The sequence below is a fragment of the Lacerta agilis genome, chromosome 5 (assembly GCF_009819535.1).
Source record: "Lacerta agilis isolate rLacAgi1 chromosome 5, rLacAgi1.pri, whole genome shotgun sequence".
NCBI classification, from domain to species: domain Eukaryota; kingdom Metazoa; phylum Chordata; class Lepidosauria; order Squamata; family Lacertidae; genus Lacerta; species Lacerta agilis.
In genome coordinates, this window is record NC_046316.1 from 18,587,852 (window position 1) to 19,741,284 (window position 1,153,433).

The 1,153,433-nt window shown below is 42.3% G+C and overlaps 1 protein-coding gene and 4 long non-coding RNA genes across 5 annotated transcripts; 2 read left to right on the top strand and 3 right to left on the bottom strand.

The window, feature by feature from the left end:
* Positions 1-137,824: 137,824 nt before the first annotated feature.
* LOC117046292 lies at positions 137,825-138,444 on the bottom strand. Its single transcript, XR_004426555.1, has 2 exons — positions 138,389-138,444; positions 137,825-137,993 (listed from the first exon to the last, which is right to left on the bottom strand). It is a non-coding gene; the product is annotated as an uncharacterized LOC117046292 (long non-coding RNA).
* An 84,605-nt stretch (positions 138,445-223,049) lies between these two features.
* NRG3 (neuregulin 3) lies at positions 223,050-773,998 on the top strand. Its single transcript, XM_033148775.1, has 9 exons — positions 223,050-224,202; positions 455,490-455,619; positions 633,215-633,288; positions 686,998-687,024; positions 745,956-746,058; positions 752,042-752,168; positions 763,868-763,995; positions 770,505-770,675; positions 773,476-773,998. Exons 1-9 carry the CDS (start codon positions 223,452-223,454, stop codon positions 773,978-773,980), a joined length of 2,016 nt encoding a protein of 671 aa, XP_033004666.1. The 5' UTR covers positions 223,050-223,451; the 3' UTR covers positions 773,981-773,998.
* On the bottom strand, positions 643,635-649,639 carry LOC117046640. The gene is made up of 3 exons (XR_004426601.1): positions 649,599-649,639; positions 644,202-644,319; positions 643,635-643,675 (listed from the first exon to the last, which is right to left on the bottom strand). It is a non-coding gene; the product is annotated as an uncharacterized LOC117046640 (long non-coding RNA).
* On the bottom strand, positions 770,276-776,507 carry LOC117046639. Its single transcript, XR_004426600.1, has 3 exons — positions 776,323-776,507; positions 773,105-773,245; positions 770,276-770,628 (listed from the first exon to the last, which is right to left on the bottom strand). It is a non-coding gene; the product is annotated as an uncharacterized LOC117046639 (long non-coding RNA).
* Positions 776,508-823,979: 47,472 nt separating this feature from the next.
* On the top strand, positions 823,980-825,676 carry LOC117046293. The gene is made up of 2 exons (XR_004426556.1): positions 823,980-824,022; positions 825,549-825,676. It is a non-coding gene; the product is annotated as an uncharacterized LOC117046293 (long non-coding RNA).
* The last annotated feature ends 327,757 nt before the right edge of the window (positions 825,677-1,153,433 follow it).

Consider the following 1,153,433-nt stretch of genomic DNA (forward strand, 5'->3'; position numbering starts at 1 on the left):
CAGTTCTCCTTTTAAAGGTAACTGTTTATCGTGGGTTTATCATGCATGTAATGCAGCAACCAGATTCTCAATGATTCAACCACAGAGGGTTGACGAGTGTTTCAGTTCAGCTCCCACACAATAACCTTCAAAGATATGAAAGCTGGTAGAAAGCAGATAAAACAGACACACTGGTAGATTTTGCAAAGTATTCTGAATTGGCTACCAATTCCCAGAAAGCCAACTCCCAGAAAGCCAGTGAAAGTTGAGAGCTGCTGCGTGAAGTATAACCCTGTGATTCCTGCATTGCAGGGGATTGGGCTAGATGACCCTCGGGGTCCCTACCAACACTATGATTCTATGAAACATCATTATTTGAGGACATTGTTCTTGTGTCTGTGAGAAAGAGGCACTTCGGGAAACATATATCTAGTAGATGCTTGCAATCGGTGGCATCTTTTCTGCAGAAAGTGTTCTGTGAGTTTGCTGGTTTCTCAGAAATAGTTGTCATGGTTGCTGCAATTCTGAAAGCCAAATAACAGACGGTGGCCTGATTCGCATGTCATGCTAAGCCAAACCATGGTATAGTGCAAATATACAAGTGTGCAGGCCCCAGGAAATTCTGGGCACATCACTCTTCCCCAGTCAATTTGCTGCCGCACTGGGCTAAGGCATAGAAGCATAACATTGTAGAGTTGGAAGGTATCCCCAAAGGTCATGTGGTTCAGCCCCCTGCTATGCAGGAATCTCAACTAAAGCCTCCATGACAGATGGCCATTGTTTGACTTAACATGTTGTCTAGACAAGAGATCATTGTTTTACCCTCCTAGACAAATCAGAAACCATAGGATAGACCTTGGTTACAGCACGTGGTTAGTTTGGAGAGAGGTAAACCATAAGCCTGGGTTCAGAGTAGCAAATACCACAATTTGGCCAATACCACTGATCTGTTTGGGGCAGATGTTGCTGCTCTGTGTCAGTGCTGAGACCTGCAGCAGATGGCATTGACAATGCATTATGTTCTGCTTAATTTATTAGCTGGCTTGGGATGTTTCTGGCACGCTGCACGCCATACCACCAGACTGGTAAGTTAGATGCTTGTGGGAAGAGTTGGCAATGTTACCAGCCTCTCCCATTTTGTATACCTTCAGCATCTTCCCCAGATTATTTTGAAAATTATACATATTTTCCACCGCACTCTTCAGAAGATGTCTTTTATCAACATTCAAATGATCTTTAAATAGCCCGTTTTTATAGGTATTATTTTAAGAGGCTGGAATTTATGCAACCAACATGTTGGCAATGAAATTTCTGCCACCTGTTTTCCCTACAAGCAGATCAAAACATCCACTTTGGCTTGCAATTATCCACTTCCATTTACTTTCTTGTATGTCATAATTCTTCCGTTTGCGTTCCCAGTAATAGTGCGGAATCAGATATTTCCGACTACTGAAAAGCCATGCAAAAACACCAAACAAAGAGAAACTACCAGCCAATTAGACCAAATTAGAGCAGTAAAATGTGCATATTTTACAACACACTGAAGTGTAACAGCCTCCGTTTTAGCCTGCTGTTACGGTATAAACTTATTTCACCCAAGCACTACCTGCAAACATGGGACTACCACTCCTTAAATAAATTTTCATGAACAGATCATATAAAACAATCCGTTGGTTGATGAAATATACCTCTGAATAAAAATAATGGCTGTGAAGAAAGGAAGCATGCTTTCAATGATATGCACGCAAATGCACACATACAAAAAACAATTCCGAAGAAAGAAAATATACTTTCAAAAAATGTTCAGATAGCTCAGCGGGCATCACTCTCTACTCTTTGAGCCAGGAGGAGTTCTTTTCATGTTGCATTTTATGAATATTGTTAACCACCCTGGGGTCTCATGATAGGAAGCTTGAGAGAAAAGGAAGAGAATAAGGTAAATACTAAATAAATTAATAAATCTATAATGTGGCAGCCTTCTTCTGTGGTTGTTTTAAGTATTTGGATAGGTGTCTCCCCCCCCTTAAATGCCCAATTAATTGGGGAGTCTTTTTAATTTATTGTAAGTTCTTGAACCTATTAATCTAATGGCTCAATCAACCATTAGAACAATTTAATGGTTCAATCCCTAATGCAAATGATTTAAAAGAGACAGAGAGAGAGAGATACCTGAGAGGGAAGATCATTTTCCTATGTTTTATATCCTTGGCTGGCAACTCATTTTGAAAAGGGATACATTTTGCACTGGGCAAATCCTGATTATTTATTTCTTGAATTTATATCCTGCCCTTCCTCCTGAAGGATCTCAGGAACATTGCCTGCGCCCACTAACTCACTTCTACCCAGGCAGAGATACAGGCAAAGGACTCTTTAACCTCCTCTCTATCCTGATGTTAATCGCAATAGAGCCTTTGGCAGATTCCCTTCCTTTAGGCACTCCAGTTCCTCGCTCACTATCACTTCCTGGGGACCAAGTATGTTCACATGGGAATGGCTGTAGATTGTGTGCTTTGCATACAAGGGATCCCATGTACAGTTCCCATTATATCCAGGTAGATATCCTTGTCTGAAGAGCCACTGTCACTTAATGAAGACAGTACTAATCTAGATAAACCAGTGGACTGATTCAATTTAAGACAGCTTCTGGTGTTCCTTTGAGTCGTCACCAGAGCCATGTAAAAAGAGAACATGTGACTAATGTACAACCTGGGATCTTGCGGCATTGGACAGAAAGCCCTTGTTTCATAAAGCCAAGCCGATGTCTGAGGAATGCATGCACCATCTAGCCAAGGAAAGAGAGTACCACATATGACTAGGCCTGTGAACTCTGACCCTGACATTAAGCAGAAATGCCACCTGCCCCTGGTGGGTATTAGGACATTGCATAATGATGCCAGGTCACAAATTACAGAGTAGGGGAGGAGATGATGGGGAGAAAGACTCAGAGCACTCCTATTCTTCTCTCTCTCTCTCTCTCTCTCTCTCTCTCTCTCTCTCTCTCTCTCTCTCCTTTTCTTGCTTTTTGGAATTTATATACCACCCAAACCCAGAGATCTCAGGGCAGTTCACAGAACAGAATCAAAATATGAAAGCACAAAATACATAATCAAAATTAAAACAGCAACAACCCAATACCCCCCCCCAAACCCACATTTTAAAAGGGCATAGGATGTCAATCAAATTAACCAAAGGGTTAAAAGGGAACATTTTTGCCTGGTGCCTAAAGGTGTATAATGTAGGCGCCAGGCAAACTTCCCTAGGGAGAGCATTCCACAGATAGGGAGCCACTGCAGAGAAGGCTCATTCTCGTGCTGCCACCCTCCGGACTTCTTGTGCTGTTGTTTCTGGTAATGCACATATCTATAATGCACACACTCGGATCTACCATTTCTAACGTAGAACGTGAATGAACAAAATTGTTATGGTCCCAAAAGAGACAGATCTGTTGGAGTTAAACCTGGTGTCTCCTTCCTTGGAGGTCTTTAAGCAGAGGCTTGACAGCCATCTGTCAGGAATGCTTTGATGGTGTTTCCTGCTTGGCAGGGGGTTGGACTGGATGGCCCTTGTGGTCTCTTCCAACTCTATGATTCTATGATTCCAGGATTAGCCAAAGACCTTGTTTACCCCAGGCTTTCCAGTACGACACTGAAGCTGGGTGAATGTTGTTTACCCACTGTGCAAGATTCTGTCGATCGTTATAGTGCTTGATATTCCTTTTATGGTTTTTTATGAGCTGTCCTGGCAGTTTTGTAAACCATAGGGTGGCACATAAATACTTTAAACAAGCAAACAAATACATTTTTGCTTTCAGCTGCAGTCCATTACATCACTGCTAGGAATCTGCTGGTCCTGATAAGCATTATTTTTTTTGGGGGGAGGAGCCTCCCCCCCAAAAATCCAAATATACAGGGTGGGGGGAAACTTCTTAGGCATCGCTCTAAGGATTCAAGCTGTTAATGGTCATATATCATTCTGTCATAGTAACAGGAATGCTGGCAGAGGAGGCAGAAGAACATTAAACTGTTAGATGAGCTCTTGACTTCATTGTATGCTTAACTCAGTAATGTTTGCAGTTTTCCTTTTTTGCCTGTATGATTCCTTTTTCTTTAGAGCTTATTTGTGTTCACAACCACATGGTCAAATGTCACATTGGGACACACTCAAGAAGTATCTTTTTTCCAAGCTTGTACATGATTCTTAAAAGAGTAAAACTGAAGTTACAAAGGATTTAGTTTGTTTTTTTTTAATCCATTTGCAAAATTGTACAAAACCCAGCCCTTGGAGTATGTCAGGGATTGTACTGACAGAGGAGGAGGAATGGTGGAGGTCTCTCCCCACTTCTCCTGTAGCTTCCAGAGAGGAGGAATGCAGTCTCAAACTACAGCAGGGCTTTGAGGAAGTTAACAACTCAGAGACAAATTTTTTTTAAATTTTTTTTAAAAAATCCTTCCAGTACCAACTTAAAGACCAACTAAGTTTGTTCTTGGTGTGAGCTTTCGTGTGCATGCACACAAAAGCTCATACCAAGAACAAACTTAGTTGGTCTTTAAGGTGCTACTGGAAGGATTTTATTCTTTATTTTTATTTTTTTGTTTCGACCATGGCAGACCAACACTGCTACCTACTTGTAACTGGAACTCAGAGACAGGCAAACAGCAGACTTTGCAGTGTGAGGAGGGGGGGAAGCAGAGCAGCTAGCTGACATGTCACTGGATAGCATAACCGCCCCCCTCCCAAAACATGATGTTCGTTAAGGGTGCAAGAACAAAGAGCGCAGAGACAATTGTCCACGGACAGATGCCGTACAAGCAGGTGTTGTTGCTAGAGGGGGAAGGGGGAGGAGCTCAGTGTGAGCAATGCCACCATTGAGAAATGACCATAATTCTTTGTCTTTCACCATGATGTCTGAATAAATCATAGTAAGAACTTTCATGTTTCATCCCTGCCTTTTGGTGCCATCGGGGGAGGGAGGGAATTCCTCAAGCCTGACAGGGTACAAAGTAATTCAAGAGAGTTAAAGTGCATTCAAGCAGCACTGTGGCCTGGATAGCTCCCTCACACTGGTCCCGATTAGCAGTAGTGCTGTGGAACTACTGTAGCATGGTGGCTCCAACCGCAATCCTATTTCCCAGTTAGCTGGGTGTAAGCCCCACTGAACTTTCTCATTACATGAACTTTATTACCTGTGGACATGTATTATAAGTAAAGCCCATTGCGTTCAGTGGGGCCTACTTCCAGCTGCTTACAAAGACTGAGCTGTGAAACAGGAAGAGAAACCAGTTCATGTTTCCTCTCCACCCTAAATTCACAACCAGGGTGATCATGGGCATATTTCCCATTCTCACCCCACCATTGTGATTTTAAAGGTTACTGGGATAACGTACGTGAAGAGATTTCAGCACTCTGGAGTGCCATGCAAATCATACCATTATCATCCTTAAGGGAACAGCGTAGTATAGTGGATAGAGTGCCAGCTCTGGAACTCTGTAGAAACTTTGGAAATCTAACATTCTGAATGCATCCGTTCCACTTCAGGAACAAGAGCGGAGTTCCAAAATCCAGTAAGGCATCTGGATGAGGAGAATTTTGGGAGCATCCCTACTCCTAACTTGTCCACCACACGCCTAACCTCATTTTTAAAATTTCATACATTCTGTATTATGATTACCTCTCACACAAATGATTACTAGAGGAGGCCATTAAATCTCTCCTTCTTTCTCCAAGTGCCAGAATAAAAAAAAAAAAAGTTGAATAAAATTTCAAAGTTCAGCATCAGATTTCATATGCTCTATAGCTCCATCAAATGTTGAAATATTCACCCGTTTATATTAACTGTGACAGTATGTTCCATCTCTGGACAGCTTGCAGAACAACATCTTCCAGCAGCTGACAATGATTAAATAAACGTTGTCAAAACATCATGTACTCTAAAAGGACTTTTTAAAGGATGGGGATGAGAAGAAATTGTTATGACTTTCTGAAAGAGAGAATTGTCTTACCAGTCAGTTATTTATAGAAACAGAGGTGCATGGAGACAAAAATGTATGGTCAGTTTTCAAGGTTCAAAGGATTAAAAATTAGTTCCCTAATCCACCAAGTGAGGCCTGCACCCATACCAGGCTGTTACTGAAATGGCTGGCTGTGCCATTCTGTGAAAGATGGAGATCCAGTTGTATATCTTCAATCAGGACCACTATATGCTGCTCATGAAAAGAGTTGAATGGAAGTCATGGGCTGCAAGCTTTAATTGGTTTGATAGAATAATCAGCTAAGAGTTTGGTTGATTAATCAGTCTGGACCCATTTTAATTGGTAGGCTGGAGAACACTTGTGATTATTTTATTGTTTTTAAGACTGTTTTGGTTCTGGTGTGTTACTGTATGAAAAATGAAACCATTAAGAATGGCCTTTCCTTATAACAGTGAGAAGCAGCTTTTTGTTTATTAAATGTTAAGTGCTCACACTTCCTTCAACATCTCAAAAAGGGCATCTATATTGAAGCTTTGGTAATATGCAAATTTATTTACATTTTAATTAATAAATCAGTTTTGAGCAAATAATTTATCAACTACATCATTTTTAAAGTTGACAGCCCCAATAGGAATGCAACTTCAGATATAATTAATTATGGCATTACTTGGACTTTGAGGGAAAGGTGTAAAGGATGTCATTGCCTGTGATGGATTTAACTCCACCATAGAAGTAATATTAATGTTAATGTCTGTTAAGGTACTACCTTTTGTTTATGTTTTTGGCTTGCTGAGGCTCAGATGGTGTTATTTCAGTGGGCACACATTTCTGGAAGTTGCTTCTTCATTGGCCAGTTAAGGCTTGATAGCTAATAGTGGCCAGGGCACAGCTACCACCAAGGATGTTCTGCAATGTGTATGTGTGTCTGTGGAGGGGGGAGAGAGAGAAATATACAATGTGACCTTCAAGCGGGGGTGGTGGTGGTTTAAACCTTACAGCTGGCTAGAAGGAGCCTTTAGAGTATGCAGTTCTGTGAGGACTTTGAAGTATGCAGAGGAAGCAGGCAATGCTAAGCCACAAGTTTGAATCAAGCAGAAAGACCACATTCAGCACCTTGGACAGCTCCTTATGGCAGCTACAAACAAAGTTAACTCTGCAGGGATCTACAGCCAATTCAACTATTACTTTGGCTGATTAGCCTCACTTCTCTAAAGGAACTGACTGGCTTAGCTTATTTTCTAGCTTTTGGCTTCTGTGAAGTTTGGGGGAGAGAGGTACTGCAGAGGACAGAATCAGAGGATGGTCCCTTCCAGCAGGGAAGCTCCTGAATGAACCCCATCCAACTCGTCTGAGCTCTACTCTAAAAGATATTGAGTACATGTGTGTGAACATTTCAATAAAAGCAATGGGATCACAGTTATGATATTCATCTAGGAAATTCAAGCAGGAGTCTTATACGTGTAAATGGCTTATTACAAGGTTCTACATTCTGCAGAACACACATGATCTAAATGCAGAATGCAAACTATTGCAAATTGTGAACATCCTCAAATGATTTGATATTTATTCAGGCCCAAGCCTTGGATATTATGCTGCAGGACAAAATATACAATTCCTGCTGTTATTGTGGCCAGGAAATAAGCTACTGTGGCCAAGAATATAAACAATGATATAGAAATAGAAAATAATGAGAGGCAAATTCTGAGGAACAATTAGCATGTTGTGTGCAATTCTCCACCTTTGATGTGAACTACAAAGCATACATTAAATGATGTTTTAGGAGCCTGAGGACTCAAGGATTACCCTTTCCTTTCATCTTGCAGCAAGAATGAAGCTTGCCTAACTCTCAAGGAAGTCTGCACAGATAAAATTCCAAGGCAATACACACACACACACACACAGAGAGAGAGAGAGAGAGAGAGAGAGAGAGAGAGAGAGAGAGAGAGAGAGAGAGAGAGAGAGAAGGAAAGCAAAACTGCTTCTGGGAAGATATCCTGCTGCCAGTATGTTGGCGATGCATTTACTTTTAATTTGTATTAATTTGTAATCTGATTTTGAAATCAACCCAAAATTGTAGGCTTACATAAAGGGCTTACTCCAGCTTTGGGGTAGAATAACTTATTTGGCTAAAGTGTATTGCCCACCTCCATAAGGGAAATCTAAACTTACACACTAAAGACAGTTTTCAGGAAAAGGAAGAAGTTCTTTCTTTCTTTCTTTCTTTCTTTCTTTCTTTCTTTCTTTCTTTCTTTCTTTCTTTCTTTCTTTCTTTCTTTGGAAGAGTTACCAGGTCTAGTTTCTGCCAAGTCAAAGCAACATTTTAATATAAAACACCCGGGGCCTGCAATGGGGGTGGGGGGGGAAATCAGCAGTTTTTAACAGGCCCAACTGTAGAGCCCAGACCAAACATGCTTTATGGTCTGAAAATGTAAAACTAGTGATGATGCCAAATGTAAGAATATTACACTGTATCTTTGAATTTGTTGACTGTATGCTGCTGGAAACAAGAACTGGCTGAGTCTTCGTACCACCTAGCCAACTGGAATAGACAGAGAAAAGAGTTTTGGGGATACTTTTATACAACACAGTAACTCTTATTTTGACAAATTAATAATAAAAAACCTCCAGATCCTGCTTCTTCATAGAGAAAGCAGTGGAGAATAAAAGATAAACTGCTGAAGAGATGGAACATTACAAATCCCCAAAGACCTCAAACTTCCAGGTAAAGCTATTGAATCCTGGAAAATAAATACACACAAACACACACGCAAGCAAGTTATGCAGAAAAGAGCAGAGTATAGTACATAAGTTATGCTCATACCTGAAAACAAGGCTGCAAATGTCATTAACAGCATGCAGCTAAACCAGGACGAGAGGAAAAACAGTGCAGTAACTGTGTTACAGACATGTGCTAACAAGGCATACCAATAAATACAATAAAGCCGAGAGATACAAGTTCCACAAAATAATTCAAAAAGAGGGCAAAGATTGTGATTGTGAAGAACTCTTGACAAACTTAGCTGAAGAGGCAGGATTATAACCTTAGGCAGCTCATAGACTCTATCATAAAGGGTTGGATTGCAATAGGGATTTCAGATCCAAAACAAAACAAAAACGATTAAAAGATGTGGAATTGGCCCTAGACAAAGCAATAAGTGGAATTAAACCAATGGGTCCAGAATGGGCTTCTGTAGGAAAGCTGCAGTGTAGCCTCCTTCAGTTGTGCTTACTGATGACACATCATTCCCAAACCCCTGATGACATCCCCCAAGGGCTTCACAAAAATGTCAAATAGTCTGGGGAACAAGATGGACCCCTGTGAGATACCAAGCTCCCAGGGTGTGGACTTAAAGTCCCCCACTGCTACTCTGTGGAAATTGTCTCCTACTTCCCAGTCTCAATCCCGAGAGCTGCTCCAGAGAGCTGCAGAGATGCCAAGGAGAATCAACAGAGCAACACTCCCCCTTTCTGTCTCCCCACAAAAGTCACCAACCAGGGTGACCGAGACAGATGGATTGGGATGCCTTGGCATTGCCTTGGCCTGAACCCAGAATGAAAAGAGCCCAGATAATCAATTTCTTTCAAGCATGAAGAACTGCCACCACACTCTCCAGCACCTTGCTTATGCAGGGCTGATGGGAGTTGGAAGTCCAGTCCCCCATACCTGTTCTAGCCTGACCTCCCTGACATATTAATGCATAGGGAGGATGTTTTTATATTTCCATTTGCTTTTTCACCTGAGAAAAGAATGTGCTACAGCCCAGCGACATCTACATCATTTGAAGTTACCGTTCATATATTTTGTTCATATATTACCTGCGAACCGCCTTCTCTGAAAAGCGTTGTGTTTGAGCTGATGCAAAATGATACAAAATTTCCATCTGTGGTACTTGATCATTCTGTGATGTGTGCTGTCACTTCCATAGATGCAAGCAATCCTTTGATGTTTATAGTCATTGCATAACAGAAATGCATACACGAAATCATCTGAAGAGATGCAGGGAATCACAATCAAAGCTACATATTATTTTGAGTTTGAAGACTAGTTGATCATTATGAATGCAGTCCCTTTTTCATAAAAATAAAAATAATAAAAATAAAAATAAAGGAAAGCATTCATTCACCCTACTACGACTGATTGGCACAAGCAAAAGAAAAAAGTGAGGGGAGTTTGACTCCCTTTGTGGTGGTAGGCTCTTGTTTAATAGCTCAGCAGAAAGCTCGTGCCATAAACTGTCCGAATGTATCTAAAAATGTATGTGAGAGGATCATATTTTTATCTCAGGATAATCCTCTTAAGTAGTAAAGGGGAAAATCTCATTGGCATGTCTATGTGGATAAGTAAGTACATCGATGGGCAATTATATGGCTTCAGCCTATGTTCCTCAGAGTTTGGATTTGTGCAGATATGTTCCTCAGAGAGCATGGAGCTGGTAGCAGGAAAACTGGAATGAAAACCCAAGGGAATGATTTTTTGAGGACTTTTACTTAAAAAAAGAAAAAAAAGGCAAGCACATCAAATTGCTGGCTTTTACATACACACCTGAACATCTGACCTATAGAAGAGCAGGAGGAGATAATAATAGCTGGTCAGGTCATTTTGTGTGTGTGATTGATTGGCAAGGAGAAGCTCCGAGTTGTTGTTGTTGTTGTTGTTGTTGTTTATTTATTTATTGTTTTCCATGTTTCTGCATGGAAGTCACACACGCCTATTTCATACGGAATGCAATTCGATGTCTGAAATTAAATTAGGTTTTGACAAATATATCTATTTACTTTTATTTCATAAAATTTATATACCACTTGATTGTAGAATAAAACCTCAAAGTGGGCATAGATTGCAAATACAATTTTTGGCTATGTGAACATTTCAAAGCAGATCTTTTGCTAGCTAAAAGTGCTTTCCAGAGGCCTCCGATAACCAGTGACTACCAGCTACTGGACTCACTGGATATAGGGCTAAAGAAAATATTTTGGCAGTTTGAATGTAGCAAGCAACGAAGAAACAAATTTGGCTTTTGCAAGCAGAGGATATGTGGCTTCTTTGAGGGAATTGTGCTGTGTTGAAGACTAGAGCTATTTACTTGATTGCTTTCCCCACCCCCTACCCCATGTAATTGCTAGTAAGCTTTGTAAACTCCATAAATTTCCACCATCTTTCCAGGAAACAAATCCAGTAAAATCTCTGGTCCTGTTGCTTCCCACTGCTAGGGAAAGTAAGGATCAACAAAACCTGCAGGCACAATTTTCTGTTTCAGCATTTGTGCATGAGTTTTCTGTATTCAGCAACTCCAGCCTTCAAACTATGTACTTCAAGTTCCCAATAACATGATTGGGGATTTGTTAATTTTATAGATCTTTGGATTCATTATCAAAGGTAGTGCAACAGTTCCTGCAACTACTGTTTGTGCTTGAACAACAGGTGAGCAAACATTGATTTCCCAAATAACTGGAATCAGTTTTTGCTTATTTAGCAGGAAACAGTTGTTATCATTTCTCAAAGGTACGTTATCTGAAGAACATGGAGCTGTTGGATCCCATCACCCTCAAAGTATATTTATCTTGCAGGGACAGTAAACTAGCAATGACTCAGCACAACATGATTAGAGTTAGAAGTATCTCAGTGTGCCTGATTCCACAGCAAGCCCAAGTAATTAGGGGGAGAGATTTATGAGAAGCAAACTCCTCAACAGTCATTCGAGCTAATGTGAAGGTTTGGGGCAGCTGATACTCTAGAACAGGGTTCCCTGAAAGTGTGGAGAAAATGCAACATGATTATGTGCTTATTTAGCTAATATGAATAACTGTTTTAATAACAAGGAACACAAGTTATATTCCTTTCATCCATACAATCACCAAGTCAAAGGAAGGTGAATCCCAAACAACCTGGTATTGATAACAGAAAATTTGAAGAAAACCAATTTATGAAGGGAAGGGAACAGTCTGAATCAGTTCGTAAATAAATTACTCTGTCCAAGCTCTGTCTAATACCCATCTCAGAAAAGCTATATTCATGAATACTAATGGTAAATGAAATGGCAGATCTCATCCATAACTAAGGTTTGATGCAACAGTCTTTCAGTCTCTGCTAAAATGGGCCTCTATGGTTTAAATTTTCAGATACTACAATAAAAAAAATCCCAATCCTATCCTCAATTTATGCAAGCTCAATGAGGATAGGATATGAAATATGACTGTATATACCAGTGGAGTCTACTAGTAATGTTGCAGAACTTTACTGGTGTAGTACCATGGTGAAATTTCCTCCAGCAACACTGCCACTGCAAAGGACACAAATTGGACAGAACTGGTGTAATAAGACACTGCACCCCTTATTTGATGGTAAGGCTCAGAATGCTGTAATTGTCTTTCTGCTTCAGAGACCTGAATGCTCCTGAAAGAGCCACATTGAGAATATATCACAAGCCGGAAGGCTGCAGTTAATTTGCTTTATTTACTACTGCATAATTAATACCAGTATATCATTTCACAAAGATGGTAGGAGGTTGCCAGATTTCAATTAGTGGACAAGTTGAATGTATCCCTACCATATCCGTATTTGAAAGATACTATCCACCAACCCTGAAAAACAAGAGTTTTCCTTAGAGAAACCAAAAGCTTGTATGTTTTTCAACATACAAATGGTATGGGGTTGCCCGCTGTTATTTACCTTCTTTTACCCTTTTCCCACCACATTTCTTTTCGTATTTAAAAAGAAGAGCCTTGGTGTGTACTTGTGAGATGCCATTTCATTGCTCCCCCAGCCACTCCAACACCAGGAACATGGCACTGTCTCCCCCCCCCCCACCTCTCACTCACTATTGTAGTCATTTGGAGTGATCAGGCATTTGAATGCCTTCTAGTCAAAATATAATGTTGTACACAAAGATATTCACCAAAATCCCAGAAGCCTTCAGAAAACTTCCCTGGAGTCTGAAGATTCAGTGGGAACCCAGAACTCACCCACTCTCAATTCCGAACCTTTGCTCATAGTACCCATCGTAATTTTTCCCTATCCCCAGATTTTAAATGGCTAATAGTTTGGTGGCTGTCTGACATATTGCTGCTTTTGCTTTTGCAGCTAAAGCAGTTAGACTATTTTTTGTCTTTCCTCTCTGAACCTAATCAGCACAACTAATGTAAAATAAGAGGCTTGGAGCAACATTAAAATAAAATTTAAAAACCTCTGAAATTTGGTCAGATTGGATCTTGTATTGCAGGAATAGAGTTATAACTGGAAAGGGGGGATTTAAAAGATGTGGATTGCATGATACTATTTTGCCTAGAATTACCACTATTTGTTCAGTTAGCTGTTCTGGATCAGCCAGGCTGTGACATAATTGATGTTATATGCCAGCCAGTGTCCTGTGTAGATGGTTGATAGATGATAGATAGATGATAGATAGATAGATAGATAGATAGATAGATAGATAGATAGATATGTCATTACAGCAATGTAATTCAGGCAAGTGTAGATAATATTTGGGCCCCCTCCACAACACTCCCTTGTTTTAAAAAATGCAGTGAACTGCTTTCAGTTTTTAGCGAGCTTCTCATTTTTCTGTCTAGTCAGTCAGCATCTCATTTTCTTACCAAATTCACAACAAGCTACAGAAAATATATGTGGAAGGGTGTGGATTCATTGCTGCTAATAAAGCTGTACACCAAGCTCAGGCCCAAAGTGACCTTAGATTTTTTTCAATATTTTTTTTAGTGGCCTGTTAATATTTAACAAGCCCTTTTGGAGTTATTTCATTAGGATCCACTTCATTGAACTAAAATTCCGCATCCTTACAGATGCCTTCATTAATTATGAATCCATCCCAGGAAACATAAGAATATAGTGTTATTTTTTCTCCCCATTCCCAAATTAATTTGTACATGATTATAGGCCACTGAGTAATCTGCCAATATTCTGGGAGTCTCAAAGCAGTATTCTGACTTCTTGATTTAGCAGAAACAAATCAAGTCACAGGTGGGCAAGCAATTTCCTCTGTTGGGGGAAGGTTGCCTTTAGTGCGTTAGGGTAAAAGGAACAGTTTTACTGAAATTTTGGATTATTGCTCTACACAATTTTAGGATTGAAAGTGTAGCATGTGTAATTATATATACATGCAGCTGGTGGGTTCCACAGTATGTTCCTAACACCCTGCTGTTCTCCTGTCCTCTGCGATTAGTTGTCTTCTTCTTCTTCTTCTTCTTCTTCTTCTTCTTCTTCTTCTTCTTCTTCTTCTTCTTCCATTCTCTTTTGTATGAAAATTAAGCCTATGAAGACTAGGAAATCTCCTTGTGACAAATATTTTTGGGGAAACCTGGTACAGATTTAACACTGCCCAAGCTCCCATCTTTCTTGTGGGCATTGTGTCTTCATGAGCTTTTTGGCTAGAGGGTGGTCATGTATTCTGCTTCGCAGAGGACAATCCTCTGTTTTGAAGGTGTCTTCTGTTTGAGGTCTGTCAAGTCCATGTCTGTTTTAAAGCTACGGAGCCCTGAAGTTAATAATCATAGATTTGTAGAGTTGGAAGGGACCATGAGTTGGAAGGGAATCTTTTGCCCAACATGGGGCTCAAACCCACAACCCTGAAATTCAGAGTCCACTGAGCTATCCCAGGTCCCAAGTTGCCCATCAACAGTTTGCAGCACCCAGTCAACAGACTGAGCAGGGGACCCAAGTCACCTGGTACCTACCCCACTATTGTATTTCTTTTTAAATTATAGTATTTCTTTCAACATTTGCATCTATACATGAAAATTAGCATATACAATTATTTTGCAGATTGGCGCTTCCTTTTGTTTTTTTGGTTGCAAATCCTCTTTTTTTGGCAATGCATACCTGTCCACACTATTGCTAACCATAGCTAGAATTGCACCTCAGTTTGCAACCATGGTGACAGACAGTTTTCAAAATATAGTTTGGACTAACTATAGTGAACATTAGCACTGGATGTGTATGTCCTCATGGTTAGAAGATCCAGCCGTGTTCCCTAACCTCTGGGTCAGGGCCTTCAATCTTGTTCTTGCCATATCTCTTTATCTTCTAAGTACAAAAAATAATAATACTTGCAATAATAAATATATGGGGGTTTTTCCAAAAGGGTTTTTAATGCACACTCACAAAGAGAGAGAGAGAGAGAGAGAGAGAGAGAGAGAGAGAGAGAGAGAGAGAGAGAGAGAGAGCTTGATACATTTAGCAAAATGCAGATGGTCTCAAGTGTACTTGTGTGCATCACCCCGAAGGTTCAGAAGAAGCACCAGAGGTCATCAAAAGGCCACCTACTGCTCTTGGCACTCAGATTCTCTCTCCTGGCAATAACGGATCCTCGGCAGATGCTAGGAAGTCTAATAAGAAATGCAGGATTACTGTAAGGCATGCCTGTGCTTGTTTTTAATCATTCCTGGTATATTGGCAATATAACAGTTTGCAGCGCGCCTGTGATACGCTAGCTGTAATGCCTCAGTGTTTTCTTAGAAATGAGATGTTGCCTTCCCAGAGGTGTTGTGTAGACACACTCTTAAGGATTAAAGCTATAAACAGAGCCCATATCAAAATTCTGACAATGAAAAGCAAGCTAGTCTCACTTCACCCTGCTTATCTCACTTCTGCTGCTCAACTTTGTGTAAGCCTGCAAGGATGTTTATTTCATAACTTTCTGTTAACTAATTTAGTTGGGGTTTATAAGGGGTTCTACAAATGCTGCTGAGCTGAATCAATCTGCTTGCCACATATTGACATGTATTCTTCTACCTTAATATCTGCTTGCAAAAGAAAATATAATTAATGTTATGAACCCTCAGGTTTTTTTTTAATGCTTCCATCAGGTGATCGCCCTTTCATAAAAAAAAGAATCCTTATAGTCTTCTTAGTATTAAAAGGGCAGGTCTGCACAACATGGAATCCCACTAAGCCAAATTTATCTTACCAACCATAAATGGCAGCTAGGGATGGGGGAGAAATCTTGGTGCTGCCTTCTAAGGGTGGGAATAACACAGGAAAATGCTATCATTTATCTCCAGTCCTTAACAGGAATGCTCCCATTCAGAGCTCCAGTCGTCTTGGACAAAAGACAGATCATAGGTCCTTGTTGAGTCATTTTGGTATTAGAACTAATGGTAGGAACATAGAAAGGTGTCTTTATACCAAGCTCTATCTAGCTGGGAAATAAATACCCCAATCTGAAACCTTAAGGGTGCACATCTAGAGCAGATAAAAGTGTTTTAGATGAGCCAATGGTATGACTTGGTGTGAGACAGCTTCCTAAATCTTCAAGAAAATCTATGTGTATGGGCATTTTTGAAGTAGAAGAGAGACATGTGCCTCCCATTTTAATTTAGAAAAAAACTGTGCACCAGCAATTCAAAGTATCAGTGGTAAGCAAGCATTAATAGGCAAGTGTAGACCACCAAAAGTTTCTTCTCAGCTCATGAAATCCAGAGGCACTGCTGCATGACATCTTACCTACATGGCAGCTGATATGATGAAAAGTATAGGAAGGTTTCCCAAGAAGGATGCAACTCCCAGGACTTCTGATTCCTTGCCTTGATTTAAGATTGGAACTCATTTTATCCTGGGCGGTCTCAGAAAGTGTGTTGAACCAAGAAGTGATAAAACATGACTTGCAAGCTGAATGATTCACAACAGTGGTTTGACTCAAGTAAATAACCAACAAATGCCAATTCCTATTGACTCCTTCAACACATAAAATGGCGATGTGGTCTACTCATTACTGATTTTCACTTTGCTGCTTGACCAGTCTTGCTGGATACTGGCGATGACTGACTTCTAAACAGAGAGATTTGTTTGTTTGCTTGCATTAGTTATAGACCACCCTAATAATAACAGGAAATTCCCTGGACAATTTATGGAATAAAAATAACTTATGAAAAACACAACAATACAATAAAAAATGCAATCAAATACTGCACAGCTCTTAGAACACCGAGAAAGATAGGAAACAGATCAAGGAAAATAAAGAGCAAAGAATAAATATCAGAGGTAAAATAATGATAAAAGCTACAACATGACTTACAGGGCTTAGGGAAATAGAAAGATCTTTGGCTGGAACCGACTGAAATCGATCTAGAAAATGTGTTTCATCCCTGAGTGCCTGGATTTGTCTGATAACTACTTGCTCAAGTGCCTTGCCTAGGAAAGAAATGTTGTTCAGCTCCTGTGGGCCCAAGGAGAAAATAAGGAAGAAAGGCAGCCTTAATCCATGCCCACAGTTCTGAAGTTATACTCTGGTGTGGGCTGACTTTCTTCAAAGGGGTACTGGAGCAAGTTTGGGGCTTGTTCAATATATACCCCCACACTACATCTAGGGCACAGATGGGGAACCTGTGGCACTTGAGTTGTTGTTGGACTCCCAACTCTCTGCAGCCCCAACAGGATGCCCAATGGTAAGGATTTATGGGAGCTGAAACCCAACAACATTACAATGACCATAGGGATCCCATCTCTAATATAGAGACGGGTAAGTCAGAAGTTCCCCTGGTTTATTTAATGTTATGCACTCTGTGTCAACTCTGAGATTCTCCTGAATCTTGTAGAGTATATGTTAGGATTCCTGCTCCGTTTTTGCAATCATGTGATTGTTTTCTATCACATGATGGTGTATGTTTTCATTCCACAGTGTGGGAAGTGACGGAGACGGGATGTTTTGATGCTACAGTGTTCCGGAATGTAGGACCATTGTCCTTTGTTTGTTTCTCTTTGCTTTTCTGATGAGAAAGAGGAAGGAGCTAAGTCAGAATGCTACGAGTGTATTATATGTAAATAGAGTAGATTAGCCAAAATGCTGTGCTACTGAGATCTGTTACGCAAACAGCAAATACTCTGCAGGATCCTAAAGCATGCTAATGCCTTTTGGTATCAGTTGCTGTGATGTTCAGGCTGGAGAAAGCTTTTGAAGCTCCTGAATGATCAACCAGGAGGGAGAGAACATGCCAGTCAGGCATGTGTCTCTGCCAGGGTCCTACATGTGAGTAGGACGACCCTAACAGTATGAGGCAGAAACTGTGGTCCTCCAGATGTTACCAGGTTAAAACTTCTCTTTGTTGGGTATAAACAACCTTGCACTCCTCCAGTCAGCAGAGGGTGGAGCTGAGCCAGAAAGATAGGGGGAAATTTTCTTTGTGGTTCAATGAATTTGGGAGGTGGTTTCAATATGGTCTGCATGTAGGAGTGCACAGATGTTTTCATACACTGCAAAACACCTGGTTTGCTATTTAAGGTGCTTTTGGATCCTGTCTTATTTTGGATCCCCAGATGACCTCAGTGAAATGAATTGTCCAAAAACAAAGGCTGTTGCACCAGCTGTACCCCTCCATGAAGGTCTGGGCACCTTGTAACAATAGACTACTGCAATATGTTGTGGTTTCCCACTAACAACGCCCTCCCCCAGTTTTACCCCTTCCTCTTGCTGCTCCTCTTACCTCTATTCTGCACACAGCAACCATGAAACTAACTTCCACACTGTAGCCTCAGAATCTGAAACCATCTTTACAAAAATGAAGAAATTGTAAGTAAATAACCTTTTCTTGATTTACTAGCAGGGCGTCTGTATTTTAATTAACTCTTTTTAAGCAATGATGGTTATGTGAGAATAAGACAAAACAGTAGAGTATAAATATACAAATATAATATAGTATAACTTTTACCATCCCTGACCACTGGGCTTCCTGGCAGGGGCTGATGGGAGCTGAAATCCAGTTTACATCCAGAGGACTACATGTTACACAACTCCTGCAGCAGTTGGCTTCATTAGTGGTGGACAAAATGCAGCCTGCACATGTTCAGAAGCAATCTCCTCCTCCTGGCTAAAGGTAAAGGGACCCCTGACCATTAGGTCCAGTCACGGACGATTCTGGGGTTGCAGCACTCATCTCGCTTTACTGGCCGAGGGAGCTGCTGTACAGCTTTCTGGGTCATGTGGCCAGCATGACTAAGCCGCTTCTGGTGAACCAGAGCAGCACACGGAAATGCCGTTTACCTTCCCGCCAGAGCAGTATCTATTTATCTACTTGCACTTTGACGTACTTTCTAACTGCTGGGTTGGCAGGAAAAGAAGAAGAAGAAGAAGAAGTGTGACTAGCCCAAGGTCACCCAGCAGCTGCATGTGGAGGTGCGGAGACGCGTACCCGGTTCCCCAGATTACAAGTCTACTGCTCTTAACCACTACACCACTACACCACGCTGGGACCGAGCAATGGGAGCTCACCCCGTTGCGGGGATTTGAACCACTGACCTTCTGATTAGCAAGTCCTAGACTCTGTGGTTTAGACCACAGTGCCACCTGCATCCCTCCTCCTGGCTATTACACCATAAATTCCCAACATTGAGACTGACCCCAGATGAAATTGCCTGCAACAACAGCCAAATGGTTGAAGGGTGAAAGGGACTGTATCTTTTTGACTTTGCTGATATAGAAGATCCCTGCTAGATCACACATAAGGTCCATCTAGTAGAGCATTCTGCTTTCAACAGTGTCCACAAAGACATCTCTGGGGAGCTCACAAGCAGGGCACAAAAGCTGTAGTTGAGCCCTGGTCAGCATCCGTCACTGTAATCCCATCAATGACAAGTTTGAAACAATAAAGATTACCTCATTCACTCCAGTCATATCCATTTGTTAACATAGAACTCGTTTTAAATGTAAGTTTGTTTGTTTTTTTTTAAAATAGTCCTGGACAATCTCCTCTGCCCTGCAGCATATCTGTTGAACCTTTCATGCCAGAGCTAGTTTCCCCCCTCTCCTCATGCAAATCCCACAGTGTCCCTTTCTTAATTAAGGTCTCTGCACTTTAAATATGATTAAAAAGTACTCACTGGAATGCATAAAACTATAACTTTGCTTCGCTGCTAGAACTGACACTAATGAATTGCTTGTTCAGTGCAGGGTCACAATATTGACCAAAACATCTACCTGGCACATGACGAGACTGCAAAGAGTTTCGTGTCAGAAACCTTGCAACATCGAGCCATTGGCGTTTGGTTATGTAGCACGTGGTGAGACTCTGCTGGGGCCAGATACACGGAACAAACAAGCTGTGCTGAATCTTTGAAATACCAGTAAATTATTTGGTCTCTGCTCCAAGAAGCTTGCAATCTTACAACAGAAGGACACATGTGTCATGGTATTTTGACTTATTTACGTACATAAAAGCAACTGGAGATTTGAAGGAAGGCATTATCAATATGCTTAAGGGTACTGTGGAACGGGTAGCTCTCTAAATGTTGTTGGTGGGAAAATCTGTCAGTTTCAGTTTCTCTCCATTTCTCATTTGTCTAATCTGAAAGTCAGTTACCCACATTACTCTGCTATTATTATTTTTAAGTTCTGAAAATTCATCACCATTTCAGTGTAAATTTCTCCCAATACATGTGCCTTTGCATGCAGTTTTCCCTAACATGTACCTTGTTGCAAAGCAAATAATCTTACTTTTACCCACATTGTCTCAGTATATGCTGAGCAGTGTGAGTTGAAGAGTTTGTTTGGGTTCTCACACTGCTTTCAAAATGGCAAATTAGGTAAGTTAACCTTTAAATGCAAAAAATCTGAATCAAATTTCCTTTCCCTCCCAACTCCCATTATCCCCACTCAATATGATAAATGATAAAGGATTATGGGATCTGGAGTCCATCAACATCTGGAGGGCCACAGGTTCTCCACCACTAAGCTTACCTCTGTGTTTTCTTTTTATCACCATGGAGATGCTGAAATCGATCAGAAATGGACTGAATGAGAGTCAGTAACTGCACTGACACCAGACAGGGGGTTGGTGGTTCAATGGATTTGGGAAGTGGTTTCAATCATGGTCTGCACAGAGGTTTCCATATACTGCAAAGGACCTGGTTTGCTATTTCAGGTGCTTTGGGATCCTGTCTTATTTTGGATCCCCAAATGACCTCAGTGGAATGAATTGCCCAACAGCTAAGGCTGGTACACCAGCTCTACCCCTCCCAGAGTGCCTGGGCGCCTTGGAACAATAGACTACTGCAATATGTTGTATATGCAACCACCTCAGAAGTTTTCTCAGAAACTTTCATTAGCGCAAAAGACAACTTCTTGATTGTTTGCAGGCCAAGGCACCATGCCTGACCCACCAAGAAGATCAAAGGACACCAAAAACTGACTTTGGGACAAAACAGGCCACAGATGAAAGAGTTTGGCTTAGGCAAGGGGAAATCGTTTACTTCCAGCCCGTCTGCCGGAAGTGACAGGGTGCCATTTCACTTCCAAGCACCTCTGAAGGTTCCATGGTTTCGGACAAGTCTATGTTTATTTGAAGAGCTGCCAGTTTCCACATGCCTGCTTGTGAATTTCTTTTTTTAAAAAAATAATCTTTATTTTAATTCCAAATTTACAAACACGAAGGGAAAAAAGGGAAAAACAACAAAAAAGATACATAAAAATTACATATCTTAACTAAAGAAAACATAAATCCTAAATCACACTTAATTTCCCTACCCATACCCCACCCTCCCTGCTTTCCCTCCCCCCTTTCCCCTGTTACTTCACAACCTTCTCCTTACTGCATTAATGTTATCTTTTTTCTATGTACATGCTCTATTATCACTTGTAACTTTCTTATTCCTTTACATCAATTATTTGGGTCTTCAATATTCTACTAAGAGGTCGGCCTTCTCAACATACAAATTCAGATATTCTTTAAATAATTTCCAATTCTTCTCTCTCCCAACCTCATTTATCCCTTTTAACTCTTCATATTTAGATGCCAAATTATAGTATGTCAACATTTTTAAGCGCCAATCCTCTTTATCAGGTACCTTTTGCGATTTCCAATTTTTAGCTATTAATAATCTTGCTGAAACGGTCGCGTACGCCTGTTTGTGAATTTCATGCCTACCTATTTAGCCTACCTTTGCTATTGCCTGTATGTTAACAACTGAGGCCATTGTTAACAATTGAGACCATGTTAACAATTGAGGTCACCCTGATTTCACACGGTACGTGGATGGTGACTGGGAGCCTTCTCAGCTGTGACAGTCCACACACTATCCACATGGTGGCATGCCTGGTGCTTAATTTGATATATTATGGTACCAGGTGAATACTTTTTTTAAAAAAAGGTTTGCCCAGGCTTTTCAAAATAGTGCACAATCTGGTTTTAGTTCTGCTGGAATGTTTTAATAATCCCTCAGCTGTTTTAATTGGTGTAATCACTGTATTGTGAAGTATGTTTTGGCTTCCTCATTGATTTTATTCTTTGTTTAATTGCTCAATAGAGTAAGCCATCTTGGGAATGGAAACATTGCATTTATATAAAACGAATGCCTATATTAATATACATGATTTGATTAATGCTTTGCTTCATTTGAAGCTGAGCACTGAACTGCAAGATCAATCATGTAGCCCTTTTTAAAAGAAAGTAACGAACTCCAGTAAAACTACCCTGCTTGCAGATAAGCCCTCATCCTTTATTTACTTTTTTTTTGCTTTTAGTTATTTTATTTTTGATATAACAGTTTGCCAGAGGTTGTGTGCCACTACTCCAGTGTTTAAGGGATCAGAATTAAAGCTAGTGCTATTTTTCTAGAAGACGAGGTGCCAGGACTCACCATGAATATCTTGCTTGCTCTCTTATAATAGCAGTGGTGCCCACCTGAGAAGTGCCAGAATTAAGTTTCAGTGTGTTCCAGCTGAAAAAAGCCCCAATTAAGGCTATTCCGCCAGCCTGAAATAATGGCATTCATCCCTACAGCACATGTGGACAGGATACTGCATTACTGCCACAGGATCACCATGACAGTAACTATAAACTATAGGGTATTTTGATAATCTGGAAAGACCCTAGGAAATTTGCTCATATCTGTTGACTCTCTTTCTAATTACAGCTTTTTGCCTGGAGATTCTCCATTTTATAATTAGTGTGTGCTTAGATATCGCCCCTTATTAATCATCCCCATCAGGTGATCTCTCTGTGGCTAGATGGGGGCAGGAATGCACACAGAGGACTGTATGTGGCAGCTGGAGAATTCTGTTGGCCCCACTGACAAAGGGTGCATAGGAACCCTGCAAGAGAGGGAAACAAACAAACAAACAAACAAACAAACAAACAAACACGTCCACTCTGTTCCAGGCTGCAAATCAGCCAGTTCCTATAAGCTACTGTTGGGGATCAAAAGGAAAGTATGCAGGCAAATGACATGTTTTGTGACTGCTTTAAGGGTTGACAGATGGCAGGATTTCACCCCCAGTTGCCTGTAGCCTGTCTGCCTGCATCTTCATCTGGACATAATCAGATGCAAAAATGCACCAAAGGCCGGTAGTTCCTCTTTTGACCTTCGCTTCTGGAAGAGATATCACCTGACTGACAGGTGCTGATAAGCTTTCAGCATCTACTTTAATAATTCATTTGAGATTTCTGCTATCCAAATCCGGCTGTGTTTTGTGTTTGTTTGTATGCATGTGTGAGTGAGCGAGCGGATATATACAAAAACAAACACACAAATGATGAATGATGGTTGCATTTGTTCTCTACAACGCTCCAACATTCTGTCCCATCTTTGTCCAGAGTCTCATCTGCAGTACAACAGTTCAACTTTAAATTTTAAAAGCGTCATCATACCACTTTAAACAATCATGGCTTCCCTGCAATGAATCAAAGGAACAGCAGTTTGTTAAAGGCTGCTGAAAACTGCTTGGAGACTCCAGTTCCCCCCTTACCAGTCAAAGCCACTTACCAGTAGAGGTGAATTGGTGGGAAGGCTGGCACCTCAATAGAGCTAATCTAGGGATCTTGCAAAAGTGGTCAGACACCACCGCTCATCCTCTCTCTCTCCTTCTCAGTTAGTAGCAATACCTCCACCACCAGGAGACTAGTTGTATGGCACTGCCAATGCCATTAGATGTCTAATACAGGTTGGCATCCATCTGTATCGGAAGACAATGGAGGGATACACTTTTGGGGGATGAAGTCAAATCGTCGGAGAGTTACAGCACCTGCTGTGACTGTAGAGACTGTATTGGACTGGCTAGATACAGAGGAGTGGTGGGAGGCACCAGCCAGGGGACCCCCAGGGGAAGAAGGCTCTAAGACAGGGGATTGGTGGTGGGATGAAAATGAGTGGTCAGAGGGAGAAGGAATAGACTGGGAGGAAGAGGTGTCAGCAGGAGAGTTGACAGGGTTTAATAAACAGGTAGAGCATGGGTTGGGAAACTAAGGCCCACAGGCTGGATCAGGCCCAATTGCCTTCTGGATCTGGCCCGCGGACGGTCCGGGAATCGCTATGTGGATTGCCAGCACACATGTTCTTTCCCTCTCCCTCCCTCTCCCTCACACACCGGCGCCAGCTGCGCCTCCTCCTTCCCTCCTCCTAGCTTCTCCCCATCCTGCCTAGAGGAGGAAGGGGACTGGGTTTTGTTGGTGCCAGCAGCAGCAGAGCTTGAGCGGCTGCCATTTTAAGCAGCCCCTCTCAGGAGCCCTTTTGCATGCCGCTCATCGTCCCTCCGCCGCTGCTGCCAGCCCCTGCTGCTCGCAAGACACAGGTAAGCAGCCACCAGGGCTTGTGGTGCTCTTGCATCATTCCCCCCTCAATATATAGCCCAGCCCCCCACAAGGTCTGAGGGACAGTGGACCGACCCCCTGCTGGAAAAAGTTTGCTGACCCCTGAGGTAGAGGCTGTGGCAAAGAGCAGTTCAGACTCAGGCTGAAGCATAGGTTGGATGGGTGGGTGGCCCAGAGGCAGAGTGGAAACAGGCTGCTGAAGAACCCAGGAGGTCTCCCCCTCCTGTTGCAACCATCTCCCCTCCCCTCTGGTATCCAAGAACTCACAGAGAAATGAAACAGACAGAAGACGGCCTGAGACTGCATGGGAAAGACTCTGGAGAGGAGGAGTCCTAGTGGACACTGGGAAAGTGGGGACCTTGAGTCCTCACAACTGTTTCATTGGTGTGAGACCTCCTAGAAAGCTTTGCTGAGATCAATAGACTTGAGCTGTGGTTTGTTTCCTTGAATAGAGATTTAACTTCACTGGCCTCAAGTGCTTTATTGTTTTTGCTGCTGGCCTACACCTGATTCTAGACCTGAAAGCCGGATAAGGGAGAGATATGTTTTGTTGCAGCTGGGGTAGATGAAGGCATCTGGTCATAGCTGTCAACTTTTCCCTTTTCTTGCAAGGAATCCTATTCGGAATAAGGGAATTTCCTTTAAAAAGGGGGGAACGTTGACAGCTATGCATCTGGTTGTGTCTCTGCAAATGCACCATTGTGTTTTTCCCCCCTCCACTCCCAGCACTCACTCCTCCTCTCGTCACTGACATGGGTGCGCAACCCGACTGTCTATTTCCAGGCACTTTGATTGTCCCAAGGGATTCCCACACAGTGGGGTTGATGCGGCCAGCCTTCATGTCACATTTTCAGACATCTTTGGTCTGCCAATAGGCCTGGTGCCTGAAGCCAGCTCCCCATAGAGGATCCTTGGAGCATAGCTGTCAACTTTTCCCTTTTTTAAAGGGAAATTCCATTATTCCAAATAGGATTCCTCGCAAGAAAAGGGAAAAGTTGACAGCTATGCCTTGGAGATCCTGCTATCTGTGGACATAACCAAGCCAGTATAGATGTTGTTGAGACAGTAGTGCAAACATGCTGGGAATATGAACTTGGGTGAGCACATATTTTTTTGACAGCACATGTGGAAGGAACTGAGGCATCACTCCTCGCGGTTGTAAGTTGCCCATGACTTACTTCCACAAAGCAGCATGCTCAACACACAAGCCTGGTAGACCTTCAACTTGATCTTGGACATTAATATCACATTCTAATACAGAGACCAAATATTCATCATATATCCCATGAATGTTGAATTTCAGCATTCAAAAAAGATGATTCTGAGCAGATTTTGGGGAGATTCTTTTTCTGGTTTGTGGGAGGGGAACCCGGGGTCTTCACACAGCATAGTTAAACTATGAAATGGCCACCAACAAAAATCAGGTAGAATAAAACTATCAGTGGCTACTAGTGTGCTGTACTACCTCTAGGATCAGAGGCAGCCTTTGAGGTTGCAGAAAGGACTGCAATCATTGTGGGCTTAATCATCTGGTTGGCCACTGTGATAACAGAATGGTGGATTAGATGGGCCTTTCGTCTGATCCAGTAGGGCTTTTCTTCTGCTCCTGGAGGGTATACTTGGGTGGGGAGAAAATCCATTTCAACCCTAGAATAAAGCAATGATTGCCAATAAAACCTATTGCCCATGGAGGGATGTTAGAGTAAGTTCTGAGCATTCAAAATTACAATAATATGTCCTGCAAAAAAAGAAAAAAAGCACACTGCAGCAGTACCAGGGATGTAACACGGTTCAGTAAAACCCACTCTTATGCTGGTGTTTCAAAGGTGACCATCTGTTTCTTTTCCTAAATTGCCAGGTAAAACTATAAAACACTGTACAATTATTGGAGTCTCCATGTTCAGCATCTGTAAAAAGATTCGCTATTCTTGCTTCCTTTGAGAAGGGTTATTTTTCCAACTCATTGTCTGAAGCTGCAATATACTATCTATTTATAGCTGTTGATTAATGAAATGGCTCAAAAACTCTGCTGCTATTTGCCAATGGACTATTTTTAGCTCAAGTGGAGTTCTAGAATTGTTGCAAAATCTCATCACCACTGTTCTTTATTTGTCTTTGATCTTGAGTCTCTGAATCAAGACAAACCTGTGGCTTTCCAGATGTTAACTGCAGCTCCCATAATCCCTGACCATTCACTATGCTGGCAGGGGCTAAGGGGAGCTGGGCTGCAACATCTGGAGGGCCACAGGCTAGTCACCCCTGTTCTTGACTTGCATAACTCAGTTATTTCATTTACTATATGTGTGTGACAAATTGGATTATGATGACATGGGTGCAAAATAGTGGGCTCCATGGCAGTATTGAGTATCCATACCTAACACATGGATGGCAGGGGTGTGGCAAGCCACACAACCTTGGGGAGGGGTCTGCACAATTGCATGGGCACCCCTTCATGGAAGTGTCATGTACTAAATTATCTATTCTTGGTGTCAGATTACCAAATAGGCAGAGTAGGCACTGGTCTATGGGCACCACACCTTTTAGGGACCCTGTGACAACAGATCAAAACAATATTAATTTGATCTTGAAATAAAATTACAATCAAGCTTTCTTAGTTCAGTGTAAGGGGCCTCAAGATTTCGACTGCCTAGAGGCCTCTACATGGTTTAATCTGGCACTGTGTATGTTTCTGACACAGTCCATTATCTAGTAATGTTTTAATGAAGAGCATTAATTCCGTCATGGTTGGGACCTAAAGAGCCTTTTACTGATGTATAGTAGGCGTGTCACTGAAATATCACCTAAAGCAAACTTTGGGGTGAATTTTGGAGTTCCACCTTTAGATGAAACAACTGTTGAATTTTGAGGAAAGTCAGAAGTTTGAAGAAGACTAGAGAATTGCTCAGGGGTGTTCAAACAACTGTAGGTTGTCAGTGGATTTTGCCTGAAGCAAAACTCAACATGAATGGAGAGGGTCTTTCTCGGGCCGAACATCTAAGGGATTTCAAAGTAAGGAAGGAAGAATGTCAAGACGTTTGCACACCCTGATGTGCAAATGATTCTACATGTGCACCAGGACTTCCTTCTTTCCTTTCCATCTGCATCAACGACATCATCTCCAAGTATCCACATCAGCATTCTGGAGTGATACTGCACTAGGGAGAAGGTTGTGTCAACTCTATCTAGACAGAACTTACCCATAAGTGTTTAATGCTAACAACAAATTTTTCTGTGTCCTACTGTGATTCCTAGATGCAACAGCCTGCTCAGCTTTAAGATCTGTGTACTCTGAATGAGATAATATTCTCTTTATTGTTGCCTGGATGCTTGGGCACAGAGAAACAATTAAGACAGACAGATTCAATAGTATGCCAGCTTTAGAAATGTGGCTGTCTGATCTGAGGTGGCCTAATTATTTTATTCCCAAATGAGGTGTTAGGCTGGGCACAGTGCTGCAACATCTTGTAGAAGACACCCTCATAGGGTTGAGAATTTGGGGTGGCCCACAACGTAATGTCGGATGCACTCCTCCAGGCCATATTCTTTTCTGTGTACATTGGATCTTGTGGATGTGAGGAGCACCATTCTCGACAGCGTCTGGCATTCAGATGAAGCACTGAGTGGTGGTGTGGAATCTTTTAGTGGTTATTTATCTTGAATTAGAGGTTTAAGATTTTAGTGGTCCAAAGCTTAGTTTGGGATGCACAACTACAGTTCCATATTCACATAGTACATACCCAGACATTTAACTATGTTCTTACACCCAAACCAAGCATTGGACTGGATGAAATGGCATGCCAGCCCATAGAAGACACTCCCCTGGATGTATGATTTTGGGTGATCTAAATATTATTTGGGGATGCCCATCTCCAGTTCCATATTCATTTCTGCATACAATGGGCATTATTGGCATGGAAGTCCTAGGCCTAAAAGTGTCATGGATAACACAATAGAGTGGGGAGAGATCAGAATTAAGGCAGGTGCTATTTTTTCTAGAAAAAGAGGGAGGTCTTTGTCTAGGCAGCCCAGGACCTGCATCCATACTGCCTAGGCCTGCACCCCAGGGAGGTCACTTTGATGCTGCAAACACAGCAAAAACAACACAGGAGGCAGCAGTTACCTATTCTGGAATGAATTTCCCCAATATTATTAACATTTCCTATGATTTTCAATCCATTTAAATAGAGTAGATTGCTAGGGCTGGGAAATTATTATGAACCATTTGAATTTATTGAAGTGGAGAGCCGAGGAGATTACATTAAATAAGCAAATATGCCCAAACTGTCCAGATACTAGAATCTACCACAAGGAGAGGAATTCGTCTCTATTTCTAATATTGCTCAGCTATGCAAATATTTATCACAACACGTTCGCTGCTACAGCTATCTGCATATTCCCTTACCTTGATCACATCTTAACAGCATTTTAATAATATTTTTTTAAAGGTTCCCCAAAAAGGTAATTATTCAAACCTTTCAATTTTAGACCCCTTTCTCGAGATAATTGAATCATTCACAACAGAGTATTTCATCTAACACAGCCACTACATAAATCTCCAAATATTCCAATCCCTTTAGGGTTCAGTGAAATTGGAAATTACTTATTGTACTCTGTCAGAATACTTAATTCAATCTCAGGCAGTCACAAATTCCCTTTTCCTAAGATGTTGTTCCATGTAAATTTATTGACATATAACTAAAATGGGAGGTAGTTTGCAACAGTAGATAAGTTCTGTGTCATTAAACTGTTGGGAAACATGCACACGTCCTCACACATAAAAGCCACTATTCAGCTAACATTAGTTATGGTGTGCGCCATGATTCTATATGTGGTTACTCGGAGGTAAGCCACACAGTGTTTCATGAATCCTCCTCTAAGGGAGCAGCCACCATTTCTTTCCAAGCAGTTTCCCCTGTGAAATCCCATTGATGTCAGCAGCAGGAAAAAGTGATATAGTGCAGTGGCCCTAAACAGATATCACTGCTAAGTGATCACCCATGATGGAGGACGTGGTGGCTTTAGAGGTCAACCTATTGGCTATGGCCTGCTTCTCCTCAATCTCTGCTCAGTGGTGGCAACTCTCTACCACTATCACACCACATCAGTGGGCATTTCAGGATTTCAACAGGAGAAAGTTGACATGAGAAAAGCCTGTTGGATCAGGCCAATGGCCCACCTTGTCCAGCATCCTGCTCTCACAGTGACCAGCTGGATGCCTATGCAAAGCAGGCAAACAGAACCTGAGCACAACAGCATTCTCATGTCTCGTAGTTCTGGTATTCTGAAGCATACTGTCTCCAGTAGTGGAGGTCGGACATAGCCATTGTAGCTAGCAGCCATTGATAGCGTTACTCAGGTTGTGCTCCACCCCCAATCTCTACTGATTGGTAGCAATATTTCTGGGGGTTCCAGGCACTCACTCAGGGTTGTGTATGTCAGTTTGCATTTCTTAGTGTGGAAAGTATTGATCTGATGTGTAGAGATCTTTCCTATTCTACTTAACAGCCCAGTACATTGTTTCTCAATGGCTCTGCACTTCGCTAGCCTGGCCAGGCTGGTTTGCATAAGCTAACCCAGGAATTCATTGTCCGTCACGGTTCTGCAGCTTGTAATTTCCCTTCATGTTCCAAATATTATCTAAATGCTTCTGTTCATTAATTCTACCATTCAGTAACAGATTCTGGTACCCTAGATCTAGGACAATATCCTCCATGAATTTGTCTAATCGTATTTTAAGGCCATCCAAGTTGGTGGCCACCTTGCCTCATATGAGAGTGAATTCCATACTTCCTTCTCTCTCTCTCGAATCTTCCAACATTCAGCTTCACTGGATGCTGCAAGTTCTAGGGCTCTTCCACTGTGTCCAAGAAGTTTTTTGTTTGTTTGTTTGTTTGTTTGTTTGTTTGTTTGTCCCGGTGTTTTCCCCAGGAAAACTCATGTTTACTGGAGGCAGTTGGAGGATAGATGGTGGCGAACAGATTGAGGTTGAATCCTGACAAGACAGAAGTAGTGTTTGGGGGGGACAGGGGGTGGGCGGGGGTGGGGGACTCCCTGGTCCTGAATGGGGCAACTGTGCCTCGGAAGGACCAGGTGCGCAGCCTGGGAGTCATTTTGGACTCACAGTTGTCCATGGAGGCGCAGGTCATTTCTGTGTCCAGGGCTCCATCTGGTATGCCGGCTGAGACCCTACCTGCCTGTAGACTGTCTTGCCAGAGTGGTACATGCTCTGGTTATCTCCCACTTGAACTACTGCTATGCACTCTATGTGGGGCTACCTTTGAAGGTGACCTGGAAACTACAAATAATCCAGAATGTGGCAGCTAGACTGATGACTGGGAATGGCCACCAAGACCACATAACACCAGTCCTGAAAGGCCTACATTGGCTCCCAGTACGTTTCTGGGCACAATTCAAAGTGTTGGTGCTGACCTTTAAAGCCCTAAATGGCCTCGGCCCAGTATACCTGAAGGAGCATCATTCTGCCCGGACACTGAGGTCCAGCGCCGAGGGCCTTCTGGCGGATCCCTCACTGCAAGAAGTGAGGTTACAGGAGAACAGGCAGAGGGCCTCCTTGGTAGTGGCACCCGCCCTGTGGAACGCCCTCCCATCAGATGTCAAAGAAATAAACAACTACGTGACTTTTAGAAGACATCTGAAGGCAGCCCTGTTTAGGGAAGCTTTTAATATGTGATGAATTATTGTATTTTAATATTTTACTGGAAGCCACCCACAGTAGCTGGGGAAACCCAGCCAGATGGGCGGGGTATGAATAAATTATTATTATTATTATTATTATTATTATTATTATTATTATTATTAGCAAGTGGCAATATTTTAAAGTACTGCCTTCCTGCAAAATGTAACAGTCCCACATAATATAGCAAGTTTGTTACCTCCACACCTTAATAGTTCCATAGAACAAAATGTATTGCCATTATTTCAGACACCGTTGCTCAAAAGTATCCTCTCTTTCGGAAGTTCTGATCTGACATCTGTAGACTCAATGATATTTCTCTGCCCATTGGACCAAATGTATTTCGAGAAATTCAGCTCCATGTTAAGTGTTAGTGACTGACTCTAATAGCAATGTGTTAAAATTAAATGGTCCATAGGATATATGACTATAGAAGCTAACACACTAGAACATATTGACAAGGGTGCCCATTGCTCTCTAGACAGAAATGCTGAATTCCTAGAGTGTAAGAAGCAGTGCTTTTTTCTGGGGGGATGCAGGGGGTCACATACCCCTAAACATTTGTGAATCTAAGTTTGGCCTCATTGTGGGGCAGTATTTCAATATGAGTAGGAAAATGATTGGTTCAAAATTGGGAAAGGAGTACGACAAGGCTGTATATTGTCTCCCTGCTTATTTAACTTATATGCAGAATTCATCATGCGAAAGGCTGGACTGGATGAATCCCAAACCGGAATTAAGATTGCCGGAAAAAATATCAACAACCTCAGATATGCTGATGATACTACCTTGATGGCAGAAAGTGAGGAGGAATTAAAGAACCTTTTAATGAGGGTGAAAGAGGAGAGCGCAAAATATGGTCTGAAGCTCAACATCAAAAAAACTAAGATCATGGCCACTGGTCCCATCACTTCCTGGCAAATAGAAGGGGAAGAAATGGAGGCAGTGAGAGATTTCACTTTCTTGGGTTCCATTATCACTGCAGATGGTGACAGCAGTCACGAAATTAGAAGATGCTTGCTTCTTGGGAGAAAAGCAATGACAAACCTAGACAGCATCTTAAAAAGCAAAGACATCACCTTGCCGACAAAGGTCCGTATAGTTAAAGCTATGGTTTTCCCAGTAGTAATGTACGGAAGTGAGAGCTGGACCATCAAGAAGGCTGATCGCCAAAGAATTGATGCTTTTGAATTATGGTGCTGGAGGAGACTCTTGAGAGTCCCATGGACTGCAAGAAGATCAAACCTATCCATTCTCAAAGAAATCAGCCCTGAGTGCTCACTAGAAGGACAGATCCTGAAGTTGAGGCTCCAGTACTTTGGCCACCTCATGAGAAGAGAAGACTCCCTAGAAAATACCCTGATGTTGGGAAAGATGGAGGGCACAAGGAGAAGGGGACGACAGAGGATGAGATGGTTGGACAGTGTTCTCGAAGCTACTAACATGAGTTTGGCCAAACTGTGAGAGGCAGTGAAGGATAGGCGTGCCTGGCGTGCTCTGGTCCATGGGGTCACGAAGAGTCAGACACAACTGAACAACAACAAAAAGGAAAATGAAAGTACCCCTAAACATTGTTTGCTTTTTTTTTACTGGTAAGAAGTATGCTCAGATTGATGCTCTTTAGAGCCTGCCTGGTACAGTTGTTAAGAGTGTTGAAGCAGAGAGACCTGGGTTCTTTTCCCCACTCAACCACTATCTCTTAGCCCAGAGGTCGGCAACCTCTGGCCCATGGGCCGGATGCGGCCCACGAAGACCGTTTTACTGGCCCACGAGCTGCCTGCTCACCGAGCTGCCTGCTCAGCAAGTCCCCCACGCGCTGCACTAAACTGGCACAGTGCAGCGCAGGGACTCGCCGAGTGGAGCCATTAAATGCATCTGTGCGTGCACAGATGCTGAAAATCGCATCTGCGCATGGCCAGATGCCAAAAATCGCTTCTGCGCAGGCGCGGTTTTCGGCGTCTGGACATGCGCAGAAGCGATTTCCGGCATCGCACTGCACATGTCCGCCCCACAGACGATCTATGTGGAAATGATCCGGCCCATGGCTGGAAAACCTTGCAGACCCCTATCTTAGCCTAACTTACCTCCCAGTGTTGTTATGATGCTAACATGGTAACAAACAAACAAACACATGTGTGCTGCCTTGCACTCCTTGTGAACCACCCTGAGACCTCCGGGTATAGGGTAGTATATAAATTCAATAAACAATAAAATAGACAATAAAAAGGAAGAGTGGAATATATGTTTATTTAATGAATTATTATAATGACACCTAGTCAGTGAGAGCCAGTGTGGTGTAGTGGTTAAGAGCGGTAGACTCGTTATCTGGGGAACCGGGTTCGTGTCTCCACTCCTCCACATGCAGCTGCTGGGTGACCTTGGGCTAGTCACACTTCTCTGAAGTCTCTCAGCCCCACTCACCCCACAGAGTGTTTGTTGTGGGGGAGGAAGGGAAAGGAGAATGTTAGCCGCTTTGAGACTCCTTCGGGTAGTGAAAAGCGGGATATCAAATCCAAACTCTTCTTCTTCTTCTTCTAGTCAGGTTTAATGTTATATTTTGAAAACATTTCTATTCTGTTTTTCAGCCCATGCGACTATCAGAGTGGCTGGTAAAATATTTATTAAAATAATTAAATGCTTCACGACTTACAAATATAATAGTGGAGCAGCAAGGTGTTGGTACCTGAGAAGAAAATCATTCCATGGTTGAAAAGATCTTATCTCTGATCATCACCTACAACTCCTCAGATGGTGGGAAGACCCAGAGGAGAGCATTCAAGGATGTTCTTTGTATCTTTGATGATGTGTGAGGGAGGAGGCAATCCTTAATCTGATTTCCATCCAACAGTTTAGCTCAACTAAACTGGCACAGGGCATATTGTCATCACCATTAAGTGGGAAGATGGCATTTTCCTACCTTTTCCCCTAGCTAAGTTGGTTCCTCAATGGGCACCGATAGCCAGAAGATTGACTACAGGAGGCAGGGCCGGATTTAGGTTTGATGAGGCTCTAAGCTACTGAAGATAATGGAGCCCTTTCTATATCAAGCTGTCCTTTGTCAACAACAAATTGTCACTGTTTTTTTGTGTTGAATATATGCTATATGGTAATTTATGGACCTAATAGGTATCTAAAGCCATTTGCACTTGTTGCCATGCAACCAGTCCATGCAGAATGTAGGCACCCTATATATAGAAATGAGCAAACCAGTGATATTTTAGGGAGCAGGGTAGCAGGTGGGGCCCATTATTTACACCGTAGGAGCCTACACAACACAAAACACTGTTGCTTTATGTAGGTTTTATTTTATTTGTTTTTTATCTTCTATTTTGGAACTGTACATCCAGTTTTAATTTTTTGGGGCCCCCAAGAGAGTGGGGCCCTAAACTATAGCTTGTTTAGCTTATAGGTAAATCCGGCACTGACTAGAGGCATGGATGAGACTGCTGGTAGAAGGTTTGCCAGCAGCAATAGGGCAACATAGCTGATTGCTGAGTTTGGAAGAAAGTGGAAAAAACTGCTTTGAAGAATCACCCTCTGGGTGCTCCCCTGCTCCCCTGTACTCAAGTTGCTGGTTTGTTTGTTTTTTAAAGAAAAAGATATTGTGATATATAGTGCCTATTTGCACAATATCTGCGATGCTGAAGCATCTAGAGACAAGGCTAGCTGCCACCTTCTCCAAAGCCTCTCTGTGGATTTGGTACTCGTGGGTACCAAATGACCTAAAAGGGCTTGAGGATGTGGGGATGGACCCCTGTGTTACTCTGTTGTAGTCCACGGGGTCTGTGATTAATGCATACAAGACGGGAGGCAGAAATGTCTTTATAGCCTGAGAACTGGAGAGCAAAAACCAAACCCAAAAAAGAAGAACTGCTGATATATTTAAACTAAAAACAAAATGCGTTTTCTAAGAAGTTCGCCATTTCTCATGGGGCAGCGAAGATAATGGCAAAGATGATAGACTGCTTGAACTGCCTGCTGCAGTGAAATCTTAACAGGAACAAGGTTTATGTCTGAAGCACCATGGATAAAATGCATTTCGTTGACAGAGTTCCCAAAGAGAGCAGAAAGAAAGTGCCGGCATTGTGCAATTCCTGAGCAGTCTGATGACAATCAGAAAGCTCTCTGTGCAAGAATAATGGGGGAGATTGTGGTCCTGAAATGAATATTCCCAAACATTAGAAAATTACAGAACTGAACAGCGTTGACATTCAGATTTTACAGAACTTTCAAATGCAAAGCCCCTTGAACAAACTTTGAAACCTCAGAGTTCAAAATAGGCTTAATGTGCCTTGATTGTTACAATTTTGGTTGTGGATTTAAGCCAGGATCTATCCACGTCTTGTGCCCCTCTTTGTGCCCCGACTGGGCCAGGCTAGAAGACTGGAACACCTTCAGCTCAATCCAGATAACTGGACTCACAACGGTGTGTTATGAGCACCTGTACTAACTTCAGAAGTCTAATAAATGCTGTGGCTACATTAACTTGAAACAGTTCTTCTTTATTTCTACAAGCTACAATATATATACAGATTATACAGCCTGTGTGGCTAAGTTCCTTCCACACATCTTATCTACAGCAGAGATAGAATAACACAGCCTGTCTGACCTGACTGTCTGAACAAGACATAGCACAGAGAAGTTAAATAGGGAGATCAAAGACTCAGTTCCCTCCCCCTTCTCTCAGACCACAAGCCATACTGTTATGTACTGAGTTGAATAGGATCCAAACTGCAGCAGTCTGATTGGTCCTAGAACAATAGGATTGAGATTGCAGCAGTCTGACTGGTCTCAGAACAATAGGATTGAGATTGCAGCAGTCTGACTGGTCCCAGAACAATAGGATTGAGATTGCAGCAGTCTGATTGGTCTGCAGGAGCCACCCAATCCAGCTCCAGGTGGAAGTGAATCCGCACTCTGATTGGCATACAGGAGTATCCCGGAATTAGCCAATCACGTGGGGCCCATTGTGTAAATAGTGTATATAAAGCAAACGTTTTGGGGGAACTACATTCCTCACTACTATGAGCTGAATAAAAAGAGCATGAAAATCACACTGGACTCCGAGTATCTTTCACATACGATTCTCACAAAGGGAGGGGTGAAATGCTAACAGGCTTCACATATGAAATTTCATCAGCTGTCAATACTGTTGCTGTCCCAAACACAGGGAGACACTAAATACCATTGTTTTTTTTTATTAAAAATGCCATTGAATGTCCACTATCAAATACCGTCAAATATTAAACACTATTGCACAATAGTATTATCCAGTACTTTTCTTTGGCAGACTGCTTATTATTTCTGGAAAGCTTGAAAGCCACTATGCCATGTAATCGCATCTCAGCTATCAATACTGTCAAATGGTAGCTGCCACTGCATGCCAGCTATGAAATAAATTGCATGCCAATTATTAAGTGCTGTCAAATATTAACAGTATCAAATTGTAAAATAAATCTTCATTAAGTATCAAATAAGCTATGTATGCCTATTTTTAAATTTTGCTGATTTTCATAGAATTGTAGGGTTGGAAGGGACAGCAAGGGTCATCTAGTCCAACCCCCTGCAATGCAGGACTCTTTTGCCCAACGTGGGGCTCAAACCCATAATTCTGAGATTGAGTCTCATATATGTATATTGATACTTGCTTCAAATTGTTCTGTGTTTACCAGTTAGGGAGTCTTTGATTACCGGTAAGTGGCTTATACATTCTTCTAAATAAATAAGTAAAATAATAATAATTAAAATATTAAAAATACATTCAAACTTTTGGAAAGAGAACATTTGATGTCAACCTTCACAAAGGAGAAGATTGAAATTTGAAAAGAATATTCATTTCAGCTCCAAAAACTTTCTGTTTTCAGGTAGAATATATTTTTAGGCAGAAAATTATGGGCATGTCCCCCACACCCACAAAGAAGCCTCATGAGACAAAGCACTGGGAAAATGATGATGTTTATTAATATGACAACTTAGATGAACTATAAACCAAATTAACCAAATTCAAAAAGTAAGGGCAGGTGAGCATTTTATCTAACTCTGGTAAGGAAGCATCCTTCCAGGCACATGGGCATGTGATGAAGCCACAGGCTGTGGCTCCCCAGCTACGGATGGAGGGAAAATGACCCCTTTTTTGCTACATGGGCCTTTGGTATGAACCCAACATGTACAGCCAGGCTCTGCTGGCCAGCGTTCACCCAAAATGTGCATGACTTGCCAAGTTCCAAGTCTCACCAGGCATTATTATTATTATTATTATTATTATTATTATTATTATTTAATTATTTATACCCCGCCCATCTGGCTGGGTTTCTCCAGCCACTCTGGGCAGTTTCCAACAAAATATTAAAATACAATAGTCCAGAGGTCTCCAAACTACGGGCCGTGGGCTGGATATGGCCCGAGGGACTCAATTATCCGGTCCGCAGCAACCCCCGCTGCCCACTGCCACCGCCTGCTCTTACCGGCGTGGCACGGCTGCCTACTTCCGGGTCCGAGGAGCACCAGGAATAGCTTGTGCGCATGCACAAGCCTCAAGCATCATTTCTGGTGCACCTCCGGGTTGGAGGAGGCCCGTGTGCATGCACACAAGCTATTTCCGGTGCTCTTCCGACCAGGAAGTGTGCTGGAAATAGCATGCATGCGCATGTATGGGCGGCGCTCCCCCGCCCTCCCCCACCCTCCAGCCCACCAGCCCACCGCACGATCAGCTATAGGGTGGGAATGACATTTGCACAGCGCTAGAACTTTGAGAATTGATGGCGAATATTTTCCGATACATTTCTTGATCCTCTACCTACTGGGGTTGGGGGGACATGCCAAAGCATTAGTGTCAACAAGGAGGTGACCTCAAGTGCCTCCAAACAGTACCCTGTCACCTGACTTAGTGTTTGAGTAGGCTGAGACAGAGGCAGGTGATTCTTCAAGTACTTGTTCCAAGCCATCAGGGTTGACCCTATCATTAGGCAGGGTGAAACAAATTGCATCAAGTGGTAGGTGCTGATTGGGGGATGGGGGGACGGCGGCAGTGGAGCAGCAGCAAGGGCAGAGTTTTATGTGCCATGCCTCCTGTACTGTGCTACCTAGGTGGTAAACTGCTTAGAGGTTTTTACAACAAAGTGGCATGCAAATTCTGGTAAATAAATGAATAAAATCAATAAACTAGCCTGCTGCTCTCCGTTGTGGTGGAGCAAGATGTTCTGCTGTTGGTGTTGAAGCTGTTAGTTTGGTCAGCTTTTGAACATGGAGTTGGAGGGGAAACCACTTGTTCTTTGCTTCAAGCAGCAAAATACCTTGACCCAGTCCTGTTATATAAGGCTTTGGAAGGTAGTACCAACTATGGAAATTGACCAGGAGCTGGGGCAGCTGTTTAAACACTGGTGAGATGTGATCCTAGCACCTGGCAGCCTGGCAGCAGTAATCCAAACTGACTGCAGTTTCTGGACAGTCTTCAAAAGTACAATGCCATGATTTTGATTTTTTTTTTTGCAGTAATCTAAACTGAAGGCTGTACTTGCAAGCAACTCTGAAAACCACCTGCACACAATAGAACCGGGAAAGAGTTAATCTGGAGGCAAATGTGGAGATTGCTATTTGGACAAAGCGGCTGAAATTTCAAGGGAAGCTAAAAGATAAGGACCAGCAACATCCCCCCCCCTTTTACAAAAGAATTCTAATCATCCCTGGAGTTAGTTTCAGCAGTTGGCTCAACAACTGAAGGCCTGATGAAAGTCTTGTTAGGTCTTCTACATATCACAAATAGGCTTATCAGAGCATCCATGGGGAATAGTCCTGCCAAAATTTTAACAAATGCCTGGCATTTAACAACAAAGCATCAGTATGTCTCTTAACATGACAAAATAAATCCAGGATCACAATTCCCCAAATAATTTATTACTCCCGTCTTCCCTCAATTCAACTATTACCTATTCTAAATAATCTTTTGGCAGCATGTTCAGAAACTATTTTTCTTTCCTAATAACAAAATTCAACATTACTTTCGAAAACCACCAGCCATTGGGCAGGTTTAGAAACGAAACTGTAAGATCATAAAGTTAGGATATTGTTGTTTTGCTTAGAAGCTAATTCACTTGTGGCAGGTGGGATTTATAAAAGACAAACTTTGATCTGAACATTTTATTGAATGAAGAATCATGTGTTCGATCAGATGAAAGTCTGGGTATTAGTGCTGAAGAACAAGAAAAGCAAATGAGGATACGTGGTCCTGGATGAGAGAGGTGTCCCAGCTCTTTAAAGAAAGATAATGCTGCTCTGCTTTTCCAAGTGAAACTGAATGTTATAACAAAGAAGGTTGCTATTCCAGAGGGGTAGCTTCTTCTGTGGCCAGAACAATAAATAGCCCAGTGGCACTTTAAAGGACAGGTAGGGAACCATTTTCAATCCAAGGACCACGTACTATCACAGCAACCTTCTGGGTGTTCAGTGGTGCTCAGCATGCAAGCCTAGTAGACCTTCATCTTGGTTGCTAGCATCACATTCTCCAATATGCTTTTGGAGAGGTGACCCATTGCCACAGCTGCCTTGTCCATCTCAGCATCAATGGAAAGGTTGCTGGTTCTGGTGGAGCCCAGGGAGACATGGTCATCCACCACCTCGGAGACATGGTCATCCACCACCTCAAGCATGCAGTCACCAATGCTGATGCATGGAGTGCTGGTGATGTCCTGACCCAGAATGTCTTTGTCGGGCTGATGGTGAGGTTCACTTCTCACTCCACCATCCCAGCCTTCGACGTTAACTATTAAATTATTATTTTGCTTACTTTGCCTATTGAAACATTCAGCATTTCTGGGAAAGCACTGAACTTGTCACTAGCTGAATGTACACTGACCTGTTTAACGTTATTTCCCTGTATTAGAATGATATTAAATATGTCATTCTCAAATTCCACAGGGCACACTTGTTAGTTAATTTTTTTTTTAAAACCTTGGCTTTTTTGTCTAATGCAAGTAATACCCAGACACACCATTTTCCAAAATGCTGTTTCTTTTTCTGCTGGTGGTCACTGGTTGCTCTGCTCTGCCCTCTGGTGTCACATTTTAATCCTCCCCCTCCCCCCTCCCTGTCCTTTGTTATCTGTGCTTCCCAGCCTTTCACCACGCCTCAAATACCATTGGAGGTGGGGAGGAATTTGAATGCAGTAAAAATAAATAAATAATGAAATGCTACATAAGGACATATGAGCAATATTTCACCAATATAGCAGCATAAAACAATTAAAAAATAAGTGATAAAAAGACAAGGTAATAATGTATTATGAACATGAAAAGTAGGACGTCATGTGTCCATCTATGTTATCAAAACCCTTCCTCAATGTTAAAAACCATGAGTGTAGAAACGCCCTCCGGTGCTACTCTGAGAAAGGTAAAAGTAAAGGCCCCCAAGACTGTTCAGTCAAAGGTGACTATGGGGTTGCAGTGCTCATGTCGCTTTCAAGCTGAGGGAGCTGGCGTTTGTCCACAGACAGCTTTCGGGGTCATGTGGCCAGCAGGACTAAACTGCTTCTGGCACACGGAAAACCGTGATAGAAACCAGAGAACACGGAAATGCTGTTTACCTTCCGGCTGCAGCGGTACCTATTTATCTACTTGCACTGGCATGCTTTCGAACTGCTAGGTTGGCAGGAACTGGGACAGAGTAATGGGAGCTCTCCCCATCATGGGGGTTTAAACCACCCACCTACTGATAGGCAAGCCCAAGAGGCTCAGTGGTTTAGACCACAGCGCCACCTGCGTCCTTTTGACACGGTATTCTGAGAACCTTAGAAGAGCACTCCACTTTCCAGACTACAATACAAAGTTACTCACAAGATGCTCCTGTGTGTTTTCTTAAATGTTCCTAGGCCAGCTATACTGAATAGATATCAGCCTGTCCTCCAGCAGAACAGAACCAGGCCTTCGATGAGGACTTGTGAGCATTCCTCTAGACCACCAACATTTCTGATTATTATGTGAATGCACAACAAATGCTCTAAAAGTGTGCTGCTCTCTTTTCTCGTTTACACTTGAATAAATTCAGGAACAGGCCTAGGAGCCTCACTGTGAATAACTTTGTTCTCTGAATTTTCACAATATGGGATAATTTCTCAGGCGTGTCTGTATGTTTCATTATTATGGGAAAATTGTAACCTCAACAAATTATCATAAAAGAGAATGTGGTTTTGGTGTTGTTTGCTTTTGGGGGCAAATTAAACATTTTCATGCTACTGGGTCATATTCATTGTAGATGTTGATGACTGGGGTGTGCATGGATCTTAAGATTCACCTTGCATCTTTAGAAAACTTTCTCATCTGTTTCTGAGTCATGTTCTGCTGTTTCCACTTCAATCTGTGCTCTGTGTTTTGAACCAAGCTATATAAAACGAAGCCCTAAAGAACAAGCAATCCACGGAGTAAGTGGCTACTCATGAGGAGACAACTCTTCATAAGCAGACACCTCCGGCAATTCTGATGCCTGCGGCTGTACTTTGGGTACCATTCTGACAGCTTATGCAGAGATTGTTGAAATGGCCTCCCACTTCTAGTTCCCTGGCTTGCTTTGTGATCTAGCGAGTGTTGGCTCTTCCCTGTGCTTTGATCTTGAACTATTTCTGAGTCTTGCCACTCATGTTGCCATTGTGTTTTGACTTGGGATTGTGACCAGATCTTGCTTTTTGGATAGTCCCTGTGAGTGCACTTGAGACTGCTTGATTTGGTTTCATCTAAAGCAGGACAGAACTAAAGTTTGTATAATGGTTCCTGAGATTCAGGGGGAGGTTTTTGTCTGCGTGGATGCCTTTTTGAATCAAGGTGATGGCCTGAACCTTTCAGAAGGCACTGATTTTAAGCACATTTTGCAGTATTGCATTTTATAGTTTACCCAATAGCATTTGAAGGAATTCATTTTTTCCCATTAAGCTAAGAAGTTAAATTATCTAGCTATGAATTGCAATATTTTTAGTTTCTTAGTACCCAGCATTGCCCAAAAATTCTATCCATTAGTATACACACAATTACAAGCAATTCTTCCTATTAAATTGTGTCTTTGCTTGTATTATGTATTTTAATGAAAAATGCACACTTTCCCCATTATATCTTTTTATATTATTTGGTTAGAGAAACATCACAAAAATGTGAAGTATTTCAGTTCATATATTGTTTCAAGAAGCATGAATTAGATAGGTTTGTATTACAAATGTGACCCAAATTGCATTTCTCCCCTATCCCTAGTAATGAACATAATCCTCTCTATGCCACTTCTAACTGAGGGTGTCAGTTTCCTATCAACAAAGTCCCCACCTACAAATAAACAGGGCAGCTGGCAAAACATTGTTGGGAAAGTTTTCCTTTTTGAAGAACTTGCCGTGAAATGATTAACCTGTTTTCAAAACTCAACCTACGGTAATTATTTCAATGGAGTTGGTTCATACAGGCATAAATTTAAATCAGAATCTACCTTCTGAAGAGTAAATCTCCAAAATCTTTTTTTTTTTATGTGGTACAGGTGGAAGTTACTGGTTCTGCCCTTCTAACTGAAACAGCCTTTTAAATTTTATTTCATGGTCTCTTTACATGTTAATATCCCCAGTAATTTACACTTAAAGAAAATAGTTCATCTTCATCATCTCTCTTAAGACATTCAAAGGCATGGAGGATTGTTTTGATTTTGTCTGCAGCTGCACAAGTGCCTTAAATGTACGGCATCATTAATGCCCAGATCGTTGCCTCAGTGAGCTTTTCGACTGTGACTTTGAATCCCGCCTGATAAATTCACTCTATCCCTTGTCAAAACAAAGAGGCAAATCTAAACATTTTCATAAATCTCTCCACATGCACAGCAAAGGAAAATCTTCAGAGCAGCCACAGGAGGCTTCTAATTGCAGAATGAGGTATTGGAAGGTACTCTGATACAAAATAAATTGGTCCCTTGGCTCAAAGCCTCATCTGAGCTTAGGGTATAAGTCAACAAAAGAGGAAAGAGATATATGGGAGGCCAGTACTACTTGCAAGCCACCAAAGTAAACACAGCAAAACTGCCTCTTACCACGCCATATTGTGTCCAGCCAGGTACTTGTAGTCCTAGCAAGGCACTGAAAACAGGAGCTTTAGATGGGACTGTATAGACCCAGTTATGCTTTGTTTTGTAGACCACAGATCGTACAGACCTGGATATGCAAGGTAGGGGGAGTTTCTGGCTCTCTAGATATTCCTAGTCCCATCAGCCTCAGAAAGCATAGGCAATGGGCAGGGGTGATGGCAGACAGCCCAATGGCAAAAGAGTCATTCATTGCAGGGGATTGGAGTAGATGTCCCTCACAGGAATCCTGCATAGGCATCTGTTGATGGGGGCAAAACTAAAGGCACAGCCCACAACCTCCCCCCCCCTACTTATATTACCCTTTCCCAGTTGAAATACTTGAAGATGGTGTCTTATCTTATTCTGCCACTGCTGTTGCCCCTAATTACTGACTACCTCTGTTGTTCTAGAGTGAAGACTTGTCCATGCATTGTGTCAGTGTTTTGACATTACTTATTGCTGGTTCTTTTACAGAAGGGGTGCTGAGCCAATGCAGAGAGGGGATACCTTTTGTGAACATTTCTTCCTCCCCTTTCATAAAACATACACCTCATTTTGCTCATTTTTCAGGTGAGGGTACAAAACAGACAAAGGTTTTCTTCATACATGCACCTGCAGTATTGTCAACGTTTTCCTCCATGGTACACTTTCAGCCTGTCCCTTCCCTGCCAGATAGCCTGGTAATTTAGCATTCATCCTGATTTGTTTTCACAAAGATTACATCCACTCTTCTTCTTTTTTAGCAGTCTTCCTGATTTGCTTGTAGAGTGTTTAAATATCTTCCTGTTAGCCATTTCTTCATCCCACTCACACTTTCCCATGAATTTCCTCATCACTTTCAAAATTCCAAAAAGTATGTTGCTGTTTTTAAGTCAATTTGTTGCAGTGTGTCGCAGAGTGCTTTTAACCACTTTAAATGCCCATACTTAAAGTTTTGGTACACAATTGAACCACTCCCACAAAATACTGACAGTCTGGAGGCTCCCTAAGATACTGAAATTTAAATTTAAATTTAAATGGTTCACTGATCCCATTTAGTTTCATAGGCATTATCAAGAAAGAAAGAAACAAAGAAAGAAAGAAAGACCAGGAGGAGAATGCCCTTTCTTCTCTGAATATTGGACAAAACAATGCATTACATCTATTGGTAAAGGGGGGGGGGGATAGAGCAAGAGAAATCCTTGCCATCCCTTCAGTAGTTCTGTTTTGTTCTTTTGATTTAATTGTTATACTTGCACACACAAGTTAAATCTTCTGCATGGCATATAAACTTTGCAGAGTGAGGAATTCACTTTAAATTGCTTTTCTAGTGGATCTAATTTTCATTCTCACTGATGAAGAAAATATTTTTTGTTATAAATGAATAGTGATTTATTTTAGTAGCTTCGCATTTAAAATATAAGAACAGTCATATCAAACCGCACACACCCCCACATACTGTCCATGGAAATATTGTCCAAATGCTTAAGTTTTCCACAGCTGATTAGTGCATTCTGACAATATCCCAGGACTTGTGCCCCCCCCCCCGAGCAAAAGTACTTGTTCACATGAGTAACATTTAGGGATGGGTGAGAAATGCAACTCAGTTTGCATTTAAAGAGGGAACTGCCTAATTCGCACCATTCAGAACAATAAGTGAATCAGCACATAGCCATCCTTTGAAATTCACACTTCTCTGAATTTTGCAGTGCATTGCTCCAGCCATGCAAAATGCACAGAAATGCATATGCTAGGGTGCAAAAGGTATATATTTGTGAAAATAGCATGCAAAATGCATTCTATTAGGGTAAGCCGCTTTGCAGAAATGAGTATATTAAGCAAAATTGCATGCATAAATGTGTTTATTAGGAGAAAATTGCACTAAAGTGCTGTTGAATACTCAAGAGGATTTGCAAGCTGATGTGGAAACACGGAGAACTGAATTTCAGATTGGGAAAAAATAAGAAAACGAGAAACCAAAACCAACAGTGTCACCTGTCCCTGTTGACATTGTAGTACTCCAGATCTCCCTATATGAGTGCTCAGCCAGAAGGTGAGGGAGAGAATTAGGGATTCACCAATACTTGAGGGAGTGACTCCTCCCATTCAGGGGCTAATCAAAATCATGGAGTGGTGGCTGGTGATGCCCCAAACAGGAGTTGATGAGGGGTGGAGCCAAATGAGGATGGATTTCAGCCCTTTGTTTTTAAAAGCTCACTTTCTTGCACACACAGAGAGAGTAAGCATATAAACAAGGAGAGCTGCAGAATAAACTCTGCCCACTGCACCCAGAACAGCTGAGGGTTGGACAGTACCACAAGACAGCATCAGCCTACCTGCCATCTCACACATTTCATATCAAGCTAGCTGCCACTTCTGTTGGTTCCCAGTGATTGGAGGTATCACACACGCAGATGCCTTCCTCCCCAACTGCAACTACGAGTTGCAGTATAACTAATATTCAGGCTAGATACAAGTTCTGCTATAAGCAAATTTAAATGGTAGGGCTGTGTTCAAGCTCCCTGATTTGAGTTTGAGATGTAATGCCTTGTGGATCATGGAAAGATAACCGAACCCAATCACTTTCATTAGTACTATTCTTTTCTGGGAAGCCACTCACAAAGAAGCATACCTACTGGTGAGTGGTACAATTAAATCCACTCCAGTTCTACTTTGGAAGAAGAGGAGGCCTGGCAGGAAGGAGAAGTCAGGTGAGAAAGGCAGATCTGCCCACCCCTACTTCTTCTCTCGAAGACACAGACACCCAGGAGGTCCTTCCATTTTTGGGCTTCTTCTTTTTCCTATCTACATCTACATCTACTGCCCCTTAGCTGTGCAGTCCAACTTGTGGCAATATGAAGCTATCTCAACACAACCAACACCTGGATTCCTCTGAATCTGCTTGATTCCGTTGGGGCTGGTGCACAACCCTAGCAGCTGTTTTTCTGTACCTGTGTTACTTGCCCATGGTTTGTTTGTTGGTATGTTTCTTTGTTTTGTTAACTTTTCTCTTGCTTTGTCATGTGATGTGTCGATTCAAACAGATCAGTATTTCGAAAATAAAACTGCAATAGTTTCTTAACCTTGAAAAGCACTCAGAAATTGGGTGTTAAAATGGCTTTATAGCAAAATGATTTTTTTAATGGACTGTATATAGGTTTGTTTGCTGTTTTTGTTTATTTGCAGGGGTGAAGTATTCTGTGTGAACAGTGTTTTGAAGTAGTATTTGTTATGGTGTTGGGAATATATAATTTCCACTAAAAAGCCCAGATGTGCATTAGGAAGACTTTTATGCACTTACTTTACATGATTTATTCCAGATACACATTTGATGGGTTCCCCCCCCCCTGTATTTAGGAACTTGATTGCTTTTAATTTCATTTTTGTTGTTAATTGTAGCTAAGTGGGTGGCAGAAGTGTTGGGACTCAACCAAACACTAGGTCAAATCAGTATGGAAGTGGAGAGTCAGGTGATGGGACTCCCATGGCAGGACTAGTACCTATGCAGAAAGGAACATGATGATCATCTGAATTATTTGAGGCCCCAACCAGCCTTTGTCCAGTTTCTCTAACCCTGAAGATTAGAAATTGCACTTCAGAATGTTATATTATTTGGATTTGCTAAATTCAGAATGAGAATGTACAGTCGGTGTGGATAATTTAAATTAGACAAATTGGTCAGTGGGGATTTCATTTCATTTCACTTCACTTTTAATTTGTAAACCACTTTTCTATATCACTATATGGTTTACTGCAACAAAATATACAACAAAGAATATCCACTTTAGAATAATCTGATCCAAAAAAGTCATGATAAAATATAGCTTCAAAGTGAAACAACATATCAAATAATGTTCAATAGAATATAATAGTACACAATAAAATTAACTCCCAAAACACCAGCAGATAATAATTACGATTGCAATACACAATTACTAAACTATGATCAGTAAAAATAACTGCAAGTCACAATGCATAAAATACCACAATATATACAAAACCATGTAAAAGGATCGTATTGTGAAACAAAGACACACAACTTATAAAATTATTTTTTAATAATTGGTTCATTATTTATGACTGGATATCAGTACACTTGTTTGTGGGCACAACATTGCAGCAACAGCATTCTGTTAGCTTACACGGCATCGAGGGCTATTAGCATTGATTGCAAAATAGAATCTCCATGTTTAGAAGCAGACTACCTCTGAAAACCAGCTGCTGGAGACTAACGCAGGAACATTGGAAGCTGCATTTTACAGAGTCACACCATTAGTTCATCAGCTCAGTATTGTCTACCCCAACTGACAGCAGCTGTCCAGCATTTCAGACCAGGGTCTCTCCCAATCCTAGCTGGAGATGCTAATGATTCAAGCTTGAGCCTTCTGCATGCAAAGCAGATGTGTAACCATTGAAATATGGGCCCTTCCCCATCACAATGGGGAAGGGTAGTTCCTTTCATACCTTACTTGTGGGCTTCCTTGAAGTCTAAGAAGTGCTCTGGAAATGGACCATTAGTCTGATCCAGCAGGGTGTTTATTGTATTATTTTCCTGACGGATTTGTCCTGGTTACAAAGCTTACATTTGAAAAGCCTTTTTCAGCATGGGGGACAGAATCAACAGCCGTCCTTTCTGACCTTTCTTGGTCTTCAGGCACATTGAGGTGAAAGAAACTTATCCTTTGTATTCTTATGTGAGGGAAATCCAAGGACAGATGTATAGAGTTCCAGAACATGACTCAGTAGAGGACACTTACAAATTTCAAACCACCCCTTCCATTGTTGAGTAGCATCTAAGTCATACTCAGAGTAGAACCAGTGGAATAAATTGATTCAATTCCCTTGGCTTTGAGTAGAGCTAGTATTGCACATCCCCCTACAGCTTCAGAACCTGGAGGCGGGAAGTGAGAAGCAGCCGCCTGAAATAACCTGAAATTTCAAACAAAAATAGCTCAACAAGTACCTCAAATTTTGAATTGTTGAACAATACGCTAGTAGAAGGCAGACTGAAATGTAAGCACTCAGCTGTCTCACACATGGTTTCCTTTTCTAAGCTTGTAATGTAATTAGTGTGTGTAACACCTTGTGGATAATGGAAACAATAATTGAACTCCCAACTCCTTAATTAGTACCTTTCTCTTCTCAACTGTCACCCAAAGAACTACAACTGTATCCTGGGTCCTTTCATGCCTGCTGGGCCCTATACCATAGGTGCCAACTCCCTGGGGCCCTGGGTGCCCGAGCACCCACAAAATCCCCCATTAAGGGGCTGGGCACCTACAAATTTCAGTGCCAGTGCCATGCATGCTGCACCCACGGTCACGGGGCCAAGTTGGCACTACTGCACTACACAGCTCCAATCACAGCAATGCGAGACCCTTCTCATTCCAAGTGGGTCAGCATCCCATGATGTCTCCATGGGATTCTTCATTGTGGAATGGATGTGTGAGGTAGATAGTCCTCTTCCCAGTCCTGTGTTAAGGAAGAGAGCTGCTTGCCATGACACAAACACAATTCTGACATGTACCACAATGGCTGGAGACTTTCCCGCTGCCCCCACCACCCACTTAAGATGGGGTTATTGCACAATTTGGGCACTCAAATGATCAGTGTCCTTCTGGAATGCCCACATAGCACACAAACACTGTCTGTGTGAAAGATGGGGTAGAGTGGCCGCTGCAATATTCTCCTCTCCATCTCATGGATGGGATGTCATCAGTGCTAGACCTAATCAGAGTAGACCCATGGAAGTTAACTGGCTTAATTTAATTTCAATATTGCCATAGTTGGATTAAAACCCCTTGTCAGCATGATGGAGGTGTTCCTCACAGCCCAACTCTGCAGTGGGACAAACTGCACCCCCCTTTTTTGAGCAGGATGCATTGTAGCTTTCACAGAACTTTATTGGGGAGGCAGATTCTGCAGGTAATTAATACAATGGTACCTTGGGTTACAAACGCTTCAGGTTACAGACTCCACTAACCCGGAAGTAGTACCTCAGGTCAAGAATTTTACCTCAGGATGTGAACAGAAATCGTGCGGTGGCAGCTGGAGGCCCCATTAGCTTAAGCGGTACCTCAGGTGAAGAACGGTTTCAGGTTAAGAACAGACTTCCAGAACGAATTAAGTTCTTAACCAGAGGTGCTACTGTAATCTCTTGGAAAGCAAATATCACAAACAGTTAGCGCTAGGTGAAAGAGAAAATATTGTCATGGCCACATACTGCTTCAGCTGCTGTGTCCAGTCAGACATATTTGTTATGAACAATTAGCAACCTGCTTCCAGCTGAAATGATAAACCTGTGTCTGGGCTGCAGTGTTGTTTGGAGTGTTTTATATGGAGTGGGGGGCGTTGTTGCTGTTGCTTTTTTGTCTCTTTATTTTAGATTCGGTTGTGTTTTATGAGGCAATTGTTCAGCTTGGTATTGTATTTTTTAATGTTTTATTTCTTGTTTATGACTACATGTGTTATGTTGTAGCCATGCATCTTTAATGTTGTAAGCCGCCTTGAGCGTGGTTTGAACTGTGGAAAAGCAGCATACAAATTAAGTTATGCATGCAAGCACAGCTTTTCAGACGCAAGTCCAAACACACGGCATTCAATGATATTTTCAAATAAATTAGCCTAGGATTGCAACCTCATTGATCTTCAGATAAGGCTGGAAATGTCCTCTGTCTGAAATTCTGGAGAGCCACCACCAGTCTGTATATTAGACAAAACTGAGTTAAATTGACCAATGGTCTGACTCTGTTGCAGACAGCTCCCTATGCCCAACATAGGTTGTGAACATAAAATCCACTTGCTGGATCATCACCTTGTTGTGGTGAGTGGGCTTGGATGTTCCTATGACCCTTGTGAGCGAAGCCGTCAGGAATCTTGTACTCCCAACAGGGTCACCCAAGACAGTAAGGTCAAAGGGAAGGAGCTAGACAAAGAATGATCCAAGAAGTCATCAACGGCAGAACAGGCGGATGATAACAAGTGGTATGTTACAATGGCTGTGAAGGCAGATGAAGGCTGCAGCAGATAAGAATCTACCAGTCGTCGTGACTACCATCTGTGCCATCGGAACAGAGCCTTACTGTGAAGACCGTGTGTTGGTCAGCGTGCACTGATGTACACACATAAAACAAATTCACCCACAGGCATCTTCCAAAAACCCAACCCAAACCCCGAAAGTCCCATGGGGATTTGGAATAATCAACAAATGGAAGAGACAGGAGGATTGCACCATGGAATCCACTTCCCTGACCTTCATTCTGCACAGAACCTTTGTTTATCTCCCAATCATCCTCATAAGGTTATAAAATAAATCTAAATTGATAACTGTTGCATTATACTTGTTCATAGTACAGTTAACAAAGTTCTGGAGATTGCACTTTTCTTTGCCTTGTACAACATAGTGCTGTTTTTTTTTTGGGGGGGGGGGTCTCTCTAAATGAATTATGCTCTTTACAAAGTATTTTTTTAAAAGGCATGCATCAAAAATCTAGGATAATGAAATAACAGACAGCATTAAGATAATGCCAAGGAAATGAGAAGAATTAGGGGATGTTTATTATATGCCCCAAGCAGTTACTTTTCATTATTTGACTAGGGCTTATCAGAGTTACCCAAAATAAACAGGGTGCTCTGATTTTTGTTCACAATTAATCCTTCTTAAATAATAACAAGAAGAGATAATCCACTTGGCAGAAATGCACAGTTCTCATTTGTTTGCTTGAAGCCAATGAAATTCAACATGTTCTTTGTCATTTGCCTTTGTCATTTGGTGGGGACAACAAGACACGAACCTGGGCTGGTGGGAGCTTTGACAAACGTCTTTCAAAGCTCAGGAGTAGCAAGTGAAATGGAAACACATCTGCCTAGGAGCAGGTGAAAAGAAAAGGCACCCCTATGAAGGGCAAGGACAATAGCTTGGGGGTAAGAAACACAGCTTAGTGGCAGAACATCTCTTTTGCATGCAGAAGGTCCCAGATTTTCTGCCAAGGGTGTCTTTCTGATATTGTTTTTAAGTTTATTTGCTGTTGTTTTATGTGTTGTTTCCAATGCTTTTTTAAAAAAGCAGGTTTTATTGCATTTTGTACATTGCCTTGAGATTTGTGTGTGGAAGGCAATAAATAAATAGGTGGCCTGGTTATATCTCAGGGGCACTGGTGCTTCAACAGAGAAATGCCTGAGTCTGGGACCTAGTCTCTTGAGTTAAAAGGTGTTGTGTGTGTTGAGATCCAGGAGGGAACAGTATTAAGTAACATCCATCCCTGTGATTGGCAAGCAGTATGAAATCTCTTGAATGCCCAAGCAGGCCTGCTGTAGATTTTCAGAGCACAGTTCATATATGGCTGCCTGCTGTTCTGTATGGATCTCTGATATACGGGCTAAATGAGGTGGAGGTAGGAAAAGAACCCAAATGAGACTGCCAACTAATCTGCCTGTAATAAAATATGATGAGTCTGATATTGATCTGAAACTTAATTATCAATTTCTTGAATTTACAATTTCTCCAATAGAGAGTATTCTTCAAATACTAGACCCAGAGGTTCCATCAGGGGGACAGGGGGCTGAGCCCCCCACCCAAATAAAATTTCAAGGAGGGAGCTGGGGCCCCTCAACATTCCACAGCTGCAATGGGCCCCGTCAGACCCTGCCATGGTGGCAAAAGGCACCGTTAGGCCTACCCGCAACAGTGGTGGGCCCCATTGGGTCTGCCCATGGCCGCAAGTGCCCCATTGGGCTTCCTCCTGTCATGTGACATCACACACGTCCAGTGGTGGAGCTTTATGCTCAGGCACCGGGGGGGGTGGAGAGCAGGCAGGGGCGGGGCTGGTACGTGTCCTGAGGGCATGGCATGCTGCCTGCAGGGGTGTGGCACCCAGCACAGGGGGGGGGCAGCTGCAATGGCACCCCACCAGGATCATGCTGCTGGGGGCGGTGTGCTCTCCCCGCTCCCCCTGCACCCCTCTTCCCCCGCTAACGCACACATCCTGTGCTTATGAAAGTTGGGTGGAACCCGGCATATGTGACCAGACCTTAGCATATTTAGCATTCCATCCTCCTCGGCCCAAACACACGCCCTCAATCTGCATCAGTGCAATGTTGGGGTTGGATCAGTTTAGAGCTTCTGCCACAGGGAAAGAAAGGGGGAAGTTCTCCTCCTCAGTTCTGATGCAGCTTTGGTTTCAGCTCAAGACATTATGGTACCCAAGGTAGAAAATTCATATGGCACCTTACCTTTGACAAATTATGCAATAATTAATGAATTAAAGAGCAGCTGTCCAATGTAGTTTTGTGGAAGGGTCAGTTTGGTACCAGGACTAGTTGCTTTGCTAGGTGTTTAGTATGTCTGTCCTTTGCCAGATTAAAGAATTGTTCAAATTGTATAGAATTTCCAATCTAAAGACAAGGATTGTGAAAGCTGGCAATGAAAAAACTTAATGCATCTGCAGTGGGCCAGATTTTGCTTCCTGGCAGGTAGGTATATTCTGATAATACACTAGACCTGTTGTGATATCTCCATCTCTTCTGGGCTGCTTGAAGCCCATAACATTTCTGCCTCACTGACAGATTTCAGCAACAGAAATGTAGAAAATGCTTTGAAAATATACATTTACAAAGTCTATCCTTAGGGACAAAATATTGTCTTCTTGGAAAAACTACCCAAACTCAACAATATAAATAGTTTAACAAAAGTAACTTTTCTCTTTTTAATTTTTTTCTAAATTCATATTGCATGAATCTTTGGAGAGCGGTACCTAACTCTGTGTGTGTATGATTTGCATCTGATACATTTGCAGCCCTATCATAATTCTCACAAATAAAAGAAAGATAATACAGGGAGCAAAACGTGGAAGTCTTGATGGTTCAAATCAGAATTTTTACTCTAAAAATCATTTCACTGCATCATAGCACACAGAGACCCCAAAAACAAAATACACCATCTGCAACTTGTGTCCAAATATGGATTTCCCATTCCCTCATCCTCTTGTGAATAAAAATATACTTTTAATTACACTCTATTTCTATCACAGCAATGAGCAGTGAAGCAGCATAGGAGAGGAGAATGGAGACCTTTGCAGCTCAGCTGGTGAAACATGGAAACTTGCTTTAAATGCTTAGATGAAGTTTTCAGAAATATATATAAAAGTACTGAATTAACAGCAGGTCCGTATTTACAATTTTGCGGAGATTATAAGAATCCACATTCCCCCCCCCCCCCTTGGTATGTTTTTTAAAAAAAAAAAAAAAACAAACAAACTGAGAATGTTGAAATGCCACATTAAACACAGAAGACCATAAGAAAAGGCTGCTGGATCAGGCCAATGACCCATCTAGTCCAGCATGCTGTTCTCACAGTGGCCAACCAGATGCCTTTGAGAAGCACGCCAGCAGAACCTGTGTCAGGGAGATATGTTTCTCTCTTCACTGTAATCACCACTTCACACCCGTTGACGTCTTTATGGTCTTTATTTACAAGTATTTACAAAAGGCATCACAAGCTAATCACCATTAGTCTGAGTCCGTTGATTCAGATACCGCCAATGACCTCTGCCCCCTTTTCCAGCACCTAAAGTGCAGGAACTTTACGACCCTTCTTTGGCCCTGCCTCCTCACCTCAGGTCTGGTGCGAACTGATGTAAATCTCCCTTCTTAACCCTTGCGATGCCTGGGAGGCTGCCAGCTCACTTGCCACTACTTCCTGGTTCCCTGCATCTACAGACTCTAACATTTCTCTTCTGGGCCCTGCTACCCCCTCCTCTCCAGACACAAATTCCTCTGCTGCTTCTAGCCCTTGTCAGGGGACTCCAAGTATTCAGACTCTGCCCTGACAATCTGAATGTAATAGCATTGTCTCCTCCTGTTGTTTCCAACAACTGTATTTTTAAGAATATGCTCCCCCCCACACACACACCCTCACTTTGTAGTCTCTTGAGATTGGATTGGTTCCATTTTAATATGGATGGAATGCTGAGAGTTTTTTTTTGGGGGGGGGCTAGTTGAGAAGTGTTATTCACAAACTTGACATGTTGTGATCTACAATGTTTTCACCAGCCTTATTTAAGGGATTTAAGATGATTTAAAGGGAGTTTTATTATGTTATTTTCAGATTCCTACATTACTATTTTCCGTCATGAAAGTGGATTTATTAATGTCTCTTCCCTACTGTTTTTAGTGTACTATAATATAAGGCAACAGGAGCCTTAAATAATAATAATAAAAAAGTTAAATGTTCATGTTCATCGTGTGCAGCATAATCTATGACTGGGTTTTTATGGCTTTTTAAATTTTATTTGTTCGTGCATAATGAAGCAACACAATGTAAATTTAATTTATCCTGTTTGGATTTTCTCCCCTTGTTCTATTCTGGCGTGAATATGCATTATGTATATGGATTTCATTCTGCCTCTGGTTATTGTCTTTTTGGTATGTGATAATAATAAAAGGATTAGTTATTTTCTTCTGGATTGGATTCCCCCCCTTTCCTTTATATTGTAGTCTAGAGAGCAATTCCTAGCCTGTTGGTGTTTACCCTGTGATTAGCATATGAATATTGCAAATAACTCAGGCTTTATTGAAAGATAAGTGCTGCTTAGTATGTTTACACATTTAACTCTCAGAAATTGGTCTTTTCTTACCTAGACATCCCAGAATACAAACAGTTAGGACTATGCAAAGGTGTTTCCCCCTTTGGTCACTGGCCGGAGTACTAAGGGCTGCTTCTGCACCCCCCCTCTCCCAATATTTTATATTGGGAACTATGCATAATAAATAGAGAATGTACCCAATACAGTTGAAATATGCACATTTCCCACAGTCTGTTGGTGATTATGAACAATGGCCAGAGAATGTCCAAAATTCATATGGGAGATTATGCATATTGACTGGGAGATGTGAAAAGATTGTGTGCACATTCTCCATGAGGTCTGCTGAATATGTACAATGGCCAGTCGTTATGTACTTTAACTACTCGACGTACATTCCTATATATGTGTATATTTTCTGATATAGAATTGTTTTTATTGTTGCTGTTTTTTATAGTTTCTAGATATTTTAGGAGAAGTGATTCAGAAAGGGAATCAAATAAATAAATAAAATTATGCTACATGTCAGCCAGCAACTTAATTATTACATTCATATCCCTCCTTTCTTTCTTGGGGTAGCATATGTTGGGGTCTACCAAAAAGTCTGCCATCTTGGCATCAACCAGACCCGGCACTGCCTAGCTTCAGAAAAGTTGTTGCATCGTGTTTGTGGGACCCACTAGCACTGACTCACAAGTGTGCAGCAGATATTTCTGAAACAGTACAGTAGAAGATGACTTTCCAAAGAGCCACAAGTGTCAGTTTGCAAAGTGAATGTCCAGGAAAGGGTTCGAAGCAAATCAGCAGCAAAGGCAGTACAAGACATTGAAGAGGCTTGCCCAAGAGACTGTCATAACTGATAACGACTAGGAAAAAGAAAATAACATGTGTGGAAGTTGGCTTGGGAGGGGTATCTCTATCTGGCACACTGAGAAGAAAATATCAACAGGGAAAAACAGCAAGGAGTAACACAAACAAAGCCCAAATAGTTTATTATAAAATGCAAATAAGACATTTTCAGAGTAAGATGTTAGTTATGGAGTCCACTGGGAGGGCTCAAGGATTCTAACAGACTGTTTATTGACAAAAGGTGTGTCTTGTTAAAAATTAGATGAATTATTTTCTCATGACTTCCCAGAGGAAAAGGGGGAACTCAGCTAGGAAACAAATTTCCCGGGGGGTAAAAGAAGACATTCAGGAGGAAATCAAGCGCATAGTAGAACAGATTCTTAAGAAATTGAAACGTCTGAGGGCTGGCAAAATGCCCAAGGCTTATCGCAGTGAGAAATGGTGTGACTGACCAGAGAAGAGGTTTCGTCTACCCAGAAAGACAATGTTAGGAGATTCATGAAATCAAGGTGAAAGTATTGGCCTAAATTCTCTCAGGCAATTCTAACAGCTCAGTCTCTTTGAAAGGAATGAAGGGGGACAAATGTGAGAAACAAAGCAACATTCAGGCATTGCTAGAAAAGCACTTCAATCAACAGTGGCTGTCTATAAAAAGGCATCATAGTCCACTTCACAATTTTTATTTAGCACACATGCTTGTTTAATTTGCATTTTTTTAAGTATTCAAAGATTGCACTTAAAATGGGGGGAAGTTAAATGAAAATAGCAGTGACTCACTGGAAGGACAGATCCTGAAGTTGAGGCTCCAATACTTTAGCCACCTCATGAGAAGAGAACACTCCCTGGAAAAGACCCTGATGTTGGGAAAGATGGAGGGCACAAGGAGAAGGGGACAACAGAGGATGAGATGGTTGGACAGAGTTCTCAAAGCTACTAACTTGAGTTTGACCAAACTGCAGGAGGCAGGGGAAGACAAGAGTGCCTGGGGTCACGAAGAGTTGGACACGACTAAATGACTAAACAACAACAACAACAACAACAACAACAACAACAACAAAACTATAATTTGGACCACAGATACACTCAGCATTCAAGGGGTAGTGGTGAAACTGGCTCGTTGTGGGAAGTCCTGTCCCTAGTCATCACTCATGTGGTTGATGGGTTGATAGTTTGCATGTCTATGGACTCGGTCAACATAATTAGGGGTCTTACTTTTTGCTCAAAAAGTTTTGTACAGAGTTCCAGCATGAAGTTTTGTTGGGTTAAAATTCATTAACAGACTGTGGGTTTGGTTTCAAATTTTACTTGGGGATAGCTTTCTAATTCTAGAAAAAAAAACTGCCCCTCTTTAGGTGATAATAACATTTTTCTTGCTAATTGGAAAGGGGCAGTCTGATTTTATGTTGATTAAGTAGGCCCATGATAATGTAGCATCTTATTTATTTATTTATTTAGAGTGGCATTCAACTATGTTTCACTCAAAGCAGACCCACTGTAATTAATAAACAAAATGTAATCACGTTTATTAATTTCAGTGGCTCTACATATTCCCACCCCCTTTTTTGTAAATCCTTCCATCCATACTGTACTACAGCGCTCTCTGGGCAATTTACATAAACAATAAAATACAATTCTCAATAGAGCCTATGAAAGGTTATGCAAAATAAATATGCTACTAGCCAAGTCAACAAGTAAACCCAATTGAAATCAATAGGGAAGGGATTACTTGCAGGCAAATGGGGTTAGAATTGCATGCTAAATTGGATTCCTAACCCTGCTGAATTCAACAGGACATGGGGAGCAGTGGGGGTAAACTCACTCCAACCAATTCCACATGCCACAACACATGGTGGGTGGTGGTATTTATAATTATGATTAGCATTGCCTCAATGAATACAAGTGCAACCTTAATATGACCGCTTCCCAAGTAAGTACACATAGGATTAAGCCACGTTACGAATTGTGATTTGCATTAGGAATGGTAAAGCCAGTTGCAGCCATAGAGAACAGAAGCTTGCAAGCCTTTGGATCCCCCTTAAAACAGATGAGAAGTGGTAAAGAGGATATGATGACTAACACCGTAATCATAAACATACCTGTTCAGAGGTGTCATCTGTTGAATTCAGCGGGGAAGGGATTACTCTCAGGTAAATGGAGGGCTCAAGGATCACAACCTGAGTTTTTAAGGTGCCAGAGGATTGTTTATAATTGCATTTCTCATCCACCTGCTGTTTGATTTGGACAAAGAAATGCAGCATGAGACAGAACAAAACCGACTTCAGCAGCATTGGATGCAGCAAGAACAGCAACCAGCAAAATAATAGATAATTGTCAAGAGACCTACCATTTAATTAAGAGAGGAGCATGAGTTCCCTTACTAGGAGATCATGTGAAACAAATGTTATTGAATTCTCTTTAACACTTTAAGTCACTGGGCACAAATAACACCATGTAAGGGCTTCCTATATGGCAACTATAGTTAGTCTAATTATGATACATGGTAATTACCTTATCATTGTATGCAAGCGCTCGGTTGTTTGCATTCTCTAAATTACAGAGCAGATTAAAAGGGAATTATTTTGATCTCATGTGCAAAAGCTGGAGAAATAGTTCTAATTACTATGGGCCAGTTCAGCTTCTAGCACAATAAGGTGGGGGATATGGGGTGAAGATCAGCTTGCAAATGTTTGCCCCAATTGTGCCGGTGAGGAGACAAGTTGCGTTTCTCATGGAAGTGGCAAAATGCAAGTTCTGGGAAAGCATGAATTGCAGAGAGAATAGTGGTACTAAGGCCTTCATACAGAGCTAATGGCAGAAAATATTCTGCACAGGCTGGATTCAAGCTCTATTAATTTTGCACAGGGTGAGGGGAAGAGGTTGTACAACTGCAGCCAACACATGCTGTATTCCACTTATACTGACCTTTTAGCACAACACAGCAGCCAAACATGACTGGGATTCAGAAGATCCATTCCCATCATGGAGCCAGATGTTGACACACACTGGGTACTTTCTGGTAATGGTCACATGAGTGAGCCAAACCTGAGAGATGCTGGGAGGGGGTGTTGTGTCAAGGTGCTCATATCTGTGATGGCCAAAAAGGAGATTATTGCTGATTTAGTTGTCTCGAGTTGAAATCTACTTGTGCCCAAGTGCCCACATTAGAAAGAGAACCATTGACAATGATCATATGGGAAATGGTCCTTTTATTTTTTTAAGTTTAAGAACACGCTATATAGTATCTACATGCAATTTTCTAACAGCTTCAATAGAAGTCCAGATATTATACTATATTCCTCAAAGGGAGTCTGGTCCAGTATCCCATTTCAGTTTTCACACTGTAATGATGAGAATGATCACTATATCCAATACATATATAGTTTTGAGGCATGACATGTTTCCTCTGTCCTCTCGTAAGTTATAAATGAATAATTCAGGGCATGGTAGCAAGTTACCAATACCAAGCATTCTCACTCATAACCTCAATTTGGAAAGAGCCCAAAAACTCATGCAAATTCACCATCTGAGTCATTCTGTTTGAAAGACCAAAACTGTCTTCTTCGTTCTTTGGCGATCACTTGTAGCCGAGTAAGATTGTCTTCCATAAACATGGTTTAGTGAGTCTGTAAGTGACTATGGAGCCAGTTCTGGATCCACACATCCTTCCACAGTAGGGACATAGGTTTCCAGGCGGGAGTTGATCATGGTGAGCATTTGCCAAGCATGCCTTCCACTTAGCGCATTTCTCCCCTTCCCCCCCCCCCCCCGAGTTGAAGCATCTTCAAAACTGTATTAATATTCCAACACTGCAATAATAGTAAGTGTGTAAACTCCACTGAACTAAGTGGGAGTTACTTCTTCATAAACATATACGGAATTGCACTGTAATTCAATGTTTGTGTGTGTGTGTGTGTGTGTGTGAGAGAGAGAGAGAGAGAGAGAGAGAGAGGGAGGGAGGGAGAGAGAATGGTTTTGTAGTAGCTGGCACATTGATTTTGATATTTCAGAATTTGTTACTGGGACCTGAGTCACTGCAGTTGTGCAAAATGGTTGACAGTGGATATCTCTGTTTAACTGCATGGTTTCAGTTGAGCTAGAAATAATAAGATCTGACCATTAAAGCAGATGAAGACAACTAGTTGCTATAATTTAATACCTCTTCCAGGTATCTGTGCACCAAATCACTTAGCCAAAGCCTATTCAAAATTAATGAGACTGACCTTATTTTATCCAGTGGGCCAAATCAAATAATGCTTTTCAGCCGGTGAGCAGAGAATTTAATCCTGCTTGGTGCTGCTTTACCAAAGTGTTCTCTCCAGGGAATGTGATGGCAAAACAGACCCCTGCAGAGAACAAGACTAAAATCTTTATTCATCAGCTGGTGAGTGGAGAGTTCAATCCTGCTGAGTGCTGCTTTGGACAATGTGCTGGCAAAGAAGAACCACCAACCCACTCTGCCCCAGGAGTCAAGTTTACTAGGTGGGCAGTTCTACCTATCATTCACCTGGCATCATCATGATGTCAGGTGTCAGAAATTGGAGAGTATGGTGATAAAGATCTGTCCCCCTGAGGAGGAGGAGGAGGAGGAGGAGGAGGAGGAGGAGGAGAAGAAGAAGATTCTCTACTCCTTGATAAATGCTGTGCAGATGAGCATTGAGTATAGAATGAGGCCTTGCATTTACCCTCCAGGCATCTGAAGTCCTCTTTGCATAGGAGAATAAACCCGAGCACCTGAAGGCTCTCTAGGTGCAATCTGTACCCACCAAAAATGGAAGGAAGGGATGAGGTATGGACTTCTGCACAAATAGGAACCTGGCTGCATGGAGGTCAAGTAGGCAGCAGTCACAACCTGAATTCCCAGCACACATAAGCAGTCCTTTCATAGAATCATAATGTTGGAAGGGACCCTGAGGGTCATCTAGTTCAACTGCCTGCAATGCAGGGGTCTCAACAGGCACTCCCCCAATTTGAAACCAGGCTTAGCTTTGCAATTGTGCTAGCAGTTTTATTGCTGCTTTACTTGAGGAACATTGATATAGGGCTATAGCTTTTTTGTAAACATGGATGCTTCCAACGGAAACTATACATTGCTGGTATGAGATGCTGATTTAATTATCCACTGAGAACTGCTAGCAAACAACACGAAGCATGTGGATGGGCACATTGTTTTATTTGTATAACCAGCATGCATGTTTGGAATCTAAACCAATCTGAGTGGTTTTTTCTAGGGTTGTCATATTTTAAAAAGTAAGGAAGCTCCCAAAGTTGTTGAGCTTTTTTTCCAATTGACTTGCCTATGATCCAAGACAAAGCACCACCATTCAAAAATTCCTTCCCTGTAATGGCGGCCCTGGGTTTTGCCTACCTCATAAGTTCCATGTGATAATATCACATCATTTGATTGCAAGTATCTTTTGGAAATTGTGAATCAGCATTTGTGGTAAGGCTCTGTGAAACAAGAAGGAACCATCAGCATCTTCTAGGGTTGTCATATTTCAAACAGTGACAATGCAGACATGGCTTGCCATATGTCTGGATTTCCCTGGACATTTGTCTGATTTCTGCCTGGACACTGCTGCCGACTGCAGTATCCAGATATGTCCAGGAACCTCCGGACATATGGCAATCCTACAGGACCCTGAGGTTGACAACACAACCATGCCTGTTGGAAAAGAAAAACAGAAAGGGGAGGAAGAAGAGAAGTGAAGTGCTGCTTAGAGGGAATGGCTGTCTTGCACCATGAACAGGAAAACACAATCAGCCACTTTGTTAAGTTAATGAACAGTTCTAATAGGACAGGAAACCACAGTTTAGCTGAATCCTAAATGCACAGAATCAAACTTCTTGATAAATTATATTTTAACAAAATCATGATGGAGTTCACCTTGTATTGTTTCTTATGGGGTTGGGAAAGGAATTGGAGTCTGTGAATCTTAATGGCCCATATCTACAGATAGTTGTAAGCGCTGGCTAACCAGAAATTCAGCAGGTAAAGCTTTTCCCCAGCATGCTGATGCAGTAATTGGGAAAGATTCATCTGCTGATTTTCTGCTTGCCATGCAGTTGTCAGAGGCACAGAAGACTTGCCAGGGAGAAAAAAGTTGGCAGCCTTATTGAATATTGATTAAAAGCTCAATTGGGCTAGGGATATTTTCCATTAGGAATGGAGTGGGAATCCCTTGTGCATTAGCAACATTACGTTATTCTTAAGGTGCAAAAACAAAGACAACTCGGGATCTGTTCATCACAGCTCCTGAGCACCTTTTACAAAAAATTAAGATCACCAAGCACAGCCACGGCGATGAGGCCCAATGGTATAATACACCATGGTAATTGCTGCAATTTGGCAAGGAAAGCCTCCTGCAGGTGGCTTGGTTCTGATCTTGCAGCACAGAATCCAAGCTCATTGACAAGAATGAAATTAAATTGGTCCATAGATCTGCATCAAGCCTGCTATGACTTTGGCATATCTAAGAATGAAAGGAGGGCTGTCTGATCGGTCTCGGGTTTCCATATAGCTACACAGACATTGCTTTAGCTCTGTTAAGAATGTGGTGCGGAGGGTGATGGAGCTTGCTTTCTGTTCTTCTAATTAAAAAGGATCATTCTTGAGAAGCTACGAGCCAAATAGTTACTAGTGGTTAAGTTGACAGATCGCAATCTAGCTTCAATTAGCAGAAGAAGGGTGGCAGAACAGGTGCCGATTAGTACTGCCAGTTAAAACAGTGTTCTTCTGTTGGGGAAAAGCCATAGCTAAACGATAAAGCATCCATCTTGTGTGCAGAAAGTCCCAGGTTCAATTCCCAGCATCTCCATGTAGGGCTGAAACTCCCTGTCTGAAACCCCGAAGAGTGGCTGCCAGTCAGTGTAGGTCATACTGAGCTAGATGAACTTTTGATCTGAGACAGCTCCTTTTGTTCCAAACTGGGAGCAATGCAACAGTCTTTTAGACCCAGGACCTACCAACTGAGTTGAATAGAACAAATTCTATTCAGAGTCATACTGCCTTGGACAGTCGAGGTAGAACAGAGCCATCGTATGCATGGATAAGCTATTGGACAAAAGTATTTTTATTTTATATTCTTTATTGAAAAATAAAAGGTACAAAACTACAAGTGCACAGAGTAAAATAAGGCTGGATCTGGACACATCTAAGAAGCGTTTCAGTCAAACGTGTTGTAAACTTTGTATGAGAAATCGGGTTGGGCAAAACGGAACTCTGCAGCACCATCTGGTGTCACAGTGTTAAAATGCATAAGTAAAATGCATATAAAGTGCTTTTTCTTTGCCAGTGTAGCACACACACAAAAATAAACAAGAAATGGTGCCCATAAATATGGGGCAAAACTAATGTTGATGTGATTGCATGCATGATCATGCTAAAAAATTTATCCCCTTGCAGTGTTTTTGTTGATGTGTGTATGCACATCCGCAACACAGAGAGAAAGGAAAAGATGCAAAGGAACTGAAAGCTGCAGCTCTGTATGAAATTCAGGAGGGAAGGAGGGAGGGAGGGAGGGAGAGAGAGAGAGAGAGGGGGGGGATAAATACTAATTCATTGCTTTCACTTCATAAAAAAAGTTCTGTTAATTGTGAACTCCAAAATCCAAGGACACATTTGAATAAAGAGTATTTCAAAAGCAAAAATATAGTATCTCCCCCATTGTAATTTCTTAGATTGCATTTTCCAGTTGCAGGAAAACTATTGGGTTTGATTCCATTGCTTTAAAAAACATAGAAAACACCACTGAATGTAAGCAGCTTAATGAGGATAGGACCAGTAGTGGACAGTGTGATGGAGCAGCAGGACTTGGCCTCCCAACTGCTGAGATCAGTGTAGTGTAGTGTGAATGCACTGGCAGGGCCAATCTGGTGTTCCTGTTGGTGTGTTGGCACCATGCTGAGCTTCCTACCACCTCACCCCTCATCCTCCTTCCCAATAAGCAGCCCCCCCCCCCAAAAAAAAAAAACTTGTTACAACTGACTTTCAGTGAGAATATGACTAAGACATATTAAGAGCAGACATAATACACTGTGGAGAGGTTTCTTGTTTTAAAATGATATTTTCAGATATAGGATATTCCACGAAAGTAGGGTAACAGTTTAGATATAATGTGGGGGTTTTTTTGGGGGGGAGTTCTGAAATTACCAACTTCAAGCTATGTTAACAACAACAAAATAAAAATATCCATTTGCATTTTTCTGTTCATGGAAAATTCCATTTTAGGACACCAGCTCCCAGGTTTGGTATTTGTTTAACTAAACATTTTCTTAAAAGGTAAAAGTAAAGGACCCCTGACAGTTAAGTCCAGTTGCAGATGACTCTGGGGTTGCAGTGCTCACCTTGCTTTATTGGCCGAGGGAGCTGGCGTACAGCTTCCGGGTCATATGGCCAGCATGACTAAGCCGCTTCTGGCAAACCAGAGCACTGCATGGAAACGCTGTTTACCTTCCCTCCGGAGTGGTACCTATTTATCTACTTGCACTTTTTGGCGTGCTTTCGAACTGCTAGGTTGGCAGGAGCTGGGACCGAGCAACGGGAGCTTACCCCGTCGTGCAGATTCGAACCGCCGACCTTCTGATCGGCAAGCCCTGGGCTCTGTGGTTTAACCCACAGTGCCATCCGCATCCCTCTTAGATGTATTAGCCTTGGCATTTAGTCAAGTGACAGCAAATATCTGAGATTTTCTGATCCCAACAACAAAACCCTGTACATTTGCTGTTGCTGAAAAAGTGTTCCCCTACTCAGTCCCTGTTGTTCTGTTTTGAAAGTTGGATGGTAGATGGATTTCTACTGGAGAAACAACTGTGGCCTGGAAAGGCACTGCTACCTTATATTGGTGCTGCTATGATATGATATGGATTGGTGCACAAATTCTTGCCGCCCAGTCAGTCTTCCTTTGCTGTTATGCCCCACCACCCTAACTGAGGAAGCAAAATCACACCCAGCCTCCCTAGCATAAGACAGGCTGGGATCCTGCACAGATGTGGCACCGCTGTCAAGTAGCTAAGCCAATGGCAGAAATGATGTGCAACGTATATAATGCTCAACTTGATTCCAATTCTGCTCTGCAAATACCACATGATTGTTTGCACAGATTGGTGCCTTGAGTGTCTGATGCCAGTTTGCGAAAAGATTGGGGCATCTGTGGAAATCAAGACCTCAAGACCAGACACCGCTATTGCTGCCATAAGTGGTCCTTCTCCATCAAAAGATGTTGCCATAACAGAAGGCAATTGTGGGTGCTTGCTTCTCTCTCTCTCTCTCTCTCTCTCTCTCTCTCTCAAAATTCAGTAATGGAGCCTTTCTGGAGAAAGCTGTGTTTTGATTAAGGAAAGAAGAGAAGGCAACCAAAGAAGATTGATTTAAGAAAGGCTGCAAAGCTTATTTTCTTGCGTGATATTCATGTCAAAAGCAAAATTAAACTTGAGTAACTGAGCAGAGCTTTGACATTTGTGGATCACGGTGAAGATTACTAAAGACTCAAGTTATCAGTGGCGTGGTATATGCAGCCCAGCACCTGTATTTCAATAACCTCTCAATTGTCTACTTCATTTCATAATTATAACATTTATTTTCATTTCATATTTTGCTCTTCTTTTCAGACAAATTTGGCCCCAGAGTAGCTTATGGCAATTAAAATGTGGTACATAATCCAATATCTTCCTCCTGCCCATCCACTCAGCTTCTAAAACCCTGAAACACATTGCCCAAAAGGGGCTTGGGGCTTGGTCAGGCATCCGAACTCAACCCTTCTCCTGCCTCACCCCCACCCCAGTACAGCACTTAATCACCAAATTGTATTGGCTGCTGTAATTGCAGTTTGGATGCCTCCTCCCTTTCATAAATCAAAATTTGCTGCACTTCATCATTCGAAAGATGCTGCTGCAGAGGCATTGTCAAGGATATTTGTGGTGTTTGGGCAGAAAAGTGGTATTTGTGCAGCATGGCAGCTGCAATCTTAATAATCATCGCAATTCTAAAGATCTCAGATGTCGGATGCACACTGGGATCAGATGACAGAAGAGTGCATGGAGAGCTGCTACCAGTTGCAGAGTGTTTTCATTTGAAGTTTTCCATAGTGCCCAACATCAACATGCTTATTACATGTAGTGGCCACGGGTAAGAAAACACACATGCTCTGCTTTGTGTGATTGAGGTAACTTTGTCAGGCACATACATGGGATGCTGCCTTATGATTTTGAACAGGGGACACTCCTAGCCAGTGGTGGAGGAAAGGGGGCCAAGGGGCAGTCTGCCTCGTGTGCCATCTCTGAGGGGGGTGGCAAGAAGGCACCCCGCGGGGGGCTCGCCCCACTGCCCCTGAGCATGGCAGCACAAACCACCACCATTGCACTGCCGCCGCATGTGAAGGATCCCTTCGCCACCACTGCAGCTGCGAGTGGAGGATCCCGGCGCCATCCACATGGTGCTCAAGTGGCGGCATCGGCAAACTGCCCAGCGGCACATGTGCAGCGCACAATGTATGGCGCATGCACCGCATGTAGCGTCACTGCACATGGGCCATATATAGCAGCGCCACGCATGCTCCATACGTAGAGGTGCCACGCATGTGCCGCCAGGTGGTTTGCCCCGCCCCTCAACACCCTGCACCGATTGCCAGTTAGTCTTCCCTCACCCCTGCTCCTAGTGCTTCCCGGAGATACCAGGATTTGAACCTGGGACCTCCTGTGTACCAGCAAATGCTCTACCACTGGGCTACAACCCTTGCTATGTTACCGGAACATCCCACTCTCATGATAGATTTATTGGGAGAGTTTATTTTAACTTAACTTGGATCTCAGAGTCCTGCCTCTGGTTTGCTACCAATTTGCTGCCAGAAACCGCAGGCAAGTCCCCTAGCTGCCAATTAGTTTCTGGGCCCAATTCAAAGTGCTGGTTTTGACCTATCAAGCCTTAAACAGCTCAGGACCTCAATACCTCATGGACCACCTCTGTCCGTATGAACCTACCCAGGCCCTGCAATCATCATTTGAGGCCCTTCTTTGTGTGCTTCCTCCGTGAGAAGTCTGGAGAATAGCAAGAAGGCCTTTTCTGTGGTGGCTCCCTGTTTGTGAAATGCTTCCCCCAGGGATGCTTGCCAGGCACCATCATTATATATCTTTAGGCTCCAGGCAGAAACTTTCCTCTATAACCAACTCTTTGCCCTTTAACTACCTGTGGCCTTTGGGTGGGATGTTTTTTAATGTAATTTACTTTCGTCTTGTTTTTAATGTATCTATGTGGGGGTTGGCTGAGGGCACACTGAGTTTGGTGGGGCAGTGTCCACAATTCGTCCTAATGTTCTAGCTCTCATTGGCACACATTTTGCCCCTGTGTTCACTTCCAGAAAGGGTTCCTTCACACGACACACACAAAATAATTTCAAACAGCATGGTGTCTTTGGGATTAGTGCAGTTATTCGAGATTATTTTCATACATCTCATTTGAAACATTATTAAGGTAAATAATACACTATACATGTTCCGTACACTGAAGCAGCTAGCGATTATTTTCCTTCTGGGATAATGACGCCAACCCACAACTCTTTCAGATTCAGTTTACTTATTACTGCTTTTCGCTTCGTAAGAAAATTGCAGACTCTCCCATGAAAAGTGTCTGCCTAATTTGCACAACAAATTAGACAAATTATAACCCCCTTGTGTATATATTATCTCCACCAATTAACAAAAAAGGACAGAGGCTCCTCTCACTGACTTCAATGTAATTGCGCCATTATGAAGGTTTGAAATATTCCTTATTGTGACGGGGGGGGGGCAGAAATGTGCAACCTGGTTTGATAAAAACAGTATTAAGTTTTTGACTGTGTGCAGCTCCTAGCTATCATTGATTTGAATGCCTCTCTTTAAGAAACAATTATGCTGAATTTCAAATGCAAGAGTTGGTGTTTCCTTTCATGCCTTTGTGCATCATTCTTAGGAGAGTGAAGGCTCTTGAAAGCTGCTTTACATGCAAATTGATATCCACGCTCAAGTGTCTCATTTTTGTAAGTGTAGTGTAATCACAGAGCTGACCTTTGTTTGTTTATTGATAGTCTGTCTCATCACACAGGCTCAGGTGGCTAACAAAAGAGCCAGGATTGTATCATGCAGGGGGGTGGCTCACCTGTAAAGTTCCATCTTTGTTTTGGCAAAATACAGGACAGGGTGGCAGTGGGGAGGTGGGGGGGATGGGGCAAATTCTTTTTCCTACCTGGTGCTGAAATACATGAGCTTTCACAAACATGCAGTACTGTACGGTGCAGTATTGTACAGTAATACATGCAGCCCAAGGCAAAAAAAAATAAGTGGGCATGTTCTGATGAGGGGACAAGCTTTGTTCCACATGTTAAATTTCTGAAGGAAATATTAGGGGGCAGTGAAAGGGCAAGCCTTGTGGGAAGGTACTTCTCCCTCACTCCCCTCCTCTCTCAAATATCAAGCAGATAACTATGTTCAAAACTAGGGCTTCTGGGATGCACTGACACAAAACCACTTGTTTCTAGAGACTCAGAGTGTGTTGCTCTCTAAGGGACAAGGCCCATTGCTCCCAGGGTGCAGCTCTGCGGATGGCTGCCTTAACCCAGTCAAAGCTCAGGGAACTGGAAGTGACAACATGGAAGTCTTGCCCTGGTTTGCTCCTCCTTGAGGGAGAGATGAGGAGAGGGAGAGAAGGGGGGAAAGGAAAGGAAAGAAGCGAGAGGCAGGGAGAGAGGGAGGGAGGGAGAGGAAATACAGGACAAGCTGCATCCTGTATTGAATCAATACAGGACAAAAAGGAAAACAAGTGAGGTCCCAACTAAGGAAGAATGGCAACTTAAACTGATGGAATATACACAGCTTTCGGACCTATCGTATAGAATAGGAGAACAAGAAGAACATACGTTCAAAGAAGATTGGAAAATGTTTATTGAATATATGAGGGGAAATTGTGTACACTTGAAAACATTGACAGCATTAAGATGAATTCAACAGTGTAAATAAGTTTGGATGGATGCAATAATGGAATACTGAATGGTTTAGTTTATGTAAAATATGCAGGGATTTGTGTTATGCAAAATGAAACATGGAAAGAGAAGAAGGGAAGTCACTGATATTTTAAGGTTGTTTAAATGAATACTCTAAACTGTAAAACAGGAATCAATACAGGACACAGCATTTTACATTGTAACAACAATTGTTGTTGTTGTTGTTGTTGTTGTTGTTGTTGTTGTTGTTGTTAATTATATGCTGCCCATCTGACTGGGTTGTCCCAGCCACTCTGGGTGCTTCCAGCAAATCAGACACAGTAAAATACCAAACACTAAAAACTTCCTCATACAAGGCTGCCTTCAGGTGTCTTCTAAAAGTCCAATAGTTGTTTGTTTCCTTGACATCTGATGGGAAGGCGTTCCACAGGGCAGATGCAACTACCGAGAAGGCCCTCTGTCTGGTTCCCTGTAACCTCACTTCTTGCAGTTCACTGAGCTGGATCTCAGTGTCTAGGCTGAGGACAATCCTGTATAATTCAGGACAGGTGGCAACCCTACTAATCTGTAGCCATCTATCTGTTGCTAGTCTACCACTTGCATCGTCCCTGACCATTGGCCATGCTGGCTGGGGCTGATGGGAAATTGGGGTCCAACAACTTCTGCAAGAACAAAGGTGTTGTCATGGAGGCAATGCAGGAGTTACATCTGCCAAACTTTGATTCAAACCCCTATTCAGCCAAGCAATCCACTGGATGACATTGGACCAGTTATCTCAAACTAACCTGGCTCAGGATTGTTGTACGAGTAAAGGCAGGGAGGAGAAACCATAACAAGCACACCACAATATATTAAATAAATACATGAATGAATAAAACAAAACCTTTTTTAAAAAAAGGCATTTCCCTACCCTTTGCCAACCGGTCCCTAAATCACTAGGACTATGGAAATACTGGGTGCACTAGGAACATTGAGTTTCCCAGGGTCCTTGGCTGCAGCAACATGCCAAGTACCATTCCGTAGTGGCAGCCTAAACAGCTGACAGGGTAGCAAATAGGTAAAGGCTTTGAGTACTCACAGCGAACTGAGGAGGGCTCCTGGGAAGTTCAGGTGAGAATTCCCTTCACCAAACCCCTCTTTCATGTGTGCAACTTTGCCTAAGAATAATCCTACACAGTTGGACTTTTCGAGTCCCCTCCCCACAAGAAAACTCCTGAGAAGCGCCCTCAAGGTTGTGTGGGTAGGGGTGGTTTTATTTATTTATTTATTTATTTATTTATTTATTACAAGAGAGTTAAAATTTGGATAAGATTAACATCCCGCAGCTAGTTAAAATGAACATGGTCAAAATTAGCCTTTTCTTTAGATGCCATTGCATCAGGTTTTCCTTAAATGACCGGATGTAATGATAAGTAGCCCTGTAGTTGTCTTTATTTTTTTAGCGTTCAGAGAAGTGCACCCCCCCCACATTAGATGTTTCACCCAAGTAGGTCTTCCAAGTCCACTTTAAATTTCCCCGGAGATGTAGGGGGCAGACCACTCCCTCTGCCCACCCTGAAAGTGCAGATGATATTATCGAAGCAATTTTTCTCTTCCCTTAAAATTCCCGCAGCTGCTTTGTCTTAGCAGTTCAAACCCTCGGTGCTCTGTTTGGCTATGCTTCTTTTTAAAATCCATCTATGCCTGGAAGCTCAACTTAGCAATTCTCTCTCATCCTTGCAGCAGCCGCATATGCAAGGATTATGCATGCGGCTCATGCATTCTAATTATCAAAAGTAGATTTAAAAGCATTGGTAAGTGTTTTCACCTGTTTGATGAATGAAGCTGAAGATCAGCCTCACGTTTGTGTGTGTGATTTTTATATTAGTTTAATGGAACCATACCACCACACTCTTTGAGCTGTTTATCCAGAATTTTCTGCTGCTAGTACAAAAACCGTATTTTCACTGTTGCAGACAATGAAGGATGTCGCTGGATGATGCCCGAGCCTAGCTTGGATGCAAACCTAAAGCGTTCAGTAAACCTGCCTCAAAATAAGAGGAGAGTCTTGCATCAATCTCCCCACACACACTTTCTTTCCCATTTTTATCAAAAGATAGGTGCTTAGAAAAATGTCCTTCCTCCTTCCTGTCATCTCTCCCCACCATCAAAATCCTTTCCCACTAACCCCACTGCACAAAATACAGTTCCCCCCTTCCCTTATTTAATCTTCCTAGCAATGATGATAGCTAGCCACAGAAGAAATTGGGGAGCCAAGACAAGGTGAAGAGAACCCCAGTGTGAGCTGCAGGGATCAGCTGCACCCCAAGGACTGATCTTGCTTAACCAGGTAAAAGGTAAAGGGACCCCTGACCATTAGGTCCAGTTGTGTCCGACTCTGGGGTTGCGGCGCTCATCTCACGTTACTGGCCGAGGGAACTGGCATACAGCTTCCAGGTCACGTGGCCAGCATGACTAAGCCACTTCTGGCAAACCAGAGTAGCGCACGGAAATGCTGTTTACTTTCCCGCTGGAGCGGCACCTATTTATCTACTTGCACTTTGACGTGCTTTCGAACTGCTATGTGGGCAGGAGCTGGGACCGAGCAACGGGAGCTCACCCCGTCGTGGGGATTCGAACCGCCAACCTACTGATCAGCAAGACCTAGGCCCCGTGGTTTAACCCACAGCGCCACCTGCGTCCCAAATGCTTAACCAGGTAATGACCCCCCAAATTGCAAAGTTATTTTTTATATTGTCAGCTTAATTGAGAGGATTCCAGATTCCATGGTCAAGACTCGTGTATACCTGAGACAGTACTGGATGGGTCAATGTCACTGTCCCGTGAGCTATTAATGGACCACAGTATTATTCTAAGGGAATTGGGATCACAAGAAAGAGGTGGGCATTTATATTGTTTTCATTAATAGCAATGGTAATTTATAAGCCAGTAGGGGGAGCAGTCAATGTACCACTCCTCGCAGTGCTAGATTCATGCACAAGTAAACTACAGTTTAGGGCCTCCAATTATGAGGGTCCTCTAAGTAAATAAATAACTAAATAATGTTTAAGTTTTACATAATTACAGAATAATACCCGAGGGAGGTGGTAATGCTATGGGGCCTCTTAACCTTGACATAGGGCAGACCTACATTGATGGCTTTTAATGTTAAGAAGGGTTTTGATAACATAGATGGACACATGACATCCTAATTTTTATGTTCACAATGTGTTAATAACTGGTCTTTTAAACAATTAATAGTTCATTGTTTTATGATGCTATATCCATGAAACACTGCTCATATGTCCCCTTGTAGCATTTTACCTTTTTAAAAAAACTGCATTCAAACTCTGCCCCCCCTCCAATGGTATCTGAGGGGTGTTGTTCAGTTTCTCCTCCTGCCATTTTGCGTCTTCATAAAAATGTGGCACCAGAGGGCATAGCAGAGCAACCAGCAACCAGCAGCTTAGAAAGGACCAGAGTTTTGGCTGGGTATTACTTACATTTGTCCCCCCCCAAAAAACAAACAAACAACAACCCAAGGTGAAAACCATTTTAAGTAACAAGTGTGCCTTGTGACATTTTAGAATGACATATTAATATCTTTCTAATAGGGAGAAATAACATTAAACTGGTCAGCGTAGGTCCAGCCATAGTTTAGGGTCCTAACATGTATTAACCCATCCTTGTCTCCCTCAATCAGGGATTGACAAAAAGAATCAGCTGGTCCACTCTAGTCTATGGACACACACAAAAAAAGCTTCCTTAGCTACTTTGGGTTGTCTCCCTATAATTCCCTCCTTTGGCTAGAAGTAAGTGGCAGCGTACTCCCTGGGTCCCTGCCTCACATTTCTCATACCACCAATTTAAAGCCCTCTGTCAACTGCATCCTAACAGTGGCTCCCTTTCCAAGAGAACAATGAGCCTGTTCCTTGGGTTTGCTGATTGGAAGGTCGGTGGTTCGAATCCCAGCATGGGGGCAAGCTCCTGTTGCTCTGTCCCAGCTCCTGCCAACCTAGCAGTTCGAAAGCATGCCAGTGCAAGCAGATAAATAGGTGCTGCTGTGGTGGGAAGGTAAATGGTGTTTCCGTGCGCTCTGGCACTTGTCACAGTCCTCCGTGCACCAGTAGTGGTTTAGTCCTGCTGGCCACATGACCCGGAAAACTGTCTGTGGACAAATGCTGGCTCCCTCAGCCTAAAAGCGAGATGAGCGCCGCAACCCCATAGTCGCCTTTCACTGGACAACCGTCATGGGGTCTTTTACCTTTTACCTTTTTACTGGTACTTTTAATTTTTTTAGAATATTGCTAGCCCTTCAAGAATAAGGAACTGTGTGCTAGCTGAACAAGTGAGAGCAAAATGTGCACATGCTACATGTGAATAAATTTCTGTAGGAGAAAATGTGGCTCATGGATCAGAGAGGAGAGGGGTGAGAGCTTCCCCGTGGCCTTTTAAAATCCATCCCTGATCTCTGATTTCCTGCCGTCTGCAAGTACTGTCTTCAGGGCTGGTGCTGAGCAAACACAGTATGTGGATAAATTGCTTAAGGAATTCGTACAGACATGCTCTCTGGCTGTGTTGGACTAGCCCTTGTTCAGTGACCCTTTATAATGTGTACATCTGCTTTACTCAAAATCACTGCAGAGGAAATGCTCTTTATTCCAGCTGTAAGCCGATAATTCTGCTATTTCTCCTTTAAAAAAATAAAATCAGAATGACACCTCGGCGAACTTCCACCTCGAAGGGGTAAGAAATGCCATGCACTCCTTTTTACTCTCACCCCTTGCTTTAGGTATAGATGTTAATATATATTCCCTTAGACTTTTCTCAGCCTGCTGTGTGCTTATTCTCTTGGCCATCCATCATTATTTATCAAGATTTATGTTATATGAAATACTGTGGTATGTAAATAGTTATTAATTATATGATCCATCAGTACTCTGGATGGCAGCATACACTACAGGTAGGAATGAGAGTGAGTGCATTCAGTTCATATTTTTATGCAAATCTAGTTACCCCACACTTCCTGAATCAATGCACAAAGACACCTGGTATTTGAAATTCACACTCCTCTGAACTTTGTAATACAATTCGCCAAAAAACCCCAAAAGCATATAAAAGCATTATACTGAAGGAAAGTATGTTTTAAAAATGTATCACATTAAGGGAAATTGCTTGCAAAACTACATATATTGGAGAAACTGCTTACATACATTAGGGGAAATTGCAGAGAAAAATACATATGTTAGGAGAAAAATTCAAGTGGTCCTTGCAGAAATGGAGTAAAACTGAATTGAAAATTGTTTATACTCCTATTTTTCATTATTATTTTTTAAATAAATGTTATGATTGCTGGAAGAAAGAAATTATTTTTATTCCATTTTTACTTGTCTTTATGACTGCTTATGAAGGGGCAAATGCCAGAATAAAATAAGGATCTCTTCCACCCCATTTATTTTCATAGAGAGAGGGAGCAGGATCATGGCTTTTGCATTTTTCTAAATCCATAAATACAAGCAAAATTATATGAATTGCACTCATTGAGGTATGTTGATAGAAAACCCAGAAATAAAAGAAAAATCAATCCTCATGGCATCTTTGAAAATGGAGTAATAGGGAACAAAATCAGACTCACAATGCCTCATTTTTGAGTCACACACACTAGATAATGCAACTTGGGGCTGACTGTGTGCCTATTAGCTGTCTGTCTGCATATCTGTCTGTAAATGTCAGCCGCCTTGGCTCGCATTTTTGCTTACCCGACCAGACTTTGCTTTATTGATCTCTCCCTCCAATATTCATCTGTCCACCTGGCTCATTCCTTTATGCGGCCAGCCTTGTCATCACTCTCTGTGCCAACGCGACTAGATAATGAAACATGTCCTCTGCTATTTTGAATATGTCTTTTGAGCTGCTTCAGATGGTGTTGGAAGCCAATTGTCTTCGGTCGCATGATCTTGCGCTGAGTTTGGTCGCATGAAACAAATGGGGGAACCGAAACATTGTTGCTTCTGCCAGCCTGCTCTAGGTGGTGCTAGCAGTTGGAAGAAACAAACAAGCCCTCCAGATAGATCTCTTCAGGTAGCCGTGCAGTGACAAAGCATTTGCCAGCGCCCTGCAGCAGCCTACAGCTGTGTGGGTTGTTGCAGCTAGGAAAAGTTCCAGCTTGCCTCATCTGAAATCATGCCTCAGGTATCTAAGTGGTCAGGTGAGTTATTTGTCCTGGGTGCCAGCCCCAAAAGGATTTCCTAAAGCTCCTTTTATTGCTTGTCAGCTGTTGGAAAGAATTGATGATGGCGATGATGATGATGATGATGAATACGTCGCCCATCTGGCTGGGTTTCCCCAACCGCTCTGGGCGGCTCCCAACAGAATAGTAAAAACACGATAAAACATCAAACATTAAAAACTTCCCTAAATAGGGTTGCCTTCAGATGTCTTCTAAAAGTCAGATAGTTGTTTATTTCCTTGACATCTGATGGGAGGGTGTTCCACAGGGCAGGTGCCACCACCGAGAAGGCCCTCTGCCTGGTACCCTGTAACCTCACATCTCACAGTGAAGGAACTGCCAGAAGGCCCTCGGAGCTGGACCTCAGTTTCTGGGCTGAATGATGGCGGTGGAGATGCTCCTTCAGGTATACTGGGCCATGCAAAGGAAGTTTTTTTATGTTTGATGTTTTATTGTGTTTTTAATATTCTGTTGGGAGCCCCCCAGAGTGGCTGGGGAAACCTAGCCAGATGGGCTGGGTATTATTATTATTATTATTATTATTATTATTATTATTATTACTAACATCAATGGGTCAGAGAGGTCAAGACAAGTCCAAAGTAGGAGAAAGTGCTACTGTAGTGCTAGTGATGAACAATAACCCACATATTAAAAGTGAAGCATCTTGCATCTCCCAGGGTTATATGCAGTTAACAATCAAAGTGCACAGTTCTTCCACATGTCGCAATGCATTTCCACTTCAAGCAATGTGTACAGCATACATAAAAATGCATATTTTATGAGGGAGTGAATGCATATTTTAGGGGGACATGCACAGAAAATCATATAAAAGTGTTTTATTAGGGGGAAATGCATACAAGAGAAGCATATTTTAGAGACAATAGTGTTCCCAAAAATGCATGGAAGATAAATGAAGCTTTCCCCACACAGTTTAAAAAAAAAACACCCACAGAAAACAGAATGCAATGGTGTTGCAACTGAACGTATGTGAAACTGACATGAAATGGAAATACGCTGATCCATTAATCCTGATGTATTGCACAGTATTATACAGACAACACCCTATGCCATGGTGTGAGGAGCAAGAAGCACTGTGGCAGTTAAGGAACAGATTCTCATTCTTAGTCATTCTTACAATTTAGAATCCGACAGCCAAGTTATATATCCAATGTAATAAACTCATACATGGCTCTCCTGTGTTGCAGTATTTTGAAGCATCTCTACATTTTTGCAAATGTGTATATAATAATAACTGAAGATAAACTATATTTAGAAATATGTTATTTGAGAGAAGACACATTTCAAAATGTGTTTTTGATTTTTTTGGTGCACATTTTTCCCCATTGAGGAAACGGGATGGAAATAGACTTCGCAAGCAATACATGTGAAACTCACTCAGGCTTGGTTACAGACCCAGATGCCCATCCCTACCCTGAACTCCATTTCTTCTCCAAGAAGAAAAGATCCAGTAAGTATAATCCAACACAATCAGGACTTAAGTTGCACTGAGCACATTGCAATTTTTTTTACAATTTTTGTGTGGGATTGCTGTGCCAGAGTTAAACTTCCCTGCCCTCTTTTCTCTTTGCAACAGAAGACAGCAGGCAGGGAACACTCAGGAGGACTCAGAAGGTGGTTCAGGTGCTCTGGTTGAAAAAAAATGGATTCTCCTCCAAGGTCTTCTTTTCATTTGGGGTGGGGGAAAGTTTCTCTAGCCAGGCAATTTTAAATAGTGTAAATAAATTTAGTTTGCATCGAATGTGATTAAGAAGGCAAGAGCAGCTGGGACAGTTTGTTTGTTTGTTTGTTTGTTTGTTTGTTTGTTTGTTTGTTTGTAAATGGTTGTATGCCTATTTCTTTTCCCACTCTTTTGAACTATAGGGGGGTTAAAGAAAGAGAAGAAGAAGAAGAAGAAGAAGAAGAAGAAGAAGAAGAAGAAGAAGAAGAAGAAGAAGAAGAAGAAGACAGGGAGTGCATGTCTACTATGTTTAAGCAACTGCTGAATATAATAAACAGTGTCTAAATCACACATTTCATTTGATTGTGCATTGAACTGAAATGCTTGTGCGAAGACTGCAGCATATTTATTCATTTCTCTAAGTCCATTATTCAGTTCATTGTGGCCAAGCATAGTCTTCAAAAATGGCTATTTGAAGGACCCATGGCTCCATGTCTTCTGCTGATGCATCTTGCACATGTACATCTTTGTTGGAAAGTCTTGGCCAAGGGAAAGGAGAACTGGAGGCGCTTCTTGGTATCCGGGATTGATTCATGTGGCTAAATGATTAAAAAAAAAACAGTCAATCTACACAGACAAGCAACTTCTTCTGTCTATTGCAATCCTCCCATCTGCGCTGAACAGCCTTTCAGAGCAGAGGCTCTTGGGAGGGCAATCAAGGTAGCCCACAGCAACAGTGTATAGTGAGGGCCACACATAACATGCATTTCCAATGTAGAATACAGTTTCTCAGAGTTCCATTAAATTTAGACACATCATCCCTCGCAGGTGACTGCTGCAGTTTCATTTCTTGTGAAGGTAGAATAATCATTTGCATTTGCCAACTTCCACAAGCCCTGTGAGAAACCAGTCTCACTGTCTCTGGATGTCGCTGGAATTTGTTCTGCAACTTTTGAAAAACTATTAATCAGCCCATCAGGTGCTTCATGTTGTGGCTCAGAGAATCCACTGGGCATGTTTTAAGAGAGGCCTTCAAAAACTCCCCCATCCAGGTACTCATACAACCAATTTAATTTCCTTTCCATGGGCCTTTCCTTTTACACAATTAACAAAGCTGGGATTACTTCCACAGCATTGTGGCCACACACATTCATGATAAAGTCTTTGGGAGTAAACCCTGAAAAAAAATGTGCATATGCTGTGTTGTAGCACATCATTGGGAAAAGAAAATGCTAAGACATCTAGTGTGTCTGGCCATATCAATCAGATTTAAAGTTGGAGCATGCTTAAATGTAGATGATCTGCAGTGGGGGGGGGGGAAGGCTAAGGTGTACACAAATCTGGAGTAGAGTCCCTAAGATGGTTGGATGGCACCTTGTATGGCTCCTTTTGGCAACTCCTGCAGCCAAGCTGGTGCCAAATGTATTGCTCTGCTTCCCTTTGGACCACATCATTGAGACCAAGGGGGAGAGTGTCTTTTCATCTGGGCTGCCCAGGACCTCCATACACACCAATCAGTCTTTCACAATGGAGAGATCACTTTGGTGCCACGAATAGAGAAAAACAACACAGGAGGCAGCATTTATAAGTTACCGGTCTCTGCAGCCACAGCAAATACTATGTATCTCCAGCGGTTTGACTTCACCCCTGAGGTGCACTCCATTGTCTCTTGAGGCAGTCAGATTCCAGCAACAGATTACCTCAGGTTAAGGTAATCAGTAGCCCAAGAGATTATGTTACCCTGAACTGCCTTGGTGTGCTGATGGACGGGTACGTCCACCTTCAGCCTGTGGGAGGGCAGCCCCTTGTTTTCATGTAGGGTTCTCATCAAAAAGCAGGGGACACAAGTGGCACTGTGGTCAGACAGACACTGAGCCTCTTGGGCTTGCCAATCAGAAGGTCAGTGGTTCGAATCCCCATGACGGGGTGAGTTCCCGTTGCTCTGTCCCAGCTCCTGCCAACCTAGCAATTCAAAAGCACTCCAGTGCAAGTAGTTAAATAGGTGCTGCTGCAGCAGGAAGGTAAACAACGTTTCTGTGCACTCTGGTTTCCGTCACAGTGTTTTGTTGCACCAGAAGTGGTTTAGTCATGCTGGCTTCCTCAGCCTGAAAGCGAGATGAGGGCCGCAAACCCATAGTTGCCTTTGACTGGACTTAACTGTCCAGGGGTCCTTTACTTTTACCTATTACCTCATCAAAAACAATTCAATGAATTTCAAATGGGGCAGTGTCATCCCAACACCAGTGCAGCACATCTGGAACAACTGTCAGTTCATCCCCCCTAAGCCCTATTCTCATTGCTACCCACTGCACTACATCCCCATACAGGTGAGCTGCAGTGATGCCACTGTGGTGAGAGTGGGTCCACCCTACCACATCAGCCACTGCTGCTTAGATTGGCTAGTCCTGGTACAGACATTCAGAGCCTGGTCCTATGCAAATGCTTGGTCAACAGAGCAGGACCTTTGACTTACTTCATTCCTAATTCTTCTCCCCTTCCCTCTGAAGCCTTCAGGGTCTAAATATGGGGAAAGCTAGCCAGAGCCATGACAGGTACTAGGCAGACATATCTATAGAAAAGAACAGATTTTGCATGTCACTCATGTAATGTTTCCTTCTGTTCCCTCCTCCCTGTTTCCCACTCCTATAATTCCATGGATAAAAGCATTTTAAACATTTAGGGTCTTGTTTCTCAAAGCTCACTGGAGGAAAGAAAGAAAGAAAGAAAGAAAGAAAGAAAGAAAGAAAGAAAGAAAGAAAGACCTCAGATTGTAGCATCTCGCAGTGTGCCACCTGCACACAGCCAAAACACACTGCTTGACACAACATCTAATGCTGTGGGCGTAGCTGATGTTTGCTGCAGGAGCTGTAAAAATTGAGCATGCCTAACTGGTTGACCGGTTGACCGGGCAGCTGTACAGGGGATGCTGAGAAATTTCCCTTAACAGTCTGGTTACACCTGCTTTGATTGTAAAGAATTGCAGCATTTCTGCCTCTTAACACAGTGAAGCAGGCGAACCGTGCTTTCCGAGAAGAATATGGAGACATAAATAAAATAAATTAATCATGTATGATTTTCCATGCTCGCACAGATGTTAAAAGCTTGAACACCACCCTCGGTGCATAACATTTCTGCTTGCTCCCATCCAGTATTACCATAAATCGCTTTTCAGCTTGAAATAGAAAGCATGCACACAATGTAGAAGATGATCTTCCCTGCCCAAACTGGAGCTGCCACCTACACTTCATCAGGATTTGAGTTAAGTAAATGTGTGTTTGGGGGGGGGGGTTCCCCTTTCCATGAGAAACATTTGCAGAATTGTGTGGGGAACCAAAACATTTTGAAGAAGTCAGGGGAAATTTCTCAGAGCGGTTCAGCACACCTGACCCATGAATAGCTTTGAATCTCCCAAAATTCCAAGTCAGTTGGAACAGAAACCCAAAGGTGAGAGCTAAGCTAGAATCCTGCAAAGTATTTTATACTATAAAGGTAATATGACATGGGGAAGAACCTGCCTTGACATTGTGTATCAGGTGTGAAAAATCATGGCCCTCTGAATGTTGCTGAACATTAATCAATTCGTTAAAAGATGTCTGGGATCTCAGTGCTTCCAATTCCCAACCTTGCCCCGATATGGTATACAATATGGTATCTATACTGACACGTTGGGCCAATAGGCCTCTTCCTTGTTATCTGTTCCTTTCTTTTCAAAATTGAATACTGGGATTTGAAGTGCAGCTATTCTGAAGGCAAATTCGAAACACGACTATGATTCTTTACAAATTGGTCTGTGGCATCTAGTCTAGACTAGACCAGACAAGGATCTAGTCTTGATGTACAAGTTGCCACAAATCAGTTCTTAGCATCTCCAATTTGAGGGCCGCAGCTGGATTTTGCTACAATTGAATTCCTGAGGCAGTTTTTGAGGTCTCCTTCTTGGGCAAGAACATCCAGATAATTTTGAAAGCAGCTAACAGCTTTGATAAAGTGAGAACATTTTCTTGTACTATGTGTATGTGTTGCTTTAACTGTTACTAAATATGTGCGATTTTGAAGTTATGGGCTGACAGAAATTGGAATGATAAACATTATGAGTACAATTAATGGACCCTGGAGTGCTGACACACTCAGTAGCTCCACAATTATCATAAGAGCTGGGAAATTACTTAATAATGGGACCATAGAATATCACTGTGCTATCTTCCTGTGCTGCTGTGCAGTTCTGGCATGTGCCACATTAACAAATATAGGCCTTCCTTCTATATCTTACCTGCATAAGATTTGACAGCCAAACTGAAAACAAGTGCCTAGTCTTGCATTGTGACATAGTTCAGAACTGACCATGTAATGAGGCAGAATGAGGCAGCTGGAAAGGCTACAGTTGTTGGGGGAGTAGAGCATAGGGGGCTCTGAAGCAGAGCCCAAATTTTACTTACTATTTACTTATTTGATTTTGCGTGTTATATGTCGAGGCAGATTTACACACACGAAAGGGAAGCCCTTTTAACGTATATTGTTTTATTCTGTTTTTATATATGTTGGAAGCCGCCCAGAGTGGCTGCGGCAACCTAGTCAGATGGACAGCATACAAATAATAAAATGATTATTATTATTATTATTAAGTTTCATAGTACCATAGAATTGTAGAGTTGGAAGGGACCCTGAGGATCATCTAGTTCAACCCCCTGCAATGCAGGAATATGCAGCTGTCCTGTACAGGGATTGAACCTGCAATCTTGCAGCTATCAGCACCATGCTCTAACCAATTGAGCTATCTAGGCTCTCAAGCAAAATGGTGCAAGCACATGATACTTTGAGAATCCTTTTGAGTGCCTGCAGCCTAAAGAGCTTTATGGGACTTTATAAGTTTATTAAGATACAAATGGGATGCGGGTGGCGCTGTGAGTTAAACCACAGAGCCTAGGGCTTGTCAATCAGAAGGTTGGTGGTTCGAATCCCCACGATGGGGTGAGCTCCTGTTGTTCGTTCCCTGCTCCTGCTAACCTAGCAGTTCGAAATCACATCAAAGTGCAAGTAGATAAATAGGTACCGCTCCTGTGGGAAGGTAAAGAGCTTTATAGGACTTTATAAGTTTCTTAAGATACAAATGGGACATGGGTGGCACTGTGGGTTAAACCACAGAGCCTAGGGCTTGTCGATCAGAAGGTTGGCGGTTCGAATCCCCAAAATGGGGTGAGCTCCTTTTGTTTGGTCCCTGCTCCTGCCAACATAGCTGTTCGAAAGCACATCGAAGTGCAAGTAGATAAATAGGTACTGCTCCTGCGGGAAGGTAAACGGCATTTCCATGCACTGCTCTGGTTCGCCAGAAGCGGCTTAGTCATGCTGGCCACATGACCCAGAAGCTGTACGCCGGCTCCCTCGGCCAGTAAAGCGAGGTGAGCGCCGCAACCCCACAGTCGTTCGCGACTGGACCTAATGGTCAGGGGTCCCTTTACCTTTAAGATACAAATACAGAAAACCTCAACAACAATATGTGTTTGTTGCAATGGTTAGCAAACAGGCATGGCACTTGGCAATGGGTTCCACAGCATGTCTAAAATGGAAAAAAAATGAGGTGGCCTTGATGGACCCCCTGAGGCAAGCTATTTACTTATCAGTGTTATAGGTCTTCTCAGCCTGCCTGCTCCCAACAAATAGCATTCTGTGGCTACTGAGTATGCTCAGTCCTGAGGGTTTTCTTTCCTTCTCTTGGGTTTTGAAGAAGTTTATTTGTTTTCTACTTCTGTGAACCTTAGGGTTCCCCTAAATCTGTTGATACCTCCCTCTTGTGCATAGATGTTGCCAGTTTGACCGTTCGATGATCAGCCCTCAAGAGAATGAATTCCCTATGAGTGTCTAGGCAATGGAGCCCGGTTTTTAAAAATTCCTCGGACTAGCTACATCTCAGGAAGGTCTTATAGGAAAACCAGGCCTTCTGCCTAGATCCTGAAGCACAAAAACAGGAGTCCATAGAACCAGCCAAGTATGTGAACACACTGGTATTTATTGTGATAAATGTTGTTTATGTACACACTCCCAGGAAATGAACTGAGACTACAGCTTGCTCAGTCGCATTTTTAACAGTGGAGAATCTGAACAATCATCAGGCTAAAAGGTATATGGAGATTAATAGGGTTCATTTTTCTTAGGAAAGATTGTATTTATTAAACCATAATAGGAATTTAGGTGGAGATAACCTGTGTGAGAATTCAGATTAATGATTTGGCAATGAATAATCAACTGTGGATGTACCAAACTCCAGGGAAAATAAAATCGTTGAAGGCTGATGTGATGGCTATTTGGTCTTAGAATGAGCACACAGGTTAGCCAAGAGCACCTTTGCATGCTATTCTTATAAAGCAACATAATCAAGGGACAATGAGGCTCATAGGAGCCAACTTCTCCAATAAAATATTTGAATGGACTGCCCTCGGTTGATGGACATTGCCATTCAAATGGTGTGCATGCAACACATCATGTGTTCAGTTATGTGGGTTGGGGATTACCTGCCCCCTGAATATTTTATTCAAGTTGGCACCCTGATGAGCCTCCATAATTGCCCCCCCAAGGGCACATGGCTTCCCTTACCTCTGATATGCATGTTATGTTTTCTCTTCCCCCGTCTCATGCCTCCTCTTCCAACTCCAACTTTCTTGCCAACAAACACTATTGATAGACACCTCCCATTAGCCATTAACATCAGGGGGTGGGAGTCAAGGAAGCAGAAGAGACCTCCTGATGCATTAGCACAGTGTCAGTGGTGGTGAGCTTTGCCTTTGTGATACAGAGCGCAGGCACCACTGAACATTTTCTGTTGAGATACTTCCATTTTTTACTGAGATAATGTATGTGTCACACTCTGAATGCTCAGCAAATCAGCAAAGAAATGCTTACTGTTATCATTAGTAGTGCCAGCTAAAAGCCTGTCAAGTTGAAATGATGGGAGAGGAATAGAGAGCTCCCCATTCTTTCCTTTGCCTGACACCCAGCCCTCCCATACATCACAGAGGCCTTTTACACTGGGAAAGCAAAGAGCTGAGGCCTGGCATGCTTCCCCAAACCTACAGGTGGTTCCTCAAACTGAACGTGGCCTACAGACTAGGTCCAGAGGAACTATGGAATGGTTATCCCCTCCAGACTCTGCATTGTCCACTTCCTGCTTCTTGAAACTAATCCCTGTTTTGTGTGTGTTGTGGATGACAGAGACACATTGCCTCTTTCTCAGTCTTGGACTTTAGGATGGATGCATACTGTTTCCATTGCATCTGTTTCCTGGTCACCTACTGTCAGAGTTGTGAGTACCCACCCCCCATGCATACACACACACACACACACACACACACACCATAACAAAGAATTGATTTCCCCATGGGAATGAGTGACACCTGACAGGTACACAGCAGAAAGTAAATGGGTCCCTTGGGAACTGAGTGTGGACTAAATCTACTAAATAGTGGGTAGGACATAGCAGACGACACAGTGATTCTCCAAGCAGCTCTCTTTATTCTCAGGCTGGAACAGAACTGAACTGAAGGGCTCAGCAGCCTGCTTATATAGAACTCAGCTACAAGCAACATTAACAACTTTCTGTAGTTATCCAATCCAAGAACGTCACTTTCAATCCCACATTTGCATGTGTGGACCTGAGTGAGAACTGCAGCAGAATGAACTATATACACACACCCCTAGTGGCCTAGGGTGAGAACTTCAATACATAACAAAATCTGCTTCCTGCCCCTGGTGAACGCAGCTACTGAGAATCAAGAGAATCACGGTCTGCTTTGCCCTACCTAGGATTTTGTTTGTTCGTCGCACTATAGTATAGCACAATATGACATTAAGGGATGGGGTAGGATATGAGGGGCCTTGTTTTTTTCATCTATAGGTTTTATTGAACATGACTGCTTTGGACTCGGACCACCCATGCAGTATGCTTTTCTTTAAGGCAGGGGTGTGAGAACCTTGGGCCCTTAAGCTAAATATGGTCCCCAGGTCCCTTTATCTAGTCCTTGAGAATCTTCCCAGACACACCCTTCCCTAGCTACATCTCCTCTCCAGCTCTGCTCTACACCCACCTTGAGTGTGTTTTTGTCATTGGAATGCATCCTTAAACCATGATAATGCCTCTTGCTTGCCTAAATGCAGGATAGTCTGAATGCAGGATTGTGTGTGTGTGTGCGCGCGCACACGTGCCCAACCCGTTTTGTGTCCCTGAAATGTAGCCTACTATATGAAGGTATGAAATCCCATCCATTGCCCCACCCACTTTCTTCTCTAGCTGCAGCCACCAGTGGAATATGAACTCTGGACAACATACCCTCCAACATTCTGCCAATTAAAATTGGGACAGGCATCTTTCCGTGCTGTAATTTCATGTGAGCCAGCTGGGACTTCCCTGTCCCAGCCCCCTGCCTCTGTTACAGATAGCAGCTCCCTCAGCAAGCATCACAAGAGCACCCCCAGCTCTTCCTCTTCTTCCTTGTTAATGTCCTCTTCTCCATTGGCTTCTCCTCCTCTGGTGGGGGCGGCCTGGCCTTCGCCACAACCAGCTCCTCCTCCCTAGGCTGTAATTTGGGTGCCTTCCTTCATGTAAAAGACATGTATCTTTTGATGCCAAGCTCTTATGGGAGAACTCGGCATCAAAAATGGGTCAGCCAATCAGAAGCCAGAGTGGCTTCTGTAATTCTGGGATGTCCCAGTCAAATCGTGTTGACAGGTATGGGATGACTGTGAATGAAAAAATGTGGCCGCTCAGCTGGGAAAAAAAATTCCTCATCTGTGTAAGAAACCCATCCACACAAGTTCTTGCCTTCAATGTCTTTTCATATATATAGATATAGATATTGATTTGTATGTGGAAGTTCTACTGAGTGGGTGTTTAATCTTACCTATATAAAAGCAGGTGATTCTCATTCAGAAAAATCTCCATCGCTGCCAGCATTATTGCTCAACATAAATCAGAGTGCATTTAGAGTTCTGATAAAAGCATCCAATAAACTTTTCTATGTATCATGAAATGAGACCTGTTTGACTCCACTCATTGCTAGCGCCACCTTTGGAATGAATATTAGTGAAATGGCTATTCCAAGACTTATTAGAAGGGATGGAGATTCATTCTTTCTTTTTGCTGTGCTCGTCCTTAACCTGCGCAGCCCATCAACACAGCAGAAGGAAAAAGTTGAATATTGATATTAGCTTTACCGGCATGTGACAAGCCTGGCATTTGCTTCAATTGGGAGCATCAGTAAAATAGACTCCGAAAGATTATGGCACAAATCATGGTTTGCAAGGAGTTTTCAGGGGCAATGTTTCCGTTCCTCTTTGAAACAGTAACAGTTAAGTCAATTTGGGAAGAAAAGGCAATTATTATTGAATTATATATGGCGTCAAAGTCCAACTTTAGTTTAGGACTGTGTTCACATATTAGCACTGTGGACCAATTGGGTCATCGTCAACAAGTCAGTCACTCAGCTGCCCTCCTGTAAAATAAGATGGGGGGAAAACACATCTGTCACACTGCATGACAAAGAGGATTGAAACATAGAGCAGAGACTGTTTATTGCACTGTGCATTCTGGGCCTTGTAGCTGAGGCAGTTTTAGGGTAGCATGACTGGTTCAGCTGCACTGGGCACCAGTACCACAGGGCAACTGTGGTACCGGAGCAAGCCGATCGGGCGCCTGGGGCAGCGCATGTCCCCTGTGCCCGGAGCGGGGTCAGCTGCCCGCGGGGTGGGGCGAGCCAGGGCAGGACGCTCCACAGGGCCTCTGAGGAGTCTGCCTTCCTCCTCCCACTCAGTCACCCTACAGCAGAAGGAAAGGCAGCGGGCAGACCGTTTGGACAGCATGGAGCCTGCGGGTGCCCAAGCCACCATGTCACTCTCAGGAGAGACACATGGCTCAGGCGCTCTGCAGACTCCGCGGTGAGTGCCTCCCGGCATTTTGTCACCCCCCTCAGTGGTGACACCCAGGGCGTCCCGTCCCCACCCAGGGCATCCCGTCATTATTTTCATCCCTCCCATTGCAAGGATCACCAGATCATGTTTGTTTTACTTTCTGTCTGTGAGAAAGGAGGGGGCGGAAGCTGTTCTTTGAGACTTCCGTCTCTAGTACTGCAGGACTTTTCCTTTAATCTCTCTAGAGATAGGATGGCTGTATGAGAGCTGCTTCTCTTGTACATGTTTGTTATGTTATTTTACTTGTTTAATTAGGAGAAATAAATTAGGTATGCTACAAAACCTCCACAGCTTTGCTTCCGTTTACTCTGCTGCATTTGGTTGCGTACATGTGCAAATGTGAGTCCACAGCACCAGGACTTATTCCTCGGGAATGCTGTGTTGCTGTTCCTGTGATTGGAAGGTCGGAGAAGGTGCTCCCCTCGCCCAGCCCATGTAGACACTGAAGACGTGGGCTGAACATTGGTGTAAGGAAATGTACCCCCCTTCTTCTGCCCCTGCCACAGGGGGCACCACAACAATGATTTAGAACAGAGCACAAGAGGCGAGGGGTGCCTCAAACCCACATCTAAATCATACACAGTTCTTTATTGTAGTCAAAACTGATTCCAGTAACCATTGACGCATGATGATGCCTTATCAGCCTACAAATTCTTTTTAAAAATTTATATATTGGGGATTTTTTTTCATTTCCCCAATACTGCTGTAGCCATACTGTTTTCCCATGCAAAGCTGGCTATTTTTCAAGGGTTTTGTGTACTTTTCTTCATCAAGTGGTAAACAATTCAGAATAGTTGCACACAGAGCTTGATGTAGTCTTATAAGTGGGAGGTGACAGCTTAGCTGATCTTATCCAGAGTGAAAAGGTTAAATTAAGGAATGATTTATTCAGTCTTTGCCTTCCATTAGCAATGAATTTATTCACTGAAGAGATGAAAAATCTCCAGTTGTTTATTGTGTGTATATTTTATTTGAAACATGCCCCAAGGCCTGATTTGGCTAAGAATATGCTAACAACAAAACACACACACACAAACCCCTAATTAAATTGCAACCACAAAGGTTCATTTTATCTTGACTGCCTTAATAAATCCATTATGCACAGGTTAGTAAACCATGTAGTGATTGTGTTGATGAAAGGAGTGGAGTTAGAATTAGAGTTATACCAGTTTATCTATGTTTCTTTGGCCCATACTATGCAATTGACAGCCATGCATGATGAAAGTATTGCAGGACTGTACTACTTCAGACAGCAGGTAGAGGATCAAACATACCAGTGCAAAATCACTGAGCAGAGAAAGCAAAGCCTTGGTTTCCCCTGTTTTTGTACTCCTCCTAAATTCCCATTGAACTAAAAGAACATTAAAAAATGAATTCATGAAAACAGACCAGGCAATTTTTAGAACTTCAAAATTCTAGGGATGAAATTTGGTTGTGGGGTGGGGTGGGGGGTGTGAACAAGCGAAATCAGTGATGATTGATTGGGCTAAAGATGTGGGAGATAATATTATGTTAGAAGATTGGGAAAGGTTGTGGAAAAATTGTTATAAGTTTACTGCATGTACAGCATTGAGAGAGAATATGATGAAAATGATGTACAGATGGTATTTAACACCGGTGAAACTTGCTAAAATGTATCATACATCAGATAACAAATGTTGGAAATGCAGAGAGAAAGAGGGAACCTTTTTCATATGTGGTGGACATGTCCCAAAATAAAGGACTTCCGGGAAAAGATTTAAAATGAAATAAAAAAGTGTTGAAAAACACTTTTACTAAGAAACCAGAAGCCTTTCTATTGGGAATTATAGGGGGAGAAATCCCCCCAAAAGATGCTACTTTCTTTCTGTATGTTACAACAGCAGCAAGAATACTAATTGCCAAAAATTGGAAGACTCAAGCCATCCCTACAGTAGAAGAATGGCAAATGAAAATGATGGACTTTATGGAACTTGCTGACCTGACGGCGAGACTACGTGACCAAGGAGAAGAATCGGTGCAGGAAGATTGGAAAAAAATAATAATGTTATTTGAAAAAATATTTCCAGTTACAGGTGGGTAGCCGTGTTGGTCTGCCATAGTCAAAACAAAATAAAAAAATTCCTTCCAGTAGCACCTTAGAGACCAACTAAGTTTGTTCTTGGTATGAGCTTTTGTGTGTGCATGCAAACTTAGTTGGACTCTAAGGTGCGACTGGAAGGAATTTTTTATTTTGTTTTGAAAAAAATATTGTTTTTTAAAAAATTATATACCCTCAGGCAGTTAGTTATAAGTTTTCAGTAGTGAGAGGAATTATATAAAATTGAATGACAAGATAAAATATATAGGAGGTGATAGATTGTATGGAACTGCCAACTAAAAAGGAGAATGAAATCCAGAGGGAAGAGATTGAGGGAAGTCACCTTTGAAATGAGAGAGGACTTACGTTAAAAATAGAGAAGGAATTTTTTGTTATGTGTCTGTTTTTGTATTTGTATTTGTGTTTGTTGTATTATATTTGTATTTCTTTTTGAAAATGAATAAAAATGTTTATTTAAAAAATATACCAGCACAAAATCACTGAGAGGAGAAAGCAAAGCCTTGATTTCCCCTGTTTTGTACTCCTCTTGAATTCCCATTGAACTAGAAGAACATTAAAAAATGAATTCATGAAAACAGACCAGGCAATTTTTAGAACTACAAAATTCTAGGGATGAAATTTGGTTGTGGGGCAGTGGGGGGTAGTGGTGTCCTCTGCCACTGATGCACATGGTAGCCACACACCCTGCCAATGGCGCATTCTGCTAGGATGTGCAGTTACGTATATGTGTTGAGAGCTATCATAGAAGGCTATGCAGGAGCTCTGTGCATGAACATTTGTATGCACTTAGAATCCCTTCAGACGCTGCCCTAATGTGCAGATGGATGAGTCAGTGGCAAGGGGTAGGACTGGCCCATGTGGCCATGCAAGAATCCCAATGCATTCCTTCAGTAGGTGGGGAGCATCATCTGAACCCCTCAAGAAATGTGCATTCCAGAGACCCAATTGCATCCAAACAGAAAGAGCAGAAATTATATATTGCACAAGAGAAATTAGAGCAAAAATACTTAGAGAACATTTAGGAACATGGGACTTTTATTACTCCCACATGATACTGTACAGATGGAATCTAGACACATATAAAAAAACCAACGCTGTGAAAATGCTTTTTTTAAAAACGTTTTGAAAAAATATTGAATTTGCCATGAGCTCATCATTGCCAACTAGTGTCACATTTGTGTAATGCACTTAAAACTCACTTAAAACATTATATTTGCAGCTGAATAGCTGAGTCCTGTATCTTTAAGCATAGCACTTTACCAAACACAGTATCTACTTAATGTTGTCCCAAAAATTAATTTATTAAAGGCTTAGCTCACTGGCCAATGTCTGACCAAAAATTATGGAGAAGCAACACCTACAACCTGCAGGGCTTCTTATTCCTCCAGCGCGGGCTGTAGCAGCACAGAATCATAGGCAGGTTGTCAACAATGCCTACTTTACCTTTACTTTTTTTAGCTTACTCTCCAAACTGTAATAGAAGAATGTGATGGTCATAGTGAAGTTTAGAATGGGATCTGGGTGAAGGGTTGTTAAAAGCAGGACAAGGCGCATGGGGATATTTTGGGAGATAGGTGTGGGGCTGCCAGATGCATAATTGCATTTACTTATATATAAAAATGAATTGAAAATAACAAGGAGCTGGTGGCTTGTTTGCTGGATTGATAAAATAGATCAAAGTCCTCAATTGGTTTGTTGTTTTTGACCACAGTTGTGACCCCTTACTACAAAGTTCTGATTGTAATCGATCAAATGTGGTTCCAAATAATAAAGGCTGCTACTTGCACCAATTCTAGTGGAGACCTGGATTAATGGAGCCGAGCCACTGCAAGGAGAACATTATAGCATGTACTTTACTATAGATTTCTTTGTTTATAACCATCCACAAGTGCAGGCATTTCTCTTGTCCCATAAAGAGTACATTTGGAAGTTTGGGTTGCCTATATTCCTCATTGCGGAGGACATAACTCAAACACCTAGCTATTTTTCTTTAAAGAGACCCTGTTTAGGCAAGAGTATTATACCACTATCAGGCTGTCTTCTTATATAAGCAGGTTGAGGTCAAGTAATAAGGATAAGCCCCACAGGAAAATGGAGATGTTTCTTTAAATGGCACTGATGACTCACAATGTGACATTTCCCCCCTTGAGTCAGTATGGAATGAATTCTGCCATAGTGTCTGGGCAGGGAACTGAGCAACTAAAAGAGCTCTTTAAGGTGAAATGATAAGTGGTTATAAGATATTTCTTGGGTTCCCTTTCAGTCCTCAGGCCCTGGCTAATTTCTTTATGCCTGCAGCACATTAAGAAATAAATGTTCCCCACAGCTTCTGTTAGGGGAAAAAGTTATCTCAACTTCACAGCCCTTTGAAAACGAAAACAGTCTTGTAAGTCATGCCGCAATGACTTGGTTTTTAACCCATGAAATTTCTGGAAGAAGTGGAGGATAGTCCAATAGGGCTAATGGGGCATTGCCCCACCACCTTCTGTCTATCCTCAGCCAACCCACACCCAGGGCATTTTTTTCAGCCAAAACTTGCTGGAACTCAATTCTGGCACCTCTCAGGTGGGCACCATTGCCATTATAAGAGAACAAAGGAGGCATTTGTGGTGAGTTTAAGCACCTCTTTTTCTAGAAAAATAGTACTGCCCCTACCTGTCTACTGTCTCACATCCAGTTGACCTGTCTGTCATTGGCTCTGGCTCCACCTACCGTTGGTCTCCTTGTTTTCTGCCCTGTCAATCCCAATGAGCACCACCCACCACTGACGGCAGGTGATCAGTTCCTGTCTATATTGCAGTCCCTGCAAAACTGGGTGGTGAACAGGGTTGGGGAGCTGTTTTAGTCTACCCCTAGAAATACATATACAGTGGTACCTTGGTTTAAGAACTTAATTTGTTCTGGAGGTCTGTTCTTAACCTGAAACTGTTCTTAACCTGAGGTACCACTTTAGCTAATGGGGCCTCCTGCTGCCGCCACGCCGCCACCCCGCAATTTCTGTTCTCATCCTGAAGCAAAGTTCTTAACCTGAGGTACTATTTCTGAGTCTGTAACCTGAAGCGCCTGTAATCCGAGGTACCTCTGTACATAGAGAATGCTGTGGCGCCAGCTTCACTAAGGAGCATGAACACACATGAAGTGACCGGTTTAATCAATGCTACTGAAAAGCTACCAAATGTGGAAATATGTGCCAACTTCTGTTCACGTCAATATGGCAACATTTCCCCTTCCATGAACTTTTGCTTACAGGGTCAAGGAAACTTGTCCCTTTCTGAAGTGTGAAATCTGTTAGTTGCAAGTCATGCAAATAGGACTGAGATGAGAGTGGGGATTGGTGGAATGGCTGCTGACATCACAAAGACTCTGATGGCATTCTAAAGCTAGGAAAGACAATGATATTTCTGCATACAATTTCAAAGAGGAAAAAAGTACTGGCTGAAGACTTGCAGGACCTCCAGCTGCTATCAGATACTTTCACCTCTCATTTTCTCTTCAGCCATGCCAACAAATCAATTCAGAAGGAAAAGGAAGAGTCCCAGATGAAATGACAGAAGGTTGTGCAAAATAGGTGAGGAAAGGGGAAGATCTTTTTTTCTTGTGGAAATTATTGCCATTCCCAATAAAAGGAACAATGATTACACAAGTATTAAGGCAAGGTAACAATTGTTACTCAAACATTTCATCATTGCACTCTGGGCTGGAAATGCCAAACACAGACCTGAGGCACCAAGAGAGGTACAATTGCTGTTTCTAACATCAGAATTACCTGGTTAAAATTCAGCTGCTCTGTGAAGCAACGAAATCTGCTCAACACCATCTGGCAGCTACGAAGTGGGGGGCAGGGTGATCCACTTTCTGCACAGGTATAATTAACTGATATTTCACTAGCAGAATGCAGTACGAGACATGAAATACACATCCCATTTAAAGCACTGACATTCTGTGACATAACTATATGAGACCTTCAATGTTTCAGTTTTAATATTTCTGAAGGCTTTGATTTCATTAGTGTAGCCAGAGAAAGTGGTAGAAGGGGCAGCCTGTCATGTCTACAATAAAGTCTATTAGATATAAAGGCGCTGAAATAGGCATTCACTTTATAATGTATTGCACAGTACAAAACATGAAAGGTTGGCCACAGAACACATTTTCTGGAGAGCTTCAGATAAATCTGCTACTTATTTATCTCTTACTCTGCTCTGCCAAGGGTCATATTGGGGGCTGCAGTCCCACTACATCTGGAATACTGCAGCATCACCATCCCTGAGACCCTTAAATTTACGATATGGACTACACAATGGTAACATCAGAGAAAGGAAATGGGAAGGTCGCTAAAGGAGCAAATTGAATTTCTATAGCCTGAAACGGGCCTTTCCTTCAATGAATTCATAAGGGGTTAGTGAAGGGGGAAACTATTTGCCTGGGGTGTTTGCCCCCACCTCTCTCTGTCACTCCCAAAATTGATTCTATTTCTGCTCCTGTTGAAAATAACATAGACGCCAGAAAGTTGGGCAAGACGGAGGAGTCCTTTATTTAAAATATTTATATGCCACCCTATGTCCAAAATTGTTTCTAGTGTGGTTCCCAGTAATAGTTTATTTGTGGAATTATTTATTTAGTAGAATGTTTTCTCAGCTGCATAACAGCCCTCACAAGGCAGTGTACAATTCTAGAATAAAACATAACAACGTATCATATCACCCCTCTAAATACATGCACCCATTAAAAGGAACAATACAAAATGATCCGCAGTGTAGCAACTAATGAAACACAGACAGTAATAAAAACGTTTTTAATAATACAGCCATTTTTTATTTAAAAAAACAGCAACAACCCTAATAAAACACAGAAAATAAACCATAGCAAACAGAAGCACAGAGATGCTTTCAAAACAGAAAGCTTTTCACCTGGTGCCTAAAGGATAATATTGTTGGTGTCAAGCCAGCCTCCCTGAAAAAAAAGGCATTCATAACTGGGTCACCACAGCCCCAACAGCCCTCTCCTGAGGGTCTCTGCACCTTCACATATTGGGTGTTTGAAGGAAATGGGAGGACTTGTCTGAAGCCCCTGGCCCAACCAAGACACAATGTCTTCAGGGCATTGGAATTCATCCTGAAGAGGAAATCTTCCTAAGCATCATCTAAACCAGCATTGGGGAAGGCCCACAAGCCTAATTAGACTGACCACCCCTCCCCATTTTGCCTGCCCTGCAACCAATGGACATGCAAATCCATCTGGAGGAAGTCACAAGCAGTCGGCTGGATTTGGAGGTTTCTGCAAAGGAGAAATACCTTTCAAGGGAAGACGTAAGACTTTTGATAAAGCTTATCAGACTTTTTCAGGGGGTTCCGGTTCACCCCTAGACCAGAAACATCATGGGAGCGTGTGCTTGCTGCAGAAATTACTCTGCCTCACCTTGTCCTCTGTATGAACAATTGTAGCATCTTCCTGCCTGCCTGCCTGCCTACACACTGGGCTTTGCTGATGGTGGGCAGAATAAACCATGTTAATAACTCCCATAAGAGGTGAAAAGTGGACATTTCCTAACCCACACTACTTGAAAAAAGAAAGTGACCATTTCCCCTCATCCTGACACCACCTTCCAAAATGTCAGCAGCAGCCAGAAGCATATTGGTGACTGCAGAATGCAACCTATATTTGCTAGTAATTTGGTCAGTCATCAGGTATTGCTTTTTTCATGTACCAACATTTCAACTGAATTCATATTGGGTCACGTAAAAAAAAAAAAAAAAAAAAAAAATCAGTATTTTTCTCTTCAGTTTTAACTATCCAGTATCACCAATACATTAAAGATGGACTGAATTTCTAAATATATTCTGTAAAGTCCAAAATCAAGCAAGTGATATTTAGGAGAGGAGGACAACAGGCAACATATAGTTGTATAACTTTGATGTTTTAATCAATGTCCACACATTCATTGGTGTACCTATTATAATGACTAGGCATTGGAAGGCAATATTTATAACAAATATTTAATGTAGATTCAGTGATTAAATAGGCAAATTTAATTTTGACGGCCTTCTTTCCCCCCCAGGTAATCAATGGAGAAGTGATTACATGACAAAACTAGAGTGCTTTCATTTTATGAAAAGGCAAATCAAACAGAGAAACTTCACCTTTCAATTGAGCAATACTGATGAATGCACAGACCATTTCCCAGGGATTAATGGACAGCTGAGACAGTTGATGGCTGGAGGCTTTTGCTTTGGGCCATTAACCTCAGGTGGTCATTAATTCTGCTAATAATGCCATGTGTCTTGATCATTATTGAGCTTCTACCATGATGGAGTAGCAAAGGTTCCATTTGAGGATATTAAAATATGCATTAGAAAAAATAATTTTTTCAAACCTCCTGGTTTGATAACCATGACACAGAACAAAAGAAGCCAATCGCCTGATTAAAGTAATTTAGTGGTTTCCATCTGTTTTATTTAAAAAGCTCACCAGCAGCACCTTTTCTTCTGTTTGCGATCTGCCTGGTAGAACACTTATACTGGGAGTGAACAGCCCGATCCTGAGGGCTGCTCCGCACTGCACTTTTATCAGCTGACAACTGCAACATCCTGTGAATGGTCCATCCTAGATCAAACATCTGAGGTCAAACTCTTCATCGCCTTGTGTACAATCTATTTCCAGGGAGTCATTTCTCACATTTCAAGTTTACTGTAGCCATATATGGTGAAATCTAATGAGATGCCCATAGATGTGGGAATGTGCTCTAAGAGCAGTGACACCAGTAACCAAGTGCCTAGGATGGGGCAAAATGGCAATCATATCAATGTTAGGTTATGCTGAGGTTGCAGGCTGATCTTGAGTCACTACGCTAGCCAAGGAAGATAGATTCCAACTGATACTGATAATGGTGATGCTTAGGACTGAACGTGGAATCTTCTGCATGTGATCTACCTGTGAGTTATGGTCTTTATGGCTGTGAAACAGATGCCTCAGTCAGACTTGGTCAGTATGCATGGAAGACCAGGAAGGCAAGGCAAGTGATCAGGGAAGGAAGCAGAACCATGGACAGCTCCAAGTAGCATTGTTCAGGCTGGCTAGAATTATAGCATTCAAGAGCAACAGGCTTGGGAGGATATTGTTCGCTTGAAGGTCTGGGTCCAAATGAAGGTTTAAATACACTACAGGCCAGCCAAATTTCCTAGGCCCACCCCTTGTTCCTACCAGACACATTCCACCAGAGCAGTTCTTATTAGAGTAATTCTTGCACCTAGTCTTCTTTGGTGCTTTTTTCCTTTTTCTTCTTTTTTTTAAAGAATGTTTAGAGGTAATCTCATTTTGACTCAAGAAAATCACTGGGAAAGGAAATGAAGTTGCCATTGGAGGTGGTAACAATGAAACTGACCAATCACCGTGCTAGATTCCAACTCTTACTTCACATTTTAATTGCTTGCTTCCATCTGAGACTCAGGAAACACCGTGACAGGAAATGAGGCTGCCGTTGGGGGTAGCAACAGAACTGACGATTCGGCCATGCTAGAGAAGAAACTATTTTTAAAAAATCTTTTAGTTTCTTCTCCCATTAGATTCACAAAATGTTTAGGGTTATGCATCCACCTGTGCCCCCCCCCCCCAAGAAAAAAGCACTGGTCTTCTTCCTCCTCAGTGTCCTCAGATCCTTCTTCTGATTAACTATCATTGTCTTAGCCAGAAAATCTCCAGCCCATTCAGAGATTGTTTATTATGTCCAGAAAATGTGACAAACTTAACCACTGGCTGTCCTGAAGTATTCACCAAGAATCATACAATTATAGAATTGTATAGTAAGGAACTATGAGAATCATCTAGTCCACCCCCCCCCCCCCCGCAATGCAACTTTATCCAACTTAGAGCTCGAACCCATAACCCTGAGATTAAAAGTCTTGTTCTCTGAGCTATCCTGAAGACATAATATTTAAAAACAAGGTCTCTGACTTCCCAAATTTTCTGAAATCTAAATGTTGAGATCATCCACACAGGTTTTTTTTTCTATTTCCTGATGAGAAGTGTTTTTTTAAACCATTTCTCCTAAAAATGCAAACAATTCTCATACATTATATGCAATACCACACATATGGCATAATATGAATAGTAGATACATGCACACTCTAGGTTTTCTAATGTAACACGTAAACAGATACCATAATACATATAACCATATAAGATGCTTTTGTATCAATTATTATAAAAGTACAGTGGTACCTTGGTGCTCAAACACCTTGGTACTCAAACAACTTGGAACCCAAACACTGCAAACCCGGAAGTAAGTGTTCTGGTTTGCGAACTTTTTTCGGAAGCCGAACATGCTCTGTTTTGAGTGTTAAACTTTCAATTTGAGTACCATGCTTCTGTTTTGAGTGTTACACTGAGGGCTGCCTGTTTTTGCTATTTATTTTGCATTTTTGTGGCTTTTTCGGTTAATTTGTTTTTGTGACTGTGTGGAACCCAGTTCAGCTACTGATTGATTGATTGATTGTGTGACTGCAGTGCATTGTTTATTGCTTTCATTCTATGGATCAATGGTCTTGTTAGATAGTAAAATTCACTTTTAGTTGCTGTTTTAGGGGTTGTTTTTAAAAGTCTGAAATGGATTAATCCATTTTGCATTACTTTCTATGGGAAGGCACACCTTGGTTTTGGAATGCTTTGGTTTTGGAACGGACTTCCGGAATGGATTATGTTTGAGAACCAAGGAACCACTGTATGCTGCAGAGATATGGTAGTGCATGCAGCTTGACCCATTTATATGTCACACATACACACACACACACACAAATGTATTTTTTCATACAATTTTGCATTCCAGTAGTCAGGGTTTCTAAGCAAAAACACATGACAATGCACAAACAGCTTGGACACAAACAGCTGCTAGATGCAAGAGATAGATGCACGAGATGCAGGCAAAGCTCAGTTGGTTCAGGAGCACCAGATTCTGTGCATAAATCAATTTAAAATGGACTCCTCCTCTATCCCTAACTTTGTTGAGCAGGAAATGTCTGCATGACGCTTTCACTTACATTCACTTGAACATGAGTAGAGCCCTCTAGGAGATCATTGAGCTGATAAAGCAGGGTCTTCCCTGATCAAGTGGAGGGTCCTACTGATGTTCATGAGAATATCAGCAATGACACACAAAGGGATAGATGTGTTGGGACCAAGCCATGTGTATGCCGTTCACACCATTTTTGGAGGGAACAAATTTGCCACACCCCTCCTCCCCTGGAAGAAGAGGAGAAGTGGTATCTCCAATGGGAGAAACATTATGGTTTGTTGGGCGATTTCACCCAATGAGGAGAGGTGGTGACAAGCTATTTAAGCTTGTTCCGCCCCACACTTGGTTGAATCTGACTACTTAATTGGTCTTGTAAATCCTCAAGTTGTCATATTTGATAAATATAACCTATTTATCCACATTTGGTTGTCTTCCTGGTGTGCTGATAATGCGTCCTTGCCCCCACTTTAAAATGTTGTATTTTCAGATAGATGGTTGAATGTGGCTATGGTTCTGACACATACTTAGAATTATCTTGTGCCTTCTCCTTCAACACAGGCCCCAACATCTCAGGACTGCCTCCGAACATACCATGTTCCTTTTCCTTACTGGGTTTAGATCTACTTCTTTTTCAGGTTACTTTTTTAAAAAAGAACTTTTGTACTAGCTTATCTGCATGAATACAAAATATATTAGAATAAATTATTTTCAAATGAATGTAAAAGCTTGAGATTTTTCGACACTGGGATGATTAAAGTTGATTATCATAGCTAAATGTTGACAATATAATATATTCCCCAATTATGCCCCTGAATACTAAATCTTACATTGCAAATTATTTGCTTGTCATTGAGCTCCTTTTCCTTAAAAATAGTGTCGATTAAATATAGGGTTTTTTGGTTTGTTTGTTTTTTAATTTCAACTCACATGCACCAAAAGAAGAAAGAAAATGTGACCATCAGTATATCAGTAGTCCATCACTACATCACCTGGTCTACTTGTGTATAGGTTATTATTTTGAATGTATGTTGGGAAAAGCAACGGAGGAAGGAAAGTTTCAAGTGGGGGTTTGAATCTTTGTAGCTGAGCTCTAAGGTCACTGGGCGCAGGGATGCCACAAGACTTTCACTCAGTTTTGGCATGTTTTCTTTGAGCACAAATATACTACACTATGGCCCAGGAGTCTACATGCTGTTATTATGTCAAGACGCCTTACCAGCAGATTAGAGAAAAACATGTCTTTCAAGCATCCTTGTGCTGATATCCTCAGATAAAATGAAATAGTTACCGAGTCTGTCCACTGATTTAAGAATCTTAGTTGCTCAGTCTTCTTTTAATCCATTAAATAAATGTGCATGTTACAACTTCTATAGGTCTCTTTTTAAGTTATTGAAGCTAGTTTGAGTGAACTTACAATTTGCTCTGTGATCTACGTGTGTCTACTCAAAACTAAGGCCATTAAATTCATCGGGACTTACTCTCAGGTCAGTGGCTATGAAAAATTAGCCCCAATAAATAGAAGTTATGCTCATTATTAGAAGGAAAGACTTCTCCTTAATATTTTCTTTCTCCTTCCTTATTTCTTAAACAAACACAGCAGAACCTCCAAAGGCTAAAAAATAAAGAAGTGTTGCCCTTGTGCCTCAGCTCTACCAAGTAATCAACTAAACCTTTGGTTGATTAATCTACAGATTAAACAAATGAAAGTGTGCAGTCCTAATAGAAATGAATAACTGGCTCAGGTTAATGATGAACAATTGGCTGGTCTCTCAGATCTCATTAGCCTTTAGTGAGTGTCATCAAAAAAGCAGTCATTTGGGTGAGCCTTACAATAGCCTCATTTTTTTGAAGACTGCCTGGTTTCTGAAATGGTGTGCTGGAGGAGGAGAGTCGGCCCGCTGCAATGCACTGGACATATATGCTTTCTGGTAAATACCAAATCACATGAATTGGTCCTCTGCATGATTTGCAATTCACACCAGGGAATATTTCATGATAGAGGGAAGAGGTCTGCACCACATTCCACAACATTTATTTCAATGTTGCCTTAGCTGAATTAGGAGTGGTGTGCATGCATTGCTAAGGGTATTTCCAAAGCATATTGGAATCCTCAAAGCTTAAAAACAAGTGATGCAGAGCAACAGGTTATAAATAAAAACTGTCTGCTCACGAATCTTGATCAGATAGATTTCATGAGTGGTAGACAGTAATGCTCTCTGTCACTCAAAAGCTATTAAATTCTAACTCAGCAAACAGGCCTAAATAAATAAGGGTAAGGTTTGATTTATGTTTCATGCTAGAATGACATCTTTGGGAGAGCTTTTCTTTGTTTTCTGCACATCTGAAGTTCAGAAAAATGCATCCCAGGTTTTCAGTAGTTCAAAGGGAAGAATTGTGTAGCTGTTGTTCACCTACTATGTGGTTGTATGTAGAACAAGCTGTGCATTCATTCATTCCTTACGTACAGACAGCCCTAGTGTCCTGACTTCACGATACACTAATGGAATCTATACTTGCAGTAAATATCCAGGTAATATATTTCTTGGTACAAGGAATTCAAATCTGCTTTTATTTATGTGACTGGACAACATTTAGCTTGGTGAGTCTACATTTGATGAAGAAGCACAGAAATTGCTTTTGGAAAACCGAAGAATTAAAATGCTACCTTCTGAAAATGATAGGTAATGAAGAAGAAGAAGAAGAAGAAGGAGAAGAAGAAGAAGAAGAAGAAGAAGAAGAAGAAGAAGAAGAAGAAGAAGAGGAAGAAGAAGAAGCCAGTGAGCTCCAGCTTGGAAAAAAAAAAGCCCTGGTTATAGCATAGTATCGATGCAAGGTTGCCGTGAAGTGTTACAATCCATGTTAAATACACATCAATCACAAAATCACAATACAAGTGTTTTTTTTTAAATAGGATAGACTTTAGGCAAGGCTAGCCAACCATCAGCCAGAGTGAAGCAGCCACCAAAGATATCTGATTTGGGGTGTCACGGAAGGGCAGCAATTTTCTACTTATTTAATTTATTGTTCTGTTTTCCTGCCAGAGAGGAGAAGAAATGGCTTTTCTGCCTCAGCTACCAAAATGACTTAACACTGCACCTTGCCTTTGCAGAGAGGTGTGTACAGGGGATGCTGTCCCAACATTTGCTGCTAGTACAGCTGCATTTCGGCGGATTATAGCAGCCTGCGTTTTAAAAATGCAGCTTCCAGTTTTCGAAGTGGGGCTTCTCACCAGACTCGACATTTCACAACTGGCTATCCTGTCTCTCCCCAGGGGAGTAGCAAAGAAGCAATGCTGGTAAGTGGTAATGGTGTGAAGTCATCTTACCTGGTCTGCCAGATTCTCTGGCTGCAAGTGCTGGCCTTGCAACACTGGCTCCTTCTCAACCCACCTCCATGATTGTGGACTACATTGTTAAGCCATTCTGTGGGCAGAGGCGCATTTAGGGGAGCATGGCCGGTTTGCCCACACTGGGTGCCAAGGCAAGAGGGTACTGCCGGAGGGGTGACACAACATTGACTTAGAACAGAAGGCCAGAGGTGGGAGGGAGCACCAAATTTTGGCTTCACACTGGGTGCCGCTGAAATTTGAAAGCCCACTGCTGGGGGGGGGGGGTCCCAGGTCACTGTAGATATTTTTACCAGCTTTTTTATGTCCTATTGTTGTCTGAGTTAGATCAGAGTGGAAATTTCTCAGAAATATACCTTCCCAAGTGTTTTCTTTTTCTCACCACCACCACTCTGAAGGAAAAATCCGCTTCCAGAACTTTCTCTGAATATTCACCACTATTTCTCTCCATTTCTCTCTCTCTCTCTCTCTCTCTCTCTCTCTCTCTCTCTCTCCCTCTCTCTCTCTCTCTCTCTCTCTCACACACACACACACACACACACAGCCTTAGAATAACATCAGGTCCAGGGTTTTGTTGGGGATACAAAATGGTGGCCAGGCTGCCAGCATAACCTCAGGGGCTTTTGGAGAAGCAGCCAAACAAAACAAAACTCGTAAGGGAGGGAAGGCAGGGGGAGGCAGTGTTCTTGCCACTGCTCAATGGTGAGCCCCACCCCTGAGAAATTCTTAGACAATTTCTCCTCCCTCTGGAGAAATTGTTGAAATGTCTCCCTTCCACGCTTTTTTTTTTCTGCCCACAAACAGAGTAGATAATGTTGAGAGGCCATTTGTGCCTCATTCCATCCAGGATTCTTTGCTACTGCTGTTCGGTGTTCCAGTATGTTTCAGTGGGTATTAGTTACAACTCACAGCCATGTTCTGCTGGCAGCTTTGAGAAGATTTGTCTTCATAAAGGAGATCATAATTAGAGAGTATCATCCTGGCAAGCAGTCCCTATCTGTTCCTTAGATACCTACCATGTAAAGATGCCTCGGTGGAAGGAGAGATTATAGAAATATAGGCAATTTCGTTTGTTAGCAATATTACAAATTTCAGAACAACAAAGAATTTGCAGTTAGTGTTTCTTTCAAGAGCTTTTTTAAGCCTACGGCTCAAGGCTGGTTCGAATGAAATCAATTAACTTTTTTTTGCAGTTAGCATTCTACTACCTGCTGCATTTATTGCTGATGATTAAGAAGTTCCTGCAGTGAGGTGTGATTCTGTGGATTTGAGCTTTGGGCTTTAAATAAAAGGTATCTAGAGATATCTCTTTATTCTATTAAGAAAAGCATAATGAAGTAGAATCTTTAGATCATAGTGTGGGGGCAAACCTAGCAGGGGGTAAGATTTTTCCGCCTTCCACTGAAGAAGGAAGATAGGTACTGCCTCTTAGTATTAGGGAAAGTGTGTGTGCCATTCCTGATCACAAATTGCAAAGGCTTTATGTCTAACTGTTCAGTTAAACATTTTAAGAGGAGTCACCTTCAGGGAGGTGCAGAGGGGTGCCACCAAAACGGCACCACTCGGGAGCCTCATCTGTTTTGGTTACATCCGAGACTAATAATTTATGGCTCATCTATATCCAGTGGCTTGAAATTTGCACCATAATGGCAAGCAGATAAAGAGGATAACAAGAGACCTCTGAATGTGTTGTTATTTTGGGTGTTGCTTTTAATTAGCTAACTGGTGGTTTTCATGTTGAGTAAAGTAGCGATTTAACTGGTGTTTTATCTTAAAATGTAGCAAATGAATTAATGGATGGTGTCCCTGTTGAATTACTCCTCAAGTAGATGAGGGATAGGGAATCTGTGGCCCTCCAGTGGTTTTTGGAGTACAACTGTCCCTCACATTCGACCATGCTGGCTGGGGTTGATGGGAATTGGAGGCCAACACAATCTGGTTTCTCTCTCCCTAAACTAAACAATGAACTAACCAATCAACTAAACCACGCTTCCTCAAAGTTGGCCCTCCAGATGTTTTGATACTACAGTTCCCATCATCCCTAACCACTGGTCCTGCTAGCTAGGGATCATGGGAGTTGTAGGCCAAAAAGACCTGGAGGGCCAAGTTTGAGGAAGCCTGAAGTAAGCTGTGGGAAGAGACAAGGTTATCCACTGTCTGCATTGGCAATGGGACACATTGCCACTGAGGTTCAAATTAACCTAATGCTATAGGTATTGTGATAAACCATACTGAACTGAAGAGGCCAATTTGTGGGCCATGTCATCACCTGAGCCATTGCTGCATGAGTCCATGGTGGTCAACAGACTTCATGATTCCTCATTCTCTTTTCCCCATCCTCACTCCAGAACACCAGAGGAGTGTCATTCTATGATCTGATTTCTTTAATTATTAAGGACATAAAAATTGCCTTGCTTGATCTGATCAAGCATGTTTCTTTCAAAGAAGCAACCTCCCAGATGCTTATAGAAGCCAGGCACGAAAGAGATGGCCTTTTCCTGTTCTTTGTCCTCTGCATCTGACAGTCTGTACCTGGAGGCTTCATTTATCTACAACAGTAATAACTGATGGTAGGCTCATTCACCATGAATTAAAATTATTAATGTTACAGGATTCACATTAGGACTGGAGGATTTTAACCTACAACCTCAGACGGAGGCTTCCTGCAAAAAGGATAGTGCAGCAAAAATCGTAGCATATTTAAAGGACAACTTTCAGCCAAATGTGATTGCCCACCAAAGGAGATCACTGAGAGAGGCCCTTCTCCATGTTTTGCCACTGTCAGAGGTTCAGCTGTTTGTGGTCTTTAATGGCCCCCAGGCTTTGAAATGCCTTTCTCCGCCAGAACAGCCATCCATCCCCACTTTGCCAGCATTTCAACAATAACTACCAGTGATGCTAATGCCCATTCAATTCAGCCTCCCTTTCCGGAGTGAGACGTTCCTTAAAATGGATGACTGCGGATGGTGACTGAAATATAGTTTCAGTAATCACCAACAGAAATGTCATAAAATAAGGGAAATATGCACTGCAGCTTGGCACACTGGGACTCTGTCTCCTTGTTCCATTCATTTATATTCGTATCAGCAACACTGGACTGTCATTTAACCAAAGGAGCTCATCTATCAAACCCAAGATTGCTATTTTTTCAGTGGCTAATACAGATGGCCAAATCAAATACCTTTAGGAAATAAGGACCTTAATGGTATATGTGTTATACAACATGCCATAGAGCAGGTTCCTGGTCAAAGTAATGCTTTGCTGTAGTGTCAAGAACTTCTGTTTCGCTAAAACACTCCCCTTTGGCTACGTAGTGCAATATCTAGAGGTGGCAACTTTCCCAGTATTTCAAGAATACTGATCAGGACTAGCTCCAGGATTGAGGGGGGTGGTCTCACAAAGTGCTGTCTGAGGTGCCACTTTCAATCACACACACCCCAACTTCAGACTTACTTGACAGAAGCAGTAGGTGGCTTATGAAAACATCAGTTTAAATCGTCCACAGTGCCATGGGTGCACCAAAGCACTGTGGGAAATGCTGCTGTTTGATTCGTATTTTCTCACACTAGAAAACTTAACATAGCTCAGCCTGGACACTGAGGTCCTCCTCTGAGGGTCTCCTGCTGCTTACCCTCGTTGTGAGAAGTGAAGTTATGGGGAACCAGGCAGAAGGCCTTGTCAGTAGTAGCGCCCTCCCTGTGGAGCGCCCTCCCTTCAGATGTTAAGGAGATAATGAACTACATAACTTTTAGAAGCCATCTGGAGGCAGCCCTGTATCGGGAAGTTTTAATGTTTGATATTTTACTATGCTTTTACTATGTAGCTGGGGAAACCCAGCCAGATAGGCAGGGTATAAATACCGGTAATAAAATTATTATTATTATTATGAATTTGCTTAGTATTTAAACCATGCATGTACCTATGAGATAGCCACTGCACATGCACAGATGAAAGCTTCACAAATAGGAGTTTTGCAGGGTGGTGCAGAGATGAGTAAACATGTTTGTCAAGTGAAGACATCCTCGCTTCTTCTCTGATGTGTACATCACCATGCAAGTGCAACTTGAAACTCAGCGGTGGGAAATGACTTTGCTGTGCTTAATTAATGTGTACATACCCTTAGTCTGCAGATCTATAAAACTTTCTGCAAGTTGGTTCACCCACTGTACTTGGTACCGGAACACAGGGCTTGCAGTACAATGTGGAGGCAGAAACTTTATTGCATGTACAGTGGCCCTTTGTGAACAGAATTACGCAGAATGCAATGTGTGGTTGCTCCCTGCATCCTTTTAAAATGTGTTTTACTTAGTGCTGTGGTGGTATGCCTTGCTTTGAAGCCCCTCCAAGAAGCTTTGCACTGCAAAAACAAGAAAAAGAGAGCTCATTTTGTAAGTCTGAGGAGAAACCACGTTGGAATCTAGCAGGCCATTGATGGAGCATGGCAAACTTAAATGGGTCATCCCTGTTGGAGTTTGTTTTCTTGCTTTTCAGACCCTGCTCCCCCATGCAGATTACCTAACCAGTTAATTGAAACAATAAAATAGCGACAAATTGGCAACTCTAACAATGACTGCATTTTCAGTTGTGCTACAGGGAAAGTGGTAAAAGCATTGTAACCAGCCTACAAATAAGGATGACTATGTTCTCTTTATCGCAAGTGACTTCGGGAAAGCATGGATGCCTTCTCTAAATCATATCCCGTTGTTGCATTACTTGTATGATGCTTTATGAGTGCAAGCAGGAGAACAGGTGTTCCATATGCATCATTATTGTGTACTTGGCATTACTACAAAAAGAGATCCATGGGACGCACATTGAACCAGCCTTTCAATTGTGTCCCACATAATTTAATGTTTGGAATTTTATTATATTGGAAGCCTTTCAGGGTGGCTGTGGAATAAATAATAATAATAATAATAATAATAATAATAATAAGAAGAAGAAGAAGAAGAAGAAGAAGAGCATATATATTGTTACACTTACACCTCACTTTTTCTCAAATGAGCACACTTCTCCCCTCTCCATTTTATCATCACAAATAGCCCTGTGAGGTAGTTTGGGCTGAGAGATAGTGATTGGCCCAAGCTCACTCAGTAGGCTTCATGGCTAACTGGGGATTTGAACCCTAGTGTCCCAGGTTTCCATAGGAGAAGAAAAAACACTTGACCATTTGGTTGTGTGTGTGAGAGAGGGAGGGAGGGAAATGGAAGCTTAGGCAATAGTTAATTTAAGGAAGCAGGCATATATTTTCATTCAGCACTACAATAAAATGTTGGTTCAACATGTTGCTCATATTCTCTCTCACAGTTGTTGTCCTCCCTGTGCCAGATGTTATCCGTTTTCATCAGCCAAGCCATCTCCAACCGTTTTCTCAACATGAGCCAACCAATTCCCAACTGCCACATGAACACAGCTAGCTTCCATTTTAAAAAAAAAAAAACATTCCAGGGTTACCCCTAGCAACCTAATGGAACAGGGTTTCTTTCTGTGAGCCTCATAAAATTGTTACTGATCAGGTTCATGCACACCACTACCAATCCAAATTATAGCATTAATGGAAGCCTGTTGGAAAGGGCATTAGTTTTATGCAGTACATTAGCTGGTATGTAATGGATGGACAAATAGGGGATGGGTCAAGAACTATCATAAAACATTGTGTACCAGTGTTTTAGGAAATAAACCGAGACCCAGGAAGATGCTTCATTCAGCTTTTTCCTCTGCTATGAAACTGAGGAGACAGCCTTAGACAAACCAACATCCCCGCCCTCCCCAGCAATCACTCAACACTGGCCTACCTCACAGGGTTTGTTTTATTTTAGTTTATTTATAACATGCCTTTCAAAATAATCCCTCCCTAGGCAGCATACAACAAAAATATTGAATTAATGTGTTTAATTGAAGTCATCACTAAAAATGCATGTAGTGTACAGCAAAGTGGACAAGAAAAGATCCCCAGCTCTCCTTGACCCACTTCTAGGATCCTTAAGTAGATCAAAGCAGCAGAAGCCATAGACTGTAAGTAAAAAGGCTCAGTATGCATTTATCTAACTGATCTATCCCTCAGTGTATTCAGCCTACACACAATGGACCTGATTTCAATGAATGAAACCTGCTAGCAGAAGCCAATGCAAAGTCTACCATTAACCAATGGCTTTCCAGCCCTCTCTTCCCCTGCACCCCTCCAATTGGCTTGGCAGCAACCCCCTGAATAGTACCGAGAGGGAGGAGAGGGGAGATTCCATCTGGTAATCTGAAATGCTTGTGCTGATTTCCTCAAAATACCTTTAAAGCACATCTGAAGCACATTCTTTTCCTGAAAGAATTTGGGCACTGTAGTTTATTAAGGGTTGCTTGGAATTGCAACTCCATGAAGTGTACCTGACAGTGCCCATTTATTTATTTTTTGCATTTCTCTCTTGATTAGGGGTTTAAAGGAAATAGTTTTATAAGTTGTGTGTCTTTCTCAATTTGATTCTTTTACATGGTTTTTGCGTGTATTGTGGTATTTTATGCATTGTGACTTGCAGATTTTTTCCTTGATTGTAGTTTAGCCATTATTTATTGTAATTGTTGAGAGTGAATTTCTTTTTAATTATCAATTGCTGATGTTTTGAGAGTGAATTTTATTGTGTGCTATTATATCCTAATCGATTATTGAATATTACTTTATTTGATATAAGCCGTTCTGTTTTAAAGTTATGTTTTACTATGACTTTTTGTATTGGGTTAGATTATTATGATGTGTGTGTCATTTGCTGTATATTTTCTTGCTGCAAACCACCTTGTGTATGTTGTTGTATAGTTGTTTAGTCATGTCCAACTCTTTGTGACCCCATGGACCAGAGCACGCTAGGCACTCCTGTCTTCCACTGCTTCCTGCAGTTTGGTCAAACTCATGTTGGTAGCTTCGAGAACACTGTCCAACCATCTCATCCTCTGTTGTCCCCTTCTCCTCATGCCCTCCATCTTTCCCAACATCAGGGTCTTTACCAGGGAGTCTTCTCTTCTCATGAGGTGGCCAAAGTATTGGAGCCTCAGCTTCAGGATCTGTCCTTCCAGTGAGCACTCAGGGCTGATTTCCTTAAGTGTATAGAAGAAGAAGAAGAAGAAGAAGAAGAAGAAGAAGAAGAAGAAGAAGAAGAAGAAGAAGAGAAGAAGAGGAGGAGGAGGAGGAGGAGTTTGGATTTGATATCCCGCTTTTCACTACCCGAAGGAGTCTCAAAGAGGCTAACATTCTCCTTTCCCTTCCTCCCCCACAACAAACACTCTGTGAGGTGAGTGGGGCTGAGAGACTTCAAAGAAGTGTGACTAGCCCAAGGTCACCCAGCAGCTGCATGTGGAGGAGCGGAGACACGAACCCGGTTCCCCAGATTATGAGTCTACCGCTCTTAACCACTACACCACACTGGCTAGTATTATGGAAAGGTGGTATAAAAATTAAAAGTGAAATGAAATGTGCACACGCAGCCCAATAAGTGGCAGTCATGCCAAATGAAGGGGAATCCACATTCAAAGAGACTGTAGGAACTGGGAGCTCTCTCTCTCAGCAGGCATATGTATCATGTGCACTGATTATGAGACAAAGGTATAACAGCGACATGGCTGAGTGGGCTTCATTTGTCTAGCTCTCCAAAGCAACATAAATAGGCCCCAGCTGGTCATCCAATTTTGTGTGAGTAAATATATTAGCAATGTAATTGTGGCACAGCTGAGTAAATCAGTGATATTTGCATGCCAGCACAGGTGAGACCCAATCTTTATCACTGCCTGCTCATATAGCCCCTCGATCTCGTTTCATCAGCTCATAAGTAGCCCTCATCCAGTAGTCTCTAGTGAGCGCTGACAGGTGCACAAAATCTAAATAAAGGGGGCCAAGTTCAAAGGAAGCTTTGTCCAAAATCTCTTACCATGGTGGGAAAAGGAAAGGCAGTTCTCCTCTCAAATTCTACCTTGGCAAATGAGAGCCTGGCACTCACTTGGGCAGTTGCTCATCAATCCACCCCCCCCCCCTTTATCCACTTCCTTCTACAAACTTCTTTGGCCATAAGAAAAGAAGCTGCATATTTGACCCCATCTTAGCAACCTCTTAGAAAATCATATTCAAACAACTTTTCCCCAAAGGAAATGGAACTGTTGTTTTAGTACAAAACAGCCCAAAGACCATAATTGCTACTTCAAGCTGACAGTTATTTTCAGAAGAAGCATGCCCCTAATCCTACTGATGGTTTGCAGGTCACGAATAACATACAGCTGTCAAATTCCTACTGAGATAAACATGCAAACACTTATTTAACTACTTTATGACTCTGAGTCTCTCCCCTACCCCCCCTTTTTTACCAACCATAGACATTTCATCTACATAATATCTTTTGAAATTAAGGGCAAGAAATGGAGATTTCTCATACCAGAGTGAGTGTTTATTCTTCAAAAGGAAGAGCTCTGTCCCATCGTTATCCTTCCATGATATATTGTAGTGCTGCTGCATCAGAAGAATGTGTGTGGGGGGGAATGGATGGAGAAAGGCAGCAGCACAGTGAGGTGGAATTGGGGTGAGTGACAGGACCAGGATAAGTTGGTTGAAAGAACCGGAAAGGAAAAGGGCCGGTGACTAAGAGAGCTCATTGTCAGTTGATTAAGTAGGACATTATCTCTCATTCTTTATTGAGTGTCTGCATACTTCTGTTTGTTAAGTTCCATAAATATACGCAATGGTTGGTTCAATTAGTGTTCAGAATGTGCTGATCCAGGACTGCAGAGCTTGAGGGAGTCACACTCTAGTCTCTGCATCACACAGCGCTTGGTTGTCCTCCGCTTTGCCTATCTGTTGGCTTCTGACTGCAATGTGGGTCTAATGCCACTGGACGACACTGAAAGGTTCTTGTAAACCACTCTGAGTATGAGCTGCAGTATTCAGTGTGAATTACACAGCAGAGCTGATATGAATCACTCTATTCCAATCACAGCCCCTCCCAACATACCTTATGGAGAATGAATTGTATCTGGTTTGGAATTTGCATTAGTGGGTATATACAGTGGTACCTTGGTCCTTGAACTTAATCTTTTCCCGGAGTCCATTCGCCTCCCAAAACAGTTGGAAAACCAAGGCGCAGCTTCCAATTGGCTTTAGGAGCTTCCTGCACTCAAGCGGAAGCCGTGATGGACATTCGGCTTCCGAAAATCATTCGCAAACCGGATCACTTACTTCCGGGTTTGCGGCGCTCGGGAGCCAATTTGTGCGGGAGCCAAGCCATTCAAGTACCAAGGTACCACTACACACACACACACACACACACAAAATTCACACTAAGTAAGAACTCAGTAAGATGGTGAATTCTATTCTTGCTGCTACCTCTGGAAAGGTTTTGAGATGGGGCTAGCATTTTGGGACGCCATCCCACTCACCTTAAAATCATTGAGTTCTTTATAAATTCCTATGGACAACTCTTACCCATCTCTGGGGATGTAACTGGGAATATATATATATATTTAATGTAAGAACTATTTCATATAAGAAAGTTACGTTTTGCATTCAAACCTGCATCATCAAAATTTGTGAAATTTTAATGTCACATTGAATATTCATTTCGGATCATGGAGCTGAATTTCCTTAAAGGCATCACAGAATTGTTTTCATTGTTAAAATTGAGTGTTATGGGGCAGGATTGTGGCAGAGAGAATGCTCAGCTGTTCTTCATTGCACAGGCTGATTCTATTCTTGATATTCATTTAAAAACTTCTTTAAGGGTTCAGCTAAAAAAAAGGGAGGGGGTAAAGTTTATGTGATGGCGGACTGCAGCAAAAGAGGGTAGGTATCCAAAATCAGGGCAGGGAGACAGAAAGCACCAAATCATCATTATAATTTGACAGTATAAATCAATCATTTGTGACCCAGAGCACTGCAGGGGGCTGTAGTACAAGTAACAGAGAAGCCAGATTGCAGCTCGTGGAGAAATGTTGCCGAGACAGATTGTCAGGGAAATGGCTGCCTTCCAGTAATTCTTTGCAGAATATGGGGAAAGGGAACAAGTTTTCATTTTGACAATTATCAGACAGCTGATTTGAGAGAGGAATTTAGCTCTTTTACAGAATGGGGGAGTGCCATGACATTTGGAAGGTGATATAAAAAGGTGACCAAGAGTAAATTTCTAAATAAAGCACAAAGAGGACATTTTGCAAACCATGATACATGGAGCAAAAGAGGCCTATGCCACCGCAGAAGACTATCTGGAGTCATAGCTGCTCAGGGGAACAGACAGAATTGTGAAGGAGCTGGTGCCTCTGAGCACATTCCCAGATTTAATAAAATGGGGGGAGATAGCACGGAGTTATTGAACTTTTCTGGGGGGGGGGGATTGCCAAAAATTGCTCACCTGCATATGTTCAAAAATCCGCCTCTCATCTGTCCCCTTGCCAGCAGAATCTGCCAATTGCCAGCACCATTACCATGGCATCAGCCAATCAACACCAGCCATTGACGCAGCAACCAATAACACACCCAATAGCCGCTGACAGCCGTGGCAGCAACCAATCAAACGTCCACCCTATGCACTATCCTTGTATAAGACAGCCCACACTTTTTAGCTAGCATAATTTTTAAATTAAAAAAACCTAGTCTTATACATGGAAAAGTATGGTATATTCTTTCCATTTTAATTCACAAGCAGATCATACCTAGGGGATCTTGTGACTGTAAAAATAATAATAATCATGGCCATACTTTGGATGATTACATCTGAGTTCCAAACCAAAAGGCACTTGGTTAACAAGGTGCTTGCTTGTTTTTAAAGCAAAGTTTCCCACACTGAGGTTGCCTGCCATTTCATGAATTTCCCCCTCTCAAATTTTGAACAATTTCATTCTAAGCAATGTGCTTCTTCCCCCTGCCCCTCCCAGCAATGCATCTGGAGATTCCCTCCCACCACATGCTAACACATCTTGAAGCGACACCATACCTCTCCCCCATCCACAGCACATGGTCAAGATATTCTGCTTCTAGCAATGAAACCAGGTGAATGCTAAGTCAATGCTCTCGCTTACTTTTTATTTGAAAAGGCTGAGACGCAAGCTGAAATGATGAAGCAGCATATTAAATCAGGAAAACAGGCATGAAAAACAGATGGTCAGAGGGACAGCCTAACTAGCGGAACAATTACCCCCCCCCCTCCTTCCAAAGTCAGCAAAACCTTTTACGGTGCTTGCCATACTGTACGAGGCCAAAAAACAAAATAAAATAAATTCGGCTCTAGCAAACAAATGTAAAATGGAGGATTGCTAATAACTGAATGCAACGGAACTGTCTCTGGAAACTAGTATAGTTTATTTGTCTTTCCTTCGATTTGTACTTTTATAAAATGCATTTGGAGTTGTGGGAGCCTTGCTGCTGAAAACTCTGCAGGGAATTAAAACCACAGCTGAAAGAGGAGCTGCTAAACCTGTGGCCGCTTTGTAAAGGTTTTGCGAAACTAAGTAGCACACCTTTCAAATTGTTTGGTCGACTAGATGGTGCACCACAAGATTACTGCTCCCGGAATGATTTTGTGCTTCAGCTCTCCTCCTCATGGTCAACCCCCCTCTAATTCTGCTCCAGTACTCTGCCAGAGTTTTAGCACTGAAAGGGCTGCCCGTAATTAAGATGTTTACAGTTTTAACGTGTAGGAAAACGTCAGCAGACTCATCTCCATGGGAATATTGATGGTCTTTCATATTGCAAGTAACAATAATATTTCCCACAGCTTGGTGGCCAGAAGGTTCATGAAAAGGTGCTCACTTGTTTGCGTATGTATGTATATATATATATATATATATATATATATATATATATATAGAATATTTGCTCCGTTTAAAATAATGCTCATGGTTGTCTTCCAATGAATAAACTGAGCTCACACAATAGAGCAATCATATCGGTAAAAGCAGTACAACTGGACTTCAAAAAACCTCACAAAGCTCTTCAACATCATTTGCCACATCTTCCATCTTTGAAATCTGCAGAGTTTTGACAGTTCAGCCAAGGATAGTTGCTGATGCTTGACTCCAGCCTCCTGCAGGGTGAATTCGTGTTAATTGGATTGTGTAGTCCAAACCTAACAAACCTTGACAATGCCATTTTGAATAGTTTTACTGATAGTTTCTGTCACTTACAGTTGAAAAGAGGAGAATGCCTTGTTAATGTATGTCCCTCTTTCCCCATCTCTCTTCTTGTTGTATATCCTTGGCTGCTGCTTTGGTGTTCTGGTACCTCTGAATGTAGAATCCAGATCCTGTAGTTAACAAGAGGGGGGAATCCCTATTTGTTACCAGGACTTTATGGAGAAAGAAAATATTCCTGTTAGTTTTTAATATGTGGAAGCTACTGGAGTTTAAAACAAGGACTTCACCTGTAATAAAATGTCATGTGGGTTGTAAGCTCTAAAGCAGTGATCCTGTAGCTAGGGATGATGGGAGTTGTAGTCCCAAATCAACTGGAGGGCCAGTTTTGGCCATCACTGCTCTAAAAGGACTCTGGTAAAACAGCTTGTCATTTCGCATAGGCCCATCCCCAAGGAAAGCAGTTGGAATCTCATATCTTCCAACATTTCTCCGATGAAAATAGGGACATCCTATTCCATTATTATTATTATTATTATTATTATTATTATTATTATTATTATTCCCTGCCCATCTGCCTGGGTTTCTCCAGCCACTCTGGGCAGCTTCCAACATGTATAAAAACATTAAACATTTAAAAACTTCAGATGTCTTCTAATTGTTGTATAGTTACATATCTCCTGAGCTTGGGGGTCACATAACTCCATACCCTCCAACATTTATCCAGTGAGAAGAGAGACGTCCTACCATACCCTCCAACACTTCTCTGATGAAAATAGGGGTATCCTAAGGAAAAGTGGGACATTCCAGGATCAAATCAGAAACTGGGACGGCTTCTGTAAATCCGGGACTGTCACTGAAAAATGGGGACACTTGGAGGGTCTGGAATCTGTTCATCCTGGAAGCTTCTAAGCATGAATTAGATCCTTTCCACAACCCCCAGTGCCTCCCGTAAATCTAATGGGTCGGAGAAACTGGTCATCCAGAGGGAGTGGTTGGAAAGGCTTGATTTTGCAGCATGGTGCTTGCAACTGGCTTGGAGGGCCTGATTTCACAATAATGGCGCTGTTTGTACATCAGAGTTTAGAGCAGAGGAGGGCAACCTGGGGCACTCTCAGTTCTTTTGGACTCTATTTCCTATAAGCCCCAGTCAGAAAAGCTAATGGCTAAGGATGATGGGAGTTCTAGCCCAACTAGAGTGCCTATCCCAAACTTTAGAGGCTCCAAGACAAGCTAAGTGTTGTTCAGAATCCTCTGTACCATGCCATATCAAATCTAAATTGAAATGGGTCCACAAATATTGAAGCCTCAAATGGGCGACCAGGTCCTGAATCTACAGCTGGAACCTGGATTGTTCTCCATTCCCAGTTTTCCGTGGCACTCATAAGGGTCACTCTACACAATGGCTGCCTCTCTGATGCCAGCAATTTATCTGGAGGTACCTGCTACCTCCCAAAAAGCTTGCTACTACCAAATTGAGAAGTCTGCAGCAACATGAAAACAATAGGCTTGGCTGCTTCAACAGTCTCATGGTGTTGATTTAAAAGGTGCTTCTTCAAGAGCACTTGTTTGTGTGTAGCTGCTCTAAAAATTAAAAGTTCGTGCAAAATCACTCACAGTTAATACAAAGATCTTGTAAATGTGTGAGGTGTAACGAAAACAGTTCTTGTTAAGGCTGGGAGAAGGTGTTAGAATGCTGGAAGAGCAAACCTGTATAAAAGAGCTAAGAACTGAATTTGTGAGGAAGGATTAAGAGCCCCCAGTGCCACAGCTCGGTTTAGAGCTCCATGAGGGAGATTGTAAAAGCCTATAGGTATTTTACAGGGAGAACAGGGGTTTATTTAATGATATAGTAATATTATACATGATAGTATAACTAGGAAGAAATGGTCGGAGAGAAAGGAAAAAGTTTTTTTCTGAACTAGTAGATTAGGATGTATTCAAATTCCCCAAGGGAAATGGCTGGAATAGAATTGCTTTGAGTTTTCTGTTTTCAAGATTAGACACCATTATAAGGAATGATTTGACACATGAAATAAAAAAGAGTGATTTGGTCTGAGCAATATTAAATGTATGGAAAAATCTTCTACATTCCATTTTGCCCTTTTTAAAAAAAGTGCAATTCTATATCTATTCAGAATTAAGCCTCAAGTATTGTAGTACAGTGGAACCTTGGTTCTCGAACATAATCCGTTCCGGAAGTCCATTTGACTTCCGAAATGTTCAAAAACCAAGGCGCGGCTTCAGATTGGCTGCAGGAGCTTCCTGCACTCAAGCGGAAGCTGCGTAGGATGTTCAGCTTCCAAAAAAAACCTGTTCGAAAACTGGAGCACTTACTTTGGGTTTTCGGCGTTTGGCAGCCATTTGAAAACCAAGGTTCGACTGTATTTGCAAAATTATGACTTAACCACAGACTAAATTGAAACAAACTATACCTAGCAGCGTGTTGCCACAAAGCAATATACAAAACTGAAACTAGTCATATACTGTACTCCTTTGTTTCCTTTTCCTGTTAGTCTCATCCATAAATGATTCCTCCCATACAACCAAATCACTTTAGTTCCTACTTACTCATATTATGAGTATGATAGGCATGCGTTTGTGTGTGTGTGTGTGTGTGTGTGTGTGAACTAGGGATGGGCAAATAGGTCAACTTCACGTTCTTTCAATCTCTCATTTTTCTGTCAATTTCTGTTCCCCACATTTCCACAACAGTTTGCAATTTATTTATTTATTTTTAAAAAATGATTCCTCATGAAAATTCTCCAGTATTTTAGCCAGAACGTCCCCTAATAGGCACATTTTTACATGCAATATAATGAACTATATGCAATTTCCCTTCATATAGATATTTTCACAACACAATTTCCTCTAAAATGATTTTATTACTTGTTCATATACATTTCTTTTTTTTTAAACAGAATTTATTGACATTTTCACAAAATAACACAAACCCAACCCCACACCTACAAATACCAAAACAAATACAAATACACATAATGTCAGGATTCTTCTTCTTATCTATATACCTTACAACAACAACAAAAAAAATTTCTAGTTCTGAATCTTGACGTTTGACTTCCCCCGCCTATACACCTTCGGTTTTGGAACAGTAAACTATTTCCTTAACAACTTTTCTCTATAAAAAAATTAACTTTACTTAAAAAGAAAAAACACAATTGTCTTAATCTTTGCATTATAACCTAAATCTTAACCAAGTATTCTTATAGCTAAACTTATTTCTTCTATCGTTTATCATGCTGCTTTTAACTTAAAGTTCAATATCTCCTTACTTATTTAAAATAAACTTATAATTAACAGACTTCACACTCCGATTTCGGATACCGTGGCAGGCCATTCAGATTATACATTTAATGCTTCAACCCACTCCCCCTCTGTCCATTGTTTTTTTCTGCCTTTCACCAGAACCGGTTCTCCACTTATCTTCTTCTGGATGTCCACAGATCCAGGCTGCCTTCACAACAAACCTTGCATCGAGCTTCAGGATATTCATCCCCTCCATTCTGGGTTTCTCCGTTTCTTTGTGCCATACTACTTCTTCTTGTAAAAATCTTAATTCTATGTCCCTTGCCCCCGAGCTGCCACCTCGGGGTCTGGATATTGAAAATCTTCCCGTTCCAGGGCTGCCACCCCCAGAAACCGGCCCCCCTTCCATTCGGAATTGCCCAGCCATCTCAGACCATCCTTCCAACACCTCTCCCAGCTCTTTGCAAAAGTCTGTTTCCATTGAGTAAAACTTTTGAAAAGCCTCTTCTGTGGAAAATAAGTTCTTTCCGTTTATAATTCCACTCAAGGCTTTTAGTTTTCGATCAAGCAGTTCCAGTTGAAAGACAGTAAGCTTTTCCTCATCCTCCCAATCATTCAATGCCAACACGAGCGCAAAATCCAGCATCTTGGGGGGGAGGATGGGTATCAAGTTTCAGTTCCTGTCTCTTCCTTCCTTTGTTTCAATTTTTTCCCACGAAAGTCCAAGTCGCCGCCATTTCTCCAATGCCGGAGTATAAAGACCAAAACTTCAAATGGAGATATTTTTTCCTCAGTTAACCCCCAAAAGGAGATCTCAACAGACTCAGTTTTCAAATTCCAAATGCTTTCAATTGATTGTTGTAGCAGCAGTCACTTAAAGAGTTAATTTCTTTCACCACCCGAAGGGAGGGAGGCGGGCTGCCTTTCTTCTTTCCCCCAGATCGTTCCAGGAAAACAAAGAGTCAATCAATTACTTACAGCCTCTGGGTTCTTAACAGCTCCTTAATGACAGGTAGAACTTAGACGCTCATCACAGGCTTTGTCGTCGCATTTACATCCCGGTTGGGGCATTTCCCCTGTAGCCCGGCTCCGTCGTCCCTTCACCCCCACTCCCCCTTTACAGGGGGAGCGGGGGAAGGGTTCGGAGCCACAGCGGGCACAGCCGGGGAGCCCAGAGTGCGGGACGCTCTTCCCGCACCCCAACCGGAGCCCCGCTTTGCGGTAGCAGGGCTCCTAACCCCCGGGATGGACTGGGTGCTTCGCAGCCGAAGCAACCCACGACCACCCGCAATGGCGTCCGCCGCCGGAAGTCCCCGTTCATATACATTTCAATGAACAGCTTACCCTAGTATATGCAATTTTGTACGTGTTACGTCGCTGGATAAGTGCATTGCAACATTCGTAATCTGCAACTTTCAAATGGTGACTGTGTTTCAGTTAATGTATTGTTTAAGAAAGTGCAAAATTTATTAGCTAGCCTTTAACTGAATCAAATTTATCTGCTATCACTCATAATTTATACTTTTTTGATGTATAATTAATAAAATATAAGTAAATCCCTAAAAAAAGTAATGAGTTATAAGTAAGAAGGTTATGAGCAAACTAGATGTTTAATGCACAGAAACTGCTTTGCTATGCTTGGTTTTCTAAAGAACCATCGTCATCAGTAATTGCTCTAGTTTTCATTCCCCTAGAGAAAGATGTTAACCACATCTGTTTTAATTATGCCTTTGCTATTCCAAAGAGAACAGAATTCTTCAGACTGTCTTAAGTAACCGCCCCTCCCCACCCCCCAAAAAATGTTTTAAGTATGCATGATTAGAGCATTTAAATAATCAACTGTTTTCACTAAACCTGCCATCACGGCTGATTGACAAAACATTGTTCAACCGGAAGTAGCAATTAATTACTTGATTGGGCCATTAAGCATCTGCTAAGCCTTTATAACTCAATAAACTTAACAAGTTTCATTAAAAATCAGTGGAACATGACTGGGGGTGGGTGGGGGAGTCTAAAACCAGGTCTGGGTTTTTTTTAACAGGGTTTGTGTGCATGTGTGTCTCCAGCACAGCAATGATCGTTTGCGCCTTTTACCAGCAGACATAATTCCGTTCTAAAAAATGTGTGTCCTTTTATTTCCACAATAAATCAGACCGTTCTCTTATATTTTGGCTGGCAGGTGGTTAATGAGCAATCTTATTAGGCCATCCTATTGCCCCATTTGTCTGCGGGTGGAACTAGATGATAGAAAAAGCACAGGGCTGCTGCTATTGCTACCACTTCCATTTTTTGTTTTCCTCAATTTAATGCAGCTTGCAATGGGATATCATTGCATTGTGCATTTTCCCTCCATGGCAGTTCACAGCATTATAATGCCATGCCATGCTCTGTATAGAGCAGGGTTTCCCAAACTTGGGTCTCCAGCTGTTTTTGGACTACAATTCCCATCATCCCTAGGTAGCAGGACCAGTGGTCAGGGATGATGGGAACTGTAGTCCAAAAACAGCTGGAAACCCAAGTTTGGGAAACCCTGGTATAGAGCATGCATTACAGCAGCTCATGCACCAAAATTGGCCTACAGTGGGTTCAGTTTTGCCCTTAAGCAATTTCCGCAAAACAATGCCCACCTGTCAATCAACTGATGTCACTGGGTGAGGGTCAGCTGATGGGTAGGGGTGGGGTTCAATCCTCTGCAGCTGAGCCCCACAGAGAGCAGAACCAAAGCCTCTGTTCATCAGGGGAGAGTGGACAATTCAACCCTGCTTGGTGTTGCTTTGGCTGGAAATGTACTGGCAAAGGTGATCCCTGCAAGTAGCAGAACTGAACCTTTCATTCATCAGCCGGTGAGCAATGAGTTCAGTCCTGCTGAGTGCTACCTCACCAGCACACTGGTAAAGCATAACCGACCGCAGATCAATTTTGGCAGTTTTGTAGGGCAACTCCCTATATGCCACCTGATGTCATCCTGCCATCATATTTGGAGAGGGACGTGGGGGACGGACCCATATATACAGTTCTACATAGTGTAGGAGCAACTCAACATAAGCCAATTAAAAAACGAGGCAGCAACTGCTGCAATTTGAACAATATCAATTCTAAACAGCCCTTCAAGAATAACATTTTAACTCAATTTGGTTAGTACATATGCAGCATAGGGATTCAGCTAAAACTTTATTTAAGAGTTAATTAATAATTTAATTTCCTCTTAATGATACTGGGTATTAGTTAAACTATCAAAACTATGCAGTGACCCATTTCTCTTTTTCTGGGATAGGACATTTATCAAAAATCTATCGACTGTAAGAAATCTACTCGGTTCCTCGTCATTCAATAAATGGATTAATTTAGCCTCCTGGGTTCCGTCTGCCTGTCCTATCAGAAGGGGGGATAGAAATCTAGACTGGGCTGCCGAATAAGCTGGGCAGCAAAAAAGTATATGTTGTAATGTTTCTACGGAACCACTATTACAGTCGCATAGCAATGAAATCTGGCCATTAGAGAGTCTGTTGCCCATGACATTTAATGGGAAGGCATTGAATCTGGCCTTGATAAAGGCATACCTATGCGCCGCAACAGAAATAGAAGATAAGTAAGATGGTAATTTCGTTATTGGTGCTAACCCCAGGTTTGTTGGTGAACAAGTGCCACCTCCTGTCAAAATGTTATGCTGGAGATCAACCTCCTTTAGCCTTCTATTAACAGCTCTCTTGTCAGGGCCTAGATCCATTCCCAGTAATTCAGATGGTGATAATCCAAGGGACACAAGTTTAGAATGTAGAATTTTCACCCAAGGGCTGGGAAAGTTATCTCTCCAGAGACACTGCAGCAAATAAAGGTTAGGGAGTCTATGCCATACTGACAACCAGTAACTGAGCATGTGTTTCCATAGGGTGCTTCCCAGTGATGTTACATTCAATTCCAGGCGTATCGCTGAATTGCTTACGCATCGTGGTAGTTTTAATATCCATCTCAGGAACTGGTTTTGGATTGTCTCCAAAGAGTTTAGGTTTACAAAAGGCCCCCATAATGGGATCGCATAAGCCAATGTGGCGATCACCTTAGCATTGAAGACTTTTAGTACAGATGGGAGCCCCTAGTATAGAAAAAGGCCACAAGTTTGGTAAGTTAAAAATAGTTTACTTACAAGCTCCCCAAAGGTCAGATTCATGTGCTTCTGAAAAGTTGCACAGGCAGTAAAACTTAGCTGTTACAAAGTAGTGAAAGTTCCTAAATTATTGGTGTAGGACTCAAGAGAGGCTTGTTAGAGCCATGCGGTTAAGCAGGAGCAACCAGTTTAGCCTCTTCATAGGCTTAGTTTTTCAGGTAGACTGAAAGGGAACAAAGGCTTGATTACCAAGTCCCTCCCAAGGTGAGCTAAGCCTGTCAGGACAGCTTACTCTGTGGTCTTAATCCCTTCTTGCATTAATTAGATTTAAGCATGTTGGGTATATGAGGCTGGATTTCCCACAACTGGAAGAACTAAAAAGAATAGTGGTGACAAAAGATGAAGTTTTAGTCTTTATTGATAGAATAAAGCTAACAAATCATTGGGTGCAGATAACATTCTGGCTATCAATGACTGGTAGTCATGATGGCTGTGTATTATCTTCAGTATCTGAAGTGATGTGCCTTTGAATACATTTGTTGGTGTGCCCAGGTGGCGAAAGTGCTATTGTGCTCATGCTTGTGGACTTCCTACAGATATCTGTCTGGCCTTTGTAAGAAGTCTGCTTACCTTAAACCAGGAGTTAGCAAACTTTTTCAGCAGGGGGCAGGTCCACTGTCCCTCAGACCTCGTGGGGGGCCGGACTATATTTTTTGGGGGGGAATGAATGAATTCTTATGCCCCACAAATAACCCTGAGATGCATTTTAAATAAAAGCACACATTCTACTCATGTAAAAACACCAGGCACACACCACAAATAACCTAGAGATGCATTTTAAATAAAAGCACACATTCTACTCATGTAAAAACACGCTGATTCCCGGGCCGTCCACGGGCCAGATTTAGAAGGCAATTGGGTTGGATCTGGCCCCTGGGCCTTAGTTTGCCTACCCATGCCTTAAACAGTCAGGCAGCATTGCAGCCTGGTCACAGGCCTTGGCGGCAATCTGGCAGCCGGCTGGAAGGACTGCAGATTGGCCTATGACAGTCAGGACCTGGGTCTGGGAATTCCCCAGGGTGTGGGCCCAACCAGCCTTGCTTGGATCTGCACCCCGGGGAATAATTTGAAGCTGGTCCAGCATTCCCCCATTGGATCTCCCACCCTCACACCCTTTTTTAATGTGCTTTTCTTTCATGCTAAAACCTTGCCATGGACATTGTTGGCTGCCGTATTTCCACTTGGCCAATTGACACCGGCCATTTCTTCTTTGGCTATCTCATAGCAATCATCACAACTTTGTAAGCTTAGGCACTGAGTAAGCCTTAGCCTTGGCTGGAGGGGAGGTTGTAGCCCCTGCCTGCCCCTCCTTGGTTAAGGAGTATCTCATTAAAGGGATCTGTGAGGAGTTGCTTCTGTCGGACACCCAGGCGTGGGCTAGGGCCATAGAACTCCTCCAGCAGGGACCCCTCGGGGGATACCTCTAGTTGATGTTGGTCATAGCCCCCCCATTGTGGTTTACCATTAGATACACTTCACCCAATGCCTATGCCAAACCTTTCACATCTGTATCCAATAAAGCTGTGGCCTGCTTGAACCCCCAAAACCTCTATTCTGCTATCTTGGCTGGTTATTTCACCACTGGCTTTGGCATGCAAGGGGACCCAGGTGGCGCTGTGGGTTAAACCACAGAGTCTAGGGCTAGCTGATCAGAAGGTCGGCGGTTCGAATCCCTGCCACGGGGTGAGCTCCCATTGCTCGGTCCCAGCTCCTGCCCACCTAGCAGTTCGAAAGCACGTCAAAGTGCAAGTAGATAAATAGGGACCGCTCCGGAGGGAAGGTAAACGGCGTTTCTGTGCGCTGCTCTGGTTCACCAGAAGCGGCTTTGTCATGCTGGCCACATGACCCGGAAGCTGTCTGCGGACAAACACCGGCTCCCTCGGCCTATAGAGCGAGATGAGCGCCGCAACCCCAGAGTCGGACACGACTGGACCTGATGGTCAGGGGTCCCTTTACCTTTACCTTTGGCATGCAATAGGATGATGGATTATGTGGGCATTTGGGCTGATCTAGCAGGGCTCTTATGTTTTTATATGCATGGACATCAGTAGCAGCCACAGAAGGCTGCTTCTATGCATCTCTTGATGGACAGGGTGCCTGTGATTTTAGCTTTTGTTTTGCAGTACGTGTCCCACTGATCCCCAAATCCATCCAGCAGCCATCGCTATTCCCATGTTGTAGATAGGAAAAAGAGGTTGAGATATGTCAAGATATCTCAAACAGGGGGGTGGGGAGAGAAGAAGTAATTTATAATGCCCTTATTCCAAATTTATGTGCTCTACCTCCCCTCCTGCATGTAAAGACATTGGAGAAGCCGGGTGGGTGAATTGTCAGCCCATATTTTAAAGAGCAGTTCTGTCATAAGCAAAACGTTATGTGCTGCAGTACATAAAAGCTTTACCTGCGTATGAATGCAGCAGCACTGGCTTGTCAAAGGGGAGGGGAAATACTGAGCGCTATTAAACAGAATGGGCCTCATTCTGGTCTCTGACACCTGCATATGTCTGAAAGGGAATGGGATTGTATTCGCATCAACGTTGTGTCAAAGAGAGCTGAATCTTCCTGGCTGCCGGTATCACTTCTGGCTTGCATCCTTTTTACAGGCCCTGTTGGGTAAGATTATTGAAAATCAAACAAGCCTATAGTACCATGAATATTTTACTGGGCCAAGGATTTTTAATACAGGAATCTGGTTCTTCCCATTTTCATGGCATGCCTGCCATGAAATAAAGCATGAAAGCAGCCAAGCAGCCTTTGATGAAATACATCAGGACAAGGTTGAAAGTAGTGCAATTACGAGATAAACCAGTGATGTTTTCCATCTTTTTAATTGACCCTGTGGCTGTCTAAGACTGCAAACCTAGCCACATTTACTTGGGAGTAAATGCCATTGAACACAGTGGGGTTTACTTCTGTGTAAACATAGCTAGGACAGAGCTGTATTTAAAGAAATCAAGATTTGGTTTGATTTCTTTCTTTGTTAAAAAAACATACAACTAAAAACACTTTTAATTTCTGCAGCTGTAATCCTGTGTACATTGCTTTGGAGAAAGGCAAACAGGGATCAATGGGAGCTTTTGAGTAAATAAACAGGAATTAGCTGAAGGGCGGATTTTTAATTTGCTTTGTACTTCGTACAACTGCAGAGTGATGCTGCCAATATTAGTGCCGACTCCGTATTGTCTTGTGGATGCAATTAAGGAAAGCCAGTGTGATGCAATGAGTAGGGTGCTGGGTTCAAACCCCTGTCCAGCCACAAAGCCCACAGTGTGTCTTATGGCAAGTCACTGTCTCTTGGTGTAGCTGAACTCTCACATGGCTTTATAGAATAAGGCAGCTGCAGGGAAACGTTGGCCAACCAGACCAACTCCCATCATCCCTGGTCATGCTTGATGGCCAGCAATATGTTTTCCTGTGAAGTGGGTTTAAAAAGAAGGGTGTGAGGGGCTGTAAGCTAGGTCCTGGCCTCTCAGCATAAGCCCTCCCTAAGTCATAGCAAGGTTGCACACATAATTTTCTCTGGCTCATTCCCAACAGGCCTGGAAGGGCTGGGTCTTGACTGTCCCTACCGCTAAAAAGGTTCCTTCTGCTGAAGGTATCTAGAGACCACCTAGCTGCAGGTCCTGCAGGTCCTTCTTTCTTGCAAGAGCAAGGCATTCCCTCCGTGCCCCATCTCCGACACCCAAATAAACAGAGATAAGGGCTGGGTGAAGACCTACACCAGGAACAAGCAGCTGAGATGTCAAGCAAAGCCTGTGAATCTTGCTTTTTTGAGATTTAGTGATGAGGGAGATCAGTATTACCGGTAACTGACAGTGAACTCAAGACAAAACTTGAGGGTCTTCCACCCTCTTCCAACAGGCTGTGGATATCCACAAAGTGAAGGCCCAGGCTCAAATCACATCAGTTGAAGCAACAGCGCTTGCTGCTGAAGCCAAAATGAAAGCATCCATGCAGTGTGCAAAACCTCCAACACAATCTGCACCACAAGAGGGCTGTTCAGTAGCCAAAAGCATAGCTTGCAATAGATGTAGAAACACGCAGAAGCCTAGATTGTGTTTAGTCTTCTGAGTATTTTCCTACAAATGCTCTTGAGCAAGCCACTTTGCAAAAATGTGGCAGCTCGAAAGTGGAACAGGTTATGAGCACATTGCTGATAGGCATAATGTCATCTCAGCGACTTGCAGAGTACAAGAATGGTATAGCACAGTTCCTGTAGCTGCTGTAACAATCTTTCTTAAACCATATATATAGTGGAGCAGAAACAACCACTAGTCCAACGGATGTAGCGAAAATTCTGACAGGCAAAATGCATCCAGGGTCATAGCAAACAGGTTGTTTTCGGAGGTGCACACTCTCAAGCGAAAAGGTGCAGTTATTGCATACCACCTTTTATGTGATAGATAATGATGAATCACAATTCCTTGGGTGATAAAGTCCATAACTGAAAACCCCAGAAGATACAGGCAGGGCTGGATATAGGTTTGATGAGGCCCTAAGCTACTGAAGGTAATGGGATGCTTTAAATGTACAGCTGTCCTTTGTCAACAACTAATTGTCACTGTTTTTTGTGTTGAATATATGCTATATGGTAATTTATGGACCTACCGGTAATACTTGTAGGTACCTAAAGCCATTTGCACATGCAGAATGTAGGCACTGTATATATAGAAATGAGTAAACCAGTGATATTTTAGGGAGCAGGCTAGCATGTGGGGCCCATTACTTACACCATAGGAGCCTACACAACACAAAACACTGTTGCTGTATGTAGGTTTTATTTTATTTGTTTTATATCTTATATTTTGGAAATGTACATCCAGGTTTTTTTTCCCTTTAATTTTTTTGGGGGCCCCCAAGAGAGTGCGGCCCTAAGCTATCGTTTGGTTAGCTTATACATAAATCCGGCACTGGATACAGGAGTCATCACAAAAATGACTGGGTCCACTCCTTGGGTCAGCAGCCTGGTGAACACACAGGGAGAGGGGAATGCATCACTATGACTCTGCTTTGACCCATAAAGCTATGCTGAGTCAACGCTTCTCTATCCCCCCCCCTTCGCCTTTCTTATAAGTACCATTTGCACTTGCAGCAGCACAGCGTTCCTCTCAGAAGTTTCCTTGCTGCCAGCACTTCCTATACTAACCATGTGAGTTCGCATGGTCACGCGGTCATTGTAAAAAGTGCTCCTGGCAGGGAAGCTTTTGAGAGAAGAGCCGCACACAGACAGACACAGACCCTACCTCTGCAGCAGGTAGAAGTCCCGACACACAGAAAACAGACCACTTTGCACACTATACAGAGCAAACATAGTGCAAAAATCAAAAGCAACTTTGTCGAAGCCCTTTGCCATGCTTGCCTTTTTGTAGTTCGGTTCACTTTGCATGCACCAGCCCTCGTAAGGCTGAAAATGATCATTGTGAAAGGTTTTGCCCAGCTCGACATAAAATAGTTGCTGAGTCTTCATTTTAAAAGAATCATAGATTCATGATAAAGTAAGGCTTGAAGCAATCTGTCAGAATGCACCCTAAAATTAATCACACAAAACTAGTGCAGTGGGAGGGTCATGCTATCTTACAAACATATCAATTTTCTGCTAGTCATTTCTCTATTAAAAGGGAACAGCGGCAAGAACGAAAAGCAAAATGTGCACATGCACATACTGTATGTACAGAGGATGTCAATTATATTGACCTTGTACAAGAGGGCATATTGACTTTACGAAACTCAAGTGCTTTCCATGAATTTAGTTAATATTTGCAGAAGGGTTTCCCCAACTTTTGTAAGAATTAGCATTAGTATGAAGAAATATTGCTTTTGTTGTTTTGTGGGGGGAAACCCCCCCCAAATCATTGTCTACTTAGACACTGCCAAAAAAGAGGACAAAAAGAGGAAACAACAGTCAATAAAATTTGTGTTTGCTAATTTATATGCAAAGATGCACACTTAGAACTTATTGCTATAAATTAAATAGAAATGCAATACATTGCACCATAGTGCGGAAGAAGAAGAAGAAGAAGAAGATTTTGGATTTGATATCCCGCTTTTCACTACCCGAAGGAGTATCAAAGCGGCTAACATTCTCCTTTCCCTTCCTCCCCCACAACAAACACTCTGTGAGGTGAGTGGGGCTGAGAGACTTCAAAGAAGTGTGACTGGCCCAAGGTCACCCAGCAGCTGCATGTGGAGGAGCAGAGACGCGAACCCGGTTCCCCAGATTACGAGTCTACCACTCTTAACCACTACACCACACTGGAAGAGTGTAAAGAGATGACCTGTTTGCCTGCTCAGTCTGGTGTTGAGGTGCTATTGATGGGCAGGTTCAAGGCCTGCTCTTCCTTCTTATGGTTCTGTCTTTAAGCCAGGCTTACACCGGCCAGTCCTTCAAAGAGAGGACTATCCTCTTAAACCCTTTCTAATAGAGTGGCTGCTGTTGCATGGCCACCCCATTTCCACTTTATTCTTAACATTGCTTTAATGCCTAAGGTTGAAGTAGCAGTTCAAGCAACTTGTGGTAAGATCTGGTTTCCCTTTCTCAAATATTTATGAATGAATTAGTGTGAAAGTATCAAACCATTGGATCTCTTAAGGAGGGCAACCAAGATGATCAAGGGTCTGGAAACCAAGCTTTATGAGGATTGGTTGAAGGAGCTGGGTATCCTTAGCCTGGAAAAGAGGAGACCGGGAGGAGATATGACAGTCATCTTCAAATATCTCAAAGGCTGTCACATGGAAGAGGGAGCAAGCTTGTTTTCTCCTGCTCCGAAGGGTGGGACTCGAACCAATGGCTTCAAGTTACAAGAAAGGAGATCCTGACAAAACACCTGGAAGAACTTTGTGACAGTAAGAGCTGTTTGACAGTGAAATGTTCTCCCCCTCAGGAGGTTGTGGACTCTCCTTCCTTGGTGGTTTATAAGCAGAGTTTGGATGGCTGTCTGTTATGGATGCTTTAGCTGAAATTCATGCATTGCTGATTCTTGTATCTCCTCCTTTTTACCCTTCTTCCCCACCTCTCTTAATTCCCCTCCTTTTTTCCCTTTCTTCTAAGTAGAACAGTCCCTGTTTGAAGTTTGAACAGGGGATGGGGAGACAAGGGCGGTATGCACAAAGGAAATGCCATGTACACTTTTTCACATTTATTTCATTAAACTAATAGGCAGCTGGTAAAATTGAATTGGGCATAATTCCAGAAAGTTTGCAACTTTCTCTTTCCCCCAATATTCTTCTCTCCATCTCCTGGAGCCATAGACATCACAGCCATCACAGCCACCATTGCCTAGTCTTCAAAGCTCACCCATGTGAAGTATTTTCTTAATGAGAGACCACTGGGTGCTTTTCTGGGAGAGCCATTGCAGTTAAAACTGAAATCCAGCTACTTTGGGCCTCGGATCCAAAACCCCAACATTTTTTATAGGGCGAGTTCAAGCTGTTTGATGTCCTTCAGCGAAGACCAAATGAGTGCCTAGCAACAGTATATTGCTTTGATGTTTGAAGGATGAGCTGGCATCTCCCCCACTGACTGAGGCTCTGTGTTCTCTGAGTTAGGGTGATGAGTAACTTAACCCTGCATGTGGTGTTGAGTGTTGAGCTCATGTGGGTTTAAAGTAAGCGAGTTAACCTCCTCTTTGCTGGAAAGTCAGCTGGTGAATTAAGAGTGTTCTAGCTCGAGAAAGGGGATGGCATATTGGAGATTGGCAGGAAATAGAGCTGGGATGAGTACAGAAGAATTGAGGGGGGGAATTGATGACATGGAAACTGGATGAGTTATGAAACAGAAACTGGAGGGGGAAGACTTTTGCAAATCCCCAACCCTGATGATTTTAGTAGGCATCCCCTGTAGCTGTATCCTCCTTGTAGATCTCCCAACACAAAAATGTCTGGCCAGCTCTCTCCATGTGTCCAGAAAAAATATTATAGGGTTTTTTTATTGCATTTAATTAAACTGGTTAGCCATTGTGGGAGCCAGGGAAATTTTTTTTTTTTTTTTTTTTAAAGGGACAAAATTCAGCCCTCATTAAATACATTTTTAAGTGCCATTGATTTCAGTGACAGAGTTAGCACTTTCCCACTGAAATTGCTTGGGACTTAAAAGTCCATTCCTTTGTCTGAATCATGCCCATAATAAATGAAAATGAATGCCCAAAATAAACAAAATGATATGGTTAAAGAGGGGAAAAATGAGGCATGCAATATCCCTCTTCAAATATGATTGTTATTTGCTGCCAGCCAAATGCAAAACTGATGGCACATTCAACTGGCTGCATGGAATTGCCACATCTCAGTATGCTTTGTTGTCCCTGATAAATGTGACTAGCATTAGCACATGACCCAGGGTCTATGGATGATTGACTGGCTCACTGAGCCATGGTCCAGTATCTTGGAAAGCAACAGATATACTGTCCTAAAGTATGTAGCTCGATGGGAGAAAGTAGGAAAACTTCTACCATGTTCTCTAATACATTAAACAAGTTCAGTTCTGTTACATCATGCCATGTCTTCAAACTCTCTCCTCCCCACACATTATTACACACTATTGAAACGCTCTGAATTTTCTCTACAGCAGGCTCTTTGCAGTTACCCACAGTGTGTATAAATGAACATGGGGGAGGAAGGTTGGAATCCTGTCCCCAGTGTGCTACTTGCCACACACACACACCTCTGCACATTCCATTTTTTACTTCCAATGGCCTGCGCACATATCAGAAGTGATCCATACCCTACATTTTTTTGTTCCAAGGCTCTGTGTGCAGACCTCTGTGTGAATGGCATCTCAGTTGCTTGGAGGTCAGGAATGGGGCCAGCACCTAGAAGGCACAACCCCACCCCCACCCCCCAATGAAACTTTCCTAACATTCATGTCCTAATAATGAATGTGGATTGACACAATCTTCCCAAATGAGTCATTAAAACTGTTGAGTACAGCACAGGATTACATTATCTTTCATGCAGAAATGAAAGAAAAAGAAGAAAAGAATTGTAAATCATGAAATAAGACAACAAAAAAATGGCTTATCAAACGTAGGCTTAAATGTATTTGGCCATGTGCTAATTGAGATGGGCTGTTACAAGCTGCAGAGCATGATATTTAATTAGATGAGTAATGAGTGACACATTTTTGAAGTCCTGGAGTTTTGGTTAAATGGGTTTTTTTGTACTTCTGTGTTTCTGAAAGTGAAAGAAAAGGTCATAAGGAAATGAGACCCCACCCCCCAAAAAAATCATTTGACAGCAGCCTGATTCAATAAGATGCTAGTGGAAACTGTCATAAAGCCCAGCAGCAAGAGTCTTGCCCCTTGGATTCTAGTTCCCCATTTTTTTATTTTACCCTTTACCTTGGAGTCTGAGAGAAAGTTAGAAGAACCCTGAAACTTTAAGCCAGAATGTTGAGACCTGATAGATGCTCACCCAAGACTTTTGTTCAATAATATTTACTGATCCCTTTTAACTTGAGTTACTGGGGATTGTACCTAGGACCTTCATGCAAAAATATACTCTATCGGTGAGCTATGATCTCCCTCCTGTAGAGCATAAAATTACCGGTAGTCAACAGCATGGCACCCAAGGGAACACTTACCCACAGAGGTCTTCCACAGAGTCTCATCCCCCCACGGAAATTAGGGAGGAAATACAAATTCTATTGTAGTGATTATAATGGGTTGTGGTATATGTGTCTGTAGTGGCCATGGAATTTTGTCCAGTTTGCAAATGTAGCCATGGACCCCCCAAAATGTTCACTGCCCCTGTTATATTGTATATGCTTTTTGTAAAGTCATTCTGTCATGGAATTGTGAGTCACCACCGTAGAAGAGTTATTCTTAAAGAGCTAAACACAACCCAAATGGCATTTTTCTCTTTTTCACTAGCATTTGCCGAATGCTATAAATTAAATGATTTTGGACCACTAGCTTTGCTGTAGAAAACCAGGTGTAAGCTTGATCACTACCTAGATAGAGAAACCACTCGAAAGAAATCACTCTGAGTCACCAAAGAAAAAGCAACATAATAGAAAAACAAATAACTAATATTTGGCAATTTGTTATAATGAGCGTTCCCCACATCAAACGGGGTGCGCATGTTGCGAGGTTCCTGGGAGGCCCGTTGAATCACGGTGGCAGCTCCTGGCAGTTGGCCTGGCTTCACCTTCCCAGGTTGGGATACCTGTGGACTCCACCTACTCTAGCAGCCGCCCAATCCCGGCTGGGGAGGTGTTGCCAGGGGGATTGGCCAGGTAGAGGGTGGGATTATACAGTACACACAATAGAACTTGAGTCATACCTGGGAAGCGGCCATTGGATTCAGAGCTTCCCCACCCTCCACTCCCTCAATTGATGCTTACTTTGCAGGTTTAACCACCTTTTTTCCACAGCCACACAGGCACGCAGGGGCTGCTATGACAAGGTCGCTGTTAAAGGGCCGGAAAGGAATTTCCCTGCATTGGCAGGTTTCGCCTTTCCCGTAGCAATTCGTCACAACTTTGGCGGTTGCAGGCCTTGGGTGGAATCCTTTAGTCATTTACAGGATGGGGGGGGCGTGGGGCGGTGACCCCCGCCCCCATTGTGGCGGCGATAACAGGGTTCCCATTAAAGGGGTCTCAGGGGGAGGCATCGAGCAAAAGCCCAGGGTCGTCACTGCCCTCCCCTTCCAGCGGCAGCGAACATAGGGGGGTGGGCTGTCTGCTTGAACATATGTTCTCCAGACTAGCCCACTTCCCAATCATGCTGGATAACCCTGAAGGTACCCAGAACCCCGTCTGGGGGGCTGGGAAGGATAAACGCCCAATGCCTGAGCCAAGGTCTTCCTACATCTGAAATATTAATAAAGTTGTGGCCAATTTAATCCCATAGAACGTTGTCATGAGTCTTTATTTCCCTCAGGGGCTGCCCCGGGGTACGGGGGGACTTCGCCTGGCCGCGCAACCACTAATTCCAGTACAATACTTCAGCTCAACATTTCTCTCACGTTGTATCTGCATATTTGTTTTCAACACTCCTCCAAGTGTCAGCTGCATTTGTGGACCACCGTGTCTTCCTCACATTCAAGAGAAGATAATTGTAACAAAGTGTAACTATCTTGAGTCAGGAGCAACCATGGTATCAGATTAGTGTTTTCTGGTTACTATAGAAACAACAGACGCACCAGAACGGAAGCTTCTTGTGAAAAGGGGTGGGTGCTGAGAGAATGCAATTGCTCCTAATATCATCCATGTTAAAATATCGCCACAGCAACATCAGTAAATTGGCTCCTCTGGCTTTGGAGATTTCTTTTAATGGTGATTGAAAAGACTTATTTGAATATGCAAGGACATAACTTTGAGGTGAATGTAGAGATGGGGTAGGCAACAGGCAGTGTTTTTGTCTTGTGGCTATGGGTCTGTTACGCTGGAAAAACTTGGATTCCAGGAATGGACTGGGATCACAAACCTACAGCTCTACTAGTGCTGGAGAGTTTGTTCTCCAGTTCATAATCAATGATGTTTCCAAAACTTTCTGCTCATCTAGATCTCGCTGCAGAATTTGGCTTCGCAGTTAAACTGACTTGTTTCCAACGTGGGAGCGACATACAGTATTAGGTATTCTCTATTTTTTTTAAATAATAATAATTCTCTCAATTAATTTAAAACTTTTCTATCTCACCTCTCAGTAAAAAGCAGTCAAAGGAGACTCGTACTAAAAACCATCAGTAGCAGCAGTAGAACAGCAAGAGTTCTGTTCCTGTTGTTCATTGTGCTATTGGCAGCCACTACTTCTCCCCCTCCCCACAATGTCCTCTTGAAACAGTGTAAGGGATGAGGACTCTCACTATCAGTTGCCATTGCATAGAATCATAGTTGGAAGTGACCCCAAGGGTCATCAAGTCTAACTCCCCCTCCACAGTGTTCTTAGAACAATGCTATGTCCCACAGGCTTGCAACTATTTCCTTTCCAGGTCCATATCAGTGCATAGCACAAGTTTTAAATTTATGCTAGGAATACACACAGGTTTGTAAAATGTTGTTGCTCCACTCAACCAGCATTTTCAAACTAGCAGATTCCATGAAATATCAGCTTTCCACCTCCCTAATTCTGTGCCGCTGTTTCTGCTGTCTCTCGAGACAGACGGATGCCGAAAAACAACTTGCTCTGTTGGGCAAAGCTGCAAGAGATACAAAGCTGAAATTCTCTTGTCCAATATTTTACAGTGGCGGGGAGAGCAGGGCATTAAAAGTAATAAAACCATGAGACAAGGATAAGGCAAATTATTTTCAGGTGCTGCTTTAAGAATGCATGTTCTACCTCTTCTCATGAATAATAAAGGGAAGCTAGTCACCCACTCTCCACGTTTAAAAGGCATATAAAAGAGGTGTACATGCACTATGGAGAAAAATCTTATGGAGTGTTGCTACGCACTCCGTGCAAGTGATGATTTCGTAGGAATTTCTTTTGTGCACATGAAAAAGGTTCTGCAGTGGTGTCATGCAATAAACTTATGATTGACAGAGCAAATATTAGGATTTCTGCCAACACAGAGAAGTACTGTTTTGACAACTGTGTCATTGTGAATAGGAGTTACGGAAAGAGCAGACTGCAGAATCTAGTTTGGGCCCATGAGGAGGTCTGATCAAGTGACTCATTCAAAAATTAAAAAGGTGTTCCTTTACAATGATAATTCTGTGGAGGGAAACTTAAGTCCATGCTATCCAATTTGTGAAATGCTGTTGTGAACCCCCTTCAGATGAAGGTTGGAATACAAATGCAATCAATAATAAAGGAATGTCCCTCTTGGCAATAGATATTTTGCATGGGATTGCACAAACGATTTCTAACTCAGCTGCAAAACATTATATTATGTGAATGAAGAGCTATCATTGGGTGCTTCTGCCAACTGATGATGAAAGGACACGGTAGTATTTTGTAGAAAAAGTTAAACACAAACATTTTCAGAAATACAGCTTGACAAACTTTCAACATTTAAAACCCCTGCAATCTTTTAAATTTATTCTTAAATCCTCTTAGCAGTAAACACTGTTTTGAGTACAGTTGACTCTCAACTTAAGCAAGGGTTACGTTCCAGGGATAATGCATAAAACCAAAATCATATATGTACACTCCCCCTGCACCTCCAAATTCTCTCCCAAGGTGGGTACTGTGGCAGGTGGGATTGCCAACTCCCACCCCCGCCCGCTTGATGTCCGCCCCTTTTAATTTTTAAAAATAATAATACATTTTTTGGCCCTGCACAAAAAAGCTGAATTTGTACAAGTTAAATGCTAGCACATTCTGAAATGAATAGCAGACTCTATTCCTAGGTGGGTTAGCCAATTGCTGCTATACTTTGTGCAACTGCTACAGCTTATAAAAGGGTCACTGATCACTGGGATCACACAAAATGGCTGAGTTAAAAGCCCACCAGTTCCCCTGAACATTCCTATAGTCAATTGTATGATGGGGGTGGGGAGGCATTTGAGCTGAGCTGGCTGTTTCATGGAAGAAATACTGCTGATCAAACACCACCCCAATTATTATTGTGACTATTTCTGCCTTGCTGAAAAGAAGCATCACATGCCCAAGACAAAAATCCACAAAAGCTAAGCAGGGGAAGCTTTCTAGGGGCAGAGGTAGGTTTTCAAATTGCACTGGTTTTTTATGTTATCATCTTGCTCTGTTTGGAGAGGGATCTGGAAGTTCAGCTACATTATGATATGTATGATTCTCCATTGATCTGCAGTAATGGCACCTTTTTCTTTTTTATGCCCTATCCTTCAGACTCCGGATCATTTATTAATCCATTGTTTACTCCCAATGTGCAACATATGTTAGTCTTGCTTATTCAGTCATGTGGGGGGGGGGATGAATTCCATATGTTCTCCCTTTTCAGCTACGGGTTTTTAGTGAGTCAGCAGGAGCAATGCTTGATCTTTTGCTATTTTTAGGTACTTATTTTGCATACAGTTTAGCATCCCGGCAGAACTGTGCATGGCTCCCCATTCTAAAGCACAGGAGTTCTACTGGTATGGCCTCGTGTCCCATTCAAAAGCAAACATGTAGCCTTGCACCATTTTTATTCGCTGATCAAGATACAAATTCATGTATTTGCACACCATTCCCCTGGATCTACATTTGCCCTCTCCAGAGAAGTTGTCTCAAGGAGTTGTGAGGATGCGTGTAACAGAATCAAGGGTAGCCTTGTATTTGGCTTCAGACTCTACATATTGACTCCATTGCCCTTGGTAGAAAAGAAGAAATAAATGGAAATGTGAAGACCAAAGCAAATCAAGAGATGGACAGGGCAGATGGGGGGGGGGGGGTTAAAGCATCTTAGTGTAAAATGTTGTTGTTTAGTCGTTCAGTCGTGTCTGACTCTTCGTGACCCCATGGACCAGAGCACGCCAGGCATGCCTATCCTTCACTGCCTCTCGCAGTTTGGCCAAACTCATGTTAGTAGCTTCGAGAACACTGTCCAACCATCTCATCCTCTGCTGTCCCCTTCTCCTTGTGTCCTCCATCTTTCCCAACATCAGGGTCTTTTCTAGGGAGTCTTCTCTTCTCATGAGGTGGCCAAAGTACTGGAGCCTCAACTTCAGGATCTGTCCTTCTAGTGAGCACTCAGGGCTGATTTCTTTAAGAATGGTTAGGTTTGATCTTCTTGCAGTCCATGGGACTCTCAAGAGTCTCCTCCAGCACCATAATTCAAAGGCATCAATTCTTCGGCGATCAGCCTTCTTGATGGTCCAGCTCTCACTTCCGTACATTACTACTGGGAAAACCATAGCTTTATCTAAAATACAGGGCTTCAAAAAGAGCTGAGTAAAGATCTACACAGAGGGAAAACTGCGAGTCAATGAGCTCGTCATACACTACAAGGATGTCACATTGCCAAATGAAAGAAAGCAATTTGGGAATGGACTGTTGAGTGGGTTTATGGGCAACAGAAGATGAGGAGGAGAGAACAGGCTGGGAAAGAGGGATATGCCAAACAAAAAGGAGAAACTTAGTGCAGCAAATATAGACGCAAAAAGGAAACATCATCCATATGTCTTCCCCACAATGGTGCCCTTGTCTTTTTTTTTTAACATGGGGGAAAGGAAAATTGAAACTGATGAACTAATGAAGGTGATTTGTTTGTGCCTTAATATTTCTGGTCTTATTTGATCACTGGCCTACTTTGGGAACATGACAAAATTACACACACACACACACACACAAAGTAAGGGTGGAAACCTCTAGTACTCACCCATGTCACTTTATCATCTGTTCGCTCCTAAGACTGTTCCATCCTGTTTCCAGTGCCGGATTACCAAATAGGCAGAATAGACACCTGCCTATGGGTCCCATGCCTTTTATGAGCCCCACAACAATGGGTCAAAATAATAATGATTTGATCTTGAAAGAAAATTACATCAAGCTTTCTTGGTGTCAGGCAGAAGCAATTTTTATTTTTTATTTTTATTTTATCTTTTAAAACATTTATTTCTCACCTTTTCCTCCATGGGGCAGAAGGTGGTGTACATAGAATCACAGAATCACAGAACTGTAGAGTTGGAAGGGACCACAAGGTTCATCTAGTTCAGGAGAGGGGGGTGGCCTCTGAAGACTCCGGGGGCCAGATGGAGAGGTGTGGATGCCATGGGCTTCAGATTCCCATCCCTGACCTAAGCCTGTTATTTCCCTGCACAGGAAGTCAAGGTGTTTAAATTTCAGTTTGACAATGAATGCTGAAAAGAGACTCTTCACAAATTAACCCACATAACAAGAAAAAAATCTGTCGTTGAAACAGATTCAGCAGTCACTCTTCAGCTGTTGTGGTAGGCTATTTGCAAGCATGCAGTTGCATTTAAATGCGGCTCCTTCATACGGATGTTTTCTCAAGAGGAGCTCAAGGGAACATAGAGCCAGACTACACATTAATGCCTCTCACATGAAAAGCTGCCCAGCCAGCTCTTCCTGTTCAGAATTTTGAAGCCTTTTTGTCACCGGTTCTTTTTTTTTCTTTTTTTAAAACTAAACAAAGCTGGAGGGGATTGAAGTCATATACACAGGAAAGGAGGAACCGCTAGCTGGCTTTCTCCTCCTCCTCCTCCTCCTTCTGTGGGTGTTGTTTATTCCCAGATCCCTCTTTCATCACAGCTAACCTTCCCTAGCAGTTGGGGGAAGGGGGGAACAGCAGACTCACATGAGATATTCACCACATCATTCATAATATTCCAATCCTGATTTTCAGATCAAGATGCATCGTAAAGCAGTCTATGATAAATCATGCTAATGATGGAAATAAGGCGCTCCTGATACAAACTGCAATTCTGAAACTCTTCATATTTTTTTTCCTCCTGCGGCAGGTACACCATTTAGAGCAGTTGCGGAGAACTTCAGGCCCAGGGGGGCAAATGCAGCCCTCTGTCCTCTGTAGACTCACCCAAATTTCTGATTGTCCTGCGATTTCTAGGCATGTGCATCCGAAAGTTTTTTTTTCTTTTGTCCCACCACTTTCCCTGGGAAAATTCCCTGTTTACTGCTAATTGGAACTAATGTTACTGTGGATTAATGTTTGTCAATTTGGCAGGAAACCACGGGTTTCCCTGAGGAAAGTGACAGGACCCCCCCCCCCAAAAAAAACCCCAACCCCATCAGACGCCTGCCTAAAAATAACAGGACAATGAGAAGTGTGGGTGAGCCCTCTGTTGTGTATTCAGTGGTCTGTGTTTGCCTGAACTTGAGTCTAGACTAAGGATTCTGGGCCCCTGTGTTCTGATTCGATACATGATATCCAAGCATGTAACATTATCGGGTTTTGGGCTACTGGCATTGGCTCTTATGCTCTGAGTTACGATTCGCAGTTTGCAGGTTTAGACAGCCAATCATGTCGAGAGTGGGAGTGGCCCAGGCCTTCAGAAATACATATAAGCAGTTTATTTGCCCCTGTTGTTCAGTTCTGTTAGCTCAATAAAGTCTCTTACTGCGATTTCTGTGTCTCGCCTCATAGAAACCCATGTACACTTCACCCTCTATCTGGCCCTTGAGACTTCCCACCAGGCTATACCCCTGTTCAGCTTCACCCCCTACTTTATACCCTCCTTGAGAGCCTCGGGTCTTCCTCCTCACATGAATCCAATTGCATGCAAGGGGGAAGTAGGTTCACATTTCCTGACCTGCCCCCTATATTGCATCATTGTTGCCTGATTGACATGCCTCTCACATGTTGCAAGGGTAACTTTTGCCATGGGGCAAAATGGAAGCATTTCAAATCCTGACCTCTCAAAGTTCTATGTTGCATGAGGAGCCTGCATGCTAACAGCAAGATCCCCACTTGCAGAAGTCACCCTTATCAAGGTACACAGATCAGGCAATGGTGACCCGACAGAGGGGAGTGGTGACCCCACTCTCCTCCCTCATGCGATTGCAGGTGCACAAGGGGGGAAAGCCAAATAAGGCCAATGCCATGCTAATTCATCTGAATTTATTGGGAATCACAAAGGCCACAAGAGTCTCCATACTAAATGTTCCACTACAATTGCAGCAGATGGGTGAAATCGTATCCCAAATGCTCCCCAGTGTCTGGAAGCAGCAGTTCACGGTCTCTTAACATGGAGTTTTACCAGCTGTTTTGGAGGCTATGTAGAGATAGGAAATCTGTTGAAACCTCCAGCAGGCAGACTTTTGGGATTTCCTTTATTCCAACATTGATGTCCAAAGTTGCACACAGTTAACTGTGCAAAGATTTCCACTTCTGAATCTACAGCACAAATCATTTTCTAGGCTCCATGATAGCAGATCATTATTATTAGACAAGATGTATTAAGGAGGCACTTAGATTTTCAGAGAACAGATTTCTCATCCTACTGCATTATATTGCAATGTAACAACAGAGGCCATTCTGGAATTGTCGTAACACTTGCTCGGTAAATAGAGTATAGTAATATTAGCTTTCGTCTGAGAGTGTTTTAATGGTACCGCGTCACATACCCTCTGTTTGAATGATTTAAAACTCTATACTGAGCTGGCTTACCTTATGACACCCTGAGATGAATTGACTACAAATTCAATGAAGGGGAGATACCTGTATCTATATCCATCCTCTGGCAATCAACCCCATTGTCCACAATCTTGCCATATACAACACAGCAGAGTCTGGGAATAAAAACAGAAGAAGGACCATGTTAGTTCAGACCAAAGACATATCTACTCCAATGTTCTGTTTCTGACTATGGCCCACTAGATGCCTCGGAGAAGCAGAACATTCCTCATCTATTGCCTGGTATTTAGACGTAGGCTTACAGGTAGGAATAGATATGGGGCAGGAAACCTGCAACCCTCAACTCCCATCATATTTGAGTCCGGGCCATGCAACCTGTGGCTGGTGTGAACTGGAGTCTGAATGTCAACTGGTTCCCCACCCTGTCAGTAGACCTATATCCCATTAATTAATTTAAAAGTCATTTAATATGGTGGTTATCACCACATCTGGTGGCACTGCATCCCGTGTATCCATTAGGGATTGGGTGAAGAATTGCTTTTTGTGGCTGTTGCTGTTTTGTTCTGATCCTCCTGCCAAGTAGTTGCTGATGTTCTGCAGAATTACACAACTGTGATCATAAGGACTAACATCTCTGCCTGCATCCTTTGCAACTTTCCATGGGGAATCATTGCATTGGTGCTGAATACTCAGGTACACTGGGGTTGTCAGCCATTAGCAGTACTATCGAACTCCTGTTCTATAGTGGCAGTGACAGATGTCATGGCAGTGATGGCCAGAAAGAGAAAGGCGGCAGGGAGCCAACAAGCCCATCACCTACCTCCTGCTGTAGGCATATGTAGCGACAGAGGCAATTGAATGGATGAAGTAATACCCCATTTACAACTCAGTCATCTGTCTCCTTCACCTGCTCACGCAAGAAGGCATGCAGGTGTGTTATGCAGCAGGTAAGGATGGACTGATAAGATCACTGCAGAGAGAATGTACAGGAGGGTCCATGACTATTCTGATTCAGTGAGGTTGCGCAAGTGCAACGTCTGGAGTCAGAAGTGACAGCCTTAACATTCAATACTGAGTAGCACTGAAGGCTCAGCTTCAAAATACCGCATCTCGATGCAATTTTTTATTTATTTATTAAAGTCACACATGTTTGAAACTAGCTAGCTGACATATAGAGTTGGCAGGCTCTCACTCAGAGACCCATTTGTCAGTTCAAGGCTGCAACCATCTTATGCAAGCTTCCCTAGAGATGATCCGATGATCCCACTGAACTCCATGAGCCTGAGTAAACAAGCTTGGAGTATCAAATTGTCATTTTAATTCCCCCCTCACGCACACACACTGTTTTGCCACTTTTACAAAATGGAACCTCCAGGTTTAGAGGCACAGGGCCTCTGAATAACAAATCTTGGAAACAAGCAACAGACGAGGACTGCTGCTTCCAGTAACCACTGGCCAGCTTCTAAGAAGTATCTGGCTGGCCACTGCAAGCAACAGAATTCTAGAGTAGCAGGTCCTTTGATCTGATCCAGCTGGGCTTTTCTGATGGCAACTAGAAGCCTTTCTTAGTCTCTCTTTTAATTTCAAGAAAAACTTGAATCTGTGTGTGTTATGGCTCCCTTAATTAATTCCAAAGCTCCACTCACTGTTTCTCTCCCAATTCTAGCCAAATCATGCCCCACTGTTAGCTAGTAACTAAGGCCACCATCACAAAAATTAGAGGACTAGGCCACCTTGCAATGGTAACACTGCTTCTGAGCCTCCAACAGACACCGTCCATATATCACTTACTAGATTTGAATGAACTGTAGGGGTTGGGCTCAGGCAAGGGGACAAAATCCTTAAAGCTCCATGTAATCCTTTTTTTAATCCAAACTGCTCAAGCCGAATCATTTGGGGACTATGGTTTCTATGTAAAGTATAAATGCCAGCCACGTAAATCATAGATGATACGTAACCCTGTTCAGGCTGCATTTGTGCGGCCTGCAACAATTTGCCAGCAGATGGAACTAAAAAGCAGAGAGTGTTTCCTTCAAGGAACATTATGCATCTGGTCATCTTATGCATAAAGACTTGGGAGGGGGGTGCCCTTTGGTCTGTTCATTTTAAAAATTCAGCTTCTTGTCCATCAGGGTGCTTTTGTGTGAAATACCTTACTCGGATTGCAGGTTCATATTTTATGGCCTACAGGGAAGAAACCCAGGCTCTATACTTCAGGGGTAGAATCATAGAATCATAGAGTTGGAAGAGACCACAAGGGCCATCCAGTCCAACCCCCTGCCAAGCAGGAAACACCATCAAAGCATTCCTGACAGATGGCTGTAAAGCCTCTGCTTAAAGACCTCCAAAGAAGGAGACTCCACCACACTCCTTGGTAGCAAATTCCACTGCCGAACAGCTCTCACTGTCAGGAAGTTCTTCCTAATGTTTAGGTGGAATCTTCTTTCTTGTAGTTTGAATCCATTGCCCCGTGTCCGCTTCTCTGGACCTCCTTCAGAGGACCCATAGCTATACTCTGCATAGATAAGGTCCCAGGCCTAGTTAGTCAGCACCTCTGGCTAAAGCGTCTCATATTTCAGGACCAGGGAAAAATTCTGCCTGAAATCCTGGAGAGCTAGAAGTTACTGGGCAAGATATATCAGTGATCTAATTTAGAATCAGCCAGCTTCCTACAGTCATAATCATGTTGTTCCATTAATATATAGACTTATGGCTCTGCTTTAGAATTATGGTGCTGGAGGAGACTCTTGAGAGTCCCATGGACTGCAAGAAGATCAAACCTATCCATTCTCAAGGAAATCGGCCCTGAGTGCTCACTAGAAGGACAGATCCTGAAGTTGAGGCTCCAGTACTTTGGCCACCTCATGAGAAGAAAAGATTCCCTGGAAAAGACCCTGATGTTGGGAAAGATGGAGGGCACAAGGAGAAGGGGACGACAGAGGATGAGATAGTTGGTTCTCGAAGCTAACATGAGTTTGACCAAACTGCGGGAGGCAGTGAAGGATAGGCGTGCCTGGCGTGCTCTGGTCCATGGGGTCACAAAGAGTCGGACACGACTGAACGACTGAACAACAACAACAATGGCTCTGCTGATGAGTGACAAGTTAATGCTACAGTCCTAAACACACAGACATGCACACACCTTCTTAAATTAGCACTGCTATTCTGAGTACACATACTTGAAGTCATAGGATAAGACTGACTAAGTTAAGCAATTGTCCAGAGCGGCTCCCAAAAAATAAAGGGAATATTTGCTCCACAGTATTAGGTTAATAACAGTTTAACTGGCATGGTTTCCCTCAGGGAACCTTGAGAACTGTATTTTGGTAGAGGCGATGAAGATTCTCTGTTAGAAATCCCTAGTCTCCTTACCCTTTGCAGAACTACATAACTACACCAAATATTTCGCTGTAGGAGTGGGCTCCATCAACACAGCTGATTTTATGTCAGCGTTTAGATTCATTAAGTTGACATCAATAGACCACTGCAGCCAAGCCTCCTTTTAAGCATGAGATGTCAAGAGCTTCCATTTAAGCCAACGTCCTTATTGTTCCCGGTCATAATGCTTGAGTCACAAAGGCCAAATGCGCAGGTGGGATCTAAGTGGGTGGGATTTGTATATCAAATGCCTAGAAGTGTTGCCGGACAAAGTGCCTTGTCTTTCATTGAATGGCTTTTCGTACATAATTTCGCCCCTCGCAAAATGTCTCCTGAGTCAATTCAAGTGCTATGCATAAATCTCAGCATGGTTCTGACATGAATCATTTCCCCCTACTATCCAATATTAAACTAAGCACTTAAGGCAGGGAGTGGTGGAATAACATTTTATTGAAAACAGTTTGCACCTTGGCAAATAAATTACATGTTCCAAAAATTACATACTGAAGAAGCCTGTGTCCCCCCCCTCTTTGCTCTGGTACATGGTTTTAGTCTAACATTGGGATTCCTTGCCCTGCTGCCTAACTGATTTGCTTAACTGATCAAGATGTTGTGGAGATTCATCATGTATGGATGGAGGTGGAATTCAAACATATCTTCATCTAGAATAAACAGGAGTGGCATGTCCCATTTCACTGCCAGAGGTAAAACAGTAATGCGCTGCTATGCTGCCACAGAAGCCTCCCTTACCTGGTGGTGCCCGCAAAGCAGGGGCAATGGCAACAGGTTCAGGCAAGATCTCATGATATTTCACAAGCTCTCATGGGCCAGCCCAGAGCAGAATCAACATATAATGGTCATTTGCAGAGATGTATCACTCTAGAACATAACTACCCCAGTGCCTAGTAGCTATTAGAATATACTCAGTCCACACCGAGATCCAGCTTGGCTGTGCATTACATTCGGAATTGGGGTTGGGGTCCATGAGAGTGCTGCTCACACATCCTAAGCTCAGTGTGGGCAGGCTTCTCACAAAATTGAAGTCATCAGGTACACGATAAAAAAAAAATCCTTTAGGTTTGTGCTCCCTTATCAACCTACAAGACCTAAAATTGACTTATTAACAGATTGACTGAAATTGGATTGAGTGCTCTTGAAACCTCTTCAAAAATAAAAAAGAAAGAAAAGAAAAGTCTATTTCTGGTAAGCTAAGTGATGGCGGAATGCACCCCAAAGCCTGGGATAACCAATGCTTGACAAATCTCTCTGCAAATAAACCAGAGGAGATGCTCAACAAACAGGTAATCTGGAAGAGGCATGCATCATTCAGACTGAAAGGGGAAAGGGTTTATATATTTGCATTCTTATCCATACATCTATTATTTAAAAAAGAAGCCTCCCTCTTCATAGGGGGAAAGTTTATTGGGAGGGTAGTCTAGCCATCTCCCTTTTTCCTTAAGGGAATTTTGGTGCCAAATGCTATCTGCCAACTGTTTGGAGGGTTTCTGTGCCAGCCCTGGACCCCTGGCAGAACATCTGGTGCTGGTGTGAGACCGGTGGCACCCACAACCTCCCTGCAAGACAATTTAACTAAGAACTTGCCCCAAGTTCTCTGTGTGTCCCAGGTAGGGATGTGCAGAATAGAACCTCCCTGTGGAATATATCTAGTCTTATCAAAACACTTTGGGCTTCCCTCAACATTTTTTTGAGTGTAATTCTCCTCAAAATTTCACTTTTGGTAGGGACTCTAGCACATGCCACTGCAGGAAAGCTATTTGCCTGTCCTGTATTTAGCATGTTAATGTAAACATATATATATATATATATATATATATATATATATATATATATATATATATATGGTCCATGTGAAGCAAACAATAAAATCCTTATTTCCCTCTTTAAGGTACTTGCTTGAGGAAAGCTGGTTGCATGTGGGTCTCCCCTCCCGATTGCATTCTCAGTGCTTTTCTATTGACAAATGCACTCCATTGGCACCTTATTTGTTTTTGATTGGATGCAGAAGCTTGCGTTGCCTCCCCATTCCCAATTCATGTTGATGTCAGACAAATTTACATGGATGATTACTCCCTTAGCATGCTTATCCATCATCATAATGGCAAGATGTCACCATCCCAACAAACCCGAAGAGATCACCCAAATTCTCTCAGTTTGTTGAAAGGCCGCATTAACCTTCAGAGCTTGATTTATTTACACAACTTCAGTCTCCCAGGTGCTTGCTGTATGTTTTTACCTCACCTTTGTCTTTGAAGCAAGTGAGTGTTCATTGTTTCTAATACCTCATTTTTCCTGAGCAGCTGGAACATGTCATTATAAACCATATCAGCCTGCCACCATTTTGTTTTCTGGCCAAAGAATCACCCATCCCTCTCCTCTTCAGATTTTAATAATAATAATAATAATAATAATAATAATAATAATAATAATAATAAGGTAGGTAGCTGTGTTTGTCTGCCGTAGTCGAAACAAAATAATAAAAAAAATCCTTCCAGTAGCACCTTAGAGACCAACTAAGTTTGTTATTGGTATGAGCTTTCGTGTGCATGCACACTTCTTCAAATACCAGGTATCTTAGTTGGTGTCTAAGGTGCTACTGGAAGGAATAATAATAGTGTCCATCTGCCCTCCACCCCTCATTAGAACTCTGTTCTCTGGTATTTAATTTCCCATGCACATCAATTTATGTTTAACATTTGGATAAGGAATCTATCACACAGACACATAGATCCCACCTCAAGTTTGGGCTGTATGTACAGGCTACATTAATCACCTGCTAGCTGCCTCCCATTGATATGACCATATGAAGGTACCATAATACTAAATCAGATCGTTGATCTATCTAGCTCACTTTTGTCTTGCTGTGGCTGTCAGTGCCTTGAACATTGTTAGCCTTGCAACTTGAGAATTTTTGAATTAAAGGACAGAATCTGGGACCTTTTGGATTTGGGCATATTTTGCACACGATGGTTATCTTTATAATGAAAGTGCAATCTGGTGGCTATATTCAGGACCTTGGACACTTCCATTCTGTCACTATTTTTGCAGGTGTGATTCAGTGGCACACACACACATTCAAGCTGTGCCGTTAAAGTGGATCCCATGGTCCTGCGCATCAAACTTGCTCACTAAACAGGTTTTCTGGAAGTACCCCGAGACAAAATTTGTTAAGCAAAATTTTCTCTGCCCACTATCATCTCAGATAGCCTCAGATTTACGGCTTTGCCTGCTTGGATATTGTGGCTGTGCTTTTATATCATTTATAACAGAATGACATATTCATAAGAGAAAACTTAATTTATCTCCTTTTTAGTCTATTGTATTTCCATTGGTTCTGTAATGAGTCACCACTGTTGCTTGCCAAAATTATGTTGTTAATACCCATTGCTTGGAGTTAATTCAGATTATTGGCTACTGAACGAAAGTGGGTTGAATTTGTCAATGCCCTTTACAGGATAATTTCTAGTTATATGTTGTCTCTAAAAATATATATTGCTCTTTAAAATGCTTACTTGTGAAGTGTACTTCAGGCATAACTTGTAAGATGTACGCTGCTCTGTGAAGAATATTGTCATGTTTGAGTCAAAATAGTGATATTAGTTGGATAGAAATCCCCACTACACACACAAATTCCTTGTCTTCTTAACTCTTACCTTTTTCTGTGCCATTGTTTCCTGTGGTTTGTTCTTCTTTGTCTCTACATGGATAAGTTACATGAGTGATCAAAGCCTGCCAGGTATCCCATACTGAACAGGATGACATCACAATGCTACCTAGTCAATCAGATTAGGCTACACAGTGATATCACAGAGGTGAGGTGAAAACAAACCTAATCAGCCTTGCCTATCTCAAGGGGCTGTTGTCTCACCGCAGGAAAGGTGAAATGTAAATGTAATAAAATAAGTCATGATAAATAATAGTTAGATATGTTGCTCCATGAACATATTTCTGTTCTTCATGATTGAGAAACTAGTGGATTAGACATAACCATGACTGATAGGTGTATCAAGGGCTATTAGCCATTTTGGGTAACTGAATCTTCCCTGTTTCAGAGGCAGTATACTTGAACACTAGCAACTGGGAAGGGGAAAAAACAGAGATTGTTTTCATCCCATTCTTGTGGTCTTCTCAGAAGCAACTGGTTAGTCAAAATTGGGGAAATGACATCAAGCTAGATAGACCTTTAGTCTGACCAAGATGCAGGGCTGAACTCAGGCAGCGGTGGGGTGGGGGGCTCTTGATTTTACATTTCACTGCAGTGTCAATTTTGCATGTGTCCTTCCAATAATAAAGTAGAATTACCGAGTGAATTGGAAACATATATATAAATAACCATAGGCAACAGCGAATATGAGATTAATCATTATTATGTGGCAAACAAATGTTGCTGCATAATGACAATGCAAACTATTAGGTAAAACAAAAAAAAATGTTCTGGAGCTTTTGAATTGTATCCCCTCCCACCAGGAGAGCACTTGGGTCAAGGGTGAAATTTGATAGTTAACATAGGAAGCCTGTGGGTACCATTAAAATATACCGGAATGTTAAAAGGACAGCAGATTACATTTTTTACCCAAAGTGTGGTTTAGTCCAGTGTTTTTCAACCTTTTTTGGGCAAAGGCACACTTGTTTCATGAAAAAAATCACGAGGCACACCACCATTAGAAAATGTTAAAAAATGTTTAAAAATTTAACTCTGTGCCTATATTGACTATATATAAAGTAATTTTTCAATTTTTCCCATGGCACACCAGGCAACATCTCGCGGCACACTAGTGTGCCGCAGAACAGTGGTTGAAAAACACTGGTTTAGTCCACCAAATTGTGTTTTTTAAAAAGTCTCATTACTGGGTCAAAAGCCTTCACTGGAGGCAGAAGTAAGCATTTAAATGAGAATGGTCAGTAAAGGCAGCTTTCTAGCAAGTAAAATGCTGTTCCGTACTATGTCTTAAAGTGTGGAATCAAATTCATTTTCATCATCCTCATGCTCATTAAGGTCTTGCAGCTTAGGACCACAATATCTCAAGGACCACGTCCATATGAACCTACCTGGAACCTGAGATCGCCACCTGAGGTCCTTCTTCATGTGCCTCCTCTATGAGATGTCTGGAGGGTGGCAACACGAGAGTGGGCCTTTTTTGCAGTGGCTCCCCACCGTTACGTATCTTTAGGCACCAGGTGAAAATGTTCCTCTCCAACCAGACCTTGGGCTGATTAACATCAAATTAGGGGCAGAGGAAGGGGGGTGCAGTGGGGGCAGTATGTCGCAGGTGTTACCACTGAGGGGGGAGACAAAATGCCGGGCAGCACTCACCACGGGGCCTGCAGCGCGCCCAAGCCACACGTCTCTCCTGGGAGTGATGCAGTGGCTTGGGCACCTGCAGACTCTGCGCTGCCCCAGTCTGCCCACCACCTCCCCCTCAGCTGTAGGGCAGCTGAGTAGGAGGAGGCAGGCAGACTCCTCAGAGGCCCTGTGGAGCACCCTGCCCCGGCTCGCCCTGCCCTGTGGGCAGCTGGCCCTACCCCTGGGCACAGGGCACTCTAGCCACCCCAGGCACCTGAGTGGCTTGCTCTGCTGCTGCTTCAGATACCCTTTTATTTTATTTTTTATAAATGTATTTATTAACTTTTTCCAAACATCAACAAAAACATAAAACAAACTAATACAACAATTACAAACACATTACAAAAATAAAAATAAAAACTGTTACAAACAAACTACAAACTACAAAAATAAAAAACCAGAAAATTATTTGTTTTAAAACTGCTTCTTCCCTTAACATTATTGTTTGACTTCCTCTCGCCTGTCCTTTCTGCATTCATTGTCATTCATCTTTAGTAATTCCCTTACATTATACAAACCATATTTTTCAAAAAATCTTATCCGTTTCTTCAGCTATTATCCTAATTCATTATTTCACATTTCCTTAACACTTAACATAATTCTAAATCTGCAGTCTAACTTTTCTTCCAAGTTCCTTCTAAATTTCAATCTTACTATACCTTTTCAAATACAAATTAAATTTCTTCCATTCTTCTCCCACTGTGTCGTCCCTCTGGTCACGGAGTTTCCTGGTCATCTCAGCAAATTCCATATATTCCATCATCTTCATCTGCCATTCTTCAATCGTTGGTAGTTCCTCTGTCTTCCAGATTTTAGCTATCAAAATTCTAGCTGCTGTTGTGGCATACATAAATACAGTTCTATCACATTTTGGGATTTCTTGGCCTAGGATGCCCAGTAAAAAGGCTTCTGGTTTCTTTTTGAATGTGTTTTTCAACACCTTTTTTCATTTCATTATAAATATTTTCCCAGAAGTCTTTTACCTTTGGGCACATCCACCACATGTGGAAAAAAGTTCCTTCTTCCTGTTTACATTTCCAGCATTTATTACTTTGTCCTTCAGATGCCCTTTTAAACGTGTTGTGAGAGAGGGGGGATTAATGGTTTGTTTTTGTTCTTATTTTTATTATGTATTTTGTTGGGGGGGGGGGTTATTGTAATTTTTTGTGGTGAACCGCCCTGAGATCTATGGCTAAAGGGCGGTATACAAATTTAATAAATAATAATAAAATAGTAATAATACAATGACATGTATTTCCTCACCATCGTCTTGTTGAAGCAAACTTCACCAACCTGGTGCCCTCACAATGGCTGGCTGGGAATGGAAGGGAACTGTATTCTAAAACACATGGAGGACACCAGGTTGGTGAAAATTATCATAAAGCTCTCCTACAGGCAACATATAAGTTTTCTCTTTGCTTGAATGGAGGATGCCATGGAAGGCTGAGAGCAGAACTGGGCAGACTGGGATCTAGTTTGGGGGTCCCCCCCCCAATAGAATCTCAAACTTGGCTGGAGCCAAGTTCAAAATAGCACCTTAGAAAGAATGGCAGACAAACACCTAAAATTAGGGCTAAACTGATTTGGGATTCAACAACATCTGGAGAGCCAAAGGTGCCCCACCAATAGGCTGCCTTTTGCTTTTAAAAACAAGGAAAAATACAAGAGAAGAGTGGCAAACAGCTGTAAATATCACGTAGTTTGATCATAAGAAACAATGTTTAGTTTTATTTGCTTGTGCATTTGGCGAAGTGTCATTGGGACTTCCCCAAAGTGTTCTTAGTATGTTTTGTTTTTGCATTAAATGTCGCCTGTCATTTGGAAGGCGTTTTCCATCCGAGTCTCTTTATAATTTGTACATACAGTAGACAGCCCTGGAGATAATAGAAAAGCTCCATTTGTGTCTGTCTAACTGCTGAGTAATTTCCTCTGAAGAAGAGCCTTCCTGTTCAAAATGTGACTGGATTCAGTGTGGAGCAGTGCATTTAAGAAAGTTTTGACACCTGGTGGTTTGGGCTTCTCGTATTTTCCTCTCAAAAGCTCAAGAAGCCGATCCATTATCTCAAAATACATGGGACAGGAGTTCCTAATTTTGCTATGAATGAAATTTATGGCAATTCTAGTGCACAAAGGAAATGCCTGTAAGAAAATGAATGGAGCATATCAATTATGCAGAGCTTCCACAGAGCTATGGTTTGGCTAGAGATGCTCCCAAAATTCTTCTCATCCAGATTTCTCCCTGGATTACGGCATTCCAAATTAGCTGGCCTTATTTCCAGAGTTGGATCCAGGTCTAGAGAGCAATCCATACCGCCTTAGCACCAGGCAGCAGGGGTTGGGGGTTGGATTGGGTCAAAGTGTCCTTCCACACTGCCCTGCCAGACTTCACTAGCACATAGCTTCCCTTTTCATCCCACCAAATGGATGAGCAGTCAAAAATGCCACTGGCAGGATCCTCACTAGTGGAAGTCAACAGAAAGTCCCACTGGATCCCGAGCCAGCCCTAATGTTGTCACATGATATGATTTGGGCCTGATCATTGTTCCATTAAGTTCTGCCACAATTGTGTTGCTGTTATTTCCAGCTAACACAGAATTCCTCAGTATGCATATTTTTCTGCAATTTCCAGTTCCTCCCATTCATTCATTCATGCACACACACACACCACATTCTACATTATTAATCGGCATGCACAAACAAATAAAGTACTGCAGCAACAACCAGAAAAAAGCAACCTTAATGTATACATGATTGCACCCAAGTTATTTTTCCTTTGGTGCTTGACATCTGCACTTCAGCAGATCAAGAGACTACAAAAAGAATTGTGATAAGACAGGTATACAAATCGGAACTATTTTTTTCTAAAATAAGAGGTGCTGGAACTCTCAATGAACACCTCCCTTGTTTTCTTACAATGGCAATGGCTCGCACCTGAGAGGTGCCGGAACTGAGTTCCTTTGAGCTCCCCCTGAAAAAAGCCCTGTATACAATCACACCTTTTGTTTGCAGTGTTTCATGAGCACGTGTTGCTGATTGGGGAGGCAGAAACACCATGGAAATGAAATGGAAGCGGCAGTTACAAGTAGCTGTGCAGGCTCCAATTCCAAATGTAATTTTAGAAATTATCCAAGTTAAATCAGAATTCAGGAGCAGTGCAAAACAGGAGAGAGCAAACCCATGGGACAATAATGGAACAGGGGGAATTCTCTCATCCTTAGGCATGGAGGGGGGGCACTTAACATCAAGCATTGCTATCACTTAGGGAGCAGGTAAGAACAATTTTTAAGTTTACTCAGGAATTTTAACAGGCCTCATTTAACTGAGCACATTTCACTGCACTATCCTGTGTCTGTCTACTCAGGAGTAAGTCCAACATGCATTATAGACATTTTAAATCAAATTATTCCACTAACAAGTCTTCTTGGCTGTGAACTTAACCACCAAGAAGCCCTTGTAACAGGAAATTCTAGATCAGGGGTGGCGAACCCTTTGAGGGACAGAGGGTTGAATTCACCCTATGGGGGCTGCATGCCAACAGTTTGTGCAACTGTCTTACACTCTTGCACACATGCACATAGACACACATAGCCCCCCCCCAAATTTAGCCATGTAGGGAAATAGATCCCCTCCTCACTCATCAAATTATCCTCTCCCCCTTCCCCTTTATCCTACACACATTGCTCAGGAAATCTGTACATCCCTCTAATTACTCATCTGTGACAAAATGGCTCCTTTCGACATTAATTGTCATATAATTTAGGGCAGTAAATCCCCACCTTCTAAAAATGACATTTTAATCTCACTCCTAATTTGTTTGTTATCGAATCCCAATAAAGCAGTACATGAACTGATGGGGAGAATCTTCCATCTGGCTTTCTCTATAAAGAAAAATACAACCCCAAATAGTGCTTGATTTCCCCCCCCTCAGAGATAAGAACATATAGCAAATATGAATTTATTCCAAATAGCTTCATTGCTAACCATGTTGTAGGAACGCTGCCCTAAATCTCAACAGGAAGTGAAGCTCTTGCCCTCCCATTCCATTAAAAATACAAATAATTCTCATATATTACATACATTATGTGTTATTATATACATTATTATACATTTAATCTTACAAGCATGCATATACTCCAGGTTTCTTAAAAGTAACTAGCACATACACCGGTAAATGCAATATAAATCCAACAATGCACAGAACTGCATAAAATGCAAATTATTATTATTATTATTATTATTATTATTATTATTATTATTATTTATTTCTGCCCTGCCCATCTGGCTGGGTTTCCCCAGCCACTCTGGGTGGCTTCCAACAAAGTATTAAAATACAATAGTCCGTCAAACATTAAAACCTTTGTGGAAATATACTACAGCATGGGGTTACACACACACACACACACACACACACACATATCCTTATTGCTATTTTTGTAGAAAAAGAGGTGTCAGAACTCACCATGAACACCTCCCTCATTCTCATAGAATGGCAATGGTGCCCACCTGAGAGGTGCTGGAATTGAGTTCTGGCTGGGGGGGGGAAGCCATTATTATTGATGTCATTATTATTTCAATTTATATATTGCCTTTTAGCAAAGGATCCCAGGACAGTGTACAATAATAAAAACATAATACAGAGCAGGCTTTTATCTTTTAAAAGCCAGTGCTTGAGTAGCTCGGACATAAGCAGGCACTCGAGACTGGTGATGGTTCAGTGCAGGCAAAGCTTAAATTAGTCCAGAACTGCCAAATTCCATTTGGAAATCCATTTAAGATCCCTCCTCTATTCTGGGGCAGAAAAACTCTTATCGGCTTCTCTTGAAATTATCCCATGATGAAATGCTCTGAAACCACATAAAAACGTTGCTTGTGTTGAAGTTACGTAGCCCCTCAGCAAAAAGAAAAACAAACTGAAAATTCTGGAGGCTCATAGAAAACTGCCCTACAGGAAACCCACTTCCGCATAAAGAGGAGGTGGAATTGCGGGCATCATGCCCCTTCCACGCCTACAGGGGCTGGGATCCCAGCCCCTGGACAATGGGAGGATTCCTGGCCGCGTCACCACCGGGCCGACCAATCCGGTCGACCCGGGGGTGTGGCCAGCGCTGCTTAAGCTGGAACGCAGCCAGGAACCTGCCTCTCTGTTCCCGCTCCCCCGGCTGCATCGGTTTTTCCCGCCCACCCACCCTTTAGGTTTTCTCTTGACCTTGCTATGGACCTCCTTTGGTCGCCGTTGAGGGACCTGGTAGGAATTTTTTCCACTTGGCAAATTGGCATCAGCCATTTGGTTTTCCACCTACCTTGTAGCAATTCGTCACAACTTCCAGTTTGGCGGTTAGGCATTGGAATATCTGAGCTGTAGAAGGGTGGAGGGGAGGTTGCGCCATCACCTGCCCCGCAATTCGAAGGGTATTCCATTAAATGTTTCTGGGGGCGTCGCCCTGTCTGAAGCCTAAGGAGGTTAGGGCCTAAGGCACACCCCTATCAGTGGCCCCCAGGGGGAGTTCCTAGTTGATATGCATCATGGGGGCTCCTTACTGGTTTTTAACCCTTCACAGACTTCCAGCACACGGGCTGGGGTCAGATATAGTTGGTTAGGGTCCAATGCCTAAGCCAATACCACTCAACATCTACAGCCAATAAAGTTGTGGCCTTTTTTGCCCATTTAACCTTATATTACATGTGGGAATACGTTTTATTTATGCTTGTGTTTACTGTATCCTTCCACTCTGGAAGGGAAAGTGAAAGTAAGATCCAGCAGGCAATTTACTGTCTGGATCAATCCGCAGAAAGGCTCCAACTTTGAATTTCAGTTAATCTGCTTCCCACTCTTTTTAGGGCAGCAACAGAGTTGTTATTGGTTGATGTATTGATGATGACGTTGCTTACTCTTCTCAATAAAAGGCTGCTGCTCCCTGCTTGGAGTTAGTTAAGTTAAGTTAGTTGGTGGAAAGAAGCCCAAAAGCGAAACCAAAACTACCCACTCAGGGCAGCAGTAGGCTCTTCCACCAGATCGCAATCTCTCTTGTCTTTTATTTCATTTTCGTTCGTTTTACTTCTTAGTATTTTATTTGGCTACCAGTTTTGGCCACCTATTAGTCTTTATTTTGTGGAACATCTTCTTATGGACAGACGCTTGCAGAGGACTATCGAGGCATTCTAACTCACAGATCCAACCTTCAGACTCAAGCCAGCGGACTTTCATTTCACGGCGCGGTGGGAGCAGGCTCCGGAATTACCGGCCGTCCCGTCCACAGGCTGCCTTCCCTTGCAACTGGCATCCCGTGTGAGGTCAATCGCGTCCTGCACATGGGAGGCGCCAGCAAAACTATCCCCACAATTACGTGTCATGTGTCAATTATTTCCCACGGGGAGGGCGGGTCATTGCCACGCAACTATATTTCCAGTATCTTTGAGAATTTTCAGGTTTCTTTCCACTGGGAGTCACAGCTTTTATTTTTGTTAAGTGAATCTTCTCGAGATTGCCTTGGCGCTCTCCCATCCTTCTTCCCGGGCTCAGATTTCCTATTGAAATGTACATATTGTCTGGACCTGACTATCCAGGCAGACAATAATGGATGGCCATTTGGCTAGATGGTCCAGATGAAATGTGTTCCTTAGCCACACTAGACCCTGGAAAGTTCACCAGGATTAAGCCTTGCCTTCCTCTTTTCTAGCTTTGAGTCAAAAGCATTATTACATTTGTGTGTGGAGTGAACATCCGCTGTATTCATTATTGGTATTATTTATTTGCCTGTTTTTCACCAGCTCCTGGGGAAATTGCTCATTTTGAGGGGTCACAGAGTCGCTTCCAAATGTGAGCTTTGTAGGGGAGCAGCTGCAGTTTGCAGGGAGGGGTGGAACCAGCCCACAACACCCCTCACACCTTCTTTCAATGGCTAGGGAAAGTATCTATATAAGACCTTTTGAGCTCTTGTTTAGCCAAGTTGGGGGCTTCCTGTTCAGCAAGTCTCCTTTCCTCCATCTCCTGAGCCTCGTAAACTTGCTCCTTGAGCAAACGTGACCTTAGGTTTCCCAACTGCAAAAGCTGATAGGCAGATAGATATATCCCAATGAGTTCCATCTTCTTGAAAGAGCAAAAATTGAAACCTAATTTGGCTCACAAATTAGAAAATTGCATCCTCAACTTCTCATATATTTCTGATAACTTCCCACTCACTGGTCTTTAGCTCACAGAATTTGGGGATGTAATTCTGTACACCATGAAAGAAAAGGATCCATACCATATTTTTTATTAAACGGTCACAGTTCCCTTTTGACATCCAGACTAAATTCAATCACAACGAGGTTATATTTAGCCTTCAGAACGTCACCACTTTGGTAATTGCTGAAGTAAAGAAAAGATAAATATAAGAGAGAATTAATAAGATGGATTTCTTAAGCCAAAACCTTTATACAGCAAGAGAGATGGTGAGTTGGAATCTCTTTATTATTTTCCTTTCTCTCCCCCTATGAGACATCTAACGAGAGTAACATTACCACCTGAGACGAAAATGACATTATATTTGAGTAATATGTATAAGCCATTTAAATGCAATCATCCCACTATTGGAACATAATTTAAACACAAATGGGGAAAAAATGCTTTGTGGGAATAATCCATACCAAATGGATGAAAATGAATATAGAATATTGTTAAATTTACATATATACACAGAATATGCTGGGAGTTAGCTTTCTAACTAACATCCTCAAGAGAGTTCTTTGGCTTCAGTAATAGGTCTGTCAAATCTCACCAGTGGGGAATCTGCCCCATTATTTAATTTAATAGTGATGCTTTCACCTATATATATATATATATATATGGAATGGGCCAAAGCCTGATTCACAAGTTACTGGTGTTGGGTTTTTACTGGAGGCACACAAGGTTGCTTATACCCAACAACTATTTCTGTGTGGCAGCTGTTTCTTCTGGGCTGGCTCTTTATAATGTCTGCGGAACAGAACTGTAGACTGGATGAACCATGATGTGGTTCTTTCTCACCCCTGCTGCATTCCTATAAGAGTTCCCACACATATCCCACACATACAAATCAGCGTCATGTACACAAGTTTGGAAATAATTTTGCTGGTTTGGAGGATCCACAAGAACACAAGACTGGACACAACACAGGAAACTGCCTCATACAAAGCCGGCCCATTAGTTCATCTAATTCAGCATGTTCAGAGATGACCTCCAAGTGGTGTTGGACTACTACTATTATCACCATCCCATTGACCATGCTAGCTTGGGCTTTTGGGAGTTGTAATCCAACAACATCTAGAGAGCACCATGTTAGTTATCCCTGTTCTGCATTGGCTGCCAGTGGCTCTCCAGGCATTCAGACAGAATATTTCAAGCCAACCTGGAGATGCTGGGACTGAACCTGAGACCTTCTGCATGTAGAGTTGAGTTATAGCCCTTCCCAGGACTGTTTGAATCATGCCACCACAGCTAGATAAGTCAACTTGGGTCCTGCAGCAAAGGAGGGAGTCCATTCAGGGGACATTTTCCCTCAGATGTAGAGCTGGCCCTGTCAAATGGGAACAATATACTGCTAGCTCTTCAGACACTTCCAATTAAAGCTGTGTAGGAAAAGGGAAATCTTATGTTTAAGGGCTCTCTTGGAGGGGAGGCCTCCCCCACACATAGAAAGCTAACATGTCAAGAAGAGTTTTGATCTTCTTGATGGATTTGTGGGGTTTTTTGTGTGTGTGGGAGGGATAATGCAGTTCCTTGTTGGTGCGTGAAGTAATAGAATCCCGGGAAAAAAACAATTATCCTGCTAATTTGCTAAATGTATACCCTGGCCTTCACAATGCGAGCTGTTTACATCAACACCATTCAGCACGGTAGTGAGCATTTTCACTTAGAGGCATAGAGACAGCAAACTGGTCAATATAATTAAACATTTATTGGTTTATAGAGCGACCTGTGAACTGCAGGCATCTTCCTGATAAAATACACCCCACTGTAATATATAAACACAAAATTAAGTATTAAACAATGCTCCTGTCTGGAGTTCAAGCAGCAAGTGCAAATTAGGGGTTGACTCTGCTTCTGCTGGCTTTCCCTGCTCCCAAGAGCATAAAGATTGCACAATGTGAGGAATGCAAACTCCCATCACCTCCTTAGGACACTGCTTTAAATCTCTTCTCTGCCTACTGCCCTTCCTTTTACTGGAGGATTTTATCTTACACTGTTATTAAAAAACACATGTTGCTCATTGAAGTAAATGTACTGTATTTAAGTCTTGTATAAACACACAGTTTGGATGGACTAAATGTGTAGTTAGGGGATTTTAAGGCATACTCAATTAAGCACACATTTAGGCATGTGGATTATTTTCACAATAGCCTCTGATAGTTCCCAAAGAGCACTTATAATATGCAGTGAATATAGTTTTCATTTTATGGGTTATTGATCCAATGGATCCTTTGAGTCCTCAATGCTTACCCCATCAATGAGGTCACGATACACTACACAGATGCCCAGAATCACTGTAAATTCTACCAAATGAACCAGCTCCAATGCGAAACAGTTGTTGTCACGGAATTAAATAATCACCATGGAGGAAATGAAGAAAACTGGAATTCATGGTAAGTGGGTCAGATCTGAAACTACCACCAGTTTTCAGGAACATATTCAGCAGTATCCCGGGGGGGGGGGGGGTCCTGTTTCAATGGCCTTTTATTTTGTACAGGTTTATTTTTTATTTATCATCTCTCTCTTGTATTCATGCTTCCCCTATGATATCACGTAACTAAAAATGATTGGCTATGTAGCATAGTGATGCCATTATGTTTGCTGTGTGATCCCTGATTGGATGGGATAACCCATATGATCAATCTATTGTCTTCACATTCAATTGTCTTAATTTACCTTCCGTGGTATCATCATGTAGCCAAATTGTAATGGCTATGTAGTGCAGCAATAGCTTCTCATTCACTGCATAATCCTCATTTGGCTGCGACACAGACACACCCAACATCCACACACATTAATAATCTTGGAAAGAAAAGGTAGCAGTAACCGTGACAGAAGAAATGATGCCACGGCAATCGTAAAGCAAGGACTAAGGCGAAAAAAATAAAAAAATGTAAAATAAAAAATAAAATAAAAAGAGGGTACATTTGCACAGTCAAATGGCTTTTAGGAAATTATAACATTACTGGATTGTTTTAAAGACTATGCAAGAATGTGAATAACTACCAAAAAGCAGTGATTTCATTTACACTTTTCCTTAGTTAGATTATGGTTGGCCTTAAGCAACATCTGTCATGGGTCCGCTTAAGTGATGAATTTGAGAGGAAAGATGGAAAAACCTGGTCCAGTCACTGATCAATATAAAATATTTCACAGACTCATTTCTCTCTCCTCCTTTTTAGCCCTTGGTCACACACACCTTCTCTCCTTCACCTAGCAGAAAACATGATCCGGACCCACACCATCGACTAGGTGACAATGACCTTTATTCTAAGGTGTTAAGAAATGATAGGAAACTTAGATTTTTTTATTTTTAAAAAATCTAAGGCAGCTCGGGAAGTTCTGAGGACAAATCTTCAGCTAGGTAAAAAAAAAAAAAAACAGTAAGCTTAAGCTTCACATTAAAACAACTGATTGCTTTGACAGCACAATTATAATGTTATTCTTATGTCACTCTTAATCCACAGTATATTTTCTAAATGCTATATTGTATTATATTCTGTTTTACTAAGTGTTTATTCAAAGCTCACAATATGATTTTCTATATGAAAATTATGTTATTCTCTGAATGAAGCCATACATATAGAAAAGCTATGTAGAAAAACTGCTCCCTGACACAACAGGACCAGATTAGTTAATTTGTTTTACATTTTATGATTTTATAATGTTATAATGATTTAATCAAAGTATTGTTTTTTTATGAGTAGGTGGTTTATAAATATCCCTTTAAATAAAAACAAATAAACAGCATCACCAAATTAAACATGGGATATATCTTTTCATCACTTAAAAGTCAGGGGATATATAATTAAAGTGGCATTGATCTATATCAAGTTGTCTAGCCACACAAATGTTTTGATATTGCTGAAATGCAAGTGAGAGAAACATATCTATATAATTCTGAGATTGTCAAAGAAACATGTTATTCAAAGGATAGCAGCCTGACAGAGAGACAGAGATTTGTGTGTCTCAAAGACCAAGAGGAGTGTATCCCGGCAAGGAACGGCCTGATCAGGAGAGAAACCATTTTAGTAATTGAAGGTCTTAATTTTATTCAGAAGGCATGGCTTCATGATACTCATTGACATCAGAGAAAACCTCAAGGGGCTCAACATCTGTGTGCTTGCTGTTGTTCGGGGGCACGTCAGATTCACATCACTGAACAGCACAAGCAGATAAAATGTTCAGAAACACACCTGCCGCTAACCAGTTTTCAAGAGATGGTATCTCCACTGAGTTGCCCAGGTCAGTTGATTTTAGTCCACCTCAACCAAACAAAGTTGCTTTTCTGCTACACAGAAAGCTTATGGATTATCCTGCGACAGTGGTGCTGTTTCTTGACAACTTGTGGCAGCTGCTCAAGAGTTCATGGATGCCAAGAGACAGGTGCCTAGCTTGAATAGTGCAACCAGAATTCTCCCAAGGTAAAATAGTTGGGCTTGAGACATGGGGAGGAATTCAATATTGCACTAAGGTGATCAGTCTGTCAGGGCAAGCATTTTGGTGTACTGGATGGAATAAGCCCACCCTCTCCTCACTCCACGAAATGTTCTTGGGGGAGGGGTTCTTACTGATGGAGAAAAGGAAATGCATTTAATCCTCTTGTGCTTCTAGCTAATACATATGTTACTTTAAAGCACACATGTCTAGTGATCTATTCACCCCCTGCTTATAGCTTCTTTGTCTAAGTTAACTCCGCCCCTAAAAGCCAAAACATTTTGTTGTTTTACTCTCCCAAGAGATTGGGAGATGTCTGCTTTTTTCTCTCTCTCTAATCACTCATTCTGTAAATAGTTCCTGCATGAATAAAGCCATTGAACTCCAGCAACTGTGATAATTCAAATCTAATTAACCCAAGCTGCAAGGTTTGCTAACACTTCCAACCAACCTCACTCACAGTTGTTGTTGCTGCCACCAGTTCACGAACAATGAATAATTGATTACTTTTCTTCCCATTTGCATTGTGTTGCATTGACATGAACGGAGTGGAATAATGTAATGTCAATGTAACTTAATTAATTTGCATATGGAATTAATTTACATATTAAATTAATTTAGTTGCATTGACATTATGTAAAGTACATCATTTCGTCACAGTGGACAACAAGACAAATAATGTTTTCGGCAGAGAACAAACTGAAGTGGATGGGAAATGGCGCCGTGTGTGACAAATACAGGTTGGAACAAAAAATGATGCCTTCTTACATCCCTATGCACAACTAACAATTCTGAAGGACTATGCAAGCTTTTTTGCAAGCAAATCAGGATGAATGCTCAATAAACAGGTAACCTGGAGAAGGCTGCTTTCTTAAGCAGAGCCTGTGTTTTGCCATACGCGCGCGCGCACACACACACACACACACAATGTGCATGGCTACTATAGACACTTGAGAAAGAAGAATAATTCACTGTCACCACTTTCACATTGTGTGCAAAACAGCCTTTCAACAAGATAACCACCATGTATTTTCAGGTCACAGAGAGAGCATGTCAGGAAGAGAAAGAACAGGAGAATCATATCCTTTTTCTCTCCTGTAAGGTAAAAAACAACAACCCTGACAGGGTGAAGAGACAAGATGACAGCGCGTAAGAGGCAACATTAGCACATTACTATTTTAGACTGCTATTTGATTTTGATATCATTCCTATTTTACTCTTAAAATAATATGTCTAAAGATGATGGTTGTCCTGGATGTCAGGTGAGACTGCCAATTCCTGTTCTCTCCAGGTCATCCCTGGACATCTTGCAACCCTACCTTAATGTCACTGCAATCGTGCTTTACTGGCTTGCTACATCCCTCAAATGAACTGTGCTCCAGATGATATTTAAAGGTCAGCACCGAGGACTGCTCTCTCTCTCTCTTACCCTTGACTAAATCTCCCATGGCACAGGGTTGAAATAAATTCTCCAGGTGATGTTAGCACCCATGAGAAAGGGTGTGTGATTTCTCAGTATGTCTCCAAACTTCTTTTTCTGGGAGCAGGCAGTTGCCTGGTCAAGGGCACAGTTCCTTTGCTTTATAATACATGGGTATTTCCACCACTACCACCCTCAGATGTTGAGGTGCGGGGAGTAGGCAGAGCTATGAGCCCCAGGTGGCTGCCCTGCACCCACTACCCTAGTTTGCTGCCCCCAAGTACAGTGAAGGATACTGTCTATTCACTACCAGTTCGATTGGTATGTGCCATCTTGACCTTCGCCTCAGGCAGCAAAATGTCTTGAGCTGGCCGGGATACATAAGCTATTGCTAATCAGTTCCTCATTTAAAGCACAGATACATCTGGCTATTTTATATTGTCCCAAGATGACTGACAGGGAAATAATTCAGACAAGTCTGAAAAAAAATACCCAAATTGTCATGCAAATAGACCCTTGGGCTATTGATTTTTCTTGTTCAAATCAGGAAGCCAGTGTGTTTATTGTGACAACTGTGTCTATTTTCTAAAGAGAAAATGGCTGTTTATTCCAAGGCTATCTGTTCTCTTCCTCTGAAGATCTGAAAAAAAAACTTAAGATACTACCATACACACTCTGTAGGTCTTATACCAAGATAAGTTCAAATTGTTTTTCCCGCCTGACCATGTTCTCTGTCCTAAAACAAGGCTGAATGACAAACTGATTGTCAAGCAAAATACTTTTGTTTTGTTTTGTTTTTGCTTTATGTGCTAGAGCTTTGAAGTTGCAAATGGAGGCAGGGAAATGGTGCAGCTGTAGCCCCAGCAGTGAGATGCTTAATTCACTGCTTTGTGCTGTTTTCTGATGAATTCTCTAGAAAATGAAATTGAAGTGAGTTCAGAGAGAGAGAGACAGAGAGAGAAGTGTTCATGTGGGCGAAAGTGGGTGAATGCTGAAGTAAGAGTGTGTTAGTGGGTAGTGACATAGGAAAGGGGGTGTGGTGGCTGCGGACCAGCCTGGGTGTCATCACTGAGGGGGTTGACAAAATGGCAAAAATGACAAAATTGCACCCACCACAATGCCCCTTCCTATCCCACTGCAGGAACACTCTCCTCTCAAGTGATTTCCTATGCCGCTGTTAGTGGGTACAGAATTTGTGTGCATGGAATGGCAGGCCTATTGACTGAGTACAATTTTAGTTTATCTGCTTGTCCTGTGCCTAGAAAGCATGGGCCCAATAGGCTTTTTCTAGGCACGGCTCAAATCAGTTTTTCATTTGTCCTGCCACTTTCCCTGGGAAAATCCACTGTTTACTAGGGAAAATCAGAATAAACATTTCATATATATATCCAACAATTAACACTTGTTCCAGTTCAATGGTAAATTGTGGGTATTCCTGGGCAAAAGCAGCAAGACAAACAGAAGGGTGGAAAAGCCCTGTATTTGTTTTATCCCTTTATATACAGGCAACTCCCAATTTATGTGCACTTCCACGTGTGTAACTGAAATCAAGTATATTGGGAGCACACTGGAGAGTCCTTCTGGCTTGTGAGGAGACTCTCCCCAGAGCCCAAAAAGGGTCCCGGGGATAGTCTCCTCATGAGCCTGAGGTGCAGCGGTGCTTTGCTGAGGCCTTCTGCCTAACAGCTGGTGTGCAGGGTAGAGTAGCTGCTGCCACTGCTTTCCCACCTGTCAGCTGTGGAAGCCATCTTGTATCTCTGGCACACGAGCTGGATGGATAGTGAAGCTTCCTTGACCAGCACAGCTGACTCTTCAATGGAATTTTCCAATGTTAAACCTTCAGCAATACACATACAGAGCTATTTTCCATTACAATGTACAATGAAACCATTGTAATTAACACAACTGACCCAACTGAACTACGTAGAGCTGACTACTGAACCTTCATTACCCATGACTACAACAAAACTGGGATGGCTGCCCAGCAGCAGGACCAGCACAGGACATTTAAGTTATGTGAGGACAAGAAGGTGTCCGCTCCATTCCCCATATGGAAGCCAACAGGACTGGCACTAGAATTTTGCCTCAACTCTTGTGACAGAACAGCATCCTCCACGGCACCCGAGGACAGGAGGCTAACTTATGGAGGGTACAGGACAGGCTACATGGTGCTCACAACTTTGCCTTCACTGTCAACTGAGGAGGCTGCTGCACTCTGCCAAACAATAGGGCCAGGCCTGGGATGACTGGTATTTGCAAAACATTTAAAGAGCTGGAGATGTCATTTCTAATTTATTTAATTTATTTAATTTGGATAGTTTAGATACCATTTAGATTTAAGCAAATTTCGAAGTGGCTTATAAACAAACAACAACAAAGCAATCCCTACATCCCCAGAGAATTCCCAAATTGTATAAGATACAATCTGTCAAAGAAATAAACAACTATCTGACTTTTAGAAGACATCTGAAGGCAGTCCTGTTTAGGGAAGTTTTTAATGTTTGATGTTTTATCATACTTTTTATATTCTGTTGGGAGCCGCCCAGAGTGGCTGGGAAAACCCAGCCAGATGGGCAGGGCAGAAATAAATTATTATTATTATTATTATTATTATTATTATTATTATTATTATTATACAATCAGCAATGAAATAGAGCATCCTCGTTAGCATCAAAATAAGTATTTGCACTGCAAAAAATACAAGGGAAGAATCCACACTGTAAAACACAGTTAAAAAATATCCTCTAAACATAAAAAATGGAATGTTGCAAATGAAAATCAACTAAATGTATGAATTCCACAATTTTCAATAACGCAATTGAAAAGAAAAAGAAAAGCCAACTCAACCATACGCCAAATCAATCATTTAACAAGCCAGTCTAGTTAAATCCCCAACATACCTATACAACATTAATCAGAACTTAATCTAACTACAGCTAAAAATGCATCCCATTCAGTGCCTCCCAAAAACACTCTTACATGATTGTATCAATCAGACACAAAAACACTCTGGACCCATATATGCAAGCTTACTATTCTAGTATACCTTCGCAATTGCATTCTCCACACTCTGAAACCACTCCCATATGTCCATTTCACATCAATCAACAACCCACTCACGTGTCAACCCAACAAGACTCAGACAAACCTGGAAAAATACTGACATATAAGCAAGCAACAATACATACCCCCCCAAAGCATTCTCCCTCATCTCTAATTCCTTTGGGGCAGAAGCTATCCTCCATGCCACCCAAAGGGTATGGAACCCACTTCCTACAGCTTTCTAACTGATCAGTTAATGATGTCCATTCTCTGCCCTCCCCCCTCCCTCCGAAAAAAGCAGAGAAAGAAAAGGACCTTGAACATTGCTCTGACTTGGCCTTCTTTCGAAACACAGAAAGGAAACATTTCTGAGTTCAGGCACTTCTTGCTCTCGACTCAATTAAAAAAGCAAACCTTTTGTAGCCAAATGCGATCCCACAAAAATTCAGGCAATGCCTTATGTAGTATAGCACTAAAAGTGAAAGGAGAACTACGTGAAAAGAGAACTAGGACAAGGACTGAAGCACAAGTAAGGACTGCACGAGGGAGTTTGTTAGGGCTGCGTAGTCACTTTTAGGCAATAAAAGTGTTACTGGGAATCCACTCTCCGGCATTCATAAAATACCTTTTTTTGCGTGGATGGACGTCATTCAAGTGCAGCGGCGCCCCTGATTTTAATTCTGAAAGAATACATTATAATTCTGGGGCAGGAAACTATGTTGCAACAGCCACCTGAAGTTTAGGAAGGTGTGCTCTAGAGTTCTCTTCCCCCACTCGGAGATGTGAGAAAATGCCCCCCCCCAAAAAAAAAACCTGAGGCCTCTTTCTCCTTCCAAATCAAGGCAAACATATGCTGGACTCATTATTATTTACATCCTCTCACTGTGCTTTGCCATTAACTTTCCTTTCCTTTGCATGAACGAGTGCCCTTGAAAGCCTACTAGTGTCACTATTAAACTGGAACCCTATTAGTGTTGAAGCTCAACTTTTGTGCATTTACGGGAGTTCCGATAATTAATATCTAGCATCTACCAGCCCTCTCTCTTTTATTATTAGATTTTTATTGATTGCCAGAATGGCTTTATGAGTATTCTTATCCTTGATCTTGTGTTCTGACAATGTAGCAATGTTGCAGCAAAGCAGGAACAAAATATCTTTCAGGGGAATAATGGAAAACAGCCATAAACAATTCCCCCATATTTTTAGCTGAAATAACGGAATGACAAGATGTGCCTTTAAAGAATAAATGGGAAAGCTTCTCTCTCTCTCTCTCTCTCTCTCTCTCTCTCTCTCTCTCTCTCTCTCTCTGTGTGTGTGTGTGTGTGTGTTCAGATTCTGCCAGTTCTATCCTTCTCACACAATAGGGTGTGCTTTTTAAATGAAAACTATATTTGAAAATAGTAGACCAGTTCCAGTCAAGGAGCTGGAACGATGTCATACCATAGATGGCAAGTGGGTGGTTTAAGAGGAATGACAATTAACCCCTTCTTGATGATTCCCAAGAAACCTGGGGTCTTTCTGTTAGGTATAATTGGACCAAAGCTTACGAAGGAATTGTTTGATTTGTTTATGTATGCTATGATGGCAGCAGGAATACACTATGCACGAAAATGGAAAGAAGAGGAAGTCCTGGCGAAAGAAGAATGGCTTATGAAGATAATGGAATATGTGAAGATAATGGAATATGCTGAGATGGCTAGACTAACTGAGAATTACAGAACAGAATGAAGAAAAAAATTCTTGAACAATGGAAATATTTTGTAGATTATTGGGGGGGCAATCATGGCTATGTTAAAACATATGAAGGATTTGAAGAATAGCAGCTGATGAGAAGTGGTAGTTTGATGATTTGTAATTAACGTATATAATGGGTAAAATATAAGTGATATAGCAGTTTTATAAGGTAAGAAAAGAATACCATAGAAGGGTGGATAGGAAGTCAATGGATATAAGATATATGTTTTGATGGTTGCTGAAAAGTATTTGTAAAATTTGGAAAGTATATATATAACCCCTTACACTTTGGCCCTTTCTCGTATTGAGTCTTTCAAGCTTGGCCACAGTTTGCACCATCAGGAAATGATCTCACCTGTGGACCCTGGTGGACTGTTAGTTGAGACAATGATGGAGAAAGGGACTCGTGGAACCATGGTGTGTGTCTCTAACCTTGTGTAGGATTTCTAGGCTGGGGGTCAAAAGGAGTCTGAGGGGTGGTGAAGGGCACTTACAATGCGGTCTCTTTCCCAGAGACCCTGTACAAGAAGTCCAGTAGAGAAGCATGCAGGTCATGGTGGTCCTACCCAGAATCACTAAAATGAATCATAGTCACCTGGCAAAGGGTGAGTTTGAGGGCCTGTATCTGCCTCCAGCAGCAGTGGGGAAACCCACATTCAATCTACCCCACCCAGCATGGGCAATGGTCAGGGATGATAGGAATTGTAGTCCAACAGCAGCTGGAGAGTCACAGGTTCCCATCCCTGTATTGGTCCTGGAAGAACAGAATGATTAGCTTATATATTCTAAACAATTTTTTGTATGTATGTCTATAGGTACTTGAGGTTGGATGAAGTGGCATTAGCTGGTCATGTTCTTCCTAACCCATTCACACCTTAGGTGAGCAGAAGGAAACACTAGTACAAAATGGTTTGTTCCGAACCTGGAATTAGAGGAGCATCTTAAAAGTCATGTTTTATATCATATGATACCATTAGTCTCTGACATGGGTTCAATAAATTCTTTACAAATGCTTTTGAAATGTCCTTTAAAAAAAACACCTTCTTTTCTAAGGTCAAAAACAAAACTTTCACTGACACCAGTGCAGCTGTGTTTGAAGCAAAGGGAAGTTCTCAGGAGGCTTGAATAGGGAGAGGGGAATATTTATAGCTCTTTTAATTGCCAGTTGTGTATTTCTAAATCAATCACAGAATTTTTCCACTCCCAATTTTATTTGAATGGGTAGACCTGGAATGCAGGAGTTGCTGAAGATCGTGTTATTGGAAAAGTCATTTCCCTCATATTTGCCACTTCAATTTTCACCTTGAAGCTTGATAGATTAATTTAGCTCTTCTGGATGCATGACCAGTCAGACTTGAATTTCTCTTACATTACTAAACACTGAAGGTCATGTCTAAGTCCTTGGTTAGTTTATGAGAGCGATCCCAACCTCTGTGTTACTTCTGTTTCCACTAATCTCTCCATACTGCTTGTCTACCATGGCTGCCCAGAACATATCTCAGGTTTCCTCTATTTTGCTAGAGGGATGTGGTTGTATATCAGAAATGTATACGTGCAATTAAACTGGATTAAAATTTCTCTGTTGCAACAAATCCACTTGTCTGGGTTCTGTATATGTATATATGCAATATGTCCAATCCCCTGGACAAGTTGATACTTATGGGGAGTTCGATTTTGATTTAATATGTTTGTGATACTTTCCCAACACTGTTTAGCTCAAAGCAGCTTAAAATCAAAAAGTTAGCGAGCAACATTCCCAACAATATAATCATTTCCAAAAACACAACAGCATATAAACAAAGCAAAAACCAGCAATCTAACAAATTGTTCAGTACAAACTCATAATTCAAAAATAATCCATCAGAAATGACTGCTGAGTATTTGCCTGATCTCAATTGTCATAATCTCCCTGATGAGGGTCTTCTTCACCCAGTACAGCAGCAGAATCCCCCACAGCAGATTCTAACATAGTTCACTCAGCCCTGGATGGAACACACCCACCCTTGCAAACAGCAGAAACCATTGACAGTCTACTCAGCAGAGCCTGCTACCACAATCCCATGCTGTCCGGTGTCTATTTCATTTGCTAGGGAAGCGGGTGGCACTGTGGTCTAAACCACTGAGCCTCTTGGGCTTGCCGATTGGAAGGTCGGCAGTTTGAATCTGCATGACAGGATGAGCTCCCGTTGCTCTGTCCCAGCTCCTGCCAACCTAGCAGTTTGAAAGCACACCAATGCAAGTAGTTAAATAGGTACTGCTGTGGCGGGAAACTGAACAACATTTCCATGCACTCTGGTTTCCATCATGGTGTTCCGTTGTGCCAGAAGCGGTTTAGTCATGCAGGCCACATGACCCAGAAAACTGTCTGTGAACAAACACCGGCTCCCTTGGCCTGAAAGCGAGATGAGCGCCGCAACCCCATAGTTGCCTTTCACTGGACTTAACCGTCCAGAGGTCCTTTACCTTACTATTATTATTATTATTATTATTATTATTATTATTATTATTATTATTTCATTTACACCCATTAAACATCTGAAAAGAGCTGACGCTAGAAACAGGAACGATTGGCTCTCTTCTGGCTGCCCCCTGTGCTGAACCACTCAGGGCTAGAGAGCAAAAGGTTCCCAGGGCTATGATGTGCTCCCAGGCTTAGGGAGCTGAGTACGTTTAGCCTGGAGAAGAGAAGGTTGAGGGGTGATATGATAGCCATGTTCAAATATATAAAAGGATGTCATATGGAGGAGGGAGAAAGGTTGTTTTCTGCTGCTCCAGAGAAGTGGACACGGGGCAATGGATTCAAACTACAAGAAAGAAGATTCCGCCTAAACATTAGGAAGAACTTCCTGACAGTAAGAGCTGTTGAACAGTGGAATTTGCTGTCAAGGAGTGTGGTGGAGTCTCCTTCTTTGGAGGTCTTTAAGCGGAGGCTTGACAGCCACCTGTCAGGAATGCTTTGATGGTGTTTCCTGCTTGGCAGGGGGTTGGACTGGATGGCCCTTGTGGTCTCTTCCAACTCTATGATTCTATGATCCTAAGCTAAATCTATCCACCAAAGCATCCAATTGGTTTCCACTGAAGATGTTACCTATAAAAGAATTAGGTTACCTAGAAAAGATTCAGAACTGGGCTTTACAAGGGCCACAGTCAGCAACAAAATTCTGAGCAATGGGGTAGACATTGCCCGTCCCTTTGTGAAACCTGTTGGAAGATCTGACAACTTCTGGACTTGACTTCCTCTTTGGACTATTTTAATACTTATTGTCTTGTGTCTTCTTAATGTCTGGGTTTGTTTGTTTTTTTACTGAAAGGCAGCTGATCCACAATCACTGATCTTCCATTGCAACCAAAGGGGAGGGAGCATTGGGGGCATCCGAGGCCTGGCTGATTGCCTGCATAAACTGACAAGTGTGCTCTAGAATGTGCCCCAGAAGAATACAGTGCAGATTAGATCCTTGGCAGTCAAACATGGAAAAGGTTCCCTGAGGCTAGGAAGTTTGTAAACACTGCCATAGCCAATTGATTCAACTGGTTATGGCTAATTTGGATATATGTCATGTCAGCTGCATTCATTATAACCCACCAACTGATAACACCAGGGAAGCAGTGTGTAAATGGCTCCCCCAGTATCAATTTGCGTTACATCGCCCTAGCCCAGGCTGTAGCTCATACCAGATAAATTTTCATGAAAACGTCATCATTCATTTGCCTGGATTCTAGATTTGCTTTTCTTCCTTGGGTTTCCATTCTGTTTACTTGCCTCTGGTGGGCATTTGCCCTGCTGTGCCCACAACCATATTCACCACAGCAGCTAAAAGTTAGAGCAAAAGTTGTCAAACATTTTAGCAATACAAGGGGCATATGGACCACAGAAAAATGAGCCAGGCATATAGTTGGAGATCTTACAATGGAGAACCCAAGGGAGCATTATGCATCAGTGTGCAACAGCACAGTTGGTCTAACAGCGCATCCCAAACTGTAGATCTCCCAGGATGAAAGAGTTTTGAGTTGGTGGGTCTTGGGCTTTCCATGGTTCAGCCATCAAAACTTAAGAGCGCATAACTTATGCCAGTTTAAGTCCCCCAAAAGGGCCATTCTGGGGTTGTGGTGGGGGCACCTATTCCAAACCCTGTTCAGGTCAGCCATGTGACCTATGGCTTCAGCCAGCAGTAGCCCCTCCCAAAGACTCCTGAACAGAGTATTGAATAGTTTTTATTTAGTTAGGATTGCTCTGTAAGATTTAGTTTATTGAACAATTTGACAGAATACAACCACATTTTAATAAAATAGACAAGTGCTTGTTGATTAGCCCCCTAGCCTTCTCATTCAATGGCCAGAACAGTGAACAATGGAGCTTGAAGGGGATTTTGGAAAAGATATGGGCTCCATAGATTTTTCTTGTATAGCTGGAAGGTGTTTATACACACGCACACACATGAGAGAAAGTTCAGGGAATGGGTCCCACAAAGGGCTGCTCTAGATGTCTACAACTCTCGAACAATGGTTTTAGTAGTTTAACACTGCGGTGACATTTGCATTAGAGAAAATTATTTCCCACTATGTTAAAAAAAAAAAAAAGTATATGAATTTTAACTCACAGTGCTGAAACCAATGAAACATCTTGTGAATTATATCCAGTATAAGTTGGCATTTTTTTCACCACTGCACCTCATCCCTTGAGAAAATAGCTGTTTTCCTACGATCACTCTATGTGAAAATTGGCATTTGCATATAGCTGCAGCAGCTAATAATGAGTAGGTTGTATGCAAAAGATTATGGAAGCCCCAAATTGCAATGCTTTGCAGGAGGAAATTATACACAATTGGATGTGTTATTAGCAGAGACTGTTGTTTTAAAAGAACCTCTGCACAGGATCAGATTTCGCCTAAGGACTGGATCTGTTCTGCAATCATCCAAGCAGCAAAATCCAAGGTGCATGGGCTCTGAATCTGCAAAAAGCAGAGGTGCTGATCTCATGGAGAAAGCTTCCACATCTACTCAGATCTTGTTAATAAAGCCACTTACATAATGCAGATGGAATCCCCAGAGAAAATGTGATAATAGTTTACTGAGCAAACTGAACAAAATCTGTATCATTTGAGAAGAAAGGAATAGAGGCTTTGTCCTTCTTAGTCTTAGGCCTTGTACATAACAGGAAGACATTCAACCAATCCTATAGACACTCAAAGCAGCTACACTCCAATCAGGGTAAGGGAGAAGACACCACTGGCCTGCTAAGGGACAAGAGCTAAGGAGTTTCACCAGCAATCCAGCAATCACAAGAATCAGAGTCATAGAAGCAGTCTGCTGACACCTCCTAGATGGAAGCTGCCCAACTCCTCCACTTGGCCTTCCTGGGTTACTTCCATGGCCCTTCCCCACATCTGCCCTGTTTGCCTGTTCTTCCATGCACCTCTCATGAATTGCTACCTTGCCATTGGCACTTTTATCTGCTCTAAGGCTTTGGCAACAACCAGCTTCCTCTGCCACGGTTGCCAGAGCTTGAGCCTGGAAAGACCTAGGCACCAATCACATGGCACTTCTGCACAATATTTCAGGAGATAGTTGGGTCAGAATGGGAGGGGGCTGCATTATCATGGGTCTTCCTCATTGCAGACATGGCAGACCACACAGTTTCTGAGATTCAAAGAAGTGTGGGATTCTGGGACGGTGTTCTTCAACCTTGAGTCACAAGAAGTTGTTGGACTAAAACTCAAATCATCCATGACAACTGGCTAAGCTGGCTGCAGATGATGGCAGCTGTAGTCCAACAATATCTGGTGATCCAATGCTGAAGAACACTATTGTTACCTTCAACCTATATATGAATATATAACAGAAATAACCCCAGCTTATTGACAAGCTAACTGCCTGAAACCTGTGTTTTCAAACACCTGTTTCTCCCATTCATGATTTACATTTGTAGGTGTACAGTGTAAAAATGAAAAAATAATAAAATTAGGTGTACACTGACAAAAATAAAATGTAATGTGCAAAGAAGCTTTAAAATAGAGCCCATATTGTATGGAGTTTTTGTTTCTGTGTCGCTTAAGGAATGCATCTGACTGCTATTTCCTATGAGTTCGCCCGATCCACGTCTGTTCCAGGTCAAGGAAAGTGCAACTGAAGTTCAAGTGTGTAGATGTCTCTGGGGGATTTTGAACATCAGCGTGCTGCCCATCAAAAAAGTGCCCAAGGACTCAAGAAGACAAACGGAGGTGGGAGGGATGAGAGAAATTAAGTTCAAGGAGCTTGGCGAGAACTGGGAAAATTCTACTCTGTTAGTGCAACATCAGAAAGTGAACAAAGAAGCAGCAAAGTAACACAAGACTGAGTTGGATGTAGGGATAGAAGACAACATCAACTTTATTTGCATTTTAATGAGAAACGGTCTAAATCACACTTCCCAAGCCAATATGTGAACCGGAAAACCATTATCCTTTGAAATTCTCTGACTTTCGTAATGCAATTCTTCAACCAAACAGAGTGTACAAAAATGTGTATACTGCATTAGTCTACATGCATGATCCATCCATTAGTGAAAAATTACATGTAAAGATTATTTGGGGAAATTGCTTGCAAAAAGACGTACAGTAGTCAAAAATGCATATCTAGTTCACTGTTTGGCATTTGACCAGTAGAAAGGACTATTTCTAATTGTTCGCATAGTGCCCAACCATGGTTAATGGTACATCTGCATCAAGCCATTTTGTTTTCACCCCCACACTGGTTCTCCAAAGGTATTTTCTTGCCTCTTTTAAAATAAACCGAAAGCAATTTGGGAATATGAAGTTTATTTATATGATTTCTTGAACCACAGACATTTTAAGTGGGTATTACTGAACATCCACGGTTACTCTGAACTATCATATTACCTGGCACGTATTTATATTACATGCAATGCCCATCTCATTAGAGTATCATAATCAAACACACTTTTTTGAGCCATAGATTTTTAAAACGGCATTTAATATATGAAAGAGCAAGGCTTCTTGATCATCATACCTTTGAAGTGCCCTGAATTATGCATCAGTGGATTTCTTTCTTTCTTTCTTTTTTAAAAGCCCCTCTCTGTCCATCTGTAGAGATATTTTCAATGGATTAGCTATATTCCGCGGCAATCCTGTTTGCTTACACACTAAGACCTACTGTATGCAGTTTTACTCATGCAATCCCCCAAAACGGGTTTGTGTAATTGGTTTAAGGCAAATCCAAGGCTATGCTACTGACAGATGCTTTGTTAAACACAAGAATTGAAGTCAGGTGACAAATCAGCAAGGAGCTTGAGACTTTGCAAAACAGTTTTGGCAAATGAGAATCAATATAGTTTATTGCAATCCATAACCAAGACAAGGCAGACTGCGTAGTTTGGGGCTTGCTTACAAACTCAGTTTAGCAAGTTGGCAATGCATAGCTGTCAGATTAAAGCAATTTACCCTGAAAAGGGGAAAGAGACCGGTAGAGCTCATTCAACACTCAAGAGGATATTTTAAGACAGTCATTTGTGAAATAAAACAGGGGAAGGCTTCCTTGTGTTTCTTAATATATGGCTATCATTTAGACAAGCGGCAGATGAATTACTACACCTGTTTCTCAACCGTACCACTTCAAATTGTAGACTGGCAGTCCGGGGCGTGAGGCACACACGACTGCATGGCTTTCCATTAAAAAAAACAACATCCAGTATCCTTGCATATAGATACAGTGGTACCTTGGTACACAAATGGCTTGGTTCCCGAACAAATCGGCTCCCGAATGCCGCAAACCCGTGAGTGTTCCAGCTTGCAAATATTTTTCAGAAGCCAAATGTCCGATGCAGCTTCCGCAGCTTCCAATTGAGTGCAGGAAGCTCCTACAGCCAATTGGAAGCCACACCTTGGTTTTTGAATGGTTCCGGGAGTCAAACAGACTCCCGGAATGAATTTAGTTTGAGAACCAAGATACCACTGTAATTAGAATCTAACCTTGTATCTGATATGCAAGTTTTCTGTGTGCAAATATTTCCCCTCCACACATGCATAAGCATTTAACCATGTGATCCCGTGTCATGAACAGGCAGGACAACAGAGAGGAGGAAGAGGATCCTGGCAAAGGGTGTAGCTGGGACTGGGACATACAGGGGCAAGCAGGGGATGGGGAAGGAAGTATTCACAGGGTGATGGAGGATGACGAGGGGATGAGGATCAATGCTCAGAAACCAGAGCCGCAGGACCCATCACCAGAGCCAGAGGGGCCGCGTCTCCACAAATATGGCGGGCTCGGGGGCATAGGGAGTGGTGGGCAGGGCACTCTAGGAGGCTGAGGGAGGCAAGGGCCCACAGCCCAGCTCCCTAGCTGGCTGAGAGAAGATGTGTGGTTCCTGAGTTGGAGCAGACTTGGAACAGGTGAGGGTCACCTGCCTCATCAGGCCCAGATGCTGCAATCAGCAGACAAAGTACAAAAGGGCAGCAGAGCTGATGTGATGTGTCTGTTCAACTGCTCCAGGATCTCTGTGGGACTGTGCTTCCTTTGGACATGTGGATTGACCTTGGACTGGGGACTTGACATACTGACTTGCTACCAGGTAGGCTAGGGGTTCAGGACACCCTGCCTGGAGACTACAGCGGTACAATCTGGGGTGCATGGTTTACCACTTAATGTGCTATTTGTGTGACCTATGCCTGAAATACTCCTTTATGAAGGACTAGCTGGCCCGGCCACAGTTTGCTGTGGCTTCCCCCCCCCCCCCCGTTCTCACCTGGTTTCCCGCACATTATCCCGGTGAACTTAAGCCTGCCTCCTCTCAGTCTTTCTCTCCCGTTTTTGCCTGGTTTCACACAGCTTATCCCGGTGAACTTCTGCCTGCCTCCTCTCCGTCTTTGCCCCCGTTTTCGCCTACCTCCCCACAGCTTCTCCCATTGAACTCCCACCTGCCTCCTCTCCATATTTCCCATTTTTGCTTGCCTCCCCACAGCTTATCCCGTAGAACTTCTGCTTGCCTCCTCTGTCTTTGCCCCCGTTTTCGCCTGCCTCCCCACAGCTTCTCCCGTTGAACTCCTGCCTGCCTCCTGTTCGTCTTTCTCCCCGTTTTCGCCTTCCTCCCCATAGCTTCTCCCATTGAACTTCTGCCTGCCTCCTGTTTGTCTTTCCACCCATTTTTGCCTTCCTCCCCACAGCTTATCCTGTTGAACTCCTGTGGTGTGATTTGTTCGCCATCCCTGGTCACCCCGAAACTCTGTTGCTTACAGTTGTATAATTGCAAATGGCGCAGCCTGAGGCAAGGAGTTGTCTTTGCCGCGGCAGTTGAAGCGTGTTCTGGCCACTCCCCTGCCAGCAGCCTATTGGCTGAGCTGACCTCAAGTTCCACTCCCCCTCCCTCCCTGTCTGTTGTTCTATAGTGTGCTGCGTTTTACGTCCACTGGAGGGTGCTATTTTTTGTACAAAATTGCATTTTTAGGTTTGATAGGTGTGGTTTTTCTTCAATGTAAGTACATTAGATCACTCCCATATTGCCATGGAACGTTGTGTCTAAATTCGAAGGCAATTGGTCAAACGGTTACGGAGCAAGCCTTTCACCAACAAACACCCAGCTTGAACATTTATATATATATATATATATATATATATATATATATATATATATATATATATGCTGAAAGTAGCCAACTTTGTCTGGGAATTCTAAGAAACCCCACAAAATGAGAGATATAAATGGATAATGCAGTTTTAGGCAGGGCTTTTTCTGGGGGGATGCAGGGGTACGCATGCCCCTAAACATTTTGTGAATCTTTGTACCTTTGTCCATTTACTGTATTTATTTTTCCCCAATTTGAACTATAAAATGGTGATTTTCTTGAGTCAAAATGAGAGTACCCCTAAATATGTTTTTTTAATAGTAAAAACCACTGGTTTTAGGGCTCTGTACATCTGCATCCACCCAGGGCCTTGGTCTGACCTGGGGGACACCTGACCTGGATCCAGCCCCTAATCAATTTAGTGGCAGGGCTAATGTTTAATTAGGTTTAAAAAAAACAAAACACCTGTATTTAGGAGGGTTGTAGGGGAATGATACACTGTATCTGCTTTCCCTTCTCCTCCTGGCTGCACTGCAGAGAGCTGAAGTGTTCAATCATCATTCCCCAATTATAAGCACAACAGAATTTCTGCAAAATCAGATTGTAGAATATCTTGCTTTGGGCATAGACAGAGTGGGAGAAAATTATGGCTCACAGGTCAACATGTTTCACACAACATGTCCTGCTGTGAGGTCAGGAATTGCTGGTTCCCTGAGTCTTCGGGTTCAGGAATTGCTCAATTTATCATTTTCCTTGCTTTTCTTGGACACTGACATTTCCCAGCCATTAAGCCTTAGCTCTCTGTTTAATGGAACTTTATGCCATTTGGTTTCTATGGGTTTTCTCTCCCCAAATGTCAGATGTTGTAGTGATTCATGCTAATGCACGCATTATTATAAAGCTTGTCAGCTTTTCAAAGGATTTGAAAGGGGCTTCAGCCAATTTGGGAAGATTGCAAGGGACCAAGTGTTCACCTGACATTTATTATTGTTAAATACAAAAGTTGTTTTAAAAGAAACAGTTTTGCCAGCTGACCACATGATATAATAAACCAGTTGTTCTCCTTCACATTCATATACTACCCCCAGGAGTGCTGAATTTGGGCCTTTGGACTCTGAAAAATAAAATCCAGCACAAAATTCAGAATTTATGGAATTAAATTTGAGGCTTACAGTTCAGTTCCATTCTGCTTGGTTAATATGTCAGTCTGTGTCAAGACACCCACACCCACCACACCACAGCCGATCGTTTCTGAATGGCGGTTAATTCGCTCAATTTAAACTTTCTGTGATATGAGCTATTCATGTTTATAAAGCCCAAACTGCAATTCAGTGAGAATAAGTTTATTTTGAGGGCTTCCTTCCTGTCAGCTTGTCATCTGCAAACGTGACAGAATAGAACATTTTCTGCCAGCTAACACCAGGTTTGGGAAGTTTGCTGCCATTTCCAGCACTCTACATGATTTTAGTCCCTTTCTCTAGCTGTCAGTTTTTATTAGACATTTCAGTTCTCATTCCTTTCCCATGATCATCTTCCTGCCCCATTCCCTCCTTTTCAGAAAATGGACACTAGCAAATGCATGCTGCTACCCCCAATCCTTTTTTTTTAAATGTTTAATGAATAGCTGCACCAAGAGGCAGCCCTCTTGAGAAGCCAGAGGAAGTGAATGATTAATATGATACCTAACCCAATCCTCTTACATTTTTACCACAGTAGAAGTGCATAAAATTACATAAGGCATCATCCAATGAAGAAGTTCTGTTAGTGTGAGGATTTCCATTTGGGGAGCAAAACTTACCTCCACTCTCTGCTCCCCATACACCCCTGTTCCCCTCCAAATACGCTGTAGAGGGTTGGAGGAAAACCCAGAAGAGATGTATGGAATGTATAGGGGAAGGAGGGAAGTTCCATTTCACAGTCCTTGTGCCAACTGAACTACTACATAGGATGACACCCATAAAAATTGCATGAAATTGCACCAAAAGCACCAGAGATGCTCTCCCCCATCCCCACTTCTATGTCAGGGACTGGCAGGACACGGACAAGTGTGCACCAGGGGAAAGGGGGGCTGGAGTCCAACTCAGGAGAGGGGGGCAGTGGTTTGTGGGGGCCTGTACCAGCCAGGAGGCAAGAGTCGGAGGCAGGGGGAACTTCAGAGCTGGAGTGTGGAGCACAGGATGGGTCGGAAGAAGTGGAGGGAGAGGCAGGTCAGGCAAGCGAAGGCCCAGGTGCTGCTACTCCACCACCACTGTGTCCCGGAACCAGGAGGGGATTAAAAAGAGAGGAGCAGAGAAACTGATGAACTATGCTGAGATGGCGAGACTAACAGGGAAAATTCGGAACCAGCAGGACCAGACTTTCCTAAAGAAATAGCCTTGAAGAAGTTTTCAATATATTTGGAAAGCAATTGTAATCAATTGACATCACTTGTAGGCTTAAAAGAAGTTTTGTAAGGAGTAATTTATAAATTATTGTGAAAAGAATTAAGAATAGATGCGTTGGAAATTTGAGTTTATAGCAATAATTATAGTAACAAAATGCATAATTAGAAAGACTTTAGAAAACCATCAGTTGAGGTTGAAGGAAGTCTTAGGCTGTGAAAAATTTCGAAATGATGTTTAAAAGGATGTTATGCTGGAAAATATGTGTAGAAACTAATAAAAAATATTTTTAAAAAAGAAAAGAAGAGAGAGGGGCAGGAAAAGTTTCCACACAGGCACAGTCTATGGGTGTGTGCAACCAGCCTCTTAAGTGCATAAACTGGTAGCAGGGGTCCCCTGTTGCTGCAAGTGTTCCATAGAGTGTGGACCTGGGAACAGCCGCCTATCTGCTAGAATAGGAATCATAGATATCCAGAACTTTAGAAGCAATTGTAAGTATTATCTTTGACAATAAATATTTAGCTATTTTGGCTGGGAAGCACCCTTGACTGTACCATTGGAATTTTACCTGCTATTTAGAAACAAAACATCTTTTAACCACCTGAAAATCTTGTTAATTATATCATTTGCTGGATTATTATTATTTTAAATAGGATGGCAAACCTTTATCTATAGTTGACATCATGACACAGTTAGGCTCTGAACAACTTCCATGGCTCCTAGGATGCCAGTTGAGATATTTACTAATTGGAGCACGCACACACACACATACAAAAGATGCCGCTGGAGAGTTCACTTTGTTTGAGCTAATATTTCGGGGAACAACTATACCAAAGGGCTTGTTTTCTTTATTATACAAGTCTTAGACAAAGGCAAATGCTGAATGTGGTTGGGTGCTGTCCTGCTATTTATCTGTCAACCCACAACACAAAACATAAAAGGGCTAATTTTTCCATTAACCTAGTCTAGTATCTGGTATTCTGGCCCTTTTATAACATGTTAATTCAATCGTTGTTATTGTGGTCCTTATTTTCTCAAGCCCATTTGCCAAATCTAGAGCATTGCTCTTTTTTCCAATACCTACCAATGCAAATTCTTGCAATTGTCGGTAAATTTCCTAGTACTGTATTTCTAGTACCACGTGTTTCAGATATCATAAAAGTATCTTTTTAGCTCTCAGGGTAACATATACCCTGTCACTTCTGCAATAGCTTATTCTAACTGTTATCCCCCCAAAATTGGATTGTCAGACACTTCCAGAAAATCCACATATACTCAGCATTTCCCAGTGGCATCTGTCAGTTTTCAACCTCGGTGAATGGTCAGGTTAACTGCTCAGCAAAATATCTGCCCAGCCTTACCAAACACACATTCCTCTTTTATTGAGGAAACCTATTGAGAGCAGGCATCCCCAAACTTCGGCCCTCCAGATGTTTTGGACTACAATTCCCATCATCCCTGGCCACTGGTCCTGCTAGCTAGGGATCATGGGAGTTGTAGGCCAAAACATCTGGAGGGCTGGAAGCTTGACTACCCTACGTTCTCCTACAAATGGACCTTGAGCTTGTTTGGAGGTTCTAGCAGGGGAGCGCAGCTATCGTATACCCTTGACCGAAGAACGGTACACTCCTTCTATCTGGGAAGGTCGTCCTCTTCCACCGAGCGCGCAGCTTCGGGAGGGACGCACATGGAGCGGTGAGGGAGGAAGGGGACACCCGCCTAGCCAGCCAGATCAGCCGAATCAACCCTGGCGATCAATGGGGTGACAGATGTCGCAGCCAGATCGCCCTCACATCTGGAGGGCTGAAGTTTGGGGATGCCTGTTTTACAGCTATTAGTTTTACAATGCTAGCTTCTTCTTACCTAACACTGAACAAGCACGTTAGTAGGAGATATGTGAGACCTATAATAATCCTGGCAGACACCAGCAGAAAACTCAACTTCATAAATACTGTTTTTGTCGAGTGGTGGGGAATTCTTTATAAGGTTAGTTTCATGAGAGAAGGAAGGTATTTCTACTATATACAATTAAACCAACACCCAAGCCTGTTCAACCATCGGGGTTGCCAAGCTAGGAACTCTGGGAACTGTAGTTCTGTGAAGAACTACATTTGCTCTCTAACAAACCTACCAATCTCAGAGTCCTTTGGGGGGAAGCCATGCCTGTCAAGTCTATTTCTAACAGTTGGCAATGTTGATATATTTTGGGTGGTAACTTTGCAAAATAATAATAATGATTTGCTTACACACACACAAACACACACAACACAAATTCAGACTATAGGAAGATTAATGAAACAACATTATTTTCAGTTTTTTAAAAGAAATGCATTGGATTTCCACTTATCTTTAAAACCACATGAAGGATGGTAAATATGTGGCACGCCATATGTAAGGTAAAAAGGTAAAGGACTCCTGGACAGTTAAGTCTAGTCAAAGGCGACTATGGGGTGCAGCGCTCATCTCATTTCAGGCCGAGGGATGGGTGGAGGAAAGGGGGTGCTGTGCGGGTGGGCCAACCCAGGTGTCACCACTGAGGGGAGTGGTTAAGAGTGGTACTCATAATCTGGGGAACCGGGTTCGCGTCTCCGCTCCTCCACATGCAGCTGCTGGGTGACCTTGGGCTAGTCACACTTCTCTGAAGTCTCTCAGCCCCACTCACCTCACAGAGTGTTTGTTGTGGGGGAGGAAGGAAAAGGGGAATGTTAGTTGCTTTGAGACTCCTTTGGGTAGTGATAAAGCGGGATATCAAATCCAAACTCTTCTTCTTCTCTCGAGTGCACCCGAGTGATGCGTCTCTCCTGGGAGTGACACAGCTTGGGGGCCTGCAGGCTCCACGCTGCCCCAAACAGTCCACCCACCACCTCCCCCTCAGCTGTAGGGTGGCTGAGTGGGAGGAGGCAGGCAGACTCCTTGGAGGCCCCGCAGGGCATCCTGCCCCAGCTCGCCCTGCCCCCATGGGTGTGTGGCTGGCCCCACCCTTGGGTGCATGGCACACGCACTTCCCCATGCGCTCTATCGGCTTGCTCTGCCACTGCCAAGGGAGCCAGCGTTTGTCCACAGACAGCTTTCCGAGTCATGTGGCCAACATGACTAAACTGTTTCTAGCGCAATGGAACGCCATGATGAAAACCAGAGTGCACGGAAAGGCTGTTTACCTTCCTTGCACTGGCATACTTTTGAAATGCTAGGCTTACTTGAGCTGGGACAGAGCAACAGGAGCTCACCCCATTGCAGGGATTCAAACCGCCAGCCTTCTGATCGGCAAGCCGAAGAGGCTCAGTGGTTTAGACCACAGCGCCACCCGCATCGCTGAGGCACCAAGATACGAGCCCCAGAACCCCATTTCGGAGATGCCCCCACTCCATTTTAGAGATTCAACTTTGCTTCAACTTTGCCCTAGCCAAAATCCTTACATTGCAGCTTCTTAGGCAAACATAGCAGATCAGCAGTTTAGCAAAACAGCTAACCACAAACTTCCTGTTTTGAAGAGACTGTCTAGTTTCCGTAGACTAGTTAACCGCAGAACTGACCCCATGACCGACGTCAGCAATAGCCTTAGCTATTATAAGGATGCAGGTGCAGGCAAAGGTCAACGGCTAGGCAGTTAAATGCTAGAATAAGTATATAGCACCTCCTGATGGCTAAAGCAGCTTGAAACATGTAAGACGGCCAGATGGGTGTATCCCCCACCCTGATTGGCCAGAAGGAATGCTAGGGGTTGGGTTATTAGCAGTTTGTAAAGAGTATAAGACACCTCTGCATGTGCTTGGGGGTATGCAGATTTTTGGGCAATAGCCACCTGCATCATTGCTTTTGTCATGACAAAAACAATAAAAGGAATCTTTTATCTGAAAAGCTGCTTGGAATCTTTCCTTTTGGTCAATAATAGTCATGGGCGCAACATCGCTCCACTCCATATGTAACACAGTTGGTTAAAGCGTGGTGCTGATAGCACCAAGGTTGCAGGTTCAATCCCTGTATGGGCAGATACATAATCCTGCATGGCAGGGGGTTGGACTAGATGATCCTTCGGGTCCCTTCCAACTCTTGTGATTCTATAAATTCTATGAACTTCCAAGAACCCCAGTCATCATAGCCAATGATCAGGGATGATGGGAGTTCTCTTTAGCAACATCTGGAGAGGCAAAGCTGCCTTATATCAACTGTTATAATCATTGACTTAAATTACTTAAACCCACTGATTTAAATGGGTCTACACAAGTATTAATACAATGACCACTCTGAGTATGCTAATATGGGTACCACAACACAGGACACACTGCTACCATATCACATAATCTGGTGCAATAACAGAGATTTACTAGCAGAACACTATCAGCTGAGGCAGCAAAAATGTCAAGTGGAATGGTTAAATCATAGCTAAAGTGGTCTCCGATTGGGCTATTGCGTGACCAGGCAGCATCAGCCGCAGCCCCCAGGGATCATAAGGAAGGAATAAAGACTCTGACAATGTTATAGGGAATTAAAATTAGGCCAAAACTTTATTAAACTTCTGAATGTAGGAAGACCTTGGCTTAGGCCTTGGGCGTGTATCCCTCCCAGCCGCCCAGCCAGGGAACTCGGGCACATCAGGGTAAATGGGATATGAGGGTGCTCTGCGAGATGTAAGTGTAGCAGGCAGCCCAGCCCATATCCCCACATGCAGGGTAGTTCACTGACGACCTTTTAGTGTATGGCCAGTGACACCCATTTATGTAACCTCTTTAAGAGGGGACCCTGGAATCGCCGCCACAGTGGGGTGAGTCACCACTTCACACACACACACACCATATAGGGAAGAAAAAGACTAAAGGATTCCACCCAAGGCCATAACTGCCAAAGTTGTGACAAATTGCTACAGGGAAGACAAAACCTGCCAATGCCGGAAAATTTCTTCCCGGTCCTTCAACAGCAACCAGTCAAAGATCGTAGCAGCACCCGCTAAACAGGAAGAAAAAGTTAACCTGTAAACAAGAAACATTAACAAAGGGAGGGTAGAGAGGTTGAATCTCCAGAGCCATCTACCTGGCTAATACCGGCTCCTCCCCGTTTATAATGGGTCTGACCCCACTTCCCAGGAAACAAAACTTAAAGCTGAGGCTGGGCGTGAACCTCTGAATTATATACTGAGAAGCAGGCCAGCCCCCTTCTACTAGCAAGTTCCCTGGGAACTATAGCACCGCACGCGATCCTGCAAAAGGCACCCACAATATAGTGTGAGTGCTCATTACCAGGTTTGTGTAAACTGAGTTGTCATTTTTATTTATTTTACTTTGTTTGTAAAATGATCCTAACCTAGAACAAAGGGCTGTCATCGTGGCTTTTTCACTTCACCTGCAGAACCCACGCTTAAAACTAATCTGAATTTGGTAGCAAAAAGCAGGGGGAAATTATACAGTAACTTGCTGCATATTTTTTTCAAAAGCAATGATTTGAAATTCCCAGACATAATTGATTAGTTTCCTTGCTTGTGAACAGGTTACACATCAGAGTGGGCTTGAATTGTTCCAAAATCTAATTATCTGCTCCTTCATTTACCTTTTGGTTTGGGGTGTTTGCCAACTTGAACGTGGTTTATATTTAGCATCTTTAATATTCTCAATTGATGAGAAACCACAGGGGGCGATGATGCAACAGAGCACCCACAGCAATTCAGAAACTACTTTCTTTATATTTATACTTTTTTTTGCTGCTCATGTTCAGTAACCAATGCCCGGGACTGCACAAGAAAAAGCTTTTCTTTCCCCCGAGAGGATAAAAGAACACAAGATTCCCAACACTGCTACCTTTCCACAAGTCTGGAACCAAGGAAATGCTGGCTGTAAATGTATGCGAACTCAAATTAGTGATGGAATCTAATGTTTCATTTATATTCAATTACTCCTGCACATATTGGCTCTAATGGACATTTATGTATACTCCGATGAGTGCATGGATTATGTGCTATTGGCGGGAAGGCCTGAATACCTGATGGGCCCTCTGTAAGCTTAAAAGATTCCACAGACACCTCTCGTCAATAATAATAATAATAATAATAATAATAATAATAATAATAATAATAATAATAATACCGGTAATTCCCCACCACTAAGAGAGGCAGAGGGGGGGGGATTCAAACCACCTTCATAGTAACATGATAGGAAGCAACATGTTCCATGAGGAGGAAAGCATCTCTGCTGAATCTGCTGAATCTTGCACCTTTCAGTAGCTTGGACCAGGTCTGGAAGAAACTGTCTTTCATGGGAAATGTATATACTTCTCCAGTGCCCATTCCTTGACTTGTAACCAGAACATTATCTAAGAAAAAGATTGATCTGTTCCTTCCTGGAAGGTTTGATCTCAAAGTACTGCTGTCGCACCACGTTGTTATTATTATTTATCAAATGTATATACCGCCCTATACCTACAGGTCTCAGGGTGGTCCACAGGATACATTTCCAATATACAAACATAGAATACATAATCAAAATAAAAAACAACCGAATAACATGCCCCCCCAAAAAAACCACGTTTTAAAAGGACATTGGCAGTTTACAATGCAGGAGATGGGGCAAAGTCCTTCACTGCACTTGAGGGCAGAAGGCTAACTTAAAGGGTACAGAGCAGGCCTTAGTCATATCTAGATTACACTACTGCGATGCTCTCTATATAGCCTTGCCTTTAAAATTTGTGAACTCAATCAACATGTGTGGCAGCACCTTTGGAACTCCCTGCCTATTGAGATCAAACAGGTGCATTCACACTGCTCTTTCCATTGCCTGCTTAAAACGTTCCAGTTTAGACAAGCCTATCCAGATGCTTAGAAAGCTGAGGTAATTTTAATCTGTTTTAGTGTTGTGACTTTTGCCTGTTTCAAAGTAGGGCTGCAAAGGTTTCTCGATTCTGCTGTTTTATCTCTTGCAAGCTGCTCTGAGGGTTTTGTTTACAATGCGTCAATTTTGTGAAACAAATGCAGAAATAGAAATTGCAACCGGGGTGTTGACGGAGCCGCATGGAGCATGTAGCTTCAAGTTTGCAACGACTTGGTTGGCTCTGTGAAGAAATCCTGCTTATTTTGATTAAGTTGTGACGGCTATTGATATGTGAAGACTTCAGCCAGCTCAGGGGGAAGCTGTTTTAACTGTCACTGAGGGGAGTTGGAGATAGAACTCCCACAAGCAATGGAAGGAAAGGAGGAACACGCATCCTGATTGGTTGCTGCAGGCTTAGACTTCTTAGTCAGACGGTGTGATTGGTTGAGGCTAGGCTGGGGGTGGGGCAAAAGAAGTGAATATATATGCTGGGTGCTGGTCAGTCGTGGTCAGTATGTAGTGGCCGGTGCTTGTGGTGGGCAGCCAGAAGGAGGAGGAAGTGAGAGGACTGAGGAAGAAGAAAGAAGACGTGAGAGAGGAAGGCAGAGCTGCTCGCTTGCCAAAGACTTGCTTTGGTAGCCAAACCACTTGGCTCTGACTGAAGAGAAGAGGGGAAAACCTGCTAAAAGGCTTGAGGGAGAAGAATTGAGAGGCAGTTTGGAATGTTGAGCTCTTTGGTGCCTGGTAGGAGACACAAAGAAGATTCCGGAACATGGCAGCCAAAGCAGAGCTGCGCTTTGATAGGTCAGTAGGGATTGAAACAGACTTCCAACAAAAAAAGTCGTCAGCTATAGTGTTGGTGAGGTTTACCCGGGGTTGAGTAAATACAAAAGTGTTTTAACAGGGTAACTAACTAGAACTCATAACCCACCTACTCTCAGCAGCCAGAAACATCATAGCCAGACACTGGAGAGACCTGTCAGGAATAAGCATGGACCAACGGTACCAAATAGTATGAGAAACAGCCTTATTAGAAAAAAGAAAACAACTAACCAATAAACTGAAGCTGACATGGGGACAAATGGAAGAAGACGCCTTCACTCTGGTATGGCTCCCTTTTATCATACACACACAGCCCAACAAGACAACGGCAAGAATCCACCAACAGCATATGAATCAATATGGCTAACCTGACTCAAAACACACACCCCACATGAAAACAAAGTTCATCACAGCCAATCACAAACAAGCAACCACACCCTAGACCAACCCCAACCCCTCTCACCACCAAAGGAACACAAGCGAATAGTAAAGAGAACCCGCACAAGTGACGCTGACACAAACCCCCGCACATTCATTAAGTAGATATAGAAACATTGCCATCCGACCCCGACCCCACTCACCATGGCTCCCTCCACCTCTTCCCCCTTTTCTTCCTAATGTTTCCACACCCAATCTGAAGTGCTGTGTTTTTTAACCCTCAAAACCCTAAACTTTACAGCTGCGGTCCTCCAGATGTTGCTGAATTGCAACTCCCAACATCCCTGTTCACTGCCCATACTTGCTGGAGATGCCTTAAACTGCCTGGATTCAGGGTACCATAAGGATCGTTTAATTCCATATGCACCCATCTATGTGTTGAGATTTCCCTCAGAGGCCCTACTTGATGTGCTGCCCCACCATATTGGGTGGCAATATGGGAGAAGGTCTTTTCTGTGGTGGCTCCAAAGCTGTGAAACTCACTCCCTAATTTGCCTTGTTTTACGGTAAAGAATTTTAGGCACCATGCCAAGGTGACCCTTTTTTCAGAATGCTCTTGGGTTCCCGATTACCTCCTTTTCTCATTTCTACTGCTTTGATCAATTTTGCTACTCATGAGAAACTACGGGTTTGTTTGGCTTTATATAAAAAAGAATGTATGTGTTGATCATATTTTATATCATTTTCGTATGCTTTGTTAGAGATTTACTTTTAAAGGCAGTGTGCAAATATTAATCAAATATTATAATAAATAATAACATAATTTGGTAAGGCTGTGCATAAAGAAACTAATTAGCTTCCTACTCATTCATTGTGACTTTGCAGGAATCTTTTCAATATAGTTGAACTATGTTTAGATGCTTCATTCTGCAACTTCATTTGCGAAAAGCTAGTTGCCTAGGAGATTTGACCTTCATTCTGCTCATCCCAGCAAACGTTAGCTGTTGATAAATCTGTCACCCACGAATTTGTCTAATCCGGGAGTGACAAACCTTTTGCCCTCTAGATGTTGCTAGACTACAACTCCCATTATCCTTGACTTGGGCCATGCTGTCTGAGCCTGGGGCTGACCATACTCGGAGCAAGCTAGTGACCATTGCAACACATTGTAGAAACGAATTCTATAAGTTAATGATCTGTATCATTTATCACAGCGGTTTTTGTGCTGCTTTTCCATCTTTGCTGTGTGTCCTGTCAGTTGACAGAGAAGCCTCTACTACAAAATATGAACTCACATGCAGTTGTTAATGCATACATCAACATATTTTCTCCACCCTAACTTTTAACTCCTCCTTCAAAAGCTGTTCTTCGTGAGCTGAGCGTTAGCATCCATTTCCTTCCTTTGTTACTTCCACTGAGTCTTCAAACTGGGAAAGCTGTGACAGAGATATTATGCTAGCCTGCAATTCCTGTTTTACATTTTCCTGACAAGTGATAATTCAATTTCTGAGCCAACACAAAGTGTTCACATTATCAAGGGCTGTATCTCTATCTTAATGATTTGACCATTCATGTGAATAATGTTCCAGTAAGTGAGATAGCGTTGCTTGGAACTCATAATGGCACTGCTGATGTTCTTCCTTCCTGTCTTCCGTTTAAGGGTTGAATCATTTCATTGCTTTCACACCGCCTTTCACATTACTGTGTATTACAGTAGTTCAGTTTGATTTGTGTGCAAAATATGTGTTATCCTTTTTTTCCCTCCAGGGAAAATCAGTGTGAGTCTGGCATATGGAATGTTGCCATTGGACCTGGGGGACACCCATGCTTCAAAAACTGCACACATGAAGCTCAGGCCTTTGCTAGTCTCTGTGATGAAAAGAGGTATGGCACAAATCTTCTCCATCACACAGATAATGCTACATTTGACATAGATGCTCCACATGGATGTCTGACCGTACAGATAACCAATTCATTTGACTCTTTCCCCTTAAGAAAAGCTGAGTAGGCCACACAAATTGGCTATCTGTATGGAGGATTCGATTCCCATTTGACATGCTTTTCATTGTAGAGGGGAGTAATTTTAAGCCTAGGGATGACAGGATTTCTCAATTTTGGTTCTGTCACTTTATCATTTTTTCATTCTTAAATTCAAATCTGCATTTCTGCAGCTATTTGCATTTTTAAAAAAATCCTTGTGAAAATTCATTAGCATTTTAGTGTGTCTTTCTCAAAATAATGCATTTTTTTCTAATATACACATCTCTGCAAGCAATTTAACTTAATATAATGCATCTTTGTGTGTGTGTGTGTGTGTGTGTGTGTGTGTGTGTTTTGGTTATTCTCACCAATACATTCGTTTTTAATCCACATTTCCCCCCCAGAATACAGATTTTTGTGAGCACTGGTTGGTTGGAGAACCGCATGACAAAACTGGGTAAGTGTAAATATTGAAGGTTGGCTGTGTTTTATTTCCGTATTGCTTTGGAAAGTGCAGATTTGATCACCCCCCCTTTAAGTGGAAACAGAATCAAATTTCACCCCACCCTTGTCCAAGCTCTAGTCACAGATTAAAGTCACTATCGGTAATATTGCTGTAACTGAGTTCATCCAAAGGATCATCTCAGAAAACTGTTCTATACACATCAAATTATTTGTCCACATAGCTCAGTATTTTCTACTCTAGCAATGGCTACCCAGGTTCTCAGAGGGCAGAGTTCCTTCACATCAGCTGCTGTGTGAATTGAATCTGGGAACTTCTGCATACAATGCATGTACTCTCTACTGCTCCAAAAAGTTATTTATGTTTCTTCGTGGTAACATTGAGAAAAGTATCAACTATGAAGGGGAGAGTTGTTTCCATGTGGTGTTACAATGGTTCGTTCATACAGCACAATCATTTTGCATAAGTTGATGTCATTAGATATGTTTCTGAGCTTTTCTTTCCCCCTTTTAATGTGATTTCCCATTTGTTCTCTTACGTTAGTCACTGTACAGAATCCTCAGCTTTATACTAAACTCGCAATCATTTACCCCCATATCGGCCTCAATGGAAGAAAGACCTTTATAAAAACTCAGCATTTTTTCCACTTCCTCAAACTTTCTGTGCTAGTAGCTGTGGCAGAATAATGCCTGCTGATGATTCAGGTTCATCATGGGTTAACCTATCACTCCTATGTTAGGTAGGTGTTCCCTGGGAGGCGGAGCTAGCTGGCATTCTAAAAGGAGGGGGAACAACCTTGAAAGGCAGTTGGGGGTTTGGCAGTTGGGGGGGTGGAGTTTTAGAGAGAGAAAAGGGGAGGTTAGGCTTTGGGGAATGGGAAAAAGGTCATTACCATTGCTAAAAGGATGCAGGAAATATTATAACAAAGCTGAACTACATGAGAAGAAGATTTGTACCAGTAATAACCCGAGACATCCATGTTTTCAAGTTACCCAATAAAGTTAAATGTGCTTAAACGTTTGCTGACTGTGGCAGTGTATCAGTACCTTAAGAGGTGTGACTAAGAGGAGAGAACAAAGCTTTCCTGTGGAAGAGGAAACTGTTTGCTTATTCTCCTGTCATACAGAGGGCTGGACAGTGAAGCCAAGTGTGCCACTTATTTGCCTAAAGGGAAGGCAAACTGCAGTAGTTGGGAACCCTGGTAGGGAGATCCCATAGGTGGCAAAAGAGGTATTCAAACGTAGAGCCCTGAGGTACCCCAGAGACAACTCCCATATGAACACTGAAGGATTCATCCTAGTTGTCAGTGAAACTTAGGGAGAGACTGTTGGGGAAGTATCGAAAGGGGAGGGAATAGGATCCCTCACAGTAGCAATGTAAAAAGATAATTTGTTTGGATTAGTAGTTGGATCAATACTTTATGGGAAGCCTTGTTCAGACAGGCAGATGCCATTCTTTGTATGGAGAAGATACTCATGTCCATTTCTACAATGTACTTAATCCCGCGTGAAGAGGGCAGTTAAGGAGATTGTGTTGATTCTATGTCTGTGCAATGCAGAATACCTTTCTCACACACATGACAATCTGTGTGGAAGGTAGATGCTCAGGCTTCTACCACATAAAGGACAACATGGTGAGCATGTATGCCAGGCCTCTCAAATGGAGATAGAAAAAAAAGAGATGGGTTCATTTACAAACAACTCAAAGAAGTGCAGAGGCTATAAAAAAAAAAATGGAGAAAAAAATGGAAAGAGGAAGAATTTTCATTTTTTTTCATTTTTTTAAAAAGCTCATAACCAGATCAATATGGCAAAAAGCTAATCATAGGGGTTGAGCTTTATCAATAAAGTTGCAGAAATCACATGTTCATGTGATAAATTATTGGCAGAAAAAAATATAGAACTTGCCTTCTTTGCCTTAAATGACCGAGGCCCCAAATATCTGAAAGATCGCCTCCTTCCCTGCTGACCCTCTTGGACATTTAGATCAGCAGAAGGGAGCCTTTTGTTACTTCTGCTACCCTATGTGGCAGAATGGCACCCTGGGAAGAGGGTATTGTCTGTGACAGCCCCTAAGGTGGGGTGCTCCCTCCCTATAGAGATGCACCAGACACCTTCACTATACAGTTTTGTCTAAACCTCTTTACCCTGCCTGTTGGCACTAAAGATGTATATTTTTAGGATCCACTCTGTCCTTGTGGTGGTTATTTGTTTTAAAATGTTGCATTTCCGTGACCCACCTGGGGACCTTGGGGGTAACGAGCATAACATAAATGCAGTTGCAGGATGGAATTCAACACAGCGCTGAAGAGGTTTTGACATCAGAGCAAGCATATCTGCTTGTCCAGTGGAATGGTTCCCCCCCCCCCCAATTTCTCTGCCCACGATGAACTTTGAGAGGCCACTTGTGCACAACTTTAATTCGGAGCTTCCTGAAAAGCCGTAAACTACTCCTGAGCTTTCAGCAGTAATTTATTCAATACTAGTCAAGTGTGAACAGTGCAGCAGTCGTAGTAAGAGTACATCAAGCAGTAAGCTCCCAGTGGAACTGCACCTTTGTCATGGCAGACTGTGATGATATAATACAACAGAATGTTGAGGAGCGAGCGTGACGACAGGAGAATGTTGGGAAGTGGCTATTGTAGAGAGATTCTTTTCATGAGGCATGCATAATATTAATGGCATGTCGATGTTTTCACAGCACTTTTCCTGCCATCACATTTTGAGTCTCAAGCACTACAATGAAACATTTTTTTAACTTGCTTAACGGTATGTCCGCGTTTGCAAAAAAAAAAAAAAAAGAAGCTGAGATATTCGCACGGCGGAAAAACCATGAAGACACTGAAAATTGCCTGTGACAACTACAAATGTATGGAAATTCGGGAGGTGATGCTTCGCAGCCATTGCAAAGAATAGCACAGAAATGGCAAAATGTTTCACCCCGGAGCGAAGACATGGATGCCCATGAAAATCTCAGTGTTTACACATGACCAATCGCAAAGCAAAGACCAGCAGAGCTGTTCCAGGGGATGCTAGTCAGATGATGAGCTAAAAGGATGGAGCGCACCAAACATGTGACGTTTGCCAAAAGAGAAGATGGAAATATTTCTCAGACTATTTCTAGCGCAAGCATTCACGACTAAAACAGAATGATACAATTAGATGGAACTGGCTCTCTGTAATACACTCCTTTTACATTGCTGACTCTCACAATTTCTTGCTGTGGAAACATCTATTTGCACGTTCAGTTCAATTACATTTGGTATTAAATACATACTTTAGGGGAGCATTACCTTACTACCACTTTTCAACTTGACCTAGGGAAAGGGCAAATTTGCTGATTACTAGTGTACCAATAGCTCAGGGGGTAGTCAAGGAGCTGCCTTCCTTCTATTGTCAGGACTCCAGCTCCAATCAGCCCCAATAGTCAGGAATGATAGGAACTATAATCTGAGGGCACCATGTAGATGTTAGGCGCTAAGATGGTGACATGAACAGCAGCCAATGACTTGCACTCTTTTTAAATTTTTAACTTTTGCTGAAGACCCCTTTTATCTACCACCTTTTCCCCTCTTTTTCTCAAGGCTGAACTTTAGAGGACAACAGGGTAACTTTCTTTCTGAATTTTAAAACCTAAAGTTTTTCCTGCGACTCTTACCTGCTCCGATTGGCTCACTTGTTTTTGCTCACTTATGTGGGTGATATGGATGCAAGAAGGCAACTAACTAATACAAATCTATATTATACCTCTGCAAAGAAGAGGATATAGAGGGAAAGTGGGTTATAAAGGCAAATACTGTTGTTCCTTCAATAGTTCAGTATTAGGAAGGGAGTTATGTGTTCTAGGACAAAGCTGGGAGCCTAAAGGGACAATCCTATTCTTGAGGATTCATTGTAGGTCCCATTACTCTGGTGCAGGCTTCCTCAACCTCGGCCCTCCAGATGCCTACAACTCCCATGATCCCTAGCTAGCAGGACCAGTGGCCAGGGATGATGGGAATTGTAGCCTCAAAACATCTGAAGGGCCGAGGTTGAGAAAGCCTACTCTAGTGGAATATAAGTTAAGTCGACACCATGGCAAAGTAATGTTAGGATTCAAACATAAGGGGATTCAAATCCTTGCTTGCACGAATACCTAGAGACTAGCAGTAGCAGATTTTTTGCTGGTTGTGCCACTGGAGCTTAAGTTTGTTCGCCTATTATGGGTTATTTACAGGTTTTGTTACTTTTGATTTATGCAGCTCTTTAAAATAGCTTAATTTCATTCCTGAAAATGCTTTTGCATTCATTATATGTGTATATGCCAAACAGCACATTCATGCAACGGTGACCACTGAAGGAGAACTTCTGGTCAAAATGCATTTAGTATTTTTTTAGGTTTATAACATAAATCTATTTTTAAAAAAACATAAATCTTTTTTGTTACAGCACTGTATTTCATTTTTTTTGTGATCCCAGTTTGCTTGTTATCATTGTATAAGTTGTGGTGGGATAAACATCCTTTGTCTAGGCATTCAAAAAAAATCAGCACACACCTTGTTTTGTGGGCAATGGGATTAGACACTTTCCTAGGGAGTTGGAGGAAACAGAATATCTTGACTGCAAACTCCTGAAGGCAACTTGTATACAGTGTACACACACACACACACACACACACACACACACAACAATTACTATCCCTATGGCATACATTTATTCTATTATTTTTAATTTATTAGTTAAATTTATATGCCACCCTTCATCAAAAGACCACAGGGTGGTTTACAACATAGAACACACATGCGGATAAGTAGCATAGTATCTACACAACATAAAAATCAGAACAATTATATACGTACAATTCTAATACAGGTGACAACCAATTTACATGTGTTCAGTTGACAAGCGTCTGCACTCGTGCACATCACGGTGAGCTGGAAGTGGCTGGAAAAGGGGGCAGAATGGGCTTGTGGGTGCTCATGCGTGCCCCACCGTTGCATGAGATGAGCCAGAATGCAACCCCCACACAAATCGGGGGTTGCCTGTAATGTGAAATAATAAAATGTGTAGCAGCAGCAGCAACGAAAAAGTAGAGGAGAAAATCAGCCACCCGCTGCCTCCCCACCAGCTGTAGGGCGGCACACCCAGGGGTGGGCCGAGCCGCACATAGGGGCAGGGCGCACCACAGGGCATCCAGAGTCTGCCTGCCTCCTCCCACTCAGCCGCCCTACAGCTGATGGGGAGGCAGCGGGCGGACCGTTTGGACAGCACGGAGCCTGCGCACGCCCCGCGGTGAGTGTCGCCCAGCATTTTGTCACCCCCCAGTGGTGACATCCAGGGTGGTCCACACCCACCGTACCCCCTTCCTCTGCCACCATCTCAAATACAAAGACAGTGCACAAATACAGATTATTCTCTCTATCCAAAGACAGCTCTTAATTCCAGCCTCTACAGAAAATGATGGACTTTCCCAGCTCTCACTTGGGAGCTTTCCTTTCCTCTCTCAGACTCTCACCTTGGGCTATCTTCACTTCCCTGCCTCTTATTTTGGGTCCTTCCACCAACTACCTGCCACTTTGACATTGGCAAACTCACTGGCCCCCAATGGCATTTCAAAAAGGTGGCAACCGAGGGGTAACTCCCTGTGGTGTCCCCCCTTGTGGTGACTCCCATCGTCATTGGCCCATTACCGATTGGCTCCCTGCCTGCAGTACGCCTGACTTCTCTCCTTGCACAGAAATTGGCTGAGTGGCTGTACATTGTTATAAAATCCCTGCCCTGCATGTGGTTGGGCTGGGTGATCCTTTCGATCCATTCCAACTTAACAATTCTGCGATTCTTCTTCCAGCATTTTTTTTCAGTGTGTGTGTGTGTGTGGAGTGGGGGGGGAAGCCTGTCTTTTCACAAAGGGTAGCATTTTGATATCATCCCTCTGAAAGAAAGAAATACCTGGCTGAGGAACTGGGAGGAGGAGAATCTTTATGTTTGCTGTCAAATCACATGTCTGCTGCAGCGAAGCATAATGACACCTCCCTCCCTCCGCTTTCATCATCAGCATTTCACATTCCTCCTGCATGTGGGTACATGTGAGTGCACAGTTGAGGCTGTGACAGCTGCAAGGACTCTGAAGAGGCCTAAACTGATTGAAACATCACTCTCCCCTCAGTTCATTATTCTGGCTTGTTTTGTTAGAACTGTAGCGCTGCATAAAGGAATCACATGCCTGCACGCTGGTGAAATAAAAATGTTTGTCATGAACTCGCAAGCGAACTAATATCTCTGCAGAAACATATTACCTCTGGTTCAGACAGCTACAGTAGAAGCAAAGGCAGGGAAATTCCCATTTGTCGAAGTCACTTGACTTGAATTACCAACCGTTCAAAAGCAGCTTTCTTTGCCTTTTTCTGGGGTATTTACTACAGACAGCGACGGACAGAAATGACTCAATACCCACAGGCCCAGAATCTTTTCAAGAGGCCCCTGCCATTCGAAGGGCAGCTTTTGGCAAGCTCTGAAGAAGTGGCAGTGGAGACCTTGGATGCTCAGCTGGGCCTTATGCCAGTGACACCAGCTTTTCTGGTTTGAAAAAAGAAGAAGCTAAAGGGATCATTAGGAGCTAGTGTCACGATATGGCTGAAAGACTGACATCTGACCAAAGAAGTCCCTGGTTCAAATCCTGCCTGCACTATGAACAGTGGACACGATTCTTGCAATGATTCTACAATTGCAGGCACCCAGCGCTCTCCTAGGACACTGCATGGGATAACTGGAGGAGCCCCTGAAAGAACTACAACCACCATAGCCCCTGCATCCTATCATGCTGGTGAGACAGAGGCAAAGGGAGGAGGAAACCTGTCCCACCTTTGTTTCTGACACTCCCAAAGCACTGCCAAGCAAAGAGAAGGCTGTGCATTCAAGCTAGTTCTTTGGCAGTTGGATGAAGGCTTTGGGGAGTCGGACAGTCTTTGGGTCATGATTAAAATGCATCTTGTATCAAAAACATGATTTTAGTACAGTGGTACCTCGGGTTACATATGCTTCAGGTTACATACGCTTCAGGTTACAGTCTCCGTGAACCCAGAAATAACACTTCAGGTTAAGAACTTTGCTTCAGGATAAGAACAGAAATCGTGCTCTGACTGCACAGTGACAGCGGGAGGCCCCATTAGCTAAAGTGGTGTTTCAGGTTAAGAACAGTTTCAGGTTAAGAACGGACCTCCGGAACGAATTAAGTACGTAACCAGAGGTACCACTGTACGTTGGCAAGCTCTAGTAAGCAGAAGACCAGGGCCAAATTATGTATCTGGCAACCTAGTAATTTAATGTTTATTAGAAATGTTTGACATATAATGCTTTTCAAATATTTATCAAACCTCTCAAATCCTACACTACCCTTTCATTATTAGTAAATATGTGTTTTGAAGCTCAGCATTTGACAGAAGATGTTCAGCCCTGAAGTTTTCATTTACTTCCAGAGAATAATTATAAGAAATAATTTGTCTTTGTGACTGCATAGGAACCAGAACAGAACCCATTACTGGGATATACTGCTTAAAATGGGACAGTTGCACAGTATGCTATAGTTTAAAACTTCTTAAATAAAATAAAAAGAAAAAAGGGGGGATTCTATACAGCATTTTATACAGCACAATTAACAACTGAATAGGACATCTTATTTAGTATCAAAATAAACATGCATTAAAAAATCAGCTACAAAAATACAATAAATGATAATAATCAATACAGTAAACAGCTAAACAAAATGCCCTCAAAGCATCAGGAACTAAAATATTCCAAATATACTGTTGCACAAACCAATCCAATTACGGTATATAGCAACTTAATGTAACTACAGCTTCAAAAAAACTACTGTACAGCTAGAAAAACGTACTCTTCATTTCGACTCAAGCACACTGTTACATGATCAACACACATCAAACACAGGAATATATTAAACCAATCAATTTAAACTGACTATTTTATCACACTTTCAGACCACACACTCCACACTGCAAGCATTCACATTATTCAATTTTGTATCCTCAATCATCAATCCACTCGATGCCATTAGAACCAGCCAAACCTGGATAAATACAAGCAAGCAACACTATGCAATCAACCCCTAGATAAAACATTCATGTTGTTGTTCAGTCGTTCAGTCGTGTCCGACTCTTCGTGACCCCATGGACCAGAGCACGCCAGGCACGCCTATCCTTCACTGCTTCTCGCAGTTTGGCCAAACTCATGTTAGTAGCTTCAAGAACACTGTCCAACCATCTCATCCTCTGTCGTCCCCTTCTCCTTGTGCCCTCCATCTTTCCCAACATCAGGGTATTTTCTAGGGAGTCTTCTCTTCTCATGAGGTGGCCAAAGTACTGGAGCCTCAACTTCAGGATTTGTCCTTCTAGTGAGCACTCAGGGCTGATTTCTTTAAGAATGGATAGGTTTGATCTTCTTGCAGTCCATGGGACTCTCAAGAGTCTCCTCCAGCACCAGAAACATTCATACAGAGCTACAATTCCCAGAGTTCCCTGGGAAGAAGGTCTGGTTGTTAAACTAGTCTAGAAATTGCAGTTCTGGGAGGGGAGTAAGAATATCCTAAGAAGTGTCAGTGTCCTTAAAGGACTACAGTTCCCAGGATTCTTTGGGGGAAGCTGTTTAAGGTGATATAATAGTGGTCTGAACAGGTGGGGTGACAGTTATAGAGTCAGGTTGCCAGTTGCCCCTGTCACCTTTGCAGCACATGGATGGAGTTACACTGGAAGAGTTGACGAAGTGCCAGGCTCTGATTCTTGCACTGCCCTGTGACACACTGGCGTGACCAAACTCACAAGGCTGTTAGCAAGGTGAAACTGGACAACTTTCAGCACTAGCTTTATGCTCCCCTGGAGGAAGAACAAACCAAAAATGTGACAAGTTAGCCTTGTTAAGCCCCTCCTGTCAGCCATGATTACCATCCCACTTGGAAAAGAGGAGGGGTGAGCACCCCCCCTCCACATCCCTATCACTGTTCCTGCCCCTCCCCATGTGTATGGGAGCTGAACACCTGCTTTTTCAGGGTTCTCAATCAGGCAGGAAGCCTATTAAGGAAAATGGATGCGAAATCTGCCATTTCTGCTTTCTCATTTCCCCAAAATTAGGTTCAGTTCTGCGCATTTCTGCATCAGTCTGTAACTTTTAGAAACTAACAAAAATTCACCAGCATGTTAGTGCCCTTTCTCCTAATATGGACACTCTTGTATGTCTTTTTGCAAGCAATTTCCCCCTTCTGTGCATTTTTGTATGTTATTACCACTAATAATATTCCCTTTTAATAATCACTTTCTCCTAATATACACATTTTTGTACACAATATTGTGGAGACTGAAAAGCACAGCAAATTTAAAAGCTATGGTTCTGTTCATATATTGTTACAGGAAGTGCAAATTAGGGAGATTTGCAATAAAACTGACTTGAATTCTCCCCCACCCCATCCCTTGTCCCTATTGCAGAAGCTTAGTCCCCTATAAAACAATAAGGAGTTATAGGAAGGTCCAATGCTTCTCTACCTGTTTCCCACATTATTATAATGGGGAGAGGGGCTAAATACAAATGAAAGAAGAAATATGCCTCTGAAACTAGCCAGCTAATCCACAGGATAAAAATGCCGACCCCTCTGAGCAAGAGTGGAAGCCCCCATAGCTCCCCTGTGAACAAACTTCCCTTCACAGTCAGTTCCTTTGCTTCACAGACACATTTTCATTTAATGCTATTTTCAAACACATTGAGCTATTTTGCAACGATGGATGAATATAAAAGGAAGTCGGGGCATTATTTATACCAAGGAGCACAGCTTGTGGTCCATTACAAAGCATTTAATTTGGGGATGAAATGCAATGGATTGAGGGAGTTTTCCCCTGAAAGGCTTGTCTGCCTTTAACCATTCTTGAGCATAATTGTTTATGGTATTATGGACTCATTCAGTAGCTGAGGTGTGAAGATGGAGATGGGGATGGGGAGGTTAATACAGATAACACCATTTTATATATATATAAAAATTGCAGAGCACTCAAGGATAGCACTGCATATATACATACACACACACACACACACACACACAAGGGGCAGTGTTGAAAAGTAGGTATCTACTGATCTTGGTCTGAGAGTGCTGTGCACAGTGGAACTCTGTAGGTGTCCATACAGCAAGCCTGTTCTTGTGATTAATTTAATAACGGGCCCTCTTCTTCTACCTTAGTAGAGGAGTCACATCTCTGCCTGAATACACAAGAGCACAGGACAGGTTCTGTCTGTACAAAAGGTGTCAAGCTATCTACCTGGCTAATGTGACATGACATGTTATTGGCTCAAAACAGCCAGCTGTCAGTCAAGTCCCACCTGGGTCCAAAACCCCTTAAAAGTGAACCATGGCCATACAATCTTTGCCCCTCAAAATGCTTCAGAATTGCTCCTCTGAACTGACCAGGAGTGCTGATACCTTTGCGCATGAGGAGATCAGAAGTCAGTTTGAAAGTAGATAATAATAGGATAGGTAGACTTGAATTAAAACCTTTTTATGTTGTCATTTTCTTGAAGTAACCTTCTGCCTCTACTTTTTTTCACCCTTCTTTCCTTTTAGTCTTAATAAACTTCATAAAATTTGGCTGTCAGAGCCCTGGGGCTCTGTTTCTACAAAACTCTCAGAGAACTCTAACCCCTCATGTGCCTTGTTGCTTGGTTCATGCTACACATGTGTATATTGGGGGGGGGGTTCAAAGAGAAAAGCAGGCTAAGCTGGTTTCTGGGGAGGGACAGGTAGGCTGGATGCTCTTTCTGTCTTCCTTCAACAACCTTCTTGGATCCCCAAATATCATTCTGGTCTTGGGGTAAAGGCAGCTAAGGGTGCGTGGTGGGAGCCTACAGAAATTTTGACATGATTGGTCTAACACAAGACACACTCATAGGAGGAAAACAACAAAAAGGTTACTTCCCTCCCCTTCCACCACAAATTACCACTCTAATTGCAGTGTTTGTTGTAAAATCAATGTTCTTTCCTTTTGCTTCTGGCTATGGAAGCAAATGCAAAAATAATAATCATGTCCCAACAGCGAGCCAAAATAAAAGGTTAGTCCTCAAAAGAGGGATAAGCACTAAGCTCAAAAAGCTCTATGGTCAACCTCCACCTGCCTTCTTCTGCTGCCTCTGCCCTTCTCCTCCCCTCCAGCAAAGCAATTTCAGTTTTATAATATAATGCTGCAACATTGTAATCCACAAACAGTGTACCATGAGGAAATAGTTAAATAGCTGAAGGCTCTTAGGAGCCCCAACTGTCATCCATAGAGGAGGCTGCCTACTGCATCCCTGGATGAGTCAAGGTTCTGACCTCACCTCCTTCAATGCCTCCTCCTTTTTGAGGAAGATTTGATTACATATTTGCAGCAACCGCCAAACATTTCCAATGCAGAGATGTAACCCACTTACTTGCCCTCAGTAAAGCTGACCCCCCAACTGTAACTCATATAGGGACATGGTAGAGAGGGTTGCCAACTTCCACTGCCAAGGAACTGTGGGAATAGGAGTATTATCAAGTATAAGGATGCCCCTATTTTAGCATTGAAATGTTGGAAGGTCTATGTTAGTTTGGGATTCATTTGCACCAAACAGTTCCTGCTCATAGAACAATAATCTCATCTGCTCCAGCTCCTTGTTCCAGATAGTATGGACAATGGTAATACAAACCTAAGCCCATCACTGATTTATCTGACCAGTTTTCCTCCAGAGCTACTTACTAGGAGAACACTGAATGAATGACATGGTGCAAACATTTAATCAGGCTGTGCCTAATATTCCTCTACACAACAACCACTCTATGATGCCTACATAACAATGCCGTGCCGTATCCTTGATTGTGGCACCTCTTTGTTCCTGGTTCCCCTGGAATACAAGGCATACTCAGTTACTGAGCACAGATTATATGACATCAAATAATACCTGGGAGCTCAGTGGTAATCATGAATATAGATGCTGACCTAAAGTCTCCCACAAATCCAGGACAATAGTTTCAAGCCAGCTGTTGCTCTAGATCTGCCTATTTTATGGGCTGAGTTATAAGAACAGCTAGATGATGTAGCTATTCTGTTTGCTCTATATTTTATGTCGAAACCTTTCCATCAACATCCATGTTCATTATTACCTCTGATGAAGAGCCATATAGCACTTTCTGCAGTTAATATACCTCAGCCCTCAGCTATCAACTACATTTTGTCTTCCAGATTGCTTGACTCAGACCCTTTTGGCATATCCTTGTGCTTAATTGCATTCAGTCCTTTGTGGCTTTTGCCCTTTCTGTCCTCTGTCTTGATCCTGCACAGGTCTCCACACCTGATATTCCTTGCTCCAGGATAATTTGATTGATTTGACATCTAGATCTTGAGTCCTGTACAAAGCTAATTTCATTTCCCCAGCATGAAATCTGGGCCTGTTTGACAAACCTCATGTGGCCTGCCTGAATGTTCATATTTCCTGATCTTTCAAATAAACCAGCTTCTGATATCACAATTAATAGTAATAACACTTGACATATTTGGGAATGACATTAGAATATTGACGGCTCTTCATGCATGTCTTGATAATCTTTCCAAGGCAGGTCAATATTTTATCCCCATATTGCAGATGGAAGGCTAAAGGTTACTAGTTTGCTTTAGGCGATCCAGCAAATTCACAAATGGAGGAGATATGAAGTATGGCTCACAATCCTGGCTTACATTTTTAGTCACTACACTACACTACACCAAACCAAGGGCTGATTCACACATTCATGTTCATCACTTGATGACTGAAACAACAAGTGACAACTGCAAGGCCCTCACCAGTCCTAGAAGGATCCTATAAAAAAGTCCCATATGCTCAGAGACTTTGCGCCTGTTCATTGGAGGAAATAGGAAGCCCAGAGCACTTATTTTTTAGGTGTCCCTTCTATGAAGAGGCATGTAGTGAGACCATTGATCCCCTGCCAGTGAGGCTCGTTGACCTCCCGGAAAAGCAAAAATACGACCTTTTCCTTTTAGGCAAAGATCAGAAGACGACCTGGATGGTCACCAGATTCTGTGTACAGATCTGTAGGCGCAGACCACCCCCCGATTCAAACTAGTTCGTTAAGAAAATCCCCAAACTCGGTCCCATGGGCGATTCTGGGTCATTTCCCTGTGGTAGCTTATCTTAAAGTTTTTAAGTGTCTATACGCTTATTGCATTTATGAATTTTAATTTTACCATTGTACAATGTTTTAAATGTTTGTTTTCCTTCCGGGATTGTACCCCCAAGTGTGTTTTATAAGCTGGTCTCCAACTGTAATAAATTATCTATCTATCTAAGTGACAACTGCTATGTGTGAACACGTTGTCAGATATAAGATGGACTTCCATATCACATTCATACAATGCAGTGAACACACTCAGCTGCCAGTCAGCAACTGCAGTGCGTGCATCTCTCTCTCACACACACACCAACTATAGTTAACACACTTGCCAATATAAATGTAGCAAACAGGTGTGCAACCTGTGGCCTTCCAAATGCTGCTAAACTACAACACCCATCATCTTTGATCACTGGCCATGCTGGCTGGGTGTGATGGGAATTGTAGTTCAGCAATATCTGGAGAGCCACAAGTCCCCCCCCCCATCCCTGGTATAGTATCTACTAGTCCTGATATCACAATAAATGCTTCTCAGCCATATGGGGAGCCAGATGTTATCAGTATACAACAACTGAAGCCATGCCCCGCCCTTTTCTCAAAATGAATTGCATAACATGGATTGCCAAATCCAATCTTTGTGAGTTCCAAATGAACTAACTTGCTCTGTTTGGACTAATGTACATTTCCGAACTTTGTCATCCACTGGTTTCCAACTTTACAGAATTTCCAATATGTATTTCACAAGAGAATGTGATTTAAAATACATGCTTTAATATGTTTTTAAATTCAGATTTTAAGAAAGTAAATTGCAGATTAATCCAGGAATAGGACAGAGCAGATTTGTGTGTGATCACATATGAAAGTCACACAGACTGGAAATAGACTGATTTGCCTCTCCCAAGAATTATGCAGCTTGGCTCTGCAGACTCAACAGAAGGCAAATTTTCTTGAAATATTTGGCATGCCTCCTGACCTAGTCAAGCAGAGTTCTCAAAACAAAACCACACCATGAAATGATACAGCCCCCCAACATTTTGCAATGCAGGCTGAGGATTTCAAACGAGGTCTCTGAATAATAAGTCAAGACCCGAAGGAAGTAAATGTTGAAAGAATGAGTCCAATTCCAGTGCTGAGGAAATATTTCCAAATTAAAATACTTTTTTGATAGGACCGGGAGCAAGTCCATAGTTATTGCCAGCAGAAGGGAATGAAAACATCAATTCTACACATCACCAAGAGTGGAAGCTCACATACCAGCTACATTAGAAAGCTCTGGTAACTCCAAGAGAAGGTATGCACTGCATATGTCCAGAAAACGGTAATCTTATAACCTATTAAGAATCTTATAACCTATTAATAAGCCATGCACACACCATCAGCATTATATTATACAAAGTTATACATTGATATTTTCTAGGTTTGCTAGTAAGGGGGGGGGAGGGAATCTTCCGCTATTCAGTAGTATGCGTGTAATGCAGAATATACTAAGTCTAGGATGTGGGAACACAATTCCCATCATTTCTAGCCATCATGACCAATGTTCAGAAATTATGGAAGCTGCAATCCAGCAAGTATATGAATGGCAACACAACACCCCCTCCTGACTGTCTAGGGCTATAAAATCTTACATTTTGTAAGAGATAAAGACAATGTTGCATAATTATGGACTTTTTGTTTACCAAGTTAGCAGTTATTTATTTATTTATTTATTTAACCAAATCTATATACCACTTACTAGAAGAAAAGACCTCTAAACTGTTGGGTTTTTTTTTTAAAAAAAAATGGATTTTGCCAAGATGCTGCTGGGTCAGGGTAGTTGATTAAATTTATCCTGAGGAAGTAGGGTTGTTAGGATTAAAATGTGTTTACTCCCCAAAATCACAAAATGAGCCTTCATAAATTTTGAAGATTCTCTGAACCAACAAATATTGTGCTGAAGGTCACCAAATATCATTGGGCTTGTGAAAATGTTTGGCCGTATACTCTCAAGGTTCACTTGCTCCCATACAAAATTGCTGGGGCGGACTTTCTTTGAGGGTGTTCCCAACAACTGAAGGGAGGTAGATGGTGACCAAAAACTTTATCTTTTGTGTTGTAATGGTTTCACATTGGAATGTCCTCCTAATATCACTCACCTGACACGAATTCTTATGAGTTTTAGTTACCAGTTAGTGGCCCAGGGTGTGGGTTGTATGTGCGTGTGTGCTTTAACCTGCTTCTTCTGTAACATCTACTTAGCTTAATTGCTGCTTTCAGTACAATTCTGACTGCTGTTTTTTCCTTAACTAGCGCTGTATTTTTAAATCGCCTTAATGTTACATTTGTTAGCCACCTTGACTTTTCCACTATAATTAGCTGGTGTGTATATATAAAAGTTGACATGAAATGCTATTTGGTATTTGATCATGGACATGCAGTGGTACTTTAGATTTCATTGTAATTGTTGACTGGCATGTAGTTATAGTATGCAGTATTCAACTAAGTTTGGCATGTAAAGCTGTATCTGATAGAATACAGTGGTATGTAATATGTGGTCACAAAGTGAATGCAACAAGCGTGCAGGCAATTGGCTGCTGCAGTATAGTTTTTAAAGTGTAAATAGCAGGTGTGGAGGGCCAGATCCTACTGTTTCCCCCATAATGTAGACCCAATCCAGTGCTTGTAATTTGCACTGGAAGGGAACTTCCCATTTTGTTCCAATGGAAGTTATCTTAATAGCAAACAAAGGGGTGAGGAGGGTAATCCAGACTGGGACTGCAACAGGGAGCAAAGGGTTAAAGCACCCTCTCCATCCTGCACATGGAGTCCCCCCCCAGGGGTGAACGAAGGCTAACCAACATCCGGGACAGGGCAAAAAGCCGGCTGTGCATGCATTGCACTGCTACGCACGGCGCATGCATGGTGTCGCTACGTACGATGCATGTGTGGCGTTGCTACTTGGGCACATGTGCGGTGTCGCTGCATACAGTGCATGCGTGCGACACCGCGCATATGTTGTACATGGTGCTTTGCCGCCAGCACCACCTGAGCACCATATGGATGGTGACGGGATCCTCTGCTCATGGCTGCAGTGGCGGCGGAGGATCCTCCATATGCGGCTGCAGCTGCGCAATGGCTGCTCGTGCCGCCGTGCCCGGGGGAGAGGGAGAGCATCTCGCAGTGTGCCTTCTTGTCACCCCTCCAGATATGGCACCCAGGGCGCACCGCCCCTGCCCCCACCTTGTGATGCCACTGGTTCCCCACACATACCTGCTATTTACAGGTTGTTTTTTTTTAAAAAAAAAACACCTTCATTTTGGCCCTGATTACCCCCCCCCCTCAAAAAAAACCCATAAGGTTTGAAAATATTATTGCTGGAATGACAGCTTCAATTCTCTGAAAAAGAAGTGTACAGGATCTCCCTGAGAAATGCTGGTAGTCCTATCATACCTCCTTTTCCTTTTTCCTTTCCCTCCCTTGATATTCCTGATTCCAAATTCACCTTGACATGTTGCTTTAATCAAAACTCCCAGGCAATCACCAGTGTCTGAGAATCCCCTCCTGCACTGAGAAATCTCACTAGTCCTATTGAAACTGTATTTGCTTCCTGTCGAGTGCCTCAGACGTTTCACCTGGGCAGGAATACAAAATTTTCACAATAGGCAAAATCCATTGGCAATGCTGGAAAGAAAGGAGACCCATTATCTGATTGTGATTATCTAGAACAAAATCTTTCAAAAGGAGGAAATGCTTCTCCAACCAAGGGGCTTTGGGCATGAATTCCATATTTGTGTGCTTCATGTAAAAGTGTCGGCAAGAATGGTTTCTGTTTAGAATAATTATACATCATATTTTGTCTATCTCAGTATGTTCTATTTTAATTCACAAAAAGGGAAGGGGGGAACCCAGAGGCAAAGGCAAACATCTGTTGCACAGCTCACTTTCAAATAGGGCTTCCAGGCCTACATTTTATATTATAATAAGCCGGTATGTGCAAGCACAAGATGGATATATTTTAATTGTATTAGTGGGGTTTTGCATTATTCAAGCATGAGAAGAAGATATTCTAATTGTATTGGAAGAATTTTGCAATGTTTTAATGACTTTTAAAGAAGCAAATGGCCCATTTGATTAGACTGATATTAATAGAGGATAGTGGAGCTGAAAGTATACTATGAATAATGCATCTATGGGTGAAAATTCAGATTGTAGTGTTGACAGGAACATAAGTGTTCAGGTCATGCTTGGGGTATCTGAAGGCTCAATCCTTGTCAGCGGAGTCATCCTGGAGCTCCCAGCTACATAAAATATGGGCATGCTTTAATAGGCCTGGGCCCTGATTGGACTTTATTCCACAACCTCCCACAGAACACGCTTCCTGGGATGTATTAGGTCAGGAGAGATGCTATATCCCAATGAAATGCTCCAGCAGAAAGTGGCACTAGGCAGTCTCCACAACTGGACACATCTCCTGGTAAGACCCAGTGAGGTAAACAGCTACCCTCTCAAAAAATTCACCACCACCAAGAAAACAGAACTTCTGCCTTGCCTTTTGAAGTGGGCATATTTCCATGAAAGGGAGTGGTGTTCATATCCTGGCTGAAGTCCAAGCCAGGATAGTTCCTCCATTGATGACGATCACAATGCTATGAAGTCTGAAGCCCTTATGTGGCCTCCTGACTCCAACACTAGTCACTTCCAGTATCTCTGGTGGCCCTTCTGCAGTAAGACCTGTGGATAAGGTACCTGACCCACCTGTATAATCAGAGAGGAAGATTTAAGTGCTTCCCAGCCCCAAAGTGATGTGAATGAGCAGGGTCATGGAAGCCTGTGAGGACTACACTCATCTGGCATGTGAGTTACAGCAATATCAGGATAACTTGACCACTATAGTCTATGTATTGGTAACATCAATACTGGGTTACTGCAGTGCACTCTATGTGAGGCCCGTTTCAGAAGCTCCAGCTGGTGAAGAAGAAGAAGAAGAAGAAAAAGAAGAAGAAGAAGAAGAAGAAGAAGAAGAAGAAGAAGAAGAAGAGTTGGGATTTGATATCCCGCTTTATCACTACCCAGACTGCATCAGCTAGACTGATGATGGGGTAGATGCCCAACAGCATCTGCTAAAACATTTGCACTGACTATTCATATGCTACCAGGCCAAGATCAAGGTTCTGGTGTTAAACAACTTGGGCCCAGGATTCCTTGAGGACAGCCTGAGCCCTTTTATCCCAGCTCAATTGCTAGATCATCCAAAGAAGGAATGATCTGAAGAAGTATCTGAAGAAGTGTGCATGCACACAAAAGCTCATTCCAAGAACAAACTTAGTTGGTCTCTAAGGTGCTACTGGAAGGATTTTTTTTTGTTTTTTATTTTGTTTTGACAAAGGAGGAATGTTAGTTGTCTCCAGTGTTAAAGAGGACTGACTGGCCTCCACTAGAAGTTGGGCATTTAGTGTCACCAGTCCCATGCTGTGAAACACTTTCAGCAGAGTTTGACATGCTTGCTTTTGACTTCCAAGCATCTCTGGAAAACCTTTTTTGTGCCAACAGGCTTTTGCAGCAGTCTGGGGAGCCAACAGGCCTTTAGAGTGGTCTGGGGTGCCAAGTTTAATAAAATATTGGGGGGGGGGACAGGCAAACCCTTGTGGGGATAACCAACTTCTGAGATAGCCAGTAATCCTGGAGAGCCTGCTCCCACTGGTTATGATGGGTCCGCTGGTTATGAGGTTTTACTGAAGGTCGTGAGAAGTTGTCTGGAGTTCTGAAGGTTCCGAAGAGGAAATGATAGGCAGCGAAAAGAATAGCAAAAGGTGCGGCCATAAGTAGGAAAGCGGCCAAATAAAAGTAAGAAATAAAGAGACTGCAGTCAATGGTTGGGGTGCGCTCTCCCAACTACTCTCTGTGCGCGTTCTTTCCTTAGTTTCTCTTTCGTTTCTCTCTGTGCTTGTCTCGCATTACTTGTTCTCTCTTTGCTTGTCTCGTGCTACTTGTCGTACGTTTTCTGTGTGTGTCTGTCACAGCTAACAGAGAGCGGGGGCCATTTATTGATAAACTGAACAGCGTCATAGCATTTGCACAAACCAATCATAACATTGCATTAGTCTGTGTTTCTGGGCGGGAAACAGATTTCGGCTGTTACTGAGAAGCTTCCTGGCGCGCTTTCTAGCAAGCGTGGAGGGATCCAGGCAGCAGTTACTAGCCGGATCTCTTTTCTTCCGTGCAGTAGCGCGGAAGGTTTTTGTGAAGCGGCAAAGCGCGGGAAGTCCCAAAAACGTATTACCACAAACCCTGACCTGCATAATTGATCACATGATGTGGTGCTCACACACAATTTGAATCGGAATGCCCATCAACTTTGGCACATACTCTTTGCTCAGTGTGGGGTTATGTCTCTCACTTGGCACCAAGCCTTTAAGAAAGTCAGAAGTGGCGCAGGTTTCTCTCACTATTTCTGATCAACAAAAAGAGAAAGAGAGTCACTCACTCACTATAAATCTGCTAGAGAAGGTCAGAAGTTACAAGAGAATCTCGGAACAGCTTCTTTCAGCAAAGCTTGGCATGAGTTAAGAGGCAAGGCCAGAGAACTTCTGAGTAGAGTGATGATGCAGAAGCTGAAAATAACGGCCGGGTTTGTGATGGGACTGGATCACAGGAAGCAGTTTCGAGGCTCTCAACACTGCAGTAACAAATGAATGGGGGCAGAAAACTATTCCTTTGGGAATTTTGGCTTTGTGCTAGCTATCTTCTATGATCTGGTCTATTCCCAGAAGAAAAATAACTTTTCACAGTCACAGGAAGCATCTTTTATTGGCCAAGATAATGATAATCTTTATCAGGCTTACTTTAGCATTATCTTGAGAAGGCAAACTCTCTAAAGCTGGGTAAGAGCACTCTCTCTCCATACCCTTCAGCTTGAACACTGATAGATGGATATTAATATCCGCTTGTGCATTTAGGGCCTGATGGAACTTCATTCAATTTAAATGAAAGGCTCCTATTTTCTTCTATGGGCTTTGGATCAAACCTCATGACGGCACAATTTCCTTCCCTTTTAGAAAAGATCTTATTTTATTATTATTGCTATATTACTGGAGGAAGGCCTGTTGTTAAGTCTAATGGACAGGTATTGGGGGAGGGAAGAGAGTACTTTTCCTCTAATACACCACACCCTGCAATCAGATGGAGGGGTCAGGCCTAATATTCCAAATCTTTTCCCCTGCTTCCCCCAGTCAATCACACTACAGTGGTACCTCTGGTTATGAACTTAATTCTTTCCGGAGGGCCGTTCTCAACTCGAAACTGCTCTTAACCTGAGGCATGGTTTCGCTAATGGGGCCTCCCGCTATGCGTGCGCCTCCGGCGTGCGATTTCCGCTCGCATCCTGGAGCAAAATTCGCAACCAGGAGCACCTACTTCTGGGTTAGCAGAGCTTGTAGCCCGAAGCATTTGCAAGGAGGACAGTTCGTAACCAGCGGTATTACTGTATCTAGGCCAGACAGCAGCATAGTGTTGAGGGGGGCCCTCAGGGAACAGTCACACCGGACAGCTTGGGGGGGGCACATTCCTCATGACACCCTGCTGCATCATCAGCTGTTGCATCCTTCTCACACTGCCCTACAGCTGTAGCGTGCCTTGGGAAGGACACAACAGCTCACAGCGCCCTGTACCCCTCCCCATGTTGCTTTGTACCCTGCCCTGTTCTGTTCTTCTCACCCATCCTCCAGCTGGAGGGCACCTTGAGAAGGACATGACAGCTCACGTGGGCCCAGTGTAGATAGGGCCAAACCTTCTTCCCTGTCCCTGGGAATTAAGCCTGCTTCTGTCTGCATAGACCCACCCCTTTCACCATCAAAATACCATTCTAGGTTCTGTTTGCTGGTCATGGTGCACTGTGGGAAGGCACACAGAGCTGGTTCTCACATAATGCAAAGCCAATCCATGGCTTAGTATGAACTTAAGGTTTCCAGAAGGGGAGTAGCAGATGAAAGAGGTGCCAGATGACCTCGTGTCCTTCTCTCACAGAACTCCTAAGATCTACACTGCTTTCTCAGTCTCAGCCTTTCCTCCTACTTTATAATATGGAAACAATAATACAGACCTACCTGACCAGGTTGGTGCTAAAAGGATTAGCAACTGAGATAATGGATGTGAGGTGCATTTGAACATTTGAAATGTGTTATATAAATGCAAAGTAATTACTATTCCTTTGATATTTATGGAGCTATGTATTTATGCCCTCGGCATCAGAGTACAAAATTTGGCCCAATTACTGTCCCCTATAGAGTTTTCAGTGAGATTTCTACAAGGTCAGCAATATATATATTTTCCAGAGAGAGTGGAAAAGCCTGTAGCCATTATTTATAGAGAAGAACTGTTATCCGGGGGGCGGGGGGGGAGATGACCCATGGCAGAATATAATGCTGGAAGACAAGAGTATCTGAATCTTTCCTCTTGGCGCAGTGTGAAATATAGTATTGAAATGACATCTTCATCCAGTTTGCCTCAAGTTCACAGCCATATGTCCTGGTATACTGCCCAGTTCTTTCTTTCTTGCCACAGCTGGTGATTAAAAATGTTACATGAGCTTCTAGAAGGACTTCGGTTGGCCACCGTTTTTGCTTCTGTGCCTTACTTCACAGCTGCCTAACATTCAGGAATTAACATGCAGGTGAATGTGCATGTATGTTCGTCATTTCAGGCTGCGGCGTCTTATGGCTTACATTTTTCATTCTTTGTTTTCTTTCTTTTCCTTATGTTTTCACTTCTTAACAAATCCATAAAAGATGTTAAAAATGAAATCAATATGCAGGCAAAGCTTTCCCCCATCTTGTCTCTCTGCCAGGAAAACCTTCACTTCCTAAATTATTATCATTATGATCTGTTGAATCGCAAGGATTCTGTCTAACTAGCATGAATAAATGGAGTGTCTTCCTTCTCCCATATATTTATCCATTTCTTCTGTGAAATCAGCACAGAGGAAGTCACAGATCCAAAGGGTGTTGAACTCAATGCTCTCTATTTACAGAGGTGCTGCACATACAGACATTCAGTTGGAGACAGGCTGAAGATGGCAGTCTAATTTTGACTGTGAGGGGTTTCCCTCCACTCATTCTTTCAGTGTGGTGTTCTTCCCTGGAAAGCCTGAATTTCCAAGCACCTTGTCGGGAAAGATCACTCTCACCCAAGTGAAGCTGCCAACACGAATCTAAAGACTATCTAAAGACTAGTATATGGCACATGGCACCGAATACTCCCTTCAGGCACATTGTCTTCTTCCAAAATACAACTATTTTCTGAGATATGCCATTCTGAATGTCTTGTGAATTAACCTAGACCACTCAGATCATACACAGGCACTGTAAGCATAGTTTCACACACTACAATATAGAGGGAGATATGAGTGCATAAGGAGTTGACAGCTCTAAACTTTACTCATTGTTAAATCATTTAAGAAATTGGAAAGGTTAGCACAGAGGTGATGTGGCCTTTAGGTCAGCAATATTCAAATGATACCCCAGCTTATCTCTCATCTGAATCAGGAGACAGTGCAGGTGGTGAATTAGTGCCTGTAGGTAGTAACGGGCTAAATGTGGACTAATAAACTGAAGTTGAATCTAGACAAGAGGGAGGTTCTATAGGTGAGCAGCTCTCAGGTCTGGGAAATGATAGATCAATCTGCTCAATATGGAGTTGCACTCCCCTTGAAGGAGCAGGCACCTAGTTTTCCGGTGCCCCATGAAGCATCATTGTCCCTTGAGGCCCAGTTGGCCTTGGTCCTTAGGTGTATTTACACCCAGCTCTTGCTGTTGCACCTACAACAATTTCTGGCCAGAGATAGCTCCATGCCCTGGTAACTTCCAGGTTGGACAATTGCAATGCATTCTACATGGGTCCACCTTTGAAAATGGTCCAGATGTTTGTCGCGCAACGGTAAATTAATCAACGCAGAGTCTTCTTTATAAACAGAATGAAACTTTACTGAAGAAAATAAACTTGTTCAGAAACAGCATGGTTAAAGAGCATACACAGAGTGCTCATAGCAACTATCTGACTCTTTACAGAGGCATAGTCTTAGTTACTGATAAACTGGAGTCCTGGAGCCACTCTGTCTGCAACAACTATACATTCACACACTGACACTTTGAACTGGACTGAAGCCCACAGAGAGGCTGGCTACTTTTTATAGGGAGAATGAGTCGTCACCCAAGATGAGTCACGTTCACAGTGACTTAGCAGTTTGCTGTTAACAGTTATCAGGCTTAGGCTTGAATGATTGTGTAGGCCTTGTAGAGCTTACTGCTTATTCTGCTCTCAAGAACTTTTGTCTTGTGACGAAGTTGCAAGTTGTGCAAAATATTATGGCCAAGCTGCTGGTGAGTGCCCAAAGATGTTCACAAATAAGCAAAAAACATGTGAATCTAAACAAAATATGTAAACTACACAACCAGTGTAGTGTTCACTGATTCACACGAGGATGTTCACATTTAAGCAAAATATGTGAACACTACACTGGTTGCCTATTGTATTCTGGGTCAGATTAAGGTGCTTGTGTTGACATTTAAAGCCCTACACGACCAAAATATCCGAAGGAAGCTTCCCATATAATTTTGCCTGTGTGTTAAGATATATGGAGGCAATCCTGTTATTAATTGCCACAACCAATGAGACTCTGGATTAGCAGGCTTTCTCAGAAGGGGACTCCTGCCTCAGGAATGCCCTCCCATTAGAAGTATCTCTCACTATAACGTTGTCATTTCACTGTCTAGTGGGAACACACCTCTTTCTTCAGGCCTTTGGGGAAGGTACTTTGGATTGGATTTTTATTGCTGCTGCTGCTGTTTTATTTGTATAGTAATTATGTGGACCGATGTTACCATTATCATTTAACTTCAGTTTTGATTTTGTTTTTCTAAGCTGGGTCTCTTTTGTGAAAGATGGACTATATATACATAAATAGTAAATAATTAAGCAGTTAGGCAACCCAATCAGTTGGGTGGGGTACAAATAATGAAATAATAATAATAATAATAATAATAATAATAATAATAATAATAATAATAATTAGTGTCTTCCACAGATAGCATCTCAGGTAGAAGGACCTGGTCCAATAATTTTCTGTTTTCTATGTAGAGGAAATTCTATCCATGTCAGAACCATTCAAATGCTCAGGCTCCAGTTGCACCCTGAAGAATATATTGCTTGGAAAGCTTTAGCACATCATTCTGCTGCTAATATAAAATAGCCCATAGAAAGAGATTTCCAACAATCTTGAATCTGGCTCTTGGTTATTCTTTCATTCTTATTGCCAGTGTCATTATTTCTAGAGAGGCACAGCAAACGTTTGAGTCATAGAGATGTCTAGTTGGCATTATTTCAGCTATAATTTGAGATATCGTGCGACACTGTGGGGATTGGAAACATAGATCCTGGGTGATTTGAGGCTGAGGAAATAAAGAGAGGGGGGTTAAGGGTGGCGCCATGATGCATTTAAAGGGATGTTCATGATACTTGCTTGCTACAGAAAATGGCTGTTTGTTTTTTTTAATCCCGTGAGCTTGACCATGGAATTGGATATTCAGTCTTTTTTTTTTTCACAGCCTCAGATGTGGGCATCCCTCCCATGTCTGAAATGAACTGTCACTCACTTTGCCACCTGTACTAGCCTGACATAATGTTAACTGGCAGTTTGCTAACATTCCAAATTGCCACCACGCTCTTTAACTCAGCCACTGGAATTCTTACTCAAGAGTCTGCTGTTTAGCAGTGTTCAACACCTGCTGCCAGGCAGCATGGCACTACAGTGCTCAGGTAGCCTACTAAACAAGGCAGAATTTATCACCACATGGTGAGCTACAGTGCAAGTGAGGCAGGAGAAGGGAAATGAAAAAAAAAGAGCAATGTATTCTTTATAGCCATTGGACGTTCACTTCAGGTCAGCAGCGCCGAGAACACTGACCCCTGAGGCTGCTGGAGAATATAAAAGGCTACTAGAAGAATGATAGAGAGTTTAGTCTTCCACTCCCATTGGTGAGTCAGATTTAGGGATTGAGGAGAGTTCCAATTCACATTTAAAGTCAAATTTATATAATCCACGCTTTCCAAAACAATATGTGAAACAAAACACAGTTGCCTTTGAAATTCACAATTCTCTGAATTTTGCAATACAGTTCTCAAAAATCCATATGCTGCAGTAAAGTGTGCTCATTCTGTGCACATAAGTGAAAATAAAATACATTATAACATCCATCATATTAGGGAAAGTTCATTTGCAAAAATGTGCATATTAGGCAAAATTGCATACAGACATGACTATATTGAGAGAAAGGTACACTAAGATGCTGGCGAATGTTCAGGAGGACTGAAAAACAACAACTTGGAAACTTATGACTGGAAGGATGAGAAACTGAAAGAACCAAAATGGTCAGATTTGCCCATCAATAGTAAGGATCAACAAATGGTTTGTTCTGAGATCTAAGGTGTTTTAACTATTCTTAAAAATAATAGTTTTATAAACCTCACAGCTATGGTAAAACAACAACACTGACACTGTTTGCCCATCAATTATTTCTGCTTTGAGGAAAAATGTACTAAACAAAAAACAAAACAAAAAGCACATTGCCGGGGTGCATTTTAAAAATCATTGAAATTTTGACCCGATTTCAGTTAATGGTAAGAATCTGAGTCTTTCCACACACTGGTCTAGACCTGAAAAATGGTATGTACACTTTGTGAGTTTGGACTCTGCACTCTGCACTCACAGACCAGAGTTTGTACAGGTTTACTCAATGCATAAAAGACAATTGCCTGGAGCAGGAGGTACATGCTGGAAATATCACAACAGCCTCCCATGCATTTATAAGAAAGACTGCTCTGGACAAGTCTATGCTAATCAAATAATATGTATACATAAAAGAACTAGCAATTAGTAAAGTAATGTTGCAGTTCAGAATCTGCCCCTCAGGTTGCCACAAATTGCTGTGATTAATCCAACTGAGAAAATGCAATAATAGATAGGCATGTTGCACTGTTGTGTGTGTGTGCATAAAGGAATAATATGAACTCAAAAATATATAGTTTCCCCCTCTATTTTGTTTATCAACATAGCGCCATGTGCACATTTTCAGCACATATAATCTAATAAGAGTAAAGTGAATTGAGTTGTCCGTCATCCACCAGAATATGTAGCATTCAAAAGGCATCATATACGGGTACAAAAAAGCAATATGGTGTTTGATTACATCAAAACCCTGCAATATTATATATTTACAAAACAAAAACCCAAACCATAATTTGTGCCCTTGTGGAAAAAAAAGTTATTTAAGCATCATATCTCCTTAGCTTCTTGCATGCTGTAATAAGAGTGTGTTCAGTGTAGAGGGAAATAAATACCACAGTCTCTTTAAACTAAGTTGAAAAATCCAGCAAAAAGGAATGGCTACATAAGGGGCAACAGTTGCACAACAGATATTTGCTAAGGATCATCTTTATTGTCAAACTCATGCACTGTGGCAGAGATCCCAGAAACAGTAGATGAGCAGATGTGTCTGGTGGACTGAACCACTTCCGACTGCAGGTAGGAAAATAAGTTAGAATCCTGTCACACGTGTGTTGGTGTGGGGATGGTATACATGGAAAGCTGGAACGTCATTAGGAAGAGTATTCTAAAGCGGTTCTCTCAGGAATTTAGTTATTTATGGGTAAGGATTTGTACATTTATTTGGATGAAGGGACACACAGTGGTACATGCCTACCTTCAGTCTCAAGTGGTCCAGTCCTCAAGAAACAGGTTTATGAACTCATTTACCAGCTGGCAGAGCTAGTTCTACTTTGAATGTGTGAGGACAATGTCTGGTAGAATCTATGAAGCGGCATAGGGGTGGGTGGGTGAAGAACGAGGGCTTGCCCAAGCCATTTTGTTACCTGAGGTAAAGATCCCCCCGGGGGGGGGGGCAGATTTCATGTGGAGGAGTTGCCTGTTCTGCCAATTGGAATCTTGTTTCAGCACTGGTAACAGGGACAGCACTCAACACTATACCTTGGGACAGCAGCCTAGTGTCAGGGTTGTATAACAGGTATGTGGCATACATAGTTCTGATCTCCAATGAAGGGGAGTAGCCAAGTGGCTCAGGAAGAATGGGGAGAACAATAGGGAAAAGATATACCATCTGTTAATGTCATTGGTGTGTGACCACAGAGGAGTGAGCTTCTTTTTACGCTGGGAAAAAGTTTCAAAGAAAATAGAATAACTTATGAAATGGCCATTTTTCTGCATTTCACTTTCTCAGGATACCTATTTTGGGGCTAATAAAACGCAGTTCAAAGATAACTTGCCATAACTGAACTAAAGGTGAATTACCAAAATACATTAGGTAGGTTCAGATTCTTCTAACAGCGAAGCTATCAGAGGAAAGTAGCTGACCTCGGTTACAAAAGCGGCATTTTTCCGTTTGATAAATGGGGTGAAATTTAACACATGCAAACGACCCACCTTCTCTTTCCGTATACAGCCATGACTGGCGGTGCAACCTTATGCATGTGTGCTCAGAAGTAAGCCCTGTTGAGTTCAATGGTGCTTACTCCCAGGGAAGTGGATTCAGGATTGCAGTTGGAATCAGAGGCTGTGATTTCTGCTGCATCCCTGTACTCTGAAGATAGGAAAAAAGGGACAAGAAATGCCCTAGAGATTAGAGACATTTGCCAAAGTAATTCTGTCTTGCCAACCAATGCATCACAGCTGCACAGCAAAAGAGCAGCTATTACTATTAATAAAGTGATTAATTTGCCATTTTTAATAACTGATTTCAAGATGGTGGTGGGGACATTGTGTGCTGTTGCTGTAGTTGTTATAGTTGCCGATTGTAAGCCAAAATAAAATAAAAGTAGGAGCCAAGGCAGGAGCCATCAACATTGTGTTCTCCCAGATGTTGTTGGCCTCCAGCTTCCATCAGCCCCAGACAGCATGACCAGGGATGAACATCACCAACCCAACCCAAGGGCTCAAATAAGGCAGATGGTCTATGATCCTACATCAAGCTGTACTCCTACACACATCAGCCTGTCCTGTGACCTAACATAGCATAGGGTAAGTATGGATGACCAGCTTGACACATGGTTGCTTGGTCATCTATATTGCTACTGTACAAAAAGAAAAGAACCCTCACACACACACACACACACATACACACTTTTTTCTGTCACTCATTCTCATGCATGGTGAATTTGGGATCTTGGTTAGGCTTTGCCACATTTCTCTGGACATCTGTACCGATGGAGTAAGAAGGCAGCAAGAAAGAAACATCACCATAATGGGTGATATCAGTTATCCTCCCACTGACTGGGTAAAGTGTCCACTCAGATCATGAGGAGGAAACAAAAATTCTAGATAGGATAAATGATTGTGCCTGAGAACAGTTAGTTGTGTAGCTGACAAGAGGGGAGGAGACTCTTGATTTAATACTGAGCAGTGCTCAGAATCTTGTTAGAAATGTGTTCCTGAATCACTTGGGAACAAATTCAACACTTGAGACTGGAAAATTGGCGAGAAAGTCCAACATTTTATCGAAGAAGACAGAATTTCTCAATAATTAGGTCTTTTAAGTTAAAAGGACATGGGAGAGGGAGGGTTGGCTGATCAAATCCCTTCAAGAAGCTTGGAAGTTTTTCTTAAAAAAACAAACAAACCCCACAACCCTGCTATAACAGAGGCTTAGATCAAAGGAAGAGTACACCACAGATGTGAAAGGCTATGAAGAAGTCCAAGAGGATGCCAATCACGCTCTAAAAGCAAAATCAAGTAATGCTTGCCAACCAGATTGGAGCCAAAATGGGGTCAATGAAAAACAAGAGGATAGTATTAGCAGCATACTCAGGATTCCCCTAAGGTTTGCTAAAGTATATATAATCTTTATCACTATTATGAAGCCTTTAAGGGGTCATCATATCCCAGCCAAATGGAGAATAAGCATGTTCATTAGCCATGAAATTCTGTCAGTTGGAAAAAAAATGGGGGAATGGAGTGAAGAATCCTGGGGCAGGCTGTTCCTGGCTGGCTGGAGCACCCATGGTTGAAGGTGAAGGCATACTGCAACATTTTGCAGCAAGTTCCACCTGTATGGCAAATAAAACATAGAGAGTGTGGATGCAGTGCTGCATCCTCTGATAACCTGAAGATCAGACTACTGCAATGCCCTATATGTGGGGCTGCCCTTGAAGACAGCTTGGAAGCTGAGACTGGTACAAACTGCAATGGCCGGGGTTCTGCAAGCACTAATGGCTGGGCACATAGTACAGCAGTTGTTAAAGACTTTTTTTGCATAGGCTTGTGGGAGTGAACATTGCACTGTTGCTACTGTTTCTGACTGCTGTTGGTTCTGTTTAAATTCTGGTTTAGTAGTGTTCATATATTACATTGCTTGCTGTACAGAGCTGGTCCTGTACACAGCATTTCCATGGAGGCCAAGGGCAGAACTCCTGCCTGAAAAGTCAGAGAGTTACTGACAGTGTGGACAATATTGAACAAGATGGACCAAGGTCTCACTCAGTTTAAGGCAGCTTCCTATCTTCTCTAGTAGGTCAGGACCATGCGCATTTCCCAGTGGTCCTGCTGGTTGAATTTTGGAACGTAGTGTCTTAGCAAAGAACTGGGGCATCTCAGGCCTTACATAGGCTAACCAGGCCTATCCTGTAGTTGGGTAAACAAACAAACGAACCCCTGTGTTGCACAATACAGCTCAGCGATATCAAAAGCAACACGGTGGCCAGAAACAATTACAATATGGAAAACTTTATGAAATAATTCAGAACATCAAAACTATCAAACTGAAGTCTCTGAAAGCCCTTAAATAAGTCACAGTGCCAGGCTTTACCCGGCGGAGATCAAGCTGTGAAGCTTTGTATAATTAGCAAATGTCCAATTCTGCTGTCCAACTCTGAACTCTGCTGAACAGTGTTTCGGGATAGCAACTACTGTTTCGTTCAGTTCTTCATCAGCCAGTTAGTTCAACAAACACTCGCAAGTAGAAAGATGTGTAATTTCTTCATTAACCAATCTTTTTTTCGAATTGATATAATATACATAAGAATGAAAAATACTCTGGAACAGTGCTCATGTGATTATGTAGTCACTGTTGTTTTTTGCAGTCACTGGCAGCTACACTGTGAAAGGATGTTATTGAGGGCTGATGCTCTGTGTCTGAAGAAGGCAGGAGCAGTGGTGGACCTTGGGGTCTCAAATTCCAGTGGCACCCTGTGTGATGCCAAAAATTATCCCACCACCATTTCTTGCACTCCATTCTAAATTGTAGTTGCAACACCCTTTGCAGCACCCCCGAGGCTTGACAGCCAGTGCGACCAAACTGCTTTCCCTCCCTTAAATCCATCTTGGATGGATATTCTCAAGCAGGGAGGGACCAAGAGAAAGTACTGACTTCCTCCCCCACCCCACCCCCAAAAAATTGGAACATCCTGTGTTTCTTCTCCATCTGTATCCTCTGTGTAGTGAGAGGTGCTGCGTTTGGGCAGGAGGCATTGTCTGACACTAAAGGGCCATTCCATTGTCACGGGTGGGACACTTTGGCCATGTTTTTTGGTATTCACACATGTGTAACAATGTAAATATACATAAAAATTAACAACCAAAATTTAAACTATGTTCTTAATAAGATACTGAACATTTAACTAATGTTTTATTATTTTTATGGATATTTTTGACAATTTTATTAAATGTTAAAAGTGTTGTCACGGGTGGGACAAAAAAGGACATGGAGCTTGAGATAAGTTTGATTTATGGAAAAACTCTGTGAGTTGGGAGGTGACTCAATGATAAACTCAGCATATCTGTTTAAATCAATGTTTATTGGTTACAACTATGCAATCAGGAATTAAGTTTAAGAAATTTCATGATACAAAATTAAGGAAAAAATGCTGTCACGGGTGGGACAATCATCAGAAAACTTTTAATTTGAACACTTCTGTGAAGACTACATGGGTGGACTTTTGAAAAGAAGGTCCATAAAATAAACTTCTTTTGTCTTTAGCTTTTAAAAAAATGGTTAGACTGCACGTTTGGAATCTTCCTCACCAAAGTCCAGTGCTCATCTAGCATTCTTATCAGGCTCATTTTTCACGGAATGGCCCTAAACAGCAAGCTATTTAAGATGTTGAAGTTTTGCTCAAATGCAAAACTAAAAAAAGAGCATCAAAACAAATGCAAACTGATGGCATGCAAAGCAAAGAAGGTATTTGAAGAGGAATTTGTTAAAGACAAAAAACACAAGCATTTATTTAAAAACAAGAGCAGTAAATTAGCTAAGGGGGTAGTAGGATATTCAGAAGACAATGGACTGAAAGGAGTACCAAAGGCAGAAAGAGAACTGCAGGCAAGCTGCATTGGTGCTCACCATGGAAGATGATGGACAGACTGCCATGTCTGAAGTGCTGTTTTTGAGCAGGGGCATCTGACGAAGTGTCAGAAAGAAGTGACAAATGATAAAGTTCTAAAGCTAACTGACAAAGTGCAAATTAAAAATCACAGAGGACAGATGGCACTCAATGAAGAGCTCTTAAAGAACTGAGAGGAAATTGCTTCAGTTTTAACAAAAAAAATGCACATCATTAAAACCAGCCTCTTTACCAAAGGATTAGAGGTTAACCAATGTCACACTTTTTTTAAAGAGACCTAGGGGGGACCTGGAAATAACAGAACTGTCCACCTTACTAGTGGTACATTGATTAATAGAAAGCATTATCAAAGGCAGAATTGTTCAATATATAGAAGAACAAGCTTTGCTGAGGATGAATCAGCCCGGCTTCATCACATTTTCTGGATTTATTTATTTATTAAGTGTCAGCAAGCACTTAGATGGGGTCATCTGTAGATATATGCTTGGACTTAGATAAAGTTTTTGACAATGTTCCTCACCAAATGCAAACATAGTGGTTTCAAGATGAAAGGACACATAGATCTGGTTCGGAAAGCCACGGGAAGACTAGTCTCATAGTATTACTGTGGTGCTCAGTGCTTATATCAGGAGATTAAACACTCTGCCTGATTTCTAGAGAATGATCTCTGAAGAGCAGACAGAGCTCTTTATCTCCCAGGCTCAGTGCTGAGTACCATGTTATAGTGGAGAGCTATAAAACAACAACAAATCTGGCTATATACACATTAGCGGCTTAAAACCAAGTGAGGCTGTTTCCCCTGCTGCATTTAAAGTTTCATTTGCACGTTGTTGTACACACTAGAAAATGGATGGGGGTGTCTTAGCCTGGTGCACAGGACCTATGTGGCTTCCCCATGCCTACAACCCCACCCCTGAACCATTTGTGAAGCTGTCATCTGCACATGTGCAATGGCTGTCTTAAATGCACACATCTCAAGTTAACTGTGAAGTGAATATGGCTTGTGTTTACAAATTTGGTGAAAGCTGGTTTGAAGGAAAGCACATCAAACAACAGTATTTCTCAAGAAACTACAGGATAAATATGGATTGTGGCTAATGCAGTATGTACATGGCTTCAAACACCAGCAGTGGGAAGAGTGCACTGGATAAGGATTGTGTAACTGTGTAATACTTTGGCCACCTCATGAGAAGAGAAGACTCCCTGGAAAAGACCCTGATGTTGGGAAAGATGGAGGGCTCAAGGAGAAGGGGACGACAGAGGACGAGATGGTTGGACAGTGTTCTCGAAGCTACCAACATGAGTCTGACCAAACTGCAGGAAGCAGTGGAAGACAGGAGTGCCTGGTGTGCTCTGGTCCATGGGGTCACAAAGAGTCGGACATGACTAAACGACTAAACAACAACAACAACAACAACAACAACAACAACAACAACAACAACAACTGTGTAATGTGTACACAGCCTCAGGGTGCAATGACAGTGAAAAGGGCAAGCTCTGGGAACTGTCCGAAAATAAAACTACCAGTATTGTAATGCTTTTATAGAAATCTATGGTAAACCCACCTTTGAAATACCATGTACAATTTTATTAATTCATATCCAAAGAGCTACAATGGAGCTAGGAAATGTGCCAAATCTGGCACCCTAAATTATTTGGGGTGGGAATATATGTCCTGTGCCAAACGTCTACATCATTTTGGACTTTTAGTTTAGAATGGAGGAGACAAGGGAAGGAGGACACACTATAAACTTATGAATGGTGTGATTAGAGTGGATAGAGGAAGTTTTTCCTTGTAAAACTAGACCTCTTAAGATAATGCAGAACAGGCAAAAGGAAGTATTGGGTGGCATTCAACCAAGCTTTACTCAGAATAGAACCACTGAAATTCATGAACATGACTAAGGGCTCATCAACTCTTCCATTTGCCCGGTGACATATTCACAGAAATCACGATTAATGCTGTTCTCACGATTCAGCTGTAAGCAGTGCGTTTCCCTGGGAGAAAGTAGTGGGAGGAAAGAAAAACTTCTAGAACCCATATGCCTAGAGATCACAGGATAGAGGTGTGGGTGAGCCCTGTAAGGTTCCTTAATTTTAGTGGGTCTACTGTGAGTAAAACCAACTTGAATACCACCCCCTGTTTCACACAGCATAGCACTAACTTATGGAAGTCAATGCCACAGTGTTTTAAGACCTTTTAGATGGCTTTTAAAAAGAAGTAGCCATGGAGATTAATGACCATTAGTTCCGGTTGCTAAATGGAATCTCCGTGTTCTGAAGCTAGGACATAAGAATGAATGGGGGAAATGCTCTTGCCCTCCTTTCCTGTTTATAAGCTTCCCATAAACATTTGGCTCTTGGAGGCAGGGTATACTGGACTTGATGGCCCGATCCTACAGGTCTTTGCTTTCTTTTTTTAGGCGACCTTGTAGGCGGTATTAACATAAATAATTAATACCTTCCTATGGTAATCTTTCACAACGTCTCAGGAAAGGAAATCACTCGCTATGCCCATCCCTACCTTGCAGAAGAATCCTACAATGGTAGAGTTGGAAGGGACCCCAAGGATCATCTATTCAACCCCCCTGCAATCTCAGCTAAAGCAAGAAGTGGGGGCAAAGAGAGCTAGCGGCTCGCCACCCATAGAAGCCAACTCCTAGGGACCGAGGTCCCTTTGCCCCCTCCCCAACAAAATATTTGCGGGGGCTTTCCCACCCCCAAAGTTGATGGGCATTGCCATTCAAATGATCTGTGCGCACCGTGTCTTGTGATCGATTGTGTGGGGTGGGGCTTACCCCGCCCCCCAAAAAAATATTTTGTTCAAGTTTGCACCCCTGTTGCCTAGTGAGTTGCCCCCAGTGAACTCAGCGTTATCAGTTGGTTCTTTCCTTTTTACCATCCCAAGGCGGTCTACAGCAACTAGTCCTTGCAACGATAGTCCATGCGCCTTTACGAGTCCCGGACGGGCGCTCGAGCCACCCGCTCGGGCAGGCATTCCGCGCCAGAGGTGTTGCCGCCGCAGCCGCGCCCTGCTGGCTCCTCCCCGTCTCCGCGCACCCGCGCGCCTCTTTGGGCATGCAGCCGCAGTAGGAGTGCAAGACTCGCCCGGAACGCCAGCCGCTCTGGAACCGACCCGGCGGCGGCGGCGGCAACGGCTGCCCACCCACCTACCCACCCACCCTACTCCTTACCGGATCTCCCCCCTCCCATCCCGAGGGGGGGGGGTTGCCCCGATCGTTCCGTTATCTTTGCGCGCAATACAGAAACCACCCCGAGGCTTGGCCACGGGGAGGCGGTATCCTCGCCACCGCCCCCCTACTGTCAGCGCACCAGCCTCTCCCGCACCCCCAACATGCTGCAATAGGAGCACTCAGCCGCCGGGAAAAAGGGCTGCCTGCCCGGCCAAAGTGGGCGCCGAGACCCGCGTGGAACAGTCCTGGCTGCCTCTCTCAGCAGGATTATTATTCCCAACAAGGAATATATATTTTTGGTGTACAGTATGTGTGATTTTTCCTACCCCTCCGCCTCAGCCACCCCCTTTCCCCGCTTAATGTAACTGCTGGGAGCTCCTTTGATTGAGTAGCTTTGTTTTAATTATTATTTCCCCCCGCCTCCCGGATCCGGATCCAGTTTGGATGTCGCCTTGGACTTGTCAGCAATGCCGGGCTGGTGGCGGCGTCGGCGGCAGCGGCTCCCGGTTCTCCCGCCGCGTCTGCGCCTCGGCTCGCTCGCTTGCTCGCTCTCCTTTCCCTCCGCGCTGCCTTCGGATTGGTCTCTCCGCTTTAAAGTGCTGTCCAAGGGTTGGCTGCAGGGCTGCTGAATAACAGGTGCAGTTTGCTGCTCCGTCGCTTCGGGGAGGAGGAGGAGAAGGAGGTGGGGGGGCAGGGGGGGAAGAAGGAAAGAAAGCCCAGCAGCCGAGGAATGTCGCCGCTGCTGCTCCAGCCACCGCTGCTTCTGCTTGGGGGGGTGGAAAGGGGGGGCATCTTCAACATCATCACCCAAAACCAGGAGCTGGAGGAGCTTGTTTTTCCCACTCCCGCTTCCGTATGGAGAAATGGGTTTCGTGATTGTTGCTGAATGCGGATCTCTGGGCTAGGAACGAGAAGGGGGGAGAGAGAAAAATACCACCCCCAGCACCCAAGGATCATCATCATCGAAGGAGGTGGATTCTTGGGGACTGCTGTTTTGGATTAGTGCGGGAAGAAGCGCCGCGGATTCTTCATTTTTTTGGGGGGGGGATAAGAGGGGGGGAATCGAAGGTAAAAAAAAGGAGGCTACTTCAGCACTGCTGGAGGATGGGGAGAGCTCGGCCATTCCAGCTGATTCAGCAGCGGTTGTGTGAATGCCTGTGGATGTATATATGATGGCGGGGGGGTTACAGAGCTCTAGGTTGAATGGGGAAATGTCCTTTCGGTAACTGACGGCAGCTTCCCCCTCCGTTCTGTGGGATCTTCTTTTTTCTCCCTCCCCACCCCTCCCTCCCTCTGTGGCTAGCTCGCTCTCTTTCTCGCCTTTGCGCGCCCCCTCCCTCGCCGCCTTTGCTCCGCATGCTTCTCGCTCCCCCCCGATGCCTTTTCTTTCCCCGGGGGGAGGGTGTGCCAGGCCCCTAGGAGGATGAGCGAAGGGGTCTCCTCTCCTCCGGGTGCCGCAGCTGGTGCCGAGGAGGGGGCGGCGGCCGGAGCCGGGGGTCCCGCGGGTGGCGGCGGCGATGGGGGTGCCGACCCGGCGGCCCGCGAGGTGCGCTGCAGCGACTGCATCGTGTGGAACCGGCAGCAGACGTGGCTGTGCGTGGTGCCCCTCTTCATCGGCTTCGTGGGCTTGGGGCTCAGCCTGATGCTGCTCAAGTGGATCGTGGTGGGCTCCGTCAAGGAGTACGTGCCCACCGAGCTTATGGATTCCAAAGGCATCGAGCAGGACCCCTTCTTCCTCTCCAAGCAGCCCACCACGCCGCCCAAAAGCGTGGACACCACCACCAGCAGCACGGCCACTACCACCACGTCGAGGACACCCAATCGGATAAGTACCCGCCTCACCACCATGACCAAGGCGCCCACCCGCTTCCCGGGCACCCGGGGCCCGATCCGCGCCGGCCTGCCGAGATCCACCACGGCGCGCCACACGGTCGCGCCCCCGACCGTCCTTGCCACCACCACTACCGCTGTCCCTTTCAGCACCACCATCCTGATTTCCCGCCCTGCGCCTGGTACCCCTGGGACCCAGCCGCTGCCCATCTGGCCCACTGCGGCATACACTACCTCCTCCTACAAGACCTATCTTCAGGACTCTGCTCCGTCCTGGACCTTATCCCCCTTCCAAGAGGCCAGCACCACCACCACGCCAGAGGCCAACACCAGCCCCAAATACCGTAAGTGAGACCAAACTTCTTGCTTTGCGTCAATAGGGGGAAGGCTTCCCCCTTCCCTTTTTTTTTTTGGAATCCGGGTTGTTGGCGTATATAGGGGGTGGGGTGCTGGTGAAATGTCTCTGTTCTAGACCTGATTTCGAGTGCTTGTAACTTGGTGCAAATACCCAAAGGCACACAGGCTTCCTTGAAGTTTGTCTGGGCTTTTCTTCCAGCCTGGATTCTTTCAGGAGAGATTCCCTCCTCTTTTGGGTGTTTGTGATGGTGATGATGATGGAGATGTAACTCTCTTAATGGGCCCTTGGAGGTGGAATTCATTCACAAGACAAGAGAGGAGAGAGAGAGAGAGAGAGAAAAGAGCCAGCCCCCACCTCTCCATTTCTCGCTTTGCCTTACCCCACCCTCCAAAGCAAAATCAACACACACACCCAATTTAAGAGGAAAAAGGAATGTAGCAGGTTTGGGGACATCATCAGTGGTCCTTTCAAGGGCTCTTGTCAGTCGGCCTGGGTTGGAGACAGAAAAACGCTGACCTTGATGGTTCTGTGGCTTATAAGGAGATGAAGAGGAAGTTAAAACCGAGAGCTAGTGCTTTGGACTGGAGCTTTGGCTAGGTTGTGCTCAGGATTGTTTGACAAGGGGTGTGTACCTCTGTGCTGGTGTGTTTGTCTTCACCTTCGCATTCCCCTCCCACCTTTAGAAAAGAGGAGACAAGAAATGCTTTCCAGCCCAACTGTGATCCACAGTCCCTTCCCCAGGGTGCTGCGCCATTGCAAAATAATGAGCCCCAATTCCATTTCAGGAGAATGGAGGAGAGAGCACACCCCATGAATATATGCATCAGCTCAGGGAAGTCGCCTGTGAGGCTCGCTTCAGCCTCATCAAAGGAGTGCATCTGTGAAGGAGATATAGATATAGATATATATAGAGAGAGAGAGATTTCCTAGGCAGATGGGTGGATGGGTGGGGAATCTTTCCTCCCCCCTCTTATTGGACTACTAGGCTATTGGTTTCCAGGACTAACACCCCCCTCCTCCCAATCCATTCTCCTCACCCCTCTCATTTGAAAATGAGGATTGGGTATAGTCTCTTGTGAAGGTTATCTAGGACAAACATCATCACAATCCTCTCTCTCTGCTCAGCCAACTTCTGGGTACCACTATTTAAGGAGCGGAGGGCCTGTGATCATAGCTGGGTATATGTTGCTCTTCTTTGATATGGTAGAGCAAGATAGAAGCTGGGTTGCTACATGAAGATGGGAATCCTGTACTTACCAGGGAGTAAGTTCCATGGAACTCAGCAGAGCTTACTTCTGAGTAGGCAGACATAGACTTGCACTGTAAATCCCATTCTGAAGCAATTTTATTGCCCTGCATTCTCTTCCCGATCTGATGGGTTTGCTTATTTAAATAATTGGTTCCCTCTTTGTTCTGTCTCAAATATTCCTTTAAAGCTGTTTGCTGCTCATAATCTAGGCTGAAGAGCAATAAGTGGGAGCCAAAGGATGCTATGATTTGAGGAAATCAAGCAAAGTGTGTGTGTGTGTGTGTGTGTGTGTGTAACTAACCTGGGGGAATCAGCCCAAGAGGATAGAGTACATGAGATGGTCAGTGAGAGGTAATATATCCTGTGGTCAACAGGCAAGAGGCAGCTGGAAGGTTGTTAAGTTGCATTTGACTAGTGTCCTTTTTGTGATTTGGGGAGGGTGTTCATTCCTTTACAGAAAATGAAGCTGAAATGCAGAAACACACCTTCCTCACTCCTCTCCTTGCTTCCCTCCAGAGACTGCCTGATTTTTCACGCTATGCCCCCTCTTGCGTTTGAAGCTCCTTCAGAGCAGAAACCTATCTGGTATTTCCCAAATGCATTTGTTGTCTGCTGCTGGACAGGCAGGATGTTGTGAAATTTGGAAATGCTACCCTGCAGCCCATTTCCCCCCCCCTCATCTAATTCCCTCCCCCAATCCAACTCTGTCTGTAAATCCACTATGATTTTCTAACCTTGCTGAGTCCTTAGATTATAGAACCTGCTTAATAGATGACTGTCAGCTGGCAGGACCTACTACCCACCCTAACCAGCCCATTTTCTCTTTCTCCCTCTCTGCAACACACACACACACACACACCATGACACACATATGTTCAAGGACTGTTTATATTTGCAAGCAATCCTTGCTACAGATCTTGCTAATAGAACAGTTTAAATCAGAGTTTAGACCTTTGTGTCCCCCCCTTCTTTGCTCTTCCCTGCCCCCCTGCAGCTTTGCTAAAGCACAAAATATAAGAAGTGCAAATCCACCAGAAATTGACCCTGTTTGAGCACATTGATAGCCTGTGATTATCATTAACGGGAGATTAAATAGATTACATAAAAAAGGATTGGAATTTATAGGGCATGTGGAATTCTTCTCCCTCCCCCCACCCTCCCCAAAGCTGCACAATTTTCTGTTTCACATAATCTTTCTATCAGGATACAGTGGGAACAGAGAGGAAGTGTTATTGTAATCTTTCCTTGGTGGGTGCTCAACCTTCTGACCTGATATCTGCATCTTTCACTCACTTTGATCCTCAGTTCCCCCCCTTCCATTTTAAGGCCTTTTGTGGGAAAGGGGGGAAACGTAGATAAAAAGGAATACATTCAAATACATTAGTTTCTGGACTCAGCTGTCTGTTTCTGCTCTTCCTATGGCTCTGTTTCTTGATAATAGTAATAATAATAGCAGCAATAAAATATAAAAACTGGGTCTACAGTATTGTGTGAATATGAATATATATAAGAGAATGCTGAGCAAATTCTTGTGTGATCGTCTTGATGGGAGAAAGGCACATACTAAAGGTGAATATGCAATGTTCTGTTTAACTACTAATATTTTTGTTGTTGTTGAAAATGGAAGTCCTATGGAAGGGCAAGGTTCAGGATATATCACAGAATTCTCAGCACCACATTTCCCAGGATCCTCTAGGGGAAGCCGTGGTGGTTTAAAGTGGCATACAATCATCGTATTGTAGGTAGGCCTTGTGAATGTCTTCCTGGCGTTTTAGAAAGGGTAGTTCCTGATATGAATTCATGTGAAGTGATGTTTGAGACGTTTGCTGGGTTTTTTAAGGATCTCCCCCCCCCCCAGCCTTTTTCTCTTACAGCTGCTATGAACAATGAACAATCATTTACTCAGAGTCACCCACTCTTCTTTATCTGTAGAAACATGCAAGACCCATATGCAATAAGCCCCCTTGGAGATAATTCAGAATCTTATTTCAATTTTATTCCTTAGCACATAGATTAGGGCAGGGTGACTCAAAAGGAGACACCGGCCACAATGACGCAGACTTTGCCAAACTTGTTCCCTCCAGAATTTGTAGGGCTACATAGAATCGTGAAATTGGAAGGGATCCCGAGGGTCATCTAGTCCAACCACCCCCAATGCAGGAATCTCGACTAAAGCATCCATGTCAGATGGCCATCCAACTTCTGCTTAAAAAACCTCCAAGGAAGGAGAATCCACCACCTCTTTTCAGAGTCTCTTCCACTGTCAAACAGCTCTTACTACCAGAAATTTCTTCCTGTTGTTTAGTCGGAATCTCCTTTCTTATAACTTGAATCCATTGGTTCAAGTCCTAGCATCCAGAGCAGGTGAAAACAAGCTTGCTACATTCTCCATGTGATAGCCCATTAGATATTTGAAGATGGCTACCACAACTCCCCTCAATCTCCTCTTTACCAGGCTAAACATACCAACTTCTCTCAACTCTTCCTCATAATTCCTTCTTGCTGGCCTGCACTGACTGGGGTTGATGGGAGTTGTAGTCCAACAATATCTGGAAGACACAAGGTTGTTGGAAGCTGCCACAATTTTATTTATTTATTAAATTTGTATAAAGGAGGCCTAAGTTGTAGACGTGAAGAATGGGAACAGACAAACAATGGACTCTATAGTTGCTTTGGTTTCTTTCAGGGCAACACACCCATCTGTATATGGTAACAAGAGAAATATGGAAGAAAGTATTTTGTGTTTGTGAGGCTGGGAGCGTAGCAGTAGCATCACTAGGGTGGAACACTAGGAGCACTTGCCCTCAGTACAAACTGGATGGAAAAGCAAAGATATTGTATTGGCAGTGTGTTATAATAATTTCAATACAATGTTTCCTTGCCAGGAGGCTTAGTGAGGGCAGCAGACCTGGCAGAATAGCTTCTCACTGGACCTGCATTTGCAGCCTAACACAGAAAACATATTCATATACATAGTCATACTGGGGGGGGGGGTGACTAGAGCTGTGAGGAGGGTTTTTTGTCCCCCCCCATAAGAGTTCCTTTTTTATATAAAAAAAAATAACTTTTATTAAATTTGCTTGGTAACCTAACATTATTATATATATTCTATAAAACAAAGAATAAAAAACAAAATTCATTCATACTGCAATGCATAACTATATAACATTAATATATATGGTTTCGGGGGGGAGGTTCGAATTGTCATCCGGTTTACCATCTTCTTCTTCCCCCCCTTCCCCCCTCCCCTCCAACCCTCCCCCCTGGTCAGGCCTTCCTTCTTCAAAACTTTATCCATGTACACAGTCTATTCATTCTAGCTTGTATGCTTGGGTTGGCTTCCCTCCTTTCAATCCAACTCCGGTAAAATGCCCATTTTTTGTGATTCTTTGACATTTATTTTCCCACCTACCCTCTGCCCCAATCTCTGCAAATATTTCTGATTGTACATATTGGAAAACATAATCTTTCCATAAGAGTTCCTGAACAGGAGAATTCCATTTGCACAGTGACAACTTGGCATTTCAGCATCAACTGGTCCCGTTTTATGGGGTGGGGTAGGAGTGTTACAGGATTGGAAATGGAACAGAAGTGGGGAAACTGTGGCTCTCCAGATGTTGTTGGAATAAAACTTACTTCAGCCCCAGCCAGCATGGCTTATGGTCAGGAATGGTGGGAGTTGAAGTCCAACAACATTGGGAAGGCAAATGATTCACTGTCCTTGCATGAGAGTGCAGACTGTGCTAGAAGAGGGGGTGATGATTTTCCACCTTCTGTGCAGCAAAAGGGAGAGAAACTCAAAAGGGTGTGTCTTGAACCACTGAAGGGAGCCTTGGCATGAAAAACACAAAACAAAGACCAGGGACTCCAGGATTATAGGGAACTAATCCTGAACCAGAAACCAACTATATCCTGAACCAGAAACCATATTAAAACTAAAAGAAATAACCTTATTTTAAGAGTTCCTACTATAAAGTGAAATGATTCCCTCGTCCCCATAATATATGCTCTTCTAGGGCTGAAAGCATTGATCAAATCAGTATATAAATCGACAGGTTCATGCACTGCAGATAAAAAAATTGATTACTGGATTGAAATTAGAAGCACCCCTGTTTTATCCTGTTGTTGCTGCATACAGTATATGCCTCTGCAGCTCCTCAGTCAATTGATGTGCTGCAGTTAATTTTCCAAACACTTGCCTGCGTTATTTAGTTGAGAGAAACGGTAATCTGCTTTCATTTCCTCAGAAGATCACTTGCAGTTGGTATAATAATGTAATATTTAATCTGTTAATGATGCTGTTTAATCAGACACAAGAAAAACAGTCAATTGACTGAGGAAACTAACTAGTTGATAGCCTTAGAGTACACCCCCCCCTTTGATATTTTTGGTTCTACTGTGACTTTGTTGCTATGTAAAACTGAAATATTATACTCAGACTAAGTCTCCAGCAAGAATTCATCAGTGCAGTGAAACTGCTTCCTCTTGCATTAATTTATGGCCTAGCAGAGAAACAAAGAGCAGCCAAAGCTGGATCACATAATGCAGAAGAGCCAAAATAGAGCAATGTTCCAGAAATTGTAATCAATACCCTTTTGAGAAATAGAACAGAGAAAGCTCTTTCTATGAGCCTGAACTGCTATCCGAGGTTGCTTTAATTTCCTTCTTGTTCTCATTCAGAAATATAAAGCTTACCTACTGCAATCAATTATGTGCAGCTAGTAAATGCTCATCATTATTATGAGAAGAGTGTGTGTGGAAAGATGTCCATTAAATTGCAGAGGCCCCTGTGGGTGTTTTGCAAAGAGTGCACATAGACACATTGCCCTCCTCCCCTCACATGGGATTCTTGAACATGGAGGCAGAAACACAGCTGGTGGGGAAGCCCCAGGAGCAATGTTTTTTTGTTTTGTTTTGTTTTTGCCTCTCAGGAGTACCTAGGAACCATTCATTTTATTATGACATAAAGTATAAGGGTGCACTGATGTAAGGTTACGACTGCCCCCCAGGGAAGCCCAGAGCCTGGGATTGGTTTTGCCTCTTTGCAGCTATGTCCAGAACCAGACACCATCTCCATTCCTTTCATCTGTCTGTCCCTGCCATTGCTTCTGTTTCTTGGTGTTATGCTAGAATGTGTGATGGAGCCTTGGAAACACCAGAGTGTGTTGGCATGTTGGGCTTTGAAGAGTGTGACAAGCGAGAGAATGTTGACACACGGCTATTACATAGATAAAGCATGATATTGATTGTGATACCACATGTTCAAGAAATCAGGATTGGGTTTTTGGATTTTTAAGGGGAGGAATCTAATATTTTGATTTCAGTGGAGTTTTATTGAGATAGTGTTGTATTTTAATGAGACATTTAATTTTTAAATATTGATGATAGGGCTGAGGGGGAATGATCAGCAGCAGGTTTACATGGACAGTAAACCGCTCAGAGGCGAAGGCACACACTGCTGAAAGTCTGCTCTCTTCACAGCCCATAAAACACTTCCCAGTTCAGTTGACACATCATTTACCAGTGTGGTGAGACCTTGATCACAACCGAACTGAAGCCAAGGCATTTATTTCATTGGACAGCAGGTTAGGCCCTGATGCGAAGGAATTATTAACACATTCTGGAATTCTACACAGAAATATGTTTTTCTCTTTCCGCTGTTTTTTTTATTCTGAATATATATATATATTCAGAATTTAAAAAACAGCAGAAAAAACATATTTCTCCTTAGAATACACACACACACACATACACACACACACATTGGATTACAAACACTAAAGCTTTTTTTAAAACAACAACAACAACAACAGACTAATTAAATTAGTAGACACACATCCAAATATATACAGTCATACCTCGGGTTGTGAACGTGATCCGTGCGGGAGGCATGTTCGCAACACACAGTGTTCGCAACCCGAGGTATGACTGTACTGAAGCCCATTCTGAGTTGAACCTTGCCTCCTTGGAAAACGTATTAGTGAAATTCTTGTCTGAAACATTACTGATCTGCATATGAACGGACAATGCTGCTGCATCAAAGAAAAATCAAAAACCCACCACTTTATCTACCTCAATATAGGCTACTTTTAACAAGAGATGCCAGTGATTAAACCTGGATTCTTCTGCATCAGGGTTGGGTTGGGGAAGCTCAGGCCTGGGGGTCCTCTAAACCTGACCTCTGGGATTCTCCCCAGGCCACGCCCCTTCTCAGGCCACACCCCCTGACAGCCCTCCTTTGGTGTTTTTTGTTTGGCTGGGGTGTGTCCTTGAAGGCTGTTCATGCCTCTAGCTTCCTTGGATTAAGGACAGAGAGGGGTCTCTAGGTGGCTGTAGAAGCTAGCATATTTTACAAGGGTACATTTTGTGTTCATTGCTCCACTCACCTTTGCTCCTGATCCAGTGCATCACTAGCATACACCCTTTGGAATGTTTTCCCGAAGATAATGCATCCCACAGGCTGAAGAAGGCCCATGAGAGGGCACCTTACCAAGAGGTGGAGCTGCCCCCTCTTTATATGCAGCTGAGCCTACAATGCAATCTTTTAGAGAGCCCAAGGCATTTTGGTACCTGAGGCATTACATCCATATGGCACCCTGAGGCAGAGGTGGTGGTAATGGAACAGAAACCAGAAGCTGCCTTATACCTAGGAACACCTAGGTATAACATCTAGGCCATAACCCTCCTTCAAAGCTTGGTCAGTGAGGGAACAGGCAAGATTTGAAATAGCAACATTTGGTGTGCTTGCTTTGGGCCAGTATTTGGTTTTTTGCTTTATTCAACTGAAGGAAATGGGAAGTTAAGCAAATGGATAGTTTTGAGCCCTGCACCAGGAGGTAGAAATGCTGCCTACTATCTCACTGCTCTGAAGTTCTTAAAGCTTAAAAACATAATCTCTGGGTCTGAGAGACTCACATTCAGAGAGCTTGTCTGTGAACTAGGAAGTCTCCAGTTCAAATTTCACCTCTGCCATGGCATTTCTATGCCTACTACAATTCTAAACAAACCTGCTTGGGAGAGTAAGACCCATTGAAGCCCCAGTGAGATTTACTGTAAGCAGGCATGCATAGGATTAGGCTGCATTTGGGCAAGGCAACATTGCTCAGCATCTTCCTCCATCTGCAGTAAGGCCAATATTCTGTCCAAACATAGTGGGACATTGTGCTGACATTGTGTATGTGAAATATTTCATACACTCGAAAAGGGCACTATGTAGACAAAATATATTATCAATCTCTTATTTAAGGCATGGTGGCATTTTATCAGCCAGCTGTTTTATTCCTGGTACTTCCAGAATAAGGATGGCCTGATGCAAAAGAAGAAAAGTTCTTTTTTCCCTGCACTTTTAATAGTTGCATAGGTGAGTTCCTGCACCTTTAATAGTTGCATAGATGCAGGGATTTCAGTTGTGTAGCTTGCTAAGCTTATAAAGGTGCAGAAGCTCCTTTCCTGTTCTGCATCTGTCTGCCCTATATCACAATGCGATGTAGTGGGCAATCTCAAAATAGTTACATGTTCCTTTTAAATAATTAATCTATGCAAATTTTCACCAGCTGTTTTCTTTTCCTTGCTGGGAATGGGGGCAAACCTATCTTAGATGGAGCTTCTATGCGTGCATGTGGGGGGGGGGGGAGGTACTTTGACAATGGATGGACTTGTGCAAAAAAAAATCCCAATTTTAGATTTTAAGTCTCTTTAAAACCCACATATAAGATAGTGTGCATTATATAGAATCTACATACTGTACTAAGTTACTGAAACACAGTGCTTAGGTGAGAAGCAGAAGTGAAATTTTGCATGAAAGAACTCGTGAACTTGGTTCTGGTACTAACCACTTGCTCAGAGGCACCCTGTCCTTAATTCTTAGCATAAGTCTACACACCTGAATCACTAGTGCATTTTGCTCCAATTGATTCTTCTATACATACCTATTCAGAGGTAGGTCCTGATGAGTTCCATGGGGCTTATTTCCATGTGAAGTGTGTGTAGTTTGGGGAACCTGCAGCCCATGGGCCTAATGCCCTCAGTGTGGTATAGTCCAAACCATCCCCACCTGTCCATTGATTTGCATGCTATGATGTTGAGTGCAGGAAGGTAAAACCAAGAGGCTAAATAGAAAAGGAAGAATTGGGAGCACACCCTAAAGGTGTGTTCACATCACCATTTCCTATGGCTCCAGCATGTTCCCACCACTAGTATTTTTAAGCCAGGTTCACATGATGTTAGCCACAATCCCTCTGTATCCCATAGCTTTTGGAGAAATACTCCTTTTTGGTGTGCCTTCCCTCAAATCAGCTTGTGTCTGATTCCAAAATGGAAACTGCCATTCTTTTGTGGTGTGAACACTTTGGGCGGCTTTTGCCCATGTGCAGATGACAGCATGGGAGCAGATAGAAACTTCACTTGGTGTGTGGAAATAAATAAATAGGTGAAGGCATCCCTTCCTCCACTCTGATGTGAACAGTGGCAGGAGAATGCAATGTGGGTACACAACGAGGAGGAACAACCTTCCAGCATTTTGAGCCACGGCTTCAAAGGAACAAAATCCTTCCGCCGCTCAACTCAAATTCAAGCTGCATCTGCAAAGGAAGAAAGGAAGACTGAGGAGTCTCCCTCTGAAGCTGAATCACCCTTGAATTAAATTGAATTTATTATGGTCCCAGACCAGACTCACACATTGTACTAAGCAGATCAGAAACACAATAAAAGTAAGTTTAAATTAACAATCAATATAACGATAAACAATACAATTGTGGCAGCAGTTTAAATATGGTTTAAGTCTTAATCTCTACAATATTATCTATAATTTGCTTCTAAGGCCTTAGTCTTTATAATAGCACAGCTTGTTCCCTAAGTTTTATGGCAACCGCGCAAAATTTGGCCACCTTTAACGTGATCTCTGGATCCTTGTTCTCTATCAGAGATTTTAAACATTGAGGTTCGGGCCCACTTGGAAAATCACCTTGTGTCAAGTGATGTTGAGTTACTGACAGGTGGGAAGTCTCACTCTCTAGTCAAAGTGGCAATTCCCTACCCCTGGTGTACAGGATTGTAATTTTATGCACACTTATTTAGGAGCAAGTGGTCTTGGGGAGCAGGGGGCTTCCTTCTGAATAAACATTCAGAGGTTTGGGGCTTGAGACTGCCAGCCTATACATGCTTGCTTAGAAGAAGGCTGCATCAAGCTCAGTGGCACTTCTTTCTAAGTAACACTTTACAAAATTGGTCTGAACGACAAGATACTGCCTCTTCTCTCTCTCTCTCTCTCTCTCTCTCTCTCTCTCTCTCTCTCTCTCTCTCTCTCTCTTTCTCTCTCTCTCTTTCTTTCTTTCTTTCTTTGTTATCCCAAAAGCTGCCACTTGAGGAGCACCTCCTTACTCTACTGAGTAAGAAAGAGAGTGAGACAAAGGGGGGAAAGTTGATACACCCAAAGTAGAGGAGCTTGTCCACATCAACTTGAGGTTCCCTAATCCACCAGCCATGACTTGTTTAAAGACCTTGAAATTTGGTTATTATTTTTAATGATGATGAGTAACCCTCTCGAGATGCGTGTCTACTACTGAAAACTTACCTTTTGGCTTTGTTGTACTGACAGACCTAAATGGTCGTTTTCAAAAGCTCTGACGTCATTGCAATATCCCCTTGAGCTTCAAGGGACACTTTTAACATAATGCATTTTCTCTCTCTCTAAAATCTCAATGGCATGAAATCAGTTGGGTGTAAACCTCCCCCACACACACACACATACACACACAATTCACAACAGTTTGGTTCTCCCTCACTCCTCTGAAACTTTAGATTTCTAACTCATTATAAACAGAGGCTTGATTGCTGGCTGTTACCAGATAGAGGGGCTGTAGCACTGCATAATAGCACACCATTAAATTAGCATTAATAGCAGTGAGCTTCTTTCACAGATCGGATCATTCTCAGGACTCGTAAAGCAAAGCAGCTGACCTAAGACAGACTGATTCTCTTGCAGAGTCTTCTGTGGTCTCTTTATGGGAACAGCAAAGGTTATTTTTTCACTATTCTATTTTGAGGTGATTGAGACACACGCAGGATAGCTGGGGGCTGCTGTTTTCTAAGATACAATCAGGATCTTAATGAAATCAGTTTAGAATGATTTATATCCCATAGCACTGTGATGTCTCAAAATGACCTTGGATTCTGCAACACTAATATTTTCTTACTCTTTGCATGCAATAAAAACCAATATAATTTATGATCTCTCCCTTTAAAAAAAGACTATTCTTGGTATTTCATCACAATTTAGCATCACCAAGAAACAGAACCCAAGATTTGGCCATAGATGGAGAAGCTGTACATGCTCCGTTTGAAGTGGGGGAGGGGTGGGTCACCCGGGACAGGGAACAAATTTAGCCCGTACCTTAGTATTGCCCCTGAGTAGCACTTTATGTTCTTCCATTTAAGTGTATGACAGTTACACTTGAGGAGGCTGTTGCAGTGAGAGCAAAACATGTCCTCCATTCTGAAAAGGTAACAGAGGTGGTTTCAGGGCCATGTGATCAGTTGGGCTGCGCTGAGCACTGGTGCCACAGGGGGCAACACAACAATGATGTAGAACAGAGCGCAAGAGGCAGGGGGCACCAAATTTTAGCATTGCACAGGGCGCCACTGAAATTTGAGAGCATAAAGCCCGCCATTGCAAGGTGAGCAGGGACTGACCCTCTCTGACAGAGATCCCACAGGAGGTGTGCCCTTAAATGTACTGCATCCTTCAAAACCTTTTGCAACATGTCATTCTTCTTTAAAATGACTTTGCGGCTGACCTTTGTTGTTTGCATGTTGGGTCGGCCCAGTTTTCACTTGCAGCCCAATCATACAATAGTTGCTCAGAACTAAGTCCATGCAGTTCACTTAGATAGGCGTGCACAGAATTGAAACTTGGGTTAACTTTCATTACATATGCAGACAGTAAACTGCTTTGATGGATTTTTATGAAGAAGTGGTATATAAATTTTATGAAACTTTTCCGTTTATAAGACTAAGTTTTTTCCCCTAAAAATAATGTCAAAAATTAGGGGGTGTTTTATACTCTGGGCCATCTCCCCCCATTTTCTTAAATCTGAGTCCCCCAAAATAGGGTGTGCCTTATACATGGGGGCATCTTATAGGCAGAGAAATATGGTACATAAGATAATTATGCTTCATTAAATTATAAACCAGAACATATTAACTTCAGCTGGGTTACTACTATACATTTATTAGGGTGCTTTTCTTTCTCTCCCCTCCCTGCATTTATTTTTTAACCTTCCTTAAATTTATTTCTAACCCTTTCCTTTAATTGAACTCCTGTTCCATTTATTTGTAAACTGATACATAGCATTATCCAAAGTCAGTCTTATTCAGAGAGTAGGCCCATTGGAAACAATAGACACGACTAACATACGCCCATTAATTTCGGTGGATCTACTCTGAGCTTAACTTGGATACAAAAAATATCTAAGTTGGTTTTTATTTGTATGTAATGTTTGGAAATCTTAAGAACAAGCCCCTCTGAAAGGCTACACAATGCTAAAAACAACAGCACCCCTGTCAAAATAGGTCTGTGGATGAATGACTTGAGAATTGCAAATAAAGTAGCACTAAATTATTCCAGCTGTTTGGCATTGAACTCTTTCCAGTAATAGCTACTAAACAAATAGCAACTAATGGATTTTCCCCTATGCTATGTATGTATGTGCGGTTATCCTCATCTCTCCCCCGCCTTTTATGTTACGTTGGGAGGGGGAAAATTAATGCCCTCTCTAAAACTTCGAGTAGCTTTGACACGGAGAAATTGGATTTTTGTTTGAATCTTGCCGAGATAAACTGCTCTGAATTGGTATGGTAATTTTTCCTTCATTTAATAGTATCAAAGATAAAGGCTTTGCGGTGGCAGGGTTCAATGGGGCAAGAAACTTAACTGAGTGGATTATCCTTATGAAATTTCAGTACTACTGGCTTAGGTTGGAGGTGGCTTTATAATAACTGCATTTACACTAGAAGCTGTGTTCCTGGGGCTCTCCTGTGAATGGCTGTTCACTTGAATTTTTTCGTTGTTGCTACTTTGCCCTGTGGCTAAAGGACACTTAACATAGGCAGTGTGTTATTGTCCCCATTTTCTTTTTCAACATAGCATTGCATTTTGTTTACATCAGCCTATCCCTTAGCAACATGCATTCAGTGTAGTGATAAAGAGTATGTGATGTGAACCATGCCATGAACTCACCAGGTGCCCGTTGGCAAGCTATGCCTCCTTGTTGCAGCTTCTCATACAAGATCAAACAACATTGGCTTACCTTACAGGGCTGTTATGTGGAACACAGATGTAATCCATCTTCGCAAAGCACCAAGGACTTTCGTAACTCTTCAGAAGGGAAAGGCCTGAACGAAAGGCGAAGCCTTTTTTGAATCTGAGCCCAACTGATCTTCAGTTTATTGAAGGTCCTGGTTTGGTGAAACTTCATTTTGAAAGAGGATTAAAAAAAAAAAGTTGTGTGAAGGGCATGTGGGTGGGGACCTGCTGTTAAAAGGGGGAGGGAGCCACAAACATCACTGGGCATGCCCAAGGTTGTCCATAGAAATATTTGGGTATCCCTATGTTCCAATGAAAATACTAATTTTTAAACAAGGCTAGGGGTGTAGTTGTTTTCTTACAGGATTTTTTTTTAACTGTTAAAGAGTTGGGTGGATGTTCCATTCTATCTACAGAGAGGGTAGGGGGATACTACCCAAATAATAAAGATCTAGTTTGAAGAGCAGTTTAAGGCCTTCTGGCATAAGTAAACTTTCATGTTTAGATAACTAATAATTGTCACTTATAAGCTTTTCCGCTCCCACCCCCCAATCACATAATTGTATAAATTGTCCATATGGATTAACACTTTTTGAAGCAGTCCTGGTGCAAGTGAAAAGTATCTTCACCATTCACGGGGGCTAGAACTGATTCCCTTATTTCTTAACGATTCATGAAATTGAAATCATCTAAATTTAATTTCATCTAAATTTACGATTCATCTAAATTTTGCCTAACTGGGGTTGCTTTACTTTCAACATGGGATCAGAATTCCCTTGAATAACACATCTGCTGAAACATGAGATTGACCAGTATCCCTTTAAAGATGGAATGTATTATCATTCAGTAGGACAAAGGTAGCTAATGTTGTTAGACTCCAACTCTTTTCAGTTCCAGCCAACAAGGTCAATGGTCAAGGGTGATGGAAGCTTTAGGTCAGCAACATCTGGATTTGTTGGCTCTGACTACAGGTGGTGTTTGGAAATTGAGCGTTATTGATGTTTGGGGGGTCCTTATCATTTGGTGTGATACTGCTAACATTTGGGATAAGCATGTCTAGATACATTTTTAATACAATTCTTCATTGTTTCTGTTGGTGCTGGTTGTGAAATTGTGAAGTGACAAATAAAACATTTGAAGACGGTTGTCATTGGGAGGAAAATTGGACTCCACCCAAGTAGCTCAGACTTGAAAGCCTTCCTCAGCTATTGGTTTTCTTTGTACCCTTGGACAAATTGTAAATTCTCAGCCTTGGTCTAACTACTTCAAAGTGGGTAGTGTGAGGACGAACAAGAGCAAGGGTGAAATTTTGTACAAGGATTATAATTTATGTATACCACTGAAAATCCTGATATTAATTAAAGTCATCAGTGAGCAGAATGTGATTTTCTACTTTGCCTGGCTCATTGTGCAGTGAGTCGTATCACTTCCTGATTTCTAAATTGCATGGAAATAATTTTATCAGTGCTCCCTGTCAAAGGAGATAAGTCTGTTGAACTAAAGAAAACCTATTGTGGTATGAAGAAAACTCTGGCAGATACATCTCTTGGTGTCCCTCCTGACATCCTTTCTATTGGGCATTTAGGATGATTTCTGCTCATGGTGGTATTCAGACAGTTATATGAGATCCTGCTTTTGGTACTGTTCATTTCCAATAGTCCATTCCCTCTAACTTCCTCCTGAAATCTCTTAAGATTTTAAACCACAAATGTTGCAGTTTATTTTTGATTATTATTTTTTGTCTCACCTTTGTTGTGCTACAGTGCAGGAGTGCCCCTCCAAATGGCAATTTATATGGTAACACTGGAGAAGCATTGCAGAACAACTAAGTAGGCAGAATGATATGTGGACATCCCAGTATAAATCCATCTCTAATGCGTTATTATTGCATCAATAAAATGCTGCAGAATACACCCACAAATGAACACACAACTCTGGAGGGACTCTTGCTGTTAATGTGGGATGACTCCAGACTCGCTGAGGTCCTTCACATTGTGTATCTTTGGTTATAGCTGCATGGAGGAAGTAACATCTGATTCAATGCAGTTGAGATGACGAGCATTACTTTGTAGCACTTTGCTTGAGTGCAGTGAGTAAAATGGAAAAAAGGGGAGAATCAAATCCCTTGAAAATTAGAATTGAGATGAGGCATCAACCTCAAGGTAAACTAAACTCAAAGAAGAATGTTTGCCCAAGGAAGGACCTCTAAATTTGCCTTTAAAATTGCTTTAGTTGAAGCTTGGTGCCTAGAGATTGGTTAGGAAACTGTGGATGATGCTTCAGAATACCTAAGAGATAGTAGCTTAGTTTGCACAAAGTATGGCTAAGCCATGGTTTAGTGTGATGTGCATGAGCTGAAATGAACCAAAGAAAGCCTTTGTTTTGCATGTCCCCCTTCTGTTTTCTCCTACTACGAGGATAACTTTGACATTTAGCTTTCCCTCAGCCTCAGATTGTTTCATCCAGACTTGGGTTTCGTGGATTATTAAAAATGCTGGTTAGTTTTAACAAATAGCTTGAAAACTACTGCTCGAAGTTGGCTTGTTTCGAAACTGACCATAGTTCACTATAGTAACAAGCCCATGTCTAGATAACAAGACAAGCTGAAATTCAGGAAAAGTAAACCCCAGTGCTGCTGTTAGTGCTCTTTGCTGCATGGCAGTGGCAGTACACAAGCCTGAGGCATCCTCAGGATTGTTTCGGCTCATGCTAAATCAGGGGTATCCAAAGTGGTGCCCCTCAATATTGTTGAACTACAACTCCCATCATCCATGGACATTAGCCTTCTTGTCTGGGAATGGTGGGAATTATAGTACAACAATATCTGGAGGGCAACACATTGACCACCCCCATGCTAAAACATAGTTTAATGTGATGTGTGATGAACATGGTCTCGGTTTGAGCCTTCAGGTTTCATTGAATGACGCATTGGATAACTTCCATCTTTGTAGTTTTTCGATTGGATATGATCCACAATCATGTGCACAGTTTTAGTAACTGGATATGCCTCAATGTCTGGCAAGCTTCGAATGTGCTTGTGCTGGTTGATTATTGCTATTTTTATTTATCAATTTCAGGAGCACAAAATTCGTACAAGAGATCTCCTGGGCTAAATATGGGATTTAAACTAGTAAGCTACCGAACAACATGGGTTTTGTTTCTCAGAATCGCCAGCCCAGGTCTGGATTCAGAAATGGATGCCCCTGGGCATTGCCCTGGCGACCCTTCACAGGGAAAAAAAGAAGCACTTTGCAGCAGCCAGTTACAGCTCATTTCTTCCGAAGCGACCCAGTTCCCAGAACTGTGTCATTTAAAGGCTGCTTCTTGTCCTTTCTGGTTTGCAGCTTGCTTGCATATGAAAGACTATGTACACAGAGATGCACCATTCTGATCATTAAAATGTATTTATACTAATGTTAGCAGTATTTTTGGCAGCTGTATGTGACTGTGGTTCTCTCTCTGTGTTTGTGTTTTCCTGATGGGCTCATTAAAAAGAGGGATTCAAATGTAGGTAGACGAAGCCTTTAAAGAGAGGAAGAAATTTATAGGATTAAAGAGAAGAAAATAACTCTTGTAAAATATTAACTTGCATGCTGTGAATATTCTGTCAGTGTGAAAGCAGCTGTGGATTTATCAGAGGGCTTTATTTGTATTTTTCTCTTAATGACAATCTCATAAAAAGATATGGCAAGATTATATCTAACTAATTAAAAGTACATTACATTGGGATTATTTCACTGGAGATTATTTTCTAGCAATCCTTTAAAATCTTGTTTTCTATTGTGTTCCAACTCGCTGAAATAAAATTATGTGTGCTTGTAAAACACATTTAGATTTTAGGTGTGATGTCTGCTGAGTCACCGCATCTTGTTTACACAAAGATACCCAAGGTTGCTTTGTGGGTTATGCTTGATCAAGAGACCCTTCTTTTTTGGCTTGGCAGAGAATCCCAGTACAGTGGTGCCTCGGGTTACAGATGCTTCAGGTTACAGACTCCTCTAACCCAGAAATAGTACCTCGGGTTAAGAACTTTACTTCAGGATGAGAACAGAAATCACACGGCAGCGGTGCTGCAGCAGCGGGAGGCCCCATTAGCTAAAGTGGTACCTCGGGTTAAGAACCGTTTCAGATTAAGAACAGACATCCAGAATGAATTAAGTTCTTAACCCGAGGTACCACTGTATTCTTTTGGCCACACATTCATCACTATTGGATTGGTTTTGTAATACCAATACAACTGTAATTGTAATTCATTAGGCAACACATTCTTTACTTGATGCTATTCGTTTGCTATTTGTAAATAATTTTGATCTCCCTCCTCATTTCCATAAATCCAAGCATTCAGTTTTGCTCCTGTGGAAGGATCCAAAATTGCTTCCAGTGAGTAATTTGAGAGGAAACTTTAGAACAGTAAAAGCTGTTCAACAGTGGAGCAAAAATTCCATGAGAGGTAGTAGTCTCTCTCCTTCACTGGAGCTATTTGAGTGGGGACTATTTAAATATTTGCCAAAGTTCCTGTAGCTGCATCCTGCATTGAGCAGCATGGCTTGTCCTAGATGGCTTCTAATGTTCTTTCCAGCTCATTTTGAGAGTGAATTCTGTAACCGCCACATTTGTGCAAATTTATCAAAATCATGAAGTCCATCATGTGTTGAAACGAGTTCTGATAACGCAATTATTGGAGATCCTCTTTCCTTTTACAGCATGATGGTAAAAATGTGGCTATTTGAGGCTACTCTGAAGTTGAGCCTTGCCTTGGCCACAGTAGGGAACAACAAGCTGAAGCACAATTGTAACCTTAAAAAAAAAACAACTAAAAACTAAACAAATATAATAAATGGTGGGGTGAGATTTGGACCATTAGTGGACATAGGAAATGGTTTGGGCAAGCTAGAGAAATGCTTTAGCCCAGAGTGACCTCCAGATGTTACTGAACTCCAACTCCCATCAGCCCAGCCAGCATCACCAATGGTTAGGGATCATGGGAATTGGAGTCCAACATCAGCTGGGCAGCATCACATTGGCTATTCCAGCTTTTCATTTAGGAGTGGAAGCTTTTCATGTAAGAGTGGATTAAAAACAAAACAAAACAGGAAAATGGTAGCTTTCCCATTGATTTTCATGGCATGCGGACTGTGCCCCCAATGTGAGTCAAAAGCTAGGCAAATATGTTAAGATAAGAACATACTGAACTGTTTCCTAATAGCAAGATCATTTAGACAATGAGTCCAAAATCCTTGTGTTTCAATGGTTTGAGGCTTGATGGCTATTGGAAAATGCACTCCTAGGGAGGGTGAGCCATGTGTTCTTTTAAGCGGTTTTGCACATGTTTGGCAGTTTTTACTTGATTGGATGAAAAACACTGTAACTGGGTAGACAGTTGGTTTGCACAATGGTCAGCATGTGAAGCAAACTCTATGGAGCTGTGTTTTCAAGTTACCGCCGTACAGCAAAAATCACATAGAGGAGTCAGGCATACAAATAGTAGACTGGGTGGGATGTTCACTGAGACACAAATCACCCAGAACCTGGGAAAATGCAGCTATTTTTTCCACATGGGTTGATGGAGGAAAAAAATGGAATAAAGTCAGATTCCTCGAAGTTTTGCTATAAGTCCCTGTAAAATTCTGAGTTATAATAATAATATGTATTTCACAAAGTTTCTCCAGGCATATGATTACCTCAGTTAGGTGTGCTACACAAAGCTCACTGGGTACTTGTAATAAAACCTTCTTCTGGGGAATAACTGCTTTCCCCTCCTCTGGTGATTGTAGAGTCCAGTGGGACATAATGGAATATTCTTATCATGCTCCAAATTGATATACAGTGGTACCTCGGGTTAAGAACTTAATTCGTTCTGGAGGTCCGTTCTTAGCCTGAAACTGTTCTTAACCTGAGGTACCACTGTAGCTAATGGGGCCTCCCGCTGCCGTCACGCCACCAGAGCACAATTTCTGTTCTCATCCTGAAGCAAAGTTCTTAACCCGAGGGGTTAGTGGAGTCTGTAACCTGAAGCGTCTGTAACCCGAGGCACCACTGTATAATGATGCACTATGGTTTGTTTTTTTTGCAGATATATTTTTATTTTCAAAAGTAAACAAAACTTAACACACATTTGTCACGTACAGTTTTTACAATATTACAAGAACTCCGCCGAGTTTTGACTTCCCTCCTTCTCTACTTTAGTTTTCTTATTTTACATCATTCATCCGCTTTCCCTTAAATCTCAACTTTTATTTCCCCTATTACAATATCTCCATCTTTAATCATACTTTTCTGCTAGGTTGCAAGTATTCTGTTAGACCTGTTAGTGATTTACATAATTATAGACTTCTAAATATTTCAGAAATTTACTCCAATCAGCTTGAACTTGTTGATCTCTCTGGTCTCTTATCCTTGCAGTCAGTCTCGCTAGTTCCAAATAATCCATTAATTTTGTTCTCCAATCCTCTATGGAAAAGTTGGGATTGGTTGAGCACATGCGATAAATAAAATAATATGTATAAAAACGATAGTCAAACTGTTGGTTTCATCTTTTAGTTATGTATGGTGATAAGCAAGAGGACTGTTCATCCTGCCAGTTACACAGCTCCCCTTTCTGTACTGCTGTTACCAGCAATTTTATCATCAGTCGCCTTTAATACCTTATTCATGCGCTTTGGGGTGAAAAGTTAATGTAGCTATATATTATTCATGCAAGAGAAAGGACATTTTTTCAATACAAGTTGACTTGTTTCTCTTGGAAAGGGGCAGTGCTGTGAGCCAGAAGAGCAGTGTAAAGCTCTGTTGGAAGTGTGTCAATGAATTAGGCTTTATAGATCCATGCTTGGTGTTGTTTTAATATTTGGGGAAAGTTTGGGTGTCTAATAATCTACCTATTGCAACAAATTTACTTTTGAACCTTTCCTGTCTTTCTTGTGTATCTCAGGTTGACCTGCTCTCATCCCTTTAAGCCACTATAAAAAGTGCTTTTGTTTCTCTTTCTGTTTCTTTCTTATTTGGTTTATCCAAATGAAGTAAAAGAAAAAGTCATCTTGCATATGCATGCCTGTGGGTGCGCATGTGCACTGATGCTTCATTTAATCCAGTGATTCCCAAACTTGGGTATTCAGTTGTTTTTGGACTACAGCTCCCATTATCCCTAGTTAGCAAGACCAGTGGTCAGGAACGATGGGCATTGTAGTCTGAAGACAGCTAGAGACCCAAGTTTGGGAAGCACTGATTTAATCCAACTCATTTGTGGTCCCAAGTGCTTCTGTGCCAGCACTGAGAAGTTTCCTTGTCTGATCGCAGCTCTTTATGAAACCTCATAAGCCATTGGCAAGAACTATTGCAACTACTTGGGCAGTTTTTCAGGAAGCTTCGTGGGTCGGAAAGGTGCCCTGAAACACCGAGGCTCAGAACCAGAGCCAGGTATTCCAAAGTGCATGTTGTTTCTGCTGCCTCTCACCTCTTCTCCTGCAACACTGTACCTGTATATAGGTTCCAGAATCTTCTCTCCAGCCTGAGCCAAGTGGTTTGGCTACCTCAGCAAGTCTTCAGCCACCGCCAAGCCACCCCGTCTCCCTCTCAGGTCTTCTTTCTTCTTCCTCCGCAATCCTCTTGCTCCGTGGCCTCCTTCTGACTGTCCATCATGAACACTAAGCACCAGCCAACATGGATGGACTCTGACTGGCTAGTACCCAGCCATTCTGGCCCCCAGGTGACTATTAAACCAACTCCCATCTGGCTAGACAGAAAGCTTCCCCCATCCAACACATTATACTGTACATGACACTACAACTGACAGAATATATTACACAATACCCATTGAAACACAGCTTAAACAAACAGAAATTGCTTCACATTATAAAAAGAAATAATGTTCGGTGATACGGCACCTCTAGTACCTTTTATGAATTCCCAGATTTTAAGAATTCATGTGGAAAGGTGATCATAAAGATGGACTGAAGCTGAACAGGACAGGAATCCTAAGTTCCTTAGCCCTCCTTTCTCAGCTGACTTCACCCCATCTTTCTTTCTTTCGATCCCTGCTCTCAGCCCCTTGGTGAGACATTTCCTCTGTCCCCTGGCTTACTTTCATCCTTACTTCAGACTTCAGCATCCTTCCTGTCCTCCCTTCAGTCGGGCTCAGCTCTAGCCTGCCCCAGTGGCTGTGCTAGGAGAAAGTAGTGCCTTTGTGACATCACTAGCCAATACACCAATCCCCACATCTCAGAATTCTTGTCCATTGCTGGGGAGTGGTGTAATGCCTGCAGATGATGTCACAAAGGCATAACTTTCTCCCTAAGATGGGGAAACCTTTCATATCAGTTGCCCATGTAGTTGCTAGGATAAAAAGGCATTTCGAAGCAACCTTCTAGGAGCCACATGCCAGTGGCTGGTGGAGCCAGAGGCAGAAGTAACAAATGCACATTTTACCTTTGTGCAGTAGGCTAGTTTCTTCACACACTCACAAGCCAATCTCTCTCCTCCATCATCCAAACAAGAAGCATTATCAGAGATCAAGAGCACATTACAGGCAGGCACAAGCACTCATGGATCTTCTGAGGCAGGGCAGGTGAGGAATGGGGCCTGGGGAGAGGGGGTGTGGCCAGATAGAAAGATCTGGAGGGCTACATGTGACCCTCCAGGCCTGTGCTTCCCCATATCTGAAGTAATAACAAAGGCACAGCAGATAGGGAAAACAATGACATCAGATAGGATTGGGGGGAAAGTATTCACATAATGAAATGACTGTTATTATCTGAAAAAAATTGGTTTCAGCCTGAAAATGGAAATGGAAGATATCTTTAGGGTATCTTTAGCAATGTATAGTTCCGCCTCAGTTTGTCACCAGCTATTTACACTAAGTTCCTTTAATCCTGAAGCACTATTTATCTCATTTTGGATAGTCACTTAAAATCTAAAGTATTAGATGTGATCTTAAATGTTTGCGGCAATACGGGAAGGCATGCTTTTAGAAAGTATACACAGTAATAAAATGGAATGCGCAGTTTGTGTGTTAAAACTTTACTGCCGGTAGAGCTTTTAGCCGCACTAATAAGAAAAGCGATTTTATTCAGAGCAAACAGAAGCTATAAAAGGTTAACTCTCTTTTGTTGCTTTGTGTTTTGCTGTGGGAACATTAATGCAGGTGCCTGCTGAAATGGGCAGATAAATCCTGTATTTGCTAAAATTTAGCACTTAATAAGCTATCTTTAGTAAAAGTATGAAAAAGGCTTATGCCCCTTTCTGACAAGTTAAGAGAAATAAACCTAAGTCAGACTCAATAAAGAATCCTTCTAGTCTCTCAGATTCTGCACTGCTCCTTTTCAAAATGGGTTAATGTCGCTTCTGATGTTTGTAGGTGCTGAAGCCATGTAATATGGGCTTAGTTTTCAAAGCAAGGATGCATTTGCACAGTGTGACTGTGAAGAGCAGTTCAGAAGCTCTCACTTCCATTTTGGATTAAGTACAGCTTGTTGAACTCAAACAAACTGCCATTTATCTTAACAACGGTTTGTTGAAATAGGCTAGCTTCAGACCCTAGCTTATGAAATAGGCTTGTTTCAACAAATGTGGTTAATCTGAAGCAGAAGTAATCTCTTCCTTGTAGCTGTGCCAAAGGAGGGGGAGCCAGAGAACGCAAAGTTCATTGCAGCTCATTCTCATAAAGCTCAATCATGGCTCAGTGTTACGAGAGCACGGGAACTCTTTGCTTTCTCCTGCTAAACTACCCGATATGGCAACAAATGGTAATCAATGCCAGTCGGAAGGGCAGAGTTTGCAGGTGGCCTTCAAATGGAGGCCACTAGGTGTCACAAAGCATTTGTCATGAAAATGGGAGGTGGCCTTTGATGCTACTGATCTCATTGGTTTAGCTTACTGCTGTGGGCTGGTCATTCTATTGCTGTAGAGTTCAACCTTTTCAGACCTAGGACCCAGCTTTTTAACCTTCATTCCCTTTTTCATCTTTCTCTGAAATGCAGAACGCTTCAGCAGTGAGGTGTGAAAATTCTGTCTTTTGCTCTTCATAGAACAATCTGTAAAGAATAGAAGCTTGCATTTCCCGATCCTCTCCATCACAGTTACTGTAATATATAGTTATTGACTTGCACTTGTATGCATAAAAGAAAGCACTGATATCAAAAGCCAATGAGAGATCAAAAAAGCAGGAGCATGGTCACACTCACCTTGTCCTGCTCTCTAGAAAGCTCATCCATCAGGGACACCGAGGACAACTCATTCCCACGGCCAGGCCTGAAACAAGACTAGAATGGATCTAAACAGATATAGGCTGTGGGCTGCAGGTTAGCCAACCCTGCCCTCATATCTTCTTGTATGCCAAAAGGTTTCATGGTAGGTGAGATGTCGATGCAAAAAGAGCATCTTTCAAAGCCACTGTGGGAAACGCTGTTGGAGAAAAGGCATGCGCTCACACTTCATCTCTGTTTCCAGTCGCTATTGTTAATGCCTATCTCACTTTTTTCGATTTAAAAACAAAGCAGCTAATTGCAGAAGTTGTCCCGCTGATATCACAGGAGAAATAATTTCTTTGTCTACTTCATTTCTACACACGGCTTCATCCCTGCTTGCAAACCAGTAAAAATTTCACCCCTGATTTGTGCCTAATGTTTTATAAGAACTGCATCATTGGGAAAAAAACAATCTTGTAAATGGAAAGTTGTTCTCCCTTGTCCAAACTCTCTGAATATATGTTTACTGTGATCCCCACCCCCACCAATAAATGTAAAGCCAGTTGAAAACTTTGTTGTTTTCTATCATTTCTAGGCATACCTCGCCCTGGAGGTTGTGCACTTCTTTTCATTTTTATCCTTTTCCTGGATTCTTCTATTTCTTCCAGTTAGCTTGAAGGAAGGTAGTCTATCCTAAAGATAACCTGTTGGCCTCTATGAATGTGCAGGCCAAATAAGGATACCAGAGGATTCTGGGAGTGGAATTTATTGGTGTTTGCTTATTCACTCCATATTCAGAATGGAAAATCAATCCAGTGAATATGATTAATATTCACTGATGTTGCTTTGAGTCCAGAAACGATATGTAAGTGAGTAGATTCCACTCTGTTGTTTTCATTGTGTTTCCTTTGCACTGAAGTGAATGATGTGGAATAATGGAAAGATAATGTAATGTATGTACCACAAGTCTCCTAATTAATTACATAAAATACTTAATTTACATGCTACCACCACAGCATGCATGCAGCCATATGAATAATGTGTTTTTTGATGGAGGATGAACTGTAGCAGAATGGAAATGGTACTGCATGTGACAACTGCAGTTTGGAATGGAAATTTATGCCTTCTTCCATCCCAGGTTGCAGGAGAAGAGCAAGGGTCCATTGAGCCTAGGGTTAGCCAACGTGGCTGTTGGAATCTAGCTCCTATCACCACTGACCAGTGGCCATGTTGTCTAGGGCTGATGAGAGTTGTAATCCAACAATATCTAAAGGGCAACACATTCGCCATTCCTGATCTACTACAGTATCCTGCTTTTCCAACAGCGGCCAGTCAGATGCTTGTGAGAAGCCTGCAAGTAGGTTATGAAGACAACATTTCATGATTTCTTTTAAAATCACCAAAGTAAACTTTAGCAAACAAAAGCAGAATTAAGAATATGGTGCCAAAGTCATGTGAAGAAAAAAATCGCTGTTGACCACATTCTACAAGTTGTGCTTTTACATGAGGATGTATACTCATAGATGGAAAAGATGGTGGGAAGAATTGAAGAAGAATCATATTCCAGAGTTTAGCTCTTCAGTGTGTATACACAAATCTATATTTATCTGGAGGCTGCAGAGAGATGCCCTGGCTCCCAGCCAACTGCGTGAAGAACAGATATCAGATCTCAAATGATTCTACTGTATGTACTTGTTCTGTTCTGGTAAGCCTCCCCCAGCAACAACATCACAGATCCTCACCTGGAGGATTGCTAACATCTAATGGGAGGTGTTAGTTAAGTTGTGCAACAAGAAATATAAAGGTATTTATGTAAGACATGGCTGCTTTTTATTCTCAGCATAGTGAATCGAATGCTCTTTCAAAGCTATTTTTTAAAAAAAACAAAACAAAAACAAAAACAAAACAAAGCCCAGTGTAAGCAAATATAGACAACATCCCAGAAATAAATCCAGCTGAAAAAAATTAGATGCAATTATATAGGGCGAGGAAGGAACTTTACAGTTCAGGGTTCTGGCTTAAATTTCGTCACTATACTACATAATATGATGAAATATACAGGAAGGGTTCTGCTTTAAAGGGAAGAGCATCGCTCCGTGATTCTAGTGTGAGATCATCAGTGACCATATACACTGTTCACTCTTCACCTTTCTATGAAAAGCTACACTTTTCAGAGTTCCCTAAGAAGAAGAATTGTTTGTTTAACTCGTCTGGGTGTTGTAGTTCTGTGTGGGGAATTGGGGCCTCTCTCAGCACCAACAATAAACTACAGTTCTCAGGATTCTTTTGGGGAAACATGGCAGTTTAAAGCGGTATGATACTTCTTTAAATTCAGTGCTTTTTTCTGGGGGGACGCAGGGGTACACATACCCCATAACATTTTGTGAATCTCTGTATTTTGTCCATTTACTGTGTTTATTTTCCCCAATCTGAACTATAAAATGGTGATTTTCATGAGTCAAAATGAGAGTATCCCTAAACATTTTTAAGGGAAAAAAGCACTGTTTAAATATATAGTGCAGGTGGAGCCTATTAGCAAATAGGAGTTGCCATTAGCCAGCTTTTTCTGTACAACCTACTTTTTTCAGTCAGCCATTTTCTTGCTCCAGCATTAACTTATGTATTTCATATCTGGATTAACTTCTATTCAAAGCACCTACAGTAGCATTACAAAGTACATTTTGTTGTACTTTCAATTACCACAGGTTAAAAGCCTTCAAACATCCTCAACAAATGTGTGTAAGAGATTTTAAAAGTATGTATCATTTCATGAAGTGCATTTCTAGATGGTGAAAAATTGGAGAAGACACATAAGTTTTGATGTATAGTGTGGTGCAGAACAGGGAAGGACAAGGTGTTACTCTGTAACTTGCTTGCAGCCCCAAAGATACTTTTGAATCTTTTTGATTACTGTATTCTGAAGTACATTTCTAGGCCTCATGAATGCGAGATGAAGGGGGATGTGAAGGCAAGAACTGGATATTTTTTTTAAGCAGATAACGAGGAACTCATTCTGTTTTTCAGCTTCACATACATATACAGGCAATGACCGATTTGTGCATGTCCAATTGATGTGCGACCGCCACTGTGTGCATCACAGCGATGTGCAAGTGCCCCCCCCCCAAAAGGGGGTAAGCATGGCCTTATATGCACTTCGCTGTTGCACGTGATGCCCTGGAGCACAACCCCTGCACAAATTGAGGGTTGCCTGCAATTAAAGTTTCGAAAGGGTTCACTCCAAGTTTTCAGTTTATGGAAAGGAATTTTAAGGCACAAGTGGCTAACCCTTTTCAGCCTGAAGGTTGGACAAATCTCAGACTGCTACAGTGCCACACATACACACTCACTGCATGCACACACATGTGGTGGATTTCCGAAACTCAGAGAAACCTGGGTGCTATGGTGGGGCAACTTCTCCACCCTCCTGGCAATTCTAAAGTGCTGTGCTGTGATTCACCTGCAGGTTCATCTGCAGGCAGCTGTCTCTTCTGAACATAGAGGCCAACTCCTAGGGGCCGTGGGGGCTCCGGCCCCTACAATAAAATATTTGAGGTGTCTGACCCCCCCCCCAAGTTGATGGGCACTGCCATTCAAATAGTGTGTGCACACTGCATCATGTGATTGCTTTTGCATTAAAATTGTTCACTTCTTAGGTAGAATATGCACTTTTCAATGCATTCATCCATAAAATATGCATTTTGTGCACTTTTTTGCATAAATATGTATTTTATATGAACCGTTTGTGCACCAAAACTGAAATGCAAAATCTAGATAAGTGCATAATCTGACTGGGAATTGCATTGTGATCTGCAAGGGGTTTGGTAGCATCAAGTTAGTCCACTGTGAAAAGTGGATCAAAGGAATTCCTTTCCCATCACTGACTCCAATGACAGTTTGCAAATAATTGGGATCTAATTGGACTATATCATTGGAAGTTTTGCAGTTTGCTTTTTAAGGCATTCGTTGCTGACATCTAATTGATGACCATCTTTGATGGCTCTTTCTAGAGTTGAGTGCAGCTTGTGGGAAATCGATAAGAAAGTGAACTTAATTTTGCATATCCATTAATTTTGACTTTAACAGATGTGTTTTGAATGGCATAGTCACCTCTGTAATTTGTTGTCCCTGTATACCATGATCTAGGTAACCTCAATTAGCAAAAACTGATTAGTACTTTAATTCTTTGCCAGGAGTTTTTCCCCATGGCTGCCCAGTATAACTGACACACTGTTCAGGGGATGTGGCAGAGCAGGGAACAAAATTTGGGTAATATACTATGTGAAAATAGCCCCCAAATGTTGGCAAATTTTCTGTTGAAATAAGTACTGCTTCTTTTTGCTGGCTTTAATAACCTATAAGACAGAGTTATAACTACCCTTTTTAAGGAAAAGAGCCAAACTGATGAACTTTATTTTTTCAATAGGACCTTCATTTCAGTGGCACGCCTTTGTGTGATAAGAATATCTGTAAAGCATATGAACATAATTATTTTTAGCACTGCATTTGTAAAAATCCCCCATACTTTCAGTACCTACTCTTACCTTTAGTTGGCCATAGATACTAGCTTCTGTGGCTTCTGAAGCAGCCATTTTGGTGCCCTCCAGGTTTTTTAGACTCCAGCTCCCAGCATCCCTGACCATTGGCTATGCAGGCTGAGGCTAATGAGAGCTGTAGTTCAAAACATCTGGGAGGCACCATATTAACTGCTATTGGTCTACTTATTTCAAATTGTTATGTGAGCTTGCTCACTTCTTCAGCTTATGTACACCTCTCCTCTTTCAGTTGCCCCCTCCACTCCTTCCCTAGGCCCTTCCCTTCTTTCCATCGCCCAACTAGACTGCCCAGACTTTTCTGACACCGCCTCCCACACCATTTTCATTGTTCTGCTGTCTTTTAAAGCCTCAATTCCTCCTCTCCTAGATTCCCTTGCCTCTTCAAGCCCAGAATCTAAGGAAGGGTCCTATTCCTGTGACAGAACATCTACTTTGCCTGCAGGCAGTTCTAAGTTAAATCCCTGGCATCTCCAGAAACGGCTTGTCACAAAATACTGAAATGTGATGTGGATAGGTGGCTTCAAATAGTCTAGATCTATGCTGTAGTTAATCATGTGTCTCAGGTTTACACGAACCACACTTACTAGCTGAAAGAAAAGAAAAGAGTCTCAACCAGTTTGTTTGATCTTTGCAGGCTGCATCAAGATCTCTTTCTACCTCTCCATCTATCAAGCTGCTCATTGGGTTGCATTTCATTGTGTTCAAAATCCTTTCTCCCCCACCCCACCCCCTGCACAAATAAATAGCTGATGGCATTTATTTATGGAAAGTTATTAGCATTTATTATTTATATAGCACAGGGATTGATCTTCTCCATTCATATATTCAAGGTCAAAGCCTGCTAGCTTTCTCATCTTGCAGGTCACCAGCTCCAACAGCTAGGGACAGCTCAGTTAGGGAATCATTCATTTCTTTTTGCCTTTGGCTCCTCCCCCTCCTCCTCCTCCTGCTGCCATTCCATGAGACAATTTCTTTTCTTTCTTTCTCTCTCTCTTGACCCACCTTATTCCTTTCTCTGGATCACAGCCAACGCAGTGTAGAAAATGAATGGAGGGTGGAAAGGAGATAGAAAAGAGGTTGGCGAGGCTTCTAAGCAGAAGTCCTGGAGCACAGCGGCAATAGAAAGAGCATCCGAGAAAGCAGTCATTTTGAGGGTTGGCTGAATACCATTATAAGAGATAAAAGCTTCGGAGAAAATGATATGGACAACAATTTCATAAACTAGACAAATGACTGTACATGAAAGATATTGTCAGGAGCCTATAAAGTAATCCATTTTACACTATGGAATAATAATCCATTTTGTACCCTGTTTTTCTTTATGTGAACAAAATAATCATTGCAACCCTCACCAGCTCCTTTGTTGTCATGAGTAACAGAGATGAAATGCTTCAGTTCTTATGGACAAACAAAAGCCCCTGGGCTGGTTCTCTGCCATGAGGAAGATTTCTCCTCCTGCAGCACCATCTTCTTTCGGCCATCTCAAAGGCAGTCGCTTGTCTGCAGCAAGTTGTAAAACTGGTGTCCTGAGAACACCTAGCCTAAGGAGGACAAACAGCCAGTAGTTTAGTTCTTTGGTGCACTCAACACACAAACACCTCTCTGGTGGCTAGGTAGCTGGTGCCCCTCTCCAGACTTGTGCTCCAAGCTGGACTGTTTGAGTAATGGTGGGACTATGCCCACTTGCAAAACTTAAGTACCCTTCGCCTGACAGTGTGAGCCTAAGCAACCTGGAACTTCTACATGGAAGTTGCCACTGTGACTTCAAGTCCCTTTTGGTCCTGGTGGACAGTGGGGAAGCAAACAGAGGGGATTCTGCCAGCCCCCTCCCTTCAGGCACTGTCTCTCCCTCAGCTCCTGGTGCGTCCTGTCATTCCTCACAAAACCCCATAAATCGCTACCCACATCCCCTGGATCATCCTCTGGCTACACCCACTCCCTGGAGCCTGCCAGTTCCTGACACCCGGCTGCTGCAGCTCTGCTTGTGAGCCTCGCAAGGGATGCTGGGGAGAAACCTGACCTCTAGTGACAGAAAATCCTGAGCAAATGCATCCAGCCCAATGATACGCAGCTGAACTTTTCCCTTCCCTCCTTGGTCACTGTGCATTGGATTGCAGCCTCCTCCTTCAAACTCGTGGGAAAGAGCATTACAACTGCCCTGTGATGTTGGGACTGCTTTGTCTCTCTTTGGAATAGACAGGAAGGGACACACAATGGCACCCCTGTGTTACGTGATGATGATGCTGTAACATATGGATGATGTGGCATGAAATACCTTTGCCAGTCTTCCAAAAGTCTAGTTCTCAGGGCCACCCAATAAAATTGATTGACAGTAGCTTCGGAATGGACAAAGGGAAGTACTGTTTCATTTGTTTTGTTTATTTGCTTAAAGCATTTTTGGCCGGCTCTTCAGCCAAGAAAAGGCTTGCAGAGCAGCTTACAAAGATCAGAAATCAGTCAATCCTTGCCCTCAGGTTTATGAGCTAAAAGGCAGGATGTACAAGGAAAAGGGATTCAGATGGGAGGCTGTTCAGGGGAGACTTTAGTGGCAGGTGAGAAGCTATGGTCAGGAACAGGGTTAGGCCTAAAATTCTAAGCCATTAAGGACCATTAAAACCTTTTCTACCATACTTGAATACCCACTGGGTCTTTCAGGTGAAATTATGATATCCATAAGCTTAACAAGCCCTTAAAATTTCTAGGCATGGCACAACAATATAATTTTCAGAGAAACCATAAGGCCCTGGCAGCATACTTGCAACGTAAGTTTCTCAACAACATTAATTCAAGAGGGAAACTTTTGTCTTGCTTTCCTAGAAAGTGTGTGTTTGTGCATGTTATATATCTCAATGATAAAGCAAGCAGACTTTACTGAATATCCAAGCATCCCATTTAAGCTTCTCTTGAACAAATATATTATGATTTCCAAACAGCAATTTGCAATGCAGATCCATGTAATGGTAAGATTGCATTAGTTGATCATGCCAGGAAGCTTATTGCTGCACTTAAGTGTTCACCATCTTGCAATGTAAATTATTTGCCAAGTTGTATTTTACTTGAGGCAATTATATTGGTGCTTGGAAACACAAGTGCATTTAGCTTTCAAAACGGAAGGAAAGAGATTACTGTTGGGAAGCTGGGGCTTGGCTTGGCTGCACTTTAAGATCATTATGTAGTATTCTGGGCCAGTGCAAAACTTATATAATAATAGCCCACTACTCTGGTAGGAAGCAGCATCTTACCAAATCCTTTTGCTTTCTTCAGATTTCTTTGGATGTTTTGCCAAATATGTGCCAAATGCCGGTATGCCGCAGAGTTAGGAGAAATTTGGTGATATCTCTGCTTAAAAATCTATCACACAGGGGAGAGAACCACAGTGGCTCTTTACTTTTGGGATCTGTGTAGGAGAATAAACATTGCTTCCCTCTTCTTTGGCCTTTGTGACAAAAATGGTCATAGCACCAGTCCCTGCCCTCAGCTCAAACATCAGGAAAATACCAGAGAGCTCAGTTTTGAGTGTGAAGGTTGTTGGAGCAACTGTTGATGTCACAAAAGCACTCCTCCCCTGTTATTTGCATGCATAGCAACTAACCAATCAAAGGAAATGTGCTCATAACTGATATGGCAACAGTGTGCTTACATTTGCTGGCCTGATCTTCAGCCACTGGGTGCATCCTTTTCCCTTTTAGAACAGAACTGATAAACCCTTTCCTACCTTGGCCCACGTTCCCTTCTGGGGCCAGAGGGCAGTGGAAAGAGCAAAGGTCCTCTTACCTTTGTACTATAGGCTTCTTCTCAGCCAGGCATACACCAGAGGTTTCTAAACAACTCCCCTACAGCTCTCCATCCTCCATCGGAGAAACAAGAGGCATTGTCACAGTTCAGCTTTCTAGACAGGTGCAGAAGGGGGCCTGTGAGGTGGTGTGGTTTGAGGGAAAGTAGTATGGCCTGGGGATTGACGTGGCCTGAGGACCAGACAGAGAAGCCTGAGGTTCCTTGTCCATTTTTGAGTGTGGGCTACCAGTCTAGATTTTATATGGACTCCTGTTGCTGTTTATCCACTGACTCAGTATCTTCAGTCCTCGTCGAAACATACTTGCTGTGCTAGGATTTTTTTTAAAAGATCCTGGCTTGGGTGGTTTTGTAAAGTCAAGCTTTTGAAGGCCCTGCTTTTCAGAGGATTCGCAAACTTGAGCTTTTGGTGCATCTTCAGGAGAAGGGGTTTTTAATGCTTTGTGTGTCATCTTATTGTGTTCCTCATTAGAATGCCAGCATGTTGTTGATATCAAATGGTCCGACTATAAACAGGAGTGATATCGGGCAGCAACACACTTATCTAAACTGTTCCTGTTTGTACGGTGCTGTCATCCTATAAATTATTCCATCAGGGTCTGATGGTCCTCCGCTCTGCTTAACACTCTCATATCCCACTCACGGAAATAATAAATGAACCATTATGGCCTTGATCTGTATTCTTGTCAACCCTACTTACGAAAACTGACTCACAAACAAACAAAGGACATGTGGGTGACAGCTGAGGACAAATTACCCTGCCCTTAACTCTTCTGGTCCCCATCTTGATTCTATTTTCTGTAAATCTGTATAATCAATGGCATGGTACACCTGAGATGGTGAACAAAACTTTCTACTTGATCACTTACTGAAATCCATTAATGCTGAATGTTAGTTGCATATTAGAATAAAATGTTTCCACAGAGTTAACCAAACTTTTCTTCTGCTTTTTGGTTTCCAGTCCCTGGTCAGGCACTGGCCAATGACCCTAGCAGCTCAGAAGGGCCCCAGCTGGCCCAACCCAGCTCTGTTACCTTATTGTCTTCCTCATGAGGTCCCTGTACTGCCATTTTAGCAGTGGGTGAACAGTGCTGCTGCTTGTGAATGGGTGTCAAGCTTGGCTCCCATATGCCATGGCTTTTCACCATTCAATTTCCCCCCAGAACACCTTTTAAATTCCCCCGCCTCGCCCATACATTGATGAAATCTACCACTAAAATGCCACCCTGAAAGTCAGTGAGGGTGGCTGTAAGTGGTGTTGCTGGTGCTATTGTGGCACTGGCAGCAGCAGCAACAACAACAAAAAGTAGAGTTGCATTGCGGGCATATTATTGTGTGCATGTGTTGGGGAGGTTCTGGGGCCATCAACAGCACCATGCTAAGAGCCCCCTGAAGTCTGTTCTTATTAGTCAGTTTCCACCTTCCTCTGTATGTGTTATCCTTTCTGAGACAAGTCTCTGGATTCTTTTTTAAAGTGGTAAAATAATAACGGAAGAAAGGGAGTAGTTTTGAGAGTTTTTGAGTTGGAAGTTGCTTGCCTGTATCAGATACGTTCGCTCCCTTCTCCCGTAACCATGGCAATACAAGATAGGAGGGCACTTCTATTTTATTGAACAAGGCATCATGAAAATTGCTTGTGTGACTGAATGATTAGTCCTCCTTAAGGCGACACAGAACTCCATCCCATGCTGATATTTCCCTGTTGCCCTCAACTCCAGCTCTATCAGTTTCAAATATGTCTGTGGGTTTTGGGTTTTGTTTTGTTCTTGCTTGCACTGTGTGCGTATGTGCAGCTGTGCAGATGAAAAAAAATGATTGCGTCTTAGATAACACCCACAAATTATTATTTTTTAAAAGCAGAATGATTCCTAGGGTGAGCTTTTAGCACAGTCATATTGTAGAATACTGTTGGGATATATGGGATATTAGGGGGGGAGGAGTACCTCTGGTGAGGGACACATCATGGTCTTTCTAGGGTAGTTTGTCCATCTTTGGTCCCCACCTTGCACTCAGCTTTCACCTGTGACTCCTAGAGGTTGTCTGAACGTTACAGCCGTCACAATCTAGGAAACAGCTTTGGCTACCTAGCTAAACCAGGTGAGGGTAGTCGATGGGAGTGAGCAGAGATGACCAGTAGTGGGTCCAATGGTCAAGAAGGTGATTTCTGCCTGTGCTGTAGAGGGAAGTGAGGGGCAGGTAGAGCTTGTCAACTTGGGAAGGTAACCCAGAAATGAAAATGGGCAGGTGTCAAGGAGCTGTCAGGAAAGTACAGGTCACCCACCCACTTGAGACATGGAATGCTATTAGCTTTTATTCACAGAAACTAAACAACACATTAGAGTTCCTCTGGCTCATCTCACCTAGCTGCAGATATTGCTTTAACTGACCACTCGCCCTGCCTTCGCCCTCTAGCCTCTCACTCTCCCAAGCAGATGTAGAAAGCCGTGGAGGGGTGGACTTCTTCTCTGGGCCTGCCTGGCCTGTTGCTCAGCAGGACTCCCCTCAAGCAGTGTGTTGGGGAGGTGGAGAGCCAGCAGGTGTGCTGGTCCAAGGGTAATCCAAGAGGTGGGTTCTTGGTCCGGTCCAAAGTCTAAGGAGGTAACAAGGGGTCAGTCCGATGAAGCTGAGGCAGGGTGCAGAGCAGGAAACTAGGCGAGGTCAGAAACACAGGCAGGATCTGGCAAGCAGCGACGTTGCTCCCGAAACCTGGGGCGGGATCTGACCACCTTTTTATCTTGAGGTAATGGCTAGACCCGATCCCCTGATGACTCACCACCCTGCCTCGCCTGAAGGCGAGCACTCCTCCTGCAAGTACTCAAGTCCCTCCTCTCAGCCCTTAGTCTCTGCAGCTCAGGAGACTCCAGAGGGTTACTAGACCCGGGGGCCGCCTCAGCCTCTGATGCCCCAGCTGATGACAACGAGGTATCCTCGGCACCTGGAGCCAGGACAGGCTCAGGCCCCTGACTCGGCCCAGCTGGTGCTTGTTGCAGGGGAACCTGAGCAGACTGAGGTTCTTCAGGATCAGGCCCCAGACTAGGTTCAGCTGATGCCTGCGGCAGAGGATCCGACGCGGACTGAGCCTCCTCCGGTTCTGAGTCCGAGCCCGAGTCCCAGGCCATCACAGCAAGACTGGGACTGCCTAGCTGTTGGGCAGCAGGGGCAACCTCTTAACTCCTTTCTGTCTGAGTCTGCGCTCATACTGAGACTCTTAGCACCCAGCCCTGTCCTGGAAGGACCTCCTCCTTCTGAACCCCCTTGATCACTCAGTCATTCTGCATCTAGCATCTTCCAGCTTGTCCTTTCCATAGACTGGTTCCCTGTGTCCCACCACCACAATCCTGGGTCTAAGTCATCATCATGTGTGTAATCCCTGTGGAGCTCTTGGTTGGGTCGCACCCACCACTCTTCCTCATCTAGCCAGTCCCTGACAGCAGAGTTACAAATGCTAGATTATCTTTGTACAGTAAGGTAGCTTCTACACACACTTACACACTCCTCTATATCTGCCATCCAGACAAGCAAGAGGCATTATCAGAGTTCAAGGACACATTCCAGCCAGGCAAAATCACGCAAGGAGGAAACAAAGCAGCTCTGATAGGAGACATTGCCTGAAAAGAGGAGTTTTGTCTGGTGAGGCAGAGCCTTGGAAGGCTGCATTTGTTTCCCGGACCTGCACCCGTGTGTTACATGCAAGCAGAGAAAAGACAATGCATGCCAATGAGATTTCCTTGTGCTGCTATATCTAAAGTGGGGCTTGCAGCTCTTGCCCATGGGAGGCTATGTCACCTCCAGCCTCATCGATCCTGCTGTGAGTGAGACTGATGAGTGCTAACCACAAATGTGTCTTGACCACACATTTTGGTAAATGTGGGGAAAGAAGATGGATCACAAGTCACATTCTGAGGCAGGGAACTGGAGGGCTTTGGAACATAGTATGCCTGGTTCCTATATGCTTTACACTGAACACAGGTACAAGTTCTCTCTAGGGATGTACAAGTGTTAGTGTGAAAGAAGGCACACATTGATTTGTACAGCTCAGCTATTGAGGGAAGCAGCTTGTGATCAGACAATCTGAGTTCTGATATGTTCTCTGAAGTTTTAAAGCTCCTAATAGCACAAGCATAATTCTCATGAGGTTGATTGCAGCTGTCACATGAGGGCTTGGTTGGGGGAAAATGTCTGTCATAACAGAGCTGCCTCACAACCTGTGATTCCAGGGCCTCTTAGCTGGCCTGCCACATGAGCAGTGGCCAAACTTTTGGGGAACCTATGGACCTATTTACATACCAAAGAAACTTTTTGTCTGTCTCTCTCTCCCCCCCCCCCGCCTCTCTCTCTCTCTCTCTCTCTCTCCCCCCGCCTCTCTCTCTCTCTCTCTCTCTCTCACTCACACACACACACACACACACACTGCCACACACAAAGGCTTTTCCATTGTTACATCAGAATGCTTCTTTGAAGCCTAATTCCAGCAATGTGAAGAAAGGGAAGACCTCTTTGGATGTATGTGCACCTGTGGGTGCCACGTTGACAACCCCTGTACTAGACAGTACCAACCTGAATTGCCCCGAGGCTTGTCCTTCTCTGCATTGGTTCAATTTCAGAATAAAGAAGCAAAAGTCAGTGAGAGGTGAACTCTCCTTAACTTGCCCCCATTGCAACAGGACAAGTGTGTGTGTGTGTTTGTGGTGTAATAAAGCCTAGCTGCTGCTGTGTTGTAAAGGTCAAGATACCTCCTTATCTTCCTCCTCAGCTTGATATGAAATCGAGCTGGTAGTTAACACTTTTCATAGCAAGTACTGACATGTTTTTTTTTGGGGGGGGGGGAGAGAACCATTTATTTTCTGTAACCCCTCTTCCAGTTTACAGTGTTGGTAATTGTAGCTTTAAGCATCAGCCCTGGTGAAGAGCCACTCCGCATTTCCTTGCCACTTGCTTCATAACAAGAGAGCTTTAGATTTGTATGGGGTCCGGACACAGAGTTCATAGCAATTAGCAAGAGAGTAAGGGCTTTATGGCAAGAGTGTAAAGGCTTCACAATAAATACGTTTTGTGTGTGGACCTCCAAAGTAGTTGGCTTTGTAGTTTCTGCAGTTTCCCCAGCAACCAATTACAAGTGTTTTGTGAGAGTCAGGGATATGACTTTTCCGTAAGTGCCCATAAAGCTGCTGGCTTGTCCACTGGCCATGCATCTGCAGAATCTCGTTTCTGTGTTTTGAGCTGGAGAAGGGCTTTTGGAGGGCACGTGGTGGGAGCATTTGTGGGAAATGGTGCTCAATTCATAATACAGGTGTGCATTTTACGGGTCACGTTTGGACCAATTCGTACTCCAAAATTGATAAGTTCAGATTTTTGGCAACAACACTCTCATTTGTAATGAAACCACAACCTTTTACTAACAATTGTGATGCAGGTCTAAGTATTCAGTGGTTAACTAATAAGCTGATGCAGAAGTAAGTGCAATTAACTGCCGTATGGCTAATTGCCATGTAAGAATGCTTAGGATTGCAACATGGGCTGCACTCAAAAGAACGGAGAGATGCTGCAAAGTACGGCTGTCATCCCTCCAAAATTCCCCATTGATTTCTGAGGGAAAGGATGAATTGCCATGTTACTTCTGTTTCCTGTGCTCCATCAGAGAGAAAGAGAGAGTGCAGGCAGAGTTGGGGAGAAATTCACATTCTGTGGCAAACAGAATTGATTCACATTCTGTGGAAAACTTATGTAAATTTGCACCTCTCTGAATTTTGCAATGCAATATTCTCCAAATAATATGTACAGCAATGCATATAACTAGGGTAAACCACACACATAAATGCATATAGCAGTGCATTATATTAGGGGAAATTGCTTTGTAAAGATGTGTGCAATAGGGGAAATGACACACAAAAATCTGTCTCTTCAGAGAAATGTGCACAAAAATGCTGATGAATTTTCAGGAGGATTTTATTTTTAAAAAATCAGACTGATGTGGAAATGTGGAGAACTGAATTTAAGAAAATTATGGAAAAAATGAGAAACTGAGAGAAACTTAGATTCTTGCTGAGTCAGAGCAGTAGTCTCATAATCTGGTGAACCGGGTTCGCATCTCCGCTCCTCCACATGCAGTTGCTGGATGACCTTGAGCTAGTCACACTTCTTTGAAGTCTCTGAGCCTCACTCACCTCACAGAGTGTTTGTTGTGGGGGAGGAAGGGAAAGGAGAATGTTAACTGCTTTGAGACTCCTTCGGGTAGTGATAAAGTGGGATATCAAATCCTCCTCCTCCTCCTCCTCCTCCTCCTCTTTTTCTTCTATATGAATATTCATCGCACCTGGTGAATAAAAAAAATGGCATAGAAAAGAGGGCAGATTCATCTTGCACATTCCATGTTCAGTTTAGTTTATGTGCTAACAATAAGATATTTATTGTGCACAAGTGCTAACGGTGACAATTTCCTCTGTAGTATAAAGTCTTAAGAAATATTTGCCCAGTCATCAAATGGCTGTTTGTTTGCATGTGGCTTTGTACAGTATTTGCAAGATTTAGGTTTTGATAGTTGGCCAGCTAGCTATAGAAATAGATGACCTCATTACTGCTGAGCAGTGATTAAAGATCAGCGGGGTATGTTTACTCCTTTGAACAACTGCCTCTAGGAAGGAATGGAAATGCAATTTTGGTGAGTGTTATTTACGAGTTTAGAGCAGCAAAGCCACTTCAGCTGCAATTGAGAAAGAGTGTGCATTCATAGTATTCCACATATCAATAGCATGAGAAGTCCTCCCTATTTGAACATACTTAAATATGCCTGCCCTTTACATTGCTTTGGAGGGAGCTATGTTTTTAGACACTGCTTCTAGGAGACAAAGGTTACAGTAGACTTGCATTAATTGTTGTGACCCACCAAGCTCAGCTGAGCACATCAACCACCTCTTGTGGCCAGCCAGGGACTAGATCACTGGCATCTGGTCACAATACTATGCAGGCAACAAAGCACAGTTAGTTTATTGAGTCCTCGTTGGGTTACCATGAATGGATGGTGGGCTTTAGTTGGCTTTGTTTATGTAACTGGGAGCTGCAGGGTGGCCCATCCTTCCATACCACTCCATGGCTATGGGACATCATCCCACTCAGCTGTGACTGAACGTGCTTATAAATGGTTTTATCTGGTGGTGTCATTTGGTGTTGGGTAACCCAAAGTGGAAAATGAAGTGAGTATCTGAAACAAGGGGAGGGGAAGTGTTCAAAAGAAATTGATAAAAGGAAGAAAGGCAAGGTAGGTTACAGGAAATAGGAGCTTCCATCCCAACACCTATTCATGCATCTGGGTTAGTGGCTCCCAAAAGGCGTGGAAGGAAGATTCAAGGACAATCAAAGAAACATTAAGACATTTCAGTGTAGTATAGTATAGTATAGTATAGTATAGTATAGTATAGTATAGTATCAAAGTAATTCTTTTATATTAACATAATATCATTTCAAAATGAGAGCATTTCAAAATGAGAGCAAGAGCACTGCTTATTCTTCTAGAGTTCTCCACGACATATTGTCGTGAATGGGGATTTTCAACTCTGACGAATATGAAAGATCAGAAAAGAGAAAGGCTTCTTTGTGTTGAGGAGATGAGAGTTTGTTTGTCTCACTGGGAGAAGAAAGGAAAGCTCTCAGGTAAGAGCTGGGAGCGTACACTGCTTTTTGTGAGTGACAAGGGTTAAGAGCTACCTTTGACAGAAGACTCTGCATTTTATTTCCTATTTCTTTCTCTGCTTTTGTTTTTAATTAGATTAAGTTTTTATTTTATTGTATTTTGAAAAAGCTTTAATAAAACCTTATAGAAAAGAGTTAGTCTCAAATTAGACCTAATGAGATTACCTGGCAAAAGCAAGCTCACACCTCACATTGAGTTTGTATACATACTTATGGTACATATGCAAGAGGCTAGTTTATAATTATATTTGGGGAATGATTCATGTTCTTATGTAGCTACATTTTTTATACTTTCACAATATTGCTTTATTATATTATAAAACAATTGTGTTCTGTGTTATAAATTAGGCACTGCTAGGAGTTGTTTCTTTCCCAATGTATTTCTTATCGATAAAAAATTGGTGTGGGGCAAGCAAAATTTTATTCTGAAAGTGTGGCCCAGAGAAATAAGTTAGACAGCTACTGAGCTAGGTTGGTGAAGCCTGACAGCAAAGAGTCTGGTAAAAGCAGAGAACTCTCTCTCTCGTGTGTGTGTGTGTGTGTGTGTGTGTGTGTGTGTGTGTATATATATATATATATATATATATATATATATATATATATATATATATATATATATATTGTGTGTGTGTGTGGATTGGAACCACATTAAAATTCTTGCCCTATTCCTCCTGGAGGGAAAGTAGGAGAATTCAGCTTTGTATTGACTGGACTGCATCTGTCTATATGCTTGAGATTGGTGAGACAGGATATTCAGTGCTATTCCAGCAGGATTATATGGGTGCAATGTGACTTCTGTTTCCCTTCCCAGCCCACCATTTCCACAAAATCTGCCTTGAAGGGTTCCCGTCCCCAGAGTTGAATTTTGAGGTCACACTGAGTGCTGGAAGGGGCAGGAGAGGGAGAAGAAGTTATGGCACACACAGAGAAGTCCTTTGCACCAGTGAAGCTTCAGCATTGGCCCCAAGACCTGGTCTTCTGCATGCTGTTTAATGCTTTAATAACACCTTTCACCAGTTTTCTGGTGGGCTGTTATACTAATCAGCCTGAAATTTTCTGGATACCCCTTGGATTCCATTTTACAACTTGGATTTAAACTGACCACTTTCCAGCCCTCAGGTATAGAGGTGGTGTTGAGGACAAGTTACTTATTTTTCTAATATACCATTTAAAACAAAACAAAACAGCAACTGAGGAAAAGTTCTCACTTTCCTCCTCGCCTGATCCCTGTCCAAGCTGCTCTGGAAGCGGCAAACTGCAAGTTTTGGCTTGTCATGTTGCCTGAACCCCAATTCATGGCTTGTTTCAAACCAACCATGAGCAGTAAGGTAACAACAAATCTTGGCTACCACCTACGATTGTAAGGAGAGAAAAGAACAATGAATTTGGATGATGCAACAAGTCGAGGGTCGTGGTTTGCTAGCTAGGAGTGGAAGGGGAATGAAGTGGGGACCACCAAACAATGTGCGCTAGAACACTGATGGTTTGTTTTAAACATTCGTTATGGTTTCTTTTCTTAAAGAACTTAGTGGTCTCAGAGATTCCAAGTGGTTTTCTTTCAACAGGAGAATCCTGGGCTCTACAGCTTTCTATTCAAATGACGCCTGCCCTACTCACAGATTTCTCAAACTGCAATTCCATGAAACCATGATAGCCAAGTAGAATAAGTTAGAAGTTTGTAGTATGGCTTTGTCCTAAATATCACCAAGTGAAATAATTCTAACCTCTTCCTCCATTCACCCACATCCCAGAATTGGTTCTGCCACTGACTGCTCTTTTACAGATATGAATGTAAAAATTGATTCACTTACTGGTATATAAGTATCTCTCCCCCCCCCCTTTACTCATAAAGTGACTGGATGACTTGAGCAGCATATGAATGTTTAAAATACATAGAATAATGAGCAAACAAACAAATATTCCTGAGGGTTGTGAGTGAAATTATGATTTAGTCTCCTTCTTTGAGACTGCTTGCCTCTATTTTGCCATTCCTGGCCGATCTTACACTTAACACAAGGCAACATTTGAAATATTAAACAATAGCAAGGCTGCACTTTGAAAGTTAATATTGAACATCAGTGCCAGGAATCTTGCTCCTGAATTCTTATTAGGATGCTACATGCGATCAGGCTGTCAGAAAGAAAAAGATGAGAAGTTTATGGAAAGCACTGAGTATGAATAATGTCTATAAGCTGAATTGTGGTTATATTATGCCAAGACGCACACATGCCTGGTTTTGCACCTATAAACACAAATACTCTGGCACCATCTCGGTGCATGAATTACTCAACACTAGCATATCTCTGTGTAAAGTGAAATGTAATAAAAATATGCTTTGTTGCACCTAAGTTAATTATCAGTTCAGATACATTAATATACATTAAAGGTCACTTTATGATGGTTATATAAAAATAAAAAGATAAGCTACATTAATATTAAGTTAATAAAATACCAAGTTCCTTTTTTTAAATGACATTGTAGCCCTGCAGTCGAAAGAGGGATCCCTGTCATGGTCTGTCGGACGTTTTGGATGGTCATAACTGCAATCACTATGTGGCAGGATCTGTATTGATCTCTTTTGACCAAGGTGGTTCTGGAACCACCAATGAGAGTAGCTGCTTCTTACTTTGAAGAGTTTTGCTCCCAGAACTCATGGGGGTGGGAAAAGGCTAAACTTGTAAATGATCCAGATTTGCAAATCTGCCATAAACCTTTAGTATTGGTGGCATGGCCTTACTTCAAAGCTATCCTGATGGGGGAACAGTAGGGGACAAGCTACAGGTGACACTTACCAGTGGTGCAGTCAGTGAATTTCACGGCTACGCTTTGTCTTCTCCTTGTTTATGTAGCCATGACCAGCCAAATTAGCTAGCTTTGGTATTGCCTATTGCTATAGCCTTCCATGTGTGATGCACTCTCTTCCAGTGCCGACACAAGGTGAAAAGTGGAGCCATCACACACGGGGATGTTCAGGTCAGGGTTTTCTACGTGCCCTGACCCCTTCCCACCATCAGCTCACACATGTTTGCCCTAAAGGGCTGTGGCTCCTGCATAGAGTATCCGCTTTGCCAGCAGAAGCTCCCAGGTTCAATCCCTGGCATCTCCAGGTAGGGTTAGGAAAGACTCCCTGTCTGAAACTCCAGAGAACTTCTGCAATCAGTACTCAGTTGATTAGCGTGAGGTGCTGATAACACCAAGGTTGCAGGTTCGAGCCTCATATGGGACAGCTGCATATTCCTGCATTGCGGGGGGTTGGACTAGATGAACCTCAGTCCAAACTGCGCAAATTAAGAATGACTACAAAAACAACAGAAGAAGGAAGTGGGGAAGTCTTTTTCTTTTCTCCTTTTCTTTTCTTTTTTTTCTTCCCCCTTCCCCCTCTTTCTTTCTTTCTTTCTTTCTTTCTTTCTTTTTTTGAAGTAACAAATAGTTCAGAAACCATATGTATATAAGTATGAAAAATAAGATGTAATAATCAGATGTGTAAATAATATGTCTATGTGAAAATCCAATAAAAATCATTGCAAAAAATAAATTAAGTAAAATACCAGTAGATGAACCTCAGGGTTCCTTCCAGCTCTACAATTCTATGATTCTATGACAGACAATATTGAGTTAGATGGGCCTATGGTTTAACTCATTGTTAGGTAACTGCCTAATAATAATAATAATAATAATAATTTATTATTTATACCCCACCCACCTGGCTGGGTTTCCCCAGTCACTCTGGGCGGCTTCCAACAAAATATTAAAAATACATTAAAATATCAGTCATTAAAAACTTCCCTAAACAGGGCTGCCTTCAGATGTCTTCTAAAAGTCATATAGTTGTTTATTTCCTTGACATCTGATGCGAGGGCATTCCACAGGGCGGGCGCCACAACCGAGAAGGCCTACGTATGTTTGTATAGGTCTGCAGGGACGCTGAGGAGAAGCACCATGTCTGATTTTCCATTATTTATTTATTTACAAAACAACAACAACATACAATCCAGTGGCTCTCTAGATCCGTCACCAATTTTAAATGACACACAGAGACGTCATGTGACAAACAACATGGGTAAAGAAGAATATGGCAATTTTTACATTTGCAAAACCATAGAATAATTTTCTGTGGTATGCTGGTGGGGGTGGATTATCAGAAGCCAGGAATGCTGCCACAGAGAATAAAGTCTTACCTTCAGGTGGTATAAAATCTTCTTCTTCCTTTGCACAATTAAAAGTTGCAGAAAGCCCCATGCAACCTTATATTCTCTATCTGTAAAAAGGGACTGGTGGCATTTGATGTTTTACAGCCGCTGCGAGGGGTAAACAAAGATGTAAATTTGCAAAAAAGCACTTTAAAATTTCTGTTTGGATATGATAGTGAATCACATCTGGGGAAGGTGCAAGGGAGGCAGATAGACTTTCAGTGGTATTGCTTGAGAAACTTGTCTTTAGCTGCCCAGTTAGTGATAAAATATAGTTTGATCAAGCCACCCTGAATAATGTTGTGTTATTTACCAGTAGCTAAAGAAAAGCAGGAGCTACGTAATTTAATTCGATTGTTGTCCCCATTTTAATGAAAGGTGAGTCTGAGAGGTGTATATCATTAGGAGCACCATTGCGTTATTGGTGTTAGGTTGCTTTTCTTTCTGCCAACAAAGGGGGGGGGGAGATGCTTTTGAATTGACATCAAACGATGATATCATTTTAATTATTTCCATCTGAATCAGCTCCTCTCTGCCTATGTGTGTGCATATTGCTAGACGAGAACTCTTCGCATGTCGTAGGACCACTGTAGTAAAAAAAAAGAGTGAGCGAGTTTTGTGTTGTCATGCTATCTCTTTTGAGCAATTATCTAAAAGTAGGTTATATGGATTTGGTACCTTGCAATGTGTGGATTGCTGCTCTCCATTATGGTGATGGAGGACAGCAGGGAGCAAGGGGTTCTCAGCAGGCCTGGATGCAAATCAGCCTCTTGGAATGGTTTGATGGAGGCATATCTCTTTTTCAAAATGATTATTGGCACCATCACTTAGGTTGTTTATCAGCTTCAGCAATATATCCATATAGCTTTGTTAATGTTTGCAAATGTAAAATGAATTTTAAAAATCGTATGGTTTGCTCAAGCAATTAAGAGAAGTTAAGTGATTAAGTCATTCATACAGAGGAACTAGCATTTTATTATTCTTTGCTGTTTTACGGCCCTGAGGAACAGCCTTTTAAAAGAAAAATCGCCCCCTTTTCTCCAATATCTGCAGCTTGTGATAGAATTTTGTAGCGGGTTTGTCAATAACTGCTTACATGGTTGCTTTCCTGTTTGCCTGTAGTGACTATAAATGAGCTCCAAGCAAACAGGCAGGGAACTTTCAAAATCTGAAGAGAGTTGTTGATTCTTTTTCTTTCAAGCACTTGTAGTCATTTAGTCGTGTCCGACTCTTCGTGACCCCATGGACCAGAGCACGCCAGGCACTCCTGTCTTCCACTGCCTCCTGCAGTTTGGTCAAACTCATGTTAGTAGCTTTGAGAACACTGTCCAACCTCATCCTCTGCCATCCCCTTTTACTTGTGCCCTCAATCTATCCCAACTTCAGGATCTTTCCCAGGGAGTCTTCTCTTCTCATGAGGTGGCCAAAGTATCGGAGCCTCAGCTTCAGGATCTGTCCTTCCAATGAGCACTCAGGGCTGATTTCCTTCAGAATGGATAGGTTTGATCTTCTTGCAGTCCATGGGATTCTCAAGAGTCTCCTCTACCACCATAATTCAAAAGCATCAATTCTTCAGTGATCAGCCTTCTTTATGGTCCAGCTCTCACTTCCATACATCACTACTGGGAAAACCATAGCTTTAACTATATGGACCTTTGTCGGCAAGGTGATGTCTCTGCTTTTTAAGATGCTGTCCATGTTTGTCATTGCTTTTCTCCCAAGAAGCAGACGTCTTTTAATTTCATGGCTGCTGACACCATCTGCAGTGATCAAATGACTGATTTAGGTAAGCTGCTGGGGTGGGCAAATAACTTTTGAGTACACTTACAAAACTGATCTACAACATTCATATATTAACTATTAACTTTTAAGTCACCAAGAACTAGTTCACACAATACATTTAGCATCTATATGAGCAGCAGTCCCTCTCTAGGAGTTAGGAGTGAATCTGTCCATTTCAGTTTCTCACAGTTTCTAATTTTTTATTAACCCACATTTTCATAACAGTTTGTGATTTAATTTAAAGTCCTTGTGAAAACCTGCAATTTATGGCAAATTTCTCCTGGTTATACACGTATTTGTATGCAATTTCCCTCAATATTCAATTTTTGAATTTCCCCCTAATATAATGGGTGGAATTCAGTGCAGCACAAAGAAGATCAGCTGAAGTATTTCTGTTTGCCTAACACAACATTCTTCCCTCACTTCCTCTTGTGTGCTGTTCGGGGGGTTCTTACTGTGAGAGAGGCGGAGACTTGGAGAGAGCCTCTGAGGTCCCTTCCTTGTGCAAATGCTGCTTAACAGTTGCATCTAACCTGGTACACCATCACTGCCTACCCTTCTTAACACTGACAGATCACTGGAGGGGCTGCAGGGACTCCAAACCAATTACATTTCAAGGTGCTTTGAACCAACACACCCTGCACTTCCTGAGCCAAACTTCTTATAGCTTGCTAGGGAAAACAGCTTCCAGCTGTCTTCCGCATACCCATCAAGTGTTTCAGTTTTCCCGGGACATTCACAGCAGTACAGAAACAATCCCAGCTTCTGATTTCATCCAGGAATGTTCCGTTTCCCCCCTCCAGCATTGCCACCGCCGAGCACAGGAGGAGTATGAGCTGGTGCTTGCAACCAGCACTTGCGCTTAGCAGGGGGGCCGTTTGTGAAGCATTTCCCCACTGGAGGCCTTTCCCCACTGGAACAGAGGTGTTGGACATGGGCAACACTCTTGCCAATCCCTCTCTGCCCTTGCCAAAGCTGCTGCTGTTGTAATAGCAGCATGAGGTGTGGTGAGGGCGGAGGAAGCAAGAAAGGAGGGAAGGGCAGGAAGAGGCTTTAGCACCTGATTTTTCTGGAGGTCTAAAGGGGCTCCACCAAAGAACAATTAGAACGTATATTGCTGCAGAGCACTTTTGAAAAGCATAACACCTAAAATTTCTTACTAAACATACGCTTAAACTCTTCCACTGTAATTAATGTGTATTCATAACGTTTTATGTTGTTGGGAGGATTATGGCATTGATATTTACGTAAGAAATACTATGGTGCACAAGTACGTGCACAACCACACATTACAAAGTTAAACAGTAATCTTTTTGGCATATTCTTGCAGCTTGAGGGGGACTGCCCCTTCTCTTTCTTCCTGATCATAAACAGGAGACAAAGGAACTTGCTGGGAAATCACATAAAGCATTGTAAATGTCAGATTTATAGTGTTCATTATCCCCATTTGCAGAATGTTTGAGTCATTTAAAATCTGAGACTGCACCAGTACGACAATCTTCCTAATGAGAATGAGGAGAGGTGCAGCCTACATCCTTTCTTCTAACTGAGGGCTATGAAAATTAATACATGAGTCTGGGATGCCGGTCAACTATTTCTATGACCAGGGCAAGGTGCTGCATGTAGTCAAGAGTGTCCTTGGATAAGTGGCAGGTAGAAGAAGAGTGCTGAGGGATCAGTCGTACTGAGGATCTGTCCCCATCAGCATTAGATTTCTAGCACAGGCCTATAAGTTGCCTAAGGACAATAGCACTCTCCTTCTGGATGTCCCTAGCATTTGACATTCAGTGGACACTGAACTTGGATATAGCAATCATTAATAACACATCTTGAAAGATCTATCCTCTTTGAATTTGTTTAAGCATTTTTTAAAAAGCCACTGAAATGTATGCACATTTCATAGAATCCCCATACAATCATATAATTGTACATTTGGAAGGGTCCTTGCGGTTCATCTAGTTCTAGTCAATTCCCCTGCCTCAACACACAGTCTCCCATCCAATTTGAAACCATACCAGACCCTGCTTAGCTTTGCAAATGCATAAGCAGTTTTATTGCTGCACCACTAGGAAGCAATGGCTTCTTTAAATTGTGTCGTTGGGTCTAGGAATACTTCCTTTGATCTCTTTGGAACCTACTGCCAACCCATTTCATTCCCTAACTCTCTGTATTCTAGAACGATGAGGAGGGGAAAATATTTCTGTCCATTCTGTCTGTGCCATTCACAGTGACATAAAGCTTTACACATACCACCTCTTTCTCCTCTCTAAACTTCCAGAGACACTTAACCTTTCCTGCATTAGGATGGTCCTGGAGGGCTTGAGCTAACAGCAGGGCCTGGACACCTTATTCTCTGCTCCACCAGGACTGCTCACAAGTGGAGGGTCAGTCCGAGCTGAGCTCACTGTTTTACAGCAGCTGCCTAACAGTGACAGGAAGGGAGAAAGCAGCCAGGCAGCCAGAAGGAAGGAATTGAGCTACTTATATCCGGGCCATATTGGGCTTGTATAAAAACCCTCCTGGGCTCGGTTTCACAGCCTGACAATTTATATGGGGGAGAAGGTGCTGAACAGACTGTTGCCTCGACTCTTCTGGTTTCTGAAATTATGAAACCATTGAAATTATGATCAATTTCACACCCAGCTGCTTGTGAGTGGCAAGAGGCATCCAGCCAGCTTCTTTTGGAAGAAGGAATGTGGGACTAAATGGGTGCTGGTCTGACTTGGCTAGGCTACTTTACATTACCCATCAGGGAGATGTCAGCCAAGCACCTGCTAACTCTCCGTGTTGCTCTATATACATTATCCTCACAGCTGCCTTTCTGTTACCTATTTTGTATCTCTGTATATAGCAGTATGTCTTGTGTTGTGTTGTGCAGTTCCTTGTTCAAAGTAAGCAAGCTGGTTTCTTGCATATATGTGTGCCTCCTTAGTTCACAGTAGGGGCAAAATTTGAACTTGGGACTTGCTGGTGCCCAGCTCAGTCTTTCAGCCACTACACTAAGGAACCACTTTTAGATAACACATAGAACCATACAATTGTAGAGTTGGAAGGGACCCAGAGGATCATCTAGTCCAGCCCCATGCAATGCAGAAATCCTGCCCCCAGCCATCCCCGAATGGGTTCAAACCAACAAGCTTCTGGTTAACAGCCAAACACACTGACTCACTGCCCTACAGAGACATGAACAGGCGCTGAAAATGTAGCCCTAACAGTAACCATATTGCTACAATCAATAGATTTTTTTTAAAAAAAGGAACTGCTTTCTCACAAACTTAATATGTGCCCTCCCAACCTCGCTTTTGAGAATAGCTGATGATAATGAGACTCAACAGAGAGATGTTATTTCTGCTTCCCTGTTCTGTTGTTGCCAAGATTGTACGTCGCAGTTTTCTCAGAAAATGGTACTCGCATTTTGTATTTAAAAAAAAAAAAATTAATGGCCTTTGAAAGAGGTATCCTTGAAAACTGCAAAAAATAAAAAAAATAAAAAACACCAAACAAACAATCAACAGCAAAAAGCCATAGAGGCTTGTAGCTCCTAAGGTAGGATGCTATTTTATTTGCAAACATTAAAGGGCCTCTACCTCTTCCCGTGATTGTTGCATGCTATTGTAAGCAATTACAGTTTAGTGGGGAAGTCAGATAAGAGCTCTTCTTCTTTACTTCTCCATATGAGTAATTACCTCTCTAGATATAATCAGTGTTAAAGGTAGTGAAGTGCATAATAATTGCAGGAGCAGCAGGTCTGTGATTGGCTTTCAACTCGGCATGTATGTAGAGTAGGAACTCGATTATGTTTTGCTAAACTTTCAACAAGAGAAGCTTAGCAGATTTTGAGATATGTTTTGGTGGCTGCAATGGGATGGCACAGTCCTTCCATCCACTTACAGTATTTCTTCGTTAAATCCAGGAAGCAGCTAGATAACTAGCATTCCAAACCATGAGCTCCTACCTTGTCTAGATCCACCCATTGTTGTTGTTTTGGGGCAGATGCCAATGCCTCCAACCTCTCCCTGGTAAACTATGTCTTGCTTTGTCCCCTATTTTTAATTTCTCTTCTATTTGAAAAAATGTCTTTTTTAAAAAAGCACTAACCTGCAAAATAGGGACACTTGATCTCCTTTGCCATGGCTCTAAATTAAATCTCAATGGTAGGATCAGATTCTCTGGTGCACACATATAAATGCAGGTTTGATCAGCTGATTATATGAACAAACCACACTCTCTTTTTGGGGGTGCCTTCTTTTTGTTTTCATGTGTTGCCATTTTTCACTATGGCTGGGCAGTGGCGGAGGAAGAGGAGTTCAGGGGGAGCGCACCACCCCAGCAGTGCGATCCCAGTGGGGTGACATCGCGGCTGCACCCCCGCACTGGGTGCCACGCCCCCGCAGGCAGCGCCCCACGCCCCTGTGGGCAGCATGTCACACCCCCAGGACGCACACTACGCCCCCAGGATGAGCACCACGCCCCTGCACCACTGTGGCTGGGGCCTACAAAAGCTGGAAGTAGCCTTTCTGGACCTCCAAGCAGACCTAATTCATTAACTGACTGTCAGCAACTGTCAACAGTCTTACCTAGAGGTTATGGGATAGAATTTTGGGACCATTTCCATGCAAACCATATACTCTACCACTAACATCCTGATAGGATGAAATGCAATATATAAATTGTTTAAATAAGCCTTCACACATCTCTGGTGCTCCGCAGAAGTTTTGGACTACAATTCCCATCACCCTCTGCCAATAAAACAAAAGAACTGCTTACAACAGTAAATGAGTAATAAAACAAAAGCAGATAAGGGGTTGGAAGGCTGAGCCAAAATTAATCTCTCATTTTACAGTTCTTTATACCCATTTGAAGATTGAGGAGTAGGGGTTGGGGATTGGGATGGACTTGTCTTAAAGTGGAACATTTTTTTCCTTTTCCTTTTTGCAGAAAAAAAAAATGTTTCACTCCCCCATCAAGGAGTGCCTGGGTTGTTCTCTGCAGTATAGTAGCCTTCTTTTTAAAGTTGGGATGGAACAACCCATGAGCTTCCTGGTTGTGACACCCTGCATTTTAGAGATCCCTTTCTTGAGCAACTCATGTGGATGATCTGTTGCTTGTCTTTTAGAAGCTACTGGTAGTTAAAACATTTTGGTTTCAAAATACATTCTGTGCTTTGCAGTGGGGAGATGGAGAGGTGGTGTTTCCTGCTGCTGTGCTGTCATTTCAACTGCATGGTCATTTTTGGATTTGCCAGTTTGATTATGAATGTTAATGAGAGCCGCTTTGCAAGCCCAGTGAGGACCAATAATCAGGGAATTCCTTAGAAGGACTAAATAAACGTTCAGTTTAATGTACATGCATATTAACATACATATATGTAATGAAATGTATTCACATACTGTAGCTTGGAATAGTGCCACATAACCTAAATGCTGCTTTTACTGAAGCAGTAGGTCGGCAGCAGCCATAAGAAATATGTTTTGCAATCACTGGGCATCTAACCTAAATGCTTTCACGAATTTAGCATTTCTCTTATTCATAGCCCAAGGAATGTCTTGTACTTGAGGCTGCCTTCTTAGTTTACAATGCAAAGCAAATAATTCAAATTCTCCATGTTAGGAGTGTGGAACAGGAGCTTTGAAGCTGAAAGGACTTCCTGCTTCTCTGGGTTCAGAGTGTGTATTATTCCTCTCCCAAGCCTCTCGGCAGCTATCAGTCAGCAAGCAGACCGCTTGGATCAATTTAAAAGCTAATGACTTTACAGGAATTTAAGAATGTTAGTAACCATATCCGAACGAACAATAGTGATTTTTATAAGGAGTAGATTACCCCATGCTAAGCTTGACTCAATGAACGAAAAAGAGAGAAGTCATAATGAGGGAGAACATAAATTCAATAATTAGAAATAAGAGACCTCTTAATTAAAATGACCTGACTTGCCTCAGCATTTAGCAAACAAGACTTTAAATTTACATTTAAGTGACAAGGACAAGGTGACTAACGTAAGTAAAAGCTCAATATGCTTGTTTGCTTGAAGGCAGGTCCTACTGATTTCATTGGGACTTGGGCTGCATTGTTATGCCTACGCTACTGGAAGGAAGCCCCACTGAACACAGTGGTAATTTCCATCCAAGCAAACCTGCATAGGATTGCACTGCACCTCTCTAATGTGTCAATAGGCTTGCAGCTAAAACATAGTTTGTCAGAGTTTGGCTATAACCAAGGTACAACATAATTAGCTGTTCTGTCAAATGCTATGTTCACCAGAGAGTCAGGTCGCGACAGCAGGGCGGACTGGTAGCTTGACCATTGTTCTATTGATTAAAACAGGAGATTAGAGTTCTAAAGGTTAAATCACAGAAACTGCCAAAAATAAGCTGTATTTGTTGTTGTTTCCCTGAATGAAATACATGAGATCATTGGGTAACGTACATCTCCGAATGATGGGAAAGGTCTGACAACTTGGTGACATTAGTTCTCGATCCATGATTTACCAAAGTGGAAGCTATTTAGATGAATAAATACAACTGGAAATGGGAGTTTCTCTTTCATTTCTTGAGAAATTCACTGAAATGTTTAATAAAGCAAATGAAACTTCCAATTAATGTTTTTTGCATGCTTCTTAAAGTCAACAGGCTGCCATCTTGACAAACTGTACAGGAAATAGATCTCTGTTAACAGATAAATGCCTATATGTGCAGAAATATGGCTCTTTCCCATGGACTCGGAAGCCCCCGGGAAATGGCTGTTCCCAGGAACCCCAGCCCCCAAGACACTGTTGCTGCACCAAAGCTGCTGCAGCTGCCTTTCTTGTTGCCTCTACAAGATAAATTTGTTGGGAGAGATAAAGGACAAAGGCAGTGGTTTGCAAAGGAGCCTCCAGATTATGATCCATTCCCCAGATGTGGGTGGAAGTAGACCTGTAGGCCTTCTTGTGTTCCTGATGACATAAGGAGCATAATGAAACCTGGAGCTTGGAATAGGGCTGGGCGATATATTGATATATTGTCCAAAACCGGTTTGAAGCCCATATCGTGATATCAGTTTCATAATTTTTGACCTGGCAATATATCCCAAATCATGGTGTGTGTGTGTGTGTGTGTGTTTGTGTGCACGCGCTGTGCAAAACCATGACGTGGGAAAAACTGAAGCTAGCCAATGTTCCATGCCTTATTTCAGACATTGTGATATGTCAATATATCACAATTTTAACTGGTGATATATTGCAATGTTGAAAACCAGTTATCGCCCAGCCCTAGATGTACCTTAAAATAAGCTAATTCAGGCTCCATCCAAATTCGGCCCAACTGCACCTAGTTCATTATGAATTGAGCCTGTGGAAGTTTTCATCACCAAACCCTGGGCTGTAGAATAAGCCATCTGCTTAGATCTGTCGAAAATGAGTGGGAAATGTTATTTCGCAATATTGGTAGTGTGGAGAAAATAGCACTACAGATTGTTGTACTTGCAAGCCCTGAGCATCACACATTTCTTAGGCCATAGTTTTGCCACATGGGAAGAGGCCATGGATAAATCTGTCTGCATTTCTCGAGAGCCTTTGTCTAGTGCTGGTTTCTGCCCTCCTATAAAACATTTCTCCCCACTGCCATCAAAAAACAATTTTCAAGAATGTAATATTGTTCTCCATTTATATTCCGAGTCTGAAGCAAAATTGAAACAATATCTTACATGTTTTAACATGGTTATACTATGAATTGGAGATGAAATTTCTTGGTATATATAACAGTGGACAGCCTTAACTGCTACAAATGCAGGGAGATGAATTTTATCTTGTCAGTTTGTTTTAACACTAGATGTTTTGTATGTAATACAGGTTTCACATTACACTGCAAACAGGAGAAGCTCTCTGTTTCCTCTTCTGCACTCAGACCCTTCCCATAACTGTTCCTTGCATGTGAAAATTTCCCCCATAGCTGTTCCACCAAGGTCTCTCTGCATACCTCTTCCTGTGCAATTTGATGCATTTCAACATGTCCTAGACAGTGCAAATTGATGGGAATGGATTGGGGAAGCATATTTAATCCTGAAGTCCCACATATGTGAGAAACTACAAAAGAAACGGCTGGCTGCCTGAATTTTAAAAAGTGTGGGGCTTGACCAACGGAGGAGCCTTTCTCCATGCTGCCTGGGGTGGGTGGGTGAGTGTGCACACACTGGGGGTGGGGCAAGGGGCGGAGGACAAATGGAGCCCACCACGCCCACCAAGACCCCTCCACCATTGGAGCAACACCAGCCCCGAGCGTCATGGCTGTCATGCCCTCCTTGTGCCACCCTCCTTGGATCCGAGCCTTGGAAGGCCACTCGGGGAGGGCAGTGTGGGGGTGCTGCAGCCACACACCCCTCGATCCCAGCCTTGCACGGATTAGCTGGATTCATCTTTATACATAAGCTGTATCAAATTTCTCACCCATCCATAATTCTGGATCATGAAAACTTCTGCTGCAATAAATGCATTACTTTTTAAGGTGACATAGGATCCCTCATTCTTTGTGTTACAAATTATCACTGACTTCACCCTAGAATTTCTCTCTCTCTCTCTCATAACTATACCACACACACACACACACACACACACACACACACACTTGATCTGAAATTAAAGAATTTACTATTTTGTTTCGATCTGAAATTTTTTCCCCTGCAGATTTGTAATAAAGCTGCATGTTGTTTTAATGGCTCTTCAGCTTCACATGAACCAGAAAAAAATATATGTAAAAATATTTTTTTTTTAATGTCCCTGATGTGCCTAAAACACATTTACTGTTGGGGGAAGTAGAGGAGGAGGAGGAGCCCTGAAACTCTCAGTTAAACCTTTAATGCACTTTAATGCTTAAATGAAACCTTAAAAAAAGGTGGGATTCCTACATAATAGATTAGAACCAGTAACTATAAATAAGATGGGAAAGGTTAAAAGGTCTACTAGTTCTTTTTTTTTTAAGAAATGTAGCAGTTGCATCTTTTACTGTACTGTAATCTTAAACTAAGTAGGTCAGAGACACACACACCCCCCCACACACACATGCACCCTTTTTAAAAAGAAAGGAAAACGATGGTTCTGTTTCATTCCTCAAATCACACAAAAGTTACCCATCCTTATGACCATGTATTTCCATTTGTTATCTGTGCATGTATCTAAAGGTTAAGATCCAGCAAGGCTTGCTCCAACCTGGTGGGCAGATCAGAGCATGCCCTCAACTCCCTCAGCATTATTATTTTATTATTATTTATTGAATGTATATATTGCCCTATACCTAGAGGTCTGAAGGAGAAGTGGGGGGGGGGCATTAAAGACAGCCCCATTTCATTAGCTGACAGGATTGGAGCGTGCCTTCAACCTACCACCCCTTGTTTCTCCTTCAAACCAGTGAGGTTGTTGCTAAAATTTGTGTACCACCCTATACCCATAGATCTCAGGTCAGTTCACAACATAAAACTATAAGGAGAAACACCGGAGGAGGCAGGGTGTTTGAAAATCCTTTGTTCACATCCCTGCACTGCTCTGGGAAGGTGTACAGGAGGCATTAAAACGCACACACAGACCCCACTTAAGCTTCTCCTTCAAACCAAGGAAGTTTGCATACAGCCCCACACAACAATGTTGTCATAGGGCTGTTGGAAAGCCCCATGGTTCACTTGCTTTGAGGTTCACAGTTCACTTGCTTTGGGGCTTCAAAGGGAAGCAACATCCGGTGTCACTATGATGTCATGTGACTGCCCACCTGCCATCTTTCACCTGCCAGTGGTGGGGAAACTAAAAAATCTCCCCCCCCAGCCAGAAAAAGGTTCCCACCCATTTACAGCGCTTCAAGGGTTCCACTTCCCTTGAAAGCAAAGTTGCCTAGTTTTGAAGCACTCCTCAATCTGGTGCCCCAATACAAATGTTGTAGGGCACCCTTTTCAAGTTTTGTGTTGTATTTCACCTGTCCTTTCTGGACCAAAGGAGACCTTGCCACAGCCATTTGTGCCCTCTGACTAGTAGCAGCCCTCCAGGATCTTCCCTGGTCCTGTTACCAGGAATCCTTTTATCTAATGCCACAAAGTGCACCAGAGATGTTTTGAACACAATGCATGTGCTATGCTCCCCACCCTTGTATCTTTCCATTTAACTCCTTTGCTACGGTGAAGAGGCTCTATGGGAAGGTGAGTCCAGCAAGCAAGTTGTTTTTTTTTTTTTTTTTTTTTTTTTAAAACCCACCAGAATAATCACACCATGAGAATGGTGGCCTTTATGTTCCATTCTGGGAAGGAATGAAAACTATTTGTTCAGCTGAGGGAGACATCTGTCAAATTCCTTTCCACCTATGCAAGCTGGGCTTCTCTCTTTGGCTTGTGCCACACAGACTTTGTGTGACGAGAGTACCAAATCATATCTCGTATTTACAGGTCTTTTCACTGTTTGCACAGTGCTGCTGGTATCCCACCCCTCTCCTAGCCCCTTCATTTCTACATCAATTACCTGCATGGTTTTCATTTTGAGTTTACCGGTTTTTACAGCACAGCTGTGTTCAACAGACACAGTGAATATTTAACCATCCCTGGCCTTGTTGTTCTTTTGCATCCCTCAAACACAGGAAATTTGCACTGAGTCTGAATGGTGAAAAACATTGGGCAGGTCCACACTACATTTAAACCACATTCGATTCACATTTGAAGAACGCAACTGAGCTACAGTTCTCAGGTTGCCTATTCCTGCTCTTTTGAAAGCATGGATATATTTTTCAGTAATATGTTCTAGAGTTCCCATATATGCCAGTGAGATTTATCAAATAGGCATGAGGATTGCTGGCTACCCATAGCATATTCTCTTCCTTTTCCCTGAGAAAGTTTTTGAGTTGAAATTTTCAGATCAGATTCATTTACTTGTATCTAGTCATCAGGCCAACTGAAAACAAAAGTTTAACAGTTACAAAAGTAACACAAAGCTCAGTAGAAGTTAACTCAGACCAAAATAAAACTAAACTGTATATAACAGTGGTGGTGAACCTTTTGGAGACTGAGTGCCCAAACTGCAACCCAAAATCTACTAATTTATCGCAAAGTGCCAACACGGCAATTTAATATGGGATAATAATTAATATACTGTAATAAAATGAGTGGGGGGATAATAAAATGAGTTGTTGAGGGGGGGCTTGGAACACAGTTGTTTTTTGGGGGGGGAGAAAAACACTCACACGCCTTATAAACGCTTCCTATGGCACGCGGAGCAGAAACAACACATAGAGTTTTGGGGGACATTTCCAGAGTTTTTTTGGGGGGGGTTGCCAAGACTTCCAGAGCTTTTTTGAGGGGCTTGGATCACAGTAGTGTTTTTTTTGGTGGGGAGAAAAACATTCACACTCATTATAAATGCGGAGCAGAAACAACACATAGAGCTTGGGGAGTGCATTGCCCAGAGTTTTTTGAGGTGAGGGGGTTGCCAAGACTAGCAGAGCTTTTGGGGGGACTTGGATCACAGTTGTTTTTTAGGGGGGAGAAGAACACTCACACGAATTATAAACGCTTCCTATGGCACAAGGAGCAGAAACAACACATAGTCTCAAGGATCGCAGGCAGCAACCAATCAACGAAAACCCTTGACAAAGCCACCAATCACATGAACTACAGCCTGCTGGCTGTAAAAAAATCCCACCAATGGCGGGGGGTGGGGAGGCAGGAATATAGCTGCTTAAGGAGGTGTGGGGGGAAGCTGCTGGCCAATTTGAAAACCCCAAACAACGGCACTGCTGGTGTGATGGCGCGTGCCAACAGAGAGGGCTCTGCGTGCCCACTCTGGCACCCGTGCCATAGGTTCGCCACCACTGGTATATAACATAAATGAACTTAAAATGTTGGATTGCCCTGGGAAATCACAATGTGACCCACTTTTAAAACAAGCAAGCAAGCAAACAAACAAACAAACAAAAACCCACATTTGTCTTTTAACAAATGTTAACATAAAACATAGAAAAGAAATTAATATGTGCAAATCTGAAGAAAATAATGTAAAACCTAAGTGAATAAAAGCATAAAACCTCAATCCTTGAATCTCCCTGACAGGACAAAGCATTCTGTCTTAAGCATTTTCTCCTCTCATCAACTACTGCAGAGAGATGTATTGTTCTCTCAACTCCTTATACAAAGGACAATACAGTATATAATCATTTGTACAAGGACTGCAGTCTAGTTTGAAACACAAGGACAGGTACATTTAGAATATGGCATATTTCTGAAGCTTCCTTCTAAAACAGCTGAAGGCATCAGATTCACCTTAATAAAGGCCATTCTATTTTTCAGTTTCTGCAGATTCTTAAAATGGCAAGGCAGTGTAAGAGAAATGAAACGGAAGGTGCGATTGAAGTTGTCAATATAGTTGTTCTTGGCTTCAAAGTGAGCTCCATCCTCAAATTCTCTGCGAGAAGTTTAGAAAACCTAAATTCCACCACTAAACCCTGTTCAGGAGCAAGATATATTCACATTACATGGATAGATGAGATCTTGAAGTGCTATCAGTCAGTTTTATACATTGTAACTGAAATAACCTTTACCTTCCTTTTGGTTTATGCAGCTACTTTCTGAATGGAAACTTTGGTTGCATTGGTGGAAGTACAAATATAGTATCATGTATTATACATACACATAAAGTGCTGCTGCATAATTTCCTTTGAAAACACTGCTGCTGCATGTTTTCTTGTACTATTTCAAATGCCATTAGGGGGCAATATATCAAATGTGTGTGGATTCTACTTGTGACGATCTGCTGACTCAAAACCTAACGGGATTGTCTTAGAATATTTCATCTTTGGTTTTGAAAGAGCACTTGTTGTTTGAGACCCATGCGTAATCTGTGCCATTATGCTGCATGACTCTTGCGCTAAATCCGGTGATTTTAACCGAAAGAAGGGAGTGATTGTGTCCCCCTTTTGCACTCATACAGACATTGTGATCAATGAGTGAAAGCAGTTTCCCCTTCCAGTGCCAATGTGTATCGGATGTGCGACTACAACACAAAGGTTGGGGATGACTGGGGAATTTACTCCATCCCAATTGTTCCCTGGTTCCTTGGCTTCAGGGGTGGTCAAACATTCTACATTATTGGCTGTATGGTCTTCCTTTAAGGACAATTAAATCACTTTCTATTTTTAACTTGTGCTCATTGGACTCTCCCTTGGGGGTTCTAGAGAAGATACAACATGATATTGTGTGCTTGTGTGCATGTATTCAGGAACACAAGGGCCTTCAAGAACCACCCGAAAAGAGCATCAGAAAAGGAGGGCATGTGGGAAATCGGGGCTGTCCTTTGTAGTTCTTGCACTTTCTGATCTAACCTATCCAGAAGTATTTATGAGCAAAAAGCATTTCCACATGAGTCCACAAGCCATCTGGAGGTGGACTGAATTTTTGTATTTGGTTTGTTTTGATTTTGAAATTGCTTGGCATGAAACATTCCATCTCCTATCAGCTTTATGCCAAAATGCCGACCGCTTTCAATGGAAGCTAGACTGCACAACTCCCTTTTTAAAAAAAGAAAAAAGAAAAGGAATGGACCAGCTTACACATGTGCATCCATCTACTGGTTTCTCTGCACTTGATTATTCAACACTGGATGACTGAGGCTTACCTGTGTGAACTGAGGCTTATCTCATGTCACATCAACTCTGCTTTTGCTCCTGCATTCACAAGTGATGATTTGAGGGGCAGGGTTCTGTTAATTTTCAGGGAGGGGTGAAATGGATCGCTACTTTTCGGAGTTGAGAGATGTGGGCACTTGCCATAGTGGCGAGGATGGTCCTTAGATTGCATGCCTGAGGGCAGGGCCAGCTTCCTTCATTTTGATGCATGAAGAGCTTTTCGTTGTTGTAGGCCTGGCCTGAAACACCGGTGACTCGCCAAACTTGGAAAAGCTCGTGCTTGATTCCTGCCTCATCTGGCAGTAACCAGCAGGTCACCACTGGCGTAGCATGGGTTGCCAGCAGCTGGGGGTGGGTGGGTGGAACCCAGGCAGAGTACGGCATGCACGTCACCCAGAGATTGCAGCCAGCAAGATAAGAAAAGAAAAGTTGCCCCATTGTCTGGAGAGATCACTTCCTGGTTCTCATGGAGAAGCCATTTTCAACAGAGCCCAGTTACAGAAGTGCACAGCTGCATTGAGGTAGCACCGGGTGCTGAAATTTTGCACCCCTAACAAATTTGGGCACAGGACAATTGCCCCTGTGCTCCCTCCATGCCACGCCACTGAAGGTCACTGTATGTGGCAAGTGGATTGTGTTTGGCTTGGTGGCTCCCAGGGTGTGTTAGGTTGCTGCAGATGCTCTTGAAACAAAAAAATATATTCAGCTTTCTCTTTCCTAATGGAAGCTGGGCAGCTTTATTGATCTTTCACCTCCGAGAGGACCATCAACCTTGGGGAAAACAGAGCATTGTAAGGATGATAGATTGTGGGTTGTATCTGACTAAGTTATACTTAAAAGTACTCATTAAAATTAATGGGTCCAAGTTTGTTATGCCCATTATTTTCAATAGGTCTACTCTGAGGAGAACCAAGGTGGATGCAACCATGTGTTTCTCCCACTATGAAATTCTGTATGCCAAGTAGCAAGTAAGCAGATGATGACTCTAGCTGTACATTAGCATATGAATGCCTCAAGTTGATTCTGGGCATTTTTAAACTCTGCTGGATGAAGATGAGCACAATAAGCAACAATAGACTCTATAACACAGTCTTTAGCTTTAAACTCTTCTCCCACTCACCCGCCTTTCCTGTGCTTTTCTCCTTGAAAGCATTCTTCTGGACAAATTCTTTAGAAAACTTTTTCACATCTCCAGGTACTAACTGTGGGATCGAATAGCATTTCTAAGTCTTCATTTATCTTCTTATGTTGCCTTTCCGTGTCAACAGTGGCTGACCTTTACTGGCTGAAGACACCTGTCAAGGATTTTGTCTCTGGACAGCCTTGTGTGTTCATACTGCAAAGATGATCCATTCATTTTTAAAAATGTGTGTAGAATACAGATGACATATCTGTGTCTTGTGTCCAGAGCAGTGACCCTTCATAGAGAAAAAAAGGGGGGAGCAATGTTTGTTTTCTGTTATCCTTACAAGTATGCTTTTTTATCTTTTCAACAAATGACATTCAGTTCAAAAGGTTCTATTCAGTAGCATAAAATGTGCTGCACTATCCATTAATACTTTCCATGTTGTATAAGCTGGCCTTTAGGCCATTTCTGTAAAATGCATTTGACTAACTAATGTTGTACATATTGAATATTTAGTGTCTTCAGCTACTTCCATTTTACTTGGTACTTTGTGTAAACATTGCAAGATTTGAATGCTTAAGGCATAATCATGCAGTGGGGGAAAGTTTCTCCTGTCTGATGTGTTGTGAGTTGTCATAGATTATGATACAATAATCAACAGCAATCTTTTCTCACACGCTTCCGTTTTGCCTCCTTTCTCTTGCGCTTTTTATAGAACTGTGGTGATGGACACAAAAGTTGACATAGCCAAAGGGTATCAACCCTTTATGCAAGGAGTGAGAAGGAGCAGACCGGAAACCTAATGCACCTCACTGGGTGGTTGTAAGGATGTAATGAAGGGGATGACCATGTGTGTTGCCATGACCAAAGGCAAGATATACCTGGAATAAATAAAGCTGTTTCATACTCCTGTTTTACACCCAGTGTGCTTCCGTGCTGGTTTGGGAAGCAGTGCACACATGATGTTAGCCATGACCCCTATCTATTCTATATCCATCCTTTCATGAAATGTTGGACTCCAATGTGTGCTCTCTCAACCAACTTGGATCCAAATTCAGAAAAACGATGACACAGCTGTGTTTAAAGCTGCTAATGTGTACACAGCCTGAGCAAACAACACTGGATGACTCAAGCAATAGAGCCATGCTGCAGCGGAAAGCTAGATGGGACTCACTAGAATATTTTCTCAGTTTTTTTTTTTTTTTTAATGACAAGATGGCTATTGAGAAATATCTAAATGAGTGGCTGTTAGCCATGATAACTATATTATAGACCCTCTTATAGAGAAGAAGGATACCATTTGTTACCAGATACTATGACAAAACAAGATGGAATCAGCATTGCCACTTGCCACTCACATGAGCTTCCAGTGGCTGTTGCCGAAAGTTGAATGCTAGCCTAGACAACCCATTGGTCTGAATCAGCAGGTGTGACTCAATGGACAAGTCTGGGGAATGGAAAAGATCAGTTAGGGCAACATTTCCCCTTCTGTTCTGTCCTCATCTGTTGTCACTTGTTATGTAAATGCTGAACAAATATTTTTTTTAATTAAGCAGTCAATAAATCTTGTTGAATAAATAAAACAATAAACCAGGCGGGGCCACCAATGTCTGGTTTCAGAATTCTTTATCTGAACTATCAGAAAAATTCTTAGCCTCTTATTGTACAATTTTACAAATCAAGGTTGATTGCCACATCCCTCCTCCCCCCCACCAGCTGTAGAACTGTGGCCTATTTCACCAGGTATAAACATGACGAGAGCTGTGCAAGGTGGGCACACATTATAATGTGGAGATTCTGTAGGAAAGAGCCAACTGGAATGGGAAGCAGCCTGCATAAAACATATAATACAAGCATGGCCTTGGCTGCAATTGAATTAGGGTTTTGCTTGTGAAACTGGAAAGGAGTCCCTGCCTCTCTCTCTCATTTTGGTTATGCGGTTGCTTTTGTGTCTGTTATTTCTGCATCTATAATTTCTCGCTGGTGTTCCATAATTTCACAGTCTTCCAATTAGCACATGAAACAGAACAAAACGGAAGGTTCAGTCTGTTTTGGATGCAGTAATGTGGCTAGTCTCTTGTATGTGGTGATTTAAGGTCAGAAGGGGGCACTGGCTGAATCTAATCTGATTTATTCTGAAAGCCCAGACCCAACGGAATTTCATTGTTAAGCAAATTATAGATGGCTAACACTGACTGATCCTTCACAAAAGTGCCATTTTCATCTGTGTTTTGAAACCTGAAACAAATCAAGCATCTGCAGCCATCGCTGCTGTAAATGTATCCTGTCTTCCAATTTTAGAAATGCCTCCTTTTTGTTTACTGGGCATTCCCCACAATGTGACTTTCTTCTAGTTGTAGCTGCCCCCTTCCTGTCCCGACCCACCCCCTGGACCCAAAAGGATAAGCGACCAGATTTTTATAGTTCATTGTTGGTGAGAAACTTGGTTATATGAGCTCCCAATGTGCACATGGCATACTGTGTTGTGCAGTGGCGTCGCTAGCCTCTGCGCTGCTGGGGGCGGCGGCAGCGCAGAGGCACCCCCCTGGGGGAGGGGCATGACGCGTGCGTCGTGACGTCATCATGACGTCACGACGCACGTGTATTCAGAAAGGGGGGATTTCCCCCTTTCCGAGGCTTTTTTTCGGCAGGGGGTGGTGACCAGCGAGGAGGGGGTGAGAAGCGTGACCCCCCCTCGCTGGTCGGGCCCCCCCGCCGAAAAAAAGCGGGCGGAAAGCCTGGAAAAGAAGCAGAGCGGCGCTTAAACGCGCCTGCTCTGCTTCCTTTCCAGGCTTTCCCCGCCCCCCCCCCGCGGTTTTTTTCGGCGGGGGGGGTGACCAGCGAGGAGGGGGTGACAAGCGCGACCCCCCCCGCTGGTCGGCCCCCCCCGCCGAAAAAAGCGGGCGGAAAGCCTGGAAAAGAAGCAGAGCGGCGCTTAAACGCGGCTGCTCTGCTTCCTTTCCAGGCTTTCCCCGCCCCCCCCCGCGGTTTTTTTCGGCGGGGGGGGTGACCAGCGAGGAGGGGGTGACAAGCGTGACACCCCCCTCGCTGGTCGACCCCCCCCCGCGCCGAAAAAAAGCGGCGGCAGCACCCCATCCGTGTGCTGCTGCTCCTGGGGTGACGGAGGGCGCAGCGGCGCGTGGGAGTGGCGGGAGGGGCCGCCGCATGACACCCCCACCCGCCGCTGCTCACCCTGTCACTGGGGGCGTACCTCCCCCACCGCCCCTCCCCAGCGACGCCCCTGGTGTTGTGTGAACCAGGCTACCGTCTCATAGCTGTAAGGTCATTGTAAACTCATTCTAGCTTACAAATGAAACTGTGAACAATATATATATTTATCACATCCTGATTAAAACTGGATGAGGCCGTTGGGGCCAGATAATGCATTTGGGGTTCTGGATCTATCCTGTGAACCATCAGTTGCCCATAACTGCTAAATTAAATGACCTAATACCGGTAGTCTCAGTGCATGGGTTCCTATTGCCTTGTATGTAGCCTGCAAGACCTCTTTGTCTGTCAAAAACTGAAGAAACAAGACAATAATTTTCATTTCAGGGAACCAGGCAGAGTGCCTTCTCAGTAGTGGCACCCGCCCTATGGAACACCCTCCCACCGGATGTCAAAGAGAAAAACAACTACCAGACTTTTAGAAGACATCTGAAGGCAGCCCTGCTAAGGGAGGCTTTTAATTTTTAATAGATTATTGCATTTTTATGTTCTATTGGAAGCTGCCTAGAGTGGGCGGGGTATAAATAATATATATATTATTTCACTAAAATTAGCAGTACACATATATGGTGTGGCTGGATACGGTCCACCAGCACTCATGCTATATATAGACGAAGTCTGTTTATGGAGATTAGACTTCTGTTCACACCAGGCATTGCAAGATTGGAGAGGAGGCTGTTGGAGATATCCCCGCCTCCCAACCACCATCCAATGGATTTTTATTAAATACCATTATTCTTATATTGTTACACAAGAGGACCTATGAGTTCAAAGTTTAGTTCTTTAAATCGTTTTTTTTAAAAAAAATACTTACTTTTAGTTTGAAGCTATTTCTCATTTCTCTCCAAATGAATGAATCATTGTAGACAAATCTGCAAATCAACACTGAATCCATTAAAAAGGTGGTAAGCAATTGGGGCTGAAGCCATCTTTTGATCTTTAGGTAAAGGTAAAGGGACCCCTGACCATTAGGTCCAGTGGCGGACGACTCTGGGGTTGCGGCGCTCATCTCACTTTACAGGCTGAGGGAGCTGGCATACAGCTTCCGGGTCATGTGGCCAGCATGACTAAGCCGCTTCTGGCAAACCAGAGCAGTGCACGGAAACACCATTTATGAATAAGCACAAATGCTGATTTTTGCTCAATAAAATAGATGTCCAGAAGGGCTCAGAGTCTGGCTTAAAAATCCAGACACACACTTCATCGGGAAGACACAGAGCTATGCACAACCCATTGTCTGACTCCCCTAATGCCCATGTGCCACATGTAAGCATTGCTCCTCATTGTTTGCTCCTGGGTAGCTTAGAATTTTTGCCTACCACACCAAAGGCTGCTTGCTGTTCCCTGCATATGCATTTTCCCATAAATGCACCTCCTGAGAAACCAATTCTGGTAACGTGTTTTAAAACATAACACTGCACCAGAAGACAATAATTGGCTCTTTTAATGCGGAAAGCATGCGCCTGAAGCTGCTCTCTGTGTGCAGCATGTTGGTGTCAAATGCAGAATTTCAGTTCCTGATATTTTTTTAAAAAAAGCTTTTATTCCTTGAACAGTTTCTGCTTCTGCTGATTTTGACAATGTACTTAAGAACATGCAGCTACCTGTAATTGAGTGATAATGAATAATATGACTGATCCAATAGAGTGATTATGAGGTTTACAGATCTCATTCACGTGTAAGCTCTATGTAAATGCAAATTAATACTCCTCCGCATGAAAAATTCAAATGTTCTTTTTTTTCCGCTAGAGCCCCTGAAAGGGAGAATATGTCAAAATGTATATGATAGCAAGCAATTTCATTTCTACCATAATTTTGAGGCGTTGTGTTGGTTTTTGGGTTCTAGTCCTCTTGGTGCTACCCATCTGTTTTAGACCGTCCCCCAATATTTCCCCCCCCCTTCACTCTATTCAAACTTCTGCCATTGTTTTAAATCACCACTTTCTCCCCTCTCATTGTTTCTCCTTCCCTGATTTATTCAAATCCCTGCTGTTGTTTTAAACTACCACTTTACCCCATAAATGTAACTCCCATCTCACTCACATGCAAATGGCCACTAGTGTTGTACTGCCTGCCTTCCCTTTTGCTCCCCTTCCCCACAGGATTCGTGCAAATCCTGTATTGTGCTTTGACACTTCACATCCTCCAATGCAGGCTGCGTGATGACAGCCTTTCATTTTTATGTATATAGGAAGATATCAGGCTATGTAGAAAATGCTTAATCACAAAAGCAATACAAAGTCAGCATAATAAAACATTGTGGCTTTAGCCACACATAAAACTTGGTGCTTGGTAAGTAATTGCTGAAATATTCATTTGAACAAAAATATTCTTTAAGTTACATATCACAATCATATACTAAACAAAGGGTTTAATTTACCAGGCTTAATTAGGTGCTCAGTGTCCCAGTCCTACAAACAAGCAATCAACAGAGGTACTCAACATGTTTTAAGTACAAGAGAAAAAATGATTCTGTTAAACTGGATATAGAAACAGCTTTTCATGGGGAACTGAACTAATGTTTAGGAATTCTTTAGTCTAGTGACTTTCTATGCATAAAGCAATTCACATGTTTGACTCCCATAATTGAATGTGTTTGTGTGGATGGCTGAATGGTTTATTTTATGCACACACACACACACACACACACATATACAACCTGCATTAAGATGGAAAGAGTTCATAGCATTCACATCCCAAGAGTGTTGTGTTCTGTTACTGCAGCCTCAGCTTCCAAGACATCCCAAAAATCATGTTGGACCCTCTCTGCAACATAAAAAACACCGCCTGCCTCATGCTCCAGCTTGCAAATGGGACACTTGGTTCTGGTGACTTACCTCACCCCCCCCCCCCACTAAAACACTGGAAAGTCTCCCAACTTTGATATTGTCTTTTGCTGATTACCCATAGCTCAGGGTGGGCTCCCCCCTCTGTGTCCTGCAAATCTTTTGCCTCTTTGATGGTTTTAATTGGTGTGTTAATGAGTGGCCATCATCTTCCTTTGTCCCTCTAAGGACCCATACTCAACAAGCTCTGCCAGCCTGGCCTGGCTCCTTAGCATGTTGAGCCCAGGGATTTCCATGTTTGGAATAGTTGAATCACACCTTGATTAATTAAAACTTTTACTAAATCCAATAATTATGGGGAGGATCTGGCACCCAGGAATTAAGGGGAGCCATGCCCCCACATAAACTTATAACAGTACAGTAGCCTAGTTTATACACATACTCACACCTCTAACCTCTAGCCAGGGAAACAAGTGGCATCATCAAGAGTTCAAGGATGCGTTCCAGTCCATCAAAATCCCTCAGGGAGGGTATGAAGCAGAGCTCATAGGAGAAAGTGGCCTGAGGAGGGTCCTGAGAACCAAACAGAAAGGCCTGGAGATCCACATCTGGGCTCTGGGCCTGAGGTTCCCCATCCAATCGAATCATAGTGCTCATTTGCTATGGCGACTGAACCCCATCTTTTAAGCATGGGTGTCAGGGTTAATTCCACAACCATTTATTGTGGACTCGGTGCTGCTCATGCATGCAAGTTTTTCACAACATCCACAAAACAGCCTCATCAAAATGCCATCCTATATTCTTCATGCACCCCTTTAATATGGATTCAGTGTTTCAGCTTTTTCGTTTCACTTTCTATGAAAATGGTAACTCTGGATTAAATGGGAAAATACTGGCAATTCTGCAGCCAAACAACATGTGTACCATTTCACCCATGTGTACTGCTACAGGATTTCTGTCATGACTAGAAGCCCATGTATATATTTGTGATGTTCAGTGTGGAAGGTTGAGACCTTCCATAGCCCCAAATTTTCTTTCTATTTTAATTCTTCTATGAGATGGCTTGCATAGCCAAGCATGTAAAGCCTGTGGATTATATGCGCAGATGTACTGTACGCTGCGTGTGCCCTTTTTGTGCGTAGCCAGAGGGTGCATATTTATTTTATAGATTCTTCCTGTTTGTCTGGAGTGCCCCTATGGGATTGTGTGAGCCATTACTGTCTGCATTTTCACTGGTTTAAATCCTAAACACAAGACTTCTCCAACTCCCCCCCCCCCCAGTTAAAAATAATAATAATGAACTCCCTTGGCTCTCTTTATATCCCAAACATGTACAAAAGGTAAGCTCCACTGAAGCAAAAACTTATTGTAGTTCTTCAAGAGGACCCAATAACTCAATTAATAAATCAATTAATAAATCAATAAATTAAATCATGTGGTATAATTTTAAGAACCATGCAAGAAAACAAACCTTTTTAAAATGTAAAACATCATAGTGTACCCTTCCTGGATGTTTTCCTTTAAGAGCAAGAAATATCTTGAAAAATTATAAAGGCTTAATTTTAAAATTATTAATCCTTCTGCTTTTTTACCATTTTAATATAATTATTTCATATTTCCCACTTTTTATATTTTACATTGTTTTTAGTTATCTATTTAATACTGTACTGAATGCTTTATACTGTGTTTTATGTGCTCTGTTTTCCTCCTACTTTCTCTACAAATTATTGGCCAAAATTAAATATATAGAGAGGCAGAATTACACGTTTGGCAACAGAATGTTTGCTCTGAGAATGCTGGCAATTGCTGAATTGCTTCAGACTAGCAGTGAGAAGACAGGATTTGTAGTGAAGTTAGGGGTTGTGGAGAAGGGCTTGGCATCTATCCATCTGCCCCTCTCTAGCCCCACAACCCCACTTGCGCTCTTCCCACAACCCAGCTGGGAGGAAACTGGCTTGAACAGGGGGTTGCGAGGGGGAAAGTGCCACTTCTCTTGACTGACAAAGTCTCCCCTCAGAATTTGACATCATGCTGCTGCTTTGCAGCCATTTGTTGGTGTTGCAGGGGGTTGAACTAGACGACCCTCAGGGTCCCTTCCAACTCCATGATTCTATGAACCAGAGTTCCCAGAATGACCTTGTGATGCTGCAGAATTTCTGCTACTATCTTCAAATAGCTTTGGAGGACTTCCCACATGAAGAATCCAAAATAGCACAGCAGCAGCAAAGAGTGCCTTTCTGTGCAACTTTTGTTATTCCACAGGTGAATAGTAATGCTGTCAGGAAAGACCTCCATTTTCTGGAATTACCCCGGTTATGTCACGAGCTTTGTATATGGCAGAGCTGAGCTAAAACCTATCCTCCTTTTTTCTAGGAAAATTATCTTTCCCTGGGAAGGAGGCTTCCATTTTTCTGCCTCTCCTCAGGGCAATTTTAATTTTATTGGGATTTCTGTATAATTTTGGTTGTTGACTGGTTGGTCAGTCTTAAGATCTTCCCATTAAACAGTTGAACATTCCTGCAGTTGCCTGCACTTCCTGTTGTGTAAGAGGCTCATGAGAGGAGTCCCCAGATTATATGTTCCTTTGAGTTTTAATTAAAACATGGGAAGCCAGAGAGGTTGACTACTGAGCATGTGAGATCAGTGCAGTTCCTATTTTCATTTTAAGTGAAGGCCTTCATTTTTATCTTTCTTTCTTTCTTTCTTTTTTTAAAAAAAGCCTCTTATCAATGATTTCATTTATAACCCCCCCTCCACACACACACAAAACTCTCCTTCACTTGAAAAGAAATAGCTATCAGGTGTGCAGAAGACAGTCTCCTCACAGACCCCTGTTTACAGTAAAGCCCAGCTGAAGGTATTAAAGCAAATTCAAGAAATGTGGGCATTCAAGAAGGCTGTGTAGAATGAAAGAAAGGGCACACACAAGCAATATGTAGTCACCTCGAAAGTAAGGTAAGCACGACAGAAAACCCTTCACCTAACAATGAGAATTGTACCAAACTTTCTTCTTTGATAATTTTTGGAATGCAATATCTTTTCTCATTTTTCAGTGGGGAATGGTCAAAAATGCAGGAGAAATGATCAGTGCTTCACTAGTGTTTTGCTCTGGAAATGGTTAAATACACAGAGGTTGTGCTTATAATTGTTGACAGTCCATTGTGTTCACACAACTGGCTTTAAATTGAAGATGTGCAACTCAATTCCATATGCATGTTTGCTTAGACTAAAGTCCCAAAGACATAAATATGCCTTGTTCACAGATAAATGCATATAGGATCACAGTAACAAGGAACTGTCTTGTTTGTAATGTATCTAATGCAAACTGCTCTGGGGGTCTGGCTGAATAGCAGGATAAATATTGGTCTTCAAGTAAATATTGCAGCAGTACTCAATTCAAATCCTGCTGAGGGCTACTTTACTAAGCATTGGTGGTAAGGACTGCTACAATTTTAACTCCAGTGTTTGCTTAACACATGCTATCTTTCAACACACATGCATACACTCTCACTTCTATGACATGTTCTCTCTCGGCATGTCTCTGTAAATCCCCTCTATCGTCACCATGAACCCAAGACCTATGTTAGGCTCAAAGGTAGGAACTGCCCCAAGGTCACCACAGCGCATTTCATGGCTGAGCACTCCTTTGGTTCCCCTTCTCTTTCTGTCTGAAGTCAACCTTCAGCCAAAACTCCCTGTGCCTCTTCCTTGAACCTTGACATTGAGCGCAAGGCTGGTGTATAACTGCAAGGCTGCTGTATAACTGCAGAAGTAGGACATGTATTTTTGGTGCCATCTAAAATTTATTATTATTATTATTATTATTATTATTATTATTATTATTATTATTAAATTGATTATTATTATTTATTATTTATACCCCACCCACCTGGCTGGGTTTCCCCAGCCACTCTGGGCGGCTCCCAATCGAATATTAAAACCACAATACAGCATTAAACATTAAAAAACTTCCCTAAACAGGGCTGCCTTCAGATGTCTTCTAAAAGTCCAATAGTTGCTTATTTCCTTGACATCTGATGGGAGAGCATTCCACAGGGCGGGCGCCACTGCCGAGAAGGCCCTCTTCCTGGTTCCCTGTAACCTCACTTCTCATAGGGAGGGAACCACCAGAAGGCCCTCAGAGCTGGACATCAGTGTCCAGGCTGAACAATGGGGGGTGGAGACGTTCCTTCAGGTATACTGGGCCGAGGCCGTTTAGGGCTTTAAAGGTCAGCACCAACACTTTGAATTGTGCTCAGAAACGTACTGGGAGCCAATGTAGGTCTTTCAGGACTGGTGTTATGTGGTCTCAGCAGCCACTCCCAGTCACCAGTCTAGCTGCCGCATTCTGGATTAATTGTAGTGTCCGGGTCACCATCAAAGGGCGCATTGCACATAGAGTGCATTGCAGTAGTCCAAGTGGGAGATAACCAGAGCATGCACCACTCTGGCAAGACAGTCTGCGGGCAGGTAGGGTCTCAGCCGGCGTACCAGATGGTGCTGGTATACAGCTGCCCTGGACACAGAATTGACCTGCACCTCCATGGACAGCTGCAAGTCCAAAATGACTCCCAGGCTGCACACCTGCTCCTTTGGGTAAAATTTACCATTGGAAAAACATTCCCACTAGTTTTTTTATGAGCTTTGTCTATTTATAACTGTTTGTTTGTTTGTTTGTTTGTTTGTTTGTTTGTTTGTTTGCTTGGTTGTTTAACAAATGCTGAGATCTCATGCAGAAGTTTATGCAGAATTCTGCAAAAGAAAATTGCTCACATTGTGTGTCTTCTTCCTTTTGAGTCTGACGTGCTGGTATGCATCAGTGCTTGCCCCTTCACTGCTGGTAGAGAGATCCTTCCAGCAAATCTGTTGTTCCGTAACTGGCTTTCAACTTACGAAACATTTTGATGCTTATGCTGGTATTACACTAGATCTAAGCCCTTCCGAGACTTGCATCTAGGTTATAGCTGCTGTGTTCACTGAAGGAGGGTTGTTAGTTTTTTGTTTTGTTTTTGCCACAGATAACAGAATTGTTGCCTTTGGGATTCACACTGATCTGTTGCTTCATTTATCTGTGGCTAGTACAGGGCAGTGCTACAGCCCATTAGAACCAGCCGTGGCGAACACTTCTTTCAAGTCTCAATAATGTGCAGTATCAAACGTGCCTTTTGTTTTAAAGTAGGCGGCCAAGCTGGTCAACAGTCGTTGCTTCTTTTCTGGTGTTCAAAACACTGATGACAGTAAACATGACTTGATGGAGTGCATAGAACTTGAGTTCACGTGAACCTTTGGCTTTTGTGATTTGTGGCATTTCTGGAAACTTAGTGTGGTGATTCATCATAGAAAAGATTGCTGTTATGGCACTCTTCTACCTGCAGACAAGTGGGTGTACTGGTGTATAAATGTCTCTGTGCAGAGCACCCCACTTCCCTGAGTGGTTGGGGCATCCAATATTATATAAGGTTGGTTTCTTTGAGCGGAGAGAGCACCGAAAGCTCACAGACAGCATTTTTGTGATAGCGGTTTATTTTCCAACATGCAAATATGAGTCTGGGGGAACAGCCGTGCACCTAGACCCACAGTTCAAGTCTTTAAAAACTGCATTGTTTTCCCCAAGGTAAAACAATATGACTCTGGAATTATTTGATTCTGAATATGAACGTGACATAACAAGTTCCATACCGTCTATTTCTGCCCCTATGCCACTGAATAGCTTTTCTTGGGCTTAAATTGTAATCTGGGCTGGAGAATAATTCATTCCTTCTACTCTTGCATCTCAGGTAGCAGCAGCAGAGAAAACCCCTTTAGCATCTATCTCCCTGGTACTTTAAATGCCACCAATGCTAGGTAAGAGAGAATTATGGCTTATGGAAAGTTGGGAAGGGGAATTTTGTCCCCATCACTCTCCCTTCTCTCTGGCTCTTCTCTCAGTCACACCACGACTATGTTTGGTGGGGACATAGGAAAGGGCTCTTTTGATGGGTGCTTCTAACATTTGGAACTTCCTGCCTAGTGAAATTATACTGGTTCCCTCTTGGTTGTCCTTCCACTTGGCAGGTGAAGACTGTTTTATTCCAGCAGGTTTTGTGGAGCTGATTGCTTTCAAGGAACGGGCTTTTTAATAGTGCTGTGCTATTTTTACTAGCTGTGCTTTTACTATCTGTATTTTAAGAGATTGGTTTTTCACATCATTTTAATTCCATTATAGTTTAATTACTTTTTAACTATGATCGTTCTGTGGTTTATCCATGTTTGCTTTAATTTTTTTAATCTGCTTTATGCCCTGGTTTGGGGGAAAAGGTGGGGGAATGAATAAATGGTAGTGCAATGGACTCTGAATTGGCTCAAGATTGGGGGAGGATATCTAATTTATCCCCAACTCAGTCCTCTCTTGAAATGTCTAGTGCAATAATGGGGACTCTATGCTCCTCCAGATGTTGCTGAATCCAGCTTTCACCTTCCCTTGACCACACTGGCTGGTTCTGATGGGAGTTTTAATCCAATCACATCTGGAGGGATACAGGCGACATGTATCCCTGTCTAACAGCAATCATGCAATCCTAGCTTTTTGTTTGACATGCTCCTATGTAGAAATGTGGTTAACGCATGAATGGAGCCCACTTCAGCTTCACCCAAGCACAGTAGAATGATAATTCTATGCATGTCACCAATCCCAAGGAAGAAATAAACTTGGGTCACTTCCAGGTCACCTCTTTATTGAACATTCACCCTTACCTGTTTGCACAAGGTTAGTGGCAAGGTTAAATGTCTGGTCATTGAGTATTGTTCTAGATTTGTTAACTGATTATGTCACGTTGCATCAAGCAATTGCTATTTCACACTTTGTAGTGTATTTTCCCCTCGTTCTCCTTATCGTAGAAAGTAGGTTTGTTGCACAAGAGCATCAAATCAACTAATTGCACAACCTTAATTTTGGCAGTATGATTGAATTCAACCCCAAAATAGCAACTGACTGGAAGCACCCTTTGAGCTGTTTGCAGCTCTGTTGACTTGCATGCTGTAAGGTAAAGAATGATTCCTGTGAAACTGACAGTACAATTATGAAGTGTGGCTCATAAATGAGAGAGAATGGGAAGATTAAACAAACCAAAAAGAACCCTAATGGGGGTGATTTGAGACAGTACACACTGTACTGTGTGGAAGGTTAGTCTTCTGCTTTCAAAGAAGGGATCTTATATAAGCAGCTGCTATTAGCTTGATGTTCCAAAGGACTAGCTACAAATCCTCACACATGTTCAGGTTATTATGTCACAGTTTGGGTAATCAAGATTGCAAGCTTTGAGTCAAATAAATCCCTTTTAAGAAAAAAACCCAACAAAAAAAAACTGGCAGTTCTTATGTTTCTTCTCCTCATTAGTGCTTATCAGAAATTACTGGTATGTTTTTGGCTCCTCAGCCGGCCAATAGTGAATCTGCATGTGGAAAAACAGATACACCACAATTTAGCTGGACAGCAACAAAAATTCAGACCAGATGTGCATCTCTGCAGCAAGGCAAATCTCTGGAAAACCAGGGTGCAGGAGTGCGTATCCCGAATGTACACAACACGGAGCGTACGCAACATGAGGTATGACTGTACATGAATGAATGAAAGCCAAGCAACTAGGGCATTCTGGCAAAATGAGGCCTCAAAATTGTATGACACCACCACCCTTCCACTTCTTTCTTGCTAATTATTCACATCTGATTCCAAACTCCTGGAATTGTTAGTCTCTTCATATGAGTTGTGCCAATCTTTTTTTTAATAATATTTTTATTCATTTTATAAGAATACAAACAAAACAAATTCAAAACAAACAACACATAAATTTCTTATACTGTATACTCCTAGCATTATTCCACTAACATCTTAGGGTGACTACCCCCGATCTCTTCCTTCTGAAATTCATTTTCCGTCTTTATTGGCAGTTACATTATTAGCAATCACCCATGGTTATTTCCCTATAACATTCTATCTTATAGAATCCACCTCCAGCATCATTACCGAAAACCTCTAACCACTTCCCTAACGGATATAAAATTTAAACATTACAATATTATTTTTAAATACAATCTAAATTTCTTCCAATCTTCCTGCACCATTTCCTCTCCTTGGCCGCGTAGTCTCGCTGTCAGCTCGGCAAGTTCCATAAAGTATGAGCCGTGCCAATCTTAATGGGACTACTTCACCAGGTGCCATAACTAGAAATTTACACGCCCAGAGCAGGTTCCCAGTTCCGTACCACTATCTCTGAGAACCAGTGTTGGATGGATTTAAGAGTGGACCGGTTAGCAGCAGCAGGGACAAACTTTGGTCTTTCTAATTTCAGTGGCACCCTGTATGAAACAAAAATTCAGTGCCACCCAGCCTCTCACCTTCCGTTCTGTGCATGCACCATGTCATAATTGCAACACCCTGCAGCGCCCCCTCATCCCGGCACCCAATGTGGGGGAACCGGTCCCACTGCCCTAAATCCCCCTCTGTGGTTAGCCTTGCTGTTCAACTTGCTCAGAGGCTTCGTGTCCAATCTTTGATTCCCCATCCCCTCCCTCATGCTCAGCAAAAATAATGGCTGAATGTGCATTTCTGTGTTAGGTTTGCCTGCACAGGGCCTTTGAAAAATGCAGTGATACTGCTCTGCCTAGCCTGTTGCCTTCCCCAAGCCACTGTCCATCTGTTTGTTGCCTTTAAAAAGATTGATTGGGTAGAAATTAGGTGTAACTATTCTATACTATTCTAACTACCGGTATTCTATATAGTAATGTATAGTGAGAGCTGGACCATAAAGAAGGCTGATCGCCAAAGAATTGATGCTTTTGAATTATGGTGCTGGAGGAGACTCTTGAGAGTCCCATGGACTGCAAGAAGATCAAACCTATCCATTCTTAAAGAAATCAGCCCTGAGTGCTCACTGGAAGGGCAGATCCTGAAGTTGAGGCTCCAGTACTTTGGCCACCTCATGAGAAGGGAAGACTCCCTAGAAAAGACCCTGATGTTGGGAAAGATAGAGGGCACAAGAAGAAGGGGACGACAGAGGATGAGATGGTTGGACAGTGTTCTTGAAGCTACTAACATGAGTTTGGCCAAACTGCGAGAGGCAGTGAAGGATAGGCGTGCCTGGCGTGCTCTGGTCCATGGGGTCACAAAGAGTCGCACACGACTGAACGACTGAACAACAACAACAATTCTATACTGGAAGGAAAAGATTGTGTAATGTCACACTTTTCTTTTATAGTACACAACCTTTGCCTATTTTGCATTCTTCCATAAGATGTATCCACAGTATTAGGAATCTTGTTCCCCTAGCCTAGTTTCAGTGTTGCTTATAGTAACTAGTTTCAGTTACTATTTCTACATCTGTGTTCGCAAGCCTGCTGCATTTTTGACCCCACTCCTCAGTTTTTCTTTCTTTTCCCTGTAATTTTGAGCATGAAATTTCTGTTTCTATAGCTCTCCCCTCCCCCATTACACCCCATCTTTCCTTTTCTGTTGATCCACAAGTCTTTTTTTTTTTATTGCAGTAGTGTCCCTGTGCCTAGGACACAATGAATATTTGTGATTTTTCTCATCCAGCTGAAAACCGCAGATGTGATACTGCAGATAAGCATCCCAAGCATGAGACAGTTTTGATGGCATTCTTTCCAAAAACTGCACAGGAGAAGAAAAATAATAATAGAAAGCAGGCAACTAGGCTTGCATGCAGATGAAATATTGAATCAACTGATAATAGCGTAGATGTAATACACAACAAAGATCTGGCTCGGCATGGAGATGACAACTTAAAGCTTTTGCAGATAAGCATCTCAAACATGCTGATAGCATTGTGTAGGAAGATGGAAGGAAGGTGACAAATTACACACATTTCTACCTTTTCCTCTTCTCTTCCCTTTTGGTGGAAAAAAAATTGCAGCAAGGCAGAGCTGACAGGGATACCTGCTTCTCCTCTCCACCAGGCACCTGCAGCTAAAACTCACAAGGCAAGCCTTGCAGGAAGAAAAAATAAAGGTTGCCTTGGGCAACCTCACGGGGGGGGGGGGTGATCCTCAGGACTGTAGCATTTTTTATGTCCTTGTCAAATCCACAGGACTAGCAAAGCACCGCATCACATAGGAAGGAATCAGTTGCACAAGGCGCAGAGGTGGAAAGCATCCTTATATAGAACTTTGTGTGTGTGTGATATCTGTCACATAACTTTTTTTAAAAGGGGGCCTCTTGAGGAATCTGAGGCCGGACCACAGAAAGTTCTCTGTGGAAGAACTGGCAGATGTTAGCTTGGTTGTGACAGATGTGGCGGTGCAGACCACCTGGCAGTTCTTCGCAGGGGGGCTTCAGTTTGAAGATCACAATAAGTTTAATCACTTGAAGGCCTGTCAGCAGCCTGTAGTATAAGATTCGTCCACTACCTTCCTTGATCAGATTTACCGGGATAGAACGAGAGCCTGAAACAATCCCACCGGCAGCAGCACCACCTAGCTAATGGCGGAGGCACACTGTTACCTGTGCAACTTGCTGTCGCTCGTATCAGCCTCATTAGCTTTCGCAATCCTTACAAACAGCTGCTTTCTGGCTCGTTTTCCCCCCCAGCTGCCAAATTAGAGCTTAAAGGATTGTTCAGACTCTGGGGCCTTAGCAAAATAAAGGCTAGTAAATGAATTCTGGGATTATCAGTCTGCGTTTTGAGATCTATGAGGCATCTCTTTCTCAGTAATCTTTAGGTAATTCCTTCTGTAAATTTTCTCAAATCCCTCATGGCCACTATATGTGTTGGGGGGGGGGGGCTCTTGTGATGTTTCCAGTATTAATGTGTCTAATTTTTTGACAGCACTAGCATTGGGCAATGGGAATCCCTCACTCTCTGCTTTTTAAGATGCTGTCTAAGTTTGTCATTGCTTTTCTCCCAAGAAGCAGGCGTCTCTAATTTTGTGACTGCTGTCACCATCTGCAGTGATCATGGAACCCAAGAAAGTAAAATCTCTCACTGCCTGAGGTAGTGGCCATCATTACATCTTGTGACAGCAAGTTTCATGCACTAAGTACTCCTTTTTGTCTGTCCTGAATGTCCTACCAAGAAGCTTCATTGGGTGGCCCTGGCTTCTAGTTTTATATGAGAGGGAGAAAAACATCTCTTTATCCAGTTCCTACACATTATACATAATTTTATAAACCTTGTCCATGTTCCTCTTAACTTGCCTTTTTTCTTCTTCTAAAAGTAATAAGCCCTAGACGTTGTAACCTTTCCTTCTTAAAAAAATAAAAATAAATACTAAGTTTCCACAAATTTCACATAAAAATACATTTTTCTTTCGTTTTATCGACTTCCCATCCCATTTTCCGTGGTGTTTTTGTTCTATCTCTTTGCTCCACCCTAACTGTTGTGATATTATTACAAGCCGAGCTGCAAACGCTGCAGCAGCGAGGTCAGCATGACTATTGTGTCTGTTTTTATCCTGTGGGAAAGCTACCAGTCCTACCAGCTTTCTCACACACGTGATGTTTTTACTGTACTGTTGTACTTTACTTTCGGTTCTGGCTCAAGAGATGCTGGACACTTTTATGCACAGCTCTGAAATCATGAGCTGGCTAGCAGAGACATACTCTGCATTTTATCTGCAATAAAGTAGTTTTAGCCTTACTGGCTTGTGTGTGTTGTTCTTCAAGCTGGGGAACAATCATATATTACTAATGTGCCCCTGGACTCGAGTAGCCAGGAGGGCACGCAAGCTTCGTTCCTGACTGGGGGTCAGTCTAACAACCTCCCCCCCCCCCGGGACGTTTCATAACACTAACTTCAATCTTTTATATCATAACAATAATACAGTAAACCTTGCAGGGAATTTCTTTCGCTTCCTGACCATTTTGGCTGCCATTTTTCTGCATCTTTCCCAACTCTAAAATGTCCTTTTCAGAGCTATGCACACTATTCCAGGTCACACCGCAGGTTCGTTTAAATGATGTGGACCTTTACATTATTTTATTGGCAGGCTTATTTTCAGTAGCCATCTTTTTAAGGAAGCAAAGCTAGGGCATCAATGGCCTGTGTGATGGGTTGAGCCATCCTCTCAATGCTGGCATTGCTGCTGTTTCCCTGGAAGGGGGGGGGGGACTATAGTGGGGCTACACAGCTGCACCAGCAGAGCCAATCCAGTGCTTCCACCAGTGTGCTTGTGTAGTCTCAACCTCTCCACTGTCATGATCTATCCTGTCCTCATCCCAGTAAGCTTCAGCAATGCTTAACTATGTTCAAAGAGTAGTTCCACAGCTTTGCCCCACCTCATGGGCTGCTACTGTCTAGGTCCTATTGGAATGAATGGGATAAGGGCCAACGGCATGATTTGCAGGTGCATATAAGGTGTAGCTTGCATGTATACCCAAGTGCTTCTAAACATCAGTTACTTTCGTCTACAATTTCCAGTCCTGCTGTGACCTCAGAGGAATTAAGCCAATGGAAATCAAAGGAGCCATAGCAACTCAAGGCCCGCTGTGATAACAAAGTGAAGCAGTTGAGTCAGAAGCTGAGGAAATAACTAGACTGAAGAAGCCAAAGGACGGTGAGAGGCGTATGGGAGAACATAACTGAAGCCTGTCCTCATGGTGATCTCCAACTCTCTCTGTTTACAGTGTTGTGCTTTACTGAGCAGAAGGATCTGGCTATGTACCATCCTTTGCCTTTCAAAGTGTTTCTGTTTAATGCACAAAGGTCACCCGTTCAATACTTTCTCTGTGTGTGTATCTAGCTATGCTTCTTATCGTTAATGGGTGATTGTATAGTTTGACGCTCTGCAGCAGACTGAAACTGTGGAAACTGACGTTAACGAATAAATCTGATAAACATCTTGCCGTTTCACTAAGAAATTCAAGGACGTTTTCCTTGCTTGCTATAGGAAGATATATTAAAAATGGCAGTATACAAGACAGACAGCATGTTGATTGCCTGCAATCATCTGTTGAAGGACAAAAAAATGGCATTTTCTAAATTGCCACATTAGTTCCCAAAGTGAGAGATGAAATGCATTAATGAAATAGCCTTTGTATTTGTGGAACCTAATCTGAATTTTTGGTCATATAGTTTTCTAATCAATTTTGGTGTGCAGTCAGTGGAACAAAAAATTCTGATTGTGTTTTACAGCAGGATAAGCTAAAAAGAAAAGAAAAAAGCCCAACCTTAAACTTCAGTCGCTTCTTTATCTACAGATTCAAAAATGTATTGGGGTATGTATGTATGTTTTAATAATGAACAACTAGCCTCTTTATAAGGAAATAACCCCAAGGACATACCCCTGAAGTATAATTAAGCTTTCCATAACAATATTTGCGAAAGGAAAAATAATGGAATGTTGCATCTTAAATTGCCTTGTGGGCTGGATTTCTTTTATAATTAAGTATTTATACATCACCATTAGTGTACATGGTGCCTTCCAAAAACAAAACAAAGATGCCAACAAGACTAAAGCATTCAAATTACTCAATTAAAAAGTTTGTTTGAAATTAAATGGAACATTTAATAGAAACTTTGGATACTTAATGATATTAATGGTGGCAGTTCCTACTTTTCGAAGAGAGAATATGTTTTCACTGAACGGCCATTACTATGAACCAAAGGATAGCTTAAGATTTAAATAGTCAAATTCTCTCTCTCTCTTCCTTTGACTGTGTTCTTGTATGCAAACATACAAACAAGCATTTAAGAGGCAGACAACCTTAAAGGGCAATGCTACAAATTGTCAGAGAATTTGAATACGTTCACCAATTAAAGAACTGAAATGTTTAACGATAATGATAGTCTTTTCTATCCTGATAGTTGATGGAAGAGTAAGAAGGCAGGCAAACGGCTGCATCAGGCACACTGGCTTGCTCCCACGTTTGAGAGGGCTGGTGCCATGTGCCATGCCCTTTCCATGCATGCATGCTTAGTGACATGCTCATGTTATGCGGGCACACCATGTGGTGCTGATGTCACTTGTACATGCTGCACAATGTGCTGACATGCCATCCGCACGCCATGCTGCTTGCGCAAGTGATGGCAGCACGTCGCATGGTGTGTGCATGGCACATATTGAGATAGCCCAGCTCCCTCCATCAAAAAATTTTGGGGCCCTCGCTCCCCCCAGATGGCTCCCATGTGCTGCATGTTCACCACCGGTGATTACAGTGCCTAGAATGTGTTTTCAAAGGGCTACTCTAGCCCCCATACTTTGTGGTTTTGTCAATGTAACAATTTCCTGTTCCAATTTCCGTTCCTTTCCTATAACTAAAAGCATTAAATCACCAGAGCATTTATTAATGATGGCAATCCATTTTTGTTTAAATTCCTCAGAGTGCTGATACAAGGTTGGAGCCTTTTTTATTCACAAACCTTTTGGTATACATTCAGGGGCGTAGATATCTCCTCTGGTACCCAGTGCGGCGGGGACGGGGTGACCCACCCATGGGGTGGAACGACCTGCCCAAGAGGCCGCCACCAAGATCCTCTCATGGCACCGGGGGAGCAGCTGTCGCCTGCCGGGGGTGCAACTGCCCACTGCCATTGGTGTGTGTGTGTGTGTGCAAGCGCCAACTGTTGGGTGTATTTGCCTGATTGGCGGGCAGATTTTTTGCAGTGCTGATTGCACCGATCCTGAAAATACACCCGCCGGGGAGTGCGAGTGCCGCAACGCCGATTCACCTGGGGGGATTTTGTCACACACACCCTTAGGCATGACACCCGGGGTGGACCACACCCCACACCCCCATGATGCCCCTGTATGCATTGACTTTTATAATACTCTGATAAGGAAACAATAGCATGATGATGCATTTGAACCTTACATTAAAGGGGGAGCTGTAGTAATAATGGATTCCAAAGATTACATGAGAGAAATTAGGAGACAACTGGCGGATGACAAAAGCTACAGAAAAATAGGTTGAGACCCCACAACACATACTCAAAAAGATCTTATTACAATTAGAGTCAAAGTGGATCTTTTGCCTAGATACAGTAATTCCAAACGGCTTGAACTTTAATTTTTTTTAAAAAAAAATGTGATCCCTTTTTACAATCCTTTATCACCTTTGATGAAACAAGAGTGTTTTGTCATGAATGCCCTTGTGTCCCTGCCAGCTGTTTCCCTTCTCCAGTGGTGGTGGGGCAGATGAAATAAGTACAGGGGGATGTGGGGGTTTGCAGAGGGAGAGTGGAGGCTGCCATGGGTTGCTCAGAACTGGTTTCAGGACTCAAGATCTTCTTTTCTTGTGGCTGCATGAAGGGCTTAAATGTTGCCCCAGTTATATGGTATGATGGACTAGATTTGCTTTTCTAGAAGATAGTTGCAAAATGTGGAGGCTGGGATAAGCGGGTGAATTAATTATGATGGTAAGCCATTTCTTGTGTTGTCTTCTGAGAACTTATGTGGGTATATCTTTAGTACTAGAGAAACTTACCAGAAATTAAGTCTGACTGAATTCACCGAGGCTTTACTCCCAAGTAAGAGGGGTTAGGACAGCAGCCTTCAGACTGGATATATTTCATGCTTGTGTGCTTGTGCAAGCTTAGCATAAGCATTGGCTGTTCTGCTGACATGGCTTTGATTCCCACCGTGTCTGTATGGCCTTCGCATGAATACATTGTGTTACACAAAACAATTGTATTTGTGAACCTGCGTGTATAGCTTGTGTCCTTACGATAAGCGTGTTAGCTATTCTCTGCCCCATGGGAAGGGGCAGCAATCTTGCAGAGCGAAATGCTTTTTCAGCGGTGTCATAAAGCTTTCTCAGCAGGTTCTTCAAGTGATAGGTTATCATAAATTCCCTATTAGCTGTCACATCCAGGGGTTCAATTATCACAATTTTGGGACCCTTGGGGTCTCCCCCACAATGGGACTGTGGCAAATATTGTCCCAGGGGTCACTCTGTCATATCCTTTACATTTGTTGTGAGGCCAACATGAGATTAAGCTATGTATATGCACATTTTAAAGCATCATACAGCACTTTAGATTAGTTTGCCTTGGTAGGCTGCAGTTAAATCACCAAAATCATATATTTATTACAGTGACTAATGAAACAGAGTTACTGAATTCTCTTAGCAAAATGCCTACCTAATGTGACTCAAGGATGCTGTAGCCAAAGTGGCAGTTACAGAACAATGAGGATGGAATATCCAGAAGTGTTGTGTTGGCTGTTCCTGGGTGATGTCAAATACTGCCTTCCAGGCTGTTGCCATGTGATGTTTGTGGGAATGTTGAGGGATGTGGGAGAGGATATATTGTTTTAGATATCCTATCCCAACTTGCGTTTACAAGCTCGATAATATCAGCAGAGCTAACATTCCCTTTTTACTTCATATGCGCAGCAGATAGTTTGCATAGACTCGCTAGAGTCTTAAAAATATTGTCCTGGTGTCTTCCCCTTTTTATCCCTCTTTCAATAAGACACTTCACAGTGTTTGGTAAAGTGTATAACGTTTACTTACAAGTAATCATCATCTAGTCACATAAGGATCCTAGAGGCAGGCTTAAAAGTTACTAAATAACATACATATGGTGACTTTCTCCTTTTGAGAGAAAGTCCCTCTTTATACTTTTGGCCTAGTGCCAACGGTGCATTTTAATAATGCTACTTTTAAACTGTCTTAGAGATTAACACAACTGACCAGCGACATGGAGACTCGGCATACACACTACAGTTGGAAGCTCCCAACTGTAGAGTTCACCCCCAACTGTAGAGTTCCATATAAGGAAGTTGGGTTTGACTGCCCCTGTCCTTTTACATCCCACATACCCCTTCTCAGGCAAATTCAACTTTATTCAACCACCCAGAGTCCCAGCTTGACTCGTAGATTCTGGAAACTCTCTCTAGGCAAGGGTTTTGTCAGGATGTCCGCAGCCATCTCATTGGTGCAGCAGTACGACAGTTCCACAAGTCCATCCTGAACTGCCTGACGTATAAAATGGTATCTCACACCTATATGTTTTGTCCTGGCAAGGAACTTTTCACTTTGTGTCAGTTTTATGCAACTCTGATTGTCCTCCAGCAAACTGACAGCTTGCTTTCTCACCAAACCAAAGTCCTTGATGAGTTCCTCGAGCCAGGCAATCTCTCGGCACGCTTCCGATGCAGAAATATATTCAGCTTCTGTGGAAGATAATGCTACACAGTTCTGTTTATAACTGCCCCATACAACAGGTCCATCCCCAAACATAAAAACATGACCACTTGTTGACTTATAGTCAGCATTATCCCCAGCCCAATCAGCATCAGTGTACCCAATTAACTTAGGATTTCTGACAGCTGGTAGCCTTAATTTACAATTCAATGTACCCTTCAAATATCTGACCACCCTCTTAACACCAGCCCAATCATGCTCAGTGGGAGAACTCACTTTCCTGCTAAGAATCCCCACAGCACTTGCTAAGTCAGGTCTGCATGTGGTAACCAAATACAAAAGTTTACCAATCGCTGACCTGTATTCACTGTTGTCTGGCAATGGCTTCGAATCTTGCTGATTCTTTAGAAAGTCGGTGGTCATGGGCGTTGCAACTGGGTTTGCGTCTTGCATCTGCATATACTCTATCAGTTCACTGACCTTTTGCCGCTGACTGAGAAGAAATGAGCCGTCTTCTTCTCTTTCCACTTGAATTCCAAGGTAGTACTGGACATCTCCTAGTTCTTTGACTTCCACCTCTTTGCTCAGGTGTTGTACTATTTGTGCATAGTCTCTGTCATTTTCTGTGGCAATAATCAAATCATCAACAAATGCCAAAATATATGAGAATTGTCCATTACCTGACTTACTGTACAAGCATTTGTCAGCGTTTCCTTGCTTGTAGCCAAGTTGCATTAACATTTTGTGCAATTTCTGGTTCCAGGCTCTAGCAGCCTGTCTCAAACCATACAGTCCCTTCTGCAACTTGCACACTAAATGTTCCTCATGTGGTTTCACAAAACCTTTGGGTTGTCTCATATAAATTTCCTCGGAAATCTGTCCATGCAAAAACGCAGTGGCAATATCGATGTGCTTTACATTCAGCTGCTTGGATGCTGCAATGCTTAAAAGCATTCTCACGCTACTGTATCTTACAGTTGGTGCAAACGTTTCATCATAATCTTCACCATATTTCTGTGAAAATCCTTGTGCCACAAGTCTAGCTTTGTAGCGTTGAACTTCCCCTTCTGACCCCTTCTTAATCTTGAAAACCCATTTACAGCCAATGGCTTTCTTACCCGGAGGTAGTTCCGTGAGGGTCCAAGTCTTGTTTTGATGCAATGCATCCATTTCGTCCTGCGTGGCTTTCCTCCAGAGATTAGCTTCCTTAGGTGGCATTTTCTGTATCTCTTCCCATGTGGAAGGTTCCTGTGGAGATGCCGACCCTGCAAAATAGGACAGCCGTGGTGCTGGAACACCCCTGTTGGTTCTGGATGAGCGTCTGATCTCTGGTTCTGGAACCGCATCAACATCCTCATCCTCCTCCAATGGTGGCATGTCTAAGTCGTCCTCTTCATCTCTGAAGCCAGTAGGAATTTGATCCTCTGCATGTTCTGGTGCATTCCCTGTAGGGGGTGCTATGACATTAGAACGCAGATTAGCACTTCTTGGGGTTTCAGAAGGAAAGTCAATAAGTTCTTGAGTCCATTCTGACTCCTTGGAACAGTCAATAACTGTATTCTTTGTGTTAACCATCGCATGCTCATCAAAATAAATTGCATGGTGCGCACTGGTTTTGCCACTTTTTAAGTCCAATACTCTGTAGCCTTTCCCTCCAGATGCATATCCAACAAAGACACCTGCTTGTGCTCTGGAGTCTAGCTTCTGTCTGTGTTCTTTGGGCACGTGATAGTAGCACAGACTTCCAAACACACGTATGTGTGACAAATTAGGCACTTTGCCATGCCAAAGTTCAAATGGTGTACGCTCTGCTCCTTTTGTTGCAATCTATTCTGCAAATAAACTGCTGTGTCAGCTGCATTTCCCCACAGCTTCTGTGGCAAGGATGCTTCCTTTAGCATGCACCTTGTCATTTCCATAATGGATCTAAATTTTCTCTCTGCAATGGAGTTCTGCTGAGGCGTGAAAGCGATTGTAGTTACGTGTACAATTCCTTCCTTGGCCATGAGAGTCTGCATTTCACGTGAGCAGTACTCACCTCCATTGTCAGTCATCAACACAGCTGGAGCGCGTTGGAACTTGTTTCTGACCATGGCAATGTATTCTTTGAACATTTCCACTGTTTCACTTTTCTCTCTGATGAAATATGCAACACAATATTTTGAAAAATCATCAATAAAAATTAGAATATACTTGTTGTTGCCAAGTGATGGAACATTAATTGGACCACATAGATCCGAATATATGATATCAAGCACTTTAGTGCTTCTTTGTTCTGCACAACGTGGAAAGAAGGTTTCACAGCCTTCTCAGTAATGCAGCTTATGCATTTTGTCAGTGCCTTTTTGCTTTCTTTTACCTGTAAACCTCTTACAAGATCACCTTTTTGTAGGTCATAATGGTGGTGGTGTCTCTGTGTCCTAGTCTCCTATGCCATAGTTGCATATCAGCTTCATCTTTCTGGCTAGAATGCGCGACGTTTGCAGACGGGTCTCTGAAATATCAATCTCATAAACACCATTAATTAAGTTTTGCTTGAATATACAGTTCACCATCTTTAGTCACATTACACTCTCCATTTCCAAATGTGATTTGGAAACCTTCTGGTCCAAACTGGACACCACTGAGTAAATTGCACTTAGTTCTGGAACGTACAAAACTTTAAGCAACTTTGGTCTTAACAGGTTCATTGTTTACATTGAATTTCAAGTCCATGGAACCTGCACCTTTTGCTTTAATAACGCTGCCATCTGCTATCTCTATTTCAGATTCTTCATCTTCATTTATCTCATCAAAATTGTCTCTTTTAAATGAATAATGTGAACTGGCTCCTGAATCTAAAATCCACATATTACGTTTATTTTCACGGTTATGAACAGCTAAATTCCTTTCTTGAAGTAGCATAGTGCGTTCAAATTTCCCCTTCTTTTGCCATTTTGGCTGAGAGGTTTGGGAATTCTTTGCTTTTGGAGGAGCTTTACAGTTCCTAGAAATATGGCCTTCCTTGTTGCAATTGTAGCAAATTATTTTCTTGGGCATTTCTCTGGACTTTGTAAATTGCCTGGACGCATAATTACTGTCCTTGCTTCTGGCATTTCTTACTGGAGACTCTGCTCTCTCTCTACACTCTTCTCTTAAATGACTGGTCAAGTCTTTGAAAGTTAGACCTTCTCTATGGTCCATTAGACTGACAAATGGATCAAACACGGTCCTAGGGATGCTAGCAAAAATGATACCTTTGTTTCTTCATCAAAAGGCTTAGGAGTGAGGTCAATCTTTGAATAATCTCAGTAAATTTGCTGATGTGCGCTGTGAATTCTCCTTTAGAATTCAGTCTCAATCTGGTTAATTTATACATCAAGCTTCTGTAGGAGTTCCTGGAAGATTCTCCATACATGCGTTCAATGTCTTTTAGGATCTGAGATGCATCATCTTTACTATTATTAATGATAGATGCTCATTGCGAAGTGCACATAGAATTATATGCCTAGCTTCACTGTTCTTTGCGCTTCCAAGCTGCTATCTTGGCTAAATCCTCTCTACTTGTGCCAGTAGGCATGGGATCTTCAACAGCCTCCAAAACATGCTTTGCATCTAGATATGCTATTAAGCGCTGCTTCCAGTGCATAAAATTATTCTCACTCAGCACAATCACCCCTAGTTTTGTATCACTATCAAAATTTGCACTAGCCATCTTAAAATCCAAAAATTTTTGAATTTTTTTTTTTTTCAAAAATCTCAAATGCAAAATCTCTAAACAAATCTTCACTGCCTTGGATTACTGTGAACACTGAGGGAGGGGAGGGGTAGTTAATTCCCCTTTTCAGCACAATGGATGCTTTAGGCCTTGTGCTCACCAGGAAAATCCACTCAACTCAAAATTGCAATCCGATGCAATCCTTTAAAATACACATAAATAGCAATTCTGGGCCCGCTAACCCTTTGTGGGAATGTTGAGGGATGTGGGAGAGGATATATTGTTTTAGATATCCTATCCCAACTTGCGTTTACAAGCTCGATAATATCAGCAGAGCTAACATTCCCTTTTTACTTCATATGCGCAGCAGATAGTTTGCATAGACTCGCTAGAGTCTTAAAATATTGTCCTGGTGTCTTCCCCTTTTTATCCCTCTTTCAATAAGACACTTCACAGTGTTTGGTAAAGTGTATAACGTTTACTTACAAGTAATCATCATCTAGTCACATAAGGATCCTAGAGGCAGGCTTAAAAGTTACTAAATAACATACATATGGTGACTTTCTCCTTTTGAGAGAAAGTCCCTCTTTATACTTTTGGCCTAGTGCCAACGGTGCATTTTAATAATGCTACTTTTAAACTGTCTTAGAGATTAACACAACTGACCAGCGACATGGAGACTCGGCATACACACTACAGTTGGAAGCTCCCAACTGTAGAGTTCACCCCCAACTGTAGAGTTCCATATAAGGAAGTTGGGTTTGACTGCCCCTGTCCTTTTACATCCCACAATGTTAAGGTGTCACCATCTCTAGATCTAGAAGCTTTCTCTTTGTTTTTAAAATGATCATATGACATCTGTACTGCAATAACTACTATACTGTATCAGAGAGGCTGTGGTCCTCTGAATTAAGTGGTTTGCGATTGATGGTTCCATTTTGGGGGAGGTGGTCAAGATTTTATGGTTCCTAAATTGTGTCTGCCGGTCACTTGTTTATGTTTCACCATCATGCTGTATCAAGACATCTTGGAGGGATGTAAATCACATTGCAGAACCTGCAGGCGGTGTTTTGTATGAATAAGTAAGCTTTGTCAGCCTTAGTGCTCTTGAGACTGTGTTGCTCCTGCCAGTTGCTTCCAGGTATATTTACCTTTCCCCTCCTCCTTTGATCCTCAGGCTTCTTGTATCTTAGATCCTGGCTGAAGTCTGCTTGTATTTCCTCAGCTGTTTTCTCTCTCTTTCAGCTGACAGAGTGGTCAATCATAAAAACAATCACATCTTCATTTGAACAAAGTAAGCCAGTGTTAGACTAATATAGGCCATCAGCAAATTTTGTTTTTCAACTTCCCTTCTTTGGAGTGATTTCCTGCACTCTTGTTTTGTGAGTGCATTACTGTAAACAATGGTTAATGCATATTTTGTCCTTCATAACCGTGCACGCAAATTTACTTTAAACAGTGGTGCAGGCAGCCTTTGGTTTATGGGAGAATTGTGGCTTGTGTACCTCTGGCTTGATGTCAGGATAATGCAAGTCGTAGCAAATCAGGATATGCCAAATCAAGAGTCAGCCTTGTGAAACCTTCTCTGGAGCAGTAAGCTTTAATACAATAAGCAAAGCTACATAGCACTAAATTCGTTACAGTTGCTTAATAGTCATTTTGACAGATTCAATCTTAGGTGCTTAAGTTGCAATGAAATCAATAAGGTATTACAGTGTATGCTTTTAGTCCCACGGATTTCAACAGAGTTTGTTTGGGCTAACATTTCTGTATTGTGCCCATCGTCAGACAGTAATACCATTTTGGGGTTCTGAGAATCACTACAGCTTTATGGCTCCTCCATTTATGCTACCCAATGGCTGATTGTTTCTCTCATTTGTTCTATTAAAGCCATAGCCATTTCTGGCAGTAATTGTTCTGTTGACTGCTGTTTAATGTGCAGTGCATGCTGATCTAATTACAGAGGAGGACGGAAGGTCCTGGAATGAATTTAAAGTGGTACCTTCTTTTAACTATACTACTGTTTAACTGGCTTAGCCGATCTCTCAGACCTTACTAGAAAAGACAGCTTGAATGTCTCTCTTTCTCACTTGATGTAACATAAGAACTAGTACTGTCTAAATACCATAAAAATCCTAGCCAGAAAATAAATAAAGTAACATGTAATTTGTAACTTCAGATTGGGCATCTCTAAATTAATTAATGTAATTATTAGGAGTGTTTCTCCAGGGTAGGTTTACGAGTGACCTGGCATTCTAATTTGCAAGCCACTGTAAATATGTTATCAGTTTTCTCAGCTGTCTGCTAGCTAAAAAAATTAGGTTTTATTCTTTTCTGAGTCCTATAGGTAAATCCGCACAAGTCACATGGAATCTGCAAAGGTATGGGCTAGGTCAGCGGTAGCTAATATGGTGCCCTCTAGATATTTGGGCTACAACTTCCATCAGCCTCAGCCAATGATGACGGGAGTTGTGGTAGACATCTGCAGGGCATTGTGCTGGGCTACCTCTGGGCTAGAAAATTGATTATAAATAGATTTATGAAAGGGGTGCAACGATTATACATGTCACATGATAAAGATGGTGGCACCTTTTGGACCATACCTAAGCAACAAGATTTGGGTTGTCATGCCAACCAGCTTTCCCATCTGGTGGTGTGCTGGTGAATGCTAAGTCAGTCCATAGTAAGACAACTCTCATCCATGACTTGACCATGGATGAGGCAGCCAACTTGGTATATGTTAATGAGACCTAGATGAATGAACTGGACAGGAAAGACCTGACCCAGCTGTGTCCTCCTAGGTACTCAGTGGACCACCAGTATAGGTTGGAGAGCTGGGGTGAAGAATTGCTGTCACCAACAAAAAAATCCATTTTCTCACCAAGAGGCCAGTCTGCTGGGATGCTCCTGGTGCTGAACCAGATAGGCAGAAAGGGATTTTTTTTGGTGTACAGAGATGGATCCTGAGCTCCCTCACTTCACAGGGGCCACTTAGCATTGGATCTAGGAATAAGGTACACACCACTTCCTTCAGGGGAGTGATCTTCAGGTGAAGGTGGTGTGCAAATTTAACAAATGAATCCTTCTCCATGGGGCTCTGTCTTGCAAAACCCAATACTATGCAAAATAGCAAGCCAGTCAGCCTATTGCAGTTTTAGCCATCCTGGTTCTCTAGAAATTAGTATTGCATTTCCCATAAACCCCAGCCAGCATATTAGCGATGTAGTTAGATTAGACAGGACCTGGGAGACAAGGGCTCAAACCCCCTACTCAGCCATGAAGTTTACTCACTGACCTTGGGCCACCAACTGTCTCTTAACTTAACCTATATCATAGAATTGTTGAGAGGGTAAAATGGGGAGGGGGAGAACTATGCATCCCACCTTGAGGGAAAGCAAAATATTAATAATACTATCTATCTATCCTATCTCTCTTTGGTTAAATTAGAGCAACTTTTCTAAATTTGCATCGGTACATATAAACTAACATATCCCCTCTGGTGATGCATGCCCTCTTTTCTCCCAGGAATGCGTAACTGTACTTGCTTAAAAGTGGGGAAAGAATGGGGCAGATGTTCCTCTTTGGGTAATTATTCTACAGTCTAGTGCCATGACAGAGAAAGCCCTTTCCCTTGTCCCCATGAAGAGATTTTTTGCCAGTGGATGGGAGAAAATGAATGGTCCCATAGGTTAAATGGTTCTCAAGGAGGCTGATATGGGAGGATTCAATTCCTGAGATGATCTGGCCCCACGGGCTGTTTGGGGCTTTAAAAGCTAATGCCACCATATTCAATTGAAGGCTAGCTAGCAGCTTGTGAAAGAAACCTAAAGCTGCCATTCTACAATATGGGTTGTTAGTTCCTCATAATAATTGGACAGCAGTATACTGGCCAAATTGAAGTTTCCTGGCTATCTTTAAGTACATTACAGTAGACCAACACTAAGATGACAAGAAGAAGAATGAAATCGGAACACCCAACTAACAGTATTTCAGTTGATTTAGATTGTTAGCTTGTTACCTTAATCCATTCCAAAACTACCCCAAAACACTGGTTCAAAACTTAGACTACCACTTTAGGATATACTGCGGTAAACAAAAGAGACCGGATGTCTTTTGCATATTGGTGACATCTTGCCAAAATGAGAGCTACCTTAATTAGTGAAATCAGTGGTAATTAATGCATATAGCTATTATTTCAGCCTTGCTATTCAGGATTAAAAAATGACATATTTTGTCCTCTTGTTTTAGTGAATTGCATTGCAATTTGTTGTATTTTTCGGGTAAGGCATAATTAAATCTTACAAAAAGCAAAAAAATAAATTGCCTTTTCTTTTGCCCAATAACTCCCTCTCTGAGAGGATTGTTGGGAATGCAGTTTCAGTCTTTTCAGTAACAACCAAATGCATCTACTCTTTTGGATTAATTACATTCTAACAATGATCTGGTTTGTCTTTTCAAGGTCCCCTGATTATTGACCCAACTGATTGGATTTCAGCGAGTGTTAGAAATGATGAGTGAGATGCCATTGTTTCTCATGCCCTTCTCTCCTCTGCAGTGTTTCTCTTGTTATTAAGGGTTCTAACAATGCTAGTTGCACTTGGGTTTTTGTTTCAGGTAATGAGATGACTGACCCTTTCATTTGTTGGGGAGGAAGGAGGGAACGACTGCATTGTTGCAAGGGGCTGAATGTGCTTTCAAGGAGCAACTTCGTAACAAAAGGAAGAACAACTGATGAACCATGGCCCTTTTATGTTGGACCTTAAGGTTGCTAATTGTGAGACATTTCCTGATGCGGATTTCAGATAAATTTTAATTAATGAAGAGTATGCTCATGTAGAGAGAACCATGTCTGCACGGGCCTCTGTCTCTGTTGTTTTATTTATTTAGAAGAAGCTGTGCTTTATACATGGATTTATATATGGATCTTTCATGGCGGACTGTGATACACATGCATTTTGTACTTGGGTATTGTTATCCGACTGTAATTCATCTCCAAGGAAGTAGCCCACCCTGAATTGTTTCTTGATTTGAAAATGCATGCCTGGTTAAGATGGTGTGTAATTGCATTTGCATAAGTAGAATAATGGAACAAATTTGGTAATCCAAAATTCACAGTAATCTAAGTAATGGATCAAATTCTCACAAAATGTGAATTTCCCTTCTACTGTATAGGTCAGCTTTCCCCAGAGTTCTGAATTTTTGAAATTGGAAGCCTGCTTCTGTGGTACATGACCAGGCTATGCTCTTCTTTGAGAGTGTGAAAGCACAATAATTATTTGTCCTTGGATGGATAAACTCCTTGTGTTTTTGCATGCATCACTTTTCTGAGCTTGCCTCCTGATTTAGAGGAAGGGATTCCCAATGCAGAGGTTCGAATAATATAATGGGAAGCCTCACTTAGTCATCTGCAGGCATTGAAACAAACAACAAACAAACAAACAAAATGTAAATGAATGAGAGCTGTAAATTGTGAAGGCGACATAGACATCAGTTCCCTCTATCTTGAGCTTTATGAGTTGAGTGGAATGGTCTCAAGACAGATTTTTGGCCCAGTTGACTAGATGTGTTTAGAATCCTTGCACAATTGGGAACCCTGACTGCACAGAGTTTCCTGTCATAGGGGAATTTCTAAGCATGTTTAGCTGAACATGCAAAGAACCCTGTTGGACCTTCCCAATCAGGATGGGGAAAGTCAGGGGTAAATTACCCTAGCTATTTGAGTAATTGAGATGGCTCGTCATTTCTTTGCCTGGAATCTCTCCTCAGCCTCACTGTGCTGTTGAATGCAAGCGCACAAAAATGCTGTTGGTTTGCTCTGCTTTTTAGGTCTACACGCTCCATCTTTTTGCAAAGGGGGACAGAACTACAGCTTTGTGAAAATGCTACTTTCCTCCCAAATGGGGGTGCAGCAAGTTGCCAGATATTCTCCAGGGTGTGATGAAATTCTCCAAGGTTGACAGCTTGGCTGCCATTTTACATCTTCCAAAATGGCGTGGTGTAGAAGAAAATATTCTGAAGAATCATTCTTCCCCCCCCCACCCCCCAGGGCTGAGGTGAAAACGAAAATGATCAGAAAATGTTAACAGAAAATCTTTTCTGAGAAATTCCATTCAGCTCAGTGTGGAACAAAGCTGCTAAACAGCTTGGCCAGCAACTCCCTCCAAGCTCCTTGGCAGTGCCTTACTTTGTCCCTCTGTTTCCTGTCCTGAATTCTCCCTGTTTGTGTCCCTGTTCCTTGCCTGTTTCCCCATCGTTTTCCTGTCAGCTTGAACCTAATTATTCAGATCCCTAATCTATGCCGCCTACATCCTGAGTCACAGTTATCATCTGCTGGATTCTTATTACTTCTTTGGCAGCTTTACATCTATACTGCAATTTTCCCCCCATTGTACATCAAACAAGGGACAAAAATTGTAACATTCATGGAGTTTAGAGTGACAGTGGGAAAGCCACGACTGCCATTAATTTTCTAATTTTGTCAGGTCGGTGGAAGATACTTCCATTTCTAGAGGGAAGGTAGTGCATGAAAAATTGGATGCTGTTTCAAAGATATGTTTTGCTAGGAAAGCTGCTATGTGAATAATCTAATTTGGCAAAAATTATAATCCTTGGTATGGACCCACATTCATTTATTTATTAAAAAGAAGTTAAAGTGGAAGACAAATGTGCTACCTGATTTCTTTGGAGGCTGTATTGAAACTAACTCCCCCCCCCCTTTCTTCTTCTTCTTAGGGTGCTGGCAGTTTTTGCTACAAACTCTTTGTGTGCGTGTGTGTGTGTGTGTGCGTGCTACCCATATACAGACTCCTCTTACCCTTGCTCTGCTCTTGTGCCATTTCTCTTATTAGCTCTATGTTACAACCACCTTTTCCATCATGTTCCTGCCTTGTCTTATTTGTGCAATTCTTTTGGCCTAAGTACATCACCCAAAATAAATGCTGTATCTCCGGTTCAGTTGGAACCAAACACCAGATACTGTTTCCAAAAACAGAAGGTAATTGTTAAAAATACATACTCATGTTGGATAATGACTGTCATTTAGTGAATTTTTGTGTGTGTAACTCATGCCCTTAATTTTGTTTGGCTTTGCAGAGATGTGTAGGAGGTGGCAGGATCATGCCTTGATAGACAATTGTCCTATTCATAGTTTATTTTTTAAACAACAACAACAACAATGAAACAACAACACATGTTCTTTACCTTCTCTTCTGTATGAAGTTGTTATCTAAAACCCAAGCTTGGCACCAGCATCAAGCACTCTCAGGTAGCTTATGGGGACCCCATTGGCACTGACAGTTGCCCTACGTCTGGGGCATTGTGGGAAATCTAAAATGGAATATTGTGGCCAACTGCCACAGCTATCAAGTGACCTATGGCTGGAGCCAATCAACGTAGGAAGGGTTCCGCCGGAGGTTACTTAGAATCATCGAATCATAGAATTGTAGAGCTGGAAGGGACCACGAGGATCATCTTGTCCAACTCCCTGTAATGCAGGTATCTTTTGCCCAACATGGGGCTCGAACCCACAACCGTGAGATTAAGAGTCTCATGCTCTACACCAAGGGCACCTTCAAACCTGGAGAAGGCCCTGTCTGAAGCCAAATATTTGCTTTGTATTAAACAAGCCTGTCGAACCCCATGTACTCTGGCTGCACCACAGCATTCCTTTGAGCACAATTATACCACTTTAACAGTAATGGCCACCCCCAAATAACCCTGGGAACTGTAATTGGTTAAGGAAGCGAAGGGTTGTTAAGAGATCTCAGATTCCCCACACAGAGCTACAATTTCCAGAGCTCCCTGGGAAGTGGGATTGATTGTTCAACCGCTTGGGGAACTGTAGCTGCTCCTATCTGATTAGCCACAGCCCTTCATTTTCATATCACCACAGGGGGTTCTGTTTTTGAGTCATGCTAGAGAGTGACAGTGATGAAACCCAAGAACTGGTTCTATTATATACGGCAAGCATGTCCAACAGGTCTATTGCGATCAACAGGTCAGTCGCTGGAGTGTTGGAGGTCGATTGCAGGATCAAATCCCACACACACACACACACAAAAGAAAAAAAAAGAAAAAAAGGAGGAAAAAAAGAGCTCAACCATTTTGGCAATGCTCCCCCCGAAAAGCTTAACAACTCTTGGCAATGACAATGGGTAGATCACTGCCAGTTTTTTTATATACTGGGAGTAGATTGCAGTCTCTTGGGAGTTGGACGTGCCTTATACTGCATTTACTAACCAAATTCCAATGTGGCCAGTGTTGCATGGAGATAGTTAATTAGCATGCCAGTGGCGTGGTGACAAGTGAGAAAGTGCAGCAAAATATTCAAACTTCCATTAGAGAAATAATGACCTTGGCTGAGTATTTTTTTTTTAAATACCAACAATTCCTAGTAATCAGTAAACCTATTAGCCATGAAATTTGAAACCCTTATCATGGGCTATTCACTTATCAAATGCAGGCAAGGACTGAATGCACATATCATTTGCTGGCTAATGTTGTATAAAGGTTTCAGAACACCAGTGGATATGGCAACCTTTGCATCTTTTGTGTGTGTTTTGCCTTTTTGTTTTGTGTTTTGCTTCTTGAACAGGTTGCTAAGAAATTAATAAAAAGCTCTAGTTGTTATATTTAATTCTTTTGTGCCAACAGTCTGGCACACCACAGAGAACTAGTTTGGTCTGTATAATGGCTTTTGTCAGCTAATATTGATTGGTGTATTCTGCCTTTGATTCATTGGGTTCACATTTAGAAAAAACCAAAATATTCCAAGCAGCTCTGTGTGTGAACTCTTCAAGTTCACAAGACATTGCACAGATTGAAATAGAATCCTACCAATGCTTTGGAAGACAATAATAATCAGCTGGTTAACTGGCAAGGAAGAACTACAGTAATTGTGATATTGGACAAGGGAGAAAAGATGCACATGGGTCTGTATACTATTTAAGAGAGCCACTTCCCACATGAATCATGGCATTTTAATTTCATGGGTATGAATGTTCCTTTATCAATGTATGCAAAACTTATTTATGAATCAGTGTGTCAAGTGGTCCAAGTTACAGCTGAGCTTAAACTAAGAGCGGCTCTTTTTTTGGCAAACATTTTTAACTGCAAAGAAGTGCTGCCTTCTTGGTATATTTTCAGCACTCCTTGCAAATGCGTTTGATCATTCATTTATATGACCATCCATCCCTGTTGCACTTTTCTTCAGCAAGTGGCTCAGTTGCAAGATTTGATGGTCTACATAGTGCTTTGATGAAATCTGCTTTATTGCATGGTCTCTGATTTGATGAAATCACCCATGTGACAATCCAGGATGGAAGTGGCAGCACAGTCTAAGAAAGGTGTTTGGGGCATCAACAGCCGCAGGAAATATCAGTGGGGTGACTTTAAAAAAAAGAAAGAAAAAGTAAATATTTATCCCACTGAAATAGCCTATAAACACATATTTATAGACTTCACTTTCATAAAAATACAGCAATGTGGTATACAGTATAAAAACCACAACATTACATTCAGTTCAATCAAAGCATCAATAAATACTTGATGGTAAAATAACAACAGCAAGTGTTCCAAATGCCTCTCTGAATAGAATTTTCAGAAGTCATCTAAAGAGAGCTCAATTAGTTAGAGTGTGGTGCCGATAACACCATGTTTGCAGGTTCAATCCTTGTATGGGACAGCTGCATATTCCTGCATTACAGGGGGTTGAATTAGATCGGGGTCCTCAAACTTTTTCAGCAGGGTCCATTATCCCTCAGACCTTGTGGGGGGCCAGACTATTTGGGGGGGGGGGGATGAACAGCTGCGGCGGAGGGATGATGAGCGGCACGCGAAAGGGCTCCGGAGAGTGGCTGCTTTAAATGGTGGCTGCTTGAGAGGGGCACTCAGCCAACCGTGGCTCCTGTGTCATGCGAGTGGCACGGGCTAGCAGCGGTGGCGGCAGAGGGCCGATGAGCGGTGTGTGAAAGGGCTCTGGAGAGGGGCTGCCACCAACAAAGCCCAGCCCCCTTCCTCCTCTAGGCAGGGCAGGGAGAAGCCAGGAGGAGGGAGGGAGGTGCTGCCTCTGCCGTGTGAGGGAGAGGGAGGGAGAGGGAAAGAACGTCCACACTGGAGATCCATGCAGCGATTCCTGGACCATCTGCGGGCTGGATTCAGAAGGCAATTTGGCCTGATACGACCCATGGACCTCAGTTTGCCGACCATGGATTAGATGGTCCTTAGGATACTGCCCAACTCTAGAATTGGGCCATTTCATGAAAAATGAGCCTGATAAGAATGCTAGATGAGCGCTGGACTTTGGTGAGGAAAATTCCAAACGTGCAGTCTAACCATTTTTTTAAAAGCTAAAGACAAAAGAAGTTTATTTTATGGACCTTCTTTTCAAAAGTCCACCCACGTAGTCTTCACAGAAGTGTTCAAGTTAAAAGTTTTCTGATGATTGTCCCACCCGTGACAGCATTTTTTCCTTAATTTTGTATCGTTAAATTTCTTAAACTTAATTCCTGATTGCATAGTTGTAACCAATAAACATTGATTTAAATAGATATGCTGAGTTTATCATTGATTCACCTCCCAACTCACAGAGTTTTTCCATAAATCAAACTTATCTCAAGCTCCATGTCCTTTTTTTGTCCCACCCGAGACAACACTTTTAACATTTAATAAAATTGTCAAAAATATCCATTAAAATAATAAAAAAATAGTAAAATGTTCAGTATCTTATTAAGAACATAGTTTAAATTTTGGTGGTTAATTTTTATGTATATTTACATTGTTACACATGTGTGAATACCAAAAAACATGGTCAAAGTGTCCCACCCGTGGCAATGGAATGGCCCAATTCTGTGAGTCTTTTGAGGATTGATTTCTTTGAGGATTGATTTTTCCCATAGCAGGTTCTGCCAAACTAAAGGCTCAGTCCCAAGTAAAAGCCAACCAAATCTTGGGGCTGTGGAGAACCAACAAAAGTGCCCCATAAGAAAAACTTAGTGTTTGAGGTTGAGCATAAATTATCAGGTGATTCTTAATAAACTTGGACTCAAGTTGCTTAGGGCTTTATGAATTAACACAGAGGCACACGCACAACCGAAGGACTAGTCGAAGCCAGGCGTGGGGGTTGTGTGGACAGTAACCCGGTTTTATATAAACATCACTGGTTGACTTGTTTGTGTTTATGCCCAATACAAGACAGTGAATATTGCTTGTAGAATCATACATCAGTTGAGGGATCAGTGTACACAAGTCAAACATCTTTTCCCATCTAAAATCTTTCCACCATTAGGATTTGCTGGGGAGCTCTGCTGAGATCTTGCTTTCCTTGAGAAAGAACATCTTAAGAGATACAGGATAAGATCTTCTCCATGATGGTTCCTTAAGTTGCTGTGCTTGCTCCCTGTGGATGCTCATCAGAGCCAAACTAGTATTCTTCATTTCCAAACTCCTGGCCTGTGTGGAAAACATTTAGCCATTTCAAGAGTCAGTTTTAGGCCATGAGATTCAGCTGCTGCAGAATGGCAGTTGTTGGAACATTGGTGAAAAGCAAGGCAACATTAAATACACCTTTACCTGCTGTATTGACAACTGTATCATTTTCTCTCTGTCTCTGTGTTTTAGATTATTGTAACTGCTTCAAGAACTTCAGTTAGTAGGTGGGGTATAAATACTCAATTTAAAAATGTATTAATCAGCCCATCATTTTATTAGTTCTGACTTCATTTGGGCCATACTTACCTTAATTATAGTTTCATTTGTCTTATATGATGAGTTCTTTATGCTAATTTCTTGTCTTAGTATTGTTATGGGTTTGTGGGTGCCCTGACTCCTCTGGGTTTCTGGGTGCCCTGATCTCTTCTAGATTCCTGAGTGTTGACGTTTAATCAGTGTTTTGAGAATTAAGGTGAGCTGACAGGCGTTGGATTTAGCAGTGCAAAAAGGCAGGCAAAGCTTCTTTTTCAGTCCAGGCCTGGGCAGAAGTAGTTAAGGAGAACAAAATTGATGATGACCACTCAACAAGACATCAATGGAAGGTCCTTGGAGTCTGGGTTTTATTGGTAACCATATTTGTTGTATTTTTGTTGGTGTTGGTCTTATAGATGCTATGGCCAGTCGGCTACGCAAATAAAGTTTGAATTGAATTGCTTACCTTTCCCCTTCCTCCTTCAAGTGTCCACTTGGCCCTTGTCCTGAGAGCAGAACTCAGGAAGCAATTATTTAAATATATATCAGATATGGGTGTATATTGCCTTGTATCTGAAGTGGCTGTTCTTTACTGTTTGAAATTATCTTCCGATGTGTTGATTAATGAAGAGTAAAACACAGCACAGTTCAACTGCGCTAAGGCTTAAAAGGAAGATAGAACCATATACACTGTAGCCTTTAAAGTGCTGATGGGTACTATGCCTTTGAAATACAGTCATGTTTAAATCTAATGAATAATTCCATTCTCCTTATGAATATTAATCTTTAATGGCCAAGCACAGTCCAGAAATGAAGCATGGAAAATTAAGTGCTGCGGTAAATAACTTTTATATGGGACGGAGTTTATTTCCTGCCAAGTGGGCTTTGAATAGTGTTGTCAGATTAACCTTGACCTATTTGATAGGAAGCCTGCACAAGGTTCACATTGGGAACTTTTTAGATTCACCATTTGTAAGCTTTTACATTTGACTCCTGTGAGCTCTATAAGCAGTCCTCCTGTTAAATAATACAACAAACACGTAAAGGCGAATTATTCACTATTTTTTCCCACCCCCTTCAAAAACTGCCTGAAATACAGCATGACAAAGTAGCAAGGCATCCATGCAAGCATGTTGTCTTCCCTCATAGGATGTGAATTAAACAAATGGCTTGAGTCATCTGAAGAAGCTGGCATTTGCAGGCAGCTTTCCATAGCACTCTTGTTGCCCTCCTTTGATGCATGCGGGTTAGGAGGGGAGGGAATGTGGCTACTGACAGCTGTTCTAAAATCCAGGATTGGACTAGGTATGTTGCAGCCCAGGTCTCTGGATCTCTGTTGTTAGACCTGTAGCTTGGTACACATTTGGTATGGTGGAAGCTGGTCTTCTTTCTCTTAAAATGTTATCAAGCATGAACACAGAGAGCTTCTGTGATGAGGTGTTCCTTCTGATTGAAATAGTCGCTTGGGAAGGGCTGGTGATATTTGTTGGTACTCTTTGCTATGCTTTCCTTTGGACCACACCAGTGAGGCTGAGGGGGGGGGGGGTCTTGTCATCTGGGCAGCCCAGGACCTTCATCCACACTGGAAAACACTTTGGTGCTGCTAATGCAGCAAAAACAACATGGAAGTTACAAGTTACCAGCCACAGCAGATGCTGTGATTCTCCAGCAGTTTTTCTTCGCCACCACAGGCACCCCATTGTCTCTTGAGACAGACAGATGCCACAAAAAAACATGTGTAAAATATGCATATAAAAATTGTATACAAGTGATTGCATAATGTCTGGTTTGGCCCTTAGGATTTGCAGCTATAGTTACGAATAGCCCCCCCCCCCGCCCCCCAGCAGAGATTAGTGGACGTGATATACCCACTTTTGACTCTGTGGGCAATCTCACTGTTCCTACCCAGCCAGCAGAAGAGGTCATTACTGACTGTTTCACAAATGTCTTGAATACATGTAAGAAAAACTGTGATGAATCTTAGTTCTGTTTTTTTGTTGGTAGTTCACTTTTCTGTCTCCGTGAGAAACTGGGGGGGGGGTGCATTTGTCCTTTATTATTATTAACTCTTGTTGAATTCGCTCATATGATGTGCATCAAGCTAAAGTGTGAAAAATAAATCTGGGGGCTAGAGAACCTTTCTGAGGCACAAACCAGCAGGGAGTTTATCTGAAAATAACAGGGAGTTGAAAAAGGTGTAAACACACTGCTAACAGAAATTTCTTCTGCATTACTAATGCATAAGACGGTGCTATTTTGGGATTGACTGTCCTTTATTCCTGAAGGCCGTTAAATGCTAAGGACAAGATGGCGGTTTTTGGCATCTCACTTGAATCCCAATGAGTCATTCCTAGCTCCTTGACCAAGATGAAATGCATTCACACCAACTTCAGGATCCTAAATAAAGGATTGGCAATATGTAGAGATGTATGAAGCATCTTCCTTATGTGTGCATAGATTTTCGCTTTCCCAAACATGGCATTACATTATTAGAACACTGCTCTGCAAGAGTAGATATGTGATTTTCATAGAATCATAGGGTTGGAAGGGACTTTGGAGGTGATTTAGATCAATCTCCTGCTACATACAGAATTTACTTATTATGCAGGATGCAACTGCTGCATGACTCACAGATTTTTCAGATTTTCATAATGTAGAGACAAATAACTTGAATATGATTTTAATTTTGATTATTGTTTTCCTTTTTAAAAGTTCCAAGTTTTTGGGTTGTTGTTGTTTGTTTGTTTGTTTGTTTTTAAAAAAATTCTTTATGCAGTGCCATTGGTGAATGGGGAACTTTGAAGTACGAAAAGGAAAAAGAATGTCAAAAGGAGCTTATCTTATAGACTTCAACAGACGTGTTGCATTGGGGTTCTGTTTTAAGTCATAACATATCACTGTTCCTCAGGAGTCATTTTTGCCAGAGGGCTGGGGAATAAATATGGCTGCTCCATTTATCACAAATTAGAAGAGAGCATCATTGGGCTGCTGGGGGCAGCCTAGCCACTTAAAACTGTGGTAAAATGCTTCTATTTCCAGTAAGAAGAAAAACATCCTCACCCATCTATTATTAAAGGTAAACCAATCCCCACCCAAGAGTTGTGGTGTCCCCACTGAATGTGAAATCAAGTACCGTATTTGCAGGGCATCTTCAACCTCCCTCAAAATGCTGGGAAACACTTGGGCTGCATATTCAGGCCAACATGGTGGGCAATGTAAGGGTTAAAGTGTGGATCCTGCAGCTGGTTGCAAGGAGAGTGATTCCATTCCCCCAGGGACATAAATTTGTTACCTAGAAGGTGGAAGACACAGCAAGGTGTCATCCCTGCCTCCTCAGGAATCTCAGCTTCAGAGGGGCCTGTGATGCCACCACTTGAAGATGTTGCATTGTCCTTCTCGGGCTCCATCTCAGAGGTGGTAGAAGAGCCCTGGACTCTTCTGGATTGCCAGTCAAAATTTCTTGCACTCCTTTAAGATTAAGAGGCTTCACTCAAAGGGGTGGGACTCAGCGTTATTTTTCTAGAAAAAAGAGGTCCAGGAACTCACCATGAACGTCTCCTTCGTTCTTTTAGAATGGCAATGGTACCCACCTGAGTGGTGCTGGAACTGAGTTCTGGTGAGTTTCCACTGAATAAAAGTTCCGGTGGGGCTCATTGTGAAGAGGAAGCTATAGTCCATTTTAAGACCCAGTCTGGGTTTGCTTGTTGTTGAAGCAACCTAGGAATTGGAAAACTGTGGCTGTTAAGATGTTGTTGGAACCTAACTCCCAACAGTCCCAATGAGCATGTCAATTGGGCAGGGATAACGAAAATTGTGGTCCAACAACATTGAGAGGTCCACAGGTTCCCCTGCCCCAGGAGGTGCCTGGCAACAGTTGTCTGTCTACCTTTAGAGTAAATACATATGGGGAAATAAGCCTTCCAGTGTAATTCTCATATTATCAGACTGACTGTGTACATTATATGTGAAATATGTTTACAATCTATGAAAGCATTTTTTGAGGAAGAAAAAAGATCTATGCATGAGCAGCTGTGTAGTGAATAGACTTCTAACACAGAGAGTTTTACACACACCCTCCAATGTTCATCTGTAGCAAAAGAAAATGAAGGGAATGAACAGTATAAACTCATTTAACAGAATATGGTTTTTCCTGCAACAAATGCCAGTTGATACAGCAGAGTCGAATTAATCTGAAATGCACACCCACTTGCTTGCTAGGTTAAATGCAGCACAGTTTGTTGCAGAAGGTAAGCAGAACACAGACTATGTTAGAAATGCAGTTTCAGCGCCATAAAGCAGCAAAACCACTACCTCTGAGTGATGAATTGCAAAACAGCAAAATAACAGTCTCTTTGCATGTAGATTTAATGGGAACTGAAATAATTTAGGGGACCTGGTCCCTAACATGTGGTGGGTATGGTGGCAGATAGAATGGAATGAAATGAACATATAATTCCTGCATTTTTCCTCTGTTTTTTATTATAAAATGGAGGTGAATGCTAGTCTATGGATGCTGGTCTATGAAAACCTGTTAAAGCAACCCATTTTGGGGAGTGGGGGAGGGCAGGGGAGCACAAGATCAAAGAAGCAGATACGGTACTTGCATACACAGAATCTTGAAATGGTTGTCTGCTTTATACATTTCTATGAAAATGCCAAAAAGCCACCCTAAAAAAAATGGTATGGGTGATTTGAATTTTTATATGGAAGACTGTTTATTTTTAACTTCCAACTGCCAAATTAAAGGACCTTTTAAGTTTACATTTTGATGAGAAAGGCTTAAGAATGTGGAGTGAAAAGGCATTCTGCTGAAGGTCTGGAACTGAGAACTGCAGGTGAATAAAGTACTCCATTCTGGAGTTGTAATTGCCTGTCAATATCCTGCCTCTTCTTTTAATCTGCCCAGCACCATCCTAGACAGCAGTGCATCAATGGGGAATTGGATCCAGCTTTTTAAAAGAACATTTCCAAAGTCTCTTCCATCATGCTTGTGGAGAACATCCCAAAAGGGGACTTGGTGGCTAGCACCTCAGTTGCTTTTGAGGTCACTGCACTAAATCCAAGGACAGATTGTTGGGAGCAATAGATCAAACCTTCAAGCTTCTATTGGATACAGTAAGGCAGACAACTTTATTAGAAAGTGTGATTTCTTATTTAAGGCCTTCCTACACAGATTTGATGCTTGCGGTTTTCCTTTCGACTAGTATTTTCCTGATTTATTTATTTATTTGTTTTCATTTGGCATATGGCATGGGGTTTGGGGAGTCTGATTTGCTGGAAGCAGACCATGCTGACATACAGAATAAGAGGAAAATCAAATTTCCTTTCCAGATTACTGGTGTGAATTTGGTTAATGCTAATAGTGTTTCAAAAGGCACTTCCTAAATTCCTCTTGAATGCCTTTCACTTGGTGTCCTGGGGTTTTTCCCCCCAACACAACTGTTTTTTTTAAAAAACAAAAAGCAAAACCAAACAACAAATACCCAAAGACTGGTTTAAAAATTCATTTAACATTCGTTCTGTGGACTCTGTCTCCTTATCTTACTCTCGAACAGTGTCATGCATCTCTCTCTTCCTAGATCAGATATTTGGTGGGATAGACTCCTGCCAGCAGTGGCGGAGTAAGGCTCCGCGGTACCCGGGGCGGCAAAGGAAACGCCCCGGGGGCGGGGCGTCATGACATCACATTGTGACGTCATGACGCTCCGCCCCCAGGGCGGTTCCGGGGGTGCCGGCGCCGCTTCTGCAGCCCTCTTTTAAGCCGAAGAGCTCGCTTTTAAGCTCTCCGGCTCAAAAGGAGGCTGTGGAAGCGGCGATCCGATGACAGAGTGCGCCTGCGCGTGCAGGCGCACTCCGTCGTCGGGCCGTGCGCTGCCGCTCCCAGGGTGACGGAGGGAGCGGCAGCGCGTGGGAATGGTGGGAGGGGCTGCCTCTTGTCCCCCCACGTGCTGCCGTTCGCTCCGTTGCCCCAGGAGCAGCAGCACCGCACACACCGTGCGCTGCTGCTCCCGGGGGGACAGAGCCAGCGGCAGCGCGTGGGGCTGACAAGCGCCGGCCCCTCCTGCCACTCCCCACGCTGCCGGTCACCCCGGGAGCAGCAGCGCTGCACGGACGGGGTGCTCCCTCGGCCGTGCGCTGTTGCTCCTGGGGTGACGGAGGGAGCGGCAGCGCTTGGGAATGGCGGGAGGGGCTGCCGCTTGTCACCCCCATGCGCAGCCGCTAGCTCCGGTCGCCCCAGGAGCAACAGCGCACGGCCGAGGGAGCACCCCGTCCGTGCAGCGCTGCTGCTCCCGGGGTGACAGGCGTTGCCTGGGGAGTGGCGGGAGGGGCGCCGCTTGTCGCCCCCACCCGCCGCTTGTCGCCCCCACCCGCCGCTTGTCGCCCCCACCCGCCGCTTGTCGCCCCACCCGCCGCTTGTGGCCCCTGTCGCCCGGGGGCGTACCGCCCCCACCGCACCCCCCTAGCGACGCCCCTGCCTGCCAGAACCATTTCCCTTGGCTCTGAGTAGATGGGTGAGAGGGCAGAGCCAGCCCTACCATTAGTAAAAGTAAGGCAGTCTCCTCAGGGAACTAATTTTAGGTGTTATGAAAGGGCAACAAATTGTTAGCTATTTATTTTATGCAGGGCTGTCTTAAGCATATGCGGTGCCGGGGTGCAAAGATATGCCCAGCACCCCCCCCCAAGGCTCTTCCCCAAACTCAATTCTCGGGCCCTAGACTCTTGGCCTGGTGCCCCTGAGAGCCCAGTGCCTGGGTGCCCTGCACCCCTAGCGCCTATGCGTAAGCAAACCCTGATTTTATGTTTATTTTGCATTTTTACTTCAAGGGAGGAAGAGAGATGCCTAGAGGATTTTTGCCTCTGAGAACATAGTAACTTTGTTGGCCTAGGGTACTGTGCACAGTGGGGTGAGGTTGGGTGGGAACTTGCCGCTTTGCCTTAAGTGGAAAAATATTTTGGGCCAACTGTGTGAGGCCTCACAGCCTCCTCCATTTTTCAACTAGTTTATGGGTGCTTGGCAGCCATGTTGACATCAGAATATGTTCAATACTAGTACAGTGGTACCTCGGGTTACAGACGCTTCAGGTTACAGACATTTCAGGTTACAGACTCCGCTAACCGAGAAATAGTACCTCGGGTTAAAAACTTTGATTCAGGATGAGAACAGAAATCGTGCGGCAGCAGCACGGTGGCAATGGGAGGCCCCATTAGCTAAAGTGGTACCTCAGGTTAAGAAAAAGAAGAAGAGTTTGGATTTGATTTCCCACTTTATCACTACCCGAAGGTGTCTCAAAGCGACTAACATTCTCCTTTCCCTTCCTCCCCCAACAAACACTCTGTGAGGTGAGTGGGGCTGAGAGACTTCAGAGAAGTGTGACTAGCCCAAGGTCACCCATCAGCTGCATGTGGAGGAGCGGGGAAGCGAACCCGGTTCCCCAGATTACGAGACTACCACTCTTTACCACTACACCACACTGGCTTAAGGTTAAGAATGGACCTCCAGAACGAATTAAGTTCTTAACCCGAGGTACCACTGTATGTTTAGTCTTGCTGATTTATTCTGTGAACCACTCTGAGATTTTAGGATGAAAAGCGGTATATGAATCCAATTAATGATGATGATGATGATGATGTCCTGGAGCTGAGAAAAAGCTGTTGGCAAGGAAAGGCAAGACAGCTCTGTGACAAGAAGATAGACTAAGGAGCAGCAGATTCCTCTTGTTGCTCCAATCAGAATGGGGAAAAGCTTCAGCGTGGCTAGGCTAGCTCTAAAATGGTTTGCACATAGATTGCATACAAAAATTGGTATATTGGGTTAAATTTGCACTGAACTGTTGGTGAATTTTCTTTTTTCCTTTCATTTACAAATTTATCTGTGTTCCCAGTCCTCTAAGTGTGTAGAAGCAATTCCCTTGTTTTGTTTTGTTTTGTTTTGTTTTGAAGCTGACCCCAAGTTTGCTGTTAGAGGGAGTGATAATCTAAGATCACCATGTTGTGTTTCCTCCTTGTGTTAGTGCAGCGCCACTTTTGAGAAGCAGCCTCTGTGATAGATAAAAGCCGGGAGCAGCAAGTTGCATTCTGCCACCTGAGGTAAAATAGGAAAGTGCTGTCCTGCCGCCACTGCCTCCCTTACCTGGGTTGTGTGGCAGCCCCCACATATCGGTGGCAGTGAGACCTCTCAGAGCTCATGAGATCTCGGAAGGTTTCAGCGAGAGCTCACCGGAAACGGCCACCAGTGGTAATTATAAATGATTCTGGTGCTTTTGTCCCATAGCTTTGCATGTTTGCAGAAGTATAAGCCAGGGCTCATACACAGTGTTCTGCTGCATGCAATACTTGAAGAGGGGGAGTAAAGCTTTTACTGGAAATCTGCAGTTTATGTTGCTAAAGTTTGTGTCTTTAATCAAAATTGAGGATGCCCCCTGAGGGGTTATAGAAAAACCTTAACAGTTCAGGGCATTGAAACTCAGCTGTTGTGTTAATCTATTCTTGAGTAGGTTGTATGTATGGAGGGTATGGGTGTGGGTGTATGCATGTCTGAGTGTTGGATTTTGTTGATGTAAGTACATTTTACCTTTTAAAGCTCCTCACCCTTGTTTTTCATTCTTTATACTTTGCCTCTCTGCAATTTGTGCATAATATGTGCCCCCACCCCGTGCTGAGCTGTATATGTGGCTTATGATTTATGACATGAGTTGGAGTCTGCCACGTGACTTATTAGTATCAAATCCCTGGCTGGGTTGTGCTATTGTAACTCATCCTCAAACTGAGTGCAGAAGGGGGACACTCATTGCCATCTTCAACAGAGATATATTTCTGGCATCAAACTCGATGGGGATTTTTTATTTTATTTATTTTATTGTGTCAGGTTCTAAGGGAAAACAGCTGTATATTTCTAAAATGGTCGGGATGAATGCAGCCGAAGCGATTTCCTACCTGTGCAATTATCTTTCAGGAAACACACACACTGAGTCTGAGAAACCCCTGTGCCAGCCAGAATGCTCTACCACATAAAAATTCTATTCCGGAAGAAATAACATATTGACAGTTAACCATCTTTACTTTTGAAAGCAAATCTTATGTAAACACATAGGTAGCTGCTAGTGATAACAGTGTCTTCATATAATTTTAAACAGATGTTATCCATAGGTGCTGTGAGTAGTGAGATTATAGCCACTGGCTTTTTTTTCTTCTTTTTTTTAAGTAGTAGAGCTTTCTACTAGGAGTTGTTAGTCTTGTCTCATATGAAAGTCTAACAGCATCTTTCACTTCATTTGAAAAGCTACTTATTTATGGCTCTTTGGACACTTACTGTAGTAGTTAGTTGATGTGAAGTTTGGGCAAGGAGATGTTGTCTGGCAGCTGGAGGAACTTGAAAGTAATTGTGTTGGAAGAAGGAGCTGAGGGGTGCGTTCTGACATTTATTCATTGCATCTGCCTTTGCTTTCCATCTTTGCAAACTCTTCTTTGCTATGACAAGTGAACCAGTGGCAGAAAGTTGGGACCATATACTCTCAGAGAAATCAAGGGGTGAAGGAATACATTTCCAATAATTATCCCTAGCATTATTTTGGCTATACTTGCTAGCCTTTTCAGACCTGGGATCCACCTTTCCCCCAGACTGAAACATGAGATCTACTTTTTTGGTAACGTGTGTCAGTCTTCTTTAATTTTACTTGCCTGGCCTGCCTTCTCTCTCACTCTCCCATTTTCTTCTTACCTGTTTCTTTTTTTAAAAAAAAAAAAATCTAATCAAAAAAGAAAATGTGCTGATGCTGAGTTGCTGCAACCCATTAGATGTGAACGTCATGTGTGGGTGTATAGATATAGATATATCCAAACAATGACATTGCAAATCAACAGAGGATGAAAGAAGGCCTCAAATGAATACAGTATGTAGCAAGCACCCAAATCTTTAGAGTTTAAAAAACGCTTCCCATTGTTTTTTTCCCATTCAATAGGAACGATGGGTTCTGATTTGGCCTACATTACTTCCAACAGAGACCTACAGCAATTTTCCCAAACCTGGTTCCCTCCATGTGTTCTGAAGGCCGCTCCCATCATCTGTAGCCAGAATGGGCTTGGGCTGATGGGAGTTGTATTCTGAAATATCTGGAGGAGATCAGGTTGAGGAAGGCTGAGCTACAGTATTCAAAGCCACCAGTCTATCAGGTGGTTTAAACATAACTCCAAACTTCTGTGAAAGCAGATTATAATTGACTACATCATCTCCCCTGTTATGTGTGTGTTTGCTCTTCAGTGTATCATGTGTTTCTACTTCTCATAAAAATCTCTAAGTGGTTTACAAAATGATAACTAATGTGTGTTTGTGTGTGCGTGCGTGCGTGAGAGAAAAGCGAACAGCGAAACTAAAAGACAAAATAAAATAGTAAAATCCCAGAAAGGCAAAACAAAAAACCCAACAAAACAAAACTTAGCAGCACAGTTTAAAAACATCATAAGAGCTGAGGAAAGTTCGTCAGAATAGATGAGGTTTCAACTTTTATTTGAAGTGCCTCATATCTGGTGCCTCCTCCTATAATGCAATAGGGAGGACATTCCAGAGAACTTCTGTTATCACAGGAAAGGCCTGCTTCCAAGAAATCATTAAATGACAGTCTGCCCAAGATAGTATAGTTGGCAGGGCCTCCCCCAAAAAGGGTACATAACAGGGAAGACTCTCAACTAGGTATGCATGTTTCAAGTTGTTTAAGACTGTATATGTCAATCTTGAACAAACTGGTAGACTGATGCATTTTACTTAGTCAGCTATCCAGGAACTCCCCCATCTTGGGAACTGGACGTACTGTAAATCTGCAAAATGCTGAATAGTGTCCTCTCTTCTTTTTCCTTTGGTGTCTTCTGCTCTGGGCCATTATTGGGGTGGCATTGAAGGTGGTAGAAGGCACCAAGTGAGAGACAGGGAAATGAAGATTTTACAGGGTGAAAGACTGGGAGAAGAAAGGAAAGCCATCAGGTAAAAGCTGGGAGGGCCCACTACTTTCTGTGGGTGATAAGGGTTGAGCTACTTTTGAGAGAGGACTCTGTGTTTTCTTCCCTTCCTTCCTTCCTTCCTTTTTATTTCTCTGCCTTTGTTTTGATTTAGATTTGTTTCTTTTATCTTACTGTATTATGGAAGAGCTTTTATAAAATCTCATTTAAAGAATAAGTATGCAGAGGGGGGTCAGGCAATCTTTGCTGTGCTAAGCCTTCTGCATTTAATAATAAAAAACCTGGAACTCTCTCTTCGGCAAGCATAACTAAGTATTTCTTGTTCCCCGGTTTTTCACTTTCCAGCCTAAAAACCTCTTAAGGACTAAAGTAAACAACAGACCTGATTGGCTTCATCCAAAGCACTGAACCACATGCACGGAAACAGGACAAATCTAGATATGGCATCTAGACATAAATTGAACAGAACGACTGTATTTACCTGAGAGGTTCATCCCTGCTCATTAGTCTCGTAGAACAGATTCATTTCAGTGGACCTGGTGTAAAAACAGGGCTTGATGAGGGGTAGGTAGAAATGATATTACTGGGAAATTGCTTTGTCATTTTCTCACTGTTGAGAGCAGTAACCCATGCAGTTAATTCTTTATTAATCACAGGCTGCATATAATATTAATAGGAAGGCTTCAATGGAAAAAATACAAACAATTAAAATAAACTGTTTATACCTCTTGTTTCCTCCTTTAGATGGAAGAATTTGTTACCTTTGTTGAATGTTCCCTAACCTGTATACAGACAATGGTATTTAATTTAGTTACTGAATTGACTGGTAAATTAAGAGCAAGCCAATTTAAAAGCAAGCCAATTAACTGTTAAAAAACCCTCAGTTAAATGTCTGCCATCACTTTTTGCCAATAGTACACACTTTCCCCCCTTCTTGCTGATACTGGGTTCAAAAATAGCCACAAAGCAACATAAGCAAGTAAGGATCTATGCAGGAATTGAACAAATTGGCATCTCCTCCCCAGTCTAGATTAGCTTTCAATTTGTTTACTCATAAGTCTTTTCTGTTCCCTTTTTGCATTTTTTTAAAAAAACTGCCACAAAATTTATAAATTTAAGTATGTTGCATAAATATGCATCTATCAAATTTTTGATAGATTCCTTGAGCCAAGAACTGTGCCCAAGCATTTGGGACATGCAAAAAGTGGTGCTGATTAGCCATGACGTATGGACAAGGTCCATTCATTTTGGAATTTCTAAAGATAGAATTCCTCAGGCATCCCTAAGGCATATGTGAATCTGGTAAGTGCCTGAATGCTGCCAGATGAATGCTGTGACTGAGCTGGCTGCGCGTGGCTCTGGACAGCTACAAGGTCATGTTGAGACACCATTTTAGGGATAGTTTGAGGCAGGGGCCTAGCTAGCTGCTCTGGCACCCAGAGCGGCAGGGGGCGGGGCAATCCGCCCACGGGGGTGCCGCAGTGATCTATGCATGGCGTCCGCCTGGTGGATGCATGCCCCATGCTACCGTTTCGGGCAGCATGGAGCCCCCGACCCACTGCGTCACTCCCAGGAGAGATGTGTGGCTCGGGCACACTGCAGGCCAGTGCCGTCCCCTGCAGTGTGCCATTTTGTCACCCCCCCCAAGGATGACAGTCAGGACAGGCCACACCCCCCGCACACCCCCTTCCTATGCCCCTGCCACAAGGCTTCATAACTTTCTTGTCCACCAAAGTACTATCTTGGTTTGCCACAAGTTCAACACATAGAATAGGACACACAATCTAGTCTTTGGCTCAGGGTTTCATGAGGTTGAGCCAAACATTAGGAGTTTGAAAATATCCTGTTGTCATGATCAGATCATTGCCTGGTGAAATGTGTTCGGACAGCACCAATTCCACCCCACAGGAGCAGGGAACCTGTTGCTGGAGACTTAAGAAATCCAGTGGATTCCTGAATGTTCCGGGGGATTGTTCAGTAGCCAGTGTTGGGAACTCTGCCAAGTCCTTAGTCTGGAATGGAAAGGAACAGCATGCCATCAACACTTTTGCACCATAATGCCCTTTCCAAAGCTGTGGAGTTCAAGCAACCCCTTCTTTTACTGGTGAACTCTAGGCAATGAAACTGGTCTGGAGATAGGTAGAGCATAAGTCTAATTTTGAGAGTGACTAAACATGCATAAAATAGCATGGTTGTGCCTACTGAGTGGTGATGAATGTACTGAAGAAGGCCTACTTTTCTGCCTCCATTGTGTCCTCTAGTAGTCATCCAGCAGAGCTTATCCAAGTGTACTGTTATAATTTACCTCAGTTAACCCTTATGAAGCCCACTGAGGTTTGCTGTGTTGATTTTGTGGAACACTTTGAGGACAAATTTCCCACCACCTTACAGACTTGAGTGCCACCATTGCTGCTGCCATGAGTGCTGGAGGGAGGAAGACCCCCTCCCTGCTGCAAGGCCCATTTCCACCTTGCCTAGGGGCCCCACACTCACCCTGAACAGCTAAAAGAGGCTCCTGGGAGGCTCTGGAACAACTCTTGGGTTGGGAAAACTGGCTGAAATGTTTTAAAATGTTTTAAACGGTTTTAATTTTGGTTCCTTTGTTTCATTTTTGTCAGGTTAGTGTTGGTTAAATGTTTAGTTGGGGTTGGTGGTTACTTTAATTGGGTATAACTGTAAACTGTTTTTATTGTTGCAGTTATGCTATTTGTTGTTGTTAGTGGTTTTTATTGATTTATTGGTTTGTTTGTTGCTTGTATAGGGTGTCTTGTTTTTTAATGTTGGATGTTTTGTTGTGTTTTATATGTTGTTACCATATATATAATTATATATATATATGTTGTGTGTGTGTGTGTGTGTGTGTGTGTGTTACCTTTATATGTTGTAAGTTGCCCAGAGTTGTCTGGGGAAACCCAGCCCAATGGGCAGGATATATTTATTATTATTATATTATTTATTATTATTATTATTTATTTATTATATTATATCACAGTGTCTGCTTAGGTGTCTAATATATCGTCCTTTCCAGTTTTGTGGATCAGTTGCAGCTCTTAATGCCGGAAGATATGGGGAAGATGCATCTGTGCAGCCTGTTTCATGATCTCTTGACCTGTGCCTGATCCTGAGTGCAAGCTATAGAGGGTTGACTGCATTGTCCAGGGTGTGATTGATGTTTTGTTGCATGATGAGGTGGTCCCTGATTCCTTGAGAGATGGTGGTACAGTCATGCCTGAAATGAAAACCTACCCTGGGCCAAGAACATTATGCAACTATTGCTCGGATCACAATCTTTTGGGTAATTGTGAGTGTGGTGACCTTGGGTTACGAACATACTTGGATAGCACTATTATATTGACCATTTCCGTTTGGGTTCAGGCCTGACTTTGGGGACAGAATTGGCCTTGGTGCGCCAGTGTATGATCTTCCGGAGTATAACTCTGTTGAATCTTCTGGATTGCTCAGTAGCGTTTGATATTGTGACCATGGTATCCTCGTGGACCCACGTCCATCATTTTGGGGTTAGTATAGTAATTTCACTCCTACTTGTGGGGCTTGTTCCAGAGAGTAGTATTGGATGACTGTGCTTCAGACCCTTGGAGCTGATCTGCAGAGTGCCCATGAGGTATGATTTTGTTCCATTTGCCACTGTGGATTGCCATTAGGAGATATTGGACAAAGTGTCCACAGTATGCTTATGACAGCCAGCTCTGCTTCTCTGTCGTTGAAATCAATAAAGGCTATGCAAGTCCTAGACTGTGCCTAGATGTAGTCATGTGCTAGATGAGGGCTAATAACTGGTTCTTAATTCAGTCAGAGACTCTGTGGATGGGTGGTTATCAGAGCCATGAAGAGCAGGTGCATAGTGTAGGAGTGCTCCTAGATCCATCGCTGTCACTGGAGGACTGGTGACATCAATGGTTTGGAACACCTGTCATCATCACTGGTTGATGTGGCAACTACAGCTGATCTTTGAGGTCTTCAGAGGGAACTCGATAGAAGCTGTTATGTGTCCCTAAAATGGCATAGAAATGAAAAGTCTGCTGTCATAATGAAAATTGGCTCATTTATACTATAGATGTGCATTGGAAAACAGAATCCTTGCTTGGTAGAGAGATGAAAACCTTTTCGGGCACCCCACCACATTTCACAAATCTTGAGGAAGTATTATCTCCCCCCCCCCCCACTTTAAACTTATCTCAAAATCAGATACTTTGCCGGAGCAGGTCTTTGAAAACTGGCTTCACATTCCATCTGAAGAGAAATATGGTAAGAATTTCCTTACGTGCCATCACTGCAGATGTTGGTGATCTTGTAGGTTGACATGTCTGAAGGTCTCAGATAAGATACAAGTATTTACAGATCCTGAAAAGCTGTTGGGAACTGCCTTGAGAAGTGCTCAGAAACTTCAACTGGCTCAAAGTGCTGTAGCCAGATTGTTGACTGGGGCCGGTTATAACAATGGTATCTGCTCCCTTTGCTACAACAGCTCCGCTGGCTACCAGTCTGTTTCTGGGCACAAGTCAAAGTGCTGGTTATGACTCTGAAGCCCTACGAGGCTTAGGACCACGCTTTCTGAAAGACCATATTCCCTCATACAAACTTGGTTGGGTTTTGAGTTCTCCAGGGGAGGGGCCTTCTCTTGGTCCCACCACTTTCACAGGTGTGCCTGGTGGGACGAAGGAGAGTGCCTTCATGGTGGCTGCTCCCAGGTGTTAGAACTCCCTCCCTAGAGAAGCTAGACTGGTTCCCTCCTTGTTGTCCTTCGCTGGCAGGTGGAGACTTTCTGTTCCAACCAGCTTGGGAACTGACTGCTTTTAATGAAAAGGTGGCTGCTGTGCTGTTTTTATTGTAATTATTGTATGGTTCTAGAAGATTTATATATTTATAGGTTTAATTTTATCAATGTTAGTTGTTTTTAGTTGTTTTTCTCTGTGTTTTCATTTTGTCTGTAACCTGCATTGTGGTCCCATCAGGGAATAAGGTGTGGTGGGGGGAGAGAAACAACACACACACACACACACACACACACACACCACCACCACCACTCTTCTCCCTCCCACACACCATGAACACATCAGTATCTGAACATGTGAATTTTAGCACAGTGTATACATCTATGACTGATGAGAACCACTTACTCCAAGATTTTGCAACGAACCAAGATTCTACCTGCTTTTCATCCCTGATTGATATTACTGAGATAACCCATTGTGCTATTTTGAGGACATGTTTTCTGATTTGCTTTGCTGGCATTCCTTTCCTTGATTTCTTTTTATCTTATTTATGCTCTGCCATGTGAGTTGTGTTTCTATTCAGATTGTTATAATTATTTATACATTTGCATCTATGCATATAAATTAGCATGTGCAAATTTGTGTCCTCTTCTGCCCCCTTTGCATGTGTGTAAGTGACCATCCTATGGGTACCATTTTCTCCACCACAAAAGATCACATAAGGGCAGAAAGCAACGCTTATCTACTTGTGTCTTGTGTGGCTGTTATAACTTTGGGTCTCCATTTTAGCAAGGGGGAGGAAGGCATAGTGATCCTGCCCTGAACTTTCGTCCTAATCCTGAGCCACCATAACTGAAGTTCTAAAGACAGAGGCGAAATGACAGGCTGCCAATTGTCATGAATTGCCTTTTGGTTTCCTGCTATTGTGAATTATAGACTGGAGGATCCAAGTGTCCCTACTTCAAACACGGCTTTAATGCACAGCATGCAATTGGATGGTTGGCCTCTTTCTGAAAGCAATCTGTGCCAACACAGGCCTGGGCAGAATTTGATAATTTAATTATAGGGCATGGCTCGCAAACCTCTTTTGTGCCTCTAACTAGTTTTAAAGGCAGGCTTTATCTGCAAGGAGGCAGAAAGGGAGCTGGGTAACCTCAGGCTGCATGGAGAAAACCAGTTCTGGGGAAGCCCACTGACACTTCATGTACACAATGTGTGCTGAGTTTCATTACTACCACTGAGCTAGCAGATTTTATATTTGTTTTAATGGCCTGCATGAGATGAAAGGGTATGCGTTTGTGAAGATATTGGAACGCTTGAGATCTTATTCCTACATGATAGCAAAACATAAAACAGAATTGGTTTCAAAACAGTGTAGGCTCTTGCCTCATCTTGGAGCTAGGAGCCTACACACACATTTTACTCTGAAAAATTAGAGCTTGATAAAGGTGGAAGCACAATGGTCAGTGGGCTAAAAATGCAGTAATTTTCATTTTCTTGGATAGGTTCAATTGGCGCCATCCAGTAACATTGAAAAATAATTTTCTCCCAACATTATATTTGGAAGCATTGGAAGCACACCAGTTAGCATTTTCAATGCTAGTTAGGATTTTATAGAATCTTATGGAAACTGTTGCATTCCTTAAAAGGCCTTATTCCAAGGAGAAACCTCTATTTTGCACTGGAATACATACATACATACATACATACATACATACATACATATGTAATTTTATTTGTGTGCCCCCTTTCCACAGGGAAATTTTCAAGGCATCTTACAAGAAAAACAACATCAACTACAATGTAACAAATAAAGCATTAAAAACACAAAACCAAGCTGATCAATTTCCACATAACTCTTAAAAGGTATGAGGAACCAACAGCAACAACCGCCCCAAACCCAACCCCCCCAAAACCCCACCCCACCCCAAACAACACCCCAACCCCTTTAGAAATGTCACGTTTAGTAGCACACACACAAACATAGTAAAGGTAAAGGGACGCCTGACTGTTAAGTCCAGTCACGGACGACTCTGGGGTTGTGGTGCTCATCTCGCTTTACTGGCCGAGGGAGCTGGCATTTGTCCGCAGACAGCTTCTGTGGCCAGCATGACTAAACTGCTTCTGGCGAACCAGAGCAGCGCACGGAAACACTGTTTACCTTCCGCCGGAGCAGTACCTATTTATCTACCTGCACTTTGACATGCTTTTCAAACTGCTAGGTTGGCAGGAGGCAGGGGACCGAGCAACGGGAGCTCACCCCGTCGCGGGATTCGAACCGCCGACCTCCTGAGAAATGTCACATTTAGTAGCGCACACACAAACATACTTGGCTAGAAAAGGTTGAAACAATGGGAAATGATTATGAGCTCAGCTTTTTCTGTACTTGTTGCTGCATGCTATAGAGGACATAGACATTGGGAGCTAGCCCACTGGGCAAATGGGCACCTGCCCACCAACCTCGGTATGCTCTCACCAACACCGCATGCCTGGCTTCTCACTTGCACCCAATCTAGGGGGTGGCACTGGCTGTCAACTTCCTTCTCAGCCTCAGTTTTGACCCATGTAGAACTCAACAGGGAGGAAGAGGAGGACAAAGCTAGAATAGCTTGATCCAACACTCATTGACTCTGGCTCCACTTACTGATGTCTCCTTGGCTTTCTCAACAGCCACCACTTGGCATAGTCATGTTTGGAATAACCAAAATGTATGTTATGCATACATTGATGCTTTTGAATTATGGTGCTGGAGGAGACTCTTGAGAGTCCCATGGACTGCAAGAAGATCAAACCTATCAAAGAAATCAGCCCTGAGTGCTCACTAGAAGGACAGATCCTGAAGTTGAGGCTCCAGTACTTTGGCCACCTCATGAGAAGAGAAGACTCCTTGGAAAAGACCCTGATGTTGGGAAAGATGGAGGGCACAAGGAGAAGGGGACGACAGAGGATGAGATGGTTGGACAGTGTTCTCGAAGCTACTAACATGAGTTTGGCCAAACTGCGAGAGGCAGTGAAGGATAGGCGTGCCTGGCGTGCTCTGGTCCATGGGGTCACGAAGAGTCAGAACACGTCTGAACGACTGACCAACAACACATGTATGCAACCCTTTACAGGCAATGACTGATTGGTTGCACGATTGCACACACATGCATGGTGCTGAACCCGAAGTGACCCTAAAATGTCACTAAAAGGGGGAATGGAACACTTTACGCTGGCCCCACTGACACATGGGGGGGGGGGTCCCCTGGAACGTAACTCCTGTTCAAAACAAGGATTGCCTGCACTCGTGTAGCTGTTTTGGTGCTATGTTTAACCGTTGAGCAGAGCACTGCATGTTGGGTAAGCTGAAAATTGAAACGCTTTTCTGAAATCTGGTAATTGGGGGAATAATTCTTTTAACAATTTCACATAGCACTACTGCTGTCTTATTGGGGAGTAGCTTTGAGTTTGACATTTTAGGAGATGAATGAGGCCTACTAATGGAAAGAAAGCTCTCTGGTTGTTTTTCAATAGGTCTGAAATAATAAGGCGCTGAGTCATTTTCCAAACCACATCCTTTCCAGTAACAGGACTGTCCCCCCACATTCTCTAGCCACTGGCCGATAAGTTGGATTCATTATTTCAGCTTCAACTTGAACAGGATTTTCATTTCCTTTCTGCTCCGAAGCAGATCTAAATCACATTGTCAGCATGCAGCTTTTGTGCTATCACCTTAAAAAGATTTTTTTTATAGCTTTGCTGTACCCAGTCAGAGGCAGAGATAACATTAAGCTGCTTTCAATATGTATGCGATTTTTTTATTTAAAAAAATTGCTAAGGAGTCAATAAAAAAATGAATAGGAAGCTGTTGGGTGATGGCGACAGAATGACACAGAGGTTTAACCCTCCTTTATTACCCGCAACGAGAGTTCAAAATCAAGCACAACATATGAGAAATAATTCCCATTTCTTGAGGGGGTGGCGGTAACTTTTGTGTGTGCTGTTTATTGCTTCTGTGAAATGTAAATTTGGGGAACTATAAAGAATGTTTCAGTGGCTTTGCTTTGGGTGAAACAAATCAGTGCAGAAAGGAGGCCCCAGTTCAACTTAGCGACATTAAACTTTTTGTAAATTACTGAGTTTTACAAAGTCGTATTCTCTAATGGGGCAGACCCTCCTTTCTCTGAATATTAATCTGAAGCAGTTATTTTTAGTAATCTCCACTTTTTACGTTGGCCCTATTCATGTGCCTTAACTGACTTTGACGTTATTTTCTGCAATAGAGTAATATGGTTACTACTTTCAGTGTTGCGCCTTCAACTGCAAACTCACATTGACATTTAGAAGCTTTTATTTTTCCTCCCCGAAACCCCACATTAGGCAGTTGTTCCTCACGTTCTCTTCATTACTTTGCACTACTGCAAGATATTTTTTTCTTTTTCCTAATAGGAACCAATTATATGATTATTATTATTTAGGTGCTCACCACCAAAAACGAAGTCTCCAGGCAACTTTTGCTAGAGCCGTTTCCCAGCTTATCTGATATGTGAGGATTAGTTATCAGAAGTGAAAACTTGGAAACGTTGGTTCGAGGGAAAGGCCATGAGCTGTTTGGAAGCCAAGACTGGCGATTGAGATGCACAAAGTTCCCTTTGCTGGCTACGGAGCTGATCAGGGAGTCCAATGACGACTCGCTTCCTTTGACACAATTTCTAAATAAGTTGATCTTTCTGAGCTTACTTGGAGACCTCTTGAGTCTGAGGCTTTCCCAGTAGTTCTAGCTCATATTATTGGTGCCAGCCCTCTCCCCAGTCATCCTTTTCCTAATGCTTACTGCTTCAATTGAAGTGGAGAGACTAACACCAAGGAGTGCTTGCAACAAAGGGAAAGGCCTCCTTCTTAAGACCTGACTGACTCACATTGCCTTGGAGAAGCATTAGGAGATGAGTTTCCAGTGCTTCCTCCTGCCCTCTGTATTGGGAGGCATTGGGCACTAACTCCCTAAATTCTCTGCCATTGATCAGCCCCTGGAGTGTGTCTAAAGCCTTACAGATTAATATACTGCTGCTCATTCCCCACCTCTTTCACAATGATATGTTTAGGGGAAATGGGTTGTAGGAGTGAGCAGAGTTTCCTGCTGGCTGGGAGGGGTGGTGCTGATCAAGCTGGTGACAAATAAGGCTTAAAATTCAGAAAGTGTTGAGGCTCCACTTGCAATAAGCTCCAGGTTCTCCTGTCTGAGGGAGTTCATTTTCCCAGGGGTGTGACTCCCATTTCAGCACTAAAGTGGGGGCATGCTGCCGCTGTCACTGTCCCCATGTGTAAGCCAAAATGGCTTATTTTCTTAGTTTACCACCAATAAAAACTCAGAGATAGAGGAGTTAGGAGTCCAACGTTTATTGCAAAGGCAATACGTGGTACCTCGGGTTACAGACACTTCAGGTTGCAGACTCCGCTAACCCAGAAATAGTACCTCAGGGTAAGAACTTTGCTTCAAATGAGAACAGAAATTGAGCGGTGGTGGCAGCGGGAGGCCCCATTAGTTAAATTGGTACCTCAGGTTAAGAACAGTTTCAGGTTAAGAACGGACCTCCAGAACGAATTAAGTTCTTAACCCGAGGTACCACTGTAGGTTAAAGTCGAATTGTTTCGCAAAACTGTAACCCCCGTCCAAGGGTCCGGGTGGTGTATTTATAACATTCAAACAAAGGATTTCAGTTTCACCAATCATGTACCTTTCATGTTTAATACACATGCGCATAAGAGTTAGCAATTTCTGCTGATTCAGTTCTGATTCCCACCACTTTCTGTTACATTTCTAATTTCTGTTACATTGTGTTAGTATGCATGTTGGGGAACCTGTGTTACTTGTAGCCATTTGCACCATATAGCAACTTAGGTTCTAGTTATGAGCTGTATCTTTGTGATTCACATATTAGCTGTACTTCTGCCCCAATTTGGGAGGGGGGTAGCAATTTGCAAAATCATCAGTTTCATAAAGCAACGGGTTACCATAACTTCTCTATTAGAAGCACACTCAAGGATTTACCAGAATACACCTTATCACATTTATTGTGGCCCTTTGAGCCACCACCCCACCACTGTCCCCCTTACATGGCTTGTGTAGCAGCACTGGCAAGTGGCGGCAGCAGTGGCATTGACTTCTGATGAGATCCTGCAAGACCTCTCTAAGACCATGGAAAATCTTGCAAATCTTCTCGATGGAAGTTGGCGCCACTGCCTGCACCGCTTCTCTGCTCGCAGTGCGAGGGGTGGGGCACCACCTCTTGGGCTTTCACCCCCCCCCAAAGTGGCTGCCTCTCCCCACCTCATGGGGTGGCCCTGGTTTCTGTTTCATCACTAATGAAAACGAAAGAGTCTTTCCATACTAACTAATAGGGATATGTCATTTTCAAATGCAGGGTTTGCTTTGAAGGGCAACATCCATAGGGGTGAAAAGTCAAACGCTTACTCATGCTAACCATTGTATAGACTGTAAGGTTTCATTGCCATGTTTACATCATATTCCTCCCTGCCACAATGCAGCTTTCTGAGCAGGAGAACTGTGGCAGAATGTATATGGCTTTTAAGATACTCAAGGTCCCCCACCCTCGTCTGCCTGCAAGAATGGCTTTCAGTATTCAACTCACTGCATGAGTTACTTGTAGGCATTAGAAATAAAATGAACAAGGCCTTTTAAGGCACCTTTGCTAGAAATATAGTGGGGGTGCAGTAGTGTGCAGATCCACACTTATTAAGGAAGCAGATCAAGCAACACCTTTCTCAAGTCATTGGTTACTATGGCAACTCTATGAGGAGTGACCTCCTTTACTGCTTAAATAGACTGTGTGTGTGTGTGTGTGTGTGTGTGTGTGTTTTAAATAGTATATCATTTCTTAAAGACAATCAGTCTACAGATGGATGCAGTATATTAGCAATCCCTTTCTGAGAAGGGGGAGAGATTAAATAAAGATTTGGTTTTATTGCATGAGGGTTAACTGATTTGGTTTATTGCATGGCAGTTTAACATCTGTAGAAGAAGAGGAAGAGAGGCTCTGGTATCCTGTCTGTTTCTTTACAACTATATTTTGCATTGTATCTGTTTAAGGTGTGGCTTCATAAAGAGAAGCAGAGGGAATCATATTCTCACAATGGTCTCGTTTGTTTCATTTAAGATTTGTCATTGCTGCAGTGGAAGGTATCAGGAATTCTGTCATGTGATGTGTGTTTAAATAGTGTGAATTTCAGTCCAGTATGGCCTAGGACATTCTGAGCAGATGTTCTCAGCTGGAAGTTACTGCATGTTAGCCCTTGTATGTTAGCTATTAGCTCTTGGGATGGTGTAATAATGTCCCCACTGTTGTATGCACAACCATCCTTCTCCTGGCAGGTCGGGCCCTTTTAAGATTTGAGCAACTTAGCTGCTGACCCAAATGCAGCTGAAGAAAGACCATCCATCACTAGTCTGAGGGTCTTACATGTCTTGGAAGATCTCAGACAGAGCGATGCCTAATATCTACTCAATGAGGTGGCAAGGCATCTGTCTGGGATGCACCATTTCAGAATGTAGTTGAGGCTTACCTGGTCGAATGCACTTCCTTCCCTTGGCCCTACTCAATTATAGTTCAGAACAGAAGAAAGTGTGCAATTGGGGGAGGGATGTTTAGGTAGGAATCATATCCCCTTTACAAGATATGGAGGGAAGGGCAGGGTATTCTTCTTTTATTAACCCAAGGAAGCAAAATAGCTTGAGCCTTGGTACGCAGATATGTACTGATTCATTGGAAGTGAGAAATAAATAAGAAAGCATCATTTTTAAAAGTGCTACAAAAGTAGAGTATTGCGTTATCAAAACTATTCGGCAATTCCGGTATAATTTTCAGTCAATGTTTCCATTTAATTGGGTCCTCCATTAAAGAGGGCACATGTTGCGGTGCGACCTGGCCACCTGACCCAGTGTTGTGGGTGGGTAATCCTGGAACAGCCACAACCCTTGATAGGTGGGTCCCGCGTTGCTTGGGCGCAATCTGACCAATGGAGTGCTCTAGAAAAGGAGTAACACGGGACCTATATAACCCATGCGAGGCTTACGAGCTTCCTCTTTCGGGCTATCGCATCGGAACACCTGCCCACCTCTCCCTATATTTAGGGCTTGTGCTTGACCTTGCTATGCCGTCGTGTGTCGCCTGCTTTTGGGACAGGGACACGGTAGGAATTTCCCCCACTTGGTGGATTGGCTGGTGCCATTTGGGTTTCGCCTGCCGCGTAGCAAATCGTGACAACTTGTAAGGTTGCGGATAGGCTCTGGTTCAGGTGATAGATGTGGCACGTGACGTGGCCATGCCTATGCAATGAAGGCTATTCTGGTAAAGGAATCAAGGGACTCACTGGTTTGGCGTCCCATGTGGAGGTAGCACACAGCCATCAGAGCTAGTAGCCAATGATAGCATTATCCTCCATGGCAGGATGAGTTCTCATGGCAAATATTGATGTGAAAGCAGTTTAGAGCAGGAAACTAAAGTGGTGTGTAGGCACAGAGAGGAGAGTGAAGTGGACAGAGGGCTGTGGCTTTAAAAAAGAAAGACAAACACACTTTCCTTCCCCCAGATTTTAGAAAGCTGTTTTGCACATGAAAAATGAAACTCGGCTGGAATATTTTTAGATGGGTTGTGTATGAATAAATTTAACAGGTGATTATCTTAAATGGCGTATTGATTTGCTTGGTGAAAGAGGTTTACAGCTTTCCCAATACACTGTGGGAGATAATTGCTTGGGTTGGAAACAAGCTTACACCTTTCAAATCACCTCTTTTTCCAAGCCACCAACTAGACTCCTGATATAAAGAAAAAAAGGCCTTATTTCCTTTTGCTTTCGCATCTTTACATGTGCAATGTCTGTGATGGAACCATTTTTTGATCTGCCCAACTAGTATTGCAGAATACCCTTGGTTAAATTCAAGGCCATCCATTCCAGACCTTGCATTGATCATCTGCTTGCGCAAAAAACATTCTGCAGGGAAAGGTAGGTGAAGTATTCTATATAGAAACTGAAACACTGAAGCCCCCAAATATTCTTGGAGTACAGCTCCCAGCTTTCCCACTCGCCTTAGCCAGTGGCCAGGGTTGTAGCCCCCACCATCTAGAGATGCAAGGTAGAAGAACACTGGTCTACACTACAGCGTGGTGTTTCAAGCACTTAAGACTATTATCAACTCATGAATATCATGCAGACTTGAGATGTGGGGGAGAGGGCAATGATGGGTAAGTTTCATTGCGTGTTGAGGTCCCCAAGCCACCCCCCAATAAATTCACACTTCAGACATAAACATTTTTTGGGTTTCTGGCAATAATTTAGGCCACAACTTTATTAAATACAAATTATGTGAGTGGTTGCACAGGCATTGGTTCTGACTAGCTGTCCGAAGGGACAGAGCTGACCACCAGTCAGCAACAGGAGATCCCATCTGGGGAGAGATATGGAGGCTGGGGGTGGAGCCCTCCCTCTCCCCGGAGGTTCCCAGGGGCTCTTGCGTGGCCCTGTCCCCCTACCAGGGGTTCGGACAAAAGCATGTCGAGCCCCTAGACTCCTTTAACGGAATTCCCTACACACCATCATCATTTGGAGGGGCAACCACCCCTCCAGTAACAAACATAATAACCAATGTCTAACCGCCAACCTTACAAGTTGTGACTAGTTGCTACTGCAGTAGGCGAAAACCAAATGGCAACAGCCAATCAGCCAAATGGAAAAAAATCCTACCAGGCCCCTGCCCCAAAAGCAGACGACCCCATGACAGGCAGTTGCAAGGTCAATGCAGAGGCCTAAGAAAGAGGGAGGGAGGGTGGGTGATCCGAAGCACACAGCCAAGAGAAGGATCACTCTGCGTGCAAGATAATATAAAGGACGCTGGGCTGTCCATCACAAATTGCAACATATAACTCTCCCCAGCAACACCCCAGGGTCCTATCAAAGCTGTGGCCAGCCAACTACCCCCCCAGCTGCAAGGGAGGTGGCTTGCCAGCCCCCACTGCAACACATGCTCTACCTGAGGAGAACCTGATTTTCAAAAATTATATCCAGCTTTTCACCATGTCAATCTCAATGCAGCTTACAACAATAGGAATAATAATAATAATAATAATATCTTATTTCTGCCTCACCCATCTGGCTGGGTTTCCCCAGCCACTCTGGGCAGCCCCCAACAGAATATTAAAAAAACACGATAAAACATCAAACATTAATAACTTCTCTAAACAGGGTTGCCTTCAGATGTCTTCTAAAAGACAGTTGTTTATTTCCTTGACATCTGATGGGAGGGCGTTCCACAGGGCTGGCGCCACTACTGAGAAGGCCCTGGTTCCCTGTAACCTCAGGTATACTGGGCCAAGGCCGTTTACAATATTTAAAACATAAATTTCCAAAATTTAAAACCTTGGGCATTTATAATCTCTTAAAAGTGTGGAGGAAACATTCGAGAAGCATGCAGGGTACAGAACAGTTTTGAGTGGTGTCTGAAACTCAGACCTGTCTAACTTCTTGTAGTAATTTGTGCTATAGAATTGGATCTACAACACTGAAGGCACAACTCATTGACACGAGTTTTGGCCCATTGTGAACCACTGATGGAGTTATCCTGCGATGATCTCAACTTGTGATGTACAGGGCAAGGTGGTCCTGAAAGTATCCTGGGCTCAAATTATTCAGGGTTTTGTGCACTAGTACAATAATTTGAACATGGCCCAGTAGCAAATGGGAAGCTAGTGCAGGTCATTTAACACCAGCATAATGTGTTGGTGGTAGTCTGTTCCTGTCATAGTTTAGCTGCAGCTTTCTATGCTAGCTGAGGTTTTTGGAGCAGTCCCAAGGGCAGCCTCACAAAGAGCATGTTGCAATAATTCAGTCTTGCAGTTACCAACACATGACCAACAGTGGCCAGTATCCAGGAATGGCCATAGCTGACATACAATTATAGTTCAAGGAGTACATTCAAACTATGTACCTGCTCCTTCGGAGGGACTGCAACCCCATGCAGGGCAGGCAACTGGACCATCTCCTGGATCTGAGAGCCACCCACCCACCAGGCATCTGTTAGAGTTTTCACTCTCATCTAGTCCACCACTGCATCCACACACTGGTCTTGGTCTCATATAGCCTCTCCTGAATCAGATGTAATGTAGAAATTCAACATACAGGTTACACCTTTTCTCTAAGGTCCCAATGGCTACTTTCAGCAGCTTTATACAGATATGTTAAGCAAATTGTTCTCTGCCTTGCTTTGAAGGTAAGGATGGTCATGTGGGGGTGGTTTGGGTATACACGTTTCTGTGTATACGCACGAACGCTAGAATGTAATCCCTATGCAAGATGAGATCATACTGTTACCTGTGAAATCTTCTGCAGTCAGCCCCACTGTCTCCAGATTGCCATTTCTATGGAAGTCAAGGGAAGCACATTCGAAAAAGCGTTGGGAATTTTATTTTGCTTCCTTGCAAAGTACAACTTTATCCATCTAATCCATTTTTAAGCCATCTGCACCGTGTAGAAATGCTGCGAGTTTAAGTAATTAACTAGACCCCTTTATCTGTGAGTTTTGTTTTGGGAAATCTCTCGTATCACTTGCTTTTGCTGTTTGAGTTTATGATGAAAGCTGTCAAGTGGTAGTCAGGAAAGCAAAACTGTGTTACATAAAATGTTAAATTGCTCTCTTCTCCATCGAAAGGAACTGTGGAGTGATGAAAAAGACCAGTGTTATCATATTGGGTCTTTTGAATTTTCTAGGCTGCAGCTGCAGCTGATAATTCAGTTTTTAAAAACCGCAGGAGGTTGTTCACACTACAAACGTAAAGCAATTTACAGAATGTGATTATCAGCTATCCACTGTCTGTTTACCAGTTGATAATTTTGCTGATTCTGCCAATTATATCATTAATTGTTTCTGCCTTTACCAGAGTTTTGTGCTCACAGATTGAAGGTCACGCTGCTTAAGGAAAATTAAGTTCAGGTTCCCCCGCCACCCTCCACTCTTGAAAAACAACCTTATTCTGAGCAGGCTGTATGAACAACATTGTATTCCTATAATTTTGAGACAGTGATCGGGAAGAAACCTCACAGTAGTTTTCAGCCCTGATAAGCCTAATGAAGAGCTGGCTTTTCATTGGACAGGCAGTGACTTGAGACAACATACAGTATGTGGAAAGATTGTTAAAGCTAAGGAAGTCTAACCCTGATGCATTCTCATGTGAGAGACCGACATCGAGTCCCAGGCAACCTGCTCCAGATTTCCCAAACTAAAAGCAGGATACAAGTGTAATAAAATCATGTAACAGTTGCTAACATATCTTAGAAAAATCCATTTCCCAGCAATAAAACGTGCTTCTAAAATTGAGCTGATGGAACACACCAGCAAGGGGATAAAACAGCTCTATAACAGTCTGTATGGGATGATGACTAACCAGTTGGAACTGTGGCAAGTTCTATGATTGATAACTTGTTTACGAGTGCACTGTTTTCTTTGAAGGCCAAGGCTTCTACGCGATCTAAATGGTTAACACTTTTGGATATATATGGCAAAGTTCTGGGATGATGGCGGTGGTGGAGGGAGACATTCTCTATTTTCAAGGTTTCTCGTTAATAGGATGTCATGATATTTTTTATATGGAATGTATTCCACAATTTCTTAAACCCTCAGGGGATGTTCCTACTTCACAAAAGCCATATACCAGGTCTTTTACCTGCTGTCCACTCATATATTTTTGGACTTGATGCTGCTATGCAGCCTCCTCTGCTTGGGCATAAAAGCTACTGAAGCAACGCTCCTGCTTTCACCTTACTCCCTTCTCTTATGAGGGATGGCAGTAAGGAAGATGTGTCATAAACTTGGCAAGAACCGTACCCATAAATAACCATTTCCCATGACCTGCTTGGAATGGAATTAACCCTTTTGTGGAATCACATAGACTCAACTGGAAAACCAAACAGTAGAAGAAGAAGAAGAAGAGTTTGGATTTGATATCCCGCTTTTCACTACCCGAAGGAGTCTCAAAGCGGCTAACATTCTCCCTTCCCTTCCTCCCCCACAACAAACACTCTGTGAGGTGAGTGGGGCTGAGAGACTTCAGAGAAGTGTGACTAGCCCAAGGTCACCCAGCAGCTGCATGTGGAGGAGTGCAGACACGAACCCGGTTCCCCAGATTACGAGTCTGCTGCTCTTAACCACTACACCAAACTGGCTCTCAGTAGTATTTGTTATCTGTGGTCTGCCTTTTTGTACATGAAATAATATTGTTTGTTGCTGACAGGACATAATTTCCTTCCTTCCTTCCTTAAATTTGTCGTGACCTGTACATTATTGACTTTTACATTGTAGCTAGCAAATAGTTGAGGGTTGGGGGCATGTTTCCATGACCTCTTGCACCTCTTGCACTATAGATCAGGCTTCCTCAACCTCGGCTCTCCAGATGTTTTTGGCCTTACAAATCCCATGATCCCTAGCTGGCAGGACCAGTGGTCAGGGAAGATGGGCATTGTAGTCTTGAAACACCTGGAGGGCCAAGGTTGAGGAAGCCTGCTATAGATGTACTGTATGCCTGCATTAAGGATACCCATTTTTTGCAAATCTGAGGGCTTCATTTTTAATACCTCTCCTGCTCCTGGGAGAACAGGGAGGAGGGGAGTTTGTTGCAGCAGGAAGGGGAAACACCCTGGCTTTTTCACCAGCCTAACTCATTTCTGCTTCTTGGCTCCCCTCCTCTCCAGCCTCCTCTTCTGCCTGTGATTCTGGACTGCTCTCTGCCACAGATGCTTCCTGCTCACTAAGCCCTGCTACCTCTTCAGGTTCCGACACCTCCCTTCCCCCCACTCTTCTGCCTCTGACCACTCATCATCATCCCACTACCAATCCCCTGGCTCTGAGCCTTCTTCCCTTGGGGGTTCCCCAGATGTTGCCTCCCACCATTCCTCTGTGTCCAGCCATTCCATGACACTTGTTCTTCAAAGGTAAAGCTCTCATCCACTGCCCACTCTTGCCTCTGTTCCCAACCATCACTAGTGTGTGGACTGTGGAAGGTTCACCACAAGGAAGAGTAGCCATTGGGCTGAAGAAAGTTTTTCTACTCTTGGCCTCGCTGATCAATCATGCAATGTGTAATTTGTGGTGGGTGCTGCTTAGGCAATGTTCAGTGTGAAATACTCCATTTTTTATCCATAAAAGGTTTGAGGGTGTTCATTTGGTGACAATTCTGTCTTTTCGCGATGCCTTTAATGCAGTTATAACCCCGCCAAATCTGCTGTTACGTGGAAAACGTACTGATAAATGTGCCTGCTGTTGAAATGCAGACATACGTTGTGGTACATAGGACATTTTATTTGCATTTTTTTGGGATGGGTATATTCTGTACTTGATAAATGAGCATTCTCTGACAGCATTGTCTTGAAATAAACTCCTAAACGTAGAAGTATCATAAAGTAGTTAGCACATTATCCACTAAACCATGATGACACAAAAAGCATCAAAGGCACTTGATAATAAATCCGTGTTTATAGGGTGACAGTACACAGTTATTGTTCCCTAGGCAAGTGATATTGCCTTTCTTTCATATCTGGTGGCAGCATTCATCAAAAGCTATTTACTCATCCAACTGTGGGATGGCATCGCGGTCAACAAAGGAAGCAATTGCTTGTTCTCCATAGGGGAATTGGTAATCCAATTTCTGTGTGTACTTAGCTAGGTAGATGAATGACTGACTATAGGTGGCCAACTCAGATTGCACACTCTTCTGTTGACCACCAAATGAGGTATCCCTTCCTTGACCTTGAATTCATCCTTAAGATGCAGATAGTGCCTTTCCTCATTCAGTCAGTCTGCGCAACCTGTGGCCCACCCATCAAGATGCATGCAGCTCTCTGAGTGTGGATTGGGTCTTACCATGTATTTGACATGCCCCCCTTTTCAGTTCCATGCAAGCAACAATGCTAAGTGCTTTAGTGAAGACCTGGTCGACTGTCCTCAGGTGGGATATGTTACCAGTTGTACAGGTCTGCTGTATAGTTTAAAGGGGGGCATTCCTTCCCAGGTGGCGCTGTGGGTTAAACCACAGAGTCTAGGGCTTGCTGATCAGAAGGTCGGCGGTTCGAATCCCTGCCACAGGGTGAGCTCCTGTTGCTCGGTCCCAGCTCCTGCCCACCTAGCAGTTCGAAAGCACGTCAAAGTGCAAGTAGATAAATAGGGACCGCTCCAGCGGGAAGGTAAACGGCGTTTCCGTGTGCTGCTCTGGTTCGCCAGAAGCAGCTTTGTCATGCTGGCCACATGACCCGGAAGCTGTCTCTGGACAAACGCCGGCTCCCTTGGCCTATAGAGCGAGATGAGCGCCGCAACCCCAGAGTCGGACACGACTGGACCTGATGGTCAGGGGTCCCTTTACCTTTTATTCCTTCCTTACCAAATGGATAGAGCTGAAGTTACTGATGTCTTAAACAGCTGCCTTCTAATGATGACCAAATGTTCCCTATTCTGTTCTGTGGGTTTGCACTTCCCTGCATTTTGTTCCTCTTGAATTCAGCCAGTTTGCTGCTGCTCTGTGGCACCCTCTGTTGCACTTCTTGATGGGCACTGTAGCTCCTGCTGTATGCATGGATTTAGTGTGCCTGCAAGTTACTCTTCTGCTTCCTACTGGAGCAATTTTCCAGTATTAATTACTGTATTGGCCCAAATATAAGCCGCACCCTCAAATAAGCTGCACCTTTAAAATTTGGCGGCTTGGGGGAAGTCACGGACAGGATGGGTGCCATTGCCCCGCGCTCCCATGCTGCTTTTTTGGGGGGCGGGAGCTGTGCCACTTTGCCAGAAGCCTTCCTCCCTTCCCCCTTCTCTCAGCTGGTGTAGGGGAGGCTTGGGAGCGGCGGGCAGGCTATGCGCTGCTGCCCCGTGCTCTCAGGCTACTCTTGGGGGGGGGATGGATCTGCGCCACTTTGTTGGTGGCCTTACCCTCTTACCCCCCTTCATTCTGATGGCTTGGGGGAGGCTTGGGAGTGGCAGGCGGGCTGGGTGTAATTGCCCCACGCTCCTGGACTGCTTCCGGGGAGGGGGGGACCGCTTTGCCAGCGGCGTAAGTTTGCAAATATAAGCCACACTTTAACTTTTCACAATCGGAAATTGGGGGAAAAGTGAGGCTTATTTTTTGGCCAATACGGTATATCATAATGATAGTAATACTGATGACAGTTACTAGACTCTGCAGACACAGCAGAGTAATATTAATGTATTAATATATTATATTACACAATAATTACATAATATACTACTACTACTACTACTGTGAACTGCCCTGACACCCCTAGTTATAGGGCAGTATATTAATAATAATAATAATAATAATAATAATAATAATAATAATAATAAATACACATCATTTGGCTTGGATGCTATCCACTATGTAAGCTGTTCCCCCAGCTGTAGAACTCAGAGTAGTGCCCACACACATCCTTTTGGCTAAGCCTCATTTGTCCTTCAAATGTCTTCTGCCAAATTGCTTAAATCTATACTCCACAATTATTCTCTGATGCAGTCTCTCTCTCATCCACTTTTGGAATTGCAGACCACAGATAACTTATGTTGCTGCCATTCCCCAGATCTAATGATTTACCATGGAAACCTAGATATTATCATCTTCGTGTGGGTTTTGATAATTTAATCATTCCATGAATGATTCCTCTTCAAGAGACGATTTGTGACAATTAATTCTTTATAGGGAAATGGCAACGGAAGATTTAGTAGTCTCCCGGACTGTGTTGGGGTTGTCATTTACTTTGACTGAAAAGTAAAATTGTCGTTCAAGTACTCATCCCAACTAATTGCAAGGGCTGGGGACAAGTAGGGGAAGAAATTATAGTCAAGTATTTGTGGGCTTGAAATCAAGGAAGAGTATTGATTAAAGACTGGGCTATTTTTATTTATTTATTTAAAAATATTTATATACCATGCTCTCGCAGGGCCGTGTACAAAATAAAAACTTCTAAAAGCAATACAACACCATCATTAAAATGACTGGTGCCCCAAGGGATATTTTAGACAATTGCATAGGCCTGTTGGCATTTTAAAAATTTTCAAGAGGCACCTAAATGTGGAAGAAGAAGAAAAGTGATTATGCCTGTCAAAGCTGTGCTGGAAAAGTGTTCCCCAGCATGAGAATGGAAGCACTAAATGCCCAACTTCTGATTGAGGCTAGCCAGGCCTCTGTAACACTGGTGATTATGGATCTGTTTACAGAGTTGACTTAGAGAGAAGGGATCTTTTGTATTCTTCCAAAAGAAGCCAAAGCTGGAACTAGATGTTGTGGTGAAACCCTGTTTTTGACCCTGAAAACAGCATCCATCCATCTCCCACCGTCGGTGCCTTGAAACACATACTGTAGTATTGCTTGAGGCCTCTGTGCTAAGAGTTTCTCTATCTACTCTCCACTTCTTTGGTTGCCACCCCCAGGGGCTGGGAAGCTCTCAGGGTGCTAGTGTCACATCAGCCTTGCACGATTTAACAGCGAAATGCACCGAACTACTTCAAAAACCTAAGGTAGTTCCCCAAATTGCAGAGTGAACAAGAAGTCACTTAATCATTGTCTCTAAGCAATCGGACGGAAGGAATGAGAGCTATTTCCTGTATCTTCCTCTCTCTGATGATACTTGCTCTGTCTCAGAAGGAGCAGCTTGCTGTGAGATGTAGTTACAGGAGCAAAGTGAATGTTGCCTTGCACTTTTAAGAGCTGTGTGGCCCGCACGAATAAAAACAGTGTAAGCCTTTCCTAGCAACGAAATACAATTATGGGGAAAGCTTCACCTGTTGGAATTCTGTCTGTCAAACATATGTAGCCCCTGATTTAATTTTGGTCTTTATTCTACACCACAGCGCTTGTAACGTTCTGAATTCTGGAGAAAACTGCAGAGAAGCAACTTTCTAGGAATGGAAAACTTGAGCGGAACTAGTTCCTTCTGTAAAATTTCACTTTGGACAGGATGAACTTGGAACTAGTTCCTTTTTACAAGGAATTTTCCGAGTGCTAGATCTGGTTCAGGAGGAGGCAATGCAATTATGTCCAGGTTCTGGCGGATTGTGCCCCAAGTTGGTGAAATAGATAAATATATATTTGCATGTTTCTTCCAAACAGCATGCAAAAATAAAATCCCTCCTGGAGAGTGAAGATAATATCCCTTCTGAACATCTCTAATAACCTGCTTAGTGTGCAATATATCACCGTAATTATCAAACAGACAGAAGTGAATGCCATAAGCACCTATCTTGGGTGCCCCATGCTTCACTACGTCTCATAAGCTTGTCTTGTAAACGCTAATTAAAATATATTGCAATAAAGAGCGACATAACTCAAGGCTAACGAGTTCCTGTTAATTTGACTTCCTGTTTATGATGGAGCTGCTTGAAACAGTGTCATCTGCAAGCCAAAAGCACACTTCCAGTATTAGAACTCACAGTTCCATGAAAACCAGTGATATAAGGAACATTACTAAGAAGTAGCAAAGTTTCCATCCATATTTCTTGGGGTGTGTTCCCATATTGATGCCAAAATTGCCTTTGACTTAATACTAGTCTCTTTCTGCACCTTGGTCCAACTTTCTCAGCTTCTTCTGATCTCTCCCTCCCACTTGAAGGGCTTCATGGTTGAAATGGGGAACCTAAACAAAAGACAGGAACTAGCTTAAGTAAGCATCCAGGGACTGTTTTGTTCCTGCCTTAGAGCAATCTCCAGGTATCTGAAGGGATGTACATGTTAAAGGTTCAAATTCTGGGAGTCGTGTTTCTTATTAACTTTAGCATCTTTTACTCATAGCAATGAACACTTGAGTGGATAGGGTAACATTTTATATCCCATAATATAAGCAAAACTTATTGTTGCTTGTCAGTTAGAACAATATTATTTGAGAATCTGTGTCTTGCCTAGGGTAAATTAACAGGGATGATCTTCCATATGGCGCAGTTAACGTGGTTATAAATCCATCTCATCCCATTTCCATGTTAATCTGCATTATAAATATATAAAAACCCGAATGAAAAAAATGTGTTTAGATGCGTATTTTATATTTGTATCTCAACGTACATATTTCTGAACATGTTTTATCCTGTTTAAATACATGTTGGTGCAGTTTTTGAGTCAAGAATGCTATCAGAAAATTCAGAAAAGTGTGGCATCTGAAGAATGATTACACTCTGCATTAGTCTGAGAGGTGTTGATCACATTGGAATTCACAGCAAAACCTATGCAAGACTAGATTGGCTAAGACGAATTCTGCAGACAGATAATGAATCCGTTACAGTTCTGATGGACCAACAGCAAAATATTGATCTGTTAATCAACACAAAATTACAACACAGTATTACTCACGACCCTTTATATTATATTTATTTTAAGTGTTGCATTTCTATTTTGGGTTTGGCTTCTACAAATTCAATTAAAAATATTTATTGTTGTAGGGTTTAAGACTGGTAGGTACTGTACTGTCTCAAAATGGCCTGTGTTTATGTCAGATTTTGTATGTGTTTAGGATAAATGTGCTACTACTGTTGCCCCAAAGATGTTGACATGTATGCATCCTGTTGGTAGGAAAAGCCCATTGTGCATCCCCTTGGAAATACGTGTTGTTGTTGTTGTTGTTCTTGTTGTTGTTGTCATCCACTCAGTATTGTAATAATTGGAATTTTGTAGGCTGCTCCCCTTGCTTGAAATTATTATTTCAATTGCTGATGCTGTCATAGTTGAAATGCAAGCATAATGCAGCTATACTGTGTGTTCTGGTTGCTGTCTTTAAAAAGTGCTAATGAAGGCAGAAGTACTTGGGCACCACACTGGATTACTCATTATTATCTGCCACCCCCCCCCCCGTTTTGCATTTTGAGATGACAAGTTGAGGAGCAGCTTTAAATCCGGGGCTCCAGTTTGCCTCACAAGCTCATTTTCTCCAAACCACACCCACCTATCAATCAGCTTATGTCAATAGGTGATGTCAACTGATTGGCAGGGTGCAATCCTGCTGGGTGCTTTTTCACCAGCGCATACGCTGTGGGGAACACACTGGCAAAGTAGATCTCTTTCCCTACCATGTGGGTCAAGTTTGACAGGGAGGTGGGAATGCACAACTACCAGTCACTTGATGGTGTCATGGTATCAAATGATTGACAGGCAGGTAGCTCTGCCCACCTGTCAAGGTACACACCTATCAAAGGTCAGGCCCCTGCTTTTAAGTGTGTCTTAGGCTGTAAATCATAATCGGTAGCAATCAATGTTGTGTGCCTTTTCTGAATTTCAAAAATATATTCTTTTAGATGTCCAGGTAGCCATGGGAACTATTGAAACCTGTTCCCTTGATTACTCCCCTCTTTAATTTTTGTCTGAACACAGACTGCCTGGTCTACCTCTAGGAATTACTTCTGGAGAATGTGTATACACCTTTGGTTGGCACTTCAGCAGAGATGGATTTAAGAGATCATGACCAGTTCATTCGCAGCTGAGAGGGCACTGCAACAATGACTTAGAATGGAAGGGGAAAGGTGGGGGAACCAAACTTTGGCGTCACACAGGGTGCCACCGAAATTTGAAAGCCCAGAGTCTGCCACTAACTTCAGTTTGAGGTGCCTCAGCCCTTTGCTAGAAAACCCATAACCTTAACTCAGTTAGCATCTTCTGTTGCTTTTTGATAGCCATGTATAGTTTTTAGAGGTGAGGGAAAAGAGTTGTGTGAACACAGCAATTGCCTGTTGCATAAGAATAATACCAAGTTCTCAAAAATATCCCAACAAATTATTTTGGGTTTCCTCTAAGCATTTGGTATTGATATATGGAAATCAAGGGATTGTGAAAATTTTTGAGACTTTTTTAGTTGTTGTTTAGTCGAGACTTGTTTTGTTGTTTTAGTTGTTGATCCAGCATTGGCGCCACGTGGGAGGAGAAGGCAAGGAGATCAGAACTGCGCAAGCAGGAACAAGAAAAAAAGGGGCATGTTCCCACCTGCGGGCTTCTTAAATGCTGTGCACCACGCCCCCTGGCATGACCGGATTGGTCGGCCTAGGGCGTGGCACAGAGGGGACTCCCTATGACATGGGAGCTAGCCACACCCCCGTGCACGGTGCAGGACCGTGTCCAGCCTGCAGCTCCATTTCTTCGGGGAAGGGAAATGGCTTTGTTGTACATCTAATATGCTAATTAATGTTTGAGAATTTGTATTTGGTTCTTTCATGCAAATTAAGTTGGCTAACAGCATAATTACTGAAACAATCAAGATTGTATCTGTCACTTAACAAGTTGGTGTCTATGATTACATAAGGCTGGCCTTGAAGTGTGTTCAGAAGCTTCATCCGGGGCAGAAAGTTGTTGCCTTTGCAAAGTGGTTATCACCAGTTTTGTGGGTTTTGCATATAGGCTTCCAGACAAAATTCAGTGTATCTGTTAAAGCCCTCCGTTATCTGGATTCAGATCTACTACCCTGAATTGTAATATATATATATATATATATATATATATATATATATATATATATATATATATATATATATTGTGTGTTACTCTTGCATAGAAATTAGCTAGGCTTTGAAAACAAATCAAAACAGAACAGCTGGTGGTGCACAAGCAGCTTTGATACAGCAGGCAGGATTGGTCCAGCAATAATGTATCACCTTGCTCTTGTCTGCTCTGTTATCTTCACTAGTTCTTTTAGTGGTGCTCGCGTGGAACATGCTGGATATGCAAGTCTTTCTTTCTTCTACATGCCTACCCACCCACTCCTGTCAAATCAGCTCTGTGCATTTCTGTGACTTTTGTGCAGAATGCAAATCTAAGGCTCTCCGTGCCTCCTCCCTAGTTCATCTTAGCTCCCTTGCACCTGTTCTGATTTTTTTAAAACCAAGGTTACTTTCCTTGGATCACCTCTACAATGTATGCCATTTTCATAATAAAATAGTTGCCCACAGACCCATGGGGAGGGCAGCAAATTCCTTTGCAGTTCTACCTCCTGTCATAGTTCCTAGCAGGTGCAATCTCCCCCCCCCCCGACATTTATCCTTCTAAAATTAGACAGATTTATTAGCACGTGGAACCTCTACGATGTGTGCTATTTTCATAAAAATTATCCACAAAACAATAAGTCAATCCTTTTTCAACCAACCAACCCCCCATCCCACCCACAACTCCCATAGCTATAAAGGCTGTTTCTGCAGGAAAACTGCAGCAGCTATCAGCCTAAGATTTGGCAGGATTTATTTGCTCAGAAGTTGTTACCATGCCTGGAAATGCACATACAGTTCTGCTGAAACTAAAACATTAAAGACAAGGTATCTAGCTGCAAAAGCCATTGTTCTGTAATTTGGCAGGCTTTATCCATTCAAGAGGTACTACTATGCCTGCAAAGGGCAGGGGGGTTACAAGTTTTATTTCCCCATAGTAGAGAAGGCACAAAGGTTTTTGTTTTTCCAAATTGGGATTTGGATTTGAAATTGAACCAAACCTTCAAAGCACTTCAAACCAAATCAGGTTGTTTTCTGGTGCCAAATTGGGGTGTGAACTGAATCTTGTGGTTTGTGCATACCCACAGGCTTTAACTGCAACTGATTTTTCTGTTACTCCCCGCCCCATTGTTCCTCACTTTGGAGTTTCATAAGACCAAACATACATAGATAAATGGATTGCCACTGCCACTCAGCATCTCATTTAAGCAGGTGTTCAGAAATGGCAATGGCAATATATTACATGTGTGGTAAGTTAGGCTGAAAGTTGGTGACTGGCCCCACATTGCCTAATGTGCTTTATGGCTGAGTGGCGATTTGAATCTGGGTCTTCTTCTTTGTTGTTGTTGTTCAGTCGTTCAGTTGTGTCCGACTCTTCATGACCCCATGGACCAGAGCACGCCAGGCACCCCTATCCTCTACTGCCTCCCGCAGTTTGGCGAAACTCATGCTAGTCATTTCGAAAACACTGTCCAACCATCTCTTCCTCTGTCGTCCCCTTCTCCTTGTGCCCTCCATCTTTCCCAACATCAGGGTCTTTTCTAGGGAGTCTTCTCTTCTCATGAGGTGGCCAAAGTACTGGAGCCTCAACTTCAGGTTCTGTCCTTCCAGTGAGCACTCAGGACTGATTTCTTCAAGGATGGATTAGTTTGATCTTTTTGCAGTCTGTGGGACTCTCAAGAGTCTCCTCCAGCACCATAATTCAAAAGCATCAATTCTTCAGCGACCAGCCTTCTTTATGGTCCAGCTCTCACTTCCATACATTACTACTGGGAAAACCATAGCTTGAACTATACGGACCTTTGTTGGCAACTGGGTCTTCTAGACCCTCTATTTAATACAGCATGCTGGTTCTTGCATACTGTGATCTGTGGGTGCTTGGCAGCAGTCAGCAAAATCAGAACATTACAGTAAGCTCTGATTAGTTGCTATCCATGGCTGACGGGCTATGTTTGTCTTGATAGGTAATTACTCAAGAAGATTTGGAGTATAACCACAAGACATGCCAGCTAATTATGCTCTTCTAAAATCCCTGGGTATTTATGGAACTTTCAAATTGTTTATGCCCTTAGATAATCTATTCTATGCTATGCAACCTTAATGTGGTTAGATACACAGTACCTCTATATGCCTTCAGTTCCAATGGTTCCTTTTTGCTTTAGCAGTAAGTGTAAGGAGGCAAAATAACCCATCCTGTACTATTCTGTCATGATCCCAATAACCCTGACTGCACTGTCACATTTTTCACTTTTCTACTCGAGTGATCATAAATTTGTGATCACTGATCCGTTGAAGTGTGTACAGTAAGCTGAACAAGGACATTTTAATTCCTCTCTCGTCCTTTTGCCTCTCCTTTGCTCTGTTTAAATGTCCTGCTAAAACCGGTGCTTTTTCTTTTATCTGATCAGCTTTGAAAGGAAGAAATGAAGGCTTCTGAAATCTCAATATCAGGGTTTTTAATAGAGAAGTGGCTTGGGCTCAGATGTAGCATTTTACTAGTACAAACATAACAGTATCAAGTGTTTCTGCAGTTAGTCATCTGACTGCATAATAAAGGATGTCTGATAGCATAATAAAGGTATCGCAGACAAGCTCATTAATATGCATATAGCTGGGAAGAACTAAGAAGCATGTATTGAATAAATGATAAATTGGTGACTATCAAATAATAGGAAAAAAAATACTCTGACTTCACAGTCTGAGATTGGCAGAAACACAAAAGTTTAACTAGCATAATGCCATGAAGAGGGAAGGAAGGAAACTGTTCAATCATGTTGTGTTCCATGTGGTTGTTATAAAATGGTTGCTTTTGATTTTAGAGGCTCTTCTGTACAAGTGGGACAAATGTGCACAAAAAGGTTAAAAGTACACCAGGGAAAATTCTGAACTGGGGAGTCAAAAGTTTTCAAGGGAACGTTTTTCTCAGGAACTTTTGCATAAGAGGGTCAAAGGTTCAACCTAGGAACCTGACAATTGCAGAGAAACTAAAATAGGACTCTGCTGTCCTTCTGATTGAATAAAAAATGGGAGGGGTGCAAATATTTTATATAGGTTAAGCTGAAAAATAGTTAAAGAGTCTTAATAAGAAAAAGTGATGGACTGGAATTTGGGAATTGAGAGGGCAACAACACTAGAAAAATGTTGAGTGTGGCCTATAGCAGAAAGGAACAAGTAGAAAACAACAAAGTAACGCAGAAATTAATCTGAGAGATGCTCATTGATAACTATTGGCTTGGTTACGGAAACTATCTAGAAAAGGTTTAACTGAATGTGTTAATTTTTATCTGCCTTCAGGGCATTTACTTATACTGCCGCATGAACACTCTCCACACACATACTACCCAATAAAAAAAGCTTTTATTAAAAACTATTTAGCTTTTCTAAAACTTTATTTCATTTATGAATCATTTCCCATGAGATACCCTAAAGCAATTCACAGTATAATAACACATATAAAACAATTAAAGAATTAAAAACAATTATACATATAAAATGGTTTAAAACAACAACAGAACATATGTAAAAACAACAACAATAATTCAAAGCCAAGAGAGACCTCAACTGGGATAAATATTTTGAAAGGTTTATTGAAAGAGGAGTAATACATAATTGGATGGTTGGAACAAAAAAAAATCATATGCAGCCTAGTTATTCACCTCATGCACATATGATGCACCATTGTTAGCAGCAGAGGGGAATAGTGTAAGCCAGTTAAAAGTCCAAAATCTTAAAGGGCTTTTTAGTGCAGGTAGCCAAGGTAGCTGGAAGAGAGATGTCATAAGGATGTATCCAAGTTCTATTTTACGGAATATTTTTTTTGAGTGAATACATGCATGAATGTGTCAATCAGGTGTATGAAAAACATATACATCATAAAGATATACTTGCCCCAGAGTGTTGGGATTGACTGTGGCTCCTTTCCAATTGCTATTGATTGTAGATCTGGTTTGGTTTGCTCTGTAATGGGTGAAACTGGGCTTCTCCATAAATAAGTACAGAAGACCCAGTGATCAGGAAAAAAAATTGCCTCCCTGCTTTTACAAGTAAACACGTGCCATTTACAGCTGATGCATGCACCCCCTCCCCTTTTATATTATTCTTTTGGACTTATAGAAAACTTTGGATGGGCAGTCTCCCATAGCTCATTGTTAGACATTGCTGGCTTTTCTCATTGGCTTGGTTTCTTAGAATATATGTTTTCATGCTGTGGATTTCACTTTCATGGCCAAACCAATGACACAAATAAATAACCACAAGGAATGTTCATATGGTAAACTATTCCAAGTCAGAGGGTGAACTCCACAATGAATTACAGCACACACTTTCAAAGACTGAACACAATCTGGCCAAAGTAGAACATTTTCAAGTGAAGCTGATTTCAATGGGGGTATTAAGTGATTGCTAAAACCTCTTAAGGATGCTTCCTAAACAGCTTGCCTTTGAATTTCACCTCATGCAGCTGATAATTGCAGCAGTGAGGCCAACTACATGCCCTTTAAATGCCTGCCCATCATATCCTTCCTGGATTGTGGATATTGAAACAAACACTACGCTATGTTTGGGGCACCCAAACCCCCCACAAGTATGGGTTTCGATACCTTGCTCTTGCAGTTATACCTACAGCATCTTGGGTATGTACACTGTTTAGACAATTGTGTGTTGCTACCATGCGGTTGCTAAATGATATGGGCTTGATTAATCCACAGAGTCAGTTATCTCTCTTTGATAAAATGCTTCTGTGCTTATCATTGTGGCATTTTAATAAATCTAGAAGGTTGTCTAATGTGTTTGGATTCACATGAAACTCCTTGGATATTCTGACCGAGAAGGAACTCTCAAATTTACTTCAACTTTCCCTATCGAGTTGCTACCAAAACTTTTCTTAACCTGGAGGAGAAAAATATACAAGGGCTAGAAGCAACCTGAGCCTTTTGTTCTGCATGCATGAAAGAGTTAATAGATGGCTCAGTTGAAGTGTGTGTGGGCAGAATGGTCACTACCTCCCTTTACTTTATTGGTTCTGTTAAAGCATCATTAGTCTTTAGCCCTGTTAATATCAGGCTTATCTCTCCCAGTTCCAAAAAACACATAAGATATATTGCTGTCTCATATACCACTAAAAGTTTATTGCATCCCAAGCCCAAGCACTAGTGAATATATAGCGGAAATAAGGTCCCTGAAGATTCGACATACAGTTTTTAGTACCACTGTATATTACTGGAAATGCATCTTGCACACAAGTTATAAAGTGTAGGGGGTTATTTTTATTTTAAAAGGAGTGAGCACATTTGTATGGTGCTGAATCTAACATGGTGTGTGTGTGTGTTCCATTATAAACAACAACACTGCTACTGCTTTAATCCATGTTGCCATTTATTTAAAGAGAATTAGTTTATGGGAAGAAGGACAAAAGAAGTGTTAGTAACTCTGGGTCTTTGTTGACAGAATTGGTGAATAAAGTAGAATTCAGACAATCTGAGGCCATTGTTAATTTGCAGAAATAACCAATTGTGTAGGTCTTTGGAGAAGTGCACGAAATAATGTGTGAACTCCAGTTACAGGTAGGTAGCTGTGTTGGTCTGCCGTAGTCAAAAAAATAATAATAAAAAAAAAATCCTCCCAGTAGCACCTTAGAGACAAATTTAGCTTGTGTCAATTTCCATTCTTCTTCTTCTTTCTCTTTTTGCAATATCTCTTTGTGAACGCTTGGAAGAGTAGTGAATAAAACCTCTGAGTCTTTAGTGACAGTTGCAGTGAAAGATGTTGAAAAGTGACTCCTACATATCCCTACTATGAACTCCTCTTGTGTTAATACTGCCATGCTGCTGAGCTAGCAGCTGTAACCATGGTACTGTCCTGGATCCTGCACTGACCACGATGAGAAGATCTCTTACAGGAGAGTAAATGAAAGATTTTTATTGAAGCAGAGAAGACATACAAGCTCAGGAACAGGTGATGAGTCACAGTAGCCATTATGCTCAGGCTAGATGACAGGAAGAATGAGACTGGCAGTGGTCCAAGTTTAATGAGGCCAGGAGTGCAGAGCTGCACAGAAGCAACAGAGATGTCCCAATGGATTGGCATGCCTACCTGACAAGCTTCTAAATTTCCCTGGAGGTAATTTAGCCCTCCAGGGCCCCTTGCTCTCTAGTTGACACAACAGAGTGCTGTCACAACCATTCCTGCCCCTTTGCCAAGGCACTTGGGGATGAGAAACAGTTTGGTGTTGGGAGGAGAGGGATGGTGGCTGGTATTGGAGAATAAACCCATCATGGGACAAATCAAATTCAAGCACACATTTGGAAGGGTCTGGGCTCTCCTTGTATTAGTGGGAAGCTGTGGGTGTTGATTCTGAACTCCCCTTTCCATTAGCAACTTTATTTTTTTTGGGGGGGGGGATATGTTTGAATATTCCTCCATATTCCATAAACAAACCTTCTCCCTGATATAGAGAAAAAAAAAACTTTATATGCAGGGTTTTCCCAGCAAATTTTCCTTCAGTGTATTGTAGCCAAGGAAGGGTTGTTTCACATGCTATTACTATTCAGATGCTATTATGTGTGTTTGATTTCCCTGAGTCATTATTGCCATGACATATTCCTTAAGAAAATCTTAAAGGTTTTCTGGTGGGTGCTACCTTCTTTGTTGTCTCCTAACATGCACACCAAACCAATCCACCACCCCCCTGTTTCTCCTCCTTCAATAATCCACTCTTTTCATAACTGATACAACTGATGGTTTATATCAGCATGTTCCTCACCTGATGCCTTGCATTTGGAAATGGGCCATTTCAGATGCAGTGCTTTTCACTGAGGTCAGCTCATGCATCCAGCTTTCTGGCCATCAATAAATCAAGTGATGTAGATGCATGAATGAAACTGTCCTTCTGAACTGTTGAAATATTAAATGTCAACGTATGAACACTTAAAGTGAGCTGATTGCAAAACATTATTGTAGCCCATACTCCTCAAACAATTTGCCTCTGTAAATGAATATGAAACTATTATTTAGGCAACATTAGACATTCTAAAGTTCCATATCCTGCGCTTCCTTCCTAATTATAATGTGTGAGGTTGGGAGCACTTGGAAGAAACTGCCTTCAGGATATCTTCCTGCCTTTTGGGTTGAATGAGGATGAAGCTGCAGTCTCTATATGGGCTTTGACTAGTTGTCTGTCATCTCATTTATGATGCCATGTCACATGGATTGCAATGGATAGCCAGGAATATAAGGACTGCTGTTCTTATATTCTGTCCTCTATGGACAGAAACAACACCTAAATCCAGTGGCATTTGGAAATGACCTTGTAGTTGTGCATGTGTAGAGAATCAGATTATTTCCTCAACTAGTAATGGCTGTCTTCCTATGCTAAGAGGATGGTTGATGAGTATTTGAGTTGAGAATTAATAAAATGTGCTTATATCTCTATACTTTATTCAATTTTGTACACATTGCCTTGCTGCAGCGGGGGCAGACTTTGGTCTTTCAAATATCAGTGGCACCTTGAGAAAGCCAAAAATCTCTTCCCCACCTCCCCGCCGCCTCTTGCCTGCTGTTCTGCTCAATTAACTACATCATAGCTGTGATGCCCTGCGGCGCCCCCTAGGCTCAGTGCCCAGTGCAGAGGAACTGGTCGTGCTGCCCTAAATTCACCTCTGGCTGCAGAACAGCATTGCAGAATTTTGAGAAGTGAGAATTCCTAAGGATGCCTGTGTTTGGGTTCACAATTTGTTTTAGAACAGGCAAGTTATGTGGGTTTGCTTTAAATGCAAGCTGAATCAAACTTCTCTGTCATTCCTAGACAGTGTCTAGTCCACTGCACTAGTTCATGTGATGATACAATATAAAGATGAATGACCTTCCCCCACCACACAATTTGTCCACAATCCTATACATAGATTTAGTGGGCATTACTCTTACAAGTATACATAGGCCTGCACTCTCCCTGAAGCCTTGCAGCATCACTGTATCCTATTCTGCAGATCTTGCAAATTAGAAACTATTCGAGCTAATAAAAGTTGCACTCCAGGTTCTGTTAGGGTTGTAAGTGCTTTCCTTTCATCTTCGTACATTATATTAATATCTCCTGTCAATGTAAATAAGCATTATTTTCCACCCTGTCTGCAACATCTGTTGAAGCCAACTAGGTGTAAATTATTTGTCTAATTCTTTAATATGCCTTTTTAAAAACAGCACAGGATGCATAAATCAGATGGTTTAGGAAATAATCTGCTGTGTTTTAGTGAACTGCTTTTAAAAGGAAATTCAAATGCTGGCAATGTGCTTTCGAGCGACAGCTTCCTTACAGTTCTGCATGCAGCGTGTGAATACGTAAATGTGAAATGCATTCTAGGAGGAGTGCGGGAGATCCTGTTCCAGTTGGCTGATTTCGCAGTTGGTTTCTGAAATGAAGTGTGCTTCCGGACAGGTGGGCATTGTGGGATTGAAGTTTCTCATGCATACAAGATATATTCAGCATCCATGTGACATGGGCATCAAAATGCCAACCCATGTTTTTGTCCCCCGTCTAATCCTAACTTTACATGGGTGTGGGGTGGGGAGGATACACTGAACCATTTGCAATACAGTGCATCCTCCAGATATAAATTTAATTCGTTCTGGGGGTCCATGCACACCCTGAAAATTATGTAAGCAGAGGCTCCAGTTCTGTGCACATGCAAGGTGCGCAGAATGCTTCTGCACATGTGTGAGGTGCACAGAGTGCTTTTGTGCATGCGCATGCAGTGGAACCCGGAAGAATACACTTTCGGGTTTGCCATGTTACTCTGACACTGTATGTGGTGCCTTGTTGCCTCTTCTACCCCAGCCCCAAACATATCTCTGTAATAGCTTTGTTTGTCTTTACATTTTTTCAAATTTTTATTTTTTAGATGTCAATATCTAGTTCTACAGTCATCAATCTCAAAAGGAGCTCTCAACAAATATAATAACAACAGGGGGGGGCTTTGTCCCTGCTGCTCACGCCACTTGCACCCGCTCTGCTAGTTCTGACTGGATTTGCACTGTGCCACACACTCTTGCGCTTTCCACCACACACATACATATCTATATATGTCTCTCTCAAACACCATTATAGAGTCATTGTGCCATGTTTATTATAACAGAATAATATCAAATTGCTCAAAATTATTCATCAACTGTTTATGATCCTGCTTTGAACACCAACCTGCTATGTTCCATAACATCAGTTTTAGCCCCAATTCCTTGAAGCCTCTGTGCTTGCCGCTTCCACTTTGTTGAGATACCTGATTTCGTCTAAAAATGCTTCCAATTCCTCTTATCAGTGGGAACCCATTCAACAGTGTTCGTATACTTTTTGATTCTCGGGAGAGGACTACCTATTTCATTTGGAGCTAATTTCTGGTATCTCGGCCAGGAATCCACAGTCAAACCATCAGGATTGTCCCCCTCACCATATCATATTCCAATGGGGGCTTGTGTTTGGGCAAATATTCCAGAGGAAGCCGGGAGTTGCTCTTGAGGAGGTAGGATGTGATTGATGGAGGCAAGTTCTGTGTCACCCAGAAGGGCACAAGACTACCACCTTTTCCTTCAATATGTCCAATTGGCAGTTGCACCCTGTCCCCTCCTTGTCCTTCTGGATTCCTGTCAACAGTGGTGGTGCATAAAATCCTGTGCTTGTCTCTCCCTGAGAAAGGGGAAAGGCACAGAGAGCGTTCTTCTGCATTTCACAAATGAAATCCGGAAGAGTTTTCTTGCATAAAATGCTCGTATTATCACTCGGGATCATTTCTTCTCTCATCACCCCCATTACACATTGCTGGAGGCTTCCCCTTGGTTATTGTATGCAGTTGGTATTTTCTTTACAATACAGTCATCTCTTTTTCAAGAATTTAAATGTACAGGTAATGGTGATGTTGGCAGAAACTGTGGGGAGAGAGAGTGCTCTTCTGCTCAGGTCCTGCTTTTGGGTTTTCCACAGGCATCTGGTTGGCCACTGTGAGAACAGGATGCTGGAACAGAATTGGCCTGCAGGGCTGCTCTTAATGTTCTTCTAGTTCAAGACTGCCAGATGGATCTAGAGTTGCCTTCTTGCAAAAAGTTGGATATATTTCATCTGTGAATGGGGGTGTAATTAAGTGAATGGGAAAAGGGAGGTGATTTTTGTCCATTTCCCCCTGCAATTGCAGATGGACGAGAAATTAGTTTGCATTTTAATGTGATGAAACTATCCAATCTGCACTTTCTGAAACAATGCACAAACCAAAATGTTGCAGACCTCGCTCAAAATTCACACTTCTCTGGATTTTGTGATGCATCCAAATTATATGTGCAAAATGCATACATTAGGAGGAATTGTGCACAAAAATCAATGTATTAGTAAAAAGAACATTTGAAATTCATTGTCTTCAGGGAAATCACTTCAGAATGTATATCATGGGATAAATTGAATAGAAACACACACTAAAATGCTGGCAAACTCTCATGAGGACTTTTTTTTTAAAGCAAAATTGCAAAGTAATGAAGGAGTGTCAAGATTTGATTGGAGCAAAAAAATGCTGCAAGAAATCGAAAGGGACAGATTCATCCACCCTTACCTGTGCTGCTTTCCACACTGTTCTGGAGTGTCCCTCAACTCTTTGGAGCAGATTTACAAGGAGCTATAGGTGGAAGGGGGACTTGGCAAGAATCCCCTCCTCTCAGGAGCAAGCCAGCAGTAAATCACACTGTGCAAATTGGAGTTAACTCTTTATTTGTTTATATAATATATATATATATATATATATATATATATATATATATATATATATATATATATATATATTCGGCACGGGTCCTAATGAGCACAGCAACTCATCTCTAGTAGGTCGTAGGTCTTGCCCACATGAAGCAATTTCTGAGACTGAAGGTCCCCACCACCCAACAGCTTCCTAAGTACCTCCTATCCATGATTTTTTCCCAAGCACTCAGACTGTGTCTGCATGTCACCAATCTCTCCTCTTGTCATTTTTACAGCCTCTTTTGCTTTTGGGAGACAAGGGGTTAGGGGAACTAGTTGCAGTAGGAGGGGGAGACACCTGTGACTCTTCACTATCCCAACTCATCTCTGCCTTTTGGCCTCTCTCCTCACTCCCTCCTATTTCAGCTTCTGCCTCTGCACTTGCCTCTGCCACTGACTCTTCCAGCTCCCTAAATCCTGTTGCCTCCTCAGCCTTCTCTTCCCAGTCTTCTCCCTCTGACCCTTCATCATTGTCCCGCCACCACTCCCCAAGCTCTGAGCCTTCTCCCCTTGGTGGTTCGCCAGTTAGTTTCTGCCACCATTCCTTGGCGTCCAACCAGTCCATGATACCTCCCCGTCTTTCTGTTTGCACTGCTCACAGATCTTTGGATCCGACCCATTACAGAAAAGTCTAATGGTCCTATAATACCTTACCAAAAGTTCAAAGCAAATATTTATGAGCTCTAGTGTGATAAATTGCAGGCAGTGAAGTAAACCAACCCTTTATTTGCATGCTAGTACACCAGACACAAGATGCATCTGCCCTTTGCTCAGAAAAATTAATTTGCAGAAACCTGGAGAAAAGGGACCTTAGTTCCAAAGAATGACATTTCCAAGCACAAGATAATATTTAAAGGTTTTTAAACAGCATGTCAGAGAGAGAAAATAATCAGGATTCAGAAGCAGCAAATACTTAACAAAAATAAAATAAAAACGGGACTTGGGAAATAGTGATGGTCCCACCACTGTCTGCTTTGAAACAAGAAATCTCCATGCTCCACTCTGGGTGTTGCCAACAAAGACAGCAACAATATTTCTCCATCTGGCGGAGAAAGAAGAGCCTGAGATGCTATGAGCTCTCACTTCCAGCTGGCCAATCACATCACAGCCAACTTAAACCATACCTTTGATTGTGCATATTGTTTTACTTCCATTGCAGTGAGATATGTTTGAAAGTAAAATAAAAGCCCCAAACCCTTAATAAAAATTTCCTGTGACATTTCTTGTAAAGCAATAATTTCTTTTAATAAGCACACCATTTAAAGGGCTTTGATGCAGTAAAAACAGGTGTCAGCTAATATTAAAAGAGAGGATCATTATGCTCAATACATTTTAATTTTATGAGCATGAAATAAGTGCTTAATGCTGTATATGTGATGCAAAGGATGATAGGTAGGGTATTAGTGCCAATCAGAAACATCTCCATTTGCCCAATACATTCATAAGGAAATGCTGGTTTTTCCTATTAGTTTCAAAAGACTGGGAAGATACTCTTCCGAGTATCTTTTTTAATCAATGTCCATCTTTCCATTGCTGGGGTAACTTAGAAATCAAAATTAGATCCATCTTGTTCCGTATCCACAGAGAATGTGTGTGTGTGTGTGTGTGTGTGTGTGTGTGTAGTTCAGTATCCTTCCCCCACATTCTGTCTTGAATGACATTATTTCTTGATGGTGTGTTTCAGTTTTGACAACAAGTGACCCATTCCATGCCACCCAAAATACAATGTTGTTATTCAGTACTTTTGGTGTCAGTCTGGAGTCCTAAGTGATCTCAAACCAAAGGTGGAGTCATCCGGAAGTGCCCTCATTAGCACGTAGCCAGTACAGGGTCACAGGCACAGCACAGAGCTTTGCCCCCAAAGTTCAGAATCGTGTTTCAGAGTGTGAGTGGGCAGTTAACACTTCATGCTGGTGTCACATTACAATGCCCTAAAGTGCAGAGGCACAAGAGCAAAGCACCTTTAATCATCCTTATAAGAAGATGAGTAAGAGTTATTACGATTTCAGAAAGCATGGCGTGTTTTTTTGTGTGTTTTTTTTTAAATCATCCGCCAGATGGGCTCCGGTAGAAATATAACAATTTAATCCTAGGCAGTGATGAATCTGTGTGTAAATGTCACTCTGAGTCAGGAAAAAAGCAAAGGCAGGTGTGAGTGAAAGAGATATTTTAATCAGGCAGCTTATTTTCAGAGATGGTCCGACTTCATATTTGTGAAATACATGTGAGTGATTGTGCTCCTGAGGCAAAGTAAACATCAAGGAGGTACCCAGCTATAGACAGTCTGGAAGCTTTTCAGATTTCACTTACATGGCTAAAATAGAGGATCCAGGTCAAGCTCTGTTGTCACCTGACAACTGCTAAACAAACAGCTGCAACACTGCCACTTTCTAGCTCATGGCATTTTTTGGTTAGAAAGCAGGCCAACAGACTTCTCCTTTGCCAGGCCAACAAGATAATGGAGGAAGCAAGGCACTGGTGTCTAGTTATCAGAAAGCTCTGTTTGAGACTTCTGTCAAGTGAAACTGAGCAAAATCTTAATTATATATTGATTAAAATTTGGTAGGGAAACGGGTGCAGAGATAAAATTGCTATGTGAGCCAGTTCTAATCAACAGTTAGAATTGCAGTTAGAATTATCAACAGGTAGAATTCCACCATTGTATATTGTGTTCCTTTCCTTTTTTTAAATAAATTTTTATTCAAAAAATTTAAATCTATACAAATTATCAACATTACAATCAAATATATTTTCCCACTTATTTCCACTCCCCCCTCCCCCTTCCAGGAATTCCCCCAGCTCCCATAACTGTTTTGTTAATTCAATATTGATTCTGCATATTATACAATTCTAAATGTTATTTTCCTTTTGTTCAGGTTCATGTTCTACTAATAAAGTTTATGTATGTTTATTCAAATCCTGCCAATGATTCTAAGTCTCTGTTGTTTTTCAAATAGCCCAAATAGTAAAAAGTCCCCATTCTTCCATAAAGTCCCGATTGTCCTTTTCACGCAATTTATTTGTTAATTTTGCCAATTCTGCATAGTTCATCAATTTTTCTTGCCATTGTTCCTTCATTGGTGTTTCTTCTTTCTTCCATCCTTGTGCTAGCAAAACTCTCGCCGCAGTTGTAGCATACATGAATAAGTTCCTTATTTTCTTTGGTATATCTTGTCCTAAAATCCCTAATGAAATAGCTTCTGGCTTTTTAACAAAAGTTCTTTTGAGCATTTTTTTTTCAATTCATTATAAATCATTTCCCAATATTTTTTAACTTCTCTACATTCCCACCACATATGATTAAAAAGTCCCTTCTTTTTCTTTACATTTCCAACACATCTTGTTCCCGGTTTTATACATTTTTGCTATTTGGACTGGTGTGATATATCATCTATACATCATTTTCATATAATTTTCCTTCAACAAAGAACAATCTGTAAATTTCAAATTTACTTTCCATAGCTTTTCCCAGTCCTCAAATTGTTTGTTATACCCAAAATCTTGGGCCGATTTAATCATTACTATTTAACCTCCTCATCTTTCATTTACCACTCTATCTAAATGCTATAGGCATTCTTCAACAACTTCACCTTTTCCTCTACCCCTTCATTTTGGAATCTCGAACTTGTATAACTAAACCCTTTTTATTATCTTCCTTATACATTTCATTTAATGGTCTATAATGTAACCAACTCTGAACATATCCTTTTATTTCCTCATACTCTTAGTTTCCATTTTCCCTCTCGATCTATCAGTAAATCTCTGTATGTAGGCCATTTTTCTTTTTTGCCAAGCGGCTTGAGCAATTAAGCCTCAATGAGTGATAACCACCAAGGTGTTTTTTGTTATATTAAGTCTTTATACCTTTCCCACACTCTCATTAATGATCTCCTAATTATGTGATTGTAGAATCCTTTGTGTATCTTTCCTTTCCCGTACCAAAGGTATGCATGCCATCCATATCTATGGTCATGACCTTCCAAATCTAAAGCTTCTTTCTTTTCCAGTTTTATCCAGTCCCGGATCCATACCAAACATGCAGCCTCATAGTATAACTTAAGGTCTTTGAGAGCGAAGCCTCCTCTTTATTTTATATCTGTAAGTATCTTATGTTTAATCCTTGGCCTTTTGCCCTCCCAGACAAATTTAGTAATCTCCTTCTGCCATTTTTTAATTTTTTTTGAGGCAATCATCCTTAACCATTACTAGGACTGTCTGGAAAAGAAAGAGCATTTTTGGTAGCACATTCATTTTTATCACTGCTATTCTTCCTAGTAGGGAAAGGTTCATTCTACTCCATATTTCTAAATTTCTTTTTATTTCAATCCAAACTTTTTCATAATTATCTTTATAAATATTTATATTTCTTGTTGTTAACCAAATTCCTAAATATTTAACTTTTTATGTTGCTTTCCATTTTGAGCAATGTTTGATACCCAATTCAAGAGCATTCTAGTTCCAGCTATCAAAGGTGGGGCTTTTTTTTTTTTTTTTACAAAAATAATGCACCTGCTCAAAATTAATATCCCAAGTCTTCTCCACTCTATTGCAGCTTGGTAATGATTTCCTTGCTACTGTTATATGCTGTGTTCAGCAGTTAGGCTCAGACTGGTATGAAAGAAGAAGAAGAAAACTCTCTTATTTTCCTGAGCTGCTCTTTTGTTAAATTCTCTGCCAGAAATGTCAATAGGTGTTGGCTTTCATTCACTGCAGTAAATTTGGCTGCAAGCAAAAAGCATTGATTTTTATCCAGGCCACCTTTCCTTCAAGCACCACTTCAAAAGGGAAGCCTGAAGAGGTGAGATGTGCAGAGCTTTTTCTGTAATATGCCAAATAAAAGCATATATATGCCTCAAAATTGTAGCAGAGGGTCGGACAAAGGAAGTTCTCCTGTATCTAGATGCATCCAAACTTGAAGTAACATTTAATCACCTGCTGTGAAATAAGAACCACTCAGAAAAAGGGTAGACCTCCTGCACTTCCCTTGTTTGCTTTTGGAGAAATCTATGAAAAAGCAGGGGAAATGACTTTATATCCTGCCTCACCCACCATATAGTTAGTGGACCATGCTGCTAGCAAAGTCGTGGTTTGACCTAGCATGTTGTCTGTATCCAGGCTGGTATTTTGTCTCTTCCAGACAAACCCTGAGTGGCAAGCCATAGAGCACACCTTGGCGACAGTCCCTGGCTTCTCTGAAGTGAGAGAAATCAGTTCCACTTCTGAGTGGGACCGGGTTGCGCTCAGGCCGCCAGGCCCCACCCCCACCTCAGCGTGGTGCAGGATAGCGTCCCGCATCACGCTGAGGGTGACCCAGCCATGCCATTTGCCATCACGCTGAGGGTGACCCAGCCATTAGGCATTGGAATAGCGATGTGGGGGGAGGGGAGGTGCGGCCATAACCTGTCCCTCCATGCTTAAGGGTATTCCATTAAAGGAATCCAGGGGTGTGGATCTCGTCCGAAGCCCAGGGAGGGGCTAGGGCCATGCCACGACCCCAGCGGGAATCCAGGGGGGCTCGAGTCAATCCACATCAGTGGGGCTCCCCATACTGGTGGTTTACCCTTCCAGACTTCCTGCAAGGTGGGCAGGAGTCAGATATAGCCTGTTGATGCTAATGCCTAAGCCAATACCGCTCACATTCTGTAGCCAATAAAGTTGTGGCCTACATTTTGCCCATTAACATTAACCTAAATTCTGTGTCCTTGTGTCTTTATTCTCCTGGGGGGGTGGCTTGGGGGTCTTGAAGAGCAACCATTATCCCAGGTTTGGGAACTATGTTAGTCTGACCCCTGGTTTATCTCGCAGCAGTGCAGTAGCAGTAGGACTGAGGAAAGGAGCAAAACAGCCATAATCTATTCTCCGAGAGGCTGCACACCATGGTTTGGCTGTGTGCAGCAATTCACTTGTAACAGTAACCTACCTCCCAGAGTTCTTAGGATAAACTTGGCCAGCCCCGTGCATGCTGCCCTGAGATCCCTGGCAGAATCTCAGGCAGGATAACATTGTAATAAATAAATATGAGGAGATATGTAGGAGGAAGGCCAGCCTCTTGCATCTACAAAGGTCTTTTTACAAAGGTTTCTCTCCTTAATTGAACTTACGCATTCAGCTATGGGGCCAAGAATGGATAATAAGGAACTATATTTTTTTGCAAGTTTTAATAATGTTTCTTTAAAATGTATGCCAATGTTTGAAATATTAGAAATAAGCATTCATTTTGTAGCAGGAAGGTTCTTGGCCTATAAAGGATTGTGACTCCTTAATGTTTTTGGATTTGTTGAAGTGTATCTAGTATTTATCATTTTAGCTGCAGTGAAATATTTATGTAATCCTTTATGTGCTCTAATTGCATCTTGGAAGAAATAAGCTCCACTGTACTGGAAGTCATTAAGTGTCATTTTTATTGGTTTCTAATAAGTTTTTTCTCCCTCAGATGAGTATAATAATGCTCTATAACTAGCACAAAAATCGTTTATAAAACTAAACTAAAAAAAAAAAGAGGCTGTGGAAAGAGATGTGTGGGAAGTGAAATGCTCAGATGATAAAATTATCCACATACCAGTTCACAATTTTACATCCCAATTTATTCCTTGTGAATATCTGTGTAGTTCAAAAGTAAGTCAGCAATTCCCGGTAAAAGGACCAGTAGCACTCAGCGATAAAAGTCTGCCTGCATTAAAAAGACTATTGCATATTAATTATTGGGAATTGTAACGTTTATTGAATTATTTGCTAAAAAGGCACCAGTTAACTGGGGATCATATCTTTAAATATTAATTTTTAATGTGTGCAGTGTTTAATGTACTTATGTATTATGTAAAAATGTAGGTGGCAACGTAAGGAAATTGCCTTTGTACAAAGCCGTCTTTGTCACTGTGTATTGTCTACTCCAGCCTTTCTCATCCTTGGGGGCCCAGATGTTGTTGGGCTACAACTATCATCATCCCTGACCGCTGGTCCTGCTAGCTAGGAATGATGGGAGCTGTAGTCCAACAACCTTTGGGGACCCAAGGTTGAGAAAGGCTGGCATACACTGCCTGACAAAGGCTCCCCTTGGTCTCCCCAACCCTAACTTGAGCTGCCAGGGATTCTCTATACAAAGCATGCATGCAGCCACCAAACGATGGCCTGTCTAAGATGACAGGTGCCAACTTAGAAGATTCATCCTCTCTCTTATTCCAGGCTGGAGGAAGTTATATTCCTAAAAAGGTGTTTGCTGCAATACTCGTCTGAAAATAAAGTGAGCTGGCCCTACCAATAGATAGTGTGACGTGCCTCCCTCAGGGGATGGGCACTGTGGAATGGTGTGGAGACATTTGACAACATAGCAATGTGTACTAAATAGTACTTCATCCTAAGCTACCCGCTGCCCTTATGTGTGGCAGAGGAGTCAACAATTCTGAATGAAATTCAAAAACCATCCAACATTCATCTGGTGAAAATAGGGATGTCCTATTCAATAATAATAATAATAATAATAATAATAATAATAATAATAATAATACCCTGCCCATTTGACTGGGTTGTCCCAGTGGATTCCAACATACAGTCATACCTCGGGTTACGGCCGCTTCAGGTTGTGTGCTTTCGGGTTGCGCACAGCGCCAAACCCAGAAGTAACGGAATGGGTTACTTCTGGGTTTCGGTGCTCGAACATGCACAGAAGTGCTAAATTGTGCTTTGCACATGCACAGAAGTGCCAAATTGCATCAGGTGTGTGCGCAGATGCAGCTGCACGGGTTGTGAATGCGCCTCCCGCACAGATCACGTTCGCAACCTGAGCGTTCACTGTATATAAAAACATAATACAACATTTAAAAACTTCATAAGTATTCTAAAGGTTGTATAGTGACTTATCTCCTTGGCTTGGGGGGGGGGTTGCATAACTCCATACCCTCCATCATTTCTCCAATGAAAATAGGGACGTCCTAAGGAAAAGGGGGATATTCTGGGATCAAATCAGACAATGGCAGGCTTCTGTAAATACGCGATTGTCCCTGGAAAATAGAGATACCTGGATGGTCTGTAGTTGGCTTCTGAATGTGTGCTTACATGTGTGTTTGTTTGCCATCTTGTCCTTTGCTTCAGGCAACAAAATGCCTTTGGCGGACCCTGCATACCGTTCCCTCTAAAACCATTGTTTTATTAATATGCCAATTTATGATTATAATTCATATAGAGACTCAACTAAGACTTCCTTTGGGGAGTATTTCTGATTTGAACAAGCCCCTTCAGTATACCTAATGCTTTACAACAGGTGCCATCATGGGTGCACATACCTTGTCTGTCACACAGAGGTTCCCCCAGCCCTGCTGAAACTAGACTTGAAAGAAACCTTGTACTGCAGCCAATATTCCAGTTACAGGTGGGTAGCCGTGTTGGTCTGCCATAGTCGAAACAAAATAGAAAATTCTTTCCAGCAGCACCTTAGAGACCAACTGAGTTTGTTCCTGGTATGAGCTTTCGTGTGCATGCACACTTCTTCAGATACGAAAGCTCATACCAGGAACAAACTCAGTTGGTCTCTAAGGTGCTACTGGAAAGAATTTTCTATTTTGTTGCAGCCAATATAATAGTTTACCGTGTCTGCTTGATGGCAGGGTCTGTGAGTGGTGCCCATGGCAGTTTCCCCCCTTTGCAAATGTGTCCATATGCCCCAAAACGTACAGGCCTCCAAATGATCCCTGGTGCGCAAAGAAGCCAAACTCACAGGTAGCTTATTTTAAATGTATTTTAATGTTTGGTGGAAGCCCAGCCAGATGGGCGGGGTACAAATAAATTATTATTATTATTATTATTATTATTATTATTATTATTATTATTTAAGACGGGTTCATCTCTGCAGCCAGTCACTGGTCCGCCTGACTTGGATGCAGCTATGTCTCCAGGCCATCAGTGTTGGGCTTAAGCCACCAACTCTGTGTCAGACAGCATAAAGGCTAGACTATCTAGCTATTCAAAGTATCACTATCTAACGATGAGTGCTAAACTTCAAATGACAGACAGCTATTGGAAAGCAATACAGTTCTCCTCTGCCCGCTTGATGGTTCATTTACAATTGACTTTCTATGGCAGAGGCTGTAAATATTAAGATCCCGTCAATTTCTTTTGCCAGCAGAAAAGTTTATATTCTCTCAGTTGTCATTGCATTCAAGATGCACGTGGGGGAAAGTCAATAGACTACCACATACGGTGCAGAAATTGTTTCTAATTTACATTAATGAGACTCGTTTCGGTTTACTTTTGAATACAATGGTATACATTTTAATCTATTGCACCAATTGGGAAATCCATTCTACCAACATGCAATTAGTTCTCAATTAGTTGGGAGTGAGTAGAAACTTTCTTCTTGCTAGTACTAGAAAACATGGTTGCCACAACTTCTCTCTTATAATTATCACATAGTCTGTGAGAGATGCTGCCTTTAAATAGTCTGTTTTTCGTTCCTGTGTCCCATTTCTTTTTTTGCTTAATTTAAATTCAGTTGTTATAAACCCAGTCAAAAACATAGATGTATCAAGGTGTGTTCAGGTGAAATCAAGAAGTGCCCACTTTCTATGGCATATGTTAGCACATTCCCTGGAAATGCTATGGACAGATTGGCCTGTGGAAAGATATAATCTGCCCCACAGAGCAGTTCTTGAGATTTGCCTGACACTTCTAGAACTATCATTTTTTCTGTTCTGACATTTCTCCATTTTTTTGGTCCTGTCAGGTACTTCACACATGCCCAAGGTCAGGACTGGTCAGCAGTAAATATTTTAGAAGATAGTGGGTGATTTTAGTTGAAGACAACATCAATGTGGTAATTGCATGTGCAATTTCTATGAGGTGAAACATAGAAATTGCACATGCAATATTGATATGGCATGGTACCCTATCCTGTGAGAGCCAGTGTGGTGTAGTGGTTAAGAGCAGTAGACTCGTAATCTGGGGAACCGGGTTCGCGTCTCCACTCCTCCACATGCAGCTGCTGGGTGACCTTGGGCTAGTCACACTTCTTGGAAGTCTCTCAGCCCCACTCACCTCACAGAGTGTTTGTTGTGGGGGAGGAAGGGAAAGGAGAATGTGAGCCGCTTTGAGACTCCTTCGGGTAGTGATAAAGCGGGATATCAAATCCAAACTCTTCTTCTTCTTCTTCTTCTTCTTCTTCTTCTTCTTCTTCTTTTATTGTATTTTATTTGCAAATTTACAACCGGGGGTGGGGGAGTAAAAGGATTGTAAGTAAAAGTAAATAAAATAAAAAGAATGACAGAAAAAACCGATTCAAACTTTGCCCAGTTAGGTAGATCTACTTGGATAGGGCAATAGGGCTAAGCAGGGAAAGGTGATTACCTTCATTTGAGTGCCCAAAGGTATTTTCCAGTTGGGAACATAATATAGACAAGGTAGTCACTGGACTAGATACTACTAAGCTACTTCTATGTTTGTTAGTTTTGATATTTACTTCTATGTTTGTTAGCTTTGATATTTTGGCTGTGATATCTTCTCATGACTGGTTTGCAGAGTATGAATCAGGCTTTCAGAAATATGTTCCATATGCTTTTGATATGCAGGAAGTACACTCAAAAGAAGTTCACCTAATGTAATATAAACAGTACACGGGTGGAGGAGAATTTTGTTTGGTCTGCATTTCAAAGTGAGCTGACCTAATTTGTAGTTCCCAGCCTTATACACAGATTGGAACACAGTTAGCAAATGCGTTGTTTACTCTTCTGAATTTTGTGATGCATACAAAAATATGTATTGCATGGAGGAAAAATGCACTCAAATGCATATTCTAGGGGGGGTATGCATACAAAATATGTATTGTAGGGGAAAGTGCACACATAAATGTGCCCATTTTAATCGTGACTAAATCTGTCGTCAATGGGATGGAATTGACTTTTTATTGAAACATAAATTAACTAATCCTTCCATCCCTAAAAAAGATGGCTTTTAAGTTGCATAGGATCTCAGCTTTTCTTGTCCAAGCCACATTTTCTTAAATTTGTGTCTTAGCTGAAATATGGACTTCCAGGACTTCCTGACAGTCTCCCTCTACATTACAGTCACATTACAGCCTTCAAGGTCAACCCCAAAAGAACACATTACACCAAGGTAAAACAACAACAACAACAACAACAACAACAACAACAACAACAACAACAACAACAACAACATGTAAATGAACTTTGCTTCCTGTGTCTTCATCCAAATTCAGAACTGACCTCTGTATAAGCCTCCATTTTGTAACTGCTGCAGGACATGCTAAACATTATGGAAATTTACATTTTCAGTTGTTTTTGCAGACGAAAAAAGAAAAAAGAAACACACGAACAATACAAATGAGCAAATTACAAGATGCTTGCACAGAGTAACAAACCCATCTATCTTCTCACCTCCCATTCATCATCTTAGAGGTAAAGCCAAGCAACTTCATGCCTCATAACAATTTAATAAATATTGCTAAAATATGGCAACTGACACAATGGACCATTAGCAATCTGCTAATGTAATCCGAAGAAGTCTGATATGGCTTTCGGAAACCGCTCTGTAAATGTAACATACAGCAATCTCAGAAGAAGTGAAGAAACATATGGTGAGCTCTCATCAGCTAGCCTCAGGGGACTGCACCAAAATTTCTCTCCTTACAACTAGATGACATTGAGAGGAGGAAGAGGGTTTTCTTTTTCATGGGCAACAAAAGCCAAATCAAAAGCAATTTCAGAAGTCTGACGCTGAAAGCCTAGTGGTCTGAAGAAGCCTATTGTCAAGTGGTCTACAAGGCCAGGAGTGATTTGTGTTCAGTGTTGTGAATTTCCTGCCTCAGATCCTCCATTACACCCACCAGAGGCCACCTTGTAGTGGCTGGCGTAAGGCACTAAGATTGCTCGTAGAATTACTTCACTGCTTGAGATGGAGAAAATCACTGGGCCAGATGTGATACCGAGTTCCTTGCCCTTTCTGTGGATACTGTGACTTTGGACAGTGTTACTGAATTAGTTTGGATGGAGACTGCATTATACCTCTAAGAGTCAGGATGACATGGACATATTTGATGAGTACTCCACTATGGGAACTCATGGATCAGGGAGATCAAAGTTTATGTCAAGTTGGATAAGTCCGACCCATATACAGTGGTACCTTGGGTTAAAGATGCTTCAGGTTACAGGCGCTTCAGGTTACAGACTCCGCTAACCCAGAAATAGTAACTTGGGTTAATAACTTTGCTTCAGGATGAGAATAGAAATCGTGCGCTGGCGGTGTGGCAGCAGTGGGAGGCCCCATTAGCTAAAGTGGTACCTCAGGTTAAGAACAGTTTCAGGTTAAGAACGGATCTCCAGTGTGAATTAAATTCTTAACCCAAGGTACCACTGTATGGTAAATATGTGTCAGGCATCAGAGGATCCAGCCCCCCCCCCCCCCACGGTAGGTTTCCAGGAACGGATAAGACAAGGAAAGTTATTACCAATGCTCTTTATTCAATATTCACAGAGATGGGCTTAGAAATGCAGCCTCTTGGAGTAATGGTGCTGCTCTGAGTGAAACTCCACCCCCTCTGTCTCTCCCATTTCCTCATGAGTCATCGTTATGGGAGTTGGAAAGGGCCTTTTGCCTTTGAGCTCTTTGCTCTCCTACTTTCAAAGCCTGCCAGGTTCTGGGTGGGGTGGGGTGGGGTCTGGAATGCTTTCTAAAAACACTGAGTCTGTCAGCTGTCTCTCCCCTTCTTCTTCTTCTTCTTCTTCTTCTTCTTCTTCTTCTTCTTCTTCTTCTTCTTCTTCTTCTTCCTCCTCCTCCTCCTCCCCCATTATTTCCCAGCTTTTCCCCTCATCTGCCTCTGAGCTGTGACCTTCCTCAAACCCCTGTTGCAATTCTGAACTGTCTCATTCTTCTCTGGTAGGGTCAAGCTGGGGAGGCGGTCTTCACCATTCTTCCTCTGCCCAGTCCCTGACACCATGCTACTGTAGCCAGTTATTCTGAAACATTTGTTTCTGTCTGATTTATGTTCTGTCTGGAGCTATTTATCAGCCAATTCTTGCACAAGGCAGTTGAGTAGTTGGTCAGGAAGGCCCATAGCTCAGTGGGAAAGACCGATGCCTGATATCCTTCCAATCAGTGTAGACAGTACTGGGCTTGAAGGACCAGTGGTCTGGATCTATATGTCACCGTCATATGTTCCTAATAATTATTGCACGGGTGAGGAATATTTGGCTCCCAGGTGTTGCAGGACTCCCAGCTCCTTACAGTCCCAACCACAATACTAGTGGTCAGGGATGATTGAAGTTGTAGTCTATCCCTGCATTATGGAAACACACATTCTATTAAAGTAATGAGATAGCCAGAGGATGGCTGCACTTGTGTGCACATTCAAACACATTTCTGGCTTATGTTTCTGGTTCTTAGGAAGCAGTGCTACCCAAGCCACTCCAGGGAGTTTCTGCAGATATCTGAGATTGTAGGTCAGAAAAAGGAGAGAAAACGGCAGAAATAAAAGAATCTGTTTTTCACATCCCTCCATATTGTACATAATGAAGTCTTTAAAAGTTAAGAGGCAGCGGCAAAACCTTTAGGTTGCTACTTTTGATTTCTGTAATAAGGGATTAGATGAAAGGGCCAAATGATTTTGTTCTGTTCTTTGCATTGTTCCTTACTTTACATGCTTGTTAATATCTTGAAACATGGAGGTTTGGGTTAAATGTAGACATATCCATATTTAATCAGTTGATTGGGCAATCTTCCTTTTGACCAGTTAATTAACCAAAAATATTTAGTGGGAAGACAGCCTTGACTGCAGGTGGAATTATCAATCTGGGGGCAGAAAAATACAGACAACTGCTATTTGTAGGAGAAATGTGTTCCTGGAGCTCCAAAAGATGTGTTCCTGTGATTAAAGCTGGCTGTGTTTATTAAGGAAGTTTGTAGAGCAAGTTGTATGAGGAAATCAGAGCCAATGAGATGGTATAGTGACAGCATACTGAGCTAACATATGGGGAAACTAGGGCACTGTGAAAGAGAATGTATGCTGCCTTTTGGGAAAGTATATAGTGCATCACTAGGCATCTTCTCTGATGGAATAATTCATCATGCAACACTAATTCTGACTCTGGAGAAAATTGCTTTCTTGCTATGCCAGTAGTTTGGGTGTGGGACAAAAAAAAAGGTAAGATCAAAGGATAAGCCTTGGGAGACAAATACAGCATGGAATGAAACCAGCAACCCTTTAAAAGTCCCATATAATCTAAAGGAAAGGTTGCACAAGGACATAGAAAATTTGAAAGTTATCCTCAGAATATTGTCAAAATAGAAACATTTGCCCATGAATAGACTGATTCTGGGATACTTTCTGGGATCCTTGCTGTTTTAATTGATGGTCTTGATTAGATTCTACAGCATGGTATAGATATATAGCAGAATGAGATGGTAGCATCGTAACATTGTAGAGTGGATTGCACTTAAGACAATTTCAAGTGGGGTAAAAACCAACAAACATATCCATTTAAAGAGAAAGTAGGGGTGGGGAGATTCTAGCCCTGATTGTTCCCTGCTGTTTTGTTTGTTGTAATTGCAGGGAGTTTTTCATATAAAAGAGCATTAGCAATCTTCATTCTACCTCTTCTTTTCCACTTCATTTTGCATATGTCGATTGACCAAGCCTGTCACAAACAAACAATGTGTTATGAGATTTGGTTGAAAGACATATTTGTCTGCATATTTCAGCTCAAGTAGTAAATTTGATTATCGGTGGTCACAGGGTGGTTAGCATGTCTTTTGGATTTCATTATTGCACTAACTTTGTGAACGGTGCTTTTACAAAGTATAGGAGGCCAGGTACCCACTCCAGGGACTAACAATTTGCATTCAAACATAAGGAGAAAGGAGAGGGGAATGGAGACACCCAGATGTGGTCCTTTGTGGGGCAGAGCCGCTACACTAGCTTCCCAGCAGGTTATTGCTGCTTACTAGGGAAAAGAGAGTAGGGAAAACAGTGGAGAGGCTGGTGTGGTGCAAACACACCATCAAGAAGCAGCAGGTTGGTCCTGCATTTGCACCACGCCTTGATAAGGTGTTGCATTCTGGAGAGGACACAACATTCTGTAATAGTCTCCCCTGCACCCAGCTGCTGTGCCCGAGAAGCTACCCCTGTCCAGGAAAGGGTACTGTTGATGTGACAATCTGATAATAGCCACTCCTTGCCACAGAGGTCACCTGAACAGAGATGGAAATATGTGTATAATATATGAGGAGTGTTTGTATTTTAGCAGAACTGGTAAAAAAAAAAAAAAACCACCACCACCCATCTCTTTTCAACAAGATCAAGAAGAGAGGTGAGAGTTAGAAAAAATATATGTGAAGATCATAGAGTTGGAAAGGACCATGAGTTTTAGGATACTCCATTCCATTCCTTCTCCCTCCTAGTTTTCAGGTGGGAGGGATCCCCTCCCCAGCCATCAGACAGCATTTTGTCAGCAATGGACAGGTTCAGCCCTCATTGCTTTATTTGGCCTTACGGTGTCCGTGCCCTTAATATGTTTGTACTTCTGCAAACTGTGGGATATCCAAAGCCTGCTGATGACCCATTCTTGTGGGGTGGTGGTGCTGTTTTGGCTGCACAAGCAACAATGCAACCTGAACATTGGAAGCAGGGGGAATGGTGAAGTATCTGGCATGCATCCAGGGTGTGATATGAATACCACCAGAATACATTGCCATAAGTCTGACACTCCAAGCTTCCTGAATACTTTAAAGGTTCTATCAAAAATTAAACCTGAGATCACAGATTACTGTGCTTACATCAAAACATGTTGTACATTCCGTGACTGGGAAAATCCATTAAAGCCCGCTTTGGGTATCAAAAGATATGTAACATGTGTACTGCCTGGAGGCAAATGCTGTTGACTGGGTAAACAATGGCACAAGAAATCAAAGTAGACCACAAGGGTGGGAATAGGAGATTCCCAGAAACACACTGAACTTTGTTGGAAAGATTCAGCCAAAGAAGCCAAATCTCTGTTGGCGGAGATCACTTTCAGGGCAAGCGTGAAGATGGAGAACTCTGAGGCAATCAGATGCTGACAGTAGTGTTGCTGCACTTTCTCCACGCTTTTATAAATTATAAGGCTTTGGAGTTGGAACACAGATGGCACGGAGCATAGAAAGCTTTGCTATTTTGTTTTGTATGGTAAATATAAGGAGGAAACAGCCATTAGAGAGCTCTTTCATACACAAGGGGTGGATCAGGAGGACAAGCCATTCTGTATTACTCTCTCCCTGCCCTCCACTGCCCTGCCTGAGATGTACCAAATTGGTTGGGATGTGGGAGTGAGGAATATAACATGGGTATTTTTAAAAAATAAAATAGACTTTATTTAAGTTCAAAGTTTACAAAGAAAAATAATAATAATAATAATAATAATAATAATAATAATAAAGATTACAAAAATACATGAAAATAGCAAAGATACATAGCATAAGTACATAGATTAACTAAACATTAACAAAGCACAAACATATATCTTATATCTCCCCTAATTTCCCTTAATTTCCCTCCTCGTACCCCACCCTCTATAGTTACCCACCCCCCCTACCCCTTGTTACTTCTCAGTCTACTCCTTACTGTATTAATATCTTCTTTTCCTCCATCTGCATGCTCTATTATCTCTTCTTTATCATTAAGTTCTATTATTTAGGTCTTTAATACTCTACTAAGAGATTGGCCTTCTCAACATACAAATTCATATATTCTTTGAATAATTTCCACTTCTCTCTCTCTATCTCGTTTATTCCTTTTAGTTCTTCATATTTGGATGCCAAATTATAATATGTTAGCATTTTTAAATGCCAATCCTCTTTGCTAGGTACTTTTTGAGATTTCCAATTTCTAGCTATTAACAACCTTGCTGAGACGGTCGCATACATGATTATATGCCTATCTTTGGTCTTGATCTCTCTGTCCATCATACCCAATAGAAACAATTCTATTTTCTTCTTGAAAGAATATTTCAACATTTTCTTAAGTTCTTTATACACTATATCCCAAAATGTTTTAATTTTGTTACACTGCCACCAGATGTGAATGTACGTATTTTTTTTTGTTAATCTGGTATGCAATCTCTGCAAACCTAATGCTTATACCCATGCTAGTATACCGGGTAAGCTGTTAGGGGCTCAATGAATCACCTCTCCCTCTTCTGCATTGTCCTTTAACTATCCTAGACTCACAAAACTCTCTTAGGGTGTTCTGAATCTGATGAATTTACCAGATTGGGTAGGGGGCAGTGGGGAGAAATGTGAGAAGAAATGTGCTGGCTCCAACTCAAGGAAGGTGACTGTGTGAAGAGAGGAGACCTTTCCACCCTGCCTATGTGGAAGTCAGGGTTCCAAAAATGCCCAATGACTCTCCAGAGATAGAAAAGGCTCCCTGTGTCCACAGTTGTTCCAGCTGAGCAGCAGCTTTTCTCCCCCTTTCTTCCTCTACGTTCTTCTTCACTGCCACACTCTTTTGATGTGTCGTTCAGCACAGATGCCCTTTTCCATCTACAGTACTTACCACCCCAGTTTAGCTGTCTGCCGGCAATCTGAAAGGGCCTTACCCCAAAAGACAAATCCCCAAAGATACCTTCTTTCCCATCTGATCTATAATCCAGTTTTCATTGTTCGTTTTAGAGCTCTGTATCAATTCCTTCTTCCATTCCTTTTAGAAATGGTCACCTGGGTTTTTCTGTATATATAGAGAGAGTTGATTATGAACTATGAGATTGTACTTTCTCAATGATTAATGAGAGGAGCTGCCTGAATGACCATATCATTTAGAGTGGTCTATTTTAAAGAACTGGATAACAGCTCAGAGTACTGGGTGAGTAAATCTCTTTGTTCAGCCTGCGGTATGCATCATTACAAGTAATATGCCTCAGAGATAACGGCTCTGTGGTGAAAGTATAAGTTTGCTAGTGTTCCTAATTGCTTTGAGCTAAAAGTTCAGTCTTTACAAGGTCAGATCAGGAAGATGTATGTAGACATTTGAGGAAACTTTATTGAGCCAATTAATGTTCCAGGTTTACAGGACAGAGCAGAAATTCAGTGTATCTGTTTATTTCATTTTTCTCCCTCTCTCCCTCAGGGCAATGCATTCACCCCACCCCCTACAGGCACACTTTTAACCACACAGCACAAATTACTTGAGGTAGGTTGGGGTGTGTGAGAGTTTCTAGCTCGAACTAACCAAGGGAGTTTTCAGAGTTCAGAGGGGATCTGAGCTCAGGCCTTCCGAATCCACATCTCATACTTTCCACTGTCCCACACTGGCAATATTGTGGATATTGCTGTGTCTGTCAGTTGTGTGTGCGGGATGGATTCAAGCCAATGGGCCTCTGCGAGCAAAAATGAAGCCTTGTCCCTAAGCCACCACTTTCCCTTGAAAACAACAGGTTTTCTGAGGCCCCAAGCAGTATCACTCATCCGTTATAGTGCTCCACCTCTCCCCTTTATGACTGATCATTACTCTTCTGTGTACCAGTTATAAATTCTTGCTAGAAGACCATCTGTGCAGTGAAGCACCTCCTGTGTGCAGCTCATAAGCCACAGACCTCAGTTTGGCTTCCCGTCTATGCGTCTCCTTCATCCCTCTCCCCTTTTGCCAAGTTGGGAAAGATCCGTCTAGCAGTGACTACTGGTTGACCACTAGAAACTCGAATCCTGTGAGATAATATGTGCTGCTCCAAGCCATAACAAACACTTAGCCCAGACAGACAACCCATGTTCCCTGGGGTCGGGTTTGATAAATCAATCAATTTTTGTTTCTATTCACTAGTTTCTGCATATGTTTCTGATATCTTTTCAAGTCCACATGAAAATTGATATGCATTTTCATATGCATTTCTCCTTAATATTTATTTACATCTTTTGTACACATTTTTTTTAAGAATGTGCATTTTTTGCAAGCAAATTCATCCTACAAAGACAGGAAGGAGGATTTTGCCACACATTAGATATCAGAATGTGGTACAATGGCAGTATGCGCTCGCTGTTTCACTGTAATATGGAAGAAATATATATGCTTTTAGAATAAAATGACATATTATGGACCAGTTTGCACATTCACAGTGGTAAGTAGTTTGAGGGTCTAGGCTCTTTATCAAAATTTTTTTATCTTTATCATAAAATGATCATGTAATAGCTAGCATCTAATGCAGAGAAGCCTTTATAAAAGGATTTCACTATGGGAACCTTTTTAGTGACAGGAAATCCATTCAACCCCCTGTGTGTATTGGAGTAGGTAATTTGACAGAAGCCAGATTACATTTGTGAAATTTTAAAATATTTTAATTTCTATTATAACATCCGGGCATGCTAATTATAGGCAGTTCCAGCAAATGAAACTTTGAAGATGGCAGGCATGAGTTGTACTTTTCTCCATGTTTAATTCATTTGTATTGAATATCTTATGGGGCCCAGATGCCAGATCCCAGATTTGGCAAGTGTGTAGAGAGAGCAGAGGCAAAAGCTGCAGAAGGCAAATGTGAGGTGGAAAAGTCTTGCATCACTTAAGTGTTTCTTTTTTAATTGGGAAGCGTGGAACCATCCAGTTTGGTTTTTGTAGATATTTCAGTGCCTCCTGCCCCAAATATAAGCACTGTGTTGGCAACACTTCACCCCTAAAACGAATATGCAGTTATTGGATATCCATTAGTTTTGCGATTTCTGAATGTGTATGCTTTGTGCAACAGCATCTGCAAAAATCAATGAGTCTGATGAAACATTTTCCCCATTCAAAATTACAGAAAACACAGAATAATGTCAGCCTGAATTGTTGCACAGTTACTCTGACCCCTTTCGTGGATCTATCACTACTGATCAAAATATACTCCCCCCCCCCACAGGGGAAATGGATACTAAGGAATATTCGTAGTACCCTTACCTCTTAGTATTCTTTTGTTTTCAGCTTCATTGTCAAAATCACAGCAAGTTCATACTTTTCTCAACGAATCTTTGTTTGTTGTTTTCCCGAGAACTAATCATATGTACCCTGAAGAGAGCACCAAGCAATGTGTTCTACAAAGAAGCAAGGCCATTTCCCTCTATAGAAGAGGGCTTCTAAGGAACCCGGGGGAAGATAAAAGGCTTGGCCCAGTGGCCAGTTTGCTGACTACCCCTTTGAGACCCTGGGAAGGGGGGAGAATTATCTTAAATTCTCATACAATGGGACCCTGCAGGAACTTAGGAATTTAGTGGTAAAGGTAAAGGGTAAAGGGACCCTTGACCATTAGGTCCAGTCACAGACGACTTTGGGGTTGCAGTGCTCATCTTGCTTTATTGGCCAAGGGAGTCGGCATACAGCTTCCAGGTCGTGTGGCCAGCATGACTAAGCCGCTTCTGGTGAACCAGAGCAGCGCACAGAAACACTGTTTATCTTCCCGCCGGAGTGATCCCTATTTATCTACTTGCATTTTGACGTGCTTTCGAACTGCTAGGTTGGCAGGAGCAGAGACCGAGCTATAGGAGCTCACCCTGTCGTGGGGATTCGAACCACTTACCTTCTGATTGGCAAGCCCTAGGCTCTGTGGTTTAACCCACAGTGCCACCCGTGTCCCAGTTTAGTGGTAGCCAAGGTGAATTTAAGGGTGTGCAAGCAGTGTGCATGCACAGGATGCTGAACCGAGGGAGCGACATCTCAAAGCCCAGTAAGCGAGGCACTGAGCTTTGGGAAGGAGGCATGAGGCTCTGACAGGGCCCTAGAGTCCTCCCTCCTCCTTCCCAAAGCCTAGTTCAGGCATCTCCAACCTGCGGCCCTGCAGATCTTTTGGCCTACAACTCCCATGATCCCTAGCTAACAGGACCAGTAATCAGGGATGATGGGAATTGTAGTCCAAAACATCTGGAGGGCTGAATGTTGGGGATGCCTGGCCTAGTTAGTGCTTTCCCCTCTTAGGGAAGGAGGTCGGAGGGCTCTAGGAACCGCCAGAGCCCTTGTGCCTCCTTCCCAAAGCTGTGTGCCGGCTTACACACTTTGGGGATGGCGGTGCAAGGACTGGGGGAAAGTTTTCAGGTTTTTGCCTTGCACGGAGCACCATAGTACCCGTCTGCCACTGTTGGTAGCCATCTACAGAATAGTTAGAAAGAAAGCCCCAGGAACATTGGTATAGCTTTCCCTTCTGCTTTCATCTTCCTCAGAACAGGGAATGATTGCATGCCACTCCTCTCATGTCTATCTACTTTCCTTTTTTTATAGGTCCTGTTCACCTAATGCTTTATTTGCATGGGGGTTCCCCATTTTTCTGGTTTCTTCATTCTCATTTTGATTCTACTGGGTTGAAATGGCCATCCAAGAATTCCATACAAGGCATATCTCTGCCTAAGTGTGCAGTCCGGGCAACATGTGTTAGGGAGCCTATGTAATGTACAGCAGCTAAGCATTCACTCTTTCATATTTCTGTACTAACACTTCAGGTCACAAAACCATTTTTACTTCCCCCCAGCTTCACTTCTTCCTCTCGCAGGGACTCTTGCTCACAGATTGGGAAAGGACGATGATGTTGATTAAACTGTTTGATGTCTGAACTGTTGTTTGACTCTGGCAAGTCTTTCTTGCGTGAAGAGAGCAAATGGGCAGCCAGAAAGAGAACCAAATCTTGTGTTGCTACTTTTAAAAAGTTTCAAAAGTGTCTGAATTTAAATAGCCTTACACACTTGGGGCCATCGATTTTGAATGGTGCACACATGTGTAAATGTATGGCTTTCTCCACAGTAAAGGTGAAAGAGGCAACTGGGAAGCATGACCATTTTAATTCAGTGAGGCTCTTTGAAACCAATGCCACCACACATGTGTGTGCCATTTTAATTTTGGTACATCACTACCTTTAAAATCTGTGTGTGCATTGCATAGCATAGCGATGACAATCCTAGTCCCATGTTAGCTGCTAAATGTCTAGTTTCATCCTGAATATTAATGGTGTCCTTTAATGGTACAGTTCTCAGAAATAAAGTAGATATACATGCTTACAATGCAAAACATGTTCAGTTTGTTTTGTCATTCAGTGCAGCCATTCCACTTATATTATCCAAAGAATTGTGTGGTGCTTCCCCCCACTTCCCTGTGACACTTTCTTATGTTTTTTAGCCTGTGTATTCAGCATAAATGCTCTCACAAAGGCTCACTGATGTTGCACTCCGTGTGGCACAGAGGCACAATGCTTATCCAGGTTGGATTTCCTTTGGAAGGAGGTCACTAGAGGCTTAGGGAACTTTTGCTGTCTGTCTGTCTGTCTCTGTGTGTGTGTAGCTTGAGGAAAGGTGGAGGCATAACTTAAGCACTGCAATGGCAATGCGGGCAGTGCCCCTCCACAGGGCACTGAGCCAAGGGGGCAAATAATAATAATAATAATAATAATAATAATAATAATAATAATAATAGAGTCTACTGACAATTTTCTATTCACTGTGGGCCATTTACTTATCATTTCCCTAACCACAGAGTTACTTGCCAGCCTTTCCATAGCCATCAAGGCAGTCTTCTTCCGAATCTATTAACCCTGTCCCGTCCAGTCACCCAAATATCACAACAATATTAAAACAATATAAAATGCAAGAGCAGTTTTTGGACACCATCCTGGAAGAAAAGGCTGCATAGAAATAAAATAAATAAATAATCTTGCCACACAGAAATTTTCTGTCTCCAGGGCCCCTCTGGCATGGTATTTAGATCCATGCTTAGATCTATGGGTTTTTTTTTTGTTTGTTTTTTAATTATTATTCTGGGAACTTCTTCCAGCATTAGGGTTTGGGGTTTCCAGCATTTTGCATTTCTTGTAGCTTCTGAACACTTTACAAAAGCAGCCACATCTAATTGCGATGTTGCTACCACAGTATATATAATGGTGGCTAAATGCATGTTCTTCAGGAATTGATGAGGAAAAGGACACTCCGGGCCACAGCCACTATTGGTCTACCAAACAGGAACAATGTATATAAAGCAAGCAGTAATTCACTGTTCTTTTTCTTTTTCATTTCAATTGTAAGAAAATACTATATTCCTATAGTTCTGTGTGTCAGATTTTAGCGTGTATGTTTCTTCCCTTTTCTGTGTTGTGCAACAAATTACAGCAGTGGTATCATCAGAGTTGTTTACACCTCCAAAATAATCAGTAAAATGCAGCTGTCTTGCTTCCCCTAATGCATCTTTTGAATTCAAATGTTCTCTAATGATGTGTTTCCCCACCCCTGCGGTGCCAGAAGCAGGCACACTGCTATGAAAAATACACCATTGAGAACAGAGCTAAGAGTGCTTGGAGATGCCCACCTGGTGAGCGGGCATACTATTTCACTGAATAGAAAAATGTTCAAGGCACCCAGAGCGGGCTAAATTAAAATGTACAGAAGAATTAAAAGGAGATGGAGATTAAGCAGAGTAGGACAAAGCAGGGAGAATACCCCAGGAACATTTGGCCTAAGGACTGCAGCGATGGAGGGGATGTTTCAGGCTTCCTTCCATTTCTTTTAAAGCAGAACTTGTTTTTGTGGCTGTCTTGTGCATATAGATCAAACTCAGCATGGAGCTTTTATTCGGTGGGGAATGGGGTGCCCATAGAATGCTGCCAAATAGAGATGGTGGCACTGGAGATAGAGAGTGAATGAGTTCCATTGAGGAATAAACCATGAATAAGTCAAGCGATATGAAGAGCTCTTTCAATCATTCATGTGGTACAGTCCTCTCAGACAACTATATAATCAGAATAACATGCATGGAAGGTTGGAGGCTTGAAATCTAGGCACAAAGCCTCCTAAGCATCCATTCATTGGGTCCAATAGCATACACTGGAACATTAAAAGCATTATCCAGAAGGCCTGATATTGTGCAACAGAAGAGGGAAATGTCCTTATCGTGAGAGTCCCTTATTAATATATGCCAAGCATGTTTTTCTGCTTTCTGTTTTCTTTCCATCTTAGTAGAAGTTTATACCAGTACTTCTGTCTGAGGGAAGCATATTCACTAATTAAGAGGGGGAAAATAGAGTTCCTATATTTACGGTAAACTCTCTTCATCTGGCTTTTAGCTTGCTTGCACTCTTTGTCGAACCAGCTGGAAGATCCCATTGATCTTATTGAGCTGCTATTCTTGATCTCAGTTCTCAAGTGGTCTTGCAAGCTGTCAGTCAATATCTTAAATAAATTCATAGCCTCGTTGCCAATTGTTGGGTAGCACTCTGAGATGCCAATTCCCGTGACTCTAGGGCAGGGGTCAGCAAACTTTTTCAGCAGGGGACTGGTTGACTGTCCCTCAGACCTTGTGGGGGGCCGGACTATATTTTGAAGGGGGGGAATGAACGAATTCCTATGCCCCACAAATAACCCAGAGATGCAATTTAAATAAAAGGACACATTCTACTCATGTAAAAACATGCTTAGTTTGCCTACCCATGCTCTAAGGCCTTGTACAGGGAGCTTGCTCACATGTTACAAACTCCAGGGCAAAGCTAAACATTCAAAGTGTCCCAGTAGCTGCATAGACTACTCAGTCTGCAGTTGCCCACTTGGTGGACTGGCAGGGACCGTCATAGGCTGCAGCACCATGAAAGCTTTGCTATGGAAATTAGAAGTGCTTCTAGCCTCTGCTGTTTATTTAAAATTTGGAATCCATGAGAGCATGCCAAAGCATAGTACTCAGAATAAGGAGCTATTTGAATTTGAGGTCTGATCCAAATCCACTTAAATTAGCTCATTTTAAGAGAGCTTATATTCAATTTGAGATCAACTCTCCTGCCAATCACTCTTTTTTTGGGGGGGGGGGCTGTGCTGTTTATTTTTGTGTTCATCGATTTTGCAGATGCTTGTTCAGGCCCGTCTTAGAGGGATCGGCCGCCCTGGCGCAGCGATCCCTCGGCGCCCCCAGCCTGCCGCCTCTCCGCCCGCCTCCCTCCCGCGCTGGCCGCCCCTCGGGAGGGGGGTGGGCGAACGGGGATGAGAGGCGTGGCGTTGGAGCGGGCGCCCGCGCTCCGGCGGGCGGAGGATGAGGGGCGGGCGGGCGCTCGCGCACCGGCGGGAGGGCGGGCGGGCTGCAAGCCGGCCGCCCTCGCCTCCCAGAGCCCCAGCTGGAGTGCTGGAAGGTCGTGCAAAGCCCCGCGCCGCTTCAGCGCTCCAGCTGGGGCTCCGGGAGGCGAGGGCGGGCGGCTTACAGCCCGCCCGCCTGCCCGTGGGGGCGGGGGCGGGTTGGGGAGGGGGAGCCCGGTATGGCGGTGGACTCGCGGGGGCGCCCCTGGGGTGCCCTGCGCCCTGGCGCGCCGCGCCACCGGCCTCTATGGATGAGACGGCTCTGTGCTTGTTATTGATTGGGTGGCTTTAATTATTTACCCATTGCGATTGAATGTTATTGTTTTATGTGAGCCGCCTTGGGGACTCTTGCAGAAGACGGAAAGGCAGAGTCGAGGATAGCTCAGTCAGTAGAATACGAGACTCTTAATCTCAGGGTTGTGGGTTCGAGCCCCACGTGGGACAAAAAAGATCCCTGCGTTGGGGGAGGGGGTTGGACTGGATAACCCTCGTGGTCTCTTCCAAATCTACAGTTCTATGAGTCTATGGTTCTATGAAATTAAAATGACAGTGTTGATATAAACTTGATTGTCGTTGAGGAGAAAGGGGTTTTCTGTGTTAAGATGCTGTGTACTGTAAGGATAATAATTATCAATAATATTGTACATACAGCCTCTTCCCTTGCTGATACTGTAGCCTCTGTCTTAAAAGCTGTATTAGGCTTTGTTACCTACCTGCACTTAAAAATCTGTCAAGTGGCACGCTCTTGGGAGTAAATATATTGCTGTCAAATAAGTAATGGATTTAAAAGAAACAAAAACACATATGAGCTGCATTACAGGGGTGGGAGACGTAAAGCATTAGCGAGTGTTCTGGATGGTAAGTCACAGCTTCCTCTTTGTGGAATCGCACAAAGTGAGAAGACAGAGAAAAGGAAGGGCATTCACCTTGCTTCACATATGCAGCACATAGACAAAGCTGCTTTATAGCCCCTTTCAGCTAGTCAGATGCTCAACAGCTGCATTATATGGCACAAATCTATAACATTATATATCACAACACCCAGGATGATAAACAGAAATAAAAGAGATGATTCTTAAGGGGGCTTCATGGAATCTATTTGAAATTATATGTATGTTTTCTCCAGCGTTCTTTCTGTGGCGCCATAACGGGCATTCTCCTCTTGCTCACTCGAAGGATGGAATTTCAGTGTGCAGCGTATGTTGTTCTTAATGCTATTGCCTTTGAAAATGTGAAAGCATCTCTCCCTTTTCTCTGCATCATTTGCCCCATTCATACTGTTTCCCTGGCCCCGTTCTCCGATTTGTATGGCCAAATACTGGCCACTGAAGCAAAGAGAATTTGAGAACGTTGATGGTAAGATTATATCCCTAGAGGGAACTGACTAGCCGTAGTTTCCTTTGCTGAACACAAGATAGTATGGAGCCCTGGTCATCTGATTTTGTCGTACAATGATACCTATTCATTGCTCATCCATTTAGTCTGCAAAGGGTTGTTTATAGGCAGTGCTTGGGGTTGTTTTGTGACTGGGCTCTGCAGGGCAAGTAGGATGCCCTCTCTACCTTGTATGTTCTAATCTCCCTGATGTAAGGATAGGCTGGTGCCCATCTGATGAAGGAATCACCCTTCATCCCTTCTGCAGCCCATACTGTCATTTAATTGAGCAGACTCCGCAGACCCTAAAAGGCATGTTTACATTTGTTTTTGTTTTGCTGTTCCTTCCAGTTTCACCGCACAAAACAGGTTCAGGCTAACCAAGGAGGAACTGATGGTTATATATTTGTTTCCGTTTATTTGCATCACAGCCCTCTCTCATTCATTCTCACATTAAACCGTAAGTTGGCCACGGTTTTGCAATTGATAAATTGTGGGCAAGCAAGAGTGCCCAAACATTGGAACCCCACTGCTAGTGGATGGAGAGTTTTACCTTGTGCAAGTTTTGCTGCCACCCATGCATTTATGTTAGTGGCTCATAACCACAGAGCTGTCCTCTGAAAGTCCTTCTTTTGATCTGACTCTTGAAGACACTGACATTTTAGCTTGCACCCTCCCAGCCTGAGGGATCTGTTTTTCTCTTAGATTACTAAATAGGGCTTCAGGCAATTGATGTAAGTATAGCTGTGCATATATAAATGAGTGCATGTTTGTTAAAAGCAAATATCAAAGGCTGTTGCACCATTACATTCAGTGGCCTGCCGACTATTACTTCTACTTAGAATCATTGAATTGTAGAGTTGGAAGGGTGACCCTGGGGATCATCTAGTCCAGCCCCCTGGAGTGCAGGAATATGCAGTTGTCTCATACGGGGATCGAACCTAGAACCTTGGAGTTATCAGTACCACACACTAACCAACTGAGCTATCCAAGATCTAGCTTCATTCATTTCAGTGTAATTTGTGCAAGAACAGTGCCTTTGGACAGATATTCCTGAATGATTCATAGAAGGAAGATGTTTGTTAGACACCTGCAGACTGCAACCCATGTCCCCATAGCTGTTTTTATGATGCATTGTTCCAGTGCCCGTTTCTAGCACTTTTTTAATGCATAAAACCCATGGGACTGGCTATTTTATCCCATTGGAAATCCCTGCTGTAATTGTGAGGAACAAATAAAATACAATTAGCTAGTTTCTTTTGCTCGGGATGCTGTCTATTTTTCTGTAAGGTGGAATTTGAAAAGAAATTGATCCATGTGTTGTCTACCTTGGTTAAGCTGGACAGAGTCCAGGGGGAAAATGGCTTACAGTTGTCAGTGCGTGCTGAAGTTCAGATCGTCCCATATTTAGGAGTGCTTTCAGGCTTCCCTGTAGTAAAATGGGTCAAGTCCTCGCAGCAAGACAGTCTCTTTTATATGGCTCTCTCAGTGCATTGCTCCACTAAGCCCAACAAGCTCTACTAATAGGTTGAAGATCATTAGTTTGGAAAATTGCAGTGTATTGTGTTCTCTCAAACCTAGGTCCTTGCAGTGAACTTTTCTATCCCAGTCTCACTCCGTTTCGTACCACCCTGCCTCTTAATTTCATAACTGTTTGTGTGTTCAGATGCTACACGTATGTATGGATTTTATTGTAGTTTCAAACCTGTTTATGTGCCACAGAACTGGAAGTGGAAGATCACAGATATTTGCAGCACCCCCACTCACAGCTCAGCTTATTTTGCAGCAGTAGGAATTACCAAGCAGAATATGATCTCCCAACACAAAAAATTAGCATGTAACTCTCCCCTTTTTAAATCCTTAAATACAGAACACTTTGGGCATTTGGTTTACCTTGTGAGTACTACTTAAATACATTTTAGGAGCCAGTTTCCATAGTAAATTAAATATTTGCTCTGATACCTGTGATTATTTATTGTGATCTTGCATTCTTTGTTCAGTTTGTAGTGCTAGCTAATTATGTTCAGTTGTGTCAGCTAATTAGCTTAAGTAATGATCATTAATTTCCTCAAGTGACTAAGGCAGTGAATTGTATATTCATATTAGATCCAAAGAACACAGGTATAACCTTTCAGTACATGAAACACTGAAAGCCACAATAATATCTGCTGTAGTTTTTAGATGCCTCAACCCTACAATTCAAAATACCAAATAAATCTAGAGGAGATAAAGATTATAATCAATTCTGTCATTCAGTTTTCTGGCAGTTCAGAGAGGAGTGGAATTTATGTAGCCCTGAAGGAGTAGGAGGCTATCAAGACAAAATCTAGGATACTTTTTTGGGTAGGCTAAGTAGAACTGATTATAAAGCACTTTGGAGAAAGGTTGTAGCTCTGTTGTAGAACAGATGATTGCATGCAAAACATCCCAGGTTCAATCCCTAGCCTGGAAGGTAATGCAGGGAGAAACCTATTTCTGAAATACTGGATGGTCAGTACTGAACTAGGTGGACCATTGATGTGACTTTCATAGAATCATAGAATTATAATATTGGAAGGGACCCCGAGGGTCATCTAGTCCAACCCCCTGAAATGCAGGAATCTCAACACACAGCTGCCCATCCAATTTGCAATCATACCAGACACCAGAGATCACAGAACCTTCAAAGCACCTTTTAATAGGGATGCTCAAGAATTTTGCTCAGTGAGCATTTTGAAGTAAATGATTCATTTGCAGTTCACACAAACTGATTCAAAGCAGGACAGTACAGATTTATGAATGAATGCATGTGAAGCTGACCTGTGGGCCGTGAGGCTGCTGAATGGAAGAGAGCAACATTGCATCTGACGTTCGGGGTTGGTGGTTGTACAACAGCACATAAAGTGTAACAAGGACTGAGAGATTGGGGGGGAAGGGGGGCTTGTTTAATCTCACTGTAAACATGTGGTACAGTGACAATAAAGTATTTCTATTTCTATTCTATTCTCTGCTTAGTGGTAGTTCTCCATCAACACGATCTGCTATTGCTATTGTTGCCCCCATGTGACCCCAAAAGAACCTCAGACTATCTGCAGTTTGTAGAGTAGATCAGCTGATGCTGTGTTTTATACAACTTCCCCGATCTCTTGTCAGCAGAGTCAGGGTTATTGAGAGTACATTAAAGGACATCTTTTAAAAACCCTCATACAGAGGATCATCGTTCTATTACGCTAGCCTGCCACCAAGAAAATGGTGTTGCTGTTATGATCATGAACCCATGCTATAAGAGTAATGACAGAGATGGGGAAAGTGGATTGGGAGAAGGATGGAGATTCATTTTTTTTAAAATGCTCTTTGGAAAGATTTAAAAAATCAGCTGAGTCCAAAGAGAAAAGGATTCAACCATTGTGTCCAGCCAGATAGAGCATAGATAGCAGGCACATGGTGAAAATCAAGCAAATGTACTGAAAAAATGATGGTGGTGCAGGAGAGCATAGGCGATGCTGCCGATGCAGAACTGATAAAAGAGTTGCTGAGGAAGCTGGGAGGACACTATCAGGCCTGGCAGTTTGGTGGCAAAGGAAATGCCAAGTGGGCAAGCAGGTATCAGCAATCTGACAGAACCTTGGCTTTGGATACAGTTGCTCAGACTGTGAACCCAGATAAGGATGCCAGCAGGATTTTCTGGGCCCGGTACATTGCATATGGGTTGGGCCCTTTGACCCAAAAGGGGGCGCTGATTTGCATAGAATTTGCATATGCCTCACTATACGCAACACGGAACGAGGCAGAAGGCCTTCTCTGTTGTGGTGCCCACCCTGTGGAACACCCTCCCATCAAATGTCAAGGAAATAAACAATTATCTGACTTTTAGAAGACATCTGAAAGCAGCCCTATTTAGGGAAGTTTTTAATGTTTGATGTTTTATCATGTTTTTAATGTTCTGTTGGGAGCCGCCCAGAGTGGCTGGGGAGACCTAACCAGATGGGTGGGGTATGTATGTATAAATAAATAAATAGCAAATGTGTGTCCTCTTTTGCAGATGGGAGTAGAGGGCCTAATAATACATCAATGGCCACATATGTAATAAAAATGTCTGGCAGAATGTGAACAGCTTTTCCATAATTGTGTTTCCACACTAGAAAACGTATAACCTGTTTCTGCCTGTCGTAGAGCTGTTAAAAAGCACAGCAATCCTGCTTTCCCCCAAATGTCAATGCTAAACTGAAGCCTAAGCTGGATTTCTGTAACCAGTTCCCTGGGAGTAAGCCCTATTAAACACAAAGAGACTTATTTCAGAGTAGACTTGTACACCATTGTACTGTAAGTTATTTATACAGTGATTTTTAAAAGAAGTGCTTGGAGGAGACTTCTCTGCATTTTTTTTTTTTTTTTTTTTTTTTTTTTTTTTTGCATTTTGTGTTTACCATTTGTTGGTGGTGGTAGATTTCTTTAAAATCCGCCTTCACTCACTGTACATTTGCAGAAAATAATTTCTAAGGAGTACTTGATTTCAGATGAATTCATCACTGGAAAGATACAGCCTGGTCGCTAGGGGAAAAGGAGGAGCAAACTAGACATTTCAAGTCTAGAAAATGAGGCAGAAGCAAGAAAAGTGCACCAAGGGAAGGGGGGGAGGGAGAAGCTCTTTAGGACCTCAGTGATTCTTTTGCCTGTTATCAAAACTGCTCCCTTATAATTCCCAGCCCTGATTTCATTCATATGTTAAAAACACTGACCAATGGAAGCAGGCAGGCTCATTTCACAGTAATCTCTTAGAAGGGCACCTGCACATTTCTCTTTGTAACTTCCTTTCTAGGAGGACCAAATACTTTTTCATTTATTTTTTAAGAAAGCTCATAATCTGGGGACCCTGCTGTGGGTCTGGTACCTCTCAGTGACTCTGGACCCATATCAGAGGCTTTCCAGAGTGCAGTGAACCTCTCCTGTGTCATCTGATGGCTGATGAACTGGAAGTTGCAGTACCTCCATGCTCTGATTACTTTGAGGTCAGGGAAGCAGCCTATGGCAGTACAGGGAGACAAATTTCATCACTGAATCTAAGCCTAGCATGCTGAGTTCTGCCTCTTGTTGTGTTCCTCCATTGCATCTTGGTAATAGAGTAATCGCAGTAAAATAAGTCATTGCAACTGCTTTAGATTGAAGATAATATGTTCTACCCCCAAACCCCCACATTTTTACGAGTGACTTTGATGAATCAACCTGTCACCAATATAGAATTTGATAAGGTCAGCCATCACCTCTCTCTCTGAAATTACCTGGCATAGCCTTTTGATAGCTCTTGTTAAATTCCTGCATGCAGTGGTCAGAGAGGCTGAGAAGGTTGCCTTTGACGGCTAGAAAATGGTCCTGAGTAAACCACTCTGAACTCTTTAGAGGGAAAGCAGGGCAATCTTCATTGAATTTTGTGTGGGCCAAAGCATCTCCATGGCATACTTTTAATTCTACAATTCACATTTAAGTAGACCTAGAGGGTAGTCCTTCTAGAACTTTTTCACAAATTGCCACCCACACAGCCCCCCCAAATTTCAGGCATTTACAACTTACTGTTTCCCTTCTGGAAACAAAATAACAACTGCAGCATAAAGCGCTGAATTTTGCCATTTGGATGTATTTGACTGTTATAGTAATGTTAGTGTTTTTTTCAGAGAAAAATAGCCAGGGACAGGTCACTGAAGACCACCGAGGTCTAATCATAAATCAGAGCAGCAATTTATGGATTCCTTGGAGAGAAAGGGTGGAATATAAATTCTATTATTATTATTATTATTATTATTATTATTATTATTATTATTATTATTTATTAATATATATGTGTTTATTAGTTTGTCTGTGGGGTGGGGCAGTGATCTATAGTTGCAGAAACATGCTAGTAACAGACAAGGGAAACTTCAGTTGCAATACATAATACTTTAGGCAGATTATTATCTGAATTGTTGTGGCTGCGATGTAGGAGCAAATTCACTCTAAACAAAGCAAGTAAACCATAATATATTGTTATAATGGTTTTATTGTTGTCTCATTTTCTCTAATTACAGCAATCTCAGTGATGATTGGAGGGGATTAATAATTAAGTATGGCAAGATTTCATTTTGTTCTCTTTTAGTCCTTAAATTAAAGATTTACATAGTTGGCAATATTTAATTAATTACCCTTACGAGATTCATGAAATAAAAGCATTTGGATCTAACATCAAATTGTCTGCTTGGTCCTCAAATGTTAGGAGCCTGTGGGAACCATTCATGATTACATAAAAGAAGGGAAACGAAAGATGAATGAAATAACTGAAGTAGCATATTAGAGGATTCCAGATTTAAATTTTGAGCCCATCCAAAGCCAAAGGCTTCAGGACAGAAACAGGTTGTAAAATTATCCTAGGATCAACAACTGCAATTTGGCTATCACTGTTATGTTAATATGTGGGTGAATGTTGGTTGACCACCCAACTTTGCCACTATCCAGAAACTCAAGAGAGACACCAGGGACTTTGATGGTCACCAAAATGAGACTGTCAGCACTCAGCCATGTACCGGTATATATGTCAAGCAAGAACATTCACAAAATTAAGAACATTCTCAATAATATATATATTTAAAAACAGGGTGACAGTTTTATAATTTGCTGCACTTTGGTGTCATTCCATAACTTGAATTTCAAGACAGTGACTTATCCAGATAATGTCAGATTGGTATAGTTGAGGATATTTGATTGAGTTAGAGGACTATGATGGGACAGATTATTGTTATTCTGTCTAGGAGGGTGGCACATGTACTACCAACATTTTAACAATGGATTTTCCTTCCTCAAATTTCTGATAGCTGGAACACTCTTTTCTCTGAATTAAAATGGGAGACACAATAAATAGATTAACCTCGTGGTCCCTTCCAACTCTACAGTTCTGTGATTCAATGAATCTCACGTACACCTAGAAAGTTGCTTCTGCATCAGTCACTGTTTGGGGTATCTTTCCTCTGACAGTAAATTCTGGCCTTTCTCTGCATGAAGAATAGTGGGGCAATGAATTGATATGTCAAAATTATCCACCACAGCACAGAGAGACATTGGAGGGAGGCTATTGAGTATGTGCCTGTGTCTACTGTGGTTACACGACGTTACATATACATAAGCGTGCAAGTACAATCATTGTTAGCAATGTGAGTTTCAGCAATCACACGCTGACACACAGCTAACCAAAATAAATATTAATCGGGTAAGTAAACAGGGAAACTTGCAACCACATCAGGGGTGGGAAGGAGGGGCACAAAAGAACTGAGTTAAACATGCAAAAGCCTAAGCTTTGACCATGTACTAGTCAGCGATGTAGCAAGGTAAATTGGTACCCGGGGGCAAAAAAAAATTTGTCACCCCCCAGGCATGGGAAGGTCAGGTGGTACCCGGTGCGGAAAATTTCTTGTCAACCCCCCCCATTGATTCCCCCCCTGCAAAAATGGTTTTACGTTATTTCATATTTTCTTACAAAGGAATAATAACAAGTAATAATAATAATAATAAACTTTTATTTATATCCCACCCTCCCCAGCCAAAGTCGGGCTCAGGGTGGCTAACATCAGATACATAACATTGGTATAAAATCAAACAATAATTAAATTACCTCCTAAAAACATCTCAAAATCAAATTAAAGTCTAATTAGATGGCTTTCCACAGGGTTAGGGTTGGGAACAGTAAGTGCTCCACTGAACTGAAATTTCAACCTTCACAACATAGGAAAACAGCCAAGTGAACAGCTATTTTGGTGGAGGAGGGTCAAGATATTAACTGATATGCATGAAATTTCATATATAGCTATATAATCCCTAGTATAGTAAGATAAGACCTTCGGAGCAGGGATTTTTTTTTTAAAAAAATCAATTTTTCCCCAAAATAAAACTGTTCCTTGATAATTTGTAACCCCCTCCATTATGGAAACCGGGGCTGACCGCCCCCCACCCCCCTTGCTATGCCCCTGGTACTAGTAGGCCTGCGCTGTTTCAACACTATGTTTAGTCTTCCTGTCTCTCTCCCAAGGGCCATTCCCATAAAGGTTCTTTGCCTAGCAACAAACTAAGGCTATGTTTGCTTTCAAACTGCAGTCATGATGCTTCTTCTCCATCTCTTGAATGCGTCACCAGCCCTCCAGAGCACCTCTCAGGCTATCACCCTTTCTCTTCCCCTCATTTCTGCGGGAAAACAATCCTACTCCCTAGGTCAGAGATGCAAGCCATAGCATGCCCTGTTGGGAAATATATTTGTAAGACTCCACAGTCATATAACATACATATACATTTGTGCTCAGATGATGGCCAATACTCTTGAGATGTATGGCTCTACACTCTCCTATTGTACCTGAATAATTTTGATGCCAATTAAAAGAACAAGTTTGACTGTATAATAAGCCAGCCACTGGTTTGCAGCCACCATATGCATTTTTACACTGAGAAACCACTATTACTGTCTGCAGATAGGGATTTTCTTTGCCTATGGACAACTGTTTGAGGGTTTTGATTCAGAATTAATACATTTCTCCAGGAATGACTGGGGGGGGGGGGACGTTTGGCAGTTTCAAATTGAGTCTCATCTTCTAGGATGTCAGGATACCAATGTAGGTGAACAAACAACATCATTTTGTCATTTTAAAAAGAAAGAGAAATTTCTAGACAACCAAGTAAATGCAGTATCATAAATTCTTATGTCAATAAAAGAACAGTTGCTATGGATTTGTCTGCTTGTACTTTCATAATGAAGCTGCTGGAACAAGTTGACCACATTTGCTTGATTGCATCTTAAGGAGTGAAAACAGACCTGATATATATACATTTCAATGTTCCCCACTTTCCTGGTAAGAGGGTTTCTGAGTCACTCACTTTGCAGGGTCTAGTTTCCTTGTGATTTGGATCAGATACTTATGGTATTGTGTAATTTATATCAATTTACATATATACAAGTAAGCTGAGATAAAACAGCAGACTACCACCCAGGAACAGTGCAACATCAAAAGGCAATAGCACATTCCTTAAGTCTTCCAAAGCTCTTTGCTATCAGCCCATTGCAAAATCTAATTCTACCTCCTTCTCCAGCTACAGCACAACTGCCAAACTGTTGTTCTTCAGCCCCCATCCAAGCCGATGTGCTGTATCTGGTAGCTAGTAACCCCCAGCCAATGAAAACCACCAACACTCACTTAAGTAAGCATCTTCTATCCATTCATCACTGCCTGCTACACTGACAATGTTTATTCTCGCTTTATGACCATAGCAGTATATATTTTTTCAGAGGAGCGACTCCAATGTGACTTTTCCCATGCTCTCTAGTAACATAGGAAGGAAGATTTCATGGGCAGAAGCTACATTGTTAGTTTCATGCATGTGATATTTTCAAATAAGCCCAGAACAGTGTAGAAGCAGCTCTGTAATGTGCTGAGTGATGTACAAATTGTTCCAGAATCTCAAGTTGTTGTTGTTTTTTGAAAACTGCAAATGAGACGGAGTTCAATTACTCTCCCTTGAGTTTCTGATTATCAGCTGAGTGGTGACACATAACAAACTTACCGGTACACAGTTTCCACTGTAACCAAAGCAGTCTAGTGTCGGACTGCAGAACTGCACTTTAAGTCTCCCATTGGGCAATATGTCTCAAGATGCTTGTGGTTCATCAACCAGGAACAGTCTGTTGAGGTTGCCATGTCATTATTTCTGATTGGCTTGTCCGGAGTGTTGACATAACTGGATATGCTAGGTCATAAAGCACTCTGTTCTCATAAGCAGGCAAGTAGGCAGAGTCAAGATCCAATTGATCAGAGCTACTGGCTCCTTCTTAGAGCTTTACTTCTTTCAGCCTTGTCACATCCAATCTGTCTCCCAGCTGCTCTGTAGAGATCTGCTTTCTTGATAGTCCTCTTACATGCCTTGGCCTGCATTGCTGATCATTTAACCTAGTCTGGAATCATAACCTTGGAGCTCTTACAGGAGTGGTGAGCATTAGACAATCACTGGCCCTTCTCACTATGCCTGTCTTGTTCCAAACTTGACCCCTAGCCTAGATGCTGTTCACACTATTATTATCTGGATGTTGTTGTTTAGTCGTTTAGTCATGTCCAACTCTTTGTGACCCCATGGGCCAGAGCATGCCAGGAACTCCTGTCTTCAACTGCCTCCCGCAGTTTGGTCAAACTCATATTGGTAGCTTCGATAACACTGTCCAACCATCTCGTCCTCTGTCATCCCCTTCTCTTTGTGCCCTCAATCTTTCCCAACACCAGGGTCTTTTCCAGGGAGTCTTCTCTTCTCATGAGGTGGCCAAAGTATTGGAGCCTAAGCTTCAGGATCTGTCCTTCCAGTGAGCACTCAGGGCTGATTTCCTTCAGAATGGATAGGTTTGATCTTCTTGCAGTCCATGGGACTCTCAAGAGTCTCCTCCAGCACCATTATCTGGATACTCCCCTTATATTCTGTTCATGAAGTTGTTTCCCCACTGCCAAAGACAGTGTTGTGCTGGATCTTGAGCATCCTTGGATTTGAACAGTGCTCTCTGTTTAGCCATATAGAAGCTGATATCTATCCTTTGCTACTATCTACCGGTAATACATATTGTTATACAAAGAAGAAGCAGGAAGACCTTATGAGTTGTCACCACTCAGATCTCTCTGAGAAACTAAAACCACATGAAAAGGGACATTCCACTGGTAGGCTCTGACTACTAGGAGTTGATACTACTTCATAGGCAATGCTTGGTCACACAAGGAGAAATTCAGCCTTACAATAATTTTATCAAGCTCTCTGATGAGGATAGGCAAAAACTCCACTAGTGGCATTCTAATTACTCCATAGCAGTGACCACATGGCATAGAACTTTCTTAGTGCATGTTGATACACATGGGTTATCCTTCTCCACAACTCAATTGACACTGAGTGTTTATAGAGTATAAAGGTCTTCTTTTGTCTCGTTTTAAATCTATGTTGTCTGCAATGTGGGGCATGTCCACAACATTATATCATTGTCTACATAAAGCTTTGGGTATACTTTTTAATAGTGGAAATGGTGCAAAGATGCAGCACTTATGCAGAAGCTCTTAGACCTGTGGCTATACTGCTTTAAATTCTTGCTTTTCATTTAAATGGAACTGTCACTCTTTCCAGACTTGCACTTGCAGTTTCCCTTTTCCCTTTTTCTTTTTAAGTGCTAAATGTTTTAGTTTAGAGGCTGACATAGTGAATGGCATAAATCTACAAGCGAGTCTCTGCATTTTTCGGAGCTGTCTCAAAGCATTTTACTTACAGTTTTAAGTGCTCTATGAAATCTAAAGGCATTTTCATAACATAAGAGCCTCTGATTTTTATAAGCACTTAGAGGTATGCTGCTGGCTAAATCAACAGTGCTGACGGAAATGGAAGAAAATAAGCTTTTGTCACTTGCCAATGAAAGAATATTTGAGATTAAAGGAGGAGTGAACACAAAACGGAATGCTGAGATTTTCCCCATGTACTCTAGTACACTAGAGGCATGGTCATACTACAGACTTAATTTGGTTTATCAGCCACTCTCTCCAGGGTGTTAGGCAGAAACTCTTGCAGCTCTGCAAGATCCTTTAAACTGAAAATACCTGGGACATTCATCAGCGTACAAACCTTGCTCCCTGCCACTGAGTTACCGCCTCTCCCAAACACTACCGACCCACGGCCCCTATAAATTTTAATATGATATTGGTAGCCTATGAAAATTTTCAGCACAAAAAAAGAAAGCAGCTAAATGCCATTTTATAAAACAAATAGTGGTTCAAATACAAAGCAATTTAATAATAAGATGTGGAAGATTCTCGTGATGCAGGAGCTGACTTTCCAGCTGAGGATAGCTAAATAGCTTAACAAAGGGAGGGGAAAAACTTTGGAATTGTAACACCTGCTAATCGCTTATTTGAAGAACCCTCTTTGACTTTATTTATCAGTGCCAAAATGTATAAATGAGTTTATGTTCATTGTATTCCATTCCTATATTGTAAGGTCTTGGTTCTGGTATGGATGGGATATTAGACAAAACTGCATGCTGGGTCAAGGTGCTGCCAGAATCCCCTAAATGACAGGTGAGATTTCAACTTACAATTCTGCTACAATGAAATTTCATGGCAGTTGACTGAAGAAGGGAAAAAAAAGTTTATATTTTAGGAAATGGAAAAGAAGAAGAGCAGGGCTTGTACCTAAAATAGGAATTGTTCTGTTACAGTTGTTCTTGACAGACTTCTCCGGTTTCCCCAGTATATGAACATTATATTGATCATTGATCAGCGACCCAGACTGCTGTTAGACCATACAAATATGTTGTTTAGTGGATATTGCTAAGTATAGCACTGCTTCCTTTGTTTCGCTGGATAATGTTAAGCAAATAACATCAATTAGTAAATTGACTGGCATGGTCTCTAATTGCCTTCCGGTAATTCTCTTTGCCTGTTTACAAACAGGAGAGTCTTAATGCTTAGGATCTGGTATTTGGTAAATTAAAATTATGCTCAAAGCAACCACTATTTTTTTATCTCTGAGTTTTTGTTTTCTGTTAGCTGAGGCTCAGATATATTCAGGCTTCACAGTAGATTGTTTTAATAAGCAAAGTCTTGCAAATTGTCCCAATGTTATGGGGCTGGTTGCCCACATAGCACTGGAGATAATATGGAGGATACACATGGGAAATTCTGGGCATGGTTACAACTGTGACACAAATTTGCCAAGGGAGCCTGATCCTAGGGGAATGGGCCACGGATAAAAACTTGATTCATTAGTAGTGACAGAGAGATTCTCATGGGGCTGAGCTGCATTCATATATATTCAGGACAGATTTGGTCTTCCCTCCTCTAAACAATTAGTGTGGTGCTATTACAGGGATTTGGCACAAGGTGTGGCAGTTCAACCTCAGCATACCTCTCATGCAGGGATAGATAATTGTAATAATAATGCCCCGCCCATCTGACTGGGTTGCCCCAGCCACTCTGGGCAACTTCCAACATATGTGTGTGTGTGTGTGTGTGTGTATTATATATACATTACACATTAAAAGGCTTCCCTATACAGGACTGCCTTCGGATGTCTTCTAAAGGTTATATAGTTATTCATCTCCTTGATATCTGATGGGAGGGCATTCCATAGGCTGGGTGCCACTATCAAGAAGGCCCCCAGGCTGCTGGTAGGTGGAGCCAGAGCAAAAAAATGTGGGTGGAGCCGCAGATGCAACTCTTAGCCTTTGTACACAAGGCCTGAAGTTGCTGGATAACCATTCGGATGGCTGCAGCAGCTAGCTATAACTGCATTTTGAAACTACTTTTTGAGCCTTTGCCAAGAGCCCTGGATTGAACTATGATTGTCCGCCAATAGGTTGCAGTGAAACTCAGGAGATAGCTTCTCTTTACCCTCCCTTATTTGGGACAAGTGTCTATATTAGTGTCTTGCTCATTATTTTCTCTCAACTGTTACTTTCTCTAATTTTACTGTCTCTGAAACCTCCTGTTAATCCATTTCTCAGTAATTTGCATTTAACCCCCCCCCCCCCCACACACTGTGTTTAGGCCTCAACTGCAATCTTCCTGACTCCCTAACACTTCCCTTAATTTCATATAAGGCATATCTCCTGCTATTTCTATGACTCTTCTTGCCCATTTGTATGAAAAGGACAGAGGGAATAAATTGGCAATGTAACCGAGAGTGGGGCTTGGAAAAACATCGAGATGCCTGAGAGTAGATATGTCTTTGATGAACTGTGGAGGGAAAAGATGGAAAGTGTGGAGAGACCTATAGAAGAGCTGGGAGGAAAATCTGGGTAGAAGAGAAATGGATTAGGAATGGAGGAAACTGTGTACACACTGTTGTTAAAGCACATTCAAAGCATATTCCCCCCATCAAGGAATTCTAGGTCATGTGGTTTGTTAAGGGTTCTTTGGAGTTGTTAAACAAAGCTTTTGAGTAAATGTGTTTTTAATATATATATTTTAAGAGTTATTGCTCTGTGAGGGGTGAACTGCAAGGTCCAGAATTCTTGGGGGGGGGTGTCCTTTAATGGTATAGTGTGTGTGTGTGTAGCCCCTGTCAGAAAATTTAACAAGTAACTTTGTGGTGCAATGCCTTCTCAGTACTTTTATGAAAAAACGTTGTCACATGGCTGTCTGATTGGAAAGGGATATTTATCTTCATTAGGAAATATGTAGCAGTCACCTTTGCTGTGACAGTAAGCGAGCCAAAACTGAGGAATGACCATTGCAGGAGGAATACTTTAAGAAACTGAGAAAAATGAAATCTATAACCTGAGTCACGAAAATACACCCGCCCCCTCTGTTTAAGAAACCCTCACATTTTTCAGACATAGCGAACGAAGTACAGTACAAATTGTGCAGAAGGTAATCAGATTTGGTAGGAAATGATGTGATTGCCATGGCTTTTATTTTACGCTTGTCCCAATCCCTATCTGAACCTCTACAGACGTGTGCCTGAGGAAGGAGCTGGCGGTTCCAGTGTCTGAGCTGGCACCCTCAAATCTGCCATCCCCCAAGCCCGACTTATCAGGCTCCCATGTTTGCTGAACTGTGCAAGTGAGTGTGCTAAGTGGGGGGCCAGTAAAAGACCAAAAAAGCACCCATCTTCAGGCTAGTGGGGAGATGACCCCTTGAATTTATCAGTGATCTGGACACTGAGTTGGAGGCTGCAGGAGCACCTGATGGGGAGCTCAGTCAAGTTCAAGGCTCATAGTAGACTGCTGGACATCAGAGACTATTGCACCTGAAGCACTTGGACAGGAGCCCCCAGGGGATCCTCTCAGGCCATCAGAGCCTACAGGGCCAGAGTCCGGACCCTCACCTTCCTCTGATCATGAATAATCAGATGCCTCCTTGTGTACATTACCAGTCCAGCGGTGCAGGGAGTGGTGGTGGGGTGCTATGGAATGGAGAAAGCTTCCCCATCTTCAACCCAAAGGGCCGGCTCATTAAGGCTCCAGAGGTCTCTAGAAAATGAGGTTGGTGTAGAGCAGAGGCTTTAAAGGCTCACCTGGAGGTGATCCATTGTGCTTTAGCTACTGGTCTACTGTGTGGTACCTGATGTAGAACACCCTTGTGATATGGGCATTTCTCCTAATAACCCCCCCCCCCCAGCAAGTTTCATCTGTGGTGTCTCATGACCCAATGTAATGTGTAGCAAAATCAGGGGTGTGAGTTATTTCCCTGGGATTAGTAATTGTTCTCAATGTAATCTTACCTTCTTGGATAAGATCTGAAAGTAAAGGCTGTAGACTGCAGTTACTGCCATACACTGCTCTCTACAGCAGTGTTTTTCAACCACTGTTCCGCGGCACACTAGTGTGCCGCGAGATGTTGCCTGGTGTGCCGTGGGAAAAATTGAAAAATTACTTTATATATAGTCAATATAGGCACAGAGTTAATTTTTTTAGCATTTTCTAGTGGTGGTGTGCCTCGTGATTTTTTTCATGAAACAAGTGTGCCTTTGCCCAAAAAAGGTTGAAAAACACTGCTCTACAGCAATGTCTTCCATAATGACCAACCCAATATCACTTCTTTGTATTTCCTTTCAAATCTCTCCTCAAGACCCACTTCTTCCATGATGCAGTAGTTTAACCCCTTATAGTCTCCAGCTGAGCATATGACGGCATTTGCTCATATTTGCCTAGTTTTACTGTTGCCTCTGCCATTCTTTTGTTGTTGTTTTCGTCAGCATGCAGATTGTCAGCTCCTTGGGGCAGGGACCTCCCTTCTTTACTATGTTGCTCTGCAAAGTGCCATGTGAAATGATAAAGGTAAAGGGTAAAGGGACCCCTGACCATTAGGTCCAGTCGCGGACGACTCTGGGGTTGCGGCGCTCATCTCACTTTACTGACCGAGGGAGCCGGCGTACAGCTTCTGGGTCATGTGGCCAGCATGACTAAGCCACTTCTGGCGAACCAGAGCAGTGCACAGAAACGCAGTTTACCTTCCCGCTGGAGCGGTACCTATTTATCTACTTGCACTTTGTGCTTTCGAACTGCTAGGTTGGCAGGAGCAGGGACCGAGCACCACCCACATCCCTATGTGAAATGTTAGAGGTCTGTAAATGAACAACAGCTTGAGTTTATGAAGGAGTCACGACAACTAAACACTGTATCATCTCATCTTCTGGTTTTCAGTGGAATCCTGTGGGCTACCGAATAATCAAGTGAAGTTAAGAAATGTCCATATCCATGTGAACAAACCACTGGAGAAATATTTTTGCAAAGGGTTCGTAACTTGCTTTATTTTTTGTGTCCTGCCCCTTATTACAGGGCATAGTATTTTCTTTTTCTCGTGTTTTTTTTTTTTTTAAGTATTCTTGCAGCCCTCCCACTATTTAACTATATATGTGGTTTATCTTTGATTTGGTAGTCTGGTATTAGCTTCTCTTACTGTGCTCGAGTTGGCTACTGCTGACTTTCTTTTTTCATCTAATTAAATGCTCTAATTACATGCTAGATGCTTAACTCTGGCCATTGGCCTTTATTAATACCTCTCAGAACAGATGATTGTTTAGTTACATAAGGAGATGCTGCTGCGGTTGCTGCTTGCTGCTGTGGTGTGCCCATTATCCCCATCAACTGGGGTGAGCTGGGTGGCAGCTTCTCCAGTTAGCAAAAGGCCAGTGATGAGAACAGGATTGTGTGATCTGGGTCAGCGATTTAGCAATTTATTCATCACAATTGCAAAAAAGCTGTCCACCACTCAGTGTAAATCAGAGGCACTGTGAGAGATGGTAATGCATAATGCCTATTGAGCATCCATGGACGATTCTAATCTGCCTGACCACATTTCTGTTCTGCTTGTGACTTGCGGGAAATCTTAATTACTTTTTGTAATAGAATGCAGACCATATTTGGGGGGGGGGGGCGTTTAGCAACTGGCATTCATCTTACTAATAAGGTTACACAAGCTAAGGAAGCCAAAATGCACTTGTCCCTGGGATCTTTACTAGGAGGAGGCCCTATGTTCTGGGATGTGTTTTACGTGGTGGTGGGGGTACTCAATGTGGTACCCTCCAGATATTGTTTGGCAACAGCTCCAGCCAGCATGGCTAATGTTCAGGGGTGATAGGAGTTGTAGCCCAACATTTGGAGAACACCACATTGGTTAGTCATGTTTTACACATTAGAGCTACCATTGTTGGCATTAACAATATTTATTGATAACCCAAGTGAAATCATGGTCTCCTATCCAATGACCGGTGCTGAGTCCTGATGAAAAGAAGTGAGATTCACTCAACCCACAAGATTCTACATTGATTCAGTCCCAGGCTTCCTGAATTTTGTTGATAGTAAAACTTAGTTTCAAAATTGAGTAAAATGTTTCTAAACATACTGTCCGGGCTTGGAGCACTCAGCCCAGACATCCTTTCTCGACAGATTCATGTGGTAGAAGAGAGTTAAAAAAGAGCTTTGTTAACCCTTGCTCCCCATATGAGGGAGTGTCACCTAGCTATGTCTGGCAAAACAGCTTACTCTGTGGTCTTAACCCCTTGATGCAATAACTAGAGCTAAGCATGCTTGCTTTATGAGGCTGGATTTATCCCACAAGTCCCATCTCAGGCAAATATGACAATTGAGCCCTTCAATTCATTTCACCATCCTCATTCACACCAGTGTTTTATAGGCGGTTGATGGTCACAGTAAGAGTATGTATTGTTCACCCTTACCCTTAGGACAGTTCATATGATCACAAGGCAGGAGGCATGGATAGGACTCTCTTTAAGGACATCTCTGCTTATGGAGGCCAGCTGTTGATGTCTTTTAGATAACAGATATTATTTTGGTCTTTCTGAGAGTCTGGTGGCTGTTACTGGTTGGGTCATATTGGTTGGCAGAAGAAGAGGAGGAGGGGGAGGAAGAAGAAGAGTTTGGATTTGATATCCCGCTTTATCACTACCCGGAGGAGTCTCAAAGCGGCTAACAATCTTTTTTCCCTTCCTCTCCCACAACAAGCACTCTGTGAGGTGAGTGAGACTGAGAGACTTCAGAGAAGTGTGACTAGCCCAAGGTCATCCAGCAGCTGCATGTGGAGGAGCAGGGATGCGAACCCGGTTCACCAAATTATGAGTCTGCCGCTCTTAACCACTACACCACACTGGCTCTAACTGGCTGATAAATTGTGTGGGTTTTAATATTTACAAAAGTTACATTTTTTATATATATTATTGCTAGCTGTCAAGAACCCATGTTGCCTTGGTAGCATATTAAATATAGTCTATTAAATACCTTCAATTTTAATATAAACTAATGAAAGTGTCATCTACAGTCCTGTGAGCTATACAGTAAAAATGAGGATGCTGGAGACTGCCCTTCTGATGGACTTGCATGACTCCCCTCTAAATTGTCACCAATCATCCTAAATTTGTGCTCAAGCATTTGTGACAGATAAGAGTGTAGAATTTCTAGCAGCAACTGAAATCATTCTTTCATTTATAAACATCTATTTTAAAGGAAGTTTAAACTTCGCAGTGCTATTATACTCCATTTCAGTTGCAATGTGGTTTTGGTCTAAACATAGGGAGCAAAATAAGAAAAGTGGGGGGCCCTCCCTCCTTCTATCTCGGCCAATCCTGTATTTCTCATCCAGAGAGCTTGGCAGAAAAGAGAATAAATGAATAATAATTCACTTCAAAGAGGTTGTATAAGATGAGAGATTTCCAAGTTATTAACACTGAGAAGTTGATATGAATCAGCTCCAAGGTAGGGCTCTCAAGATCTGTGCCAGATGGACAATGGGAATTGTTTGTTTAAATTCCTTATAATAATCTATCTTCCTAGCTGGCAAGGGAAACTCGGGTGGATGATCTGTCTGATTTAGTGCTTAAGAGCTGCATTAAAGAAGCTTCCCAACAGAGCCGCTGAAAGCTTCTCTCCTCCAAGTGCTGTGCTTCACAGTCTCAGTGCCCGAAGCAAGAAGAAATCTACGTAAACAAAACCTGCTGGGGCAGGACAGTATCTCTTCTGTAGCATGGCTGTTGATGTAACAGAAAGTCCATAGAACTATAGAATTGCAAGGGACCCCAAGGGTCATCTACTCTAACCCCCTGCAATGAAAGAATCTCAACTAGATCATACATGACAGGTGGTCATCCAAACTGTGCTTGAAAGCCTCCAAGGAAGGAGAGTCCACCACCTCTCATGGGAGTCTGTTCCACTTTCGAACAGCTCTTACTATCAGAAAGTTCTTCCTGATGTTGTGCCTTGGTTGTTCTGGGAAGGCTGTTCCACACATGCAAACCATCACTTTAGGTTGCTGACATCAAATGTATGAAAATGACCCTTAAGCTTTGTGCAGACTCCCCAGTAGAAGCTTTGTTTTTTTTTGTTGCACACCAGGCAACTCCCACATCTTTATTTGCTGTGCCATTTCTTTTGCCTACCTTCTGCTTTACAAGAGTGATAAAGGAAAGGAGTCCATTCATCATACACCTTCCAAAAAAGCAAGATAGAAAAACAGGTGCTTGCTCGCCCTTGGCTTTCCTGTCAGGTGCTCCGAAAACCAGAAATGAAACAGCAAACTTTCAGGCTGGTCTCTCCTCAGTTAGATGACAATCCTGTTTCAGTGAAGGACTTCTTTCCTCTTACATTTGACACAGACTTTCTAACGTTACTAGAGCAGGATGCACACAGCAATGTTTGTCTATGCTAAGGTTATGGCAGAGAGGTCTCAGTTTGACACACTGGCAATGAACTCCAGAACTATGGGCCCTCAGACAAGGCACCCTCCTTCCAAGGCACCTAACCTTGGGTGCTGCATGCAAACTGAATGAACATAATGGTGCTGTAGGGCGGTGGGCCTTCTGTTGGTTCTGTGGTCCAAACAGCACCCAAGCTTGCCACCCTCTTACAGATGCCAGGCTGGCATGTTCATACACTACATTTGCCATGTGTCTTGGAATTATGGGAATCATTCTGGGTCTAGTCTAAAAGGACAGGGAAAGATTATACAAACATTGTTCATCGGGATGTTTTGGTGAGATCCTGTTACCCATGTAACCACCTATCTAAATCCACAATATTGTATCATGTACATGCTTACCCTCACCCCCAACCGCTGCTCTGTTTTAAGTTTTCTGTACCTATTATGATCAATGTATTGAAATAATATACAGTGAGAGAGAGTGTTTTCTCTTTACATATTCGTGGCTTAGATTACACAAGCTCATTTCTTGTTTAATGCATATAAAGTAAGTAGCAGAAACTGGATTCTAATCGCCATCCATATTGTTCATTCTTTTATTTAGATTTATAGACTATCCTATTCCCCGGGAGCCATGGTGGCATTATTTATGCCATAATTTTTGTATCCATTTCACTGCTGCTCTCTGCATTGCCAAAGCCCATCTTCCATAGCTTTTGCTGCCACACAGATGATAAAGAGATAGCAATAAAAGGGAGACTGCATAGTCCAGCTACCTCTCCTCCAGTTTGTGCTATTGCAATGGTGTCCATAAGCAGCACGAAAACAGTACAGTACTAATAATGTGTTATGATTGGGGGGGGGAGGTTCTTTGGTCACTTCCTTGCACACCACAAAACTTCTTCCGTGTACTGTGAAAATGGGAGATATATTTTTCCTTGGCTCATCCTCTTCTCTCCCCCTGCTGCAGTTCAGTGCTTGGGAGTCCAAAGCCATGATGTCAGAGTGTAGTCATCTGTTGAGTCTTTATATAGTATCTTCCATGCATGGGGGGTGGGTGCTGAGTGTTTTTACACTACCCACCCCCCAGGACAGTGTTGCCCCAAAGTGCTACCATAACATGGGTCAGGTGTCGCCAAGCTTTTTGGGTCACGGGACACATTTTGGATCTTGAGAGAGTGCCGAGATTTACAAAATGGCTGCCCCATGGGCCTTTGGAGTGAGCACAGTCATTGTTGCCTCTCTTCAACCTGGTACTCCTTGGGGGGGGGGGGAGAGAGCTGTTAAAGGCACAAGAACTCTGATCTAACCCAAACACCAATCCTAAACCTGGGTTGCCACCCTGTACCCCCTTACCAGGGAGTAGAACCCATTTAAAAACACAAAGATGTTCCCTTCTGAGCAGACATGCATAATATACGGAGTGCCTGAAAATCGGCTCCTGCATGGCAAGATGCAGGACTACCACTCTTTGCAAAGTTCTTGCATTCTGAACAGCGTGAGAACAAACAGGTAAGCAAAACCCTGGGGCCTCATTTGATTAGCAGGATGTCTGTCATCTTGGTGGGCGGGGCTTTTGTGCTGTGCTCCGGAATCGGCCCCTCCCTTCGGGTGTTCAGGGAAGTTCAGTTGGAGAGGCCAACTGTCCTCCTTGCCTCCTGATGTTGTTTTAGTTTCTCCTAGCATGTTACTGTGTTACAATTTCCTTTATTACTGAAGCTTTGTTTGACATATACATGAGGAGCTTCCTTTGCTGAAAGAAGAGAAACTCTGCTGGAGAATGGTGGAATATCCTAAACTGGGTGAGTGACAGGATATTCCCAGCCTGACAGGAGGATTGGTTTGTTTGTTTTTTAACTATCCACAACAATAACGTGAGGTGAAACATTCGTAGGCTTGACCCTTAAGCCATAATTTCCCAACTTTGGGTCTCCAGCTGTTTTTGGACTACAATTCGCATCCCTGACCACTGGTCCTGCTAGCTAGGCATGATGGGAGTTGTAGTCCAAAAAGAGCTGGGGACCCCCTGAAGTTCCCTGCAAAGACATTTATGGACTGCGTCTGGACCTGTGGATTTATAGAAAAAGAAAAAGAGGACATTCTGGACAATGATGTTGGAGGGAGATGGAGAAATGTCTGGGGGAGACCCCGAGATGGCGAAGGAAAACGGTTAGAAAAGGGATAGGGTGAGAGTATTTAAAATATAATTAGGATGGCTTACTATGGTACCCTGAAGTCAGTGTGTTAAGAATTTAAGATTTTGAACTAGTGAAGAGATATGTGAATTTTTTTATTAGCAGCAGTTTAAGTGAAATAAGATGTATGATTTGAGTTAAGAAGTAATAGGTTGTATTTTGAAGTAAAAATAAACATTAAGAAGTTTGTTTAGATTTTTTGGATGATTTAAACTTTAGAGATGAGAAGTTATTAAAGTAAATTAGAATTGGAACCAAAGGAGAGAAAACGGGGGAAGTCACCCTGTATAGATTCAAAACAAGAATTTTTTTTTGTTTTGTTTTTGTTTTAAGCAAGAAAAAGAATTATTGGTGTTTTAGTGGTGGTTTGTATTTGTTTTTCATTATGTTTTGATTGTTGTGTATGTGTTGTTGTATGTGTTTTGTTGTTCTTTGTTTTGTAAAAAACCAATAAAATTCTTATAAAAAAACAAACAAAAAGAGCTGGGGACCCAAGGTTGGGAAGCCCTGCCTTAAGCCTATCCTGCTGCCTTTCGCTAAGAACCCTAAAACAGTCAGGAGGGGACTTCCTTCATCAACTCCTGTTAGAGCAGCAACCTATGAGCTCAGCCATAATGTATAGAACAGCCTGGTGCCCTCCAGATGTCAGCATCCAACTTCCATTCGCCCCAGCCAATGTGGCAAATGGTCAAGGACTGTGAGAGTTATGGCCCAGCATCATGTGGAGGCACAAGGCTTGTGCAGAACATCATCCTTCCTGATTAAAATTCTACAGGGAAGAACTTGATTCACAGTGATTTGTACTATTTTTATATATAGAACTTAGCAGAGAGAGATAATTGACCACGGTATCTTTCTTACGTAGCTTTTCTATAGTAGCTCAAGGTCGCTCATACCATAAATTTAAAACAATTCATAGAATTAAACATTTGGGCAGAGCCGGAGGGAAATAATTTTCAGGATCTAATTTTGTCTTTGTGTGAGCTAAATATAGCAAATACTTTGAAACAAGCATATCAGCCAAATCTTGCCCTGCCTCTCTCTCTCCCTCTCTCCCTCCCCCCAACTCTCTCCAGGTATATATCTGCATTTTAATATTTATACCAAACATTTAGCATTGGAATCTAGTATAGCTATCTCATTTTGATAACTACTTGTGGTCTGGACCCTTTACCCCTTGATTGATAAAAACTAGCAGGGAGGGGACATCTGGCTGGGCCAGGGAGGTGATTGCCCTTGCCTGCTTGAAAGAGGCAGTGGTAAAACCATTTCTCAAGAAACTCTCCATGGATTCAAAATATCTCAGTAACTACTGGCCAGTTGCCAACCTCCCCTTCTTGGGCAAGGTTGTTGAGTGGGTATACCAGATACAGGCACTTGTAGAGGAAATTAATTTTATAGATCCATTTCCATCAGAGTTTAGGCCCAGTTTTGGCACAAAAACTACTTTGGTCACCCTGTATTATGACCTCTGTTGGAAGAGAGACAAAGGAAATGTGCCCTTGCTAATTCTTAACCTCTCAGCGGCTTTTGATACCAATGACCACAGTATCCTATTGGAGCAGCTGTCCGAGTTAGGGGTGGCTGGCATTGCTTTGTGGTGATTCTGGTCCTACTTGGATGGTTGTTTCCAGAGGGTGATGCTTGGGGAGTGTTCTTTGATCCTGTGAAGCCTTCAGTGTGGGATTCCTCAGGGCCTCATTTTATCCCCCATGCTGTTTAACATCTGCATGAAACTGCTGAGTGGGACCACCTGGAGTTTGGGAATACAGTTTGAGCATATAATACCAACCCTGACCCAACTCCACTGGCAGCTAAATTCAAAGTGCTGGTTTTGACCTATAAAGCCTTAAATAGCTCAGGACCACAACACCTCAAGGACTGTGAACTGACCTGGACTCCTCAATCAGCATCTAAAACCACCATGAGAATGGGCCTTTTCTGTGGTGGCTCTCCATTTCTGGAATGCTCTCCCCAGGAAGGCTCACCCATTGCCTTCAGTACATATCTTTAGGTTCCTGGCACAAACATTCCTCAGCTCCCAGGCCTTTGGCAAATTAAATAATCTATGGCCTTCTAAACGGTATATGTGTGGCGGGGTGGTGGTGGTTATTGTTTTGGCTTGGTATTATGATATGTATTTTTGTGTTTTTATATTGTTAGCTTCCCTCAGATAAAGGGTGGTATAGAAATTTAACAAATAATAATACTAACTACATCAAACCATATCGATGTCTGCAATTTAGACAAAATCTGATACTGGTAATGATATGTAAACAGGCATTTATTTTGTGTGATTTTGTCTAAGGCAAGCCTTTCCAGAGCTTGATTGCTTTTCCTATTGATTATTTCCCCCATTTTATATTCCAAACTTTACAGCCCTGTACATTATTTGTGATGCGTGTGTATATACGTACAGTGGTACCTCAGGTTAAGAACTTGATTCATTCTGGAGGTCCGTTCTTAACCTGAGGTACCACTTTAGCTAATGGGGCCTCCCGCCGCCGCCACGTGATTTCTGTTCTCATCCTGAAGCAAAGTTCTTAACTCGAGGTACTATTTCTGGGTTAGTGGAGTCTGTAACCTGAAGCGTCTGTAACTTGAAGCATCTGTAACCCGATGTACCACTGTATAATTGAGATTTTCCCCATGGGTTCTTGCATACCTAGAATCACAAAGTGATTGTCCAAAATGTGAGATGGGACTGGACTAACCTGTTGGATGGGAGCCACAAGTAACACAAATCATCAGAGTGTCTTGGCACTTAGCCTTACCAACTGATCAGGAAAACAACAACAACAACAACAACAACAATTGACCTGCCTGGTGGTTTTGCTTTCCAGGACAGTTGCCAGGAAGACAAAGGGCAATGCGATTCCTCTATATACATGCCCCAAGCTATTTGTGATGGCTCCATTAAAAAGAATTGGGGGCTTACCCTTTTGATCTGTCCCTGGACCTGCTCTGGGGTCTGCCCTTTGAACGAGGGGGCATCACTCTGATATACCAGAGCAAGAGAGCAAATGGCCCTGGTTGGGGTAGAGAGCCAGGTCTGTACTCCTGCCTGCCTCTCATGAGCCAGGAAATAGTCACAATAGGCTAATGACAAACACCCATCTACAGGATGTTGCATGGCATGTGTGGGTGGGTAGATGGATTGCTGGGCGGATATCTAAGTGCGCTTTAGTGATACTACATCAACATTTTAGACTTGACTTGTGGAACATTTTCCAGGAAGAAGAAGAAAAGTTTCAGCACCATGAAATGAAGCTGGTTAACCTGGTGGCGCACATAAAATTATAGCCCTATGAACTGAAACATGGTCAATTACTTTCACGTTTTAATTTCCCCCAAACTATGTTTAGTTGCCACACCTACCTTTGTTATAAGGCCAATTTTGAATATTGAGAATTCAGATCAAAACACAATGGTTTCACCAGAGCTATGTAGCAGTTCCACTGGATCGCATAGCAATTGAGCTCAGATCTTTAAATTCTCTGTTTCTATCCCCTAGACCACACTGTAGTATTGCTTTTCTAAACGTTACTTGAAGAATTAGTCTCTGTGTTTCCCAACTTACAATTTGCCTGAGCAGTCATAATTAAGGGTAATTTCAAAGGCCTCTTTCTTGCTGCCTGTACCATGGGGTCTGAATTGCTAAGCTGAATAGTAGACTGGGATGACATTTTTACCGTGCAAGCAGGAAGAGCGGTAATATCCAATGCATCTTTTTTGCTTTTGTCTGGGAACTTTGCCCACTAAACAAGACATTTGCTGCACCATAGGGCAGACTAGCCTGTAAAAATCTTTTAAATGTTCAAAGCATTATAAAGAAATAATAATCATAAAGGCTGGCGAGGAGTGGGAAAACCCAAGAGGTTTTATTACTGCTCCTGGTGAGTTTTAATTCCACCTTCCCCAATTTCAATCCATACTGTTGTGCCTCATTTAGCAAAGCACACTAAGGTTCTGCCCAATCAAAACACCTAGCAGTATCCTTGAACCAGCTCGGCATTGATCTTGTAATGGTTTCAAAGGAGTGGTTACAGTGTGTAATGATCCATGGCAGCCGCATACATATACACAAAACACAGGCACCAGCCAACTGCAGAATGGCAACATGGGGGGCGGGGGGGGGGAGAGAATTAATGGCTTTCAGGTCTCCAGACGCTCAGCTGCTCCAGTAGCCCAAGGCAGAAAAAAATGCTGACACTCCAGCCTTTACAAGGGCAGGACTTAGGTTAACCCTTCTTAAGCCAAGCCATGACAATATGAATGAATCAACGTGGTTTCCTATGGCTGAAGCAAGAGCTGCAACAGAGGCTGGGGTTGTGAGGCTTAACAGGATCTGCAGTGCCAGGTTTTGTGATATGCTGGGCAGGATAACATCAGTGAGCCCCTCTCATTCTGTCGCAGTCTTGATGTACTATTCAGAGGGGGGGGGCAGGGTATGACAGAAGAAGCTGGGCAATCATTCCCTCTGATTTGGCCATGTCACCATGGAATTGAGAGAGTGTCCCAGAAGCAACAGCAGTGGCTCTTGGCCAATTTGACCTCCAAAGTGGTCTGGATCTCAGCAACTGTTCAACATTCCCAATTGCTAGCACCAGCCATGGCTTCTGATAAACTGGGAAGGCCATGGACCCAAAGTCTGGTCTGACTCACACTCTCAAGGAACTAGAATTCTCCTGAGAAATATCCATCAAGCTCATTCTGAGAAGCCAGACCACCAAATCACTACACAAAGCACATTTCCCTTGTGATTTAATTATACATGGGACGAGAGCTAATTTGTTTCGTGTTTGCCTCTCATGGTCACTGACTTATCCCCACACTGCCAGGGTACTTAGCACCAGGCCTCTTTTTGAGCCAGAACTCACTGGGACTCAGTTCCAACACCTCCCAGGTGGACGCCATTGCCATTATAAGAGAATAAGGTTGGCACTCATTGTGAGTTCCAGTACCCCTTTCTCTAGAAAAATAGCACCACCCACACATGCAAATGGCTAACTGGTTGGGGAGAACTCAGTTTGATCTCTTCAGCTGCTCTAAGATTGAAAACAGTATCGGGAACTGCTCATATCTAGAACAGTGTGGTGGGGAGAAAATATGCCACTAGCAGTGTTCAGCTTGGATGGACTGTCAAAATTCTTTCTGAGAAAAATAAAGATGATGGCCTTACACACCCTTAGCATTGATGTGACCTCCATGTCATTTGTGCTAATAATAAGGAGAGTGTAATTTCTGGAAACAGGAATGATTTAAGTGAGGATTTACTAGTAAATATGCTTTATTCTCATAAGTAGCTAATAACCACAGCTGTCTCCCTCCTATTGGTAGTTGTAGATATGACAGATCTCATTACTCATTGAATATAAAGGCACAGCATTATAACTAGACTGACATCCACTCCTTTCACTCTCCAATTACTCGACCACAGATTAATTGGCAGTAACACAAATGTTTCTGGCAGCATAAAATGTTGTTGACTCCAAGCTGGCTGTTTCGGATGCCTCGGCATGGAAGCAGAGAAAAGTCGTGCATGCTGTTTGGAAGCACCATTTATTGTGTACTGAGGGGCTCACATGCTCTCTGAACAGTCTTGCACTTTGATGAGAAGGCAGTTAAAACTGTAAATAGTATTTAAACCATCTATGCTGCACTGCTGTTCTTGTATTTGGAAAGGAGTAAATGCTAGGTGTCTGCTTGGCACTTGTAAATAAGAGCTTATGTCTTCTGCTATGTGTTCTGGTGAAACTATTATTCCTAACAAAGGTGTAGGGTGGAGTTTATTGGTTCTGAGATAAGATTATTCATGCATGATCTAGACTTTTGTGATAGGGATCTGGAGGCAGATACCTATGGCACCCAAACCTTATTGAGACACAGAAGTTGAGGAGGAAGGTCTCAGTCTTAAGTATTACCACTGCACCTGAAGCTGTCCAGGGTGCTACATCCACCACTTCTGGTGGATGTAGTATTTACTACCCTCCCAGCTAGAAGTGTAGCTGGCTTCCTATATCTGCTGTAGACTCAAGTTTCTAGTATCTTCTTCCTGTTGATAACAATGGCATTGCAGAAGAAAAAAGAGGTGTGCATTTAAAAATGAGGTTGTGTGCTCCTATCAAAAGCTCAGGAGATAGGCACTAGTTCCAGCCCAAACAGAAAGTGTCTTCTTGCTTGTGGCTTAGTGAATTATACATGATGATGGAGAATAAGGATGACATAGGGACACATACATGACTTCCACATTAAGGAAAACCTTCTGGTGGCCCAAATGCTGCATATATTATTCACGAACATTCATTCTTTCCCTGCTCTGACACTTGCTTTACCACCAAGGTCAGTGCGATAGTGAATTAGATCTTGCTGCTTCAAACTAGATTGCAGAGGTTAAAAGTAGATTGAATTAGGAACATCTGGTGGTGTCAGATTTCTCTTTAAGGTGGTATCCACCTTTTTTCTTTCTGTGACAACATTGGATACAGTTTGACAGCTAGTATCCAGTTGATGTCAATAGCTGAAAACATCAGACATTCAGCAGTTGATAGAATTTGACAGCCAATGTGTCATAGAATCTCGGAAACCTTTTGCATTCATGTCAATCAAAACAGGTGAATGTTAATATCAAAACATCCTGCATTTTTTTTTAAAATGGAAATTAGCTAGAGTAGAAACTTAGACTTCAGATTATAACATTTTTTCTTGTTTTAATTCAACTCTGGCTCATTCTAGTATTTGATGACTTTTTAATTCATGGCCCATTGATTCATTATTTATCTTTTATTATAATTAACTGGAATATTATGTAAATATTGCTGTTAAAATCTATTGCTGAATCTCCTATCTCCTATTGCACTATGCAGGGTTATGATGGATTACATAAAAGTATTACTGACTGCTGTCCATTAAATTTCACAGTCAAGGAGGAGGGTTCCAAACCTCTTACCTTTCATTTCATTTCTCTTGAAGCAATCTGAACTCCTAACATCTCCCCTACAAATCAGCTTCCCCATTCAGCATTGTCCACTTCTCCCTTCCCTTCTGAAGCCCTGTTCAACAAATTCCTTCTCCACTCAGGACCTTGGCTTCTAGTTCCATCTTTCCCACCTGGGCTGAGCATGAAGAAACAGGCCTGTGGCAGTGACTTGGGTGCAATACATCCAGCAACCATTTGTCTTTGACACCTCAGATCACGAGAAAGGGTGTATGAGGATATATGAAAGCTTGGACTCTGAATGTCTAATGTACAATACATGAATCAGCCCTAAATCTAGGGGGTGCTGTTGCTATCCCGTTCTATTTATTCAAAAAGTTTATGAAAAGCAATCTGTTTAAGCCTGTATGCAAAATAACCAGCTGATCTCTTTGCTGATCGGCTAGCTCTGATATGCCCTGAATTTGCTGTATACATAGATTTGTTGTGTGTGGTGAGGATATGATTTAAGCTGTAGGCAAGTGTTTTACCCTCAGGGTTCAGTCATGCTCAAACTTTGAAACTGAAGTATCCTCAGGAGGAGGAGCAGGAGAAGTAGGAACCCCCCCCCCCCCGAAGATCTGCCTTGCCAGCTTCTTAGGGATTCCTATTGACCCTGGGAAGGGGGGGGATTAGTAGTTTGTTTTGCTCTGATTTTTATTTGATTTTTATGTTGTAATTGTATGTTGTGAAGCACCCTAAGATTTATGGACAGTATATAGATTTTGATTAATAATAATAATAATAATAATAATAATAATAATAATAATAATATCTACACGCTGCCAGTGACCTCAAAGAACTGTTCCAACCAAACATCCCTTCCCCAGGACTTGGGGTCCCCACTCCAGCTGCCTGGGTAGCTCTCAGACCCTTCTGCCCGTCCCTCAGGGCCACAGGAGTAGAGGGGAGAGTGAGCCAAGCAGGAGTTTCAAGGCCTCAGCTGCAGAACACATGAGGTAACATGGGAAGAGAAGGAAGTGCATGGAATAACCTTCTTGGATCAGGGTCTTCCTGAGAGCCAGGAAGGAGTGGAGCTTCCAGCTCCTATACAAACTCCCACTCTGAGCTGCTTCACTGTTGAAGCAAACATTCCCTTCCAAGCTCTAGCCTGGGCAAATGAATATGTACACATTTTATATTTGGATGCATGTTTTATCTATTTGTAGCTGAATCCAGTTGGAGAGGATACCTGGAAGCACATCTGGCACTGAAGCTTTTGGTCTCTTAGTGCCAGGCAAAGACCTACCTGTTTGCCTCATTGTTTATGGAATATTGGGCATTGCTGCGATTCGTGTAGCTAGGACTCAACTTTAGTGTTGTATTTTTGTCTGCTCTTGATAGCTTTACAATTGCTGCTGTTCTAATTATGTTGAAACCCACCCTGGGACCACATGCTGAAGAATGTGCTAAAATACATATGTCAGTAAATAAGTCTGGACATTATTATTTTTTTATCCTTTTCAGTAACTGGCCTACCCACCCCCAATTGTTTGCATAACTCATAAATTTCCTGGGTGCAAGAAAGCTGCATCTTTTAAAATTGTTTTTGGCATAGATAGTTCACTGTAAGCAGATGCTGTGTCTCACCAGTTGCATAGAGTTGGCTGCCAAATACAAAGATCATATGCATGGAGGGAGGGAGCAATATTGTGTCAACAGGCTGTGCCCCCAGTCTGTGAACATTCATTATAATGTGTGTCGAGAACTTTTATGTGTATAGCTGTACCCACAAAGAACTCTCTTTCTCCCAGATGGAAATCCTGGGAAAGTTTTGCTAAAGAGGACTTGGGCTAATTGGCTTTGGAGCTTATTTTTTATTAATGGGTACTATTTTGGTTTATCTGGATTGACTGCAAAGGCAGGGAGGGGGGTTGTCAAGAGTGTTCTACCAGAAGCCGAGATACTGGGAATTTTTTTGAAAAATACTGTTGGCTGCAGTTGCTGCTAGTTGGAACTATTTCACATAGTGCAGAAATTAAGAGTCTCCTAATGTTCACTGAGAGTCAGCCATTTATTTTCTGTGATGCTTTTGAAGGGGATCTACACATATTAAAGTGTGTGCTGAATATCACACATTTGCAGTATCTGCAAGTGTACCACATGCTTTCTGATATAACAATGGCTGCCAAGCATTTGAAAAGTAGCTCAGGGTATCCATGGGTATACTATATCACCTCTGTAAAGCCTGACCTCTCATGCATCATGTTATTCATGTATGTATGTATGTATGTATTGTGAGGCCCTCTTGGTCCCTTCCAAACCTTATGAGGAACGGTTGAAGGAGCTGGGTATGTTTAGCCTGGAAAAGAGGAGACTGAGAGGAGATAGGAATAGGAATAGGAATAGGAATAATTTATTATTGGCCAAGTACATTTTCCAACATACTTGGAATTTGTTTCGGCTACATTGCAATGTAAACATACAGACACTGTTCCTCTCACAATACAAAGAAGCAAAGAAACCCCACCCATATTTTACCTCCCCTTAAGCTATACAACTATGAATTTAACAATTTAATGGCACAAGGGAAAAAACTATTATTGTGCCTGGCCGATTTTGTATATGAAGTCCTGTAGCGATGTCCAGATGGAAGTAAATCAAGTAGATGATGACCGGGATGTAAAGGATCTGCTACAATTCTCTCTGTTCTCTTCCTAACTCGGGTAGCATAAATAGTCTCTATTGAAGGCAAGCTAACACCAATTACCCTTTCTGCAATTCTTACAGCTCGTGGGAGCCTTTTCTTGTCTCTCTTGGAGGCTGTACCGTACCAAGCTGTTATAGAATTACAGAGAACAGATATGATAGCAATATTCAAATATCTCAAGGGTTGTCACATGGATGAGGGAACAAACCTGCTCTGGATGGTAGGACTTGAACCAGTGGATTCAAATTACAAGAAAGGAGATTCTGACTAAACATCAGGAAAAACTTTCTGATAGTAAAAGCTGTTCAACAGTGGAATGGTCTCCCCTGGGAAATGGTGGGCTCCCCATCCTTGGAGGTTTTTAAGCAGAGATTGGATGGCCACCTGTCATGGATGCTTTAGCTAAGATTCCTGTATTTCAGAAGGTTGGACTAGATGACCCTTGGGGTCCCTTCCAACTCTGCAATTCTATGATTCTACAATTCTAACTCTACAATACCCTCCAACATTCCTCAGGTGAAAATAGGAATGTTTTTCACTCCTCCCCAATTGACCCTCCTCATCTCCCCATTTTTTCCACCACCACTACACCAATAGGGCACAGCACACACTTTATCCACACCTGCCCCTCAGAGCCAGTGTGTCATGTGGGGCTGGGCCTCAGTGGCGGCAGCATCTCCTCTTCCTCACTCTCCAGCAGCTGTTCCCAGCTGCCCAAGAGAGGAGGCTGGCAGCAGCGGCCATGGAGAGGTCATGGGATGCTGCCTTGCTGCTGCCACTGCCGCTGCTCAGGACAAGTGCCAGCCCATCTCACTCCCCGCATGGCAGCTCTGGAGGGGGAAATAGAGGCATTCCGGAATCAAATCAGAAGCCGGGATGACTTGTCATTCTTGGTCTGTCCCTGGAAAATAGGAACACTTGGAGGGTATACAATTCTATGATTCTATTCTATGTTTCTAGGCCCCATCATGCATCATCATGATTTAAAATGTATGTCACACATTCTCTGATACTGAAGAGGTACCTAAAATGGTGTGTGCTTATAAAACCCATCAACAGTGCTATTACAAGCTCCCTCAACAATGCAATGCTCCACTCTAGCAATCTTCTTCTAATTTGGCGATCACTCGTAGCCAAGTAAGATTGTCTTCCATAAACACGGTTTTAACAATGAGTCCGTAAGTGACTGTGGAGGCCAATTCTGGATCCACACGTCCTTCCACAGTGGGGACATTGGTTTCCGGGCAGGAGTTGATCACGGTGTGGATTTGCTAAGTGTGCTTTCCTTTTAGCATGTTTCTCAACTTTAGCAATAGGAGGTGAGATCCCAGACTTCAAACACCCCAGTTCTTTGGATGTTTCCCTGCAGCTAAAAGTTATGACAGTTGTGTTCAATGGGGCTTACTTCCCGAGCAAGTGTTTCATAGGATCAATGGCCATAGGTCATATTATGTGGTGAAGTATTTCAAGGCACAGTGAAAAATACTTCACAACACTCACATGTGAAAGTCAATCCTGTGCTGAGTTTTGTGTTGTGGTCTGTTGTTAGGGGCAGGAACCTCTGAGACATGGACAAAAGGTATGGATTTTTAGGTACCTCAAGTTATATGTTATTTTATTTCTACCTTCCTTAACAGGCTTGGGGAAAGTCGTGGATAGTGTTTTAAATGTGGTGTAGGCAGGGGCAAATCAGAGATGCCAAAATGATATTATTGCTGGAGAACCTTCTCCAGATGGTGCAATGCTGTCACCAACATAATTACGGGTCCTGGAACAATTATTTTATCCTGAAACTGGGAAGGGGAGAATAGTTTTCCTGAAGTGATAAACTTTTTCTTTTCTTTTGCCTAGCTAAACTTCAACAGCATTTTGTCTGATTTCTTCCCATGGTGTGAATATTATAAACGCACAAATTCCCCCTTTTCCTGGTAAGCTAGCCATGTGTGCATGGTATCATGTTCCTTAAGAAACCCATTAACCCCAATAATTGTTTCAGGCACTCCAGTATTTCCCTAGTAATCTTAATTTTAGTTTAGTAGCTTCTCTCTCTCAGGCTGAGCATCTGGAAAACCATAAGCAGATAGAACAATGCTGTTTGCATTGTGAATTAGATACTGTGGCTTCCAAACGCTGTGGAGGCAAGCATCTGTATTTTGTCTTCTGCTCTCTGTGTGAAGCAGCACTGTGGCAAATCAGTCTCTTGTATGCATAATTTAACATTAGAAGGCCTATATCTAGCTACAAGCAAATTGATACCTCCAAGGAGTGCAATTTGCATATGGGTTTCAGACCATCTTGTGTCCCTCATGCCCTACATAATTTCCCTTTCCCTCGTAATTGTTGTTTTCCACAAAAACGAGCCAATTATTCCACTGTTCTGTGGGAAGTTTTATAATCTAATCCCCTCTCCTCCGCATGAGAGCTGCAAGATGCAAGGTCCTGTCTAGTGATTCCTATCCCACTGTGCCCTTCACAGTCCTTGCTGTTTCTGCGCCTTCCTTCCAAATTATTAACCCCCACAGCCCCTACTGCTGCATCTGTTCTGACAGTCCCTGTTGCTTGTTCCCATGACTTTCTGGGACCTCTTAAGCCCCCTTTCTGCTAAAAACACATTTTACATTTTTATGAGGTTGCTCCCCAAGATGACCTTCTTGTGGCAACCGGCCCTTGGGTCAAAATAGCACTCTGTGGGACAAACAGAGAGATCTGCTGGTCCTAATTATGACCAGGGGCTAAAGGTTCCCTACTCCTATTCTGCACAATATGGAGGGAATGTTGTTGTAGTTTTAGTTGTTGTGGTGATGTGTAAACATAGTGTGTGATGTCCCTTAATAAAAACGTGCAATTGGAAAGGAAACAGAATAACACAATATTGTGCCTAACACACACGCAAATGAGGATTTTTCTTGTCCTTTTAATATTGATTCACACTCTGAACTTCCTACCAGAAGTTGTGATTGTGGCCTCTACATTCAATAGTTTTAAGGAAAAGATTGGAGAAATACCCGGAAGGCAGGCCTGTTAAAGCTATTAGCTGTGATCCTAAGTGGAACTTCCATGATCAGAGGGCACACATGCAAGTATCAGAATCTGGGGATAAGCAACAGAAGATGTGATGCTTGAGAGCTTTCAGAGACATCTGAGTGGTTGCTTGCTCTTAGCAAGAGAATGCTGTGCTAGATGTCTGCTCTTCTGACTTTTCTGCGCATGAAGTAACTTCTCTGAAGCAAGTGATCAGATACAAAAAAGTAAACCCCAGAAGCAATGTACAGTATTACTTTTCTGATACTTCAAAACAAATGTGTGTGGGGGGGAGGTGATAAGAGAACTAGAGAAAGTGTTTTATAATATTCCTTCTTTGAACTGAATTTTCTGGGGAAAATATATGTTGGCATTTCCAAGGATACATTAATAACCGTTTAAGTTACATAATAGTAGCTTGATAAGATGAATAGTTTTGATTACACCTTAATGCAACACTAGTGCTATTAAAAGATGTACCTGTCATTTCTTATCTGAATGCTTCTTTTAAAAAAAAGATATGAAAATGAAAACAACTCAACCTATTATTAATTGAGATTTATAGACTGCCGTAGCCAAAGAATGCAGTGCAGATTGCAACATTATTTAATTTTGGAGTGTATAAGAAAGCTAAAATGTGATTGGTCTAATTCCATGCAAATTCACAACCAGCAGAAATGGGTTCCGGCTTGCAGGTCACTTCTACAGCTGACAAAGGGGGAGAAAGGATGACATCCATTGAATGCCTGAGATCTTTCCCCTCCGGACCTGAACCACACCATTCGGCGGATCATTATCAGTGCCGCTCCTGTTAGGTAGGAAATGATAAGGGGAGGAGACAGTATATTTCCTGCAACAGGTGGGAGCTCTCCATCTTTACTGTTTTGGGACCAATCTGCCTTAAAAATAACTAAATTTTAGTTTTGATAGCAATTAGATTTCATATTCAGTTGTTCTTAACAGTTTTAAGAAAAACTGTTAATTGGATGGCTTTAGAAGAAGGATAGACATATTTATGGAAGATAAGTCTATTAATACATGCTGGTTATGTTCTGTTTCCAGTCAGAGGCAATTGGGCCTTTGGCCTGATCCAATATTTTAAAGAGCAAAATCTCTAATTTTGTGTTCTCAAAACCTCTCCCCAGATTCTCTGGTTGACTGATCCCTGTGCCCAGAACATCTGTGTTACTAGATAGGGAACTTATAGGTGGCAGGATTATTTTTGTGCGTTACAAGACATAAAACTTGTTATGCCATTTCTTGTCGGTAGATGCATATATCTAAATGATTCCCATATGATTTCAGGAGGCACTTTTGTGACTTAAACTAATGTTTGTTAGAATTGCTTCTGATATTAGTTTTAACTGCAGGAGTGCCACCTGACAAGTTCTACAAAGGACATATTTTTTGCCCCTATTTTGATTTTTATCCATTTGTAGAATGCAGTACATAAGGGGGAAGGGGAATGGTTGCTCCAAGTGTAACCACTAAAATGCATGGGGGGGGGAAAAGTTTCCTTCCTGAAGCCTCCAATTTAACTTGCAGAATGCTCTGCTCATCCTAGAAACATCACAAGTTCTGTATTTTGACTTCCTTGTATTACACAGGTGTCTCACCTCTGAATCTGAGTTCAGTTAAGTTTCGGTTGAGATTTTAATACTGTACATCTCTGGTCCCTACCATTGTGTGGTGTTTAACGTTATTAATATGCAACTTTTGTGTGTGTTCTGCAAAGGAGGCCTCTCTTTGTGCCACATTGATGTTTTGGGTTCAGTTGGTAATCAATCAAGTAGCCTTTAATTGATTAGTTGTTGAGAGAAATTGTAAATGATGGTGCTATAACTTAAAAACAGACTTCTTTATTTTGTCGAGCAATATGGGTTCTGATGTATTACTGTAATCACGAATGACAAAGAAAATATAAATTATGGCCTTTTAGTCTATCAATGTGTGTTACCCTTTGCTTGTTGTTCAGTCGTTCAGTCGTGTCCGACTCTTCGTGACCCCATGGACCAGAGCACGCCAGGCACGCCTATCCTTCACTGCCTCTCGCAGTTTGGCCAAACTCATGTTAGTAGCTTCGAGAACATTGTCCAACCATCTCATCCTCTGTCGTCCCCTTCTCCTTGTGCCCTCCATCTTTCCCAACATCAGGGTCTTTTCTAGGGAGTCTTCTCTTCTCATGAGGTGGCCAAAGTACTGGAGCCTCAACTTCACAATCTGTCCTTCTAGTGAGCACTCAGGGCTGATTTCTTTGAGAATGGATAGGTTTGATCTTCTTGCAGCACCCTTTGTTTATTCATATGTAAATAAATTTCACTTCCCTCAGTACACAAATAAAGCACTTTTTTGAAGTTGGTAATATGGAAACAAATGTAAGCTTAGTTGATAAATTAATGAATGTACTGATAGGGTTGCCATATTTCAAAAAGTAAAAAACCAGGACACCCCGAAAACCCGAAAGTCATTTACAAAAACGCCAAAAAACATCAACGATGGACTTGCCAGATCCCCGCGGCATCAATTCTGTCTTTGAAATCCCAGTAATGTCTGGGAAAATCCAGATGGATGACAGCCCTTGTACTGGTTAAAATTCCTCAGACCCTTGATACTAAATTGGAAGAGGTTCAGGCTAAGGTCTTTCTTGTGACTCCTTCTCTGCACACTTTCAGGAGGCAAGGGAAACATCTTCCCATCCCAGTCAGCTTTCGGACTGTGAAATAAAAACTTTCTGCTTTCCTATATTTCATGACAGCGCTGTTCATTAAGTTTTATTGTTGCTTTTGTGCTAATTTTTATTACTCGGACAGAAATTATTACTTATTTTCTTTTGGCAAGGTGGCCAATAAATGTTAAAATACATCTACAAACTGCTGGCCACTCTGCAGAGACTTCTGTTCTCTGTCTTTGTGCCTAATCCTGAAGTAACATGGGCCATGTGGTTTGATGCCATAAAATCATGGCTAATGCCAGAGAACAAACGCTTAGATTTTCTTTTTAAAAAGTTTTCTCTCCCCTCTGAAAAGATAAAGTTTAGCTAATTGGGAAAGATTTGCCTCATACATCAAATTGTAGGAATTTGATGCTCAGCATACAAGCTTTTTTTAAAAAAACAGAGCAAGCAAAATATCTGTGAGAAAGGGAAAAAAAATGATTAACTACCATGCAGATGCTAACCTTGGTTATCAGATTTACTGCCATAAGATTTGAAATGTAAATCAGTCTGATAGCTGTCAGCTGTCAGCAGCTATAACTAATAGCATCTACATGGTACTAACAGCAAGATTGTGCATCTGCCTGATGTTTGGTAACACTCAACATTTCAAGCATATGACAGAGTATGTCAGTTATGTGTGGGTGTCAACTGCAGTGCTGTTGCCCTAGAACAGCAATAGGCCTAATGAGTTGATATATCTTGCCAGTCACAGAATCTTTGATCCTCACTGAAACTGCACTGCTTCTTCCTAACTTAATAACTTCCCTGTCATCTCCTCCATCACATTTCCACCCACTTTGAGGAAACTTGGTTACCGGCCTCAAAGTTTGGGGGTCGGTTTGGCAGTGTGGGGTGAACTTAACTTGTCCCCCCTGGGTGGGGACACCCCACCCAAACTTTCTCCAGTGTGAATAAAGGATTGCCCTCTCATTTGACTTCCAAATGTCTTCATGTGGCATCATCAAGACACCAAATCAAAGTGAGGGCAGTGCTTCAGCCAGCATGATATAGTGGTTAAGAGCAGTGGACTCATAATCTGATGAACTGGGTTCACGTCCCCGCTCCTCCACATGCAGCTGCTGGGTGACCTGGGGCTAGTCACACTTCTCTGAAGTCTCTCAGCCCCACTCACCTCACAGAGTGTTTGTTGTTGGGGAGGAAGGTAAAGGAGAATGTTAGCCGCTTTGAGACTCCTTAAGGGGAATGAAATGCAGGATATCAAGTCCAAACTCCTCCTCCTCCTCCTCCTCCTCCTCTTCTTCTTCTTCACCATCTTCATCTTCATCATCTTCTTCTGTCGCTCTGGAGCCTTGCAGGGAGTGCTATTTTTCTAGAAAAAGTGGTGTTGGAACTCACCATAAACACCTCTCTTAGAATGGTAATGACACCCACCTGAGAAGTGCCGGAACTGAGTTCCAGTGAGTTCTGGCTGAAAAAAAGCCCTGCTTGCAAGTTTAAAAAGTATTGGGGGATGCACCCTAGCATCATCTGGGGTCACATCCACACCATACATTTAAAGGACTATTATACCACTTTAATAGAATGTGGAATCCTGGAAAAAATAAGTTTTAAAGGGTGCTGGAAATTGTAGCTCTTAATAAGCTACGGTTCCCAGGATTCTCTAGGGGAAAGCCATGGCTGTTAATAGTGCTTTGAATGTATGGTGTGATTGAGACCTGGGTATATTATTGCCACATTTAGGGTTGCCATATTTTGAAGAGCAAAAAAGAGGACACATTTGCTGACTTTACTTTTAACTATGGATTGCTATGACGACTCTCGTTTGACATACCCATGAAAAAGAGGGCATGTCCTGGAAAAAGAGGACATATGGCAACCATAAAACCAAGCAGTAGCATTAGGGAGATGCAGCAAAACTACTCACCCTCAGAGAAGACTGTGCTTATTTCTTTCTTTAATTGTTCACCTAAGAATTTTAGAAAACACTCCACAACAATACCGAGCTCCAATGTGACTTCCGGTTACCGGTACTTGCATCGGAGCCCCGACACGGCCTCCCAGATGATGTTGGAGGCCCTGCCAGGCCTCTGAACGTGACATCTGGTAGAAACCAGAAGTCATGTTTGCAGATCTCGCGAGGTCTTGGATTTAATCTCCCAGACCCCTCAAGGCCTCAGAAAAGCTGCCCTGCCACTGCCATGTGACATTGTGATGACACAACATCATGACATCACAATGTCATGTTATATCACAGGCACTACTTGAGCACCTATAACCTGGAACCCAAGGCAGTGCCTCTGCCAAGCAGTTTACATAAATTGAAAGCATGCCCAGGTAAATTACTAATAAACAAACATGGGGGGAGGTCATTTTAAAAACTGGATGATGCCTTCAATTTTTGCTTTTAAAAATAACCCTTTTCAGAGGTAACAGTGGCATGTGTCTCACATATTAATTCTGACTGGCAAAAGAGTGTTCCTCATCAAAGTTCAGGTACTGCTTCCATAAAGTCTGTACTCGCAAAGTATATCCTTTTATTTTCTTTCTGCTCTAAACACATTTAATCAATACATGAATTATAATAGTGTTGATGGGGCAGGCTTGCAGAAGAGTTAAGTGCAGAACATTTAAACAGAATGTAAAATTCCATTTGGTTTGATTGCAGAGATTATCAAGTTACCTATTTTCAGGTTCCAAGTTCTATGAAAAAGGAAGGAGCGGGGAGAGGAATTCAGCAGATATATAATGAATAGGAGATCCATGGAGACTGCTGTCATTCAAAATGAAATCTTACAAAACTACCTGATTAGATTCTGGCTGCTATTTCAAGCACCATCTCCAGGGCATAGGTTTTGAAATTTTGGCACAAACTAATCTGGCTTCTAGGACTGAAGCAGCTAATCCAAAGCTTGACTGAAAATCCTGTCACAATCCATTTTTCTGATGGTAGCCCAATTCGATGAAAATTTGATCTGCGTTTCCCGATTTGGAAACAGGAATGTCAAGATTCAACAGTGATGCTTCTGTAGTTCTGGTGCACATGATGTGCCCATGCATGACAGCCATTTGTTTAAGGCTGTGGAAGCTCCCTGCTTCTGGTGATGGGGTTGTCTTACTGATTTGCAAGGGACTAGAAGTGGGTGGGAGCATATGCTGTGAGCACTGTGTTTTTTTGAAAAGGCTATATGCCTCTCCAATAAGAATTTCTACTAAAAGCCAGAGCACCAGTTGGGATAGAATTATTTCTGGACCGGTCCAGAGAATGACCACGTTACAATGGTTGAAATTATTCATGTTTGAAATTATTCAGGGGTCAGGCAAGAATGTTTTTTTGGGGGGGGAGTTGCAACTAACAGGGGGAGTTTCTTACTTATTCCTTCTTTTTAAAACAATTTTTGAACTAGCCTCATTCCCAGAGGTATCTGATGTACTTAATGCAAAATGTAACCCACCCACCCCAATCGGCCAGCTGCAGTTGGATGTCAAATTAGAAGTGGCTCTTTTGCTCCATTCACAGAGGAATGCTGTTTGGGGTGTCAGGTTTGTGGTCATGATGTTAGGCCACCTGATAGCTTTTAAGTCCTCCATCATTGTCACCTTGGCATTGCTGCACTGAATTTTCAAGTGTTCAGATGCGAAGGCAGAAGGTGTAGTCTGTACCATGAGAGAGGGAACAAGCAAGGAAACCAAGACCAGCTCCTTGTCCTCCCCTACTTCACTGTTGCTGCGACCAAGTGAATACCCCACCCCTCCAGCTACCTCCACTGAACAGCCCTTTAACCTTTGTGATGTCTTAAAAACCAGACTAACCAGCTGGTTACACCAAATAAAGTGGTGAATGCAATGGGGGGGGGAGGGCAATAAGACCTCACAAATTTATTTTGGCTACAGCTTGAACAGTTATTCATAAGTTAAATATAAAGATCACAGAGGAAAAACACATCCAAATAAATGTAGACTACTGCTTCACTAACCAAGCCAATATGTAACAATTTGCATTCCTCAGTACAGCATCTGGGTCCCTTTGCAGCTTTTTCTTGGCTTATTTCTTCTACAGCGTTCCAGTATTGTTCTCTAAACTCTTCCACAGTACTTCACCTGTCTCACAGCATTTTAGCTCTTTTTATTTCTTGCAATGTATCGCTTCTCTGTCAGTTTAACTTTTCTTTATTCTCCAACTATTTTCTTTACTTACACAGAAGTATTTCTCCTCCCAAACTTTTTGCCAGCCCAAAGGGTGGTGGAACACTTGTTTTCGTCTCTATTTCTTGAAATGTGTTAAGCTTCTCTTTTTCCTCCTGAAATATTTTGGTTTCCTTTTCCTTTAACTATCATGTTCATCCTGTGTTGAACTTTAATCCTCTTGGTTAGAGCAACCACTGAAACAAAAGCAACCCTTTATCAATGTAACAGATCTTTGATGTAACAGAGCACATTCCCCACACTTTGTGTATAATGTATATAATCTGAATATAATGTAGTTGGATACAACTCTTAAGTAAGTCGTGACCAAGATGAGATTTCAGTTGGGATTTCCTGAATTGAGTTTAATCATCATGAGGTGTAGACTCACAGGGTTATTAATTGGGAAGTAGCTGTGGCTAACCTCAAAAGCAGAAAATTACTGCTGTGCTGGGTTCCTCTCAAAAGATGACTTGATCATGCATATTCAGGTATTTAAAAGGTGTGTAAATGTTCTTGCCATATAGATTGTTTCACCCAGAGAGTTTTCTCCCTCTCCCTCAGCTGGTTTAATTAAATAACAAATGCATTTTTAGAAATGGTATCAATTCCTTAGTGATGGTGTTATGTTGGTTTACAGAGTTGTCTGGGATAAACCTGTCAGCTGAAGTAATATGTATCACACTTTGATTAATTGTCTGTCTCTTGCTTTGTCTGGTCTTCTGTAACTTGTGCCAGAGTTTAAGTGCATCATCTGGCTCTTGATGCTCCCCCCCCCCCAAGTAATATGGAATGTTTCTAACTGATTCCCCATTTGAAGACACTTGAACAGCATGAGATGGTTGTGGATTAGTCCTCAGTTTTGAAAGTACCTTAAGAAGCAAGAGTTTGGTTTTGAAAGTACCTTAAGAAGCAAGACTTTGCTTATAATTTTGCCATTCCAAAAGGTGGAGCACTTGTTTCAGTTTCTGTTTCCTGAAATCTATTAAGTTTCTCTTACTCAAATCCAGCAATGGACATACAATGTGCCTAAAATTGCAGAGGACAGCCTTCTATTTGAAAAGCATCCTATATTTGAAGGGCTTTTCTTTCCAAGAGAGTGAAGACCCAGAGGTCTTGAAGTTGTCCATCTGCAGTTTGTTGGCACTTGCACACAGGTCACTTGACTATGTTTTCTGAGATGCATTGTATTTCTATCGAAATTGTAGTCATTGCTTCTAAATGTTCGTGGATACACAGAAATGAGAAAATGCATTTTTATGCAAATATCTGCCCTCTTTCATCCTATTTGAGGGTGATGCATGTCCTCTTCTTTTGCAGTGCAAAAGTGACTACCCTAGGATACATAAAGGGAATTGTTCCAAGAAACATCATGTATTAAAAAAAATGCAGCTCTTTGTGCTGTGAGAAAACATTATCAAATTATTAACTGATGTTCTGAATGTGAGTAAGTATGTGGATTGATGTAAGCAAAGAAAACGATAAGTCTAGGTGTGTAGGTGTATAAGCAGAAATGTCTAAAGCTAGTTTTAATTGCTTGCCATTGGAGGTGCAGTTTGCAGACAGAGCAATCTGTGCACAGTATTTATTTTGAAACTTGTAGATATTTTGTCAATAATGTAAGTAGCATCTGGTAAAATGTGCTATCAGCTTTTCCTTCCATTCAATATTGTAGAAGTTTCTTTTCCTTGCTAAATTATCTAGGAAACAAGGATAACAATTGAAGCAGTGTGTAAAATGCTTATCTCCTTTATAAAAAAATCAGAATATCTCTTCCCCCCTAGCTCTGTTCTAAGGCTAAATTTACACATGCAGCAGAATGAGGTGGCACAATCCCAAAGTGGTAGAATGGACTGTGCCACCTCAGGTGAGCGATGCCATTTTTAGTGCTGTCCTATTCTTTTCAGGGAACGAAGGATGAAAACCACTGCCACATCAAGGAGAGGCTGTAGCTGGCCCCTTTCCCTGCTGTGCTAGTTTTCTGCTTGCAGCTAGTTAAGCCGGAGAGAGATTTAAACATGTAACTATAATAGAAGAGTGAATGGAAGAAAGAATGGCTGCAGGAGGGTGTGATGGAATGCTTGGTGACGTCTGAGTGAGTGGCAGGTGATGGCAGTTGGATGAGAATGACAGTTGTGTGTAGAATTGTACAAAGACATATCTGAGCAGGCACAGAAGGGAGTGAAGGGGAAGGAACTGAGGGAGAGAATGAGGTTAAAGTTATGGTGATGGCTGTGAAGAGAAATACTAGGTTCTGTTAGGTTCTGATATTAGAACTCTTTATTTACTATTCTGTACATATCCTTGATCTGATGCTTCCTAAACAAAATTTTGTTTACAATTTTATCTACCTATGTTCTGGCCAGTGTGGATTCTGAGTTTAGGATATCCCACCCCACATGCTTTGTGTATGTAGTGTAATTAGGAGGTGGTGGTGGTGATGATGATGATGATGATTAATCTACAGATGTAAAGGAACTATGAAGTAGAACTATGGGTTATCAGCATATTGCTGACGATGTAGTCCAAGACTCTGGATGATCCCACTAAGCCATTTTATGTAGACATCAAGGGTGTGTGTGCTAGAACTGAACTGTATAGAACCCCACACTGAAAGCTCTCTGGGAACAAACAATATGTCTCAAAACAGCCATCCAAGTAGACCTGGAACAGAATGATGCCTCCTACCCTCAACTCAGACAGCAACTCCAAAAGAAAGCTGCTGAGAGATCCCAATCTTTCTCCCTGCCCCACCAACCTTTCTCTTGACAGAGGTTATCATAAAGAGTGATCAAGTCAATCGCTGTACCAAAACAGAGCCTCAACCCTGATTGAAATGGATCTTAAAACAAAAAACAAAAAACAAAAGTTTCATCCAAGAGATAAAGGAAGTGTCCTCCGTAGAAACTTGATCCTGGCTAAGAACCTTTAACTACTGACTCCGTATAAACCTAAACCCTTCCGGCCTTCTACCCTTAGTGTTACAAGACTCTCACAAAAGCATGTGGTCTAAATTGGTGCGTCAAAAACTTCTCTCCTGTGGTCTCCACCCACATCAGCTCCTAACGATGGGCCACACTAGGGCAAAGAGCCTAATTGGTCAGTGTCTAAAGGACCTTGAGCAACAAAATAATCTGGCGATTATAAAGAAACGCTGTCCTTGGTACGCCTTCTTTTCCTCTTCCCAGTTTGATTCTTTGCCATCTTATTTGCACAAATTAACCATTCCAAAATTTAGACGCACCTTCACGCTAGCTAGATTGGATGTGCTGCCCTCAGCGGTACTCAAGGGCAGATTTCAAAAGATCCCAATCGAAAAAAGACTCTGCCCCTGCGGAAATGGCAACTTGGAAACAGTGGATCATGTCCTCCTGTCATGCTCCCTCTATAAAGATCTGAGGTTCAAATTTATTACTCCACTCTTACTCACTATCCCAGGCCGTCCATCTGCGAATACGTTGTTCTTTCTCTTATCTGATCAAAATGAGCTGACAACAACAAACGTTGCTAGATTTATTGAGGGCGCAATGAGATTAAGGGCCACTATTTGAATGACAATCATAACCATTTGATCGATCTTTTTACCTACTATTGTTTTTAATTGTACATTGTGTATCTTTTGTTGCAATGGCTGTTGGCTATGCGAATAAAGTTTTCAGAAGTGTCCTGCTGCTCTCTTTAACTCAGTAGGTGATGGAAACGGATATTGTGTGGACCAGTCAGGAATGTCTAGATTCAATGGGGCAACTGGGTGACTTAGCAAGTGACCCTGAGCAACCAGGCCCATGCAGGAGAATCCTGGAATGTCACAGTGATTTCCCCATTGCAGCTGATTCTACTAGCTCATTTTCACCTTATTCTGCCACAAGTCTAGATATATTCCTAGTGTAGGCGTCTTAAAATAGTCTCTTTCCTCTTCGGTAATAAGATTTCCCAAATATCACATATTGCATGCTGATTAGGAAAAAAAAGACTTTCAGCTTCCTACACCTTCTTCAGAATGGATATGCGACTCTCAAAAGCCAAGTTCCCCACAATCCTTCTGTAGCTGGCAGATGGGCAGCATGACTGTGTAGCTGAATGATGGGGAAGTAGAACCCCCTGCCAGCCCACTCCTTTGTTGGACAACTCTAAGTTAGCTGTCTTTCTGGGACATTTAGAAGCTTCCTGTTGTTGAACATTAGTAGCCATGGCCTGATCCACATATTTTTATGCACACTTCCCCCTACAATATGCATTTTTGTAAACATGGTTGGAGAACTGCATCATAAAATTTGAACAAGTGCTTGGACTGTAATTGAAAACTAATAAAAATATTATTAAGGAAAAAATTGAACAAGTGCACGTTTTGAAGGATAGCTGTATTTCAGTTTGCATTTTGTTTCACGAAGTGCAAATTTGATAGATTTGACTTTAAATTTTTACCAAATGGAATTTGTCTCCCATCCCTAGTAAGGAAACAGATGTTAGATGTGCCTTTTTAATGATTCTTCCTTTACAGATGCACATCTGTAAAGGTATTGTCTCTTGCATTTAATTACCCAGGAAGAAATATTATTTGTGATAATTGCTCAGTATCGTCATAGAAGCATCTGGAACAGTGGCAACCAATTTGTTAATACTGATACAGTATCCGACATGAAGGCAAGGATACTGAGATTCCTCTTCTGCATTTTGAATAATTCACACTATTATTAGATCAGAATTTCATTGCCTCGAGGTCAATGTCCCCCCCCCCCAAATACATTTCCAGAGTGGAATGACAGGTACCAGAGAAGAAAGATAGTTTGCAGACTGCTATTACACTGTTTATGCTGCTTCTCCACTGTCATTGCACTCAGAGCACTGTAGTTCTACCATAATTTTGCTCTGCATGTTGCCATTCCAGGGTTGTACTTAACCTCATTCTACTCTGGATCATTTAAAACTACAGAGCACGATGTGATCTTACATTACACAAGTTTATTTGATGCCAGATTCTCAAGAGTAAAAATACCTCGCAAAGTCTTGAATCTACACTTGATTCCATTCTGCAGGCTGAACATCTTTATCTAAACATAAGCTGAGTTTGGAATCTTTTGTCACCTGTGGGGATTTGATGGCACATTTCCAGACAAATTTAGTAACATGCTGCTGGGCTTATGGCAGAGATTCTGAGGACAGAATATGCCTGATTTCTTATTATGAAGGAAGTGCATGCCCAGCTGGTGCCCATCCTAGTACGTACAATTTGCACTAAACTTTGTTGCTCCTGATACTAACTTCCTATTCAGGGTCAGAGTGGGTGTGGCATTTGTCCCATTTCAAGTCAGGGTCTGAATTAACCCATCTCCCTGATTGTGGTATGTCTCCCTGCAATCTGCACTCCATGATAATTCTCCTGCCTCCGGTGATACTTTAGGATTGCAGAAAGTTAAATTGCGTGAGGGTTTAGTAACCCTCTGCTTTATATGTAATTGGTGCAGATCCATTTAAAGAGACGATTCTGCTGCCATTGTTTCAGGTTTGCAGCCACCAAAGAAGGAATCTGTTTCTAATCCGGAAACAGATGTGTCCTTCAGATATTTTTGGATTCCAGTCCCCATCTGCCCCAGCCAGCATGGTCCATGGACAGGGATGATGGGAGTTGTAGTGTAAAAATATCTGGAGATCACCATGTTGGCAACCCCCCTTCTAACTCATCTATTCATGTTGCTCAGCAGAAATAAATATCAGAGCAAGTTATATTGAGCACACCCATTCACAGTGATACTACAGACTCTCCTCCACTGTTCTTCTATCTCCCTTGGGATTCTGAAGTAAAAGACTCAGGCAGTGAAAAGATTAAAGGGGTGGAAACAAGTTTCTTTTTAAAAAAATACACATAACATAAAATGAATGATGTATGGATCCCTTTATGAGAAAGGATTCTGAGAATAATGTAAAAGTTTCATAGCCTGATTGTATATTCCCATACCATTACGATGTCAGAATGATAGATGCTGTAGTGAATAATAATTTTTTAGACATTTTACCTTGGAAGATGGAACCAGCTGAGGGTTAAAATTGTATTATTTATCTCCACCATGCCTTTCTCTGAAGCAGATTCCTTGACCCACTTCTCTGCTTCTCTGGAAGAGGGTAACATTGTCACTGAGATAAGCTATTAACAAGTCTTTGACAACAAATAGCTTTTTTTGCAACTAAACACTTCTGGGGTGTTAGGTTGCACACAGATTTTTTATATATATATAAAAAGATTCCAGCTGCACATGTTTTAACAACGGGATGCTTTTCTACATCAAGCGTATAAAAGATACGACGATACCTGCTATGCTGTACACACTTACAATGGAGTAAGCCCCAACAACCTCAATGAGTAGATAAGCATAGGTTTTCACTGTAAATTTCTCTGTGCCACCTCCTCATACTACCTGATTAAAATCTCACAAATTCCTGAGACTTACTTTGGATGTTTTCTTTTTCTTACCTGATCTTCAGAAGGGTAGCTCTGTTAGTCTACTGCAGCAAAAACAACAAAGGAATCTTGTGGCACCTTAAAGATTAATAATTTTATTATGGCATAAGGTTCTGTGGACTAGAGGATCCTCAAACACCTGAGGATAGCATAAACCGGCAATGCTTTTGATGAAATGAACTCTAATCCATACAAGTTGCTCCATAAGTCTAACATATGTTTCCCCCTTATTTGTACCTGTAACCATGAGAAAAACTGAAGGAGGTGGTTGAGGGTACAAAGCTTCATCTTGCCTGACCAATCACTGCCCCTTCATCTACTACCCTTGTGGAATTTCCTGTGCTAACATGGTCTGGTTTGCAAGCTGCAACCATGTAGGGTCATATCCTCAGTTGGTTAGAGCATGGTGCTGATAATGCCAAGGTTGCAGGTTCAGTCCCCGTATGGGACAGCTGCATATTCCTGCATTGCAGGTGGTTGAACTAGATGATCCTCAGGGTCCCTTCCAACTCTACAATTCTATGATATCTATAAGTTTTTGCATTAAAACTGCTGTCCTGCATGCAAGGATATCATCAGGTGGGAAGAACCTCTGTATTTGCTCCTCCCCTTGTTATTCTGATTTTTAAACTTTATTGTAGCACTGAAGGAAGCAATCAGGGGAGAGGTGACTGCTGCAGTAATAGGAACAGACAGCGAGCATTTTATAACCAGCAGCATCTCAATAGGGGGCATCCCTAGATCACGCCGGTTTACTTGCTATGCTTGTAACTGGGAAGAGATGCTTTCCTTAATGTAAGAAGAGCCCAGGACATTGTTGTTAGGATATTGCCATAATAAAAGGCAGCTGAAATCGGCCCTGGAAACAAGCCAGTAATCAGCTGATACTTGACACAGTGAGTTTGTTGAATGTCTAAGGCACAGATGGAGGACACTTTCTCACCTGAGGGCCTCATTGCCTTCTGAGCAACCTTTTGGGGTCACATGCCAGTGGAAGGCAAAAGTCGGCAGAGCCATGAGTGTCCCTTTGCACAGCAGGCTACTTTCTACGCACACTCACACACTTCTCTGTGTCCTCCATCCAGGCAATCAACAGGCATTTTCAGAGTTCAGGGACACATTCTGCAGGTGGGGTTGTCAGATCTGAGGCTCTGACCTGGAGTTGCAAGAATTTAGCTGCCATCTCAGGGTTTCTGGGAGAAGCATTAAAATGCTAGGAGGAGGAGATACAGAACAAAAGTGGTCAGCTATTTTGTACTTGGCCTAAATGCTGCTTCTGTTTTCTCTACACTCTCTGCAGTGATGTCCAGCAAGCCACTCTTTGGGGCACAGGGCATGCACCTCTGACATCATGCATCAGGAGGAGGGAGACCCACCGCCGCCTCAGGAAGGCCCACAGAGTCCCACCTCAGGCCACAGATTATTTGAAACCCTCAGCCCCCCCCCCGATGGTGGCCTTTTTGAGGCACTGGGCACATTAAAACTTTCCCCCTGATGTCTAGGATGATTCCCACAAGCCACCACTAAAACTACCCTCTGTTCTGTCAGACGCAATCCCTATTAGCACATTTCATTTCTGAGAATAATAACTGTGAACTGTAGAACAGAGCCTGTGGTGGGTTGTAAATAGAAATAAATGCCCACAGATGATTATGATGGCTGCATTCATAGTAAAATATTGGGGATGTTAATATTGATAAGAGAAATATGGCAGCCATCCAGCCCCACCATTTGCACACAATGCTAATGGTAAAGGGCTATGAAATATTTATTTACTACTTTTGGCAAGGCAAAATGTCAAGATGCAGCCCCCTTTTTAAAAAAAAAAAGGAAAAAAAGGTGCAAGTGTCTGCCAAACCCGTCAAGATAATGCAAACACGTAACAAAATTTGTGCTGAGAGCAAAACACATAGGCTACAATTGGATTCAAGTTGGAATGAAGTGATGAATGTAGCAGCAAACCTTCCAAAATTGTCAAAATTAAGCTTCCAGCCTTGTTAGCAGACCAGGATCAGCAGTGAAGGACATTGAGCCTTGTGGGTATAAGAGTTCCCCAAGGCATATGAGAAGAACTTAAGTATGTTTACTTTTAGTAAAGAAAGGGGGGAAGGTTAAGAAAGGTCATGATGATTGTTTGGAAAATATTTCTGAAGGATTTCCAGAAGATCTCAGTAAGTACAAAGAACATGATAAGATATATCACTGATTGGATTCTTTGGTAACAATCCTCCCGTTTTTGTTTTCCTGCTACCCTCCTTCTCAGGGTTTCCCAAAAGTTTTTTTGGGGGGGGGGGAGTCTGTAGCCAAGGGGGCGGAAAAAAAGCTCTCTGTTTCTCTTTTCTGTTAACAACTTTGTTGAAGGTTTAATAACACAATTTTACAATCAGTTATCATAATTAAAACGATAATTCATGCCATTTGATGTCAAGATTATTAACACAAATGTCCTCCCCTGAGATCTGCTGAACCACAATGAGGCATATTAGTATACACTTCCTAATAGATCTAGTCTTATTATGAGTACATTCCAACAATTATTGTTGTATTTATTTCAAAATTAGTTTGAAATAAATATAAATAAATGAAGAAGGCAATAATAACAATAAAAAACAGACTCCTTCACCAGGAAGAGTTAAAACACAGACCTTCTCTTTGCTCTGCATAATTCCAGAGTAAAGAATTCCTTAAAATGAAGGTAGCCAATGTGGTGCCCAATGGACTACAACTCCCATCAGCCCCATTCACCATGGCCTGGGATGATGGAAGATCTATGTGATCTACAATGTCTAGCTGCCATTTTGGTTACTCCTGCCTTAAAATACCCTTGGCTTTTGCCTGCTCTCTCCATGCTGTTTTCCCTCCTCCTTGTCCTTCCTTGCAGTTTCATAAGCTTGGGAGAGTAGGGAAGGAGAGAAACTGGCAGACACAAATGACAGTGACAGTAGAGGAGCTTCCCAAAGAACTCTGGTGCAGAGGTACAAGTTTTGTCTCCCAAAAATTCACCAAAAAGATTAATAAAGACCCAGTCAACTAGCTGTGGTGGGAGGTAGTGAAATCTTCCTAGTCTTACAGTGCCTATTTGCAGCAATAGAATTTTCAGCTGTATTTCCCCCAAAATCAGTATCAACTACACAGGTGGTCCCCCCCCCCAGTAAGATGAATACACTCCTTATAATCTGTAATGATGCAGTAGAAGACATACAAGGGGGTAAATAATTTTAAAACATTATTTGAGCATAATGCTAACTTTAGCTATCCAATGTTAGTCAAACAGTAGACCTGTTGAAAAAAATGAACATCGGTAACTCAAGTCTACTGTTACAGGTAGGTAGCCGTGTTGGTCTGCTGTAGTGGAAACAAAATAGAAAAAAAATCATTCAGTAGCACCTTAGAGACCAACTAAGTTTGTTATTGGATGCAGGTGGTGTTGTAGCTTAAACCACAGAGCCTAGGGCCTGCCGATCAGAAGGTTGGCGTTTCAAATCCCTGCGATGGGGTGAGCTCCCGTTGCTCGGTCCCAGCTCCTGCCCACCTAGCAGTTCAAAAGCATGTCAAAGTGCAAGTAGATAAATACCAGTTGGTACCACACCAGCGGGAAGGTAAATGGTGTTTCCATGCGCTGTTCTGGTTCACCAGAAGCGGCTTAGTCATGCTGGCCACATGACCCGGAAGCTGTACGCCAGCTCCCTTGGCCAGTAATGCGAGATGAGCACCGCAACCCCAGAGTCGGACACAACTGGATCTAATGGTCAGGGGTCCCTTTACCTTTACCTAAGTTTGTTATTGGTATGAGCTTTCATGTGCATGCACACTTCTTCAGATCCTTCAGTCTACTGATTTCTGTGGATTTACTCTGTGTATGATTTAGTTGGCTATCATCCCAAATGTGATTCAAACATAGTCAAATCTATGATATAGTTTAGTGTAGGTGGCACTGGCATAGCTGTATCTGAAGAGAGTCAAGAGTTTCCTGTTGCTGTCCCTGGTGAAGAGAGACAACAAAGTTTGTGTCTAGTTTCCTGCCTGTTGTGTCCTCCAAGCTTCCATGATGGCAAAAATACAGACTGATAATTTATATTACTTTTTGATAGTGGAGGGATACCATTACCATCAGTTCAAAGTGAATTTTGCATCTTACCAAGATGAATTGGGTTCCTTTCAAGATGAATTGAGTGGGTGAGAGTAGGTGGAGCTTGAGATTAAATAGGTAATATTTTATCCATAAAGCTGCACACTGGGGTAATCACTATTGTCTACTGCTCTGCACAATGTCATTTCTGTTTTCTTGTCCATGGAACTGCCACAGGGAAATTCTAAGCTTGATTAAGAGTGCTGCATAGAGTTGAATGCATAAATATAGAGGAAATTGCCTGTGTTTTGCGGGTACTAAAAATGTTCTCATTTGTATTCAGTGGCAAGCTGATATATTTGTGTCTCTTTTGGTAAACAAGACACAGCTATGTATTGTCAGGGGCTATCTAGCTACATTTCTAACCCTTTCTTTCATTTAGTATTTGGAAAATGTGTGCCATGCCACTGTTGGCATAAACCTGTTCTCCTTAAATGCTTGTTTCATATCAAAAGTGAGAATGATAAAGAATGGTATTATTCACTGAGTGAAAAACAGGGTTTTCCATCTGTCACTCAGTGTGAAGGATGGTTCTCACGTTACACTTTAAAGATGTTGGTATGCTTTGATGAGTCACGCCTCTGCCTAATAGATATGCACAACACCAAGTAAGCTTTGGTGATCACCTCCTTGTGAACATCATTCCAAAGTCTCACTGACTTTGGGCACTCCTACCACAGATGAATACAACCCCTGCAACAATCTGAGCACATTGTAGCTACTACATGTGTCAATGGGCTTTGTGGATTTTAAATATATATATTTTCTCTGATGTATGCAGGAATAGAACACCGCAGTTTCAACATTGTCTAGGTAGAATTTATTTTGACCCATTTATCATGTATTCACAACAATGTACTGTGGATCTCAAATGGGAGGTAGACCAGGGACCCTTACTAAGATGGCCCCAGGTCTACCCACTGTAACCAAATAGGAAGACTGACCTTAAATCATGCCCATCTTAGGCAGTCCCTAGCAGTGTTTCTCAGACTTGGGTCCCCAGCTGTTGATGGACTACAACTCCCATCATCCCTAGCTAGCAGGGCCAGTGGCCAGAGATGATGGGAGTTGTAGTCAAACAACAGCTGGGGACCCAAGTTTGAGAAACACTGCCCTAAGGTGCTTTGGCCTCATATTTTTAGGGATTTGCGGATTAACACAAGGCTAGAGAGGTGTCTCCCTGCACAGCACATGTTGTCGGTGGTCAAGGCATTGAGAGTGGCTGTCTATAAGGGCATGCAGGCTGGCTCCTGCCCTGATGCAAGTGTGCAAGAATAGAGGGAGAGGGAGAGGGAGAGGGAGAGGGAGAGGGAGAGGGAGAGGGAGAAAGACAGGAGCTGCTGCTGCCTGTTGCCGTGTCTTTAAGCTGAAAAAGACCTTGAGCTAGAATGTCACCTAGAGGCGAGAGTCAAGTTGAGTTCTGCTTCTCCATCTTTGTGAATGAAGGTTCTGTGTGAATGGTGGTTGGCTAAGGGGTAGAGCCAGTGGGAAGAAGAACCCTCTCCTAGGGTGACATCTGCACGTAAGTCTGGGAGTGGGGGCTGTGCGGAAGGGCTGAAAACGTTTGTCAGTCAGAGGGGTGAAGTATGTGGCACACTGTTCTGTCTGAGGATAAGGCAGCTTCTTGCTCTGTCATGAATACTCATCTATCTGCTGTACTTCAATGGATGGACATACAGATGTTCCAAAGTTGGTACAGCCGCTTCCCAGTTCCTAAATTGTGCCACTTTGTCCATGCTGTAGAAGGGCAGATCTGGGTATTGTGGGGATCTACTTGGGATTAATTTAGATTGCCATGCTTTTTATGCACCAAAACATATTGCAGAGTTTTGCAGTCATGTGGATTTGAGGTTGTGCCTACGAGGGAAAATTATTCGATCCTGTCAGTTCACCTCCATCCAAGGATTCTCTTTAGTATTATATAATTTAATTGGTGCAACTGCAAAGCTTCATAATATATGTATTTTCAGATGTGGACTTTCCTCACCCCGCCCCCAGTGGATTGTCCTTTTCTACAGTAAATTACAAGCAAGCTGTCCATTATGAAAATATTCTGAAAACTAAAGTTATTCCTGAAAGTTTGCCATTTCCCATGTACTTTTTCTAGAATTGAAATCAGAAGCACCTGAAACATAAATAACAGCTGGGGGAGGACTGATTTTCACCCCCTCCACTACTCCACCTAAGAAGGACATCAATTAAGATTGTCCAGCTTCTTTACTAATTATTTCAGTGGGCATATATTTAGTAAGGTTTCATAAGGCATACACATTATTTAGGTTCTTTTGGAATCTGAACCCCCATGCAGCTGATTGATTTAAATTTAAATTTTAGGTGTCATCCGCATTGCACACTTGATCTGCATTTGCCCTTTGGGGCAATATTTTCATAAAGGGATTTAGATATCACATAGTTAATTTTTAACCCTACAACCCTCCACAGCACCCCAATTAATCCCCTCCCCTTTTCTTCTGGGATATTGTCACGAATCCCTAGAATACTTGTTTTGACCAGAGTCAATACTGGAAGGATAAAATGAAATGAAATACTTATATGGAGAAGAAACCCCTCTGTCAAACTACTCTCATCCCTTTTTAAAGTTCCTTGTCCATCTGCAGCCACAACAGAAACTACTTTCAAAGCTCTCTAAGAAAAATAAGGAATAAGCTCTTTTTGTTTAAAAGTCAGTTCCAGTATACTTAAAATTTTGCCTGTTTCCCGTTTTATGAAATATATACCACAAAATTGTGCTGGCAGTTTCTGGTTTTCTCCCCACCCCCACCACTTTTTTTTTTTTTGGTAACGTTCCATCTTTTGCATAAATCTCCAGTGGTTGTGAAGCTTATTTTTGTAATGCAGAAATGAAAGCACTGTATTACAGTTGAATGACTACCGGGGCATTGGGCACTTGCTGCCCTTCTATAAAGAGAATGATGCTCTTGAAATTACTATAATTTCACATTTCCAGAAGTAGGATTCACCCCCACCCCCGTAATATGGTGTTATATCCACCAGAGAGTGGCTGTCAGATGAAATCTAATTGAATGGAATTGGATTGTCATTGTATTGCATGTTGAGCGTGCAGCAGTTTAAAAGTGCTGATTAAAAAATAGAATGTAACTTCTTACTATTTAGCTTGGCGAAGGAATTCATGGTAAATGGGTAATGGAAAATTAAAAGCTATCTTGACGTACAGAATGGCATTGACTTAATCGAGGATGGAGAGGCAAAGTAGCTGTTGTTCAGGCATGTGCAATGAAGGTTTTAGGCTGTGGCAACTGTGGAAATAATGAGAACATTGTTTGCAAATGACCCTTCCTGAAAATTCAGTGCACCCAGGAGATGGAAATTGGTGACTTTAGCTAAGATGTTCAGGGTATACATCCTCTTGCTGTGGTATCACTAAACCTGTGTGTTCCCCCTTTCACCATTTCCATCCAACACTTTTGAAATGCTCCCTGGTTCCATTCTTCCTGGGTTGCAGCCTAGCTTTAGTTTCATGTTGCATCTGAGTATTTAGGGACTATAGGCAGTGAAGGGAAGGACTGCTTCTAGATTTTTCCGGGAGAGGTAAACGCCAACATGAGAAGGAAGTTGAACGTAGCCTTGAGCATAATGAAGAGTGGTCACAACTTCTCCATATGGGCATGGCCCACAGTAGAGGCTTCAATGGGAGTGTATTTCATAGTTTAATTATGTGCTGTGTGATCTCTATTTGTATCTTGCTTTTCTACTCAGGAGCTTAAACTTGTGTATGTTTTCCTTTTCTCTGTCTTTTTTATTTACAACAGCCTTCTGAGGCAGGTTATGCTATGCTAATATATGCACATAAGCAGCAGATCTTGTCAATAGATTCTGGTGGCTGGCAATGAATGAAGGGGCCCAATCCACCTGCAATGTACTGGGCCCAAGAAATTCTGTTGGCATCCCTGACAACTACTACATGTGAGAGGAAATGTTCTGTTGTAGCCTCCCCTCTTACATACTAGTTTTCTCTGTGCTGGATTTTCTGGGGCTGGATCCTTGGCTGGTTCTGAATGTTCACCTGCAACATTTGATTATTACTTTTTTAAGGGGGTATTTAGTTCCCGTAGAGCTGATATGTGACTGTAATTTGAGCACTGAAAAGTCATCAGTTAGGCAATACAAGAGAACCATCCCATATATTTTTGAATGTTTTCTTTTGTAGGACCCAGCATACGGAGTGACTTGTGTCATGTTCACATTTTAGAGGACAAGGTTTTGCAATAATCCTCTTGAAGGAGATCAGTTTTGTAAAACTGAAACCTGTGTTTTCGGTAATCCCTGCAGTGGTTTTCCTTTCATAGTTAAAAATGTGCTTGCTCTGGTTCTCTTTAGAGCGCCATGTTCCAAGCATCCCCTTTCAAAATTTAATGATGTTGTAACAAAAATATGTGTGGTCTTGGGAGAAACAAACAAATCATATTGTGTGGGAAACCTTTTCATCTTGTAACTACAATGAATGCAACATAAAGCAAACTCTGGAGAGAGCTTTTTAAAAACGGTCTCTTCCACATTAAGTAGCCATATTTTTTTTTACCTGGTGTTTGCTGTTTGGTAGTCGGTAGTCCCTCTCAGTGCTATTTTTCGAGAAAAAGAGGTGTCAGAACTCATCATGAACTTGTTCTCTTATAATGGCAATGGTGCCCACCTGAGTGGTGCCGGAACTCAGTTCCGGTGAATTCCATCTGAAAAAGGGCCCTGGTTTCTCTCCTGTTGCATGACATTTCAGTTACACTCTTCTGGATGTGCTCAACTTGGCAAGTTATCACAATTTGAAAGGGTTGAGTAAAGCAACAAAATGAAATGATTGTGGTGGTAATTAAAAGTTCTCTCACCTTGCAATCTGGCTGACTCCAGTATTAGGATAATACTGACTAGGGTTAGTAGGGTTACTACATAGTCTCTGATGAGAAGTCCAGTGTCTGCAGCTTTCAATTTTTACTGATATCTCTGTTGTTATCACTATTGAGTGGTCATAGTTGTTTGTAGAGTGTGTGACATAACACCGAGGTGTTTTCAGCCCAAAAGGGATTGAATTGAAAACTATTTCTAGTCAATATTTTACCGATCTCAGCTTCTCCAGACCCTCCAAGTATCCCTATTTTCCAGGGACAGTCCCATATTTACAGAAGCTGTCCTGGTTTCTGATTTGATCCCAGAATGTCCCACTTTTCCTTAGGGTGGTCCCTATTTTCCTTTGAGAAATGTAGGAGGCTGTGGAGTTATGTGACCCCCAAGCAAAGGAGAAAAGTAACTAGACAACATTTAGAAGACACCTGAAGGCAGCCCCATATAGCATGGGCAAGCAAACTAAGGCCCAGGGGCTGGATCTGACCCAATCACCTTCTAAATCTGGCCCGCAGACGGTCTGGGAATCAGCGTGTTTTTACATGAGTAGAATGTGTCCTTTTATTTAAAATGCATCTCTGGGTAATAGAAATGCATTCATTTTTCTTCTTCAAAATATAGTCCGGCCCCCCACAAGGTCTGAGGGACAGTAGACCGGTCGGTCCCCTGCTGAAAAAGTTTGCTGACCCCTGCTGTAAAAATGTTTAATGTTTTATTATGTTTTTATATATGTTGGAAGGTGGTTGGGGCAATCCAGTCAGATGGAAGGGATATAAATAATTAAATTGTTGTTGTTGTTGTTGTTGTTGTTAAAATTTGTATACTGCCCTATACCCGCAGGTCTCAGGGTGGTTGTTATTACTGTGGAATGGGACATCACTATTTTCATCAGAGAAACATTGGAGAGTGTGCATTCTTTACACTAACTGGCAGTGACTTTGCAGTGTTTCATAGCCCTGCCTGAAGGTTCTGCATGCAAACTATGCACTCTGTCTCTGAACTACAGTACAGTAGACCCTGTATTCTGATGGATCTCACCCTTTTATCTGCTAGATGCTGTTCTGAAAGTACTCCCGTTCTTACAATTTAACTTTGTGTAGACAGGATGTTGGCCATTGGCCTGATCCTGCAGGCTCTTCTTTATGTCCTCATCACTGATCTCATACTGACAGCATTTTCTCTCCATTGTTCTTTCTCTCCAGATACCACAACATACTCCACCGAACAATCTGAGCACTTTAAGCCATGCAAAGATAAAGATCTTGCATACTGTCTCAACGATGGGGAATGTTTTGTCATTGAAACCCTAACAGGCTCCCACAAACACTGCCGGTAAGTGTTAATATACTTGGCATCAATAATAACAGTGCAAATCACCACTGCATCCCAGGAGGGAGAAAAATGGGAAAATACTTAAAATATTATTCTTGATCATAAATGAGCAGAAACCACAAGAGGTCAGGTCTTCTTTTTTTGTAATTATCAGTGAAACTTGTAAAGGACAGCAAAGACTTATCACCTGCCTAAAATGATTTTAAAAATGAACTTCGCTAAGAAGTTCTCTCGAAACATGGAGGATATGTTTAATGTTGAAGTGTGAGGACAGGGGAAAACTGTATACATTTTGCAGGTAGAAGCTGGTTTTTTTAAAATAATAATAATAATAATAATCTGCTTGTGATTGAAGTTTGCATTATGTTTGAAAGTGAGCGAGGAATTTTGTTAACAACACATCCTGTTTCAATAGAAAAAGTATTTCTAATGATCAGTACAGTTAGTTAGTGATACTCAACATTATATGCAGGGTTGACTTCAGGAAGTTTGGGGCTTCTAGGGAAGAGATTTGTGAATGGGCCCTCGACCTGCAGAGTGGATGAGCTGTATGCAAGATATTGGTTAACAGCAAAACATTCAATTTATATTCAGTACCAAGCCTCCTACAAGGGGGCAGATCAGACTTTCCCTTTTTGTGATGTCATATTTTCCAGCAATTTCAATATATAATTATTCAGATAAGCCAGATCCCTTTTTACTGCAGTTATCAGGTGCAAATAGAGCATTAGTAACAAATTATATATATATATCTGGTGTAGAATATTGTATGCCTTGTTTCTGTATATATATTAGGCAGGTTTTTATTAAGATAGGGACAGCTTCAAAGGAATGTCACAGTTGCCCATGGGCAACGCTTGCCTTTCACATTTCCACAGCTGAAGGAAAAGTCAAAATGGTGGCCCCGCATCCCTGCTGTGGAGTCACTTGTTAGCTAAAGGCTGGAAAACAGTGCCTGTCTGAAATCTGGTGACTGAAGTGACTAATTCATGCTGCTTCTTTATAAAACTAGCCCTACCCATATCTTATGTCTTATGTCTTGTATAATTGATTTTTGGGTTGTTGTAATTGAAATATTCAACAAGATGCTCATGATTAGCACTGACAGATCACATGGTGGAAACAACCTCCAAAACACCCCCCCCCCACCCTCCGATCCCTTCATCACTCTTCCACAAACTTTTACAATCATGATTTGGAAGAGATCTCTCACATTTTTACTAAAAAAAAGTGTCTGAAAATGGTTCTTGTATGAGTTATCCTATATTTTACAGTTAATAGCACTTTTCAGATTTTGAATATAAAGGTTCCCTGTATTCTCTGAATACAAATGCTTCTAAATAGTGAAGTTCTTACTGCCAGAGTGGTAGTAGTAGCAGTAGTATAGTAGTACATACTAAATTTATATAATGCCCCACACCCACAGGTCTTAGAGCAGTTCACAAGATAATATCACTATATAAAAACACAGATTACTTAATATCAACAAAAACAACCAAATAACACCCCCCCCAAAAAAAACCCCCACACATTTAAAATGGCCATTGGATGAGAATCAACCAAAGGCCTGGATAAAAAGGAACATTTTTGACTGGTGCCATGTGAACTTCCCTGGGGAGAACATTCCACAGATGGGGAGCCACTGGGGGGGAAAGGGCCATTCTCATGTTGCCACCTTTCAGATCTCTCATAAGAGGCACACAAAGAAGGGCCTCATTATGGTTAGTTTAGTGGGATGTGTGTGAATTTGTGTGACAAAATTCACTTTGCACCTGGGTACCAAAGCCAATGGTGGGTGGAGCCAGAGCCAAATGTTCTTGGAAGTTTTGCAGCACTGAAGGACTGTATGGGACCCCGTATCCATAGACATCATGATATTAGAAACACATGAAATTTAACTGTGTGCTGCAGGTTCCTAGAAAACAGAATGAATGCCCCCTCATGGATGTTGTCTATTTGTACACACACACACATACACACAGTGCTTTTTTCTAAAAATAAATAAATAAATAAATAAATAAATAAATAAATAAATAAATGTTTAGGGGTATTCTCATTTTCCACTAATATTGAAATACTGCCCCTCAACGAGGCCAAACTTAGATTCAAAAAATGTTTAGGGGTATACATATAGCATGCCCCCCTTCTAGCCTACCATTAACCCTGCATTAATTGTAACTCTTAACATGTTGCTGTTGTATCCTTTACATTATTGAGATTGCCATCAAAGGCATCTCCTCTGGAATCTACTCCCTGAAGTTTCTGTTGCTTGAGATTGCACCTTCTACTTACCACTGTTATGGTCTGGATCCTTATGTCGTAGCAAATGAACCATTTGAGAGGACATCCTTGAATGAAAGCAAAAATTAGTGGGCAGCACATGCAAAGAATGGTTGAATGGCAACCTGCAGACCTAATATCATGAACATCCATAACAGGGGCAGAGTATGTCAAAGCACGTTTCTGGTTTCCTGGTTGGTTTTGGGGTAACAGAATGCCCCACCAAAGAAGCTGCACGTCGCTGCTGTATGGAATTTAAGAAATAGCTCAAGGAAGATTTGGGGCAGGGGAGGAAGGGGGAAAAAATCCATCAAGCTTTTAATATTCTGTGCTGGCTGGTGATTTTGTTTTTTTTTCTTTCTTTCAATCCTGTATGCTTCACTGATCATTCATTTCTCCCCCTTTATTTACTTTCCTCATATGACACACTTATTAAATTAATTATTCTGAATCATGCAGTGTGGCGATTTATGACATTAACTCGCTAAACCTATCATAAAATTTTATAGGCACTTTTTGGGGAAATGGTTGTATTTGTAGCCAGGTCAGACATACTGCTAAGCCTAGGGCAGGGGTTGATGGGAAGGGCCTTCCTTTCTCCAAACCACCTCAACCCACATGCTTTCTGACTGAGCAGAAAGAATCTGTGATGTGGGAGCAACAGGGGCGTGGTAGAGACAGAGTATCTCTCAGGCAGAGAGCAGCAGCGACATACTAGCTGTGGCTCAATAAACAAGACTGGATGTTTATAATCGGGGTGGTGGTGATGAATACATGTTAATATTTGTTAATATTCCAAAATGCCTGAGGAACATTCGCGCATGACCCAGCCCTAAGATGGGACCCACTGAGTACAAGCCAGTTGGTTCCTGCCCCCCCCCCATCCAGTTACAACGTCGCCGTAAGTGAATGCATTCCTCCAAGCAGATTTTGTGTTTGTGTGTGTTGTTTTTACCTATTCTCAGTAAGGAGAACAACAGGTGGTACAATATTGGCAGGAAATAATTAAATAAAAATGAATATAGCCATTATGTGTTCAGTCAGTGAATGTGTTCTATCAGCAGATGCTTGGCACTGGTTGTATTAATAAGGCTATGGATTCTATTGATTAAGTGCCAGCAGGGATGAATATCAACCATGAATTGTCTTTTATTTGCTGTATTTTCAAGGTTGTTACACTTCATTTTCCTTTTCCAAATTTCTGGCATGTTCACTCGGGCAATTGCATCCTTTGAGTGGTGGGTCTAGCAGAATCACGCCGTCCTGTTGCTGCAGCAGTTCTGCTGCTGCTTGCTAGATAAAGAAATGTTCTCTTTCTTGTACAATTTCCTACAGGAATATGTATAGCAGGACGATGGGTTCTTATTTTCCAGTCAGGATGTTTGGTTGCCCCAGAATTCTCTGGGTAGGGCATATTTCCATATTCCATCTCTCCCAGTATTCTTCCCCACCCCACCCCACCCCACCCCACAGTAAAACTATCTTACGCATCATAAGAGCCCCCCCCCCCCCTTCATGCATTCACAATTGCATGAGAAGAGCACTGGGGTTGCACCTGCCACTCAAATGCCTCCAAACAGATATGCCCACTAGTTGTGCATTTCATATAGCTTGTTTATTTTCTCCTAGGAGCTCAAAGTGGCACACACAGGAGAAAAACTATTGACTGTGTTCAGGGTCATCTTTAGCACATGTGCCGCCGGGGTGCAAAGATCTGCCCAGCACCCCCAAATTTAGTTTAGCCCCCAAATGAACTTTTATTATGCTTATGTCAGACACCACGCTTACGCCTTATCTCTTGTTTACGAAAGAAGGGAGGAAAAAGAAATGTGTTTCTCGCTTAGCATTCGTCGTAAAATGAAGGAAAAAATGCAGCTCGCGGAATTCATAGTGTGTGCTCTAGGCGCATTTTTGCGGAAATGGAAAACTAAAATTTCATGCTGAAATGCATTTAGTACTAAGTAGTTAGTGGAAGAAAATGCCAACAATTAGCGAAAATAAACATTTTTTTAACGATTTCTCTAAATGAACTTGAACTGTGATTAAATTAAAATGCGCCATTGTGAATGATAAGCGCCGCCACTGGCGTGGCACGTCTTTGGTAAATGAGCGCACAAAGTCAAAAGACCTTTAGTGAAACAGTAGGTATACATTTCGGTAATACCTAGGTATATATGTATTTTGTTTTTCTAGCTTGATCAAAATTATTTATTAACAGGTAGATAATTAAGAGCTTAGGCGGCTTCAGCAGCAGGTGCCTGGCACCTCCCAGAATTCGGCAACCCTTACTGTGTTCTCACAGCAGTCCTGTGAGTTGGGTTTGGTCGAGACACTCTTATCCCTCAGTGAGCTTCACTCTAACCACTACACAGCGCTGATTCTGTGCCACATAGCTTCTGAAGCACAGCCAGTACAGTGTGGCTGGCATGTTTGTGAGCAATAGGGATCATGGCCTCCCTTTCCCCTCAGCAGGGCTTAATGCTGAGTAGATCTACATAGGTCTGTGAGTCTCCTTGAATCCTGTGGCCAAGCCAGGCAATCATTTATGAAGCAGCAATTTACCATGCTGTGCATGTAACTGCTTGGCAAGCAGCTTGTTTATGTCATGCAGCTGAATGAGGAGAATTTCTCCACATATCCATACCCAACTGGAAAAAATGGATTAGCAGAGGAGTGGTAAAACTCTACTTACTGCTTGGCAGGATGCTATAGGCCCAAGGTGGATGGTATTTCCTCAGGGTTGCCCACTGCTGTGTCCCATTTGCCTGCACTCTCCACACTTAGTTCCAGGTGCAGCAGGTTTGCTGGGTTTCCCAGGAGGCTCCAGAGGATGGGAAGAGGCTCCTTCTTCACCCCCTTTCCTATCCTCCTCCCGCTGCATAAGCTTCCTAGTTTCTCATGTAGACTGGAAGTTCCCACCTGCTAAATCAGGCATCCCCAAACTCGGCCCTCCAGATGTTTTGGGACTACAATTCCCATCATCCCTGTCCACTGGTCCTGTTAGCTAAGGGATGATGGGAGTTGTAGTCCCAAAACATCTGGAGGGCTGAGTTTGGGGATGCCTGTGGTAAATGGTTGTCTGTATTCACACATACACTGTGTGTTATGTGTGCGGCGTTCCTCAGCATTTCAAAGAAAGTGTGAAGGACAAAACAATGCAACTGACAAAAGACATTGTCAGCAAGTCGCTTTCAAATGAGGATTTTAAATAGAGTTTATAGCGAGCGACTTTTTTTTTCAAACCTCCAGCATGCATTATTTCAGAGGCAGCTGGTGAAGTGAAGCCGCCTCTGGTGCACACAATAAGACTGGAATGGTAAAAATGGAGCTAATTGGAGGTGAAATAATACACTGAGTGACAAAAACAAAAAAACAAACAAAAAACCCAGATATACTATTTTTGTTGTTGCTTTTAACAATTTCCCCAATCTGAGTCCAAGCACCTAGGGAAACTCATTTGAAAATCTACCATTGGGCACAGTTTTTAAAAATAAAATAAAAATCTGTCTGGCAAGAAATGAATGCTGAAATATGAAGTTCCTTCAAAGCTGCTGCTGTTATTGTTTTAAAATGGGGGAAGAAAAGCAACACAAAGTTATGACTTTGAGAAGCTAAATATAGATTGCCTATATGTCCCCGCCCTAGCTCCTTAGGTTATTTTTTTTTTAAAGTGGATTCTTCCAAGTGGATTGAAGAGGAGTAATCTAACTCTTGAACCAAATATGCAATTTGATTAGAACTTGTTGTTAAAATGCCATTTCAATTCTTATTAAGTCCCTCAGGGTCTTTTTTTTTTTTTTTGAAGGTTTTGACAGCACAAGAGCTTTATCATCCATCATCCTTTCCAGCAGGGTGCCATAGTTGGCGCTTGGCCATTTTATTCTCACAGCAACCTTGTGAATGAGTTTAAACTGAGAGGAAGGGGCAATGCTCGTGAGTAGAGCAAATGCTTCACATGTAGAAAGCTCCAGATCCAGTCCCTGGTATCTCCTGTCAGTGTAGACAATACTGAGATGGATGGAGCTTATGAGTGATGTAAGGACACTTAGTGGTTGCTCATGAGTAACAGTCCAAGGCAAAGAACTTCTAAAAAACTAAGTTCTTTATTGTGCAAGCTATATACAGCAAAGCAAAGTCTCAAACGTCCTTTCCCTACTCATCAGTGTCCAGGAATGAACTCTTTCGGTTTCCCTTCCAACAGAGCAGCTTCGGAAGCCTGAAGCCCCTCCTTCTCCCTCTCTGTGACCGACCACGTAGCATGGGAACCTGACCTCTATCTCTGCTTTCCCTGTGGTGTTCCGGCTCTCCAACCCCTTCTAAGCCTTTGCATTGCCTTTCTGTCTCTATCTCTCCTTCCCTGCCTGAGGAATGTGAAGCATGCGAGCTTCCACTGGGGGAGGGGGAGGAGGAGCTTGTAAACAACGGACGTGGGTCTCTGTACTCTAAAAGCTCCTGCGATGGTGGCCACAGTGCTGGCCGCAGTGGGGAGGGGGCTTTCCTGACAAGTGAGAAGGCTGGTCTCTCCGGGAAAAGTCTAGCATTCTGGTTAACATATTACACTGACTGTGTATAGGGGATGTGGCCGAGGGTGGGATAGAAAATAGCACATGCAAATTAATAAACTTCTAAAGAGCTCATGTCCAATCCTCAAAACCTTTTTAAAAAAAAGTCTTGGAGAAGCTTCACGTGTGCATGGGGTTGGCTCTGAACAAAAAATGGATGGGAGGCAAAATGTGTACCTACGAAACATCAGTGCATGTCTTTTGGATTGCTACCATCTAGGCCACAAGCCATCACAAAGTTAGGTTTGCTTAAGACCATCGAAATCAATGGAATTAAGCATCCCTTCTGTTCTGTAGGGTTGTGGCCATAATGTTGGACTTCACTTTAACTAACTAACTAACTAACTAACTAACTCACTCACTAACTCACTAACTCACTAACTCACTAACTCACTAACTCACTAACTCACTAACTCACTAACTCACTAACTCACTAACTGTATCTTGTCTTTAACTGGTGAAGTGGCCCTCAAGGTAGATTACAATACTGAAATAAAATATGGTATATCAAATACAATGAAAAAAGTGCTATTTAAGGGAATGTGGCTTAAACGGAATCCTGGAAGCAGACTTTGATTGAACCTTAGTAAGTAAATGGAAAATATTGAGATATTTATAAGAGAAATAAGAGAGAAACAAAAATGTATGTTATGTTAAAGAAAGATTTGACAAAAAAATACAAAGAGGATAATTGGAAGTGTCGAGAGTGAATGATATCAAATGGAGTAAGAGGGTATGTAAGGTATGCGAGAATAAATGAGTGTTTGTAAGATGTGTGTTGTATGCAGGAAGGTATATGTATGTATGAAGGTATATGTGTAAACTGTCTGATATTGGATGATATTGTTTGATAAAGTTTTATTTGTTATGATTTTAATCAATAAAGAGACATTTAAAAAAAAAAAAGTGCTAACATAATCTTAAACATTCAAACAGACATTCCATCCTTCTGTAAAAATTAAGTGTTTTTACTCACTTTATAAAATGCTGTAAATGGTAATAATCCGATATAGTCTTGTTTCATGTATACTGGCTTTTTGGTATACTCCGACTTGAAATGGTGCAAAGCATAACGCTACAGTAGATTGCTTCCAACATGTAGGTCAAACGGAACGGGAATGACATTACTGGATAGAGAAAAGCACTTAATTGGCAAGCCAGTATCACAAGGTTAGTTAACTTTCACTGAGGGAAAAACACAATCTGTTAGGCTGACACCGACCAAGATATGGGAAGGGAAGGAGAGCTACACAGAAATATGGCAAGGACAGCCAACAAACATTTTGTTATTTATTTATTCAAAGCATTAATATTGTGCTTTTCAGCTGGAAAGGCTCCTAGTCCCTGGTACACATCAAGAAAAATAACACAGTCTCTCCCCCCACACACATTTACAGTCTAAAAATGATTGTTGCTAAAGGTATTATTATTATTATTATTATTATTATTATTATTATTATTATTATTATTACCTGCCCATCGGGCTGGGTTTCCCCAGACACTCTGGTCGTCTTACAGATTATGATTATGATTATAACCAGTTGCCTTTCACTAGAAGGTCCCAGGGTGGGTTACACCAAGATCAGCAGCAGACTATATTCTGTCCACTGGGATGCTGCCATGAAATAGTTTACTCTAGTGAGGAATCCTCACCCAGAATAGAACATTTACAATTTCTCACTGCTTATATCCATGCCATCACATAAAAGCATACTATGCTGGGATGACAAACCCTATGGTTTGTTCTAAATAAATCCCTGAAGCTTTTCCTGGCAGCATCTTTGTGATTGATGTAATGGAGGGGGGAGGTCCTGTCTTTATTGAATGGCTGCAGTATAGAATGAACACAACTCCATAGCTGGACAATCACTTTGGACCAAAATCTTGATGGGGATGGTATTTCTCAAGTATTTCTAGCAATGCCCGCTAGTATTTTTATTTTCTTCCAACTTTTTCTTCCTAATGAAAGTTTGTTGTGGACATGAAATTTCAAAACAATTCAAATTCGGAAGCTATATATTGAGGTCAAATTTTCATTCAAAATATGAAAGTTTGAGCACTTGTGACTTGTTGGGGGTCTTTGTTTCTCCCATGTGTTGAATTAGTACAACAAATGTGGTTAAAATAAAGTTGTAAACTGCCTTGAGTGCAATGCAGTCACATCCTAACAAGAAAGGAAGAGCATGTGAACTATCAAATACTAATTATTATTGCATGTTGATTATCATTGCATGCAGTCAAGAAAATACACTTGAATACTAAATCCCATTGCATGTCAGCTTTCAGTTACTAAAACCAGTTGCATGTCAACTATCAAAGATCAACTGTCAAATGAGAAATACTGAATTTTGGAATAGGAAATAGAGTTTTACTGGGGAATTTGTCTGGGTTTGCATGTCATAAGAAGCTATAGTTACTCTGCAATGGAGGCAAAAACATCCAAATGTCTCTTTGCTGCTGCAGAAGGAGGGTGACGCTTCAGCTGCAGCTTATTTTAAGAATGCTAAAACAATTACCATTACATTCAAGCACAGCCTATATGTGCCAAATGTCTGTTTTGGGGGGGTTGCCTAAATGCACCTGAACTGTCTAGGGATATATTTTATGTATAGTGTAATAAATTACTGAACACCATGAATCATGTGTTCATGCATGCAGAATTGCATTTCATTTGGCTACTAATATAGGGTGGCATTCAACTAAGCTATGCTAAGAGTAAACCCATTTACTCTTAGTTACTCAATGTAACTAACTTAGTCATGTTAATTAATTCCAATGGATCTATTCTGATTAAAACTTAGTTGAATACAACCAATGTTTTTGGGAGAATTGAGTTTTCCAGCCAATTTTTCATTTCCCCTGTTCAATATTAATTAATGCTTTTAATTTGTTTCGTACAGTATACTCTATTATTGTTTATATTCTGGGATTTGAAAAGTTTGCCAAAATAAAATAAATAAATAAGCCTTTCTCTAGATCTGCACATACAGCTATAATGATATATAAGTTTTACTGCCCACTGAGACAAACAATATGTTTTTGTACGGAGCAAGAAATCCTTTGTTCCTCTTTCGGCCTACCCCACCGACAGGTGTTGAACTCAGTATGCACTGTGTCTAGTGTTTTATGTAATGAAGCAATTTTACTTTCCACTGAGCACCTTCAGAGGATCTGATTTTGCTAATGATTTCCCTTTGGACAACTTTGTTTACTAAACATTTTAATTTGCTGAATCCCTTCCTATTTTTGTAAGCACTGAAGCTTGCACACACAACATAGTGCGGGTTATGAATTGCCAATGAAGGTGCAACTCTGCAGTCACAGGATTACCTTAAAGGCGCAGGGCTGCACTGGTGGAATCTAAGGCATGGATGTTTTAATTCCAGGCATAACTCATTTAGACAGTTCAATTGACTTGTAATGCCCCAAAGACAGGAGGAGTAATACTCAGAGCTGATTTTCCGTTGTTTATTTCAAATAGTCATCCAGATTAATAACCTCAAAAGGGGGCCGTGAGGAATTAAATAATATGCACATAGCTAAGCAAAGGTTTTGTTGAGGTGCCTTGAATATATAATGATTATACATTTTGCCATTCTGCAGGAAACAAAAATCAGGCCCACAAGTTAATAGGTCGTGAATCAGAATATTAGAATAGGCTGTGATCCCTTGACCATGCAAACAAGACATTGTGCGTTCCCTTGAGACCTTTGCACTTGTTTTGTGGGTTGACATTATAATTTACAAACATGTTGATAAGTGATTGAGGAGGGGGGAAGCTTAGCATGTTGCCTGAGTTACAGGACAGCACCATTGCATGTCAATTAATATTGCTGTTGTTTATTTATTTATATTCCGACTTTTTGCCTGATGGGTCAACAAGCAGCTTGCAGAAATTGCAGAAAGTTTCAAAAGCAGCTTGGTGATGTCATATTAGGTGTTTCTTATATTCAGAGTGATTTAAAACAACAGCAGCAACAACACAGGCTCTTGCAAACTTTTGGATGTGTGAGGTCTTTCACAGGCCCTCAAAGTGTCCCTAATTTCCAGGGACAGTTCTGGATTTATTGTCCCAATTTCTGATTTGATCTCAGAATGACCCACTTTTTCTTGGGACGTCCCTATTTTCACCTGAGAAATGTTGGTGGGTATGGACTTAGGCAACTCCTGAGCCAATATAATAAGTAACTATACATCTTTGAGAAGACATCTGAAGGCAGCCCTGTATAAGGAAGTTTTTGAATGTTTTGTCATGTTTTTATATATGTTGGAACAACTCAGAGTGACTGGGACAACCAGGTCAGATGGGCAGGTGTTGTTGTTGTTGTTGTTGACTAGAATGCTCCTTCTGGTGTGAAAAATTCCTAATAGTTGCTGGGTTAATTTTGGTTGGAATTATTCATTCAGATTCAATTGCACATTGTAACATTTCCCACCTAAAGCAGCTTACAAAATAATTGTGTCCCAGAGTCAACCTGCTGTAGAAATTGGAGTTCTTTTAATTTTTGACTTCCAGAGTCAACCTGCAGCAGATGAGACAGGGCAAAATGAGAAGCCATTTTCTCTCAAACTGTACTCCTATTCTGACCATAGGGAGTGAGCAATTTTCTGAGAACTATTAGTAATTTTCTGAGGATTATTAGTAATAATCAAATTGCTTTAACTGCTGGAGTTCAAGGCATTCCAGTCCCTGTAATATTTTCAGTTCAAAAACTCTGAGGAATTGGGAACTTCAATGCCACCTCCACCACCCTCCAGCCACAAACCTGTTGACAAAGTGGGAAAAGGCAGTTTTTTTCCTGTTCAGGTGCTTGGCAAGACACAGAAAAGGAGGCACGGTGTCTTTCTCTCTCTCCTTCAGGAGGGCATATGGTTCAGTCTGGCTGCTGACCATCAGCATGAGGTCACAATGCCCACCCTTCCTTCAGCTAAGTGGAATCAACATGAGGACACAATGGCCAGGCCCCCTCCTCCTCAGGCCAGCAGCATCAGTATGAAGACACATTTCTTAGTGTGTCTCTCACTGAAATGGGCAACATCTTTTCCTCCTCTTAAGATGGGCAGCAGTGAAATCAAATGGTTAGAGTGGCCACCATTGCTTATTGAAATGGGTAGCAGCTTGTGGACAAGAAGAAAATTTGGCCGGGAGATGCCCCAGGGCATAACAGGGATTCTGCTGAAAGCAATTACTGCAGGATGACCTGAAGCTATAGGTCTATAGACAAGGGAGGCAGGCCAGGAATTTTGCCACAGAGTGTTTAGTAAATGTTGTGCCAGGCAATTTTTATTTAACCACTAAAGACAGCATCTTTTGGGTCACTTATGTTACCATATAAAAGACAATGTGGGTGTGCTAAGGGCCAAACTAGACAATATGTTAGCTCTGTATCTGTGCTAAGTGCAGACTGTTACTGTTTTCAACAGAAATTCAACACAAATGTCCAGCACAGTGCAAGGCGTGGTTGTAGGCTGGGAGGATTGTGGGGTTTTAAAAATCTTCTCTCTCTCTCTCTCTCTCTCTCTCACACACACACACACACACACACACACAGAGCACTATTGCAGATCAAAATCCCGTATTAATAATTTAAATGGTGCGTGTGATTTAAGAAAATTATAACACACTGTGGGGAAATCTCACACTGAGGGAGGAATATGTGGGAGCATGTGAGCCTACCCTCATTTCCTCTTCTTGATGTTTTTCCATTCACTTCAACAGTAGCATGGTATTTTCCTCATGGAAATTGTTGGCATGGAGGTCTCCTGATTGAAATCAGGACTGTAGCAGGAGGGGGGAATCCCTTTACCCCTCTGATTCCTAATCTGGATCCTTCCCTGCCCCTTGATACTGTCAGTTTGTGTAAAAACAACAACAGGAACAGGAACAGCCTACGTATGCTTATATTACCCTAAGAAATGGTCTAGTCTGGCACTAGGGTTTTATATTGGTGTTTAAATAATGCCATGTGGTTGGAATAGAATGTGAAGGAACAGTTCCACTGCTGTGGTATTGACATTCAAAGATCTAAAGATCTGTGGAACACCATGACCATAGATTTGTTGTGAAGCTATAAATAATACCGTTATTGTCAAGTACTCATGTAGAGGTAGCTTTAACTTATGCCATTTTTTGTGGTCTGTCTTATCCTGGCAGTCAAAAGGCTGTCTTCAGCTGACAGTTTGGAAAAAGTAAGACTTTAAAAAATGTTTGAAAGCTTGTTGAGGACATAAGGGTTGTAGGGGAGGAATCAAAATATGCCTGTCTTTGTACATTGGATTTCTTTTAGACCCCCATGGTTCCAACATGTTGACCTAAAAGGCTCCATATTACGAGAATTGGAAGCAAATGCCTCTGAGTCACTTCAGACTCTTAATAAGGCAAAGGGAATTGACGTTGATTCTAATCAGAATGGATGGCACCATCTCAAAGCTCTCATTTTTTTGCCGTTTCAAGTTTAGTTGTATGCTGCTGTTCAGACATGTAAAGTCGTTTAGCTCGGCTGCAGTTGTGGGAACTGCAGAGTGCCTGGGAACTGCCGTTTTTTGAACTTCCTCACTGGGATGTAATTATGCAAATAAATTTCCACAGAGAAGCAAATCTGTTACTTATTTTCATTGTTTTTCTCCCCTGCTGTCCCTGTTTGATTTTACTGTGTGCTTTTTGAAACTCGTTCAGGTTCAGTTTCCAGTAGTCAGTTTCCATATCCAAAATATATCTATCTCTTTGTTTATTTAGAGTGGGAAGTTTCAGACTGGGTGTCAGGAGAGAACTATGAGTATGTTGCACACTGTGTGCATAAATTTAAAAGTGTGTTTCTCTCTCTCTCTCTCTCTCTTTCTCTCTCTCTTTGTGTGTGTGTGTGTGTGTGTGAGAGAGAGAGAGAGAGAGAGAGAGAGATTCACCTGTGACTGCATTTGGATACAACTGAAGGCTGTTCACACATTACACCATACACAATTACAAGTTGTCTCTGCACAAGTGCAATTGCTCATGTGAAAGAGTGCATCCCTGTTGATTTGTACAGCTCAGCTTTTGTGTACGCAAGTACACAGGTTGTAAACTTGTTGAACATTAAATGTGAATAGCTGAACAAGCATACGGCTCAACTGTTTGTGTACACTTGTTGACTGTAACATGTGAACAACCCCCAGATCCTCCCCCCCCCCACCCCCGGAATGCAACACGATGGCCTGTCCTTGGAGGTGGCTGTTTGTTGCATCTCCAGTCAGGTAACACGCTTAGACAAGTGACAAGACAAAAATACTGTGGTGAACTCCTCTGAGCTGGTGTGACTGAGCTATAATGCAAGGCCACCCCTAGACCAAATGAAGTTGGGAGTTCAAAAGAGACTCTGGGTCAAGTGTGGAAATGATGTATCAGCAGTGTCAACTGCAAATAGATTACTGTAAAAGGATTTATACTTGCAATTTGCTCCATTGGAGTTTTTTTTTCTGCATTGGACTGCCTCGTGGGCTCGGACTATGGAAATCTGCAGCCAGTAGCTGAGAAGCAAGAGGCTTTGCCTGTCTTTTGGGTTTACTTTCAGCGAGTTGTCTTAAACTGAGTGAGTGAAGTGTGCTTCCAGTTATAATTTAGAGCAAAGTGTGCTTACAGCTATCTGACATTTTGGAAAGTACTGCTTTTTGTTTTGCTTCTCTTGTACCACTGTAACAGGAGCACTCACTTAGTTTATGTGTCTACGTGTGGATACATTGCAATCATCCCACTTAGCAATGCTTATCTTCCCTATCCATACATGGGGGCATGATATTGTGGTATTTTCATTGTCTCTAACCCAATCATAAATGCCCCATCTATTGGGAATTTCATACACTGTGGCAACATCATACACTCTTGCTTAAGAAGACTTGAATAAACTTGGTGAGTTCTTCAGTAGGTATCTCTTAATAATACTTTTTCTGTCTTTTCCTGGTCCACCTATACTTTTATTTTCTCAACAGTCTTTTCCTTACTAGATAATTGGTGGGGATTCAAAGACAGTTAACAGCCCTACTTAGTTACTTCACTAACAGGGCTTCAAAGAAGACACACACTCTCTTTCTTTCAAGTGAAATAAATTAAGGCCATTGCTTTCACCTTTGAAATTACTTTTTGCACCCAGGCAACTGACTCCACAGGAGTAGGAGATGGGAGAACATGTGCAAGGTGTAAAGGAGAGGATGAACCTAACACTAGCATGCCACACAAGTCAGTAGCTGTTGGCAGCAGCTAGCTTAAATTAATCTGCTTGTGAAGAGCCTACCATTGAGGCGAAGTAGGTAATTTTGAGATCACTGAGGTGAAGCTGTGGCCAATGGCTTCATACTGCCTGCCATTTGCAAGGGGTCGTTTTCCACACTCCTGTTCCCTTCTGCATTCTGAGTTTTGAGACTTCATTGTGTACACAGCCACAGGTAGCATTACTAGTCTTGGTTCAAGACTCAAAGTTGTTGATAGCTTGGGCTTGGTATTCATGGAGATCTGCAAATCCTGCCCCTTCATTTCTGTGGAGTTTTCTGCTTTGTCTTCTCTGGTCTTGGATATCCACAGAAAGTCTGCATAATGTCTTTTTCTCCCCTAAACAACTTATGTTCACACAGGTTTTTTGTGTCACCCCCCCCCCCCCAAAAAAAGAAGAGATTTAGAGAAACTGATGTGCATTAAGCTGTGAGGTAGCACATGTGTGTTGACAGTTTATTCTGCCTGTAGATGAGAATGCAGATTTGAATTACCATCAGAATGCTGAGTAACATTGTGAGGTCAGACATCAGAATTGTATTCTGATTCATGTTCATGCTCTGTGACACCTTAGCTTGGTTTTCTTTGAGCTTGCACTAGTGTTGGAACATCTTTGGAGGAAAAAGTAAAGAACTAAAATATTGGGGGGGGGGGTGGAATCAGGTTACTTGTCTGCACTAGTGAAATGTCAACATCTACATTTGAAATTGAACCTGGTAGACTATCGTGACATCCCTGATGGTATGTGAAGGGAAAACCTTTGGTTGATTATTTAATCTGATTTCGTGGACATATTTATTTATCATCTAAATCCTATTGGCCAAATTGGAGTTGACGTATCTGGTTTTTGTTTTTGTGTTTTAATTTGATACGTGTGTTTAAAACCAAGATTGTTTGACCTTAGGAAGGAAAAGGCACATGCACATAATGGCACAGCAAAGCTATTAGGTGGACTGGTTATGAAAGAACACCAGAGGAAGAAAAACAGACTTTGATGGGCAGTAATTATAAGCAACTGTAGCATTAATACCGTGTCTGTGATTATTAAATGGAAAGAGGGGGCGGTTTCTATATTATTGAAATGGCTTTTGCATGTAACAAAAATAAAGCAAGGTTATGACATACATAAAATGCCAGCGTGTGTAGAAAATTATAGTTCTGTTAAAAGGCCATCTATTTGCACAGCATATTTTCGGTGTCTTCCTTTCACTTGATCTCTCTTTAATTTCCCTGTTTCCCTGGTTCTTGCAATACAGAACATGGAATGAGATGCCTTCCAAGGAGCCATAGACATGAGCGTGTGATTGGAATGCATCAAGGAGCTGGTTCAAATACAGTCGTACCTCATGTTGCAAACACTGCGTGTTGCGTTCGTCATGGGATACGAACGTGCCGAACCTGGAAGTACCAGAATGGGTTACTTCCGAGTTTGGTGGTTCACACATGCGCAGATGCGCCAAATGACATCACGCACATGCGCAGAAGCGCACGGCGAGCATGCGCAGATTTGGCGCTTCAGGATACGGACCTTTCAGGTTGCGAACAGGGCTCTGGAACGGAATCCCATTCATAACCAGAGGTACCACTTTAAAGTGTCCAAGTAGGGGCTAGGAAGTAGCGGTGCAATAGTCTAAGAGACAACTTTGTCTATTCCTGTTCTTATGTTTTTCCCAACACATTCTGCTTAACTTAAATAACAAAACAAAACAACCCTACTTGTTCCCCTGATATTTTGTTCAGATCTTTTCGCGAAAAGAAAAGATCTGTGATACAAAGAAATTGTAAACATATTTCTACAACTCCCCCCCCTCCCCACAATCAACTGCTGCTCATCCCTGCCTCCTTATTGAAATTATCTCTACTCAGTGAAGGTGATGGAGCCACACAGATACACATGTTTTGTTCTGGTGGAGCAGCAAGCTCTGAGCTGTACAGCAGAGACATAAATCCCCTATATTTTTCTGCCTCTGATTGCATTTCATTGCCCTAGCTTGGCTACTGGTAATTGCATATTGAGACAGAGTTAGCTGTGGGTCTTCCATTTCAGCTGATATCTTCCAACTGTGTTGCATCTTTCTGCCCTGCACCGTTCTCTGCATGACAGCAATATCGGGGCCCACGTGGAATAAAGCTCAGAGAGCTTTTAAGACAGTAATATGGCCAAAGTGATGCTTGGGCTGCTTTCTGCCACAGTTCTTGCAATTTTCACTTGTCCAAAGGAAGAAAAACTTGAAGGCTGCAGTCAAAGAATTGAGTGGTTAGGTCAAATTAGTTTGTGAAATTCATTTCTGAACACCACCCAAATGCACACTGCTCTTTAGCCCTTATTGTTCTAGGTCCTGAAGATACAGTAGCAGCATTCTCCCAGGTTCTAGGCTCTGGAGCTAGAAACTTTGTGCTCCCTTGGCTCATTAGGCTGTGGTTCCCAGAGAAAGTAGCCATTTTTCCATGCTGTTCCCCTTAATATTACCCATTTTGATTGTTATTTTCTCAAATGTATGCCTTTTCAATGCATCCACCACCCTAATGTATGCATTTTGTACATATTGCTTGATGGGAGAACTGCATTGCAAAATGTGGATAAGTGTGAATTTTGAACAGTGGCTGCATTTTGGTTTCTTTGTGAACTAGATAGGTTCTCCACCATCCCTTCTACTTTGTCTCACTTCCTTTAACCAAGCTCTTTCTTGCGCCCCTGCCGCCTCTTCCTCCATATGGCCGCTCCTAATCTTAGGTAACATTTCTTCAGACGTGCCTCCCCCATTAGAGACCTTTGGCTTCACAGTCCTTGGCCCTTTCCCTCAAGTATTCTTCACCCACTCTTTCTTCAAGCTCCTCTTTCTCATCCTATTGTCTCCTCTCCTTTCTTTCCAGCACAAGTGATGCCATTATCCCCACTGAGTTGTCTATGTTTCTGAAAGGAAAGGGCACTCCAAGTGCCCAATTAATATTACCTTCCCATGTCTCAAAGTAAATTTATGGGTCTGGGGACAGACTTGACAGAAGCAAAAGCAGTTCCCAAACTTTTCGCAAGCACAGGCTGTGAGGAGGGCTATGTTTGCCTCTATGCTGCCTGCAAGCCTTCTAAGAAGAAAGCATACCAGCACAAGTATGCACAAGTAGATAAATAGGTAACGCTGCAGTGGGAAGGTAAACAGCATTTCCATGCGCTCTGGCTTCCATCACTGTGTCCTGTTGCACCAGAAGCGGTTAAGTCATGTTGGCCACATGACCCGGAAAGCTGTCTGCAGACAAATGGCAGCTCCCTTGGCCTGAAAGCAGAGATGAGCACTGCACCCAGTAGTCAATTTTGACTGGACTTAATCATCCAGGTGTCCTTTACCTTTTATGTATAGCTCTTTACTTTTTTTCTAATTTATGAATGCTTTTCCTTGGCAACATATGCAGGCCAGATCTCATAGCCTTTCATCCCACACCTTCCCTCCTTTTATGAATTTCTAAGTTTTCAGAAAGAAGGAGAGGTAAGCTGAGGGAGAAGAATTCTTAATATGGATGCCACAAAAAAATAAAAAAATAAAAATCAGCATACAGTGGTACCTCGGGTTACAAACGCTTCGGGTTACAAATGCTTTAGGTTACAGACTCCACTAACCCGGAAGTAGTACTTCGGGTTAAGAATTTTACTTCAGGATGAGAACAGAAATCGCACGGTGGCGGGGCAGCGGCAGCGGGAGGCCCCATTAGCTAAAGTGGTACCTCAGGTTAAGAACAGTTTCAGGTTAAGAATGGACTTCTGGAACAAATTAAGTTCTTAACCAGAGGTACCACTGTAGATAAAACTAGCACACTACTGGGATAGAGATTTAGCATAGTGTTGGTCCTGTGCTTAGGGCAAACTATGTGGAGTATTCAGGGGTGGAGCAAGGGGGTGTAGGGGGTGGGCCGCCCCAGATACCGCCCTGGGGGGTGACACTCGGGGCGGGGCCCCACCCATGCAGTCGGCACCTCCAAAGCCAAGCCGAAAACATCACTCAATGGCTTGCTTGCTTGCTTGGCCAGCCGCCTGCTTTTCTTTTATTTCCTTTTTTAAAGGGCTTTTTTCAGCATTCGGATGGGCCCTGGGTGGTGTCGCGGCATGGAGGCGAGGGGCGGGCCAGCTAGGCATCATGCTTGTGGCTGGCGTGACGCCCCTCCTCGCTGGCCTGCCCCTCGCCTCTGTGGCTCTGTCCAGGGCCCAGCCTAGCGTTGAAAAAAGTCCCCTTTTCCTTATTTTAATAATATAAATGTGTGTGGGGAATTTTTTTTTTTATTTTTTATTTGCCCCCGGGTACCAATTTACCTTGCTATGCTCCTGGGAGTATTCAAAAGATAAAAAATCTATCTCAGCTGTTCTGAGTCAGACCATTGTTCCATCTAGTTCAGTAATGTCTACATAGATGTCTGACAGTGGTTCTCTTGTGCTTAAGGAAGGAGACATCCCCCATCCTATACAGACGTGTCCAGGATTGAACATGAGACTTTTTGCATGCAAAGCAGATGCTTGCTATCAGTTACAGCCAGCCCTTTCTCCACAAATATGACACACACCCTTCTGTGATTTGAATATAGTAAACTACAGATTCTTATCTCTATCACATTCTGCATGATGTATGTCATAGAATGGCTCTTTGAAATTAATTTGAAAGCTTGTATTTTTTTGCTATGAAACCAGTGTCAAGCTCATTATGTGGAAGTGTAATTAACATGACAAATAAGAGATGACATGAGATTTTCCTTTTCTGTTACAGTCGTTTGATATACACTTCTAATTTTAGTGTTGTTAGACATTTTTGAAAAATCTGTTACAAATCAAAATGTAAAAAAGGATGCTGTGAACATCCATGGCTTTCAGATTCTCATGAGAGTACTGTTTGTATACATTTGCCGATAAGTGTCATGTAACAAGATCAAGAACATTGTGAATACAATATTATTTTTATTATTAACTAAAAATGGACTGACTGGCTTAGGGATGCATCTCAAATTTTCATTTAATTTCTTCCTTGGTATGTGTGTGTGTCTATCTATCTATCTATCTATCTATCTATCTATCTATCTATCTATCTATATGAAATGAAATAGTGATGCATCAAAAGCGTTTCCTCACCACCACAGTCCCATTCTCTGGCTGCAAAAATTTCTCCACTTTGAGGGCAGGGGGATAAGATGGCAAAAACTTCCTAATTTGCGGAGTGGGGACTTAAAATTTAAGGGCCAGCAGCACCATTTCAGGTGCCTTTTTTGGTGCTGCAAGAAAGTGGGAGCAGTGGTGCTGCCATTGATGACTGACAAGGCCCATGCAGAAGGATGCATTGTGGCATGCTGCCTGGCCAGGGGTGTTGCGTTGGTTATGATTATTTAATGGGTTTTTTCACTGCCTTTCAGGATAAATTATCCTCCCTTTAAATTGCAACAGCAGCAAATAAAACAGTATGATAAAACTAGGGGCAGTTCCCCCTAACAAATGCCCTGGAATGATGCTGCATCATCCTTCCACAGGGGCATTATGGGCAAAGTGTCCATTCACATGGACATTTTTAAAAGGGGGGAGGGGAGAAGCCTCTGCTGGTGGTTATTACAAACAGGTGAGGCCTGACAGGCTTCATAAAGGACTGCTGCTGCTGCTGCTGCTGCGTTACAGAGAGGGCTTCGTTTTTGTGTGTGTTTTTAATTGCTTTTATTTTGTATCTATGTCATTTTAACTTGTGTTTGATATTAATGCTGTATTCTTATTTTTAGATTTTATGATTTATGTGGAAATTGTTTTGCATTTGGTTGTGTACTTTTTGATGTGATTTATTTATTGTTTATGACTCTTGTTATGTTGGTAATTATGTAGATCTTGTCATGTTGTAAGCCACCTTGAGCATTGTTTTAATTATGGAAATGCGACATACAAATAAAATGATGAAGGAATGAATGTCCCCCTACGTACCCCAGCTTGGGAAGACTTTGCCAGCCCATTTAATAGTGTTGCTTTCTTTCATCTGGCATGTTTGCAATAATGGTAATATCACCATAACGAGACTGCACTCAGCAGTGAGCATCATCTGTTGATCTCAACTAGTAAGAACGGTTACCTTGTTGGAGGGGGCGATATTGAGCAAACTGAAGAAGTAATAATGAGGGGGAGAAATTGGTTGAAAATAGAAAGAGGAAGCAATATGAAATGAAATAATAAAGTAATAATAAAATAAAATAAATGGGGTGAATATTGGATGCTTAATGCAAAAATGAGTAATACAGGGGGATGGAAGGAAATAAGAGGAATAAGGGGTGAATGGGGAGCTGAATGCAAAAAGGAATGAAACTTCAGTGGCAAAAGATGAATACACATAGCTTAATGGAAGAAGGAATAACAATAAAGGATCAAATCCACCTTTCTACGTCATCCATACCCTTTTTAGCTTGCAGCCTTCAGAGGATTGGCCATGATTCAATGCGGTCTTCGATATAAAAAAGAGGAGCAACCCCTGGAAAAAAAAAACCCTGAAAGATCTGGCACTGTACACAATCTGATACCGGAGTTTAGAAATTATCCTAGTTAAACTGAAACAATGAAGGACAAAGGGGAAAGAAGTCCACTCAGTTCTAGAATGGATATGCAAGCACGTGTGCAACAAACTTTACAGACTCTAGGGCTAGGCATAAGTCATTTATTTCCCAGCAGGAAATAAGATGTTTTAAGCCAATTTTAGACCATATAATGACTCACGTTTCCATCAGAGTAGAATGCATACACTTTGAATCCTGTTTCTTGATTGAAAACGTGGTGTGGCTTTAAGCCAGTGACTATTTACAGGAGTGCTTGTGTATCCAAACATTACAAATTTAAAAGAAACGCACTGCAATGATTCAAATCTACATTAGGACCTGAACCATTGCTTGGGAAATGGGTCTACTTACGACTAACATTGGATCCCATCCAGCAAAACATACATATCCAGAATATAACAGAAATAAAGGGAAATATTTCACATATATTTAGGTATGAGAATAAAAAAAGAAGTTACGTATTTAGACTGGCTGAAAACTACTTGTCTGGCCCTACGAGGAGGTGAAGCACATTAAACCGTACCTGCTTACCTTTCATGTAGTGTCCTTAATTACACAAAGGATTCTGACAGTGCAATGGCCATAAATTATGGCTACTACTTTTGTGCTAAATTGCTTATGTGCCTGCATAACTTGCTAACCAGAAAATCTTGCCAAAGGCATAACTACTTTACCTAGCTGCACTCTTCCTGAGGTCTATCCAATATGAACTTATTTAGAACAATAGCCCATTTACTTTATAAATCACTATGTGTGTTGCCATAGCTTTCAAACTCAGAGCATTAAATCAATTATTATTACTGAATGGAGGAAGAATGCAACATTACAGCTTTTCTGGCAGAGCATGTATCAATGAGATATTGATCTGGCTATGATAAAAATGTGCTGAATGGGCTTGGGAGTGGAAAGAGTGTTATCTTCATCCTGCAGTTTGTGTTAAAATAAGACACACTCCTAGGAAAGGAGTTGTCTTTTGTCTCCCCCCCATCCCAAATCTTTACATGGACTAAGTGACAGCACTAGCCATGTATCTAATCAACAGAAGCCAGAGAGGAGTGTGACTTAGAGTGATGCTTGCTTTTAGAGATTTGAGGGCCGGCAGGCTAGAGACCTAACTACTCCACCTCTCTTTTAATGGGAGTTACATGGAACATCACACAGGACGTAGTTGCTGCAGAAAGGGATTGTAGTTTGTAATGTAGATGACAAAAAGTATTTGGTGTGGGTGTGTGCAGTAGATCAGGCCTGGAACTATGTGACCTCGCCTATCATCCCGTGTAACAGTAACAGATTTTCTGGGTTGTGAGTGCAGTGGGAAAGATGTGCATTAGACCAGACTGTTAGGTGAACTCATGGCACAACTCTATTGATTATAGAGCAGTTAAGCCGAGTTGGCATGGCAGTAGGGCAAAGATTGAGTTCGCATTACAATTAGCACTTGCTGTTGGAATGGTATCCTGCTCAATGGTTTTGAAACATCAATTACACCCTTGGGAGTTAACCAGTGTTGGATCCTGGTGTGGGGCAGTCCAATCATCCAGGATCCTACTGGGCAACTGGGGGAGAGGTTTAGGAAAGGCCAGGCCCCACCCGAACTAGGAACATGCCTTGATCTTATCCTTCCCAATACACCTTAGGAAGGCCTTCCTACTGTTTTGATCCTTCTCAGTGCCATTTCCACAGATTGTTGTGACAAAAGCTTTAGAACGCTTAACACAAAATGATGCCACTCATTTATGCAAGGTGAAAACCTTCTAACCCAGAGCCAGCTGAGGTTGAGAGTAAAGTTCCTTTCCAGCTCTGTTTACTGGCAACTCAAGAGCCCAGTGAAGTATTAATACTCAGAGAGGGATGGTGAGTGGGAAGCTGACAGGTTTTAAGCCCTCAGCCACATGACTCCCTGTAAGAGGCTGTGAATTTCCTTGTGTGGGAACTCGTAATCTCCCTAATTTTTATGTGAGGAAAGGGCAATTGCATCTTGACACTAATGCACATGCACATAAGTATATACACATGAGCACTGAGGCATGCCATAGTGACAATTGTTATTTGTGAGGCCTATTTCATCTCCTTGTGCCTACCTGTCCAGCTATTAAAAATAACTGAATAATTTTTAGTTGCAGCTGTTCTGTAACACTGCCCAGTGTTAGATTATACACACTGCTTTAGAAGTTATACAATTGCAGATTATGGATATAGAATGCTAAAATTATGCAGGTGTTCTTGTTTCAATGGTAGACTCTTGAAGGGTACACTTTCAAGGATAAATCTATTGGAGAACATAAAAGTAACACCTGCCTTTTGAAATGGTATAGTCCATTCTAGCACCTCAAGACTCTACCACCATGTGCTGCTACATGGGTAGACCATGCCTGGTGAGGAATCTACTTTTCCAGAAATAGTGCCATGGAATATTTCTCAGCCAAGAGCAAATGTATGAGACAGCCGTGATGTATGCAACATGTTCCTTGAAACCAGACTTCATGAATTTTAGATAAAGTGCAAAGTTAAAGACTGTCATTCCTCATGCATGATGAATAACTAAGTAAAACCAGCAAAGATAAAGTCCCCAATAAATCTTATAATAAGCTGAATTTTTGTCAGTGAGATATTCATACTCTTCTCCAGAGAGACCTTGCTCCATTTTCATTGCTGGTGGTATATTTCTCTCCCCCACCCCAAGTACTATCAGTAAAAATATGCTGGGCTTTGTGAAATTAAAATTAGGTCCTTTAGTATTTTAAAATAGAAATGAAATACTATCCGAGGCTTTGTTCTTTGAATAGAACGATGAGGAAATTGTATAGCAATGCTAATGAACTGCACACATTGTATGCTATCGTGCATGCACATAGGTTTTTGAATGTGGGATTAATCCATAAGGAAATGTTGTTATTTAAGATCTGCAACATATTGCTTATTGTTGCCATGAATAAAACCTGCTGACTGTGTTTTTATTTTGGAAATAAAACCTACTCTGCTGGTAAAGTTAGCACATTTGTTGTTAGAAGGAGACTATGGATAGCAGAGAGGTGCATGTTGAAAGTGAAAATTAATCAACAATGGAGAGTTTTCACATCATAAATACTTTGGGCATGAAATCTTCTAGGCTAAAGTTAATGAACCGACGGAGCATGGAATTTAAGATAGAAAGGGGAAATGAGATTTGTCGGCATTTGTCTGACCTGGGAGACAATGGAGGAGTGTGTCTTTGGGGGGTGAAGTCAAACTGTTGGAAGGTTACAATGCCTGATGTAGCTGTAGAGACCGACACAGGAGAGACATGTTTTGTTTCAGCTGGGCAGATGAAGGCGTCTGGTTGTGCTGTTGCAGATACAGCATGAGGTTTATTCTCCCTGTATTCCTCTCAGAAACAATTATGCTTACTATAAGTGTCCCATCTGTAATACAGGTTCTAGAGAGGTCATCTATCATGCAGCAATCTTGCATATAAGTCCACAGGAGTTACTAGCACACATAGGAAAGAAAAAATACTACCTCACTTGTCCATGCATGTTAGCCATTTGTGTCTCATTCTTAATTGGAATAGGTGGCCAAACAAGTGAGTATTTGGTGTAGGAGAGAGAGGTTTGGAAGAGTTAACTCTGGAGTAGAGTTAAGCAGAATGATGATTGCTCCAAGCAGATTAAAACTTGGTTAGATTTTACATATTCCCCCATCCACCTTTAAACAAACATTCCCACAAAAATACTTGGACTAGATTTTTTTTACAGATATTTAGCTTTCCAAATAAGTGAATATTTTACTCATTGAGTTTCCAGAAGCGACAGCAAACAAGTCTCCATCCATTGGTGGAAAAATAAAGATGAAAAAGGTTCTAAATGACTTAAAAGGGGGGGAACCTTGTTTCTGTTAAAACCTCCCTTTTGGAGAACTTCAGCTCACTTGTTTTTTCTTGCAGCTGGGAGCCATTCACAGCATGGCTCATTCCAGGAAGCATGAAGAGAAAGATGCTGAGAAACTGGGGAGCAGAGGCTGCTGAGGTCCTGTTAAGCCACAATCATTCTGGTAACTTGAGCTCAAGACTCAGGTTAACCATTTAATCAATGCACACAAGTGTGATTAAGGAGCTGTCTATGACAACATTTGGAAGTCTGCTCTACTACAGTGGTACCTTGGGTTACAGACGCTTCAGGTTACAGACTCTGCTAACCCAGAAATAGTACCTCGGGTTAAGAACTTTGCTTCAGGATGAGAACAGAAATCGTATGGCGGCAGCGGGAGGCCCCATTAGCTAAAGTGGTACCTCAGGTTACGAACAGTTTCAGGTTAAGAGCGGACCTCCAGAATGAATTAAGTTCTTAACCCGAAGTACCACTGTACTTATTTTATTTTATTTGTCAAGTAGAATATGTGACAGTGAGGATCAGGGCCTTCACTGTTGATGCACCTTTCCAAAGAAGATCTGTATGGCCAACTCCCTTATTACATCTGCTGCGTGCTGTTGCTGTTTTTTATTACCTGATGCTTCTGTCATCTTATCAGTGCTGGGTTGTTGTTTTTAAATTGTATTGTGCTGTGATGATTTTTTTAAAAATGAAGCCTATTATAGTTTTAGTGGTTTATACTTTGCTTTGTGTGCCTTTAGGCAAAACACACAATTTATAACCATCATAAATAAAATAAAATAAAATAAAAGTCCAGGGTGAGATTTTCATGCATACTGGGCAAGGGAATCATCTTATATCCTGTCAATGCCAAGCATAAAATTCTAGTATACCTATGTGCTTAGCATCACTAGGTGGGTGAGCTATATTACATTTGTAGCATCCCAGCATTCTACAATTTGTTTAATCTTGTTCATCAATACTTTGTTTAGAAGGTAACATATAGGATAGGGGGTTGAATTGCAATTACTGGTTTTGCCCCCTGATCTCTATAACTTTACCCAGTGTCATTTGCCAAAAAAAAGAAAAAAGAAAAAAAAGCCTAACTGTAGTTGCTATCCTCCCTTTTTACACAGGACTGATCATGCTTAGGGAACCTGTGCACATATATTGGAATGCAACCCTAATCTCCTCCATTGTGCTTCCATTTCTACACAGAAACTAATGACTATACAGAGCTTTAATCACATGCCTCTGACTAACAGCTCTGTATTTGAGTACAGTATATCAGTAGTTTGTGGTTTGGTGGTTGGGGTTTTTGCATCTTTGTAGAATTGGCTGTGAGTTCCACCTTAGGAGAACAGCTAAGCTTATCCTGTGAGTAGAAGCTTTTTTTCCTTTTTTTCATTTAGGAATGAAACACAATATCTTGGAAAAACTGTCATTCAGGTAAAATCTTGAAATTGTTACAAGATGCAAGAATTGTTAAAACCAGGATCTTTGTAGTTTCCAGAAGAATGTCCTTCTTCTTTTAAAAGAAAATTACTCTCATATGCATACACTGAGGAGGTGTCTGAAAGGGAAGTAACAAATTACTGAGTCTGAAGTAGGCATAAGTACTGATAGTGATCCATTAGCCCTGATTAGAACAAAAGCCTTTTTTCCAAATGGCTTTGCCCTACTGGCAACTTAATCATTAGTAATTTACATTTCTTAAGGTTAGATGCCTGCAGCTTCTGTTTCCCATGTGGGACATTTCTTTCACTCAATTCTGAATATTTATTGATTAATTTGATGTTCTGCCCTTCCTCCCAAAGGGGGATAGTCTGATCCCACTTGGCTCTTGACCCTACATTTGCCTCCTTGAACTGCCCACAAAGTCTGAGGGGCTTTCCCTGGTGATGGGAGATGGAGAAGAGCCATGTGCAATCCAGTCACATCCCATCAATCTGTGTAACATAGCAAGCACTTATAAAGCATGTACAGGTTTCTCAATGCTGTACATGCTAAAAGATGACAGTCCCCCTGATTGCTCTGCAATATTGTAATTAAGCCTGAACATGTGCCAGTGAATATTTCCCTCCTCTCTCCCCTTCCCCTGTTATTTCCCCAGTGTTGGATTTTAGACTGTAAGCTATTTTTAATGTTGCATTTTTTATATAATAAAATTGTAAGGAGGTTGTCACGTTACAGCCAAAAGGCTAATAATAATAATAATAATAACAATAGCAGAAACAATAGTCTCATCATCAAAAAAGCCAGATAGAATAGGGGAGGGGGAGAATGGGAGGGGATAAGAAAGAAGCCTTGCTTTGATCCATCAAGACAAAACATGCACACATCACTTTCGTCCTTGGATGGTTTTATTTGGGAAAAAAATATTATTACAGGGAAGAAATATTTGAGGTGGCTTGCAATTACCCAGTGGCCTTTAACTGGTGGCAGAGGCCAGTGTCCTACCTCTCACTTGTGCACTCCCAGGGGAACTTCTAGCAGGAAGGGATGGGGAAGACAATTCCCAGATGGAATCTACTACCTAGCTCTCTGAAATGTCCCTTGTCCTGGGAACTGTCAAGCAAGACTATATTTGTTTAATTGATGACAGGGCCACAATTGTAGCCTTATGTTAAGTGTGGGTTGGCCGTATGAACCTGTTCTGAAAGAAGGTTATGTTCAAGGGAGAAGGGTGGCTGGAATGTTGAGTGATTGACAGGCAGAGAATGTCAGTTGGAAGACGACAGTTAGGGTGTGTTTCTGTGAGTTACAGAAAAAGGACTGGAGAGGGAACATGAGAGAGATATCAAATTCCTCACAGTCCAGGCCTGTCAGCTTTGAAGTGTTTTACAGTTCAGGTAAGCCAAGAGGTTAGAAGTTAAATATGTGAATGGAGACAGGGGGAAGAAATCACAGGAGATGAGTAAAAATAGTTGGAGAGGGATAATATCTCTTGTGGTACACAATGGCTGGATTTTTGATGGGCAGCTTCTGAAGGCACAGGAGAGGCTTCATCAAGAGAGGAAGGGAGGGGAAACTAGGGCTCTGCTTCATTACTCTGTGTGCCCTGTGTCTGTTAAATATCTTCTTTTTTCTATTGCAACCTTTAAAGGCTAAGCTTGCCAGTTAACTTGAAGACCCCCAGCTGGGCCCTGCTCCTGTGTCTTTAACAGCCATACAAGGTACAGAAATCAACCAGGATTTTTGTAGGGTATGGGAAACAATATAGCACCTTGCTAATCCTGTCCAGTGAACCAGTTGTTAAAGGCAAACAAGAGGTGGCAGCGACCAGTAAATGTTGACAACCCTATTAAAGACATGGGGGGGGGGCTGATTAGTGTCATGTGACAAAGGTCCTTGAGAGCAGAAGCAGGACAGTGTTGGAAAAATGCTGAAAAGTGCAGACTCATTCAGCTAGCTGACTCACTTTGACTCATCCTCTACATGACTTATTACTTGTACAAATATTGTATCAATTACAGGAAGACACACGGAGCCAGAAAGGATAAATACAATGGGCTCTGTGTGTGCTGCCTAGCCTAGTCCAATCTTCTTCTGTTTTACTTTGCTCTCCATCCCTTAAAAAGGTTGGAAAAATGGGTACGTGTAACATGGAGGAGCACCCTCATTTAAATGGTAGCTTCAGTTAAATTGATTCATGTGCCTTTTCCACTGAACAGACATATCTAGGACTTGAATCCATCCCACTAATAGCAATCCTGTTCTCAGGTAGTGATGAAGCTGTAACTAACCACAGAAGAAGGAGAAGAGTTTGGATTTGATATCCCGCTTTATCGCTACCCGAAGGAGTCTCAAAGCGGCTAACATTCTCCTTTCCCTTCCTCCCCCACAACAAACACTCTGTGAGGTGAGTGGGGCTGAGAGACTTCAGAGAAGTGTGACTAGCCCAAGGTCACCCAGCAGCTGCATGTGGAGGAGCGGAGACGCGAACCCGGTTCACCAGATTACGAGTCTACCACTCTTAACCACTACACCACACTGGCTCTCACAGGATAGGGTACCATGCCATATCAATATTGCCTAAATAATTGGTTTGTTAGGAGCGTTGATTGTCCCTAAGAACTGTAATTTTGCAGCATTTTGGAGCTTCAGTAAATACAGAGAGCCATTAGTACAACATGTTAAGCGAAAGTCTTTCTTAAATAATAATAATAATAAATAACATTTGATACATTTTTCAAAAAGGCGACTACAGTAAGAAAGCCCGTTGTAGATAATGGAAGGGGTGAAGCGGTATTATATGCGTATGTGTGTGGCACAAAGCGATGCTTCAATTACTTGTGTAGAAAATTCAGAAAATGTTTTCCTTGGTGGTATTTAATGGTCAGGCTGAAGTTTGCTCAAACTGTTTCTCTGCTACTCTGAAAAGATAAGTCAGTTGAAGTGGTATAAAGCTATATTTTTAGTGTAGCATATGCCCGTAGAATGCCTAAAGTTAGCAACCAAATGTTAAAAGCTAGGTGCAAATGTTCCTTCTTCTCTGCATAGAAAGAAAAGCAGCTGCTGTATTGGTGTGATTTCTATTTTCAAGGTCAAGTGAGAAGATAGTAAATTGCTTAATTAACACATTGTCCTATGGGATAGTGGTTGCCAGATGTTTCCCTTTCTTAATATACGTCACTCATTCCACAGGACTGTCCCTTATCTAGAAAGTGTCAACAATTGTGGCTTCTCACGCATCACTCAGCTATATTGGTAACGAAAAAAGCAATTTATATGTGTTGTATATGTGATAGAACATTGTGCACCCAGATGGTGCTGTGGTGTCCCATTTTTCTGTATCTGTTTCCCTGTTTAAACTTACAACACATTTAACTGAAGCGCTTCTTTATGTGTCTAGATCCAGCCCCACATACAGTTCATAGGCCATTTTAAAGAAAGTGATGCCCCCTGGTTTGCAGGCCTTGGCAGATTCTAAGCTAAGAGAACACATTAAAGACTTGCTTATTCTTAGTCACAAGCTTAGCAGATTGGTATGGATAGTATTTTCACCCTGAACTGGCCCAGAATGGAAAGCAGAGTGAGGGTGTTTCTGTCCTTCTGATGGGGACAGGACACCTGAAAACAATGCGATTGAAGTCCTAAGATTTTTGGATATTAAGCTGCCATTGTTGCTGTTACCACCAGCAAATTTCAGGACAGGGTACAACAATTTAAAATTCAGAATTGAAACAGTTAAAACGGCTTACAGTCAGAGGAATAGGGTCTCTGTAAAAAGCTGTTCCTAGCTTGCAAGTGTAAGAAGAACCAAATTCTGAAGGAGTTTTTTTGATTTATAGCTAGCAGCCTCCCATAGTTTCTTAGCCAGTGATTATATTGTTTAATCATATGCCCAGAGCATTGTGAGCTCTGGCATAAATGAAGGTGAGCCGCAGGTCTTTCTCTTATGCACTGAGGAAATTTAAGACCCATGAAAAATTATCAGAGACCAAACAAGAGGGAAAAATATTGCAAGCCGTGCCAAGATAGGCTTATTTTTTATTTTCCTATGATATAAGAAGTTATTAATTTACCTATGTTTACTCAGAGGTCAGCCTTAGCATCCACTTATATAGAGCCCATAAAATACTATTACTCGTTATTTATGTGCCCTATATACTTGTCATGGAATTAAATTAGTATATTTATGTGTTTTAAAATTTCTTGGAGGCAGGAATGCAGCAGATAAGTAAACCAATTGAAATTAATGGTTGGGCACTTATGTGGATCAACTTAACTTCAAGGAGGCTTTCCACAGGCTGTGAACAAATTGCCATTAACTCCAGCTCCAGCACACTCCCATCACTGGGGTTTGAAGCCAAGTACATGTTATCTTAGCCTCGATCCATATGCATCCTAGAGTTTCTTGACAAATTCTCCTGTTTGATGTGTTTTACCTCAAACCAGCTTCCATCTGATTTGAACATATGCAAGCCAAGGTTCATCTGCGGTGTGTACAGTTAAGTCAGTCATTGGGCATGTGCAGATGACAGCACATGTGCAAAGGACAGTTTCCTTGAATAGTGGTTTGGAGGGTGTTGCAGGTATGGGGAAACAGGTCCTGTGCATTGGACCAGGATACCCCTATCTCCTTTGTGTTGTATTCAGTATGTGCAAATGCTACTTGAAATGCAGTGGGGGGAAACAGCTCTGCAGTACTTTAAGTTACAATATCTAGAGTCGAGAGTTTTGTTCTATTGTGTGTGTGTGTGGGGGGGGGTTATTTTCAAATAGTGGTTGCTCCAGGCTACAGCAGAAGTTGCTTCTTGTGGTGAATAAAGTCTCTAAATGTAATAACCCTAGTGGTTATAAAATGGCAACAGTCGGGAGTGTTGTCTTGTTCCCACAAGGTTCCTGAATCACGGACTCATAGAATTGTACAGTTGGAAGGCAAAGGACCCTGAAGACTTCTAGTCCAAGCCCCTGCAATGCAGGAAATATGCAAGCTGTCCTATATAGGGATCAAACCAGCGACCTTGGTATTATCATGCTCTAACCAACTGAGCTATGAGTCATTAGGTTACTTGCCAGAGAGAACATCAATGTGGGTCAAGCAGAAGCAGTATCCATGTCAGTCCAAGGCTGTGGTCTGAGTAATGATGGCTCCCACATCAAATGGGGGGCGCCTTTTGCGTGGTCGCGTGCAGCCCCCACAATCCCATGCGGCTCCTGGCAGTACAGCCTGGATTGGCCCCCCACCCCCAGGCTGGACACCTGGAGGTGGCTACCTGCCTCTGCCAGTTATTCAATCCCAGCTGGGAGGCGTTGCCAGGAGACAGTTGTCCAGGTAAGGGGAAGATTGACCTGCCCACACAATAGTGGATGGAACTTACCTGAGAGTTCTCACTCAGCTTCAGATTGCTGGCCGGGGACTGGGAGGGATAAATGCCTAAGCCAAACTACATCTGAAGTTTAATAAAGTTGTGGCCAAAATTTTAATCCCTTAACACGTTGTATTGAGTCATTATTCCACCTGGGTGTCGCCCGGGGTGGGTGGGGGTCTCCACTTGTCCACGCAATTGGTTGTCCAAAGCCAAGAGTCAGGTGAGAGGCAGGGACAAGACAGTCTGAGGTCATGTCTCAATTGGTCTGTGAGCAAATATGGCATAGGTAAGAGATGGATCCAGGGCAGTTTGTGATCAGATTCGCAATAGGCAAGAGGTCAGAGACCAGGATGAGATGGTCATTGGCCTGATCCTGAAGGCATTTCATTATGTTCTTAAGCTCCTGACTGAAAGACTATGATGTCCCTCACCTACAGCTCTTAGGGCTTATCCACACGTTTGCCCTGTTCTTTCCAGGCATGGCCCCAACATTAAAGCTCTATGTCCTCCCTGCCCCCGTGCTCCCCCCCCAAAAAAACCTGCTGTTTAGCGCTCAATTGGAGCAAACATCATTTGAGTCTGAGTCTTAAGAGTGGGATTTTGCGGAGAAAGTGCTGGGGGGCAGTGGAAAGGGCACTCAGACACAGAGCTTTAAAGCACTGACCATGCCTGGAGAGAGTGAAGGAAAATAAGTGTGGATAGGCCCTTAGACTCCGTGCTCCAAGGCAGCCCACTGGTTTTCCCTGACTGGTCAGGCTTGGACTTGGCCTGTACAACAGTCAGCTCTCGACTTCATCTGTCTAACTGCTATTATGGATGTGGGACATTTCTTTGTAGCTCAACCTTCCCACACACTACTTATTAAATTTCCCTCAGGTCCTGTTCCTGGGGCTTCTGTCTCTCAGATACCTAAGACCCAATATCACACATTTGTTGGATGTACCGTATTGGACTGAATATAAGCCACACTCCCCCCCAAAAAAAATCTGATTGTGAAAAGTTAAAGTGGGGCTTATATTTGCGACCTTACAGTATCACTGCTGAAACAGCTGCCAGGAGGGCCATCAGGGGTGCGGTACAATGGTGTTCCGCCTGCTCGCGACTCCCAAGCTTCCCCCCGAGCTGTCAAAATGAAGGGGGAAGGCCGCCAGAAAAGCAGTGCGGCTCCCCCCCAGAAGCAGCCCAGGAGTGTGGGACAATGGTGCGCCGCCTGCCCATGACTTCCAAGCCTCCCCCGCTGCCGGCTTGGGAAGGTAGTGTCGGGAGTGCCAGGAGGCAGTAGTGTCGGGAGGCGGGCACGCAGGGCGCTCAGAACCGAGTGCCAGCATGGGGAGTGGGGCCCCGAGCACCAGTCGTCCCTGTTCAGGTGGTAGTGCCGGAGGCGGGCCACATCCACAAATAAGCCTTGAATTTTAAAGGTGCGGCTTATTTGCGGGTGCAGCTGTATTCGGACCAATACGGTAAGCTTTTCTTTCTTTTCTTGATGTTTCATCTGTTTAATTTGGTGATGTTTAAATGCCCACCCTCAATCCCCTGAGATGGACTAGGTTACTCTGTGTGCGTGGGTGTTCACACCCACAGAAGCTTGGTCCTGATGCCATTTCAAAAATTTGACAAGTGATACTCTGGAAGGAAATGCTCCTTGCACAGTGAAGACCCTGATTTCATTGACTTCTCCACCAAGCTGTTTGGGGGAATGATACCCAGCTTCAGACAGTTTGAAGCATGAGGATAAGGCAGCTACATTCTTAGTCTATAATAATAATATACTAATAATATAAATAATAATATAATAATAATAATAATTTATTTGTACCCCGCCCATCTGGCTGGGTTTTCCCAGCCACTCTGGGCAGCTTCCAGCAAAGATTAAAATACATTAAAATGTCACACTTAAAAGCTTCCTTAAACAGGGCTGCCTTCAGGATGTCTTCCTGAATGTCAGGTAGTTGTTTATTTCTTTGACATCTGAAGGGAGGGCTCGCCACATGCCGGGCACCACTTACCGAGAAGGCCCTCTGCCCTGGTTCCCTGTAGCGTTGCTTCTCGCAGTGAGGGAACCGCCAGAAGACCCTCGGCGCTGGACCTCAGTGTCCGGGCAGAATGATAGGGGTGGGAGACGCTCCTTCAGGTATAACTGGGCCAAGGCCGTTAGGGCTTTAAAGGTCAACACATAAAGCAGATGTTGCTGTCTGTCATTCCTTAAATGCCATTCCTTTCTTGATCTGTTTCATAGAAGCATAGAATTGTAGACTTGGAATGGACCCTGAGGGTCATCTAGTCCAACCCCCCCGCAATTCAGGAATCTCAAATGGCCCATCCAACCTCTGCTTAAAACCCCCCTGCTTAAAAAATTCAATGTTTGCAACTTTGTGAAGGAGGTGAGGAAGGCCAGAAAAGGAGGTAAAATATTTTGGTTAAGATTCATTCCTTGTTATGTTTTGAAACAAAATGCTACTTTTGTGTTGCTTGTGCATTATGTAGCAGAGGAGTTAATTATGTGCCATAAAGCTCAGCAAAAGCTCTTTCCCTCGTCATTTGTATTCAGCGGATGCTAAAGCAAGGGCTGACGCAGCGGCAAGAGACTTACAATTATGTTGCATAAAATTATTAGGCAATTCGGAGCATTGTTAGAAACTGTCCATCATCTGCTACAACAGGTTGTGGTGCACATGACTTATAAAAGGCTGTAGGTGCATGCAAAATGAATCCCTCTGCCATGTCAGTAAGATGAAAGATTATATATGTGTATACTGAAAATCTCTATTGGTAGCACAGTATATTTTATATTTGCATATATTCAGTACATTTTAACTTTGCTACCTGTAGCCTTTTTCCTTTATTGAATGTGAAGAGATTCCATTAGTATCCCAAGGGGGAGCCATATAATGCTGATCCTACAGGAGCTGTGCTTGCTACCTATACATTACTATGGCCAATTTAGGGTTCAAACAAAGCCCTGAATGGCTGGGGACCTAAATATGTGGCAGGGCATCTTTCCCTGTATGTTTCAGGCTGGTGTTTTAGATTGGTGAAGAAGGCTTGGCTGGTAGCATTGCCCAGTTTAAGGTGATATTCTACCAATTTGTGGAATTCCTTCCCATTAAGAAATACAGTACCATGATACCTTGGTTCTCAAATTTAATCCATTCCGGGAGTCCATTTGACTCCCAAAATGGTCCGAAAACCAAGGGGTGGGTCCAATTGGCTGCAGGAGCTTCTTGCACTCAACTGGAAGCCGTGGAAGCTGTGTTGGACATCGGCTTCTGAAAAACCTTCACAAACCAGAACACTCACTTCCGGGTTTGTGGCGTTCAGGAGCCAATTTGTTGGGGAGCCAAGCCATTTGGACTACCAAGTTACCACTGTACTGTCTCTTTGCCATAATTTTAAAGTGTTTTTCCTCCATTCAGGCCTTTTGGAGAAATGGAAACAGCAAGGCTGTAGATGACACTCAGAGCTTGTTGAGATGACGGTTAAGAGTTACCCTTGGCTTTTTTTTAATGTAGTAATTTTGTGCATTGCTGTATACCATTCATGATTGTCAGATGCAGAGTTGTTAGAATCCAATGAATTAAATGCAATGAATTAAATACCGGGGCAAGGGTATTCCTTGGAGGAGCAAGGGGAGAGAGGTCCTCTCGAGGAAGAGAGGGACAGGAGGACTACTCAAGAGGAGGGCTGGTTGGAGGGTCCTGCTCGAGAGGAGGACTGGGAGAGCAGCTCTTTGCGAATGGAGGGCTTCTCTACGCTACAGGGAACCCCAGCCGCTTCTGTTGACAGACTCCTCCTCCTCTTCTAGCCTCTCGTCTGAGCTCTCTTCAAGGGAGGAGGAGCTTCAGAGGCTTGGAGACTCTGGGCAAAGACCCAGCACTGCCAGCCAGAGAGGATCTGAGGAAGAGCGGCCGCTTCCGGTGCCAGCACCGCATCAGGGGTTCAGGGGGCCACCACAGACTTCGTTTAGGGTGCCGAGACTTTGGTGTTGGGCGGCAAACAGGAGAGGGGGCACTTCTGGATTCTGCAAGTGACTGAGCGGTCATGTTTTGAAACTAGCTCCACACTGTAAATTGTTATGCACAATAAATAGTTTTAGCTACTGAAGGCTCTGTCGTTACTCATGAGCAACACTTGGAATCCCCCGACACATTGGTTTTCTTTGTTGCGCAAGATTAAAACTCACACCTCCCCTTGCACACGGCCCTTGGGCTAGCAGCAGGAGCCCTGGATGCAGCCCAGTGTTACCACGTTGACTTAGTATTGCATTGGTCAGCACAAACTTTGGATTAAACCTTTGTGTGGGCAAATGAGGAGCAAAGAAGAGAAACAACACCTGCAAAGGAAATGACAGCAGCATAGGGGGGAAAGCACTGACCACTTTTGAAACAGCACAAACCCTGATAAAGTGGTTTTGCTTTTTGGAAAAGTAATTTTTCAGCTGTGTTGCCTGTGTTACTTTCAAACATCAAAATAGAGAATATTCAACCTAGCTGTAGAAATTACACATATGGTGCCAAATTTGGTTGTGGCGGTGCAAAACAAGAAGCAAGTAATTGCATTCTTATATTCCTTAATGACATCTCTCTGCACTGAGAAGCACAGCAATGAAACAAAAGAAATGTGTTCAGGACAAGTGCTAAAATGTGCTGGGAAACAGAGGTGCCTTTTTGCTTTCCAAAATAATAAAAAGTGGAAGTATAAAGGAAAAGGAACAAGGGGACTAGTTTTGGATTAGCTGCAAATTTCAGTATAAAATTGTTATACAAACCATAATCCATTGAGTGCACCTGCGTTTTGGTGGCCTTTTTCTGGTTGGCCATTCTCCGTGCCGAGCATCAAGCCACTTTAAATGAAAAATGAATAAATCAGAGGAATTTTGAAAACAAATGGCTTGTGGGGAAGGAGGTGTCAATGGGAGCACCTGCTGAACAAGTTACAGCCAGCAAGCTTGAAGAGCTGGCACATGCTCATGCTAATGGTTCATGGCCAGTGTTATCAATATCGCATGGAGGGGAAAGCTGCCTCTGGAAATTGTATAGCAATCAGTGAAGTCTTGTTTACATGCTTAGAATACCCTGAAACAAGAAATACAGGGAATTTAAATTCACTGAGGTTTGCCAGTGTTCCTTAATAAACTGCAGATCTGCTCCCCATGTACACTCATCCCATATGTTTGGACTACAAGATAGGCTTTGCTCTGTGTGTGTGTGTGTGTGTGTGGTGTGTGTGTGTGTGAAGTAAGGGATTCTGGCATTCTCTGTCTTTGCTGCTAAAGAGAGGAGAGAAAGCTAGAAATGCAAACTCTCTAAAGTGCTTTGCAGTGTGGATCTGTACTGCGGCTTTCTGCTGTATGCGTATGGGGACTTGCCTATTGCAAAGAAGCATTCAGATTTCACACCAGTGCAGAGTTCTTTTTGCATGAGCATGTCACTAGTTACTCACACAGCATGAGTGGTGAGCAGCTAATCTGTGAGCTAATTAGGAATCCAGGCCTTTGAAGCTGTTTTTGTGTGTCACCTGGTGTCATGTGAGGGACAAGTAAAGCTGCAGCAGCAAAGCACAATCAGGAATCTTAAAGTGTGCTTGCAGAATACAAGGTCACCCCTCCAAAGGAACAGCTGGGAGCACGTTCTAATGCTCCAATTGTTCCTTTGCAAGTGCAGTTTGCTTCATGCTGTTAACATTTAGCCACACTGCATCAGCTGGAGTCAAATCTACCTGATGTGACATCAGGTGATTGACAGACATGTGTCCTGTCAAATACGGCATGTAGAGTGTTGACCACATTTGATCTGGTTCCTCAACCCTGTCATACAGTGTGTGATGGGGGGACATGAGCAGATGGGCATTTTTATCTCTATCAGAATTTGAACCATGATACTTTTCTCAGTGTTGGTGGTATAGATTTTTTTAGTCAATAAATAAATAAATACACATACATAGCTAGAATATTTGCCACGTCTTATTTTTTTGTTTATTTTGTTTTGTAACTCCATTCTTGCCTGGTCATATACAGCTAGGTTGGAAGCGCCTGTTAAAGTTCACCCAAGATTGTGAAACTTATGGAACCTCATTTCTGCTTCCAACTCTCAAAATGCACACCAAAGATTTTATTTATTGAGGGTGTACAATGAGCTAGAACATTAAAGGGTTGAGTGGGCCTCAGAGAGCAATTGCCATGCCCATTTTATATGTATGTTTCTTTCCCTGTGTAACTTGATGATTAAATGGCCTTTCCATTTGCTCAAATTGGATAGCAGATAAATAACGAATACTCTGAGTGGTAATTACTACACTTTTGGCATTATAGAAAACCAGTCAAACAAGCAGACATAGATCAAATTAATATTTAGGAAGCACAGGTTTCCTGCAATTATATAAAAATGGATAATTATGCCTAGAGCTACTTAGCACTTCCACATTTTCTTAATATTGGTGAACTTGGCTATAACTTCTCACATACCTTACATGAAATTTAGTTATAGAAAAAATGTGTCTGCATGGTTTTCTACCAATAAAACCCAACACTATTGTCAAACTCACTTTTGTTTTTTCTCAAACTCAGAACCTTTATATGGCCTAAATTAAGGCTCGAGACTGAAGGTTAAATATGCCACCTTTGAGAGATACAGCCTGCTCTCCCCACCCACAATTTCAACTTAGTGGTGTCTAGGATGATAGAACTTGCTGACAGGTCCATTTAGGCTGTGAAGCTAGGGACTCTGCATCTCCTACCACCACTTCTTTCTCCTGCAGCCCTCAGAGAAACTAGTTCTGACCAGAAGTTGGTGAAGAAGTCAGCACTTTAGGGAATGTGGCTTACTATATTTTTTATTTTGTCCTTTATTCCTCCCCTTCTCAGAGCTTGGGATATGTGGCAATGCCAGATGCAAGCACTTCTCAAGTACAGTGGTACCTCTGGTTGTGGACAGGATCCGTTCCGGAGCTCTGGTCAGATCCTGAGGTTTCTGCAACCGGAGGGACTGCTTCTGTGCACGCAAGCATGGCGGTAGAGTGCCTGGAAATATACTTCAGGGTTTGCCACTTACATATCCCGAAGCTTATGTAACCAGAGGGATACATAGAAGAGTTTGAAGAATTTGGATTTGATATCCCACTTATCACTACCCGAAGGAGTCTCAAAGTGGCTAACATTCCATTTCCCTTCCTCCCCCACAACAAACACTCTGTGAGGTGAGTGGGCTGAGAGACTTCAAGAAGTGTGACTAGCCCAAGGTCACACAGCAGCTGCATGTGGAGGAGCGGAGACGTGAACTTGGTTCCCCAGATTACGAGTCTACCACTCTTAACCACTGCACCACACTGGCTCTCACGTAAGCAGAGGTATGACTGTAACTGGAGAAATCCCTAAGATATTGTATATAATGCAGAGAAAGATCGAAACTAAAGCCCCCTGAATGTGTGTACAGTAGTATGTTTGCATGTTGTCCTTTTTTTCAGTGAGCTCAGGGCATTGTACATGAGTGTCAGCTCTTTCAGGAATGTTCTGCATGCATCAACATCTTGCAGTTGGGTGGACATGTTAAGTGATTTCTCTGCTGACCAACCACGTATCTACACACATACATTTGTATGGTCATTTTGGAATACATTCAGCCAGGGAGAGCACTGGCATTGTTTGCTTGAAGAATGATATGCACATCTCTCTACAGGACTCGAATCTCCTACATCCCAGTGTAATCTGGGCCCTCTTGTGAGAAGCTGACACAAGGAAGCCTGGTTTGTGTGATTCTTACCCAATTTGTTGAGAGGGTGGGAATTGCATGACTAAAAATCACCTTGATTTTTGGAGAGAGACAAAGAGAGACACCAGACCAGAGTTATGTGCATGGCAAATGGAAAAGTTTAATGCTGTTTATTTCTCAACCATGCTAGCTCAGTGCTATGCATGGCTGTATTGTTAGAATTGTGGGTCTCGCTTTGGATGTTAACATTTAGGCTTTCAGAATAACAAAGGGAGATGTGATAATTTGCAGCAAGAGGTTTCCCGTCCTGGACAATGTGTAGCAATTACAACGCATGTTGTATTGACCACCTTGCCAATTAATGTACTCAGTGCTTAATAGAAAACTATTGTGTTATTCACTATCAAGTTTCCTGGCAGGTGGCAATTACAAATTTTACTAGCAGCTGAGAAATTTACATTTCTATCTATTTTTCTTGTTCTGTCTTCTTGATATCATATGAATGTGAATACTACTGCTGCAAGGGTTGGGTCAGACACACAAAAATACATCTGAAATTTCAGAAGGCGTTTTGTCTTCCTTGTCACTCCATGTTCCTTCTTAATTTGAAGACTGTCACTTGGGATCATTTTAATTCTAATCTAGAAAGAGGCTTCTGGAGCTGATGTATAAGTCCTGTCAACTTGTCTTTCCCTTGGACTTCACATCCAAGCCAGCAAACCTTAGCCATATATTCTCGGTTTGTTTGTAAATAGAGCTGTATTGCATCTAATAGGCTGCATGTTCTACATGATGCCATAGGAGCATGTTCAGCACCCCTCAATATTTCACAAGTATAAATGAATACTATTGTCATTGTCTCAGAAAACCTGCAATAGGCAGAATAGCAGAGAAAGGAAGAGGAATCCCTACTGGAGTGGCATTTCAGTTGGCCAAAGGTGGGTTGAAGCTTAGCCCACCAAACTGTTTGACAAGACATATTTGGAATTCTTGCCCATAACAACAACCGCTTTTTGCTGTCATCTGCCTCTCTAATATAGTGAAACTGTTGTTGTTGTTGTTGTTGTTGTTGTTGTTGTTGTTGTTGTTGTTATAGTTACCAGTTACTTGTGTACTCTGACTCACTAAGTAGCAGATTAAAATTATTTTTTGTAACACACACACACACAAACCAAGAAACCAACATGACAGTGCCACAGAGAAAATGGCAGTAACAACAGAAGTTTAGAAGGTTAGACAGGAATTTAGAACTAGAATTATGGTATTTATGAAGGGTTATGTAAAGCAGTCACTTTCAAGCAGCATAATTTAGCATTCATTTAACATAGTAGAGGAAATAGCCTATGCATTTGAATGGCAGGAGCCAGGAAAAAAAGCTATGGGTACTAGGGAAATGTTTTTGGGGGGTATGAATGTGGGCTAGAGATCGATGGATCAGTATTTTCCTGCTCCATGTATTTTTCATATGTGATCAATCATCATCATCATCATCATCATTTTTATTTATACCCCGCCCATCTGCCTGGGTTTCCCCAGCCACTCTGGGCAGCTCCCAATCAAATGTTAAAAACACAATACAGCATTAAATATTAAAAACTTCCCTAAAGGATTGTTCAGTCTCATTTTAAAAGCACTCGTTTTTTGAGCCTAGATGGCATTGCAAAATTCAGAGGTGCACAATCCAACTGATAGCCACATCCAGAGCTGCATATAAGTCCAGGATTGTTTACTTTGCTTGCTTTGCTTTGAAATGTAGACTGGCTTACTTTCTCCTCCATCCCTAGTGTGGACTGACAAGGCCTGAATCCCATGAGCTCCCCTACTTCTGGTTACTCTTCATCTGAATCCACTACTACCAGCATGCAAGCAGGGAAACAAACATGGAAAGGACCATAAAATCTGTTTGAACAAAGTGCATTCAAACTGGACTCATCTATGGTTTCAAATGCACAATGCTCAATGCATTGTAGTAAGCCAAGGGAGTTCAGAACCTTGGTCAGCTCCACACACCCAGCATTAGCATGACTTGGTTTCAAATTTACAGTGAGACAGTAGCAGCCTGGAAGGAACAGGCTGTGATCCCAGTTTCCCAAGATTTACTAGGATGATGATGTGCCAAAACATCGTGACCAGCCTGCACTCTAGGTATCCAGGTCTGAAAGGGTTCAGAGCTGACTTTGCAAGTGGTTTGATACTCCAGGTCCTTTAGCCCTCAAGTAAAGCGACACAGCTGCCAGTTTGGCCTTACTGATGAGCTAGCTTTTAAAAGGCCAGCATATCTCTGCCTCTGGAGATATAAAATGCTTACGTTAACCAGAATTTTATTCATGCCAAATGTGATTAAAACAAAGTAACCATGTTTCAGTATGCCCCCCTTGTGATAATTCTTGCAGTCTACAGGAAGGTTATGTTCGAATGTTTTTCATTAAACTAGGAGTGTGTATGTATGTATTCACATGCATACATGACTGTTGGCCAAAAAAATTAACATTTCATATCTAGTAAACTGGAGACATTTTCAAAAGGTATACTTTAGTATTTTCTTCTTCTTAAACATTTCCCCTACTGCAGGAAAAGTCTTAACAGAAAAGTGAACCAAAACAACGATAGTTAAAAGCCAAAATACTATGTGCATCTATAATTTCAAGGTGATGGTAGAGGTAGTGATAAAGTCCTATCATTGCCCAGCTTGCATGGAAGTTATGGTGATCTGTTTCATTGTGTGAATAGCTTGGGGCTCATAGCCCACAGCAGGTCTTCAATAGCTAGTACAAAAAATAAAATAAAGGTAAGGCTTGAGCCTTATGTTTACCACCCAGATCTGGCCAAGGGGTGGGCCTTCAAGGTGACCAACCAAACCAGGAGGGAATCTCCCTTGAAGCTCTGGCATGGCCTGGTGGTACTTCATGACCTCTATAATTCAGTCTTCTAATTCAGTCTTGCTTATTGGTCTGAGGAACAAAGAGTTTTTTTTAATGGAATCATAGAATTGTAGAGCTGGAAGGGACCCAAAGGGTCATCTAGTCCAACTTCCTGCAATGCAGGAATCTCAATCAAAGCATCCAGGACAGATGACCATTCAACCCCTGCTTAAAAACCTCCAAGGAAGGAGATTACATGGGATTATTACTTCCCTTGACTGGACACTATACTTCTGTTGATGCAGCCTAAAATAGCACTGGGTTTTTAACTGCTGCATCACACTGTTGACTCATGTTAAGTTTATGGACTACTAAGACCCCTAGATCCTTTCCACCTTTACTACTGCCAAACCAGATGTCCCCCATTTTATATTTGTGCAGCCAATTCTCCCTGCCTCGGTGTCGAACCTTACATTTGTCCCTATTGAAATTAATTTTGTTAGTTTGGGCCCAGTTCTCCAATCTGTTAAGGTTGTCTTGAATCCTGCTTCTATCTTATGCAGCATTAGCTGCCTGTCCCAGTTTGGTGTCATTTGCAAATTTCATGGGCATCCCCTCAATTTCTTCATCCAAGTCATTTATAAAGATATTGAATAACAATGGGCCTAGGACAGAACACTGTGGCACTCCACCTGTAACTGTTTTTTTCCAGGATGATGAGGAACTATTAGTGAGCACTCTGGGTTTGGTCAGTCAACGTTTGTATGTTTGTACATTTGTAGTCTTCATAACATGGTTAAAACACCAAACTCTCTCTCTCTCTCTCTCTCTCTCTCTCTCTCTCTCTCTCTCTCTGTGTGTGTGTGTATTTCCAATGTTCAAGAGAGACACTGTTGTTGTTGTTACTTAAAAAAATGCTACTGACAGAAGTATGGATTTTGATTTAACCTAGTATCCTTGATAATTACTGAACTGTATTCACTATTGTGATGGTGTCTCTGAACCCATAGTGATGTTTTCCTAGCATTTATGTTTGAAAGATGACAATGATTTATATACTGCCATAGAAGTACATGGTGTTTACCAAGTGCCACAACTATACCCCTCTTTTGAGGAACTTGCAATCTAAATCTCAACAGTATAGAGACTGACAACAGAGAAGATAAGCAGGAAGGAGGACAAAGAAGGGGAGTATCAGGCTTGAAGAACTGGAGCTGTCATGGCAATTTCAAAGTTTCAAAATTGAAACACAAAATTGAACTCTCCTTCTGTAGGAATTTACACAGAGGAATTACAGTTAAGATTTGCTTGGGTTTCCATGAGACAAATAACTGGACTCTGTCTCAAAGCATGTAATAAGGAAGAGCTCTTCAACAAAGGCAAAACAAATCAGCAACAAGCAATAATACAGAGAGAGAGGTGTGTGTTGACAAGATTTGGCTCAGATCCTGATGCAGTGCTTTGTAAAATATTGGTCCAAAGTACTTCAGATACTTTCCACTTCAACTTAAGGTCTGAGTCCAAATCTGCTTTGGAAAATAATAGGCTATTTGCCTTGCATGAAGTATTAGAATTTCAACAACAATGTTATAATGCATAATCACCAACTTCTGACAGAATTGGATGACATTTGCCAGTGCAGTGGCCTCTTCAGAGTCGCTAATGCCTGCCAAACTGCATGCACAGGTGTCTGATTTCCTCACCCCAAATTCTCCATAGTATCCTTCCTAAGTGCTGCCTTTTCTGTTAGCTGCTAGAGTGGGGAACTTCATACTAAGATGGGGAGATCTTGCTCTGCCCTGAATGTCTCTTGTCTCTTCCTCTCTTTCAAGAAGCAGAAGAATGCACAGCTTAGACAGCTGACTATGAAAGATTTTGGGTGGGCTGGGGACATCAATGTCCAAAATATGGAAGCTTCCAGTGCTACCCTGGCTCACCAACCCTATTGAGTAAGATGCACAAAAGAACCTTTGTGCAATTGCACTCCAGTCATGGCAAGATTCCCCCCCCCCCCGGTGTTTTAGTCAATACCTATGTGCACATAAATAATTCTTTGGGAAAGACATGAGAGAACTGAGGGATGTGAACATGGCATCAATATGGAGAAAGAGTTGCAGGACCTTAAATACTCAAAATTGTATCATGACACATGCTTTCATGGCCTAGATATAGCAAAGTGTGGTCACTATTTGTCAGGGAGCAGGGACAGCACCATGGATAATTTCTAATGTAAAGTGATTTGGAATTCCAAAATCTATGGAAAAGTTATAATGAGGAAAAATTGAATGCATACTTAGGTGAAATTTTGCTGGCACTTCTGGGTGACATTTGTTCTAGCTAACAAGTAAGAGGAAATTCCTCTGAAATTTATTGGAAGCGCTGCGTGCATCTTCATAGCTAGGATGTGAACAACCCATTGAGATAAACCTGTCACTAATGCATCCTACCATGGCATGGTATGTGAAATTCTTTGTTTCGTAAGCAAAGATGTTCATAAATGAGGCTACTGGCACCACAAAGAGGGAAATAAATTGCTACTCAGCATTATTATCTGTGTTAACAACAAGACAATGCCTGCTTCTGTCTCTTCAGCAGCAGTCCCAAGAGCAAGTGATTACAATTTGATGCTTCTCTGATGGATACTTAGCAACCAGAAGCTGATGTTAGAGAATGGCATTTAGTCTCTTGACACTTTCTGCATTGATATGGGAAAATTGAATCAAGAGAGCATGTTCACATTTTAATCTTTTCCCATCAAAATGAATAGATTGTCTAACATCAATAAAATATAGTAGAGGACATGTAGCGGATTTCAGCTGGCTTACTAATGATAAGTCGTCTATCAAAGGGATGAAAACTAATATTTTATGGCACTTGAAAACAACAACATTGTATCAAATTTCAGCTTAAAAATTGATCTACTTAAATGGAAACTGATAAAGGGAAAGTGTTTGGGCCACTAACCTGAATCCCGTGAATTTGAAAGTTTTGTCATAGATTTGAGTGTTTCTGCCAATTGATTGTGCCTAGTTCTCCCCAAGGGCAGATGAGGTGTCTGGGCTGTGTCACACCAATTGCAAGTGGCTGCTCTCCCATAAATATGAAGGGAGAGCAGGATCATGCTCACTGGCCATGCTTCTCACTGACTGTGTGTTCCACATGTGGGGCTCCTCTCTACCTCCCTGTTTTTGCATCTGTCTGCCCACAGTTAGAGAGAGAACTTCAGATTAGAATATGAATCTTACCTAGATCAAGCATGGCTTTTTATGCAGCCTCCTCCATTGTATGTATGAGCTAAGCCTGGATCAATTCTAGGAGGCTACTCCTTCTCTTTACATCCACTTGCCATTAAAGGCTTCTGAAGAGGTTCTCCAAAATATTCACACTTCATAGTACTTCCAGCTGATAAAATTATAAACAAACCAAAGCAAAATGGACAGCCTGATCCAAGATATGCTTTGTTGTATAGATGCAGCAGTAATACACGGTGGATCAGGATTTAAATGGATAGCTAATGGCCAGGGCAGGAGTTGTTGAGAGAAAGGAATGAGTCTCGAAATGGTTGTTGTTTGGGATGACCTTGCTGTCCGTGTTCTCTACAACTGTAAAATATATGCAAGGAGCAGTCAGAAAGTCAATAAAATAAACCATTGCTGCGGTCCAGTATGGAATCAGGGTGCATAAATTACCACTTTAATGTTGGATCAATACTGCAAACAGTTATCCCCTAGGTCATAAAATATAATTTGAACACAGATGCTCTTTGCAGGACAAAACTAGGAAGAACAGTATTTGCCAGGCTAGTGGTGGTGCTTGGCACTGTGAGATTTTCATTTGAAGGGAAATCAGGCTCATGGTAACTCTGCTAGTGTGTGGAGTGCTTATGGCAGAAATTAAGTTTGTTACAATAAATTGTCACAGTCAAAACCATATAATTCCAGTTACAGGTGGGTAGCCGTGTTGGTCTGCCATAGTCGAAACAAAATAGGAAATTCTTTCCAGTAGCACCTTAGAGACCAACTGAGTTTGAAGAAGTGTGCATGCACACGAAAGCTCATACCAAGAACAAACTCAGTTGGTCTCTAAGGTGCTACTGGAAAGAATTTCCTATTTTGTTTCCTATTTTGTTAAAACCATATAATGTTACATCATTCTCATAAATTAATTAGAGTCTCTCCTCAAGCTACTAATTTCAGGTGGACACCTTTAGGGTGCACACCTCTAGTTCCTTATTTTGTGCATATTTTGAATATTATCAAATGAAGATGGTGGTGGTAATGGTGATGGTGATGATTAATAATAATAATAACAATAGACACCAGATTGAAACTTTCGTCTGCTCCTAGGAATTTGATGGCAACTGATGGGATGTTTTTACTTATCATTAATTAATTTGGTTTTTCTTAATTGCAGATTTTGTTAGTTTAATTTTTTATTTTAATGAGATACATTTTTAGCATTATGTGTATTCACTTTTGTTTTATTGTTTGGTTTTAAGCTGTGTGTGTGCAGGGCTGTCTTAAGCATATCCGGCGCCGTGGTTCAAAGATCCCTCCGGCACCCCTTCACTTAACCAGAATTTAGAACTTGGGGCACTCTCGCTGCTGCCCAGTGGCCTGAGGGCCCGAGGAGCAGGAGGCCTTTGCAACGCCGCCGCCTGTGCCCTGGGGAGTGGTGGTGGTGGTGGGGCGGCGGGCACCAGTGACATGGAGGAGGCCCCTCAGGAGCCGCTCCTGCCACCACCGCTCCTGCCACCACCGCTCCTGCCGCTTCCTCAGACGACAACAACAGCGGCTTGGCGTGCAGTCGCTGAGGGGATTCCTATGGCCAAGGGAGAGGAGGATGAGGATGAGGATGAGGAGGTGATGTCCCGTCCTTGGCCACAGCCTCAGAGTTGAGGAGCAGCACAAGCAGCAGCAGCAGCACCAATGTGCCTGCCCGCAGAGGGGGGTGGGCCAAGGAGGGTAGGAAGGAAAGATGGTTGGCGGGGCGCAGCTGGCAGTCTGCAGCGAAAGGGGAGGCCACCGGCAAAGCTGCGCAGCTCCCCCACTCCCTGGGGTGCCCCTGAGAGGTAGTAGGATAAAAATTATACAATGTCATTATTAGGTGATAGATTTTGTCTATCATTTGTCTATGTCATCAAAAGTCTGCTAGTAATTTTGGACATTGTTGGACACTCACAGCTCCTTCATATAACATAGGATTGGAATGTGGACAAAAGATTCCCAGGTGGTTGATCTAACCCCCCCCCCTCCTACACTGGGTAGATAATGTCTACTATGCTTATATTTCTTGAGGGAAAACAGTAGGGGATGCATGTTTTATCACTTGTCAAAATCACACTCTACCAGTATGTGTGTATTGTTCTTGAATGAATTTATGGGGCATCAGCACAAATGCAGAAGGCTTCTATTGAGTTTGGCCATGGATAAGCAAGCCACATCTCGCCAATTGCTCTGAATTTATGAATTTAATTTATGAATTTAACTTTGGCTCTGCACCATATTTTGCCCTGTGGCTTCTGGTCTCATTTCCAGCATCTTCTCGCATTGCTGACATAATGTGTTTGCACCTTCAACCTGAGCCTTTGCATGCTTACTCAAAGCTAACTCCCACCACTAAATTCAATAGAGCTTACTTCCAGATAAGGGTCCATGGAATGACAGCAATAATGTCACCTTTGTGGACCTGTGCAGAAATAATGGTCAGAATATAAAGAATGAAACTAATCCCAAGAGCTTTAGATATACTTTTTCTCACTACCATCGCATGTGGTGTGGCAACCTGCTTTTGAAATAGAGGGAAATTTCAAAAGCCAGCCATTAATGATATGGCATGGCAGGATGGGGAGTGTTAAAAACATCATCTGGACATGCATAAATCCATTGCTTAAACCTAAATTTCAGCTCTATGGATGCAGGCCATAATTTCTTCCTTTATTGCATACTGTTCATTATACATATAATACTAAAATGCTATCTTCCCTAAACGGTTTCAACGAATTTACTGAAAAAATAGTGAGATGTGATTAAATATTTCTCATATTTATGGGAAATAGCCCTCTTTCTTCATCACTCACAACTAAAATTCCCACAGTGTTTATCACTTGCCTTAAAAAACAACAACAGCAAGACAGCCAGTAAGTGAGATCCATGCATGATATTAGCTCACAAGCTGTTTAATGTGTGGTTCCTGGAGCGGTGAAGTGAGATGGCACGGAAGAAGGGTTACAAAATGATGTGAAATACTAATGAGTCAACACAATCTGGAATATATTAGGAAGGTTCAAGTCAAGAGCAGGTGAAGGAACATGTTATTAAGCGTGACTTCTAGCCCAACAAAACCACACTGTGCATGCATATGGAAGAATGGTCCTATCCCAGGCAGGTCAAGTAAGTGAACAACACAGAGATGCCTCCAGTTCTCTCCACCACACTGTGTGTGCATAGCCTAAGTCACTATGAACACCAACAGTTCAATTTGGTGACCTGCTGGAATATGTCTGATAGTAACCTAACGCAACTGGACCAAAACCAACAGAATGTGCAGTAAACTAATTCTAAGAAACTTTTAATAGAATAATTAAAAAACAAAAAACAAAATCAGGAACCAATCTACACTCAGTCTAGGACTTTTAAGCAGTGTCTCTTCCTTAACCATCACAGGCTCATTCCACTGCTTGCATTGCTTTGCATATCTTTGGGCTGATGCATTACATTCTGGCTGCTATTCTTCATTCCACATAACCATGAATTATTCTAGTTATGTGATTAACAGTTAAATGTCATCCCTTCTATACATCCCTTGGGCTTTATTTTATTTTAGATTTTATTTTATTCATCAACAAAGTCATTGTTTATTTCAGATATTTTGGAGGCACCTTTAGAGATTATAGCCTTCCCAAGAAGGATTGGATTAACAACAAATATACAATTATAAGCCTCTGGTTTTCTATCTGTAAGGTTATGGTTTGCAGTAGAAGGGAACCATTGAACTGGTCAAATAAATCCCTTTCTTTTGATAATGTCCCTAGCTAGGTTGGTTAAGCATCCCAACTGCATAACTAAAGAACTAGCCATGTTGCCATAAGAACAGCTATCTAATGGTTATCACAGAATTATTCCCCCATTACCTGTCTGTCACCTCATGCTAGAAGTAGAAGAACAATAGTCGAGAGCTAGTCCTTTGTTTTTAGTCTGATTTGAAGCTGGGAAGTGGTAGGAGACAGAGGGGCTTGACTGGCTCTCTTTGGGGGTCTCCCTGGAAAACTAATGGGGATGCAAGAACTGTTGGAGTGTTGATGTGAGCTCTTCCATGTTATGCTCAGGTTGTGTGTATGTGTAAATAAAACCATATATCCTAAGGACTCCATTGACTTCCATTTGAAGGAAACAAACCCTAGATACTTGCTGGGACCCCTGAAGTCTCTCACCACTCTGAGATTAGGGTGCATGCAACAATATATACACCATGATGAATTTTATCTTATTTATCTGCACTGTTTCAGAAGCATTGTGGTTGTGTGTAATAGAAAAGAATATCCTGTTTTATTTTTAAAAAGGAAAAGTAGAAGGGTTGATTTCTGTCAAGGTTATGCCAAATGATAATCTTGTCTTTTAGCTCATCTTGAATTATTTCCCTCTTTGCTAGAAAGGCATACAAAAATGGTTGTCTTCGAATATAGCACAGACAGGAGTAAGATAAAGAGCAAGTAATGGCTAATGGGGAAGAAAATCCCAAATAACACTACTTGCCAACCTTAATGTGCTAAAATGTTCAGGCTTGAATTGAATGTTGATATTGAGAGCAGATTGAAAAGGAAAATGAAGGGGCAATTTTGCACCTAAAATGACTTTTTCTAGTGATGTTAGCTGTTGTAAGGGTGGAGGGTAATTTCCAACACACTACGCACACAAAAAATAGCTGACAACATCCATCTCCCAGTATAATATGTTGGTTGACTTTGGTCATAAATGAGTTCCTTGTTTATTCCTACTCTGATTGATTCAGTTTTGTATGATTGTGTGATGACAATAGCACATATAAAATGAAAGATAATTTCAGCAAGCTGATAATGGAAACAAACGCTCCTTGGGTTGGTTTGCATTAAATGGTAAGAAGCTTTCATGATTTGCTAGAATCCTTCAGTCAAAGCTGTTTAAAATTAACAACAACAACAACAACAACAACAACAACAACAACATTTCAGCCTTCCTCTCTCCTACAGTTCCTGGTCATGTGCACTTCTTCTCTCTCCCATTTTTCAGCTTGGATTTCTCTGTCTTGTGTTCTCTTTCCCCCCACTATCCCCCAAGACTGCTAATTTTCCTGCTTCCCCCCCTACCTTCTCCTTTTGCAGTCTTCTCAAGCACTTACTCTCCTCTTTTGTTAGGTCTTTGTTTCTTCTACCCAAGGTCCCTGGCTCTCCCTGGGATCAGAGCCACCCAAGCAAAGGCAGGCCAAAACATTTTGGTCTGACAAACCCATGTGTCTGGAGATCTTCAGTACCACAGAGGTGGTGGCACCCCACAGTCCTTTGATGCATTACAATATAGATAGAATCTCTTTGTAGCTATTGGCAGATATCCTGGCAGAGTGGCACATCTCAAGGGTTCTGGGCAGATACCACTATCTTAAACAAAATCAAAACTAGTCATCTTCGAAACAAAAATATGATTCAAAGTATGCCATGCTGGCATAGTCTAACTCCCTTTCCCCCTAAAGCCTGGTCACGCTTGCATTAGTGCATTTTGATTTCTCATGTACTATATGTGCTGGGGCATGGAAGAATTCTTAAGCTTCAATGTCCACCCTTCCTAGACCATGTGCAGAATATATAGTGGCATGCTGACATGACACACTGTGTAGCCAATGTAATTTAGTTATGTGCTGATATAACTAAGCTCAAATGATGCTGATGAGCGAGTAAAATGAGAAGCAAGTAATCCAAGGGAGAACTGTGGTTAGCCAGGGAGGTAAAGATCAGGTCAGTTAACTTTGAAATGTAACAAGAATTAATTCATCTGTCATCCCTACAAATAACAAGAACAGGATACAAGGAAATGCTATTGTATTGTATTATAGGCTTTGTTTCAATTACGTGTTATGAGACTTGGTTCCTGTACTGTCCAACACAGGTTGAAGCAAAGGTGTTGGGGGCAGGGGGCAGGGGGAGATATGTGGAAGGCTGGTGGCAATTTTTAGTTTAGCAGGGTAAAGGTCTGGTAGCTGCTTTAACCAATGAGCAGGTCAAGACCAGAATCTTTGATAAGCATCAGGAAGGCACACCTCACCCACCCTGAAGAATAGTTCTAGCCCTCTTGTCAACAGCCCCTCTCCATATACAACCATCAAAACCAAACCTGCTACAGTGGTACTTGGTCCTCAAACACTGAAAACCCGGAAGTAAGTATTCGGTTTTCAATGTGGTCGCCGGCTATTGTTTCTGAGGCACCTGCACCAATCAGAAGCTGTGTCTTGGTTTCTGAACATTTCGGAAGTCAAACGGACTTCCGGAACAGATTAAGTTTGGCACTTTTGTTTTTGCTATTTATTTTTTTGAGGCTTTTTTTGGTTAATTTGATTTTGTGACTGTTTGGAACCCAGTTCAGCTACTGATTTGATTGATTGATTGATTGATTGTGTGACTGCAGAAATGGGTAAAAGACCCCCATCCAAACAATGACTATCATCAGTGCAGGTAAGAAAAAATAATAATTTTAATTTTTATCATCTACAATACTGTCTTATTTATTTTTATAGTACAATACATTGATTATTGCTTTCATTTTATGGATCAATGGTCTTGTTAGATAGTAAAATTCATGTTAAATTGCTGCTTTAGGGGTTGTTTTTAAAAGTCTGGAACGGATTAATCCGTTTTGCATTACTTTATATGGGAAAGTGCACCTTGTTTTGGAACACTTTGGTTTTGGAACAGACTTCCGGGGAACCACTGGTACCACTATATTTTCTTTCTTTCTTTCTTTCTTTCTTCTTTCTTTCTTTCTTTCTTTCTTTCTTTCTTTCTTTCTTTCTCTTTCTTTCTTCTCTCTCTCTCTCTCTCTCTCTCTCCCTCCCTCCCTCCCTCCCCCCCTCTCTCTGTCTTTCTCTGACTACCCTGCTGTTTAAAAGCAGAAAATATTTTTTTCAGGCTAATATTGGTTCTGTGGGCATATTTACAAGGCTATATTAAATGCTGATCAATTCTGTCTGGTGTCTGTTGGGTTGAGCTACAGCCAATAATACGTGGAGCCAGAGCCAAGGACAGACAGAACCAACTAATTTAGCTTTGTCCCCATGAAGTTAAGGAGGAGAAAGACAGCAGGCACTTCCATCTCCTGGACCAGATTTAGGCAGGAAGGCAAGTAGGTAGGAGCTCATTGATGGCAGTCTGAGGTTGGTGGGGCAGTACCCATTGGCCCTAATGGTCCATTCTCCACTGATGCTGGTCCTGATGCATGATCTTAAGGTTGGTGCCAGCTGGGGAAGGGGACAAGCAAGATAAGGCAAATATGGATCATTTTGACATTCCTCCAAGCATTCAGAAGATTGCACTGGTACAAGTGCTAACACAAAATGGCACATCAACTGTGGGCTTCATTCACAAAGCCTTTGTATAATAAACATTATATAGGACATCTGAGCTATGCTTATGTTTCTCAAAATTTAGCAATATTGTACCATTACCATTAAATGACCTCTTCTTAATTATTATTTTTCCTTTTCAGTAAAAAGGTCCTTCCAGGTCAGTTGTTGGGTACCAGTTAGTGAACATTTTTCAAACTTATTAGCTAGAATTCCATTTTGTATAGATTCTCCCCTAGGGCAGCCTGTCTGAATGATACACATTTCACTGCTTCAGTGGCATAACAAAGAGGACAACAGTATCTTTAAGGAATATATTTTGCTTTATTCTTTAAAAGGCTATTCTTTGTGGTTTGGAGGCATAAAGCAAATCATTGTGTGCACCCCTTGCATTTTACATCCAAGTGCCTCAAGAATTTAATACGTTAAAAGACTCCAGTTACCATCTATCCTGCTTTTTGGCATTTCCAAAGGAGTGAGGGACTGCGACAATTAAATCCTTTGGTGAAATTAAATTGTAGGTTGTGTAGCTGTTGAGAGTTTAGCTGCCTTAAAAAGGAGCAAAGGGCAACAACTGAGCGAAGTGGATGATCAGTTGGAGATAGATAACTGGCCGATAGAAAGAGAGAATGGAGCTGAGGCAGTAATGAAACTCAGTAGTGGAGATTCAGGCTGTACCCATTTACCTGGAAATGAGTCCCTTTAATGGGATTTACTTCTGAGTAGCTATATATAGCAGAGCTGGCCAACCCACAGCCTGCTTCCAGCTCCCCCACAACACCCCTGCCACAAATGTGGCCTTTATGTTTTAATTAAAAAAAAAATTATTTATTTTTGTTTGCTCCTCATCCACACGCCATTTGGCAGTTGTGTGGCTCTTTCTGGGTACTAAATTGGACATTGCTAAATTGAGTGCCTCCTGGGTTTTTTTTTTTTTTGGTTTTTTTTAAAAGCAGTTCTTCAGGCAATGCCATTGCAGGCAAGCGCTTAGGAAACAGGAAGAGCAGCTTCAGAGGCAGATTTAGGGAAGTGCAGCCAGTTTGCCCGCACTGGGTGCCAAGACAAGAGGGTGCCACAGGGGATACCACAACAATGACAAACAAGGGAAGGGCAGTGGGGCACCAAATTTGGCATTGAACAGAGTGCCACTGAACTTTAAAGCCCAAAGTCTGCCACTGGCAGCTGTTTCCTGTTTCCTGGATCATCCTCTCTATCAGGTAGGTAGGGTTCAATTTGGAATCTTCCGGGGGGAAGAGTCATCTCCCCCTTCCAGACCAGTTGGCAGAGCAAGACAGACCCCTCAACCCTATTGCAGACTACCCATAGATTTATTTGACACCGTCCTGAGGTGTCCACTTTGTGCTTTCTCAATTTTTGGTCTCTGTCCATGGTGCTCCAGAGTGTGACCAACCTGAGAAACAGATGCAGGAGAAAAAACAGCCTACCCTGGTGTCTTATCCTAAGAATTCATGGTCCTTTTGTTACTGTTACATTCCATGACCTGACCTCCGATGAGAGGTGGGCCCTGCCCTCCAGGAGCCCCGGGAATACAAAAATTAATGGTAAGTATTTCCATTCTCCCCTGGAGGTTCATGGAGGGCAGTTCTAGTATGGGATGTGTCATATGGGTTGCCATATGTCCTCTTTTTTCATGGGTAGAGTCGTCATAGCGATCCATAGTTAAAAGTAAGAGTCGGCAAATGTGCCCTTTTTTTTGCTCTTCAAAATATGACAATCCTAATTGTAGCAGAGTCATAGTATATACCTGTATGGGCAGGAGAAGAGCAAGGCCCTAGACTGACTACCTGGTGAAGTACTTTTCTCTAAAATGCTGCATTGCCCAAGGCCCATAAATCTATTTTCTAGTGTTTGGCAGAGGTGTCTATGGAGGCCCACATGGTTACTTCTGTTTCCTGGGCTTTCATATAGTGGAGGTGCTCCTGAAGAAGAAAGGGGCTATTTTAATGGGAGGGGGGAACCAACCCCACCACCCCAATTTTATGATCCATGAAGAACATAAGGCAACATTTTCCCCAGCTGTGGAGAGAGGTGTGAGGAGTGTGTGTAATAGAGAGGGTTGTTCTAAGGATTACTGAAATAATGTATGCAAAATATGTTAAACATAAGTGTTATGTGAGTCATGAATACTATTAGTGATTGGCTAGACGTCCCTTGGTTCAGTTCAAAATTTGCTTGCGAAGTGGGGAACTAGGTGGGAAGATTGGTTAACAGTGGTAAATATTGCAGTGAACCTGTTAAAAATTCACAGAGGGTTTGGTGAGCTCAGGAACTTACATATGTGAATTGGGTCTAGGGACGGTGCAGAGTATTATCATATGTTGATTGACAGGCTGTAATTAGAAGTCCTCCAAAACTCTTTGATTAAGAAATAAAGGGGGGGGATGTGGAATATATGGAAAAAAATATTGTAAACAGCTCAAAACATTAGCAGGCTTAGAATAATAAGAGCAGAAATTTTAAAATCAGAATAGAAAATGGTATAAAAATAACAAGGAGTTACTAGAATATGCAGCAGAAAAAGGAAACAAATGGAAATGAACCAAATGAACCACAGATGGGGGGGAGGCAAGTCTATGCTATATGTATGCCTGGATGTAGCCAGGGGGCTGCTGCCCCCCTAAATCAAAATCAATACAAATCAATACTAATCTGAGATTCTTCCCCCCCCCCCACCAAAAGCCTCCCTCCCTAACACAAATCCTGGCTACGCCCATGTATGTACGGTATAAATTTATAATAGGTGTAAACATTGTAAAACTTAAATAATAAATATTGAGAGAGAGAGAGAGAGAGAGAGAGAGAGAGAGAGAGAGAGAGAGAGAGAGAGAGAGAGAGAATGTTCACCTTTTTGGGGAGGGACCATTTTCCACTCAATTTTTGCAGTTGCTTTGGTGCTCTCTCCCCCCCCACTTTCTCTCTTTTGTGCTCTCTCTCTCTGCTTATTGCTGTTGCTTCCATCTCACTGGATTCACATGAGTGATCCCAGTCAATTAGAAATTACGCAGTGTATGGGATGATGTTGCTATGCTGCATAGCTGATCAGATTCGGCTAAGTGGCAAAGTTACCGATGGCGAGTGAAGCCAATTGAGAGTTAGAGGGAGGACAATGTGAATGAATATACAAGGACTTTCAGAAGAATTGCTGAAAGCCAGTGAATAGTTCCAGCTTTCCCCTAAGCCCTCTTTAGGTGTTACAAAAAGCAGGAAGTGAGTATGTCCGGGAGCAATAGGGCAGGCACACTAACTTTGCCCCCCCCCTGTCGCCACCTCTGTTGCATTTCAACCTATGGAAGGCAAATGTCTGAAGCAGGCAACTGTGATGCCCCCCTGCACATTTGAAAACCCTCAGTGAATTGGTCCATCTAGTTCAGCACGGTACCTTGTACGTTGACTGGCAGTAGCTCTCCAAGATATCAGCCCTAACTCTACCATTCCCTTCCTCTTTTTCTTCCTTTCGTCTCTCCTCCATCCTGAAGGCTCAGGCGTCTTACAAAGTGACCCCCCCCCCCCATGAACATCCATTACTGCATACTCAAAATGTTTACTAAGTTTCTTATAAGCCATTATAAGAAACTGCAAACTGAAATAAAGTACCGGTAGTATCATCCATCATTCCTATATACTGTACAGGGAGATGTTGCATTAGGGTGTACTGAACTGTATGATATATAAGCTTTTTTTGTATGTGTTCTTTTGGGAGAATGCACTTGTCTTTGAAATTCAGACCAGGCATTCTTTCTTGAGTGCAGTTATGGCTGCCTAGAAAATAAAGCCTTTCTAGTCTTGCCCATGACCCTTTACTCATTGTACTGGCATAATAGTGAACTAATTAATAAGTAAGGTTAGGGGAAAAAAACCAGTGGACAGCCCCCCACCCCACCTAGTTACCAATTTCAGCCTTCATCTCCTGTCTCCACTCATGGTGCTGCCTGAAGCAGGTTGCTTCACCTTGTAGTGTGTAAAGGCCAACCACGATTTTCTGAATATGTAGCATCACTTACCAAAGGAGCCCTTCCAAGTCATCCTGATTAGCTGGAAGAGTGCTATCAAAATGTTGTGGTTGACCGAAATATTTTTTATTGGAACTCTTTTACAGCAAGTATTAGCTTGATGCTCATCCTTCTTGTTTCTATTCATTGATGTGTTCAGTGCTATTTTTCTAGAAAAAGAGGTGCTAGAACTCAGCATGAATGCCTCCCTTGCTCTCTTATAATGGCAATGACACCCACCTGAGAGGCGCCGGAACTCAGTTCTTGTGAGTTCTGGCTGAATAGAAGCCCTGAACATGCTCATACATCAGCTTCTAATGTTTCATGATTATCATGCTGAAAAAGTTCAGGTGACAGAAGATAATTTTTAAAACATGCCGTATAAATAATCTCAGGAATGATTACCAGTTCCACATACTTTTAACAATTGCAAAGGAAGTTTGCTTCAGTTTACTCATTTATGTCATCAGGACAAACGAGAAATTTTGGATTTGGTTTCACCATGTTAGCTTTGTTTTAAGCTCTGGCTTTCAAAGTTAAATGAGGTTCAGTGCAAGAGTTTTTCTTTTTTCTTTTTGCCTTCAAAAACAACTTCTCCTTAAAAAGACCCGTCTAGGAATCTTAAGCTGAAAGTGCAGCAAACTTTCCCTTTAAATCGACTAATATGTTGCCTCTGAAACCATGGAAGAAGTGTCTTTCCTGCTGGCACTAGAGCCACATTAATTATCAAGCTCCATTTAGAGGATGGCAGGTGGCTGATAAAGCTCTTAAGGGAGTTTCCCATCTGTCTGTCCATCTTCCTATGCATTTCCAAGCGTGTGCCATTTCAGCTCTCTAGCATTTAACTGAAAGTCAAAAGACATGAGGATGATTTACTGATTTCTCCCCCTGGTAAATTTAGAAAGCATTGCAGAGATGTGCTTGACGTTCATTTCTATAGAGGTAAGGAAACACTGCAGAGAAAAACAAAAGTCATGGTGTCTGTTGCATGTACCTCAGCGCTCCCACTCTGACTTAGTGGCTCTCTTCATTCTTTCTCAGCCGAACCTGAATTCCTTTAACTGAACATGCTCAGGATTGAACCTGAGGCCTTTTGCACATGTCCTTCCCGGAAACTCCACACACTTTGAAAATTGCTGGCTGGATGTGCTCTCATCATACAGTCATTCTTTAAACTGATAGTTGATTTTGATGGATTAGAAATGATGGATTGAACAGGTTGGACATGATGAAGAAGTGTTTGCTGATGACATATTATGCACTGAGTGATTTAGGGTGTTTGTGTTTTAGAGTGCTTGGGTACATAGTGTTGAGTCAGCTCACACAGTCTAGAAAGGTGCTTAGTTCAGAGTTGTTATCGACATTTCACCTAAAGGAAATGTTGGAACAAATTTAGATCTCCTTCTCAGGCAAAACATTTTGTTTTGTTTTATTTATTTTGAAGGAAGCCAAAAAGAGTTTGAATAAAATTGGCTTTTTTCTTCTTCCAGGGGTGCTATATATTCCCTAAATTCTCAATGGATTTTGCCTGAAGCAAAATCTGTAACTAATTTAAAGGTTTATCCTCAGATGATACATCTGAAAAAACTCAAGGAATGAAAATAGTTTCTATAAGACCAGCAACATTCATGCATCCTTGGTTGTGTTTTCATGTTGATAAACTTCCTTCTGTTGAAAAAGAATAGACTTTGATTTAGTGGAGGTATTATTTCAAACAACCTACCACACAAGTAGAAGTCACAGTAGGTAATAATTGCTGCTTATCCCTGATGACTGTAATTGGTTGTATCTGACGTAACCTGAACTTGATTCATCTGACTACTCTTAGTCTCTTAGGGCTTCTCCACACCAGAGTTTACTGTATGTTTGTAGCTGTTTGCATTTCCATTTGATTTGCATAGTTTGCATGACTTTACAGCAGCAGTCTCTATGCTTTCCCCCATAAATTTGGACTTACTTGATACAGGAATATTCTCTTACTTTGAAAAAAAAAATCAGGCTCCAAACCACTCTACTTGGGTCACAGATTATTTGTTGTATGGAGGGTAGATCAAATGTCACATTCTGCTACTGCCTTTCATGCCTACTACTTCCTCAATGCTTTCATTTCTTTTCCAGCTGTATTCATAACTATTCCCAGTATGCTCATGAACAGAGGAATTTTTCTTTTCTTTTGATCCCTCAGATTTGCACAAAACCAAAATACTTCACAAGTAAATTCACAGCTGACTATGTGCTTTGTGCACTTCTTGGACAAGGGATTAAAAAGAAGAAGCAAGGGGCACACATAGCTATCCAAACCCATAAATCTTTTCCCAGAAGTCCTTTATCCTGGGGCACGTCCACCACATGTGGTAAAAGGTCCCTTATTTTTCTTTACATTTCCATGTGCTGCTTAACCTTTTGGCCATCTGTTCATTCTCCCCATGATTCCACCATAAGAAAAGAGACAAAGGATGCCTATTTGTCTAGCTTAGGGTAAAATATATTTAGGGGAAAGTGTTAAGAAGCTGCCTGTTCCTCTGCCATTCCTTCACTTAAATGTGCCGTCCCCTAAGGCTGCATTTATTTATTTATTTATTTATTTATTTATTTAAGCAGGGAAATATACATGTGACAGCCTTGAGTTGGCCTTGGCCCAATACCTTTTGTGGCACTTGCCTCACCCCCTGGGCATACATGCACTGATAAGCCTACTCATGAATTCTGTATGAATTCTGCTTATTGCCCGTCAGGATTTTAAAATCCAAAGGGAAATATTTTACTTATTTATTTATTTTTGTGAGAGATACCATTTTGGAAGGGCAAAGGGCTAAAATAATATAAATAATGCAGAAAACCAGGATAGAAGTTATTTAGAAATGCTTCTATTTCACGAAAGGAGGACAAACCTAATAGCCCAAGGTGAGTTCGACTTTCTAAGTGCAGGCTTCCGCTAAGCAATTTATTTTTTTTCTTTCTGTGTTCAGATCCTGCAGAGAAACATTTCACTAGTCTTGTCAGATCTCTTTGGTGCATCCTTTGACATTCTTCTGAAGTTTTGCCTAAGCAGGAACCTCTGAGTTCGCCTCAAAATTTCACTTTAGGCAAAACTAGGAAGCAGCTCTCATCCTAGAGCTGTTTCCTTTCTGTGCCTGAAGAGTTTCCAGAGGAAAACGTCCTGGATAATTTTGCAGGTCAAAACAACTCATCCCTTCTGCTTTGATAGCTCAGGAGAGAGAAACTGTCCTCCTCTTTTTACCCTTCTCTCACAGACTTTCAAAAATAGAGGCAGTCAGTGGTGGTCAGTCTTGTTTCCCTTTTTCTTTTTATAAGTCCACCACAGGTCAATTCCAGATTATTCATGAAACAGTGAGAGGCCCCATTCAGGCCTTCTGAGCAGTCTATCCTCTAAACATTATACAATTCTCCCCCACTTGAGTCTGGGACCATTAAGAGTGGCTTATTTAAAATATAGGCATTCTGTTTATGCTTTCAGCCACATTGGTTAGGTCAGTGTATGATTATTTTTTCTGTGCTTTTCTCCAGCTATTTTTTGCTGATATAATAAACTGTTGAGGAAATTCTTTAGATGTTTTCAACATCTTGTAGCTCTTTGTAGATTTTTGTCCTCTTGAACACAGCAGTGTGAAATTGTTTCCTCACACAGGGACCTCTGGCATCTTCATTATGCAGTTTCCATCATAAGATGAAGCTTCACCTCCTTCTCTGGCATTTGACACCTGAGAATGATATTTAGTTTTACCACCCACCCTACTATTTTTAATATTCTCTTTCCCCCTTTATTTTATATTCTTTTCCCCTTTCACCACAAAGTTTTCACATCCAGGACTTGATAAATAAAAAGTACTAGCATTATCTATTATTTTGAAAGACCTGCCAGTCACACCATCTTAAGCTATCTATTTTCCACTGTGTGTGTGTGTGTGTGTGTGTGTACACACACACATACACACACACGGTTTTAATTTTACAATATATAACCACATCATTATTATCTACTTTACATTTTTTGCTCTATTAGAGCTCGTCGACTTCCTTCCCTCCCGCCACACATGGTTTTCCAAGTTACTCTTTATATCTTAGCATTTGTACCTTTTTCAATCCATCTTTCACACATTACTATTATCTCTTATTTTAGTAATTATGAATAGAATAATGCTTTCCCCCCCTTTACAAGTCTTCCGGCAACCCTGCTAGTGATGTTAATTGCTTACAATGGTCCGTCAAATAAAGTCTAAATTTATTCCAGTCTTTTTGGAGTGCTTGATCAGGCTAGTTTCGGATTTTCCCAGTCAACCTCACTGGCTCCACAAAGTCCATCATCTTCATCTGCCACTCTTCCTTTGTTGGTACCTCTTGCTGCTTCCATTTTGGGGCTAAAAGAATTATTGCTGCAGTTGTTGCATACATAAACAGGTTTTTTTTAATCTCCCCTTGGTATCTCTCCATTTTCCACTTGAGGTCCAACAGTGCTACATTTGCCACCCTGTATTAACCTGGAAATTTATGTTCCCCCCCTCCGTGTACCTTGGTCACTCATTCCTATAGATTCTCAGTTATGATACGCTGCCTCATCCCCATACTAGCCCTTGGCATATTCAAATTCATTGCAAGATGCACACAAATCAGCCTCTAAATTGGATTATATTGATTTCCTTGGTTTGCTTTAAGGGATGCACTAACAGTTAGGTTTGAAAAGCAGCTCCAGTTCAGCTGCTGATATGCAACTTGCCCTGACATTTCCCCACTATGATTCTTAAATTACCGATATTACAAAACATAATGGTGTTAATGGTTATACATTTCAGATGTCAACCATTTGCCCTTCCTATGTAAAGGCTGGGTTATTTGAATGCACAATAGAAATGGCCCCCAGCCATACAACACTACCCTAAAACTATGTCCAGATCCCTGGACCATTGGCAAATATCAGTCCTGTGAATGATAATATAGGGGAATATTGCTGCATTCAAAGCAGAAAATATGAAATATAAAATTGATTGTAGAGAGCAGCCCTACTCGGTCAGCAATTATTCACTTGATGACCAAATATATACATGCCATTTAGCACGGTGCACATATTGATTCAGCCTCTAAACTAGTAGCTAATAAGTATATAAATTCTTACAAACCTTTAGATGAATTACAAGAAGACATGGGTGGAATCCAAACTCTATAATCGTCAGTGGTGAGCAATGGGCCTTCCTCTGGGGTGAGCTTCCATTTAAGTAAACTTCAACTCTTTTTAGGGAAATATCCATAAAGATTGTACCAAAATTACACCACTCAGAATATCTTGTATATATTAATTTAATGTATATACCTGTTGGAGGGTGTGTGGAAAAATAGGGTCCTTCACCTATCATTATTATTATTATTATTATTATTATTATTATTATTATTATTATTTAATAAATAAATAAATAATCAACATTTTGGCATTTATTCTTTCAAGAAACTGCAAAAATAATTGAGAAAGTGGTAAAGAAAAGACCAGAACTAGCTCTGCTAAATTTATTTGTTGGAGAAAATCAACATCACTGTATTTTTATTTTTATTTCTATTTTAAAAACTGACTTTTTAACAGTTGCAGAACCCTTATAATCTGATTATGGAAAAGCTTATAATGAGTCCATTCAAAAATAGTGCAAGAAGTCTGGGAAATAGCACTCATGGAAAAGTTAACACATCTATGCATTGTGATAACTGGATAGCAGATATTATTATTATTTTACTGTGGTATTTATTAGTTACATGTGTATCCCACCTAATGGGGCTTAGAACAACTAAAACCAAATACAAATAAACTATAAATGCAACAAAACAGAATAAATAAAACAGCAATAGCATATTAAGTACAAGCCATAAAGCCAAGCCAGGTAAAACAACAATAAAATTAAATCAGATAAAAAAGCTATGTTAAAAACATATATCCCCAAGCTGGCTTATGGGGCTTTCTAAATAAAAAATACATTTGCTTGCTAGTAACCCCTAATTCAAAATTGCTACCCTGGGTTAAAGACTATTAAAGAGTCCCCTAATTATTTAGAGACTCTTTTCTTTGCTTCAGAATATTTCCAGTTTAATTGCTTAATAATTGCTTAATAATTAGATATTAAAATTTGAGCCGGCTGCTAATGTAAACAAGTCCACAGTGAGATTTCACAATGAGAACGGGATGCTCCCCACAATCCTGCACAATAAGAATATATAAATCTGCTTGAACTTCAAAGCTTAGCAAAGTTTTGGCCTTTAAATTTTGAAGGTTAAACATTATACAAGGTTGCCAAATATCATAGATTATTTCAGGTTTGATGCCTTTCCACGGAATATGTTGCATCTTTCTTGACCCACATTTCTAGCAACACCTCTTCATGTTATCTATAGTTCAAAAACTGAGCTATCAATCATATAATTCTAAGTGACATTCAAAGCCCAACTGCAGTATTTCTCAGTCAGGAATACAATATAATAATAATAATAATAATAATAATAATAATAATAATAATAATAATAATAATTGTATTTTATTTTGAGATATGTGTGTGTGTGTGTGTGTGTGTGTGTGTGTGTGTGTAGAGGGATCCCTCACTGTTAGGTCCAGTTGTGGATGACTGGGTTTGCGACGCTCATCTCGCTTTACTGGCCAAGGGAACCGGCGTACAGCTTCCGGGTCATGTGGCCATCATGACTAAGCCGCTTCTGGTGAACCAGAGCAACACACGGAAACGCCGTTTACCTTCCTGCCGGAGCGGTACCTATTTATCTACTTGCACTTCGTGCTTTCGAACTGCTAGGTGGGCAGGAGCAGGGACCGAGCTCTGTGGTTTAACCCACAGTGCCACCTGTGTCCCATACATACACACACACACACACACACAGAGAGAGAGAGAGAGAGAGAGAGAGAGAGAGAGAGAGAGAGAGACCATTTTGGGGTTTCCAGCTTAATTTTTTGGTACCTGCAAGGAAAATAGATACAGTCACAACTCCAGGTCCTGCACACTTCCTTTCACACTAACATTTTTTTAGATAGCTTTTTTGAAATTTTCAAAGGACAAGGTACAGTATTTGCAAATGTAATTTCATTATTTAATGGCTTGACTTTGTAGGTATTTACTTATTCAGAACCATATCCAAGGTTTTCCGATTAAGTGGAACTGTCAAGAATCACTTTATACCACATCATTAAAACATTACAGGCTGCCAGGGTGTCAGGAGAGGATTCAGGCATCTTCCAAAGAATAAAAAATTGGATTCGTCTTGTACTGCTGTCTCATTATATCCAAAGAGGATACCCTTCTGAGTGGATGGGGGAAGACTGCCAAATATTTCTTGGGTTCTATCAGGAATTGTAGATAAACTAGTTCTTGCCTCCTAGCCTTGGTACTTATGTCCTTGAGACCTTGCAAGTGGTGAAATTCTGAGAGTAGTCCCACTGCGGCTGGAAGACCAATAGTGCCTGGTATGTTCATATCCTCCAAAACTTTCTCTGATGAAAATGGGGGTGTCAATAATAATAATAATAATAATAATAATAATAATAATAATGCTCTTCCCTTCTGACTGGGTTGCCCTAGGCACCCTGGGTGGCTTCCAACATATATAAAAACAGTAAAACATTAAACATTAAAAAACTTTCATATACAGGGCTGCTTTCATGTGTCTTCTAAAGGTTGTATAGTTACTTTTCTCATTGGCTCAGGAGTCGCATAATTCCATACCTTCCAACATTGCTCTGATGAAAATAGGGAAGGCAGCCCTGTTTAGGGAAGTTTTTAATATCTGAAGGACTATTGTATTTTAATATTTTGTTGGAAGCCACCCAGAGTGGCTGGGGAAAACCAGCCAGATGGGCAGGGTATTAATAATAATAATAATAATAATAATAATAATAATAATAATAATAATAATAATAATTTGTTGTTATCCTAACTGGGATGGCTTCTGTAAATCCAGGGCTGTCCCTGAAAACTAGGGACACTTGGAGGGTCTGTATGTTTCAGTTCCTTCACATGAGGTATAATTGCATGTTATGAATGATCACAGTGAAATTCTATAAAACAGCAGAGCACTGGGCATGGGAATGACTTCAAGAAGAAGGTGGGAGAGAGCTCCTGAAGCTTGCTCCTTACTGCCCTCCCCCCAAAAAAAAACTCCGCTTCCCAGACATTTTCCTCATCACCAGGCCTATTTCTAGCCACATAACAAGTCTATGAAAAAAGTCACTAGGTGGAGAGGTTATGGGTAAAAAGGTTGGTTAAGGCTTTGGGCTCCCAGCCTGCCTCCCAGTTCTCTTCTTGAAATTGCTCCCTCACCTTGCCCTTTATGGCTATGTTTTCCACCCCAACATGTAGTTAGACTCCAAGATCCTGAAATGGGAACTCTCGAAGCAGCAGGCACTGAAAATACTGTTACAGAAGGTGCTGTAGAATCCCTTCATTTTGGCCTCGGTTTTGAGGGGAAATGGGATTCAAGGCATTCGCCCATTATCTCCACTTACTGACAGAGCATACCAAATAGGGTTGAGGAGGATTTCGCTTCCAGAATACCCATGCACAGATTAGAAAGTTGATCTGTGGGTGAAGCAGCACAGTCGATGTGCAGGGGTAGATATATGACAACTCACTTAACCTCTAGTATCAGTCGAGTTCTCACATGGAAATTAGCTAGAGGTGACCCAATACATTTTGTTACCTGAAGCAGAATTCCCCCTCAATTCCCCGATGTAAAAAAAAAAAAAAAAAAAAGACAGCCGCAATCCTTGCAATGGACAACTTTCTGCCATTTTATGTTGCGTGTTTAGACCTTTTACCTTTCCCCCAAATAAATTCACACCAGAGTCAGATATTTGGTTTGGTTTTTGGCAGAAATTTAGGCCACAACTTTATTGATTACAACCAAGTGAGTGGTTGCATAGGTTCTGGTTCAACTAACTCCCTGCACCCTTGCAGGCAGTGCTGTCCCAGAGCCACATTCATAGGACAGCCAAGGATGAACACCAAGGACAGCTGCTGGAAGGAGCGCCAATCAGCCTTCCTGATGTCCCCTGGACTCGGGCATGGGCCAGACCCCTTTCAGGGAATGCCAAACCAATGAGTCCCTAGGTTCCTCTACCGGAAAATCCTTCATTTGCATAGGCGTGGCCACGTCATGTGCCACGCCTATCACCTGAACCAGAGCCTATCCGCAACTTACAAGTTATGAATATTTGCTACGTGGCAGGCGAAACCGAAATGGCACCAGCCATTCAGCCAAGTGGGGGGAATTCCTGCCATGCCCCTGCCCCAACGGCAGACGACACACGACAGCATAGCAAGGTCAAGCTCAAGCCCTAAATATAGGGAGAGGTGGGCGGGTGTTCCGATGCGAAAGCCCCAAAGAGGAAGCTCAGTAGTCTTGCATGGGCTTAAATAGGTCCTGTGTTGCTGCTTTTTGCGACACCCCATTGGTCAGATTGCACCCCAACAACACGGGGTCAAGTGGCCTATCAGGGGTTGTGGCTGATTCCAGATTACCCCCCACAACACTGGGTCAAGTGGCCAGGTCGCACAGCAACACATGCCCTCTTTTATAATAAGTCACCTGAAGTGGTCTTCCTCCCTTGAAGTCGGGAGGGATTGAAATCAGTGGGACTTGCTGCCAAATAAACATGCTTAGGGTTGTGCTGCACAGTCACCATTTGCCTCACCAAAGCAGCATTACAGAATGTGTCCCGAGAGCTCCTTTATCTAGGACACTTTAGCCAGGAACATTTTAATTGAAAGAGCTGTGCTATTTAAGAATAGGATGCAACATTTTTTGAATTTCGCTCGTTATGGCTCTTCCTAGAAAAGCAATTACATGCAGCCCTCTCTTGCTTCTGTACAAGATAATAAAAATGTTAATTAGCAATCTGCTACTTCATTTCCTCCGTCCCACATCTCTTGACCTTGCTTTAATATTTTATGGCTTATTGTATTCTTTTATTATATTTACAGTCTGACCCTTTGCATGTTTACTAGGAAGTAAGTTCCTCTTCGTGGGATTTACACTCATCAGTGGGATATACCCCCCAAGTACCATATGCGCATATGCTAATCAAGATATGTTTCACTTGTCCCAACTGCCCCTATTTTGCCAGAGGTGCCAAATCACTGTCCCTATTTTGCCTTATGGGAAGATTTAATTAAAACCTTCAGAAGGTCAAAAAGTGAGTGTAAATTTAAAACTAAATAAAAGGGGAAATGTTGTGGGTAGGGTAGTAACACACTGGATTCAGAAGAAAGTGCAGAATGGGCTCTAGCAGAATGAATTCAGTGTACTGTCAGTCAAGATCCTTCAGCAATAATAGGCTTTTCCTCAACTGGTGATTGTTATAGTTTTTATTGTAGGTTGTGGAGTGAAATCCTTGGTGTGAACCTTCTGGGAGTTGTGTAGAAACCACTTTTTCAAGCTGGCATTTGTTAAGTATGGCGGAGGCAGATGTTGTCTCGTATTAGTAACGGTTGCTTGAGGAATCTGTTCTTTGCAAATTTTAATACAAATTGGTCTGATCCACACCACCCTCACCCAAAATGTGTGCAGATCAGAACACAATTATTGTTCAGATTTTGTATTTATCAAACTTCTGTGATGCAATTTTATTGAAAATGCGTAACATGAGGGAAAATATGTTTAAAAATGTGTATTTTGTTAAAATATATATATCCTTAAATACACATTTTTGTGTGGATTTTCTTTTTTAATTGTATATTAATATGGTAATAAGATGGAAAGGAATTATAAATGAACATATGTGAAGCAGGCACAGTTGTGTCAGACCCTAGTTGTGAGTCCCTCTTGGGGTTGTTTACTGTTCTACTCTAATTGAATTTGTTTCTACTGTGGTTTTAGTATGGGGAACTACAGTTTTATTTTAATTGGGTTTTATTGTCTCATTTTACTGCTATGTAAGCCACCAACGTCAAGTGCAAATGAGCATTGCCATGGTGGGAATAGAATTACTATCACCTTGCATGTCCAAAGGACAGACTTAATATGGTTTTCCCTAGTTCCATGCTTGCTTTACCTCATCTGATAATCTGGCTGCATCCATATTGGTTAGAGTTGTAACAACCTTACAAACAAGTGCACAGTCCAGTTTAAAATCCTTCCCCAGTTTAAAAGCCTTTCTCCTGGGTATTATAGGTGTAGAGATACCAAAAGATTTAAGGAGATTATTTACGGTATGTATGCAACACGGCTGCGAGAATGCTGTTAGCCCAATGTTGGAAAGGAGAAAACATCCCGACAAAAATGGGATGGCAGATGAAATTATTTGAGTACGCTGAGATGGCAAGATTGAAAGGGAAAGTTAGAAATCAAGAAGATCAAAAGTTTAACAGAGAATGGGATAAATACAGACAATGTTTAAAAGATCACTGTAAACATGTAAAATATTTGGCAGGCTTTGAATGACTCCTGTAATGTGATATAATTCTTAGAAGTATTGGATAATTGCAAAATAGATGCTGTTTAATAGGCAGCTGATATAGAATTGTTCCCAGGTTGGGAACGAGGGAAGTCTCAATATGGGAATAACTTTACCTTATTCCTTTTTTAGAACTTCTTTTATTTACACTACTGATGGAGAATTACAACTGTGAGTCATTGTATAAAATCAATAAAGATCAAGTAAAAAAAGAGAAAAGCTGGCTTTGCTATTGGTGACTGAGTGAGTCAGTATTTTCAAGTCTGTGTTATAAGACTTTTGCAAGTACAGTAGATGTTTGATGAGATGGAGAAGAATGGGATAGAATGCCTAAAAATAGACACGATGGAACAAATGGTAGTAAAGAGAAGGAAAAAATAGATTGTGAGATGGGAAAGTGTTTGAATGTTGCCATCCTATGGGGGACACTATGGTCTGTTATGTGAGATTTTAGAACAGTGCAGAATCCTTTGTAGAATAGGAATTTTCTAGAAGAAAAGTAAAGTTCCAAGAGTGTTGCCTTTGATGGATGTCAAACAGAGTCAAGATGCTACAAGTAAACTGGACCAACCATTATAGAGAATCAGTGCTATTATGGTAGAATTGCATTCAAAACCTTTACCCACTTTACTCAGCTTTATTCAGATTGCATTTACTCAGTTTGGTTAATGTTCTTTACAAACATCATCCAGCCAAAGTTTATTGCTTTAGACTCCAATTCATTTTAGTGTTAAAATGAAGCATGTGCTTCAACATCTTCCATTGAAATCCATGGAATATAGAAATACTACAGCTCACCAACACTGAGTTATAAAAATGTTATATGGAAAAACTTGAGAGAGACATTGTACTACCTTTGAAAATCTTTAATAAAAATAATTTAAAAAAATATTAGAAGAAGAGCATCCTAAGTTTTGGGAAACAGTTCAAGAGGGTGGATACTTCAACCAAAAAACCTCCAGTGTGTGTCCTCTGATCTGTTATCTACAGCCTTGACTGATGATCTAAGATCTATATATGGAAGAATATGATATTACAAGTATGCAGGACTCAGTCTGCTAATGGGCTTTAATGTATCTTGAGCTGAGACCCATAGCTAATTAGTAGACAAGCAAATATTGGGCTTATGGGTTATCTACCAACCATCAGCAGCAGGCAGGTTTCTGCATTAGGAGTAGATTCTGAATTTTGTTTCTAGGACTCAACATTTTCTTTATGCTAGATGTTACTCTTGTTATACATATCTCAATTTATAGCCTGCATATAATCAAACCATGGCAATGAAAAGTGATGTTTGTATGTATTTTAAAATTGTTAAAATTATTTTAAGTAGAATTTTGTCGCTTGTCTGCTGCAATTATTACTAATTATTCCTCAGTGGTGCTTGAATAGGTTTTTTGTGTTTTTGTGGGGTTTTTTCCAGTAGGCATATTGCTGTAATCATATATTAATTTATTTGGTTTTCCAGCATTTGCAGCATGAGTCCAATTATGGGGCAAGTTAAGCAAAATCCAACCAGAATTAAAGAACAAAACAAACCCCCTGTGTGCATTTTTTCCTAAAGTATGAACAAAATCTGCTTATAGAGCATATTTGCCAACAGCATGTTTAACTACCCCTCCCCCCCTTTTGAACAGGAGGAGGTAATTTTTTGCATGTCACAACATACATGTTATTCTATATGATTCTGGTCTATCCATTGAATGCTCCTTCTGTGTCTGTGTATGCTGGAAATTGAATCCATGGACCTACACAGGACCTATGTGTACCTTAATTTAAGAGCTTTACTTTTTTTTTTGGGGGGGGGGAACAGACCTAAATTAAAATTTAGGGTAGATAGGACGGTGTGCTGCATGTTCAAGGTATTTGGGGTTTGAATGACTCTTTGGGTTTTGTTTTGTTTTGTTTTTAAATATTTCATTTCATTCTTACCACGTCACAATAGTACAATTGTGTGCACAAAAATAGATAAACCTATTTTTTTGGTTTTGACACTTTAACAATACATTCAGCTTACATATATCCAAATACTTATTTCTGCCCCTTTCCCTCCTGTGACTTCCCTCCACCCGTGTTTGGTGTTATTAGCTTTGTTACGGTATCTTTAAAATTGTGTTTCTATTTCCTTTTAACTTTGTGGATCTCAGTCTAAACATATCAGTACATGTGTTCGTCAACACATACCCATTCTTTCTTTAGATTTCGATTAGTTTGTGATCTGATTGCTGCTGTCAATTTAGCCAATTCAATAAATTGGCAGAATTTAATTTGCCATTCTGATACTGTTTATCTCCCTTCCTTTTTTTTGCAATCAGAATCCTTGTGGCGGCTGTTGCATACATTTTTTTTTTTTTTGTCTTATCCCTGGGGATATCTTTTGTCACAATTCCTAACAAAAAAGCTTCCGGTCTTTTTTCAAATGTTAATTTAAACATCCCCCCCCCCAATTCTTCATATATGTTACCCCAGAACTTTTTAATTTTATCACATCCCCACCAAGCATGATACAATGTTCCTCCAGCTGAATGACTCTTTGTTGGCATCTGTCTCGGGAAATACTGGAGGGGGGCACCTTGGGAGGTGAAGTCAAACTGTTGGAGAGTTGCAACATCTGCTGTGGCTGTGGTGATGGACAGAGGAGAGACATGAGACAGATGAAGGCATCCAGTTGTGCTGCTGCAGGTGCACCATGGCTTTTCTTCATTCTTCACTCCTCCCAGCAGACAATCCTCCTCTGATCACTGCTATGGATGCATGACCTGATTCTGTCTCCAGGCACTGCGGTCATCTGCACAGGATTCCCACGCAGCAGAGTTGATATTGCCAGCCTTTGTGTCACATTTGCGACATCTTTGTAGCACAGAGTTGGTCTGCCAATGGGCCAAGTGCCTGAAGTCAACTCTCCATAGAGCGTGTCCTTGGGGATTCTGCTATCTTCCGTTCTGTCGACATGACCAAGCCAGTGTAGACGTGACTAAGACAGGAATGCAAGCAGGTTGGGAATGTGTGCTAGGGAGAGCACATCTTTGTGTGTGTGTGTGTGTGTGTGTGTGTGTGTGTGTTTGCTTGCATGCTTGTATTAATGATTTGTTTGAGGTCTCTTTGATGCCAAAACCAGAACAGTATTTTTTTTTGTTTCTAAGGTGTGTTTTTGTAAAAGAACATGTTTGTTTGCTATACTTCTGAACTAGTAGCTTGTTATCATTACATAACTGCAAATAAATCCCTTTAGCAGATTATAATACCCAATAAAGGAAGAATGCCAGCCTTCATCACATGTTGTTTTCTTCCCAGGCACTGTTTCGCAAGTGCTTGTTTCTTTGTATCTAAATGATTTTAGAAAACAAAATACTGCCATTATTTAGCTTTTTTAAAAAAAAACTAATATTACAATTCTGCTTTTATTATTAGCATAATTCCATTATGATGCCTTGTGTATCACAGTTTTTGGACTAGAAATGTGTCACAATTTAATTATCTGTGGATTTAAACCCATCAGCTGCAGGCCAGTGGCAATCCTGTCATTTAGGAAAGTTGTAAGCTTTAATTTATTATTATGATTATTACTTTTGTTCAGTATACATATGCCCTCTTGGGTATCACTGTTTAAGTACGCAAATAATAATGAGTGAAACACAAAGTTTTAAAGAAAGAAAAGGAACCCTGGAAACTTGGATATTTCACTGAGTATAATTCTTACTATGGTTCCTTGTAGGCACATTCAGAGGCATCCTAGTTTAAGCTCCTGATATTAGAATCGCTGTTGCATGAGTGAGCTGCCAAAATTAGATATTGCCCAATATGTGTTAAATTGCTGTTGTTTAAAATCTTTTAGTAAAAGTTAATTTGCTTAAATCTTAGTCTGATGCCTTCATTTTCATCACATACTTGATAGCATTCCCATATTGTCGGGTACAGTGAGTTGACTGGGCCTTTAAAAACTACAGAAGTTGAAGCAGTTACTAGGAATTACTGGGAATTACTAGAAAATAATGGCTTCTGTTTGATGGCAGTGGTGAAGACCACAGAAAGGGTTAAGTTAGGAGGCTACAGCTGATGCTATCATAGCATCAGAAATTTGAGAAAACACTGAAATTGACCATCTTGGACTAGGTAGACCAAAGGTCATGACTTCATTGAAGCAAGCCTGATGTGCTTAATAATATGGCCATTTTCATGAACAGTTTTTTTCCCCTTCTAACCATCCACCAGAGACCATTTTAGATAAAGGCAAGCAAATGATCAAGTTCCTTGTCATCTCAGATATACCAGCTGGAATTGCAGCTCTGTAGGATACAGAAGATCAGGCAGATAAATCCAAGAGCTTGTTTTCAAAAGCTCGCCTGAACATTTTAATGATCTGGGGAGGTCCAGAAAGTAGCTCATTATATCAGTCTTAGAAAACAAACTTTGCTCCCCACAGCTCTTTTTGAAGATGAAATCAAAGGGCCTCCCCTTTACTGGGATGGTGTTGAATAGTCTTGAGAAATAAGAGCGACTGAGAGATAAGGTTAATAACATGCAGAAGAGGAGGCACATGCCTTAAATCATACACTTAAGCATTGTGTGGTGCTTATCTGAGGTCTTGCTTCATCATTTGGCTGAAGGTCCTCCAGGGTTCAAAATTACTCCTATTAGTGTGACTTTCAACTCCTTGGTTCCATTCTCTGCTCAACAAATGCCGCCTCCTCAGACAGATTGTTCTGTAATAAGTTCTGGTGGATTTTCTCCAGGTTCTCTTCTTGTGTTGCTTCCAGGCTATTTATTCTTTTTTTATTGGTACCATCTGTCCTAATGAGGTGCTAACAAGTTTTGCTGTGCAATATATCTTACTCTTTATATATTCTAATAGAGTTGATGTGTCTTTATCCCTTTTGGTCTGAGATGTAGCTGATAAAACAAGCAAACAGCTCATAACTTTGGTAGAGCATCTGTCTTGTTTGCAGACAGGTACGGGCTCAATCACTGGCAACACAGTTTAAAAGGAACTCTGATAGCAGGGCTGCAAACTAGATCTCAAGGAGAAAGGTGAGACCTTGGAAAAACCACTGCAGGTTGAAGGTCAACAGTAAGACAATTTCATATGTTCAAAGTTCTCTCTTGACAGATTGTATTTCTAATATACTATTGCATTGTGAGTCATCATCACCCACAATGAGTGATTCGGCCTCTTTTAAGAGCACATTTCTCTCTGTTGTTATCCCAATCTCTGCCAAATGGTAGCAAGATTCCAGGGTTGGTATTCCTTTGGAATGAGGCACGGCAGAAACCGTAGGGCAGTGTTTGCCAAAGTGGGTGATACCGACTTTAAAAACACAATAAAGCATCAAACATTAAAAGCTTCCCTAAACATGGCTGCCTTCAGATGTCTTCTTAAAGTCAGATAGTTGTTTATTTCCTTGACATCTGATGGGAGGGCATTCCACAGGGTGGGCACCACTACTGAGAAGGCCTTCTGCCTGTTTCCCTGTAACCTCACTTCTTGCAGTGAGGGAACTGCCAGAAGGCCCTCAGAGCTGGATCTTAGTGTCCAGGCTGAATGATGGGGGTGGAGACGCTCCTTCAGGTATACTGGGCCAAGGCCGTTTAGGGCTTTAAAGTTCAGCACCAGCACTTTGAATTGTGCTTGGAACGGGAGCCAATGTAGGTCTTTCAGGACCGGTGTTATATGGTCTCGGCGGCCACTCCCAGTCACCAGTCTAGCTGCCACATTCTGGATTAATTGGAGTTTCTGGGTCACCTTCAAAGGTAGCCCCATGTAGAGCACATTGCAATAGTTCAAGTGGGAGATAACTAGAGCATGCACCACTCAGGCGAGACAGTCCACGGGCAGGTAGGGTCTCAGCCTACATACCAGATTTAGCTGGTAGACAGCTGCCCTGGACACAGAGTCAACCTGCACTTCCATGGACAGCTGTGAGTCCAAAATGATTCCCAAGCTGCTCACCTGGTCCTTCAGGGGCACAGTTACCACATTCAGGACCAGGTAGTCCTCCACACCCACCCGCCCCCTGTCCCCCCAAAAACAGTACTTCTTTCTTGTCAGGATTCAACCTCAATCCGTTAGCTGCCACCCATCCTCCAACCACCTCCAGAAACTCACACAGGACCTTCATTTTCCTCACTGGTTCTGATTTGAGGGAGAGGAAGAGCTGGGTATCATCTGCATACTGATGAACACCCATCCCAAACCCCCTGATGATCTCTCCCAGCAGCTTCATATAGATGTTATTGCTCTTAATGTCTCATATTGCTCCCATCATAGCTTCAAAAAGCTTGAGTCCAGAGCAGAAGCCAGCCATACTGTCTGGTTTCTCAGTGCAGTGTCTCCCAACCAGCACACATGGAGTTTTGTCCCCCATTCCTCCAAACCTCTGTTTTAAAGGATACATTTTTCTTGTGTGACATCATGCCCCCTGTAACCCTGGCAACCTCCCCCTCCCAGCTTACATCACCAAACACTGAAATCCTTTGTCTCTGCTCACTATCCTCTCATGGGAGGAGGGGCTCACACTCTTCTGCTGCTTGGCACAAGGTTACTGGGTACATCACCCATTACCTTCCTTTGAACTACATGATGGTTTTTCTCTCCAAGCAATTCCCAGCCAGGAAACTGATTCAGTCTGCATTTTTTACATTGTTAAACTGTGTCACACCTGGGTAAAGACTTCAAGCATTTAGTAATCTCCTACAGCTACTAACTCAAGAAATTAGGTGGGGTGGGGGAATCTGGTACCCAGGAAATTTAGTGGAATTTTTCCTACTCCAGAAATTCAAACCAATATGTTGTACGTCCCATAGAACTTAAGGTAAATTATGGGTAGGTTACAAACAATAAAATAATGAAGGTAGTCAAAACGCAGAGCTATGTATCTCCACACAGCCTATTGACTTCTTTAAACTTTCTGAATATAAGCTATTGTTTGTATATGGGGATGTCTTCAAAAACTTAAGGACAAAATGTGTGTTTATATTAGATGATCTAAATTGTAGACAAATATTTCATGTTAAAATCATGTCCATATTCTTATGGGAGCCTTGAAAATATATATGCTTGTACTTTAATGCATCACATCAGATGAGATTTCATGTGAAAATAATTTCCAGCATGTCCTCTATTTCAAAAGGGCTTTATCTGAGTACTGTCTGGTGTATGTAAAATCTCTAGCAAAAGGTGATGTTTGGCCAGTGAATTTGTAAAGCTTCTCCTTGACATAAATCATAGTTCTCAACAGCCCATAATTTAAAAGATAGCCCCTGTTTTGCAGTTAAGGAGGAGGAAGTAATTTTATAAAGTGTTCCCTGTGGAAATCTCAACCAATATGTTTCCCCTTATTGCAGAAAACTTACCTAAACCCTATACCAGACATTAAAATTGTAAGGCACCAAGGGTCTCAATCCAGGAATACAGCTTTATGGCTCTTTTTGTCATGGTAACTTGTCAGAAGAGAGTTGCTAGCCTGCTCTCTGATGAGCTTCAGCACCACTCTTGCAGTCCACCAGAAGGTAGGAGTGCAGTTATCAGCCCAGCTCGGGTGACAAAAGAAGGCTAGTTGTTTTATTTATTTACTTAATTGAATTTGCATAGCGCCTTTCATCCATAGATCTCAGGGTGGTTCACAACAAAGTGTGTCACCAGGTCCTTTAAAGATTTGGCTCTTCCATCTGTGTAACATTTGCTCAAGGAGATTCCTTAACCCTTGATGTGACCAGATATATTTTGGTGCCTGAAGCAGAATATCCCAACTCATGGCAGAATAATAATAGAATAATTAACAGTTCAATGCTTCTTCAGTAGAACCCTAAAATGTGCCACCCGAAGCGGTCTATTCTTCACCATTTAATAGCTGGAATGTCCTAGTCTCAGAATCCCCAACCCCACCTATCGGCCTGCCTGGCATCTCTTTGCCTCCAGTCTGCCAGGCCTCCAGTCTACCAGGCTTCAGAAATCACTTCTCCTTACTTGCTTAACAACTCAATCAATAGTCCTAACTCACTCCGCATACTATACCACCAGAGCCATTCTCCATTATGTTTGTTTAGCCTTTTGCAGTGCTGCGAGATCTAGGCATTATTTTCTTTGACTTCCTGATGCTTGTTATCATTTTCTTTTAAGAAGTGAAGGCATCTTCATTTAAATAACAAAACTTGCCAAAGGAAATTACTATTTCAATATTATTACAAATACATCTGATGGGGTAAATAAAGGTACTGTACCAGTATGGCTTTTACATGTTAATTTTCTAATCTTTTAGATTGTTGCCAGCCTTTGTTGTTTCTACTACGTTGAGAATATGCCTGCCTTTCTAGCTATTGGCTCCTTCTTTTGTAGGAAAGTTATTGGCACAGCTGCTCATAAATATACATAGGGATGCATAGGATTTTTCTAGTTAAACGGCTCCACACAAACACTCTGTGCCTCTTCACAAGTGTGCATGCACATGAGAGCTCATACCAAGAACAAACTTAGTTGGTCTCTAAGGTGCTACTGGAAGGAATTTTTTATATATTTTTTATTTTGTTTTGTTCTAAAAATTCTGGAACCCATGGGAGTAAGTTCCATAATAGTGGTGTTGTTTACAGGGTTCTAAGAGTCAAAGTCAGTTTCCAAAGACTGATTAAATGCCCTAGGAGGCAGCATGCCATCCTCCAGCAGCCCCAGTGCATGATGTTATTATCAGAGTGTTTGTCTATGATGTGGGAGAGCAGGATTCAAATCCCAACTGAGCCACGAACCTGATTGAGTCACAAATTTAGGGCCAGCCACAGCCTCCCAACCTTGCAAGTTGGTGAGGTTAAAATGGGGAGGAGGAGAACCATGTGCTCCTTGGAGGGAAAGGTGGTACAGAAATGTAAGAAATAAAATGAATACAGTCATGCCTTGGTTTTCAAACAGCTTAGTTCTCAAACATTTTGTCTCCCAAATGCCGCAAACCCGGAAGTGACTGCTCCAGTTTGTGAACTGTTTTTGGAAGCCAAATATCCAATGGGGCTTCCGCAGCTTCTGACTGGCTGCAGGAGCTTCCTGCAGCCAATCAGAAGCCACGCTTTGGTTTCTGAATGCTTTGGAAGTCATACGGACTTCTGGAATGGATTTTGTTCGACTTCCAAGGTATGATTGTAATGGATTGGAGAGGAATGACTCAGAATGACCCCACTGCAGAAGAATATTTGCCTAGTCAAAGGAATATATCCAGTAATTCCAACCTCACCTTTTAACAAGAGAAAATATGGATTTAGGAAAGGACCGATCGAATGGTCAGCGGTTTGAATCCACACGATGGGGTGAGCTCCTGTTGTTCAGTCCCAGCTCCTGCCAACCTAGCAGTTTGAAAGCACATCAAAATGCAAGTAGATAAATAGGTACTGCTCTGGCAGGAAGGTAAGCGGCATTTCCGTGCGCTGCTCTGGTTTCACCAGAAGCGGCTTAGTCATGCTTTCCCATGACCCAGAAAAACTGTCTGTGGAAGCGGACAAACGCCGGCTCCCTAGGCCTTTAAAGTGAGATGAGCGCCGCAACCCCAGAATCATTCGCGACTGGAGTTAATTAATTGTCAGGGATCCCTTTACCTTTACCCACCTTCAATGACATGTACCAATCTATGCTTTACAGGTCCTTGAGACTGCTGGAAGCAGGACTTTTGAAAAGCACCTCAAAGACGCTTCTCAAAACTGCATGTTAATGATAGTTAATTGCAGCTGAACTATTAGCCCTGGAAAGATAGTATTACTAGGCCAGGTTATTTCTGAAAACAAATGTGGCACAAGATTATTTGTTGTTTTAACTGTGACAGACTCACACAGCTACCATTTTAGAAATCGGGATTTCAAAATTATTGGGCAGCCATTCCCAAGGCAGAATTGAGGAAAGGGTTGTGAGGATCCAATACAAGATCTTAGTGAAAAGATTGCCCAGTTGTGATTGAAATGCTTCACATACATTGCCTCAGTAATTATTTTTTCAAGCAACTCTGTAAAAGAAGGTCGGCATTATTGTCCTTATTGCATATTGGGTGTGGGGGTTTTTTGGCTGAGAGTCAATGGCTTCCCTAGAGAAATGCAGTGGTTTAGATACTGTAAATATAAGCAGGAGTTATACGATAATAATAAAAAATGCCCATGGAACACTTTAGTGGAGCGGATGATAGGTTATGCTGCAGTTGACTGGCTTTCTAAATTAGATTTGCATGATTGTAGTGATTAGATACAACAAACATGATAGGGACAGAAGCTTTATTTGGATAAGTGGGGGACACAGCCAAATATCTTTCCCCTCATAAATAACCTAAGTTTGATGGCATCATGCAGGGGACAAGTGTTAGCTGCTTTCCTCTCATTTGCTTGTTTATAGGATGTAGGTATTCATGGAAGGCTAAAAAAATCCATTGAAAACTCACACAAGTACACACATATTAGTTTAACTGCACTGCCGGTTTCATTGTGGCATTATTGACCCCATAAACAATAGCAGGGTCATTCTGTTGGGAAATGAATAAGGAGTGTGGTTAATACACTTCTGAATTCTTTGTTTACCCAAACAAACAGAGTTGAGTCAACATCACAAACTGGAATCACTAGGCTTCGGTATTTGTCATTGTGTAACTTTGGCCCAGTCCACAATTGATCATGATAAAAGTTGGGGATGTTTTACATATGTGTTTTACATATGTGTGCCACAGTTCAAGAAGGATACTGACAAGCTGGAACGTGTCCAGAGGAGGGCAACCAAAATGGTCAAAGGCCTGGAAACGATGCCTTATGAGGAACGGCTTAGGGAGATGGGTATGTTTAGCCTGGAGAAGAGAAGGTTAAGGGGTGATATGATAGCCATGTTCAAATATATAAAAGGATGTCATATAGAGGAGGGTGAAAGGTTGTTTTCTGCTGCTCCAGAGAAGCGGACACGGGGCAATGGATTCAAACTACAAGAAAGAAGAGTCCACCTAAACATTAGGAAGAACTTCCTGACAGTAAGAGCTGTCCGACAGTGGAATTTGCTGCCAAGGAGTGTGGTGGAGTCTCCTTCTTTGGAGGTCTTTAAGCGGAGGCTTGACAGCCATCTGTCAGGAATGCTTTGATGGTGTTTCCTGCTTGGCAGGGGGTTGGACTGGATGGCCCTTGTGGTCTCTTCCAACTCTATGATTCTTATGTATTTATAAATAAGTATACCCGGTAAATTGTTCCCTCCTAAAATATCAGGGCAGTGTACAATAATATGAAAACATTAAAAATCTTTAAAAGCAATAGTACAGAAAATCATTGAAATGGCTGGCTACTGAAGAAAATTTTAAATAACTGCATAGATCTGTCAGCATAAAAAACTATTCAAGAAAACCTTGCTTATGGCAGCATCAAATGATAATGCACATTTATGCCTGAACCATCACCTGGTTTTTTTCCTGTTTTGTTTATTTGCTGCTGCAATACATTTCTAACACACACATCCTTTCTTACAACCAAAATGCAAACATTTAAATAATCCAGGATTGCTGTCATTTTGCTCCAGTAAAATGGTTTTCTTCAGTTATCTTGTGGCAGATGTCCATATGCACCCCACTCTTGCGAGTACTTCAGCAAATGTTCCAGTTGTCAGTCAGTACTGGTTATCAGAAAACAGTCAAAACCCTATGTTAGGAGCACAAGTTGAGTCTTTGAATCTCTGTTGCATCATACAGGATGTATAAGGGTACCTGGCTAAACAAATACAGTGTTATAAAATCTTCCTGCATTTCCCTCCATGATTTGATTCACAATATACTAGCCTCTTCTTGATACTGATTGAGCTCAGTTAAAACAAATAATTCCCCACCTAAAGTAATAGAAATGGTAGGATTGTTTTCCCTTATGACATCATTATGGGCATGAGTGGTCCCAAGCACATCATCCTAGAGTCATTTTCTCCCTTTCCCTTTCCCACAAGCCTTGTTGTTGTTCAGTCGTTCAGTCGTGTCCGACTCTTCATGACCCCATGGACCAGACCACGCCAGGCACCTCTATCCTCCACTGCCTCCCGCAGTCGCTTCGAGAACACTGTCCCACAAGCCTACTTTGTAGCAAAGTAAAAGGGGTACCCGCAGCATGAAAGGCTGCTGCTAGGTGTCTATGGCCGAGAATATTGCCACAGCAGACTGCTGGACAGCAAGAACATTATAGTGCCCCAAGGGAACGGTGCATGGTACAACAGAAACCTCAGTTCTGGGACAAGGATGGCCAATTATGAAGTATCCCCCCCAAAAAAAAAGTGTCACCAAAACAGAAGACCAAAGAGGGCACTAATTCTCATGCAGTAAATTATAGCTCAGTTGGTTGAGGATGAGATTCTTAATCTCAGGGTTGTGGATTCAAGCCCAGTGTTGGGCAAAAGATTCCGGGATTGCAGGGCATTGGACTAGGTGATCTGAATGGTCCCTTCCAACTGTACAATTCTATGGTTCTATTTGTATAGAGTTTTTTTATTTTATTTTTGAATTGTGACTATCATTAGATGTAGCAGGAACTGCATCTCTGTTGAGAAAAGACAGGGACCTACTTTTTGTAGCTTCTGGAAAGAACTGAAAATGCTTTTGCTTGAGCAAGCTTTTCCACCTGGATGAAAACATTTTCAGATCTCTGCCTTGGGTGTTGATTCGTATTGTTTTAAAACCTATTTTTAGTTGTTACACTGCATGGTTGTAAATCACATTGAAATTTATCTGAAAGGTGATTCACAAACAAACCATGTGAGGACTGTCCTCAGACAGCCCTTCAAAGTAGAGGACTGGCTTTTGAAAAGTGGGACACGTGGCCACCCAAGGGAATATGGAAGGTACAGCAGTGGAGACAGCTGGTCCCCTTGCATCAAATCCTCTAAAGTGAACCCAAAATTGAGAGAGATGTGGATATGATTAGGGCTCAGCTGAAATTTCTCAGGAAATGATTTTCTAGCCACTTTGTTTCCTGACCAATTTTTCAAATTAGTTGTAAGGGAAAAAAGGGAGGCCATTATGTTTTGGTGGGAGAGAAGGATACATTTGTGATCATTAACATCTAGGGTCATACTGTTTAATTGGTATGTTGGTCAATTAAATCAGGGTTGGGGAACTTTTTCAGTTCAAGGGACACGTTCCTTCATGGGCACTCTTCCAGGGTGATGTCTGTGGTGGGCAGTCTGAGAGGCAAAAAGTGGGTGGGGGCAGAGGGAAAAGTGGGTGAGGAAACAAAGGCGACTCTAACCTTTGTACAGGAAGCTACATTCCAACCAAGTGGAAGCCAGAGGTTTCTACAGACAGACACATCTCTCCAGCCATGCAAGCAAGAATTCTAGGAGGTATTCCAACCAGGCAAAAGCTTTTGAGATGGACATGCAGCAGAACCACTGGGGGGGGGGGGTATGGCCTGGGAGAGAGGACGTGACCTGGAAGAATTGTGAGGATCAGATGGAGGACATTTACTCCTGTGCCTGAGGTTTTCCTCCCCTAAACTTTCCCTAAATCAAAGCTTTAGCTGATTGGCGGGTGCCAAGTTTAATTGCTGAAATAAAATTTCATGGACAGATCTGTGAATTCAGATCACTTTAAAAAAGAAGAAGAAGCTATTTTGCACCTTTTGCGTAACTGACATTTAGAATAACATGCTAATTATGGTCCTTAATTCTAACAACATGAATGGTAGCTGTAGCATCTTCATTTGTACATAGTTTCCTTCAAAAAGACACCCATAAATATGTTTTGCCAATTTGAAATTTTAACCTTGCAGTCCTAATAGTCACGTGATATCTATTACTGTTGTTGCTGTTGTTGTTTTATTATGATACCTGCTACGTTCAGACCAGCTGACTTATTCATTGTTGTTCTGTAACATAGTTTTTGCTTTGCTCAGATTATTCCTCAAGATCGTTTTAGAATATAGAGCGAATATTTTCTTCCTGTTTGTTCCTGCTTGTTTTTCTTTCTTTCTTTCTACATGCAAGAGCTTTAGCTTTTTAAAAACATGTCATGTTAAATGCAGCCATCAGAGTAAAAAATGTTTAGGGCACATCTGTTTAATTCTTCGTCTGTCAAACTCTGTGCCTATCATTACTCTTGTCTCGATCTGGCATATAGCAAGATATTTCATAATGATGCAACATATTAAAGTTGTCTATTCTTTTGGCATTTGTATTTCAAAAAACCTTTGTGGCATTTTCACTGTAATATTTATGAATGTTACTTTTTGTTTCCAGGCTAAATAGGAGTTCTGTGCTTCATAGTGTAAATAAGATGATACAAACCATCAGCTACACATACTGAATAAGAGAGATCAAGTTAGAATAGATGGTTAAAAAGAAGTTATTTTCCTTCAAGACTTAAACTTTTGTTCTGAAGATACAGTGATGGCGATTTCTAACCCAAACATGTAACTCCAGTTTCTGGATCCTTCAGGCAAGCAGCATCAGGATGAGGTCACAATGGCCAGTCTCCTCCTTCAGGTCAGTCTCACTGTCATTAAAGCAGCCAGCAGCATCCTTCTGACTTAAATGGGTAGCAAGCAATGATAGGAGGAGTGCTGACAGGCACTTGTCCCAGCTTTTACAGCTCTTTGATGCAGAGTGAGTACCCCAGAATGGCCTTGTATCAATAGTAGCAGGGATAATGGAGACAGACACTGAAATGTTGGCAGCAACCCAAACAACAGGTTGACAACTTGCAGAGTCTCCCAGAGTTGGGCAGTTTGAGGGACATATTTGGCAAGCTGAAGTTAAGCAACAGAACAGCAGGCATTGGCGTGACCTCCCAGCTTTTATTTTCAGTATGGTCCACAGCGGGGAGTTTAGGAGGGGGCACCGGAGGGTGGTAGATGGTGTTTGGAGCATCCTCATGAGGGAGAGGCAGGTGTTGTCTGGTACCCAAAATACCATGGGGCTCAACCAGTTGAATTGTGTTGTGTGCGTGAGAGAGAGAAGGGGAGATGAGCATCACGACAGACAGAGTTCATCCCTGACTTGGCAGGTTGGGAAACTTTCAGGAATGCCTGATGCTAGGCATTCCAGATCATTAGGAAGAAAAAGGGATAGGAAATGGAGAGGCAGACTGAGATGGGAAGAACCCTAAACATTTTGTGAATCTAACAGGTGAATAATCAGTTCTGTTGCTACCCCTGATGGCAGCCTCATTTCCTGTCATGGTGTTTCCTGAGCCTCAGACGGAATGAGAGTACTCATAAACATTTTTTTTTGGGGGGAGGGGAGCACTGACTACTGCTAAATTGTTACTGGTTGCATCTGGAATTGGGGGCTGTCCCCCCTCCCACTAAGCAGTGTCTCTGTTGTCTCTGAATAAATTGTCTAAGTGGCTAGCAAGAATGTGTACTGTTTATTTTGTGAGTGCTTGTGGCACTGTGTTCAAAGGATCTCCACTGAGAGTTTTAAGTCATATGCCCATCACCACCTTTTTGTTTTTGTCACAATGCAACAGGAAGGCACAGTGTCCTTCACACACCCAGCCAAGGAAAACAAACAGCAGAGAGTTAATACTTCATTGACAAAAGCATACACTTACAGCAGCTCCTAAGGCACACCAGATATACATGCACACGTAGCCTGGCATCAACTACTAATCAACAAAGCCTCTGCAGTTCTCCATTAAGCTCTACCTCAAAAAATATTACAGCAGGTTTCTTTTTAAAGCACAAATTTAGGATTATGTTAGCAAGCAGAATGATCACAACACCTGTGCTGAGAATCCTGATGTGTGTAATCAACATACCCCTCTTGGAAGAATTAAAAAAAAAAATATGTATATTTTTAGTTCTATATATCTGGCACACTTTCCTTTGACACAGGAGAAATCTAAAAGAGTTTGTGATTTAAAGCACACAATTTGAATGGAAATTTTAAACCCTTCCATATTACAAAAAAGCCCTTCTTCATTCAGTCCCCACAAAAATTACATTGTACACCATGGAAGACAACCCTTTGACAGGATCGATATGCTTTGCTTGATTTCTGTGAAAAACAGCTTTTGACTTTGAAAGTAATTTTCTAAAAAGGTGTTCATTGTTCAAAGTATATAACTATATCTAAAAAAGACTTGAAATGAAATGTGTTCAGATAATACATGAAGGAAACGTCAAACACAACCAGCTTTGTTAGCCACCATAATTGAGAAGGTAAATAAGTTGTTGCTGATCTAAGATTTAAGCAATCTTTGAAGCCTTTGGTTATATTTCAGTATGGCAGTCTAGGTAGATGTTCTGTGCAATGTATCTGTAGAATTCTCATTGTCAGTCTACTATTTGTTGGTGCCATATGTGACAAAAAAGTTGGTTTTGTTGGACAGGTTGGATCAACAAGTGTTTCTTTTTTTTCTTCCTGCCAGCAAATGATTAACGAATGACAGCCTCTCATGGATTGTGGTTCCAGGAAGGAGAGTTTAAAAGGAGGTGATTTGAAGAGTGACAGGTAGTTGTGGGAGTTGAGAGGGTTGGTTGAGGTGGGTTGGAATTGAGGTTGGAGAGGTTGGGAGATAGGTAGGGATACAGGTTGAGGTATAAAGAGTGAATGAGAGACAGAGTTGGTTCTGGAAAAAACAACTTCCACTTGAAGCGTATTGTGAAGGACAGAGTGTGGTGTCCTGTAGGAGGAATAGACTGGAATTTTACTAGGAGGCAGAGGTTGAGCCAGGAGAAGTAGGAGCCGGAAAGGAACAGCCTACTTGGGACTCAAATCTAGTCTGGAGGGGAGAGATTCTTCTAAGGAAAAGAAGAAACTCCCAAACCCAGTGAAGGAAGGAGGTGTGGAGAACCCTTTGGTCTATTACTTAAAGTACCTCAGGAGCAGGATTGTTAAAGGGGGTGGATAACTGAAAGAAAGTATCACCGTATAAAGGAACCAAACGTATAATAAAAAAAACAACTGAGGACGAATTCAAGTCAAATCGCACTGTGTTCCTGAAGTAACCTAAGTGTTATATACTGTCTTGCCTTAAATAAATATTTATTGTTTATTTAAAGAAAACCTGTCTGAGACACCAACATAATAATTATCCCCTCACAAAGGTCCTCCACAGTATCCTCGGGGCTAGAATTTTAAGAGGAAAGGGAAAGAAACTTTCGGGTAAAGGGTTGTTCAGTGACATGGGGGCAATTTATCTAAGTGAGAGCAGGCCCAATGGCATGAGTGGAAAAACTGCCATCGTGCCCCTCACCATATAATCATTGAAGTTGTGTAACTGGTCTTCACACTTTCATTTTTCAATGGGTAAATATATAGAGGTCTATTGTGTCAGTCATCTTATAACTTTATAAATGTCACATTAGGAAATGGGAAGGACCATTGCTCAGGGGTGGAACTAATATGAAACTAATGAAGCTTAAACTTCTGGGCCCCCAATCCCGAAGAGGCCCCCAAACAACTTTAGTCCCCATTGCTAAAACGTTTTTGAGTCTACTAGATCCAATTTGATTTGTAAGATTCAAATTGATTCCCCCCCCCCCCCGTGTATATTTCAACAGTCCCAAAGTTTGAGCGTCAGTAGTGGTGATCTGTCATGGAACAACCCCACTGAAGAAGATAACCATGGTTAGCTTCTTTCTTCTTCTTGATGGTTTGAAAGGGTTCCCATAACAGCTTCAGGGCCCCCAGAATATAGGTCCACATAGTTAGTGGACATATTCATACTCATACTCATATTCATACTCATATTCTTCACTATGGACTAGAGTCTTACTGAGACAAAGACTCTGTGTACACTGAATATATAAGGGGAGGTGGAATTTATGTGTAGAGGCGCTCTGCATGATAGCAGATTCTTCTTTTTGCAGGGCTTCTAGTCCTAGAAACTTGTGTAGAGCTTTTGTACGTACAAGATGTATATTTGCAGGCTATGCTGAGAAGTTTGGTTGTACATGAAGAGGTTGGAGGCAAGCCAGTGGCTGTGATCCAACCTCTCCAGTTTCTCAGGGTGCAAGGGATCACTGTCTACATAATGCTTAGTTAAGACAGTGATATTTGTCAGGGAATGGTAAACAAAAAACTGCTGAAGTAACTAAATGCTAAGAAAGGGATTCTGTGGATAACACGTTCTTTAAAAAATGCAATTAAAATATATTTACCACAACTGACTTCTCACCCCATGAGCAGAGAAACGATAAAGAAAGATAATGTGCCTGTATTTCAAAAAGGATATATTGACTTTTTAACTGGGGGTGGGGGGAATAGATGCTTTGGAATTGTGGCACTGCAGGTTGAATATGATGATAATAAATATCCTGGAAAATTCTGAAGGCAGAAATGCTGACACTATTGCAAGCAAATCTACTTAAAGAATTATTAAGCACAAGAAAATCTTCCCTCCAGAGCATCAGAGAGGAAACTGCAGCAGGTCTTAATGGGACCATCTAATCCCAGAGTCTGACCCTGGCTGCCTTCTCAGCAAAATATCTGGACAAATAGATTAATTTATGAAAAGTCAGGGAAAGTTGTGAAATGTGTTGGAATCAAACAAAGATTTATTTCTCTCTAGACTTTTTACTTCGGTCTTTTGAACAGATGACAGATCTGTAGAGAGATAAAACCTCAGCTCTGTCAGCTAACTATACACCGTGCATTAATCAAACATCAATGGAAACATTTTTCTTTCACCGCTTCCAAATGTTTTGCTTTTACTAAAAGCATAAGGGCAATAAGAGAACAGTCCTACTATACATGTTGACTCAGAGGTAAATCCCACAGAGTTTAATAAAACTTATTTCCTTGTAAATGGGGGTGGCCAGTAGGCAAAGGTACTGTTGCAGACCTGGCATCCCAGCAACAGGGTCACTACTGCCCACCAGAACAAAACTTGGCAGCAATGGCATCAGACTGGTTCAGACACATCGATGGAGCCAATTCTGCCCTCCTGCCAATGTACCCAAACAACATCACCTGTGACCTGCCCCATCCTCTCACCATCCTGGTATTTGTCAGCAGTGTACAGAAAGGCCAGGTATGTAAAAGTATGTTTAGGATTGCAGCCAAATCATCAAATGTTTAACTTATAATGAATTTGATACAGTTTTCCCCACACCAGTGAATCCTCACAACAAATTCAAATTATACAATGGATGTACCACAGTGCTATTTTTCTAGAAGAAATGCCAGAACTCACCATGGACACCTCCCTTGTTCTCTTATAATGGGAATGGTGTCCACCTGAAAGGTGCTGGAACTGAGTTCTTGCAAGTTCTGGATGGCAAGTTCCCTGCCCTGCTTCTCTCCACCTGGCTTGGGGCAGGGCCTGACAGGCTCCATAAAGGACTGCTGCTGCTGCTGCTGCTGCTGGACAGAGAGGACTCAGTTTTTGTTTTTGAAATTGTTTTTATTTTTTATCTATGTCATTTTAAATTGTGATTGATATTAATGACGTATTCTTAGTTTTAGATTTTATGATTAATGTGGGAATTGTTTTCCATTTGGTTGTGTACTTTTTGATGTGTTTTATTTATTGCTTATGTTGGAGATCCATTTCCCGTGTCTACAGTCATGGGATTGTTATCTATCACATGACAGTATATGTTTTGATTCCACAACAAAGACAGAATGTTTGTGTTACTGTGTTCCGTGAAGTGGGACTATTGTCCTTTGTTCTTTCTCTTTGCTGTGTGATGCTAGAGAGAGAGGGAGCCGTGTTGCAGTGCTCTGTGTGTGTTTATATGTAAATAAAGTAGATTAGCCAAAATGCTGAGTTCTGTTACACAACTGCGCAAATTCTGTGGATCCGTAAACATGCTGATATTTCTTGGCATCAGTCGCTGTGATGTTCGGGCTGAAGAAAGCTTTTGAAGCTCCCGAACGATTGCCCAGGAGGGAGGAAACATGCTAGTTGGTCATGTGTCTCTGTTCTACTCGTAAGAAATCCTAACATTTTTGTTATGTTGGTATTTATGTAAATCTTGTCATGTTGTAAGCCGCCTTGAGCATTGTTTTAACTATGGAAAGGCGGCATACAAATAAAATGATGATGATGATAGATAAATAGATACATGTAATACCTCTTAGAACGAGTGGCCCAAAATGCTGCAAGATGGTGGTGGTTCTCAAGTTGTGGGCTGGGCTCCTCTTTAAAAGTGCAGAGGGCTTGATTGGAGGGCACCAGGTCCCCAGGAGGAATAGGATTCTGGAAGAAGCCTGTGGCTTCTCAGAATCCAAGACCTAGGTGTGTTAATGCTCTTTATGAAGTGATTCACATTGGATTAGGGGGGATTGGATCATTCCTCACTTGCTCCATCATACCAGTTTGATTTGGGGAAGAGCTGCTGCTTTGTTCTCATGTTATTTCCTTGCATATCTATATATATAACACCCAAGTGTCTCTGCATCCAGTCCCTGTGTCTCTGGGTTTGCGCTACTGCACATGTGCCCCACGGACACAGGGATTGGATGGAGAGACATCGGGCCAGGAGCAGTGGCGGCAGTTGAAGCGGGGTGGTTGAATCAGAACACCGGCACTCCAGAGGATGAGGGGAGGCCGAGAAGGCAGGCCACGCTGCCGCTCCCGCCGCTACAACGAGAGCCCCGAGGCCTAGCAGCCCGGGAGCGGCCCGCCCCGTGGCTTCTCCATGTTTCCGAGATGGGGAGGGAAGCCCGGCTGCCCCGCTCGGCTCTGCCACTTCTCCGTCCCCGTTGGAGCCCCAGCAGCTCTGTACCTGCCCCAGGAGGCCTTTCCCGCCGCCACGAGCCTGCCCAGGATCCTCTGCCGTCTCCGCCTCCTCCTGGCGCGGCACATCGGCCGGACGATCCCCTGGCTTTGCCATCTTTCCCCCGAGGAGGCCGTGGGCGAGAAGCCGCGAGAGAATTAGGCTAGCAGGCTGCTCCCCTTAGAGCACTTCAGCAGCCGCTGCATGGTAACCTCGACACTGCAGCTTCTCCGTGTTTCCGAGATAGGGAAGGGGAGGGAGGGAAGCCCGGCCGCCACGCTCGGCTCTGCCGCCTCTCCGTCCCTGGTGAGGCTAAGCCCTTGGCGGGGAGGGCCTGCGCTGGCCATAGAGTGCCTCCCCTCCTCGGGCGCCTCTATCTCCCACTCTCAGGGCTCCCGGGGTGGAGGTGGGCAAGGCGTGCGTGCATGCGTGCAGGGGTTGGCTGGCTCCGGGTTTGTCCACCCCCCGACTTCCCGGTAAAGCAGGCTTTGGCAGGGGGGCGGGTGGGGCGGGCAAGCAGCGGCTTCTCCGCTAAAGTGGAGAAACTGCTGCTTGCCTCTCCACCACCCCTGGGTGGTGGCTTTGGCAGGGGGTTGGGGTGCCAGAAGATTGGTCTTGCCTAGGGCACCAGAAGCCCTAGCACCGGTCCTGGCTGCAGCAGCCACCATCTGACTCGGGGCCCCGAGGACTAGCGGCCAGGGAGCGCCGTACAACAGCCCGCCCCATGGAGTGCCGATGCTCCAGAGGCCGAAGAGGGACACCGCGTTCCCACAGCTGCTGCAGCCGCCTTGTGACAGCCCACCCCACGGAGCAGGAGAAGGAACTCAAGAGGCGCCTCAATTTTATAAAAATTGAACTTAACCCCCCCACACAAAAAAAGAAGAAATATTTTTAAAAAGTGAGTTTTTTTAAAAAAATAATAATAATTCACCACATATGGTCTAGCGCCCGTTATTTTAACGGGCTGAAACCACTAGTGGTTTTATAAGAGATGAGAGATGGCTTGTTGTCTTCCACTTTGTAATGCTAGTGTTGGATTAGAGCCCACACACATCAGCAAACAGCAATGAACACTGCACATTACAGTGTGGAACAGATGTTTTAGAAGTGTGTGGTGAGGGAGAGGTAAAAATAAGTTTAGGAGATTGGGCTTAGTTCAAGAGATACTTTTTAAAAGAGGCACTCCATAAGTCGTTCTCCAAAAGAATGTTCTTGCAACTTAATTGTTTCCAAGAGTGCATGCTGTGCCATTTTAAGTGTTTCCCCATTTTGCATGGTAAGATGAGCTGGTACAGAATTAGTCACAAGGGGGAAAAGAAGTTGTAAGGCCTCTATTGGCATTGATAAAGAAGTGCTTCCCACACTCAATTCAGGCATGGGACCTCCAGAACATGAAGTGCCTTATTACATTTTAGTCCAATCAAAGCCTTGCCAGTGCACTACTGATAGGAGTATGAGAGGCCTAAAGTGGAAGGGAGAAATACAGGAAAAATTGAGAAAGACACTGTAAGAACAAAGCATTTAGTGGACCCACAGTCATTAAACTTAAGAACTCATATTCAAAGATCCAAATGACCCTGTACACTTATTTCTTCTTTTCTTCTCTGCACACAGCATCCACAGTGAGAAAATCAAGCCTATTCATTCTTATATATCCCCTTTCATATATATTGAGAAAACATAAGAACAGTCTTTTTAAAGAAGTAATTTTTCTTCTGTTCAGCAAGAAAGCGTTTTCATTACCGGTATGTTGTTTTGTACCATTTCCCCCTGCATCTGTCTGGCTTATCTAGCTCTCCTGTCTCCTTCACCTTCTTATATCAGTCCTACATTGCTCTGTTTCATCCAGTGTTCCCATTATTCTGTCCTCTCTAGATTTAACCAAATAATTGCCAGCTCAAATTGGCTGTTGTCCATGTATGTATTCTACCTATTTTTGTACTAAGCTGCACAATCAGGTTTGTTAATCTCTGACTTTCTGCCTCATTCCTGTTCCCATCTTCTGGAAATTGCAGTTTTGCTGTAGTACACTGCAGCTCTAGGCTATGGGTCTTGGGTGTTCATGTGGGATCATATGCATTTATAGACAAGGGCCTGTGGTAGCAGAAATATTGACTCTGCTGAGCTAGATCACCCTCCTAACTTTAGACTTGGCCTGCTTAATGTCTACAAAAAGGCTGTATCCATCCACTGGAATAAACAACAACAATGAAGGCTCTCTCTCTCCATTTTTACTGTTACGTACCTCAGCTGCACACCCTTGTTTATTTGGCTCACTCACAGCTCATGTAGAAATATGTCAGTGAGTGTTACCAGCATTCAGGGCTGTCTTAAGAAGATCGGCTGCCCTGGCGCGGCTATCCCTCCGGCGCCCCCACCATGCCGCCTCTCCGCCGCCTCCCTCCCGCGCTTGCCGCCCCTTGGGAGGGGGGTGGGCAAGCAGGGGATGAGGGGCATGGCACTGGAGCGGCGCGGGGCTCCGCGCCCTTCCAGCGCTTCCGGGACGGGAGGCAAGGGCGGCCGGCTCGCGCTCCCACGCTCCGCGGGGCAGCCGGATGGCGCAGCGCAGCCGGGCAGCTGGAGGGTGCGGCGTGGCTGGCCAGCTCATGCTCCCGCACTCTGCCGCGCTCCTGTGCTCTGCCGGGCAGCCAGAGGGCGTGGCGTGGCCGGCCAGCTCCCTTAGTCCGCTGGGCAGTTGGAGGGCGCTGCCGGCAGGCGCTGCCAGCGGGGCTGGCGGGCGGAGGCGCCCTCCAGGCCATTGCGCCCTGGTGCGCCGCGCCACCAGCCCCAATGGATGAGACCGCTCTGCCAGCATTTCTCCCCATTCAGCCATTGCCTTAATTCAAAGTATGGTTCCTTTAAATATATGTACCACCAATGTCCTAGGAATTCTTGCACTCCTGATTTTTTACATTGCTTTTGCCCTTGAAGACAATATTGTTTCATACAGTAAGAGGTTGGATAGCTTCACAGAGGATGAAATTGCCATTTCTAATCATAATAAAAACAGTATATATTCCACAACCCTTATCTTAAATTGATGCTACTAGGTAGCTCCCAGACTCATCTTGATAGTGTGGATTTTCAATATTCTTAGGTTAGTGTCAGAAAATATATTACACATTATATAAAGTATTAAATGTCACACATGCTGGATGTGATAGAAGACTGTTTCAATTGTATTATCTGCCTATCCAAATTATTGGTAGAAACCTGATTGCTGTGAATGTTTATGGCTACTGAAAATGTATTTAATAAAACAGCCATTTTGATTTCAGACTGGTTTCCTGTAAAATTTATTTGTGAAACCATGAGTGGGGGGTAATCATGGTAATCAAAATTGTACCTGAACTACATTGTACGTGATAGAAAAAGGGTATCATGCATGTACAGTAGAGTGGCTAGATGCAACCTTTGATAGTTGTGCAGAAGAGGGAATTTCAGCAGCTGGCATGACAAACTATTCCAGATGAATCTCATTTCTTTTTTGAAAGTGTTGCAAGCTTGGTGGATCAGGGAATGCTGTGGGTGTAGTATATCTTGATTTCAGTAAGTCCCCCATGATATTCTGGTGGAGAAGCTGATAAAATGTAGCTGGGTGAGGTAACTGTTAGGTGGATTTGTACCTGGTAGACTGATCAAACCCAAAGAGTGCTCACTAATGGTTCCTTGTCATCCTGGAATAAAGTTACAAGTGGACTGCCACAGAGCTCTGTCCTGGGCCCATTGTTGTCCAATGTCAGTATAAATGGCTTGGATGAAGGAATTGAGGGGGTCAAATTTGCAGATGAAACCAAGCTGGGAGGGGTAGCTAATGTCAAAGAATAGAGAATTGGAAATCAAGATGAATGTAATAGATTGGAGAACAAAATGAATTTCAATAGAGACAAATATAAGTTCTGCACTTAGTCAGGAAGAACCAGCAGCACAAATATAAGATTGCCAGTAGTAACTGTGAAAAGGATCTAGGGGTCTTAGTAGACCACAAGCTTAACATGCTTTATAATGCTATTCTACGCTGTGTTAATAGAAATGAAATAATATTACGGTACTTTTCTGCCTTGGTAAAACCGCACCTGGGGTACTGTCTCCAGTTCTGGTCACCACAATTTAAGAAGGATATTGGCATTCTGGAATGTGTGTAGTGGAGGGGGTGAGCAAGATGACCAAGGGCCTGGAAACCAAGCCTTGTGAGGAACAGTTGAGGGAGCTGGGTATGTTCAGCCTTGAAAAGAGGTGACTGACAGGAGATATGGTAGCCATCTTCAAATATCTAAAGGGCTGACACATGGAGGATGGAGCAAGCTTGTTTCTCATGCTCTGGAGGGTAGGACTCAAATAAATGGATTCAAGTTACATGAAAGGAGATTATGACTAAACATTAGGGAGCCCCTTCTCTAGAGTTGTTGTTGTTGTTGTTGTTGTTGTTTGTTGTTGTTAGATTCATTACAAAGACACTGGTGGCTGTTAGATTCATATTAGATTCATTTAGTTTGTTTGTGGATTTTCTCTTTTAACATGTTGTGCACTTTATTGTTATGATTATGCTAAAGTCCCCCCCCCTATAATTATGTATTGTATTATGTTGTGATGCCATGGATTTAGGAATAAAATTTAGCTGTAAAAAGTGCTTCACTATTCCCATAGAGTTATTTATATTTGGCAAGGGTGAATTATATAGGCCCACGGTAATAACTAGTTTCTAACCTAACGTAAAATAAAATTATTGTAAAATAAATTAAAAACTTGTTAGCAGTACAACAGAGGAACGAAAATCACCACAAAGATGTTCATAAATCAGTCCCAGAAAATCATTACAGGTAACATGTACCAACATCTCAAAGAAACTCAAAGCAAAGAAAGTATATAAACAATGTGGTCCGATGTCTGCAGGGTTCTTTTCATCTGATTACTTGCTAATAGGAACAAGTTGTTGATGTTTCCTCAGTAGAACCAAGTGACTGGAGATTGTTTCCTGACAGAGCAGTTTACCTGCGGGGCGAGGTCTGTGATGAATACTTGAGAAAAGAAAGATAATGGTCAGTTTTAAGTTTGTAGAGAGTTTAGAAGTAGGTAGCATAGAGTGCCATGAACTGGAAGAATCTTTGAATGCATGTTCTCTCCCATATAAGATCAGGAGGGTGGGAGGGAGTTTCATTTATTGTTATTTTTCTGTAATTCTGTTTAAGTTTGAAAAATCAATAAAATATGTTCTTAAAGAAAAAGCATTTCCAATCTGATCTAGCCTGCTTGCTTCAAAGAGCAAAATATCTGTATTTGTGTCGTTTTCCAAAAAGTCACACCCAGTTTTTACCACCCCATTTTTTTACAGGGGGAAGGGGGCATTTCAGCATTTTTCATGGGGAGCAAAACTGTTCAAAGGGTTTGTGGGGCCTTACCAGCAGCAGTGTTTTGTTTTTGTGTTCTGTTTTCCCACTCATTTTTTTCTGCTGGTACCAAGAGTAAGCCCCTTCCTAGGAAGCCTTCAAACATGTTTTCTCTTATTGAAATTGCTGCCCTTTCAGGAACACCAGCCCCTAATTTTGAGCTGAAAATTATCCATGGAAAACTTTTGGCTCAACTTAAGGGAAAAAAAAGAGAGAGAGAGAGAGGCACCCTCTAGCACTTTATTATCAAAAGGAATCTAAATTTATTATCAAAAGGAATCTAAGTCTAGCACTGCCCCTAGACTTCACCTAATGGCATCATAAATTGTCACCGATATACTTTGATTAATGAAGACCTGACTCTCTTCTAGTGTTTTAAGATATTGTATTTGACCTTTATAACGAACAACTGGTTTAAATGTGAAAAGCTACCATCTTTAACCAATGCCCCCTGCCCATTTGCTGGTGAAATATACCTCAGTTCTTGGTAGCAAACTTTTTTTCTGCTCTCATTATCTTAAGCCAGCTTCTGACTTAGATGTGAGAGGGTTTCTATGGTCTAAATTAAATAAAACTTCTATAGATAAACATTTGTTATTTTTCATTAGATGTTTGTATAACCAAACTTTGCAAAGTTCTACTTGCAGAAGTACCTACAGAAGTATTTTACCCCCTTTACTTTTTAATTCCACCAACTCACTCCCATAATTGTAACAATTATGGTACTGTACCGCAGTGCCTGCTATATAACGAATTAGCAGTGGTAGCAGACACATACACCAATCTCTCACAATAAAGGGTAAGTTGTTCTTTGTTTTACACAAGGTGGCTGTTTTATTCCTTCAAGCTTTTAAAGCCAAGTTTTGACTAATCTTGCCAAGTCCTTGGCTCAACTTAACTTGAGCATTCCAAATGGATAAGTGACTTCAATTCTCAATTGGAAAGAATTCAATGTAGTTTTCTTAGATAAATTTTTTTGGCTTAACATTCCTTATATGGAAGTGGGGAAATGATCAATTGAATATAAAGCTTGGATAAATGTCCTCAACTTGTAATTGTGTCTGTACTTTTTTGCTGTTCCCTTTAGTTATATTCACTTACTGCTCTATGATTCCTATTTCCGAGAAAGAAAATTTGTATACTGTATTAGGTTTCTCCTCAATGGTTTGGGGTAATCACTGGCTAAAGAAGACTCAGTACTCTGACTTAAAGCTTAATAGACCAAGATTTGCAGTGATAAATCTTGCTGTCTTCTACTTATTAATGATATCTCAAAGTGTGGAATTGCCAGAGCTTGATGCTTGCAGACATTCACTATTTAGAAATAGAGAAGAAAATTTATGCTTGCATGTTTTAACATTCTGCCTTCCACTTTGTTAACTAGTGAATTTAGTAAAGTTCCACTTAATGAATATCTTTGTCACTTGGAATCAGAGAGAGGGGGGAGATCTGTGTGGTGTGTGTCTCACTCTTGCAGTTTGCATACAAGCAGTCCAGAGAGAGGCTTATTAAGAAATGTGTTCTTAAGACCTATTGAAACTCTGGTATCTTCCTAGTCAAGTTATGTCGCTGTCTATGGTACTGAAAATCTGGCTCAGTTCTTTCTATGCTCAATAGAAACTACAGGCCCCCACACACATGTTCTACTCATGCATGACCACATATACAGGTACATGTGGTGCCAGGAAATAAATAAATAAATGGAATCATAGCAGGAAATGGTGGGAGAGAGTCCTTGTGGCTCATGAGGAGATCCTCCCTGGAGCCTGAAGAGGATGTCGGTGAAGGTGGAGGGAAGCCCCAGAGGTTGGAGATGCAGGAGGGCTTTGTTAACATTGCTCAGCCTCCCCGCCAAACAGCTGAAATGCGGGGTAGTGGAGTGGTGGCTGCAGCAGCTGCTTTCCACACAGCCTCCAGCCATCCTCAGAGATCCCACTCTAGATATTTTGGTCTGGATTGGAGAGAGTGCTGGAGAGCAGGAGAAAATAGCCATTTAAAGGCTTTTTAGAAGGTACTGCTCCCCTCTTTATGCAATTTATGCATACAGGGGTCTGAAATGCAACCCATGCAGAATTGGTGTGTGTGTGTGCCTGTAATAAACATATGGTAAATATGGTTTGTGACTGTAATGAATTGTTTGGTAATGCCCTTCCACCCAATCATATTAACAACATATGCCCCCTATTGCTCATAATCACCAGGAAAAGGTCTGTCAGAGCTGGTATAGATTACCAGTTGATTGTGAGGCTTAAAAAAAATCATTACAAGATGCAGACTTGACAATAAGATGCTACAATGTAGTGAGATGTTCTCTTGCTTACTGGGGAAAAAAAGAAGCATGCAAGTTTGCTGTGCCTGCACAGCTCTTATTTGTGTGGGAATATTTCTCACTGGGTTATGCCCAAAGACTTCCTGACCTGTAAAAATGCAGAAACTGCAGTTAGGACATTTGCTTAAGTACAGTGAATCATTGGGGCAATTGTAGGAAACTGTGGATGAACCAAACTGAAAATTTTGAGTGAAGGATGCCCCCAGAGCCAAAAAGGGGTATGCAAAATCTTTTTGATGAGCTTCTACCCCGATGGTCTTGAATCCTAGTAGAGGCTGTTTTAGTTCTTCAGCTCATTTTCAGGAGGTTATGACCCTTCCATATAGTTTCTCTGTACTTTTTATCCCTTTCTCTCTCTATAATGGCCAAAACATAATGACTACATAAAAATGTATCCTTCAACTCAATAATAAGTTCTTCCAGAAAGTAATCAAAGGTCATAGGCAAAACCTTTTGAGAACCTGACCATTTTGGCTTCTGAAATATTCATCTCAAAAATATTGTGCCTCATTCTTAAACGTAAATGGAGTCTAGCCTCTGCCTAACCTGATAATATCTATGAAAATTTGTGCCAAATTGCTTGATACAGAGAGGTCACTGAATGCACATGAAAGCATTATTTTTTCCTTTAGTTTTTTTGGGGGTGTGGGATTTACTTTGATTATATATGCAGATATTTTCTGCATTTTTTTAAAAAAAGAGTGCATTAGTGTAATTTTATACTTGCCCCAGTTCTCTAAGTGGTGAGAAGTTAGTGCTGTGCTTAGATGTGTTTGCATTCCTTTGAAGGAGGTCACTGAAAGCTTATTGGCATTTTGTAATATTTGCATTTATTTGCAGATGCTCAGGTTGAGCAAAGCTCAACGCACACAGCTAAGCACCCGGACAACAAAAGCCTACAGCTCCCATCTCAGATATTCAGGAGAGACAGCTAAAACCCTAAAATAGGCACACAGCCCAAGCTCTCTCTCCAAAAGTCTGCTGTAGCCTGTCATTTGTTTCCTTTGCAGAGACCTAGATCACCAAGAACTAGTTTAGATCTTCCATATGGCTAGGTGGGTGGATGAGAGAATAGGAGGGCCTGCCATTTTACCAAAATGTCTCTCACCTTCCAAAGAAATTGTCAGCTATGTTCTAATAATTAACGCTGCTTATTTAGTTGTAATTTCCTAACAGAGAAGGTAATTATCCACTGCCAATACCATTAAGCAGTCCCTACAGTTTTTTCTGGCTCCTTTAACAATCTCTTTCCTCCATTCTTACTGTGATATTAAAGTGCAGATAGTCCCTGGGTACTGGACACAGTAGTGATGCAAAAACATTAGTTAACGCCACCATCACCTTTTTGATGCTCCAGTTCGTTAATTGTCCAAATACCTATGTTTGTTTGCTCTTGGTATTAAGAGAGGAACCTTTTTACCTTGTGCAAGTGAGTCAGGAGGAATGTTCTATAAATAGATTGTCTGGAGGAGACTATGACCTATTTATTGAGCATTCATCCTGATTTGCTTGCACAAAGCAATTGCAAACGTTAGCCTATGTCCATTCTTTATTAAGCATTTATTCGGATTTGTTGGGAAGAGCTTATATGAAAATGACTGTTCACCTAATTTGCTTCTGCAGTGTTTTCCTGTTAATTGTTCACTCCATAGATTTCTGCGCATCTCCCTGTGACTTCCCTAACCGCAAAAAGTCATTTTACAAAGAAGAATTGGATTTGTTGCACTGGGCAGATGGAGGGCTCATCTAGACTTCCTTTCGTGCTACAGTTTCAAGGCACAAGCCCATGCTTTGAATTGTTTTTGTTTTTGTCCCGGTATTTTCCCAGGGAAAACTCATATTTTACTGCTAAACCAGAGCACATAGCAATCCATGGAAAACCCAATTGATTGCTCCAATTCAGTGGTAAAAACATGTATTTTCCTAGTGCCAGCTATACCTTCTGAACAGCAGTTTGAAGGGGGAGAAGGTGGAGTGACTCTACCTGCAGCTGATCAGCCTTCAAGGATTCAGAGGAGAAGGTGTTGATGAATACTAGTAGGCTTTAGCCTTTTTAAGCAGAGCTTTCAGTGTAGTTCTTGGCCCTACCTTGCTGCTTCCTGCTCATCTTGACGCCATGATCAGATTGGTGTTCGCCTGACCATAGAACTGGACCTGACTTCGGATTCTGACTCTGCACAATCAGTTGGTCCAGAGGAATTTTCCACTGCCAGAGCCTTTGTTTTGTTTCATGCTGATCTGCAATGAGACTTGTTGGGATTTTTATCTATCCTGGTCAATCCAGTTGCAGGTAGTTCCAAATGTGGAACTGGTACAACAGGGGAATACTATGTGTTTGACAGCTGTTTGTTTATGTCACTTAATGCTGCCTTTGCTTATGCAGCATCGGTTACCTAAAAATTGGGGAGTATGCTGGGATTTTAATCTATCCTCGGCTGCTACAGCAACAGCTGGTATGATTTGTGTGAGTCACATGAATGTCTGAGTTAGAGTGTGAGAAAGGAAGTTGGTCTTATCTCTTCTGCCTAAGTGTTGTTATTGTTCCGTTTAGTTTCATTTTTACAGTGTTGCAGTTTTGTACTGGTGTTCATAGAACCTAGACGTGATTATGGAGTCTCTGTTTATAAGACTGTAAGTAAAGTAATCTAGACCTACAGATGAGTCTTTCTTCTTGCTGAGAAATTCCAGAAGACATTGTGTGCTCTTTTCATGAGAGAAAAGTTGCAGATTGTCAGCGCTCTCGACTGAAGGGAGAATGCCAGCCAGAGAGGGCCAGGGAGATGCTCCGGGATTCTGGGGGTTCGCTGTCCGGCCCCAGTGAGCATTTTTTCCAACAAGACTATGACACACAGAGAAAGTGCTGGGACAAAAAACAAAATGCTCAGACACAGAGCTTTAAATTCCAGACTTGTGTGTTGGAACCTTGATGCAAAAGGAAATCTAGATGAGCTTGGGGCACTTTAATCCACTCTAATTGCACAAAGCTAAATTCCTAGTATACACTTGAATCCCTTCCACAAAATGCTGATCATTTGGAGGCAACCTATGTAAGTCAGGCATTATTGCTAGAATAATCACAGCACTTATTGTGGATGATTAATTATCTAGGGATCAAATGTTTCTGCAGCTTTCCTGATTTTGGCTCAGTTTACTTCCCTGGATATTTATTTATTTATTTATTAGTGATGAATGACAGTCAGACACAGTATGTTGTTACGTGATACCCACTGAAATGGCACAATAATTGAGGTGATCTGTGCACTTACAGCATGTGTGGGATGGGGAGGCAGAGAATGCCTTTCTTTTGCTGTGAGAAGTGAGCCTCTGACTGAAGGTTTTCCGGAGACATTATAAATAGCCTGTTTTGGCATTTGTTTTGCTTTCCTGCTCAGGAGAATTTTAAGTCAGTGCTTCAAGCAGAATTATTTCTCAACATTATTAACTAATAATTCACACATACAAAAGGTCTTTGGAGGAGAGGTTGTTGTGCATTTTGAGTTTTTGATTTTTCGTGTGTATCAGTCATTCAACCTAGCGTTTTTGCTACTGAAAATATTCTAAAAAAAATTAACAGAGAAGCTATAGTAAGGAATACAAATATTTAGGAGTTTTGCTATGAAGATGGGGTGATTTTGCCTCCAGGAGATGAGGAAGGATATCACCTTTAATTAAGTCACATATCAGATTTCAATTCCAGGGCAAAAGTGTCTGGCCAGGATTAAATTGTGTGGCAATCCTTTCTGAATATGTTTCTTATGCCTAGCCCAGTTAACATACATAACTTAATACAACCAGCCAGCAATGGTATCTTTGCATCAGAGAAAATGTTTCCATGCTGGTGCCACTCATATCCTCATAGTGAATTGCAGTGATGTAGAAATGTTGCATGATATGGAAGTACAATATAGTGACCCAAGAATGTAAGAAAGACCTGCTGGATCAGGCCGGTGGCCTGTCTAGTTTAGCATTCTGTTTTCACAGTCACCAACCGTGTGTTTATGTGAAAAATGCTTGTTTACAAAGCTATTGTACTACCAGCCTTACTGTATGCCTGTGAAATGTGGACCACTTATAAACTCCATCTCCAACTCCTCGAAAGATTCCATCAACAGTGTCTCCAAAAAAATTTACACAAGACAGGCGAACTAATGCCATTGTACTGAAAGAAGCAAATATCATCAGTGTTAAAACAATGATTCTTCAAACATCAGCTTTGTTGGACTGGTCATGTTGTACAGATGCCTGATCATCGTGTTCCAAAGCAACTATTCTATTCCGAACTTAAAAATGGAAAGCATAATGCTGGTGGTCAACAAAAGAGGTTCAAATACTCTCTCAAGGCAAATCTTTAAAAAATGTAATATAAACACTGACAACTGGGAAACACTGGCCTGCAAGCACTCCAATTGGAGAACAGTCTTTACCAAAGGTGTCATGGGTTTTGAAGATGCTCAAACTCAGGGTGAAAGGGAGAAATGTGTTAAGAGGAAGGCACACTTGGCACCATGATCAACTCCTGCCCAGAAACCTTGTCCCTACTGTGGAAGGATGTGTGGATCCAGAATTCGCCTCCAAAGTCACTTATGGACTCACTGTTAAAACCGTGTTTATGAAAGACAATCTTACTCGGCTACAAGTGATCACCAAAGAAGAATAAGAAGCTTATGTGAAGTCCTCAGGCAAGATCTGAGCACAAGAACACCCTTTTGTGTTTTCCAACAACTGGTATTCAGAAGAATGATGCCTCCAACCATGGATGACCTGTTCTGCATGTTATGTTGGTAACAGAAGAACATAGCCATATAGAATCCTAATAAATACAATACACCAACTGGTCTTAAGAGCCAGGGACATTTCAGAGGCAGATTCCTACCAGAATTGGTGCAGGGACCATAAATTCCACTAGGGTAAGAAACATTTATAGAGTGAAACCAGGACACAAAACTAAGTTCCAGGCCTGTTTTAGAAATAAATTTAGCATTAAATCAAGTTTCTGTTTTCTGGACTTTGATTTGTGAAAAGACCTGCCAAATTTGAGATGGCAAGCAACATTTGGTAAATGATGGTTGAGTGTAAAGACCTCACATTTCAACCAGAAATGCAACATAAGTTAATTTTGGCAGCAGTCCTATCTAAAAGGCATTTGTCTTTTCCTCATTATTTCTTGCTTGTTTCCTCCCCCTTGTTTTTTTTTAATCACCAATCAAAATTACCTTCACTTCACTTCCCCAACCTGCCCCATGGCACCATGAAGGCTTTGGGCTTGTCTGATAGGGTTGTCTGCAGGGACAGTCGACAACATTTTGGAACCTGAGGCAACATGCCAAGTGAAGCCTTCCCACACGGTGGAAGAATAAATAACAAGAATGGCAATTTGACACCCTTTAATGTTGCCACACTCGATCACCTGAGGCAGCTGCCTCAGTACGCCATAGCAAGGAATCATGCTAATTTAAATTTCCCAATAATGATTTCCTTGGTCTAAAGGTTTGAGAAGGACAGCAAACAGTTTTGCTTGTCTTTCGTTAAAGCTCCAGAGAAATGGTTGTTCTGTTTTAATAGACCCCTCAGAGCCTGAGGGACTAGAGAAACAAACTTTTCAGTTGCTTTCAAGTGAAATACAGACTTTACATGTGGAACTCGTGGGGTAAAACGGCAAGGTATGATAAACCCCCTTGCTAAAAAGTATTCTGAAACAGGCCACTTTTATTTTGATGAAAAATCTGCTGCAGGACCTCTGACACCCCCACCCTCCAGCTGTTATTTGCAACCAAATATGTTGTTTTGATTAAACCACTTTCTGGAGGCAAATATTAGCAAGGGGTGTTTGGGGGCAGGAAAGCAGTATGGGGCCCCATTAGATGTGCATTCCCTATTCAAAATAGTAACTGTAGCATAGACCTGTGCCCATAATGAGAGAGGCACCTCCTGGAAGCACCTCCTGTGGAAAAAAAGGGACATGGTATTTATTGTTCTAGATTCTTTCCACAATAACTTTCCCTTGGGGTAACCTCTTCTTTTTGTAGTTCCATTAACTGTTCATTTGTAAAATGTGAGGTGCTCACACTGGAATCCATGCCCCTGGGGTAGCTTATTGGTTTAAACAAGGAAGGCCCAAGTAAGATTTATTTGCAGAAAGGCAGTGAATTTAGAAGCAGCATGTCAAATTTATTATGCTTGTCAGGAATGAAGGAACTCGGCTAAAGGCTAGCAACAATTGCAGGGTTTATTATTATTTTATTTTGAATTTGCTTTTCATGTAAAGAGATTCAAGAGAGAGATCAGACAAGCTACAAGGTCAGAGTTTGTGCTCTGTTTGAAGAGAGAGAGGAATCCTCATGGGCAATTGTCCATTTTCACAGAATATCAATCATACTGGTGCTAAGTGAGTATTAACTCCAACTCTATTTTGGGCATGTTAAATATTCCATAAATTAATTATGTCGACTTTCTAGACATTTCACAGTGCACAAGGCAATCTAACTAGGCTCATTTTGGACCTTCACACTGTAGCTAATAATTTATGGTGCACTTCTCTTAATGAAACCTATGTGATAAAATTGACAGCATTGCTATGCAGAAGGGAATCTCGGGTGCCCTGGTGTCTTTGATAAAGATATAGAGAAGCATAGAGAGAGATCAGTAAAAAAAAATTGCAGGCGGAGAAGTGAGTAAGGGAGCATGAATGAGTCACAAAAGATAGTGTCCAGGGTCAGGATCCTAACGGCTATTTTAGGCATATTCAAGAGTTTGAGCATTTTCCCAGTGGGATTGCCCTTCCTCAAACCTTCACCAACACTTTTGTGTACTGAACCATTATAAACCACTTATGAGAGTGTGCTCAGTTTCAGAAATGGTTTTGCATGTACCAATTTGGAGGGCTGCTGTTCAATAAACAGTTCAGAGGCCTGTGGATGGAGTGTTCCAACGATACAGGAGTGGCACCTAAAATTAGTAGAGTTCATGAAGTTGGCAAAAATGACAGCAGCAATTAGAAATATTTCGAAACAAAAAATTATAGGAGAATGGAAATATGTGGAGGAATATTTGAAGAAAGAAGGAGTAGAAACAAAATTGGTGATCTGCTTGGAATGACTGACATACAGGGAAAGGTAATTATGGATAACGATGGATAAGTATATAAAGATATTTTGTAACAAACTTGATTTACTAAACAAAGCATAGACGAGAACTTTAGTAGGAGACACGAAGACGAACTTTAGGAAGTCATTTTAACTTTTTCTTATTTTTTCCTCTGTCTTTTTTTGAGTTTTATTTTTACTTTATTGTGTAAATATATGTAATGATTTGGTTGTGTAATTGTCTTTTGTAATTGTGTAGACTGTGTTTGTATTATTATTTGTATTATCTTAAAGAAATTTCAATAAAAACTTGTTTTAATTTTTATTTTTTTTAAAAAAAAATGAGATCCTGTATTCAATGTCCTGGGAGATTGAAGTATTCTTCTACCGGCTTCTCTGTCTTATGATTCCTGATGTCAGATTTGTGTCCATTTATCCTTTGGCATAGGGTTTGGCTGTTTGTCCAACATAGAGAGCTGAAGGGCACTGCTGGCATTTGATTGCATACACAATGTTAGAAGATGAGCAACTAAATAGGCCTGAGATGGTATGTTTGACGTTGTTGGGGCCAGTAATGGTGTTGTCTGGGTGTATGTGGCAGCAAAGTTGGCATCTGGGTTTATTGCAGGCTCTGGTATCAGCGTCCATGTTAAGTCTGGTTGCTGTATTATTGTGGGTGAGGAATTGTTTAAGATTGGGTGGCTGTCTGTAGTCAATGAAAGGTCTTCCTCCCAGAGCTTGGGAAAGAGCTCTGTATGTTATATTATTGCTTATCTGCTCACATTCTGGTTTTGCTTTATGTTGCCCTGTTCACTCGTTCTGTTTAAAATGTAACAGATCTTGGGGCTTGTTTACCACTTCCCCCTCCCTTAGAAATTTTGATTACAATCTTCATTTTTATTTTTGGACACCGACTAAACTAGTTTAATTTAATTCACATTAAAACCAATGACTCAAATTAGTCACGAATAACATTTCACATTGATTTCAGTGGGACCTAAGTTCAGGTAACTTGGTCTGAACCCAATGTACTGTCTTTCTTTATTGATTTTAATGGAGACTTGTGTCTTTTTGCCATTTAATGAAATAATCATTAAAGTGCAAGAAAATATGGTGATTAACACATTTTAAACTCTTAGTAAAGCACCTTTAATTTCTCTTTTTGAAGCATTATGGAAAATGTTGCGAGAGCCCTGACATGCTGGAGAGGTGGGGGTCCATGTTTATCCCATTTAGGGCTGGATTTATTTAAAACCTCGCAGGTATGATCCTTGCAATAGAGCGTGGAGGTTTTGTCCTGGGCAATGGTCCCAAGATGACATCCTAGGTCAGTCTGAAACAATTTATGGCTCACCAAGCTGATTTCAGCTGAGCAGTCTTATAGAGTACCCATCAGCAACTCTATAAATCTTCTGCTTCTGCTGCCTGCCCAGGATGAAAAATCAGGGAAGTTGTCAATCACCTGGCAGGCCTCATCCAAGGCTGCTGTGCTGCATTCATTCTCAAGTTGTGCAGACCTGCCCCAGCTGTTGACTACCTTCACTGTTTTGGTAGTCAAACCATGAGCGCTCTGCTTGCATTGTTGAGGAAGGGTGGTTCCTAGAGAGACCAAAAATGGATATGAAAGAAAGTGTGAGGAAGCTTTTATGATATTGTGTATGATTGCTGCACCTCCCCTAAAGCAAAATTTGTAGCAAGCTTCTGGGTAAAATATGTGAGGAATTTGGGGGCAAAACAAAAGACTGAATCTTTTTGAGGGGTGTATTGCTGGCTGTCTCACATACCTCTAATCTTCCATCCAGTTGGAGAAACAGTCCTCCAAAAGCAGATTTGATCCCACCTCTTATTTCCAAATAATTTATCATTGGTCATATAATTCTGCACAGTTCTCCTTTCCAAATCCTATGACTTACTTTTCCATCATAAAGGATAATGTAGGGTAGTGTTCAACAACATTTTACTCATAGTAAACCCATTGAAATTGAGAAACGTATCTAAGTTCAGGTCCTTTATTTCAATAGGTCTATACGTTCAGTAAGACTTATGTGACTATCAACCACAATGCCAAAGATGTGAGCATGCACCTATACAATATTTTAAAAGGCGCATATACTTATGTGTGCTTCTGTTCGTTTTTTACATTTAAATAAAGAAATAAATGTGGAACTTAGATGAGTGGTTTAATTGCATATGGTTTCCTATGAAAGAGCACAGATCTTGCTGTTCTGCCATTTAAAAGCACAGGTTAGTCTAATGTTGCATTGATCAATAGTTTCTAAATTTTGCTTATTTATGTGATACATTGTGCAATAAGATATTGCTGTTTGTTTTCTTTATGGGTCTGTAAAAAAACTATTTGCCAGCCTGTTGCTTATTTGAGATTCATAGTCCAAGAGTGAATATGTCAAGTTTTCTGGCTGGACTTGAACCTGGTTTGAGGGAAAATGCATCAAACAGCAGTATTTCTCAAGAAACTGCAAGCTCATTTTGGATTGTGGCTAACATTGTTTGAAAACAGTTTCAAAAATTAGCAGTTGGAGTTTACTGAATGTGGAGTAGGTGGTAATACCTTTGAATTCATTATCACTTTTTAAGTGTCACTGGTGCCTGTTATTTGGTATGTAACATAGCTACACTTTGGCAGTTCTTTTCTGAGAGTATGTTCCTGAAGGTATTTGGTACCTTCTCTCCAGGAGTGATGTATTGTCACTAAATGCAAAATTAATTGTAGCGATGAGGTAGGAACTAGCTGTGATTATCTGGAAAGCAAACTTGGTCACAGTGGCAGTCTCAATGAAAATTGTCGGTTTGAAGAGCTGTGGCAGTGAAAAAGGCAAAATCGGTGTTAGGGAAGGAATTGCAAGCAAAGTAGAAAAGACTTTTCAAAGATACGTTATTGATGCTGTTCGTGTATTATTTTGTTAGGGTTGTATTTTAGCTTGTCCAACAGGCAGTCACCATAACATTGCATATCCCAGGGTTCAGCAAACTTTTTCAGCAGGGGCCCGGTCCACTGTCCCTCTGACCTTTTGGAAGAAAAAAAATGAATAAATTCCTATGCCCCACAAATAACCCAGAGATGCATTTTAAATAAAAGCACACATTCTATTCATGTAAAAACACGCTGATTCCAGGACCACCCGCGGGCCAGATTTAGAAGGCGATTGGGCCGGATCCAGCCCCCAGGCCTTAGTTTGCCTACCCATGGCATAGCCACTACACATACTCAGTGCTCTTTGGGCTGCTTTTACAGTCCCTACCTGGATGTTTTGTCAATCCTACTCATTTTCCTCAGAGGTAAATTACAGAATTGCAGCTTTGCAGTGCCCTGGCTATTGTTATCCCTTTCTTTGCCTACTATAGTTGCCCTAACCCCACCCTCCAAAAAGGGCACCATCCGTTACAATATCAAACAGAGACTCCAGCTCTGCTTTTCAGTAGCTCATTCCACAGAGTTTTGTGTGATGGATAGTAGCATTATCATTATCATTACCAACATCGTTGTTGTTATCCTGTTTTACAGATTTGACTTTTGGACAGAAAGGAAACAAAAAAAATAACCAGCTGTTTACCCAGTTTAATAATGTGTGGCATTTATAGAGCACTTTGGGTAATAGGGGACTGACTTGCAGCAAAACACCACAAACAGTGGGAGGTTGTCGTGTTTCTAGACTGAAGTCTGGGGGTGTATGGGTCTAGAGTTAGGTCTCGTCTCTTTCCTATCTCTCTCTTGCTCAGGAGACGAGAACTAGAACTGCACCAAGGCATGCTGGTTGCATGTGTATAGCAGTGTGAATCAGGATGTGTACTTTGTTCCTTGGACTTGTTATGTGGCACACTTGCTGAAAAGCTTAGTCATTGTTGCTTTAGTGTTCAGATGCTTTCCTGACATTATCTCATTAATCCACACTACAGCTTTGCCAAAATAGTTCCCTTTACAGTTTTTTAAAAAACTTTCTACCACTTTTGGTGATCTTTTTTGGGGTACGATGTCTGGAAAAGGGATGGAAATGTTTCCTTCCTTTCCCCCTTTTAAAATGATAGTATCACTTTAGCATTTTGAAAGGAGGCAAGCATTTTTGGAGTTTAAAAGGAGACAATCCCCAGTGCTAGCTGCATTGTTTCTACTCCCTTGGCAGATATTTTGTTAAAGAAGTTGGAGGGATGCAGATTGCTGTATGGATAGCCTCCTTTACACTAGCCCTTTAAAGGGGGCAATCCACTGTGCAGTGCACAGGTCAGTCCCTGCCACTCTTTCCTCAAACTTCTTTACAAGAATGGGGGCTTCGCTCTCCTGAAAGACCAGTTATGCAATGAAAAAAAAATCAAACCTCGTGAAAATTCAGCGCAGCACAAATCCTTAGCGTGACATTATACGCTGTTTGCTTTAATATTAATTATCTGCCAATTGCAAATAGAAAGTGTACATGAAAGAGAGGGACTGCATTTGGATGCAACAATAAATTACATATTATCATTATGTGAATGAGTCTTGGGATCATGGGCTCCCTGTTCCCATCTTCTGCCATGGCTGCAAAGAGATCTGAAGCTCTTGCTTCTGTTTTCAGTAAACCACAGTCAAGTTATGTATGAGCCCTAGCACCACAGGGTATAATAACTTACACTTTAACTAGTTAAAAAGTCAGTATCTACCCATGTCAAAGAATATTATGGAGTCAATGGCAGGATGATTTGTACTGTCCACTCTAGTTCCCTCTCAGAATGAAAACCCCATTCCTTTATGGCAATGAGGCTTATCGAGCCCTGCACATTTAATGAAATCATTAAGAATGAATATTGAAAACAGTAATGTGAAACAGGTAATCAATTACTAATCAGGGCAAGGTACTTGGGAAATTCTTCTTATGTGCAGCTTTCTTGTGTAGTAAAAGTTAAATGTATATCATTTGAATTACCCTGAAGCTGGATGAACCAAACGTATTCAGCAAATGGTGACACAAGTCAGTAACTCTCTCCGTCATTTGCTTGTTCAAAATAGAGTTGTGCTCAGATGGCCTTTAGTAATCATCCATCCTATTTCTGGACAGTATATATCAATATATATGTATTGTACAGACACAGACACACACACACACACACACACACACACACACACACACTTGTGTGTGTAAAAAGGAAAATTCAAAAATTGGCAACTATCAACATTTACACTCTTGTGCAAATTAATTGAAACAAAACGGGTTTTCTATGGCACATTGATTAGTCTGTCAAGCACCCACAAAAAGAAGATGTTTTGGGGGCGCTTCAGTTATTATGGTGTTGGAAGCCTGCAGCCGATAGAAGGAATGATGCGCTCGCCACAATATATTGAGGTTCTTTGAAAGAGAGTTATTCCAGAGCTGGAAAAGAGGTATCCTGACAGTACTAGGATACTGCAGCAGAACCTAGCCCCTGTCACACATCGAAAGTGGTGAAGAAATTCATGACCGAGCAGCAAATACAGGTACTTGATTGGCCAGGGAATTCCCCGGACGTAAATCCCATTGAGATTTTGTGGACTATATGCAAATTAATTGAAACAAACAATGGATTTAGTACAGTAGTTTATTGTACAAAACTCACATATAAGTACATTAGCAATGGATATGACCTCTGCTATTTTTAAGCAGCATTTGAACACGGTTTTGGCATGGAGTCTACCAGTTTCGAAGAGTCACTGTTGGTTTTCGGATCCCTGTACCACACTTGAATCAGCGCCTGAATGAGCTTCTCCATAGTCATACAGTCTACAGCATGGAGGCAACTTTTGCATATAGCCCACAAATTCTCAATATATTGTGGCGAGCGCATCATTCCTTCTAATGGCTGCAGGCTTCCGACACCATAATAACTGAAGCACCCCCAAAACACCTTCTTTTGTGGGTGCTTGACAGACTGATTGATGTGCCATAGAAAACATGCTTTGTTTCAATTAATTTGCACAAGGGTGTACATCTGAATGCTAATAATCTGTGATGTGTTTTGAATGCCTGAAAATATATACACAGAATCCAGTTTGCCATATCCATGTATTGGAAGTTTTCCTTCCATCCCCTTGTCTATGCCCTTAAGAACTTGCTGCCTTTTTCATAGTTTGTTTTATGATGGTCCTTATTATTTTATCTGCATTTGAATTGCTTTTGTGTATTCCTTATATGTAGCCCATACCGGGAGTTTGAAGGACAGTATAGAAATATGTATAATAAATTTGATAATACATATCTCTCATTATGCATTATGACATGGCACACTGAATGGTCATGTGTGCATAATAAAGAGGGAAACAGTGTCATGATGTATGGGGATCTCTCCATGCACAGACTTTGCAACCACAGTGGGCTGAAACAAGCCTCTTATGTGTACAAAGGATAGCCTTCCATGTGTTGCTGAATGTTCTTCCCTGAATTGGTCATGTGGTAACGGTGTTGGTAGGGGGACAATCAGCAACCCTGTGATATAGAGGTAGAAATGAGAGAGAGAAATAGGGACACATGATGTTTGAAATTTATTTTGTTGTTCATCGCAGCAATATTTTTCAATTTGCTTTGCCTATTTTGTTTGCATTGATGTGTTCAGCACTGCCATCATGGACAGTGCTATGTTAATCCTATCTGTTATTAGAAGGGTGAGTGGAGCAATTTCTGGAGACAAGTCATATTGAATTCTGCACCCACTCACCCCAGCAGGGTTGATCAAGGGCCCCTATTCACTTCAATGCATTGCAACAGTCTAGTTTTAAGATGCATGGGAAGGTAACACACACTTCTTGGAAGGACATGCAAATTGTGCCTTTCCCATTTTGCATTTTATTCATCTTAAGACCTGTTTGTTTGTTTGTACAGCCATTTTGCCAGGTAAGGTCTGCACTGGAGTGATCCATTTCACTTAGTTTTGTGCAAACCAGAGATTTCACTGATCTCCACGGAATGCAAATAGAATTGATACAGCAGAATAGATTATGTTAGCATCTGACCTACACAAAGGTCATTTCTTTCCTACAGATCTAGTTAGCTATTGTGCATCAGACCAGGCTATTGCTTAGCATCAATTTCCTACTAAAATCATGCATATATTCTAGAGCAGTCGAGTCACTTTATTGATGAGAATCTTTTATGTATTTCAGCTATTTTTAAGAATTTCTTTGGGTGACAAAGAGGGAGGGGGAACACCAACCTGCTGTCACTACATAGCATGACCAAGACTGTGACATCCATAACCAAAACAACTGTTACACCTGAAGTACTTTTAATTCACATCTAGGGGTATGTGTGCTTGCTTTGGCTGAAGATTGTATGTAGCCATGTGAAAAAGATAGACAGCTGTAATAGTGAAACACTAGAAAGGTCTGGGCATTCCATTTCTTCATTCATCAGTGGCACAGCTGCATTTTGAAATGGGACATTGTAGAAGTCAGGGAAGTGTAATGAGGGGCATCAGAGAATTCAATACAGAGATTACACCAAGCAGATAGATCAATAGAAAAGATTTGCAGAGTAGCATGAATTATACCAAGTCACAGCTGTGATGGTTTCCATCTGGGCTGCTTGTGATGGAGATTGATGAGGACTGCTTCTCCTCAAGGTGTGAGCAAATTCTTTTACTAATTTAGGTTGGTTGGTTGCTGGCAGTTGCATGTTTAGACCTTTTACCTTTCCACGAAATAAATTCACACAGGAGTCAGATATTTGGTTTGGTTTTTGGCAGAAATTTAGGGCATAACTTTATTGATTACAATCAAGTGAGTGGTTGCATAGGTTCTGGTTCAACTATCTTCCTGCACCCATGCAGGCAGCGCTGTCCCAGAGCCATGTTTGTAGGACAGTCATGGATGAACACCAGGGACAGGTTATGGAGGGAGCACCAAACAGCTGCCCTGATGTCCCCTGGACTTGGGCGCGGGCCGAACCCCTTCCGGGGAATGCCAAACAAGTGAGTCCCAGGATTCCTTTATCGGAATATCCTGTCATTGCATAGGCGTGGCCACCTCACGTGCTATGCCTATCACCTGAACCAGAGCCTATCCACAACCCCACAAGTTGTGATGATTTGCTATGCAGCAGGTGAAACCCAAATGGCACCAGCCAACCAAGTGGGGAAAATTCCTACCGTGTCCCTGTCCCAAAAGCAGACGACACATGATGGCATAGCAAGATCAAGCGCAAGGGAGAGGTGGGCGGGTGTTCCGATGTGAAAGCCCCAAAGAGGAAGCTCGTGAGCCTCACATGGGTTTATATAGGTCCCGCGTTGCTTCTTCTTGAAGGCACCCCATTGACCAGATTGCACCCAAACAACGTGGGACTCACCTATCAGGGATTGTGGCTGTTCCAAGATTACCCACCCACAACACTGGGTCAGGTGGCCAGGTCGCACCACAACACGTGCCCTATTTAATGGAGGACCCGATCTGCCATTTCCTCGAATGTAGGTGCACCTTGGTAAGCAAAAGGGAAAGGGGGGGAATGAAGTCTTTGTCACTGTGCATTACTGTGCTCAGTCAAAAAAAAGAAGGGTATTAACATAAGTGGATATATTGGTTACATCTGCTAATAGCCCAGTGAACTGATAAGCTGAATCTGCTCTAAGATGCTCTTGAAAGAAAAATGGTTGTTAACTGTTTTGGTTAATTGCATGCTAGAAATAAGCATAGAGTTTTGAAAGGGCTGAGCTCACAGTTGAGCCACGACATGGAACAAAGTAGGGAGATTTCCAAAAATGCCTCCAGGAAGGGGAAAGAAACCTCATACGCCATGAAACAAGGTATGCTGAGAAAATTTATTTTGCTGCATTCCAGTGCTGCAAGCCAGTTCAAAATGGAGACTCTTCAGATTTTCTGACATCACAAAAAAGTACTGAAAAGGCATTGTCATCTCTTTAGATGCACACAACTGCCTTCTTGGTTTATTACATTTTATAAAGTACCTTACACCTTACACATTAATGGTGTGAAATATGATAATACTTTTCCTTTTCCATGGATACTGTGATGTATCTATTTAGTACCACTTAGCATATCACTATATATATATATATATATATATATATATATATATATATATATATATATATATATATTACATAACTTCCAGGATGAGAAGACTTGAGAAATTCATGTAGTCCAGGTAGGCATTAAGCTACCAATAGGCTGCCTTCCATTCACTTCCTTCCAGAGAAGCATTGATGGTAAACATGCATTGTTAACAAGAACTAAAAGGAAGATTCTTTTGTAAACTGCTTTGGAGTTTTTTATGCATTTTATGAAAAAAATATTCAAGGTCACTCTTTTTTATTTTTGTTTTGTTTTGTTTACCTGGTCATTTTGATGTGGTGGAAGAAACCTGGGTGGAATTCTTACATTACTTCAGTGGTCTTATATCCAGATTGTGGACTGGCCCTACCATTTGGCAAAATAAGGCAGGTGCTGGAGATTGGAGAATGGTTATTAGGGCTCCTTTAGAGATGGGCTGCAAGGAACAAGGAGACAATGGATGTGGCCAACTGCAGAGACTAAGTGGGATAGAATGAACTGGAAAGTAAATAAAGATTGGCATTTCTTGTATTAAGTCAAAAGTTAATGTTTGTTGTTAGCTTATAGCACTGCCTTGCCTTGTTTCATAAGTCAAGGAAAATATATGTGGCAAGATGTTGGGAGGACAGGTTGCATGTGCCCTCTAAGCTAACCTGATGCCTTCAGGAGGATGCTGTCCTATCATCAGTATCAATATAAGATTCAATTGCCTATCCAGTAAGCTTTTGTATGTGAAATGGAGGCTCCAATTTGATATTTGAATCAGGCAACAAAATGTTTTGGATTGGTCTTGATCCAGACTGAATGAATCCAGATGAACATCTGATTAAATGCCTGTTATAACTGCTTGTAATCTACTCATCTGGAACATGCCTTATGGTGAGGAGGAGAATCTTACTATCCCTCTTGCTTCCCTAGATTTCTGACTAGAGAGAGAATTACAGTAAAAAGGTCTTTGCTACTTGGGAGGACATTTAGAGAATTTCAAATTAAAGGATTCTTCCTCGGGTCAAACTTTTGAGGAAGTTTGAGGGAAGCCAAAAGAGTTTAGATTTTCCCCCCAGGAGGTTTCTCTCATGGTGCCACAATGACTAAACATTTTTGTTAAGGATTTATATGGAAGCACAAAACAAACAAGAAATTCATACTCGTGTTAGTGGTTGTGTTGCTGAACATTTCTGGTAGCATTGGAAGTATCCCCTCTTTACTGATTTTCATTGATTCTTGACTCTCAATTGGCTTTTATTTGTCCTCATCTATGTGAAAAAGGGAACAATCTCAGTGACTCCCCTCTCCAATTTATGTCCTCTTTGAATTTCTCTTTTTGAACTGAATATTAAAATGGGAAAACATTTGGTGCAACTCTAGTTTCTTTTATAGTGTTTCCATATCTATTTTCATTTATGCAGAATTATATATACAATTATTATTATTATATATATATAGCTGTCTAGGGGACACCTCTCCCACCCACCTGAATAGGAGAAATATGTTGCAGCATATGAAGTTGTGCACTAGCAACGTCCAGGTACCTTTGGCAGATCATCCTCTGACAGTTCAGCAAAACTGGAAAGGAACTTTATAGATGCAAATGATGTTTACCATTTGAGTGCTTTTTTGATAGCAAAATATTTTGCAAATGCAACCCTCGTTAATCTCAAAAGACTCCTCCAAGGTAAAGATCTATTGACATCAACATTTTACATAGCGGTAAGGTGAGGTATCATCTGACTGAGCAAAAGGCACATAGCAGATCAATGGAAGAACTTAGGATAAAATCTATGGAACCTCACTCTCAAAAGCAGACATGCTGTCTCCAGTGGCAATCATCATCCAGGAAGAGAGAAAGAGAGTCACCTCGAAGTAATTCCTCTATCCCGTATTTCAAAAATCAATTTCATTTTCATCCCAGCATCGCCCAATGTCATCTTTATGCTGACAGTGTCAAGTATGTGTCCCAGAGAAATTGCATTTCTGTGCTGAGTCAGATTTCCTCCTTCTGTATATATTTGTGTTTGTTCCTCTCAGCCTGGTGGGGAAACGGTTTTGATGTGGCAGCTCACTTTGCTCTCTGACACATGGGATGTCCAAATCATAGGCAATGTCCTAGCTTAAGGTTAAAGATTTTTTTTCCTGTAGCTTGTAGAGAAGACCTCTAATTCTTTGCCTTCTGTTTTCACGCAATTTATGATACTCAGTATTATTACATCCATTAAAACTTTATCTAGACTTCTTCTGAAGTCTCAGGCCTTCAAACTCACCTTCACCTCTCACTTCATAAATGCAGTGTTACCATTGCATCACTTTTCAAATTAATGTTGCATTTTAAAGAGTATAGTGATGACAACAATAGTAATAATTTATCAAATTTCTACACCACCCTTTATACAAAGATCAGAGCAGTTTACACTATAAAAACACAGAAATACATACCATAATAACAAACAAAAACAATACCCCCTCCCGGTTAAAAGACCATAATAGATTGATTAATTAGCCAAAAGCTTGGGAGAAGAAAAATGGTTTTTTCCTCACGCCGAAAGATACGTAAAGAATCAGGTGAGCCTCCCTGAGGAGAGCATAAAGCACCAAAAATAGGTAGTAGAAAACTTTGTGGCACTATAATTTTGACAGATACTGACAAATAGGGCTTGACTCTAAACAAATACCACTTCTGTGTGGTTTTATCTCACCAAGTGCTGAGCGTGTAGAAACCATGTACCAGTGCATTAAATAGGATCACAGCAGATCAGTGGTGGCCAAACTTGGCCCTCCAGATGTTTTGGGACTACAATTCCCACCACCCCTGACCACTGGTTCTATTAGCTAGGGATGATGGGAGTTGTAGTCCCCAAACATCTGGAGGGCCGAGTTTGGCCACCACTGCAATAGATGAATGGTCACATCAGATGCTGAATTAAACAGCTGGCATTAGCATGGTTGTTTCCATGTCATCAATCTGTGGTTTCAGAGAGGAGTCTTTTCCTACCCTAGATGCAGATGATTAAACCATGGGCCTTCTGCATTCAAAGCAGATTCTCCATCACCAAGGTACAGCCCTCATAAAAAATGGCTTGTCTGCAACAAAGTTACTAGCCCACACAGAACCTGTAAGTTATAAAACAAAACCCAACTGCTATGAAGCCTCCCTGTCTGCTTATGACTGTGGGTGACCAAATACAGTATATGGCTATTAACAGCCCTGCTATAGTGAAAGAAGTAAGTCCAAATAATAATTTCACCAGGGGCTGGGGAGATGCTATAGACTCAAGTAAAAGATTCTGGCTGCCTGTCTTGAACATCTCAGATATGAGGAAGGAAGAACATTTCAGTATAAATTATTTAGCAAATTGTGGTCTATGGCTAGCTTCACTTGAGTAACTTTTAATTGTGTGTCTAAGATTTTTTGATTACATGGCATTAAAAAGATGGAAAGGTGATGTTCCCCCTTCTCCGCCACTGCAGTTTGTTCTCCCCAGTGAGACTCTGAGGAACTAGGAAAACAATTATCTGATCAGGTGGTTAAGTGTCATCTTCAGTAAGGCGTATAATAGATATTCTGGTGCGAAAGGAAGGGGGCATAAATTGGAGCTAGCAATGGTATAATGTTGCTTAATGTCGCCAAACAGTTATAAGGGGGGGGGGAACCCTGCTCCTTTCCCCTTTTGGGGTATCCAAGAGCCCTATCGAGACCTTATGTAGGTTCCGTATTAGAAGGAGAAAATAACAGAGGCCAACCAGAGAATTTTGAGAAGCAAGGCAGCTAGTAAAAATGATCTTTATTAACTGTTGCAACAGGGTGCTCATAACCACACACAGGAGGCAGGAGGGACCCAGAACAATGGTATGCAAGCCCTTATATAGACTTTTGAAATTGCCACCCTGTAGCTCAAGACCTCCCCCCAAAACATCATATACACACCACAGAAGGAGGTGGGCTACAGCACAAATACATCACAGGGGACGGTTTGCAACAGAAATCCTGTCTGGCAGGATACTGATAATGGTCACTTGATTGCTTTACCTGTTCAGCTTGGCCATTCCTTTTGAGATGCTAAATACCGGTACTTAGTTCCTGAATCCAGGTCACAGGCTCACCCTTTTCATACACAAATACACCCTTAAGAGGTAAGCAAAAGACAATGGAGAGGCTTTTCCATTTCCTTCCTCCTCGCAGAGAAATATTTGAGGTCGGTTTGGGAGAGTCAAAATGGTTTCAGGATTGCTCTCCTGTACTATTTCAGACACATGGTTTATATACTTATGTATGTGTTTGCCTTGTAAACTTATGAACATATGATTTATATATATGAGACCTTAGAATTCCTAAAATACTAGTGTCATACGTAGACTTACTACCTCATTTGTTGTTTATGAAAACTAGGCTTAAATCAGATTTTCCTTTTCTTTTCACAACTATAAGCTCTCTCTTTTCTTTAGAAGAACTTTGGTGTTTTGGATTCAGTGGGTAGCCATCTTTTGCATTCAAATACTATATTTTCAAGGTGATAATTGGAAGCCTCTCACGGCTATCAGCACACTGAAATATAATTTCCTTCTTTACAAACAGTCCAGTTCCTGCAGACAAAAATGGGGAAGAAGGAAGATGGGGGAGAAATAAAAGGAAGAAGGTGACAGGAATGTAGGCAGTTTCTGATTGAAAAGGACTGACTCAAAAAGTGGCAGTTACTTGACATGAGTGCAGTGTCCCTGGAAAAAGTTTAGTGGCATTTTTATTTTATTTTTTGTATCAATGGGCAGGCAATTGTTGGTCTTTACATTCTATTAGAATCAATTTGCTCGTGTGTGTGTGTGTGTGTGTGTGTGTGTGTGTATACGAAAAAAGTGTTAAAGCAGGATTTTAATAGGCACCTTTTGAACCTAGTTTTTGCAGAATGGTGGTTGTTTTCTGAGAGATTTAGCATAACAGATGTTCATGGACAGCAATGTTGCATATATTATATGCGCTGTACTAAATATTTAATTGTACAATATATTCCACTTTATTTGTTAGGAGTAACTTTTTATTGCACTCGAAGTACTGGCTATTTTGGCTCAGGATGGGTTATCTTTTCCCTTTTCTATCTTTTTCAATGAAATTATAATTACATAATGATGGGGGAGGCGTTTCTGAGCAAGCTCTGCACTGTAAGGAACTGGAGTTGCTAGCATGTAAAATGTGTGCCAGGAGTCGTTATCGGTTCCTGTCGATGGGTACAGACTTTCTTGTTCAAATTAGTGTGTTAGCTCTGGCTCAGTTCCTGTAGTCACTGCACCAGAACAATGCATGCGACCTCTCGGATTACTATCTTTGTTCGACAGATATGCAGAATTAAGTAAGGTTTTTTTGTTTTGTTTTTTTAAGGAAGCGGTTTAACATTAAGTTCAGGTGGAAGAGGTAGTAATTTGATGCTCCAGTAACTTTGAGACAACCTTTATTTTATAAGCTTTTCTGTTTTTGCTGCAGCCGTGCAGATCAATGTATTTAAAGTGAAGAAAAAGAAGAAATGTAACTTCTTAATTGGAAGTGGTGGTGGCTTTGGGTGCAGTGGCACTGGTTTTCACAAAGATGAACTCTATTATGCTAACCCACAGTACAAGAGTATGGGGCCCTCTCCCAGTAAGCTCCCATGTAAAACACGATCTGAAGGCACATAGTAAATGCCTGTCTGGGGCACAACGAGCTATATGGAACAACCTGGGTCATTCAGAATCCTTTGAAATCAGAGGTTCAGCACCAATCAAGCTGGAGATGAAATGGAAACTTGTGCAACCTCACCCTCCAAAACCAGGGGAATTGGGCTTGCTTATAAACCACAGAGCCTAGGGCTTGCCGATCACAAGGTGTTCTTTGAATGACACTATGTCCTTCCACGTCCTGCAGCAGAACTGTGGGATGCAAAGGTATTAAAGAGCCCCAGGACTGTTGCAGCAGGAATAGGTTTTGCAGTCCCCTGAACACCAGGAAGCAGACAAGAAAGCCTCTTGCCTCTGGAGACCTTTGAAACATTGCCACTAGATCTCAGAGGCAGGAAAGCAACACTTAAAAGCCAGTTGTTAGTGTAGTCTTGTGTAATTATTATACATATGTGCCATACTGCCATGTATGGCTATAAATACAAATCAAATCGCCTATAACTCAATGTGCTTAAATAGAGAGACCTTAAGGATGTGGGTGGCGCTGTGGGTTAAACCACAGAGCCTAGGGCTTGCTGATCAGAAGGTCGGTGGTTCAAATCCCCACGACGGGGTGAGCTCCCGTTGCTTGGTCTCTGCTCCTGCCAACCTAGCAGTTCGAAAACACGCCAAAGTGCAAGTAGATAAATAAGTACCGCTCCGGCGGGAAGGTAAACAGCGTTTCCGTGCGCTGCTCTGGTTCGCCACATGATCTGTAAGCTGTACACCGGCTCCCTCGGCCATTAACGCGAGATGAGCGCTGCAACCCCAGAGTTGGACACAACTGGACCTAATGGTCAGGGGCCCCTTTACCTTTACCTAAGGACAGAAAGGACACCACCAATCTATCACACACACACACACACCCAAAAAATGAGACAAGGGGTTGTGGGAGAGATGGGCACAGTACAAAAGCCTGACCCAGAGAAATTATTTTTGGACATTGACTCCTCCTACCTTGCCCCCTCTACCATCACATGCCACTGAATGACAGCAACTTATATGTAGAGTCTGGCCCTTGTCTTCTGACAGTATTGCTGACTAGCAAGGAAGAGGAGGGAGCAGAGTAAACCAGCCCAATCTGGTTCTCCCCATCCTGATCACTTGTTTTTGCATCCTGCCATGCTGGGATCATTTACTCACCTCTGTGGAGAGGGAGTATGGTTGCAACCTTATTCCTTTGAAGCTTTAAGTGGAGATGTTTCCCAGTAACTGCTACCTGGGATTCTTTAAATTGGAGATGACAGGGATTAAACCTTGGATCTTCAGCTTGCAAACCATGCACTGTACTATCCTCCCCTTAGGAGTGTTAATTGCAGGGGAAATAGTGAATGGTGAGGATCATGGCAGAGTGTTAACATTCTGCCTTTCATATCTGCCTTTGTACCATTTGCTGCTCTGAGCCTTTGGAAATTATCAGCATTCACGATGGATGTATTCTGACAGCTTTCACCAGAGTTGTTCTTACTACATAGTCAGACATCCTGGAAACCTAGGGATAAATTCATTGGTTCACAAAACCCTTACAGCCCTGCTGGCATACTCCATTTATTTTAGGCTTCCAGCCAGACTTCTCCCAAACAGCACATACATAAGCTGCCATCAATCAATCTCTCTCCAGTGCTAGTGCAGTAAATCTAAACCTAAATCCAGCAGACCATGTGCTGCTTCCTAAATAAGTTGGTAATTGTTTAAAAGATCAGTGGCAGAAATGCAGAAAACATTGTGCAAACAGTACAAATACAGGTTAGTGATTTACCGGGCTCTTTATGGACAGCTTCTTCCTTGGCCTTTTCCATTTGTGAACTGACCACTTTTTTTTAAAGGCAAACAAATGTCAGACACATCTACTTGTCATTTAGTGACTATTACCATATTATGTGGCAGTGAATTCCATCAAGGCACTATGTATAGTACTATATTTCGTACTTTCTTTTATCTCTTTCCTGAATCTCCTGACACAATTTTATTGAATGATTCCTAGTAGAATACTTTCTCCTGTCTACACCATCATTTTGTAGAAGCTCTACAATCTGTCTCCCACCCCCTCCCTGCCCTGTGGAGGACAGAGTTCCCCCCTCTGGAAAATAATAACATTGATAGTCCCTGCATCAGATCATGCTCCACTCATTCCCTTGCTAAATCTTGCTTATCCCAAACTGAAAAAGAGAGATTATGATTGCTATATTTATAAGAAATTAAGTAATGGATGCTGTTAGAGGAGTTTCCATTTTAACACATTAACATATTATGGAACTTTATAGCTCTGACTACTTATTACTCAGAACGTAGAAAATATAATATAATGCAAAATAACCTAATAAACAATAATTATCTTAGACATCACCATTTTATTTTAAATGCCCAGGCTAGGCTGTTAAGGAAGCTAAACCATCCTAATAATTCATGAAAAAGAACAGCATTTCTCCCATTAGGAGAATAATCTGAAGAGAGATTTCTGTCCCACAAATTTAAGGAAATATACTTACCAACTAGGTCACGTTTCAGATATGGCCCAAAAAGAATCTAAGAATGTCAAGGAAAGGTTTGTAGATGATGAGAAATTAATCAAGATAACAAAGACTGAAGCAGTGAGAACAGAACTGGGTCACTGGGTGATAAAATGAGGAGCACAACTACCATTCAACATATCCAAGATGTACAGATGTCTACAAATAAAGTAGCTGTCATGAACTCTTGAATGAGGACTGGAATGTTTGGTGCCCACAATTATCACACAGACAATTGAAGGCAAAGAATACAACTAAGGACAGTGATGGCTCCTTTCACTTGTAGCAGAGGAGATGCTCTTATTTGTTGCCATGATGTGTAGTTGCTTTACTGCAGTCTTTAGGTAAAGGTAAAGGGGCCCCTGACCATTAGGTCCAGTCGTGTCCAACTCTGGGGTTGTGGTGCTCATCTTGCGTTACTGGCCAAGGGAGCCAGCGTTCAGCCTCCGGGTCATGTGGCCAGCATGACTAAGCCACTTCTGACAAACCAGAGCAGCGCACGGAAACGCCGTTTACCTTCCCGTTTACCTATTTATCTACTTGCACTTTGACTTTGACGTGCCGTCTTTACTTATGAATAAATCCTATTGAGCTAATTGGGACTTCAGAATTAACTATTAGGTTGCTAGCCTAGTTTATGCTGGCACACAACCCAAAGAGGGGGAAATCCAGCTGCACAGAAACAAAGAAAGTTGTCTTATTTGTTTATTTTTAAATCCAATGTGAATGTGTTTCACCTTGAGTAGCAATGCTTGAAGTGTGTGTGTGTGTGTGTGTGTGTGTGTGTGTGTGTGTGTGTGTAGCAATCATTTAAACCAGGGGAGCTCATATGTATGAATAGAATCAAGGCAGGTGGAGTTCTGCTTAAGCCAGCCCTTGTTTTGATTTTGTTTGCCCGCACCCTTTATTAAAAATGTAAATCGGAACATATCTTAAGTGATATACAATAAAAAACATATTTGTTAGTTGCTCACCAATATTTAGATTTACAAAAGTTGCCTCCACTCATGGGAGATTGAGACCTGCAGAGGAAATGGACTTAGCCAAGTCATACCAAAGAGCAAGAATAGAACCTTGGACAGCTCCAAGGAGGCCCTAGCGACTGAACCATTCTCTGGAGGCATACAGAATATACCTCTGCAGAAACAAGCACTGATCTGAAACCTTATGTAGGCTCACAAAACATAAAAGGTGGCAGGTTCCACATTCCTGGAGACGCTGGCTGGCTGAAGGATGCTTGCCATATTTTGTAGTCTTTTACTTTTGCAGGGCTGAGGAAACAGGCACTATGGGGATTTGAGTCAGGGCTGCATCCTCTGGCCAGGAGACCCCTGAATAAGATATTGATTGTTCTCCCACTGGCAAATATGTCAGAAATATGTCCTCATCGTAGCCCATTGCTATGTACTGCAAGGTCCCTAGATCATAGGCTGTGACAAGCAGGATCCCTCCATGGAATCAAAAGCCTTCTGTTGACAGAAGCACCCTTTCCTTTTACAGAAACTAAGTCTAGATCCAGCTTTCACCCCTTGTTAATTAATTTTTAGCTTGCTTCTCTTAAACGGTCCATGTTTGAAGTGGGGTTTTCTGCTGCTGTTGTGTTAAACATGTTGTTTGATTCTTACAATTTTTAGAGCTGTTCGGTTGTTCTTTTTCTTAAATAAATAAATAAATCTCTAATGAATCCTGTGGCATTTCTTGGGGTAGTGTGCTTTAGAAGAACGGAGCCACACCCATGAAAGCCTTGTTTGCTTCACACGCCCACAGTGCAAACTCTGGTCAAGAAGGAAGCAAAATAAAGTTTGCAGGACAAGGCATGATCAGGAAGACACAAAGAGAAGTTTGGGAGGAAGCCCTTCTTGAGTTACACAAAAACCTAGGTTGTGTAAGACGGAAAATCACCTTGAAATAGGCCCAAGTGCTAATAGGTAGCCAGTGCAGGTGCCTTAAAACCGGTTTTACATGTTCCCTGATTCTTGTCATTGTCAAAAAGGAGGATGTAGCATCTCTGGTCTGTACAGTCCACAAAAACAGTTTTCATTTTCACATTTCATATTTGGAGACTTCAAAGGGAAATGCAGTTCTGAGCCCACCTTAGTGTTTCATCTGGATCCTGTATCTGTTTGTGCGTTTAACAGTAGCTGGATCAGCAGCAACTAGAAGGTGATACATTTATCATCTACTGATTTATAGGTCAAGTTTATTTTAAAGGCACAAGAGCAAGCCAGGCTATTAAATACAAAAACAAAAAACAATTTAATCTAACCTTAACTAAACCAAACCTTAGTAGTATAAAAAAGACACCCCCCCCCGTCAGTTGACAACCTTAAACCACTTGCATGATTTTCACTGAACACTTAATGTTCAATTCATTTTGCCTTGGTTCCCTTAATTTTTAATAGGTATGGGTGTGGAAGACGGCGAGGAACAATTTAAAAAGGCATTTGCCAATGTCACTCATTCCTTACTTTGTAAATCCATTAAATTCTGGTTAATATTGCAAAACCTTTATAAATTTAATTTCGGACCCCTTGACACCTGCAATTAACTCCAGATAGTTTTAAATTATGATAAATATCTTTTTGAGGATTACAGAGTGTAATTACAATAATACAGTGAATGTCTGATTATATATACAGAATATTCACATATAGATTGTCTAATGATAGATTAAGCTCTCCCAAATAATTTTTAATTGCACTTTTATGCTGCCAAGGGATTGGTTTGATTAAGGTTACAAAATGAAAAGCTAAGTTAATTCTTGTACCCATAGGCTGTCTTTCAATCTAACACTGCTATGTATAGCTTGATATCATGTTTAAGGATAAAACAACTGATCAGAGGAAAGATATTCCCCAAGCCACTACTCCAGTGCTGCTTTTAATACTTAATACTTAAGACAGCACATAAATTTTACTGTTTCCCAAATTTTATTTATTTACAAAAATCTTTATATATTGCTAATTCATTTTTTTAGAAAACCCAAAGCGGTTCACAGCTGTACACAAAACCATACAAGCAAAATTATATACAAAAGTTAAACTTGTATAACTATTGCAGAAAAATATATTCTTAATTGCTTCCATAAGCCTGGCAGAATAGAAAGGTTTTCAGCTGGCATTTAAAAGCTGAAACAAAGATTCCTGCTGAATTAAATATTCATTTGTTACATTTACATACTGTCCATTCAACTAAGTTATTTGAGCAGTTTACATAAAAATAACATTTGCCCCACCCCACTCTGAAAACAGCTAAAATGCCCCCACTTCTGCATAGGTGGTAATTAATTAACCACAACACCAAGGTGATACCGTATGCTTCCAGACAAAAGAAATATGAATAATAGTTACTTATTATTAAGTTATTGAAGTGCCATTGTATGAAATGAGAAACATATCTTTATTTAGGTATTTTTTCCCTCAAAAGGCACCTCCTTTAAAAAAAGGGGGGGGGAAATGGCTCTGTTATCTGTGAAAACCCCAATATACTCTAGTTTCTCTACAGATTTATCCTTCTACATTATTTCCCCAGATTTCATTTTTTGGAATAAAATGGTTTGGTACACCATCTTGCAAGTAGGTAGGGATAAAATGTGTAATTTCCAGAACAGTATGTGTTTCAACATCACTACATGATGGTCTCCAAAAAGTGTGAATTATATCACTGTTTGTACCTCCTTCTCTCTTTATTTTAGAAAATAACTTTTGTTCACCATCATTACAAAGCTCTAAAAGGCAAAGGTTAGGGAAAGTGCTGGAGATTAAAGAAGCCGCTTGGATTCCTCCATAATACATTTTTGTGTGGATTCTTCACTTTAAAGTAGCAGCACAATTGGCAAATTGTCCACGTGCTTGAAACAACAGATTTGGATCATGAACGTTAGCTATAAAATGCAAGCTGCTGTATGTGTTTGTTTACTGCAAGGTAATAAGTACTTTCCTGGAAACTAATAGATTTGAGGTAGTGCTTTTTGCATATTTTCATTACCCCTTGTTCTCAAAGGATTTGGAGCTTGAATCGGGAACCTCAAGAATTTGGGTCTAAGATGCTGGCATATGTTCAACCCTCAGAACCCTTTTTGTGGACCTGGTTCTGGGAGCAACTATAGTCTCCACCATTGCTTGGCCCCCTTTCTCTTGTCCCTTTGGTGTCCTTTCATAGCCAATGCAATTTATCTAAGTGTCATTGTCACGAACTAAATCAGAGTATATGCAAATTGCCAAAAAAGGGTGGTGAAATTGAGCGGGGTATGTATTGGCTCGGTCATAAATGGAGCGCAGAATCAACTCCTGCAGTTATCAGGTAGTGCAGAATCTCTGAATCGGCGAGATTGCTATAAATATTAGAACTGGAGCCTGACATATCCCCCCTATGTTTGGATTACAGAGTTGTGTGCTATCCTGCTGCAGAATTGTTTCTGAGGTCTGATTTACTCAAACATGACTTTCTTAGCTCCATACAGGCCCTGATGGGTGTGTGTGTGTGTGTGTGTGTGTGTGTGTGAGAGAGAGAGAGAGAGAGAGAGAGAGAGAGAGAGAGAGAGAGAGAGAGAGAAATATGCATGGCCTGTGATTCTAATTGTTGTTGTTGTTGTTCAGTCGTTCAGTCGTGTCTGACTCTTCGTGACCCCATGGACCAGAGCACGCCAGGCATGCCTATCCTTCACTGCCTCCCGCAGTTTGGCCAAACTCATGCTAGTCGCTTCGAGAACACTGTCCAACCAACTCATCCTCTGTCGTCCCCTTCTCCTTGTGCCCTCCATCTTTCCCAACATCATGGTCTTTTCTAGGGAGTCTTCTCTTCTCATGAGGTGGCCAAAGTACTGGAGCCTCAACTTCAGGATCTGCCCTTCCAGTGAGCACTCAGGGCTGATTTCTTTAAGGATGGATAAGTTTGATCTTTTTGCAGTCCATGGGATTCTCAAGAGTCTCCTCCAGCACCATAATTCAAATTATCAATTCTTCGGTGATCAGCCTTCTTTATGGTCATTATTTACATATGTTAACAGACCTAAATTATTTATTATTCAGGACTATTTTGCCTGGAAAACTGTGTAGGTGTAGGATGTGAATTTAGAAAGAAAGTGCTAGAAGTCACTTTGGATAAATGCTTTCCCTCACTTACCAAACCATCACCTTCCTATACTGCAGATCAAGCTGTGGGGTCCAGTGGCTGCTGGCATTGCCAGAAAAGAGCTACTCAAAGAGCTGTTTAGTATGCCATATAAAATTGAAATATTTAAACTTGAGAGTTGACCTGCTAGCACCCTGCTGTATCGCCTGCACTAAATTGCCAGATCTTGTAAAACTGTATGAGCTGGGGAAGTACAGTGTTGGTTCTTAGGAAGTTAACCTTATCCTTGCTAGAATATCTGTGGCATTCTAGTGTTTGCTTGCAGGTGATGTGGAGTTTTAGACCACAATAAAGAACTCAATTTGATTGGTGAAAACTTACGGTACTTATTTGCTGGCCATAGGGAGGTGAAAAGAAGAACTGAGAAGCTGCCTGCACTTGGAAATAAGCTTGGGACAGCTAGGTTTCCCCCCAACATTATTTATTGGAAAATACCGGTACTATCAATCACATTCATGTATTTGGAAATATGACAGTTATTGACAAATGAGCAAGTTAAGGTTAACTGGATCATATAGTAAATATGTGTGCAGATGAACCTGGAACCGAAGGCTGGAATCTGTGGTTTCAAGTTTGCAAGCTAGATTTTTAAAAAGTGGGGGGGGGGGAGAGGAGAGAACTTGCCTCTTAGCAGCAGCAATGCATAACAACCAAATAAATCTTAATCTGCTTGATCCAAAGATGAATTTGTGTCTCTGCTTATTTCAAACTGGCAGACTCTTATAAAGGATGGTGTTCATTTCTCTGTTAGCCAGAAGCAATATATGTGATACAAATAGCCCTAGCTGATGCGTGTTTCCCAAATGCCTACAAAGAAGAATATCTAAGAAAAGAAAATGTTATTTGTGTAAAGCATTTCCCCCCCTTCACGATGAATGTTGGCAGCAAATTGTAAAATGGATGCTTAATGTTGAGGCAATCTTTTCCTGGGCAATCTTTTCCTGGGCTGTTGGGAGAGTAGAAATGTTCTTTTCACCATTAGCCTGGCCTTCACAGAATAGGCCAAATGTAAATTGCAGGCAGCTTCATGGTTTTCAATCAGATTCCCTACATCACTGGGCCAGTCAGTTCTCTGCCAAGCTCATAGGGGTCTGTAGCAGAAGTGAGACATGGCTCAATGTGGTTTTTAAACTTTGAGATAGCAAATCAGGCTTGAAAAAGACATCTTATAGCTTGTTTGGTTAACAGATAACAAGTAGTGGTTTAAAAAGCCATGATGGGTAAGAAAGAGACTGTGGGCACAATTCTGTATGATCCATGTGTAGAGGCAGTGGCGTAGGAAGGTGGGGGCATTGAGAGCGGCACGCCCCCTGTTCCAGCCAGTTCCAGCCTGGAGGGGGGTGACACTCAGTGCAACCCCCCGCGACTCGCAAGCCACCGCCCGGCACCACTTCCGTGCGGTGGCTGCTCGCACAGTAACTCTCTGGTCGTGCCCGGCTTCACTCCTTTCCTGGTGGCGGCAAGGCGGCAGCGGCAAGGCGGAGCTGCCTCCGTCGAGGGGCACCGCCCCCACCCACTCGGAGGTGCCCGCGAGTCCACCTCGCCCGCTTCACTCCTTTCCCAGTGGCGGTGGAGCTGCCTCTGTTGAGGGGCGACGCTCCCACCCGCTTGGAGCCGCCCACAAGTCCGCCTCGCCCACTTCTCTCCTTTCCCAGTGGCGGCGAGGCGTCAGCGTCAACAAGGTGGCAGCAGCGAGGCGGAGCTGCCTCCGTCAAGGGGCACTGCCTCCACCCGCTTGGAGCCACCCGCTCGTATGCCTTGCCCAAATTGCTGTTTTCCTGGTGGCGGTGAGGGGCGGCGCCCCCACCCGCAGCCCGGACGGCGAAGCGGCTCCATGCACCACTGTTTAAGAGCGGGGCAAAAGCATTGGAGGCCAATATACCTGTAACTCCAAGCATTCCATGTATCACAGCCAGATACTCACTTAAAAGAAGGCCCTTCGGTATTTCATATTGTAGTATTCATCAACCAGCATCTCCCAACACCCTCAGAATTTATTCTTTAGCTCCAGCTACCCTTTCCCCTTTTCTTTCTGTGGATTCACTTAGTGCCATGCTGATAATTCTGATGTTTGCTGGGGGTGGGGGAATCCCTTTTGAAAATAGTGGGAAATTGTGTGGGTGTAGGGGAATTGCAGTAACCTTAATGTTTGATGACATTACTAGATGATCAAGGTGTGCTCCGGGGGGGGGGGGGCAAATCAGTCTATTTCAGTTTTTCACAATTTCTCATTTTCAATTCTCCATGTTTCAACATCTGTGATTTATTTATTTTTTAAACCCTTGGGAAAATTCAATAGCATTTTAGTGTTCACATATCCTAATACAGATAGCAGCTGATCTGCATGGGGGCATTAGTCCTGCTCCGCCCCATTATGCCCCATTTCCTGGCCACATCTGGACGTACATAAATCAGTCATTGGCCTGACTATTGTATTTATTTAATAGAGGGATGTAGTGATTGCCAACTCATAATAAAATACAGTCAAACCTCAGTTCCCGAACACCTCCATTTTAGAACATTTCAGATCCCCAACGCCAAAAACCCGGAAGTAACTGCTCCAGTTTTAGAATGATTTTTGGAAGCCGAACGTGCTTCCGTTTTGAGTTTCCCTATTGTACTGAGGCTTCCATTCTCACATGCAAGTCACCTGAGGATGTTGCATTCCTCCAACTGTGAATATGCTTGTGTGAACCAGCTCTACTGAGCTGTGAATGACTGCATATAGGCTCTTATTCCCTTAAAATAAGGCAGCTGCTTCTCCTCTTATGGATACCATTTGAAGTTACTTCGCCATTCATTAGTGAGATAGATAGGCTTGAGGTTTGGGAAAAGCCAAGAAGGTAAATTGATCCACACACATCACCCCCCCCCCCAAGAAATAACAAGCATTGTGGCACTCGTAGAATGCCTCTGTGACCCTTGGTGGAGGACACCATGCCTTAGATTGATTAGCAATTATCGCCATTGCTGTATGCTTTTTGGATTCCCTGACTCTGAAACCTATGATTTAACAAATCTTAGTAAAAATTACTGAAACAAAAATTAAATAAAGTAGAAAATTTATTAAATGTAATTCCCTTTGACATGGTAATATTGGTTAATTGGTTTTAAATAGCTCTTAAAGAACCTCCATGAACATGCTGTTAAATGCAAATGAATGAAACACTTCCATTATGTTGAATCAACAATTTCTAAGAAGATATGTCTGAGAGGGAATTAAGACTCTAACGTTTGGAAATAAGTGTGGCGTAAGCTGAAAGTGACGTAACTTTACATGCCTATTACATTTTTTCCAAATTACAGTCATGCCATGGCTTCCCGTAAAAAGATCACAACCCAGGCCAGCAAGTGATTTTCTTTAGCATCAACTATATTTAGGATTAAACTAAGGTTGAAGGGTCACAACAGTCTCCTACATAACCATCGGCATGGGCTTTTCACCACCCTCATGTGAATAGTAATATCAGGCCCAATCCTACCATTGGACAGGGTGGGGGTCTGCCTCAAGCAGCAGATGCTTGGTAGGGGCCAGGGAGTGGTGGTGAACAGTTGGGGGGGGGGAAGCTATGTGTTCTATGTGGCCTGAAACCCCAAAGCTGGTCTGTTTTCCTTTTGTGTGATGAAGGTCACTGTCCCATTGCCAATGATGAAGTAAAATTTAACTGCTGGGCTGCTTGGCTTCTGGATGTGGAATTGAGAGGTAGGAAGTGCCATTTTGTCCATCTCAGGTGACAAAACATCTTGGACCACAGCCTTGAACAGATTCTCTATCAGATATCTTGTGTGCTCCCATTTTCAGAAGCCAGCAAACAAGGTCTATAAGGAGTGGAGAACTGTGTCAGAATTTCTGTTGGCATGCATACTGGGGAAGAGGAAGTTAAAGGGCTGCCGCTTTTGCAGCTTGAGACAAAGCAAGTAGTATCTCCAAAAGAGCCTGCCTATTAGTTTATGTATCATCATTTACAGACAGTGCTGATACCAGGCTATTTTGCACTCTGGGCAAGGCTAACTGCTTGTTCACCCCATATTTTTGTTGTTGTTGTTGCTTACTTCAGTTTTCAAAAATAGGTGTCTTGTAGAAAAAAAGAAAAACACAAAATTTGAAACTGCTAAATTTATTTTAAATTGCACGAACAAGTAATACAACCATCTTCCATTATGTTTCTCAAATACAAGAGAAAATGTTTTAGCACACAAATCTTTTTTGAATAGTCTTGTAAATTGTGATGTTAAAAGTTAAGTCTCATAAAATTTCCACTAACGGGTACATACAAATGTCACGATGCATGCCTTTTCCTTTGCTAATTTTGTCACAAATTACTTTAGCTCAAGTGCTGTTTCTTGGGCATGTTCAGTTGATACAGTTGCCAAGCCTACTAGCCTTTTTGAGCATAAGTTTGTTTTATAAGTTTGAGCTTTGAGAAACTGGGTTCACCACGTGTCACTGACACTGGAAGCAGGGCCGTCTATACCCGGGGGTGCAAGGAGTGTGGGGCACCCAGGCACCGAATTCTGGGGGGTGAAATAATAATTTTGGGTTATGAAATAATAATTTTGATCAAGCAAGAAAAGCAAAATACATACAGTATATACCTTGGTATTACCGAAATGTATACCTACTGTTTCACTAAAGGACTTTCAACTTTGAGCGCTCATTTACCAAAGACTCAATGACGGTGCTTGTCATTCACAACGGCGCCATGCACACGAAATTAACTCTTACATCAAAATAATATGTTACGTATTGTATTGAGCTGCTATGCGGCAGCGGGGTCAGCGGCACCTTTAACACGACTGATGTTTCTCCTAAGTAGGTGCCTAAACAATACTTATAAGTTTAAGTGTGGTGGTGTTGTATACTTAAGTATAAGTATATTGTAAATAAATGAGCAAATAAAAAAGTTTGTTTCTTTTTCTTCCCTTCTTTCGTAAACAAGAGATAAGGCGTAAGTGTGGTGTCTGACATAAGCATAATAAAAGTTAATTTGGGGGCTAAACTAAATTTTGGGGTGCTGGGCTGATCTTCGTGCTGACTGGAAGTGTGAGAGGGAAACTTACAGCAATGAAGACATTCGGCACATTATCCAGCAGTTTTTTGTTATAGCATGAAGAGAAATACTCCTTGTGGCAGCATGGACTTGGGAAGTCTTTGAGCTATTGCTATAGACCAGCACAGATACTCATCATCAATATTTTTGTTTCCACTGAGCATCAATGATTTTTCCAGATTCTTGTAGGCCTTAATTACACCTTCAATAGATTTTTTTTCCGTTGGTACTGTATATATCATACAGGACACCATATAGGGGGTTATATTGTCGTAGCCATTGGAAGCTCTCTTCAGCATGTCTAGGACAGCATACCAGAAACCTGCTTTGAATTTCTGCTTTGGATGCAGTGACGCCTCTTTTTGGGCCTCATACTCAAACTACAATTTCTTTCACCTTTTTCTGACTTGTTCATCTCAATGTTTGGTAGTATTTCTAGCTCCTTTGCAATCTCAGTGGCATCTATCAAAGCTTGTTGAAAACCTTCAACATGCCTGCGGCCCAAAAAGCAATTCTTTTGTCACTTGCAATTGAATTGTAGCTGAATTTAAATCAGCTTCTTTATTTTGCGGTCTCTTGCTTGTAAGATGGATTACAAAAAGGATGTTGTTCCATAGAACAAGGGATACCCAGGGTCGTACCGGGGTGTGTGTGTGCGCGTGCCAAAGGGGCCCTGGCCACAGACACAGATTTTTCTGGAGGCACCAAGCAGGCACCCCCAGCGCAGCCCAGTCTGGCACTCCTCTCCCAGCATCAGAGCAACCAATAATTGCAGAGAAGAGCACCAGGAAAGGCTGTGCTGGGGGCACTGGCATGGGGATGCCTGCTTTGCACCTGCTAAGTTCCACATCAGCTGACCAGGCTCCCCCTTGCACAGGCGGGCTGGTTTGCTCTGGAGTGGGGTCACTCTGGTGGGGTCGGCGTCAAAGGCTGGGATGCTGCAGCTGCCTCCTTCACTCTCTGTGCCCCACCCCCTGGCACACCTGTACCCTCTGGCACATGCCCACTGCCTGGTGAGTGTGCCTGCGCGCCACTCTGGTAAACATGCACATGCAACACTACTGGGGATACCACAAACGTGAACTTACAAATTGCATCAGCAAGGGGTTTTGCTTCAAATTGGGAAGTATTTCCAGATAAACCTTTTTAGGCTTGTGTCATCAAAAATCTATATTAAAGCATCATATATACCACTAGGATGATATCTAAGTGGTTTCAAAGCATCAATCCAGCTCTCCCATCTTGTTTCACTCAATAGCTAAGCAGTTGTGGCCTAAGTTTGACACATGACTAGTTAGAATTTGCCAATGCTGACTCGAGGCAGAAAAATAATTATAGCAAAAAGGATCAGGGAGGCTAAGCAAAGGTTTGGTTTAGTGGGTTGTGTGAACCAGGCCAATGTGTTTTATCTATGACAAAAATAAAATAAAATGCTACTCTGTCTACCAATCTAGCCCATTTTGGTACATTTACATCCCTTTAAACAGATGATGTTTTGGGAAGAGAACAAAAACAGGCTGTGACAAATGAAAGCTTTTCCATCTTCCATGGCAACATTGATATGTCTTTAAAACTCTATTGCCTGAGCTATGTTCAAGGACATTGTAAAAATATATATAGTTTGTATTATAGAGCTGGTTTTTCTTTCTTTCCTTTTGAGATGCTGGCCCTAACAATCTTGGGGTGGGATTGGGGAGGAAAACCTTTTGCCATGAATTTTTGAAGGAACTAATTTAGTTACTGTATTTGCTTTGTCGTACCAACTGTTGCAGTGGGATAAGGGCTGTTTGGGCAACAGTTCCTAAGATCTAGTCATAAATTACAGAGCAGCTAACCACTTGAAAATGTCATAGCAAGCTACGCTGGAGAAACAGTCACTATAGTAACAGGTTTGTGGGACAAAGGATGAATGCGTTGCTGAAAGAGAATGTTTAGCTTTTGGCTTTAAGCACCAGCAGTTCACAAACGATTGAGCTTTGTGACATGAGCTGGCTTGATCTTTATAAAATTGGAGGCTACATAAAACCTCAAATCACCACATTCCATTTGCAGGACATGTGAACTTGTCAGTAGGCTTTAGAATACCCTGAGTCTACCCTGTAGATATCAATGAATTAGAGGGTTGGGCGCTTCATGCATGACAGAGAAGGTGGGTGAAATTTGAGGTATTATTTTGAAGTAAGTATCCCTTCGCTTCCAGGAAGAACACCACACACAGTAAGGTGGGAACTAGCATGGATCCAGCTACTGTTCTGAGAACAAATGACTTTGCTTTGCCCTTCCCTGCCAGAAATAACTCTTTTCCAATTGATTGCAGGGGGTCTTTCTAGCCCCCATGCCGCCAGTTGGAGGCCCAAAAGCCACTGTGTAGTTTCACCACCTCCGTTTTAGGAGGAATTCCATCAGAAGGGCTGCCCTTGTCATTATGCAGAGCAACAGTTGCTAAGAGAGCAGCAACAAATGTTGGAGGACAGAGCTTTGTGTGCGATTCACCTGCTGCCTTCAGTTGTGCTATCCCATTGTAATGGAACTGCCTGCATAGGTGACTTCTATATATGGAATGAGGGCATCATCATGTCTTTTATTCCAGAGGCAACAAAATGTCTTGTGCTGGTTCTGGCGACCCAGCCTCAACTGGACATGAATGCCTATTTATCTGATGCATCTGGGATGGTAATTCCCTCTGGTATGCTAGAAAAAAACCTACCATAATAAGAATAAATATTAAGCAATAACAGCAATTATAATTATTTCATAATAGGGTAAGATTAGCTCTGGTAGTTATTAAGGCCAGCAATTTTCCAATATGGGAATGTAAGAATTTCATATCATTTACTTTGTGGTAGCCCAGCAAGCAAGGCTATCCAAGTTGTAGATATTTATAAAATAAATAAATAAATGATGCATTATAATGTGATTGTTAGAAGTACTGGGATATGACTGTATTCAAAATATGTGGCATTAAATTGTGATTAAAGCTTTCGATCATCCTTGCGTTCCCAAGTTTCCAAATGGTATAAGTTGTACCAACATTCTCAGTAGTATTTGCATGCTCAGAATGGATGTTGACAAATAGAGCTGGCCGCCTGAAGCTAAGTGCTATTCCCAATACAACCACTCTCCTCTGTTATTGTTCTATGTCCTGAAAGGTATATTTTACCAAACATTTTAGTAACATACTGGAAATAAATATGTAACTTTTTCCCCCCCTTTACGAACACTTAGTTAATTAGGTGTCTGGGCTCTTTGTAACAGTTTCTCTTTCCCATTGCCATTTTTTTAGTCACCCTGTTGAAAATGTTGGCTGTCTTATTGCTTCTCATCTAGTATATCTTTAAACATGCCCTCCACCCCCAGATATTTAAATGCGTATTAGAATCTTCACCAAATATGTGTGTCTGTTAAGGTGGGATGAGATCACACAGTATTGTGCTCTGTTAGGTCAATTGCCCACAGGGCTTCCTTGCAACAAATTATCTACCATTCTTCCTGAGGATATCTGCCTAATCTCCTTTATTTGTTATCTCTGCGTAGAATGAATTCCTATAGATGTGGGTGATCATGTACTGCAGATGTTGAAGCAGATGAGTGTAGGTTGGGGTGAAGCCTGCTGCTGCAATGTCACCCTCACACATTAAATTTATCTATTGAGTGCATATGATAAGGCTCTCCTTTAATTTGATAAATTTGTTTGCTGAAAGTATTTTTTTAATATTTTCTTTCATTCTGTGGGTAACATTGGATCAGAGGCATATTTCTTGGGGGGGGGGCAGTTTCTGAAGATATTAGAGAGAGTGCCAGAGTCCTGTCTAGTCCACTTGCGTGGGATCAATTTCAGTCTGTTACCTCCGAGGATGTGGACAGGCTGCTTGGACGAGTGAAACCAACCACCTGTCTCCTTGATCCTTGCCCATCCTGGCTTATAAAAGCTAGCCGGGAGGGGCTGGGCGATGGGCTGCGCGGGGTGGTGAATGCTTCCCTCTGTGAGGGAGCCTTCCCAGCCCCGCTGAAAGAGGCGGTCATTAAACCGCTTCTTAAAAAAACATCTTTAGACCTGGCCAATATGGCCAACTATCGCCCAGTCTCAAATCTACCATTCTTGGGCAAGGTGATTGAGCGAGTGGTTGCTGAACAACTCCAGGCACGCCTGGAAGAAGCGGACCATTTGGATCCCTTCCAATCGGGATTCAGGCCTCACCATGGGACTGAAACCGCCTTGGTCGCGCTGGTCGATGATCTCCGGCGGGCTAGGGACAAAGGTGAGAGCTGTTTCCTAGTTCTGCTGGATCTCTCAGCGGCCTTTGACACCATCGACCATAACATCCTTCTAGACCGGCTAGAGGGGTTGGGAGCTGGAGGCACTGTTATACAGTGGTTCCGCTCCTTCCTCCTGGGCCGTGTTCAGAAAGTGGTGGTGGGGGATGAGTGTTCAGACCCCTGGGCTCTCACTTGTGGGGTGCCTCAGGGTTCTGTCCTCTCCCCCATGCTTTTTAATATCTATATGAAGCCGCTGGGAGAGATCATCAGGGGGTTTGGGCTGGGTGTTCATCAGTATGCAGATGATACCCAGCTCTACCTCTCTTTCAAATCAGAACCAGTGAAGGCCGTGAAGGTCCTGTGTGAGTGCCTGGAGGCGGTTGGAGGATGGATGGCGGCTAACAGATTGAGGTTGAATCCTGACAAGACAGAAGTACTGTTTTTGGGGGACAGGAGGAGGGCAGGTGTGGAGGATTCCCTGGTCCTGAATGGGGTAACTGTGCCCCTGAAGGACCAGGTGCGCAGCCTGGGGGTCATTTTGGACTCACAGCTGTCCATGGAAGCGCAGGTTAATTCTGTATCCAGGGCAGCTGTCTACCAGCTCCACCTGGTACGCAGGCTGAGACCCTACCTGCCCGCGGACTGTCTCACCAAGGTGGTGCTTGCTCTGGTTATCTCCCGCTTGGACTACTGCAATGCGCTCTATGTGGGGCTACCTTTGAAGGTGACCCGGAAACTGCAATTAATCCAAAATGCGGCAGCTAGACTGGTGACTGGGAGTGGCCGCCGGGACCACATAACACCGGTCCTGAGAGATCTGCATTGGCTCCCAGTACGTTTCCGAGCACAATTCAAAGTGTTGGTGCTGACCTTTAAAGCCCTAAACGGCCTCGGTCCTGTATACCTGAAGGAGCGTCTCCACCCCCATCATTCAGCCCGGACACTGAGATCCAGCGCAGAGGGCCTTCTGTCGGTTCCCTCACTGCGAGAAGCAAAACTACAGGGAACCAGGCAGAGGGCCTTCTCGGTAGTGGCGCCCGCCCTGTGGAACGCCCTCCCATCACAGGTCAGGGAAATAAACAACTACCTGACATTCAGAAAAAACCTGAAGGCAGCCCTTTTTAGGGAAGTTTTTAATGTTTGATATTTTTGTATTTGATTTCTGTTGGAAGCCGCCCAGAGTGGCTGGGGAAATCCAGCCAGATGGGCGGGGTACAAATAATAAATATTATTATTATTATTATTATTATTATTAGAGACATTGTTGCTGACCTCTTACATGACGGAGTGTGATTCAGAATGTTCAGTCTTTCCTTTAGTGTGTATGTGAATGACAGGGTGTGGGGAACTATGGATGTGGTACCTCGGGTTAAGAACTTTATTCGTTCTGGAGGTCCGTTCTTAACCTGAAACTGTTCTTAACTTGAGGTACCACTTTAGCTAATGGGGCCTCCTGCTGCCGCCACACGATTTCTATTCTCATCCTGAAGCAAAGTTCTTAACCCAAGGTACTATTTCTGGGTTAGCGGAGTCTGTAACCTGAAGCGTCTGTAACCTGAAGCATCTGTAACCCGAGGTACTACTGTATTTATGAGGTGCTTGCTATATGAGACTGTTTGTAGAAGATGATGGCAATTGTCAACATTTGGTGTGGGTGGCCATTTTTATGCTACTTTCTGAACCCACCTTGTAGAGGATTGTTTCTTATTACACTATAAAATGTGCATTGTGAGGGATAGTATAGCATGGATAATATGATTCACTTTTCAACCAAGGGCCCGTAAAGGGACCCATAGAGGTTTTAGGAATTGCATTTCTGTTAGTGAGGGATTGCAGCTGTCACCAGCCTCCAGCATTACTTGAGCCAATGTACATTGAAACATTTGTCATTTTTTAACATTTGTGTGGGTGCTGGGAAATGGAGCCCCCATGAGGAAAGGTCTTTGGCCATTTGACCTCATGAAGCACAGTCTGGTAAACAGCCTACTGTCTGAAAGGCCTTTTCTTATATTTACCATACTTTCTTAGTCTCAGGCAGCTCCTTGCAAACACACGGATGGGTGCACTTCTCGTCTAATATTTATGTGCAGAAAGACAAGGAATCATACACATCTAAACTTGTCATGTAACAATAGAGGCTTGCAACCAAATGGTTTTATCAGTATCTTGTATGTTGCTTCTGGTCCTCTCCATTCAACTCTCTGAGACTGTCAGTCTCCATTCCCCCTCCCTCTCCCCCATTTTATTTCCCTTCTCCTTCTGGATATGTCATTTTCCCCCCCTTCATTTTTGAGACCTCCTTCACCCTCTCATAATCCTAATTTCCCTTGTTTCCTTTTGGCCTGACTCCTGCCATCTCCTTTCCTAGATTTCCTCCTTCCTCTATTCTGGTGTACTGTACACAAAAGGCTTCTATGAGAATTACTATATAAGCACAAATGGAGGACTCTCATTCTTCTCCTCCTCCTTTAGATTGTACCTATTTTAATCTCATTCTAGCATGCTATTTTCAGTAATATTATGTATGAAATGCATGAGCCTTTGCAAGTGCAATCTCAGGAGCCCTTGCACTGATCTTTGAGGCCTGTGGAGAGTTGGAGTTTGAAGGAGGAGTTTTGGAGGTAGTGATTGTGATGGAATTTGGCAGATTTCTGGCAGAGCTTTTGGAGGAGGATGAATGTCTGGTGAAGGTTTTCTGAGTTTTTGGAGCAATTTTGGAGGGTTTCTTGAAAGTTTCTTGAAATATTTTAGCCTTTTTTTTAGATGGCACCTAAATGCACGCTACCATCATCTTCCTCTGGTGCTGACAGACCCAAGAAGCAGTGAGCGGTGCCCACACTGGAAGAAAACTGGGAGTGCTGGACTGTTTATGAGATGGCATGACCATGTGTGTTGCAGCAGGGACATATGACAGGAATGAGTCCAGCATGTGTCATTAAGATACGGGAGAAGAAAATCCAGGCATCAGTGATAGCAGGTACACCTACAACTGTGAAGGTCACCATCCAGGTGTGGGACGATGCCTTGGTGAAGACAATGCACTGAACCTAGAGGACATGAACCACCAGCATATTCCAATCAATAGCAGCACCTTATGCAAGAAAGCTCTCAGGCTGTTTGCAGCCTGCAAATGAGTTCCATGCCAGCTCTGGTTGGCTGGTCCACTTCAAGCGCAGCTTCAGTTTGAAGAACATTGGTACCAGTGATGAAACTGCATATGTGGACCAGGAGGCTGCCCAAGCAAACCCTCACCAGCTGAAGAGACAAAAGTGCCAGCTGCCCATCACCATATTTCTCTGCAAGACACCATCAGCCCCACCATCAGCAGCCAGTGAATCTGACCTATGGCCAAGCACTTCAAGGTTGCTGTTGTTTTCCACATTGTCCTTCAATAATGAGGAAGGCTGAGGGCCACCATTGTCACTATTCATGCCTCTCTAGTAAGGGTTGTGGGGGGGGGGGTTAAGGGTTTTTCAAGGACTTCCAGAGGTTTAGAAGATGTTTGCAGGCTGGCTTCCAATATGCACTATTTCACATAAATATGCGGTGCCTTGGAACGTAACCCCAATGCAAATGGGGAGTTGCCTGTATATGCTTGTGAGAAACTTATGGGTTACTTCTTAAACCCAAAACATTGTTGAGTGCCAAGAGGATTCTTTTAATCTAAATTATTTTGAGAACTTTACAAATTTAATGTTTTGACAGCTTGCATTTCTGAAAATGTACGTTTTAACTTACTCTTGGATTGTCTTTACAGTATTTGTTTGAGGGGGAGTTTTATTTTAATGGCAATTGTCTACACAATAAAAATTTTGAGAAAATGCTTAGCACAATAGTGAATCTGGTTTTAAATACCTGTTTGGTTCTCCTAGTAATTGCTTGTATTTTAGCTAGGTTAAGCAGAAAGTGATGGTATTCTAGGAGACAGTTCAAAGCAAACAGTGAGGTTGTTTCTGTCAAGAATGAACAGCCGCTAGATGCCACTGTTGAGTTTCATTTCTCCAAAGTAGGCAGAGGTTCTATGGCAGTGCAAAAATTTGTAGCCATGAAGACATGTGTGTGTAGTAGTTATACAACAGAAATAAATTATTTCTGCAGTTTTAGGGTTTGAGAAATAGATCTACAAACAACATTTTCTTCTCAGTGTTTCACTAGATGTTATCCTTTATGGCACTTCATCATATTGACAGGTTGAACATGCCTCTCTTCCCCATATCCTTGGCTTGGCAGCACAGAGCAGAGACTATGTGAAATGGGAAAGGGTTGAATTCTTACTTGATTACTGCAAAGCTGTTTTATCTTCTATTTTGGAAAAAAAATATGAACAAATTCCTATGCCCCACAAATAACCCAGAGATGCATTTTAAATAAAAGCACACATTCCACTCATCTAAAAACAGTAGGCAGGCCCCACAAATAACCCAGAGATGCATTTTAAATAAAAGGACACATTCTACTCATGTAAAAACACGCTGAATCCCGGACCGTCCGCGGGCTGGATTTAGAAGGTGATTGGGCTACATCCGGTCCCCGGACTTTAGTTTGGGGACCCCTGGCACAGGGCAATTGCTTGTTAGGCTTATATCCTGACACTTGATATGCCATGTTTTGACTGGTAGACTATTTGTTCTGAGATAGTGTTGCATTGCAAGAATATTTAAATGGCACCTGCATTTAAAAGATAACCACAGAAGCAGTATTGTTCAAAATAAGAGGTCAAACACCCTTTCCCCCAAATCTGTTTTGAACAGCCCCCATAATCAAGGAAGATGGTCACGTGTGGCCTTCAGTGGGAAGGAAATTACATAAAAGCGGAGCATCGACAGAAAAGTCAACCCCCAATTTTCAACATATCTCAATACAGTCGCACCTTGGTTTTCAAACAGCTTAGTTCTCAAACGTTTTGGCTCCTGAACACCGCAATCCCGGAGGGGACTGTTCTAGTTTGTGGACTATTTTTGGAAGCCGAACATCTGACAGGGCTTCTGCAGCTTCTGGATGGCAGCAGAAACTTCCTGCAGCCAATCAGAAGCTGCACATTGGTTTCCGAACATTTTGGAAATCGAATGGATTCCGTCCCACGTCCAAAGTATGACTGTATTATTAAGCACACAGCTGACCAGTTGTTCTGCTCTTTCAGCACCAGGGAATAAAGATCACCTCAGAAGAACCGTGGAGGATTGCCAGGGGCCCAACCTATATAAAAAGCTGGTGTGGTTGCCCTTCAGCAGCACAGCTATGCATTAAATTATCAGGTTTCTTTAGGCTGAGATCATGAGATGTAGAAACAGAGCCTGGAAGCTAAGGGGTGGTGCTTTATAGGTCATGGAGTTGATTGGGAGCTTGGTAGGGATGACACTTTGTGGGTCAGGAGACAGAACTTGGCTATGCTTGGTGGCTTAGGGAGGCTGGTGAACATAGGAACTGTTGGAACTGGGAAATGTCCCAAGATAAGTGGGTGATAGTCTGTTCCTTGGATTATTTGCCTTTCTTCTGGAAACCTTGGGAAGATCATTAAAACTCTGGAATGAAAGAAGTTGTCATTCACAACAGACCATATTGGCTATCCCTGCTATATGAGAATGACTCACAAAAGCCCATTCACATTTTTAAAAATAAACAAATTGGGAGCAGCCCAATGTGCCTCATTCCTAATGTTTGTTGATGCTTCCAGCCATGGAATTTATGCATGTTAAAAAGAATTGCTACATGATTATCTCTCATAGCTGAACTGCATGAAGAATTGTGGGTGGTTTCACTGCAGGTGATTGCCGGTGTGTATTGAATTCACCTCCATAGCAAAATTATGAGTTTATGGAAAACTAGCATATCAGGAACAACATTTCCAGCCTTATTTTCTCCCTGGTATGCTAGTTTTCTATGTGCACTGAATCATTTTTTAAAAGAGCAATTTTTATTTTATTTTATTTATATCAAAGTGCAATTTAAACACGCAGTTTCCTACCCACAGTCTGAAATGGCATAATCATGTTATGCAAGTGATTCTGCAGATCATCTACATTTAAGTATGCTCCAAATTTAAATCTGATTGATATGGCCAGGTACACTAGATGCCTTCTCATTCCCTCCTGCAAATTGTTCCCCACTGATAACTATAGTATTCGAAGTAAAATGAATGTTCTCCTTCTGGTATGTGAGCCATTTCCATATACTTTGATGCTGATGAGTATGTTTATGTAGGAACTGACTCATACATTACATGAATTCAAGCACATGATGGTGGTTGCATGAAGAAGGCTCTCTCAAAGTATTTCCATATTTTTTTTAAAAAAAAAAATCTTATTTTTTTTATTTAAAGTTTTTGTGACAGAAATAGAAGTAAAAACTAGGGAGAAAAACCTTACAACCACAATCATTCAAAATAATTAAAATTACAAAGACAATCATTTTACTTGTATATCACATTCTCAATAATTTTCCAAATACCACCCTCTACTTCCCTCCCCCCCAACCGACTTCCCCTCATCTTATTGGCATTTGTATTATTATTTCTTGTTGTGTTAGCAGTTATTTATACTTAATAGTCATATCCTTTATATAATATCATCTTGTATCCTTGTGAGTCTTTCCTTTTACATTTATGTTAAACTTAATTTCCATATCCATATTTTTTCATATATATATCTCTACACACTCCCACTCTCTCTTAATGTTTAGCTTGGGGCAGACACCTAATTGATGCCATTAATTTTGCCATCTCCATAAATTCACAGATCTTAATTCTCCATTCTGATAATTCTGGTATTTTTCCTGTTTTCCAGTTTTTTGCCACTAGTAATCTAGCTGCTGCTGTCACATAGAGGAATATATTCTTTTTATCTTTGGGGATATCATTGGTTATTAAGCCTAACAGATATGCTTCTGGCTTTTTGAGAATTGTGCTCTTAAATATTCTTTCCAACTCTTCATATATCTTGGTCCAAAATTGTTTAATCACCTTATGGTGCATTGTTCCCACCTCTGCTTTACATCTCTAAAAAAGATTTGAATATTTTTTATAGATCTTTGCCAATTTTACTGGGGTGAGGTACCAACAATAACACATTTTCATTATATTTTCTCTTATCAAATAACAAGCTGTGAAATTTATGTCAACCCTTTATAATTTTCCCACCTATTTATGTGTATTGTCTTGCCCAGATCTTGTGACCACTTTATTGTTGTTTCATTTATTACTTCATCTTTCAGTTCCCACTCAATGAGTAGATTGTAGAATATATATATATATATATATATATATATATATATGACTGCAATAGTTTGCTTTGCAATTTAGAAGTTTTCTGTTCAAAACCTTTTTTTTAATCTTCGTTAAACGAATGGACTATTTGATGATACTGTAGCCAACTATTGCAAAAACAAACAAACATGGAAATATTAGTTGGCAATAGTTGCAAAAGCATTTCCATGTTTTTTGGTGCTAGCTATACTGCCACCGGCAAACCTTGGGTGGCAAACTCTAGCCACTGCTTCTCCAGATGAGGAATTTGTAGTGGAGAGGTAGCAGGTGGGAGTACTTAAACTTTCAGATGCCATCTGCATCTCTCATGGTGCCCCCTTTCTCCACTCGATGCAACAAGTACACATCTGGGAACCTCATTTAGGCTGAACAAGCCAGGCAGGCAGGGTTTCTATGGGAGAATGGGAAGAGAACAGACCTGCATTTGCTGCTGACAGTATAGTTCCACTGCTGTAGTAACTTGTTAGCCCGACTGATTCCTTCTTGAAAAGACTTAACAGTTCTACAGCAGTGGGTTATGCTCTTTCATGGCTCAGTTAATCCCATGGTATGAGCTTTGCAATGGGTTTCACAACCTGAATCACACTGCAGTTTGATTTGCAGGAACAGGAGGCAAAGAAGTCTCTGTAGATTCACTTAGAAGTTCAACTTTGATTAACTCCACCCTCAGAGGATTAACTCTCCAAATACAATTTCTCTCAGCTAAGTTTGCCAGTTCAATCCTCTGGTGTTTACTGACAAAATGGCTGTTTTGTTTTTTCTTTTCTTTTCCTTGGCTTTATTACTATCCTGACTTTTTAAATAGTGAAGTGTTTTAAGTGACATCTTCCTTCAGTAGATAAATTGGAAGGTAGCAAAGATAATTCTCAAATGCAGCGCAGCTATGTCTAAGGTTAAATTGTTTGTTCCTGTGCCTGCCTTTCTATTTCTGATTTTATTTCCTTTTAGAGCAGGAATGTCAGAGGCTTGGTGTTTTGGTTAACCAGAACGGAGTTGCCACTCATTGTGATCCAATTATTTGAAAATAACAATAACAATAAAGATCAGATAGTTATAGGTTGCATTCAACTAAATTGTTGCACTTCTCTCTCAGTGTGTCCCTGAGCCCTCCCCAAATCTGCTCCAGAGGGTCAGGAAAACGCCCAGAACAAAGGGAGATTTTTCTGTTGTCAAACAGAAATGTTTCTACTGATGAAACCATTTTCTTTGTACTACACTGCATACAACCTTTTTGATTTCATATGACATCTTCAAGTGGGGAAAGCAATTCATGACTATGTAAGGTAGATTTGAACATGAACTGACTCATAGCTAGGAATGAGTGAGAAATTTGATTCAGTTCACACTGAAAGGCAAACCTACCGAATTTGCACTTTTGGAAACACAGCCATCTTTTTGAAATTCAGACTACCCTGAATTTTGCAGTGCAGTTCTCTGGAATAGTAGTGGGTACAAAAATACATATACTTGGGCAAAGTGTACATAAAATGCATATATTGCTGCAAACAAGACACAGAATGCATTATCTTAGGCAATTTGTTCAGTCGTTCAGTCGTGTCCGACTCTTCGTGACCCCATGGACCAGAGCACGCCAGGCACGCCTATCCTTCACTGCCTCCCGCAGTTTGGCCAAACTCATGTTAGTAGCTTCGAGAATACTGTCCAACCATCTCATCCTCTGTCGTCCCCTTCTCCTTGTGCCCTCAATCTTTCCCAACATCAGCAATATTATCTTAGGCAATATTACTTTGCAAAAGTGTGTATATTGTTATTGCATGGCTCCATGAGTCCCCCTGCATTAGCTGTGTTGTGGTTTTTTGCAACTTGAATCACACTTCAGGGAGGAAAACAGGGATACAAATTTAACTTACTAGCTAATAAAAAAAATCTGAAGAATGTGCATCCACCGGGTACAATTTTTGGGAAAGCAGGGGTAACCCAGTGCCATTTTCTATTGAATGAAGAATATCTCTTGGAATTTTTTATTTTATTTTTTTGCTTGTCGGTTTTTTGTGTTTTTTGTGTAATTTTAAACATAACATATATTCCAAACCAGACAGATTAAATTACCTCTAACTTAACTGGGCAGGGGGGAAAATGCAATGTCCTTTGTAGATAGACTAGCATTGTTTTCATTTTGCCCTGTTTCGGAGTTGTTCTGTTGTGCTCGCAGAACACTAGCTGTAAGATTTTTCATAACCTCAATTTTCTGTCCCACTTTTTAATGTAAGAATATAATCAATATGGTTTACAAACAATAAAGCAGCCATCAACAACAATAATGCAACAACTAAAACAATTTACAATAAGGTTGACGCTGCAGCAGCAGTAAAATCCATAAGAAAAGCAATATCCTGGAAAACTAAAAGTGTCTACTGTTTATTTAAAAGCATGCAGTGATGGAGCCAAGCATACCATATTCTGTGCACCACAGCCCAAAGTGCCCTCTTGCTAGTGTCAACCCACAATACATTTCATGACGGGTGACCCATACAAGAATCTCACTGTGGGCTCCATTGCAGCCCAACTCTATAAAATATATAGTGGTAACTCGGGTTACAAACACTTCGGATTACAGACTCCGCTAACCCGGAAGTAGTACCCCGGGTTAAGAACTTTACCTCAGGATGAGAACAGAAATTGCGCTGCCGCGGCACGGTGACAGTGGGAGGCCCCATTAGCCAAAGTGGTACCTCAGGTTAAGAATGGTTTCAGGATAAGAACAGACCTCCGGAATTAAGCTCGTAACCAGAGGTACCACTGTACACTGTAGTGACAAGCCAGGAAAACCCAGGTTCATATTTTGCCACCCCACTCTCATAGTTCACCTGATCAAAACACACCAGGCTAAAACTTTTCATATAGCTGCATAAGAATTCTGATGCGCACAAATTAATTCTAGCTCTGTAGACAACAAATTAACAATGTTCAGCATTTTATGGTGTGCCTTTCCTGGCACGGTGCAGCAACTGGAACATAGACCCTTGGGATTTCACAAGCTCTGAAGCTTTGGACTAACAAACTATGAGAAAGTCAAAGTCACGGGTGAAACTGAGGGCTTCCTTTTGAGTGTGGATGCCTCAAGGCGTTACTGACAGAGCTGCTAGAATAGTCTTTATGCATAATGTTTCAGTACAAGAGAATCCCAAAAGCACCCCCTTCCAATCAATACAATAAAACAGACTGATACCTTTAGCATTATTGAGCTGATCTATGTTGAACCTTTGATCATTGTCTGTCAAAACAATATGGAATACAGCTTTGTTTTGAAAAAGCAACAAGCAAAATCCACTATTTAATACACTACACTATATTCAGAGGCATACCTAGGGTCCCTTATGCTATTGGCAAGGAGTTGTATCAGCTTCCCCCACCCCACCCCCCCATAAAACACTTTGCTGCAATAGCCACATTAGAAATTACTACATTTTACACAACCCAAGTACTCTAAGTGTCTGGCGTGGGGGTGAGATGAGGGGGAAGGGCAAAAAAAAAAAAATGCTCGCCTTTGTGCCATGGTGCAAGAAGAACAGGAAATGTATATTCCATTTGATCTCTCTACAACAGTGGCAGCACGATGCCACACAAATTTGCCATACACTCCATGGTCTGATAGGTGATTTTTGTGCTGGCTTTGCCAATCCCTAGGTACACCTCTGAGTATCTTGAGCTTGTTTGGAGGTTCTAGCAGGGGAGCACAGCTATCGTATACCCTTGACCGAAGAATTGTACACTCCTTATATCTGGGATGGTCGTCCTCTTCCACCGAGCATGCAGCTTCGGGAGGGACGCACATGGAGCGGTGAGGGAGGAAGGGGACACCCGCCTAGCCAGCCAGATCAGCTGAATCAACCCTGGCGATCAATGGGGTGACAGATGTTGCAGCCAGATCGCCCTCACGGTGGTGTCTCAAATATCATCAGTCTTAGAAAAACTTTACGGGCTTCATTTTTGCTTCTGGACCTATTTCCTTTGAGTATCTTGTGTTATAGAATGACTTGTTGCGCAACACAAACTCTATTTTCTGTACATATCACATTTGACACATATACCATGAGTGGTATTCAACTGCCATGTCATGTCAGTGCAAGGATTTGCAGGCCCAGGCGCAGAGAAACCATGTAGGGAGAGGGGTGAACACAGTTTAAGACATCAAATAAGGCACAAAACACCAGTGCCGGGATTAAGCAAGGTCACAAGTTTATTGGTTACACATATATGCAGGTTTTGGCATAGGCATTTGTTATTTATATAGCAATCAACCAACCTCCTGCTGATCGATGGATAATAGGTGTTGACCAATGTCAGGGGCCACCCTACAATGTGCATCATATCTGGGAGACAACCAGTAGGGGCTGCTAAGGCCCTTCTGCCCTGTGAAAGACTTTTAAAAAACAGTCTGTGAGGCCTTGGAAGAACCACTGCTGGTAAGGCTAGGCTGAATGGGGCTAAACAAATCAATAATCTGATGGTATAAGGGAATTTATATGCGAGTGTAAAAAAGTCTTATCACCTGACACCCATGAATATTGTCACCCTCCCCCAAAAGGCCCCCAGTTCTTTGGTTCTCATACTGGGCAGTGCATTTTTATACTCTCTCTCTTTCCCCACCCCACTTTTTCTTCAAGGAGTTCTCCAAATCCACATTATCTCTTCAAAACCACCCTGCAAAGTGAGTTTCCTGACGTAGTGAGGATTAAAAGTCTGGCCTCTTACACTCGCAACCACCAAATCACACTCCTTTCTTGATCAACCAATGGTCACTGTTCCCACGGTGCTTTGTGAAAATTGGCCGCTGTGTTGTTGAGCTGTGCAGAATTTTAAGCACAAGCAAAAAGGGAATGCTTTCCTTAATTGGAAACTCCCATATTGTTATCATTAACAGCAGAAACCTCACAACTGTGCCGTGCACTACAGTACATGTAGCATGATTGTTAATCGGGACCCATTAAAGAGATTTGTTGATCACAGCCAATATTAGAAAATATTGTGTGCTGCAATGTTAGAAAATACATATAAAGCTGACCTAAACTGGTAGTATGGCGGGGTGGGGGGAACCCCAAACAAACAGAGCAAAACACGATACACTTTCAGATTTTAAAAATGTGGTAACAAAAGAGCCATGTGCCATGAAATTACTCAAGTATATGAAGCTCCCCCCTCCCTTCAATCACTATTTGACCAATCTGATTAACTAATGGAACTTTCTAATTGAAATCAGTTCAACGTAAGGTAAGGTACAGAAGGAGATGCCTAACACAAGGTTTTATGGCTGCTAAATTGAATTTAGCCCACCCTTTCAATTACTTTTTAATCTGCCTCCAAACTCTAGAGCACCCTAGTAATTTGTAGCAATGTTATTACCAGGTGGCTGCTAGCAGGCAAATTCTGAGCCATTAAAAAGTGTTGCCATTGACAGAAACAGCCCCACAGAGACATATTCATCAAAAACTAGAAAGCACATCTAGAAGCTTGAAACATATGGTCTCCAGGTTTGCCTGAACCTTCTTGACAAAAGGGGGCTTTTAAAATTACATAGTTACTCCCCTCCCCAAGAAGTCACACTGCCTCAGTGTATTAGGTTTATTTTTCATTTGTTCATTCAGATCAAAAGTAGATGGGAATGATGTTTTGTAAAACCCTGTTCATGCTTACTTTCAAGTGTGTGTGGCCACTTCACTGTGCAGCGGTGCAGAGAGGGTGGTTTTATTTTCCCCTCAAGGGCCAAAGTCATTGGCTTGTGTTTCATCTCTGTGATGTGAAAAGGGGAATTATATGGAGGCACATTCACACGTCGCAAGCTACAAATGTAATTCCCCAACAAACCCCCAAACAGTGCAAAAGCTACGATTCCCACTGGATAGGGGCATATATGAAAGAGTTATACACAGCAATCACACCTGTGGTCCCTTATATATGCACCTGACACTCCTTTGTGATACCTAGAAGTGAGGGTCATGTTAGGGACACAAGTCATTGTCAGTCATAAAACTCCCATTGTCATGTCCCAAGCTGGGTTCTGTTGTCTTGGTGGATTGTGTTGGAATGCAAATAAGTGGTTTGTAAGCAGGTAGGCCCATAGGTTGATAGTGCAACCATAAAGGTAAATGTAAAGGACCCCTGACAGTTAAGTCCAGTCACAGACGACTCTGGGGTTGCAGCGCTCATCTCGCTTTACAGGCCGAGGGAGCCAGCATTTGTCCACAGACAGTTTTTCCGGGTCATGTGGCCAGCATGACTAAGCCACTTCTGGCACAATGGAACACTGAAACCAGAGCAGCGCACGGAAATGCCGTTTACCTTCCCGCTGGAGCAGTACCTATTTATCTGCTTGCACTTTTGGGTGTGCTTTCAAACTGGTAGGTTGGCAGGAGCTAGGACCAAGCCACAAAAGCTCACCCCATCACGGGGATTTGAATCATAAGAGATTGGCAAGCTCAAGAGGCTCAGTGGTTTAGACCACAGCACTACCCATGTCCCAGTGCAACCTTATTAGACTCCAATAGAAACTCAAGTCATGGGGATAAAGTTGAACATTTCACTGAAGGGATCTCAGAAGTGTGTTGTTTTACTTCCCTCTCCCCTTTCCAGCAATCCCCACACCCACCTTACCTGTTGCGGCTGAGCTAGCTTCCTCACAGTCTCTGTGTGCCAATCACACAGTCCATCTCATAACAACTTTTCTTCTCTCTGTGTCTTGGAAGGGGTCACCACCCAAATAATTCCATTTGCTGTTTGAAGCAAAAACTTCAAGTACCCACTAGGAATCCTTAATGGAATGTTATCCCTTTAGAAGAGAGCTTTATGCATTTTTAATACACAGTTCATTGAGATCATGTGGGAAATACATCCTTATCTGAATTGCACCAGAAAATAATTCTTGGTGTGAATCCCTTTCTTGCTGTTCATTAATATGTGCTGGTTCATTTCTCAAAACTTTTATTGTTATTATTTTGGCAGAACCTTTTTTGTAGATATGTGGCTGCTTTTCATCATGTTTGAATATGCTTTCCACGACGTTTATAATCAGCGGTAGTTGTCTTTTGGGACAATAGCGTTTTTCTTCTTATAGATGGTTTCCTCTAGGTTGTTTGTGTGCTGTTCAGCTTGCATGAATGCTTGCTGTTTGACAAGTTTTGACCCATTTTTGTTTTCTTTCTGGTTAATCTTTGGTGCTGCATTGGCTGATTATGAGTGGTGCTTTTATAATTTTAGGCAGCAATCTTCTATGCATACTTACCTGGAAGTCATATAATGAGACTAGATTCTGAGTAAATCTCCCTACTGATTGTATTGTGCATATTTAAACTAACAGAAAAGCATTATCTCAGGGTAGAACATCACATTTGGTGGTGGGAAACATGGGTTTCCCAACCTCTTGTTTGCTGCTGACATGCAAAGTGAGAGTAGGACATTTGTCTGTGAGCTTGTGGGTAGGAGCTTAACCCATCCTCCGAGCACTTAGGACAGAGACAAGGTTCAGGCAGATGAGTTGGAGAGGGCCTAGCTTAGGGGTGTGAAATCCTTCACTCTTCAGGTGTCGCTAGACTCCATTTGGGATGATGTGAGTTGTAAACCTGCAACATCTGGAGGGCCACAGGTTCCCCACACCTGGGCCAAGGACAGGCCATAAATCTGATGCATAGAAGAAAAATTGTGGCCTCTCTTGGTGACAAGCTGCTGAAACTAAGGAAGTCGACAAACCTGACTTTATACTTGCTAGCTGTGACACCAGACTGTCATGTCCACTCATGTGACCTCCCAGACTGGAAAGACTGAGTTTTGTGGCTGGATTTACCTATCGTAACCTCCCCTGGCCAGCAGCCTTGATACCATAGTAGCAGGAAGGTAGTGTCTAATCCTCCAGGCTCCAGGTTTGAGACTAGCAGTGGCTTCATCCCCCCCCCCCCTTGTTCATTGCTTTTCTGAGGCAACAATGCCTCTCAACTGCTTTTTCTCCAGCAAATAATAAATGACAGCCACATGATCTTTGCTGATAATTCTGATTATGTGAAATGATTCAATAAGAGAGAGAAGGAGCATCACACAATGTTTCTCATCTAAATGGACAGTGCAGTATAAGGTTAGCTGAGGCAACAAAGAAAACCACAACAAAAACCAGGCTCACACCAGAAATACTTGTTTACATCTTCTTTCTAGAGATAGAAAATGAATGACATGTTACTTCCACAATCCTGAGTTTTTCTGCCTTTCATCTGCTTCATTGACTGTGGCTTGATATTGGGCCTCATCTAAAATTTCAGCAATGCTCATATGGGAGGACATGTTCTCAGAAATACACAGGAGAGAGATTATTTAAGTCTTTAGTGATCAAAACAAACCCACTGAATTGGTCTCAATGAAATTAGTCAGTAGTGTAGCTGTTTCAACACAGGTGTGATGTGATTCTTGTTGAGCATGTGCCTGTCGCTACTAGAACAGTGGCAACCACTTGAAAGTTCTGGATTTTCTTCATGGGAGTGCATGCCATAGTATGGTCCCAAGCCTCACTGCACTTTGTATCCAGTTAGATTATTGTTATGCAATGATGCCATTCAGGGCAAATGAACATTATGTGGTGAGCTCAGCTGACAAAAGGCAGGAGGTGTCAGTGTAAATGGATACATAGACATTTTTAAATGTGCTGAAAAATCTTTGAAAAAGGAAGACATTTTCAACTGTGCTAGAAATACTGACAAGGAAACAATATTACACATTTCAATAAAGCCCTGATGCTTAACTACTCCAAAACCACTGCCCTTGAGTGAGGTGAGACAGTGGTGCCTGGGGACAGGGTCTTCTTTGTGGTGATATCCCAGTTGGGAACTCACTACTCAAAAAGGTTTGCCTAGAACTAACTATTGTCTTTTCGCTGAGAGCCTTTTTATTCTCCCAAGTCTTTTAGATAATTTGTTTTTGTTTTTCATTTGAATATGTTCCTGCTGCATTGTGCTGTAACTGTTACTTTTTAATCTCAGGTATTGATCTTTTGTATTTTGATACTGGAAGTGGTTTGAAAACTTGTGTTGGAGAGATGCATATCAGATATCCAAAATAAATATCTAAATGTTCTAGTACACAATACAAATTCGCAAGACAACATCAAACCTAGGTTACGTGGAAGCATTCGCAAACACACCACAAAGACGCAACTGGTTGTATCGAAATAATATTCATGCAATATATTTCTCTCTGTATGAAAAGTTCTTCACAGACATGGTCTACATGTAGAGATCAACAAAGTTCAGCAAAGAAACGTAATAGTGAAATGAATAAAAGTCCTAATGAACGTTATCGATCACAAAGTACCAGATATGAACTTATCCACATGTGTCTCTGTGTTTATGTGGTCCAAACAAAGGTTTGCACAATTCACAATAAGAGCTTGCACATTGCATGAATATTATTTTGATACAGCCGGTTACGTCTTTGTGGTGTGTTCACAATACAAATTCAGCACAATGCTACAATGACTAGTAGTCCCCATTATAAAATTGTTATTTTGCCTTTGAAAAAGGAACAAGTTAGAAGAGAATCCTTTTTATCCAGAATAGGTTTCCCTGGGTTTTATTTACATTTAAAGCTTTTGTTGCCTGACAATTTTGTAATTATGTTGCCCGGAGGATCATTCACATATGAAGCATAAAAGGGTCTCAACGGAAATAAGAATTACCCTATTATGTCATAGAATGAAGTGTAAGAAGAGCACTTTTAAGCCTTAGTGTAGCCCAGAAATTGGATCTTTCTACGAAGCTGATAGGCCCAGAGCCGTCTCATCCATTGGGGCTGGTGGCGCGGCGCACCAGGGCGCAATGGCCTGGAGGGCGCCTCCGCCCTCCAGCCCCGCTGGCAGCGCCTGCCGGCAGCGCCCTCTGACTCCCGGCAAGGGAGCTGGCCGGCCACGCCACGCCCTCTGGCTGCCCAGCAGAGCACAGGAGCTCTGCACGCCCTTCCAGCGCTTCCGGGACGGGAGGCGAGGGCAGCCGGCTCGCGCTCCCGCGCGCAGCTGGATGGCGCGGCGCAGCCGGGCAGCTCGCGCTCTGCGCGCAGCCGGCCACCCGCCCGATGCAGCGCGAGCTGCCCAGCCGCGCCGCGCCGTCCAGCTGCGCGCGGAGCACGAGCTGCCCGGCTGCGCGCGGGAGCGCGAGCCGGCCGCCCTCGCCTCCCATCCCGGAAGCGCTGGAAGGGCGCGCAGAGCCCCGCGCCGCTCCAGCGCCACGCCCCTCATCCCCCGCTCGCCCACCCCCCTCCCAAGGGGCGGCAAGCGCGGGAGGGAGGCGGCGGAGAGGCGGCATGGCGGGGCCGCCAGAGGGATAGCCGCGCCAGGGCGGCAGATCCCCTTAAGACGGCTCTGGATAGGCCCATCTATTTTTGATCAGTTTATCCAGATATTGTTTTGAAATGAAGCCCCCCCCCCACATCCCAAATAAATACAAGCAAAGTTCACAATCCATTCCATGCCCTATGACAACATTTACAGGGATACACAGGTTACACCATTTTTGATCAGCAGCTACAACCTTATTATATAGAGTGATATTGAACATCAGCCATACTGGAGAGTTGACCCATATGTGGCTTGCGGTCCAGGCGTCTCCATGTTTGTTCCATTGTGTGGAGCTCCCCAATGAACCTGGGGTTGCCTCAAGCTCCATAGTGTCATGTGCACTTGTGTCAATAGCCCAGTGAATGAATGTCAGAATCATGGGAGGGAATAAAGATCTGCATCAGGATCTGCTGCCCCTGGGGAACCTGCCAACTGAGGTGGCTGTGACCTCTTGCTTCATGGGTGAGCTGGCCCCAGGTTTGGTGGTTTTCCTCATGCATTTATTCAACACCTCCTGCCTGCCTCTTTGCCCTTCCTACTCTCCCTTCTAGTAAGCAGCACAAACTCAATATACAAGCAGTCAGGTAGGTGCTGCCACCACATCCCACCACATCCCACTTTTTACTGCTGGCCACAGGCTCCCTATTCCTATTCCTGAGTTGCAGGAACAAGATAATTGCAGTAACAGTTGGAAAAATTACAAAGCGGCTCCATTGTGAATGTGAGAGCAATGTTCTGTCAACCTCAATTTGGTAAAAAAACAAAAAACAAAAACAAAAAAAAGTTAGCCTGAACTCCTATGCATGCTTAGGTAGGAGTAAACATCACTGAACACAACATGCATGCTAAGATTTTGTTGTTCAAATATGACCCATGGAGTTGGTAATTTGTGTGTGTGTGTCCTACACTGTCTCACATCCATGTTGACTTAGGTCCTGCTAGCTGATGAAGTGTATAGCTAAAAACACCCTCTGGGATGATATAATCATAAATAAGCAAGCTGTGAGGGTCTGTGAAATGTTCTCCTAGGTACATGGAGACAGTGAGAGTTCCTTGTTTGCCAGCAAACATGAATAACCACTTCCTGTCAGGGAAATAGGAGAACATTCAATTTAACACACCTGCTGACAAACTGAAACATTTCATCTTCTCAGTAAGTAAGCCATGATCGACTCTCAATCAGTAGCCTTGGAACAATCAATATGTGTGGCCCAGCACAGGAGTGTTTTTCTATCTTGTGGCACCATTATTAATAGCCTCCCTGTTGTTGGGTGTTGGGATTTTTAATGGACTTTAAAGGAAACGCCACTCCAACTTTACCAGATTTATTGTCTGCTGCTGCAACATCTCCCAGTGAGATGTTTTTTCAAAGGTGGATTCAGCTGGAAAAAGTTGTGCAGCGTGTGGTTTCACTGATGAGCTTCAGCAGCTAAGGACAATGTGATGTTTGTGGAATACTTGTACACTGGGCCTGGGAATGGGACGAATGAGGGAAATTATGTACTCTATTGAACGGATTCTTGGAAGCTAGCTAGATGATATTTTCATCTCAAAGGCAGACCTGATTTTACTCTCTGGATCCGTCCCCATTTCTTATGCTGGGGGGAGGGTTCTTGTCATCTGGTCAGCCCAGGACCTCCATATACACTTGGGTGCTGCAAATGCAGCAGTTTGATTTCACCCCCAGGGGTGCACTCCATTGAGACACTTATTCACTTGTGTTGTGAGTCAATATTGCTGAAACAAAATCTGAGGTAATTTTGGAGGAATCTATTGACCACTGGAATCTTGGGCTCAGGTATTATTTTGTTATGAGGCAGTTGCTGCTGGTGGTTATGTTGTTATGTTATGTTATGTTATGTTATGTTATGTTATGTTATGTTATGTTATTTATTGTATCTTTTAGATCTTATGATTTATGTAGAAATACTTCAATTTGCTTCGTACTTTTAGATGTTGTGTTTATTGTTTACGACTACTTTTGTTACGTTTGTAGCTATGTAATTTTTTTTATGTTGTATGCCACTTTGAGTATGGTTTTAATTTTGGAAAGGTGGCAGACAAATAAAGTAACTGAACGATTGGAAGGAACGTACAAAATCAGACCATCAGTCTCTCTTGTGCAGTATTCTCAACTTCTACTGGTGTGGTTTCCAGGCAGGAATCTTTCCCAGATCAACCTGGACATGTTAGAGACTGAACCTGAGACCTTTTCCAAGCAAAGCATGTGTTCCACTATTAGGCTACAGCCCCCCCCCCCCGCACTAAGCTAGGGGTAGGCAAATTGTGTCTGTTTTCTGCCTATGTGACTTTTGCATATTTTACATAATTCAGGTCTGTTTGCACATTAAACTGCATTTATGTGAACAAAAATTATCTCAAACACATATATTTAAATATACATTTAGCTCTTTAATTAGGTCAAACTTCTTTAAAATTGTTTGAGTCCTATAGTTTAGAATACAATAGCATCTATTGCTAACCCTACACAGAGTATAGTCTCTGAAATTAATGGGCATGACTCAAGTAGATATATTCTTTACATCATGTCTAATTTAAATATAATTTAGTTGGGCATAACCCTAAATATGTATTTTGACACTTACTTCCTTGAATTTAAATGTGCATTTTATCTCAAAATTACTGAAATGCATATATTGAACTGCCTAGCACTGATTGCAACATATGGAGGAGTGCAAAATTCAGTGGATAGGTATTAATATGAGAGGTGCCAATCAGGTCATTCCTTTTGTATAAGAATTTGCAAAATTTTCAGTCATTTCTACAGGATAAAAAGAAGAGCACTTCCAATAGTCAAGAGCATGTAAGAAGCAAAACACAACTAAAATTCCAATCTGAAAACCACAGCACCAAATTACAGCAGTTAGCCAACATTTCATAAATGTCTGGGCAGCGTTTGACCTGGCGTGGAAATGCAAAATATGTCTGGCACCAGTCGTGTTTTTAGCAGAAGGAAATTCTACAAATTTGTCACTGTTCTCTGCAGAAGGACAAATTTCAAAGCCCTTCCTTTCATCCCTGATTTTTTTAGCATGACTTGCAACTTTTGAACATTTGCAGCCAGATGAAGTGGGTAACACCTGCTCAGAGTTTTAAAACTGAAGAGACAGCTGGACTCTTCTGCAAGAGCACCCACAAGTGCAGTAAAACATTACAAGGGTTATGTTTACAGAAAACCTGCCTTTCTGTATTCTATTCTCATAGGAAGAAGCTGGCCACAGCACCAGCTAAGAAGTACTTTTGGTTGCTGTTACTGGCTGTGCATATTAGCTTATTAGAGATATTTGCTGTGGCTGCCACTGAAATTTATCAGGATTTTACACAATGCAGTGTGATTCCTGCATAGGGGGTTGTTTTCAATTCTCTAACAGACATTCTATTAATCATATTGGCTGTGTTTGTTTGTTTTTAAACCACATGTTCACAATTTTGCTGTCCTTTATAGCTGCAATAGCAGCAGGGCTGATTATCCAAGCCTGTGTGAGGGCTGCTTGAGGAATTTGATCTTTGTCAATTTCAATATGAACTGACCTGATCTGACCTCCCAGACTAATGAATGGATCGGTTATCCACCAAATAGTTATCCACCATTTTTCTCATTTTCCAAATGTTCTTACACTTCTTGGCTCAAGAAGAGTATCAAAATTCCTTTTAAAATGTGTGTTTTGAGAAGCCTGTTGAGAATTGTTTATTTGAAAGGAAATACATTTAAAGTACGTTTTGAAATTACAATAATGTGAAGTATCCTGCGTTTTTTTAAAATGTGATGAAATTGATTAATGTTTGAACACACACAAAAGCCACACAGACCAAAAAGCAGTCTAATTTTCCCTGTCCTAACAGTAGGTTTACCAATTTTAAAAATGGAGAGGCAGGGCCCATCAGAGAGCTATGGGGATCTTAGGAGTGATTACTAGCAGATGCTGAAAACAATATAATGAAACAGTGGATCTATGCAGATAAAAAAAACAACAACACTGTGAAAATGGTTTGTTTTTAAGTTCTAAAACCTATATGGAATTTGCCATTAGCTCACCAGCGCCTTCTAGTGTCACATTTGTGTTATGCACTTAAAACACACCTAAAACATTATATTTGCAGCTGTTTAGCTGAATCCTTTGTGAACAGAAACCAGGACAAATTATGTTGGTGCTTTCCTCTTGCACAGATCTTTACAGTGTTTACAGTTTATCCATGGCTGCTGTACATCAGAAGTGATGTGCCTGAACCACCTCAGCCTCTTAAGACTCATGGTTTGGCCTGCAGCAGGTTGTATGGTAGGGAGGGCCCTGAGTCAATATAGCAAAGGAGAATGAACAATCCTACAGACATAAATTAAGCACATATAGCTTATTGTAAGCCATTGCTGAGGAGGATGTGTTTCCTGGAATCACACCATTCCTGGAAACTGTTTTGGAATTACCCATAAAAATTGATCATCATTAAAACTGGAACAAATTAATCCTTAATAGTGCTGTTCAAAACACCCATTTGAATTTATTCATTGAGTGTTCCCTGGATATTCAAACAGGTGCCAGATATTACTGAATATTTCACAGTGTGAGTACCCAACATTTGTTGTATTTTATTTGTTAGTATTTAGTGTTTTACAGCATTAAGAGTTTATATTCAATGGTGGATAGTAATTAGTAGAAAATATCTGAAAGTAAATGGCAGCTTAGGAGATTTCACCTGCCTGAATGAAAACAATGTCTAAACAATGTCTAATTTTGAAATTTGAGACAGAAATCTGCAGTAGAAATTGGACTGGTGACATTGGAAATGTTGCCATGTTTTAGGAGTCTATTGTTTCTCCTCTGGTACCTCAGGTTAAGAACTTAATTTGTTCTGGAGGACCGTTCTTAACCTGAAACTGTTCTTAACCTGAGGTACCACTTTAGCTAATGGGGCCTCCCGCTGCCGCCGCCACACAATTTTGTTCTCATCCTGAAGCAAAGTTCTTAACCCAAGGTACTATTTCTGGGTTAGCGGAGTCTGTAACCTGAAGTATCTGTAACCTGAAGCGTCTGTAACCCAAGGTACCACTGTAAAAGGAATATATTGCTTGTTCTCTATAGTATGGCACATTCAGCCATTGAATACTGATGTGAAGGAATAAAAATTGGAAACAAAAAGATTTTGGACACAACAGGCTGTTTGTGTGTCCCTTTTTCTTTGTACTGTATTTTGGGAGCAGTAGTCTTATCTAGTCTTATCTGACAAACTAAATGTTTGAATTTCATTGATGGGTCTCTTAAAAATCTGCAATTGTTCTTAACTGTGTTTATCCTTATAGAATTGGGAGCCTGATTTGTGTGTTGAAATGATTGAGGCACCATGGTGTATTCACTGATTTTAATTTCATCAGTAGACTCTCATTACCTTTAAGGCTCTACTCAAAGAGCAATACCTTAGACTCATTTGAATTCAACCTCCAAAGTATCTTTTTGTTTCGGCTCTTTAGCAACTGAACTCTGTGTTGGATCATTGGCTAGCAATGTTCCAAGAGTGCATAGCTTGTTTCATTTAAGATGCATCCCCCTATCAGGAACAAGCAGCTCATTTGTGCACATTTTTGCCGTGACTGAAGAAAGCAATTTAACAAAATATCTTAACAGATGGCTTAAGGATCTCAAAATCTTGATTTAATTAACAAATTTCCTGCCCACAGATGGCAGTTTTTGTGAAATGTGAAGCAGCAATCCAGTATTTGGTCATGGGGTGACAATGCTGTCCATTTTAAATGAAATTTATTCAGATTCATTTAGTTGTTTTGAAGATAAACCACACAGCCCCTTATTTGTAAGGGGTATTTGGTGTGCACGCACACACCTTTGAAAGATTTACTTGATTTGTAAACATACGAAGTAGTGGAACTGTGTGTGGAAACATATGAAGTAGTGGAACTGTTTACTTGATTTGTAAACATATGAAGTAGTGGAACTGTGGAACATGGGAGCAACCATGTTGAGAGAAGCACAAGTAAATGTAGCCTTGAATAGACAGTGGTATCTCTGGTTACGTACTTAATTCGTTCCAGAGGTCTGTTCTTAACCTGAAACTGTTCTTAACCTGAAGCACCACTTTAGCTAATGGGACCTCCCGCTGCCGCTGTGCCACCAGAGCACGATTTTTGTTCTTATCCTGAAGCAAAGTTCTTAACCTGAAGCGTTATTTCTGGGTTAGCGGTGTATGTAACCTGAAGCGTATGTAACCTGAAGCATATGTAACCTGAGGTACCACTGAATAAGCAATAAAGCTGCATGCACGAGGCAATGCAGGTATCAGAAGTTTGTGGCTTCTCCTGCCGCTAAATGCATTTTATCAGTTGTTGTTGCTTCTATAACCTTTATGACATATGAGCCTACAAAGTTGTCGTTTTAATACCTGGCACCACAACTAGGCCTCAGGAGTGCACACAATCAGCATCTTGTGAATTCCATCTTCTGTGAGCCAGGCGAATAATGCACATGACAATATGTGAGATTCTACCTCTTCCCTGAAAGGATGGAAAAACCATACCAAAGAATTATAGGCACATTTCACATCTGATCTCCTGGCTCGCACAAGAAACTATTAGTATGCCAGACATAGATGAAACAGAGGCCATTTCCCAGTCCAGCTGGAGATCACCTCAGGCCTCAGTTCCTGAAAAGGACCTTAGATTTCTATTACACGCGCACGCATGCACACACACACCCCACAGCCTTTACAACTAGGGAATATGAAAAAACCCAAAACTGTACAACCCCCCCCCAAAAAAAAAAACCCAGCACCTCACATCCTCACGTGAATAATAATGACAGAAGTTGATGGAAAATAGATGTGACACAATGTTTTACAAATGTTAATATTATAATGATATCATTTTCTGTAGGTGCCTTCTAATAGCCTGATTAGTATAATATCAGCCATGTTTGAGAACCATTTCCTCACTCCCCTCTTTTTTTGCAGCCATCTGTTTTGTCGTAAAGGACTGTTTCCAAGCCATATGCATGCTATCGCTTACTTTTTGTCATCTGATTTCCCATTTGTTTCCTCTGGCTTCAGAATCAGACTAGGAAAAAAGGGTCAAAAGTCCCACATACTTTCATAGAGAGGCAAGGGGGGGGAGTTTCAGCAAAATAATCGAGTAGAAAGCTTTCTTTGACTTACTGAAGCAATTGGTTTGATTTGTTTCTTTGATGACTGCATTCCAAGCATGATATGTGTATTGGAGATGTTTGTGCCTACATACAATGCACACACAGGTCTGCACCCATGGAAGAATTCTAGCTGATTGAGGAATCATGTATACAAGGTGGTACCAGTGGCACAGGAAGGGCAGGGCATAGGGGGCAGGGCGTTCCGGGTTCCAGGGGAGGGGGGTGACACTTGGTGGCCCCTCCCCAAACCGAGCCCCGCCACCTGGCACCCTGTCTGTGCTGCTTTACTGACGGAAGGGGCAGCCCCACAAGCCGCCGGTCACTCGCCCGGTCGCAGCAGCGCCAGCCCGAATGAACTGCACATGCCTGGGTTTCCGGGCATGCCCAGTCCATCTGGGCCATCGCTGCTGCTCCTGGGCTGGCGCTGCTGCTCCAGAGCAAGTGGCGGGTCATAGGGCTGCCCCGTCTGTGCTGCTTTACGGATGGGGCAGCCCCACGAGCCACTGCTCGTTCGGCAGCTTGCCCGGTCGCCACGGGAGCAGTGACTGTGGATGCACTGCAGCAGTGCCAGCCCGGGAACAGCAGAGCTGGCTCGGATGGCCTGGGCATGCGTGGCATTTCCACGCATGCACAGTCCATCCAACGCGTCGTGACGTCACGCTGCCCCCACCCCCAAGGGGGTGCCTCCGCGCTTCAGCCCCGGGTGGCCAGAAGGCTTCTTCTGCGCCTGGGTGGTACTCTACATGCTATTCTTCCCAAGCAAACGGCCCAGGGATGCACACAGGCGGTCATCTTCAAAAATTTGGGTTTGGGAGGTACATTGGACAGAGGTACATGTAGAGTGGATAGCGACACATTTTTCTCACATTTTTATATACTAGAGCTCAGGGTCACCTAATGAAATTGTTTCCTCACACAGGATGTAATTAGTTTATGGAATCTGCTGTCATAAGATGTGGCAGGTGCCATCATGAACCCACATGAAAATTGCAAGTTTTAGAGGAAGCCAGGCTTATACTGTGGGTGAAGAGCCTGCTGTGACTTGTCTTTTTAATATTGTGTCCACCTTTGCCTTATTCTGCCTTGTCTCAAAAGGGAGGGGTGAAAAATGATAATGTTTTCATATCTCAGAGTTTTGAAGAATTTGCAATCACACAGTTCTGGAAAGAAGGAAGGAAGGAAGGAAGGAAGGAAGGAAGGAAGGAAGGAAGGAAGGAAGGAAGGGCACAAATAAAAAGTTCCCATATGTATTTGACCTAGGGGAAAAAACTTTCTGGGATAAACCACCCAGCCCCTTATTTGCAAGGGGTATGGGGATGCATATGCGCCTTTGAAAGACAAAGCTGTAAGAAATTGTGCAACTTTAATTACCTTTAACTTTATCTGTGGGATGAGATAGTTTTGAAAAGAGTTTTGAAAAGAAATTACTTATCGCTATCAACGCTCTTTAATTTTTCCTGATATGGCTCATGAGACCAATCCGTAGATTAAGCTTTAAATCTCTTAAGAATGAGCTTGTTAAAATAAGAATGTAATTTTACATTTTAAAAAATTAAAGCAATCAGCTGTGATATTTTGGCTTCTTTACAATGTCACAATATCTCTGTGCTTAACTCAAGCATGTCCAAAGTCCGTTACGGGGACCTAATCCGGCCTGCCGGTCGGTTTAATCCGGCCCCTGTGGCAGTTTATTTTCAGGGGTAAAATCCTTAAAAAAAAAAACTCAGCAACTTCAGTCCTAAAAAAGGTTAACAACTTTGGTTGGCCCTTTGGTCGGCCCTCGCGGAACCTTCACTTCATCAGATCTGACCCTCTTTGAAAAAAGTTTTGACACCACTGGTTTAATCCCATGGATGCTGGGTGGTTATGAACAACAATTTTACCAGGGTCTTCCTCTCCCTCCATTTCAGGCTGTATATCATGCCAGAAGTGAACACAGGGAGATGAAGGCAGACAGCCTAATAAAAACTTATTCAGGGCTAGCAACCTGTAGATAGTGTTATTTAGGTATCCTTCCGCACTTCTTGATTTGGAAATTGGTTGATCATTCCAACCTTTTTCCAATGATTTGGAAAATTCTGTCAGGCCTGATGTGGCCCAATTGACTCCCTCCGAGCCCAGATAAACCAGTAAATAGCAGAGGAATGAAAGTCTCCTTGGTTGCAGTCCTCTGAGGACTTTCCCACCTACTCTCCATCACAATATAAGTTTGGGAAAGAGGAGAAGAAATGCTGGCCTGGCAGTGGCCAAGTTGTGAGGGAAGCCAAGCTGCACTTTGGAAGGGAGCAGGGTGCAACTTTTTTTCTAACTGGAGGAGTTGGAAAATAAAATCATTATCTGCAAGCTGGTGAAAAAAAATAATGTGGTGACTCTAAACCTCATAACTACAGCCAGAGCTATTTTTTCTAAGAAAAGAGGTGCCAGAACTCACCAGGAACACCTCCCTTGCTCTCTTACAATGGCAATGGTGCCCACCTGAGGGGTGCCAGAACAGAGATCCAGCTGGGGGGGGAGCCCTGACTGCAGCTAGAATTTTAACCATGTTGCACTTAGAACATCATGTGAAACGGAATATGTCTGCTGATTTCTGTTCTCCCTTTGAGTTTGGTGGTACTGTCTGTGTCTGAAAAGCTTTGCCATTTTGCTGAGAAATTGTTGGTGAATGAAGATGCATAACCAAATCACTGCTTCAGAGATGGAAATGACACATCTCTAAACACAAATCATAATGGCTTTTCTCTCTGAGAAAACAGATTATATTTCCTACTGCATTAATTTTCTCCTTCTTTCCCCCTTTAATAAATGGAAAGGCAAGAGTTTCGTTTTACCCTCTTTGCTTACCAATTAAGTAAATTGATACTGTGGCATGTTGTGGGTTGCATGAATATGCAAGTTATACCCCTGCAGTGGTGATGCCTAGTTTTTATTTTGTGTTTGTTGAATATTCAACTTTTGCCCATGACTTGGAGCCTGATCCTATGCACATTTACTTGGAAGCAAACCCTTCAGGGTTCGATGGGGCTTAGTTTCCTGTAAATATTAACAGAAAGGTGTTACTCTGAGATCCATTGTAAGTTAATGGGAATCAAATATTGTGCACAAGTTAATGATACAGAATTCCTTTCCTAAAACAGTATTTGTTTATAGAGGTAGGGGATCATAGGACTGGCTCATTTTATGTGGCATTTATTAGACCACAGTTGGGTGATAGTGAATTATAAACTCCTTTTCTGCATAGTTAAGATTTAGTAACTATGCTATTATATATTTGGAGAGGGTGTTGAGTCCATTCACAAGAGTCCTTAAAAATCCAAGACTTCAGTTAATTCAATTGAATTAATTGGATTAACTTGAATTAATTCAGTCATTAAATCTATAAAAACAAATACAGTTGACTTTTTTTGTTTTGTTTCCTGACAGAGAATCCATGCCTTTAAGAGCTGCATAATAGGTAGAAATTCAACTGGTGCAGCTACCCTCAGCTACACTTTGGTAAAGCTTCCTGATCACCTGGAAGCTCTTATTTCTTGCCACAGGCAAGTAGCTATGTATAGTTCTTTGCACAGAACTATAAAAGAAAAAGGTGGCAGTCATTGAAGCAGACCCAATTGTCTACTGTCACTATTGGAAGGAAACCCAGTGTGTTTCCCTAGCCCTACAGAGGAATAGCACTGCTAGATGACATTTTGCAATGCTGATAACAACCACGATTGCGCTTTAGTGCCTGAAAGGTACTAATGCATGTCTTTTAGAAGAGGGCACCATCTCCTTTTATTCTTTTATATAGGACAGGGCAGTAAGATTAGGACAATTTCTAAATGTGTATGTTATCCAAAATAGCTGGCGGTTAAAGATTTAGAAACATAATAATTTTTTACTGTTTGTTGTTAAAAAGAAAAGCCATTCCATTCAGCATTCATGGTGATAAAGAGTTTGTATGCAAGGTCTAATCAACTCGAGAACGGGGAGAGAATAACCCTCATATGAATTCTACTCCTGTTATATAAAGCTTGGCAATGACAAACATCTTTGATGTCCGAAAGTATATACCAGCAAATACGTTTTACTCACATTGGAATAACATGCTATAGGTAAATATATACCATGAATCTCCTTGGTGGTGTCTTTATTTTAAAAGGGGAGAAACAGGTTTTGAGGGGAGCAGGGATTTTGAGCAAAGGCCCTGTGAGAGATATTTGTGTAAATTAACCATATTGTTGCTGCCAATATTTGTATGGGCTCCTGAAGCTCTTTTCAGCTGTGTTCCCCTGCAACCCTACAGGAGCCTAGAATGCATGCCTGTGAACTGTCCAGAGTTCAAATGCTTGTCTGAAGCGGAGTCAGATGTTGCAAGTTAGTGCCTCACACACTAATTGCGTGCATGCATGTACTTTTAAATATATTTGTGGGTCCCTCCTCACTCACCCAAAGCAGCTGAGGAAATTAAAAGAGTTTTAGATAGGTGTAGTGAAATCTCTCAAGAGATGGTGAGGCCTCACGTCTCTTAAGTAGCTGCTGAATGGCATATTTTCATATGGATCCATTTTAGTCACTTACTTGTCAAATATAGGATATAGCAAGCATGCATCTTTTGCAGCAGTCTACAAATAGCGTGACATTTGTGTAGCTGAGTTTCAGAAACAGAGTGCCAGGCATGCTCTTTGCGGTGCAGACTGGATTGCAAATACAGGTCAGGCGAAACTGTGTTTCTCAGGGGGTTTGCTACTAAACGGCTGATTTATCCTATGTGCAAGACCTGATTACCCCTCTTGCTCCCCATTATTTCGCAAATGGTGTCAGTCAAGCCTGCACCTGTATGAGTGGCATTTCGGCAACGCACTTGAGCCTAATCAGTACTGGCTGGCACAATTAACCTTACTAGTATTGCTAAGTATTTCTTACAGTTCCTTTCTTAACAGGTCAATTTTGATGAATTGCAGCCTGAAACTGCTGCACTCTGTGTAAAAACGGGGCCTGCAAGGCGCAGTCTGTCACCTGCCAACCAAAGGCAGACCGTTCAAGTACACCTGTCATTTCTTTCATGTTTTAATTTCTCCTGGGCAGTTAGCGAAGGGGATTTCTTTTCTTTTCTCTTAAAAAAACATAAATTTTATTTACAACACAAATCTACAACAACAACAAATAAATCTACCACCATAATATCTAAAACGAAACAAACTTAACAAGACACTTATAACGAAGCAAAAACATAAAAAAGAAATAAAAGACTTCCTTTATCCTGTACACGGCTTCCTTATTTACTTCTTATAAACTGTTTCCCGTATAGATAATTATTACTGGTTATCTCAAATTGTAACTTAAGAACCATAAATCCTCCTGTAGGAATTAATCGAAACAAGTCCAGGTGGTTATTTGGGGGCACTGGTTGATAAAATATTCTCTACATTTCCCCCATTCTTTTTGAAATTCTTGTCTGGGGTGGCCCCTGATTGCCTCTGTTAGTTTGACCAATACAGTATACTCTAATAGTTTATCCTGCCATTCCTTTTTTGTTGGCATGATTTCTTTCTTCCAATTTCTGGCAATTAAGGTCCTTGCCACACCTGTGGCATAGAAATATATATATATATATATATATATATATATATATATATATATATATATATATATATATATATATATATATATATATAATTTTATTTTGCTATATCTTTATCTGTTATCCCTAGTAGGAAAGCTTCTGTATTTTTCACAAAGTTGTATTTAAACATTATTTTTTCTTAATCATCATATACTACATCCCAGAAACTTTTGATTTTATCACAGGTCCACCAAATATGTATGAGTGTCCCCTTTGCATTCTTACACCTCCAACACACATTTGTTTCCGTTTTATACATTTTAGCTATTTTGGCAGGTGTTAAATACCATCTATAAAACATCTTGATTAGATTCCCCCTTAATGTTTCACAGGCTGTAAATTTCCAATTCTTTTTCCATAATTCCTCCCATGCTGATAAATTAATAGTTTCCCCTATATCCAAAGCCCACCTAATCATTACCTTCTTAACCTGCTCGAGCAGGGAAGGGGATTTCATCCCTGTGTGTTTGTGGCTCCAGTGTAAGCACAGAACCTTGTATTTATCTGCTTTCAGATGTTCACAGGAGCTTCTTCTCACCGCTGCATGATACACATAAATATATGTCAAAATCAGAAGGGAGCAATGGGACACATCCCATAGAAAGGCCTGGGAACATAGGACTTGAGGAAGCAGAATAGGGGTGATGGATCAGTCTGTGGAGGCAATCAAAGGCCAGTATCCAAACCAAGAGGTCCATCTAAAAGAGAATTGAACAAGAATGTAAAAGAGCAGTAAGGGCGGCAGATAGATGGACAAGGAAGACAGAACCATGGCTGTGAGGCAGACAGGTAACAAAACTAGAAGATAGAAAGGCACGCAGGCAGGACGACAAAAAGACACACCCAGAAAGAGACTTTAGGAACCACACAAGACTGTAGCATCTTCTACCTGAACTAGAATTATTCATACCCAGGTAAGGAGGAGATTAAACTAGCTGCTTCCAGAGGCAGACTGAGGGCAGGGTGGAGAACCACACAGTGGCCTATTTGGACAATAATGTTCTCACCTGCTCCACAGACATTTGACTCATCATGAGGTGTGGCAGTACACAGACCAGGAGACTCCTGGCTTGAGTCCCAAGTGATTCTGACAGAGTGAAAGCTGTTTTCAACCTCAGTTGAGGGGGTAGAACACAAATATTTCCAAGGGAGGAAGGAATTGTTCAACAGTTTCACCCCACAATTTCTTGTGAGTGGGCCTCACCATTAGTGGTCACACTCAGACAACTTCTTCCTTTTTCCATAAGCAGCATCAGAGCTGGTAGGCTGACCAACATTTTTCAGGCCCCAGATGTTGCAATCCAGGCACTGTAGGGGGGTGGGGTGGGGAATGGTGGAGAATATTTGGATTAAATCCTGCAAAAGGTGTGTTTTTCTCATGCCACTAGGAGAGAAAAAAATAGCAGAGGGTCAGCAACTTGGGTCATTATTAGTTGAATGCTAGGGGTTTTCTTGTTTAGATGCTATTTAACAAGGACTATATTTGGTCCCGTCTGACGTTGGGAAAGATGGAGGGCACAAGGAGAAGGGGATGACAGAGGATGAGATGGTTGGACAGTGTTCTCGAAGCGACTGGCATGAGTTTGGCCAAACTGTGGGAGGCAGTGGAGGATAGGGGTGCCTGGCAAGCTCTGGTCCATGGGTTCATGAAGAGTCTGACATGACTAAATGACTGAACAACAACAACAACAACAATCGTTCTTCACTGTGTTGGCCAGATGCAAAAAAAAAGGTCAAGGCTCCGGAACCTCTAATAATTCCTCTAATAATTTCATTAGAATTGCACCCAGGGTCTGAAATTCCTCATTCTCCACAACTATTGAAGGTGCAGGAGTACTTTGTGTTGTTGTTTGTTTGTTGCTGTGTTGCAACTGGCCACTATATTCACATTTCTGTCCTGATCTAAAATGAATTTTGACTTCTTTTCAGCTTTTTACCTCCCTAAATAGAAAATACATTTTCTCTTTAAATAAAAGAGACTTTGAAGTGGGGTGGGGAGGAAACGCCGAATTTCCCTGTTATTCATTTTTGTGTTTGTTTGTTTGTTTGTTTTTTAATACCACCCTCCATTCATAGATCTCAGGGTGGTTTTCATGCTTGATATCCCTGCTTCGAAATCTCGCAGAACTCAGTGCACTTCTAGCACCACTGGTCATACTTACTGTCTATCACTATTCTTTCCTTTCTTTCTTTCATGATGACTCACTAGAGCCAGAATCTGTCTTTGGCAGTCTTAGCTTTCATAGATCTCGCCATGCATTTGGAACTGATAAATGCAGTTCCTTCTGTTTGGAGTCGTTCCCCTCCCCCCCAACTTTGGCAGCACAGTATATTCAATCTCTCTAATTGTTTGAATCTTTCTTCTTTCATTCTAACTCACCACCACCAATTACTGTACATCCTCCCAGCTGATCAATGTCAGGTCTTTCTTCTAATCATTTTAATCTGCTCTGCTTTATGCATTGATAATTCTTGAGTGCAGTCTTCCAGAAACAACCCTGGCAGCAAGGAGACAGTTGCCAAAAGAGCTTATATGTATAATTCCCTCCGTACTCAAAATCCCCCTGTTAACACAGTCAAACTGTGCAAGAACAGGGAGATAGGAGCAATAGTGTCTGGGAAATGTCAGAGACTATTATCAGGAAGACAAAAACAAATCTAGATAAATATTGAAATTATGGTTCTTGGGAAATCATTCTGTAGAGTTGGGCAGTCTATAAATGATACACCTTAAGACTGCTTCACATATTTAGCTGGGCAGAAATTGTTTTTGCAAGACTGGAGCATGTCCCGTGCTTACGTAACATCATATTGTATGGGAGCTGATGAATGCATAGCGTGTAGGTTTGATTACTGTGATATTTCCCAAGTTGGAAAAATGGTACAGTGGTGCCCCGCTAGACGAATGCCTCGCTAGACGAAAAACTCGCTAGACGAATGGCATTTGTCTAGCGGAAGCTGCCCCGCTAGACGAAAAAGTCTATGGGGCTGCTTCGCAAGATGAAAAATTTTCATCTTTTTTTCCGTTTAGCGGAGCGCGGCTGTCATTGCCGCTTCGCTAGACAAAAAACCCGCTAGACGAAAATTTTCATAGGACGAATTATTTTTGTCTAGGGGGGGCACCACTGTATTTGTAGGTATTTACATGTATGTGCTGCATGCATCATGCATCCTGAATACATTGGTTTATAGCCACATCTGTTGAACACACTTCTATTAGATGAGTATCACAACTGACCATATGAACTACAACTACCACAACTTTGTTCACTTATTCTAGAAACCTGTGGCCTGGGCACATGTTCAGCATTCTCCCCTATTTTCCTAATCAGGTGCTTTCAATAGTAAGCTCCTCTGCTTTGCTACTGCTCTAAGGTTAGTTCCATTGCTGAGAGTCCCAAACACAGAATCACAAAAAATCCCACTTGAAAACCTTGAGGATTGCTATTTTATGTATTTCTCTAAAATTCCAGCACCGATCTTTCAGATGGCATATTTCCCTGACATTCATCAAATTCGCAGCTGCACATATAATGAACAGGAAGCAGCATTTCAGAATGATGCTGTCTTAATTACATGTTTCAGCTTTCCAAATTTGAAAGTAATAACATTAAAAAATTAGCCTGAACTGTAAAAAAAAAAAAAGCCACAGTTGAGAACAGATTATAACATTGGTGCAGATGATAGCAATAAAATATATGGGGTTTCTTTTTCTTTTTTTGGTAGACAGGAATAAATGTTAAAGGAACTTTTCATTTTTCAGAGGCCAATAGGTCACTGACCTGAATGGAACTGTTTCATAGAGCTGTAAATAGGCAGATCTGCCAAATGTGCTGATTGGATTGAGTTCCTGCCTGGAAATCTGCCAAATCCCCTGGTAACCTTGTGGGTTCCATATGGGGTAGTCCAAGGGATGACCGTCTCCTCTTGCTTTTTCCCCATTTTAAAATAATTACAGCTGCCTACAACTGGCCAAGTAACTGAAGGGGCTCCTGCCACCATTGTGATGAAAACAATGAAACTATGGCAACAGGCTCCCTGGGAGTGATGCAACTTCATGACATGTGATCACTCTTGGAGGAAATGGGGAGGTGGGTGCCTCTGTACAGCAAGAGAAGAAAAGGGGAACTGACCATTTTCTGTTGTCTTAACTATATATAAAAAAGTTATGTGTTGGTTACGGGTATGGTGCTGATTCCTGCTAAAACATCCACATGGAACTAGCATGGGCTGGGCCTTACTCCAGCCTTGTGCAGAACCTGGAGCATTTAGAGTTTGGTGTTGGGACCACCCCTATTTCCTGCTCCCCTTCCCCCCACTGCCTCTTTATTCCACCCAGGGGCGTAGCAAGGTAAATTGTTACCCGGGGGCAAAAAAAATTGTCACCCCCCCCAAAGGCGGTCAGGTGGTACCCAGTGCGGAAAATTTCTTGTCAACCCCCCCATTGATTCCCCCCCCGCAAAAATGGTTTTACGTTATTTCATATTTTCTAACAAAGGAATAATAACAAGTAATAATAATAAAAACTTTTATTTATATCCCACCCTCCCTGGGCAAAGTCAGGCTCAGGGTGGCAAACATCAGATACATAACATTGGTATAAAATCAAACAATAATTAAATTACCTCCTAAAAACACCTCAAAATCAAATTAAAGTCTAATTAGATGGCTTTCCACAGGGTTGGGAACAGTAAGTGTTCTCTGAACTGAAATTTCAGCCTTCATGACATAGGAAAACAGCCAAGTGAACAGCTATTTTGGTGGAGGAGAGTCAAGATATTAACCGATATGCATGAAATTTCATATATAGCCATATAATCCCTAGTATAGTAAGATAAGACCTTTGTTGCAGGCATTAAAAAAAAATCAAAATAAATTGTTCCTTGATAATTTGTCACCCCCTCCATTATGGAACACGGGGCGACCCGCCCCTCACCCCCTTGCTACGCCCCTGATTCCACCTCCCTTAGAATAAGGATTCTATACCTTCGGAAATGGAGAAAATGGCAGGGTGAGGACAGAAGAATCAAGGAAGGAACTGTGCTGCTTGGTTTGGGGGGGCAGTTAAGGAGGGTGGTTGCAATCTCACCTTTACACTTGTCACATGGGTTGCAGGCTTTGAAGCTGACGTAACAGGAGGCATTTCCTCCATCAAAGGAGCTAGGGGTGTGTGTTTGTTTGTTTGTTTTGTTGTGCTCTCTCCCTTGACATTACAGTGGTACGTACTTAATTCGTTCCAGAGGTCCATTCTTAACCTGAAACTGTTCTTAACCTGAAGCACCACTTTAGCTAATGGGGCCTCCCACTGCCACTGCGCCGCCAGAGCATGATTTCTGTTCTTATCCTGAAGCAAAGTTCTTAACCTGAAGCGTTATTTCTGGGTTAGTGGAGTCTGTACCCTGAAGTGTATGTAACCTGAAGCGTGTGTAATCCGAGGTACCACTGTACTTCAGTCTGGTCTGGCTTGAGCTTTTTGTTGCTTGAATGAGAACCAGCTGAATAATCTCTTTTAGATGGTGACAGGGAAACCCAGCCAACCACACCATCTGAATAAGAATAGAGAGGAGCACAGAGCACCATGTTGCTTTTGGACCACATAAATCACACCTGATACCAGTTCAGTATTTCTTGCAAGAACGGCTTTGAAATAAATCCTTCAGTGTGTGGTTTTCAGAAAGAATCTAAATCCCCGAAGCTGATGAATTAATCAGTTAATACCCATTTTAAATCATCTATTTGGGATGTGTAGGCTTTCGTACATTTTGGTATTGTTCTGTGGGTTGGCCAGCAGGCTGCTCTGCCCTCCTAATGTAGCATGGAGAGTTTCTAAAATTAATTCCACTACTGGTGCCTGTGCAGCTTTCCATGGCTTTCAATGCCTTCTGCCCACTGGGATGTCTTCTGCTTCTTTTGTCCTGATGGGCAGAAGTGATTGTGTGCATTGAGGCAACAAGTGCTGGGCGCACCAAAGAATCTTGATGTCTTTGTAGAAACAGTAACATCAAGATTTGTTTTTTGTGCTGCGGTTCATCATTGTGCACAAGCACTTGTGCACTTCAGCAGCCTGGGAAAATAAAATAAAAAATGTCTAGCAATGAACAGACAGAAATCTACATCAGTTCTCCACACATGCAGTCGTCAATGTAAACGCTAGAAATCACAACCAAATTAGCAAGATGCTAATTTACCAGGGACACTCTGCAAAAAGAGCAGGTAATGTTAATTCTGAGCAGACTCAGCACAGACATGGCCTACTGCCCAAATCCTGCTCTCTGCTATGATTACCTCTGCCACTTAATATCCTGTCACCCTTTTCCAAATTGGGGGGGGGGGAGTCATACTGGGGAAAGGATTCAGTGTAGCATCTCTCCACATTTCTGGCTAGCAGTATAGGGTGTTACTTTTGTAATGACACTGGTTGCATCTTTTTCCATAAGGGAAATGTGAGTTGAACTGTGTGGTCACAGGGGGCAGGTGTATCAGAGTCTTTGAACATGCTCCAAAGGCCCTGTTGAGGGCTTTTTTTTGTATGTGTGCTTTTAATTGATAATCATTCATGTTGTGCATTGTGACATCGTCCCACTTAGCACACCAGGTGTGTTCGGCCCTCCTAATATGAACTATAACGCCATATGTATGGAAACATTTTTGCTTCATCTAAATTGCCACTTTTGAATACTTTCAGGCCACCTTATTTCAAAAAACAAAAACAAAAGATGTATAAGGCAGCACAACATTCATTTATTTTTAAAATAAAAACCCAGCTATCAAAACTGGTGAATAATGTCTGTACACTTACATAGGCATGCGTAGGCAGGCAGGCAGGCTACTATTTTCTTTAATGGCAGAATTGTGAATTTATGGATGTCACCGCAAATGTAATTCATTCCTAAAATCAATTATGTATGTCAGATCTAATAAAATGATCAACCAGCAAATATCCTACGTCTGTTGCTTAGGAACTGTCTTCAAAGTTTCTGTTTGTCTATTGGATGCCACTCCCCCTCATCCTCCCATAATTTGCATGTTTAGTACGACACGCACACCCTTATTTGAGCTCAGGTAGTACATCTGTTACCTCAATAATGGGAGGATAAAGAATATACTTTTCTTCACTTCTAAAATTTACATTTAGAGAAGTAAGAATAAATACAGAAAAATGCATAAAAAACAAATTCATTTAAATTGAATAGATTATAGGGAAATTATAAAAATTACATGGAAGGTTTAATATTGACCTACTTTCAACTCTTATTTCATTTAATTAAGCTAATTCAATAAGGAAAGGAAAGGAACGAAAATTGAGTAAATAAACATTGATATAGATGCAGATACTGGTAACATTTCTTTACTTTCAGCGCTTCACTTGCAAATTATGTCAAGTGCATCTTTAAAGGGGGAAATTTTAGTAGTTTTTTGTCAACTTGTTTGAAAATTGCAGTCTCATTTCTGCCGCCGCATATGGGGGGGGTGGACTCTGTTTACTCTTCTTGACATAAGTTATGTCAGCAAACCCCTATAATTTCTGGTAAGACAACCCTAATAATTACCCGATTTAGCGTTTTTAAACAGTATATTTATGTGGTATAAATTTGCAAGTGGGCTGGTAGGTGTGAACGCTCTTTCAGTAGAAGTGAGAAATTTCTCAGTCAAATCACTCAGAGGATGCAGAGCTATCATCTTTGATGAGACCACCCACAGCCAGACATAATGTCATGTTCATATTCTGCGTGAGTCAAATCCCTTAAACGTGGTATTTTATTTTATTTTTTATTTTTTTACTGTTTCGAATACTCACTTTCCCATATGCTTCAACGGGCCGCAGATAAAAATGGGAAGATTTTTGAAAATGTCACAGGCCCTGAACTGGCAGTGCTGCTGTTCAAACCCAGGTATTATAATGCTTTGTGCCATAACAGTTACTTGCCAGAAGAAGGTTTTTCCTGGACTATGCTGTAGTTTTTCGGAGCCAACTGCCAGCTCAGCAAGAAGCAGGAGACACACAAAAGCAAGAGGGTTTTACTTGGTCCTACAAAGCTACAGACACTGGCCTTACTCTGAGCAATTTGGCACTCTGGCATAGACTGAGCTCTCAGACTGAGCACCTGTCTTCCTGCTTCTTTCAAGTTTGTCTCCAGACAAGGAGCCCTGAAACGTGTGTAGCGATGGCCAAGCACATCTGTTCTATTCTGAACTGGGTCTATTCTGAACCAAGGAAACAACCAAAAAGCAGAGTTGATTCCAAGTCAATCCGGGCATTAGGAGATGATGGGTCCTTCCCTCCAGCTCCTCTGTGAGAGCTGAAACCCCTGCTTTATGGTGAAGGGGGGAGGTTCCTTTCCCTCCCTCTCTGAAATTTGAAATGCTACCACAGCACTGCTGCGGGTAGCAGGGATATTAGGAAATGTAATTTCAAATGCCAGGGACCAAGAGTTATTTAACTATTTCCCTACCTGACTCTGTTGTCACCACAGCCAGATAAATAAATGGGGGAAACTCTTATCTTGCTCAGATTGCAGTCTCAACTGGAGAACATGAGAGGGTCAGGGTTGCCTGACATATTTTATGAGCATGCTGAATTCATTTCACCCCAAGAGTCTGTAGCCCCATGTCCATCTTCCATTACACATTGTTGAAAGTTCTTTTCTATCTTTTGTGTTTATCTTCTTCAGCATGGACCGTAGGAGTGTTTATTTTCTTAAGGTCATACAAATCAAGAAAGAGGAGCTCTTATATTTTCGCACCTTGAAAACACCACTTGTGTGTTATGCTCAAGAGTATTGCAGTAGGCAGCTCTGCAGTCCTGCCATTCAAGCACAGACATTTATGTGATTGGGTTGAAACCATTGTATATCCCGAGAACCTCAATTTTCATTTGCAGTATGCATGTGGGGCAAAGTTTTATTAGATATCAAGATTGAGATGGTGGGATTAAAACTGATAGCCAATAATTTGGTGAAATTCTAGAAGCCAGAATTTGGAGTGATTGTGCCTAAATTCCTGTGGTCAAAGGTTACATAACCCTTTGCCCTTTCTCATAACTAGCAAAAGCATATATATGAAAATTCTCTCAATTTTCACCATTTATACATGAAAATTCTGCTGTTCAAGGAAAGCATTATCCCTCCCCCAGGAATTAGATGAGTTAATTTCTGAATTATTTTCAAGAGACATACCTAGTGATGCTGGTAGTTTTGTATTCCATAGTTGACAATTGCCATCTGGACAGTCTAGATACTCAGACCGTTGGGGATGGCTAGGTAGTAGATGCTTAAGGAATATTGGTGACCACTGTGTGTCTGAGGATGGTGTGAATGAGTCTTGATGCAGCCCCAAACGTAACAGCTTCTTGTCATTCTCCCAAGCCCTTTCAATGTCCTGACCCACAAAATTCTGTTCTGCCTCTCTCTTAATATTGACACAAGTGGGTGAGTTTATACAGAGATGTGAAATTCCATATCATTGTTCCGGTGACACCCAAATATCTCTCTTTTTCCTCCAGCCCAAGTTCTCTCTTACTAAGTGTCAAACTGTGTTTAGAAACTGTCTGTGGATAAGTCAATTGAAGCTAAATCCAGACAAGAATCAAGCAATAATGGCTAGAAATCCTTATGGCTGTCAGAGTAGGATTTCCCATATTGACTGGGTTTTACTTCCGAATATTTGTAGCCTCAGTATGCTTCTGCCTCCATGGGCAGAAACAGATTGAACAGATTGCTAGGGGGTCATTTCACCAGTGAAAGATCAGTCTTACTATGAAACGTCAAAACAGTCAAAGGGGAAAAAAAATCTCAGAGAAATGAAGAAATCAAGGGCTGCAGTGATCTTGGGGCTGGTTCATCCATGAATTGCACATCTCTTGTTTTCCCCATTGCTGATAACTTGCATCATCAAGTACTTGGACCACTGAGACCTGGGTTCAAACCCCTGCTCATTTTTTAAAAAGGGAAAATTATGATTCGATGATAATTTTTTAAACAAAAATGGTTTCATGGCAAATTATGAAATTATTGTAATATTACGCACATTCTTTAAAAGAGCAAAACCAGTTTTTCACCGTTTTCTTGTTATGATATCACACAACATCCCGAGAGATCCCACCCATCCTGCTCACAACTTTTTTGAACTGTTGCCTTCAGGCAGAAGATACAGGATAATGAAAACTCGAACCACACGCCTTCTGAATAGTTTCTATCCAAGAGCTTTGATTGCACTTAATAATGATCTCAGGGTCAGTAGTAAGTAATAGTAAGCAGTGAGTAGTGAGTAGTAAGGAATGAGACAGGCTTTTAGGTTATGCTATGCTTTTAATAGGTTATGTTATACTTTGGATTATGTTATGTTTTAATAGATTATGTTTTAATAAGGATGAGAGTGTTGGAGATATGTGCAAATGTGTATGGTAAATCCGGTCTTTGGGTGTTTGATTTTCGTTGTTGTGTATACTGTGTATATACGGACAATGACAATAAATAAATCTCTAATGGTCTTAGAAAACATATTTAATATCCAGAAAGCTTAACCTTTCAATGCCATAACATAGTGGTGTTGATGCCATACCAAAGACCCAAGTGGGGGTCCTGCCACACTGAAGCAGCTTCTATGGCTGCTGGTCATATTTGTGAAGGAGATGTAGCCTAAGGTACCCTGTCACTAGGCAGAGTGAGGTGGCCATTTGTGTTGTCATGAAAGAGCAGCAAATTGTGAGTTAGTTAATTTAGATTTATTAGTACTTTATTTACAACTATTGTTCTTTTTCCTGCCATGGATGGGGAAGGGTGCTTGTGACATCTCTCTACGTGCCAAAATAATATGACTGGCCTTGGGTACTATGGGTATTATATTATGCACCTTGGATATTTTTTTGGGAGGGAGGCACCATTTACTGCTCCGCCCTAAGCAGCAAAATGTAGTAACCTTTCAGTTGAAGTGGGGCAAAGGTGAGGCCCCACAAATTTGGCCAAGTGTGTGGACCAAGTGTACACCCTAGGCAGTGGTTCAGGATCCTTTGCAACATGCTGGGTCCTGTGGCAGACATATAGGGTTCCTCAGTGGGGGAGGGGATGCTGAAAGGTTTTATTGGAGGTAGAATGTTTAGGAACCACTCACACTGCTGCTCCAGGTGCTGAAAACGTTTTAGCTCTGTCTTAGTCTTCTGAGCAATGTTTGCAGTTGAATTATGCCTTGCAATTAGCCTGTCACTACCGCATGCGTATGTTTGTCATTTTTCCCCTTTTTCCCAGGTGCAAAGAGGGCTACCAAGGAGTCCGCTGTGACCAATTTTTGCCGAAAACCGACTCAATCTTGTCAGATCCAAGTATGTCAAATGTTTCTTTTTTCCCTCCTCCTTCTTCTTTCTTTATTATATGCCAGAGGTAACCTTTGCCATATGATGTGACCTTTTGCTCATTGTCAAAATTACATCAAAACACATTTCAGGAACTTGTAAAGTATTTTGTATAATGAAATAGTCTTGAGTCTTCCTCATCATGTTATATTTTTCTGGGGAAAAGCTATACAGAATAACATATTCCTTTAGCCACTGTCTCTCCAACAGTGCATGTGGTGCCCTCCAGAATTTGCTATACTACAGTTCCCATTAGCCCCAGCTAGAATTTCCTATGGTTGGGTTGATGTGAGTTGAAAAAAAAACACCAGCTTTTAAAAATATATACAAGCAAATTGCTTGTCATTATAGCTGGTAGAACGTGCTTGTAATCCGGGATGATGTATTGGAAGAGGTCCTCACTTTACCCCACTAAAAACTGAGATAGCCACTGTCTTTCTTCAGTATAACCCTGTCTTGGTTTCAAATTCTTGGTCTTGCTGGTGATAAAACTATGGGGATTTGTTTTTCTATACCTGTTTACTATTTACATGTTAATGGTGTATAGTTGGAAATATATCACTGTTTGGTTTTATTGTATGCATGTTACATTCAGACATTACAGTAAGTCATGATTTATCATTATGGGAATAAGCCACCATGAACCTCAGGCTAACATATTCTTCCTCCTCCTCTTCTGATGTGGCTAGGAGGAGTTCAATTCCCCCCCCTTTAGTCTTAGACTAACTGCAACCAAGTCTTATGTCTGAACCTGGACAAACTAGTTAGTTCTCCTACCTATTGTTTGGTTGAAACCAGCCAACTTTAAACCATTGTTTAGTATTGCATCTGAACAGGGCCTGTTTGTTCATTACTGAGTTTCTGCTGTTGCTACATTTGTTGGAGGGGATTCAGATAGTATTTTGTAGGGGATTGGTTTTTTAAACAATATATTATGGTCAGCTGTCCTGAGAATGAGAAAACAGGGAAGAAGCAACTAAATAAATTTTGAACACATGCATCTCACTGGGGTGAGGAGAGAGATGCAATCTAGCATATTACACCAGAAGCTCAAAAAGAGGATGTGGAAGTCTTCTGCTGCCACCACTTCCTTTGTGACATGTACTCAACAAAGTCTTTCAGTTAGTAGTTTTACTCTTTCTTTTTTCAAATATAAAATGAAGTCCAGTGTTGAGTCTTCACTGTTTTTTGAGTCTACAAAACAGGAGGTTCGTGTTTGAAAGTTGGGGCTTCTTCCCTTATGAAGGCTGGGATTTGTTTCTTCCTCTTTATGGGTCCCCCCCCCCTTCTTGCTGCTGCTCTTTGTCATTTTGCCAAAGTTTATTGACCTGCTCTTCTGTATTGTATGTCCTGTGCCTCGCATTGTGGCCTTTTTCTTTATTCCTTCGCCCTTAACTGTTGTAGTAAGATGACCTGGGGCAAATCAGCCTGTGTTTCCCTCTGTTTAAAACTTCATGGATGTATAAGATTGGAAGCTGTTAGGTAGGCTGGATTCACTGAATGTACTCCCCATAGGTAAAATAGGAACAGCAAGCAACATTGACTGGGGTTCTACACATCATAGGAATCCAATTTAAAACCTGGACTTCTATCTTTGCTTGATCCCGAAAGAGTACAGCCTTGAAACTGTTTATCAGAAGGGTTGACATTGATATTTTGGGTCAGTTGTAGAAATTAACTCATGAAGTACTATAGGGGAAAATATAAGGATAATGCAGGTAGAAAGAGAGATGGATGGATGGCGTTCAACTATGAAATTTTGAACCTGGTGGTTTTTGAAGGTATTTGCAATGTCATTCCTCTCCATTGTCAGTTTTGGTTGCCTGTCCAGTCTTTCCATTGCAGCCTTATTCAGAAAAACACTCTGTGTATTCAGCAAACACAGATAAGTGGGATTAGTGATGTGGTCATTGCCCCATGCCCAACAAAAACTTGCCCACTGGCTTTGCTCTCCAGCCCCAGGTGTTCGGTGGAAGGTCTGAACAAGGAACCAGTGCATGTAGACTCCTTGCAATTACTAATCTTCTGCAATGGGGGAATCAGCATCACTTGGAGAAGCTTCTGCACACACACACACACACACACACACACCCCTGTACATGCATAGATTCCCTATTCAGACCTTCTGCTGACCTCATGAGTGTTGGAAGCAGGGCAAAGTCATTGGGCACATGTATATTAGGAGCACACCCATTGAGTATGGCCCTCCGTTTGTTCTGAGAACACTGGAGTGCTCTTCTGAATGGGGATTTCTATCTTTTTGTAACAGTAGCTGCTGTTCAGAAGAGGAGCTAGCACAAAACCTATAGTGATGTCCAAGAAAGCACAGGAGGTGAAGTAAAAATTGCTGATGTCCCTACACACAAAAACACATACATAAAGCACTGTGCATCCTGACCCAAATGTTGAACTCAATATCTAATATCAATACTAATATCCAAGTCCTGAAAACAGATACAGAATATTCATCTACTTAGAGTTACCTAGTGGATATTCATCACAAAACTCCAGAGAGAATAACTGGGGGAAACAAATGTGTTTCGGTTATGGTTGCAAGAAGACTTTGACACAAAATTTGACATGAGATTTTAGTGTGAACTAATCTTTTAGCAGAAATCTTATTTAAGGGCAGTAGGGAGGAAACCGTTCTGCAACAATCACATTTTGAAGGGGAGGTGGTAGTCAATGCTGAGTTTAATATTTCTCATGCACCATTGACTTCCACTCTTCACTTGTGTCTGACATTATGTCAGCAAAATGAGCTTCTTTCTTCCAGTGAGTATTCCAGTTGGCTCTGACCCTTCGGGGGGGGGGGGGTACTCCATTAACAGACGTCACACAGACAAAACTTGTACGTCTGCCAGTAAGGTCTGGGGGATAGACAGTAGACAATGGATATGTATCTCCACAAGCATTTCCCAATATATAGAAACACTCTGCTACAGACAAATTACCACAGGTAAAATTCAGAAGCCTGCAACCTGAAGGGAGGGAACTAGGTATAAGATGAAACTACCTACTATAATTGCTCCCATTTACTAAGATTTGTGACACTGGCAAAAATAAAATAAAATATTTTCTTATTTGCTTTCTTTGCTGTTAGTGATGTCATTCAGTAGCCAAGCCAGGTTAGCAAAATAGTATTTTGGCATCATCCCATTTACCATGTGACTCCTAATTAGGTGGGATCATATATGTGACTATATATATATAGTCTATATATAGACTATATAGACTATATATATATATATATATATATATATATATATATAGCCATTCATAAACACACACACACACACATTCACATTCACAGAATGATCACTCCAATGCTCAATCCCTCATCACTGTCATGTATATCATGTATATCATGACAGTGATATCATCATGACAGTCATGAGTGATTGAGGATTGGAGTGATCATTCTATGATATCACAGCAGTGGACAAAGCTGTATCGTAACTTTTGAATAAATGTGTTTTGAATATATATGTGTGTGACAAATACAAAGAGGAAGGGGATTGGGAAGATGACCCCAAAGAAGCAAAAAATCAAGGGGGACAATTGCTGAAGAGAATCAGCATTTAGGCGTGCAGATTCACCACTCTTCCATAAGTTACGTACACAATCAGCTGCATGAAGCAGGCTTCCAACAAATAGCCTCTTTAGACTTCAGTCAACATTGGCATACAATCTTCATGAATCAAGGAGAAGCGCAGTGTAGCATATGCATCCTGCTGCAGAACCCTTGTGGTTCTGGACTCGCATTTCGCCCAACTAGTCCTACTGGTTTCATTAAGAACACATGCCGCAGCACTTGCCAAGATAACGAAGGCACCATCTGCACTGGCAACCTGTTTTCCTCAAAGGAATTGGGTTTGCCATGTAAATGTAAAGGCTTTTTCCAATGTATTAGCAGTTTCTGGGCTGTTTCCCCACCATCAACACCACCTAGCAATTAGATTAAAACAAAACAAGAGAGCACTATCAACCTCTGGTGTATCTGTCCAGCATGGTTTCTGTCCAGGTTTTACTTCATTTAGAAGTGTCTTGAATCCACAGCTCAGCAATGAAGTTTGGTACCTCAACTCTGGAAGGTTTTTTTTTAAAAAAAAAAAAAAAATATTACTCAGCTTTTAAAGCTGGCCTGTTTTCTATTTGTACCCAGACTGTTTCTGAGCATACATGCATCTTTACCATGGTGCCTTACTGTTGACCCTGCTGTTTTTAATATGCTTTTCTCCACTTCTGGATTGATAGGAAGGTGAAATTGTTCCAGTAACTTGTCAGATCACATTTACTGGCCTCAAAGCAGGGAAGTTCAGCATTTCAGCAGTCATAATTCTTGATGCCCAAGGAAATGAATATAAGCAAGATAGGTCACCTGGAGATGGCATTTGGGGATAACCATGAAAGCACTCTATATATAGGCAATTAAGCTGAAGAGAGTTTTCAAAAAGATATGCCTCATCTACCTTAAGTGCTATGCCCATATTCAAGTTCCAATTTTTAAAAATGGAAGGAGCTGGCTCTTCATGGATGCTTTAGTGTCGTCTCTCTCCCATCAAACACACACTTAAAAATGGATGTTTCTTGTGTTTGACACACATGCATTATATTGGCAACTAAGAAACATCATACAAAGAATCTATGAACATCATTTCTATGCAGCATCACTGAGAACATGGGCAGTTTTAAAAGGCTTCCACACTCTTGTGCTCTTGTGCTCTCCTCCTCCACTCCCACCCTCTTTGGTCATTCACACTTTTTTTAAAAAAAAACAAACAAGGACACATGGTTCAGCAAAATCAAATTGACAGCATGTAAAAAAAATCAAACGAGCTTGCATACTGATGCTTGAGGTACTTACATAATATGTAAAATTTTGGGAGGGTATGTAATATCTACATAGAGTATATCTACATAGAATAATAGAGTCAAACCCCCTGCAATGCAGGAATGTGCAGCTGTTCCATACAGGGGATTGAACCTGCAACATTGGCATTATCAACACCATGTTCTAACCAACTGAGCTATCCAAGCTCACAAGTCATTTAATGTGGACACTGGTGTGCTGTTTCTTCACATCATGAGAATTTCACTAGACTGTCAGAATCAATTCAAAATTAACATAGATGAGCTGAAATAAAAATAGCAGAAAAGAAAGAAGCCAAGCGCTTCTAGTGATCTTATACCAGTGAATGTTGTGTCTTGTGTTTTTATATGTAGTTTGTACTTGTGAAGGCTTATGAGCTTTTTTTCTGGCTCTGAACTCAGTCTGGGAGCAGAGATTAAGCCCATCCTCCTTGGTGGCATTCTTCCTAAAGGACCTTACCTGTTAACCAAGAGGAGGCTCTGCCAAAGAACTAAACTTTGCTCTACCAGGTACCTATGTTATAGTGGGTTCAAATTTCCATTCCCCAGCACCATGGTCCACGTTGATTCTGTTCTCCAGAGAAGTTGGTGCTTATTCACAGGCCTGGTTGCTGTTAGCAGCAAAGCCACTCCAATTTGCCTTAACCTTGGTAAAGTTCAGAGGAGCAGAGCAAAGAAAATCTAAAGCTTCAGCATGCAATGTTGCAGCTGGGGCCTGCGAACAGTGGTTCTGGCAAGGCCCACCCTGGGATACTTTCCAGATTTGTTTTATTTAGAGTCTAGATTGAGCATGATTGGTGCTGGAAAGTTTGAAGTGTTAGCATTTCTCAAATGAAACAGTAATGAGTTGACTATTTATAAAATAATGCACCAGTATTACTACGACAGCATTCCCAGTCTCAAAGCACAGAGAACTGACCTTTCATTACAGAAAGGGTTGAAATTACCTGTGGTGATCAATATGGAGTATTATTGGAAGTCGGAAAGATAGCTTGTAAATGAAGCATGTCTCCCCCACCTTTAGCAATTGCTTTAAAAGTCATAGTCATTCAGTGGGCAGATAATTGGACTTCTACAAAGGAGACCTGGGTTCAAAATACAACCAGTTTATGGATTCCCTGGGTTGTCCTGGGCAGATGATTCAGAATGGGAGCAATGATCTTTTGTTTGTAAGGACAAACCCTGTAAAATGTTCAGTTAAATCAGGGACATGAAATTGTTGGTCCTATCTGCCGGTTGCGTTGTATAACCTTTAGGCTTGAGCACACACAATTCATGGCAACTCATTTGGCATAGTGACAGTCTATAAGCATAAGGAACTCAGTTCACATCTCAGAGTTCTGACACCTGGGAAGCAACATGGAATGTTCCTTTGTTATCATGGAACTAGATGATAATAGTGGATAGAGAGCTTGGCAGTCCCCCCCCTTCCCTTGCATTTTATGAACTTGCACACTGAATCCTACAACTTGCCATTCTGGGCCTGATCCTAGCAGCCTACCTAGTTATTCTAGTTTCCAGCTCCATGAACTCAGCCCCGCTTTCCCTTTAAATGCTTCTTAAATGGCAAAGGCTAAATGGTTGGCACCCTACTATCAAGTTGGCCTGATTACATTTTGAAACACCCACACACCCACACACCCACACACACCCACACACACACACATGGTTTACTCACAATGGCATATGTGCCACCTCATGTAAGAAGTGGAAAATGAATGAGGCACATATGCATATATGTGGAACCTCCCATTTAAAAATGGGTAGAATAATCACAGAAATGGCAGTAGGTTTCCATCATTTCCCCTGCACCCTGGTTCCAGCATCACCCGATGAAGACTCAGGTTGAGTCACAGGTTGAGTCACAGTTTACACTCTGGAGGGCCTCAGAACTACTCCTACACCATCCAAGCCAGAAAACATGGTTCTCCATCCTCATACTCTGGAGATGACTCCCCTGTAGCATCTCCTGATCCACAGCCATGCTGGAGTCAGCTGCAAGCCCTTTAGGGATTGCATACAGCTCAACTATTGGAAGACGGGTCCTGCTAGCCTTCTTAATTCTTCAGATGACTCTGGTCCTTTGCTGAGACAACATCTCCTACAGCTCAGCCAGTAAAGCTCACTCGGAGCTATCCAGGTCCTGATGTGCTTTGCTTTGTTGGGTCTGATTTGATTCTGAGCCAACTTGATTGACCTGTCTTAAAGAGGCTCTTCTGCAAGCCCCAGCTGAAGAAAATAGCACATGCTGTTTTGTGAATATAGTGAGGTTGTGAGGAGTCATGCCCCAGAAAATTACTAGTTTTGCCAACATATGAACCACCCCAGTTAAACAGTGTGATTAACTTCTAACTGTTTCTGCTGTAAAGAACTGTTATACGAGTGGCTCTGAACAAATAAGGACAACGTGAAAAGCACATTCTCTATTTCATTGCTTTCAGACCATTTCCCCTCACAACAGTGAAGTAAGTCAGGGTGACACAGAGTCACTTGAGCACTGAGGGTATAAAAATATGACCCACTATTCAGTCTAGTTTAACTTAAAGTGAAAAAGGTGGATTTGCAGACTCCTGCATAGTCAAGGAATCTGAGGAATTTTGAAGGAAGCACAAAAACGTCCCATCCCCTTAACTGGGACCCTCAAATTAATAATATAAATTGAAAATGGCAGGGTTTTAGTCAAATTATGTGTGCCCTTGGTGTCTTCTCTTCCCCTGCCTCCCCCATACATTTTTTATTTTGAAACATAGTTCAAAATATAAGCAAGGAAAACACATATATATCACACACCAGTACAAAAAGCTCACCCAAGGAATAAAGAAATGCCGCCTATGCAGTCCTTAATATATTATTCTTCTGGGACAACTAGCTCCCTAACTATAGCATATATAAGTTATATATCATATATACATCCTAGTCAGAAAAAAATACAGGCATCTGTAACTGACTGGAATTTGATCAGCATCTTAAAGGCCTTCCACACAGGAAAACAAACAGAGAATCTTTGTGTCATATTTATTTTGTAAAACAATTAGATTTCATTGCTTGCTTAAGTTTGCACATAAAGCAGTGTCCCAAACTTTATTATCCCCTGCTATCTGTAAGGTTGCTTTGGAGACTTCCAATTACATGCTGTATGCATCATCACCACTTTATACTAGGGTTACCAAATGTCCCCGTTTCCTGGGGACAGTCCCACGATTTACAAATCTGTCCAATCTGTCCCTGGACAAAATCTGTCCCAGGAATGTCCCTGGATTTCATTTAATGTCCCCGGATTTATATTTTAAGTGTTGTAGATTTATTAGTAGTGGATGAATGTTGTGTGATTGGTTCAACGGCACAAGACACATCATATGGGGACTTCTGGTGAGGCAAAATGGTGGGCGCCACAGCAGCGAGCAACTCCTGAAGCCAGCCAGAGCCAACTGCACTACCAGGCTGGCTCCTGGCTGCTGAGACTGCTGTTGCCAGGAGGAACCAGGGACACCTGGTGTGTCAACTGGGAGAACCCAAATCGAGCCAGGAGGGAGATTGCCCAGCCACCCACCCAGCAGCACTCCGGGGTCTGTAAAACCCCCAGAGCTGATGTAGGGAGAAGAAGAAGAGGAAAAGGAGAAGGAAGAGAGAGAAAGAGGAAGGAGAAAAAGAGGGGAGCCCAACCTTGCTGCGCCACTGCTGCCACTGAGGAGGAGAGGTAGAAGAGCACCGGGAGGGCATGGACACGTGGTCGAGCCCAGGCCCGACCTGAGCCTATTCCACGGTGGCTAGCACTCCAAGAGAGCAGGCTGGGTGCCAGAGGAAGGCTGTGTGACAGAGGAGACCACAGAAGAGAAGATACTACTTTTTAAATAAATAAATAACTTTTTAAATAACTTTTTTTTTCTCTTTTCCAAAAAAAAGTGTCCCCGGATTCTTTGAAAAAAATCTGGTAACCTTACTTTATACCATTTCTTACAAATGCCTTTTTGCAGGAATCCAAGGTCATTAGGTAGGCTCAAAGCATAACTTTTGGAGTTATTTTTGTCTAGCATACAGAATATCCTGGTGGTAATTGGCAATGATATTCCACCACCACCCACATTGTTAGACATTCCTATGAAAGAGAAAAGTTCAACCCAGACCTTCCAGCAATATTGACAATAGTTTGGACATAGTATATGAAACTTTGATCAGCAGTGGAAGTTCTGTTGTGCTCGGGGACTGGAGGGGGGGAAAAATTCTACGTAGATAGCAAGTGAAAAGTTCGATGTAAATTTGGCTTTCCTCTTTGGAAGGAAGCATCCGGATCATTCTGAGAAAAGCAAAAAAGAGATAACAACAGTGAGATTTCACAAAGGCATTCTGGATATCTCTCACACCAAGCTAGCAAAGAGAAAGTTTAACACTCGTCCTTGGAAGCATTGATCCAACCAACATTAATGTGCAATCTGAAGCAATCACCACTACTAAATCACTGTGTGATTAGACTTTACTAATGAGTACCATCCTTTATTTTTATTTTTTGTTTGTGTATTCAGGGCCTACTTGGAGTGCACATGCTGTGGATCACATTAAAAGTTTGGCACATGGTAGCAGGAGACACAGAAACCTGCACCTCACCACTAGGGATGGGGAAGAAATTAGATATTGTTCACATTTAAAGGTGAATCTAATTAATTTGCACTTTTTGAAACACAGCCATCCTTCAGATTTGCTCTTCTTTGAATTTTGCAGTGCAGTTCTCCAGCCAAATAATGTGTGTCTGTCTCCAAGCACCACGATCGTCTAACAGGATTTCCATATGGCAGGTTAATGCTGCCAGCCTTCATGTCATGTTTGCAGACATATTTGTAATGCAGATTTAGTCTGCCAACAGGCTTAGTGCCTGAAGCCAGATCCCCATAGAGCATGTCCTTGGGGATCCTTCCACCTTCCATCTGTGTACATGACCAAGCCAGTGTAGACATTGCTGAGACAGAAGTGAAAGCATGCTGGGAATGTGAGCTTGGGAGAGACTCTGTCCTGCCATGTGATGCCCAGACTCTGTCCTGCCATGTGACGCCCAAAATCTTCCACATAGCACATATGGAAGGCATTGAGATGTCACTCCTGGAGGGTGTAAGTTGCCCACGACTCACTTCCATAAAGCAGCGTGCTCAACACACAAGCCTGGTAGACCTTCATCTTGTGACACTGGCAGACCTTCATCTTGGTATTGAACATTAGCATCACATTATTCCATACCCTTTTGGAGAGGCAAGCCATTGCTGTAGCTGCCTTACCTAGGCACTAGTCCAGCTCAGCATTGATGGAGAGGAAGACAAAATTGTCTATTACTTCAAACATGTCACCAGTGCTGACGCATTGAGTGCCGATGACGTCTTAGACCCAGGATGCTGGTTTTTGTGAGGCTGATGGTGAGGCCAAACTCCATTCAGGCTTGGGCAAAGATTGATGTGTCTGTCTTGGTGTAGAAACATGTCCAAAACAGACCCCATCACTCCTTGAATGGAAGTACATACCAAAATAAATTTACCCCCAAAACCAAACTCTACATTCAAAATACTCAAGTATAAAAACAGCAATAAACCAACCCCTAAAGTGCTCATTCAAGTATATACATATGAAAAAGGCACAAGTCCTACCCATTTGACTCAAAATTATGAGCCGCTGGATTTCCTCTTTTCTTCAAAACTTAAAGTTGGCTGTAATAGTTGCCCATCTTTTTTGTTGGCTACTGAAACACCAAAAATATTGAACGAAACAGTTACTGGATTGAAGTGTCTAGACAGAAAGCTATCATATTAAAATGTTTTCTGACTACTTCTGAACTGCTGCATAAACATATGCAGTGTTCTGTTTTGCAAATATGTATGACCTGGTTTGCACATTCTACATTTAAAGCTGACTTAGGATTCCATGAAGCCAACACAATGTGTGTTTCTTTATGTAAAAGGACTTCGTTTCTCGGCAGCTGTTATTGTGGATTGCCCTTCAAATAAGTTCATTATTGTAATGGTCTTACTCACGTTGAGGATGCTGCACTTGAATTTTCTTTGATATCTTCAAAAACACTTTGCAGATTTCAATAACACTTGAATCCCTCCGGGTTCTGTGAGGATTAATTGGCTAATCACCAATTTAAAGCTGTAATTGAATGAAACAGTGAGCACTTACAGTCAAATCTCAGCAAAGTGGCCACAGAAACAGGAGTCAAGGTCAATGAAAAAAAACCATTGATATGTTGAGCAGAATACCAGCTACTGGGGGGGGGGGTACTAGTTGTATTCTCTACTAGATATTTAGAGTAGCCATTTGAAAGGTTTTAAGGAATTGCTTTGTCCCATAATTATTTCCCGAGATACCTGTAAAGATTTTTATAGGGTTTTTAAAAATAAATAAAAATAAATAAAAATGTTTTCAGACTTCTTTTCCATTGATTGATTTATTGTGCCTTCATTCTGCATGCAGAACAGAATCCCCCCCCCCTTGTCTCCTCTCTCCAGCCTCAAAATCTGCTCTAGAGAAGGACACTTCAGAGCAGATCTGTCAATGGGTTGGGCCCATGAAACTTCACACATTCAGCATTGGATAAAATATTTTACTTTTCAGTGCTTTTTAACAAAAGGTCCAAAAGTAGCTTTCAGTCATAATAAAACAATACATACATTAAAACCCCAATGCTGTTAAGATTATTGGTGTAATTTACTATAATCTAATGAATGCAATAATAGGGCAATCTAAAGGCCACAGTAGACTAATCAGCTCCCCCCAAAAAGTTTTTGGAGAAATCTTCACTAAGTGACAGAAAGTCAACATCATTGTGGCTGGACATGCCTCTAGGAGGACAGCCAGAGTATCCTAACATGGTGAGCAACCATGTTACCATGGTTTTCACCAGCAGACCTGCAAATGAAGCCCCCTCAGTTGAGCTCAGGGTTGAACTTTACCATAAAATACCCAAATCCTAAGTTATTTAGCGCTTTACACACTAACGGTAGCACCTTAAATTGGGCCCAATGCAACCAGTGCAGACAGAATTAGGGCAATATGGAAAACATCTGCATTAAAATCAATAGGACAACCACTTTGGGTAAGTTTACGCTTTATATTTCATTTAGAATGCCCATACTTTCTCAGCTGACTGCACTTCTACTTAGATCATCAGAATGTGATTGGCTGCATACTGTAATAACACCTTCCTGAATGTTTATTTCCCAGGATTTTTTTTAAAAAAGTTTTATAATGTGGAGTTCAGTCTGCAGAGCATAAAGTTCTCCCACACACACCATTCTGAATTTGTGTTTTCAGTTTTGAATGTCCCCCATTCATTTCAGGTGTCTCATATAAATGGCAACGTGGGCCATACAACAGAGAATAGTGTCTCCCCAAATGACTAATATTCCATTCTCAAAACTTGCATTCAGCTGCATGAAAGGAACTCTGAGGCTCACTGACTCAGAGCCCAGCTCTTATTTAAATCTGAGTGAGCATCTCTTATCTTCATACTTCACATTGAACCTTTTTGCTGCTTTGACAATGCTTATTAAGGCAATTTGTATGGTTATGCCTCTTCTTTCACATGGGGACTTTGCTCAGGCATAGATTCAAGTTCACTGAAATAAACTTGGGGTTCATTAGAGAAATTGTGGACTCGGTACATCATGGGATTCTGGTATGTATTTTTCCTTGAATTTACACGATCCTTCTATATTTGCACTGCCTTGGCTTTTGAGGATTATCTGAATCTTGCAGAAAACAGCATTGTAATGAAATGCAATTCTTTATTGAAATAATTAGCTGTTATCCTGCAGGGATTGGGGAATACCTTTAAAGTTCTAAGATAAAAATGAAGGGAGGAGATAGAAACACTGCTGAATGGAAAGTCAGCCAAACCTACAACATTTCACAATTCGAGGTTCTGCCTCGGTCTTTGACACTAGGGCTAAGCTGAAATTTTGAACAGTAAAATGTTGAGCCTAAATGAGGTTAAGTGGGCAAGCTGTTCTAACCTGGCTGATGGTTGGTACTTTCTGAGTGAGCACTTGTCTGACACTGCCCCTCCACTGCAACACCATTGCAAAGTGTTCTTATAAAATCACCAAAATCAAGAGCAGGAAGCCAAAGCTTCTGCTGCCTTTCCTCCATTGTCTGTTGTGTACATTAGCAGCTGCCACTGTTCCTGATGCCTGAAATACAGAAGTGCACTTAACACAAAGCACCATTTACTGCATGTGCAGTAAATCCCAACTGAGAGGAAGGCATGCTTGACAAATCCACACTGTGATCAACTCCCGCCCGGAAACCAATGTCCCCACTGTGGAAGGACGTGTGGCTCCAGAGTTGGCCTCCACAGTCGCTTACAGGCTCATTTTTAAAACTGTGTTTATGGAAGACAATCTTACTCAGCTATGAGTGATCGCCAAAGAAGAAGAAATCCCAACCAGTAGAACAATGGTTCTCAAAGGGTGTGGCAGGAGAGGATGGCAAGAGAGGCAGGAAGATTTGAGGACCCTCAAAAAAACATTTAAACATTTCCATGTATATATACAGTATATCTATCATCTCTATCTCTGTCTTTAAAGAATATGGATACGATATGTTTTCAAAATGAGAGCAAGAACATCAAATGATACTAATGACACTCCTAGCTGAGATATTTTTGTTTTCCAATGTATTTCTAATTAACAAAAATTCAGTGTGCCATGAGCAAATTTTTATTCTGAAAGTGTGGCCCAGAGTAAAAGTTTGAGAACCACTGCAGGAGAAGATAGTGTCACCAGACCATGAGCTGTCATGGCACAAACAGCTGTAATAATAAGGATTGGATGTGGGGGCAGTGATTTACCAAGGACATATATCAGAAAATGGGACTGTTGCACAGATGATTATTCCATTTCACTATTGCGCCCCCCCCCCCAAAAAAAATAAGGCCAGGTGGTGATTGCTAGCCAGACCCTCCCTTAGAGTGAGGCATTCTGGGTGATGTGGTTGAAGACCACTACTGCCGTTGAGCTGAGGCAAAAACAGCAGTGGCGCCATCACTCTCCTGTTTCATCTCACCCATAATTCTGTGTTCTAAGATGGAGACTTCTCCATTCCTCAGACTGCAGGGGAGAGTGTCCATGCTAATGTCATATCAACAGCTACAGCAGCAACAAAATTTTAAATTTAGCAAGGGAATGAGGAGAGGAGAAGTGGGGGTGGGGGTGACAGCGAAGCAGCCCTCAACCACCTCATATTTAAGGCCCCCCATAAGGCACCTGCCCAATGACCTCAAATCTGGCAGTAATTCCAGCTCAATTAAACACAAACACTGGTATTAGGAGATGGGATCCACTGCAACGTTTTGTTGCAGGCCTCATGTGTCATGGCTAATGGTTTCTTGATAGACCTACGTTCTCCAGAGATTTATCTAATCATTTTTTAAAAGCAGGCTTAACTAGTGACCACCATCATGATGTAGAAATTAATTCAATAAGTCAGCGATGATTTGTTTGAGCAACTTTTGGTCCAGCTTGAATCTACTGCTAATCAGTGACTCAGCTTCTAGTGCCTTTTGATACCAAGCCTTTGATTATGTAGTCTCGAAACCTTGATTACTCTTAAGCTTTAAAACAGCCAGGAGGTAATCAAACTGTGTTTTCTGAAGGCAATAGGCCAATTAAGAAAAAAGCACTTTATTAACTAAATATCTACTCAACCAAATATAAGAGTTTACAGGGTTTTGGCTTATTCTCAGCAGGGTCTGATGCTAGCCTGCCGGTACTTTTTCTTTTCACTGCTATTGCAATGGATTATGTTATTCTTATTTTGAGTGATACCACGATTTCCATTGTACCGCTGTATGACTGAGGATGGTCTTTTTCTAAGCAATAAAGCAATTTGGATTTGGCCTTTTCACTGTGTCTGTCCAGAACAGGCTCCAATCAGGCCCATAGGAAATAAGTCACTATGGAACTCTATGGTACAAAATTCACTGTGAATCGGGATAATTTTCAACAGCCGAATCAAATAGCATAGAGAGGGGAGCTCATGTATAAAAAGATGAATATCTTTAAAGATGGAAGGGAGTAAATAAACTATGCTTGCTGCTAAAATGCTGTATCTTGCATTTGTGGAACAGATGGATATTTCAAATAGGAAAATATGAATCCTTTCACTAAAATAGCCATTTCTCCTCTCAAAGATAGCAATCTTAATGCTGGTGGTTCAAAGTACACTTCAAAAAAGCACCCCACCTTCTTGAAGAGATCTTTCGGCTATTGAGAGTGACATTTCTATTAAGGAAACAATCTGAATTTATTTTACAGACATATAAAAAAATTAAGGATCCCCTCCCCATTGCACAGGGTAATAGAAATTCCCACTCGAGTAAGCAACATGGTAGCAAGCAATTTTTCTCTGAATGAGTATACGCCATTCTTCCTCCACACAGAATCAGAAGCGTCATGGTAATTGGGGAAAATGAAATCATCTTGAGCAAAACATGCTTTGAGTATGCTGTCAATGATGGAGCTGTAAATTGTTTTAAGGCGAGAATATATTCCAACACGTTTTAAAATATTGTTTGTAGGAATTAACTCTAAATAAGGTGCACCAAGTCAGGAGAAGGAAGAACACCCCTCCCCAAAATAACTGAAGGTTGTATTGAGACATAAATCATTGCCTCTTGTACACATCTTTATCCCACTATCACCAGAGGTAACGAAGGTTTGCCAGTTTCAAAATTTATTTGATGAGAGACAAGAGTGAGCTAAGAAAAAGTCTGTATGTCCTAAGGGTAACAGTGCATCTGTCATACTCTCTTCAACTCTCTCAAAATCTTTTGTCTGTTTCCAGCCATATTTCCCATTCTTTAAAGTCTGATTCACATGACAGTTTTCTCTTCATGAAATGACATCTGACAGTCACCTCTTATTAAATAAAGATCTTTCTGGACTCATGAACAAGGGTTCACTGCAGGTCTGTCTGTTGAGCCATCATGTACTCTACTCAGTATGATAGCTGATTCTCTTCCTCCTCACCCATAACTGTAACTTGGGATTGCTCAATAGAGCTAAGCAGCGGGCAGTAGGTTCAGGACTGATAAAAGAAAATCCTGCTTTCTATTTTCTTATTTAACATTATTTATATTTTATCCCGAAGCTTTATGGTATAGCAGTATGTAAAAAAATTCAGTAATAAAAGAGTCCAAGAGACTAAATACCCTTTTGCCTGATGCCAAAGAAACACAATTATGTTGGCAACAGGAGAGAATTCTGCAGGCAAGGTAACACCACTGAGATGGCTCTCTCTGGTCACCAACTCCAAATATGACTTCAAGAAGTAGAACTGAGAATGTATAACTTCATTTTCCTGGGCGCTAAGCCATAATGAGCTTTAAATGTGAGCATAAATACCTTGAATTGTGCTCAGAAACATACCAGAAGCCATTGGAAGTTCCTCCTCCTCGCCCCAGTACTACTTCTTTTCATCATCAGGCATTCTGAGTTTGTGAGTTTCATCTTCACTCACCTTTCCTACTGTCTCACTGTATTTGCCCTTGGGAGTCATAAGACCATGACCTCTACACAAAGATAAGGCAGAGCTACAGAGCTAGACAATGCTTTATCTTCAGCATAGCTGTGACTTCACTCACATGACTTCACAATGGACTTGTGATGGAAGAGCTGGCATAGCTCTTGTTCTAACTGGGGCTGCTGACAGTGTCCAGGAGAATCATCTCTGCTGTGGGTAGAGGTTTTGTTTGTTTAACTGGTACAGATGGCTAGGAATTAGATAGATTAATGATGGGTTGCTGTGGCAAGTAGTTGTCCGGTGTTGATGTTCAAACATTGGATCAGTTTTTGAAAACACTGATATCTAGGCTCATTGTGCTGGCCAAAATCTGCTGAGGCCATAGCACAGAATGATGTAATTCCTTTCCTATGGCCTTTAAACACCAGTGAAATTGATCTGTTCCACAACTTGCATAATATTTAATTTCAGGTAATAGGCTGCAATCTGGATCTTTGTATGTGGATAGCATGCAAAGGGTCCTGGTCATTCTGTCCTATAGAGGGATATGGTCTAATTTAGATCCTGAGCTTCATCGCACAGCTACTCAGGTTGAAAACTGATGGCTGGAGATCCTGAAGGCCTCATCCCATAACACATCCAACAGGTCAGGTAGGCACACACAGCTTGTGGAACAGTCTCAGCCCTTCACTTTTCCTGCCTTCCCATGATGGAGAAAGCTCCCCGGCCGCCACCACGTAGTCTGTCTCTCTCTCTTTGATTTTTCAGATTTAAATTTTACAGTCCCATATCCAACATACAACATAGAAATGAGATTCCAGAGAACATCCCGGACTTCCCTCCTCCCCTTTGTTGGTCCTGTTGTTAATCCTTTCCTCCCGCATCTTTTATAACAATCCAGATCTTTTACCTCTCCATTGTGTCCAAATTTCACCATTAAACTACAAGTGTTATTTCAATCCTACTAACGATTTTAACTGTTTACAATGGTTTTAAAGATCAATTATAAATTCCCCCCATTTCTTATTAACATTTTGGTCTTCCTGATTTCTGATTCTTCTGGTCATTTTAGCCATTTCGGCATAATCCATCAACTTGATCTGCCATTCTTCTCTGGTAGGGACTTTATCTTCTTTCCATCCCTGGGCCAGTGACATCCGCACAGTCGTGGTTGCATACATAAACAGTCTTTTCTGCTCCCTTGGGATTTCAGCACCTAGAATTCCTAAAAGAAAGGCTTTTGGGGTTTTTTTATATTAAAAAAGAAAATGTTATTTTAAACTTTCCCCCAACTCTGTTTTATAGTCATCTTGTTGCTGACTATGGGTTTGGGTCTGCTTGTTGTTAAGTCTTCTGGTGTTTATCAGGAGCAACTAAAACTCATTACAGTTGTTTTGTTATTGTTGTTGTTGTTGTTGTTGTTGTTGTTGTTGTTGTTGTTGTTCCTCACCAATAAGTAATATTAGCAACATTTCTCAAAGGGGGAGGGCGGCCTACTTTTTTCTAACTGTATGGCAATGGGAAATTTCGTTGTCTGGTCCCTTGCTCATTCATAGAACAGTTAACCATCCCTAAGCAAACCCCCACCCCCAAATAAAATGCCTGTTAAACCATTTTTTTAAAAAATGGAAAAAAGATGAGCCTTTTTAGAAATTGAATGGCAGTGTAAGGGTTAATGTCTTCTCATTCATTTCTGGCACACAGTCTCCTGTTCTTTCCATGTTTCACTGCACAACCTTGTCAGACATTCTGAATGAATGAAACTTCAAAGGTGGGTAAAGTGCGGGGAGCTACCAGTGAGTGACATTTAAAATGTTTAATTGAAATGATGTACAGTATCACCAAGCAGTCTTCACTGCAAGAATAAGACACTTAAAGAAGAGGGACGGGAATTCCTACTTTGCCTGGCCATGCATTTCAGGTGTGTCTCTTTTGGTCTGGATGTATAAAGCTTAGAGTTATTTCATGGCCTACATTGTGGGAAAGTGGTCTATACAAATCTGACTTTAAGTATGTGCAGAATGTAGAGCGGACCCCCTCACCCACAATAAATCAATAAATCCTCCATCCTTATTGTAACCCAGACAGCGTGAGATGCACTGTAGCAAAGTGGGTTGGTTTCAAAAAGTGAGGAATTAAATGTAGGTCTCAATCTCAGACTTTTTGCTTTGTTTTCATCACACACTTTCAACCAAAAATGGAAAACTTACTGAGATTGAAATAATCTTATAAAATTGATTGAATACTAATCCACATAGAACAGACTAAAGTTGTAATGATAAATTCTAACACTGTATACATATATCAATCCACACTGGGAAGTCTTTATAGCATATATAATCACTAGTGGACGAAGGTGGGGGTGTGGGCGGCGGTTCGCCCCGGGTGCCATCGGGGGGTGACATCGCACCCACCCTGGGACACTTGGTGTCGCCGCACACCCCCAGGATGTGCGCCACGTGCTGCACATGCCCTGGAACATGCACCGCTTGCCGTGCACCCCTTTGATGTGCGATGCATGATGCGCCCCCCGTGGGCGGTGCATCACGCCCTTTGGGACGTGTGCGCCACGTCAGCCATGTCCCCGGATGTACGCCACTCCCGGTGCCGGAGCAGGTAGTTTCACCACTGTATAGAATGTGGGGAGGGCAGAGAGGCAACCCAATCCAGTTATGTAACCCAGGATCATAATCACTTTATACAGGCCATAAAGGTTCCAGTTCTCCAACATATCAGTCCTTGGAGACACTCAGCTAAAACTGCTTTGCACACTGAGCCTAGAAGAAAACAATTTAGCTGCTCCTTCAGTTGTCACTTTCAACCCCTACTTTCTCAAGCCTCAAATTCTTTCCTCAGAATTCCTTTGATATATTCAATGCCACTTTCTCTCTAATAATTGTAAGCTCAGATGGCTGACTGCTAGCAGATTTGAAATCAAAATAGTGAGCTATGGAGAAGTTCAGATCACCAAACAGACAAACACAAAACGAAGAGCCCCAAAGCAGATACCCCCAGCCCCTCAAAAGAGCCCAATGAAGACTGATGAAAATGGAGATGTGAGGCATTCTTTATTAAGAATATCACACCAGTGAAAAGCCTTTAGAATCATGGCGAAGCATGCAGCATGGTGGTCAACTAAGCTGTATTCAGCGTAAACCCATTGAAATGGACAATTGTGGCTAAGCTAGACCCATTAACTTCAATGGGTCTTCTCTGAATAAAGCTTAGTTAAATCAAACCCACAATGTTGTTTTTTTGTATTGCATGTTTAATTTAGCTTCATATGGCATAATGCCTCATTTTCCCGTAGTGATAACAAGGCATTTTGTTCATAAAATGGCCATATGTTCTGCTCAGAAAATGAACTGATGACTCTTATTATCTTAAGTACAGAAACAATTATTGAAATGTTTTCTTTTGCTTAAAATTATTATTGGAGTAAGATTACCGTGATTAACAAAGCAACTGGGCTCTGAATAATATTGGATTGATTTCCTATGGATTACTGTGCTGTACCAAAGCTGAAATATTTTGAGCTGGTGTTCTTAGAGGAGTGGGAATCAACAGTGCAGCAAACTTTTGCGGGGAACCTTATTTCCCGTCCCATCACCTTCATTATGGTAACCCCATAATCTTCAGTTGTAATTCTGCAGGCCCAAGGGAAGCATCTGCTGCCAACATGGACAAGGATTTTTTTGTTTATTTCATTAAAAAAAGAAGACAGAATAAAATCTCATTTTTGCATCCTGATCAATGTATCACTTCAAGGATATTAAGCATTACTCATAGCTCCAAGAGACGTTCTGTCTGCCTTTGTAAACATTACAAAGATGTCTAAATCTGTGCTATTAATACAAATTAAATGCCCTGCTCCTGCTTTTCCATCTGCTAAGTTTCTCTGTATGCCTGTGAAATGTTCCCCATGTTGCTGCGAAAAAGGACCGAGCATAAGCCCTCTTCTTTACTTTCCCTTCACTTCCTTATATGAAGCTGCCTCTCCAGTGACTGAGAGCATTGGTCCATCTGGCTCAGAACCAACTACTTTGACTGTTAGCAGCTTTTTCAATAATCAGTCATGTGCTGGTCTTTATCAGCCATGCTATCTTTAACTGGAGGTATCAGGGACTGGAACCTGGCACAAAACAACAAAATGTCAAATAGGAAAGAAGCACAAAATTGAGCAGTTCACATTACCCTCAGCGATGGATCTGAGTATCCTTATTTCTGCATTGTCACAATAAGGGGAATGAAGTATTTTCTATAAGGCATTTGTTAATCAGAGTCTATATTAAGATTCACAATTTATTGGAAAATTTTTAAAACATGGAATGTAATATTAAATTGCTAAAAAAAACAAACCCAAATATTAATAGCATGCTATGTACTTCTGATCTGACTGTGTAAGATAACGGCTGACCTTGATATATAACCATGATTCTATTTGGCAATAATCATGAAAACCCTAAATAGTTTGGAAGAAGATTGTCTAAAGGACCATCTTCACCCAAATTTATTTGTCCGATTTGATGATTAAAATATTTATAGGCTGCTCCCTTATATAAAATATCTAGGCGATGTATGGGTACAATGAAACATAAAGTATCACAAAAGAACAATATGAAGAAATTATCTTTCCATTTTATTAAGATAAACTACAGAAACTGGCAGGCACTTTTTTCCTTCTTTTTGCATAGGTTCATCTGTTTCTCAAGGTATAATAACAAAACTTGGCACAAGGGTTCCCAAGGTGGGGCCAGCAGACTTTGTCACTGAATACTGGGTGACATTTTAAATCAAGATGGTGGACTTAAATATGACTTTGATGTGACTTACTTGGAATAGATTTGGACACCAAACTCAACATGAGGATTGCTAAAGTGCAGGTAGCAGTCTTCATTGACTTTTGGGTGCCGGGCATTTTTGGGGGCGTGATGAGTCCAAACTCACAGATTGAACTGTGCATTTAAATATCACAGTACTTGTGGGCTTTTACAAATCACCAATCTGGGCACTCCCACTCATTTTAAAGAAATAAATAGTATTAATTCTGAGGTAAAGAGTGGTGGCGCTGTGGTGATGCGGGTGGCGCTGTGGTCTAAACCACAGAGCCTAGGGCTTGCCAATCAGAAGGTTGGCGGTTCAAATCCCCGTGATGGGGTGAACTCCCGTTGTACAGTCCCCGCTCCTGCCAACCTAGCAGTTCAGAAGCATGTCAAAGTGCAAGTAGATAAATAGGTACCGCTCTGGTGGGAAGGTAAACAACATTTCCGTGTGCTGCTCTGGTTCACCAGAAGCGGATTAGTCATGTTGACCACATGACCTGGAAGTTGTCTGCAGACAAATACCGGCTCCCTCGGCCAGTATAGCGAGATGAGCACCGCAACCCCAGAGTCATCCACGACTGGACCTAATGGTCAGGGGTCCCTTTACCTTTACCTAAAGAGTGGTTGTTTTGGTGATTGATCCTTGGATAACCTCCTGTCATACACATGCATATTTCTGTGCACAGTGATGCAAATATTCTTTGACTGAGGTTGGCATTAAAAAATAACCTTTTTTCATTATGCACATTGTGGTAGTCTTTGGCTGCTGAAATCATCAATAGTCTCAATGTAAATACAGGGGTTTTCTTTTAAAAAAAAATGTACAGATGCATTCTGTGAACCAGCTGTCTGCCCGGAGGCTGCTTTTTTATTTTCTATTTACATTTATTAGTAAATTTGGATCAGCTGTCCACATTTGGATTGAAGGGTGCAGATTGCATTTGAAAAGCAGTCAAAATCATTTGTATCGTAATTTCCCCCACTTCCCATTAATTTCCCATGCTGTAGGCACTGGCAGTTGCAGTACAGTCTGGCTATGTATAGCAGATATAATACTATAATGCCAAAAGGATTTCCTGTACAAAAATAAAAGTGCAAGGGTTCCTCCCCCCTTTTCTAGTTTATGAATGATTTCCGTGTGTGGATATGCAGTGTTCAAAATTGGTGCCTTAAAAATGCATTCATACATCTGAAACTCCTAAAAGGGCAATAAAGGTCAAAGGCAGTTGAAGAAGGGAGTTGAATTTCACATATTCATTTGTATGAATCATCAAGTTTGGGGGTGGCAGGCTTCTGTTTTAAGTATAAGGTGCGAACTTTTCTTATACCATCTGCAATTAGTAGCTAATTGTTTTAAAAAAAACACTTGGAAGGGAGATAAGGGGTTTATTAAGATGTCAGAGGGCAGGGGTTGGGGTATTTTTTTCAGTGAGGGAGGTGGTTTTGTGCCAGCACACACACACACACACACACACATCTTCTGGAAAAAAGAAAACTTCCTTTGTTGCTTGTACATTCTTTTCAGAAGTTAGTGAAAATTACTTATCTCCATAGTGCCGCAGTATGTTTTATTCACACTAAAATGTTTATTTTTTCATGAGGCAGAGCAGAAAAATATTCCTCAACACATGAGCAAAGAGACTGCAAAACAACTCTGTGTTTTTGGAAATGCACCTTAGAATAGCCTGTTGTTAACCCTCCTTTCCCCTCTCCTTAACTTCATCCTATTTCTTGGAGTTGTAGGACTTATTTCTCTCTGCCATCCTCCTCCAAAAATACTTGTGTCAGAATTGACCAACTGTAGAGACTAGTTTTTATTCAATGAGATTTCCATTAATGTGTTTTTGAATGTGTGTCAATTTTGTATCATCATTGCACAGGAGATTTGGAAATAAAAGCATGTGAATTTGACCCTCATCTGACTATTTTCAAGGGGCATTCTGGATTTATATACAGTGGTACCTCGCAAGATGAATGCCTCGCTAGACGAAAAACTTGCTAGACGAAAGGCATTCGCTAACGAAAGGGTGACTTGCAAGACGAATTTTCCTATGGGCGCGACTCGCAAGACGATTTTTTTTTTTTGTCAAACAGCGCTTCCCCCATCCGTGCTTCCCAAGACGAAATTTTCGCTATACGACAGCACTCGCAGAACGAATTAATTTCGTCTTGTGAGGCACCACTGTACATCTTCACACTTGAAACAGCCCTTATAGCACCAGTGAGTAAGTATGGTGAAATTCTGGACAACCTGCAATATTCTCTTGGGTTGTTCTTTTTTAAAAAGGAAAGGAAAAAGCAGGCATATCTCACCTTGAACCGTGCTTGAATGATACATTTAGCAAAAGTGTCAACATCTCTAAGAAAGCTGTGTGCTAAACATGGCAAAATAGAAATAGAAAGAAATACAAAACAGTGATTAGCAGACAATCCCAATGTGCTCGGAGCTATATTGAGTGAGGATTTTGGAGGAGACTGATACATCTGTTATGTCAGGATCATTTTTAAGATATTTTGCAAATGCCTTTCAAGGACAAGAACTTCCTGAAAAATACAACAAATAGCATCACATACTGTACATTGGCTAGGTGTCAATGAGACTCTCTCTGTTTTGCACACATTTGGGGTGCAGAGCATACAACATCAGCTTTCTGAGGTGTGGAAAAGGAGTACCACCAATGTATGTGCTTTGCTCCTTCTGAAACATGAAAGCTGCATGCTTATTGTTGCCAATATGCACCCCCATACAGGCAGCAAATTTCAGAATATATTCACTAAATATAGAACTGGATGCAGAAGCTTATGTTTAATTGAGCCGATGGCAAATAATAATTCACATGTGATTTTCAAGAATGATTCAGCTCTGCATGGGGGGGAAAAATCAAATCCGTTTTTTGTGGATAAACAGCCTGAACATGAAATGCTAATGCTGGACAGATTTTGCTCGAACGCAGTGGGGAATCACAAGAAAAATACTATGGAAACAGACAATCCCTTGCTGTGTGTTGGCATTTTAAAGACATCCTGTGTGGCAGTGGCTCTAACAGCTTGAAGACCCAATCATGTACACACTCCACCCATGCTTAATGTTGCCATGGTCTTGCAATTTTAGAAATTCAGAGGAGATTTGTGGGCAGGTAACATTCATCGTAATACTTGACTCACTGGGCGGTTGAGACTTACAGAATACTGGCCATCACAGAGTTGTTTATTTATTGCTTATATGCCACCTTTTAATTCAAGATTTTCAATAGTGGGAGACTCTCAAATGAGTATCTTTGATTGCCACCCCAGGAACATGATGTCTGTGGCCGGTGCAGGGAGAAGTGAGAAAATGAGCACAGGAGATTGGTATTGGGTTGAATTAGGCAACAACTTTATTGATTACAGGCATGAGGTAGCTTTTGCTAAGGCACTGAGCATCTATTCAGCATCAGGCAGCCCGTTTACTGGATGATAGGAACCCAGCGGGATCAACCCTGTGCTGGGGAGTCACCCCCAACACAGATCAGGTGCCACGGCTCCAAGGTCAAAACTGGGGTGCAAAAGAGACCAAACAAGGAATGCAGCTTGGGGAGAGTTCCATAAGCCAGATTGTCTTGAGACGCAGGTCAATTTGTGTCCAGGACAGCTGTCTACTAGCTCCATCTGGTACGCCGGCTGAGACCCAGCTACCTGTTGCACACTGTCTTGCCAGAATGGTACATGCTTTGGTTATCTCCTGCTCGGACTACTGCAACATGCTCTACGTGTTGCTACCTTTGAAGGTGACTCGGAAATTACAACTAATCCAGAATGTGGCAGCTAGACTGGTGAATGGGAGTGGCTGCCAGGACCATATAACACTGGTCCTAAAGGATCTTCGCTGGCTCCCAGTACATTTCTGAGCACATTTCAAAGTGTTGGTCCTGACCTTTAAAGCCCTAATCAGCCTCAGCCCAGTATACCTGAAGGAGTGTCTCTACCCCCATCATTCAGCCTGGACACTGAGGTCCACCTCCAAGGGCCTTCTGTTGGTTCCCTCATTGCTGGATGTGAAGTTACAGGAAATTCTCAGCAGTGGGCCTTCTCAGCAGTGGCGCTCAACCTGTGGAATGCCCCCCATCAGATGTCAAGGAGACAACTTTTAGAAGACATCTGAAGGCAGTCCTGTATCATGAAGTTTTTAATGTTTGACATCTTACTGTGTTTTTATATTTTTGGAAGCTGCCCAGAATGGCTTGGGAAACCCAGCCAGATGGACGGGGTATAAATATTATTATTATTATTATTATTATTATTATTATTATTATTATTATTAGAACCTAAGCACCCCACTTGCCTTATATGCTGCCCTTTATAACCTACAACTGAGACCACTGAGCTGAGCCTACACATTTTGATTTTAAAGATGAAGACAATGATTCTCCCATATTATTTGCTCCCTGTGTCTGGTCATCGGCAGTATGTTGCATCCGAACACAAAGTTGCCATTTAGTTATCATGGCTGGATTCCACAAACTTGTCTCTTGTGGCCAGAGAATTCCAATTATGTGCAGCTTGAAAAAGAATGTTCCCTCTCTATCTTATTCCCTTCCTTGCGGGGCAGGCAGAGGGCTGAATTATTGCTCCTGCCTTCTTTCCAAAGCATTTTTATGCACTTGATGTAAATTTTACCTGTTTTGCATGGAATCCGAGCCGCATAAAATGACTACCTCGACATTATTTGTTTCTTAGGGACTCTGAGCTGCACATGGATAATCATAATAATACCCAAGCTCCCTGCCATTTGCCACTGTGGCAGCTCATCTTCTTTGCAGTCATAAAAGGCAATAAGTAGGTTTTAACTTTAATGACAACATAAGTCAGATCACTTGGTGATGCAGCCTTCCCTATGGCTGTGGACGCCTTCTGCTGCTTTTGTCGGGCGCCTCTATTGGCTAAAGTGGAATCAAAGTTTCTCGGGGGACAAAATCCTGAGAAATTTTCTGAGATTTGACTTTTGTTCACCCCCCCCCCGTCTTTCAGAAGTTGTGCTCTTCCCACTACTAATGGTAAGCCCCATTCTTGAAACAGTTGGAGAATTTATTCTACCCCTGTGAAATGGTCATCCCGCCAGGGGGCTGCTTCTGCCTTCCTTTCTGTCAGGAGAAGGAGCTGGTCACTGAAGCTGAGCTGTGCTTGACTCTGTGCTTGGCCTTCTCCCGCCCCCTGATTTTTTTGGACATTGGGGAAGCCCGCCCCCTCCCAAAAATATGGGGGGGGGGGCAAAAGAGACTGGCATATTTTTATTTTTTGTAAAATCTCCTGGAGCCTCATGTGGTAAAGTCCACATGGGATGCGGGTGGTGCTGTGGTCTAAACCACTGAGCCTCTTGGGCTTGCCGATCAGAAAGTCAGTGGTTTGAATCCCCGCAACGGGGTGAGCTCCCATTGCTCTGTCCCAGCTTCTGCCAACCTAGCAGTTTGAAAGCGCAGTAGTGCAAGTAGATAAAAAGGTACCACTGCAGCAGGAAGCTAAACGGCGTTTCCGTGTGCTCTGGTTTCCGTCACGGTGTCCCGTTGCACCAGAAGCAGTTTAGTCATGCTGGCCACCTGACCGGGAAAGCCAGCTCCCTCGGCCTGAAAGCGCCACAACCCCATAGTCCCTTTTGACTGGACTTAACCATCCAGGGGTCCTTTACCTTTACCTTTTACAATCCAGGAACTATTTACCCACCTCATTTTTGGCTTGGGCCATTAATACACCCACATGACAGTTTAAAAACAGGCAGGCGGTTAACAATAAATAAATTAGGTGTACCGCTTACCATTGTTATCTTATTTTTATGTCTTTTAAAGTGAAGTTTATACCAGAAAGTTTCTTAAGAAAATTGCCTTGGTGCAAGAGTTTATAGTTATTTCTGAAGGAATGGATTTGGCTGAAAGGAATTATGTCGTTGGTTTGCAAAGTCATCAGATGGAAATGATATGGAGGCATGTGTGCATTTGAGAGTGCTTTACTTAAACAGTAAATTGGGACCCTGGGGAATCCCTGGAAGTGCTAATGTGCCATTAGAGAAATCTTAAAATAACTCAAGTTTCTTTATCTGAAAGGGAATACGAACAAAGGAAGGATCGTGTTTGGGTGCTACCACCAGGGAAATCACTCTTCTGTCAGACACTCTGGAGCATTTTTACTAGAGAAACTATTCAGCGACAAAAGGAATTTGGCATTTAATCAGAATATATACTCGGGAAGGTTTTGTACATAGTAAAATAGTAATGTTGGTGCTCAGAAGTACTGATAAACGTATGCAATATTGCTGTGAATGTGCTCCCGTAACCTAGTTGGCTATCAGGCATGAGGGAACGCTTTGCATGTTGATTTGTTTGCTGAGGGACCTCTATAGATATGCCAAAGAATCATCCACATGTTATATGACCTATAAAGCCTTCTATGGCTTAGGTCCAAGGTATCTGAAAGACTGTAGTGCCTCATTGAACTTGCCTGGATTTTGAGATCTTCAGGGGAGGCTCTTCTCTCAGCCCTGCCAACCTCAAAGGCACACTTGGTAGGGATGAGGGAGAGGGCCTTCTTGGTGGTTGCCCCCACACTTTGGAACTTCCTTCCTAGAGAAGGTGGTTCCCTCCTTGTTGTCCTTCCACCAATCTCGTTCCAACAGGCTTTTAGAAACTGACAGCTTTCGATGAAAAGGCTTGTGCCATAATGTTTTTGTTGAAATTATTTGTATGGTTTAAATAGATTTTTTTTAAAGTCTCTCTCTCTCTGTGTGTGTGTGTGTGTGTGTGTGTGTGTATGTGTGTGTAGTTTTGCTTCTATCTATGTTTAATTCTTCTTCAATTGATTTTTATGTTCTTATTTTTATCTGTAAGCCGCCTTGAAACCCAGGCAAAAGTAAAGCTTTCAACTAACTCTACTAGAATTTTCAACACTGCTGCTCTTAAGAGGCAAAACTAGCAAAGAGCAAGAAACAAGGAAGAGCAAAACTAGTTACTTACTTCAACATCCTTCCCTCAGAGCACCAGGATTGGAGAGCCCTGATAAAATCAATCTGATTACAGGCTAGTCCTATCAATCACAAAGGTGCAGAAATACCCTTTAAAGCTCAGTTTCCCAGGAAGCTGTGCCCATTATCACAGCCAGTACTTATTTTGCTTTGATGGAGCTGCATCCTTACAGACTAGAGATGTGCATTTAATTTTAGTTAATGCAATGATGAAAATGGAATTAGTCAATTTGATTTTGGCTATTGCATTAACTAAAACTAAATAGAAAGAAAGAAAGATTTAATTTCCATTTAACTATTATGTCACAGCTGCCTGCCCTTGCAAGGTCTGGGATGTAAAGTCTGCAGCAGTTTTAAGTCAGAGGGTAGGGGCAGGAGGGGGTAAAGCAGGAATTACAAGGATTAGCACCCTTCCTGGGAAACTTGTATTGCAAGTGCACAAAAGAAATCCTGCCACAGACCCGGGGCCACAGTTTGGCAATACGCAGGTGGGGCACTATGGAATCTTTACCACGAATGACTGTTGCTTTGAGCTCCAGTGTGTTAATTTGGGTACAAAATTTTCCCCTCTGGGGTTTGCTTCCCGAATCATACTGCCATTGTAAACAGTCTCATTTTGCGTGTGTGTTTCATTCCTATCACTTTTTCTGGATGCCAGTGATAGTATCTCTCTCTATGGTGTCAGCCTGCTGTCTGACCTGACAGTGACTTTCCTACTGAGGAATTAGCAGGTGTTAATTATTGGGGATGGGAAAGGATCAGAGAGGCAGCTTGAGAAAAGTTGGGATTGTTTTCTTAGACAAAGAGTGGGGAACTTGATTGGGCCAGTGGGCTAGACCTTCCTTCCACTTAACCACCCAACGTCACCATGATGCCAGCTGAAGTGTTTTCCTTTGCAAGCTGTCTGGATAGAAAATGTTGTATTCCCTCCACCCCCGGTTTGATTTCAGATTTCACGAGCAACGGAATATGGATTACAAACAGCTGCTGATGGTGATGAATGAAGACCACACCAAATTTACCTGAGTGGTTTGATTCTAAACCATACAGGCAAAGGAAGCATCTCCCTGCAAGGCTTGCTATAAGCACCAGTCTTCACCTACCCCACCTGTTGCTAGGTGTGGGATAGATGGGCATGGTTTGGGGAAAACGGCTCTGTGAACCAGATGTTCTGCACCACTGCTGTTGAGAATTATGAAAACCAAATCAAAACCAAATGTCTACATCTAAAATTGAAATCAAGACTAAAACAACAACAAGCTCATTCTCAGAGTGTGCATTCTTATGTTGCCAAAGGGCACCTTCCATACACAAGGAGGAGGTAACAGCAGGCAATCCTGACAGTCTTGAACTGAATTTCACATTCCACACGGCTGCATCCTCTACTAAATGCTGTCCACTTGGCCTGCTTAGTTTGTATTTTATTTAAGCGTTATTGCCGGACTGCAAATTATATACAAATTTGCTGCCAGCAATGTTAATTGGTTAGATGCTGTGCTGGAGATTATGTATTCACGAGAACAATATGCTGGAATGATGGGGTGAAATACTGTCATGGCGTCCCACTATACTGTGAATCTATAGTACAGCCAATTTTTAATTAGTAAAATTAGAGGCTGAGGGGTTGAAACCTACTGGAAAACACATAATCTGACCTCATCAACAAGGAACAACTTTTGTTGGTGGGTTTCTGTGTGTGCGAAGAAGGGCTGTTTTGAGAAGGGGGTGAGGGATAAGTTGGATTGAATTAGGGTTGCCATATTTATTTTTTTAAAAACTACATTATTTTTCTATTGAAAATTAGATCCAGGACAAAGCGGCACCTTTCGGAAATCCCCCCCCCCCATGTCAATTCCACCTTTGAAATCCCAGTAATGTCCAGGAAATTCCAGACATATGGCAGCCCTACTTTGAATCACAATGGCCTAGCAATTGGGTTGGAGTGGTAGGGTTGGAAGCAGATTGATTTAGCCTAGGGGCCTCTGGTTGCAGGGGCTGGTTGTGGTAGGGGAAAGGGGGCAATATGTTGTTAGACACCTGTCCTGCAAAGTGGTTGCTTATGTGGAATAGCATCGGATACACGCACAGAACACTATGGCACAACTAACTTAATGAATGGTGGGAGGGAATGCAAATACCTACACCCTTGTGCAAACTAATTGAAACAAAACATATTTTCTATCTTACTCGTAATCCTGTACTCAAAACAAACACGAAAAGTCAGTTGATCATTATGGTGTCAGAAGCCTGCAGCCAATAGAAGAAATGATGCGCTCGCCACAATATATTGAGGTTCTACGAAAGAGAGTGATTCCAGAGCTGGAAAAGAGGTATCCTGGCGGTACTGGGATATTGCAGCAGGACCCAGCCCCCTGTCACACATCGAAAGTGGTGAAGAAATTCATGACAGAGCAGCAAATATAGGTACTTGATTGGCCAGGGAATTCCCCGGACGCAAATCCCATTGAGAATGGGCTATATACAAAAGTCGCCTCCGTGCTGTAGACTGCACGACTATGGAGAAGCTCATTCAGGTGCTGATTCAAGTGTGGTACAGGGATCCAAAAATTAACAGTGACTGTTCGAAACTCGTTGACTCCATGCCAAACCGTGTTCAAATGCTGCTTAAAAATAGCAGAGGTCATATCCGTTGCTAATGTATGTATATGTGAGTTTTGTACATGTATATGTGAGTTTTGTACAATAATTACATTTTTTGTTTCAATTAATTGGCACAAGGGTGTACTTCTCTCTCTCTCTTTTAATTATAATATTTTATTATCTTTCCATTTTACAGTATATAAATACTTCCTCATTTTTCACATTAATTTTTGCTCATATGAGCTGATCGACTTCCCCACCTCCTGTGTCATGGTTACCTTAATTCTTTACTATGTCATCACATTTGTGCTTCTTCCTGTTTACAATACACCATTTCCAATTTCACAATTTTTTAAGGAATATGTAAACAGGTAGAGTCATCACCATTACAAGTCTTCTTAAGTCAGTCCTGCTAGTGTTGTTAATTGTTTACAATTGTCCTTCAGGTATTGTATAAATTTGCCCCAGTCTTTTTGGCAAGCTTGATCACACTGGTTTTGGATTTCCCCGGCCAGCTTCGCCAGCTCTGCATATTCCATCATCTTCACCTGCCACTCTTCAATCGTTGGTACCAAATACCTACTTCTCATAGAGATGAGAGAGGAAACATTGACACGCTTTATTGTTACTATTGTAGGCAGTCGCTGTTTGGGGCGTGTCCAATATGTGTGTGACCATGCACATGAGCATCACTCCGAACCTGGAAGTGACCCAGAAACACCACAAAAAAGACCAGGGCAGGGGTAGCGCGAGGGCAGAATAGGATGCTTGCAGGCCTTTTCAAAGGTGTTTCAAATATACACGATTTCACTTAAATGTGTGGTGCTTTGCTTCGGCTCCTCCTTTCAGGAAAAGCCTGTGCAAAGCCCTGCCACAACACTGCGTAGGGAAGGCGATCTCCCCACTCCACCGGCAAAATTGAGTGGCAGGATGGAGGTGACACTCGTTGGGCAGTGCTGCCTGTGGCAGCCCCCTCAACCAAGGCTGTATCTAGACACATCAATGAAGCATTTCAGTTAAATGCACTGTAAACTTTGTATGAGAAATTGGGTTGGCAAAAATGGAACTCCACAGCGCCATCTGGGCTCACAGTGTTACAATGCATATACAGTAAAGCATTTTCTTTGCCAATGTAGCTGAGTCCCAGCCTTTGGGGTAGGCCAGTTCTGCCTATTCAACAGGGGCTGCTGACCTTGATGTGAAACCCTGGAATTGGTATTTACTGTATACATGCCCCATACTCAACATGTGAGAGGAATCTGATTGCATTTGAGTAAGCCTGTAAACTTGCTTATTTTTACATGCCACTCGCTGAGGCACAGAAATGGAAGTGATTTCCACTGGTTTGTTTCCCATAAAAAATGCTAATGAGTAGATTATGCACAAATGTCTTGGGGTTTTGATGGTAATGGGATGATTGCCACTGACATGTCAAGCCACACATGGCTGGTTTATTGTTTTATGTTTTCTAATCGTCTGTTGGAACAGAGAAGCGGCAAACAGGAGGAGATAATGTAGCATAAAACTTTTGTTTTAAAGCTTCCTCCATTTACTTGCTGGGTTGTTTTTTTTTTTTTTTTAGATTTCCCATTTAGCTGCATTAGTCTCATTAAATGCACACCTGTTACATAAAAAAACCAAAGCTGAATACGCTTTAGCCAACTTCTCTAGCCTGTTGGTCTTTGTTTTGATTTTAGCTTTTATATTAATCCTAATGATACTTTTCCCAAGTTAAATTTACACTGTGAAGTGCCAATTAAACAGAAACAGGCACACATGCAAATGTACTTCTTTGAAAAAGCACTAGCTCCATGGAAAATTTCAGAATGAGTGCTAGGAAAGGGGGGTTGTTTGGGTTTTTTTATGAAAGAGAAGCCGACTGATTGATTGGAGAATACCTTTATTTTGCATTAGAAGAAGCATGGTAAAGTGGTAAAGAATTGAACAAAAGGGTGCTTCATATGGTGCTACAGAAACTTACTCTAATTCAGCTCAGTTAAATGGAAACAAAACAAATGAAACTCTTCATCAATTTGTTTAAATTAGGGCTAAGCCAAAACCTAGTGCAGGGTAGGTTTTACAAAATTTCCTCCACATTGTTTCTTTATTTATTTTGCCACCACCGAGTCTGTTGTCCAGATAATGAAGGCAATTCTGATCTAATTTTGATGCCATTCCTCCCCCCCCCCACAAAGTCCAAAGTCAAGAGAGGAAGTGCTGTGATCTGGCATCATGAAAATGGTGTACCATCATCACAAAGCGTTGTCTTGAAACAATCCATTTTTGGGGAGATATATACAGTCATATCTCATGTTGCGAGCGCTGTGGGTTACGTGTTTTCAGGTTGTGCTCCGTGCCGAACCCAGAAGTACCAGAATGGGATTCTTCTGGGTTTCGGCGCTCATGCATGCGCAGAAACACTAAATCGTGCTTAGTGCATGTGCAGAAGCACCGAATCATGACCCGCGCATGCGCAGATGCAGCACTGCAGGTTGCAGACGCTGCGGGTTGCGAACACGCCTCCCACATAGATTGCGATCGCAACCCGAGCGTCCACTGTATATATACTGTATATTTGCGTGTTTAGACATTTTACCTTTCCCCAAATAAATTCACACAAAAGTCTGATATTTGGTTTGGTTTTGGGCAGAAATTCAGGCCACAACTTTATTGATTACAAGTAAGTGAGTGGTTGCATAGATTCTGGTACGACTATCTCCCTGCACCCTTGCAGGTAGTGCTGTCCCAGAGCCACGTTCATAGGACAGCCAAGGATGAACACCAGGGACAGCTGCTGGAAGGAGCACCAATCAGCTGACCTGATATCCCCTGGACACAGGCGCAGGCCGGACCCCTTTCGGGGAATGCCAAACCAGTGAGTTCCTGGATTCATCTACAGGAATATCCTTCATTTGCATAGGCGTGGTCACATCACGTGCCACGCCTGTCACCTGCCTATCCGCAACTTACACCTGCAAAACCCAAATGGCACCAGCCAATCAGCCAAGTGGGGAAAATTCCTGCTGTGCCCCTGCCCCAATGGCAGACGACACACGATGGCATAGCAAGGTCAAGCACAAGCCCTGAATCTAGGGAGAGGTGGGCAGGTGTTCCAATGCGATAGCCTCACATGGGCTTAAATAGGTCCCGCATTGCTGCTCTTTCGTGGCACCCTATTGGTCAGATTGCACCCCAGGAACACGGGCCCGACTTATCAGAGGTTGTGGCTGATTCCAGATTACCCCCCACAACACCAGGTCAGGTGGCCAGGTCACACCGCAACATGTGCCCTCTTTTCTGGAGGACACGCTATATATTCAATCTTAAAAACCAGAACAAGAAGAAGAAGCACCCCGCCCCCTTGGCAGTTCACTTGTGTCTTAAGAATGTGCCCTTAATAAAAATCTGAAGCACGAGTGTCTTCCCTGCTCCAGAGAAGATAATCCATTTTTGACTGCTACATCCCTATCTCTTAGCAGGTGTTGTTGCACAGCATGGCCATTAAGCCCTATCAGAATAGGACATATTTTTTCTGGTTATGTGAGTACTTCTATCTCCTCCTGGACATGCCAAGGTTTTCTCATCAGCTCATTCAAAAATCACAGCAGGACAGTACAAAGTGTTAAATAGACTGCCTCCAGAAGCCAGACAAATTGTTTTTAATTCCAAAATCTGCATCAAGGCAACCCTTTTATTAGGCTAAGTAAAATATCACAGAATAGTTTTTGAGTTCTGCAGAATGCTTCCTTGCACTAGGTCAGAGGTGAGGAACCTATGCCCTGCAAGCCTAATGAGTTAGACCCAGTTCACGTCTCAATTTGGCCAACAGAGTCAATACCTAGTCATACCTACCTGCCACAGACCTGACATCATAGATGTGGAGCAAATAAGAGCATGGCTCCCATGGAACAATTGGGAGCTTACAGTGAGTTCCCAATTGTTTATTTGCAAGCAGGGCTTGCTGGCAAGGCTGATCAGCTGATTGGCACTGACTGTGAATTCAGTCATCTGCAAAAGGAGTACCTGCTGAGGAACTCCTGAGTGAAGCTGATCCCTGATTTTTTTAAAAATCCCTTTTTGATGTCATATGATCCCTAATAATAAAAATTTTATTATTTGTACCCCACCCGACTGGGTTGTTCCAACCACTCTGGGCAGCTTCCAACAAAATATTTTAAAAAAACCTGCAGATGTGTTGGTAAGTATTAAATATTTAATATCACTGAAAACTGCTTTTTTAGTAGCAGTTAACATCTGAAAATATCTGAAACTTGACATGCACCGTCGTTCTGTACTTGGCACTATCTGAAACAACAACATTTTGTTTTTATTCACATCTAAGGCCAGAATTTGAAGCAGCAGTGCTTTCTTACATCTATTCCAAAGCAAGTCAGTACTGTAATCCAACCTGATCAAGGTTGTATACTATTCTGCTATGAAAACTAAAGAGCTATGTGCATAAGCTTCTTGGCTTGACTGTGACATTGTTGCTCTGGTTTATCTGAGGTACCACTGTATAGAAGAGAAGTCAACTGCCCGATCTTGACAGTAGCTTAGAGAAGGGAATAGTGGCCGGGGGCTCCATCCGCTCTTCAAACTGGAAATCCAGTTGTACATCAGAGGTCTACAGAGCTCAAACCAAATACAGAAATAGTCGGAATGTCTTCATTTTTAAATTTTAAATTTTTATTGGAATTTTATTTACAACATAACACAAACCCCCCACCCCCAATACACAAATCTACCCTCATTAAATGTGAACATAACATATAGTGAACATAACATACAACAAAAGGTAAAGGGTAAAGGGACCCCTGACCATCAGGTCCAGTTGTGTCCGACTCTGGGGTTGTGGTGCTCATCTCGCTTTACAGGCCGAGGGAGCCGGCGTACAGCTTCCAGGTCATGTGGCCAGCGTGACAAAGCCGCTTCTGGCAAACCAGAGCAGCACACAGAAACGCCGTTTACCTTCCTGCTGGAGTGGTCCCTATTTATCTACTTGCACTTTGACGTGCTTTCGAACTGCTAGGTGGGCAGGAGCTGGGACCGAGCAACGGAAGCTCACCCCATGACAGGGATTCGAAACGCCGACTTTCTGATCAGCAAGCCCTAGACTCTGTGGTTTAACCCACAGCGCCACCTGGGTCCCAACATACAACAATACAAACAACCAAATAAAAGACTTCCTTTATTATCCTGTATCTGGCCCCCTTATTTACTTCTTATAAACTGTTTCCTTTATGAATAATTATTAAGATTTTTCTAATTATAACTTAAATATCCACAAAGTCTCAGTACAAACATTAATCAAAACAAGTCCAGGTTTGTGAAGTATTCTCTGCATTTTCCCCATGCTTTTTGAAACACTTGTCTAGTGTGTTCTCTAATGGAATGTCTTCAATGGCAGTTACTTTTTTTAACTAGGTGGCTTCAGACTTCTGCCTTTAATCACTTCTGCTCTCTTTCGATTCTAAACCTCTTAATCCAAACAATTTTAATAGATTTTTTTTTTGCAAGAGCACTGTTATTCCTAATATGTGCCCGCTGCATATCAATTATAATACAGTACCTGTTATAGCATAGTTACGAGAACTTGCTGGATTCTCCCTCTCCGCCCGCCCCCCAATTTGTTGAAATTAATAGAAATGTCTCGCCCATTTATTCTCACAAAGCTTTAGGCATAAAATGAAAATGTGGAAATGTTTTTGGGATAATTAACAGTTCTGCCAGTAATAAAAAGTGTGCTTCTCTGATACCTAGATATTAATTGAAAAGTGGTAAATGGGTGTTGCATCATTGTCCATTAGGCTTCTAATTACTGTAAGGTGAAAACTCTGCACAATGAAGAAGTCTTGCGATTTATTTCTCTCAGAAAGTAGGGTGAAGGGAAGGTGAAAGGAATTATTATTATTACTTCTCTGTACTGTTGAGAGTAATATATGCAAAAGGCGGGCAGGAAGTCCCTGCTTCCAGGAAATAGTCAAAATTCTACAATGAAGAAGATAACAAAGGGACTGGAGAGAGACAGATAAGAAGGGATGAGGAACTGAAGTTCTACCTAATTAGGCTTTGGTTCAGTTTGGCCTGAGACTGAAGAGGTTAAGGAACAGGCAGGGAATTAGTTCCCCCAAATCTGTCCCAGAAAAGATATGCATGTCTAGTGATGCCAACAACTTCACAAATAACAGGCTCACAATGCTAATTATAACTTGCCACAGTTCCCCCTTCCCCATGATCTAGGCACTCTTACCCTAGTGCCCTTACTTTGTCTGTAATTGGTAATGAGATGCATTTTGAGCCGATATCCCTCCTTGAAACTTGTGAGGTCAACAATAATCAGACCAGGCTGGCAAGGCTGAGAGACACTTTTTGGTACATGCTCAGAACATAACTACTTACGTTTTTGTGAGAATCTGCCCTTTCTTTCTGATAATATGGCCAGGGCCGTCTTTAGCATATGTGCCGCCGGGGTGCAAAGATCCGCCCAGCGCCCCAAAATTAGTTTAGCCGCCCCCAAATTAACTTTTATTGAGCTTTTGGGAGGAGGTGGAGGCCAAAGTTATTTAGGGGGGGGGGTGAACTCAAACTTGTTGAGCTTTTTGCGGGGAGGGGAAGTCACTTGTAATAACAATGCAGTGGGAAAAACTGCTTTTGTTTCCTGACTCATTGGGAATATTTGACGCTGCGGAGTAACAGAGCGATGGAGGAGGGGGATGGGGACTTTTGCTCCATTGCTTTTCACTGCCACCAATCGAGAGGGACCGGTATACATTCGGCACCCCCCAGAATTCGGCGCCCAGGTGCCCCACACCCCTTGCACCTCCAGGTAAAGATGGCACTGAATACGGCTGTGTCCCATTATTCTCTCTGTATGTGTTTCCAAAATGGCCTGTCACCCATTCCCATGATTCCCATTTCTTCCAGGAACTTATTCTGTTGTCACCCATTCCCATGATTCCCATTTCTTCCAGGAACTTATTCTGTCATTTTCCTCCACAGGGGGAGGAGGAATAGAGTAGTGGTATTAGAGGACATGTGCCTCTGGAACTGGGCTGAAAAATATATGCCACTGCTCTAGGCTAGTTGCTACTCACCATTTGGTGACTTTTGCCTCTGCTCATTCTACTCTCTCAACATTTAATTTTCTTGACTTCCACCCTTTATAGGATCCTTAATAGGATCTTGAAGTTATTCTACTTTGAAGTACTGAGATCTCATGAGAGTGTGCTGTTAAGGCTGCAGTCTTATACACACTTGCCCAGGAGGAGCTCAGTAAATATGCATTGGGATGTGCTGTAAGTTACCTTTTGACGCATGCTGTTGGCTATGTTGTTGTTGCCAAAGAGTTGGTTTCTTGCATGATTGGACTTCAGATATATTCATATGCTTTGCAATGGTTGTGGTCCTCCTTGGCTCCAACTCCTACATGTTTTTGTACAGCTTTTTGCCCTCTATATCATTTTATTTTATAGTATACCTGATACTTTAATAACTTCCTGCTCCATGATATTTTTCTGCTTTAGGCTTACATCCCAGGCACTAGAGCCTCTGACATCTTGGCCAATTCAATCTTTTCCCTCCAAATAAAAATCCAAGAGGACTGAAATAATAAAACATGTGGCTTCTTGGAAATCTATTTCATGGTTGCTGATTGGAATAATAAGAACAGAAGTACCGTGGTAACTCTGGTTATGTACTTAATTCGTTCTGGAGGTCTGTTCTTAACCTGAAACTGTTCTTAACCTGAAGCACCACTTTAGCTAATGGGGCCTCCCGCTGCCACTGCACCGCCGCTGCCCGATTTCTGTTCTCATCCTGAAGCAAAGTTCTTAACCCGAGTTACTATTTCTGAGTTAGCGGAGTCTGTAACCTGAAGCATCTGTAACCTGAAGCGTCTGTAACCCAAGGTACCACTGCAGTCTGGACATGGGAAACTGTGGAAGTTCACAGTATGGAATGCCGATCAAATACAACCTACTACAAATACAACCTACTACAGTGGTACCTCGGTTTTCGAACATCTCCATTGACAAACATTTCGGTTTTTGAATGCCGTAAACCCGGAAGTAAATGCTTTGGTTTTCAAACACACCTCAGAAGTCGAACATGCAACACGGCTTCCGCTGAGTGCAAGATCCTGAGGCCTAGCTGCCGGCTATTGAGTTTGTGGATTTGAACGTTTCAGAACTCAAACAGTCTTCCGGAATGGATTACGTTCAAAAACTGAGGTACCACTGTATATGTTTTGGAAAGTGGTTTGTATGTCCATTTGTTCGTTGATTTGTTTGTTGACATTTGGATAACTCTGACATATTGTCGCCAAACTTGGCAAGAGGGTTTCTGAGGTGGGGGTGGTGCTCTTCATCACCATTTGAACACCAGGCACCATTTTGAATCAAATGGCAGATCCAAAGTCACTTTGGTGTAACTTTGCCCATTTTTTTTTTGACAGAGAATAATTGCATACACGTTGACCTTTTCAAACTTGGCTGACGAAGGTTAAAGACACTGAAACAGGACCCTGTCCTGGCTTTGGATCATTGTGGAACCCACCTTGCCTTAAAAGACTTTTTATCAAAGCTGCATTGACATTTTGCATCAAAAGACTCTCTAATGGGACTGGAACCTGAACTATTTGATTAAATATTATTGAACTGAGACATTACATTTGAAAATTTTCAGTTTGTGAAAACCATTTAAAGATAAAGTTTGCCCTCTTGATCGGACATATACTCTTGAAAATTGCATCATTATATAAATTGTATGGTTGTATGTTTCTCATTTTTTATGTTTACTGTTGAGTTGTGAATAGGGATTATTCTCATTATTGAATGGTAGTTGTTGGCCTGAGTTCTTTGTTTGCTTTCTAATGGTGTGTATACTAACATGAACTCCAAATTACTTCATGTGCCTTTTTTTGGCATAGGTTTGGCTGCCTCTTGAGATGTTGTCGCCAAACCCGGCACAAGGGTTCTCAAGGTGTGGGCAACAGCCTTCATTGTTGTTTCAATGCTGGGCACCATTTTGAGTCAAGATGGCCAACTAAAATGTGACTTTGGATTCACTTCATCTGATTTTTGGTGTGATGCCTCCAAACTCACAAATTCCACTATCCATTTAAAGAAAAAATAGTTTCTAAGCATTCACAGGCAGGTGTAGTTACTTATAAGCTTGCAAGTTAACAGAATCCTCTTTTCAAGGGATATCACCAATATTTATCCAAAAAAGGTTAAGCATATTCAATGAACAGAGCTATTTTTTCTAGAAAAAGAGGTGTGAGAAGTCACCATTAACGCCACCCTTATTTTCTTTTAATGGCAATGGTGCCCGCCTGAGAGGTGTCGGAACTGAGTTCTGGTTCAGGGGAAAATCCCCTGCCAATGATAATATATAAATATAACACATATAAACAAAAGCATACTGGCCTACCTTTTTGTGACTATTTAGCATTTCAGGGTTTGTAATCTATTGTGCCTTCCACACTGACTACCTTCAATGCCTCACCAGCCCGTCCATCTCCTCATTAAGACCAATAGGTGCTTTTAAATCCAGAATAGCTCACTTTGAATGGAAGCTGAATCTGTCTTCCATTCAAAAGCACCACCACCATTACATTGCTATCTACAAACCAGAAAGGAGCAAAATGAGCAACCACCCAAGTTTTCTAGTTTCAAAATGTTATTGGATGATAGAGGGGAAACTGGTTATATGTTTCTATCCTGTTCCTTTAAAGGAGATTCTTAATATCAGCCATGTTGGTCACACACAGAAGGGGCTAAACCACCCAATTCCTCATTTGAACCTCATTTGAACCCCCTGCACAGCTTGACATATCTGCTCTGAGCACCATAATAAAACCTTGCAGCCTTTACTAACAATTCCAAGTTTGTAAAGACTTACCAATCGGAGCCTTTATTTCACACATTTTAATTGTCTAGAAAAGCATGCTATGAGGATAATATCCCCCTCCCTCCTTGTTACAATACAATCAACATGATTGCACCCTGTGCTCCAGTCTTAAGTAAAATGTTGGCTTAATGTAATCTCTTAATTATATTTCTGTTGTTAATTCAACATGCATGCATTATGTGCTAAACATTCTGTTTAAAGCGAAACAATGTTGTCTTGCAGAGAACATTTGGCAATCTTAATAAAATTGTCCCCACCATTTTAAATAGGATCAAAAGGTTTTATGTTTGTTGAATGTTCCGTAATGACTGGTGTAGTGAATTATTTCTGAAGGGTGGGTGTAGACTTCTTGCAACAACACACCTTTCAATTCTTCTCTGTAAAAGAAATAAGTACAACCTTTTAAAAAGACTTGTCTTGGAAGGTGCAGTACTGGATTTAATTAAATCATTGTGATGTTGTGTTACTGGTTTGAGCCAGTGTCAACACTATCTTGAGGAAGAGTAGATATACTGGTACAGAATAGATCTCACAATCTATTATGATGTCTTGCATATGTTTTTTAATACAGAATACTTGTTGGGAAGCTTTCTGTTAAGTGGAGGTAAGGTGTGGTGCTGTGCAGAAGGTAAAGGTAATGTAAAGGACCCCTGGACAGTTAAGTCCAGTCAAAAGCGACTATGGGGTTGCGGTGCTCATCTCACTTTCAGGCTGAGGGAGCCGGCGTTTGTCCACAGCTTTTCGAGTCATGTGGCCAACATGACTAAACCGCTTCTGGCGCAACGAAACACTGTGATGGAAACTGGAGCGCACGGAAATGCCATTTACCTTCCTGCCTCAGCTGTACCTATTTATCTACTTGCACAGGCATGCTTTCGAAATGCTAGGTTGGCAGGAGCTGGGACAGAGCATTGTGAGCTCACCCCATTGTGGGGATTTGAACTGCTGACCTTCTGATCAGCAAACCCAAGAGGCTCAGTGGATTAGACCATAATGGCTCTGGAAGCTAACACAAAAATGGACTTAATACAGGATAACTAGTCTACTAGTAGTCCAGATACAAATTGCTGCTTGATATACTTCCAAGCCAAGTCTAGCATTATATAAAAAATTCCTTCCAGTAGCACCTTAGAGACCAACTAAGTTTGTTCTTGGTATGAGCTTTCGTGTGCATGCACACTTCTTCAGGTATCGCATGCACACGAAAGCTCATACCAAGAACAAACTTAGTTGGTCTCTAAGGTGCTACTGGAAGGAATTTTTTATTTTATTTTGTTTTGACTATGGCAGACCAACACGACTACCTACCTGTAACTGGAATTATATAAAGAATGTGGCTTGTATTGGTGAGAAGAGGAGGTCAGTTTTCACTCCTCTTCTCCATTCTTGTCTCATCTTTTAGATTTTTTTCTTAGTAATGGCCAGACATTGCCCCTTGCCCCAACTGGTGTCTGATTTCTTACCCAATACAGATAAATTGATAGGCCAGTCACTAGATGTGTCATATATATATACACACATACACACACACACACACACACACACACACATATATATATATATATATACACACACACACACACACACACACACATACACACACACAAAGATCTCTGGGATCGATGTTTACTAGGAATGCTAGACTATTTTGTTCAGTCCACATTTTTTATTTACAAAAATCTTCTATTTCATTTTTTAAAATAGCATGTAAATAGCAAATATATATTTTAAGTGAACTGGCTTGATTCGTCTTTTCTGGACTAATACACAATTTGGAGTGCAGCTATCCTTCCATTTTTGCTTTTTGCTGAATTTTGTGATAGTTCTTAACTTTCTTTTTCAAACAATAATAATCAAAATGCATGTAAAATTTGTGTGAACAAAAATACTTGACGAAAATTGCATATTTTAGTGTAAAATGCATACAAGAATGCAGACTTCATGAAAAAAATTCATGCAAAACAACTACAATGTTCTTGCTTCCTTCCCTCCCCAAATAGCAGACTTCCAGATGTAAAGCTGACTTGGACCAGAAATAGACTGATCTGTCCATCCCTATTGGGCATAAGATAAGGTCATCAGGCTTCTACTTCTACCATACTGCTTCTGGGATGGATTGGGCCTTCCCCACTTCTGGGGAATAGAAAGAAGACCCAATACTTGCTGGAAAAGGCATAATTGACACTGGACCTCCTTTCCCCCAGCATCCTAACATCATCATTGAACATGAAAATAATACTAGATGTCAATAGAAAGAGACAGGTTAATATAGCTTATTTTGAGTCCATTTGGATCTTTGGCTATTTGAGCCAATTTACATGAATGGTTTGAGGAGCTGATATTTCTGGAAAACAGTATTTCACTATGGAGGAAGAACATGCTGTTTATTATGAAATCATCAAAGAGCTGCCTGATACGTTTCATGGTCAGGAGCTTTAAGAAATTTACTGGGGCCAGTGATTGGAAAGCCCAAACTTCCAATTGCTTGGTAGTTGTCGATAACAGTTTTGTAAGACTCACGACTGATAGACATATTTTTAAAAATCAGTTTGAGCATATGGCCCCATGTGAACAAAAATATGAATTTGTGTTTCAGAGAGATCATAATCCAATACCAGACACATTTTCTATGCATTGGTTGACTTCTTAATTGTTGTTTTTGCTTGGAAAATCTCTGCACAAATCAACATCATATTTATCTAAATATACTTGCTTAGCTGTGCTTCTAAAAAGGAAGGGGAAACCTTTGTGAAGGTCACTGAAAGAATTCTTTCCCCTCTTTGCCTTCGCAATATATTGAAATCCTGGGGGTCTTTCTCTCAAGTAAACTGTTAATTTGACATGGTGTTGGAATACAAAATGTCAGGGCCACGAATGCCAGTAGGTAATTTCTTTTTCTTCTGCTTGTTTGTAATAGCTGCACAGTAAAAACAACAACAGAGTATTTATTTTTGAACAGTTTTCTCAACTGTGGCATAGCTGGATGTGGGATTCTGGGAGACAGGATAGATAGAGTTTAAAATGGCCAGATAAGAGGAGGCCCATACTGGGTTTTTTTTCCTGGGGCTGATACGAGAAGCTGGAAGCTAAGGATGCATAAAACAAATCACTGGGTACTGATATTTCCACTTTCCTGTCCAGCATTATCATATATTTAGGACCCTTAGCTGCATGCCTATTATCATTTGCAAGTGGCTTAATTGTGCATCATTTTCGACTATGGAATGCAGTAGAAATATGAGATGATGATCAGAGCCCTCCGAACTTGAAGCATGGGAAGTCCCGTTTTTTAATATAATTTGGCAGAATATTTGGACTAATTGATATGTATATGTATAATTTGGAATATTTAAAGTGATTGGATTGGATTGTCAAGGTGGAAAATTTAATAAAAATGATTTAATTGTGCATCATTTTCCATTCATAGCACACACATTTCTGTAAACCATTTAATGCAGATCTGAATTGTTGTGCATCATATTAACCCTATTGCACAACAGCTTGCAGTCACTAGCTTTTGTTTTCGTTTTGTATTGGATATGATGATCAACCTTTCTGCTGATTTGGGACATGGCCTGTTGGCACTGGCACTGTAAAATATCATATATTTATAACACCCCCAGTCCAAATGAGGTGGCAACACAATAGTATAACAATTGGGTTTTTTCTTTTTTTCTTTTTTGAGTGACCTGGAGTTATTAGCTTTGTAAGCCCTTTGTTTATCCTGGTGTCTTCTCATGCTACACCAAGTTCTGAGGGTAATTTCCTGGGGGCTATGAGATATTTGCAACAAATCCATTCATTGATCTGAGCCAGTATTTCAGAATGCCCTGGGTTAATAAAAGGCTTGTCCATCTCATGCAGTCCAAGAAGGATTCTATAAAAAATCAATAGGAATATTGTTTGTGGTTGTGTGATGGAAAGGAACATAAGCAATAGACACATTGGTTAAGATTATTCTGAATATTTAATGGAGCTGGCTTCCTTGTGAAAGGACAATGAGCTTAGTTCAGTTCTGCTAGCATCGCTATGTGCTCAGAGGCACATTGTTCTTTCATTCTAGAATCCAGTTTTGCACCTGGCTCTAGTTGGTAGAATTTGGGGTTATTGTAAACAGCAAAGTAGTTCCAGCAACCCAGAAGCCTGCTCAACCCATACTGCCCAGGGGCTGCCTGTCCTGTCTAAGGCAAAATGGGATGGTACTGCCGCTGCCACCTATCCCTACTGAAGCCTTGATTTCTGGGGAAGCAAGGTTCTGGGTTTCGGTGACATCTTGCCAGAGATCAGCAGGATCACACCAGAAACCACAGCCGCTTCTCCAGAAGTGTCAGGCAGACAGGGAGAAGGAGGAGAAGTGAAAAGATCTAGTCGGAAGTTGCTGCTTCTCCCTGTTTCTCCAGATGCCCCAGCCCACCTCATGGGTGAACTGAGGTTGAAAAGAACAGAATATTTTAGAAAGGGCATAAAAAAGGTATATAGCATGGTTTTCTAGCTCAGATTGGAGAGTGCAAGGAGACTAATGCAAGAACCTTGACTGTGTGCATAGAGTAGTGTTGTTAGTGACTGTTGTTGTTGTTCAGTCGTTCAGTCATGTCCGACTCTTCGTGACCCCATGTACCAGAGCACACTAGGCACTCCTGGCTTCCACTGCCTCCCGCAGTTTGGCCAAACACATGCCAGTCGCTTCGAGAACAATGTCCAACCATCTCATCCTCTGTCGTCCCCTTCTCCTTGTGCCCTCCATCTTTCCCAACATCAGGGTCTTTTCTAGGGAGTCTTCTCTTCTCATGAGGTGGCCAAAGTATTGGAGCCTCAACTTCAGGATCTGCCCTTCCGGTGAGCACTCAGGGATGATTTCTTTAAGGATGGATAAGTTTGATCTTCTTGCAGTCCATGGGACTCTCAAGAGTCTCCTCCAGCACCATAATTCAAAAGCATCCATTCTTCGGCGATCAGTCTTCTTCTACAAATAACTGATTGCCTAACACCATGATGGGCACAGTGGTGTTGAGGGTTGCATTTCTTTGGGAGCAATTTCTTAGAGGCTGCTGTCTGGCAAGTGATGGGCAGGCAGTTGTGGGTGGGACCAGGGCCGAAAGTGAGCAGATGCCTCTTTTTCTCTCACTTTCTGCCATACCCTTTGTCCTGCCCCTCTTTTGACCCACCCACATGAAATGAGGCTGTGGGCCCCAAGATACCCTTCTCTGGAGGAGTTCGAAGTTTGAGTGATATTCTCCAAGGAAATAATTACAGTCTGCATCTGGAATAATGTGGGGATAGTTGGCAGCTACCCAGACTAAAAATAATAATCTCAGGATGAATACTTTGATAACCTGATGGGTGTATATGAGGCAAGCCCTTTGTATTTTTCAATTGGTTAGCTAATTTTTATACCCATTTGTGAAAACAATAGCATGTATTGCTTTAAATTAGGGCTGGATGTTTTTTGCTTTCTCCTTACTGAATAATCTTTTGATAGACTGGGGAATAGTGTCACATTATAATTTTGTAATTGAATTTTCACTTATTATTTTAATATTCATTTCTCATCTTCATCCCGGAATCTGAGGAAAGCAATTAGCAGAGTTAGATTAAAGAACTTGAAGGGAGGGCAAGAGGTAAAATGTTTTGCTTGGTGTTTTGTACGTGCAGACAAAGGGCCCCTCTGCCATATCTGAAAGCAGCAGGATAAAGTGTGCTGCATTCTGCCTTTCACGTGAATGGTAGCAAATTTTCCTCATACCAGTGAGCATTTAACGCTCCCAAGTCCTTTGCCACAAGAGTGCATGCTGCTTTCTGCATGGCACTTCACCCCCTCCAGTCCCTTATAAACATGGATGATATTTACATTGACCCCAACCTTAACCTATGCCAACCAGAATACTGAAAACAGTACAATGAGGCTGGAGAAGCTGTGGAGGCTGCTTGCTTTCCCACCCACACCAGTAGTGGGGAATTTAGGTGTACTGAAGCTGGGCGGGGTTGCAAAAACAAGTGAGAGGGGCTGGTTCTGCATTATAAGCTACAGAAAAGCAGGGCAGTGGAAGATGGAGGCCCAAAGCACAATTTTGCGGAGCACAGTAGAGGAGATTTTTTTACAGTAAAGGTCTACCAAATATGCCCTACATGAAACATTATATGAACCAGCTGCCCCTTGAAATACGCATTTCAGAATTTTGCAACGCATTTCTCCATCCAAGTAACGGGTGCAAAAAGTGCATATACCAAGGTAAAGTGTGCCTAAAAATTTACAATAAAATACAAAAGTGCATTACATTAGGAGAAATTGCTTGCGAGCCCTTTGTGTATTAGGCTAAATTGCCTAGAAAACTGTGTTTATCAGGAGAAATGGGTAGTGAAATAATGAGTTCTTATGAGGATTTTAAGAAATAAGCATCACAAACTGATGTGGAAATGGGAAAAAATGAACTGAAGATTGAAAATTGAGACAAAATGAGGGTGGAAATTAGGGAAAAAAACTGAGAACCCTAAGACATGACAGTAAATAATCCTCTCCCCACCTCTAGCTGGTTAACACATAGAACCATTCTGGTCTGTGCTGGATTCTCCCTGGCAGTGCCTCCAGCTCTCATATTTATAGGCTGTATCCTACTGAGGAAGCTAACTGGTGCATAACTCGTGCCCACATGAGTCACACGTTAGAGAACCTAAAACCCTCCCACGAGGATTAAAAGGATGAGTCATAAGATTGCAGGTGCATCTATCACAGCATGTGATTTCCCCCTGGTGTCTCGGAGATAGCCACATATCAATCACAGCTCGTGGCTTTTCTCTTTTGCATTCCTTCAGCAGTGCTAACTCTAGCAGGATTTGATAAAGTCTTTCAGGACTCCAGCCTACAACTTTACAATATTATACCGGCAGATCAGATGCTTAATCCAAGCCTGTGCCTGGGCACCAAAAGGGATAATTGCTGAGCATCTTTCCTAATCTCCTGATGATCACAGTGGTCTTCTGAAAATGTCACATAACATCAAGTAATATTAAAAGTCCTACAAGCATTTTAGTAGACGTGCTTTGTATCACTGCACCTCTGTAAAATGCAAGATGGCTTACAACTGTTCTACCAAAAGGTGCTTTCAAAACAAACACCAAAAAATACAAACAATATAATGAGTGCACTTTATAGCTGTGTGTATACACACCCTAGAATAAAACACCCCAGTTTTGGAATCATTGCCAAAATATGAGCTTTGCTTTAAAATAGATACATTAAATCCTGTAATTGTCTGCCTCCCTATGAAGGTTTACTATCATTAATGTGATCATTTCATCTGTGAGTAGGAAGAAAGTGAAAGCCAGGGATTAATCCAATAACACTAGCATAATGTTCTTGCCTGCAGACAGAGGACTCCCAGCTGATGGATTCTAGAGTCCCAACTCAGTGCACAGTGGCAACAACACTAGAGTTTGTTTCTGATCTCTTTTTATGTTAGACTTAAATAATATTGGCTGCATTGGACATGTCAACTTGGGGGTCCACTCCAGACATGCAGCTCTGTCATACTGAAGGACACTAAGGACATTAACCTGTGCTAAAAGTAGCACCAGCCAAAAATCATTTATGCTAATAGCAAACTTGTTCTCTGAATGCGGATTCTTATGCTGGCAAAATGGCACCATCTTCACTTAAGAGGGAGGTATTAGTGGGCTTTGGGAAGAGCCACAAAGTGTTCAGATTTACAAAAAACAAAAACAAAAAACCCAACTATAGAAAGCTAATTGTTGCAAGAAGAAAGAAAGTGGGGAAGTATTGGAAAGGGAAGATCCTGAAAGAAGGCACAGCAGGCTGGCTGGAACCCTGAACTGGAAAACTTCACACTGCAACATTTTGTTGCAGGCTTCACTTGGATCTGCTTATTTGAATCCACCTCACATTTAGTTTTGATTTTGCCCAGGACATGTCCAATTTTAGAAATGAATGTAGTGCCCAAATAGATTACATATCTCATTGGCTGGTTGTAATGAGACCTTAAATCAATACTATTAAACAAGAATAATTTGTTGAACTGATGAAAGATAGCAGGAAAACACTGTAATCTTTCAGGTAAGCAGTTACAGTGGTACCTCTGATTATGCACTTAATTTGTTCCGGAAGTCTGTTCTTAACCTGAAACCGTTCTTAACATGAGGTACCACTTTAGCTAATGGGGCCTCCCGCTGCCGCCACGCCATGGCAGTGCGATTTCTGTTCTCATCCTGAGGTAAGGTTCTTAATCTGAGGTACTACTTCTGGGTGAGCGGAGTCTGTAACCTGAAGTGTTTGTCGCCACTGTATTTATATCTCTAACATTTCACAATATGTAAAGTTGACCATTAACTTTTCTTTTCCAAAGTTAGAAATGGTCTTTCAACTCCAGCTGTTCAGCAAAGAGCAGACTCAAGTGAGTTGCGCTGTGTTAACTGCAGGGAGCTGAAATCAATAGTTTATTCCTCTAGTCTGCCCTGAACCTTGAAAGAAAGGTTTTTGTGGGAAGCTGTTCCAGCCACCATTGTTCCTCTGGTGTTCCATTAGGGTTCTTCGGGGACTATATTATGCAGCTCTGTTGGTGTCAGTTTTTAAAGCACTGCGAACCACCTTATATGGGAAGAAAAGGTAGTAGATTTTCCTCCCTGCATTGATTTTTCTGTCCCTTAAGGGTATGTGGAACTAGCTTCAAGCTACTTTAGGACTAATTTGCATGAATGAAAATTCACATTGTTTGCACAAAGAGCTCCATGAAGAACAGCCTGGCTGCATGGTAGAGTTAATGTGTCACCTGAGTGCTGTCACTCTAGCCTTTCTGCTGGCAATTGAAGAAAGCACGTAAAGAACTACACTGCTGGGCCAGACCACAAGTGGCCATTGAGATGTCCATGGAAGCTCATGAACAGGGAATGTATGCAATGGCTATCCATTGTTCTTTATTTTTTTGGCATTTGATAATCAAGTGGCATGCCACCTATGAATACTCCTGCAATGCTCTATGTTTTCCCCATGAAGACTGCAAAATAGTAGGAGGGGTTTACTCCCTCCCTATAAAAATGCCTCGTCGGAACTCTTGCTCTTCCATCTAAGGGGCTTTGGCTTTGTTGCATCATGGGCATTAGTTATTCCTATATCTAAAAAGAAACAGGTCTGCTCCAAAATAAAAGCCTTATTTGGCCCCATACGCCTAGAGAGAAGACTTGTGAGACATGCATTTGGAGACTAGTCCATTAGGGTCAATGGAGCATTGCTCCACCAACCTCTGACCATCCCCAACTGTCTTCCTTCTTATCTAAAAACCACCATGGGGACTGGGCCCGGCTGTCAGCTTCCTCCTTTTTGGTCTCAGTTTTGCCCTTGGAGAATTCAGCATAGGAACAGGACCAAAATATGAATTAGCTGACTCTCCCTATCACTGGCTCCGAATAAACCTATGGTTGACCTCTCTGCCTTCCACCCTAAGATTCCTAGTGAGTACCAGCCACCACTGACATCAAACTATCAAGCAGCTTCAGTAACTATCTAGTTAACCTTCATGAGTTGTTTCTCTAGTGCCAATGGGTGTCTGTTCCTGCCTTCCCTGGAGCAGGAACGCTTTGCTTAGAGTTTCCACTGAAATTTAATCTGCAGCAAAATTCAAGCAAATGTGAAGGACCTTAGGAAGAATTTTGAGTAGACATCATGTTTGTAGAAGACCAGAGGCATTTTGGGATGGGGTAGAATTGCTTTCTCAAGAGGATCCCTATATCCTACTGGTGACACCCTCTTCCTCCCTTTTAATGCCTGGGATCAAACAAAGATGCTCAGCTTTTGATGACTGGGGAACATTGTTTCAGTTCTGCTTGTTTGCCTGTTCTTAAGACAAAGCACTCCTATCATAGGCTTTCACAGGCATACACAACTTCCCATTCACTTTTTTTTTCAGAAAAGACAACAGTATTCCTTTCTCTGTTATCATACATCACTGTTCCCTTGAAGGAGATGGCAGATTGCCATTAAAAAGCATTGTTATTTTCATTACGTATTTGACCCAGTTTTGAAAATAAAATTTCTTTATCAGCTCTTCTGCATAGACTTTCAAAAGGAGCATAGCTTGATCTTGCTTTATAGCTGAATTTCTCATTTCCTGGAGATCAGATAACATATTTTGGAAAGGAAGAAAACTGCTGGTATCTCAGCTGGTTTACCAAACCAAATAAACCATGCACAATAAATATTGTACTGTATTAGCATATTTCCCCCCTCAAACACTTATGTGGATGTCATGTATCATAATGCGGTTGAGTGTTATCTTTCAAGCACACATTGGGTGTTTGAATGCCACATATTTCTATAATCTTAAAATAATGGCTGGTGAAATAACCATTATGGTAGGCGTGGGCAAACTCGCCCCTCCAGATGTTTTGGGACCACAATTCCCATCATCCCTGACCACTGCTCCTGTTAGCTAGGGATCATGGGAGTTGTAGGGCAAAAACATTTGGAGGGCAAAGTTTGCCTATGCCTGCATTATGGGAACCGTTGGTCAATCTATTCAGCAGTAGTTCTCCACAGATAGGAGTCTTTCTCAGCCCAATCTTGGAGAAACTGGAGATGGCATATGGGACCTTTTCCATGCCAAGCCTGTGCCCTTCAGGTGAGCTGTGACTCTTCCCATAGTGCACAGGATAAGAGCTTATCCCTTTACAGTTCCATAGTTTGGGCCTCACATGTTCATATGTGTTTAAATGATATTCTCCACATCTCTGGGATACAATCCAGAAAAAATTAGGCATGACTAAGTCCCACTGAAATCAATGGGACACAAGTCTTGCAGCCAAATATATAGTGTCTTAATTTGAATCTAATTATGGATCCCAGTGTACTATACTTCTCCTGCTTGTAGTCCCATCGCCTTTCTACCAGCTCTTTTCTGCCTTACCTTGACCCATGTCTCTGGGGCCTCTGGTCCTCCTTTTCAAGGCAGCTTATTGCTTACACTTCCACCCCTAGGATTTTTGGCCTGTCTCCTCTTTGACATCATAGTAAGCCAACAAGAGTCTTAAGAGTCCTAAGCCACTCTTCCATTTCAGTCAATCATTGCACACAGCCTCACCACCACTACAAATATATTTTCGAACATTGCAGTGTAGGATTAAGTGGTCTGGGGTGAAAGCCATTAATTTCAGTGAAAGGTATGCCTAGCCCTTTCTAGCTATCCAACAGAGCCATTGTGTATGCTTTTGTGTATGATCAAAGTACAGCAAGAAGCAAGCCTATTTGCATGAATGATCAGTGGCCAATATGAAATGTTTGGCAAATTATGCATCACTATGATTATTTTCTATCCAAACACCATGGAAACTGGATTTATATAACTTGGAGCTAACCTGGTGAACTTTTCAGTGGGTGCAAGGGGCTCACCTGTAGCCATTGATAGTCTGAATGACACAATGAAATTTGGTCCATCTCTTATTAACTGGATGCTCTCCAGGTGATGTTTGTCTGTTATAAAATAAACATACACTTTAAGAAGCACGTGTCCTGAAAACAATTCACAGGTTTGTTATCCTGAACAAGTCCCGCTGAAGTGGAGATCTAGATCAAAAGCAAATGAATCCTTTTACCCAGTAGAAATTCAAATAATGTGTTGCTCTTACATCCATTTGAAATCTTCAGGGAGGAAAGCTACTGCTGGGGGCGACATGGAGTGTGAAAATTGCAAGTCAGGAAAGGATTGGTGTGTGATGTGGGCCTTACATGAAAACTTCCAGCTGGATTGTAGCCATAGCAGTTTAAAAACCAGGCTGAAAACTTATATAATGTAAGCAGATATTTATTTCTGAAGGTTCCTGATACCACTTGGAGCTATTTCTTGTGAGATAAGCAATGTTCTATTTTAAATAATTCCATATACTGTAAAGCATACATGATCAGTATTCAGAGTTCTGAAGGTCTCTCTGCCAGGTGGCATTTATTTTTAGCTACTTAGGAAAGTACAGGACATTCTGAAACATCTGAACATTGCTGAACCAACGTTGCCGAACTATTGTGTGAAACACTTATGAGAAAAGCTTTTGAGGTTTGCATTGTTGCTCTCATGATGTACCCTGCATTTCTGAGGTTGCCTAGCAATTGTAAGTTGTTTAAACGTCAAGCCAACAACAATGATAACTATGATTAAAGTACAGTCATTCAAAGGAACAGCTCCCATACCTGCAAGTATAAATTCCTCCAGAATGAAGGAAAGGAAAGGAAAATAACATTTTGGACAATGCATGAAATACATAAACAAGAAGAAAAACAAAACACCAAGGGAGATGTGTATAATTGCACTGTTTCTAGACATTTCAAGTAAAGTAACCATAGTGTCTTGGATAATCTTTTTCCAGCTTTTAGTTGATGTGAAGGACTCTAAAATGAGTGATATCCTGTGAAGCAAAAGTCAGAATTCTCTTCCACAAATAATAGGGCTTCCCCTTCCTCTTCTCCCCCCCTGCTGTCTCACATGCCCCCAATGTTCTCTACAGTGTGTCATTTCTAAATGTATTTATTAATCATGGTGCCTTGTATTGTAATATATATTTTTTAAAATATATATTTTTGGAGACATTGAAAACTTCAACTTTTGGGGGATATACTTCATATTCATTTGTCAACGTTTTCCAGGAAGCAGCATCTTTTGACTGTATGTGCAACGAATTCTACAAATGTAGGATTTAGTATGGAAGTTCCGTAACAATGCTGGGGTATGCTTGCTTTTATGGAGAGCTATACAAATGTTCCAATTATATGTATTGTCTATTAACAGGAGTGCTTTTGAACTATATGTGCACCAAATTCTAGCATTCTAGGTCATGTGGGAGTATCCTAGCAATTTTGATACGTCCATGAGTGACGCTCAAATGTCTTTGTGCTTACAGCTTGTAATAATGTATTTGGTTTCAATGGCTCCTTACTAATGTTTACCTTCTTTTTCTTTTGTCCTTCTTTTACATGCTTTCCTTGGTGTATAGCTCACCATTTAGGAATTGAATTCATGGGTAAGCTTTCAATTTTCTTTTAAATTTGCTGTTGATATTTAAATCCTCAAAAATCTATTGTGTTACACTCTGTGAAAGAATTTCAGGCACTGTGCAGATTCCAAGCATTGCCATGACTTGTCATGACAAGGACTAAAGCTGCTGCATTTAAATGAAAGTTTTGTGACAACAATCTACTATTCGGGAGTTATCGGGCATCTCAGGCTTAGATTGGGGAGAAGCTCCTTTAGATTCCTCTTCTGTCAATATCAGCTCAAAACCTTCCTCTCTGAGTTGCCATCTCATCTCTGAGTAGAAAGCAAAGGAAAGATGACGGAACCCTGCATCTTTCTCCTCACAAATGAAAAAGCAGCTGTGAGAGAGCCACTTTGAGCTGAAAAAGTTTCAGGGTGATAAAAGTTAAGTGACAAAAAAAACCATGGTGGGGAGGGATGTGTATAGGGAGGGAATTGCAACATGTATTGTGAGCTTTAGAAAATCCTTTTGAAGATAAATGAGAAGTGCCCATATAAAACAAAGCCTTCTATTTTACAAGGAGAGACTGAAACTCAACCTTATGAGTTCATAGCCACTGGTCAGCCATATATTTTTTACAGAAGCCATGTTTTGAAGGGACAGTAACAGTGGTTGTACAGTGGCATGTTCTGAAAAGGTGTGCCTGTCACTTCAGAGGAGGGCAGCAGAAGAAGTGGAGGTGAGAAAAGAAAGCAAGTTGAAGGCTGTTGGATCAAAGATGTTAGTTGAAGGGAACTGAGGGTTTCCTGCAATAGTCTATCTGGTGAATGAGGTAAAACATAGCAGTATTGGCTGTGGGGGTAGGTGTAGGCTCAAGAGGCATAAACCACTCTCTCATAAGGGTGTGGTCTATTTCAGAGTTGATCCCAGATTCCTTTGAGTCTTGGGCCAACTTGAAATGGGATCTGCCCACTCCTGACACAACAGGCCCTCCCCTACCAGCCCTCCCATTGCCAGCAAACAAATCCTATATCTTTGCAAAATGGATAATTGGAAGTAGGGGGCATTTTTTGGCTCCTCCCCTGCAATATTCTGTGTGGGTTGCTGTTGAAGAGGCAAAACTGTAAGAGGGGCTGAGTTGTGAAAAAGCCATTTGGACTTTTGGCTCTTCCTTTCAAATGTTGAAAGGTGGGCTGCTTGTGCTTTTGAACATCAGAACAGATGAGAAATCCAAGCCTAGAAACGGACTGGGAAAGCAAACAAGTGACTGAAGAAAATGGCTTCATTCTTTGGGGGAACGGAAGAGATGCAAATTGCAGGTGTCAGTTCTCCAATTCCAATGTGGCATCTTGAGGACTGCCAATGTCCTCATGTTGGGAAGTACATTCAGATAGCACTGCAGGTACAAGGTGAGGAAGAAAATGGACAATAGGACTGTAAAATATGTATCTGGCCTTTCTTGCTATGGTAAATACCAGGAAAAGAGCTTTGTCTCTTGCATTATGCAGGAGGAGAAGTTCCAAGCAGCCGTAAAATGCCTCTTTAGATTATTTGGACCCTAAAGCCAACATTGAGTTTAAAATATGTATGCTTGGGAAAGCAACATGGCCAGCTGCAGAGGGAATAGACGAATACTATATGAAGCTGAGACATTTAGCATTTGGAAATACTGATAAAGAGATCAGATCAAAGCTCATGCAACTTTACAGTTCAGCTCATCTGACAAAGCCAGGACTCTGTAATTCTGGTGCTATGCCAGGAGTAGCAAACATAGTGCCTTCCAGATGTTGGTGGACAGCAACTCCCATCATCCCTGACCATTGTTCACCCTGGTTGTGGTCGATGGGAGTTGGATCTGGAGGGCACCACATTGACTTGTGATGCAAGTGGCTGGCACTGCACTGAAGATCAAAAGCTGCGGACTGGAAAAGGGGCATGTATTTCAAATCTATGCATATTTACTCAGAAATACTTCCCACTGTGTTCTTAGAACTGGTTAAAGGAACAACAACAAGGGCCTTCTACTACACAATACTATAGCTGTTAACTTGGAAATAAGTAGCATTGACTTTAGTGGGATTTACTCCTAGGTAAGTGTGTGTAGGATTTCAGCTTTCTTCTACCTTCAGCAGGCCTCCTTCCAAGGATCAAATCACCAGGCATGAGACAATAATCTGTATACACAACCTGTTTTAGGCATTAGAAGAGAAACAGAACAAGATTTCTCTAATTTCCCTTCTAAAAGTACACATGATTAAACATCTGAAGAACAAAGCAACGGGGCCTTTTCTTTCCAAATAAAGTTGAAGTGATGGAGTTGCATAGAGTTGAAATACTCCAGCATTCTCCCCGCCTCTGAAAACTTCCCTTTGAGAAATTCTGGTTCACATAATGTTGGATGAGACTCTATTGCTAGCTCATATTGATGGATGAAGGAAACAGTGGGCTAAAAGTAGAGTAATGGAAGGATTAGAACCAAACCCCTTGCTGCCTCTAACGGTAGTAAAACCATTCCAAATTATATTAACTGTATCCTGAAATTCTGCACCCTTTTCTCAGGTGGAGAAACTGAGGATGATACTTGACTCAATAGTCTCCAGAAGAAAAGAAAAATATGTCACAAATGGTCTTCTAAGCCATGCTTGGCTCTTAGTGCAATCTGTTAGAATAGGAATTGCAGTTGATTTTCAAGAATAGGAAGTTAGATGTGCCCAAATTGTAACCAGGTTTGGTTGCGTAATAAAGACTTATTGGAGAGAAAGACCCCTAACTGGATTTCTCCAGTTGAGGCGAAGGCTCATAAAAGACCCAACATGCCTGCGAAATGGTTGAAATATGCAGATATACTACAACAAGAAGGTCAAAGCTTTAAGTTAAAAAGCTATGACCAAGTAAAGGAAGGGGTGTATGATTGGCTGCAATATTATCAAGTAAATGAAGTCTTTAAAATAGATAAGAAAGTTGGCTTTCAGGTAGAAAAATCTAAGTTGGAAACAGAACTTTTGGACACAAACTCCAAAAATCTCTCCAGGATGTATAATTTGTTGTTGGAGTGGTATACGAAAGATGAACTGGTAAAATCCGCAATGATTGATTGGGCAAAGGATGTGGGACATAATATTTTGTTTTCAGATTGGGAAAGATTGTGGAGGGAAGGTATAAAATTTACTGCATGTAATTTGCTAAAAGAAAATATAATGAAGATGATTTACAGATGGTATTTGACACCAGTTAAATTAGCTAAGATGTATCATGGATTGAGTAATGAATGTTGGAAATGTAAGAAAGTAGAAGGTACCTTCTATCACATGTGGTGGACGTGCCCAAAGGTTAAGGACTTCTGGGAGAAGATATACAACGAGTTGAAAAGAGTGTTTAAATACACATTTCCTAAAAGACCAGAGGCCTTCCTATTGGGCATCTCCAACCATGAGATACATAGAAAAGATAAAGTGTTCTTTATGTATGCCACAACGGCCGCAAGAATCTTAATCGCGAAATACTGGAAGAGTGAGGAGTTACCGACTGTAGAGGAATGGCAAATAAAGACAATAGACTATATGGAACTCGCAGAGCTGACCGGGAAGCTACGTGACCAGAGGGAGGAGGTGGTGCAAGAAGACTGGAAGAAATTTAAGGACTATTTGAAATATCGTGAAAGACTGGTTGTTTGAGTGTAAGCAGCTGAAATATAGGCATTAGCTATAGAATGTTAGATATTAGGATATAAGAAGGAAAGAGTGAATAGTAGAAGAAGATATTATAATATGATTAAACAAGATGTTGTTATTGATGTGTTATTTTTAAGAATTTGGGATAGAGATAACAAAGGTTTTAACTAATAAGCATTATTATGATTGTGAATTACACTGGTTAAGAAACTGCTAAAATAGATTCATTAAGAACGCAGATAAGGGAACGGGGGAAGTTCTATAATAAGATTAGAAACAAGAATATAAAAGTTAGAAAAATTTTGTTTTTGTCTTTTATGCATTGTATTGTTTTTTCGATTGTTTTTATTTTTTTTGTTTTGTTTTCTAGGTTTCTTTTTTATAGTGTAGTTATGTTGTTGTGTATTTTTCTATTGTGTGTTTTGAAAAATTTAATAAATTCTATATAAAAAAAAAATAGATGTGCCCAAATTGTAAAACACTGCTGTATCTTTGCAGGCACTTGCTAATACCTGTGTCAGTGTGTCTTAGGCTGTGGTGTTTTAGTTTACAAGACTTGAATCCTCATAGCTTAGATATGTAACCGTTGTGAGATTGTAGAAACCAATGGGAGGGCTGTGTTTTGTAGGGCAAAACCTCATGTGTCAGTGAATGCCTAGCAGATAATATGTTGTTGTTGTTGTTGTTGTTGTTGTTGTTGTTGTTGTTGTTGTTGTTAGCAATCTCAAGCCAATGCCTCTCTGGGTTAGAAAACACAGATCTGTCATTGTTTTCCCCTGACACTTTGCCTAATCCCTGTTGAGAGTGTCTGAAATGTACAAGGCACAGAGTCAGCTAAAATTCTCCAGGGAAAAAAATCACAAGCGAAATATGTCACTTACCCATATTATTTAAGACAGAAACTCTCCCACCACCGGCTCAGTTTGTTTACAGCTATGCTAATGGTGACATGAAGTAAAGCATTGTTTTGACACACTCGTGAGGGAACCTTATAAAAATCAGAGCAAACAGCTGTTAAACTGTGAGCGGGAAGTTAGCTTATTTGAAAGGGTTTGGACACTGGCTTCTATGATATTTGTTTTCTACAAAAAAATAAAAAAAAAAATGTTTCTTTAGTGCAGTCCTGTGCATGTCTTCTTAGAAGTAAGTCCCACTGCATTCAACAGGACTTACTTGCGAGTAACTGTATAGAAGACTACAGCTTTCATTTCCCACAGAAAATAATAGTAATAATTCCACGTACTGCTTATCGGTAGACATTTTGGGAGCCAGCAGTAGTGGGTACTGGGTATTTTCTGAAGATATGTTTAGATTATCACATATAATCCTTTGCAATACGTTAAACCAATGTTCCACAAACCCTGAGATTCCTTTATTGGGGACTTCTTATTAATGGTGTAATGGTGCAAAGGGATGGATGGGCCCATTTAAGCCTTGTCCATCCCAGCAATTCATGTGACTTTCCAGGTGGATTTTTAATGGAAAATCCTGCAAAACATAAAAAGTGAAGTTCTTACAAGGTGCTCTGAGGGTTGCACACTGCTTCCATCCCTCAAATAAAACAAAATCTTCTTCTAAACTTTTTTCCAAATAGGACATAAAGTAGCTCACAGCCTGGAGTGGGTTGTGTGGGGGACTCCTTGATGCCTCACACTTTGAGTGAGAATACAGCAGCAAGTCCCACAGAGAGAGATGGAACGTGCTAGCGTTTTGCCACTCTCAGGGGGAATTTGACAGAAAAAGGTGTCGGGGAGGGGGAACCACGTTTTCCCCCAACGAAGTTCCTCTGGAGAGAGATGGGGTGTCATCAAATGCCAGAGCACTTACTGCATCTGCTCCCAAAGTGTGCAGCAGCAAGGAGCCCCATGTATTAGCTGCTCTAGGCTGTGGGTGGCTGGCTACCCTATTTTGGAAAAGAAAGAAAGAAAAGAAAAACATTTTTAGAGGAATGGGTGAGCAGTGAGCAACCCCCATACGTCCTTGTAAAGGAATCAGAAATATTGTGGATTCTGAAGTGGGCTGTGAACTGACCAAAGTCATGATCCACTTGAACTGAAGCAGGTGAGCCTACTTTGGAATCTGAGTTCAGCAGATTATTCCCGCATCCCTAATGGTGTTTATAACTTTCCTTGGGAAAACAGGGTGCTCACCTCCTCTAATCTTCCCCAGCAGTGTACAGTGACATGAGAGAGTAGGGTGTGGCCTCGAACGTTATCTTATTTTGTTGAGACCCAACAAACAGACAGCAGACCTGACCCGTCACCCAATGAGAACCAACTGTGAAGTCTGGAACATTCCCAGAATCCCTTGCAATATGTGATGCTTCTATGGCCAATGCATGCAGGTTTCTTAGATGCTGATATGGGAGGAGTTCCTCGAAGATAAAGAGGTTGGAAAAGCACTGCTTTAATTCAGAATGTAGAGGGTTTCCAAATATGTGATGTGAGCAAACTTCAAACTACTTTCCCACATCACGAGGGAGAGAAAGCAAGGGTGATGCATTTGTAACGTGGGTTTTATGTTCACGTGGCAAACGTCATTGGAGCAATGACTCCTTGAAGCTTCATATGCAGGGGGGAAATGCCCTACATGAGCACTAACATTGGGAGCGCCACAGCATATACGGTGGTACCTTGGTTTACGAACTTAATCCGTTCCGGAAGCCCGTTCTTATATCGAATCCGTTCTTAAACCGAGGCGCGCTTTCCCTAATGAGGCTTCCCATCGCTGGTGTCATTCCACCATTCAGCTTCCATTCATAGACCAAGGTAAAGTTCACTAACCAAAACACCTACTTCCAGTTTTGTGGAGTTCGTAAACCGAATAGTTTGTAAACAGGGCTGTTTGTAAACCGAGGTACCACTGTATATGTGTGTATATACATTGAACCTATCTAACTGTACATATGAAAATGCAAAATGGGAATGTGGCAAACAGTTGTTTGCAAACACCTGTATCACACAAGCACACTTGTTATGAAGTGAAAATGGCTGGCTGCATCTCCCAATTTAGTGTGTGCTACAGAAAGTGTGAAATATAGAAGAGAAAAGGAGAGAGATCCCAAGTATGTTGACGACACTGCAAACAGTGGTTGAAAATAGCAAAGGCAGAGGAGAAGGGAGAGAATGGATGAATGGGAGAGGCAAGAGTGACAAGTGAATGAACAAAGGCAGGATAAGGAGGGAAAACCTGTAAATAATAATTGAGTAGTAGTAGTAGTAGTAGTAGTAGTATTTATTGTTATTGTTATTGTTATTTATCTGTACCCTGTCCATCTGACTGGGTTGCCTCAGCCACTCAGGGTGGCTTCCAGCATATATAAAAACATAGTAAAACTATACTATCCTAATATATATATAATTCCTAATCTCCTTGACAGTAGGAGTAGATTAAAATAGGATTATGATTTAGTACTTATTAACACTGTGCTATCCAATCATAAATGGCTTTACACAAAAGTAAGCCCCCTTGCTTTCAAGATGGCTTACTTCTGAGTAAACATGCTTAGGGTTTTAGTTATAGTTATAGTTACAGTCCCACACTGAGTTTCCCCCTCCGCACAAAAAGAAACAAAGGCCCTATTACTGATACCCCTTCTCTGCCTGTAATATGTCCTGCATTAGCTTCTAAATCAGATGGCTTGGGGAAGCAACATTGACTGCAGGTTTTCCTTTTTTTAATATAAATAAAGTACTGAATAGTACACTTATTCTCATATCTGGTTGTGCTTTTTGTGTGGACAGGCGGAGTCCCCCAACCCCCAGGCATCTCCCGAGCGGAATAATGACACAAGACAACGTGCTATGGGATTAAAACTGGCCACAACTTTATTAAGATTCAGATGTAGGGAGACCTTGGCTCAGGCATTGGGCGTTTATCCTTCCCAGCCCCCAGCCGGGGATTTGGGAAATTTCAGGGTTATCCAGAATGTGCGGGGATTGGGCTAGCTCTGGAGAACATATCTTCAAGCAGATAGCCTGCCCCCCATTTGCAGCCACTGGTGGGGAGAGCAATGACAACCTCTCGGCATATGGTTAATGCCTCCCCCCAATACCCCTTTAATGGGAACCCTGGTATCGCTGCTGCTCTGGGGGTGTGGAGTCACCGCCCCATGCCCCTCCCATTTAGGATGATGACTAAAGGATTCCGCCCAAGGCCTGAAACCGCCAAAGTTGTGACGAATTGCTACAGGAAAGGCAAAACCTGCCAATGCAGGGAAATTCCTTTCCGGCCCTTCAACAGTGCCCTTGACATAGCAGCACCTGTGTACCTGTGGAGAAGATGTTAACCTGCAAAATAAGCATTAATTGAGGGAGTGGAAGGTGGGAGAAGCTCTGGAGCCCAAATGCTGCTTCCTGGTAAGCTACACCTTCTATTGTGTGGGCTAGGTAGTCCCTCCCCTTACCTGGCCAATCCCATGGCAATGCCATCTGGAGAGGAGGTAATAGGTATCTGAATAGCAGTGCACTGGTATTTTGTGTTTGGACAACTTGGGACAGGGAAGGATCAGCACAGTCACAATCTTATCAAAAAGTAGAGAGATAAAATAAAAAAATAAAAAAGTAGAGAGATGTTATTTTGCTTTAATATTACGCTAGAAACACTACAATTGTCCGTGATATTTGAACAGTTCAAAATGAATCTTGCTAGCAGCAGTGTAAGAATTAGCAGAAAGGGCAATGGTTGATGTGCCAGGGTTCATGCACATGCATTTGTTTGTGCCTAAACACAGGAATCAAGAAGTATCCACCCTCCCCGCAGAGATTTCACTTCTAGAGACTTGGGGGGGGGGCAGATGGCTTAAATCCAAAGGGTGGCACTCAAATGCATGTTTTAAATTTTAATAGCGACAGCAAGAGAACGTTAAATCGTGGAGTGGGGAAGAGAAAGCTCTTTAAAAGCAGAATTTGCATGTTTCTTCTCGCTGATGCAAATATCTTTACCACTTTCATGGACTGTACAAACTCACTGTTATTCCAATCCTTTCTGAACCATGGCAGGGTGGAACATTTCACTGGCAGTTGAAATGTAATTGTTATTCTGAAAGAGCATCCTCCTAAGCCTGTGACCAAACCAATGTCAACAGCATAAACCATAAACAATTTTATGCACGAAAGGCATAAAGTCAGACCATGTGTGACTCTAAACTAAATATTGCCATAGCATGAATATAGCACTTCAGCAGGTGTTTCCGCCGAACAAACTGGCATCTGGCATTTTTACAATGTCAAGATTACTGAAATAGAGCTTAGCATATATAAATCTTCCTAAAGGTTTATTTGAATCTTATTAGTGCCACTCAGGAAAAATCCAGCAGAATCCTTCATGTTCCATGTTGGAAAATTATTCCGGGTTATGTTGGGAGGTGCCTCTTTGGGTCTGTTCTGTGAGTTTTATGATCAAATAATGAAATGTCAGTTGTGCTATATTGTATTTTTGACAATGAAGCCTCTGGCACTAATTAGCTGAGCTGATGTGATGGTTTGTAACATTCCAACTACATGAGGAACAAAACTGTCAACAGCAAAACGTTCAGAATCCAGTTTCCATGAGAAGGGATAGTTGTCAGTTTAGCACTGATTAAACCTCATATGCGCCCTATAGATGGAGGAGCTCCCAGGTCAGGTTTGTTTGTGTGAATATTCATCTTTTTCCCTTTCAACCTTTTTGGTACTGCCTTTTCACTTCCTACCATTTCTTCCTACTTTCTGAGCTGATCAACTGATTATGATCAGAGATCACTTAGTGAGTGGGATAATGTTACGAGATCAGCACTATTTGGTCATGCAAAGAAGTGACTGAAAACGAGGGTAACAGTCAGCAAGGGATGGTTTTTGCAACAAAATAAAAATGAAGGGGGAAAAGCTAAAAGGGGGAGGTGGTGTTAATGCTGACATTCATTAAAAATAAAAAAAAATAGAAATAGAAAACCTCATATTTAAGAGGAGGCCATTTCTTCCTGCGTGGTGTAGTGGTTAAAAGCAGTAGACTTGTAATCTGGGGAACCGGGTTCGCGTCTCCACTCCTCCACATGCAGCTGCTGGGTGACCTTGGGCTAGTCACACTTCTTTGAAGTCTCTAAGCCCCACTCACCTCACAGAGTGTTTGTTGTGGGGGAGGAAGGGAAAGGAGAATGTTAGCCGCTTTGAGAATCCTTTGGGTAGTGATAAAGCGGGATATCAAATCCAAACTCCTCCTCCTCCTCCTCCTCCTCCTCCTCCTCCTCCTCCTCCTCCTCCTCCTCTTCTTCTTCTTCTTTTTCTTCTTCTTCTTCTTCCTAAAGAACCAAGACACAACCTCAATGCAATATTAAGACTTCAACATTGGAGGGGCAATTTTTGCCTACAAAAAAACTCCATTGCCTCCCCTCTCCCCACCACCAGATATATCTAACTAAACTTCTGCTAAAGCTTTCATGCAAAAAGGTGAGGGTAGGAGAAAAGGGAAAGGATTTTTTTAAAAAAAATTGCAGGCACTTCTGGAAGGGGGGGGGAGAAGTGAAAATCAGTGCTTTCCTTTCTTTAGTTTTCCTCCCTTGGCTAATGTGTACCAACCTCCCCCATTTCTAAGCACACTGATGATTGCAAGTGAACATTACCACAGTAATACTGAGAATAAGGCTCTGAAAGTACATGCTATGCTTAGCTAAATTTAATTGGTCACCTTGAATTATAACGTCAATGGTTATGGTCAAACTTTAATTTTACTAAGCCACAGAGCTTGCCTCTGCTAATGATGAGATCAGCAAAACTCTTCAAATATGCTATTTTGCAACCAAAAATTCAGCTGCACAAGACATTAAATATATTTGCCTGCCCTGTTTGCTACTTTGTCCATCTTGCAGTCTGGCATGATAAGTCTGTAACAGTACAAAGGATTTGACATTAGAAATTCCAAGGATATGACACTTGGAATTACATAGTTTTTTTTTTCTCTAGATAATTAAGAATTCAATATCACAAAAGTGGGACTCATGTTAGAAGGTAACAAATACATTATGTTAACAACACTTTAATTCTGGTGTACAAAAAAATTGCACAGTGCTTGATAGATGACTTAGGAATGATGACAGCTAAAAGCAATTAATTATGTTATCTATTTCTCAGAATGTTTGTTAATACTGAAAATCCAGTCCTGACAGCAGGGTTTAGAGGGAATTCCAGCTAACAGGCAGGGAGACCTCCAAAATGATACCAAGCATGAGATCAGGGAATACGCATTTAGTCCAGGAATGAAAAACAAGACCCCCCCCCAGCAGGCCGGAACTTGACCTCACCCTGCCCCCCTGCAGATCACTTTGGCAGGTAGGCGGGGCTGCCCATCTGTCATTTACCAGATGTCAATATGATGTAAGGTGAGTCACCTTCAAAGGAACCAATCAGGAGCATTCTCCAAGTCAGGGGTCAGCAAAGTTTTTTGTGGCTTGAGCCGGTTCACGGTCCCACAAATGCCGTGGTGGGCCGAAGTGTGTGTGTGCACGCACATGCAGGCATGTGCAAATGCTATTTCTGGTGCTCCTTCCAGCACAGAGGAGGTGTGTGCAGCTTCCCATTGGCTGCAGGAGCCTCAACAGTTGGAAAGCCGTTCCTGCAGAGATTAGTAGTAATACTTAGCAGTTGTATAGTGGTTTTTAGTGTTCAAAGGTGGAACCCTTTCATATGTGGGGTGTTATTGTTCCTGTATGTACACTGCCAGTCAGTGTAGACAATGCCTAACCAGGTGGACCAGTGGTCTGACTTTGTATAAGACATCTTCCTATGTACTTAAGGCCACCAGGTGAGTTCTTGGCAGAAGAAGCAGCGGACTAGGAACTTCCTCCTTCACAGGCCTTCTCATAAGCCTACTCACATAATCACACCAGCTCTCCATTAATAATGAAATCAATACAGGCTTTAAAAAAACGTTGCTCATTGTCTCAGGTGCTTTTTTAAGGAATAGTGGTTTATGTGTTTTAAGAATGAGTTTCAGATTTCAACACTGGTGAGGATTTATGAGAATGAAGCCACCAAGTACTTAGATTATGAACACATTTGCTTGGACGAGTTTGGATTTCAACCGACATAATTAGGGATGGGAGAGAGGTTTGATTTTCTTTACATTTTAATGATAAACTGTATAATTTGCTTTTCTTGAAACTGTATATGAACCTAGACATGATTATCCTCTGAAATTCACACACTTCCAGATTTTATGTTGCGGGTCTCCAACTAAGCAATGATTTAAAAAATGCATACATTAATGAATATAACATTGCAATATCATATATGGGGAAATTGCTTACAGAAATGCATTTTTTTTTCAAAACTGCATGTACAAAATAGTTTATGTTAGGAAAAAATTGCACACAGAAGCTGATGACTGGACTTCTAACGAAATTCACAGACTGATGTGGAAATGTGGAGAAATGAATATAGGATTGGAAAAATTAGAAATGAAAGAGCTTCAAATTAACATTCTTCCATTTGTACAAGTATTCTTGAGGCCAGTGGGTTTCTGGATTAGAACTCTGAAAGCATGAAGATCACAGGAAGACTTGCCCCTATCTTGTAACACTGACTCTTCTCTAAGTGCCATTTCTTCTCAGTTAAGGCTTTGCTTAACTCATGGTGAAATATTCAGTCCCAGACACGTGGTCAGAAGAGAAGCAGCGCAGTTGCTGCTGATGCATTTTCCTGGGATGTGACATTTCCTACAAAGGTAAGTAGAGATACAGCCTCTTTTGTACACATTCTGCTATGTTTCAGTTTAAATGTGTTAATTTTTATTCTCTGCTGTTAGGGGCACAGGATTTTTTTTCCTATAGGAAGCTAGAAGATGTTGACATTTTGGTTACATTCACGCATCCAGGACTAATTCTCCAGTGTCATATCATATACTTCGGCCAGAAAGCAACTGCACCTTGCATTTTGCACCCAGCTGCAGTGAAATGGTAAGCCCCAGAATAATGTACACGAGTTCACTTTACAGTGTCACACGATTAAATGATTTTAACTGATCAGGCTTCCACCTAATCATTCCTGTAATCAAGTGAATAAGAGACCAGCACCACCTTAGGACTATTTCAAACACCACATGCAATGGTATTATGTGAGGCTTGGGAAGAGGCAACCAGATTCATATAAAGCCCATGCTTGTTTCACGTAAGACCATAAGAAGGGCCTGCTGGATCAGTCCAGCAGCCTATCTAGTCAAGCATCCTGTTTTCACAATGGCCAACCAGATGCCTGCAGGAAACCCGCAAGTAGAATTCAAGCCCAAATCACTCTGTCCTCCTATGGATTTCAGCAATGGGTATTAAGCATAATGCCTCTTACTGCAGAGGCAGAGCATAGGCATAATGGCTAATAGCCACTGATGGCTCTCTGAAAGGAGATAATTTCCTGCAGGTAAGTGCGGAAGGAGAAAGCAAGCCCAAAGTTCTAATATGAGAGCTTTTCCAGCCCAAACTTTGGACATGGGGGTGGGATGGAAGGAGATCCAAATGGCAGTGGAGCCAAATGGCAGCTTGCCATTCTCGACTCCCTTGCAGCAATACTCTCACACGACTTTCCAGCACTGCTTATGGCAGCGTCAAATCAACACCTTAACAAAACAATGAAATGCAAAATGATGACGCTACCCAGTAATCTTGTGCCCCCAAACCACTTGGGGGATAAGTCACTGAAATGCACCACAAAACTGCCAGCTTAGAATGAATCAGTGAATTGGGGAGGGAAGGATTTTCAGCTTAGAAATAGTGGGCACTGTGACTGCATATGGGACAGAAATGAAAGTAATATGCATCCACCAGGAGTCTTCTTTGTTGTTGTTGTTGTTGTTGTTGTTGTTGTTGTTGTTGTTGTTGTTGTTGTTGTTAACTGGAAAAAACAATTTAGAAAATTGAAATTGAAAAGTCTTAGTCAACTGTTTGCTTTAAAGAATGTTTTTCTTTTCTTTTCAGAGGAAGTGGAATGCAAGAGAAGAAAGTGTGCTGTGATGTGGCTAATGTTGTTGCTGCTGCTTGCTGATGTGTGTGCTGAGTCTAAATAAAACTACTCTCTCTCTCTCTTGGTTTCAATTCTTTATTCTGCAGTCTCCTTACATCATCACTACCACCCACATCTTTATGCAAGCAACCTACAAAGCACATTTCCACATTATAAATTGACAGTTGTCCCAAATATCTTTTTATTTCTACAATGCATATACCACTTAACACCATAGTTTCTAAGCACTGTACAACAGAAACTATTACTTAAAATGCCTGTTGGAATGATAATAGAACTTTTCCCCCAGCACTGAAATATAGTGACAGTTATAAAAAGTAATTATGGATCCATGAAAAAAGTGATTATACAAGATTTGTCTAATGAATGGAGAAATATATCCAGTAGTCTGTTTGAACATGGGTAGGTTCACAGTAAGCTGAATCTGAATATCTGGTTCTGAATAGAAGAACAATTATATCAATATATCCATTTATCCCTATAACTTGTGTTGTTGTTGAGGGGATATGTTTTAACAAGAGAAAGGATATGGTGTTCCTCCATATTTTATTATTATTATAAAACATCACTTCCAATCTCGAAATAATACAGTTCAGTCTGTGCTTTAGATTGATGAACCATGCACAATTAAGCTAGGCCACTGTGTCTTCAAATGGTGAACCACATACAGTACAATTGGAAATCTTGAAAAATCCTACCCTTCTCAACACTTGTGCATCTGATTTCATGACCAATCGCAGGTGCCTCATCTGATATCACATTTCGACAACTTGTAAATATTCACAAAAATACTTTGGAAGGTTTTGCGCTGTCCTACGCTTAATGCATGAATGTCCTGGTACAACTCTTAATTCTTTTTCCACATATCTCTGGCAGTCCAGCCTATGAGACAGAATCAGCCCTTGTTGTAGAGACTTTCCAGCCTGCTTTCTCTTAATGTATGGGCATAGCTGTCAACCCTCCCTGCTGTTCCCCACTGCTATATACATAGCTGTCAACCCTCCCTGCTGTTTCCAGGAATTTCCTGGAAAAAGGGAAAGGTTGACAGCTATGTGTATGGGGCAAAGGGTGTCTGTGATGGGTCCCACAGTGAACATACAATTCAGGATGGGACACTAGCGTACCATGAAAGTGGCTGAAATGTGCCTTGAAAAATTGATGTGCTATGCTGGATGCACCTACAGCTTTATGACCCTCTGGTTGAAGAGGATCTATTTTGCATTGAATCCTCTCTCTGTTTGCAAGTATATGGGTAGTACCTTCATCCTGAAGAAGGTAAGAAGAATGTACCAGGATTCCCTGATGCAACCTGCAGCTGCCAGGCACAAGGGAATTTCAGAGCACCACTCCAGACACTTGTCTGATGTGGGAGGAGTAGATAAATCAAAAGCCTCCCGACCAAGAGGAAGAGCAATACGAAAACAAAGTAAATTTAAATAAATAAAAAATTAACTCTCAATCTTGTACGTTGCAAGGAGGGTGCCTGTCCATCATTTAGTAAACTGATTGAGAAAATATATGTGTATTTTTTTAAAGCGTTGGAAGAGTGTGCCCCTCCAAATTTAATCTGGAGGAACCCTATGATCCAAGTCTTAACATTTTGGGAAATGTTGGCCCAGAGTCCGGCCTCTGGATGTGGGAAACTCAGTTCCCCACTTGGCCAGAAAACTCATTGGGCAGCCTTGAGCAAGGTCACATTCATACCATACTTTTAAAGCACATCTGAAGCACATTGGATCCACCATGAAATCCTGGGAACTAAGCTGTTGAGAGTGCTGGGAATGGTAGTTATGCGAGAGGCATATTTCCCAGAATTCTTTGGGGGGGGAAGCCTTGTGCTTTAAATTTATGCTGTGGATGTGACCTCAGACATCTTCTCTCCCCCTCCATTTCCACGTAGTATTCCTGAGAGTATGTAATTAGAGAACTTAGTGTACCATGAGCCCTTGGATGACAATTGGATACATCTAATAAATAAATGTGATATCTAAATGAATATGTGCAAGAAGTAAGAAGTCTCATCCTCTCTCCTTGCATCTCCCTTCTAGTTTGCTTTCTCTGCTCCCAAGCCTTTGCTTTTCCCCTCTCTTTGCATTTCCATAAACTTAATCCATTGGTTGCTTGGATTAGTGGACTGAGATGATGGATATTAGCCATGAAGTGCAGTTACTAGGAGTCATTGCTAAAGAACAAATTAGCTCAGACTTACTGTAATGTTGAGAGGGGCGTTTTGAAGTTTTTCTCATTTGCAGTTAGAATGGCTCCTCTTGTCACTGCAAATGATACAACCGTTGAAAAACTGGGGTTGCAACATGAGTTAAATTGCCAAGTTCATAAAATATGAATGCCTAGAAAATGAATACACCAATGTTAAGTCGGTTAATCAGTTTTAGAGAAACAAAAGAACATTTTACTTACTATAAGATGCAGTTCCATGGGATATTAATGAAGCCATAACAATGGCATCTTTGCCTCTGTGCTGGTCTTTTCTTTATCCAATACATTTGTTCAGCAAAGATAGATTTAAATGTAGGCTTGGCATGGAAAAATGAGAAACCAAAATTGATGGATTTGCCCATCTCTACTCAGCATTGGGTCCTATTGAATTCAGTGGGGCTTACCCTCAGATAACAGGGTTAAGATTGCAGCCTATATTGAGAAAGAGATATGTCTAATGTCACCCTGTGGAATTCAGGGCAGAGTGTGGTTTTTAGTATGCATCTCCCCTATCCAACTCCAACCTCACACCCTTGATGCTACAGTGTCTCTCAGAGGTTGACCAAACACAATGCAAAAAAGTTCACTGATTTCAAAATGTACAGGGAATTAAGAGGGGAGGAATAAAACAGAACATTTCCGAATGATCAAGTATCAGCAGAAACATATGGATTAAATCAGGCACCCCCAAACTCAGCCCTCCAAATGTTTTGGGACTACAACTCCCATCATCCCTAGCTAACAGGACCAGTGGTCAAGGATGATGGTAATTGTAGTCCCAAAACATCTGGAGGGCTGAGTTTGGGGATGTCTGGATTAAACCAATCAGTTACCCCAACAACAGCAATCTGTACTTGCATGGGAATAAGTAAAAGAGTACCATTGAAGTGACAGCTTTTGAATCTAGTCTTTAAGACCTCTTTCTTCAGAGACTCATCTTGTGTTGAGTTTCATAAGCTTTCTGCAGGCTTTTCCATGAAGTGTAGATGCCTTAGAGGGGTGAGTGGGGATGAGTACACCAGTAGCAGTCCCTGCCATCAACAGATCCCAGAAGTCTCAGTTGAAGGGAAGTGACTATGTGAAGCAGGGACCCAACAGTATCTGTGAAAATTCTGGATTCCCGAAAATTCTCCTGTATGCATAGAGGCACCAACTTCACACAATCATGCTCTGTGAGTTGAGGCCTACAGAAGCAATGATGGAGAAAGGTAAAGCAGTGTGCTCATCCCTGTGTACCCCCCTTGTGTTTATTTTTCCTTAACCTCATAACGTTTGCAGAAGCTTTGGTTCCTAGTGCGATAGAATGCTGGAAAAATGCCGCTCCTCCTAATGCAGATTTGTAAATAATTTTGATGGTCAGTAGTATATTGATTCATTAATTAACCCACAAAAGCTACTGGGCTACATTTTGTTTACTCCCCTACTTAAAGGCTGGTAGGATGTGTTTTTATGCTGGGGGCAGAAGGGCAAACCCACTTTCCACAGCCACCATGGAAATATAGGATATTAAACTCTTAGCTGACCAGTGATAATAATTTTTAAAAAGTCTTCTAGCAAACTGGAGGGACAGAACTTAAGGAAAGCCTTCTGTTCCTCCATAGCCAGTGTGGAAATCAAGTGGACTGGTTGCGGAGAATTGGACAAATCCCTTCCTCCCCCCCCCCCCCATCCAATTTACTTGCCTCTCTGCAATTCCTGGTCACCTATGCCTACCAGGTAGGGATAGAGGAGAAATTTGATTCAGTTTGCATATAAAAGCAAACCCAGCTAAACTGCACTTTCTAAAACACCATGAAAATGAAAACAGGCATCCTTCGAAAGTCACATTTCTCTGAATTTTGCAATGCAGTTCTCCAGCCAAGCAATGTGTGTAAAAAATGCATGGACTAGGCTAAAGTGTGGATTAAAATGCATGCATTAATAAAAGTAAAATAAACATATTCATTGTATTATGGGCAATTGCTTTGCAAAGATTCATATATTAGGCAGAATTGCATACAGTTGCATACAAACATATCCCTTGCTGCCTTCAGGTGCATCCAATGGCTGCCTGAGGGTACTTAACTGCAAATGAAGCTGCCCCAACCTGTAGTTTTGTGACTTAATCACATTAGGCAGCTGCACCTGAAGGCAGAACATTCATGGCTCTCATAGCAGTATTGCTGGCTACAATGCTAGATCCTTGCTGCTGGTGGAAGGTAAGTGCCTTGAGCTTTGTCTGCTGCAGGATAATAATAATAATTTTATTATTTATACCCTGCCCTGCCCATCTGGCTGGCTTGCCCCAGCCACTCTTTCCCCCTCCCTAGAACCTTGCCCTTTGCACGGGCCCACCCCAGAATTTGAGAAATTTTCATTTATTAAATTTCTATACCACCCTTCATCTGAGAATCACAGCATAGTTTACAATATAAAAACACAAAAATACATAACACAGTGGGGGGGGGCAATAGCCTCTCACCTTTATTGAATTGAAACATATACATTGAATTCTGTCTTTAAAAAACATTTTTTAAAAGTTTTATTTCCTTTTATATATTTCTAATTGAAGCAAGTTAAACAAATAAATATAATAAAAATAACAGAAAGGCAGGGGGGAAAACAAGCGAGTGACTTCTCAGTTGGGTTTCAGCTAGGGAACTCTGAGCAAAACATTTCCGATTTTCTGAACATTTACAGGGCTCCTCCCATGTGTGAGCTCTGTGGTCCTGAGTTATGGTCAAAACCTTTCTCACACTCCAAGCGTTCATAGTTTTTTTTCTTTTTCTTTTTTTTGTCCCATGTGGAGCTTATCTTCCATTCACCTTGTTCTTTGCTCTTCCTTGTGCCTACGCCCTCTTTAATTTCAACATGGGAGTAGGCAGATCCAAGAGTGCCAGAATTCAGAGGGAAGAAGTGGCATTGCTATTTATGACTGGGGGGCTCTGCGCAAATCTGCTTTGACACACGAAAAGAGGTATCTTTGCGTGTGAAAGCTGAGGTAATCTTTTATGCATTTATGCTTGCTTTGAAATGTGAGGAAACACAGGCCTAGCCGGTTAGCAGTACCTCCCACATTTCACACCCTTGGCACTACAATTTCAGGTTATTGTTGGTAATCGTTCTGCGAAGGTGTTTAAGCCATTCTGTATTATTAATATGCCTATGACATTCAGTGTTGATGCTTACTAATAGCTGTTGGTACAGAAAGCTCACATATTCCACAAGAGTTAATTTGGCTGCAACCCACATACATTGCAAAGAATGCAGCTGGAAGCAAGCTCTTATGGATATTCAATCAATCTCACGGAGACTACATTATCTAGCAGCTAGCAAAAAGAAAGAGAGAATCCTTGTTAATTTGGTGAATGGCATCATAAAGATCATGTTCTGCAGTTTTGTGTACCGTGTCGGTTGGCCACGTGGCAGAATGTCAGGACAAGCCTCAGACTTTAGGAAGAAATGAGGCTTTTCTGCATAAATGCCAGTGCAAATACAAAAACAAAACAAAAGAAAAAAATCTTTCCAGTAGCACCTTAGAGACCAACTAAGTTTGTTCTTGGTATGAGCTTTCATGTGCATGCACACTTCTTCAGATACACTGAGATGGAAGTCACCAAACTCTTAAATACAGTGAGGGAGTGGGGAGGGGGTATTACTCAGAAGGGTGGTGGGAATGGGTGATCAGTTGATAGGTGTGGCAATTAGTCTTGCAGGGAAGGCAAGGGGTGAGATGGCTAAAGATAGCTTTGTCATGTATAATGAGATAAGATTATTCAGTAGGATAAGTGGATTGTAGAGGATTCTTAATTCTAAGACCCTTAGGTATAATGTCCAGGTTCTTGCATTTAGTTAGAAAGAAGATGTCAGTCTGTACCTGTGCAAGCTTCTTGGTGAGGTTGATGGACTTCCATTTCAAATTTCAAATTTCCATTTCAAATACAAATACAGTAGGTCTCATTCACATCGGTCACCTGGGGTAGTGGTGGATGAGTAGCTTGAGCAAATAGGTTTATGACCACTTAAAAGCCTTTGAAACCAATGTTACTGTGTGAAGTGCTCGTGTAGCTACATGTTTTTTGTTAGTCAACAATGCACATAACAGCCCACCATCTTTAAACTGGCCCAGAGCATCACTCCCCCGCACCATGCCTTCTGTTCTGCTCAATTCACTATGTCATAATTGCTATGCCCTGGGGCACCCCCTAGCCTTGACACCCAGTGCAGTTCAACCAGACACACTGCCTTAAATCTGCCTCTGGTGTGGGGAGTTGGGGGCTCAGTCCTTCAGTTTGTTGGACTTGCTCATCCTCTCTTTGTAGAAACATTTTTATTGGGGACTAGCCCAATGACATTTTGCTGCATGACGTGGAACAGCAAATGCCCCCACACCCCAAATTAAGGTGCATAATGACCAAGGTTGACCAAGCTATTGTGACACCTGAGGTAGAAAGTCCCATCCCCTGGGAGTGAAATATACAATAAGCCATTTCAGTGCTCTTTCAAAACATCCAAGATCAGCTGCCTTGGGCAACTGCCTTACTCTGCCAGGCAGAAGGCCCAGCTCTGTTTGTAGAGAATAAGGTGGCAAGCTATTCTCTGGAAATAGATGGGGCCTCCTACTCCCTCACCAGACATCCTAGTACAGCAGTCAAACCACCAAGAGGAGTGAAGCAGAAAGTATCTCCTCTCCAGGAGCCAACATACTCGCATGTCCATGTTAAGCTGGGGTTTGGTTGAGCTTGATGTGTGTGAGCCGAGCCAATGTCCCCTTTTAACATAAGTAGGACAAAATGGTGCTCTGGTCCATGGGGTCACAAAGAGTCAGACACAACTGAACAACAACAACAACAAAATAAGTATGGTGTCACATTCAGAGGGATAGATCTTCATTTGCTCTGTAAAAGGGATGGACGTGGATGTTTAGTTAATGCAATAGCTACATAAATCAAACATTGCATGTACTGAAATGATATAGAAAGCAGACAGAATTATTGATTATATATGCCCCCCTACTGCTAATTCTGTGAGCGGATTGCATTGCAGATTCTCTCCTTCATATCATACCCTCATTCCAAACCAATTCATTTTTACATTCACTCTCTGTGCTTCATGCATTCCTCTTATTTTACCTGGGTATTGATTTGTTTTGATTGCTCTATTTGATTTTAATCTTCTCCTGCCTCAGTCAGTTTAGGTGTATTCCCTTACACCCTGTTCTTCCTAACTCATTCCCCTCCTTGGCAGCTGGTGTTTCTGAAGCAGACAGAATTGGGCAGAGGAGCAGGTATGTGAAAGATATGTGAGCAGGATCAGCAGTAATCTCCTTGGACTTGGCAGTGTGCCACTCATCCCAATCACAAGCAGTTTGGGGAACCCCAATGCTGGAACAATCTTCAGACAAAAAAATGGTTGCTTTGTATCCTAAGTGTGAGCTTCCCAGAAGCCTGTAACCAGGCCGCTTAAGGAAGCAAGATAGTAAAGTAGACGAACCATTGATCTGCCTCCACTTGGCTCTCCTTATGCTCCTGGGTCATATGTGTAACTTTTTACATCGGCCTTCCACAGCCTGGTTCCTTCCACATATTTTGGACTACAGCTTCCATCAGCACCAGCCAGCGTCGCAGGAGCCAACTCCCAGTGGCTCAGGTGCCTTCACCACCCCAAGAAAATACTTCAGGGGGCCGCCTCCCAAAGCTAATGGGCATTGCCCTTCAAATGGGGTGTGTGTGTGCTGTGACATGTGATCGATTATGTGGGGTGGAGCTTATGCCCCCCCTCCAATATTTTATTCAACTTGGCACTCCTGGCCGACATAGTGAATGGTCAGGGATGATTGGAGTTCTAGCCTAAACATTTAGAGGGCACCGGATTAGGGGAGGCTAAAATTGGGGCCCTTTGATCAACTGTGCAAAAATTAAGATAGTCCAAAACTCTTTGGCTCTCGAACGTATTTTGCAATCCACATCTGTGAAAGAAATCTAATTCTTATTAATATTGAACATGTCAGTAATAACATGTTAATCATTTAGTTTGGAATTCTCTACCCATAACGCTGTTTCAGAGCGCTGCACTTCCAACATCCTTTTTGTATGGTTCCAGCAGTGAACACCATCCATCAAGTCTACTATCCCTTTGTCATGTTTATTGCCTGCTCAATTTCTTCTCTTCAATCTCTTCATTTCTTCCTTCAGTACTTTGTGCGTGTGTTTAGCGTACTAACATAATAATGCCCCTTGTGTTGATAGCTTAGTGGTGAAGCTTAGTTGGTCTTTCTCCCTGTGGGTTTTGGTTCAAGGAATTGTCTCTTTGCTGTTCCTTCAGCTATTGTTTATAAGGGCATTTTTTTATCACAGACCTGGGTTTTTGAAGTCTTTGTTCCATTGGAGTAAATGGCAAAACCCCAGTTATTCTAATGAACAAGGATTGCATGTCTACTTCACTGTAGAGGGCTCTTCTGCAATTCATTATGGTAAACTTATTTATTTACTTTTTAAAAATAATGATAATAATTTTATTTCAGTCTCCATATTGCTTTTTTTGGGGGGGGGAATCTTACCCAGAATTGTAATCTTATGTTTCTTGCATTATGCATGAATGAATACATTAACACCTTGCATTTACTATGCTGGCCGCCGCCTTTTATTTCTTTATTGTTAAGCTATGAACTTGCTATACTGTGTAATAAGACATACATTTCTGCATTTTTTTCTATCTCATCTTCTTTCCATCTTCATGCTCATTCTTCAGCAGCATCAAAAGTTGTGGTTTTATATGGTCATTTTTGGGAATGCTGCAAATAAGCATGAATTCTATTTCTGGGAATGAAATTGCAAATTTGCAGTTTCATATTAAGTATTCCAAATAAAGCAAAAGGTCTCCATACAGTTACCCCCACTCCCACACAAAAACAACGAGAGAGAGAAATGTTGCACAAGATGTTGCAAATTAAGCCCATTACATGTAAGGATGTGAACACATTCAGTACTGGGACAATAATGTCACCTCCGTTTGACCTGGGCTCCCAGACATCTCCAAATATGAGACAAGCTCAACCCCACTGCCTGTCAGACTTTCCCCACACTCCCCTTTAGAGGCAAAAAAATGACGACGACAACTTTCTCTTGGGAATAGTATGGGGATAAATAAAGGAATCAGTATTTATAGGCCCTATCCTTAATTTAAAAATGATGCTCCTGCTAGGGGGCATGGGATTGTAGTTTCCACTTCACTCTCCTTTCTCACAAGTAAGGCTTTTTTTGTTTAAGAATGAGGGAGGGTTCTGCAGGGGAAGATGGGACATTTGATCCATCTCTGTGTTTTTTCTTCTCCAGGCTTTTCTGGAAAATCTAAAAAATACCACTTGTATTGCGTTTGAATCAAAGATAGTTCATTAATCGTGAAAAAGTAAGAAGTTCCCTGTTGGATCTGACCAAACACTCTGTTTTCATAGAGGCCAACCACATGCCCATGGGAAGCCCACAACCAGAACCTGAGTGCAACAATACTCTCACCAGTAACTGAGACATAGTACCTCCAACAGAAGTAAAATTTTAAAGCCATCCAGGTTTGGGGCCAACACTACATAGTGTGGAAGAGAATTCCGTAGTTGTATTCCATATTTTGGGACATGGGTGGCAAGCCTAGGGCTTGCCAATCAGAAGGTCGGTGGTTTAAATCCCCGCGATGGGGTGAGCTCCCGTTGCTCGGTCCCAGCTCCTGCCCACCTAACAGTTTGAAAGCACGTCAAAGTGCAAGTAGATAAATAGGTACCGCTCCCGCGGGAAGGTAAACACCGTTTCCGTGCACTGCTCTGGTTCGCCAGAAGTGACTTAGTCATGCTGGCCACATGACCCGGAAGCTGTACACTGGCTCCCTTGGCCAATAAAGCGAGATGAGCACTGCAACCCCAGAGTCCTCCGCGACTGGACCTAACAGTCAGGGGTCCTTTTACCTTTACCTTTATTCCATATTTTATGTGCTATGTGGAATCTTGTGGAATTGTTCCATGATCTGTAATAATGACTTATTTTTAAGGCAAGATGAAAAGTTTGTGTAGCTCCTTATCCAAAGCAGATAGCTTTAATTTACTTCTTAATTCCTGAGCAGCACTGTAGTTTTGAAAGTAGCTTCTTTAGCTTTAGGCTATATGGTGTCTTTCATCATATGGTAGTTTCATTTTCCTCTCTGTGGGTGCAATCCAGATCTATTAAAATCAATGGGTGTTTTGCCATTGTCTCCAGTGGAATGTAGATTGGACTCTAAATCTGCTGTCATGCACTTCAGGAAATGTATCTTCCAAAAAAAAAAAAAATACAGACAGACAACGATTTCACTTGGAATCCAAAATTCTTAGCAGGCAAGACAAATGAGTGAATATCCATTTCTCCATTTCCATCTGCTATCAGCCATTTCCAAGCCTGCACTATAAGAATTTGTTCTGCTATTCAAAGGGGAGTTTTAAAACTAAATGGAAATGGGTTTTTTGTTCGTATAATGAACCCTGAGCTGTTCAAGACTTTTCTAGTTTAGTGATTTCCCCCTGCATATGCTATCACAAATCCAGGAAAAACACATCCGCTGTCTATCAGATTTTATATTCAGATACAGCTGTGAATGGGACATACAAATATTCTGAAAGCTGGGAAAAGTTGGAGCTTTAGAGTTTTTAGATAAATAGGCTTTGAACTTTTCAGTTCTTGGCTGTATGTAGACTTGGGCACCATCTTACTAAGTTTTGAAGAGTTTATTTACATGTGGGTGGGTTGATTTCAGTGTTGCATAGTCTGCTGCTTTTCTTATACTGGGATCCCAAAGTCCACTGCTGTGTTTTTCATTTATGAAACAAGAGAACAACAAAATCTGATTGAAAAACCTTACTTGATCAGATGAACGTCATCATTGTCCAGTATTATTTGCTGTTGCTAGATGGTCCTGCACTAAAATTACCCTGGAATCCAGGATACGCCAGTGTCTTTTAGACTGAGTACTGGGGTTCCTTGAAATTATATTAGGGGTTTCTTAGCGAGAAGATCAGTAATGCTGGCCAAGCTTCCCTGAAATACATTGCCTACCACAACTAGGGATGCTGGATAATTCCATCGAAGCAGAAACAGAAGTGGAAGTGGCCGGTGTTTGTTTATTTGTCCCATGTCTGGAAAGGAAATCAGTACAGCAAATACAATCACTATCCACTTTCGTGTTGCTTTTAGTCAACAAATGCTACATAAGTGATTATGCTTATCCCATTAAGCATAACCCCCCCCCCCCATTTCATTTCCATTGTGTTTCCTTTGCATTGATATGAATGGGGTGAAATAGCATAATGACATAATTTGATTTTATGAGTGATGTAACTGACATAATTTTGCTACTGTAGAAAGTGAGAATGGATAGCATAGTTTTGGGTGACAGAACAGAAACAAGGTTGCAGGCAATGAATGTAGGATGGAACAGAAAACGATGCCTTCTTATATTCCTAAACCCAATCTCCCCAAGCAACATGCAGCCACAGTGCAGTGTTGGATACATTCTAGGAAGTCACAGTATTCCACATAAATTGAATGTACATTCAGAAGACTTCTTAGAATGTTCACTGATGCATAGGGGGCACGTGGCAAATTTGCAAGTGTTTCCTCCCAAAAAAATCAATGTGGAAATGATTATTTGAAGGTACATTGTTTAATAAATATGCCAGAGTGTCGCGGCACTCTATGTATCCCAACACAGAGGCCTTGTGAATGACCAAAGGAGCTGTTCCCAAGGTATGTCAGATTGTTCATGGCTTCCAGTACATCTTACCTTATGGAAGTTTGCAGAAAATCTCACCCCACAACAAAAATACCCGAGTTCATTTCTCCAGTCAGACAGTAGGCATGTCCTCTACAGCAAGTAAACTCAGTTTCTAAAAAAACAAGGATATAAGAATAGCCAGTTGGAGAACAAAACAAATGGTTGCCTAACTGCACAATCCTAATCACGTCTACTCAGAAGTGAACCAAGTTGAGTTCTAAGGGATTTACTTTCAGATAAATATGTGTAGGGTTGCAGCCAAAGAGGAATATAGAAATACAGGTCCAGCTCCAGGACATGAAGGGAATCTGGGTGGCAACTGCACCAGTTGGTCTCCTCATAAGAAAGCCTGCTCGACAGCATGCTGGGCAGCTTGTGTAAGACAGCAGAAGTCCAGCAGGATATCACTGTGACCCAAACACTGACTTGTTTCCTTTCTATCAAGTATGTTTGTGTGAGAGAGAGACAGAAAGGGAGAGGAAGAAAAGATTGAAATCATATGGAATTTTCCGTGTCTCTCCTTTTAGCCACCCTATTATCAAACTCTTCAAGAACACAAATCTTTGGTTTGTTGACCCATTGAAGAGGTTTGCCAGAGAGTGAAATAAAATGAGAGGAATAAATGGCCCTGATAATTCAAGAAGTGCTTGCTATTAATTTAGAAGTGACTCTGGAGTTATATACTGTATAGTCATTTATTAAGGTAGTGTGGTTGCTGACCTTGAGCCAGACATCCTGGAGAGTGAAGTCAAATGGGCCTTAGAAAGCCTTGCTAACAACAAGGCCAGTGGAAGTGATGATATTCCAGCTGAACTATTTAAAATCCTAAAAGATGATGCTGTTAAGGTGCTACACTCAATATGCCAACAAGTTTGGAAAACTCAGCAGTGGCCAGAGGATTGGAGAAGATCAGTTTACATCCCAATTCCAAAGAAGGGCAGTGCCAAAGAATGCTCTAACTACCGCACAATTGCACTCATTTCACACGCTAGCAAGGTTATGCTTAAAATTCTACAAGGCAGGCTTAAGCAGTACGTGGACCGAGAACTCCCAGAAGTGCAAGCTGGATTTCGAAGGGGCAGAGGAACCAGAGACCAAATTGCAAACATGCGCTGGACTATGGAGAAAGCTAGAGAGTTCCAGAAAAACATCTACTTCTGCTTCATTGACTACGCAAAAGCATTTGACTGTGTCGACCACAGCAAACTATGGAAAGTTCTTAAAGAAATGGGAGTGCCGGATCACCTCATCTGTCTCCTGAGAAATCTCTATTTGGGACAAGAAGCTACAGTTAGAACTGGATATGGAATAACTGATTGGTTCAAAATTGGGAAAGGAGTACGACAAGGCTGTATATTGTCTCCCTGCTTATTTAACTTATATGCAGAATTTATCATGCGAAAGGCTGGGCTGGATGAATCCCAAACCGGAATTAAGATTGCCGGAAAAAATATCAACAACCTCAGATATGCTGATGATACAACCTTGATGGCAGAAAGTGAGGAGGAATTGAAGAACCTTTTAATGAGGGTGAAAGAGGAAAGCGCAAAATATGGTCTGAAGCTCAACATCAAAAAAACTAAGATCATGGCCACTGGTCCCATCACCTCCTGGCAAATAGAAGGGGAAGAAATGGAGGCAGTGAGAGATTTCACTTTCTTGGGTTCCATGATCACTGCAGATGGTGACAGCAGTCACGAAATTAGAAGACGCCTGCTTCTTGGGAGAAAAGCAATGACAAACCTAGACAGCATCTTAAAAAGCAAAGACATCACCTTGCCAACAAAGGTCCGTATAGTTAAAGCTATGGTTTTCCCAGTAGTAATGTACGGAAGTGAGAGCTGGACCGTCAAGAAGGCTGATCGCCGAAGAATTGATGCTTTTGAATTATGGTGCTGGAGGAGACTCTTGAGAGTCCCATGGACTGCAAGAAGATCAAACCTATCCATTCTCAAGGAAATCGGCCCTGAGTGCTCACTGGAAGGACAGATCCTGAGGCTGAGGCTCCAGTACTTTGGCCACCTCATGAGAAGAGAAGACTCCCTGGAAAAGACCCTGATGTTGGGAAAGATGGAGGGAACGAGGAGAAGGGGACGACAGAGGATGAGATGGTTGGACAGTGTTCTCGAAGCTACTAACATGAGTTTGGCCAAACTGCGGGAGGCAGTGAATGATAGGCGTGCCTGGCGTGCTCTGGTCCATGGGGTCACGAAGAGTCGGACACGACTGAACGACTGAACAACAACAACAATTTTCCTTTTTTTCTTGTGTGTGCCTCTTGCTCTAGCTCTCTCTGATATACTACTTATTCACTTCATGTTTACTGTTCTCTCACTTTTAGTCTTCTCCTGCATCACACAATTATCCTTTCTTTCTTTCTTTCTCCCCTTGTTTGGTCCCATCATGGAACACCAGGTAACCCAGAGAGTTCTTGGCTCAATTTGGTTTCATAATCCAAATGAAAGATTATGTACACAAAAACTTAGTCACTATATTGTACTAATGATACCCATGAGGACATCCCCTTACTTTCTCCTATATAAGTGAATGGTCATTCATTTGGAGGGAAGTAAAGCACTTCTCTTGGAGCAGGAGAATCAGAGGTGTGCTGGGGGTGGGAAGAAACTGGGCAATGTTGGGTAGGTAGGAGAAAGACAGCCAGATTTGGGGGAAGCAACAAAATCTAGTAGTGTTGCAGGACAAAGCAAGGGAAAGACTCATAACTTAGGGCAGGAGAAGCAATCCCAGAGGGGTGTTGAGAAAGCTGAGTGGTCGATAGTTACCTGGGTCTTCTTTCCCCCCCTTTTTGAAGATAGGAATAACATTTGCCTGCCTCTCGCCTTTAGGGACCTCACCCAAGAATTCTCAAAGTTTATAGACAGGTCTCTGAGATAACATCCACAAGTTCCTTTAGCACCCTTGGTTGCAGCTCAACAGGCCCTGGAGATTTGAATTTGCTAGATTTTCCCTTATCGCCTCTTTTAAGGGGACAGAGTTCTCAAAAGAACAGCCTGCTGGCTCAGACCAATGGCCCATCTAGTTTAGCATCCTGTTCTCACAGTGGCCAACCAGATGCCTGTGAGAAACCCACAAGCAGGATTTGAGCACAAGTGCACTCTCCCCTTCTGTGATTTCTAGTAACTGATATTTAGAAGCATTGTTGCCTCCATCATCTCTGCCTCTGCATCTTTCCCTATTCATCTCTTCGGAGATGTCATTCTTTTTGCTAATAAATTTTATCTATGAAGTCTAATATAATACATTACTGAAGTGGAAATGACAAGATCACCTTCAACTTTACCTGCACCCTCATTTTATAATTTTACATTTGATGGGCTGTTTATAAAAGGAACTGTTCCCTAGTATTCCTAATGCCTGTTTTGATTAAGATGTTTTATGACACTCTTAGGCAAGGTGTGCCTGCCCCATTTTTATGGTGATTGGGTGACAATGAACAGGCAACTGAATACATTGAAATGAAGTTCATACAGAGTTCCTTTTCTTCTGTTTCCATGACAACATTATCAAATGAGGAAAAAATATTAATGATCTCCCTTTGGGGATACGTTTTCCTCCAAAGCCTTGCTTCACATTTCCCCCCGACTTCCTTTGAAAGTATTAAAGCCTTTAAAAATACATATTCTAGATATTGTCATTCATCAAGGGTATTCTTCTTCTGCATATTTTCAGTGGTACCCAGCATGTGGATGCTACTGTAAAATAATTTCAGTGAGGAAACACTTTTGTCCAGCGTATAGACCAGCCTTGATCCACAACATTCTAGAACTGTGGCTCCCAATTGGTGGGCCATAGACCCCAGGGGGTCTGTGTAACCCACCCAGGAGGTCCATGGCACCATTCACATATCAAAATATACCACAGAGGTATCAAAAATTTCAAAAGCAGAGGGTCCATGAATTGGCTTTTGAAAAACTGGGTTCACCGTACAAAGCTAATTGTGAACCACTGCAGTCTAGAACAATATTATTGACTACTGAAAGCCATTGGGGTGCATCTTTCCATGTATCACACTAAAACCAGGGAGATCCATGTTCAAATCCCCACTCAGTTCTTAAGCTTAGGCCAGTCATTCACTCTCAGCCTACCCTACCTTGCACAATATGTCATGGCCCAGGGCTCCAATGCACCCTCCTTAAGAGGCCACAGACATAGACAGTCTCTAACATCAGAAAATCATTTGGCTTCAGAAATTGTCCTTAGATTTTTTTTAAATCCTCAGAATGCCCATCATCAGAAAATACCATTTTTAAAAAGTTTAATTATTTCTTTACTGCTTCATTATCAAGGTTTCTAAGTAGAGTACATAAAAATTAAAAAGCTTACAAGGGACAATAAGACCAGTTGAACTTAGTCATAAAACAGCAAAAGAAAGAAAGAAAAAAGAAATACTGAAATAATTCTTTGTCAAGCACAACATTTCAGCTGGGAAGCAGGGCTGTCTAATCTCAGCTGGGAGAAAGTTCACCAGAGTCAGGCCCATGAGACTGAACCTGTGGCTTCTGGTATGGTACATATAAGGTGTTCATCTAAGACACTCCCCCAAAGTCATTCCTTAAGGTATCCAGGGTGCATACTGCTAAGGGCCTTGCAGATTAATACACTAATGTTCTACATAAATAAATACATATCTCCATAGAGATAAATAATATGCATGAAGATCATGAATGTAGTTTGTGTCTAGGTAAATGTTTTGATTGATTTGGCTGTGTGCTTTTATGTATATGAAACTTTTGCATAATTTCTGTGACTTGCTTTGTGCAGAGAAAATCTGCATGATTTCAGCTTCTTAAACATCACATTTTCATTTTCATCTGAACTTAGCACAAAACTCATTGCTCCAGCTATTAATGCAAACCAATCCAAGGGAGAATTTCCCCTCTTCTGCTTAAGAACCATTAAAACCATCAGCAGATTACTGATTCCATTAGTCTGAAGAATGTTTGTTGCAATTTACTCCAAGATTTGTATGCCACAATATGTGTGGCCTGCTACTGTTCGAGTTCCCTGAACTGTTAAATCGTTGGAGGCTGCTCTCTAAACATTAAGCCTTTCTCGCTATTGGGGAAAAAAATGGTTCCTTGTTCAGAAATGTGTTTGTCTTTCTTTGCACATGTGTTGTGCTGCACTCCAGATCTAATTGCTCCCCCCAGCTCTTATATTAAAATTAAATTGTATAAATAATTAAAAGCCAAAATGGGCTTCCATTTATTCTAATAGTTCAAAGCCAAGAGCTCCCCATGTGGGAAAGGGGTTTGTAGCTTGCTGTTATTGCCTCTCTCTGCTGAGGAAGTGCAACCATCAGTCAGTAAAATGGGGGTCTAGCTTCCCGGGGAGAGTAGAAAACTGGAGAGTCTCTAAATAAATAACTTGCCTGTTTAAATTAGGGGAGGACAAATGAATTTTGTTTCATTATAAAATCCAAGTCTCGTAGCTTCAGCTCTGTCGTTATTCTGTAGCTTTATAGACAAACAACCTTACAAAGTTTTGTTTTGTTTTTATAAAAACTGGTTGAAGATAACCTGTATATTTATCTCACTGGATTGTTCATTGTATTTTTGATCGATGACAATTCCACATGAATTCATTAATAGGTTGCTTTTGTTCTGTTGTTTCTGCATTGATCTTTATTTTAAAAATCTGCACAGATATGCATTTAAATACATATTTTATCCCAATGTACACACTTCTAAAGTTTGTTGTTGTTCCGTCGTTCAGTCGTGTCCGACTCTTTGTGACCCCATGGACCAGAGCACTTCTAAAGTTATTTTATCTTAAATTGCACATAGTGCAACAGATTTTGGTAACAGTTTTTGAGCCTGTACGGTGGATGCTTGGGTTGCGAATACGATCCGTGCAGGAGGCGCGTTCGCAACTTGCAGGGTTCACAACCCACGCTGCTGCGTCTGTGCTTCTGAGCATGCATAAAGTGTGATTTAGCGCTTCTGCGCATGCGCAAGCACCGAAACTTGGAAGTTACCCATTCTGGTACTTCCGGGTTTGGTGCGGAGCGCAACCCAAAAAGACATAAGCCATAGCGGCTGTAACATGAGGCATGACTATTGCAGTTTTTGTAGAAGTATGACATCTAAGTGACAAGGGCGTTGCAATTAGGATCAGTATATCAAGACTGTTTTCTTTAGCCTTCACAAAAATCCACTTCCTCTAGCATCGCTACTAGATTGCGACACAAATTTAAAATACATGGGGAAGGATCGAGCATGCCCTCTCTCCAATCTTTTGCTCATATATCCAGAGTCAAAAGCATTCTGGAAATACTTAGCAAATTTGAAAGGATGTGCCTGGTTTCAAGAAGACATGGAAAGTCTCAAAATTTGTGCCAGGCTAGGTTCTTTGGGAACCTGGTCATCAACTGCATAGCCTCAAATGGCAGAAGGACTTGGAGAATGGCCTCTGACGACAATAGAAGAACTTGGGCATCCTCATGCAATACAAAGGCAATCCTTCAAGTTCCCTTGGCAATCCATTAGGTTGCTATAGCTAATAACCAGCACGTTGAATTTGGGCCACAAATGAGCTGATAGGCAATTTCAGCACTAGCAGAATGTGTTCTGAGTAGCTCAGGAGTGGAGACCCTCAGTTCTAGGAGTCTAATGTGGTTCTCCAAACCACTCTATCTGGCCCTTGGTGGTCTCCCCACACCACACCCCCTCAGTGACCCTGTTTCACCCCTGAGTATTTATGCTTGACCAGAATGTGTCTCTGAACTCTGATAATGCATTGTGCCAACCCCTGCTGTAGCTTTTCTGAGTAAGTAACCTAGTTGTGGTGTTTTGTACTGACCGAACATTCTGGGAAGCCTTCAAAAGTTGCACCATCTCCAGTGAATTGCAAGAGTCCAGTTAAGAGCTTACCAAAATACTGTGGCTTGATGGAGGGATCACAGTTCATCCGCCAGCCTCCTGTTGAAAGATATTTGGGCTTTCTGGATCTATTGGGACCCTCCAAGCTGCAAACCTGATCTTTTAGGAGGGAGTGCAATTTCATGCAGAATATATTGAACACTAACTCCACTGGCCAGTCAAGCCAGCTACAAAGGTTCTCTGTTTTACCTGGATGGAGTTCCGTTTTTGAGCCCTTACCCAGTTCATTGCTGTCTCTACTGCCACACAAGCCAAATGAAAGAGAGAAACAGAGCTTTGTGTCTTCCGTGTGTTAACAGCACCTTATTCCGACTCTCTGAATTACTTCATTTAACAGTTTAACGTGGAACATAGGAGTCACTGTCACACATGCTACTGTTTCTGGTTGCATGGAGACTACAGCAGAAACAAATTTGCTTCCAAAATAACCCTTCTCCATGAATTGTTGTAGACTTTTATTACGGATTATTTATGATTAATACTTGATACCTGTATTTTACATTTGATATCATTTGCCACTATTAGGTACTTGATCATTGACATCTGATAGCTAACAACATGTAATAGTCTATAATATATGACATTATTAAGAATTTTTCCCATTTTTGAGAACTGACAGGTAGTGTCATTTTAATATCTACTGGCTGTGTTAATGAGATTTCATATTGCATGCCTGGTCAAAACAGGACCAGAAGTCTAAATTGCTTGAATGCCAAGACAAAATTTCACACGCAAAATCAAGGTTTGAAGCATTGCATTTAAGGACTGCACAGTTTTTGAGCAGTTTGAATATTTCTGAATATTCATTTCAGATCAAGGGCAGATATAGTGGTAATTTGGAGGTGCCAGTGTCCATTTGCAAATACATATGTGAGAATAACTTTTGAGTGATAAGTATGGGAGGGGATAATTTCTAGTTAGAAGATGTTGCAATGAACAGCCCATCTAATCAGCCTTGGAATGTTTATATGAGGATATTAATTCCCTGCCTCAGTGAGGAATTGCTGGTTTTCTATTGGTTGAGAGCTTTGCCGTTCTGACTTTCTTGCAGCCAATAAGATAGGCATGGCCAAACTTGCTCCTCCAGCTGTTTTGGGACTACAATTCCCATCATCCCTGCCCTGTTAGCTAGGGATGATGGGAGTTGTAGTCCCAAAACAGCTGGAGGGCCAAGTTTGGCCATGCCTGCATTAATAAAACCAAATGACAAGATACTGTGGGGGAGTTGGCGAGAGAGACAAAGAGAAGGAGACCCATAAAAGCAAGTTAGATAGGTTAGGTTAAGGCAAATTTGAGTGCCCATTGACTTAAAGTGCATTGCTGTAGAACTTGAATTGTTTCTTTTATTAATTTTTCCCCATTAGACTAGGGGTGGGGAACCTTTTTAAGCCTAGTATGCCAGTATTCTTATTTTCACAAGCCCCATGGACCAAATTTGACATTTGAAAGGCAACATCTCTCAGCACCCATCAGCTGATGAGCGCTGAAAGGCATCAACTTTGAAGCACATTTCCAATAGAAACTGCTTGGAAATGCACTTCAAAGTGCTGTCTTTCAGTACCTATCAGCTGACGGGTGCTGAGTGACATTGCCTTTGAAGTGCATTTCCAAGTGGTTAGAAATGCAGTTTCTCCAGTTCACATTATGTATATGGCCACTGATTTATGACAGAATGTGAACTGGCGATACTCTTAACAAAATTCCAGATTCATGTATTCTTATAAATGTGTAAAAACAAAAAACAAAAAACAAAAAAGTGCTGGAAACATTGATTAATTGATTGAGTTTACTTATATTCCATTTTTCCACAATGAGCTGCGCCCAGAGCAGCTTACAGCAGATATTCAAAACGCTGGAATACAGAGCATTTAAAATACAAATGTACAAAATACAAAACAGTAAATTTAAAACAACAACAACAACAACAACAATGACTAATAATAATAATATTAATAATATAATATCAATTTGGCAAACATGTATTTATGTCCTGGGCAAGCCTGCTGATCATTATGCCACCCATTTAAATTATTAGCAGAGAAGAGGAAGAGGAACCAGTGCATTCCTCATTCCTCATAGAAGTTTTTGCTCAGATATTCAGCTGCTGGTCTCTCTCTGAGTGCTGCTCTGGTGTGATGTTTGGAAACACAGTGATGAGCTGCTGCTGCACAAGACATAAAGAAATTTTGGCATATACCCAGATTCTGAAAGATTGTGCTATGTGTGTGTTTGTACTTGTGTGTGTGTGTGTGTGCTTTTGTTCTGTTACCTTTAGATGCACAACTCAAGCCCTCCAGAAAGGAATCCAATGGCATAGCTCCTATTAGCGTGACAGGCACTTACAACAGCACAGCAGCTAGTAGGTTTACAACTGCTTGCTTAATAATGGCTCCCGCATTAGCTACCACAGATCAAAGCTCTGTCTTTTTATCCCTGCCCAGGAGGAGTGATGGATGTGTGCTGCCCCCTGTGGTTGTCTCCTGCATGGCAATGTTTCTCAGGTTACGTATTTTCAGTCTCAAACTGAGCAATAGTTTTGAGCTGGTGGCAAGCCCTTGGACCCCATGGTCTTCTGACAGGGATGGACTATTTATGTGCTGATTCTTTTCTTTTTTTATCCAGTGCAATTGGAAAGAGCACCATTTTCCTAACCATGGTGATGAACAAAGGAGACCTACTAAGTATCTGTGTGTAGCAATAGCTATGAATGTATGAATGTTTGCAGTACCAGAATTTTCAGTTGTCTTGTTCTGTTAGAGCAGAATTTCATCTTGCATAAGCACAGTGTAGAAAATGGTACTTCCCCTCAAAAACATGCAGGGGAACATAGCCCATGTCCTAACAGCATCGTGTATTTTCCTCCCACATCAGGGACATGCCCTCCAGAGAAAGACGATAATAAGCGGCTTCAGCTTTCTACAAAAGACTCGTCCTTTTTACAGTGCGTCATTCCATCCTTCAAAGCATGCTATTTTAATATGGTTCTTTTCTCACCATTTTTGCATAATGATGGTGATGATTCTCACCACTTGGGCATTATCTCCCGTGCCAAAAAAGAGAGAGAAAACTAGTTGAGCATGGTTTAGAAACATCTATGAAGTTTGTAATTCCCTGGCTGAGAATGCAAAATATACCAGCTTGTAATGCTCACTGTCAGTACAAACGTGAGCATTCTGCTTCTTGAGTTCTGCAGCTCTTATTGTAATCCAGACTCAAGAAGAACTCCTAACTCCCTCCAATCCATTTCTGCCGCCCTCATCTGCTTACCTGGCTGCTGCTGCAGCAGCTGCTGTGATGGTGATAGCAGATATAGGACCTTTCATCCTCTGGGAGCATGCAGACTAGAATCAGAGAACTGTAGAGTTGGAAGGGACCCCAAAGGTCCTCTAGTCCCACCGCCTGCAATGCTGTTCCTGCTGTGTCAGTAAACCAGTTGCCAGGCCCCTTGAGCAAACAACATTTCCTAGGTGGGCTCTTTGGATCAGATCATGCCACATTCTCAGTGACCATGATGGGAAGCTGGTGGGATCTTAAAGTGCTCATACATATGCTCAGAAGTCAGAGCCCCCCCCCCTGCAAAATGTAAAAGAAAGAAAAGCTAGGATATAAATTGAACCCAGGAGTGGGATTTCCTTTGTCTAGTATGGTGAGAAACACTGGAGAAGGTACTGGTGCTTTTAGCTGATTTATGTTAAGCAATTGGATACATATGCAAAATTTAGACTACAGTACTGTGAAATCCTATCTACGTAAAGCAGAGCTGTTAGCCTGTTTACTTGTTTCAATAATTAGTCAAGTCAATAATTAAATACGTTTACAAAACTGCAAGTGAAATTTTCAGACTGAAGAAAGTAGTATTTTAAAAGGTACAGTTTAATAATCAAAAGCTACTCCAATGGTTAGAGAGACATTTACCATCTCTACATTCAGAAATGTTATAGAAGTAAAATGGCTTCAAACAATAAACGGGTTTGCTCTTCAGTCTTATCCCTGCCAATTAAAATTTGCTATCAGTAATCACTAAAGCTTTAGTTGAGTAAGCCGCTGATTAAACTGATTAAGCCCTGACTTCCAGTAAATAAGAATTTTATCCTGCAGAGTGTAACAGAGTTTCTTTATTGTATAATCACCTTCTGATTATATTGAGCTGTTGCAATTCACTTGGTGAAACCCAGTGTTGGGTTAGACTGTGCGTCTCTGAGGGTATGGCTTCCATGTGTTCTCCAGATACCTGTCCCAGGGGGTGCACTGTAGAAAATCACACACCAGTAGCTAAATATCACAGTGTGTTGTAATGGTTTTTTATGATGGTCATCTTGAGTTGTACATGTGCTTCTGCAGCAAAAAAAATGAGACAACAGGTAGCTCTTAGGATTTGTTCAAATTAACTTCTTTGCTCTGATTTACCATAAGTTGAAAACTAATGTTCAGCAAATAAGGGATTCAAATTGCATATGCCATGCACATTTTCATTGGATTACCAATATGCTGATTCTATGTTAAGATCCGGGAATGTGGGTGGAGCTGGGGTCTAAACCACTGAGCCTAGGGCTTACCAATCGGACCATTGGCGGTTCAAATCCACGCGACGGGGTGAGCTCCCATTGCTCAGTCCCAGCTCCTGCTAACCTAGCAGTTTGAAAGCATGTCAAAGTGCAAATAGAGAAATAGGTACCACTCTAGCCAGTGTGGTATAGTGGTTAAGAGTGGTAGACTCGTAATCTGGGGAACCGGGTTTGTGTCTCCGCTCCTCCACATGCAGCTGCTGGGTGACCTTGGGCTAGTCACACTTCTTTGAAGTCTCTCAGCCCCACTCACCTCACAGAGTGTTTGTTGTGGGGGAGGAAGGGAAAGGAGAATGTTAGCCGCTTTGAGACTCCTTTGGGTAGTGATAAAGTGGGGTATCAAATCCAAACTACTCCTCCTCCTCCTCCTCCTCCTTCTCCTTCTTCTGGCGGGAAGGTAAACAGTGTTTCTGTGTGCTGCTCTGGTTCGCCAGAAGCGGCTTAGTCATGCTGGCCAAATGACCTGGAAAAACTTCTGCAGACAAACGCCGGCTCCCTCAGCCAGTAAAGCAAGATGAGTGCCGCAACCCCAGAGTCGTTTGCGACTGGACTTAACTGTCATGGGTCCTTTACCTTTTTATGTTAAGATCCAATATGTCAGTTTATGAAAGGGTGGGGAACGTGTGGTTGTTCAGATAGTCTTGGACTACAACTCCCTTAAACCATGACCACTAGCCATGATGGCTGAGGTTGATGGAAATTTGAATCCAACAATATATTGAAGGCCACAGCTTGTCCATCCTTGATTGACGAAAGCTAGTAAGAAATCCTCAGGCTTGTTGCTGAAAAATGGTCCAAAAATTATTTGACAGGCAAATGATCCCACATTGCACCCCAGGTTCTCCTCCAATGCATCTGACAAACAGCTTGTCAATTGGGTTGGGAACCAACACCTATGATAAAACTGCAGCATGCAAATAAGGTGTGGCAGGATCTGTCCATTTCAGTTCTCTCATTGTCTACTTTTTGTAATCTTAAATTCGGTTATCCATATTTCTGCAGCAACTTGAGATTTTTTGCTATAAGAAAACCATAAAAATTCAGCATTTTCTCCCCTAATGAACACATATTTGTATGCACTATATACTAAGGTGTGTGTACACACACACACACACACACTGCATTTTTTGTATTTTAATGCTTCCATTCTTAAGCATTTTCTTAATCAGCTTTGTTTCAGGGAAGCAAACTGGTAGTAAAAGCAACAAAGAGGCTTATGGCACCTTAAAAATTAACACATATTCTCATGGGAGAAGCTTTCAGGGACCAGAAAATGCTCCATTTTATTGTTTTTGCTGCATCAGACAAAGTCACAACCCCCTAGAAATAGATAGAAGTAGGTAATAATATGTTGTTTTTTTGATGTCTCTTCCCAATAGAAATCTCTAATTCATACTCTTTATTTGCATACTGCTGTTTGTTTACTGCTATCTGTACACAGAACAACAAACAAAATATATTGTTACACACAACTCCTCGGTATAAAAGATAATTCAAAACAGTTTCCTAATAGATTCATAATAACCTCAGTATCATAATATCAAAATCATTCATTCATAATTCATAATGAACAGGAAGAAAGTATGACATCCTTTGATCTAGATGGTCAGAGTGGCAGAAGGAGCCAATTTTTACAGGAATGGATAGATCATTTTATTTCCAGTCTGTGCCCATTTTGCAAGTGTTCGTTCATAAGCCTATTCCACCCCATTTCCATATAAATATAATAATGATAAGCACAACACAAATGAAAATGTGGGTTGAAATATGCTTCTAATGTTAACATATGCATTTTTAAATTCATTTTGTCCCAAAATAAGCTTTTAAGAATTTTTTGGTTATGCTTGAGCAGAGGAGTGTTTCACAAAATTTGGAAAAGTGCAAAATCTGAACAATAAATACATGTCACCCAGCACAGAAGTTTGAGAGGCACAGGGCAGGTCAGTTTGCATCTCAATGCATGGAAATCCATTTCCTCAAATATCCTTACTTTTAAAGAGCAGGTGGAGCCTGTTCTCAGTCCCAGGTATTGGGTGGGAACAGGCAAAATACTCTCGGAGTCAGGAGGAAATATCTAAAGCTTTCTCCTTTAGCATAGTTCACAAGATTTAATATGAAGTAGTTACGGTGTGGTTCTAGCAGTTTTCCAAAATACAGTACTGAATTCACTGGCAGTTCTGCATGTGTAAAGAGATATGGCATGTTCGTGGTGATTGCAGAGGAATAGCAAACAGCATGAAAGAAACATAGGAATAGCACACTAGCCCATTTTTAGTCATGATGCATCTCTAGTAATGTGTCACAGAGTGCACATTTTACTTATAGCATGAAAAGGAAGTGTCAGAAAATAATGGACAAATTCTTCTGTCAATCATCAACCATTCTTTGAAATAACAATAGAGATTGGGATGGTCTCATTTGCCCACGTCATTCCACTGAAATTCACCAAGCCGTGTTGGTTTACATTATCAGTGGTTTCCAAACTGATTTCTAGGGAAACCTGGAACTTCTTTGAAACTTGTTTCCTTTCCTTTTCAGAATTGTGAGCTTTATCTGTTTTTAAGATACCACAGCAGGGCCAACCCATTAATGAGACAAACGGAGGCAGATGCCTCGGGTGGCAAAATCCAAGGGTCATATCTGTAGGTGCTCCCTATTCCACCAATGGGTACTGTCAGAGAAGCAAGGAGAAGTGGTTGCAGTGGTGTCCAGGTTCTGGCAAGATCTCGTGGGGTTCCCATGCAATCTCGCCAGAACCCAGCAACTCTGATAAGTGAGGTTTTGGCAGGGGTGGACAGCACCTTCCTGGTTTGCTTCAGGTGGTGAAATGGGATGGGCAACCCACAATGATTCCTTAGTGGGTGAATTGATAATGGTGGAGAAGCTTCACCCAAAGTCAGCTTGCCCTACATTAGGCTGGCTGAATTAGTCTCTCTCCCTTTGTCCCCCCCAATTAAGAATGGGTAGGATAATTACTAAATGTCTCTGTCACAGAGGAACTGGTAGCTCAGGGATCCCTTCAAGAAGGAACTGATTTGAACGATGCACAAGCAAATTTAGAGCTCAGCTGTTGAGCTAATTCAATGGAGAATATTAGGTGAGGATGCTGTACCTTTTAGCTATATGGGTGACTCTATGCTGCATTTCAGATTCAGATAGATAGATAGATAGATAGATAGATAGATAGATAGATATCACTTTGATTGCTTTGTATGAAAGTGAAGAAAAAATAAACAAAAAGCAATTGGAATTCAGGGACTACTGTAATTGGCAGCACAATTGCTTGGAAGAAAGTCCTATTAAAATTAATATGGCTTGTTTCTGAATAAATATAGTTAAAACTGGGTTGTGAATGTAATCTGTTCATTTAATCCAGTTTAATGCTACCCTTTCAAATGGTTGGGGCATAGTTCCTCAATTAAACAGTGCTTCTGTGGTTGCTTCCATTTCACAAAGGTCTAATCTAAAACCTCTGCCCACAAGCTATGGACACTTTGTGTGGTTCTAAACTAGAGCTTCATTGGTTGCCAGGACAACTAAGTAAGAGATGTGGGATAGAAAAATTATGCCTCCTCTGAAATCAGATGCCTGAAGCTGGACTATGTCAAATCTTCTGATATATTTCTCTCGCTTTATCAAAACTTTTTAATGGTTTCCCACCACATTCTTCTGATACTTTCCCCTGAGCTGTAACAAGCACATGCACTTTCAAAATTCACTTTCAGTCAATTCAGGAATGTTTTGGACATACTGCAAAAATCCCTCCAGCCTCATAGAAACACTTGCTTTCTTCTGCTGTGTAGGGGAAGGAACTGCTAGTTTTGCTTTGAATTCTGCTTTAGACATCATCTTGATGTTACACATTTACCTTTACCCAGTACTATTTTTCTAGAAAAAGAGGTGCCAGAACTCACAATGAATGCCTCCCTTGTTCTCTTATAATGGCAATGCCGCCCACCTGAGAGGTGCCAGAACTGAGTTCCGGTGAGTTCTGAATGAAAAAAGGCCCTGCCTTCACTTTTTAAAACCCAGTCTGGTTTTTTTAACCCTTTAAAAACCCTGTAGACTAGCAAAACAAATTGTGACTGACATTGATTTGCAAAGAAGTGGTGTACATGAAAATTGCTACATTATTAGGATTTGAGAAGTCAAACACCAGTTTGTTGCTAATCCTTGAAATATATATTTGGTTTCAGACCTGAATCAGGAAACCTGGGTCATCACCAAACAGCTACAAAATGGTGAAGTGGGGAGCTCAAGTTGCAGTGGGAAAGTGATGGATCAGTGGGGGTATTTAATTGTTTTCCGAACCCTCCTCTTTCCCCTCTTGATCCCATTCTGGAGACATGTTTGCAGCAGCATGTGGAAAAGACCCAATTCTCCTCCCAAATATATAGTTCTGAATATTAATTTGAGATTACCATCATGACAGATGCACCTGTCAGTCTTTTGTGAACGATAAAGGGGGAGCATATTTCCCTCCGCTAAGGAAATTATTTGTTAGCAGTGTGTTCACAAATAGGTTCTGAGTATGAAATAGATTGTGATGGAAAAGAAGACAATCTACAAACTCCTTCCCTCCACCACACAGATGTAAATTTGTTTATTCTTTGTCATGATAAAAAGGAATTTTCATAACTACTGCACATTTGATCGGGATGCTCAAACATTCAGCTGCATTAATATTTATGATTGCCTCCCCCTTTTCTCTTCCATATCTCCTAATCTTAGCCCTATATTGAAATGAAATTTTCTTTTAAAAAAGGAAAAGAGGAAAAATGAATGTGCTCTTTTGATAAGCAACATGGCTGACCTTGATTGTTAGGGTTTTTGCTTAAGGTTGTTTGGTAACAAAGGTGCATCCTACATACACTTACTGGGAAACGGTTTTATATTATAGTCATATTGGGTGCAGGATCTGTATTTATGAGTAACACTGACACAGAGAAACAGGAGAGATTGTGATGATTTAATGCTCCCATGCAACACACGTAGACAGCAGCTATTATTTCTAAATGGAGGAAAAAAGACATCTCTATCCAGGCAAGTAACGGTACAAGCTTGGCAGGAGTCACAATTCAGGAGTTCAAGAACAATGGAAGAAGTTCAGAACTGAATGAAAGCAATGAAGGTGTTCCAACAAGGTCCTACATCCCACCTGCCAAGCTGTTAAGATGAAGGATGGTGCACTAATTTTCACTAGACTTCCTCACTTTGCAGCAAAGTTGGGATTGCAAGCATGCACTCCCATCATGGCAGGTGGGTCTGCTCCCATCTGTGAAGGTGGTGCATTTTCTAGGCAACAAGACTTCACCTTCCTATTGGGTTTCTTCTTCAGTCATTGGCACCTCCTGTGTTACCTCCCACCTCATCTGCTCATAATCCCCCCCCCCCTAACCTCCACTGAGGCTCTGCACTCTGCAGGAAGGTGGGGAAAAGAGCCAGCATCCCTGCTCCCCATTCTGAAGCAGCTGAAGTTGGGAAAGAAAATGAGATCCCCTCACCTCTCATTCAGATTCCCACCAGTTCCCCTTCCTGGTTTCTTCCTTCTCCTGTTTCAAGACCTGCCAATACAAGCAAGCCTCCTCGTGGCAGCAGTGTGGGGGCTCATGACATTAACTAGACACTGTGTAGAATCTGAACATAGCATAAATGTGCCTTCTCTGGGCTCAGTTTATAAGTGTCCTCACAAACAAACATCTCTTCCTAACTAGAGGTGCTACCCTTCCCTCCCAAATAATCCAACAACATAGAAATGGTGCAAATCTTATCCCTTTGGTTTTTCCTTTACATTTTTTTAGTTGCTTTGACTCAGAACGAACCTTGAAATTGGGTTTAGGGAAAATCGGTTAAGTACCTAGGATATATATATATATATATATATATATATATATATATATATATGCAGATCCTCCATTTGGAATTTCATTAGCCTGTTTTTTTAAACCAACCAACCAACAAACAAACAAACACCCTTTTTGTCTTCCTTCAAAATATGTTACCTGATTCACCTCAATAGAAGCCCTAAAAATGCAGAAATCTACTGATAAGCTGGGTCCTTAACAAAATTTGGTGGGTGTGGGGTTATTCGCTTATTACATCCAATGTGTAGAAATGGGGCAGGGTAGGACACAGAGCCCACTAGTGTTGCTATCTGATGTGTGAATAGCTCTGTGAAACTCTCTAAAGACATTTAGTGAAGAGTCACCATAGCATTCAGCTGTGTAACTCTGGGAATATAATTATATAACTTTAGGAGCATAGGTTTTGTTTGGCAGAGAAGGAAAGCAAACAGGAATTTGATTCACATTAGGTGAAACTCTAGAACCATGCAACAATGTTGCTGATGAATTTTTGGAAGCTGCATCTCTCGGTAACAAAGCAACCTGCTTCTTGGAAAGGTGGGCTTCCAAGAGCCAAGGTTTGCAAAACATCCATGCTGCTATTCACTCATTTGTTTCCCCTCAAAATTCCCCAGATGTTCTGTCTGGTAAGAGACATCCACGTTTGCTTCAAATGTTTTAGATTACACCTGGTGATTGACAACCTAGAGATACGCTGATTCTACTCCTGAAAAATGTCTGAAGGCTTGATTAAACCTTTTCTCACCCTTTCCTGAAAATTCCTCAGATTCTTTACCCAGGTTTGCTTCACATTTCACTTTAACTGTCATGCTGATGGCAATTCTACATCTGTCTGTGAGATTCAAGTTTTCTTTTAGGAAGTCTTAAAAATGTAGATGCTATGACAGGTCTTTCTCATCTGCTTCGTACTGTAGTAGCTTAGATGGAGATGCTCTTCAGTCATGGTGCTTCACCAGCTGCACTGGCTCCTGGTGGATTACAGGTTCAGGTTTAAGGTGCTGGTTTTGACCTTTAAAGCCCTATGCGGCCTAGGACCCTTGTACCTACGGGACTGCCTCTCCTGGTATGTCCCGTGGAGGACCTTAAGGTCCATAAATAACAACACTTTGGAAATCCCAAGCCCCAAGGAGGTTAGATTGGCCTCAACCAGGGCCAGGGCCTTTTCAGCTCTGGCCCCGGCCTGGTGGAACACCCTACCGCTGGAGATCAGGGCCCTGCGGGATTTGACATCTTTCCACAGGGCCTGCAAGATGGAGTTGTTCCACCTAGCCTTTGGGCTGGACTCAGTCTAAAACCACCCCCGTTTGTTTGTTTGTTTGTTTGATAGAACCCCTTATATGGGATTTGTATATAAATTTTCCCTCGACTCTTTTTGCTGGCCCATGTAGGACCAGCATGGATAGTTGGCCCTGGTGAATATTTGATGTCCCCCCCCCCCTTATGGCTTTGATCTATAGGCTACCACTAAAATGAGGCTGCATTTTAAGCTGCATTTTAAACTGTATTCTAACTCATATTTTAATCAACTTGTTGTTGGTTTTTGGTTTTTACTGTAGCCTATTTATATTCAGTGTTAGCTGCCCTGAGCCCAGTTTCGGCCGGGGTGGGTGGGGTATAAATAAAAATTTGTTTGTTTGTTTATTATTATTATTATTGTGATAAGACTTTTTCAGCTACAACTCACCGGAACTGGGTTCTGCCACCTCATTGGTGAGTTCCGGCACTTCTTTGTTGCATTCTGGCAGCTAATTAGTGGAGGTGCTCACTGGAGGTTGCGCCGCAGCCAAGGCGGAGGGCGACATTGCAAGTCAGCAATGTATATTTCTTTGTTGCAGTGATGCTCCCCCCCCCTAAGAAAAGCTCAACTTTTGGGGGGTGCTCCCCCCTAAAAAAACAACTTTGGTTGGTCAACAAGTTCCTGCACCTCTTTTTCTATATATAAAAAATCCCTGGTGATATTCATTCTAGGGGTGGGAGATAAATTCGGCTCACATTTTAAAACAAATCTGACAAATTCACACTTTCTGAAATGATTTAAGAACTGCCCAAATTCACAGCTATTTGAATATTGCATATATTATGGTGAAATGTGCTTAAAATGAATATATCAGCAGCAAATAGAATGCTGCATACAAAAGTTTATTAGGAGAAATATGCAGGAAAATCTTAAAATGTGGGGAACTGGATTGAAGTAGTCGAGCAAGGGGTTCATATTAAAGGTCCACAGTACCTGTGCAGTTGCCTGTAGGGCCCTGGTCTTCTCAACATTGACAGTGCATGTTGAAAATTGCATTTAATAATTTTGGGTCAGTCAAAAACTCCCTGTTGAGTCCTGAGAACATTTTGATGTTGAAAAATTCATATACTATTACAGACACTGTCACTGTTACTGATTACAGACATTGTCAGCATTACTAATCAATAATGGCTGATTTTATTAAGCTGTTCACATATGATACCTATTACATTACAAATCTCCCTCCCTCCATCCCTCTCCCTCTTCCTTTTAATTGGAGTCGCTGAGCAGATTTTTTTCGGCTTTTGATTTGACATTCACACACCACCTGGTGACCGAGTCAAGGACTGCATTCTTTAAACAAAACTGGAGACATGCAGGTCAATGAGACATTTTCCCTGTGTCTCAAAACCTTTTTTTTTTTCTTCCAACACAATGCCATGATCCAGCCCACAGTTAAACCCATTTAAGTCTCATTGATTACTATGGGAGAGTTAATTATGAAGTTAAATCTGCTGCAGAAACCTGTGGGACTTAAAACTGCTTACTTTGGCATGGATTGTTTCCCTAATTGTTATCAGTAACGCAAACAATTAAATTTAGTACACAGCAGCCAAATATAATGGCCAAAAAGGGGTCATAATTGGCTGTGTCAGCATTATGTGCAGCCTGAACAGCGAAGGGGAAGTCTGAGTATTCACATTTTAGTGAACCAGGACTCCTGGTTCACACCTGCATGGACATAGGAATGGGGGGATATTGTTTGCTCTGCATTTTGACACAAGCTTAGCTGATTTACCTTACCTGCACCTATGCACAGGTTAGAACATAGGCAAGATTGCAGATTCAGTTCTTTTATGGGAGAGTTGCATATACCTGCATTGCAGGAGGTTGGACTAGATGATCCTCAAGTTCCCTCCCAAGTCTAGATTTCTATTATTCTACATGTAGTACATCACATTTCTGAGCTTGCTTGGTCAGCAGTTGTTCAGACTTCCCCTGCAATAACCACATCTCTTTGCATTTAAGAATGGTTTGTCTGAAATCAAAGTCAATGATACATTTTTTAAAAAATTGTAGCAATCAAAATAATCTACAAAAGTTCCGTTGACTTCTTTTGCATTACTCTGGAGTAACTGATTTGCAGCCTGCAGCCTGCGATAAAATGAATTGTGAATCGGGTCATATATGATTATGCTAAGCATGCTTCACTTAATTTTATCAAGTACAAAATTGCATCGGGTTGAAAATCCTAATTCGGAGCCCTTGATTGCGTTTGACCATTATATTACGTTGAAGATTACATCTATTATAACTTTTGCATTGTAAGCGGGAGATGGAGATTCAGATGGATATGAAAACCCTAAGCTACAATGATTTGCTCATCTTATATAAATATCAATCTTGCGTTTCTCATCCCTTGACCACCCTTTTTGAAACTATCGAACTATGCACGAATAGTGAGAGTTAAGTTACAGCAAGACAAATAGCTGAAGGCTATTGAACAATGCAGAGAATGGTATATGAAGAATGTGTGCTTTTCATACATTATTTATTTGGCATCATTGCTTTATTACAAGGATTCCTATTCTAATAGTTTGTGGTTGTTTGAACAATGCACGGTGCAAGCAAAACAGCTCTTAGGGTTGCTTTTCAAAACCCGCTTGGAGAAACACCACCACAGTGGTCCAACTATTAGTGAGGGTGAGTTAGTTCTTAAAAACCTAAGAAAAGCCTGCTGGATCAGGCCAGTGGCCCATCTAGTCCAGCATCCTGTTCCTACCCTGGCCAACCAGGTGCCTCCTGGAAACCAGCAAGCAGGACCTGAACACAAGAGCACTCTCCCCTCAGTGGGTTCCAGCAACTGGCATTCAGAAGCATTATTTCTTTTGAAAATAAGAGCATAGCTGTCATGGCTAGTTGCTATCAATAGCCTTAGCCTCCATGAGTTTCTCCAGTCCAAGATGGTGGCTGTCACTGCCTCTTGTGGGAGTGCGTTCCATAATTTAACCGTGTGCTTTGTGAAGAAGTGCTGTGCTTTCTTTCTTCTGTCCTGAATCTTGCAACAAGATTTAGGTGACAGATCTTGAGGCAAAGCTAGGGGTGAATAATGGTCGGTTATTCACTTTATGTTAGTTCTATCATCGGGAGGAGGGTGCCGTTTTAGGTGTGAAACAATGGAATTTCTCAGGTTCAAGGGCCAAATGCAACTCCCTGGGGCTCTTGGAACATGCCTCCTCCTGAGCCATACCCACCACTAGCCATGAACTGGACTCTCCTGGAAGGTTTTTGTCTGGCTGGGTGGTGCACTTGAACTCTACTTTGTGCTTACCTGGGTGGAGAAGAGTATTTAATGTATCTCAGGGACTTGACTGTGGCCCATGCAGAAGTGTGTCATGTGATCTGACTTTTGTTGCACTTATGGCACCTATAAGCGGCAACAGCTTGCAGAAGCCACACCAGGTGGTGGAGGCAAGGGGGTTGCCACTGAAGGGTGTCCTTTTAATCACAGTGGGATTGATTACAGGTTGCCCCCCCCCAGATTTCTGTTTCCTATGTCATGCTATCAATTACTAGACATTCAAGGCACTTAGGGAGGAATTCAATGTAGCGCTATGGCAGTCATTCTATTAGCTTAAGCATTTCAGCTTGCCAGACAGAAAGATCCCCTCTGCTCCCCCTATATGCTATTCTGGGGTTTCTCCTGGCCCCCTAGAGCTAATATTGAGGAGGAGATGTGAAGAGGCAAGAAATGGAGCTAAGGCACTTGGCACTAGCAGAAGTCCTTGCATAGGCTTCCTCTAATGGGACTCGTAGTTGAATTTGGACAATAGCCATTCTTGGTTTATTAAGTATCCTTGAAGTGACCGAGATTTATGCACTAAGAAAGACAAGGAATACAATCGGGTTGTGGCTGTTGCTGCCTCGTGATGTCATGCCTGAGACAAAGAAAATCATGTAACCAGTAGCTTGTCTCTAGGATGGTGAGTTCCATGCAAGCCAGTCAACACACAAGCCTTTGGGGTTATGAGAACCGGAAGTCCGGGTATCAACACTTAAGATATGGTAGTGAAAATGGCTGGCCTCACCTCGCCCTCTGCTCAGGTAACTCTGCCTTCGCTCAGATCCCAAGAGTACACTTCCCACTCATTGGTCATCAGAGCCTTCCCTTGCCAACAGAGGCCTGGCTGGATCACACACAGGTAGGCCCTCAAGGATCCCTGCTTCCTTTGAGCCTAATGGCTTTGAGAGTCTGGGAAACCCTCCTTTTGCCCTTTAAGTCAGGGATGGGGAACCTGCAGCCCTGCAGGTATTGCTGGACTCCAACTTCCACCTGATCCAGCCAGCATGGCCAGTAGTCAGAGATGATGGGGGTTGTAATTCCAACAGCTTCTGTTTCCCAACATCTGCCATAGTAAAACGGGGCATATCCTCCTTTGTTCTGAGTTCAGCCACATCAGTTCCAGACTCGGGCATGCAAAGTATCCAGGAGGGCACATTTGTAGCCCTGTAAAACAACATACAACCCACCAGTGCTTTGTTTGGGAACAGAAAGATATTGTAATGTAGCAGAAGACCAAATTTTTGCATGCCAAATTCAATCCTGGCATCTCCAGTTAAAAAGATCGGGTGGTGGGAGATAGGAAAGACCTCTGCCTGACATCTTGGAGGCCAGAACAGACAGTACTGGGTAGTCAGATTAATAGCCTGACCTGGTATAAGGAAGCTCCCTTTCCAAATAGCTGATCAACATATTTGCATCTTATTTCACAGAGCTATGCACCTGCAGTCCCAGCTGCTGAGCTGGCAGATTGCATACAGCATGCATTGACATCAGTATACGACCACATAGCTGCATTGTCGTGAATGTGTACAGGTCATCTGAGAACTCTTAATGCTGAGTCTGGCTGGATGAATGACCATACTTTAAGGCTGCACGTCTAGAAACGCAGGTCAAAGGTGAATGACTACAAGTTTAAAATGCAGGATTGGCCCATTCTTGTCCAAGCTGAAGATTCCCCTCCCTGCAATCATTTACACAAGTAATTGATGCTAAGGTTGAATGTTTGCAGAATTAAAAGGGGCATCAGCCTGGTGAAAGTTAATTCATTTCTTGTTTCAGTCAAATATTTGGCAATCATTTCCTGTATTCACTCAGCCCTGGGTTTATACAGCTTGTGTTGATTAAAGCGGCCTTAATATGCATGGAGTTATGAAAGACTGCAGATTTAAAGTAGTGGTTGCCAAACTTTTGAACACTTGTTCCCGTCTATCAATAAGATCCTGTCGTCTTCTTTCTGGCTCTGTTCCCTAATCTTGTACACACACACAACATGTAGCACAACATTATTGCTTATTTGCTATACAGAATCGGTACGCAAACTGTAACCATGAAATGGTTAAATATGCACAGAGAAGTATGAATATACTTACCTTGCACATCTAGTCCCTTGAACCACCACTCATGCAACATTTATTGATGGCAACCTGGCAGTCCCAGCCAGCATGGCCAGTGGTCAGAGATTATGGAAGCTGTAGTCCAAAAACACCTGGAGGGCTACAGATCCTCACCATTCCTGCCTTAGATGAACCACAAGTTTTCTGTGACCTTTGTGTTTTGACTGCTGGGCTGCAGACAAGGTCTCTGCATCTCTACTGCCGGGCTGTGTCCTGACCTTCCAGGAAGGCACTGCTTTACCTGCCAGGATCCAGACCTTCCAGGAAGGCACTGCTTTACCTGCCAGGATCCATTCTTTTCTCCATCTGGGCCCACTCAGGTTCCTGAATTTTGTCTTTCAATAATGAACAACTCTCTGTTGAGCTATAGGACCTTTAAAATCATGGTGATTGTTACGATTTTCAGGTCCCTGGGTTCAGTAGGAACCCCAAACTACTAATTACAATGCATGCAGTATTGCATTCTTATAATGGCTGAATGTCAGATTTTTTTTTTTGCCTGACATTCTCTCTTGTCCACGGAAAACAACCTCTAACGTAATGTTGTTTGACCGATAACTGCGATACCACTGTAAGGGATTCCGACAAGTTTGTTTTTGTTAACTTCAGCTTTCCTTTTAAACCTGATGTTTTTACAAGGTGGTACTGTAAATGAATTTTTTTTAATGGATTTAATTTTTTTTAAATGCAATATAGCTATATAATTCCCCTCCAACCCTTGCTTCCCCCCCACAAAAAAAATCCACTTGGGTGCAGTCTGTATTAGCTTTTTTTTTAGTGTTAGCTTTTAAATATTTCTGATACATAAAACCACTGATAGCACAGATAATAGAATGAAATAGCAAACCCTCCCAAAGCCTCTGTTAGAATTAAATTTATATGCCTGAGCTTTAGTCACAGCTCAAAAACTCATTATAAGCCAATAAAGTTCAAATATTATATCAGTAGCTCATAATTTAAAGTCAGTGGTTGATGTGCATGATAGTTGTGGTCAGTATAATATTGAAGTGCCTAAACCATTTTTATTTTATTTTTTTGCAATATATTTTATTAGTCTCCAAGGAGAATATCGCCCACTATCTTTGCAGCATGCATGACGGACCACAAGTAGCTGCCAATTATTGCTGAAACACTGAGGGGTGCACATTCTCCCATTGACCCATTTCAGCTCAGAGAATATGCACCCCAAAGCAGACTTCTGCAAACATATTCCATTCTCTAGCCAGATGTGGAGAAATGCACACAAGATTCCCATGCACACAGCTGGAATTGTACAGCTGTAGCCTTCTTTTAAAAAACAGAATCCCACTGCTCAGCTTTTCTAGAGTTGGGGCCTGGATTCAGTCCTCCCTGTTCTCCATTTGTTCCTAAACATCTGAGCATTTTTTCAAAGGGTCCATGAATATGCAGACCCTGTTGCTCTGCAATGCGCTATTTTGCATTAGCCCCATATGTAAAGCCTCTGACCGTTATCTTCCCATTGCGGAGCTTCTGAGTCACTTAATCCTGTCCTCCATTCTGAGGACATCATAGAAAATCAGGGTGCCCTGTTTGCATTTCTTTAGGTGCCCTTTTAATCATTTCCAAAATCAGCAGAGGCTGGCCAGAGGTGGAGCTAGCTGCTCCGGCATCCAGAGTGGCGCACATGCTGTGCACCCAGGGGTGGGGCCATGGGGTGGGGTGAGTGTTTCAGGGGGCAAGACACCTGGGGGGTGGAGCGAACCGCCCATGACAGGCTGCTTCCTGGGCGGGCAGCGGGGTGGGTGGGAGGCACATCACTTTGCCAGCAGCCTTCCTCCCTTCCCTCTTCCTTTTGACAGCTTGGGGGGGAGGTCCCAGGAAGCAGCCCAGGAGCAGGGGAACAAAAGCTCATGGTTCATAGGAATGATATGAATTGTAAGCCTCCCCTGAGCTGTCAAAACGAAGGGGGAAGGGTGGAGGCCACCAGCAAGGCGGCACCCCCCTCAGTGATGACACCCGGGGCAGACTGCCCCAACCGCACCCCCCTTCCGCTGCCCGAGGCTGGCCTGTTAGGGTGAATAGAGCACTGCGCTACCAGCACCCATCCGGACAGCTTCTCCTTGTCTCAGTGTTGAACTTGTAGAATTCAGCAGGGAGGAAGATAGGCACAAAAGTAGAATTAGTTTGCTCTGCCTGCCATTGGTTCTGCTTCTACCTAACATTGGTCTCCTGTGTCTGTTCCTCCTATCTGTTCCAATGGTCACCAGCCACAATGCAAGCTAGCTAGCTGGGGATCTGGTTGCCTCAATAAGACTAGTGATTGGTTGAACTTCTACTGGTGTCACAATACAGCCACTGAGAATGTTACTTTCCAGGGGGTGTTGAAGCTCTGGTGCCACCCCCTGCATCTGAGGGTCTGGGTGTCTCAGGCAGCTACAGAAAAGGCATGAGCCTGTGCTACTGATCAGCTGACTGACAGCGGGAGAGACCAGGGCTGTCACACCCCATGAATTGCAGCTGTATGATTTTGCACCCATGAAGCATTTTGACACAACTGAGTTGTAGAACGTTTTCCACTCTCTTCTGAAATTTTCTTAATATGCCAAGGAATTAATAGATCACACAGTCATGGACAAAAATGTCCTTCTTGTTTTAATTACTGACAAATGGAATTCTGCCTGTCTTAATTAGCTGAGTCATAATACAAAGTGTTTTGGGGGTTTTTCTGCATTTCTTTTTCAAAGGCAGAATTAAAAACAATTCACTTCTATTTTTCCTTTCAATCTGTTCATTATAAAGGGCCGTATTCAACTAACTCAGAGTAGATGCATGGAAAATAATGGACCTACGTGAATTATGGTCATTAATTTAATTTTAAAAAATAATAATAATATTTTTGCATTTTCTATTTTACATAAACAAATGAATTAAATACATAATCCCTTTTGACTCCCCTCCCCCATTGTTGATCTTAATGTAATGATTTCCCCCTCTGCATCTCTTTCATAGCTCTATTTTTATAACTCTTTTGTCAATCCATAGTTCAAATTTTTGCTACAAGTTTTCTGTCAATCCTACCAATATATGTAGCTGTTTACAATAGCTTTTCAAATAAATTATAAACTTCCCCCATTCTTTATTAAAGACCTCCTCTTCCTGGTTTCTAATTCTTCCTGTAAGCTTTGCCATCTTGGCATACTTGTGGCCATAAATTTCTGTGGATCTACTGTGAGTAAAAGTTAGTTGGATAGAATCCAAAATCCTTACTTTCGGAACAGATTCCATTCGACTTCCAAGGTATGACTGTATAAGGTTTTCACAAGGAAATGGCATTTTTGCAATCTAATACCAACTATGTTCAAGAATGGTAATCTAAAGCTTGTTAAGAATATTGGCCCCTCCACTTTGCTCATTGCAAACAGCTGAAAGATTCAGGTAGGTAGCTGTGTTGGTTTGATGCAGTTGAAATAAATAAATGAATGAATAAAATTGTCCAGTAGCACCTTATAGACCAGGCATAGGCAACCTTTGGCTCTCCAGATGTTTCAGACTACAATTCCCATCATCCCTGACCACTGGTCCTGTTAGCTAGGGATCATGGGAGTTGTAGGCCAAAACATCTGGAGAGCCGCAGGTTGCCTATGCCTGTTATAGACCAACTAAGTTTGTTCTGGTATAGGCTTTTGTGTGCATGCACACTTCTTCAGATACACACCAGCTGGTAAACTTTGATAATAAATCCGATTTGCAATGGGGTTTGAATAATTTTGATTGGAACTATATATGCACAGCACATCATGCAGTGACTCAGTCCTGAATGGCATGCCACTTGATGGCACAGGTGAATCTGAGCTGATGGATGCATGCAGCAAAACCATGCCTTGTGGCTCTCGAGGGACACTGCCAACATCAGATCTTCGTGGGGAGACGTATCACATGCTGCTCTCCCTGCACTTCAGAATAAAGTTTAATTCTTTCACATGAAAACTGGTACATTAGGGAGAAAGGCACTTGGTGGGCTGTAACTTTGATATAGCATTTTCTGTATGCAGGGAAGGCTGTTATTTCTGTGTGGGCGAGCATGTGTGAAAGAGGTTAAGCCCTAGGCTGCAGCACTAGATAACTCTTGGGTTAGACAAAAAAGGAGTGAAACTGTACAGAAAGGGGAATTATTGTTGGGTCCATCAATTAGGGACACATGAGGAGGAAGGGATCCAGGGTCAACTACAATCCTGTGTTTTATATGAATTGTGGGGAAAGCAAAATCTGGGTGTATGTGACAAGATAGCATTCCAGATCAACATTTTCCTTGTAGCTGTGGAAGCATCCCTTAAGGAGAAGGTTTTTCTTTCTTTTTTTTAATTGTTAATGTAAAATAGTAGAAAATCATGCACCTTGACTTGATAGCTTGCCAGATGCCATGCTATGCATTTATTAGAACTAGCTTAATAATCACAATGAGCAAGGCAGATGTCATGGTGGGTGGGCCTTCTGAATTCCCTAAACCATTTGCCATTGCTATTCATTTTATGACAATATGTATCTGTGAAACAGATACAGTCAACCAGTCACTGAATCCATATTCTGCTTAATTAATTACTCAACTTAAATTGCTTAACCGCTTCCAGAGATAATTAAGTTTGTGTATGTGTCTCTGTGTGTTTAAATTATGTGACACAGCATAATTTGCAGTTAGCATGTTTAGTCCCCGCAGCATACTTACTTGGATTATGCAAAATGTAGCCTTTTCTGCTCATTCCCTGATAAGACTCTGTGCTTGCATCAATTTCTTAAAGTTTGGGTTTGACAGTTTAACTCTTCAAGATGTAATTCCTAAGGACCAGATGCTTTGCCAAAGGTCTCCTAATCACACCTCCGCACTTTTTCATCGTATATTTTGCTGGATCTCACCTATAGTTAGGTAAGATTTCAAAATGCTCATTCTCTCGGCTGGTTTATTAGATGCACTTGGCTCGTTGGAATGAGGAGGTGTACGGAAAGAAGAGTTTGATTCTCTGGGTCACTGGCAATTTAAATGGTCTATATCAGCAATTGAAGAGATCGGTGAAAGGATTAGGGATCTTTAATGAGGAATCTGGATTCAGGTTGGGGGCGGGGAGAGGTGAGTGGAAGAAAAGGGAGGCGTCTCGCAAAGGAGGGAAAGAGAACAAAATATATAAGAGCAAAGAAATATTGATCCTGCTGTGCAAACAGTGCTTGAGTCTTGAGGAAGCCAATGTACAATAGAAAGATTCAGTCTGAGGTGTGTAGAAAATCTCTTCTATCCATTTATTTGCACACAGTAGAACACACACGTATAAGAGGAAAATTAATTTTGAATGCTCATTTTTGAAAGCTCTGAGGAACATAGGAATGATAATCAATTCAAAGAAATTGATTCATTTTTGTTTACTTATTCTTAATTGCTCCTTTCAGTAAAAAAAAAAAAGGCTCCCTGGGCAGCTTAAAAAATCTCTTTCTCTCTCTCTCTCTCTCTCACACACACACACACACACACACACACAAATGAAGACAGATCCTGCCTTCAGGCTTACCTTCTAAAAAGACAAGATGTGAAAGGAAAATGGATTGGGAGGTAGGGAGAAGGAAACAGATGAACTCAGGTTCATGTTCTTAATCAGAAGATGTTCTGATAACTAGCTGATACAAGAAAGTTCAAGGAGAGGAGGCACTCACCACGAATGCTCCCTTCTCTTTCCTCCTCTGTTACAGCGTGATATAATATCTGCTGCAAAGTGATAGCTGATGGGCGTCTCTTTATTTTGGGTTATATCAATGTGTAGGTACATAGTGAAGGACATCCCCAGTAATGAAGGTTCAGACCAAGATATGAGGTTCCGCTTTATTTATTTATATTTTTAATATAACAATTTTATACCACTTGCTAGCTATCCAGTGTGTGAGGAGAACCAAACCAAACACAATCAAGTAAAAAATAAAACAAAACCAAAAACCACTGGTTTTTCAAGTTCCAGTGTAATTAATGAGCATTTTGGAATCTGTACTGCATTGTGCAGATAAGGAAACATCTTCAAGCAGTTGGTTCAGTTCTTCTAATGCTGGAGAAGAGCAGGGAAGGCGGGAAGACCTAGTGATGAAGCAGGTGCTAAGTAAAGAGGAGGAAAGGGCACAAAAACTGGGGAAGCAGTGGGTTATGAAAGGATGGGGGGGGAGAAATCCACCACTAGGAGAGAAGGAAGGTTGTCACCAGCAAATGAATACCTTTGGACCATAAGAGGCAGTTAAAAGCTAGACTGAGGACTCGGCTACACTAGTAAAGAAACAGCGGTTTGAATGTGCTATAAACATGCAGCACCAGATGGCGTCAGAGAGCAGGAAATTTTAAAACACGATTTTCCACAGAGATTTTTCCCCTTTTGTTATCTAATTTCTGACTTATTTATAGCACCATTGTTTTTCCTGTGTCTAGATCCACCCCAGGCTATGTGAGGGATTCAATTTAATACCCTCCAACTTCCTGGTGGCGAAAACCAGGATGTGTGTGTTTTTGCCTTTCCCGGCACCGTGTTTCCGCTTGCTTCCTCCCCTTTCCCAGCTGCCAAGGACACTACTTGCCTCCAGTCTTGCCTACCTCCTGAATTCCTCCACTCCTCGCCTCCCAGACACCCCTCTCTAGTGAATGCTTCTGGTCACCCACCCCCTTTCTCCCTTACCAAGCTCCCAATCCCCCACTTGAACAACCTGCCTACCTCCCAGCTGCCCTTACCCCTGGAGGAAGTTTGCCCTTCCCACTTCCCTCCCTCCACATTCTAGCTGCAGCTCCAATGTGGTTGAGGGTTGCTTGTGAGTGACCCAACCACATGGTCATGGCAGATTGCTCAAGCCTTTCCCACACAATCAGTATCCTAATCCTTTCCTCCATGTGCTTGCATCATTTACTACAGCCAAGCAGACCCCATGTGCATTTTTCTTTTTTTAAAAAAAGCTTTTGCTTATTTTGCAGTTGCAATCGGGGGAAACACACACACACACACACACACACACACACACACAGAGAGAGAGAGAGAGAGAGAATAAGTAACTACTGTACTGCTGAACTCAGTGGGTGATTCTAGTATGCTCTGGATATATACTACAATTATTGGTTGTGGTTCTGAACTTGAGTGGGTGAAAAATAAATATCCACCGCTGTTTTTGAAACATGCTCTTTTCTGTGTTCAAACAGGTTTATTTTGTAATTTTGTTGTTGGTGATACTTTAAAAGAATTAAACCTTTTTGAAGTATATAATTCAGTTGGAAAAAAAATATTGTGCACTATTCACTAAAACAATTCTAATGGCACGCATTGTGCACCTAAAAATGTAATGTGTGAATGAGACAACCATGTGTTTGGAAATGCATGTATCACATAGGTACACGCTCCAAACAACAAGGGTTTTCTGCAACTCCAACTCAGTTGCAAATCCAATTTGTATGCAGATTGCCTTGCAATTTATGAAATGGTTTTCAGACCTATGGATTTAAATGGGAGACTCAAATGCATGCTTAGATCTTTCCTTTTGAAAAGCATGGGTTTTTATTTTTATTTTATTTTTTTAATCAACACAAATTGATGTGAGGGGGAGGATGGTTTTCACTCTGTTGCTAAAACAACAAAAACAATTACTCTGGTGCAGCACTGATTCCTGGGCATCAGAGTCCGAGCTGTCCTGCTGACCCTCATTGTCACCTAAAGATTCCCCATTCATTTCAATGAGCGCAGCTGATCCAGTGGTCATTTTTTTCTTTCATTCATTCAGTTCTGCTCCCTCATTTGGAATCAATGGGGCCACAGTCAGATGCATGCCTGGATTTCTTGACCAGAGCAAGTGTTCCTCCCCGACCCCAATATTTGCCTGTAACATCCATCCATATTTTTGAATCTATACATTTCCCCTACAAGCCTTATGTTTAATTCCTGTCGTATGTTAACAGGTAGCAATATAATCCAGCCAATTTGATACTCAGTTGGTATATTAAGAAAGCCTTTTGAAATTGAAATGAATCACTTAAAGAATTATTGATTCATTTCCACATACGGTGTTCCAGCTGCCTATTAACTGTCGACTGCTTGACCTCACGTTAGAACAGAATGTTTTCTCATATTCTGGATTTCCATTTCATCCTTCTCTTCAAGTTAATTATGCAACAGTGATGTTTACCAAGGCTATTGCTTCCCCTCCTTGTCTGCCACCCTCCCCCCCCCCCCAAAAAAAATAAACCACACAATTCCCATAAAGGATTTTCCTGTGCAGTGGAGCACATCAGAAACTATGGAAAGACTTTGGCTTTCATCCAACTCTATCAAACTGCAGGGGTTTCTTTTTGGTTTGGCTTTGTTCCTTTCTTTTCAGCGCTGTAAATCTTTCAGTGTTTTATGTTGTTTGTACACTTGGAATCTGGGGGAACAACGTGGAGGCTTAGGCAGGAGTGCTACATAGTCCAAAGCAAAAAAATAACCCAAAAAGCACCCTGTACATTTTTAAAGGAATGGGGTTGTGGTCATGAAACGAGTGAATCATGAACATGAGCTAGTATTAAAAATAGAGTCCTGCTTTCCAACCTTTCACCCACCACCTCCCTCCTGCCCTATGGATGCTATTTATATAGCTTTCTGAAGAATTGGATAATGATCACATCAGCTAAATGCCCTTGGTTTTCATAGTCGTTTTCTTCAAGGTCCACAGCAGTCACCTGAACGGAACTTGACGAGAAGTTGTCTCCTTTTCTAGAAAGTCCAACGTCTTATATAAGGAACTGACAGCACAGTTCCATGCATGTCCCTTAAGTTCATTAGGCCTTAGCGAGGGGGGGGTATAGGATAACATCCCAAGGTTGGGACGATGTGTCACTTGAGATACAGGACTGCCACATCAAACAAGCCCCCCCCCCAAGTCAAGTCTACCCTATTCCCCTGTAATGTGTAGGATCACTTCCTGTCTGATGAGCCATATAACCAGTTCATACGTTTTCCTGCCCTCCGGGGCACATAAATGTAAAATGCAATGGCACCACTTCATGCCATAATCCCGATTACATGTTTACGGGGGTCTCCTTTGGGGGGGGGAGAATTCTGTTTGGGACAGTGCAGCAGGCCCACATCTCTCATAACAGCATGCAGGTGGGGATCCTGAGTCGGGGATGGTTTCTCCAAGCCAAAATCTGCACACTTCCTGTTCTCGGTACAAAGATCGTGTCATGCTAATTCACACACCCTAATAATAATAATAATAATAATAATAATAATAATAATAATAATAAGTTCCCCATTTCTAGATGTTTCTGTTTAATGTTGCCATAATTTTCAATTTTGCTGTCCACAGAGAGCGAAGAGGTTTACCAGCGACAAGTGCTGTCTATTTCCTGTATCGTCTTTGGCATAGTCATAGTGGGCATGATCTGTGCAGCGTTCTACTTCAAAACAAAGTAAGAGCCTTTGTCTAGCCTCTGTCCTGTCATCCCTATGCCTTTTCAGTTCTTCTGTGTTTTTCCTCCATGGCATTATTTCTGAAGAGAGTAAGATACCAGAGACATTATTTCCTTCAACATGCTCCCCCCCCAAAAAAAACCCCTGCATGTAAAAACACCCCTGGCATCTCCATGGCTGACACTCATAATGTCATTTATCAGAGTTTGCATACAGGATCACAGATGAATGGGGAGGGTTTGAAGAGGTTAATCTTCTTTGATCTTCTGGAAAGGCATGAAAATGCATCATTTTCCTACCAGCTTTTGATATATCACAAAAACTGGCTTTGGGTGAAACAATGCTGAACATCCTGGCGACAATTTTGTGATCCATAAAATAAATAAATTCATAGTATGGTAATGTCTGCATCTGGCTCGAGAGTATCTATTTTGATTCATGACAGATTTATCGGTTATATATTGGAATATGCAGAGGGCCTGGTAGTTTATATGGCTCAAACTGCTCAATGGCTCACAAGATTGGGCTGCTGGCAGTGAATAATGAATGTCCAAGCTTGCTTAGAAAGAAAGGAAGAGAGAATGGCCCTATCTGCACTATGCTATACCTCTAAAGCAGGATTATACTGCTTCAAACATTCAAGGTGTCGCTCAGAGAATCCTGGGAACTATAGTTTGTTATGGGTGCTGAGTTGTTATTCCCCTCACAGCAGCTTCTTACATAGCATGAGGGTCTGCCATTAAAAGAGGAAAAGTCAAAAATTTCATTGAGCATGCTCAAGCCCACACTAAAATTGCATTTGGAGCCAAACTAGATGTGATGTTCACTGCAGTAATGCATTTAATTTGCAGATTTTTTGAATGTAAAGAGGAGCCTCAGGACTACAGGTTTGGGGAAGCCATAGTTTGACTCTTACTTCCTTTCCCTGTTACAGTTCTGATGAAAATGAACTCTTCACGTTGGCTATTTGCATTTCAAGAGACACCTCCATTGTCCACAGTGTGGGCTTCCTCCAAAGGCAATTAGCCACTATGGAGAAGCAATTTGTGCCAGGAACCTAGCAAGGAAAGGAAGAGTTATACTTCTCCTGCCCCCCACCCCCCAATGCTTCAGGCTTTCTTATGGCAGTAATTTACCTAACAAATAATATGCATGTTAAGTGAATTCATGCAATTGATGTCACTTCTACTTCAGTCAAGTCTATAACCTACTGAAATTTATTTTCAGTAGCCACCCAAACCCGTTTTTGCCATTGAGAAACATCACGTTTAGGCCGCTGTCCTGGGAACTGGGCCTAGAAAATGGAGGAGGTGATTCAAAAAGTGATTTGAATGTCTCTTGGGCCGAGCGCCTTTTGTGTGATGAATGTTAGGCCCTTTGAAAAGGAAAAATCATTCTTCCCTCATGTCACCTCCTGTTCTTGTCCTGTTTCTGTGAACAAAGAGGAACATGTATGCCACTCAAAAGCTCTCTGGCGAACCAATACCGCATCAAAAGTAAATGATGGACAATTGTTGGGGACAGTTTAGCAGTCAGAGAATGATGCAGCCCAGGTTAAGTTCCATTGATTTCAATGGGAGAAATTTCAGGGCATGATTTTATTCCCTCATTGAAATAAGTAGAATTTAAGTGCACTTGACTTTGGCAGTTTATGCCCGCCAAAAAAAAGTATAAACTTACAATATATGCCCCTATTAGACCTATGCCCATTGCAATAAAATGCTGTCTAGACAAAGCATTGATTACTTTTCTGTTATTTTATGATTAACCATTATGTTTTCATTTTATGTTCTGTGTTTTAGCTAATTATTCTGAAGGAGGAAATTTCTCAGATATCATGCTTATGCATTGTACAACCTGAGCGTTGGCATCCTTGGAATACTCAAATCTACAAATGCATTATTTAATTTCTTAACTTTTATTGAGTAGAACAGTCCCCACCCCCCCATTGAACTGGCTTCACTGACCAAATAAAATCAAAGCTTCTTCTGTTGCTCTCATTGTCCTTGCTGTGGCACATAGTTCATCAGCCACAAACTATGCAAGCAACAGTTTCATGGTTCTTAAACCAGTAAACCAGGAGTCAATGTGCATATATGAACAGGTAGCAAATTGTGTATTAATTAAGTCACAACAATATTGGGCCTTGCCCTATCAGAATCTTCCATAGCTCCCTATCTGTATCTAGACTGTGAAGTGTCTGAGTCTTGAGTCTAAAATGTGAAAATTTCTGATACCCAAGCAGTTACGGTAGACTACTAGAAGCTTTTTAAATTTAGTATTGCTGAATTTTGCAGTTTTTTGATGATGGGTGGCTCTTAAGACATGAGAAGAGCTCTGCTGAATCAGACCAAAGGCCCATCTGATCCCGTATCCTGTTCTCACAGTGGCCGTCTAGAGACATATGGGGAGTTCACTAGTAGGGCAAGAGCGAAACAGCACTCTCCCCATTTACGATTCCCAACAACTGGCATTTAGAGTCTGTCTGCCTCCCAACACTGGAGATAATACACAGCCATTGTGGGTAGTAGCCATTGATAGCCTTGCCATCTCTGAATTTGTCTGAATTTTAAAGCCATCCAAGTTGATGGGCATCATCACTACGGATTGTGGGAGCAAATTCCACCCTTTAACTATATGAGCTGTGAAGAAATACCTTCTTTTGTCCATCCTGAATCTTCCAACATTCAGCTTCGTTAGAGGGTTCTGATATTATGAGAGATGAAGGGGAACTATCAAAGTATATACAGGCATATTACTGGTATAGGGAATGCCCATAACTTAGTGAACATTGACATTAATGTGTGAATGCTGACAACCCCTAATGAGTATAATGAACATTTTGAAATAATAAGAAGGGACAAGAGCTCAGTGGTAGACCTTTGTAGGGACACTAAATCAAATTAAAAATATCTGCAATGGCAGATACATATTGCAATGGCTAAATGTAGAAGTTGGGTTTTTGTAATTATCATAAGCTGGAGAAAGGGGTTTCTATTTACAGACAGAAATGCAGGCGTATAATAATGGATGCTGAAGGAGGGACATGTGTTGGTCCTCAGTGGCACATACATTGCATGTAGAAGGGACGATCTTCAGCATAGTTACAAAACTCGGGTACTAGGTGATGAGAAAGACCTCTGTTGGAGACCTTGGAGAGCAGTAAACTAGTCAGCACAGGCAAAACTAAGCTACATGGACAAACAGACCCAGCAGTTCCCTATACTTGTGAGTACATTTCCCCATATTTTGGACAAGCATCCCTCCAGGTTGACAATAGCATTTTGTCAGGTGTCATCATTTTTTGGTTGTTGTTGTTGTTTTTCTTTTTTCTTTTACAAATTTTTTATTGATTTTTTACCATAACACAAACAAAAACACTACACAAAAACTACATACAAAAATAAAATAAAAAACAATATAACCAAACAAAAAACCAAAATACCTATTTAAACCTATCAATCTTCTAATAACATTGTAGGTTGACTTCCTCTCCTCCTCTCTGGCTGCTTTCCTTGTAAATCATCTTCAGTAATTTCCTTACCTTTTTATATTCTAACTTACAACTCTAATCAACTTATCTTATATTAATTACCTTATCATTACTTCCTCTATTACTAAATCTAATCTAACTTCTATATCTGTAGCCTACCTATTTCTACCTGTCTGCATTTAAATACTTTAAATTTAGTCCAATATACTTTAAATTTAGTCCAATCTTTCTCCACCACGTCATCCATCTAGTTTCGGAGTTTCCAGGTCAGTTGTTGCTGTTGTTTTTCAAACATTAACAACATTGCTCTGGGACTGCCCATTTTCACCTTTGAATGTTGGTATGAGCCACATTTCAAACAGTCAGTGTAACAAATAAAAAAATGGTTGGGACCAACTGGCTCACTTTGGCTCAAGATGTACATTGCAGCAAGCTGCAATGGTGTGGTGGATTTTTATGGCAAAAAATCGGCCTGTGCAAGCTGCAAGTCTCAGGGAAAGAAGGGTGGGGGTAAAAAAGCGGCTTAACCCCTTTCCCTTTTGTCATTTTTTCGTTCGAAAAACACTTCCTCCAAGCTAAATTTTCATTGACAGATAGGGCATCCTCTGGGGAAAAAGTAATCAGCTGAAGCTGTTTTGAGGCGAGAAATACCTGAAGGTGAACTCCATCTACCCACTGTGGTGGTCGGGGAATAAAATACTTTTATATAAAACTCGTCCGCAGCAGTCTCAAAATTGCTATGGCACTCTCTCACCAGCTAAGCATCTGAAACTAGCTCACATCATCCCAAAAGGGCTACTGCTCAATAGCATGTGCTCTGGATGCAGAAGGCTCCCAAGTTCAATCTGGCATCTTTAGGCAGGGCTGAGAATGTATCATGTCCGAAAGCTTAGAGAACTGTGGGCAGTCATTGTAGACAATGCTGACCTGGCTCAATATACGGAAGCTTCCTATTTTCCTCAGATATTCTGATTACTAGAACGGTCCAAAAATGGGCGGGGGCATGAAATGTATGGCCAAATTAGCTCAAGTGTTTTCAAACTGAATAGACAGTTCCCAGCCAGAACATCAGAACAGTTTCACCTCACAATGATCTTCTGACATCATAATAGAAGTCAAGCCACTCTGGAAGTTCATACCATTGAATCAGCCACAGATGTGGCGGCGGGTTTGAATTTTTGTGTGTAGATAGATATACAGTGACAGCCAGCAATGGACTGATGCTTGCAGAAGTGAGAGATGTAATTTAAAAGCACATAAAAGAATGAAAAACCACTTCTTTTTTCTCTTTCCCCCCACCCCACACCAACCTCACAGTGTCTATGACAGTTAGTGTCTCACATCAGATATAACTGATCTGTAAAAACAACTATGTGAATGGAAAACAGGGACGTTGTATGTACGCTTGTTAACTATGCAATTCATATAATTCCCATGAACCATGAACTTTAGTCCCCCAATTCTTTTAAAATGGATGTTTGTAATAGAACTCCAAATAAGCATACTCTGCAGTGGAATTTCACTTGCAGTGAAATTGTGGTAATTCTGTTACAAAGTATAGATCAAGCTTCAGGCATGGTTGCAGATAGAGCCATACTTCTAGTGTGAATTGCAAAAAAAGGGAAAGCTTATTTATTGCTAAGATGAGACGTATTCTTCTGAGAACATGTGCCCCACCACCACCAAAAAAAGGGCACTTTGCACATTTTTTTCTGATTTTTCTCCATTCCCCCCCACAATGCTCCCGAACAACCCTGGCTCCAGAGCACTGTGAAGGATGCAAAAGGTGACCAGGCTGCCAATATGCTTATTGCTGCTGTAACCACTTGCAGCAGCAATGGAAAAATAATCAAACAAACAAAAATATTCCCCACCCCTGAGAAACTGTTGGAGAATTCCCCCCTTGCTGCTCTAGCATTTTGTTGAAGTACTTTCCCCAGTTTCTCTGTCCACAAATGCATACAGCTCTACTGTTGGTAATACAGATGTTCAGATGAATGGAAGTTCAGTAGTTAATGTGCATTAACAACTAGATATTGCATATTTCCTGGTCAATATACACAAGCCTTGGAAAATGTGCACTTATCAGCTAAATTGTACATATTAGGAGAACTTTGCACTAAAATGCCGATGAATTTTAATGTTGTTTAAAATGAATTTACAAGTTTTCATGAATTTTCATTGTTTTTGTAAAAAAAATGCAAGCTGATGTGAAAATGTGGAGAAATGAAAGTAAGATTGGGAAAATGAAAAGCTGAAATGGACAGATTCATTCATCCCTCATTTCAGCACAAACCCTGCATTATTGAGAACAAGTTGTTCTGGCCTGCCTGGACCTGCCTTCACATAGGTTTTGGTTCTCGTCTGTGGTCATTGAAAATATTAGGACAGTTGGAAACAGAAACCACATTAAAATAATTGAGATTAGAAAAAAGAAATCACTGCCCATATTTATCTGGACATCTTTTTTTTTGTTTTCTTCTTTGCAGAAAGCAAACAAAACTTATTCAGGAACAGCTGAAAGAGACACGAAATGGGAAAACCTACAGCCTTAATGCTTCTAGCATGATGGCAAAATCAGAGACCAGGGCCGAAAGCCGAGTCCAGCTGCAAAATGTAAGTAACTTTGCCAACTTCTATCCTTAATTCACTGGTTGAATGCTTTGATGCTGATGGTTTGGGTTCTCGTCACCCCCAGATGTGCCACTAATTTGCACCTGTGGTGCTGTGGGATGGAAAGAAAACTGAACAGAAACATTTTATTTGTCCAACAGTCTTTGTTAAAACAGTGCAAATTGGAGCTTTATTGTGCTGTCTTGTCAGGGTTTGCCACGGTAAACGCCAGCATCTGAATAGATGTAAAATTTATAGGAAAACTTCAGGGAGCAAAATGGGATGTAGAAAAAAAGTTGCCTTGAACAGCCAGCCATGTTGGCTCAATGTCTTTGGGAACTATTAAGCTTTATGGTGCAAAACAGCAGGCTATGAGAAAAGACACATTTAGTTATCTCCACACAAGGTTTTCAATTATATGCTGGCTATGTAAGGAACTCCAAATTAAACATTAGCTTGAACAAATTCAGAACTTGGATCTGGAGGCAGATGGTTCCCGAGTGGACCCAAGATGGGGTCAGCATAATTGAAGGGGTGCTGAATCAGAGCCCCAGGCTGGATTGTGGGACTGTAATTAGAGTTGTCATCTTCCGTTATTGATCCCTGCTCATTTGCCTTCAATAGTAGAAATCAGCATGTGATTATGAGCAGGGCCCTGTGCAGTGACCTTAAAGATTGGACAGAAGGCCATTCTAGAAGTAACCTTGTCCTAGGCTGCATGATGCTTCAGAGGTTGACACTATCACACTCTGAACCAAGAAACAAATCGGAACCAATGCAGATCACACAGTCTCGGTTGTATGATCCAAGTGCCAAGCTCCCCATCAATATTTTTGCAGCCACATCTTCTCCTGTCCATAGCTGTCAACTTTTCCCTTTTCTTGCAAGGAATCCTATTCGGAATAAGGGAATTTCCCTTTTAAAAAGGGAAAAGTTGATAGCTATGCTCCTGTCCTTTTATGCTCTTAAAGTAATTGGGTTCTTTCCTTGAACCATGGTACTGATATTGATAGAAATACCTAAAAGTAATACCATCAAAAACCACACACACACACACACACACACACTCCTACAACTTCAGTCCTTCAATATTTTTGTTGTTGTTTATCTTAGAAATGCCACTGCCTATCCATGAACAGATGCATCGAGGTAGTGGGATTAAAAGCCCATAAGCAAGAATATTCTCCATCTCAGTTTTTAATGCTCCATTTTGCTGGCGTTGATAGTTCGTTTCTCTTTCTTCTCACCTCCCAGAAAGACAAGATTAATGGGGTGCCTTCATTATGCATTGCAATTGACTATCTCATAATTGAAGGTTGCGTTCAACTTGAAGGTTACTTTGCATAACAGCACAGGCTGCACTTTGGGCACACATATTAGAAGATGAGAAGAGCTTTTGCCCGGACAGATCTTTCCCCGAAAACCAAAGCCTGGTGTGCCCTGCTGTCTCATCCACTCACCAAACTTAAACTGCCTTTCAACAAGTTGAAACACGCAGTGTATTCCGACAGCCTATGGCCATAGGTTGCCACCCCATGGTGAATTAGGACCCCCCCCCCCCATCATTTCTACCCATAGCTTGGTATACTATTGTACCTTAGCGCTCTGACAGGCAGGATTTGCATGGCAGAAAGACCCTTTTGTACATATGTGCTGAATTCAGTGTCCCTTTGGGATCTTGTTTTCAAGAGGCCATGCTATGTAAATGCAAGAAAGTGACTATAATCCTGCCACTTCCTTTTTGCAGCCCATTTTAAATGCATTGCAAATTTGCTTTTCACTTCAGCTAGCCTCATTTATGTTTTCAGCTGTTTGCATAACTGCAGTTAAAAAAAATTACCACAGTCCTTCTTCTCTTCCCTCGCTCACCTCTGTGCCAACGAAAGCTTCAATAGCTTGATTATCAAATCTGCATGCAAGGTTAAAAACATGGATGTTTGCTTTCAAGAGGTGTTTTTCATCTGTGACACAGCACTTCACACGGCGCTTTAAAATGGCATGTTTTCTCATTTGCATTCTTCTTTCAAACTGCTCAATAAATTGCGAGCTCCCTAGATTCACCGAAGGTTCAGATCAGGAGGGTTACATTTGACGTTATACTTCTCATGCTGTAAGATGTGGAACTAATACTTACGATCTGCAACACTATATTTAGGAAGTAACAGACATACCTAATTATGTAACATTTAAGAGCCTTTTCATTCTTTATTTTCTAAGAGAAAATTAGGTACATATTTCAGATTTAGGGACAGCCAGCTTCTGTATTCTTGAGGGCTAATATTTTCTTCACCTGGTTGGGCCCTGTGAGAATAGGGTGCCAGGATAGACGAGCCTTTGTTCTCCTTATGCTCAGATACCAGTCTGGAAGTCAGCATTGTCTACCCCTATTTCTTTTCTTCTTCTTTTTTAAAATAAAAAATCAAAGCATTTTTCAAAAATTATAAATCAGTAAAGACCCTGGACCTGTTTAGGAATTTGTAAATTAATACAGGGAACTTGAACCAGGCTCAGTATAGATGGGGATGTTTTAACAGTGGTGTCCCATGTTGGCGGCTATGTGTTCCCCATCAGCAGTCTAGCCACCACATTCTGCCCCAGCTGGATATTCTGGACCAGGTCCAAGGGAAACCCTACATGGAGTTCACTGCAGTAATCCACCCTCAATGTTACCAATATATGGTCTACAGTGGTCAGGCTATCTCAGTCCAAGAAGTATTTGGTGAACCAGACAAAGCAGGTAAAACTCTGTTTACCTTCCTGCCAGAGTGGTACTTATTTATCTACTTGGAACTGCTAGGTGGGCAGGAGCTGGGACCAAACAACAGGAGCTCACCCCATCACGGGGATTCGAACTGCCAACCTTCCGATCGGCAAGCCCAAGGCTCAGTGGTTTACACCACCTGCGTCCCTTAACCAAAAAGGCACCTTAGTGTTATTTGCTCCAAACATCAGCTCCCTACTCATGGACAGAAACTTAAGAAACTTTTGCAAATAAGAACCAATCTATAAAAATTATAAGAGAATGGCATGCTGTTGGAGGAGAGGGAAGATTGTTACGTCAGGCACACAAAAATGCTTGTGCTCATGGAACAATCTCCTTAGCACCACATTGAATTCCATCAAAGTTTACTCTTAATACAATGATAAACTGGCTCCAACTCTCTGCTACATTCAGTTGAGCCACAAATACAGTTTCCTGGCCCAAGATCTAATGGACACAGGTTGAACCTCTGTACCATCTGAGGACCAGAATTTTAATGCCCCCCCATCTCTTTCTAACCTAATCCCTCATGGTATATCATGCACAGTTCCCATCAATATGGAAGAAGGGGTGAATGGATTATCCTAATTTCATTTCAGCACTGAGCAGAGGGTATACATGATGGAACAGACAGGATCAGTGCTGTTGCAGCATTTGCTGGTGCCCGGGGCATGTATCTGCATGGGGGCGGGATTAGTGGCTATGGAATCCCTGGGCAGGATTAGTGGCTATGGAGATTTGTCACTTTTGAGAGACATAAGAACATTAGAAGAGAGTTTTTCACTTCCAGCAAAGTTCTACTGGGGAACACCCATCTGTGTTTCATATCATTGTCTCAAGAATCACCCACTATCACCTACTGTAACTGGTGGCAGTTTTGCTGTTCAGGAAGGAGTATTTTCCAACTGTGCTACGTGCACTCTTTTAATTGGAAGTGTGCTAGAGATTGAACCTGGGACTTTATGTATGATTTGTTGCTGAACTGTGATTCACTTCCTATTCTAAATGTCACCATTAGCTACCATCTCTATTAGAGCTGATATGTAGTGCCTTTCCTCCACCTGCTATCAAAGTGTTTCACAGCTGAAGGCAGCTATCCTCTCTTAAACAAACTAGGAAACAGGACCAACCAAGATCACACTGCTGATTCCATGACAGTGTGAGGTGTTGAAATTGGCTGTGAGGCCAGTCTCCTCTGTGTTTGGACCATGCTGTCTCCATTGATTTCTTTAGGACTGCCAGCCTTGGGAGGTAGGAGTGGGAAATTGCTAGTGAGTGGATAGGTAATTGCATTTGACAGTTGATTTTCTCCATGAAACTGTGAATAATTGGAAAATTTGCACAAAAGCTTATTTTTAAATGCTATCATTATTCATTAATTTATTTAACTACATGCCTCAAAAGTGCTTTTCAGTAATTGCTCTAACAACAAGCACAAATATAATCAGCCAGGAGACAATAAGCACTTTCACAATAATAGCACAATTAAGCCTTTTACTGTACCAAAATGCCAAGCTGATCTAGTAGCCAGAGCAAATTTGCTGCACTTGGACAGGGTATTGAGTCGCTTGCCATGTGGAGCAAAAGCAATTCTCAAAGCGCACTCAGCACTTCTGACCAAAAGTGAAAGGGCAAATCATGCACAGATTCCAGCTCTGAACATGGGCCTTTAAACATGAAAGGAAATTGAAAATAAGCACGGAAGGAGGAGCAAGAAAGTGGAACATTTTCTTGAATTTGCTGCTCAAAGCAACAACTTTATGCAAGGCTTTTTCGGCAACACTCCCGCACCAGTGAAATCTGGCTAGAAGGGGCTTGGCCCCTATTGCACAAGGCTCAGGAGGGTGGTAAATTGGTTAAACCAGGGGTCAGCAAACATTTTCAGAAAAGGGCCGGTCCACCGTCCCTCAGAGCTTGTGGGGAGCGGCGGAGTACCGGTATATTATGAAAAAATAAAAATGAATGAATTCCTATAACCCAGAGATGCATTTTAAATAAAAGCCCTCATTCTACTCATGTAAAAACATGGATTCCCGGACCGTCTGCAGGCTGGATTTAGAAGGTGATTGGGCCGGATCCAGCTCCCAGGTCTTAGTTTGCCCACCCATAGGTTAAATGGCCTTGTGCAGCCTCATCAGCGGGCAGCCAGCATTTGCACCAGCAGGGACAGCTCACCCACGAAGCCAGGTGAGGCAACCGCCTTGGGTGGCAGGATTCACAGGAGCCTCCAAGGAATGCATCACTGCCAGTATTGCCACTTCTACTACAATGGCAGCAACAGTTGGCGTGTGCTCCTTAGAGGCCAGATCTGCCGCTACCTCAATGCAACCTCTACAGTGGCCTCTTGGTGAATAGGAGGCTCTGCGGTCTCCACCCACTCTTGCTGCCAATATAGATCTTTATTTTCCTCACACACACACACCATTTCCTGGAAGGGGGAAGGCAACATTTTGTGGTTTGCCTCAAGTGCCAAAATGTCTTGGGCTGACACTGAGCACGAGTGCTTAAAGGGGCCAGTCCTCCTCCTGGGTCTCGGCAGGAGTCAACTGACTTGGCTCACTTCACTTTCAGGCAGTGCAATATCAGCAGGTTAACTGATAAAAGTAGTAACCTTTTTTTTAATTTAACATTTCCATAGTGGCCAAGGGATGGGACAGGACCCCTTTTCTGCCTTTTAGGGGTGCATGGGGTGCATGCTTTCGTTTTGTTTAGTTGTATTTAGTTTTCATTTCATTTCAGCTTTCCATTGTTCCTTATGAGAATAACGGCAACCCACCTCAAATTGGTTCTGATTCCTAATAATAATAATAATAATATATTTATACCCCAGCCACTCTGGGCGGCTCCCATCAGAATATTTAAAACAAGATAAAACATCAGACATTAAAAACTTCCCTAAACAGGGCTGCCTTCAGATGTCTTCTAAAAGTCAGATAGTTGTTTATTTCCCTGACATCTGATGGGAGGGCATTCCACAGGGTGGGTGTGACTACCGAGAAGGCCCTCTGCCTTCCCGCCAGTAGCTGCTGGTGCTTCAGTGGCTCCCATTCATTGGAGAAATGACAGGCAGTAACTGGCAATAGTAGAGGTGCTACCATGGACAGACAACAGGAGTTAAGGGGCACTTACCCCATGCCTGAGAAAGGACTGTTAGATGGAGGTGTTTGGCTGCCTTGGGACCATTGAAAGTTGCATCGGGGAAGAGGAAAGATAAAGATAGTGATGAATACCCTAGCCTATTAAATTAGTAATGTGTGGGAATGAGACTAGCACCTCTTGTTCAAATGGACATATGAGGGACTGCATGGGCCAGTGTTTTGGCAGCATTAGCGCCAAGTCACAATGGCCAGTCTCTCTCCTTCTGGCAGGCGTCATAAGCATGAGATCACAGAGGACAGCTGTTGGACAGGAGGAGCTAGAAACAGGTAGACATCACATAGACATCATAATGCTCAACCTGGAGTAGTCAGTCTGTCACTCTCCCCAAGTCACAGTGGCAGTTCAGGGAATCCTGGCAACAGAAAGTTAACTCCAGTTGCTAGAGGACAGCTGCAGAGGCAAGATGGATGCTGCTCATGGCTTACTTTCCACAGTGTGTTTGACAACTTTCCAAGATCTGCAGTCCAAGGTAGCCTCACTGTTGCTTCAGTCCAGCAAATAGCCATACACGTGGATTCTGTGCACATATTACCTAGGGACGTGGGTGGCACTGTGGTCTAAACCACTGAGTCTCTTGAACTTGCCAATCAGAAGGGTAGCGGTTCGAATCCCAGTGCCCGGGCGAGCTCCCATTGCTCTGTCCCAGCTCCTGCCAACCTGGCAGTTTGAAAGCATGCCAGTGCAAGTAGATAATTAGGTACCGCTGCAGCGGAAGGTAAACGGTGTTTCTGTGCACTCTGGTTTCCATCACAGTTTTCTGTTGCGCCAGAAGCAGTTTAGTCATGCTAGCCACATGACCCGGAAAGCTTTCTGTGGGCAAATGCCATCTCCCTCAGCCCGAAGGCGAAATGAGTGTCATAACCCTACAGTCACCTTTGACTGCACTTAATCATCCAGGGGACCTTTACCTTTACCTTTACTTTTACCTTTATTACCTAGCTAGAAATCCCATAGAAGAAACAAGGTTCCCCCAAGCAAGGACAGTGTCTACACATGGCATTTTTTAAAAGCTAAAAGCACACTATTAAGAGGAAAAAGAGGGCAGTCTCTCTTGGTTTCCTTCCAGTTCCTACCCCATGCTGCCTGGGAATTTTTAGAAAGCAAAAAAAATATTTTGATTTTTAAATGGATAGTATAATTTGTGAGTTTGGGCCTAACACAAAAACATGACAAAAATCACCCCAAAGTCACATTTTGGTCTGCTGCCTTGGTTCAAAAATGGGACCTGGTATCCAAACATCAGCAAAGGCTGCCGCCCCCACATTGGGAACTGTTATGCTGAGTTTGGTGATGATATTTCAAGTGGCGCCTGAACCTATGTCAAAAAATAGGTGAAGTCATAGCCAAGTCACATTTGGGTACACCACCTGGACTCAAAATGGTGGCCTGTGGCCCAACGTTGATGACCACCATCCCCACCTGAGGAACAGACAAGTGGACATACAGACAAGCCACCTTTTAAAATATATACTAGATGAAGGATTCTGCTGGCATTTCTAGTTGTCCCAGCCACATGGTCATGGCCGGATTTAGATTTGATGAGGCCCTAAGCTACTGAAGGTAATGGGGCCCTTTATCTGTCCAACTGTCCTTTGTCAACAGCAAATTGTGGCTTTTTTGAGTTGAATATATGCTATATGGTAATTTATGGACCTAATAGGTATGTAAAGCCATTAGCACATATAAAAATATGTATTTTATCAAAGTAATTGTTGAACTGAAATACAATTAAGAAGAAATATATTAATAGTGAAATACAATTAAGAGGAAGTATTTTTTTGAGGGAGGAAGTTGTTCCTGCAATACTAAGGAAGAAATGTAGGTCCGGTTTTGCTCTCCGTGCAATATCAGCTAGGTGGGAAATTGGAAGCGCAGAAACATGTTAAAGGATTTAGCCTGGGACTTTATATGTATCAAAGGTCCCAGGTTAAATCATTTAACATCCAGTTAGAGAACAGTTACCAGGGCTGGGAAAACTCCTATTTCTGAGAACTTAAGAGAGCCCCTGCTGTCATTTGAATTAAAGAATGCTGGGGGTTGATAGACCAATGATCTGATTCTGCACAAAGCAATGTCATAAGCATGCTATCCTTCATTGCTATTGGAAAGAGCATAATTTGTAGAGGTGGCAGCTTGCGGAAGTTTGGGAACGGAGGACAAATTTGTGGAAAAATAAGATGAAATCCAGTTGGTAAGAAGGGGAGCCTTGTAGAATATGAAGGTCAACAGTAGAGCTCCAGAAGAGCTTGGTGGGTCAGGTGTGCTTGTGTGGAAAAGTTGAAATTGAGGATTAATGAGGTTCACCACATTTTCAGTATAGCACAGTTTCTGCATAGCAAGGACTGCATTTTTGAGAAGCTGTATTTAACTGGGAAATTATATTGGAGGAATTTGGAGGCAGGGGAGAACTAAAATAGAGTTATACTGATGCATTGTCAGAATATATACACACTAGTGGTTTCAGCCCGTTAAAATAACGGGCGCTAGAACATATGTCCACCCCCCCGACCTCCCGCTAAAGCAGGCTTTGGCAGGGGGGCGGGGCAGGCAAGAAGCGGTTTCTCCACGAAAGCGGAGAAGCTGCTTCTTGCCTCTCCACCCCCCCACCTCCTGCTAAAGCAGGCTTTGGCAGGGGGCGGGGCGGGCAAGAAGCGGCTTCTCCGCGAAAGCGGAGAAACCGCTTCTTGCCTCTCCACCCCCCACCTCCTGCTAAAGCAGGCTTTGGCAGGGGGCGGGGTGGGCAAGAAGCGGCTTCTCCGCGAAAGCGGAGAAACCGCTTCTTGCCTCTCCATCCCCCCACCTCCAGCTAAAGCAGGCTTTGGCAGGGGGCGGGGCGGGCAAGAAGCGGCTTCTCCGCAAAAGTGGAGAAACCGCTTCTTGCCTCTCCACCCCCCCACCTCCTGCTAAAGCAGGCTTTGGCAGGGGGGCGGGGGGCGGGAAGCCTGGCTGGTGGTGGAGCCGAGCGCGGGAAGGTGCAGCGGCGGCGGCAGCAGCGTGGCCTTCCTCCTCGGCCTCCCCAATCTTCTGGAGAGCCGACATTCCATTTCAACGGCCCCGCTTCAACTGCCGCCGCTGCTCCCGGCCCGATGTCTCTCCGTCCAATCCCTGTGTCCCTGGGGCACATGCGCAGTAGCGCAAACCCAGAGACACACGGACTGGACGCAGAGACACTTGCATTTTATATATATAGATATTAAGTGTATGCACACTGTTGTTTGCCAGAGTTTGCCATATAGAATATATTCACTTTATTGTTTATGAAAGTTTCAGCTCTAATCAGCATTATGACAGCTAATTATTTTATGAGGAAAATATTAATGCTTTATTTAAACTGAGACAGAGAAACCTTTTCAGTTCCGGTGTCATTTGCATAGCTGTTGACGAAAAACAAAACGGCTTGTCTCAAAAATTCAAATTTTGCATTCTGAATCCTCCCCTTTGTATACCAGTAGATTTTTTTGACAGATGGGTGGGGCCCCATCCACCTGCCAATCACCTGACATCACCATGACATCAACTGAGCATATTTCCCCCCTTTATAGTGTGGCAAACTGTGCTACAAAAAGTAACTCCAAGCCAAGTGAGACATGAAGTTACGCAGCCTTCTCTCTTCAGCAATTGGCTGCTCTACCGGGAACGCAGCTGCATAGCTGATCCAGCAGACTAGAAGCCACTGACCTTCAGTTGATGGCCTATGACTCCGAATCTGCTTTCTCTATGGATTAGCTGCAGAACCACAGGGCAGCCAATTCAAGCAGGGTTGCTCTCACTGCCAGTCAGCTGATCGGTGGTGAAAGGAAGGCTCCCTTGCCTATACACAATTGGGAGCATCTTTGAAGGCTTCCATCTCTAACTGTCCCTCACATATGATGTCAGAGGTGTGGCAGGTGGGTGTGGCTTGGGGAGAAGTTCCCCACCCTTGTTGTATTCATCAGATTCCTGCTTGTTCAGAATCTGTTGTTCATTGTGGAATTATGTGACTTGAAATGGTGATATTTTGTGGACATATTGTGGTAAGTTCCTTATGGAAAGGAGCCTCAGCAGAACATAAATTGGATTATTTGGAAAACCTAGATATTGGGATAAAGTGATGCCTGCCACCTCCCCCACAAATGATTAAGTGGGCACAAGATGTTGGAAATGAAGACTTGGGGTACATTTTGGACTGGCAAAACATGTTCTCCAGACACATGCATATAAGGGGAAACTATCCTAAAATAATGCTAAGTTGGTATGAAACTCCTGAAGTCATAAGTAAAGGAAATGAGAATTGCCCAAAGACGTGGCAGACTTGTCGGAAAGAAACAGGAGACTATAACACATATGGCAGAAATGCAATGGGGTAAAGGAATATTAGGAAAAGATTGCTGATTTAATATAAAAAATATTAGGTTATGGAATCCCATATGACCCTCTGCTATTATTATTAAATTATACTGCTGAGTCAATGAGGAAAGAACACCAAGAACTATTTCCTTATATGGTTGCTATAGCAAGTATGCCAATAATAGCTAGTGTTAATGAATGGACAGGTGCAATTTGAGAATTTGATTTAATGTCTAAGTTGACACATTTATCAAAGTCAAAAGAACCAGGACAAATACAAAGTGTTTCTGTGGCAAACCGGATCCCAGTATTGTCTCAAAGATGCTCTCAAAGATTAAGTACAACTTTGAGATGTTCTGAATGTTAAGGAACTGATTTTGCTTTGGTTTGTCAGACTTACTTTGCTGTGCAACTTCCCTTAGGACGATTGTATCTGGTTAATTTTATCTTTATTTTTTCTTGATTGTCATAAATAATGATAAGTTCTTTAACAGAATGAAGCATCTTGGGAAATGTAGTTCGTTAAGGGTATCGAGTACAATTCCTACCATTGTTCTTTCCCAAGATTCTGGGGGAGGGGGGGCATGATTGTGACAGTGGTGTAAATGGCTGTGTGTGTGTGACTGAGTGGCTGCTAACTCCAACCCCTTAAGGTCAGAGTGGTGTCTCATTTGTGCTGTGGTATAGTATTAGTAAGCCTCCCTGCAATGACCAGGAGGAATATTATGCATGCATTTGATGGTCTTGCAAGAAACCTAGGGAATAAATAAAATATATCTGTTGCAAATAAAGTCTTTCTCTGTGGGTTTGATCGTACTTAACTCTGTGCATTTACCATTTATGTACCTCTCTGAAAAGTGCTGCTGCTGCTCAAGTATAAATATCACAAGTGTTCAGGGGGAAATAAATACCACAATTGTTCTCATTATATTGGGTGTGTCTTTTGAGACTTTCTGAGTCTTCTTAAGTATATTTTATACTTTAACAGAGCAGCTTGTAAAATTCTGAAGGACCTGGAGGATGAACTGTGAATTGATGGGAACTGAACTAATTCCATTTTGGAGGGGAGGAGCTGGAGCTGGAACTAGCTTTCAAATGAACTTTCCAAGCTCAGGCTCACACAGTGACCAACTTGATGACTGTAGGAAGCTCACAAGCAGAACCCGAAGCACAACACTGCTCTCCCACCTGTAATTCCCTGAAAATAGCAGATAGCTATTGTGGCTAGTAGCAGAATATGCTCACCTGGATCCACCAGGTCTTATCCCTTGGCACAATCTAAGCCCACTCCCTGGATCTGGGAAGTATACGGTGTTTTTAAGATCAAAATCTGGCACCTCCTGCTTTTGTGCCATGAGCAGACATTATCTCACAGTTCATACGTATACGGAGTCATATACATGGCTATTAATGCAACATTAATCTCTCTTCCTGCCCCTCATTTTCTTTGCTACAGTATTCAAAGGCAAACAGACATCCAGAGCCAGTGATGGAAAAAATGATGGAATCTAGCTTTTCAGGAACTCAGTCCTTTCCGGAAGCCTTGTCTCCTGACAGAGGTAGCCAGGCTATGAAGCCACACAGGTAAGGAAGCGACTCTTAATTGACATTTGTTTTGTAATACATATGCAGCACAGTCACGCACAGTGACTAGGGGGACATTTAAGAGTGTATGGCACGGAAGGAGCCTTGATCTGTTCATTAAGCAGATGTCCAGCATTTGTTCCACTCCAGATGCAAAACAGCTATTACTTCTGCTCTCTGTGTTCCACATTCTTCTCTCTCTCTTTTTCTAAAAGGCCTAGAGGAAGTATTAAGGATGTCATCAAAGCTGTAGTCACAGACCAGTGAAGGAGGCAATTGTATTCTGAGAAACCATCATGATAGAAGATTCCCACCCACCCCTCCTGCCTCATTTCAGTTCATGAAGTTAATGACTCATCTTCTTGTAGGCAGACAGTGATGCCAACGACCCGATTTTCTCAGTGCCCCCCCCCCCCAAACAAAAAGCACTCAATGTGAAAAATGGCTGCTTAACATATTCACCTGAGAGAAAACAATCACCCACCTAGTCTAGCATCCTTTTCTTACATTGGCCAACTAGATGTCCCCCCCCCCAAAAAAAGTTGACAATTCCAGTTTTCTTCACTCCAATTCTGGGGTGGGGGTTGCTGGAAGGTTCTCTCTGTGGTTCTTAGAACAGAGATAATAGATGACTGTATCTGATGATGTCAAGTGATTGACAGGTGAACATTGTTTCCCAACTGGCTTCGCAGGCCAAACTGAAAGGCATGGTATACACCTCGTTAGATCTGAGTGTCAGAGGTTCTTCACTGTTGCTATAATTCAAGAGAGAACACTTGATCCACCTGACCACTGGAGAGGTGTGCTAGCCCAAACAAGGGAAGGTCAGAAAATCCTGATTCTCTCTGGCAGGGCAATTCAAAAGACAACGAAATTGGAATTCAGGACCATGGATAGTGCTCCTGTAGATGAGGTCAAACATCCCATTGTGTCAGCAAAATCCTGGATTCATGAACTGAATTTTAGAGCAGAGTAAGGTAACCATTGGGGATGCGGATGGCGCTGTGGGTTAAACCACAGAGCCTAGGGCTTGCTGATCAGAAGGTTGGTGGTTCAAATCCCCACAACGGGGTTAGCTCCTGTTGCTCAGTCCCAGCTCCTGCCCACCTAGCAGTTCGAAAGCATGTCAAAGTGCAAGTAGATAAATAGGTGCCGTTCCGGCGGGAAGGTAAACGACGTTTCCATGCACTGCTCTGGTTCACTAGAAGCGGCTTAGTCATGCTGGCCACATGACCCGGAAGCTGCATGCTGGCTCCCTCGGCCAGTAATGCGAGATGAGCACTGCAACCCCAGAGTCGGACACGACTGGACCTAATCGTCAGGGGTCCCTTTACCTTTACCTAAGGTAACCATTATCTGCAGTCCCACCCCGGGTATTGCCTTTTAGCCAGTTAAAGAACCAGTGTCTACTCCCACAGCCTTTGGCTCTTTCGGTGTGATGGAGTTTCCAATTTTGCAGAGACCTTTGAGTCCTGCAAGCAGTCTGTGGATCAGCCATCAGAGTCTGTAGGCAGAGGTATCTCATCAGGGGAGGGGGAGACTGTTCCTAGTGCTTGTGAAACCACACAGAATGGACCAAGGAGTGGATCCACCTCCACACTTGTCACTGTAGTTGCTGGATAACTCTGCATTCAATTTTAATATCCAAAATCCACAATGCACTTTCAGGGTAAGCACAAGGTGATCTGATGATTCCTTGAAATGCTATTTAATGTATTTAAACTATTTAAGAAAGGACTTTCATTTATATAAATAAGGATGCAGTAATGAAAGTCCTTTTTGCAGTATTGGTGTTTTAAATATGTGCCTTTGCAGATTCATGGGCCTGATTTGATTTATAGGTGATTGCTTTTGTCATTTTATAATTTACTATTTAATACACCAGACCATTGTTTTTTAGAACAGGCAATAGACTTCTGAACGTCAGTGATTTATAAGCCTAGCATTGATTGTATGCATTGTGCAATTGCTTTGTAAGTTATTTTATGCTACAGATACTGTACAAGAGACAGATTAGTCATCTGGGGTTTTTTACTTGATCCCTTCTTCTCAGCAGAGAGATATAGCATGATAACAGTAAATACATCATGATAAACTCTTGCTCATGCAATTTATTTTTAGATCAGTCTAGAAAATGCAGGTGCCTGTGTAAAAGTCATCACCAAATTGATTCTACCTAAAGCAAAATTCAGGGCAAATTCAAAGTCCCGCTCAAGCAAAATGTCAATATGAGTTTTGAGGGAAGGTTAAAGAATTTCAATAAGACTTGACAGGGTTTATCATGGAAGCATCATATCCCTTAAGGCATGAGAAGGGAACTTCTTTTCTGTGAAAGGTCATTGACCTGCAGGAAACGTCAATTGGGAAATTATGAAGAATATCAATTATCACTAAAGCTAACTTACAACAAGATTTATAAATGTTTCAGGCTCCCAGCAGAAGTAGAGCCATTTTGCACATTACAGAGCGGCAAACTTGCTGTCTAGCATGTGCCCTTCTGGAAGCCCCAGCCAATTTTGGTTTTCAGGTGAATGTACAAGTGAGATACATACATTTACCACATTCACAAGTGACATATTTAGGTGCACATGTAAAACATCATTTAGAGCTAATCAAACAGAAGAGTCTAACCACTAGTCATATTGGGTGAGATCCATACAAGACCCATTGACTTCATTTGAACATTAACATGGTCATCCCATTGATGTCTATGGTTCTCTCTAAGCATAACTATGCTTGGATCCAACCAATTATATTTACTCCTGGAATTTGTGAGACATCCACCAAGGCTTGGGTCTCACAACTGTAGAGTTTCTGTGCACAGTTTCACTAGACATATCCATCCATCCCCTCCTTTATAATTCCACTGATGTTTTGTCCAATCAAGAGCTTCTGTATACACCTTTGAAATTCATCTTAGCTGAAAATTGCTGGTCTCTCTAGCCTTTGTGTTGGGTGTTTTCTCTGTACTAGACAACAGAGTAATCTAGTGTATCCTGACTTGTATCCACATTCACAGATTCTCTGAAAAATATGCCTGATACCCCATGCCAGCAATGTCTTTATTCTGAAAAGCAATCCAAACAGGAGCTTAAACTTAAAAACATTAGAGTGCATGGCTGCAGTCTTTTCACATACTTGAAACAATTGTGGACTTACTATGACATAAATATTGTTAGTACTGAGGTATACGTTCTCAATTCCAGTGCTGTGGCTTAATTTCTTCTGCTGTGTTTTCTTTATTTTCTTAACTATCTTCTTTTCCCACTGGTTCTTAAGAAGAATTGTGGTGAACCTACCAGGAACTCTTGAAATCAATTGAACTTAAGCATTTCACCACATGCATTCAATCCTATTCTTTTCAGCGAGTATTAAGAAAGCTTAGCTTCCTCTGGATAGCACCCAGTGAAGCTTAATAGAGAGGATGTTTGACACATTCAAGTCCCATTAAAATCAGTGGGATTTAATCACATAGTTAAACAGTTGAGTCTCATTTATTTCAATTAGGGAGGTGCAAAATCAGTCCCTTAATTTCCATTGCCTTTTCCGCTTGAATAAATACCAAATATCTCAGATATCTTTGCTTTTCTGAGCATTCTCTGCATTGGTTGAGTACTTGGTTCCCCACCCCACCCCAAAATGTCGCACAAACTGGTGTGCATTATAGCACAAAGTGTGCTTAAGTGTTGAAATGGACACATCCATTTCCTTTCTCTTTTTCTACCTTGCCTCAAATTACAAGCACAAGTGCAGTAAGTTGGACTTGCAGACCCATAAATATAACCCCTAGTATTGAACCAAGGAATTTGAAACCATTACATTCAGAAACTTTGAATGCATCTGAACATTTATTCCCTTTCCCCTCTAGTACAAAGTAAATATTCTTCTGTCGAGAATACTGTATATATATATATATATATATATATATATATATATATATATATATATATGTAACAGATACAGCACTCCAAAGGCATCACAGCTTGTGAGCTTTTGCTCAATGTCCCATGTAAGTGCAAAGACAGAGCAAGTAAGATGTGGGCATATGAACTGGTCCTAGAGGAAGCACATAATGTGTGCTTTATTCTCTCTCTTTTCTTCTTCTTGGAAACTGTGGCAAAGAAGAGGTGGCAAAGCATTTGCTTGTCTCTCTCCCAGAGATAAAAGTGCTTCAGCATAGGTCCCTGTCTACCCCATGAAAGGCACCCTGGGAAACATTGCATTGCTTGTGATTCTGTTTCGCACAGCTGTAATCGGCTTACCTGCCAACAGAAGCAAGATGCTGACGGTTCTAATGACTTCCAAGGGATCTTCCCACCCAGATTAAGACTTCTGCTTCTCGCGAAGCATCCTCGTTAAATATGTTGCAGCATCTGCAGGTGCACAGATCTTGCACAAGCCCCCGCCTCACGTTTTGAGACAGATGTTGCACGCAATAAATTACCTTTTGATTTCTATCTCACATTCTGATTGCCTAAATAGTGTTCCCTCCTGTTGAAGCTCTCCAGGCTGGAGGAAACAAAATCTGCTTCTGAAAGTGCTTGTCCATAATGCGATGGATAATCAGCTTTGTTTAGTAACATACGGAAAAAGAAGTGTTTGTTCCCAGAGTTGTTGTAAACGCAGTGGTGTGTGTGTTGTGCTTCATAAACATGTTTGCCTCCACAGGGAGACAAGCATGTGCAATGGGAGGAAAATGTGAGCATGGCTTTGTTTTTTAACCAGTTTCTTCATCTAGACATGGTGTCCACATTGAACCAATACTTCAAGCATCTAACTGATGACAACCTAGGTTGTCAACTGTCTTGGTAAATTGATTGGTTGTCACAAATGAAGAAGGCAGAGGAAAGTAGATGTTGACCAAGTCCAGGGAGTGATGAATGCTTTGTAGATTAACTGGGGGTAGTACCCTCTACCTTGAAGGACAGTGATATGTTTCCTCCTTAAGAGAACCTCACTTGACCCTGAACCCCTAACTAGTATAGAATTAGTATGTGGACAGAATGTGGTGTCAGGAAGTTGGCCTTGTTTTCTCACCTATTTCTGGAGCATCAGTGGTGTCCTGATCCAAAATACATGGATTCATAATTGTTCTTCCCAGGTAGTTATCAGATGGCAGACATGTCCTTTTGATCTGGACTTCATCTTAGACTTGTCAAGATGTTTGCTACAGAGGTGCTTCTGGAGGATCTAGAGCTGGGTATATCAATCAATCAAATACCTGTATTGGCATCACAGTGTAAAACGTTTCAAGTAACTGGAATAATTAAAAAGACAAGGGTGAAGCTATCAAGGGTTATAAGGTCCCACTATGGTAATGTGCATTTGGATATTCTGCTATGCCCTGTCTATTTTCCAAAAGGATGGTTCATTGGGAACCCTTTCTGGTAAAATTGTGGCTGAAAAGGAAGCTACTAAAGCAGTAATATCTTTGTCCTGATCTGCCAGGAGAAATGTTATTTGGCTTCTTCTCAGAGTTGTGGGCCGGAGGTCCAACATTTTGCTCAGCATCAGTTGGTGAGGTCTGCTGTGTAAAGGGCAATCTAAGAGAATGTGGTCAATTGAATCAGATATTTCTTGATTGCAGACACACAAACGGGCATGAAATGGAATGTGTGAGAATCTGCCTTTGGTCACTGCAGAGAGGAAAGCATTTAGTCTTGCAAGCATAAAGGCTCTTCGATGGGAAGGGAGTAGTAGATCCTTTAGATATTTGGCACAGGTTCTGTAGGATGTTGTGATACATAAGCCCTCCGGAGAACAAGATCTCGGAGTATGAGGTAACAAGCGCTATCTTTCGTGGTCGTAGAGCCGCTGCTTGATTAATTGAAATATGTGATTTCCGTCACATACCTCAAGGAAGAGCTAGGTATATTTGACCATTTGGAGTATGCCTGCTCCAAGTTCCAGCTTTGTTCAACGGAAAAGTGGTGGTGTAGCTCAGAGTCTGGGACAAGAGCTAACTGACAGTAATAATTGTGTAAATGCAGTTGAAAAGGGCTGTTCCTTACACTGTTTTGCCACTTTGGCGGTGATTCAGGGGTGTGGCTTTTGAATGCTCTCCTGCTGTAGGCATTAGCAGGAGAAAGTACCTCATACCATTATGGACATCTCTCTGCTGTAGCTCCTTGCATCATTGTGGGGATCCATTAAAATGTCTGAATTACCCACAGATTTATTTGAACTCTTGACTCCCTAGAAGCGGGGCTAGCCACAGTGGGTGAATCAGACAAGCATACAATACATTCTCACAAGAACAAATGCAAAAACGCTTTCAACATTTGTAGCATCAATCTCTTTATTCTATTTCTCCAGGTGTAGGAGCAGAAAACTAAGCGCAGAACGAAAAGCTAGAATTGTGACTCACTAATTCTGTAGAATTGTGAACTGGCATTTATAAAGAACAGGGTTAAAATGCTGCACTCCATGAATTAGTAATATTGCATTTCATCTTTCATGGGTTTACATGGTGAAAGCTCTGATGGTTTCTATTGTGTCCTTGTTCCCAGAAGTCTCTCTTCATGCTGCAGCCCAGGTCAACGAACCAGGATGCTCCACAGGAATGCCTTTCGGAGGACTCCTCCCTTACCTCGGGGCAGGTTCAATGGGATCACAGGACCAGCATACCAACAACTAGAAGAGTCAAGGATCACAGATCAGGAGACAATACCTTGTCAAAGGTAGGCAAAACACACACACACACACACACACACAAACAGGAGCAGCCAATGTTTCCATTAGCTTCAGATAAAAGCAAAACTCGAGAAAGTAGAGAAAGATGAAAAAAATGTGTCTAAAAAATTCAATGAACACCAGAACTTATTGGGTAGCTTTCAGCAATACCCTTCCCTTTGGGCCAAGGTTACCCCAGAACATGCTGGCACCTGAGGAAAACCACAAAATGGCACCCCCTCCTGTGATAGTGAGTGATTAACTGACCCTGGCCATCTCTTTGTTGGCTTCCTGTACCACCATTAGCTTGGAGGCCTCCATTCAGGAATTTTAACAGGTTTTGAATGTTGACCTTTTCAGGGTGTGAAGTATTTCTGGAGGTGAGGCCCTTACCAGGCTTGCACCAAGGCAAGCAAAGTGCTCATGTCATATTTATGTCACTCATTTATACTCATGCCCAGTGCTGGAGGTGCCAGAATGCACCTCCATGAGAAGAACCACCCCAGAGCCCAAAGAGGATGTTTTTGGGCTGGTGGGGAATCTCCTCATGAGCCAGGGGCTGCCTCAACCACCTTTGTGCGGGTGGATGGTCTGCCTCCCAGGAGGAAGGCAGCCCTGTGAGTGCAGCTGCCTGGGCTGCCTCAGCCACCTTCACAGGGGGCATCCTTAAACTGCTCCGCTGAGGGGCATGTGGCTACCCACACCTCAGTGGAGCAGTTTAACAAAGCTACTAGAGCTGGACGATGTTGAAAACAACATTGCGGTTTGGCAATCAACTGCAATGTTGAAAGAAGCTGCATTGGCACGGGGTGAAACACGCCAGTGGGCCGGGGCTAATGCAGCTGGCCCCAGCCTGCTGATGGGGGGGCAAGCTACCTCATCCCCCACTCCCTGAAGATGAACCAGGTGACAGTAGCCAAGCGCAGGGAGCCTGTCAGGCTCTGTGTGAGACACAGCCCACCTTCCTGGGCTTGGGCTGCGGTGAGCAGCCTGGATGCCATCCACTGGGAGGACAGGGATGCATCTTTCTGGGAGAAAGATGCCGCCCCCTCCTGGATGTAGGCTGCATCTGCCTGGGGCCTGCGCTGTGCCACTGCGGGTGCCTTTAAACTTCTCTATTGAGGGCTGAGCAGCTGTGATCCTGCTCATACTCATGAGCAATCCGGAACACAATCACAGCTGGGGAGGGGAAGCCCCACCCCGCCCCACCCCACCGCTGGCAGTTCAGGGCTCCCTAAAACTGCTTGGCTGAGGCAAGGGTAGCAGCATGCTCCTCAGCCAAGTGGTGTAAAGAAGTGGAGGGAGGAACAAGCTGTATTGGCACCTCACCTATGCAATGCAACTTGTTTCTCCCTCACTGGAGGCAGATCAGGAGCGGTGGTGGTTTCATCAGCAAGCCACAATGCAGCTTGTTCCTCCCTCTGCCTCAACAAGCCCCATGTCCCTCCGGCTCATACATGCTGGAGAGGATATGGGGCTTGCTCAGCCGGGGGGGCAAGAAGCCTCAAGGAAGCACAGTCACCCTCCCCCCCCCCATCTGAGCCTTCCCGTCTCAAGGCAGCGGCAGATGCTGCCTTTGGATGGGTGGGTGGGGGAGGAGATGTGAACAGGTTGTCTCTTCCTCCCTGTGATGGAGAGGAAGCCTGCTGGCTCCCCACCCCCTGCCCATGCCATGGCAGTGGATGAGGCAGGCATACAAACGGAGTGTTAGGACGCCAGCCTCATCCGCTGCTGCTTCAACATGAGCTGCTTTCCAACATTGTGATATATTGCGGTGTTTAGCTGGCGGTATATTACGATGTTGGAAAACAGTTATCCCCCCGGCCCTACTACTCATGAGCCAGAGGTGCAACGGGGCTTTGGGGAGGCATCTCCTCCCTCTTCCGGGGCCCAGTTTGAGAGTTGCTGCACGCAGTTCCAGTGAGTTTCTGCTGAAAAAAGCCCTGCTCATGCTGTGACCTACAGGGATAAACCATCCCCCAAATTCAGATTGATACACATCAGTTCACAACAGGTTCCCCCACTCCAAAGTCCAGCTCCAAACAATGTGATCCCACTGGCACAGAATCCAATAGAGCTATGAAGACTGCAGAGGGGAAAGGGGTGAATGATGTTTGGCAAAACATTTAGCTACTAATTATGCTCAAACAGAGCTTTTTTTTTGTCATAAACCATGTTACAACTGGATGCTAAATGCCAATCGGTTGATCAGACAGACTGTACATAGAGGCCAGGAATAAAGTAGTGAAACACCCAAAGGATAAATTGAATTAAGCCAATATAAACATAACCGTCCTGTGTTGGGGTAGAAAAAAACCTGACTATGCAGGAATCTCCATTTAGACATGACTATTGGGCAACCTTACATTGTCATGATAGGAGGAGTTTCATTGCATTGGCCCACAGAATGACAAACTCACCAGCTTCTAAAACTTACCAACAATCTTCCCTGGCAGAGAGTTCCATGGGGAGGTTGCTCTTATCGAAAATGTCTGATCCTCATTTGACCACTTGCCAGATTTCATACAACTTGAATATATGGAAAAGGAAGGAAGTTTCCCTTCAGGCACCCTGGTCCCTGAAAAATAATTTTTCACAGAATTAAATCTGAAGCAAATTTGGAGGCAGAGCAGCTGAGAAAAGGTGAAGGAATTTCTGTAAGTCTAGTGCAGTTGCTTAGGGACTCGTGCAATTTCTCACACATCCCTATTGCCCAATACATTTTTTGTGAAATGAATTTATCCATCCTGCTGTATCAGTGTGCCTTTCAGAAAAGCTAACAAGTCTCATACCTTTCCTCTCCTCCAGGTTATCTACTGGTTTAAAAACACCACAGAATACTTCAATAAATATGCAACTGCCTTCAAGAGAGACAAGCTCTTATTTGAATAGTGTGGCTCCAAAGGATATGGTTGGCTATCCATCTCCGCGGGCCAGTTCCGTCCCCATCATCCCTTCGGTGGGCTTAGACGAAGCCTGCATGCAGACACAAAACGTTTCAGACATAACAGGCATCAAATGGTGCAAAAACTCCTATTCCACTGAACTTGTTAATGTGAGTGCCCCAGCCAGCAGTTGTCTTATTGCAGAACAACAAGAAGTCAAAATATTGTTAGAAACTGTCCAGGAGCAGATCCGAATCCTGACTGACACAAGGAGGTCGGAGGACTTTGCGCTGTCAAATGCCGACGCCAAGAACAGTACAAGTGAAAACACAGCATTTCTGCCCATGAGTCCTGTGGTGAAATCGGAACAAGAGGCACAGTTTGTCTTAAAAAGCGAAATTAAAAGAGACTCAGCATCGGTCAAGTGACTTTGACCGGGGGTGGGGGGTAGGGTAGGGGTGGGGGTGGGGGTGGGATGTACGGATCTGTGCATTTGAAGCTTTGCTAAACAGGAAAGAGAGGAAATTAAATACAAATTATTTATATGCATTAATTTAAGAGCATCTACTTAGAAGAAACCAAATAGTCTATCGCCCTCATAACAGTGTTTTTTAACAAAATATTTTTTTAAGGGAAAGAGAGGTACCAGGAGGGAAAACACTTAATCAGAAGTTTTGATTTGTTTCTTTCTTCCTTTCTTCCAGTTTTCTCCCACTCCTTATTCTGTTGTTTCCTCCGGGCTTACAAACACATTTTCACAATTTTACAGATGTCCTGTTTGAAGGTTTAGTCTGGCACAACACCTTAGATGTATGAATTTCAGAAGAGTGCTACATGAGAACATTTGTTGGGCATTTTACCAGCACATCTTCCACTGAAATGAATGGGAGCAAGAGCACAGTTACTGTTCTTACTTCGCTTCCATTGATTTCAATGGGGCTCGCTTGGGTGACACCATTGTGCCCAGTGCCAATGCTCCCCCATGCCTCCTAACCACAAGCCCTTTTGAGTAGTCTGGCTCCCACAGCCTCCAGAATACAGACCACTGTTTAACACAAGAGTTTTGTCACTGATCCAGATTTGTAAAACAAATCCGAATGAGCCGTACCAAAATATCACTGAAAATGAAATCCAACGTCAGTTTGGCCATTCGTTCCACAAGCGAACAAACAAGGAATTCTGAATGAAGCCATAGCAGCTATGCTAGGACTGCAGGAGGTTGTTGTAAGGGAGAAGGGGATTTCAAAGTTTAGGTCCTCCTCCAGTGACACTTTGCAGGAATCCAAAATGGTTTTGGTAAGTCTAGTAACATTTCTCAGGGGAGTTAAAGCATTTCCCTAATGCAAATATATTACTCCCCTGTAAAAACTAGAATGTGTGACGTCAAGACTTAAATGCTAGCACTTCAACAAGTGTGGGTACTTTATGGTATTTTATTTTTAATTTTTTAATACCAGGAGGTTTGATCCAAACGAGCACTACTCTAGTAGGTAAATCTAAGAATTTTTTCTTCTCACAACAGCACTTGCTATCATCGACTTTTATTTGGAAACAGTTTCCTCCACCTTTTAATTTCAAACCAGAAAAAAATTATACTTGAGAGGAAGGTTACTCGTGGCAGATACGCAGCCTGTGTGTATATTACCTATTTTATTTTATTTTCGAACAACACAACAAAAGCCCACACCTTAAACCACATTACGTTTGCCATGGAATTTCGAGTATTGTCAGAATGTTATTCTTGGAAGTCATTTGTGAACTCCAGAGGGACTGCTCAATTATGTGCATACGTGTGCATTTTAATTTTATTAACTCCTTGTCCAGGGGCCTGGAGGATCTTGTGTGTTTCTGTATTCGGCATATATATATATGTATATGCAGTTGTCGCTTTAATTTACTTCCATTTCTAATATTCCCATTCACTTTCAACCTGATCCATAACCAAGTGAAGCATCTTCACTGGACATGATCCAAAGCTCCTTTGGGCCCCTCGGAGAGGAAATGCTCGGTTTGTGTATGTTAATTTCCCATTGTCCATGTGCAGAGCAGCATTGGATGATAAAAACAGAAAATTCAGCTCTCTGGCACTTCCTGCTTCTCCGTATCATCCTTAGCAAAAGCTGCACATCTCGTGGTATGGGACGTGTGCCAGTTTTCCTTCAGGGGTTACACGGAAATGGGAAGTATAAGTCTTGTTCTCCCTGCAAATTGTAAAGGCCAGAGCTGTCCTTAAGTTTTCAACCTTAAAACTGGGATCACACAGTCCTAAATGTAGGGACACCCCTGAAATTGAATGGACACATTAGCAGCAATCTGTCTCCAGATGCTTCCTTTACACATTGTGCAATCCACTGAGCCAAAGTGGTTTTAGAAAAATATTCATTGATATTAATGGAGATCTGGGTGAGCACAAAATCAGGTCCTTAAAAATAAGATAAACTTGCCAGTTGGGGTTTTACTAAGAACTTGAAATTTCTTTTGTATTGTTTTTATTTAACCACAAACCACAATATGGCATCAGAATAAAGAACTTGTGTTCAGTAACAACCTATGTATTAGTACATTTTTATTTTTTAAACAAGAGTATCATCTGCTTAAACTGTTTGTAAAAATTACTATAGTAAAGAAAATGGAAAAAAAAATAGACGAAACAGCCTTTCCTCTTTAATGGTAGAGATCATATTTTCTAAACTATATGCACACTATATAGATGGAATACATTAATACTCTAATCTGCAGCCAGAATATTGTTATAAAAAAATTGCATTACCTTGATTCCCAAGTTTTCTCAAGGGCCAGGTTTCTAAAATAGCACAGTAGATATGTTCCTGTGATAATGAGAAGAAAGCAATATTTTACTCCCTGTCAAATGAACTGGATAAACATGCTTTAAAAATGCCATTTGTTTTACTTGCCATTCACAAATCCCCGACACCATTCAAAATCCGTAGACACACAAATCCCCCCCCCAATGTTGATGGAATTGTCTTGTTTACATAACTTTCTATGGCTCTAATCTTTGCTGTGTGTTTTCACTAAAGCGGTATTTCAGTGCAAACTCTGACTGATCTGATCCAGAATGGTACCACCAATTAGATTTTTCAACCAATGTCAGAAGTCCTCATACGATTGGATAAAAGGGGTTGGGGTTGCGGTGCTACCCAAAATCATAGGAAAGGACAATGAACACAGACTTGGCAGTTTTGCTGGAGGGGGCGAGCAAACAAAGAACCTCCCCTTCTAACCAGTCTTAAAAATCTACTGGAAACACACTGCATGATTTCTGCTGGAGAAAAGAAAACCAACAAATCTGATTTTGGCAATGCCTTTCTTAAAGCATTCTATCATTTTGCCATCCTCAAAAGGAGGAAGAGCAGAGCAGCAATGTATTAATGGTCAGTTGATGTGGTTTCTTGGTTTCTTTTTTTAATTAACATGAGAGATGAAGATCTGAAACGGTGGGAAATCTTCCATTTGTGTTAGCAATGCTCTCTGTATCCAGCAAAGGATGTGTGACTGTTATATGTTAACTGTTCTATTCAGTTTTCAGCATGTTTGAATAGAGAGACATTAATATTAACCATCTGAAAGACTAGTGTACTTATTTGTTAAGAATACAACTTCATCTCACAAATTCGATGCAGGGGAGGTGTGTCAAGATATGCAGGCACGGGTAATTCTTAATCTGAATTAACAGTATGTACTATGAATGCTCTCCCCCCCCCCCCGCTCACCACGAGTGTCAGCTTGGCCCCATGACCGTGGGTGCCTGGGGCCATGGGTGCCATACAGCATGCATGACCCTGGCACCGAAATCTGTGGGTACCTGGCCACTTCGTGGGGAATTTTGTGGGTGCTCGGGCACCCAGGGCCCCAGGGAGTTGGCGCCCCTGATTTGTACTCAAATGTGCTTGCGTATGTGAGATGCGCACAAATTGTTGTTCATGATATGCATAGCATTTCAAGCAATCTAATCTGTAAAATATGAAGAGTACAATTTTGAAATAGGTGGGAAAGCTTACACAGAATACATCCAATTCCTTAAAAAAAAAAACCCTACTACATGGTGATCTTTTGTGTATGCATTTCATTTACATAAACAAGCTATTCAATGAAAAAACCCACTGTGTGCCATTTTCACACACACACTCAAAATGTACAACATGATTGTTTTGTAAAGTTCCCCATTAGCAGTTGCTCCACCATCTGGAAACTGCTAAGTAAATCCCCAAGATACAAAAGCAGTTTGGTTCTGAAAGAGAAATTGCCCCTTGTTGGCAAATTCTAGCCTTCTGGGCATTTCCCAGCTGTTGAGCTACCTAGTGCATAAAGGTAATTGGAAGAGGAAGTTGGTGGTAGGAAAATTCGTTAAATAACTATAATGGTGCACTGATATCTTGAGTTGTGGCCAATGGGTGCAACTCCCACCCACAACAAGGAAAACACACCCATGGATGCATTGTGTAGTAACAAACTTAGTTGGTCTCTAAGGTGCTACAGGAAGGATTTATTATTATTATTTTGTTTCGACTACAGCAGACCAACACGGCTATCTACCTGTAACTAGAGGCTGAGTGCTCAGACAAAAAGCTCATTGGTGTCTGGGTTTATCAAGCCAAGATATAATCATCCTAATCAGGTCAATGAGTAGGGGTGACTCATAACAATTCAACAAAGCCAGAGAGTTCAAAGCCAATAGTAATGGAAGTTTCAAAAACTACACCCTGCCATCTTAAACTACTTTTCATCCTTTTTCTTGAATTCATTTTATTTGGTTCAGGGAACTAGCAAACAAAACTATTTGCAGTGGTAATATGCAACTCTCATTGTTCTTTTATTTTCTTTTAGTTAAGGAGAAAAGAAATTCAGATCTGTTAGCAGAGGAGAACTCTTAATTGTTCGGTGATTAAATCAGATGCAGCATTTGTCTCTTTCAGTGACCATAAGTCCACTAAAAGATTGTCCAAATGGGGTTTTCAGCTTTGTGCAAATGGGTTTTATAGAGCTAAACCAGGGGTCAGCAAACTTTTTCAGCAGAGGGCCGGTCCCCTGTCCCTCAGACCTTGTGGTAGGCTGCACTATATGTTTTTTTTTGGGGGGTGAACGAATTCCTATGCCCCACAAATAAACCAGAGATGCATTTTACTCATGTAAAAACACACTGATTCCCGGACCGTCTGTGGGCCGGATTTAGAAGGCGATTGGGCCGGATCCGGCCCCCGGGCCTTAGTTTGCCTACCCATGAGCTAAACAGATATTTGCCCTACAGAAAGTATCTCGCTCCTACTGAACCAAGGATCTATTGCTGGATCTGATCTATTGCTGATATTGTGACCTATTGCTGAAGGATGCTTTCCGAGGACATGAATCATTCCCTTCTGATTCACAACAGTGTGGGATACCCTTTATTTTGCATGTGAAAAATCTGTTGGGGTCCACAAGAGTCATGCAGTCATCAGTGACAAAACACTGGATGTCCTACCATAGCCACCCTCTCCCTAGGGTTAAGTGGTCTCTATTTGAACATTAGTTCAGATAAAATATTCAACATGCACACATTTAAACATACAAATGCTCCAAATACTGTTGGAAACAAAAACTTGAAACAGTGGGTTTAAACCTGAATGTTGCAGTAAACTAGATTTGAACCAGCACATAGATAAGAGTCTTGCATACTCTACCACATATTCAACATCTAACAACGCTAGCAACACTATGTACCACTTCTTTGGATTCCCATTGAACTCAGTGCGACTTACTCCTAAGAATATATATATTTTTAAAGAAATTTTAAAATGTTTGTCTATGTGTTCCCCCCCTGTATTATTATTATTTTTTAAAAAAAAATCAGGCCCGCAGTCTTTGTGGGGTGGGATAGATTGGGGAAGGTGCTCATTTGTGTATGTGTCATTTATCACCCCTACATTTCAATAAAGCATCAATGGCAATGGTTCAATCTGCTAATTGTCTGAAGACACAGACAAGCACATTTTCCAGGTAAGGAGCCTATAAACACAGGTGCATTCTCTGGAACGGTGAGAGGATATTGAGGAAACATTCTCATAAAAATAAAATACAGAGAGATGCAACTTACAGTTCCCAAATTTGTCATATTTATGCCCTGCCTGTGGGCCTTCACTCAAAAGTTCTTCGCTGCTTAGCTGTTTTCCTTAGATATTTGGTGGGAAGGGAGACCTTTCACTGATTAAAATGTGCATCGGCTCATGCATCTCGACTAATGCCACAGGGCCAAAGTACACATTAAAGACACTTGGCAAGAGTGTGCTTGAACCGGCCACCCTTATTTTGATTGGGGGGGGGGAGCAGGTACATAAAGGGAAAATATCTGATCTGAATTGTTTCTTTCCCCCTGATATTTGCAGTGCACAATACTGCATTCTTGGGGACAAAAGAGGAATTGGAAGTTTCGGCAGGAAATGGATCCAGGCTCCCACTCCCAATTAGGAGTTTGTTACAGTACGGGACCCCACGGCTACTTTCTCTTCAAAATAAAAGTATGTCAGCTTAATAATAATAATAATGTGTTGTAACATGGAGTTTGGGTGAAAGTTCTAAAAGCAATGGACTGCCAGCAGCAGGTTTGAAGCAGGCCTTGATTAAACGGGCTTCTGTCCCTAGTGTCAGAACTCAAACTAGAAAATGTAATCCAATTCCATGCAACAAGGAGACACGGAAATCAATATTGTTGTCAGTTGTTGTCCTCTTATACTTAATACTCTTCAAAAAGTGAAATGCTAACAAATGTGTGGAGCTTAAAATGGAACATGCATGGAAACTGCCAAAACATATACAGTTGTACCTTGGATCCCGAATGCCTTGGTACTCGGACATTTTGGCTCCCGAATGCCGCAAACCCAAAAGTGAGTGTTTTGGTTTGTGAACGTTCTTTGGGACCCGAACATTTGACAGGGCTTCCGATTGGCTGCAGGAGCTTCCTGCAGCCAATCTGAAGCCGCGCTTTGGTTTCTGAACATTTTGGAAGTCGAATGGACTTCCGGAACGGAATCCGTTCGACTTCCAAAGTACGACTGTACTGTCTTCAATTAAAAAGGGCAGGGTTTGCACATTTGAAATAAGTGCAAGGAAATTTGAGGAGTTTTCACCCTTTGTATTGGAGCAGGCTGAGCAAAAGCCAGCTGTCCAGCTATCCCTGCATGATAAGGTGAAAATCCCTCTTCTACACAAAAACCAAGGATGCCGGAGACCAGGCCTCTCTCACACCTATTGGTTGGCCAGTCATCTTCATCTCCATTCAACCCCTCTTTCTACTGCCTTTCTGTCTGCCCCAAAGATTGCATCCATACCTTGTCCCCTGTAAGCACACAAAGTAGATGGAACATAGAACACATCAGGTACCTACACAAATTCAAACTAGAGGCATTCCTGTGTCTGTAAATATGGACTCTGTACGGTATATGAGTTTGCCATTAACATTGCATCCCACATTTTTGATTAATGCCATGTTTCTGACCTTTACCGCTGCTGCTGCTACTGCTGCCGCCGCCACCTCAAGTTCTTTTTATGACTACAGTGGTTTTGCAACCAGCAGGGAAATTGCTTGATGAGCTAATTTAGCTCCAGGCTGCCTGTTTGTAGGATGGTTCCTGCCTTCATCCAGGAGCTGATTTCTCTCTCTCTCTCTCTCTCTCTCTCTCTCTCTCTCTCTCACACACACACACACACACACACACACACACTGATATATTTGGTGCAGTTAGTGGTGCCCAGATGGTGGTTTATGTCAGATAAAGTGGATTTCTGTACAGTTATGTTTATGGGAAATAGTAAATATTATCCTTCTTCCTATGAATTCGCAGCATTTTATATAGGGGCCACATGTCAAGAGTGAAATGGCAGAGAACTCACAGGGTGAACCTGGGTTGCACCACCTGTTATGAGGAAGGCCAGATTCCGGTTATCGCACGTCAAAGCCGAGTTTGCACAAGCAGCAGACCATGTAGGAAAACTGTTCCTGGACTCTTCTGTCTACATATTTTTGTGACTTGAGTGCTCCCCACAAGCTCAACAACTACTACAGACATTGAAAACCAACTGTTAGGGAGACCTCTTCTATAGAATGCAGAGCCAGTCCTACCATTAGGCACAGTTCTTATGGAGACCCCTGGCCATTTCCTCTGTTAGTAGTCAGAGCTACCATATGTGTGCCTGTTATACATCCCCATAAGCTAGCCTGCTGCCCTCAGGTGCCTATTGCCAGGACTAAAGATGCCTAAGAGTCCGCTTCTGCTCATACAGGGAGCCATCTTGGTTTTTTTGCATCTTGAGCCAGGCCTAGGTACCTGGGAACTTCAGATGTTATTGCATCTTGGCCATGCTGGCTGGGTCTGATGAGAGTCATAGCCCAGCAAGAGCTGGAGGGCTGCAGGTTCTCCTTTCCTATTTTATCGCCATCCTCCTGGTACATTAATTTTCTATGTATTGGGGATGGGAATTTATGGAGTAACACAGAGACATGGGGTTTTTCACAAGCAGTGGCCAGAGGTATAGCATGGGAATGGTTTTTTTTACTAAGTGTCTGCTGTTAGCATTAACTGTTTGCTTGCTTATTTTATCTTATCAGCTTTTTAGCCAAGGTTGGCTTCCAAATCAGCTTGCAATTAAATTTCACAAAGCATTGCAACATATTAGGACTACGTGTCCTAAGTGTTTGTATGCAATGCCTTCTGGTCCCTAGCAGGTGATGCAGTGCTACTATTTTTTAAGAAGGCTAATGAGTTTGCTAAGATTGGAGGGGCTTCAGGGGGTAAGGCTTCTGGGTTGCATTAAAGGCCCCTACCTCAACCTTCTCCCCAACAATTTGAGCACTGAATTGCTCCCCCCCTACAAATACATTCTTCAGTTTAAAAAACCCTTAGACCCATTCTAGGGTATTGGTCTTGATTTTAGGAGTTATTTCTCAATTGACTGAGATTGTTAGGAATTCTAAGCCATTGCTAGTAGTATTGAATGTCCTTAAAGAGATTATCTCACGTATTTTTGGCTTCCTTCAAATATTCTGCTATGAAGGCGTAGGTTTGATACCGGGGGGGGGGGCAGGGGAGACCCAGCCTTTGGCAACCAAGGAACGGCTAACAGAAATGTTGGTTGTCAAAACATGCTCCCGGGGTGAGGTGCCCTCCCTTCAGATGTCAAAGAGATGAACAACTACCTGACATTTAGAAGGCATCTGAAGGCAGCCCAGTTTAGGGAAGCTTTTAATGTGTGACATTTTAATGTATTTCTAATCTCTGTTGGAAGCCGCCCAGAGTGGCTGGGGAAACCCAGCCAGATGGGTGGGGTACAAATAATAAATTATTCTTATTCTTATTATTATTTCTTATTATTATTCTTATCATCATTATTGTCTGCTCAATGTGCAGCATGTGACCAAAGTCTTGGATGCTGAAAATGACAGATTAACTGACTTGGAGGAAAAACTAATTCTGCATATTATACATTGGAACACACTGTGTAAGTATATAAAAATAGAAAGGACTCTTTTCTGTACTTCTCAATTTGCTTAAAAATATATATTTTGAAAAGCAATTCCTATTGTACTGCCAACATCCAAACAACCAAGAGAGGCCCATAAAGGGCATTTTGAATTTAGATTCAGTTTTGTATATTTGTTTTAATATTTCCATATGATATGTTCCTGATCTGTTCCATACATTACTATATCCCTCCCCACACCTGAAAAAACATGCCACTTTCAAAGGGCTAGTGAAGGCTACTGAAGGCATGGGGGTGAAGTCAGTTTAGCTCTAATTTGCACTTTCTGGAAAAAAAAGTGAACTAAAACACAGCTATCCTTCATTTTAAAAGTGTCAAAAATGAGTATATTTGGAGAAAGGGCACAAAAGTTATGTATTAGTGAAAATAACTTCAAAAATGTGTATTATTAAGGGAAATTGATTGCAACACAGATACATATTTCCCAAAACTAGGTCTGTGTTCCCACACTGAAGAAAGGACTTACTGGTAAACGTTCATTTCATCTCTACCCAGAGGCAAGACGCAAGCATCTTGCTTGCCACTTTCCCGCTTAGAAAAGGGATACTTATTCTTGTGGGTGATTGATGGCTCAGACAGGCATCTCCCTAAGTTGAGCCATCCATGAAACGAGTTGCCCTCTGGCGTGGCAAACCACTGCACTGACTTCCGAGGGGGCTGTTTAAATTGGGCGCAATAAGATGTAGTGCAGGCGGTTCATAAAATTCCTATTAAGAATCAGGCCTGACACTTGGTTAAAATTTAGCTAGCTTGCGGAATCCTATTTGCCACTGTTAAAAACACATTAATTATCAGTGCCCTCTCATGCAAGGCTACAGTGCATGTTATATAGCTCCGGAAACACTCCGCGACAATAATTCCAAGCGTTTTTTTTTTTCCCTTGTCCACTTGGCTGTGGGAGCTGAAACTTTGCTCAGGCGTTGCAAGCAATTTGGACCTTGTAATGCGCCCAGCTCACAGATGAAAACTGACAGCCCCATTCTATGGCCAGGGCAAAATGGCCGCCCCTTGAACGGCTGCTTATACCAGAGCAAGTCTGGGTTTCATGCCTTACGTTAGGCAGAAGATGCAGAAACAAGAGAGAGAGTTAAGTCAGATCACCAAACTGATATAAGGTGAAATCCTTTGCACCCACAAAAAACAGGGGGAAAGAATAGCATGACCCAAATTATGTCCCGTAACTTTCCAGGTTAATGGCATTGCAGACAGCTCTCCCCCCACCCCGGAAGGAATTAACATGGAATTGAGTACTGAGCTTTCGCTAGATACTAACACATTACCAGATGTGGCTTTTACACCGTGTGAAAGATCAGACATAACAAGAAAATTGTCAGGTAAGGAAACACCAGGAAAATAGAATAAAGTGTTGTCTGAATGCAGCCCCCCTCGTTTTCGTCCTTTCTTTCTCAGAAGGTGCTTTGAGCGAACAATTCAGCTCCCCCAGAAGTGTGCTAGTTGGATCTTTGTCCTTGAGTGCTGCAATCCACTCTGCTTTTACAAGGCAGACACAACACTCCCTCGCTCTATTTCCCACTACAAAAAAAAAAAAAACCTTTGAAGGGCATCTTTGAAACGTATTCTTTTGACAGGAGCAGCCAAAGCAAAACATGCCTTGTTTTCCCCAGCTGCCCCTAAAGAGCTAGCTATGATGGGAGGCGCTTCCTTTACATACTGGTATAAGACCCCCGTTTATTTGCAATATACATTTAAAGCAGTATTATGCCACTTTAAAGAAAGACCGATTGTTTAACTACTCTGAGAACTGTAGCTCTGTAGGGGATATGGGGCTCTTCTAACAATGCTCAGCAACCTTAACAAGCTATAGCCCTGTGGCTCTCTGACTCAGCCATGACTGTTTAAAGTGGTATGATACTGCCTTAAATGTCTCGAGTGGATGGGGCCAAAGGCATGCTATCCATTTTATTTATACTCACCCTAGGGGTTTTTATAGGTTTCTGTTGCCTCACTGGATTCTGTCCTTTAGCCCCTTAAAAAGGCATTATTCCCTGGCATCGCTATTATTATGGATTCAGTTTTTTAATCTCACTTTTCCTCCCCCAACTACCGCCTCCTTTGTTGAGCTTCTGTAGAGTTGAAGCAGCATTTCATGCTGCTGCTGCTGTTGTTGTTGCTGCTGCTTCTGCTGTTGTTCTAAAAAGTGATACTGAGGTGATATTTTGTTTTCTTGAAACCAATAAAAAGGATATCCATAGAAAGTGAAGGGCAAGTCTCTCACTTTTGAATCTCACCCATGAAGCAACAAAGAGTGAGATGCAAAATAAGTACAGTGGTACCTCGACTTACGAATTTAACCCATTCTGGATGCACATTCGTAGGTCGAAAAATTTGTGAGTCGAAAAAAGCCATTTTCCCATAGGAATGCATTGGAAATGAAAAATTCAGAAAAATTCGTAAGTCAAGTAAACCGCATCTAAAATTCGTAAGTCGAGGTACCACTGTAAAGCCTTTTCTGCTAGGGTTATTTTTGTGTGTGTCATGTTGTTGTTCAAGTCATGCATACCCCCATTCTTCACCTCTGGAGAAACTGATTTCTGCGGCTAGTAATCTGGCATGATTTGGCCTTACCAGGCAACATCACTTTCTAGCCCAGGAGTCGCCAATGTGCTCTACTCCACATGTTGTAGCATACAACTCCCATCAGCCCCAGTCCCTGTGGCCAAAGGTCAGGGATGATGGAAGCTGTGGTCCAACAATATCCACATTGGTTACCATGTTCTAGCCAATGAGGAGGTGGCAAAAAAAAAAAAATTCCACCTTACTGTGTACAGGTTTCAGCCCAGATTTGTTTGACATAGGCTGAAGAAACCCAGGCTTATGAAATAACGTTTGCAAAACTGAATAAATATAGTTTCTCTAATATAAAGTGCTCATCTTCTCAATTAACCTTATTCAATTTTGAGCTATTCACTCTTCAGAAGTATTTGTCAAAAAAAAGCCCAAGGTAAATATTCAATATTCCTGGAAAATAATTGATCCTGAGCTACCTTTCCATTTCTTTTGCTTACACTTTCCAAACTAAATGATTCAGCAAATTCTAAGATAAAGTTGCACTTGTTAGTTTTCTTACGCAAGACCAGGGGTCAGCAAACTTTTTCAGCAGGGGGCCAGTCCACTTTCCCTCAGACCTTGTGGGGGGCCGGAATATATTTTGGGGAAAAAATATGAACAAACTCCTATGCCCCACAAATAACCCAGAGGTGCATTTTAAATAAAAGCACACATTCTGCTCATGTAAAAACACCAGGCAGGCCCCACAAATAACCCAGAGATGCATTTTAAATAAAAGGACAGATTCTACTCATGTAAAAACACACTGATTCCTGGACCATCCGTGGGCCGGATTTAGAAGGCGATTGGGCTGCATCCGGCCCCTGGGCCTTAGTTTGGGGACCCCTGCACTAGACTGCCCCATGGGCGGTAGGAGGGATACACATAGTCCAATTAAATATAGGTTATGTCTGAAATTATATTCCACAGGAATATAATTGTTTGCAGCAAGGTGCTCCTCCCACATAATTTTTCTGCAAGAAGGGAAGAGACCTGGATGCATTTTTATACATTATTTTTATCCTTAGAAAATTATTGGAAAAATTCACATTGGATAGAAGCCATATTGCATATACACATTACACTTTAAATAGGAAGCCTCCTGAGAAATGATAAATAGCTATGCAATATCAAAACATTAAAATAAATTCACCCTCTATTTCTCAAACACAAACACAGAGTCGTCAACCCCTTTTATACTTTTATGCGGCAAATCAATTCAAGGCTGTAAATGACTCAGTATAAATGGCAAATGAAAGACAAAGAGAGCCTTTATGTTTTCATCAAAACATGGAGGTTTTAAGATAATTTTGTTTCAATATACAAGGTCCACATCTTTTACAGCCTTTAAAAAACAACACATCCTATGTGCATGTTGCCAGCCTACTTGAGGCATGTGTGAATAGGCAAAGACCAAATACATCAAGGGGTTGGTGACAAGGGTAGCTATGAACTTAGAAGATTTGCTAAAAGCTTTAAACCAGGGGTGGCTCACCCCTTCCAGATGTTGTTGGACTTCAAACTCCCATCAGCTCCATCCAACATGGCAAATAGGGATAGTGAAAGTTGTAGTCCTGCAACATCTGAAGGGGATAAAAGTTAGCCATTGTCTGCTTTAAGTCTATGAATATTCTGGGTTTGTTTGTTTTTTAAGTTGCCTCTTATACAATAGACATTTAGTAGTGCCTCAGAAATGTGTTCTCTCTCTCTCTCTCTCTCTCTTCCAAATTTCAGAATTCAACATTTTATGCCAATTTTGGACATGGTGATGTCACAATAATTAGGTGAGCTTTTATTTATTTTAACGTGTGCTGGCTCAAGAGCTAAATTTGAAATACTGCAGTTTCATTGTGATCATTTTGTAATTAGTGAGTGCAGTGTCAGTGTGACTAGCATTGTCTTCAGATATCTCTCTCTCTCTCTCTCTCTCTCTCTCTCTCTCTCTCTCTCTCTGGAAATACACGTGAAATGCTTGCCTTCCTGATTGTCATCACTTTCCCCGAGCTGACAAAAAAATCTACCTCATGCTATGCTCCAGGAGAGCAGCATGGGGGGGGGTGCAGTAAAAATTAGTCATTTCCTTTATTTTTGGACTATTTTTAAAAATCTACCACAGAATGAAAAGAAGTGAGAAATCAACAACACAGTATAGTGGCAACTCTTAATATAATTTTAATCAGGACGATGCTTTAAGTAGCCAATTTAATCACTGTCATCATCAACATCATCAGAGTGATTGAAACCATCATTACGTTGCCTGATGATTATCTGGAGGTGCTTCTTCCTGCACCGTACAAGTTGTTCATTAGAAAAGTGTCAGAGAGGGCGGGAGAAGGTGGCTTGCTGGGGCAGCAGGGCAAGCCAGGGTCAGCCCTTGCAAGAATAAGAGTGAGGCCGCATACACACACACAGAGAGAGAGACTGTATCTATATAGTGTATCTATCTTGATCTATATCCATATTGTGTGTGTGTGTGTGTGTAATATATATTTTTACAGTTTGTTTGTGGTGGAGGGGGAGGGAGATGCAACAAAAGTGGACGGGACCTTTATGTACTTCCAAGGAAACACAGCAGGAAAGGTGATATAAAAGACATCTGGTTGGCTCCTAGAAGAAAAGAATGCTGGAGTTGATGGGCTTTTGGCCTGATCCAGCAGAACTCTTCAGATATTCTCAAGTGTCCTTCTGGATGAGTTACTGAGAAAGTTTGTGCTAACTGTTTTGGGGAGCTGCAAAGAGAAAAACAGGGATCTGGCAGGTATTCAGTTGTTTCCCCAGTTAGACCTCTGCTCGCCACTCATCTGTCCAGAAGGTGGTAATATTTACTGCTTGTTTGGTTATTTTAGGGTGGAATTAATCCCCTTGGAAATGATGGAGCAACTAGACACCCATTGAATAAGTTGGCCAAATGACCGCCTTGGAGTGAAAGGGAAAGAAGGTGGTTAAGGACTCCAAAGTCTCCTAGGGATGTCAAGGTAGGGGCTGGACCCAAATGAGCTTGAGTGCCTTCAAAGGAAGGAGAAAAGGTAACAAAAGAGCAAGGAAAGTGAGGTGGAAGAGGCAATAAGTAGAGGCAAGACGGTCAAGGGATTAAAAAAAGAAAAGAAAGTGGAATAATGATACATGTGAACAAGGGAGTTTTGGAACTGGCCATCATTTGTCCACTCAACTCCTGCCCAGATTTCTGGTCATATTTTTCATACACATTCCCACTATTTTGGTAGGCGCATTGCTGCACATGCATGTTGGGCCTGTGTAATATCTTTCTCAGTTGCAACATAATATTTAAGAGGCGGCAATATTGTTGCCAGGGAATGGAGTCAGGAAGGTAAGTGCACATTTAACAGACCAGAATATAACTCACGAGCTCACTCGCTCTCACTCTGTCAGGGTAAAGAGGGAGCGACAGACAGAGGGGTGGTGGGGAGAAAGTGCCTTTGGCACCCATTATGGAGAGTTCATAAAAGAAATTTTTCATTTTGAACATTGTGCTGAATTTTGCGCAGTAAATGAAATTAGTGGAGACTCCGTGTGGGAGTTAAAGATTCAATAATATGTTGGCAGAGGTATCAAGTCTCCCCCACCAGGCAAGATACACGCACAGGTCACCACCTACACTTACTGAGCTACTCGTCTGTATCCAAGAATAAATGTTCTCATTAGTGGGTACAAGAAATATTGCAACTCCAGCTATTGGCCTGAGAAGACGGGTAAAGAACCCCCCCCCCTGAGTTTCCAATCGAATCAGTGTCGCATATCACAATCCCGGTTACATCACACTTTCAAGAGGGGGGAAATTGCCATTGCTACAATGCCATCATAATGCCGTAGATGTGCCAAAACCCACTCATTTTTAGTGGGCTTCTTCAGGTACATATTGCCTCCACAGCAGGCTTCTGAATGACCAGGGAGAGCGCTGCTGCACCCAGGTCCAGCTTGCTTGCTTCCCATAGGCAATTGGTTGGTCACCTGGAGTGCAGGATGCTGAAATAGATGGGTCTGATCCAGCAGGCCCTTCTTACGTTCTTAGGTTGTGTGGGTAGACACTATCAGCAATGCCAAAACAAATCCTTTTACAGTAATGTTTCAAAATTCTGCATGGAAATATTCACATTCTCCTTTCAATTGCTCTTCTTTCAAGCAGTCCTCGTGCCCTCAATAATGCCATCACAGAATCAGATCTGTTTGGTTATTGATATTGTGACATTCCATTCAATATGTTATGTTGGGTCAAACAACCTTTTTCATTTCTGTCAAGCTCTGCATTCCCTTGGGGAGATTTCTCTGGCAATGCAGGGTGATGGTGGCAGGATCTAGAACCAATTATGAATGGAGCCTAAGGGTTATAGTCAAGGAAATCATATTTAGGGTACATTCACATGACTTTGCCATGAGTTAACCAGGGACGGGGGTGGCGCTGTGGTCTAAATCACTGAGCCCCTTGGGCTTGCCGATCGGAAGGTCAGCAGTTCAAATCCCCACAATGGAGTAAGCTCCTGTTGCTCCGTCCCAGCTCCTGCCAACCTAGCAGTTCAAAAGGACTCCAGTGCAAGTAGGTAAATAGGTACCACTGTGGCGGGAAGGTAAATGGCATTTCTGTGCGCTGTGGTTTCCATCATGGTGTCCCGTTGCACCAGAAGCGGTTTAGTCATGCTGGCCACATGACCCGGAAAGCTGCCTGTGGACAAATGCTGGCTCCCTCGGCCTGAAAGTGAGATGAGCACCACAACCCCATAGTCACCTTTGACTGGACTTAACAGTCCGGGGGTCCTTTACCTTTTGCATTACCTATTAAGTTAACCACTTTTTAAAAACAGAAGAAATGAGGAGGAAACAACCAGGAAAGAAAGGAAGTCTGATGAGAAGGAAGAACCACCCAGCTTCAGACACATAGGGAACTGCATAATGTGAAGTCAGAGGAGAAATTAGCTTGGTTTGGCTTTAATGCAAACATGCCCATAATTTGAACTTCCTCTTCCAATACTTGCATCAAAACATATCTCTCCTTCAAAATCTGAACTGCTCCAAATTTTATGACGCATTCTCCTCCTACAAACATGGCATACCTTAGGAAGGAGTGTGCAGAAATATATGTCTATGAGCGACAATAATGTTTGACAATGTGTTATATTAGGGGAAATTGCTAGCAAAAATGCATTAATTAGTGTGCATGCATGAAAACCCAGACCTTTTTTTTTGCAGATTTTACAAAAATATGCAAACTGATGTGGAAATTGCTTTAACTGAACTGAAGACTGGGGGGAAACGAGAGACTGAGAGAGCTATCAAAATTGACATTCTTCGACCCCTATCAGGAGTGAGATATAAATGTCAGAATGAAGATTTTTACTGGAGACAACCACCAGGAAATAAGGACAGCTGGTGTGTAATCGCGGAGTCTGGTTCTGCTTCTTAAGTTCACTCTCAATCTGAAGAGCCTCCTTTCTCTCTCATTATTGCAAATGAGAAATGTGCAGCATGATCCTCTGTAAATTTCACAGAATTCACCTGGACTTGCTCTCAAAGCTGTAAGAGTCAGAGATGTCATGTTGGAGCTTCATGTTTGGAGCCCAAGGTAATGTTCTTTTTGTAAAATAAGCTGTGGGAATTCCCAGTTTTGACTGGGGCTAGCTCCCAGGCTGGAGAAAGGATTAGATCTCCCTCTATGCAGGTTCCGTTCAAATTGCAGCCTCCACAGCTGCTTTCTCTTTCTTTCTCTCTCTCCTCACACATACAACACCTTTACACCAGGAGCTTCAAATGTGCAGCTCCAAGAAAACATGGGAGAGCCTGAATTGCGTTTAGAATTGCAGCCTTAACTTACCATTCAGGCAGCAGTCGTGGAAACAGTTACTTTATGTCTTTATGAAGAAGTCACTGACATCAGGGGATAGATGCATGAATAAGAGGCATGAGGAACTATCTGTAACTGATAGTAGAACTGTCCCCCTAAGTTTCACATCCACCATTGTCTTGACTTTTGATTTCACAGATTCCTTAAATTCTTTGTGAACTCCACCTGAATTTTTGTCTGTTGTTGTCAGGAATACCTGGAGTATTATGAGGGACTTTCTAACAGCTTTATTGTGCTATTCAGTTGGGAATAAACATTTTCCAATCTTCTCTCAACGTATGTTCTTCTTGCTCTCCTATTCTACATGTTAGGTCTGCAAGCTGTGCATATTCCATCAGCTTAAGTTGTCATTCTTCTTCAGTTGGGACCTTGCTCTTTTTCAGTTTTGGGGCTAACCAAACATGGGCCTCAGTAGTGGCATCCAAGAAGAAGAAGAAGAAGAGGAAGAAGAGGAGGAGTAGGAGTAGGAGGAAGAGTTTGGATTTGATACCCCGCTTTATCACTACCCTAAGGAGTCTCAAAGCAGCTAACAATCTCCTTTCCCTTCCTCCTCCACAACAAACACTCTGTGAGGTGAGTGAGGCGAGAGACTTCAGAGAAGTGTGACTAGCCCAAGGTCACCCAGCAGCTGCATGTGGAGGAGTGGGGAAGCGAACCCATTTCACCCGATTACGAGTCTACTGCTCTTTTTTGACACCTGGGAATTTCTGCGTGGAGGAACTTTTAAACCTCCCACCCCTGATTTTAGTCTTCAAACAGAAAAGTTACATTGCTAGCTCAAAAAGGAACCCCCCCCCCTTCTGTGCACATTTGTTCTACCACCTTTCTGGTGGTACAACACAGTTTCACAGAGAATTGGGAAAATGCACGGAATATTGGGGGTTACGGAGGGGAAGATTTTGAGTGGCATCCCTGCCTATCTTGAATCAGATAAAGCCCTATTCAGGCCTCAATTTCTCCTGTGTAATTAGAATTTTGTGAAGGAGTGCAGGGATGTGCTGGCTGATTCTGCCCTTCTATCAGGCCAGTAGTGGGTGGCTTGGTGGGGATGTGCTGCTCACCTGGCTGTCATCCAGCTATAATCAAGGACAGAGAGGGAGAGGGGAAAGGCAAGGGCAGTGTGGTGCAAATGCGCTGGTGGAGCCAATCGGATGCTCCTGCCAGCATGTTGGTAACATGTGACCTTGCCACTTCTCCCCGCCTCTCGGATGCAGTATGCAACAGCAACTCAACTGGGAGCAGGTCAGGTGAGCAGTTAGCTCCACCTCAACATCTGCTACCATACCAGGGATGCCACAAGGATTTTCTGGACCCAGTACACTACTACGTAGATTGGACCCTCCACCTCATCTTCAACCTATTGACCAAAGCTGCTGCATATGTACATACATCCTTTAGCTATAGAATTGCAATTTTTCATATATTTCTAGCTAATTATTTCCTTGAATCAGTTCCTTTCTGTTTGGCTACTGGTAAAATAGTTGATTTACTTATTTGTGCTTTTCTACAATGGGAGACTGCCGTTACATTTCAATTTGTATTCGTATTATATGCAATTATTTCAAAACCAAGGAACCAGCAGGGATTGGAGCAATTGTTCTACTAACACATTAGGAGTGCACCATCCACTACTCATAAGTAAATCCCATTGAGGTTAATGGGGCTTACTCCCAGAGACTTGAGTATTGGGTTGTAGCCTAGGCAAAGGGGGGGAGCCCTCTCTTTTTAATGAATCTCAATTCAAACAACTCAAAATACTAATCTCTATTCAAACCATCTAGCTTCCACTCTTTAGAACATTCCTAGTGCTCTCTTCTAGTGGGGAATGGGGGAGAGGGAAGAGGCAAAGTGAAATGATATTGATCCTATCTCTTCAGTATCTAAAACCAGGGGAAATCCCCTCACCCCTTTCTCTCCTGGTCCAGATTGCTAATGCAGCACCTCCACCATCTCAACACATTGTGGTAATCCACCTCTTCTAAACTGAGTCATGGGTTCCTTCTCCACCCCTCCAAATAAATAAAGCAAAAAGAAGGGATGTCATTTCAGATTTAGGAGAAAAGGGAGAAACTCCCTTAATGAGGTTTTATATATTGAAGCTTTGAGCTCCACTCCTAAATCCACATACCTGGGAAGAGTATGGGCATACTGATGAATTTCGATCTCCCCGTTTCTCATTCCTCCAAGCTTAAACTCAGTTCCCCACATTTCCACATCAGCTTCTGATTTTTAAAAACACCATCATGAAAATTTGTCAGCATTTTAATATTTTTTTCCCTAATATCCACATTTGTATGCAACTTTACCTATTTTTTTTGCAAAAGCAAATCCCCTCTTATATTGCATTTCTTGTATGTTATTTTTACTAATATGCGCATGGTTGTGCACAATGTACCTTAATGTGGGTATTTTTTGCAAACATGGCTTGGCTGGAGAACTGCAATGCAAAATTCAGAGAAGTGCATTTTTTTAAAAAAAAGCAGCGGTGTTTTGGAAACAGAAAGTTTGCCTTTGTATATGAATGGAATTGAATTTCTCCTGATGCCTACCTGGGAATATGCCCCACTGAGCTCAATGGAGTTTATTTCTAAACAGACGTGAGCAGCATTGCTGTACTAACACTCAGTGTTAGGACGTTGTGACATTACTGTATGTATCCTGACAACCACCCAGACATTGGAGGGCAAACATCTTACAGAAGGCTGCCTGCTCTCCTTGTGTTCGCTCCCTGAGGAAGTTCAAAACCTATTTGGGCAGTGTGTCCCCACTTTTTACGCGTCTCGGTAGGGAAGCAAACACCTGACAAGAGCTCCAGTTCCTGCCTCATTCAGTGTGAGCTTTCTATACTATCCAACAAAGGTGATTTGAAGTTCACGTAAAAAGCAGAGTGTTTTTAAAAAGCAATTAAAATAATTAAAGGCCATTTCAAAATGTTAGCAGCAATGAATGCTGATACACACATACACACGCACACACGAGGCATCAGTCCTATGCCCAGGTTGCAATTAGTGAAGCTTATTGTCAAAGAGAAAATGCATTTTATTTGAAACAGCGAGAAGAATGTATTAAGGGGAATGCATAAATTGGATTACCACTCAGCTGTTGTGCTAAGGGAAAAACAGATGGCACTCATTCTGTCCATGTAACACAATTATTACGGACTTTAATGGGCAGCCATATAAGTTTTAATAATTTTTTAATGAAATTTATAAGGCAGTATACCCATCAGAACTAAAATTTTCAGACAAGAAGACAGATCTATTCAATCAAAAGATTTTGCATTGCTTTTTAATCACCACAGAAAGCTGCAATTACAAGAAAATAATGTCTTTCTAAAAATGAAAAGATAATTCTCTTTGTCGGTCTTTCCCACTCTTCCTTCACAAGAAATACTCAACCCCATTAAAGCCTTAAATTCTAAGGAGCTTCTAAAAGAAGATGGATTCTCACTAAAACATTATGCATATTTTATGGCACTATTAACTTCCTCTTTAAGCTCTTTCACAGCAAGCTTTTCCTTTCTATAGAATATGCTGAATTTGAAAGAAGAAGAAAAAAACACCTTAAAAACTCCAAACAACCTTTTTTTCCCCTCATTACACAAATTGCAAAAACAGTTTCGTGATTTATAGAACATGATAATAAGAGTTGGCAGCTGATACCAGTTCTTGGGCAAGAAACGGATATACAACACCAAGAGTGTGTACCTACATTTGTACATTTAATGTTCGATGCCTACAGCATGCAGGTGGAGACTGTCACCATCGGTGAACCCTTCATCACAGATTTAACAAGTCAGAAATGGTTGAGTACCTGATGTCACCTAAAATGCTAGCTTTGAATGGAGTCAGTCCTATACATGGCTCCGATTTAAGCCTGTTTCTATGCATGCCCTCCCGCAAGGTTGCCAGGCACACCTTCTCCCAACCTTCACATGTTTTGTGCGCAGGTTGAAAGGGGGCTTGCATGTTGGCCTTGCAAGCTGCAGTCCACCTCATCAGGTTCTTGGGAGAAAGCTTGCATTTTGGGCAGAGCACACATGGGGACTTTCAGGGGTAGGGCAAACACAGGCTCAGCAGTTGATCACACCATGGGGTGTTGACGCTCACCCGACTTCCAGTTGGTCGTGCTGCTGCTGCTTACTAGGACAGGGAAGCCAGCAAGGTGGAAACACACCTGCAGAGCCAATCTCGTGCTCCTGCTGGTGGTTGTATGACACTGAGCTTGCCACCAGCACTTCTCTACCTCCTGGCAAGCAGTAGCAACACAGCTGACCAAAGGTCAGGTGAGTGATGCTGCCCCAATATGCCATCTGCGCACACTATCCCACAATGCATTTTCTCACTTGTGTGTCCAGGCTGAATGCGTGAAAATTTGATGTTGCAGTGATTAAGAGGCATGTCTGTCTGTCTATCCATCCATCTATCTATCTATCCATCTATCTAATCTTCCAGTGCAAATAGGAATGTGGTGGAATGTGGCAGTGCATCCTCCCATGGTGAAACACAACAGGCAGTCTCATCTGCGGGGAGGTGTTTTCAGCTTACAGGAAACTTCTAATTTATTTCTCATGGCACACTTGCTGTTCTCTTTCAGCACATAGTATAGGAATCGCTGCTTTAGAAGATCTCGGTTTTCGATAGCTCAAGCTATTTCATGCAAGTCACCGAGACTTTAAAAAGTTTAAGGTCTTTTGCTTGAGGCTCGGAGGCACTCATCGAACTTGGCTGGCAGAGCAAACTTCTCTGCAAATCTTAGGCTAATAATGAGTTTTCTTTGTAGGCACTGCTGCAGCTGAGAAACTGTTTTGTTCCTGTAGGGCAGGTTGTAAGGAGAAAGCACACAGGGAGTGAGGGGATACAGAGATTCATTAGCAAGCATTTTCAGTGTGTTATCTCTCTGAGCTGTGGTGATCCTATTATCTGGCCATGATTATTCCTATACTTCTTCTAAAGACAAAGACAAAGGAGATATACAGTGGGGTTTTAATTGGCCTTAACCTTACGTGAAGAGTCTTAGGAACACAGATTGGCAAAATGCCTTTAATGTGAATCAGAATTAGGTCTAAATACCTGATGCTTCTCAGGGCTGCATTAGGTAGGGTGAAGTGGCAGACTTCTGGGTTCAAATAAAGCTTTACAAGTGGGCCATACAAGAAAATGCTGCTTTGTGAAGTGCTCCTCCTGAAGGTGCCAACCACTCAGCCCACCATGCCTTCCTTCCAGAATTATTGTTGTTGTTTAGTCGTTTAGTCGTGTCCAACTCTTCGTGACCCCATGGACCAGAGCATGCCAGGCACTCCTGTCTTCCACTGCCTCCCGCAGTTTGGCCAGACTCATGTTGGTAGCTTCAAGAACACTGTCCAACCATCTCGTCCTCTGTCATCCCCTTCTCCTTGTGCCCTCCATCTTTCCCAACATCAGGGTGTTTTCCAGGGAGTCTTCTCTTTTCATGAGGTGGCCAAAGTATTGGAGCCTGAGCTTTTTAAGATGCTGTCTAGGTTTGTCATCGCTTTTTTCCCAAGAAGCAGGCGTCTTTTAATTTTGTGACTGCTGTCACCAACTGCAGTGATCATGGAGCCCAAGAAAGTAAAATCTCTTACTGCCTCCTTCCAGAATACTCCACTCCATTTCCTCTTTTGCCTCCCAATTTTCCATCCCACAACAGTGAATCAGAATTGGGTGCCTACTGAACATACACATTCTATGCTGGCTGTTTGGGTATTTTCCTTCTTTAGGGGTTTTTCCTCCCTAAGATGCTCCCCCCCCCAAGTTCTTCAAAGCTTGGGATTCTCCCAACATACTGCTATCTCCCCCTTGTGCATGAATGGTGCAACTGGTAAATAGCACATTTTCGATGATCCGCTGATTGGGGTCAGGAGAGCTCTGAGTTGCCTTGGATTGGGTGGGCTGCCTGGAGCAATTTGGGGATAACAGAAGCTGGGTGGGAAAGCTGCAGAGGTCTGTCTTACTGGTGTGTTCCCCATCAGGGTTGAATCCTGCAGACTCACACGTGTCTTCCCCATGGGGCACTCACATGCAAAGCAGAAGCCAGCAGGACTGAACCCTCTTGCTCTTAGTGAAGAGCAGGGCCAAGGAGATACAGCTATAACTAAACATTAGCTGCACCCCAAATTGATTTGGGGCAAGATTGGGGGGGGCATTGTGCACAGCCTTAGCTTTTATACTACTGCTTTACTGGTTTTCTGTTGTATATTTGTTCTAATGAGACTGTTAACTGCTTTCTGCTGTATATCACTTAGATACATTCATAGTTTTTAAAAATAAATAAATAAATAAACAACTAAATGAGCCAAGTGGTCAGACTGAGTCAGACAATTGGTGCATTTAGTTCAGTATTGTCTGTACTGACGGCCAGTCCCTTATAAAATGTGTTGAGAAGGGGGGTTATTGGGTTATTTTTGTTTTTATTATGTATTTTTTGTTTCTATATTGTAGTTTTATGTTCCAAATGCCCTGATACCTGTGGGTAAAGGGTGGTATACAAATATTATGATTATGATTATGATTATGATTATCAACATCATCATCTCTCCAAGTTTCAGGCAGCGTTCTTTCCTAGCCTACTTGCAGATGCTGGCTTTGAAACTCTTCTGCATGCAAAGCAGATACTCTATACCACTGAGCAAAGACTTGAGATGTGAAGGTGTGGGAAACAAAACACACCCAAAAATGGGGGTGAGGGGAATTCCCAGTGTTTCTCCCTCCCGAGGCCTACACATCTCAAGCTATGGCCCTTCCCATCTTGGCAAACTAAGGGCCAGCACAGATGTGAGCAGACTGAAAGCAAAAATCAAAGTATTTCCTTCCCAGTGGTGTTAAAGTGGTGTCACTCTCAAAATAACTAAGCGAATCAGTCCGATACAGTGGTACATCTGGTTTCAAACTTAATTCGTTCTGGAGGTCCGTTCTTAACCTGAAACCCTTCTTAACCTGAGGTACCACTTTAGCTAATGGAGCCTCCCACTGCCGTGGCGGCAGCAAGGCGCTATTTCTGTTCTTCATGCTGAGGTGAAGTTCTTAACCCGTGGTACTACTACCAGGTTAGCAGAGTCTGTAACCTGAAGTGTTTGTAACCTGAGGTGTTTATAACCCAAGGTACCACTGTACAATGATGACAAGTTGACTTTAATTCTCTTTCTGTCCCAAAAGATGCCATCTCTTTGCAGCAGTAGTTCAATAACTATCCAAAGCAAAAACCTGTGTGTGATGGCAACAGAACGAGCACAGAGTTAACTTATTTAAGTATTTTCTCCACCAAAAGCTTGTCTCTCTCTTGGAACTCTTTGCTGTGCTTCAGTTCCAAGTATGAACACACACACACACACACACACACACACACACACACACACACACCATTCCGCTTTACCCATGGGGCGGAGGAAATAGCATGAGTTTATCTAGGCTTGTATTGATCAGACAGCTCTATGCTGCTTATTGATGAAATCTTATCAACCTGACATCCAGATCATGAGATGCTCTGGTGAACTTAGACAGATAGCCTTCTGATGGGTGCCTGCACAGGGCTTGCAAAGGGGATTATCCTCGCAAAACCCAGACGAGCTCTGTTCTGACTTGAACTTTACTAGAGGGTAGTATGAAGCATTAACTAGACTGAGCACAAGAATAAATTCCCTCATGGTTGACGAAAAGACTGGGAGAGAATTTCTTCTTTTTCTCATTTTAAACTTTCTGAAAAGATTCATCTTTTTTTGGTGGTGGGGTGGGGGAATGTAAGAATTCTGAAAATCACTCTCATATAATGTGGCCTTATCCATGATGATTAACATACAACTGCAAAAAATAAAAAAGAGAAGATAGTATTTTATAGACATCCCTTCCTGCATTGTCAATTTAGATATGCAGGTACATCATCAGAACTCATTAAGCAGAACACAGGGTGCTGACTCATGCTGAATCATTACACTGTTTTTTTTCTAGATCAGTATTACCTATCCTGACAGACAAGAGCTTTCCAGAGTTCTAGAAAGGAATCTCTCTGCCCCATCTGGAGATGCCTGGGGTTGAATTTGAGATGTTGCATGCAAAGCATGCACTGTGCTACTTGAGCTATCCATCCTCCCTTAAGTGACTTCTTAGCACTTGATGATTCAACTGAATGTGTGCTCTGACTCCACTAACAAAAATTTCTGCGCAGGGATTGGAGGTTATAGGAAAGTTCTATACATGATGTATTGGTGTATGCAAACCACCGCTCGGTGCCATTTCTTAACTATGTGCGAACCAACCCTCGATGACTCATAGTTGCATGAGTGAACTGATTCCATTAAACAGCATTTTAAATGTTGTGAGTACATCAGTGGGGTTTGATCTGTAGCAATTCATTGGCAGGACTCGAACCAATGGCTTACGATTCCGAATAAACATTCAGAAAAGCTTTCTGACAGTAAGAGGTGTTCAGCAGTGGAACAGACTACCACGAGAGGTGGTGAACTCTCCTTCCTCGGAGGCTTTTAAACAGATGTTGAGTGGCCACCTGTTTTGGATGCTTTAGTTGAAATTCCTGCATTGAAGGGGGCTGGACTAGATGACTTTTGAGGGCCCTTCCAACTCTATGATTGTAATCCGGGCAAATATTGACCCAGATTGGATCAATGATGCACTTCAGAATCTGCCGTTCAGTAGAGTCTGTGGTGAAGTGATCCGAGGGTTGTGCACTGCCTTTTAAACCTTTTTAAATTGTGTCTCCATTCTCACCATAGAGCTCCTTGCTGCCATGGGCCTAGATTGAACACAGAGCAAGTCCCCCTGGGAGCAACAAGGCTTGGTGATAATGCACTGCTCCCTGGGGGAATTTGACACAAGAAACATGGCTGTCCCCTCATAAACACTGCTAATAGGGACCGTCAGCATAATTTTGTATAACTCCTGACTTGGATTATTTATTTGGCACCCATAAGTGACATTCTGTTTTTGTTTTTAAAACAGTTACGTGTGTTTTGAATGATTGCTTCACTTTACTGGTAACTCCATTTGTTTGCTTATTGCAACCAGACCTTGGCTAGGCATGATGCTTGTGGCTAGATGCAGATAGCATCACAAAATCACGGGCCATTATATTAGAGCAAGAACATTAATACACCCAGTCCCTAGGCTGCCTTCATTTCCATATAAATGCAGAGCATTATGGCCGGCTGTACACCTTGAACACATGCAAAAAATGAATAGGAAAGCCATTTCCCATCATTTATTTTTTTCTATTTTGATTTAGTAACTAACTTAACAGTCTTCTCTGTGAAATGATCAATGGTCCACTGTGCTGCGTACAAGGGAGCTGCAAATCCCCAGAAATTTGGGTGGTTGTTTTTTTTTGGTGTTTTTTTTTGTTTTGATTCCCACAATTTGATTACATGTACAAGACCTCGGGCTAAATGGAAAATCCGAAAGTCTAAAAGCTTTAGAGGCTGGTGAGAGGAGCTAGGAAAGACTGCTGAAATAATGCAGTAGACCTGACATAACAACATTTATCTTTTTGTTAGTCTCATCCATTCCCCTAATACAGTATCTTGTGTGTATATAAATAAATAAATAAATAAATAAATAATAACAATAATAATAATAATAATAAATTTATACCCTGCCCATCTGGCTGGGTTTCCCAAGCCATTCTGGGTGGCTCCCAACAGAATATTAAAAACACGATAAAACATCAGACGTTAAAACCTTCCCATACCTCCAGATGTCTTCTAAAAGTCAGATAAGTTGTTTATTTCCTTGACATCTGATGGGAGGGCGTTCCACAGGGTGGGCGCCACTGCCAAGAAGGCCCTCTGTCTGGTTCCCTGTAACCTCAATTGTCGCAGGAAGGGAACTGCCAGAAGGCCCTCAGAGCTGGACCTCAGTGTCCAGGCTGAATGATGGGGGTGGAGACACTCCTTTAGGTAAACCTGAAGGATATATTGTAAACACCATGCCTTATTCTGCCGTCAGGTTTACTGGGGGAACACAATGCCTTAGAAGGTGCACCCCTAGTCTGCCCCATAAATTTCTAGGCACCCCATCCTACCAGTCAAACATTGATGGGTCCCTCTTTACAGAATGTTATTCTGTATATACTTTTTCATTACAGTGGTACCTCTAGATAAGTACTTAATTCGTTCCGGAGATCCGTTCTTAACCTGAAACTGTTCTTAACCTGAAGCACCACTTTAGCTAATGGGACCTCCCACTGCCGCTGTGCCGCCAGAGCACGATTTCTGTTCATATCCTGAAGCAAAGTTCTTAACCTGAAGCGTTATTTCTGGGTTAGCGGAGTCTGTAACCTGGAGCGTACGTAACCCGAGGCACCACTGTACTTATCAGGATCAAGTCACTTCATCTACTGGCCTTGACTGCAGTCCAGACTTGACTTCTCTCTGAGATAAGTCAGAAGAAAGGCCTCTCAGACAGTCACGTCTTCTTGGAAGATCAGGCACTGTGGTCACACCACCTGTAATCCAGCCACCCACCAAAATCGTGACTTGTGCCCACAGTGCTTTTCATATTCAAATCTTAAAATTTATGCTCTCTCTCTCTCTCTCTCTTTCTTTCTCTCTGCAAGCAAGCAAGCACAACATTTAATTTTGAAAAGGTTTTAGTGTGGTTTCGTGCACTGTGTCATGGAAAAAGCAGCACTGAAAAGAAAAGGGAAACAAATGCTAAATAAAATAGAAGAGCACTAGAGAGCCAATGGCTGCACAACAACTGCTTCGTGTGTGTTCTTGGATACAAATGGTTAAATGCTTTGACACTTTATAAATTAGAACAGGGGCAGCATAACACGATGTTATAAGATGATAATAACTCAGATATGGAGAAATCATTGCACAATCCTTGGATTGTCTTCAAGAAAACATTGAATAAATTTTATTGACAGATCGTTTAAAATTAGTTCTTTCAAGCTACAACCTGATTTGGGTGTGTGAGTGAGTGTGTATGTTACTACAGATATATAATATTTCATACTTGAATATTTATGAGTACAATTTTGCATTTAAATATTAATTACTCATTACAATCTTTTAAAAAAGTATAATAGTACATAATTATTTAACTCATGAACTCAATGCTAAATTCTAAACTAAATTAATTTTTAGGTTAATTTATTACCTGAATTTCATTTAGGATTATTAAATTTCACCGCTGACACTTTAATTATATTTTACTATCTTTATGATACATTTGCATTCATTTCTAACCATTTAGAACATCAATTTTGTTTTGTTTTAAAATTTTGTTTTTTAAGCCAATTGCGCATTTAAATATTAGTCACATATGTACTGGATGCAAAGTGTCTTGAAAACATTTTCAATATAATAAGCATTAGGGTCACCAAGGGCTAGGTTTCATCATAAACCATCCATAAGTATTTGTTTTATTTTTTTAAAAAATGTATCCCATCCTTTCTCAAAGAGGAAATGGGGTTTGTCCCATTTTACCTCACAACAACCTTGGACAGGAACATCGTGACTGGCCAAGGGTCATCCAATGAGCATTACAGCTAAGCAGGTATTTGAAATGAAGTCTCCTAGATCTACACTGAGGACTGTCTCAACTCACTCTCATTCACCCTCTCACTAGTATACAACTACAGTCATACCTTGGAAGTTGAATGGAATCCGTTCCGGAAGTCCGTTCAACTTCCAGAACATTCGGAAACCAAAGTGTGGCTTCTGATTGACTGCAGGACACTCCTGCAGCCAATCGGAAGCTGCGGAAACCCCATCGGACGTTCGGCTTCCAAAAATAGTTCACAAAATGGAACAGTCACTTCCAGGTTTGCGGCGTTCGGGAGCAAAAATGTTCGAGAACTAAGCTGTTCGAAAACCAAGGTACGACTGTATACAACTACTTATACGCTAAGTCATGTTTGTCTCTGGTCTTCTCATATATGTCTCTGCCACCCAAAATGTTTCTTTCCTAGGATTCACCCCAACTCACCAATAACTACGTGCAAGCTATTTATGGGCTTCTTCATCAAACATAGACTTACCAAGCTACATGTTGTCCAATGGCAAAAATAGTAATTCCTCACACCCCCAAAGAGACCACATATTTTAAAAACCCCTCGCTGAAGTAATTTGCAAAAATTAAGTTTCACCCCCTGAAATGACATACTCTACCTGGCCTGCCTCCTTTGCAGGCCACATCTCTCACTGTTCTGCACCACCTCTGGTGATTTTGTCAGACTGTAACGTGTCCTTGAACTATTATAATATCACTTGCTTGGCTGGGATGAAGGATGGAGAGGTGTGTCGTTAGAAACGTGTTACTTCAGTGTGGGTGGAACATAGCCTACTGTTCAAACACAAGAATGACAGCCATTGCCCTGTGTGATGAAATCTTGTTTGTTTTAGTGGGGCTTGTGTAATGTATTCTGTCGCTATATACATTGCAATGTGTTTGATGGGGGAAGTCTTCTATCCGGTCAGGTGAAAGCTGGCTTAACTGTCATGGGGCAGGGAGCTTAACTGACCACACAGAAGGGGTTGGAGACAGAACCCCCAGTATGCAAAAGAAGCATAGAAGATTCATGTTCCGATTGGTGGCTGCAGGTTTAGAATTCTTAGCTAGAGAGTGTGATTGGCTGGGGCTGGGCGGAAGGCAGAAGAAGCAAATATCTAGCTGGACGCTAGTCACCGTGTGTCAGTTGGTGATTCCTAGTGGACAGGCAGAAGATGACAACAATGACAGCAGAGGAAGAGGATTGAGAATGAAGGCCTGAGATGGTGGATGGAGTAGCTGAAACATTTGGCTTACGCAGAAGATACAAAGGGAGAACCTGTTCGTGGTGCTGAATGATAAGGGAGAGGCAGTTTAGAACAACAGAATCTTCACCAGAAGAAGATTCCAGGATAGGACAGCTTTAACAGATGAGGCTTCAACAAAAGTCCCCGGTATTACAGTGCTGGTCAAGCTTAACCCCTGATTCATTGTAAGAAGGCAGGCCATTGTAGGCTGAGGGCAGAGGTTGGAGGAGCAGCTCCCTATTTCCTCAACTTCCATTCATCCATGCTTGAGCCTCCATTGATTCTTAGAACTAAAACCAAAGCAGCTTTTTGCTATCCATGCTCAAATGAACAAGTAGTTCTGTAAGCTGGTGAGGACAAAGGTTTGTGATTAGAAGTGGATTGTTTTGCTGCCAGGCTTTTAATACACAGTAGTTTTCGTCTGCAGCCTCTTGAGTGACAGCCTGGCTTGCTTCCTACATTGTGTAATTTGAGATGACCTTAGTTTCACACACCATAGATGAATAGGTCTGTTAGCTCACGGGGCTTTTCTGTAATTGCGTTCAGGTTAATATGTGTGGCCTTTGTCAAGTTACATATGCCAGGGCTACAGTCTCTATGGCATTGTCTTGCTGTTTTGAAATGTAGATGGATCCTTTCATCGCCACATTCCTAGAAAACTCTTAGCACCATTTATAATTCTAAATGAATTTCGTGGAAAGATTTCTCTCTGCATGTTCTCAACAGGGCTTGGTATGAGTACATTTCTTTCTGCATTCCTTTAACTGTGCGGCCTATTTTGGCTCCTTGGGCTCCAGACTTGTGGTACAAATTTAATCCATTTATCAGCCAAGGATTAAGCATCCTAGCCTCAGGTGCAAAGCTAAGCAGGGTCCGGTCTGGTTAAGGTTATGATAAGGTGCACATTAATGCCCACTGAGCTATACTATGCTATACACATTAATTCCCACTGAGCTATACTATGCTATACACACTGCTTGTTTTCTAAAAAATTGTTTAGGGGTACTCTCATTTTGACTCAAGAAAATCACCATTTTATAGTTCAAATCGGGAAAAATAAATACAGTAAATGGACAAAAGTACATTTTTTCACAAAATGTTTAGGGGTATGCATCCCCCTGCATCCCCCCCCCCAGAAAAAAAGCACTGGCTATACTAGTAGTTTCCTGGCCTAGGTGGATAATGTTTTTGGTGTGAGTGAGATTTGGGTAATTTGAGAGGAAAGGTGTTGATGGCTTTGAACAGTTTGTCGATCTTATTTCCTAGTTTATGATTTTGAATTCTTGATTAGTTAGATTTACAGGCTATCCCACCCTAATTGCCTAGAACTATACTTGCAACAAGTAACAAGGTAGTTATTTTACCCTAACCCTTCTGGTTCAGAGAGACCAAAATTCAAAATACCTTGTACCACTTCCAAGCAACATCTAGGATGTAGTTTTGGAAGGTCTCTGAGGATAACATTCCAAAGCTGAGAGAGAGGCAGCCACAGAAAAGGGACCTGTCTCGGTATACCTTTGTGGATCTGATTTCGCAATATACATTGCATGCTTAACAGTGTGACCCACACATGTCTGGTCAGAAGTAAGCCCATTGTTTTCAATGCAGCTTCCTTTCAGCCCCAGGGAGCACTCCAAATTAATCCTAAGGGCCTTGATGGAACTAAGGGAGGAAGGTATCTGTTCAGATCTAGTCTATTAGGCTATCATAAAAATACCATGTTTTATATTTCTATGACTCTGTCTCTCTCTGTGTTTGTATTTTGACAATATCAGAGGAGGTAAGATAAATTTTTTAATAAATATGTACCTTTTATACTACTTTTATACCGTTTTATACTATTCATTCTAAGGATAAAGGCCGTATTTTTAACATTGTCCTTAATAAACAGGTAGCAAAGAACAGTTTATTCACAAGCAACACAACCTTAAACCTTATTTTCTAGAATTGAGCTGACACTGAGATTTGCTAACAAATAATTTCCCAGTGAAAATTCTTATCTTGCATAAAAAGGAGGCTTATGACCAGGTAAGCATTTCTCTTCGTACAAAATTGAAACTGACTTTCCACAGATAACACCGAAGTTCAAAAGACAACGGAAGTCTCTCCTGCTCTCTGAAAGTTCAACCAATATTTTCCTTTCTTTCTAGAGTGCTGGGTGAGAAGTTTACGGGAGGCTAGAACTGCTGCCACTGTGCTTTTGTTACCATGCGATCACGCTTCAGCCTCTCATTTCATGATGTCTTTGAAACCAAAACAGGGTTTTCTGTGTGCGGCTAAGCACCAACAGCTTTTATAGAATGAACTCAATCCAAAATAGGTGGGTAGCCGTGTTGGTCTGCCATAGTCAAAACAAAATCGAAAATTCTTTCTAGTAGCACCTTAGAGACCAACTGAGTTTGTTCCTGGTATGAGCTTTCGTGTGCATGCACACTTCTTCAGATACACTGAAACAGAAGTCACCAGATCCTTAAATATAGTGGGGGAGTGGGGAGGGGTATTACTCAGAAGGGTGGTGGGAATGGGTGATAGGCTGATAAGTGTGGAAAACCTGTTGACGACTCTAAACGGCTGCAATTAGTCTTGCAGGGAAAGGCAAGGGGTGAGATGGCTAAAGATGGCTTTGTTATGTATAATGAGATAAGAATCCAATGTCTTTGTTCAAACCAGGTTTCTCCATGGTTTTAAGTTTGGTGATTAGTTGCAATTCAGCCACTTCTCTTTCCAGTCTATTTCTGAAATTTCTTTGTATTAAGACAGCTACTTTGAGATCTTTTATAGAATGTCCTGGGAGATTGAAGTGTTCTCCTACTGGTTTCTCTGTCTTGTGATTCCTGATATCAGATTTATGTCCATTTATCCTTTGGCGTAGGGTTTGGCCTGTTTGTCCAATATAGAGAGCTGAAGGGCACTGTTGGCATTTGATTGCATACACAATGTTGGAAGATGAGCAATTAAATAGTCCTGAGATTGTGTGTTTGATGTTGTTGGGACCAGTAATGGTGTTATCCGGGTTTATGTGGCAGCAAAGTTGGCATCTGGGTTTATTGCAGGCTCTGGTACCAGTGTCCATGTTGAGTCCTGTTTTTGTATTATTGTGGGTGAGGAGCTGTTTGAGATTGGGTGGCTGTTTGTATGCGATGAAGGGTCTTCCTCCCAGAGCTTGAGAAAGAGAACTGTCATTGTCTAGGAGAGGTTGTAGATCTCTGATGATGCGTTGTACTGTTTTAACTTGGGAGCTGTATGTGATGACTAGTGGTGTTCTGTTATTTTCTTTTTTGGGTCTGTCTTGCAGCAAGTTCTCTCTGGGTATCAGTCTGGCTCTGTCGATCTGTTGTTTAACTTCATCAGGTGGATATTTTAGTTCTAAAAAGGTTTGCTGTAGATCTCTTAGGTGAGAGTCTCTGTCTGTAGAGTTGGAACAGATGCGGCTGTAACGTAGGGCCTGGCTATATACAATGGATTGTTTGGGATGTTTGGGATGGTAGCTAGAAGCATGTAGATATGTTTGTCGGTCAGTTGGTTTACGGTATAAGGTGGTGTCTATGTGTCCATCCTGTATTTTTATAGTAGTGTCCAAAAAGTGTATTTCTTGCATAGATTGGTTCATAGTCAGGTTGATGGTGGGGTGAAAGTCATTGAATGTCTTTGCTGCAAGACAGACCCAAAAAAGAAAATAACAGAACACCACTAGTCATCACATACAGCTCCCAAGTTAAAACAGTACAACACATCATCAGAGATCTACAACCTCTCCTAGACAATGACAGTTCTCTTTCTCAAGCTCTGGGAGGAAGACCCTTCATCGCATACAAACAGCCACCCAATCTTAAACAGCTCCTCACCCACAATAATACAAAAACAGGACTCAACATGGACACTGGTACCAGAGCCTGCAATAAACCCAGATGCCAACTTTGCTGCCACATAAACCCGGATAACACCATTACTGGTCCCAACAACATCAAACACACCATCTCAGGACTATTTAATTGCTCATCTTCCAACATTGTGTATGCAATCAAATGCCAACAGTGCCCTTCAGCTCTCTATATTGGACAAACAGGCCAAACCCTACGCCAAAGGATAAATGGACATAAATCTGATATCAGGAATCACAAGACAGAGAAACCAGTAGGAGAACACTTCAATCTCCCAGGACATTCTATAAAAGATCTCAAAGTAGCTGTCTTAATACAAAGAAATTTCAGAAATAGACTGGAAAGAGAAGTGGCTGAATTGCAACTAATCACCAAACTTAAAACCATGGAGAAACCTGGTTTGAACAAAGACATTGGATTCTTATCTCATTATACATAACAAAGCCATCTTTAGCCATCTCACCCCTTGCCTTTCCCTGCAAGACTAATTGCAGCCGTTTAGAGTCGTCAACAGGTTTTCCACACTTATCAGCCTATCACCCATTCCCACCACCCTTCTGAGTAATACCCCTCCCCACTCCCCCACTATATTTAAGGATCCGGTGACTTCTGTTTCAGTGTATCTGAAGAAGTGTGCATGCACACGAAAGCTCATACCAGGAACAAACTCAGTTGGTCTCTAAGGTGCTACTAGAAAGAATTTTCGATTTTGTTTCAATCCAAAATGGCTCCTTTGCTTGTCTTTATCTTTGCGCTTTTCACTTTGTAGCCCAAGTGATATCCTTTCAGCCACCTGTAAGCCATTAGCACTTCTGCTTCACCACACGTTTCCATCAGGACCACATTCAAAACTTATTGCAAAATAAATAAACCCTTGCAGGTATGCTTGTCGAGAAATGATGTCCCTGTGTATGAATCATTGCTTAAGCCCCTGGTCTGATTTAGTGTATGGCAGGGCTGGGGAACCTTTGGCCCTCCTGATGCTAGTGGACTACAACTCCCATCATCCCTTAACTTTGGCCGCACTGACTTCAGCTGATGGGAATTGAGTCCAACAACTATTGCAGAGCCGGCTCGACAGTTTTCCCTACTCTGCACCACTGGCATAGGTCTGTTCTTACTTTCCACAAAAAGTAAACCTGCCTCAACAGGTTTATAAGCAACTTTCTGAAAAGGATGCTGTAACGAATCGGACCTAAGTTAAGGGATTTTCAGAAACCCACGGTATTTTATGAGTTAATGGGCACCACAGTTTGAGTGGCAGATACCTCATGGGAGGCGGGACATTCTGCTCTTTAAAAGGAGGGAGCAGCCGTTAGAGGGGACTGAGTGGTGACTGGAAGAAGGAGGGCGTGGGGCCAGGATAGTGGTGGGTAGGTTAGGGTAGGTTAGGATACATTGAAGATGTTTATATGATGCTGAAAGAAAGAGCTTACGCTGTTATAAACGATTACATTACTGAAACCGTTATGTTCTGAAAGGAATAAAGACTTCTTATTGTTGAGCTAAGAAAAGAAAATATCGTCGTTTATTTGGTCCAGTGAGTTATGTATGCTCACGAGGTGGTGAACTCAGTGAAAAACAAAACTGACATGCAGGGTGATAGTTTGTGTCTTGGAGTTCCCTCAGGAGGGGCTAGCGGGCGGAAACCTTGGTATTGCCACAGAGTTGCTAAGAGGGCTTAGGTAACTGATATAGTGAGGGATCTAATGAAAGAGAGACCCCAAACTGTAGGCAAAGAAGAGTTTAACCCCTGAAGCCCTGAGCAGAGGATATAACCGGCCACGGCCGCTGGACAGGAAAACTCCCGTTACTAAGAGATCCCCAGATTATAAATAAAAGGGGATTGACATCACAGACGGACCTCAGAGGGACAGGTGGGGTGGATTGAAATTTGACCCAGAACACCTGATTAGAAATTCACTTAGTAACAAGGGGAGAGTGTGAAGAGGAGGTTCGTCGCAGATGCCTTGGGTGAGGCAGCTCAGTACTATGAATCCTCTGCAGCCCCCCCCCCCCCAGCAAAAGCCACATTAGGCAGAACAACCCACCACCACCCCTTATGCTGGGCGAAAGGGGAAATAATATAATAATAATAATATAAATGGAACTGAAATTGCATGGAATATACTGGGTTAAAAGTACGTATCTGAACTACTAGAAGTGATATGCTCTAAGTATCTCAGATACTTACAGACTATGACATTCATGCAGAGATATTTTGACTTTATGTGCCAATGAGAAAGCAGTAGCTTGAATGGTGTTAGGATTTCATCTCAAAAAGCGAATGGCCATCAAATGTTTCTGGCCCTTTAAGATGAAAAGAAAAGAAAAGAAAAATCCTGCTATTTGATCCTATGACCTCATGTAACAGTGATGGATTATGCAGGATGTCCCACATTAATAGGCATTTTCAGCTCATTCTACACCTTGATTTCAGTAAGAGGCTCATTATTCTTTTTTAATCTCATATTCATGTGGGGCATGAAAAGGACAAAAGCATCAGTTTTGAATGTAAAGGGTTCCCCTTCGCACTCCAACCAGGACAATGGTTCTCTCTTATTCATTTAAGGAAGTAGGGCCATCTCAAAGTTTAGGAATATATTCTTACGTATACTGGTAACTGAGCACTAGGGACTCAGTATGGAGTTTCCTGCCTGGGAGATTGTCAGGAAGAAACCTGCTTCTACAGCAGTGCTCAATATTTGATAAGTACAGCAGTGGTCAGCACCAATATCAGTTCTCAGCTGAAGCAGCAACTCTTAGCAGACTCAGGCTGAATTCTCAAAACAAAAACATTTTAAGATTGTTCATGCCTACCCAAAAGCTTGAGTTTAATTGCCTTGAACCAAGGAAATTTGGTACAGGATTCCACATGCAACAGGGAATTCATCCCCCCCCCCATTGCATTTCTGAGCAAGCATGGTTAGGACTGCACTGCATGTTGACAATCCCTATGATAACAAGGGATTGGTTAAAAGAAGGGAGACAATCGATAGGAGCCTCCCAGGAATCTTGGTTCCCTTTCACAGGTTTTTATGAAAAATAGATGTGAAGACCACAATCCTAAACATGTCTCCTCATAGTCAACCAGATGCCAAGGGGAGCAGCCCTTTCTCATTCATATACACATCTGTCAGTCCAATGACTTGGGGGGGGGGACTTGGGCTGTGGTTTGGTCCCCTATAGTCTTCAAAAATCATTCAAAATTATTGTGTGTCATCAGCAAACCTGGCCATTTCTCTGCTTGCCCCCAACGTCAAATCATGTATGAATCATAGAATCATAGAGTTGGAAGAGACCACAAGGGCCATCCAGTCCAACCCCCTGCCAAGCAGGAAACACCATCAAAGCATTCCTGACAGATGGCTGAGTATGAGTAAGTTAAAAGGCATTCGTCCATATATATTGATTCATGTACATATTGGTCCATATAACACACACACACACACACACACATACACATGGGACAGTTCACTTCTTATCTCTCTCCGTTGTGATAACAATTCATTCTTACTCTCTGATCCCTGCTGTTTCCTCTTTACTCTTGCACTCTGTGTCCACCCTCCATCACTCTGCTTATCTCTGAAAGCCAAGATCCTGTGTGAAAAACTAGTAATATTGACATCAAAAGGGGAAGCATCACTACATGATCTCAGACTTCAGATGTTGCTGGACCACACATGCTGCTCAGTGCTAATTAATTCACTTTATTCCTGCACACCATGACTTGGTTCCAAATCATCTGTCGAAACAGCAGCTGAAAAGCTTTGATTCGCTTCCAAAAGAGCTGAGACCAATTTGATCCTCTGCAAATTTTAACGCAGAAAAAATTTTTCCAGATATTTTTCAGAATATTCCAGTATTTGCCAAGCATTCTCTGTATATTTGATGCCCTGTCATATTTTATTTTGCCATTCGATATGTGACATTTGATGTCGCCGCCTGATCACTGGCATGGTAAGCACTTTAGTAATGGAAAGTATTTAGCATCCAATAGCATCTGTCAGATGGCATGCAATGGTATTTATATCTGACAGTGTTTGACAGCCTCTGATATTTCCTAGAAGATGCCAACGAGCACTTGAATTTTGGAATAGACCGCCACATTGAAAGTATGTATCTGAATTCTGAAATGTTGCACTCATTCTGAGCGGTGAAGCTAGAGCATGGGTAGGCAAACTAAGGCCTGGGGGCCGGATCCAGCCCAATCGCCTTCTAAATCCGGCCCACAGCCAGTTCGGGAATCAGTGTGTTTTTACATGAGTAGAATGTGTCCTTTTATTTAAAATGCATCTCTGGGTTATTTGTGGGGCATAGGAATTCATTCATATTTTTTGTCAAAATATAGTCTGGGCCCCACAAGGTCCGAGGGACAGTGGACCGGCCCCCTGCTGAAAAAGTTTGCTGAACCCTGAGCTAGAGTATCTGCCAACTTTTGAATATTAGTTTTCATTCTGATTGCTGGTTAAACTGACATGAGAAATTTCTCATGGGCATGGTCTTCTCTGTGAAAAGTAGCAATGTGGGCATCACATTCTAGTACCACCCACCCCAAGTTGTGGCAAATGTTCGCTTTGCCCCGTGGTATAAAGAACCGTAACCTGCTAGAACTAGATTCATAACGTCCGCTGAAATTGTAAACATTTACAAACCATGTTTCATAGCCTTCCAACATCTTGCCTTTGGCAGTATATTAGGCCAAACTACACTGCCACCCAAGGCAGCTCATATTTGCTCCCAAAAGTGCTGTTCATCACCATAGCAGCTTCATGGACATAGTAAGGAAGGGAGCACCGTGGTAATAAATTGGTGCCCCCCCCCCCAAAAAAAGATCAAGAGGGTATTTCAGATCAGGGCCGTATGACTGCTTTTTCTTCAAAATAAACATCATCAGTTGCTATTAAAAGCAAGAATAACATAACCTGTGGACTGTCCCCCCCCCCATCTATTTTCTTCTGTACTGTTACAGTCTTTTCCATTTTCTCTGTTTCAAATGTTTTCCCTTACACGAAAGTTGTGACCTACGCCTGTATTGGCTCCTGTTCTAGTATTATTCCTGCCCTTTATTCCCTATCATCAGATGGTGACTGTGGAAGGCCTATGCATGAAGTACAAAAAGGTTCCAGATACCTCATGCGAACACTGTTATTTTGGGTTTCCTTCTTTCTTTCTTTGTTTTACAAAAAATGGGGATTTTTTGCATATGTAGATCTTTATATGTAGTGAAGTAGTGGTAGAGACCCTGAGTTTAGTGTAGCAATGAAACCTATTTAGCTTATTCTAGGGTTGCCATATTTCATATCCAGACACAAAGGTTGTTGAGCTGTTTTTGGGTGCTTTTTCGTTGAGCTTTAAGTAACATTGTCAAAAACAACACTGCCGACATGGGTTGCCATACCTCCAGATTTTCCTGGACATTTTTGCGATTTCCACTGCTTCCGACTGCAGTATTCCGGCTATGTCCGGGAAATTCCAGACGTATGGTAACCCTAGTTTATTCATAAGATCATTTTTACAACACTTGAGACTACCAAGTAGTATTTGCTCTAACCCAAAGTTCCTGCAAGGTTTAGAGGGGGTCTGTTTTGAGAGAGAGAGAGCTTTCCTTGATATAAATCAAATCTATATATATTGGGGAATAGCCATCGTAACATCTGCACACCTCATTCCTTGTTCGGAAGTTCAGAATGTTCTATCTTGAAATTGATTTCAAAGTAATATATAAACATTGTCCACTGACTGACCATCCTTGAAAGTTTATATGCTCTTGGAGCTGAAGATGTGAATGATAAATGCTGCTGACGAACGTAGCAATGAATCATTTTGCTGGATTTTCTGATATATATTTTTAATCGTAGCTTGAGCAATCGAAGTCTATCTTTGGGTTTACCCCTATGAAGCAGCCAATTGAAAAATAACCCCCAATATTTATTCCCATTTTAATGGGAAAATCCATGGAAAGTGACGGCATCAATGTAACTACATATGCATTTTAGAATTAAGGTCGATCCATCCTTGGGCTTGTTGACCATGGATTGTCTTGCCTTTCATGAATAAATTCAAATGTGTCATTTCTGATACAGTAACAGATCAAGCTGTTACTGAAGCAAAGAGTATAATTTGAAATGATTAGGGTCCATATAACAGATAATTTTTATATAAAGCCATATAAAATTTAAAGGATCTATTGCAAACTAAGGGCACGGAATAGGTATCTCAGACTGGGGGGAAAACATGTTTGCAAGTCACTTAAACACCAGACTACTATTGTTCTTTATTTCTGCCTCCTGTAGTGGCTCAAGATTGAATTGGGGTTTGAACCCATTTGCAGCCAGAGATTTCACCAATCTAGTAGCGGACGGTGGGGGTCAAATGGTGGCACTCACCCAACCTCCAGTTGCCTGTGTCCCTGCCCCATACTGGGATGGACAGGGGCGGTGAAGCTTCATCACGGTCAACCTTGATGTTGTCTTGCAACTGCGTACTGGGAGAATGCGATGGGCCACACAGAAGATCAAGGTCATGTGAGCACTGCCAGCCCACCCACCATCCACTACTGAACCAATCCCTGTGTGGAAATGACAGCCTAGGAAACACTCTCCAGTGACATCATTTGCAGTCCCATAATTCCTAGCTCCATAGCCCTGCAGGAATCTGTGTGGAGCTGTCATTTCCCTGCTCTCCAGATCTGATAGACAGATAGATAATACTTTATTCGGCTATAAGCCCACAAGGTAAAACAAATCAATAAATAAAACAGCATTTTACATTCTAAAATAACAACTAAAATACTTCAACACATAATCTCCTTCGCATTTCAAGTTTGGATTGTTTCACCCGAGTCTTATTTTAATTATGGATGATTTAATGTAGTTTTTTCACTATGTAGTTTAAGTATTGGTAGCTGCCTTTTTTATAAAGGCATCTGAAGGCAGCCCTGTTTGGGGAAGTTTTAAATGTTGGATGTTTTATCGTGTTTTAAATATCCTGCTGGGAGCTGCCTGGAATGGCTGGGGAAACCCAGCCAGATGGGCGGGATATAAATAAATCATCATAATCATCATAATTATTAATTGGTAGCTGCATTTTTTATTTGTGTTATTTTGCTGTTGGCTTTTATTTGTCTGTGAACCACTTTGGTGCTTTTTCTCAAAATGAAAGGCCATATATAAATTACAACTCTCCTGGCCACCTCATCCACAGTATCTAAACACACCTACAATTACTGCGCAGGTACTTCGTTGGAGAGAATTTGGTGCTGATTTCTTATCATATTGTACTGCAGCCAAGCTATTTAGGACCTCAGAGGTGAGGATCAGCACTGTGAATTTTACTTGAATCACAATAGAAACAAAAGCTGTGATTTTTGTGCTAGTATTTCGAAGAGACATATTGTTACAGACTTTCAGAATCCAGATGTTAATGACCAACTGTAGCTGATGGGGTCCTAATAAGTGCTAATATACTAAGATTAAACAATCTGGATATTTTTAGTTCATTTGTGGATGAGAATCTATGCTGTGCAATATTTTTATCAGCTTGTTCACTTGTAGAACTAGCAGCTTGCACAGTTGGTTCAATCAATGAGTAACAATTAGATTTTGGATTCATTCATCAATATAAATGGAAAGGAGTCACTAGAGGAAATCACAAGTGTCTCTAAGGAACAAAGTGAATCCTTTTCCATTTGGTATGATATACTGACATAAACCATCAATTAGGAATACATGAAACATGATATTTTATAATGCAAAATGGTTATAATGTCCTAGAGGTTTTTGAAAACCCACTTTTTAAAACCTATTTGAATGAGAACAGTTTTGCCATCATTTAGTTTGGTTTACAACTTTAAACACTTAAATGTTAATTTGTTGCCCAAACTAGGCACATCATATGTCCCTGCATGAGATACAGCGGGTACCCACTATTTTTGTAATTTCTAGAAATGATTGAAGACCTTTTGATTCAACAAGCTTTTCCAGTTGAGTGAAAGGGTGCTCATTTCCTATTGTTTTTTAATCCCTTTTTAAAAAAAATACAATGCTATTTTGAAGCTTCTTCTTTTTTTGTAAATCACATTGACACTAATGTGGAAGTCCATTAATAAATTAGTAAACTAAATTTATTTGAGACTAGGGAGGAATTCATCCTCCAGGCAAATTGGGCCAGTCTGGGGTTTTTGCCTTCCTCATAGCAATTGTCACAGATTGGGCAGATAAGGCACTGGGTTGTATACCTAGTCAAGGTGGATCAGGGGGGTGAGTGGGACTCTCACCACCTGTTCCAAGGGATTGGGGTACCCTGTTAAAGGGTTCCAGGGGGAGGTGTTTCCATCTTGATGCCCAGGCAGGGGCTGATGGGTTAGAGTAATCCTCCACAACAGTGATCTTAGAAGTCACCCCGCTTTTATGTAAGTCACGGGGTGATCCTTAACCCAAGATTAACCCTTCTCCAAATCATCCAGCAGTCAGGCTGGGTGATTTTGGATAAATGCCCAATGGCTACGCCAAGATTTTCTTTCATCTGTAATCAATAATGTGGTGGCCTGTATTATCCCAAAGTGGTTGTCTTGTGATTGTTTTATCTTCCCTGGTTAGCTCCTGGCTGCTTGCTACCTCATGCCACCAGGACCCACAACCGTAATATCCTCCTGATCAGGAGCTTATGACCTCTGTTGTTATTTTGTGTTAGAATAACTATCAGTGCTACCAGGTAACGGGGACATTGTATCACATTGACAGATCTGTTGCTTATTTTGAAAGGCAATGTTATTCTAATTGAAACATATTGATTTCCCAGCGAATGTACTCATATTTATATTGGCATCTCAAGGTTCAGGGAACAGAATTAAATTGTAATGTAGCAATGTACTCACATTTTAAATTATTTCCTGTTCAGGGTTGGCATAGGACAACATTTCGAATGGCCCCTTCCTCCAATTGAAAACCTGCTTGTGTGTGTGTATCTGCCTTGTCAATATAGTTCATTCTGGGGAGCTCTCACCCATTTATTTATTAACTTATTATCATTTATCATAATTTCAGGGACTTCAAAGTGGCATGTTGTGGAAAAGTGGGTACAAATGTTTACATACATATATATATATATATATATATATATATATATATATATATATATATATATACACATATCACTGAAAACATTTTAAATACCTTTAAAATTTAAAATACATTTTAAAACTCCCAGCCACTAAACTTGGAGAAGGACCAGGATCTACTTCCTCCAATCCTGTGACATGGTGAGTGAAGGGAGCCAACTGAACAATTATGAGAGAGGAGCCACTGCTGATCTAGGGCAAAGCTTTTGAAAGGACAGAATATAAATATTATGCTATATTATATTGAATTTGAAGAAAACCTTAGATAAGCGTAGCAAGACAGGATCTGATAGGGGACAGGAGTCTCTCCCATTACACACACACACACACACACACACACACACAATCCTTTTAACATTTGAAAACTTGACTTCTTTCCCCCTCTTTCTGCGGTTCCTTAAATTTATTTTTAATACCTTCTGCATATCCAAATTAACTTAATTTGCTCGTTAATTCATCTACTTTCTCTCCCATAATATCTAATGAAGTTTGTCCCAAGAGGAGAGGGTGAGCAAGAAAGTGGAATTGTTCAATGCATATATATACAAAAGATGTATTTTCTGTTCTTCCCTTTTCAATAAATGTACATCACTTCGGGGATTTCATTTTCATAATATGGCCTATCCTTACATAATGTTATCAGTCTTCTTTTGACTAATAAACACCTGCAGGCTATCTGTCTCCTAGTTCTCGTATTATGTAATCTAATCTCTGTTACAAAGAGAACAAGTAAATTTTCATAGTTTTGTTATAGCAAACAATGGAGAACTCTACAGGGGATCGATCCCCTTGGAATAATGGTGGGAAGAGCGTAAAAATCCAAAAATAACCCTCTTCTGTGTTCTTCTTCCTATTTTCCCCATCACAAGTGCCAACTTCAAACAACTCTGACTCAGACATTGGTTTCATTGAGTTTAATGGGACATGTTGCCGTATGCAGTTTCATTGGGTGGATTTCTCCCACAAACATGAATCAACAAGGTTTGATGTGAACAGATCAATCAACCCTAATCATTAGTTTTGTTAAGAACAGGAGGTTGTTAAGAATGGCACCTAAGCTGCAGTCCTGTGATGCCTGGATAGGAGTAAGTCCCATTTAATTCAATGGGACTTACTTCTGAATATACATGCATAGGATTGTGCTGTTACTCTCATTTCTAGCTATAGTCACCCCAACACACATTAAAATATTTTAACTCCACTGTGTCTGGTGCCCTTTAATTATTTATGTATCAGAAAGGGAGGGAAAGGTAAGATGTATTGCTGTTAACCAGCACCATAATGTGATCCTGTTTGTGAATCCAGTATGATACTTTCCACCAACTAGGAAGGATCCCTGCCTGAAGCCATGGAGAGCCACTGCTATTGAGGGTAGACAATACTGAACCAGATGGATCATATATAAAACACCTCCCTGGTACTCTCCTCTCTGAAATCACTAGACAGCTTTGATTCTGGAAGGCAAGTCCACTTCCTAGAGATGAAATGCTAATCCTATGGCTATCAATATAGTCAGCTGGTGTGGGGTAGTGGTTTGAATGTTTGGTTGGATTTGGATGGGATAAATCTGTATTTAAATTTCCTTCTCAGTTATAAAGCTCCAGAGTGGTTTTTTTGGGGGAGGGGCAATTTCTGATGGAAATGATATAGATTTATTATGGGTTGGAGGGGGCAGGTTCTCCTAAATTCTGGAGTGTCAGATCCCCCCCCCCATAATTCCTGGATGTAGTAAAAGTTAAAATTAATCAAGGTTTGATGAAGCTTTGCTAAACACAGAAGCCCCCTGGATTTAGTTATGCTAATAAGCCAAGCCAGCTTGACACAGCTAACTGGGGTGGATCTACACTGATCTGTTAGAACATTGTAAAAGAAATGTAACAAATATCTCAAGGCAATTTTCCATTGACGACAGATCGCTGCTTTACAGCACCCTCTGGTGACGCATTTTTATAACACATTTTAAACATTATAACCAAACAGTGTTGATTTGCCCTCCATGTGCCAAGGCTGGTGATGGTCCATCAAGGAAACCATCAGAGGGCAAGACTGCCAGGCAAGGGGGGAGTGGGGTCCATTGTTTGCTGGGTGCTAGTGGGCAGAGGCAAAGGCCATGCTTAGGGTTTCAACTTTGAATGATGTAGGCCAACAGAAGGTCCTTGGAGTTGGTTAGCTGCAAAAAGAAGGGACAGAACTCCATGTGAGCTGAGGATGACAGGCTGGATCAAAGAGGAGGAGGAGGAGGAGGAGGAGGAGGAGGAGGAGGAGGAGGAGGAGTTTGGATTTGATATCCCACTTTATCACTACCCTAAGGAGTCTCAAAGCGGCTAACAATCTCCTTTCCCTTCCTCCCCCACAACAAACACTCTGAGAGGTGAGTGAGGTTGTGAGACTTCAAGGAAGTGTGACTAGCCCAAGGTCACCCAGCAGCTGCATGTGAAGGAGTGGGGACGCGAACCCGGTTCATCAGATTACGAGTCTACCGCTCTTAACCACTACACCACACTGGCTCTGAGAGACACAGAGGATGCTTTTTTGCTGTCCTTTGAATCCAATGCTACCCAAAAGGGGGAAGCGAGAGCATCATATGACGTGAATGCTCTGCACTTGCTCCATCTAGGTGCAGGTTGTATATATGTGTGTAAATAAAACCATATATCCTAAAGACACCACAATCTCCATTGTGCCTAATTTCTGAAGAAAACACAAACCCTGGGTAAGTGCCTGAAACCCCTGATATCTCACACCGCTAGGAGATAGGGGTGGCATATAACACTAATCTAATCTTTCAGGCAACACCATTGGCTTGTACAACTACATAGAGAACTTGTTCCTTGCTCCTTGTACAACAAATGCAACCCTAATCAATAATTAGAGTTTAGAGCACTTGATAAGCCCAGGATGACCATTAGACAAACAGGGATGTTATCAGAATTAGTACATTCTGCCACACATACACAGGGCCCTTTCCTTTAGTTATGAGTGGAATTTGTCTGGAAAGCCAAACGTTCCACAAAAATCTGCCCCCAATTTTAGGGTAGTGGATAATCTGCACTGATTTTATTGTTCTTATCTGTAAGCACAAAAGGTGGATAATTTGTTGCATGGGAATTTGCTTGTAATCCTTAACAATTATGCCACGTAACACGAGTTCTGATGACATACATTGAGATTATGATGTAGTTTATAGCCCCATCTAGTGATCTGGCCACCGAAATGCTATCCTATACTTCCGATCAGGTGGAGCACTGGCAATGCGGATAATAAACCCAATGGCTGTCCTTATGACGATCACTTGCAAAATTGCTTGCACTTTGGGGGTCAGCCACTAGAGGGAAGAAAAACCAACACATGGAAAGAGAGTAGTGATGAAAAGGCCATGGCTAATTAAAAATCAACAGGGCTTGGTTTGGCAAATTATACATTAATTAGTTTTCTATGGAAGTGGACAAATTATCAAAATTTGTTGTAGTTACTAAGCAGCAATAAAAAACAAAATTTGCCAGTTACTGCTATTTGTTATGTTAGCAGGTTATGGATGTACAAGTTATAGTACTGATTTCCCTCAGATTAGACTGAGGAAGTGACGTGTCTGAAGCAACCCAATGAACAGCCAAGCTCAGGAGGGGTTCAAACCCCAAATCCCACCTGCTGCACCATCACTGCAAAAAGTACACCCACTTTCCTGGTTTTATGTCTCCACTATAATCCTAAACACTCTGCTGAAAGCATAACCCTGGTCTGCCCTAAATACAGATAGAATTTCCTGAAAACCTCAATGTCGTGCTTAATTGCAGATATATTTTTTAACTCCCATCTCATTCCTTGGTCTTAATGAAAAGCAAGGTGTTTTTTTAAAAAACTAGTTCAACTAAAAAAACATAGTATTATATTTTTGTACTTGCTATAGTTATAATATTATGTACACTAGGGGTTTGGCCACACACACAGCGGAGGGGGGGGGAGGAGCTCTGCTCCTCTTAATGAATAAAACTACTAGGTTTAAAATAGAAATGATCAGAATATCCACTCTGACTTTATGCAAATCCATGATTGTGATGTGGTATAGAAATCCTCCAATGGGAGCTGTGTGGTGACATTCTTATGTTTTGTATTACAATGAGAGATATATGCTACACAGACACACTCCAGGTTTCCTAAAGTAACAAGCACATAAAGAGCTCTGTACACCTGTGCATTTAACTATATACTTATGTATAATGCTGCAGAAATATAGCACTGAATGTCGTTTGCTTCACATCACACACACTGCATAAAATTTTGCACATAATTAGTTCATCTTTTAAAAAAAAGATGCAATGCACGGGCAGCTCAGACATAATCAGGTATTCAAACAAGTGGCAGCCTGATGTAGACAAAGTTCAGTCTGGTCAGAATCAGCAAATTCTGTGTATAAATCCTTTTAAAATGGAGCCTTCCTCCATCTCTAGCAATCCCGCAAACAAACAAAAAAACACCCAGCAATACTTGCTGGCGAAGGAAGCGCTCACTTAATGTATGGGGATGTGCGTAGTAAATAGTCTGTGCTTTGCTCCCAAATCCAAACTTGCTGTTGGAACCATTGGTCATGTTGGCAGAAGCAGATGGAAGCTGGAATTCCAAAACATCTGGAAGGCCACAGCTTATCCATTCATGCTCTGCAAACTGACCATGAGCAAGGCTGAAGATCTGTCAATGGTTAACCCAAATAAATAAATAAATAAATAAATAAATAAATAAATAAATACCCCGCCCTCCCCGGTCAGGCAGTGGTAGAGGAACCCTCTCCAGCACCTGGGGTGGCGCAGCCCATACGGACTGTGCATGTGTGGCATCCGGCATGTGCGCACTCCGTACGGAATTCTGCCCATGTGCAGTCCGTATGGGATGCCACCCATGCGCACTCCATACGGGCTGCTGCTTGCACAGCGACTGTACAGGCTGCCGCCCAAGTGGCACCCTGTACGGACTGCACACGTGCGGCTGCCCGTATGGTCACTGTGCGAGAGGCAGCCTATACGGACTATGTACGCCCTTGGCCGCTCTACAGCTGGGGGAGGCAGTGGCTATCTTGTCACCCCTTCCAGAGTGGCACACGGGGCGGACCGCCACACTTCCTATGCCCCTGCGGCCAGGGCCAGGCTCAGGGCAGCTAACGCCAAATATAAATTACAATAAAACATCATAGGGGGAAACAACAAACAAACAGTTAATTAAAATATGGCTTAAAATGCAGCTTAAAATGCAGCCTCATTTTAGTAGTAGCCCATAAATCAAGACCATAGAGGGAAGAAACATCAGATATTCACCCGAGCCAGCTATCCATGCTGGTCTTACATGGGCCAGCAAAAATGCCAAGGGAAAATTTATAAAACCAAATCCCATATAAGGGGTCAGAGTGAGTCCAAGCCGAAGGCCAGGCGGAACAGCTCCATATCACAGGCCCTGCGGAAATATGTCAAATCCCACAGGGCCCTGGTCTCTTGTGACAGAACGTTCCACCAAGTTGGGGCCAGTGCTGAAAAGGCCCTGGCCCTAGTTGAGACCAAACTAACCTCCTTGAGGCTCGGGAGAGAGAAAATCTGAGCTAGAAGTACCTTCAGAGTAATAGGTCAAATAGTGTGAATGAGAGAAGGAAGATGGCTTGATCAACCCCTTCTTGGTCTCTGTGGACACCTTTGGCTCCCTTCTCAGATATTGCAACTCCACCTCTCAATCTTTGTTGTTGTTTGTCTGTGTCATGTGTGTGCCGTTCATGTAGTGAGGTTTTTATTGAGGTGCTAAAGAGTCCACAGGGGTTGCATGATGAGGCATCTAACTTATGGACATCTAGAGGAGAAATGGGGTACAGACAGAATTCTCAGCTATCCTGCTTGTACAGAGAACTGAATATTCTATCATGTGACAGGATCAGGCACGTGGGTGAGAACAGGGCCTCCTTATCTTAACCTTCTGCAACACCATAAAGCCACCAAGACTGTATACCACTGTATACCAAGATTTGTATGCCACTCTTCATCCATAGATCTCAGGACGGTTCACAACATAAAAAAACCAATATATATATATATATATATATATATATATATATATATATAACGTACCAATAAATGAGCCTGGAGAGAATACAAGGAGAAGGAAATGGAAAATGGGTAAGAGAGTTACAAATGATAAAACCCTTTTGGAGTTGGTTATAAGCCTGAACAGATAGGAGGCTTGTAGAGATAATATTCACCAAGTTCATGACACTCAGATACATCTCTCCCGAAGCACCAATGCTTTCAAGCTTTACAAAGAAGATCACTGTAATCTTGATTGCTGTGTTCACTTAACCGCATACAAATGTGCGGGTTATTGTATTGAAATAAACAAAAGAGCAGACAATCAGTTTGGACTGTTTTCACTGTAAATTGGATGTGCATTACGTGACATCATATGAATACCTTGTGCAAAGCCAACCAAAAGAGCCATAAAAATGATGCGGCGAGGAGTCAAATCAATAAATTGTTTCTTTCCTCCCGCTTAATGGTGTATGCACATCAGATAAATTCAGTCTCATCTTTCATCCTGCCTTGGGTTTGTTTGCTTATTTTCCTCCCCACACTTTTTTTTTTTTTTAGCAGATGTTGATTCATTCATAATTCAGCGTTGAAAACTCATACCGAAAGAAACCAAACAGAGTGACACTCAAAGCTGCAGACGACCAACGTGAAGCAATTTAATTCAGCTCAGTGGGCACAACACAGGTAAACATCACAGGATACAGGCTATCTATCTATCTATCTATCTATCTATCTATCTATCTATCTATCTATGAAGGCATAAGCTAGCAAGCTGTCAGGAATGGTAGCCAAGAGGGCAGGCTAACAGGTCATTCATGCTTCCATTCCACTCAACCTGCATTGAACAATGGATTTCTCAATTCCACACTGCTGCCACCCGCTCAGTTACAAATTCAGAACCTGTGTGGCAGAGCCAAATATCTCCTCTCAGACCCCTGCAAGCCCCTAGATCATGCCCCAATTCCCCCCACCAAAAGAAACTTACTGGTAGCAGTGGCATAGAGCAGGAGTTGGGCAATAGCAACGGTGGGGCAGATTTTCCTGGAGGCTATCGGCCTCCAAAGCCGGGGTTCGCGGTGCGGCAACTTTTAAGGCTGCTGTGGTGCTGTTCACGCGCTGCAGCCTTAAAATTTGTCACGCCGCCACACAGTCAGAAGGGGCACCGGCTGCTTGCGCCCACCATCTTGGGTGGACTGCGCATGTCCACACATGCGCAGTTCATCTGGGGCGCTGTGCGTGCGGCATGATACCACAGTGCATGCGTCGTGACGTCAGGGCGTATGTGCGCTATGGAGCGGCGCCCCGCCCTCGGGGGGGGGGGCGCGTTTGGCACCCCGGGCGGCAAAGCAGCTCCCTATGCCACTGGATGTGGTTGTTGGCTATTGTTTCCGGGGCACCTACACCAATCAGAAGCTGAGTCTTGGTTTTCAAAAATTTCGGAAGTCAAACAGACCTCCGGAACGGATTAAGTTTGGCACTTTTGTTTTTGCTATTTATTTTGCATTTTTGTTTTTGAGGATTTTTCAGTTAATTTGTTTTTGTAACTGTGTGGAACCCAGTTCAGCTACTGATTGATTGATTGATTGAATGATTGATTGACTACGGAAATGGATAAAGCCCCCCCCCCATCCAAACAGTGACTATCATCAGTTCATTTTTATCATCTACAATACTGTCTTATTTATTTTATAGTACAGTACATTGATTATTGCTTTCATTTTATGGATCAAAGGTCTCATTAGATAGTAACATTCATATTAAATTGCTGTTTTAGAGGTTGTTTTAAAAAGTCTGGAGCGGATTAATATGTTTTGCATTACTTTCTATGGGAAAGCATGCCTTGGTTTTGGAACGCTTTGGTTTCGGAACCGACTACCGGAACGGATTAAGTTTGAGAACCAGGGTACCACTGTACTTATTTTCTTGTCTGCTTCTGCCTCCTCCTCCCTGCCTGTGGCTGCACAGATGCAGGGTTTGTAATGCAGGTGGTTGTAGCAATGAAAAGGTTATTTCCTAACTTTCAAAGTTATTTCAAACTTCTCCCCACAGAGCTTTGGCTTATTTTTAGAGGATGCCTGAAGGTGAACCCTTCCATTTTGTTTGCTTTTTTTTACCGCTGAATTATCCTAATTCTGTTTGCTTCTTGTTTGCAAATAATTTGTGCATTAGCCATCACTAAAAGCATCCTTTCCTCACCTCTCTCTGAACAGATGGTGCTTTTCAGATTGAATGGGGTGATCAGATGTCCCTTTGCATTGAAGTCACATGTGAAAAACGAGGCTTCTAACACATTCATTCATGTTTCGAAGGGAAATAAAGCACCCATGATAATCAGAAACGGGCTTTGCATTGGATCAACTGTGGTGGGGTTCTGCTACAGATCTCTTAAGGCTGTACTGCAAAATGTGACTTTGAAGTACAGCAATGCACTTTAGCAAGCTAACAGGGTATTTTTGCTTTAAAAAAAAAAACAAAAACAAAACAAACCCACCTGGCCACACATTCAGTGTTTATGCAGGAGAGTTCAACAAGCTTTTCAGAAATGTCTTCATATCATTGGACAGTATAGTCTTTCACTGCATTTCTGCCATGTGGCAAAGTGGTCATTTGTTAAAAAACAGTGGCAAGGTAAGGGAGGAAGGAAAGAATGGCCGCTCCCCACATCAAATGGGGGCACCTTTTGCGTGGCCGTGCACAGCTCCCAGATCCCAGTGCAGCTCCTGGTAGTACGGGCTGGCTTCACCCCCCCCCCCCGCGGCTGGATACCTGGAGGTCTCCACCTACCTCAGCCAATCACCCAATCCCACCTGGGGAGCCGTTGCCAGGGGATTGGCCAGGTAGGGGGAGGGACCGACCTGCCCACACAACAGACGGAGCCCAATCCCCACACATTCTGGATAACCCTGAAGTCTCCCAGATCCCCGGCTGGGGACAGGGAAGGATAAACGCCAATTGCCTGTGCCAAGCTCTCCCTACATCTGAAACTTAATAAAGTTGCGGCCAGTTTTAATCCCATAGCACATTGTCTTGAGAGTCATTGTTCCGCTCGGGGGTCGCCTGGGGTTGGGGGGACTCTGCCTGTCCACGCAAATGTAGTAGCCAGGATAGGCCAGAGATGGGATATATCAGTCCATTTATGGTCCATGTAACTTTCAGGTGTGCTCCCTCATAAGTACATTATGGGACGGGTGAATCTGTCAATTTCAGTTTTAGGAACCCATCCATTCCTACTATGGGGAGCTATTTTCAAAGGTTCTAGGTTGCTTAGAGAGGGGAGAGCACATATTTCCTCATATGCCACAAATTTTGAGAACCTTGTAGATGACATTCAGCCTCAAACACCACATCAGTCTGGGCAAGAATTGTTCAACTACTGCTTGAATGACTTTTTAAAAAAAGTATTAAGTTTTTAAAATGCATTTTCTGTGCATTTCCCTTGGGTTTTTTTAAAAAATTCTTTTCTACTTTTCAAAGATTGGGAAAAATACTTGCCAGCCAGCACTGTGTCTTTTTATTAGTGACCATGCATGCACTCAGAAGTATTCCTGGAATCAGTTCCCTATAATTTTATGGTTCTAATCTAGAGCAGCACAACAGCAACAATGTAACAATGTATTTAAAACTGTTTTCCTCCAAACCTCCAATTTCCCAGGCTACTATGTGGAGAGGTTTCATAGAAGATTAACCTACATTTTATTCCTCTCCCTGTATGTTCTATTTACAATCACTATGCAAAGCTACAATGCATGTTTTTGTTATGTCCTGGTTTTCCTCTCCCCATTTCCTGATTTATTATGTTTCATTGTTGTCCCTTTAATTGTGAAAAGACTCTGGGTTAGTTCTGCTTCTTCTCTCAAAACAAAATAAAATACAGATTTCTTATTTTTTAAAAAAATTGAATCCCTTTTTGAACCATTTTATGTTCCCATACTATTTTGCTCTTTCAAAGGAGGCAGCCATTTTGTTTTCAGCTGCACCACTGGTGGAAGCCATTTTGTGATTGGTGCCCTCGGCACCTTCTCAAAATGCTCAGTGTGACCTAGGACCCAAAAAGGTTAGCAACCACTAGGTATGACATTTCAGGATGTGAATTATTTTGGCTAGCTTTTATATGCAAATAAAACCAAATTTCCCTCCCTATCCCTAAATGCACCCAACATTTTATTAGGGCTATACATTGCAGAGGTAGGTCAGCTGTGGCAAGCTGCCTTTCAAGGAAGCTTCATCATCATTGACCTCACTACTGGGGGACCATTGATGTGCTTCGAGAAAATCGAAGGTTCCTTGGGAAATGTTCAAAAACCACTGCTATAGCACATTCATAGGAGCGAACTCATAGGGGCAGAGGTCCCTCGGCCTCACAATAAAATACTTGAGGGGTTTGCCCATCCCAAAAAATTAATGGGCAGTCATTCAAATGTTGTGTGTGTGCCACATCGTGTGATCAATTCTGCGGGGCGGAGCTTCTTCAAGTTGGCACCCCTGAGCACATCTGATAACTCATGGCCAGCTTGGAATAATTGGCATGTAAAATATTAATAGATAACATACAAGGGTGTTTGCCATCTGACATCATTTGATAAATTACATGAAAGCCATCTGCCCTAGCTGAGCAAGGTTTTTCCCTCTTATTTGGCCTCCTTAAATAGTAAGAGGAGCATTTAGGGGAGCACAGCCAGTTTGCTCGCAACATGTGCCAAGCTGAGAAGATGCCACAGGGGAAGCCAAAACAACGTTGTACAATGGCGCATGAGAGGCAGGGAGTTCCGAATTTTGGCATTGCACAGGGCACCACTGAAACTCAACAGCCCAAAGTCCACCATTGCCACAATGCATTTGGTCTCTAGTTCTCACCACGCAGTTAGAACAGCATAGTATTTGGGATGTTCCCACTGCCAAGTTTGAGTTATGAATACTTTGGGAGTTTTTATATTCAGGATGAGAGTCTGCTAAATTCAACCTTGGTAAACAGAACAACAGCTGTTCTGCATTCCATAGAATGCAAATCCTACCTAGTTTGGTATATCTGATTGAAAAACGTAAATGGATAAACCCCTAAGAACCAAGGGAGAGTGTTCATTTGAATGACACCTATTTCCCTCCTAACTTCACTAAGGCTGCAATCCTATTTACACTCATGAAGAAGCCCCTTTGAACACAGTGGATTGTACTTCTGAGTAAACAAGCATAATAATTTGCAGTAATATGATTTTCCACTTCCCGTGTGCCTACGGTGGTCTTGTATAGGCAGCAGTCAACTAAAATATTCTCTTTAAATAGCCATTCTCAGCCATCATCTTAGGTTGTAGGTGAAATCCATGAAAAAGACTGAGGTAGGATTTCCCAGTAGCATATTTCAGATTAGCCCCAATTCACAATGTATCTGGAGAATTGACTTAAAAGGCTTACCAGTTTAGAAGCATCTAAGCATATTTAGCAGCACCTGTAGAATGCTGGAGTTTGTGGCTTACGCATTCCAAATCTGGCCCTATAATATCAGGGATGCTCTCTGGGAGCACAAACTAAGAGTTTCTCGAGGTAAATTAAAGAGGAACGGGGAGAGAGGTCCGTGTTCCCACAGCTCAATGGGACTTCAATCGCAACGTGCACTTTTGGCTCCTCCTGTGAACACCTGGACAGACAGTAACCCTAAGACTCAGCTATACAGCTGCAAATGTAACATTTCAAGCACATTACACAAACATGACACTAGATAGAGACGGTGAGCTCATGGCAAATTCAATATATTTTTCAAAATGCATTTTCACAGCTTTTTTGATATGTGTCTAGATTCCGCCCCGGTCGCAGCCTGAGGTGCCCAAGCCTGTTTCTCAAATGCCACCGTTTCCTTAAATTGTAAGCAGGCAAAATGAGGCAGCAGGGGGCGTTGGGAGGGCAGTGGTGGCAGCTTCCTTGTCCTCCTTACTCTCTTTGAGGACAGAGCTATGTTTCAGATACTACCTGTCCCAGCCTCCCTAAACTAGCCAGCTGCCTCACGTGGGCCGGAGGACGCCAAACCCATTGCTACTGTTGAATTGCAATTCAGCTGCCGCTCTCACAGGCTTCTATACACAGAGTGGGGAAGGGGGCCATCTTGCTCTTTGCAATAATAGGTCTGGCTGTCTCTGGTCATAAGGACTAGTCTCTTTTAAACTGGAATCGGAGCATCAGGAGATTTCCTTAAGCTAGGGTTACCATATTTCAAAAAGTAAACATCCGGACACAAAAGTTCCTGAGCAATTTTTTTGGGGGGGAGGGGACAAATGTGTTGAGCTTTCCCTAACCCCAAAGTTGCTGCGCTTTAAGATATATTCAAGAATGTAAACTAGTTTTGATGGACGAAATAATGGAATACTGAATGGTATGCCGTAGTTTTTGTAGAATATGAAGGGATTTATGATATGTAAAATGAGCCATGGAAAGGGAAGAAGGGAAGTCACTGATATCTTAAGGACGCAAAATGAGTATTTTGAATTTTAAAACAGACAATTTAATAAAAATTATATCAATATATGACAACGTTGCTGAGCTTTGTGGGGGCAAATTGGTTGAGCTCCCCCTTACCCCCCCAAAAAAAGTTGTTGCAAAATCTCCCCCCACCTCACAAAAAGTTGTTGAGCTATTTTTAATGAAATTCACCAAAATCCACACTTCAGACGTGGGATACCACAATGAGGGCCAAATACCAGCTATGTCCGGACACATGGCAAGCCTACCAAAGCCCTGCTGGGGGCCTAGCTACAAAGTCACAAAATTCCTCCAGGAAAAAGGCTGTAATTGCTACTACAGTACAATTAATATCCCCCAAGAACTTTTTACATAGTATCCCATGAGTCTGGGAAGAGTACTTACTGTGCGAGAAGACCTTGAGATACCTCTGTCTTAACACCAGGAAGCAGGCGGGGTCAGGAGATCTTCAATAGTCATATTTATTTGTGAACAACGGATTAACCACCCAGCACAGAAGCTGTGGGCTTGCTCCACAAAGAAAAGACTCCATATCGTTCCCATTCAGCTGTGGAGAGAACCAAACCCAGAGAGGGGAGTTTCTATTACAGGTGAGACCTCTTAAAGAGACAGGCAACACACTCCATGTTCAGTTTGCATAACTTCCAACTTTCCTGTTTATGTGATAATCTGAATCAAGTCCATTTCATCTTTGGACATTTGCTCCCCCCACCCACCCACTTCCTAATTTTAGGCCCTTCCAAGAAAACCACATACAATAAAGGTCTGAAATTCTGCAGTCAAGTTGTATCTTCATTTGTAAATCCGATCATGCAAAATCTGCCCATGTTCATCATTTCCATTCAAATTGGAACATGAGTTTGTCACTTTATAAAGGTCCACTTTTTACATCAGCCGCTCAGAAGATTAGGGGAATATTTGTACAAGTTCTTTTTCTTCCTAAAATGGCCAGTTATTTATGTTTTTCCTCCTTAGATTGCCCACTTTATCTGCTCTGCTGAACACCTGTGATAGTGATGGTAAATTATGGGCTTATTTATAGGGATCACATATGGTTCTATGGTTTATTAACAAATGCTTGTAAGGTATCAGCAAAGACCTTGATTAAAAAAGCATATGTCCTAACATCTTAAAAAAAACAAAAACAACTCTGACACCAAACCCTACATATATTAAGGAAAATAGAAACATCATCACCCCACCTCACCCATCCCACCCACCTCTTTCCCCCTTCTCTCGCCAATGTCTCAACAACCAAAACTATTTGTAAAAATGTTACATGGGAAAAAAATACGAGAGAGACATTGCACACACTTTTGTAAATCAAGAAAATCTTTAATAAAAAAAGCAGCATGTGTCTTACTCAGATCAAAAGTCCTTCTGTTTGTGCAAAGGCACCAATTGGATATATTCATAGCCATGTAAACATTTTTAAGACCTATCGGTCTGAAGGGGTGGCACTACAATGCCCTCCCATTGCAATGCTTAAATGTAGCTGCAAGGTTCCCCAAACTTGGGTCGCCAGCTGTTTTTGGACTACAGTTCCCATCATTCCTGACCACTGGTCCTGGTAGCCAGGGATGATGGGAGTTGCAGTCCAAATACAGCCAGAGACCCAAATGTGGAAAACCCTGTCATTGTCTCCATAGCATTTCATCATTACTATGACCCCAGCTCTCAAAGAAGCATTCTGCATTGATAGACCGCTTCAAGAGCCAATTCAAACAAACAAGAAAAGTGCATAGTGCCATTCCCTGTAGGCCGCACTGTTTTAGAAATATGCTGGGCAGCAGCAAGGCCACCATGTTGATATTTTTTCCTGCATGTGAAAATTCAGCTTAGGGTCTTCCCAACTTGTGTCTCCTGCTGCTTTTGGACTACAGTTCCCATCATCCCTGACCACTGGTCCTGCTAGCTAGGGATGGACGCAGTCCAAAAAAAAGCTGGAGACCCAAGTTTGGGAAAAACAGATCTAGCTGATCAAGTGGAAGAATGGGCTAAAACGGTCTCCCCTGGCAGGCTGATTTGTAATGTGCAGGTTAGTGGAAATGGTGGTTGCAATGTTTGTGTATTACAAGGGGATACATTAAAAATAAATAAATTCCTCCACCCATAGGGTAAAGCAGGCTTCCTCAAACTCGGCCATCCATATGTTTTTGGCCTACAATTCCCATGATCCCTAGCTAGCAGGACCAGTTGTCAGGGATGATGGGAATTGTAGTCTCAAAACATCTGGAGGGCCAAGTTTGAGGAAGCCTGGAGTTGCAGTTTTTGGAGTCAATCGGATGCTTCTGTTTCTGCATCCATGCTGCACCAAATCGAGCTCCCACTGCCTTGACCCTTCCCTTCTTCAGTAAGCAACAGTGGCGCACAACCAGCATTAGGAAAGTAAGAGAGCAAAACGGCATCACTTGTGTAGCTCTCCAGCTGCTACTTTGTAGAGCCCATTCACAGCTGAAAGGAACAGGAGCAAGAGCACCATTTCAGATGTCAGTAGTTGGGAAGCAGGTGGGAGAGATTGCAATAGTATGGAAAGCAACACGCTTCAGTGTTGGATATAGTCAAGAGTTAATTGCCAACATTGCCGTGTACTTGAAGCTCACTCACCAGCATTTTTCAACCCCTCCCCTTGCAACCATAGCAATGCTATTGACAGAGGTCAAATGATCACTGATTTTCACGTTAAAAGGTTTTGCTCCTGAGAAACCTCTTCAGCTACCAGGTCATGGTCTGATCTTAGATGGGTCACAAGAGCAGCATGGCCACCATACAAATATAGGGTAAAATATTAAGAAATGGGTTTCCAAATACAGAATATGTTTACATTGAAGGCAAGTCTGAAAACACTGAAGACATCTGACGTGGTACACATATAATAGTCACCAGGTGTGCATAATGTTTAAATTAGCTAAAGATACAAGTCCTTCTCTGACTCTTAAGGGCATATTTAGATCTTACTGCTCAGTTTCTGCTTCTATATTGTGTTAGAATCTTATTTGAAACCTTTATTCTATTTTATTGTATTTTTATGTGTGTGTTTATTGATTTCAGTATGCTCTCTTTTGCAAACTACTTAGATATTGCTTACACATGCATATGCTAAATAAATATTCACATCGTGGTCTGAGACCTAAGGGGTGTTTGGCATGCTCCCTGAAATGCCCCCACAATGGACTTGCTTAAGTTTCCGACGAAATGAAATAACTTGTGAGAAAGCATATTGTTTCCTCTGAGAAAATAGAGCAAGTGTTTAAAGCAGAAGGCCATGAAACAAGGGCTTTGGGAAAATCAGAAACAATTACTCTTTCAGTTGATATTACGTATATTATGTATCTAGTTCCTTCAACCTCATGCAGAATATTTCTTTTTTCTTTTTCTTTTTTTGAGGTTGAAAAATCTCAAGAACCTTGAAATGCTGGTTTACTCCACTGGGAATTGTAGCATTTCCTAATCTCAATATAGCAGAAACCACCTGGAGAAATATCCTTTTTCTTGCTGCATTTTGAACATGCATCTGGCACACCACCGCCTCATGAAAATGATAATTAATGAAAATAAATATGTGGCCAAATTTACACACATCTCAAGAAGCCATGATAATGTTTATAGCGAAGATTAAATGAGGCAGTATTTTCAGTTGCATCTGCTGCTGATTTTATGTTTTTTCTCCTCACTCCTCTGGAGTCATCTACTATATGTTTAGTGAAGTCCCACCACCACAGGTCCTCCCCTCCCCCTTCTTCCTTCCTTAATTCTTGTTTGCATTTGTGTGTGATGCAAAGGGAAAATACTATGGAATTATTTTGCAGCGGGTTGTGGAAATAAAGAACAGCCAGGTAGATACAGTGGTACCTTGGTTCTCAAACGTAATCCATTCTGGAAGTCCATTGGACTTCTGAAACATTTGAAAACCAAAGCGCAGTTTCTGATGGGCGCAGGCACCCTGGAAACAATAGCCAACAGCCGTATCAGACGTTTGGCTTCCAAAAAACGTTCAAAAACCGGAATAGTTATTTCTGGGTTTTCGGCGTTCAGGAGCCTAAATGTTTGAGTACCAAGGCATTTGAGAACCAAGGTTCCACTGTCTTTTTCTTGGAACCTGCAGAAGATTAGAGTTGCAAGGAACTTGCATATCTCCGTTCCCAAAGCAAACACCATATATACAAAGTTTGTCTGTAGACAAACACCGGCTCCCCCAGCCGCCTGAAAGCGAGGTGAGTGCCGCAACCCCATAGTCACCTTTGACTGGACTTAACCGTCCAGGGGACCTTTACCTTTACCTATACAAAGAATATTGTGCCACCTGAAAGATGAACCATTGCATTACGGTCTAAGCTTTCGTGGACTACAGTCCAGTGCATCAGATGTGCCAAATGTTATATTCAGCTTTAGCTACATACTGTATATGCTTGGTGGTGGTAGTGGAGGGCATGGAATAATGAGGCCATAAAGAAACGGAATACAGAAAATAAATAAGGCCATGGGGAAATGGAATACAGAAAAGTGCAGATGGTGATAATTCTGTTATTAACAGTAGGCACTTGGGCCACCTGTGCTTTTCTGCATTTACTTTCACCCTGACCTCTCTATTTGCTTCCCAGAGTCATCTGCTTAGCCACTGTAAAAACAGGATGTTGAACCAGAAGGGCTTTTGACCTGATCAAGCAGGACTCTTCTTAAGTTCTTCCGAATCCTTCAGAAAAGAACATTCCCTTCTGAAAAACACTATCTGTTGCTGTGGATAAATATCTACAGAAATATTTGACTTTCACCTTTTTTTTGCACATCCCTGGTCATCTGAACGCCAGACCACCCCCCACCCCCCACAACAAGATCTATTCATATGATGCTTATAGCTATGGGTGACAAATGCTGAGGTCTGACAACAGGGGAGACCACTGCCATAACCTCCAACATTTCCCAGATGAAAATAGCGACGTCCCAATCCATAATGATAATTTTACTATTTATACCCCACACATCTTACTAGGCTGCCCCAGCCACTCTGGCCAGCTTCCAACATATATAAAAAGATAATAAAACATTACACATTAAAAAAAAAACCTTCCCTATATAAGATTACTTTCAGACTGCTTGGGGGTCAGATAATTCCATACCCTCCAACATTTCTCCCATGAAAATAGGGACGTCCTAAGGAAAAGCGAGACATTCCAGGATCAGATCAGAAACCAGGATGGCTTCTCTAAATCAGGGATGCCCCTGGAAAATAGGGACACTTGGAGGATCTGCACTGCATTTGTGCTCTGTTAGCTAGCTAGAGGCATCTTGGATGGCCACAGTAAAAGCAAGATGAAACACAGATGGACAGAACCTTTAGTTTGACCTAACAGGGCAGTCCTTGTGTCTGTATGAGCATGGGAACCACAAGCATCCAAAGGGAGATAAGTATGATGACCATCCCCAGAAGTGGCTCACCTGATGAAGAGGAACTGCAGGGCTAGCATTAAGACCTGGGACTAAAATCACTACTAAATTCCACCTAAGGCAATGTTACCGTTTCCTCAAATTCAAATAATTTTGAAGAATGAGTTTCAACACAATTAGAGAAATTTCTAAAGTGGAGGTGAGGGCAGGTTGTACTATTTTAAATTATTATTATTATTATTATTATTATTATTATTATTATTATTATTATTATTATTATTCCCCACCCATGTGGCTGGGCAGCTTCCAGCAAACACTCTGGGCAGCTTCCAGCAAAATCTAAAAACACAATAAAATGCCAAACATTAAAAAAACTTCCCAATACAGGGCTGCTTTCAGATGTCTTCTAAAAGTTGTGCAGTTCTTTCTCTCCTTGTACCCTAGCATAAACCCTGAATAAATAACAGCTCATGTGTGAGAACAAAAATATTGTAGAGTGCATAAATACTTTGTTTGTGTGTGATAAATGTACTCCTTGAATAGACACCTGGTGTGCATGAAATTGTCTGCTTATATGTTCATTTGTTCTGCAACCACCTCTGCAAGGATATGTATTCCCCAGGTATCTCCTTCTAATTATTGGGCAAAATAAGCAACTGCTAGGTTCTGCAGTTGAAATCTTAGATGCATTAAGGAAATCCCCTTGGAACTGAGAGTGCAGTCTCAGAGAACACCGCAAGACCTTGTTTGCAGAGTTAGTTGCTCCCCTGTCAACAATATTTATTAAAGATCAGTGCATAATTCAAAGCAATTAATCTATTTGAACAATTTTATTCCTTTTTATGCTTATGCACTAGCCATGATATTTATATTTTATTCCACCCTCTGTGTGCTTGAAACAACTTGGCAAAGAGTATGCAGCAACGGTTTTCAAACTTTATACCTTTAGGGACCGCTTTCCACATTGACTGATCTGCATGGTCTCGCATCATTGCCTGATCTTTCCTGCCAAAGATGGATCCATTCTGGAAAAGCTTTCCGAGTTATATGGCTCTCAAAGCTGCATCACACTATACATTGGCTTTTGGTTAGTGCCAGCGAGGTGTAGCAGCTTGAGCGTCAGACTAGGATTGGCGAGACCCAGGTTCAAATCCAGCCAGTACCTCTCAGCCCAAGTTACTTCACAAACTTCTTGTGAGGTAAAAATGGGAAGGTCCCATGTACACTGTCTTGAACTGCTCAGGAGAACAGGTGGGGATATCAATAGGATAATTAAAATACATTTGCTGCAATAGAAACCAAAAGTACTTAAGGCTATTGACCTGGGATCCCAGCTGTACATCACAAACATTGGGTTTTTTTGTGAAGTGGATCCCCTCGGGTAGGAACAAGATGGAGACTTTTGGTTTTATAACATGTTTACACTTTCTGCCCAACCCTTGACCTTTGTGCAAAAACAAAGAAACAAAGAAACAAACAAAGAAGGAACACCCCTGTTTTCAAATATATTTGATAAGTCCCCCACAATACATACCTAATTTCTATGAGCACCGACTCTTCTGAATGATACCTGGGGTACTGTGCTGCTAGACTTCCTCTTTGGACCCAGTTTCCCACTTCCTTTCATTTCTTCTTTCCTTCTAACTTCCCCCTTCTTTGTCTGCTTGTTCTAGTAGCCATCTGACACTTACATGGGTTAGGGTGACAGTGGGGAGAGTGTGTGTGTAGTGTGGGCCCTTTCATGTTTTAAATAATAAATAAATAATACCACCAACATCTTGCCATAGATATCAGTGTCCCCAAGGTGGAATTTGCCAGCTGTATTGTTTAGCAGTGCAAATCCGATCAGCACACGCTGGGGTTCCCCCCCCCACGTGCCACGAGTCACAAAAACAACACAGTGACTATTCCTTTATGATGCTGAGATGTCACAGGTGAGTCAGTCTGTGTTACTGTGTTGTTGTCATAGGATGAAGTCAGTGCATATGCAATAAGCAGGAATGAACAGTTGCTACGGAACTTTTTTTTTATGGTGGTTACATTACCACTTGAGTTGCCAGAATAAACCATGGATTCAGCCAGGAATTTCCTTGTTCGCCTTCTTGAGTGCTTTTTTTCACCCACAAACCCAGTCAAAAATGACCATACGATGTACTCCTGGGTGGCTCCCCCCCTTCATACAGCCTGTTGGTTGCCCCTGACCCGACATAAATGAGAATCTTCCAGATCAAGCCTTGGCTATCGTCTAGATTGGGTTTTTTCCTGCCTACCCAGCTTTCTTCTGCCTGTTTCCCACACCTTTTGAAGTGGTCAGAGCCGTCTTAAGGGGATCTGCCGCCCTGGCGCGGCTATCCCTCCGGCGCCCCCGCCATGCCGCTTCTCCGCCGCCTCCCTCCCGCGCTTGCCGCCCCTTAGGAGGGGGGTGGGTGAGCGGGGGATGAGGGGCGTGGCGCTGGAGCGGCGCGGGGCTTTGCGCGCCCTTCCAGCGCTTCCGGGACGGGAGGCGAGGGCGGCCGGCTCGCGCTCCTGCGCGCATCCGGATGGCGCGGCGCAGCCGGGCGGCGCGGCTGGGCAGCTTGTGCCCCATCGGGTGGGCGGCCGGCTGCGCGGGAGCGCGAGCTGCCCGGCTGCGCCGCGCCACCCGGCTGCGCGCGTGAGCGCGAGCCGGCCGCCCTCGCCTCCCGTCCCGGAAGCGCTGGAAGGGCGCGCAGAGCTGTGCTCCTGCGCTCTGCTGGGCAGCCAGAGGGCGTGGCGTGGCCGGCCAGCTCCCTTGCCGGGAGTCAGAGGGCGCTGCCGGCAGGCGCTGCCAGCGGGGCTGGAGGACGGAGGCGCCCTCCAGGCCATTGCGCCCTGGCGCGCCGCACCACCAGCCCCAATGGATGAGACGGCTCTGGAAGTGGTACTTTGCCTTTGACCTGGACAGTGAGTAACACAGGTTTGGACAGACCCTTTCTGCTCTGCAAAGTATTATGAATCTTCTATCAAAGTTTCATGGCTTCTGACAGTTTATGACTGGTGATTAGAAAAAAACACTCGTGCACTACAAAACATTACTCATCTGACATTAGTGACCTGCTTTGTTGTTGTTCAGTTGTGTCCGACTCTTCGTGACCCCATGGACCAGAGCACGCCAGGCACGCCTATCCTTCACTGCCTCTTGCAGTTTGGCCAAACTCATGTTAGTAGCTTCGAGAACACTGTCCAACCATCTCATCCTCTGTCGTCCCCTTCTCCTTGTGCCCTCAATCTTTCCCAACATCAGGGTCTTTTCTAGGGAGTCTTCTCTTCTCATGAGGTGGCCAAACTACTGGAGCCTCAACTTCAGGATCTGTCCTTCTAGTGAGCACTCAGGGCTGATTTCTTTAAGGATGGATAGGTTTGATCTTCTTGCAGTCCATGGGACTCTCAAGAGTCTCCTCCAGCACCATAATTCAAAAGCATCAATTCTACGGCGATCAGCCTTCTTGATGGTCCAGCTCTTTAGGAACATACAATTAGCCCTTCCTTTTTAGCAAGCCTCAGTTGAACTAAATACCACTTTGGGACTATGTAGATCTGCTTTCCTGGAGGCTAGAGGCAGGTCTAAATGCTGAGGGGACAACTGCATATCATTTGTGTCTGTCTCTCTGCCAACTATTCTCGGTAAGAAATGTTTCTTTCTCTATTTGCATTTGCAAGTAAGTGCTGCGTACTTCATTAGCTTAAATACTCTCCTTTCTCATTAGGTAAATTAAATGTTCATTGGACATGGTTAGCAGCTTTAAATGCACAGTAATGTTCTGTGTGAAGATGAAACCGGGAAGGCTTTGTTTTGCATTGTTTTAATTTACTTTTGGAATTTTAAATACACATGCTCTTCATGGCTACAGTAACGTGTGCATACAGAGCTGAAAGCATATTTTAGAGTTGGAAGGAGCCCAAAGGGTCATTTTAGTCCAACCCCCTGCAAGATCACATTGTGCCTCTAGATCAGGGGTCGGCAAACTTTTTCAGCAGGGGGCTGGTCCACTGTCCCTCAGACCTTGTGGGGGGCCGGACTATATTTTGAAAAGGAGAAGAAGAATGAATTCCTATGCCCCACAAAAAAATTGCAGAGATGCATTTTAAATAAAAGGACACATTCTACTCATGTAAAAACACCCATGGGTAGGCAAACTAAGGCCCGGGGGCCAGATCCGGCCCAATTGCCTTCTAAATCAGGCTCTCTAGTGGTCTGGGAATCAGTGTGTTTTTAAATGAGTAGAATTTAAAATGCATCTCTGGGTTATTTGTGGGGCATAGAAATTCATTCTTCTTCTTCTTCTCAAAATATAGTCCGCCCACCCCCCACAAGGTCTGAGGGACAGTGGACCAAGCCCCCTGCTGAAAATGTTTGCTGATCCCTGCATAGCTCTATTTTCAACACAAGACGGTCTCACAAAGGGTTGCCATATTTCAAAAAGAGAAACTCCAGACAGAAAAGTTGAGCTTTCCCCCCCCCCCCACAATCAAATTGGCAAAATTTTGAGAGGAGCCAAGCAGATTTTTATAAGATTAGCAAATTTCCTCTAGAGGATTTCACAAATATCTGACACTAGGAATATCAATGTCCAACAGAGGTAGTAGATTTGACCACAAAGTACAAAAAAAAAAAAAAAAATGATGTTAGTTTATGTGGTAGATAAGCTGCCAAACCTAACAAATGCATATTGTTGCAAGTTAGAATGAGAAGGGGCTAAATCCCAGTGCTGTATTGCTGATAGGCAGATACTAAGACCATAGAAATACAATTAGCATTGGCAGACAGGACTCTGTGTGATGTCATTTCCCCTTATCCTCTGGAAAGGAAGGAGCATATGGTACTTCCTGTTCCTCTCTCTCTCTCTTTCTCTCTTCTTTTGTCCGACTTTGGATGCAGACATGCCTCAGCAGTAATTAAAAACACACGAAAGCTCATACCAAGAACAAACTTAGTTGGTCTCTAAGGTGCTACTGGAAGGAATTTTTTATTTTTTATTTTGCTTTGACTATGGCAGACCAACACAGCTACCTACCTGTAACTAAAAACAATCAGTTATTCCTCCCCACCCCCTCATTCCTACAGTGTCTTCTACAAACATTGTTTCCTCTAGATGCAGACTGAAGCTATATCCTGAAGCTATGTCTTGCCAGTGGCAGAATATAGAAGATTTATTATTTGTGAATATTGATACAAATTGACTTGATCTGCATCTTTTGGATTAATGTGTGGTGCTGGAATGCAACTAAACGAATAAATAAGCCGTTATTGTAACTATTACCCTTGACATTTGTCTAAATTTTGCAGTGCAGTACCTGACACAGGAAACATAACAAAATGTGTGGGTTTTTTTTTAGAAAATGTGTTAAAAGTACATATTTGTATGCAAATGTTCACACAGTATTTTTTTTTAATGCAATTTAACAAGGAAACAATCTAGAATGGGGTTATGAATGAGCACATCTGAAAATGACATGGACCAAAAATAGACTGGCTGGTACATTCTTCCCTGTGGGTACTTAGGACCATCAGCAATTTGCAGGTACAACCCTCTGAGGAAAAAAAATGGCTGTCCTGATGTTCTAATTTTTACAAGGAGCCAGCTAATTTGTTTTTCATGGAACAATGCCAGAGCCAGCCAGCCATAAAGAGAATTTTAGTTAAGTATCACCCAATGACGCTTCTGAGGGACCATATTTGTTTACCTGTAGCAAAAGGTATATTATGCATTGCAGGCCCTGAGGAATTTTAGTTAACAAATTAATACATATAATTTGTTTTTAATAAGAAATAATAGTTCATTGGGCTATCCTTAATGGATTTTTTTTAAAAAAATGCTTGTTACATCCTAAATGCGGTCAAATCACTCCATACTCTCTAAGTCCATACAAAACTCTCTCAGCCCAATTTGGGTGTGTATATGATTCTACAAAGCAGTATGGAGAATTTTATTACTCATATATAGATTCAGGTGTGTAGTTAAACAAAGGTTAAACTTCCTGCCTGCTACTGCCCAGATTTTGTTCTCTAAAGTTGCAACTCTCTTCTTTCTATGTAGGAATATTACACAAATTGCCAAACAAATGTATTAAAATTCACTGCTGCAACGAGAGTGTGGCAATTCTTCTATGAGACACACCTTTGCCACAGCTTGAAGCCCCGCCCCTTCCTTATGCTGAAAAGTCACCATTTTAAATCAATTTAAAAACAAATCCAAAGAAAGACATAACACATGAGGAAAAGAGTAACAGTAGATTTAAAATAGTAGAGGTCAGAGCAGGAAATGGACTTCAGCTTGTAATTAATAATAACAATACCATTTTTTTTAATGCTGCCGTTCATTTCAAGAAGAAACACCAAGGAAATAAAAGCCAATAGAAAAATAAGAAGAATAAAATGCACTTTAAAAACACAACCACCAATAATCAAAATACATAGTAATGCAACTACATTAAAACATTTATAATTTAAAATCAGGAACAAACTAGCCCATTAAAACAGAATAATAGCTGAAACAGCAATCGAAGTAGGAGATTCAAGTCAGGAGATCGGATAAATGCTGGGCTAAACAGATGTGTCTTCAAGAGTTGGTGGAATACAAGTACTGATATAGCCTCCTCTATTTCAGGGACCCAGGTGGCACTGTGAGTCTAGGGCTTGCCGATCAGAAGGTCGGCAGTTCGAATCCCTGCGATGGGGTGAGCTCCCGTTGTTCGGTCCCAACTCCTGCCCACCTAGTTTGAAAGCACGTCAAAGTGCAAGTAGATAAATAGGGACCGCTCTGGCGGGAAGGTAAACGGTGTTTCCATGCGCTGCTCTGGTTCGCCAGAAAGTGGCTTTGTCATGCTGGCCACATGACCCGGAAGCTGTCTGCAGACAAACGCCGGCTCCCTTGGCCTATAGAGCGAGATGAGCGCCGCCACCCCAGAGTCGGACACAACTGGACCTAATGGTCAGGGGTCCCTTTACCTTTACCTTTATTTCAGCAGAGGATAATCTTGCAGTATGGGAAGGCGGGGCCATGGTTTTACTATCAAAAACCAGTAGACACAACATCTGTAAGGAACTCGCTTTCTGAATGACGTGCGAGTCCTCTACACAGTCCTATCCCACACTCCCAACACGTGCAAGAATTATAACTTGTTTCATCAGAACTCTTTCTTGCCTCTCACTGGATTTATCAGATATTTGCCTGGGTAGGAACTTCAAAATTCATCTCAGATTATTTTGCTTTAAGAAAAATCTAGTGACAACTGTACTTGGGATTTGTGGGACATCTTGTGACATGGCAGTGCTCTTATCAAACGTCATTGGGCTTTCGTCAGAATTGATCGTGTTTCACCTGAGGCAAAAGTCCAAAGCCTGCCCTTGAGTTTTGCTTTAGACATAATCTCAACATCAACGCCAGCCATTTCTAGCTTTCCTGTCTCACAGAACTAAAGCACTTTTTGAGAACACTTTTGGGAACACAGAAAGTTGCCTTATAATGAGACAGACCATCGGTCCATCTGGCTCTCGGTAGAGCATGACCTCAGGCATGAGTTTTCCTCAGCTCTACCTGCAGACACCAAAGATGGAAGTTACGACTTTCTGCATGCAAATCAGATGTTCCACCACTGAGGTACAGTCTTTCCCCTTTGAAGGGATATAAATGAGAGGTAGAGGGAAAACTAGACGTTGAATGGGCATGAAAAGAGCAAGAAAAGAGATGGGACCTAACCACGGGAGATTATTCTATGTAACTGGCACACAATTTGGCATTTTCAATAGGAAATAAGTATTTTGCATGCTGCTAAAAGTGTCGGCAAGGTGCTTCCCAAGCTGAATAAACATGTGGATTTATTGTAAGGCAACTGGAGAGTGTTACAATCCTGAGATTTAAGAACATAATTATAAGCTGCAGCAGACAGTCAAGAGCGTAAATAAAAATGGGCAGAGTGAGTTCTGTGATCCATACATTTACATGCTAAGTTAACTATCTGTTATATAAAGGATGCTGCTAGCACAGAGTTTAGTACATTAAACCACGATGCCTTGCTCTTTCCAATGGATTTGTGGGGTGAGGGAGATCATAATATCCCCAGAAGGCAATACCAAAAAAGCAGGAGCAATAAAACAGCCCTTTTGTGAGCCATATAAAATGTACCATTTTATTGCAGCAAGCCACAGACACTAATGAATTTAAACAACAAATTGCATCTTCAGCAAGAAGCTGTAGTTTCAGGGAATTTTCCCCACCGGGATTTCTATGTGCAAAACAAGGTAAGATCATTCTTTTCTCTTCACTGTTCCGGCGTAATGGGGGATAATCAGACAGATAACAGAATATCTGCAAACATTCAAGAGATTAGCTGAGTTTCCTAATGTTCCTAATTTTGAAAGAGACATTTCAACTTTGACACAGGAATTCACATTTCACATTGTGATTTTGTTAAAAACAAAGAACCTCAAAATTCAAAACAGAATGCTCTAGAATGTTGGCATTTCTTGGCAACTTTGATTTTGACAAACTTCAAACACAAAACTTTCTCAGCTGACAATTGTCAAAAACTATTTTGCACTGGGTTCTCTATAGCAAATGATGTCAGATTATTTATTTCTTCTTTTTAAACACCGTACTGTTGTAAAACGGAGGGCAGCGACACACCCACATGCTAGGGTTACAGCGGCTATGAAAACGGACATAAGGAAGGAGAATCATTTGAGACTTATTAGAGGAACATTGCAAGGAAATGTTTTTAAGGTGTGTGCAATTGGGAGTTCAAGGTGGTCAAATATTGAATTAAAATTGCACCCAAAAGGGATTCCAACTGAAAAGACACAGTCCATGAATATTATAGAATAGCCTAGAAGTTAACTGTTCAGAGTTTGGCCTCTTCACGCTCGACCCTCCCTCCACTAGGGCTGCCATACATCCAGATTTTCCCATACATTACCAGGATTTCAAAGGCAGAATTGTCTTCTGGGGGGAATTTCCAAAAGACAGTGTTTTGACTATTAGATGGCACTTTGGCTTGACTCTTAGGCAAGTCAATAAAACAAATCACTCCCCCCCCCTTTTGAAATATGGCAACCCTATTCTCCACACTTCTTCTCTTCCCACACCAAACCACTTCTTTCCAGGCATGGCAAACCAATACTTGTCTCCTGTCCCTTTATTCCTGGCTTTGTGTACAGTATCTATGAGGGAATGTGGCCCCTGTCGGGGGAAATTGGGTCCTCCATTTAAAGAAGGCACATGTTGCGGTGAGACCGGCAACCCGACCCAGTGTTGTGGGGGTAACTGTAAAGCAAGGCCACAACCCTTGTGGGGTGAAATCTGGCCAATGGGGCGTCATAAAATGCAGCAACGCAGGACCTATTTAAGCCCATGTGAGGCTGCTGAGCTTCCTCTTTGGGGCCTAACGCATAGGAACACCCACCCACTGCTCCCTATATTTAGGGCTTGAATTGACCTTGCTATGCCGTCGTCTGTCGTTGGGACAGGGGCACGGTAGAAATTTCCCCCACTTGGCTGATTGGCTGGTGCCATTTGGGTTTCGCCTGCCGCGTAACAACTTGTAAGTTGCTGATAGGCTCTGGTTCAGGTGATAGGCGTGGCATGTGATGTGGCCATGCCTATGGAAATGCAGGATATTCCGGTACAGGAATCCAGGGACTCAATGGTTTGTCAGTCCCCAAAAGGGGTCCGGCCAGTGGCCGAGTCCCGGCGACATCAGAACGGCTGATTGGCAAACCTTCCATCAGCTGTCCCTGGTGTTCATCCTTGTCTGTCCCACGAACATGGCTCTGGGACAGGACTCCTTGAACGGGTGCAGGGAGATAGTCAAACCAGAACCTATGCAACCACTCACTTGGTTGTAATCAATAAAGTTGTGGCCTAAATTCTGCCAAAAACCAACCCAAATATCTGAGTCATGTGTGAATTTATTTTGGGTAAGGTTAAAGGTCTGAACATGCAAAAAAGGTTATGTATCCATGTCAATGTGCTTTCCAATGTATCCCTGCATGTTTGCTACAGAAATGGTGCCCAACTATGGCAAAATAGCCATCACATGCCACGTCGTGCCAACTATCAAATGCCATCAGAGACCAACTATCTGATTTCGTACATTGAAATCAAAGGGGAAAGGGGCTGTCAAATGCACAGATAATATTTGAGTAGTCAAAGATTATTCCACATCAAAATTCATAAAGGAAAAAATGTCTGGAATTCAAATTCCAGCTGTCTTAGTGCCATTTTGCTCTATGTCTGTGAAGGGCAAGATGGATGCGGTTTTATCTCTCCAAAGGGGCTACTATCTGAGCAAGTTGAGCAAGAGGAATCTCTGCGGTCCCTGACCTAATTCCAAAGGAATCAACCCTGGGATGTTTCCCGAGCCTTGAGGTTGAAAGAGCTCTTCAGTCCCTGAGCTGCTTCTCTATTATTCAGCATGCCGTGAGCCAAACGAAAATGGTGCCCAGGCCTATTGCAAATGTTGCCAGATGCCTTTCTGGTTTACATCCATGAGGGATGTATTTGCACGGCACAGTGAGACACGGTGTGCTGTTATTCTCCGTCTTTGGGAACCCAAGCGTCAGAGAGAAGGCGTGACAAAAAAAATGCCTTGTTCACATAACAGGGAAATAACTGTGCCTCAGAAGGTTCTCCTTTGACAGTAGGCATTTGCAAGGCAGAGATAAGACAGCAAGATGAAAAGGTATCTCAAAAGCACCTCTAAGGCTGTAGGCAAAGAAACCCTCCAAAGAGGTAAGGAGGAGGGGGGGGGATAGCTTCAAGGAGCTACAGAGGCTAAAAGGAAGACGTGAGGTGGCACAAAGTCCATGATGTATTAAATGCTGAGGGGCTCCCTCAGCTCCAGCCTGGCTAGCTCTCCTCATTAACTCACAACCTGTATTTATCAGCACAGGAGAGCAATATACTTTGATTAGTGTTGCCTTCATAAATGAAGGCATATTATGGGAACAGACATGTGTACAGCATATCATTTCTTGGCTATTTAATCACAAACTCCACTGCAAGGCAATGAATCTCTACTCTCTACACAATAAAATTCCAGCGGAGACCAAAGTAAACAGCACGTGATATGAAAGGGTGCCGCTAAAAATTCATCTGCGGTGGAATTTGAAGCTGATACAGTCGTACCTCGGAAGCCGAATGCCTTGCGAGAAGGACATTTTGGCTCCCGAACGCCACAAACCCTGAAGTGATTGTTCCGGTTTGCTAACGTTGTTTGGAACCCAAACGTCCGCCACGGCTTCCATAGCTTCTGATTGGCTGCAGGGGCTTCCTGCAGCCAATCGGAAGCCGCACCTTGGTTCCAGAATGTTTTGGAAGTCGAACTGACTTCCGGAACGGATTCCTCGACTTCCAAGGTACGACTGTATTGTGGCTCTTCTTTAGGCAAAGCGTCTGAGGAGTTTTGGGAGAAGTAAACAGAAAATGCCAATGAGATTGGCAACATATACCTGTACTAGCCATCTTCACCCAATTGGGGTGAACATGTCTGTTTTCCAAGTAGAAAAGGAGTTAGGGGCATACATGTAAACCCAGCCTCCAGCATCCCTGCTGTTCTGACTACATTTCTGACATTTATAGGTCTGTGAGGGATTCGGAGACAGGGTTCCTGATTTTAGGACAGGTCTGAAGTGGAGTTTGGGAAAGACTGAAATTGAGCCGACACACATGGGATGTTGGGCATGGTGCTTGCAGGCACATTTCGGCCTCCTCCCCACATGCCCCCCCGACACAAATGAAGACAAACTCCTGATCAGAGCCCTTTGGGGAAGATGGGGGACTTGGTCATTCTTGGCTTGGCTTTCACTTAACTTAGAGTGGACTCAGAGAGTTGCCTTTAGAGATGAAGCACCCAGCGAAGGCCGACACATGGAATCTGTATAACAATCTTCAAATGCATTCACTAAGATTGGTGAAACTTCTCATAAATCATAAGAATGGTGCGAATATTGGCAACACTGAAAACCTAGCTTCACAGAATGGCGGGGCCCTATAGTGCAGAGCTTTTTTTAAAAATAATAATAATCTGGCATTGTTTACCGGTAAGCTCTAAACCAGCTTTGAAAGGAAGGATTAGTGGCTCTAACTAGGTGTCGCCAGGCTTCCCGTTCTGCTTTCTTTTTCAAAAGCAAATTTATTTATTTAATTTACAGATTTATAAAGGGCTTCACAGCCCAAAGCTGTCACAGCATGCTAGTGGACAATAAGACAAAATGAGACAAAATCCTAAAGATGCAAACTCTAAAAAAAGCGCAACCCATTTATGCAATTGTACTTTCCTGCGGTTACACACTGAAACATTTTCCGACTGCAAAATCTGGGAGAGAGTCAAGTTTCCAATCCAACCACAGATCTGGGAAGTTGTTGTGCAAGAAATTATTTTGTCTAATGCCACATATCTCTTCTCTTCTCTAATGAGCAATAGTGAATAGCTGAATAGGCCACAGACAAAGAGGTAATATGAAACTGTGTTTCATACCACTGGGTTTACTAAACCTCTTAGAAAGCCTGCGTCTTGGTTTGATCATTTCTCACCTTGAAAACATGCATAATTATTCCATTCTTCCGCTTAACTTAGAGTGGACTCTAAGGGAATTGTTATTGTTATTAAAATTACCCCATCTTTTTTTGCTCATGGTGCGACCCTGCCTAGATGGTGTCCAGGTGTCATTACAGCTTCACACCAGATATGCTGATGGGGAGGACTTCATCTTTTGTTTTTCAAACGACCTATGCCATTTTCAAAGGATGGCTTGGTAAACAGAAACTTCCAGTCTGGTCCTAACATTTGTATAGCCCGAAATGTATTAGTTGCTTGAAACACCCCCAAAAGCTAAGTGAGATCAACTGACAATTCATACGGCACATGTTTGGGTTTCTGTTTTCAAAAGGATAGAGCCCTACTAAACATATTCCAAGACATTAATGCCCACTCACATCACAAAGAACTCATAACCCACCTACTCTTAGCAGCCAGAAACATCATAGCCAGACACTGGAGAGACCTGTCAGGAGTAAGCATGGACCAATGGTACCAAATAGTATGGGAAATAGCCTTATTAGAAAAACTAACCAATAAACTGAAACTGACCCAGGGACAAATGGAAGAAGATGCCTTCACTTTGGTATGGCTCCCTTTTATCACATACACAGCCCAACAAGACAATGACAAGAATCCACCAACAGCATACAAATCAATATGGCTAACCTGATTCAGACCCCACTCACACATGAAAGCAAAGTTCACCACAGCCAATCACAAACAAGCCCTAAACAGCCTCGGTCCAGTATACCTGAAGGAGCGTCTCCACCCCCATCATTCTGCCCGGACACTGAGGTCCAGTGCCGAGGGCCTTCTGGCGGTCCCCTCGCTGTGAGAAGCCAAGTTATAGGGAACCAGGCAGAGGGCCTTATTGGTAGTGGCACCCGCTCTGTGGAATGCCCTCCTACCAGATGTCAAAGAGAAAAAAACAACTAGCAGACTTTTAGAAGACATCTGAAAGCAGCTCTTTTTAGGGAAGCTTTTAATATTTAATAGATCATTGTATTTTAACATTCTGTTTGAAGCAGCCCAGAGTGGCTGGGGAAACCCAGCCAGATGGGCGGGGTAAAATAATAAATTATTATTATTATTATTAGCAACCACACCCTAGGCCAACCCCAACCTCTCTCATCAACAAAGAGAATAGTAAAGAGAACCCACACAAGCGACGCTGACACAAAAACCCACACATACATTAAGTAGAACAGAAACATCGCCACCCGACCCCACCCCCACTCACCATGGCCCCCTCCACCTCTTTCCCCCTTTTCTTCCTAATGTAACACTAATGTTTCAAGAAATGAAACTGATCTGTAGGAAGCGTAACTTGAAAAAAGAGACATTGCACATACTTTTGTAAACCAAGAAATCTTTAATTTGAAAATACGTTAAACAAAGGATACAACCTATCCCTAGGCAGCATCAGATTTGAACATAGCACTTAGATACCTGCATGCAATAAAATGAGTTCCTCCGCAGAGATGCTTCATTTTTGCTTCTGTCATGAATCCACAGCTGACCCGGCCTTAGTCATCTCCCAAGACAACATGTATTCCACGCTCGCTCTGTTTTCCCTCTTGCCTGGCCAGCATTCACTGTACGTTTTCCTCCGAGCTGTGCTGACTTAGAAAAGCCATTGATCAAATTCAACTATTTCCCAGCCTCCTGATAATTTGTCTTGTTGAAAGTCCTCTACATTCCTTTAGGTCATCCTTCACTGTAGATCAGGTGTACAGTGCAAAATTGTGACCCAGATTTTGTTTCCAGGATTTAAACTCTCCCTGGAAGGAATCCAATCCTCCTTTCTTCGATCCATATTTGTTTTGACCAGATGTGTTGCTGGCGCTGCTCTCAATCTGAAGGTCAGCCTTCGTTCATTAAGGATCCTGGCATGGATATATTCTGTTCTTTATTGTTCCTCTGCTACTTCCAAGTTTCTTGTGTATGAGCTGTTGGTAGACTCTTGTGTTTCTTCTGGGACAAGAGAGTTAGCGAGGGGGGATCTGTATTGTCAATGTAATTCCTGTTATTCAGTACTTTTTTTGGAGGGGGGTACGCAGGGGTACGCATACCCCTATACATTTTGTGAATCTTTGTACTTTTGTCCATTTACTGTATTTATTTTTTCCCCGACTTGAACTACAAAATTGTGATTTTCTTGAGTCAAAATGAGAATACCCCTAAACATTTTTTAAAGAAAAAAAGCACTGCTATCATTAGAATTAGAGCCAGTTAGTTATAGAGAATAAAATGTATGGTTCAAAAGTGGAAAATGAGCCAGGTCCCAACTAAAGAAGGATGGCAACTTAAGTTGATAGAATATGCACAATTCGCAAACCTAACAAATAGATTAAGAGAAGAACAACATACATTTAAAGAAGATTGGAAAACGTTTATTGAATATATGGGAAATAATTGTGTACAGCTGAAAACGCTGGCAGCATTAAGATAAATTCAACAGTGTAAACAAGTTTTGATGGATGCAATAATGGAATATGCAATGGTATGGTTTTTGTAAAATATGCATGGATTTATGATATGTAAAATGAACCATGGAAAGAGAAGAAGGGAAGTCATTGATATCTTAAGGATTAAAAATGTGTATTTTAATTGTAGAACAGAAAATTTAATTAAAATGATATAAGTTGGGGAAGGCTAATTATATCCTTATATCCTTATAAGTCTTTTCCCAGGTCAGGCTGGATCTAGACACATCAAGAAGTGTTTCAGTTAAATGTGTTGCAAACTTTTGTGGAATCTACACACATATTAAAAAAAAAATCATTTTGAAATTACTTTTTTTTAATTGTACACATACAAATCCTTTATTCGACCGATAGTCAGAAAGAAGAAAAACATTTCTCAATACAAAATTATAGAACTAAAAACATCAGAGGGATACACAATTAAAAATTAAAAATAGGACAGCACTAGTAAACGTCATACAGATAACCCACATCGAGACATTCGATTTTGCGCTTCCGACACTTGAGTGCCAGGAAGAGGAATTTAGCCACAGATAAGGCTATTTTCCCAGTGGGCTTATTCAGCAGATATGCTACCTGCCTTTCTCTTAAACGAGAGCTAAACTGAGATAAATATGGGGCTATGAGATACTGCCTTAAATCGTTATAAAAGGGACAACTCAGTAGAATGTGTTCTGTGGATTCTACCTCTCCTAAAGCACAATGGCACGTTCTCTGATCATATGGAACTCCTCTAAATCTTCCCCTCAAAACCGCTGAATCAATAACGTTCAGTCTTGCCGCAGTGAGAAGTCTGCGGTATTCCACATAGTGGATATCCGCCAGGTAACAGGCTGGTGCAGCCCGATACACCTGCTCCCCCAGAAACATCCCAGGTTTCACGCGGGCTATGTCCTCGTGTCTGGCGATATCCCCCAATCTCTGAGCAATCACCGCTTTAGCGTGTTTATAAGTCATGGACTCTATATAGAGGGAGGACAGTCCGCACTTCTGCACTTCCTCCACCACCTCCCCTTCCCATGGTGATTTAAAATTATCCTTCAGTATCAGGGGGGCCAAACCCACCGGTCTAAAGCACAACTTGAGCCATAGCCATAATTTTGCCTTCAGGGCCACATACCTAAAGGCTTGGCAGCCGGTCTCTAGTCTCATGACCGCACCCGCAACGGAAGGGGGGATCCTGAGAATGGCCCTAAGGAATTGTGACTGGATAGATTCCAATCTTTCAAAGTCTCTACGTGAGCCCAAAGCAATGCCCACCAGTAATAGTGGAAGGACTTTCATTTGGAAGAGTCTCAGGGCAACTTCCACTGTTTGTGCCTGTTTCTTGGCATACAGGGATCTAATCAGCAAGGCTGCTTTAGATGCATTTGTGGCTATATATTCTCTGTGTGCCAAGAAAGACCCGTTTGATCGTACTACCTGGCCCAGGTATTTGAAGCAGCTAACCTGCTCTAGGGGAATACCATTAATCGACCACGAATGGAGTTTCGGTCGAGCAGCAAAGACCATTATTTTGGTCTTGGCATAATTAAGTTGGAGCTCATGTTGGATCTCGTATTCATGAAGTGCTCGAAGCATCCTCCTCAGCCCAATGGGGGAAATAGCTAAAAGGGCAGCATCGTCCGCATACAGGAGGACATTCAAAGCTCGGCCTGCTAATTTTGGAGGATGGAAAGCAGCATTGGCCATATGAGCCACTAGCGAGTTAATATAAAAATTGAACAGGGCAGGGGCAAGCAAACAGCCCTGTCTTACCCCCCTAGTGGTGGCAACCGGATTGGAAACTAACCCCTTATTATCTAACCTAATTCTCAAGAAGGTATTTGTATGCAGGTTGATAATCAGGAGAAGAAGACGGCGGTCGATAGATGTCGCTGCCAGTTTTGTCCATAGCTGGTTCCTGGGAATTTGGTCAAAGGCTTGCTTAAAGTCAATAAAGGCGACATGGAGAGCTTTTGGGCCTTTGCCAGCATACTTGTCTGCCAAATGGTTCAGGATTAGAATTTGGTCTGTTGTCGATCTTCCAGGGCGAAAACCCGCCTGTTCCTCTGCGATGATATTGTTGTTCTCCATCCAGGTCGTTAGTTTGTTGAGCAAGTATCTTGAGTAAATCTTCCCAATAACGTTCAGCAGGCTGATTGGCCTAAAGTTGGCCGGATCAGTGCGCGGACCTTTCTTGTGTATTAATACAATTAGCGCAGAATTCCAACTTGGGGGGAAATTTGCTGTTTTGTTAATATAAGTATAGAGTACTGCTAAGAGTGGGCACCACCAATCCTTGTTGGCTTTGATGGCATCAATGGATATAAGGTCATCTCCAGGTGCCTTGCCCGCCTTAAATTGGTCTATAAGTGTTTCCACTTCAGAGCAGGTAACTGGGTCCCACTCAGGCAAGGGGCCCAATTCTATCCTTCCTCCGCCAACAGCGTGGGCTGCATATAGGTCGGAAAAGAAACTTTCCCAGGTGTCGGCTGAAATTTGGGGTTCTATTCTTGTCAATGGTCTACCCAAATATTGGGAAATTAGGTGCCAAAAGGAGGAGGGATTTCTATTCTCCGCAGCTTTTAAAAGGTTATTCCAATTATTTCTTTCTGCCGCAAGCTTCTTTTCCTTTAATAATGCTTTATATCTTCTCTTGAGGTTCATAAGATGACTACTAGGCAGGGGATCATTTGATGCCCTATATGCCAAAAATTCATTATATAGACAGTTCTTGAAGTACCTGCATTCCTCATCAAACCATTTTTTATGAGAAAAACGGTTACTATTCGTTACCGGGGCCCGTGCCATGGTTGGTTTTAGCAGTTCTACTAAGTTCTCATATATTGGCAGTGGATCTTCTGCCTGGATAAGGGAGTCCCTTGTCACTTGAAGTTGGTCAGACCAAAGGAGTTCATTTATCCGTCGAGCCATTTTATCGGTCCATTTTAAGGCAGTAGGCCTCATCTGCAACTGATCGTTTGTTAAGTGCACACGGGAATACGTGACCAGTTCTCCAGCCAGGTTCAGGGAGAGTTCTAAGGGGAAATGATCACTTTCCAGTCTCGTTACCACCCTAAAGTTGGAAATTTTAGGGATCAAATCTAATGATGTCCAAATAAAATCAATGGTAGAGGCACGGGAACCTGACCAGAAAGTAAATTCAGCTGGGTAATCAGAGCTGAGAGCTCCATTTAGCAGGTAAAAATTAAGAGCCAACAAGGTTTGCCTGCATTTAAAGCCTGCATATGTGGCAACACTGTCTTTAAAATTCCTGGGTAAAAGATCTGTAGTTATAATGGGTAATGATGGGTACTTCTCATATTTAGTGAATAAGGATTTATCATTATAGGACAATCGGCCATTAAAATCTCCTGCGACCAGGAAGGTGGCTTCAGGATATTTCTCAAGGAGAGTTTCGAGTGTCAGTTGAATTTCCTTCCATCTCTGGTCGACCAGGTTTTTCTTGTAAACTGGGTACAGGTAAACATTGATCACCACAAACACTTCCTCTGCTATTTGTAGCTTTACTCCTAGCATGAATGGCGACTTAATATTGATTTGTTCTGCCTGGAGATTTATGGCCAAAGAGACAAAAATAGCCAACCCACCCTGCGGTCTACCAGGTGATAAAGGATCCTGCTTCGCACTCAGGTAGAAGCCCTTGTACCCTGATAAGAAGAAATCCTCACAAGCCCATGTCTCTTGCAGTAAAAGGATGCCGCTGCCTTTTATATAAGCGACAAAGGATGGATCCATCAACTTAGATTTAATACCAGCTACATTCCAGGATAAAAATGTAAGTGTCCTCATGGTCTCCCCTTCGGGTCATGCTGACCCTTGCGGAATCAGCGCAGAGGAATCCACCCGGGGATGCATGCTACGAGGAGGAGCAATAGGCTGAAAGAAAGAAGTAATTGTAGATTGCTTGCCAGTCAGATTCTGGGCGCCACTTGCCGCAGCAACAGTCAATGACTGGGGCTTATTTGTTGGTAACTGTGGGGATAGGTCTTGATGCATGTCACTTAATGACAGGTCCATAGAGTCTGCATTTAGGGTATGCTCTATAATTGAGGAAGATGGACCTTTTGGGTCTACGGTTGTTGAGGGGAACATACAATGCATGGCAGGTAGGGGGCATCCTTTTCGGTTTGCCTCCAAAAGGGCGTTCAACCTTGCCACTGCCTCAGAGTTTGACCAAAGGGCTGTCGAATCTCCCACTGTATCCTGAACTGACTTGGCATCCATACGAAGTGTGCAGCCATTTTGAGGATTAGAGATCATTACAGCAGGATTCACTTGGGCTTGTGTAGGCTGGTCAAGATTAGGGGAGGAGTTCGTCTTATTTATCTGAGCATGATCCTCTGAGTTACGGAGACAGAGTAGTAACTCATCCAATCTGTCTGTTATCTCTGCTCGTTCTGGTTTTGGCAGGTGGGAGAAAGATAAAAGTAGTTCATGTTCTATGGAGTTCTCCAGATGGGTGGCCTTTGTCAGTGGGGGAAGGGGGGCATCAGTCCAGCTGATTAGATCTGTGGCCAAAGAAGTTGAAATTGTGGTAGTTGGAGGGCCCTCAGGCTTGACTACTTTCTTTTTGAGCAAGCAATTAGGTAAAAGAGGGCAAATCTTAGTATTAGTAAAAACTCTTGTAGCAAAGATTCCGAAGTTAATTAAAGTGCTTCTTAAAGACATAATAAATGCAGGGAACTTTTTGGATTCAAAGGAGAGCAGGACTCTCTGCGTATGAGACCTGCTGCTTATGTGATCAATATATTTCAGATCAATGGAGCGAGGATTTACCCCCAAAAGTCCGGCTAGATGCCTCCTTGCATCGTTCTTGGAGTACCAGTTAATCACCTGGCCTCTGAAGGGGCAAACAGTTAGGCAGACTTTAGTAGCTTGCAGAAAAAGGTTATGAGAAGATATAGACAGTTGTTCTTCCTTGGTTTGTTCATTCTCATGTTTGCAGGTGGCCTGAGAAATTATGTGAGGTAAATCAGGTGCTCTGGGCATTTGTATATATTTTTTTTTTATAAGATTTTATTATTTTCCAATAAAACACCAAAAAACAAAATTAAACAACAACACAAGGCATAAAAACAACAATAAAAACAATAACAATAACAATACCAATAAACATAAAAAGAAAAAAGAACATATACATACCTTAACCATTACCTATCTTTATACTTTCCTTGTTACTAACTTCTTAATTTGGGGACTTCCCCCATTCCCTCCACTGTCTTCAAAGTCAAAAACATCTTAAAGGTAGCTTTATATCTTGTTCATTTAACAATTGCTCGAATTTTTGATATGCTTAACTTTACACAATCATAATCTTAGTCAACTATAAATCTTATCTTAATGTCAAAACTTAACTCCTATTTAACAAATAAATCATTCATTCAAAAATTTTCTTTTGCCAGTTTTATCAAATATAACCCTACTAAAGCCTCTAATTTATCTCTGCTCAAATATTCAATTTTACTGATTTAACTAAATAGTCTTTAAATTTTTTCCACTCTCGTGACACCGTCTCCTCCCTCTGGTCTCGGATTCTGCCGGTCAGTTCTGCGAGTTCCATGTATTCCATCATCTTCGTCTGCCATTCTTCCACCGTTGGTATCTCTTCCCCTTTCCATGTTCTTGCCAATAATATTCTAGCTGCTGTTGTGGCATACATAAAAAACACTCTGTCCTGACTGGGTATCTCTTCGTTGGTCATGCTCAGAAGAAATGCCTCTGGTTTCTTACAAAAGGTAACTTTCATTACCTTCTTCAACTCATTGTAAATCTTATCCCAGAAAGCATTTACCGCTGGGCACAGCCACCACATATGATAAAAGGTACCTTTCGCATGTTTACATTTCCAACATACATCTGACATTTTGGTATTCATCTTAGCTATCTTAACTGGTGTCAAATACCATCTATAAACCATTTTCATTATGTTTTCTCTTAAACTATGACAAGCAGTAAATTTGATACCTTTTTGCCACAATCTCTCCCAGTCATCCATCATGATATTATGTCCTATATCTTTCGCCCAATCTATCATTGATGATTTAACCAGTTCATCTTTCGTATGCCACTCTAGCAAAAGATTATACATTTTGGAAAGGTTCTTAAAGTTCGATTCTATCAGTTCTGTTTCCAGTTTTGATTTTTCTACTTGAAAACCAACTTTTTTGTCCATCTTAAATGTTTCAAATACCTGATGATAGTGCAGCCAGTCGGGGACCTGGCTTTTCACCTGATCATAGCTTTTTAGCTTAAAAGAGTCCCCTTCCTGCTGCTCTGGGCATTTGTATAGTCCTATCCTCAGGTAAGGCATCTGGAGGACTGTCTTTACCTTTTAAGGATACAAGTGTAATAATCTTCTCTAGGGATCCTCGGATGTCTCTTATGAATTTAAAGATATAGTCCACTGTTTTGGCAACTAGGTCTAAAGTAGTCGAATGTTCAAATAATATATCAGAGAGGCAGCTTTCTCCTTCTCTAATGCAGTCTTTCGGTTGGATACCAGAGATTGTATCCTTTTTAGACCTTTTTGATTTAGTGATGTTGTTGCTTGAGGGGTTAGTGAGCAATTTATCAGGGGATACTTTCAGCATAACATCCTCGTCAGTCATCTCTGCTAGCGGGGAGAAGGTGTTTGAGACTGGGATATTAAAAATATCCTTTGTTTTCCCAGGGAAAAATTCACTAATTTTCGTTTGCTTGGCAAGAGGCAGGCACAACAATTCCTCTATATCCTCTATATCCTCTGATTCTCTAGTACGTTTCCCAGTTCCTCTCCTCTTATCAGCAGGGCTGCGCGGTTGCTGAGTCATCTCTCTCTTCACACAATCGCCTCAAAGCTTCAAGGTCAGTAGATATCTCCCACAATAACGAAAGGAATCCCCCTAATTAGTAAACTAAAAATGCTAAAAAGTGCTATGGAGTGCCTAAATTTTATCCAGCTTCTATGCTCATTAAAACAGTCTTTAAAGGATAAAAACAGAGAGCTCACGCTGACTAGGTGCTGTTCGCCATCTTGCTGCCCCGGAAACAGGCCTTTTTTTAATTGTTTTTAAAAATACATTGAATTTTCCATAAGGCATACCACCGCACATTGCTTATTGCACTTAAAGGTAGAGGTAAAGGGACCCTTGACCATTAGGTCTAGTCGCGGACGACTCTGAGGTTGCGATGCTCATCTCACTTTACTTGCCAAGGGAGCCAGTGTACAGCTTCCGGGTCATGTGGCCAGCATGACTAAGCCGCTTCTGGCAAACCAGAGCAGTGCACGGAAACGCCATTTACCATTTACTTGCACTTTGGGGTGCTTTCGAACTGCTAGGTTGGCAGGAGCAGGGACTGAGCAATGGGAGCTCACCCTGTTGCGGGGTTCGAACTGCTGACCTTCTGATCGGCAAGCCCTGGTTCTGTGGTTTAGACTAAAACGTTTTATTTGCAGCTGCATAGCCGAGTCCTATGTAAAAAATTTCAGAAACACCATTGATGGAATCATTCAAGGAGTTGGAGATGATGTTTATAAGTGGTCCATGTTTCACAAGCATACAGTAGCAAAGGAAAAAGCGCCGATGGTCCCTGCGTGATGGAGTTTCAGGCAGTGTGGGGAGCATCTTGCTGAGGAGGAGATTTAGCAAGAAGTAGGAGGTGCAGATAGTCAGCTCCAGCAACTGTTTCATGGGGACCAGTCCTTTTTAGGCATTGCTGTCTTAAACATGTGCTCTAATTTCACGGCAGCTGTGTTGAAAATTAGCAAGATTGTGGTTTCATAAAAATGCCACTTAATTTGTGTTGAAGGAATCGGGGACGGGGTTAGTTTCCAAAGACATATACTTAGAAGAGGATTAACAAGCCTTCTAAGCAGCTGTAGGTGATGAATAATTCTTCATTTGGTTTAAAGAAAAACCTAGATCACTGACTGAAGTTTACAGATCAATGTTTATAATCAGGGTACCCCTTTTTCACACATATCTCTGTTTTTAAAATGAGAGTTAATACCTGTTCAGTTTCAGTACTCCCTCTTATTAATTTCTGTTACAAATCAGGTTCTGTTGACTTTTTGCTTGTTTAATAGAGTGAATACAGAATGTGGATTAATGAAACTCTCATTGAATTAAGTACAACTTCTTGCTAAACTTTGAAATGAACAGACGGACGCATGCATATACTAACCCAGATATTGTTTTCTTGTTAACCCCTACTGTATAGCAGCTGTTTACAGTGACGTTGCTGTAAATGTTAATTTGCTGCCCCCATAGAATATACCGGTAAATGAATTGGTTGCTACAGGATGCTACTAAGTTATCTGTTGGGAGTTGCCAAGAGTGGCTGGGGAAACCCAGCCAGATGGGCGGGGTATAACTAATAAATTATCATTATTATTTAATACTGCCTCCATGAATGAAGAGTTAACTTTTCTTCTCCTCTCTGCATCGCGAGTGCCAACCTGCATCTGAACCAGCCTCGACATGCAGTCATGCTCATGGTAGGAAATATGCAGTTGGGATATATAAGCAATGCGTATCATAACAGGATCAAGAGGGATAAAGTATTAAATGGCTGGAGAGAAACCTTAGGGGTAAAAATGCTTTTTTTTATTTTTAGATTGTGCATGTTTTCTTCTTCTTTAAAAGCCTCATTTAAGCAAATGCTTAGTTAGATGTTCTTTATTGGCGAGGGAAGCCGAAACCTGGGGAAGTTGGCTGCGCTGCAAGAGTTGGTTGATGTCCAGTCGGTTTAGGATCAGAGAGCCAGATGGGGATGGAAAGGAAGCAGCTGCAGGAAGAAACCCCGGGGGGTTAATATAACCATCTTCTCCAGATCAGAGCAACGAAGATTCCTTCCCCCAGCCAACCCCCTCGTATGCACGCACACTGCTAGCATATGTTCTCGAACGCTGACCAAGCACTAACATGAAAGTGGGCAGAACATCTTGAGTGTACACAAAGGGAAAGGGAGACGTTGGGCTGCTGAGTTAAGAGTTCATATCAGTTTTAACCTGTGAAGTCCAAGACGGCTTCACTTTCCGCCAAGTGCATTGCTGAGCCAAACGTTTCTCTGCAATTATGCTGAAAGTGGAAAACCTGCCAAGGTTGGGAGTCTATACAGATTAAATCCTAATTAATTTATGGCATGTCTCGAGTTTTTCCCCCTCTTCCCCACCCCACCCCCCCAATCATAGCTTCCAGTCTCAGAACAGTCAATTATTTCTGTTTACATTGTATTTTTGTTTTTTTTTTACAGCAATAGCCAGCGATTAAACAGTGTGTGTTTGTGTATGCAGGGGGTGGGGCGGGCAGTTGAATACTGTGATTTATACTAGATCTATTTGGTGCAAGAAATTAAACACCTGGAAATATCTTTCTTTCTTAACGAATTTCAGTTTCAGGCCAGAACTTGGCTTTATGGGAGAAACACAGGGTTGCAATCCTTAACCCTGTCTTCTCCCCTATTCTGATCCCCCTTCCTGCAGATGTTCCCCAAAACATTAAATTATTCATTTCCTTAAAACAAACAAACACACACACAAATAAACAAACAAAAAACCTCCTCTCAGGCTCTGGAACTGAAAGTTCAGGCGTGTCAAGGATTAAGAAGCAACCCCTCACTACCCATTGATCCTCTGCTACAAGTGCGCCAAGAGAATGGCTTGGGAACACACACAAAGAAAGTTTGTTTTGATCTCTTACATGATTAAATATATTCAGCTTAGAACCCTAGAACATTTCAGGAAAGATACTACATGGTGAATAATAATAATAAAATAATAATAATAACAACAACAACAACAACAACAATAATAATTTTTATTTATACCTTGCCTATCTGGCTGGGTTTCCTCAGCCACTCTGGGCGGCCCCCAATAGAATATTATTATTATTAATAAAAGCAATAAAAGATCAAACATTAAAAACAGGGCTGCCTTCAATTGTCTTCTAAAAGTCAGATAGTTGTTTATTTCTCTGACATCTGATGGGAGGGTGTTCTACAGGGTGGGTGCCACCACCGAGAAGCCCCTCTCTGCCTGGTTCCCTGCAACCTCCCTTCTCGCAGTGAGGGAACTGCCAGAAGGCCCCCGGAGCTGGACCTCAGTGTCCGGGCAGAGCAATGGGGGTGGAGATCTGCCCTTTATACAGTGATGTCAGGAGAAATTTGTTGAGCCCACTGTTCCAAAAATTCTCTGGGCTTCCAGTTGAGATCCAGCTTACCCTTTTACTCCAGGATTCTAACCCAACGGTAACCTTGCAAGTGGCAAGGTATCTGACTTCGGTTCTGAACCATAAGAGGCGATATGGCATATTACAGGAATCCTAATGGTTCTTTTCCACCCCTTTTGGGCCTATAACTCCTGATAGTATCATAGGTTGAATTTATATTTATTTCTCCTGTTTGTAAATATTTTATGTTACTATTTCTATTTTAATGTAATTATTTTAGCTGTTTTTGCATGGATTGTAAGGCAGGTATGATTTGTGTGTCTATTTATGTATGAGCTTATAGCTGCAATAAAGTTTTATTATTATAATGGGGGTGGAGACGCTCCTTCAGGTATACTGGGCCGAGGCTGTTTAGGGCCTTAAAGGTCAGCACCAACACTTCGAATTGTGCTCAGAAACGTATTGGGTGCCAATGTAGGTCTTTCAGGACCGGTGTTATGTGGAATCTGATTCATCTGCAAGATGATGTGACTGAATTCAAGCGATTTAAGGAACTACGTAGTTTTGCGAATAATTTTTTAGATGGCTGAAAAGTGAAGGGATATTTTGGGGGGAAGGCATTGCCAAACAGGGTTTTCAAAGCAGAGAATGAGTAGGGTGAGGTTTTTGGTTTGTTTGCTTAGCCTCATTTTTACAGGCGCATCATCCAGAAGGGGTGGGGAACATCAAGCAAAGAGGCCAGATGTGCCCCCCAGACCTCTCTAGCTGCCCCCTCGGGAGTTTACGTTGGCCATGCCCCCTACTGGCCCTAGTTTTCAACCTCATTGAGTGTTCTTGCCTCGGATAATGCACCCTGACACAGTCCAAAGGAGAGTTCAGCATGCTAAAGCCATTGGCTACGATCTTCCGAGGTGCACTTTGATTTCTTTCAGATTGTGGCCCCTCTTTGTACACTGTGTCCAACTTTTCCTCCTTTCTAATGCTGGAAATTTAACAGCATCCACTGGTGCGGAGGCCAAGGAAATTGTTTTCTCTTCATTCATTTGAAAAGGAAATAAAGCAATATTTAAGAGGAGCATAGTCTCTGCATGAAAACGTTGCACGAACAATGCTTCTTCATTTTCAAGCTGTGAGCCTGAAGCTCTGTGCTCATTCTCTCTTATTTCCAATCAATGGCATCACCTAAGAAAGCTTATTGTGTACATCAAGGAAGATAGCACAATTGTCTTCAAATATCTGTAATGGCCACATATCAGTCCTATTCTTCTCACTTATTGCTGTGTTGATGTGATTTGTTGATCAATGTTTCCAAGGAAACTTAATCCAATATCAGATGCAGCTGAATTAAATAAGATTGAGGGAGCATGTTTGGGGAGAATAGTGAAGTTGCTTCCATTCTCAAAAATTTAAACATATGAAGGCAAGTTAAGTCTAATTTTCTTTTATTCTTTGCAGGTCTCATGTTACTGTGGGATTTATATTTGTGGGATTAAATGCACTTTGATGATTTTTTTAGAGTAAGGAACTGTACTGCAACATTTCAAGAAGTGGGGAAAGCGAAGCATAACTGCATTCAGATCTGCACATTCATCCAGGAGGTGCAAATCAGGTCATGTTGCCTCAGAATATTGAATTATTCAGGCATCCCTAATATGCCTCTATATTATAAGCACACCATACATAGATCCTGCTCTGGTTACATCCAGATTTAGCTTTGAATGTTACTGTTATCATATAAATTCAAGGTAAGTGCCCAAGATGTGGAGATGTCAGTTATGGAGTTCCATTGAATAAAATTTGATGCAGTCTTGAATAAACATAGTGGACAGAACCTTTCAGAACTGCACTGATTTTAAGCACTGATTTCAAAACTTCTCTGGTTCTTTGGTTTCTTAGAATCCCTGAGCAGTGTTAAGTGCAAGGCTGCTGACGTGTGTAATAAATGTTAGATGGTATACCACTGAATGTGAACAGTCTCCAAAGTTTTGGATGTAGAGAGTGAAATGTACAAAAGTCCCCTGAAAAATATCCTCTGGTTTCTTCTGGTTGTCTCAAAATCCCTCAGATGATTTGCCTGAGATGGAACCCTCAATTTGCTTCAAAGTTTGCTTTAGGTAAAAAAGTCGATGGCAACTCCATCAAGAACCTTGTTCACACATTCATGTTCTGCACTTGGATTATTACAGGTATAATGCCCACCCAGGCAGAACTTTAATTCTTCATTGCAAATGCAATACTTTTCAGCGGTGGGTGGGGAGCTTGTGGCCTTCCATAAATTGGTGGGCTACAGTTCCCATAATCCCCTACCATTAGCCTTGCTGGTCGGAGCTGATAAGAAGTTGGAGTCCAACAATATTTGGAACGTTGCAGGCTCCCAACCTTTGGTGTAAGTTCTCACATTCAGCTATCCATCATTAAATATACACAGGCCTGCATTCGGGTGTAAACAGGATTGTCAACAGCCTTTGCATTTTTTACCTTCCCTGTTAACATATGCAACACACAAATATCCAGTGCTATTTTTCTGGAAAAAGAGGTGCCGGAACTCACCATGAATTGTTCTTTTATAATGGCAATGGTGCCCATCTGAGAGGTGCTGGAACTGAGTTCTGGCTGAAAAAAAGCCCTGCAAATACTATCCCTCAAAGTTAGCAGTGCATTAAAACATGTGGCAGCATGTTATTTCTGTATGGCTCACAAGGCTGGCTACCTGTCATGGAAATTTTCTGAAAACTGCTGCAAACTACAATGCAGTTGGAAAACATATATTCACTTGAAGCTTTAGGGTTGTTGTTTTTTGGCTAAGTAATATCTATTCCTCAGCCATTTCTCCTAGATTGTGTTTATATTGGACAATTACCCCCTCCCTCCCCCCCTCGCTGGACACGAACCTATAGTTAAAATCTAACTTTGCTTCAGGACATATACTTTTTCTATTAGCTAAGAAAGCATTCAGCAAACGAACAAATACATTCTTGCAAGATGTGAGGGGAAATAATACAGAAATCATATTGAGCTATTGATGTTACTCTGGTGGAAGTTAAGGTGATTATAGACCCCCCAGGACATGTTTAAGACCAGGGTAATCCATGTGAATATTGTTTTCAACAAAGCAATAGGCACCAGGCAGAATGGAATCATCTGCTTTTGCCTTAGGAATGACTAAGAAAAAATGGAATTATTTTCCTCCAGTTTTCTTAAAAATCTATTTTGCTAATGTCCACTTGGATCTGTGTTTTGGAAGCATTCATTAGAGCCAACTTATTCAGAATAATTAGGATTGTACCATTTCAGACTGCAGTGGGTGACTGTATTTTTAATACTCCCCCCTTTTAAAAAGAAAAATCCACCTTGTTTCACCTGGGAACCCAGTCCATCAGGGAAAGAGGTAGATAGGAACCTTTTCATCCATGTAGAAACAAGTTTTCCACCAGATGTGCATTTTAACATGCAATTCACCCACGTCAAAGTTCACGTGAAACAATCTCAAAGAGAGCTCCTGCAAGGCCTGGGTCTGGTATGGGTAGGAGAACCACCTGGAAAACTCATGTGTCTGCCAACTTGAATATAAATTTAAGAAAATAAATACATATAGAATAGAATCGTATATTTGGAGCCCTGAAACTGATAGACATTCCTCCTGTTTTTGTTTTGTGCTATGCATGCAGCAGTGAAGTGCTTCACAGGTATTATTATGTCATTGATTGGTTTGTTTGCTGCCTGTATATGATATTCTGGTGTCTTTTTTTAAATCTTTGGTGTTTTGTTGTATTTTTATATATGCTGTAAGCCTCCCAGAGTGTCTGGGGAAACACAGCCAGATGGGCAGGATATAAGTAATAAATTATTATTATTATTATTATTATTATTATTATTATTATTATTATTATTATTCTCCTCCTCCTCCTCCTCCTCCTCCTCCTCCATTCATAACTATTCTGGCTCCTAAGACGGCGAACATGTCAAAATGGTGGGGTCCACTTTTTTGTGAGAGAATGAAAAGTTGCTATTCCAGCTGGTATTTAAACCTCACACAGGCCTTAAATGCAAAAGTAGATTTGTGTAGCAGGAAAAGTTCAGATTCTCTAGGCTCCCAGTGCAACAATAGCAAGTTCCTTTGGGGGAGATTTATGGCAGGAATAAGGATTGTATGATATTCTCCCATTCATGGATACTTGGAATCTTCAGATCTGGTCATTCTAATGCTTCTTTTCTATGACAATATAGCATTTCAGAATACTGCAGATGATGACCGTGTCAAATTTTATGGGTCGGTGGCCTTGTTTTATTGCATTACTTGTGTTAAAATGTTGCCTTTTTAAAATGTGCATATTTTCTTTTTTGTTAAGTCACCTTGAATCTTTTTTTGTTGAACAACGGTGCCTGAGAAATGTAAATAATAATAATAATCATCGCCTGTGTTTGCCATTTTTCTCAATTCTTGTCATAGTTACCTCAAGCAACGCTGTCAATAAGGTGATGCATGCTCCCCAATTAGAAATACTGAATAATGAGAATGCCAGCAACATTGAGTCGTTTAGTTCAAGCATGCAAATCTATTTATTGAACAGTTTCAGATTTCAAGTCATTTTAAGGCACTTTGTCTGGGGTAAAAATGCAAGATGGCTTCAAGGTAGCTTCAGGACATAGAATTGTAGAGTTGGGACCCCGAGGGCTACCTAGTTTCGAAATGGGAAAGTATAGCTATTAATAAAGCCTGATTAAAGATTCAGAAGGGGATAAAACTGGAATCAAGTTGCTATGGGCACAGTTGTTTACAGTTTTAATAGGTCAGATATGTGTGATTGTGCAACTTCATATCTGTAGTCACTGAGAGCCCTTGTGGTCAGCATAAGAGCAGGGAGATGAGAATTTGCCCCCAAAGCTCCCTTGATTATTGACATCTATCCTGAGCTCTTTAGAAAAAGAGCAGCTAACCTGTGGCTCTCCAAACTTTGTTAGACAGCTACTTCCATCATCCCTTAACATGAGCCACACTGGCTGGGGTTGATGAGGAGTCTTAATGTCTGAAGGACCACTGCTTTAAAGAACATGCTTCTTTTTCTTCTCTTCTTTGGCAATCACCTATAGCTGGGTAAGATTGTCTTCCATAAACACGGTCTTAACAGTGAGTCCATAAGTGACTGTGGAGGCCAACTCTGGATCCACACATCCTTTCCACAGTGGGGACATAGGTTTCTGGGTGGGAGTTGATCCTGGTGAGGGTTTGCCAAGCATGCCTTCATCTTGGAACATTTCTCCTTTTCATCCTGAGTTTGAACATTTTCAAAGCCCATGACACCTTTGGTAAAGGCTGTTCTCCAACTGGAGTGCTCACAGGCCAGTGTTTCCCAGTTGTTGGTGTTTATACTACTGTTATTTTATTTTAAGATTTGCCTTCAGAGAGTCTTTAAACCTCTTTTGTTGACCACCAGCATTACGCTTTCCATTTTTAAGTTCAGAATAGAGTAGTTGCTTTGGAAGACGATAACCAGACATCCGCACAACATGACCAGTCCAACGAAGTTGATGCTGTAGAATCATTGCTTCGACAATGGTGATTTTCGCTTCTTCCAGTACACTGGCATTAGTTTGCCTGTCTTCCCAAGTGACGTGTAAAAATTTTCAGAAACACCGTTGATGGAATCTTTTGAGGAGCTGGGGATGGTGTTTATAAGCAGCCCATGTTTCACAAGCATTGTGCTTGTGAAAGAACATGCAACACACACATGAGAAATGTACAGAACACTGCTGAGATGTTCCACTATTAGCCTGAAATCATGTTTGTTTGGTTTTTTTTTAGAATTTTTATTAACTTTATTACATCAAATACAGAAAGAAAAAGAAAAAAAAACAATAAATAAAGATTTTTTTTAAATTCCATGTTTGAATTTCTTCATAGAAAAAACAACAACCATAAAATACATTCAAATAATGCAGGAAGCCAAGTAATTCAATTTGCCCTCCTCCAAAGAAGAACTATGCAGTGTGAGAAAAGGTACCACTGATGTTTCCAGTTAAAGGCCAAGATTAGAGCTGGTGCATGCTGACTTTATAAGCGTTTGTTTTACTTTATTAAAAATTGTGTACTGCACTCAACAATGCTCCCTTCTTCCCACCTCCGAGATTATACAACCGCTTCATCAGTCTATTTACTGCTTTGTACAGGTGGCACTTTCAAGGTCAACGCTGGGAGCAATCAAACAATCTGAACAGTGCCATGAATATTCATCCCCAAACATAATGAAGAAGGTACATAAAGGGCAAAGAGCCATTTAAATATAGACTAGCGCAGGAAACAGAGGCATGGCCGAGTAAATTCAGAAAGTGCAAATTAGTAGTATTACATGCTATCTATGCCGATATACACTGTGGCTGAAGTAACATGTGACCTGCTAAAGAGCTGCATTTTCAGTTGCATGGCTTAGCCCTTTCAGTAAGAAAGATGAATATGAAATATTTGCATTTTTTTATGTTGAAAGTGGGTTTGGGTCCGGGGGATGCCTGGTCGGGAGATTGCCTGGAAAATCTCATGTATGCCACTTTATGTTACATGGTGGAAGAAAAGAGGGATATAACTGTATTCAGTGTTTTTTTTTCTGGGGGTACGCAGGGGTACGCATACCCTTAAACATTTTACAGGTAGGTAGCTGTGTTGGTCTCAGGACTATTTAATTGCTCAGATTGAAACTGCAGAGTGGAAGGAAAGGAGGACCTTTTTCTGCCTCCCCACTTCCAGTTACTCTCTGAAGACTGGAGAAAAGACCCTCTTAAGAATATTAGGGGGTGGGCAGGGGTTAGGCTAGATCATGTGAAAAATGAACATAATCTTTTACCTGCACTTCATTCATTTTCAGCTTTGTATTCTTGCTATTATAAAAGCACACCTGGGCATTCCATTGTTCCACCATAACCTAGACTTAAGGGGCCATTTAGCTCCTAGCTTTCATATCCCAATTTCTAACACTGCACTGAGGATGCCCAACACTCATGGAATGCTGACTGATGGGGGCTTTTTAGACTTCCGAAATGTTCAGAAACCAAGGCACAGCTTCTGATTGGCGCAGGTGTCCCAGAAACAATAGCCAATGGCCGCATTGGACATTCGGCTTCCGAAAAGCATTTGAAAACCGGAACACTTACTTTTGGATTTTTGGCATTTGAGAACCAAGGCACCACTGTACCGAACACAAAAGTGAGCACATTGAATTAACCAAATGGCCCAATATGCCCACTTCCCTAGGAGTCAGAGCTACAGTAAGTCATGTTCAGGATTCCAAGCTCAGCTATAAATTTATTAAGTTGCCTTAGGCAAATCTCTCTCTTAACTTCCATCTGCAGTACGGGTATAAGAATACTGACTAACCTTACAGGGTTACCACAGATCATAAACATTGCAAGTATTTATATATCTGCTCACACATGAATTCAGTTAAATGGAGCTTATTCTGTGGTAAATGGGTGGAGGACTGCAACCTACAGCTGAACAGCAGCAACCATCCCCTCAGCAAGGTTTGGGAACTAGATTGGTCTTCAAGAAGCGACCACGTTTGCCTCCTATTTGCCAACAACAGTATGCGTCTTCCAATCCAAAGCGTCCTTCAGAGAGCCAACTGTACTGTGTGCGCGATCATCTCATCTAACCCATCTCCCCTTTAGATGACGGAAATGTGCATTTTGGCTTGTCAGATACACGGAAAGTATTACAGCCTCCCAGCGATGTTTGTAAAGCACCAACTTCCCTCCCCAGTGTGGTGTAGTGGTTAAGAGTGGTAGACTCGTAATCTGGGGAACCGGGTTCGCGTCTCCGCTCCTCCACATGCAGCTGCTGGGTGACCTTGGGCTAGTCACACTTCTCTGAAGTCTCTCAGCCCCACTCACCTCACAGAGTGTTTGTTGTGGGGAAGGAAGGGAAAGGAGAATGTTAGCCGCTTTGAGACTCCTTCGGGTAGTGAAAAGCGGGATATCAAATCCAAACTCTTCTTCTTCTTCTTCTTCTTCTTCTTCTTCTTCTTCTTCTTCTTCTTCTTCTCCCCTATAAATACCGACAGTGTGAAAAAATTGGAGGGTGGGAGAAGAGGGAGGCAAGTGGCCTTGCAAAAGAAAGATACTTACGTTTGCTAAGAAAGACCACTAAGGAGAAAGGGACAAGTAAATGCCCCCCCTTTGATGTTCTCCTTCCTTCTCTAGCTTTTTATTTTCAATTAACATCACAGTGGAAATGGAAAGGAGATGAAAGACAATGTTTTCTCATTTTTAAAGGAAAGGAGATGATAGTGGTTAGTTAAAATAGAGGGTTGCTCTAAGTGCAGTGTGTCACCTAAGTCTGTCTTGGGTGACGCACTGGTAACTTGAAAGGATGTTTTGACAAGCAGATTCACCAAATCTAATGAACTGGGGCTGCAATCTGATAATAAAAGTAACGGGCCGGGGGAGGGTTGTTTTCACAATTTCTTGACAGGATTGCTGCATTAAACCAAATGAGAGCAACTGGGTACAGTTGCCATGTTAGCTGATACACCCGGAATCGATCTGGGCCAGCCACTGTAATTGGAGGCGATGTGTTAATGGGTTCATGCAAAGGATGCCATTTAGTGAGGGCACGTGCCAACCTGCTTCATATTTTAGCTTACATATTACTCCACAAAAGACGCTGTATTTCTGCCAACTTGCCGCTTCTGTGCACTGGCTGATTGCTGCTATTAAACAATTAAAATGGACCTATTTCTAGTGACTGTGCCATGGAACAGCCAAAGCAGTAAACAGGACCTCCTGTCCAGTATACCTAAGTAAAGCTGTCCATGTTTGAGTTGACCCAAAGTGCCAGAGTCTGTGTCTTAAGAAAGGCAGCCCTGCTAGGCCAACAACACCTCTCCGTCTGCACAAACTCTAGATGTCCTAGCGTAGCCAACCGTGGTCGCAATCCAAAATGCCCATTTTGTTTGTGGGCTCAAACAGAGCACTGCTCCATTTCATAATTTGTGCCTTCTGGCAGACACTTAACTGGCCAGAGGCAGCGTTATTACAACCGTGAGGCAGTTGGTTCTAGTCAATAGGACACTGGACTTCTGCGTCCGACCCGCTATGAAATGGCTGTGTTTTTGTGAATCATTTGATTGCTCTAATTTTCCTCACATTTCAGCATTTTAATTTTTCTCTGGGTATTGCTCACTGTCCCTGGAACACTGTAGAGAAGAAACAAGGACTAATTATAACATTTAATAATCATAAGTGTTCAATTGACCTCGGAATTAAAGCAAACAGGCAAATATTTGTTTAAATCATTATCCAGAGTTAAAAATAGCACTTGGCAAGCTTTAAAAAAAAAGAAAAAAAGTTTGGCGACAACAAGGCTCTAATAGCGGCTAGCTCAATGTAATTAAAAATCCTATTTTTTCAATTAATTAGTTCTAATAGTTGCTTGTAAAAATGCACCCTGTTGCAGATTGAATTTAATAGAACGGTTCCCATTTGTTGCCTGCACAAAAGAACATTTCTTCCAATAATGCTTGAGTATTTCCAGATTTCGTCAACAAATAAGTGGTTAGTGCTTATTGCTCCTTATCATGACCAATAGCATTGTGTTAGCATTTGTTAATTAACCCAGCAGTTTCCACCTGCTCAACATGCTACCAGATCAATCTGTCATCCAACGTTCCCCATCACCAGATACTTTGTAACAGAATCATACTGAACTATGACATTGCAAAGAAATGGCGCCAGTGTCAGGACTGAGAATGAATATTGTACGCAATACATTTCACCTAAGGTGAACTTCAAAGAACACTGAACTGGTGCTTTCCCATCAACATTTCACTTCATGTAAATTTCAAAGGCTACCGAGGGGGATTTCTCCTCAGGTGAAATGTCTCGGGGAAGTTGGAGAGAGCCCAAAGAATTTTCGCCAGACCAAACACCACAAATCGTAAGGTCCTGGAAGCAACAATGTAGCTTCTGAGGTAGGATGCTGAAAAAAGGGACCTACAAGGTCTCCGAAATGCTACGGGTTCCACATGTGGGATCAGCTGGACAAGCACAGCTTTGTGGCCTCAATAAGGAAAAAAGGTAAAGGACCCCTTGGATGGTTAAGTCCAGTCACAGGTGACTATGGGGTTGCAGTGCTCATCTCACTTTCATGCCAAAGGAGCGGGCATTTGTCCACAGACAGCTTTCTGGGTCATGTGGCCAGCAGCACTAAACTGCTTCTGACACAATGGGACACCATGACGGAAACCAGAGCACACGGTGGTACCTATTTATCTACTTGTGCTGGTGCACTTTTGAACTGCTAGGTTCTAACTATTCTATGATTCCCTAACATTTTTGGCTGGTTTTGGAGAGGCAGTCTACAACAACTGAGGGGGAGCATCAGCATGAGATCACAATAGCCAGTCCTTGGAGCTAGCAGCATCAGCATGATGTCACCATGTCCTATCTTTGCCCTTCAGTCAAGCAGTGTCAGAATGAGATCACAATGGCTAGTCCCTCCCCTTAAAGCAGTAATCATAACCATGAAGTCACAATGTCCAGTCTGCCTCCATCAAGCAGGCTGCATCACCAGGAGGCCACAATGTTCAGTCAAGCAGTGTCAGCATAAGGTTGCTATGGCAGTCCCTCTCTTTCAAGTAGGAAGGGATATATTGTGCTCTGTAGCCATCAGTCTCCTTGAAGCTGGCAGTAAAAAGGTAAAAGGTAAAGGACCCCTGGACGGTTGAGTCCAGTCAAAGGCGACTTTGGGTTTGCAGCTCTCATCTCGCTTTCAGGCCGAGGGAGCAGGCGTTTGTCCACAGACAGCTTTCCAGGTCATGTGGCTAGCATGACTAAATCACTTCTGGTGCAACGGAACACCGTGACGGAAAGCAGAGCGCATGGAAATGCTGTTTACCTTCCCTTCACAGCAATACCTATTTATCTACTTGCACTGGTTTGCTTTTGAACTGCTAGGTTGTCAGGAGCTGGGACAGAGTGACAGGAGCTCACTCCATCACAGCAATTCCAACATAAATGGAGACAATAGTGTAGGAAGGAGGGGTTTGGGTTTGTCAGGCACTGGGGGGCATTCTGGGACTAGCTGGGCCTTACAAAAGTAAACTCCACAAACCTCGAGAGAACCAGACTGTTTTAAAACTAATTGAGCAGCTTTTAAACTATTAGGGGGAGGGGGTCAACGGGGGTTGAACATGCTGCAGTTCAGAACCTATTTTCCCCCTGGAATGAAGATGATATAATGAATGATAATTTGAGTGGGGGTTGTTTAACAATTAAGCCTTCTTCCTAGGGAGCTCTGTGAAGGAAATAGGGGTCTTCCAACAATTCTCAGCATCCTTTACAAACCACATTTCCGGGGATTCTTTAGGGGACATCATGCCTGTTTATAGCCTTAGGATCTTGCTTTAAATATATTGTGAATAATAATAATAATAATAATAATAATAATAATAATAATAATTTATTTATACCCCACCCATCTGGCTGGGTTTCCCAGAATGTTTAAAAGCATGATAAAACATCAAACGTAAAAAACTTCCCTAAACAGGGCTGCCTTCAGATGTCTTCTAAAACTCAGATACAGTGGTACCTCTAGTTACAAACTTAATTCGTTCCGGAGGTCTGTTCTTAACCTGAAACTGTTCTTAACTAGATGCATGGGCCTCTTGCTACCGCTGCACCGCCGACACACGATTTACGTTCTCATCCTGGGACAAAGTTCTCAACTCGAGGTAACTCTTCCAGGTTAGCACAGTTTGTAACCTGAAGCGTTTGTAACCTGAGGCGTTTGTAATTCGAGGTACCACTGTAGTTGTTTATTTCCTTGACATCTGATGGGAGGGTGTTTCACAGGGCGGGCGCCACTACTGAGAAGGCCCTCTGCCTGGTTCCGTGTAACATCACTTCTCACAGTGAGGGAATCACCAGAAGGCCCTCGGAGCTGGACCTCAGTGTCTGGGCAGAACAATGGGGGTGGATACGCTCCTTCAGGTATACTGGGCCGAGTATGTTTAGGGCTTTAAAGGTCAGCACATACACTTTGAATTGTGCTGGGGCATTGACCAGGGATCCCCCACCCCTAGGGATAAGGCTAGTTTGGTGACCTTCTGGGGCAAGTCACCCTATCTCTGGATAACCTGCCTCATGGGATTATTTTAAGGATAACAGAGGGTTGGACTAGATGATCCTCAGGGTCCCTTCCAACTCTATGATTCTATGAACAGATGCCACCCTAAGCACATGGGAGGAAAGGAAGGATATAAATAAATTAGCACAATTATACAGGGACATCTCAGCATACAATGTGCTTACATCCTTCATTTGCTCCTGGTGCTCAGATGGGCACAGTAGAATTCCCTCCTTCATAGGAAGATGGCTAGAAAAAGTCATGCCCAGAACCACAAGGAACCGCGTTATATGTGTCTACTCAGAAATAAGTCCCATTGGGTTAATTCAGGCTTAATCCCAGATAATACGTCTTGGGGTAGCAGCCTTAAACCTGAATACGTTTCTTGTCAGCCACCGGTGGTTCTCCTAAGTCATGCAAGTGTGTTCCAGCACACGGTTGAAACCTTCACATCTGTAAATTACCCTGGAATGGTGGTGATGAATTTGGCCATATTTTGACACTGCAGCTAAAGAAATGTGGGATTTAGGCAGTGGTTTATAATCTCGCCACGAGGATTGCTAAACAACTGCATGCTTTTAGATGCTTTTGATGAATAAGCTACATCAATTGATGCTTTCAGATGTTTCCACAGCAAGGTGCATTCAATCCATTTTGTGCTTTTTTAGAATGTTTAGCAGGGTTGCCGAAAAGGAAAAAAAGAAGAGAAGGAAGAAGAAGAAGAAAAAGAAAGAATGAACTTCCTTTCACAGGATCCCCCCCCCCCCTTCAGAGAAGAGAGAGACTATAAACAAAGTTCTTTCATAGCTTTGATTCTTAGTGTCGGTAGATGAAAGCCTTCTCCGGTGCTCACATGGGAAGAAATGAGATGGGAAAGAAGAAGGTCAAAGCTGCATAAACATATTGTTGTCCCTGTTTAACTGAACTATGAGTATAATGCTATTAGGAATTTAAACAGAATAAATTATGCGGCAAAGAAAAAGGATGCTATTTGAGGCAAGGTTAACATTCCCTTCCCTGTGATCTGGGGCGAGATCCAGTTTCGCCTTCCCTTAAGGGCAAGGAGAGTAATTGCCAAAGGAATCTCAAGAGACTGCAGTAGTATATTTTGCCCCAGCCCTACGCCAGAGAGAGGTTTATAATTTCTCTTTCTTTATCCTGAAGTCTAAATAACAGCCAGAAAGAAACTGGCTCTGTTCTTTCTGCTTCGATCAACAAGGCCCTTCATTTGCTGGTGCTCTCAGGATTCCAATACGGCATTGCCCTTTTCTCTCACAGCCTACTAGCCGATAAGGATGCAAACTGCCAGCCAGCCAGCCGATTAGCAATCTTGAATTTCATATGTTGTATATTTCCTGAACTTGACATTAAGTAATTTCACAGGGGGCGGGGGGCAGGGTTTAATCTTTTACAACTTGACTTTAGCAGAGCCCATACACATTTTATGTGTATTTTATGCAGAATGGTAGGGTACTTAAAAATGTGACCGAATTTCATTTCACACACACACACACACACACACACACACTTTTCATCCAAAAATGTGACTTAGAAGGCTGACCCAAAGTTTATAACTTTTGCAAGGCGTGCAAATCAAACCTTGCTTTGTATGACGTACTTGGTAGTTTCATTTGAAATATTTCATCTATACTTCTAATGTACCGTATTCAGAGGCTTTTCAAAGCAGGAAGGAAAATCGATTATATTTTCCATGGGTTCCAGGGGCATTTGAGTACCAAGGTTCCACTGTACTGGAAAGGGCATGCTGAAGTTTGGAAAATAGGGTCAGCGATAGTTGACTCCAGACTGTTTTCCTGACATAACTGTCAAGGATTCTGGAATCTGAATTTATAATTTAGGAATATAGGAAGCTGATTTCTAGCTCAGTGCTGCCTGATCTGAAGCTGGGAACTAACCCAAGACTATATGTACCCAGATTGCTGAGGCTTATTTATGCATAAAAGGTACTGGATGAATATCTCACCAGCCTTGCAATTAATCTCCAGTAACATGCATCTAAAAGCACAGGAGTCTGTTTCCCAAAAATTCACTCTGAATGGTAACTATGTTATTCTGTTAAATTAAAAGGACATTGGATAAAGTAGTACACTTTAACTAGAGGACTGCCGGAATTTATGTAGACCAGTGGCCTATTCAGCAATGGTGAAGTTCATTTTAATCTAACAATGTTTTTCTGAGCAGAGTTAAGTTTAAAAGCCAAGCTGCACTTTCATATTCCGTTTTCCGCAGAATCCTCATTTCCCACACACCATTCCTTATTTCCCCCTTCCCCAGTGTTTATATTTACATATAATGTGTTGCCAATTTCTCTTTGACTTTAATTGAAATGCATTCACTGGCTTTACGTGGGTGTATTTAGGATAAAACTATCCTAATGGATTTTGGCCTCAGAAATCCTGTTCTGTGCACTGATCCCCTGGGACAGATTAAGAACCTCCTCCTACAATGGTGATGGGATTTACATAGGGAAGAGTCTTACACAGAGAAGGGTATGAAATGGTATACCATCCAATGATCAATATCAAAAGGCTTGGCCCAATTATGGAACTTGACAGCTCCTTTGTATACTTAAGCAGCAAGACAGGTACCAAAATGATAGTTTAGCAAATTGTGTGTTATATACACAGTGACAAGGCATGGGATCGGCTTGTAAACGTGTATGTTCCATTTTCCTTCCTAGCATGGCCCTACAGTGTGTAGAGGAACATGAAATGCTTCTATCGACCGTTTTCCGTTTCTCTCAACAGGAAGGAAGGCATGGGGAAAAGAAATTGAAAATGCCCTTCATCTCCCCAGTACTTTTAAGAAGCCCATACAAAATAATTCTGTCTGTCAGTTACAGTTAAGGGTTACTGGTGATGAAACCCTAACAAGTTTGCCTCCTTTTTTTTTTCCTTTCCTTTTTGGAGGGGAAATTGTAAAAAAATAAAATAAAATACCACAAAGATTTGGTTAAAGGTTCAGAGTATATAAAACAGTGTGAATAATGAACATGGGTATTGCTTGCTTATATGAAGTGCAGGTATTTAAGATGCTTTGGAGCATATGGCAATGTTCTTAGTGAATTAAAGATCAGCAATTAGCAGCCTCTAGGCTGAATCTGGCCCGATGAGTAATATTGTTTGCTCCGCCTCCAGATGCCAACCTCAAAAGCAAAAGATACGTGTGGCAACGTTTGCTGTGATATGACTTGGAAACAGGCCACTTTGCAGGGTGGAAGTTGCAGCCTTGGTCTTGGAATGATGTTCTGGCATTATTAGTTTCTCGCTATTAGTTTCTCACCAGGGCCAGGATGATTAAAAAATGGAAGGATGACAATACCCAACAATTTTGCCTATAGTGTTTACCAGGGACAGTCCCAGGGTAGGGAAAAAAGCACTACGTCAGAAATTAAATCATTATAACAGAAAGGAAGCTATGTAAAAATAGCTTAGAATTTTCTTTGCTCTCTGGCACCATCTAGTGTTGCATTTCTATAACAAATTCAAAGCGTTGTTTTTTGACTAACGTAGCCGAGTCTCCTGCTTTCTTGTGTGTGTCTCTGCTAAATCACTCTCCCTATTTTTGCCCTTGGAGATTTGAAAGATGCTCTTTTTTGGGTGTGTGGGGGGGAAACCCATTTTATTTGTGTGAACACAATCTCTGTTAAGGGTTAAATCAGTTTCACTCCTTCTCTAAGAAGGCTGTCAGACCAAGGCTGTCAAACCAATGAGTAAAAGGTAAAGGGACCCCTGACCATTACGTCCAGTCGCAGACAACTGTGGGGTTGCGGCACTCAGCTCGCTTTATTAGCTGAGGGAGCCAGCATACAGCTTCCGGGTCATATGGCCAGCATGACTAAGCCGCTTCTGGCCAACCAGAGCAACGCACAGAAATGCCATTTACCTTCCCGCCAGAGCAGTACCTATTTATCTACTTGCACTTGAATACGCCAAATTGGCAAAACTGACTGCGAAGCTCAGGAACCAAGAAGACCAAAACTTCAAGAAAGAATGGGAAAAAAATTATAATATATTTAGGAGACCACTATAAGCAGATGAAAACATTATCAGGGTTCTAATAACACTTGTAATGTAACAATTACTATGGACAATATGGAAAGATATAAAATATGGATTATGAAATAATATGCAGCTGAAAATGTTGACAATAGGACCCAGGGAAGGGATGGTGGGAAGTCGGGAGATTCCAAGAAATCTCTAAATATGGATAGGTATTTGGAATTGTTGTATCTTTACACTTGTAAAATCAAATAAAAATTGTAATAAAAAAGAAGCTACCCTTTCCTGCTTCTATCTCACTGCTGCCCAGACATGACATGAGTTGAGTAAGCTTTTGGCTTGCAGCCACCGCAACTGTGCCTCCCTGACCGCTTCTTTCTCTCTATGCACATCCAGCATGGCACAATTTCCTTGGCCCAGTATACTGTAAGTCGATTGCCATCTCACCTGTCCCCCCCAGTCTATTAGCAAGAACTGCTGCTTAGGTACATATGTTAAAATGATATAGCCTAACTCACAGAGTTGCTACAAAGACTCAAGGGGGGCGGGGAGTGTATGTAATACTACAACCTTAAGCTCCCAGGAAGAAAAGAAGGATGCAAATATGTAATGCCATTCATGTAAAGAAAAACATGCATAAAGCCAGAATATGCCCAGGCCCTGCCTTTACTGCAACACTGGAAATATACAATATAAAAATATATACACCACATATTAAAAGAATTATTTGCAATATTGTAAATAATAATAGCCTATTGTCAAAACCATTTATTTTAATCCATATGCATTTCCTGCCCAGGACCAGCAGTGATGCTTAAGCAAACACTGCCCAATTGCCTTAAAAATAGGATGGGATGGAGAGAAATTAGCAACAGGGCCCCAATATCTACTCAGAAGTAAATCCCACCGGGTTGCACCATTTGGAATCAAGTCCTATTGAATTCAATGGAGTTTACTCCCATGTTAAATGAAATCAGGTGCGCAGCCGTACTACCGGAAAAGGGAATTTAGGACGGCTGGAGTGACCAGGTGCATGTGCAAGCTGTGATTTAGACAAATTGCCCTGCTCAGCAGCCAGCAAAAAAATAAAAATAAAAATAAAATTGTATATCTCTTTACATTTAGGAACTAACCATTAGCACATAACGGCATAGTAAGTGGCATTATACATTTCTTCAAAAATATTTGATAGCAAAAATGTATAAATATGCCATTCTTTGCAAATATTTAAAGCCTGTGTGTGTACTTTTATCATCATCACCACCATCACTGACGTATGCCTATCAATATCCAGCAACAATTCTGTATTTCTGTGATTTTCTTGCATTCATTTGAGTTTTCAAAGTGTAAGGAGGCTCATAAGCAGACAGGTGTTTCCTAAAATATGCTGGGACCAAGGCTCTGTACAGCTACGCTAGTAAAAGCCAGCATCTTGAGTCTGAGCAACTGGTTGGTATTTAGTGCACAACAGATACGGATGTAAAATGCTTCTTCCATGGACTTCCCATCGAAGATTAGTAAAGCAATTAGAATGCGGTTAGCAGTGACAAGCAGCTCAGAGCAGATAAATCTTCTGGATGGCATCCTAGCTATTTTGGCACATTCAATTTTATTGACTGTCACTTCAAAGCAAATCTTATTTATTATCAGAGCAGCAATCGGCGACATCCTTGAAGATCGCCTAATTCCCCTGTTTTGATTATTAATTTGGAAGATACAGTGTTTGACATTATGTTTGCTGCACTGAGGAGGTTGGCTTTCTGCGTCCCTTGTACGTGATACATACGGCCCTGTCCTTTGTACATGATACACGTATAGGTGAATTAACTCAGTTAATCTCATACACGTTTCCTTTTTTAAATAAAATGCAACAAATAAACAGCACTGCCAGCAAAGGACATGGTAATCTAGATACAACTAGGGGGTGGGGGTGGGGGCGAGGGAAGGAATAGAAGCTTAGAATCCGCCAGCAATACTTAAATAAGCAATACTGTCTTCAGACAACTACTGACATCCATCAAAATTGTTGGCACGTGTCCAAGGACAGAAGCATCACAGTACAGGAAAGGCACCATGTAAATTGAAGCAGCTGCTTTTGTTTTACATAAATGTCATATTGCTTTCAGGTACACAGAAGAAAATATGGGAAGGAAAACAATGGGGATTTTTTTAAATTTTAGAATGCAACTGGCATTAATTTATATATTTGAATCGCATATTTACCTTCAGAAAAGATACTTGATGACGCTGGCGCACCTGCAGGCTCAAGTGCTCTGTGTTCATAGCCCTGTTAGGTGAGCAGCAATAGCACCAAATTAGTCTAGCTGAGAAAGAAAACAGAGGAGTACTTGATCCAGTCTGCTGATCTCTCTCCAAAATAGCAGTTCGGCATTATCACAAGTGGTACAGTATGGCATGCTTCCCCAGCTGCAGAACTGGACTAGGCAATCGCAAATGCAGCACCCCATTTGCAGCTCTGACATCCCAAAATCGTGCTAGCATTGCTTTTCTTGACTTAATAAAATTTATACACCGCTTGACTGTTTTGCTTTTTTAAGCACTCAAAGTGGTGTAAATCCTGTTAAAAAAAAATATATGTACTTACTTGCCTCCTAACACACTGTGGTCACAATCCAATATGAAACTTGTTTTCAGGATCTCTGAGCTCTTTAAGAGGACCTAACTCTGTGCTTGCATTTTTGCCATATTGATAGGCCTCGTCTGTGATAATTAGGAATGGGATTTGCTGTCCTGTACCTACTCCCCCCCCCAAAAAAATTATCCTTGTCCATTGGGTTGGCCTTGAGTAAAACGTGTCAGCTCAGCTCAATCTCACTGTTTGTGAAAACACTATAATCGTCACTAGTTCTCCTGACTGTTGTGAGAAAGCTGCTTTGCAAAGGATACCACCATTTGCAGTTCCGCTACTGTTAATCATTGCTTATAATCAAAGATCAGTCCAGTCAAAGATGATTATGGGGTGCAGCACTCATCTCGCTTTCAGGCGAAGGGAGCTGGCATTTATCCACAAACAGCTTTCTGAGTCATGTGGCCAGCATGACTAAACCGCTTCTGGCACAGCGGGACACTGTGACAGGAACCAGAGCACACGGAAATGCATTTACCTTCCCGCCAGAGCGGTACCAATTTATCTACTTGCACTGGCCTGCTTTTGAACTGCTAGGTTGGCAGGAGCTGGGACAGAGCCACAGGAGCTCACCCCATTGCGGGGATTTGAACCGCCGACCTTCTGATCGGCAAGCCCAAGAGGCTCAGTGGTTTAGACCACAGCACCACCCGTGTCCCTGAAGTTGGCAGTAACAGTGGGCAGAGGCAGTCATTGTCTGGCATCCCAAAGACATAGCAGTTGCATGCGAGTTCTGATAATCTTTTCTCATCAAACTAAGCCCAAACTATTCTATGATTCCCTAAAGTTTTTGGCTGGTTTTGGAGAGGCAGTCTACAATGACTGAGGAGGAGTATCAACATGAGATCGCAAAGCCACTTCAGCCCTTGAGCTGGAGGTGGGGTTGCGGGCATCACGACCCAATCATGCGCACAGGGGCTGACAGCTCAACCCCTGTGCGATTGGCGGGATTACCTCGCTGGCCGACCAACCCAGCCAGCCTGCGGGAGCGTGTCCTGCTCCCTTTAACCAGGAGATGGGCGGGAATTCGCCCTCTCTTCATGCCAAGCCAGTTCTTGGAGCTGGCAGCATCAGCATGATGTCACCATGCCCAGCCTCTGCCCTTCAGTCAAGCAGTGTCAGAATGAGATCACAATGGCTAGTCCCTCCCCCTAAAGCAGTAATCATAATCATGAAGTCACAATGTCCAGTATGCCTCCTTCAAGCAGGCTGCAACACCAGGAGGCCAAAATGTTCAGTCAAGCAGTGTCAGCATAAGGTTGCTATGGCAGTCCCTCTCTTTCAAGTAGGAAGGGATATATTGTGTTCTGTAGCCATCAATCTCCTTGAAGCTGGCAGTAAAAAGGTAAAAGGTAAAGGACCCCTGGATGGTTGAGTCCAGTCAAAGGCGACTTTGGGTTTGCAGCTCTCATCTCGCTCTCAGGCTGAGGGAGCAGGCGTTTGTCCACAGACAGCTTTCCAGGTCATGTGGCCAGCATGACTAAATCACTTCTGGTGCAACGGAACACCGTGACGGAAAGCAGAGCGCATGGAGCCAGTGTGGTGTAGTGGTTAAGAGTGGTGGACTCGTAATCTGGGGAACCGGGTTCGCGTCCCCGCTTCTCCACATGCAGCTGCTGGGTGACCTTGGGTTAGTCGCACTTCTCTGAAGTCTCTCAGCCCCACTCACCTCACAGAGTGTTTGTTGTGGGGGAGGAAGGGAAAGGAGATTGTGAGCCGCTTTGAGACTCCTTCGGGTAGTGAAAAGCGGGATATCAAATCCAAACTCTGCTGTTTACCTTCCCTCCACAGCAATACCTATTTCTCTACATCTTCCCCAATCTGTACCAAATGAATTGATATATTCATTCCATTTATTTCTATAGACAAAGTGTTCCATTTAAGAAAACCAATTGCTTCCACACCTCAGACCTTACTGTTGTAACCCCCCCCCTCTCTCTCTCTCTCTGTGTGTGTGTGTGTGTGTATCTGCGAGTGTGTATATAATTCCACTTCCCCTTGAGGAATTTTCAGATTTAGCTTGGCAGCTACCTAAACACCTATTGAATTAGGCTGGCCCAACATGGAAGTTTTTTCCAACACTTAAACTGGCTGACCATCAATATTGTGCGCTACTTCACCTCGCCACAAATACATTCTCTCAACTGACTCTTAAATGTATTCAAAATGCAACAGAAATTCCATTTGCGAGAGAGCGCCCTTGTGGCAGATGTATGACCTTGGAATCGTGGGTCTTCACATAACAAGGTAAAAATCTGAATTCCGCTGAGGGAGCATATTAGAAAGTTGACAGAAAGATCCAATAGGTTTATTTTTAATCACTCCAGAAACATGAAAGAAAAATGCTCTCTGTCAGCCAGAAACTTTCTGTATTGTTGCTGGCAAACGTAAAGGGCAATAAATCTAAAGACTTTTTTTTAAAAAAAAACCCTGCATAAATGAACCAGAATTGGCATAAAGCTGGCCAGCAACACTGTATGTTGTGGACACAGTGATGGGGAAAAAAGAGTAATATATAGGGTTGCCATACATCTGGAATTTTCTGGACATAGCCGGTATTCTGTGTCTGGGAGGAAATCGGCAGTGTATATACTGGCAAACAGCTGAAAAAAAATCAAAAAAATCTCAACACCTTTGATCCCTACCAACTTTTGTCTTTGGATTTTCACTTTTTGAAATACGGCAACTGTAGTAATCTATATTTTGGCAAAGATAGCATACTGGTATCAGGGCCACCCCAATGTTTGTTTGTTTAAACCCAGCTTTCCTGCACTGGACTGGAAGTGGGACAGTCTATGTGAATTCAGCTGAACGCATCTACAATCCCCCTAGCATACCAAGATCTGGCAGATAGCTTTATTGCCAAAATTGACTAAAGAAATAAAAGCCACGGTGCATGTTAACAAAGACAAAAACTTTGCATCCCAGTATGAGACTATATGGCGCGCTCTGGTCCATTGGGGTCACGAAGAGTCGGACACGACTAAACGACTAAACAACAACAACAATGAGACTATATGTGCAGAACTAGGTATACACCCAATGGAATATTGGGTGTGGACTAGCACTATAAAATATTGGCAGCATTGCCATTTCCATTGTCAATATTTGAATCTGCTTTCTGACTTAAGGACTCTTGCAAATCCAGATGGTTCCAACTCTTACATAGAAAAAACAGATCTATTAGTATTGACTTGGAACTCTGGTACGATTCAAGTGAGCAATATATTTACTGTAAAATTCATATCGGATTAAGTGACATTGACAAAACATCGAGTCAGCTGTAAATAAAATTTGCTCCCAAGTTTTATGGTTTAAATACAACAGACAACATTTATATTTTAAAATTAATGATTACGGTCCAACGCAGGGCCTTAACGTTAGCCTGACTGAACGTTTTCCCCTCAGCTTTTGTCAAGGGCAGATATTTAAACACCCCCCAGAAACTCCCCCCCCACTCCCATCCTCAGAGTCTCGGCTTTCATTTAAAAAAACAACAACCAACTTTCTACACTGGTAGAATCTGAGAAATGAAAGAAAATATACAGGCCCTATGCTTCTAAAAAGGTTTTGCGAGACTAGCCTGCTTCTGCTTTTGGTTGTTTTACTTTGCAATTATCCTAAAAAGAAATCCCGGGACTGCCCATGGCTCCGTATCTGTTATATTAAGCTTATATGAACACAACACACACACCCCCCCCCCCAATATTTGGAATGACACAAAGCCAGTGCATTTCTCTCTCTCTCTCTCTCTCTCTCTCTCTCTCTCTCTCTCTCTCTCTCTCTCTCTGTAACTTCAAGGTTGCTGTGCTGGTTTGTTTTTATGACTCGCTCAGCGTTGTGAGCAACACTTAAGTAAAAATAGGCTTATTTTCCTTGTGAACATGGATTTCAAGGCCATTCCACACTATGAAAAAAATAAAGAAGAAAAGCCGTTCCCCCTGCCCCAAAGGAACAAAAGAATTTAGGGGTTTTATTCGTGTTGATACAGGAATCCTCTGGATCCATCATCAGGGTCCTTTTCTGATTACAGAATGCATCTAAGAGCTCCATACACAGAAAACACGCAGCATGAGCTTTTCCAATGAAAAGGAACTACTAAGGCTTTTACATGGGAGAGCTCCATGTCCAGTAGAGCTCCTGAATGCTTAAGGAACTTCGCCATGGGGGCTGACATGCTCCTTGCTATGGAGGAGATCTGCATCATTTATTCTGCTGCGGTTAGCCATGGAAAAATTCAAGGAACTACGAAGGGCACAAAAGCCCCACCCATGTTTTGCCACAAACCTCCCTGGCTCCTGCAATTTCACACGCCATTTCCCATACACTTTCAAGCATCCTCTTGCGGCACAAGGTGTCCTGAACCCCTGGCCTACCTGGCGCCGAGTCAGTATGCCAGGTTCCCAGTCCAGGGTCAATCCACGTGTCCAAAGTCCCTCAGAGATCCTGGCACACCCAAGCTAAGGTCCATAGACATGGGCAGTTAAGCAGGCACAGCACCTCAGTTCTGCTTCCCTTTGGTTCCTTGCATGCTGATTGCAGCATCTGGGCTTGATGAGCAATATGACCCTCACCTGTTCCAGCTCCAGCTGAAGGACCACAAGCCTCCTTCCAGAGCTAGCGAGCCCCACCTGTCCAGTTAGGGAGCTGGGCTGTGGTCCTTGCCTGCCTCAGCCTTCTAGATTGCTCAAGGGAGAGTGGAATTGAAGCCACTTTACTTCCCCCTAAAACTGAGCATTAGCAGCAGTATAACCATAAATGGAAAGTGGGCTTCCTCTTTAAAATTGTCCAAGTGAGGACAACATGTATTCCCTGGCAGAGCCAATTTACAGTATGTTATGGTTTAAGAAAAAAAAATATATGAAAGTGATATATCGTTCATATCTAACACCGAGTAAACTGGCAAAAATGTATAAATCTAAATCAAATAAGTGTTGGAAATGTCAAGAGAAAGAAGGTTCCTTTTATCATGTGTGGTGGTCTTGTAGTAAGGGCAAAGCTTACTGGGAAATGATATATAATGAATTGAAAAGGAAGTTTAAAATGACCTTTGTAAAAACAACAACAACAACCAGAAGCTTTCTTTTTGGGGGGTGGGGATTAGGGACAGAACTACCTAAATTGTATAGAAATTTATTTATGTATGCTACTACAGCAGCAAGAAGGCTACTCAGCCCCAAATGGAAAGAAGACCCATCCAAGGAAGAATGGATACAAAAACTGATGGAATATTCAGAAATGACGAAACTTACTGGAAGAATAAGAAATCAAGATAACAAATTTGTTTAAAAGAATGGAAATGGTTTTTTAAAAAAAAATATTTACAGATAAATTGCAAACAGATAAAAACATTGGCAGGATTATTATAATAACCTGCATTTTCAGAAGAGTATATATTTATAGTGAAAGTGAGAGCTGGACCATCAAGAAGGCTGATCGCGGAAGAATTGATGCTTTTGAATTATGGTGCTGGAGGAGACTCTTGAGAGTCCCATGGACTGCAAGAAGATCAAACCTATCCATTCTCAAAGAAATCAGCCCTGAGTGCTCACTAGAAGGACAGATCCTGAAGTTGAGGCTCCAGTACTTTGGCCACCTCATGAGAAGAGAAGACTCCCTAGAAAAGACCCTGATGTTGGGAAAGATGAAGGGCTCAAGGAGAAGGGGACGACAGAGGATGAGATGGTTGGACAGTGTTCTCGAAGCTACTAACATGAGTTTGGCCAAACTGCGAGAGGCAGTGAAGGATAGGCGTGCCTGGCGTGCTCTCGTCCATGGGGTCACGAAGAGTCGGACACGACTGAACGACTGAACAACAACAAATATATTTAAAGTAGTTAAATAAATGAGCAAATTAAATGAATTTGGATATGCAGAAGATATTAAAAAATAAATTTAAGGAACCGCAGAAAGAGGGGGGAAGGAAGCCAAGCTTTGAAATGTTAAAATGATCATAAAATTAATAAAATGTATAAACCTGAAAAGTATAAATAAAAAAAATTAAAAGGAAAGAAAGGAAATTCCAACTAAGAAAAAAAAATTAAACTGTCCAAGTGAGGGCAATATGTATTCCCTGGCTGAGTGAATTCCAGGGCCCTGACTTTGGTACCCGTCAGCCTAACCTCTCTGGCTCACAGGCCATGGAGCAGGGCTTCAGTGACTAATTGTAAAGCCTAGATGATCATCTCAAATGGGTGCGATCAGCTCTTCCTTTTGTGTTTGTGTGGGATGTAAATCCATAAGGAGCAGTCAAGTACAACATTCCTTGTAATGCTAGAGAAGACATGCAAGCGAGTGTTTGGTCCAGCCAGTCGAAACTTCCTGTTCCTCCTGGCTGGAGCATCCTTCCTTTTGCATGTGATAGAAGATGGGCGTGACCCTACCCATCCAGGTAACAAAAGGACGAGTCACGCAGCACACCTTCCTCCTTTTCACTTCCTTCATCGTTTGACCAGCTTATAGCTAGGACTGCCTTGCTAGCTCTCAGCTAGCAGAAGCACTGGGATTATCCCCCCATATGGGGTAGATCCACATGTACATATTTGTAACTAAGTCTGCCTTCAGGGATCCAACTGTGAACTTCTTTTATTGACTTTGAATAAGATTGCGGCGTCTTTATTCTTTTAAGAGGGATTCAAGGGAACTTACCAGGAACGTACAGTCTGAAGACAGACTGAATTGTATAATAGTCAGAGGCTTACACAAGCCTGCAACCAGCTATCTGCTGTGCATGTAAAAAGGGGAATGTAAACTCTGCTAAGTAAAGGAACTTCCTAATGCAAGTTAGGAAGGATATTAATAAACAATATATCCTCCCCTGGCACCCTGAACAGTTTGTGTGTGCTCTTGCAGCACTACAGCATGTGCAGAGCCCTGCTTATGTTCTCCCAGAGTATTGCACACAGAGTTGTGTTCTCTGGGATGAGCATCTCTCTTCCACCTGTTAGGGGTTATTATTGGACATCACAGTCCTTTGCATCTCCATATAACAAACTGAAGGCACTTCATCATTCCCTTCAACATTTGTCATTTGCACGGAATCCAGATATGCCCCTCCCCCCATGCTCTTTTGTTTTTTTGTCAAGTGGCAGAGAGATTTCCATGATTTATAATATGAAAGTAACATCTGCTTTGGTTTCCGCAGCATTTCATGCCAATGATGCAAATACAATTTTCAGTCCCAACAAAAGATTTTCAAATTGCTATTCTGATGAAACGTGGTTCGCTGACTCCTCCTGCCTTAATGCTATGAATTTGCATGATCTTTCTTTTACTGCAGGGATTAAACAAAACACCCTCCAGCTCTCTGCTATATACATTCAGCCCCAAACCTTATCCCTTTCAGATGGCTTCTACGTCCAATACTGCTCGTTAATCTGTGGCTTTCAGCATTGCCTTCTAACAATGCTTTCTGCAACCTTTCTATGCATGAATATGCAGAATGATTGTGTGTGTGTGTGTGTGTGTGTGTGTGTGTGTGTATCTTGAGATGACACACTCCATTCAGCCTTAAGTAGTCCTGATAAGATCATCAGCTGAAATATTTCTTCACTTTCATAGCCTTAAAATTTCGGTTAAGGGGTAGGAATGAAGTGATTTTAAATGGAGATTTGTAATGATATGTGCAGCGTAATTCAAATTTCTTTACCCAGACAGAATTTTACCTGTTTTCAATAGGACTAGCTCCCATGCATGTTTAGGACTACCACAAAACTTGGGATGTAAGAAGGCACTGTTTCCCATTAACCCTGTATTTGTTGCAAGCAGAACTGTTTCTGTTCTGCTGCGGTTTGTTCTCCACCAAAAATATTTTATTTGCCTTGCTGTCTCCTGCAGCCAAATTATGTAACTTGCATAATTGATTACATAAAATATGTAAGTTATGATACCGTTACATTATTGCACACCATTCATTTCCATGCAATGGAAGCACAAAGCACGTGGTGGGAGAAGCACAATTAATTGCGCATCATTTATGCGCTGGAAGCAGCAGCAGCAGCAACAATGAACACAGATTGATTTCCTGGACTGATTTCCATTCTGACATGAGATGAATAAGTGAACAATGGCGGGTTTTTCTCCCATTCCTGTTTTTGTCAGAATTCTGCCACGTCCTTAAGCATAATAGATAAATCCTTTGAATATATTTTGCATATATTACAGAGGAAAAGGGAGCATTGACAGCTGAAATTAACAATAAAAAAATCCATCAATCCTCACACAGATGTATAAATTAATATAAATTGTCCATATATCCAAAGAAGATTGATGGTTATAAGCCATGTATTTAAACAAAGAATTTTTTGCTGCTTCAAATAGGTTAGCGAGATTTCACTTTCAAGGCTAACTTTCTGCAGCAAGACAAATGGCTAAGATTGCGAAATTGTGTAGTGGGAATTGGGATAACAAAAGAAAAACTCTCCCAGTGTTGGGAGGGGTGGAAAGATAATATTTATTTATTTATTTATTTATTTATTTATTTATTTATTTATACATACCCTGCCCATCTGGCTGAGTTTCCCCAGCCACTCTGGGAAGCTTCCAACAAAAGATTAAAAATCACATTAAAATTCCAGTCATTAAAAACTTCCCTAAACAGGGCTGCCTTCAGATATCTTCTAAAAGTCAGATAGTTGTTTATTTATTTGACATCTGATGGAAGGGCATTCCACAAGGCAGGCACCACTACCGAGAAGGCCCTCTGCCTGGTTCCCTGTAACTTCGCTTCTTGCAGTGAGGGAACCGCCAGAAGGCCCTCGGAGCTGCACCTCAGTGTCCGGGCAGAATGATGGGGGTGGAGAAGCTCCTGCAGGTATACTGGGCCGAGGTCGTTTATGGCTTTAAAGGTCAGCACCAACACTTTGAATTGTGCCCAGAAACATACTGGGCATCAATGTAGGTGTTTCAAGACTGGTGTTATGTGGTACATGCAGAATTTGCGTCAAGGAATCCATTTTGTCAAGACATCAATTGAGACTTCAAGAATGGATTGTTTTGAAAGTGTATAACAATATTGCATTTCATTCTTAAAATATTTGCAACTCTGTAGTTCAGTATTAATTTGTTAATTTTAATCTACAAGGTGGCCCTGTGTGTGCATCAACTTGCAGCCTTAGTATGTCTGACAAAACAATGTGCAGGGGATTGCATTTTGGTGTTGTTGTTGTTTTTTGTAAAGTTGCTGGAAAATGGGAAAGAATTCTGAGATCCAAATAGGTGGTGTTAGTCAATATGGGTCACTGCCCCTTATCATTAAGAAAAATCCCCCTCCAGCAGCATAGCCAGGGAAATTTCAATCAGACTAATATATAATGCAAGACAGAAAAGATTCAGGTGAGGATTCTGCTATTGATTTAGATCACGATGATGTGAAGACATGAGGCCAAAGAAACCATGCTCTGAATTATGATGCTCACATTGTAGGAATGGCCCCCAGGAGGCCTGTTTACTGAAACAAGAATACTTCAGAAGGTGGTGACTCAGGGTTGTTATTCAGAATTGTTGTTTGTAATTAATTACCCTCGTCTGCATCCTTTATTACATAGATAAGAAATCCCAGTGTGTATTTGAGCAGAGTCTCATTGAGATCATTTTCATAGGTCACAGTTTGCTCACAGTCAACTCTGCAAACTTATAACAAAGGCCATGATTTTTCTAGATATCCATTTGGATAGTTAATTTCCATTTGGCCTTCGGTTAACCCATGTCATGTCAAAGGTGTCTCAGGGAATTTAAATTCCGAGAATGGCTCTTGGCATGGACTCTCCAGGTATTGTGTAAAACAGATATTGTATAAAACTCCCATCATCCCTGGCCATTGGCTATGCTGCCTTGGGCTTATTCATTCACACACATGGAGGGCATCTGGATAAGGAAGGCTGGGATAGGCACACACTGTTTCTTAGTTTCCTGTTCTTACCCTTGTTAGCCTTTTAAAAGATGGGCCCAACCTTCTGGTTTCAGACCCTCCAGCTATCCCTATTTTCCAGGGACAGCCCCAGATTTTTGGAAGCCGCCCAAGTTTCTGATCTGATCTTGGAATGTCCTGCTTTTCCTTAGGACGTCCCTATTTTCATTGGTGAAATGTTGGAGGGTATGCTAGGATGTCCCTATTTTTGTCAGTCATGGGCTTATGCGACCCCCAAGCCAAGGAGATAAGTAAATATACAACCGTTAGAAGACATCTGAAGGCAGCCCTGTATGGGGAAGGTTTTTCTTTAAAATGTTTAATGTTTTTATATACAGTGGAACCTTGGTTTTCAAAGGTCTCCATTGACGAACATTTCAGAACTCGAATGCTGTAAACCCATAAGTAAATGCTTCAGTTTTCAAACACTTTTTGGAAGTTGAACATGCACGTGGCTTCCGTCTTGAGTTTTCTGTATTGTATTGAGGCTTCCGCATTCAGTTTTTGGTTTTTGAATGTTTTGGAACTTGAACAGAGTTCTGGGATGGATTACATTCGAAAACCAAGGTTCCACTATATGTTGAAAGCCACTCAGAGTCAGATATGTGGGGCATAAATAATAAAATTATTATTTTTATTGAATAGGACATCCCTATTTTCACCAGAGAATGTTTGACCAGAACCAGTACATGCTGATGACCAGCAGGCTCAGGTGTCAGTCTAGAACAGGGTAACCAGCCAGGTGATGTTGGACTCCAACTCCCATCGGCCTCTGGCAGCATGACCAGTTGTGAGGGATGATGGGAGTTGTGGTCCATCTGTGGGGCATCAGGTTGGGGAAGGCTGATCTCTGTGCCAACAGCTGAAAGTTCCATAAATTTGAGAGTGACAGATAGAAAACATGCATAGAAACAAACAAGCGCACAAACTCAGGCATTTTCTCCAGACTCAATTGCCTGAAGCGCTTGGTCCTCTGGCCAACAAATGGGGACAGGCTGGTCTTCTCATCATTGCTGGATGAATAGGATGCTCTGCTCAGAAAGCTGTCACAGACGCTCTTGCCAGAAGAACCAGCACTGTCTGTCGCTTACGGTCCTTTCCAAGTTTGTACTTCAATCCACCCCATTGAATCCAAGAGCAGCTGGTTTCATTGTGGAAGGGAAACAAGACTGCTAGTGCCTTTTTCCTTGCAAGAGGAGGAAAAGTCCTGTGGATTTCCGTGCTCTGGTTTGATCAGCCTGCCCATCAATTTGTACTTTCCTGGCGTTCATTTCCGAAAGCTTCAAGGTTCAGCCTCTCCTCATTTGTCTTGTGGTTTTTTCCCCTCCTCTTGGTAGCGGAGAGGCCCTTTTGATGAGCAGTTTTAAGAGAGGCCAATAAGAAACCAAACACAGCAGTACCACAGGGAAGCATTACAGATGGCCTAATGTAGTGTTCTGACACAGATTACTGTGGAATTGATTGTACTTGCTGTTTCCTCCTTGGTTGGGGATTTTTACAGTGTGAATCGTTTGAGGTTTGCCAGGATTTTCCTTTCTTCTCTCAGACAAAGCTCTCAAAGTGTTTCTCGTTTGGCAAAGGGGGGGGGGTTCTTTTCTTTTGCTACCCTTCCTCATGCTAATGTGTGCGTTTGGGCTTGGGGAAGCAGCTAAAGCCACTCAAAGCATATCTCCTGTATCATTACGGAAAGCAGGAAAGCGCCAGCCTACTTGAATTCAGTCATGTTTGGGGAAATGTTTAACCCCCAGGAAGAATGCCCTAGGGGCTTCTTTCTCTAGGCTTAGTCTCAGCAAAATGCAGATGATCCCGGCAGCATTCATAATGCGTTTCTCTGAAACTGCTAGCAAAGCCACTCAGTAGTAGACCTGAGATACAGAACTCCATCATGACAGCCCTCGTAAAGTGATGGAGAAGCACTGGGATCAAATCGTTGCCCCACTCCCCACCGGCTTCTTTAGGCATGTGCAGGCTGGACAAACAATTATGTGTGAAGGATCCTTCATGTTTTCCTCATGCACTCTTCCTTTCTCTCAGGAAGCAAATCCTTTGTGCTTCTGAAATGTAAAAACCAAATACAGTTATAAACTGCCAAGATAATCTCGGATGGCAGCAGCAATTGCTACCTTAGAAATGTTAAAAGAGAGAGATGGATGCTGGCAATTGATGACAGACAGACAGACAGACAGACAGACAGACAGACAGACAGGGACGCGGGTGACACTGTGGGTTAAGCCACAGAGCTTAGGGCTTGCAGATCAGAAGGTCGGCGGTTCGAATCCCCGCAATGGGGTGAGCTCCCGTTGCTCAGTCCCTGCTCCTGCCAACCTAGCAGTTCGAAAGCATGTCAAAGTGAAACTAGATAAATAGGTACCGCTCTGGCGGGAAGGTAAATGGCGTTTCTGTGTGCTGCTCTGGTTCGCCAGAAGCAGCTTAGTCATGCTGGTGACATGACCCGGAAGCTGTATGCCAGCTCCCTCAACCAATAAAGCGAGATGAGTGCCGCAACCCCAGAGGCGTCCGCAACTGGACCTAATGGTCAAGGGTCACTTTACCTTCACTAGATAGATAGATAATAGATTCCTTCCCACTGCATTGATTTTATTACATTTCTCCCTCAGAAATAGCCAAGGTCCAGTCTGACCAGTTGAACATTTTCCATTCTACACACCAACCCCAGTAGTTTTCTATAAATTTTATCTTGAATTAAGAATATGCAGTTACAGGTAGGTAGCCGTGTTGGTCTGCCATAGTCAAAACAGAATAAAATAAAAAATTCCATCCAGTAGCACCTTAGAGACCAACTAAGTTTGTTCCTGGTATGAGCTTTCGTGTGCATGCACACGAAAGCTCATACCAAGAACAAACAGTTGGTCTCTAAGGTGCTACTGGAAGGAATTTTTTATTTTAAGAATATGCAGACTCCACTCTGGAGAAATTTGGCTAATCTTAATAGAACTCTTTTTGCTTCTCTCAGTATTCCCCTGCTGTTTCTCCTGAGCAAGAGCTTTCAAATTCAGCATTAAACTTCCCTTTAGATGAAATTTGGGGACTGTTGCTTCGCTGATTGCACAGAGAGTATATCCATTAAACCTGGGCTCCCCAAAGGGAATCAAGTATTGATGAGAGGCATTTGTGTGTGTTGTCCTCAGTACAGACTGACCACCAACTTGGGATGGAGGAGAAATTCATTTCAGTCCACATTTCAAAATGAACCAACCTAATGTTATGGGCCCAGTGTGATGGGCAAATCAGAAGGCAGCTATATTATTTCACACTTCTCAAAATTTTTCAATGCTTTTTTGGTTCAAAAATGCACATACCAATGCATATTTATGGGAATAATGCATGCAAAATATATATTTTAGGGGAAGATGTACACATCTGTAAAGTACTTCCCTGCGATCAACATGCTTTAATTTTCCTACAAGTCCCATCCCAGAGAAGGATATGCAGCAGGTACCCCTCAGATATTTCACTACTGTTACTCAAAGGCTTCCTGCTTATTTTTAAAATTTTCTTAGATGTTTTCCAAGCACAACTTCCATGTTCACCTTGAAATTTCATTTGGAATCCCTCCTGAATTTCACCTCCTCTTGAATTTTTTAAAAAGCTGCTGTTGAGACACTGCTGTGAATCTTCTCAATGAAATATCTCCCCATCACTTTGAAATCTCTCCTATAAAACAACAAAACTGGAGAAGGGGTGTAGCTCTTAGTACAGAGTACTGAGAGCTGCTGTTATTTTGAGAACATTGGAAATGTTGATCCTAGTAAGACATGTAAATTCATGCCTTTTCTCTGTTTATTGCCCCCCCATGGGGATGCTGTAAGAAGAAGCAATAGCAAGTCCTTGAATGGAATAGACTGCCCAGTAAATGGGGGGTGTATGCGTGTGGGGAGTAGACAGAACATCCACAAGCTAAGAAAGGAGAACCAGTGAATGAAACTATGGCATTGGTTCCTAGCAAAGAGAATCTTTCTCCCATTTAAAGTGCCAAACTTTATTCCATCTGGCACTGGTGACAGAACAGCTGTCAGTAACTGAATCTGGAAGAGAGACAAAGGAATTCTTGCATCTGGAAGGTCATTGTCATGGTAACTACATGATCCGATCTATTTTGGATCAACACACCTCTCCACAAATTAGCGATGAAGTACTCTGCTATGTCAAGGTGTCTTGCAATTTTGCACAGCTACAGATGCTGTGCTGCGTCATACTAAGGAAAATCTGTTTCTCTTTCTGACTTTTTTTTTTTTGAGGTGTTGTAGTACAGATGATACATTTTGGCAGTGCTTTTTAATATAGTTGTTACAATAAGTGCCACACGTTTAAAGTTTGGGAAAAAGTGGCGGTACTGCGTACTCTTGAGTGCCCCCCTGTGGGGGAGCGCTGTGTTTTGGGATTAGTTGTGATAACAGAATCATCCAGTGCTTTTTTTCTGGGGGGACGCAGGGATACGGATACCCCTAAACATTTTGTGAATCTGGGAGAAGAAACTATTTTTTTAATATAAAAAAATAGTTTATTCTGTAGCACGGTGAATCGTCAGTTCCGTTGCTATCCCAATGGCAGCCTCATTTCCTGTCACGGTGCTTCCTGAGTCTCAGACAGAAGCAAGCATTTAAAGTGTAAAGAAGTGTGGCATGTGGATGTGTGGTTTTGTAAATTCGTGGTTTTTGAAAGGACGGAATCAGAGGTAATGTTCTTTGTAGTTTTGTCCATTTGTTGTATTTACTTTCCCCAATTTGAACTATTTAATGGTGATTTTCTTGAGTCAAAATGAGAGTACCCCTTAACATTTTTTTATATATATAGAAAAAAAAGTACTGGAATCATCTAATCTTTTCCTATCTTGGGCTGTATCTTCCTCCTTGCATTGTTTATTCTGTTATCACCAGGTTGGGCACTGCTTTCCCTTTGGGTGAAGACAGAGGCAAAGTAGGTGCGAGCAATTCTGCTTTCTCTCTGTCACCCGATAGCATTTTCCCATCTTCTCCATGCACCTATTACTTGCTTGTTCTTCCTCTTCCTTCAAACATAGCCAAAGGAAAATCATCATCACCACCACCACCATCTTTCTCGCAAGCCCGATCTCATTCTGACGTTTGGCACTCCTGAACTTCTCCCTGCACCACTTGGCTACTTGTGTATTCTCTTCCTTTGTGATTTCTCCTTTCTTCCATTTCTTACACATGCATGCATGCATCCTGCCCACCTAGCAGTTCAAAAGCAGATCAAAGTGCAAGTAGATAAATAGGTACCACTCCAGCGGGAAGGTAAACAGCATTTCCGTGCGCTGCTCTGGTTCACCAGAAGCGGCTTTGTCATGCTGGCCACATGACCCGGAAGCTGTATGCCGGATCCCTCGGCAAGTAAAGCGAGATGAGCGCCGCAACCCCAGAGTCATCCGCGACTGGACCTAATGGTCAGGGGTCCCTTTACCTTTTTATCCTATATGTAACTTAATATAGATTGTAGTGTCCTGTATTCCACAAATGCACCCAGGATATTTCAATGCTGACAGTCGGCTGTTAGGCAGGGTTTGGCAGGAGAGAGGGAGAGAGAAAGCTAATTTAATGTGACAGCAACAAGAAATCCTTCTTAGTTCAACAAGCTTTTTCACCAAAAGAATCCAGAATTCTTCAATTAGACGTGGCCACTCGGTGTAACAACAATTTTGCTCAGTAGTAATGGCAATGATTTCATCTGATCTACTTCAGATAATTATATGTCTTTCTTCCATGTTATCTTTTTTTTTTCAGTGTAAAACACAGCCAAGTTCTTTTCTGAAGCAACGAGAACATCTGAAGGTTTGTACAATCTTTTCAGTACAAGAGAAGAATTTGTCTGCGTTTTCATTTGGGTAAAACTACCACTGCTGGCAGAACAACTCACTATGTCAAGTTCCTGAGCAATAACTGAAAGCATGAGTTTCCCACAGCTTCTGTTCTTAAAAGGGGACGTGTTCATTTATCAGAGGAAATGTCCGCATATGTAATAATTAAGAATAAGAATCTGTCTCTAGTGCTGAACTGTACAGTAAGGACAAAAGCAAGTGCATCACTAGGGGTTCGCTGGAATCAAAAGGGCATCAACAACTGGTGGGGACCCTGCCAATTTTCTGCTCAGTAGAATTACACTCAAGCAGGGCTGTGAAATAGAACACAGGATGGAGCTATGCAGAATTGACATTGGCTCCCACTGACTTCTACTGGGGAAAGTTGCTACATTTGGGGGCATAGTTAGGACAAATCCCAGTCTCGACCTTTGACACTTGGTGGCCCAGCCTCAACTGACAAGGATTTCCACATGCATGTTTGTGTATGTGCGTGTTCTGCTCCCACACTCTGTCCTGCAGAATTGTGCCCATTTCGCTAGCTGAAGTAAATGTCAAAACAGTGTGGGGTTTGGGACTTCACATTGTGTCTTTCTTCCTTTCAGGTGGCACTACCGCAATAGGTTCTTAATGGAACTGCCTCTGGAACATGCTCTCCAACTATCAGCAGAATTTTTTTTAATTAAAAAGTGTGTTTTTAATTCTGCTGTGATCTGCTTTGAGCATATTCATATGGAAAAGCAGCATATAAATTTAAATAATAACTAAATAAACATTTAACAGTAATACTTTGGGCTTTAGTGCTTTCCTTGGGGGGGAAATGTGATCACTTGCTGTAAAACATAGTGGGCAGGATTCCAACTAATGAATCCCATCAGTGTAAGCCTTGTGTGAGGGCTTCTGTTTATGCAATGGGACTTCTGCCCTGACGCTCCCATCATTCCCCCCTAAATTGGCTCGAGAGGTGTTGGGAGAACTGCTGAAACAGCGCATGTAGGTAGAAGGAGTGTCATTCATCTGGCAAGCCACAATGCTTTCCCTATCTCAGTGTGATGCAAAATAATTGTAGCCCTTTGTTCCAAGAGTATCCATCCAGTACTCTGGGGTTGGGTTCTTGTTTTCGCCACATAGTGGAGGAGGAGGAGGAGGAGTTTGGATTTGATATCCTGCTTTTCACTACCCGAAGGAGTCTCAAAGTGGCTAACATTCTCCTTTCCCTTCCTCCCCTACAACAAACACTCTGTGAGGTGAGTGGGGCTGAGAGACTTCAGAGAAGTGTGACTAGCCCAAGGTCACCCAGCAGCTGCATGTGGAGGAGCGGGGAATCAAACCCGGTTCACCAGATTACAAGTCCACCACTCTTAACCACTACACCAAACTGGCTAGGGAAATCAGGATGGGGGCATGGGAAACCAACACTGAATCTATTTAGCCTCAGAGAAGCTCGATATCCATCAGTTTATTCATTTTTGTATATAATTTTATTAAGTTTTCTGTTTTACAATTTAAAATACTCATTTTACATCCTTAAGATATCAGTGACGTCCCTTCTACTCTTTCCATGATTCATTTTACATATCATAAATTCCTGCATGTTTTACAAAAACTATACCATTCCATTATTGCATCCATCAAAACTTGTTTACACTGTTGAATTTATCTTAATGCTGCCAGCATTTTCAACAGTACACAATTATTTCCCATATATTCAATAAACATTTTCCCCCCGATCTTCTTTAAATGTATGCTCTTCTTGTTCTCTTATTCTATATGTTAAGTCTGCGAGTTGTTCATATTATGTCAGCTTAAGTTGCTGTTCTTCTTTTGTTGGGACTTTGCTCGTTTTCCATTTGGGGGCTAACGAAACACGGGCCACAGCAGTAACGTACATAAATAACCCTTTTCGACACCTGGTAATTTCAGTCTGAATTACCCCCAACAGAAAGGACTCTGGCTTCAATATCAGTCAGTTTAAATCTTAAACCTGGGATCCCCAGTGATTGGTTTCAGTTTCCTGCTGAGTGTGCAATTGGTGGCAAACCTAGATTTGCTTCTGTGTGGTGTGCTAAATGGACCTTGAAAAGAGCCACCAGTGTAGGTTATATAAACAAGAGGAAGAACACTCTCCCTAGTCTTTGAGTTTATTGAATAAAAGCAACAACAGGTTGAAGATAGAGATGCCATCTTCTTTTACATCGTTTGAAGATGTACCTGCCCTAGGGAGATCTTCCAGTTAATTCTCAGATCCCTGTTGTGAAGATGGAATGCCATCCATTGCAATCGCATTAACACCCTGCTGTCCATTGCTGCCCAGAACAGGTCTGATTTACATGGCTTTAAAATGCCAGAAGCATCCGGCCAGCCAATCAACTCGAAAGCCTGACTTTGATATCACCAGTGGAGTTTGAAGCACTTCGGATTGTACGGAAAGTGCCCTTGTACAGACAGGACCATCCTTTCTGCAACTTCAACTTCTTTAATTGGGCCTTTGGCTTCCAGGACTAGTACAGAACATTATCTGGCGGCAACACCTATGCGATATTGAAACCAAATGCATAGTCCTCCTTAGGAGAAATAGCTACTAGCACCTCAAGTACAGTTGAAAAAGTTTACCTGTTTGGGGTTGTGCAGCAGGGTTTCAAGAGACCATGAGTTCTGAAATGATGGGTGAACCAAAGGCTGGGTCATTTGAGATGCATATTCATCACTAAAGAGAAGAGCATAAAAAGAACCTTATCAGTGCCGAAATCGTGCAGCTTTATTGAGGCAGCACCGGGTGTTGAAATTTTGCGCCCCCTAACAATCTTGCCCCCAGGACAACCGCCTCTGTGGCCCCCCATGCTACGCCACTGTTTCTAGACAGTTGTAGTGGATAGCAACCTGGTTTTTAAAACAAACCAACAAAAAAAAACATGTTTTGGAAAGGCAGCCCTCAGACCACCTTTATAAATTAGCTGAGGTCCAGATTCCTGAAGGGGAAATATCTTTCAACCTACCCATCATTCCAGGATCAGGTGAGTTTGGTATATAAACCCCAACATTTACACAAGCATCCCTGTTCATATAGTAAATTTGTTTCAGTCTGTGAACAAGACATTAGCATCAATTGTTATTCCAAGTCGCTGATGATCCCTTAAGCAAAGCAAACTGATTGCATGCCATTGTTTGGTTTCTGTATTAGGCAAGCATTTGATTTTGAGCCAGGAAAGCGCAGCGACGATTTCATTTGGTGTGCAAGTTCTTGCCTCTCATCGCTTGATTTCAACTTGTTACGTTCCTTCATGATACAACAGCTTCTAAATGCTTCATGTTGAGCACAATATTTGCACAAATTGTTCTGGGCAATAATGTTGACAAGATATTCACTCTTGTGCTCAGGTATTTCTGCATAGTTACATCCAGTCTATTGCCACACAATCCATGCTCTTTTCCTCAGTTTGCTCCCAAAATCCCTTGTTGGTGGTAGAATATCATTTTCATGCAATGTTTTTTTTCCCCCATCACTGTTATTTTAATAAATCTGTAGCCTCTGCTTTGTCATTGGAATGGATGTTACTCTCACAATGATTTGAACTTTTTATTAAGGCATGGCAGTGCTTCCCAAACTTGGTTCTCCAGCTATTGTGGGACTACAACTCCCATCATCCCTAGCCAGCAGCAGGGGCGTAGCAAGGTAAATTGGTACCCGGGGCAACAAAAAAATTCACCCCCCCCCCAGAGGCGTAGGAAGATCAGGTGGTACCCAGTGCGGAAATGTTCTTGTCAACCCCCCCCCCCCTTGATTCCCCCCTGCAAAAATGGTTTTAAGTTATTTCATATTTTCTTACAAAGGAATAATAACAAGTAATAATAATAAAAAAACCTTTTATTTATATCCCGTCCTCCCTGGCCGAAGTCGGGCTCAGGGTGGCTAACATCAGATACATAACATTGGTGTAAAATCAAACAAAAATTAAATTACCTCCTAAAAACATCTCAAAATCAAATTAAAGTCAATTAGATGGCTTTCCACAGGGTTAGGGTTGGGAACAGTAAGTGCTCCACTGAACTGAAATTTCATCCTTCACGACATAGGAAAACAGCTAAGTAAACAGCTATTTTGGTGGAGGAGGGTCAAGATATTAACCGATTTGCATGAAATTTCATATATAGCTATGTAATCCCTAGTATAGTAAGATAAGACCTTTGGAGCAAGCATTCCCCCAAAAAAAACTTTTTTTATGAACCGCCCTAGTAGGGCAGTAATTGTTCCTTGATAATTAGTCACCCCCTCCATTATGGAACATGGGGCGACCCTTGCTACGTCCCTGGCCAGCAGGACCCAAGTTTGGGAAACACTGAGCTAGGGGATGCTCAGAGCAATCCCATGTCTACCTGGAAGTAGATCTGTCAATTTGGGGTTCTCTCAGTTTCTCATTTCTCCCTCAACCTTCCATTCTCCACATTTCCACATGATTTTGTAATTTTCATTTAAAAGGTGCTGATGAGTTTCTAGTGCAAATGTTTCCTAATATGCACATTTGTGCATATAGTGTTGCCTAATATGCGTCTTTTTCAGAACGATTTCCTCAATGTGGGTGAAATTGCAAGCAAACATGCCCCTATTGGTAGAAATTTTCTGGTAAATTTTCATGAGGACTAATGGCTTTTCAAACAGATGTGGAAATGTGGAGAACATGGGGGGAAAAATGAGAATCTGAAATTGACAGATTCATCCATCTCTAGCTGTGAATGGCAGGGACAGAGCTGCTATCACTTTCTGCTTTGATATGGGGTGCCCTGGGCTTGTGATTTTTCACCTGGTTGCAGCTGCTTCAGCCAGTGACAGCCATTTACATGGCAGCCAGGATAGACAGTATCCTTTCTTAGTGCAGAAAGTATTGGTCTGATGTGTAGAGATCTTTCCTATTCTATATAATTCAAGATGGTCCTGGAAGCTCCTCTGTGTGAAAGAAACAGGCAGAAGACTCATGATGTTTGGGTTATTCCTTCAGAGAAGCTGAGTACACCTGGCTTAAACTAGTTCTCTTATCTCTTTCAGTCAAGGTCATGCTGACTATAATAAGAGGCCAGAAGGAGCCTGGATTTCACTTTCTCTTTCTATCTCTTTCCCTTCTGGTGTGGTGTTCTGTACATAGTGTTAAGGCTTAGAATTATTATAAGTTCTTGTTAAGTTTAAGTCTGCTGAAACTGGATTTCTTGTGGACAGTGCTAAGCCTGAATGTATTGGATTTGTGACTAATATGCTCATTTGCCTTCAGTAGCAGTAAAGCTCTGCTGGGTGAAATACAATTGCCTCTGGTCTATCTTTCGGGAATCCTGCAACACGTTTAAGTTTTTACTCGGATAACTATACATTGGAATCTGCTCTGGATCAATATTGAGTAGAATTTAAATGACAATCCTGACCCCCCAGGTATACCTGCCATGATTTCAGAGTCCAATTGCAGAAATTGTTTTATTGCTTTTAATTTATTGGGTCTGTTGTCTTTTGTATTGTATCTTACCTGATTGTATACACAGCACCTGCAGATTTGGGCTGTGAAGCAGTATATATCTATATCTATAGACAGTGTTCCATAGTAATGCAAACACTTCTAAGCTGGCTGTGGATAGAGCCCAGAGTTGTTTTCCTCATGCTTGGTTATGTTGAAATGACTTCTTGACTAGGCCAACTTGGAGGAAATTCAGAAAACAATAATAAGCCTTGGGGTATGCATATTGATTCTTCAGGCTAAATCCTAATAGTTAGCAGATATCAAAGCCTCGAAAGGAACAGGAAAAGGAAAACCCAAACAAAATAGTATGCCAGGCTCTGCTGGCTGTTGTGTTAATAAAAATCTCAAATGCAACTGTCAGATACACCATTGATTTTGGAAGCTTTGATGGATGTTTCATTAGAAGGAATGTTACGTGCTAGGAAGGATAATCTTATTCTTTTAGATTAGTGTGGTTAAATAATAATGCAGAATTTGACAATGTAGTTATTTGTAGGCTGACCCTAAAGGCCTCATATGCCAAGGATTCCGGGGTTTGACCATAGACCTTCCAAGGCTGGGGACTTATCGGTAGCCAAGTGAGCTACCATTACTGATGCATACTCAAGGCGGAAGGGAACAAGGGTGTGCAGCATCAATCCCTGCTATTGGCAGGCAGTATGAAGTCTCTGGATTGGTTAGGCATGGCGTGATTGCAAGTCTTTCTCTCTTTGTGGCACCCAGAGCAATGCCTTCTGGGGACCTACCAGAATGTCAAATTCAGCTCATCTCTCCCTGGGGGAGGGTGACTTTAATTCCCAAAAAGGAACACAGAAAGGTGAAAAAACACATTAGCACGAGACTTTGTTGTTCCCTTAGGCCAGGCTGGTGCTATTGAAAGCCATAACCAAATCTAGATGACGAACACACTAGGTTTGGACGGACTTGAACCGGCAGCTAAAGTCAAATGAACAGAAAGCCAAAGGTGTTGCTTTATTTACCACAAAGACAGAAAGACAGGGATATTGTTGTTGTTTTTGTTGTCATTTATTTTACACCCATATTATTTAAGATATAAAATAAAACTGAGATTCAAAATCACAAGGAAAAGGAAAAACACAATATTAAGAAGGGACAAAGAAATGCCTACAGAATTATCTCTTGTTTTCATACTAGGATGAGCCCATATCTTCTCCAATAACTCACCAACGTACTCCCTCTAGACAAAACTATATATCCTGTTTTTGCCATTAATGCATAATCCCACATTTGATTATGTCATTCTTTATATCAGGTCCGACCTACCCTGGGAATACATCCTTGCCTGCCGATACCACAAACTGATGGTCTCCGTGTGGTCACAACAGCCAGCTGAATCATAGAGAAGGATGCAGGAGACATTTTACAATAAGATTCCTGATAAGTTTCAGCCGGCAATGTAAAGATAAGGCAGCAGCAAAGTAATCTTCACTAACATATCATATGCCTTCTTTGGGAGGAGCTGCAACTCTGGAATGATAATTGTGACCCAAATAAATGTGCAAGAATTATCAATCATTAAAAGCTGCTGGAGGGAAAAATCCAGCCTTGAAAATTCTTAAGTCTTTTTCACTGCTTGGGAATTTAGTATAATTGGCAATTTGTTCTATGAACTTTGTTTACTGATGTCTGAGGATTTGCATATGTTGGTGTTCTGTATGAATCACTGCTTTCTGCATAGCTTCCCACAGATAACTTGAGGTTCATCTTCAACTGGAGGGTTGTTTTCTCCATATTTTATTTCCCAGACCAGCCATTTCTCTCGGTGTAGAGACAAAGTTCTTAGATGAGAACTTATGACTCAGATGTTTGTGGGCTGAGGTGGAGATAGTACATGCAAAAAAAAACACAATTCCTATTTCAGCTGAGCCCTAATTTCTATCCTCCTCATCTGCCCTCAGTAATTTTTCTTTTGTCGCTTTCTATGCACATCTACTTGCACGGTCAATTACTGGACACCGCCCCCACCGCCGAGGGATTGGCTACACGGTTTTGGCCTGTATGTGTTTGATTTATGCATGAAGGCCAAATCTGGACATACCAGGCTTCTGTGGTTGCTAAAGTCAATGCCTGTGTGTGAAGGGGGATTTCTCATAACTTAGATTTCATTGTCAGTTCCAATATGGCATTCTTTTATACGTATATGAAGTGCATTTATTTCCCTGGCAACAGCAGAGCTTGAAAATGGCCTCTGAAGGCTGACAGGATAATGACATCACCATTCAGCTTGCTGACCAATCTGCAGTTACGTAATTGAGTTTTTAATGTTATCTTCTGCCTTTCCCCACGTAGTTCTTCCCCCAAATATTGTTAGACTTTTAAGGTGGGCATGTTGAAATCTTCTCAAGAGGAGGATGGAAGCGGAGAGTCTTCTTCTACCAGCTAATGTTACTAAGCTGGGCTTCCACTGTGTCTCTTCTGCCTTTCCTGACCAACCTGTTGTTGCCTTTTGTGGGACACAACAATCTTGCCTTAATATTTGAGGGTAATATGTTGGCAATCCTTATTTTGAGGCCTCTTAATTAGAACCAGTCCAGTAAGTGGTCCTGGCTGTCAGCTTCCTCCTCTTCAATCTCATTTTGGTCTGTGTAAAACTCAGCAGGGAAGAGGATGGGGACAAAACTAGAATGAGCTGGCCCCACCCGTCATTCTCATTGGCTGCCTTGCTTTCCGCCCTTTTAGTCTCATTGGGCACCAGCCAGCACTGGGGTGAGAGCAGGGACTGAGAGATTCTCTTTTTCCCTACACACCTCTCTAGGGAATCTGGAAGGCAGATGGATTGGTGGAGATCAGGAGGCAGAGAACAGCATCCAGGGAGAGGAATTACTAGATCTGAGTAGAAGGTGAAGCCATCAGAGATGTGCTTGGACTATTGTAATGCGCTCAACATGGGGCTACATTTGATGGTGACCTGGAAACTACAACTAATCCAGAATGCGGCAGCTAGACTGATGACTGGGAGTGGCCGCTGAGACCATATAACACTGGTCCTGAAAGACCTACATTGGCTCCCAGTATGTTTCCGAGTACAATTCAAAGTGTTGGTGCTGACCTTTAAAGCCCCAAACAGCCTCGGACCAGTATACCTGAAGGAACATCTCCACCCCCATCGTTCAGCCCGGACACTGAGGTCCAGCTCTGAGGGCCTTCTGGAGGTTCCCTCACTGTGAGAAGTGAAGCTACAGGGAACCAGGCAGAGGGCCTTCTTGGCAGTGGCACCCACCCTGTGGAATGCCCTCCCATCATATGTCAAGGAATTAAACAACTACCTGACTTTTAGAAGACATCTGAAGGCTGTTCAGGGAAGTTTTTTATGTCTGATGTTTTGTCGCATTATTATTATTATTATTATTATTATTATTATTATTATTATTATTATTATTATTATTTCTGTTGGAAGCCTCCCAGAGTGACAGGGGAAACCCATCCAGATGGGCAGGGTATAAATAAATTATCCCCAACACCACGATCATCATCATCTGATGTCTTGATTGTCTACCATGCCAAAGGAGGAAAGAGAAGGAACAGGGTGGCTGATCTATGGACTTCACATTGTTTTCATACCCACCAGCATCAGCCAACATGGACAGTGGTCTGAACTTATAGGAGTTGCAGTTCAGCAATTTTTGGAGGTCCACAGGTTAGCCAATCCTTGCATACACAGACCCTGCTTATATTCCTGTTGCCAAATTGTGTTGTTGTTGTTTTTTTACATGACAATGAAACAGTAGCACAGTGGTAAAACGTAACATAGGGCTGGTGTGACTTATAAGATCTATTTCAAATTCTGGTTTTAGGCTAACAGCAGAGAAGCATAAATAATAATAGTTAATTAATACTTCCCACATGTGATTTGCAGAAAATCTACAGCTTGGGGATTTGCTGATTTATACTGTAGTCTTCTGTTCCTGCTTTGTAACATCTGCCAATGTATCCTTTGGCACAATGTACTATGTACTTCCGTACAAGCCCTACTGAGATGAATGTGTGCTTGCTAAACTCTCATTGATTTTTTTTGGAACTGGCATGGGAGAAGATTCCAGTGGATGGCATTCACAATATCGACTAGCTTCACCTTCAACTCATTTAAATTTCAGGTCCCTAAAACTGAATTGTTAATTTTGGATAACAACCTTGAAAACTCTGCCGTTATTATTCCACATATACTCTGAACGGCCATGCTTTCCGGGGCAGATATGAAGAGAAATGCAAATTGCTATCAATATTTTAGTATTATTAAAGTTTTCTGGGGCTCTCTACAAGGGGGATTTTAAAATTGCATCGTATGCATATGAGTTTCCCACTCTTGAAAACTCTCGCTGCCTTTGTCCTGCAGTCATTTCCTAGCTCTATGCTGTATTATTGTTGTATATCAATATGATGACAGTGCTGTCAGATTGGGGAATATGATCTCACTACTCAAATGACTGGCATGGCAGGAAAGCTAAGCTAAATTGCCCAGTGAATATTCCAGACTTGATATCCTGGGGAAGTGGGGCAATGTTTTGCATAGGACTGTGTTAATTTTTAAAACCTTGCTGGTGTAAATTTTTGTGTGGTGGCGATCCAAATTCTGACGAGATCCCATACCTTAGCTCTGGCTACGGTTTCACATGATTGTACTTCCCAGAAAAAAAATCTCCTAAATCACAGCAAGCATTAAAGGACAATATTTGAATCCTTATTGCTACTACTGTGCATATACCCTCCTTCTAAAAGTGGGAAGGATAGGAGCGCAATTCTAGAGACTGATTCTAGAGGTCCGATGGGGGTTGGATGGTTCCAACACTTGTTAACTTTTCAGTGCCAATTGAAAAGCTGGCTTTTTGAGAAATCATTCTCTGTTGCCTAGCTGGACATCTTTAACGTGTCCAGAGGAGGGCAACCAAAATGGTCAAAGGCCTGGAAACAATGCCTTATGAGGAACGGCTTAGGGAGCTGGGTATGTTTAGCCTGGAGAAGAGAAGGTTAAGGGGTGATATGATAGCCATGTTCAAATATATAATAGGATCTCATATAGAGGAGGGAGAAAGGTTGTTTTCTGCTGCTCCAGAGAAGTGGACACGGGGCAATGGATTCAAACTACAAGAAAGAAGATTCCACCTAAACATTAGGAAGAACTTCCTGACAGTAAGAGCTGGAATTTGCTGCCAAGGAGTGTGGTGGAGTCTCCTTCTTTGGAGGTCTTTAAGCGGAGGCTTGACAGCCATCTGTCAGGAATGCTTTGATGGTGTCTCCTGCTTGGCAGGGGGTTGGACTGGATGGCCCTTGTGGTCTCTTCCAACTCTGTGATTCTATGATTCTATGAATTGTTGCTTTTCATTAGGTTTATGGAATGTGTTTATTGGGCGGCTGTATGTTTTATTGATGCTATTTTTTTATGAATTACAAGTCACACCTGCAACAAAACTGTTGAGTGCCCCTGTTCAAACAAGGTCCTCCAGTGTAGACTATACTAAGCTAGATATATAATAGTCTTTCTTAGTATAAGACATAAGATGTTGTTACAACCACAGAAAGTTTTGTACCTGTGATGGTTTGCAAATAATGGGGCAGAGGTCATGAAACCTTTTGTTTGCATAGGAGAGACATGCCTTTATTTAAGGTGGTGGTTCCCAAACTTGGGTCTCTAGCTGTTTTTGGACTACAGTTCCCATCATCTCTGACCACTGGTCCTGCTAACTACAGATGATGGGAGTTGTAGTCCAAAAACAGCTGGAGACCCAAGTTTGGGAAACATTGATTTAAGGTATTGTTACAGCACAAAAATAATTTTCCTGTTGGGCACTCAAGTGTTATTGAGTTAAGGGTTCAGAACTCCTGCAATAGTAAGGTTAATGTAGAATTATTCATGTAGCTCTACCCAAATATATCAAAACTGCATAGCTTTTTCAGATACGTATTAGCTCTTTAGAGTAATTGACAATGTTGGAGCCATACTCAAGAGCACCATATACTTAAAGAACAATTCTTACAAGATTTTTTCCCCTCCTCTTCAGGGTTCTTCATTACAACAACTGTTGCTTCTCTGGTAACACTTCCAAATTATTGTTTTCTAGCAGTGTGTTACGGGGAGTCAAATACAATACATGTTAGAGGAGAGCAGAGAAGTAAGAAAATTCCTGCACTCAGCTTGTCTTTGTGAAACACTGAAACAATGAAACTGAATGGTAACACAAGGAGTCAGGGGTTGAATGCAGTCGAGAACACAACCTGAGGTTGTGTAGGCCTTGACTTTCATTCTACTTATTCTCCATAATATGAATCTTAGTATTTGGAGCCATAATATCCAAAAATAGTTTAGATTAGATCACAGGATAATTCACGTTAAATAACAAAGCTGTGCGAAAGCACCTTTTCTTTCTACAAAGGGCCTGTGCAGAGAGCAGAGCTTTTGAAGATGAATCCAAGTGGATGGGTGCTTTAAACAACAGCAGCAACTAGGGTGGCAATGCAGCAACTGTGCCAGCAGGACTGGCCTAAACCAAATGGCACCCCAACCCAAGTAGCATCCCTCCATTTGTTCAACTTTTGGATATCTTTGAATATCATCTTTGTGGTATTGTTATATTGATGTTTTGGTCTCTTGTGAACCATTTTTAGCATTATTTGGTTGAAAAGTGGAGTTGGCTGAGTGTCCGCATGTACTGCGAGGGGGTTAGAGGAAGGAAAAACCCTGTTGCATGAACATAAGTATGTTCATAATATGTTGGATTGCTGTTGTTGTTGTTGTTGTGTGTGCTTTGGGGCCCAATTTGACCAAAAGATGCATATAAATTCCAACTGTGTCATCTTGTGCATGTCTACTCAAAAGGAAGCCCGACTGAGTTCAATAGGACTTAACTCCTAGGTAAGTGATTGCAGCTTTAGCAAAATAACAAATCTAGCCTGCTGTGGGACTGTTTGCCAATGAAGAGCGGGTAGGTAACATTTTAAAATAAAATTAATTAAGAATTAAATGAGATAAAAATGGAGTGCAGAAACATATTCTGTGAAGTTTCACCAGTTCTACCAAATGCATTTGCTTCTGTTTGTCAGATCTGGGCCTTAGTCCCAGTTGAGCACGTGGGGAGCTCAATCCTGTCGGAAAGGGGTTCACTACAAGGCAAACCAGTACACGGGTCATTTGACGCAGAGCTCATGTCCCAGAGGATGATCACGACATCCCTGAAACAACTTCTTCTTCTTCTTCTTCTTCTTCTTCTTCTTCTTCTTCTTCTTCTTCTTCCTCTTGATTTGCCACAGAACTTTCCAGGCCCAATGACCAGTTGTCACTGAACATTGAATGTGGCTGATCTGTAGAAACGACTTTACAATGTGAAAACAGAGACCATGTATGTACCTTGCAACCCCCCCCCCAAAAAAAAATCTTAATAGATATATATTTAAAGATGAAATTCCTCTGGATGTTAGCCAATGATTTGTACACAGCATTGCAGCAGAACACTGCTGAAGTCCGTCCTGCCAGTCAATCATTAACTGTAGGCAAGTAAAACTATATTGCACCAATAAATTAGGGTATAAAGCATTTAATGAAAATGTCTGAATAATATACATAAAGGCTTGCTGTGGTAATTGCATAGATCCTGGAGGTTAATTACAAATAAATTATTAGATGTCCCGTGAGCTTTCCTGACTACTGCGGGAGGACTCTGTGGTGAAATCGAAAGGGCGATTTACCATCATAAACGGGTGTTATAAACGAATGCATAAATTAATAGGTCTGTTTAAGAATCCTATTAAAAAGAGATGGTCATCTTTGGCAACCGAGAATCCTTGAGAATTGATGGGACGTTAACAGGGATTATGTGCTGATGCTACTTAACTATTTGCACAGTGATACAATCCTCACAGAAGCATAGAACTTTAGAACCAGGAGGAACCTTCAACGTCTGCTGATCCAACCCCCTTTGCCATGCAGGGTCTACAACACTGGGTGGGACTTCAGCTTCAATACTTGGTGGCTCCTCCACCTCTTGGCACCGCCATTAGCGGGAGGTTGCTTTTGACATGTAAATTCTACTCAATGTTGATCCAGAGCAGATTCCAATGAATGGTTAGCAGAGTAAAAACTTAAACGCGTTGCAGGGTTCCCGAAAGATAGACCAGAGGCAATTGTATTTCACCCAGCAGAGCTTTACTGCTACTGAAGACAAATGAGCATAATAGTCACAAATCCAATACATTCAGGCTTGGCACTGTCCACAAGAAATCCAGTTGCAGCAGACTTATCTTAAACGTAACAAGAACTTATGACATAACAAGTCTAAGCCTTAACCCTATATACAGAACACCACAACAGAAGGGAAAGAGATAGAAAGAGAAAGTGAAATCCAGGCTTTTTCTGGCCTCTTATTATAGACAGCATATAGTCAGTTTCTTTCACACAGAGAAGCTTCCAATACCCTCTTGAATCAATTAGAATAGGAAAGATCTCTACACACCATCAATGCTAAGAGATGCAGACTGACAGCTTTGGTCATCATTCCCCTCAGTGGCAGGAGAAGGAACAGATCGCTGGAGTTGTACTGCAGTTGGCTCTGTGCTTTGTCTCTGATTTGGGGACAGTGGAGAGAGGGCGGCCCCTACCCCAAAAATATAGGAGGTGGGCAAAAGGGTTTGGTCCCCTGGAACTGTTACCTCTGTCTCCAACCAACACATTTTGCATAGAAATGCATTCATTCTTGAAATAACATACAAAAACACACTATATTAGGGGAAATTACTTGCAGTAATGTGTATATTAGTCTAAGCTGCATAAAAAGTGTATATTGATTTAAATTTGCACAACAGTGGCGATGAATTTTCATGAGGATTTTTTTGCTGCATAAGTGTGGAGAACTGAATTTAGGACTGGAAAAAATGAGAAACTGGGAGAAACTGAAATTGACAGATTCATCTAGACCCGGGTTTTCCAAACTTGGGCTTCCAGCTGGTTTTGGACTACAGTTCCCATCATCCCTGACTACTGCTAGCTAGGGATGATGGGAGTTGCAGACCAACAGCAGCTGGAGACCCAAGTTTGGGTAACCCTGAACTAGACCTAGATGCACCTTTTTGCAGATATCTGGCATTTTGTTGTATTTTTGCTGGTGCTGTCGTGGTTCTTTGTTAGTAATTTCTGATAAGTTAGGGGTGGTGGTTTTGTTTTCCCATGGGACGATGCTTTGTTGCTATTATCTCATAAGACTGCGTGGGAAATGGATTGTTGAATGTGTTAATTGGCTTTCAGTTAGGCTAGCGTTGGTTTGCATCATTACAACAATGTGATCTTTGCTGCATGTCCTGCCGTTTCTGTAGGTTGTGAACTGCCTTGAGTACTGTAATGTAGAAAGGTGGTCCACAAATGGAAAAAAAAATGAAACAAAGCGAAACCCACTCGTGTACTGAAAATCATACGAAAGTCAGGAGTGCATATCTGGAATATAGTTGCAGATGCACACTTATAGGAGAAGGTCCCTTTGATCTCACCAGACCTTAGTGCTGTGTAAGCACAGATCAGATTGTGCTGCCTATAACCTAGGCATTCGATCAAGATGCAGTGAATGCTTTCCTGATTGGTATGCAGGAGCACTGATAAGCAGCTCCCTAATAAAAGATGGGTCCAAATCACAGTCAATCTCTGCATGCTAACTGTGGGGACTTTGATGTATTCGGAAATGCTGTTGAGCAGCTGAAACTTAAATAGGAACTGCTAACAGGCTGTAGCATCTGAAAGGTTGCCAGCAGCAATCCTTACTACAGCTTATCTTCCCTGACTAATTTGTATGCCAACTTTTATTTTTTTCCATTTTAAAGCATTCCCCGTTTTGGAAAGTTGTTTTTGTTCCGGTAATGGGTGGCTACTGTTCGGTGGCTGCTCAGCTTGTTGGAGTGATGTTCAGACTTGTGGTTTATTATTTTATTTCAGGAGAACAGCCTGGAAATTCTCACCAGGCTATGATGCAGTGGAAACTGGCAATTGCATCTTGCAAAAAAACAGAACCAATTCATCTTAATAGAGGGTTGGAGAGGGGAGATCTGAGAGATGCTGCTGTAGACATGCAACTTGATGAGATAGGGCACTGTATATGAGAATATCTGGCTGACAGTTGGGCAGCTAATCCCTTTTAAAAAATGGGGTTTTATTGAAGATACATGTCAAGAAGCAAAGTTAACACAAGGAGGTGGGGGGAGGGGTAACCAAGGACTGAAGAATCCAAAACAAAGCTTCAACATGTTTGGTGCATAACCCAGGATACAAGTACGAAGCTGCAAGAAAATTAGATGGCAGTGAAGAAGCTTCACCTGTCAGGAATTTGCAGCTGGAGCTATATCGATGTCCTGAATATGACAGATTAGAGTGGATTAAACTGGCAGATTCCAAGTTTCCATTTTGTGTGATGGTGTACTCATGCCCCCACCCCCTTGCTGCCTGATTTTTTGTTTGTTTGTTTGTTTCCATTCCAGTTGCATTGGGTAAAGCATAAGCCTGTTTTCTACAACCAATGTGGCATTCACTGTGGTTAGACAGAAGCGGTCAAGCCCTGAAGCATCGGCACTCCTTGTTTACAACTCTCCTGTTGGTACAGGACACGTCGAACATTACAATCTCCTCGGCGTTTCACCAATCCCAACGGTGAGGTTCACGGGACCCCCTCATCCACTTGCGTGGGAAACATGAAGTTCAGAAGCTGTGTGCAAGCCTTCAGAGATTGTGGGCCAGCTCTTGCTCTCAGGACCCCCCTGCTGGGAATCGCTTCCTCTTGCAGTAGGACTTGCTGTGACCTGTGGAGTTTTGGGACAGAAAGAGGACAGGTGGTGGTGGGGAATGGAAATTGAAAGAGCAAAAATGGACAGAACAGTGGAAGTAGGTTGATTTGTTGTTGTTGTTCAGTCGTTCAGTCATGTCTGACTCTTCGTGACCCCATGGACCAGAGCACACCAGGCATGCCTATCCTTCACTGCCTCCCGCAGTTTGGCCAAACTCATGTTAGTAGCTTCGAGAACACTGTCCAACCATCTCATCCTCTGTCGTCCCCTTCTCCTTGTGCCCTCCATCTTTCCCAACATCAGGGTCCCTTCTAGGGAGTCTTCTCTTCACTTTTGGTTCTGGCCCTTCCTGCCTCCAGTATGCTGTACCCGCCAACATTTCTCCAATTAAAACAGGGCCATCAATAAGTTGTTGCCTTCAGATCTCTTCTAAAGGTTGCATCTCCTTGGCTTGGGGGTTGCATAACTCCATACCCTCCAGTATTTCTCTGATGAAAATAGGGACATCCTAAGGAAAAGCAGGACATTCTGGGATCAAATCAGAAACTGGGATGGCATCTGTAAATCTGGGACAGTCCCTGGAAAATAGGGACACTTGGAGGGTCTGGTATGCAGCCCCCCCCCCAAAGATTATTCCCCACTGCAGCCCTTGAGAGAATAAAAGTCCACCACTCACAACCAAACTGGTAATCTACAGGTGTGATTCCCTGACCTGCAGGCTAAAGTGGCAAAATTAATAATGCGCTGTGGATTGCAAAAGTTTATCCAATATATGGAAATATGGAAATTTATATCTGTCTTCACAAAAGAGTAACCTTGAAACCAGCCCTTCATTGCCAACAGCGTTGTGATGAACAGACTTCACAGAAGGGACTATTACTCCTAGTATGTCACCAGTGGCCAGATCTACTTATTTTGATTTATTGCCCATTTCCTTTGAAAGAACCAGGTTAGTTGACAGTAATTTGAAATTGGACATCCATTTCAGGTGTGTAGAAATAACCTTTTCTGGGCTGTACTATTTCAGATTGGAGGGGGGGATCACATGTTAGAATGCATCCTACCAAACTAAGAAAAAGTGCCCCCCTCTGTCATCTATCTATCATCTGCCTGCCTATCTATCTATCTATCTATCTATCTATCATCTACCTGCATTCCCTTTTCTCAGGCAGGAAAAATGACTCTTGCATCCACACTTCAGTAACAAGAGACAAGACACAGCTATGGGTTTAAAATGGACAACAATGGTTATACACTGAAAAGTTTAACGGATTTGCAATGGGATGAAATTCCCCATAGTACTGAGGTGTTGGAGTTTGGACTATTGGATCATTTCTTCTTGAATCCCAACTTCTTTTCTGGACATACTCCCCTTGGTCCAGTGATTAGCTCTCTAGTTGCTGAATTGCAACTAATTACCAAACTTAAAACCATGGAGAGACCTGGTCTGAACAAAGACATTGGATTCTTATCTCATTATACATGACAAAGCTATCTTTAGCCATCTCACCCCTTGCTTTCCCCTTAAGACCAATTGCAGTCGTTAACAGTCGTCAACAGGTTTTCCACACCCATCAGCCAATCACCCATTCCCACCACCCTTCTGAGTAATACCCCTCCCCACTCTCTCACTATATATAAGGGTTGGTGACTTCTGTTTCAGAGTATCTGAAGAAGTGTGCATGCACACGAAAGCTCATACCAAGAACAAACTTAGGTGCTACTGGAAAGAATTTATTATTATTATTATTTTGTTTTGACTATGGCAGACCAACACTAGCTCTCCAGTTGTAGTTCCTCATAGTCCTCAATTTGCTGTGCTGAGGAAGACCTGTCTGTGCCATACCTTCCATGCTGCAGAAGAAAATTGGGGCATGTAGTTTTCAGGTCTGTGTTCCTTCATGAGTCACGTGACTCCTGTGAGAGCATGCCCCCCCCACAACAGGTACCTTTTGGGGCTGCACTCTCACATTAGTCAAAACAGGACATCCTGGTATCCAATCAGAAGCATTCCAGACACATCATCTCCCAGAACCCAGCAAGCCTTAAAAGCAGGAGAGCACAGAGCTCGAAGACAGAGGGCACTTAGCATCCCCCATAGAGGAGATGATGATGACAGCAAATGAGGAAATGAGAAAGAAGGGGGGGTGGATATTTACTTGGGACAATGCCATTATCCAAGAGGCTGGATTCTATAGCCTCTCTTTGTGAAGTCTGGAATAAAAAAAGGACTGTAAGAAACTTTTCCGTGTCTTTATACTTTTCCTGGGCAACCAGCTGGGAACCACTGCCAGCACCCTGACACCTGTCAGGCAGATAGATACCTGTTACCTGAAACGCCATGGGCTGTAACCAAAAAGGTCACTCCATTAGCACAAGGAGTTCCACCTGCACCACAGGAGTTCCTCTCCACGCACACACACCCCACATGCTCCCCAAGTTGTTGAGGGAACCCCCAGAAGAGATTTTGGGAGGCCCGTTGAAAAAGGAGGTGAACTCACATTGCACAGACATAATTCCTTGCGCTAACAAGGTGACTTGGTGGGATACAATTCCATCACTGATCTGTGGTCTCTCCCAAGCAGTTCCAGCCATTAACTGAGCAGTAATAAACCAAATACATATTATCAACTAGATTCCCCTTCTCTTGTGTGGATGTTGTTATTACGGAGACGACTAAACTGACACCTTGTTATTTCCCAATTATTTTCAGTCAGCTGCTTCCCTACCAACTTTATTAATCATTCTGCGGTTTGATCACACAGAGAGTAAACACGGTGATTGGCATCACCCTACAAATGTCATGAGATTCATTATTGATCTTTATTTTATTTTAAAATATGAACTAGTATCTTCGGGGAAACTTCGCATTTGCTACTTTCTCAGCACCTCCAGGCAATCAGAAGAAATAATGGGTGCAGGGTTTTTTTTCCTTTATCTTTCTGAATTCACTTCTAATCTGTTGAGAAATAATTGCAACAGATAGCAAATACTAGGTTTGAGCAAAAGTGGGGTGCTACTTTCTTTTGTCAGTCTTGAAAATCAGTTTCTTTTTTTAATTTTTTGCTTATTTATGTCTCTCTTTGCACCGACAGGTGGAGACCCCCGCAAACCGAGGCCGGCTCCCGCGTGGAATAAAGACACACAGCACTGTGTTAAGTAAAATTGGCCACAACTATATTTAAGATTCAGATGTAGGGAGACCTTCGCTTAGGCCTTGGGCATTTATCCCTGCCAGTCCCCAACTGGGGATCTGGGGAACATCAGGGTTATCCAGATTGAATGGGGATTGGACTGGCTCTGGAGAACGTCTGTTCAAGCAGAGAGCCCGCCCCACAATTCACCGCAACACAGGGGAGACCAATGAAAGCCTCTCAGCCTATGGCCAATGACTCCCCTCAGAACAATCCTTTTAACAGGGAACCCTGGGATCGCCACTGCAGGGGGGCGTGGGTCACTGCTTCCCACACACACACCCATTTTAGGGAAGAAAGACTAAAGGTTTCCACCCAAGGCCTGAAACCGCCAAAGTTGTGCCATTTTACTACAGGGAAGGCATTCGCAGGTAAATTCCTTTCTGGCCCTTTAACAGCGACCAATCCATAGCAGTGCTAGCATACCTGTGAAGAAGAAGTTAACCTGCTATAGAAAGCTTAACTGAGGGAGGGTGGAGGGGGAGAGAAGCTCTGGAGCCGACTGTGATCCCCCAGGTAAGTTCCACCCTCTATTGTGTGGGTAGGGAAGTCCCACCCCCTACCTGGCCAACTCCCCTGGCATTGCCTCCCCCACCGGGATTGGTTGACTGTCCTAGGTTGGGTGGGAACCCCCAGGTATCCAGCCGGGTGGGGGGGCAATGCCAGGCAATACTGCTAGGAGCCATGTAGGATCAGTGGTGCTGCACACGTCCATGCAATGTATGCCCCCCCCCATTTGATGTGGGGAGCAGTCATTATCAAACATGTATGCATTTGAATGGCACACATTTATCTATCTATTCATTTGCATTTGTATCCTGCATTTTCTTCAAGGAGCTCATGTGCCCCTCTTCGTACATTTATGATAGACAAGATGTAAACATACATATGTGTGCCAGCATATAATGTAAGTACATGTAAATGTACTGTATGTGATGGCTGTTCTGTTGGCTGTTTCTCCCTATGTGGATGCAAATGGTGCCCCCAAAATGGTGCCCCCAGAAGCAGAAGCATCTTAGCTGCCACATTCAGCTACAAACACCAAAGGGTTGAACAAAGGCTGCCTTCCTTCAAATGTGAGAAGTTGGCAAGCACCCAAGAACACGTAAGGGTGTTTAAAAAACAACAACAATCTGTTCTTGTGCAGCACATACCTGAGAATCTTCTTCTTCTTCTTTGGTGATCACTCGAAGCCAAGTAAGATTGTCTTTCATAAACACGGTTTTATCAGTGAGTCCGTAAGTGACTGTGGAGGCCAGTTCTGGATCCACACATCCTTCCACAGTGGGGACATAGGTTTCCGGGCAGGAGTTGATCATGGTGAGGGTTTGCCAAGCGTGCCTTCCTCTAAGCACTTTTCTCCCTTTTGTCCTGAGTTTGAGTGTCTTCAAAAGCCATGACACCTTTGGTAAAGACTGTTCTCCAACTGGAGCGTTTGCAGGCCAGTGTTTCCCAGTTGTCAGTGTTTATACTACATTTTTTTAAAAAAAATATTTGCCTTGAGAGAGTCTTTAAACCTCTTTTGTTGACCACCACCGTTACGCTTTCCATTTTTAAGTTTAGAATAGAGTAGTAGTTTTGGAAGATGATAATCAGGCATCTGCACAGCATGACCAGTCCAATGAAGTTGCTGCTGTAGAATCATCACTTCGACACTAGTGATTTTTGCTTCTTCCAGTACACTGGCACAGTGGTCTGGCACTGGGTGCAGATAGCAGGCGGGGGCATGGCTGGCACACATCTCGGTGGGACTGCGCATCCCAGGGGCATGGCACATTGCCCACGGGGGTGTGGCATGTGTCCCAGGCGTCTGGCACGCTGCCCACGGGGTCGTGACGCCCGGGGCGGTGAGGGGTGCGCAGTGTGTGTCTGGGGGGCGGCCGTGATGGTACCCACCTCCCTAATGGTGCCAGGGGCGATGCGCTTCTTCTGCCCCCCCCCTTCTTCTGTCAGTGCACTGGCATTAGTTTGCATGTATTCCCAAGAGATGTGTAAAAAAATGTCAGAGACACCATTGATGGAATCTTTCAAGAAATCAAAATGGTAGCAGCAGCATTATGGGAAATGCATTGCCCAAAAAGAACCTCAAGCTTGTAACTGTGAATTAATTATTTCATAAGGAGATGGGTGGAATTCAAACTTAGTGCATTTCAATATGAACTGACCTGACTTACACCCAGGTGTAATGTGCAAGTGGAAACTTATAAGGACTCAGCTATTCAGCTGCAAATATGTCATTTTAAGTGTGTTTTAAGTGCATTATACAAATATGACACTAGATGGCAAAGGTGAGCTCATGGCTAATTCAATATATTTTTCAAAACGCTTAACTGAAAAAACAAGTTTGCAGTATTTTTTTTTTATACACGTCTAGATTCCACCTGAGTTATCCACCATAATTCACACTTGTCTGAATGCAGTGCCTTAGTTTAAAAACTGTTTATAAAATCTCATTTTGACAGAAAACTCATTTAGAAATGTGCATGTTGTTGCCGGCAACCGTCTTAGAAATAGGTCTGGCGCCCACAAACTCATAACGATACCAATATTTAATTAAATGCTGATATTTAACTAATAAAATACCACATCTACCTAGCCAAATTAAGGTCTCGGTTGCAATAGCAAACTCAAAGCAGCAAGAAAACATTCAGTTCTGGGAGTAAGAGAGAAGGAGTCTATCTGTTAAAAGTCTAACATGCCTCTGCCTGCAACTAGTAGCATGGCTGGCGGTCAAACTGCCCCAGCTGTGCTGAAATGGCACCTAAAAAAATTAACCCCAGGCAGATTTAGGGCACACCTAGTTTGTGTTATGACTAGAGCATCTGTAATATTATGGAAATTTCCTGGAAGTGGCAGCACTGAATGCAGTCGTGCTTTGCTATTGATGTGTGTGTAGAGGTGGAAGTGCTGGCCCAGCAAATGAGCAATGAAAGAGAGAGAGAGTTTCGGGGGGGGGGGGGTTTGCCACACAGAAATATTCCAAGAGAAGCAACCTTCAGTGAGGAGCATTAATTGACACTGCTGAAGTACATTATCCTGCTACTTTGTGACCTACCAATTTCTCTGAAAGGAGCGTGACATTTACTTGCCAAGAAGGTGAAATAATTCATTGCTTCCCCACTGCCTGCTGAAACCTCAGTGGGGTTTTCTTTCTTTATGCTCAACTCCTTAGCCCTAGTGGTTTTGTTGCCGATTTGGGCCTCATACTCAGTGTGGTGTTCTTCCCCGATTATACTCGGCGGAAGGGACTGAAATGTGAGAGAAAACAACCGGTCTTGAAAGCGTTCCTCTATAACAAGTTTTAGGACTTCAGCTTGGACTCAGCCGCACCGCTGCAAATAAAACATTTTAAACATGTTGTAAAGTACAATATACAAATGTGACACCAGATGGGGACAGTGAGCTACACAAAATTCAATGTATTTTTCAAAACCTTTTAAAAAAAAAATTCTGGGAGGTGATATATAATGAAATGAGGGGGGGGAGTTTAAAATAACTTTTTGGGGGTGGGGAAAACAGAAGCTCTCTTACTAGGAATTATAGGTACCAAGATGCCAAAGGAACAGAAAAGATTATTTATGTATGTGACAACAGCCACAAGGATGCTACTAGCCCAGAGATGGTAGGAAGAAACTACCCCGACCAGAGAAGAATGTCAAACCCAGGTGATGGACTATGCTGAAATGGCAAAATTAACTGGGAAGTTCAGAGATCAAGAAGACAAGAACTTCAATAAGGAATGGGGGAAATTTATAATTTATTTACAAGACCACAGCAAGCAGGTTAAGCCTGATTTAGCAGGATTTCAACCACATTTGTAAAGTAACGGAGAGTATGGATAATTTAGAAGGAATACCATTGGGACCCATGGAAGGGATGGGGTGAAGTCAGGAGATTCAGAGTAATCTCGATATTTGGATTTGGAACTTTTGTTGTTGTTGTATGTTTATATATATATTTTTAATCGAATTTTTAAAATATACAAAAAAAGAAAAGAATATGCACCTACGATACATCCCAAAGGCATACCCGGTACTTCTCTCCCCTATAGGAGCAGAAGAAAGCTGCCCATGCATTTTTACAACGAAAGGAAAGGGGAAAACGCCGTTCTGCACTCGCTATCACATTCCCTGCGGAATTTCACAACTGAAAAATGTGAACAACCCAACCATATTTTCCATTAGCCCTGTGTGGAAGACATCCCTCCCATCGAAGAAATGAGAAAGATTCCCTTTATTCAATAATATTCTTAATAGCTGTGAAACGCAGTACATTAAGCCAGATTTTGATGAAATTAAGCATGCCTGCCGACACTGATAGGAGTAAGAGAATAACCCTGTCTCGGTTCAGCAGCCTTTTGTGAAATACAAATTAATTTACCTTTGTCACTCTCCATTCATGGGGTGATGTATGTGTTCCTTCTTTAAGGCTAATTAAACATCCAGAGGTCCTTTTTCATTGCTTTTCAAAGCCTGTACACAGTATCAGGGCAAAGTTGACAGCTCATGTGTTTCGTACTTGCTGTTGTTTCTCCCTTCATTAAGATTGTTTTGCTTGGGCGTGAGGTTGATAAAAAAATAAATATGTTTACTCCTTAATTGGGATGAGGACCCACAATAATGCAATATGAAACATCCAGCACCAGAGTCAGACGAACCACTTAGCCTCACTGATTGATGTGGAGCTATATCATTTTATTGATTTTAACTTTTGTATGCTTTTAAGAATAGTTGTATTTCATTTCTGCCCCCCGCCCCCCTGGATTCTATTGCTTTGCCTTTTTGTAAACGGCTTTGCGGTTTTCTTACAGTCAAGCAGCGTGTAAATTTCATTACATAAATAAATAAATAAACAATCCTCTTTTAAATTCTATTGTCCCCATAGCACTTCCTTCGAAGGCTGACTACTCGTGGAGTAGGTCTTTCAGCCAAAGTCTTTGTAATGAGCATGGTCAAATAACTCTGCTACAATTTCCCAAAAGTGCAGAGGTTTAGAAAGCTTTGTTGGTATATTGAATATCCAATAAGATGTATGAAATCTCATTCAGTCCCCGAAAATATTGAATACACACCCCAAAGCCACCTACTCTGCCTTCCAAGTCAGCAGCTACAACAGAAGTGCCATCAGCCTTATTAACTGTAGCAATGTTGAACGCTTAAAGATTTGCACATTTAAATTTGTTTCCCTGTTGAACCTAGTGCCCTTTATTGGGTTTGTAGATTTGCTAGTTATTTTAGGGTTGCTCATGAAGGGCTGAACAAGAGCTATTGATTTTGGTTCAGGAATGAAAGATCTTTTGAAGCATTTGCCTTCTGGGAAATGCCCAATACCATAGGGTAAGCCAGTGTTTTTCAACCTTTTTTGGGCAAAGGCACACTTGTTTCATGAAAAAAATCATGAGGCACACCACCATTAGAAAATGTTAAAAAAATTAACTCTGTGCCTATATTGACTATATATAAAGTAATTCTCTTGAATTTTTCAATTTTTCCCACGGCACACCAGGCAACATCTCGCGGCACACTAGTGTGCCGCGGAACAGTGGTTGAAAAACACTGGGGTAAGCTATGGCAGATCAAAACCAGTTAATAGCTACAAGTGAAAGAAATAATGTGCCGGCTGGAAAAGTGAAGCTTTAAAAGTGAACTAATCAATAGCCAGCTGATGGCTTCTTTGAATCTCTCTGCTCTTTGTTCACCTTAAAAATGCATGGGGTTATTTCCCATTATTTTGGCTTTGTCGCCGTTGAAGGACACTTTCAAAGCAGAGGATGCTCAGAAGTGAAGAGCAAGATGGGATCGTGTTTTGTATATCATCAGGCAGTTCGTAGATGCTGTTTCCTAAGGCTTCATACCAGGACTTGGGTCTGAGAAGGCACAGGATGCAGCAACGATCCTGAGGTTCTATGGGCCTGGTCTGGTCAAACTCAGGACCGGCTCCAGAGACGACTGGGCTTTGTCCAAGGTAACATCTTCAACTGCCCCATGGGATTACCAGTGATGGGCAACGGAAATTCTACATTGCCACAGTCTTTCAGTTCATGTTGTTTCACATTCCATGCAATACTCTGATGTAGCATCATCCAGTGGGAAATTTACAAGTGGCAGGCAGCTTACAGCTAAAATTAAGTGAAGAGGGGGAAATATAGGGGATGATAGTCTGATCCTGAGCATCATCACTCACAAGCCTTCACTCAGTAGTTGCCTGAGGATGTTGAGTGCTAGACTTGGGTCGGAGCCTCCATGTGAAACTGCAGGCTCAGCCACACTTCCTTAAAAAATGATTTTCAGTTATATACATTTCAATAGTTTTACAATCATTCTAACATTTCAAAACTCGACTTCCTTCCCCCTCTTTCTGCAATTCCTTACATTTATTTTTTGACATTTCCTGAATATTCTAAATTATTATTTTATTCATTTGCTTTAAATATATGCTTTTATGAAACTGCAGGTTATTACAATAATCCTGCCAATGTCCTTATCTGTTTACAGTTTGTTTGTATTCAATAAACCATTTCCATTCTTTTATAAAAAGTTTGTTATCTTGATTTCTTATTTTTCCATCAAGTTTCGCTATTTCTGCATATTCCACAAGTTTCTGTATCCATTCTTCTTTCATTAGGACTTCTTCTTCTTTCCATTTTTTGGCACATAACATGCTTGCCACTGTAGTCAAACCGAAGGAATAAATTTCTGTACTGTTTAGGTAGTTCTACCCCTATAATTCCTAAAAGGCTCGTCCACACTTGTTCCATGCCTAGAAAGCACAGTTTTCTGCTTGACCCATATTGTGTCCTGGCGGCTTTCCCTTTGCCCTGCTCCTTGAATTAATTAGAATACGAAATATCTCTACATACTTTATGCACTAAGAAATGCAAACTGACAGTAGTAACCAAGGAATGTTCCTTATACCAATTGACGATGAAGAGCCATGTGATAATTCCTATAATTGTTTCCTAGTCAAGCTTGCTTTACAAGTTTAAGCAGCCACCAGGAATTGTACTTGCCCATTCAATGTTTTTCCCTTGAGTTAAGTGTTGGGCATTTTGTTAGAATAAATTAGAAATTCTGGGTGGAGATACCTTTTTGAGGGAATCATGCGGTCCCACACCCTGTTTCATTAGGCTGCACCCCCCCCCTGATGTGTTAAAATCCACCAGATATGCATATTAGAAAAATGTGGAATAGGGGACTTGTGCCCATATTTTGTTTCAACTGCACTATGCATTTAAAGTAGTATCGTACCACTTTAAACATTCCCCACTCCAAATCATGGGGGCTTTAGTTCACGAAGGGTGTTGAGAGTTGTTAGGGGGGCCCCATTTCCCTCAGGGAGTACAATTCTCAGAGTGATTGATTATTAAACCGCTCTGGGTTTCTGAGGTTTGCTAATGAAACTTGCTTGTATCATTGTGGGAAAAGCTTCTCAAGAATACTGGTTGTTATTTAATGACTATCTAATCTCCCTCCCCGCCAATGTAATTATGAAATCCTGAATATGGAGATAAATGGAAGGAAAACCAGGCATTACACAGCCACTGCTCCTTCCTTCCTATCCAAAGTTTGCTTGAGGTGGCGGAGTAGCCCAACTCACAAGCAATTCAGAAATTCAACAAAAAATAATTTCCTCCTTCCTCCAGCTGTCTCTAACTCAGGAACACAGTAGTAATCTTAGAGGATCCCCTCATTTTTCCTATCAAAATAAGCACATTTGGTTGCCGGTCAGCTGAGATCCATTCCTGCCACTGTGTTGCACCGTTCCCTTCCTCGAAAGTTGCGCTCCAGTGCCTTATTCATTAATTAAATGAGAAAATGAAGTGGACTTCAATTTGTTGCAGCTCTTGGCAGATAATCTACTGCATGGTTGCACCAGTGACAAAACCATGAAACTTTGCTCTTACGGGTTTGTGAGCTCCATGACCCTTACTCTCTGGAAATCATGCTCTCTCATGACCCACAGCCTCTCTCTTTTTTTATTTTTAAGGAGACCACCTTCTGGAGGAACTGCCTCTCTTAACCTGCACTCATTCGGAAAGGGACCTTAATTTCTAATACTCTGAAAATGTACAGTTTCTGCATGGACAAAGTGTCACTAGAAACTATCCCCCACCAGTCACCCACTTGCAGCCTAGCCTAGTCTCACAGGGTTGTTGTAATAAAATGGGGCTGTCTTTGGTGGCAGATGTGCCTCTTAAGGAATGTCTAGTACTCGCCTACAGTACTCCTAAGCCATTGTCGCTAGTTACATCTCCCCCTCCCATACTTGCATGAATTCCAGCCTTACGTCCAGATTTTGATAGTCTTGCTGCCAGAAATGCATGCAAATACGTATTTGCATAATTGAATTATTTCAACAAAAAGGGTAGTAACAAAAATCAGGATTTTTTTGGCAAGGGTAAGGTGGGCAGAGAACAAGCAGAGAGAGAGTGTGGAACATAGCAATTTCCCATTTTTCTGCGCATATAATCGTGGCGCATTTTAAAAATAACAACACTCATTTTAGCACACTTCCTGGCTGGGAAAACAAAACAGGCAGGAGAAGGTCCCTTTAGCCACCTACTGTTCTGAAATGGTCACTCACTGTCAGGTTCTTTCGGTCAGCAGTTCAAATCTCTGCGACAAGGTGAGCTCCCATTACTCTGTCCCAGCTTCTGCCAACCTAGCAGTTTGAAAGCATACCAGTGCCAATAGATAAATAGGTACCGCTGCGACGGGAAGGTAAACAGCATTTCTGTGTGCTCTGGTTTCCATCACAGTGTCCCGTTGCACCAGAAGTGGTTTAGTCATGCTGGTCACATGACCTGGAAACGCCGGGACAAACGCCGGCTTCTTCAGCCTGAAAGCGAGATGAGTGCCACACCTTGTAGTCAAGTTTGACTGGACTTAACTGTCCAGGGGTCCTTTACCTTTGCCTTTTGCCTTTAGATGGACATAGTTCTGCCCTTCCCAACTTTTCCTCACAACAACCCTTTGAGCTGAGTTAGGCTGAGGGACAGTAATCATCCCAAGGTCACCGAGTGACCCTCATGGCTGAGTGGGGAGTTGAATCCTGGTCTCTCAGGTCCTAGTCTGGAACTTTGACCACATTATAACAATGGACTCCATATCATCTAGGTCAGAGAAGGTGTAGTTGCCTTTGACTGGACTTAATTGTCCAGGGGTCCTTTACCTTTACCTTACCTCTATCAACTAACTGGAAAGGCTGTAATATGTCTTTTCCTGTTTGGGGTCACAGAGAACTTTAAATCAGTTTCCAGCACAAACACACAGAGTTTTTCTACGCTTGCCCTTTGAGAAAGCTTTGTTCTAATCCTGCCAGCCTGTGCCACTCTACCTTTGGGGATCTTTTTACTATTGTGATTTAAGTGAAACAAAGTCAATTCCTGAAATGCTTTCACAGGAACATTCCCCGCCCCCGCCCCCGTTGTTTTTCAAAAAAGAAAACCCCATTATAGGAAACTCATTTCCCCCTTTATTTAAAACCTAAATAAGTACCTCTGGTGCCTCCCTTGAAATGAATTAGTTATCTTGTTCATCTGCCACATCCTGGGGCTAAATAATTAATCATAGCCAGGTGCAGTTTGTTGGACTTGTTGTTCTTGAGAAATACAATAGCAAATAAAAGACAGAGAAAAGCTGTTCAGGGAGAGTACTTCAGCAAAGCAATGAACTAGAAGGACGGTTCATCTCTTTGGGTTTTAAAAAAAAAGTGATGGTGGGTAAGTGCCAGTGTTTGCAGAAATATCTGGCTTTATAAAGTTAGCTTCCGCCAGCAGAAATTTCTCCATCATTTCAAAATATACCAGATGCCTTTTTATGGTGCATTCATAATGATTTCCGCTCACGATTGTATCAAGTTGGTTATACGCGATCCTGCTTTCCATACTATTTCCACCAGCAAAAGTTTCTTTGTTTCCAATCAGGGGATGCCCCCACAACATCCTGCTGCTGCCCTGAAACTTTTTATACCACTAAGGTTCTGGTTTAAATTTTGCCTTGCTTTTGTTGCACTACATGGCTTGGATAGTTGACATTTGCTGCAAGAGCACTGTCCATGGTACTAAACCCACACTTCTCCCTTCAGTGTTCTTACTTTGTCATCCTGCCGGTCTAAGGAACCAGGAACCACCAGTCTATTCTGGCATGGACTATCACCCTTCCTTTGTAGTGGGTGTCCCCACTAATTGTGACAGAAGGAAATTTTATTTTTAAATGTTATATATATGTCTGCTTTCCCCAAAGGAAAAACAAAGCTTAATTTATTGCTGTAAATTTGTTAAGTGTTGCTCTTCTTCAAAAGTATGCTGGAATACAGTAAACACACACACACACACACACCTTTTTGTAAAACACCACCATCCACAGAAGGAGAACACTACTCCTTTGAGAGGTTAGCAAGGGAATGAATAGTTTTTCTTCTTCTTTTTGAAGGTGTTTCAGATGACCTTTGTTGGGGTGGGGGGATCATTTAAAATATTTTTTATCTTTTTAGCAGTGCTGATATGCTCTTCCAGAAACATAGCATTAAACAGAATCTCAAAAGGAATGAACATTTTATTTTTCCAGTGGATTAGGACCTTCCTTTCTTAAATTCTCCTTGCTTGCCAGGAAGAAAGCTGGAAAAGCACATGACACATCATAGAATGGGGGAGAATAGCAACAGAACAGAATGGAACCAGGGTGATCTGCATGCATTACCCTAACTCCCCTGTATTTGTTTTACAGCCTCTGAGTTTACAACTCACATTTAAGTCTGGAACTCCAAAACCCCAAATCAATTGCTATTGAGTAGGATAATATAGTGATGATGGATTTGCCAATGTCTGATTTCTGCTTTGCCCCACATCCTTTTATTGATCTGTTTATGTATGCTGAAGAAGGGAGAGATTTCATGTTTTTTAAAGGCCTACACTGCAGTTCTACAGACCATGAATTCACAAACTACATCTTGAATAGTAATACTACCCCAGAGTAAGACGCTTTAGAGGAATCCGGGTCATTATTTTTTTAAAAAAAGATGAACATAGCACATAAACCACAGTATGTCAAGCAGATGATGGTGATGATGATGATTACATTTCTTTGTTTAGGATGGTCTTCCCCAACATCTGCTTTTAACTGGAGGTGCCAAAGATTGAAACTGGAAGCCCTTATGCACCTGATGCATCTGATCTGCCACAGAACCAGAGTCCCTCTCCCAACAAATAGATTCCTACTTCCAGGGTACCTTCCAAATGAGATAATGTTCCAAAGGCAGGACTATGAAAACAAGACAAATTTCCTGTTGGAAAAAAGGAGTATGTGTTACAGTTTCAGCTCAAAGTGATGATGTGGGGGGTTGGGGGTAGAGAAATTATCGGGTCTAGCTTGATAAATTGTCTTTAGTAAAAAAGTCACCTAAGTCATGTTTACAGAAGAAGAAGAAACACACACAAAAACCCAACTTAATATTTCCCAATAAGAGATTCAGATTTAGTTGCAGGGCAATTACCATTCAGTGTAAACAGAATACTGAAGTTTTCTCAAACATGGTATGACTTGAAAAGACAATCCGGAGAGTTCTCGCTAAACACCAGCATAACTATAGTTATAGCTTGAGCAGAAATGGTTGTTCCAAATCTGCAGCATGCCTGCAATTGGATCCAAGTAAATTAATTTGAAATGCACTGGGTAGGTAGACTGTTTCAATGTGGGCAATGGGACCAGCCCTGCAGTTATCTGTGGAGTGAGTGACTTAAAGAGTATTTTTGAAGACAGGTGCCTTAAACGCTGCTTGCTCCATCAGCAGGAAGTTAATTAAACATCCCCAAAAGCTTTGACACCAACTACCTTTTCTGCTAAGTTTGTTCTTGGTATGAGCTTTCGTGTGCATGCACACTTCTTCAAATACACTGAAACAGAAGTCACCAGACCCTTATATATAGTGAGAGGGTGGGGAGGGGTATTACTCAGAAGGGTGGTGGGAATGGGTGAATCACAAGACAGAGAAACCAGTAGGAGAACACTTCAATCTCCCAGGACATTCTATCACAGCTGTCAACTTTCCCCTTTTTTAAAGGGAAATTCCCTTATTCTGAATAGGATTCCTCGCAAGAAAAGGGAAAAGTTGATAGCTATGCATTCTATAGAAGATCTTAAAGCAGCTGCCTTATTACAAAAGAATTTCAGAAATAGACTGGAAAGAGAAGTTGCTGAATTGCAACTTGTTACCAAACTTAAAACCATGGAGAGACCTGGTCTGAATAGAGACATTGGATTCTTATCTCATTATACATGATAAAGCTATTTATCACAAGGGGTAGGGAGACAGAGACATGAAAATTATCTGTACGATTTCCTACCAAGCCCTTGGAAGAGATCAGGAGTGAAATCCTATAAATGTCTACTCAGAAGTAAGTCCCCTTCAACAGGACTTACAACCAGGGCAGCATTTATTTATTTATACAATTTTGATACTACTTTAATAACAATCTATATAAGTGGGTTATATAGAAATTCCATATGTGCAGGGTTGCAGCATAAGTATTAAATTATAAGAGGCAATAGAGCATTTCCCTGTAGAGGATTCCTTGATTCAGTGCTGCTTGGAATACACAAAGCTGCATGGGTCTGCAATAATTTGAGCAGTGCAAGCTGCATCTTATTTTAGCAAAAGGAACTTTTGGAGAGTGTGAATGTATGGATTGGTATTTGTGGATGCAAAACGTGGAACCACAACGGCAAATGTTAATATGGACAAAATGGAATCCTCAGTGGAAACCTGGTTCTAGGAAATCATGTTGCCGTGTTTCTTTGCAAATGCAAGAAGTCATATATCATGGTGCTCTACCTTTCACTTGCTTCAGTAAGAAAATGTCATGATCCCACAACAGCCACTGGCAGATTGACGAATGGCCAAGGGCACCACCCTCTGGGTAAGATTTTTCTTCCCCAACAGTCCCTAATACAAAATGTCCTTAGAATAGACCTCCAGATAACAGTCCTATTCACTTAACCCATGTATGGTGAAATTCTCGATTCAGATTTATTTAGGTGGCGGAGCAGGTACAAGGGTTGTCGACTGTACTGTTCTGGTTCACTTCAAAATATATACGAAGGATTGAGGCTGGAATTTAAGCAGGAGATTCAATTCTCGTCTCCTTATCTGCTTTCAGCACACTTGTTCGCAGGGGACGTCAACTGAATGGGGCAATGGCTTGGCAATGTTGATGTAGAGAATGATGAAAAAGAAAAACCTTTCAGAAAAGCACTTGACAGCATTCAGGATTAGGGCTTCCAGACAGAAGACAAATAGCCAGATTGAAGCTGTCTGTCAAATTCAGTTGCAAATACTATTTCTTCATCGGGTCGTGTGCAGGTATAAACAAGAGTTGTTTTTGCGATGCACCTTTTAAATCTGCAAAGGTTAAGCTGCTCTCTCACCTTTAAATTCAAGGCTTGAAAATGAGATGTGTTAATTATCGCTGCCATAAAGCTTGGTGTTTTAGAGGAAAGACTTGAGTTCTGTATTACCAGATCAAGGAAGAGGACTTGTGGGAGCAGTGGCTTCTTCTACCATCTGTAGCTTAATAAATGGTATGGGTGCAAGTTTCACAATATGGAAATTCATAAACGTGAGATATATGCAGTGTTTCTCAAACTTGGGTCCCCAACTGTTGTTGAGCTACAACTCCCACCATCCCTGACCACTGGTCCTGCTAGCTAGGGATGATGGGAGTTGTAGTCCAAGAATTGAGTACCCAAGTTTGCAAAACAGTGGATATAGGCATTGGGAATTTAAAGCATGAAGAACAGCTGATTTTAAGGGACAAAGAACCTAGGTGGAAGTCATATTGATCAATATGACATGAGCACCCCCTGTTGGGTATGTGTGCATACACTGTGGGATGAAATGGAAGCTTCATAACAGGAATATATAACATCTCACAGCCAAGATTTACTTAGAGTGGAAGTAGGGACAGGAGAGAATTTTGATTCAGTTCACCTTGTCATGTGAAGTTACCTAATTTGACTTGCCAAAAGAGTGTATGAGCTGATGTTCCCAAATTTTGTAGTGCGCCGATCTAACAACAATAAACCTGTGTAAGGGGGGGGGGTCGTATGTGTAAAAATGCATGTATTACAGTGGACCCTCCGGATACGAACTTAATTCATCCCAGGGGTCCATTACTTACCCCGAAAAGTCCGTATCCAGAGGTGCCACTTCTGCACACGCATACAGTGCGCTGGAGTGCTTCCAGGTAGATCGATACACTTCTGGGTTTGCCACGTTCACAACCTGAAATTACGTTACCCAAAGGTAGCATAACCCGAGGTACCACTGTAGTTAGCTGCATTATGTTAGGGGAAATTGGTTGTAAAAATATGAAAATTAAAGTACATTCCAAAATGTGTAGAGAAATGCACACTAAAATGCTGGTGAATTTTTAGAGGACCTTATTAAAAAAAATCACAAACAAATGTGATTTGCAAATGTTGCAAAGTGAACTTTGGAGGGACTTGGAGGCAGAGTACAGTTCAAATTCTTTGTCCAAACCACATACTTGTTGGCCATTCTAACAGTCTATTAAGGAATGCTACACATTAACAAGCCTTCACAAATCACAACAGCCTAAGCATTTTTTTGTGGTTTTACCTGCTTTGGGGATTTTTACAAAACCGCTTTGTTTGTTTCTTTGTTTCGGTTTACAACCAAGCAGTGTGTTTGTTTGTGTGTGCGTGGCAAGTCAGCACTCACAGCCAGTAGGTGTCACTCCAGCCCCCCCCCCCCGGGAGTCGCTGAAGTAGGGCAGGGTGAGCCTGGGCCCTGCCCCCTAGGCCAGATTGAAAGGGCCTTCCAGAGAGCCGCTATCAACACTCACAGCTGGTAGGCCTTTGATATCATCAACCATGACATCTTTCTGGACTGTCTAGAGGGGCTGGGAGCTGGGGGCACTGTTATTCAGTGGTTCCACTCCTTCCTCCTGGGCCGTGTTCAGAAAGTGATGTTGGGGGATGAGTGTTCAAACCCCTGGGCTCTCACTTGTGGGGTGCCTCAGGGTTCCATCCTCTCCCCAATGCTTTTTAACATCTACATGAAGCTGCTGGAAGAGATCATCAAGGGGAATGGGCTGGGTGTTCATCAATATGCGGATGATACCCAGCTCTACCTCTCTTTCAAATCAGAACTGGTGAAGGTCCTGTGTGAGTGCCTAGAGTGGTGCATGCTCTGGTTATCTCCTGCTTGGACTACTGCAATGTGCTCTATGTGGGGCTACCTTTGAAGGTGACCCAGAAACTACAACTAATCCAGGATGCGGCAGAATGCAGTGACTGGGAGTGGCTGCCAAAACCACGTAACACCAGTCTTGAAAGACCTACATTGGCTCCCAGTCCATTTCCGAGCACAATACAAAATGTTGGTGCTGACCTTTAAAGCCCTGAATGGCCTTGGCCCAGTATACCTAAAGGAGCGTCTCCAACCCCATCGTTCATCCCAGACACTGAGGTCCAGCACTGATGGCCTTCTGGCAGTTCCCTCACTGCGAGAAGTGAGGTTACAGGGAACCAGGCAGAGGGCCTTCTCGGTAGTGGCACCTGCCCTGTGGAACGCCCTCCCATCAGATGCCAAGGAAATAAACAACTTTCTGACTTTTAGAAGACATCTGAAGGCAGCCCTATTTAGGGAAGATTTTAATGTCTGCTGTTTTAATGTATTTTTAATATTTTGTTGGAAGCCACCAAGAGTGGCTGGGGAAACCCAGCCAGATGGGTGGGGTATAAATATATTATTAGTATTATTATTATTTGTGTGTGTGTGTGTGTGTGTGTGTGTGTGTGTGAGAGAGAGAGAGAGAGAGAGAGAGAGAAATAAATAACTAAAATGTATGCAATAATGTGCATTTCTCACTAAAAGAGGTAATTCCCCTTCCCCTTCCAATGGTTATAAAATGCTCTTTGGTTTTACAAGACACATTTGCTCATCAGTAGCAGAAGGTTAAACTAATTATATACCAAACTGTGGCTTTGATTTTGTTTTCCATATTAGGAGTACCCACTTAACTCTCCCAGTCTTCTACTTTCAAAGTTCTAGGCAATTGGTTTGAAATAATATGGAAAATACCAATTAACTGAAAATACCAGCGAAGGTAGAAAATCGTTAAATTAAAAGAGATTCACAGTTGTGCTGTGCCCCTTGACCAAAGACCATTTGAGTCGTCACACCCCACATAATTAGAAAATGTAAAGGTGTTGGGTGTGGGAAGGACATCAGAAGTCATTTGCAAGTGGGCACATATAAAATAATCTTAATACATTGAAAAATAATAGAATGTCAAAATTGTACGTGATATTGAAGGGAGGTGTGTCCATTAGGGCCAATGGGGCACTGCTGCACAAACCTCAGTCTGCCCTCAGCTAGCCCCCACCTGTCTGCCTTTGTAATTACAACCAGTCCGGAAGATGGTCCTGGCTGTCGGCTTTTTCCCCCTTAGTCTTGTCACAGAATTCTTCTCAGTATTGATCCAGAGCAGATTCCAACATATAGTTAGCAGAGTAAAAACTTAAACGCATTGCAGGATTCCCTCCCCCTCCCCTGCAAAAAAAAAAATAGACCAGAGGCAATTAATATTTCATCCAGCAGAGCTTTACTGCTACTGAAGGCAAATGAGAATCATGGTCACAAATCCAATACATTCAGCATTGGCATTGTCCATAAGAAATCCAGTTGCAGCAGACTTAACTTAAACTTACAATAACTTATAATGTCTAAACCTTAACACTAAGCATAGTGTGTACAGAACATCACACTAGAAGGAGGAGAGATAGAAAGAGAAAGTGAAACCCAGGCTCTTTTTGGCCTTACTTTTATAGTCAGGATGATCTTGACAGAAGAGATAACAGAATCAGTTTCAGCCAGCTGTACTCAGCTTCCCAGAAGGAATAACCCAAACATCACAAACCTTCTGCTTGTTTCTTTCACACAGAGAATCTTCCAGAACCCTCTTGAATTAATTTGAATAGGAGAGATCTCTACATATCAGATCAATGCTTTCTGTACCAAGAAATGCAAACTGAAAAGTCTCAATGTTGCTCTTGTAGAACTCTCCAGGAATGGTATTCCCCCAAGTGTTCACTAAGAACACAAATGTGAAACTGCTGATCTGGCCAGCGTTAACACCAATCATTTAAAAGGGATCCGGGAAATTAAAAGATCAGCCAATGTAGAGTTTTCTTCTTGTAAATGGATGGAAGCATTATTAAATTTATCAAGCATATACAGTGGTACCTCGGGTTAAGAACTTAATTCGTTCTGGTGGCCCGTTCTTAACCTGAAACTGTTCTTAACCTGAGGTACCACTTTAGCTAATGGGGCCTCCCGCCGCCACCATGCAATTTCTGTTCTCATCCTGAAGCAAAGTTCTTAACCCAAGGTACTATTTCTGGGTTAGCAGAGTCTGTAACGTGAAGCGTCTGTAACCTGAAGCGTCTGTAACCTGAGGTACCACTGTACAGTAGAACCACCTTCACCAAGCCAGTGTCTTCCAGATGTTTTGACCTACAACTGGGATCTGAAGAGCACCAACAGCAAGTCTTGCTGAAGAAGGACGCTGTATGAGATGGGCCTTTGGTCTGATTCAGCAGGGCTCTTATATTCTCTTCTTAAATATTTTCTGCAACAAATTGTAGGCAGTAAGTCTTCTGAGCAGTGCCTTTTGCTGTTGCACTATGCCGTGTGTCTTACACATTGATGCAGCAGCAGTAGCATTGTTATGTATGTAACTTCCTTACAATATTCTGACATGCTTCATACATGGTATTATCCTTGTAGGTTTTCAGCAGTGCAGGAATAGTCAATGTGGTCCTGGTGAACTGCTAGGTTGGCAGAAGCTGGGACAGAGCAATGGGAGCTCACCCCGTCATGGGGATTTGAACCTATTTTTTTACTGGTGGACTACAGTTTCTCTGACCCCTGACCATTGTTCATGTTGGATGGGTGTGATGGAAACTGTACCCCTGCAATGCCTGAAGGCCACCACATTGGCTACCCCTGCTCTAGCAACAAGAAGACTTGGGCACTAATTGATGGAGATCCAGGGAAAGCCAGAAGACAAAGAAGACTTGAAGTTAAACAGATAGAAGCACAACTCTTGGTGTCCCCAACAGGATCCATAAGGGGGGATCCTTAATTCTTTTGCATTCCAGATCTCTGAAACTCCAAACATTTGGCCCAATAGCTCATTCCCACAATTCCTTTTACTACTTTGTTGTAGCAGGTATATGATTGGACTTCTTCATGCTTAGAACTTCCTTCCCCTGCTTTCGCAGCCAATCAAGTGGAGAAATTGTTTGGGGAATTGCCATGACATCACAACACATTCAGAAAAACATTAGGAGGCGAGAGGAGGAGGTCCGAGTTTGCAGGCAGCCACATCTATGGTAATATGCAGCTTGAGCTGGCATGAGCATGGGTTGCCTCATTCATTGCAATGTCACAAAGTGCTTCATGCAGTGTGGAATATTTGTCCTCTTCTGTGCCTAAAACAAGTCACATCTGTGGTGTGTACAGCACCTACCATTCAGAAAAGCTGAATGCGGCTAATAGCATCATGGACATCCCTATGGAATTGCTGGATTGAGAGTGAATGAGGAACTAACCCCCTCCCAAAATCAAAATTCTATTCGCAATGCAAATCAGGACAACAGGGAAAATGTATTTCCTTTTCGTTATTAATGACGGTGGAGCAATCCTGATTGTGTAGTCAGTTTCTGCAGCCTTTTTCTAGGCACCAGCTGAGCTTTGCATTCCCAGTGGATAGATTAATGAGTTACACTCAGTGTGCAGGGTTTTGAAATCTCTGAATAAGGGAAAAAAAACAAATTACTTGGCGTGTTATGAAAGCTAAATTTATTTGGTGTATCTGCAGCTATCAAATAACTAGTTTTAAGAAGTACTTTAACCAGTGTAATATTCATGCTGTTTGCACATCTTCACAAGCACATATTGAACAACTAGGATCTTCAATAAAAATACAGTCGTCTTAAGATACCCATACCAGGGCTATTACTCCCCTTCCCTGTGTGGGTGTTGGTACAAATTCATTCTCCATATTTGGAGAAGGGTGAGAGCCCACATTTAGGGAAAACCCAGCATTCTCTCATTTTTTGTGTTTACTTAAAGTGAAATGGATCCCCTGTCTCTAATAGGCAGTTTGATGAAAATGTTTGGGGCAAGTGTAGGCTGTGGAAGGCCACATTAATATTTAGATCTGTAGGGGTGCGTTCTCCAACACATGGTCTCTGGTGCCTAAGAACTGGAAAGTGGAGCCACTCACCTTGCAGACTAAAGCCATGTGGGGCAACTTTGCCTGGCAGCAGTGCCAGATTTAGGGTGTTGTGACTGGTTTCCCCGCACAGGGTGCCAAACCAAGAGGGCGCAAAATTGAGAAGATCCATAATTGAGAAGGTCCATTTGGGGGCACCAAACTTCAGACTTACACAGGGTGCCATATTATGAAATATTACCGAAGTCCATCCCTGCCAGCAGCACAGAGCCCAGAGAGCGGCAAAGTTGGGCAGAATCCCACCTCAATGTTAGGGCTCTCACTGGATCCCAAGAGAGGAAAGCCTCCCTCATGATCCTTGTAAGAGAGGATTTTTTTTTTTTTGTCTATATATTTGCTTCAGTGAAATTATGGTTTACATTTGCTAGGCATTGATAACATTTGTTTGAAGGAGCAGAAAAACTTTTTAATGTACGTGACAACAGCCACAAGGATGCTACTAGCCCAGAGATGGAAAGACGGAGTTCCTACCAGAGAGGAATGGCAAACCAAACTGTTGGATTACGCCGAAATGACAAAACTGACTGTAAAGCTCAGGAATCAGGAAGACGAAAACTTCAAGAAAGAATGGGAAAAATTCATAATTTATTTAGGAGATCGCTATAAGCAGATGAAAACATTAGCAGGATTGTAATAACACTTGTGATGTAACAAACACTATGGACAATATGTTCAGATTCAAAAAATAGATTACGAAATAATATGCAGTTGAAAATGTTGACAATAGGACCCATGGAGGGGATGGTGGGAAGTCTCGGGATTCAGAGGAATCTCTATATATGGATATGTATTTGGTATTGTTTTAACTCTATATTTGTAAAATCAAATAAAAACGATTTAAAAAAAATATAACATTTGTGTGTATGGGGGCAGAAATGACAAGGGGCCAGAGGAGAGGATTTGCCACAACATGCTCTTAGCTCAGGTTGTGGTCTCTGCCTGGCTGAAATCCTCACCCCAGTCATTCAGCAAGACCATGGATGCTTGGCTTGCAGCACAACAGGGTTCAATGCTGGGTTACCCCCATGGATGGGACTTGGTGCTTCCCAATCCCAACAGATTCCACCCACCAGCAAGGACTGAGTGAAATGAAGAGATGAACCTTGCCCTACTGCCATGCCAACCCTGCCTTCCCTGCTGCAGTCAGTAAAGATTTGGCTTGATTTTCTACCCCACACTAAGGATGGATCTACACATGGGGGTGGGGGGAGGACAATACTATAAATAAGTAAAAAATTAAATCATTATAGCAAAAGGAAAAATGCTATGTAAAAATTGCATAGAAACTTTTTTTGCTTTCCGGCACCATCTGGTGTTGCATGTTTATAACGCGTTCAAAGTGTTGCTTTTTTTACTAATGTAGCTGAGTCCCCGGTGTCCTATCACTATTATTCTGCTGCTCTCATGGGTCACTTACCAGGGCAAATCACTATCCATATTTCAACCCTGGGATGACTGGGGACTACCTTTTAGACATCGTGTTAGTGTTAACACGCATCTATCAATGCCGTCTTCATTTTTCATTTCCATTCTTTTGGTCACCTGAAGTTAAATCTTTTGCAGGGGGGGGAGAAGGGAGAAGGGGAGTAATTATTTGTCAGCCTGGTGCTCGTGCCCATAAATATATGCATGTGGCTGCTAAGCCACTACATAGCACCCCATCGATCATTTCACCTGCTGCCACTAGTTTGAGTTGTTGATCACATATCATAGTACAATGGTCTTTTTTAAAGTGTATCTTTAGTCTAAAGAACAAACATTCTCTTGAATCAGGACAGGACTGGCTGTTGCAGTGCACATTAATATGGATGGATTGATTGTCGCACCTATTTCCCACCTTTCCTACGAGGAGTTCATGGTCCCCCTTCCTTGTGAGGTAGGCTAAGATGAGAGATTGACTTGGCCAAATGTCACCTACTGAGTTTTAATGCTAAGTCTGGGTTTCTCTAGTCATAGGGCAGAGTTTTAAACACTAAACCATGTTGACTATAGAACTAGATGGAAAATAGCCGCCATGCAATAGTGAATAGTGGGCATCTGTCAGGGGCTGGACTGAGGAGGAATGGTAGGAACCCCCACCCCTTTTCCTGCACCTTCCCAAGAAGCAGAGGACAGTATAGATGTAGAACAGTGGTTTGCAGAAGGTCATAGTTCAGAGGCGGCAGAGGGGAGAAGCTGGGAAATACTGGGGGAGCAGCAGGAAGAAGAAACACCAGGGGAGAGACAGCTAACAGACTCAGTGTCACTTGAAAGCATTCCTGACCCCCCATCCCAGGACCAGGCGTGCCTTGAGAGTAGTAAAACAGAAATCTCAAAAGCAGAAAGCACAGATCAGCCAGTGCCGGGGTGATGTAGAATAGGAGGGATTGAGGGGGTGGGACTTGGAGCAATGCCATTGCGTGGTTTAGACCTTTTGCCCTTCCCAAATAAATTCAGATGGGAGACAGATATTTGATTTGGTTTTTGGCAGAATTTAGGCCACAAATTTATTGATTACAATCAAGTGAGTGGTTGCATAGGTTCTGGTTCCACTAGCTCCCTGCACCGTTGCAGGCAGACCTGTGCCAGAGACACATTCGTAGGACAGCCAAGGATGAACACCAGGGACAGCTGCTGGGAGGAGTACCAATCAGCCACCCTGATGTCCCCTGGACTCGGGCGTGGGCAGGACCCCATTTGGGGAATGCCAAACCAATGAATCCCTGGATTCCTTTACCGGAATATCCTGCATTTGCATATGCATGGCCACATCACATGCCACGCCTATCACCTGAACCAGAGCCTATCCACAACTTACAAGTTGTGATGATTTGCTACGCAGCAGGCGAAACCCAAGTGGCACCAGCCAATCAACCAAATGGGGAAACTTCTAGCCATGCTCCTGCCCCAACAGCAGAAGACACACAATGGCATAGCAAGGTCAAGCACAAGCCCTAAATATAGGGAGAGGTGGGCGGGTGTTCCAATGCGAAAGCCCCAAAGAGGCAGCTCAGTAGCCTCGCATGGGCTTAAATAGATCCCACGTTGCTGCTTCTTTGAGGCATCCCATTGGCCAGATTACACCCTAGCAACTCGGGACTGACCTATCAGGGGTTGTGGCTATCTTTTCAATTAACCACCCACAACACTGGGTCGGATAGCTGGTCGCACCACAACACATGCCCTCTTTTATGGAGGACATGCTTTATCTAAGAGAGACCACATTCCTTCGTCTCTCTGTGTGTGTGAATATTGAATAAACTACTTGGTAAGAATGCTTCTTGTTTTTTCTGCTTCTTGGCATCCCACTGTGGGAGGGATAGGATTCCCTGAAGCTTTGACAGCATCTCAGGCAGTGGTCTGCGCAACACAATTCTATGCACATTGACTCCCTGTGTTCAATGGATTTCCCTCCTTGCCTTAGCATTGCATCCTTGGAGTGAGAACAGGGAAGGAAAGACATGCCCCTGCTTTCATCTGTTAGCAACTGAAGAATATTGATGGCCCCAGCTCCAGCACATTGAAACTCATGCACACAAACAAATGCCTGGATGGTGTCACTCCCTTCTAGTCTGCTACACATATTTTGGAAATGCCAATTACAACTGTGGGTTTTTGTAGAACAGCTTTCAGTCATGGGAATTAATGTATCCCATGTAGCTGAATAGATTAAGTCTTTTCCTGGGCCTAATTGCTCCTAAATGTTCAGGTCCTGTGATCACAGAGAATACATAAAACTGCCCAAGAATGTCGATTCTTAGCCATCTCAGTGTGCTGGGAGATTTTCCAGCCAAGGGGGATGAATTAAACAATTTAAAAAGAAGTGCTTTGTCCTGTTTGCGATAGAGAGAATGAGAAGAAATGGATGTTAATGAAGTTTTCAGATGGGCATAAGAATTCCTCTAACACCCACAGGCTTGAGAAAACGCCAACATAAACCAGAGTATCTGTCTTTCTGAAGAGCCGGTTGATGAAGAAAAACATTGCCAGTGCTTAGTCAGGCTTTTCTCACAAACTCTAAGACTGATGCGGAAGTTTGCCGGTGAGAACTTTCAGCTTTAGATTTGAGGAGGGCAGAAAGGTAAAAGTTGTCCTGAAAAGGCCCTCTCTGCTAAGGATGGAGGGGTGGTTAATTCAGCGCACAACTCACACCTCTTGAACTAATATGCAGACCAAAACGCAGCTTTCTCAAACTTTACAATGCAGTTCCCCAACCACAAAATGTGTGTGGGGGGGGAGTATTTGGTTGTTGTTTTTATTTTTATTATGTATTTTGTGGTTTTATATTTTGATTTTATACTGTGAACCGCCCTGAGACCCCTGGGTATAGGGCGGTATATAAATTCTAATAATAATAATAATAATAATAATAATAATAATAATAATAATAATAATAATAATAGACTATATTAAGGGAAAGTGTGAACAAAAAGTGTCTATATTAGAGTAAATAACATGCAGAAATGGATGCCAGTTGCTGTAAATGGTAGGAGGAGAACGTGCTCATGCTTAGTTCCCACATGCAGGGCTTCTTATTCTCATCAATTTAAGAATGGGTGTGGGTGATCTAGTTGTAATCACTGACCTGCATATCTCCTAAATTTGCATTAGTTAATGCTCATATAGCCTGTGTGGCTCCCCCCACTTTGTGCAAATATGCGTGAAAGTGTGTTTCTTGGGTGTAAACCTTTGATTCGGCAAACATCTAGAACCGTGTGTGGTCGATTTCATGCACAAGATTTTGTTACTCTCACCGAAAAGCTGTATCTCGGTGGGCACACATAGGGATTCCCACAAACACAGTAGGGCTGCCTCTGAAATGCATTCAGAAACTTCCGCTGCTTCAGATTATGGCAACTTTGGGACTTGCCATGTAGAACAAATGCAATATGAGCATTTCGGATCTTCACCAGTTTCCAGCAGGAAAGGAAAGCACAGGCTTATCACGTGGGTGAGAACTGAGGCATAATATGTACATTTTTATTCAACCTTAGTAGTGTGGGTTTTGAATGGTAACATTCCAGTGCATAAGTGCACTTGTGTCTATATGCCTTCTAACACATGTTATAAAACAGGCATGTTGGGGAACCTCCCCCCCCCAATGCTGAACAACTCTGGTCAAACCCTTCCAAAAAAAGCTCAACTCCTCTGGGCAACCCTTCCCAAGAAAAGCTGAACAACTCTGGGCAAACCCTCCCCCAAAAAGCTCAACAACTCTAGGCAAATCCTGCCCCCCAAACCCCAATAACGTGTCAATGACAATGGGTAGGTCACTGCCAGGTTTTTTTATATACTGGGAGTAGATTGCTGTCTCTTGGGAGTTGGACATGCCTGTTATAAAACAAGCAATGAAATCGAGAGCTCAAGGAAAGCAATAGAACACCCTATGTCTTCATACCAGAGTAGTTCTAAATTTTTGCTGTCTATGTTGACCAAACAGTCCTCACCCAATAAATACAGCCGCTATGGATTGGAGCTTCAAAGCTGGGTAAACCAGCCATCAAGGCTTAGACTGAGAATCTTATCATCTCTTGTTCACCTTGGAACTGCTCATGGGGAAAGGAGGGCATAACCCTGTCAAAGAACGGACCAATGAACTCTTCACTGGGATAGAGATAACAGCTACAAACGTTATCATTTAAGTAATCTTGCCTATCCCTCTGTTGAAGCACAGTGGCTTCCAACACACACAAAATGTTAAGACATCACAGAGATGAAAGGGAGATCAGGGGTCAGAGAGTGCAACATCTCAAAATGGCAGGATTCCCAAGGTTTAACATGCTAATATAAGTGACAGGGGCAGATCCACATTAGCTCCTGGTTTTGAGGGCCACTACATGCAGCCCTCCTTGCTACCAGTACACCATGGAAAATATTTCCTTTCTTCCGCTTGACCCTGGTATCCTGCAGCAGTGCTTCTTCCCAAATGGGTCACTGGTGGGATAGCACATTCTTGCACTTGCCATTTGGATGAAAATGTTCCCAAGAAGGGACCATATCTGAGCTTGGCAGTGTGTGCCACTGCGTGCGTGTGCATTTGGGTCTGCTGACAAAGCAGTGTTTCTTGAACTTCCAAGGCACATTTTGTTCAGAATTAAAATCGGAGCCACACGTCAACATTTTATCCCCGTAGATTTTCTTTTGGCATGTGAAAAGGCAGGATTTGCTCACAGTATTTATGGAGAGCCTATAACAAGAGTTCTCAATAACAAAAGAAAGCAGTTAAATATATTACAGCATAAAAACATATAGAATCATAGAGCTGGAAGCAACCTATGCAGGAATCTATTTCCCAGTCTGGGGCTCAAACTCATAACCCTGAGACTGAGAGTCTCCTTCTCTACTGACTGAGCTATCCCAGCTTGCATAGCAGAGAGCAGAACAGCTTGAAGCTAAAGCAGATTAAAAGGACTGGGAAAATAAAAAGGGGGTTTAGCTGGTGCTGAAATGATAGCAAAAGTAGCTGCCAGGAGAGCCTCTGTGGAAAAGGCATTCTACAACCAGAGGGCCGCCACTGCAAAGATTTTCTCTCCCATAGCCACTCATTGTACCTCACTTGACTGGGCCACTCTGAGAAAGACATTTGATGTTCTCAAGGTCCGGGAAGAGACAGTGCTTCAGAGTTTAAAGTGCTGGGTGGGTGCATGTATAGAGATACAATCTGTCCTCAGACCACCAGCCCCCTAGGCTTTTGCATATTGATATTTTGAGCAGCTTCTGATAAAGAATACAAGTTTTAATTTATATATTTTTATACTGTTGCTATATCTGTATTGTCCCTGTTATACCTAATTGCAAATTCAAATCTATCCCTACTGTGTTTTATGACTTCCTTGATATTGTATGTGGGCTGAAACTGGTCTGTGACTGAAATAATAAATGCATTCTTCATTCAAGACAACCTGAGAGCCCTGATCTATACCGAGATGCAGTGAGCAGTCTCTCTGAAGATGGGGGATTCTGTTGCATCTCTGCACCGGAAATTATGGATGAAAGCGTTCTTCCAGGAGAGGAGAAGCAAATTTACCTGTCCTAGTGGAGTCTGATTAAGGGAAAGAAAGTCTGGAAAGGGAAGCCTTCAGAGATGCAACACACAGGTTCTTCTGGTGACTGAAACTTAGTATTTAATTTAGTTTCTCATGGCACACTAGCAGGCCCCTTGCATCATACCAGCCTGTCTGTGATAGGTAAGCTGATTCTGTTGCCATTCTCAACTCTACATATTTAAAGAAGTGGCAATGGCTTATTTGCCTCCCGGGGCCTTGCTCTTCTTCCTTGAAATCTCCATGTGCCCAAGTAATCTTGGTAATTCTTGGAAAGTCATTTCCTGTCCATGCAGTGTCTACTGTGACTTGCCCTCTCTCAAGAGCAAAGAACAGCAGGGCATGTTAGATTGAATTTCTCAGCAGCACACTCGCCCAGCTGCCAGTCAGTAAAATTCTTTCCTAAATCTGAGATTTAGCATCTACGTTACTCACTTTTTCCTTCATAACTGAGGCAGCAATCCCTATGTTTACATAGTGAGATGAGACCAAAGTGTCTCAGGAAATACACTCAGATCAAAGTGATTGGCTCTCTCCTCTCAGGGCTGGGAAACCATGTCAATATCAGTACCTGTTTCATAAAATTTAATTTTCTTGAGGTGGTCGTGGGATCTAGCGCTAGGATTGCATTGCCATGCTTCTGAAAGAGAACCAGATTTCTTGTACAGCATTGCAATAAGACTTTCGGACCCTCCTCTTTCGAAGAGTGCTTTGGACCATGCTGCCTGCACCCAACAGTTAGCCATAGTTATGCAGCACAATCCTATGCATGTCTACTCGGAATTAAGTGCTACTAAGTTACACTGAACTTACTCTGTGCATGTGTGTAGGACCGTAGCTAAGTTACATCATTGGCAAACCATTTCCCCCGAAGGCATCACAGCATCCTCCCAGTGGTGCAGCAAAGAAACTGCTTGCACATTTGCAAAGCTAAGCAGGATATGGTATGGTTTCAAATTGGATGGGGAACTTGTGTGTTCAGATGCTTGCATTGCAGGGAATTGGACTAGGTGACCCTTGGGAAGACAGCAATAGAATTCTATGATGCTGCAACAAACGTTAAAGGAAAACACAGGTAAATCCATCAAAAATGCATTGCTATCCACATCAGCTTCTTATAAAAGACTATGTAACAGGCAAAAAGAGTTCAATAAATAGACACTAAAACAAATCTTAATACCAAACTATTGGAAGGATTAATTCATAATTCATTTCCAACAGGGAGAGATTAAGGTACCTCCTGACCTATGAGGCTGTAGCAGGATATTGGATACCTTTAAAGAGCTGCAAAGAGAAAGAGGTGTGAAACACCCTCTGACCTAGATGATGGGGAGTCCATTGTTATAATGTGGTCAAAGTTCCAGACTAGGACCTGAGAGACCAGGATTTAGCTCCCCACTCAGCCATGAGGGTCACTCGGTGACCTTGGGAAGGTTACTGTCTCTCAGCCTAACTCAGCTCACAGGGTTGTTGTGAGGAAAAGTTTAGAAGGGAAGAACTATGTCCACCTAAAGGTAAAAGGTAAAGGTAAAGGAGCAGTACCTATTTATCTACTTCCACTGGTGTGCTTTCAAACTGGTAGCTTGGCAGACACAGCAATGGGAGCTCATCCCATTGTGGGGATTCGAACCGCTGACTTTCCAATCAGCAAGCCCAAGAGGCTTAGTAGTTTAGACCATAGCGCCACCCGCTTCTCTTGCTTACCATCTACACCACCTTGGATTAAAGGTGAAATTTAATGAATGGTGAAAATTCTCTGTTCTCTGGCGTATTTTGGAATGACTACTGAAATACAGGATGTTCAAAGTATAAATATTATTTTAGTCAGCCTATGACATAGGCCAGTATATTATTCTTCCTACATTGAAGCATTGTGTTCAATATGTAATAATGCAAGATGTCTGAGGTCAACGAAGCCTTTGCATGCTAAATCTGAAATTGCACTATTATAGCTTAAATGTGATTATGGAACAGTCTGTTTATTTTATCCTCACAACTACACTGCTGAGGTTTTAAACCTGGGAACATTTTGTGCCAAGTGCTCATTCTATTACAATTAAGCAATGGCTTAATAAGAGGGCAAGAATTCAGATGAGGGAAGGGTTTGGGAAATTAAAATCCAGAATGCATTAATTACTAGAAGAGCATTTCAGATACAATTATGGAACTATATACTTTCTGGGTGTGTGTTTCTTTTCTCTACCCTCTTATGCATAAACACTACTGGGAATTTTAGCAGAGGCTGAAGTCAGGAAATTTATTGGCGTCCAAACACAATTCTATGCATGTCTAATCTGAAGTAAATCCAATTGAGTTCTCATTGTACATTTAGGATTGCAGCTTGAGAAAACAAATATATGTTCCTATAGATCAAGGCTGGCTAGCCCCTTTCATGCTAAGGGCTGTGTTGACCAATGGCAACACTCTGGGGGAAATCACATGTTAAAAGTGGGTGTGGCTGAAGCAAAAAATTGGTGGCTTTCGTAATTTTAATGACTGTAAGTAATATGTCTGTAAATATTGTATCTTTCGATTGCCCAACCCCATATTTTTGGGAAGTGTTTTTTATACAGTAAGAACTGAAATGGAAAGACGATAAAGTCCCTATCGGAGAAGAATGGCAAATGAAGTTGATGGATTATACCGAAATGGCTAAAATGACCGGAAGAATCAGAAATTGGGCAGACCAAAATTTTAATAAGGAATGGGGATTTTTTTATATAATTTATCTTAAAAACCATTGTAAACTGCTAAAATCATTAGTAAGGTTGGAATAACACTTGTAGTTTAATGGTGAATTTTTGACATAATGGAGATGTAAAAGATTTGGATTATCATAAAAGATGCAGGAGGAAATGATTAATAATAGGACCCACAAAAGGGAAGAGGGAAGTCCAGGAGATTCTTTGGAATCTTGTTTTTATGTTGTATGTTGGATATGTGATTGTAAACCTTTAATCTGAAAAACCAAATAAATAAATATATATATAAAAGAACTGATTGAGTGGTTAACAACAACAACAACAACAACAACAACAACAACAACATCAACAACACTGAAGAAGTGTGCATGCACACAAAAGCTCATGCCAAGAACAAACTTAGTTGGTCTCTAAGGTGCTACAGGAAGGAATTCTTTTATTTTTTATTTTGTTTTGACTACGGCAGATCAACACGGCTACCTACCTGTAACTGGAATAACACAACTATTTAATTGACAAGTTTCCCTTCAATGATACCTCCAAATTTCCCACTTGGAGACAGGCTGCCCATTCTCCAGCTTTGATCATGCCTTCTTAGCTCCGGCAACCAGATTTGAACAGTTACCTCTTCCATGACCTCTTCCAGTCAGTGAGGAGGGAAACCGTGGATAACTCTGCCATTTATACAGCTGAAGCTTATAAAACACACATTTGCTGACCATTGTTATCACAATAAATAGTCTGGATGTTTTGGTATGAGTTTTGCAGAATACCCTGAGCTGATCAATGAATATTAAGTGTAAACCATTCCCCATGGAGCTGCACTATCACAATTTTCAACTTGAAATATATCCCACATGAATCATATGAAATATTGATGCAGCAAGTGATGAAAAATAACAGGGCTGGTTTTTTTGCTTGGTTTATTTTTTGCCAGCGGGGGAGGGATCCTGTTTTTGGTGTATCTTTAGCTGCTGAGAGAAAAATCCAATAAGCTAAGAGTGAAATGCAACCTCCAATAGATGACTCTTTCCTTTGTTTTCTTGCTCTTATTGTCCCTGCACATGCCATTCTGTTGTATTTGTGTGCCTGCTCCTTTGGAAGATTGAATTATATCCAAGTTGTTGATGCACTAAAATATAAAGCAAACAAGCTATTGATTGTTGCAAAGGAAGTGGGGTGGGGAGGGTGCAAACAAACTACTTTGGCCTGTTTTACGCTGTAAAGTAAAATGCACACAATATAGATATATTGTGGATACGCACAGCGATGGAAGTGGCATAAAACAACCAGTTTCCCGTCATCGAACCTCAGTGGGAACACACCTTCATGGGGTGCAGATTCTTTGTAGCATCTTTCCACATAGTGAGAATTTGATCATATACATGTGGCTCAAAGCACGCCTGGGCCCAAAGGCTGTGTATTCACGTAATGTACAGCATTTGAAAAGCAGGCCAGAAAGGGGGGGGGGGCTCACGGTTTGCAAAGACACTTAAATAAAGCAGAGTCCAGCAATAAGAACGCCGATAACATTCTACTGAATAAACTGAATTTTTAAAAAACAAAAACGAGAGAGGCAGGAAAGGGAAGATGGTTAAGAGCGGTAGACTCGTAATCTGGTGAACCGGGTTCGCGTCTCCACTCCTCCACATGCAGCTGCTGGGTGACCTTGGGCTAGTCACACTTCTTTGAAGTCTCTCAGCCCCACTCACAACACAGAGTGTTTGTTGTGGGGGAGGAAGGGAAAGGAGAATGTTAGCCGCTTTGAGACTCCTTTGGGTAGTGATAAAGCGGGTTGTCTTTCTTTCTTTGTGTGCTTGTTTTGCTTTGCTTTCTCCTGTTTCTAGTTTGATTCAGATTAGTTTGGCTTTCATTGTATTTTTATGTTTAGATAGATAGATGGAGTATAATTTAGGAAGAAAGAAACAGGGAGGTCTTGTCTTTTAGAGACAGGCCTTGCTGAGAACAGGAGCAAATTCAGTTTAACATCCAGAGGAAAACTCCCTCAGAACTGCACAGCCAATCATAGCACATGCTACCTGTGTGGTTGCTAAACAACACCTCCAGCACCCTCCTGGGTAGCAGACTTAAAACAGAGAACAGAATTAGCCCTTCTGTTGCAAATCAAATGATCCCTGCTGCTGCTGCTGCTTTTCCAAAACTTGGGAATTTTTTGCACAAAGCCGCTCCACTTCTGGGTAGGGTGGTGTTGCAGTCGGGCCACATGGCCTCCACACACAGTGGGGGCTAGTGAAGCTCCATGTCATGACCCTGGCTGGCCAATCCAGTTGGCCGGAGGGCGTGGCTTATCCCTTTAAATCAGCCGCACGGCCAGGGGGATCTCCCTTCTAGTTCCGGCTTCCGCAGATCTGCAACGTGCTCTCCTGCTACCTTGAGTATTCCAGCTTTTACCTTGAATTGCTTCAGGAGATCTGCCTTCCCTGCTTTGCAGCAGGAAGCGCTTTCAGAAGAGCCTCCTTCCCTCCATATTTTACTTTGTCTGCTTGTTTCCTTTACAGCAACGCGCACAGGTGATAGCCGGCTTTCTGCCTGCCTCACTGTTCTGTGCTTGAGCTTCCGGGCGGCAGCCCTTGAGAAGCGAGTTGAGGTGGCGCAAGATATGGAGTCCACGTGTTATTATTCAACATAAGGGAGAGGCCTCAGGTTCTTGACATGCAACTGTCTCAAAAGCAATAGCAGCAGTGATGATAATACTAGCTGGGCTGTTGTTTTTCTGATTGGTTGGCAGCCATAGACCTGGGATAGGCAGAAAATGGATCGGGATTCACCAGTAAATCTCAGAGTGATTTGTGCTAGTTCCACAAGGATTTCAGACTACCTCTTGTTTCACAGTCACAAGTAAAAGTATGAGAAAAAGAAAAAAGAAATATCTGCACATGGCTGAACTTGGGTCTGTAAAATCCACATATAAAATCATTGTCTGTGACCAGGTTTTTATGCAGTACTGCTTGGTCATTTTTGTGGGCTAAATTTCCCTCCACACCTGCAGAAATGCAGGTGTGCTGAGTGGTTCTGGTATTCATAGCTATCCTGGTACATGGCCCATGGGAAGCACTGGGTAGCTGGCTCCATCCCTCAAGCCGCCATTTTGTGCCTCATGTGCCACCAGCCACTAAGTTGTCGCTCATTTACATCACCAAGGTTCTAGTAAGGTACAAAATAGATCCCACAAGCCTGTTGCCTGACCATCTCTGCCATACATTAATCTTATATACCGAGAGGCAACACGCACCCTGGTGGCTTGTCCCCTATGTTTATAATCTGGGACTAAGGAATAAAACTCCCTGGTGTTTTCCAAGGGGCAACAATTGCAAAAAGGAAGGCATCCTGGCTTTTGACTCAAATGCATTTATTTACAGGCATGGATGTGTGTTTTGGACCATGGCCCTTGCCTTCTGGCCTCAGATTCGGGGAACTGCTCCTGGAATAGAGCGGAAGATGGATGACTATTTTTGTCTGCCACGGCACCTTCTATTTTTGAAAATAAATGAACGGCCCTGCCATCAGCAAGCCCACCTCCATGCATTTCCCGAAGGCACTTAGAGATGTTTAGTAATCCAGACACCGCAGACTCCAGAATTGCGTGCATGCTTTAAATTCATAGCTGTAATATTCTTCACCTGCCCCCAGTCATCAAGACAAAATGCATATTCTTACATAAAGATTGCTCGCGCCTCTGTTATTATAAACGCCGTGTAAGAGCACGGAAATGCACTGAGAATGTTCTCTCCGTTTTACAATGTACACCCTCAGGCTATGAGGTGAGGGGTTGCGAGCCATTTAAGAACTGATAAAGAGTTCCTGTAATCTGAATCTTGCAGAATTTTGATGAACAGCTGAAGAACTCTGGTTAGGCATTTCCATTCCCCCCTCACCCTCCTTTAATTATAACTTTGATTTATAGAGAAAGAATCACTGTAACATTCCCATAGTACTTTTGGAGCACATTATCAAAATGCCTGTTGTTATGACAAATGAGCTGGGCGTGAAGATTGAGGGCCTGCATGTTGTAGGAACACAGGTGAGGAAATACTTCTCCGAGGTGCGTGCTTTTGAAGGTACAATATGATGGAGCCAGTGGCGGCTGGTATCCATTTGGCATTCTTATTCTTATTCTTAATTGAATTTATGTACCGACCTCAGGGCAGTTCACAGAGAAGATCAACATAAAAACCACAATATATATATAATCAAAATAAAAACAACAACCAAATAACTCCCCCCCCCCAAAGAGCCATATTTTAAAAGGGCAGACGATGTCAATCAGATCAACCCAAGGCCTGGTTAAAAAGGAACGTTTTTGCCTGGCACCTAAAGGTGTGTAATGAAGGTACCAGGCGAACTTTCCTGGGAAGAGCATTCCACAGATGGGGAGCCACTGCAGAGAAGGCTCGTTCTTGTGCTGCCGCCTGCCAGACCTCGCAAGGAGGAGGCACACAGAGAAGGGCCTCAGAAGATGATCTCAGGGTCCGGATAGGTTCATATGGAAAGAGGCGGTCCTTGAGGTATTGCGGTCCTGAGCATTGGTAGGGCAGAAGCAGGGAGGGCAGCAGTAGGTGACAACACAACAAATCAGAAGCTAATCCTTATTTTTGCCTCCATCCTCCTCCCTGCTGACTTTTATACTAAGGAGGAGGGAGCTGATAGCCAGTGCCGGATCCCAGCCTGGTTGTAAGTAAGAAAGCAGGACGTTGGTGGATTGCTGAGGGCAGCCTCCACCAGATGGAACTTTGGGAACTGGCTTTTATCAGGGTTGTGATAGAATCCTGTTGGCCATGTATACATTTAAAATGGATCAGTGTTCTATTTTGTTAAATCCAGTTCTGCCAACACTCAGGAGTCCCCACTTCTTCTTGCAGCACTTGCTATTGGCTGCCGCTTGTGCTCCTCCCTCCCTCCATTTCCCCCATGAGCCAGAGACAAGGGGCAGGCCCACAAGCGGCATTATTGAAGGGAAGGAGACTCTTGGAGGAGCATGGGTCTTGGACAGGTGCCTTGCTACACCAATGTTGGCCCTGGGAAAAAAAAAAAAAAAAAAAAAACCAAACCAAACCAAACCAAAAAAAAAACAGAATAAGTCAACCCTACTCGACAGAACAAGGATTTTAATTGGGGAGGTGGTTTCCAACCATATTTTGTTTTGTGTGTTTAGACCTTTTACTATTCTGTTCAGGTTCACTTAGGCATTCAATATCTCTCTCACCCACCATTGTGAGGTCTGTGTTTTCCACCATTGTGAGGTCAGCAGGTCATGTCATCATCCTGCATCCTCATAGTGACAAAACCAGAAGATTCTGCTGGCGTATCTTATCTTGGCCTATTCATCTCAGATTTGACACATTGCTGCAGATTATCCTTCTGAGCCTAGCACCTTCTTTCCAAAGTCACTATTCCTGTTATTTGGCCATCTTTGGTCTTCTAATGGCATCAGGGAATCTGCTGTTCCTTTAACATAAGAACTGCTGTGACAATTCAAACCAAGTTCCAAACCCAACAGTGATCAGACAGGTGCTTCTGGAAACTCACAAGCCAGGCATGAAGGTGATGGGCATCACTTGCTGTTTGTCCTTACCAGCATCCGATATTACAAGTATGTTGTTGTTGTTGTTGTTGTTGTTGTTGTTGTTGTTGTTTAGTCATTTAGTCGTGTCCGACTCTTCGTGACCCCATGGACCAGAGCACGCCAGGCACTCCTGTCTTCCACTGCCTCCCGCAGTTTGGTCAGACACATGTTGGTAGCTTCGAGAACACTGTCCAACCATCTCGTCCTCTGTCGTCCTCTTCTCCTTGTACCCTCAATCTTTCCCAACATTAGGGTCTTTCCCAGGGAGTCTTCTCTTTTCATGAGGTGGCCAAAGTATTGGAGCCCCAGCTTCAGGATCTGTCCTTCCAGTGAGCACTCAGGGCTAATTTCCTTAAGAATGGATAGGTTTGATCTTCTTGTAGTCCGTGGGACTCTCAAGAGTCTCTTCCAGCACCATAATTCAAAAGTATCAATTCTTCGGCGACCAGCCTTCTTTATGGTCCAGCTCTCACTTCCATACATCCATTACAAGTATACTAGGGCTGAATATGGAAGTTCAGTTTAACCATGAAGAACTAGCTGCTCTTAATAGACTTTGAATTAGCCAGTTAAGATGGTGACGGTGACGTTTTTCTACTGTTTATTCTATTCTTTTCAACCCGGCCCATCAAGGGTTAACGCAGACTCCAGATTGAACTGACTGAACATTCCATGAGGCAGCTGAATGTTTAAAGAGAATGGGCAGCCATTTTGTCAGTTGAGGGGGTGCTTGGGAGAGGGAGTGTGGGGTGGTTGAAAAGAAGGTCTGTGAGAGTAGGTTTAGGTTAGGTAGTTGCAAGGTTATCTATTATATGATTAACAAAGATATTACCACTGAAACTAAGCTTGTACGCAAAGAAACCTTAATGCAACCATTACGATCTTAAGCAAATAAATTTCCATCTTTAAGTGACAGTCCATCTTTAAGTCGTCTGTATTATTTTCCAGCAAAGGTACATGAAACTCATTTGTGTGGACACTCATTAAAAAGACAAAATTTCCTTCAAGAGTGGAACTGTGAGGGTGTGTCTTTGAGGGGCACTGTGAGGGAAAAACAGGGAAACGGACCCAGGGTGTCACAAAGTTCCCTCAGGGTAGAGGTGAGTTTTTACATGAGGGGATTTCTAGTGGCTGAACCCCTCATACTGTGGACACAAGGGATAGTCTCACATTTTGCCTAGAGAAGAAAAGGGTACCTGGCCATGCTGGTGCTGGAAAGGGACTCTCTTTTATTTAAAAAGAGAAAGGTTTACTTAAAGGCTACAGGGATAAGTGGGAGTTTAGTTTTACCCAAGAAAGCCCTGTTAGTTCTTTTAATAAGTGAGAAGACAAAGTGATAAGACGAAAGGAAGGGTCTTTTCGTTATATCACAGTGACCATCTTAAACTCTCGAGGTAGTAAATTCCTTAATTGCAGTACGCACTTTGTGGAGCAGCACTTCTCTTTCTCTTGAACCCACTGGCAATCCTCTTCTGCATTGGGTGACCCCAAATGCTAGTGTTGCAAGAGAGGGACTATGATCAAAAGGTTTAGAAATTTGCAAGCAGTGTGCAGAGGATGAATAGAGGGAGAATTGTCCGTTTTGATTGCTGAGCAGTGGAAGTCTGCTACAAGACCGTTTTAGGATATACATCCTGCTTCATTTCCTCCTTCCAGGAAAAATCATGTGCTTGGCAGCTGCTTAGGATCTTCATCTAGGAGGGAGATAATATCTTGTCTGAAAGAAGTCACACAAACACTTTCCGTCTTTTATATTTATTTTATTAAGTCCCTGTGTAGGGTCTTTCTGAGATAGAGCTGGAGCACATTGCCAGGTCAGGAATGGAACTTTGTCATAGTATGGCAGGTAAGGGGTGGACCAAGAACATCATATGGCAGGTGAAGATTAATTTTTGTTAGATAATGGAGAAATCCTGAAAAAATATTTCATATGTCATTACTAGGGATGGACTGATCAGTGAACTCCATCCTATTTCAGTCTCAATTATATTGGTAGGTCTTCTCCATCCATTGTATGCATTTTACAGGTATTTTCTGCTTAATTTTTACATGGAATGCATACTTTTCAATGCATCCACCGATAAAATACATATCTGTACATATTTTTATGTAAAATGTATATTTTTGTGTGCATTTCCTGCACACCAACGCACACTACAAAATCTGAGAAATGTGTGATCTTACTGGGAATTTTCTTTTATGTGTCTTGTGAGGGGAAAAAATCCTTAATTTTCTAATGTTTGTGGCAGAGCATAATAACTACAACCCTTTGGAAAACTTTTGTCATCCTTTCAGTTACCACACTCAAATTATCCACTTCAGTTTAATATAGAAGAACTGGGCCTTTAAAATATCTAAAGCATACACCAAAGGGACATTTATTATTTGTGATAAAAGGCAGACCTCCATTTGAGCTGCCCTTCAGTTTATATGACACAGCCGGTGCAAGGTCCCTCTTTCCAAGACCTGTGAGCGTGATGTAGTTTTGCATTGTAGGCTTCCTAGCTAATAAAATTATGTTTCAAACTAAGAGAGAGGGAGGAAGGGCACAGACATGCCCATACTGGCAATGTTAAATCCCTCTGACTTCACATCTGCCACCAGTCATCTGCCTGCCATATCATCATAGTCACATGGGATACTTGGGTAAGAAACATCGATGATATACTGCAAACATGCCCCTCCTAGAGGTTCTTTAGAACTACTGCTAGTCACAAATCTTCCCTTTGGAGCAAGGTGTATAATAAAGTTGTTGTCCATTTTCAGACATGCTTAGATGACATCGGTTATCTAGACCCATTTCAATCTATAATATATAATACAGCGGTACCTCTAGTTACGAACTTAATTCGTTCCGGAGGTCTGTTTTTAACCTGAAACTGTTCTTAACTAAAGGCGTGCTTTCACTAATGGGGCCTCTTGCTGCCCCTGTGCCACTGGCACACGATTTCCGTTCTCATCCTGGGGCAAAGTTCCCAACTCGAGGTAACTCTTCCAGGTTTGCGGAGTTTGTAACTTGAAGCATTTGTAACCTGAGGCATTTGTAACACTTTAATGTATATACAATAATAATATAATCTGGCATTGAAACGGCCTTGGTTACCCCAGTGAAAGCATTTGGGGGGGAGGGGCAGGAGTGTGACCCTGGTGATTATCCTTGAACTCTCGATAGCTCTTGATCCATCAACCATGGTAAATTCCAGGAACAGCTCTTTGGGCCAGGGTCATTTGAGAGAATAGCACTGGGGGACTCCTGCTCAAACCCATGGCAGTTTTGTTCTCAGATCCTACAAGGTTCTATTGGCAAAGGTGGGGGAAATCTGTCCCGCTTGGACTACTGCAATGCACTCTATGTGGGGTGCCTTTGAAGGTAATCCGGGAACTACAACTAATCCAGAATGCGGCAGCTAGACTGGTGACTGGGAGCGGCCGCTGAGACCTACATTGACTCCCAGTACATTTCCGAGCACAATTCAAAGTGTTGGTGCTGACCTTTAAAGCCCCAAAAGGCCTTGGCCCAGTATACCCAAAGGAGCATCTCCACCCCCATCGTTTGGCTCGCACACTGAGGTCCAGCGCCGAGGGCCTTATGGTGGTTCCCTCACTGCGAGAAGTGAGGTTACAGGGAACCAGGCAGAGGGCCTTCTCGGTAGTGGCACCCACCCTGTGGAACACCTTCCCTTCAGATGTCATGGAAATAAACAACTACCTGGCTTTTAGAAAACATCAGAAGGCAGCCCTGTTTAGGGAAGTTTTTAATGCCTGATGTTTTATTGTATTTTTAATATTTTGTTGGAATCTGCCCAGAGTGGCTGGGGAAACCCAGCCAGATGGGCAGGGTATAAATAATAAATTATTATAATTATTATATTATAATTTCAGTTTCTCTCAGTATCTCATTTTCCATTATTAAATTCTGTTATCCACATTTCCATATCATTTTACTTAACAAAAGAAACCCCATGAAAATTCAGCAGCACTTTAGTGCAAATTTCTCATAATAGTCACATCTTTTGTGTGCAGTTTTGCCTAATTTATGCCTTTGTCCAAATTCACCTTATGTAATGCATTTTTCAATGCTATTTTTATTTACCTTAGTATATGAATTTTTATACACATTATTTGGCCGGGGAACTGCTCTGAAAAATTCGGAGAAGTGCAAATGTCAAAGGAAGGCTGCGTTTCAGTTTGTGTATTGCCAAGGAAAGTGAAAATTAGGTAGGTTTGCTTATAAAGGTAAATTGAATTGAATTTATCCCCATCCCTAGTTGTTGGTTGGCAAAATGATTGCTCCTTAATTTGTCTGCAAAAACACTAGCATGCTTGATAAAGGTCTTCATAATGGATGGCCCTTCTAGACTTCTCAGGAACTGTGTCCCTGAGTGCAGACTAGTAGAAAATGTTCATACATCTTCCAAACAAATGGGGCAGAGATTCTCAAAGGTTACATTTGCTGTCCTTGCCTCTTTGTGTGTGTTTGTGTATTTCACCACTAAACTAATAATTGATTTCACGCGATCTCCTTAAGAGTCCTACAGTACTCAACAAACACTTGAGAAAACTACCTTTGCAGCTTCACTGTAAAATAAAATGCTGAAACTTTCCTGCTACCTCTGAGGCAATGATCACATACATTATTTCATTCTGCAGCTTAAAAGGTTCACTATATCATTTTCAAAAATGCAGCACATGCAACCGGGGATCATATAGAAATCAGGATGATCTCACCACGTTGCATCTGATGGGATGCTGTTGCCAGATGCCAGTAAATAAATTATCCGATTTGGCTACTGGATGACAGCACTGAGATCAAATGTAGGAATAGGAAGTGAAGGCAAGTGAGGGCAATTTAAAAAGAAATCAGTGGAAGTATTCAGAAGGAGTGTCCAAAAACTGCCAAAGGCAGAGGGAAGGCGTTTTTGGTACTGATAAAAATGTTCTTTTTATTTTTAAGGTGAATACTTCAGGCTTAGCTTTGATTACATTATGCAGCTGGATTCCATAAGTGAAACTTAGCTGAGTGACACTGCTACATGCCTTGTTCTAAAAAACATATATTATCTCAGCAGCCTTGAATAATGTCCAGTAAGGTATCTAGAGATATATATCTCTTCTTTTGCTGGTAAACACCATATCAATAATTCTGTTTTATTCCCTTGAGAGATGGGTAGTTTGGGGAAGGACTATATTTTGTGGATGTGCCTGTAGATGTGTTGGATGACTTTACGACTAATGACTACTATCGCTATAGAATTATAAGCTCTGCAATATTCAAGCACATTTACCCTCTCAAAAATCCACACATATGCAGACCCACACACATAGACAGAGAGTAACAAACAGCCTCAGGTGCCAAACCAGAACAGACACCATTTTAATAAGCTGAAAAAAAGAAGATCCATATCTCACCCCAAGGTCTTATTTTGGCTTGCTTTTTTTCTCTAACAAGGTTCAGCACTCCAGCTACCCCACCTGCATATTAACTATGGCTACACAGACAGCCTGCTCTGCCCCTCTTCCTACTCTGGGTTAAAGTCCAATATTGCTCGTCTGGGTGAATTTACATGCCACGTCTTAATAATAAAGCTGAGGTACCTGCCAGAACTCAAAATGCCGTAAGCCTAGAGACAGGAACCCAAATGCTGTCGCAAAATTGGTATGATCCCAGCACCAAGTGCAATTTAAACTTCTTTTTAAAAAGAAATCACTTCACCGAATTTATGAAACCCTTAAAAAAAAAACTGCAGATACAAACCTGAGAGGAGAAGCTGTCTTCCGGGTTTATCAAACCAATTGGCCCATTGCCACGCTAACTGAGCAAAGTTAGAGAGGAAACATCTTCCAGTTTCATGACGCTTGCATTTTCATCATGCCCCATGTTGACAAACAAAAAGGAAGTCACTAGTTCTGGCTGCATAGCCTTTACCACTGCATTGGTATGGTCCTGTCCTAGGAATATATTTCACCTATGCTGCACTGTGATGCAAGAGTGTGACAAAGAGATGACAATCAATACCTGTCTATTATAGAGAGAGATAACAGAATAGCCAGGCAGCTTGGTTTTGCTGTCTGTCCTAGTCTAATACCTGAGAACAGATTCTCTCTCTCCATTTAGTTACAGAAGCCCCCATCAGTCCTCTGACTTCTGGTTCCAAGACAGCTTTATCCTATTTTCTGTCACCCTGACTGCATCTTTTCCTTGCATTACCACATGTAACCTTCTGACCGAGTAATGTGATCTTGATGGAAGACACCAAGGAATCAGCAAGAATTCAATTGGTAAGCCTCCCGTTCCAGAGGACAGGCTTTGTGTGAGTCCATATAATTTGTCCTGCTCTTTTATTTCTTGCTTTGCATCCAGTATGTGATGGTATTAGAGGCTGCATCAAATACGTACAATCTTTATTGAGATATGGCACCTATGACCAATATTATTTATACCTTCACAGTGGAAGCGCATGATGCTTTGCAGAACTTCATGAACAAGAAAAGGCAAGCCCTTTTCCTAAGGAGCAATGAAAGAGACAAGAGACAGGGGGAAGAAAAGGATAGAGAGAGGTAAGGGACTCTGGGAATAACTGAAGTTGCTGTTGCACTCATATTCTGCTTGTGGACTTCCCATGGGCTTCAGTTACCCATTGTGAGAAGAGGGGCACTTCCAGGCTGTTCCTATTTTCAAGTGGGATGTCAATCATGTCCTGGCAAATTCAGGTTGCACAATTATAGTGCATTGGGAAGTTTTGTGCAACAGAAGAAGAAGAAGAAGAAGAAGAAGAAGAAGAAGAAGAAGAAGAAGAAGAGGAGGAGGAGGAGGAGGAGGAGGAGGAGGAGGAGGAGGAGTTTGGATTTGATATCCCGCTTTTCACTACCCTAAGGAGTCTCAAAGTGGCTAACAATCTCCTTTCCCTTCCTCCCCCACAACAAACACTCTGTGAGGTGAGTGGGGCTGAGAGACTTCAGAGAAGTGTGACTAGCCCAAGGTCACCCAGCAGCTGCATGTGGAGGAGCGGAGACACGAACCTGGTTCCCCAGATTACGAGTCTACCACTCTACACCAAAAGATCAGATATTTTGTGATAAGGAAAGTGATGGGGAAATGCACTGGAACTGTGGGATAGCACTCAGAATCAATGAATTGTAGAGATGGAAGGTACCCAAAGGGTCAACTAGTCCAACCCCCTGCAACGCAGGAACCTCAGCTAAAGTATCCATGACAGGTGGCCATCCAACCTCTGCTTTAAAACCTCCAAGGAGTGAGAGTCCACAACCTCTCATGGGAGTCTGTTCCATTGTCAAGCAGCTCTTACTGACAGAAAGTTCTTCCTGATGTTTAGTCAAAATCTCCTTTCTTGTAACTTGAAGCCATAGGTTTGTGTCTCACCCTCCAGAGCAGGAGAAAACAAGCTTACTCCATCTTCCATATGACAGCCCTTAAGATATTTGAAGATGGCTATCATATCTCCTCTCAGTCTCCACTTTTCCAGGCTAAACATATCCAGTTCCTTCAACCATTCCTCATAAGGCTTGGTTTAATGCATCACCTAAAATCACAAAAAAACAGGATGAATGTTCATTAAATAGTGAACTCGGGATGAATGCTTAAGAAACAGGCTGTCTGGAAGTGCCTCGGGGTGATGGACAAGATGGTCTCTTTTTATGTTCTTGGCTAAGTATAGGAAGAGATTAATGTGAACAAAGGATGCTCATTTTTGTCTTGCCTTGCAGATGAAATTTACACGGCTAAAAAGATTGACAATAACTTTTCACACCCCTATATCTGCAGATGAGTATTTCCCCAAGTGTTCATTATTCTTCACAAGACCATAAAGGCAATACAGTTTCCAGAAATGTGGCATCTCTGGGCACTGTGTGTATCATAAACCAAAATTAGCATCCTCTCTATGGTCAGAAATAACAGCATGGTGATTTAGCATGTAAACTATAATGGCTCGAAGGAGATGAACAATGCTAGAAGTTAAGTCAAGGTCATTCGGCCACCAGCACAAAACACAGATGTGCAATTAAGCTAAACACCAAGGAAACAGCTTCTCTCCTTACCTTCCTTAATATCTCCTGCCAGTAGAGCAAACATAAGTGCCAGCAGTAATAATGAGAGATATCTACAATAAAAACAGCTGAGGGATTGTTCCTTTGCCCAGGTCCTTAAGGGGGGGGGGGATGCTATGAGCCAAATAAGGGAGAGGAAATACATCAAATAAATAGTGGATGTATCTTAACTCATGTACAGATCATTAATTAGAAAAGACAATTGCCCGTGTAGCTCAGACACAGATACAGAAATATATGCACAGGAGCTTAAATCCAGAAAAGCTGTATGAAGCAGATAACCTGACAGGGAATTCAGTCCTGTTTAAAGCATTGAGTTCTGGAAGATATCAGTGTTGTCCAGTCTTAGAATAGTCTTATCTGCCCTACTGTATGGCCTTAGTAATTCACAAAACCTGAGACTTCAAGCAAAAGCACAAAAAAGCCTTCCTGTGCCCATTAGCTCTGTGTATGAGCACGTGTAATTAATTTAAAAACTAGGCTTTTTTTAAGGGGGTGTTAAGTGGCTGCTATTTTCCATTATTACTATTTTCTATTACGGCTAGGAAGGGGAGGAAAAGAACAGAACACTTTGAACGTATCCATTAGTGAGTATCCCGTCATACGGACTTGTCAAAGTGAAATAGTTCCCAGTTAATTAGCCGTTATAGCGCCTGGAGCAACTATTGCTTCCCCCCACAAAAAATAATAAAAATACATGAATCATTTTGAATCCTACCTGCGCAACAGGGTGGGCAGAATGAAGGAGAAGCATATTCATTTTCATGCTCAGCAGAAGAATAATTTGGGATTGGTTTATTAGACTATTTTCATTTTATTTTCTTCTTCCATAACGGGGGATTGCAGGGCTAGAACAAGTGACCTCTAGCACTCTGCTTTGCCGCCCCATGCGCTGAGCCACTCAGAACCAGAGTGCAAAAGGCTCTGTCCCCTGAGCTATGATGCCCTTGGAGGGTCCAGCATAATTCTACACACCCAGGCATTATTTCCCCATGACCTAATAGGACTATGAAAGGCTACAGGTCAGGATTCAGCAGTACTCAGCACTGATCATGGTTTCTGCGTATATTTCTTCCCATGCTTATTGAATTCCCCGCAGATTCCATTTCCAGCCTGCAGCATTCAACCCTGCCAGCTTTCCTGGCTGCTTGATGAATCAGGATCTGCTAAGATCTGCATGTTGCTGCCCCATGTGATAAATATCGGAACTTCAGCTTACAGCCTTCTCAAGGAAGAGCCTTCTGGACGGACTCCACTCATCTAGCCTGACCACTGGATTTTGGACTTTTTGTCTTTTGACAAAATTGGGTGGAATTTGCAGGCATAGCCCTTTCAGAGTGTGTGGAGTATGCCAAATTTCAGGTAAATAAAGGCGCAGATTTTTGTACTACCCAACTTTAAAAGTTGGGTGTTGTTGTTGTTTTTTTAAAAAAAAGAAAATTAAAAAACCTTTTTTGTTTTAGTTTAAAAAAGAAATTGGATTAAATTTTCAGGAATAAGAAATGAATCCTGCCTTTTTGAGACAGATAAATGCAGTGCATTTGTGGTTGGTCTCTTTAAGTTTGATTTGCAGGATCAGATATCAAAAGGACTCACCTCCTCAACCACAACCTGCAGCCATAGGAAAAATATTGGCTGTAGATCATGCTTAAAGGAGAGAGAGTTAAACCACAATTCTGGGTTTGGATGACATGCTAAGCCATACCTCGGCTTAGCTGCAGCACTCCACTGACACCAAAAGCACAAGGAGATACCAAGACACTGTGATCTCCTTCTTTGGGTGCATTTGCACATTTGCACAAGAGATTTTACTTTCTTGGGTTCCATGATCAGTGCAGATGGTGACAGCATTCACAAAATTAAAAGATGCCTGCTCCTTGGGAGAAAAGCAATGACAAACCTAGACAGCATCTTAAAAAGCAGAGACATCACCTTGCTGACAAAGGTCCATACAGTCATACCCCGGGTTGTGCACGCTCCGTGTTGCGTACGTTCAGGTTAAGAATGCCCACAACCCGGAAGCACTTCCGGAACGCGCGTGACCCCCGGATGTGCAGAACGCTTCTGTGCACTTCGCACATGCACAGAAGCGCTCAAATTGCATTACTTCCAGGTTTGGGGTTTCCCCCCCATGCATTCGGGATATGCACACCCGCGTTATGCATGGTGACCCGAAACAGATCGCGTGCGTAACCCAGGGTTCCACTGTATAGTTAAAGCTATGGTTTTCCCAGTAGTGATGTATGGAAGTGAGAGCTGGACCATAAAGAAGGCTGATCGCCGAAGAATTGATGCTTTTGAATTATGGTGCTGGAGGAGACTCTTGAGAGTCCCATGGACTGCAAAAAGATCAAACTTCTCCATCCTTAAAGAAATCAGCCCTGAGTGCTCACTGGAAGGACAGATCCTGAAACTGAGGCTCCAATACTTTGGCCACCTCATGAGAAGAGAAGACTCCCTGGAAAAGATCCTGATGTTGGGAAAGATGGAGGGCACAAAGAGAAGGGGACAACAGAGGATGAGATGGTTGGACAGTGTTCTCGAAGCGACTAACATGAGTTTGACCAAACTGCGGGAGGCAGTGAAAGACAGGAGTGCCTGGCATGCTCTGGTCCATGGGGTCATGAAAAGTTGGACATGACTAAATGACTAAACAACAACATAGTTTGGGTTAGGGTGGCGTACAAACACAACCAGTGCATTCATCTGCAAAATATGTATTTTGCATGCATTTTAATGTAAATGTTTCCTTTTGCCTGCACTTTTTGCAGACCAAAACTATCACAAAATCTAGAGGGGTGTGTATTCGAGGAATTGTGTTCCAATCTGCAAGCAAGTTCAGGAGTTTTGGATCAAGTCCATCTGCTGCGAAAGGGGGGGGGGTGAACAAATTCTGCCCTGCAGCCCTAGCTCAAATGAGGCTTTCCATCCCCGTGGTGATCAGTTATAACAGTGGCTGTTAGAGTCACTCAGAGGCTTCTGAACCCATGATGGCTAGTTCGCAGACTGTTGTATAAAGTGGAGTAGTAGTAGTAGTAATAATAATAATAATAATGTGATAAAACATCAAACATTAAAACCTTCCCTATATGGGGCTGTCTTCAGATGTCTTCTAAAAGTCAGATAGTTGTTTATTTCCTTGACATCTGATGGGAAGGCGTTCCACAGGGCGGGCGCCACTACCAAGAAGGCCCTCTGCCTGGTTCCCTGTAACCTCACCTCTCACAGTGAAGGAACCGCCAGAAGGCCCTCAGAGGTGGACCTCAGTGTCCGGGCTAAATGATGGGGGTGGAGATGCTCCTTCGGGCATACTGGGCCGAGGCCGTTTAGGGCTTTAAAGGTCAGCACCAACACTTTGAATTGTGCTTGGAAACATACTGGGAGCCAATGAAGGTCTTTCAGGACCGGTGTTATATGTTCTCGGTGACCGCTTCCAGTCACCAGTCTAGCTGCCGCATTCTGGATTAGCTAGATCAGAAAGGTGGGGTCAAGCCCTGGATCCTGAACAAATACAACATCCCAGTGGCAGATCTGCATAACAAAAGTCTCACAAGCTGGTTTCTAAAAAGACAAAAACTACTTTTGGAAGGTGCAGGTCTGATTACTGCTTGTTTGCTTTAATGGCGCCCTGCCAGTCTAAGCTGAGGATTTCTGTAGTGATGAGGCAATCAGCAGAGTAAGCTTGCTGTAAAGGCTTTCCTCCCTTCCTCTCTACCATAATGTTTTATAGTGCTGGCTTAATGCCAGATGCCAACTTGTTGATCTATTGTGCAGTTGTTTGCAGCCAGATGCAGGCAGCAAATAAAGCATCACAATGGCTGGCGTTTGAAAGGCAAACAATTGCTTTAAATTCTGATTCCTCCCTGTCACTTTAGGGTAATATGAACAACATTAACATCTTGGCAGATAGCTTGACAACTGGATTTTCATGAGACTCCAAGGGCCAGGCTCCCAGCTTGGGAAGATTGACAGATCCATTGAAGTCAATGAACTGTAGTGATTTACATCGGTGTCAGCTATGAGGAAACAAGTAGTTCAATATGGCATCAGCCTAAACATAGATGCACTATTTTGCTGCTGAGATGACAGGCATCTTATCCCCACTCCGGGCACAGAAGGACAGAGCTAAACCCTGGAGATCTAAGAGACAAGAGATCAGAATTGACTCCATGTGGCAACCAAAATTTAAAACTGAAATGCTGGGATTCAGAATGTCAATAGCTATAGAAGTAATTAAAGTGAAGGTTGGGCCAGCTCTGTCTGTGCATCCTCCAGCTTCGGGTATTAGAAACTGCTGTAGAAGCTGGTTTTGAGAGTCTGTCCGTCGTATTAGATAATGCACACCAAAATGGAATGACTGGGAAAGTTGTAGGAGAGAAGGATATCCTCAGAGGGATCCTATTTCTTCAGTGTAATAGTGCCTTATCTTTCTAGCAAATAAAGCTTAGAGAATGAACCTAGGGCGCATAATAGTACATTTGCCCACCTCAGATGAGTCTGCTCACACCCAGTCGCATGAAACCTCCTCTCCAGTGGTACCACAGTTTCCTGGCGCCTATGCCAGTTAGCCACTTGTGTTTCAAAGCAGGGTTTGGGACAAGCTTCTTGTGTGAGTTGGCACAAAACAGCCTAAACCAGCAGGCACATACGCCTCTCCCATTGCACTACAGTGAACGCAACAGTGAAATGCAGGACCTTCAAGCTAGCTGACAAAACCCTTCTGGCCAGAGAGTCAGGTAAAAAGGAGAATCCAGTAACCTTCCACTTTGTCCTATTTTTAAAGCCATGGCCTGCTTTTACTCTTCAGTCAGGTCAAGATGTTACATTGGTAAGCCATTTTGTTGCTCAGTTCCATCTGCCAGCTCTTATTCGCCATAGCTTTCTTGTTGCCTTAGCTCAGGAAAGCGGGAACTGCAGCCCTTCAGATGTTCTTCAATTCCAGTACCCATCAGCCTTGGCCACTGGCCATGTTGGCAGGGACTGATGAGAGCTGGTGTCCAACAATGTCCAGAAGCCACACAGGCTCCAAAACCCTGTACCTACCTTGCTGTGTCTTCAGCGATGACTTCTTGAAACCAGTACTACACACAAATTCTATGATCCTATCAGAAAATGCAATGTTTGCTTCACCCAGGTTGCATACACACCATGCATTTAAAGTGCATTTTCCACACACATCTTAAGAATCATGGGAACAGTAATTTGTTAAGGATGACAGGAATTGTAGTTCTGTGAGGGGTAAACTTTAATGTATGGGTGTCAGGGACGAGACTGAGGAGGAATGGTGGAGACCGCCCCCTTCCTCCTGAACCTTCCAGAGAAGAGGAAGGCAGTATTGAATTTGTGGTTTGCTGAAGGTCACAGCTCAGATACAGTTGAACTGAAGATTTGGGAGGTGTTGGGAGAAGAGAAGGGGGAGACAGAGACAGAGCAGTCAGCTGACATGTTATCACTGGAGAACATTTCTGACCCCCCCCCCTTCTCCTAGAACTTGGCGTGCATTGAAAGTGGAAGAGCAATGACTCAGAGACAATTAGTCCCCGGCAGCCACCTTAAGGGAAGTGCTGTTGCTAGGAAGGGAGGGGGGAGGAGCTCAGTTGGAGCAACACCATTAACCTAAGAGGCAGCGTACAGAGGCCTCTCACTGTGAATATTGAATAAAGACTAGCAGGCTGAGTTTTGAACGTCCTTTTGTATGTGGATGATGCTGCTCTCCTAGCTAGATCTCCCATTGGGCTGAGGAGAATGCTTCAAGCACTCTATGAATATGGTAATCAACATAAGCTTCAACTTAATTATGCCAAGACCAAGATTATGGTCTTTTCCACCCGACCGAAACTCCACTTGTGGTCGATGAATGGTATTACTCTGGAGCAAGTTAACTGTTTCAAATATCTGGGTCAAGTAATTCGACCAAACAGGTCTTTTCTGGCTCATAGAGATTATATAACTACAAATGCATCTAAAGCAGCCATGCTGATTAGATCTCTATATGCTAAGAAACAGGCTCAATCAGTGAAAGTAGCCTTGAGACTTTTCCAAATGAAAGACCTTCCACTACTTTTGGTGGGCATCTCTTTGGGTTCCCATAGGGATTTTCTGAGACTGAAATCCATCCAATCGCAATTTCTTAGAGCCATCCTCAGGATCCCCCCTTCTGTAGCGGGTGCGGTCATGAGATCAGAGTTTGGCTGCCAAGCTTTTTGGTATGTGGCCTTGAAGGCGAAGCTTTGGCTATGGCTCAAATTATGCTTTAAACCAGTGGGTATGGCCCCCTTGATACTGAGGGATGGTTTCCAATCATCATGGGAAAGGGAGATCATAAATGAAGTACAGGCCTGCGGATTGTCACATCTTTACCTGGAATCTATGACGTATAGTCAAGCCAGAGCTGTGATCTCCCAGAGACTGAGTGATATTGCTAGACAAGAGGACGTAGCCCTTGTGAAACCAGGGATGTTCCTGGGGGAGCAGATCTATCAGGTTACACCAGCTCCTTATCTCGTGGAAATCCACTATGTGGAATACCGTAGACTCCTCACAGCGGCTTGATTAAATGTCCTCGAATCTGCGGTATTGTGGGGAAGGTACAGGGGAGTCCCATACGCCCAGAGAACGTGTCATTGTGCCCTGGGAGAGGTAGGGTCCACTGAACATATTCTCTTGAGCTGCCCTTTCTATACAGATTTCAGGCAAAATCTTATAGCCCCACTCATCTCAACTTAGCTCTCTATCCAGAGAAAGACAGGTTTTATATTTGTTGAATAATGTTACGGGAAAAACAGCTTCCTTGGTGGCCAAATTTCTTTTTCTAGCTCTTAAGCATTGTGAGTGCTTCATGTTAGTGCTGGCTATGTTTTATTCTAAAGTTCATTTAGATGTTTTAGATGTTTTAATTCTGTATGGATAAATGTATCTTTTCTGACTGATGGTCGAATAAAGAATGATGATGATGATGATGATGATTAATATTGAATAAAGACTCAGTAAGAGCTTCCTTGTCTACTTCCTTGGCTGTCTCCTGTGAGAGGGGGGTTCGGAATTCACTGAACCTGACAATGGGGTATACACAGGTCTGGACAGTAGGTTCATCAAAGACACCAAGCAGTAATTCTTTGCAAACTGCCAGATGAACCCCCCAAAAGATATGGCAATGGTCAAACGGCAGAGGTAGGTTTAAGGGTGTGTGGCAAATTAATGGAGGATATGTGAATGTGTATCAGTCATGATGGCTAAGTGGAGCTTCTATGTTCAGAGGAACTTAAAGATATGCCCAGGAAAGGGTGATCATCATTTTCATTCCTGCCTTGTGAGCTTCCTAGAGGCACCTGACTACCTACTGTTGATGAAATGCTGGATTGGAAGGGGTTTGGCTTGATCTAGCAAATAATTAAGAACATAAGAAGGTCCTGCTGGATCAAGCCAGAGGTCCATTTAGTCCACCATCCTGTTCTCACCGCAACCGACCAGATGCCAATAGGAAGTCTGCATGCAAGACCCGAGTAAACCAGCACTCCCCTGAGGTTTCCAGCAACCGGTATTCAGGACATACTACCTCTAATGTTTCCTGCATATAAGTGAATAAATATGTGCAATCCACAAGGGGGTGGTTTCCTCCCCATCTGTTCTTTTGCCCCAATACATAGGAAGTTCAGAAAATATTTCCTACTGCTGCTTTTGGTGACTGAGCTCATTGGGCAGTTTCACAGAAGCCACTGGAACCAACATCGGGTAATTCTTTTTGTTGACCACTGATGCAGAAGAACAATGTTCACCATCCATTCAGCAATCTCCTGAATCATTCCTTTTCCCATCATAGTGCCGGTACCCTTGTTTTTTCTTCAGCATAACCAAGCCTTTAGTTTCTAGCAGTTTGCTCTCCACGGTGCTAGTTCCTTGGTTTAATAGGTTGCACTTACGCCTTAAGCGGATTTAATATTTTACAAGTTTACATTGATTTCCTCCCGCCACTATTTTGCATTTCTGCTACTAAAAATAAAGCCTCTGACATGCTATAATAGGAATTATGTTCTTTTGTTTGAGCCTAATGAAAAGTTAATAACTTGCCACAGGCTGTTTTCTAATTTAACTTGCCAAAAAAAAAGGAGAAGAAAAAAAAGCACACACCCCACAACTTCTTCTAACTGAATCTGATTTAACCTCAACTCAATCCTCCATTCCATTTGTCTGTGGGGATGGCAGGCACCTATTAAACCCAGGGTTAAATGGTTTTTCACTTAGGCGATGTGCTCAATTGAATGTGGTGTCTTAATGTCACTGCCTTTGAGAAGTATCACCACAGGTTTCCTATGTGACAGTATCACACTAGGGAGAGCATATTTTGGTTGAGGACGGAGGAGGTGGGGTGACAATTCTGAAATGGCTGTGACTTGAAACTAGCAGAGTGTAATATGGCAGCACAATTGACTCATAACCTCCCGGCCAGAGGCTTATCACCCTGAATTTCTTAAGTGGTTAAACACCCGACGTGGGCCATTATTCCAATCTCCAGCATTAGGCCTGTCAAGACAGAGTATTGTTATATTGTCAGCGACAAACTGCATCAGACATTCTAGCTGAGACTTTCAAAGGCACCTAGTGGATTCTAATGAGAAGTGAGTGTTCCCCATAGCTTGTTGGCTGTCTGCACGAGAAATAGCTTTCAGACATTTTTTTGCTAGCCTTATTGATGCTCTTCATCTGCCCTCAAAATTGTCCAGAATGTTTTGCCTGAGCAGAAAAACCGAAATTAGCATTGTATTTAGCTTCAGTTATTATTAATAATAATAATAATAATAATAATAATAATGTGTATTCTGCCCTGCAACCAAAGATCACAGGGTGGTTCACAACATACGAAAGAGTAATGTTACAAATGAGTGGCTGTTTTGCTGCTGCCCAAGGAACACTTTGTAATAAGCAAAGAAGCCAGATTTTTCCCCCTGGCAATCTCAGCAACAGAAGAAGAGCAGGAATTAGTCTGGGTGCCCTTAGTTGCCACAGGTGGGGCAAGGATCTAAGCAACTCAGGGAAGGAGCTTCAAGGTTCCCCGAAAGCATAGCAACAAAACTGGCCTTGCTGATGTATCTCCCCTCACTGAATAGCATAAAGTGTACCTTAAAGATACATAAGGTTGTTCCTTGGAGAGGACAGTGTTACCACTTCCCTCTCAGCTGAGGTACTCTGCTTTCATGGCTCCTTGACCATCATAAAACCAGTATATGAAGATGCAGCTTTCTTAATTATGCCAGAACACACTGCAAATTCTGAATTTCTGAATTTTGCACACGTTCTAAAGGAAAGGGAGCACTGACAGAAGAGAAATTGGCCAGCCTGGATGGCAACCTAAGGTAGTTTTCTGTTTCTGCGATGAACTTTGGCAGAAACCTCAATGCCCAAATGATAAACACAACCCTCCTTCTCCCTGCCCTCCCTCTTCCATAACTTCCTCCAACTCTTGACATCCCCCAACTCTCCAGAGTAGATTTGGGAAGTGGGACTCAGGGGCACACCAGGGAGAAGAGGACAGTGAAGTTCAATTGCTTGAACACACATTCCATATGTACAATGACCTTCCTGGATTCAACCCTACTTTGCTGGATTCAACTGAAGGAGCATCCCCATCCCCATCGTGCAGCCCGGACACTGAGGTCCAGTGCCGAGGGCCTTCTGATAGTTCCCTCACTGCGAGAAGTGAGGTTACAGGGAACCAGGCCGAAGGCCTACTCGGTAGTGGCACCCGCCCTGTGGAACACCCTCTCTTCAGATGTCAAGGAAATAAACAACTACCTGACTTTTAGGAGACACCTGAAGGCAACCCTCTTTAGGGAAGTTTTAAATGTTTGATGTTTTATTGTGTTTTTAAATTGTCTTGGGAGCCACCCAGAGTAGCCAGGGAAACCCAACCAGGTGGGCAGGGTATAAATATAAATAATATAAATATAAATATAAATATAAATATAAATATAAATATAAATATAAATATAAATATAAATATAAATATAAATATAAATATAAATATAAATATATTATTTCTACTACTAGTTGTTGTTCAGTCGTTCAGTCGTGTCCGACTCTTCGTGACCCCATGGACCAGAGCATGCCAGGCACGCCTATCTTTCACTGCCTCCCGCAGTTTGGCCAAACTCATGCCAGTCGCTTCGAGAACACTGTCCAACCATCTCATCCTCTGTCGTCCCCTTCTCCTTGTGCCCTCCCTCCATCTTTCCCAACACCAGGGTCTTTTCCAGGGAGTCTTCTCTTCTCACGAGGTGGCCAAAGTACTGGAGCCTCAACTTCAGGATCTGAAGTAGTATTTAGTAGTAGTATTTATTGTACCCACCCTCCTCTGAATGGTCCCAGTTGTACTGACCATGCACTTCCAGGCCAGACTGAACAGCCAAAAGGCTTTCAAGGTTAGGGATGAGAGGATTTCTCCCTTCCTTTCTCCTTACTATTTCTCTCCCTTGCATCCCACTCCTTCTAAATTCTAATTTAGCCTGGATATTTTCTTAAATAAATTCATGAATTGGAGCATGACCAGTGAGCCTCAGCACTCAGTTCCTTTGGTCCATCGCATCCTTTCTCTCTGATGTGAATGTCATGTGATTGTGACTGTGTCTGCATCAACTTGCTTTTGAAGAACAAAATCAAAAATTCTTTCCAGTAGCACCTTAGAGACCAACTGAGTTTGTTCCTGGTATGAGCTTTCGTACCAGGAACAAACTCAGTTGGTCTCTAAGGTGCTACTGGAAAGAATTTTTGATTTTGTTTTGACTATGGCAGACCAACACGGCTACCCACCTGTAACTTGCTTTTGAAGGCAATGGTTTACCGACACACTTTTGTATTTTTTAAAAGTTATGTAAAGCACTTATATCCTACCTTTTCCCACAAAGCGAATTCAAGGCTGCTCACATAATCCTGCTTACATAAGCATGTGCCGTGCGATAAATAAAAATACAGTATTAAAATTCAAATAACATCAAATAAAGCATCGGTTATGGAGGTGAACATCATTGTCCCTACAAGGCTGAGAGCAGAAGAAGAAGAGGGAAGTGAGAGAAAGTCAGGCTGAAGTAGGGTAGTGAGTGATGTCACTCACTAATGCTACTCAGAAGTAAGCACTACTGCTGCCCCCCTTGCCTCTTGCATGCAGGCACCTGAGATGCTGAGGGAAGCAGAGGCCATCAACATGTGCTGAGGCAAAGAGTGAGCAAGGAGCAGCAGCAAAGTTTGGGTTAACTTGAAAGAGTTGGACTTTGGAGGACTGGAAGTAGCCAGCAGTAGGAGGGAGGGAGGGAGGGAATGAGGCAGGGAAGAGGCAGCAGGTTGGGGGTGAGGACTATGTGATGTAATCAAAGGAGATGTGGCATGAAAGTGGGGAAAGCCAATAAAACCCAATAAAACCATAGTACATCAAACAACACACTGCATGGCACAATGCAATGTGCCTTCTCAGTAGTGGCACCCACCCTGTGGAACGCCCTGCCATCAGGTGTCAAGGAAATAAACAACTATTTGACTTTTAGAAGACATCTGAAGGCAGCCCTGTTTAGGGAAATTTTTTATGTTTGGTGTTTTGCGTGGACAGGCAGAGTCCCCCAAACCCCATGCAGCCCCTGAGCGGAATAATGACACAAGACAACATGCTATGGGATTAAAATTGGCCACAACTTTATTAAGATTCAGATGTAGGGAGACCTTAGCTCAGGCATTGGGCGTTTATCATTCCCAGCCACCCAGCTGGGGGTCTGGGTAATTTCAGGGTTATCCAGCATGTGTGGGGATTGGAGAACATGTGTTCAAGCAGATAGCCCGCCCCTCGGTTTGCTGCTCCTGGAGGGGGAGGGCAATGACAACCTCTGGGTGTATGGCCAATGCCTCCCTCCAAGCCCCTTTAACAGGAACCCTGTTATCACTGCTGCACTGGGGGTGTGGAGTCACCGCCCCACACACACACACACACACCCCATTTAGAAAGATGACTAAAGGATTCCGCCCAAGGCCTGCAACCGCCAAAGCTGTGACAAATTGCTACGGGAAAGGCGAAACCTGCCAATGCAGGGAAATTCCTTTCTGGCCTTTCAACAGCGGCCTTGACATAGCAGCGCCTGCATGCCTGTGGAAAAGAGGTTAACCTGCAAAGTAGGCGTTAATTGAGGGAATGGATGGTGGGAGGAGCTCTGGAGCCAACTGCTGCTTCTCAGGTAAGCTACACCCTCTATTGTGTACTGTGTGGTCCCGCCTCCCAGCTGCCCAATCCCCCTGGCAACACTTCCCCAGGCGGGATTGGCGGCTAACTGGGGTAGGCGGAGACCACAGGTATCTTGCCCAGGAAGGTGGTGCCAGTCCGAACTGACAGGTGCTGCTCTGGGATCCAAGTGGGCTGCACGCGACCACACAAAATGTGCACCCCATTTGATGTGGGGAACGGTCATTATTGTTTTTTTAATATTCTGTTGGGAGCCACCCAGAGTGGCTGGGGAAATCTAGCCAAATGGGTGGGGTATAAATAAATTTTCATCATCATCATTCTAAAAATCATTTTTGCACTACTGCCAATTAAGAGAAAAGCAAGTGTTACCTCTGAGATATCCAGAATGTGTTCAGATCAGAGAGGACATCTTGTGGTCCCACACCCCAAAATGCAGGGGCATCCAGAGTTTGAAGAGAAATTTCAGGTTGTGCAGATGCAGCCTGCCTTTTCTATTTATAATGATGACAATTAGCAGCATCCATGGCGCCTCTTTTTCACATTTTGTGTTCTAGCTGATTCTCCAAGTTTATAATCATGGACATCAAACCACTCCTCTGTCTGATTTCAAATGGCCTTAACCCACGGTGAAATTCCAGTGTCAAAGTTGTGCTCTGCATAACGGATTCCACGGCAACCAAGTGGTGTCATAAACACACAATTCTTCCTTTACCTGGAGATCAAGGAGAAGGAGACCGTGGGCCATAAAGGGGGGGAATGGGCCTTTTAAAACCCTATACTTCAAGCATGACTAACAGGAACACTTAACCATGCTGAATGCTTTCTTCTTTGTGTAGATGTTCTCTTCTCAAGGTTACTCAAGTGTTCCTGTTAATACAATTGGTTGCATTTTGAATGGCCAGACATCTTCCTAATATGTGTGTGAGAGCATGCTCCAACACCTAGGTATATTTTATGCATAAGAGATTTTCCCCACTGAGCCCAAAACTATTCATGTCTATTTAGCAGGAGCCTCCACTTAGTTCCATTTGTTCTCAAGTGAGATTCCTTAAGATTGGGGCTTTCATGTAAAATGGCATCTACCTGGGTCAATGCCTATACAAATATGAACAAAACCTATGAGCCACAACCCCTCCTTTGCAGCAGGAGGTCCATATGAGCAGAATCTGCTCAGGGGGTTGGCATTTAAGGTCCTACAGATGTGGGTTGCAATTCAATTCTCCAACAAAATAATGTGCACAAACAGTAAATGCATAAATCAGGTCAGGGCCACATATGACATTGGGGTGAGGCACATAAAAACCTGGCTCAGCTGAAAGGGTGGTTTTCAGTTGCCTGCAAAGTGCTCTGCAAAATAGAGCTTTCAAAGGGGATGCTGAAGGTGTCTTCGGAAACACCTTTCAATGCACTGTTTTGCCCAGCACACTTGCACATGTGCATAGGGTATCTGAAATGCACACACTTCAGTGTTTTCAAGTTGGATGAAAGCTAGTTTGAGAGGGAAATGCAACAGACAGCAGTATTTCTCATGAAACTACAGGATACGGTTCGATTGTGGCTAACATCATGTGCACTCAGTGTTCAGAGCAGTAAATGTGTGGACAGCCTCGGACTTATTGGTTTAAAATAGTAAAAGATTTGAAGAATAATGAATAACAGTTTGCCCTTGAATTCCAAAGTCACTCTGTTTGGCTTTATTGGCTAACAAGGTACAAAATGCACAATAGCCTCTAATTTCAAATTTATTAAGCACAGCTAAAATTAGTAGTGCAAAAATAAGAACTGGCATCATCTTATCTTTCAAACACTAACGGAATATTAATTATCACTAAAGTTTGATATGTCGCTGAAATGTCTAAATGGAAGGGAACTGTTTAAATTAACGGGATGGAACACAGAGATCTGCAAAAACATTTTTTTAAAAAAAAGATCTTCAGCATAATTGGTACCCGTTTAATCATTTTGGGAAACCAAAGTGTAATATTGATAATAACAAATGTAATGATTTGCAATCCTATTATATTAGTGGATTTTCTTACTATTTGTGTAAGAAATGCATCTCTACTTTAGTTCCATGAAGGAAATACAGCTTAAATATTTAACAAAGAGGCATTTTTGGAGGGGAAAGCCAACCACTAGGGAAGAGAGATCAAATATCGGGCTCCATAAAATGGGGACTCATGTGTACATGACACCCACTCTTCCTCTCCTGATCTCATTCATATTCACTGGCTTCCTTCCTCTTTGCTTCCCTTCTCCTAGTCCGGGGGTCTGCAACCTGCGGCTCCGGAGCTGCATGCGGCTCTTTTGCACCTTTGCCGCGGCTCCGGGCAGGGCTGGTGCGTTTAGCGCCGAAATGTAGGGGGTGCTGCGCCGCGCTGCTGGCCCGCCTGCACCCACCCACTTCTCTACCTTGCCGGCGGCTGTGCTGCTCATGCGTGCCTCGTTTCGTGCCAGCGCAGGCGCAGCAGCAGACCGCAGCAGCTTCCCTCCTTGGCGCCTGTCCCGGTGCTTGTGTTTGGCTGCTGCTGGTGGAGCTGCTGGCTTGCTGCGATTTGACGAGGCGCGACGACTCGACGAGGGTAAGGAGGCAGCTGCGGGCTGGGCCAGGGGCGGCGGCCGGCGGGTGAGGGGGAAGCCTCTTTTTAAAAGTGAAGGGCCCGGCTCCAGGACACGTGGCAGTCTGGGAAGGAAAAGGAAGCCTGGCTGTTCAGCTAAGGGCGGCCCAACGGGATGAGATGGGCGCGGGAAAAAGCTCAGGGGACGACCCAGTCCCGGGCTCTGTTTCGGGGGTGCGCAGGAGACTACCCTTAAGCAGCGTGGCGAAAGGGGACCGAGCATGGGCGTACCGACGGGGGGGGCAGGAGGGCCCCCCTAGAAGCCCCCTGCCCCCCTAGAAGCGGGGAGTCCCATGGACTGAAAGAAGTGTGCCGCGGAACAGTGGTTGAAAAACACTGGCTTAATCGCTGGCCTCTTTGTTATTCAGTTGCCTTGGAATTAGCTACATTGTTCTTTAATAGCTGGGCTATTACCTCACCACAACTGGATTCCCAAATTGTTTTTTTTAAAAAGATTTCTTGGTTTACAAAGTGTGTGCAATGAGAGAAGGGGGAAAGAGGTTTTTGTGCTGTTCATGGGGCGGAAGTATTCTGGGGGGTTGGATTTCCCCTTCTAGATTTGCCCCTGCAGCGTCAGGCGTTCGGACGGTTCCTTTAATACAGTGCTTGTTGTTTGGCTGGGGGGGGGGCGTTTCGTGATATTTTGCCATTTTGCCTTCATTACCTGTCTAATTGTGCTATGAGCTTCTGGGTGTTTATATTTTTGTGGGCCACAATTGTTTTGCGGCTCCCAGTTTTTTTTTCTCTTCGGAAATGGGTCCAAGTGGCTCTTTTTGTCTTAAAGGTTGCAGACCCCTGTCCTAGTCCCTCTGGAATTGCTGCTTCCTCATTCCCCTAGTCCCTGTAAAGCAGGGATAGGGAAGCTGTGACCCTCCAAATGCCATTGGTCTCAAATTCCCATCAGCCCCCAGACAGCATGGCCAATGGTCAGGAATGGTGGGAGAATAGTTCAGCAACCCGAACCATTTCCCTGCCCATGCAGCCATTTTCCCCATCCTCTGTTGTACAATGTTGTTATCCTGTTGAGACAGGAACCTGTCATACTTGCCTTGTGTAAAATGCCATGGATATGTGTGAGTGTGTGTGTGTGTGTGTGTGTGTTTGTTTGTGTGTATCCAGTATATGAATAACAACTAACAACATCCACAACAGTAATACTAAAGGGCTACATAGTTTATGAGGGCCTTCTCAGTAGTGGCGCCTGCCCTGTGGAACTCCCTCCCTTCAGATGTCAAAGAGATAGACAACTATCAGACATTTAGAGGACATCTGAAGGCAGCCCTGTTTAGGGAAGCTTTTAATGTGTGATATTTTAATGTATTTGATTTTTGTTGGAAGCCGCCCCAGAGTGGCTGGGGAAATCCAGCCAGATGGGTGGGGTCAAATAATAATAATAATAATAATTATTATTATTATTAGTATTATTATTATTATTATTATTATATATTATGTTCAACACGGTAAACTATCAGAGCAGAAGGTGGCTTTCCAGGTCCTTAATATTTAGAAATATCCCAGCAGTACCTCCACTGGGCAGCCTGGAGTTTTATATAAAACTATTCGCAGATGAAAGCCATAACAAATGTTTATGCAGAAGTAGTCCCTTCCCAACCCCTCAATAGCTCAGAAACCTGTATAATGTAACCCTTAACAAGAAAAAACAACTGTGTAATGGGATCTAGGTTTTATGCAGATAAAACCATTATGCTCATTAATGGAGCATAACAAAGTAGAAAGACCTCTGCACTCGTGGATAATGGGACATGTGCTTTATTTATTTTAACTCTTAGCATTTTCTCTTAGGATTTTATATTCACTTTCTCAAAGCCTTCCAAAAAGCAATTTTAGCTCAGTAAAAGATGAAGGGTGGTTTTGTTTTAATAAGGCACTGAATGAATTACTTGTGTGGAAAGAAAATTCTTTGGAGAATGTAAGTTCATTTTGGTGTGGGGTGTTTATTTTTTGGGGAGGGGGGAGAAATACTTTGCCAACATACTGTTTGAGTCATGTAAGTAGAACTGCACTGAGTAGCCTTTAGTTTCAATAGAAAGTGCCAATGCAATTAACAAAAAATGCTGAAGATAAACTGGTGCTGGTGCCATTTTCCTTTATCGAGTTTGTTCAAACAATCCTCAGCCTCGTTGCTCCACATTGCTGGGCAATCTGATTGGCAGCTGTGGTGGTCACTGTGACTTTGTTTCACATTCCTCACAGTTCCTCTTATGTGATACAGGCTGGGCTCAGGGCAGCTAACATCAAATATAAACACTGATATAAAATCAAACAATAATTAAATCACCTCTTAAAAACAAGTCAGGATAAAATGCAGAAGAGGCCATATTACTCCACCAGTAAAGGGCTGGAGAATGTTTACTGATACACAATAATAAAGCTGTTCTACGGTTTGATCTGGGTGCCAGTAGCAACCTTCAGCCATTGTAATAATCTGCCTAGTTCTGCAGTGATTGCTAGGAATAATTGTACCATCAGAACTAGAACCAGCAACTCCTTAGAGCTGCTGCCCATTGAGGTGAGCCATTCGAGACTTCAGGTCAAAAGGTCGTGAGGGCTATGATGTGCCACCTCCTCCAATGGATTCCATGCATGCAGCCAACCCATTGGATCCTCCTCACCTGGCAGGTGATTTAAAAAATGTTCAAGTCAAGGTTGACTGGGCTACAGGCAGTCTTGACGACCTTCTCCCTGTATGTCAGTTCCACCATGCACCTGCCAGATCCCCTCGTAGCTCTGCTCCCCAGATGCATACTCATTTTAAAAAATTTAAAATTTGCAACATGCCACTTTTCCAGGCAAAGCCCATCTAAAGTGGCTTTACAACAACTAAAACAACAAGGATTAAAATAAATAAATAAATAAATAAATAAATAAATACTTATGGCTTCCGCTTCCCACCCTGCCATCTCTTTAGGGAGCTTACGTGCTAGAATCAAAATATGTACGGGGTCCCATTGTTCTACCCAAGATCCAGCCTGGAGATTTAAATTGCACCATCGAGCTATTCATCATCTCGGCACAGCTTTAACACCTCCTGTCTACAGTGTTAACTTTCATTGATGATCTAATTTAAACCAACTGTTTTTGCTAATTCAGAAATTAATGATGTGGCCACCACTAATTACGGTGGAGGAGTAGATGAAAGTTGCATGCCTAATGACAGATTGAAATTACAAAACCAACTTTTAAAGAGGGATTAGACATCTTCCCAAACTCTGCTGTGTCACGCTGTCCTGATGGGAAGAGAGCATTCTGAATTGGGGGGCGGGGGACAGGTATGGGCTTGGATGTCCAATTTTACAAGAGTACAAAAGGGTAGGGGGAGCATTGTTTCTGTCAGGAACAGCCAAGAATTCCTCAGCCTATGCTCAGATGTGCCTGTAGCAAGATTTTCCAGGATAAGGAATTGAAGGAAACTGCTATCCTCTTTAGGCTCAGGCATGGTCCTGACACCAGACAGCCCATACCTCCCGCAGACCTAGCTTGCCTATAAATTCCAGGTCAGCATGAGACAGAAGGCAGATATGTAGGGTGCTATGAAGTATGGGACAAAGGTGGTCAAAACCACTGAGCACTTGGGCTTGCAATCGGAAGGCCAGCGATTCGAATCTCCTTGATGGGGTGAGCTCCCATTGCTCCGTCCCAGCTCCTGCCAACCTAGCAGTTCGAAGCATGCCAAGTGCAAGTAGATAAATAGGTACTAATGTAGTGGGAAGGTAAACGGCATTTCCGTGCACTCTGGTTTCTGTCACAGTGTTCTGTTGTGCCAGAAGCGGTTTAGTCATGCTGGCCACATGACCTGGAAAGATGTCCTGTGGACAAACGCTGGCTCCCTCAGCCTGAAAGTGAGATGAGCGCCGCAACCCCATAGTCACATTTGACTGGACTTAACTGTCCAGGGGTCCTTTATGATTTACATTCACATTTCTTTATATGGTGCATTTATAACCAGCCTTTCTTCCATCATGGAACTGGAGGGCAGCACCAGTGGAAGTTCCCATCCAGCTCCCATCCAGCACTGAGCAGACCCAAGCCTACTTAGTTTAAGCAAGGTGGCTGAACCATCGGCTTTCAGGCCCTGGACAAGTCATTCCCAAACACACACACACCCTCCACTAACCACTGAAAATTGCTGAACACTTAATCATTGGTGGAAACAATTAATCCTTTTTCCACTGGTTGCGGCAATTGCCATGTGATGTGTGAGGTGCTGTATAATCCTTTTAATTGTATATGTACAGTAATGGCTGCTGGTTGTCTGTGGACTACCATTTGGGAACACCTGCCACAGATTATAATGCCAAAGCTGCCTCTTAGGAGGAGTTGCTCAGACAAGATGCCAGAGTTGCTGTTATCTAAAGGAGGAATAGTGTCAAAGCACTAATCTGGCAAGATTTTATAAAGGGTATTGTGGGGAGGAAGATCTCAGATTTGCAGATTTACCTAGTTTTTAACTATAATTCCAAGATCCACCAGCTGGAGCCCTGATGCAAGACCCATACACTTAGAATTAAATAAGTCTGAGCCTGGAAAATTACATTTGAGTATCCAAACTGGATGGAGCTCGAAACCTTCCACACAAAAACCTACTCTGTGTTACCCAGAGCGTTCTTCATTTAAACAGCTTAAGTTGAAGTGGGGCATTTTTGTCGCTTCTGTTGTTATCAGAAATCATTGCCAATCTGCTGCAAATCACTCAGGGATCTGCTGGCAAATCCCACTCTACTTGCACTAAGGGATGTAGATAGGAAGTTGTGGGAGGAAGGAAAGCGATATGGAAGAAAGCAGGTTTTGGAGAGGCAGTCTACAACAACTGAGGGGGAGCACCAGCATGAGATCACAATAGCCAGTCCTTGGAGCTGGCAGCATCAGCATGATATCACCATGTCCTGTCTCTGCCCTTCAGTCAAGCAGTGTCAGAATGAGATCACAATGGCTAGACCCTCCCCTTAAAGCAGTAATCATAATCATGAAGTCACAATGGTCCAGTTTGCCTCCTTCAAGCAGGCTGCATCACCAAGAGACACAACGTTCAGTCAAGCAGTATCAGCATAAGGTTGCTATGGCAGTCCCTCTCTTTCAAGTAGGAAGGGAATATTGTGCTCTGTAGCCATCAATCTCCTTGAAGCTGGCACTAAAAAGGTAAAAGGTAAAGGACCCCTGCATGGTTAAGTCCAGTGAAAGGTGACTATGGGGTGGTTACAGCACTCATCTCGCTTTCAGGCTGAGGGAGCTGGTGTTTGTCCACAAAACGCTTTCTGGGTCATGTTGCCAGCATGACCTAAACCGTTTCTGGCACAACGGAACACCATGACGGAAACAAGAGTGCATGGAAACACCGCTTACCTTCCTGCCACAGCGGCACCTATTTATCTACTTGCACTGGCATGCTTTCACACTGCTAGGTTTGCAGGAGCTGGGACAGAGCAACAGGAGCTCACCTCGTCGTGGGGATTCAAACTGCCGACCTTCTGATTGGCAAGCCCAAGAGGCTCAGTGGTTTAGACCACAGTGCTACCCATGTCTCTGAAGCTGGCAGTAACAGTGGGCAGAGGCAGTCATTGTATGGCATCCGAAAGACATAGCAGTTGCATGTGAGTTCTGATCATCTTTTCCCATTGAACTGAGCCCAAACTATTTTATGATTCGCTAACATTTTTGGCACTGTCAAAAACAAAAAACCTCCAATTCTGGTTTTTATAACATTTTGTGTGTGGGGGGGGGGGGTGTTTGTGCTTCCCTATTCATAAATGTTGCCTTTGCTAGTGCTCATTTTGCTTGCATTCACTGAAACGGGTAGAAGTTTGATGTACACCAGGCGTTGGCACGGTTATCCGGCGATGGGCCAGATCAAGCCCACGGAGAGCTGGACTGGGAAAATGTTGGGGGGAAGCCTGGTGGGGGATTGAAATGGGAGGGGGAAGATGGTGAGGAGGGGGTGGGTTAAAGGGATTTATGAGTTTGAATAGGAAGGCTAACCATGGTACTCCGACGTCAGAGGGTAAAAGGATTTGGAGATGGAAGAAATATTTAGGTTTCAGGAAATGAGTTGATTATAATACTTTTGAAGTTAGAATTAGAAGTAATAACAGTAACAGTTTTACTGAGTTAAGAGAAGAAAGGATATAAGAAGTTAAGATTTGAAATGTGATGTTTTATTTGATAAGAGTAAGTTTATGATATAAGATTTGCTGATTATAATTGTAAGATTAAGATTAGTTATAAGGATTTAGATTTTACAGTGTTACAAATTTACTAAAGAAGATTCGTAATGAACACACAAGGGAGGGCGAGAGAAGGTCCCAAGTAAGATTTGAAAGAAGTGAAGGATTGTTAAATAATTGTGTTGTTTTTGTGTGTTGGTGTATTGTGTTATTTTGTATGGGATGTGGGTATTTGTATTTGGTTAATTTGGAAAAACCAATAAATTTTTTATTTAAAAAAAGTGGGCTCAGCCCCTATAGCATGAAAGTGGCCTGAATTCTCCCCCACCCATATTTCCTAGTTAAAGGGGTTTAGTCAGCATTGCCATTATCAGCAGCTGGGAAAATCCAAAACACTGATCACTTTATTTATTGATGCTGAGCTTGCCATGTGGCAATGGGTGAAATTTGCAGAGACTGCCCTTTAACAAAGATATGCAGTCAGCAAACCATCTTATCTTATGTATGTATGTGTGACATCAATATCCCAATGGATCTCATCAAGCAAGCTTCATGCAAATACGTGAGCACTACTAACTGACCTTTGTAGACTCAGCATTAAATTTACTATTTGGATGAAAAATTGTCTGAAGAATAAATAGATAGCTATTTTTTAAAACACACAGACCACACACATAGCATCCTGCTCTGAACTAAACCCACTAATTTATGCTAATGAGTTGATAGTTAGAATCACTGAATACACTGCCACAGATAGAAACATTGCTGAATGTCAACCTAAACACACTGCTTTTTAGTGGAGACAGTTCACACATTCAATTGTGAGCCATTTATCAAAGGCACACTATCTAGGTTCCTGTGTGAACCAACCCTTCGTCTTGAGTGGCAAAAAGACAAAAATGCAGTTGCTTTTGTGCAACAGTGCTGAGGGTGTTTGCTCATGCCTGTAAAAGTGCTTCCATTACCTACTATAGGTTTTCCATTTGGAAATGGGCCAACTTGATTTACTTCCGTGTAAAGCATGCTGCTTCTCTGCTCTGCTATCCAGTTTATTCTGATCACTTGAACATTTGCATAATATTTGAATTTTCTGTCTCTGGTCCTGTCAGTGTTTGCATTCAAGCAACTAATCATTCATAAATGGTTAAAAACAGTACTTACTTCACTACAGCCTCCAACAGCCACGAGCACAAGAGGCCGCCTTATTGCTATTCCTTGTAATGGAAATACAAAATGGCAATTAGTCGTATGCAGGATGAGCAAGATTCTGCAAGGCTTGCTAATTTACCCAGAGCATAGAAAAGTCAGGACAAAGTGTGTAAAAAGGTTTCTTTAAATGATTGCAATTATGTTCTGTGAGAACAATATAAGTCTTGGCTCTGCCTCCTCTTTATGAGCCTTAATGCTTTCTATGTAATGGGTGTGTATCTTTGAAACAGCCATGCACAGCATTCATAGTTCCAACAACATGATTTTATGAGCTTTGCTCTTACAGGGCAAAACGTTCAAGTCCAATTGCAGTTATATCTGTTTAAAGCAAAGATGATGAACAACTCGTTCCACCTCTCTTTGAGCCAGATTGTCTGTATGAATTACCACTTGAACCTAGGAGTGAATCCTTCCATTGAAAAATGAGAGGGTCATCATCAATGAGAGTAGCTTGACCAGGAGATTTATTATCGTAATGATCCTAGGGTGAAACTGGGCCAAGTACAAATGACTTACCTCTGTTTATTGTGCTCCTTTTCGGTGAGTGTTTTGTTTCAATATTTGTAGACTGCTTTCCCATAAATACACTTTGCACAAAGCAGTTCACAATAATGACAAAGCATAGAAATTGACAGCCAACATTGGCATCAACATAATATCACAAAACAAAGCATATGTAAAAGCAAACACTTCAATTAATATTGACTGCACTGAACAATTAGTCACAGGATCTGTGCTGACTCTAGGTTTAATTGACTAAACATGCATAGAACTGCACTGTAAGTCAGACTTTATCTCAATGGTTTCAGACCCTCCAAGCACCCCCATTTTCCAGAGACAGTCTTGGATTTACGAAGCCATCCCAGTTTCTGGTTTGATCCCGGAATGTCCCTCTTTTCCTTAGGATGTCCAACATTCTCTGATGAAAATAGGAAGGATATGGTAGGACGTCCCTATTTTCATCGGAGAAATGTTGGGGGGGGGGGGTATGCAGGTGTGATTGTGGAGGCCACCAGGCACCCAAAATCAAGCACGAAGGCTGCAATTTTATATTTATCACATTTATCTGGTCACTTCTGCCTCTCCTCTCCCCCACTGCTGAAATTAGAGTGTGAGCAGCTTAAGGCAAGAGTATGTGTCTTGCTTTTATGTATTCTGATAAAACACCGATGGCACCGTTGCAGAGGGTGGGGTGATTAAAAGAATCCCTGTCAGACTGGGAATATCCTCTCACTCACTCAGTTTAGGATATACCACCATTCTTCAGCACAGTTTCTTTTTCTTTGAGAAAAATAAGTGGCTCACGTAAATGGAAACCAAGCTTTAATAAGAAAGAAAACTGTAACACAATGACACAGTGTCTGAGAGAAACTAAGACAACATCATGAGGCAAGATTGAGGCAGGAAGGACAGTTGGCCTCTCTAACTGAACTTCACTGAAGGGAGGGGCCGATTCCGGGGCACAACATAAAAGCACCGCCCACCAAGTTGACAGATATCCTGCTCAGTAATGGACTGGATGAGAGCCAACAAACTGAAGCTCAATCCAGGTAGCACTGAGGCACTGTTAGTGGATGGTTCCCTAGACCAGATGGGTGGGAGATTGCCTGCTCTTGATAGAGTCACACTTCCTCTAAAGGAGAAGGTTCATAGCTTGGGGGTACTCCTGGATCCTTTGGAGTTGCTCACGGATCAGGTGTCCTCCAGTGGCCCAGAGTGCCTTCCATCAGCTTCAGCTGGTGGCCCACTATGCCGCTATCTGGATAGGGATAACCTAACTACTGTTGTCTATGCTCTGGTAACCTCAAGGTTAGATTACTGCAATGCGTTATACGTAGGGCTGCTCTGAGACGGTTCAGAAACTTCAGCTAGTGCAGAATTCAGTGGCCAGGTTGCTCACCAGAGCAAAAAGGTTTACACCAATTCTGGTCCAACATTGGCTACCAATTGGTTGCAGACCCAATTCAAAGTGCTGGTTTTGACCTATAAAGCCTTAAACAGCTCAGGACCTCAATACCTCAAGGACTGCCTCTTTCAATATGAACCTACCCAGACCCTGATCAATCTTCTGAGGGCCCTTCTTCATGTGCCTCCTCCTCAATAAGTCCGGAGGGTGGCAACACAAGAACGGGCCTTCTTAGCAGTGGCTCCCCACCTGTGAATGCTGTCCCAAGGGAAGTTTGCCTGGCGCCTTCATTATGCACCTTTAGGTGCCCAGGCAAAAACCTTCCTTTTCAACCAGGCCTTGGGTTGATTTGATTGACATCCTATGCCCTTTTAAAATGGGGGAGTTTTTTGGTGGGGGTAAGAGGTTATTGGGTTGTTTTTATTTTGATTAAGGTTTCTGTGGTTTTATATTTTGATTTTATTCTGTGTACTAGTGGGCATAGGGCAATATATAAATGTAACAAATATAAATAAATAATCTAGTGAGGCCCCAGTGTTTTTCTAACAGACACTATACAGTGGTGCCCCGCTAGACGAAAATAATTCATTCTGTGAGTATTTTTGTCTAGCAGGTTTTTTCGTCTAGCGAAGCGGCAATGTAAACCGCGGTTTTCGCTAGATGGAAAAAAACGGGGGAAAAAATCGTCTTGCGAGGCAGTCCCATAGACTTTTTCGGCTTGCGGGGCAGCCTTCCACTAGACGAATGCCTTCGTCTAGCCGAGTTTTTCGTCTAGCGAGGCATTCGTCTAGCGTTGCACCCACTGGATATGGTGCATCCTATCTGTATTGGCCACAATGTTTACGAAAGGTCAGCTTGGCATTACTTGCTTCAATTTAAAGAGCCAACCTCTGTTTTCAGCAAACAGGAAAATGGTTGGCTTCTGCCTTTTCTGCCCAGTGCCTCATCAACCTTAAATAACTATAAGTGTTTTGAAGAGAACTTATTAGGATACTTCCATTTTCTTAGGATGCTCAGGCAGGTGGAGTTTTTCATAGCTCTGCTCTGTGGTGACTTACATGCCCTGTCCACTGGCTTTCACAAGTTCTGCCTCTGATAGTTGTGCAATAATTAATCCACATCACTTGGGGGGGGGAGTAGCTGGCATTTCCCCTGACCTGAAGAGAATACTCCCTAACTTGCCTAATCTTCCTCACTGTAGAGTAATTTTCTTACTCCGGTTTCTCTGCTTGGTTGGAGATTGTGCTTGAGTGAAATTGTGACTGGTGGGCAACCTTCTAAGCCTCATAAAGCCTTGGAAATTGTAGCTATGAATTATGTACCCTACCCCACAGGGCAAAGAAATATTTAGCAGCATGTTTTTTCTTTCTTTTATGATTTAAATGCCAAATGAATTGACACCCTATAATACGCTTATTTAATATGTTAAGGTGCCTATCAACATAAACTTTCTGTTCTGTAAGTACCTGCAGTGCAGCCCCACACATGAATTCAGTGGGTCTTACTCCCAGGGATGTGTATAGAGTATTGCAACCTTAACTGCCCCGTTGTCCAGTAGGCTACTAGTAAAACAGTGTGGGTTTCCAGGAAGAGCTGAGGCATCCCCAAATGCCTAGGGCTTAGCCTAGAAGGACAAGAATTTGTGGAGGCTTCGTGTGTTTCCGGGGTCAGCAGGTAACTATTGTTTTTGGTTTTTAAAGGAATTCCCAGGATACCATGCAAGAAGTTATGGGGGGGGACCCTACTTGACCTCAGAATCTCTAATATTATGTAATGATAGACATCACGATCTAGTCTGAAAATGCATTGGACATAGTTTTAATGAGAAGGAGCAGACATGGAAACGTTGGTCAAGCATTTGTCATAACGGAAAGTCACACCACTACCTTGGGCAGTCTATCAATAAAACATTAGTCTACTGGCAGCAAAATGTCATGAAGCTTTGGGAATAAGAGTCACTCAGACCATAGATTGCATTTAAATGCCTTTTTGACATTAACCAGCAGGCATCTGAAAATTCACAGAACTGTTAGATGCAAGGCTTCATTGTAGCAACCTCCAAATCTGCTAGCCAATCTTATACTTCTAACCCAAGGGAACCAATCATTGTGAATTCTGAAATTGGAAGTATGCTCTTTCTGCTCTGGGAAAGTAAATGTTTTTTTAATGTTTTAATATTTTATAGCAATATAGAAAACAAAATCCCGGAGAACAGATATTAACGTTTCATGCAAACAAACCATTAGCTCTTGACCTTAACCCTTTCCACTTGAACTGGTATTATGAAAATACATGATTGTTTGCTGCTCAATTGTGATTGGATTGTCCTTCTGGGTATTTTTTTCTTTCCTATTCTTTTAAGCCAGCATTCCCGTTATAGACTGGATTCAGTCCCATGAAGAAGCTTAGTTTTTAATGCAGTGTTTTATTTGGCTTGAGAAATGATTTGACTTATTCATTTATTCTGTATTGTTTGAAGGTGATGGGTAGTTAGTTAAAAAGGCTGTCAGTAAGAAACGAGCAAATAGTAAGTCCTTGGACGTTGAAGCCTCCAGGCTATATCAGAATAGGGTTTTTTATGCCAATTGCATTGGTGTGGATTTAGTATTTCTTCTTTTGATTTTTAGTTGGGTCTATGTCCACTGAAAACTGGGAACATTGTTGATCAAGCTAGGATTGTGTTGGATACAGCCCATAATTTTGGCATTTTATGTTCAAATTTTGTGAAGTTCAATTTTGCAGTGTAGTTTATGTTACATTCAGCCTTGAATAACAATTTCTTTGGTCTAGCAAGGGAGATCCATTCATTGAAGCAGTCTTCCATGCTCACCTGCACATCTGGGGCTGGGGGCACACCTCCATTTGGAACCACTAGTTATTCTATGTGGCAGATAACGCTTGCCTGAAAGTAAATTCCACTGAACATGATGGGGCCTACGACTGAGCAAAGGATTGCACTGAAATGGTCCATGACCAGAGCAGCATTGCAACCAATGCCTGCTTACATGTTCAAGATTGATTTGTTTTGGATTGTGAAGGCAGCATTATTGATGAGAACTTTGGAATCACAATAGCTCAGTGGCTGAAGAAAGGAAACTGATCAGCTGAAACACATCTGTCTGCCAGGAACTTAAAGAGCTACCCTGCCTCTGCTCTGCACCCCTCCCTTTCCAGCAAAAAGTGCTTTCATCTTAACTGACAGGGGCTGGGGTGGGGGGGGAAGCAGTTGCCTACCACTGGATCCTCCCCAAAGGCACTCAGACAGCAACAAGTGAAGCTGTCGGGAGGACCACCGATGGAAGAACCAAATCAAGAAGGTACATCAAACATAAGTTGGAAGTTTTGGAGTGTCTGAATATGAGCTTACAGCAGAAACGCCTTATTTGTGCTATGATGGAAGGATCTCAGGTAGTGTAGCTGAGGAAAGTCCCAGCTAATGATCCTGAAGAACCATCACAAGTCACAGCAGATAATAATAATAATAATAATAATAATAATAATAATAATAATAATAATAATATACAGTAATTTATTTATTTACACCCCACCCATCTGGCTGGGTTTCTCCAACCACTCTGGGCGCCTCCCACAAAATATTAAAAACACGATAAAACACCAAACTTCCCTAAACAGGGCTGCCTTCAGATTTCTTCTAAAAGTCAGATATTTGTTTATCTCATAGACATCTGATGGGAGGGCGTTCCACAGGGCGGGCTCCACTACCGAGAAGGCCCTCTGCCTGGTTACTTGTAACCTCACTTCTCGCAGTGAGGGAACGGCCAGAAGGTTCACGGAGCTGGACCTCAGTGCTCTGGTGGTATATAGCATATGTATATGTTTATTCCAGGTTGAGCACTTCGAGAGCACATACCTGTGCATGCTTTCTTGGAAGGATGCTTCCTAGTTCCCTGAATGTTTGTACTCCTCTGTCATGTACACAGAATGGAAGGTGGAAGAATCCCCAAGGACATGCTCTAGGGGGAGCTGGCTTCAGGCACTAGGCCTGTTGGCAGACCAACCCTGCATTACAAAGATGTCTGCAAACATGACATGAAGGCTGGCAACATTAACCCCGCCATATGAGAATCCCTTGTAGACGATCATAGTGTCCGGAGATAGATTGTGTATTATTAACTATTATTATTATTTATTTAATTTATATACTGCCCTATACCCGGAGGTCTCTGGGCGGTTCACAGAAAAGATCAACATAAAAACCACAATATATACAGTCGTACCTTGGATCCCAAATGCCTTGCGAGTCAAACGTTTTGGCTCCCGAACGCCGCAAACCCGGAAGTGACTGTTCCAGTTTGTGAACATTCTTTGGAACCCGTACATCTGACGCAGCTTCCGCAGCTTCCGATTGGCTGCAGGAGCTTTCTTCAGCCAATCGGAAGCCGTGCCCTGGTTTCCGAACGTTTTGGAAGTCAAACGGACTTCTGGAACAGATTCCATTTGACTTCCAAGGTACCACTGTATAATCAAAATAAAAACAACAACCTGAACCCACCCCTCACCCCCCAAAAAACCAGAGCCACATTTTAAAATGGCATAGGATGTCAATCCGATCAACTAAAGTGCTGGTTTAAAAGAAACATTTTTGCCTGTATCCACAGCAGTGGCCAGACCGCTGGGAGGAATGTAGAAAGAAGAAACATCATGGTACACCTGTAGTAGCAAAGCCAGATGCTTTCATCTGTCCCAGCTACAACAAACTATATTTCTCCCATATTTGTCTCCACAGCCAGCACAGGCACTGTAACTCTCCAACAAGAGAGACGTAACTGTAACTGCTCTGTAACTCTCCAATGTTGTCCCCAAAGGTTCACTTTTCCATAGTCTCCCGAGACGACGGATGCTAACATTGCAGCTCCTCCTGCTTACTCACTAAAGGAGATTGTAACACTCCAGGGTCAATGATAGCTTGTCTGGGGGGGAAATGAGTGAGTAATTAAACCCAGCCATCATTTTACTGTCGATTTTCATAAGCTAATTGTGCATTTCACCATAGCTGTGGGCAACATGATTAATAGAAGATGTTAGAGCAATCAAGCTGAAAGAAAGTGATAATGGGCTATACTGGAGCAGGCTTGCTTTCTGACCATTTATTTTAAGTTGTGCTTCGAAAAGCTACTCCATCATACTGAAGTTACGCAGAAAATTTGGCAGCTGTATCAAAAAGGACTTCATTGTAGGTACATTTTTTTTAAAAAAGCCTGCTGGATGATGCCAGTAGCCCATCCAACATCCTGCTCTCACTGAGGCCAACCAGGGCCTCTAGGAAACCCAGAAGCCGGACGAAATTGCAAGAGTGCTCCCTTCTTACAGTTTCCAATCACTGGTATTCAGAAACATACTACATCTGACAACAGAGACAGAATATAGCAGTCAAGGTTAGCATAAAATTATACCCCATTTGTCTAAGCCTCTTTAAAAGCCACCCATGTGGGCAGCCACTACTACTTCTTATGAGAGCTATAGACTCCGTAAAATAGTACCTTCTTTTGTCTATCCTGAATCTTCCAGCATTCTGTCAGTTTGCATTTCTTAGTGCAGAAAGTGTTGATCTGACGTGCAAAGATCTTTCCTATTCTAATTAATTCAAGAGGGTTCTGGAAGTTTGTGAAGTTCCCGTTTTGCAGTGTTGCTTGTTTCTCTGTGTGAAAGAAACAAGCAGAAGGTTCATGATGTTTGGGTTATTCCTTCAGAGAGTACAACTGAGTACTCTGGCTGAAACTAGTTCTCTTATCTATTTCGGTCAAGGTCATGCTGACTATAAAAGTAAGGCCAGAAGGAGCCTGGGTTTCATTTTTCTTTCTATCTATTTTCCTTCTGATGTGGTGTTCTGTACATAGAATGCTTAGTATTAAGGTTTAGACATTATAAGTTATTGTAAGTTTAAGTTAAGTCTGCTGCAACTGGATTTCTTATGGACAGTGCCAATCCTGAATGTATTGGATTTGTGACTATTATGCTCATTTGTCTTCAGTAGCAGTAAAGCTCTGCTGGATGAAATACTATTACCTCTGGTCTATTTGGGGGGAATCCTGCAACATGTTTAAGTTTTACTCTACAAACTATACATTAGAATCTACTCTGGATCAATATTGAGTAGAATTTCCATGACACAATCAGCTTCACTCAATGTAGCCGAATTCTAGTGTTATGAGAGAGAAATTGAGGTGTATCTTGATTGAAGCTCTTTATTTTATTTCATAAAAATTATACACCACTTGATTTTAAACTCTCTCTCTTCCCCCACCCCCACCTCTAAGCAGTTTACAAACAGATAAAACAATTAAATCAAGAAAAAAAATCACAACCTTGCTTTGCAACTTACTAAAACAGATTAAAATTACCTCAACTGTCTAAGCATCTGAGAAGGCTTGTCTAAACAAGGATGTTTTTAGAAGGCTGTGGAAAGAGTACAGCAAAGGCTTGGTCTACTATTGTTGAAAATAGTTTAAAGGGCTCAGCTGGTTTTGGTTGAGTTCCCTATGCACATATTTGAATTCCCTCAAGTTTCTTGACCGTTCCCTCAAAAGTCTACTGTTTTGCAGGAACAGGTTGGGCCTGGGTTGAGACCTTTACAGGCCCTATGCAATGAACAGAAAAAAATGAGGGAAGAGTGTCTAGTGTAAGGAAGTACTGATTTCCCCCACAATTACTACTTTGATCAGGCTTCCTCAAACTCGGCCCTCCAAATGTTTTTGGCCTACAACTCCCATGATCCCTAGCTAGCAGGACCAGTGGTCAGGGATGATGGAAATTGTAGTTTCAAAACATCTGGAGGGCCGAGTTTGAGGAAGTCTGACTTTGATGCTTAAAAAAAAATGAATGTCAAATTCTTTCCAAAGGGGGGGGGGAGACACACATTTGTGTGTGTGTCACTGCTTTGTCGGTGCTCTCTCTCTCTCACACACACACACGATTTTCAATTTTATACATTTCAATAATTTTACAAACATTTTTAACATTTCAAAACTCGACTTCCTTCCCCCTCTTTTTTGCTGTTGCTTTATTTTTTAATATATTTCTGCATATTCCAAATTAACTTAACTTAATCATTTATTCATCTACTTTAAATGTATGCTCTTATAAAACTGCAGGTTATTGCAATAATCCTGCCAACGTTCTTATCTGTTTGCAGTTTGTTTGTAAATATTCAATAAACCATTTCCATTCTTTTATAAAAAGTTTGTTATCTTGAGTTCTTATTTATCCAGCAAGTTTCACCATTTCTGCGTATTCCATAAGTTTTTGTATCCATTCTTCTTTTGTCTGTAATAATAATAATATTAGTTCTGCTTCTTTCCATTTGGGGGCAAGTAATGTTCTTGCCGCTGTAGTTGTATACATGAATAAATTTCTATACAGTTTGGGTAGTTCTGTACCTATAATTCCTAAAATGAAAGAAGGTTGTAGTTGTTGTTGTTGTTGTTGTTGTTGTCATATTTTCATTTCATATATGAATCGCTTTCCAGGATGCATCCCAAAGTGATTTATAATATAATAAAAACAGTTACATACAGTGCTTTTTTCTCGGGGTACGCAGGGGTACGCATACCCCTAAACATTTTGTGAATCTATGTTTGGCCTCATTGAGGGGCAGTATTTCAATATGAGTAGGAAAATGAGAGTACCCCTAAACATATATTTTTTAAAAGCACTGGTCACATACATAAAAGAAGTTAAAACAATGTTGTGCCCTCCAAACGTTGGACTACAGTTCCCATCACGCCCAGCTAATGTGGCTAATGGGAGTTGTAGTTCGACAGCATCACCATGTTGGCTACTCCTATCCCAAAGAGTTCTTATTTATGACTTGTCTTTATGAGACATTTCACAAAACAAATTTTATCTATTTTATCAGGAGATGCCATATAAAATAAACTAAGAATAAAAACGTTTCATACTACATAAAAAGCTTAAGAGGGATGTCAGGATAAAACAAAAACAAAAGCCAAACCAGCAGAATAAAATTAGAGTATGCAGCACGGAAGTAAAACAGCCATCAAATGCATGCACTAAAACCATCAGCCATACCAGAGGAACTTAAAACACGATCTTCAAAAGGCTTCGGAGAACAAAAGTAGCCCCCAAGACTGACTCCCCCTCATGTACTCGCTCTGCTTCAAATCCCCACCCCCTCTCGAGAACCAGCTCTTTCCAGTGAAGGCAAAAGGTTCCTGCAACAGTCTTTTAACAACAATGCTCTGCAACAATGCCCTTTCTGTATCTTAGGACTTGGGCTTTCCCTCTCTGTATCATCAGGATGAACAAAAACTGTCCTAGTTTAAATGCAATGCTCACCTTGTAGAAACCTCATTTGCTTTCAAACACATGAAAGCTGAAAGCCCTGAACAGAGACCTAGGCCCAACTTCAAATATTTCAAACACACTTTTAAACGTTTGCTGCTCCCTGCTCCCTCTCTTTCTCTCTCCCACCCTTCCCATGTCACACTTCTTTCTTTATAAGCTTCTATCTCTGAGTTTTGTACCTACCGTATTTGACACATTTCCTTTTGTTTAATTCTCTTACAAAATGATCGTTTCTGCAGTACCCCCCGAGTTTTCTTGCAGGAGAAGATCCCTTTCTTCAAAGTGAAATAATAAAACACCTCACCCCTTCTCATGTAGTGTGTGTGTGTGTGTGTGTGTGTGTGTGTTAAAAATCTCTTTGAGGGATGCTTTTGAAACTTAGCCAGGTTTGCAATTTGAGGAGAACTTGTGGCTTCACCAAGTGTGAGATTGTATGTAACAGTGGTTAGTAACCCATAGTGGTTAGCTTGATGTGGTCAGATGGGGAAGAGGAAGGAGGCTGAGAAGAGATGTCAGAAGCTGAAGAGGTAACAGGGCTTAGTGAGCTGGGAGAGTCAGTGGTAGAGAAAAGTCCAGAATCAGAAGTGAGTGAGAGAAACGAAGGCCAAGAGGCAGAGTTGAGTCAGGCTCGTGCAGAGTTACGGGTGTCTCCTCCTGCCACTGTGACAAGCTCCCCAGAACCAGAAGAGGGCTGAAATGAGCAGAGCAGCAACAGGCTGCACACAGGCAGAGTCTCTGATTGCTTAGAAACATCCCTGGAGAGGAGGAGACTTAATGACTGTGGGGAGGCAGGAACTTTCAGTCTCAGAGGATGACGCACTGCAAATCAACTGTGCGGATGCGGGTGGCTCTGTGGTCCAAACCACTGAGCCTCTTGGGCTTGCTGATCAGAAGGCCAGCAGTTCAAATCCCCTCGATGGGGATTGCTCTGTCCCAGCTCCTGCCAACCTAGCAGTTTGAAAGCATGCCAGTGCAAATAGATAAATAGGTACCACTGCGGTGGGAAGGTAAATGCCATTTCTGTGCACTCTGGTTTCCGTCACTGAAAGATACTCGGAGTCCAGTGTGACTTTCATGCTCTTTATTCAGCTCATAGTAGTGAGGAATGCAGTTCCCCCAAAACGTTTGCTTTATATACACTATTTACACAATGGGCCCCAAGTGATTGGCTAATTCCGGGATACTCCTGTATGCCAATCGGAATGCGGATTCACTTCCACCTGGAGCTGGATTGGGTGGCTCCTGTGGACCAATCAGACTGCTGCAATCTCAATCCTATTGTTCTGGGACCAATCAGACTGCTGCAATCTCAATCCTATTGTTCTAGGACCAATCAGACTGGTGCATTTTGGATCCTATTCAACTCAGTACATAACAGTCACGGTATTCTGTTCCACCAGAAATGGTTCAGTTGTGCTGGCCACATGACCTGGAAAGCTGTCTGCGGACAGACGCTGGCTCCCTCGGCCTGAAAGCGAGATGAGCGCCGCGACCCCATAGTCGCCTTTAACTGGACTTAACCATCCAGGGGTCCTTTACCTTTACCTTTTAGTTGCTCCTTAGACCTAACACTCAGCCAAGCCTTTCGAGATCATGTTTTTCTTAGTAAAGAGTTAACTCTAACTATGAATTGTGTGATTTACTGCTGGTTCACTCTTTGGCACAAGGGTATAAACAAGCCAATCCAGGGTCCAGGCATTTTTTTTTAGCAATATGCCTGTCTTCCCTGATTTCCACCCTAGCTGCCATGTGTGGCAGGATTGAGAATGTGACAGTAGCCCTATCATTCCGTAAAGCCCTTCCCAGCTTCATCAAGAGACATAAGACTGCTCCCCAAGGAGGCTTCTTTCTCCCTTTGCCTTTTGGACTTGCCTCCTGGTGTCGTCTTTCACCATTCTTCCTGGACGGTTCTTCAGCCTTATCTCTCTCTTTAATCTTGACTCCTGAATCTTTCCTAATGCAACTGCGTGACCTGGCCTATCCCAGACAAATAGAGACATTCAGGCTGCAATTCAATGCCCACTTCCCTGGACTCATTTCTGAGTAGATATGTCTAGGACTGTGTTGTCGGTAAGCCTACCTACGTTGAAAGTGTCGGCCTCCTTTTCATTCCCAGAAGCCTAAGTCTGGAGGACAGACTGTTTATACAGCCAATTAAAACAAAACCATAAACGTTGCATCTCCTGTATTGGAAAAGAGCCTGACTCCTGAGCTCTTAGTAAGCATTCTAAGATTTAAAGAAGAGAGAGATCAAATCAGAAAGGTAGGCAGGCAGGGGGCACCGCATTATGTCTTGATTAACCCATAATTATGTGTTGCAGGCAAAACATCCGATTGCAGATTTTAAAATAGGAGATTTAATTTTAGAAAAGAAAAATTAGCTCAGAACAGCTACAAATAAGCACAGATCTCCTTGCAATCAGTGCAGAAAATGCTAACTTTTAAGAAGTACAAATAAATTAGGAAATAATTAAACTCTTCAACAATTTTATTTTTTGACAATAAATAAGAAACATATTTCTGCACAAGATGGGAAATGTACATTAGCACAAGGTAGGGACATACAAAGCTGCCTCATACCAAGTTAGTCCCTTGGTCCATCTAGCTCTGAAAGATTGGCAGCAGCTCTCTCTGATTTCAGAAATGTTTTGCAGTCCTTATTTTTTGAGATACCAGGGATTGTACCTAGGATCTTCTCTTTCCAAGCATGTGCTCTGTCACTGAGCTACAGCATTTCAGCTCTGGTGAATTTCCTAGTTTTGAAATGTGTGTCTTCCTGGCCTGTAAATGCTTATTTCAAATCCAAAGTGAGTACTATGACCCCATAATACTACTTTGGCTTAGATTTGATTATTAGTTGGGAAAGAATTCAACTCCTTCCTTCCTTCATAGACCCAACCTTCAACTGTCTATAAACTGTCTTAAAGACTGAACTGTTCTTGCCACCCCATAATGTTTATTTTGCATAAATATTAACCAGGGTTTTTTTCAGCAGGAACTCACCAGAACTTAGTCCAGGCACCTCTCAGGTGGGTTCCAGAACATCTCAGATGGGTCCCATTGTCATTCTAAGAGAATGAGGGCCGGGTTCATGGTGAGTTCCGGCACCTCTTTTTCTAGAAAAATAGTGCTGGTATTAACTAATACTATGGTAAATGTACTTGCTAAAAGATGCTCTGAACATCATTTTGTTCAAGAACGTGCACCCAAAGTGGTAAGTTGTTATTGATAACTTTTGTATGAGTGCAGCATACTCTTGTAGAATAACCCATGACCAAATATAAATTCTTCGGGAAAATGCCTCTACTCCAGACATTTCTCCAAAACAAGATTGCAAGAGAAAACATAATTCTGCTTGCAAATCACCCCTATCAGATGCTTAAAGGGACAAAGAAGGGATGAAGAGAGAGTGCCTAGGCTGCACACATAATGCTACAGAGTGACATAAGCACCACTTAATAGATGATCAGGGCTGTCAACTCGGATTGCACAGCTACTCTGTTAGACATGGGTCATTAGGATCTCCAAGTCCTCTTCCCCCAGCTCAAAGCTGTACAGATTTAAAGAAAAGAACATCACTGAGATATTGACAGAGCTGGTGAAGCTCCCAGTGAAAAGTTTCTCATCCCTCAGGTTTCAAACCATGACCACAGATGTACGAAGCAGGTATTTTAACAAATCAGTGATTTATGCTATAGAATCATAGAATCATAGAGTTGGAAGAGACCACAAGGGCCATCCAGTCCAACCCCCTGCCAAGCAGGAAACACCATCAAAGCATTCCTGACAGATGGCTGTCAAGACTCTGTATGTGAGACAATAGAATATCTCTGACACTACCTGAATGAGCATTGACTTTATTATCAGATACCCCTCCTTAAAAAAAAGACAACAACTCATTTTCTGGTAATTCATGATTCTTGATCTATTTCACAAGGAATAAGTTTACCCCTGCTTCCCCAAGTTAGCTGCATTTGAATAATCACAAGGTTAATATTTGTAGTGATTTTCTGAGGACAAATTCTGTTAGTTCTAATAATCACGAAACATGACTATGAACATGCTAGTTGTGTCATCATGGCTGTATGATTTCAAATTTCATTGATATGGTAGGTCATTATTTTCACCTTTTTTACGTATGGAGACTCCACAAGTGCACTACTGAAAGTATACAAATAGCAAGCTCATTATTTTAGTGCAGGTTCTCTTGGAGCCAAAGAGGCATCATCCACGCAAAAGAGGAAGGTATCAGTAGGCTTGGGGGAACTTCAAGGTTTGCAGAAGTACAAGAAAAGAAACACAAGAGAGAAACAAACTTGGTGCAGGGAGCCCAAGTCCCACTGCAAAGAAACCCATTCCAGAAAGGACTAAACATGTTCAGCAGACATAGAATGCTGGCTGATCTTGGATAGGAGAGGGAAAGAGAACTGGTGGAAAGGGGGATGGAATGGAGTGGCATATTCTTGAAAAGGCCACGGCTGACTGGCTGGATCCCTGAAGAGGTGCGTTCCATCTTGCACCATTTTGTTGCCTCTCTCAGTTCTAATTTAAATGGTAACTGTCCTATTTGTCACCGTATCATTAGAATAAAGTAGCCTTCTTTCAATGTGCTGTAGCACACACTTGTCACTCACTTTCTTGGCTGTACAAATTTCAACCAGATGGGACTTTGATCTCTTCAATTAGTTTCGTTGTCCCGACCTGAGGAACTAGGCAGCACTTCATCATGATGATTACTGAACCGGGATAGCTGTACCGACAATGAAGCTTCATAATATATAAATCTATTTCACAATTGGATGTCTGAATTATGTGGCTTGGGCACATCTCCAGCAAACAACAAAGAAAGCTTCAGCAGAGTTTTAGATAATTCTGCGCATAAACCATGGATAAAACAATGGATGGGCAAATCCATCTGTTTCTGGCAAGTAGCAGATGGCGTCAGCTGGCACTGCTCACCCGACTTCCCAAAACCTAAGTCACTACTGCTTGCTAGGAAGGAGAGGGTGAGGCAGTGGGGAATTCAGCACGGTGCAAATATATTGGCAGGAACACCAGATTGGTTCTGCCAATGCGTTAGCACTGTGCTGATCCCCCCCCTCCACTTCAGTCCCCCTCTACTTCCTGTAAGCAGCAGGAAGTCAGCTGTTGGAAGGTCAGTAGAGCACCACCAACCCCACCATGCTGTCCACTACTGTTTCCAGTTCATATCACTTAAGTACCCCCCCCCAACATACAGCTTTGAGCCGAGAACTAATTCAGAGCATTCAGGAGGTGATGAAGTCAGAGCATAGATATGTTTCGTTCCGCACATTTGTCGAACTGGTACAGTGCTAGTTAGTTCATACTGGAATTCACAAAGATTGAATACCTCCAGCAATCCTCAGGCAAACATAGATAAAATTTAGGGTTGACTGCTGAATATCTGAATATTCCCCATAACAGGGATTATTCAATGGAAATGACAAAATGTAAATGTAAATGTGGGTGAGTATTTTTGGCTCTAGTTCACCATATCCACAGACAAACAGCATAAGCCCTCACACAGTTCCCCCCCACACCTTCTCATCCCTTGTTTTCTTGTTCACTATTTGGGATTCCAATAAATATGCCCAGTGATCATTTTGCTAGATACCTTGGTAACTTTGTCAGTGTGTGTATTTTACAGGGATTTGAGTTCTTCAGATAGTACTAGATGCAAAACCGGAAGAAACACAGCTTCTTTTTCTTTTCTTTTTTAAGAACTCCCAATTTTTCTTTGTGAAAAATGGCTTGTCCCTCCTTCCACCGAGAGGTTATATTGCTGCCAGCAAATATGCCTTTAATTTAAATAGTGTAATCCTGTGAAGGAAAGTTATTTATTCTCACCTCTTCCGCAGCAGCTGACATGCATGATTGATCTGTAAGAAAACCAAAGAACAGCATTCAGAACTACCAGTGACAAGATAGTCATGAGAAATATGTAATTGTAAGAAATTGACTGTAAATCACATAACTACGCAATCTAGGCAAGTTGTATGTAAGGTAGGTCCATATCAAAACTTGCAAGATTGCACTGCTGACAAATTACTACACACAGTTTACACAGTAAGTCTTTGAAAGAATCATTCCTCAACGATTTGCTAACTCTTTCTGGGTTTATAAAATGCGTATGATTAGTCAATGAGAAAAATCAGCACACATCTAATGCTTCCAACGAATTTTGCAGTAAATTCATGTAGGAAGTTTCAGTGGGATCTCAGATAATCTTACCCATTTCATCGCTACCTCATTCATGTCCCTCAAAACCACAAGACCAACAATATGTACCTGAAGCCACATATTAATGGTGTTCTATTTCCTGTGCAGCCTACATTCCATTTGAATCATAGAGAGACATCAACACAGGTAGCTGGTTGAAATGATTCTTGGCTTCATTTGTTCATTTATTTCATTTTGCTTGTTTGGGCTTGTGCAAGAGAAAGCCCCTGAAAAATATAATAAGGTGAGGTCTTTTGAGAAAAGGGCCCCTACTAGGGACTCAAGGAAAACCTATAGGGCCTGGATTGTCAGTTTCCTAACCTAATCTATTGTTTGCACACGTTTGTTTTTTTCATGGAGTGACAAACCAAAGAACTCTGGAGGACATCCAGAAGCAATCAGTGGCTTCCATGTTATTATTATTAACAATGATTAAACTTATTAGTTGCTTGTCACCCAAAGGTCCTCATGTGACTTACAGTAATATGTGCCACATATGCTTCAGTCAAGTGGTTAAGCTCACCACATGAAACAGATGTTTAGCAGAGTTCACTTTTACTTGGCACACATAAACATAGCCTCTATATACAGTTGTTACAAGTCGACCCCTCTCTGATTCCAGAGAGGGCTCTTTGCTTCAAAAGTTCTCCTGTGTTCAGCTGCTTCCAAAGTCCTCACAGCTCTTCATAGAGTGCTCCAGTTTCTCCCACCATTTTCCAGCCACCAATGAACATGGTAATTTTTGCTCCTTATCTACTGTACATGGGCGATGTGGCCAATTCTGCCCAGCAACAGACGGTAACCACATTCAGACAGCTGCATTGTGGGGAATGAGCATTATGAATGCATATGGAATTAACTCATTAAATACTTTCCTTAATGAGGACAACAAAAACAGTTGTCATAAGCCAATCTACCTGGCATCATGTCAGAGAGAGAGATTATTTATTAAAATGCCTAGAAGACAGGTACATTTCCTTTCTCTTTATTTATTATCTCATCTTCCCTGAAAAGAAGAGTTGCAACTGCTTTGATAAATGGATGAAGAAGACGGCTGCTTTCCATGTTGCTCCTTAAATAGTGCTCTTAGTTGAAATGCTGTTTTGTAGCCTCAAACAATTGTCTTCAGGGAATCACAACAGAGATTACGACATCTCCTGGAACAGCAGTGCTCTGCTGGGGATTAATTAAATCCTTCTTCCTCAAATGTGTGTGCTCAGAGAGGACACTAAGCAAAGCAAAGCTTCCATTAATTAATACTTTTTAAAATAGTAAGCAAATGGGCTACTGAGGCAAAATCATTCTGATGAGGGAGAGACACTTTGATTGGAGGCAGCAATGAGCTAGAGCAAGGGCAGTAGATAGGCAGGCAAGATGAAGTGCTGGTGGATTATGTCAAGAACATTTCATTGTCGAGGTTATGTCTACTTCTCTTGGAAAGCTTCTCAGTGACATTTAGCTCAAAAGGACCTGGTGAGTATCTAGTCAATGGTGAACAACAGGTGTTCCCTAAATGACCATTAGCATCCCTTTGGGCTACCACCTTTAAAAAAAAAAAGAAACCATACCAGGGCTTTCCCCCTCATTTCCAGAACCTCTCAGGTGGGCACCATTGCCATTATACGAGAACATGGAGGCGTTCATGGTGAATTCCAGAACCTCTTTTTCTAGAAAAATAGCACAGAACAAAACTATTGTGAAATGTATTAGAAGCCATATCTACCTGCAATAGAGTGTGAAAACGACTTCTTTTTTTTGCACCATTGAAGTTGAACAATACTTTTCTTCTAGGAAAAAAAAAATTGCCCGTACTAACACATGAAATTCTTACAGTAAGTGCCACACCGGGAGATGTAGTTTGTTCAAGGTGTAGGGAGTTGTTAGGAGATCCCTATTCTCCTCACAGAGTTACCATTCCCAGAGTTCTCTGGAAGAGGATTGATTTTTTAACTGCAACATCAGCAGCCAACCCCAGTTTGGCAGGTTTTCAGGTTCGGCTCGACTTTGCCTGCCTATAGTCAGGCGCTTGCAAGTGGTGAGAGGATCAAAAACAAGAATCCCTGGCCCCAAATCCATTCACAGGATTGAGCATCTCTTCACTAAGTGCACTTAGGTGCAGATCGCTTTTCCAAGCAGAATGTTCATGTGTCGGCATTAATCAAAATTCACCCATAAAACATGATCTTTGAAACTACTCTTTAAAATGTAAATCCCAGCCCTTCCTGCTGGGTTTCTCCATAAACAGCAACAGACAGCTGTCAGTGATGTGAACTTAAGGTACAAGGAAATTATTTTTTATTGTCTAATTAGTGAACCGCTTTGTAAAGACAAGGATGATACTTTTGGATGGAAACTATTTCCCAAGGTTCATCACTGTGCATTGAACTCAGTTATGTGACATCGTCTTCTGTGTAGACCTCCTCGTGGGAGGACTTCTTAACCAGATGGCTACAGTCAAACACTTTTTTGTTTAATTTATCGTATATTTGAAGCCTCACCTTTTGGCACACCAGGGGCCCCAATGTCATTTATAAGAATATCAAATAATAAATACAGCGATAAAACATCACGTAATGTTTGCAAACTCTGTTATGTAAGCCTCAGTCCTGCCTAGCTATTATGAAGAGGCAAGAAGGCTAGAGTAAAAAAAAAAATGGAGACTACAGCAAGCATAAAATACAGGATCCATATATGCACGAGAAAACCAAAAGCACAAAACAGACATGATGGCACTGATAAAAATTCTTCAGTACCCCACCCCAGGCATTGTTATGAATAGCCCTGGTAAAATATTACCTCAGATTAGAAGCTAAACCTGTCAGGCATAAAATCACCACACTTCTGGTGTGAGCCTTTTGTGTTGTGGCAACTAACCTTTTGAATGTTCTCCTCTTAAATATTAGACTGTTGTTTTTTTGGTGCCTACTGAAGACCTTCTCTTCCAACAAGGCTTTTAATTAGTGCTCTGTCCACATCAGGAATTTGGGGATAGACAACCTATCATCAGAGACAAAAGGATTAGGTCTGTTCTTAATTCAGGGCCACCAGCCATTTTAGGACATTGGGCACATTTGAGAAAGTACTGTGGGCACCACTCACAAAATGGCTGCCACGGGGCTGCCATGAGGTGTGTGGCATACCACAAATGACTGTCTTGGAGGTGTGGCAGAATATATTAAAAACAGTGCCTTAAAACACAATAAAAAATCAACAGTAATATACAGCAAAGGCTGGGGCTACAGGTCAAACATAATCTTTGGATGAGCAGAAAATACTTAACAGGCGAAAGCCTGCTGGAATAAAGATGTATTGAACAGCAACCACTGAGAAGGCCCTATCTCTTGTTGTTAACAAGCGAGCCTTCACCCTATGTGGTTATCCAGAGAAGAGCCTCTGCTTCTGTGCATAGGGAAAGGGCAGTATGGCATCTCATACCCATTTTCTATCATGGATGGGCATTTTGTTAGTAAATAATTGTTCTGAACCAGCCTGGATGGGAGAGAGTCACTGAAATTTGCTGCTTGGTGCTTTAAACACGTTTGGCAAACCCACCTGTAGAAGCTGTGCATATTCACCTTAAAGTAGATTTGGATAATTCAAGAAACCTCCATCTGCTGGCCACTCACTTCTCTTCTAAAAGCAATAATCTGCTTCTTGGTTCCAGCACAGTCACCTGCTCAAGACTGCCTCTGTGCCGTGTAATAACATAGTCGCCTGGACTAGAAGACCCCACCTGACTATTCATTCAAGCAATTAACATAAAATTGATCCATTTAAGTACAGGTAGCGGAAGCTATTCAGTTTTAAAGGCACACCTGAAAGGGAATAGGCAGCATGGAGCGAGGAGGGGGGGGCAGAGAAGGTTTGTAATTAAACATTTAAAAATCTTAATTGTTCTGCTTCCTTATGCTCGGCTTCCAGCAGCTGAGAACAAAGCCAACAGCAGCTCTGAATGCAACAGCCACTACAAAATAAAAGAGGGCGCAGCTGCAGCACAAGCATCCTGCTTAACATTTCCCTGCTTTCAAAGTAAAACAGAAAGGGGGTGGTTTGCATTTTCTAAACCCCGACTTAAGACAAGCCCTGCTGTATCAGATGAAAGGCCTATCTGGCACACCATTCTGTTCCCAAAGACACCAACCAGATACCTATGATGGGAAGCGCCTAACAAGATATAAGTGCATTCTCACTTGCCTGCTCATGGTCCCCAACAGCCAGTTTTCAGAGCCATGATGCCTCCAATTGTGGAGGTAGAATTCAGCCATCATGGCTAGTTGATAGCTGCCTCCTCCATGAATCTGTCTACAGTAATCCTTTAAAAGCAAGTTGGTGGCCTTGGCTATTTCTTGTGAGAGCAGATTACCTAGTTTACCTATGCACTGGGTGAAGGAACTGCTTTCTATTAAAATGTGTCACATTTTAACAACCTTAAGAGCAGGATGCCATGTGACGATAAGGTTATCTATCTATCTATCTATCTATAATATTTTTTATTAGTTTTCAATTACATTCCAATAATAGCCTCATTATAACAATGCCAAATTATAATACAATCACTAATACCAATCACTCAAATACCAAATTATATAATTTAGGTGGCCCCCCGCATGCTAGAATTGATGGTTTGATGATTTACTTTATTTTTGCATTCCAAAATCTTATGAATTTCAATTACACTCCAGTCAAAATAACAATCCCTTATACAACAACTGCAAAATCAACAACTTCCATTCATATTGACACATTAAATAATATATAAATTTACAAGTGAGACACTCAAACTGTATCCTTGTTCTTCCTGTTTGTGGCAATTTCTCTGTTGGTGATGTTTCTTCCTGTCCTTGTAAAATGTTATGTCTATCTTTCACTGGTTGTTGCTGTTCTCCATCATGCCTTGGGTGGAGCTAATATCCCATTGTTGTTTCATAAATTCTCCATTGCTCCGTCTCGTGCTCCATTGTTTTGCAACTTTAACAGCAGCTGCAAAAGTCTGTGGGGATATGGTTATCAGAACCATTTCTTAACCCTTTCTTAGTGTTAAAAACCATGAATGTAGATCAGCCCCAACACTCTCACCACTCTAGTACATTGATTCCCCTGATTACTTACTTAAACCACAGAGCCTAGGGCTTGCCAATCAGAAGGTCAGCGGTTTGAATCCCTGAGACGGTGTGAGCTTCCATGGTTCTGTCCATGCACCTGCCAACCTAGCAGTTCGAAAGCACAAAATGAAAATAGATAAATAGGTACTGCTCTGGCGGGAAGGTAAACGGCGTTTCTGTGTGCTGCTCTGGTTTGCCAGAAGCGGCTTAGTCATGCTGGGCACATGACCCGGAAGCTGTATGCCGGCTCCCTCAGCCAGTAAAGCGAGATGAGCACCACAACCCCAGAGTCATCCGCGACTGGACCTAATGGTCAGGGGTCCCTTTACCTTTACCTTTACAAAAATAATAAAACCCATGAGTTCAATGAAACTTGTTGCTAATGAATCAGCAAAGTAATTTATTTTCTGCTCTTTCCCTGTAAATGGCCAAAGTGATCTTGGCTGAAAATATTAGCCCATCTCTTGTTCAAGCAAGTGGGGTTTTCCTGTTTGTTTGTTTGTTTGTTTGTTTGTTTGTTTGCTTTTGTCTTTTGGAGCAGAGTTGCACACAGTCCTAAATATGGTGTTTTAATTAACATGCCTTCCCTGATGCCGTCATTCCTAGAACATTTGGTGACCTGAAATGAGATGCTGAGCGCTGTACTGTACATTCAAAGAAGGGAATTATACATACAGAACAAAAATGTACCATAAGATTGAATGGCAATTGTTCACTCATATGGAGACAGTAAATGGGTGTAGCTGAGGACATCATTAGGTTTGGGACTAAACCTTCATCTATTCCCACTGGAATCCATTGTAATATTAGAATGCCACAGACTTTAGGGAACAGCTTTTATAAAGCTCAAGTTATGGAGCAAGCTTAACTAGTTCATGTTAGGTACTAGACAATTTCATTTTGCTCTTTGCTTCACACTGTGTAAAAGTTTTAAGTCTCCAGTGCCTACATCCCTTTATCAGTTTAGGAAAAAGTCCTTTAAGACATTCCAAAATGAATCCTTAAATATTTCATGTACTCATCTGCCGCTTTAATTATGCCTACATGCTAAAAAAAACCACAAAAAACACTGCCTTTGTAGACATACATTTTGCAATGCCACTATATAAATGTTTAAATAGCTGCGGTTCCATGTATCTTTCAAGGGGAGGATGCTGGGCCAGGCATTGCTTTAAAGGTAAGAAGTCCTTAAGGCGATGATAGAAATATATGTCATGTCAAGAAGCATAGGTTACACTTTGGGTAGGTGAGATGGGCCTTCCTGAGTTACAGAAAGTCAATGTTCAGGAAAGTTAGGTCTGCAAAAGGAAGTATGAACCTACCTTGGGTGGGGAATACTTTATTTATTTTAAAGATTTATAGCTCATGTCCTCAGTTGAATTATCTCCAAAGTGACTTGCAACCAAGCAAAAGAATCCAGCATATGACAGGTGCCCCATTTGTGAATACCTCTGCCACTCCAACCCCCATGTGCTGCTTCTCCCCTGCCCATGCCCCCCACTACTGCTTATTGAAACTTTTGGTGAAAAGTTAGGAGTTTCTGACCAGTTGCAAGGCAGGGGCTCCACCCCATCTCAATTTATCATCCTTTGTTCAAAATGAGAGACACCAGGCAAGTCTACCAACCTCTCCTGCTTTACTACAGCTCATGAGCAGGAAGCTTATGAGGCTTCAGTTAACAAGATAGTCACTATAAAAATGTTCCTTTTCAAGTGTCTTCACAGCCACAGGCTCCCAGTGGCTGTGAGAGAAAATTAACATGGCCCTATTTACTTTCTTCTCCTCCATTAGAGCCATCAGTTCTAGGAATTAGGTTGCTTGGCTGCTGCAGGGCGCTTGTATAAATTGCTCCAGTTTATTTTCTTGATTTCTTTTTTTATTAGATATTCCCTTTAAATGCAAGTTGTATTGCTCTTGCTCTAGAGCAGTTTAATGGACTGATTTAGTGCACCTTTCCAGACATTAAAATGGTCACCTTAGTTTTCTCGGGGAAGGCAAATAGATATAACTTACAGAAACACGGTGCTATTAGAAGTTAGCTTTACGGCCCAGGTGCTTTCTGAAATCTCCGGTGTAACAAGAAATCCTCTCCAATTCTTTATTGAATCGGGGCAGTTTCCAGTTCTAAGCTGATAAGACTCTTAATAAATACCAATGAGAAGGAAGCAAGTGTATGGAAATCTTGCTGTTTAGGTGGAAGGGCAGTAGACACTAGTGCTTGGTATGCACAACATTGCTTGTTTGCCTGCCAATTTCAGGAGTGGGTCAGGACATTTATAGGCTATTTCATAGAATGTAAATGGATGGGAAGTTGAGCCTGGGCCCAATCTTCGAGGCTGGAGTGTTGGTGGCTCCTTCTCCTTAGGGTTGACCCTGGGCAGGCCGAGAGAGGGGAAGGCCGCAGCTGCCAACTGCCCACAGCTCAGAAGCAGTGGAGAGGAGGAGAGGCAGTGGCCACCTCACCACCCCTCTTCTCTGCTGAGATCTGGTGTGCAAGGGAGCTGTGGAGGCTTCTAGAAAGTTAAATCTGTCGCTCCAGCCTCATCTGGGGAGGGGGGAAAACTTAAACACGTAGCAGAGTTACCAAAAAATAGACCACAGGCAATTGTACTTCACCCAGCAGAGCTTTTACTTGCTACTGAAGGCAAATGAGCATAATGGTCACAAATTCAGTACATTCAGGATTGGCAGAGTCCATAAAAAATCCAGTTGCAGCACTTGCAAAAACTTATAAACTTATAACACGCCTAAACTTTACCGCTAAGCATACTATGTACAGAACATCTCACCAGAAGGAAGAGAGGCAGAAAGAGAAAGTAAGACCCAGGCTCCTTCTGGCCTATATTTATAGTCAACATGACCTTAATTGGAAGAGATAAGAGAGCCAGTTCAAGCCAGCTCTACTCAGCTTCTCTGAAGGTATAACCCAAAGATCAGCAACCTTCTGCCTGCCTCTCTCACACAGAGAAAGTTCCAGAAGCTTCCAGGAACCTCTTGAATTAAGTAGAATAGGAAAGATCTCTACACATCAGCTCAATGCTTTCTGCACTAAGAAATGCAAACTGACAAAATCAACTTTGTCTCAGCTTCCAAGTTGAAGCTGCAAAGAATGGTCCTCCACTGATCTCTCTCATTGAGTAAGGAAGGATAATAATCAAACAATATATCCTCCCCTAGTGTCTAAATCCATTGATACGCCATCAACAGTGCCACTCCGTGCTGCTGCACAACCTAGGTAAGGGATGCTTCGGCAGGGGCAGTACATCGTGGGGGTGGTTGTGGCGGGGTCCTCCGTTAGCAGGGTTGGGGAACCTCAGTTTCAGGGAACAAATGCAGCTCTCCAGGCCTTTGTCTGTCCCTTTCCCTTTGAACTCTCTAAGCACAATGCTTCATTGGCCCGGCTCCACAACCACCCCATCCTAAGAGCTTTTGATTGGCTGGAATGGGCCCTTTGGTAGCACCCGTTGCATGTTTGGATGGATAACAGAGAAAGCTTTGTGTGTAAAAAACAATCTACTATACAATGGTGAAATTATTCCACCACCACCCCCCAAATCCTCCCTTTTCACCTCTGGTTCTGCCCACCACTAGCATGTGGGCATTGGAAGGTTGTCTCTGTTATATAGGATTGCACCACAAGCAAGGAGATGTGGTGAAATGTGCAGTGGATGGGGAGTGAGGGGTAGCATGGATTTTTAAAAAAATGGTGAGTAGTTCCAGCTCTGCCTTGTTATACTATCAGCAAATATCAGGATGCAGGCAGTCTTTTGAGTACTGCTGGTGTGTCCTGGGGAGAAGGAAATGGCCAACAACTAAGGTCCCGAAGAGAAATGATCAACAGACAGTTGCTGCTAGCGACAATCCAGGGGCAGCGCAAATTTGCTTTCAACGAGAAAACTGATGCTCTTTCTTTCCTCCGTCTTCAAAAGCCCAGGGAAAGGAGGGCAGGGTTCAAGTTGCAGGCACTCAGATATATATCTGATTTTAAACTGCTGAGACAATCTGCAAATAGGAGCACTTCCAAATGGCGTAATCACCAGCTTGTCAAGGCACGCAGTTATCTCCTTTGCCATATGCACGACTGTGACTTGCAAAAGCCCACCCCACTAGCACAGTTGATAGCTGAGAATTTCTTTCTCTACCTTTGCAGCATAACTCTACCAGTATGCCAGTCTGCTCATAGACATAAAAAAACAAAGGTGTTTGCATAAATTCTGTCAGTAATGGCATGTCTAAGGTTTGCTGGGGATAATAACAGTAATCTCACCCACGATGATTAGTTGAATCAATCTTCCCCACATACGAGAGCATTAACGGAAATTCTAAAAACTCAGGATTCTTCCCAGAGTTGAAAATGGTTGATCAATGAATGCAATAGCCACAGCTAATTTAAGAAGGGCCTTAGAATTCATATGCGCAGCTGGAATCAGTCTATAGCTAAAACAATCTAACATAATTATGTTTTGCTTATGGTAGAGTGTTTAGGGAAATGCAGACGCAGGATCTACACATGCAATAAGGTGAGAGTATAGAATCTGGAGGTAGAAAAAGGGATCTATTGAAGCAATAAATGAAAAGCAGAAAACTAGCACTTTGGACCATGGGTAAACTTCCTGACATGCAAGTTTTCTGCTTTCAGGGAGCTAAAAAAAGGAAACAAACATATGGGATAATGTTTTAAGGAAAGCCCCACTACACTGGAGGTCTCCAGTCTTGACAGAGGAATAAATTATGATGACATCAAGTCTTATTAGACAGGGGAAAAAGAGCCTTAGCTCAAAATCCAGAAAAACTCCAAAGCTCTGAACCCCACAAAGATGTGATGAATGGGAACAGCTTTACTTGTCGATTTCTTTTTCAACTACTAGTAAAAGAAAAAATCTTATTTTTCAGAATTGCCATTCATGACAATATTGGTTTCCAGTTAGCTCAGAGACCCTATTCTACCACACACATACTTGTACAAATCCTGTAACAGCAATTGTCCTGATAGGCAGGAGGAAAACATAGGTGCTTAATAAAGAAAAAACTTGGAGGGAAATTATTTTTCTCTGCACTGTCAATAGAGCTTTCTTATTTAATTAAGTGGCTGTTCCATCTGTTAATCAATCTTCAGAGTGTAATTGGGACCTGCTTCCTCCCAACCCTCATTTTTAAGTATTTTGATATGATAAAACAAATCTCTCCATGACAGTTGACCCTTCTGGTTGTTGTTTGGCAGGATTTTTGCTATAAATGCAGAACTCTGCAAAGGTGCATGGGGGAAATGTGATTCTTCCTCCACCGACATCACCATTAAAACAGCTTACTATGAAGTGGGATTCTAAAGTGTTGACAACTTTCCTTCCTTCCTGTAATTCAAGGTTGTAAGCGATGTTGCGTTTTGAGCTTCAACCAAAATCCATTCACCCTGACTTCAAACGCATCGGTTTTTCATCACTGTCTTCCTTCTAAACTTCCTCTTGACCCAAGATGAGCGTTGTGCACTTGAGCAAGTCACCTTCTCTTGACTCATCTATTTCTCTATCACTTGATGATTAGTCATGAACACTTGGGTTCAGGGATGTAGTAACAAACTGCTTTGCGTGAAAAAGATGCTCTACAAAGGGTTTGATAATGGAAGCCAATGAGGGCTGCATGAAACACTCCATTCAAAAGCACTCATTTCTGCAGAATTATCCTTCCTCTCTCTGGCACATTGTTGCACTCATATTTTTGTTCCACTCTGTTCTACCTTTTCCTTACCTTTGCCTCTTTGTTCTTTCCATCATTTGTCCTTCCTTTTGAAAAAGAAACACCTAGCATGCCTTGTTCTTACTAGGTGAAAATTTTCACAGCAAGGTGGTGGAAGGAATGAACGTTCCCCACATTAAATGGGGTGCGCGCTTTGCGTTGCCGCGAGTAGCCCCTTTGGATCACGGTGCAGCTCCTGGCAGTTGGACCTGCCAGCACCTTCCCAGGTTGGATACCTGTGCACTCCGCCTACTCCGGCAGCCACCCAATCCCGGCTGGGGAGGTGTTGCCAGGGGGATTGGCCAGGTAGAAGGAGGGATTATGCAGTGCACACAGTAGAAGTTGAGTCATACCTGGGAAGCGGCCGTTGGATTCAGAGCTTCCCCACCCTCCACTCCCTCAACTGACGTTTACTTTGCAGGTTAACCACCTTTTTTCCACAGCCACACAGGCACGCAGGTGCTGCTATAGCAAGGTCGCCATTGAAGGGCTGGAAAGGACTTTCCATGCATTGGCAGGTTTTGCCTTTCCTGTAGCAATTCGTCACAACTTTGGTGGTTGCAGGCCTTGGGGGGAATCCTTTAGTCATCTACAAAATTGGGGGGTGACCCCTACCCCCATCACGGCGTTGATAACAGGGTTCCCGTTAAAGGGGTCTCAGGGGGAGGCTTTGACCATACACAACAAGGTTGTCACTGCCCTCCCCCTTCCAGCAGCGGCGAATAGGGGGGGCTATCTGCTTGAACTTATGTTCTCCAGAGCTAGCCCACTCCCCACTCATGCTGGATAACCCTGAAATTACCCAGAACCCCGGCTGGGGGGCTGGGAAGGATAAACGCCCAATGCCTGAGCCAAGGTCTTCCTACATCTGAATATTAATAAAGTTGTGGCCAATTTAATCCCATAGAACGTCATCACGTGTCGTTATTTCCCTCAAGGGGTGCCCGGGGTTCGGGGAACCCCACCTGGCCACGCAAAGCATTATCATCTACTAATATTTGTGAATCAAGCTGTTTTTAAGGCATAGGCATGGTAGCCGGTGGAAAAGTTGACAACCCTGTTTCTTCTCTTTCTCATCATTTCTCATTGTTGGTTCTTTCAATGGTTCAGACCCTTCTGATGTTGTTGGACTCCAGCTCCTGTCAGTCTCTATCATCATGGCCAGATAGTTGGGAATGATGGGAGATGTAGTCCAGCAATACATTGAGGGCTTCTCATTTAGGCAGATTCAGCACTCCTTCCAAGGGTCTTTTTGCACACTGGGCCACCAATGATGGACTAACATGCTCAGTTCTGGATGAAATGGCCCATTTCTCCAGGGTATCTTGTTTGCTTTTAGAATTAGAGACATATATATGTTTCAGTGAGAGCCTGGGGCTTGCCGATCAGAAGGTCGGCGGTTCGAATCCCCGCGACAGGGTGAGCTCCCGTTGTTCAGTCCCTGCTCCTGCCAACCTAGCAGTTTGAAAGCACATCAAAGTTCAAGTAAATAAATAGGTACCGCTCCGGCGGGAAGGTAAACGGCGTTTCCGTGTGCTGCTCTGGTTTGCCAGAAGTGGCCTAGTCATGCTCGCCACATGACCCGGAAGCTGTACGCCAGCTCCCTCGGCCAATAAAGCGAGATGAGCACCACAACCCCAGAGTCGTTCGCAGCTGGACCTAATGGTCAGGGGTCCCTTTACCTTTACCTTTTCATCTGTTTATTTGCACGCATTTGTATCCTGTTTTCCTGCCTGGCAAATGGCTTCCAAGGTGGCTTCCATTAGAATAAGATTAAAACATAATGAACAAACTGTTTTTTTCTTAAAAGAAGAAGAAGGCAGTGGTGAGTAGCTGGAAAATGTCTTTAAAAGCAGGTGGGGGGGATTTCGGACCTGCCAGATGTACTGAACTACATCAGCCCCAGCAAGCATTGTCGATGGGAGTTGTAGTTCAGCAACATCTGGAGGGCCACTTTTCCACAGTGACAACATGGGGAAAGGTGAGGGAGAGAAGGGATGTCAGAAAGAGAAAGGGTGGAGAAAGTAGGTGACAGGAAGAGAGGGAAATGGTAACTGCCTCCCACATTTTAGGCTGAGGCTCTGCTCACTACCTCTGACCCTCCAAGTGTTCCTGTTTTCCAGGGACAGCCCCAGATTTACAAAAGCAGTCCTAGTTGTCCCTATTTTCATTGGAGAAATGTATGGTAGGATGTCCCTATTTTCATTGGATAAATGTTGAAGGGTGTGCTACCTGTCAAGAGAGAAAAGGATGCCCACCTTCATCTTAAGCCAAGTACATGGTGCAAATTCACTGCTAAGTTTCTGAATTATTATTATTATTATTATTATTATTATTATTATTATTATTATTATTATTATCTTATACCCCGCCCATCTGGCTGGGTTTCCCCAGCCACTCTAGGCGGCTTCCAACAGGAGATTAAAAATACATTAAAACATCAGTCATTAGAACACTTCCCTAAAGTGGGCTGCCTTCAGATGTCTTCTAGTCAGATAGTTGTTTATTCCCATGACATCTGATGGGAGGGTGTTCCACAGGGCGAGAGCCACTACCGAGAATACCCTCTGCCTGGTTCCCTGTAACTTTGCTTCTCGCAGTGAGGGAACCGCCAGAAGGCCCTCGGCGCTGGACCTCAGTGTCTGGGCCAAACAATGGGGGTGGGGACGTTCCATCACATATGCTGGGCCAAGGCTGTTTAGGGCTTTAAAGGTCAGCACCAACACTTTGAATTGTGCCTGGAAACGTACTGGGAGCCAATGTAGGTCTTTCAGGACCGGTGTTATTTGGTCTTGGTGGCTACTCCCAGTCACCAGTCTAGCTGCCACATTCTGGATTAAATGTAGTTTCTGGGTCACCTTCAAAGGTAACCCCACATATAGCTTCAAATACACACTCTTTTCACTGGGCCACCCGGGCTCCCAGCCATCAGTGCAAACTGTTTCAGTTGTTTGGATGAATATGCTCATCTGATGTTACACTAACGGAGGCATAGTGGATTCGTTTTCGAAATAGTCATGGTCCATTAAGATTGTTGCCCCCTCTCACCCTCGGTAAAGATGTTTGGATAATCCACTTCAGCAGGAAGCAAGGCAGCTATGGCTCCTCTTGACCATTCTGATTCCTGGGTTCCTCCCTCATCTGTTGTGACAAGCAGATAGTCAAACAGACCTCACAAGAGTTGAAAAGGGATAGTGGATGACAAGAACAGGAAGTAGCTAACAGTGGACTTATCTTCATTAGGATACTTTGAGGTTTCGGGAACCATCACTGGACTGATGGCAACTCTTATCATTCAATCCTACTATAACTCTTGCAACAGCCCAACATAAGCCAAAGTGAAGCTAATTGATTCCAATCAACTGATGCACTTAATTCTGTGTCAGATTATGGCTGATACCTTTCAAAACCAGTCTGGCAATTACGTTTTCCTCTAATGAATAATAATAATAATAATAATAATAATAATAATAATAATAACCCATGCATGCAACTGCTTTGCTTGAGATCTTAACTACACTTTTTTGCAAAAAAAAGTTTTTAAAGATGCAACACTTTGTCTCTTAAGCAGCATTAACCTTATATTTGATATCAGCAGAATGAAATACATTTCTTAATGCTGCCGGCAAATGAGAAATTGCAACAATGCTTATCATGCCCCTCCATATGAATCATAAACATAAACTCCACCATTTATGTGGATAATCAAGGATTTGGGGGAGTCAGCAGGAAAGAAGTTAATCCTACTTTGACAAGTCCCTAGCCTCTAATAGCATAAAACTCCTTAAATATACCTATCGAGTGAAGGAGTCTCATTCTAAGCCTTGTATAGTGAATTGATGTCATTTGTACTTAATGTATGAGAAATGGGATTAAGGGAAGGGAAATTACAGAACTTCAAGGCTCCAGTGACATAGAAATCCTAGTAAATTGTCATATTTTCATTTTGTAACTTTCTGTTCTTTTGTTTTTACTACAGTGGAAACATAGCTCCATTGGAAAGGTTGAAACTCAGAGATTTAAGACAGCAATGTAGACTTAACCATGGAGGCTCTGTTTTTAGGTTAATGTCAAAATTTATACTCATCATCCATCAGATTTCCTGGTTTACTTGGGACTTGAGATGCTTTGACCTGGGGAAAACAGGTGAGGCCTAGGGAGGAGGTTTGGTTTGGGTTTTGAGGGCCAGTTAGAGGGCCACTCCCATCACTCAGCCCAGACACTGAGGTCTACCTCCAAGGGTCTTCTGGTGGTTCCTTCACTGCAAGTAGTTAAGTTATAGGGAACCAGGCATAGGGCCTTCTCGGTAGTACCTCCATCCCTGTGGAATGCCCTCCCGTCAGATGTCAAGGAGATAAAGAACTGCACAACTTTTAGAAGAGGGTCCAGAGGGCCAAATTCAGCCTGCAAGCCTGAGATACCTCAGCTGTTGTATCTCCCTGGGGGAAAATGGCTATTGCTACTCATTATTCTGTTGTAATTTAGTTACTGACTCATACTAGTGTGCATGAAAGGGTTAACGAGACCTGAGCTCAAGTTACCAATGTCAATGTGGCTTAGCAGGCTCTCAGCAGCATCTGCTCACCTTTTCTCTCTTTGTGTGCTTCCTGAAACAAGCAAAGAAGGAGCCATGTGGTTTGGCTCCCAACTCAGCAAATGCTGCACATGAATGAAATTTTAAAGCATGTACTAACCCAAAGATTGCACCATCCTTTTGTAAGGAAACAAGTACTTTTCATCTTTAAGTCATTTGGAACCCTTTTCCATCATCATTTTACTGCTAATGGGTGGTGACTTGTTTGGAAACTGTAAAACATTCAGTTATTTGCCAAGCTGAGTGTCTGTGATTTATTCTAGCTGGTTTTCATGAGGAATGTTTGCTTAAAGGTAGATGAGGGCAGATGCTAATCTGACCGAGTTTTAATGGGCTTGGAGAAATTGCCATGGTGTTAATTCTGCTACTGGAGAATAGGAATCTCTCTTCCAAACCTCTCTAACAGATTCCTCCTGGATCCCTAGGTCTGAATCTTGTGTTTTCCCATTCACCTGCAGTGGGAAACCAAAATGGCCATAACTGTTGTTTGATTGATCACCCACCCCCCCCCCCCCAATATGTGCATGAAATTAACTTTCTACAGGGCTCAATGAAAAACTCACAAATGCTTGCATTTTTTATTTTCAGTAAGAAGTTGTTTTAGGGAGAAATTTCCTTCATGATGGCATCTCCATGCTACAGTGACACCACACCTGCTGAATTTTGGACTGCCATGCAGTTGCTAAGGGCCCAGAACCTCTGTGTATGTGTATAAGAAGTGGTGACCTTAAGCATTTGCTCTGGTTTATTTCCATCAAAAGTTCTTTGCTGGATCACGGCCTGTTCTGACAAAAAGAGAAACTATCTCACTCAGTATCTGAGTTGCCATAGAAACACCAATTGCTTCCTGCCTCGTCGGCATATTTTCAGCTCATATTTCATGCCAATTTATGAGTGAACTGTAAATGTAACAAGCAATGGAAGAGGTACCAGAATTCTCTTTTTTTCCGTTCTAGGATTTGCTGCCAAAAGATTTTGCACTTGGGGGAGAGAGGAAAGACTCCCTAAAATAGATGCACGTATACAGTTCTTTACAGCATATGGCATATCTTAACATAAACATTAATTACACCACAGTTCAGCCGTTTTACACAGTGCAACTAAATTACCAGGCAAGATGTCGTTCATCAGCCAGTTGTTATGATTTAGAAAGCCATCAAAACTATGGAGATGCTCAATAGAATCAGAATTGTAATTACAGGGAAGTTGCTTTGAGGAAATTTATTAACAGAATAAAGATTAAAAGGATGTGAGAGTTGTCTATCAAAGTGCAGTAACTGAAACTATTTGTTTTACATTGATTTGTACACTGAATTCCCCATCACCACTCCAGAAAATCATAGGAGCTTCACTAAAAGGCATTCTGCGTTAACCCACAGTCCTAGTTAAGGTTGCCAACTTTTTCACTGGCCCAAGTCTTGTGTCTTTAAGACCAGGACAGCAGCCACAATAATGTAGTCAGTGATTCTTCCCTTCTTTCTGTCATTTTGTCCCCTTGCCAGGTAAACCTCACCTGTTTGATGTTTGCTTCGGTTATAGGCCCAGGAGCTGGGCCAGTGAAAAAAGGAGGCCAACCTTTGTCCTACAAACAACAGCGCATAATAGAAATAGGTTTCTCTGTTGTTGTTGTTGTTCAGTCGTTCAGTCGTGTCCGACTCTTCGTGACCCCATGGACCAGAGCACGCCAGGCACGCCTATCCTTCACTGCCTCTCGCAGTTTGGCCAAACTCATGTTAGTAGCTTCGAGAACACTGTCCAACCATCTCATCCTCTGTCGTCCCCTTCTCCTTGTGCCCTCCATCTTTCCCAACATCAGGGTCTTTTCCAGGGAGTCTTCTCTTCTCATGAGGTGGCCAAAGTACTGGAGCCTCAACTTCAGGATCTGTCCTTCTAGTGAGCACTCAGAGCCGATTTCCTTGAGAATGGATAGGTTTGATCTTCTTGCAGTCCATGGGACTCTCAAGAGTCTCCTCCAGCACCATAATTCAAAAGCATCAATTCTTCGGCGATCAGCCTTCTTTATGGTCCAGCTCTCACTTCCGTACATTACTACTGGGAAAACCATAGCTTTAACTATACGGACCTTTGTCGGCAAGGTGATGTCTTTGCTTTTTAAGATGCTGTCTAGGTTTGTCATTGCTTTTCTCCCAAGAAGCAGGCGTCTTCTAATTTCGTGACTGCTGTCACCATCTGCAGTGATCGTGGAACCCAAAAAAGTGAAATCTCTCACTGCCTCCATTTCTTCCCCTTCTATTTGCCAGGAGGTGATGGGACCAGTGGCCATGATCTTAGTTTTTTTGATGTTGAGCTTCAGACCATATTTTGCGCTCTCCTCTTTCACCCTCATTAAAAGGTTCTTTAATTCCTCCTCACTTTCTGCCATCAAGGTAGTGTCATCAGCATATCTGAGGTTGTTGATATTTTTTCCGGCAATCTTAATTCCGGTTTGGGATTCATCCAGTCCAGCCTTTCGCATGATGAATTCTGCATATAAGTTAAATAAGCAGGGAGACAATATACAGCCTTGTCGTACTCCTTTCCCAATTTTGAACCAATCAGTTGTTCCATATCCAGTTCTAACTGTAGCTTCTTGTCCCACATAGAGATTTCTCAGGAGACAAATGAGGTGACCCGGCACTCCCATTTCTTTAAGAACTTGCCATAGTTTGTTGTGGTCGACACAGTCAAATGCTTTTGTGTAGTCAATGAAGCAGAAGTAGATGTTTTTCTGGAACTCTCTAGCTTTCTCCATAATCCAGCGCATGTTTGCAATTTGGTCTCTGGTTCCTCTGCCCCTTCGAAATCCAGCTTGCACTTCTGGGAGTTCTCGGTCCACATACTGCTTAAGCCTGCCTTGTAGAATTTTAAGCATAACCTTGCTAGCGTGTGAAATGAGTGCAATTGTGCGGTAGTTGGAGCATTCTTTGGCACTGCCCTTCTTTGGGATTGGGATGTAGACTGATCTTCTCCAATCCTCTGGCCACTGCTGAGTTTTCCAAACTTGCTGGCATATTGAGTGTAGCACCTTAACAGCATCATCTTTTAAAATTTTAAATAGTTCAGCTGGAATATCATCACTTCCACTGGCCTTGTTGTTAGCCAGGCTTTCTAAGGCCCATTTGACTTCACTCTCCAGGATGTCTGGCTCAAGGTCAGCAACCACATTACCTGGGGTGTATGAGACCTCCATATCTTTCTGAGGTTTCTCTATCTTGCCTCATTCCTATGTTGAGTTTCTTTCTTTTCTTTGTTTCCTGTAGATTAGTTTGTTTCTTTATTGTACAGTGATACCTTGGTTCTCGAACGGCTTAGTTGTCAAACAAATCAGCCCCCAAATTCCGCAAACCCAGAAGTAAGTGTTCTGGTTTGTGAACATTTTCTGGAAGCCGAATGTCTAATACAGCTTCCGATTGAGTGCAGGAAGCTCCTGTAGCCAATCAGAAGCTGTGTCTTGGTTTTCAAATGGTTTGGGGAGTCAAACAGACTCCCAGAATGGATTAAGTCTGATAACCAAGGTACCGTACCACTGTATTGTGAAAAATTCAATGATTCCCCCCCCAAAAAAAAAAATCCCAGGGTGGCTTACATTAAGTAATAAAAATGCAATCAAAAGAGATAAGGCAGTGCTAAAACAATGCACATTGAATCAACACTCCCCCCTTACATTGGACCCTCTACATGATCAGGATTGGCCAAGTACCTGTATATTGCCTGCATAACTCACATCTGACTGAGGCTGATGGTTTTGCAAATTGGTTCATGACATGAGACAGAAAAAGATCCTTCTGATCCTTCGGAACAGTGGGTGAACAAACCAAACACCAACATGTCGAGGAGGACAGAAGATAGATTTGCTGAAAAACCCTCAAAAAGGGGGGGGGGGAGAAGGAGAAAGGAAGACAGATAGACAGGCAGGCATGTAGGCAGGCAAGCAGGCAGGCAGACTTGCATTCTCTCAAACCTATAGCAAAGCTTTAGATGAAAGAGCACATGCATAAGTTCAAAGACTTTGCCGTTTGATCATTATTCCCAGATGAAAGGCGGGGTGAGGAAAGGTGGACTGCAAAGTCCTGACTTGAATTTGCTCATCAGCTGGGGTTGCAAAGGGGGAAAGGAGCTGCATTTGGCATTCTGTCGGCATAAAAGCTGAGCTCTGTGAAATAATTAATACATTCCTTCTCCTTTTACATATTTATCTATAAATTGACATGTTGTTCACCTTAAGTGACTAGAATGCATTACCAGGTGCGGGCGATGTTGGATTTGGGGATTTACAGAGGGAAAACACGGCATGACATTATTGAATTTGGCAGGTGGGTCTTTAATACTATTGTATTTAAGAGATGGAGGTGTCAAAATGGTCAGGGCAAGCTGAAGCCTTTAAAATGAAGCACTTTGCTTTTTTAAAAAGGAGATTGATTCCTGCTCAGATATATACATAGGGAGAGGTTTCGATAGGGGGCCGATGGAGCCATTTTACACCACTCTGCCCTGCAGTGTAACTTTCAGCTCAGAGCCTTGGCAGGGGATGGGGTGAGTTGGACAGCGGGATGAATATGCTGGAGAGAAACACTAGCCATTCTGAACAAATGTCTGGCACTCTACCATGTGCTGCATGTACCGACGGCCACCCGGGAAGGGAAAGGGTTTATGGTTCCCTTTACAGCACCATGTGGGCAAATCACATGGCAGATCAAGATGCTTCTTCCATACAACTCCTCGCACCTGGATACCTCCAGACTTCTGTCATCCTCTTCCACCTCTGTCATATTTTTCTTGTCCCCTGATTGCCTTTTCAAATGTGAGTCCTTGCTGAACGTTGAATTAGGAGCCTGATGTACGTTTATCTGCCTTTTGAACCTAGGAGGCATTGACCCACAGCTGCTGTGACTCTGGGATATGGCCAAAGGCCTCAGCAGGCTTGGTCCTTGACAATTGCCAATTTCTGGCTAGCCGGCTTGTGTGGTTTTGAAGCATGTGCATATTATGAATATGGGTCGTGGGTGAAAATGAGTCTGATCATCTCTTCTAAATTAGGATTTCAACACTGGCTTCTCGAGCTTAACCTATCAGGCAGCCTGGGTCCCCGAAGAGCAGTGTAAGTCATAAATGGAATCACCCAAGTGACCACAGTGAGATATCTCATGAATTAGATTAATACATGTACCTTCAGAGTTATAGAGAAAGCTGATAGCAACACTCTATTCAAGTATTTTAGAAGCCTGGATTATTCTGCCGGGCTCCTATGGGATGGAGATTTATGAAATGAGAAAACGCCTTCCTGTCATAAATAGTCATGCTGTCCCCAATTCTCCTTGCCACCTCTGCCTTCCTGCAGTCTCTCTCATTAATAAAATATTACGCCTTCGCTTTTCGGTAATTACTCTTTTAATTTTATTGACAAATGCATTTGGAATAGAAGCTTTACGCCAGCCTACCCCACCGCCAATTAGCTTTTTAAAGGAGATAATAAAGGTACAAAGTTGTGAGTAAGAGAGATGTAATTGGCTGTTTATGAATACAAGCCAGGGAGGCCGTATCAGGACGGTGCTGCTGTTCATGACACTTTCTTGATTCCTTATCATAATTCAGCAATCTTCGTATGGTGTCCCAACAGCTGAGATTTCCAATTCTTGCTTCCTGCATTAACGATGAGATTTGATGTGGTGCTGAAGTCTCACACCGAGTGCCTCTCTGAGACAGACTATGACCTGTGCTTTTTTTGTTATCACAAACCATCATAGAATATCCTCCTAATTCATTAGAGAAATATATATCATATTGACATGATGCAATTAAGTTGCACATTAACCCAGATGCGTGGCACAAATGCCTGGCAAGCTGCTTCCGACGCCCTGTCGACGATAGTTTGCAAATGAGCTGCTCTTTAATAAAAGTGTTGCAGGATCCTATGAATGATGGTAACTCATCAGAGCTGGCCCTGCTATTGGGCAGAAGGAGGCAACTGCCCTGGGTGTGAGGAGCAGCAGTAAGGTATTGGGGGGCAGAATTGGGAATGCCACATGGCCTGCCTACAGCCCCAAAGCTAGCCTGCTGTCTTCAGGTGAAACAGGTGATGTTGGTCATTTAGTTGGTCATTTAGCACCATGTAGTCATTTGCCTCAGGCAGGAAAATGATTTGGGTACCATGTTCAAAGATAACCAGGCTGCATTAAAACTGTGCTCTTAATCCCTGGTGTACTAGAAATGTGGAAGACCTTTGTATTACAAGGAATTAGCGCTGTACAACAATGGCTCCCTGCATGTCCAGACCTTTTGGGGCAGGGGCAAAACTGGGAACCTCTGCTTAGCCAGCTGCATCTCTTATCTGGTGTCCAGTCACCTGTTGATAAGGTGGCTCTGTTCTTATCTCTTGCTTTGTCACAGGCAACAAGGTTTTAACTTCAGCCACCTATTAAAGAAGTGCTGGTGCTTAGTTGTGTAGTCTGTGGGATCGCTTATGTTTGCAGGTTATAAAAGGGGCATGGAAACTCTCCTCTATGAACTTCAGCATAGACTGAGACCATGGAAGGTGCTACAGAATGAAGAGAAAGAAGGTTCTTTTTATCATATGTGGCGGTCTTGTAGTAAGGTTAAAGCTTATTGGGAAATGATATATAACTAATGGGAAAGGATGTTCAAAATAACTTTTATTTAAAAAAAAACAGAAGCTTTTCTTTTGGGAGTTATAGGGACAGAATTATATAAATTGTATAGAATTTATTTATGTATCCTACTACAGCAGCAAGAATGTTACTTGCCCCAAAATGGAAAGAAGCAGAAGTCCCAGTAAAGGAAGAATGGACACAAAAACTTATGGAATATACAGAAATGGTGAAACTTACTGGAAGAGTAAGAAATCAAGATAACAAACTCTTTAAAAAAAGAATGGAAATTATTTACAGATAAATTGTAAACAGATAAAAACATTAGCAGGGTTATAGTAATATATATAGTATAGTAGTCTATAGTTACAGTTGTTGTTGTTGTTGTTCAGTCGTTCAGTCGTGTCCGACTCTTCATGACCCCATGGACCAGAACACGCCAGGCACTCCTATCTTTCACTGCCTCCCACAGTTTGGTCAGACTCATTTTGGTAGCTTCGAGAACAGCGTCCAACCATCTTGTCCTCTGTCGTCCCCTTCTCCTTATGCCCTCCATCTTTCCCAACGTCAGGGTCTTTTCTGGGGAGTCTTCTCTTCTCATGAGGTGGCCAAAGTACTGGAGCCTCAGCTTCAGTATCTGTCCTTCCAGTGAGTGCTCAGGGCTGATTTCCTTCAGAATGGATAGGTTTGATCTTCTTGCAGTCCATGGGACTCTCAAGAGTCTCCTCCAGCACCATAATTCAAAATATTTACAGTAGATAATTAAATGAGTAAGTTAAATGAATTTAGGTATGAAAAAAATTAAGGAACCGCAGAAAGAGGAGGAAGGAAGTCTAATTTTGAAATGTTAAATGGATTGTAAAATTAATGAAATGTATAAATTTGAAATGTATATATATATAAAAGGTGCTACAAACTGGTCATTGCCAGGGTCCCTCCATTGCTGTCCTGAAGTGTTCCCAGTGACTGAAGGGATGTGAGCCATATGTCTTGTGTTTTTGTCTTTTAGTCTTTGCCAGTAATTAAAATATGTTTGCTCTTTGCCTTGTTCAACTACAACTCCCACCATCCCTTACCATTTGCTAAATTGATGGGGTTGGTGGGAATTGTAGTAGTTCAGAAGACTGACGAAGACAGCTTTTAAAATGTACTGGAGGGGCTGTTTTTGTCTTCTTTATTCACATTGGCTAGACTCCTTGTCTGTCCTCCACAGACTCTCCCGGTTGGCTGATTTCGTGCTCATTTAATTTGCATCTTGCTTGGTACACTGGAGCAATGAGAATTTTATGCACCTCATTTGTATTTGGCTCCCGTAACTTCCTGGCTGCGATTATGTGGTGGGAAACAGATCCTCAGGATGGGCCCAGTTTTATAAGCTTACTTCTCGCCATTACTGCCTGGAGTGAGGGAAGCTCCTGCTAAAACCTTGACAGCTTGAATTATGAAAACTCGGTCAATTTAAGCAAAGGTCATTCACCATTTAATGGAGGGACATTTGCTTCGGGGAAAGAAAGGAAGGCTTCAGCACATATAAGGAGCTGCCAAAATACTTGTAGGCAAATAAGAGTTAAACAATGAAGGGTATAAATGGATGGCATTCAAAATAGGAAAAGAAATATGAGCTCTTTGGTAAAGGAAAAAAAGGCAACTGGAGAAGGGATATATGGGAAGTTTATAAAATTTGTACACAATGAAAATGCTAGGCAGTAAGTTCAGGACAAAGGGACGCTGGTGGTGCTGTGGTCTAAACCACAGAGCCTAGGGCTTGCTGATCAGAAGGTTGGCGCTTTGAATCCCCGTGATGGGGTGAGCTCCCGTTGCTCGGTCCCAGCTCCTGCCCACCTAGCAGTTCGAAAGCACATCAAAGTGCAAGTAGATAAATAGGTACCACTACGGTGGGAAGGTAAATGGTGTTTCCGTGCACTGCTCTGGTTCGCCAGAAGCAGCTTAGTCATGCTGGCCACATGACCCAGAAGCTGTATGCCAGCTCCCTTGGCCTATAGAGCGAGATGAGCGCCGCAACCCCAGAGTCGTCCGCGACTGGACCTAACAGTCAGGGGTACCTTTGCCTTTAAGATCAGTACAAAGACTAGAGTACATAATTTACTGCTGCAAGATACATAACTTCCAACATTTCTTCAATGAAAATAGGGACAACAACAATAACAACAACAACAACAACAACAACAACAACACCCCGACCATGTGACTGGGTTGCCCTAGACACTCTGGACAGCTTCCAACATATATATAAACATAATAAAACATTTTAAAACTTCCCTATACAGGACTACTTTCAGACATCTTCTAAAGGTTGTATAGTTACTTATCTCCTTGGCTTGGGGATCACATAAGTTCATACCATCCAACACATCACTGATGAAAATAGGGATGTCGTCAGGAATAGTGGAACATTCCAGGATCAAATCAGAAACCGGGATGCATTCTGTAAATCTGGGACTGTCCCTAGAAAATAGGGGCACTTGGAGGGTCTGGAGATGTGGTGCAGACCATAAGCTTAGATGATTTTTTTATTTTTTTATTTTAAAAAAGATTGTGAGTATTCACCACAATAGCTAAATGGAAGCTCCATATACAAAGGCAGTATACCTGAGAATGGGGTAGAATTTCAATTTTGTTCACACTAAAATGCGACTCTACCTAATTGACACTGTCCATAACATTGTCCAAATACAATTATCCTTCAAAATTCACATTTCTCTGAATTTTGCAGTGCAGTTCTCTGGCCAAGTAAAATCTCCGACAATGTATTTGCTAGGGCAAGTTGTGCATAATATTAGAGAAAAGAACACAGAAAGATGCATTATTTTAGTGGAATTTGCATTGCAAAAATGTGCAGATAAAGGGAAATTGCTTACAAAGTATACTGTACCTCTGAATACCAGTTCCTGCTTCTCAGATTACTAGAACTATCTAGAATAGATGGCCGTCGTTGGAACAAGAACAGACTTTTGCTCCAAGCCAGCAATTTTGTATGATATACAAAATTATAATTCTATATGCTGTCATATGCTTCCAGAGTACACTGGGTAAACAATAGCCTAGACAAACAGGAGGAAGCAAATTTAATTTAAAATTTGGTATTAAGTGAACCCTCCACTGAATATCTAATTTGTGTTTGCTGCCAGCTGTGGGGATTATGATTATGAATGATTTTATGGAACCTCTTTAAACATGCATAGTGTTGCATGCTCTTTCATATCCTGCAACATACCTATGAAGGCGGGTGGTAGCGTTCTCATTCCCCAGCTAAGCCAAGGTGTCTGTTTGCCACAATTGCATGGGAACAATGCAGGGTATCCTTTGATTCCTGTGAATATCAGCTTTAATCATTTTTAAAGAGCATGTTTTTAACCTTATGGTTGGAAAGATGTGCTTAGAAAATGGGGTGGGGGTGGGGGTGGGCTGACTGTCAGCTGAGATTTTTGATGGCTTAAAAAGCCTGAAATCTTATGTAAGTCTCGTTGAAATCAATAGGACTATTCTGGGCAGACAAGAATAGGATTTCACTGTCAGTTTTCCAGTGGTTGAGGGAGGAATATAGAAACATAGAGCTGGAAGGGACCCTGCAGATCATCTAGTCTAACCCTCTGCAACACAAGAATATTCAGATGGGGATTGAACCTGCAACCTTGGCATTATCAGCACCATGTTCTAACCAACTGAGCCATCTAAGCTGTCCCTCCTGGTGGCAAGCAAATATGGCTGAAGTTCATTATGAACCAGACATTTGGCCCTTTCAAATTTTTGATGGTTTGTGTGTGAGGGTGGAGGTAAATGGAAATTTTTGCAAGTAGAAGGAGACATATGTGTATTTAATGAGAGAGAGAAAGTAATTTTAGAGGAGAGCATTTAGCTGTTCTTCACAACCATCCGAAACACCATGATGACCCAGTTTGCTTAAGTAACTGAGGAAGCCTGTCATGAAGTGGCTGAAACCTGCAGCTGCTTTTCATTCAAATGGTTGTTCCCAAACAAGCTTGTTTTTCTGAGTTCCATCAACTGTAGTGTCTACCAGGCCATTAGGCTTGGACATATTTACTGTACTTGGAAACTATGGCAAATTGGACTCATTTAGTTGATGTGCATCTCTGCAATTTTCAGCCTTAAAATGTTTTCTACACACAAACACAAATAAAACCTCATCACAATCTAGCAAATTCCACGTACAACCGAGGACATTGCTGCTATGCTGAACATCACACATCTTTTGCATCCTCTTTACACTCAAATTCCTCAAAATGCTTTCAATCGTTTAAGGGCATTGCAAAACTTAATGACTGAATATAGACTCCATTCTTTGGGGGTTTTTTAGCTGTGGATTCAGTTCAAAGTGTACGCGTATTTGGCTGAAATCCGAGCCAGGCTCACTTAGGAGTGAAATGTATCAGGATTGAGACCTGAAACACAAAGGGCATGTAGGATGACACACCTGTGGGCTGGGCAGTGGAGAAAGCAGCAGCTGAGGAGAGGGTTGCAGCCCACACACCCTCCAGTATCATTTGTTCTGTTCCAAATGGCTCCTCTCTCAAAACAAAACAAAACATAATGCTGTCCATGGAGAGCCCTTTTTCTTGGACTACAACTCTTAGCTAGATGACTACAATTGGTCATCTCAGCTAGCATGAGGGATTATGAGGGTTGTAGTCCAACAATATCTGAACAGCACCACATTGACTCTTCCAATCACTGAAACTTTGGCAGTTATGGAAGGCAAAAGATCTTGTAGAAAAGCATTCGGTCCTAGATGCTACCAAGTGTGTTAGGTTCTTTTTATTAGTTTATTTTATTTTATTAGCGAAATAATAACCATACATAAATAAGAATAAAAATGTGCACCCCACCACTGAGATCATTCCATTGTAACTATCCAACCTCCCAAAGTTTCAACACCTCTTGCGATGGTTTGACCCCTTTCCATTTTAACAATACAAATTCTACAAACACCCTCCATATCTCCTCAAAATCATTTCTTCTGCATATTCCCCCTCTTACCTTAATGGCACATGTTAATTTATCATTAATAGCTACATCCCACACCTCTTTATACCATTCTTCCATTTTATATTCTGCTTGCCCCATTCCACTTCCTAGCTATCATAATTCACGCAGCTGTCAATAAATTTGTGAGCGAGTCCTTCATAGCCTGCAAATCTTCCACCCTATCATAAATTGATGATAATGCTACCTCTGGACTTTGGGTCAGCTTTAACCCTGTGATTTCTGTTATCTCCTTAAACACCCTTGGCCAGAAAAATTGTACATATTTATACCCTCACCACATGTGAACATAATTTCCGGTTTCCTGGCATCCCCTCCAACATAACACCAAATATTCCTTGTTTATTTGATTTAATCTGACTGGTGTTAAGTACCATCTCCAAACTAATTTATAAGAAGCGGACTTCTGAAGGCCCATTCATTTTTCTACTCTGTTTTGATTTCATTGCCTTTGGAAACTGCCCAAACTGATGTCAGGGTTCTGTTGTCCGCATCTGCCCACAACATGTGTTTTGGTGCCACTGCTTGGCATTCATAGGCCTGCCCACCCCCCCATTGATTTTTGGGGGGCCTGGCGCTCTTGATAGGACCAAGCAGTGGATCTAGACACCTTCTTAATGAACCGCAGTGTCTTGACCTAGTATTGTGGGAAATTAAAGGGGTGCCGCCATACTGAGGAACCTTAATGGTGCTCACTGACAGAGGAAGGGGCCTACAAGAATCTCTCTTAGAAATTCTAAAATATATAACGTGACTGTGATGAGTGAGAATTCTTCAGCGAGAAATAAAAACCACCAGGTTCCGTTATTTCTGTCAATGTTTCCATAGCATTCCTCCAGCTTTTCCTTTTTAGAAAAAGTTATTTCTCCTGCTGTGGTTTCATCAAATTTGCACACACAGGAGACCAGGGAGGGCACAAATTGTTGTTAGATTACCCTAAAAAGGCTATGCTGGAAAGCCGGAGGGTTGGGTTGCAAAGGAAGCCAGCAGAATGCTGACATGCTGCTTTAGGAGCAGCTTGCTATTAACAAAGCAAAGCCCGCCATTTCAATGGTCCTCTCGTTAGCACGGTGTTCGCCTGCCGTCATGTGCTAAAAGTGCTTTTGATGATAAATTTGCTCTGCTGGCCTAAGCAGATTTTGGTCTCAGAGGTACACTTTCCATCATTGATGAAACTGAAATTCAATGCAGTCGGCATTGTACAAGGGGGAAGGGCTCCGAGAGGCAAAACTACTCTCCCAAAGAGAGATTGCAAACAAAGAGCCTCTGTTTGCAAAGTGTCTCCTAAACATGATTCGGTGGTTTCCAAGCTATTTATTAAAGGGACACAGCAGCGATTAAGCGCACCATTTGTGACAGGGTTATATCAATATGTACCACTCATTAATTGAAGGCTGGCGTATTGCCCATCATGCAACAACTGAACAGAAATAAAGGTCATGCCCATATTACCTGCCTGCTTTTTGAGCATTCTTTTTTGTGAAATAATTTTTATTTGGTTTTTAAAAATATAAACTTATAACAGAATCAATTACAAATCCATATAAAGAGATCACTCTGAATCTCAAGACCCCCCCCCCCATCCCCTCCATGGGTCCTAATGTCAGCATTTACAATTCCATATCAGTCCATTATCCACATTTCTTTTTATCCATCTGAATTATCCATAATCTTTGTTACTTTGCAAGTGAGATTAAAATCCTGCTAATGTTTTCATCTGCGTACAATAGTCTCCTTAATAAATTATAATAAATTATAATCTTTCCCCTTTTTAAAAAAGTTCTTGTCCTCTTGGTTCCTGAGCTTTCCAGTTAGTTTTGCCATTTCAGCATAGTCCCTCAACTTGGTTTGCCATTCTTCCTTGGTCAGGATCGTTTCTTCTTTCCATCTCTGGGCTAATAACATCCAAGTGGCTGTTGTTGCATACATGAATAATATTTTCTGATCCTTTGGAATCTCGGTACCTATGATTCTTAATTTAAAAAATCTTCTTTTTTTAAACAAACATTATTTTAAACATTTTCACCCATTTCATTATATGTCATCTCCCAGAAAGTTTTTGTTACACATGTAGTAAAAGGTATTTTCTTTTTCTTTACATTTCCAGCAGGTATTTGTGCTCGTTTTATACATTTTTTGCTAACTTACTAGGAGTCAAATACCACCGGTATATGATTTTCATATAATTTTCTTTCAGCGTACAACATGCCATAAATTTGAAATCTGTTTTCCATAACCTCTCCCAATATGCCATCTGTATATTATGTCCCAGATCCTTTGCCCAGTTGCTTTTTGAGCATTCAACCTGATTTGTTTGTGCAATGTTATAGACCAGACATGTGCAACCGGTCGACCGCAATTGACAGGTAGACCCCCAGGTGATCTTGGTCGATTGAGGGCTCCTTTCCAATTGTTTGATTAAAATAACTGGTGATTGGACGTCTCTGCCTCCAGCCCCTTACTTTGTCCCTCTGTCACTTCAAGGGGACGGTCGTTTTTGGGATCCACTTTAGTGTTGCTTTTTTTTTTAGTGGCGGATTTTTTTCTGAGTGATTTCTGGCACTTCCCTGAAAAAAAGGCTCAACAATTTTGGTCATCCTCCCCCCGAAAAGACCATTGGACTGAGAAAATATGTAAGATTCCCCTGTCTTTCTTCTTTGTGCTTCTATCCAAGCTTCACCTTCTGTGATCTATATTGAATTAAATATTTCTGAATCAATCCTACCCAAGGCTGTAGACTTAATTAATGAACTGTTCTAGTGCAGTTTTATATTTCTTATTTTGTTGCTCTTTTTTGTTTTAGTTGTTATCTGTCTGCTGAAAATGTCAGTCTACATGGAAATTAATCAGTATTGTAGTGTGCATTTATCCTAATATACATATTTTTGTATGTTGTCTTGTCCAGTATACACATTTTTGCTTGCTTCTTTTCCAATTTTCTTCCTTCCTTCCTTTCACTTTTCACATGGAGAAATCTGTCCCAAAGCAACTTACAGCATGATTTCAGCTATTTTCATGTATGTAAGCCACTTGTTGTACACGTTCCTCATGTATACACATGAGGTACACATTGCTTTGGTTGGAAAAGTGCACTACAAAATTCAGAGGAGTGCAAATTCCAAATGATGCCTGCATTCTAGTTTGCATGTTCTTTCAGGAATTAACAATCAGATAGGTTTGCATTAAAATCAGAATTAAATGTTCGCTCTTTTCCCTTGTGGGCATGCTTTTCATGCACAAAGCCCTAGATTAAGTCTGCAGCACCACCAGTTAAGGCTAGGGAAACCCATGCCTGAAACCCCGAAGAGCTGTTGCCAGTCAGAAAAAAAAACAACCAGAATTGAACCATATGGAGAAATGATCTGACTTGCTTTAAGTTCACTTCCTATGTTCCTCCTAGTGTAGAATAAAAACGTAACATGATCGAGGGTTTAGGCATAAATCAGTCTCTTTTAAAATGCCTGGAAGGTGCATTTGAGCAATATTTTTGACAGGTGGGTCACATGTCAAGTCCAAACCATAAAAAGTAACACTCTTTAAATTTTTAAAGTGGAGAGAACGAATGTGATTGATGGGGCAGAGGTGAAGACCCATAGGGTACCCTATGGTCAAATAAGACACAAATTAGGAGGGTCGAGGGCAAGGCTCCCCATCATTCAGGTAAGTCCTACATTTGGCCTGCGGCCAACAAGATTAGTGAACCAGGAGTGAGGCCTATTCTTGCATTCTCCATCTATGAATTCCCTTTACCCTCTTCAGTCTGGGGCTCAAGTCAGCACTGCTGATAGATAGATAGATATGTAGATATACAATAAGACTCACAATCTTGACCCAGCATGACCTTGGGCTCCTGCCAAGATTATGTTTGCCACAGATAGGCGGGCACATTCAATTATTGATTGGTGTCACTGTTCTCATAGCGAGCTGGCAGGGAACGAAGAGCTGCATTTCCTGTTTTCCGAGTGATAATTGCAATTCTGTTATTATGCATGCTTGAGAGCTGATTTATAATGCACACAGTGCTTGCTAAGGTTGCTTCAATGAGGAGTGGATAAAAATCCTATCTTTTACAAGCCTTCTGGGAAGAGCTAATTCAGCCAGGTTGTTCATGATTTATGATCCTTTATCCTAATCGGCTTTTCTGACGAGTCTGGTGTTAAGATACCATTAGGCAGGTACACATGAAAAGTGTGTGTGTGTGTGTGAAAAAGAGAAGAGGGAATGAGAAGACAATGAACAAAAAATAACTTGAAACAAAATAGAAAATTCTTTCCAGTAGCACCTTAGAGACCAACTGAGTTTGTTCTTGGTATGAGCTTTCGTGTGCATTCTTCGAAGTGTGCCAACCAGACAGGGGGTTGACAAGAAATTTTCCACACTGGGTACCACCTGACCTTCCCATGCCTCTGGGGGGGGGGTGACAATTTTTTTTTTGCCCCCGGGTACCAATTTACCTTGCTACGCCCCTGAAGTGAACAGAAATATGGAGCCTGAGCTGGATATTTTTGCAGAGGGTATTTTGGATGAAAGCCTTCGGCAAACACATGAATCTGTGGGAAAAAGCTTTATTTCTCCCATCTCCTGTCTCTGATGCCCCCTATCATTAGTTCCTTAAGGAACCAAGGCAGGTGGGCCTGACACAGTTTGAACTGAACTGATTATGCTGAAGTAATTGCGCTTGGATTTTGTGTAATGCAATTAGCATCTGCTTAAAGATTTTCTCTCTCCTCGCTGCATCCCGAGGAGGGTCCAAAATGGCAACTGCAGAAACGCTCCCCGCTCCAGAGAAGTCATCCTAATTGTAACAACTGTTTTGGAACAGAGCTCCCGTTGCTTTTCTTAACCGTTTTGAGAACACCTGAAGGCACCTACCTGATTCAAATGTTACCTTTGAAGCCTAAGAACGGCTTCCCTGCGGTCCCATTCCTCATCCAAAATGCACGCTTGCAAGTGATGGGGGACACGGTCCAAAATGAACAAGATCAGAGACTGGATCTCATTGACCTATCACTAATCTATTTATAATTGGATGTAGGTATACCCAGTGTTTTTTTTCTGGGGGGGGGGTGTATGCAGGGGTTCATTTTGTGAATCTTTGTACTTTTGTCCATTTACTGTATTTTCCCCGATTTGAACTATAAAATGGTGATTTTCTTGAGTCAAAATGAGAGTACCCCAAACATTTTTTTTAGAAAAACAGCACTGGGTAAAACACAAAGAGGGAGGTCATACATTGATGGTGTGTATGAGCCATGCCCTGCAAAAATGTTGAAGATAGTCTTAAATTCTAGCTTAATAACATTCACCATGTGTGGCCCTGGGTGAGTTAGTTTCTTTCTGTGGCAGTTTTCCCATCTAGAAAATGGGAAGCATTTGACAACATCCAGAAAAGGTTTTAATGTGGTCTTGGTGTGGTATGAGTCCCTCTGCTCCACCACATACAGTGCCTGCCCTCAACAGGAGCCATGGCCGGCTCACCCATGAGGCAAGGGGAACTGACTGCCTTGAGTGGCAGGATCCACAAGGGCAGCAGATTTGGCCTCCACAGAAAGCATTACCTGCTGCCCCCACTGCTGGCACAATGGCAGTGATGATGATGATGATGATGATGAAGAAGAAGAAGAAGAAGAAGAAGAAGAAGAAGAAGAAGAAGAGTTTGGATTTGATATCCCGCTTTTCACTACCCGAAGGAGTCTCAAAGCGGCTAACATTCTCCTTTCCCTTCCTCCCCCACAACAAACACTCTGTGAGGTGAGTGGGGCTGAGAGACTTCAGAGAAGTGTGACTAGCCCAAGGTCACTCAGCAGCTGCATGTGGAGGAGCGGAGACACGAACCCGGTTCACCAGATTACGAGTCTACCACTCTTAACCACTACACCACACTGGCTGCGGCACACTCCTTGGAGGCTGGGCCTGCTTCCTCCTTGGCGGCAGCCCCCAATACTGCTTCTACGGTGGCCTCTCGGCGAATAGGAGGTGCTGCTGGTCTTCTCCCACCCCTTGGGGGGAAATGGTGGGGTCTGCCCTCTGGGATCTCCAGAGCTCTGGACCTGCCTGGTGTGATTAAGGGTGCCCCCCAACAACCGCTTTTGATTCCCACTTCAACCACCACCATCGATTCATCAATTAAATTTATATACCACCCTTTATCCAGAGATCTCAGGGTGGTTCGCAAGATAAAAATGCAGGATAAAAGCACAAAATTGAAAGTTAAAACAAAAACAAAACAATAACCACCACCCCCAGCCTGTAGAAGCTTATGCCACAAACAAATTGTGAACTCTATTTGCTGGGTTTTGCCATAGTGCAGACTTAACATGGCTACACCTCTGAAAGCTATACAACTAGAATGGGGAACTTGTGTTGGACTCCAACTCCCATCAGCCATCAGCCAGCATAGCTAAGGGTCATGGATGGTGGGAGTTGTAGTCCAGCAACACTTGGAAAGGCACACAGGCTCCCTCATCCTTGCTAGACAGTTTGGCTCAGGCAGCATGGTAAAGCAGGTCATAGCGCCATCAAATAAGGTGGATTGGATTTCCCCCTCATTCCCTTTTGCTCCCACCCCTTGTTCCTGATGTAGATATTTATTCCCGGTAGATCTCCGCTCACCCCTTTATCCGTAGCAGGGGGGCCTGCCATTTGGTGGTTTGCCTCAGGTGGCAGAATGTCTTGGGCCAGTGTCAGGCTGGAGCCAGCAAGTGAGCAACAGCAGCTGCCAGACTTGGATGGCAGCCCAGGGGACGAAGGGGGGATTGTTAAGGGAAGACCAGAGAAAGATACAGGGGGAGTTCACAGCCCAGAGAAACACAGGACTTATCAGACGATAACTGGTCCAAGTCAGTTTCCAAACCTCTCAGCGTGCAAGAACGCAAGAGAGGAGAGGTACAAGAAAAGGGGAAATTGACATCACAGAAGCGATGGAAGAGATTCATCTTTCCGGAGGAAGAGGAACAACGCTGAGGATTTAGTTGAGTCACCATCAGGGTAGCCATAAGTCACGGGGACAGAGAGCTCCGGAGAAGTGGCATGTTTTTCTGGAATAAAACCACTTTTAATTGACTATACGTGTATGCGTCTTGCTGCTGCTACAGCCAGACCTTACACGAGCACACGCAACAGCACCAAGTGCCATGTTGTGGGCTCTCCCTGCCTCAAAAACAAACAAGATATAACAAGACACAAACCCACCCACCCAAAAAGGAACCCCGTAAAATGAAGATAGCATGAAACAGGCTTCCATGTGATCAGGTGGCAATGCACTAGAGGCTCACACTGCTTCTTCATGATATTGTACTGCTGTCTGTGATGATGGAAGAGACAAGGAAGTGTTCCTGTTGGTAGCTGTAAAGTTAACAGGTGAGATATTGTAAAAATAAGACATGATTTGGAAAATGGCTCACTGCCACTCATCTGACCGCTGGTAGGAATAGTGTGACAACACCTGATTGTTGAGATTGTCAAAAGCCATATCGCCATAATTTTTCCTTGTCCCTCCCCTCCTTATAAATTGTTATATGCAGGGTCCCTCCACACCAGCTCATCACTGCAATAGATCAGTGATATAGAAAAATAGGGGTGGTTGGCTTTGCTGCCCAACTCCCCAAGGGTCTGAGTCCCCTAAGTTCATGATCGATCAGGGATTAATGGACGGAGGCAGGATGCAGTGAAAGCAAGGCAGATCTTGCATCACATATAAGGTGGGGTTACTGTGGCCAGGCAGGCCAGAGTGTGATAGTCCTGAGGATTTAGCAAGTTTCACATTGTTCCAGACACAGTTTACACAGAACATAAGCATTTGATGAGACAATCAGGATGCCCCTCATACATCCCTCAATGCAGAGCATCTGGGCAAACAATGACAATTAATGCAAAGGTGGTTCAAATATATAGGAGAGGAATCCCTTCAGGATCTTCCCTGATTTCTGACTTCCTACATGTTCTCAAGCGAGGGGGATTAAGGAGGCAGAAGAAGCATTTAGAGCCAAGATGGCTTTTGGATTGCTCTCCTGTACTATTTTAGACACGTGGTTTATAGGCTTATGTGTGTGTGTTTACCTTGTGCAATTATCAACATTTACTCTATACAGTGGTACCTCAGGTTACATACGCTTCAGGTTACAAACTCCGCTAACCCAGAAATAACGCTTCAGATTAAGAACGTTGCTTCAGGATAAGGACAGAAATTGTGCTCTGGTGGTGCAGCGGCAGTGGGAGGCCCCATTAGCTAAAGTGGTGCTTCAGGTTAAGAACAGTTTCAGGTTAAGAACGGACCTCTGGAACGAATTAAGTTCTTAACCCGAGGTACCACTGTATTTGAGATCTTAGAATCCCTATAACATCAGTGAAGCAAGAGGATCTCTGTTTGCTGAAAGAGATAAATAAAGGCCAGTCTGAGTCTCTTTCCATTTCCCAAGAAAAGTGAAGGAAATGTTTCGGCTGATTAGTAATTCCGTTCAGTCAAATGCATTTTAGTGTGCAGCTTGAAGTCAAGGTATGGCAGCTTCGGATGAAAGCTTCTCTCCTAATCAGCATGGACACCTCTCTTACTCTTTTCATGTCCTTGTTCTTGATATCGTCTTATCGGTTTCCAAATAACCTTCCCACTTCACAGGCTCCCTGCAGGGGATCCCGACTGTTTTGTCTCCTGTCGCTTTCGATCATTAGTTTTTGAGAAAGCTTGGATCCTTGATACTCTTGGAGAATCCCTCTGTAAGTTTGACCTAAAGTTCCATCACAAAGTGCCAACAAACTGATTACATGTCTTAATTGATCCAGGCGACAAGCCTGTATTCACTTATCTGGGAAGAAATCCAGTTGAACTCGGTGGGGCTTACTTCTAAACGGACATGTCTAGGATTGCAGTATTAAAAAAACCAAAAACCAACAACCCCCAAAACAATTGGAAAACTGAATCCTCCTAGGAAGTTCTACCTGCACGGCTGAATGAGTATCCCTGAATCCTGTTGGCAAAGTACATTAGGATCCCACACAATTCCCCTTTCTGTTTTCTGCAGCTTCAGCTTACTTCATTTGCCTTTCTTTTTCTGAATCTTTTACACATTTGTATTTCTGCACACATTGGATTATGCAGCTGTGGGGGGGGGGATGGATGGAAGAAGCAAATATTAACATATATTAACAATATTAATATTCCCCATTGAAATTTTCCACACAAAATTCAGAGTTGAATTTTGAAAGGAAATGTTTTCATTTAAAATTTAGTATTCGGGGCACATGGGCACCTCTTGAATATTTTGATTTGGGGAGAGTCCAAAAACGAAAGCTCAAAAGGACTTGCAGGCTGTCAGCTCTCAAATCTAACAATGTTCATCACCTAGCCGCCCCAATGAAACTTTTAACAGTGTGGTGTAGTGGTTAAGAGCGGTAGACTCGTAATCTGGGGAACCGGGTTCGCGTCTCCTCTCCTCCACATGCAGCTGCTGGGTGACCTTGGGCTAGTCACACTTCTCTGAAGTCTCTCAGCCCCACTCACCTCACAGAGTGTTTGTTGTGGGGGAGGAAGGGAAAGGAGAATGTTAGCCGCTTTGAGACTCCTTCGGGTAGTGAAAAGCGGGATATCAAATCCAAACTCTTCTTCTTCTTCTTCTTAAAATGGTTGCCTGCTGCAAGTAGATCCCATATTCTGAGGCAGACCAAATGTCCCTTAGAGCACCTGCCATTTGTATGCTGTGGTGAACCGTCAGATAGATAAAGGCTCTGACCATTGCTTCCAAAACCACTTTCCCAGTGCAATAATCCCTTTTTTAAAATAAGAGGCTATCTGTCTGAACTGGGTATCTCCTTTATAACGAAAGATTAGTATCATAAAGGAAGTAGAGGCAACCTCTAAATGATGGACCACTTAGATCAGAAAGAGAGAGCTTCTATCACCTTTGATCAAAACAATCTCTTCTTATCGGACTATCGTCTATGTCCTGACTATGCTGGAGGTTTGGCGGATGAGACAAAGGTAAGGGTCTTATCTGTGATCCCATCTAAATATTGGCACTCTTTATCCCATCACAGCAGATGTTTCTACCAGATAGTTAATGTTTTGTCCAATGCCTTTGCTTTATCTACTGCACCCATGACTGTTTTTATTAGAGACAGTGTTGTTCAGTGGTTAGCGTGCCAGACTAGACCCTGGGAGACTAGGGTTCAAATCCCCACTCGGCTATGATGCTCGCTGCCTCTCAGCCTAACCTACTTCACAAGGTTGTTGTTGGGGATTAAATGAGGAGACAGAGAACGGTGTATGTCCCCTTGAGCTCCTTGGAGAAAATTTTTGTGAGTGATATGCAATAAAAAATAATTAAAGCAAAGATTATTTTGCTATTGCTATATTATTATATTGTGGAATAATTTTTAACAATTATTTTTAATGGTGTGTAAGCTCTAAAAGAGTGTGACATCCATCTTCATATACCTGTAAATAAAAACCAGTTTTGCACACCCATTGCCATATACTGTCAAATGTGGCAAAGGACTTTATACCATTGCATGCAATCAACCGTCAAATATTGAAATCAAATACAGTTGGGTGTCAAATGCCAGTACCCAATATTCAATGAATATTATGTGAATATGCAGAGAATATCTGGTGAATGTTTGAATTTGATCGTGAATCCCGCATTTCGGATATTCATCTCAGCCATAGAACTTAACAGCTTTGGATCAGGCCATTTATTGCAATCTATAAATAGGGCCTTTTGCATATTTCATGCAGCTTAATTACATTGGAGCACCTTGAGGTTTTGACTCCACCTATAGCTTTTAATTTGAGGTGACACATATCTCATGAGGATTTAAAGGTGACCACGAAGACACAGCAACTGTCACTTTAAAAAAATCCATTTCATTTTGTATTTTAGGGGAGAATTTTCATTACACCAAAAGGGCTGGCAGCTTGTCCATGTGACCCTCCCATAGCAGAGGTTCCATGTTGTCTGCCTGAGATGTATTCGATAGTTAACAGTAAAGGTCACTCAGCACTTATTAACATTAGAATCTCATTTAGGTTCCTTGGACCCTAAGGGCATTTTAAGTATTCACAATGCAGTGGCCTCATACTACTTAATGGCGAGTGCCTTTAGAAACTGGCGGTATTGCATTGCTCTCTCCGAAAGATAATAATAGCTCGGAAAGGTTGCACACTGTTCATCGTGCATGTAGATCAACTATGGTGCTATTGGCACTGCAGTTTGGTTTTATCCATATTTCTTCTCCTACTAAATTATCTGGGCTTTCTAGTGAGCTGGGGGAAGATGTGACATACGCTGTTCTGTATAGAAATGTTGGTTTAACTCTTGTCCAATATACATTCATTTCTGTCAAGTATTTGGCCTGTTAAAGATGAAGGTTAAATTCAAACTGATAGCTAATTGCCATATCCATGCCCCTTCTTTTGATGACTTGCATATAATATCTCAGAATGAACTTCAAATCATGAGAAACACAATGGCAAGTCAAATCACTTGGATTGTAAATACAATGAGACACCAAGCCCACCTAAGGATGGAACGAAATAGGATTATTTAATAGCTACACAGTGAGAGAGAGAGAGAGAGAGAGAGAGAGAGAGAGAGAGAGAGAGAGAGAGATCAGCTATAAGTTAACAGTCGCCTCGTTCAAAACATTCACATGCTTTGTCTGTGACTATGGACTGCTCTGTACATTCCTCTTCAAATTCATCAGAAACCGCCAAACCAAACTACAACTTCCAGGAGGTGATACAACAATGTATGTGCACATGACACCATCGATATGCATGCCCTAAACTAGTGAGCCAGGAGAGAATGGTCAGAATACAAATATTTTCCAAACACTCACTAAGAAAGGTAAAGGACCCCTGGATGGTTAAGTCCAGTCAAAGGTGACTATGGGGTGTGGCGCTCATCTTGCTGAGGGAGCTGGCGTTTGTCCACAGACAGCTTTCCGGGCCATGTGGCCAGTATGACTAAACTGCTCTGGCACAATGGAACACCGTGATGGAAGCCAGAGTGGATTCAAACTGCTGACCTTCTGATTGACAAGCCCAAAAGGCTCAGTGGTTTGGACTACAGCGCCACCCGTGTTGAGATGAGCACCTCAACCCCATAGTCACCTTTGACTGGACTTAAGCATCCAGAGGTCCTTTACCTTTTTACTCACTAAGAAAGTACCCCTTTAGCCCTCTTGCAGCTGCATGCAAACCAGTTTTCAGAGCTCGCATGGCTGGTGGCTACTTCTGAACAGTGTGAACGAGATTCATCTTAAGGGTCTCTTCCACTGAACTGGCATCGTGCCAGGAAGGCATGGGGAACACCAATTCTGTGTGAAAGAGCCATGCAGGTGTTCCCACCCCTGGAGTAGAACAATTCAGACCCACACCCCAGCCATCAATCATCTACTCATGAAAGAGTGGCCTCTAGGTGTATCTAAAGGATACCTTGGCATGGGAAGAATCCATGTCAGGAGGGGATATGAGGATTTACCTACTGGACAGGAAGGGTAGGTGATTACTTCTTGGTCCTCAAATGAATTTAGGGAGTTCAAATATGGAGGGTGGATGCTTTAGGAGGGAGGTGTATTGCCAATAAAAATGTTAGAAGAGTGCATCAATGAGACCTGTATGGGTTTTGATGGTTTTCATTTCTTTGGGGGGTGGAGAATGGAAGGGAGTTTAACATCCTTTGGTTCTTGTTCTGTCACAATTTGCGGTTGTGGTTGTTTTTGCCAGTGTACTGGAAGAAGCAAAGTGTCGAAGCAATGATTCTTCAACATCAACTTCGTTGGACTGGTCATGTTGTGCGGATGCCTGATTATCGTCTTCCAAAGCAACTACTCTATTCTGAACTTTAAAATGGAAAGTGTAATGCTGGTGGTCAACAAAAGAGGTTTAAAGACTCTCTCAAGGCAAATCTTTAAAAAATGTAGTATAAACACCGAAAACTGGGAAACACTGGCCTGCAAGCGCTCCAATTGGAGAACAGCCTTTACCAAAGGTGTCATGGACGTTGAAGACACTCAAAGTAAGGACGAAAGGGAGAAATGTGCTAAGAGGAAGGCACATTTGGCAAACCCCCACAATGATAAACCCCTGCCCAGAAACCTATGTCCCCACTGTGGAAGGAAGTGTTGATCCAGAATTGCCTCCATAGTCACTTACGGACCCACTGTTAAAACCGTGTTTATGGAAGACAATCTTACTCATCTATGAGTGATAGAAGAAGAAGAAGAAGAAGAAGAAGAAGAAGAAGAAGAAGAAGAAGAAGAAGAAGAAGAAGAAGAAGAAGAAGAAGAAATCTTTGTATTATTTATTTGTATGTACAGCACTTCATTTTTTATGCCAGCTGCCTTGAGCCTTTGGAATAGGAAAGGATTTTAAAAAAAATCTATATAAATAATGAAATCTCCCATGTTTGGGTTTTGAAATATTTTTGAAATATTGGCAGATCTCAAGACTCTTTGATAATTACAGCATGTGTTTACACTTCTTTCTTTAATTCAACTATCTCTCTTGTTACCTGGCTCCCCCCCTTTTTTCACCTTCTCTCTTTTGCTTCCCAGCCAAAAATGACTCAGCAATATCATCACTTCCTGAAGAGCAAGGAAGAGAAAGGCTATATTTGCTGAATAATGCATTCATTGGACTGTTTTCAGGGTTCTTGTCATACATCAGTGAAGGACTATAAAGGGAGACCAGAAAGTGACAGACCTTATCATTTGAACCTTTGTGAGTTTGAACATTTGTTAGCGACTCGGTGAGATTTTGCTTTCTCTTTGTGCCAAAAAATAAAGCAGAACAACAGGAAAGAAAATGTAACATATTGTAATATGTTTTCAAGCTCAGAGAGGGGTGAAAAAGGTGCTTTGTTTTGTAACATCGAGCTGAATGACATACCCACTTCTGTTTCATGGAACACATTGGTAACAGCCCTATTTTTATACTAAGAATCACTTCCAAGGTCTCACGACCACCCATGCCCCAGTTATACACTGTTCAAAGTTCTACTTTGTTCAGAAAAATATAATAGTTTGGATATAAAACTCAAAAGGTGCCTCTGTTCTTTTGGCTAAAGTTATCATAGACTTGGAAATTACAAGTGCCATAGCTCATCATGCCCAAGAATGCTGCCGCTGTATCATTGTAGGCAGTGCTTTTTTCTTTAAAAATGTTTAGGGGTACTCTCATTTTGACTCAAGAAAATTACCATTTTATAGTTCAAATCGGGAAAAATAAATACAGTAAATGGACAAAAGTACAAAGAGTCACAAAATGTTTAGGGGTACGCGTACCCCTGTGTACCCCCAGAAAAAAGCACTGATTGTAGGTGGCAATAAGGGGGTCAGGGAGGATTGAGTCATCAGGTAAATGGGAGCAGAAGGATTGATGGTGCTGTTTCTGAGTCGAGGCCCCGCTCCTTGCTTTGAGATGAAATGAGACACATGGACAGAAGTAATTTAGGTTAATGGGCTAAAAAAAAGCCAAAACTTTATTGGTTACAGAATGTGAGTGGTATTGGCTTAGGCATTGGATCCGAACAGACTATACTTGACTCCTGCCCGCTCTGCAGGGAGTCACACAAGGGTTAACAACCTGTAAAAAGGAGGGGGGGCTTGTTGATGCAAATCAACTGGAAGCTTTCCCCTAGAGTCACTGGAGGGTCGTGCCATGGCCCTCGCCACCACCTGGGCATCGGACAGGAACCACGACCACCAGATTCCTTTAATGGAATACCCTTCAAGGGGAGGGGGAGGTGATGGCCATAACCTCCTCTCCGACACACAATGCATTTTCCAATGCCTAACCACCAAACCTTACAAAGTTGTGACGATTTGCTACGAGGTTGGTGGAAAACCAAATGGCTGGAGCCAATCTGCCCAAGTGGAAAAAATTCCTACCAGGCCCCTTGAAACAGGCGACCAACTGAGGTCCATAGCAAGGTCAAGTGCTGAAGCAAGACATCGAGGGGAGGGAGGGTGGGTGATCCAAAGAAGGCAGGAACAAAACAGGAGGAGATCGTGGGCCTGCGGCCTCATAAATGCAGCTAAACCACACCTTCCAACCAGCCGGATTGGCTGGCTGGGGGGCATGACATGGGCCCAGGACTCCTGTGATGCAGGGGGTCAACCCTCTTGTGAGTGTGGGAAGCGATTCCCACTCACAATCCTTCCCATCTGGGAAGAGGAGAGGCTTAGCTATTATAACTCATAGAATCTTAGAGTTGGAAGGGACCTAAGGATCATCTAGTCCAACCCCCTGCAATGCAGGAATCTCAGCTAAAGCATCCATGACAGTTGGTCATCCAACCTCTGCTTTAAAACCTCCAAGGAAGGAGAGTCCACCAATTTTCATGGGAGTTTGTTCCACCATCAAACAGCTCTGACAGAAAGTTCTATCATATGTGGTGGACTTGTAAAAGGGTAAAAGTGTATTAGGAAATAATTTATAATGAACTGGAAAAAAAATGCTTAAAAGTACTCCCCCCCCAAAAACCAACAACAACAACACATACACACCAGAGTCCTTTTTGTTGGGGATAATTCAGATGGAAATTCCCAGGTATCAAAAAAGGCTATTTATGTATGCCACTACTGTGGCCTGTGTTTCGTTAGCCCAAAAATGGAAAACAAGGTCCCAAATAAGAAGAATGGCAACTTAAATTGATGGAATATGCGCAGCTGGCAGACTTCACTTATAAAATAAGAGAAGAATATATGTTTAAAGAAACTGTATAACAGTATTTTATTTATGACTGAGCAAAGATGGCCTCCCATAATTCTCCAGGTCATTTGTGAGTGAGTGGCTCTGGCAATCCAGCTAAATGGGTGGGGTATAAACAATAAAATCACCACCACTACTACCACCACCACCACCACCACCACTACTACTACTACTATCTAATCAAACAGTCTTCTTAGGTAGTGCAAATCCCCCAAAAAATTATCAGAAAATTTCTGTGAAATTTTGACTCACTTAATGTCATATGAAACTATAAATTCATACTGGCAGATGAAGGAAGCTCTGAGTTAAGAGAGGTGACCTGGAAGGAATAGGACACAAGGTCATTGCTAGTTGCAGAAATATTAAAATATATTGGGTTGGGATCACCCTTGTGTTTGAAACTTCCTCTTCTTGAATATGGGCATAAAAGTTGGGAGATCCCATTCTGTCAAATATTCTTGAGGGTGTGTGGCTAAGATTTTCAGATTGTTTTTGAGAAATTTCAGCTCAGCCCTTATCTTATGATTATTAAATAAACACATGGCTTTAATATTTTCGGTAATAAGCTGCGAGTCTCCTACAAAGACGCTGAGTTATGAGTGCACTGCCTCGCTCTTTCATTCCCTTCGTTTCCATCTTTTGCTCCCCTCGTTTATTACCCCTTTCCCAGAATAGGCTAAAAGTGCCAAAGACCTACAGCTCCGCGGAAAGCTCTTTCTGGGCAATTCTGCTGTAAATATAACCATGTGGCTGGGCTGGGTGACTACCGTCTTTGAAATAATGCTTTATCACTTTTGCGTTTACGATGCCACTGATCAGTTTTTTATAATCATAGGAAGGCTCTCTGGGTCTGTTTTTGTTGCCTCGTAATCGCCTGACTTGTGCGGATGAAGCCTCCGAGCTATCAGTTTTCGCGTCTCGCTGCCCAGCCTGGATGTGTGATGGAGATTGAACAGCCCCTGCATCTTATTTGTTTCTAATCATATTACACTCGTCTTTAGGGCCTCGGCTGCGGCACCTGTGAAGCTCTATCATCATGAAAAGCCCAAACCAGATTGTAAAAGCCTCTGCTGTTGTTGTATCTTTCACATTAATCTGCATCCCAAAACAATTCATGCTACTAATGGAAATGTGGACGACTCAAACTGATAAGGGCCTAATCCGTGTGCTGCTCTGAATAGCTTTTATTTCCGAGAAACATGACTGGAACACGCTCAGTTGTCCTTCCTTAGTTTGACTGAATAGGAGCCTTATGACAGGAGAGTCAGTCTCTTTGACTTTCATCTACACAAGTGGAAAATAGGCAGCATTTGGTTGAAGGCTGAGCTGCTCGTTTTTATTCCAGGTCTGCATACAAAGGGATTTGGGTGGCGATGTGGTCTAAACCACTGAGCCTCTTGGGCTTGCCAAACAGAAGGTCAGCTTTTCGAATCCGCACAATGGGGTGAGCTCCCGTTGCTCTGTCCCAGTGCCTGCCAGCCTAGCAGTTTGAAAGCACACCGGTGCAAGTAGATAAACAGGTACCGCTGTGGCAGGAAGGTAAACAGCATTTCTGTGCGCTCTGGCTCCTGTCACAGTGCTCCGTTGTGCAGTTTACTCATGCTGGCCACATGACCCGGAAAGCTGTCTGTGGACAAATGCTAGCTCCCTCAGCCCGAAAGCAAGATGAGCACTGCAACCCCGTAGTCGCCTTTGACTGGACTTAACTGTCCAGGGGTCCTTTACTTTTTTTCAGCATGAGGTCACAATGGCCAGTCACTCTCCTTCAAGCAGCCATGGTCATTCAGGCAAGCAACATCACCATGGCACCATGGGGTCACAATGGTCAGTCTTTCTCTTTGAGCATCAGCGCAAGGTCACAATGACTGGTCCCTCTCTTTGGCGCCAGCAGCATCAACGTTAGCCCACAATGGCCAGTATCCTTCTCTCCCTGAAATGAGCAGCAGAAGCATGCTGGGACACACCCTTCAGGGGTCGCATAACACCATAGCCTTCAACATTTCTCAAATGAAAAGAGGGACATCCTATGGAAAAGCAGGACATTCAGGGATCAAATCAGAAACTGGGACTCATCTTGCTTTCAGGCCAGAAACTGGGACGGCTTCTTTAAATCTGGGACTGTCCCTGGAAAATAGGGACACTTGGAAGGTCTGGGTCTGGTTAACCTTGTAAACTCCATGACACCTGCCAAGTCAAAGGGCCAAGAACCACGGGGCAGGGGAAAGTTTGGCCGAAGTAAGATTGTGACAAGAAATTCCTCCACCCGCTTTTTTGCATAACCATGATGGGGAGAAAGGGTCAGGCCATGTCATGCGAGCATCTTTGCAAGTCTGTCCATTTATCCAGTTGCTTCATCCTTTGGCCAGAGATTGGCGCAAGGCTGGCATAAGAGACATGCTTGATGGCAGTTCTGCTTAGACATCTGCACACATATCTGTAGGGCTTGATCAAACCAACAGCAGGGGCATCGCTGGGCACAGATATTTGGAAACTGCTTCCTCCTTCAAGAGAGGACACTTGCTCCTGTCTAATAAATGGCTATTGGTTTTCAGGGGAAATGACATATATTCTAGACCCCCCCCCCCTTCATTGTTGTTTGACACCATCATTCTCATTCAGTTATTTCTGTTTCATATACTTGCATGAAGATCCTTAACGGTGCACTGCATCTCGTCACCAGAAATAAAAGTGTTATCTCCTGAAAGGTCATGTCTCTTAAGATTAATGTATCGCACTGAAAACAAATATCACTGGTAATTATAATGTGAACAGAACCACCACTGCCACCACCACCGGGCTCTATAAAAGAAAAGGTGCTGGCTTTCATTCCGTGCTACTCAAGATCACTTGCAAAGTGTCTGTTGGCACTTCCTGTTATGAATCCACCTGTCACAAATCACATTTCATCAGCCGAGGTGGAAGAAAAATATAATGCAAAAAAGACCTTGAGATCTCATGTATAGCCATCCAACAACCGCGGCTTGGACTTGACATTTGCAGGTTGCTTCAGATGGGTAGAGGTTCCATGTTTAGTTTTATGGCATTGTTAAAATGCACTGGGAAGGTGGAGAGGGTGTGTGAGTTGGTAATAGATTGTGGGGGGGGGGAGCGTACGGCTTCTTCAATGACACCAGCTCCTGTCTTTTATACAAGATCCACTTCAGGCAGGAAAACCTCTTGGGTTGTCGCTGTTGCACATGAAGTAAGACATGGGCATCCTGGTGTCAAGGGCTGGAATGAGGAAGAATGGTGGGGATGACCCACCGCCTTCTCCTGAACCTTCCCAAGAGCAGGAGGACAGTATAGATTTAGAACAGTGGTTTGCAGAAGGTCATAGTTCAGAAGCTGCAGAGGGGAGAAGTTGGGAAATATTCGAAGAGGAACAGCAGGAAGAAGAAATGCCAGAGGAGAGACAGCTAAAAGACCCAGAGTCTTTGGAAAGCATTCCTGATCCTTCTTCTCTCAGGACCAGACATGCATTGAGAGTAGTGGAACAGAAAGCTCAGAGGCAGAAAACTCAGATTAGCTGACACAGTGATGACATAGAATAGCAGAGACGGAGGGGGTGGGACTTTACTCGGAGCAACACCATTATCTAAGAGAGACTGCATTCCTTCATCTCTCTCTGTGTGTGAATATATTGAATAAATTGCTTGGGAAGGACTTTTATTGTTCCTCTGCTTCTTGGCTGCTACCATGGGAGGGATCGGATTCCCCATAACCTAACAGCTGGGAATTCCAGAGGTTATGGACTGGGCCAAGAGAGAAGTTTCAGTGTGCTTCAAGGAACCAAGGGTGATGTCCAGCAGAATTCATACTCAGAGTAGACCTACTCCTACAAATTGTTTTAAATGGGTCTGCTCTGAGTAGGACTCAGCTGGGTAGTTCCCCAGTTATTTAGTTTCTGCCATCAAAGAATGCAGCCAGAGAAAAATGGGGGTGGGTAATTTCACAGCAGCACTTCAGTCAAGAGGCCACCCAGAACACCAACCCAGTTAAGACATACCAGGAAATGGGGTGCTAAAGTTCAACCTGAGCTGAACCACTTGGGGTCAGTGGCGTAGCAAGGGAGGGGTGATGGGGCAGGGCGCCCCGGGTTCCAGGGGAGGGGAGTGACACTTGGTGGCCCCTCCCGGCACTCCCCAAGCTGAGCCCCACCACCCGGCACCCCGTCCATGCCGGGGCAGCCCCACGAGCCGCTGCTCGCTCGGCGGCTCCCTCAGTTGCCGCGGGAGCAGCAGCACCGGCCCGGATGGACTGCGCATGCATTGCATTTCTGCACATGTGCAGTCCGTCCCAACGTGCGTCGTGATGTCACAATGCCCCGCCTCTAGGGGGGTGCCTCCACCCAGCGTTTGCCGCCTCGGGCGGCCAAGAGGCTTCCTCCGCTCCTGCTTTGGGTGCCATGTACGAATGCCCCCCTACAAACAAAAAGGACCTCTTTTATTTTTTTAAATAACTTTTATTAAATTTTCTGTTTTACAAATTAGAATACTCATTTAAACATCCTTAAAATATCAATGACTTCCCTTCCTTCTCTTTCCATGGTTCATTTTGCATAAATCCCAGCATATTGTCCATAAACTAATCCATTCAGTATTCCATTATTACATCCATCAGAATTTGTTTACACTGTTGAACTTATCTCAATCCTGCCAACGTTTTCAACTGTACACAATTTCCCAATTACACAATTTCAATAAACATTTTCCAATTTTCTCTAAACGTATGCTCTTATTGTTCTCTTATTCTATATGTTAAGTCTGCAAGCTGCTCATATTCCATCAGTTTAAGTTGCCATTCTACTTTGGTTGGGACCTCGCTCGTTTTCCATTTGGGCCTAACAAAACATGGGTCGCAGTAGTGGCATACATAAATAACCTTTTTTGACACTTGGGAATTTCCGTCTGAATTATCCCCAACAAAAAGGATTCTGGGTTTTTCTTTTGAAGAGTACTTTTAAACATTGTTTTCATTTCATTATGGATTATTTCCCAGTACTCTTTTATCCTTTTACAGGTCCTCCACACAAAAAGTACCTTTTTCATGTAGAAAGCTAATGTATCAGGAAGAAGAGTTCTGCCCACACAAAGAAGACAACTTGAGCCACGACTTTCTTTTATCATACAAAGGAGCTCTGGTGTGAATCTAGCTGCTCTGATGGAAGCAGTTGGTGGCCTCCTCTTCTGATGTGAACAGGACAAGTTTACCCTGCCATAGCTATAGGCAGTAACTGACTTGCCTCCATCCTTGCTGGCCACAACCTTGCATGAGGTCATTGCTTACATCATAAAAGCGGTCGATTGTGAGCTATTTTCACTTGAGCCCACTGTGTGTACTGTAAGTTTGAGTTTGGTATGGAGATGTGGGGGCTCCAGCTGCTTGATGGGAGTTGGGAGATGGGCCTGGTCCCACCTGGAGTTGCCAACAGTGATTTAAAAGAACAGTGGGCTAGTAGCCAAGGAGGATCCTTCACTATTGGTGGTCTTGAGGAACATAAGGCTGCCAAGTAGGTGAAGCTAAGCAGGAGTGGGTCCGGTAAGTGCCTGGATGGGGGACCCAATGGAAGCCATACATATGTCGCCTTGAGATCCATGGTGGAAGAGCAGGGGGGGTATAAATGTAAGAAAATGTTTGTAGACTACTGTGCTGTCACTTAGAGATAGGCTGGAGAAAGAAGGGAGAAAGGAGGAGGGAGAAAAGAAGAGGAACATGGGTGAAAAAAACTCGTCTCCTTTCTCTCCGAGGTCTAGGGAGGATGCGGGTGGTGCTGTGGTCTAAACCATTGAGCCTCTTGGGCTTGCCGATCAGAAGGTTGGCAGTTTGAATCCCCATGACAGAGTGAGCTCCCGTTGCCCTGCCCCAACTCCTGCCAACCTAGCAGTTCGAAAGCACACCAGTGCAAGTAGATAAATAGGTACCACTGTGGCGGGAAGGTAAATGGTGTTTCTGTCCACTCTGATTTCTGTCACTATGTCCCATTGTGCCAGAAGCAGTTTAGTCATGCTGGCCACATTACCCAGAAAGCTGTCTGTGGACAAACACCGGCTCCCTCAGCCTGAAAGCGAGATGACTGCCACAACCCCATAGTCGCCTTTGACTGGACTTAACCATCCAGGGGCCCTTTACCTTTACTTTTACCTAGGAAGGAAGGGCAAGTGCTGACAGGAGCAGGCCCAGACCCTAACCTACCCCACATTGTGAAGCAATTTGAAGAACTGAAATGGGCTGCGCAAGTGCCGAAAAGACTATTAATTACAATAACTACTTTTCCTTCTCGATAGTGAAGCACCATCCGTGTGGCATGTTTTCAGAATCATTAAAAGCACCTTCATTTATCACGAAGGCCCCGGTAGCCTTTCTTCTCATCTTTGCCATTTTATGCCTATTTAGAACACAGCTCTTTAAAATGTCCCCAGGAAATCTATAAAAGCTCGATGGGAATAATTCTGCAAAGATTTTATAGAGAAGCTCGTGGAGCACAATTAATGCTTTTGGTTCGGTGTGCGTCATGCTAACTACAGGGCTTCCATCACCCATAAGCTATATAGCTGGCCTTTCTAGCATCGGATGGCAATGTTTGGGAAGGCAAGAGATATCTGCGGGGAAGAATTGAGAAAGGCAGCTCTACTGCAGGGGTGGTTTGGACCCTCAGGCCTGGGGGCTGAATACAATTCTCAAAGCTTCTCTATCTGACCCAGGCAACATCTCTTTGCAAGCCTCACCTCCTCCTTGCCCTTCTTCACACACACCTTGAGTGTTCCTAGTTGGCCTGTTTCCTTGAATAGGTCTCTTACATCCCAGGATGGAGAGGGATGTGTAACCATGTACAGAAACTAGCCTGCTGTACAGAGTCAGAATTTAGATGGATTGCTCCGCCCTGAGCTCCTTTGGAGGGAGGGCAGGATATAAATTTTATTGCTAATAATAAATAATAATAATATGGTGCATCACCTGGTGGGCGGAGTAGACTACATGCATCCACCTCTCAAGAGAAATGGTGAGGATCTGGCCAAGCAAAGTGGATCCCAAATTTAAGCTGCAGTGAGAAAACCCCTTGTCACATCCCTGGTCATCGCCTGTCCTAGCTACAAGAGGACCCAAAATTGGTCTGCAAATTACAGCTAGAAGAAGCCATGGTGTTCTCTGTGGGAAGTGCATGCATGACCCCCAGTTGTACATTCCCCATCATATTGTGCGGTGTGCACATATGGCTACAGTAAAGACCTGCATTGTTTTGACACCAATCGTTGCTTTCCCTGAAAGAATTCTGGGGATTGAAGTATGTTGATGCAGGGTGCTGAGAGTTTTCTGTTTGAGATCTCTAGGTCCCCGGAATCAATTCTTGTTCTTTGAGGCAGAGAGAAAGGGCTACCACATTTTCAGACATTTTCAGAGGACCGTTTGCTAGGACGCCAGAAATGCTAGCATTTCTCACAATAAATTCTGTATTAGTGCAGATATACTACCAGGTCTCTCTAGATTAGGCTTGCCATATTTCAAACAGGGGAAATCCAGACAGAAAAGTTGTTGAGCTTTTTGGGGGCCAGAGTTGGCACAATCGGAGGGGGGGGGGGAAATGTCCATTGTCCTATACTGAACAACCTTACATTTACAGAGCAAATATCCTCTTGAATTATATACCCAGCACATGGAACCTTACTAAAGGACAATATGAGTGCACTCTCCATGCCCTTACCACAACAGAAAGACTGATACTGATGAACTGGAAAAATAAAAATGTGGCTCCCTTCTATGGCTGGATTGAAGACTTATACAAACGCGCAACATATGAACAACTTGCATATAAACACAGACTTGCCATGGACAAATTCAATGATATTTGGAATCCATTCTTACAAATACTGTAATAGATTAAGATCTGATGAAGTACAGTAACAACTTTGTAAAATATACAGTTTTGGGTTTTTCTTTACTTTCCCTTCTACACGGGTGCTGTTTCTCTTTCTCTTTTTCTCTGTTTTATTTACAGCTCACCATGTTTAGTGCACATATATTTATGTACTTTTTGAACTTTCAATAAAGATGTCTGAAAAAAATAAAGAAATGCTGTTTTGAGCTATTTTTATGGGAAATCAGCAAAAGGAACTGCCAACATGGACTGCCATACGTCCGAATTTTCCCTGTTAACGATTTTCATCCAGACAGTATTCTGAATATGTCCAGGACATCCCGGACATATGGCAACCCTGCTCTATATAAGATTTTCCACAGACATTCTGAACCGTGGGAGCAAACAGAGATTTTGGATTCCCCTCTCACTGGTGCCCTGAACCCTCCCAGAAACATTTTCAAGTACAGTGGAAGCTTGATTAGCTGTCTCAGTTGGAGGACATCTGTAGCCATTTGAAGGGGTGATAGCTGACAGCTGAGTCTGCTAATCATATTACCCATGCTAATCAGTGTTAATCAATTCATGCTGAACAATGATCAGCAGAGGGCATGACCTCATTCCAGTTAATCCGGACACCTGTGAGTGCAAAAGAACAAAGATTATGGGAAATTAATTTAAATCCAGGCTTAAATTCTGCACTAAATGTTATGGTCATTTTTTTATTGACTTTGGAAAGATCAGATGGAAGCTGTAACTTTGAAACAGGGATGCTTGAGAAATTTGATCCACAGCTCTAGAATTAATGTGCAGCTCAGGGTTTAGTTACCCAATTTATTTTTTCGCATTTGTCCGAATGCCCTAATGCAGTTTTTGCAGATGTACTTTAGATAGATAGATAGATAGATAGATAGATAGATAGATAGATTTAAATAGTAAGCATTGTGATCCGTTTATTTTTTTTTATCCTACAGATTAATTCAGAAACTGGATGGAATTGAACTATTTGTAAAAGCATATGACTGTAACACAGACCAGACAGATATGGATTTATCTATCCCTATTGCAAAATTATTGGGGCTCTAGTAAGATTTGTTCCATTCTTTTACTTAAACATTCTTTTAACCATGTACATTTTCGGCTCAGTTGTTTTCATGGCGGAAACTTCCACTGATTTCAATAGTGCTTACATCTGGGTAAATGTGCACAGGGTCGCAAAGTGCCCCATATATCCTTGTTTGTTTTGATTAATGGAATGTGGAAAAATGTAAGTGTTCTAACCTCTCTCTGTCAGTTCTTAACTCTTTCGATTTGGGTAGGCATCAGTCGTGGGCCTTCTCTCCGATCAATCCTGCCATCCTAAGCACATTTTCAAAGCTGTAGGAAGCGCTAGGGCATATTCCCAAGTCTGTGTATACAGAAGCGAACTGTAAATGTGTTTAGGGAAAGGGCAGTAGTCAGAAAACAGCACTTCCACTTCTAAGTCAAAAGAACAGCCAATGGACTCCTTGCACTTCATTGATTTAACCTGCATTCCTGTAAGTCAGCCACACTGATCAGTCACAGCAGCTCTGCTGACAGCGAAAGCAAATAAAAAATAAATAAAAAATACCGTTATTGTGTTCGAGCTGTATTACCAGAAATGCAGCTGACAAAGAAGTCCACACCCTTATCGAACCTTCTTATGCATAATGGATCCCCTTTGATTTTTTCTGATGCTTGAGGTTGTGAACTTATTGGATTTATGTCAGCAGCTAGAATTTTTGCAGGGGCTATTATTTGGCACATCCAATTTTATTTTGATAGCGGTAATGAGCTTGGATGGGAGACTTTCTCCTCCTGAGAGGAGATGTCTTCTGCATAAAATCTCAGTTCTGTGGAAATAGAACCAAATTATAAATAGTAGCACTGGGACTACCGCTTCAGACTTTTGAGATAGGGCTTTCACGTCTTAATGAAAGATATATTTATTTAAAAGGTTTATATCCCACCTTTTGGCTACAAGAACCCCAGAGGTAGGGTGGTCCGTTATCACAACACTAAGAAGGGGGACACAGTTCTCTGTAAAAAAAAAAGTTGCCTATGCTACATATGGAAGCAAATTTAGAAATAATTGCTGTAATTATATACAATTGTAGCAAACATCTCCTCAAAGCGGGCTCAGCATGAGAGACCCGGATGCCTTGCAGGGCTTTCGAGGGAAACATAGAGAAGTCAGTGAGGCTGAGGTCATGGGTGTCAAGATTGGGCGTAAAGCCTGAGCTCACAAAAGAGGGAGACAATTTATAAAGCCTATATCTGAGGTCCCATGAGGCCAGTCTGGGAGCTGGCTGGTGCAAGGTCAGGGACACAGTGTGGGGGTACTGAAGCCTTATTTGCCCCTACGGGTTCCCATGGTTGCGCCCGGTGAGAAAACATGGAAGCAGAAAACACCTGAAGCTGCTGGCTTCAGAGAGAGAAAGATTTATTTTCTGCATGCAGAGGTACCTGCGGTGTTCAGACGTCCAAGCAAGTACAAAAAAAAGTCAATTTTCAGACAGTTCTTATAGACAGTTCTCTGGCTCTGCCTCTTGTACATCCTTGTCCATTTAAGGAACATTTCCTGTTGTACATTTCCTGTTGTACATATAAGGCAAAAGGACTTTTAGCCCTGAGTTGGTTCATGCGCACTCCAGCAAGGCCATCCTATCTCTGACCTAGGCAGTTCCTCTCTGCAAGGACAGTTCTACTGTTATCTCCAGACTCTTAGTCATAGTTCGCCAGTGCAATGCAGATCAGCGTTCACAGCTTTACAGAGCGGTTTCATACAGAAAAGCTTAACAGAGGCACTTTTATACTTTTATACTTCTAGACTAACAATACATTCAGGTAAATATATACAGGTTAGCTAATTAACCCCTTCCAGTACCAGTGGGGCCACGGAGGAACCCACACTTGTGGAGAGGAAGGCTGTGCCATGTGGGGGGGCTCCAATGTGGGGGGACCTAGTTTGTTCCCCACCAAGTGCTGCGTCGGCTGCTCAGGCTCCCCCAAACCACGTGGGCTGGCAACACTGCTTGCCCCTGCTGAGGGGAAGGGTTGCTCCGATGGTGTCAGCAGTGAGGGCTGGGGGTGCCATGGCAGGATCCGTCACCCTCTGCACCTACCCCCTGGTGTGCATGTACCCCCCCCCCCCCGGCACACCCGCTGCCTCCTGGTGCACATGCATCTGCTCCAGGTGCGATGATGATGATGATGATGATGATGATGATGATTATTATTATTATTATTACCCCACCCATTCATCTGGGTTTCCCCAGCCACTCTGAGCAGCTCCCAAAAGATTAAAAACACAATAATCAAACATTAAAAACGTCCCTAAACAGGGCTGCCTTCAGATGTCTTCTAAAAGTCAGATAGTTGTTTATTTCCTTGACATCTGGTGGGAGAGCATTCCACAGGGCTGGTGCCACTACTGAGAAGGCCCTCTGCCTGCTAAAAGGTCAGGCGAGATAGCTATGCAAGTTCCAGTAGGGGAGGGGAGCAGATGATATTATTTATTAACTGTCTTCCATGTCTGTCTGTCTGTCTGTCTGTCTACACTAGGAAAATTGTAGGGAAAAGTGTATTTCTGAGGTTTGATGGCTAATAGCACCACTTTTTTGGAGTAATACCATAAAATTACATATCGATGGAAAGATAATTTAATGAAGAATGTAATGTAACAACGTAACAACGTTCGTTCAATTATCTGTATTCTATCAAAAGTTATAGCCAAATAACCAGAAAAAGGAAGCACAACCTGCTTAGGCTGATGTGCAGTAGCTTTCCTTCATTTGAATGTAGCCAATGGCCATGAGTGAGCCAATCAGGTGTTATGAGCCATCAAACCTCAGAAACACTTTTTCCTAAAGGTCTCCACAATTTTGGCCACTAGTGTATATATCAAGACGATATACAAAATATAATAAATAAAAGACAGTTTAAAGCAACACACACATAAACACACACACACACACACACACACACACACACACAAATATGTTTGTTTGTTTTTTTAAAAAAAAAAAATCCAATACAAAACAGACCTATTCATCCTGCTGGGAAAGCTTGTTGAAATGAAAACATACAAAGCTAAAATGTGCATATGCTATTCTACCCAGTTCTGCTGCTAGGACTGCCCACCTCTGTCATGTGGCTCCCAGGATGATGCGTAGAAGGGATTGTGGCCCTCAGTGTGGGCAAAGCTTCCCTGCCACTTCTAGCGTCTTTACAAGCATCAGGAGTACTTTACGGTCCTTTGCACTGTCAAAGCAACTCTGTGAGGGAGGGAAAATCAGGAGACAAAACCCTTCCCAAACTTCAGTGTTTTAGGGCTAAATGCGAGTTTTGAATTTTGAGCTTCTGCATTCTAGCTTAACTTTCACCGAATGCATCAAAGGGCGTTGGGCAATGAAATGCAATCAGGGCCGTAATGCTTTGCATAGTAAGCAGCGGAGATTAATTGTTATAGCGTTAATGCCAGAAACAATCCCAATAAAAACATTCAGAAATCCCTAGGCTTGCATTGAATTAAGTTAAATTGCCTCCAAACAACTGTATAGGCTGTCCGCCTGACAGCAAATCACATTCCCCAGAAATAAAATCACATTGTACGTTGGTGGCTACAGGAAACCGAGCTGCTGTACGTGATGAAACTGCTTTGTAAATAATATTTCATATTAACAAATGCACGGGGCATCCTTATGGGAAAGGGGAGGTTAAAATATTTTAGAGGTGCGCCAGCAATTCAATTCTTCGGTGTCAATTGTAGGAGTTAACAACTTGCCAGTACAATCACATACCTGTCTACAGAAAAGTGAGTTCACTGGAGCTTACTGCCAGGCTAGTATGTGCAGGATTACACACTTCAGCTGAATGAAGTTTCCTCCATAAATGGAGTGGATCTTTGGCAAATATTTTCAGAGGTGCTGAGAAATGCCTCACCTTTTGGGAATTTTTTTAGCAAGCCCTGAAAAATCGGGTCCTCCCTTAAATTGCGGTGCGACCTGAAAACTGACCCCCTGTGTTGTGGGTGGGTTCGATTGGTCAGCCACAACACCCGATTGTAGGTCCCTCGATGCTGGGTTCAATCGGGCCAATGGGACATAGTCCAAACAGATCGAGGGACCTATTTATACCCATGCACATGACCCAGAGCTTCCTCTTTTGGTGCGTGAATTCGGAACACCCGCCCACCTCTCCCTACTTTTAGGGCTTTTGCGCTTGACCTTGCTATGCCGTCGTGTGTCGTCTGTCGTTGGGACAGGGGCATGGCAGGAATTTTCCCCACTTGGCTGATTGGCTGTTGCCATTTGGGTTTTGCCTGCCATGTAACAAATCATCACAACTTGTAAGGTTGTGGATAGGCTCTGGTTCAGGTGATAGGGATGGGAGGTTTCTGGGTCTGAACACACAAAGGGTTCTCTCTCTCTCTCTCTCTCTCTCTCTCTTACACACACACACACACACACACACACACACACACAATGCCTTTACTGCCCCAGATGTTCACTTGCCATCACTTGCGTACAGAAGTATCTCCATGTTGCCAAATCTGATTGACTACACAGTATTGTGTGCAGTGGTGCCTCGTTGTGGGAAAGGGCAGAAGCCCTATTCCTGGTGGCACTGTTGTCAGGTGTGGAAAGTCCTCCCCTCCCTTCGGTAACTTCCCAGATAAGAATTAACAAGCAGTTGATAGATTCATAGTCCTTTTATTACAGCATCCTGTTGCAAGCACAAATACACAGCTCTCCATAAGGAGGCAGTTGCCTGGTCCAATCATCCTTCCGGCTTCCGCATCATTTTGGGCGCCATTGGGAAGTTCCTCCCTCCCTCTGACTCCTTTGTTCTCTGATACGTTCAGACCTCTTGAGTCCCTGGAGGGAGGGGGTCCTCCATACTCTCCAGTGACGTCTCAGCTAGCTGCCCCCTCCCTTCTGGTTCTGTCGTCGTTATCGCGTAACTGGGTAACTCCCCCCTAAGCTGCTCAGCTCCTGTCTCTCTCTCTCTCTCTGCTTCTGAACACGCTGTGGAGAAGGAAGGCGATTCTTCCCCCTCCAGCTCTCCATCTGAGAGAATCTGCTCTGCCAAAGAATGCATTCCCCAGTCCTTGTCTTCAGACCATTCCCTGACAACTGTGCTCATCCAGACAGGGATGGAGCGAGGCGAAAACAAGATTGCGGAAACTCTAGGCTGGTGGCTGTTTCCCTGCAGGTGAAATGCACACCCTTGGAGCCTTATTTGCCCCTACGGGTTCCCATGGTTGCGCCCGGTGAGAAAACATGGAAGCAGAAAAGACCTGAGGCTGCTGGCTTCAGAGAGAGAAAGATTTATTTCCTGCATGCAGAGGTACTGCGGTGTTTAGATAGCCAAGCAAGTACAAAACTAGTCAATTTTCAGACAGTTCTTATAGACAGTTCTCTGGCTCTGCCTCTTGTACATCCTTGTCCATTTAAGGAACATTTCCTGTTGTACATTTCCTGTTGTACATATAAGGCAAAAGGACATTTAGCCCTGAGTTGGTTCATGCGCACTCCAGCAAGGTCATCCTATCTCTGACCTAGTTCCTCTCTATACAAGGACAGTTACTCTCTGTGCAAGGTCTACTGTTATCTCCAGATACTTAGTCATAGCTTGCCAGAAAGAAATACAATGCAGATCAAAGTTCACAGCTTTACAGAGATGTTTCATACAGAAAAGCTTAACAAAGGGACTTTTATACTTCTGGACTAACAATACATTCAGGTAAATATATACAGGTTAGCTAATTAACCCCTTCCACCCTCAAATCTATAGGATTGCACTGGCAAGTTCTTAACTTCTCAGCTTCACCCCGACCCTGCCCTGACAGGCATAATACTTCCATGCGACCATCCTTCAAAATTTGCAATTATCCAAACTTTGCAATGCCATTCTCCAACCACGCAATGTTTACCAAAATGCATGTATCCTTTTTGGGGACTATTTTTTATTATTAAAAAACAAAAACCCACTGCAGTCAAAGGAAATTGCGGGGGCAGAATTTGAGATACGAGCGGTGGAAGTGAAGCGATAAAATAATTGTATTAGAGGGATGTCTGTGATAGGTAAGTGTTTGACATATGATGTAGTAGGGAAGGGTTTGAACAAAAATGCTGTGGAGGTGTGTGGGGGGGGGAGTCAGTGCGTGAAACAATGTAACTTGAAGTCAATTTGTAAAAAAAAAAGGAAATTCCATTAAAAATATCTTATATAAAAAAAATGTATGTATGAGGCTAAGATGTGCATCCAAATACATATATTGGTGAAAATCCATCTCTTCCTGGGAGCAAGCCCCACCGAATACAGAATATTGTTCTGCTAGTCTCTTAGCTACTATGCCATACCAGCTGTAGACATTATTGTAGCAGCTACAGCTCCTTCATCACATGCATATATATAGATTTTTCAAGGTTCAGAAAGATTCACATATATTAGGAACCCTTAGCAGAGTAAAACAAAGGAATGTATTTGCTGAGCCAGGGTTTAAAATGGTTTGCCGTTGTCGCCAGATTAAGAGAGAAATTTTAATGCCTCATGTTTCTGTACATGTCAGGGACTGGGCAGAAGTGGAGGAGACTGGAAAGGGGGGGGGATGATGTCAGGGGCTGGGCATAGGAGAAGGAATGGTGGAGACTGCTTCCCCATCCTGACCCTTTCAGGGAGGCAGAAGAGGAAGACAGTATGGCTTAGCAACAGGGGTCTGAGAGAGGTCACAGCTCAAAGGCAGATGAGGGGGAAAGTTGGAAAATCATGGGAGACCTAGAACAACACCCGGCTAACATGTTTACATGAGAAAGCATCCCAAACCCTCCATCTTCCAGAACCTGGCGAGCCTTAAAAGTAGGAGAGCAAAGAGCTGGAAGAAACTTTTCCTTGTCTTTATACTTTCCTGGGCAACCAGCTGGGAGCTGCTGGCAGTGCCCTGACAGTATACATCCCTAACTACTTAGGAGAAATTGTCAGAAGACCAAGGACAAAATAAATCCCTCAATGTGAAAAAACAATGTGTCAAAAGAACCTTTTAAATGTAGGTTATCTACTTTCAGGATAAGGGATGCAAACTTGCCCCCCCCCCACTGAGGAAGCCCAGCATCACATGACATCAAATGCACGCCTTGGGCAATGGGGGGGCATGAACCAGGTGCCTCCCACAGAGATCCCCATTGCCCCCTGCCCCCGCACAGCACACAAGCACTTGCCCATTCACAATGGAGAATGGGGAGCACAGAGGGCACATTTAAAGGCAGGAGGCTGATCCGTTTGCCCCCCCAATATTTGGGGTAGGGCTTAGCCTCCTGCCCAAAAATATTGAGGGGGTCAAAGCCCCTTCCACCCCCTGTAGTTGGCAAGCCCTGTTCAGGATGCCTTGTTTTTTTCCCATTGGGGGGAGGCATTAAAACATGTAACATCCCTCCCACATCTGGAGTGAAGTGTTGCAGGCTGGTAGAAGGTGTACTGATAATTGTGTGTGTAAACTCTAAAGAAGGGAAGTCAGAGGAAGTTATGAAGGGGGGGGTTATGTTGTGGGGTGGGTGGCATCCAATTAAATTATCTCTTAGGAGAGAGAGGGGCATCTCCTTTGTAACCAGGCCCCCTCACTTCCAGACAACTTCCAACTTCAAAATATTATTCACCCCATCTGCTCAGCATGTAGCATGTCTATTATTAGAAAGATCCTACAGTTTAATTGTATATTGACACAAGTGCTGAGTGTATTTTGGGCTTCCTTGCCTTCCACCTGGTATGCTTTTTTAAAATAGGTTTTCTTTTGTATTTTTTTAAAAAAACCAAAAAAACCCTGCCTATTACATGCCAGATGTGGTAGAAAGAGGGTATCTGTCTATTACAGGATCACTAGCTATGTGCTCAAGGATACTCACAAGACTGTCAGTGAAAGCCAGTGTAGGTCACTCAGTGCCAGAAATAACAGGTGTGATTTGCTCCTTTTGCAAAATGCCCCAAAGCACATTCCAGCACATATTGAACAGCAGTCTGGTTACATTGAGCATAATGGTAAAGATAAAGGACCTCTGGACAGTTAAGTCTAGTCAAAGGCAACTATGGGGTGTGGCACTCATCTCATTTCAAGCTGAGGGAGCCAGCGTTTGTCCGCAGATAGCTTTCCGGGTCATGTGGTCAGCATGACTAAACCGCTTCTAGCACAGCGGGACACCGTGGTGAGTGCCAGAGTGCATGGAAACACCATTGGCCTTCCTGCTACAGCAGTACCTATTTATCTGCTTGCGCTGGTGTGCTTTCAAACAGCTAGGTTGACAGAAGCTGGGACAGAGCAACGGGAGCTCACCCCATCACTCAGTGGGAACCATTAAAATCTGAGTTCTGTTTATCAGCCATATAACTGCAGGATGAAACTTGGAACTGGTATATGTAGACAGATAGCTCATCACTAGGAAAGGAATAGATAGAGAGAGCTGGTTTTTGCAAATGCCTTGGAGGGTTCAGCTCTCCAGGAGCCACATTGCACTCCCCATACTGCCTCTGCCATTGGTGACCCAACCATTCAGTATTGGAACCAAAGAGCCAATTTTTGAGTTTCTTGAATCTCTGTTTCCTTTAATGGGGCACGTAACACCTGAATAGGACTCTTATCTGTATCTATGTATTGCTCAGTGCACACATATTGTCTGCTTACTTCAGACGTGGCATGGGCTCCTTTTGCCTAGCAACAGAGGCAGCGTATTGGAGACAGTTAAAGATTTACATCAACTTGAAAGGCAATTGAGGAATGCACTCAGAAAATAAGCTGGCTTCCTTGCCCAGAAGACATGTATCCTTTAGAAAACTCATTTTCAGAAGGGAGGGGAGGGGAAACCCATATGCCATCACAGAGCTTTTCGCAAGTCTCACATCACCCTCTCTGTTGACAGCTCAATGTTCCAGCCAAGAAAATGTACACTTGACTCCCCAGTGACAATGTGCTTAAGTTTGGGCTTTGAGGTTCAAAGCTTATCTGTTGGCAGATTAATCACACACAGAGAGAGGGTAACAGGAGTTTTATCTTCCCCTAGAAAAAATGGGGGAAATGTGCACCATATTCTGAGAAAGCTGTACCCGCAAACTATTTCTATAAATATTACCAGATGAAAGTGCCTGGCATTGGCCTGGAATTCAAGGTTCAAAATTCAAGATTTTTAAACATATTGTGTAATTTGTTAGTTTTAGTTTAGTTGTGTACAGACACATAGACCTGGGGGCCCATGTGGAGCCTGGGCAGGCCAGGTCTTCCTTTTATATACCTGCTGGGATTGACAGGGCATCTGACCCTCACCTGAATCTCATAGCTCTCCTGACAGGTGATTTGGTCTGCAGCCACAGTGTGGAAATAAAGGGTAAGATTGCCCACCAGATACCAGGCACTCTACTATTCAAATTAGGCCCCTGTGTTTTTGTTACAATCCTCCCCTCAATTAAGTAATCAATTTTAATCTAGAATTTAAATTCTCAAAACTTACTTATTTGTTAATTCAAGCAAGTAAACTACTGCTCTCACAAACAGAATTTCTACCTGCAACACACTTGAGCAAACCTGCTCCTCTTCCTTTCACAGATATTTTGTTGCCATTTGCAACTGTAGTTGCTTCTGATGAGTTATCATTTAACTCTTGGGGGACATAATTAGCATCACACGTCATGTGCATGGAAGTTGCTGAACCAATTAACCAACTAGAAGGATTACTGTTAATAGCACCAGTTTTCCTATAACATGATATTGCTGGATAGTTTTGATGAACTGCAAAAGCATTTTTAGTATGCTTTCTGTTGCCACTCTGGAACTTTTCTTTATTAGTGCTGTTTTGTACGATTCCTTGCAAATGAAGGAAAACAACTTATCTGCTTGTATAGGTTAATAATATAATTTTGGTTACTGAAGACAAACAAGATTTTACAAAATCAAGATTGGGTGCAGGCCTGGCCAGGACATAGGCGTCCTGACTGTGACAAAGGTGACCTGTGTGCTTGCTTGCTTGCTTGCTTGCTTGCTTGCTTGCTTGATTAACAGCTGTTGGGATCTTCAAGGTCCCTGCTCTCCCTTCTTATGGTCTTTGTACTGGACCTGGAGACTCCAACAGAGAGCATTCCATGTCAAAAGGAGGGCAAGTGGGCACCTTATCAAATGACAGGGCAGAAGCTACGCAAAGCAGGGCCTGTGGTGGTCTTGCAGCAAGGTTAAAAGTTACTGGGAAATTATATATAATGAACAGATGTCTTTTAAAGGTTGAATAGCTAATTATCTACTTGACGACTGATGGGAAGGTGTTCCATAGGGTGGGCATGACTACTGAGAAGGCCTGGTTCCCTGTTACCTCACTTCTCACAATGAGGAAACCACCAGAAGACTCTTAGAGGAGGACCTCAGTGTCCAGGCTGAATGGAACATTTTTCCAGTTCAGATCCAATAGACCCCCTTCTCTTTCAAACATCCAGCACCAATTGGAAACTTCGATTTTTTTTTATTCCAATATGCATTTTAACTGAATGCAGATTTTATAACAAGGTAAAGGTGAGGGCCCCTTCATGGATCACTGCCTTGTCGTGGCGAAGGGGCTTGAATTACTCAGGGAAGCTATGGACAGGTCAAGAAGGACAGGTCATAGTGGAGAGTTTGGACCAAACGTGATCCACCTGGAGAAGGAACTGGCAAGCCACTCCAGTATCCCTGCCAAGAAAACTCCATGGACAAAGACAACAGGCATATAAAAGATATGACGCTGGAAGATGAGCCCCTCAGGTCGGAAGGCGTCCAACATGCTACTGGGGAAGAGCGGAGGACAAGTACAAGTAGATCCAGAGCTGATGAAGCGGCTGGGCCAAAGCCGAAAGGACGTTCAGTTGCTGATATGCCTGGAAGTGAAAGGAAAGTCCAATGCTGTAAAGAAAAGTATTGCATAGGAACCTGGAATGTAAGAACCATGAACCTTGGAAAGCTGGATGTGGTAAAAAACGAGATGGCAAGAATAAACATTGACATCCTAGGCATCAGTGAACTAAAATGGACAGGAATGGGCGAATTCAGTTCGGATGACTATCATATCTACTACTGTGGGCAGGAATCCCATAAAAGAAATGGAGTGGCCCTCATAGTCAACAAAAGAGTGGCGAAAGCTGTACTGGGATGCAATTTCAAAAATGATAGAATGATCTCGATACGAATCCAAGGCAGACCTTTTAACATCACAGTAATCCAAGTTTATGCACCAACTACCAGTGCTGAAGAAACTGAAATTGATCAGTTCTATGAAGACTTACAACACCTTATAGAAATGACACCAAAGAAGGATGTTCTTCTCATTATAGGGGATTGGAATGCTAAAGTAGGGAGTCAAGAGATAAAAGGAACAACTGGCAAGTTTGGCCTTGGAGTTCAAAATGAAGCAGGGCAAAGGCTAATAGAGTTCTGTCAAGAGAACAAGCTGGTCATCACAAACACTCTTTTCCAACAACACAAGAGACGACTCTACACATGGACATCACCAGATGGGCAACATCGAAATCAGATTGATTATATTCTCTGCAGCCAAAGATGGAGAAGCTCTATACACTCAGCAAAAACAAGACCTGGAGCTGACTGTGGCTCAGATCACCAGCTTCTTATAGCAAAATTCCAGCTTAAACTGAAGAAAGTAGGAAAAACCACTGGGCCAGTAAGATTCAATCTAAATCAAATCCCTTATGAATACACAGTTGAAGTGAAGAACAGGTTTAAGGATTTAGATTTGGTGGATAGAGTGCCTGAAGAACTGTGGATGGAGGCTCGTAACATTATACAGGAGACAGCAACGAAAACCATCCCAATGAAAAAGAAATGCAAGAAAGCAAAGTGGCTGTCCAATGAGGCCTTACAAATAGCGGGGGAGAGAAGGCAAGCAAAATGCGAGGGAGATCGTGAAAGATACAGGAAATTGAATGCAGATTTCCAAAGAATAGCAAGGAGAGACAAGAGGGCCTTTCTAAACGAACAATGCAAAGAAATAGAGGAAAATAACAGAATGGGGAAAACCAGAGATTTGTTCAAGAAAATTGGAGATATGAAAGGAAGATTTCGTACAAAGATTACCATAATTAAGGACAAAAGTGGAAAGGACCTAACAGAAGCAGAAGACATCAAGAAGAGGTGGCAAGAATACACAGAGGAATTATACCAGAAAGATATGGAGGTCTCATACACCCCAGGTAATGTGGTTGCTGACCTTGAGCCAGACATCCTGGAGAGTGAAGTCAAATGGGCCTTAGAAAGCCTGGCTAACAACAAGGCCAGTGGAAGTGATGATATTCCAGCTGAACTATTTAAAATTTTAAAAGATGATGCTGTTAAGGTGCTACACTCAATATGCCAGCAAGTATGGAAAACTCAGCAGTGGCCAGAGGATTGGAGAAGATCAGTCTACATCCCAATCCCAAAGAAGGGCAGTGCCAAAGAATGCTCCAACTACCGCACAATTGCACTCATTTCACACGCTAGCAAGGTTATGCTTAAAATTCTACAAGGCAGGCTTAAGCAGTATGTGGACCGAGAACCCCCAGAAGTGCAAGCTGGATTTCGAAGGGGCAGAGGAACCAGAGACCAAATTGCAAACATGCGCTGGATTATGGAGAAAGCTAGAGAGTTCCAGAAAAACATCTACTTCTGCTTCATTGACTACACAAAAGCATTTGACTGTGTCGACCACAACAAACTATGGCAAGTTCTTAAAAAATGGGAGTGCCGGATCACCTCATTTGTCTCCTGAGAAATCTCTATGTGGGACAAGAAGCTACAGTTAGAACTGGATATGGAACAACTGATTGGTTCAAAATTGGGAAAGGAGTACGACAAGGCTGTATATTGTCTCCCTGCTTATTTAACTTATATGCAGAATTCATCATGCGAAAGGCTGGACTGGATGAATCCCAAACCGGAATTAAGATTGCCGGAAAAAATATCAACAACCTCAGATATGCTGATGACACTACCTTGATGGCAGAAAGTGAGGAGGAATTAAAGAACCTTTTAATGAGGGTGAAAGAGGAGAGCGCAAAATATGGTCTGAAGCTCAACATCAAAAAAACTAAGATCATGGCCACTGGTCCCATCACCTCCTGGCAAATAGAAGGGGAAGAAATGGAGGCAGTGAGAGATTTCACTTTTTTGGGTTCCACGATCACTGCAGATGGTGACAGCAGTCACGAAATTAGAAGACGCCTGCTTCTTGGGAGAAAAGCAATGACAAACCTAGACAGCATCTTAAAAAGCAAAGACATCACCTTGCCGACAAAGGTCCGTATAGTTAAAGCTATGGTTTTCCCAGTAGTAATGTACGGAAGTGAGAGCTGGACCATAAAGAAGGCTGATCGCCGAAGAATTGATGCTTTTGAATTATGGTGCTGGAGGAGACTCTTGAGAGTCCCATGGACTGCAAGAAGATCAAACCTATCCATTCTCAAAGAAATCAGCCCTGAGTGCTCACTAGAAGGACAGATCCTGAAGTTGAGGCTCCAGTACTTTGGCCACCTCATGAGAAGAGAAGACTCCCTGGAAAAGACCCTGATGTTGGGAAAGATGGAGGGCACAAGGAGAAGGGGACGACAGAGGATGAGATGGTTGGACAGTGTTCTCGAAGCTACTAACATGAGTTTGGCCAAACTGCGAGAGGCAGTGAAGGATAGGCGTGCCTGGCGTGCTCTGGTCCATGGGGTCACGAAGAGTCGGACACGACTGAACGACTGAACAACAACAACAAAAGGTGAAGGATCCCTGACAGTTAAGTCCAGTCACAGATGACACTGGGGTTGTGGCGCTCATTTCGCTTTACAGGCTGAGGGAGCCAGGGTTTGTCCGCAGACAGTTTTTCCGGGTCATGTGGCCAGCATTACTAAGCCGCTTCTGGCGCAACGGAACACCAAACCTAGAGCAGCACGTGGAAACGCCGTTTACCTTCCCGCCGGAGCGGTACAGATTTATCTACTTGCACTTTTTGGCGTGCTTTCGAACTGCTAGGTTGGCAGGAGCTGGGACCAAGCAATGGGAGCTCACCCCATCATGGAGATTTGAACTGCCAACCTTCTGTTCGGCAAGCCCAAGAGGCTCAGTGGTTTAGCGCCACCCACGTCCCTGATTTTATAGTTTTAGCCAATTTTATAGTTTTAGCCAATTTTCATGTTCACTGCATTTCATCTCTTGAGCTCTGCTTGGAGATGATTGTATTTAAGAAGTGTATGAATTGTCTGTATAAAATTAGTTGCTTTTCAGCAAGACACAGGGAAGAGCAAGGACTTGAACATCTAGCCTTGGCCCTTTGATCACTAGAGAAACCATACAGTCTTGGCTACACAAAATATTTACCCGCATGAAAATCAGCCAGACTCTGAGCGATCAGAATTCTGAAGGCTCCTTCCTGACAGCCAAGGAACAGCTAGATGGCCTTGCCTTGAAGTCATGTCCAGAGGGACAGAGACGCTGCTGGCTGGTGGCCTTTCCCCATCTGTGATGCAAGAAGAGATTAGGCGAGGAAGAGAACAGAAGGGAAAAGCCCCTCGGCCAAAGACATCTCTCTCCCTCTTGGCAGGATTTCAAAGCAAGGCCTTCCAGCTGCCCTCAACCTCCATGGGGAGGAAGCTGTCAGACTCCTGATCGCTCAGAGCCTGGCTTCCTTTCAAGGTGAGGTCAGTATTATATGCGGCCATGCTCTTATTATCAGCTTCTTCTGAGATTTCACCATGGACTTCCGCATGCTTTCAAACATGTCTAAGGAGGCTTGAAGCACACTTAAAAGGAAAAGAAGTAAAAGTGAGATTGTTAGGAAGCTGAATTTTGTGGTCAGTACTGTTTTTTTTTCTGTGCTTGTGCAGGAGTGTGGTGTGCACATAGTCCTCCTCTTCCTTACGTCTGGCTATAGCTCAAAGTTGACCCATAGCCCAGCCTAACTGATCCTTAGGAAGGTAGACACACCAAAACAGAGAGGGGTCAAGCTGCCTCCAGACATGAGGGCCCTCCCAACCAGGTGCTACCCAGTGGCCCACTCTGGCTTGCCGTGCTCCCTCCTGCAGCTTCCCACTCGCTAGGATTATTAACAGCGTCTTTGCATCAGGACCATCACTAGCATGTGCAGCGAGTGGCTCACCATCTTGGCATACCCTCCAACATTTCTCCAAGGAAAATTGGGGCGTTCTGTTGTTGTTGTTGTTGTTGTTGTTGTTGTTGTTGTTGTTGTTATACCCCGTCCATCTGACTGGGTTGCCCCAAGCCCCCTTGGGCAGCTTCCAACATACAGCCGTACCTTGGAAGTCAAACGGAATCCATTTTGGAAGTCCGTTCGACTTCCAAAACATTCGGAAACCAAAGCACGGCTTCTGATTGGCTGCAGGAAGCTCCGTCGGATGTTTGGCTTCCAACAAATAGTTCGCAAACCAGAACAGCCACTTTCTGTGAACAGAACACTTCGCTGCGTTCGGGAGTCAAAACGTTCGAAAACTAAGCTGTTCGGAAATCAAAGTACAACTATATATAAAAACATAATAAAACATTAAACATTTAAAAACTTCCTTATACAGGACTGCCTTCCAATGTCTTCTAAAGATTGTAGACCTACATATCTCCTTGGCTTGGGGGGCTCACATAACACCATACCCTCCAACCTTTCTCTGATGAAAATAGGGGCGTTCTAAGGGAAAGCAGGGCATTCTGGGATCAAATCTGAAACCAGCATGGCTTCTATAAATCTGGGACTGTCCCTGGAAAATAGGGACACTTGGAGGGGCTGTCTTGATATCCCCTCAAATATCCAGTGTAACATCATGTGGAACACTGTGGGGGCCATAAAAAATGGTGGCTTCTTACCATCGCATCAGGAAATTCAGATGAGAGGGCTAAACACAGGCAATGGGGACCCTCCCAGGGCATGAGGTCCCCAGTGGCTGCAGGGGTTGAAGGGGCTGCATGTGTAAGCACAAAGTGGCCTTTCTCATATTTTGGAATCAGCCTTGATTTTTTTACACATCTTTATATCTCGCCTTTCCCTCATGAAGCTCAAGGTGACCCCTGTGCTTCTCTCCTCCGATTTATCCTCAAAAAGGCTTTGTGAGGTAAGTTAGATGGAACAACAGTGACCGTCCCAAAGCCAGCCAGTCAGCTACATGGCTGTGTGGGGATTTTTACCAGGGGCTTCCCAGTCCTAGTCTAATACTCGAATCACTACACCACACCCTTGACCCCCTCCCCAAAAGGTCACCTACCACTGCAGCCATCTGCTGTGATCTTAAGTGTCTCTTCCAGAACATCACTGAGAGCAGCACTGAGAGACATTTTAGCATATAGCTAAAGATGCACATATATTGCTAACCCTGTCTATGAAACCTATTCTATATACCAGTAGTTTTCAACCAGTGTGCTGTGGCACCCTGGGGTGCCTTGAATGGTGGTTGGGGTGCCGTAGGAACCAATGGCCTCTGTCCCTCTTTCCTTCCTTCGCTCCTCTGATGTCCTCTTGTGTCTTTGCCTCCCAAAGGCTTGCACAGCTGTTTGTTGCAGGCACCTGTCTTTTGGGCAAGGGGAGGGCAGCTCAGAACCTGGGGTCATCAGCGGTCACCCAGAGGACTAACAACAACAACAACTTTATTATAATAATTTTATTATTTATACCCCACCCATCTGGATGGGTTTCCCCAGCCACTCTGGGCAGTTTACAACAGGATATTAGAAACACAATAAATGGTCAAACATTAAAAACTTCCCTAAAAACGCCCCTAGGAGAGGAAGCTGAGGGAACACTCCACAAAGGAGGGTATTTGAAAAAGGGCGAGAGCAGGCAAGGGGTGACGTAACTAGACTCCTGAGCCCCACAGGGGTGCTGTAGAAAGGATGTAGTTGGTCAAGGGAGCCGCAGACCCAAAAAAGTTAAAAAAACCTCTGCTATATACTGTAGTGATGGTGATGCCTATCAATCTTTCCACCATTCAACCAGCTAATGAAATACAAAAAAGCAAGGATTGCTTTGCAATCCCCCCCCCCCCCCGATGGACATAGACGTAAGCAATGTGCAAAAGAGCAAGAAAAACAACAAAAAAATCGATCCAAAGCAAATGAGGAGGCTGAAGGGCATTTCGTTGGGATCTCAGCCTATCCCTGCGAATTGTTATTGGAAAGCCCGGAGCTCTGCTTATTAAATATTAAAGAAGAGCAGTCCAAGTATGTTAGGGGCTAGCCGAACAGTATGTCTTTTAAAGCTTAATAAATATAAAAGGGGCCAGGCATTACCTAATTTGAAAGACCTTTCTGCCAGGAAGGAGCCTGATGATGTATTGTCCTGTCACTCAGCTGATGTAATACGCAGAGCCTGGGCAAAATGCATCCTCAAGACTCACAGGCTGGGCCATTCTGGAAACATCAGCTGCTTTAATTTATTTTGTGCAGGGGATGGGGGTTAAGCAGGTAGTAATAGAACTTAGCATTTATATTGCACGTTCCAAGCATTCGAAAGAACCACACATGGGTTTTCTCAAGAACCTCCACCGTCAACCTCCCTGCACTGTGCAATTTTCTTTTATTTACTTTAAAATCACATCTATGCTGCCATTCACCAGAACGATTGAAAGACATATTACAAAAAAAAGAGCAATCCAATAAAGCCACACAGTTCCAAAAAAATTAAATGGGAAGAAAATGCTATGCAGAAGCTCATTCAGAATGGTCTTACAATATCTGTTACTAAGAATTAACTAGGTTGTGTCCCTCTAAGTACCATTTGTTAGGGTGTAACAGCAGGCGCTGCTGAAGACGCCTGCTTCTTGGGAGAAAAGCAACGACAAACCTAGACATCATGTTAAAAAGCAGAGACATCACCTTGCCGACAAAGGTCCGTATAGTTCAAGCTATGGTTTTCCCAGTAGTGATGTAAGGAAGTGAGAGCTGGACCATAAAGAAGGCTGATCGCTGAAGAATTGATGCTTTTGAATTATGGTGCTGAAGGAGACTCTTGAGAGTCCCATGGACTGCAAGAAGATCAAACCTATCCATTCTGAAGGAAATCAGCCCTGAGTGCTCACTGGAAGGACAGATCCTGAAGCTGAGGCTCCAATACTTTGGCCACCTCATGAGAAGAGAAACTCCCTGGAAAAGACCCTGATTTTGGGAAAGATGGAGGGCACAAGGAGAAGGGGATGACAGAGGACAAGATGGTTGGACAGTGTTCTCGAAGACAGGCCCAAACAGAGGGGGGTCATATGGACCACTTGGCCCGGGCCTCTGATTCCAAAGGGGGCCTCGGTCAGCATATTCACAATCGCTCACCATTATTTAAATGTAAATACTTAAAATAATCCTTTTCCCTATGTATTTTTAAAAAGCACTATTGTATATCTATATTTTCCATTTTGTCTTTATATGCAGATACGGATCAAGCCTTGAAATAAATTTATTTGACAGCATAACTTTTGTGGAAATTATTTATATACTTATACTTATACTTACACTTATATACTTATAAGACTTTGGAGATCCCCAGGGTAAAAAAAGGGGGGGGCAATATCTATCTGGCCTGGGCCTCTGTCTGGCTCTGCAAGGGCCTGCTCGAAGCTACCAACACGAGTCTGACCAAACTGTGGGAGGCAGTGGAAGACAGGAGTGTCTGGCATGCTCTGGTCCATGGGGTCACAAAGAGTCAGACACGACTAAACGACTAAACAACAACAACAGTAGGGAAGGGCTATTGCCTTCATGTCCTACTTATGGCCTTTCCAGAAGCAACTGGAAAACAAGAAATTGGGTTAGATGGACCATTGTTCTGATACACTACAAATCTTCTTCCCTTCCCTTCCAATGTCTTCTGCTAGCAAGGGCCAAATATATTTTTTAGCGCCTGGCAACCTGCTGTCAGACTTTGGGGAATCAGCTTCCTTCCCCTGCGGCAGTAGATAAGAAGGTCAAATGAAAAGAATGTCTCCTTACCAGTTAGAATCTTTAATAATCACAGTGAGAGAACAATGAACATGTCTCCTACCTCCATCCCTATTAATCTATGTCACACCTATGTCTTGTAATCTGAGCTTGTACCCTCTACGCTTTCTGTTCTGCTCTCTGTGACTTTGGAGAAGGTGGGGGGAGTGAATATTATCCAGAGACTGTGAATCTGTTAACTCTCTGTCTTCCAGTGTTTATTTTGCTAGCGGTTCCCTTCCCAGTATTTCCTAGCTTCTGCCTTCTGAACTATGCCCCTCTGCAAACCATTGTTCCAAATCTATACTGTCCTCCTGCTCCTGGGAAGATTCAGGGTCAGGGTCAGGGAGAAGGGGTGGCTCCCACCATTCTTCCTCAGTGCAGCCCTCCTCAGCATGGTCCCTGACACCTGCCTTCAACATCTTACCATTGTCAGAGCCAGCAGCATGTGTGCTGGGCAACTTATCAACATTGCCAGCTCACATGTCTTTGAATCACAGTGCTACATGATCTTCTCTAGGAGACAAAGTAATGACCACATGCCTCCTTGTACCATTATGTCACCTGCCCACCAGTAAGTTGATCTCTCAATCCATATATTGCCAGGACTTCTGTACTCTCTGTACAACCTGCCCATGTGCTTACAGTAAGTCATCCATGGAGACACTGTTTCAGGTGCACCCTCCACCTGAGATGAAGTGCACACCAAGTGGAAAGAGCCCCATCTTGGTTGGAGTGGTAGAACTTTGGGGTGCTCACCACAGGGAAGTTTGCTTAGTACCTACTCTGGTGTCTTTTAAAAGGCAGCCCAGTGTGAAGCACATTACAGTAATCTAAGAGATAGGTAGATAGGTTGGTTGGTTGGTTGGCCACAGCCAACTCATCAGCTGAAATTAGTAAAAGGTTGTTCTAGCTACCTGGATCAGCATTAAAATAGCCATTGCTCTTTACAGTAAGTCCACAATTTATGTGGGGGTTACATTCCGGGGATTGCTCCTAATGCCAAAATAACATATAGTCAAAAGAAGAAGAAGAGTTTGGATTTGATATCCTGCTTTATCACTACCCTAAGGAGTCTCAAAGCGGCTAACAATCTCCTTTCCCTTCCTCCCCCACAACAAACACTCTGTGAGGTAAGTGAGGCTGTGAGACTTCAAAGAAGTGTGACTAGCCCAAGGTCACCCAGCAGCTGCATGTGGAGGAGCGGAGACACGAACCAGGTTCACCAGATTACGAGTCTACCGCTCTTAACCACTACACCACACTGGCTTGCTATCTTTGGTTTCAATGAATTCAGTTTAATAAATACCATATTAGGTTAAGATCTGGTTAACTAGAATAACACCACCACCCCTTTGTAATGCACACAATATCTATTTTTTCTTGTCTTGTCTTTCTTTGTTCTGTTTTGTTGTTTTCCACATGGGTACTATTTCTTGTTTTTGTGTCTTATCTTACTCTGAGTGCTTCTAACATTGTACTTTTTATTTTTCACTAAATAATATAAAATGGTTGGTGGGATTGCCAAAACTGTTTTTTTCCCAGATGCCCACCCCCTTTTATTTTATTTTATTTTAACCAAGCACGAATAACTGGATGTGCACATGTTAAATGTGTGTAAGTTGCAGGCTTGTTGTATAACCATCTTGCCTCTTAGTTGGCAAGTTTATAGTCCTCAGGGGACTGGATCTTACTCAGGAGCTTCCTGTTGCTGAACCCTGGCAAAAGACCTCCCAACTTGCCTTGTTCAATTAAAGATTTTGTTGCAAACTCGCTGCTTTCTTTACCCTGCCTGGTTACAACAACAGGGCCATTGAAACGGTGCCAGTACTTTCCAGAACAATAAACAGGGTGGTGGACTCGGGTCATCCGGATCCCTCTCCGAACGAAAACCAGAAGACTTGAAGTTCTTTCACCTTTGCACCCAGGGCACCTTCCTTGAGTAGCTCTCTCCCCCTTCACTGTGCCCAGCTCAATATTTTTCCGCCGTGGCGCTGTGATGAAATTACAAATCAAGCAGGTATAAAAATGGGTGTTGTCACAATTCCAATCCGATGCTGGCTCTCAACCTCGCTGCACCTGCCGACGCTGTTTGTTGACAGGTACAAATCACCAGCCATCAAGGAGCGAACTACAGAACTGACAACAATCCACTTTTGGATATCTGAAGGTAATTACATAGCTTGGAGCCTTAAGAGGTTGGAGTCCCCCCCCCCCACTTCAAGAAAAGCAGGTGGGCTGCCGGGGTTGCTTGAACAGTTGTTTGGAAAGTAATAACCACTAAACAATTCGGGGACATTTTGAAAAGGGCACAGCAAAAGGCAGCACCTTGTGGGTCTCATGAACACCTTTTACGCTATTTTCAAAACTCTGTGCATATTTTCATTCCAAGTTTTGTTTTGTTTTTAAATTACTATTTAAACCCCAGTGCATTTCTCATTGCATGCTAATGTATTTCAGCATAAACCTGAAGAGGCTGAGCTCTGCTGTGTTGCTAGGGAATCGGAGGCCCCCTTTGGCCATTTTGTTTAATTAGGTGGCCTTTTTTAATGATGTGCATTGTGTGGGCTAATTAGCAGGGTCTGGACCACTGCCATCCAATTCCTCCTTTAAAGATTTTGTTGCTTCCCCCATCATTCTTGGAATAGATTTTGCTTTCTGGTTACGGACGGTAATGAATAAAGACCACAGATGGTCAAATACCATCACATATCCTACCTGGCTTTGTTTACAGGAAAATAGAGCTAATCCAAAATGGATAAGGTTGGCATTTGCAAACTGGGAAAGGCAATTCCATTCCTCATCGCTTGTTAGATGCCTTTTAGCAGAATGTCCAGCATAGCTAAAAATCAGAATAAATGGAGAACAACTGCAGCCACAAATTTCTGTCACTACACATGTAGAAGAGCTATTTGTTATTATTATGTGGCTGTAAAGAAACTTGCTAATTCTGGACAAAGCTGTACCTGGTGACAGGGATAATGGAGAGATTTGATCCTTGAGAATTCAGAGTCAAAATGACCCAAGCTGTTCCCACCCACCCACTCTGGCCAATTTGCAAATCATAATTCCATAGTCGACTGGCTTTCACCTTTCTGCAAATGCAGGAACACAATTATTGTCCCTTTGTATAAAATGTATATGTATAAACTAGCATGTATAAAATATGAGGCTTTGTCTATGCAAATATAAAATGTTCAGAATATCAGGCTTTGTCCATGCAAATGAAAAAGGTTTGGGTGCTACAGTTTTGCATATCTATAAAATTACTTTAAATAAAAAAAATTGTGCAGAACCAGTGTTGACATAAACAGAAAATATACAGAGACGTACATGTGCAATGCATGTAAACCATAGCAGTCATCGTGTTGAACCACATATTTAAAAAATGCATTTTAAGTGAAGAATTTCTTTTTTGAAAACAATCAAACAAACAAGAACAGCTGATTAACTTCAGAACAGGACAAAATAATGGGTAGGCAAACAATAAAGATATGAATTATTATAAATGATGCAGGAGGAAATGATTAACAATGAGACCCACAACGGGGACGAGGGAAATCCAGGAGAGTCTTGGGAATCTTGTTTTTATGATGTATATTGGATAAGGTAAAGGTAAAGGGACCCCTGACCATTAGGTCCAGTCATGTCTGACTCTGGGGTTGCGGTGCTCATCTCGCTTTACTGGGCGAGGCATCCGGCATACAGCTTCCGGGTCATGTGGCCAGCATGACAAAGCCACTTCTGGCGAACCAGAGCAGTGCACGGAAATGCCATTTACCTTTAACCCACAGCGCCACCCGCATCCCTATGTAAAACCAAATGAATAAATTCATACACACACACACACACACACACACACACACTCAAGGAATCTTCATATGCCATGAGATCAGAAAGTCAATGCACGACATCCATAAACATTCCCCCAGGATGCAAATAGATTTGTTTTTTAATAAAAGAAAACCTCTCCAAACGAGATGGTCACTACTAACACACACGGTCACTACTAACACACACACACACACACACACACACACACAATGCTCAATAAAAAGTTACTTATTACCTAGTTGGGAGTCAGGTCTTGGATAGTGTCATTTTACAATGCATTTTTCTCTTTTTCCTCCAAACTAGCAGAAACATGCAAATTAGCCAGCTTGGAAGTTTCTGGCTTTCCCTCCCTTCAGCCACTATTTATTCAATTTGGGGTTGTGTTAACAGCACACTTTGGCATGAGAGTATACACACTAATAGGCTGGCAGGCTGTGTGATTAGTCAAGGAAGTTGCTCCTTCAGGTGGAAATCCATAGCCTAGAATGAGCCCGAGTTCCTCTCTTCCTTTGAACTGCTCATTTGACTGGCAGCTTACAACTCATTTCGACGGCTTCTTTCAAAATAAAAAGCTGCCTGAACTCAACCCTGCAACAAACAAAGCTGTTAAAAAAGGGGGAAAGTGGCATGAACAAAATGCACTGGGACCGTTAGAAAAGTAGGTAGGTGAGATAGATATAGACCAATAAATAATAGCTCTATCGTTTCTTGCTTTTATATCCCACTTAACTTTCTGTTGTGGAACCCAAAATAGTCACCCAAACAGCCATTGACCAGACCAAGACCTGCTTAGCTTCTGAAAAGTGGTAGACCTACATTGGCTCCCAGTACATCTCTGAGCACAATTCAAAGTGTTGGTGCTGACCTTTAAAGCCCTAAATTACCTCCGCCCAATATACCTGAAGGAGCTTCTCCATCCACATCATTCTGCCCAGACACTGAGGTCCAGCGCCGAGGGCCTTCTGGCGGTTCCCTCACTGTGAGAAGTGAAGTTACAGGGAACCAGGCAGAGGGCCTTCTCGGTAGTGGCGCCCGCCCTGTGGAACTCCCTCCCATCAGATGTCAAGGAAATACACAAATATCCAACTTTTAGAAGACACCTGAAGGCAGCCCTGTTTAATGAAATTTTAATGTTTGATGTTTTATCGTATTTTTTATATTCTGTTGGGAGCCGCCCAGAGTGGCTGGGGAAACCCAGCCAGATGGGCGGGTTATAAATAATAAAAAAAATGTTGTTGTTGTTGTTGTTGTTGCCTTATATTCCTTCAGATCATAGCCCAGAGATAGTGCCTGTTGTATGGAGGCACTCAAAACCTGGCCCTAGTTGGGTGCTCATAACAGGGGGCCAGTCCTTTTTATTGAAGACAGGAAAGAATTATAGGAAAGGTAACTTAAGAACATAAGAACTTTGCTGAATCAGGTCAATGGCCCATCTAGTCTAGGATCCTGCATCTTCTCTTCTTTTTGGTGATGTTTACAAGTGACTATCCAATCAGGGGCGAAGGAAGGCGTTGTGACACCCGGGGCGGGCCTCACTATGTAGGGCGTATGTGCGGCGTCGCATGTGCCATACGTAGCAATGCCGCACATGCGCTGTATAGCGGTTTGCTGTCGGCAATGCTCCAGCGCCGTACGAATGGTGCTGGGATCCCTCCATCGCCACTACAGCTGCAAATGGAGGATACTCTGTTCGCGACTGCAGCCACGAGCAGAGGCTCCTCTGTTCACAGCTGTAGTGGCGATGGAGGGATCCCGGCACCGTACGGCGCTGGAGCGCCAGTGGCAAACCGCTATACAGCGCATGTGTGGCGTTGCTAAATACAGCGCATGCGTGTGGCGCCACACATGCATTGTACTTAGTGGTTTGCTGCCGGCGCCAGGATCCTCTGCTCGTGGCTGTAGCCGCGAATGGAGGATCCTCCACTTCTTGTCACCCCCACAGACATGTAAACCAGGGCGAACCGCCCCCACCCCCACCCCCACCCCCGTTGCGATGGCACTGTATCCAATCTGTAACAGGAATATGGCAGGAAGCTCTGAGAATTGTAGCCTTCCTGCATCATCCTTATGTGATGACATCACCAGGAGTCTGCCAGAACCTTGAAGTCAGGCATCTCCCTTGGCTAGAGCTATACGGCCCCTGTGGCAGTTTATTCATTGGGGTAAAATCGTAAAAAAAAGGTCGGCCCTCACGCATATTCACTTCATCAAATCTGGCCCTCTTTGCAAAAAGTTTGGGCTTCCCTGCTTTAAGTCTTAGGGGCCATTTCAAAATCCACAAATTTCAAAACTGGGCTGGGGGGGGGAACCTCTCCCCTCTTGAGAACCCATCCTTAACCCTTAATGGCTTATCTGGCCACATTTCTGAAGAAAGGTAGTACAGCAGATTGCTTTAACTGGCAGAGGTAATGAGAGTTAGATTTATAAGGGAGATAAAAGGACTACATTGTGGTGGGGAGCAAAAGGCTCTTTGTGATCAGGTCCTGTTACTATTGAAGGGAGTCACAAAACTGATTGATTATAAACCACAAGCAGAAGGCTAGAAATTAAACATCTGAACTCTTGGGTTCTGTGTAATCCACTGTAGCTTGCATGAAAATTTGATGAAGTAAATATATTTCTCACAGTATGCTGAAGAAAAGTATAATCACTGGTCATTTTTCTACATTTTGGCTTGGTTTGCTATATTCTGAAAACATTAGGACTTTCAAAAAGGTGAATAGTTCCTTTGTATTTATGTCCCTGAATGCCTAACCAATATTAAATTTTATTTTATTTTTTGCTCGCTAGCTAGCCTTCAGTGTTTGAGAGAATGAAACCTCAAGGACACAATCCTGTTGGTAAAAACAAACAGCCAGAGTGTTACTTGCAGAAATGTCATGTTTTGAGAAGACCGACACCTCATTAAATTGCCGAATTCCCCCTCACACGCACACTAAAACAATGAGATGCTGCATTTACAAAAAGCGCTAATGAAACGGGACCCGGAAAACTTGCCTTTCTGTGCCATTAATGCAATTCAGCCAATCCGTCAAGGGATTACAGCGCATCAGCTGAGGAAAGGAGCCTTGTTCATACTCAGGAAAGTTAATTCTTACTGGAAACACCAACCTGAGCATCTAGGCCACAGGAACTGGTCGAGGAGAACGCAGTGATCCATCACACGAAGCAATTAAGCTACACAGGCTTCCCTGTCCCCTTGGGAACTTGCTAGAGTGTTCATACAAGGTTTGACAGGCTCTAAAGTTATTTGGTGACCAGATCCAGGGCAGGCTTCTCAGGTTAGGTTCACAGAGTGAGATGGAGCTGCTGCACAAGTCCTTCACGTGACCCAAAGGTTACTTTCCGAAACACTGTTTCACATAGACAAACTTAGTTGGTCTTTAAGGTGCTACTGGAAGGATATTTTTTATTTTTTATTTTGTTTTCACATAGACTATATATGTCTAGCCAGTTGTTGGAGACCCCTTACATTAGCCTTTCTCAACCTTGGGTCCCCAGATGTTTTTGGCCTACAACTCCCATCATCCCTGACCACTGGTCCTGCTACCTAGGGATGATGGGAGTTGTAGGCCAAAAACATCTGGTTGAGAAAGGCTGCCTTACATGGAGGCAGCAGCTGGTTCTGGAGGGTCCAACCACCTTTAAAATTCCCCATGGTGTCCCAAAGCAATGCAACATCAGGTGCTCCAATACATTCTGGGGAATTTAAATGGCTGGTGGCTTTTGAGCCCCAGTCGCTGCAGCCAGAGAAGCTCCTTACTCTACTGGGCAAGAGAGCCAGAGCAGATAGGTTGACAGACCCTGCTAAGGTGTTGGGCTCCAATAGCTGTCCATGTCATACATTGCAACCCCTTTTATAGGGTTCCTGGTTTTACTTTTGAAGCAAAGGAAGGAGTTGTGCTGCAGCTGCTTCCACAACAACATAGGAATATAGAAATTGGCCTTAGACCATTGATCAATCTAGATCCAGATCATGTCTGGTTGCAGGAAGTCTCCAAGGTTTTAGGCAGGGAATCTTTCCGAGTCCTGCCCGGAGATGCTGGAAATTGAACCAGGGACCTGAAGAGCACACGTTCTGGCTAGAAACAAAAACTGGCTCAAATTTTTGGAGCTCTGTTCATGTCCTCTCACAATAATACACAGCCGCCAAAATGACCTTCAGAACATAAAGTAAATAAGCTTGCCTTTAATTCACAGCCCTATGAATCAAAATTTGCCCTGACCAGTTAAAATTTGGCCCTTGTGCTGCTGATTACAAACCGACTAAAAGCTTTATAGTTGAGGCATCCTTGTGCCCATTTTACAGGAACAATAATGAATGCCACAAGACAATTAGAAGAGAATCAGGAAATGATGTTGTAGTTGAAACTACCGTATTTTTTGCTCCATAAGACACACTTTTTTCCTCCTAAAAAGTAAGGGGAAATACCTGTGCGTCTTATGGAGCGAATGGTGGTCCCTGGAGCTGAATTGCCCAGGGGCCAAAAGCAGATTGTGCTTTTTATTTTACAAAGAGAAAAGGGAGTGTTGAAAGGACCCGCTCAGCAGCTGATCAGCAAGAGATCGGGAGAGAGATAAGAGTCCCCGGCTCCCTTTCAGCCCCGCCCTCCTTTGTTGAATGTGCTGCAGAGGGAGGTTGTTTGTTTCCCCAGGACATGTGACTGGCTGATTAGATTATCTGTCTGAAAACAGTAGAAATGGCTCCCTTTCCTTAGGATTTTTCAGAAATGTGAGTTAAACCCCATAAAAATGGGGCTTTTCCTCTTTGCTTTTCCCCCTTTGCAAAAAAAGCTGCAAAACCTTTAGCTGATTCTCAAAAAAGGCCTTTTGCCTTTGCAAAAACAGCAGCAAAACCTTTAGCTGATCCTCCAAAAAACAAACAAACCCCAAAACCCCAGGGCTTTTCCCTTTGCAAAAAAAGCTGCAAAACTTTTAGCTGATCCTCAAAAACAAAACAAAAAACAAAACAAAACAGGGCTTTTAGAGGAGGAAAACCAGAAAAATATTTTTCCTCTTGTTTCCTCCTCTAAAAATGAGGTGCGCCCTATGGTCCGGAGCGTCCTATGGAGCGAAAAATACGGTATAGAAAACTCTTGTTATTGTTTTTGTACCTTTTTGCAGCCCTATTGTGTCAGGGGACCAACCCAGGCAAAATTCTACTCAGTTATTCAGAAGGCAAGCTGTATTCTGCATACCAATTTACCCTAAACTGGTGCCCTTCAAATGTTTAGAATTACAACTTCCATCAGAGCCAAGCCCAGGATGGCACTATAGTCAAAACCTTACCTGCTTGATCTGGAAGTGGGCAACTACTGGAATTTAACAACCGTCTTTTGTCGTTGTTGTTGTTGTTTGAATTGGAAAAGAGAATTTATTCCCTTGATCTTCCAGATTGCAATTATTTCCCAAGAACAGCCTTGAAGCAGTAGCAAAGAGAGAACCTTCGGCTAAGAGCAATTCTAAACTTTGAAAAGTTTCTGTTCATTGGGAAGGTGAATGGATACACTTCACAGGATGCTGATACTGTTTGCAGAAAAGAAACCACCTCAAAGGAACGCCAGTATAAATGCACAACACTCCACTGAAAGAACTACAAGCCGAGTTCTGCTTTCTATAGCGTGTTCTGCCATTCTCTGCGAAACACTCATTCGTTTCCCACTGCTTGCATGAAGAGGCTTTGAAATCAGTTGGAATTATTTACAGTCTTGTTCTTTTGCTTTAGCAAAACCAATCCAAATGTATAAACAATGAATGGCACCGTTCATTGGGATTAAAAAGCTCAATGCTTGGTGCACTGAGGATTGGAAAATTACCTTTTTGTTATGCCATCCAGTAGGCATGAGCAAAACATAACACAGGTATTACTGAGATCACCTGTGGTTTAACAATGACTTAACAGAAGCTTTTTTCGAAATGCATTAACGATTTCCCTAGGTGGAAGTCTCTTTGGTAAAAATCCGCACGCTGCATCTCCTTGCTGGGAAAAGTCTGGCACTGCATTACATAGTCTACAAGTGACCAAATCCTTCCTTTTATGATGTACTTTTATCTGTGTGCCATTTTTATTCAGTCCAATGTGATTTCTTGGAATAGGTCTCTCCATCGCTATCAGCTATACCTCGGAATACCAAATGTTTGGGGAGAAGAATGGGAAGGGATTTTGCCTTCATGCCCTGCTTGTAACATTCCAAGAAGTAGTCGGCTAGCCACAGTTGGAAGCATACCTAACAGTCTTAGAATACAGAGCATTTTCTGGTTCAGCAAGTAAGTTCAGGAGGTCAAATGGTGGGTTAGGGAGGCAGACAGCAAATGAAGATATCCACTTGAAGGCAGTGCTGAAGACCAAAGGACAAAGGGATGGGCCACTGTATTTTTCACTCCATAAGACACACTTTTTCCTTCCTGAAAAGGAAGGGGAAATGTTGGTGCGCCTTATGGAGCAAAGGCTTCACTCCTGCTGCCTCCCCCCACCCCCGCTGCATTCGGCAGGAGGTTGGGGGCGGCCACAGAGATGTTGCTGGATCCTCCCTGCATCTCCGTTTGCAGAAACATGCTTGTTTCTGCGAACAGAGGCTGCGGGGAGGATCCAGCAACATCCGCTTCGCTCCCCGCTGCCTCCCCCCACCCCCCGCTGAGTTCAGCAGGAGGTGGGGGGGCGGCAGCGGAGATGTTGCTGAATCCTCTGTGCCGCCCACCGAACCTAAAAGCAGGCTTTCTCCACCACCCCACGCAGGCTTTAGGGATCGGTGGCGGGGTGCGGAGTGGTGGAGAAAGCATACCCGCTGCTTTCTCCACCCTGCTCCCCATCGCCAATCCCAAAAGCAGGCTTTTGGGATCAGTGCTGGGGGTGGGGTGGTGGAGAAAGCAGCGGGGATGCTGCTGCTTTCTCTACTACCCCGCACCCTGCCATCGATCCCAAAAGCCTGCTCTTCGTTCCTCCCTGCTGCCCCGCTCCCAAAAGCAGGCTTTTGTGAGCAGGAAGTGGCAGGGAGGAAGGAGCAGCATCTCCGCTGCCTGCCACCGACCCCCAACAACAGGTGAACGCGGCGAGAGGTGGTGGTAGAGATGCTGTGCGCAGCGCTAGTGGCTCACCCCCGCTTGCTTTAAAGGGACTTGGCGATGAGGGGAGAAACGGAGCATTCTCCCCTTGTCCCCAGGTCCCTTTAAAGAAAGCAGGGATGAGCCGCTCTGAAGGGGAGTGCGGTGCTACCGGGCTTTCTCTTTCTCCGCCCCACTTTTGCCAGTGTTGGCAGGACAGGGGAGGCAGGGGAAGCCCGGTAGCCTGCCTCCTCCGCTCCCCCTCCAGCGCCCCCATCCCAGCCTTTTAGAGGAGGAAAACCAGAAAAAATACGGTAACTGGTTTGCTTGCTTCCCCTCTCGTCTCATGGCACAAGCTGTAACAGAGCTATCACAGCATCAGTACAGACCACTGTTCCCAGATTGGTGTAGCTCCCAAGACCAGCATTATCATAAAGTCTTCACAGCCAGCTGCACAAGCTTGGCTTGTGTGCTAGAAATATTGCTGTTGCTCTTTCGAGGAATGCTTCCTGGCATAGAGGGCATGGAACTGAGAATGCGTTGCCTCCAGCTTTTGAGATAGGAAAATAATTGTTCTTGTTTACTATCAGTTCCATGCAGAATGTGGCTCCACAAACCAAGCTATTTCCCCCTCCCCAGAACAGTAAACAGTCTGGCTTTTTCTCTTAGGTAAACCCTGATTTTGGATTGCTATCATGTACCTTCACTGGGAGCTCTTCAACCACTCTGTGTTCTCCTTAACACCCCTGTGACCCTCACAGGTCCTAGGGAGCTTGGAAAATTTTGTTAGTCATGGTAACTGAGTTCATATTATGGACAGCAGATTTCTTAGAAACTACATATCCAGCTGTAGACAGCTGTGAATGATGATCAGAATCGAAGCACAAGGAGCCCTTGGGCATTCAATTTCTAGTGTGCCCATTCTTCTTCATATTTATGTCTTCTTCCATTCTTCCAGTCAAGTTGGTGGTGGGGCAAGATGAGGCCAAGATGGAAGGAAAACGTCATCTGCAGCCAGCGCAAGCAGCTGCAAGAACAGAAGCCTTCACAGAAATCTGTTGGCATCACCTGAATGTCTCTGACCTGTTTGTTTTCTGCCTTCCTCATGTGTTGGGTCTTTCTGGAATTCTCTCCTTTAGGCAGAGCTTGATGGTGGTCCATTGACAAAATCCTGGCCCTGTGTTCATGGTCTGGTGTAAGATTCAGTCTTGCCTTAAGTCTATCCATCTCCCTTCATCATTCTTCCTCACCACCAGAGCTTTTTTTCAGCCAGAATTCACCGGAACTCAGTTCAGACACCATTCCCATTACAGGAGAACAAAGGAGTTCTGACACCTCTTTTGTTTTTCTAGAAAAAAATAGCATTGCTCTCCACCATCTTTATTTAGTACCATGATACATGTTACTTCAGTCTATTCTTGCGAGGACTCAGCTGAGTACTGCAATGTGAAATATTTCCTCAGAATGTGTATGATATGTGTTTGTGTGCGCACACAGTGCTAACGCCAGGTTCCAGAGGCCTTCAGGCCAAACATATTTGGAGGTCCCGCTTTCTTCAGGAGCCACCTACGCTGCCATGCAATGGCTCCTCATGCCACAGCTTGCTCACCTGAGGTGAGAGTGATGTGACCACACTCAGAGGGCCTTTCCAGAGCTCTGGGGCCTCAGCAGCTCCCCAAGGCTACTGAACCCTGATGCTGGCCCTGCGCCTGCAATTTCATGTAATATTGCTGGCGCTTGCCAGGCTGCAGAGAAAGTCCTGAATTAAGACATTACACATTGGAAAGGTTTCGCAAATTAATGTGCATGTCATAGTGGAGAGATGACAGGATGGCAAATATATCTCTTCCTCACATAGTCAATTCTTTTGAAGTTAACAAAATGCAGACTGGTCAATATGGCAAAAGTGTTCTGTTACTATTCACAGATGGACTTCCTCCAGCCTCTCAGACTCACCGTAATGGCTTGTGAAACATGCTCAGCAAAGGTCTCTAAATGGCAGATTGTATCCTACATCAGAGGCAGGAGAGATGATGACAGACTCGGAATATCAAGAGGAGAGAGAGAGCTTATGGGTTTTATAATTTCCCCATGGCTTTGAAGTGGCCAAGATAGACAGCAAAATCCTTCTTTCGGAGGGGAGGGGGGTACATGTTTATCGCAGAATGCAGGGAGCTTGGCATGACAGCCTTGACAGGTAAATAATTTCCTGTCTGTGCCAATATGAAAACTCTAATTACTGCAACAATATCCTGAAAAAATTCTCAACAGGTTCTCTTCTCAAGTAAGTAAATAAAAATGAAAGTTGTCATTTCACCCTTCGGAGTCCCCTGGGCTGGGGGAAAGAGAACATGAATCCCACTAGTTGATAGCTACTTAGGCAGAGTTGACATTGCTTTGTGAACTGGTTGGTGGCGGGGAGTCATTTTTAATAAAGGTGTGCTTTTCCCGCACCAATTTGGGCCCAATTAAGCCATGTTAGGAGATTATAAAAGAGGTTGATTGTCACCCACTAGTTCCTTTTCTGGAGAAGAACTCCTTTCACACCCAAAAGCACATAATTTGCTTGTGACAACTATGTTATAAACAATATTTTCTAACCAAAACATTATCTATACCAGGGGCCACTGATCTGTAGTCCTCCAGATGTTGTTGGACTTCAACTGGCCCTGCCAGCTGGGGCTGAGGAAACCTGGAGTCCAAAAACATCTATAGGACTGTGGGTACCTATTTTCCTTTGCCCTTGTCAGACAAGAAACATTTCTTCTATTTATGTACTTTCAGCCAGTGTCACCACCACCACCACCATCAAAAAAATTATACCACCCTATACCCACAGGTCTCAGGGTGGTGACAATGTAAAATCACAATATAAAATCACAAAATACATCTCTCCAAAGAGCTCCTAACTGTCTGGTCTGCTCAAACAGGCTATAATGTCCTGCACTGACAGAAATTAATCAATTAACTAATTTATTAAATACAGTCGTACCTTGGAAGTCAAACAGCTTAGTTCCCGAATGTTTTGGCTCCTGAACGTTGCAAACCTGGAAGTGAGTGTTCCAGTTTGCAAACTGTTTTTGGAAGCCGAACGTCCGATGGTGCTTCCGTGGCTTCTGATTGGCTTCAGGAGCTTCCTGCAGCCAATCACAAGCGGCGCTTTGGTTTTCCGTTTTGGAAGTCGAACGGACTTCCGGAATGGATTCCATTCAACTTCTGAAGTACGACTGTAGTAGATGGTTTATAAATGCTTTGACTATGTTCTTACTTTCTTTTTAGGTGTTTTTTTATTTTAAAAAAAATAACAAAAAGTGTTTGTCACGCTTTGGGACTCCTTTGCGAGGACAGGTAGGATATAGATTTAATGATTAGAATGAAGTAAATCAAAACATCAGGATTGCTTAGCGGTCCAGAGCACAGAGGGACAAGGAGTTTTTCCCCTCCTCCAATCTCTGAGGTTGCTGTGATTTGTCAGCTGGTTATCTCTTATCGCAGCCTGTCCACTATTATAGAAATCTTCCTGGGTGCTTAGGCTTTCTGCAGCATGTGATCTAGGTGCTTTGTTTTCCAGTTAGGGTCCATCTTAGGAAGCGGTGTGTGAGCAGTCCAGCATTTCCTTAAGCCCTGAGGCTGTAATACTCAGGAAGACCTTTGGCACCTCCACCTTCCCCTCACCGCTTTGCATGTCCTTGCCAGGCCTCCTGTTGGAACTTGGCCTTAAAAGCAGAAAAATACACACACCCTTTACCTCAGCAGCAGCAAATGCACCTTAAACAGAGCAGTCCTCCTAGCTTTGTGTTCCGTGTGTAGCCTGTATTGCAGGGACATCTGCTGGAGTGGAAACACAGTGACAAGTGGAGGAACAGGCTTGTGACAAAACACATATCAAAGAGTCCAGAGGGGGTTGAGTTCCCATCACATTGTCGCAGCTCCTGCCAGCCTAGCAGCTTGAAAGCACATCAGTGCAAGTAGATAAATAGGTACCGCTGCAGCGGGAAGGTAAACAGCATTTCCATGCGCTCTGGTTCCGTCATGGTGTTCCGTTGCGCCAGAAGCGGTTTAGTCATGCTGGCCGCATGAGCCGGAAAGCTGTCTGTGGACAAACGCTGGCTCCCTTGGCCTGAAAGCGAGATGAGTGCTGCAACCCCATAGTCACCTTTGACTGGACTTAACTGTCCAAAGGTCCTTTACCTTTACCTTTTTATCTTCCATCTCCCATGGTGTATGCAGCAACACATAATACGTATTTGCTCGAGTCTAATGTGCCGCCGAATCTAATGCGCACCTCGATTTCCAGAACTGGGGGGGGGAGAGTATTTGCCGGCAAATGAAAAGGGGAGGCAGTTCATTTCCTGCAAAAATGTCCCCCATAAGTAGTCCCCATTCAGTTCAGTTTCTGTTGGCCCATTTTGCTGCAAGCACTTTCTAGAAGCAAGATACAGTTTCCTTTCTAGAACGCTGTCTGCTCTCTCCAGCTCTGGCAACATGACTCGATAATGCTTGTAACACAGAAGTTTAATGGGACTTTGAAAACTATCCAAAATTTGCTTTATGCGCACATCCAGTGCTTAGCATTCAGTACAATATATTGCAGGACATATGCTGCTATCATTTTCTTTTAATGTTGTTGATTCCCAGGAAAAGAAGAATTTTCCCTGTGGTGAGACTTTCTTTCCAAATTGTGCTTTCCTGCAGTAGTCATCAGCATTATGGGACTTGGGAAATTATTAAGATATACAACAGGTGACTGAGTCAACTAGGACACAGTTTCATTATTTAAGAGTTATTTTTAAATATGCTTTGGATGCTAATGTGCATCAGCATGTAAGGGAAAGCTTGCCACTTCCAAGCATGCCTGTTTGCAAAGGTAGATTTGATCAGCCGCGGTCTGGGTGGCAGAATGGAAACTGCCATTCAGTTTCTACTCCCGCTGTCACTTTCCATCACTCTTGATTCCTAATTGTACCACCCAGAATTCCACCCATCAGGAAAATGGACTCTCACCTGGAGAGAATGGAAGCAGGTGTTTTACAGCATGGCATCTGTCATAAATAACAGTGGAAAGAAGTCCTATATCTACTTATGGCATTGTTAATTTTGAGGGAGGAGGAACTTGCAGAACATTATGTAATTCTGGCCAAGACTCAAGTACAATAAGGACATCTGAGCACAGAACAAAGCATGATGAGTAATGTGAGGAAGTTTTCTTTTTTATAATTAATAGATAGGTAGGTAGGTAGATAGATAGATAGATAGATAGATAGATAGATAGATAGATTTGGTGGGGGCATCGTCACTGAAACTCAAGTTGAATATTGTGGTTCCATAGCACTTCCAAATCCTGATCCAAAGGGTCTTCTAACATTCAAATCACTGTGACAGAGTGAGCTCCCGTTGCTCTGTCCCAGCTTCTGCCAACCTAGCAGTTCAAAAGCATGCTAGTGCAAGTAGATAAACAGGTACCCCTGCGACGGGAAGGTAAACAGTTTTTCTGTGCGCTCTGGCACACGTCACAGTGCACCAGAAGTGGTTCAGTCATGCTGGCCAAATGACCCGGAAAGCTGTCTGTGGACAAACGCCAACTCCCTTGGCCTGAAAGCAAGATGAGTGCCGCAACCCCCCTAGTCACCTTTGACTGGACTTAACTGTCCAGGGGTCCTTTACCTTTACCCTTTTTTTACAGAACAGTAGATATTAGTTAGCAAGAGAAGCCTGAAAATTGTCTCACTGTCTAATGTACACATGACACATATTAGTGGGAAAGAATGGAGACAATTCTCTGTGCATGGTATGTGCCCATGCAGCTAAACCTTTGTTGGGCTTTGTATTGTACCCCATGTATACAGAACCCTTCCTGGACTATACTGAGAATAGTGATCCTGGGCTTGTCAGTAGGCCTTGAGTATGAATATTCACCGGCTTCATCTCTTGGCTCAGCAACTGTTATCCTTCTGAATTTTAAGCCTTTTATGGCTGCCTGCTCTTCTGCTTTGTGTTACCCAGCTGCAAAACATGAATGACCTTTCCAGATACATCCTTCGATACACAGTTATAATTTTGTAAGGCAGATTCCTTCCTAGATCTCATCTTGCCTCTTTCATAGACCTCGTTGTTGCCTGCAAACATCAGACTCTCTCTATAGGCAAATCTAAAAAAAATAAAAAATAAATGTAGTATAAACACGGACAAGTGGGAAACACTGGCCTGCGAGTGCTCCAGTTGGAGAACAGCCTTTACCAAAGGTGTCATGAGATTTGGAGATGCTCGAACTCAGGATGAAAGGGAGAAACGTGCTAAGAAACGCACTAGGAGGAAGTCGAACCCTCACCATGACCAAATCCCACCCAGAAACCAGTGTCCCCACTGTGGAAGGATGTGTGGATCCAGAATTGGCCTCCAGAGTCACTTACAGACTCACTGTTACAACTGTGTTTATGGAAGACAATCTTTCTCGCCTATGAGTGATCGCCAAAAAAGAAGAAGAAACATAAGACCTCACAAGTGACATTATTCAGCTACAGGGACAGGAAAACCCTGGTTCAAAGACAAGTTGTGCTCTGCAATCCCTTTTGATTCAATCGTGGGATTTTAGAGTTGGAAGACATCTTAGAAGTCACCACTTGTTCAGTGCAGGATCTGCAGTGCAGGATGCAAGCAGGGTTGGCCCAAGACACTTTGCTGCCTGGGGCAAAGGACAGGATAGCACCCCCTCTGCATTCCATCATGTGCAGAAGACAGCTGGGCTGGCAGTTACTTCAATGCTGTAGATGGGATTGTGTCCTCTACCATGCCTGAGGCAACAGGCCAGATTAGTGGGCCCAGAACATCTGCCCCAAATATCTGCCACCTGAGTCAGTTGCTTCACTCTGCCTAATTGTAGGGCTGATTCTGGGTGCAGGTATCTCATCCTTGACAGATGGCAATCCAGTCTCCACTTACATACCTGCAATCTATTGCCTCCCAAGGCAGTCTATTTTAGGGCTGGACGATATATTACTATATCACCCAAAACAGGTTTGAAGCTCGCATCGTGATATCGGTTTCATAATTTTTGACCTGGCAATATATCACAAACCATGATGTGTGTGTGCTATGCAAAAAATCACAATGTGGGAAAAACTGGGAAGCCAGCCAATGCTTCTCTCGATTCCTGCAGCCTTTGTAAACTCTGTCAGCTCAGCTCTCCCCTGCCTCATGCATGGGGAAGTGAATCGCAAGAGCAAGTGCCGGCAAAAATAATGATTCAGGGGAAACCGTGAAGCCAGCCAATGCCTCTGCCTAGCTCCATTCTTATTTCAGACATTGTGATATATTGATATATCACAATGTTTAGCTGGTGATGTTGAAAACCAGATATCGCCCAGCCCTGGTCTCTTCCACCATGAAATAGCTCTTACCACCAAGATGTTTTCCCCTATTGATCTTCCCTTTGTTCCTTTTTACAATAGCACAAGCTTTGCAAATCCACTGGGAGAGTATTTATGGCTTCTTTTGACTACCAGAGGCTAGGAAGTCATAGGTGGTATACTTATGTGCATTCATCCCCTGGTGACTAATTGTGAATGAGGCATCTCAGATCAAGCACCACAAAACCAACTTTCCATGCTGCCCAAACTCACTTTAAATGCAATGCAAAGTTTTTCAGTGCAGTCAGTTCACAGATTCAGATGGAAGTCACCCAATTCAGATGCGGAATGGCACTCTTGCGAGCACCTATGGGCATGTGTGGTGGTGCTGCCAGCTGACCAGCAACCTGGTTGAAAACCAGTATCAACCAGCACCTCCCAATGAAGCTACTATCATCGCTCACAAAGGGCTACCCCAATCGCACAGATCACAGCAGCCGCAGGCATATGCGCTTGGATGGAGGCACAAGTTGAATCCTGGTGCTTCCCTAGGGTCCCACATGCTCCCTCAACCAGGCATCTGAATTAGGTCACAGAGTCGAACAATCAAGAGATGAGAAACCAAGCAGCACAGATTTTTGAATGAACCATCTCCATGGCTCTCTAGATGCAAATCTCACTCTATATAAAACTGTATTTGTACTCATTCATTTACAATCAATCCTTACAGTCAATTTAATTTATTTTTCTCCCTTTCTTTTACATTTCCCCAGTGAACTCGCACTCCTTACAGATTAACTTTTCAGGAGGTCAATGCTCTGCCTATCATTTTGAGTGAATTCTCCCTCCCTCCCTCACACACACACACACACACACACACACATGCCAGCAGCTGCTCATTTGCAGTCTTTTGTCTTCTCTGTTTGATCCCTCTGCCTTTATCAGAAATGCTGTCCTTTGGCAAGTGTTTTAACTCTTTGATAAATTCTTTTTGTTCTGCAGGCTAAATTTACCATTCTGTGCAATGGTGTCCCCCTTGCTCCCCACAATTATTAATTTATAGATCCTTTTGATTTTCTGAATCTTCCCTGCCCTCAAATGGAAGTTGCTATCAGGTGCTAAGGGGGGGGGGGAGATACCATGTGCATGTATGTATTTTCCTTTTAAATGAAGCTAATGTTCTGACAGATGTTCAGTGTATACATCTGTACTGACTTGCAATCCTTATCAGAACGCACAACATAGGGGAAATTAAAGCAAGCTACCCCTTAACATAGGCATAAGGCAACTTATTCAGCCAGAATATGGCCCCATTCCTTTCTGGGCAACTTTCTGGGGCCCACTGGCTAGTGGTTGGCAGGGCCAGAGGCAAAAGTGGGTGGAACAAGCAATATAAATATTATGGCCTGTTGGGCGACCAACTCTATGTTACAAAGATGTCTGCAAACATGACATGAAAGCTGGGCAACATTAACCCCACGGGATGGGAATCCCTTGCAGATGACCGCAGTGTCTTGAGACAGTCAGGTTGTGTATCCATAGCAGTGACCAGAGGAAGAATGACTGCAGGGAGGAGCACAGAGAAATGAAACGCTATGGTGCATCTGCAGCAGCACAACCAGATGCCTTCATCTGCCCCAGCCGCAATAAAACATGCCTCTCCTTTATGGGTCTCTACAGCCACAGCACGCTATAACTCTCCAATGGTTTGACTTCACTACTAAAGGCACACTCTCCCATTGTCTCCTGAGACAGACAGATGCCAACATCACTGTGAGCTGCTTTCTATGATGGCGGTGCACATTCCCCACTATCTGCCCCATGACCCTGAACCGGGGGTTCCCAATCAGGTCATCCCACCCTGGGGCAGTCTGGAGACCATCTGCCTTGCCCTGTGTCCGATAAGGATTGGCTACAGAGGAAGGGTGGGAGGAACCAGCTGGGGAACCCCCAAGGGAAGACGGCTCAGAGCCAGGGGACTGGTGGTGGGATGATGATGATGAGTGGTCAGAGGCAGAAGACTTGGAGGAGGAGGTGTCAGAACCCTGAAGAGGTAGCAGGGCTTAGTGAGCAGGAAGAATCTGTGGCAGAGAGCAGTCCAGAATCACAGGCAGAAGAGGAGGCCGGAGAGGAGATGGGGGCAAGAGGCAGAGATGTGTCAGGCTGGTGAAGAGGCACAGCTGTCTGCCCCTCCTGCTGTGACTTGGGTGGGGCTATTATTTCATTAGGGTGTTATTTTTAAAAAGCAATTAAACATATGGTGTGGAGGAGAAAGGAGATGTTGTGTCTCCTCCCTTCGTTGGGGTTGCCATATTTCAAAAAGTGAAAATCTGGACACAAAAGTTGTTGAGCTTTATTTTTACAAAATCTCTCCCCCTCCTCCCCCCAAAATGAATTTTTTACCCATATTCAGGAATATAAACAAAAAATCAACACTTCCAATATGGGCTGCCATGTGCCTGGGTTTCCCCAGAAATTTTAGCCGCTTTTCAAAAATGTCGCCATTTTCAGTGGATGAATCCCGGCTATGCCTGAAAAATTCCAGAGGTGTGGCTACCTTACCCTTTGTACTTTTGACAGAGAACAAGGGGTCTATTCAGTGAAGCCACTTGAAAAGGATCATGCAGTGCCAGGCAGGATCAATGCCTCTGGTGATGGAGCCATCAATCCTGCCTTGTGCTGCTTCAGAGTTGGGTCTCATTTAACCAACAACTCATTGTAAAGCAAGACCACTAGTGGGGGTGGCCTTGGAAAAGAGGGTGTGCCCTGGTGAGATTCCCAAGGGTTCTCCTCTCCTGGATTACAGCTTTAGCACTGTGTTTGAGCAGTGCTCTGTGCAGAAGCAGACTTGTTCTCTTCTTCGGACTTCTTCTCTTCTTCCCATGTTAAGATTTGTCGAAGTTGCTGCTGAATTTCACATAAAGCGATCTTTCTTGAAAGCTAATTTGCAGTTCTGCTTGGGTGAAACACCCAGGGGGCTTTGAGGAGAGTGAAAGCAAGCGTCAATAAAAGTGGCAAACATTTCTCAATGGGGTGTCACACATCTTTACCACGGAACCATAAAAAAGACAGTCACAGAAGTTAATAGACAAGTTTAGCCACAGGTGTTCCATTTTTTCCCATACCTGTGCTGACTTTCTGTTGGAGGTCCAGGCTGCTGAGGAAACTGACTGCTGAGGGAAACAAAATTGTACATGGCAATATTCAGTATGTGGGTAAAACAACAACTGGTTGGTTTGTAGAGTTAAGTTTATTTTATAATATTTATTTAACCAAATGCATATGCCACTTGGTTGTAGTAAAACTGGTAGGCCATGGTTTCCCAAACTTGGGTCTCTGGCCATTTTTGGACTACAGTGGTACCTTGGTTCTTGAACGGCTTGGCTCCCAAACAAAATGGCCCCCAAATGCTGCAAACCCTGAAGTAAGTGTTCCGGTTTGTGAACGTTTTTTGGAAGCCGAACATCCGGTGTGGCTCCTGCTTGAGTGCAGGAAGCTCTTGCAGCCAATCGGAAGCCACACCTTGGTTTTCAAACAGTTTCGGGAGTCTCTAGCTTATTTTATTGATGCAATAGAGTTGCATTCCGATCGAAGAACAAAACTTCTGGGTATCTAGGCTTGACACCTTAACACCGCAAGACCTAAGCCTGGAAGATAAGCCTTTGGCTTCATCCAGCAGAGTTATTTTTATGTTCTTATCATCCCCATGTTTCCATATACATTGATCTCATTCACACATTACATCATGAGTATACACTCTCAGGTGTATCTCTAAAATCCCAGTAAGTCCTTCAACTATCACAGTAGTAGGATCTGACAAATGCAACTTCATGTTATTCCCCAAACAACCTGTAATAATTCCTTTGCAAACTACCAGTGCAGACCATTCGTATTCTGCGCTCCAATCTTCTGTAGGTTCCCTGACAGGTAAATTTACTAAAACACTGCCATTTTTCAGCCATCTGACCCTTGGGTTCCACAGCTCTATGTGGGGCTACCTTTGAAGGTGACCTGGAAACTACAACTAATCCAGAATGCGGCAGCCAGATTGGTGACTGGGAGCGGCCGCCGAAACCCTATTACACCCGTCCTTAAAGACCTACATTGGCTCCCAGTACATTTCCAAGCACAATTCCAAGCACCAAGTGTTGGTGCTGACCTTTAAAAACCCTAAATGGCCTCAGCCCAGTATACCATCACTCGGCCCGGACACTGAGGTCCAGTGCCGAAGGCCTTCTGGTGGTTCCCTCACTGCGGGAAGCAAAGCTACAGGGAACCAAACAGAGGGCCTTCTTGGTAGTGGCGCCCACCTTGTGGAATGCCCTCCCACCAGATGTCAAGGAAATAAACAACTATCTGACTTTTAGAAGACATCTGAAGGCAGCCCTGTTTAGGGAAGTTTTTAATGTTTAATGCTATATTGTGATTTTAATAATTGTGCTATGGGAGCTGCCCAGAGTGGCTGGGGAAACCCAGCCAGATGGGCAGGGTAGAAATATATTGTTGTTATTGTTGTTGTTGCTGCTGCTGCTGCTGTTGTTGTTAGCACCCAGGGCTCAGAAGTTACTCTTCCATGGGGCAGTAAATCAAGAGAGCAGCTTTGAATTCACTGTTAGCTTAATGAAATACAAGTGGAACCCAAAATGTTTTTTTTTTTAATAAAAAATGCCTCACTTTCTTTCCCTCGATCCAGGAGCACGGCCAAAAATCAAATCCTCTGCGGTGCTTTTCATTTGCCGTACTTGTTGAACTTCCTACCAGTCCATTAATAGCATCTTTCATTGTCACTGATTGGGGGGGGGGGATCTTCCTTCAAGATTAGTGCCACCTTTCCAGGGTGGCAGACTAATTAGCAACGTTGGCACCTCCAAAGATGTGAAATTTGTCCTTCCCAATAACATCTTTATAACTGGGTTTTGCCTGGGTTAGCGCAGCAGATGTCACATTAATGCTCCAAAATCCGAAGTCCATTTTTATCAACATCTTTGACGGAGCCCTGGGGGTTTTCGCTGATGGAGTGTGAGCTAGAATTGGCCTCGTTTTTTAACTTTGGCGATTAAGAATTCATTTGATGATACTTACTGTATGTTCGCTCTGCCCTCGAGATAGCTGTCAGCACTCCTTTAATTAAGACTAACTTACTGACTTCAGGCTGCATTTCAAAGCACATTCTGGAAACAAAAATGTGCCCAGTTTTCCAGGACCTGCTAGTGCTACCGAGTCGATTTGCCACTGTCACCGGGCCACAAAGGGGCTATGGGGGACCTGCATGAACTTTTTGCAGTGCCGTTTAATGAGGGCTCCATGCTCAGCTGAGCTTGTCTCAATCCAGGCATGTGCAAAAAAAACAGCCGTAGACACCGGGGAGGTTATCTGAAATTGCATGTTGCTCTGAGAGCAAACATGTTTTGGCAGAAATCACTGCCCAACTCGCTGTCTGAACAAGGCTTGGGAGGAGGATTGAGGGATAAAGCTTGATAAAGAAGAAACTATCTACCCTCTCTTGAGTTATCCTTTGGAGAGAGTCAAAATAAACACCTAAGAAGAGGCTGAGACATAGGAAAAGGCTGGATTTGGTACATTTTCCAAGAAACTCAGAGGGCACCAGGAAAGCTGCTTTCAGCTACTAGCACCACCCCAACCCCCACTGTGTTAGAAAGCTGGTAAAGGGAGCAGGTGGCACTGTGGTCTAAACCACAGAGCCTCTTGGGCTTGCTGATCAGAAGGTTGGCAGTTCGAATCCCCATGATGGGGTGAGCTCCCATTGCTCTGTCTCGGCTTCTGCCAACCTAGCAGTTCGAAAGCATGCCAGTGCAAGTAGATAAATAGGTACCACTGCAGTGGGAAGGTAAACGACATTTCCATCCACACTTGTTTCCATCATGGTGTTCTGGTGCACCAGAAGCGGTTTAGTCATGCTGGCCACATGACCCAGAAAGCTGTCTGCGGACAAACATTGTCTCCCTCGGCCTGAAAGCGAGATGAGCACCACAACCCCATAGTCGCCTTTTACTGGACTTAACTTGTCCAGGCACCCTTTATCTTTACCTTACCTAGAAAGGTGGTAAATGGATATGTTCTGTTCTTTTAGCTTAACACATGTGAGATGTGATCTCTTCTACCTGCAGTTTTCAAATGCAGTATGTTGTGAATTATTTTATTTGCTAATAATAATATTAATAATAATAATGGAAGGAAGTCTGTCATTTCAAGTTATTTCTGGTTTTTTATGGCATTTCTTTACTGTTGGCTTCCATGGCTGTTATTTACGGTTTCCAGCGGTGGGTTATTTTTTTCCATTAAACGGTGTGCTTTTCTTCATTGTGTTTGCAAGATGCAAATTTACCTTATGAAGACTTGGCTCTAAAGGGAAGCATAAAATGCTCCCTCTTCCAAATAAATAAATAAATAAATAATATTGTGCACAGTCTCCATCAGATATTGCTGGACTACAGCCCCCAGATCCCTTGACCGTTGGTCATGCTGGATGGGGGTAATGGGAATTGGAATCCAACCTCATCAAAAGGACCACAGGTTCTGCACATCCCTTCATTACAGCATTGTATTAATTGCCTAATAAAAGAAGTAAATGCCAGTGGTCCTGGTCAGGCCATAAGCCAACTCAATCTCAAAACAGAATTGTGGGCCTTGCACATTTCTAATGTTTAATTAGGAGTTTAAATGCTATTTGAATAGGTGGTATTTGTTGAATATGCAAGAGACTCTTTCCTCTAGTCTCTTCTTCTACAACCCCCCCCCCCACTGCATGGTTTTAAACCTGAATTAATTGTGATGGATAGCAAGGAGGAGGGGAGGAGGCACACAGGCAGAGACTCTTGCCTGCACAGTCTCCTTCTCCTCCCCTCACCCCTTCACCTTTGGCCTAACCTGACCTTGAGTGAACCATGGTCTCCTCAACTCTGTCCAGACAAAATCCTGGATCAGCCCAATTTGGCCCAGTTTGGTTCAGGATCCAGGATTTGTCTGGACTAGATAAACAGTCCTAGAAATCACACATCATCATCATCATTTGTCAAATTTGTTTGTCACTTTATCTTGCCCAAGGCGACCCCAAGTCATATGCAACCAAGCCCTGCACAAGATTTAGTTAAAGTTGGCACATGACTGGATCACATTGTGGTGGCAAGTTTCCCTGCATCCTCTAAGTGGAAGTCAATCAAGTGGCATGGGTCTGGGGAAACTTGGAGCGTGCCGATGTGCCACACAGAATTTTTAACTGAATGTTGCATGTGGGTCGTCAGCTTAACTTTCAATAAGCAGCATTTGTTACAATAAATGAAAATGTTGTTCCCGTAATATGTTCCCTGTTTTATATGCTTGACCATAGAAGCTCCTTCCCCCCACCTTCCTGCCAGCAATTAAAAACAGCAGAAACAACGCAACCCAGCAATCACATCTTTACACTAATTAAACAATGGGTGTAATGTATTTTTAAGGCCAAGATCATCCTTGGCAGAGGAAAACTATTTTACCCTGAAGTCTTTCCAAAGTAGACTTCTTAATGCCAGCTCCTACAGTGGTTCCCAAAGAGCTGCTGTTTCAGGTCAAACATATGCCAACTTAATGGTCCTTGAATTTTATTTTTCTCTCCCTGCAAGGTACCCATTCATCCAAGGAGCAATTTCTTTAAATGAGGCATCTTAATCTGAATTGCCAGTTACTACCTGTGGTGTCAACTTTTACCCCCATCACCTTTGGGAAATGAAAGGCAGATTCAACAGCTCTCGTAAAGTTTTGTTTTGGGGTTGTTGTTGTTTTGTTCGCTGATATTCCAAGCCAAAAAGTTTGGGATCCAAATGTGCAAGATGGATATCGGGATTCGAACCATGCAAATGTGTGTTTCCGAAAAGCTCCACTCTCATTTTAGAAGCTAAGCGGGATTAGAGCCTGTCGTTTCGGAAGGCCAAAGGGGACTACGGAAGGATGACTAAGAGAGGCGGGGAGAGTTCCTACTGTTTGAAAGCACGTGGTAATTTCTTGGCAGGATTTACGAGAAAAATAGACTATATTTGTACTAGTCCATTGTCATGCTCGTGATAGATTGTGCATGTTCCAGGGTGAGGGAAACTCTCAAAACAGGCAGGATTGAAGGAGAGGAGCAATGTAGCAGTGTGGGTGAATGAGCAGAGGCAGGGGTGGACTTGGATATTATGGTGCCCTGGGCAAGGCCAAAATTTGGTGCCACCGCTCGTCCTCACACTGCCTTCCCAAAGGCAGGTAAGGAGGCACTCGGCTTTGGGCTGGCGTCAGGTGATCGGAGCATATCACATCAGTTGCTTGGCTGCCATTGCATTTCTTGGCCCCATTCAAAGTTCTAGTTATAACCTTTAGACCTTTGAAAGGTTTGGTACCTGGCTGCTAAAAGGATTGTCTGCACCCATACAATCCTACCCATGTCCCAAGATCTGTGTCAGAGCTTTTGCTTAAGTATCCACCAGGGTGGATGACCAGGGCTGCATCTACATTGCTATTAAAAAAGCCCTCTGAAAATGCTTGGGGGGGGCATTCTAAAACTCATCTATTCTAAAGCCTATTTTCTTTATGGCCGTTGAGAGTTATGTTTATTGGAATGAATGTTTTTATTGTTCTACGTTGAAATCTCGTTTTGATTTTAAGTGTTTTAAGCCATTTTGTGTAGCTTTCCTGAAAGCAAGGTTTGTGTCTACTCAATCAATCAATCAATCAATCAATAAAGATCACAAAATAACATGCTCTGCACACTTTTGCAAGCACAATCGAACTGCTAAGTACTGTGTAACTATACAAGTGGGCCGTCCCTGAGCAATTAAGATAAACTTACTGCAGTTCTCTTAACTTCCCCCGAAATTCCTGCAGCATGTTGCTCAAGGAGCAGGCCCTCCTAATGTACTCGGAAATGAGCTTTAGGCAAAATTTGGTCGTGACTGTAATATTATTTCCCCTCCCAAGTCAAGTCTAGCAAAGGAATGTACAAAGCGAGAACAAGTGCTTTGTGCTTAGCTCAACGGAGACAAGAACAAATGGTGTGTTCGGCCACATATTAAAATTAAAGCAACGATAATCTAATTTGCTTAAGGAATTTCCATTAGTATTCACCTGGTGGCTAGCAGCTTTAATCTCCTGCCATTAGTGAAAATAGGAGCTCATTAAATAGCAATTATTCCTTTAATAAGGATAGGAGCCTGTGTAGAAACATTGCTGTTATCACTTCCTGCCTAATTGTTCTCAGTGGCCACCATTAATAGAGTGACACAGCCCATCCCCTTGTGTTCAGCTATCATCATCACCAACAGGTACTAAAAAGAGAGAAAAGTGTAATGTACATTATTTCTGGATTTCCTCTGTGGAGTGCTACTACTCAACAGTAACTGTTTTATCAACTGTTTTATAATGAGATAGATAGAAGATAGATAGATGATAGATAGATAGATAGATAGATAGATAGATAGATAGATAGATAGATAGATAGATAGATAGATAGATACCGGTAGGTAGATAGATACTGGTAGATAGATAGATAGATAGATAGATAGATAGATAGATAGATAGATAGATAGATATAGATGGATAGATATAGATGATAGATTTCTTGCAAGCATTTAAGAATTTGCTTTAACTACACAGTAGTAATTTTTACATGGTCCCTTGGACAAATCAGTTGCTTTAGTTTTGTTTTATTTTGTTTGAAGTTGGAACCACTTAAACACGGGAGCACGGTGAGAGAAGAAATGACAGTCCCTCACACAGGACATATACCCATTTCTAAGCTTTACGTCTTCACAAGACAGTATTCTAGATCTGTTGTACCAAATCACAGTTCTCCTGAATGATATCATAGCTTTGCTTACAAACGTCAGTTGCAGAAAAGGTACAACCTTCCCTTTTTGTTAAAATCAATATCCACCACACTGTGCTTACTGATGCTGTGCTGTGTCTAAGAATCATTTGTTACGATGAAAACATAACCCATCGCTGTCAAATGCACTCTGTTTTATTATTTATCTACGTGCCAGGCTGTGAATACTCCCACCATCTCTAAAAAGGAGCATTTGTCATTAAATATTCCAATTTGCTCAGCACCCAAAGGCAGTGGGCTTAGCTCTATTCGGGCATTAGTTGTGTGTACAACAGAGCTAACGTTGACTTGAAATGAGGGCCAGAATTTTAGCCCCACCCACTCCAACTTTGCATCTGCTTTCTTGAACTATCACACACTATGTAAGATAAAGGTAAAAGGCAGAGGACCCCTGTACAGTTAAGTCCAGTCAAAGGTGACTATGGGGTTGCGGCGCTCATCTCGCTTTCAGGCCAAGGGGGCCAGCGTTTGTCCACCAACAGCTTTCCAGGTCATGTGGCCAGCATGAATAAATCACTTCTGGTGCAACAGAACACTGTGACGGAAACCAGAGTGCACGGAAATGCTATTTACTTTCCCGCCTCAGCAGTACTTATTTATCTACTTGCACTGGTGTGCTTTTGAACTGCTAGGTTGGCAGTAGCTGGGACAGACCAACAGGAGCTTGCCCTCTTGCACAGATTCGAACTGCCAGCCTTCTGATCGGCAAGCCCAAGAGGCTCAGTGGTTGAGACCACAGTGCCGCCTGCTATCTATATATGGTTGTCTGGAAGGAAAACTCAGGGGATGAGCTCCTGCTCTCTTTCTGAGACCTCTGCGCAATCAGCACCTGAAATATACTCGGAGTCAAGTGTGACTTTCATGCTCTTTATTCAGCTCATAGTAGTGAGGAATGGAGTTCCCCCAAAACGTTTGCTTTATATACACTATTTACACAATGGGCCCCACGTGATTGGCTAATTCCGGGATACTCCTGTATGCCAATCGGAGTGCGGATTCACTTCCACCTGGAGCTGGATTGGGTGGCTCCTGCGGACCAATCAGACTGCTGCAATCTCAATCCTATTGTTCTGGGACCAGTCAGACTGCTGCAATCTCAATCCTATTGTTCTAGGACCAATCAGACTGCTGCAGTTTGGATCCTATTCAACCCAGTACATAACAGCACCCCTGAACATATCAGTGTCCTAGTTGGATGGAGCCCCAGCATGCAAGCAGGAGCACTTTATTATGGACCACCATGCATAAAGCACTGTTCTCCCATGAAACAGATGTGATATCAGAAGTGGATCTAAAAAAACAAAGGCCTGCGCCCAAGTCCACATGCAATTACCCTGCAAACAAGCAGCAGGTGAACAGGACTCTAAGTAAACCCAGTGTGGAAACTGAGTTGAGAAAGTGGAATCTGCTTAACACAATACCATATCTTTTTTCTTTCTCTTAATTTTCTATTGTTGGTGATAGCCATCACACTGAAAGTGGAGCCTCTCTGAACTCTAAATGGCAAGAAATTGTTTCATTGCCCCCCTTTATTAATATAATCAGGCAAAGTGTGCATCACAGAGGAAGGTCTGTTAACTATGGGGGGTTTTTTGCCTATAAAGAGTCAATGTAATATTAAGTTACTGGTTCCTAACTGATCTCTAGCTTGCACTCTTTAACTATAATGGGGCATCCTTTTCAATATGAATTGGTTAGCCATGGTCAATATTTTAGCTTCCTCAAGAGAAATCTGCTAATTTCCCCATTGTGCCGCATTTGACATTGGCAGATGAATTCTCATTGGCATAAAGATTTTAATTTAGCTAATCATTTAAAAATATGACATGCATTTGGCATGATCCAGCCAAGGTTATGCAGTTTTCAGATCTGTTGAATGCAATGAGAATTTTCCCAACATGTGCTTAACTCTCCTATCAAACTGTTCTGTGAAACTTCAAAACACTTCTCTTGTGTGGGTTGTGCCCATTGCTACTTAGCCAGATGAGCAAGTCCTACAGCAAGGATAGGAAACATGTGGCCCTCCATTTGTTGCTGGTTGGGGTTTATGGAAGTGGACTACAACAACACCAGGAAAGCCAGAGGTTCCCCATCTGTGCCCTAGACACAAGTGAGAAAATTTATCTGCAGAAGCCATGTTGTAGTCACAATAATTTTAGATTAGATTACTTCTTACCTCTGTGAAATAAATGCAGGGAAGAAAGGTTAAAAATCAGAGGCATCCATTTTTTCACACACTGTTTCTACTTCCATATTATCATCCACCATAGAAACAGATTTCCCCCCCTACACCCTGGAATGAGCATGTAAATGGAATTAAGATCAGAAGTGTATTGACTCAAAGGATCTGATTAAAGCTATATGACAGGTAATGACAATCTAATTCAGAGCTTTCCAAACTTTTCAAGTTGGTGACACACTTTTTGGACATGCAGCATTTCGCAACACAGTAAATCAGTTCTGCATCATTTTGTGACACAGCAATTCGGTTTTACTAGGGAACTGGGGGTTAAACTAAGCCTTTCCAGCCCTGGGAAGAGCGCAGGGAGCGTCTGTGCGACACACCTACCTACACACTGCAGCCGACACACTAACGTGTCGTGACACACAGTTTGGAAAGCTCTGATCTAATCTTCCACCTGAGCAACACCTCCCTTTTACTGGCTCCTAACAGCAGATCAGATGCTTAAACGATCTGTATCCTTCCTCACCTATTCACTTAAGTGCAAAATGAGGTAGGGGGTGTTCCAGGAGATGTATCCCATTCCAAGATGTGTATCCCCATCCCATCCAGTGTTCAGAGGCCAGACTCTCCCAGCGCCCAAGGTTTGTCCCCCACCCCCACCATTTCCTCTCAAGTCTGTCTGTCAGTAAGAGGTAGCTTGTTGGGCAAACAAGCTATAATCCACCTGTAGCTTGCTGCTGTTCCCTGCCTCACATCTTCCACCCAGGAGGCAGGCACTAAAAATGAGGACTCCCTTTGACTCAGGGTGTCATGCCACTGTCTACATCTGCTCACTTGCAGCCTGCCGCTTTGACTCTCTAACTGTGCTCAGATCTGGCCAACTCTGCACGTCATTGCCCTGATATAGCTAAGGTGTTGCCAACGTCCATGTGCTGGCCTCCCTTCTATCAACTTCTTTTGGCACCAGAATTTTCTGGGGAACTTATAGCACGTTGTCGCATTGGGGGTGCTTACCAGCCAATTCTCCTCTGTGTCTTCAGCTTCTTTTTCTTTGGCCACAACTGTCTGTCCGTCTGTCTATTATACCACTGCTCTTCCCAATTAAATGAGTTCTCTGGGTGGGTCACCAAACAACAGGGATCAATGAGCCCACACAGTGTTGCTGACCACCTCAATGAGAGAGAGAGAAGGAGCAAGAGAGAGATTTCCTTCGTACACACATATACTTACCTCTGTGAGAAGTGCTGATGTACACATGTTCCTCCTTCTGCCTGCCTCGATGTCAGGGACTTGACTAAGGAGGAATGGTGGGAGAGCTCCCCTCTTTTCTGAAGTTTCCCAAGGGCAGGAGGACAGTATTGATTTAGAACAGTGGTTTGCAGAAGGGCAAAGTCTAGAGGAGAAAAGCTGGGAAATACTGGGTGAGGAGCAGCTAGAAGAGCATAAACCAGGAAAGAGACAGCTGGCTGATTCAGTGTCCTTGGACAGCATCCCAGAAGCACACACCCCCCACCTTTGCCTAAGACTAGACAGGCTTGGAAAGTGATGGAAGAAAAAGCGCAATGGCAACAAGCTCAGATTACCTAATGTAGGAGTGATGTAGATTAATGGGGACGGAGCGAGTGAACCTTTACTGGGAGCAACGCCACATTTTAGCATGCTATGCCTTCCTTTGTCTCTTGCTGTGGTTATTAAAGAACTTACCCAGTAAGAACACTCCTTCCATTTGATCTGCTTAATTACTGCCACCAGGGGAGAGATCCAATTATCTGAAGTCTGACACTTGGATAAAGAGAGAAGGCTGTGTCCCAGCATGCTTCTGCTGCTCATTTCAGGAAGAGAAGGATACTGGCCATTGGGGGCTAATGTTGATACTGCCAGCGCCAAAGAGAGGGACTAGTTATTGTGACCTTGCACTGATGCTCAAAGAGAAAGGCTGGCCATTGTGACCCCATGCTGCCATGGTAATGTTGCTTGCCTGAATGACCATGGCTGCTTGAGGCAGAGAAACTGGCCATTGTGACCTCATGCTGAAGCTCTTGCCTGAAGGAGGGGCTGACCATTGCAACCCTTGAAGGTGGGAAACAAACTGCTGTGATATCATGCCACAGGTTGTTGTTGTTGTTGTTGTATATAATATTGTATATGTAATGCCCAAATGACTTCTTTCCTGAAGGAGAGAGACTGGCCGTTTTGACCTCATGCTGCTGATGTTGCATGTCTGAAAGAGAGAGATTGGGCATCATGCTGAAGTGGCCTGGCTGAAGGAGATACTTTATAGCCATAGTGACCTCATGTTAATGCTGCTTGCATGAAGGTAAGAGATGGCCATTGTGATTGCGATGCTGTCTGTCTGAAGGAGGTAGAATGGCCCCTGGGAAGGAAAATGTTCCTTGGAAGGAGACTGTCATGTTTCAGGGCAGTTGTGCCCATTTGCTTCAAGGCACTCAAAATGATGGTCTTTGGTCAGTAATCCTTGCAGTCTCAAGCAATGTTTCCCAACCATGGGTCTCCAACTACAATTTCCATCATTCCTGACCACTGGTCTTGCTAGCTAGGGATGATGGGAGTTGCAGTTCAAAAACAGCTGGAGACCCAAGGTTGGGAAACACTGGTCTAAAGCAATGCCTACCGAAGTTCACTTGTCCCATAGCAAGAGACTGACTGAGTCAAACAACTTTGGAGACATAGCTATTCGGAAGCACATGCTCAAGGAGGAGGATGAAGCACTGCCCGCTTCTAGTAGGAGCTCCTTGCATTCATTATCAGCTGTTCTGCTATGAAGCTCAGCACCAGGGCAGGACCGCCCATGTGTCTAGGCAGACATTAAGCAAGAACACAAAGAAACAACTTTAAATCCAGGAAGAAATTGCACGTTGCCATCCACAGCCTAGATTCGCAAGCCAATCTGTATGCCTGGCTTGGGTGTTTTATTATTATCCCCCACTCCCAGCCTACAGTCTAGACCAGGCATAGGCAACCTCAGCCCACCAGATGTTTTGGGACTACAATTCCCATCATCCCTGACCACTAGTCCTGTTAGCTAGGGATCATGGGAGTTGTAGTCCCAAAACATCTGGTGGGCCAATGTTGCCTATGCCTGGTCTAGAGGATAAATGGGGGGGGGGATTTCCTCTGGCTTATCCAGTATTCAAAAAAAAAAAACTTATGGGTGTTCTAGGGACATCAGCTGCTCTCTACAGCCATCTAATTTTGCTCTGCATAATGACCTTATATCAGAGGAACTGGATCCATTCCCAATTCCATGTAGCATTCTCACAGATTTCATTGGCTTGTAAATTTTAGGCAAGGAGCAGATGTGCCAGGTCCCCAAACATCCTTCAGTATTGTGCATCGGCTGCACATTCAACAGTGCTAGGTCCTTACATAGCCATAATAGTTTCTTCCTGCTTAGTCTGAGAAAAGGAAACAAGTTTCCAGTAATGAAAGTAACTTTATCATTACAGTGGTACCTCTGGTAACGAACGGGATCCGTTCCGTAGTCCCGTTCGCAACACGAGCAGAGCGCAATTTGAAGTGCCGCATCTGCGCATGTGCACGCCGTGATTCTGCGCTTCTGCACATGCACAAAGTGTGATTTTTGCGCTTCTGCGCATGCGCAAAGCGCCGAACCTGGAAGTAACCCGTTCCGGTACTTCCGGGCTCAGTGCATTCATATCCTGTGATGAACGCAACCTGCAGCAAACACAACCCAAGGTATGACTGTACTCTTAAAGAAGACTGTTGTTGTTGTTGTTGTTGTTGTTGTTATATTTTAAGAGGGAAATAAAGGGGAAATTTATCAGAGTGGCTTGCTTAACTTAAATGATTCTAACAAATCCATCAACTTGTTTCCAGCAGTGTGCAAGGAAATGTGCTCTGATACTTGCTCACTAATGTGAGTGAGGAAGGATAATATTTAATGAATATATCCGCTCCTACTTTCCTCAACATTCACACACCTCCTTTCCAAAGCCCAGGAAGCTTCTGTCCGGCTTAGGGAGGGAGACACAATGCTCATGTGTGCAACATTCCTCCTCCCATCATTGCCCTCCCAAGCTGGCACCTCTGGCTGTAATGAAAAATTTCACCGCATGCCACTGGCATACACCAAGTCATACACCCAGAGAGGGCTGAGACAGGTTAGGAACTTGGTTAGTGACCACGTATGTATCTTCAGTGGACTCTTCCACCCATGTGGAGATCAATTGTCCTTGAGAATGTCAGCTGAAGAATAGATGATCCCGTTGATCTTGCAGCACTCCGTGTCCCTTGCATTCACTATCAAAACAAGCTTGAAAACCCAAATTTCCAATTGACTTAATGAATTTAAAACATAATTGGAAAAGAGAGTAGATAGAATTCTTGAAATAACCAAGACTTCAAAGGAGTCCTGTACATTCCGACATGAAAGAGAATTAACATCCTGAAACAAGAAGCAGAAAATGGGGGAGTTTAGTGGGCTTTTTATGCCTTCCTCATGCTTTGCCAGTCTTCTGTACAGTGCTGAAATTTAAGAATTAAAGCTTTCTTAAGGTATAAATAAGAAACTGGCGTGTTTAGCCTTGCTATTTTATTGAGGTTGCCCTCATTTGCTTGTTTATAAGACATTGTAGCTGTTTCTTCTCTGCTGTGGCATCCTTCCTCAATAAATTTGACCAGTCTGGGTTCTTTAAAATTTAGACACTTCCTGTCAGTAACACTTGAGAGGTCTGTTATTAACTATATTTGGTAGCATTTCCGAGTAAGGATTTTTAATAATGTGAAGGAAAAAGCTGCTATCCCTCACCCAGAGCATCAAAGTAATGATGAGGCATTTGGTAAACAAAACTGGAATTCTATTCAAATACAGTTGATGAAGGTTATGGATTAATGTTTACTCTAATAAGCCCCTGAGATGGCAGTTGGGGGAGCTGGATGGTAGCAGCTCACATGCTCGTTCTTTCTTCCCTTCAAGGCAAGCTCTGCTGTGTAGAAAGCTTTGCATTGCATTGTCACTCTTCCATGGCTTCTCTTTGACGTGGCACCATTGAGATTTAGATGCAGGAAGCATTTTGTAGGGCCAATGTTCTGGCTCCTTCCCAGTCCCTCTTGGATAACTGACATGAACATTTTGCCTGAGGAGGAACTCGCAGATTTGCTTTGCATTTTACGGGGTGAGGGAGAAATGGGGGTGGGAGGGGATGGGAATTAAAACCTGGAGATCTGGGGAGACAGATGAACCATGCTTATTTCAATATTTTCAAATTGAACGCTGCTGTGGCAACGACAAAAAATTATGGTCCAATCAAAAGCCTAACTAAATGTGAGCACTTGATGTATCAGAGTAATAACAAAGGAGCAATAGGACAGATTTATCAAATACTTTTCTTTGATAATATAAAAATAATGTCATTTCAGAGCAAGCGGGAAAGAGATTTAAGGGCTCTATGCAAAAATATATTGGGCAATGGATATGAAAAAACACTCTTTTTAGTACCTTGCAATTGGCAAACTTGAAAGAAACCCTGTTTAAAATGTACTGTGGTTGATATGGGATACCACATAAATTTGAAATTATAGAACTTGGATTATGACACATCCTAGAGATGTTTGAAATGTTACATTGATCAAGTTTATATATTTTGGATATGTGAAATTATTATTGGGGGGGGGACTTTGTTTTATTGTATTTTGAGCAGATGACTGGATAGAAGATTCCAGAAGGTCCAGTGTTGCTCTTTTATACTCCAGATTTACAGTGTGCATCCCTACTCAGACCTGTGGCGGACTTGGGTACTATGGTGTGAGGTCAAATTTGTTGCCCCTCAGTTTAAAGGCTGGTAAGGAGGTACCTGCCTTTGGAAAGGAGATGCAAGGGTTCTGGCAGGGTCCTAGAGACACTCACGTCCTTTCCAAAGCCTCATGTCTCCTTCCCAAGCCTAGGGCCTTTTCACTGCCTGCACAGTCCTAAATCCGCCCCATTAAGTTCAATGAAACTTAGTCCCACGTAAATGTGTAGAGCACCCAAGACAGCCTGACAAAAAGTTGATTCAGGAAAAAAGATTGGCTACACACACACAAACACATTCTTTTTAGCAAACATGAATATGCATTTGCTATCTACTCTTGCCCTTTAATGATAATAATTCTATTTATATGCTGTCCATCTGATTGGGTTGCCCAGCTGCTCTGGGAGGCTTCCAACAAAATATTTAAAAACTTCAAACATTAAAAACATTGTTGAGATGGTGTTCTCCCTCTGCAGTCAGAGGCATTGTGCCTCTGAATACCCATTGCCAGGAACTGAGAGTGGGGACTAGGCTGTCACAGTCTGACTGGCCACTGTGAGAGCTGAATATTGGACGAGGTGGACCTTTGGCCTGGTCCGCCATTGCTCTGCTTATGTGCTTGAAGCTAGCCTAATATCCCATAGCAGCGGTACCTATTTATCTACTTGCACTGGTGTGCTTTCAAACTGCTAGGTTTGCAGGAGCTGGGACAGATCAACAGGAACTCACTCCATCACGGGGATTCGGACCATCAAGCTTCTGATCAGCAAGCAGTGTTTCCATCAAATTGGCTTCCATCACGATGTCCAGACACATGACCTGGAAACCCCGGCTCCCTCAGCCTGAAAGCGAGATGAGTGCCGCACCCCATGGTTGCCTTTGACTGGACTCAACCATCCAGGAGTCCTTTACCTTACCTTTACCTAACATCCTGTGTAATTCTGGTTGTTGTTGTTGTTGTTGTTGTTGTTGTTGTTTTGTGTTTTAACTAGGACATGTGGTGAAGGAGGATGACTAAAGTGCAAATTCCAGTCTCTGAAAATCCTGCTTGGGAGTTGTCCATCTCTTAATAAGTCAAGTGGTGCTGTTGTCACAAATGGTCAAGTGGTGCCATTTGTGACAACAGCAAAAGCAGAGGTGTAGCATGGGGGGCCAATAGGCCGATGGCCCGAGGCACACATTTTTGAGGGGGCACAAACAGATGACCCCACAACAGGCAGTGTCAGGGACTGGGCAAAGGAGTAGGAGTGGTGGAGACTGCCTCCCCATCCTGACCCTTCCAGGGAGGAGGAAGAGGAAAACAGTATAGATTTACAACAGGGAGGTCACAACTCAGAGGCAGATGAGGGGGAAAGTTGGGAAATCATGGGAGAACCAGAACAACACCTGGCTGACACGTTGTCATTAGAAAGCATTCCAAACCCTCCATCTCCCAGAACCCAGCGAGTCTTAAAAGTAGGAGAGCAAAGAGCTCAAAGATAGAGGGCATGTAGCAGCACCTGTAGAGGAGGTGATATGATGACGAATGAGGAAGTGGGAAAGACGGGGGGGGTGGAGATCCACTCATGACAATGCCATTATCCAAGAGGTTGGGTTGTATACCCTCTCTGTGTAAAGTTTGAAATAAAACAGGATTGTAAGAAACTTTTCCTTGTATTTATACTTTCTTGGGCAACCAGCCGGGAGCCACTGACAGCTTCCTGGCAGGCAGCTGAGGTGTGGCAGTGGGCAGGTTGTTCTTGCGGGCAGGTGGATGGAGGCAGCTCGTGAGGAGCCTGTTGGAGGTGGGCTCCGTTCACCCTCCATGCAGACTCAGCTCATGCCCCCCTGGTGCAACCCCCACCCCAGCTGCCCAGTCCACCAGGGAGTACAACACTTGTCCCACCCCGAACATGAGCAACCCACATTATGCCATTGGGCAAGAAGGAATGCCCAAAGGGTAATTTTCAAGGGTGGCTAACAAACTAGCCCCTTCGCAGTTTGCTTGTCAACGTTGTTTATCAGAGGGACTTTTAGGCAGAGGGAGTTGCCTAGGATGTTGCTTCAAAGTGCTCTTCAAGACACCCATGATCATAAATTGGCTTTGTGCGCACCAGCAACTTCTTTTATTGCCCTCCTCCCCAAACCTCACATAAATAGATGTACACATTTTGAATGTGTAAAAAAGCATGGTGCTTCTTTATGTGGACATGCTGAAAATTGACACCTATTATGTGGGAGAATGGAGACAAATGACTTTTGAGGATTTCCTTTTATACCAAGCCTAGCCCCTGAGCAGATTGAAGCAGAGTGGCAGGAAAATGAAAACAATTTGTATTCAACAGTAACCGGTTGTTTTGTCACACAAGCCTCGCCCATAACAATTTTACAGTGATAAAATGGCAATATGTCCTACTTTCTAACCAAGCCTTCTATTTCTGGTGTGGGGAAACTTTGGGCCTCCGTATGCTGCTGAACTACAACTCCCAAATTCTACTTCGGCAACATACGGGGGGACCAAAGGGTATCCACACCTGTTCTGAAATAAAAGCCGAAGAGAAGAACCGCTCATTTACAGAAACTGCACCTCAACAAATCATTGCAAAATAATATTGCCGTTTCATAACAATCATTAACTAAAAAAAAAAAAGAATAAGTATCAGGTCATTGAAATATTATTATTTTCTAGCTGTAATAAGTTAATGTTTTTTATTTTGTTTTTTCAAATGCATAGCCATCATTTGCCAGTTAACCGAATATATTTAACTGGTCAAATACCAGTTAACTACTTCTTGTGAGTCTTTTTTCTTGTAGTATCTTCATGTGACATATTAATGGGTGATAAAGCTCCTAGCAAACTGCATCCTATCACATACCCTCCAACATTTATCTGATGAAAGTAGGGATGTCCTATTCCATTATTATTATTATTATTATTATTATTATTATTATTATTATTATTATTTATTCCCCACCCATCTGACTGGGTAGCCCCAGCCACTCTGGGAGGCTTCCAACTTACATAAAAACATAATAAAACATCAATCATAAAAATTCCCTATGCATGGCTGCCTTCAAATGTCTTCTTCTACATGACTTGAAATGTTCCAACAGAGGCAGGGACGTACTACCATACCCTCCAACATTTATTTGATGAAAATAGGGATGTCCTAAGGAAAAGTGGATCAAATCAGAAACCGAGATGGCTTCTGTAAATATGGGACTGTCCCTGGAAAATAGGGACACATAGAGGGTCTGCTATCATCCTATCATTCAGGTGGGATGGCCAGAGGGAGAGAAGGAGGAGGAGGAGGAGGAGGAGGAGGAGGAGGAGGAGGAGGAGACACAGAGAGGCCTCACCTCAGGCCATTAAGGCTTTTTAAGTTCAGTCTGGCCTTCCCTGGCCACTTGACTTTCCAACAGTATCACATTGGAAAATAGGATTCAGTCTCAGAACAAGGAGAACTACAGAAGTATGAGGAATAATTTTAGAAGAGTAATAACATAATAGTGTTCACCCATCTTTTGATGTAGCTTTGCTGTCATTTCTAAACTTTGATTATGCTCTTTCTTTCTTTTAAAATGTCTCAATTTCATTTGGCAAGCAGAATCTGATAACTTGATTTTCCGCCGTCTTGGATCTATAACTTAATTCTGTCACTGCATGCTGGTGCCTGCCTGTGCTCATCTGTTCAATTGCTTCTTGGCATGCAGTCCTAAGTGCAGGCAGAGGAGAAAGTGTGGCATAGGCAGAGAAGCTTGTGGTTTAGTACAAGAACCAAAACGTAGCTTGCTTAACACAGCAACTTGGGATCCTTTGATCCAAAAGCACTGCTTTGGCCCTCCCCAAATTGTTAAAAATCTTCTTGGGATGCACTAGATTTAGAAATCAAGTGTAGAAGAACCTTCCAAGCAGATCTAAGAAAACTGGCAGGTTCATATGGGAGACAGTGATCCTTTCATGACCCTGGAGTCAAACTATTAAGGCTTTAAAAGTAATAATCGGAACTTAGAATTGTGCACCAAAAGTGAGAGTCTGTTGCACCAGGAAGCACCAGGCACACCCTGCTAATATATGAAGCAGATAAAACTTTTATTTCTGTGTAATCAGACAAATAGGTTGTCCATTCAGACAACATATATGACTTTGTGCATGGTCTCCTGATCTACATTCCCCCATTAAATTGATATGCACTCTCTCGTGCGTGAGATATCTCTCTCTCTCTCTCTCTCTCTCTCTCTCTCTCTCTCTCTCTCTCTCTATATATATATATATATATATATATATATATATATATAAACATTTGGCGGCTACCAAGGAACAAACATCCAGACAACACATCTCAAGTAAACAAGAGAAGGAGAAAAGTGTGTTTTGCCTTTCCCCAATGCTGTGCTGCAAATGGAAGGATGGGCTTTGGGAGGGGGGTTGCAAATGGAAGGGAGAAAATGCAAATAGAGAAGGAAAAAGTAACACGGAGCTCATAAAACAGCCGCGCCACAGACTTGAATTTTGGAACTGCTTTGCCTAAAATTTCATGCATTTGTCACTATAGACATGCTTTGCATATTTTTCTCCTTTGAGTCATCTGTCAGGCCATGGATTTGCTGCCAAGACAGCAGCACTGTGCTCTAAATCTTGGCAGGACTTTACAAGAAAAGCCAAGCGCTCTAGCTTCCTGGGGCATTTTCTGGCCTACAAGTCATGATGAAAGGGGAAAGGTGGTTTGGGTTTGGAAAGGCAACCTGCGACCTGCTAGCTTCTTCGACCGCTACACAGTGGCTTTGCATCTGGTACCTGAAGTGAAGCACATTATTGTTGACAGGGGCAGAAGGGATTTGTTTGGCTGAGTCCCATCAGCCATTGGAAGGCCCCAGTGGATGCAGGAGTCATTCTTATTTAAAAGTACAGTTGATGGAAACTTATGCAAATGCTACATGCAGCATGGCAGCCTTGCTTGGCACAATCTAGCCAATGTCATGCACTTTTATACAGCAGTTCTATACTTGGAAGTAAGCCTCGGTGAGATCAGCAGGACTTACTCCCAGGCAACTACGCCTTAAGTCCCCTGGATTTGACTTTAAAAGGCAGCTGCCCCCTATATGCCCCCTTGTTAACATTAGCCTGCCCCACAATTAATGGAAGAAGAATTGCTGGTGTTGTCGGTTGAGGGCAGACTCTAAAGTGTCATTAATTCAAATGAAAGCAGAAGAACCCATGAAGGCATAATAGCGTTAGCAGAACCATCATTTACACAAGCTCTTTCCATCATTAACTTTTAGTGAGTGCATGACAGCATTTTTACTTTCTTTAAAGAGAGAGAGAGAGAGAGAGAGAGAGAGAGAGAGAGAGAGAGAGAGAGAGAAATCCTTTGGCATGGGTGAACCCTACTAAATAACATTTAAATCTCTGGTTTGCCTTCCTGTGGCATCTGATTTGTTTTCTTTCTATTTCTCTCTCTCACTTTCTTTAAAAAAAAAAAAAAAAACCCTGCCATGTACTAACTCTTTCCTTGCTTCCGAACAGTAACGATGACTTTGCTGCGTGAACTCTGAAACTCATTAACGGGGAAAGCATCGGCTTTAAGCAAATGTCACATCACATTAGCATGATGCATAGGGTGTCGTAAGCAGCTCTTAACTAGCCCTGTGCAGGGAGGCAAGAGTCGAAAATTCTTCCTTGATGCATCATGAAGATGTTGTGATGACGCTGATTATACCTGTCCGTGTTTGCTTTGATTGATAGCTGGAGCATTTATTTAGTATTCCGCACACAGTGAGCCTTTGTTGGCAATAAAAGGACAGTGAACAAAAGGATTCGTAAGCAGAGGAAAGAAATTACAATAAATGGAAGTACTATTAACATGAGGAGCGGCACTAGAACCATCAGCTAACAGTTTTTGGTCTTTACCTGTATGCTGTTGTCATAGTTTTATCAAACGTAACACAGGATTTTCCAAGTGCTTAGTTCAGCTAAACAAAGCTCCCGGGGTTAAAATTGTTAGTAGGACTGGAATATCATTTGTTGCTTAAGAGTAAATTCTGGACACAATGGAGAAGTAAAATATTTGGATCATCAAAAAGAGATGTGGGAGGAAATGATTCAAGTAGGACCCACAAAGGGGAGGATGGAAGTCCAGGAGATTCCTTGGAATCTTGTTTTTATGATTTATGTTTGATATATATCTGTAAAAGTTTAAATTGAAAAACCACACACACACACACAAGAAACCAAGCCCTCTGACTTAGAGAAGGGCAAAATCTTCTCCATTTCTGTCTAACCAAAAAGTGATGCATGTTTGGGACATCTATCTGCAAAAGCAATTTTCATAAGTAAAACGTATTTTCTGATTTTGATATTTTTCATGGGCAATTTTTATATCCTTTCCCACCCCCTGTTTTTGATGTGTAGGGGTAGGTGAATGGGTCAATTTTGGTTTCTCATTTTCCCAATCTTAAATAGTTATTTCCACATCAATTTCTGTATCATCATCATCATTATCATCAATTCATCAGCATTTTAGGGGGAATTTCTAAAAATATACACATTTTTGTATTCAATTTTACTTAATATACACAATTCTGCAAAGCAATGCATGCTTCATCCTAGTGCATTTTTGTACGCATTGCCGCTGAGGAACTGCATTGCAAAATTTAGAGAAATGTGAACTTCGAAGAATGGTTGTGTTTCAGTTTGCTTATTGTTTTGATAAGCGCAAATTAGGTAGGTTTGTTCCCCCCCCCAAAAAAAGCAAACCAAATCCTACCCAAAAGATTGTATTTGCAAGAGATCTAGCTCACTATTCAATAATGAGTGACCTTATGCATCTACCTGTTGGACTCTGTAAAAAGTGCTTGAAGTTCTTTGGCATCGGTTTTGAGCATTGTAAAAAAAAACTGACACAGTCTGCTGCAATTTCTTTTCCCTCACCAGGAAAACTGGAAATGCTTGTACTTGATTCCCCTGATAGTCATAGCCATCATAGGCTTTTTGGAGCCCTGTTTGCATACAACAAGGCAAAACGAATTTGATTTCCACCTCCCTTAAGTGAGTCCAAATGGGGGAAATAAACAAGACAAACAAGGTCATTTCCCTTGCACACTCCCATTATTTAGATTTCATTTTGCTCATGCCACAGCTGATCAATGCCTCATGGTTTTTGTTTGCCCTTAGACGAAGTAGAGAAGCGATTTGATGATTTCTGTAGTCTATCTAGAGGATATCGAGGAGAGAGACATAGGAGGATTTGAACAAGAAGCTGCTTCCTTCCAAAGAAGATTAATACCATTGGCTTCTGTGCTGTTCGCTGAACCTCCAGTTCTGCTGCTGGATATTGATATATATTCTTGCTGGCATTAATATTGCTGCTAAGCAATTATTCTCTGGCCTCTTTCTGTCCTCCTTCAGGACTCCTTTAGCGAATGGGAGAGAAACAACCATGTCACTTCCGGGTAGGGATGGAAATCTGTTAATTTTTCTGTTTCTTCTTTTTTCCAGTCCCAAATTCTGCTCTCCACATTTCCACAGCACATTTTCCCCAATATATACAATTTTTTTTGTAGATATTGCTTGGTTGGAGAACTGCATTGCAAAATTCACAGAGGTCAATATTTCAAAGGATAATTGTTTCTCAGTTCGCATATTGGTTTGAGAAATTTAAATTAGGCAGCTTCTCATTAAAATTGTAAACAAATTTCCTACCCATTTCCTACTTTTGACTGGAACCAGCATTCAGTCCAATGATTGACTATATATATATATATATATATATATATATATATGCAATTAAGAAGTGGAAATGCAACAGCAGTTAAGTCTACTGAACTTGGGGTGGGGGGCCATAGTTTAGCAATGACCACAGGTAGCACATGCTCTGATTGGCTGTGCAGTTCTGAGGGAGCTTTTCCTCTATATGTTTGGTTGTATGTTTCTCTGCTATGTTTGGTTGTATGTTTCTCTACTATGTAGAAGGCCTGAAGTAAGAAAGACAAAACGTCTCCGTTCCTTTGTCCTCACTGTGTTTTTGTTCAGTTTTGCTCAGTAAAGTGTTAGCAGGATTTCTATTCTCTTGGGACTCTGTCTGCATTATTTAAGAGACTTTGCTAGCACCAGTGACTAAGGGAGGTTCTGCTGAATCTAGGTATGAAGCTTAAGTTCTGTGCTGAGCTTTGAGTCTGGATGTGCCACAAACTTAATTGGATGTGGAGCCCTCAGTGAATATTCAATTTACTGCTAACGGCAGTGTTCCATTCTGCTCCACTGCATATTCTGGTTCTGTGGGCAGGCTTCCATGTAATATAATATCACAGGGGGCTGCTTACATAAAACATCATGGTTGTTCTATTAGAAACAGATGGCATCTTCATGGGCTCTCACACTCAGTTTGTTCTGATATCATGATAACCTGGCAAGGGGTTCATGTCACCATTCAACCATTGTTTGACAATCATCTGAGAAGAAAACCCAAAGAGGTTTGCATGTATGAGTTCCTGGTTGGTGATCTGCCAATTGCCTAGAAGCTTTCCTCTTCCCGTTTTCATGTGCCCATATGATTTTCATGATAAGCCAGGTTGACTGCAATTTATATGCCACCAGAATGACATAATTAGAAGCATAGAAGAAGCAGTTTATACCAAGTCTCCGATCCGTTGGTCCATCTAATTCAGCAGGGTCCCCACCAATTGTCAGAGGTTCTCCAGAGGTTCAGACAGGAGCACTCCCAGCCTTAAGTGAAGATGCTTGGGACTGAGCTTCTGTGGACAAACAATGTGCTATGCCACTAAGCCAAGGCCCATAGTGATGGGGGGGTGTGTGTTTTGTACTAAAGCAAAGCTTACAAAACATCTAATAGCTAATACATATGTTTGAATAATAATAAAAATTCTGAATTAAAGTTGGATCACGCTTCAACATTGCGCGTGAATGAGTAGTTACCTCAAATCCAGTTCAGTCCCAGTTTAATCCAATCAATTGTTAAATGAATGTACCGATTAAATGAATATAATTTTCTGTTTTACTCTTTAAAATACTCATTTAAATATCCTTAAAATATCAATGACTTCCCTTCTTCTCTTTCCTTGGTTCATTTTGCATATCTTAAATCCCTGCATATTGTACATAAACGATTCAGTATTCCATTATTACATCCATCAAAACTTATTTTCTCTGTTGAATTTATCTTAATGCTGCCAACGTTTTCAAGCATACACAATTTCCCCCCATATATTCAATAAACATTTTCCAGTCTTCTCTAAACGTATGTTCTTCTTGTTATCTTTTTATGTATGATAGGTCAGCAAGCTGCACATATTCCATCAGCTTAAGTTGCCATTCTTCTTTGGTTGGGACCTCACTGGTTTTCCATTTGGGGGCTAACAAAACACGGGCCACAGTAGTGGTATACATAAATAAGCTTTTTTGACACCTGGGAATTTCAGTCGCATGGGCTCCATCCTTGAGCCCTCCCCACAACCCCTGTTCACGTAGCTGTATGTGTGCATCGCACAATCCACACAGGATTGAAAACCTTGTAAAAGTTCATTGAATGCACTCTGGATAACTGAACAGAATTGTGGGAGATTGTTCCCCTGAAAAAGTGGCAAAACTCTTCCTCCTCTTCCCCTCCTGTGATTCTTGCTGTTGCCTGCCCAACAATATTGTGACTTGATTCTCTGAAGGAAAGGGGAAATGATTTGGTTAAGTGATGGGTCTGCTCCAGGGGAATGCAAATTAACAAGAGATGCAGCCGGATTTGCTCCTAAGGCTGTGTTTTCACTTAGACAACCATCAGAAACCTTCCTGGTCTCCAGAAGAAACAAATTGCTTTGATCTTAAATGCGCCAAATACCATTAGGGTTCCCCCCACTTGCTTAGGAGTTAATCTCACCAGATAAAGGAGAGCCAACTCCTTTAGGCAAAGTACAGCTCCAGACTCCATTTTAAGCCCTACAAAATTAATATATTGCTGGTAGCTTTGTATTTTCATTTACGTTGCCTGCACAGCGGCTTTCTGAGATTGGATATTAATGATTTACGCTGTAATTTATGTATGTCCATAAAGCAGAGCTGGAGTAACATTTGAGGAATCAAAATCTTACTCTTGGGCATTTCCAGGGCAATGTATCTAACCATTAACCCTTTCTGAAATTGCTCAAGGCTGTCATTTCCAATTCACATTTATGAATAAAGCAAATGCTCATTAGCTTGTCCTTCATTCTGTTCCAGATTTCTTAAGGGGAGGGGGCGAAACATGCCACACAGCAAGTTTTCTCCTTGAAAGTTCAATATCCACCAGAGCTATTTACAATGTAGTGGTTTTAAAAATTACCCAGCACTCGTTGGGCAACCCTCTACATTTCGCTCGACATGGGACTGAGAACAGCATCCACGTGACATGTCCCATCCTGAACCCATGGAACATAGGATCTGCTAACCTCTATTGTAATATTGTCATGTTGTGCATTCTCTGCTCCCAAATCATATCACTGATGGTGGCTGGAAAAGGCGGGGAATTGTGTGATTCAACCAAAATAGCAAATGGGGTAAAAATGAGCCTATGAATTTGGACATGTACATTGCTAAAGGCTTTCTGGGAAATGATATATAGTGAACTAAAGAAGATGTTTAAAAATACATTTGTTAAAAAACCAGAAGCCTTTTTGTTAGGTATAACAGGTCAAGAGTTACCAAGAGAAGATAAAGGACTTTTTTAGGTACGCAACAACAGCAGCGAGAATGCTACTAGCCCAGAGATGTAAGAAAGGAGAAGAAAATGGCATGTGAAACTGATGAAGTATGCGGAGATGGCAAAACTGATGGGGAAGATCCAAAACCAGGAAGATCAAGTATTGGAGTAAATTTGTAATTTACTTAAAAGAGGCCCCCTAGACTTAGAGGCCCGAGTTGCCCTGCCCTGGCATGAAGTCTTGGGTTTGCAATTTTGGGAGAGAGGAGACTGCCCACTGGGGAGTGGGTGGGCTGGCGAAGCTCCCTAGATTTAGAGGCCCTAGGCTTCAGCCTACTTAGCCTATACATAAATCTGGCATTGAGTTCAGAGGAGGCTAACAAAGATGGTCAGCAGTATGGTAAACAAGTCCTACATAAGGGAAGGCTGAAGGAGCTATAGAATTGTAAAGTTGGAAGGGACTCTGGGTGTCATCTAGTTCAAACCCCTGGGTAGATGAGTAGGAATATGATAGCACTCTTCAAATAGCTGGAGGTCTGTCATGGAAAAGAGGGCAAAGGCGTGTTTTTCTGTAGTCCCAGTAAGTTAAAAGGTAAAGGAACGGTTAAGTCCAGTCAAAGGCGACTATAGAGTTGTGGCGCTCATCTCACTTTCAGGCTGAGGGAGCCGGCATTTGTCCATAGACAGCTTTCTGGGTCATGTGCAACAGAACACTGTGATGGAAGCCAGAGCACACAGAAATGCCATTTACCTTCCTGCCACAGCAGTACCTATTTATCTACTTGCACTGGTGTGCTTTTGAGCTGCTAGGTTGGCAGGAGCTGGGAAAGAGCAAAGGGAGCTCACCCCATTGTGGAGATTTGAACCGCCGACCTTCTGATAAGCAACCCCAAGAGACTCAGTAGTTTAGACCACAGCTCCACCCGCTTTGGTCGCAGTAAGCAGAGCTAGACCAATGACAATCAGTCAATTTCACTTGCCCCTTTAGTCCTTTCATATCATGAAGCTGCAGTGACACCAGAAGAGCCCTCTCTGAGAAGGTGCACCAGCCGGGGGGGGGGGGGAATGTAGATGAAGGTTTGAGTATGGAAGTCATGAAGGAAGAGGAAGAGGCACAAGGTATGATGGATATTGGAAAGCCAAGTCTAGAAATATGAGTTCCAAGGAAAGACGGGACCTTTCTTAGAACTAAGGGGGAACTGTTGGAGAAATTATTAGAAATTGAAATGTGAGTGAGAATGGCTGAGCAAGTGAAGGCTGGGGTGTTGCATTTGCAAGAAAACCACAAGACAAGGACAAAGTAGAAGCAAGCAGGATAAATGGAAGACAGATCATTCAAAGGCTGAAGGAAGAAGGCCATTGTAATATCAGAAGGTCGTTGTTATGCCACACAACTTAGACAGACACAATAGCTCTTGTTTAGAAATGCTATTCCTGTATCTTTTCCTTGCCATGACACTTTTATCTCTGCCTAAGATGGGTTAAGTGCAATGCATTCATGCAGTAGAACCCATTGCCTACTTGGGTGAGGGGCTCTCCCTCCCTGGAGATTTTCAAGCAGAAGCTGGGTAGCCATTAGTTGGGGATGCCACATATTCTCCGCATCTAACCAAAGGGTTGAATTGCAAGGTTGAATCCATATTTATGATACTATGACTCCCAGCCCAATGGAAATTTCCAAATATGCAGATGGGTACAGAAATATCCTACACTGACACACACGAGGGAAATGCTAACATGCTGCAAGCCAGGATTGAATTTTTTTTTTTTATAAGATTTTATTATTTTCTATTAAGACAAAGGAAAAACATAGCATAAACAACAACATTAACAATACAAAAATACAATGCATAAGCACAACACAAAAACCCAATCCAACAATCACAATAAAAAGAAACATATACAAACCTATAAACTAACACTTATCCTCTTACTTCTCTTGTTACTATCTTCTCTATTTTGGGGGACTTCCCCCATTCCCTCCACTGTCTTCAAAATCATTTATATCTTCTAGGTAGCTTTGTATCTTATTCTATTCACATTTACTCAATTTTTAATGCGCTTTACTTTACTTAATCATATCTTAACTTAAACCCCAAATCTTAACACATTTTCTAACAATTAGATCTTTCACACCAAAATATCTTAGTAACCATTTTATCTAACATATACCTGCTAAAGCCGCTATTCTATTTGATTCTGCTCAAATATTCAATTTTACTGATTTAACTAAATAGTCTTTAAATTTCTTCCAGTCTCGTGACACCTTCTCCTCCCTCTGGTCCCGGATTCTGGCGGTCAGTTCTGCGAGTTCCATATATTCCATCATCTTCATCTGCCATTCTTCCACCGTTGGTATCTCTTCGCCTTTCCATGTTCTTGCCAATAAGATTCTAGCTGCTGTTGTGGCATACATAAAAAACACTCTATCCTGACTGGGTATCTCTTCATTAGTTATGCTCAGAAGGAATGCCTCTGGTTTCTTACAAAAGGTAACCTTCATTACCTTCTTGAGTTCATTATAAATCTTATCCCAGAAAGCACTCACCGCTGGGCACAACCACCACATATGAAAAAAGGTACCTTTCGCATGTTTACATTTCCAACATACATCTGACATTTTGGTATTCATCCTAGCTATTTTAACTGGTGTCAAATACCATCTGTAAACCATTTTCATTATGTTTTCTCTTAAACTATGACAAGCCGTAAATTTAATACCTTTTTGCCACAATCCCTCCCAGTCATCCATCATAATATTATGTCCTATATCTTTCGCCCAACTTATCATTGACGATTTAACCAGTTCATCTTTCGTATGCCACTCTAGCAATAGATTATACATTTTGGAAAGGTTTTTAAAGTTCGATTCTATCAGTTCTGTTTCCAGTTTTGATTTTTCTACTTGAAAACCAACTTTTTTGTCCATTTTAAATGTTTCATATACCTGATGATAATGCAACCAGTCGGGGACCTGACTTTTCACTTGGTCGTAGCTTTTTAACTTAAAAGAGTCCCCTTCCTGCTGCAATATGTCCATATATCTTAACCAATTTGCAGACATATTCGGTCTCTTATAGGCTTTGGCCTCCACTGGAGAGATCCATCTAGGGGTCTTTCTCTCTAACAAATCTTTATATCTAATCCAAACCTGGTACAAGGATTTTCTAACTATGTGAGACTTAAAAGTTCTGTGGATCTTAGCCTTGTCATACCAAAGGTATGCATGCCAACCGAACATATTATCATATCCTTCCAAGTCCAATACATCAACATTCTCTAGTTTGAACCAGTCCTTTAGCCAGCAAAAGGCCGCTGCTTCAAAGTAAAGTCTTAAGTCCGGCAGGGCAAAGCCTCCTCTCTCTTTAGAGTCTGTTAAAATCTTAAACTTGATTCTTGGCTTTTTGCCCTGCCATATAAACCTTGATAAGTCCTTTTGCCATTTCTTAAAACAATCCAGTTTGTCCAAAATTGGTATGGCTTGGAATAAAAACAGCATCCTTGGTAGGACATTCATTTTTATCACGGCAATTCTTCCCATTAACGACAATTTCAATCTTGTCCATATCTCCATGTCTTTCTTTATTTCCATCCACAGTTTTTCGTAGTTGTCCTTGTACAGGTTCAAATTCTTGGTTGTGAGATTGATACCTAGATATTTTACTGTTTTGACAAAATTGAGGCCAGTGCCTTCCTGTATTCTTTGAATTTGTTCTGCACTCATATTTTTTCCTAAAACTTTGGTTTTCTGCTTGTTTAATTTGAAACCAGCTACAAGTCCAAATTGTTCAATTATTTCCAAGGCTCTGGGGACACTGCTTTCCGGTTCCTGCAGGGATAACATCAAATCGTCTGCGAAGGCGCGTAGTTTGTATTCCTTCTCTCCCACACGGATTCCTTTTATCTGTTTGTCCTTTCGTATCATATTTAGGAGGACTTCCAGGACCGTAATAAAAAGTAAAGGGGAGATAGGGCACCCTTGTCTAGTTCCCTTTTCAACTTCAAACTCCTCCGATATCACACTGTTTACTATTACTTTAGCTTTTTGTTCTGTATAGATGGCCTTAATGCCATTCAAGAATTTTTCACCAACTCCCATCCTTTCCAAATTCTTTTTCATAAATGTCCAAGAAACTTTATCAAATGCTTTCTCTGCATCAACAAACAATAGTGCCGCATCTGTGTTTATGTTTCTCTCCAGTTTTTCTAAAATGTCCACAATAATTCTCGTATTATTACTAATTTGTCTACCTGGCAAGAAACCTGCTTGGTCTCTATGTATGTAATCTTTCAACACTCTTTTCAGCCTTGTAGCCAATACATTTGCAAAAATTTTATAATCCACATTCAAAAGGGATATTGGACGGTAATTTTTCATTTGAGTCTTATCAGTATCTGGTTTTGGAATCAGTGTGATAAAGGCTTCCTTCCACGTCTCTGGTGCCCTATCTCCTTCTAGTATCTTGTTGCAAATTTCTCTTAACGGCTGCGATAGCCAGTCTTTCAATATCTTATAATATTTTGCTGTTAATCCATCCGGTCCTGGGGCCTTCCCTAATTGCATGTTGTTTATTGCATCTTCTATCTCCTGTGTCGATATTGGGTGGTTGAGAGTAACTAATTTTTCCTCTGGGACTTTTTGCAATCCGTTCTTTTCCAGAAATCGGTCTATTTCTGCTTCATCTATCTTCTCCTCCTTGTACAGTTGCTTGTAGAATCTTTGGAAGCACCATCTGATTTCCTCCGGTTTCTCCACGTTTTTTCCATTTACTACCAAAGTATTGATGACATTTACCTTTTGTCTTTTCTTCAATTGCCAAGCTAGTAGTTTTCCACACTTATTAGCCGATTCAAATGTTCTTTGCTTCATCATTTTCACTTTCCATTCAATGTCCTGATTCATTATATTGGCATATTGGGATTGCAAGTATTTAATTTCTTTTTGAATTTTAACACATCTGGGATGTCCTCTTAGTTCTTTTTCCTTTTCTTTAATTGATTTCAATATTCTCTCCATTTCTGCATTTTGTTGTCTCTTCTTTTTTGCTTTTTCACTAATGAGAAATCCTCTCATTACAGCTTTACTTGCATCCCAAGCGATTCTTTTCTCCACTTCGGAACTCCAATTTATCTGAAAGTATTCTTTCATCTTTTTCGCCGCTCTTTCTACTAGCTTGGTGTCTCTCATCAAAGCGTCATCCATTCTCCATCTAAAAGAATCCTTGGAAATCATTTTTAGATTTAGCTGTACCGGATTGTGGTCTGAAAGAGTTTTGGGGCCAATTTCTGCCTTTTGTATTTTTGGAGCCAATTCATTCGAAATCCAAATATAATCTATCCTCGACCATGACTGCTGAGGTTCACTAAAGTAAGTTGCCTCTGTATCTGTAGGGTTTTTAATCTCCAAGAGTCCACCAAATTCAAATTATCCACCATTTCGAAAAAAGTCTTTGGGAGTTTCCCATCGTTCGTTAGTTTGGTTCTTTGAGATCTATCCATTAATGTGGAAACTGCACCATTGAAATCTCCAAGGCAAACTAATTTGTAATCCAAATAGTCCAACAGCAGATCATGTATTTTCTTATAAAAAATTGACTTTCCATCATTTGGTGCATAAAGTCCCAGAATCAAAAATTTTTCGCCTTGTATATTGATTTCAATTGCGATGTATCTCCCTTCTTCATCTTTAAAAAGCTGTCTTGGGCTATATTTCTCCTTTGCATATATCACTACTCCTCTCTTCTTGACCTTATCCGATGATATAAACTCTTGGCCTAATTTTTTGTTCTGTAATAATCTTCTATGACGTCGGGCTATGTGGGTTTCCTGTAAGCATATTATATCCAAATTCTTCTTTTCTATGCTGTAAAACACTCTGCGTCTCTTTGGTCTCTGATTCAATCCCCGGACATTCCATGTCATTAACTTGAGCGCCATTTTCCTTTCTTTAGTCTTCTCCTCCAGTTGCTTCTCCTTTCTTATCTTTCTCTGGATCCTGGCTTGGACTTGGTAGACTTGGTAGTCCCGGCGGTGGTGGAAATACCTCTGGAAACCTGTAAAGTTGTGCTGGGTCGAGTGGTGTGCCTTTAAATTGTTCCAGGTGCTTGTCCAAAAACTTTTGCTTCTCCGCCAGGGACCTTATTCTTATCTTTTTTCCTTCAAACGTAAATGCCAGGCCTTCTGGAAATTCCCAACTGAAGGGAATTTTCCTTTTTCTGAGCTCAGTTGCCAAATCGTTGTAAGGAACTCTTTTGTCAAGGAAAAATCTGGGGATATCCTTATAAAAAATTACTTTATTCTGCTCTACCACCAGGTTGTTTCTATAATGCAAGTCCAGAAAATAGTCCCTGTCGTGTCGATCGTGTAGCACAATCAAACAGTCGCTGACTGTTTTGTTGCTTTTCTTTCCTCTGGAGCCTCTTGGACCAAATCTGAAGGCCTTCACTATGCGCGCTGAGACGTTGATTTCTTCTATCTCCCAAAATCCTGAGAATAACTTCACTATATAAGCTTTTAGGTCTTCCCCTTCCAATTCTGGAAGACCCCTTAGGCGGATGTTGCCCTCTCTTTGATGTAGTTGCAGAAACGCGAGAGACTCTTCAACAGACCTCTGTCATGTTCCAATATTCTCTATCTGCTCCAAATCTAAATTGTCCAATTTTTCCTCCACCTTTTTTATTTTTTCCTTGACCACTTTAATTTCCTCTGAGTCCTTTTTCAAGGTGGTCACCTCTTGCCCAATCCTATTAATCTCTTCTCTATTCTTCCTTACATTCTCCTCAATTTGCCCAATAGATTTTTCTAGGGTCTGCGTAGAATTTTTAATATCAGCTTTTATGTCAGCTTGTAGTTTTTCTATTGCTGAGTTCACTGCTGTATTTCCTGATGAAACTTGATCTTGTGTTTGCTTCAACCCTTCAGTAACGCTTTTCAATCCTGCTGCAATTTCTGCCACACTAACAACCAATTTCTCCATTTGTTCCTGTAGAGTTAGGGAAACAGAGCCTTTTCTTTTTTCAGAGCCAGTTCCTTTAGATCTGGTTTCCATTCCCTGTGGGCTCTGCAGCTGTAGTCTCAAGGTCACTCCAGTTGCTGTGGTAACAATCTCAGACATTCACAGCAGAAGGCCAACAGTCCCAAAAGTAAACACCAGGTGGCCAGCAGCTCAGTTCTGAGAACAAAGAGACTGCTGAGCCAGGAACCCACACCAGTCCCAAAAATCCAGCTTTTAGGCAAAGAGTTTAAATTTTCCAAAATATAAATTCCTTAAAGCCAAGAAGGGTCCACTTTCATGTAGCCCAAGTCAGTAACAGTTCCTAACTTGCAGTGTTACCACCAAAGTCCATAGAGTAACTTGTATCTGGTTACAAAGAAGTCAAAATGTCTCCACTGGTAAACAGTCACTAAGACACCAACAAAGAAAAAATGGCAACAATATATCACAGCCCGCTACTGACCCGGAATCCTAATCCAGAGGGTGAGGGGCATCTTCTTTTGCCATATCAACTGTTTTTAAGTCTTTAAACAACCTTTAAGCAACTTTTAAACCACTTTTAAAAAGTTTGGCAGAGTTCGCAAAACTTTCCCGTTAGTCGCGGCTTTGATCTTTTAGCGCTACCAAGCTCGCTCAAACAGTACAAAGGGAACAGGCTTCCTTTTGCAATTTCCTCTGCAAGCAGTTCTCTTTAAACTTGTAAAGTAATCCAATTCTTTAACTTACAGAGTTTCTTTGTAAGATTCTGTGTAGGAAGTGCCGGGTGCTCGGGTCTGGCGGGATCGCTGCTTTGATCCTCCGCAGGCAGTCGCTTCTTCAGTCCCGTGCTGGGGCTCCGCTCGCCTGGTTTTCCCCCTTACGAGGGTCAATCAGGAGCGGAGACAGCACGTCTGGGACCCACGAAGCCGTCGGTCCACGGGACGCTCTTCCCGTGGCTTTAAGGGACCCGTGGCGCAGGCACGGAGATCCCTATCGCCTAGCGGAGGACGGAGCCATCGGACTCCCGTCCGCCATTGACTCGGCACCTAACCGGAAGTCGCCAGGATTGAATTTTAAAACGTAACTCTCCTGAGAGCCATAAGCATACACCCACAGAGGAGGTGACATTGCTGGAAGATTTACTGCCCTGGCTTTGTCTTATTCTCTTACATTCATGCTCCAGGTGTAACCAGATCACTTAGATAAAGCAGAATTCTTTACTCTTTGGAGGGATGGACCTCCCATGCCTTGACCCTTTCCCGTCAGGGACTGGGCAGAGGAGGAGGAGTGGTGGAGACCGCCTCCCTATCCTGACTTTTCCAGGAAGGAGAAAGAGGAAGAGAGTATAGGTTGACAACAGGGGTTTGCGGGAAGTCACAGCTCGAGGCAGATGAGGGGGAAAGTTGGGAAATCATGGGAAAGGAGGAGCAGACAGAGCCAGAGCATCAGCTGACTGACACGTTGTCACTAGAAAGCATTCCATACCCACCATCTCCCAGAACCCGGCGAGCCTTAAAAGTAGGAGAGCAAAGAGCTCAAAGACAGAGGGCACTTAGCGGCACCTGTAGAGGAGGTGAAGATGATGATGCATGAGGAAGTGGGAGAGATGGGGGGAGGTGGAGATTCACTCAGGACAATGCCATTATCCAAGAGGCTGGGTTCTATAGCCTCTCTCTCTGAAGAAGAAGAAGAAGAAGAAGAAGAAGAAGAAGAAGAAGAAGAAGAAGAGAGTTTGGATTTGATATCCCGCTTTATCACTACCCGAAGGAGTCTCAAAGCGGCTAACATTCTCCTTTCCCTTCCTCCCCCACAACAAACACTCTGTGAGGTGAGTGAGGCTGAGAGACTTCAAAGAAGTGTGACTAGCCCAAGGTCACCCAGCAGCTGCATGTGGAGGAGCGGGGAAGTGAACCCGGTTCACCAGATTACGAGTCTACCGCTCTTAACCACTACACCACACTGGCACACTGTAAAGTTTGGAATAAAAAAGAACTTTAAGATACTTTTCATTGTCTTTATACTTTCCTGGGCAACCAGCTGGGAGCTGCTGACAACACCCTGACAGTACCACTTGTCAAACTGAGGCAAGCCATTGATCCAGGGTATTGTGAAGTGGCAAGAATAGTTAATTATTGATTTATTATTATTTGAAGTCCATCTTCCCTTCCCTGGCAGTAAAAATATGATTAAGTCCACCATGCCATTTTGACCAAGTCACACTCACCTGCATAAAGGCATGGCTGGACCAACTGAGAGTTTGGCAGACCCAGCACAAATCCTGTACACAGTGCTTTGTGAACCCTGCTGGGACTACCAAACTCACCATTGGTTATTCTTGCCTCTACACAGTACCCTGGATCAATGCTCTGCCTCAGGGAGTCTTCTGAGCTCAGGGCCAGCTGATCACTGGGGCTTGCATAACTACTCCACTGAACAGACCTTAATAGGCTACATGGACACCTAGTATCCTAAGTTTAGCCTGTATTACAATATATAATGTTATGCTTTGCTTTGGAGAGAATAAAAGCGGACAGCTAAAGTTTCATGCCCAGTACCAAAGGTGCACAGGGTGCACACAGTTTCACATGACTAGGCCAAGAGACCCTGGCCCTGAGCTCAGAAGACTCCAGGGTCCTCTATGACCTCTCAAGATCTTGTGCAGACCCATCACTGTAATGGGCCAACCCACCAAGGCATTTAAACTACATCCATCGCCACTGTTTTTATCATTCAGGAGGAGTTTGTATTTTTTGCTGCATCTGTAATTACAAAGCGGAACAGATGGCTGAGGTTTAGTTTAACGCTGCATGTCCATTCTGATAACGTATGCTGTCCAGTGATTGTTCACAAACGTGGGCCATTTTGTCTCACTTGGGGGAAGGGGGGAAAAAGAAAAAAAATGAGTACAAAAATCCTCCTTGTCGGAAACATCTTTGCTGCATCAGAGATTTACTGCAAGCGGTTTTGCTGCTGCTTGGTATTTTTCAAAGCGATGTCTGATTCCATTTGAGATACTTTAAAATCAATATCAATGATAATTAAATGCCCCAGTTTAAGAATGGGAAATTGATTTTTTTTCCTCCCAAAGAAGGAGATTTCAATAAGGTCAGGAAAAAAACAGTGTTTGTTTATAGTTTACAAATGTATCCATCATGATAGCCTACCTGCTAGGAAATCTATTTTTTTCATAAGAAAAATGGCATCCAGGAATGTTTATGTGACTGGACCTCACTAAAACCCTGATCTGGAGTGGCAGTTTCCAAGAGAAGCACCACTGAAAATGTCTTTTGAGAAGTTGTGGCTGGACTGGACAATTCTCACCCAGAATGAAACTTCCTGTAGCCCAATGTATGGCCTGGAGGCACATGCTAAGCAGGTCTCGATCTGGTCAGTGCCTGGATAGGTGGACACCTGGGAACCGTGTGTTCCATGATGGGGGGAAGATGGGATATAAATGCAAATTAAATTAAAACATGTACTCAAACAGAGAGATGGCTGCTTCAAATTAGGTATATGTAACACCTAGGGAAGCAAGCAGGATTCTTAAAGCAAGCAGGATTTTGGAATAGATGACTTATGTGACCCCATTCCAATTCCATGATGATCTCCAGAACACAGCACACAGAAAGGGGTTGTGATGGCATGGGGATAACTGATGTAATAGCATGGAAAAAACCCTCACCAACAGAACTTTCCTCCCTCTCCTGCCGTCACATGCTCTTTTCCCCAACCCTCTGGAGCAGATTTGAGAAGAGAGTGGGGTACATGCAGGGAGAGGATGGGGGAAGTTTTGCTGCACAAGTGGAAATCCTTGCACTGACCGGAAAAGGGAGTTTGTTTCAACCCATAAGCAAAGTCAGATGCATCAGATTGGGTAATTCTGCAGCCAAAAACAGACCAAATGACTTCGTTCCCCCATCCCTAGCCAAGATACGCCAAAGTAGGGCAGCTCCACACCATCGCAATTTGGTTCTTCCTCAAAGATGTCAATAAAACTACCGCGGCGTTGTTAGATTTTTCTCCTCAGACCACAGCTCCTACAGATATGGATGCACTAACTGAACCCTGTGCACTAGCAAATTGACTCCTGCTAGAATATTCTGTGAGTATGCCACCTTCTTCAGCCAACAACAAAATGCTAATAAGGCACTTTACCTGGTGCCAAGCGGAGACAGAAACGTCTGTCCTTATTGGCTCTAATTGGCAATCTTTTGAGCAGCCCTAGTAAGGCGCCAAGGACTGACAGAGCATCATGGGGGCTCTTTTATGGCTGCTGTCCATCCATCTGCACCACAAAATTGTCACTTAAATGGAGACCTTTAATCTCCAAGAGCTGTCATGTCAGATGGGGGACCATGTGCCAAGTCTGAGCTGCTTTTTCCAAGGCCTGGAGCTTTTAAAAGTCAACAGTCTTCGGCCAAAGCAAAACTCATTAGCAATTTTAATCCAGGAAAGGACACAGCAAGGAAGTATTTCATCGCACGCAAGAAGGAGCAGAAATTAAAGCACTGAAATGGCTTTTTCCTTTCTTCCAATATTTGCGACCTGACCTGACTGGGAAACTAAGAAGGAGCAGGGCATTGGAAGAACTGTTTGTCACTGTTGCAAGTCTTTGGTTTCACCTCTGATCCTCCATCCTCACAGCTCGGCCAACTCTACCTCCAACTCTTCCCCTTGAGAGGAAGGCCTCAACATTAGCACTGCTGCTCCTTACCAGTTCTGGGCCTGTGTGTCCATTCTCTTCTCTTTTTTGACAAAGTAATAATCATAAATAAATAAGAATAAAACTGTGCACCCCACCACCGAGACCATTCCATTGTAACTATCCAACCTCCCAAAATTTCAACACCTCTTGCGATGCTTTGACCCCATTCCATTTTAACAGTACAAATTCTACAAACACCCTCCACATCTCCTCAAAATCATTTCTCCTGCATATTCCCCGTCTTACCTTAATGGCACATGTTAATTTATCATTTATAGCTATATCCCATACCTCTTTATACCATTCTTCCACTTTATATTCCGCTTGCCTCTTCCACTTCCTAGCTATCATAATTTGTGCAGCTGTCAATAAATTTGTGAGCAAGTCCTTCATAGCCTGCAAACCTTCCACCCCATCGTAAATTGATAATAATGCTACCTCTGGACTTTGGGTCAGCTTTAACCCAGTGATTTCTGTTATCTCCTTAAACACCCTGTGCCCCCCCCCAAATTGTACATATTTATACCACATGTGAACATAATTCCCTGTTTCCTGGAATCCCCTCCAACATAACACCAAATAGCAATCAGAGCTCCCGAGTTTCCCTTTGACGCATGGCCTTCCTTGCCCTTAAGATGTATGTAAGGCACCAGGTGCAGTTAGAGGGCATTAGTTGTTGTTTAGTCGTGTCCGACTCTTCATGACCCCATGGACCAGAGCACGCCAGGCACTCCTGTCTTCCACTGCGCCCCACAGTTTGGTCAGACTCATGTTGGTAGCTTTGAGAACACTGCCCAACCATTTTGTCCTCTGTCGTCCCCTTCTCCTTGTGCCCTCCATCTTTCCCAACACCAGGGTCTTTTCCAGGGAGTCTTCTCTTCTCATGAGGTGGCCAAAGTATTGGAGCCTCAGCTTCAGAATCTGTACTTCCAGTGAGCACTCAGGGCTGATTTCCTTCAGAATGGATAGGTTTGATCTTCTTGCAGTCCATGGGACTCTCAAGAATCTCCTTCAACACCATAATTGAAAAGCATCAATTCTTCGGCGATCAACCTTCTTTATGGTCCAGCTCTCACTTCCATATATCACTACTGGGGAAACCATAGCTTTAACTATACGGACCTCCCCCAAATGAGCTTGCAGGCTACATGATGTGCCTGGTGGGCTGAGTTTGGCCCACAGTCCAGAGGTTCCATGCTGCTAGTGCATGCCATGTACATGACAAACACAATAGTTGGCGGGACGGCAGCCATCACATAGCTGTTGACAAAAACATGTGCAGATGCCAGGCAGAAGGATGTTTCAGATCCCAGACCCAAACTGCCCAGGCTTTATGGCTTACCTAAAAAAGAATTCCATACAGCCCTATGGAATTGAGTTCAAGACAGGTTGGCTAACTTGTTATTGAACTCCCGATGAGTTAATTGATCCTGAAGGAGCGTCTCCACCCCTATCATTCAGCCCAGACACTGAGGTCCAGCTTTGAGGGCCTTCTGGCAGTTCCCTCACTGCGAGGTTACAGGCAAGCAAGCCTAGAGGGCCTTCTCGGTAGTGGCGCCCGACCTGTGGAATCCCCTCCCATCAGATGTCAAGGAAATAAACAACTATCTGACTTTTAGAAGACATCTGAAGGCAGCCCTGTTTAAGGAATTTTTTAATGTTTGATGTTTTTTGTGTTTTTAATAATATGTTGGGAGCTTCCCAGAGTGGCTGGGGAAACTTAGCCAGATGGGCAGGATATAAATAAATTATTATTATTATTATTATTATTATTATTATTATTATTATTTATCTAGCTCTACAGTTTTGTTCCGATGTGTCTTAAACCCTTTTGCCCTTAACCGTTTTCTTGGCAAGAACAGCAAAGCTGATACATTGCTTCTTTCTGTGATGTGAAATTGTGCCTGTAGAAGTGCCTTTGGGGAAGCCGGTGGGATGGGTAACATGTTGCCCAAAAACATACTTACAATCTCCTAATTGTTTTGGCTGCATGGGAAACGGCGAGTCAGCCCTGCCCCCTGTTACTAGATTAGCTGCGGCATAGGAGAACAAAGCAAAGCTGTGTCCATAGAGCAATTTTGGGGCGGGAGGGAGCAGGTGAGGTGGAATGCCTGTGTCTGGTATTCTCCAAAGCACGGTTCCACCTCAGAACACTTTTCTTTGCATATGAAAGATTTTCAGCCTCTGTAGACAATCAATCAGGCAGCTCCACTCCCACCTTGGTGGGGATCAGAGTCTCTCAGCACAATATCTGTCACCTCACACAATAGGCGAGAGGGAGCCTTGGGGAAGAATGACTCCCAGCCGAAAATGCCAGGGAGGTGGCAGAACTGACAGAAAGCAGCTGTGGGCCACCTTGGATTTCTATTTAGTAGTAAATAAAGCAGAAGATGGACGGCCTGGGATCTCTTCTTTTAGCAGCTGCTGGTTGAAATCAGAATAAGGAAACCAGGGTTAGCAATATTTTTGTGGTTCCATTTTTAATAGCAGGCAGCGCTGTAAATTCACCAAGTGATGAGATATCTCTCCTTGGCAGGAGAAGCTGATTTCCACAGATCACAGACCATGCCATTCCCTGCAGCCCCGGGTCATGGCAACACTCTTATTTGGACTGTGAATGACAGAAGTCGTTCCGGTTTTTGATTTGATCCCAGAATGTCCTGCTTTTCTTTAGGACGTCCCTATTTTCATCGGAGAAATGTTGGAGGGTAAGGAGTTCGTCGACCCATGGCCCATGGAAATAAGTAACTAGACAACCTTTAGAAGACATCCGAAGGCAACCCCGTATAGGGAAATGTGTGTTGTTGTTTTTAATGTTTATTGTTTTATTAAGGAGGCCTTCAGGGAGTGCTACAACAATGGCTTAGAATGTAAGGCAAGAATTGGGGGCACCGAATTTCGGCATCCCACAGGGCATTGCTGAAATTGGAAAGCCAAAAGGTCCACCACTGCTCTCTGTAGAGGAGATGATGCTTCCTAGGAGAATGGTAAGATGGCTAAAGTATATTATTAGGACGAGAGCCAGTGTGGTGTTGTTGACCTGGGAGATCAGAGTTCAAATCTTCCATCACCTCGTGGCCTTGGGCCAGTCACTATCTCTCAGCCTTATCTACCTCACAGGGTTGTTGTAAGGGACAAAACAAAGAGAGAGACAAGTGTGTAGACCACCTTGAGCTCCTGTTTGGGGGGAGAGAAGTGGGATATAAATGTAATGACACATAAATAAATAACATTAATCCGTGTTAAAATCACCTTGAATCAGTGCCTCTTTGGCCTGAAGTTAATCCCATTGTATGCCAGTGAATTAGTTTGCTTGCAACTGCTGTGAGTTGAGTAAGTCCCCAGCATCTTTTAGGCCACCTCTAATGCTGTTATAAATTGCAGATTGCCAAGGAACATGCAGTACTTATCTAGACTCCCCCACAGTCTCTGAATCTGGCTTAATTAAGGTACATAGAAAAAGAAAACTATGCAGGTCCCTTAATTGGCATGCTATTAAGCAACGGAGTAAAACCCATCCAGCACCCAATTACTGGAAAAGAAAAACTTAATTGAGTGGTTAGTGTGATCAAAGTGAGGAAATTGAAAGTCAGGGGGGAAAAAACAATGATTTAGCTTATAACCTTCTAACAATGATATAGAGCAACAATAAAAAAGGCACAGAATGGTTACGGCGGCGTCTTTGCTACCTATCAATGGTTCCCTGTTTAATTAACTTTATTGGATCTCATCGCATCCTAGTCTCTAACTCTTAGCACCTCGTCATTAACCAAAGCCTAGACTTGCTCATGCAACAGGTTCAGCTTTTGAACACTGCTATGCAACCACATGATGGATATATAAGCTATACCCTATACGGGATGCCTGCCTGCTAACCTCCAAGATCGCACCATCAATTCCATTGTCTGTTACAGCCAAGCCTTATATCATACCCTCCAACTGGAAAATGCTGGGAGCATCACAAAAACCCTTAAGCGATCCTGGCTTCTCACTTTTTCATGCAGAATTCCAGTTGGGCTTTCCCTCCAGTACAGCGTTTCAACGTGTTCCTGAAAGTTCAGATCTGTGTGTCCCTCCGACAAATTTCTATGTCTCCCAACCCATCAATATGGCGTCACTTCCTGTTTTTATGAAAACAAGATCAAGGTCACTTGAATGCCCCTAAGAAAGTTTTTCACAGTTTTCCTGCTCTTCAGTCAGTTGGTCACCATAAGGAAAGGGGGGGGGTGAAAGGGAATGAAGGGGGTGGGGTCTGTCTTTGAGGTTGCTGCCATGATTGCAAGAGGTGCCAAGGGGTTGTGGGCACTGAAGAGCAGCCATTACAGTCACTTGGCTCCCACTTGCTTTGTTCGGCTGCTGCGTCTCAGTCCCTGCCGCAGTATCGGAGGAGAAGGAGGTGGGGTTGGGAGGGACACTGAAATAAAATATGTCCCTATTTTCATCTGAGGAATGTTGGAGGGTATTCTCTATCAGTTTTGTCTTGTAAATCCTTTGGTTGTGCATCGAGGTCTGACAACAAGTGTTTCTTAGGTGGAATCTACACACATAGAAAAAAACACACTGTGAAAATGCTGTTAAATTTTTTTTTTGAAAAATACATCGGATTTGGCATAGCTTGACATCGCCGTCTAGTGTCACATTTGTCTATTGCACTTTACAAAACATTTAAAACATTTTATTTGCAGCTGAGTCCTTAGTCTACAATACCCATCCAATGAGATTATAGTTGACAACGCCAGGTTGGTACCCAGGAATAAGCCCCTGCAGCAGAGGTGAGGAAAAAAAATTCAGCCTAAAACCCACATTCCTTCATGGGGAGCTTTTCAGGGGGCCGTGCCAGTGGTGTGGGCGGGGCCAGTGGCCAAAGTGGGCAGAACTACAAATGTGACACTTATTTGTAAAGTAGGCTACATCTCAGCCACTCAAAAAACAGGGTTTTCTATCATCAGCACCTCAAGGACTTGTTGCAGCCATTGCAAACCACTCAAAAAGAACACAGACTAGGTCCAAGGATGGGTGTAGCCTAAAGAGGAGTGTGGCCTAGTGAGAGTTTTGAAGAGTTGTTGGGTTTTTTAATGCAGTGATCTTCGCTGCATGCCAACCGCATCTATTATGGCAGACCAAAGTGTCACATGAAGCAAATCTCTAACAGTACCATGGAGTAATGATTCAAAGAGCTGTTGCTTTTAGCGCCCAAAGGAAACGCAGTTCAGCTAATGAGACAAAAGGATTAACAGAGAATGGTAGCGGGTCTGACGTGCCTTTAGTTGTGTGATTCCTCAGCTGCTTGTGACAGATAACACCTTCAGCCTTTAGGTCAATAATCACCTCGGGGCCTTGTAAAGGGTTGTTAATGACCTTCTGCTTCCTTTGTTACACTTCAGATTTTATCTCGCTCAATAGCCAAATGCAGTCATTTTGCCAGATGGCCATTACGATTCTGCAGGCTGTCTTGTTTCGTCTCTCGTCTCCCCCTCTGCCCTGTGTCTTTTCTATCTCCTTCCAATGTCAAGAAGAATCGTTACCACGTAAGGACAGTTCCGGATCGTGCGATTGGTCAGGGAGGCTCACCTGACTTCCTGCCAGCTGAGTTGGGACTCAGCTACACAGCTGCAAATGAAACGATTAAAGCGTGTTGTAAAGTGCAATATACAAATGTGACACTAGATGGCGACGGCGAGCTATGCCAAATTCAATGTATTTTTCAAAACTTTTTTTAAAGCATTTTTAGATGTGTCTAGATTCTACCTTGATGCTGCTTACCAGGAAGAGGAGGGGCAGGGGAGCAAGGAGACCAGTGCAGTGTGAGTGCATTGATTGGAGCACAGGATTAGCTCCTCTCTCCTTCCCGTTAACAGCAGCTACTCAACTGTCAGGATGTCAAGGGTACAATGCCACTCCACCATTCTGTCTGCTACCATTTAGGGCAGACACAACCTGGGTGTGAGGACAGGAATCTCTCCTAGCTGGAAGATAAATATTGTTCTGAAATCTGACAAGTGGGATGGACAAAGCTAGCTATGCAAGCTCTGTGTGATTGGCAGGGAGTTGATGTGACTGGATTGGTTGGGCCAAGTATAAATGCTAGGAGCCCAAGGTCTAAAGCAAGGATGGGGAACCTTTTTTCCAGCCCTAGGACCACATTTCCTCTTAGGCAACTTTCTGAGGACCATTCAGTCAGTGGCAGGCAGGACCAGAGACCCAAAGTGAGGTAAATGTACATTTCACCTTTGAAGCGTAAGATTTCTTTTCTTTTCTTTTCTTTATACATATCCTGAAATTTACTTTTTAAAAATCTTCTGCATATCCAAATTCATTTAAATTGCTCATTTAGTTATCTACTATCAATATATACTCTTATAAAACAGCAGGTTATTACAATAATCCAGCTAATGTTTTTATCTGTTTGCAATTTACAGTATTTGTAAATATTCAATAAACCATTTCCATTCTTTTATTAAAAAATAAGTTTGATATCTTGATTTCTTATTCTTCCAGTAAATTTCACCATTTCTGCATAATCCATAAGTTTTTGTATCCGTTCTTCCTTTGCTGGGACTTCTGCTTCTTTCCATTTTCTTGCTGCAGTAGTAGCATACATAAATAAATTTCTATACAATTTAGGCACTTCTGTCCCTATAATTCCCAAAAGAAAAGCTTCTGGGTTTGTTTGTTTTTTGTAAAAGTTATTTTCAACATCCTTTTCCATTCATTATATATCATTTCCCAGTAAGATGATTTCTATGCACAGACACATACTCCTCTGTATCCTCCATCCAGACAAGCAAAAGACTATCAGAATTCAAGGATTCCTTCCACCTTGACAAACACTATCCCAAGCAGAACTGGTAAGGGATGTGGTTCAGGAGCTTTGTGGACTGGGAGAGTCCCAGCAGTCAGGTAGAGAGAGCTGAAGGGCTGCATTTGGCCCGCAGACTGGAGGTTCCCCATCCCTGGTATAAATGGAGGAGTCTGATCTTCTATGCTTGGTCGACAGAGCATTTCCTTGTCTGCATGCTTGGATGATACTCCCTGTCTTGCCAAATGCAATGTGGTTCTTTTAAAATGAGATTCAGAAGTAATGCAAAACACAAGTGGGTGAGAAGATTCAAGATTTTATTCTAAACAGCAAGCAATATATACATACCAAGCAAGCACCTCAATCTCCCCCAGGTAGCCTCAGTTTGTATGGCCCCGCAGCTGTTAGTTTGTGCATGAACTTTTCTCTATTCTGCCCCAAACCATCCAATTTATAGATAGCTAGCCTGTGTGGCTTGCCCAACTGGCTACGTGCAGATTATTCATTAGCCAACCCCTCCCAATGCCTCACTTCCTCGAAACAATGTCCCGCATCAAAGAAGGTACTCATCACCATCTCTTCCTCCTAATTGAGTAGGACATTATATAGGCTGTTCTCATGCCATCAATGAACTTAAAGAGACATGGAAAGGGGGAAGGAACAGAGGCAAGAAGAGGGCAACAGAGTCAGATCACTAACTCCTTGATACAATTGAATTTTCGGATAGATTACCCATACACTGCCTTTTCCATGCCTAGTTCCAGATGAAGCTGTCCGCTGACATACTCTAGCTTGAACGCTTTTATTGGCCAACCCATAATGGATAGGGAGAGGAACTTTGGGATATGCTTGCTGTCATCTGGCAAGGCACTTTTCTGTATGGAATTCCAGAGTCTTTTCATTCATTTGCAGGCTCGACTTTGATTGTAAGTAACCCTGCAGAATCCATCCTGTATTCTCTATCTCTCTGGCCATTGCCTTCGCAACTGCGTGCACACAACATATATTTAAAACATCTGCAAAGGATCTTGGGTACTGTAGTTTAGTCTCCAAACAGCTACAATTGTTCCCCAGGTTTGGTAATGGGTGTTTCAAATATTCAATGTGTTACAGCCTCAGTCTCTTTTTCTCTTTCTTGTTTAACCTTGGAAATAGGGATATGGCTTCTCCCCACCACCACCACCACCACCACTCATGTTGCATGCATCTTGACTGTGTCAGAGGCAAAGAGAAAAGTGTATTGATTTCTACTTTCCTACCAGAGCCAGTGTGGTGTTGTGGTTAAGAGCGGTAGACTCGTGATCTGGTGAACCGGGTTTGCATCTCCGCTCCTCCACATGCAGCTGCTGGGTGACCTTGGGCTAGTCACACTTCTTTGAAGTCTCTTAGCCTCACTCACCTCACAGAGTGTTTGTTGTGGGGGAGGAAGAAAAAAGGAGAATGTTAGCCACTTTGAGACTCCTTTGGGTGGTGATAAAGCGGGATATCAAATCCAAACTCTTCTACTCTACCCTGTAGGTACACCTTTATTACCTGATCCCATGAGATAAGTAGGAAGCAATAAGCATGAGCTGGCATATCAATTGGGGAATAGGTAAGCAGACTCCTTCAAAGATAGACTTTGTGAGCACTCTGTAGCTTTGTGCCAGATTTGATGTTTCCTGTAGCTCTTTTCAGATGTTGCGCATGTGGCAAAAATGAATTTGCATGGCCAGGCGGAGTCCCCCGAACCCCAGGCAGCCCCTGAAGTAAATAACGACATGTGACAACGTTCTATGGGATCAAATTGGCCACAACTTTATTAATATTCAGATGTAGGGAGACCTTGGCTCAGGCATTGGGCGTTTATCCTTCCCAGCCCCCCAGCCGGGGTTCTGGGTAATATCAGGGTTATCCAGCATGAGTGGGGAGTGGGCTAACTCTGGAGAACATATGTTCAAGCAAATAGCTCACCCCCCTGTTCGCCGCCACTGGAGGGGGAGGGCAATGATGTCCTCTGGGCGTAAGGGCCAATGCCTCCCCCTGAGACCCCTTTAACGGGAACCCTGTTATTGTCGCCACAATGGGGGCAGGGGTCATCGCCCCACGCCCCCCCATTTTGTAGATGACTAAAGGATTCCACCCAAGGCCTGCAACCACCAAAGTTGTGATAAATTGCTACGGGAAAGGCGAAACCTGCCAATGCAGGGAAAGTCCTTTCCGGCCCTTCAACAGCGACCTTGTCGTAGCAGCAGCTGCGTGCCTGTGTGGCTGTGGAAATAAAATGGTTAACCTGCAGAGTAAACGTTAAATGAGGGAGTGGTGGGTGGGGAAGCTCTGAATCCAATGGCCGCTTCCCAGGTATGACTCAACTCCTTTTGTGTGTACTGACTAATTCCTCCTTTAACCCATTTGGGGACTCCTTCCTTCCTTCCTTCCAAATGCATATATTGGTGTGAAGGTTGTGCTGTTGTCATGAGCCATCTTAGACCATGCCATGACCCCGTGGCAGGTTCCAAGGCACCGGCTAAGGACCATTGGTGTAAGCAATAACCTACTGCTAGGCAAATCAGTCTCTCTCTTTCTCTTTCTCCCCCTCCCCCTAGAAATGCCAGCAATAAATGAACAGACGAGACCCATAAAGGTAGATTTGTGAGATGACGACGAGTGCCAGTAGATGCTCTGAAAGTTCTGCTGTCTCACATCCAACGGCCCCGAGGAGGATACCGGAGGACTGGAACAGAAGCTGCCAGAGAATGGTCGGTTGAATGCCTCCCATTTTTTAAATGTAACTCTCTTACTGTGAAGACTAATGGGAAATAAAGACAAAGAACAAACCGAGCAGTTATGTCGCCTTGTAAATCCTAAGGCAGATGTGCACCAAAGTCCATGGAAGGAACAGTGGGACGGCATCCAGGCACAAATTGCTGTTCTCTGTGTGGTCTCCAAATTACTGTGTGTGCTACATTGTCACCAGGCCAGCCTGTTTTAAACAAGGGAAGAGCTCCTGCTGCTTGCCCCCTCCAAACAGATCTGTTTTCTCATTCCCTTGGTCTGCAGTAATCCAGCAATTTGCTGTTTGTCACACCATCTTCCTTTTTCACCCAACTGTTTAATAGACATACTTGGAGCCATAGCTGCAGTGTGCCTCATTATTCTACTGGGGAGAAAAGGAGAGGAGAGGAGGAGGAGGAGGAGGAGGAGGAGGAGGAGGAGAGCCAAAAGAGACATCAGTTTAGGAGAAGCTCCCTCAATGAGTCTATTCTGCCAACTGGAGTCGACATCACCCGAATCAATCGCCACAGGCAGAAAGTGAGACTGGAGAGAAATAAACCATGGAGGGTCCTTTTTTAAAATGTAGTTTTTGACGCAGAAATGAGTTTAATTGTCCTGCCATTTCGAAAGTGCTCGGTGACTGCAGTGTGTGGGCCCTGAGCATTATTCTCTGAGATAAGAGCGTAAAGTCAAGAGCAGTCGAAGACGGAAGTTTAAAAGGCATCTTTGCTTATCATTCCTCCTGCCACTGAAATGAGAATCTAAAAGACAGAATATTATATGGCTGTGGCGCAGACAGAGAAGAGGAGAGGGTCTTGGAGGCTTTGAGAAGCAGCAGTTGAGATAAAGGCTGGGGTCAGTTGAGATGCTAAGGCAGCCATGCTTTGCTGGGTTGTGTGTGAGTCATTCAGTAAGGTGGCAGTAAGCCAGGAGCCAGGGAATGAAATGTGTTGCAAACCTATTGGAGCAGGGACCAAATTCTCTTGTTTTTAATATCTCTTATGTTGCTCTAGAAAACATCATATACATTTGAAAGCAGTGGTATAATAACTGCAATGCTATGGTTAGCCCTAAGTACTGGAACATGGAAAGCTTTCTTATACCATTGATCTACCTAGCTCTGGAATTTGTGCAACGGTTGGCAGCAGATCTCTGTGCTCTGCTCTCAGTCTTTCCCAGCCATACCTGAAGAAGATAGAGAAGGAGTCCGGGACCGTGCTGCAGGACTGAGACACAGCCCATCTTGGCTCTAGAGCAGGGGTGGCTAACGCTCGTAATGTTCTTGGGTTGCAAATGCCACCAGCCCCAGCCGAGCATGGTCAATTGTCAGGGATTATGGGAGCTGCAGTTTAGCAATATCTGGAGAGACATGGGTTTAGGAACCCTAGAGAAGGCTGCCAGTTAGTTTCCAGGCCTGATTCAAAGTGCTGGTTTTGACCTATAAAGTCTTAAATAGCTCAGGACTGCAATACTTCAAGGACTGCATCTCCCCATATCAACTGACCAACGCACACTACTGAGGTGTAAGGTCATCTCCGGGCAGCTATTTTCCAGTAAGCAAGCATTATTTCAAATTACAGGCAAATTAGTGACAGTTTCACTTTAAAAAAAAAATCAGCTGAAAGCCACATGCATAACAGATCTTTCATTGTCATTGGGCTTTGTGTCTACAGACACACAGGAAGTGCAAAGAACACAACTGTGGACACATGTTGGCCACCCGGGTTGACCTGTGATGTCATCAGGTGGAGAAGGTTGCTTCAGTTTAAGGTGCTCTGTACTCCATGCCACCTATCAAAGCCTTTTACATCTGGCAAACAGAAAAGAAACATTTGCTCTCCAGCCTCTAGTAATGACAGTGGACTCATTAAGTTGTTGTTACGGCTTACTAAGATAATTTTAGACACATCGGCGCAACTGCATATGCTTACAAACCTGCCAGGAATGCCACACATCCTGTCAGATGGATTTTATGATACGCATTCTACGGATTTATGTCATAGGAAAGAGAAACAGTCCATTGAGGATGGAATCACATTGTCCTAAACTCCTTTCCACCCCCCTGAACATGAACCCAGGTTTAGATGGTGGACTTGGAATGCCCTCTAGTGATTGTGGTGAGAGTTTCAACTCATGCCTCTTTGATTGTTCCGATCGATAGCCTTTTCAAAGATCCTGCAATGATGGATCTTTGTAATCTTTAGGATTCAATTGAAGATGTCCTTTTCGTTGGGGATAATTCAGATGGAAATTCTGAGGAGTCAAAAAAGGTTATTTATGTATGCCGCTACTGCTGCCCATGTTTTGTTAGCCCAAAAATGGAAAGCGAGTGAGGTCCCAACTAAAGACGAATGGCAACTTAAACTGATGGAATATGCACAGCTTGAAGGATTTAACATATAGATAGAATAAGAGAACAAGAAGAACAAACGTTTAAAGAAGACTGGAAAATGTTTATTGATTATATGGAGGGAAATTGTGTACACTTGAAACGTGGGCAGCATTAAGATAAACTAAACAATATAAATAAGTTTTGATGGATGTAATAATAGAATACTGAATGGTTTAGTTTATGTAAAATATGCAGGGATTTAAGATATGCAAAATGAACCATGGAAAGAGAAGAAGGGAAGTCACTGATACTTTAAGGTTGTTTAAATGAATATTCTAAAATGTAAAACAAAACAAAAAAATAATAATTATACACACAAAAAAGAGAGAAATGTGTAATATGGACCCTGTGAAGAGGGTTTGTAGGGCTGTTCGTGAAGATAGCCACCGCCGATTCCTGAAGTGTTGTGTGGAGTCAGGCAGAGCTATTGGGGGGGTAGAGGTGCCAGAACTCACCATGAGCACCTCCCTTGTTCTCTTTGAATGGCAATGGTGCCCACCTGAGACATGCTGGAACTGAGTTCCGGTGGGGGGGGGGGCGGAAAGCCCTGGAACCAGGGACTCTGGCACTTGAGCCACACACCTTACAGCCTAGACCCTAAAGCGGTGGTGCATCTGTCCATTTGCTCTTCAGAACCCTCTTCAGAACTGGATTAGAAATGTGTAATATGGTGGAGGGAATGTTCTTTCATATGTGGTGGACTTGTAAAAGAGTATTGGGAAGTAATCCATAATGAATTGGGGGGGGGAGTACTTTCCCCCCAAAACCAGAGTCCTATCCATTTCCGTTGGAGATAATTCAGACTGAAATTCCCAGGTTTCAAAAAAAAAAGGTTGTTTATGTATGCTACTGCTGCGGCCCGTCTTTTATTAGCCTCAAAGTGGAAAACGACCGAGGGGTCCCAACCAAAGAAGAATGGCAACTTAAACTGATGGAATATGCGCAGCTTGTGGGTTTAACATATAGAATAAGAGAACAAGAAGAACATACATTTAGAGAAGATTGGAAAACATTTATTGAATATATAGGAAATAATTGTGTACAGCTGAAAATGTTGGCAACATTAAGATAAATTCAACAGTGTAAACAAGTTTTGATGCAGGCAATAATTTAATACTGAATGGTATAGTTTTTGTAAAATATGCCCGGATTTATGGTGTGTAAAACGAACCATAGAAAGAGAAGAAGGGGAGTCATTGATACCTTAAGGATGTAAAATGAGTATTTTAAATTGTAAAACAGAAAACTTAATAAAAATTATACACACACAAAAAGAGATAAATGTGTAATATGGACCCTGCATAGGCAGGCAATAAAAAGTCTCTGGATTGGCCAGACTTGGAGTACAAATACAAGGAGCCTAATCTTCTAACCTTGCAGTTAACCCTTCCTCCAGCCAGCTGTATGTCAGCTGCAAGCCCAAGCAAATAACTCTAAAGGTCCTGGATTGGCAAGTAGGCTACAAATGCCATCTAGATTCAGGTACATCCTTCCTCAGCACCTGGCCCTGACAACGGGGAACGTGTTGCTATGCTTGGTTACGCTGCCTTCCAGTTAGTTTGGGATCACATTTGAAGGTCCCGGTTCTGGCATTTAAACGGGGATTTCCATATTTCCATATCTCAGTGCTTCAGCCAATATATCATTCAGAGAAGTTGCAACGATTTCACATATAACATTAAGGAAAGCCATTATAACATTATTTTCAGATGGTATGTGACACATGACAAACCTAGGGGGGAAATGTACAGTATCTGAGTTGGAGATGTCAGCGAGAGAGAAAGCAGATAATTTTCATATGCTTGTGTCGTGGAAAAAGTGTTCTGGATTAAAAATAATTTAACACATGACCTCCCTCTTTAAATGATGGTTGGAAAATATTAAATATAAAAGGCAGAGGACTTGTTTTTTATATTTAATGATACCTGATAGCATTTTTAAAAAAAGAAGAGCCAGTAGATAGAAAACAGGTAGTGTCTCAATAGTTGTTTCTGTATCATAAGAGCATTGTGCCGTATCCTTTATATTACAGAGGATTTTACTCAAAGTCATGGGTCATTATTTCTATTAATCACTGATGAATTTCTATAAAGAGTGATACATTTATTACAGCTTGCAAATAGGAATTGATGGGAAATGAAAGGTATGCATTAGTCCATTAGCTGAATGAGCACATTGGCATTGGGCCTAATGACCTGAGCCATCACAAAATGTAAGCTTTTTTCATCATCGTCACAGAGCGTCAAGCCATCCTAAAGTTTAGGGAGATGAATGTCGGGATTAAGCCTGGGAGACATCTTTTCCAATGGTCAGTCTAGAATGTGATCAGGGTCCCTGCTCCTTAGCTCAATAGTCATGTTGAATCGTGTCCGCCCCAATATATATATATATATATATATATATATATATATATATATATATATATATATATAATTATCCCACCTTGCCAGCTTTCAGTAGGTGGTACATGTTATTCAGTGGGTCTTTTGTGCTGCTGCCTCCTTAGTTCATTTTTGAAGTTGCTTTTATCACCATTATCTCTCCCTTATTTGTATTTGTCACACACTACCTATCCCCGAAACAGCCAATGTAGTTCCTTCCAGGTGTTGTAAGCTGACAACATCATCCCTAACCATTGGCTATGTTGGCAGGGGCTGGAGGGGGAAACATCTGGAGGGTACCACATTGGCTGCCCATGCCCTATCCTTACTTGAGCAACTGTTAAACTAAGGAGGAGCATAAGGGCAACCTGGTGAGAAACTGCCGCAAGTTTCCAAAGCAACGCGCAAAACCCATCCTCCAGATGTTGCAAGGCCCATGTTTTCCACCCATGCAGTGCATACAAAAGACATATGCTTGGATACAAGTATGCATTGAAATGCATGTATGGACAGCCCTTGGTTTTTCATGGATGTTGCATTCTGGGTCAATGAGTGCTTGCATGAAATCTCATGCTGTTGAAACACCCCACTCTGCCCCTTCTCTGCCCTGCTCCGCTCCTGCTCCACCATTTTAGTGACATATTTTATGACATTTCCGGGTCACTTCCAGGTTTGGCGCTGTGCATGTGTGCACGATTGTGCTTATATCGGTCTCGCCTGAAATGGGGGCTGCCTGCATTGGGAAATAGAGTGTGCAAAAATGCATCGTGTAGGGGGAAATTGCTTTGCGAAAATGAGAATGTATAGCAAAATTGCATATATCATGTGAATTGTTGCTGTTGTTGTTTTATATGCTGCCCATCTGACTGGGTTGCACCAGCCACTCTGGGCGGCTCCCAACAGAAAATATTAAAAACACAATACAGCATCAAGCGCTAAAAACTTCCCTGAACAGGGCTGCCTTCAGAAGAGGAATTTGCAATAAAATGTTGCTAAATTATCATGAGGACTTCATAAATCGCAAATGGATGAGAGAGTAGTTGTGGGGGGTCTCATTGTCTTAAGAGACCAGGTCTTCTTCTTCTTCTTCTTCTGACTGCATCTGCACCTTTGAACCCAGTATGACCACAAATAAGGAACAGAGAAATGTTAGTTTTCCTTCCCTTTGGTGAGAGCCAGTGTGGTGTAGTGGTTAAGAGTGGTAGACTCGTAATCTGGGGAACCGGGTTCGCGTCTCCACTCCCCCACATGCAGCTGCTGGGTGACCTTGGGCTAGTCACACTTCTCTGAAGTCTCTCAGCCCCACTCACCTCACAGAGTGTTTGTTGTGGGGGAGGAAGGGAAAGGAGAATGTTAGCCACTTTGAGACTCCTTCGGGTAGTGAAAAGCAGGATATCAAATCCAAACTCTTCTTCTTCTTCTTTTACCATCAAATGTTTGTGTTTCAGGGCATTGCATCGAAGCACATCTTACTAAGGATGTTCTTAAATCAAAAGTTGCCAGACTTATTGCAATGAAGCACTTCCCTATTGCCTAGAGATGGTCCCTAACACCCTCCCACCCCCACCCCACCCCCGCTTTTTGCAGCAATCTATATTAAGTAGGTTTAAGCATCCCTTGCTGATAGATGTGGCATCTGGACCCTTAGAAACTGCACTCCAAGTAGTATATTATGGAGAAGGGTGGTCAATACCACTGTGAGTCTAAAGACACTGCTAGAAGGCAAGTCTGCAATGAGCACCGAACCTTCTTTCCAATAAAGATGCTGATCTGGATTCTTTCTGCCCACAAAAGCAAAGCTAATCGCAAATTCCTGCTGCCGCTCTACCGACGCAGCCCTTATCAGCTTCCTGCTATGCAGGAGCTAAATTCCCAGCTATGTCACTGGTTTAGATAAATGCAAAATCTGAGCTTGTTTTAGATAGGGTAATAAAAGAAAGATAAGCAAAGGAAACCTAAGAAAATTGAAACCTTTCGGAGTGTTATTGCTTATCACCCTGGGACACAATATGAAGGAGATACACCCCCTAGGATATACTGAAGAGGGAATGAAATGACATTAGCTCATCCCTTCTAAAAGCTGGTGAAATTATAAGGAAATCCCAAATAAACAATGGGAGGAAGAGTTCTATCTATGAAGCGGTCTTGTCTCTTATGGTTATACTTAAAAACACACTGTCAACTTTTTAATAGACCATCCATCTCCCATTTTAAACGAGATGTATCTATATTAAAGCAGACATTCCTGCAGCATTTGATGTGCCCTTTGCCTGTTAGATGCTGACGTCCAAAAATTCAGCTGGTGTCCTTGGCCAAGGAGGAAAGCAGAGAGCTTATGACAAGTGGCAGCCCTTTGGAGAGCCAGTGTGGTTAAGAGCGGTAGACTCGTTATCTGGGGAACCGGGTTCGCGTCTCCACTCCTCCACATGCAGCTGCTGGGTGACCTTGGGCTAGTCACACTTCTTTGAAGTCTCTCAGCCCCACTCACCTCACAGAGTGTTTGTTGTGGGGGAGGAAGGGAAAGGAGAATGTTAGCCGTTTTGAGACTCCTTCGGGTAGTGAAAAGCGGGATATCAAATCCAAACTCTTCTTCTTCTTCTTCTTCTTCTTTGCTACAGGACTTCTTCTCGCTAGTGAAGTCATACATGGGAGCTGTTGATCTGTGATCAAGTCCCCTGCAGCTGGGAGGATTTTGAAAATAATAATAATAATAATAAAGGATGCAGCCATACGGGCAGGGACCAGCCGCATGTTTCTTGCGCAGTGATGCCAGGAAAGAGCTGCTTGTGCAAGGGAGCTGTCCGCTGATAAAAAAAGATCTTCATGAAACTTTACACACATTCAAAGGCATCCCAATTGTGGCTGCTACCTTCTGTGGGTGGCAAGGCTTAAGAAGAGAGGGCTACCTTTAAGAGAGGATTCCTCAATCTATTTATTCTATTTTTGTAGCTGCTATCTTATCGCAGTGTGAAAATCCTTAATTAAAATCTTGTTGTTGTTGTTAATAATAATAATAATAATAATAATAATAATAATAATAATAATAATAATTTATTTATACCCCACCTATCTGGCTCGGTTTCCCCAGCCACTCTGGGTGGCTCCCAACAGAATATTAAAAACACACTAAAACATCAACAACGTTTCTAAACAGGGCTGCCTTCAGATGTCTTCTAAAAGTCAGATAGTTGTTTATTTTCTTGGCATCTGATGGGAGGAGGAGGAGGAGGAGTTTGGATTTAATATCCCACTTTATCACTACCCGAAGGAGTCTCAAAGCGGCTCACATTCTCCTTTCCCTTCCTCCCCCACAACAAACACTCTGTGAGGTGAGTGAGGCTGAGAGGCTTCAGAGAAGTGTGACTAGCCCAAGGTCACCCAGCAGCTGCATGTGGAGGAGCGGAGACGCAAACCCGGTTCCCCAGATTACAAGTCTACCACTCTTAACCACTACACCACACTGGGAGGGCGTTCCACAGGGCGGGAGCCACTACAAAGAAGGCCCTCTGCCTGGTTCCCTGTAACCTCACTTCTTGCAGTGAGGGAACTGCCAGAAGGCCCTCGGCGCTGGACCTCAGTGTCCGGGTTGAACAATGGGGGTGGAGACGCTCCTTCCGGTATACTGGGCCGAGGCCATTTAGGGCTTTAAAGGTCAGCACCAACCCTTTGAATTGTGCTTGGAAACGTACTGGGAGCCAATGCAGGTCTTTCAGGACCAATGTTATATGGTCTCGGCGGCCACTCCCAGTCACCAGTCCATGTAACACCAGTGTGGAAGTAAGGGGGCTGTCCCTGAGCCTGTGACATTTCACAAAAGGAAAAAAAGCGGTGTTTAGTTTGTGGCAGAGAGTGTGTGTTTGTTTGTTTGTTTGTTTGTGTGTGTGTGTATTCCACTGAGCTTCTGTAAGAGATGAAACAGATGTGTCAGAATAAGGACCAGCAATAACCTTGCTTTTTGAGAAAAGGACTTAGAAGGATTGTGGGGGTTTCCCTCCCCCCTCCCTCCCTGCGGAGGAATGCTTATCTAAAAGTCAAAGAAAGGGATGCGGTAGTGAACTCACTGCTGCCACCCAGAGTGTCTCCGTGCATAATATCAACGACACTTTGCTTGTGGTTTTTTATTTGGGTGGGGAGGGAGGGAGACTGGCGAGATTAGAGCAGATGATCCTCCTGCATATAAAACAGTCTGAGACAGCATGATGGATCATTGCAGAATACATTTCGGCCCGTGCATAATTGCTTTCTGATGCTCCGCTCCAGAGCATTATCACAAAGTCCACGCCTCGACTATATTACTTAACTCGTAGAAGCCACAGAACATCCTTTGCTTGTGTCTCTCTCTTCTGTTACCATACCTTGGTTTGGGGTCACTCACTTTACACAAGGCATTGCTAAATGTGACAGGGGGGGATTCCAAGGCTGAGCAGAGAAGGTGAAAATTGGCTGCATGTTGCAGCCGAGAAATGATCACTTATTAGCATTGCCTTAGACGCCTCGAGCCCATTTTCTGCTTAACCCTCGGACGTTTATTAATTAGCCCGTGGATTGCAGCTCCTTAGGTTTAAGAAGAAGAAGAAGACAGCAGGGTGTCTATGAAAACAAATCATTTCTTTTCCTTTTCAAAGGTGGTGGAGTGATCTACTTACTAGGAATTCCTCGGACTGAGGTGCTTCTTATTAACATGGGAAATGTTATGCATTCAGTGTTCTGTGTTTGCCTGAGCTTGACTCTGGACTAAGGATTCTGAGCCCCTGTGTTCTGACACATGATATCCAATCACAGAACATTTCAGGATTTGGGCCTCTCCAATTGGCCCTTAAACTCTGAGTCATGATTTGCAGCTTGGAAGTTTGGACAGCCAATCACGTTGGGAGGGGGAGTGGCCCAGGCCTGCAGAAATGTATATAAGCCGTTGCTTTGCCCCTGTTGTCCAGTTTTGTTAATTCAATAAAGGTTCTTGCTGTTATCACTGTGTCTTGCCTCGTGGGAATCCACCTACACTTCAGGAAACATTATGCCAAGGGAATGGAAAGGAAGGCCCATGGGTTGCAAGCTCCCTTGGGGGCTGCTGTGAGTCTATGTGTGCTCTGCACAGAGATAGGGCTCAGTGACATAGTGTTGGGGTTGCAAAATTATTAGGTGTGCAAAATTGTATTGAGGGTGCTGCCTCAATACAGCTTCATGCTTCTGTCGTTGGGCTTTGTTGAAAACGGCTTCTCCATGCAAACTAGGAAGTGACCTTTCCATACAACAGAATGACTCTTTTCTTACCTCTGCAGCTGTGATCTCCCAGGTGACAGTCCTACCCTTAGGTACAGTGAGGCAGCAGGTTTTGAGTGCTGTGAAAGGGCAACAAATTTTAGGAAATAGGTGCCAGGTAAAAACATTCCTCTTTTCCCAGACAGTTGGTTAATTAAACAATCATTTTTTTATGTTTTTATTTTATTTTTGCATTTTCTATTTTACATAAACAAATGAATTAAAAACATATAATCCCCTTTGACTTCCCTCCCCACTTCATTGTGGATCTTAATATAATGATTTTCCCTTCTGCATCTCTTTCATAACTCTATTCTTATAAATCCTTTATCATTCCATAGTTCAATTTTTTCCTACAAGTTTTCTGTCAGTCCTACCAATGTGTGTAATTCCTCTTTTCCCAGGCAGTTGGTTAAAGAGTGGTTTCCCCCAAGGGGAAGAAGTGGAACAAGAGGAACTATGCATAAGCACTAAAAACACTCAGGGGTCAAAGCAGGTCCAGTGAGAGATGTGGCCTCAAGAGAGGTGATGGCTTTCTCCCAGCCCCCTGGGTCCTGTGGCATCTGAGGGGAGGATATCCCTCAATAATACAGAGAGTTATGAGGTCCAGAATGAGAGGCCTTGAGGGCCACATTTGGCCCAGAAACCCCAGGTTTCCCACTGCTGATCTACATTATTTGGGTAGCTCTATCATTTTAAGTTGTGACAACTTGGATTTCATGTTTGTGTGGGTGTGTTTAATTTACTGCTTCCTATTTGGCTACAAACAAGAAAAATCTGATGACTTGACTGACTGACTGAGATCCTGGCAGGAGAATTTATCACCTCATATGATAAGAATAAATCATGCATGCAAATCACACATCAAAGTTGTGAAACAGCCTGCAAATGCAATGAAAAATAAGGCATTCAAAAGCTGAATAAATTAAGGTGTGTGCTATTTGGCCTGAGGTTGGCCCTGTACATAATTTGATTCCTTATTTCTCAGTTATGCAACGCTTTATGACTAGCAGTATGAACAGACTCCGCCGAAATGAATTGTATCTGAGATGACGCTGATCACAGGAATATACTATCTCTATGCTGGCATTATTATTTTTTTCACACATGCAAGTCATCTTTGTACCTTGCATTTAAAAAGTGGTGATCCTATATGTATGCAGTGGCCTTTAGCGATTTGTGGTTTCTTCCAAAACGACAAAGCAGCGAGCATTCACACTATTCAGTTTTGTGTTGAAGATGCAATTCTTACTGAGACTGTGTAAGAAAATGCTTTCAGAAACAGCCCATACCATAATGCCTTTGTACAAATCAGTGGTGTAACAGCTCTTTGCATACTGTGTGTACAGTTTTGGTTACTATCTGTTCAAAAATATTTGGACATGGACCAAAGGGTAGCAACATGAGAAGGGGCCTTCTCTGCAGTGGCTCCCTGTCTGTGAAATGCTCTCCCCAGGGAAGTTCGCCTGGTGCCTTCATTAAACACCTTTAGGTCCCAGGCGAAAACGTTCCTTTTCAACCAGGCCTTTGGTTGATCTGATTTACCTCCAACACCCTTTTAACATGTGGGGTTTTTTTGGGGGGGAGAGGGTTATTGGGTTGTTGTTTATATTTTGATTATATTTTTGTGGTTTTATATTTTTATTTTGTTCTGTGAACCGCACTGAGACCTCCAGGTATAGAGCGGTATATAAATTCAATAAATAAATAAAATGAAATAAAATGTGATATGCAACTTCTGTAATCAAAAATAGTTATTTTCCCCATATACCTACCCCCCAGCCACTTTCCAGAAAGGGGGACTATAGTAGAAACTTATTTCCTTGCCTGTCACCTGCACACCATGCAGAAATTTTATGGAATTGAGTCTGTCTTTCAATAGAATAAGCAATTAATAAGACCGCATAAAAATAAATTTGCAGATTGCCAAAACCTTGACACAGTTGTCTTTTTGAGAACTGGGGAAAAGTGCATGGTATGTGTACAATCAGACACCATCACTCCTTTGTGGAAAGAAAACCCCACATTTTAAGCATTTTGTTTCATCCAGTTATAAAACATCAAAACTGAAACAGCATTTTTTATATTTTAAAAAACCTATTATGAAGGCCCAGTGATTGGACAGAATGAAACCATTGGGCACAATTTATGGGTGACTCAACAATTTTTTCCTTATGTAGTTTATTATTATAGAAACTATTTATTATGAACTATTTAGCACAAATGTTGAGGGGAGAGGGGTTTCATTTGGACTTTGTGTTTTGGGGACCAGAGTAGCTCGTAATTCACAGCCTCACCAAGTAAAATTGGCCTCTGTGAATTAATCGATTTAAGATTTAGTGGATTAAGCTGTTGATCAAAGCTTTCAGTCTTAAAACTTTTAATACAGAGTTAGTGCCTTTTTCTAGTTTCTGAGCACATTGCAGAGGGCCTTGAAAATGATGAAATTAATCCATGTCATCTGCAAATGCATTGATATTTCTTCCTATTACCCAATTTTCCCCCTATTCTTTCAGCACAAATATCAGCTCTGCACGTAATTACCACTGCACGTAAATTGTTTTTTAAAATCTAAGTGTGTGCATGTGTGTGTGTGTGTGTTTTCAGTGGTGTGAGGGAAATGGAAGAAAAAGAGAGAAAATATTTCCTTCCCTTAGGAGTGTCAGATGAAGCCAGTTTGCCTTATTTATAGCTGACCCTCATGAGCAACCACAGGAAAAATGTGCTACAAGCAGGGCAGAGTATAGACAAGGTGGAGAAGATGAATACATGTGAGGGTTTATCGAAACATGATAAGTAAATGTTTAACTAGGACAATTCAGCGAGCTGGGAATACTTCGATTTTTCAGCAGTCAACATATGGCCTTTGCCAAAACATATGTTATTATTATATTATTATTTTTTTAAAAAAATCTCTGAGTTATTTGTGATGCTCCAGGCAAATAACAGTTATCCCAATGGCTATGCTCTATCTCCACGACCAGAGCCAGTATGCCTCTGAATGCGAGTTTCTGGGGATCACAATTGGAGACAGAGCTGTTATGCTCAAGTTCTGCTTTTGAGTTTCCCACATGTCGGGGTTCGGGTGCTGGAGCTCCTCGTGCACAAACTTAGGCTGCCCATGCACGAGGTACCAGTAGCGGGGAAAAGCGGCCAGCGTTCCGCGTGCTTATGAGCACGGGCGCCGGCCAAGTCTCACAATCTGAAGGAAGCTGAGTAAGACGGAAAATGACTCCGAAGGTGTGTGAGTTCTTGAATGCCTTCTAACTAAAATAATGCCTCGAAAACTAATGGATGCCTCGAAAACCAAAGGACGCCCTGAATCTGAACCATGTGAACCAAACCAAGGACATTGCGTTGAAATTAAAATTCTTAAAACCTTTACCCCCTTTTCCCCAAATGACGACAGACACCGGATCTTTCTTTTGTGGCTTTGGCAAAACCCGCATAGGCTCGTCTTGTGGCCCTAAGCTAAGTTTCCCTGAGCTCTAAGTCCCTGCGCGCCAATTCTTCCGCGATACTAAATTAATCTAAATCTAAACCGAATATCTTCCGCAATTCTAGCCCTAGGCTAAACCTAAAAAACCTAACTAAGGCTAAACCGAATATCTTCCGCGAACTAAACCTAACTAAAAGCAAAACCCATCCAACCCAACCAGCCCGCTCCCAAAATCCCTTGAACTAAACTAGACCTGAACTGAAAGTAAAAGTTCCCAAAAGAATAAAACGTGCCTAAGCGGGGAGCCTCAGCCTTTTATTAGGGAACAGATGTGACATCACGATCGATGCCTCAACCAATAAAACCACTGTTGCTGCCCTCCAAAAAGGCGGGAAGCAGATTTAACGTTCATTGATAACTTTAAATATTGCCGGAACTACAATTTAAAGGCGGATTAATCTTATTGGTAAACCAACTATTCATTCTTACTTTCACTTTTGCTTTCACGCGTAAAGATACTAAAAGTAGTTCTCAAGAAACCCATTAAAACAAATGAACAACCGCGGATCTTTTGACGGATCCACGCAGCGTATTCCGACACCCACAGGCATCTGTGAGAACAGGATGCTGGACTAGATGGGCAGGGCAACTCAGGCCAAGCAACTATGAGACTCAGGGCTAGCCAGTGTAGCCTAATTTGAAGCAGTGGGGCGCAACTTGCATTTTTTTTGTAGGGCCCCAATATACAGCCAAGTCTGCAAAATCTTATAGATATAAATAAAATCCATCTTGTGTTGGATATGTGATTGTAAAAATTTAATTTTAAAAGCCAAATAATTTTTTTAAAAAAGTCAGGACACCTCTGAGAACCTCCAAGCCATTCTTTAACAATCAAGCTATGTATACACATTGTGAAATAAAAATAACAAATAATAAATGTTTAAAATAAAATAAAATAAACATTTTTCAATATGTGGTGGACATGTAAAAGGGTAAAAATGTATTGGGAAATGATTTATAATGAATTGTAGAAAATGTTCAAAACCACTTTCCCCCGCAAAAGCCAGAGTCCTTTTTGTTGGAGATAACCCAGATGGAAATTTCTAGGTGTCAGAAAAGGTTATTTATGTATGTAACAACTGCGGCCCATGTTTTGTTAGCCCCAAAAAGGAAAACGAGTGAGGTCCCAACCAAAGAGGATTGGCAACTTAAGTTAACAGAATATGCCCAACTTGCAGATTAAACGTGTAGAATAAGAGAGCAAGAAGAACCTACGTTTAAAGAAGAGAAGACTAGAAAACATTGATTGAATACATGGAAAATACCGTATTTTCCGGCATACAAGACGACTGGGCGTATAAGACGACCGCCAACTTTTCCTGTTAAAATATAGAGTTTGGGATATACTCGCCTGAGGACAGCATTGAAGCGAAATAGTGTCCTTGTATCCTACTTCCTCCATCTCTGCCTCTCAGATCTCGCTCCGGAAAGGGGGGAAAGGGCTGGGAGCAGAGGGGGTGGGGTGGTGGAGGACCAAAGAGAAGACTTCTGAGTATTCCCCGCACCACCATGCGCAAGGAAGGAGTGAGGAGGGAACTTGCAGAGAAATTAAGGCAGGAATTTGTGCAGGATTTTTGGCGTTTGGAAGCAGAGAGGCAGAGATCAGCCAGCAGGGAGGGGCGGGGGAAGGAGCCGAAGTGGGGGGGGGAGGCTTCAGAGTAAGAGTCTCACTGGCTGAATGACTAAAAGGCAAGAAGGATCAGCTTGAGGGTTATCGATCTGAGCGTGCCCCCCACCCCGCCACTCCAACCAGTAGGTTCCTGCCCTTTCTCGCGCCCTCCCAGCGCAGTGGATCAGAGCAGGGTTAGGTTTGCCCAAGAGCAGGGCTGGGGTTGGTGCCATATAGAGGATTCTAAGTGTGAGCTTTCCCTCCCTACCCTGCATTGCTGCGAGGGTGAGAGACAGAGAGAGGGTGTTTATAGTGTGTTGACCCACCATATAAGACGACCCCCAACTTTGGAGAAGATTTTCCGGGGTTAAAAAGTCGTCTTATACGCTGGAAAATACGGTAACTATATACAGCTGAAAACACTGGCAGCATTAAGAAAAATTCAACAGAGTAATTAATTTTTGATGGATGTAAAAGTGGGAAACAGATTCAAATGGTTAAAATAAAATATGCAGGGATGTAGATACATAAAACGAACCACAGAAAGAGAAGAAGGGAAGTGTGAAATGTTTACTGTAAAACTGAAAATTTAATAAAAGTAGTTTCTTTCCCAAATAGGTTTTATCTTAAATGATTGCAAACACAGTAAATAAAGAGTTTGCCTGCACTATATCAGTGGTTCAGCGCTCGGATGTTGTTCCAGTAATCAGACATTTCGTCACTAAAGAGCTTAGTCATCAAGCTTTGTAGTAAATAATATACAAGAGAAGGCGGTATGTAAATGACTTAAAGCAGGGGTATATCTGTCCCCATCTGCATGTTTCCACTGGGAGGAGCATGAAAAGAGGACAATGTTTCCTCAGTTTGTTAAACCTCCAGCATCAGCTCAGCAGCTACCCATCAAAGCTGAGCAACCAGGTGACACAGCCACTTGACCAGGCTGCAGCTTAATGAGTTCATGGCAGATGAGACATTTGGAGTCAAGGACTTCCTGGCTCGAGACTCACATTCAGCCACTACAATTCATCTTTGATGAATGCTTCAGGGAGGGGGAATGAACCTGGGTGAAAGGAGGTAGAGGACCGCACTTTGCTAGCATAGCAGTTCATCATACAGACTGTCCCAGGCGTGCAAAAAAAGCACAGCTGATGTCAGAATCGCAGGCTGCCTCTTGGTGAAATATCAGCCAGGAATTTACATACATCTCTCAGATGTGAAGAGCAGGTTTCCTGCATTTTCCGGCGAAAAGAGGCTGGGCTTCTAAGCGTGCTGCTATCCCAGAAGCCTGCCTATCTGTCGGACTGTCTCTTTCTCCGATAATTGTCCGTATTTCGCTTCGTGCCTTGCCTTGAAAGCCGAGCCTCCGTTTAAACATGTCAACACAGAACTGCCTTCCTTTTCTTTGAGACATGGAAGCTGTTTAACGTCTTGCTCATCTCCCTTTTTCGGGTGCGCAGGAGGAGATGTGAGCGTTGAGATGCTGCCGTTTCCAGGCTGCAGGCTTAGCATTGCTAAGCGCTGCTAAGACGTTTCTTCTCGGAAAATGTTTTGGTTTTTTGCTCCTTGTGTGTCAAAAAGCATACATGTAATTATCCAGTGAAACGTCAGGGCATGGGAAATTAGTAAAATGCCTGGATTTCATCCAGATCTTATTAATCAGGTTGTTGGGAGGATTCTGTCTCCCTGCAGCTCTGCTTCTCCTTCCATTCTGCAGCATTTGAGCTGTACCAGCCAAGCGGCCTTGAAAAATGTGTCAGCTGCAGACATCTGTTTGTTCCATTTTATTTATTACTGACATATCCTGGCTGATTGCCTTGCTAACTAGGCTCTTTAAATATTGAGAACAAATAGGCTGGCACTCAGATACAATGCTGCCTAATTAAACGCTGGCCCTTGATGTTATCTTATTAGGAATCCATTCCATTGCAGGGTTTGTTCATTCCCCCCCCCAGATTCTGCAGAGTGTGTTGGGGTCCCAGACCCTCCAAGGGTCTCCATTTTCCAGGAACAGTTCCAGATTTACAGAAGCCATCATCGTTTCTTATTTGATCCCGGAATGTCCTTTTCCTTAGGAAAGTCCCTATTTTGATCAGATAAATGTTGGAGGGTATGGAGTTATGCGACCCTCGAGCCAAGGAAACAAGGAACGATACAACCTTTAGAACAGGCTTCCTCAACCTCGGCCCTCCAGATGTTTTGAGACTACAATTCCCATCATCCCTGACCACTGGTCCTGCTAGCTAGGGATAATGGGAGTTGTAGGCCAAAAGCATCTGGAGGGGCAAGGTTGAGGAAGCCTGTTTTAGAAGATAGCCCTGTATAGGGAAGTTTTAAAAAATGTTTAATGTGATATTATGTTTTTATATACCGTATATACCCGAGTATAAGCCGACCCGAATATAAACCAAGGCACCTAATTTTCCTACAAAAACCTGGGAAAGCTTATTGACTCGAGTATAAGCCGGTTCACCTTTGCCGCTGTGGAGGACGAGGAGGAACGAGCAGCCCGAAAGCAACCCTTTGGGCTGCTCCTTCCTCTTCTTCCTTTGCCAAGTTTGCATTTATGCAAGCAGTTCAGGAATGGAACAAACTGCCTGGGGAGAGTAAAGAACCGCCGTTCTTGTACACTTAAGGAGTGGTTGACTGGGGAGAGCGGGTTGCGGCACGAGCGGAGAGAAAGGGCTTCTTTCTCACCACCCCCACCGCGTGCCTCACTCGAGTATAAGCCGAGGGCAGCTTTTTCAGCACAAAAAATGTGCTGAAAAACTAGGCTTATACTCAAGTATATATGGTATGTTGGAAGCTGCCCAGAGTGGCTGGGGCAATCCAATCAGATGGGAGGGATATTATTATTATTATTATTATTATTATTATTATTATTATTATTATTAAAAGTATGCATCGATCTGCACAACAATCCTATTGGGGAGCTGTTACGGCTTGCTCTCTCCCACAAACATGAGATGACTCTGGCTGTTAATTATTTCAGATTTATTGCTAAAACAACAAACTAAGATGGAGCTCCTCTACTCATCGTCCTCCCCAGAAGATGGAGTTGCCCAGACTGAGCTCTTCATCCTTCCCCAGCATGGAAGCCCCCACCTTCTCTTCTGGTATCTGCCACTTTTGAAATCCTACGAGATTTGGCAGAGCGTATTTCCTGCATTCCAACGTCTTGCCCACTATCGGAGTTCTCACACACCTGTCTGTCCCTTTGGTCAGAGCTCAGATTACAGCTGCTTTCCCCCTCCTCTCTGCTTTCAGCTGTTAACTGCCCTCCCTCAGTGCCTGCTTCTTCTCCTCCTGTCAGCATCTGAGCTTCGCTGACAGGAGCTGAGACATATGCAGAAACATTGGAATAGTATTTGACTTTTTAAAAAATGCAAATCTAAACAAAGACATGATACCATTGTTCTAACATAACTGTCGCCACGGTCAGTGGAAAACTGGTGTCCAATATGGAAGGATCTAAGACTTGGCAAACAGAGTCTGATGGGCCCTCCTGCCAGGCTTAGCTGGTGATGGCAATGGTGGCAGACAGCAGTATTCCTCTGGAGCCACAATCATAATTTTGTAGAATGTCACCAGTTTTAATTTCATATAATATCACACCAAAGCACTATGGGAAATCTAAAGGGCAACCCCCAGATCCCACACTTAAAGGCTATTTAAATGTCACCCAATGTCCCAAAGTGATGCTCCATCAGGGTATGGTGAGAAATTAAAATGCTAGCTCCCAGACCCAGCAGCCTTCTTGTTTATGAGGTCTTTGGGCAGACATCAGTGGTGGGACATTCTGGGATTTCGGGAGATGCCCAAGAAGGCTGTTTGCTCACCCCTGGCCATGATGTACAGGTAAATTTCCAGTTATATCAAGAAACATGTAAGTCAGATCAACAGGGCTCAAATGACATGGTGCCACTGAGCTATGGCCCTTTCTCAAATCCAGCTTGAGAACAAAACCCATGTGTGCCATTGCGTGCATGCACAGGACAGTATGAGTCT

Excerpts from the sequence above, each read along its gene's own strand:
- NRG3 (XM_033148775.1), top strand. The coding sequence starts at position 223,452 with ATGAGCGAAGGGGTCTCCTCTCCTCCGGGTGCCGCAGCTGGTGCCGAG. Across the intron at positions 633,289-686,997 it reads CTCAATCTTGTCAGATCCAA|CTCACCATTTAGGAATTGAA; the intron begins GTATGTCAAATG and ends CTTGGTGTATAG. Across the intron at positions 770,676-773,475 it reads GAGACAATACCTTGTCAAAG|GTTATCTACTGGTTTAAAAA; the intron begins GTAGGCAAAACA and ends CCTCTCCTCCAG.